This window comes from Aquarana catesbeiana, linkage group LG01, assembly GCF_042186555.1.
Source record: "Aquarana catesbeiana isolate 2022-GZ linkage group LG01, ASM4218655v1, whole genome shotgun sequence".
In the NCBI taxonomy this organism is placed as follows: Eukaryota; Metazoa; Chordata; class Amphibia; order Anura; family Ranidae; genus Aquarana; species Aquarana catesbeiana.
The window spans coordinates 260,813,693-261,941,322 of NC_133324.1; the positions used below are offsets into that span (position 1 = coordinate 260,813,693).

Below are 1,127,630 nucleotides of genomic sequence, written 5' to 3' on the forward strand. Positions count from 1 at the left end.
CCACGCTTTTGTCTAAGCGGGCTACTGACCTGTCTATCAAGAGCAGGTCGTCTAGGTATGCAATAACTGTTATACCCTGAGCCCTTAGTCTGGCCAGAGGAGGGGCTAGAACTTTTGTGAACACCCGGGGTGCAGTGGCTAGGCCAAAAGGCAAAGCTACAAACTGAAAATGGAGTTTTTCAACCTCGAAACATAGAAATTTCTGATGAGCGCGAAAATGGGCACATGCTGCTTGTATTTATCTAAATCATCTACAAACAGCCCTTCACCGTGAAAAGGAAAACCAGCCAGGAGTTTTTTGCATGGGGCTTCGACTGACCAATTTTTTAACCATAAGATCCTACGCATATGCAAAAGTACAAACGTCAGGCCTGAAGGATAGAACCTTCTAATAGTGTCAATAGCAAAACATAATGCCCCTGGTAGCTAGGCTATATCCCATGCCTGTTGATCAGGGATGACCTTGAGCATCTGTTTCAACTGGTCCTTCAGGGATTGACATACGCCTATTGCCGCCACTGCAGGTTGAGTTACTGTTCCTGCCAAAGAAAACAAGCTTTTTAACGTGAATTTCAATCTTTTATCGGTTGGATCCTTAAGCATTTGTGTCTACCGGACAAGTTAAATTTTTATTCACAGAGGAAATGGCCGGTATATTCCACTTTTTTGTGAATTTTTCCTCCATAGGATAAAGTGTAGAGAACCTTTTAGGAGGGAGAGAATGCTTATCTGGGTGATCCCACTCAGAAAACATAAGCTGTTCCAGCAATGGATGGACAGAAAAAGCATGCATAGCTTGGGGAGGCTTTAGGGAACCCAAAGAAGTGAGTTTTTCAGCTGACTCATTTAAAGGTAGCTTAAATGTGGTGTGACCCATTTCTGTCAGCTAATGCACCAGCAATTTTTCAGATTGAGAAGCTGAAAAAGGCTCTTCCACAATTGATTCCTCAGAAGAGGAGTCAGCCTCCTCACGGGCCCCTGAGGGGGCCTCATCCTCCTCTGCCAACCGATCCTCTGCTTGAGGATACTGGGTGGTAGCAGGGGACCTATCGCGCTTTCTCCTATGCTGGGAAGATGCAATTAGAGCAGTCAGTCCCACCAAAGCTGAGGAGAAAACATCCTCAGTAATGGGGCTGAAGTGTTGGAAACAGTTGCAACACTTAACAAATCCGATGGCTCACCCTGATCAGCTACCTCTGGATCTTCAGGGGGGGGTGGTATTTCTGGGGTGAGACTAGGGTCCTCTGAGCCTGAAGGTGATACCTTTGGAATGCATAGTCCTAAGCACAAATGCAGAGGTACTTTACAAGGAAAACAATGCACCCACTGCTGATCAATAGTTCAGTAATTGTTACTGCTATTATATGCTCGACCTGATGCGCAGTAAATGTGCCTTGGGGAATGCCTGTGTCCCACACTCACATGCCCAGGTGTGCTTCTGTGTCTCTCCGTTCGTCCAAATGAGACTGACAATGGAGTTTTTTTTATATGCTAATCCGCCCTGATGCTGCACTAAGCCATGCCGCCTTACTTCCTCATTACGCTGCCCCCCCCCCCCCCCTTTTTTTTTAAGTGTGATGCCCACACGCGGGCCTCGGATCGGGTGGGGGGGTGTTTGGAGGAGGAGAGCCGCCGCTGCTGAGGGCGGTGGAGCGGCAAACTGCCGGACCCTACAGCGTCCCCCCTGCCTGCTCCTGGAGAGGGGGAGAAAAGATTCCCAGATGGAGTAATCCGAGCCAAATCCCCCCTCCATCCTCTTACAGGTGGCCAGGACGGATAGCTGGAGGATGCCGTGCAGCTCCAGCTGACACAGCAAGATCTGAAAGCATGGAAACCGGTACGTGCTCTTTTTTTTCTAATTCCTTAGAAATCTCCACTTACCTTATCCCGCTGCAGGGTTCTGTGGTACAACCAAACAGACCCAATCTTCGCCCATCACGGCGGGCTCCGTTAAAAAACCTTCAAGGACTGGGGTCCCTTTTTATCAGGGTTCCACTGCCCTGGACCCGTATAGCACCCTGTCAGTAAGCTTTATGGCACTACAATCTGACCAAAGCACTGAATCCCAGGGTCCAGCTCTCAAAAGAGAAGCGTAACAGGCAAAACCTGGTTTCTTCCTGCACGAGGCCTGGGTACCAACCACCTTGGCCTCAATGGCACTTTGGATGGATCCGGTTGCAATGGCTTGCTCCAGCAAGGAATACTCCAGTGGAGCCTCTGCATAGCACATCTTTACTCGTGATCAACACTGAGGTACTCCCAGTAATGGGAGGGGTTATATAGGGAGTGAACTTCCTGTCTTAGGGCATGCCCGTGTCCATCACCTAAAGGTGGCCTATATACTCATATAGTTATTACTATGGCTCTGTGTCCCGTGATGTACGATAAAGAAACATTTTCCCAGTAGCGTTGCGGTTTGCCAAGGTGCTCTTTAGGTGCGCAGCCTGTTTGCCAGTTCCAGTGATGCCTTTAGCTTTTACTCTTGAGTTCTTTCCCTCACAGAGGATTCTGCATTATGCCTTGGGAGCAATCTTGGCTGGGCGCCAACTTCTAGGAGGAGTAGTCACAGTACTAAACTGTCTTTATATATAGACAATTTGTCTAACTCTGGACTAATGGATGCATAAACACTTTGAGATTGCTTTGTATCACTTTCCAACCTTATGCAAATCAACTACTCTTGATAGTATGTCTTCAGAGAGCTCCTTTTCGCAAGGCATGGTTCACATCAGCTGATGCGTTTTATGAACAGCAATCTTAAAAAGATTGCGTGTCTTTTACAGTGCCTTGAAAAAGTATTCATGCTCCCTTGCAATTTTCCAAAAACGTAAATGTATGTTATTGGGATTTTATGTAATAGACCAACATGTGCTTATGAGGATAATTTTCCTGCACGGTATTTATAAATGAATAATTTTTAAATAATATTTTATTTTTAATTTATTTTTAAGATACAGGGTCAATCAATATAAACACAGACTAAAAATAGGATTTATTCACCAGACATGTATTCATACAAAAATAGTTATATATTGGTTGACAGAAACAAATGTTACATAGTTAAAAATATTAATTGCAACACCTGCTAATGGGAGTGTTGTACTTTTTTAAATGACAAAGAAATGTTAAAACTTTAAAACGTTACTATAGTGCAGGTAAGTAAGTGATCAAGAACGTGAAATAAAATTAGACATTTGCTATGTAATATAATGAAAACTACAAAATAGATAATGACAAATTCAAGTTTAGAGAAAAATCTACAAGGTGGTTGTCAACTTGAGAGAAATAGTATCCAACGATATATAATAATCAATAAATCAATATTTAGAATAACACAAATGAATATGAGGTAAACATCAATACAATATAATTATCCTTCCAAAATGACTGCTGGTTTAAAATAATGTTTACCAGATGTTACTAAAATGACTGCTGTATTTTCCAAGATGGCCTATGTTGAACGAGGAAATGCGTCTGGCGTCCTCAGAGCTTCAAAGTATAATCTGACAAGGAAACTTCATGAATTTGGGTGATGTTATGAGTTGATAGCTCTCTCTGTGTCTGTCTGATCCTATATACATACCATTTTGGACAATAGGCTCATTAAAAAATGATAAGCCTTGCCCAGAAGGTGTAACTTTTCCATTGTTTGAAAGATCTATTGATTACCTTTTTGTAGATTTAGGTAATACCACTTTCAACCACTAAGCATGTCCAAGGGCAGCAATACTTGTTCTGAAATATCTTCTAAGTAATATTTTCAATCTTCATAATGTGTATCTGCTTGTATAGTGTTGCTGATAGATATGTATATATATATATATACAGTTGTGCTCATAAGTTGACATACCCTGGCAGAATTTATGATTTCTTGGCCATTTTTCAGAGAATATGAATAACACTAAAAATTTTCTTTCACTCATTGTTAGTGTTTGGCTGAAGCCATTTATTATCAATCGACTGTGTTTACTCTTTTTAAATCATGACAACAGAAACTACCCAAATGACTAATCAAAATTTTACATACCCTGGTGATTTTGGCCTGATGACATGCACACAAGTTGACACAAAGGGTTTTGAATGGCTATTAAAGGTAACCATCCCCACCTGTGATCTGTTTGCTTGTAATTAGTGTGTTTGTGTGTGTGTGTATAAAAGGTAAATGAGTTTCTGGACTCCTGTCAGACCCTTGCACCTTTCATCCAGTGCTGCACTCACATTTCTGGATTCTAAATCATGGGGAAAGCAAAAGAATTGTCAAAGGATGTGCAGGAAAAGGTAGTTTAACTGCATAAAAAGATAGCCAAAGAATTGAGAATGCCAATCAGCAGCGTTCAAACTCTAATCAAGAAGTGGAAAATGAGGAGTTCTATTGAAGCTAAACCATGGTCAGGTAGACCCAACTAAAATTTCAGCCACAACTGCCAGGAAAATTGTTGTTCGGGATGCAAAGAAAAACCCACAAATAGCTTCAGGTGAAATACAGGACTCTCTGAAAGCATGTTGTGTGGCTGTTTCAAGATGCACAATAAGGAGGCACTTGAAGAAAGTTGGGCTGCATGGTCGAGTCGCCAGAAGAAATCCATTACTACGCAAATGCCCCAAAGTATCCCACTTACAATACGCCGAACAGCACAGAGACAAGCCTCAAACCGTCTGCAACAAAGTAATTTGGAGTGATAAGACCAACATTGAGGTTTTTTGGCCACAACCATAAACGCTTCATTTGAAGAGGAGTCAACAAGGCCTATGATGAAAGGTACACCATTCCTACTGTGAAACACGGAGGTGGATGGCTGATGTTTTGGGGATGTGTGAGCTACAAAGGCACAGTAAATTTGGTCAAAATTGATGGCAAACATGAATGCAATATTTTATCAAAAAATACTGGAGGAACATTTGCATTCATCAGCCAGGAAGCTGCACATGGGACGTACTTGGACATTCCAACAGGACTGCTCCAAAACACAAGACCAAGTCGACCTGTCATTGGCTACAGCAGAATAAAGTGAAGGTTCTGGAGTGACAATCTCTGTCTCCTGACCTCAATATCATTGAGCCACTCTGGGGAGATCTCAAACGTGCAGTTCATCCAAGACAGCACAAGAATTTACAGGAACTGGAGGCTTTTTTGGAGGAATGGGCAGCTTTACCATCTGAGAAGATAAAGAGCCTCATCCACAAATACCACAGAAGACTTTAAGCTGTCATTGATGTTAAAGGGGGCAATACACAGTATTAAGAACTGTACCCCAAGAGTATTGGGGTATGTGAACTTTTGATCAGGGTCATTTGGGTAGTGTCTGTTGTCATAATTTAAAAAGAGTAAACACAGTAATAAATGGCTTCAGCCAAACACTAACCATGAGTGAAAGAAAAGTTTTTGTGTTATCATTTATATTCTCTGAAAGGCCAAGAAATCATAAATTCTGCCAGGGTATGTAACTTATGAGCACAACTGTGTGTGTGTAAATGTATGTGTGTATATGTATATATATATATATATATATATATATATATATATATAATATTTAGGAATTCTGGTAACCAGTACAATGGAGGGTACAATTTTACTCAACAATATCCCACAAAATTATTGATTATGGATAGATGTGTTACTCTTGTAGATACTATGAGAACTCATTCATCTAGGTAAAAACACATGCTATAGATATATAGTTATGTAGGCATGGTCATGAGATATATATATATATATATATATATATATATACACACACACAGTATTTGCCCCTTCCTGATTTTTAATTTTTTTTTTTTTTTTTGCATATTTCTCACACTTAAATGATTCAGATCCTCAAACTAATTTTAATATTACACAAAGATAACCCGAGTAAATCCAAGATGCAGTTTTAAAATTATTGTTTCATTTATTAAGGGGAAAAAACTGTTCAAACCTGCCTGGCCCTATGTGAAAAAGTAATTGCCCCCTCCCATGTGGAATCATGAATGAACTGTGATTAACCAAAAATTTTTTGGAAAGCTGAGTTAAATTTCACTTGCCACACCCAGGCCTGATTACTGCCAGACCTGTTGATTGAAGATATCACATAAATAGAAGCTGTCTGACAAAGTGAAGCACGCCTAACAGATCACAAAAAGTCACACATGCCACAATCTAAAAAAATTTAAGAACAGATTAAAAACAAACATGTATCCGTCTAGGAAGGGTTTCAAGGCCATTTCTAAGGATTTGGAACTCCAGTGAACCACGAGGAGATCCATAAATAGAGATAACTTGGAACAGTGGTGAACCTTCCCAGGAGTTGCTGGCCTACAAAAACTACTCCAAGAGCATGACGACGACTCATCCAGGAGGTCATAAAAGAACCCAGAACAACATCTATCGAACTGCAGGCTTCTCTTACCTCAGGTAAGATCAGTGTTCATGATTCAACAATAAGAGACTGGGCAAAAATGGCATCCATGGGAGAGTTCCAAGGCCAAAGCCATTGCTGACCAAAAAGAGCACAAAGGCTCATCTAACATTTACTTCTTTATTATCCCCAACTAAAAACTTCTTTATTATCCACAAGACTTTTTCCCTTTACATCTGGCATAAAACGAATACAGCATTTCATAACAAGAACATCATAGCAATAGTCAGACATGGTGGTGGTAGCGTGATGGTCTGGGGCTGCTTTGCAGCTTCAGGACCTGGACGACTTACCATAATTGATGGAACCATGAATTCTGAGCTCTACCAGAAAATCCTAAAGGAGAATGTCTGGCCATCAGTTCGTGACCTCAAGCTCAAGTGCACTTGCGTAATGCAACAGGACAATAACCCCAAAACAACAGCAAGTCCATCTCCAAATGGTTCAAACAAAGCAAAATTTAGGTTTTGGAGTGGCCTAGTCAAAGCCCAGAATTAAATCCAATTGAGATGCTGTATCATGACCTTACACAGGCCGTTTATGCTGGAAAACCTGCCAATGTGGCTGAATTAAAACAATTCTGCAAAGAAGAGTGGACCAAAATAGCTTCACTGCAATGTGAAACACTCATTGCCAGTTATCGCAAACGCTTGATTGCAGTGGTTGCCACCAAGGGTGGCACAACCAGTTATTATGTTTAGGGGCAATTACTTTTTCACATAAAACCAGGCAGGTTTGGACAACTTTTTTGCCTTAATAAATGAAACCATCATTTAAAAACTGCATTTTGTATTTACTCTGGTTATCTTTGTGTAATAATAAAATTTGATCTGAGTCATCTAACCACTTGCCGACCGCCGCACGACTATATACGTCGGCAGAATGGCACGGGCAGGCAAAAGGACTTACATGTACGTCCTTGCCTGCCCGCGGGTGGGGGGTCCGATCGGACCCCCCCCCGGTGCCAGCGGCGGTCGGCAAATCTCCCCCGGCGATCGGAGGTGAGGGGGAGGCCATCCATTCGTGGCCCCCCCCTCGCGATCGCTCTCAGCCAATGGGATCATTTCCCTGCCTCTGTATTGTACACAGAGGCAGAGGAAATGATGTCATCTCTCCTCGGCTCGGTATTTTCCGTTCCGGGCCGAGGAGAGAAGACTGCAATGTGAGTGCACAACACACACACACACAGTAGAACATGCCAGGCACACAAAACACCCCGATCCCCCCCCCGATCGCCCCCCGATCCCCCCCCAATCACCCCCCCCCCCCCTGTCACAAACTGACACCAGCAGGTTTTTTTTTTTTTTTTTTTTTTTTTTTTCTGATTACTGTATTGGTGTCAGTTTGTGACATTTACAGTGTTAGGACAGTTAGTATTACCCCCCTTTAGGTCTAGGGTACCCCCCTAACCCCCCCTAATAAAGTTTTAACCCCTTGATCACCCCCTGTCACCAGTGTCGCTAAGCGATCATTTTTCTGATCGCTGTATTAGTGTCGCTGGTGACGCTAGTTAGTGAGGTAAATATTTAGGTTCGCCGTCAGCGTTTTATAGCGACAGGGACCCCCATATACTACCTAATAAATGTTTTAACCCCTTGATTGCCCCCTAGTTAACCCTTTCACCACTGATCACTGTATAACCGTTACGGGTGACGCTGGTTAGTTTGTTTATTTTTTATAGTGTCAGGGCACCCGCCGAATAAAGATTTAGCCCCCTGATCGCCCGGCGGTGATATGCGTCGCCCCAGGCAGCGTCAGATTAGCGCCAGTAACGCTAACACCCACGCACGCAGCATACGCCTCCCTTAGTGGTATAGTATCTGATCGCATCAATATCTGATCTGATCAGATCTATACTAGCGTCCCCAGCAGTTTAGGGTTCCCAAAAACACAGTGTTAGCGGGATCAGCCCAGATACCTGCTAGCACCTGCGTTTTGCCCCTCCGCCCGGCTCGGCCCAGCCCACCCAAGTGCAGTATCGATCGATCACGGTCACTTACAAAACACTAAACGCATAACTGCAGCGTTCGCAGAGTCAGGCCTAATCCCTGTGATCGCTAACAGTTTTTTTGGTAGCGTTTTGGTGAACTGGCAAGCACCAGCCCCAGGCAGCGTCAGGTTAGTGCCAGTAGCGCTAACACCCACGCACGCACCGTACACCTCCCTTAGTGGTATAGTATCTGAACGCATCAATATCTGATCCGATCAGATCTATACTAGCGTCCCCAACAGTTTAGGATTCCCAAAAACGCAGTGTTAGCGGGATCAGCCCAGATACCTGCTAGCACCTGCGTTTTGCCCCTCCGCCCGGCCCAGCCCAGCCCACCCAAGTGCAGTATCGATCGATCACTGTCACTTACAAAACACTAAACGCATAACTGCAGCGTTCGCAGAGTCAGGCCTGATCCCTGCGATCGCTAACAGTTTTTTTGGTAGCGTTTTGGTGAACTGGCAAGCACCAGCCCCAGGCAGCGTCAGGTTAGTGCCAGTAGCGCTAACACCCACGCACGCACCGTACACCTCCCTTAGTGGTATAGTATCTGAACTGATCAATATCTGATCCGATCAGATCTATACTGGCATCCCCAGCAGTTTAGGGTTCCCAAAAACGCAGTGTTAGTGGGATCAGCCCAGATACCTGCTAGCACCTGCGTTTTGCCCCTCCGCCCGGCCCAGCCCAGCCCACCCAAGTGCAGTATCGATCGATCACTGTCACTTACAAAACACTAAACGCATAACTGCAGCGTTCACAGAGTCAGGCCTGATCCCTGCGATCGTTAACAGTTTTTTTGGTAGCGTTTTGGTGAACTGGCAAGCGCCAGCGGCCTAGTACACCCCGGTCATAGTCAAACCAGCACTGCAGTAACACTTGGTGACGTGGCGAGTCCCATAAGTGCAGTTCAAGCTGGTGAGGTGGCAAGCACAAGTAGTGTCCCGCTGCCACAAAGAAGACAAACACAGGCCCGTCGTGCCCATAATGCCCTTCCTGCTGCATTCGCCAATCCTAATTGGGAACCCACCGCTTCTGCAGCGCCCGTACTTCCCCCATTCACATCCCCAACCAAATGCAGTCGGCTGCATGAGAGGCATTTTCTTTATGTCCTCCCGAGTACCCCTACCCAACGAACCCCCCCAAAAAAGATGTCGTGTCTGCAGTAAGCGCGGATATAGGCGTGACACCCGCTATTATTGTCCCTCCTGTCCTGACAATCCTGGTCTTTGCATTGGTGAATGTTTTGAATGCTACCATTCACTAGCTGAGTATTAGCGTAGGGTACAGCATTGCACAGACTAGGACACACTTTCACAGGGTCTCCCAAGATGCCATCGCATTTTGAGAGACCCGAACCTGGAACCGGTTACAGTTATAAAAGTTACAGTTACAAAAAAAGTGTAAAAAAAAAAAAAAAAAACACAAACAAAAATATAAAATAAAAAGTAATAGTTGTAGTTTTATTGTTCTCTCTCTATTCTCTCTCTCTCTATTCTCTCTATTGTTCTGCTCTTTTTTACTGTATTCTATTCTGCAATGTTTTATTGTTATTGTGTTTTATCATGTTTGCTTTTCAGGTATGCAATTTTTTATACTTTACCATTTACTGTGCTTTATTGTTAGCCATATTTTTGTCTTCAGGTACAGCATTCACGACTTTGAGTGGTTATACCAAAATGATGCTTGCAGGTTTAGGTATCATCTTGGTATCATTCTTTTCAGCCAGCGGTCGGCTTTCATGTAAAAGCAATCCTAGCGGACTCTAGACTGCTTTTACAAGCAGTGGGAGAGAATGCCCCCCCCCCCCCCCCCATCGTCTTCCGTGTTTTTCTCTGGCTCTCCTGTCTCAACAGGGAACCTGAACATGCAGCCGGTGATTCAGCCAGCTGACCATAGAGCTGATCAGAGACCAGAGTGGCTCCAAACATCTCTATGGCCTAAGAAACCGGAAGCTACGAGCATTTTATGACTTAGATTTCGCCGGATGTAAATAGCGCCATTGGGAAATTGGGGAAGCATTTTATCACACCGATCTTGGTGTGGTCAGATGCTTTGAGGGCAGAGGAGAAATCTAGGGTCTAATAGACCCCAATTTTTTCAAAAAAGAGTACCTGTCACTACCTATTGCTATCATAGGGGATATTTACATTCCCTGAGATAACAGTAAAAATGATTAAAAAAAAAAAAAATGAAAGGAACAGTTTTAAAATAAGATAAAAAAGCAAAAAAATAATAAAAAAAAAAAAAAAAAAAGCACCCCTGTCCCCCCTGCTCTCGCGCTAAGGCGAACGCAAGCGTCGGTCTGGCGTCAAATGTAAACAGCAATTGCACCATGCATGTGAGGTATCACCGCGACGGTTAGATCGAGGGCAGTAATTTTAGCAGTAGACCTCCTCTGTAAATCTAAAGTGGTAACCTGTAAAGGCTTTTAAAGGCTTTTAAAAATGTATTTATTTTGTTGCCACTGCACGTTTGTGCGCAATTGTAAAGCATGTCATGTTTGGTATCCATGTACTCGGCCTAAGATCATCTTTTTTATTTCATCAAACATTTGGGCAATATAGTGTGTTTTAGTGCATTAAAATGTAAAAAAGTGTGTTTTTTCCCCAAAAAATGCGTTTGAAAAATCGCTGCGCAAATACTGTGTGAAAAAAAAAAATTAAACACCCACCATTTTAATCTGTAGGGCATTTGCTTTAAAAAAATATATAATGTGTGGGGGTTCAAAGTAATTTTCTTGCAAAAAAAAATAATTTTTTCATGTAATCAAAAAGTGTCAGAAAGGGCATTGTCTTCAAGTGGTTAGAAGAGTGGGTGATGTGTGACATAAGCTTCTAAATGTTGTGCATAAAATGCCAGGACAGTTCAAACCCCCCCCAAATGACCCCATTTTGGAAAGTAGACACCCCAAGCTATTTGCTGAGAGGCATGTCGAGTCCATGGAATATTTTATATTGTGACACAAGTTGCGGGAAAGAGACAAATTTTTTTTTTTTTTTTTTTTTTTTTGCACAAAGTTGTCACTAAATTATATATTGCTCAAACATGCCATGGGAATATGTGAAATTACACCCCAAAATACATTCTGCTGCTTCTCCTGAGTACGGGGATACCACATGTGTGAGACTTTTTGGGAGCCTAGCCGCGTATGGGACCCCGAAAACCAAGCACCGCCTTCAGGCTTTCTAAGGGCGTAAATTTTTGATTTCACTCTTCACTGCCTATCACAGTCTCGGAGGCCATGGAATGCCCAGGTGGCACAAACCCCCCCCAAATGACCCCATTTTGGAAAGTAGACACCCAAAGCTATTTGCTGAGCGGTATAGTGAGTATTTTGCAGACCTCACTTTTTGTCACAAAGTTTTGAAAATTAAAAAAAGAAAAAAAAAAATTTTTTTTTTTGTCTTTCTTCATTTTCAAAAACAAATGAGAGCTGCAAAATACTCACCATGCCTCTCAGCAAATAGCTTGGGGTGTCTACTTTCCAAAATGGGGTCATTTGGGGGGGGTTTGTGCCACCTGGGCATTCCATGACCTCCGAAACTGTGATAGGCAGTGAAGAGTGAAATCAAAAATGTACACCCTTAGAAATCCTGAAGGCGGTGATTGGTTTTCGGGGTCCCGTACGCGGCTAGGCTCCTAAAAAGTCCCACACATGTGGTATCCCCATACTCAGGAGAAGCAGCAGAATGTATTTTGGGGTGCAATTCCACATATGCCCATGACCTGTGTGAGCAATATATCATTTAGTGACAACTTTGTGCAAAAAAAAAAAAATAAATAAATAAATTGTCACTTTCCCGCAACTTGTGTCAAAATATAAAATATTCCATGGACTCAACATGCCTCTCAGCAAATAGCTTGGGGTGTCTACTTTCCAAAATGGGGTCATTTGGGGGGGGTTTGTGCCATCTGGGCATTTTATGGCCTTCAAAACTGTGATAGGTAGTGAGGAGTAAAATCAAAAATGTACGCCCTTAGAAATCCTGAAGGCGGTGATTGGTTTTCGGGGCCCCGTATGCGGCTAGGCTCCCAAAAAGTCCCACACATGTGGTATCCCCATACTCAGGAGAAGCAGCTAAATGTATTTTGGGGTGCAATTCCACATATGCCCATGGCCTGTGTGAGCAATATATCATTTAGTGACAACTTTTTGTAATTTTTTTTTTTTTTGTCATTATTCAATCACTTGGGACAAAAAAAATGAATATTCAATGGGCTCAACATGCCTATCAGCAATTTCCTTGGGGTGTCTACTTTCCAAAATGGGGTCATTTGTGGGGGTTTTGTACTGCCCTGCCATTTTAGCACCTCAAGAAACGACATAGGCAGTCATAAATTAAAGGCTGTGTAAATTCCAGAAAATGTACCCTAGATTGTAGGCGCTATAACTTTTGCGCAAACCAATAAATATACACTTATTGACATTTTTTTTACCAAAGACATGTGGCCAAATACATTTTGGCCTAAATGTATGACTAAAATTGAGTTTATTGGATTTTTTTTAGAACAAAAAGTAGAAAATATCATTTTTTTTCAAAATTTTCGGTCTTTTTCCGTGTATAGCGCAAAAAATAAAAATGGCAGAGGTGATCAAATACCATCAAAAGAAAGCTCTATTTGTGGGAAGAAAAGGACGCAAATTTCGTTTGGTTACAGCATTGCATGACCGCGCAAATAGCAGTTAAAGCGACGCAGTGCCAATTTGTAAAAAGTGCTCTGGTCAGGAAGGGGGTAAATCCTTCCGGGGCTGAAGTGGTTAAGTGTGACAAATATGCAAAAAAAAATAAATCAGAAATGGGGCAAATACTTTTTCACACAACTGTATATGTCATTTAGAACAATGATTGGTGTACTTTTTAACCAATTCATAAATTTTTTGCTGGAAAATTACATAGAACCCCCAAACATTTGCTAAAAAAACAGGTTTTTTTTAGCAAAGATCCTAGAGAATACAATGGCGGTCGTTGCAACTTTTTATCTCGCACAGTATTTGCGCTGCAATTTTTCAAACATGTTTTTTTTGGGGGGGGGGACGGTTTCATGCTTTAAAACAAAACATTAAAGTTAGCCCAATTTTTTTGCATAATGTGAAAGATGAAGTTACGCCGAGTAAATAGATACCTACCATGTCACGCTTCAAAATTGCACACGCTCATGGAATGGCGCCAAACTTTGGTACTTGAAAAAATCCCCATAGGCGACACTTTAAAATTTTTTACTGGTTACATGTTTTGAGCTACAGAGGAGGTCTAGGGCTAGCGCTCTAACGTTTGCGGCGATACCTCACATGCGTGGTTTGAACACCATTTTCATAAGTGGGCGGGACTTGCGTATGCGTTCACTTCTGCGTGCGAGCTCACGGGGACAGGGGCGCTTTAAAACATTTTTTTATTCTTGATTTGACTTTTTTTTAGTTTGACACTTTAAAAATAATATTTTTTGATCACTTTTATTACTATTACAAGGAATGTAAACATCCCTTGTGATAGGAATATGGCATGATCTGTTCTTTTTACAGTGAGATATGGGGTCATATCACACATCTAGGCTGGGAAGCCTAAAATAAAAAAAATTTAAAAATCACGGCTTCCAAGCCGTGGCGACGCCTTTTTTTTTTTTTAATGCAGAGGCCGGACGTGTCGTCATAACATTGAGCCCGGCCTCCGAACGATCATAGAGACTCCGGCGACCATCTGATCCACCGGAAATCTCTCGTCACCATCCGGGCCCGGCGGATCCGTTCTCTGACTCATTGATGGAAGCGGTGAGTCGGTAGAAGCACCGGGAGGCGGGGGTGTCCCCTCCCTGACGCCCGTAAGAACGATCAAGCGGCAGAACAGCCGCTATGATCATTCTTATAGTGCAGGGAATCGCCGGCTGAAAATGGCAATATCTGAATGATGTCTGTAGCTGCAGGCATCATTCAGATATCACTGCACAAAGTCAGGGATGTTCCTGAACGTCCAACGGGGGCGAAGTGGTTAAAATATTTCTAAGTAAAAATCAAATATTTCTTTGGCTCCATGCACACTGGGCTTTCGAGCATTTTTTGTACAATGTTTAGAAGAGCTGAACATTTTTTTTCTGCCAGTGAGCTCCAATCAGAAACGTGAACCAGAAGTTTTTTTTTTCTGCTTCTAAAGGTTGAACTCGAAATATGCCTGTAAACGTCCTAATGTGCATGGACACATAGGATAACATTAAGCTGCTTCTATAGGCAGAACTCCAAACTCCTGTAGAAGCAACATTTTTTTTTTTTAAGCCAGTGTGCATGGAATGGAGCCTTTGAGTTGCTTAAAGTGGACTTTGGCTAGTCTGACTGACTATTTAGATAGTATTCAGATGGATAAACGACTCTTATGCCGCATACAGACGATCGGAATTTACAACAACAACTTGTCGGAAATTCCAACCGTGTGTATGCTCCGTCGGACATTTGCTGTCGGAATTCCCAACAACTGTTTGAGAGCAGGTTCTCAAATTTTCCGACAACTAGACTTGACGGAAATTCCGAGCGTGTGTACGCAATTCCAACGCACAAAAGTCCACACATGCTCGGAATCAAGCAGAAGAGCCGCACAGGCTATTGAACTTCATTTTTCTCGGCTCGTCGTACGTCACCGCGTTCTTGACGTTTGAAATTTCCGACAACATTTGTGTGACCGTGTGTATGCAAGATAAATTTGAGCCAACATCCATCGGGGAAAAAATCCACGGTTTGGTTGTCAGGAATGCCAAACGTCTCTACGCGGATTAGGCTCCATGCACACTGGCTTAAAAAAAATTGCTTCTACAGGAGTTTTGTGTTCTGCCTGTAGAAGCAGCTCAATGTTATCCTATGTGTCCATGCACATTAGGACGATTACAGGCAAATTTTGAGTTTAGAGGCAGGAAAAACTTTCTGGTTTGTGTTTCTGATTGGAGCTTACTGGCAGAAAAAACATAAAACTCTCCTAAACTTTGTACAAAAAACTTTCTATATGAGCGCTATTTTTCTGCCAAGTAAACTGGAGCCTTATGCCGCCCAGTGTGCATGGAGCCTTATGCCGCGTACACACGAGCGGAATTTCCAGCAGAAAGAGTCCGATGGGAGCCTGTCATCGTATATTCCGAGAGTGTGTATGCCCCATCGAACTTTTTCCGTCGAAAATTCAGATGGACTTAGATCGAGAACATGTTCTATATTTTTCCAATGGAACAAATTACTATCGGAAAAAACGCTCGTCTGTATGCTGTACCTACGCACTAAAAACAACGCATGCTCTGAAGCAAGTACGAGACGGAAGCCACTGGATATTGAACTTCCGTTTTCTAGTCCCGTCGTTCCGAGAGCAAAACCAGTCGTGTGTACAGGGCATTAATCTTCACAGTAGTCTCTGTCCACAGACAGGTTTTTCATCTGGAGAACAATCAGTTGTTTGTATTGTCGACTCATCTTAGTGGTATCAGGTTCTATTATCTAACAAACCAGAAAATGTAAATGTCTTTGGTTTCCAGCTTTGCAAACAGTTTGTTTATAGTGTTTTAAAGATGTTGTAAACCCTTGTGTTTTTTTTTACGTTAATGCATCCTATGCATTAAGGTGAAAAAACTTCTGACTGACCGGACCCCTAGCCGGTTCGGGGCCACACTGTGCAAAACAAACTGCACTGTGGAGGTAAGTATGATATGTTTGTTATTTTTTTTAAAAAAGAGAGTTTACAACCCTTCATTAAAAGTTTGTAAACAACTGAAGTCATTGGGGTTGATTGACTAAAGGCAACTAGACTAGACTGTGCATTTTGCAAAGTGCAGTTGCACTCTGCAGGTGCAATTGCTCCAGAGCTTAGTAAATGAGGTAAAGCTTCACTTTGCAAAGAATACCCAATCACATGCAAAGGAAAATAAAAAAACAGCATGTTTACTTGCACGTGATTGGATGATGGAAGTCAGCAGAGCTTCTGCTCATTTACTAAGCTCTAGAGCAACTGCTCTTGCAGATTGCAACTGCACTTTGCAAAGTGCACAGTCAATTTGCTGTTAGTAAATCAACCCCACAGTGACCCTTTTTTTTTACCTTTCCCTCATGGGGCTCTTTATACAGTATCTTCACAAAAGTGAGTACTTTACACCCCTCACATTTTTGTAAATATTTTATTCTATCTTTTCATGTGACAACACCGAAGAAATGATACTTTGCTACAATGTAAAATAGTGAGTGTACAGCTTGTATAATAGTGTAAATTTACGGTCCCCTCAAAATAACTCAACACACAGCCATTAAGGTCTAAACCGCTGGCAACAAATGTGAGTACACTCATAAGTGAAAATGTCCAAATTGGGCCCAAAGTGTCAATATATTGTGTAACCACCATTATTTTCAAGCACTGCCTTACCCTCTTGGGCATTGAGTTCACTAGAGCTTTACAGGTTGCCACTGGAGTCCTCTTCCACTCCTCCATGACGACATCACAGAGCTGGTGGATGTTAGAGACCTTCCGCTCCTCCTCCTTCCGTTTGAGGATGTCGCACAATAGGGTTTAGGTCTGGGGACATGCTTGGCCAGTCCATCACCTTTACGCTCAGCTTCTTTAGCAGGGCAGTGGTTCATCTTGGAGGTGTGTTTGGGGTCGTTATCATGTTGAAATACTGCCCTGTGGCCCAGTCTCCATAGGGAGGGGATCATGCTCTGCTTTAGTATGTGACAGTACATGTTGGCATTCATGGTTCCCTCAATGAACTGTAGCTCCCCAGTGCCGGCAGCACTCATGCAGCCTCAGACCATGACACTTCCAGCACCATGCTTGACTAGGCAAGACACATGTCTTTGTACTCACCTGGTAGCCGCCACACGCTTGACACCATCTGAACCAAATACGTTTATCTTGGTCTCATCAGACCACAAGACATGGTTCCAGTAATCCATGTCCTTAGTCTGCATGTCTTCAGCAAACTGTTTGCAGGCTTTCTTGTGCATTATCTTTAAAAGAGACTTTCTTCTGGGACGACAGTCATGCAGACTGATTTAATGCAGTGTACGGCGTATGGTCTGAGCACTCTGACAGGCTGACCCGTTCAACCTCTGTAGCAATGCTGGCAGCACTCATATGTATATTTCCCAAAGACAACCTCTGGATATGACGCTGAGCACGTGCACTCCATTTCTTTGGTCGGCCATAGCGAGGCCTGTTCTGAGTGGAACCTGTTCTGTTAAACTGCTCTATGGTGTGGCCACCATGTTGCAGCTCAGTTTCAGGGTCTTGACAATTTTCTTATAGTCCAGGCTATCTTTATTTAGAGCAACAATTCTTTTTTTCAGATCCTCAGAGAGTTCTTTGCCATGAGGTGCCATGTTGAACTTCCAGTGACCAGTATGAGAGAGTGAGAGCGATAACACCAAATTTAACACCTGCTCCCCATTCACACCTGAGCCATTGTAACACTAATGAGTCACATGCCACCAGGGAGAGAAAATGGCTAATTGAGCCCAATTTGGACATTTTCACTTAGCGGTGTACTCACTTTTGTTGCCAGCAGTTAAGACATAAATGGCTGTGTTTTGAGTTATTTTGAGGGGACCACAAATTTACGCTGTTATCCAAGCTGTACACTCAGACCCCTTTCACACCAAGGGCGTTTTGCAGGCGCTATAGCATTAAAAATAGCGCCTGCAATCCGCCCTCAAACAGCTGCAGCATTGTCTCCAGTGTGAAAGCCCTCGGGCTTTCACACCAGAGCGCTGCGCTGTCAGGACGTCAGGAAAAGTCCTGCCAGCAGCTTCTTTGGAGCGGTGTGTTTACCGCTCCTCCACCGCTTCTCCCCATTGAAATCCATACTGGGATACCGCCGGCAAAACGCCGCTATTGCAGCGGTTTTTACCCCTTTCTCGGCCGCTAGCGGGGGGTAAAAGCGCCCTGCTAGCGGCTGAAATGCGCCGCAAATCCGACGGTAAAACGCCGCTATAAATAGCGGCGTTTTACCGCCGACGCTATAGGCGGCTCGGTGTGAAAGGGGTCTCACTATTTTACATTGTAGTAAAGTGTAATTTCTTCAGTGTTGTCACATGAAGAAACATAATAAAATATTTACAAAAATTTGAGGGGTAAGATACAGTATATAAAAATTAAAAGATATCATTTCTTCTCAAAAAGTCAACAAACAAACACAAAGTGGCACATAATTGTGAAGTGGAAGGAAAATGATAAATGGTTTTCCAATTTTTACAAATATGTGTAAAGTGGCGTGGATTTGTATTTAGCCCCTGAATCAATACTTTGTAGAACCACCTTTCGCAGCAATTACAGCGGTAAGTCCTTTTGGGTATGTCTCTACCAGCTTTGCCTATCTAGAGTGAATTTTTTGCCCATTCTTCTTGGCAAAATAGCTCAAGCTCTGTCAGATTGGATGGAGAGCATCTGTGAACAGGAATTTTCAATTTTGCCACAAATTCTCAATTGGATTTAGGTCTAGACTTTGGGCCATTTTAACTCATGAATATACTTTGATCTAAACCATTCCATTGTAGCGTTTTTCTTTTAGACCAAAAAGTTCAATTTTGGTCTCATCTGACAAGAGCACCTTTTTCCAACATGTTTGCTGTGTCCCCCACCTGGCTTCTCGCAAACAAAACTTCTTATGGCTTTCTTCTTGCCAGTCGTCCATAAAGGCCAGATTTGTGGAGTAAATGACTAATACACTGAGCAAAATTATAAACACAACACTTTTGTGTTTGCCCCTATTTATCATGAGCTGAACTCAAAGATCTATGACTTTTTCTATGTACACAAAAGGCCTAATTCTCCCAAATATTGTTCACAAATCTGCCTAAATCTGTTAGTGAGCACTTCTTTGCCGAGATAGTCCATCCACCTCACAGGTGTGGCATATCAAGATGCTGATTGGACAGCATAACTATTGCATAGGTGTGCCTTAGGCTGGCCACAAAACCAGTCAGTATCTGGTGTGACCATCATTTGTCTTGCGCAGTGCAGCACATCTCCTTCGCGAGTTGATCAGGTTGTTGATTGTGGCCTGTGAAACGTTGGTCCATTCCTCTTCAATGGCTGTGCGAAGTTGCTGGTTATTGCAGGAACTGGAACACGCTGTCGTATACGCAGATCCAGAGAATCCCAAACATGCTCAATGGGTGACATGTCCAGTGAGTACGCTGGCCATGCAAGAACTGGGATGTTTTCAGCTTCCAGGAATTGTGTACAGATCCTTACAACATGGGGCCATGCATTATCATGCTGCAACATGAGGTGTATATAGATAGATTTATTGTCTATATGCAATTTTTTTTTTTATGTTTAATGTTTTTATGCCATGTTGATCATTGGTCCCTAATAAACATACATACGTTTGCACCTCTGAGTGTGATTGGGCTGCATCATGCGCACCTCATTCAAAGTCCCAACCTTCCCCCCTCTTTTTCATGATATTAACCACTTAAGGACCAGCCTCGTTTTGGATTTTAGGTGTTTACATGTTTAAAACAGGTTTTTCTGCTAGAAAATTACTTAGAACCCCCAAACATTATATGTGGTTTTTCTTCTAACACCCTAGAGAATACAATCGCGGTCATTGCAATACTTTTTTTTGCACCGTATTTGCGCAGCGGTCTTATAAGCGCACTTTTTTTGGAAAAAATTCACTTTTTTGAATAAAAAAATAAAACAACAGTAAAGTTATCCCAATTTTTTTTTATATTGTGAAATATAATGTTACGCCAAGTAAATTGATACCCAACATGTCATGCTTGAAAATTGCGCCCGCTCGTGGAATGGCGTCAAACTTTTACCCTCAAAAATCTCCATAGGCGACGTTTAAAAAATTCTACAGGTTGCATATTTTGCGCTACAGAGGAGGTCTAGGGCTAGAATTATTGCTCTCGCTCTACCGGTCGCGGCGATACCTCACATGTGTGGTTTGACCACCGTTTTCATATGCGGGAGCTACTCGCATATGCGTTCGCTTCTGCGTGCGAGCTCGTCGGGACAGGGGGGTTTTAAAAATTTTTTTTTATTATTTTTATTATTTATTTTACAATATTTTATTTATTTTTACACTGTTTAAAAAAAAAAAAATTGTGTCACTTTTATTCATATTACAAGGAATGTAAACATCCCTTGTAATAGAAAAAAGCATGGCAGGACCTCTTAAATATGAGATCTGGGGTCAAAAAGACCTCAGATCTCATATTTACACTAAAATGCAATAAAAAAAAAAAAAGTAATTTAGAAAAATGACATTTGAAAAAATATGCCTTTAAGAGGCGTGGACGGAAGTGACGTTTTGACGTCGCTTCCGCCCAGCAGTGTCATGGAGACGAGTGAGCGCCATCTTGGCCTCACTCGTCTCCAGACAAACCACTGAGCAGAATGCGATCGCCTCCGCCGCTACCGACGGCTCCGGTAAGCGGCGGAGGGCACCAGATCACGGGGGTGGGGGGGGGCCCTCTCCCGCCACCGATAAAAGTGATCTCGCGGCGAATCCGCCGCAGGGACCACTTTTATCTGAAAGCCGACCGCCGCACGAAAACGGGGATACCGGGGTTATGGCAGCTAGCTGCTGCCATAACAACGATATCCCCGTTCAAACTTAGGACGTATATAGTCGTGCGGCTTTCGGGAAGTGGTTAAGGATGGGGGTGCAAACTTTCCCTTGTGTCCCATTTAAAGTCCTAAGTTCGCTTTCCCCCCCAATTGTTTGCATTGATTAGGGATGGAAGTGCTCATGATTGTAGACCATCGCTCTCTTATGGCGGATTCCTACCGGGTCCGGCTGTAATTCAGCATGCTGGATATGGAACGTTCTTTGCACTGACATTTCACATACTTTGATCTTTTACTACTTTATATATTTATTTTTTTTTACTCCCTGTGGCCAGGCTGGGTCTGTGTGACTCATTGTCAGTGGGTGGGCAGATGTCCTGTCTCCCGGGAGCTGCGATGCATGCTGGTGTCCGCCCTCCTACCTCCCCTCCACAGGGTTGGGGGTGAGTGGCTGGGCGGATCTTTCCACCTTGCATCGGCGCCACGCCCCCGGCACTGTGCATGTGACCTCCTTGGTTGGGCGTCACACACACAGACGTCCGGTATATCAGCTGGGCTGACATGTGGTGAGCTTCTCTGGCGTTTAGCGAGGTTTTGCTCCACTGTGTCGTGCCTGAGGGGGAGCTGACGTTCAATGCTGGGGCTGCATCTCACTCCCTGCTTCATGGTATTCAGAGATGGTACTGATACAACCCATGCAACCCTGATCCTCTCCCATCTATGTGGCTTCTAGCATCACGTGCATTTTTCAAGGTAATCTTCCAGGTGCTTTTTTTCAATCACCTTGGTGATATCTGCAGCTTATATCATCTCGTTTTTTGTTACTTGTATCATCATAGATACATTTTATATATTTCCTACATTATAGAAGTCCCCTCCACTGCAGGGTGTTGGTGTGCGCAGTCCGGTGTTCCTCGTTGAGGTCCCCCTCTCAGCTCCCGAGCCAGGCTCCATGGCTCACCCCTGGCTTTGTTTTGTCGCACGGTCCCAGTTTTGGCCATCATGTGAGTAACCTCTTTTTGGCATGGCCCTTAATGCCCAAATTTCCCCCTTTTCTGATGATCTTTTGAGACCCTGAAACTATATTGCTTTTCATACATTTTTTTTATAGAATTTAGATGCATCTGGCTCCTGAAGAGTGGATTGAAGTCCATGAAACGCAGCGTCGGGCCTACCTTTGATGCATCCAACACACATTGACCAATTTTCAGATGTTTTTTACTTCACATGACTTTTATCTTGCTTGGGGGATTAAGATGCATAATTGTACCTACCCATGTCCTATGGTTGTATATACATAGATTTATTGTCTATATGCGATTTTTTTTATGTTTAATGTATGCAATGCATTTTTATGCCATGTTGATCATCGGTCCCTAATAAACATACATATGTTTGCACCTCTGTGAGTGTGATTGGGCTGCATCATGCGCACCTCATTCAAAGTCCCAACCTTCCCCCCCACTTTTTCAACATGAGGTGATGGTCGTGGATGAATGGCACAACAATGGGCCTCAGGATCTCGTCATGGTATCTCTGCATTTAAAATGCCATCAATAAAATGCACTTGTGTTCGTTGTAGATAGCATATGCCTGCTCATACCATAAGCCCACCGCCACAATGGACCACTCGATCTACAACATTGACATCAGCAAACCGCTCACCCACACCACGCCATACACACTGTCTGCCATCTGCCCTGTACAGTGAAAAATGGGATTCATCCGTGAAGATAACACCTCCAAAGTGCCCAGACACCATTGAATGTGAGCATCAATGGAATCAATTCCACTAACTATAGGTCGTCCCTGGGGCAAACTGGATTCTTGTGGACCTTCGGCAGATAATAAATGGTGTCCTAGAGGCTGATGGAACGAGATAGGATTTATGTTTGTTCATCATAAACCCTATTTATAGCCCCGCTCAACCAATTTATCCAATTCTCACTTGTACAATAATCCTTGGCCTCTCCTCAGGGGGACATAAGTATCTCAATCACTCAGGATACTATTGATCTCCGTAAGGTAAGCACTTTTATCAAGTACAACAATCCCCCCTCATCCGCAGGTCTAACCACTAATTCTTTCTAGTCACACAAACGCTGCAGACCAAGTGGGCCTGCATCTTTACATTTTGAACCCTCACTTTTTCCAAATCCCTCAAAACTACATCTCTGAACACCCTAACTGAGGAAGCCATACCCCCAGGAGGGTTGAAAAGAGAAGCATTGGAGAGATAGGATGACTTAATATCAGAGATGGCCCCTTGAAGGATTGGAGGACATATATCTCTTAATATTTCACTTTCGTGTATATCCATAAATGTTTGGAATTTGTTTAGCTTTTTAGGAGGGGCAAATTTAAGCCCCTTATCCAAAATCGCCTTCTCTTCATCAGTTAGAACCTTATTACTTAAATTAAAAATGCCCAAACGTGCTATTCCCTTTTTCTTTTTGCTTGAACTCTCCCACCCCCTCTAGTCCTCCTCTTTTATCTCCTCTTTCTGGGTAATATTGTAATGGGTACTCCCTGTTGGGAAAAATCCTCTTAATAAGCCCGTTCTGAGTGAACATCCCAAGTATTGTTCACATACGGAATTGGTCCACGTTCTTGGGACTGGTGGTGGCAATCTGGTCTATTCTGAGGATATTGACGGTACTGATTACCATAATTATATGGTCCCGAGCCTGACTGATGTTATTGATTACTTGAACCATGGTTAGACGGTCTTTGTCCTCTAGAATGTTGATTATGAGGGCCTGATCCCTGACCGGACTGAGATATCGGTCCCTCTCCATTCATAGGTTCAAATCTGTTCATAGGAACCCTCATATCCATATGGTGGAGCATATTCATCTCTAGGAAAAATTACAATTATGTACCACTTTGTGTTGGCCTATCACATAATTCCCAATAAAATACATTTACGTTTTTGGTTGTAACATGACAAAATGTGGAAAATTTCAATAGCTATGAATACTTTTTCAAAGCACTGTATCAGAGTAGCTCTAGACCACACCTCCAAACTCATTTTATTAATTGGACTCCATGTGTGCAAACAACTGACTTCAATTTGCTTTTGTTGAACTAAGTAGTCTATAGGTTCTCTTACTTTGTCCTCCAGCAATGTGAATGTTTAATAGATGTGTTCAATAAAGACACAAGAATCTAGAATTGTTTCTGTGTTATCTTGAGCATATTGTGCTTGTCTATTGTTGTTACTTGAATGAGGATCAGATCACATTTTATGGCAAATTACAGTAGAAAACTAGTTAATGCCAAGGGGTTCATATATTGGCACTGTACATGTAAATTCCATATCTTGGAATACAATACAGGACATGGGTTTCTGCCCCCTTTTTTTTATTTATGATCTCCTTAATGCTTGCTAAAGCACTGGAACCCCATGGAATGGGCTGGGTTATATGGGTACACTGGGTGGCAGTTCTTGACAAAGCTTTTGCCAGTGTGTAATCATTAGATGGTAGCGGTATATACCGTTTTCTTGCGTCTTCTACTGTATTTATTACAAGATTTTAAATTTACAGTTATGTCAAAATCCCTTTTTTTTCACGTTATTGCATAAGATTATGTTTTATGTATAACATTTACATGTTTTTGCTATAGGTACGACTTCTTCATAGTGAGTCAGTCTGTAAGACAAGGTACGGTGTCCCCAACACATTACAACGTTGTATATGACACTGGCTCCCTGAAGCCAGACCACATGCAGAGACTGACATACAAAATGTGCCATTTGTACTACAACTGGCCAGTAAGTACCTGATGTGCGTACATTAATTTTAATGCTTTTGTTGTTTTTGTGTCTGCATTTTAATTGCGTATTTTTTTCTTTTCAATACAGGGAGTTATTAGAGTGCCAGCTCCTTGTCAGTATGCCCATAAACTGGCATTTCTGGTGGGACAGAGTATACACAAAGAACCACATCTGTCACTTTCTGACCAACTTTACTACTTGTAGAAGAAATCTGCAGATTTTCTTATGTTCAATGTTTTATGACAGTAACAACAGTTTTTTCATATGTTAGTGTCTGTTCAGTAATGAGATTCAACCATTTTTTCAGGCATGTATGCCAGTGTACAATTCTAATTGTTGTAGCTAATAATACACTTTCTCTGACTTACAAGTCACACCCTTTCTTGCTTGAGAAGTGTTTGTGTTGTCAACTCAAGGTGAAATATAGGCAGTCTGCATCCAGGACCAATCACTCACATGTGATTGCTGCATGAACAATTACATGCGAGCAACTATGATTAGCTGCGGAAGTGGCAGCCTCCCATTGCTTTCAATGGGGCTGTCTCCCACAACAGCTTTGTATTTGTGGTTGAGAATGCCCCCTAAAGCTGTCTATTCAGTGATTGAAATTTGTCAAGTCCATTAGGTCCCATTTTAAACATATTCTGTCAGCAGCATATACCATGCAATGTTCTTGCAGGGAAGATTCCTTCAGCCACCTGGTTTGTGTGGATAGAGAAATCTGTTATTTTATTTTTGTTCAGTCCCCTGGCTGAACAAAAAAATAAAAACTAACTATATGGCCAGCTTTAGTTCAGTCATGTGCTAGCAAAAATAAAAGTTTCTCCTTGGACATGATCAGGTTTTCAAAGTGAACACCTTATTTCCAATCACGTCACAAACGGAACAGTCTTTATTTCGTTAGTAAGTCAACCCACCTGTGTTGTATGGTACTGCAGAATGTCAGTGTTACCAATAATTTACTAACCATGAAGGGTGTGTCAAGGGAAACACATTGGCCTTCTACATTGCTTACTATGCATAACCCTGAAAAGGAATACAATCTAAATATAACATGATCATTAAATATATGGTCATTTTAAAATTTGTTTGTTTTAGTATAGCCACCTGTTTGCAACACAATTTGAAAATAATAAAGGAGACTGTGTGTTTACTTTGTTCACACATGATTGAAGTCAACACAACTTCATCTCATTGAATAAGTGAAAATAGTAAAAATCCTTTGTTTTTGTTTTTTTAACTTTCATATGATTTGATATTCTTTGCAAAGTGAAATTATTTGTTTTACTTTATTCACAAAAAATAAAGAGTCAGCCTTATGGATTCATATGTTTTTTTTGTTCATGCAGTTTGTGTTTGTTACTTTGCACTTGCAATAAAAGTTGATTTACAGTGTAGCTATTTATTGCTTCTAATGTTTATACACAGACTTTTGTGGGCATTTTTTATGCCTAGCATAAGTCTTCCAGTGCTTTCCCACACTTAGGTATTAGTATGTGCCATGTATAGCCTACTATACAAGTGGCTGTATGCCGGGCCGGCACAAGCATAAGGCAGGTTAGGTGGCTGCCTGAGGGCGACAGACCGTAGGGGACGCTAAGTGCTTATGCCAGCCTTGCTCACACGGACTTTCGCCTAGCTGAGAACAGGCAGGCAGTTCACACAGCGACGCACGGAACAGACCCGGGCTCTGTGAATGCAGAGAACTTCTGCCTCTACTCTATGCAGTAAACTTCTGCCGCCGCCCTCCTCCTCCTCCCTCCCTCTGTCCCAGATGAAGAGCAGAGACTGATCGCCAGAACCTGCTTCTCTCCCTGCCGCCCCGCAATTAAAATCTATTTCATTCCACCTGGGTGATAGCAGAAGCAGGGAGACAATCACTGCTGAGCTGGAAGCTTTTGTGAGAAGGAGGAAGAGCAGAGTGAGAACAGGGGGAGGGGCCAGCAGACACAGGATTAGGAATGGAACTGAGATTCTGCAGCTTCAGAGGAAGGTAAGTCAGTGCTTCCACCTGTGTGACTGTCTGATTACACAGCCCTCAGTGCTGACTTGTACAGCATGGGGACAGTGTAGGAGAGATGCACACATAAAGACATAATGGGGACAGAGAAGGGCACATAGGGACAGAGGAAGGGGACATGGAGTAGTCAGAGAAGAGTTCATGGGGACAGAGCAAAGGAGATGGGGCAAAACATCAATTTGTGGGATGGAGGTGGGAACAGAGCAGGGGGGATGGGGGGGGGGGGGGCAGTTAGAACAGGAAACATGCGGACAGTCACAGTCTGGGTTGCCTAAACCCAGATGGATAGTTACAGACAATTTGAAAAAAAAGGGCACTTTTCTCCTGTCTTTAAATGTTATCACATAGGGGGCTATTGGTTCCCCTATATGATGGCAATAAAGTCATGTAAAAACAAAACAAGTTTTAAACATTTAAAGAGACACATAAAAAAAAGAATTTTAGCACACACAAAAACACGTTGGGGTCGCCTACAGGAAAAACAGTAATTACCCTACACGTGTTAGCTAGGACCACCAGTAATACTTGAGGTCTCCCTGCAGTTAGTATAGTGCTACACATGTACCAGAGCTCCAGCGTAACTCTAAATTGAAGACCTGTAGGGGAAGTTTTGCCAATAAAAAAAATATAGGATATTGATAGCACATGCAACTTCAAGCTTTGACCTGGGTATCTATTTACTCAGCCCAACCTCATCTTTTGTATTTTACAAAAAAAAATGGGCAATATGGATTTACAATTTACTTTAGTGTGTAAAGGCTGGTGTTTATATAAACCCTTGCACTAATATCCTGTAACATAAAAAAAATGGAACTGTCAATATTTTATTCTCTAGTGTTTGCTTTCAGAAAATATAAAATGTCTGGGTTTTTAAGTAATCTTCAGGCCTAAAATTATTTTTAAAGTGGGAGTAAACTCCCATGCATAATTTGTACCTCTAGGTAAGCCTATAATCAGGTGTACCTATAGGTAGTGTAAATATCTCCTAAACGTGCACTGTTTAGGAGATATTTACTGTACATTGACGTCACCAGCAAATGCACTCGAAGGAACGGCCACAAATGGTGGCTCCCATGCGTGGAAGTGGCGTCATCATGTCTTTGGCCACTCACACAGCTGGAGTCCACAAACCCAGAAGACTGCATGACGATGGAAGCCCTGTCGGCAGTGACAGCATGCTATTGGAGGGCTTTGTTTTAAGGTAAAACTCACATAATGTACTAGTATGTATGCAATGCATACTAGCACAGCATGGCTTTATCTTGCAGGTTGTAAAAAAAACAGCAGTTTACTACTGCTTTAAAACATGTAAACAAACAAATTTTAAAAAATAGCTCAGGAGTTTAAGTAGTTGAAAAACCTGTCTTCCATTCCCTAACACTGTACTCTCTCTCCTACCGGACGCAGCGTGGAAGTTTTAGCTTGTCTCACCTGTCAGCTGCCTGTAGCCAGTGAGGGGCATTAGGGAGTGTATAACCCCCTTCTTCATTACATACTGCTGTTCTGGAAGGGAGGTGATGTGAGATGGTGTACCCTCGCCTGAGTAAACAATCCTTGCATCAGCCCTGGCTGTAAGTGGTCATACTCTTGTAAATGCCCTTTGCATTTGCCTGTGTGTACAGGTCCAACATATTTTTTGAACATGAAACATCCACGCATGTCAGACACAAAGTGGGTAAATGGAGATGCAATAAAGCATTTACAAGAGTACAGCCAGGTACATCAACAGACGGGCTGTAAAATCTAGATCCAGTAGTCACCCCAGTCTGACCAACGAGCACATGCAGACTGCTAACTTTGCGCTCGGTTGGCCATGACTATGTCCCATCCTGTACCGGGACAGGCAGTGAGTTGAACGTCTTGCAGGGACACATGATTGAACACCTATAGTCTGTGTTATCCAGGCCGACAGCAACCCCCCCCTAACTTTGTTGAACAGGATCTGTCACAGGGGCCCCCTGGTGGTGGTTGGTCTTGCAGGCTCCCCTCCTTCCCAACCCCCTTCCTCTTTGGCAGTTTACCAGGTTCAGTACATTGGTATCCTTGCCGCCCATGCTGGGGGGTGCAGGTTCGTTTCGGTCACCCATGCCTATGGGATTTACTGGGCCCCCCTGCTACCTACTCCCTCTGTGACTGTCCGTTCTGCTGCTTCAGTGCCCCCAGACTCCTCTGGGGAGGGTGTTGCCTACCTTCTCTGGGTCCTGGGAGCTCACACGCGACTGCAATGTGGCTCTGATCGGCTAGGGGACGTTTGCGGAGCCACAGCCACCATTTTCCCTTGGCTTGGAGACATTCTTGCTCTTGTTCTCTGCTGGCCATGCTTGACCATTTTGTTGTGGACTGAATGTCTGTACAGGCTATGTGAGCTGGCTGGGGAAGATACTGAGAGGCCATTTGCCTGTAGCCCATGTAGGTGGTTGTGTCCTGAGGGGCGGAGAGTGTGGGGTCAGAATTTGTGGAGTGCACGTGGGTGACCTTTGTAGCCTCTGGTGGTCCGGTGGTGAGTCCCTTCTGTGGGTTCCCTCTCTCTGCTGGGCAGCTTGGGGGTTGTCTCCCCTGCCTTAGGACCTTGTGGGGACCCTGGATCAGTGTTAATTTAGTCGACTAAAACATTTTAGTTGACTAAATGAATACTATTTTAGTGGACTAAAATACAACTAAAACAATTGAGATGACTAAAATACGACTAAAACTAAAATGCCATTTTAGTCAAAAGACTAAAATGAGACTAAATCTAAAATGTCATTTTAGTCAAAAGACTATGACTAAAACTAAATTGCAATTACTGAAACTGACTAAATATGACTAAAATTAAAACAATTGCAGAAGACTAAAATGGGACTAAAACTGAAAGACCATTTTAGTCCTAAGACTAAAATTAACTGCCCTGCATGCAGCAGCGCCTATCGGGTTGTGTGGCCCCTATGGGGTCTCAAGAGCACTCTCCCCCGGCATTCAGACTTGAGGCAAGCAAGAAGCATCCCCCGTTTTTACCCTCTTCCTCTGATTCTTCTGAGCCCAAATCGGGTGCTGGTTTTGCATTGCTGGGGATCCAGATGAGGTATCCCCTGATTTTTCACTGAACAGAAGAAGGAGCTAGTTACTGCTTTTATTTATGCTGTGTGGTAGACGCTTAAAATTGAGGATTACGCGGAACATCTGCTGTGGCGCCTGTCCCCTTTTGGTTTCTGTTTGCCATCCCTAGAGCTGCGCTGCGGCCTGTATTGACCACGGCCCTGGTGTCTCAGACACTGACCAAATGGGCCAGGGTTTTGCTGCAAACCTTGACTACCAGCCAGATGCTTCGAGAGTCTGAGGAATTTGCGGACCAGTTGGTCCTTGGGCTGAAGTGCGTTTGTGATGCAGCCCCACTTCTCTTTGAACTTTCCGTTATGCGGGGGCTTTGAGCCGGGTCCTTTTTAGATCAGCAAACCAGACTTACAAGAAAGGTTTCGGGTTACGCTGGATGATCTTCTCAAGTACCTTTCCTCCCGCAGACCAGACAGGAACTATGCAAGAAGGCTGGACTAACCTCAGCTTACAAGAAGATTTTTTTGTTCCCCTGGGCCCTCACCAAAGGGCTCTAAAACTTTCCGGGTGGTGCCAAGCATCCCTGGCCCAGAAGACCTTTAAGCCTGCGGATAAGTCCTCTGCAGCATGGAGGTTTGCCCCCACCCTGGTAGGTGATATTGCTGATTTCTGTCCGGTGGGTTCACAAAATGATTCTCTCCGGCTACAGAATAGGATTTATTTATTTCCACCAGAAAAGTTATTTCCCTCTAATTTGCGGCTCTTGCAGGACCGTCTGCTGGCTCCTTTAAGGAGTGGTGGTTCTGGTGCCCGAGTCAGAATGAACAGTCCCCAAGATGGATGGAGTTCGCCTGATCCTAGATCTAAAGGCCCTCAATGCCTTGGTGCAGGTCTAGAAGATGGAATCCATTTGCTCCGTGACGGCCTCCCTTCAACAGGGGGATTTTCTGGGCATCCATGGACATCGGGATGCCTATCTGCGAGGGACATCGGTATTTCCTACACTTTGCTGTCGGGGAAGCATAGCACTGCCCTTCGGTCTGGCTTCTGCTCCTTGGGTGTTTACCATGGTCTTGGACCCGGGCCTGGCCTTTGCTGAGACAATGGGGGATTGCTGTGCCCTAGATGGCTTGCTCCTGAGGGCATGGATTCATTCATCTGTTGGACAGTGTGGAGATCATTATGCATTCCCTCAAGGACTTCGGGTGGTCTGTGTTGACTTCATCCAAGCACTTAGCGTATCTTGGGCTGATCCTCGATTCAGAGAAGGCCAAGGTGTTCCTCTCACAAGACAAACTGTAAGCTCTTGTCTGCAGTCTAGTAGCTCTTGTCTCGCAGGTGGCCCTCCCTGCATTTTTGCATTCAGATTTTAGGCCTGATGATGGCTACCTTTTGAGGCGGTTCCGTATGCACAGTTCCATACAAGAACACTGCAGACAGCAATCCTTTCCAAATGGAACAGATCCCTCACTACCTAGGACATTTGGATTCACCTGGAACGGTCGATGAGGGCCTCTCTCTTCTGGTGGTTGTGGTCTCCGGCCCTTAGGAATGGAAAACCCTTCCTTTCCCTTGCGCCGGACTGTGGATACGATGGATGCCAGCCTGTCATGCTGAGGAGCCCTGCGATCAAACTCTGGACCCTGGAGGAAGCCTGCCTGCCCATCAGTGTCCTAGAGCTTCGGGCGGACGCACAGATTGTCTAAAGGGTCTGCCGACCAGGATCCAGTCAGACAATGCCACAGCGGTGGTGTATGTCCATTGGGAGGCATAAGGAGCGCTGGAAGCGTCTCATATCCTGCGATGGGCACTTTCGCAAAAAGTTGCCTTCCTAATCGCTATCACTAGGAGGGTGTCAGAATTGGCGGCTTTGTCCTGTAAGGACAGGGCTATGCTTCGACTTTCCCCTTCTTTTCTGCCAAAGGGGTATCAGATTTTTACTTGGAGGACATTGTTCTTTCTTCTCTGTATCCTCAGCCGTTACACCCTAGGGAGGTGGCCTTACACTCCTTGGATGTGGTCTGCGAGTTTTGCATGTAGCTTTCGGTGACCTCTGCTTTTCATAGGTCCATTTCTCTCTTTGTGCTTATGGATGGTCCAAAGAGAGGCTTGGCATTTGCTGTTTATTTCGGCAGTCAATTGTGCAGGCATATAGTATCTCACAAGTGAGCACACCCCTCACATTTTTGTAAATATTTTATTCTATCTTTTCATGTGACAACACTGAAGAAATTACACTTTGCTACAATGTAAGTGAGTGTACAGCTTGTATAATTAATTGTATGTAAATTTGCGGTCCCCTCAAAATAACACACAGCGATTAATGTCTAAACCGCTGGCAACAAAAGTGAGTACACCCATAAGTGAAAATGTCCAAATTGGGCCCAAAGTGTCAATATTTTGTGTGGCCACCATGATTTTCCAGCACTGCCTTAACCCTCCTGGGCATGGAGTTTACCAGAGCTTCACAGGTTGCCACTGGAGTCCCCTTCCACTCCTCCATGACAACATCACGGAGCTGGTGGATGTTGGAGACCTTGCACTCCTCCACCTTCCATTTGAGGATGCCCCGCAGATGCTCTATAGGGTTTAGGTTTGGAGACATGGCCAGTCTATCACCTTTACCCTCAGCTTCTTTAGCAAGGTAGTAGTCATCTTGGAGGTGTGTTTGGGGTCATTATGTTGGAATACTTGCTTGCGGCCCAGTCTCCGAAAGGAGGGGATCATGCCCTGCTTCAGTATGTCACAGTACATGTTGGTATTCATGGTTCCCTCAATGAACTGTAGCTCCCCAGTTCCGGCAGCACTCATGCAGCCCCAGACCATGACACTCCCACCACCACCCTTGACTGTAGGCAAGACACACTTGTCTTTGTGCTCCTCACCTGATTGCTGCCACACGCTTAACACCATCTGAACCAAATAAGTTTATCTTGGTCTCAGACCACAGGACATGGTTCCAGTAATCCATGTCCTTAGTCTGCTTGTTTTCAGCAAACTGCAGGCTTTCTTGTGCATCATCTTTAGAAGAGGCTTCCTTCTGGGACGACAGCCATGCAAACCAATTTTTTGCAGTGTGCTGTGTATGGTCTGAGCACTGACAAATTGACCCCCCCCCCATCTCTTCAACCGCTGCAGCAATGCTGGCAGCACTAATACGTCTATTTCCCAAAGACAACCTCTGAATATGACGCTGAGCACATGCACTCAACTTATTTGGTCGACTATGGCGAGGCCTGTCCTATTAAACTGCTGTATGGTCTTTTTCAGCGTGCTGCAGCTGTTTCAGGGTCTTGACAATCTTCTTATAGCCTAGGCCAGTGATGGTGAACCTTGGCTCGCCAGATGTTTTTGAACTACATTTCCCATGATGCTCATGCATCATGGGAAATGTAGATGCCATGTTGAACTTCCAGTGAACAGTATGAGAGCGATAACACCAAATTTAACACACCTGAGACCTTGTAACACTAACAAGTCACATGACACCAGGGATGAAAAATGGCTAATTGGGCCCAATTTGGACATTTTCACCTAGGGGTGTACTCACTTTTGTTGCCAGTAGTATAGACATTAATAGTTGTGAGTTATTTTGAGGAGACAGCAAATTTACACTGTTATACACGCTGTACAGTCACTACTTTACATTGTAGCAAAGTGTCATTTCTTCAGTGTTGTCACATGACAAGATATAATAAAATATTTACAAAAATGTAAGGGGTGTACTCACTTTTGTGAGATACTGTATGCCATTAAGAGGCGGGAATCTCCCTTTCCTGTTAGAGCTCTCCATCAGGGCGGTTAGTGCATCCTGGGCATTCCATCAGCGGGTATCTGTTTCTCAAGTCTGTGAAGCGTCGACCTGGTTGTCTGTGCACACTTTACTAACTAAAAAAGTTGCTGTATTGGCTTCCTCCAATGCTAGTTTTGGCCGCAAGGTATTGCAGACGGCTGTTTAGGATTCTTATCTACTCTTTGGGGGTTCTGTGTGTTGGCATTTTGCTCTGGGTTTTGTCTCCATTTGTTGGTTTGCCCACCCCTCATTGTGGCACTTTTGAGGACATCCTTTTTTGGTCGTGGATGAAGAAGCAGCTGTGTCAGTCAATGAATGTAAGGGAAATCTGGATTTTTTGTTACCATAAAATCCCTTTCTCTGAGTTCATTCACGGATACAGCACCCTCTATGGAAATTCTCTTTTGACGCTTCTTGTCACTGGAGACCTGTAGCAGAGAGAGGGTTTTATGCCCATAGATGTCTGCCCATGAACTCTGAGAAATGGATTTGGTGAGTAACAAAAAATCCTGTTTTTTCTTATTTGTAACTTGTTTTCCATTTTCAACATATTAGTCTTTCCTTTCTTGCATGTACCACCTGAAAATATAGGAATAAAAACAATGCAAGGTATAAAGTTTGACTGAAAACACTTCAATGTTATACCAAATACAGAGAGGCTCTTAAAGCTCTTGCTTTTGTACAAGTGAACAAATAACCTAAATAAAGCTGTCACTCTTGTGGGTTGTTATAGGATATTTCAGAGTTTCAGATTTGAACATTGCATGCTTTTCAACATTTCATCAATGACATCCTGCATGGTGCCACCTGAGCTCCTCAGGGGTGTGTGACAGCATCCTTGTTGAGAAGGCCAGTCAAATCCAACCAAGCTCCCACACTGCAGAATTGTACATCGCACAGTTAAGTTCGGTCTGGACAATGAAGTGAAAGCAATGGAAAGAGAATGTGGCATTCTGAGTTCTCTAAAGCAGTGTTTCCAGTCCTCAAGGCATCCCCAACAGGTCATGTTTTCAGGATTTCCATTATTTTGCACAGGTGATTTGATCAGTTTCACTGCCTTAGTAATTACCACAGCCATTTCATCTGGGGTAAATCCTGAAAACATGACCTGTTGAGGTGCCTTCAGGACTGGAGTTGAGAAACACTGCTCTAAAGAAGGAAAAGTGGTGGAACTACCGGCATAAAAATTGTAGTTGACACATCTCTTGTGGCTTCAGCAAACGCATTTCACACACCTGTGCTTAGTCATTGCTGATCACGGGTTCCACTCTGGTTTAAATCAGTGAAATTGCAGGTGAAGAATAATCAAAATGATGACCACCCCTCTGCAGTCCAGCAGACAAACCAAAACACACATAGTATGCACTTGTAAAGACAACATTTGTAACAAATTTAAATTATAAAAATGTTGACAAAATGACTATGTGCAAGAAAAAAAGGGGGGGGGAGACCCAAAAAAAGAAACATAAAAAAAATATTTTTTATATATATAAATCAATCTTTGTACATAACCTGTGTAGATAAATAGAATCAGATGTAATATGAACAAAAAGATATGGATAAACATAATACAAAGAAAAACAAATGCTAAATGAAAAGCACAGTTATTGCCCATGGTCCGTGGAGAGACAAGGCAGACAAATATGGTCTTATGCAAAATTCCCACAGATTGCGCAATCCCCGTCAATTGTCAGGACAAGTATTTATTGTATAGCTTTTTATGAATATGGCCTATATAAATAATGTTAATGAAAAAATGCATATGTATAGTCTTGAAAGAAATTATCCACAGCTATCATTCATAGAAAAACGTCTGTGCCTTACATGCACAAAGTGAAAACCAAGTTGTCAAAAAACACACTTACCAGCATGTACTAAAGAGGAAATGTTTTATATAATAGATAGAGATATCCTATAAATTTAAACCAAGCGGACTCTAATCAGAACATATATGCCAGACACCATGCCAATCAAAAAGAGGAATCACATGTAGCCACTAAATATAACAATTATTTCAAACATAATATAAAACTAAAATCTGTGGACGAGCATTAAGCTAGACCTTCTCCACTACTTGAACTGATACCAATGAGGTGTCCCCTTCATTTCTTATTATAGTGTGTTGCTACATTTGTAGATTTATTCCTTTCGATGTGATTCAAATGTTCCCGAAACCTGTCTTGAGTCGTCTGGTAGTACGTCTGACATATAGCGTCTGGCAAACTTTGCCACGTTAGCACATAAATTACATACCTAGTGTTACAATTAAAAGTCAGTTTCTTGTACAAAGGGTTTTATTGAAAATACAGATCAACAGGAGAATACAAAAACAATGGTGGACACATCATGTAAACATATTTGCATACATTTCAGGTGTCAAAATAAAAAAAATTTGGGTGGGGACATAGAAAATTGCACCATTACCTGAGAGTTCAGGGGCGGTTGTATGTGACTGCCAGGTCCTGAAAATAAAATAACACGTTTAACTACGATTGTGTGTATGTTAGTTTACAGAGTCCCATGTAGCATACAAGTCAAATGAAAAATGTAAAACACTTTGTTTAAAAAAAAGGGGGGGGAGTAAAACTAACGAGAATACATAAGGCTAGGTTGCCTATTCCTGTATGCAGTGATAAAAACAAAAAAAAAATCATTTTCTCAGCTTGTGTCCATTACCAGCAGGGACTAACCTGTGGGTCAGAAAATCAGAAGAAAGAGAATATAGAGGAAGGGGCATGAAGATAAGGAAGGTTGAAAAAAAATAAAGTGAATATGTAAGGTTGAAAAGAAGACAGGAGAATAGTGCAAAGGAATAGGGAGATATAAGGAGAGGGGTGGGGGCATTGGAGGCATATTAAAGCGAGAGCAACGCTGGGTCGAATCGGGATGGGTGGATATGCGTCACCCAAGGTTGCCATTTCCGGAGGAATTTATCATGGGTATCTGATAACACGGCTGTCAGCTTCTCATTAACCATGATATTTACACAATTTTTAACTGCTTCAAAGCTGAGGGCCGGGGTTTTCCAGGCTTTTACTATGGTCAATTTAGTTGCAGTAAAACTATGCGACGCCAATTGGCGTTCTGGTCGCAGTAGTTCCGTGATCAGTTTCCCCAGAAGGGCCTCATATGGGTCCCTCTTTAAATTAGCATTAAAGTCATAGGGGTTAGCTATAAGGATATACATGCCTCCTGCATGTATCTTTACCTGTCAAATGTCTCCCCTCCTATCTGTTATGAGACCCGAAAAACTGCAGATTCTGTGGGTGGGTCTGTTGTCTGGAGCTCGGTGGGTGGAGTCGTCGTGATATCAGTAGACTCCCCGCCCACCTCTACACTCCCCTTGTCAATAAGCATTTTCTCCTGTGTATTTCTTACACTGAACTTATGCTATGATCTCTAACTTCCAGTGAAAACACAGGAAAGTAACCACATGACTTCAGCATGCCAAATCATGCTGAGGTGTGGAACAGCCAATCCTTGCAGAGCTGCTGAAGAAAGGAGTGGGTGTGGGAATTAAAAAATAATGCATGTCTTAGGCTAGTGCATGAGATATGTAAATCACCTGTCACAGCAAGGGGGAGGATTTGACAAAGTTTTTCTCTGTTTGTCAAGTTTTATCTCACTGAACAATAAAAGAGGACTGCTCAGAGCTGGATTAACTTTTTGTGGTAAGACTGGGCTCAAATGATAGGAAATCTTATACTCTACATTATAACATTAAAAAAAAAATTCGGGTTTACATCCACTTTAAAGAGGTCACGAAGAAGTGCATAGATTCTGATCCACACCCTGCATACCCTGGGGCACATCCACCAAATGTGTGCCATTGTACCCTCTTGAGCACACCCACGGAAACACAAAGGGGAATATGATGGAATAAAGCTCGCCAATCTGGCCGGGGTATAGTACCATCTATAGAGCACTTTGTAAGCATTTTCCAGGAAAAGTACATTGTTGGAGCATTTGGACACTGCAGTGATCATGACCTGCCAATCCTCTGGGTCCAATTGTTTCCCTAATTCTGCCTCCCATTGGAGTTGATATGATCTCAAGGGTGTTTTTTAAGAGCCTATTATAGCTGCGTATAATGAGATTAAACCCGAGGACTGGGGCCGTGATCTACAAAGGCTTTCAAAGGGGGTTGGTTGAGACTTAATAAGTTGTTGAAGGAAATGTCGGATTTACATATAACTATAGTGTTCCCTAAGGGGGATGTCATGGGAGGATCATAAGGATGCATATGGGATAATCTTAGTGGGAGTGGACATCCACAAAACCATTCTCGGTCCACCATGTAAATTGCCCGCGGGTTATCGCAGCCTGGTGGGAATAGTGGACACTGAAGCAGGGGAAGATGGGGGGAGATCAGGCCTGCCGAATATTTAACGGAGTCCCACAACTGGAGTGAATGGGCCAATGTTATTTGGACAGTGGGCTCGAGGGAGCCAAGGGAGGGAAGCCAATGGTATCAGGTGAGAGTCCACTAGATCAATGGTGACCCAAAACAGCGTTTGCTGTTTCACTTGGACATTAGATAATGGGGCTATAGTAAGCATGTAAGTTGGGAACCAAGAGGCCACCATTGATCCTGCAGGCATAGAGAACCTGTTTTTTGATCCTGGGTCTCGTAGAACCCCAGATAAACTGCATGATTTTACGCTGATGTATGCGTATAATGTGAGGAGGGTCGTGGACCGGTAAGACCCAAAAAAAATAGAGCAGCTTTGGGAGGTAGGTCATATGGATGGTTGCTATCCTTCCGAACCAGGACAAGAGGGTAGACCAGGAGGTGAGCATAGCTGTCAGCTTCTCAAAAAGTAAGGGAAAGTTGGCTTGATAAAAGCCTGAGTATCTTGGCGTAAGCTTGATCCCCAGGTAGGGTAGTGAGTTTAACCATTGGCAGGAAAATGCAGCTCTTTGGGTATCTAGTTCAGAGGGTGAGAGGTTGATCGACATTGCTTTGGATTTAGCAGTGTTGACTGATAGGCCCAAAAACGTGGCAAAGGTGTTTAAAAGGGATAGCAGGTTTGGGAGGGTGAGTCTGGGCTTAGTAATAGTGAGCAAAATATCGTCCGCAAACAGGACAGTTTGTGGGAGGTACCCGCTATTTCCACCCCCGATATATCCAGGTGGGATTGGATGGCCTCCGCCAAGGGTTCCAGTGCCAGGATAAATAGGAGCGGGGAAAGTAGGCAACCCTGGTGGGTTCCTCTTTTAATAGGGAAGGTAGGCGACTCATAAGTCATAATATTTCACCTTGGCCTGGGGGGTCATAAATAGCTGAAACCCAGCTCATAAAGGATGTGCCAAACCCATAGTGGTTTAGTACCTGAGTCAGGTAAGGCCATGACAAAGTGTTGATGTCCAGTGACAAGAACATTGTTTCTAGGGACCTATTATGAACAATGTGTTGTATTTGGAGGAGACGTCTGATGGCGTCACTGGCTTGCCTCCTTGGGACAAAGCCTACCTGATCTTTTTTTATTAGACGTGGGAGAAAGGAGTTAAGGCGATTGGCCAAGATCTTCGTCTTTGGTTTTGGGATCATTTAGATGTTAGCAGTCAGGAGGTTTGGTGTGAAGGGATGACCTTCTTTAACTGAGTTATACAGTTGTCAGATAGGGGGCCATGATGTCTGCCAAATTCCGATAGTATAGTGCTGTAAAGCCAGGCCTTTTACCCACTTTCAACTCCTTAATGCACAGAAGAACTTCCAAGACTTGTATGTCCCACTCCATAAGGGACGTGTGGGATTCAGATAGGGTTGGTAAAGATAGTTTTGTCAGGCATCGAGGCCCTGGGTGGAAGAGTTTTCAGGGACTGAGTAAAGCTTAGTAAGACGATGTCTAAATTCGTCCAGCACCCTCTGAGGGTTGCCCGTGAGGATGTTGTGGCGGGTGTGCAAAGCAATGGGAGCAAATTTTGGGGTAAAGGTGCGCAGTCTGTTGGCCAGCATTGCATTGGGTTTATTGGCTTTAGCATACCACTTTTGTCGGGCCCACCGTAGGGGGCGTTTCACTTCGTCGGTCTAACATAAATCTAGGTCTGTGCAGACTTTGTCTAGGAGACTGCAATTGGCAGGGGTATGGGATTGTTTAAAGGTCGTTGATAAGGCCTCCAATTGTTGTTCCAAATTGCGGCGAACCTGTACTCGTTCCCTTTTGCGTTTAGACAAAAGGCAGATAACGTGGCCCCAAAGGACAGCCTTGTAGGCTTCCCATAGTGTGACCAGGGATGAAACTGACCCTGCATTAAGTTTAAAATATTCCACAGAAGTCTTGTGACTGTCACTAAGGATTTCTTTAAAAGAGGGGAGAGAGTCGTTCATGACCCAGGGGGAGTGTTGGGGTTTACTTAGCAGAGATAGTGATCAAATCTATTAGAGGGAGATGCTTCCTTAATACAAACATATGGTCGATTCTGGAGTGAGAATGGTGAGGATGAGAATAGTGGGTATAGTCCATGCTCAGAGGGTGGAGCTCCCGCCAGACATCTACTAAGTCGTGAGCTTGCAGGAAACTTTTGAATGTTTTTGCGGCCTGGGGAGGGGAGTTTGTGGCCCGATGGGTAATTGTCAAGAGAAGGGTGCTAGTGTCATGTTAGAGTCTTTTGCCAACAGGAGGGTACCTTTCTTGTGTGACTTCAGCAGGGAGCAGATGTGGGTCAGAAAGGGCCCTGGATTCTTATTCGGGGCGTAGTAAGTCATAATGGTCACCTCATTGTCTTGAATAGTGCCCTGCAAAATTAGATATCTACCATTTGGGTCTGCTATTTGTTTACTGCAAATAAATGGGACCGATTTGCGGATGACAATCATGACTCCCCTCTGTTTAGTAGGGCCATTGGCCAGATAAACATGGGGGTAATCTGCCGCAAAAATATTTGGGGTAGGAAGAAGAGGAAAAATGGGTTTCCTGCAAACATGCAATGTCTATTTTTTGTTGTTAAAGATATTTGGAAACTTTAACCCGTTTCTAGGGAGAGTTCATGCGTTCACCGTCGTCGTACCCAAGTATCAACTTATGGGGGGAGCAGTGGTACGTCAGAACCACCGGCCTGTTATAAAACAATACATTCAACTGAAAAATCTTTAGCACAGAATCTAGAACATTTCTAATAAAACATTGATCAAGAACCAGCTAAAACAGTGTTGCTAACTTAAAACCTTGTGGAACTCCCAGGCACCTGAAGACAACAGCCAAAGGCTCATCAACTCCGGACGGCCAGGCGTACCCGCCCAGCACTACCTGACCGGCAGCGTACCCCACACCATTGAACGGGAGTGGACAACCTCGGAGCAGGAACAAAGGCCACAACCAAATTGATCAAGGCTATCCCTTTGAGGAATATACTACCCCCCTACTTTATAACATTCCCAGAGTCAATTATAAAAATTAGAACAAAGGGGGGGGCCCTCCGCCTGGCGATTGTGACCGGCGAGAAATCAGCGAACAGCTGGAGGGGGTTACCTTGAAAGGAGAGGTCTTGCTGTTCCCTAGCAGCCTGTAAAAGTTTAATATCCAGATCCATACATTGTTCTAGCTGATTAGTGCGGTGGCCTATCTCGAAGTGATTGTCTGGTTACAAGATCGAGTTCCAGACTTGTCCTCCAAGCAGATTTTTTCTGTCCAATCTGCATCGGTCTCCAGGACCACTTGTTAGTCCTCCGGGGTGCAGTGCAGGGCCTGTTGCTCCAAGGGGTGATTGTCCCAGTTCCGGTGTCGGAGCGTTTCCAGGGCTTTTATTCAAACCTGTTTACGATCCCCAAAAAAGAGGGTACGGTACGTCCGATTCTGGACCTCAAGACCCTGAACATGTGCGGGTGCAGAAGTTCAGAATGGAGTCCATTCGCTCCATGGTGGCATCTCTTCATCAGGGGGACTTTCTGGCCTCCATCGACATCAAGGATGCCTACCTGCACATTCCGATTCGTGCACAGCACCAGCGATTCCACCGCTTTGCTGTGGGAGAGGAGCATCATCGGTTTGTAGCGTTACCCTTTGGTCTCACCTCCGCTCCTCGGGTCTTCACCAAAGTGTTGGCCCTGGTTCTGGCACTGCTATGCCAGCGGGGAATTGCTGTTCTGGGCTACGTGGACAACCTTTTGCTGCGAGCAGAATCCCCAGCGGCCCTGAGGGGCGATGTGGAGATCACTGTTCAGACTCTGGCAGATTTTGGGTGGCTGATAAATTAGCAAAGGTCTGCGGTGATTCCAGTTCAGAAATTGGCTTATCTGTGTCTGACTCTGGATTCCGCTCGGGCCAGAGTGGTAATTCCGCAGGACAAACTCCAGAAAGTACAGGCGGCAGCCCGCTTGCTGCTGTCCAGTAGGTGGGTCCCCCTGCAGACTTGCATGCATGTACTGGGCCTGATGGTATCTACATTTGAGGCGGTCCCTTTCGCTCAGTGCCATACGAGACCCCTGCAAAGGGAGATTTTGTTAATGGGACAAATGTTCCAAGTCTCTAGACAGTCAGATTCGGCTGAGTCAAGGAACCAAAGGGTTCCTGATCTGGTGGCTTCGTTCTTCAGCAAGAAAAATCCTTTCTCCCACTGTACTGGACGGTGGTCACCGAAGTCTGTCTGGGTGGAGAGGAGTCCTGGGCCTGAGCTCGGCTCAGGGACACTGGGGGAATCCAGGCTACCTATCAACATCTTGGAACTCTGTGCAATCAGACAATGCCATGGTGGTGGCCTATGTCAACCACCAGGGAGGAACAAGGAGTGTGTTAGCTGGCCTGGAAGTGGCCAGCATTCTACGGTGGGCAGAGCGTTTTGTCCCGGCCATCTCCGCCGTTCACATTCCAGTCGTCAAGTATTGGACCAAGGGGAGTGGTCCATCCATCAGGAGTTATTTCAACAGATCTGTCTATGCTGGGGATTTCTAGAGATAGATCTGATGGCATCCCGAATCAACAGGAAGATGCAGAGGTTTTTGGCCAGGTCTCGGGACCCTCTGGCAGACGCTCTGGTCGCTCCGTGGGGCCAGTATAATCTAATCTATACCTTTCCTCCTCTCAAGCTTCTGTTGCGCAGGATCAGGGCCGAAGGAATCCCGGTCATTCTACTTGCCCCGGACTGGCCTCGTCGGTCTTAGTACGCGGACCTGGTGCGTCTGGTCGCAGACGCCCCCCGGCGTTTGCCTCTCAGGGGTCTGCTATCCCAAGGGCCGATCTGCCACCCTGCTTTACCGTCACTGGCTTTAACGGCCTGGCTATTGAAAGCCAGGTGTTGAAGGATAGGGGCTTATCTGTGTCAGTGATTCTGACGCTGCTCAAGGCTAGAAAGTCTACTTCCAGGAAGGTATATTATCGGACGTGGAAAATGTATATTTCATGGTGTGAGTCAGTGAGGTTTCACCTGCCTTTCTTTTCGGTGACTCGAATTTTGACTTTTCTTCAGATGGGCATTGAAAAAATGTGGCCTTGAGTACTGTCAAGGGCCAGGTGTCTGCCTTGGCGTTTTTCTTTCAACGCTCCCTGGCTTCGCATTCCCTGTTGCGTACCTTTATTCAGGGAGTGCGACATGTGGTTCCACCGGTGCGATCTCCCTTGCCACCGTGGGACTTGAAACTTGTACTTTCGGTTCTACAGAAGCTTCCATTTAAAAATATTTGAGAAATTCCTCTGCTCATGCTATCACAGAAGGTGGCCTTCTCGGTGGCTATTACTTCTGCTCGCAGGATATCAGAGTTGGCAGCGCTATCCTGTCGCAAGCCCTTCTAGGTAATTCATAGGGACAAGGTGGTGCTTCATCCTTGTCCTAAAACAAAAAGCAAAATAAATAATTAAAAAAAAAAAAGCACCCGTGCTCACGCGCAAAGGTGAACGCAAGTGTCGGTCTGGTGTTGTATGTAAACAGCAATTGCACCATGCATGTAAGGTATCACCGTGAAGGTCAGATCGAGGGTAGTGATTTTAGCAGTAGATCTCCTCTGTAAATCTAAAGTGGTAACCTGTAAAGGATTTTAAAGGCTTTTAAAAATGTATGTAGTTTGTCTACGCTGCACGTTTGTGCGCAATTTTAAAACATGTCATGTTTTGTATCCATGTACTCAGTATAAGATCATCTTTTTTTTATTTCATCAAACATTTGGGCAATATAGTGTGTTTTAGTGCATTAAAATTAAAAAAGTGTTTGTTTTATTCCAGACAAATCACTGCGCAAATACTGTGTGAAAAAAAATAGTTGCAACACCCACCATTTTAATCTGTAGGGCCTTTGCTTTAAAAAAAATATATAATGTTTGGGGGTCCAAAGTAATTTTCTAGCAATAAAAAAAAAAATTTTTCACGTAAACAAGGAAACAAGTAAATACAGGGTCCTGTATGCGGGTAGGTTCCCAAAAATTCTCACACATGAGGTATCCCTGTACTCAGGAGAAGCAGCAGAATGCATTTTGGGCTGTAATTCCACATTTAACCATGCCATGTTTGAACAATTTATCATTTAGTAACAACTTTGTGCAAAAAAAAAACACATTTTCCAGAAACTTGTGAAAAAATATTCCATGGACTCAACATGCCTATCCGCAAATAGCTTGGGGTGTCTACTTTCCAAAAAGGGGTCATTTGGGGGGGGGGGGGGGGTTGAACTGTCCTGGCATTTTATGCACAATATTTAGAAGCTTATGTCACACATCACCCACTCTTCTAACCACTTGAAGACAAAGCCCATTCTGACACTTTTTGTTTACATGAATTTTTTTTTTGCAAGAAAATTACTTTGGACCCCCAAACATTATATATTATTTTTAAAGCAAATGCCCTACAGATTGGAATGGGTGTTGCAGTTTTTTTTCTTTTCACACAGTATTTGCACAGCGATTTTTCAAACACAATTTTTTTTGGGGAAAATACACTTTTTTTAAAAATTTAAATGCACTAAAATACACTATATTCCCAAAATGTTTGATGAAATAAAAAAGATGATCTTATGCCGAGTACATGGTTACCAAACACGACATGCTTTAAAATTGCGCACAAACGTGCAGCGGCGACAAACTACATACATTTTTAAAAGCCTTTACAGGTTACCATTTTAGATCTACAGAGGAGGTCTACTGCTAAAATTACTGCCCTAGATCTGATCTTCGCAGTGATATCTCACATGCATGGTGCAATTGCTGTTTACATATGACAACAGACCGACGCTTGCGTTTGCCTTTGCACGTGAGCACGGGGAGGACAGGGGTGCTTTTTTTTTTTTGTTTGTTTTTTTTTTATTTATTTTGCTTTTTTATATTTTTAAACTGTTCCTTTCATTTTTTATTTTTTTTTATCATTTTTATTGTTATCTCAGGGAATGTAAATATCCCCTATGAGAGCAATATGTAGTGACAGGTACTCTTTTTTTGAGAAAATTGGGGTCCATTAGACCCTAGATCTCTCCTCTGCCCTCAAAGCATCTGACCACACCAAGATTGGTGTTATAAAATGCTTTGTCAATTTCCCAGTGGCGCTGTTTATAGCCGGCGAAACCGAAACAAGTCATGTAATGCTCGTAGCTTCCGGTTTCTTAGGCCATAGAGATGATTGGAGCCATTCTGGTCTCTGATGAGCTCTATGGTCAGCTGGCTGAACCACCAGCTGCATTCTTGGGTTCCCTTATGGGACAGGAGAGCCCGAGAAAAACGTGGAAGATGGTGGGAGGGGGGACGTTGCCTCCCACTGCTTATAAAAGCAGACTAGAGGCTAGTTAGCCGCTAGGATTGCTTTTATATGAAAGCCGACCGCTGGCTGAAAAGAATGATACCTAAACCTGCAGGCATCATTCTGGTATAACCAAAGTCCAGCAATATACCAGTACCTTGCTGGTCCTTTTGGGGATACATTGTAATGTTCTTTTTTTCATGCAGCTTGTGGGCTGAACGAAAAAAAGATATTGATCGGTGGGTATGCCCACCATTAGAATACTGCCCTTAATCCACCCATTTCTAATGATGGGCATACATGCACCATTTTTTTTAAACTGTGGTGGTGAAATCATCTCCGACAGCGCCAGTCACGGCTTTACGTATCATGGGAGCAAACGCTTTTGCTGTCAAGATAAACCCATGCTGCAGCTGAATGGCGTACCTGCTAAGCAAATGATGGTTAACAATAAAACAAAGTAACATTACAGTATAACAGTAAGACTTGCCATACCTGCAAAGCAAATACAATAAAACATAGTAAAAATAAAACATTGCAATCTGTGCCTAAAAAAATATATGCCAAAGCATGGGGGCAATCTCTGCCCCTAATGTTAGGAGCAAATCGCTCCTCCACCCCTGCCTCCATGCTTCGGCATATATGCTCTTTTTTTTTAACTGTGGTGGTGAAATCACCTCCGAAAGAGCTGGACTCACAGCTTTATGTATTGTGGGAGCAAACACTGTTGCTGTCAAGATAAATAAACCTGTGCTGCAGCTGAATGGCGTACCTGCTAAGCAAATGATGGTTAACAATAAAATAAATATTACAGTATAACATACCGTACCTGCAAAGCAAATACAATAAAACAGTAAAAATAAAACAGAGAGAGAACGATGGATATAAAACAGTGGAGAGTGAACATAAGAGAAAGAACAATAGAGAGAGAGGAGAAAAATACAACCACAACTATTTTTGGATTTTTTATTTTTGTTTTTTTTTTTTTTTCTTTCACTTTTATAAAAACTGTAAAAAAAAACTGTAAACTGAACGTTGCAGATTAGGGTCTCTCAAAATGTGATGGCCATCACAACTTTCGAGACCGTGTTAGTTTGCCTAGGACTGTGTGGTGCTGTACCCTACGCTAAAACTCCACTAGTGTGTGGTAGCGTTTGAAACATTTACCAATGCAGAGACCAGGTTGGTCAGGACAGGATGGACAATAAAAGCGTGTGTCACGCCTAAATCCGCGTTTGCTGCAGACACATCTTTTTTGGGGTTTTCTTTGGGTAGGGGTACCAGGGAGGACAAAAGGAAAATGCCTCTCATGCAGCCAGGAAGTTGGGCAAGAGCACCGTCTGGAAACAGAAGGGTCTTGACGATCTCTTCCTGGAATTTAAGGAAGGATCCAGTCCGTCCTGAAGTTTTGTATAGCACAAAAGCGTTCAGCAAAGCCAATTGAAATAAATACACACTTTTTTGTACCAGCATCTGGCCTTACGGGCAATTAGGTACGGCGCCAACAACTGGTCGTTGAGGTCCACCCCTCCCATGTTAAGGTTGTATTCGTGGACACAGAGGGGTTTCTTTGTGCTTCTCCTTAGGATTTTGGAACCCGGTTTCAGTTCCCAATGAAGGCAGCCCTACATGTGGACTTATTGTCCTGATTTTGGACCTCTGGACTTTTTTCCTGTATATACATGGTTTTAATACTATAGATATATATACCCATTTGTGTGGCTTCTTTATGCACCTGTCTTTGAATATATTCCGAGATATTTAAAGTTTTAAATGTTTTCTTTCTGATACACACATGGTGTTTTTTTCTTTCATATATACCAGCCTGTGGGTTAGGGTTGTTTTTTGCTGCTTTCTCCAGTTCATTGCGCCTACATTTGTATATTCCGAATAAGGGTGACACCATGTCCCATGCTATCTTACCAGCGCTCTATGTAGTCTGGGCAGTTCTCCGGCTCTACGTGACTATCTCTTCCCTCATAAACCATAAAACTATATGTATCCTGTGGCCCTGTCACAGAGCTTGTACATCTTGACCGCGTATCTGGCACGCTTGCTGGGAAGATACTGTTTGATAGACAGGCGACCAGAAAACTTAACCAGGGACTGATCAACGCAGACAACTTGATCGGGAGTAAACTAGGCTGCAAACCGTTGGTTCAAGTGGTTTACGAGGGGCCGAATTTTGTAGAGCCGATCAAATCCAGGGTCACCACGAGGACGACAGAGATCATTGTCATTAAAGTGCATGACCCGCAAGATCTGCTGGTAACATGTTCTGGTCATGGAGGCAGAGAACACGGGCATATGGTGAATTGGGTCAGTGAACCAATATGACCGCAACTCACTCTTTTTAGTTATGCCCATGAGGAGGGATAGGCCCAGAAAGGTCTTAAATCCAGAAACCGTAATTGGTTTCCAATCTCTGGCAAGGGTCAGCTGGGGATTAGCGGCGATTAATTGGCCAGCATACAAATTGCTTTGGCCCACAATAGATCTATAGAGATCTTTGGTAAAAAAAACAGCTAATTAAAATCAACCGTTTCCACCTGAATTCCAGGTTGGCCAGTGAATGGGGGAAGTACGGGTGCTCCAGAAGTGGTGGGTTCCCAATTAGGATTGGCGAATGCAGCAGGAAGGGCACTTTGGGCTCGACGGGCCTGTGTTTGTCTTCTTCACCTCGCCAGCTTAAACTGCACTTATGGGACTCGCCACGTCACCAAGTGTTACTGCAGTGCTGAATGTATGACCAGGATGTACTAGGCCGCTGGTGCTTGCCAGTTCACCAGAAGGAATAGCAGCGCTAGTACTGGCTCTCTGCTCCATACGAGGGACCTGCGGTTCTTGCACCTCAACGACAGCAGAAGAAGATCGAGATCTGGTACGCCTGACCTTGGCAGGGACCACAACTCCGTCGTCAGAGCTATCTGTCAGGGTGTCGCTGCTGTCTACAGGTTCATATTCTGAGCCTGAATCTGACAGATGAGTTACTTTCTCTTCACTATCTGTCATGCTCAGAAATGTGTAGGCCTCTTCACTACTGTACCTTCGATTTGACATTTTGGTCTCTAAATTTACTGGTACACTAGTGAGACTCAGGTAAAAAAGCTCCTAACTGTTAGCAACTGATTCAAACACTACCCAAAAAACTGTTAGCGTCCACAGGGATCAGGCCTGACTCTGCAGTTTTGTAAGTGACAGTGATCGATTGATACTGCACTTGGGTGGGCTGGGCGGAGGGGTTAAACGCAGTGCTAGCAGGTATCTGGGCTGATCCCGCTAACACTGCATTTTTGGGAACCCTAAACTGCTGGGGATGCTAGTATAGATCTGATCAGATATTGTTAATACACTATACTACTAAGGGAGGCATATGGTGCGTGGGTGTTAGCGCTACTGGCACTAATCTGACGCTAAAACCTAACTTTGATTACCCGTCAGGTGATCTGGGGGTTAAACTTTTATTGGGTAAAATACCTTTATTAGGGGGGTCCCTAGACCTATCTGGGCCTAAGACTAATTACCCTAACACTGATTTTTGTCACTAATGACACCAGTACAGCTATCAAAAAAGAATCTGACACAGTAACAGGTGGTGAAGGGGTTAACTGGGGGGTGATCGGGGGGGAATTGTGTGCCTATGTGACCTGGTGTTGGTGCAACTCACTGATGCTCTTTCCTCTCGGTCTGGAACGAAAAGACCAAGACGAGGAGATGACATCACTTCCCCTGTCAGTGTTTACACTTACATGACAGGGGAAGGATCTTATTCGCCAGAAGCAATCACCAGGTCCAGGCCAGATTTCATTGGCCTGGTCCTGGGGATTGATCAGTTCCTGATCGAATCCGATTGGGGGGGGGGGGTGCGCCATCATGTATACTAATGTGATTTTGGGCCGCCGGACCAACATGCCGTAGTAAAACTGCAGCGGCTGGTCCAGAACTGGTTAAAGTTCATATATTTATACGGATCTCATGTAGCCTCTTCGGCACAACTTCAATGTCCATCCACCAAAAAAGTGATGTGCAAAAAATAAACTTGTCTGCAAGAGTTCATTAGGACAAAATGGATGGATGCTGATCTCCTGCTACCTCTTTACCACCACTTTGGTGAGCACACAGGACACTTTATCAGAAGGTGAGGCCACACAATATTGGCCCAGCCATGTATAAGTCATCATCCGGTAACACCATCCCGCTCAGACTGGTCCCAGATGGTCACGGATCATGTCACAGGTTCTACACATCTAAGTCCCAAATCTGTTATGACCTTTGGTTGCCACACAGTAGCCACAATCATATTACAAGCCTTCATGGTGTATAAATCCAACAGGCTTTTATTTGCACACCATTAGTGCACTTACATGTATAAACTTGTAATAACAGTACTCATTCTTTCTCACGCCACTCTAGACTGGCCATATGTGATGACGTGTCTGCCTCAGCTCTGTCACGTGTTTTGCTCAAAAGCATCCTTGGGCTTAGGGGAGTGCACATTAAACAAAGGCATTTCTTGGTTTCTTTGTGTACAACTCATGCACATCTTAGGGAAAGTGCTCTCCACTGCTTAGATGTGGCTAGTGCTGTCGGGGTCTATTTAATGTTGTGAATGTGTGGTATAAAAATGTAACGATGATAAATATGGGGAATATTTAATTAAATTTAAAAAAGGCTTGGCGAATTGTAAATTATAAATAAAAGGGTGGTGCCTGACTTATAAATATAGTTGATAGACAGTGCTTCCAGCCAATTACCGCAATTAATAAATAACTTAATAACTATGAATTTTTGTTCAAACACTGAATGGTATACCACAATTTCCTGAGTTCTTTAATCTATGGGGATTTCTTACCAATGTATAAATACCTTACAATTAAATCAATAATTACATTTCTTGTTCATACATCACGGTACACAGAGACTTTCATAATTACTAAGTGGGATGTCCCAGAGCAATGCCCAAAATAGATAGTCACCATCAGGTGATTGGACACTGGCAACCCTAATTACAAGGCGAGTTCCTCCATTATATAAATAACCCCTCCTATATGGAGAGTACCTAATTTTTTTTTTCCAGTGTCTAAGGTGGTTGGTCACGTTGAAGATGTGCTAAGAGAGCTCTGTTTGATGGTCTCTGTGGGGGCCTAGCTATAAAACCGGATCCATACCTTGGGCCAATAAATACACCTAGGATGTATGGTACCTGGGCCTTGTGAAAGAAGAAACAAGGTTTTGCCTGTAATGTCTCTTTTTGAGGACTGGGCTCTGGGATTCAGCACTTTGGGGCACAAATTAAAAGCTGCATGAAGTTTTCTGGCAGAGTCTTCTACAGGTCCAGGAAAGAGGATCCTGTAAGTAGGAACCCTGAAGGTTGACACATTACCCGCCGTGATGGGTGAAGATTGGATCTGTCTGTTCTCAGCAGTTTCCTGCGGCGGGGATAAGGTAAGTGAAGACAATCCTAGGTATTTACCTTAAAGTGGATGTAAACACGAAAAACATTTTTTTTTTTTTTTTATCATACTGTAGAGTATAAGATTTGCTATCATTTGAGCCCAGTCTTGCAACACAGAGTTAATCCATCTCTGAGCAATCCCCTTTTATTGTTCAGTGAGACAATTCTCGACAAACTGAGAAAAACTTTGTCAAATACACCCCCTTGCTGTGAGTGACAGGTGATCTACATCTTGTGCACTAGCCTAAGAGACATGCAGTATTTTTAAATTCCCTCCCCCGCTCCTTTCTTCAGCAGCTCTGCAAGGATTGGCTGTTCCACACCTCACCATGATTTGGCATGCTGAAGTCATGTGGTTACTTTCCTGTCTTTACACTGGATGTTAGAGATCATAGCAGAAGTTCAGTGTTAGAAATACACAGAGAAAATACATATTGACAAGGGAAGTGTAGAGGTGGGCGGTAAGTCTACTGACATCACGACTCCACCCACCGAGCTCCAGACAACAGACCCACCCACAGAATATGCAGTTTTTCGGGTCTAATAACAGACAGAGGGGAGACATTTGACAGGTAAAGATACATGCAGGAGGCATATGTATCCTTATAGATAACCCCTATGGCAGTAGTTTAGAAAGGATGACATTGGGTTTACATCCACTTTAAGGATTATCTTCTACGAGTAGTTTTCATGTCTTACCTGGTTTCTGCCACTAGAGGGAGTAAGAGACATACCTGGTGTTTACTTACATGCCTTCCAGAATACACGCTCAGTGAAGCTGGTCTGTGAAGCCGCTCACCTCCGCTGCAGGCTCTGCCACATAAACTGAAAGAGGGGGTTCCCACGTAGCCTTGGAGTCCCACGTAGTCCTCTGGAGGTCCTCTTTCTCGCCCCCGGCCGCCACCATGATGGTCCTACGGGCGCGCTTTTACGGCGGGGAAGGAGGGGGGTAAAGAATTAAGATGGGGAGGGTTCCCCCTTATATGTAATCTTAACTTATCAAACCCATTTATAATAAGTCATTTTGTTATCCCTCAGGGTTTTCCTGTGGCTGTACTGTGGTGGTCATCCCTTTTGGGGACCTTTGTGTGTGGCTTTTCTGAGCACGGATGGGGTCCATTTTTATTCTTTTGTGGACAATTGGCGGCAGAAGCTTATTTAAGCTATTCAAGAAAACTATTTTCTGCATATATTTACATATTTTCTATACAATCAAGTATTGGTATGTATACCGGACACTCTTATGCCCCGTACACACGGTCAGACATTGATCGGACATTCTGACAACAAAATCCATGGATTTTTTCCGACGGATGTTGGCTCAAACTTGTTTTGCAAACACATGGTCGCACAAAGTTGTCGGAATTTCCGATCGCCAAGAACGCGGTCACGTACGACGAGACTAGAAAAGGGCAGGTCTGAACCAAGCGCGGCACCCTTTGGGCTCCTTTTGCTAATCTCGTGTTAGTAAGTTTGGTGAGAGACGATTCGCACTTTTTCAGACTCCTGGTTTTCAGATCGTTTTCTGCTGTTCAGTTTGTGCTTGTGGGTTTCTATCTGCTCTTCAGTGCATGCAGTCAGTTCGTATTGGAGTTTTCTGTGTGATCTTGTCCGCTCGTTGCTGTTTTTCAGGTCGCTCTTCACAGGCCTTGCTGTTCTTCAGTGCGTTCTGTTACTTCGTTCTGAGCAGCCGATCGTTTTCTAGCCATGTTGGGTATACGTACTCTTCGTAGAGTTCATGCTGTGTGGGGTCCTTACCTTGACACAAGCCCAGTCCATGAACAGGGTGGGGAGGAGTTCATGGACCAAGAATTGGTTGCTCCAGTGTGACCAGTTCTGTCACATGCCTTTGCTCTGTGAGATCCGTGAGAATAATCCTGATGATTTCAGGAACTTTCTCAGGATGACGGCCCCCAGTATTTCACCGTTTGTTGGCTTTGCTGACCCCTTATATTAGCAGGCAGGACATCTGCATGAGGCAAGCCATCACTCCGGAGCAGAGGCTAGTCGCCACCCTGCGCTACTTGGCGACAGAGAGAAGCCTGCAGGACTTGAAGTTCTCGACAGGCATCTCCCCCCAGGCTCTGGGGATCATTATCCCAGAGACCTGTTCTGCCATCATTCAGGTCCTGCAGAAGGAGTATATTAAGGTAAGATTTTTATCCTTTAACATCACATTTTATTGTATAGAATGTTTATTAATATATTGTATTTCTTTCCTCATTCCCTAATTACCATGATTGTAATATGCTGTGAATGTCCCCTTTGTTCTCATGCATGCTGGATATTTATGCAATTATTTTTTTTGTCCTTCATACATATTTGCCTTCACTTACCTCCCCAGCATGGTCTCCTGGCCCTATATTCACCTCGGGTAATCACTTAAAGGGGTTGTAAAGGTAAAAATTTTTTCACCTTAATGCATTATATGCATTAAGGTGAAAAAACTTTTGACAATACCGCCACCCCCAGCCCCCCCGTTTTACTTACCCGACACCTCGAATCTCCGCTGCTCGTTCCCGTCATCTCTATTGCAGCTCAGCCTGGTCGCTGATTGGCTGCAGTGGATGGATTGAAAGCAGTGCAGCCATTGGCTCGCGTTGCTGTCAAGCACATCCGATGACGCGGCGCGCCGGGGGGGCGGGGCCGAGTGATACAGTGAGCGGCCATAGCCGCCGGCTGTATCACGGGAGCGCGCCCGCAAGAACTAACCACCATGCGAGGGAGCTCGCATTAAGGTGGATAGTTCTTGCAGGGAGGAGCTGAAACAGCCGCCGAGGGACCCCAGAAGAGCAGGTTCGGGGCCACTCTGTGCAGAACGAGCTGCACAGTGAAGGTAAGTATGACATGTTAGTTATTTTTAAAAATAAATAAAATTACCTTTACAACCCCTTTAATGTATTTTATCAGCTCCATAGTAGTGCTTTACCCTAAATACCCCCTAAAATGTGATTTGTGCTTGAAATTCAGGCAGAGTGCCAGAGGCTTTTTTTTGGGGGTCCCCAAATCAGTTGGAACCCACCCTCCCCCCAACTGCTAAGTCAGCTGATACCGATTCTCTATCCTCAATCATGTATCTGCTGATTTTGCCAAACCCATACACACTACCCATCTCTTTTGTGCTCAGATGTATGGATGAATTCCCCAAAGCATGTAGTGCAAGGGCCTGCCTGTATACTTTCAAATGGTACTGTTTAAAGTTTTGTATACTATTATTATCTTGATAGGTAATAGCAGAATTTCCAAATGTGTATTTATATCTTTGTATTATGACACTTCTTACCTGTCCAGTGGGCTGTCAATAGTGTAACTAAGGAGGGGCTGGCCAAAGTAACACACGTTATTTAGGCATTCATCTCAATGAAGTGGAGAGGGTTACCTGTCCAAGAGCTCCCCCCCTATAATGTTAGAAATGGCCCATGAGAGGGGGGGGGGATCTGATAGTTGTACCTTATACCTTGGTCTTTAAAAACTCCCTCAAATAAATGTTATCTTGATGTTGGCCAAGAATGTTTGTGTCTAATCTGCTTTCCCTGTTTATGTGCAAAATGAATATTTTTTTTTTCTTGTTTGACTCCACAGTTTCCTTCCAACCCACAGGAATGGCAGACTGTGGCCTCCCACTTTGCCCAGCGGTGGGACTTTCCTAACTGCGGAGGGGCAATTGATGGGAAACTCGTCCTACCACCCAAGTCGGGGTCATACTATTTCAACTATAAGGGGTTCAATAGTATTGTGGTGTCGGCTACTTATGAGTTCCTGTATGTGGACGTGGGGAAGAATGGCCGGATGTCAGATGGTGGAGTCATCGCCCAGACGGAGTTCTACAGGCGTCTCCAGAATGGCAGCTTGGACTTGTCACCTCCAGAAGACAATGCGGAAGGACTCCCATTCCTCTTTGTTGCGGATGAAGCGTTTGCGCTGGGGGACCATCTTATGCGGCCATTCCCTATGAGGACCCTCACCCCGGACCAGAGGGTTTTTAATTACCGGCTGGCCAGAGCCAGAAGAGTGGTGGAGAACACGTTTGGAATCATGGGCAGCCGGTTCCGCCTATTTCTTACACCCATACACATGGCGGAGTACAAACTGAATCATATCATCCTGGCGTGCTGTTTTCTACACAACCTTTTTCGGCAACATTCTGCCAACTATGCTGGCTCAGTTGGGCCTGAGGCCGGAATTCCGAATGAACCAACCCTGATGGCACTTGAAAGTGTCCATCCTGGCTTGCCCCCCCTGAGTGCCCATGAGGTCCGTCTAAGATACCTTGAATACTTTGCGGGTAGGGGGGGCATCAATTTGCCAGACAATGTCTGAAACCTTTTTCAAATAAAAAAATCATTTTAACTACTAAAATCTTTGGTGACATTTACTGCTTGTGTTTCTTTTAGCTGACCCTGACAGAAATGTGGTGAGTCCTGAAAATGGCGTGATTGTGTAACATTGCAAAGCACTGTTGGGTGTTATTTACTAAAGGCAAAGACACTTTGCACTACAAGTGCACTTGAAACTGCACTTGTAGTGCAAAGTGGATTTTACCTTAGGAAATAACACCCATTGTCACAGAAAACCCCAATTAGAGCACAACTAAAGTTTTGGAGCGTTGAAACAATAATCCACACATTCTTGATTATCAATCTTTTTAATCCAGCACAATCACGTGCATTTGTAAAAGGTTTTTAAAACAAACCAACATGTTTGTTGTATAACAATTTTTTGGGGCACATTAGAAAAAGTAGAAATGTCCATTTAAGATAAAACAGGCATGTTTAAAACCAACAAGAAAGAACCAAATCTTGAACTTACAAAGTTCACATTTGTTAGAACTTGAAGGCAATATCAGACATGAGTATGTACAAACTGTGTTTGATATTGCGTTCAGATGGGGTGAGGTCACCCCAGGAAAAGCCAAATTTTGAAGATGCACACAAATTGACGAATGTCAACATGTGCTAGCTGCCATTACGGGGGGATCAAGGGACGTGTTTTGTGGGTGCAACCCCTTCCTCACAGCTACTTTATTATTGAGGAAGGGGTTGCATCCCCAAAACGCCTACATTGATCTCCCATGATGGCAGATAGCACATGTCGACACACTGTGTGCATCTTCAAAATTTGGCTTTTCGCAAATATGTCAAAAAATGGTATCAATTTTTAGATCACAAAAAACAAAGGGATTTGGATGGGTTTTAAATTCTCCCTAAAACATCAATGATGTTCTTCATTTTTTTTTTGAACATCATTGATGCTTTTCTGGATGTTTTCCAAGTCCCTATTACACCCCATGATCTCCCCGATCAGGATCTGTGCACTTTCAGAGGTGAAATGATCTGGATCCACAACATCACGATCACCTAAAAAAACAAAAACACACCATGTATTATAAATATAATAGATAAATATATATTATAAATATGCCGGCATCCATCTCTTACCTGAGCCTGTGGTTGCAGACACTCACCTGATGTGACAATTTCCACCACGTCTCCTTCCTCCTCCTCCTCCTCCTGTTGTGTTTGTGGGATCTCCACTTCTTCCAGAGGTGGGGGGTCTGTGGTCTCCTCGGATGAGGGGTGTCCTCCGAGTCTTTTATCCCCTATGTAAAAGCAAATAGGTATACTTAGCACACAGATATTTGATGGCAGAACTATAATTATGAAACATTGCTTGGAAGTGGGGTACAATTGTCTGTTTTGGCAGAGTTCCAAGATGTTGAAATTTTTTTGTCCTTTGTCAAGCTTGAATACTTACCTGTTTAGTACAAGCTTCACAGATGGAGTCACCCCTATAGTATACACTGGAGCACCTGTGTGGGCCCCCTAATAAAAAGGGTGTTCTGGTGTCCCACACTAGTGCTCCAGCGTCCAGATGTGTAAACTGCTGCTGAGTGTCCTCTCCTTACACAGAATCTAGTTTGCATTTCATTCTAGTTACAACCCCATCTACACAACCAAATTATTTTCTGACAAGTAGGCCATAAAAAATGTTTTCAAATGCATATGGCCAAAACAATGGTGTTTTCTAGGCCGAACGAATAATAAAACATAAAGAATAGGAACACAGGACAACTACTTACTTTTTTGCAGCACTCTCCTGATCCTTCTGTACTGCTCGTGCTCCCTTAATTTGAGGTCCGACCACCGCTTCTTGAGCTGATCCTTGGATCGCCGTACCCTGAAATTCCGGTGCAGACTCTTGACCACTTTCGCCATGATCTTTCCAACATTGGGGTTGGGGTAAGGTCCATACTTCCCATCATAGTCGGCCTTCTTCAGGATGTTGAACATCTCCCCAAAGGACATATTTGATGCCTTAAATCGTCTCCTTCTGGATTGGGAGGTTTCAGGCTCCGGGCTTTCCTCCTCCTCATTGGTGTAATTATCAGACACCTGCTGTGTCTCCGCCATGTGCTCTTCCCCCACTGCGCCGAACGAGAAGGGGCAGGGAATAGACTAGAAAGAACGTCAGGGGTGGGCGGAGTTTCACGCATGCGCAGTGTCTATAAAGCGTAACACACGTGTGTAGTACGTACGATCTGTGAGCGGAGGAAGGAGTAACGGAGGTGCCAATCGTGATAGCGAAGGTAAGATTTAACATTGGGCCTATACTGCTTCCAAATTTAAGGCCTGTATTTGCACAAGTTTAGAAGACTTTAGGCTGACATTAGGGTTTGTCTTGTGTTGTGTCTTGCAGTTAAAATGGATATCTTGAAGGATAATGACTTAATGCCAATCTTCGTTGATATGTTCAGGGAGCTGCCTTGTCTATGGAGCTGCCTTGTGTATGGCAGATAAACCATATATAAGAATCAAAGGGAAAGGCAGCGCTGGATAAATTGCTGCAATTTGTGAAGACGGTGATTCCCACAGCAGACATCACCTATTTGAAGATCCTAATTGGTGGCCTGAGGAGCACTTATCTAAGGGAGCACAAGAAGGTCCAGGATTCCCAGAGATCAGGAGCTGCAGATGACATTTATGTCCCCAGGCTGTGGTACTATGACAGACTGCATTTTCTGGCAGGTCAGACTGAACCCAGGCCAGCACTCTCCACTCTTCCTTCCACGCTTCCTTCCCCCCCAGCTGAGGCTTCTGACGCCCAACCTGGGCCTTCCAGGCAGCAACATGTGGAGTAGCCCAGCTTGAGCCAGGTATAGCATTCTTCTAAATATTTCTGGTTGTCCAATCAATGATGTTAAATAGATGTTAGTTTGGAGTACTAATTTAGGATTGTGATTGATGAAGCAAAAAATAAAACCATGTCCCTTTTTCATACACAGGGAAGTCTCAGCCAGGAGGTGGCTGGGCCAAGCAGGCTGCCTGATACCCAGGTCCTTCCCCTACACCTTCAAAGACAAAGTGGCAGGAAGAGGAGTAACCTGGAGGAGGCTGCCATAGGCCTATTTTGGAAGGCTACTGAGGCCCTCAGAACACCCCACACTGTGGAGGAGGACTTTGCTGACATAACTGCCTGCAGAATGATGCAGATGGAGGAGGGCCAATGACTCCTATGTGAGTTCTTAATTTTGGAAGCTCTAAATAAGGGGTTGAGGGGCCAAATCACATGTGCAACCCACATTTGTCACCTAACCCATAGTCCTCCTCCTCCAGGTCCTACTCCTCCTCCTGCCACATCTCCAACACCAGAGCCACAGCCGGGAAGGAAGACCAGAGAGTGATGACCCTGGGTTCAGTCTAGTCTGGCAAAATATGCAGCCTCTTGTAGTACCACAGCCTGGAAACATACATGTCATCTGCTGCTTTCATGATCTCTTGGACTTCTGGACCAGACTGGACTCCTCAGGCCACCAATTTTGCTGTAAAATAATTGATGTCTGCCCTGGGAGCCAAAGGCTTCGCCAATTTATGATGTTTATCCAGCGTTGCCTCCCTCTTTGTTTGGTTCTGAGCCCTTAATAAAGGAATTTTTGGTTCAATTATACTTACCTATGTGTGTTTCCTTTCAAAAAGGACAGTTTTTTGTGAGTAGGCAAGTACATTTCAAAAATACAATGTGAAATTAACAAGAGACACCAAACAATCTCCTTGAGAGTAAATAATACAAGATAAAAATGGTGTTGTGGTAACTTGACACACAAAAATATTCTGTAGTAAAAAAAAAACTAAAAAAAACACCAGCCTTAAAACAAATACAAACACCCCCCCCCCCCCCAAAAAAAAAAACATCAGATCAGCCTTGAAAAAAATACAAAAAAAAAAAAAAGATTTTTGGTCAGATGTGACAAATCAAAATATATTGAGGGAATCACAATAAATAATAAAGAAAGAAGTTTGTGAGAAGTCTGTGTGAACACATTGCAGCCTGACGAAAGTGCTCTATCCATTCCGAACGCTAATTTTACCAGACCCAGCTGTTCCGTGTCGGAATTTCTTCTGAGCATGCGTGGCACTTTGTGCGTCGGAGTTGTCCACACACGGTCGCAATTGACGCGATCGGATTTTGTTGTTGGAAAATTTTATAGCCTGCTCTCAAACTTTGTGTGTCAGAAAATCCGATGGAAAAAGGTACGATGGAGCCCACACACGGTCGGAATTTCCAACAACACGCTCTGATCACAAATTTTCCGTCTGAAAATCCGACTGTGTGTACGTGGCATTAGAATGCTGTAATGTTCACTTTGAATAAAATGCCCACGTTAAATCTAATTTTACCTGTTTTTCAGAATATACTTTCTCTCCTAAAAATGTCTCTGAAGAAGGGACATCGTCCTGAAACATGTTAGGCTCGTGGAGGAATCTGTATTCATTTTTGAATCTGTAGAAAATCCATTATATGCAACTTTTGCTCTGCACTAATGTTTTGTATAGACTGTTATCATGTTTTTATAAATGTGCTTTTTTAAGCACTTTTTCTAATAAATAATATGTTTTTATATTTAAAAAACTATGTTCGCATGTAAAGTCCCTTTATATAGGGGGGTACAAATGTTCCCTCTTTTTTGAGGGTCCCTTTTACAATCTTTATGGTTCCAAAATCAAACGGGGATGTCAGACCTATTCTAGATCCAATGGCGTCACTAAGGGGGGGCCAGAGGGGGCCCTGACCCCCCCCCCCAACATTGTGCTGTGCCCCACCATGTGCCCCCCCAATTGAAACAACTTTTGTTTCTTAAATGTATTGGGTGTCCCGCATCTTGCTTGGGTCACCGCGAGTGGACATAAGCTCTCCTGAAAGGCAGAGCATCCTGTCAGCTCCTGCGGGGGATTTCTCCCCCTCCCTCTGCTTGCTGACACTCTGCAATATGCGAGAGCAGCTCGCACAACCACGGCCAGCGATCTGCTCCATCCCCCTGCAACCTCATTGGCAGGGAGGAGAGAGACTTCAGGAAGGACGGACTCCACCAGCACAGGGGCGGGCAAGCCTCCCATTTCTGTATCTCAGTGACAGTTAAAAAGCAGACTGACTGCTCCCGTCCGTAGGACAGGAGAAATCAGCCTATAAATTCTAAGACTGGTCACTGCAGCTCTGTAAGAGTGTCTATGACACTCTTACACACAGCCCAGCAAACACATCCACCCCCCCCCCTCACTGACGGGAGATCAGAGAGGAATAAAGCTCTCCTCCTATCACCTCTGCTCCTCCTGTGTCTTCCCGCCCTGCCCACACTATCCCCGGTGTGCAGCTGTATCTGGAGAGAGGGGATGTGTGGGCGGGAAAATGAAAATCAGCAGCTGCAGAAGGCAGATTCCTCTGTGTGTGTGAATAATGCCTGTCTGATCCTGGACTGGTGAGTGCACACTCCAGTACACTGTAATAAATTAACTGTCCTTATCTCGATCTTCCTTGCTTCTCTCCCCCATCTGTCTCCCTCCCCCCTTGTGTTCTTTTAAGACCTTCACAAACTTGGATAGTACAGATTTCTTTCCTGCAGCCACAGATTGCAGGAAAGAAATTTGCATAATTCCCCCCATCAGCACAGTCAGTGGTGACAGGGGAATCCCTTCCACTGAACAATTGTATTCCCCCACAAACAGTGATTATCACTAGCAACCACTAGCGATAATCATAAGAGAATCTGGCAGGCTGGCTGTACCCAATTTGATCGATCAACTTGGTACAGTCTGCTCATTAATGGTTTAAGGGCCGGTTCACACTGGTGTGCTGTGCGAGATCGCATGTGATGTCCGTACAATGCGATTTCAGCCATACAGATAGTATGGCTGAAATCACATCGCATTCAGACTAAACTCGCACAGGACCCCTTTTTTTGTGCGCACCAGAATTGGAACGCATGGGTGTTCACACCTATGCAATCCGATTCATGTCCATACTGTCAGTTCGCAGTGTGATATGCGAGCTGAAATGGGGGTGTCATTAATGTTGTATGACACTCCCCAGCAGTTCGCATATGGCAGTGTGAACTGCCGTGCGATTCGGGTGCGATGTGGATCCGCAGGGTTCCCGCATTGCACTAGTGTGAACCCAGCCTTGATCTCAGCCAGTTCCTGATGAACTGGCTGAGATTTAAACTATCTATGGCTAATCTTAGCTCTTAGGCAGCCCATACATTGATCACTTTTTTCATTCAACTGTTAGGTTGAATGAAAAAAAAAAATGTTTCAATTCCCCCGTCTACACATTCTAGGTGGATGGGGGAATCCTCCCAGTGTGGACCTGTGGCAGAACTATCAGGGTTGCCGTCCTGTCCCGACTATTGACAGCGCTGGTCTCTGTCTCAATGGCAGCAGCATATTAGGACCCAGTGCTGATTACTTTATGGGGCTGATGGGCTCATGCATAGGAGGGTCAGCACAATTGGTTGTTAGAAATGGGCTCCTGTGTGTTTGAAATCCCACATGCCTGATCCCACCAGGAAGCCAGCACTGCACACCGCTAATCACAGGCAGGGAGACATTTCCGGGTTCACAGCTGCACAGATCAGGAAATGTCTGACTGCCTGTGATTATCAGTGTGGGCTTCCTGGCAGGATCGGGCACGTAGGATTTCAAACACACCCGAGCCCATCTCTTATAGTTGTAGACAGTTGAGCTCCCTGCAGGTTGCTTATCAGCAGTGGAGCCTTCTCCGATATGCTGATCAGGATGCAATCCAGGTGATGCTCCTAGTCAAATCCTAGTGTTAAATATGATAGTGAATTTATTGATCAAAGCCCACACCCTACACAGGCATGGAGCCCACATGGAGGCTGAACATACGGTTGCTTATACATATATATTTATTACATCTGACTGGGAACATCACCTGGATCACAGCCCGATCAGCATATCAACAGAGAAGGTTATACAGCATTACTGCTGCTAGGTGACCAGCTGGGGGCTCAGCTCTCTACAACTAATAGTGTCAGCCTTCCCCTGCATGTACCCATAATGTCACCAGCACTGGGTCCTAATAGACTTCCGCCACTGCCAAGGAGACAGACACCAGACCAGTGCTGTCAATAGCAGGGGCAGGACAGCAAGAGTTGGCCCCCCTACTTTTGTCCCTGTCCCCCCATCTGCCCCCCCCTAAATATGAAAGCTAGAGACGCCACTGTCTAGATCTAAAAGACCTGAATCAGTTCCTAAATATTCGTTATTTCCGCATGGAGTCAATCCTCTCAGTGGTTTCCAACCTTTAGGGAGGAGAATTTCTGGCATCGATAGACATCAAAGATGCATATTTACATATATTACATATTTATTTATTTTTCCCCGCTTAACAAAGGTTTCTAAGGTTTGCGGTGGAGCAGCGCCACTTCCAATTTGTGGCCCTACCTTTTCGGTCTTGCTACCGCACCTTGGGTGTTTACAAAGGTTCTAGCCCCGCCCCTGGCAAAGCTAAGGGCTGGAGGCATAGCAGTAACAGCCTATCTGGACGATTTGCTACTCGTAGAACAGTCCGTAGCACGCTTAGACCGCAATGTGCTCAGCACAGTGAAGTATTTAGAGTACCTAGGCTGAGTCCTCAATCTAGAAAAATCCTCCTTACAGCCACTAAAAAGGCTGGAATATTTGGGCATGGTCATAGACACAGGCCAAAGCCATAAAGGATTTGGTCCGAGTATTCAAAACAAGGAAAAATCTTTCCATTTGACTATGTATGAGGTTATTAGGGAAAATGGTAGCCTCATGCAAGGCTGTTCCTTATACCCAGTTTCACTCAAGACCTTTACAGAGCAGCATCCTATCTGCCTGGAATAAGAGAGTTCAAGCCTTGGATCTTCCAATGTGCCTGTCACCATGGGTACGCCAGAGCCTCAATTGGTGGTTACTAATCGAGAATCTACTGAAAGGAAAATCCTTTGTTCCAGTTACTTGGAAGGTCGTAACCACAGATGCCAGCCTTGTAGGCTGCGGAGCAGTTCTTGAAGAAGCCTCTTCCCAAGGAAGATGGTCCAGAGGGCCCTTGCCCATGAACATTCTGGAGATTCGGGCAATTCGTCTGGCCCTCAGGGCCTGGACTTGCAGGTTGCAAGGCTGTCCTGTCCGGGTACAGTCAGACAACGCTACAGCAGTGGCCTATATCAATCACCAAGGGGGCACCAGGAGTCTGGATGCCCAGAAGGAGGTAAATCACATTTTTGCTTGGGCAGAAAGACATGTCCCCTGCCTGTCTGCGGTCTTCATTCCAGGGGTAGAAAATTGGCAGGCGGATTTCCTGAGCCGCCAGTAGCTGTATCCATGAGAATGGTCTCCACACCCCAACATATTTTCGGCCATATGTCGGAAATGGAGTACCCCGGATTTAGACCTGTTGGCTTCTAGGTTCAACAAGAAACTGGACATCTTTGTGTCAAGAACAAGGGATCCGCTGGCACAAGGGTCAGATGCCTTAGCGATTCCGTGGGATCAGTACTTTCTGATCTATGCGTTCCCTCCAGTTCCGCTTCTCCTGTGATTCCTTCAGAGGGTCAAAAGGGAAGGGAAGCCGGTAATTCTGGTGACCTTGGTATGCAGAGATGGTAAAGATGGCAGAGGGAAGACCTTGGGTTCTTCTGCTACACCCAGATTTACTCTCACAGAGCCCAATATTCCATCCTGCCTTACGAAGTCTGAATTTGACGGTTTGGCTGTTGAGACCCACATCCTGAAGAGCTGTGGGTCCAGTCCTATCCACTCTGGTTAATGCTAGGAAGCCGGCCTCCAGGCTCATCTATTACAGAATCTGGAAGGCATATGTTTCCTGGTGTGAATCCAGGGGTGGCATCCTAGAAGGTATGCCATTAGCACGATTCTTGCCTATCTTCAATTAGGCGTAGAAATGAGGCTGGCCTTGAGCACTAGCAAGGGCCAGATCTCGGCCTTGTCGGTATTTTTTCAAAGACCGCTTGCCTCTCATTCCCTGATCCGGGCCTTTTTTCAAGGGGCACTGCGCTTGAATCCGCCAGTTAAGCCTTCCGTGTGCCCATGGGATTTAAATTTGGTTTTGTCTGTTTTACAGAAACAACCTTTTGAACCATTGCACCATGCTCCTTTGGTTCTTTTGACAAAGAAATAGTTTTTTCTTGTAGCCATATCCTCAGCTAGGAGGGTACCAGAATTAGGAGCTTTTTTATGTAAGGAGCCATATTTGTTTTTTCACGAAGACAGGGTGGTGTTGCGTCCTCACCCGACCTTTTTGCCTAAAGTGGTTTCAGGCTTCCATTTGAATCAAGATGTGGTCCTACCCTCTTTTTTTCCAGGTCCCTGGAGGAAAAGTTGTTACACTCTTTAGATGTTGTAAGAGCAGTCAAAATCTATTTGCAGGCAATGGCTCAGATACGAAAGACTGATTGTCTATTTATACTGCCAGAAGGCCCCAAAAAGGGCCAGACCGCGTCGAAGTCCACTATCTCTAGATGGATTTGACAGGTTATTATTCAGGCTTATGGTTTGAAGAAGAAAATTCTTCCTTTTCAGGTTAAAGCGCACTCGACTAGAGCAGTTAGTGCTTCTTGGGCAGTGCATCACCAGGCCTCCATGGCTCAGTTCTGCAAGGCTGCAACTTAATCTTCGGTCCATACATTCACTAGATTCTATCAGGTGGATGTAAGAGGGCATGAGGATGCCGCCTTCGGGCGCAGTGTGCAGTAGGCAGCAGTATAGGTCCTCACATCCGATGGCGGTCTGTGTTTCTGATCTGTGTCTCCCTCCCCTCAAATTTGGGCATTGCTCTGGGACATCCCACATAGTAATTATCAAAGGCTATGTGTCCCATGATGTATGAACAAGAAAATAGGATTTTTAAAACAGCTTACCTGTAAAATCCTTTTCTTGGTAGAACATCACAGGACACAGAGCTCCCGCCCCTCTTTGGGATTATACGTTGGGATACTTATTGCTTTGATACAAAACTGAGGTACTCTCCATATGGGAGGGGTAATATAGGGGAGGATTTCGCCTTGTAATTAGGGTTGCCAGTGTCCAATCACCTGATGGTGACTATCTAACCCACTTAGTAATTATCAAAGGCTCTGTGTCCCGTGATGTACTACCAAGAATGGGATTTTACAGGTAAGCTGTTTTAAAAATCCTATTATAATTTATTAAAATACAAGTATAATTATACAATTATATACAAAACTGGATTTACTGAGGATTAATATTTCACACACACAATCAAAGACATCAATACAATAGGAAGGTCATTTCTTTTACATTTCAAAGAGAAAACCCAGAAGGAGCTACAACCAACTATGAAAGGGTGATCAACCGTGCTTTAAAATATTAAATGCACGATTCACATACACAATTTCAACATATAACATAGACTATGTAGGAAATCTTTAGTAAATATGAATATCAAAACACAAGCAGTAAATATACTGCTATAATTTTGGGAGCAAAAGGGTTAGTCAGTATATTGAGTCTGTATCTCACTACTGCTTCAAGAGGGAAGGTGTGCAAAGTATGAAGAGCATAAATGGTAAGTTCCAGCAGCAAAGTCCAGCAATATGGGGCGTGGTCCACGGGCAACAACCTTCTCAATTGTCCGTGAAGTGTATCAGCAAGTGGGTGTGTGGTTCCATCCTGAGATATTAGATGCGCAACCAAAATAACCAATATGTGCAAAAAACAAATAAATGTACAAACCCTGTAGATAGGTGTAAAAGGTGCATATACATGTGCAAAATCAACAGATGTGTACAAAAGCAACACGTGAAATGTACATCAGCACACAAAAAATAATAACCTGTGCTAATTACTGAGCAAAAAAGGAAACAGGAAAAAACGTCCTTAAAAACAGGCACTTCAAGCGAAAGACACAGCCGCGGCTCAAGCCAGCTGTCTGGTGCACGGTGACGTCAGGTCCTCTGGCTCCACCCAACGCTGCGTTTCTCCGTACTAGGCATCAACAGGGAAAGGAGGCTAGCCTCCTTTCCCTGTTGATGCCTAGTACGGAGAAACGCAGTGTTGGCTAGCCTCCTTTCCCTGTTGATGCCTAGTACGGAGAAAGCGTTGGGTGGAGCTAGAGGACCTGACGTCACCACGCACCAGCCAGCTGGCTCAAGCCGCGGCTGTGTCTTTCACTTGAAGTGCCTGCTTTTGTTTGCTTGCTATAGATGTCAGTGGTTTACTATATGGAATAAAGGGACCTTGCATTTTAAACCCACTGCACTATGAAGCCCTCTTTCTTCCTTACATGATATACCTGTTGAAAGTATCCATGTCAATACGGGTCTCACTGAGCACATTGCAGCACTGTACATACCAGCGGAGGATAGGATCCAGATGGATGTTTGAAATTACCACCCTTGTCAGAGTGATATCTCCTGTCTGTGCCCATTAGATCGACGTAATAGAGATCCTACATTTCTGGTAAGCGGCCATCTGGCATTTTATTATTTCCTGCTGTCTTGTGGAACTGTGCTGTGAGAAGAAATCCTTGGTCTTCCCATTACAGGACTTACTTCTAATGAAATCCATTTAATATTTTATGGACATTTTTTCCTGTTTCATTTTTTGCTCAGTAATTAGCACAGGTTATTATTTTTTGTGTGCTGATGTACATTTCACTTGTTGCTTTTGTACACATCTGTTGAAATTGCACATGTGTATGCACCTTTTACAAATATCTACAGGGTTTGCACATTTGTTTGTTTTTTGCACATATTGGTTATTATTTTGGTTGCATGTCTAATTTTATTTTACACATGTTTTATAACTGAATATTCTCGTTTTTTCTCAGTTGCAGCACTGTCATATATAGTAATCCAACACACATCAATTTTTATATATTTTGTTCATTATTACCTTTTGGGGATAGCACGGATTACCCACGTTACACACCGTTCTGTTTAATAGGGTGGAGTACCATTGTTTGAATTAGTACCTCGTCCCCCTCGTGTTTACTATCTCATGATTAGTTGGTTCCAAACTTGGGCGGTAACTGTCCATTTCTCATCTGCCCACTAGTGGTCATGGCAGTTACATGATTGGAATTCTGATTGCCCTAAAATCGAATCTGGTATTATGAACTATATTTTAATATGTTTCATATTACGGTGATCACCCGCATTTATACTCATTTGTGCGCTGTCCCCATATTGTGGATTTTGTTTGTTATAGGGAAAATAATACCTGTGGTAATTACACTGTGAATGTCATGTATTCATGGGACAAAACAAACTCTTTCCCCATTTATCCCCAACATAATATTTGTGCCAACGTTCTTTTACAATATGATGGTAAGAATATCTCATGTCCTTTGTTTGATGGTGTCTTCTGAAATATTTGTGGTTTAATATATGAAAAACTTCAGTTTATGAATTATTCCTTTTAAAGATACAGTAGTACCTTGGATTACGAGCATAATTAATTCCAGAAGCATGCTTGTAATCCATAGTACTCGTATATCAAAGCGAGTTTCCCCATAGGAATCAATGGTAACTCTGATAATTTGTTACAGTGTCACTGCTAGTGTATGCAGTACCGCATGTGGCCAGAGGTAGGGGGCACCGGAGGCACTTGGGAACAGAGTGTTTCCGAGAGGCTCAGAGTGTCTCCAAGCTTCACCGACACCCCTGCAACCCTGGCCACATGCGGTACTGCACACCCCAACTAAATCGAGTCAGGATTTTTTTTTTAAAAACCAGCTCGTATTGCGAAACGCTCATAAACCGCGTTACTCGCAATCCGAGGTTTTATTGTTCCCTTGCAGTCTTATGTCAGTTTCATACTTTGTTATTTTCGGTGAATGACTTCTGGCACACGTTAATCCTTGTATGTAGCAAGCATAGTAATTTTATATATATATATATATCTATTTTGCTCACATATCGTTTGTAGTTTCTGTTTTAAACGTAGTAACTGGGTTTTATTTGGTGTATAATTAACCGTGTGGCTACATCTTTGTTTTGAGCAACAGCTAAGTCAACACTGGATTTCTCTGGGAAATATAGCTTCATCCTTGGAACAATGGGGTAAACAATTGACTTGGAGTTTTATTGTTATTAACTTAGTTTCTCCTATGGAGCTGTGATATCTTTATCCTGAATCTTCCTTGATCAAATACTTTTATTTACTGACCTCAAACATCAGATCATCTCAGCACTGTCAACTGGGGTTGAATGGTCACATAAGCCTGGAACTACATTTGCATTATTTAGGTTTGGTTACACAGGTGTCATTGTTCAAAGCCTGTTCTGTGTATTTCAAAAAATATGATTGGAATATTTGGGTTAATGTAGCTATTGTCAAGGATTATTTCTATATCTAGAAGGTGTGAGAAGCTTCTTCAAAGAAAATGTTCTGTAAGTCACCTATTTTATTATGATTTATACATTTTTATGTATCCATGGCATGACAATTTGAATGCCACAAGTCTATTCAGAAAGCCAGATTCCTTCTTTATTTCAAAGATAGAAGGAAGCTCCAGGTTCCATTTCCACTATTTTCAGGTGGATTTGCAATACTGTTGTTCAGATGTAAGTGTTAAAAGTGAAAGTCCCCCAATCCTGTCCAAGCTCACTTTACCAGGGCAATGGATGAGTCTTGGTTCTTTCACTACCATGCTTCTCTGTCTTGGGTTTGTGAGGCTGAGACTAGATATGGAACACAATTTAGGCATAGTATGTAGCAAGCAGCTCTTGTAGCTTTGTTTGTCATTTTGGTTGCTCCAGGTTCCCTTAGATTGTTGAGGTTGCATGCCACTCTGTTTTCTGAACTGCTTGGGGATGTTCCATGACTATAAAATGCTTTGTCTGTAAATTGACATTAAGCAAAATGTTTTATTGAACCTACCATAAACTTTCTCAGAGTCCATTTAGGGAAACACCCCCCTCCCCTATTGTATTAGTTATTGCCATTTTGGTGTTATTGATCAGGATGGAGTGTTAAAAGAGGGGGGTTAAGCCCCCCCGTAATAGAGGTATAATCCATTATTCATGAATGTGAAACAGTCCTGGAAAGTGATTTATGGTAAAAAAAGAACTTAAATTTTGTATAGTTTTGGTCAAAGTAGGGGCTTTTTTTGTCTGTTCAGTGGGGAGATTTCCCTGTCCTGTAGATAAAACTGGAAGTGAGAAGAATTACCCTATTAGACATTTGTCATGTTTTGGTGACACCCATAAAATGTATATTTTATCTTTAATGGTGACTTTAGTCAGACCTAACAGTTTGGGTGAACTTCACAAATTGGGACATAATAAAGACGCAAGGAAGCTCCAAACTTTCCCCAATTTATCTAAAGCTAAACAAAAGCATTTTGGCTATAGAAACATGTTAAATAATTATTTAAAGGCATTTTTTTATTAAAGTACCAAACATGTCATACTTACATGCTCTGTGCAGTGGTTCTGCACAGAGCAACCCCCAACCGCCTCTCCTCAGGTCCCCCACCACCACTGTCTGCTCCCCTTTAGTGTCTGCCCTCATGGCAAGCGTTTGCTCTGGGGGCAGACATTGCAGGCTTGCTCCAGAGTCGGGCTGTATGTGTCTATAGTGTGGCTTGATCCTACCCCCCGTTCCCTCCTCACTGGATTTAATTGACAGCAGCAGGAGCAAGTGGCTCCCGATGCTGTGTCTGAGCCTGTGAGAAGAGAGAGTGATCGCTGCTGCTCTCGGGCACAGCACTAGATCGAGAACAGTATTTAGGAGGGCTGGGGGAAGTGATCATGGAAGGTTTTTTTTTTTCACCAGAGAATGCGTAAAAGTGGTTGTAAACCTCAGATATGAAATATGAACATGAATCACGTCTGACAAGTTCTCCTGACACCAAGAGAAAAATGGTGACAGGAGGGAGCTTCAGCAGATTGACATCCTCAGTTCTGTTCCTGTGTGGAGGGAGATGTCTTTCCCTCTAATCAGATCTCGGGGCTGTCCTCATTGAGTTCTGCAGAGTGTAACTTCAGCTCTCCGCCGGTTGTAGAGAAGGGATTGCTGCACGGAGACCAGTACAACTTAGATAGGATCATCTCTGTGTATCGCCCGAGGCCAGTCACTTCACTGGTTATATGTAAGGGTTTACAACCACTTTTAAGTTAAATAATCTGTAGCCTTTAGAACCACTTTAAGCCAGAACCACATGTAAACAAACCACAGCAACATATGAAATACATGCCTCAGCAGATAATTCATATCATAACTACCAAAGAAAAAAAAGGTATCTCTATTATGAGTGCCCTTTGATGTGTCTACGTGGAGACTTCAATAAATCTACCCTGGAAGTTAAAAAGTAATCTACAGTACCTACCATGCATTGAGTGTATCAACCACAATGTAATCAGTGGTATAGTACTGGTAGCTTAAAGTGGGGGTGCAATTTGACTATTTTTTTTAGGGTTAAAATATGCCATGGAATTTCACCCAAGATTTAGAGTTCACTAAGTGGAGTCAATGCAGATACTGACATTTTCTGGCATGGTTTGAATGTTAACCACTTGCTGATCGCCCTATAGTACATTTACTGCTATAGTATTTCTGCCTGCATTTACTGCTATAGTATTTCTGCCTGCAGGGGGCACAGGCATGCCGACAGCAGGCTGCTTCCGCTGTGATAATTCACAGCACAAGCTAAACTACAAGTTTCGATGAGCCGATCTCCTGTAGGCTCTCACCGATCATCATGAGACATGAACAATGGAGATATGCAATGTAAACAAAGCATATCTCCTTTGTGATGGGGGGGACTGTCCGCTGCAGTGTCGCAGTTCTGCTAGAAGTCCCTGATCACTGCCAATACTAGTAAAAAAAATCCCTTAAACCTACCCCATAGTTTGTAGACACTATAACATTTGCAGAAACCAATCACTATATGCCTATTGCCATTTGTTTTGGTTTTTTTTTACCAAAAATGTAGCAGAATACATAATGTGGCAAAATTCATGAAGACATTTCATTATTTTACTTTTTTTTTATTGGATATATTTTATAGCAGAAAGTAAAAAAATATAGTTTTTTTTTTGGGGGGGGGGGGGGTTAAATGTCTGTCTTTTTTTGTTCAAAGCGCAAAAAATAGCCACAGAGGTGATCAAATACCACCAAAAAAGGCTTTATTTGTGGGAAAAAAGGACATCTATTTTATTTGTACAGCTTTGCATGACCGCGTTGTTAGTTAAAATAACGCAGTACCATATCACAAAAAATGGCCTGGTCAGGAAGGGGGGAAAACCTTCCAGAGGTCAAGTGGTTAAAGCTGGATTTAATAAAACTGACAAATTTGTGCAAAATATCAAATTTTATTTATATAAAATAATTTACACATCAAATGTACACATGCACACGCCCACACAACACTTTAATCACATTTAGGCCAATATTTGATTGAATTTTATAACTAGCACAATATATGTACACTTGAATACACTATGAGGGGAGCGTTTAGTTGTAAACCTTCATCTTACAAAACAAGGCAGTCTGAAAATCATGTATAAAGAGTAAAAACAACTTACAAATGGACTGTACTTATAAAATAGTAACAGGAATTTTTGCAGTGATGATACAGCCGAGGATGCCAATCTGAAATGTAGATGTGGTATCATCACATTAGGTTGTACTAATTATTGTTATTAATGTAAAGTGATTTACTTGGCTGTGAAGAATACCAGTTCATGACTGTGGATCATTCATAACAACAGACAAGGGCTGACTGGACTATACATGAAAATCAGAGAATATATTCTGGATTTCCCATTTCTGTAAAGGTTTAATTGGTCAGTGACCTCTTCAATCACAAATAATACAATTAGAATACGACTGGATGCACACAAAACCTACAAAGAATATAATCTGTACATCTATAGAACATTACAAATCATTGTGCATCAAGTAAGGCAAAAACATCAAGGCTGCGTATAAACTAGTAGCTTCAGTATTGGGCCAGCCATTGTTTTTGTACTTTAGGTTGTTACTCCTATAAGGGACAATATCACACATAAAGCCATCTTCCCAAGTTATTTTAAGCCAAATTGAGGATTTTAGGGTTCTCCTGTTATATGTTGCAATTTAAAACTGCAAGGATATAAATTACCTTACACTTATGTTTGCTCAGATAACTCATTTAACTGCCCCAAGTTTTTTTAATAGTTTTTTCCCTTTCGAGAGTAGACCTTTTTTCTTCTTTGAAGAGCGTTCTCTGCTCCTCATCGGACTCCCAGTGCCCATAGAAGATGGTGGGGACACAGAATGAAGATGAACGGTTGGAGAAGGTGCTCTTCTGGGTGTACTTGTGTTCTCAGAAGGGACCTATAGAGCAAATGACCCACAAAGTAAATACATTAAAATCTATGTTCAGCTGCCCATTCTTGCAATATTTACTTGCAGAGGAACACTTCCAAGAATTGCAAGAACTGAGTATGTTACCAGCATCTTTGGTGGGGAAGCCAAAGATCAGTTGGCAATTTCCCATGAGTTTGGCAAGCATGTGTGGTTTAACAAGTCAATATAGTGCTGTGGTACAGATCCCAGTTTGGACCCGTATTTGCATTCATTTTGGGAAAGACTTAGAGCAGAAACTAAATTTAATGTTGCTATTGGTAGATTAGAAGGGTAGTCACACAGCTAGACTAACTTGAGCCTTAATTAGAATCAATAAGATTAAAGCACCTCTTTCACATGCAAGTTTTCACATTAATCATTATTGTCACAGCACGTCAATAATGAAATCATAACCCTACCACTAGAGGCAATGATGTTTTTAAATGTTAAGTTTAATTAAAAAAAAAACTTGCTGCATCTCATATATTAATAAAGAGGACTCCAATCTTAATTTGATTCAAAATCAAGGTCAGTATCTAATACTTGGGAAAAAATGAATCAAACATCCCATTGGTACACACCTGAAGATACCATGGTTTGGTTGTATGTAGAGCATTGAGTAGCAGAGCTGTATGTTTCAGACCTGCATATTATACTCAAGGAGCATAGGTAACGTGCTCATAATGACATTCTTTATTCAAATTGATGCATAACTGCAAAGACATTTTGAAAACTTTTCATTTATTAGGAATAGATTCTGTAGAATTGCATTGAAACATACACCTCACAGATGGTTTTGCTTTAGATAACAGAAAATGACAATGATGTTTTCTCACATATGAGAAGCTTGTAACATTCATAATTACATGTATAAAGTTTTTATGTACCTTGAAACACTAAATTTTGATACCCACTGGCTTTAATTTCTCCCACACACTATAACACATTTGGGTGGGAAGGGGAGTTAAAGGTTGCTGATCAGGGAAGGTAAAGAACAGCACATGCATATTTCAAAAATAGTTATCAAACAAGGGTCAGTAACCATTGCCTAGGTGGTTTCAGTTAAAGGTATAAAAACTTTGTGCCTATGTTACAAACTTTTCTCATACATTGCTTTGTGTGCTTTGCCTTTTTTGAAGTTGTTCCTCCACTTGCTTTATAGAACAAACCAATGGTATCTTCAGTTGTTCACTTACGTGAAGGCTATACTGCCTCATTAAGGTGTGAAATGTACACTCTTCTTCTGTTCCAAAGTAGATGAGCAAGGACAAAACAGAAAATATAGCAGTGATGATACAAAAAAAAGTTAATGAAAAAAATAATTATAAAGTGGGTTTCAGTTAATTTTAAAACAAGATGACATTAAATGATGTAGTCCAATTATACCTTAATATCTAGGCATAACAAATGAACAATAATAGATATGTAATGCTAAGAACAACAGACATGTGTTTAACTTAAAAGTAAAATTTGCTATGATATGATCACTATTAGCTGTCACAGTCAACAAGTTAGTATCAGCATGGAACTTAGTTAAATAAAGGAATGTAAATTTGCCAGATGATTGTACCTTTTATGTGATCGACAGGCACAAAATGCAAACATAAACAACTTACTGTACTGTATAATAAAATATTTTTTTGAAATGTAATTTCTACATTTGGATCTTTGCTGAACCCTTCCTTTTACTACGGTCTGCTGCTTGCCATTTACTGGCCTTTGCAGTGAGAAGGCCCCACATGCCAGGCCTTCTAATTACATACTGGAACTACTATATACAGAGGGTGCCAGTATCCAGTCTCCTACCTGATAGTGCTTGCATAATTCTAGTCATGACACCAGCTGGACAGAGGAGGAGCAGTGTAGGATATTGAACCTATACAGAGACAAGTGTCCACTGACCAGCAATGCTATGTGGAGGGGGTTGGGGGTTTTTTTGTACTCGATAACCTCAATGATGGCAATCCATTCTTCCCTTTGATGCTAACCACGAGTCACCACTCCTCCCACTGACACCAATGGGACGCTATTCCACCCACTGACACCAATCTTGGTGCACTATTTTAGTGATGACATTATTCTTCTACCTGCTGACCACCCACACAAGGGAATTATTTACTCCATGTTCTGGCTCCTTAGCAGTCTTGACAGTGAACTGGTCCTTTGTTTATAAAGTTTAAGGATCCTCTCCTATAATCAACACCTAGGAAATGTAATCAAATGCATAGGTCAATTCCACTGCCATTTTAGGACTAACAGTATATTAAAGTGGTTGTAAAGGCTCAAGGTTTTTTTACCTTCATGTATTTGGGGCTCCTCTGTGCAAAACCACAGAGCAGGCAAGTATGACATGTTTGTTATTTTTAAGAAAAAAAAAACAGCCTTTAATATCACTTTAAAACAAAAAAAAAAACAACACTGTAAAGGAAGGATTTACACAAACAATGTAAGTATCCTATTTTATTGGTTACCTTGTGTAGTCAAATGTAGGGTTCTTTGTAGAACAGCCCATCTGTTTCTTTCCTAAATGGGCAGGCTTCATCCAAAGTTGGAAGACTGGATTTTAAGTAGTGAAGTATTGAAGTTCCCAATTAATCATTTTAGTTTAAGGTCACCCTATAATACCGCACTTTATCAGCAAGTGGCACTGCAAGTGATCTATGCAGCTGTCTCCACAAAAACAAACAGGACTGTTGGGAGGGATGGTTTCTTAGACCAACTAACACTCAATACTAAAAAATTCTTCCATCCACACAAACCAGGTGGGTGGTGGAATCCTCCCGCCAGGGCTTATTCTGACAGCAGCACCCACCACTGTCTGAATACACTGATCAGTGGCTGAAGCCATTTATTATCTGTAAACTTTTAGACATGTCCCTAGAACAGAAGTCAATAAAATAATTGACTTGTGTTAAACGAGGTAGGCTACATACTGATCAAAATTTTGAGTATTGAATGGCGGCATTACTCCTTGGCAATCCAATTTAAAGAGTAACCCCACTTTTATTGAGGAAAAAAACATTCCCCTCTTGGTGATCTATGTACATTACAAGAATTTTAACAAACCTTGTTGCAGATTCCTACATTTTGTTATTCTAAAAATATCCCTGTGTGTTTGTGTCCATGTGAAAAGTGTATCTAATGGGAGTATCTATATCATTTATATTTAGCCAGTTCTATGGACAACTGCCCATATCCACATCCTAAGTAATGACAGAATAGATATGAGAAAGGGAACCCCCTTCAAAAGGAAAGCAGGACTTTAGAGGATATGGCGTTGTCACTGAGGTGAGCACATGCACAATATTTATGGTAAAAAATGCATTTTATTGTTTAAAAACAACAGTTGAGTATAAAATCATGCAATGATATACAGACACGATAGCACAGTGGCATGTTCAAAATTGCAATGAATACATTGGTTGCTTCATTCGTACGTAGTAGTTCAACTCGTTTCGCAGAAATAGTTCTCTGCTTCTTCAGTGAACTTCAATGCATATCTAAAAGATTATCAGGTCAAAAAGAGGAAGCATATTATACTACATTTTTCTAAATCTATATATTGTCTTGTTAGAGCAGATAGGGGTATATGTTTACCAACTTCAACCACAGTACCCATATCTATGCCTCCTGATGTGAGAAGAGATAGGGACCATGAGACAACAGTTTGGCCCACGGGATACATCTTGGGACCAAATCTGATGGACATTGGACCACACAACCGAGGAAATAGTCTGCAACACCCACAGTGCTAAAATAGAAAAAATATACCCATATGTAACTATATATGAATCAGACTGAGACAGAAGTACAGTTAAATCACACTTGTTTAATAATAATAAAAAAAAGGTACAGATAGTCAAAACAGAGTTCAGGAACAGATAGTCAGTCAAGCTAAAATGTCAGGGAGCCAGAGATGAGCGTAGTAGAACAGCAGGCAGGATCTGGAGCCAGAAGGAATGTCAGCCAAGCAAGTATTTAACAGGAGAGTGTCTCTAGAGATGTGGCGAAGGCAGAGATCATCTGGAATGGACGGCTTAAGTAGGCAGGACTGACAAGCAGGATATCATCAACAGGTGAGTCACTGTGGAGAGATAGGAGCTTGCAATTAGCTGACAGCTGAGAGGCCAGGTTGAGAAGGAAGGGCTGAGCCCAGCCCTGACAGCTGTCCATGCAAGTGAAACAGGTCGTTGTAAGGCCTCATTCTCACAAGGCAGATCCGCTTCCACGGAGTCAGCCTTGGTCCGCCGGCTCAGCGGGAGATCTCCGCTGAGCCGGCGGATGACAGGTCCCTCTTTGCTTACTGAGCGGGGAGGGGCTTGTCCAGCGGGGCATCCGTCTGTTTATAGCGGGTCGGATGTCAGCGGACATGTCCCCGCTGGCATCTGTCGCTCCATAGACTAGCATAGAGTGCCCGTTCAGGTCCGCCGTCAAAACTGACAGGCGGACCTGAACGATCCGACCGTGTAAAAGGGGCCTAAGGCTTCAAAAAATGAAACAAATCCATCAGAGAGATAGCAGCAACATTAGGAGTGGCCAAATCAACTGTTTAGTACATTCTGAGGAAAGAACGCACTGGTGAGCTCAGCAACATAAAAAGGCCTGGATTTCCACGGAAGACAACAGTGGTGGATGATCGCAGGATCCTCTCTATGGTAAAGAAAAACCCATTCACAACATCCAGAAAGGTGAAGGACACTCCAGGAGGTGGGCGTATCATTGAAAGTCTAAAATCAAGAGAAGACTTCACAAGAGCAAATACAAAGGGTTCACCACAAGGTGCAAACCACTCATAAGCTTGAAGAATAGAAAAGCCAGAGCAGTTCTGGAAAATTATTTTGGATGGATGAAACTAAGATTAATCTGTAACAGAATGACGGGAAGAAAAAAGTGTGGAGGAGGCTTGGAACGGCTCATGATCCAAAGCACACAACATCATCTGTTAAACATGGTGGAGGCAGTGTGATGGCATGGGCATGCATGTCTTCCAGTGGCACTGGGTCATTGGTGTTTATTGATGATAAGACAGAAGCAGCCAGATTAATTCTGCAGTGTTTACAGATATACTGTCAGCCCAAATGCAGCAAAGTTGATTGGATGGTGCTTCACAGTACAGATGGACATTGATCCAAAACTGCAAAAGCAACCCAGGAGCTTTTGAATTAAAAAAGTGGAATATTCTGCAATGGCCGAGTCAGTCACCTGATCTCAACCCAATTGAGCATGCATTTCACTTGCTGAAGGCAGAAAGACCCACAAACAAAGAACAACTAAAGACAGCTTTGGTAACGTCCATAGGTTCCAGACTTCAGGCAGTCATTGCCAGTAAAGGATTCTCAACAAAATATTAAAAATGAACATTTTATTTATGATTATATTCATTTGTTCAATTACATTTGAGCCCCTTAAAATGGGGGGGACTGTGTATAAAAATGGTTGCAGTTCCTAAAATTTGTACTTGATATTTATGTTCAACCCCTTGAATTAAAGCTGAAAGCCTGCACTTCAAATTCATTTGGATTATTTTGTTTTAAACTTTGGTGGCATACGGAGCCAAAAGTATGACAATTGTCCAAATATATATGGACCTAACTGTATATATATAGTCCCACATTGGAAGTGCCTAGCTTATCAGTAAGATATGCGCATTTTTATTAAGGCCCCTTTCACACTGGGGCGGTAGGGGGCATCGGCGGTAAAACGGCGCTATATTTATAGCACGGCTATAGCCACGGTATAGCCGCACTGTCCAATTGATTTCAATGGGCAGGAGCGGTGAATACACCGCTCCAAAGAAGCGGCTGACAGGAGAGGAGACTGACTGTAAACACCCTCGGGCTTTCACACTGAACAAACAGCGGAGGCTGTTTAGGGGCGGTTTGTAGGCGCTATTTTTAGCGCAATAACGCCTGCAAACCGCCCCAGTGTGAAAGGGGTCTAAAAAAAGGCTTGAAACACAGAACTGTGTTGAGCCCAGGGGGAGAGGTTGCCTTTAGGTTATAAATCTATTTTGCCTCTTGTTTAAGTATTTGCTTATCAAAATCACCACCTCATGGGTTTTGGGGATTTTTTTTTCAAGAACAAAGAAAGAAATTACTTTAGGATCATAACTGTGTTTTTTGTGTTTTCAAAGTAGTTTATACAGGAGACCTACATCAATACAATTTAGGTGATCTTGTAAACGTCGCCAAAAGGCCCCCTTTTTTTTTGACAATATAGAATGATCGACAAATACAGTACATGTCGCTATATACACTACTCTCGCTGTCTGACAGTCTGCATAGGACTTATTTAAAAATACCTCCTCTTGGGAGTGTATCACCTTCCCTAACCCATAGACATTGGTCACATCCACCACATCAATATGTACCCATACCTCCCACAGCCCCCTCCAGATCATCTAGAAGTGAATAATGGCTGTGGACCAGGCTGTCTCTGACAGCATCCGCACCAGATATGATGTGCTGTACCATGCACGGCCCAGCAATATCCAATGGGACTACACATTTAAAGCGAGGCGGTGGGATCGTTGGCCGGGAATAGCTCCAGTGGCGACCTTGGTCAGCTTTCATGTAGAAGGTAAGATTACCGGAGAATATATATGGACTGAAATACAAATGTGCAGCTATGACTGATTGTGGGGCCTCAGTGGCTCAGGTATTGGTAACTGGCAATTAATTGTATATGTGCAATGGGGCTCTGGTGAATGGGGTGGGCTGATTTTTGGCTTTACACCATAAGCCTTCACTATGCAAGACTGGAATGTTAGGTCTGTATGTCGAGGTTGGTTTTCAGGTGGATGATTTGAGTGCATTGTCCTAGATGTTGTGGATTAGGTTGCTCTAGTATAGGAAAAGGGGGGGGTTAAGTGAGATGGCGGTTTGGGCTGACGTGTCTTTGGATGTGTTGTGGCTTGTTTATGTATGGAGGTGGTTTGGGCTCATTTGATTGGTTTGTGTGGGGTCATACCAGATAGATTGTGTTGTGTGTGTGCAATTATTGCGGGGGTTATCATTAGTTGGGGAGGTTCTTATATGGGCTGTGGGTATGGGAGATTATGGGGTGTTGGTTTGTCAGGTCCTATGCGGTTGGAGTAGTATTAGGTAGTGATTAGTGGCGTGGCCAATAGGGTGCTGGGTTTTACTGTTGACAGTGGCACAAGTAGGAGACTGAGGGTTTGTATGTGTGTATGTGTACAAGGAATGCATGTGAGAGAGTGTGTATGTTTACATGTTGGGGGTGTTAGTCATCCGAATGTGGGATGCTTTAGTAGTAGGGAAATTAGTTATGTAGCTCTGTTGGTATGGTTGAGTGGATGTTCTGAGTGGCTTATCTAGTGCACTGGAGATATATAGTTACATGTGGGTATATTTTTTTCTATTTTAGCACTGTGGGTGTTGCAGACTATATCCGCCTTTCCTTGGTTGTGTGGTCCAATCAATGTCCATCAGATTTGTTCCTAGGATGTATCCTGTGGGCCAATCGGTCATTTTACATTGGGAGGTATAGATATGGGTACTGTGGTTGAAGTTGGTGAGCATATCCCCCTATCTGCTGTAATGAGACAATATATGAATTTAGAAACATTGTGGAGTGTATAATAGATTTCCTCTCTTTGACCTGATAATTTTTTTAGATGTGCATTGAAGTTCCCTGAAGAAGCAGAGAACTATTTCTGTGAAACGTGATGGACTAGAGTGTACAAATGAAGAAACCCATGCATTCATTGTAATTTTGAATATACAATAATACAAGCTGCTGTGCTATCATCTGTATATCATTGCATGGTTTTATACTCAACTGTTGTTTTTAAACTATTTTTGTACAATAAAATGTATTTTTTAACATAAATATTGTGCATGTGCTCACCTCAGTGACAGCTCCATATCCTCTAAAGTCAAGCTTTCCTTCTGAAGTGGTTTCCCTTTCTTATATTAGTTATATCAAATGGGAGTAGTTTCGTTAGTATAAATTAGCTGCTGCACTTGCAGGGCTCTAATGAGTAAAATTGCATGGTCTGCATCCCTTTAGACGTGATTTCCTATTGGGAGTATCTCACCAAAAATGACATTTTTGTTGCAGGGGATGCTGGAAATCTGACTTTTATCGTAGTGCAGACTTTTGGGAAAAACAGTGAGCCAATCACACAAGCAGGAAATTATGTTTCTGGGGGGCATTTTGTGTACAGAACACCTCCAGATAGCCATATTGCATTGCCTTTTACAGAAAATTACTGAGCTGCAGACCGAAAAGGAAAGGTCATTTTTAATATCATTCAATTACTCAACTACTGCAACTCCCTCCTCATTGGATTACCTTTACATAGACTATCCCCCCTTCAGTCCATAATGAATGCTGCTCCAAGACCCATCCACCTTACCAACCATTCAGTGTCCTCCACCCCTCTCTGCCAATCCCTCCACTGGCTTCCACTCACCCAACGAATAAAATTCAAAGTACTAACAATAATTTACAAAGCCATCCATAACTCTGCTCCCAGCTACATCACTAACCTAGTCCCAAAATACCAACCAAGCTGCTCTCTTCAGTCATCCCAAGACCTCCTCCCATACTCGCCTCCAGGATTTCTCCAGAGCTTCTCCCATCCTTTGGAACTCCCTACCCCAATCTGTCCGACTGTTCCCTAATCTATCCATCTTTAGGCGATCCCTGAAAACCCTTCTCTACATAGAAGCTTATCCTGCTTCTAACACTGTTTTACTTCCTCCATCAGCTCATCCCCCCACAGCTATTACCTTTTGTATCAATTAACCCTTCCTTTTTAGATTGTAAGCTCTAGCGAGCATGGCTCTCTGATTCTTCTTGTACCAAATTGTAATGTAGCTGTAATGTCTGCCCTCATATTGTAAAGTGCTGCGCAAAGTGTTGGCGCTATATAAAACCTGTATAATAATAATTACAATATGACTTGAGTCGCGATTGTATATACTGTTATTTTTTTTTTGCTATTTTTGTCCCCACCAAAGTGGAGTTACCCTTTAACTGTGCATTTGACTAACATTGGGTAAGCTTTAAAAGTGATTCTAAGGTCTAAAGTTTTTTTTTTACCTTAATGCATTCACGGAATTAAGATAATAAAACTCCCTACAACCTGTCCTACCCACCCTCATCCGTGAACATTTACCTGGCTCCTGTCACTGCCCCATCATTGTTTCAGGCTCCAGCACTGTTCCCCTCACTTCCTGCTTTAACAGAAGAAAGTGAGGGCCATAGGCTTCATAGGCTGTCAGCCAAACTCCTGTGAAGAGAAAATGGGGGCATTGCTTACTGGAGCTGTGTGTGTCTATGGATGCACACAGCCTGGCTCTGGAGCGTGCACTCACGGATGCACACCTAGCACCCAGCTTGCTAAGGAAGCACTCATAGTAGAAAGAAGATGACAGCTCTGGCGGGGGACTGCCAGAAGAGGAGGTAAGAGACCTCTGTGTGTAATATTGTGCATAAATCAGGTATTACTTTTTTTTTTTTTTTATTTAAACCAAAAAAATAGCCTTCTGTATCACTTTAGGAAAACATTTATAATCTCATATTCAGTAACATTTGCTTCTAATTATAGTTTTTAATTAATAGTAGAGACATATTGGAAGCAACAACTTACTCTTTTAACTTTAGTCCGAATTGGTGCATCTGGAGGGTATCTAGATGAAGCATCAGAAAGGTAAACTTCAACATCATTAGGCACTTCTTCCAGAAAGTTAGAAGGGACAAGGCCTTTGTGTCCATTCAGTTCACCCTGTATGTACATTTAGTAGTGTTTTACTATGCACAAAATACGCAGCTCTCACAAAATTGTGAGAACATGAAACTATTTCTTGTTATTCGTTAATAAAATGCAATAAAACAGATTAAATAATGCAAAAATAATAAACTACAAGCAAGCTTACAGTTACTGTGCCTTATTCACACCACAAGCACTGTTATTCAATGTGACCAAGTTGCAAAATTATGAAAACATTTTTCTTTCCATGGTGCCAGTTCAAAGCAATACACTGCATTGGTATACTGGCAAAAAAAAAAACTGCAAAATTGCATTTCACTACAGTGCATTATATGGAAATCTGTGAACATCATTAATTGCTAGTTTCACACAAGGCTGAAGTAAATCGCCCTGCAATGTATGTAAAAATGTATATTAGTGCATATACTTTAGGTCGGTTCAGATAAAGGCTTAAAGGATAAGTTTACCTTTTTTTAAAAAAAGAATAATAAATGCATATGATTTTGCATTTTTAAAAAAAAATATGCATTTATTATTTTTTTACATTCTAGCCTGAAATCAAATGTAGTATAAAGGTAGGCGCTACACAACACCAATCATATTTAATAATGGCCAAATCATATAGCCACAATAATGTATACTTGTTGTGACCAAATCATATATCCACAATAATGTATACTTTTAGTGCTCAAATCATATATCCACAATGGTGATACTAAATAGTAATTTCCAAATCACATATACACATCATCTATCATATAGGAATATTGTTCCAATCACTGTGCCTTTAAATAACCTTGTGAAATGTTTTCTTCATTAGTTCCAACTGCACCACCTGCAGAAAAAATGTGTACTCACCAACAATATGAAGCCACTGAATGCCTTAATCGCTTAACAGATGGGTACAGATACAGAGGTAAAATAAATACACAATCACCAAGAACACCTGCCCAGATGTCCTCTCATATCCAAAATAAGCCACTAGCACAATAAAACAATACTTTCATTGTGTAGCAAGTTTATTAAAAACTAGGGAACTAGGGGGGCAGGAGGCGGAGCCTAGCGGAGCAGACATGCATTGTTAGAGCTCCACACCGCTGAGGAGAGAAGAGAAGGACAAAGCGGAGCCTGCAGGCTCAAAAGGTATCCATTTGAACCTTTTTGCCCCAGGGAACAAACTGTGAAAGTTTGGGCAGGAAATATGGTACTGGGAGGAAACCGTGGCAGAAATAAAAATCACCTCACAAAGAGCTCACAGGCACTCACTGCAGCTGAAGCAGCTCCAGTCACCTCACAATATACAGCATCAAGGCGCTCTCACAGACAGAAAATGTCACAGCAAGACTCTCCATTTGAGTCAGATACAGAACAAATCCTCTCACAAACTTCTCCACAAGCCTCCTCAGCATCCCCAGTAATATTATTACAGTTTGAAAAGATGCTTCATAAGGCTTTAAAACAAACCTCAGACCAAATAACAAAAAGCCTAACCAAAGAAACAAGAGAGCTGGGAAACCGCACCGCAGCCTTAGAAATAAAAATGGATGAAATTGAAATTACAACCCAAGAAAATATAACAGAATTGGAACAATTAAAAAAAGAGAATTTAATACTTCAAACTAAGCTCGAAGATTACGAAAATAGAGCCAGACGTTCAAACTTGCGCATAAGGGGAATACCTGAAACTGTGACAGACCTGCAATCTACTATTACTGCTCTATTACAAGAACTAAAGCCAGATATCCCTATTGAACGTTTAGAACTGGACAGAGTACACAGAGCCCTCACAGCCAAAAAGAAAGATGGACCCCCACGTGATATAATCACAAAATTTCATTATTACAGAACGAAAGAACAAATACTAATTGCTGCAAGAGAAAAAAAGGAACTTAATTTTCAAGGACACAATTATCAAATTTTTGCTGACCTATCCCAACTTACTATTACTAAAAGACGATCCATGAAACCCCAACTAATGGAACTGCAACGCCACAACATTATGTATCAATGGGGCTTCCCCTTTTCAGTCAGATTTAACTACCAAGGTACAATTTACAGAAGCAGATCAGCAGATGAACTACAACAAACCCTTTTAAAATTAAATCTGACAGAACCCACAAGCAGCAACACCCCCACACGCAGAAGAATGGCATCATCTTCACCTTCAGGCAGCACCCAGAAAATTTCAGAACAAAATGGGAATCATCATTCTCACAAAAGAGGCCGTTATGCCACATCATCCATGGACCAAGAAGATTCAATGGACTGACATCCTAATTCCTGATATCTCTTCATTTGTTATACTAAGAGATGGTTCTCTATAAAAAACCTATATTTATAACTGAATGTAACTGCATTCTGATAGTCACACACTGTGTGGGATCATGTTACATTCCAGTTATATTTCTTATTACTTCTGATTCATATAGCTTAGAATATATAAGTGAAATAAGGAAATTCTTGTTCAGTTATATATTATCAGGTAATAACAATAGATTTATTACTTTTTAGGACAAATATGTTCAATAATCCAGAAGTAATGGAAGCTTTTTCTTTCTTTTCTTAAAACAAATATATTATTACCTAACTAGTTCCTAGAATTATGTTTTTGTTTATTCTAATCTGAAGCAATACAACCTCAATTTTATGAGTTAACATATCTAAACAGTTACATATGAATAAAATATGTAATTGTTTACTCTAAAAGGGTTAAAATCCCAAAATAATTCAAACTATCTTCATCAATACCAAAGTTATTAACAGTACCTTTCTAACTGAATTATTTAGCCTAGGGCAAGACTAACCATATACAACCACCCTGGAATAAATAATTTCAACAAAAACTATATTCTGCACTCCAATTAATGAAACATCATTTTGATGTCTTTTGACATAGCACTTCTCTCCTGTAAGCGGAAGATCCGTGTACCCCCATTAGCCCTCCTCATATTCCCAACCATATTATGTGGGAGTGTGACGAAGGCACTTATTCCCCTGAGAGTGATATTTATTCTCTTTCACGGGTAAATTGTGATTACTTGCAAAAAATAATTTATACAATGTATCATCTAATCTCATATGTTTTTTGTTTACTCTTTACTCCAGAATTCACTGGTTTCTTTTCTATCTATTCATCTCTTCAGTCCACACAGGTTGATCTGCGCAGTTAGCTCTGCATAACAAAAAGTAAGTCAAAACTATTTGATCTATTGCCATGGCACCACTGAATATACTTTCCCTGAATGTTCAGGGAATAAATGTCCCTCAAAAAAGGACCAAAGCCTTCCGTACTTTCCATAACAAGAAGGCTCACATAGTATGCCTCCAAGAAACACACTTCACCAAAGATTCTACTCCAAAATATATTTCTCCTTTTTATCAACAAATTTACACGGCTTCTGCCTGTACCAAGCAAAGGGGAACTCTAATTGCATTTCACCGATCCACACCATTCACCTTATCATCAGAAATTAAAGACCCAGAAGGTAGATACCTGATACTCATGGGTTATATAATGGATACAGCAATCACGGTGATTTCCTACAACGCTCCTAACAAACAACCTACACCATTCCTCTCACATATATTACAAGTGATTAATACACACAAAATAGGAACAGTGATAATGTGTGGGGATTCGAACCAGGTCCTCCCCATTTCTAGATAAATCACCTTTTACACCATCCAAAATAACCTCTAGATTACCTTTTTCTCAACTTCTTTCCAAATACAATCTGGTAGATTCGTGGAGAGAAAGTAACCCAATGAAAAAGAAATTCACTTATTTCTCGCACCCTCATCAAACCTTCACCAGAATAGATCATATTTTTCTAACAATAGGAATGATACCAGAAATTATTGCATCAGATATAATTCCGATTCCGTGGTCTGACCATAATGCAGTATACACTACTATAGCCTCAGCCATACCAAAAGCGCATGACCCAACGTGGTACTTACCGGACATAATGCTCAAACACCCACTACATCAGATGGCCATTGAACAAGCTTTAAAGGAATACATATCAATTAATAATACAACAGACATCTCCCCAATAACACTGTGGGAAGCTCATAAACCTGTCTTGCGTGGTACAATACAAAGACAAATGGCACTATTTAAACGGGAACGCAAAAATCTAGCAAAAAAACTAGAACTCAATTTTAATGCAGCCTACATATCATTTCAAGATAATCCATCTCAGAGTACAAAATCTCATCTGGAAAAATCTAGATTGGAATACGATCTATTTCTCACTGAGTCAGTTGATAAATCCCTCAAACACAATTTCTACATGAATACAAACAAACCAGGTACATATTTGGCTCGGGCATTAAATTCAACTAACAAATTTTTCTAACCAATCTGTTTGAAATTATCAAAAAATGTTTACACTTGTAATCCAGTTAAAATAGTCCATAAATTTCACTCACATCTCGCAACTTTATACAAGACAAACAATGAATTTAATCCTACAGAGGCTGAATCCTTCTTCTCAAAAATAACCTTACCTGAGTTATCTCAGAATCAAAAAAGCAGTTTGGATGAGCCTATAACTATAGATGAAGTTGCTAACGCCATAAAAGACCTAAAACTTAACAAAAGACCAGGCCCAGACGGCTACTCGGCTTTATACTATAAAACATTCTCAGAAATACTCTCTCCCATTCTCACTGAAACTTTTAACAAACTTCTAGATGGACATTCTTTTCGGCAAGAAACACTAATGGCAATTGTTTGTATGATCCCAAAACCCCTTTCTGATAATACTTCCTGTGTGAATTATCGACCTATCTCTCTGTTAAACCTCGATATTAAATTATTAGCAAAAATAATAGCAAAACGCCTCAATAGCATTATAGTAAAAATTAATACATAGAGATCAAGTAGGCTTCATGCCAAATAGACAGGCAGGCGATAATATACGCAGGGCAGTGTTATTGGCACATATTGCTAAAAAACGGAAAATCCCTTTATGTTTTCTATCTCTCGATATTAAGAGGGCATTTGACACAGTATCCTGGCAATATATGCAATATTCATTACAAAAATGGGGTTTTGGACCCCACTTTTTAACATGGATCAAAGCATTATATAATAAACCCAAAGCCTATATAAAATATGCTGGATACAAATCTGAAGCCTTTAATATCGAAAGAGGTATCCGACAGGGTTGCCCATTATCTCCCTTATTATTTGCCCTTATACTCGAACCCATGGCCCAATACATCAGAACAAACCAAACTATAACTGGCATTGAAGTAGGAGGTATTACACACAAATTATGTATATTTGCAGACGATATATTACTTTTTCTATCATCACCACAGGTCTCTGGTCCTAACTTAATACCAGCTCTTGATGGATTTGCAGCCCTATCCGGCCTTATGATTAATCCTAAGAAATGCCTAGTGCTTAATATTTCACTCACAAACATGGAATTGATCCCGGCTAGGGCTGCACTCCCATTCACATGGGCAGAAAAATCAATCCCATATCTTGGAATTCATTTAACAGCATCTCATTCTGACTTATTCTCAACCAATTATCCTCCTGTATTAAGACAGATCACAAATCTAATAAAACAATGGTCGCAACTTCCTTTATCCTGGATAGGGAAGATTAATGCAATCAAAATGACTATTCTACCCAAATTGCTTTATCTATTCAGAGTCCTCCCTATTCCAATTCCTTCCTATTTTTTGAGAATAGTACAAAAAAGAGCAACTTCGTTTATATGGGGCTCTTCTAAACCACGTATACCTATACACACACTACATCTTCCCAAAAATAAAGGAGGCCTGGGATACCCTAATTTTACTAACTACTACAGAGCAGCACATTTGGCCAGTCTGTCCAAATACCATGCAAAACAGGAAATCCCATTATGGGTATTTATAGAGGCTTCAGAAAATGACCCTCTATTAATATCAAATTTATTATGGCTTGATCATAAAGACCGCTTTAAAATTCATAATCCCATAACTAAACACTTCTTATCTCTCTGGGATGAACTAAAAAACAAATATCAGTTACAATCTCCACACAATCCTCTCCTTTCTTTTATCAGAAATCCGGCCTTTTATCCGACATGGATCTACCCAAATTCTTTTAAAGCTTGGACAACATCAGGCATTCAGACACTAAATGACTTCATAGCATCTAAATCATTCCTTTCATTCCCATCGCTTAGAGAAAAATATGATCTACCAAACTCTGAGATATTTAGATATCTCCAAATCAAAAATTTCTATACACCATTCCTAAAGGGGGATACACCATTATCCCAATTATCCATTTTTGAATCAATCTGTACAAAAGATCCATTTGCTAAAGGTACAATTTCATCACTTTATAATCAATCATATGGAGTAGCAAATCTTAATAGACCCTCTTACGTTCAGAGGTGGGAGGAGGACCTGGGACGAACTTTAGAAGACACGGACTGGTCTAACATATGGCTCACATCTAAGTCATCTTCACCCAACATCTTAGCACTGGAGACAAATTATAAAGTCCTAACTCGCTGGTACCTTGTACCCGCTAGAGTGGCAAAATATTCACCTAATACCTCAGCTCTTTGTTTTCGAGGATGCCCAGAAATAGGCACATATTTACACATATGGTGGACATGCCCAGTAATCCAAACCTTCTGGAAGGAAGTCTTCGTGATTGCATCTAAAATATTTAAAAAAATAATACAACCAGATCCATATTTAACTTTACTTAATCTAAAACCGGAATGGTTAACACTCTCTCAATTCAAACTTATGATCCAACTAATAACGGCTGAAAAACAAACAGTGGCCAAGGCATGGAAATCTCCTACATTGGTACTAGCAGAAACAATTCACAGAATGAATAATACAATGTCCCATGCTAAGATGGTAGCCATCGATCAAAATCAAATTCCAAAATGTGAAAAACTTTGGCATCCTTGGATAAAACAGTTCCTGTCAAACTTCAATGACTCTGTCCTGTTGCCATGGTAATTAATGACTTACAGAGACACCCATTCTAAGGCTTCAAAGAGAACTAAAAAGAATAATAAACTGACGAGCGGGACAACCTTGTGGACCATACCTCTACCTTTCAACCCTTTTTCTTCTTTCTCTTTCCTTTTCTCCACCTTACGATTAAAGCTCATTATCAGAATTTATTTGACCTATATACACTCTACTTGTAAACAATATGTATAGTAGGTATAAATCATTTAAATACCTACAAAAGTAACTAAGGAAATGATATATATCTTTAATTTAGGTTTACGTGAACCCAATGTTTAATATTTGAAATTTCATGATCTTTACCTATATAAACCCTACTGTAATACAATGAGCTTACTTTATAGATCCTTGTAAACTTACTTTATGTATCTTTATAACATTGTATACTCAAACTTCTTTTGACAAGGAAAAAAAAAAAAAAAAACTAGGGAACTAAAATGCATAAAATATGCAATTACATTTACAAGGTGCTTTAAGAAGAACCAACATGTACAGCTGTCAGAGATGGGATAATATTCCTTTATATGGGCTATGTGATTTGGATATTATTACTATTTAGTATCACCATTGTGGAGTTGATTTGTTCACTACAAGTATACATTATGGATATATGATTTTTTACATGCAATTTTTACTGGCGACTATAGCCACCAGCAGTAATTGTGTTCTGCCGTCTGGGAGAGCTTCCCACCGGCAGAACACAATAGTGCTGCAGGAGAGATTCCTCCATCACTTAATGTGTTGATGGGGGAATCGGGTGATTTTCTTTCTATAGCCACCAGCAGTAATTGTGTTCTGCCGGCTGGCAAGGCTCCCCACAGGCAGAACACAATAGTGCTGCAGGAGAGATTACTCCATCACTAAGATCCCTTTCACACTGGAGGCGTTTTTAGCGCTAAAAATAGCACCTGAAAAAAAGCCTCATCTGCAATCCCAGTGTGAAAGCCCGAATGCTTTCACACCGGGGCGCTACACTGGCAGGATGTAAAAAAATAGTCCTGCAAGCAGCTTCTGTGCAGCGATTTAGGAACAGTGAATACACCGCTCATAAAGCTCCCCCTGCCCATTGAAATCAATGAGCAGCGCCGCCAAAGCTCCCCCTGCCCATTGAAATCAATGGGCAGTGGCACTTTTATCTCTTTATCCGTGCCCCTAGCAGGGATTAAAAGCTCCCTGCTAGCGCTGTAGAAATGATAGTAAAGCGCCGCTAAAACTAGCGGTGCTTTACCGCCGATGCCCCGGGCACTGTCAGTGTGAAAGGGCCTTTAATGTGTTGATGGGGGAATCAGGTGATTTTCTTTTCTTCCACCTGTGATGGGAGGCAAAGAAAATTGTATAATCTGTGGGCTGCTTAAATGTGTAACACACTAATAGTGTTTTTATACTCACTGAAAGTGATTGAAGGATTATACTGCTGCCTACAGGAGAATAGGACACTAGCAAACAAAATTGTAAGTCAGCTTTGAAAAGCCTAAGGCTTAATATACACGGGACGTTTTTACAACGATTTAACTTGACAGATAGTAACCCACGTTTAAAACGTCCGTTTTGTTGCATTTACATGCCGCATTTAGTGGCGTTTTGACGCGTTTGCGTTTAGAAGCTTTTTTCCAATAGACAAAAATGAAAAATGCCTGTAAACGAAACGCAGCTAAAGGCAAGTTACCGCGTTAGAAGTGTTTGGTGTCTGAACTCATTTTTTTGCTTTACAAAAAAGGCCTCTAAACTCAAATGCTTAGAAATGACTATAAATGAACCTGTGTACATGTACTGATAAGATAACATAGAGGAGAGTTCAGGAGTAGTTGAAAAAAATGCCCAACTGCTCCTAAATGTCAGTTTAGCAGAAGCAGTGTACATGAGGCCTTAGTCCTATTTAGTAGCTTGCCTTAGTTATGTAGCAAAGCAATACCAAGAGCATGATCATAAACACTGAGGGAAGGGACCTACAGGTGATACTCAAAAAATTAAAATATTGTGCAAAAGTTCATTTATTTCACTAATGCAACTTAAAAGGTGAAACTAATATATAAGATAGACTCATTACATGCAAAGCAAGATCGTTCAAGCCGTGATTTGTCATAATTGTGATGATTATGGCTTACAGCTCATGAAAACCCCAAATCCACCATCTCAGAAAATTAGAATATTACATGCAATCAATAAAACAAGGATTGTACATAGAACAATAACGGACCTCTGAAAAGTATAAGCATGCGTATGTACTCAGTACTTGGTTTGGGCCCCTTTTGCAGCAATTACTACCTCAATGCGGCGTGGCATGGAAGCTATCAGCCTGTGGCACTGCTGAGGTGTTATGGAAGACCAGAATGCTTCAATAGCGGCCTTCAGCTCTTCTGCATTGTTCGGTCTCATCTTTCTCTTGGCAGTGCCCCATAGATTATGGGGTTCAGGTCACGGGAGTTTGCTGGCCAATCAAGTACAATAATCCCACGGTCATTGAACCAGGTTTTGGTGCTTCTGGCAGTGTGGGCAGGTGCCAAGTCCTGCTGGAAAATTAAGTCATCATCCCCATAGAGCTCGTCTGCAGAAGCAAGCATGAAGTGCTCCAAAATCTGGTAGACGGCTGCGTTGATTCTGGACTTAATGAAGCACAGTGGACAAACACCAGCAGATGACATGACTCCCCAAATCAACAGACTGTGGAAACTTTACACTGGACTACAAGCATCTTGCAGTGTGTTCCTCTCCATTCTTCTTCCATACTCTGGGTCCTTGGTTTCCAAATGAGATGCAAAATTTGCTCTCATCAGAAATGGACTTTGGACCACTGAGCAAAAGACCGGGTCTGTTTTTCTTTAGCCCAGGTAAGACGCTTCTGACGTTTTGTTTTTCAGGGGTGGCTTGACAAAGAGGAATACGACATTTTAAGCCCATGTCCAGGATCCGTCTGTGTGTGGTGGCTCTTGATGCACTGACTCCAGCCTCACTCCACTCCTTGTGAAAGTCCCCAACACTTTTGAATGCCCTTTTCCTGACAGTCCTCTCCAGGCTGTGGTCATCCCTGCTGCTTGTGCACCTTTTTCTTCCACACTTTTCCCTTCCACATAACTTTCTATTAATGTGCTTTGATACAGCACTTTGGGAACATCCAACTTTTGCAATTACATTTTCAGGTTTTCCCTCCTTATGGAGGGTTGTCAATGATGGTTTTTTGCACAACTGTCAGGTCAGCAGTCTTTCCCATGATTGTGATTCCTACTGAACCAGACTGAGAGACCATTTAAAGGCTCAGGAACCCCTTGCAAGTGTTATGGCTTAATTAGCTGATTAGAGTGGGACACTTTGAGCCTAGAATATTGCACCTTTTCACAATATTCTAATTTTCTGAGATTGTGGCTTTGGGGTTTTCATGAGCTATAAGCCATAATCATCACAATTATGACAAATCACGGCTTGAACTATCGTGCTTTGCATGTAATGAGTCTATCTCATATATTAGTTTCACCTTTTAAGTTGCATTAGTGAAATAACTGAACTTTTGCATGATATTCTAATTTTTCGAGTATACTTCTTTCAATGAACTTCAAGAAAAGGATTTTACAGTGAGTGCAAAAAATCCTATTATCTTTCTCGACCATTGAGGGTGACAGGAAGTCATTCACTTTTGGAACATTAAAAAAGCAGTCCAAATAAGAGGTAGGCAACACATAAGAATAAATAAAACAAACTTGGGACTGCCTGCAGTTTAACAAGTTGCCTAAAAGACATTACACTTGAAGCTGACATCATAAGAGGCTTGAACATCCAGCTGGCAGAACACAGAGAACAAGTAAACAAGAGGTGAAAGCCTTGCAAATCTGGAAAACAGTAGCCTGATGCACCCACAAATCTATGTGCCCTGACAGGAAAGGGTGGAACCAATACCCTAAGGCTACTGAGAAATGGCAGATGAGAAACTGGTTCACATTTTCAGGGATAACCTGGAATGACAAAGAAGGGGCTGAGAGATAGACTCACCAGGCCTGAACCATATCCAGACAATAAAGGGTAAATTTCCTTATGAATGACATCCTGATTTAGGTAAAAGCTAAAGCAACCTTAGGTATGAAGGGAGCTCTGGGCCTTGTCATTTTGCATGACCAGCAAGGGTTCTTTGCAGGATAAGGTCGCCAGTGTTCCCTCTTAGAGGAGATAGGTACAATAAACCTCACCTTATGAGTAATACTGGAAAGGGTAACATTCTGTTCAAAGGGCTTTCTTTAAAGTGCAGTGAAAAACAGATTTAGATACCAGAGTTACAGGGGAGCCACATAGGAGACATCCTTAAAAGGTCTTAATCAGTGCATTGGTCACCCTCTCTGGCATCAGGGACTGGCCTCGGGAAAGACAACACCTCCATTTAGGGGGGGGTTGTAGTTTGGTTCCCCAATGAGCTCAATTTATTATGAGAAAAATATGTAACCATATGTATATGCACAGAGGCGGGTGGAGACAAAGAGGTGCAGGCACTAGCAAAGAGTAGATGGGTGACAGTCAGGAGGGGTAGAGGGGGAAGTGCCAGTGAGGCCGATCCAGGACTGGAGCATCCCAATAAGTACGCTCCATTGAGTGACATTGGTGTAACCAGTCAGGGACCAGCACTGCTGGAGATGAGGGACTCTCCTAGCTGCCAGGGGAAGAACTCCTCCAATGAGAGTGGGGGGGCAGCAAAGGGAAAGGAAAGACAGATTCTGGTGCTAGGGGACTCAATTCTTAGAAGGACAGAGAGGGCAATCTGTAACCAAGACCTGAAGCGCCGAACAGTATGTTGTCTACCGGGCGCTCGGGTTCGGCACATCACGGATCTTGTGGACAGATTACTGGGAGGGGCTGGGGAAGACCCGGCTGTCATGGTGCACGTTGGCACCAATGACAAAGTCAGAGGCAGATGGAGTGTCCTAAAGAATGAATTTAGGGACTTAGGAGCTAAATTGAGGAAAAGGACCTCCAAGGTAGTGTTCTCAGGAATACTACCGGTACATCGAGCCACACCAGAGAGGCAGAGGGAGATTAGGGAAGTAAACAAGTGGCTGAAGAGCTGGTGTAGTAAGGAGGGGTTTGGGTTCCTGGAGGACTGGGCCGACTTCTCAGTCGGTAACCGGTACTATAGAAGGGACGAACTGCACCTAAATGAGGAGGGTGCAGATCTGCTGGGAATGAAGATGGCCAAAAAGTTAGAGGGGTTTTTAAACTAGGCGATGGGGGGGAGGGTCCAGAGACAGTGATAGCCAGCACGGAAGATATTCCAGAGGGTAGTATTGGGGGCATTAGTGGTAGGTTAACCAAAGCACAAAAACACAAGGTGAGTATAGTAGCAAGTCCAAGTTGCAATCTTGAAACACCCAATACGAGGACAATATGCGACCGGTCTAAACTATGTGGCATGTTCACCAATGCCAGGAGCCTGGCGGACAAGATGGGTGAACTAGAGATACTGTTGTACAAGAAGGATTTGGATTTTGTGGGAATTTCAGAGACCTGGTTCAACAGCTCTCATGATTGGCTGGCAAACATTCAAGGGTATACCCTATACCGCAAGGACAGAGAGGGTAAAAAAGGGGGAGGGGTATGCCTATATATCAAGAATAATGTACAAGTGAATGTGAGAGATGACATCACTGAGGGGGCTAGGGAGGAGGTGGAATCTTTATGGGTAGAGCTCCAAAGGGATGAAGCTAAGGGGAAAATAATACTGGGAGTATGCTATAGGCCCCCTAACCTGAGGGAGGAAGTGGAGACGGATCTCCTATCACAAATTGGATTAGCAGCAAGGATGGGAAGTGTTATAATGAGGGATTTTAATTATCCAGACATAGACTGGGCGGAGGGAACCGCGCATTCATTTAAGGCTCGCCAGTTCCTTAGTGTCTTGCAGGACAATTTTATGGGTCAGATGGTAGACGCACCAACTAGAAATAAAACATTACTAGATATAATGATTACCAACAATACAGACCTGATAACAGATGTGGAAATACGGGGCAATTTAGGTAACAGCGATCACAGGTCAATTAGTTTCAGTATAAATCACACAAATAGGAGACATGAAGGGAACACAAAGACACTGAATTTCAAAAGAGCCAACTTCCCTAAACTACAAACCTTGCTAAAAGGCATAAATTGGGATAAAATATTAGGAACAAAGAATACGGAAGAGAGATGGGTTTGCTTTAAGAGCATATTAAATAAGGGCATTAGCCAATGTATCCCATTGGGTAATAAATTTAAAAGAGCGAACAAACATCCTGGATGGCTTAACTCCAATGTAAAAATGCATATAAAAGCAAAGGAGAAGGCCTTCAAAAAATACAAGGTTGAGGGATCATCCACAGCATTCAGAATTTATAAAGAATGCAATAAGAAATGTAAGGGTGCAATTAAGATAGAACATGAAAGACACATAGCGGAGGAGAGCAAAAAAAATCCCAAGAAATTCTTTAAGTATGTAAACAGTAAAAAAGGGAGGACAGACCATATTGGCCCCATAAAGAATGAGGAAGGACATCTGGTTACAAAGGATGGGGAGATGGCAAAGGTATTGAATTTATTCTTCTCCTCAGTCTTCACGAGTGAATCGGGGGGCTTCAGTAACCAAAACTGCAGTGTTTATCCTCATGACACAACACAGGAAGCACCTACATGGTTAACAGAGGACGGAATTAAAATTAGACTTGACAAACTTAACATTAATAAATCACCGGGACCAGATGGCTTGCATCCGAGGGTACTTAGGGAACTCAGTCAGGTGATTGCCAGACCGTTGTTCCTAATTTTTACAGACAGTCTATTGACTGGAATGGTACCAGCTGATTGGAGAAAATCCAATGTAGCACCAATATTTAAAAAGGGCCCAAAAAACATCCCTGGGAATTACAGACCAGTTAGCCTAACATCAATAGTATGTAAACTCTTGGAGGGGATGATAAGGGACTATATACAAGATTTTAGTAATAAGAATGATATCATTAGCAGTAATCAGCATGGATTCATGAAGAATCGTTCTTGCCAAACCAATCTATTAACCTTCTATGAGGAGGTGAGTTGCCATCTAGATAAAGGAAGGCCCGTTGACGTGGTGTATCTGGATTTTGCAAAAGCATTTGACACAGTTCCCCATAAACGTTTACTGTACAAAATAAGGTGCGTTGGCATGGACCATAGGGTGAGTACATGGATTGAAAACTGGCTACAAGGGCGTGTTCAGAGGGTGGTGATAAATGGGGAGTACTCAGAATGGTCAGGGGTGGGTAGTGGGGTTCCCCAGGGTTCTGTGCTGGGACCAATCCTATTTAATTTGTTCATAAACGACCTGGAGTATGGGATAAACATTTCAATCTCTGTATTTGAAGACGATACTAAGCTAAGCAGGGCAATAACTTCTCCGCAGGATGTGGAAATCTTGCAAAAAGACCTGAACAAATTAATGGGGTGGGCGACTACATGGCAAATGAGGTTCAATGTAGAAAAATGTAAAATAATGCATTTGGGTGGCAAAAATATGAATGCAATCTATACGCTGGGGGGAGAACCTCTGGGGGAATCTAGGATGGAAAAGGACCTGGGGGTCCTAGTGGATGATAGGCTCAGCAATGGCATGCAATGCCAAGCTGCTGCTAATAAAGCAAACAGAATATTGGCATGCATTAAAAGGGGGATCAACTGCAGAGATAAAACGATAATTCTCCCGCTCTACAAGACTCTGGTCCGCCCGCACCTGGAGTATGCTGTCCAGTTCTGGACACCAGTGCTCAGGAGGGACGTACTGGAAATGAAGCGAGTACAAAGAAGGGCAACAAAGGTAATAAAGGGTCTGGAGGATCTTAGTTATGAGGAAAGGTTGCGAGCACTGAACTTATTCTCTCTGGAGAAGAGACGCTTGAGAGGGGATATGATTTCAATTTACAAATACTGTACTGGTGACCCCACAATAGGGATAAAACTTTTTCGCAGAAGAGAGTTTAATAAGACTCGTGGCCACTCGTTACAATTAGAAGAAAAGAGGTTTAACCTTAAACTACGTAGAGGGTTCTTTACTGTAAGAGCAGCAAGGATGTGGAATTCCCTTCCACAGGCGGTGGTCTCAGCGGGGAGCATTGATAGCTTCAAGAAACTATTAGATAATCACCTGAATGACCGCAATATACAGGGATATGTAATGTAATACTGACACATAATCACACACATAGGTTGGACTTGATGGACTTGTGTCTTTTTTCAACCTCACCTTCTATGTAACTATGTAATCAGCCAGATACAAATAAAGATTTGGAAAATAAATGTTTTTTCCATAATAATATATTTTTTTAATAATAAAAATTGAGTTCATAATAATATATTTTTCTATAATATTTTTTTCCCATAATAGACTGTGCTCATGTGGCCAGCTGAACATATACAAATAAAGATTCTAAAATATATATTTACAGTACTGTGCAAAAGTCATAGGCAGATGAAAGAAAAAATCCTGTAAAGAATGCTTTCAGAAAGTGTTATTAGTTTATTTTTTATCAATTAACCACTTGAGCGCTGGACCTATTCCGATACTTTTTGGTTACATTTAAAAATCTGCATTTTTTGCTAGACAAATGCTTAGAACCCCCAAATATTATACATTTTTTTAAAACAGAGTTCTTATAGAATAAAATGGTGGTCATTGCGATTTTTTTTAAGTCACACGTGATGTTACACCCAGTAAATACATACCTTACATGGCATTCTTTAAAATTATGCATGCTTGTGGAAGGGCAATAACTTACGATACATAAAGTGGTTGTAAACCCGTTTAAATTCCCAAAAAAAACTGCAAGACAAAGGCATAATGAGCTAGTATGCATAGCATACTAGCTCATTATGAATTACTTACCTGAGATCCAAGCCCCTGCAGTCGTCCTCATTCACTGCTCTGGCGGCCGACATCTCCCCTGGGGGTTACTTCCAGGTATCGCGGCTCCGGCGCTGTAATTGGCCGGAGCCGTGATGACGGGACAGTACAACTGAAGCAACGGCACGTACGTGCTATTGCTTCTGTTTGCTTAAGTGCGCATGTGCCGATGACGTCGGCACATGCAAATACAGGGATATCTCCTAAACCGTGCAGGTTTAGGAGATATCCAGTGTAGCTACAGGTAGGCCTAATTATAGGCTTGCCAGTAGTATAAAGTGGTTGTAAAGGGTTTACAATCACTTTAAAGGAGAAGATTCTTAAAGCTCGTTTTGCTGTACTTCTCATGTGGATCACTCCTGTGACCCGTTTTCAGAAGACAGCAGGCTGAAGCCCACTGCCGGCTGATGTCACAGAGCTGGTCCAGGCTCGGGCAATATAGCAACAATGAAGTCGGGATCCGCCCACATGCCTGGACGATGAGCCGCTGAGAGCCTGAGTCAGCCACTCCCCCCCCTCCACAGCCCAGTGCTCCAGTAAACAGTATTTGTAGCTACTGACTTTGAATTTTTTGGTGGGGGGGTTGGAGCTCCGCTTTAATGACATTGGCTGCATGTTTGGGGTCGTTGTCCTGCTGCAGAATAAATTTGGGGCCAATCACATGTTATGGCATGATCCTGTCCAAATCTCCAACTCAATTTTCAGAAGTGCAGCCCCCAATTTGTAAGGAACCTTCACCATGCTTCACTGTTGCCTGCAGACACTCATTATTGCACCACTCTCCAGCCCTTTGGGAACAAACTGCCTTTTGCTACAGCCAAATATTTAACATTTTGACACAGTACTGTACATTGACTAAGTGAAGTGACCACAGAGAGGGAAGAGAGTGGTGATGCTGGGAGAAAGGGAGTGAGTGCCATCTGGTGGTGGCAGTGCAGGTTGTACTGGCTCATCATCTTGGCTTCATGACCCCTGCCAGACCATCAGGCACTAGACCCCCACAAGGATCCAGATCCCTCGCATGCACAGCCCATAGCAGGGCCCCTGCCGACTACCTAACAAGCAGCAATGCCCAGGCAGAGTGGCCACCAATACAGATCAAGCCTTGTTTGCCATCCATTCCCTGCCGCACAACATGGCCACCAACAGGCCACAGACTGGTGCCAGTCTGCAGCACAGGAGTTGGGGACCTCTGAAATAGTGGGTAGCCAGTGGTCTCTGGAAAAAGGATAGCAAAGACCTGACTCTTAATGGTGTTGAGGACCAAATACTGGTCCAAACACATCTGTGGGAAGGAAAGGATGTGTCCCAATAGAAACTACCTGGGATGAAAGCTTTGAACCAAGTATGTCTTGTATGTATGACAGCCATTGCAAGACATAGACTTCCTATCTATTAACATTAGAGAAATAACAGATTCTGAAATAATCCTGTCCCTCAGAACCTGGGCTTTAACAGCCATGCTATTAAGCATGGGAGCGGCCTTGAAGCGCAAAAGTAAGTCAGTCCTGTTCAGTTTGCTGTTGAACCAGGAGGTCCACATCCTACATCCCATACTTGTGATACAGTAACATATTTGGATGTAAGGAACCATTCCCTTGGGTCCAGACAAGAAAGTTTGCCTGCCCATTCTTCATACCTGCACGTAGACAAGGCTGGAACATGAAAATCTGCCCAGGACAGGAGCTGATCTACTTTTCTTGCCACGGTGAAACTTCTGGACCCTCCCTGATGGTTGATATATGCCATTCTGACTGAATGGCCCTCCAGCCAGGTGCTCCAACATTGCAGGGACAGCCAAAATAACACAGCAAAAATCATCTGAATTTTGGCACCGCCACTACCATGGAACCTGGTGCACATTCCTACTTCTCCCTGCGCAAGGGTGTCACTTTGACTCCGCTCTACACATTACATCCATTGACTTCTTGAAGTCAATCTCCAGCACTGCCACTACCACCCTAAAATCCTCTTGAAAAAAGTTGACATAGCAACAAAACACGTAGGGGTGGAATGACAATCTAGCTTGGAAGGGGCAGTGCCGGAGACCAGGAGTGGGTTACACACACAGAGCAGCTGGTGTTTATGCCGAGATATGTGCTATGGTGCAGGCTTTTGATTTTTTGTTTTGATTAAACTGAAAATTTCCACCAGTCCTAATTGTGTGAGGTTGATCAATAGATCAACTTCTCATGAATGGGAATAGCCATACATGAATCCAAGTTCAGCAGGAACCAGACAAATTTTGATCAGTGTATGGCCAGATTAAGGAGTTGGGAGGGAGTAACAAATGGAGAAGAGTACAAGGGGTTAAGAGGGAGGGGGTAGGGGAGATAGGATGAGATTGTAACACTTGTGAAAGGCAGATCTGCCAAAGGATAGCTGGTATATTCCAAATAAATAGATGTAAAAGACCATCAGTGGTCCCATGCATCAATCCAAGTCTTTAGATTGATGCAAATTCTTGTCACTTTTTTTTGGGCAGTTTTTATGTCAGTTTATACAATGGCAAAATGGTATTGGTAGTGTTATCATCTTTGGATCCAATCCAAGGACCAAGAGGAACGAAATAGAGGACAGGTCCAAACCATATGAAAGAATGTACCCACAGATGCTTGGCGTCTCATGCACAAGGGACTAACTGTCGGGTAGATACTAGCTCATCTCTGTGAAATATAGTAAGCTCTATAAAGTAAATTTAGTTGAGTGAATATGTTCTTAGCAGAGGCCATGTAAGTGATATAATTACGTATACCAGTGGTGGCTGGTAGGTTCTTTTGGGGGGGTGGCAAGCAAACAACTCCACCCCCCATGGCGTGGCAGCGATGAAAACTGAACACCCCACGCATGCGCGGTTAGCACTTACCCGCTCGTGTGGCGGGGCTGTGTTGTCCTCTCCTCCTGGAATGTGGACGGCGGCTTCAGTGTCCGCTCCTCCAGCTTCCTCCGCCGCTGTGAGTCTCCTCTTCCGCCAAAGCGCTAGGCATCCAATAACATCACCTGACACTTTGGCCAATCGGGAAACAGTTCTCACAGACCTGCCTCCTGATTGGCAGGGAGGAACTTTAGTGTGATAATAGCAAATATTAATTTGCTTATTGTCACAGCAATGCTCTGCGCTCTGAGCCAACCCTATTTTGAAGCCTATTAGAGCCTCTTGCTCTAATCAGGTGCTTCAAAAACACCCCGTAGCATTGGAATTGGAGTCTGGCGCCACTGATATGTAGATCAGGGGGCCGGACACATGGATAGGGGAGGCAGCGCTGTGCGCCCTTTATGGTTGGGCCGCCACTGATGTATACAGTCAATCCAGTTATCCTCTGCAAGGTCAGGCAGCTCATGATTTCACTTCTGAAACATTAGTTAGGCATGGGCAATAGAAAGTCTGAGATAGATGGAAGAGAATGTTTTCCCCTTCACGTTTGAGGTAAGCAGCCTTTAAAGTGTTACTAAACCCACAACAGTAAAATCAGTGTATATGCAGTAAAGCATGCTTGTTATACACACTGTGGAATCTAAGAGGTTAATCCTCTGCATTGTGTAAAAAGACTGCTTAAGCCTGTCTTCTCTGAACCTTCCCTTCTTCCAGTGTCCCCAATCTATCTGCTATACCCCCTCCTGTCACCCTCCAGTGCCTCTACCAGCTCGCCCATGCATGAATCGGCCGGCGGGGGCCGTTTACCATAAAGCTGACAGGACCAGATGGTCCCTGGTAATCTCTATGACCTTCAAAGACCGTGTTGTTATGAAGTTACGTCTGGCCTCGGTAGATGTAAACACTGCCGTTTCTTCATCTGGGAAGCCAACAACTTTTTTTTTTTTTTTTTTTATCTCAGGCTTTCCAGGTCTGCAAGTACCCAGATATCGCTGTAAAGAGGGCCTGTCATGCCCTATTCCTATTACAAGGGATGTTTACATTCCTTGTAATAGGAATAAAAGTGATAAAAAAAATGTAAAGGGAAAGTGTCAAAATATAAAAGTAAAACAAACAAAAACACAAAGTGACCTCCTCTAACTCTAAACAGGTAACCTGGAAAAATTTTTAAAGCATCGCCTATGGAGATTTTTAAGTACCAAAGTTTGGCGCCATTCCACGAGTGAGCGCAATTTTAAAGCGTGACGTATTAGGTATCTATTTACTCGGCCTAACATCATCTGTCAAATCTGGTGCAGCTCTGCATAGTAACCAATCGGCTTCCAGGTTTTATTGTCAAAGCTTAATTGAACTAGCTGAAGTTGGAAGCTGACTGGCTGGCATGAACAGCTGTACCAGATTTTGCACTCTCCAGTTTTAGTAAATCAACCCCAGTATCACTTTGCCCTGAGTGGACAGGTAATAATGCTTCATTATTACAGAGTTGAGACTATGGTCTCTGATAATATGTATCTGTCTTAAGCCGGCCATACATGGTTCGAATCTCAGCTGGTTGACCAGGCACTGGCCAGGATTTGAACCGCTAATGGGCAGACTGAATGTACCAAGTTGATTACTCGATGACCTTGGGTGCAACCAGACTGACGGATTCTCTTGCGATTACCGCTAGCAGCTGTTATAGCCACTAGCGATAATCACTGCTTTCTCCCGATGGGGAAATAGGATTGCTACCTTTTCATCATGCCAAACCCGAACACTTTAGCGGCGCATTGCAATTTTTTTTTTGCAGTATACTGTACATTACAGCATTGTAAAAGACCTGCCACACCTTTGGGTGTCCCAAGAACAGCAATAATGTGGTGCACGAATCGCTGCTGCAGCAAACAGTGGGTGTGGAAAATTGTGTTAATGATGGGAGGAGCTTAAGGGGCGTAGTTAAATATAACAAGGTCACTCTGTCCACCAGTACAACTAGAGCCAGGGAAAAGCCCCCCACACACACACTTCCAGGTGTACTGACCCCTCTCCAAGAGAAGGCGACCCCTTAACAGGTGGAGTGCATGTGGGTGCTTAGAAGGGACCCCCTCCCACCTATCCAGGAATACAGACAAATACAGGGAAACCCCCATCAAGGAAAACAGGAACCCCCTTTCAGTTAAAAGAGACCCCTGATCAGAAGGACTCCATGGTGGTGAAGAGATGGGTTCCCTATCCAAGAATACAGGAAGCCCCCCTCCCTCCAGTTAAAGGAGACTCCTGAATAAAAGGACTGCATGGGGTGATCAGAAGGGAAACCCCACCTAGAAATACAGGAACTTTTATCCCCCCGCTCGATAAGGAAGACCCGCAGTTAAGAGGACTGCAGGGGGGTTATCAAATGGGACCCCCATACAGGAATTCCCCTCCAGATAAAGAAGACCCCTATCTGGGAGGACTGCAGTGGGGTGATAAGAGATGACCCCCATTCAGGATTACAGAAACTCCCCTTACAGTTAAAGAATACCCTCCAGCTAGGAGGACTGTAGGGGGGGTTGATAAGAGACGACCCTCACCCAGGAACATTGGTACCCCCTCCAGTTAAAGAAGACCCAAGCTGGAAGGACTGCAGGGGGGTGAGAACAGGGGACCCCATCTAGGAACACTGGTACCCCCTCCAGTTAAAGAAGACCCCAGCTGGGAGGACTGCAGGGGGGTGATAACAGGGCAGCCCATCTTGGAACCCCTCTCCAGTTAAAGACCCCAGCTGGAAGGACGGTGAGGGAGGGTGATAAGAGGGGACCCTTATCCAGTAACATAGGAACCCCTCCTTATCCAGTTAAAAAAAGACCCCCAGTTGGGAGGACTGCAGAGGATAAGAGGGGACCTTGCCCACCCCCCTCTAGAATAAAGAGCACACTGGCCAGCAAGACTGCATGCAGCTGCCCCCTCCTCTCTCTGGAGAAGGTGAATGGGGTGTAGTGAGTGGAGACATCCAGAGCCATACACACACAGCAGCACCGGCTATGGTGGGGGAGGGGAAAGCTCACAGTAGCAGAGAAGGAAGAAGAGATCCCGCAGAGTTCTGATGTCTGTGAGTGAGGTCACTGTCACTGCTGCTTCCACTGCTTGATCTGTTCTCCGTGCTGCCAAAACCGCCCCCCCTTCCTTCACTGTACCAGGACAGCCGATCCAATCCTGGGCTCTGCACAAGAAAGAGGCTGTATGTCGGCTGTTGCCAAAACCGCCCCCCTTCCTTCACTGTACCAGAACAGCTGATCCAATCCTGGGCTCTGCACAAGGGAGAGGCTGTAGGTCGGCTGTTGCCAAACCCCCCCCCTTCCTTCACTGTACCAGGACAGCCAATCCAGTCCTGGGCTCTGCACAAGGGAGAGGCTGTAGGTCGGCTGTTGGAAATGACAGGGCCCCGTACAAGCTATAGGCCGCATTCACACTTTGCATTTCCTAAATATGTGACAAAGTGCACGGAAAATGCACCCTTTGCAGTACATTTTATAAATGCACTGCAAACTAGCGCTTGTGGTGCCATTAACTGTTAATGGCACCCCAAAAACAGCGTTTTGTCATGCAGCAAACTTGCAAAGCTGCATGCCTGAAAAGAACATTCTTTGGTGCATTTGTCAAACGTAGGGCAGTCCATTCAAGTGAATGGGCTGCCCTATGTGTGAAAAACAGGCAAAAAAAAATGTGAGCAGGAATATGCGTTTCCGCTACGCAAAGTGTGAATGGGGCCTCAGGGGTGGCCTATAGAAATGGCTGGTGCAGGAATGTCTGTCAGCACTACAACATGCAGTCATTGCAGGTTGTGAACAAAGAAGCCCAAAGGCTAACGCTGTGCTAGAAACAACTTAACTAAGAAAAAAAAAACTATATGTAAAATATAGTGGATAGACTAAGCTGCCAGCAACATAAAGTCTAATACAAAAACTCAAATAGATGAATATATACAAAAGTGCAGCGCTAACAACAAATCAAAAGAAAAACCAAAACTAAGTCCCAGAAAAAATTTCAGTCCATAAATAAAGGGTTAAACAACAACTATCAGTGTAAGATATCAGTGGCAAATTGCAGAGGTGGAAATCGTAAAAGATCCTTCAAAGAATGTGCATGCAGCTCAACACCCAAGTGAGTAAGTAGCCTGCTTACCAGCTATCCGTGACCACTGAAACAGTCTCACCCAGCACAGGGAAATTGGTCTCCCCAGGACCCTTAATGGTGTCTGGAACCACAGCTAGGCCAATAACACTTAAAAGATATAAAAAAAAATGCTTCCATAGTGCAGTACTTTATAAAAGATGAATTTAATATAATAAGTGGGTTGCACTTACAAGATGTAAAACGTTCACAGGCGATACAGCAATGTGTCTCATAATGAAGACCGCGGCGTCTCCACTGGCTTCTCTTCACTTCCAGGTGGAGCATACGACAGAGGTTGATGGGTAACCAAAATAGGAAGTCAAGAGAAGCCTGTGGGAACAGCGCGGTTTTCATTATGAGACACATTGCTGTATCGCTTGTGCACGTTTTACATCTTGTAAGTGCAACCCACTTATTATATTAAATTCATCTTTTATTAAGTACTGCACTATGGAAGCATTTTTTTTATATCTTTTAAGTGTTATCGGCCTAGCTGTGGTTCCAGACACCATTAAGGGTCCTAGGGAGACCAATTTCCCTGTGCTGGGTGAGACTACTGTTTCAGTGGTTACGAATAGCTGGTAAGCAAGCTACTTACTCACTTGGGTATGGAGCTGGATGCACATTCTTTGAAGGATCTTTTACGGTTTCCACCTCTGCAATTTGCCACAGGTATCTTACATGGATGGGTGCTGTTTAACTTTACAACATTAATTTATGGACTGAAATTTTCACTGGGACTTTGCTTTAGTTTTTCTTTTTCTTTTGATTTTTTTCCTTTTCATTTGAAAATTTTGCAATGTTGTTGGCTCAGGACTCAGGGAGGAACAGGCAGAGAACTTCTTACCTTGATCTTTCTTCTTTGCAAGCGATAACACTGATGATCACCGGGGGGGGGAGGGAGTTTCAGGACCCGGCAGTGTAAATGGCAAAGGCAGAGAGAGACTCTGCAGCTGTTCCTGCTGCTCCAAAATCATGACACAGGTGGAGAACAATGCCAGCATGGGACAGCTTGCTAAATAAAGGAACTGTGGGCAAGTAAGTAGCATTGATGATCCCCTGCACAGCGGAAAGCCGTCCCCACCAGGAGAAGACAATTGCTGATGCTCCTGTCAACTGTGTATGGCTTGCCTTAGCAAGATTTCAAATAACTTACATTTTTCATGGCATTATGTTAATTTGCTGGTAATGTGCAGGACCTATTGCATTCTGTCAGTTAATGCCTACAATAGATAAAATCTGTCCCAATGGGGTTGATTTACTAAAGGCAAATAGACACAAGTGTAGTTGCTCCAAAGTTTAGTAAATGAGGTAAACCTTCACTTTGCAAAGAATTCCCAATCATGTGTACAGAAAATTAAACAAACAGCATTTTTGCTTGCACGATTGGATGATGGAAGTCAGCAGAGCTTCTGCTCATTTACTTGCAGAGTGCAACTGCAGTTTGCAACGTGCACAGTCTATTTGCCTTTAGTAAATCAACCCCAACATCCCAATCCACATATTGGATAGGGGAATCCTCCCCACTGTGTCTTTGTATTCTGCCAACAGGGAAACTCCCCCACTGTCAGAACACATAGATCAGCACTGCAGTGAAAACTTGATACATGTATGGCCATTCCAACGCTTATACATCTGTACAAGTCTCTCAGGTTATGTGCTGATCTAAAACTCTTTGGTAACATTACCCCTCAAGTGGCTGGATTGGATTTACAATCAAGTGAAGCGCTTTACAGTAAATACAGTTCAGCCTTGAAATGTGTTTTCAGGGTTTGTTAGCACACTTTTATTCAAGAAGAAAGTACAAAGTCAAAATAAAAACACAGCATTACCTTCTCAGGGGTTTTCAACGTTACAATAATAGAACACAAACTGTTCAGCCTCTTGGCTATTCAGACTTCTTAGTCCCAGAGTCTGTCTCCGCAGAGACTCACCATGCTGTCTAAGTCAGCTCTCTGACAAAAATGCCCACCTGGGCTGCAAAGGCTCCTGCCTAAAAGCACACTGTCTCTCAAAACTCCTCAGATGACAGTCTGGTCAAATGGCCTTTCCTTGAGGCTAGCACGGACACTCTTCCAGTGTCTGCTCACTAACGCATAAGCTGCTTTTACAGAATTTGTTCTCCAGGGCAAAGACAAACCTTAATCACTGCCACTGATTAAAAAGGCTGTGGATGTCTGCCCACTCAGGCTGCTGGTCTCCAGTAAGCTGTAGACACAGGGTTAGAGGCTTCATCCCTCCTAAGACTCTTCAAAGTCTCTGGACTTCAGAATCCAATAAAGGACTTACCAATCCTTGAGAAAGCTGTAAAAACAGTTTTCCACCACTCAGAGTAGCCATCTTGATTGACCTTCTTGCTAAACTGCAACAAGTAATTTCACAAACCACCCTCCTGAACTGGTAAGGGGCCTATTTCCAGTGTACTGGCCATCTCCACTGTGACATACCAAGGGTCTCTGGGGAAAGGACGGTCGAACAAAGAATAAATGAGCTTCAAAACCATGTGAGAATGGGACAAGTCCACCAGGTATATAAAACATTGCTCAGAGCCAAGAAAGCACAGACCAGTATGGGAAGGCTATGCATGATGGGACCGGTTACCATCTGGTAACTGTTTTGAATGCAGACTATCGCCAAAATACTATCACCAAAGCCTGGAAGAAACAATTTGTTTCCTTTGAGGAAGTTCATTAGTGAATCGACAGGATTTTTAGCAATGAGAAATTGACCAGTATCCTGCTGGACATGCAAAATAAATTCTCCCAGAAATGGACCCCGTGGATACAATATGCCATCCATCACTGTCCATGGAGAGCTATAACTCATTAGTAGTCTTGATTTGGGATGCTGGTTTTTGGCATTCCCAAACTCTATCCCCTCCCCCTTACCCCACATCATTTTCCCACCTTCCTGCTGTGGACATCCTTCCTTATTCTTTCCTTCTTTCTTATTTCCTTGTTGCAGATCATGTTGTCCATTCAGACTTGATGTTCTTGATCTACTAATTGTTTTGCTTTGCGGCCTGCAACTAATTTACCTGGCTCATTGATACCTACTCTAACTTGCAGGCTTATGTTTATTAATATACTATTTATTCTGTTGGATGTTTTTATATTCTCTGCCGTTACATTCCAGCTGTCTAACATCTTTTTGGCAATTTCAAAAAGTTCTCATATACCATGTTTTGTACCCTACATTTTTTCAATAAAAATCTATTGAAAGTGAAAAAAATCTGTATTCAGGACGATTGTTCGATTTTCTTATAGTGTTACAGTACTTTCAATAGCTGATTCCGACTGTTGATACAAAAATTTCTGAAGGGACAAACTAGATAATGTTTCTTGTACGCAAAAGAACTAATGGTTTTTGTACAAAGTGTGCAGTATTTGTACAGAAAGAATTGAATGGGAAAGACCTTGCATGTTCGGAAACAAAGTATGACCCATAAGAAGACACTACAAAAATAATTTTCTTAAACACAAAGGATTAATCTTATTATGCATATTAAAAGACCTATGTATATAACACCATGTGCTCCGCTTCCTCTTCTTCTTTTGAAGCTGCCTCTGTCTGGCCAGTACTTCAAGTACTGGAATTGCTGAATTTGCAAGTCATTGGGATATGTCCATCGTTAAAAACTGAGCATATGTGCCAGAACGTATCTACTGAATTATTCGTCGAAGGAGAAAGAAGGAAAACTCTGCAACACTCTGAACGTATGGAGCTGAACGGCATGGCTACAAGGGTCACATGTACATTACATCACTTCCTAATATACGCTACAATAGGCATGTACTGGCAATTGGGACTACCGGGAGTTTCCCGAGGGCAGATGGCTCAGTGGGCTGGTTTCATTGACACTGCAGTTAGAGCGGGCGGGGACTCCTAAACCCTGTCCACCAATAAGCTAATCTCCTGCTGTGCAGCTGTTTAGAAAAAACTTCTCCAGGCCCCCTGTGTTCAGTGGGGGCCGGGGGACAGAAAGTGGATTATTTAATCGCTTTAGGCGGATTAATCCGTAGCAGCGCACTACACAGTTGAAGGCCAGCCTGTGCTATATCAGTACACTGGAGTCGGTCAGGAGCGCTGCTGCCCACTAATCCGCGTAAAGCCGAAATCGATTAAATAGCTTGCTTTCTGTCCCTCGGCCACCACTGAACACAAGGGAGACCCAGAGACATTTTTTTTCTAAACAGCTACACAGCAGGAATTGGGAGATTGGTGGACAGGATTTGGGAGCCCCCGCCTGCTCACTTTGCCCCCCCTCCCAGTTTCCTCCAGCCCTCGTTACCCAGCTCTGTGGTGCCCAGGAGGAAAGGACCAGATATACCAGCAGCGTACAGCTGTTCCTGGGCTCCCAGCTACAGAGAAAACCACCTGCAGGACAAGCACTACACATGGGACCTAGGTAGAAGAAGCTGTGCAGACCAGGAACTGGGGGGGACTAACATTGATGGGCACTTATGAGGCTGCGCTGATGGGCACTGATCAGGCTGCATTAATGGCCACTGGTGTAGCTGCATTAATAGGCACTGGTGGGGCTGCATTAATGGGCACTGGTGGGGCTACATTAATGAAAAAAGAAATGGTAAAAACTGCGCTAAATCATAAACAAAGTACCTAAAAATTGTGATACTACATCAAATAAATAATTATATGAGAGCAGCAACTCTGATTATATGACACCCATATATCATTTGAAATAGAAACAAAAAGAATCGCGCTAACCTAAATAGAAATGAGAATAAATGTGTAAAAATACGTGACAAAATAATAAATGAGACCAATTTCAAATTACGAAATAAACTAGAAACAGTCAGTATATGATGGTCTCAATGTATGGTGGCATCCAGTGTTAACCACCCATGCAACATAAGAGTCCATATAATCAATGCATTGGATTATAGTCTCAATATATGGTGGCATCTGTGTGTGACCACCCATGTGAAAAAAGAAAGTCCGTGTAAATAAATGATGTTCACTCCGTGAAATGCAATCCACCACCAAGAATAGAAGGGGTTACTCCTTACCAGAAAGCCATGATCCCCCACCACAGAGGATCATAGCTAGCAAAACAGCTGAAACTTGGACCTTGCATCAGTAACGATCTACAAGGTCATCAGATCATCATATGTTGTAGACCGGCTCATAGGAGAAGTGTACCAATATCGCTTGATAAGAAAAGCCTTAAGTCCGGTCCGTTGGCCGGACAGACCCGTCTTACTGGAGATACGAGCACAGATTGGAGGTGACGTCAGCGCGTCGTCCTGCTCTTCCCTACGCGTTTCGTGACAACATCACGTCTTCCAGGGGCACGTGCGGGATCATGGCTTTCCGGTAAGGAGTAACCCCTTCTAGTCCTGGTGGTGGATTGCATTTCACGGAGTGAACATCATTTATTTACACGGACTTTCTTTTTTCACATGGGTGGTCACACACAGTTGCCACCATATATTGAGACTATAATCCAATTTATTGATTATATGGACTCTTATGTTGCATGGGTGGTTAACACTGGATGCCGCCATACATTGAGACCATCATATACTGACTGTTTCTAGTTTATTTCGTAATTTGAAATTGGTCTCATTTATTATTTTGTCACGTATTTTTACACATTTATTCTCATTTCTATTTAGGTTAATGAGATTCTTTTTGTTTCTGGCTACATTAATGGGCACTGGTGTGGCTGTGCTGATGGGCACTGATGTGGCTGTGCTGGTGGGCACTGATCAGGCTGCATTAATGGGCACTGGTGTGGATGCGCTGATGGGTACTGGTGGGGCTGTATTAACCACTTAAGCCCCGGACCATTTGGCTGGCCAAAGACCAGAGCGTTTTTTGCGATTCGGCACTGCGTCGCTTTCACTGACAATTGCGCGGTCGTGTGACGTGGCTCCCAAACAAAATTGCCGTCCTTTTTTCCCACAAATAGAGCTTTCTTTTGGTGGTATTTGATCACCTCTGCGGTTTTTATTTTTTGTGCTATAAACAAAATAAGAGCAACAACTTTACTATAATAAATATCCCCAAAAAATATATAAAAAAAACATTTTTTTTTCCTTAGTTTAGGCCGATATGTTTTCTTCGACATATTTTTGGTAAAAAAAAAAATCGCAATAAGCGTTTATTGATTGGTTTGCACAAAAGTTATAGCGTCTACAAAATAGGAGATAGTTTTTTGGCAATTTTATTAATAATATTTTTTTTATTAGTAATGGCGGTGATCTGCGATTTTTATTGTGACTGCGACATTATGGCGGACAGATCGGACACTTTTGGCGCTATTTTGAAGCCATTCACATTTATACAGCGATCAGTGCGATTAAAAATGCATTGTTTACTGTGTAAATGTGACTGGCAGTGAAGAGGTTAACCAGGAGGGGGCGCTGCAGGGGTTAAGTGTGTCCTAGGGAGTGATTCTAACTGCGGGGGGGGGGCTACGCGTGACAGGGATTACAGGGAGCGGTGATCAGTGTCACTAGGCAGAACGGGGAAATGCTTGTATACATCAGCATTTCTCCGTTCTTCCTCTCCGTGAGACGATTGTGTCCGCGATCACACTCATGGAGCTCGTGGTGGGGTTGCACGCGCGCCCCGGCGGCGCGCACACGACCACACGGCGGCAAATTTAAAGGGACGTACCTGTACGCCCATTTGCCTGTCCGTGCCATTCTGCCAACGTATATGTACATGCGGCGGTCGGCAAGCGGTTAATGGGCACTGGTGTGGCTGCGCTGGTGTGCACTGATCAGGCTACATTAATGGGCACTGGTGTGGCTGCTCTGATGAGCACTGATCAAGCTGCATTAATGGGCCCTGGTCTGGTGTGGCTTCACTGATCAGGCGGCAATAATGGGGACTGGTGTGGTTGCGCTGATGGGCACTGGTGTGGCTACACTGATGGGCACAGGTGTGGCTGCGCGGATGGGCATTGATCAGGCTGCATTAATGAGCACTGCTGTGGCTACACTGGTGAGGCAGCATTAATGGGCACTGGTATGGCTATGCCCAATAGTGGCATGTTTTTACTTTTTTTTTTTGCGCAATTGCATATAGTTTATATACTGTTTTGTGCGTGTTTGCAAAATTAAAGTGGGCCAGTCTGGATGAAGTCCAGGACCAAATTTTTGTCCCAGTCCAGCCCTGCGCTACAACGTATGTTATGTACTGGTAAATTTTGCCTTTGTTGTTGGAGAATTTTCATACCATTAGTTCAAGTCTGGGTTTCAACAGTCATTCAGAGTACCTCCCATATCCAAAATTTCCAGGTAGTAACTTGACAGGAGACTGTGAGACAACTTTCAACGTCATTGACAAACATTCTATCAAACAATTCCAATCTATCTGACTTTTGTTAATAGTACTTCACAATTCCAGTTAGTCTGACTGAACTGGGGACACCCAGGCATATAGCAGATGTATATTCCAGAGTTTAAGCATTTACACACCAGCCTGAAGCATTGATACAAGGCAGGATGGATCCATTCTTTTATGTTGTTTACGCCAAATTCTGACCCTACCATCTGAATGTTGCAGCTGAAATCGAGACTCATAAGACCTGGCAACGTTTTTCCAATCTTCTATTGTCCAATTTTGGTGAGCCTGCGCAAACTGTAGCCTCAGTTTCCTGTTCTTGGCTGACAGGAGTGGCACCCGGTGTGGTCTTCTGCTGCTGTAGCTTTAAGGTTTGATGTGTTGTGTGTTCAGAGATGGTTTTCTGCATACCTTGATTGTAGCAAGTCATTATTTGAGTTACTGTTGCCTTTCTATCATCTCGAACCAGTCTGCCCAATCCCCTCTGACCTTTGACATCAACAAGATATTTTCATCCACACAACTGCCGCTCACTGGATATTTTCTCTTCTTCTGACCATTCTCTGTAAACCCAAGAGATGGTTGTGCATGAAAATCCCAGTAGATCAGCAGTTTTTGAAATACTTAGACCAGCCTGTCTGGCACCAACAACCACGCCACATTCAAAGTCACTTAAAGTGATTGTAAAGCTGCGATTATTTTAAAAAACAAAAAAAACATGTTATACTTACCTCCACTCTGCAGCTTGTTTTACACAGTAAATAAATTAAGTGCGCTTGCAATCAAATGATCCCAGGACTAAATTAATATACTACTTGCATAAATATATGAGTGCATATATACTGTGCATAATTGGTGAATCATGTAACACAATCAAAAAGTGTTTGAAATTAGGTAAAATATAAGTTGAGTGCACAATAAATAATAAAACATGTGTATAAACATACAAGAGTCAAAATATCCTGAGTGATAAAAGTTAATAGAAAAGTAAAGTTCATTCATAAACAGTTCAATAGTGGTGCATCAATCCCATTGAGGAAGGATCACATATCCACAATTATTTGGAGACCACCAATGTGAGTGAAGAAAAGGAAAATGGTGTGGAGGAATATCCGAACAGACAGTGACTCTGCCTGGCAGGACGACAACCCAGACGATATCTTTGTGGATGAAATGCGTCGGATCGAGCCTGCTGTTCCCATTGCGTAATTTTATCGATTAACAAGTGCTTGATTTACCTCTTCTAAATGTAGATGCATTGGAATCGTCCTCTATTGGAACGCAGTACACATCGGCTGATCCGGACGCCACCATCCAGCTGTCCCTGCAGAGGGCTGTATCTGCACGCTTACATGACCTTGCTATCAGGGAGGTCCACCATTCCTGGTAAGGGTCCATCTGTAGTATCTCCCGGAGTCACTGTCTGTTTGGATATTCCTCCACACCATTTTCCTTTTCTTCACTTACATTGGTGGTCTCCAAAGAATTGTGGATATGTGATCCTTCCTCAATGGGATTGATGCACCACCATTGAACTGTTTATGAATGAACTTTACTTTTCTATTAACTTTTATCACTCAGGATATTTTGACTCTTATATGTTTATACACATGTTTTATTATTTATCGTGCACTCAACTTATATTTTACCTAATTTCAAACACTTTTTGATTGTGTTACGTGATTCACCAATTATGCACAGTATATATGCACTCATATATTTATGCAAGTAGTATATGAATTTAGTCCTGGGATCATTTGATTGCAAGTGCATTTAATTTATTTACTTTGGTTTAATACACAGATATTGGTGTTTTTTTTTTTTTGTTGCAGCTGCAGTCTAGTTTTTTGCTAATTGCTTTTTAGCGCAGGTTCTCCTTTTATATTTTTAGCTCGTTTTACACAGAGTGGCCCGAACACCGTCTTCTGGGTCCCTCGGCGGCTCTCGCAGCTCCTCCCCACATCAGATAACCCCCTAGGAGAAGCGCTGTCCCCGGGGGTTACCTTGTGGGCACGCTCCCGAGTCCATCATTCGCCGTCCATAGCCGCTGAATGTATGACTCGGCCCTGCCCCCCGGCGCCCGCATCATTGGATTTGATTGACAGCAGCGGGAGTCAATGGCTGCGCTGCTATCACTCTATCCAATAAATAGCCAGGAATCCCGGGCAGAGGGACAGCGCGTTACCGCTGGGTAAAGTTCCAGGGCTCAGGTAAAGTAAAACGGGGGGGGGGGGGCTGGGGGGTCGGTCACTGCCAGATGCTTTTTCACCTTAATGCATAGGATGCAATAAGGTGAAAAAACACAAGGGTTTACAACCCCTTTAAACCCCTCCCTTCTTCCCCATTCTGATGTTCGGTTTGAACTTTAGGAAGGCGTCTTCACCATATCTAGATGCCTAAATGCATTGAGTTGCTGCCATGTGATTGGCTGATTAACAAGTTGTGTTACCAAGCAATTGAACAGATGAACTTCATAAAGTGGCTGGTGAGTGTATATTTTTATATATATATATATATATATATATATATATATATATATATACTGTATATCTTTTTTATTTTTTGTTTACATACTATCACCAGAACAAGTGCAGTGTCACTATGGTGACATTGTACCAGTGTGGCAGTGATCATGTACAATGGATGGCTGCTCCGATATGTATGTCAGTGCCACCAGCCATTATCTCTGATCACTACCACAGCAGTACAATGTTACCAGTCCAGTGCTGTCAGTCAGCATCCCTAATCACACCAGTCAGTGTCCCTAATCACAGCAGTCCACTCACAGTGTCCCTAAACATCATCACCCACTAACAGTGTTCCTAATAAACACAACCAACTCACAGTGCCCCTAATCACTGCCGCACCAGTCAGTGTCCCTTATGACCGACACAGCAGTCAAATTATGGAAAGAGGTTTCTGGATGTAGGGCAGTGTCCCTAATCACAGCAGTGTCCCTAATCACAGAAGTCCACTCACAGTGTCCCTAATCATCATCACCCACTAACAGTGTTCCTAATCAACACAACCAACTCACAGTGTCCCTAATCACTGCCGCACCAGTCAGTGTTCCTAATCACCGACACAGCAGTCAAATTATGGAAAGAGGTTTCTGGATGTAGGGCGCTCTGTGCAACAAGACTAGCCAGAGATATCCGCAGTATAAAAGAAGTGTTCAAATCTGTAGATGGTGATGAGGCAAGACTGGTGTAGGTACAACACTGGGTAGACTCTGGTAGAAAGATTAGAAAGAAAAAACAACAAGAGAAAGGCACCTCTAAGTGCAGTACCATAAAGCAACTTTATTAACTAATTAAAACACACTTATAGAAAGCTTTTAGGGGGAGGGGCGAACACCACTGACCATCAATGAAGTGGGGGAATATCACTGACCACCAATACCATTAGTGGGGGAAACATAAATGATCATCAATGCTTTTAGGGGGAGGGGAAAACACTACTGACCACCAATTACTGTGGGGTCGGGTGGAATTACCAATTCTTGGGTGTGAGTGGGGGAACTACCATAAACCATCAACGCCTGGAAAGGGATGAGGGGCAAATCCACTGAAAACCAATGCCAGTGAAGGACCGTGGGAAAGTTTAGGGTTCATTCACATCAGAACGGTCTGCTCTGGTTCATTTAATATACAGTAGTATACAGTACAGTATATAGTAGCCTTAGTTAACCTGCCCTCTCTTTCATATTCTATTAGGATGATGGTACCCACCCCTACCCATTATATACATATCCAATGAGGCCGCACCAATTCAACTAATATACAGTATATTAACATGTGTTGCATTAAGGGTACCAGCGTGCCACAACAGACCAAAAAGCAGACATTCACCATGTTTGGTGAGAGCAGAGCACTGTGTTGCACAGTAGTTCATTACTGTGTATTATAGTATGTTGCAAAGCAGCTTCATTGGAAAGGTGCATTGGAAAGCCATTTGCAATGAATGACACCAGATGGAACCAAAGCACATATTGTGTGTTACCACAATGTCCTGGTGTGAATTGGTCCTCACTGACTACCAGTGTCTGGGAAGTGGGGTTAATCCACTAAGCGTTAGTGTCTTGGGAGGGTGAATTCTTCCTGCTACTGATGCAAATATTTGGAAGAAGGAATCTTCCTGTTACCGACAATGACAATGGGTAAACATCAAATATATAAGGAAATTGGTGCTCACAAACTGTATAAGGTGACCTGTGCATCACATATTGCGTCAACAATAAAGAGAATACAGTGCGTTAAAAAGTGAACAATCAAATATATTGCATTAAGTCCATTTGTGACATATCCCAACACCAATCGTGTGCTTCTATTTAGTCATGTCTTCCAAATCCTTCACCACAGGTGCTCAGGAAATAGATGGCAACTCACCAGGGGTGTTTGACCCCTTAATTACAGGAGGTCAAAAATCGCTATTGGAAACCCAATTCTTTCCTCAGTAGCACCTTGCCATTCCAAAGATCCCTCGGGTCAGATTATGGTGTACAAGTAAATTCCACAGGAGACATAAAGAAGTAGCTCATAGTCTAGTAGATTTATTAATAGTTTAAATAGTTTAAAATAATAAAAACAAGTTTGCACTCACATGTAACAATGCTTACATCCTGGCATTGGAGAAATACAGCATGTGCAGATGGGCCTGTCAATGGGACGCTGGCGTGCGATCCACACCTCACTCTCAATGCTGGGCCTGCTGGATAGTTACAAGGGACCCAAAAGTGATGAATCCCCCGCTTCAATGTAGTTTGCGTCTTCAGGAAGCCACTGATGACAGTAATGTTTTCCTTCTACTGACCACCAAGGCCTTTGTGTTTTCCCTCCCTCTGACTGCCATTGCCATGACATTTTTGTCTCCCACTGACCAACAGCTGGGACTATAGTACTGCCAACCTTTGCAGGCTGACAGGTGGAAAAAGGCCAGGGACAGTGTGAAACCCTTTTAGGTCTGGTAAGGCTTTTAAGGAGGACCCAACAAAAAATGGTATGGCCATGACCCCAAAATTCTACACCAGAATCTTTGGACCTGGTATGAGTTTTAAGGGGGGGACCTATGCAAAAAACAGGAAAAAAAACAGAGCCCTTCCCCCCAAAATCCTATACTAGTCCCTTATTTGAGCATGCAGCTTGACAAGCCTGGAAAAGGGAGATGTGCTTGTGCACCCCCCGAGCCATACCAGACACATGCTCTCAACATGGGGGGGTTTCCCTATGTTGAGGAGGACAAGGGCCAACCACTGGGCCAGGGCTGTGGTGTGTCTGCACACAGGAGGCTTTTCAGAATCTAGAAGCACGCATTAACAATAAGGGGACCCCCTCAGATGCCGCTTTCCCCCAAAGTGAATGTGTACAGGGTACATAGTACTCCCATTTATTCACATTGTCCAGCAATTCAGATGAATGCCGCCATGCCAAATGACATCTCCAGGTCCCTGCAGCTAAAGTGACAAAAAAAGGAGAAGGTACTCCCAGGTGAGGTCACATGACTATATTTAGACAATGAAGTTATGTTCATGTCCCCTGTGGCCACCCCTCCCCTTGTAGGCATGTTGCCTGATATGGTACAGGAGGGGCACCCCACGTTTTTAGTATTTTTTTACTGGACCCCTCTTAAAATTCTTTCCAGATATGAAGAGTCTGGCATGAAATTTGTCAGCAAATCACACCGATTTTTTTTTTTTTTTTTTTATTTCCCTGGGGTTTTTGTTAAAATCCACACCAGACCTGAAGGGCCTGGTATGAATTCCAGAGGAAACATCACATCATTTTTTACTTTACACAGAATTACTCAGAACCCCTAAACATTATATATAGTTTTTTTTAGTAGAGACTCTAGGGAATAAAATGGTGATTATTTTGGAAAACAAAATGTTTAATTAATTTAAAAAAAACAAACTAGTAAAGTTAGCCCATTTTTTTTGCATAATGTGAAAGATGATGTTAAGCTGAGTAAATAGATACCTAGCATGCCATGCTTTAAGATTGCACACACTCGTGGAATGGTGCCAAACTTTGGTACTCTCCATAGACGATGCCTTTTTGTAATTTTTTACAGGTTACCAGTTTAGAGTTACAGAGGAGGTCTTGGGCTAGAATTGTTGCTCTTGCTCGAACGCATGTGGCGATACCTCACATGTGTGATTTGAATGCCGTTTACATATGTGGGTTCGACTTACGTATGCGTTCGCTTCTGTGTGTGAGCACGCGGGGCATGGGGGCGCTTTCAATTCTTTTTTTGTTTATTTTAGCTTTATTTATTTTTTTTACATACTTTCTCTTAAAAAAAAAAATGTATCACTTTTATTCCTATTCCAAGGAATGTATACATTCCTTGGAATAGGAATAGTGCATGACAGGTCCTCTTTATGGAGTGATCTAGGGTTTATAAGACCCCACATCTCTCCTCCAGGCTGGAAAGACCGAGATCAAAAAAGAACTGTCTTTGCCTTTCCATCCAAGTCCCCGGCTTTGTTTACATCCAACGGCCCCGACGTGACGTCATAACGTCACGCCAGGCCTCCGAGAGTCATAGAGATGACTGGGGACGATCTGGTCACCAGAAACCTCTATGATCAACTTCCAGCAGCAACCGATTCGTTCTCCGGCTCGCCAATAGTACAGGCGAGTCCTGAGAAGCACCGGCGGGCGGGGGGTGTCGCCTCCCGCCGCCTGTAAGAGCGTTCAAGCTGTTGAGCTGCCGCTATGATTGTTACAGTGCACAGAATCGCCGTCCGAAAAAGATGATATCTGAATGACGCCTGTAGCTGCCTCTGAGTCGGATCTTCCTAATGGATGTGATTTGTATCTAAGATTACCCAGGCATTCCTTGAAGTTGCTTCAAAGTCGCTTCGAGGTCACACTGAAGTTGCCTGGCAAAGTTGCACTGTAAGTCAAGCGACTTTCAGGTGGCAGCAGTGTGAACTGTAACTTAACCTCCAAAACAGTTGATGAACCTTGAGTCCATAATTATTGTACACAGTGCAGAGATCTAATCTTTCCCCTTTGGTCGAATGTTCTTAGCCTATAGTGTTATGCCCCTGAATTTCCGACAACAAGGTCCTATCACACATTTTCCGTCGGAAAATCCGACCGTGTGTACAGGGTATTAGACTAGATTCTATAATGGTTGAATGTTCTTTAGCTCTTCTGGTCATATATTCTTAAGGCTATTTTAACTCTTACGATCAAATGTTAGGGATTGTTACATTCGCTCTGTAAAAGGCAAATAATAGATGCTGACATTTCGTACATATTACAAATTTACAGATATTATTCCAGACTTTTGCACAAATGCTAGGATAGTCACAAAACACATTTTTTACACAGAGACCCCAAAGTGTTAGGGTCTGCCTATATTCTGTGAAGAGAAAGGTTTCTGTATTTAAAGTGTAGGTTCACCTTTACAGAAAATCTGTAAGGTGAACTTGACCCTCTCCCCATCGCACCTGGTCCCGCTGACCTGGAGTCCCGCATCGGATAGCCGCTTTAACAGTCCGGGGATTTGAAATCCCCGTGGCTTTCTCTCCTCTTTTCCAGCACTGACAGGACAGGTTACACAGGTTCTGATTGGTCAGCGCCGCCCATGTGACGGTGCCAACCAATTAGAATGCCTCCTATATGTACCTTTAGTAAATTAAGCCGAGGGGATTTCTAATCCCCGGACCGGTAAAGCGGCGATCCGATGTGTCAGAGGGGGTGATCGCCGGACTCCAGGTCGGCGGGGAGGGGGTCCAGTGTATGTTCACCTTACAGATTTTTCTGTAAAGGTGAACTTACCCTTTGAAGTGTTTCAGTGATGAGTAATACCAGTATTTGTATCTCCACAGCTGGGATTCAGGCACTGAGACTCTGGGATCCCCTTTCCTTCTGCCCCATCCACTTCCTCCCCTCTCTTTTCCCTACCCTCGCCCTATTTTTTTTTTTTCTCTCCCTCTCTCATCTTCCCATACTCTTTCTCCTACACCTCTTGGTTTCCTCTCCTTCGGGTTCTATGTCAACAACCGATCTACTCATGCTGACCATCTAGAAAAGACAGATTGGATGTACATATTTGAGATGTGTGATCAATTTAAATGTTTGTATATGTATGACATCTTGAAATCTTTCTATTTGCAAATTGTTGCGGAGTCTGGCCTCTCTGCCATGTTATCTTGAAAAACTTTAAATAAAAACAAAAAAAGAAAGTGTTTCAGTTTTTTAAAAAATAACCTTTTGGTGAAAGATATGTATATCTATAAGAATATAATTTGTGACACTGTAAAAAGGGTTATTTTGTGAATACAAGTAATGCAGCATACTTGGGCAATATACACTGTAATTGGGCTCAGGCTATATTAAAGTGAAAGTAAACCCTTTCTGTAAGCCTATAATAAGGCCTGTAGGTACTACTTACCGGTATGTACTACGAATATCTCCTAAACCTGCATGGTTTAGGAAATATTTACATTTCATGTAGCCGGTGATGTCACCGGCGCATGCACTCTGAAGGGACGGTATACTCGTGCCACCCCTTCAGAGCTCCGTGCCGCAGTCCATGACTCCCACACACATGCGTGGGAGTGATGTCATTGTGGTGCAGCCAATCAGATGGCTGGAGGACGCGAACCCGGAAGGAAGACCTGGTGAAGATGTAAGCGTCTGTCAGAGCTGACAGCGCAGCACTACAGGGCTTCGTTCTAAGGTAAGTATTTCAGATTGTGCCAGTATGCTATGCATACTAGCAAATTATGCCTTTACTTTGCAGGGTTTAAAAAAAATAAATACATTGGTGCAGTTTACTACCGCTTTAAGCCATGCCCAATATTCATCGTAACGTAACCATACCTACTTTTTGCCATGGCATGCTCCTCAGGACCTCATCTACGTAAGGTGTCCCTCTTCTTTAAGTTTTAAAGTTGGGAATTATGGGTATTTACAGTTCTTATAGCATTTTGAGAGAAACAGGTAGTTCTCGTAGCACTCTAGTAATGCAAATGTATCACATTATTCAATCATGAATACTGTGCAATATACCATCCTCATTAATATATACCAACAGATAATAGGATTTTTATAACAGCTTACCTGTAAAATCCTTTTCTTTGAAGTACATTACGGGACACAGAGCCATAGTAGTTACTATGTGGGTTATAGGCCACCTTCAGGTGATGGACACTGGCACATCCTAAGACAGGAAGTCCACTCCCTATATAACCCCTCCCACTACTGGGAGTACCTCAGTTTTTGTAGCAAAGCAATACACGTGTATACCAGAAAGAAGGGAGGGACCTCTGTGTCCCATGATGTACTTCAAAGAAAAGGATTTTACAGGTAAGCTGTTATAAAAATCCTATTTTCTTATCGTACATCACAGGACACAGAGCCATAGTAGTTACTATGTGGGATGTCCCATAGCAATGCCAACTGAAGGGAGGGAGACACAACAAAAGTAGAGCACCAAGAGACCAGAGGACTTATACTGCTGCCTGCAGCACACTGCGCCCAAAGGCGATATCCTCGTGATCTTTTACATCTACTTGATAGAATCTGGTAAATGTATGGACTGCAGATTTGAGCCATGGAGGCTTGGTGATGCACTGCCCAGGATGTACTAACAGCCCTGGTGGTGTGCGCTTTAATATGAAAAGGTGGAACTTTCCTCTTTAAACAAAAAGCTTGAACAATCACTTGACAAATCAATTTGGAAATAGTAGATTTCGATGCTGCCTGTCCTCTCTTAGGACCTTCAGGCAGCACAAACAAAACATCCGTTTTTCAAATCTGAGCAGTCGCCTTCAAGTAGATTTTGACTGCTCTCACCACATCAAGAAAATGTAGTGACTTTTCTTCCGCAGAACAGGGTTCTGGGAAAAATGAAGGTAGAACAATATCCTGGTTTAAATGAAAACCTGATACTACCTATGGTAGAAAATTAGGATGAGGACGCAATACAACCTTATCCTTGTAAATACTGGTAATTAAATATGGTTCTTTACAAGAAAGAGCAGCCAACTCTGATACCCTTCTTGCAGAAGATATGGCAACCAGAAATACTAGTTTCCTTGTCAAAAGGACCAAGGGAATATGTTGTATCGGCTCAAAAGGCTGTTTGTGTAATGCTGACAGGACTAAATTCAAGTCCCAAGGGTTCAGGGGTGACCTAACCGGAGGATTAAGCCAAGTTACCTCCTGAATAAAACTACGAACCAAAGAGTGCAAAGCAAGTGGTCGCTGAAATAATACCGATAAAGCCGAAACCTGGCCCTTGATAGTACTCAAGGCCAGCTTAATTTCTTATCCCATCTGTAGAAAGTCAAGGATTCTACCTATGACATATTTCCTGGGGTGCCAACCCCTGGATTCACACCAGGAGACATATGCCTTCCAGACTCTATAATATATGACTCTGGAGGCTGGCTTCCTTGCATTAACCAGAGTAGACACCACTCAACCTGACAGCCCACGCTTCTTCAGAATGTGGGTCTCAATAGCCAAACCGGTAAATTTAGCGTTTGTAAGGTAGGATGGAATACCGGACCTTGCGAGAGAAGGTCTAGCTGTGGCGGTAGGGTCCATGGGTCCCCTACCGCCATCTTTACGATCTCTGCATACCAAGATCTCCGGGGCCACAAGAATAACCACCTTCCCTTCCTGCTTGATCCTGCAAAGAAGTCACGGAAGCAGCAGAACAGGAGGGAATGCATAAATCAGTGAAAACTGATTCCACTGGAACACCAAGGCATCTGTTCTGCATGCCAGCGGATCCTTTGTCCTTAACACAAAATTGTCAATCTTTTTGTTGAACCTGGAAGCAAACAGATCCACGTCCGGAATTCCCCATTTTTGACATATTGTCAGAAAGATGTCGGGGTGAAGAGACCATTCTCCCGGGAGCAACTGCTGGCGACTCAAGTAGTCCGCCTGCCAATTCTCTATACCTGGAATGAAGACTGCCGATAGGCAAGGTATGTTGTTTTCTGCCCAAGTTAGGATATGATTCACCCTTCTCCGGGCCGCACAACTTCTCGTGCCCCCTTGGTGATTGATATAGGTCACTGCTGTGGCATTGTCGGATTGGATCCTGACAGGACAATTCCGTAATCTGAGCGTTCAGGGCCAGGCGTGCTGCCCGAATCTCTAGAATATTGATGGGCAAGATCATTTCTGATTTGGACCATTTCCCTTGGACAGACGCTTCTTCCAGGACTGCTCCCTAGCCCAGAAGGCTGGCATCTGTTGTTACCACCTTCCAGGTAACTGGTAGGAAGGATTTTCCTTTCTACAGATTCTTGGCTGTCAACCACCAACTGAGGCTTTGGTGCACCTTCAGGGATAAACGCATTGGGATGTCTAGAGCTTGGACCTTCTTGTTCCAAGTCGATAGGACACTGTTTTGCAGTAGCCTCAAATGAAGTTGAGGATAAGGAACAGCCTCAAATGAAGCCACCATCTTTCCCAACAATCTCATGAATAGAAGAATTCTTCTTTGCTTTGACTACCTGAATCAGTTCCCTTATGGAACTGATCTTTGCCTGGGGCAAGAACACCCTCTTCTGAGCTGTATCTATGATCAGACCCAAGTATTCCAATCTCCTTGATGTTTTTAAGGTTGAGAATCTAACCTAGGTACTCCAGGTAGCTGACTGTGGTGACCGAACTCTGGTCTAAGTGGGCTACCGACTGGTCTATCAAGAGCAGATCGTCTAAGTAAGCTAGAATCATTATACTTTGAGCCCTTAATCTGGCTAAAGGGGGAGCCAGGACCTTTGTAAACACTTGAGGTGCAGTAGCTAGACCGAAAGGCAGAGCTACAAACTGAAAATGAAGATTTTCTATCTCGAAGCGTAGATATTTCTGTTGAGTGGAAAAAATAGGTACATGGAGGTAAGCATCCTTGATGTCGATTGGATTGACTCCATGCGAAAAGAGCGGATATTAAAAAAACGGTTTTGATTTTTGAGATCTAGAATGAGTCTGACATCCCCGTTTGGTTTTGGTACTGTGAAAAGGTTTGAATAAAACCCTAATCCTTGCTCTTCCATGGAGACCACTGATATCACCTTTTGAGGCAAAAGATGGTCCAATGCGTGAAAGAGAGACTCCTTTTTCTCTGGATCCCTGGGAACATTTGATCTGAGAAATCGAGGAGACGGGGACTCTTGGAACTCTAGTTTGTACCCTAGAGCAATTGAGGAAGCCACCCATTTGTCTCGACACTCTTCCAGCCAGACCTTTGAGAACTGCAAAAGTCTTCCCCCCACGCAAGCGGGGGCGCTCCTTCATAAGGAGGTTTTAGTATTTTGTTTTGTAGGTTTCCTTCCCCAGGACCTCTTTTGTCCCTGGGGTTGACTCTGAGGTTTACCTCTTGAACTTGGCGGTAGAGGCCGTCGTGAGGCTGATGCCCCTGGTACTGGAGAAGAAGCTCGTTTAAAACAAAAACGCTTACTCCTTTTCTTAACTGGCAAAAGGGAACTTTTCCCATTAGAAATTCTTTGAATGTATTTATCCAGATCATCCCCAAACAACCGTTCACCGTGAAATGTAAAACTAGCCTGGAGCTTTTTGCATGGCGCTTTGGCTGACCAATTTTTCAACCATAGTATTCTACGCATATGCACCAGCCCAAGCGTAAATCGAGAAGCCTGGAGAATAGAATCTCTCATAGCGTCTGTTGCAAAACATAACGCCCCTGGTATCCCGGCCAAATCTTGGGCCTGCTGATCAGGAATAATCTTGAGCACCTGTTTAAACTGGTCTCTCAAGGATTGACATACACCGATTGCTGCCAGTCACTGAACCTGCCAGAGAAAAATTGTTTTTTAATAGGAATTCCAACTTCTTATCCGTTGGATCCTTCAGCATTTGAGCATTGTCTACCAGACAAGTCAAACTTTTATTCACAGAGAATATAGCAGCGTCAATTGCTGGCATCCCCCATTTTTTATTAATTCTTCCTCCATAGGATAAAGTGTTGAAAACTTTTTCGGAGGAAAAAAACTGTTTATCTGGATGATCCCACTCAGAATACATAAGCTTTTTCAGCAAAGAATGGATAGGAAAAGCATGAATAGCTTGGGGAGGCTTTAGCGAACCCAAACAAGAAGTGGGCTCATCAACCGACTCAGTTAATGGTAGCATGAATGTAGAACGGACCAATTCAGTAAGAGATTTAACCATCAATTTTTCAGATTTTGAACCTGATCCTTCCGCATTTGACACTTCAGAAGAGGAGTCATCAGCCTCTTCCTGGTCCCCTGAGAGAAATTCATCATCTCCCGCCCCCGGTTCCTCAGTTTGAGGGTCCTGGGTAGTGGAAGGGGACCTGTCGCGCATAGTCCCACTCTGGAATGCGGTTAAAGCCTTTATTTTCTGCTCCAATCCTAATATTTTTGAGGAAAAAAACCTTTTGAGTAATATAGACAGGGGCTGCAGTGTTGGAAACAGTTGCTCACTCTGACCAACCACCTCAGAACTCTCAGGGGAGGATGCCATTGTTTTAGAGATAGTTCTAGGTTTTTTTGTGGCTGAAGAAGTCCTTCTTGAGCCCTTTTTTAGGGTGTTTCTAGCCCCCCTTCTGACCATAGTCCGATGCACAAATGCAGAGGTACTACCAAAAGGATCGCATCCACTGCTTGAGTAATAGTCCAGCCACTGAAAATAGAGGTAGTTGCGCGCTAATATGGTGTGAAATGTGAAACTTAGAAAAACATATAATAGTGATAACTTTTTACTGCAGCTGTCACTAATGTGCTCTCACAGAAATCAGTAAAAAACAATATAGATGTGACAGTGCTGTAGAAGTGAAATAAACAATTATGGTGATAAACACTGATATTGCAATAATATGAAAAAAGTCCAAAAACATAAAATGAATTAATCCACGTTGTGCAAAAAAAACCCCAAAAACAAGCTTGTGTGATATCTTCAGACAACCTCCATAAACGGAGTGCTCCCACCACCTCATGCAGTGCTTGCTCACCTCCTTTAAACATAGTCCAGCCACTGCCGCTGCTATTAATGCTCAGCCTGATGCTAATAGTAAATGTGTCAATAGGAATGCCTGTGTCACCAAACCTCTTACATGCCCCTTTTTGCTCGTGTCCCTCCGACATCTGCAGCCAGCAAAAATGGAGCTTTTAAAGATACTCCCGCGCTGGACATTGAAGGACCCCAATGCCACGCTAAGCCCCGTCCCCCCCCGTCGCATCGCACCCCCCCTCCTCTCTCTTTCAAAAAGAGAGTTTTCCCGCACGAGCGCGGGCCTCCGATCCGACGGGGTCGGCATGTGTGTGAGGGAGGGATGGCGAGAAGGAGACCTGAGAGAAGCCGCCATGCAGGGGCGGTGGAAAAAATGGAGCGGCATTGCCAATCGTTTTAGCTTCCCTCTTTCTAGGGAGAGGGGGAGAGCTTAGTCCCCCCCCAAAACTTACCGGAGGTCTGAGCTGATAGCCGGAGGAAAAGCCTGCTGCTTCTGCTGACACAGCGTGACTCTGTGGAAACCATGACAAGGTATGTGCTCTATACAGCCCCCAGTGATGACTCACTCAGCCCCCAGGAGATATTTCATAAGAAAATTTAAAAATTCCTTAGAAAAAGTCCACTTACCTTTTCCGCCGCAGGATTTTCTGTGGTAAAACCATCACCCCTCATAGTGGGTTCCGTTACAAAACCTTCAGGAACCGGGGACCCTCGGGGAACCCACACTCCTGGACCCGTAAAGCACCCCGCCAGTAAAACTTTATGGCTGAAGATACCAAAGTACTGGATCCCGTGGTCCAGCTCTCTAAAAAGAGAAGCGTTACACGCTAAACCTCATTTCTTCCGCCACGAGGCCCGAGTACCATTCAGTTCGGCCTGAAAGGACACTTTGAATGGATCCAACTGCATAGCTAGCCCCAGCAAGGATTACTCCAGTGGAGCTCAGCACAGCACATCTTTACTCGTAACCAACACCTAAGACACTGGCGAAAAAACTGAGGTACTCCCAGTAGTGGGAGGGGTTAAATAGGGAGTAGACTTCCTGTCTTAGGTTGTGCCAGTGTCCATCACCTGAAGGTGGCCTATAACCCACATAGTAACTACTATGGCTCTGTGCCCCATGATGTACGATAAGAAATATTTTTTCATGTTAAGTGCATGCATGCCAATTAATGTGCAAGTGAAAGGTTTCAGGTATTTATTGCCTCTCACAAAGATCACAGTACTCCCCTAACAATGCCATCTGCTAATATCTAAATGGAACCAGCTTTGTGTTACATTATCCAGGGTCAGCATCTACTTCCTAGACTGAGCTACTGGTTCAGAAATGATACATTCCCATAAATCCTTGTGCCTGTGTAGTTCTTGGCTGTCCTGGCACTCGTCTAACAGAGATTACCCCCCTGCTGCAGTCTCTCAACTTGCTACAAGGTTGCAATTTCTGAACACTTGAGGAAAGAAGACTCAGGAAATTCTTCATCCTGCCTGCACAAGATTGGTGGCATCATCATATCAGATGCCGCATAGACACGACTGTTTTTTCCATCAGAATAAACTCTGACGGTCTTTCCGACGGAGTTCCGCGGAAACGGACTTGCCTACACATGATCACACCAAAGTCCGTTCGTTTAGAACGCGATGACGTACGACAGGACTAGAAAAAGGAAGTTCAATAGCCAGTAGTCAATAGCTGCCCTTGCGTCGTTTTTGGTCTGTCAGAATAGCATACAGACGAACGGTTTTTTGGAAAGATTTAAAACATGTTTTATTTCTAGGTCTGTCAGAATTTTTGAAAAAAAAAGTCAGATGAAGCCCACACACAATCGGAATATCCAATGAAATGATTCCATCAGACCTTTTCTGCTGGAAAGTCCGGTCGTGTGTACGCGGCATAAAGCAAAGTCACTTGACCGGAATCTAAGGATTGCATTTTTCAAAATAAAGGCTACAGCTTAAAAAAAAAAAATACTGTTTATGTGTGTTGCAATGTTAGGAATTTAGTCATGCAGACTAGTAAAATTACTGAAAGGTCCAAGTTATGTTTTCACTTAGATTTCCTTTCTCGGTTTTCCTCTCTCTGTATATAAAGTAAAATTATCTTATACCATGCACACATTAGTCATGTCATATGGCAGTTTAATTTATGTTGGTGTTTACTCTAACCATTCAAAGTGCTGAAATATTAACAAATTACATTTCTTTAACTTCAATTACTCACATAGTAAAATCCATCTTCATCAATCTCACCAAAAACAGTAATGATATCTCCTGTGCAGAAGGTTATCTCAGCCTGCAGAGATTAGAATGAAATTTGTTACTTGGTAATCATTGTGCTTTTTGGATTTGAATGCTGCCTACTTTGGCAGGTAATGTCAGAAAAGCATGTCAAAGTTGGCACACTTTTTTGATGTTTGGGGATTTGTCACCATGGAGTACAAACAACCGTAAAAGAAATTGCATTTTACTTGTCTAGGGAACTAACTGCCAGTTACTGCATCAGATATTTTTGGCAGCTTGAATACTTGTTATATGACTGCAAGAATTTTTTTTTTAAAGATAGCATAACATTTGTTTGTGTTCCTTTGGAACAAATTTTTTTGTGTCATTAATATACCAGGGACTCTCCCTCCTCATCGGCTGAGACAGCAGCGGCAGCCTTTGGCTCCAGCTGCTGTCAAGCACAGCCAGTGAGCCAATGTTGAGAGAGAGGTGACGGGGTCGAGCTGCAGCTCTGTGTGTGAATGGACACGCAGAGCAGCGTCTCAGGAGTGAGCCTGTTTGGGTGCCCCCAGTGCAACCTGTTTGCTGTGGGGGCACTTGGCAGGTGAGAGGGACAAGGAGCGCCGGTGGGGGACCCAAGAAGAGGAGGTTCGGGGCTACTCTGTCCTGCACAGAGCAGGTACGTATGACATGTTTGTTTTTTATTTTAATTTTCCACATCTTGTCCTGTTCCAACCTAAAACGTAACTGTAGTTTATTGGGATTTTATGTGATGGACCAACACAAAGTAGCATATAATTGTGAAGTGAAAGAAAAATAATAATGGTTTTCAAATTCTTTTACAAATAAATATCTGAAAAAGTGTGGCGTGCATTTGTATTCAGCCCCCTTTACTCTGATACCCCTAACTAAAATAGAGTGGAACCAATTGCCTTCAGAAGTCCCCTAATTAGTAATTAGAGTCCACCTGTGTGTAATTTAATCTCAGTATAAATACAGCTGTTCTGTGAAGCCCTCAGAGGTTTGTTAGAGAACCTTAGTGAACAAACAGCATCATGAAGGCCAAGGAACACACCAGACAGGTCAGGCATAAAGTTGTGGAGAAGTTTAAAGCAGGGTTAGGTTATAAGAAAATATCCCAAGCTTTGAACATCTCACAGAACACTGTTCAATACATCATCCAAAATTGGAGAAAGTATGGCACTACTGCAAATCTACCAAGACATAGCCATCCACCTAAACTGACAGGCCGGGCAAGGAGAGCATTATTCAGAAAAGCAGTCAAGAGGCCCATGGTAACTCTAGAGGAGCTGCAGAGATCCACAGCTCAGGTGGGAGAATCTGTCAACAGGACATCTATTTGTTGTGCACTCCACAAATCTGGCCTTTATGGAAGTAGCAAAAAGAAAGCCATTGTTGAAAGAAAGCCATAAGAAGTCCCGTTTGCATCAATACAGAAAAGATTTCTTTCTACGAGGCACACACCAATAAATAAAATTTACAAAATCAATTTTATTAATACAAAAGGCAAAAAATGACATACATTTAAAATCATCTATAGTATATGATTATTCAGAGGTTTCTATACAAAGATCACCATCATTGCATAAAAACTTGAAATCCATAAGATGAACACTATGTACTGATTTGCTACATGTTTTGCGAGATAAAAACTCGCTTCCTCAGGAGAGATACATATGGATATCTAAGAGTTAAAAAGTCCCATTTGCAGTTTGGGAGAAGCCATGTTGGGGACACAGCAAACATGTGGAAGAAGGTGCTCTGGTCAGATGAGACCAAAATTGAACTTTTTGACCTAAAAGCAAAACGCTATGCGTGGCAGAAAACTAACACTGCACATCACCCTGAACACACCATCCCCACCGTGAAACATGGTGGTAGCAGCATCATGTTGTGGGGAAGCTTTTATTCGGCAGGGACAGGGAAGCTTGTCAGAGTTGATGGGAAGATGGATGGAGTAAAATACAGGGCAATCTTAGAAGAAAACCTGTTAGCGTCTGCAAAAGACTTGAGACTGGGGCGAAGGTTCGTCTTCCAGCAGGACAATGACCCTAAACATACAGCCAGAGCTACAATGGAATGGTTTAGATCAAAGCATGTGTTAGCATGGTCCAGTCAAAGTCCAGACCTAAATACAATTGAGAATCTGTGGCAAGACTTGCAAATTGCAGTTCACAGATGCTCTCCATCCAATCTGACAGAGCTTGAGCTATTTTGCAAAGAAGAATGGGCAAATATTTCACTCTCTAGATGTGCAAAGCTGGTAGAGACATACCCAAAAAGACTTGCAGCTGTATTTGCAGTGAAAGGTTGTTCTATAAAGTATTGACTTAGGGGGGCTGAATACAAATGCATGCCACACTTTTCATATTTTGTAAAAAATTTTGAAAACCATTTATCATTTTCCTTCCACTTCACAATTTTGTGCCACTTTGTGTTGGTCTATTAGATAAAATCCCAATAAAATACATTTATGTTTTTGGTTGTAATATGACAAAATGTGGAAAATTCAAAGGGATATGGATACTTTTTCAGAGCACTGTATATGTTTTCTTTGTACCAAACATTCCTTGCATATTATTGAGATGCTGGATTTGGAATTATAGCTCGATCTGCTTTATAGATGAAGAGAATATTTTACCTCAACATCAACGTTAGGTGAGCTTTCCCTTGGGTCGTAGTCATACAGCGCAACCATCCTCCTTGTGGACACTGAGTGCTGCCTCCCACTTCTCCTGTTTCGCTCTGTGTCAATCATAGAATAGTTTATATGCTTCAATTGAAAACCAAGTCTCCCATCAACAATTATATCTCATGATAAAAACAACAAGCTGGACAAAAGACCAACGGAGTGGACATAAAAGCTGAAATGGACAGTGATGACAATTTCCTGGACATACCACCTCTAGACCTGACTTATAAAATACTTTTCCATTAGATGATCCTCTGAGCATGACTCAAACAATGGCCACTGTTTATGTATCAGCACAAATTTATGACTTTTTGTTCCATTTTGTTCTCCAAGCTGCATCATGTCCAAAATGATCATTCATTCATAAGAGTAAGTTTTGTCCCAGAATTGACCACTGTACAATTGTGCCCCAGTATAATTTGCTCTTTGTATGTTTTGCTGTTCAGGGAAATCAGTGTGGACTACTACATTTTCATTTTGTTATATTAAAACTGCATTAATTAGGTTGTTTAATTCTAAATGCCATAACTTACATACTGTATATGTATAATTTATGCTCCCATTGAAAATGTTTAATTACATTGGATGCTCCAAGCAAAATCACAATAATGTAGAGCAGAACTAAACAATATGAAGTTCACTTTTACTTCAATTTTTTTTAAATTAAGTAGTCAACAGTGGCATGTGCCTAGTCTCCAACCACACCTGTATCATGTTTGTAGTCTTTGATCATCTCCTGTAGCATGCCTGCAGTTTCTGAATACTGCAGTATTTCTGGTGTCTGGCAGTTTTCTGTAGCATTACATACACTGAACATTATGTGTGGCCCTTTGGTTATATCAGGGACTCCATTTGAAGTCCCCATATCAATTAACTTGACCACTACTGCTCTTAGTTATCCAAAAAGAGAGGCTGGAATTATTGATCCTGTAAACTAGTCCAATTTAGACTTAGCTGACACCTCCCACCTTTTAACATCCCTGTTAGTGGCACAAAAGTCTTTCACAGTCTAAACTTCTTAGATCTGAAGTCCTAGTTTTATGTACTGTATTTAATGCGAAGGGCCGGGGGTGCACATTGTTGTTAATTAATTCCGTAATCGCCTATAAAATATTGTTTTCTGCAATAATATGGTGTATTTTAAACTGGCATAAATCACACTATTTTAAAAATATGCTATTTTTTCAACTTTCTTTGACTTTACACGTGAATAAAATTTAGAAAGGTTAATATTTATATGACCTTTTAAAAAGTAGTTCAGTTCAACCTCAAGCAATCGAAGATCATGTATAAGGTAGATATAAATAGTCATGTTTTGGTTAGGGGGTAACAGCAGCAGGATTCATTGTCAAAAATGATGCAAGCTCAAAGAACAAAACATGCTTGTTAGTTTAACTTACAAAAACATAGTATATTTAGACAGGTCATATTAGCTTGTGTATTAACTGAATAAAGTTAAGGTTTGTTTAGCACAGACCTCGTTTAGACTTTCTGGATCTGCGGTGTACAGAGCGAGAGCTCTCTTTGAAACGTTCACAGTTGACTTCAGGAAAGGAATGCATATAAATAAAAGAAGAGAACATATGAAGCTGTTTAGAGTTCTACTGTCAACCTAGAAACGCTCAACTTGGAAAGTGAATGTAACTGACTAGTGTTTTTGTTTCTCATCAAGTGTAAAAAAGCTTAATTTACAAATGTATGTAAAATATCTCTAAAACAAATATACACTAATACTAACCATTCTAAACAATGTGCTTTATTTTACAAATTTGTATTTAAGTAAACTGTTTAGTTCAAAGTCTTTTTCTCTTAGCTTCCTTGTGAAGAAAGTGTGTGTAGTAATTGTGTAGTAAGAAAATTGGGGCTCATGGTTAACCGTGTTCAACCACAGGAAGTAAGAAGTTCAGCAATGCAAGTTAAAGCAAGGGGTATCACCAAGATTGTATTGTTTGTAAGAATGTGAATACACTCTAATGTCAAGAAAAGTGCTGCCCCTAGAAGGAGGCAACAGCCAACCTCAACAAAGAATCAATGCCATTACAGCAGCAAGTTGTGATCAAGTTACAGGCCAGTACCACAACTGAGATCATACACCAGAATTATATTCACATCACCCTGCAATAAAAAATGTTGTTACCACCTTAAAAATGTACAAGTTAAGGTCATTAAGTGACAGGGACATCCATTTTACTCAGTCCCATTTATTATGGCTTGCCATCAGAAGTCTTATATTAATGATGGAACAACATCTCCACATTGTATCTCATTCTAAGCCAATTTACACTCCAATCTAAACTGCAGTTTGCCTCCAAAACTCCAAAAGAGCCAAGCACTCAAGTACTAGTTCCCATAAACAACTATGAACTGGAGCAAAGAACACACATTGTGTGCTACTGAAAGTCTACCCATTCCAATTTATCCTTGCTGCAGGATATACATTTTGAAAGTTCTATCATATAATTACAGCACTGGTCTGTCCCAACTCACATTTTGCTCTGGGTTTTCAGATCACTGCAATTACAAAAGTAAGGTGGATTAAAAAACAGTCCACATCTCTGTTAACATATATCAACATAATCCTTTAACTAACCTCATTATAATAATATCTCATGCCTCTCATAGTGGGCTTCATCATCAGTGGTGACAGTGAAGAGTGTTTGGTATGAGATATTTACAGTAAAATTTGATTATAATTGTAATCAAATAATATTAATTGAAGAAAAACAACAGAAGCTACAGATGGTTGAAAGCTATGGGAGTAGAGAATTTTACAAAAGAATGCATAGTGGAAATATGGGCTACGATGCATACAACCTCCTGGTCCTAGTTAGGCATTTTAAAGTGTTGTCTATTTGATAATTTATAGGTGCATATATTTTATGTTATTTGAATGACTTTTTATATTATAAATGCACTGTTAAGCTTTATATGTGTAATCAAATGATGCATGCTTTATTCATTTTTGGTTTATTTACAATCATGTCACTACATCTTTAAGTGTATAGACAAAACCCTTTTTTACATTTTTTATTAGAGTAGGAAAAGGGTAAATTTGACAGGTTCATTTTTGCTTTGTGTCTTGCCAAAGAGATTTTCCTTCACTTCCTGTCTTGGAGAAGCAAAAGGAAGTAGGAGGAAATCCCAATCTTAAACAGTTGTCACCAGAACATTTGTCCCCACAAAAGGATTTTCTTTTGCCATGTATGACAACTCTAAAATGTGGGACTTCCACCTATTTTCTGTTTCAGGGACTACTAGGCTAATTGGAAAAATAGAGGGGTAAAACTTAGATAGATAGAGAAACAGAGAGCAATAAAAATTTAGCGGAGGGTCTAATTCCTCCCGACCCTATTCACAAAAAAAAAAAAAAAAAAAACTTTTGCCATTACATACACTTTAACCTGAAAATTGCTTTGATCTTCTACCCCTGAAAACTTACAAGTGCTAAATTCAAGTTGGGAAAGTCAAATGATGCTCTTTACTAACTTTTGTGGAGTGAATTGGTTTGGTAAAGGGAGGTTAGTGGTGTCAGTATACAGTTTTTGTTCCTTGCCCTCATGTGCTTGGAAGAAGTATATTTAATTGAAGTATTTGAGCTCTGTACACAGAATGCATATTAGACTCAAGCACAAACCAACTGTAATGAGATACAACATGGGCTAGTGTTTTCTCTGCTATGCATATATTTTTTAACAGTATATCATAATCTAGGAGTCTAAGAGCAGACAGACTTCATAAATTCTAAAACATTTCCTCAAGATGGATTTTTTTATGAATGTTATTTTTTGCCTAACATTTCATCTTTTTTTTTTACTCTGTTATGACAGTTTTTCATGTCAGATTGTACTGAAGAAAAAACTAAAATAAACTTGAACTGTGAACTAAGCTAAAGAGCTACAAACAATTATTTGGCTTATCTTCATAATAGGTCAGCTGTTGCATACCTTAAGATAAAAAGAGTAGTGAACAAATCAAGTACAAAAAAAGCGCTTGGACAGCACAACCCTTATTGTGCTTACTGGTAAATCCAAACAGGATAGGCATAATATGCAGACCCAATAGCCAGTAAAAGACTTGTATCCCAGGACAGTGCAGTAAAATGCCAATAGTGGGTAAAGCGGAAGGAGAAGGGTAATGCAGACTGTATAAAACTTTGTAATACCTACCAATTTTTTCCACAGGAGTATTCAGTGGCAGAAATCCTTTTTTAAGAAGCTGATCCATCATTTCCTCATCATCAGCTTGAATTTCAGAGACCATGTTACAGGGGATATAGCCAGATCTCCCACAACTTTCACCACGGTAAAAACCATCAGAGTCTTTATCACCATAAACCTGTAGATAAGTTTGTTGGGTCAAGAGAGGAAAATTACTTTCTATTAAAAAAATTTGAGATTACTTTCCAAATACTTTCCAAAGTCAATGTATTTTTTTTAAGATCTAGTATATTTATGGTGCTGATAAGGATGATCCTAACACCCCCTGGTTTGATTCGCACAAGAGCTTGCGAACAGTCAAAAAATTTGGATTAACACCGTTAAAGTCTATGGGACACGAACATGAAAAATCAAAAGTGCTAATTTTAAAGGATTATATGCAAGTTATTGTCATAAAAAGTGTTTGGGGATCCAGGTCCTGCCCCAGGAGACATGTATTAATGCAAAAAAAAACGGCCATTTTTTCAGGAGCAGTGATTTTAATAATGCTTAAAGTGAAGCAATAAAAATGAAATATTCCTTTAAATATCGTGCCTGGGGGGTGTCTATAGTATGCCTGTAAAGTGGCGCAGTTTTCCCGTGTTTAGAACAGTACAACAGCAAAATGACATTTCTAAAGGAAAAAAAGTCAACTAAAACTGATCGCGGCTGTAATGAATTGTCGGGTCTTGGCAATATACAGTGGGGCAAAAAAGTATTTAGTCAGCCACCAATTGTGCAAGTTCTCCCACTTAAAAAGATGAGAGGCCTGTAATTGTCATCATAGGTATACCTCAACTAAGAGAGACAAAATGTGGAAACAAATCCAGACAATCACATTTTCTGATTTTTGAAAGAATTTATTTGCAAATTATGGTGGAAAATAAGTATTTGGTCCCCTACAAACAAGCAAGATTTCTGGCTCTCACGGACCTGTATCTTCTTCTTTAAGAGGCTCCTCTGTCCTCCACTCATTACCTGTATTAATGGCACCTGTTTGAACTTGTTATCAGTATAAAAGACACCTGTCCACAACCTCAAACAGTCACACTCCAAACTCCACTATGGTGAAGACCAAAGAGCTGTCGAAGGACACCAGAAACAAAATTGTAGACCTGCACCAGGCTGGGAAGACTGAATCTGCAATAGGCAAGCAGCTTGGTGTGAAGAAATCAACTGTGGGAGCAATAATTAGAAAATAGAAGACATACAAGACCACTGATAATCTCCCTCGATCTGGGGCTCCACTTAGCTCTCACCCCGTGGGGTCAAAATGATCACAAGAACGGTGAGCAAAAATCCCAGAACCACACGGGGGGACCTAGTGAATGACCTGCAGAGAGCTGGGACCAAAGTAACAAAGGCTACCATCAGTAACACACTACGCCACCAGGGACTCAGATCCTGCAGTGCCAGACGTGTCCCCCTGCTTAAGCCAGTACATATCCGGGCCCTTCTGAGGTTTGCTAGAGAGCATTTGGATGATCCAGAAAAGGATTGGGAGAATGTCATATGGTCAGATGAAACCAAAGTAGAACTGTTTGGTAGAAACACAACTCGTTGTGTTTGGAGGAGAGAGAATGCTGAATTGCAACCAAAGAACACCATACCTACTGTGAAGCATGGAGGTGGCAACATCATGCTTTGGGTCTGTTTCTCTGAAAAGGGAACAGGACGACTGATCCGTGTACATGAAAGAATGAATGAGGCCATGTATCGTGAGATTTTGAGTGCAAACCTCCTCCCATCAGCAAGGGCATTGAAGAGGAAACGTGGCTGGGTCTTTCAGCATGACAATGATCCCAAACACACCGCCCGGGCAACGAAGGAGTGGCTTCGTAAGAAGCATTTCAAGGTCCTGGAGTGGCCTAGCCAGTCTCCAGATCTCAACCCCATAGAAAACCTTTGGAGGGAGTTGAAAGTCCGTGTTGCCCAGCGACAGCCCCAAAACATCACTGCTCTAAAGGAGATCTGTATAGTGGAATGGGCCAACAAACCAGCAACAGTGTGTGACAACCTTGTGAAAACGTACAGAAAACATTTGACCTCTGTCATTGCCAACAAAGGATATATAACAAAGTATTGAGATGAACTTTTGATATTGATAAAAATACTTATTTTTCACCATAATTTGCAAATAAATTCTTTCCAAATCAGAAAATGTGATTGTCTGGATTTGTTTACACATTTTGTCTCTAATAGTTGAGGTATACCTATGATGACAATTACAGGCCTCTCTCATCTTTTTAAGTGGGAGAACTTGCACAATTGGTGGCTGACTTAATACTTTTTTGCCCCACTGTAGATAAAACTCATTGAAAAAAATGGCATGGGTTCCCCCCCAGTCCATTACCAGGCCCTTTGGGTCTGGTATGAATATTAAGGGGGACCCCGAATCAAAATTTTTTTTAAAAATTGCGTGGGTGTGTTCCCCAAAATCCATACCAGGCTCTTCGGGTCATACAAAGTATGTGTTCATACAAAGTATGAACAGCGATCTGTCATCTGCCCTAGTAAGTCCCACCCCCCCTTCAGTTAGAACACAGTGAGGGAACACAGTTAACCCCTTGATTGACCCCTAGTGTTAACCCCTTTCCTGCCAGTGACATTTATATAGTAATCCCAAAATGTGTCAAAAGTGTCCAATTTGTCCACCGCAATATCACAGTCCCGATAAAAATCGCAGATCACCGCCATTACTAGTAAAAAAATAAATAATAATAAAAATGCCATAAATCTATCCCCTATTTTGTAGACGCTATAACTTTTGCGCAAACCAATCAAAATACACTTATTGTGATTTTTTTTACCAAAAACATGTAGATGAATACATATTGGCCTAAACTGAGAAAAAAAAAAAAAAAATATATATATATATATATATATATATATATATATTTTTTTTTTTTTTTTCTTTTTAAATGTGGGATATTTATTATAGAAAAAAAGTAAAAAGATATTGTTTTTCTTTTTCAAAATTGTCGCTCTTCTTTTGTTTATAGTGCAAAAAATAAAAAATGCAGAGGTGATCAAATACCACCAAAAGAAAGCTCTATTTGTGGGAAAAAAAGGACATCAATTTTGTTTGGGTACAATGTCGCATGACCACGCAATTGTCAGTTTAAGCCACACAGTGCCGTATCTCAAAAAATGGCCTGGTCATTGAGCAGCCAAATCTTCCGGGGCTGAAGGGTTAAGCATTATGAAAATCACGCTCCCGAAAAAACGTCCGTTTTGAAAACTTTTTTTTGCATTGATACATGTCCCCTGGGGCAGGACCCGGGTCCTCAAACACTTTTTATGACAATAACTTGCATATAAGCCTTTAAAATGAGCACTTTTGGTTTTTCATGTTAGTGTCCCATGGCTTTCGAATTTGCCATGTGCACTGCATAATGTTCGCCGTTCGTGAATAACCAAAGTTTGGCCTGAACATTTGCTCGGGCTGAACCGTTCGCCCATCCTTAGTGCTGATAGTGTTATATAGGAATCCATTATTTGATTGAATCTAGGTGAATTCAGGTTTATGCACATGCAAGATTTAAAATCCTTTCACCATAAAAAAAAAAATTGCACATCAAAAATTGACTTTTTGTTTGATGAAATGTCCTGGTAACTTAGGATATGGGATGCTTCTATTTTAATCATACAGCACAGGACATAGGCAACTTATACACGATGGCAAGCTTTTGAGAACACACACCCTAGGGCACTTCCCCTATAACCCTGCCTCTCTATATGCGTCCTAAGTTTTTGTTACCAGTGTCTGAAGGTGGTAGACTTTTTCACAGAGAAATCAGCTTCACTAATTTATTTTTATTTGTTATTTTTTTTAATTCTTCCATCAACCCTCACTGTCTTCAAAAGCCTATGCAGAAGCAGCGTATATTGATTAGTGCAACTTCTGTAAAACCTTGGGTGCTGTACCCAGACCTCACTCTGTGGGAATGACCTGTAATGTTTCTTCGGCACTGAATCCTGTGTGGTGCATTTAACATGGAACTTGGTGTAACATGTTGAATTAGCTGCAGGGTGCTATAACATGCCAATGGCATAGACCATCATTATGGAACCTAGTCTGTAGACCCCTTTGGGGGTATGCCCACCATGACAGGTGAAGCCTGAATTTTATGTGCAGTCCAGCATCGTGGAGAGGTAAGGCAGGGTCACCCTCTGACCATTACTGTATAAACAGGGCTATGTTTGGAATGTATTTACTTCACAGTGCAAACTTTTCCTTTTACCTTGCCATGCCCCTTTGGGCACAATGAGACCTACAAAATCATGCAAAACATTACCTATTCGTGAACAGACAGAAAGTGCAGTCTATGATGATTGATTCACTCCTGAAAGAATTTTTACTCCACCAAGAAACTTTGCTGAACTCTATCCAGTGGAAAGAGTTTGCAAAGAAATGGGCTATTCTTGTGTTTGATCCTGCCATTTCAGTCCTAAACAAACATCTCACTGTACCTATTAAAGATGTTCCTTCTTTCAAAGACTCTGTTGACAGAAAATTTGAGATGCTCTTAAAAGCCCTTTTAACCAGTCAGGCTCATTCCTGCAGCCAGCTATCGCTGCTATTTCTGTATGTCAAACTACAGCTAACTGGACTAGGTCAAGGAATAACTCTGTTTTTCAAGATCATGCAGTTGCACAGCAATTACAACTATCTTCTGCTCTGCTATTTTGTGAAATGCTCTGAAACACGCCATGAGACAAATATCCTGTATGGCTCTAATCTCCATTACAGTGAAAGCTGTCTGTAAAAGGCACCTCAAACATATGGCCTTCCAATTATTGCTGATTTGGATCAGGCAGCGCTACACCCAATGTGTGAAAAAAAAATCCCTATCACAGCAGGTACTTTTAACACATAACACATATAAACACATAGGTCTTTCCCTTTTCTTCCTGTGAGTGGTGCGGAGGATTGTACCCCAATTTTTGATTGGAGCGCAATTTCTAGTTCTGGTCAGTTTATTCTGCCCAAAGGGTGCGTTTAGGACATCTTTACACTTTCTCATTGTGGATGGAGCACCAATGAACTCTCCATTCTGAGTGGAGCACTGTATGGAACACTGTGTTTTTTGTCACCACTTGGAAGCACATTATTTTAACTATTAATTCAATTTATAAGTGGTACACATTTTTTGTGGATGATGGAATGGACACTATATTAATTTAATTTCACATGGATTGTTTTTTTCCACATTGTTTCATGTATTTATATTGACACCATATTTATACTTAGGTCTGCTTGATTGTTATTTTCTATATGTTCCTCCAAGGAAGATGTCTATTTGGTGAGGCACATATTCATTTCAACAAAGAGGGCACAGATGGAAAGGTATTATTTCCTCAGAGAAAGGGCCAAAAACCACCCTCCTCAGGATCTCCTAAGTCCTCTAAACACAGAGAACCTGCATGCTCTCACCAGGCTTTAATTTCAAAACCTAGGTTCAGCCATTCTTTTCTGCCCAATGTTTAGAGTACAAATGCCTCCAAGCCTTCCCCAGAGTCCTCTTCACAATAAAAGGGCAGCCTCACTTCTATGAGCAGGGGGCAATCTGTTACAGTTTTCTTCTCCCTGAGTCCCAGACCTATAGGTTCAATCTGCGATATCAAATAGGTACAAGACAGAGTTCAAAACTCTACCTCCTCACTGCTTTTGTCTTACAAAAGCAACCAAAAACTGAGAGTTAAATTTGCAGAATGCCTTGAACCACCCGTTTCCATGGTACCAAAGACCAACAGGGATATTCATCCTATCCTGGACTTAAAATCCCTCAAAATATTCCTTCAAATTCCAAAACTTCAGATGGAATCCACAAGGTCAATAATTGCCTCTTTGAAACAAGGGGAATACATGGCATCTGTGTACATCCAAGATGCCCATCTGCACGTTTCTATTTACCCACTTCATCAGCAATTTTCTACGCTTTGCAGTGGCAGGCAACCACTTTCATTATGTTGCCCTGCCCTTCGGCCTATTCTCTGCAACTAGGGAGTTCACAAAGGTCTTATCATCCTTGCTTGCTCTTCTCAGAACTTAGGCAAAGTGACAGACTATCTAGACGATCTTCTCCTGAAGGAGTTATCGCAATTGCAACTCTCAGGAAATGTCCAAAAGACAATTCAGCTGCCCCAGGCCTTTGGCTGGGTGCTCAATATCAACAAGTTTTTCTCTCCAGTCTTCCCTGCACCTAGAATACTTGGGTATGATCTTGGATACATCCCAAGCAAAAGTCTTTCTTTCTGAAAAGAAAGTTCTTTCTCTAAGAGCTTATGCTCAACTACTGTTATCCAAGAAACATCCCACTGTAAGCTTCACTATGAGCATTCAAGGTCTAATGGCCGTCTCCTTTGAGGCAGTACCTTTTACCCAATTCCACTCAAGAACTTTCCAACACAGCAGGTTCTTTCCTTGGACCTACCCATGCTCCTATCCACCCACAAAATTCCTTGCCCTGGTGGATTATCACTCCAGCTCCAACATTGAGAAAATCTTTCCTTTCTTACAATGAGAAAGTTCAACTCTGCTGGGCTGGGGTGCAGTCTTACAGCCCTTGACACTTTAGGGAACATGGTCTAAAGAGCAAACCAAACTCCCCATCAATGTCTTGGAGCTCAGAGTAGTCAGGTTGTCCCTCTGTTCTAAAGAGACACCCAATTTGGGTACATTAGGACAACAGTCATATTACCTATCAAGGGGGTACAAGGTGCCTGGCTGCCTTTAAGCAAGCAAACCAGGTTCTCCTAGGGACAGAATTTCACTGTCCAACCATTTCTCTGGTCCACATCCGAGGAGTAGACAACATGTAGGTTAGTTATCCCAGCCACCACCACTTGGACCAAGCAAATGCTCTAATTGTCCCCTAGCCTCAGTTTAGGCTAATTTATGTCTTCCACTGCGAATTCTGTCTCACCTTTTTCACAACATAGAGGAAAAGAGAAATTGCACCAAACTGGCCAAGAAGAACCTGGTACACAAACATACACCGAGTCTTTTGTTTGTACTTTCTCAAAGCTTTACCACATGCTCAATCTGCTACTGTTGCAGCTTTTGGCTGCAAGGTTCTTGATCTGAACTTGGATCCTTGACCCCTACTTTTTTTTATTGGGCCGGTTGGTACAGTTACCTAGTTGTTGTCCACCCTTTGTATTCATTCCTTGGGGATGTTTCATGGCATATGATTAAGTTCCCTGTGCCCTGTACTGTCTGTTGAAGATATAAGCCATTTTGACTTACCTGTAAATTCAAATATGGGAGTACAGTACAAAACACAGGCTACCATCTCCAACTCTTCCTGTTTAATCTGAGTTGCATGCTACAAAACTGAAGACTCATGGATTTGGTTAGAGTTATAGGAGTGGTGTCCCAAGGGGGCGTAACCTCAAAAGCTTGCCAATGTTCAATCACCTTAAGGTACGAGCCTATAACTTATGGTGTATAAATAAATTGCCTGTGTTCTGTACTGTACTCCAAGATAAGGAATATACAGGAAAGTCAAACTTTCGCGAGAAAGATGGGATAAGTAGTGATCTACATAGTATTTTGTTGTTATTGAAATAGCCAGTTTCAGTAATATAGTCCCTTGGTATTACCTGCTGGTTGTTTACACGTTTTGAACAGAAATGAATCAAGGAATTTGAAAGCAGTGCATGCTAGTCAAGTTAGATTCATAAACTTTGACCTATGTTACAAGTATTCTTTTAAAATAATCTGCATGATTTAGCTCTAACCATTTGAGGATGACTGACCTACTCACATAACAGTGAGAACTTACAGTCTTCATACTCATTGCGGTTTCCTTGTTCACTAATCTCAGGATCTGGATGTAAACTAAAGATTGGCATACAGTGTAAGAAGTCACCTTAATTATTTGGCCCTCCTTAAAGGGAAGTTCTTCTTCTGCAGCATCTGGATTCGGGGACATGGTTCTTGGGTCATAGTCAAAAAGTGCCACAAATATTCTTGCAGGATAATCATCCATCCCTCCATCTGTTTCTGATTCCTCATACATTTCAGATGAAATCTGCTCACGGCTGCCATAACTATCTGAAGGAAGAGTCAAAATATACACAGCAGTCTTTCCATGCTCCACTGTATTAACCAACCTTTTAGACATTGAGGCAGAGTGCAAAAAGTACACAAAACAGCACACATCACAAGACATTTGTGAAGAAAACAAAGCCAATTTCCCCTGAAAGCAAGTACTATGAACCACAGCAAATCACAATGATGCGGTATTATCAGCATCAGCTAACTACACTTGGAATTTTTTTTGCACAGTAAGCCTGGTTAATTATGCATTTAAAAAGAAAGCAGTATGTAAGGAGCACACAAAACCATTGTAGCAACAGCTGAATATCAGGCATCTTCACATACAAATTTTTGTTAGATATGAGAGGCCAATGGAAGAAAGTGCATGCAATGCAGGATACTACACAACACATACAGCATGGCTGATGGCAATGATGGACATGACGTTGGTGCAATCCTACCTTTCCCCTAAGCTGGGACACTCTAGATATGTGGGAATGGAGGGAGAAGTGCACTGTAAGCCCTGCACACATGCTGCACTGCATGCAAACGCGGCGGCTCATTGCACAGCACATTAAAGGCCAAAAAAAAACTCAGTAGATCTGCAAGCCTTCAATGCATTAGAATGATCTCAGAGTTTGAAGCCTTTATTCTCTATTTACATCAGCTTAAACTAATCTAAAAAAACGTAATTAAAAAAACTATTATACAGAGCGTCCTCAGAAAATAAGTGCGGATCCCAAAAAAGTATCTGACACCCAATCCTGCATAGACATAAAAGCTGAAGAATTTAAGACCATTTCTTGGTAGAAAAGGAGGAAGAAGGTTTTATTTTGCATACCGTATCTATCGTCAGAGGCCCTGGTACGGTGCGGAGACCACTTCCTGTGTCCTCCAATGCTGCGATAATAAGCTTCTTCTTTTACAGGTGAAATATTTCCCTCACTACCTGACCGAGAACGGCCACCTTCACTGTTACTGTCCAGTGTAATTTCTATGGAAAAAAAGGGAAGGAGCTATTAAACATGCTCTGAGCATTCGGAACAGAGGACCATGGAGATTGGTGCCCCTAATTTACAGGGCACCCCTTCTTTAACACATAATTCATGTTCCGTAGAGCCACTGACTGACTACTTTTTTATTTTGAACAGATAATAGCTAAATCTAGTCACAGCTGTATACCAAAAATATCTAAATGTGTCCCCTTTTATGTTTTTTTTTTTTTTTAAAGATTCTTTGATGGAACATTCTTAAATTGATATATACAATAATCCAGAGCAAGGTATGCTTCAAAAATCCTAATTTTTTACCAGTGTCTTTAGCGCTAAAAAGTTTATTGGTTGTCTTCACTGGTGGTAACTGTTTTGACAAGGAATGTTAACACTGAACATATTACACTGAAACAGAGGTATATCAAACTATGTTCCCTTGTCAGAGTTAAGGAGACAGTATTACTGACAAGTGACAGTCCACGATGCAGCACAAACGTTGCTTTCAACTGTGTTTGCACTGGAATAACATAGGAACATGGAACATTACAACAAGGCTTTAACAAACTTCTGAAATGATCCAAGTGAATGGGTGGAAGATTTACTGCTCGTGAATTCATTTTTTTTGTGAAAATTTAACTACAAATACTTTACATCTTTTTGAACTAGCAAATGCTATTGTTTGGCATTGTATGTTTTCAAATTATCATGTCTTCAATTATTTTATTAATGGAAACCAACAATGGATGAAAAAGACCCTCATGATTACTGGCTACAAAAACTATTGTATGGTAAGTATTTTTTCATATTTTCAGAAAAAAAATTTGCAAATTTTCTGGTTTACAACTTTTTGTGACAGTTGCATTAAAGCAGAGTGAGTCACGCTAACTTATTTTATCTAGGAAGAGTAAGATGAGCTAAATAGAGATCTATGTATGCATAATTTAAAGGGCACTATCACTTTCCCATTTAGGACAAAGTGGCAAAGTTTGTGTAAAATTCTCCTTCCCGTAAACCCTGGATATGTTTCCAATGCTCCGTCTCCACTTCTGCTGCCTCAGCTGGTGAAAATATCTGATGCTTGCTGGTATGAAGGCACATGTGTCTTTAATTGTTAGACCTTAGCACTGTAACATGACAGTTGTCAACACTGGGGGATTTTAGGGCCAGCTGTGTTAGAGGAAGGCATGTCAAGGGAGAGCTGGCAAGGGGAGTATCAGTGGGTCAAGGAGGGAGGGCTTATGCACAGATTCTGTAACTCCACCATAAATCGACAAGATGACAGTGACTTCAAACCATCTGATTTAGACTGGTAGCTATTAGACAACACTTATGGTCTGACAGAACTCATATTCTTGGACACTTTGACAAATAAGGTTGGCTGTTTTTTGCAAAATGAATGTAAACATAGTTAAAGATATTAAATACTATCAAATGTGCTTCAGTGGATAGAAACCGGAAGCATAAGGTTTATGTTCACTTTAATACTGTAATATGAGTAATTTAGAAAACCGCAGACTATTAGAATTATAGGGTATTATCAGGGCTTTTTTTCTCAGAGAATAGGAGCAGGAACTCCCCCATTTCGATCCGCATCTTGTCTCTGCCCCCTACCCACCTCTGAGCACTGTTACTTGGTTCTACCCCAAACCACCTCCCAGTATTGCCCCTTTTAGAGAATACAGAACCAAGTATCATTTTGTGTTGCTAAGAATTTGTATGAAATTTTTTAACGATAACAAGAAAGGACATAAAATTGATCCCCTGTAGCCAGCAACAATAGGAACCCCCCCCCCCCCGCAACATTATACACCCCCAGCAACAATAGACTCCCAACAGCCAGCATCAATAGACCCTCCAGCAGCCAGCAACAATAGACCCCTCCCTCAACAGTAGATCCCCCACTAACAACAATAGACCCCCCTCCCCCCGCAAAAATAGAACCCCTCCAGAAAAAATAGATTCCCCAGCAGCCAGCATCAATAGACTCTCCAGCATACCTCAGCACCCCTTTTCATTACATACATTCAATGCTGGAGGTGCAGGAACTGCATTCCCCGCGTTCCCACTGAAAAAAAGTCCTGGGTATGATCATAATTAAACCTGTCACTGGTTTAAAGTACATAGCCATTATGCTAAACTAATATGCAAAAGATTGCACCACTCACTTCAATAAGGCTGTCACATCACTAGCATTCTTAATGATCAATTGTTAAGGGCAATACTATGACCTCTTAGTGAACAGTTCATCTGAGTTGTGCATACTTGGCTGTTTCGCCAAGTAATGGAAATCTCAATTATCTTTTTTGGCCTTAAGAAATGTGACACTACCAAAACAGATTAGTAATCAGCAGTGACAAGCCATATTACATAAATAAGTCTCAAATATTTTGAGGTCTAGAAATAAGAATATATATTTTTTATGCATATCTATCTTTAGGAATAAATTACTATTACAAATTAGAATAGAAGGGAAAAGAAAAAGTTGTATGCACTTGAAATGTAAATGGAAACAAATGGGGGGTGTAGATGAATATGGGCACAACATTTATCTGACAAAAAGTGTAACTGTGCTGTGTAATAAAAAAAAAAGTGCTGTCCTAGTGAAATATAATTTCTTCCAAGGGATTAAATATTCAAACTGTATATATTTACTTTCAGACTGTACGGCTAGGTTCACATATATGTGGGCGCAGGAATGCGTGTAAATTGCACACATATCTGCACCCTCAGGCATCTGCACCATCAGGCATAGGTAAGGCATCTGCACCCTCAGGTATAGTTAATATCTTCAACTATATTTACAATCATTTTGCAAAATAAAGTGCGGCTTTTTAATAGACGTGCGGGGGGTGCCATTCATTTTTAATGCCCCCCCCCCCCCTTGTGCATCTGAAAATGCATCACGTTTTTGGGTCTGGAAAATAGTGCGGCTTTGGTACATTGTTCCCACGTTTCTTGCATGTACAGTAGCTCTTTCAAATGAATGGGCTGCTGTGCTCTCAGAATTCAATCTGCATCAACAGCATATGTGTGAACCTAGCCGTATTTATTGTAATACCAAATAGGTTGAGCGTTGTCAATAATAACAAATATTGAACCAATTAAACATCACTTCACCTGCCTTAATATCGTACGGAATGTAATAAAATCACCGTTTCCTAATTCAAATTAACTATATTGAATATCTATGCAGACTCACTAAGTATCCTTTTAGGCCAACAGGAAATCTTTACATTTTTCTTGTTGAATAGGAAGGACTATAACCACAGCTGGGTCTAAGGAGTGCTCTACTATTAGCTCCACAGCAGATAGATGGCACATACTGTGATATGTTAAATTTGGTTAGCTTTTGTAAGCAATACATAGCTAGCATGCACTCAATTCTGTTTATATGCTTTTAAAGACAATGTGAAAACTAGCATTGCAATGGACATATCATGTATGCCTTAGTTTCAGAATATAAAAAAAAAATTTCATACTTTAAAGTGTTTTGTATATGTTAGATATTACATACACTGCATATTTAACATTTTCTTCTTATTAACCAGCAAACATTAAACATTAAACTCTTTAAAAAATCTTAAACTGCAGAATATTGATTACTGTGTAAAGTCAATTGTAACACATTGTTCACACCACCTACACTTATAAAGAAAGTATAAAACACACAACAAGCTAGCCAACTAACCAATAGATGGAACCATCATAGGCCGTGGTCTTTGTGGCACTGCACTACCATGTGAGAACCGCTGTACAGGGCGATCCACTCTTTCCGTTCTTCCCAAGGTAGAGTGATTACCTAGAAGCTGAACACAGGTATAAACCATAACCAATACGTTGTACAGAATAATAAAACTAAAGTACTAACTACAGCTTAAAGCAAAAGCTCCAAAGACAACTAAATTTTACTTTTAACTGAAAGGTTAGCTGAAAGACACAGATATGTGATAACAGTGGGGGATACCTCTTGTGACTCAAAGAAACACATTTAATCCAGATCTATAAAAGAACAATATGTAGATTTTTTTTTCACCAGGCAAACAAAATCCTAACACAGTTGAGATAATTCAATAAGCAGTTCAAAGCATCCATGGCATCAAATCAGAATCCATGTTACACTGCTCTTTCTTTGGGAAAGCAAATTGTCTTTGCTTGTATCAGTGCCTGGGTTTTGCATATAGTGCTTTGCTCTGCCAAGCTTCCCAGTTAGGGTATGGCAACATTTGCATAAGAGGGCAGGATATCCCTGACCTTGGATTGAGTCAACCAGGTCCTGGGAGTGGTGTGTGGTTTATTTTAGGCTAGCCACTTGGACAGTGACTGAAGAAAGAGGAGGATGTACATGGTATGCAAGTCCTGCACAACAAAATGTGGCATTCAATGAAGCTGGTTTGGACATTGACTGCTTGCACTATGCCAGTGCAGCCGTATTTATGAGTTGTCAGACCACAGTGCCACAGGGAAGCTAACTTCTGAGCAGATTCCTCCAAATAATGCCCCCACCACAAAAAAAAGATTATAACCAATGATTGAGAAGTGAGTGTTTCATAGGACTAAGATCTACCAAGCCATGTATCAATCAGATGTGGGACTTTGAACTACTGAGCACTATGAGAACTAGAGGCTTCCCAGATTGCTGCCATAGATCAGATGAAAAGCTTATCCATTCCATGTAGTGATGTAGACCTATAAAGTTGATTTGTTACCTGTGGTGCTACTGACATGCAAAGCTGATCTTTTACCAGTAAATGTGGTCTTTTCCTACCTTGCTCTTGCACTGGTGTGACAGCTTTAAGAATCACCCACTCCCAGCTGATGATTAATATAGTAGCTTCTCCGCTTTCCCCTGCCCAGCCTGTCAATCAACACCACTGTTTAAAATGCATTTCCACTTTCATAGCCACATTGGAATAACACTTGCTTTACATTTGTTACATGTGCTCATGCACATAGAATTTTCAAATTTACTGATTACATTTTACTTGATCTTTTTTGAAAGTTTGGCTTTGCTATGTAGAGGGGGCTGAGGAGATCATGTTTACCATAAATAATCCTGTCTGTGGTCTGTATAATCCTGTCTGTGGTGTATTGGTCAATTGTAAAGTAAATTTGAATGCTGTCTGTCCCAACAAAAATCTACTAGTTGGGCTTCTGCATTCTGTGTAGAATATTCCGCTTTGTCACTGAGGACAGATTTAACTTCCTTTTTTTTCAAATTGTTCTTATTTTAAATGGTAGCTTGAAGTCTGCATGAGGCCTGCTCCAAACAAATTATTTTTAGGTATGTTGTGTGAATGGAAACACATAAACTTTAAGCTGTACTTAGACCAGCACTGTTTGCCTGAGTAATAAGTTATAATTCTGGCCGCAGGCCCCAGTTCCTGACTTCTTCTAGAGTTTCCAGTTCTTAGTTCCAGGCTTGCTGTGCCTTCAGTGTCCCCTGCACTCTTGTTCCCCCAGAGACTGTGGCCCCTGTGTACTCCAGTAACCCCTGTATATCTGTGTGTTAAGAAATCCTTGCACTCCTCTGCCTCCTAGTGACCCTAGTAACCTGGTGTCTCAAGTGTACCCTGTGTCACCCAATGACCCCTGTACTTACTGTGTCATCCGGTGTTCCTCTGCATTTGTGTTGCAGTTCTGCTCTCTCCAATTATTGACTTTGGTCTTGTATCTGACCATGCTTATTCACTGCCTGCACTGACCTCAGCCTGCTCCCATTAAAAAAGATTGTCTATGAATTTCGTACTAAGCTCTAGTCCTTTCCCTGGTTATCTGCCATCTGCATGAGTGCTTTTGAGGGATAGAACCTGGGAGCCATCCTGCAGCAAAGCCCATCATCCCTTGAGGGGTGCCTTGGCCCTTCTTAGGGCTCACACCCCCACCAATGTGCAGACAGCATAGAGCAGGGGTCTTCAAACTGCGGCCCTCCAGGTGTTCAGGAACTACAATTCCCATCATGCCTAGTCATGTCTGTGAATGTCAGAGTTTTACAATGCCTCATGGGATGTGTAGTTCTGCAACAGCTGGAGGGCCGTAGTTTGAGGATCCCTGGCATAGAGGGTTCACTATCCAAGCCTTATAGACAGGTTCTGAGTCTACAATTGGCTGGTATATAACACAGCCATTGTTATTCCTGCTGAGGCATTTCACAGTTAAAGTTGGAGCTTTCAAGCCAATATCTGCAAGTCATTCCTAGGAGAAAGAGGCACCAACATTTCTCCATCAGGACTGGCAGCATGCATTTGCAATTTGCCCTGCTGGTGATTATATTTATATTTATTTAAAGCGGAGTTCCGGTCACCAAATGTATTATTTTTTTTAACAGGCATCCCCTTTCACTGCATTAATAATATACATAAACTATATGTGTATATGCTAGTGGATAGTAATCCTATTTTTTTTTTTGCTTACGATTTATCTGATCCTCTTCTGGCAGTTGCTATGATGAGTGTGGGCATATGAAGCCCATTCGCAACCTCGTCCTGGATAACATATCGAGAGGTGCATGCTGCGTAACCAGCATGCACCTCTCGATCTCGCGCATGCGCGATGCTCTGGTGGCCGTAGCGCTGATTGTTTATCAAATTGCCATAACAACGGACGGCAACGGAGGAAGGTCCCTTCCCATTGTTATGGCAACCTAGATAGATCCGCAGTAAATCACGTCATTTCCTGATGGGAAATAACGTGATTTTTTTACACGTTTCTGCCCACTGACTCCTGGGAAATGTGAGTCATCATTTCCCAGGAGCATAGGCGAGGAAGTGATGCATTGCTCCGCGGACCCGGAAGTGGCAGATTAGAAGCCACCACCTAGCAACAGGGCACTTCGGGTAAGTAAAACATTTTTTTTCATTCCAAATGTTTGTCAATATTGATCAAGGACTGGGAAAATGTAAAAAAAAAATTCAGGTTGGAACTCCGCTTTAACAAAGCTGCATGTTTTGGAATATACAATACAATACCGGAGCACAATGTTAATATGAAACATTTTAGTATGTCTGCCTGGACGGAGGGATGTAAAAGCCTGCATTAGTGAGGACTTAACTGATTATAATCTCTCAGTTAAATATAAAATACCTTTGACTGGAACAAACGCAACAAAATAGATCTTGAACAGCAATTCCTGTTTTTAACACAGTATTCTTAAAGTTAACCTGGTGATTTACAGTTAGTGTGTTATTATTTCGTTTTAAATGAGAAACGTAAAAATAACAGAAAGAGGTATCTAAAGCAGTTTTAGGGAAATGAAAATGAACAATACAGTGACTTTTCCTATTCAGACAAAATATTTGATGTACCAAATGTACTCAAATGTATGCAGATTTATTAAGGGTCATTAGATTTAAATGTAACTTCAGTATTACATATACTGGAATAAATAAAATTATAGTGTAACCTAAGGTGACTATTTGTCCCTGTTTACTGAGGAAAATTCCTGGCAAACACCCATCTCTTAGGAAATGGGTTGGCTTTCTTTTTGCCAGGTACCCAAGGAGGGTTAACAGATTACACCCAGCCAGTGGTAGCTGTCTGTATAGTTCTGGCACTTGGTCTCTGTGGTCTGCTGTGACACCCACTCAGTGCTGTGATTACTGCTGTATACAGTAAGAATGATAGAGGACAAGCTGCTCTCATGTGCTGCCTCTGCATCAGCTGGCCTGGGATACCATAGCTGATGCTGGCACTGCTGTATCCCCCATGTCACACAGCAGGAACTTGTTCTGAAGTGCCCAGCTTATTTCTCTATTAAACAGAATATTTCTGTCCAGTAGAAAATGCTTATAGTATAGTATATATTAATTCACTGTGTGGGCTTGGAGTGTAACCTTAAATTCATTTTTGGGGTCCAAAGCTGATTAGATGTAACCTTCACTTCAATGTCTGTTGGGAGCAATACACTTTTGGGGTCCAAATTTGCTCATCTGCTCCTCTGCACCCTGGGCATTACTTATTACTGACCCCTGCACTCTCTGTATTATGCATTCCTCACCCCTGCACTCTGTGTATTTTGTATTCCTGACCCCTGCACTCTGTGTATTATGTATTACTGACCCCTGCACTCTGTGTATTATGTATTCCTGACCCTTGCACTCTGTGTATTATGCACTCCTGACCCCTGCACTCTGTGTATTATGCACACCTGACCCCTGCACTCTGTAGTATGCATTCCTGACCCCTACACTCTGTGTATTATGCATTCCTGACCCCTGCACTCTGTGTATTATGTATTCCTGACCCCTGCTCTCTGTGTATTATGCACTCCTGACCCCTGCACTCTGTGTGTTTCTTACTCTTGTCCAAGAGCAGGATAAGCTTTTACCTACACTCCCTCCCACTGTCACTGTAATTTGGCCATGCCTACAATTTTTGCTTTTATACATTGAATGTCTGCCTTTTGTTTAAAAAAAATCTGGGACAAATTTTTGAGTGTGTTATAATATTGAGGGTGTGCTTCTGTAGATGTGGCTTCAAATGGCATGATTTTGTGGGTGTAGTTAAACGTGGGTGTGGTCAATGGGGTGTCCCCAGATTTAATTTAAAAATTTGGTAACCTTAGAGTAGCCTCTATATTGTGGTTTGGGCTAGTTCCATCCCCATTGCACTAGTTAGTGCAAATGATTCTGTGATTCAAACTAAACAATATTTTTCCATGGCTATGGTGGATGGCGAGGAGCACTGGCATAACTATCAGGAATATCCAAGCAGCAAACTCCTGTAAACCCTGGCACAGTAGCACTCAGACTGGAAGAGAAAACGGTAGCACTCTGACTATCCAAGACTTTATTGCTCTGCAAAGTGTTTGTCAGCCTAATATAGTACAGGTTTAAAGAGGGAAGAGCACAAATATGACTTTATCATTGTGTTTATGCTCTTTCACTATCCAATCAGCAGGCTGGGGGAGGAGACGTAACTAGTGAAACAAAATGACAGCAGCCACTGTTTCCAAAGTCAGCCAGATGGGAAACTTTACCATGTTTTAAGAAGAAATAAAGGCACATATGTGTGCACCCTTGCTTGCAGCTGTAAAAGTAAGGTAGGATATATACAAGGAGCATATAATGGAGCAACTATAAGGAGTCTACTTCTAAATAAAAACTTGTGTGAATGTCTCAACATTCACAGAGTCATCGCGAATAATCCCAGTAATTTGTCTAATATGTGTATTTCCTATGACCGTCAGCTCCATCTAGTAACAGAAATATGGTATTTTCCTGAAATACCGCAATCAGGAAAATACTACATTATGTAGACCACTATATGGCGCTGACAATTGTAAGAAATAAAGTGAAAAGAGTGCAGCGCTAAGAATCAAATGTTGAGTATTGACATATTAACATACTGTGATACACAAAATAAATTGTGATTAGCATATACAAAAAACTCTAACACCATCATCTGATTGATAGTGTCTCTATATAAAGTGCACTGTGCAAATTGTAAATCAACATTGGTAGTATAGTTCCATTGGTGATTAAAACATTAATCCAGTAGTATATATTGATTGGAAGGAATCCAGTAGTGTAGGACTAAAGGAGTCACCGCTGTGTGTGCATCCACCACCCAGGGGAGAAGATTAAATGCACTCTGTCACGACTTATGTGCACACATCTATTCATTCTGATTATTCATATCTTGCACTTCTAGAGTTTCATAATACAATTTTATTAATCTCCAGGGCCATGACACCGGGGGAAGTAGAGATATTTGCTGTCTCAACACTTCCGGTTGTCTCCGTCATCTTACCCTCCACTTCCGCACTACAGGGGATGGTAATTCCTTCTCTGCTTACAGTCCTGAAGGGCTAGAGACATAGTATTCTTTCATTGGCTCCCTGGCAACATGTGACTTCCTCTGTGGTTACGTGCTGCCTTGGATTTGCACAACAGAGACGCTATTCATCTCCTACGATCATGTGACTATGTCAGCTGACATATCACATGACCTGGCCCCTTTTCGTTCCTGTTTATTGCGCTCGCCTGATTGGCTGAACGGCGCAGTGTACATACGTGGGCTGTCTGGCTATGTCAGACAAGATGCGGTCATGTAACTCTCAGTGTAGCTTCTACCAACGATTTTAAACTATATCCCCTCGGTCATCTATATCTATATATAGGATTTTGACATTGTATCTGTTCACTATGATTTATGTATTGATGTATCCTAGAACTCCTTGAGTGGACATGGATGTTTATAGCACTGCAGACTATTAGATATTGTGGGTCCCCCCTCTTTATTTTCTTAATACACTTTTAATATGTTCACTATTTTCTTATTGGCTAAATTATATGCCTCTTCCCTATTGGTGGGCGGTTTCATTGGTTAATACAAGGCAATCAGCTGACTCCTCTCTGTCCTATCAAGAGCAGACCCATCATGTGACCTTATCATTGAAGTTTGATTGGTCGCACTATTTGTGTAGTTTTTATATAAATATATACAGTGTAGGAGATGAGTTTGATGCCCCAGTTGAAGTCCATGTGGATGAAACGCGTCGGGCGAGCCTTACTCTTCCCTACACTTGTTTTTATCTTTTTTACGTGATCACGCTTTTTACATTGTTTGTTGATTATTGGTGATATCCAATAAACATACGTCATTTGATCTACACTATTGGCGTTTTTTACATCTTTTTGGGAACCACCCACACTCTGGAGATTCTCCCGTGGCCGTGACCCTTCCTTAGTCCTTGGAATTGGCAGCCGCGACAGTGATTACAGAGGAAAGATCCCCCTTGAGATCCGGGGTTCCTGTGAACAACCACCGTCCATCAAGGATCTCTGAGCCTGTTTGATTCGGTGTCACCGGCATCCGAATCCACTTCCTCTAGTAAGCGTATTTCATCTATTCCCATTACATGATCGTATTACCTATGAGATACAGAGGAGAAGATTCCTGCACCAGTGCAAATTCTGTATACAGTCTATTCTGGGACTTTTCATTGTCTGACCCATGGCCACACGTTGGGACATTATTATATCTTATTTATTACTCACCTTATATCACGTCAAGCCATGGGCCTTTACTAATGGCCACCATTACTGGTGTGTTTTTCATTACTGGTTACTTTTATTAGCGCTACATTTCATTTCTATTTTCGAGAAGATTAAATACGCTTACCAGAAGGTAGCATCAATCAGGCACGTGATATCAAAGCTCTGGATACCGAGTGGTGCAATTCCTCCTCCTCAGCTGAGCCACCCCTGGCAACCTTGACCCGGCATGTGAGAATATGGATCAGGATAGCAATGTCCCAGATGGTAAAAAACCTCTTTCCACCACAGAACCGTTTGGTAGGTTTATGGTAAACAGCATCCATAAAAAAAAGAAAGCCTCCACATAGTGAAAAACCACATGGTTACGGGTTTATTTGGAATAAAAAGGCTTTACATAGATTCTAAGATGTATTGCATTAAGTAAAAAATCTCCTCTGTGATCACAAAAGCATCAAATTCAAAAAGGCGCAATGGCATGGAAAGGACTCATTAAACCCGACATGTTTCGTCTACAAAGACTTCAACAGGGTAATGCTTCTTGTTGGTCTTTGTAGACGAAACGCATTGGGATTGATGAGTTTAATTCTTAGCGCTACACTGTTTTCACTTTATTAATTCACACAATTTTTGTTAAAGTGGTTGTAAACCCTCCTCTACTATTTTAGCTCATCTTAATCTATATAGCACAGGCAGCTAATCGCTGCCTGTGAAAGTGCACTCACAGTTTTGGTTTCGATATAAATCATCCTTCTATGTGCTGTGACCTTCCCGCACTTGCGCACTGTGTATATCCTTTAACGGCATACAATGTGTGCCGTTTCTGTCTGCTTGCCGGGTCATTAGCTGACAATGAGAACGGCACAGAGCGAAGTCTTGCAATGCTAGTGATTTGCCGTCTTCATTGTGTTCGCTCTTTTGCTGTAGTAATGGCAATAGAGATAGAGGCTTGGTTCCGACGCTACGGTGCATGCGCAAGATTTCCACAGGGAAACGAACTAAGGGCGGAAATGACGTCCACAAAAGCTTCAGCATACAGGAGGATGAATGGCGCGGGCGATACCCGGAAGAGCCTAAATAATAAAACTGATAAAAACGGTATTTACAAAGCTCGTTTGGGACAAATTTAAATATGTATGGCTTAGCAATGTTTAACACCATTTATATATTTTTAAAAAATGAGATAAGTTATGGGGTTTACTTCCTCTTTAAGATTGTAGTGCTGGTTGCTATTGTTTATGTGTATAGCGCAGTATTTTTATATTAAATCATAGGAAATACACATATTCGCACATTGATATTTTTTTTATAAATAAACCCCCGATTGGAAAGTTACCAACATCTAAAAATTCTTACTTATAGATGCCTGAGAAAGTCTGCATTTAGACAGAGGATGAGTTGGTGTGCTTTTGCCAGGACTGCTTTTATTTCCAAATACACAGATTTTCAGGCGGCACCAATAAAACAGGTAGAATAATCCACTTTACATCACTACAAAATAAAAGCCTTGTCATACAACAATGTATCTTATAATAACAATAAACATTTCCACCTTTAATTATAATTAATCAGAAATATTCATATAAATCATTGTCTTCAGGCTGACTAGTTTGGTGTGCTGTGCTAAACTGTAAATGGCAGTGCGCATAAAAATACCAAGGAAAAGGAACAGTAATGTTCAAACACGACCAGGGTCCTGGCCATATTGTGGTGTGTGTGCAACTACCAGATGAAAAACAAAGATGTTGCTCTCCTAGCCTGGTGTCATCAGCCTCAGCCTACTTTCAAAATGTTTTGTATGGTAAACTATAATATTTGTCTAGGAAAGGCTATTGACCAGGTCCAAAATGGTTCCAGTGCCACAACTCCAACTTATGGAACCCAAAACTGAGTTAGAGATAAATGCAGCTGAAAAAACCCAGTGGAGCCTGGTATACCACTAGCAAAAAACAAGAGAAACAGCACAAGCACCTCACTAAACTAAGAGTAAATAAACAAAGATTAGTGAATCACACTCAGGTCCATATGATATTGTTAAACAAGCCCACATCCGATTTTCAGAGCCTGATGGATCAGCTGGTAGCTATAATGGGGTCAAAACATTTGATCTGAACTGATCTCTTCCAGTCCAAGCCACTTGTATCAGAAGCCAAAGTTACAGCCCAGCAGTCTTTGTGAAGCTGACAAGGAGGCAAGAGGACTCCAATTACTAGTATGCCATGTGTTTTATTAAAACAATACCCACTTACATGCACAATACGCTGTGTGTGCCTGGGGAGGGGGTCCGGACAGATGGAACACAAACAGGCTATCTACTCAAGGCCAATCAAGAGGAATAACCAGGAGCGCTGCAACAAATCACTGCCAGGGGGAAGCCGCACGACAGCAGCCACCTGAAAAGAGAGCTGCTAGAAGCTAGCCACCCCACGGATTGAAACCTCACGCTTCCAGATGACAACTAGCATCAGTCTGTCTATATGGAGACAATGCGTGTAGAGGCCACACCTCTTTTTCACACCAAATAGATATGGAGACAGTCAGGAATATATAGGAGAAAGAAGACAGGTGGGCAAGCAATATAGTGTTACAATACCTTACATTAAACATAATAAGAACACTGCAGATTCTAAGGTATTTGTAGTAGAAACTGTGCCAATGAACATACCTGAGAATGAAAGATTTCTGAGGCTGTGTATAGAAGAGACCTATTGGATCTACAAATATAATACTTTGGCACCCAATGGCATCAATGAAGACCTAGAGACATATACGATTCTATGACTTTTCAAGGGGGATTTAATTACCCTAAATTGTCAATTTTGGTTTTAATTTATATTTTTATTTTCATGACTTTTTAAATATATTTTTTGTTATTTCATTTCATTTTTACATATAATGCTTTAAAACATATTTATGATCGGAGTCCCTTGAACTGAGACAAACACAGTACCACATAAAGACGCCACAAGACTTACAACGAAACACAGACCTAAGGTGTGCCCTGGTCAGTTGGCCAGTATGCCAAAAAAGGGGCATACTCAAGTGCCCTGAGAAGGGGAATGGGTGGGAGGGTATCACGCACCAGAACCGAGAGAAGCAGGGGAGTGGGCTGAATATGTACCCCCGGGCTCCTCCCATAAATTCAGGCCACCATACTGTCCTTTTTATTTATGATCAGAGTCCCTTGAACCGAGACAAACACAGAACCACATAAAGATGCCACAAGACAACAAAACACACAGACCTGAGGTGTGCCCTGGTCAGCTGGCCAGTATGTCAAAAAAGGGTACAAAAATACCAGGTTAGGGAAATAAGTGTTTATTGAACATGTTACCTTATTGAGCAAGCTTGGCAAAGGCTTGTGACATTTCAACCTGCGAGTTTGGGATGTACCGGGAGAAGCAAGCGAACTTCCACCTGCTCAACCTCCTAATGACATGATCCGGTACATTGTGCTGAGAGGCAGCTGAAGCTGCTCCAATACAGAAGGAGTGCCCTGAATATAGGCTGGCCCTAGGCCTAAGTTGACCAGGAGAATGCGGATGTGTTTGATGAATTGGTTAGTGTCCAGGGGGTTGGTAGGGAATGGTAACAATGGACCGGTACTAGACTGGCTAGGCAGGTGCTATTGGGTCTTGGACATCGCCAGATGTGGTATGAAATGATCTTGGAGGTGGGATAGGTGACACCTCCATAGTACCTGGCAACCGAAGCCCCTGTAGGTGAACTTGCCTGGCCGCAGGAAACCATAGAAAGTTAAGTAAATGGCAGCTTTGATGACCAGGTCGGGTAGTAACCCGGAAGGGGATCGCAAAAGGATAGCTGACATGTCCCGAAACATGAGATGGACGGGTTGACTCCGGAATTCTGTTGAAAGAATAAAAAGTTTCAGCGGGGCAGTGCATCCACTGTGACCTTGCACTTGCCAGAAATAAATGTACAGTGTACGTTGAGCTTGTACTGTAGGGATGTCTGCATTAGCCTGCATAGAAAGGACATAATGACCAAGGACTTGGACCTGCCTTTATTGATGGTTTCGGCTGTGGCCAGGTTGTTCATGGAGAAAACCACTGTTTGCCCTATCCAGGTGTGACCCCAAACCTGAGCTGCTGCTATTATAGGATAGAGTTCGAACAAGGAGGACAACTGACTAAACCCAGGGATCAGCAGAATCTCCTGTGGCCATGGTCCTGCAAACCAGTGAGGGACAAAAACTGCTGCAAAGCCTGTGGAGACCGCTGCATCCTTCACTACATGAGGCAGATGCTACCGGGATGAACATGGACACACCATTCCAGTTCTCCAGGAACCCATCCTACATAGCCAGATCAGCGTTCACTGCTTGGTCCAATCTGGGAATTTGATCAGGGTCCTGTGCCTGCGACAGGAAAACCAGAAATTGTGATATGAAGGAACACCCCAGAGGAATAATCCTTATTGCGAAATTGAGCATGCCTAACAAGGACTGTAGTTTCTTCTTGGTACAAACTTGTGAACGGGCGAAGGCATGAATGAGAGGGAGGCTGGCCTGCATGAAGCGGGTGTCTAGACTGATGCCTAAAAAGGTGAAAGATTGAACCGGACCTTCCACGTTATGCTCTGCGAAGGGCACGTTTAAGTTGCCAAACACTATCCTTAATCTATCCAAATTTTTGGGGGACTTGCCAGGCAGTTCAATCAACAGGAAGTCGCCAAGGTAGTGGATGACTTCTGGCACTGCTCCTGGTGGGACAAAATCCAGGTGAGAGATTGTACGAACGTGTCAAAAAGCCACGGACCGCTCTTTGAGCCGAATGTTAGTTTGGTGGCGAAACAGTATGAGCCTTTCGACTTGATGCCATGACATTGCCCTCAAAGATGGCTTGTTAGGCAATAGCTTAAAGACATCCAAAATGTCTGCCTTGGACAGCCATGCACCCAATCCTATGCCGATGATGCACTATATGGCTAGGCCAACAGAAGCGTACTTGAGGGAGAACTCTTCAGACGGAATTAGAGAATTTAAACTGGGAACATGAGTGGAATGAGGTGGGGACAAATCATAAATTAAGCGGAGTTTATTAGAGAATTTGCCCTTAAAAAGCCCAGTAGGGCTGACTCTCCAAGTGCTAAACAGCGGCACAGAAAAAGGTCCAATGGTGAAACCTCAGTCCAGTTCTGTCTGCAGCAAAGTGTCTATGGCTTCCATGTCAGTGGAGGCCGACTGAAGATTCCTGCATTTGTGGGTGGTTTGAGGCAAGGTGAAGGTGAATCCCTGAACCAGAAAGAGTGCGAGCGAGGGAGATGGCTGCAAGGAGAGGTAATATCCCAGCCACTGTACGTCCACACGGCTTAGTTGTTGGGGTGTTTGAGAGTGCACGCGGTCTTCACACATTGTGCTCTGTGACAGATGGAGCAGATGTGAAGCAAACGGCATTGGTTGTACATGTAGGAGGTGTAGTTAAAGTTGTTGCAAATCTTTCCCAGCGACTGGACAGGTTGACCCAATTTATTCACCTGAGGTTGCTGGGTGGGGATAGGCAGCATGCCCAGGGCAGCACTAGAGGTGGGGGGAGGACCAAGGAGAGTCTGGAAGCAGTGTTGGAGCACCAATTCGCCGTATGCATGGAGGACTGGCAGATGGAGCAGAGTGGGGAACGTAAGCCAGCGAAATGGTGGCAGAAGAGTTTGGTGTCCATGATGTTCCAACTGGTGCCGACTTGGAACTGGTACAGCTTGGCTGCTGCTTTTTCTGCGAATGACCGATGGTAATTGTAAAAAGCTAAGCCCCAGTACTTATACCCCAAATCCACCATAGCATGGAGGTAACGAGACATATCTGAAGATGCCAAAAGTCAGAACGAACTCAGGGATGGATAACCTCCGATTTGACCTGGGATCTTTGGACCTTACCACCACCAAGACTGTCTCCCAGGCGTAGGACTTCTTCTCTGACATGTCATTAACCTAAATAAAGAGAGAGACCAAGTTCATGTCCTTGCCCTCTAAAATGCTCTTCCTAATGTTGATTGGAATGAAATGCGCTGGGTTGATGGTGGGACTGCCATCCGTCATACCTGTAGGTGGGAGTGCTGTGATTGGGGCTGCGACTGTGCCCGAGGTGGCCACTGCTGAGCGAACCTCCAAGTCTCCCTCTCTCGCCTGTGCATCGGAGATGGATGTGATCAAGGTGTCGACCATGGCGTGCAACTAGGTGAGAGCCGAGGCAATGGACTGTAAGGAAGACTGTTGAGTGCAGGGTCCGGCTGCTGGTGGTGGATACAACAGGTTAAACAGCTCAGCCTTCCTGGCTGCGGTGGGGTAGGGGATGCCCTACACCTTAGTTCCGTGGTAAGCTTGGGGATGGTCTAACCTCTCAGATATTGAGCACTGCCATGCTCTGAACCCCCGGAGGGTGTCGGAGGGGCAGAGGTGAGATCCTCGCTGTCGGCCTGTGACATGGTTCCAGCTATAAGAAAAAGAGGGGTATGTGTCAAGAAAATGTGGAGTATGCAAGAACAGATGAGAGAAGTAGTGAGAGAGAGAAATGCAACAAGGCATAATGATACATATCGATGTATATGGCGAACGCGCGATGAAGTGGTAATTTTGAATGACTCAAGGATACGGGGCAACCAAGAATAGCCAGGAGGTGACTGGCCATGATAACCGCTAGCTTGGATGCCCAGTCTGTGTCATGCACAGACCTGTGGAACCGAAGCCCCAGGGCATGCCTGGGCAGGAACCTGATGTCTGGTTGAGGCCTAAGTAGGAATGTTACGTTCTGTAGTACATGACGTATGGTAAGAAATGCTAAAGCTTGTACTGTCTGCATGCAAACCATTTAACAACTGGTGTAAAGGTGCTGCGAAGTGATGCAAGAGCGGAGACTGTGCACTACACACCTGACTCAAAATGCACTGGATTCCGAAGTTCTGGGTGTAGCTGAAATTACTCAGCCACCCGGGAAACCTGTGACATGAAGGCCCAAGGTTTAAAACCTGGCATTAAAGTGTCCCCTGGCCCCCCCGAATGTTACTAGACCCCCCATGTGTATGTACGGGAAAAAAAAAACTCTTCCTTTTTTTCTTTACCTGTGAGGGAATGTCTAGCCTAGTACAGGATGGATCGAGCTGAATTCAACTGATCTATGAGAAAAAAGACAGACATGCGAATGAGTGGCCGTAAACGTGTGCCACTGGTAGGCTAGTTGCAATAGAGTGCTGCAGAAAGAGTCCTCATGAAGGAGGCAGAAACCAGTGAAGCTAAGAAATCGCAGAGCGTGTGTGGGGAGGAACACCATTGACTTTGCTGGTTGTGTGTCCATGACCATATGTTTTACAAATGAGCACGAAACGTACTGAATCGTGCCAGAACCATCACACAAGTTAGTGAGCGAGTGCAAACGTGCGAATAACTAGTGCGAGTAGTGACTTGGGTGCTTCGTGTCAGGTGCCTCAAGGGGGAGGCTGACCGGGATTCTAATCGGGCTGTCGTAGAGAGTACGGAATTGACCTGCGATTGTTGTGAGGCCTGAGGACTGATGACGAATGTGGTGTGATGGTACGAGCGACACTACGAGGGTATGAACGAATCTATAGTAAAACAACAAATGAGGCTGCAACATTGACTGACTGTGAATCAATTTTGAAGCCTGCGCCAAGTAAATGTCGGATGACGACCAGCAACGACTTGGAGGCTTTAGCGAAACTGCAAATAAATTTGCGAGAGGTAAAACAACAAATCGCAACATAGTGTATGATACAAAAGTACGAATCCTACCTGCAACAGGAAAGCGAGAACCGCCAAACGGGAGAGTCGCAACACTCACAGACAACGACCTGAGCGAGGAAGAGTCGGCCTAGTGACGTCAACGTATCTTGCACCGAAACTGACAGAGAAGCAGAGGAGTGGGCTGAAAATGTACCCCCTGGGCTCCTCCCATAAATTCAGGCCACCATACCGGCCTTCTTATTTATGTTGATGCATGCTGTTATGAATTTTCTATGGATCGTAAAATGTATTTTTGATAAATGAACTGGTTTTAACTTTATGTATTTACCATGTGAGAACATATGCTTTTTTAAGTACATGAATTTTGTATATACTGTGTCCATCTTGGTCATGAAGGCAACTAGGTGGGGTGTATATAAACACAACTGTGTTAATTACAAAGTACTATCACGCAATATAAAATGTTTTAATACATTTTATTGTTTTTATTAGTGATATTCATGTAAGAGGAGGTTCCAAGCAGAGATTACAATCCACCTTGTAGCACTTTATTCCTAGCCCACCTGTACTCTATTTCTCCTATATATTCTTGACTTTCTCCACATCCATTTGCTTGAAAAAATGCATCATAGGCATGGAGACAGCATGACATTGGTTGTCATCCGGAAGCAGGATAGGTCATTTTATAGCCCCTATGGGTCCTTTACCGGCCAGCCACTGGATCAGTGAGCTGGACATTTCCCAGTCAGAAAGATTTAGACTAACCCAAATCCGACATTTCCTATTATCCCTTTGGAAGTCTAAACTTGACCTGCCAAAGACTACTCCTTATGAATAATGGTGCTCTAGGATTGCAGATCAGAGGGGAGGCAATTCAGTCTTTTTTACCTCTTTAGTGGATTCTTCTAAAAAACCTGCATATGCACGGGGATGGGAACAGGACCTTGATTTCAATTGGGAGGTGGACACATGGCACCAGTGTTTTCAATGCTCCTTTAAAGGGTTGGTTAACATTTCCCTTATGGAGGCAAATGTCAAACTCTTTACTCGATGGTATCAAGTTCCCCTACGAATAGCCAAGCTATATCCGGGAGCCTCCCCCTTATGTTTTCAAGGTTGTGGTCATGTTGGTTCCCTCCTTCATACCTGGTGGCTTTGCCCCCTGTATTAGGAGTTTTTGTAACAAAATCTTTCATTTGCTGCGCAGGGTCACAGGGTTAGCAATTCCCAAGACTCCTCAAATTGCCCTATTAAATGGAAACACAGTCAAGACCTATAAAAAGCTGAAAAAGCGTATCCAATTTATATTGTAAGGGGCTAAGATCTCTATAGACCGAGCATGAAAGCAACCTTCTGTTTCCTTCGCTGCAGCAAAGCAAAAGATCTCTTGGATCATGGCCCAAGAAAAGGCAGTTAGCATATTTCAGAACACTGTTCATAAATTTGACATGATATAGGAACCTTGGAGCAATTTTATACACAATCCGTCATAACTTTATATTAACCCTATGAGTTCCATATATCCTCTGTGTCAGATCCATCTTCTGTTTGTCTGGCCATACCCCCCCCTTTTTTTTTTTCTTTATTTCCCCTTCTTTTCTATGTCTTTCTCTCCATCTTTCTCCTTTACCTCCTCTCAAGGTTATCAGGTATCTTACCGTAGTTGACTTTAACGGATTATTGAAGGTTAGTCACAAGTTTCCCCTTATTATATGTTTGAATAGTAAATTCTAGGTCGGGATCCAAAGTATAACCAGGCACTGTACTACCTATGCTTTAGTGCTCATCTCCCTAGTTCTTGTGGAGTGAGACCTTTTTTATTTTTTAGGGCCTGGGTCATCCTCTCCTTTTTTGGACTTTCCTTTGCTTAGTTGTTCTATTACACTGACTGGATGCCATGTAAGATACTTTGTTTATGTTTTAATAATATAGTATCAATGTTTGTACATATTATTCTCTTTTGAAAGTTGAATAAAAAAGATTGAAAAAAAAAATTAGGGATTTACAATCACTGCAATGAATAAACTATTAAAACTTGGTCAAATGTAAACAATCTGCTGTCAATACTTACTCCTCTGGGGGCAATTGTGTTAAGATATGAATCCAAATGGATTTTTGAACCGAACTTCTTTTTAATAAAATTTCCCCCTCACCAATCAGGTTTTACTTTCTCGATCCCCAAAAACTGGTCCCTTTCAAACTTTTATGAAACTCATTATAGTGTCTAGGAAGGGGATGTTTATCGTTTTCTTGTAGAATCTTACAAACATTTTCCTGGATTCATGTCTTTTACTTGTGTTTTGTCCAGCCCAAGTAAAACTTGTGACATTCCTGGAGTCCCTGCTTTACCACCAATATTGCTATTCTTCACCGCTGGTATGATCTCCAGTCCAACCTCCTGATAAATTTTGGTCTTATGGATAATTTGGTGCTAGAAACTGATCTCCTTTTAAAATATCTCAGTATTTAGACATTAGTTTCCTAATTACATGGTCCTTGGTATTATATTTAAAGTGGAGTTCCTCTTAAAAAAAAAAAAAAGTCAGCAGCTACAAATACTGCAGCTGCTGACTTTTAATAATCGGACACTTGCCTGTCCCAGGGTCCCACTATGCAGGGGAACGAAACCTCGCTCGTCTTCCCCCCCTCTCTGCGGCGCCGGCATTTTCACTGTGGGCACCCGGCTGTGGCTTCACAGCAAGTCACCCACTGCGCAAGCGTGACCTGCGCGGCGTGCCGCGACTGGCCTGGCAATCATCTGGGACCTGTGACATGTCCCAGATGATTGCTGAGAGGAGGGGGAGAGGTGATCTCCCTTCTGGTGCTGCGGTGCACCGGAAGGAAGTGGGAGCTGAAACCCTCTAAAAATAGGGTATCCGCTCCCCCCCCCAAAAAAAATGACATGCCAAATATGGCATGTCAGGGGGTCACCTTAACTTAAAAGCGGAAGTTCCATTTTTGGGTGGAACTCTGCTTTAAGAACAAAAGCTAAATTAAATCAGTTTCTGTACTATCTTGCTTCTTTTAATTTCTCAGATACTCTTCCCTGGGCCTTTTTCCTAGGTTTTCCTTCTTGTTACTTTTTCTCAATAAACTGAGAGGTTAATATCACACCCCCCTCCCTATAGTCTTATATTCTACTACAGTTTCTCCTTAGGTGCATAAATTGCCCCTCTGTCATGTTCATTAACCAGTTGTAAAAATGACAGCTATAAGAAAATGTATTATCCACCCAAAAATAATTGTGTTTTAGGATATGGATCCATAAGAACCCTGTATATCCCCCCAAATGCCCTATAGGGTCTGGTATAGGTTCATTAACATACAGCCTATCCCAATTAGATATAATATATTATGATATATTCCTACAAATAAAGGCATTATTAACACCAACCTTTCTTAACCTTTTTACCCTAGAGGAACCCTTGAAATAATTTTCAGGTCTCAGGAAACACCTGCTAAATATTATTTTTATCTACACCTTATAACACATTAGCATGATCAGTAAGTTGTGTAAAGTTTTAAATAAAAGGATAAAAAAAATGGGCACCCAGAGTGGGGCACTTTACATTACCCTCTGTTCTATACCATAATATAAATCTTAATATAAAAAAAAGAATAATAGCCAAAAATAAAATGTAGACCATCAAAGGTGTAGTGTCCTCTTACACTGGTGGTTGGTGAATAAGTATTTCTTTGGTGGTGAGTAGGAAAGCCCATCGGCAGTCAGTGTAGAGGCATTTCCTTACATTGGATGTCAGTTAAAAATTCTCCCATTTACACTAGTGTCGGCTGTAGAAAGGAGATAAATCTGCCACTACCCCAAAAACCCCTAGCAACCCCTGGAAGAACTGCAAGGGGTCCACAGAACCCTGGTTGAGAAAGCCTGACCGTAATATCTTACAATAACGTTGGATGTTACGCTTGACACAGTAATTCCGTGCAAGAAAATATGTGATGTGATTAAATGCACATTTACATAACTAAAGCACTGTAGCAAATTATTTTTGCGTGGACAATTAATTTTTCTTAAAGCTGGTTGGGACAATTATGGACTTGAGGTCCATGCCCAGCTTTGCCAATTCATTTATGTTATCTGGCCCGATGGAGAGCTGGGTGCAAGCTTTCTGATTTGGAAAAGATCTATATATAATATTATATGCATATGAAAGGGCTCTAGAGCTGAACTGTAATACAATATACTATAACATAATATTAATATGTATATTATTTAAATATGTGTGGATAGTGAGATCAAGTTTGAGCATCAAAATTGCTCATGAGATCAAAATTGGTCTACAGGAGGGCTAAGAACGTAGGACTGGAGACTGCATCGATGGTGAAAAATATCAATATTTGTGGTTTCCAGTTAAGGAGGAATATTTAAGATTTGTAAGATATGGTTCGAGTATAGAATGACAGGAAAAAAATAAAGGGAACAATAAGCTTCCCCTCCCCAGATAGTATAGGGGTATCATAAGCATTTGAAAGGGACACATTTTTGGGGATATGAGATACCTGATAGGCTAGGGGTAAAGTTTAATAAAAAGATGTCAAGATTTAAACCCAAGTGGATTTTTTTATTTTGGATAGAGTAAGGGAACATTTTTTCAGTTTTTTTTTTCCTTTTTTGCAATCTGTGTCTCAGTGGGGAGATTTACCTTTACTTCCTGTCTGATAGCCAAAACAGGTAGTGAGAGGAAATCCATGCAAATTAAAGGAATATCTTGGGGCCCTCAGATCACCAGAACTAGTGTCACCATTGGAAGATTTGCCCTCTATTACATTTCTGGAGACAACCTAAAATTTGGGATTTTCTTTTACTTTCTCTTTCAATGAGAATGGTGAACAGGACAAATGTAGAGGGTGCATCTCCCTAACAAGGACACGGGCAGCAATAAAAACCTAATAGGTGTTCTAATCCCTCTCCGCTCTAATCAAAACTAAAAATAGTTTGCCCTTAATTATACTTTAAATATTGACAGGGAAATGTTTGCATTTGACTAAGCTTTATAATTGTATCTATGTATTGAGTTTAATAAAGTTGTGTATGGATAGACTGTATCTATTTGGCTTAGATTGTATCAAATGGTCATGGAATCTGGGTGGGAACAAAGTGTTTTAAAGAACACTTTACCTGTCAAAAGCCTTTCCTAGACAAAGATTGGCATTTACTAAATAAACTGCTTAGGTAGCAGACTGAGGTTGATGTCATCAGGTTAGGAAAGCCCTTTTTTTGATTTTCATCTGGCAGCAGCATTTGCATGCATACCACGATCCAGAATGTCTACTGCCTGGACCCTGGTGGTGTTTGACTGCTCCTCTTCTCCTGTATTTTTACTGCACACTGCCATTTACAGCATGCAGTTGAAGTGTCACTGATCATTTATAAGCAACAGTGGAAATGTTTGCTATATATGATACATTGTTGTATGAGAAGGCTTTTATTTTGTAGCTGATGTAAAGTGGATTTGTAGAGAATATACAACACAGTCGGAGTAACAAAGCAGATTGCTTTCCTCCATTAGTATTTTCTGAAGGCATTGCCCACATTAACTGTAAGCATCATCAAAACATATTTTAAGCTGTTTAAAAATAAGTTAAAGCTGTTATGGGTATGTGGGGACTATATTAGTGTTACCAATACACACCATTGTCTAAACTTTTTTAGCAGCAAGTCCTGCTATGGAGTTCATTAGTATTCTAACTAGTCTAAAAACGCCTTCTTTTTTTGGTTTTAGATAGGGTAGGGAAAGGTTAAAGTCTAACTCTGGGCTAATTTTATTTTTTTTAAATGTCCTCCAGCAGCAGTGAAAATGAGAAAAGCAGCTTTTGCTGCAATACTCAGCTTCAATCCAGAGTACACAGTACAGAATAACACCCAACCTTATTCAAACCTGAAAAACGGAAGACATGTTTTGAGTAAAGGGTGTCATGGACCAACCCCATTAGAAGGGGTCCCCACCACAGCTCTCTGAATGCACAATGTAGTGATTCAGAGAGTGGGCACTCAAGTCATTAAGTCAGCATTGCTCTCTAAATCATTGAGGACCACCCACTGCAGTTTTCTGCATTGAAAAAAAAACTGGCATGAAATCAACATTGGTATGAACACGTCACATAACTAACAGGCATGAAAACTAATGGCAACATGCATACTCACTGAGGCGCGCATGAAAACTGACGTGAAACTGATATAAACTCCTGTCTATGCAAATGAAATCTGTGCGGTTTTCCCATCAGTTTTCATGCACGTATGGTGTGAACGAGCCCTTAAAGATCAAGTAGAACCTTACTGATAAATTAACTAAATGTTGAATTAAGGGTTAGTTAATTTAGTCTTACATATGTCATCCGAAGCAAACGTAAAAAAAATATATATTTGATTGGCAGGACAAATCCTTCCTTCACCCACTTTTCTCTAAACCTTTCCTTCTTCCTTTGCACCATTTCCATGCTAAATACAGTGGAAAGTATTCAGACCCCCTTAAATTTTTCACTCTTTGTTATTTTGCAGCCATTTGCTAAAATCATTTAAGTTCATTTTTTTTTCCTCATTAATGTACACACAGCACCCCATATTGACAGAAAAACACAGGATTGTTGACATTTTTGCAGATTTATTAAAAAAGAAAAACTGAAATATCACATAGTTCTAAGTATTCAGACCCTTTATTTAGTAGGAGCACCCTTTTAATCTAATACAATCATGAGTCTTTTTGGGAAAGATGCAACAAGTTTTTCACACCTGTATTTGGGGATCCTCTGCCATTCCTCCTTGCAGATCCTCTCCAGTTCTGTCAGGTTGGATGGTAAACGTTGGTGGACAGCCATTTTTAGGTCTCTCCAGAGATGCTCAATTGGGTTTAAGTCAGGGCTTTGGCTGGGCTATTCAGGAACAGTCTCGGAGTTGTTGTGAAGCCACTCCTTTGTTATTTTAGCTGTGTGCTTAGGGTCATTGTCTTGTTGGGAGGTAAACCTTCGGCCCAGTCTGAGGTCCTGAGCACGCTGGAGAAGGTTTTCTCAGGATATCCCTGTACTTGGCCGCAATCATCTTTCCCTCGATTGCAACCAGTCGTCCTGTCCCTGCAGCTGAAAAACACCCCCACAGCATAATGCTGCCACTATCATGCTTCACTGTTGGGACTGTATTGGACAGGTGATGAGCAGTGCCTGGTTTTCTCCACACATGCCGCTTAGCATTAAGGCCAAAAAGTTCTATCTTAGTCTCATCAGACCAAAGAATCTTATTTATCACCATCTTGGAGTCCTTGAGGTGTTTTTTAGCAAACTCCATGCAGGCTTTCATGTGTCTTGCACTGAGGAGAGGCTTCCGTCGGGCCACTCTGCCATAAAGCCCCGACTGGTGGAGGGCTGCAGTGATGGTTGACTTTCTACAACTTTCTGCCATCTCCTGACTGCATCTCTGGAGCTCAGCCACAGTGATCTTTGGGTTCTTCTTTACCTCTCTCACCAAGGCTCTTCTCCCCCGATAGCTCAGTTTGGCAGGACGGCCAGCTCTAGGAAGGGTTCTGGTCGTCCCAAATGTCTTCCATTAAAGGATTATGGAGGCCACTGTGCTCTTAGGAGCCTTAAGTGCAGCAGAAATTTTTTAGTAACCTTGGCCAGATCTGTGCCTTGCCACAATTTTGGCTCTAAGCGCTTCAGGCACTTCCATTGACCTCATGATTCTCATTTTCCCTGGACATGCACTGTGAGCTATAAGGTCTTATATAGACAGGTGTGTGGCTTTCCTAATCAAGTCCAATCAGTATAATCAAACACAGCTGGACTCAAATGAAGTTGTAGAACCATCTCAAGGATGATCAGAAGAAATGGACAGCACCTTAGTTAAATATATGAGTGTCACAGCAAAGGGTCTGAATACTTAGGACCATGTGATATTTCAGTTTTTCTTTTTTAATAAATCTGCAAAAATGTCAACAATTCTGTTTTTCTGCCAATATGGGGTGCTATGTGTACATTAATGAGGAAAAAAATGAACTTAAATGATTTTAACAAATGGTTGCAATATAACAAAGAGTGAAAAATTTAAGGGGGTCTGAATACTGTCCGTCCTCACTGTATATAATAAAAAACAGACATAAAACTTTCAAACAATATTTCTTTTTAATCTGTGGTATGGTTCTTCCAATGATTCCGATAATTTTGTTCTCTCTAGACTGTCAAAGCACTGCACTGGAAATGTCCCTTTCATGAACAGAAAGAGTTCCAAGGTAGGTACTGGAAAAATCATACAAGACCTGAATTTTAGACTGTGTTATGTGCAATAGAAGCCCCATCCAGAAATATGAAGCCAGTCATACTGCCCAAGGGGATCAAATGATTTCCCAAAACTAACCAAATATTACATGTGCTGATTCTTGAAGCATTCTCAGTTAACGCAAATAAATGTTAATGTTTACATTATTCAGTCACAGCCTTACTATACCAGTGATAGAACAACCTAAGACAAAAAAAGCGCCTGGATAATCTATAAGAGGAAATCCACACTGTCCATTCATGTTCAAAATATTATATATATTAGGGATCCTTCAGCTAACCCTTAAGTAAAATGTAATTTCAGTTGTCCTGTAAAATAAATATGAAAAATAAGAGCCGGTAATTATAATCGTAACTTCTCTTAAAAAAAACAGACAAACAGAAAAGACAGCAAAGAACTACTACTAGAAGCAAAAGAATAGGGCGGAGCATGGTCTAAAGCCTGTGAAGAAGTGCTGACTGAGAAATCAAAAAGCTTGATAAATTGTAGGTAATTGGCAGTGGTCCCAGATGGAAGCCCACAGAAAGGGGTAAAAGAAGAAACAAAAAAGCCAAGTAATTTAGCAAGCAGATGGCAAGAAGGATTTTTATTGAACACACACCAGAGGTTTTTCCGTGTCCCTGTGAGTTGGCCTTAGAACTGATTTCCTACAGTTTTTCTTACATACATCTGTTTTCCGACATGCATAGTCTCTGTTAGTAAATTCCCTGACACATGGCGGCAGTTCATGGTTTTCAGTGTGGCACTTGGAAGCGCTTGTGTTATCTATAACGTCTGAGCTCACATCATCAAAATCCTCCTCCACACTGCTTTGCCTGGTAAGGGTTTTCCTGCGTGTCAACATTTGCTTTGGGTCTCTAGAACATACGTTATTTGGCTGGGGCTCGTGTGTGGCATTTCTAGCAATGTTGCTGCAGCCTTTCCTGAAATGGTAACGGGCTTCTTCTTCTTCACTTCCGCAATCCAAGCCGCTGTCTGGGCTCCTGGAGAGAGGTCCAAGTTTGCTCCCTTCACATGTAAAATCATCTGAATATGGAGCGGCCCCATTAAACCTACACTTAGAGAAATGCCATGGGCTCTGGTGCCGCCCATCTTGACTACTAGCCCTTGGCACCCTATTTGTTCTAGCTACATTTCCTCTGGCTCTATAAGCTTTGCCTACAGAATGCCCTCTGTGCAAGAGCTCTGAGATTTCTCCACTTTCTTCCTCTGCAACTTCAGGAATACTGAACAGTTTTTTACTGTGAGGATGCTGAGGGGAAATGTCCAGCTGTTCCGTTAAAGCAGGTTCTGTGGCCTTAGTCTTAGAACACTGCACAAGTTATAGACAATACGAAAAAATAGAATGGACCAACAACAATAATAGAAAAACACAAGATCCAACAAGTGCAGTAAAATAAAAAAAAGACAATAACATGGAAAGAGAAGTAGAGGAAGAGAAAGAAAAAAATAAAGACAGGGTTAGTTTTTAGAGGCAATGGAAAACATAAGGCATGCGAGTTTACTCTGTGAAGGAAAGGTTCATGCTCTGAATGGGAATCTGTGAAAATAAAGACATGATTAGGAGCTTGGCTGGTGTCAGATAGAACATAAGATCAGTACAAACAATGAGAGCTTGGCATATCAGTGCTATAGTAAGAATAGGACCATGCAGGGGGTTGATGCTGCACACAGACAGCCAATGTGACGCTCAGATGCAGCACACATTAGATGATACCAGTTAATGGCTTTTAAGTCATAGGGCTGCTGCTGTCAAAGTTAACTCAGTTGTAGATGCAAAACAAGTTTCATATAGTACATCACAAGGATTAGGGCCATTGTCCAGTGATATCCATTTACAATGCATGTAGTTGTTGCTTGTCCTTTACATGATTGTTTAAGTGGATATCTCTGTGTTTAATGCATGCTGGTTACAATGAATTTTAGCAGGTTAGAAAGGACACTTGTTAAGTCATGGAATTTCTGCAGTGCCATCAGTTCAGCCAACGAGGTGGTACAAACCAATACTTTTCGTTCAACCTGAAGCAGGGTATCACCGAAAGCATTGTTTAATAGAAATGATCATTATAATATACAGTAAATAACACATCTTCAGTAGATTCCAAAATCTGTGAAAATGTTTGTCACAATAGGTTATCAATAATCTATTCCAGACACACTTGTTTTTATTCTGCTATCCCAAAATTTTATATTTTTCATTTTATTTTCAGCAGTCCATGGTGACTGTCTTGGGTTGATGTAATCTACATCTAAAGGGCAAAGGGGTTGACAGTCCTTGTACTCTTTGGCTCTCAGTAAATACGTCATCTTTAGTTTTGAGTGGAATTCCTAATTTATAGTAAAGCTCTGTAAATCAAGTTTTACATTTTGAATACCATTCTTTTAGCAGGAATGAGCAAGCAAACATAGTACAAAGATAAATAGTTGTAGTCGGTAATTTATTACACATGATGGGAGGGTGACCTACATAGACTGAGCTCTCCCAATTAAAAAGAAAAGCTCAAATAAACATACCCTATATTTCATAGGTTCAGTGCCAACTCATCTTGCATCAGCTCATTAAATTAAGAAACCAAATATTTAATGAATAAAGCTGTTTCTTGACCACCTTTCCCATTCGTTATATCAGCATTAGGGTTATACCAACTGGATGGCACCTCCAGGCTGGTATATACAGAGCTGGAGGAGCATGCATATCTGGCATAAAACTTACTTTTGTGTAAATGGTACACTAAATAACTATAACATAAAAAATCAAGGTCAGGGAGTAGCAAAGGGTAGGTCAATAAATATGGTGAGGATTGCTTAAAAAAAAAAAAAAAAAATGCTAATTACAGTAAAACCTTGGATTGCGAGCATAATTTGTTCGGAAGCATGCTTGTAATCCTGTTAGGTAGGGCACGCCAGCATCCAAGATGGCGACCATGGACATCCCCCTGTTCTGCATGTCCCACTGAGAAGGGGTGCGCAGGCACGTTTGCGCGCACCTGCGCACACGCTTGCTCAGTAGTGCTGCACAAAATGCCGGCGTTGGCCCTCACGGGCGCACATGTGTCTGGTGATGTTCGTGGTGCTAACGGACTATTTAAACTGCCTTACTTCCTTGGATCAATGCTGCCTGGTCTACAGCGTTACCTGTGATTCCTGATTATCATTTGCCTGTACCTGCTCCAGTTGACCCTACCCGGCTTGCTCCTGACTACCCCTGCTTATCTGCCTGCACCTGACCTCGGCCTGTTTTGACTACGTTCCTGTCTGCTTCTTCTGCCACCTCGCTGCCAGCCTGTTGCTGAACCTGCCTGTACCTGAGACCACATTCCTGCCTGCTCCTTCTGCTACCTCGCTGCCAGCCTGTTGCCGAACCTGCCTGCACCTGACTCTGCTCCAGTGTCCAACTGCTCTGGACTAGTGTGCCTACACTTCCAGTCCAGCTGCCTGCACCTTCCTGAGCTCCAATTTCCAGTCCGACAGCTGTTCCTGGGTCCGTTCCAGTTCCTGCTTCAGTTCCGGTCCAGCTCGTCTACCAGCAACCTTGCCAGGCACTCGTGCGACTCTGCACTCCTGCGCCTCGAGTCAGAGGTGTAAGAGAGGCCTCCCTCTGCATACCAGACTCTACCATCAGGTACATGACAAATCCAAAGCACTTGTATAGCAAAGCCAATTTCCCCATAAGAACTAATGGAAACTCAAATGATTCGTTCCACAACCATTTATTCGTAAGTCCTTCAGTTTATAGTCCATATAAAAAGATCATAGCAATGTGATAGGTTGTGTAACCATAAAATGTCTATCCACAAATGGCAGCCTCCACAAGAGGATTAGAAGCAAAATCCAGCAGGAGCTATGGAGTATGAAAGAGAAAAGAGACGCCTCTAAGTGTAGCAATATGGTTACATTTAATGAAGGTACAACATTTACCAACTCACATGGTTGATGATTAAAAGAGGCACATCTAAGTATGTAAGCATCCAGGGTAAATGTGTCCACATAGACCATCCCCAGCACCGCCGGCTCTCACCGTTGTCAGTCTGCAATCGTGACCGGGAAGACTACCCTGCAGTAGTGCGATCTGAAAGTGAGGCTTGAATTGCTCATGGAGCGCAGTGTAGAAGGGAAGACGTCAATGGCAGAGGATGGTCTATGTGGACAGCTTTACCCCAGTGTCATGGTTATGCAATAGAGTTTGTCTGTCAGCTTACCTGTCTCCATGTGTTCATCTCTAGAGACCAGCTGACCCTTACATGACTGCTTTTATAATCTGTCCTCTAGCATGGCTCCATCCCAGCTCCTATCAGGGAACCCTATATTAACCTGTGCACTGCAAGCCAGCAGTGCTGATCAACCATTGTGTGTTAGCTTTTGTGTGTACTTGCTGTGTTTCCTACGTCTGATTCCAGTTACCGACTTTTGCCTGTTCTCGACTTTCCTTGTCTGCTTGTGACTCTGACTTTTGGCGTGTTATGTTTATCCTTGTCTGCTAGTCGCCCTGACATTTGGCTTATTCCTTACTTTCCTTGTTGTTCCAGCCTGCTGCCTCCCTACTCTTCTCCTGTAGTCTACCGTGAGCATGAGCTGTGAGACCCTGGGGGCTGCGACCTGGAGCCAGACTGCAGCTCAGTGAATCCTCACCACTAGGGGCTCTGGTGAACACCTGCTGGCTCTTAGACTCTGCGCCCTGGGGAATATATGCTCTAGCTCCCAGTGGGATCTGTGTTAGTGATCCAGTAGACCTGCTTACTGAACCTCCCAGGGTTCAATCCGCAGCAGTCAGTCCTAAGGTCCACTACCTAGCGGTGCACTTCTGACTCCTACAGAGTGCATCTGTCACCTAGCCTCAAGGTGACCTGACACCCAGATGCCTGCATACTTAGACATGCCTGTTTTAATCATCAACCATGTGAGTTTCTAAATGTTGTACCGTTATTAAATTAATTGTATTACTACACTTAGAGGCACCTCTTTTCTCTTTTATACTCATTTGTGATATGACGCTACTTGTATATCAAGACATCGCTTGTATATCAAGTCAAAATGTTTTAAAAAGTGTTGCTTGTCTTGCAAAACACTTTCAAACCAAGTTACTCTCAAATCAGGGTTTTCTGTAATTAGGTTTTAAATGCTCTACAACAAGCAAATTGACTATATATATATATATATATATATATATATATATATATATATATATATATATACACACATATTATGTATATTATCCTTCATAATAAGCCATTCATCTGGCATCTGTAAGACATTCCAACCAAACTTTTTTTTTTTAATTTTTGGAAGTGTTCTAATTTTATGTACTCAGCAGCGTGTCACATAAAAATAAAAAGCTAGTAGAGTGAAGTAGACATTGACAGTGAGTGAGGGATCATAATAAACATGAAAATTATAATCCGCAAGTCAAGTTTTCCTATTGCTACTGTACATTATACAACTAAATAATCACTGGCCAGTGATGCTGGGAGTCACATGTGGCTCTCGTTGACCATTCACAGAGCTTTAAACAACTCTTAGCAAGTGCTCAGTACAGGTCTGCTGCATATGTTTTCGTCTACTACTCTCCCTAACAGGAAGCTGCTGTGCCCTAAAGGGTATTGATTTGTTACAATATTGAACAATAATTACAATATTTTTAAATGCTATTTTGCATACAGTAATCTGTTGCATAAAATTGTCTAAAGGAATACTTGTCTTTGATAATTATAGCCACCAAGATTTATATTTTGTCTCATTATTGCTTTACTTAGACATGTAAATATCTGATATGCCTGGCTGAGTTAATGAAAGAAAGATTTAAATTATGCTCCAATTTTAACAGGGGGAAGCAAACCTTTCAGAATAGGTCATTTCCATTGTTTTATAAAACATGTCTAAATAAAGTATAACTAAAATGGTATAACTGAAAGGAAGATACATTGTACTTTATGCTTTCCTATGTACAAAAGAGTGAAATGTGTTAGTGTAAAGATAAAAGAAGCTGCCTGTCACCCATGCTAGTTCCCCAGCTGGTATTCTGCAGGTATTCTGATCAAATTACTTCAATAACAAGTCACTGACCCAGAACAAGTGTCCATCAGGAGTACTGTCTTTATTTATTTCATTTTTTTCCTCCCAGTGACTTGGAATATATTTAAGTTATTCAAATAGCATTTTCACAAGAAGGTCTGAAATTGTTGCCTACATTTTTAAAACAGAATCCATGCTATATTACAGACACATAGAATGTTTCAGAAAAATATTTGAAGGGTAACAGTGTTTAAAGCTCAACATCAGAACAGGAAGTAAGCAAAGATCTCTCCACTGAGGGCACAAACAGTGATAAGCTTGATGAAAACGTTGTCTAAAAATGTGTATGGTTGGCATAAAAGTAGTAGGGGAGGGGAACCTGAATCCAATGAATCTAAGCAGTGATTGAGAGAACTTGTCTGGTGGATTGAAATAATGGTGAAAGAAACCTGAATATATATATATATTTGTAGGGATTGGAGGGGGAGGCCTGGTGTGTGTGTGTGTGTGTGTGTGTGTGTGGGGGGGGTGCTTCTACAGTATTTCTATGTATTATAGATAGCTATTCTGGTAAATATAGTATATATAGTATATATCTGGTAAATATAATACCATAATAGAAGAACAATTGTCGAACAAGCAGAAATTACCTAACACGCCCACTTGGTGGTGCTCCAATACACTGAAAAATAATTACATGTCTCAGGGATGTTCTAAACCTTATATAGAAGATGTTGGCTCCTATGGGCCTAAACAGACTTTTTCTGAGCAGTTTAATGTATTGAGAAAATACAGCAGCATTCAAAGGTCATCTACATACATTTCAATACAAAAACATTATGGTAGTTCTGTTGATGCTGTTTGTATCACATGAAGGTTTTTTTCCCCAAACCACTCTACATGTGTTACTTTTTCCTTTATTCCCTTAAATTAAGGGCTCCCATAGACCTAAACGGCCCTTTTCTGAGCAGTTTAATTTATTAATAAAATACAGCAGCATTTATAGGTCATCTACATACATTTCAGTACAAAAACAATGCAGTAGTTCTGTTGATGCTGTTTGTATCACAGGAGGGCTTTTCCCCCAAACCTCTCTGCATGTGTTACGTTTTCCTTTATTGCCTTAAATTAAAAAGAGTTAAAGTGCATTTCAACTGCAATTGTAGATTAGTTATTACTGCTGCATTCCAGTTTGTCATTAGAATGGCAAGTTTGTCAAGTGCAACTACTTCCTCATTCTATAAAAGGCCTTTATATTAAGATGATATTATTGGAAAAAATGTTCGGCATATCTTGTTTTGCCATTAACTAAATGTAAATTATCATCCAGTGTATTCCATATAAACAGTGTTAAACAGAGATCTGTGTCTTAGAGCTGCAGATCTGATGTACATTATTTATAATTCATTAGGTGGTTAACAGGAACTGTCAAATTATCATTAAATATGTAATACTCTAATAGGCTGTGAATCTAACCCTAAATGGGAAACAGAACAAAGAGAAAGAGTGAAGTGCTACTCTGAAGGTCAAGAGAAAGAATTATTTAAATTTTAGCATGCCAATATTCTATAGCAGTCTTTTTCAACTTTTTTAACACAGAGGAACCCTTGAAAAAATTTCCAATCTCAGGGAACCCCTGCTAAAAATTACTATATCTACATCTCCTGACACCTTGGTGTGATGGTCACTGGGAAGAATGCTCCTTACACATGTGGTCATTGGGAGGAATTCCTCCCTTACAGATAGCTAAAAAAAATAAATGGTGTCAGTGGGACCTTATCTGAGAAGCAGACATTTCTCATTGCTCAAAGAACCCCTAGCAACCTCTGAAGGAACCCAAGGGTTCTATAGGAACCTTGGTTGAGAAACCCTGGTCTATAGTTTAAGCTAAAGTAACTAGCCACCCCAAGAGGGATCTAGAAAGAGAACTCTCTTTCTAAATAAAGTCTGATGGGTTATAGTATTGGAACTATACCTAAGGGGTTAGAACCACCCTGAATTGCATAAGGTCTGTTTTCCTAAACTGACATTTTCTTTGACACCTCCACAGAAGTGATGTATTTATTTCCAGTACTTCCTTGGCTTCCACAGTATACATTACTTTACACAACATATATATCCAAAACTATCACATCAATCCATATTCATCTAAGAAGCTGGCAATCCAGCATTACTTCCACACCTAACTGCAACTAGGATTACATGGAAGGAAGCCAATAAACCTGCCAATATGTTTTCAGATAGTGGAGGGAAACTATACACGCACAAAATTAACAAAAGTGGGCAAAGCATACAAAGTCCACACAGAAAGGTGTGACCATGACCCAGAACTGCAAGGTAAAAGTGCTAACCACTTGGCCACCATATAAAAGAAACACAACATGGTTGCTGAATGTTCTGGGAATAATTATGTTTGCCATTTTATCAGGTGAACAGGGTTATAATTCGCCAAAAATGCTTAAAAACTGTGGATTGCATATATGGTGAGTGAATGATTTTGGATGCCAAATTAAATGGCATAAACAGCCTTCATGATTAGGTAGGTTACATAAAGATACAAGAAGATTCAACTGAAATCATATTGTAAAAGAACAAAACAATCTATATTAACATCAGTGGACTGCAGCAGGAATAAGGTGAGGACATGATCCATTAGAAGAGTGGCTCACAAATGTGTGGATACAGATATCCATCATAGAGTCTACCTCATAAAGTCTTTTTAAGCCTACAGCCCTACTGATATAATTTATATATGTACAGTATGTTATTTAAACCATTGTATATGTACATTATGCTATTTATACCATTGTATACAGAGATTACAACAAGTGAGAATACATCAAAAGAGAACTTCAGCTAAGAAGCATTAGAGCTGTCAGTATTTTTACTTCAAATTTGGTTTTCAGGCTTTGTCAGGGTAGGGTATCAGGCTATAGACAATTAAATATTTGCATATTCTTAGAAGCAGCAAATGAGCTTTAAAACAAGCCTGCACTGCTCTTTAGCTGCAGACACTGGAGCTTTCAGTCTCATCTATTTAGTTCAAAGTGTACCTGCTGTGTACATAGGACAACTGTGGCTTCTTCTTCAATACGCCTTTTGACAAAAAACAACAAACATCTTTTAATTTAAGGTGATCAGGTTTTGTCAAACTTGTGGGGGCCCATTTTCATTAAGCCTGCTTCATGCAAAAATACAGTTTTTATTTTCAACTAACAAAACATCTATACAGCTGTCATTTAATAAGCAAACTCCCCCTATCTGCATAACAGTTTTTTTGTGCATGCATGATAAACCAAGATCTTTACCTTATACATGCTACTCATTGTCCATTCAGCGAGTTACTTTTGTCAAGTACATGCTTTGTAAGCAGTAATGTGTGTATGTACGAATGTTCTAGGCAGGTGTAAAAAAAAAGTAAGAATGCTTTAAAAAATATATATTTTAATTGTTCTTTTTTATCAATTTACAAAATGCAAAGTGAGTGAACAGAAGAAAAATCTAAATCAAATCAATTTTTGGTGTGACTACTCTTTGGCTTCAAGCCAGCATCAATTCTTACACTTGCACACTTTGTACGCTTGTACAAAGTCAGGGATTTTGTAGGATTAGAGTCAGGTGTGTGATTAAACAATTATACCAAGCAGGTGCTAATGATCATCAATGTCATATGTAGGTTGAAACACAGTCCTTAACTGAAACTGAATAAGCATGGTAGGGGGCTTGAATCTCGGTGAGGAACAGCCAAACTCTGCTAATGAGCTGAGGTTGTGGAAGACAGTTTCATGTCATAGGTTATACACCATGGCAAGACTGAGCACAGCAACAAGACACAAGGTAATATATACTACATCAGCAAGGTCTCTCACAGGCAAAGATTTCAAAGCAGACTGGGGTTTCAAGATCTGCTGCTCAAGCTCTTTTGAAGAAGCACAAAGAAACATGTTGAGGAGCGTAGATGCAGTGGTCGGCCAAGGAAACTTATGCAGCAGATGAAAGACACATCATGATTAATTCCCTTCAACATCAGAAGATGTCTAGCAGTGCAATCAACACAGAACTGGCAGAAACCAGTGAAAGCCAGGTACCTCCATCTATTCTCCAGAGATGTCTGGCCAGAAGTGGTCTTCATGGAAGAATTGCAGCCAAAAAGCTATACTTCTGGCATGGAAATAAGGCTAAGCAAGTGCCCTGGACTGATGAGTCAAAATCTGAATTAGGCAGTTTGTACATCGAAGGGCTGGAGAGCAGTACAATAATGAGTGTCTACAGGCAACAGTGAAGCATGATTGAGTTTCCTTCCAAGTTTGAGGCTGCATTATTGTAAATGTAGTTGGAGATTTTGTCAGGATTGATGGTGTCCTCAATGTTGAGAAATACAGGCAGATACTTGTCCACCATGCCATATCATCAGGGAGGCATGTGATTTGCCCCAAGCATAAACTGCAGCAGGACAATGTCCCCAGACATGCAGCCAATATCTTTAAGAACCATCTTCAGTGTAAAGAAGAACAAGGAGTCCTGGAAGTGATGGTTTGGCACCCACAGAGCCCTGATTTCAACATCATTGAGTCTGTCTGGGATTACATGAAGAAACAGAAGGATTTCAGGCAGCCTACAGCCACAGACGATCTCTGGTCAGTTCTCCAAGATGTTTGGAACAACTTACCTACTGAGTTCCTTCAAAAACTGTGTGATAGTAGAAGAATTGATACGGTTTTGAAGGCAAAGGGTGGTCACACCAATTATTGATTTGATTTGGATTTCTTTTCTGTATATTTACTTTCCATTTTGTTAATTGATAAAAAAAAAAAACTATTAACATTTCTCTTTCCAAAAGCATTCTTAATTTACAGCATTTTCTACACCTGCCAAAAACTTTTGCACAGTAGTGAATATATATTAAATAAATATAGAATTATAAATATACACTTTATGCCTTTAAAAAATGCAAAATTCCTACCGAAGTGATATTTGTATAAGATCTACTCTTTTGTAAAAACTTTAACTGTTAATCTCAGTTTTTAAAATCTGAAGCAGAAGACCTTTTGATCCACTGTGTACTTAATACGCAGCAAAACAACTGATCAAATCAGTAATACTTTGAACAATCCTAGCTATTTAAACTGTGTTCCCTAAACACAGAACATAGAAGTTGTCTTTAGATGTCATTCTCTTACCTTAAGGGTGTTATGAGAGGTTACACTTCGCCTCCTGCCTCCATCTTCAAGCTGCATTTCTGAGTAAAGCTCCTCTTCATCTTCTTCCAAGATGTCAGATAAATCTGAGCCTCTGCTGCTTTCAGTATGGTAATCATCACCGGGACAATAGTGTGGCTAATCACATGATAAAAACAAAAGTGCATACCAGTCAATAATCCTAGCTGAAATGGAATGGAAAGACAAAGAGAAGATCAAAGCAGCTAAAAACAGCAATGGAATCTTTTGCTAACAGGTCTGTAATGCTGCTAATTGGCTAAAAATAAATAAGACATTAAAGAAAAGTCCTCTACAAACAAATAAGGGTGCATTATAGTATGTAGGAAGGTGTAGTGCTGACCTGAAGAGAGCACAGTGTTGCTTTTTCAGGCTGGCAGGAACTCATTAGGGACTAAGTTTTCCCCTGGGCTCCAGGTGGCCATCTTGGAGAAGCCAGTGTCTGTAATAATCTCCCACGAAATTTGGATGGCCATTTTGACATGGTTGAGATATATGTGCCCACCATTTTATAGAGAGTGCTCACATTGGAAGAGAGCAGAGAGGCAACATCATCATCTAACAGCATAGAGGAATGCTCCTGGCTGCCCCTTGCAGGAAACAGGTCTGTACCCCAACTGTTAAGGAATGCTTTTCTGCATGGGACATGAGACGAAGAGAGAGAAAAATTATGTAGCACCGAGAGGACACACATGTACGCTCATATTGGGAGGCCCCAAGCATGTAGTTGGAAAAATGGGATGGAAGATCCTATCTGACAGGTTACTATGCACCAATAACATGAGTACCGCAGCACCTCTCCTGTGACACCTACAATGTGAACAGTATTAGAAGTGTTTACAAGTATGTACCTGGCACTGTATCCTATGCTTGGAACAGTTCTTACCATTCTCATGTCCACACTCATTTCCCCTTACGATTGGACACTGTCAACCACCTTGTAGGACTATAATCCTGCTGCATGCTGGGAACTAAGTTAAAGTGGTTGTATACACCATCAGCACTGCCTCCTATTGTAGTATCTCTCTCTCTGTGTGATTTATAAAACTAAATGCCGAAAATACCAAATTTCACTGCCGAGATTGCGATCACATGACCAGCCAGCTTTCTCCTTTTCTCCTCTGAGAGATGCAGTGGGTGGGGCTGAGATTCCTCTGCTGATGTCAGTCTGGAGGGGAGGAGGAGAGAGCTGGCTGGACACGTGATTGCAATCTCTGCTCTTAAATTAGGTATTTACAGCACTTATATTTATTAATCATTCACAGAGGGGGACACTGCAATAGGAGGCAGTGCTGATGGTGTATACAAGTTAGTGTTATTAGAGCAGCAGGAGGGGGAGGGGCAGCTCACACACAGACAGAGAGGGGAGGGGGAAGGAGGACACAGGAGCAGAGAGGAGAGCAGACAGCAGGCTGCTGATGACAAAGGCACGTAAACTGACCACGGTGTCTGGTCTCAGCAGCCATGATACACAGTGGCCAGTTTACAGAGGGGTGGGGAGAAACTGGCAGGATCAGCCATGTTTTTTAGGTGTTACAGGGGGCCAAATGACACAGGACAAGCACTGTGTCATATAACATGCTTTAAAGGAGCAGGATCCATTTTTTGGGGGGGTTAACATATGCTTTAAGCTATGTTACTGGGACTGTACCTGCTAAGTGCTGTTAAGTAAAGTGCAATGTGTTTGCCCAGCCCTGGGATGATTCACAGTTCTCTAGGCCACTAGCTGGAGGTGTGACCACATATTGCAGCTAGGGGGTACCTACAAATAAACAGTTCACTCAAGTATTCACTCAAGTAGTTGACAGTTCACTCAAGTATTCAAGGTAAAGTCAATAAAACAGAGAGGAATAAACAGGAGAGTAGTGGAGATATAACACAATAGTGCTTGATATCATTCTTGTACCCTGTCTGAGTGATATCATCCGCAAGGGAAGTCATTCAGTGGGCATCTGCCAGTTTCATTAGATATAAGATTGTCGCCAGATGTAGTAAAAAATGGCTAGATAGTGTGACTGTTATCTCATGACTATAGGCTGTAAATTTATTGGCCAGCTATAACACCAATATGTTAACTGCTTACGATGCAATATTTGGTGCAATGAGTGGTCTTCATTAGTATCTATCACTTAAATATACATAATAAGCAAGAATAAAGAGTAAACTAGAACAGAAAATGTTACTTGGAATAAAATTACTATATTATTACCCACTTTGACATGTAGCACTTGAATAACTGAGCTGTGTCCTTTAAAATGTAGGCCAATGTACTCTAGTTTCATTCATTTAATGTAATCTAAATTACATCTGCTTACACCTGTCACGTCAATCAAGTCCCAAGAAATTAGGTTACTGTAATCTTTAATAAATGTCCAATCATACAAATAATGCTGGGAGAATCATGTTTACATATACTATACAGCAATTACACTGGCCCATGTGTATAGCTGATTGTCAATATTATTCGGATTGAAATATATCATGATGTAGTGATTGATCACAACTTAAAATCCTGAGAAAAGTTAAATATTACTAATTGAATTACACATTTATTACTGTAATAATTTTCCACCAATTAAATTGTATTATGTGCCCAGTTGTTTATCCTCGATAAATGTTTTAACAGACAGAGGAACAAGTGCAAATGTTTCACTCATTACAGCCCAATTAACTGTCTATCTGAGGCCCAAATAATTATTTTTGCAACACAAAACGAAGTAAGACAGCAATTTTGTTTTTCATTATTAGCAGCATAAGAAAACAGCATCTGACCATCATATCTCTTTTAGACTAACATCATTAAAGGCTTTTAAAACGTGTTTGGTATTTATCTGTATTCTAATACTTAAAATGATTGTAAAGTCTATTTTATTTTTATTTAAAATAACAAACATGTCATACTTGCCTCCACTGTGCAGCTCGTTTTGCACAGAGTGCCCCCGAACCTGTTCTCCTGGGGTCCCTCAGCGGCTCTCGCGGCTCCTCCCCACATCAGATAACCCCCTGGGAGAAGCGCTCTCCCGTGGGGGTTACCTTGCAGGCACGCTCCCGAGTGCAGCATTCGTTCTCTATAGACACGAATGCTGGACTCCGCCCAGCATCATTGGATTTGATTGACAGCAGCAGGAGCCAATGGCTGCGCTGCTATCAATCTATCCAATCAATAGCCGGGACCCCATGCAGAGAGGGACAGCGCGTCTCCAGCAAGGGAAATTCGGGGCTCCGGTAAGTAGAACGGGGGGGCTGGGGGGGTGGCGGTCACTGCCAGGTGTTTTTTCACCTTAATGCATAGGATGCATTAAGGTGAAAAAACACAAGGGTTTACAACCCCTATAGGAGTCATAAACTTTATAAACTATTAAGGTCCCAGTCACAATGTTATTCAGTGAGGCGGTTTAGATCAATGCAGTGTGGTTTGAAAAATAAGGCATGTCTGTTTTTCTGTGTGTTTTCATGTGCTGTGATTCCCAATAGAATAATGAAAATGTATGGAAATGCTATACATCGCACTTTAAAAAACAAATGAAAAATCATTCCCTGCATTAAAGTAAAAAATGTCCCACTAGTTGTTTTGAAATACACCCCCCCTCCACCACCGCTTTCTAACCTGTCTTCTCTTACGATCCGAAGCTCTTCTCTTCCTGCTGAGAACAGTCAGAGCAAGGAGCCACAGGCTTCCGCTGCTGTCAATCAAGTCCTGAGAGGAGGGAACAAGGGGTGGGGCCAAGCTGTGTGTTTGTCTATGGACGCACTCAGGCTGGCTGCAGAAGTGCCCCCTCAGCACAATACTTGCTGAGGGGACATACACCAGAAGAAAAAGCACAGAGCACCAACACGGGACTCAAAATAGATGGAAACTAAAGCACAAAAATAGCAAATAACAGGGACTTTCAAATATGCACCCCACAAAGTTATTGACATAGAACAAATAAACATATATATATATAAAAGTAAACCGTAAATAAACACTTATATCAAACCTCCCGTGTATTTGTCCATATATCAAACAATCAAAAATTAAAAATACATTTTCTTTTAGCTTAGTGAATGCAGTGAAAAATTCCCTTTTCAAAGTGTACCCAATCACTTTCAAGCAAAAAAAATTTAAAAAATAACAGTATTTTTACTAGAGCATCACCTCATTTACAAAGCTAAGGGAAAATTCACTTTGCAAAGTAAACAGCCTATTTGTCTTTAGTAATGTACCTCTTTGGTGTCTCCAACTGTGCCAGCAGAAATTTCCTGCTGCCTCAAAAACCTGTAGAAGGGGGGGAGGGGGTCCGCGAGGAACAATAAACAAGGGAAACCCTGGTATACACTTGTATGTGCCCCAAGAACCAATGTGCATGTTTAAAAGACATCACTTTACAGGATAGAAAGGCATGACTGGAGATCCTGCAATTGTTCTCTAGTGTATGCATGCATATTCTTAACAGCACATGACACAACATTATTACTTCCAAAGTGCCTTAAGCAAAATGATTGTGCTTATACCAAAATCCTAGCAAGTATAAACCAACAAAGTACTATTAATAAGGACAAATCCGCAGTGACTTTCAGTAACCACAATTGGTAGTGGGGGGGGGGTCAGTTGTTCATATTTTATACTCACCTGTTTCCCAAGCTCTGAGCCTTTTAGAAACTCATCAACAGAAGCCCCTTTTCTTTTAATATGTGGAGAGTCATAACCATCCTCTTCATCATCTGAGTTAGTATACTGCATTGCATTGCTCCGTTCACTGAACAGGTTCCTCTTCTCATTCTGATTGTGGGAAAACACTCACATGAGATAAACATTAATATCAACAGCTTAGCCATCCCTTATCTCATGCATAAGTGTTCAGTGAATGAAATTTAATTTAAAATGTGTCTTTTTCAAAGTAATAGAATATCTACATCTTTACCAGATTATAATACACAAAACCTAAAAATACCATAAAGGAAACTTGTGCTGAGAACAATACAGGAGCTTTCATTGCGGACTTCATTCTAAAAATGCCAAGTTCCTAGCTGTTTCTGGTCAGATCAAGTATACAACAAATGAAGTCGGGGTGATGCCAAAACAACTGATCTTTGTCATTTTCAAGATCAGACCCTCAAAAAGCATTGACATGTTTAGATCAGTAAGCTTGCACTAACATCTTCAGAGGGAGAAGTTACGTAGGACAGCTAGAAATGTTCTGAACCAATGTGTACTCCATCCTTCAGGAGCTTGCTTGGATCAGGATCTGCAGTCAGTTACAGTGTGCTCCTTGGTTGAACCTCAAGATCACAGAGCCTGTCAGATGGGTGTCAACCAGCATCAACTTACTTTGCAGCTCAAAGATGTTATATGACTGAACACAGAGAGCTGTAAAGGAAGTCATTGGCGGAAGAATGGAAAACTTTGCAATGCGTTATGCTCATTTGGTTAAACAAGCTGAATGATGAGGATTATTTGTGGTGATGCCATCATGTTTATTTAGATGGGTCCATATCATTTTCTCTTGCTTTCCATCTTAGGGAACCCTGTCTTTCCCCTGGGACTTACCTCTCCTATTATTATTATTATTATTCAGGATTTATATAGCACCAACAGTTTGAGCAGTGCTTTACAATCTAAAGGGAGACAGTACAGTTACAATGCAATAAAATACAACAGGCTTAAGAGGGCCTTGCTCATAAAGATTACAAATAAATAACAATTAAATAAAATAACAAATTTTATTTAAGAGTTAAAAGTTCAGTTGTTAGTTGGGGGTGTGATAAGCTTTCCTGAAGAGTTGGGTTTTCAGGGATCGCCTAAAGGTTGCCAGTGTAGGGGATAGCTGGACAAATTGAGGTAGAGAGTTCCAGAGGATGGGAGAGGCTCTGGAGATGAGCATGGGAGAAGGAGACAAGACAGCTTGAGAGCAGAGAGTCTAGAGAGGAGTGGAGAGCACAGTTTGGGTGATATTTGGAGACAAGATTGATGATGCAGCTCGGGGGCAGAAATGTGGATGGCTTTCTATGTTGTTGTTAGTATTTTGAATTTAATTTACTGTGCAATCGGAAGCCAGTGGAGGGACTGGCAGAGAGGGATGGCAGACACTGAGCGACTGGTAAGGTAGATGAGTCTGGTAGCAGCATTCAATACAGACTAAAGAGGGGATGGCCATATAGAGAGGTGGGCCTATGAGAAGGGAATAGCAATAGTCATGGCGAGAGATAACAAGGGAGTGAATGAGTAGCTTGGTGGTTTCACAAGTTAAAAAGGGGTGAATTTTTGAGATTATATGGAGGTGAAGTCTACAAGCTTTTGATGGCAATTGGTTTTGAGCCGAAAGGACAGGTCAGAGTCTAGGTTTACTATCTGCATTGCAGCAACTGTCCTTCCCTCCTATGTGATCAAATTGGAAGTTGAACTTAAAAACTTATACCCCAGAGGAAGATTTGGCTAGAATGTGGTTGTCTGAGGCTAAAAGTTCCTCTAATGTACTGGCTGTGAAAGCAAACAAGGTCCTCCTGTGCTGGTACCTTGTTCCTTTGAGGCTATCGTATGCAATACCAATCCACTCCCCTCAATGCTTTTTGGGTTGCCAGGCAGACGTGTCTTTTAGTCTTATATGTGAGACTGTCCTAAAGTATGTAGATTCTGTATTAGAGTTTACCAAATGCTGTATCACTCCAACATCACCAGCATGAAGAATGCACCAACGCTCAATTTAGGCTAGTTATGCACATCTGCCCAGGAGCAAAGAGAGCCATAGTGCATGCTTGGAGTACTCCAATCATCCCTTTTGCTGAAGTTAAGCACCGAGTTTCCCAAGTGATGAATTTTGTAATAAAAAAATCGTAAGATTTGAGAACCATGGATTGAGTCCTACATGCCACCTTCTTTTGATCCAGAGTCTCTGCTTCTATGAGAGCGAGGAGGAGTGGGTCCCCTGGGTGTTGAGAACTTACACTCTTTCTACCCCCCTTTCCTACTCTCTTTTCCCGCTAGTCCTTCCTTCCATCCCTACCATACCAATGGTGCTCCACTGCTGTCTCAGCCAATGAAGAGGGGAGTCCCGAGCGGCGGGCAGCCAAGACACTCCTGCAACATTGCTGGATCTAGAGCAGTGGTTCTCAACTCCTGTCATCGAGACCCACTAACAGTCCAGGTGTGCAAGATAACTGAAATATATCACAGGTGATATCATTTGCTGCTCAGTGATTGCAGTATTCTAGTTTGCATCTCCCCAAGGAAATTCCTTTAAATCTGGCCTGTTAGTCAGTCCTGAGGACAGGAGTTGAGAACCACTGATCTAGAGGGACCTCAGGTAAGTATTAAAGGGGCTGAGGGGGGCTACTGTACACAGAAGGCTTTTTATCTTAATGCATAGAATACATTAGGATAAAAAACCTTCTGCCTTTACAATCACTTTAATTTTCTTCTGTTGCCTCCCAGAACATGAGGCATACTTCTCATTTATAAAAGTTAGATAAAAATAGAAAATTAATTAAAAAATATATATTGAACAGAAAATTTGTGTATACATTCTCCTTCCAGCTATCAAAACACAAAAAAAGTCTAAAAATCAAGACAATTGCAATCGCAAAGAAACAACCAGGCAATGGTAGCCAATGTGTTTCTCTCAGTACAAGTTCCCTTTAAGTCATTACCTCTACAATTTTACATGTGTAAAAGCCGGGTTGGTTAGAGTCATTTAAAGTGCAACATATATTTCCCCAAAAGAAAACTAAAAATTTTTTTTTTTTTACACATCTATACAAAGACTTATGCCGCGTACACACGAGCGGACTTTCTATCCTACTTGGTCCGGCACACTTTCCGACGGACTTTGTCCGCCAGGTGCGCCGGACTTTAAAACGAACGGACTTGCCCACACACGCCGGGATTTTCCGGCGGGCTAAGTCCGCCCGTCTTTCCGACGGACTTTCGCCGGAGTTCCGGCGGACTTTCAGAATGAACGGACTTGCCCACACACGGACAAGTCCGTTCATTTTGAACGTGACTCAGGTGCGACGGGACTAGAAAAGGATGTCAATCTTGCCGCTTTTATCGGCTAGATTGACACCTTGCGGGGCATACCAGGCCCTTAGGTCTGGTATGGATTATAAAGGGGAACCCCGCTACGCCGAAAAAACGGCGTGGGGTCCCCCCTAAAATCCATACCAGACCCCGATCCGAGCACGCAGCCTGGCCGGTCAGGAAAGGGGGTGGGGACGAGCGAGCGCCCCCCCCCTCCTGAACCGTACCAGGTCGCATGCCCTCAACATGGGGGGTGGGTGCTTTGGGGGAGGGGGGCGCCCTGCGCCCCCCCCCCAAAGCACCTTGTCCCCATGTTGATGAGGACAAGGGCCTCTTCCCGACAACCCTGGCCGTTGGTTGTCGGGGTCTGCGGGCGGGGGCTTATCGGAATCTGGGAGCCCCCTTTAATAAGGGGGCCCCCAGATCCCGGCCCCCCACCCTATGTAAATGAGTATGGGGTACATGGTACCCCTACCCATTTACCTAGGAAAAAAGTGTAAGTAATAAAACACACCACACAGGTTTTTAAAATATTTTATTAAACAGCTCCGGGGGGGGGGGGTCTTCTTCCGGCTTCGGGGGTCCCTCCGCTTCATCTTCTCCCGGCGTCCGGTTGGTTCTTCTCCGCTCTCCGGCCTCTTCTCCCGGTGTCGCAGGTCTTCGGCCGGCCCCTCCGCTCTCTTCATGTAGCTCTATTGCGAGCGGAGGTCCGGACTTCTGGGCTTCTTGGCTTCTTGGCTTCTTGGCTTCTCTTCTCTTCTCTTCCCCCAGATGTTGACACGACGCTCTCTCCGGCTGGACTGGTCTCTGAGGGCTGCGTTGTGACTTATATAGGCGGAGACCCCGCCCCCATATGATGTCACAGTCCCTGGGCATGCTGGGACTGTGACGTTTTAGGGGGCGTGGTCGGGGGGGGCGTGGTCGACCACGCCCCTAAAACGTCACAGTCCCAGCATGCCCAGGGACTGTGACATCATATGGGGGCGGGGTCTCCGCCTATATAAGTCACAACGCAGCCCTCAGAGACCAGTCCAGCCGGAGAGAGCGTCGTGTCAACATCTGGGGGAAGAGAAGAGAAGAGAAGCCAAGAAGCCAAGAAGCCCAGAAGTCCGGACCTCCGCTCGCAATAGAGCTACATGAAGAGAGCGGAGGGGCCGGCCGAAGACCTGCGACACCGGGAGAAGAGGCCGGAGAGCGGAGAAGAACCAACCGGACGCCGGGAGAAGATGAAGCGGAGGGACCCCCGAAGCCGGAAGAAGACCCCCCCCCCGGAGCTGTTTAATAAAATATTTTAAAAACCTGTGTAGTGTGTTTTATTACTTACACTTTTTTCCTAGGTAAATGGGTAGGGGTACCATGTACCCCATACTCATTTACATAGGGTGGGGGGCCGGGATCTGGGGGCCCCCTTATTAAAGGGGGCTCCCAGATTCCGATAAGCCCCCGCCCGCAGACCCCGACAACCAACGGCCAGGGTTGTCGGGAAGAGGCCCTTGTCCTCATCAACATGGGGACAAGGTGCTTTGGGGGGGGGGGGCGCAGGGCGCCCCCCTCCCCCAAAGCACCCACCCCCCATGTTGAGGGCATGCGGCCTGGTACGGTTCAGGAGGGGGGGGGGGGCGCTCGCTCGTCCCCACCCCCTTTCCTTACCGGCCAGGCTGCGTGCTCGGATCGGGGTCTGGTATGGATTTTAGGGGGACCCCACGCCGTTTTTTCGGCGTAGCGGGGTTCCCCTTTATAATCCATACCAGACCTAAGGGCCTGGTATGCCCCGCGCTCGCCGCAATAGGAAGATTTGTTTTTCCTATTGCAGCGAGCGCGAGATGCAATACCATCCCCTCGTGTCGTATTTGGTCTGTCGGACCAGCCTACACATGAGCGGGCTTTCCGTCGGACCAGCACACACACGAGCGGACTTTCCGCCCGAAACTGAGTCCGACGGAAAGATTTCAAACATGTTTGAAATCTAGGTCCGGCGGGCTTTTGGGAAGAAGTCCGCCGGAAAAGTCCGCCGCCGCCCACACACGGGCGGATTGTCCGGCACACTCTGGTCCGCCGGACCAAGTATGCCGGAAAGTCCGACCGTGTGTACGCGGCATTAGGGGAAAAAATAATTAGTTGTGTTTTCTAACTGTTTTATGTTTAAGGGCCTGTGTAGAATGCATTGCTTCCAGGCTCATTCAGCTTGCATTTTACATCAGAAACGTCTGAATTTCTTTTCAGTTGCTCCTGATCTAAATTTCACCCTGTCTAAGCTGTTTTTGCATTCCCACTGACTTTTATGGAAAGAAATAATTTTTCATTAAAATAAATGCCTGTATATGCAGGCCCCTGTGCGCTTAAAACATATTCCTTGCTTTTCCTTTTCACTTTTTTGCATTTGTGATTGCAAATTGCTATTTGATGAATAAAAAGGTTTACAATTTTCCAGGGTCTGCAGCCAAATCCTCAGGTTGGCTATGGAAGAATGTTATGTTCCATTGCAGACTTTACTGACACACTTACTGAAACAGTGCAAATTTTATCAAAGAGTAGCAATTATATCATGGGAAAATGGCTGCTCCATCCCTAGTGAACTACTGGAAATATATCTCCCATGGGACTTTGTTGCAGCAATAGAAATCACACAATTGGAGTATATGTAAAAAAAAAAAAAAAAAATAGCAAATCTTTATTAGACAATGAATTAAAAGTTGTCTGGTCAATTCTCGTCTTATGCCCCGTACACACGGTCGGATTTTCCGAAGGGAAAATGTGTGATAGGACCTTGTTGTCGGAAATTCCGACCGTGTGTAGGCTCCATCACACATTTTCCATCGGATTTTCCGACACACAAAGTTTGAGAGCAGGATATAACATTTTCCGACAACAAAATCCGTTGTCGGAAATTCTGATCGTGTGTACACAAATCCGACGGACAAAGTGCCACGCATGCTCAGAATAAATAAAGAGATGAAAGCTATTGGCCACTGCCCCGTTTATAGTCCCGACGTACGTGTTTTACGTCACCGCGTTTAGAACGATCGGATTTTCTGACAACTTTGTGTGACTGTGTGTATGCAAGACAAGTTTGAGCCAACATCGGTCGGAAAAAATCCTAGGATTTTGTTGTCGGAATGTCCGAACAAAGTCCGACCGTGTGTACGGGGCATTACTCTGTAAAACATTCCAACTAAACACACAAGCAGGAATACATTTTAGTTAAAATAAAAGGGTTGATTTGGTGGATATGCAATTTAATTTAACTAATAAAAGGGTTGATTTGGTGGATATGCAATTTAATTTAACTAAAATGTATTCCTGGTTCTTGTGTGTTTAGTAGGAATGTTTTACAGAGTAAGACGTGAATTGTACAGACCAGCTAACTTTGAATTAATTGTCTAAGAAAGATTTTCTATTTTTTTATACATACTGTATACTCTAATTGTGTGATTTTTATTGCTGCAACAAAGTCCCATGAGAGATATCTTTCCAACGGTGCAAATTGTGTTTGCTATTCTTACTAAGCATCACTAGTGAGAAACATACTAGCTTAAAAAAATAACACCAAGCAGTAGGAGCCATATCTATAATTGTGTTTCAACAGTAAATTTAGCTTTTTGATTAGAGCTTCTCATTAAAATACAACAGTAACACACCAACTTGACAAACAAATTGTCTTTGAAATACACATTTTAAATTGTGCATACATTACCCTGTTACTCTCTGCAACTCGTTGTGCTGCTTCTCTTGCCATTGCTTTGGCCATTGTATTTGATATGGGTGCACCTTGTGGTTGCGGTAGAATTCTTTGTGGGGAAGGTGACCTTCTACCATGAACTGAACTGTGAAAATTTGATGTTGGAGGTTCCAAGGTATGTCCATGCATTGAGGATACTGAATGATGGTGTTCCCAAGACTCATCCACTTTCCTGTGAGGACATATATGTTCATCTTTGGTATCTGGTACACCAGCACTTGATAATGGCTTGCATTTGGGCATAGTCCTTGTGTGTTGTTGAAGTGTTGGAGGCACCAGTAGTTCAGGTGGAATATAAGCAATATGGGAGTCATCAGATTCCCCTTGTGTTGACAAGGTTCTCACTGTAACTTCCTTGGCATCTAGATTAAGTAATTTTAGGAGATCCACCACCATGTTTTCTGCAGCAGGGAACACCACTTCTGCCACCTACATTTACACATACAAAATGAAAGAAGTAGACCGAGAAACAGTAAATTGTTTTTGACTACCTACTATTGTATCTGCTATCACCCTCTTTATTTGTGGAAATTATCATACAATTACAAAACACATTGTTAATATGCCTCACTATTTGAATGAGACATGAATAACTGGTGCCCCTTACTTTTTAAAGCGGAGTTCCACCCATTTTTTACACTTCCTCTCTATGGTATCCCCTGTGAGCATCTTTTTCACACTAGACATTCTTTATTTTTTTTTAAAAGGAAATGCCTTTAATTATCTTATTTCTCCTGCACTTCCGGCAGTCCCCGTCTAGGCAATTAAGTCACTAGGCAATTCACAAGGGCTCCTGGGATAGAGGTATCATATATCCCAGGAGTCCTTGCGAATCGCCTAGTGACGGAATCTCGCGATGAATGATGGGGACGTTTGCCGACGCCGCTATGGCAATGTGTCAGGACTCAGGAGGAAGGAGTGCCATGCGGTGGCATTACTGCACAGGCGTGAGATTGGGAGGTGCATGCTGGGTAGCCATCTGCACCGATTCCCGGAAATAGATAGAAGAGGGCTTCAGATGCCCACAGTGGAGATGGACCCTGCCAGCTTCCGAGATCCAGGTAGTTTTATTCAATTAAAACATAAATAAAAAGGACTACATGAATAACACTAAATCTAAAGATTTCATATAGAGTGGAATCTTAAAAAAAAAATCGAATTGGGGGACTGGAACTCTGTTTTAAGGCTATCTGCCATCAAGAAAAGTGCAGTCAATGAAGTGCTCAATTAAACTGGTAGTAAGTGGGAGAAGGGCCCCCTTACACAGAAAGTCAGTGGACAAGCACCCCATTACACTGGTGGTCAGTGGAAGAATGCTCCTTACATTGGTGGTCATTGGTGAAAGGCCCCATTATACTGGTAGTCGGTGGAAAAAAACCTACTTACATTGGTGATCAGTGGGAGGAAAAGATAGCTTATAGATAGCTGAAATTATCAGAGCTAACTTATCTAGAAAGCAGAAGTTGTTCATTGCTCAAGGAACCCCTAGAAAGTACTGCAAGAATGCTGGCTTAGAAAGGCAGATCTACAGAGCAGATAAAGCAAAGAATCTGCCATGAAGTACAACCATTGCAGTTTACAAGACTAACCTGAACAGGATTGACTTTTCTCTCAATAAGTTTTATGCTACGGTAATTAAAAATATCAATCTGGATGCAGCCTTGTTAAACATCTGTCTGTAGCTTTCACACACCTTGCAATGGCAAGTGCCCCAAAAATAAAAGAGCTTCTATGTGGCTAAATAAAAGTGTCAAAACTACCAAGTCGTCTTCTAATTACTGCTATGGCAGCAGGGATTTAAACCATGCTATTTGTTCTGTGTTAATCTTATCTGGTCTAAAACACTTTCTTCCTGCTTCATGTTTGAAAGGTTTGCTTTAAAAGGTTTTGTAAATATATAAACTTTGGGATAAGCAAATTGGTTCAGAGATGGCCCAATAATAATTCTGATCTGCATACATCTTATAATATGGCTCCTATGTATAGGATCATTGCATCACTGAGATATAGAGTATAAAGCTTGATTCATGCATCTCTGATGGTTTTGGATTCCTGTGTTTTCTGCTGTATAAATGATACAAAAAAAAAAAGACTATAGGAATACTCTAAATTCTGATAAGGAGGTATGTGGTGACTGGTGGGCAGCACATGTAATCGATTTCTGGAATCTGAAACTGGCTGTATTACTGCTTCAGATATAGATAAAATAACAGGACCTATCTGTTATCAGCATTTATTACTTATATTAGCTTCTTATATACACTGAACAAAGGCAAGGGTTGGATAAAGACTACAACACTGGCCATTTAAGGCAAATGTTACACAAAACTATGACTCAATGGCATTTACCAGTTCTGTCTTGCCCACATTGTTCTGCCTATACATGCAACTTCTTATAATACATGAAAGCAAAACTGTAATAGCAAAGATTTCTCTTTTCTTTACCAATTAGCCTACCTTTTGTCCCCTTGCATACACAGAAAATCCAGTGACATTGGCTCCATTGGAGGTTCCTGTTGGTGACAGCACTGGTGGTCTCCATGTAACTAGCAGCGTAACTGGCGTAGGCCCAGGATGCACAGAAACATCTTCAGGTGGAACAGGGGGACCTGTCATTAAATGGAACATCTTTTACTGCAATAAAAATATATTAAGGCTAGGTCCACCAAAAACTGATTCACTAAATGGCCAAATGTTTGTGGAATCCAGACCATCACACTTATTTTAGCTTGTTGGAAATCCATTCCAAACCAATCCAAAACATAGGCACTCTCCTGGGAAGGCTTTCCACAAGAATCTGGAGTGTGTCTGTGGAAATAGGTGTTCATTCAGCCAAAAGAGGAAGTCAGGTACATATGTTGGACAAAAAGACCTGGCTCACAATCAGCATTCCAGTACATCCCAGATGGGTGTGAGGTCAGGGTTGTGTAGGTCACCTGAGTTCCTCTAAACTCATCAAACCATTTCTTTATGAACCTGCTCTTGTGTATCTGAACTCAATACGGAGGATGTCCACATACCTTTGGCCATGATAATGTATATCAGCTCTGTCCTGTTTATGAAAGAGAGCAGAACGAAACAATGGCCTCTCAAAAATTCCTGATACGTGATATGTATACTTAATTAAAACTAAACCCCAGGCAAACAACCAAATATATAGCGGAAATACACATACAGTGTCTTGCAAACGTATTCACCCCCCTGGGCATTTTTCGTGTTTTGTTGCCTCACAACCTGGAATTAACATGGATTGTTTAAGGATTTGCATCATTTAATTTACAGAACATGCCCACAACTTTGAAGATGTTGTTTTTTTTTTATTGTGAAGCAAACAACAAATAGGACAAAACAACAGAAAAAGTCAATGTGCATAACTATTTACCCCCCTCTAAAGTCAATACTTTGTAGAGCCACCTTTTGTGGCTATCACAGCTCCAAGTCGCTTTGGATAAGTGTCTATGAGCTTGCCACATCTTACCACTGGGATTTTTGCCCATTCCTCCTATTCCTCCTAGCAAAACTGCTCCAGTTCCTTCAAAGCTGGATGGTTTGCGCTTGTGAACAGCGATCTTTAAGTCTGACCAGAGATTTTCTATTGAATTGAACTCTGGGCTTTGACTAGGCCATTCCAACACATTTACATGTTTCCCCTTAAACCACTCAAGTATTGCTTTAGCAGTGTATTTGGGGTCATTGTCCTGCTGGAAGGTGAACCTCCATCTTAGCCTCAAATCACACACAGAGTGGTACAGGTTTTGCTCAAGAATATTCCTGTATTTAGCACCATTCATCTTTCCTTCAACTCTGACCAGTTTCCCAGTCCCGACTGCTGAAAAACATCCCCACAGCATGATGCTGCCACCACCATGTTTTACTGTGGGGATGGTGTTCTTTGAGTGATGTGATGTGTTGGGTTTGCGCCAGACATAGCATTTTCTTTGATGGTCAAAAAGTTCAATTTTAGTCTCATCAGACCAGAGCACCTTCCTCCATACATTTTGGGAGTCTCCCACATGGCTTTTCGCAAACTCAAAACGTGCCTTTTGTTTTTTTTGTTGAAAGTAATATCTTTCTTCTGGCCACTCTGCCATAAAGCCCAACTCTATGGAGCATACGGCTTATTGTCGTCCTTTATATAGATACTCCAGTCTCTGCTGTGGAACTCTGCAGCTCCTCCAGGGTTACCTTAGGTCTCTGTGCTGCCTCTCTGATTAATGCCCCCCCTGCCCGGTCCATGGGTTTTGGTGTGCGGCCATCTTGCGGCAGGCTTGCTGTTGTGCCATGTTCTTGACATTTGTAGGACTTAAGCCCAGTCAGCTAGGTGCCTATTACCCCCATTCTACCCCCTTAAATTTTACCTTATAAATGATACGACCCGGTTCTTGGAGTAAGTGGCCTTTATGGCCTATTTATTAACAACTATAAATTAACATAAATAACCATAACTTTTGGTAAACCTTTTTAAGGGGTAATATATAAAAACAACCCTACCCTTGGTCACTGTAAACAACCTCTTCCCCTTTTTGGCCTCCAGTCGGCAACCCCCTGACTCGGAGACATTACCCAAATGTTCCCAGTGACCTAACCTTTTACCCCTTCCAGGTTACCCCATCGTAACTTGAAAACCTGAATCCAACTCCCATCAAATGAATGGGTACCATAAATAACTCCCATCCCATGGATGGGTACAACATGTTCAGACATGTAACCATTGTCGCTCAAAATCCAGCAACACAAACACAGCCACAGCTCACAAGGGGTAAACCCTTACCCTTGTGAGCACCTCCACACCCTAAGTCCTCGCTGTATCCCATCCTGCAAGCCCGATGACCATAAATCCATCCCTACCTCGTTGAGATGCACCCCGTCGCTCCGCAAATACCTCCAGGTATCTACTTCCAGTTCCCTGTGGCGAATGGCTAAACCCCCATGTTTCATAAAAAACCGACTGACCTCTTTGTTAACTTTTTTCCTAGCCCTATCAATCTTTTTCACCGACCATGCCCATCTCCATGATAATCTACCCACCATATCTGACCATACTATTATCATGCCCGGATAAGCCGCTCGAAGACGTAAAAAATCGCATTTTATGTTCCGAATTAGATCTCTCATTGATCTGGCTCCCATATCATTGCCCCCCAGGTGTAAAAGCAGGACATCGGGGGCCCTATCAAGACGGGAGAGAACCTATGTACTTCCCCCAATACCCTGTTCCAACGCATGCCCTGGACACCGATCCACCTGTCTTGGGATGCGAAGCTGCCTGCCATTTTGCCGAACATCTGCTCTCTTAGCCCCCAATAAACGTAGGAGTGTCCGAGAATCCAAACTAGGCCTACTTCTTGACCTGTGAACAAAATAACAACACAGAAACAAATAAACACCCATAACCGTGCCATATAAACCAATCCAACATAGCTGCCCCCATACTATTAACATGTGTGGGCGAATGTACAATCTAAATCTGTCCGAGTCCCACTGACCTATGCGCTTAATGGCTTCCTGACGAAGGTCCGCCCTAGCTGCCTCCGTGGCCGCCCCTATGCGAAAAGAATGGGAAGAAAAACTGTCCGGGTCGTATCCCCCTAGTGCCCCGCATTTTTTAAACACCGCTGTAAACTGAAACTTCGATAAATATGAACCATCCTCATGAACGAGAAACACCCCACCGACTACCGGTCGCACGTCCAGAAATGACAACACCGCCCGAACAGGGCAAATGCTGGACTCCTCGATCTTGTGTAACTCCAACTGTCTGCCCCTTCCAGCTTGATCAGTTTTAGATCGCCTGATCCAAATCCTGATAGTTTTCTGGACAAGCTCAACCTCCCGATATAATAATCCCCCTTCCACCTTCTTAGAAGGACTGACCAACTCGCTTATCCGTAATGCTGCGAAGAAAGCCAAGGCAAAGGCTGCCCGAAATAAAACACATTCGTAGCAGGAACTGCAGACCTTTTCCAAACTACCATGTAAAACTTGTAACATCTCAAATGAGACTGGGCGCCTGCCATCCCTGCTCTTATGTGCCTTCCTGTATTCTTTTACTGCCTGTCGTACCCAAAAGTCTTTTGTGTAATCCCTTTGCCCTTGCCATTTGAAAAGAAAGGCCAAACCTGCCAATTCGCGATCGATGGCAGCTGCCTCTTTCCAAACCTTGCGTAATAAAAAAAGAGTACAGCCTGAGCTATTTCCGGCCCCCCTGAGGGTATCCCTAGCTCATTCAAACAAGCAAACCAGTCCCTCCATACCTTTGAGTAGGCATTCCACGTAGCCGTACTCACTGATTGCTTGATCCACTTTGCTGCGGTCCCATGGCAATATTCCACATCCAGTCGGGACAGGCGACCGTGTGTTGTTCCACCTCTGGCGCCAACTTCCGGTACCTGTCCCACTGAAAACGAGACAAAGAGTCGGCCAAAGTGCTGTCAATGCCCAGTAAATGCACAGCAAATATGAATGCATTCACTTGCAAGCAGAGGAGGACCAAATGTCTCAAAAGCCTGACTACCGGCATGGATGCCGCTGTCAGCCGATTCACCACTTGCACCACACCCAGATTGTCGCAATTAAAACGGAGTTGCGAAAGGCTTCACCCCAAATTTCCATGGCCACAACAATTGGAAACAGTTCCAACAGCATCAGGTTCTGCAAGAACCCGGCCTTCTGCCATGTTAAAGGCCATCTGGCTGCACACCACTGTCCTTTACAGAAAGCCCCAATCCTGTAGAACCCGCCGCATCTGTGAACAGTTCCAGGTCACAATTACTGATGGGGCCTGACATCCAAAGAGCCCGCCCATTAAATGACTCCAGGAACTGCTGCCACACCCGTAAATCCTCTCTGTGTTCTCTGCTGAGACTCACAAAATGGGTAGGAGCTTGTACACCCGGCCGGCCGGCCAGCCGGCTACAAAAAATCCTACCCATCGGAATTATGCGACAAGCAAAATTTAGCTTGCCCAGCAGGGATTGTAGTTGGCGTAATTGTAATTTCCGTACTCCAATGGTCCCACGCACCTCCTCCTTCAACTTGTCCAATTTGTCCCTCGGCAAACGCCGAGTCTATCTCAATTCCCAAAAATGTAATCAACGCCGTTGGTCCTTCCGTCTTTTCCGACGCTAGTGGCATCCCAAATCGATCCGCCAGGTGTTGTAACTTCCCTAACAGGACTGCGCAGATATTAGACCCAGCCGGGCCTATACATAAAAAATCATTCAAATAATGAATGACTGAATTGATACCTGACACATCCCGAACTGCCCATTCCAAGAATGAGCTGAACATTTCGAATAGGGCACATGATATCAAGCATCCCATCGGCAAGCAACGGTCAACGTAATATGCCCAATTCCATGTACAACCGAGCAGCCGAAAGCTGTCCGGATGCACCGGCAGCAACCGGAAAGCCGCCTCAATGTCTGACTTGGCCATCAAAGACCCCTGACCGTATCTCCTCACCCAGGAAACCGCTGCATCAAAAGAGGTGTACGTTACCGCACACTCCTCCGGTGCAATAGCGTCATTAACCAACCCGCCTTTCGGAAATGAAAGGTGGTGGATAAGTCTAAACTTGTGAGGCTCTTTTTTGGGAACTACGCCCAGCGGAGAGACCACCAAACCAGAGATTGGCACCTCTGGAAAGGGGCCCGCCATGCGCCCCAGCATAACCTCCTTCCCCAATTTTTTGGAGACCACTGCTGGGTGCAGCAGTGCTGACCGTAAATTCTTAGCCTCCGGTGGAACAATCGCCTATTAACAAGGTATTCTGAAACCATTGGTATAACCTGCCTGCAAGATGTTTGCCACCACCCGGTCGGGGTATCTACTGAGGAAAGGTAGCATCCTTTCCACCCGCACCGGCGTCCTCCCTCTTGTTTGCAGGATCTCCGGCACGGCTCTTTCCTTTTTTAAAGCACTTAGACAGCGCAAGTGATCCCCCGCAGCCGAAACACGAATGTTTGAATCGACGGCTAACCCCGTATTTGCATGTGCCCTTGTTGAACTGCCAGCAAAACTCCCATTTTTTGTTGGTCGGTCGTCCTGGGGCTGTTGAACCTCCGACCTCTGCCTGAAAAAACAGATTCGGGGCCCGCGCCGCGGTCATCAGCTTCATCCAGAGACTTATATCCTTATGGTCCCAGCGTAGTGTCGGCCGTACAGCCATCTGTTGCCGAAATTGCTAATCGTACCGTAGCCAGGCCATGCCTCCATAAGTCCTATGTGCCTCACTAATGGCTTCCAAGTAAACGAACAGCGCTGAGCAGTGTTCGGGGGCCTTTTCTCCTACCACGCTCGCTAAAATAGCAAAGGCCTGCAGCCAATTTTGAAAGGTACGCGGAATTAACCGGTATCTCCTCTTCTCCTCATCTTCCTTCTTGCCGTCAACAGGCTTCAATCTGTCCAGATTGAACTTTTCCAAAGGCAATAACGTGAATATCTCCAGTAATTCCCCTTTCCAAATTTTTCCCCTGACTTCTGCTTTAAGATGAGGCCCTAGGGGACCCTCAAAGCATACGTACACTTCGCTCCTTGCGGAATCCGCCAACCTAACCGACTCCACCTTTTTATCACCCACTTTTTTTTGTTCTGCAAGAGCCGCCATGCTAGTTGCTGGGCTGGAAGACTCGCCGACAGCCCCAGTCGCACCCGCAATGGCAATGGGCGACGTGCCCATGGCACCTGTGGGGCCCCCCGCTGGCGGATATTTTTGGGCCGGCGCCCAAGCACGCTCCGGACCGGCTGTATTCCCAGCCTCCACCCGTTGTATTAACTCTTTCAAGCCTGACAGTAGTTCCCTGAACCCCCCATTCCCCGACTGGGGGCGCCTCTGGGGGTGGTGCTGGGTTGGCTCCTGAACTCACCACACCAGGTGTCTCCCTAGGACCCACCTGCCTGCTCTGCCTACTCTGTCCCAACAAATTATGCAATAAGGTGGAAATAGATAAGGAAGAGTCACACTCACCGGGCTGCCCAGGACTGGGCCCATCAGCCGCCACTCCTGGAACCACCGACGCCGGGTTTTCACGCTCCACACTTCTGTCTGATCCAGACAGTTCCCCTTCCGATCTCTTGCTGTCGATCTCGTTGTCGACGACAGCCACTGGCACCCCAGAGGTGTTAGACCTGGGTGTTGTGGGTCTGTGGTGTTGTGCTCGTCCTTCTCTCACCGCCGTCCCGCCAGACCCGGTCTGTGCCTCCCGTGACAGGCTTCTGCGACTTTGTTGTGCACTGCCCCGCTGGCTGTCTCCCGCACTCACCCCTGACCCAGCACTCCTCCCGCTACCTCTCCTGGACTGTCTGGCGTTGCTGGCCGACCCTGTTGACCTCGCTGTCTCACTCTGTGTGATGCCCCGTTCCTGTGTCCCTTGTCCACTCCGCTCCTCCCCACAGACCCATCTGTCCTCTCAGTACATCTGCGACGTGCAGGGGGGAGGGGCCGTGGGTTATGCTGGGCTCTCTTCCCCCACGGACATTGCCTCTGCGCCGGGTTCCCCTCACCTCCCCCTTCCTGCTCCCCTGCGATCCAGAGGGCCGCTGTTCGTCCCCTCCTGCTGGCTGTCGCTTCCTCTGTGACCCGCTGGGGCCTGCTGCTGGGCTGAATCTCTCTGGCGGCCGGAACCGCCGTGCACGTGGTGTCGCCGCCCCCCCACTGGGGTCCGTTCCGCTGTCTGCCGCCATCGCCGCTAGCTGTGCCTGCAGCCAGTCCACGCCCAGAGTGGCAACTGCCGCTCTCAACTGCTGGAGAAACCCCTCCATCGCCGCCATTAGCTGTCTATGGGAAGGAGATGCAGAGCAGTGAGGGTGCTGTGTAATCTCTTCCTCCACCGTTCTGTGACTGACGTCACTTTCCCTCTCTCCTACTTTTTCCTCCACAAGGCTAACTCCCCCTCCCCTTTTCTAAAAGGGGAAGCTACCTTAAAACGGCAACTGTGCTGTCCAGCACTGTCATGCCGTCCCTGCACCTATAGCTCTGCTGTATGGCTCCGGGACTCTCCATTTGGTTATGATAGATTTGATGGTGCTCCTAGGGATCATCAAATATTTGGATATTTTTTATAACCTAACCCTGACTTGTACCTCTCAACAACATTGTCCTTTACTTGTTTGGAGAGTTCCTTGGTCTTCATGGCAGTGTTTGGTTAGTGGTGCCTCTTGCTTAGGTGTTGCAGCCTATGGGGCCTTTCAAAAAGGTGTGTATATGTAATGACAGATCATGTGATACTTAGATTGCAAACAGGTGGACATCATTTCAGTAATTATGTGACTTCTGAAGGTAATTGGCACCAGAGCTTTTTATGGACTTCATAACAAAGCGGGTGAATACATACGCACATGCCAATTATCATTTTTTTATTTCTGAAAAATAGTTTTATGTATATGTTTTTCTAATTTTACTTCACTAACTTAGAATATTGTGTTCTGATCTATCACATATAAATAAGATTGAAAAAACATTGAACTAAAGGCTATAATGTAACAAAATAGGTAAAAAGCCAAGGGGGTGAATACTTTTCAAGGCACTGTATATAAACATCTTAAGCTGGCTATACATTAGTAGATTTTCGTACAAAATTTTGTTTAAAAATCTCTGTACACGCAACACCTTGACAAATGTTGTTCGAAAGCAGTTCAAAATTTGTTTACTTTTAATATTCGATTTTGGAGTGATTGAACAACATTCTCCCTTTTTCTTTCAGGAAGCCCAAGTGTTAGATGGACAGTACTCAAAGTTATAGAGTCAGATTGGTGTACAATGTTTCCCTTTCATCTCCCAATCTGTGTGTTATCGTGCAGGAGTTTATAGGTGAATTATATAAAGGTAGATTCAGGTACTGCTTCCATCTGTATGGAAAATATATGACATGCAGCTTAACCACAGAGAACTTGCCAACAGATTCCTTGGGAGATAAAAGCATGCATTGCCTCTGAATGAATGGTCTATACCAGTTCATATGGATGTTCAATAACCTAGCTTGTGGGGGGCATGGCTAGTGTGCTGCGGATGGCAGCTTGAGCCTTGAGCTTCAGGGCCCAAAGGGAGAAAAACAGTGCCTGAAATGCACATAGAGCACCGCACCAGAATACCTGCGACCTGAACAGATCCTAACTAACACCAGCTACCTCCCGGCCATTTAAAGGAAACGGCAGGGGAACAGTAGGCCCAAAAAACTAACAAAATACTTCCATCGGCCCTCAGGTGGGGCAGGCCAAGATGGCACTGGCTCTCCGGCCCCCTCCACCACACCATGTGACAGCCACTATTCAGAACTTCCAGACCTGGGCCAATGGCTGTGATGGGAGATCCTCTCCCAGAAGTTATTTTTCCTTGCAGAGTCCTCCATGTGCAAGCCCAGCCAAGGCCAGTATAAGGCTGGACACTGCAGCTGCAGACAAAGGGGTGAGTTCTAGGTTTCCCCCAGCTATTGCATGATCTCATACATTATGCTAAAGACTTTTTCCACTCGCTATTGCCTAAACTTCCTCCTCTGGACCTCACTATTGATCGTATTCATCGCATAACCAAACCTTCTTTCCTGCCCGATGAAGTCCCCAGAGACGTACTCATAAGGGTGCACTTCTCCATTAAGGAACTAATACTGAGAACATCACATTCTCTGGGGAACCTTATGCAAACATACAGATCTATGCGGATCTCGCTAAACATACCCTGGATCTCTGCAGGCAGCTACATACAATCACTAAAACACTACGCAACAATATCATAGCTTACAAAGGGAAACACCCCACTAAGCTGATCGTCGAATGCAATGGATCGTCATTCACTATCACCTCCCTGGAAAAAGGCCTTTTCCTGCTTGGGGAATGGGGCACCATACCCATCCAGGCCCCCCCATTCTGGAGCTCGCAATCATCCTGACAAAATACCGCCCCCCTGGTTTAACCACTTGCTTACTGGGCACCTAAACCCCCCTCCTGCCCAGACCAATTTTCATCTTTTAGCGCTGTCACTCTTTGAATGACAATTGCGCAGTCATACAACACTGTACCCAAATTAAATTTTTATCATTTTTTTCCCACAAATAGAGCTTTCTGTTGGTGGTATTTGATCACCTCTGGGTTTTTTATGTTTTGTTAAAAAAATTCAAAAAGGCAGATTTAAAAAAAAAAAAATCCAAAACCGTTTTATATTTTGTTAATACATTTTGCAAACAGGTAATTTTTCTCCTTCTTTGATGTAGGCTGATAAGGCTACACTGATGGGCACTGCTAGGCTGCATTGATGGGCACTGATAAGGTGACACTGATGGGCACTGATAGGTGGCACTGGTGGGCACTGAGAGGTGGCACTGATGGGTGGCACTGATGGGCGCCACTGAAGGGCATTGATAGGTGGCACTGAAGGGCACTAACAGGTGGCACTGATAGCTGGCACTGATAGCTGGCACTGATGGGGACTGGTACGTGACACTGATGGGCAGCACTGCTAGGTGGCACTGATTGGCACCACTGGTGGGCATTGATAGGTGGCAATTTTGGGCACTGATAGGTCGCACTGATTGCTGGCCCAAAGGGAGAAAAACAGTGCCTGAAATGCACATAGAGCACCGCACCAGAATACCTGCGACCTGAACAGATCCTAACTAACACCAGCTACCTCCCGGCCATTTAAAGGAAACGGCAGGGGAACAGTAGGCCCAAAAAACTAACAACATAGTTCCATCGGCCCTCAGGTGGGGCAGGCCAAGATGTAACTGGCTCTCCGGCCCCCTCCTCCACACCATGTGACAGCCACTATTCAGAACTTCCAGACCTGGGCCAATGGCTGTGATGGGAGATCCTCTCCCAGAAGTTATTTTTCCTTGCAGAGTCCTCCATGTGCAAGCCCAGCCAAGGCTAGTATAAGGCTGGACACTGCAGCTGCAGACAAAGGGGTGAGTTCTAGGTTTCCCCCAGCTATTGCATGATCTCATACATTATGCTAAAGACTTTTTCCACTCGCTATTGCCTAAACTTCCTCCTCTGGACCTCACTATTGATCGTATTCATCGCATAACCAAACCTTCTTTCCTGCCCGATGAAGTCCCCAGAGACGTACTCATAAGGGTGCACTTCTCCATTAAGGAACTAATACTGAGAACATCACGTTCTCTGGGGAACCTTATGCAAACATACAGATCTATGCGGATCTCGCTAAACATACCCTGGATCTCTGCAGGCAGCTACATACAATCACTAAAACACTACGCAACAATATCATAGCTTACAAAGGGAAACACCCCACTAAGCCAATCGTCGAATGCAATGGATCGTCATTCACTATCACCTCCCTGGAAAAAGGCCTTTTCCTGCTTGGGGAATGGGGCATCATACCCATCCAGGCCCCCCCATTCTGGAGCTCGCAATCATCCTGACAAAATACCGCCCCCCTGGTTTAACCACTTGCTTACTGGGCACCTAAACCCCCCTCCTGCCCAGACCAATTTTCATCTTTTAGCGCTGTCACTCTTTGAATGACAATTGCGCAGTCATACAACACTGTACCCAAATTAAATTTTTATCATTTTTTTTCCCACAAATAGAGCTTTCTTTTGGTGGTATTTGATCACCTCTGGGTTTTTTATGTTTTGTTAAAAAAATTCAAAAAGGCAGATTTAAAAAAAAAAAATCCAAAACCGTTTTATATTTTGTTAATACATTTTGCAAACAGGTAATTTTTCTCCTTCATTGATGTAGGCTGATAAGGCTACACTGATGGGCACTGATAGGCTGCACTGATGGGCACTGATAGGCTGCATTGATGGGCACTGATAAGGTGACACTGATGGCCAGGATCGGCCCCTTACTCGGATCTGTCAACACCACAACATCTTCTTAAATGCCGATTCAAATTTTGACACTAAATATGAAGGGTTTACACCACCCTGCGAAAAGGGCATCTCTTTGACAGAGAGCAAAAATCACACTGCAACATCATCTGTGTACAAGAGACCCACTTTAAAGAATCCACCAGCCCTCTTCATCATCACAAAAAAACTTCCCACAAGTCCTAGTGGCCATCAATAATTCAATAGACTTCTTACTGCATGAAAAATTCTCTGACCCCAACCGCAGGTACATAATTTTTATTTGTACCATTGCAGGATCTAAATACACCCTGGCATGCCTGTTTGCCCCAAATTTGCACCACATTCACTTTCTTTATAAAGTGATGAAGAAAATCAACAAGCACAGGCAAGTCTCTCTGATCATTTGTGGGGACTTCAATATAGCACTTGACCAGTCTCTAGACACTTCCAACCCATCCCCCAGGCACTCCTCATCCATGTTGAACTTCCTCCGAACTCATGACCTACATGATGTTTGGCGATGCCGCCATACGACGGAGAAAGACTATACCTTCTTCTCCGCCCCCCACAACTCGTATTCCTGAATAGACAATTTTTTAGTAGATAAATGGTTACTACAGTGCATTCCTAACTCTGCTATTGACACCATCTCATGGTCGGATCATGCAACAGTGAGTATCACTATCACCTCCTCCTCTGCTTACAACCTCGCCAAACTTTGGGGAGCCAATGCTCACGTTTTACAAACATCCCCATATGCTGAAAAAATCCGGCAACACCTTATAGACTTCTTCCTCCATAACTCCAGATCGGTCTCCCAGTCATCTATGCTTTGGATGGCACACAAGACTTTTATTTAGGGAATTCTGATTCAGCTGAGTTCCATGGCAATGAAAAGGAGGACGCAGCGTCTTGATGAGCTTACCCAAGAAATTTCTAATATTGACTCAAAAAATAAAATCAACCCAAATCATAATCTTAACCACTTCAATACCAGGCACTTATGTACCTTTCCAAACAAATATATGGTATACTCTGCGCTCAGGATAATTAAGGGTTACAGCCCCCCTATTAGGTTCCCAAGTGAACTTACAGAAAGTGAAAGAAAAAATGGGGTAAGTGGCGCTACCTTATTGTACGATATGGTGTAGACAAAGTTAAAAGTGAGTGCCCTCCCACCAGGAGGCAAAAACCTATGCTTGTTAGGACTAGGTATGTATAAATATACCGTCAGTAGTGGATATGAAAGTGTAATGTGACAAAAACCGTGCTGAGTGAGAGGGAAAAAGGGGGTACCTATGTGCCCATAAAAGCTGATATGTCTATTACGTCAAACTAAGAAAAATGTGTAGTATATATCCATATCTAGTGAACCAAAAATGTGAACTAACATCATACATATAAATAGAAGGTACTAATATAGGTAAAACCTCCAGGATAACATACCAAAAAAATTTATATATACATTATAGTGGGCAAGAATTCAATAATATGTCAAGAAGTCCCGGAGCAGGGGTATATAAAAAATATATATAGATGAAAATATGAACCAAGTCCCATACAGATTGTGCATGAAAAAACAAAAATAATGAAGTATAAAAATAATATAAAAAATATATAAATATGAAGATAAAAATAAATAACAATATAAAGTTCCAGGGAATAAGATGTATATCACAGGAGTGTAATTCCAAAATGACCGGTTATGATCCTTTTGGGTGACTTTGGTGCTCAGAAGATAAGGTGACTTAAGGTGCTCCCCCCGTTGTGTCCCCACTCACCAAATGTTGTCACCCCTACATGGGTAATAGGCATAGGTGTTTGGTTGTGGGTAGGCTTCCTCCTAGGCTCTCCCAAAGTTCCGTCTGTAGGTCTGTCGGGATCCACCAGCTGTCTCCACAGGTGAGGGATCACACTGGTCAGCACCTTCCAAAAAATCACTCCCAGCGTTCAGAACTGAGTCCTCATAAGAAGAAAAGGGGGGACTCCCATAGTGTAGTAGTTAAAAATATATGTTTATTGTAATAGATAAAAGTCAGTGGTTTCCCATCCAAAATGTGGGAGAACTGAAAGAAAAGCACAATGCTAATCAGGTAAGGGAAGCCGGAATGCAGCGTGCGTTCCACATGCGCTCCAGGCTCCCTGTCAGGTCACCAGAGACCAGGTGACAGATGCACTCTGTAGGAGTCGGAAGTTCACCGCTAAGGTAGTGGACCCTAGGACTGACTGCTGTGGATTGAACCCAGGAAGGTTCAGGAAGCAGGTCTACAGGATAACTAACATGGATCCCAGTGGGAGCTAGAGCATAGATTCTAAGAGCCAGCGGGTGTTCACCAGAGCCTCTAGTGGTGAGGATGGTCTGTGCTGCAGTCTGGTTCCAGGTCGCGGCCCCCAGGCTCTCACAGCTCACACTCACTGTAGACTACAGGAGAAGAAGAAGGAGGCAGCAGGCTGGAACGACAGGGAAGTAAGGGGTAAGCCAAAGGTCAGGGCGACTAGCAGACAAGTAAGGGGTAAGCCAAAGGTCAGGGCGACTAGCAGACAAGGATAAACATAACACGCCAAAGGTCAGGGTAACAAGCAAACGGAGAGTCGAGAACAGGCCAAAGTCGGTAACAGGAATCAGACAAAGGAAACACAGCAAGTACACACAGAGGCTAACAAACAATGGTTGATCAGTACTGCTGGCTTGCAGTGCACATGTTAATATAGGGTTCCCTGATAGGGCCTGGGGTGAGACCGTGCTTAGAGGAGAGGTTATAAAACCAGTCAGGTGAGAGGCAGCTGGCTTTTAGAGATGAACACATGGAGACAGGTAAGCTGACAGAAAACTCTATTGCATACCCATGACAGTACCCCCCTCTTATGAGGCCTCCCCCTCCCCCGCCTGGGCCCTGGCTTAAAGGGAAACTCCAGATGAAACCTCCTCAACAGACGAGGCGTAAAGATCTCAGATGCAGTGATCCAAGACCTCTCCTCAGGACCAAACCCTTCCCAATGTATGAGGTACTGAAGAATGCCTCTACGGCACCGGGAATCGAGAACTTGACTAACCTCCTACTTAACATTATCCTCAGAGACCGAAACCGAGGTAGGGAGAGGACGAGAGGACTTATTGAGGGCTAAAGGTTTCTTAGGAATGGGTAAAGGCATAAGAAGACCATCAGGAGTCTGAGCAGGGTCCCCCAGACCCTTAAAGATGAGCTGGATATCCAGCACAGGGTCATCAGACTGGGCAGAAGTCAGTGGATCCCTGAGACCAGGTTGGTTAGAAAGTAATGTGTCACAGATAGCTTCACTGGGCATAGGCCGACTGAACAGAATTGCCAGGTGCAGCGACCACCAGAATCGCATCACAGGGCGTAGCGACTGTGGAACTGGTAGACGAGTCAGCCTGGGTGTGCGTCCAAGGAGGTCCAGGAACAGGCAAAGGTAAATGACCATGCAAACTGGAATGAATGATCGGCTCAAGTTCACAGGTGGGCTCCTCATCCAGAGTGCCACATGACCCAGAGAGTGCCTCAGCCCGACCATTGCAGGAGACATTGCAGAAATCGCTATATGCAGCGGGAAGAGCAGAAGATACTGGGATGGTGGCAACAGGAAGTTTCTCTTTTGGGGTAACCTTGAGTAGGCAGGAAGAGGAACAGGAGGAACCCCAAGCCAGGATCCGTCCAGCAGTCCAGTCAATGTGTGGAGAATGGAACCGTAACCAAAGAAGACCTAATATGATAGGAGATGAAGCCTAAGGTAAGACAAGGAAGGATATTCACTCCTAGTGGAGTGTCCCTACCGACATCTTAACAGGAAGGGTCTGGAAGCGGATAGGACCCCCTGGAAGAACAGTGCCATCAATCGCCAAGACCACCAATGGCGTTGAAAGGAGCAAAAGGGTAAGTCTCATGGAAGATGCAGTTTCCCAATCCATGAAATTGCCAGCAGCTCCAGAATCCAGATGTGCCGAGACTGAACGAGAGGAAGCGCTGACATGAAGGAACACAGAAAGAAGAAGACAAGAAGGTGAAGGTGATACTTCAGGGTCTAATACTCCACCTTCCAGATGTATTAGCCCCGATCATTTTTCCGGATGAAGAGAACAAGTGTCACGAAAATGACCTTTGGCCCCACAATAGAGGCACAGGCCCAGAGTTCTGCGCCTAGCGCGTTCTTCAGGAGACAACTTGGTCCAGCCCAGCTGCATAGGTTCCTCAGCGGGCAGGGGGTGCTCCTCGGATCGAAGAGAAGGGACTGGGAGCTCAAGCTGCCTAAGGAACGGGGAGTGCTGGCGTCTTTTTTCCAGGGCCCTCTCCTGAAAGCGAATATCGATCTGGTTACACAAAGTGATGACACCGTCCAGATCAGCAGGAAGGGATCTTCCTGCTAATTCATCCTTCACTCTATTAGAGAGGCCATGTAAAAAGGTTGCAACTAGGGCCTCATTATTCCAGCTCAATTCAGCTGTGAGGATACGGAACTGAAGAGCATACTGTCCCACAGAAGCGGACTCTTGACGGAGACGTAAAAGAGCGCTAGCCGCTGAGGAGACACGACCCGGTTCCTCAAAGATATTCTGAAAAAGTTTCAAGAAATCAGACAGGCTAGAAACCACTGGATCATTCAATTCCCACAGAGGGGCAGCCCAAGCTAGCGCCTCGCCGGACAGGAGGGATATAATATAGGCTACTTTCGCCCAATCGGACAGGAAGTTTTGGGGCTGAAGTTCAAAATGAATTGTGCACTGGCTAAGGAACCCCCTGCAAGCCTTGGAGTCCCCAGAGAAACGGGCCGGAGCTGGTAGTTGTAATAAATGTGTAGCTGCGACTGGTGCGATAGGTGCAGCATCAGATAGCGGTTGAGGTTGTTGAACCGGGGGTCCTAATGAGGCCTTAACCTGTTCAAAACGGGATGCCAAATCCTGAAGGAATCGCATCACTTGGGTCTGATGCGATTCCTGGGTCTCAAGTCTGCGAACTAAGCCCTGCAACGGATCATCTTCGGGCAGCGGCACATCAAACTGTCAGGTCACCTGAGACCAGGTGACAGATGCACTCTGTAGGAGTCGGAAGTGCACCGCTAAGGTAGTGGACCCTAGGACTGACTGCTGTGGATTGAATCCAGGAAGGTTCAGGAAGCAGGTCTACAGGATAACTAACATGGATCCCAATGGGAGCTAGAGCATAGATTCCCCAGGGCGCGGAGTCTAAGAGCCAGCTGGTGTTCACCAGAGCCTCTAGTGGTGAGGATGGACTGTGCTGCAGTCTGGCTCCAGGTCGCGGCCCCCAGGGTCTCACAGCTCACACTCACCATAGACTACAGGAGAAGAAGAAGGAGGCAGCAGGCTGGAACGACAGGGAAGTAAGGGGTAAGCCAAAGGTCAGGGCGACTAGCAGACAAGTAAGGGGTAAGCCAAAGGTCAGGGCGACTAGCAGACAAGGATAAACATAACACGCCAAAGGTCAGGGTAACAAGCAAACGGAGAGTCGAGAACAGGCCAAAGTCGGTAACAGGAATCAGACAAAGGAAACACAGCAAGTACACACAGAGGCTAACAAACAATGGTTGATCAGTACTGCTGGCTTGCAGTGCACATGTTAATATAGGGTTCCCTGATAGGGCCTGGGGTGAGACCGTGCTTAGAGGAGAGGTTATAAAACCAGTCAGGTGAGAGGCAGCTGGCTTTTAGAGATGAACACATGGAGACAGGTAAGCTGACAGAAAACTCTATTGCATACCCATGACAGTACCCCCCTCTTATGAGGCCTCCCCCTCCCCCGCCTGGGCCCTGGCTTAAAGGGAAACTCCAGATGAAACCTCCTCAACAGACGAGGCGTAAAGATCTCAGATGCAGTGATCCAAGACCTCTCCTCAGGACCAAACCCTTCCCAATGTATGAGGTACTGAAGAATGCCTCTACGGCACCGGGAATCGAGAACTTGACTAACCTCCTACTTAACATTATCCTCAGAGACCGAAACCGAGGTAGGGAGAGGACGAGAGGACTTATTGAGGGCTAAAGGTTTCTTAGGAATGGGTAAAGGCATAAGAAGACCATCAGGAGTCTGAGCAGGGTCCCCCAGACCCTTAAAGATGAGCTGGACATCCAGCACAGGATCATCAGACTGGGCAGAAGTCAGTGGATCCCTGAGACCAGGTTGGTTAGAAAGTGATGTGTCACAGAAGTCAAGCTGGATAGCTTCACTGGGCATAGGCCGACTGAACAGAATTGCCAGGTGCAGCGACCACCAGAATCGCATCACAGGGCGTAGCGACTGTGGAACTGGTAGACGAGTCAGCCTGGGTGTGCGTCCAAGGGGGTCCAGGAACAGGCAAAGGTAAATGACCATGCAAACTGGAGTGAATGATCGGCTCAAGTTCACAGGTGGGCTCCTCATCCAGAGTGCCACATGACCCAGAGAGTGCCTCAGCCTGACCATTGCAGGAGACATCCCAGAAATCGCCATATGCAGCGGGAAGAGCAGAAGATACTGGGATGGTGGCAACAGGAAGTTTCTCTTTTGGGGTAACCTTGAGTAGGCAGGAAGAGGAACAGGAGGAACCCCAAGCCAGGATCCGTCCAGCAGTCCAGCCAATGTGTGGAGAATGGAACCGTAACCAAAGAAGACCTAATATGATAGGAGATGAAGCCTAAGGTAAGACAAGGAAGGATATCCACTCCTGGTGGAGTTTCCCTACCGACATCTTAACAGGAAGGGTCTGGAAGCGGATAGGACCCCCTGGAAGAACAGTGCCATCAATCGCTAAGACCACCAATGGCATTGAAAGGGGCAAAAGGGTAAGTCTCATGGAAGATGCAGTTTCCCAATCCATGAAATTGCCAGCAGCTCCGGAATCCAGATGTGCCGAGACCGAACGAGAGGAAGCGCCGACATGAAGGAACACAGAAAGAAGAAGACGAGAAGGTGAAGGTGATACTTCAGGGTCTAATACTCCACCTTCCAGATGTATTAGCCCCGATCGTTTTTCCAGATGAAGAGAACAAGTGTCACGAAAATGACCTTTGGCCCCACAATAGAGGCACAGGCCCAGAATTCTGCGCCTAGCGCGTTCTTCAGGAGACAACTTGGTCCAGCCCAGCTGCATAGGTTCCTCAGCGGGCAGGGGGTGCTCCTCGGATCGAAGAGAAGGGACTGGGAACTCAAGCTGCCTAAAGAACGGGGAGTGCTGGCGTCTTATTTCCAGGGCCCTCTCCTGAAAGCGAATATCGATCTGGTTACACAAGGTGATGACACCGTCCAGATCAGCAGGAAGGGATCTTCCTGCTAATTCATCCTTCACTCTATCAGAGAGGCCATGTAAAAAGGTTGCAACTAGGGCCTCATTATTCCAGCTCAATTCAGCTGTGAGGATATGGAACTGAAGAGAATACTGTCCCACAGAAGCGGACTCTTGACGGAGACGTAAAAGAGCGCTAGCCGATGAGGAGACCCGGTTCCTCGAAGATATTCTGAAAAAGTTTCAAGAAATCAGACAGGCTAGAAACCACTGGATCATTCAATTCCCACAGAGGGGCAGCCCAAGCTAGCGCCTCGCTGGACAGGAGGGATATAATATATGCTACTTTCGCCCGATCGGACAGGAAGTTTTGGGGCTGAAGTTCAAAATGAATTGTGCACTGGCTAAGGAACCCCCTGCAAGCCTTGGAGTCCCCAGAGAAACGGCCGGAGCTGGTAGTTGTAATAAATGTGTAGCTGCGACTGGTCCGATAGGTGCAGCATCAGATAGCGGTTGAGGTTGTTGAACCGGGGGTCCTAATGAGGCCTTAACCTGTTCAAAACGGGATGCCAAATCCTGAAGGAATCGCATCACTTGGGTCTGATGCGATTCCTGGGTCTCAAGTCTGCGAGCTAAGCCCTGCAACGGATCATCTTCGGGTAGCGGCACATCAAACTGTCAGGTCACCTGAGACCAGGTGACAGATGCACTCTGTAGGAGTCGGAAGTGCACCGCTAAGGTAGTGGACCCTAGGACTGACTGCTGTGGATTGAATCCAGGAAGGTTCAGGAAGCAGGTCTACAGGATAACTAACATGGATCCCAGTGGGAGCTAGAGCATAGATTCCCCAGGGCGCGAAGTCTAAGAGCCAGCGGGTGTTCACCAGAGCCTCTAATGGTGAGGATGGACTGCGCTGCAGTCTGGCTCCAGGTCAGGGCCCCCAGGGTCTCACAGCTCATGCTCACCGTAGACTACAGGAGAAGAGGAAGGAGGCAGCAGGCTGGAACGAGAGGGAAGTAAGGGGTAAGCCAAAGGTCAGGGTGACTAGCAGACAAGGATAAACATAACACGCCAAAGGTCAGGGTAACAAGCAAACAGGGAGAGTCGAGAACAGGCCAAAGTCGGTAACAGGAATCAGACAAAAAAAACACAGCAAGTACACACAGAGGCTAACACACAATGGTTGATCAGCACTGCTGGCTTGCAGTGCACAGGTTAATATAGGGTTCCCTGATAGGGCCTAGGGTGGGACCATGCTTAGAGGAGAGGTTATAAAACCAGTCAGGTGAGAGGCAGCTGGTCTTTAGAGATGAACACATGGAGACAGGTAAGCTGACAGAAAACTCTATTGCATAACCATGACACTCCCTAGTTCCTTACTGGAAATGACGTGAAAGCATAGCCCCGCCTTACGCGTTTCATCATTGGACATTCTCAAAGGCGGCGCCATCTTTCTACACGTGACAGCTCTTATAGACGTATGGGCACACAAGTTCCTCCCCTTCCCAGATAACGAGTAAGCACTCAGCGGTGTTATATGGGCATTACTGAACTAAGGGGAAAGGAGGTGGACATGTACCACACGCATCAAGCGGCAGTTCCCCATAGGTTAATAGAACTTGTGTGTATCCGTACTCCCTAATATTCGTGTTATAAACAAAAATGGCATATTTAGCACAAAAGTACATAAGAGGCATATATGCATACTTAGTATGTAAAATAAAAAGGAAAACGAGAACGTTATCATTGATACAGATAAACTGCTAATTAAAGTAATGAGTATATGAATAGGAGAGTGTTAGGTGGTCAGTCGTGGAATGACAGCTCCAACCACCATCCACCTAAGAAATCAGGCAGCGACAGATACTAACCGGTAAAACTTATATAAAGACATATATATATATATATATATATATATATATATATATATATATATATATATATATATATATATATATATATATATATATATATATATATATATATATATATATATATATATTAAAAAAATGGTATAATAAAAAACGCCCTCCCCAAGGCATGGGAGAGCTATTCTAAAGCGCAGAAGAAATGTGCGCAATAGTAAGCCGACATAGTACTATATGACAGTGGTCCCCAACCTCTTTGGCACTGGGGACCGGCTGCGTGGAAGAAAATTGTGCCAAGGCCCAGAAAGGGGGGGGGGGGATGTACGCACACGCGGGGGGGAGGGAGGTAATTTCGCGGGCAATTTATCGGGGCAATAGCTGGTGTTCTGCTGTTGGTACTTCAATCATCACAGCACCATGGTTGGTATGGTGCTAGAATGAATGAAGCGCATTATTTCTTATATTAGATTGTAATATAAATGAAATAGGTCAACTCACCATAATGCAGAATCGGTTGGAGCCCTGAGTGTGTCACTTTCCACATCGCCTGCCACCAGATGAGGAATGCCACTTGCCGCGCTGCCTGCCACCAGATGAGGAATGCCACTTGCCATGCTTGCCTGCCACCAGTTGAGGAATGCCACTTGCCACGTCACCTGCCTGTGCCACCAGATGAGGAATGCCACTTGCCACGCTGCCTGCCACCAAATGAGGAATGCCACTTGCCACACTTGCCTACCACCAGTTGAGGAATGCCACTTGCCACGTCACCTGCCTGTGCCACCAGATGAGGAATGCCACTTGCCACATCACCTGCCAGTGCCACCAGATGAGGAATGCCACTTGCCACATCACCTACCAGTGCCACCAGATGAGGAATGCCACTTGCCACATCACCTGCCAATGCCACCAGATGAGGATTTTCACTGCATTGGTGACACTGGTTCAGTGATCATTCTTGAGTGAGCGCAGGAGAGCAGAGATGCGGGGCGGGCGACGAGAGATGATGTCATCTCTCTGCTCCCCGCCGCACCTCCGACATTCTGTATGCTGTGAGGGCAGAAGAGCGGTAATGCTAGGCAGGCAGGGAGAGATGATGTCATCTCTCTGCTCCCCGCCGCACCGCCGACATTCCTCACGCTGTGAGGACGGAAGAGCTGTGATGCTAGGTGGGCGGAGAGAGATGTCATCTCTGATCGCCAGCCTGCTTCTCTCATTCGCCTGCCCGCTTTCCTCACTGATCCACCGGTGCCTTAAATAGTCATGCCGCGGCCCGGTTGCAAAGACGCTGTGGCCCCGTAGTGGGCCACGGCCCAGGGGTTGACGACCCCTGCTATATGAGATAAAGGAAGAAAAAACAAAATGAGAAAAAGCAATAAGACATTAGCCATAATTTATCAAGACACTTCGATGAAGTGCATCACAGAGATCCGAGTGGACTTTTATTCTTTGGCATTGATTCAGTTCAGGACCACTGGAGAGGGGGCAATAAAGAAACCTTAATTTCCAGGAATCAAACCAGCTGGATATACCGGTTGAGATCCCTTGCCCCCAAGGGACTCAACCTTGACATAGACCTGAACTGTTTTATAGCCAACCCTTAACTAAGCAATCATAGGATACATACCCTTAAGAAGTTGCCACATTAGCACCTCGCTAGTGAGAACTGATTGTAGTACTCATCCTACCACCCACTGATATATTCCATGTCAGTTGAATATGGGCATATATCAGGATTCACTCTATGAGATGCTTATTAGTTTGCTTACAGATACCACATATCCCAACTTAGTGTATTACCACTAGGTATGGTTAAAAATCTGGCTTATACTTATCAGCCTCTTTTTTTGGGGATCATTGTAGTACACATTACTGATTTATAGTTGGTATTAAGGGTGTTCTCATCCTTCAGAAATTACACCTGCATGTAGGCTTTGCTTTCATTTTCTCTCCTTTTATGAAATACCATATCTGCCCGATATATCTTTATAGTTCTTAGGTTTAGTGGTATAGTTTTACCAGGTAGTATCTGGGTTTGGTACATATACACCGTAAGAAGATGAAGCTGCACTTCTGAGACTGGCCACCTGGCGGGGCCAGCTGACCTACTGCACTGTGCATTCTTTCCCTTATGGGCTGATAGTTAATATATAGTCTAGGCGTAAATACATGCCCTTTGTGGTATGCACTTCGGGTAGAGATACTAGGAGGATACACTTCAACTTATTGATACCCTTATTTTTAATTGAATCCTTGTTTGAGTCTCGCTTAGATTGCCTATTCCACCTGGAGATGTTTTTATGCTTATATTGACAGTGTTTGACCACAGGTCGCTGACATTGTCATCTGTTCAATATCCACAGGACGTGGATATTGGACAAATCATATTATGAATATGATTTGTGGATATATAATCTTACACCTGTGGCCATAATTCATATTCTAATCTCTATTTTATTCCCCGATTTTTTACTGCAATCTTTATCCCCTTTTTGTTATAATATCTTATTGCTTTTTCTCATTTTGTTTTTTCTTCCTTTATCTTATATAATACTATGTCGGCTTACTATTGCGCACATTTCTTCTGCACTTTAGAATAGCTCTCCCATGCCCTGGGGAGGGCGTTTTTTTATTATACCATTTTATATATATATATATATATATATATATATATATATATATATATATATATATATGTCTTTATATAAGTTTTACCGGTTAGTATCTGTCGCTGCCTGATTTCTTAGGTGGATGGTGGTTGGAGCTGTCATTCCACGACTGACCACCTAACACTCTCCTATTCATATACTCATTACTTTAATTAGCAGTTTATCTGTATCAATGATAACATTCTCGTTTTCCTTTTTATTTTACATACTAAGTATGCATATATGCCTCTTATGTACTTTTGTCCTAAATATGCCATTTTTGTTTATAACATGAACATTAGGGAGTACGGATACACACAAGTTCTATTAACCTATGGGGAAATGCCGCTTGATGCGTGCTGTACATGGCCACCTCCTTTCCCCTTAGTTCAGTAATGCCCATACAACATCGCTGAGTGCTTACTCGTTATCTGGGAAGGGGAGGAACTTGTGTGCCCGTACGCCTATAAGAGCTGTCAGGTGTAGAAAGATGGCGCCGCCTTTGAGAACGTCCAATGACAAAATGCGTAAGTCGGGGCTACGCTTTCACGTCATTTCCGGTAAGGAACTAGGGAGCCTGGAGCACATGTGGAATGCACGCTGCGTTTCGGCTTCCCTTACCTAATTAGCATTGTGCTTTTCTTTCGGTTCTCCCACATTTTGGATGGGAAACCACTGACTTTTATCTATTACAATAAACATAAATTTTTAACTACTACACTATGGGAGTCCCCCCTTTTCTTCTTATGAGGACTCAGTTCTGAACGCTGGGAGTGATTTTTGGGAAGGTGCTGACCAGTGTGATCCCTCACCTGTGGAGACAGCTGGTAGATCCCGACAGACCTACAGACGGAACTTTGGGAGAGCCTAGGAGGAAGCCTACCCACGACCACACACTTATGCCTATTACCCTTGTAGGGGTGACAACATTTGGTGAGTGGGGACACAACGGGGGGAGCACCTTAAGTGACCTTATCTGCTGAGCACCGAAGTCACCCAAAAGGATCATAACCGGTCATTTTGGAATTCCACTCCTGTGATATACATCTCATTCCCTGGGACTTTATATTTTTATTTATTTTTATTTTCATATTTATATATTTTTTATATTATTTTTATTGTTATATTTCATTATTTTTGTTTTTTCACGCACAATTTGTATGGGACTTAGTTCATATTTTCATATATATATATTTTTTATATACCCCTGCTCCGGGACTTCTTGACATATTATTGAATTCTTGCCCACTATAATGTATATATAAATTTTTTTGGTATGTTATCCTGGAGGTCTTACCTATATTAGTACCTTCTATTTATATGTATGATGTTAGTTCACATTTTTGGTTCACTAAATATGGATATATACTACACATTTTTCTTTGTTTGACGTAATAGACATATCAGCTTTTATGGGCACATAGGTACCCCCTTTTTTCCTCTCACTCAGCACGGTTTTTGTCACATTACACTTTCATATCCACTACTGGCGGTATATTTATACACACCTAGTCCTAACAATCATAGGTTTTTCCCTCCTGGTGGGAGGGCACTCACTTTTAACTTTGTCTACACCATATGGTACAATAAGGTAGCGCCACCCCATTTTTTCTTTCACTTATGCACCTTCCCGCCCAGACCAATTTTCAGCTTTCAGTGCTCTCACACTTTGAATGACAATTACTCAGTCATGCTACACTGTATCCAAACAAAATGTTTATCATTTTCTTCTCACAAATAGAGCTTTCTTTTGGTGGTATTTAATCACCACTGGGTTTTTTATTTTTTGCGATATAAGCGAAAAAACAGTGAAAATTTTGAAAAAAAAATACACTTTTTTTCGTTTCTATTGTAAAATTTTGCAAATAAGTCATTTTTCTTCATAAATTTGTGCCAAAATTTATACTGCTACATATCTTTGGTAAAAATAACCCAAATTAGTGTATATTATTTGGTCTTTGTGAAAGTTATAGAGTCTACAAACTATGGTGCCAATCACTGAAAATTGATCACATCTGATCGCACCTGATGTACTGAAGGCCTTTCTCATTTCTTGAGACACTAACAAGCCAGGAAAGTACAAATACCCCCCAAATCCCCCTTTTTTGGAAAGTAGACAGTCCAAGGTATTTACTAAGAGGCATGGTGAGTTTTTTGAAATTGTAATTTTTTTCCCACAATTCTTGGGAAAATTAACATTTTTTTTTTACACAAACTGGTCATATTAACAGGTTATTTCTCTCACACAGCATAATTGCAACTACACCCCAAAATACATTCTGCTACTCCTGAGTATAGCGATACCACATGTGTGAGACTTTTACACAGCCTGGCCACATACAAAGACCCAACATTGAAGTAGCACTTTAGCATTCTACAAGCATAAATTGCACATATCCTTTCTCAATCACCTATTATGCCCCGTACACATGGTCGGATTTTCCGACAGAAAAAGTGCGATCGGCTTGTGTTGTCGGAAATTCCGATCGTGTTCGGACTTTTTCCGTTGGAATTTCCGACACACAAAGTTTGAGAGCAGGCTATAAAATTTTCCGACAACAAATTCCGATCGGTTAAATTCCGATCTTGTGTCTACACAAATCCGACGCACAAAGTGCCATGCATGCTCAGAATAAATTAAGAGACGAAAGCTATTGGCTACTGCCCCGTTTATAGTCCCGACGTACGTGTTTTACGTCACCGCGTTCAGAACGATTGGATTTTCCGACAACTTTGTGCGACCGTGTGTATACAAGACAAGTTTGAGTAAACATCCGTTGGAAAAATTACATGGATTTTGTTGTCAGAATGTCCAATCAATGTCCGATCGTGTGTACAAGGCATTACACTTTTGAAGTCCCTGGAGAACCAGGACAATGGAATTTTCCACAAAATGACCCCATTTTGGAAAGCACACACCCCAACGTATAATCTATGAGGCATAATGAGTCTTTGGAATGGTTCCTTTTTTTTCAGAAGTTTTTGGAATTTGTGGAAAAAAATGAAAATGCATTTTTTTTTACACAAAGTTATCCATTTATAAGATATTTCTAACACATAGCATGTACATAGCAAAAATGACACCCAAAAATGCATTCATCTACTCCTCCTGAGTATGGCAATACCACATGTATGAGACTTTTACACAACCTGGCCACATACAGAGGCCCAATATTGAAATAGCATCATCAGGCGTTCTAGGAGCATAAATTACACATCTCATTTCTCAACCACCTATTACACTTTTGAAGGACCTGGAGCACCAGGACAATGGAAATGCCCACAAAGTGACCCCATTTTGGAAAGCTAACACCCCAACGTATAATCTATGAGTCCTATTGAGTCTTTTGAACTGTTCATTATTTTCCAGAAGGTTTTGGAAAATGTGGAAAAAAAATGAAAATGCATTTATTTTTACACAAAGTTGTCCCTTTATAAGATATTTATAACGCATAGCATATACATAGCAAAAATGACACCCCAAAATACATTCTGCTACTCCTGAGTATGGTGATACCACATGTTTGAGACTTTTACACAGCCTGGCCACATACAGAGGCCCAAAATTCAAGTAGCACCTCCAGGCATTCTAGCAGCATTAATTACACATATAATTTTCTGACTACTGATCACATTTTTGAAGGCCCTTCATATTTCTAACACATAGCATGTACATACCAAATAACAAAAGATTACCTGTGGTTTTAGAAGTGCAGTGGTCCACAGAGGAGAGCATCGGTCCAGGCAGCAGGCAGGAATGAGGTCAGTGACAGCAAAAGTAATCATCCAGGCAGCAGGCAGGAATACTGTCCATAGTTCGTACAGGCAGAGATACTGTCAGCATAGCCAGAGCACAGCCAAAGCACAGGTCCAGGAAGCAGGCAGAGGTGTCCCGGCTTCTCCCACCCAAATCGCTTTGAAGCCTTCGGACAACCAGACCCTGTTCTGGGAGCACAGAAAACGGAAAACTGGTTTTCTCTACTCAGAACGCTATTCTGAAGCCCCTCAATATGTGAGACCCCTGTGTACTAAAGCAGATGGCCAAAAGATCAGTCCAAGTGGCAGGCAAAAACATGGTCGATTAACAGGCCAAGGTCGGTGCACGTGGAAGTCAGAAACGTGGTTTAAATCTGCAGGCAGAGGCATCGTCGGTAAACAGCCTGAGGTTGGTACACGTGGAAGTCAGAAACGTGGTTTAAAGTGGCAAGCAAAGACATCGTCAGTAAACAGGCCAGGGTCAGTTAATTAACATGGTAGCAGGCAAATGGGAAATGGCAGTCTGGTAATAATAAAGGGAACTAATATTGGATGGATGTATGATCATTTTTGAAGCAATCTCCGATGCACAGGCCAGGTTGGGAGTGACATTGGGGACAATAATCTCTTTTTACTCCTCCTCTCCTGCATACACGGCATTTCTTTTGGCGTCTTCTTCCAGATTCTGTGGGGGGAATGCTGTAGGGAAAGTTATAGTGTTGCTCGTGAAGTCGACTCACACTGTCAGAGCGAATGCTTCCTTGGGCGGGACCTTGTTGGTAAATGAGGGCAGTGACCATATCTTCAATATACTTGAGGTAGGTGATTTGTTGGTTTTGAGTTGCTTTTTGGTAGCAGACAAACGAATTAAAAAGGGCCAACTGAAACAGGTGAAACGCAACTTTCTTGTACCAATAACGGGACTTTCTGGTTGATAAATAGGGCTGTAGCATCTGATCGTTTAAATCCACACCCCCCATATACATATTGTAGTCGTGGACACATTCGGGCTTTACAATGGGGCCGCGTCTTCTTTGGATCTCCACCACGGTGTCATTGTGGATGGTAGAGAGGATGTGGACATCTTTCTTGTCCCTCCACTTCATGGCCAACACCTCCTCGTTCCTCATGAATGCCGATTCTCCATTTTGCAATTTTTTTGTCAACAGATTTTGTGGGAATCCCTTATGTTTTTTTTTTTTTTTTTACTGTAAAGATGACGAAAAAGGGGCAGGCTGGTATAATACTTGTTGACATATAAATGGTATCCTTTTTCAAACAGGGGGTATGCCAGCTCCCAGACAATTTTCCCACTGGTTCCAATATATGTGGGGCAGTCACGGGGCTGGAGCTGGGAGTCTTTGCCTTCGTAGATCCGGAATGTGAAGACGTATCCAGTGGCTCGATCACATAATTTATTTAATTTCAGCCCATACCTGGCTCTCTTGTTTGGTATATACTGCTTGAAGTGCAGTCGGCCAGTGAAATGTATGAGGGACTCGTCCACACAAATTTTTTGGTCTGGGATGAAAACTTCTCTAAATCGCTGGGAAAAGGAATTGATTAGGGGGCGTATCTTGTACAATTTGTCGTGGTTGGGATGATCTCGGGGAGGGCACTGTGAATTGTCATTGAATTGGAGAAAACACATAATCATGTCGTATCTTGTCCTGGACATGACAGCGGAATATATGGGCATGTGCTGAATGGGGTTGGTGGACCAATATGCATGGATTTCATTCTTTTTTGTAAGCCCCATATTGAAAGTAAGGCCCAAAAACAATTTAAATTCATCCAGTGTGACACATTGCCACTGGAACATGCGGGCGTAGGAAGAATTGGGGTTGGCAGCAATAAACTGTGATGCATACAAATTAGTTTGATCCACCATATTCTGCAGAAAATCTTGTGGGAAAAATGAAAAAAAAAATCGAACTGAGAAAAATGTGTAGTGTCGGGCTGCACACCTGGCTGTGCGGTGAAAGGGGGGGTGATAGTGGATCCTGAGTTGGCAGGCAACCATAAGGGGTTTGCCAGGGCATTGGGAAGGTAGGACTGAGGCTGGATTCTTCGGGTTGGGCGTGTATTTCCAGTACTTGTACTGGGCTCCTCTTCCTGGGGTCTGGCGCTGCTGGTGGTGGGCAGATCTCCTGATCTTGGTCCTGATCTCATTCTTTTGGGAGGGATGGTTTCCTCCGCGGACTCGGACTCTGATCCACTATCCTCCATTGGCTTGTATACCGAACCAGGTTCGGATGATATGCCTCCTCAGGTGTGTAAACCCTTTGGGACATTATGGCAGTGCTTATTGGTGGGCCTGTGTAATGGTACTGCTGGTGGTAGTGGTACCGATGGAGGTAATAGTGGCGGGCCTGTGTGGTGGTACAGATGGTGGTATGGGTGGTGGTGGTACTAATGGTGGTACGGGTGGTGGTGGTGGTACTGATGGAGGTACGGGTGGTGATGGCAGTACCGGTGGTGGTACGGGTGGTGGTGGTACCGATGGTGGTACAGGTGGTGGTACCGATGGCGGTACGAGTGGTGGTGGCGGTACAGGTGGTGATGGTACTGATGGCGGTACGGGTGGTGGTGGTGATACAGGTGGTGATGGCGGTACGGGTGGTAGCGGTACCGATGGAGGTATGGGTGGTGGTGGTACCGATGGCAGCACTAGTGGCGATACTGGTAGCAGCCTGTGTGGTAGTATAGATGGTGGGCCTGATGGCGGTACTTGTGATAGTACTGGTGGTGGTACCGATGGCGGTACTGGTAGCCTGTGTGGCGGTACCAATGGCGGTGGGCCTGTGACAGATGGGCTGGTTGACAGATGGGCTGATTTGCTGGGCTGTGTGACAGGTCCTCTTTATTGGGGGGGCCATGTTGTGCACAGTACAATACAATATGTCAGACAGACACTGATTTCACTCACTGATCCCTGCTCTCTCCTCACACGATCAGTGTGTGAGGAGAGAGCAGGGATCAGATGGTAACTGCTCCTCAATGTTTACATTTGTGACCAGCTGTGATTGGACACAACCAGTCACGTGGTAAACAGCCAATTTCATTGGCTGTTTACCCTGATCGGGGAAGCGCTGTGTCCAAGGGACACTCGCCTTCCTCGATCCCTGCTCTGCATGCCCCCGGCGGCGTGCAAGGAGCGCGCCGCCGAGCTTGTTATGACAGGTCATCGGTTGTGACTTTGACACAGCCGATCACGTGGTAAACAGCCAAATTCATTGGCTGTTTACCATGATCGGGGAAGCGATGTGTCCGAGGGACACACGCTGTCCCCGATCGCCGCACTGCGCCCCCCGCGCCGGCATGTTATCCTGCTGGACGTCATATGACGCCTAGTCAGGATAACGCAACCACTTCCCAGACGTCAATATGGTATTGACCGGGCGGGAAGTGGTTGAAATTAAGCTACTGGCTCTCTGCCAAGAATTAAGGGCACTTCTCTTAGACTCTTATGAGAAAACCCACCTTAGACTCAAGGCCACATTCAACTCTACCTCCAACAAAGCGTGAAAGGCCATGGCTCTTCGTCTACATGGTCATTGCAGCAAGGCCACCCTCCTTTACATATACCACCCCTCACCAAAGAAATTAATGAATTCCCAGGACATAGCCAATGCCTTTAGTTCATATTATGAATCCCTCTACAACCTTAAGGATGACCAAACAACTCCCCAACCCACCCAGGAGCTAATTCCACAATTCTTATCCAAAATTCAACTTCCAACACTTACTGATATTCAATTAAAGACCTGAACTCTCCTTTTTCTCACCAAGAAATTGCTAAAGCTATCCAGTCTCTTCCAACTGGCGGCCTGCCAGGAGAGTACTATAAACAGTTTAACTCAATGCTCACTCCCCATCTTCAAAATCTTTTCAGTGACGCTGCCTCCTCCTCATCCCTGATGAAATGTTGTCTGCATTCGTTGTCACCCTACACAAACTAGGAAAGGCCCAGACACCCCCCGAAACTTTAGGCCTATTTTCCTTCTCAATGTGGATCTAAAACTGAATGCTAAATTATTAGCCACCAAATTGTCCAAATTGCTCTCCTTCCTTATTAATGCCAATCAAACAGGCTTCATTTAAGGCAGGCAATCCTGTGACGCTACGAGAAGACTTTTCTTAACTTACCTTAATTCACTCAGCCTACACCAATGGAAAGCCTTCTCTGCTATCCCCTGATGAAGAAAAGGCATTGACAGAGTGCATTGGGTTTACATAAGAGAGGTAGTCTTCAGAGACTCCATTTGATCCGCCATTATGGCACTATACTCTGCCCCATCTGCTCGAGTCTACATAGCTGAAATGCTTTCCACCCCCTTCCATATCTCAAATGGAACCAGCCAAGGGTGCCCCCTCTCACCCCTTATCTTCAACTTAATTATAGGACCGTTGGGGAAATATATCTGAAGTTTCAAGCTAATTTCCAGCTTCCAAGTTGGAGGCACTAACCATGGGATAAGTCTATTTGACATAATATTAATGCTGACTAATCCACATTAATCCTTACCAGCTGTGCATGACATACTCCAAAAGTTTTTAGCTATGTCTTACTATAAAGTCAACATCACTAAATCACATATCCTTGATCTGGAGGTTGACAGCAACCTTTTAACTTTATAATTTATTTATTATTTTTATTTTATTTATTTTAGGTACTTATATAGCGCCGTCAATTTACGCAGCGCTTTACATATACATAGTACATTCACATCAGTCCCTACCCTCAAGGAGCTTACAATCTAAGGTCCCTAATTCACATTCATACATACTAGGGACAATTTAGACAGGATCCAATTAACCTACCAGCATGTCTTTGGAGTGTGGGAGGAAACCGGAGTACCCGGAGTAAACCCACGCAGGCATAGGGAGAACATGCAAACTCCAGGCAGGTAGTGTCGTGGTTGGGATTCGAACCAGCGACCCTTCTTACTGCTAGGCAAAAGTGCTACCCACTACACCACTGTGCCGCCCAAATTAATTCCCTTTTCATTGGGCTGATGTAGGCATATCTTACCTAGGAAAACCACTAACGAGTCACCCCGAAAAACCTCTTTAATGAGAACTACACCCAATATAAAAATAAATTTTCCTTATCCTATCAACAGTTAGGGAAACGCAAACTCTTGGGGCAGGTTGTTTGGTGGCGTTCAAAATGTCTATACTTCCACAACTAATATACCTTTTTCCACACTCTACTTATCCCCATTGCAAGAGTTTACCTCAACACCCTCCAAACATCCCTCCAAAAGTTCATTTGGGCAGGGAAAAATCCATGAGTGTCTAAACCTAGACTTGTTAAACAAAGATTTGCAAGGGGATCTGGCTTAGTAGACCTGGCTGACTACTACACCGCAGGTATATTAGCTCAGTTGAAAGAATGGTTCTGTCCTAAAGCTATCTCTCGTTAGGGGGAACTAGAAAGGCATATTATTCTGGGCAAAAAGCTAAAGAACTGGCTATGTAGTGTAAACTCGAAAGCAAAACTCCCTATCCACCTTACTCCTACCATTCCGGCAGCCGTTAGATCCTGGTGCAAATTTACTTCCAACACCTGGATAAACACTCCAACCTCTCCCCTCAAAGTACCTATACCTGCTCTTAAATTGATCATCTCAGTTCTCCCTATTCACAAATAGCCCAACCATGAATCCCTATACTTGACTAATTTGGGCCACAATAGTCAGATCAAAACCTTCCAACACCTTCAATCGGAACTAGTACTTGGCACAGAATCTTACTATCAGTACAGTATCTGCAAACAACATGTTGCTTTAAAAACAACCCACATCTCTTGGTTTCCACCCCCCCCCCCCAGTGGTACAGTCCTACTACTCTCCCAGCTCCCCAGGTTTTAAAGGAATTTTCTTATTCCATAACATCTTACAAGAAAAGATCCACTTCCAACATTCCCTAGCTGTTAACCAATGGGAGCGAGATTCACAGATAAACAATGGCAAAAAGCCAGACAGAATACAAAATTTGATCGCCACACCTCCCCTAATTGCTGGAAGAACTGTGGTGCTTTGGGCACTTTAGCTTATATCCTATGGGAATGCCCACATTTAACACACTACTGGCAAAAGGTTTTCTCCCTCCTTTCACAAGTTACCGGGATAAACATAATGCCATCTCCTAAATTAGCCCTACTGAACTTAAATGTCGATTCACTATCGAAAATACACAGAAAAATAAGATCACACACTCTACTTGCTGTTAGAAACAACATTACTAAATTATGGCAAAGTACCAAACCCCCTGAACTATTAGATGTCATCAACATGGTTCAGACCCATCACACCTATGAGATTCTTTTAGCGAAAGATAATAACTCATACAACAAGCTGAGATGAATGTGGAACACTCGATCTTAGTTTCTAATACCTGTTCAACACCTTGCTGTCATTTTATACACTTTTTTACGACTTGCAATACACATTATATTACAATGACAATGTTTGTACTTCTGATAATGCACATTAAAATATATTGAAACACAATAACCTAGCTTGTGCTACACTAAAAACAGCGTGCGTTTCCAAATATGAAACCTAGCAGTAAAAAATTGTTACCAATCTGCTACATAAAACTTTCCTGCATGCTGGTAGCAGCAAATAGGTTATGTAGTTAATTTTGATTATGCTAATATTTTAGTAAAATCAAAGCTAAGATGTTCCCAGCAAATGATTTAATGACTTAATGTAACATAAAATAAATACAAAAATTGCAAGAAAAGAATCAATTACAGTGACTAGCTGTGCCAATTAATCAGACTGAGACTTGGAACTGTCATGAGTTATCCTTGCCATATGATTCAGAGTTTGGGATGAGTCTAGACATTAACCAGATGAGCAAACAACCACATACACAGGGCAGCTATGTAATCTAGCACTTTTAAAGCAAAGTATAAGTACTGATGTTTATTACATTTTGAAGGAGAAGGCAGAAAAATTATTATGGGAAAAAATAAATAAACCATGCAATAAACAAATAATTATAACAAAACCATCTAAGTATTATCAAGTTGAAGGCGTATAGCTGTATGTGTGTGTGGTTAAAAAAGGAACACAGCTATCTGGAACAAATAGATGTAAACACAACTCCAGTTTGTATTTTGGCAAATCAGGCAAATGTATGTGCCAGTAAATCAGTCCATCATTCCAATGTAGGCTTTTAAACATAAGTTGAAGCAGTGACGCGTGTTCTGCATTAACCATTGCTCCCCTGATACCTATGGATGTGAAATAGCCATTTCTTCTATTCATTCCTTCTTCGCTTTTGATTTTGAAGATGGAACATTGAACACATTTTATTATATAATAGTATTGTTATAATAATAATGATTATATTTATTAATAACATTATATTTACAATACATGTTTGATATCCCTATTAACTAAATAATATCATATCTAAAAAAATTTACCCCAGATTGGCTCCACAAAGGACAATTTTAGAAATTTTAATTTTATTCCCTCTTAAAAACTAGGAACAAGATTCTTTTTAAACATGAGTTCAGACCAAACCCAGTCTGTTTGCTTACACATAACAAAACAGTGTTGCGCTTCCAAAATAACTAACAATAATTCCTTAACCACTTGACAACTGGGCACTTAAACCCCCTTCCTAACCAGACCAATTTTCAGCTTTTGGTGCTCTCACATTTTGAATGACAATTACTCAGTCATGCAACACTGTATCTTTATGAAATTTTTGTCCTTTTTTTCACACAAATAGAGCTTTCTTTTGGTGGTATTTAATCACTGCTGGGTTCTTTATTTTTTGCGCCGTAAAAGAAAAAAGACCGAAAAATCTGTAAAAAAATACATTTTTCTTCATTTCTGTTATAATATTTTGCAAATTAGTAATTTTTCTTCATATATTTTGGCCAAAATTTATACCGCTACATATCTTTGGTAAAAATAACCCAAATCGGTGGATATTATTTGGTCTTTTTGAAAGTTATAGAGTCCAAAAGCTATAGTGCGAATATCTGAAAATTGATCACACCTGAAGTACTGACGGCCTATCTCATTTCTTGAGACCCTAACATGCCAGAAAAGTACAAATACCCCCCAAATGACCCCTTTTTGGAAAGAAGACATTCCAAGGTATTTGGAAAGATGCATGGTGAGTTTTTTGAAGTTGTCATTTTTTCCCACAATTCTTTGCAAAATCAAGGTTTTTTTTTTACTTTTTTTTTTTCCACAAAATTGTCATATTAGCAGGGTATTTCTCACAGACCGCATATGCATACCACAAATTACACCACAAAACACATTCTGCTATTACTCCTGAGTATGGTGATACCACATGTGTGAGACTTTTACACAGCGTGGCCACATACAGAGGCCCAACATGCAGGGGAGCACCTTCAGGCGTTCTGGAGCACCCAGGCCAATTCTGACATTTCTCTCCTACATGTAAAAATCATCATTTATTAGCTAGAAAATTACTTAGAACCCCAAAACATTATATATGTTTTTTTAGCAAAGACCCTAGAGAATACAATGGCGGTTGTTGCAACTTTTTATCTCGCACGATATTTGTGCAGCAATTTTTTAACGCGTTTTTTTTGGAAAAAAAACTGTTTTGTGCTTTACAAAAACCAAAACAGTAAAGTTAGCCCAATGTTTTTGCATAATGTGAAAGATGAAGTTACGCCGAGTAAATAGATACCCAACATGTCACCCTTCAAAATTGCACGCGCTTGTGGAATGGCGCCAAACTTTGCTACTCAAAAATCCCCATAGGCAACGCTTTAAAATTTTTTACTGGTTACATGTTTTGAGGTACAGAGGAGGTCTAGGACCAAAATTATTGCTCTCGCTCTACCGATCGCAGCGATACCTCACATGTGTGGTTTGAACACCGTTTTCATATGTGGGCGGGACTTACGTATGCGTTCGCTTCTGCATGCGAGCACACAGGGACAGGGGCGCTTTAAAATTTTTTTTTTTTTTTATTGTTCATTTTACTTTATTTATTTTAGTTTGATGCTTTTTCCAAAAAAAAAAAAATTTGACCACTTTTATTCCTATTACAAGGAATATAAACATCCTTGTAATAGGAATATGGCATGACAGGTCCTCTTTACAGTGAGATATGGGGTCAATAAGACCCCACATCTCACCTCTAGGCTGGGAAGCCTGCAATTAAAAAAAAAAAAAAAAAAGATCCTGGCTTCGATCGTAGCGGTGAGTCGGTAGAAGCACCGCAAGGCGGCGGGAAGGGGGGACGTCTCCCGTAAGAACGATCAAGCAGTGGAACAGCTGCTATGATCATTCTCATGGTGTAGGGAATCGCCGGCTGAAAAAGCTGATATCTGAATGATGCCTGTAGCTGCAACCATCATTCAGATATCTCCGCACAAAGTCAAGGACGTTGTATGACGGCCGGCGGGCGGGAAGTGGTTAAAACGCTTTTTTTTTTTTTTTAACACAAAGTTGTCCATTTATACAATATTTCTACCACATAACATGTACATGCCAAAAATGACACCCCAAAATAGATTCTCCTGCTCCTCCTGAGTACGGCGATACCCCATGTGTGAGACTTCCACAGCCTGGCCACATACAGAGGGCGAGTACAGCTGAGCATGGCTCAGCATGGCAGGGTATGGCGGAGTATGGCGGGGTATGGCGGGGTATTGCGGGGTATGGCGGAGTATGGCGGGGTATTGCGGAGTATGGCGGGGTATTGCGGAGTATGGCAGGGTATGGCGGAGTATGGCGGGGTATGGCAGAGTATGGCGGGGTATGGCAGAGTATGGCGGGGTATGGCAGAGTATGGCGGGGTATGGCAGAGTATGGCGGGGTATGGCAGAGTATGGCGGGGTATGGCAGAGTATGGCGGGGTATGGCAGAGTATGGCGGGGTATGGCAGAGTATGGCGGGGTATGGCGGAGTATGGCGGGGTATTGCGGAGTATGGCGGGGTATGGCGGGGGCATGGCAGAGTATGGCGGGGGCATGGCAGAGTATGGCGGGGGCATGGCAGAGTATGGCAGGGGCATGGCAGAGTATGGCGGGGGCATGGCAGAGTATGGCGGGGGCATTGCAGAGTATTGTGGGGGCATTGCAGAGTATTGCACAGCATTGCAGAGTATTGTGGGGGCATTGCAGAGTATTGCACAGCATTGCAGAGTATTGTGGGGGCATTGCAGAGTATTGCACAGCATTGCAGAGTATTGTGGGGGCATTGCAGAGTATTGTGGGGGCATTGCAGAGTATTGTGGGGGCATTGCAGAGTATTGTGGGGGCATTGCAGAGTATTGTGGGGGTATTGCACAGCATTGCAGAGTATTGTGGGGGTATTGCAGAGTATTGTGGGGGTATTGCAGAGTATTGCACAGCATTGCAGAGTATTGTGGGGGTATTGCAGAGTATTGTGGGGGGTATTGCAGAGTATTGCACAGCATTAGTAGTGAGGGATGGCTGAGCATGGATGGATGGATGGATGTCTCTGTGCAGCGCTGTGGGCACTACACATACAGCCCACAGCGCTGCAGACATCCATCCATCCCCCTCCCTGCTCACTGTGTACCGATCGGTACACAGGAGGGGAGGAGAGGAACCGGCGTCATCAGATGACGCCGGTCTGTTTACATGTGATCGCGCCGTCATTTGACGGCTCGATCACATGGTAAACGGCCGCGATCAGCGGCCATTTACCGGGATCCGTGATGCGCCGGGTCCCCTGGACCCGGCGGTCACGGATGTGTTCGGGTGCGCGCCCCAGGGGGCGCGCGAGAGGGGAATTCTGGGAGGACGTCATAGTACGTCCACCCAGAGTTATCCAACCGCCCTGCAGCCGTCATTCGGCTATGGGCCGGTTGGTAACTGGTTAAAGAGAATAGATGATTAACTTGCAATAAAGCAAGATACTGAGTGCACAATCAAATATTCGTGTTCCCTGACTGAGAATAGTGAACAATACACAATAATGAAATATACAAGTTCCCTATATGGGAATAATGAACAGTAGACAATAAAGATAAAGTCTACACACTCAAAAAAAATAATTGAATAAAAATAAGAGGTCCAAATGTACAAAAATAATCCTCAGAGTCTTCTGCACAAAAACGCACAACACACCACCAGTGCATAAACATTGAAAATACAAGTGCTCTCCTCCACCTCATTATCCTAGCAGCTCACCTCACGTTCTGACCCCTGTTTCACCAGAAGGTTAGAAAAAGCAGGTTCCCTCTCAGGGAAATAAACGAATCAGCTGGTCAAGGAGCTCCTATTTCGTCCGTGCTGCCTCCGGCTGATTAGATGGATTCCAGCCAGTACAAATTCCCTCAATGGGGTCTGGTGCACATAGGAACAGAAAAGGCAAAATCTAGTGCTCTCTGTATATCAAAACGGTTTATTTCCTCATAAAAGCATTAAAAACGTTACTCACAAACGCAGCACTTGAGCAGTGCGGGCTCAGGATGCATAGAAACGCCAAGATACGCTCAGGATGACGTTGCCACTGCGACTTCTTTCCCCTATACGCGTTATGTCAAATGGTCTTAGAAGAAGTCACGGTGGTGTAGTAGCCCATTTGACATAACGCGCAAGTATCTGGTCGTTTCTATGCATCCTGAGCCCGCACTGCTCAAGTGCTGCATTTGTGAGTAACGTTTTAATGTTTTTATGAGGAAATAAACCGTTTTGATACACAGAGAGCACTAAATTTTGCCTTTTCTGTTCCTATGTGCACCGGACCCCATTAAGGGAATTTGTACTGGCTGGAATCCATCTAATCAGCCGGAGGCAGCACGGACGGAATAGGAGCTCCTTGACCAGCTGATTCGTTTATATCCCTGAGAGGGAACCTGCTTTTTCTGTACTTCTGGTGAAACGGGTCAGAAAGTGAGGTGAGCGGCTAGGATATTGAGGTGGAGGAGAGCACTGGTGGTGTGTTGTGCGTTTTTGTGCAGAAGACTCTGAGGATTATTTTTGTGCATTTGGACTCTTATTTTTATTCATTTTTTTTTGAGTGTGTGGACTTTATCTTTATTGTTTATTGTTCATTACTCTCATATAGGGAACACGTATATTTCATTATTGTGTATTGTTCACTATTCCCAGTCAGGGAACACGAATATTTGATTGTGCACTCAGTATGTTGCTTTATTGCAAGTTAATCATCTATTCTCTTTAGGGATTTATTGGTAGTTATTTAGGAAGCGCAACACTGTTTTGTTATGTATATGTAAAGTGAAAGCATTTTCTGTGTGTGCAGCAGCCAGGGGGGGGGGTATTTTTCAATTTTTTTTTTTGTGGGATTTTGTTATATCACCTACTACTCATATCACTACATAGTGATTAAGGTTATTAACCACTTGCCGACCGCCTCATGCAGATATACTGCGGCAGAATGGCACGGGCAGGCAGAGTAACGTACCTGTACCATACTCCCCTCCCGCGGGCGGGGGGCACGACCGTGCCCCCCCCCCCAGTGCCCGAGGCGGTCGGCATCGTTCCAGGAGTGATCCATCCTGAGGGGGAGGCCACTGATTTATGGCCACCCCCTCACGATCGCTCCTGACGAATGAGAAGCTTCCTCTGCTTCTGAACTGTAAACAGAAGCAGAGGAAGTGATGTCATCTCTCCTTGTGGAGCCTTTTCGTTCCGGCGCCCGAGGAGAGAAGACATCCATGTGAGTTGCACCAACACTACACTAACACCAGTACACATAGGCACATAAAACACCCCACAATCATCCCCCTGATCACCCCCTGCACCCCCAGTCACAGTGTCACCGATTGCAGTATTTATTTTTTTACTGATCACTGCATTTGGTGTCATTTGTGACTGTAATAAGTGTTAGGGCAGTTAGTGGTAGGCCCCTTTAGATCTAGGGTACCCCCCTAAACCCCCCTAATAAAGGTTTAACCCCTTGATCACCTCCCAGTTAACCCTTTCATCCCTTGTCGCCAGTGTCACTAAGCAATCTTTTTTCTGATCGCCGTATTAGTGTCACAGGTGACGCTAGTTAGCCAGGTAGGTATTTAGGTTCACCGTCAGCTTTTTATAGCGCCAGGTACCCCCCGCTATAAAAAGCTGACGGTGAGCCTAAATACCTACTTGGCTAACTGTCGCCAGTGTCACTAAGCAATCTTTTTTCTGATCGCCGTATTAGTGTCACAGGTGATGCTAGTTAGCCAGGTAGGTATTTAGGTTCACCGTCGGCTTTTTATAATGTCAGGTACCCCCATATACTACCTAATAAAGGTTTTAACCCCCTGATTGCCCCCTAGTTAACCCTTTCACCAGTGATCACCGGCGGGTGATATCAGTTAGGTTTTAGGGTCAGTTAGGGTCTGTGTCACCCCAGGTAGTGTCAGATTAGTGCCAGTAGCACTAACACCCAAGCACGCAGCATACACCTCCCTTAGTGGTATAGTATCTGAACGGATCACTATCTGATCTGATCAGATCTATACTAGCATCCCCAGCAGTTTACGGTTCTCAAAAACGCAGTGTTAGCGGGATCAGCCCAGATACCTGCTAGCACCTGCGTTTTGCCCCTCCGCCCAGCCTGGCCCACCCAAGTGCAGTATTGATCGATCACTGTCACTTACAAAACACTAAACACATAACTGCTTCATTTGCAGAGTCAGGCCTGATCCCTGCGATCGCTAACAGTTTTTCTGGTAGCATTTGATACAGTTGCTGACAGCCTAGGAGCTTTTTTACCTGTGAGTCTCACTACTGTACCAGTAAATTTAGAGCCCAAAATGGCAAATCGAAGGTACAGTAGTGAAGAGGCCTACACGTTTCTGAGCATGACAGATAGTGAAGAGGAAGTCACTCATCTGTCAGATTCAGGCTCAGAATACGATCCTGTAGAGGACAGCGGCTCCATGACAGATAGCTCTGACGACGGAGTTGTGGTCCCTGCCAAGGTCAGGTGTACAGACCCCGATGATCTTCTGCTGTTGTTGAGGTGCAAGAACCGCAGGGCTCTCGTATGGAGCAGAGAAGTACTAGTGCCGCTCATCCTTCTGGTGAACTGGTAAGCACCAGCGGCCTAGTATACCCTGGTCATAGTCAAACCAGCACTGCAGTAACACGTCGTGACGTGGCGAGTCCCATAAGTGCAGTTCAAGCTGGTGAGGTGGAAAGCACAAGTAGTGTCCTGCTGCCAACAAGAAGACAAAGACAGGCCCGTCGAGCCCATAGTGCCCCTTATGCTGCATTCACCAATTCTAATTGGGAACCCACCACTTCTGTAGCACCCGTACTTCCCCCATTCACTGGCCAACCCAGAATTCAGGTGGAAACAGTTGATTTTACTTCACTTAATTTTTATTTGCCGTTTTTCACCGAAGATCTCTATAGATCTATTGTGGACCAAAGTCATTTGTATGCTGGTCAATTCATCGCTGCTAATCCCCAGTCCTCCCTTGCCAGAAATTGGAAACCAATTACGGTTTCCGAATTTAAGACCTTTCTGGGCCTATCCCTCGACATGGGCATAGTTAAAATTAGTTTGCTGCGGTCATATTGGTCCATAATTTACCATATGCCCGTGTTCTCTGCCTCCATGACCAGGGTACAATAAGAGCAGATCTTGCGGTTCATGCATTTCAACAACATGGAACTCTGTTGTCCTCGTGGAGACCCTGGATACGATCGGCTCTACAAAATTCGGCTCCTCGTAAACCACTTCAACCAACGTTTTGCAGACTTGTTTACTCCCCATCAAGTTATCTGCGTTGATGAGTCCCTGATTAAGTTTTCTGGCCGCTTGTCTTTCAAACAGTATCTTCCCAGCAAGCGTGCCAGCTATGGGGTCAAGATGTATAAGCTCTGTAACAGGGCCACAGGCTATACATGTAGTTTTATATGCAAACAATAAATACAAAAAATTAAACTCCGCGCTTGCTCAGTGATTAGCAGCTAACACAACAAACAGAAATTTTGCTAAAAAATTACAAGTGTAGCGCTGTGGTACCAGATTAAATAACCGTAACAAATAATAAAATTATACATATAACATGTACAATGAAAAAATTGTGTAACGAAATAATATGAATAAAGTCTCAAATAATCTCCAAGTGTCAATCATGTGTAATAATTAATCGCAGTCCATATTGAAATGGGACGATCTTGATCACCGTGTGAATAGCCAATGCAATAAGTGGAAGGTGAAAATACCACCACCGGAGTGAAATGCAAGCTTACCAGAAAGTTTGAACCCAAAAGAACATACGTTCTATGAGTCAAACAAGCTTGTATTGCCAGCCGGCAATAGAGGGAGAACCTTAGACATCAATGGTGATGGGAATCTGGAGTCCTCAAAGCCTTCATAGAAGGGTCTTCTCCATGTGAGTGGTTATGCATCCAGGGAAATTGGCCCGTGTAAGATAAAAAAGGGGCCACATAGCGTAATTCCGTAAGCAGAAAGGATTTTAATAAAAAGTAAAACACTTACATTTATGCAGTGAAAAAAGCGCTTTGTATAAAATCGTGGCAGCAGTGGAGTCCATCCGACGCGTTTCGTCTCACTAGACTTCATCACTGTACATGTTATATGTATAATTTTATTATTTGTTACGGTTATTTAATCTGGTACCACAGTGCTACACTTTGATACACTTATACATGTAGTTTTATGGTTTACGAGGGAAGAGATAGTCACATAGAGCCGCTGAACTGCCCAGATTACATAGGGAGCACTGTCAAGATTGTGTGGGACTTGGTGTCACCCTTATTTGGAAAGGGGTACCATTTGTATGTGGACAATTATTACATGAGTGTGCCACTTTTTAGTCACTTGTTTGATCATCAGATTGGCGCATGTGGCACCGTGCGATCTAATCGCCGGGGCTTTCCCCATCAGCTTGTAGAATCCCGTCTTAGGCTGGGGGAGAGAGCCTGCTTGAAGTGTAATAACTTGCTTGCTGTGAATTGGGGGGATAATAAGAATGTTTTCTTTCTTTCCTCCCTTCATTGGTGTTGTGGAGAAACCCCGGTGTCCATGAATATAACCAAAATATGGGAGGGGTGGACCTCAACGACCAGTTGTTGGCGCCGTACCTAGTTGCCCATAAGGCCAGACGCTGGTACAAAAAAGTGTCTGTATACTTATGTCAATTGGCTTTGCTAAACGCTCATGTGCTATACAGAGCTTCAAGATGGACTGGATCCTTCCTTAAATTTCAGACGGTGCTTCACCTCACCTTCCCAATCCAACTGCAGTAAGCCGGGTGCATGAGAGGCATTTTCCTTATGTCTTCCCTGGTAACCCTACCCAACGAGCCCCCCAAAGAAGATGTGGTCTGCAGCAAGCGCGGATATAGGCAAGACACCTGCTATAATTGTCCCTCCTGTCCTGACAATCCTGGTCTTTGCATTGGTGAATGTTTTAAACGCTACCATACACTAGTGGAGTATTAGCGTAGGGTACAGCACTGCACAGACTAGGACACACTTTCACAGGGTCTCCCAAGATGCCATCGCATTTTGAGAGACCCAAACCTGGAACCGTTACAGTTACAAAAAAAAAGTGTAAAAAAAAACACAAAAAAATTCATAAAATAAAAAAACAAAAATAGTTGTCGTTTTATTGTTCTCTCTCTTTTGTTCTGCTCTTTTTTACTATATTCTATTCTGCAATGTTTTATTGTTATTATGTTTTATCATGTTTGCTTTTCAGGTATGTAATTTTTTTATACTTTACTGTTTACTGTGTTTTATTGTCAACCATTTTTCTGTTTTCAGGTACGCCATTCAGCTGCAGCGTGGATTTATTTATCTTGACAGCAACAGTGTTTTCTCCCACGATACATAAAGCCCTGACTCCAGCGCTGTAGGAGGTGATTTCACCACCACAGTTAAAAAAAGCATATATGCTGAAGCATGGGGGCAACAGGGGTGGAGGAATGAATTGCTCCTAACTTTTGGGGTGGATGCCCCCAATGCTTCGGCATATATATATTTTAGGCACAGATTGCATTCAAAAATGTTTTCTTTTTTACTATGTTTTTTTGTATTTGCTTTGCAGGTATGGTAAGTCTTACTGTTATACTGTAATGTTACTTTGTTTTATTGTTAACCATCATTTGCTTAGCAGGTACACCATTCAGTTGCAGCGCAGATTTAGTTATCTTGACAGCAACAGCGTTTGCTCCCACGATACATAAAGCCATGACTCCAGCGCTGTAGGAGGTGATTTTACCACCACAGTTAAAAACAAAATGGTGCATGTATGCCCATCATTAGAAGTAGATGGATGAAGGGAGGTATTCTAATGGTGGGCATACCCGCCGATCAATCTCTTTTTTTCATTCAGCCCACAGGCTGCTTAAAAAAAAAAAAAAGATTACAATATATGCCCAACAAGGACCAGCAACGTACTGGTATGTTGCTGGACTTTGAGTGGATATACCAGAATGATGCCTGCGGGTTTAGGTATCATCTTGGTATCGTTCTTTTCAGCCACCAGTCGTCTTTCATGTAAAAGCAATCCTAGCAGCTAATTAGCCTCTAGACTGCTTTTACAAGCAGTGGAAGGGAATGCCCCCCCCCCACCGTCTTCCATAGTTTTCTCTGGCTCTCCTGTCCCAACAGGGAACCTGAGAATGCAGCCGGTGGTTCCACCAGCTGACCATAGAGCCAATCCGAGACCAGAATGGCTCTGTAAATCTAAAGTGGTAACCTGTAAAGGCTTTTAAAAATGTATGTAGTTTGTCGCCGCTGCACGTTTGTGCGCAATTTTAAAGCATGTCATGTTTGGTATCTATGTACTCGGCCTAAGATCATCTTTTTTATTTAATCAAACATTTCAGCAATATAGTGTGTTTTAGTGCATTCAAATTTTAAAAAGTGTGTTATTTAAAAAAAAAATGCGTTTAGAAAAATCGCTGCACAAATACGGTGTGAAAAAAAAATGAAACACCCACCATTTTAATCTGTAGGGCCTTTGCTTTAAAAAAAATATATAATGTTTGGGGGTTCAAAGTAATTTTCTTGCATAAAAAAATCATTTTTTCATGTAAACAAAGTGTCAGAAAGGGCTTTGTCTTCAAGTGGTTAGAAGAGTGGGTGATGTGTGACATAAGCTGCTAAATGTTGTGCATAAAATGCTAGGACAGTTCAAAACCCCCCAAATGACCCCGTTTTGGAAAGTAGGCACCCCAAGCTATTTGCTGAGAAGCATGTCGAGCCCAAGGAATATTTTACATTTTGACACAAGTTGCGGGAAAAACACAACTTTTTTTTTTTTTTTTTTTGCACAAGTTGTCACTAAATGATATATTGCTCAAACATGCCATGGGCATATGTGAAATTACACCCCAAAATACATTCTGTTGCTTCTCCTGAGTAGGGAGATACCACATGTGTGAGACGTTTTGGGAGCCTAGCCGTGTACAGGGCCCCGAAAACCAAGCACCGCCTTCAGGCTTTCTAAGGGTGTAAATTTTTGATTTCACTCCTCACTGCCTATCACAGTTTCCGAGGCCATGGAATTGTGCCATCTGGGCACAACCCCCCCCCCAAATGACCCCATTTTGGAAAGTAGACACCCCAAGCTATTTGCTGAGAGGTATGGTGAGTATTTTGCAGACCTCGCATTTTTGTCACAAAGTTTTGAAAATTGAAAAAAGAAAAAAAAATACATTTTTCTTTTTTTTCTTCATTTTCAAAAACAAATGAGAGCTGTAAAATATTCACCATGACTCTCAGCAAATAGCTTGGGGTGTCTACTTTCCAAAATGGGGTCATTTGGGGGGGGGTTGTGCTATCTTGGCATTTTATGGTCTTCGAAACTGTGATAGGTAGTGAGGAGTGAAATCAAAAATTTAATCCCTTAGAAAGCCTGAAGGCGGTGATTGGTTTTCGTGGCCCCGTACGCGGCTAGGCTCCCAAAAAGTCCCATGTATGTATCCCCGTACTCAGGAGAAGCAGCAGAATGTATTTTGGGGTGTAATTCCACATATGCCCATGGCATGTTTGAGCAATATATCATTTAGTGACAACTTTGTGCAAAAAAAAAAAAAGTGTCATTTTCCCGCAACTTGTGGCAAAATATAAAATATTCCATGGACTCAACATGCCTCTCAGCAAATAGCTTGGGGTGTCTACTTTCCAAAATGGGGTAATTGGGGGGGGGGGGTTGTGCCATCTTGGCAGTTTATGGCCTTCAAAACTGTGATAGGTAGTGAAGAGTGAAATCAAAAATTTACACCCTTAGAAATCCTGAAGGCGGTGCTTGGTTTTCAGGACCCCGTACGCGGTTAGGCTCCCAAAAAGTCCCACACATGTGATAGCTCTGTACTCAGGAGAAGCAGCAGAATGTATTTTGGGGTGTAATTCCACATATGCCCATGGCATGTGTGAGCAATATATCATTTAGTGACAATTTTGTGCAAAAAAAAAAGTTTGGAATTTTCCCGCAACTTGTGCCAAAATATAAAATATTCCATGGATTCAACATGCCTTTCAGCAAATAGTTGGAGGTGTCTACTTTCCAAAATGGGGTCATTTGGGGGGGGTTGTGCCATCTTGGCATTTTATGGCCTTCAAAACTGTGATAGGTAGTGAGGAGTTAAATCAAAAATGTACGCCCTTAGAAATCCTGAAGGCGGTGCTTGGTTTTCAGGGCCCGGTACGCAGCTAGGCTCCCAAAAAAGTCCCACACATATGATATCCCCATACTCAGGAGAAGCAGCAAAATGTATTTTTGGGTGCAATTCCACATATAACCATGGCATGTGTGAGCAATATATCATTTAGTGATAACTTTTTGTAACATTTTTTTTCTTTTTTTTGTCATTCAATCACTTGGGACAAAAAAATAAAATATATAAAATATACAATGGGCTCAACATGCCTCTAAGAAATTTCCTGGGGTGTCTACTTACCAAAATGGGGTCATTTGGGGGGGGGGTGTACTGCCCTGCCATTTTAGCACCTCAAAAAATGAGATAGGCAGTCATAAACTAAAAGCTATTCCAGAAAATGTACCCTAGTTTGTAGACGCTATAACTTTTGCGCAAACCAATAAATATATGCTTATTGAATTTTTTTACCAAAGACATGTGGCTGAATACATTTTGGCCTAAATGTATGACTAAAATTGAGTTTATTGGATTTTTCTTATAACAGAAAGTAGAAAATATCATTTTTTTTCTAAATTTTCGGTCTTTTTCCGTTATATCGCAAGGAAAAAAAATCACAGAGGCAATCAAATACCATCAAAAGAAAGCTCTATTTGCGTGAGCAAAAGGACGCAAATTTTGTTTGGGTACAGCATTGCATGACCGCGCAATTACCAGTTAACAACATATTTGGCCAGTTTGCCCGTCTGAACCTCCAGTGGATATAACCAGCATGGATGCTGGGTGATGTAATTGATCAAAAATGATCATAACCATATATTCATAGTATATCCCAGCTGGCCTGTTCACATGCAGAAGTGTGTGGGGATCTGTAGTTTGTGATGAGAATAGTGTCGGATGCAGATCTTTGTGTGCAGTAAGTCGTCATGGCGGCAAATCAATATGGTCAGAAGTCGCTCGTCACAATTTATGTGGATCTACATTGCTGGATAATGTGATTGACATCTAATTTAATCATGGGACATTATTCATTTGTTTATTTAATAAAGAACTTTTTCACAGTGTGGGTATTTTAAATTATTTTTTTTTGGGGGGGGGGGGGTGAGTAGCAAGGTGAACTCTGTACGATACTCATTCACCTTGGGGGGGGTGCATATTTGGGGGCCCACTTATTCTAAAAAGGGCTTACAAATTTCAATAAGTCTCCCCGCAGAGCCCCGCATTTCATTTGGTGAACAGGATTTGGGATGAGGGCCCCGTCCCGATCAACATGGAGCCAAGTTAGCTTGCATAGGGGGAAGGCTTGACTGCCTCCCTTCCACCTTGCAAGACAACCTCCCAACTTTCAAGGCAAGTGGCCTAGTATAGGTCAGAATTTGGGGGGTTGCATGCCTTTATGTATTTTTAGGGAGACCCTATGCCTCATTATTTTATTTAAACAGAAAGTAAACTGTGGTTATAAAAAATGTGGAATTAAAAACAATGTCATAAATCCCATGTAAGCACACAGAGCTTTTCTAGAACAACAGGTGGCAAAGGAACGCTGGGAAGATGAATAGGTGGGTTGGGGGAGCAAAAAAAGCTGCCTTTAAATACACATGCATTTACAATCTATGAATAAAAAAACAAATAAAGATTAACATGCATTAATAGGGTTATTTACATTAACTAATGTGTATTTATAAAAATTATTGAACAGACTAAATATTGCTAGAGGAGCTTTACCCTCCCAAACAATTTTTTTTCCCTGCTTACATTTGGTGATAGATCATTTTCTGCAGTAATCAGATACCTACAGGACCAAAGGATCAAGCGCTTCCCTCACCCCGATGTCCTCACACAGGTCCTGTTTCTTGCTAACATATTTATTGCCACAAATCACATATATTGCCACAAATCTCATGAGGTGCTACTTCTCCTCCATTCAAAGAACAATATGTAAATAGTCATGGTGCCATGAGTGAGATCTTAGCATGAGTGAAATCTGCACCTAGTCTGTTTATGTGAATGGGAAAGATTCTCCTCCCGCAGACTCCTGGGATATGTGACTTCAATATCCAAAGAGGCTGCAGGAGTAGATTAAAAGTAACATTTAAGTCCAATTTTTTCATTTTTTTTTTTCTTGCAGCAGGCTTCTGAATAAATCATTTTGTACCTTTAACACTTCATTCAGAATGATTCACTTTTTTTGATTTTTTTTTAAGTCCTTGCAACATATGTTTTCTCCTACAGTAGAGGCAGTATTTAACACAAAAACGTTCCACAAGATTAAATAAATAATAAAAAGGTACAGAAAAATACTGCTGAGGAAACTCACACAAAGACATACAATGAAGATTATGAGTGTAATGAGTTGCCTCCGCTATTTTATAGGTTTAAGGGAAATACTGGAAAAAAATCGACAAATCGACAAATTTGTGAATGCACGACTTATCACCTGCCTAGGAAAGTCAATGTAAACATTACGTTGGAGAAAGTTTACAGAGTGTGAATAGCTATACAAGACTGATTACGGAATTGGCTGATTGTAAATCGTGTGTGGAAGATGTGTGTGGAGACTAGTTATGAAATTACTGATGTATCACAATTCATGACCCATGTGGTGGAGGGTTCAGGCTAAATTGCAGCCATAGCTTTTTGCATACTATATTATTTAGGTATGTAGGAAAACTTTGTTAAGATAATACTTCAAGATTGTAACCTACCCAGCAGGCATACTACAGTGATATTTAAAAGAGATGGGTAACAGTTCACCCAAAAATAGGACTGTATAGCTCGCTGGTGCACCAGTAAGATGTGGTCAATGCCTAAGTCAAACACTGTGCAAAAGAAAAAACGCAGTTGTATAGTACAAACTGCAAAGTAGGCAAGTTATTACCAAGCAGCGTAATCTAATCAAAATTTATTAGTAAAAGGTAATACAGAAAAAATCCAAATGAAAAAATAACAAATACCTTCCAAAAGGATAGAATAACACAAATCATATATACATACAAAAAAATTGTTTTTATCCTTTTTATATGTATATGTGATTTGTGTTATGCTATCCTTTCGGAAGGTATTTGTTGTTTTTTCATTCAGATTTTTTCCATATTACCTTTTACTAATACATTTTGATTAGATTACGCTGCTTGGTCATAATTTGCCTACTTTGCAGTTTGTGCTATACAACTGCGTTTTATTTATACTACAGTGATATGCTGTACTAAAGAATTGTAGTACTTTAATATATTTAATATATATATATATATATATATATATACACACACACACACACACACACACACAGCAGCACAGTGTGCACAACAATCTGGGATTTGGGGATTTGTTAAAGTGTATGTAAACACAAGAAGAAAAAAATACAATATTGCAACTTACTAGTCCTTCATTTGTGGTGTCTCCATTAGTTTTAAGTTTTCATGCTTTTTCCCCTTTATCATTTGATCGTATACTAGGGTGACAATGCTCACTCGCTGGATTGCTACATCTATAGAGAAGCAGCCTTGTCACCCTTGACTGCTCTGCTGACACCTACTGCTCTTCTCATCTAAATAACCTGGTGGTGGTGGTGGATGCAGAGATTCAGTAGTTTACAGAACTGCTAAAAGCTGATAACATGGTTTTGAGATTTCAGATCAGTGCACAGGAATGTTCAAGTACCCTGGATTTCTGGCGGGATCAACAGATATTGTTTTATTTAAAGAAAGGGTACTCAGTCTGAAAAAAGAAAACAAACGAGGCTACAAAATCTAATAGCCGGTACACGGCAAAATATTACATTTTACTTTAATTTCAATTTGAGATCAGTTTGTACTTCACTTTTATTCCTCCCAACAAGTCAACATGCTTGTTAAAGGCATGACAAATGCAAGTAAATACAGGGAAGAGCAAAAAAATAAAAAAATAATTGCATATCAATTTGCCAAGTGGAAGTGCACGTTCATTCATACTCAGTGGTGTATTTAGGTTTTGTGCTGCCCTAGGCCTGACTAAGCTCGCGCATCCCCTAATTTAAATATGACCCACCCCTTCCTGTTTAGGCCACACCTCTTCCTTTTTAAGATCCGCCCTCTCATCTTCATGGGAAGAGGACAGAGGGACAGAGAGGGATGCCGCATTTTTTCATTTGGGGGTAAGGGGATATGTGCTGGGTGCTTTGGGAGGGGAGGATCAGACACCCCCCCACTAGCACATATCCTCTCCCCTCTCAAAGCACCCAGCACATATCCCCTTACCCCCCCCTCCCCCCATCCATGTGTGCATCTGTTATCTGCCCCCCTTCCCGGTTACTGTGTCCCCCTCCACTGTAAACTATACACAGACCTCAGACCAGCAGCGTGGCTTTTGCACTGAAGTCATGTCCCTCCTCTGTGGCTCCTCCTGACTGTGTACACTAGAACATTAGAGCCGAGAAGGAGGAGGAGCTGAGGAGTGTGTGTGGCTGACAGTGGGGAGAGAGGTGGTGGCTGCTACGGAAAGCTGATCGGCGCTTGTGGGACCCCGGGTGGCAGATGTCCTGGGTGCCCACGCTAGCGCACCCTGTATGGCCAGTTACCGAAGCTCAGTGCCGTAACTTGTTGTGGGCTCCGGGACAGTGGCGTCACTAGGTTTGGTGTCACCTGGTGCAGTAAAAATTGTGTGCCCCCCCCCCTTAATTTTTGGACTGGAGGCCCAGCGTTGGAGCTCATTATGGCGGTCAATAAGGCCTAGAGTATATCAGGATAGGCACTTCCTAATGGCTCAGTCCCTGGGAACAATAATGGATAATGGCCAACAGGCTCTCTTACCAGACCCGGTGAAACTGCAACAGTGATCCCTCCGTCTGGACGTTCGCTCACTCTGGGTTGCCCAGGCTGACTCTAGTCAGTAGTGTAGCATGTCTGTACCCCGGCAGTGGCTTCATCTTTCTCCCCCTCTGGTGGTGCAGGTACAGCGTGGCTCTCTCTGGTGGCGTGGCTCCCTGTCTGGTGGTGCAGGTACAGTGTGGCTCTCTGGTGGTGTGGGTACAGCGTGGCTCTCTGGTGGTGTGGGTACAGCGTGGCTCTCTGGTGGTGTGGGTACAGCGTGGCTCTCTGGTGGTGTGGGTACAGCGTGGCTCTCTGGTGGTGCGGGTACAGCGTGGCTCCCTCTCGGGTGGTGCAGGTACAGCGTGGCTCCCTCTCGGGTGGTGCAGGTACAGCGTGGCTCCCTCTCGGGTGGTGCAGGTACAGCGTGGCTCCCTCTCGGGTGGTGCAGGTACAGCGTGGCTCCCTCTCGGGTGATGCAGGTACAGCGTGGCTCCCTCTCGGGTGATGCAGGTACAGCGTGGCTCCCTCTCTGGCTTCCCCCAGCACAGTACTCTTTTTCTCCTCCTGTAACCCCCCCCCCAGCAGAGTGCATGCATGCATGCTGGGGGCTGTAGGGACTACTTTTCCCATGATGCCCCCAGAGTCTTCTGATTGGCCCTCTGCTGTGGCCAATCATGGGGAGGGAGACAGCGGTCAGGAAGCTGGGCGGCGGCGCAGTGAAACCAATTAGAGCCGCTCTCTCTTTCTTCTCCGTTCGGCTGACAGAGAGAGGAGGGGGGCGAGCGGGGGAGATACACAGACAGCCCGCATCTCTCCTCTCCCTGTCACAGCGCTGCTGCTCCATTTGCCAGAGAACTCCCCCCTCGCCCCCCCTCCCCTTTCTGTCAGCCGAAGAGAGAAAGAGCGGCTCTAATTGGTTTCAGCGGGCCGCCGCCCAGCTTCCTGCCCGCTGTGTCCCTCCCCATGATTGGCCACAGCAGAGGGCCATTCAGAGATAGAATCAGGGCTTTACAGGGGCGGCTTGACGGCTCCTAGTTAAATTGCTTTCTGGCTTTTCCTCCTCACCCGACGCCACTCCTAAGCTGTACTCCCCTGATGGTGGCCCTGCTGTGCGGGAAGAGGGCGCAGGTGCCGTTCTCGTGGGGGGGGGGACGGCCTTTTGCCGCCCCCCCGCAAAGTGCCGCCCTAGGCCTGGGCCTTGTTGGCCTAGGCCAAAACACAGCACTGTTCATACTGTGTGAATGGAGAAAAAATGATTGTTACTATTTTCTGTGCTAGTTGTAATTGATTTAAACCAGAAAATACTGCATAGCCCATCGGATGATATTAAGTATCACAGGAATTTTCCCATTGCCATCCCCCTTGTGCCTCCATGCGTTGCGCTGAGGCAGCCTCTCAACCGACCCCATGCCCAGCATTGCCTTGTATCCCAGTATATTTAACTTGAAAGTATACAAATATGTATTTCATTAAGCTGGTACATTATACTTTACAAATTTATGTGAAGATCTTCTGATGAAATCCTGAAGTATACAATACATGTGAGAGCTCCCACTGCTTTCCACTGATCAGAAACTGACATTTTTGGCCTAATGATTTTCAGAATAACCAATATGTTATGAATAATGGCCTGCACACACGATCGGATTTTCCGACAACAAAACCGTGGATTTTTTTCCGAAGGATGTTGGATCAAACGTGTCTTGCATACACATGGTCACACAAATGTTGTCGTAAATTCCAAACGTCAAGAATGCGGTGACGTACAACACGTACGACGGGACTATAAAAAGGATGTTCAATAGCCAGTCCAGCCCCTTCTGCTTGATTGCAAGCAAGCGTGGACTTTTGTGCATCGGACTTGTGTACACACGATCAGACTTTCCTTTGTTGTGGGAAAATTTGAGAACCTGCTCTCAAACATTTGTGTGCGGAAATTCCAACAGCAAATGTTCGATGGAGCATACACACGGTCGGACTTTCCAACAACAAGCTCACATCGAACATTTCCCGTCGGAAATTCCGAACGTGTGCATTCGGCATAAGTTTAGGTTGAGGCAGCTGTCAGTGTTCTTGTATGTAACTATAGGATAGAGGTCACCTGTGTGTAGCAAAAAAAAAAAAAAAACATCCCTAAACTGCGATCTTTGTCTCTTTAATCCAAGTTATACAAAAAGAAGAAATAAACAAAAAGATCACAGCAGTTATGTTATAGAATTAAGTAAATGCCACTAACCTAATGGTTGAGTAATAAATTCTGCATATGCTTCCTTGCGTTCCCTCTGTTCCAAAGGGAGCTGCCATGGCATCTGGTGAGGCTTTGCCAGAAGTTTTACTTTGAATGTTGAATTGGACTTTAAATTCATAAAATTATACTTATATCTGGCAGCCTTAACAATGTCAAATTCCTCATCATTTAGGAAAATGACATGGCTATAATTGCTGTTGCTTGGGAGCCAGCTGAGTTCAGCAGACATTGGAGTGATGTTGTCAACTTTGAGATGAGAAGGAGCTACGATGACATCCTTCCCAACTAACAAAGTACATTGCAGTTCATCTGAGTTGCCTCGATCTGTGACGGTCTGTATTGATATGCGATAGGTAACTGTGGCAAGATCCAGTTTCTCAATAAGACTTTTGGTTCTACTCCCAAAGTTTAAAGTTGCACGGACTTCTTTTCCCACCAAGATATTATAACTGTGGATGGTACCCCAGCCCGGTGGCACTAGTGGTGGCTCCCAACCCACAATAACACTTTTGGCGAGTTGTTTGATAAGGGTTATTTTGCGAGGATAAGGCACAATGTCTTCTCCAATCTCATCAATGTTCACATCCATAGTCCCTGTGCCATTGTTCAGCACACTGGACTCTATGTGAATGTGAGGTGTGATCTCCAGTTTATGTTCCCCTTGAAGAAGAGGGGAAGAGTGATTGAGAAAATTTTCTTCCTGTTCACTGGCCAAAGTGCTCGACACATGAAACTCATCATTTTGTACAAAATCCACAAAATTTGAAGGTACAAGCCCTCTCTGGCCATCCAGCAGCTCTCCTGTGTAGAGAAAATATACAGAGAAACATAAGAACTCACCTAATTACAGTTTACTGGAAACGTTTGTCGAGTTTTGACAAACATATACTGTATACAAATGCAAAGAGTTTTCAACTATTTTTCCTGGTGTCTTCCACCAAGTTATATAGTTTATGATATCCAAAATACTTAAATAAATTAATTTACAATACTGAAAATAACATACTCCATTTAGTGTAACAGGGTGATCATGGAGTGGTGACAAATTCTTTCTCTATGTTTTTCTCTTTCTTTTCAAGTATTGTAACTGTTGGAGATATTTTGGATAACATCAACTATATAACTGGGAGGGAGAGAGAGACCAAGAAGTAATAGAAGTAGTTGCATACTTAGTATCAGAAAAATATTTTAATATGATTTTGTGCAGTAAAAAATGTGAATCTCAGTTTTGGTTGAGTTGTGACATATAGTGGTATCCAAAATGTCTCATAGCTGATGGAACAATTTTCTTTTATACTTTGTATTCAAACAAGGGATGTCGGCACTTATTTTAGAAGCTATTTGTGTTTGTTTGCCTGTTTTTATCACAAAGTAACACACATACAGTGTGGACGGAAAGTATTCAGAACCCCTTAAATTTTTCACTCTTTGTTATATTGCAGCCATTTGCTAAAATCATTTAAGTTCATTTTTTTCCTCATTAATGTACACACAGCACCCCATATTGACAGAAAAAACACAGAATTGTTGACATTTTTACAAATTTATTAAAAAAGAAAAACTGAAATATCACATGGTCCTAAGTATTCCGACCCTTTGCTCAGTATTTAGTAGAAGCACCCTTTTGATCTAATACAGCCATGAGTCTTTTTGGGAAAGATGCAACAAGTTTTTCACACCTGGATTTGGGGATCCTCTGCCATTCCTCCTTGTAGATCCTCCCCGGTTCTGTCAGGTTGGATGGTAAACGTTGGTGGACAGCCATTTTTAGGTCTCTCCAGAGATGCTCTATTGGGTTTAAGTCAGGGCTCTGGCTGGGCCATTCAAGAACAGTCACGGAGTTGTTGTGAAGCCACTCCTTCATTATTTTAGCTGTGTGCTTAGGGTCATTGTCTTGTTGGAAGGTAAACCTTCGGCCCAGTCTGAGGTCCTGAGCACTCTGAAGAAGGTTTTCATTCAGGATATCCCTGTACTTGGCCGTATTCATCTTTCCCTCGATTGCAACCAGTCATCCTGTCCCTGCAGCTGAAAAACACCCCCGCAGCATGATGCTGCCACCACCATGCTTCACTGTTGGGACTGTATTGGACAGGTAAAGTTCTATCTTGGTCTCATCAGACCAGAGAATATTATTTCTCACCATCTTGGAGTCCTTCAGGTGTTTTTTAGCAAACTCCATGCGGGCTTTCATGTGTCTTGCACTGAGGAGAGGCTTCCGTCGGGCCACTCTGCCATAAAGCCCCGACTGGTGGAGGGCTGCAGTGATGGTTGACTTTCTACAACTTTCTCCCATCTCCCGACTGCATCTCTGGAGCTCAGCCACAGTGATCTTTTGGTTCTTCTTTACCTCTCTCACCAAGGCTCTTCTCCCCCAATAGCTCAGTTTGGCCGGACGGCCAGCTCTAGGAAGGGTTCTGGTCATCCCAAATGTCTTCCATTTAAGGATTATGGAGGCCACTGTGCTCTTAGGAACCTTGAGTGCAGCAGAAATTTTTTTGTAACCTTGGCCAGATCTGTGCCTTGCCACAATTCTGTCTCTGAGCTCTTCAGGCAGTTCCTTTGTCCTCATGATTCTCATTTGCTCTGACATGCACTGTGAGCTGTAAGGTCTTATATAGACAGGTGTGTGGCTTTTCTAATCAAGTCCAATCAGTATAATCAAACACAGTTGGACTCAAATGAAGGTGTAGAACCATCTTAAGGATGATCAGAAGAAATGGACAGCACCTGAGTTAAATATATGAGTGTCACAGCAAAGGGTCTGAATACTTAGGACCATGTGATATTTTAGTTTTTCTTTTTTAATAAATCTGCAAAAATGTCAACAATTCTGTGTCTTTCTGTCAATATGGGTTGCTGTGTGTACATTAATGAGGAAAAAAATGAACTTAAATGATTTTAGCAAATGGCTGCAATATAACAAAGAGTGAAAAATTTAAGGGGTTCTGAATACTTTCCGTCCCCACTGTACATACATTTTCACATAATGTTCCAGATGTATTTATTTTTAAAGCATAATTCCAGGCATCTGCATGTTATACATAGTTACTTTGGTCCAGCCTGGACTAATGTAACTACTGTATGTATGTGTGATACCTAGTTGGTGGCAGTCTCCAGTGATCTCTACTGGCTTCTGGGTCCCGTGCTTCTGGGCTTGTCTGATGCCTTGTGAATACACGAGTTTAGCTGCTCAGCATGGGCGCCAGTGAGAGAATGTTTTCCATACACATACATATAAATGTATACAAAACGTTCTCAGATGTAGGTAAATAGTGTGACATCACCACCCTGCCTCTCCACCTCATCCAATCAGAGAAATCTTTGTAATCATTCAGAAACACAAAGCATTCTCTCAATGGCACCCGAGCCAAGCAGCCAACCTCCTATGTTCACAACGTAGAGCAACAGCTTGGCACAGGACCCATAAGAAGTAGAATTCACTGAAATAGCAGTGTTTACGTCAGTATTTTTTAGCTTCCAGCAGCATTAGCCAGGTATGTCAAATACATAGTTAAATTGGTCCAAGCTGACCAATATCTGTAAACCAATGAGTAAACAACTGTTTATATCTATGTAGATATGTTGCAGTGAGATCCTCTGGCCCAATACACTTTTTACAAGTATTTACTGGGTCTCATGCAAATTATCCTGGCTTAGGACACTGTGGCCGATATCCATGTGTGGGCTTGGCAGACCATTTATTCTTCACTTTCTGAGGCATTTCTGTTGTTTGGTGGAATGCTTACATTTGGGGTCAGTATTTTCAGCTGATTAAATTCCTGGCTGCATTGTAATATGCATGTTCGTCTGTTCATGCATAAATTGTATGATAATTATAATATGTACACTGATGTGTTTGTATATATTTTTGATGACTTATATTTTATCATCATAGATTTAAACTACAGCTTTGGAAGTTTCAAGCCTTTTCTTAGTCCCTGAAGAAAATCTACACTGTGTGTGTTTTTGAAACGCGTCGGACTCTCTGTCGGTTGACAGCTTGGGCTTCATTTTCAGCTGGCTGTATATTTCTCCCCTACTTTGTGTGTTTGTTTTTACTGCCTTGAAATTTTGTCATTTATGTCTTGTGTCTTATATACTAATATATTTGTAATATTTTTTATGATTATTGTTTGTGGTCCGTTTAAAAACCCAATTTACACTATGTATTTGGGGTGGGATCTACAAACAATTTAGTCAGATAGCTGGAGCAAACTCTTTTTTCCAAGCTGGACCACTGTAACTAGATATAACATGCCGATGTCTGGAATAAGTATATCGATAGCCAAAACCGTGGTTGACACAGGAAATCTGCATCACCTCTAGCAAAACTCAGTGCCAGAGGGTCACATTACAGGCCTTCCCAATGCCTTCTTCAGTGGGGACAGCGTCCAGAGCTGGTGGACAGTCTGTCCAGATAACTGCATTGAGGAGCACTCTTGGTTCAGCAGTATCGAAGAAATGCGTTAGCAGAAAAGGATCTTCAGAAAAATTAAAGTAAATGGTGTTTTCCCCAGAGAGGAAAGTACATCCTTTCTCCTAGGACAAAAACTGAGGCATATTGGGAGAAGGAAGGGTTATCTTGCCTCACACCTTATGTTTGCTAGTGTTTAATTCTTCTGTAAGCAGCAATATAACCCAACCGTCTCTGAATATCCTTTGTCAATTAATTAACAATTAGGAAATAAGCATTCCATGTATCCACTACTTCAATATTATGGGGTTGAGTTACTAAAACTGGAGAGTGCAAAATCTACATGCATGGTAGTCATTCAGCTTCTAACCTCAGCTTGTTCAATTAAACTTTGACATAAAACCTGGAAGCTGATTGGTTTCTATGCAGAGTTGCACCAAATGTTATACTCTCCAGTTTTTGTAAATCAACCCTGTTACTGCTTATTGCATTTAGAAGCCATAGAAATTTAGTTTTATACCCCTCATTTTGTATATTATATTAAGATTTTAACTGTATTGCAACCCCAAAAAAGTTGTTACACGGTCTGAAATCTATGTAAAACAAAATGCAATGATTTGCAAATCTCAAAAATCCATATTTTATTCACAATAGAAAATATAAAATACATCACATACTAAAACTTAGAAAATGTACCAAGAAAAAAATTAATCAAAAAAGTTAATTTTTTTTAAATTGATGGCAGCAACACATCTCAAAAGAGTTGAGACATATGCTGTTCTAAAACCTATAAATATATTATCATTGATGGTGTCTTTCCAGATGTGCAAGCTGCCCCTTCTATATGAAATAATGCGCCCCCATACCATCAAAGATGCAGGCTTTGGAACTGATTGAACTGAGCATTTTAAACAAGCCAAAAGGTCGCTCTCCTCTTTTGTCCAGAGGACGCGGCGCCCATTGATACCAAAGGAATGTCCAATTTTGATTAGTCTGACCACAGAGCAGCTGCCCCTTCTATATGCACTAATGCGCCCCCATACCATCAAAGATGCAGGCTTTGGAACTGATTGAACTGAGCATTTTTAACAAGCCAAAAGGTCCCTCTCTCCTTTGGTATCCATGGGCGCCGCCTCCTCTGGACCAAAGAGGAGAGGGACCTTTTGGCTTGTTAAAAACGCTCAGTTCAATCAGTTCCAAAGCCTGCATTTTTGATGGTATGGGGGCGCATTAGTGCATATAAAAGGGGCAGCTGTTGTGTGGTCAGACTAACCAAATTGGACATTCCTTTGGTATCCATGGGCACCGCCTCCTCTGGACCAAAGAGATGTCGAATTTTGATTAGTCTGACCACAGAACAGTTTTCCACTTTGCAACAGACCAATTTAAATGAGCTTTGGGCCAGAGAAGATGGCGGCATTTCTGAATCATGGGATTTTTTATGACAGCTTACCTGTAAAATCCTTTTCTTTCAATGTACATCACGGGACACAGGGACTCAGTAATTACTGATGGGTTATATAGGTATCACTAGGTGGTTGGACACTGGCACACCCTAACCAGGAAGTTCAACCCCATATATAATACCTCCCCTTACAGGGATACCTCAGTTTTGTAGCAAAGCAATATAAGTGTATTAGAAGAGGGGCGGGACCTCTGTGTCCCATGATGTACATCGAAAGAAAAGGATTTTACAGGTAAGCTGTCATAAAAAATCCTATTTTCTTTCTCATACATCACGGGACACAGAGCCTCAGTAATTACTGATGGGATGTCCCGGAGCAATACTATCTGAGGGGAGGGGAACCACAACCAAGTAGGGTGCAATCAGACCTGAGGACCCTGTACCGCTGCCTGCAGCACACTACGCCCAAAGGCAATATCCTCATGCCTTCTCACATCCACCTGATAAAATCTGGTGAATGTATGTACTGAAGACCAGGTTGCGACCTTGCAGATTTGAGCCATAGAGGCCCATGATGCACTGCCCAAGAAGCACCAATAGCCCTTGTGGAATGTGCCTTGATCTGAAACGGAGGAATCTTCTGTTTCAAACCGTAAGCCTGAATAATCAATTGTCGAATCCATTTAGAAATGGTAGCTTTTGACGCTGCCTGTCCTCTATTGGGACCTTCTGGCAGCACGAACAAAACATCCGTTTTGCGAATTTTAGCAGTTGCTTCCAGATTTTGACTGCTCTTACTACATCCAAAAAATGTAGTGACCTTTCTTCCGAAGAACAGGGATCTGGAAAAAAGGAAGGCAGAACAATGTCTTGGTTTAGATGAAAATCTGAAACCACCTTTGGTAAAAAACTAGGATGAGGACGCAGTACCACTCTATCCTTGTGTAAAATCAAATAAGGCTCTTTACAGGAAAGAGCTGCTAATTCTGATACTCTTCTAGCAGAAGAAATGGCTACCAGAAAAGTTAACTTCCTTGTCAACAAGACCAAAGGAATCTGACGTATTGGTTCAAAGGGCTGTTTCCGTAAAACAGACAGAACCAAGTTCAAGTCCCAGGGGTTTAGGGGCACCTTAAACGGAGGATTAAGATGCGTCACCCCCTGCGTAAAGTTTCGGACCAAAGAATGCGAAGCAAGTGGTCGTTGAAACAATACTAATAAGGCCAAGACCTGGCCTCTGATGGTACTCAAGGCCAGCTTTATCTCTAATCCCATTTGTAGAAAGTCAAGAATTCTACCTATTACATACTTTCTGGGATGCCAAACCCTGGATTCACACCAGGATACATAAGCTTTCCAGACTCTATGATAAATTTATCTGGAAGCTGGCTTCCTTGCATTGATCAAGGTAGATATCACTGGACCTTAAAGCCCACGATTCTTCAGAATGTGGGTTTCAATAGCCAAACCGTCAAATTTAGCGTTTTTAAGGCAGGATGGAACACTGGACCCTGATACAACAGGTCTGGGCGTATTGGTAGGGTCCACGGGGAACCCACGGTCATCCTTACTATTTCTGCATACCAAGTCCTCCTGGGCCAGGTGGGAGCTACCAGAAGTACCGACTTCCTTTCTTGCCTGATCCTGCGAAGAATTCGTGGCAGTAGCAGAATAGGTGGGAATGCATAAATCAGTGAGAACCGATGCCATGGAATCACCAACGCATCCGTCCCGTATGCAAGAGGATCCTTTGTCCTTGCTACAAATCTGTCTATCTTTCTGTTGAACCTGGATGCAAAGAGATCTACATCTGGAACCCCCGATCTTTGGCATATAGCCCAAAAAACATCGGGATGCAGAGACCATTTCCCTGGGTGTAACTGCTGACGACTTAAATAGTCCACCTGCCAGTTCTCTATCTCTGGAATGAAGACTGCCGATATGCATGGCACCTGCTTCTCTGCCCAGACAAAGATCTGGTTCACCGCTCTTTGAGCAGGTGCCTCCCTGATGATTGATATAAGCCACTGCTGTGGCATTGTCGGACTGGATCCTGACTGGGCAACCCTGTAGCCTTAGAGTCCAGGCTCTTAGGGCTAGAAATACCGCATGGATCTCCAGAATGTTGATGGGTAAGGTCCTCTCGGTTTGGGACCATACCCCCTGGACCACAGACTGTTCCAGAAATGCTCCCCAACCCGAAAAACTGGCATCCGTTGTTACCACCGTCCAGGAAACCGGTAGAAAGGATCTCCCCTTCTGTAGGTTTTCGGGTATTATTGAGGCTCTGACGCATCGCATGAGACAGGTGCATTGGGAAGTCTAATGCCTGAACCCTCTTGTTCCAGGTCGACAGGATACTGTGTTGTAGTGGTCTTGAATGAAACTGAGCATAGGGTACTGCTTCGAATACAGACACCATCTTTCCTAGCAGCCTCATACAAAGGCGGACAGAAGGACCCTTCTTGGTCCTGACTACCAGAATCAGCTCCCTTAAAGAAATGATCTTTGCCTGAGGTAGAAATACTTTCTCCTGGCTTGTATCTATAATCACACCCAAATACTCCAGTCTTCTTACTGGTTTTAGGAAAGATTTTTCTAGGTTGAGAATCCAACCTAGGTGTTCCAGATACTTGACTGTGGTCCTCAAGCTCTCGTTCAAAGAGGCTACCGACTGGTCTATCAAGAGCAGGTCTTCTAGGTATGATATGACAGTTATACATTGGGCCCTTAATCTGGCCAGAGGAGGAGCCAAGATTTTTGCAAACACTCGAGGTGCAGTGGCTATCCCGAAAGGCAGTATCAAAACCACAAAATCTCTGCGCTTAGGACAGAGAGAAGGAAAGGGAAAAAAGGGGGGGAAGGTAGGGATGATAGAAAAAAGGCGAAGGGAAAGGGAGAGGGGGGAAAGGGGAAACCCCCTATAGAGAGGAAAAGGAAAAAAAAGGGAAGAAGAAGAAAAAAGGAGAAATATTAAAGAAAAGAGATGAATGACTAAGGAAAAGGTGTGCTGCCTCCCCTAATTTAGACCCTCAAAGGGCTAACGGATGTATCAAAGTGTAGATGGGGGTTATGGCGCTCCCTTATGGGGGGTATATAAGTGAATACAGTGAATAACTAAAATAAATAAAGTGAATATTAAAATACCATACGCAAAAAGTAAATTAGTGCAACAAATCTCATTGCTCATACAATGATTAATACCATCAAAAAATTGAAAAAAATGAAAAAATAAAAACCTATAGTGGGTAAGTGTGAAGTATTAATCAGTTGCAAGTGCTAACCATTGAGTGCTATTTATTGCATGTGCAACTCTGTCATTAGTCCAACGTGCTCCAAAAGCTGATGACAAATGCAAGCCAGTAGGAGAAAATGATAATGGATAAAAGAAAAAATAAGGTAAAAAATTCAAAAAGTCTAATCAAAAGTGGTATATTCAAAAATATATATAGGGATATCAGAACAAAGTTCCAGCTGCATTGATGACTGTGGTGCCCACAAAGAAGGATATCCGTGACTTCTGTGCTCCCCCTTTTGGCTCCCCACTCACCGGCTCCCAATACCCCTGCAGGGGTGACAGACAATATAAGATTCCAATGCCGTCCTCTTGGATGGTATCCCGTGGTTGCTGAAATGTGGTTATCCTCTGTCCCAGGGTTCCCAGGTCAATCATCCATAACACCTTCCACCACCACGTCCAAGAAGGGGAATCGCCAGAGAAAAAATCCTCATAGGAAAAGATATCACTTCATAGTGTAGTATATATTAAAAAGGCTTTATTAAAATAAACTAATCCCCATGTGGGAACAAGAATAAAAAAACGCAAACACTACACCATGGGTGAAGCCGATACCAGGAAGAGCTTTCCCGCAGCGAGCCTGGAACGCAGCTGGACCGCACGGACCGTAAAAAGGTTGGAATAGAAGCCCAATCCTTGATCCTTCGTGGGAACCATTATAATGACCTCTTGCGACAAAAGCCGCTCTAACGCTAGAAGGAGCGACTGCTTTTTCTCCGGATCCCTGGGGACATATGATCTGAGGAAACGAGGAGAGGGAAATTCTTGGAACTCCAGTTTGTAACCTAAGGTTACCGTGGAGATTACCCATCTGTCCTGGAAGTCCTCCTGCCAGAGCTTTGAGAACTGTAGCAGTCTTCCCCCCACTCGAGCCTTTAAAGAGGCCTTAGTGTCTTGTCTAGTAGACTTCTTCCCCCAGGACTTCTTTTGTCCCTGGGGTTGACTCTTGTTTCTTGACCCAGACGGAGGAGGGCGTCGCGACTGCCTGGAGGCTGATGCTGCTGGCTCTGGGGACAGAGTCCGTTTGAAAGAGGGACGCTTACTATTTCTCTTAACAGGTAAAAGAGTGCTTTTCCCACTAGAGATCCTTTGGATATAGTTATCCAAGTCTTCTCCAAACAGCCTTGCACCACGAAATGGGAACGCAGCCAGGAGCTTCTTACATGGTGCTTCAGCTGACCAATTCTTTAAACATAAGATTCTACGCATATGCACCAACCCAAGTGAAAGACGAGAGGTCTGCATGATAGAATCTCTGATGGCGTCAACAGCAAAACATAAGACCGCTGGAAGGTTAGCCAACCCCTGGACCTGCTGTTCAGGTAAAACTTTGATGACCTGCTTAACATGGTCTCTTAAGTATTGACAGACTCCAATCACTGCTATTGCAGGTTGGGCCACTGAGCCTGCTAAGGCGAAAACATCTTTCAACAGGGATTCCATCTTTTTATCCACAGGATCCCTGAGCATCTGAGCATTGTCTACAGGACAAGTCAGACTCTTATTTACGGAGGAAATGGCGGCATCAACGGCCGGTATCCCCCACATCTTAATAAACTTTTCTTCCATAGGATAAAGTGCTGAAAACTTTTTCGGTGGAAAAAAACGTTTATCTGGGTGATCCCACTCAGAATATAGGAGCTTTTCAAGTAAATTATGAACAGGAAAAGCATGTGCTGTTTGAGGAGGCTTCAGTGACCCCAACGAAGAAGGTTCTTTAACTGATTCAGATACGGGCAACTTAAATGTGGAGCGGACCAATCCAGCAAGGATCTGCACTAAGACTTTCTCATCCTGAGAAGCTGCAGAGGGCCCTTCTCCACCTGATTCCTCTAAAGGGGAATCATCCGTCCCATCCCGATCCTCTGAAAGGGATTCTTCTCCCCTATCCCAGAGCTCCTCAGTCTGAGGGTCCTGGGTAGCAGAGGAAGGCCTAGTGCGTTTTCTTCCACTGAGTGAAGATGTGATCACGGCCATTAATCTTTCCTCTAACCCATTAATGGTTGAGGAAAAAACCTCCTGCGTAATATATACAGGGGCTGAAGTGCCAGAAGCAGGTGTAGCCCCTGACCCCAACGGCTCTCCCTGGCTAGCCGTCCCTGGCCCCTCAGGGGGGGAAGATGCTGCAGACAGGTGGCCCTCAGAACCCGAAGGAGATCCCCTAGAGCCTCTGGTTCTTGGGGTATTTGAACCTCTTCTACCCATAGTGCAAGGTGGAGGTATCACAAAAATTAACACTGACTGCTGAGCGATGTAGTCTTAGCCACAGCCTTGCTACCAATGCCCAGTCCTAGTGTTTCCTTAGTAAATGCTGCCTAGGGGAATGCCTGTGTTCCACTTTACATGCAACCTGTCAGTTCTGTGTCCCTCCAAAAGCTGTGTGCACCTGTAAAGTGTGCCTCTTATAGCCATGCAGCCGGCAGCGTGGGCATCTGAGCACGCTGAGGCCGTGCTGATGCTCTGCCCCCCCCCCACTCTACCGCCCCCCCTCGTTTTTTCAAAAAACGTGCGCTTCCCGCGCGAGCCGCCCCTCCTGTTCTGACAAGCATGGAGGAAAAAGACCGGGGGTAGAGGGGGAAGGAGAGAGGCCGGCAGTGATGGGGCCTGCATGTGCAATGATGGCGGTGACAGTGCGGTATACTACCGCCTCACAGACCACCTGTGGCCCCCCCTATTCTTGGGGGGAATCACCCGGAGGAGAACCCTCCATCCCATCCTACCTGGAGCTCGGCTGGAGGAGCTGTGCAGCGTGAAACACTGAGACAGACATCAGCATGAGAAGGTATGTGCTCTTGGTAGCCCCCGGTGGCGACAATAGGCATAGCATGCATTTACTTCAAAGGAGAAACCCACTAGAACTAAAAAATTCTGTGGAATCTCCCTTACCTTATCCAGCCACAGGGTTCTGTATAGAGACCCAATCTTCACCTCTCACGGTGGGTTCCGTTTAGAAAAAACCTTCAGAGACTGGGGCCCCCTACGGATAGGGGGATCCACAGTTCTGGGCCTGTAAAGCATCCGGCCAGAAATAAGAAATAGGTCCAGCTCTCTAAAAAGAGGAAGCATTACAGGTAAAACCTTGTTTCTTCGGACACTAGGCCCGGGTACCATCCAATTCGGCCTAAAAAGGACACTTTGAAATGGATCCGGTTCGCCTGGCTTGCCCCGGTATAGGATATAGGATATTCCCTTTGGAGCTCAGCACAGGACATCTTTACACGTCCAACACCTAAGACACTGGCGTAAAAACTGAGGTATCCCTGTAAGGGGAGGGATTATATAGGGGTTTGAACTTCCTGGTTAGGGTGTGCCAGTGTTCAATCACCTAGTGATACCTATATAACTGATCAGTAATTACTGAGGCTCTGTGTCCCGTGATGTATGAGAAAGAAATGGCTTTTTCTTTGCATGCTGGAGCTTTACCTTGCATTTTTGGGTGGCACAATGAACTGTGTTCACATACATTGATTTTTGGAATTATTCAGAAACCCCTGCAATGATGTCCATCACAGAGTCATGCCTTTAATGCAGTGCCTTCTAAGGGCCCAAACATCACAGGCATCCAATATTGTGTTTCTGCCTTGTCCCTTGCACACAGAGATTTGTCCAGATTCTCTAAATTTTTTGATAATAACAAACAATGTAAATTATTATATATTTAAAGTCTTTGCAATTTTACTTTGAGGAACATTATTCTGAAACCTTTTCGACAATTTTTAGATGCGGCTTTTCACAGATTGGTGAACCGCTGCCCATCTTTACTTCTGAAACATTCTGTCTCTCTCTTTTTATACCCTATCATGTTACTAACCCATTGCCAATTGCATAATGTTCTTCCAGCTTTTCCTAGTTAGAACCACTTACTTTGCCAGCTTTTTGTTGCCCTGTCCCAACTTTTTTGAGACATGTTGTTGCCATCAATTTCAAAATTACCTTATTTTTTTATGTAGGAAAAAGAGAAAAACCCCTAGGGGTGGGACTTTAAAGGGAGCGCACGGCTGGGACTTTAAAGGCACTACCAAAGAAGCAAATTGTATAGATAAAAAATTGTTGGTTTTATTCAAGGATAAATTTGAACATGGATACTGAACATGGTCATGAAAACTGAAAGATCAAGGTATACAACAGGTGTAGATACAATATCCTATACCCGTTTCGTTTCAGAGCTGATTGTCACCTCCTTCATCAGGGGTTTAACAGGATGTATATAGTCTATAAAATTCAAATACAGACAGACAGTCAAACAGTAAATTGATGCATCTACCCAATGACGTATAAGTGTGGGAAGAATATATATATTTAACAACTCACATCTAATTCAGTTGTCTATACATGAAGGTTTCATGTTAACTTTAAAAACACAGTCAAATGAGGTCTCCGGCAAATCTGCCCGCATGCAGCTGCTTTCAAATAGAGGTTTATGATGAAGGTGCCCCAGTATGTGAAAAAAGCACAAAAATAAAACAACAAAGGGACTATGCCCTACCCCAGAAGGGAAAGGGTGTTAAGAAGCCCCTGGAGAAAAAAACAGGGACACTGAGGCCTAGAAGGGGAGTCCTAGGGAAAAAGCAGATAAACAAATGAATCTATACATATATACAGAGAGTATATGGATGGCCATGCAAGCATCTAGCTATATGCTGACAAAAAACATACCTACCTATAGAGTCTCATACAGACCACGATATCAGGGCCTAGGGTGGCAGAGATTCAGAGTTTGCTGAAAAGGAACCCAAAAATTTGAGGTAAATACCATTGCTGTTTAAAAATAGTCAGAGCAACCCATATATTGTGTGGATATAATGCTCAAAAATGGCATACGCCCCTTACAGAGGGGACCAAGATTGCTGGGTAGCAGTGGGGAAAAGGATAACCCCTCAAAAAAATAAAATCCTGAGATGTAATTGTGTATGCCCCAATACAGAGAAAAGGGACATAAAAAAGCAAACAATACCATAACTTCAAATAAAATAAGTATCAAAAGGATAAGGAACTGACATGCTATGTGTCAGTTAAGGGAAAATACCCTCCCCTGAATCAAACATCCCAAGAAGTATCCACACAAAGATATGGGCTGGTTAAAAAAATGTACCTACTGGTGTTAAATTAGGGATCCTGAATGAAAATCTCCGGCTCATCTCCCAGATGGCCTGATTGCCACTGGAGAAGAGCCCCCCTTAAAGTTTTCACTCTTTGTTATATTGCAGCCATTTGCTAAAATCATTTAAGTTCATTTTTGTTCCTCGTTAATGTACACACAGCACCCCATATTGACAGAAAAACACAGAATTGTTGACATTTTTGCAGATTTATTAAAAAAGAAAAACTGAAATATCACATGGTCCTAAGTATTCAGACCCTTTGCTCAGTATTTAGTAGAAGCACCCTTTTGATCTGATACAGCCATGAGTCTTTTTGGAAAAGATGCAACAAGTTTTTCACACCTGGATTTGGGGATCCTCTGTCATTCCTCCTTGCAGATCCTCTCCAGTTCTGTCAGGTTGGATGGTAAACGTTGGTGGACAGCCATTTTTAGGTCTCTCCAGAGATGCTCAATTGGGTTTAAGTCAGGGCTCTGGCTGGGCCATTCAAGAACAGTCACGGAGTTGTGAAGCCACTCCTTCGTTATTTTAGCTGTGTGCTTAGGGTCATTGTCTTGTTGGAAGGTAAACCTTCAGCCCAGTCTGAGGTCCTGAGCACTCTGGAGAAGGTTTTCATCCAGGATATCCCTGTACTTGGCCGCATTCATCTTTCCCTCGATTGCAACCAGTCGTCCTGTCCCTGCAGCTGAAAAACACCCCCACAGCATGATGCTGCCACCACCATGCTTCACTGTTGGGACTGTATTGGACAGGTGATGAGCACTGCCTGGTTTTCTCCAGACATACCGCTTAGAATTAAGGCCAAAAAGTTCTTTCTTGGTCTCATCAGACCAAAGAATCTTATTTCTCACCATCTTGAAGTCCTTCGGATGTTTTTTAGCAAACTCCATGCAGGCTTTCATGTGTCTTGCACTGAGGAGAGGCTTCCGTCTGCCATAAAGCCCCGACTGGTGGAGGGCTGCAGTGATGGTTGACTTTCTACAACTTTCTCCAATCTCCTGATTGCATCTCTGGAGCTCAGCCACAGTCATCTTAGGGTTCTTCTTTACCTCTCTCACCAAGGCTCTTCTCCTCGATAGCCCAGTTTGGCCGGACGGCCAGCTCTAGGAAGGGTTCTGGTCATCCCAAACGTCTTCCATTTAAGGATTATGGAGGCCACTGTGCAGGCAGTTCCTTTGTCCTCATGATTCTCATTTTCTCTGACATGCACTGTGAGGTGCAAGGTCTTATATAGACAGGTGTGTGGCTTTCCTAATCAAGTCCAGTCAATATAATCAAACACAGCTGGGCTCAAATGAAGGTGTAGAACCATCTCAAGGATGATCAGAAGAAATGGACAGCACCTGAGTTAAATATATGAGTGTCACAGCAAAGGGTCTGAATACTTAGGACCATGTGATATTTCAGTTTTTCTTTTTTAACAAATCTGCAAAAATGTCAACAATTCTGTGTTTTTCTGTCAATATGGGGTGCTGTGTGTACATTAATGAGGAAAAAAAATGAACTTAAATGATTTTAGCAAATGGCTGCAATATAACAAAGAGTGAAAAATTTAAGGGGGTCTGAATACTTTCCGTCCCCACTGTATGCTTGCTCATTTCCGCCGTGCCACCCACCTGATTAGTGACAGCTGTGTGCAGCTAGGAAGAGCCCCGGACTCTTTATAGGCCCCCTGAGTCGTCCTCACGTTACAAGTCCACACCGCGCGTGCTCCACATGATGTCATGCACCGCGCAACGGAGTGACGCCACACGTGAGTGTCTCACTGGCATGGAAGTATCTCCAGGAGGCCGATAACCGGTCACCATGGAGACACAGGGAGAGTGGCAGATGAAACATGTTACAACACAGCCACTACCTAAAACCACCCCAAAAAGGGGCGTCCTAGCCGTGCCGGGCATACGGAGCTGTTTTCATAAAAATAGTATGTTGGGGAAAAAAAGGGGAGGGGATAAAGAACGGAACAAAGTAAGAAATTAATATTTCACGCAGAACTGCCAAAGCAGTCGTGAGAGCGTGGGTAACTTAAAAAGCAACACTTGTATAGGTATGTATAACAGTAGCCAAAGCACATCGCGGCCAGAGAGACAGACACTCCATGTGGCAGTGTGTACATCAGGATACACAGCATAGAATCCAAAACAAAACAAGTAATAATGGGGCAAAAAATACATGGTTGTATGAAAAAAGACACAAAAGAAAAAAGAGAAGAAGAGAATGGAAGAGAAGGCCACAGAAGGAAGGCAATAGAAGGGGAATCAATTGTAATTCCCCAATAAAATTTAGTTTTTATTTTATTTATTTTTGTGCTTTTTTCACATACTGGGGCACCTTCATCATAAACCTCTATTTGAAAGCAGATACACTGCGGGCAGATTTGCCGGAGACGTCATGTGACAGTGTTTTTAAAGTTAACATGGAACCTTCATGTATATACAACTGAATTAGATGTGAGTTGTTAAATATATATATATATTCTTCCCACACTTATATGTTATTGGGTAGATGCACCAATTTACTGTTTGACTGTCTGTCTGTATTTGAATTTTATAGACTATATACATCCAGTTAAACCCCTGATGAAGAAGGTGACAATCAGCTCTGAAACGAAACGGGTATAGGATATTGTATCTATACCTGTTGTATACCTTGATCTTTCAGTTTTCATGACCATGTTCAGTATCCATGCTCGAATGTATCCTTGAATAAAACAAACAATTTTTTATCTATACAATTTGCTTCTTTGGTAGTCCCAACCTTGCGCTCCCTTTAAAGTCCCACCCCTAGGGGTTTTTCTCTTTTTCCTACATAAAAAAATTCTTCTTTGGTAGTGCCTTTAAAGTCCCATCCCTAGGGTTTTTTTCTTTTTCCTGCTTTATATGGGTTGTGGCACACTAGGAACTATGTATCATCAGAACCCCTCTCATTTATATTTTTATGTAGATTTTACACAGCATTTTTTTGGAATTGGGATTATACATAGTAACCCTGTGTCAGTTCATGTGGAAGAATATAGCAGAGAACCGAGCCAACACCAATTTAAAATATAGGATAGTCAGACTGATGCCACTGATCTGCACAAACTCAGCCGAAATTGACCATATTTTGATAAAACCTTCAGATATAGTAGAAAAGTATAAGAGGATTAACTGAAATACCTTCATAAAATCCATCCTCATCCATATCTCCATATACATAGAGGTATTTTCCTGCCACCAGGGGAAGTTCTGCCTCTGGGTTTTCATTTGGTCCATCAAAGGGATTATAACTATTACAAAAGGACAACAAAGTGAGAGAAAGCAGGAGATATGAACAATAAGAGAAAGTAAAAGTTGTTTCCTCTTAGCATCCAGCATTATGACTAACCACAACTATGAGTAAAATTTAAGTTCCTTGTCAATTAATGTAGCCAAAATTATTTCCAGCAATTAAAACATTTTGCAAAGAACATTTTTACAGAAGTGTGGGTTGTGAATTATTTTACCAATGTCAAAAAAGAGAGTTACCAACTGGGTTGTTAATAGTAATTTTGTAAATTGCATTTTTAAATTAAAGTCTTGTAGTATAATGTGTGAAATCAAAACTTAAATTGGACATTAAATTAAAATACTGCAATTAGTAATGTTAAATAAATAATGATTAATCAAAGAAATAAATAGAACATTTAAAATGACAAGAGAGTTGTGACTATAGGATACTATTTTCAGCTACTTTGCAAGCAACATTCAGAGTAACTTTGTGTTTATATTTCTTCAGTAGTAATTAGTAGTAGTGTTATTATATCCCAATAGTTGGGTGACAATATCAGGATGCACATGCAGATTGCACTTTGGGCAAAATTTGCATATACAGTATCTGGAGCTGAAACTAAATTACATGAAAAGACTTCTCTGTATGAAGTGTGTCCTTGATCCCTTTATGATCTTGGTGTCCAGCAGGACCAAATGGTACGTTATTCTGCACTTCCGGGTCTGGGATGAGAACCTCCGGCGACCCGCTCCCACTGTGATTGGACACGCGATGTCCGCTGGGACCCACCAATCGTTCGAGGCACAGGAAGAATGGCGATCTGCCAATGTGAACAAGGCAGATCGCCATTCTGTTGCAAGGGAAGCGATCTTGTGTTTCTGCTAAGCAGAAACATGTATATCTGCCTTCCCACAGTACAAGCACCCCCTAGGAACACATTTAACCCTTTGATCGCCCCTGATGTTAACCCCTTCCCTGCCAGTGTCATTAGTACAGTGACAGTGCATATTTTTAAGCACTGATCACTGTATTAGTGTCACTGGTCCCCAAAAAGTGTCAGTTCGGTGTTCAATTTGTCCACCGCAATATTGCAGTCCTGCTATAAGTCGCTGATCGCCTCCATTACTAGTAAAAAATAAAAAATAAAAAAAATAGTTTTGTGCAAACCAATCAATATACGCTTATTGGAATTTTTTTTTTTTTTTACCAAAAACATGTAGCAGAATACAAATTGGACTAAATTGATGAAGAAATTAGATTTTTTAAATTTTTTATTGGGTATGTTTTATAGCAGAAAGTAAAAAATATTTTTTTTTTTTCGAAATTGTCGGTCTTTTTTTTTTATAGCTCAAAAAATAAAAACTGCAGATGTGATCAATTATCACCAAAAGAAACCTCTATTTGTGGGAAAAAAGGACCTGAATTTTATTTGTGTACAGCGTTGCATGACCACGCAATTGTCAGTTAAAGTAACGCAGCGCTATATTGCAAAAAATGGCTTGGTCATGAAGGGGGGTAAACCTTCTGGAGCTGAAGTGGTTAAAGTGGACCTGTTTTTCCCTGTATAAGCAAAGCACAGGCTCGCTTTACTTTTGAAGCTATATATGGGATCTAGGCTGCTAACACATAAAATGGAAAATTCCCAATATCCAGCTCTATATTCAAATATAAAAATGATAATGTATATAATAAACATGCTGTATAACTAGATTTACATAGCATATGCACATTACAGTGCATACCTGTCAGGAGGTAGTAAATTGTTCATTACCTGTAACGTGCAATACAAAGGTGTACTTTCCCAGAGTATCTTTGCTTTGAGGTATTCGTATTCTGTTCATTATCCATCTGGAGGAAACAGAGCACTACTTTATTATCTAGGCTTCTAAATGCGTAAGTAAAGCCAAAATGTTTTTGTTTGTTTTTCTTTATAGAGTAGGGTAGAGTGAAAACCTCTGTCAGGTTATTTTTACTGTCTGTGTCCTGTTGGGGAGATTTACGTTTGTTTCCCTGTTTCCTGTCGATCAGATGCCACAGGAAGTGAGAAGAAATCTCTGCAAATTGAGATGGATGCCCCTCTTGGACAGGTGCCCCCCTTGGAAGATTTACCTTCACCTCTTGTTTTGGTGACAACTCTAAATTTTTCTTGTTTTCTGTTCAGGGGGCAATAATTATAGATACCTAGAGAAGGTGAATCTAATGCCGCGTACACACGATTGGACTTTACGGCATACTTGGTCCGGCGTACCAGATTTCGTCGGACAATTCGATCGTGTGCGGGCTCCAGCGGACTTTGTTTTATCAAAAGTTTGACGGACTTAGATTTGAAACATGTTTCAAATCTATCCGACGGACTCGAGTCCGGTCGAAAAGTCCGCTCGTCTGTATGCTAGTCCGACGGACAAAAACCGACGCGAGGGCAGCTATTGGCTACTGGCTATGAACTTTCTTGTTTTAGTCCGGTCGTACGTCATCATGTACGAATCTGTCGGACTTTGGTTGATCGTGTGTAGGCAAGTCCGTTCATTCGGAAAGTCCGTCGTAAAGTCCGTCGAAAAGTTCGCCGGTCAAAGTATGCCGTAAAGTCTGCTCGTGTGTACGCGGCATTACTAGTCGTGGCACAGACAACAAAAAGGTAACAGGGGTTATAATCCATCCACATTCTATTCAAAAGTTTGGACTATACATATCTCTTTTAAAATGAACTAGTGACCTTAGTACTTTTTTGGTCATTGACCCAAAACAAGCATGTATATCAGGAAATTTAAAGTGAAGTCAGATCTTCTCATCTGCATACTTGTTTTGGCTTAATCATGCAAAATTTTGAAGCAAGAGATCAGCATGACAGCCAAAAATGTAAATTGCAATTTGTAAATTGAAAAGCAATAATAGCCTACATGTTTCAATTTGAAAAGATTCCTATACATGGAACATACCATTTCTGACAATAGACAATTATTTGATTTGTAAAGTAGATATAAATCACATGCCTAAAGTTAAGGTAATACGTCTGCCTTTCCATGTCAGGAGACTGCTCTGCTACCAAAACATAAAATCAAGAAGCACTGTATGCAAAGGGTTAAACACAGTATATAGCCATAGCAGACTGTGCACCTTTTATGGTGCCCAGAGCTGTCTAGTTACACAATGATTTATGTAGGTAGCAATAGCATTTTGCATGTATATATAGTTTTGGAACCTGCATAGGCTTGCAAAGAAAGCAACTGGTATTCACTAAAAGAATTGCCATAAACATGGTGATTAAAGAGTCAGGGAGCCATTAACAGTTTTGTTGTGGGGCCCCATTTCACATAGTTACAACCCTGAGTGTGTGATTCTTGCATTGTGCATAACATAGGCTTTAAGATCTGCACAATAATGATTGGATTTTTCTTGTGCCTCAGCAGAGCAGCGAACATTACAAATGGCAAGTAAAAGCACTGAGAAACGTTAACTACAATGATTGTTTAAAATGGTCTTGTATGCTTTGGTTTTTAAAGTGGAAGAAAAACAAGGTATTCTTAAAAATGTTGCCTACCCCCACTCCCCCTACCTATCCTATGTAACCTGTATATAAAAAAAAAAAAAAATGTGTATGTGGATTTTTAATTCATTTGGGTATGTTCATGTGATTCTGTAGTTCCAGCTAAGAGAGTGCTCGTCAATGTCCAGGAATTCCCAGAGCCATGATGTCACCCATAGGCTGCCATGGCCCAGCCGTTGACGGTGCTCCCTTCTCTCACCTGCTGTAGCCGCCCACTGACTCAGAGGAGCTGGAGCTACAGGATACGTGACCAGATCAGAGCGGAACAAAAATAGGTAAGCACACATATTCTTTTTATATAGACTAGGTAACATACTGTAGGTAGTAGGAGGGGAGGAAAAGGTAGACCTTGGCTTTTCTTCCACTTCCACTGTCAATCCAGCACTGTACCCAAGAGCACCAGCTTGAAAGTGAGCCCACATGGGTGCCCCCATAGCAGGCGGCATTGCACAGGTAAGTATGACATGTTTATCAAAAACCAAAAAAAATCCTTTAGAATCACTTTAACTATCAGTAAATAAGCTTTAATCCCTTTAAAGCCTGAAGGTTAAACAAATCCTAATGCCTGGATAAAAGTTTGCAACTTTTGCATGTATTAGTAAAACTGTACATATCATTGCAACTATTTAGCCTATCCAAGTACATTTTTTTGTAAATGTTTCTTTAGTTATTCTATATGTATTCATACATAAAAAAAACACAAATACAATCCTAATACCACATAAACAATATATAATACTATATTATTATTATAAATTTTATATATATATATATATATATATATATATATATATATATATAAAACCAATGCATTAAAAAAAAAACACAAAAGCAGTTACAAAAAAAAAGGAAAAAACTCTCAACACCTGCATTGCGTGGTTATTGTTATCACCAGTTGTAAGCTTAACACTAATAATTATCAAACATAAACCAACTATAACTTTAAATAAACACAAGTTTTAATGTGTCAGAGGATGCAAACATGATCCATGGCGCCCATCGAGCATAACATTTTTTAAATTCATTGTTACATCAATATCTCTATTCCTCTGCCTCTCTAATTTCTTGTACTTTTACTATCCACATACTTTTTATGTTTATATGTTTCCAGACATCCATAACAGACCTACCCCATTCCTTCCTGAAAGCAGAAAGAGGTTTCAGATCAGAGCCTTCTAAAAATTTTAAGCACCTAAATTTCTGTTTTACTTTCACATGTGTTAAAAAATGCTAGCTTTTCCCTGGATACAAACCAGGGGAAGCCTCCTATTGGTAAAAACAGGGATGGGAAGGGTACTAATCTTCCTTTTTTATTTAGTTGGTTCCATATCTCTAATTTTGCTTGTGTCAGGGGTGAAATTAGGCCTCTATGCTCCTTGTGAACCCAAGGGGCATGGGCCAGGTTCCGGTCTGCCATTATCTTTTCTAGAGGAACCCATAGTTTATCTTGAATGTGCAGGTTCCAATTTACAATCCATATCAGTGCATTCGCCTGATAGTACAGAGATCTGAAAAACCCAGGCCCCCTTTCTCTTTAGTCATATTTAATAGTTTGTATGACAACCTAGGGTATTTTCCTCCCCAAACAAACTTTATAAATTCCCATATTACACGATAGACATAGGACCTGGACACTTATAAAGAATAAAAATCTAGGGAGAGTCACAATCTTCAGATTATTTATCCTACCCAACCAAGTACAGTGTAACTTATTTGTAAAAGTGATGGAAAATTATGAATAAATCATGTATCCTAGTAGCCAGTCAACTTAATTTCCATATATGTAATGGGGTTTTTTTGCAATTTAAAAGGGAAGGACGCCTCCATGGACTCCCATTCTAATTTTGTCATGGGGAGAATCACAGACGTACCAATATTTTATTCTTTCTGGATTTTGGGTTTTAGGAGTCATGCAAGTTTTAGTACAAAAAACAAAAACATTTGCAAAAGTGGCAAGCTTGATGTTTGGCCCTCATTTTCATCCTCAATGCTTCCATCATTAAAATAAACAGCAAAGGGGATATAGGGCATCTCTGATGTGTCCTGTTCATGATAGAAAAACCTGATGAAATAGTATTATTTACTTCCACTTGAGCTGTAGGTGCAGTATAGAGTGCAGAGGTCCAGGTATAAATTAGGTTTTTGATAAATGGTTTTTAAGCATTTTTCCAATTAAATGAGCTAAAAGGATGGCAATAGCTATACATAAATGTTGGGTGTCCAATGTGTGCTTTACCTTTAAGGAGGGGTGGGCTCCCTTGAGGCTTACATGCTCTCAATCTATCCATTTCTATCCATGCTGAGGGCAAGCGTCCCGGTATGGTTCAGGAGGGGGGCGCTCGCTCGCCCCCCCTCCCTTTTCTGGCCTGCCAGGCTGCTTGCTCGGATAAGGGTCTGGTATGGATTTTGGGGGGGGACCCCACGCCAATTTTTTTAAATTTTGGCGTAGAGTTCCCCTTAAAATCTATACCAGACCCAAAGTGCCTGGTATGGATTTTTTTGGGGGGGTTCATGCCATTTTTTTCCTTGATTCTGTCATAGGGTTCCCCTTAACCACTTCAATGCACTGTATTATATAGTCTGCGCTGACTGCACTGTATATATATATATATATATATATATATATATATATATTAAACTGCCTGCACACCACTAACTAGCCTGCCTAATCTAGCTCAAGTTCTCTCAATCTCCTCCACATATGACACTACATACGGGCGCCGTGTAAGCAGCCTTATATAGTGTGAGGTGTGGATTTAGCCCCCTGAGCCATGATTGGACAATCATGGCTCTCACAGCAGATCGCGTTGTGATTGGCCAAAGCATGCAGGTCAGGTGCATGCTTTGGCCAATCAGCAGCCGTCAATACATTGTGATCTCACAGTGCATTATGCGGCGCTCTGCGGCACTTGAACTTCCGTGCATGCCCCTCATGTTCGGTCTGTCTGCAAACAAACGAACACTCTGTGTTCGAGTTGAACTTACGTTCGATTCGAACATTGGGACCATCCCTACTTCTGACGGTTGTGGAGATTCCACATATGTGTCCATTATTTGTTGTTTGTACCCCATGGTAGGGCCAAAAAAAATAGTGCAGTTTGCTTTTTTACCCTACCTAAACACACTGACACTAAATAAAAAATATTTTTTTTAAATCTAATCTAAAAACTCACTGACCATGACATTTGACACAGATACCATATTGAAGTGTTACTAAACCCACAATAGTAAAATCAGCCTGTATATGCAGTAAATCATGGTTGTTATACTCACTGTGGAACTTAAGGGGTTAATCCTCTGCATTGTGTAAAAAGGGTTGTTTTATCCTGTATGCATAGATCCTCCCCTCCTGCACTGTCTATCTGGGGAAGGCCAGCTAACACAGGCAGAGTAGTCGACCTGCACATGCTCACTTTTGTCTTTTATGTTGTAGAGAATATTTCCTTGTTGAGCTGAACTAGCCAGGTCACATGATATTGACATCACACATGTGGGCGTGTATACAGGCAGCAGTGAAAATCTCCTCCTACCTGAACTCTCAGCACTGGAGAAACTGTGCAGTTTATCACCGACCATGGTATACAGATCAGCCAAAGAGGTATATAGCATCAATATTTTAATGTAAAAAGAAGGTTTATAAGCTGTGGGCACTGTGGGGGTGTGGGGGGGGGGCAGATGAACTATTTTCATATTACTGGGTGTAGTAACACTTTAAGCCCTTATCTTTATTTTCTTATTGATTTATTTTTACACAGAAACTTTTTTTTGCCTTACATTCTTCTACTCTGACTAAGAGAAAAAAAGATACATTGAAGGGAATTGAGCAAAACTGGAGAGACACGAATCTGGAGCAGCTGTATATGCCAACTAATCAGCCGCTATATTCAGCATGCTCAGTTAAGCTTTGAAAATGTTGAGTTGGTCAGATATTGATAACAGTGGTCTGGTTGACTTTTGTGTGCTTTTGTGGATATATATATATAGTTTGTCTTGTGAGAGGATTTGTTGATTTTGTGATTGGTGCCTAAAAAGTCCATGTCCTTTCCATATGTACATATTCTAGTTAATTAGGATGTGGCACCCTTTACTATCATTCATGCACCCACAGTACCATCCTATGAAGATGTAATTGTTATTCAATAGACCTCCTCAGTCTGCTGCTACTCTTTCACTGTCCAATCAGCAGGCTGTGGAAAAGAGAAAGACCACTGTGATCTTTCTACAGTCTATAATGGTAAAAAGCTGTGTCTTCCACTGGGCTGTGCTCTCTGATAGGGCTGTGTAAATTTCATAACTGGATGATCTGAAATACAAATATTTGGCAGGTAAACAGGTCCCACCTATGCAACTATTTTATGTATGTAGTTGGAATTAAAGTGTCACTAATTGCACATTATAAAAAACTATCACTAAATGCTGTATTACATGCTGTTCCTAAAAAAAAAAAAAAAAAAAAAAAAGATAGAAGCTGAATAGTAGCCATGCACAATTAAGCAAAATTCTTGCTACTCTAATTTTGATCAGTATACTTTTCTCCAGTAAGAAGGAGAAAGAGTACGGCGGTGGGTTCGACTGAGTGATCATTGTCATAGCCTATCACAGGCTATCACAGTGACCATGTGAGTATGTGACCAGAGCTGTTGATGACAGTTCAGTCTCTGTGATGGATGCGCGCATCCAGCACAAATGCTGATGCATGTATATGCAGCACCTCAGAAGAAGGTCCATCTCTATGATGCTGCATGTTTGTGTTATGTTGGCATCAACAGATTAAAAAAAGGGCTCACTGTTTTTACTCTAGTTCCTCTATCTCCTAGCTAACTCCCCAATCTACATTCAAAAACACCACTTTCAATCTATAGTCTCACCTCTCATTTTCGTGGCACCTGGCTATCCCTGGAGACTCAACAGTTACCGACCTCCAGGGGGGCCTGGCACACCCTAATTTATGCTTATATTACTTTGGTGCCCAACTGGTATACCTTCATTGGTAGCTTTTTCCGCAGATGGAAAATGTAGCTGCTGAGGCTGCAGTTACAGTATATCCTCCTAAAGCTTTGGGTAATCTTATCTATAGATGCACGATTAACACTACACAGGGGGCTGTAACTCTAAAAACCTCACTACAGATCTATAATCATTGTCTGAATATCCTTAATGAAACCAACCACACACACTCTCCCAATCAGCCTCTGTGGTTTAACCCTCATTTACCTCACTTTGCTGATCTGTCAGATTGCTTACATTGGGCAGGATATGGCCTAAAGTATCTCCACTAGCTTTTTGAGCATGGAGTGTTTAACCACTTGCCGACCGGCTCACGCCGATATACGTTGGCAAAGTGGCACGGGTGCGCAAAATTCCGTATGGGTACGTTGGCCCTTTAAGAGCCGCCAGAAGGCGTGCGCGCCACCGGAGGCACGCATACGCGCCCGCTGCACGGCGGGGGACTCAATACGCGTGGCCGGCGGGCACGATTGCCGCCGGCCATGTGCAATCGTGTGCACGAGCGCCAACACAGGGATTTGCGTGTGTAAACACAAATCCCTGTGCTGTCAGGGGAGAGGAGACTCTCTCCTGACAGCAGGGGAGAGTTTGTTCCTAGTAAATAGGAACAACAATATGTCTCCTCTTTTACTCAGTCCTATCCCCATACAGTTAGAACACACTGAGGGAACACACATTTAAACCCTTGCTCGCCCCCTAGTGTTAACCCCTTCCCTACCAGTGACATTTACACAGTATAACTGTCAACGGTCCCAAAAATGTGTTAAAAGTGTCCGATCTGTCTGCCACAATGTCGTAATCCCAATAAAAGTCGCAGATCGCTGCCATTACTATGAAAAAAAAAATTTAAAAATGCCATAAAAATGTTATAAATCTCTCCCATAGTTTGCAGACGCTATAACTTTTGCACAAACCAATCAATATACGCTTATTGCGATATTTTTTACCAAGAATATGTGGAAGGATATATATTGGCCTAAACTGATGAAGAAATTTGTTTTTTAAAAACATTTTTGGGTATATTTATTATAGCAAAAAGTAAAAAATTGTTTTGTTTTTTTTTCAAAATTGTCACAGTTTTTTTATTTATAGCGCAAAAAATAAAAACCGCAGAGGTGATCAAATACCACCAAAAGAAAGCTCTATTTGTGAGAAAAAAAGGACGCACATTTTATTTGGGTACAGCATCGCATGACCGCGCAATTACCAGTTAAATCGACACAGTGCCAAATTGTAAAAAGTGCTCTAGTCGGGAAGGGGGTAAAATCTTCCAGGGGTGAAGTGGTTAAAATATTTTTACAAACGCAAAGGGAGTTTAGAGTACCTCATACGTGCCACTTTCTATACTTACAGCTACGCCATGCGGCCAAGGCTCAGGTAGGACTTAGAGAAGTGCAGCTATGTAATTCCAGATTGGAGAGTGCGCTTCTCTCGCCTGAACATTCCAAACGTATCTCCACTTATTATGCCCTGCTACTAGACAAACCATCACCCCTAATAGAAAGGTGTGAGAGAAATGTCAGAAGCCAGACGTGCTAGTATCGGCACTTCCCTGTGTGCCTACGTGGCAGAATATTGATCCGGCGCATACAGGTGCATGATACAGTGGGTCAGCGCATACAGGTGCACGATACAGCGTGGCAGCGCGGGCGCGTACGCGCCGAAGTGCACACAATGTGAGATCCCCCTGGCTGGCCTATAAAAGGCGGTCCAGCCTCTTGTCTAATTGCTGGTTTGTCTTTAAGCTTCCTGTGTTTCTGTTTCAAGTTCTGCTAACCTGTGTTTCCCTGTTGTGACCCAGATTGACCCTGACCTGCTCTGATCTTCTCCAGTACTTTGACCCCGGCTTGCCTAAGGACTCCTCTACTACCTGCTTCTTGTGTATGACCGTGGCTTGCCTAAAGGACTCCTCTACTACCTGCTTCTTGTGTATGACCCCGGCTTGCTTAAAGGACTTCTCTACTACCTGTTTCCTGTGTATGACCCCGGCTTGTGTTAAAGGACTTGCTTCTGCTGGACTTTCTGTGTTTGACCCTCGGCCTCCTCCTCAAGACTCTGCTCCAGTCTCTACGTCTGGATCTTTGATGTTAGAGCCCCAGCCGGGCTTCCTATTCCAGCTTGGTGCCAAGACCACCCTTGCACAGTACATCAGCCCTACAGGAGATCTTCATGCAAGTCCCATCTACCTGCTGGTAACCCGTGCCTCTCTGTGCCCTATACCCTCTGTACCACTTTTAGGGGTAGAGTGTGCTCAGCTGCAAGGGGAGCCCCTCTCAGCATCTCGGCCTTGGTGAGTACCTGACAAAATGGCTTATGCAAGGTGGGTGGCGGACATACCTGATCTTACACTTGAGGAATGGAAGGAAGTCTGTAGCTCCTATCTAGATACTGTTATTTCTGCTAGGGATAAATTAATACAGCTACAGTATTTCCACCGATCGTACTATACCCCAAAAAGACTTTTTCTGATGCATAGGCGGCTATCTCCCATTTGTCATAAATGCGAGATGGAACAGGGAGACTTTATCCATATGATATTGTCCTACAATAGGATCAGCTCATTTTGGTCAACAGTCACCGCATTTATCACAGATACCTTTGAGCTCCCCAACATCTGCAGCCCCAGGTGGTGTCTCCAAGGGGTGTTTGGGTACATTGAGCTTCCTACTAAGACTAAATTGTTATTGCGGCTACTACTTTATTATGCCAGGAAAATGGTAGTACTGTCTTGGACTCGGTCTGAACCCGTACATATTGGTCTGTGGAAACAAGTTATAAACCAACATCTCCCGTTGTACAAATTAACTTATGAGGCTAGGGGCTGCCCTACGAAATTCACCAAAATTTGGGGCCCATAGCTAGACTCACAAGACACAAGTGACTCTTTGCTAAGTTTAATATCTAGGCTCCTTCTCTAATGATGGAGTATTTGTAAGGGTGACAACGCTGAAGAGACTTTTCATAATATGTAAATTTAATAGGTAACCGTGTTTTCTCCTTAAAAATACTGGTAAACTCATACTCTAATGTAAAATACTACGTAATGGATGGATTACTGAGATGTGTTCTTATGTTTTTCACTGTATATAACCTGTATGCGTCTTCTGTTTCTTTCAATAAAACAAGTTTAAAAAGAAAAAGCCCTCACTGACCTCTTTGTGGCACCTTGGAAGAAGGCCCACCTTTATGATGCTGCATATATGTGTTATGCCGGCATCTACAGGTTAAAATGACCTATTTGGTTACAGCCACTCTAGAGTAATTTATCCTCTAAGCAGTGAAATTGTTCAAGTCAGGTATTAATGGTCTATTCTCTCCCCTCATACTGTGCAACTGCTCTATGTGTTCATTAGAGATTAGAAGGCTGATAGGAGCTGAAGTACAGAGCACACGTAAAAGTTAAACTGGTAAGCTTTGGTTGCAAAGTTTGAAGATAAAATACTCCACAGGTGCTGCAGCTACAGGCAGTGATGGCCCAGTTAGACCAGAGTGGTCCACTGCAGTGTGTTGCATGAGCATTAAGATACATTCACTTGAATAGGCTGTCAATGCACCTCAGTGCACCAAAAATAGTTCCTGCACAAATGTTGGGTAGTGCAGTAGAGCAATCTAATTTTGTTGCATTGAAGATGGTGTTATTTTCTTCTTAGAACCAGGACAATCTCTTGCAATAGATTATCAATGGCTAATTTAGTAAACTTACATCGGATTCAAACCTGCGCCTTGAGCTGCCAGATCGGGATCTTGACAGAAAAATGGGCTTTACAGATAGTTGTTCCGGCTTTTCTCCTGTTATTTGAAGAGGGCGTATAAATTCAGAAATTAAAGACCGGCTACCTGTTGGACTTTCATGTCCTATATAAAAGAAAACACAAAGAGTTATAGAAGGTTTACCAATAGGTTTGGTTTGAACCAGATTATCAAGACATTCATACACCCTATGGAAACTTTGCTATGAAATTGTACATCTTATTTGTAAACCTTTCTTTCACAGACTCTATTTAACCTCTTGACGTCGACCCTCTTCTGACCCTTAAAGCCGATAGGCGGAGGCAGGCATTCAAGTCATGTGATCGCTGTGATTGGCTGTCAAGTATAAATCTGAAGCATACCCATCCCAGCTACCGTTTTGGCAGCATGCAGGGAGCGCGCTCTCAGCATGGTAAGTAGATAACAAAGAGTGGCTGCATATATGTGGCACTGTGTAAAGGCCCATCCGCCGACAGGCCGCATATATGGGTACTGTCAGCGCCAAGAAGGTAAAATACTTTATGCAGGGATTAGTTAGTCCATAGAACTGATGCAATTCATGAAAATAAAATGAAGACAAAGGGTTAAAAACTAAAAGGTACTTTCACTTCTGCAGCCAAGCTGATATAGCACCTACTTTATACTTGTTACAGGTTTCCGGAAATTCACATAGCATAACTTAAACAAAAACGAAATTGCTGCTTGTCTTTTACTTGGGTTTTAATAGCTGAAAAATCTCATTTAGCTCTCATCTTCTATGTAATGTTAAGGAAGAGGTTGAAGAGTTATGTTTACCATAATCAACCCTCCCTGTAGTGTGGTGGCAGATCTTAATTTATCAGTTGTAAACTAGAGTTGCTCTCCCTCTGTCCTAACAAAGAGATAAAGCTCTCAAGGCATTGGTGGTACATTGTATGTCAATGCACTTTAAACCTGTCCCTAAGTACAATTTTGGAGTCTATCTGCAATCAGACAATTTTTGTCATGCTTATTGGCTTGTGATAAAATCTTCTTTCATCTACATTTATTGTTTACTGGAGTGATAAAGTAATGGTCTAGTATTGTAAACGGCCAGTTATCCATGAAGTTAGGCATTTTTTAATATTAGGCAGCAGAAAGATGAATGTTGTTATAAATGTTATGTTATGGGTTACTGCACTACACATATCTTGTCTTGTTAGATAGGCCCAAATGATTTATTCTTAAGTGGGACATAAAAATTGACAAACAATAAACTTAGGGAGACTTCAGGGAACGCTCCTTGGGGAATGTCTTATTTGCATGGCAGACTTGTATGTGAATGCATAAAAAACATCTAACATATTAATTGCAAAATGTATGTTTTATTTACAATAAATACAGTAGATACTAATTTATATAAAGAAGCTGATAATTTCAGGTGAAAATATTATACGTATTAGAAAAATATTGGAATTCATATGCATATATGGTGGTCCTGCCAGACGGTACAAACGTTTTGGGGAAAAATATTTGAAATTGCCTCCAGAATGTTTGAACTAAAATTGCAACCAGATCCTGTCATAGGCTTACTCAACTTAAAACCAGATTGTCTCACACATAATCAATTTAAACTCTTTACTCAACTGCTCACTGCTGCAAAACAGACGATAGCAAAGGCATGCAGGTCTGCCAACTTAGAAATACCCGAGACCAAACACAGACTAAACACTTTCATGTCACATGCCAAAATGCAGGCAATAGAAAGAGACCAAATTCCTATATTTGAAAAAACTTGGAACCCTTGGATTAAGTATCATTTATCGCCAATATTTGATAATTCAATTCTTAAACCGTGGTAGCTAAGGAAACTCTTCACCCCATTATTATGATAATATAGCGTTCTTAATATCAACAAAATCATGCCATGTTACCTGGATCAATTCTGTGGACTCTTTCTCTTCTATTTCTCTTTCCTACTATTCTTTCCTTTCCTCTTTCTTACATCTTAAACTAATTTTTACTATATTTTACCTATGTAATGATTTAATAAAACAATATCTCCAAAGCTCTGGTCCAACATAGTTACATAGTTACATAGTAGGTGAGGTTGAAAAAAGACACAAGTCCATCAAGTCCAACCTATGTGTGTGATTATGTGTCAGTATTACATTGTATATCCCTGTATGTTGCGGTCATTCAGGTGCTTATCTAATAGTTTCTTGAAGCTATCAATGCTCCCCGCTGAGACCACCGCCTGTGGAAGGGAATTCCACATCCTTGCCGCTCTTACAGTAAAGAACCCTCTACGTAGTCTAAGGTTAAACCTCTTTTCTTCTAATTTTAATGAGTGGCCACGAGTCTTGTTAAACTCTCTTCTGCGAAAAAGTTTTAACCCTATTGTGGGGTCACCAGTCCGGTATTTGTAAATTGAAATCATATCCCCTCTTAAGCGTCTCTTCTCCAGAGAGAATAAGTTCAGTGCTTGCAACCTTTCCTCATAACTAAGATCCTCCAGACCCTTTATTAGCTTTGTTGCCCTTCTTTGTACTCGCTCCATTTCCAGTACATCCTTCCTGAGGACTGGTGCCCAGAACTGGACCACATACTCTAGGTGCGGCCGGACCAGAGTCTTTTAGAGCGGGAGAATTATCGTTTTATCTCTGGAGTTGATCCCCCTTTTAATGCATGCCAATATTCTGTTTGCTTTGTTAGCAGCAGCTTGGCATTGCATGCCATTGCTGAGCCGATCATCTACTAGGACCCCCAGGTCCTTTTCCATCCTAGATTCCCCCAGAGGTTCTCCCCCCCGTGTATAGATTGCATTCATATTTTTGCCACCCAAATGCATTATTTTACATTTTTCTACATTGAACCTCATTTGCCATGTAGTCGCCCACCCCATTAATTTGTTCAGGTCTTTTTGCAAGGTTTCCACGTCCTGCGGAGAAGTTATTGCCCTGCTTAGTTTAGTATCGTCTGCAAATACAGAGATTGAACTGTTTATCCCATCCTCTAGATCGTTTATGAACAAATTAAATAGGATTGGTCCCAGCACAGAACCCTGGGGAACCCCACTACCCACCCCTGACCATTCCGAGTACTCCCCATTTATCACCACCCTCTGAACTCGCCCTTGTAGCCAGTTTTCAATCCATGTACTCACCCTATGGTCCATGCCAATGGACCTTATCTTGTACAGTAAACGTTTATGGGGAACTGTGTCAAATGCTTTTGCAAAATCCAGATACACCACGTCTACGGGCCTTCCTTTATCTAGATGGCAACTCACCTCCTCATAGAAGGTTAATAGATTGGTTTGGCAAGAACGATTCTTCATGAATCCATGCTGATTACTGCTAATGATACCGTTCTTATTACTAAAGTCTTGTATATAGTCCCTTATCATCCCCTCCAAGAGTTTACATACTATTGATGTTAGGCTAACTGGTCTGTAATTCCCAGGGATGTATTTTGGGCCCTTTTTAAATATTGGTGCTACATTGGATTTTCTCCAATCAGCTGGTACCATTCCAGTCAGTAGACTATCTGTAAAAATTAGGAACAACGGTCTGGCAATCACTTGACTGAGTTCCCTAAGTACCCTTGGATGCAAGCCATCTGGTCCCGGTGATTTATTAATGTTAAGTTTCTCAAGTCTAATTTTAATTCCGTCCTCTGTTAACCATGGAGGTGCTTCCTGTGTTGTGTCATGAGGATAAACACTGCAGTTTTGGTTACTGAAGCCCCCTGATTCACTCGTGAAGACTGAGGAGAAGAATAAATTCAATACCTTTGCCATCTCCCCATCCTTTGTAACCAGATGTCCTTCCTTATTCTTTATGGGGCCAATATGGTCTGTCCTCCCTTTTTTACTGTTTACATACTTAAAGAATTTCTTGGGATTTTTTTTGCTCTCCTCCGCTATGTGTCTTTCATGTTCTATCTTAGCCGTCCTAATTGCACCCTTACATTTCCTGTTGCATTCTTTATAAAGTCTGAATGCTGAGGATGATCCCTCAACCCTGTATTTTTTGAAGGCCTTCTGCTTTGCTTTTATATGCATTTTTACATTGGAGTTAAGCCATCCAGGACTTTTGTTCGCTCTTTTAAATTTATTACCCAATGGGATACATTGGCTAATGCCCTTATTTAATGTGCTCTTAAAGCAAACCCATCTCTCCTCCGTATTCTTTGTTCCTAATATTTTATATCAGTTTATGCCTTTTAGCAAGGTTTGTAGTTTAGGGAAGTTGGCTCTTTTGAAATTCAGTGTCTTTGTATTCCCTTTATGTTTCCTATTTGTGTGATTTATACTGAAACTAATTGACCTGTGATCGCGGTTACCTAAATTGCCCCGTATTTCCACATCTGTGATCAGGTCTGTATTGTTGGTAATCAGTAGATCCAGTAATGTTTTATTTCTAGTTGGTGCGTCTACCATCTGACCCATAAAATTGTCCTGCAAGACATTAAGGAATTGGCGAGCCTTAAATGAATGCGCGGTTCCCTCCACCCAGTCTATGTCTGGATAATTAAAATCTCCCATTATGATAACACTTCCCATCCTTGCTGCTAATCCAATTTGTGATAGGAGATCCGTCTCCACTTCCTCCCTCAGGTTAGGGGGCCTATAGCATACTCCAAGTATTATTTTCCCCTTAGCTTCATCCCTTTGGAGCTCTACCCATAAGGATTCCACCTCCTCCCTAGCTCCCTTAGTGATGTCATCTCTCACATTCACTTGTACATTATTCTTGATATATAGGCATACCCCTCCCCCTTTTTTACCCTCCCTATCCTTGCGGTATAGGGTATACCCTTTAATGTTTGCCAGCCAATCATGAGAGCTGTTGAACCAGGTCTCTGAAATTCCCACAAAATCCAAATCCTCCTCGTACAACAGTATCTCTAGTTCACCCATCTTGTCTGCCATGCTCCTGGCATTGGTGAACATGCCACATAGTTTAGACCAGTCGCATATTGTCCTCGTATTGGGTGTTTCGAGAATGCAACTAGGACTTGCTACTATACTCACCTTGTGTTTTTGTGCTTTGGTTAACCTGCCACTAATGCCCCCAATACTACCCTCTGGAATATCTTCCGCGCTGGCTATCTCTGCCTCTGGACCCTCCCCCCCATCGCCTAGTTTAAAAACCCCTCTAACTTTTTGGCCATCTTCATTCCCAGCAGATCTGCACCCTCCTCATTTAGGTGCAGTCCGTCCCTTCTATAGTACCGGTTACCGACTGAGAAGTCGGCCCAGTCCTCCAGGAACCCAAACCCCTCCTTACTACACCAGCTCTTCAGCCACTTGTTTACTTCCCTAATCTCCCTCTTCCTTTCTGGTGTGACTCGATGTACTGGTAATATTCCTGAGAATACTACCTTGGAGGTCCTTTTCCTCAATTTAGCTCCTAAGTCCCTAAAATCATTCTTTAGGACACTCCATCTGCCTCTGACTTTGTCATTGGTGCCAACGTGCACCATGACAGCCGGGTCTTCCCCAGCCCCTCCCAGTAATCTGTCCACAAGATCCGTGATGTGCCGAACCCGAGCGCCCGGTAGACAACATACTGTTCGGCGCTTCAGGTCTTGGTTACAGATTGCCCTCTCTGTCCTTCTAAGAATTGAGTCCCCTACCACCAGAATCTGTCTTTCCTTTCCCTTTGCTGCCCCCCCACTCTCACTGGAGGAGTTCTTCCCCCGGCAGCTAGGAGAGTCCCTCAGCTCCAGCAGTGCTGGTCCCAGACTGGTTTCACCAATGTCACTCAAAGTAGCGTACTTATTGGGATGCTCCAGTCCTGGATCGGCCTCCCTGGCACTTCCCCCTCTACCCCTCCTGACTGTCACCCATCTACTCTTTGCTAGTGCCTGCACCTCTTTGTCTCCACCCGCCTCTGTGCTGGCCCCTGCCGGCACCTGCCGTGTACGTTCCTGGCTCACCTTTAGTATGGAGGGACTTCTCAGTGCTGACAGTTGCTTCCCCAGATTCAGAACCTGGGCTTCCAGGGAAACAATGTGCTTACATTTTGCACAGCAGTATTCGCCCTCGATCGGATGATCAAAAAACGCATACATGCGGCAAGATGTACAAAGAGTCGCCTCTCCACACCCGCCGGGCATCGTACCTATTAAATTTAGTGAGGATTGGGGATTTTACCCTGTCCAAATTACCTAACAGCTAGCTTCCTGGCACTAATACTCAAGACAATACACAGGTACACAACAAGACAATACACAGGTACTCACAGACCTACGTGCACTTGCAGAACAGTCGCAGACCTACGTGCACTCGCAATACTCAAGTATACAGTACACAATACACAAGTACTAACGATCCACACACACTACTCAGACAACACTCAGATACTCACACTACACAGGTACTATGACCCCTGTTATAATCTCCTGTTTTAAACTCTGTTTTTTAACTCACCACTTAGAAAAGTTCCACTTGGTTTAAGTTCCTACAGCTTCACAATGAGCAGGCTCAGGATGAGTCCTACACACAGTTATATAGACTGCAGGCACCTGTTAGCAATTACCCCCTCCCCCTAATTAATAGCCTGAAGGAACCAAAGAAGAAAAAAAAAAAGCTATTTAAAAAGTGACAGAAAAAAGACAAATAAGACAATTTATTTTAACATAAAATCTCCTTCATCTCCTTGGTCAGACAGTAACCAAATGTTAAATGGAAGATATTGTACTGATTACCTGGTTGTAATGAATTAATAAGCCAATGAGTTGTACCATTTATCATTTCTGTTATATTATATTATTAGTACTTATTGTGCCTAATTGTATTAAACTTTTATGCTCAACTAATAAAAACCTTTTTGACAAGGAGAAAAATATTGGAATATTAGAAAATATTAGAATATCCAGAAAATAAAGGTATAAAGCTTGGGGAAAGAAATGAATGCAGCCACCACATTTAATGATTGGTAAGCAGTAATATAGTACATTTTTCCTTTTGGGTTTATATACGCTTTAAAAATCTATGAAAAGCCAAATGACATCACTCCAATAACTCATGCTGTAATATTTTTGAGAATCAGAGCCAAAATATAAGAGGACAATTCAGTAATTAAGCTGCTGAGTCACAGAGAAATATTGAACATTAAATTAGAGGATAACTTGGAGGACAAAGCTATATGCTAAGCTTTCAGGTTTTTTAAAACGATTTCCTCTCAACCACCTATATTTCAAAATGAACCAACGCTCTAGCTGGCTGACGTGGTTCTAAAGTTAGGAGCTATCATTAAAAGAAAAGTATGAGTTTGTTGTTTTATAGATTCATACTTACCTAGGTGGATGCAGCATCGATCCGATGCTGCATCTGTCTCCAACTGGCTCTAAGACTGAGAACCACTGACTCTAAAACTGAGAACCACTGGCTCTAAGACTGAGAACCACTGGCTCTAAGACTGAGTACCGAGAGATCAAACAACGCTGATTGCTCGGTTCTCAGAGCTGGTGACTGTCACTGGAGTGCTGGGCTGCGGAGGGGGCAGGAGCAGCCAGCTCAGGCTCTCAGCGGCTTGCTGAGAAGCCAAGCAGGTCCAGGCATGTGGGGGCGGATCGCAATCTTGCCCAAGCCTGGACTGGCTCTGTGACGTCAGCTGACAGTGGGCTTTAGCTGAAAACGGGTCACAGGAGTGCACAGTTCTGCCCATCTTAAAGGAGAAGTACAGCCAAATGAGCTTTGGCTGTACTTCTCCTTTAAGATGGGCAGAACTGTTAAGTTAAGCAGCAGCACCACTATGATTTAAAGAGACATACGGTTCTTTTCATTCATTCATGTAAGTTCAATTCATTTCTGAGCACTATGCCAGTTTTGCCTTTTTTGGTAGATTGGTTAAACATATGCCACCTGAGCCAATGACCATTGCTGGAATAAACAAATGAAAGATCATTGAAAGAGAGTAAGACTTTTGAAAGCAGTCCAAGGGGAAAACAGACCTGGGCGTTTTATAACAAAGCACAATATGACCTTTGTTGTGGGGTTCATATTTAGAGGGTGAGAGTGTGCGCAAGGTAAAAGCACGGTGGAGGTTTTCTTGTCACACATTTCCTCACAGGATATAGTGTTTTTGGTAGACTTTTTTCATGGACTTGCACTTTGTATTTAATGACTTTATTTCTCTATTGTTATTTTACTTTTACTGATGTAGTTTGGTCCATTTACTCAATAGTGAACACTTAGGTATATGATTGATTGCATGAAATGTATTGGAGTTTAATATATATATATATATATATATATGTGCATTTATCTTAGGTTCTATTCATTTGTGCGCAGAATTGTTTTTTACAGTTCTTATTTTTACTATAGTTAATTCAGCATTTAACATCTATTGCATTTTGTTGGTAGTGTTATACCAGGACTTGATTTAACATGATATATACAGTATATACCATTCATTTTTGTATTTCAGTTATCCAACATTTGTTCCAACTCACCTTTTCCAATAGTAGTGGTTATTCCATTTATTAACTGGGTGAGAGTCTTATTGGGGGAAATAGGCGCATCAGAATTATACAGAGCGTTACCACTAAACAAGTCAATTTTTCCAGTTTGCTGACGAAACTTTTCCAGCTCTCGGGAAAGGAGATTGAATTGTTCACTCTGAATCCGACATTTCTCTTCCAGCTCTCGAACCTTGGCCTACAAAAAGGAGCAACTAATTGAACAAAATACTTATTTGCCATTAATGATTGTGCACCATAGCAATGGTTTAGAAACAAGAAATGCACTGATTCTTTCGATTAAACCAGTATGGATAAAAATGCTGTTTAATTATTACCCTGGAACCAGTGACACCATAAATAGACTTATTAATCATCAAACAACAAACACCTAATAATTAAAAAAAAAAAAATACTAGAGCAGGATTCATGGTCAAATTGCAATAATGCCAAAACAATCAATCAGAATTCAGTTCACTACCATCAGATCAATGCAAGAAGATTTCTCAGTGTCTGGTTTGGTTTATTGCAGTGTGTACAACATTGCCATGCCTTATTAACTGCTTAAGGTCCGCCCTATAGTAGTCTTACTGCTACAGGGCGGGACCTCTGTGCCCGATCATGATATGTATATATAACACACACACATACGTGATCCAGCTCTTCCGGGTAGGGGAAAACATCTGCAATGCCAGCGGCAGGAGCCCAGCAGCGGGTACCGTGGGCTCGATGTCCACCGGCGCCTGCTGATTATTCAGCAGAGAGGCAGAACGGCTATCTGCCTATGTAAACAAGGCAGTTTGCTGTTCTGACAGGAGGGAAGGCATGGATCCTGTGTCTCTGCAAAGCAGGGACTAGGATCCATGTCTTCCTCTAGTAAAAGCACCTCCCACAGTTTAGAAAAACACATGCTAAGAACACAGTTAACCCTTTGATCGCCCCTGATGTTAACCCCTTCCCAGCCAGTGGTATTAGTACAGTGACAGTGCATACTTTTTAGCACTGATCACTGTATTAGTGTCACTGGTCCCCAAAAAGTGTCAAAAGTGTCAGAATGTTTACCGCAATATCGCAGTCCTGCTATAAGTCGCTGACTGCCGCCATTAGTAGTAAATAAATAAATAAAAATATCCCATAGCTTGTAGACGCTATAACTTTTGCACAAACCGATCAATATACGATTATTGGGATTTTTTTACCAAAAATATGTAGCAGAATACATGTTGGCCTAAATTTATAAAGACATTAGATTTTTTCAATTTTTTTATTTGATAGGTTTTATATTAGAAAGGTAAAAAATTTGTTTGTTTTTTTTCAAAATTGTTGGTCTTTTTTTGTCTATAGCGCAAATGATAAAAAAATGCAGAGGTGATCAAATACCACCAAAAGAAAGCTCTATTTGTGGAAAAAAAAAGGCATCAGTTTTATTTGGGTACAGTGTCGTATGACCGTGGAATTGTCAGTTAAAGCAACGCAGTGCCATACTGCAAAAAATGGCCTGGTCACAAAGGGGGGGGGGGTAAACTTACCAGAGGTAAAGTGGTTAAATAAGCATGTTGAGAAGATATACAAAATGTAACATCTTTACAATTCAGCATTTTTCTAAACATAAAGGAAATTCTGAAAACCCCACATTAAGCAAACCCTGTCAGGATCTCTAAAGATTTAAAACATTAAATTGCCTGCAATAGAAGACAGAGGGGGAGATTTACTAAAACTGCTGCACACAGAATCAGGTGCAGCTCTGCATAGTAACCGATCAGCTTCCAGGTTTTATTGTCACAGCTTAATTGAAAAAGCTAAAGCTCAAAGCTGATTGGTTACTATTCACAGCTGCACTAGATTCTGTGTGCACCAGTTTTAGTAAATCTCCTCCAGAGTGTACTTAATCCTTCTCCATTCCAGTGGTGCAACCTCTGAAAGCATTTGTCACTTCTGTGCCACTTCTAGGATGTCTGTGTTTCTCCTGAATTCTGTTTTCTCCACTGACCCCTATGGCACTACGGAGTTCTGCAGTGGTAGTGGTTCAGAGGAAGAAACCAGCCCAGAGGTACAAAAGCATTCAACACTCCAGGATTTGTTAACAATGCTAACGGGGCTTAGAGGATGAAACAGAGAACAGGTAGGAGAAAGCAGGTGCTGGAGAGGTGAGTATATTCTGTCTTCTACTGCAGAAACTAGATGACTTTGAATCTTTAGAGACCCTAAACAGGACTCTTCAAGGAGCATAGCATACCGTATATACTCGAGTAAAAGCCGAGTTTCTCAGCACATTTTTTTGTGCTGAAAGTGCCTCCCTCGGCTTATACTCGAGTCAAGCACTTTTCTGGTGCAAAGAATGACACTTTCCGAACCAACTTTGGGGCCCCGTATCTAGGAACCCCAAATCTGGTGTGCAAACCCAGTGGAACTAGCACTACAACATATCCAAAGCTGGGGTTCCTAGCACTAAGTGCCCCCGAGATATGGGGCCCCAAATTCGGTTCAGATAATGTCATTCTCTGCTGCAGAAAAGTGCTTGACATTTTCCGAACCATTTTCCGTATCCGGGCCACTTGGTGCTAGGAACCCCAGATTTGGATATGTTGTAGTGCTAGTTCCACTGGTTTTTCTAGCACCAAGTGGCCCCGGGATACGGGGCCCCAAATTCGGATCAACTGTGTCCATCTGCAGCAATGTCATTTCGGGACCCTTTGGGTCCTGAGAACCCAAATTTTGGCTGCAGCTAGGGGGGCATCTGGGAACTCTTAACTACCGAGTTTGAAGTTCGGGGGACCTATGGCTGCAAATGGGCACAGTGAGGCATGCAAATGGGCACAGTGAGGATACTAATGGGCACAGTGAGGATGCTAATGGGCACAGTGAGGCTGCAAATGGGCACAATGAGGCTGCAAATGGGCATTGTTGACCCGCTTTCCACTTACAGTAGCTGCGCATTTCTCACCCTAGGCTTATACTCAAGTCAATAAGTTTTCCCAGTTTTTAGTGGTAAGATTAGGTGCCTCGGCTTATATTCCGGTCAACTTATACTCGAGTATATACGGTATATAAAAACAGAAGATTTAATGGGAGTGTCTCTAGTGGGATTAAATAAAATGATGTAGCTAAAAACAAAAACACACCAAAGTCTGGGACTACTAAATCTTACATTATGAACCATTAGGAGCCAATTTTATTTTATATTGATATATTTAGCATGGTGAAATTTGAATTTTACAGATGACTTTGTAATATATTACTTTGTATTGCTGTAATATATAGAAAGGAGACAGAACAGCAGTAACTATAGTTATAGATTAAAAAAGGTAATCACTCAATAGCACTGGTTAAAAAATACTTTCTAAACACTGTAGCTAAGCACACAAATCTACAACCTCTCAGAAATACAGTGAGTAATGCTTGAATTCAGGTCACCACCACACAAATCTACTTTTTTACTAACTTTAGCCATGCCTGCTGAGATTTGCATAATGTCCACCAATGTTTAAAAAAGCAGCCTCAAAAAAAAAGAAAAAAAGATATTCCTGCCAGTGAGCAACAAACTTATGAGAAAAAAATTCATTTTAATCGACGATGTACTAAATATTTCAAGAAAACATGCCCACATCTATTGTATAAAATATGATCATTGAGAAGGAAACGTCCTGACATATTTATGGAACCACAAAAGGACTGGTCCAACTTGCCATGGAAAGGCAACAGCAGCCCAGATGATAATGTTCCCAATAGCAGAGCTATTCAAATAATCACTACATTGACATCAGAAAAATAATGCACACAAATACCTTTATTCAATATAATAAACCCTCTAGAAGTACAAAAAGTCTACTTTATGTAACTCTACATTAAATAGAGGTTTGGGTGTCACAATTTGTTTTATATCTACAACATTCTTGCAACAACTTGCAAGAAGCCATTATTCCTACTAATACCATGAAAAGCTGCTAAACCCATATGATGTAAAAGGTTTTATTTGGATTGTTTCACCTAAGCCATTTGATAGCTCTGGAGTAGCACTGAAAAGAGACTCTATCACTTTCTCCATTGAAGGCAAAGTGACAGTATCCCAACCCACCTATAATCAACTTCACAGTGCTCACCCACTGCTTCTTTCTGCATGGTAGCAACCATGAATAACCAGGTGTTTCTACGTATAAGGTAGAAGGTTCCCTCTTCCCATTATGCATTGGCTTAGTGGCTAATTGTCAGGTCCTAACATTGTCACACGACGGAGGGGGTGACATCATCAATCCTGTGAAAACTCCAACATCATATGACATGGAACTAACAAGGAGTATTTTGTGGTGGCTGTGACAGCAGTTTGGGAGTGCTACGTAGGTGGATCAAGGAGTGTGTTTTAAAGAGACCCAGTTACTTTGGACTGAATGGGTAAAGTGACAAAGTCTCACGGCATGTTTAAATTATTTATGTTAATACTGACTACGTAAGAGGCCACTTTAGCATGCCGGAAGCAAATGTAAATGCAACCCTTTTTTAGTCTTAGATAGAATGGGGAAAGGTTAGTCCTTCTGTCAAGTTTTTACTGCTGTCCTGTTGTCACCAAGACGGAAAGTGAGGAGAAATCCAAAATCATCACAGCGTGAAGTGAGAGTAAATCATCCAATGGGGACAAACCTTCAGATTAAAAATCTTTCAAACAGGAATCCTCTCAATTTCCTGTTTTGGATTTAGGACAGGACAGGATGGTAAGGGAAATCCCCTAAATGGGGCAAATTAGACTGTTTGAATCTTGGCCGATTCCTGCTGGACCGCCCAAAATTCGAACCGTGTTTGGGCAGGCTGAATGTACCAAGTTGATCGATCGATCAACTTGGGTACAACCAGCCTGCCGGATTCACTTGCGATTATTGCTAGTGGCTGCTATAGCCACTAAGCAATAATCACTGTCTTCTTCTGCTGGGGACGGTTGCCTTTGCCTATCCCCGCCCTCCCGCCGGGAGCAGACAATTTATCGGCAGGAGGGATTTGCTGTCAGCACTGTCTGTGTTGAAGGGAGAATCATGCAAATTTCTTTCCTGAAAGTTAGCGCTCAAACAGATCAAATAAACCCCACATTATGCTGCTACCGGTAAACAGCTTTAAATTCAGCTTACTGATTGTATATTTATGGTGATCTGAATTCAAGAATAGATTACATAAAGGTTGTTGAACCATTCTTATATACCTTTTTTAATGTCTTAATTATATAAGGGATTGGAACCTTGTGCTAGTATAAAGACAAACAGAGCCAGAATAATAGAAAATGAAGAGATAAGAACATGTATTACAATCATATTTTGACACTATCAAAAGCATTTTGTATGGCCAAACTAAGCAAGCCATTTTATCAAGTCATTTCAACTTGCTACTATAGAATTTGCAAGAAAGATTGAGACTAAGTGCTTTTTGGGCTAGAAATTGAATGCCTGTGTGCTGCCCAACATGTCTTGCTAGTTTTGTATTATATGGAGTAAGTAAAACATGAATGAAACTGCCCTATGCCTGCACAAACTCTAGAAATAACAACTAGTCATCAAAAGAAATACATCGAATGGTTTTGTCTTATGAACATTATTGAAAATGAGACAGTGGGCCTTATTTATTTTGAAAAAAAATGGAGCAAAGAAAGATAAAACAGCTACAGATATTGACTACTAGTAAAATGTAGCTATAATCCAGGAGAATTAAAAATTGACAAATGACTGACTGTTGTTATCAACAGTGATATTTTATTTTCTCCTTTTTTATTTATATATTTTTATTGTTATTGGACTGTCATGTCCAATGACTGGGAACAGAAAATATGTTCTCAGTTTATATGTTTTATGCAGTACCATAGCAACACCTGTTGCTTTTTATTTAAATAATACAATTACTAAAACAGATCTCACCATTATCTGTTTACAGATAAATGTAACATGCGGTAGATGCGTTTCATAGTTTATGATTAAAGACCATGCAAAGAGCATGCCCAGTGTCAGTTGTTAGTATTAATGGCACAAACCTGTTATATTGGGTCAACTTGGAAGACTGGGATTATGTACCAGCTATAGTACTACTGGCTCTGTAAGTTCATAAAAGAGAAAATGGTGCAGTTAGTGGGAGCCATTTAATGCCGTGGCTGGCATAAAAGGCACTTGAACAAGTCTATATGTCACATGATAGGGCTCATTTATAAAAATGCTGCTCATTCCAACTAACCAATCAGGTCACAACTGTCAATTTCTGGTTCAGATTTGAAATGGAAGCAAAGTTCTGATAATTTTCAGTGCTCCACTTTTTATACATAAGCCCCAAAATGTGTTCTTAGCCAGAGTCATTTCCAAGGCTACATTTACTTAGCATGCCTATAAGAATGATTCAACAACAGGGTACATGCACGGGGAGGGAGGAGGGGGGTGGGGCAGATGGCAAGGGCAGAGCCACAAATACACATTTCAAATACCTGCATGCTGTCCAATGTGTTCTGGGTGAAAGGTAAAGCAATAAGTCCAGACAAAACACAATATCAAAAATAAAATAAAACTACAGCAAATCAACAAACAGTTTTGAGCCAAAAACAAAGAAAATAATTATCACAATTATCACCTTCATATTGCATGCACAACACACTGCTGTACATCACAAAATGGCTGAGAGTCTGATAATGCCAGCATGAGTAATTCTATATAAAAAATATATATTTACTTAACACAGTGAGGTATTTTATAGTTCAATAATGATCACTGTTGTAAATGTTTCCATTTCTTACACAACAGTTACATTTTGAGATATTTCACTTACTCATAATACTTTGTTTGCCATATTTCTATTATGTGACCAGGTGCTGTAGAAAAAGCTATCTTTATTACAAAAATTAGCTAGTAGGCAAACACGTATTATTGTACATAATATTTATACAGTGCCTTGAAAAAGTATTCATACCCCTTGAAATACTCCACATTTTGTCATGTTACAACCAAAAATGTAAATGTATTTTATTGGGTTTTTTGTGATAGACCAAAACAAAGTGGCACATAATTGTGAAGAGAAGGGAAAATGATAAATGGTTTTCAACTTTTTTTACAAATAAATATCTGAAAAGTGTGGCGTGCATTTGTATTCAGCCTTTGTAGAACCACCTTTCACTGCAATTACAGCTGCAAGTCTTTTTGGGTATGTCTCTATCAGCTTTGCACATCTAGAGAGCAAAACCCATTATTCTTTGGAAAATAGCTCAAGCTCTGTCAGGTTGGATGCGAACAGCATCCGAACAGCAATTTTCGAACAGCAATTTTCAAGTCCTGCCACAGAATTGGATTTAGGTCTAGACTTGACTGGGCCATTCTAACACATGAATATGCTTTGATCTAAACCATTCCATTGTAGCTCTTGCTGTATGTTTAGGGTCGTTGTCCTGCTGGAAAGTGAACCTCCACCCCAGTCTTAAGCCTTTTGCAGACTCCAACAGGTTTTCTTATAAGATTGCCCTGTATTTGGCTTCATCCATCCTTTCATCAACTCTGACTACCTTCCCTGTCCCTGCTGAAGAAAACAACATGGTGCTGCCACCACCACGTTTCACAGTGGGGATGGTGTGTTCAGTGTAATGTGCAGTGTTAGTTTTCTGATACACATAACGTTTTGCTTCCAGGGCAAAAAGTTACATTTTGGTCTCATCTGACCAGAGCACCTTCTTCCACATGTTTGCTGTGTCCCCCACATGGCTTCTTGTAAACTGCAAACAAGACTTCTGATGGCTTTCTTAGAACAATAGCTTTATTCTTGCTACTGTTCCATAAAGGCCAGATTTGTGTAGTGTGCAACTAATAGTTTGCCCTGTGGACAGATTCTCCCACCTGAGTTGTGGAACTCTGCAGCTCCTCCAAAATTACCATGGGCCTCTTGGCTACTTCTCTGATTAATGCTCTCCTTGCCCGGCCTGTCAGTTTAGGTGGACGGACATGTCTTTGTAGGTTTGTGGTTGTGCCATACTTTTTTGGATGATGGAATAAACAGTGCTCTGTGAGATGTTCAAAGGTTGGGATATTTTTGTATAGCCTAACCCTCCTTATAACGTCTCCACAACTTTATCCAGACCTGTCTGGTGTGTTCCTTGGCCTTCATGATGCTGTTTGTTCGCTACAGTTCTATAACAAACCTCTGAGGGCTTCACAGAACAGCTGTATTCATACTTAGATTAAATTACACACAGGTGGACTCTATTTACTAATTATGTGACTTCTGAAGGCAATTGGTTCCACTAGATTTTAGTTAGGAGTATCAGAGTAAAGGGGGCTGAATACAAATGCACGCCACACTTTTCAGATATATATATTTGTAAAAAAAGTTTGAAAACCATTTATCATTTTCCTTCCACTTCACAATTATGTGCCACTTTGTGTTGGTCTATCACATAGAATCTTAATAAAATACATTTACATTTTTGGTGGAAACATGACAAAATGTGGTAAATTTCAAGGGGTGTGAATACTTTTAAAGGCACTGTATATGCATACATACACATGCATGTTGTAAATCATTTAATGTAATATGTAAATGCTGGCTCATCCAGTTTTCACACAATTTCAGTGACTGAAAACCAGATTATAGGCTCTCTAAACTATTGAACATCACAGACTAGAGATCAGTGAAACTGTTAAAATGTATTATCGGTGGAAGGTTAAAACAAATTTGGTTAATTTCATGAAATGTTTAAAAGCATACATTTGTGGTAATTGTTACTTTCTTGATTGAAAGAGAAACAATGTTGTGCATTAGCCTAGTGCTACAAGTATGCTGACAGGGGAATTACTGTATATTTTTTTGGCTGGAGAGAAAGATTTCCCACATTTGTTACTTTGGTTGGTGAAGTGAGGGTTCATTTTTGCAGGAGGGTGACCAAGGGAGGGAGACCTTCTGAAGGGAAGACTTTCAGCCAAAACTTTGAGGAAGCAGGGCGCTCCTACTGGCCTTTCATCACATCTCTGCAGTCCTGAGTAGAATGGCCCACAAAGATTAGATACAAATAGCTATACAAAGATGGCACTTTATCACTTCTTTGGATGTTTAGTGATTTCTAGGTCAACTCTGTCAAGTACCCTGGAGTCTTTCAAAGGAATGGCTGATTGGATAACAGAGGCAGCGATGAATCACTTAAGATTTTTTGACTAATCACAGTTATAATGTTCTAGTTCATAAATATTCTCATTTGGACATTTTTTAGAGATAAATGTACAGATTGGTATTTTGTCTGCAAAGGATTAGGACAGCGCTGTGGATTAATTATTACATGTGTGACAAATAACCAATTTATGCTTTTTTGATGAACAGCAGCAGTCTTACACAAAACAATAGTAGAAGTATAGCGGACATTTATTTTAAAAATATATTGTGTCGTTATTGTTATTTTGGTTTATATTTGAGTGACAGTGCTGTGTGTAAGATAATACATTACATGGAACCTTGGCTCTATGCACAGTTCTGGGGTTCAAGCACTTTGGCATCACTTGTGAAAGATGTGTAAGGGTACTCGCACCCAGTACAGATGTTTGAATATCAGACATTATTGGCAGAAAAGCACGAGGATGGGCTGTACAGCACTTATGTGCATTTGTGCATATTTGCACATATCTAAGTGTACACAGGTGTAAAATTTCTTCTAGCTTTATTTTAAAGGGGTTGTAAAGGTATTTTTTTTTTCTTTAAAAATAACAAACATGTTATACTTACCTTCACTGTGCAGCTCGTTCTGCACAGAGTGGCCCCGAACCTACTTTTCTGGGGTCCCTCGGCGGCTGTCTCGGCTCCTCCCCGCAATAACTAGCCACCTTAATGCGAGCTCCCTCGCATGGTGGATAGTTATTGCGGGCGCGCTCCCGTGATACAGCCGGCGGCTATAGCCGCACGCTGTATCACTTGGCCCCGCCCCCGGCGCGCCGCGTCATTGGATGTGATTGACAGCAGTGCGAGCCAATGGCTGCGCTGCTCTCAATCCATCCACTATAGCCAATCAGCGACCAGGCTGATCGGCTGAATGGAGGTCGGGAACGCGCAGGCGAGTTTTTGAGGTGTCAGGTAAGTAAAACAGGGGGGCTGGGGGCGGCGGTATTATCAAAAGTTTTTTCACCTTAATGCATAGAATGCATTAAGGTGAAAAAATTTATACCTTTACAACCCCTTTAAGCAAGGGAGTGTGGCAAAAGTGTGTATTTTTGCATATATGGATGTATTTTTGTGTATACCCACATAAACATACTGACCAGCAATGCAGATTTCTGTTTTTTTCTGTTTACTGATCTAAATGCAGTGCATGTTTAAGGGCCTGTGTGTACAGGCACACTGAAAACAATGGTCTGCATTTAACATCAGTATAAAAAATAATGGCTGTATGCCTAAAAATACTGTGTTTTCAGATAGCTGTTTGTTACAGGCCCAAATCTGTCTGCATGAGCATGGAGTTGCTATGATAGAAGACAGGAGTATCAATCATTGTGTCCTCCTCAAATGTAACCTTCAACTGTAATCAGGTATTTTTCTTTCTTTTTTGGGGGGGATGATGTGAGACCCCACTGGATACATTTTTTTTGCTGTATTAGAATTGAATAATACATACTGTATTTAATTCAGTGCTCTTTTTCTTGACTTCAGCTGTTGTGCATAAGATCCAAATAAGCCCTGAAGTAGTTTATTAGGGTCTGAGAACAGAAATTGATGTGCCCATTGAACACAGGGGCACAGCAGAGTGGACTGCACTAGAGTGCCCGGCTGGTGTCTCTTAGGAGAGCGGGACATGCACTGTTTTGACAATTTACTGAGGTATGAGAACAGAAATTTACACATTCATTGAAATACTGTGCTGATCAATGTTCCCCTTGCTGGAGCAAAGCCCTTCTTTTATCAAGATGGCTTCCTCCACACTCAGACACAGTGCAGAACAGAGTATCATAAGTCAGTAAATGGTGAAAGATTAGCTGCAGGGAATGCACAGTCAATACTGGGGACTAGTTCCTTGCCCACTCTCTGCCTTTTTTTTGGCACAGCTTCCAAAGTTCTTTTCCTCTTATACGGTTGAAAATAGACTGATGTCTTTCATGTTCAACTTGTGGTCAGTGATTATTTTTTTTATTCGTTTGTATTTAGATATAATACTATATTATGGTACTGTTGGCATATCAGTGTATATCAGAAATTAAAGGGAAAACTTTTATATATTGGCAAAAATACACAGAATATAATAATTACAAAAAGAAGAAGCAGAAGGAGGAGAAGAAGAAGAAGAAAGACACATCCATCAAGTTCAACCTTACAAACTCCAGCTGTTTTGGTCCAGCGGAAGTACCTGGGTAACTCTGACCAACAAGGATTGGGAACATGTACGCATAAGGCTTTACAATGTAAGGGGATCAATTCACAAAGTATTATCAAACAGGACATTACTCCAAGAATTATCACTAGCTTCTAACTGCTGATTAATGTGAGGTTGTGAGGAAACAGAGCCATTTAAGTTGGAGATAAAATAGTAATATATGTGATTAGAGACAGATCAATGAAAAATAGAGGCTTTTAATAGCTAAATATCTATTTATGTACAAAGCATTAAAGGTCTAAACCTATGCAATGTTTATTTTTGTGAATTGAACATTTTTATGAGAAAATAACTGTGAGGTGATATACATTCAGGTTTAATAACTCACACAGCTTATGTAAAACAAACCCAAGCTATGTTAAGCCGATCTTGAAAATGTGTGAGTTGTTCGGCCAACTGACAAAATCGGAAATTGCTAATTATACAAAATGTATTTATAGATGACTAGACTTAAAATGTCTTATCACCTTCAGTTCTTGCAAGCTTTAAAATATTTAAAGTATTATTTGTAAATTTGACTAATTTGCATACATTTTAAAAAAAATTGTAAATAGCTTTTTTTGCTCTCTACCCCTAACTTTGGTATTTCTCATCTAGACACGAATGACATTCAGTGCCCACAGACTCCTGGTATATAAACGTCATGTATCCCAGAAATCTTCACGCATCTTGGGCACTACCTGCTCTGGTGACATTGTTGATACTATTGCAACATGTAAACACTATTCCCTGGCTAGCACGCTGCCATACCAGCACTCTAGTTAGAGAATTGCTTACATGTTGCCATAGTGTTGGCAGTGTGTAAGTAATATAATCCCCAGCTCAAGCATTGGGTGGGCATGCACCAGTTTGGCAGAATCACCTGATGCTCTTAGTAAAAATGATAACATGGGACAAAAGAAGCACCAAATAAGCTGACTGAAATGCAAGTTAAGATCAGCTTGCATAAAAAAGTAAGTATCTTTCTTACCATTACCATGTAAATACATGTTTTTAACTGTGTCTTTTTTACAATTTACTGGATGGGGTAAAGTTCGTTTTTAAGTTGACAATGTAATATACTTGGATTATCAAAGCTAAAATATGAGCATTTATATACAGTACTCCTTTCAAAATAAAATACTACATTTTTAGGTGACTCTTTACATCAAATGATTTTACTCTGGAAGAAAGCAAGAAACCCCAATGTAACTGGCTACAAGCTTCTGTGCCGAAGGGGAGGAAATCAATTTTAATATATATGATAATGTCACTTGTGAGAAAGTGAGGCCCAACAGTGACTATGTGGCGGTCACATCTTCACCCTATTGAATTCTCAAGTCCATTAGCATTTGTATGAAGACAGAAACTGCATTGGGCAATAATTGTTCTTAATACTTATCACTAAACCTCTCATTTGAAATCTGTCAGTTAAATGCCAAACCATTGGCACTACATCATAACTGGGCCTAATGTGTTAGCAGCAAAAATAATACAGGATAACCTTTAAAAGACCACATGAAGGGTCTATAAAATGAGAGAACTGCATATCATTTATTTATTATAGAGGAAACAGAACAGACTACATGAATGGTTTATAAAATGACATAAGAACTGCTTATCATCTATTTAATATTAAAAAAAAAAAAAAAGAGAAAAAAAAGTAGCCTAGTTGCCTAAAGCAATCAAATTCCAGCTGACATTTTGTTAGTGCATGTTCGGAAATTAAAGAAGTGACCTGACTGAACTTTGCAGAACAGGTCAACTAAAAAAGTTGAGACAACAGAAATAATATAATAATTTTTAAATCGATGTTAGTGTTTCCCAGTGTGTATGGGTTAATGTTTGAGCATGTGTTATCCATCTATTACTGGTTTTCAATTTATAGATTCTCAAAATGAGTGACACATATCTGCTGGTTCTTTCTCACCTCTAACAGCTGAACTGCACCCTCATGTTCTTTCTTGGCTTCGACCTGGGCCTAGAAATAAGAAAAAAAAAGAGTGAAACATTAACTTAGATAAGGCTCTGGGTAAGGAAGGACTTTTATTACTGATCTGGTACATTAACAGGGTGTCAAAATCTGCAACCAGTAGAAAGATACATAAAATCTCAGCTGAGAACGAGTCAGGTGTTAGAACATCTGTTATGCTTCGCTCACAGATAAGAACCATAATTTCCTCCCCTGACGGTACAGTTATAAAGCACTTATTGTCCTATTCCAATAAAGCAGTATAAGAAATATCAGATTAAAAATCCCTGTACCATCTATCACTGAGCGTAAAATCAATTTCTGCCTCGCACAGTATACCGAAACAGAATGGAGATCAGTGTATTTTTTTCTTTGACTAATATTCTTCTTAATTTAAAAAGCTTCCGGTAAACAACTACATTTAGGGCTGAAATGGCACAAAGATTTGGATGTGCGTGTTCAATTTGGAAATTAACCTCTACAACCTGAAGAATCTCTGAAACTGTTCACCACTGCAAACATTTTGTTTTCAGCTTTCATATAAGACAAGGGTTCTAATGTATTAGTATTATAAATGACTATAAATGATTTACTGTATGTATTAATATCTTCTGTATCACTGACCCAAATCACATAGCACTGTACAACCTAAGTAGTTATAAAGAGTTAAATAATAGAGATAGTAAAAAATCTAAATAATTTCCAAATGATAGGTAAATGAAACAATTACAGCAATAACATGATACAAGAGAAGATTTATCTCTGTCTACACAAGTCTAATAAGCCTCTGTCACTAAATAAATGTAGCACCCTCTACCTTACATAGGTAGGTACTAGAGTAGTGGGTTTATTTTGTACTGTCAGTGCAGGTAAATTTAGGCAAGCCTATGCTGTGAGCTAGGCCTGTTTGTTTTGATCGGGGGAAGAGGAATGGTTTAGTGTAGCAGCAGGTGACTGACATGTGTTTCAGCTCTTGGGCGTCTCCTCTTAAGAAGGTTCTGGAAAAGCGGCAGGGCAGAGAGCTGGAGTGACATGGGGTGTATGTGGGAGCCCTGGCTAATCCCCAACTAGGATTGGCAGGGGACAAGCCTCCTATATATATATCCATGGTCAGCCTGCTGTGGGAGAAGTTGTCGGGTGGAAGAACTGAATGATGGAGTGTTAGACTGTCGTGGTCTGAGGGAACCCCCTTTCTGGGGGGAGTGAACTCAGGCCTGGAGCTCGGGAGCTGGGAGGGAGCCTCTCATTACACAGTCATTAAGAGGTGTCCTGGAACAGGAGCAGGAAGAGGACAGTTGGGAGCATTGCCGGTGAAAGTCATTCAGGAGGGATCCATGCTGGGGTCAGTGAGTGAGGAACATAGTGTGAAGCTCCGAGAGAGACATGCCAGGATTTGGATATGGAGTTAGAGGGAGAGACTGTGGTTTTGTTATGGAGTCAAGTCGTTGCAGCCGGGAGGGCTGGTAGGATTTACATCGGATGTGCTGGGAGCAGCAGTCCACCAAGTGTCAGTTAGCACAATAATTCTTCTCATCTAAAAGGGGACTGCAGACCCCTGCCTGTAAAGGGCTATTAGGAAAATGTTAGGACTTATTCAGAGTGAGGCCTAGCCTTGTGCTAACGGTGACAGGAACCTGGATTTGGGCAGTGAAATGAAGCAAGTGATCTCAAAGAGTGTGCTAGAGGAGATGTGCAGAGGAAGAGACTGTCAAATCTAAACTCAACCAACTTTGATTTCTTTGAGAAGCATTCATCATATGGGCATCCCATGTCCCTTTTCCCCATCCAAGTTTAATCCCCTAATAAAAACAACAAAAACAAGCAAGAGACTATTCATTGTCTGGGAAAGTGTGCCAAAATGGATGTCTGACCAGCAGGGTGAAATGTGTGGATGCTAGAACACGCAGCGACCCCACGGGGCACCACTACATTAATAAACACATTAAAAACTGTTAAAGGTGTAAAATGTATGCACCTAGGGCTGCCTGCACATACTTGTCTCTAATAACTTGCCATTATGGCTGAATCCTGGGGCAAAGCTGCCACACTTCCAGGTTGTCTTGGAGCTTCCACACTAGGCAATTGGAACATGCATAAGACAGGGTGTAGCCGGAATGTTTCATCACTGTCGGGATGTAGCAAAGCTGTGCCTGCTGCAGGTATATTCAGGCACCTCTAGATGCCTACACTTTATTCCTGCAGCAGTAGCTTAATATTTTTTTTAGTGGCACAGTTCTTGAAACCTGCAGAGGCAACAATAAAGCTTTAAAATGCGCTTTGTCAGCCCCTGGGATGTCAACCTGATATTCTAGTAGTAGAGTTGGTGGACATTTTTAGCTTATACTGGGACCTGGAATTTCAGGTTCTTTCCACCCTTGGAAGAAACACAGAGAAGCTGTGATTTATGATGTTTTTGTGCAAAACTTGATTTAAGGACTTTTATATTTGCCTGGAGTTTAGCATTAAATTCACTTATTTTTCAGGGGGAAGTGAAATCAAATATCTTTTGACGAAGAAAAAAAAAACAGCTAGGGTGAAAGAGGCATGTTTGTGTTGAAAACACTTTTGAACTCGCCAACAGACATTGTAACAATTAACAGTGGTAATATAATGAATGTTTTCATTGAAACATTATTGATTAAGCCAAGGTTTGCCATTTGAATGTCTCACAATTTGTTCAAGGCTATTAGTATAACCTTAAAAAATATTAGAAACAAGATGAGAAAGGTCGGCAAGCAGTTTGCTGGTAACTGTAAATGTTATATTTATTAAACAGAAACATCCATTTTCCCTGTGGATACCCTGAAGACAGAAATGGCTTTGATATTGATTTGCATCTTGATTGATCTCTTACCTTCTGTAGAAGCTCAATCTCCTGCTGTTTTGCATTGAGAACAGCCAAGGCTTGCTCATGCTCCAATTCCAGATGTTGCCGCCGCTCTGCAGCCTCTCGCATATGCTGTGTAGAAGAACTTAAAATGTTATCTACCTGTGTTTTATGTCATGAGTCAGTTTTAGAAGCAAGTGCACATTTCATCATAAAAAAAGACACTACTATGATATAGTGAAGGAACAATTAAGAAGTCTAAAAAAAAAAAAAACATGAAAAAGAAGATTAATAAGACTTTCCTTTTCTGCCACCTGTGTCTCCTATCTTCGCTCTCCTGCAGAGCTACACCAGCTGAAGGATCTTCACTATCCAATATTTCAGAGTGTGTCAGATTTGCAGCAGCCGGTGGAACGACAACGCAGAGCATCCCATGGTTCCACTGGCTGCTACATCACTACTATGAGCCTGTACAGTTGTAGTGATGTAGCAGACAGCAGATGGAGCAAACAGCACGGGCAAAGGCATCTGACATACTTGGGAGAGTCATCAGTCAGAGTATATCCACAAGTGAGAGAAGACTGAAAGCAAGGGAGGCAGGACTGGTAAGAAATAATACTCTTTTTTAACAGGTTGCTTTAAGAACAAATGTGACAGAATAGCTTTAATCACTTGAAGACCAGGCCTTTTTCTGACACTTCTCTCACACATGTAAAAATCTGTATTTTTTTCTAAAAAACCTATTTTTAAAGCAGAGACCCTAGAGAATAAAATTGTGGGTGTTGCAATTTTTTATGTAACACGGTATTTGCACAGAGGTTTTTCAAACAAAATTTTTTAGGACCAAAATACACTTTAATTTAAATGCAGAAAAACACAATATAATCCCCAATTGTTTGGTTAAATATAAAAGATGATGTTACACCAAGTAAATAGATACCAAACATGTCACGCTTTAAAATTGCATACGTCCAGCGGGTTGAACGAAACAAAAACCTGACAGCTCTAGTCGGAGCAGCTGTACTAACTATCCAAAGTTAGTACAGCGATCTCCACCGCTAAGCTGTTGTGTTCTGAAACAGAACACTCCGATCAGCACTCTCTGCCATTGGCTGAGAGACAGTCGGCTGCTCGTTTTCCAGAATGCTCGTCGAACAGAAGTCAGCTCTCCGCTCTGCTCTGCTCCTAGCTCTCTGCTCTGCCCTTAAAAGCTTTGGATCATACAAAGATCGGCGTGATCGGCGTGATCCAAAGCTTTTTTTAAACTAGTAATGGTTTGTTTACAGCTGGCAAAACTGGAAGTGACAAAATACTTGTTCCTTCCAGTTTTTTAGACCCTAGAGATGACCGGAGCCATTCCAGTCCCCAATCAGCTCTATGGTCAGCTGGTTGCAGTCCTGGGTTCTGTAGTGGGATGGGAGAGCCCGGGAAAGAGGCAAAAGGCTGCAGGAGGGGGGGACCCCCTCCAACTGCTTCTAAAAGGAATCCAGCAGCTACTAAGCCGCTAAGATTGCTTTTACATAAAAGTGCTCCACCAGCTGAAACAAACAATACCAGGATGATGCCTGCAGTTGTAGGCATCATCCTGGTATAACCACTGAAAGTTCCTGCGACGTGTGGGTACATCATGGTGTGGCAAGTGGTTAAACTATAATGGGTGCAAATCTATTTTATTTACAACTGATCTCCAAGCAAACAGCTAATTAAACACCCAGTCCTGAGATTTACACAGCCTTGCCAGACAGCACAGCCAGGTTTGTGACCTAATATTTTTTTATTGCAGTTAAGCAAAACAACCTGGCCATCTCCACATCCCCAGCCTGCGAATGAGAAGGATGAGGTAATTTCTCAGTTACTCTGCCATCTCTTACTGCCAGCATGTACAGTGCCTAGTTATCATAGGTGAATCCCTCTGTCTCCCAGTATAACTGGTTTTGACCTCAGGAGCCTGAAATCAAGAGAAATTCAGGTACTTACATTAGTTGCACGAGTTATATTTCATGATGTTTAATTAATACATAACTGTACTTTTTTTTATATGTGCCTTACTTTATGTTTTTAGGCTGTTGTTTTATATCTACTTTTATTATATATCTACAACCTTTTACACTGTTTTACAAAGAAACATTATCTACATGACCAAACAGGCTTCTTTCCAAAGCTAAGAGCTACACTGTTTACATGTAAAAAGGAGACAAGAACTTCACCTTCTGGCCGGAGTGAAGACTACATAATGTTAATATGCAATTTTTATTTATAAAATAATATATACTGTATATATATTTATTTATATTGTGACAGTGTTGTACCCTGCCCCTGACAGTGTTGTACCCCGTTGTACCCTGTTAAAAGGATCACCCAGGTGTCACTCAGGATTCTCATCCAGGCAGGTCGAGGGGCTCCAGGGTTCAATTCACATTGACTTGCTCGGCTAAAAGCTGTCCCGAAGGACCAAGAGGGGACGCCCCCCCTCCCGTCGTCTTCCCCTCCCAACGGGAGACCCGACCCATGATCAGGGACTTCCGCCGGCTAGAGTGAGACTGGATGGAAGCCAGAAGCGGCTTCTTCTCCAGTCTCCTATGTGTAAACATGGAAGCGATGTCACAATGTCACTTCCGGTTTACTTGGCTGCTAATAGCGGTGAATTAAAAAAAAATTACGGTATTCAGAATTACCATTTTTGGCGATCTAAATACTTTAAGTGCAAAGGAGGGATTTAGGGTTTTTTAGACCCCCGATCCCTCCATAAAGAGTAGCTGTCACCACCTATTACTGTAACAAGGGATGTTTACATTCCTTGTGACAGCAATAAAAGTGATCAAATTTTTCTTTTTTTTTTTTTAAAGAGACATGGTAAAAAATAAATAAATAAATAAGAAAAAAAAAATTTTGAAAATGCACACGTAAGTCGCGCCCGCATATGTAAATGGTGTTCAAATCACACATGTGAAGTACCACCACGATCGTCAGAGCGAGAGCAATAATTCTAGTACTAAACCTACTCTGTAAAGCCGCGTACACACGGGTGGACTTTTTCACCGGACTGGTCTGACGGACTTTCCGACAGACTTTCAACGGACTTTCAGCGGACTTCTGATGGACTTTTGAATGAACGGACTTGCCTACACACGATCACACCAAAGTCCGACGGATTTGTACGTGATGACGTACGACCGGACTAAAATAAGGAAGTTGATAGCCAGTAGCCAATAGCTGCCCTAGCATCGGTTTTTGTCCGTCGGACTAGCATACAGACGAGCGGATTTCTGGGTCCGGCGGAGTTACGACGTAAAGATTTGAAGCATGTTCCAAATCTAAAGTCCGTCAGATTTTCGACTGGAAAAGTCCGCTGCAGGTCCGATGAAGCCCACACACGATCGGATTGTCTGCCGGACTCGGTCCGTCGGACCAGTCCGGTCAAAAAGTCCGACTGTGTGTACGCTGCATAACTCTAACCTGGTAACCATTTTTTTTTTAAATCGTCAACTATGGAGATTTTTAGGTACCGTAGTTTATCGCCATTCCACGAGTGTGCTCAATTTCAAAGCAAGACATGTTAGGTATCTATTTACTCAGCGTAACATCATCTTTCACATTATACAAAAAATTGGCCTAACTTTACTGTTTAGTTTTTTTTATTCATGAAAGTGTCTTTTTTCCCAAAAAATTGCATTTGAAAGACCGCTGCGCAATTAGAGCCCATTCACACAGGGGCAACTTTGGATCCGACTTCAAGTCGCCCCTAGTCGCCTCAAGTCGCGCTACATGAAAAAATCAATGTAAGTGAATGGATCCGTCTTAATGTACACTACTGCAGTCGCTCCGACTTCAGAAAAGGTTCCTGTACTACTTCAATCTGACTTGAAGGCAACTTGTACCCATTGATTTCAATGGAAGTTGCCTCCAAGTCTGATCACTGTTCATACTGAGGCAACTTTACAGGAAGCAGAAAGGAAACAGAAAGTAATTTCCTCCACTAAACAGCCAGCCCCCTCCTTCTCACACACAGCTGATAAGCTCTGATTGGCCACTTGTAAAGTTCCCTGTCCTGGAGGCGACTTCAAGTTGTGTTGTAAGTTGCCCCAAGTCGTGCTGTGATTCATACTCAAGTCGTGTCCAAGTTGCCTCCCAAAGTCGCGCTGGAAGTCGTGTTGCCCCTGTGTGAATGGGCACTTACAGTGTGATATAAACTATTGCAACAATCCCTATTTTATTCTCTAGATTCTCTGCTAAATATATATAGAACCAGCATGGAACACACTCGGAGTCGCATCGGAAATGACGTCAGAACATGGCTATTGATCTCATAGCCATTTAGATCTGATGAAGAAGCGGATGCTTTGAAACATTATCTCCATGTTCTGACGTCACTTCCGCTGTGACTCCGAGTGTGTTCCATGCTGATTCTGAGATGACACAACGGATGTCCGGCCGGTTGTTCCTCTGCTCTCCTGTTACAATCTACATACCACCATCCACCGGGGACCCGCTGAGTGACCACAGTATTATACTGTTATATGCCTATTGAGCTTTATATTAGTGTGAGTAGCCATTTGGCTGATTTTAATTAAATATACCATTTGTTGCATCTCCTGCTGCACTTAGTTTTTGGCGCACCTTGTTTTTCTCCCATTGTTTCAAGATGTGCCAAATGTTTTCAGTTGGTGAAAGGTCTGGACTGCAGGCAGGCCATTTAAGTACCCAGACTCTTCTACTATGAACCCATGCTGTTGTCATAGTTGCAGTATGTGGTTCAGCATTGTCCCGCTGAAATATGCAATGCCTTCCCTGAAAAAGATGGCATCTGGATGAGAGCATATGACATGGCTTCTATTTTGAAACAAAAGTGCAGCGCTTACTATAATCATATTGTTCATAAGGAGGTTTATTTACCACAGCCGTTACATTGATACAGTACATACGCCACTATGAGTCTTTATGTCCTATATGCCCTCCTATACTGAGTGTGGGTTTGAGGAGCCATGAGAGCTTGAAGCTGTTCCAATCACTGTGAAATAGTTTGGGGTTTATCCCCTAAAAAAGTTTTTTGGCTTATCATTTATTTGAAAGCCAACAACTTTTGGTAAGCAGGTAATTTTACATTCACTTCCACTGGATGTTTGGGGAGCTTTTACCTACCTATATCTCTTTGTCTTGGAGTCATTTTGGGACGCATCATCTGTTTTTTGCACATCTGTGGACTTTTTCTGAGTTCTATTCACACAATGTTATGGGTTGCTTTATGGACTGTTTTATATCACCATTTGTAATCTTACACTTATTCTTAGTTTGAATATAGTAAGCGCTGCACTTTTGTTTCAATTTATTGATTTGGTTAGTATCTGTTGACCTGTGCTAGCAAGTGTTTTTTCTTTCACTAATTATTTAGACTTTTTTTATTTAGCTAGCGCGGATGTTCACAGGTTCACATGACTTCTATTTTGTATGATAGAGCTTTACCTTGCATTTTTGGATGGCACGATGAACTGTGGTTACACACAGTTAATTTAGCAAGAATGAGCTAATGCAATGATGTCCATCACAGAATCATGCCTGTTTTTAATGCAGAGCTGCCTAAGTGTCCGTAGATCATGGGCAACCAATATCATGTTTTCAGCCTTGGCCCTTGTGCAGAGAGATTTCTCCAGTTTCTTGAAATCTTTTGATGATATTAAGTACTGTAGAGGATGATATATTTAACCTCTTCAGCCCTGGAAGATTTGGCTGCTCAATGACCAGGCCATTTTTTGCGATACGGCACTGCTTTGCTTTACCTGACAATTGCGCGGTCGTGCAACGCTGTACCCAAACAAAATTGTTGTCCTTTTTTCTCACAAATAGAACTTTCTTTTGGCAGTATTTGATCATCTCTGTGGTTTTTATTTTTTGCACTATAAACAAAGAAAGAGCGACAATTTTGAAAAAAACACAGTATTTTGTACTTTTTGCTATAATAAATATCCCCAATTTAAAAAAAAAAAAAAATTCTCGGTTTAGGCTGATATGTATTCTTCTACATATTTTTGGTAATAAAAATTGCAATAAGCGTATATTGATTGGTTTGCGCAAAAGTTACAGCGTCTACATAATAGGGATAAGATTTATGGCATTTTTATTATTTTTTTTTTTTTACTAGTAATGGCGGTGATCAGCAATTTTTATTGGGACTGCGACATTATCTGACAGATCAGACACTTTTGACACATTTTTGGGACCACTGACATTTATACAGCGATCAGTACTATAAAAATGCACTGATTACTGTGTAAATGTCACTGGCAGGGAAGGGGTTAACACTAGAGGCGATTGAGGGGTTAACTGTGTTCCCTCGTGTGTGTTCTAACTGTAGGGGGATGGGACTTACTAGAGGAGATGACAGATCGTTGTTCCTAGCGTCCCTGTTCTGGCTCTCGTGCCCAGGATCGCGAGTAGCTGGCGGTCATCATGCTCCTGCTATCCCCGCTTAAAGGGCAGATCTACAGCTACGACGGTTCGCGGGAACGTGCCGACCAGCCGCACTATAATGGTCAGCAAGTGGTTAAAGTCTTTGCAATTTTACATTGAGGAACATTAGTCTGAAATTGCTCGACAATTTTTAGATGCAGCTTTTCACAGATTGCTGAACCTCTGCCCTTCTTTACTTCTGAGACACTCTGACTTTATCCCCATTAATGTTACTAACCTGTTGCCAATTAACCTAATTAGTTGCAAAATGTTCTTCCAGCTCTTTCTTGCTAGTACCACTTACTTTGCCAGCTTTTTGTTTCCCTGTCCCAACTTTTTTGAGACATGTTGCTGCCATACATTTTAAAACTACCATATTTTATTCTTAAAATAGATTTTTCTCAGTTTAACCACTTGCCGACTGCCTTCCGCATATATACTGCAGCAAGGCGGCTCTGCTGCACAAACCGGTGTACCTGTACGTCGGTCTGTGCATGTGGTACTGTTGGCATGCGCATGACACCGGGGGCCGGCCACCAGCAACCACAGTGATAAGAGGCAGAACAGGGTTCTGCCAATTTTAACAAGGCGGATCACCGTTCTGACAGGGGAGGAGAGAGAGATTAGCTGTTCTTAGCGATCAGGAACAGCGATCTCTCTGTACTCCCAGTCAGTCCATCCCCCTAACAGTTAGAAACGCCTCCCTAGGGAACACTTAACCCCTTGATCGCCCCCTAGTGTTAACCCCTTCCCTGCAAGTGCCATTTACACAGTGATCAGTGCATTTTTATAGCACTGATCACCATATTGGTGTCGCTGGTCACCAAAAAGTGACACTTAGGGTCAGATTTGTCCGCAGCAATGTCGCAGTCCCGCTAAAAATCACTGATCCCCGCCATTACTAATAAAAACAATTAAAAAAATAAAAAGTCCCTAAATCTTTCCCCTATTTTGTAGACACTATAACTTTTGCGCAAACCAATCAATATACACTTATTGCGTCTTTTTTACCAAAAAATATGTAGCAGAATACATATTGACCTAAACTGATGAATACATTTTTTTTTATATTTTTTTCAGATATGTATTATAGCAGTAAGTAAAAAATATGTTTTTTTTTTTTTTAAATTGTCAGTCTTTTTTTGTTAATAGCGCAAAAAATAAAAACCGCAGAGGTGATCAAATACCACCAAAAGAAAGCTCTAATTGTGGGAAAAAAAGAATGTTGCAGGAACTGTCAGTTAAATTGACGCAGTGCTGTATAGCAAAAAGTGGCCTGGTCATTAAGGGGGTAAATCCTTCTGGGGATGAAGTGGTTAAACATTTGATATGTTTTCTATTGTGCATAAAATATGAGCATATGAGATTTGCATTGCATTCTGTTTTTTATGTAGGTTTTACACAGTGTCCCAGCTTTTTTCTAACTGGGGTTGGAAATGGTAATGGATATCTCCTGATTTTGCAATGAAAGGAAATCTCATTATTTTGATTATATAAGGAAAACTACCCCAAAATAGCAAAAAACTAATTTTTTAAAGTTTAGTTGTTTATTTTTATGTCATTACCATGTACCAAAACTTAAAAAAACTTGCAAAATAACTTTTCCTACTCCTGACAATGGCGGCAATACAACATATATGTGTGTTATTTGTTCTTTGTACTTATAGGAGGGCCAAGGAACAATAGTACACATTTATTTATTTTTTTCTTTTGTCCTACCTAAACACACTGACATTAAACAAACTGCACATACACTATATATATATATATATATATATATATATATATATATTCTTACCTAAAACACACTGACCCTTAAATTGCCACCAACACTGACACTAACTGACACTTACACTGTCACATGCCTCTAACTGACACTGACAGTAACTGACACACTAATATCTACACTGACACTTAACTAAACTAGATCAAGACCTTATCCAGTTAACAGTTATTTCTTTATTTTATTTAATTTTTGCTATAAAATTACTTAATTTAAAAGTGAGCTAATTAGCCGCTCAGATCACTTTTATAGGAAAGAGTGGGGGCTGCAGAAAAAATTTAATACTGAGGTTATGGCATATAGCTTCAGCCATAACCCCGGTATTAAATGTCAAAGTAATGATGCAAATTCCCAGTTAGGCAGTTGGCAAGTGGTTATATCTATTCAATTTTCTTAAGATCGATCAGATGCAAGGAGAACTGTGATATGCACATATATCCATGGTATTCTTCATTGTTAAAGTTTCAATAAAATGTTTGAAACACAAAAATATAATAATCATGGTAGTTAATTGACTTTATTTACAACAATCTATTGTATATTGTTGTTCAGCATAAAGCTGCCTGTAAGAAAAATGACTCAGCGATTAAAGTTTGTTTTAGCTCAATTTAGACTTCTGTTGAGATAATTACAGGCTAAAATATGAAGACAGGCAGAAACACACCTTTATCTCTGAGCAAGCAGAAAGTTAAAGGACAAGATTTGCAAATGGGGACTAGTAAGCTATGGTTTCAAAAGTGGCTGATTAGAGACATTATGTGTACACATAATAAGCAGCTGACACTTGATACTGTTGACAGCCCTTGATTAAAACACTTTAACAACAGTGGAAAACTACACATTTCATGCATGACAAATGTCCTTCCTGCCTTCGTGCAGTAGACAGCTGTAGCATGACATCCCACGTAATGAATGTCAGGATATTTAACCCAGTAAATGTTGTAAGAAAGAGGAAGAAGCAACAAGCAAATTGTAATGACCTGTTCCATTTTCCTTATTATATGTTCAACAAATACATGTCTAATATGATTCAAATTAGGGCATAGGCCAGGGGTATGCAACCTTTTGAGCACAGTGGTTCCAAAATGAGCATGCCGATTTTATATAAAAAAAATGTCAACTTCACACTCTCATTAACGAAAAGGTTTTTTATAAAGTAAATGCTGTAAACTACTTGAGTAGTAGTGAGAAACTAACATCCTGCACTCTCACGCCTCAGATCAGCCCCAATTCATGCACCTTCACACCTCAGATCACTGTCCCCCCATAGGCGTGCCCACTGGGTGTGCCGGGTGTTCCCAGGCACACCCTAATCATCCCTGTGCTCTGTCTGTGTTTCACACCTTTTGTTAGTGCTAACTGCCTGAAAAATGTCTGTCCTGTCCCTGTGTAACTCAGTCACCACCATTGGGATCGAGTCCAGCCGGCAAAAACAGCTGTGCTGCAAGTGGTAAGTCATTGAGCAGGGAACTAGGACCACAGCCGTGGAGTAACCCAGCCACATTTGCCGATGCAGCTTCTATAGTTACGGCGGCAGGGCCCGCAGGTGCTGGCGGAGTGATCTACATCTTCACTCTGCCCCCCTCTGGCCTCTCTCTCCCTTAGAAGCAGCAGACTAGCGGAGCCTGTAGAGCGGCAGACGAGTGGCTGCAGCCTGCTAGATCGAGCTAAGCACTGCAGTGGGTGAGACAGCATTGAGCAGGGCACCTGGGCAGGCAATGGGCAAATGATGCACCTAAAAAAAAATAAGCCAACCAATCCATATGAATCGTACTCTGGCTTGTCAATAATATATATATATATATATATATATATATATATATATATATATATATATATATATATATACACATACTTTTTTGCTGACAATCCAGGGTTCATATAGCTTTGAATTGTATTAATATTATATTACATATAATACAATTCAAAACTATATGAACCCTGGCTTGTCAGAAAAAAAGTGCGTATATATATATATATATATATATATATATATATATATATTTTTTTTTTTTACATGTCTTTGGTATAAAAAAAATAAGTCCCAATTGTATATTAACCACTTCCTATATGCCCACAGCCCCAATATATGGCGGACGGGAAGCAGCGCCAAAAGTGGGTTAACATATATGAACCCTGGCTTGTCAGAAAAAAAGTGCGTATATATATATATATATATATATATATATATATATATATATATATATATATATATATATTTTTTTTTTTTTTACATGTCTTTGGTATAAAAAAAATAAGTCCCAATTGTATATTAACCACTTCCTATATGCCCACAGCCCCAATATATGGCGGACGGGAAGCAGCGCCAAAAGTGGGTTAACATACCTGTACATCAGCCCACATTGGAGCAGTGGCGGCCGGTGCTCAAAATTTTGGGGGGGCGCAAACAAACTGAAAAAAAACCCCAAAACATCAATTGCAGCCGCTGTGCCATCAAACGCAGCTACTGTGCCCATCAATTGCTGCCACTGTGCCATCAAACGCAGCCACTGTGCCCATCAAACGCAGCCACTGTGCCATCAAACGCAGCCACTGTGCCATCAAACGCAGCCACTGTGCCATCAAAAGCAGCCACTGTGCCCATCAAACACAGCCACTGTGCCCATCAAACACAGCCACTGTGCCATCAATTGCCGCCACTGTGCCATCAATTGCCGCCACTGTGCCATCAAATGCAGCCACTGTGCCATCAATTGCCGCCACTGTGCCCATCAAACGTAGCTACTGTACCCATAAATTGCCGCCATTGTGCCATCAAACGCAGCTACTGTACCCATCAATTGCTGCCACTGTGCCCATCAATTGCTGCCACTGTGCCCATCAATTGCTACCAGTGTGCCCATCAATTTCTGCCAGTGTGCCCATCAATTGCCGCTACTCTGCACATCTGTGCCACCACTGTACCCCCCTGCACATCTGCCCCACCACTGTAACCCCCTGTACATCTGCCCCACCACGGTACCACCCGCTCTTCTTTCCCACCACTATAGCCCCCTGCTCATCTGCCCCACCAATGTACCCCCTTCCTCATTGGCCCCACCACTGTAACCCCCTGCACATCTGCCCCACCACTGTAACCCCCTGCTCATCTGTCCCACCACTGTATCCCCTTGTACATCTGCCCCACCACTGTACCACCCTGCTCTTCTGTCCCACCACTGTAACCCCCTGCTCATCTGGCCCACCAATGTTCCCCCTTTGTCATCTGCCCCACCACTGTACCTCTCTGCACATCTGCTCCACCGCCGTACCCCCATGCTCTTCTGTCTCACCGCTGAACTATTTTCTCATCTGTCCCACCACTGTTCCCCATTGCTCTTCTGCCCCACCTCTGTAACCCCCTGCTCATGTGTTCCACTGATGTACCTCCTTTCTCCTCTGCACATCTGCCCCACCTCTGTACCCCCCTGCTCCTCTGCCCCACCACTGTAACCCCCTGCTCATCTGTCCCACCAATGTACCTCCTTTCTCCTCTGCCCCGCCACTGTATCCCCTGTACATCTGCCCCACGTCTGTACCTCCTGCTCTTCTGCCCAACCACTGTAACCCCCTGCTCATGTGTTCCATTAATGTACCTCCTTTCACATCTGCCCCACCGCTGTACCCCTGCTCTTCTGTCCCACCACTGAACCCCCTTCTCATCTGCCCCAACACTGAACCCCCCCGCTCATCTTTCCCACCACTGTAACCCCCTTCTCATCTGGCCCAACACTGAACCCCCCCTTGCTTATCTGTCCCACCACTGTAACCCCCTGCTCATCTGACTTGTCACTGTACCCCTCTGCTTCTCTGTCCCACCGCTGAACCCCCTTCTCATCCCTCCCACCACTGTACCTCCTGCACATCTGCCCCACCACTGTAACTCCTTGCTCTTCTGTCCCACCACTGTAACCCCCCCGCTAATCTGCCCCATCAGTGTACCCCTTTTCTCATCTGCCCCACCACTGTACTGCCCTGCACATCTGCTCCACCACCGTACCCCCATGATCTTCTGTTTCACAACTGAATCACCTTCTCATCTGTCCTAACACTGAACCCATCTGCTCATCTCCCCCACCGCTGTAACCCGATTTCTCATCTTACCCCACCATTGTACCTCCTGCACATCCGTCTCACCTCTGAACCCCCCCTCTTCTGCCCCACCACTGTAACCCCCTGCTCATCTGTCCCACCAATACACCTCCTTTCACATCTTCCCCACTGCTCTACCCCCCCCCCCCCCCCCCGCTTTTCTGTCCCACCACTAAACCTCCTTCTCATCTGCCCCAGTACTGAACCCCCCTGCTTTTTTGTCCCACCACTGAACCCCCTTCTCATCTGCCCCAACACTGAACCCCCTTCTCATCTGCCCCAACAGTGAACCCCCCTGCTCATCTGTCCCACCACTGTAACCCCCCTGCTCTTCTTTCTCTCTGTTGAACGTCCCTTGTCCCCCCTTCTAATGGAATGTTTTGTCGTATGCGAACCAAGCTGCACCTCCAAAATTTTTTTAAGCTTCTAACACTATGTCTAGGCATTGAAACAGACCAGAACTCTTTTCCAGGTGTTTTTCACATAAAACACTCTCAAAAATGCAGAAAGCCTGTAACCAATTGTTGAAAGATTTGGTCACAGGCCTTCTCCTATCTTCCTCTGACTTATCTTTTCTAGATGGCTTTTTCTTTCCCAGCGACCACAATATGTCAGACAAGTGGCACCCTCAAATCAATTAACTCACACATCAGGATATAGGAAAGGGGTGTGCTTTAACTTTAATGACACACAATGCAAGTGGCCAAACACATGCAAATACAGGCATGAGTGTTCCTTTTTCTCTGGAACACACCCTATTTCAAAATGTTTTAGAAAACTGTCAGCTGCAAACCAGCAAGCAGGTAGGAATTTCCTTCCCAAAAGCGGAGTCCCCAGTGAGGCTTCACGCAATGGTTCCCTAGCTCCAGGAGTTCCCAGACAAACCGACGGCCCATCTCCTGTTTAATGGGTTTTGTACAGGTTTTGCATTACCCAAATTCCAGGGCAAAGGTTGTGTTATTCACAGTATTCTGAAATCAACGGTGGGGTTGGACAGTATGGTTGGGGAAACATTTTTCAATGAAATTCGGTTGGATAGGTTGAGTTGAAGGCCCTTTTAGGGATCCTCAATTCCAAGATATTTTAGGATTTCCCCATTGGGAATTGTTCCCAAAAAAGAGCTGAATACATTTTGACTGATCCATCACTTATCTTATCAAGCAGATGGATCCCTAAACAACCAGATCCTGGTGAATTTATTGTCCGAAATAAGGACTGTTTGTCTTGATTTCCTGGGGATTACTATAGACGCACTAAATATGGAATTTAGGTTACCCATAGAAAAGTCATTAAGCTTAAAGGTAGTCTTACATCACTTTTAGGTCAGTAGGCATTTTCCATAAGGATAATGCCTATCGGGAAGATTTATTCACGGATGGTTTATCTGGCCATTTCTGAACATAAATCCCCTTCCTTACACACACACAATTCACACGATATACAGTAGGGGAAGATTTAATGGTATGGATAAGATTCTTGGAGTACTTTAATGGAAGGATGATTTGGCAGCAAGATTTTATTTCTGATAGGTGTAAAGAACATAGCACATGTCATGAGGATTTCTGCCTTCATACAGATGCAGCAGGGTCACTGGGTTTCTCTGCAATTTGGAGGACACATTGGTGTGTGGAGTGCTGGGACCCTGCATAGAAGTATAAAGGCAATTTAAGAAATAGTGTTCTTCTATAGGGATGGGCGAACGGTTTGGCTCGAGCTTAAGTTTGGGCCGAACTTTCATTGTTCGGCGAACAAACGGGTCATTTGACCTTTTGTTCGCCCCCCCCCCCCCCCGGAACCGATCAAAATGCATTCCGGGGATGAACAGTGCATTGCAAGCCCTGATTGGCTGAAGCAGTGAAAGCTTCAGCCAATCAGGGCACAGAGCACTGTCAGAGTCATGATTGGACACTGTCAGATGTTATCCAATCATGGCTCATTCCCGCCCCACAGTATAAAAAGTATTCTTTCAATGGCAGCCATTTTCAGTGTGATTTTGGCGTGGAGAGAGATAGAACAGGGCTCTTTTCAGTGCTATTAGTTAGTGTGCTATACTGTGCTATTTTGCTTCAATTGTCAGTGTAGAATATTAGTTTAGTGTCAGTCTAGGAATAGTGTGAGTGTAGTGAGGAGGACTATCATTCAGCTTTGCATAGTGTGCAGCTAGAGTAGGGACAGCTCAGTTTCACTGTAGTGTAGTGAGACTGTGTCATTCATACATACATTAGTGTAGAGTAGGGACAGCTCATATAGTTTCAGTGTAGTGTAGTGAGACCGTGTCAGTAATCTTTACATTAGTGTATAGCTAATATATATACGTATAGCTGCGTTACTGCCAGTTTAATGCCATTTACTTCTGTCTGCGTTATTGCCAGTTTAATGCCATATTGTTTTGTGTGCGTTACTGCCACTTAAATGCCATATAGTTCCGTGTGCGTTACTGCCCGTTTAACACCATATAGTTTTGTGTGCGTTACTGCCAGTTTAACGCCATATCGTGTTTTGCGTTACTGCCAGTTTAATGCCATTTACTTCTGTGTGCATTACTGCCAGTTTAACGCCATATCGTTTTGTGTGCGTTACTGCCAGTTTAATGCCATTTACTTCTGTGTGCGTTACTGCCAGTTTAACGCCATATCATTTTGTGTGCGTTACTGCCAGTTTAACGCCATATAGTTCTGTGTGCGTTACTGACAATTTAACGCCATATCGTTTTTTTGCGTTACTGCCAGTTTAATGCCATTTACTTCTGTGTGCATTACTGCCAGTTTATCACCATATAGCTATTTGTGCATTACTGCCAGTTTAACGTCATATCGTTTTTTGCGTTACTGCCAGTTTAATACTTTTTAATTATGTGTGCGTTACTGCCAGTTTAATGCCATATCCTTTTCTGTGCGTTATTGCCAGTTTAACACCATATAGTTCTGTGTGCGTTACTGCTGGTTTGACGTCCATATAGTTCTGTGTCATTACTGCCAGTTTAACACCATATAGTTTTGTGTGCGTTACTGCCAGTTTAACGCCATATATTTTTCTGTGGTACTGCCAGTTAAGCACTATATAGTTCTGTGTGCATTACTGCCAGTTTAACGCCATATAGTTCTGTGTGCGTTACTGCCCGTTTAACACCATACAGTTCTGTGTGCGTTACTGCCAGTTTAACGCCATATAGGTTTGTGTGCGTTACTGCCAGTTTAACGCCATATAGTTCTGTGCGTCACTGTACATTTGGCACATTATATTGCAGTATATTATAGCGTATCTGTGGAGTGTGTCTGTGTAGTGTGAGTACTCAAATTAAAGTGCACCAAACACCTCTTTACATTGATTAAATTGCATCTATGTACAGATTTCAACTTCTTCTTTACGTTTGCTTATAAGCACCGCCCCCTCCCTCCCAATAATATCTGGGAGGACAACGAGGAGAGGCAGATGTTCCCTTGGCACTGTAAGGGGGCCAGCAAAAAATGTGTCCACAGGCAATGGTGGACGTGGTGGTCAGTCCTCAGGCAGAGCATCATTTCCTCTGTTTAGTGAGTTTGCCCGTGCTATCCAGCCACAGCATGCAGAGGAGGTGGTGGACTGGCTTACTAAACCTATTTTATCCTCCTCATCCTCTGTCACGTAAGCAGAGACAAGTGTGCAGTCCCCTGGAGTTGCCAAAGTGGATAAACCTGTCTCCTTGTCCACATCAGCCATTGAGGAGTCAGCTGAGTTATTTGACCACAGCGTCAGCCACTTGCTCCTTGATGATGCCCAGCCATTACTGGATTTAGATGTCGGTTCTGAGGTTGAGGATGACAGGAACATGAGACTAGAGAGTGAGGAACACGTAGACAAATTGGCATTCATGTTCCCCAAGCCGCAGCCTATTGCCAAGTTGTCTCCAGTGGTAATGATGAAGGTGGAGGAGATGGAGATGATGATGATGATGATGAGGTCACTGATGCGACTTGGGTGCCAACCCCAAGGACGCCAACATCAAGAAAGAGTAGAGAGCAGCCACCCTATTCCATCACATTCTGCAGCTGTTATCTCCTGGCCCACTCCCCAGAGTTCAGCTGTCTGGGCTTTTTTCAGCACATCTGCAGCAGATTGCACTGTTGCTATCTGCAAACTGTGTCTCAGGCACATCAACATGGCAAAAACACCAACCAATTGGGTACCACGTGCTTAACAAGTCATTTAACATCCCACCAGCCCGTTGGCAAGAGCACCTAAAAGCCACACAAAAGGGGCACAAATCTGTCCCTCCTCTTTCTCCTCCTCCTTACCCACTTCAGTCTGCCCCTGCTATACTGAGTCATTACCTCTCAGCAGCCTCCACTGACAGGGATGATGGTATAGCACAGGGTGTCCCAGGTCCTAGCAGCACATCTGCCAGCAGCACACCACCAGCTGTAGACTGTAGCCGGCAAATTTCTCTGCCCCATCTGCTGCAGCAGAAAAAAAATACAGTCCCTGCCACCCACATGCCCAGCGTCTAAATGCAAGCTTGTCAAAGCTGTTGGCTCTCCAGCCTGGTGGATTCTGCCCCCTTCCGTGAATTCGCACAATGTGCTGTACCACAATGGCAGGTTCCCAGTTGCTACTACTTTTCACGTAAGGCAGTTCCATCTCTCTACCATCACATGGGAGGGAATGTTTTGGCATCGTTGGGCAAGGCAGTCAGCCATGAAATTCTCCTTACTGCTGACACGTGGTCCAGCAAGTATGGGCAGGGACGATATATATTAGTTCACAGCACACTGGGTAATGCTGCTTGCAACTCGAAAGGATGCAGGACAGCGCTTGGTGCTGCAGCTTGTTGTGTGCCCACGTCTCCAAACAGCTGGTGGTGACGATGCCAGACCTGTGAGCTCTACCCCCTCCTCCTCCTCCTTCGCCACCTCCATGCCCTCCTCTGCAGAATTGTCCTATGAACATCAGGTTCAAAGGGCTATTCCATGAGTCAGGCTAAAAGGTGCCATGCAGTGCTTCAGCTGGTGTGTTTAGGGGACAGAAACCACACCGGAGCAGAGATTCTTGCAGCTCTGCAGGGACAGGCCCAGGGGTGGTTAACACCACGCCAGCTGGAGCCAGGAATGGTGGTGTGAGATAATTGCTCAAAGCTCCTCTCTGCCCTTAGGCAGGGAAAGTTGACACATGTGCCATGCCTTGCACATGTCCTCAATTTGGTGGTGCAGTGTTTCCTAAATACGTATTCAGGGTTGCAAGATGTGCTAAACCTGGCCAGAAGAGTCTGTAGCCATTTCAGGTGGTCATACACAGCCAGTGCTCAGTTGGCTGAAATTCAGCAGGAATTCGACCTGCCCGTAAACCGCCTGATTTGTGAAATGCCCAGGTGGAACTCAACTTTGGCAATGCTGCAGCGGCTATACATGCAGCAGAGGGCCGTCGACGAGTACCTCTGTGAGTATGGCATGAAAACAGGTTCAGGACACCTCTGCTTTTTTTACCCACGTCAATGGCTGATCATCAAGGATGCATGCACTGTATTGTCACCATTTGAGGAGGCCACAAGGATGGTGAGCGGTGACAGTGCATGCATCAGGTCTCAGAACTCCTCCTATCCCCACAGAGAGTGCAGAAGATAAAATCTTTTGACGACACGTTAAAGAGGATTTTTTTGAACATTTTTCTAGACTTCAGTAGGTTACAGTGTTGTGGAAAACTTAGTTTTGAGTCTTCTGTTGGTCAAGAGAGAAACGTTTGAGAAGGCGTCCACCTAAGTGAGGCATTTCGGAATATTTTTAGTCCTCGCCGCCCAGAGCTGTCAGCTTCCTCATCCCATCGGCAACGCCTGCATCACATGGTGGACGATTACCTCGGGCCAAAACAGAGATGGAGAGCTTTCCAGCTAATGATCCACTGACTTACTGTGGCATGAGAATAGACCACTGGCCAGAACTTGCCCAGTATGCGACTGAGTTGTTGGGCTGCCCTGCATTTCAGAACGGGTATTCAGTGCTGCAGGAGGTTTCGTTACTGATCATAGAACATGTCTGTCCACAGACTCTGTGGACCATTTGACTTTTATAAAAAATGAATCAGTCCTGGGTTACCAGCTATGAAGCCCCTGATGCCGATGTCACTGATTAAGTCTTTTTGGGATGTGGAATCTCTACAGGACTTTGAGGCTGCCTAGCTTTGAGGGTGTTCAATCATTTCATCTGGAAGAATGTTTTTGGTATAGGTTTCATGGGCACAATTAACACCCGAAGAACAAATTTTCAGCAACTGTTTGACAGGTGCATATCATTGCAATTTATTTTGCCTTCATCAAGGCGCACCCGACACCCAAAGACCAATTTTTCTGAACCTGTTTGACAGGTGCATATCATTGCAATTTTTTACAGCAAGGCCAATTCTTGCTTTCATCAAGAGTACCTCTATAGGGTTATGGTGGGAAGGCTTCACCGACACACAAAGACCAATTTTTCTGCACCTGTTTGACAGGTGGATATCATTGCAATTTTTTACAGAATGGCCAATTCTTGCTTTCATCAAGGGTACCCCTATAGGGTTACGGTGGGAAGGTGCCACTGACACCCAAAGACCAATTTTTACGCACCCATTACATCTATCCAAAGTCAAAGTGACACCAGAATGTATCCAAAACAATTCTGCGTGCACTACATTGTGGCCTCATCATACACACTGGCTCCCCAGCTGTTGCTGAGCAATATAAAGGTAACTTTATATTGGAGGGAAAATGTAATTTGGCTTTATAAATGAAATTATTTCTGCAGCAGATTCTAGACATGGTACAGATCTGCCACTTTACAGGTAGACTAAGGGGACCCCCGAGGCACTTTATTGGAAGGAATTTTCATTTTTATGCTTTCACTTTAAAAATCAAAAAAATCACAGCGCATTTAAAAATGACGTTTTTCACAAACTTTTTTTTTTATTGATACATGTCCCCCAGGGCTGGACCCAGACTCCTATAACCATTTTATGCCCAATTACTTGCATATAAGCCTTAAAAATGGGCACTTTTGATTTTTGACATTCGGGTCCCATTGACTTTAATGGGGTTCGAAAGTTCTGGTGCAAACTGAACAGGAGCCTGTTCGGCCCATCCCTATTCTTTTAGAGATATTCCCAATAGTTGTCGCTAATGAAATTTGAGGAGATAGTTTTAAAAACTAACTTATTCCGTTCAGCATGGATAATAAAGGTGTGATGTACAGCCTGGTGGTTATAGATTTCATTTTTGAATGCTTAAGGTGTTGAAAGTAAAATATGTTTCTGAAGGCTTGATCATTTTGTTTTTAGACTCTCTGTTTAATAAGGGATCTGCATGGTCACACATTAATACATATATCTCGGGTATCTCTTTTTTCCTTAAATTGAACAATCTCCCATCTTTATTTAGTTTTTTCACAGTAAAGCAAGCTCTAAAAGGATATAGGAACGTTAAAATGGTTAAAGTAATTGTAAACCTTCCTTTTTTTTCTCCGTCTTCTGGGGTCCCCCGGCGGCGCACGCGGCTCCTCCTTGCTTCGCTCTGCTGGGGGTTACTTTGCTGGTGCACTCCCAAGTCCAGCATTTGCGTGCATAGACACAGAATGCCAAACTCTGCCCCGCATCATTGGATTTGATTGACAGCAGCGGACCCAATGGCCGCGCTGCTATCAATCTATCCATTCAAGGGGCAAGAACCCCAGGCAGAGAAGGTGAGCGCCTCTCCGCTGAGGGAAGAATGGGCTCAGGTGAATAAAAGGGGGGCTGGGGGGCTGGTCACTGTCAGAAGTTTTTTCACCTTAATGCATAGGATGCTCTAAGGTGAAAAAACACACTGATTTACAACCCCCTTTAAAGATGCTAGGGAGCCAATCACTCTGGAGATTTGGGGAATCTTTGTAAGGCCACAAAATCGGTCTGTTGGTCGTCCTTCAAAGAAATGTTATTCAAAGCAGCTTTTTCAATGGCTCTCTTTGCTGCCGTTAGAATCTCTGAATTGGTTACGCTAACTAAACAGAAACAAGGTGGTCTCAAGATGGAAGACTTATTCATTAATGGCACAGGTATTAAAATTTGTATTAGACAGTCTAAAACTGATCAGATAGGGAAAGGGTATTGGATTGTGTTAAATGCATGTAGGAAGCTGACCGTATGCTCCATGGCATTGCTGAAATCTTATCTCGAGGTGAGGCTGGATGTTAAAGGGCATTTTCTTTACATTTTGATGGAACTCCTTTGAGCAAATTTAAATTCATCAGTGTTTTCAAAAAGTGCAAAAAGCTGTCAAGAATTGGAAATTCACACCTTACATTACACTCATTTAGAATAGGGGCAGCCACTGAGACAGCCAGATTAGGTTTAACTGAGGGTTTGATTAAAAATATTGGTAGACAGAAGTCAGATGGCATGGGAAGCGTGTTATGATATGGTCAGACTTATTTTTGGAACTGGGCAGGTTATACCAAAGCTTGCCGGCTCCAGATATTTTAATTTTACATTTAAGTGGCATTGATTTGGGAAAGGTTAGGTCCCTCGATTTGATTTTTACTATTCGAGATGATTTAGTGAGGTTTCATTTGTCTTCCCCAATACGGTATTTGTTTTTCAGAGATAATCCCTAGCTTGAATTCGGGTTCTCTACGCCTACTTGAAAAGGTCATAAAAAGCTTAAACAGAGCAGTGAAAAAGTTTTTGGGTTCTTTTTCAGGTTTCTCATACAGACACACAGAATTGGAAGGTGGGCTCCCCGGGCTATATAGGGTCAATGGTGTCCATTTATCAGAAATAGGGTTGGATATTTTCAATGCAGGTTTGCAATGGCTGTGGTTTGGGGGTCTGGGTGACAGGTGGTTTCACTACCTGTCCTCTGGGTATTTTCCCCTCTTTTAACTGGTTCCTGACTGGCTCACGTATTTATACTGCGGCACAATGACTCTCCTGGGCAAAACCCCGTATGGGTACATCCTTCCCTTTAAGAGCCGCCAGAGGGTGTGTATGAGAGCCAGCACGGGGATTTGTGTGTTTAAACACACAAATCCCTGTTCTGTCATGGGAGAGGAGACAACGATATGTCTCCTTCCCCAGTCAGTCCCATCCCCATGCAGTTAGAACACATCTAGGGAACACACATTTAACCCCTTGATCGCCCCCTGGTGTTAACCCCTTCCTTACCAGTGACATTTACACAGTAATCAGTGCATATTTATAGCACTGATCGCTGTATAAATGTCAATGATCCCAAAAATGTGTCAAAAGTGTTCAATCTGTCTGTTGCAATGTCGCAGTACTGCTAAAAATAGCAGATCACCGCCATTACTAGTAAAAAATAAATAAATAATAAAAATGCCATAAATATTTCCCATAGTTTGTAGACACTATACCTTTTGCGCAAACCAATCAATATACGCTTATTGCGATTTTGTTTACCAAAAATATGTAGAAGAATATATATTGGCCTAAACTGATGAAGAAATTTGTTATTTTTTTTTTAATTTGGGGATATTGATTATAGCAAACAGTAAAACTTTTTTTTTTTTTTTTTTCAAAATTGACGCTCTTTTTTTGTTTATAGCGCAAAAATAAAAAACCGCAGAGGTGATAAAATACCACCAAAAGAAAGCACTATTTGTGGGAAAAAAAGGACGCAAATTTTGTTTAAGTACAGCATTGCATGACCGCGCAATTGTCCGTTAAAGCGACGCAGTGCCAAATTGTAAAAAATGCTCTGGTCAGGAAGGGGGTAAAATCTTCTGGGGCTGAGGTGGTTAAAGGTTTCCAGCTTGAGCCGTAGTAGCTGAGCTGATGGTATGTTTTAAGTACAGTGATTCAAATATTTTGAAGTTATTGTTTTAAGCCAATAATAAAAGACGGCCGCGGCCACAATCAGGGGCAGACATCATTCCCTAAAAAATATAATTTTTTTAAATAAAAACTAATGCCACTGACATAACAGAACCATCAATAATATTAAACACCTTTATACTTCTGGCTATGGCTGTACCCAGACTGATGTGAAAGGTAATATAATGCTTACTGACAGAATAGGGAAAAACCATATTTTTGTAACTGTTATTGGTGTGTTAATATATAAGTATGGTGCCTTCTGGGCCTGAACATTGCAACTATGGTTAACTGCAATAGCTCAGGGTGTATGACATGGCCTTAGAATAATCTATTATAAAGTAGGCTCAGTATTCATTCAGTTTTTTTTTTATACTTACAACTAAAATTATCTAAGCCTGGAGCTTCATATGGTATTCATTTTTTTAAATATGGAAACATTTCTTTAAAGGTTATGGGTAAATTTAGTATCTTTAAATCAAATTAACAAACACAGGCAGACTTGCCACCTCTGAGATATTTTGCTTTAAACCAGTTTTATGTAAAGATTCTTTGTTAGTAAAGAAAACAAAAATATTTAAATACCTCAGGATGGTCAACTGTCTAAAAAAAAAGTATCTGAATTTGATTACATGAATATCATTACCAACAGTAATCTGTTTAAGCTTTTTGCCAGCATTCAATTGGGCTCGTCTTAATGGATACAAAATTCTTGCTTATTCTACCGTAATGTTTCCTTTGATTTCTCCCGCAGGAAAGTTAATCGTTCCACACTGGCAAGTTCCTCTAATAGATGTTGTTGGTTTGTTTTCTTATGTGTTTCTTCCAAGAGATTTAATTACTCAGATTTGTTTGTTACATTCATTTTCCTATGTATGATCATATTATGAAGATGATTCTGATCTACAACTTTGTGGGTGGTCAATGCTGAGAAATATTGTATGCTGTTATTATAGGGAAACTATTTTTTTTTTTAGATATTTATTTGAAACAGATAATTAAAATCCTCATCATCATTATAATATAAATAATAATTACCTGTGTACATTATAACAATATTTTTTAGCTCACTTATCTCACTGGTGGATGAAAACAATAGACTCTTTGTGATGATGACTGGTAGCCACAGACCATATAATTTAGGATGCCTAAATCTCAGAAACAGCAGTATTTTTTTTTCACTACAAAAAAAAAAAGCAAATAATGATGTGATTTGGTAATGATAAAGTATGTCCTACTCACTTACGTGATAAGTTATTTTGAGGCTGAATTAACACCCCCTGCAGTTGACATGCACTGATGTACATTTATTAACATAGTGTTTAATAATGTTGTCCCCTAGAATTATTACGACATATTCTACTGCAATATTAACCCATATTTTAGTGCAACCAATATGTTATTCATCGAACATGTGAAATATAAAAAATTAATCCAACTTCCGTTTAAAGTGATTCTGTACGTTAAACTGTTTAAATACTCAAATTATCAAAAATCTATTACATAGATTTCACTTAATAGTCATTAAATAAAAATCCAGATTCAATATTTTTCTTGAGTGCATTCTAAAAAAACAAAATATAAATGTATAAAGAAAAAATATTTTGCCAAATGTCAAAATCCTTTCCATTTCTGTCTGTATACAATCCAAATAGGTGCTATTCCATAATCAAAGTGCTTCATGCATAAATTATTTCTTTAATGTTTTTTATATTTCACATGCTTGATGAATAGCATATATGTTGCACTAAAATATGGGTTAATATTGCACTAGAATATGTAGTAATAATTCTAGGGGATAACAATATTGAGTTCTGTGTACTGAGATATAATAGTTAATAGATCACCATTTGTGTTTTGCACAGCAGCTGTCATTGTAAAGAAGGTGTGAAGCGAGTGTACTATTGGTATATACATTTATTAACATGGTGCATTGCTGTGCATTTTCTTTTTCACAGCAGAAAAAGCACTATATTTTTAACATGTTTAAATGCAACATGTCCTAATTTGGCCCAATGCACACTAATGAAGCATATAAGTGGGAACTGGGCAGATCCAAATTCACCAGTTATTTGGGTGTAGGAGATATGCCCTATCAAAACTTCAGCTAATTCATATGCCCTACTCTCCTTCCTTAGCTGCAGCTCCCCAGACATTGTTGTTGGCAAACCACAGCTGTCAAAATGACAAGGACTTTCTCTATATCACAGGAACTTCTATTTAAAATGATACTTGCTGATAGTGTTTGTACCTAGTGTCTGGAAGTGTCATAAGGAAATATGACGTAATAAAAATGTTATGTTCAATCTAAGTCTATTGAAAAACATTTTCACATACAACATTTTTATATACAAATGGTACTTACAGACCAACAGCCACAATACAAAACCAAAAATATACAATAAATAACATTTATGAGAGTCATCTGAACATAGGGGTGCACATTGTATAGGATACAAAAGCACACCACCGGAAAAATAGCACATGTGTTATATAGAACAATGCTAGAAAACAAAGTGACCAATACGGTTTCATAGCTATAAGAGGGGGGCTAAGCACCATTTATTAGGTATTGGGGTGCAATGGGCCAACCCCCCCCCCCCCATTACTACTAAGAGTTCTGGTATATAATACAGCAATCTTAAGTGTGAAGCAGCAACTCCAGGGAGTGTATGGGTGGGAAAAAAAAGTAGAAGAAGAAAAAAAAAAGCATTAAGAATAGCCAGGAGTGGGCAACCATAGGGAAACTTTGCATACTCCGCTTCAGATCCTACTATGATTCCCTAAGGAGATTCCTCATTTCAGTTAACTACCTGAATATCCTCCAAGAGGCCCATATTTGATGGCATTGTTTATGTGTATCCAATTCCTATGCCAAGAGGGACCCTATCCTTTCAATATAATCCATTTCTGTAACCCACTCAGTAACAGAGTGGACCTGTGCCGACCGCCAATGGTGTGGTATAACCGATCTCACTGCTGTCAATCAATGTCTAAGGAGACCTTTTTTGATACACTTAAAGGAGCCCGGTAAGATAGAGAGCAAGGTGGTTTTCAGCGTGTTAGGAGCAATTGCTCCTGTAACAGTAGTATAAAGCCGCAGAATCTGGGCCCAAAAATCATGAATTAGAGGACATTCTCACCAGATATGCAAGAGTGAACCCCTTAGTAGAATGGCAATGTCAACATATGTCAGAGACATCTGAATATATTCGATGGAGCAGCATCGGGTACCGATACCAACGAGAGAGAAGCTTATAATTCATCTCATGGGTTTTAGTTGCCAAAGACAAGCAATGTGTAAAAGTGAACGACTTCTCCCACTCTTCTGCTGTGATTTGGACACTGAAATTGTATGCCGATTTAGTTGTGAATTCCAGAAGATAACGATGGTGTTTTGCAAGAAGGACCTTTTATACCGCTGAAAGGATGTGGTTTGGTGTACAGCCTTGCAAAAGAAGGGACTCAAAAGGATCCAGATGCCTAATAAAGAAATTAGATGAAAGGAAAGAATAAAGAAAAGACGACAGTTGCCGATACTCCAACCTTTGCATAAGCGGGGGCTGTTTTGTGGAAATCAAATTCGATAAGGGTGGAAGAGTTTCCTGACAAAGAATAACAATTTTAAATTGTATCTTCTTTGTTTCAATTTTTTTGTCACAGTAAACAAAATGCATGTAAGGATTAAAAAAAGCCTTTAGTTCTATTGTAAATACTCATAAATATTATTTTCGTATCATTATGAAGTGGACTAGTTTTAGATTAAAAACGTGCACTTTTTTTACAAAGTAAAGCTAGTTGTTTTAAAACTAACACTAGTCAAACTAGAACTCTATGCATTGCATGGAAAAAAAATAAATTTTTGCAAGGCAATATTGCTAAAAAGAGAGCCTGATTTGTCTTAAAAAATGTGTATATATAGCAACATTAACTTAAATAATGATAAAATTATTTCTGAATCGATAGGACCATTTAAGGGAAATGTAAAAATTGTGGGAAAATCAGTTTTGATCTAGAAGGACAATTCCTCTAATTTTGTATAGCTTTCCTATCCCTTTGTGCTGCATCTCCAGGACAAGAAGAGAAGGCACATTTTCCTAGCAGGGCACAGATAGCAAAAATAAACTGACAGAGTCCCTACTATATTCAAAACTAATGTAAGCATCCCTTGTAATAAGAATAGGACATGACAGGTCCTCTTTACAGAGAGATGTGGGGTCTATAAGCCTGGAAAGAGAGAGAAAAAAAAACAATACCAGCCTATCCAGCCGAATACACAGCAGTGTTTACAACTGCCGGGGCCGGACATGACGTCATAACTGTGCGCCCAGCCTCCGAAGGTCACAGAGACTGCTGGAGACCATTTGGTCTGTGGTATTCTCTATGGTGAACTTCCGCCGCCAGCCCCGGCGTATTCCTTCTCCGGCTCGCTGATCGCACGGGCGAGTTGGTAGAAGCACCGGAAGGTCGGCTCCCGCCGCCTGTAAAAACAATCAAGCCATTAAGCCGCTATGATTGTTTTTATGGTTCAGAGAATCATTCAGCTATCCCCACTCAAAATCCAGGACATCATATGATGTACAACGGGCAGTAAAAATGCAATTTTACCACATTTGGTGCACAACAAAACACTTTGGTGCACAACACAACAAATCACGGTAAAATGTACATCGCTAAATGCACCTGGTTCAGTGCCAAAATATGGTACATGAGCTTCTTTGGCGCATTTGTCACGCATAGGGCAGCCCATTCAAGTGACATGCGCAAATGTGCAAATAACATGCAAAAAAGTGAGTGGAAATGCAAACTCCCACTATGTGAAGTGTGAATGGTGCCTTACCTAATTGTTTTAATGTCCTAAATCAAAAGTTGCAGTTTTAAGTCGTATAATCCTCAATTTTTGCCTCTGTATAATGTATGTCAGATTTCTATGTGGAAGAGCACTACATTAGCTTCAGGTAGGTTAAATCAAGTGCTGTTTGACCTTAATTACTTGTTAGAGCTCAATACGAATTTGTAAGTTTATTTGCCTTAGGGGCAAACCTCACTAAGGGGTTGATTTACTAAAACTGGAGAGTGCAAAATCAGGTGCAGCTGTGCATAGCAGCCAATCAGCTTCTAACTTCAGCTTGTTCATTTAAGCAATGACAAAAAATCTGGAAGCTGATGCCTACATAATTACCTTATGATATTTAATATTATGCAAAAAAAAAAACATGTTTAAGTGATTTTATAAAAGTAAAATTTAAATCAGTTTAAGTTGCAAAGCACTGCTGACTGTAATTGTAAGCATCTCGAGGTACCTGCACATTAGCTAAGTTTTCCCATTGTATGCTGCAGCAGACCAAATTCTGGGTACTCTGTTTTGCTACTTTTCACCAACTCTGATTGAAAGCCTACCACTCTCAATCTTGCTTCCGGATCTTCTTTATAAAAGGGGAACATACAACCCCAATGCCAAAAAAGTTGGGATGCTGTGTAAAGTCTACATAAAAACAGAATGCAATGATTTGCAAATCTCCTAAACCCATAAGTTATTCACAATAGAAAATGGAAAACATGTCAAATTTTTAACCTCTTTCCGACCGAGCTATAGCTAAAAGATGGTTACAGCACGGTCATCCAGTTCTTGGAGTGTTCCCATGGACATCCTCCCAGAACCACGCCCCCTGGGGCGCATCTGGCATGCTCTGTGATCACTGTGTCCAATCACAGAGGCACTTTACCAAGTGATCAGCTGTGTCCAATCATACCAGTTTTTGACATTCCTTTTCTCAAGCACTGTCACAGCGTGAGGAGAAGAGAGCCTGTAACTGGCAATTCTGACAGGGGACATTTAAACTCATATCATGGCACCGATCATTAGTGCCCTGAATGTCAGTGCAGCCCAATCAGTGCTGCGTATCAGTGCCCATCGGTGCTGCCTATCAGTGCCCAGCAGTGCTGCCTTTTAGTGTCAATCAGTGCAGGCTATCAGAACCCATCAGTGCAGCCTAAACAGTGCATATCAGTGAGGGAGAAAATGTATTATTTGCAAAATTATATAACAGAAACGAAGAAAAACTTTTTTATTTTTATTTTTTTTTATTTTTTTATTTGTTTAGCCAAAAATAGAAAACCCAATGGGTAAAGTGTTGCATGACCTCAAAGATGTCATTCAAAGTGCAACAGCACCAAAAGCTGAAAATTGGCATGGGCAGGAAGAGGATGAAGGTGCCCAGAATTGGTTAAACTGGGAACATGTACCATTTTAAGAAGAAAATAAGGTCATTTTGAAATTGATGAACGCATCTTAAAAAAGTTGGGACAGAGCAACAAAAAGCTGAAAATTACAAGCCCAATTCCAAAAAAGTTGGGACAGGGCCATGTTTACCATGGTGTAGCATTCCCTCTTCTTTTAACAACACTCTAAATGTCAATGTCTGGGAACTGTGGAGACCAGTTGCTGGAGTTTTGGGAGAGCAATGTTGTCCCATTCTTGCCTGCTTATATACTGCTCTAAAACCTGAATATTCAGCATTGATGGTGCCTTTCCAGATGTGCAAGCTGCCAATTCCAGATGTACTGATTCAACTCCATACCATCAGAGATGGAGGCTCTTGTACAGAGTGCTCCTCTTTAGCCTGGAGGATGTGGGACCAAAAAGAATGTCAAATTTTGATTTGTCTGACCGCAGAACAGAGTTTTCCACTTTGCAACAGACCATTTTATATGGGATTTGGCCCAGAGAAGACAACAGGGTTTCTGGACCATATTCAGATATGGCTTCTTCTTTAAATGATAGCACTTAAGGACCAAGCCTCTTTCTGAGATTTGGTGTTTACAAGGTAAAAGCAGTTTTCTTGCTAGAAAATTACTTCAAACACCCAAACATTATATATATATATGTTTCTAACACCCTAGAGAATAAAATGGCGGTCGTTGCAATACTTTCCATCACACCGTATTTGCGCAGCGGTCTTACAAGCTCACTTTTTTGCAAAGAATACACTTTTTTGAATTAAAAAAATAACAACAGTAAAGTTAGCCCATTTTTTTTATATTGTGAAAGATAATGTTACGCCGAGTAAATTGATACCCAACATGTCACGCTTTGTGCCCGCTCGTGGAATGGCGATAAACTTTTACCCTTAAAAATCTCCATAGGTGACGTTTAAAAAATTATTATCTGAAACCGGATTGCTCACTGAAGAAGAGAATACCGGAGTTATGGTAGGTAGCTCTCCATTACAGAAGCATGCCTGATTTTAATGCAGTTCTGTCTGAGGGCCTGAATATCATGGGCATCATAATGTGTGTCAGCCTTGTCCCTTCTCGTAATCTTTTTAATGATATTATGTACTGTACTTTATGTCCTGTAGAGGATGATATATTTAACCACCTCAAGACAGGGCACTTTCCTACCCAGACTAATTTTCAGCTTTCAGCTCTCTTCCACTCTGAATGAGAATTACATACACTGTTACCAATGGAAATTTGTATCATTTTGTTCACACAAATAGAGCTTTCTTTTGGTGGTATTTAATCACCACTGTAGTTTTTATTTTTTGCGCTACAAATGAAAAATGACTGAAAATGTTGGAAAAAAAAGCATATTTTGGGGGCGCATGCGCAGAGTCTGAGGGAACAGACATGTCTCCTTAGAGCTCTGCTCCGGGGACGGACACACCGGAGGGCCACGGGCTTCAGCGGTCAAACGAATGACACACAATTGTGTCCCTCACATCACAGGACCCTTCGGTACCGATATCATGGTCCTTAAAGGCCAGAAAATCAATTTTAAAGCCGTTTCTAAAAAGGAAACCTCGTCCAGGCCATTATCCAAGATGGCGTCGGCTGCCCCCTCACAGCACACTACACAGCGCAGCCTCAAGCCTCTGTTACACAGCTTAAAGTCACAGGAATCTGCTGGTGAGTCTGACTGACACAGGGAGCTCAAAATCAGTAGTTCAATCGACTATGTTTAAACAATTTGAACATATGCTGCAAAAAGCTCTTGAACAAACATCTGACCACATAACTGACAAGCTGACTAAGGAAATTAGAGAGCTGGGACAGAGAACAGCTGAATTAGAAGTGCGGGTAGATGAAATTGAAAATCATACTCGACAATATACTTCTGAACTAGATAACCTTAAAGATGAGAATTTGTTGTTACAGTCCCGTTTAGAGGACCAGGAGAACGGAGACCGTCGTTCTAATTTGAGAATCAGGGGGATTCCTGAGTCTATTGTGGACATACAGGCTACTATGATAGCTCTCTTCCAGGAACTGCAACCTGGCATCCCTGTTGAAAGGCTAGAGATGGACAGAGTACATAGAGCTCTAGCCCCTCGCAAGACAAACGGTCCTCCCAGGGACATAATTGCTAAATTTCACTTCTTCCGCACTAAAGAGCAATTACTTTCAGCAGCCAGAGATAATAACAATCTTAATTTTCAAGGACACCAAAATCAGCTCTTCACAGACCTTTCTCCACTCACTGTTGCCAAGAAACACGCGCTAAAACCCCAATTGCAAGTACTTATTAGCAATCAAATTATGTACAGTTGGGGATTCCCATTTTCGCTACGCTTCACTCATCTTCAGCACAAATATGTGTGTCGCTCTTCTGATGAATTGCAAATAGCATTGCTTAGAATGGGCCTTGTGGATCAAATTTCATCTAGGGACCTCCCTCGCAGACGCTCTGCTTCTAGATCCCCACAGCAACAACAGTCATCAGCTGGATCTGAAAAGCCTGCTTCATCACATCAAAATCTTCACAAACTTGGTAGATATGACAATCCAATATCGATTGCTACTGATTCTATAGACTGAGTGTATTTTACCATTTCATCCTATTTCTTGTCATTTTCCTCAATAGCCTTCTGAAATTTTGGCTAGAGGTAACATCAGTTAACAATTACTCAACTGGACTCTGGCTTATTGTTATGACTCCACTTTCGTTGCTTTCTTCTAGGAATATATATATATATATATATATATATATATATATATATATATTTTTTTTTTTTTTTTTTCTCATATATATATTATCTTTTTGTTTTTTTTTGTTTTTTCCTTCCCATAATCTTTACTTGCACAGGACTTTAGAGTCACTAGAAATCTGCTCTTACATTAAAGTTTCTGTTTCTTCTTTTAATTTATGAGTCTCAGCCTGGTTCAGTGTTCTCTTTATGTTTTAAGGGACTTTTCATGGAAGCTCCCAGGAAAGTAATAGGAAATGGGACTCACCAAAATTAATATGGTTCATATATTACATATTGTATAGTCTTTGAGGTCCTGATGAACTGAAGTCGAATCTAGACTACTCTTTTTTTACATAATTTTTTTTTTTATTTAAACTTGTTTTTTTCCCTGCAGGTATTTCATTATGTTATTTTTGGCCACAAGTGGCCCTGATGAATTCATAGCGGTTTTGTTGTTATTTTGATGCTTTTTCTTTTTCTGGTCCTCAATGCACTATTACTTTTTGATTAGATATAGTGGTTCTCCGGTGCTGTCCTTCCTTTTGGAACATCTTGCAGCCCCTTACGTCACCCCCAGACCCCCATTTAAATTATGTGGGACTCTGATGGTGGCATTGGAGACTCTCGGGGATTTTTTGAGTTTCCTCAGAGACACTCCTGTACCCTATTGATAGCATTTTATATGCTAACATTTTTTGCATCTAATAGGGTTGTTCATTTGGATTTTGCTTTTTCTCTTTTCCCTCTCTCTCTTTCCTCTCTTTTCCTTCTCTCGGGGTGGTGGTCGCGGCTCACGGTTCGGGTTGTGTATTCCCTGACATAACGATTGTCTTTGACGTGTTATGGCCCCCATCAATATATTGTCCTTGAATGTACAAGGATTCAATAGTCCACATAAGCGCACTAAGGCTCTGCGCTCCCTTGCCACCAAAAAAGCGCATATTATTTGTTTACAGGAAACTCATTTCATCGATAAGGCCTCTCCTAAATTTTTATTTGCCACATACCCACAATTCTATACAGCCTCAGCTACTGTTAAGCAACGTGGTACACTTATCGGGTTTCATAGAACTATGCCATTTACTCTTGTATGCCAACTAAACGACCCTGAGGGTAGATATCTTCTACTTACGGGATATATTTCAGATACACCAGTAACAATTGTATTGTACTATGCCCCCAATAAACGCCCGGAGGCTTTTCTATCACATCTTTTCCAAATTATTGATACACACAAGTTTGGGACGACCATTTTATGTGGGGACTCGAATACTACTGTTTTTCCATATTTAGATAAATCTCCGCCATCAGTTCTAATAAATTATCCCTCCAACGCTTTCTAAGTATCCATGGTTTGGTAGACTCTTGGAGAGAACTTAACCCCACTAGTAGGCGCTTTACTCCCTACTCATATCCACAAAATTCTTTTTTGCGTATAGACCACATTTTGATCCTAGCTAGTATGCTCCCAGAGATTATTTCCTCTAAAATTATTCCCTTTTCTTGGACTGATCATTGTGCGATTGTCACCACCATAGCTTCTCCGATACCCTGGTCACAAGATACAACTTGGTGTATCAATGATTCGACACTAACTCACCCATCCCATCGCTTAGAAATAGAGGCAGCACTTACAGATTACTTTTCATTTAATGATAATGAAGATATATCAGCCCTTACTCTATGGGAAGCCCATAAAACTGTAATTTGTGGCAAACTTATACAACAGGCCACATCTCTTAAAAGAGAATGTAAGATTTTATTTGCAAAGTTGGAAGCTAATTTTAATGCTAGTCATATGGGTTTTCAGTCTAATCCTAATGCTACTACAAATGCAAATTTAGATAAAGCACGTCTTGATTTGGACCTATTTTTAACTGACTCAGCAGATAAAGTCTTACGCAAAAAATATCACATTCAATATCTTAAGGCTAACAAACCTGACACCTTAATGGCACGTATTCTTCGAAAAATACAACATACACAGACATCTATAAGACTGAAAACTTCTCGCCACGCTTACACGAGTAATCCAGTTAAAATATTGGAGATTTTCCGTTCTAACCTGGCTAAACTGTATTCCTCTAACATTGACTTTGACTTTGATAAAACTAAGGCAGACGACCTGTTCTCTGGTATTAATCTCCCTACTTTAGAACGAACGCAATATGATCTTCTTGAAAAACCTATTACAACTTTAGAAGTTCAAAACGCCATCAAATCCTTGAAACCCCATAAGAGACCAGGTCCAGACGGATTTTCAGCAACTTATTTTAAACAATTTTCGTCTATTCTATCTCCAATCTTAACTAGAGCTTTCAACTCTTTGTTATCCGGAAATTCGTTTAGAACCGAAACTCTGACCTCTATAATAACCATGCTTCCCAAACCTCGTTCTGATCTCACCTCCTGGACTAATTATCACCCCATTTCCCTCCTAAATTTAGATATCAAATTATTAGCCAAGATCATAGCGACACTATTGAATGCGATTATAGGTCAATTAATACATTGTGATCAAACAGGTTTCATGCCCATGCGACAGGCGGGCGACAATATAAGACGAGCTCTCTTGCTTATCCATTCTGCTAAAAAAAGAAAAATTCCGACATGCCTTATATCTTTAGATATTAGAAAACCTTTCAATTCAGTTTCCTGGCCATGCATGCAATATATTCTGCAAAAATGGGGGTTTAAAAATCACTTTCTAACATGGGTTTCCTCTCTTTATGCTAATCCACAGGCCTACGTTAAATACGCTGGTTTTACAGTCAGCAAGATTCGACATTAGTAGAGGAACTAGGCAAGGTTGTCCTTTATCCCCGTTGCTCTTTGCCTTACTTATAGAGCCCTTGGCACAATTAATCCGTTCTAATCCGAATGTCAAAGGCATAGAGTTGGATGGTTACAAACACAAATTATGTCTCTTCTCTGATGACATCCTTATTTTCTTAAAAAATTTTTTTGTTTGCCCAATCCTGGGGAGGCCTTTCTACTCGGCACCCTGTCAGCGCGCTGCCGTTTCTTACCTCAGCTCCCGGTAGAGACCACGTGGCCCTGGCTCCATACTTATTACATCTTAGCACAAATGACCTTCTGTAAGTATCCAGGGCTGGTTTATTTTGTCCTTCCCTGCTATGTTTTATTACATTCCCATTTATTATATTTTGTTATCCCCTGTAGATGTCCCCAAGCATCCGCCCCTGATGAGTGTGTTATCACACGAAACGCGTCGGGCACTGTGGGGATGCAGACACATGCCCCCATCAAATCACCTATCCTTGGTCCTTGGGAATTGTCATACATCTTGCTCCTATCATCTACTTTGAATACCATCCCTCAACTAATTATGGTCTTATGGTTTTTGTGATTTTTATTCCGGCTAGTGTTGTTTTATAATTTTATATTATATGTACATATATGAATTTTCTTGGAATATGTGTCCACTTATCTAATCAGATTGCCATGGGGCACATGGCTACTATACATTATGTACCCTAGATGCTTGTATTGCACATGCACATACATATGTGAGTGTAAATATTGATGAATTGTCATTCACTATAATGCTTTTCATTTACGTGGTTTCTGGTATTGATCATGTTTGTACGCTGTTTCATGAATAAAGTATATGTACTTCCATTTCTATCTACCTCCACACTGTCTATGGCCTCATTCAAAGTCCCAAACCTCCATTGTATTTCCTGCATTAGGGATGGAGGCACACTATATACATATAGGTGCCTCATTTAAAGTCCCAACCTTCCCCCTCTCTCCTTATTTTCTTAACTCATCCACATGCGTCGGCCCCTAACTTAATAGACCTAATAGATAAATTTGCAGTAGTCTCTGGACTTTTTGTTAATCATAATAAATCTAACGCTCTAAACGTTTCTTTAACACAAGCGGAATTTCTCCAAGCCAAGTCCTCATTACCATTCAATTGGGTATCGCATCATCTTCCATATTTGGGAATACAAATCACAAACTCATTAACAGATCTTTTTCAACCAACTACTTACCACTTCTAAAATCAATTACCAGTTTATTGAAGCAATGGTCTTCTCTTTCCTTGTCTTGGTTTGGGCAGATTAATGCCATTAAAATGTCAATTCTACTGAAATTCCTTTACCTATTTAGGGTACTCCCCATTCCAATACCTTCATACTTCTTACGTCTTACACAGCGCAGAATTATGTCATTTATTTGGGGCACCAATAAACCCCATATCCCTAAATCTACATTGTTCCTTACTAAATTGAAGGGCGGATTAGGGTTACCAAATTTTTCTTCCTACTATTATGCAGCACAACTATCCCAATTGCCTAAATACCATTCCAATATGGAAACTCCTCTATGGGTTGCTGTCGAATCTGTTGATATTGACCCCATCTCTGTGGCTAACATGTTATGGCTCCAGCCTAAGGATAGAGTACATATATCTAATCCTATTACCAAGCATTGCTTGGCCATCTGGGACAAATGTAAAAGTTCGCACAATCTTCAGTCTTCACATAACCCCCTCCTTCCCTTCAAACCCAGCTTTCTACCCAGCTTGGAAATTCCAGATGTCATTCACAGCTTGGTCTTCTACTAACTTAATCAGATTGCATAATTTAGTTTCTAACAACTCATTATACACATCTTCCAAATTATGTGAAACATTTGGACTTCCCAGAACCGAACTATTTTGATACCTACAAATTAAACATTTTTATACACCCTTCATTAGGACAGGTTCTCCACTTAACCAGATGTCGCAGTTTGAGTGCATTTGTCAGAGCGACCCACACTTTAGAGGCCTGATTTCACTCCTATATCGACACATTAATATTACCTCTAATGAAACACTACCCTCATATACTGTCAAATGGTCGCAAGATATGGATCGCACTTTTGACATAGAAGAGTGGTCTAATATCTGGTTAGCTACTAAAACTTCTTCCCCGAATTGCTTTGCGTTAGAAATAAACTTTAACGTTTTGGCACGATGGTATTTAGTACCGGCAAGAATAGCAAAATTTGTTCCATCCTATTCAGGCTCATGTTTCCGGGGATGTCCAACGCCTGGTACACACTTTCATATCTGGTGGCTATGCCTGATAGCCCAAGAATTTTGGAAGAAAATATTTGGGATGGCCTCCAGACATCTATTCTTCCAGACCCGGCAATGGCTCTTTTGAATCTCAAACCATCGGACCTAACGCAAACTCAATTCAAATTATTCATTCACCTTGCCACTGCAGCTAAACAAACTATAGCCAAAGCATGGAAATCCCAAACTTTGGTAGTGGCTGAGGGTAAACATAGGATGAACAGAGCCCTTATCTTTGCCAAAATGACAGCTATAGAAAATAATAATATAAATAAATTTTGCAAGATTTGGCAACCTTGGGTCAAATATTACTTACCAACTGACTTTGACCAATCCTTACTATTACCTTGCTAAGTTTACTCTTCTTCCTTTCACTCCATGTCATTAGACATATGCACTGCCCGGGTGGGGGCCACCCCCCCCCCCGCCACGAGAGACTCTTTCTTTCTTTCTTTCTTTCTTTCTTTCTTTCTTTCTTTCTTTCTTTCTTTCTTTCTATATTGACTTATTGACATTAAATTAGAGGTGAATGATACTTACTTTACATTTTTTTCTCATATGTAGATTAAAGCTTGTGTTGCTCAATTTTGGTTCTATTAATAGTATCTTTCCCTTGTTTCTCCTTTCCTTTTTTTCTTCTTTTTTTCTTTCCATCCTATTATCCTCATACATGAGATAATTTACCAGTATTGATACTTCAGTCATACATTGTTCATTTTTCTTATAATATCACCTTTTGTTTGTGTATAGACTATATTTACTCTATACGTGAAGAAAACACGAGTTATTGTTTATTTACATTGATCACTCTAAGATTCGTCAAACATTCCCTCTATTCTGTAAATTGATCATTCATTATCTTAAGATCATGCCCCCATTCGTCCACAGTTTGATCCCATTTGGGGTGGTCGGGTTGTCTGGAGGCATGACTCAACTGATGTGCAGATAACTGAGGGAATTTTATTCATTTTTTTTTCTTCATTTTTATTTTTTATACTTCTTAGAGTCTTATACTCTCTAATATTAGGATCGCGTTTGTTCTTGATTCATTTTCAACTTCTTTTACATATATTTAAGCTCTTTCTTGTATTATCTAAATGAGATGGTATCATCAATTGTATGACAATGTTTCTTAATTTCCGAATCTTATGTACATGTCAATATAATGTTATATTCTTCCTTTTATTGTAAATTCAATAAACATATTGAACAAGAAAAAAAAAGCATATTTCTTAGTTTCTGTTATCGAATTTTCCAAATAAGTAATTTTTCTTAATGCATTTTGACCAAAATTTATACTGCTACATTTCTTTGGTACCAAGCATTGAAAATTGATCTTACCTGATCACACCTTATGTAATGATGGCCTTTCTCATATCTTGAGGCCCTAATATGTCAAGACAGTACAAATTCCCCCCAAATGACCCCTTTTTAAAAAGTAGACAGTCCAAGGTATTTAGTAAGAGGCATGAAAAGTTTTTTGAAGTTGTAATTTTTTTCCCACAATTCTTTGGAAAATTAAGAATTTTTTTTTTCTCTTTCACAAAAATGTCATATTTACAAGTTATTTCTCACACACGGCATAGGCATATTTGCAACTACATCCCAAAACACATTCTGCTATCGTATGGCGATACCACATGTGTGAGACTTTTTTACAGCCTGGTTATATAGAGAAGCACAACATCCAAGGAGAACCTTCAAGCATTATCCACGTTAAGACCAGACCTTATTCTGACACTTTTTGTTTACAAGTAAAAATCTGTATTTATGCTAGAAAATTACCCCAAACATTATATATTTTTGTAGCAGAGGCCCTAGAGAATAAAATGGTGGGTTTTGCTAAATTTTATGTCACATGGTATTTGCGCACTAGTTTTTCGAATGCAATTTTACACACCAATGCATAAATACATTTCAACCACTTCCCGACCGGGGCACACCGATGTACGTCGGCAGAATGGCACGGCTGGGCAAATGGGCGTACAGGTACATCCCTTTGAATTTGCCGTCATGCCATCGCGTGTGTGCCGGCCGGGAGCTCCGTGAGTCGGGTTGCGGGATACCCGCGAACGCCTCACAGGGAGGATGAACGGGAAGATGCTGATGTAAACAGCATCTCCCCGTTCTGCCTAGTGACAGTGTCACTGATCTCTGCTCCCTGTCATCGGGAGCAGAGATCAGTGATGTGTCACAGCTAGCCCATCCCCCCTACAGTTAGAATCACTCCCTAGTACTGATTTAACCCCTCCCCGCCCCCTAGTGGTTAACCCCTTCACTGCCGGTGTCATTTACACAGGAATCAGTGCATTTTTATAGCACTGATTGCTGTATAAATGACAATGGTTCCAAAAATGTGTCAAAAATGTCCGATGTGTCTGCCATAATGTTGCAGTCACGAAAAAGACGCTGATCGCCGCCATTACTAGTAAAAAAAAAAATTATTAATAAAAATGCCATAAAACTATCCCCTATTTTGTAAACTCTATAACTTTTGCGCAAACCAATCAATAAACACTTATTGCGATTTTTTTTTACCAAAAATATGTAGAAGAATACGGATTGGTCTAAACTGAGGAAAAAAAATGTTTTTTTTAATATAATTTTTGGGGGATATTTATTATAGCAAAATGTAAAAAATAATGTGTTTTTTTCAAAATTGTCGCTCTTATTTTGTTTATAGCGCAAAAAATAAAAAAATCGCAGAGGTGATCAAATACCACCAAAAGAAAGCTCTATTTGTGGGGAAAAAAGGACATCAATTTTGTTTGGGAGCCACGTCGTACGACCACGCAATTGTCAGTTAAAGCGACGCAGTGCTGAATCGCAAAAAGTGCTCTGGTCAGAAATGTTTTTTTTTTCAAATAACAAACATGGTATACTTAAATCCTCTGTGCAAGGGTTTTGCACAGAGTGGCCTGATCCTCCTCTTTTGAGGTCCCCTAGTGGCGCTCCTGGCTCCTCCCCACATTGAGTGCCCCTCAGAGACCCACTTTCCAAGGGGGCGATCGTGCGGGCGTACTCCTGAGTCCTGCTGCTGCGTCCATTAACACAGACAGTAGGACTCAGCCCCGCCCCCCGTGTCACTGGATTTGATTGACAGCAGCGGGAGCCAATGGCTCCTACTGTTATCAATCTGTCCAATGAGGAGCCAAGACAGTGGCTGGAGCTGCTGGGCTCGTTCTCGTCACTGGAAAGATTGGGTTCAGGTAAGTAAAAGGGGGGCTCTGGGAGGATGCTGCACTAAAGAAGGTTTTTCACCTTAATGCATAGAATGCATTAAGGTGAAAAACCTTGAAGATTTACAACCCCTTTAAGTAATGGGGGGGGGGGGGGTGCGCTGCAAAACTTAAATCCACTTGTTAGCAATGTTTTGTGCTTTGCCTGTTTGTGGTACAAAAAAACAGGAAACTGAGGGTAGTGCGGGGTGTGCAGAGGTAGGCAGAGAAGGAATTACAGTTTGGGTGCACAGGTGAGCAAGGAGAGGGTGTATGGAGGTAAGGAAGGTAGGTGCAAAGATAAGCAGAGGAGGCAGGTAGAGTTAAAGGGGGGGAGGGTTGGAGTAAAGAGGATAGGGGAGGTTTGAGGTGCAGAGGTTAGCATGGGTTTTAGGATGCAATGGTGTACTGACAGTGTGGATAAAGATGTAGGTCACATGTAGGGTGGCCTATTCATTTCAATGGGCTGCTCTATGCGCTACAAATGCGTAAGAAAGTCCCTAACCCTTTTTTCACACGGTTGCACAGCACATGTCAGCAGATGCATGAAAGTGTCATTAACAATTTATGGCACTGCTGTGTATCTGCTAAAGGACAGCATGTTTCTGTGGTGTCAGGAAAGCGATTTTGCATGCGTTCCCAACACACAAAAATGTGCCCGCAGTGGCCAGTGCGAATGTTCCCCTTACATTAGTGGTCAGTGTAAATTCCTCTTTTCATTGGTGGTTACTGTGAATGCTCCTATTACATTAGTGGTCAGTGTAAATCCCCCTTACATTGGGGGCCAGTGTTGAAACTCCTCTTTATATTGGTAGTTGGTAAAAAAAAAAAAATCTGCATTGTCATTGATCACACCCTCCCGTCAGCACTGTCACTGATCCCAGGAGTTCTAGGATCCCTAGGAGTTTTCTGTCTATTGATGGGTCTGCTCACCTCCCCAGTCCATGGTGTGCAGGCAGTGAGCAGTAATGATATGCTGTAACCTCTGGCAACCAATCGCAATTGCTGCCTGATCTGATTCAGTAAACTGATTTTGAGTCTAGCTGCTATTTATTGTATGTCTCAGAGCATGTGGAGAGCGAAATTGCATGGGGGGGGGGGCCAAGAAAAAGTTTACTCGGGGGTCCAATCAATATTAAAGACGGCCCTGCCTGTTGGTTGCACTTACTTTGCCAGTTATGTGTTACCCTTTACCAAATGTTTTGAGATATGTTGCTGCCATCAATTTCAAAATTACCTTGAAGAAATAACAAAATTAACTGTCAATCTCCCTCGGTCTGGGGCTCCATGCAAGATCTCACCTCGCAGAATTTCAATGATCATGACAATGGTGAGGAATCAGCCCAGAATTACATGGGAGAATCTTGTCAATGATCTCAAGGCAGCTGGGACCATAGTCACCAAGAAAACAATTGGTAATACACTACGCCATGAAGGACTGAAATCCTGCAGCGATTGCGAGGCCCCCCTGCTGAAGAAAGCCCATATACAGGCCCGTCTGAAGTTTGATAATGAACATCTGAATGATTCAGAGGAGAACTGGGTGAAAGTGTTGAGGTCAGATGAGACCAAAATCGAGCTCTTTTGCATCAACTCAACTCACCGTGTTCGGAGGAGAAGGAATGCTACCTATGACCCCAAGAAAACTATTCCCACGGGCAAACAAGGGGTGTTTTTCTGCTAAGGGGACAGGACAACTTTACCACATCAAAGGGACGATGGATGGGGCCATGCACCCTCAAATCTTGGGTGAGAACCTCCTTCCCTCAGCCAGGGCATTGAAAAGGGGTCATGGATGGGTATTCCAACATAAAAATGACCCAAAACGCACAGTCAAGGCAACAAAGGAGTGGCTCAAGATAAAGCACATTAAGGTCCTGGAGTGGCGTTGCCAGTCTCCAGACCTTAATCCCAAAGAAAATATGTGGAGGGAGCTGAAGGTTCGAGATATCAAACATCAGCCTCGAAACCTTAATGACTTGGAGAGGATCTGCAAAGAGGAGTGGGACAATATCCCTCCTGAGATGTGTGCAAATCAACGACAAGAAATGTCTGACCTCTGTGATTGCCAACAAGGGTTTTGCCACCAAGAACTAAGTCATGTTTTGCAAAGTGGTCAAATGCTTATTTCACTCATTAAAATGCAAATCAACTTATAATTTTTTTTTAAAATGCGTTTTTCTGGATGCGTTTTTCCTCTCACTGTACATCACATTGGAAAGAAATTTAAAGAGGGGTTCCGGCCAGGAAAAAATTTAAAAGGCAGCAGCTACAAACACTGTAGCTGCTGACTTTAAATAAGCACACTTACCTGTCCAGGGTGCCCGCGATGTCGGCCGCCCGAGGCTGACCCGTCCCTCGGCTCTCGGGTCCTGGCACCGCCATCCTAACTAAGGGAAACAGGCAGTGGAGCCTTACGGCTTCACTGCCATGTTCCTACTGCGCATGCGCGAGTCGCGCAGCACTTTGTGAATGGGACGTGATGGGTTGTGGGACACACACAGTTCCCATAACCCACCGCGCCCCATTCCCCAGAAGACAACGCGGGGAGGAGAAGACTGAAGATCACCGCGGCATAGGGAGAGGCAGATTAGGAAGACTGCCTAGCAACAGCCATTTCAGGTGAGTCAAAAAAAAATTTTTTTTTCCTCCATTTTTTTAGGAATTTTTTTATGCAATTTTTTTTTTTTTTAGGGTGGACCTCCACTTTAATAAGACACCAATGGCAAAAAAAAACTTACAGTAGTTTTAACTCGTCACTACTGTATCCAAAATTAAAATGTATTGCCTTTAGATATACTTTAAGGGCGCTTAGAAGAAAAATCGAATGGGATCATAGACAGAACAATACAACAAAACTCACTACTGAAGCACCTGTGGTTCACCCGTGGCCCTTTATTATAGGTATATACAATTAATATTATCATGTATATAAATTAATCAATTTATTCAAATTTATTAATAACAACTTCAAAATATGTATCATATATGTACTAATAAATATATATAGCTCAGCTACATATGAGCTCGAGCTATTACATTACGTACTAAAACAACATCCCTTACATACAAAATCCAACAAGAAAACAGAACATCCCCTCTCGAAGAGAGGGATTAAATCACCTCATAATAGAGCCACGACAATGAAAAATGGGAGGGGTTAGGGCGGGGCAAGTTATACTAACAACTTCTTCTCTCCTCTGCCTGTTAGTGACGCATCTTCTGTCTTTTATATAGCCTACTTTGCTCGTGCCAGATAGCATTTGATTGGATGATCTACAACTGCCAATTAGGTAAGTAATTTGACATATGTATATAATTATTTTTTTTTTTTTTTAAATAACTTTATGTAACAATATCTATTTATTTAATTGTCTGACATGATCCCATAGGTGTTGGGATGGGGACATTCTGCCCCACCTTTCACCTTTATTACCTGCAAACACCTAAAAATGACAATAGTTATATACTAGCAGCTCTGTATGAGGCTTAGGATGACTTCAATTATGCCTTACCCACGGCTCTTACAAAGTATTTCAATATGTCCTACACATTAATAAGGGCTTGATACTTCTGCTCTAGGATATGCATTCTGTAGAAGTGGGTTCTGCAGCTATTTGTGTAGTATTAATTTCTACAATAGTTGCGCTAGCCATGAGTTACATGTGACGATCGGGATATACTTACAGATTACTTTACCTACATTAATACATTTTACTCAGGTCAGCTTCTGCAAGTTTTCTGGAAGTTGTAAGTGCTATGTGTATAAAAAAGGAGATAAGGCTTGGGTATAAATTTAAGCCCCTTTCCCATATAAAATCGCCATGGCATGGTCAAGTTGACCTTCTCTGGAGACTGTTCTCTTCTTTAAATGCAGAACATAGGTTTGCCTGCATTGTGAAAAGAAGGCATCCAACACAAAAGGGGATTCTTCTCCTTCATCATATGTATAATTTTCTGTAGTAGAAAAGTTATTGATTTTTTTCCTGGGATACTCACAAGCCATCAATTCTTAATGTTACCTCATTACTAAATAGTGTCAACGGTAGATATTAATGCAATATAAAATCTTGTCTAACGGCTTATATCATACAGATGTAACATGTATCTCCCGGACCCCATTCAGTACAGAACTACAAAAACAAAAATATGAGTAGGTTTAAAAAAAGAGTCAACTTCGAAAACTGAAGATGTGAGTAACACTGGGCAATCTATATAGTGAATCATCAGTACCTATTTTAATAATGCTTTATAATCTGCAAGTCTTTTCTGAGAAGCCAGCATGAGCTGCATCTTGATTACCCCTCAAACTAGTCACCACGGCAACCAGTGAATGTAGGTTATGAAAGATGTACCATCAAGGAAATACCTGCAGCTCATAGCATGAACTCCAAGCAACTCCAATGACTTATAGATTAAGAATTCCTCTCCAGCAGGATATCAAGTTCTTCTATGATAACAGTTCATACACTTAACTGTTGCATTACTGGGAAAAACCCAATGAAAGAAATAGGTATAGGAAAATGGTAAATAAGATGGTTTATACAAACAAGCACCAAATAATAAATCACCACAAAAGCAAAGCAAATCTACATTTCTTTGATGAAAGGTACTTGGCACTGAAGTGTTAGTTCTTGGTGCTGATAGTTTTCGGCATCAAGAAGAGGTGAAAACTATACGGCCTAACACTAAACTAACTTTGGAGCTGCATATTTACCTTATCCTACATTGGGAGGACTGACACATTTATGAATTTAGAGGTGTGTATAGGGATAACTGACAAGTTTGCTTTGAGTATTAAAAATGAATAAAATAGTGTTTTTGTTTTTTGGGGCTCAGATACAGTGTAGTCTGCTTAACCGCTTGCCACCCGCCGGATGTCATATGACGGCCAGGTGGCGCGGCTCTCGTTCTGGAAGAGTATCATATGACGCCCTTGCCTTTCCCGGGCCACCAGGGGGCGTGCGAGCGCCGGCGGCGGCACTTGTCCACGCCCGCCGTGTCACTGGGGACCCGATGCGCGTGCCCGGCAGCCGTGATGTCCGCTGGGCACCCGCGATTGCCCGGTAACACAGCAGGACCGTGGATCTGTGTGTGTAAACACACAGATCCACGTCCTGTCAGAGGAGAGGAGACCGATGGTGTGTTCTCAGTACAGAGGAACACCGATCGGTCTCCTCCCCTTATGAGCCCCCTCCACCCACAGTTAGAAACACTCCCTAGGAAACATAATTAACCCCTTGATTACCCCCTAGTGTTAACCCCTACCCTGCCAGTCACATTTATACAGTAATCAGTGCAATTTTATAGCATGGATTGCTGTATAAATGTGAATGGTCCCAAAAATGTGTCAAAAGTGTCCGATATGTGCCCCGCAATATCGCAGTCATGATAAAAATCGCAGATCGCCGTCATTACTAGTAAAAAAAAAAAAAAATAATAATAAAGATGCTATAAATCTAACCCCTATTTTGTAGACGCTATAACTTTTGCGCAAACCAATCAATATACGCTTATTGCGATTTTTTTTAACCAAAAATATGTAGAAGAATACATATCGGCCTAAACTGAGGAAAAAAATTGTTTAAAAAAAAAAATTGGATATTTATTATAGCAAAAAGTAAAAAATATTGTGTTTTTTTTCAAACTTGTCACTATTCTTTTGTTTATAGCGCAAAAAATAAAAACTGCAGAGGTGATCAAATACCACCAAAAGAAAGCTCTATTTGTGGGGAAAAAATTATAACAATTTCATCTGGGTGCAGTGTTGCATGACCGCGCAATTGTTATTCAAAGTGTGATAGCGCTGAAAGCTGAAAAATGGCTTGGACAGGAAGGGGGTGAAAGTGCACTGTATTGAGGTGTATTGAGGTTCATGCACATGAACATTTTTTTTTTCTTATTCTTTTTATTTAAATTTTCATAGTAAATTTACAAACATGAACATTCAACTTCAAGCACTACAATACAACAGCACCAGTGAACAATGCTGCTCCCAAACCAAAACCAAGACAATGTTCATGGAAAGCAATAAATGAAGAGCACAGAAAGAGCACATTACAAAGTCAAATCACATCCCCTCAGGAAGACCCCTAGCAGCTGAGCCAAATGCTCTCAAAGGCCCCCAGAAACCCAGCATCTTGTTCACCATGTGAACCTTTAATCTTAAGATGATCAATCTGAAACTGTAGAATTGTCATTTATCCATCCTCCCCACACCTTTTCAAATTTAGAAGGCACCCCTCTACTGACATATGTGGCCTTGTACAGTGGTAAGGTATTATATAATAACACTTTCCAGGCCATAATGGTAGGAGCCACCGTTTTTTTCCATGACAAAATAATTATTTTATGTGCATAGTACAGCAACAAGGTAAGTAGCGTGCTGATCAACTTTTTGGATGCCGATGGATCTACCAGTCCCAGCAAACAAACTGCTATAGAGGGTCGAATGTTAATTGTAGTAACCGACTTAACACAATCCATAACCTTCGCCCAAAACTGTTGAATGGGTGCGCAGTGCCAAACAATGTGCATAAAATCTGCCCCAGGGGCAGCACATCGCCAATAGTTTGAGGGGTGCGTTGGAAAAATTCTCGCCACTTCAGCAGGAGTATAATAAATTCTATGGAGAAATTTAAATTGTATCAGGTGGTCCCATGCTGACACCAATCTAGAAAAATTTGAGTTCCATATGTCATCCCAGTCATCATTATCGAGCTGTGGGAAGTCTGACAATCATGCCGCACAACATGAGGCCAAAACCTTAGTGGTGTCTATGAATAATTGTTTAGAAATAACAGACAAGGCTTTAGGAAGGTCCTTATCCCTAAGCAATGATTCCAGATCACCAACCCGCACTCCAGGCTGGAGGACCCAAACTGAGCAAAAAAAAAAAAGCATGCCTGAACTGCAGGTAGTGAAATAGGTGTGGTAGGCTGGTATATGCATTTAAGCACCTCAAATGTTAATAGAACCCATTTCCGACTACTGAGCCGACCCATTTAATCCCATATCTCGTCCAGATAATCTGGTCAGGATAAGAAAAGAACTGAATCAGGAATTTTCCCACAATGGCATATGCAGAGACACCATTATCTCGGATTTCAGCTCTCCTGGTCACATCGCTTTAACGACAGAACGCATAGACTCCATGAGGGGATAGGGGGTCCTGGTTCCACAGAGCACTAAAAATTACAATGACTCATACGATCCTACTATTTCAGCCTCGAGTGTTACTGCTGCGTCATCATCAGGCCTTGTTAACCATCTATGTGCAAAAATGAACTACCCTGCTAAAAAATATTTAGCAAAGTTTGGAACTGCCAACCCCCCTTCTTTCCAAGGCTGCTGCAACACTTGTAATTTAATTTGAGGTGCCCCCCCTCCTCCCCAAAGAAAATCTGAGACCACTCTATCTATGGCCTGAAAAATAGTCCTAGGGATCCAAACAGGTGAGTTCCTAAAAACTCTAATTTTTAACACATTCATTTTCCTGATCAGGGAGAGGGGCAGGTTTCGCCAAGCTTGCGCACGGTGTTTGAGGATAAGTAATATTGGAGTAACATTTAACGGGATAAAATCCAGTACAGACTTGATACGGTTAAGCCCAAATATTTGACCTTATTTACCCACTGGAGTGGGCAGTCAGCCGGGGCCCTCAGGGACAGAGGCTGAACCTTCGAGGGGAGAATTTGGGACTTGCCCCAATTGACCTTGAGACCAGAGAATTTAGAAAAAAAGTGTCCAAGATGGACAATGCTGAGGATAAAGACGCCTCATGGTCTCTCAGAAAGAGTACCATATCATTGGCATATAATGCCGCTTTTTCTTCCAACACACTCACCTGGATCCCTGTCACCCCAGAAGATACACATAAGGCCACCAACAAGGGTTCTATCAGTAAGACAAATAAACCTGGAGAAAATAAACCTGGCTACTGGAAAAAATTCAGAGACCATCCCATTAAGCTTGACCACCACTACTGGGGCACTATACAATAGAGTAATCCATTGGCAAAGGGTAGGGCTGAAGCCAAACTGCCATAATACTTCCTCCATATAATTCCAATCTATGGAATCAAAGGCCTTTTCTAAGTCTAATGCCCCGTACACACGGTCGGATTTTCCGATGGAAAATGTCCGATCGGAGCGTGTTGTCGGAAATTCCGACCGTGTGTGGGCTCCATCGGACATTTTCCATCGGATTTTCCGACACACAAAGTTTGAGGAGATAAAATTTTCCGACAACAAAATCCAATCGCGTCAATTCCGACCGTGTGTGGCCTGTTCCGACGCACAAAGTGCCACGCATGCTCAGAAGAAATTCCGACATGGAACAGCTCGGTCTGGTAAACTTAGCGTTCGCAATGGATACAGCACTTTCGTCACGCTGCAATGTTAAAAATGGTTTAATACAGCGCACTCTCTTCTTCTTTATAATGTGACAAGAATTAAGTAGTTTTGCTGCTCATATTCACACACACTTCTCACAAACTTATTTTTGTGTTTTTTTCTTGGGATTCCCGGAATATATTGTTATTTGTCACATCTGACAGAATTTCTTTTTTTTTTTTATTTTCTTTTTTTGTGATTTAAAGCCATTTTTGGTTTAGATTTTATGTTTGTATTTTTTCCAAGGCTGATCTTTGTTTAATGTTATTTTTATTTTTACTACAGACTATTTTTGTGTGTGTTTTGTGTGTCAAGTTACCACAACACCATTGATATCTTTTACCATTTAATCTCAAGGAGATTGTTGTTGGTGTCCCTTGTTAATTTCACATTGTATTTTTGGTATGTACCTGAATCCTCACAAACCAACTGTCCTTTTTGAAGTAAAACACACATAGGCAAGTATAATTCAAAACAAAATTCCTTTATTAAGGGCTCAGAACCAAACAAAGAGGGAGGCAACACTGGATAAACATGAGAAATTAGCGAAGCCTGGGACCCCCAGGGCAGACATCAATTCTTGAACATCAAAATTGGTGGTCTGAGGAGTCCATATGTAAGGGAGGGCAGTCTGGTCCAGAAGTCCCAGAGATCCGGAAAGCAGCAGATGACATCTGTGTCCCCAGGCTGTGGTACCACAAGAGGCTGCATCTTTTGGCCGACCAGACTGGATCCAGGGTCCTCACTTTCTGGTCTTCCTTCCACGCTTCATTCCGGGCTGTGGCTGTGCTGTTGGAGATGTGGCAGGAGGAGGAGTAGGACCTGGAGGAGGACTGGGAGGACCTAGAGGAGGAGGAGGACCTGCAGGAGGAGGAGGAGGACCATCTGTGAGTTCGCAAAGGTGTGTCTGAGATGTAATTTGGCCCCTCATACCTTTATTAAGAGCCTCCAATATGAGCGACTCACACATGAGTTGTTGTCCCTCCTCCATCCTCTGCATTTTAGAGGCAATGATGGCAGCAATGTCATCCTCCACGGTATGTGGTGCTCCCAGGGCCTCTGTAGCCCTCCAAAAGAGGCCTATGGCAGCCTCCTCTAGGGCACTCCTCCTCCTGCCACTTTCTCTTTCCAGGTGTTGGGGAGGGACCGGCATATCAGGCAGGCGGCTCGGCCCAGACACCTCCTGGCTGAGACTTCCCTGTGTATGAAAAAGGGACATGGTTTTAGTTTTTGCATCATCAATCACAATCCTAAATTAGTACTCCAAACTAACATCTAGTTAACATCATTGATTGGACAACCAGCAATATTTAGAAGAATGCTATACCTGGCTCAATCTGGGCTCCTCCACATGTTGTTGCCTGGAAGGCCCAGGTTGGGCGTCAGAAGCCTCAGCTGGAGGGGAAGGAAGCGTGGAAGGAAGACTGGAGAGGGATGACCTGGGTTCAGTCTGGCCTGCCAGAAAATGCAGCCTGTCATAGTACCACATCCTGGGGACATAGATGTCATCTGCTGCTCCGGATCTCTGCGAATCCTGGACTTTCTGGCGCTCCCATACATATGTGCTCCTCAGGCCACCAATTAAGATCTTCAAAAATGTGATGTCTGCCGTGGGGATCACCTGCTTCACAATTTCCAACAATTTATCCAGTGCTGCCTTCCTCTTTGTTTGGTTCTTGTAATGTGGGTTGTTGATCTCCCACAGACATGGCAGCTCCCTTAACATATCAATGAATAGTGACATGAAGTCATTATCTTTTAATAAGATATCCATGTTCACTGCAAGACACAACACAAGACAAAGCCTAATGTCAGACAAAACTCTCCTAATCTTGTTACAATATAGGCCTCAATCTAGAAGCAGTATAGGCACAAGTTTGTCTCTTACCTTCGTTCTTACGATCGGCGCGTCCAATGCTCCTTCGTCCGCTCACAGATCGTACGCACTACGCACGCGTGTTACGCTTTATACACACTGCGCATGCGTGTAACTCCACCCACCCCTGACGTTCTTTCTAGTCTATTTCCCGCCCCTTTTTGTACGGCGCAGTGGGTGAAGAGCACATGGCGGAGTCAGAGCAGGTGCGTGCTAATTATAGCAATGAGGAGGAGGAGGAGGAAAGCCTGGATCCGGACACGTCCCGATCCAGAAGGAGACGATTTAAGGCCACAAATATGTCCTTTGGGGAGATGTTGGAGATGGTGGACATCCTGAAGAAGGCCGACTATGACGGGAAGTATGGGCCTTACCCCAACCCCAATATCAGAAAGGCCAAGATCATGACGAAAGTGGTCAAAAGTCTGCACAGGAATTTCGGGGTACGACAATCGAAAGATCAGCTCAGGAAGCGGTGGTCGGACCTAAAATTAAGAGAGCCCGAGCAGTACCGAAAGATCCGGAGAGTGCTGCAAAAAAGTAAGTAGTTGTGCTGTGTTCCTATTCTTTTTGTCTTTATTACGTTCGTGCTGCTCCATATGCTTTTCTTAATTGTACAGTTTAAAATGTCAATTTTAATGTTCATGGGCCCATTATTCGTTCGTATCAAACATTTTTTTTTCGCCCTCTAAAACACCATTGTTTAGGCCATATGCATTTTCCTACATTTTTTAGGGCCTACTTGGATGCAAAATGTTTGGTTGTGTAGATGGGTTTGTTACTAGAATGAAATGCAAACTAGATTCTGTGTAAGGAGAGGACACTGAGCAGCTGTTTTCACATCTGGACACTGGAGCACTAGTGTGGGACACAAGAACACCATTTTTATTAGGGGGGGCACACAGGTGCTCCAGTGTATACTATAGGGGGGTCTCCATCTGTGAAGCTTGTACTAAACAGGTAAAGTATTGCAGGTTGACAAAGGACAATAAAAAAGCGACATCTTGGAACTCTGCTAAAATTGACAATTGTACCCCACTTCAAAGCAATGTTTCCTATTTATAGTTCTGCCATCAAATCACTGTGTGCTAATTATACCATTTTTGTTTTACATAGGGGAGAAAAGACTCGGAGGACACCCCTCATCCGAGGAGACCAGAGACCCCCCACCTGTGGAAGAAGGTGAAATACCCCCAACCCAAGTGGAGCAGGAGGAGGAAGAAGATGTGGTTGAAATTGGCACAACAGGTGAGTGTCTGCGACCACAGACTCAGGTAAGAGATGGATGCTGGCAGATTTTTGATACCTGTTTTTGTTTGGTTTCTCTCTTTTTAGGTGATCGTGTTGTTAGGGATCGAGATCCTTTGACATCAGAAAGTGCCCAGATCCTGTTCGGGGAGATCATGGGGTGTAATTTAGAAATGGAGAACATCAAGACAAAAATCAATGATGTGATTCAAAAAAATAATAACATCATTGATGTTTTGGGGCGAATTTAATACCCCACAAAATCACTTTTGATTTTGTGTGGTACAATGTTTAAAATATTTTTGCAATGTTTCGAAAAGCCAAATTTGGAGGATGCACACAGTGTGCCAACATGTGCTATCTGCCATCAGGGGAGATCAATGGACGCGTTTTGGGGGTGCAACCCCTTCCTCAATAATAAAGTAGCTGTGAGGAAGGGCTTGCTCCCCCAAAACATGTCCCTTGATCCCCCGTGATGGCAGCTAGCACATGTTGACATTCGTAAATTGGTGTGCATCTTCCAAATTTGGCTTTTCAAGGGGTGATTTGACCCCATCTGAACGCAATATCAAACACAGTTCCTAAATACTCATGTCTGATATTGCCTTCAGGTTTTACCATATGTGAACTTTGTAAGTTCAAGTTTTTTGTCTTTCTTGTTGGTTTTACACAGGCCTGTTTTATCGTAAATGGACATTTCTATTTTTGATAATGCCACCCCAAAAATTGTTATACAACAAACATGTTGGTTTGTTCTAAAAAACGTTTCTAAATGCACATGTGATTGTGCAGGTATTAAAAAGTTTGTTAATCAAGAATGTGTGGATTATTGTCTCAACGCTACAACACATTTGTGGTGATGTAATTGCTGTTTTCGTAAAAAATGGTGGTTATTTCCTAAGGGCAAATCCTCTTTCCACTACAAGAGCATTTTCATTGCAGTTTCAAGAGCACTTGTAGTATAAAAAGTGTATACGCCTTTAGTATATAACAGCCAACAGTGCTTTGTATAAGGTTACACAATCACGCAATTTACAGGACTCCCCACATTGCTGTCAGGCTCAGCTAAAACAAACACAACCAGTAAATGTCCACAAAGAATTTCTTTTTTTTGCTTTTTTATTTGAAAAAGGCTTCACAAATTTGCAGGCATATTGATGGCCCCCCTACCCGCAAAGAACTCCAGGTATCGTAACCGGACATCACGGGCACTCAGGGAGGGCAAGCCAGGACGGCCGCTTTCAAGCGCCGTCAGTGTTGTTTCAGGGATCACTCCGGCCTCAGGCCCAACTGAGCCAGCATAGTTGGCCGAATGTTTCCGTAAAAAGTTATGGAGAATACAGCACGCCATGATTATATGATTAAGTTTATACTCCGCCATATGGATAGGTGTCAGAAATAGGCGGAACCGGCTGGCCAGGATTCCAAACGTGTTCTCCACCACTCTTCAGGCTCTGGCCAGCCGGTAATTAAAAACCCTCTGTTCCGGGCTGAGGGTCCTCATTGGGAATGGCCGCATAAGATGGTCCCCCAGCGCAAACGCTTCATCAGCAACTAACACGAATGGGAGTCCTTCCACATTGTCCTCTGGAGCTGGCAAGTCCAAGCTGCCATTCTGGAGACGCCTGTAGAACTCCGTCTGGGCGATGACTCCACCATCGGACATCTGGCCATTCTTCCCCACGTCCACATACAAGAAGTCGTAATTAGCCGACACCACCGCCAACATCACAATACTATTGAACCCCTTATAGTTGAAATAGTACGACCCCGAGTTGGGTGGCGGGATGATGTGTGCGTGTTTCCCATCAATTGGCCCTCCGCAGTTAGGAAAGTCCCGCCGCTGGGCAAAGTGGGAGGCCACAGTCTGCCATTCCTGTGGCGTGGAATGAAACTGTTGAGGAAAAAAAAAATATTAATATTTTTGCTCAGAAACATGGCAAGCAGATTAGGCACAAACATTCTGGAGCAACCTCCAGATAGCATTTATTAAGGGGAATTTAACAACACCAAAGTATAAGGTACACCTATCATATTCCCCCCCCTCTCATGGGCCATTTCTAACATTATGGGGGGTGGGGAAATCTTGGACAGGTAACCCTCTTCACTTCATTGAGAGATGAATGCCTAAATACAGGGTATTACTTGGAACTGCCCCTCCTTAGTTACACTATTGGCAGCCCACTGGACAGGTAAGAAGTGTCATAATACAAAGATATAAATACACACTGTACACATTTGAGCACATTTGGACATTCTGCTATTACCTATCAAGATAATTAAAGGATTTAAAAAGTTTAAACACTACCATTGGAAAGTAGCAGGCCCTACATGCACTACATGCTTTGGGGAATTCATCCATAAATCTCACCACAAAAGAGATGGGTATAGTGTGTATGGGTTTGGCAAAGTCAGCAGATAGATGCTTGAGGATAGATAGAGCATTGGTATCAGCTGACTTAGCAGTTGGGGGGAGGGAGGGTTACTAAAAATGATTTGGGGACACCACAAAAAAAAAGCCTCAGGTACTCTGCCTGAATTTAAAGCACAAATTACATTTCAAAACATTTTAGGGGGTGTTTGGGGTAAAGCACTACTATGGAGCTGATAAAATACATTGTTAATTGACTACATGAGGTGAATATAGGGCCCGTAAACCATGTTGGGGAGGTTAGTGAAGGACAATCTGTATGAAGGACCTACAAAATTAATTACCTAAAAAAACAGCATGCATGAGGACAAAGGGGACATTCACAGCATATTACAATCATGGTAATTAGGGAATGAGGAAAGAAATACATTACATTAGCAAACATTAAATACAATAAAATGTGATATTAAAGGATAAAAATCTTACCTTCATATACTCCTTCTGCAGGACCTGGATGATGGCAGAACAGGTCTCTGGGATAATGATACCCAGAGCCTGGGGGGAGATGCCTGTCGAGAACTTCAAGTCCTGCAGACTTCTCCCTGTCGCCAAATACCGCAGGGTAGCGACGAGCCTCTGCTCCGGAGTGATGGCTTGCCTCATGCAGGTATCCTGCCTGCTAATATAAGGGGTCAGCGAAGCCAACAAACGGTGAAACACGGGGTCCGTCATCCTGAGAAAGTTCCTGAAATCATCAGGATTATTCTCACGGATCTCACGGAGCAAAGGCATATGAGAGAACTGGTCACGCTGGAGCAACCAATTCTTGGTCCATGAACTCCTCCCCACCCTGTTCATGGACTGGACTTGTGTCAAGGTCAGAACACCAAGCTCCCACACAGCATGAACTCTACGAGGAGTACGTATATGCAACATGGCTAGAAAACGGTCGGCTGCTCAGAACGCAGTAACAGAACGCACTGAAGAACAGCAAGGCCTGTGAAGAGCGACCTGAAAAACAGTAACGAACGAACAAGAACACAATGACTAAGTCATGCGGAACTTGCTTGCACGCACTGAAGAGCAGATACAAACCCATAAGCACAAACTGAACGGCAGAAAACGATCTGAAAGCCACGAGTCTGAAAAAGCGCAAATTGTCTCTCACCAAACTTTTACTAACACGAGATTAGCAAAAGGAGCCCAAAGGGTGCCGCGCTTGGTTCTGAACTGGCCTTTTCTAGTCTCGTCGTACGTGCTTGACGTCACCGCGTTCTTGGCAATCGGAAATTCCGACAACTTTGTGCGACCGTGTGTACGCAAAACAAGTTTGAGCCAACATACGTCGGAAAAAATCCTAGGATTTTGTTGTCGGAATGTCCGATCAATGTCCGACCGTGTGTACGGAGCATAAGAAGATCAGAATTCCTCCTGTTGTAATCTCAGGGCCAGTTGTAAATAAGTATAAACACGTCTTAGGTTAATATCAGTAGCCTTACCCAGCATAAAGCCTGTTTGGTCATGCACACGAACATTTTGAGGCATAAAATATGCACTAGCATAAAATCCTACTGTTTTTCCCTGACTGGGGGGCTGCAGGTGGCGCAAACAGCCAGCCATAAAAGTAAGTTGTTGTACGTGGTCATACTCAGGTGCTTTATTGCAGTGGCGTAAACATGCATATGATGCACGCAATATCTCCACGTTCAGGCAATACGTCACCTGAGCATGCTCATGTTTATGCCAATGCATGAAAGAATCAGCGTATACCTGAGTATGGCCGCCAAAGTCATTCACATCTATGGCTTGCTGAATGTGCCACCCACAGCTCTCCTGGTGTGGAAAAATGCTGTAATTTTACACTTGAACCTATTTTAAACCGTAAACCATCCATATGCACGCAATCCAAACCAGTTTAGTGCATTATTGCATTAGATTAATCTAATTTCATTTTCCTTCATGATGTTTAACACCAGCTCAACGCCAGTAAGTACTTACACCCTGAATGATACAGCATGGGGCATTTTTATTTATAATTAGGAAAACACCGGCCCCTCTCCATTTTTATAAATGTAGCTGTGTTTTAACTCTTTATATCTACAAATGATAGATTATTGTTCTCTGTAAGGCATCCTTATGCCATGCTCCTAGTGCACATTCCCAGTTCTGAGACCATGCTGTCATAGGTGCAGGCCTCCGACTAACAATTGGGAATCAGTCAGCGTGGTTCCCAATCATTTACTCACCATAGGGTGTAACAGCACAATTCTTGCAAAACATTCTGTGTTTTCAAATGATAGCCCATAACTAGCTGAATTCTTAGAAATGTGGTACCCTGTCAGTTAGCTAGACAGATCAAGAGAATTTGTCAGATATATAGATAGACAGACAGTATAGAGGTGCTATTATAATCTGTAATTTATTATACATAAAATTGTTTAGCCATATGGGAACAAACTAGATTATGTGAATACCCACTCACCACGTCTAGCTTAAATTAACCTTTGCTTAAGTAATCTGATTAGCAGAGGAGGAAAGCGTGCTGTGTAATGGCAAAGCTTCTTAAGGGGATTTTTGCAAGAACAGCACTAGTTCACAAAAATAAGCAGTCTTAAATAAGCGTTTTTTTTATGTACACCATTTAACAATGTATATGATCCAATATCTGATAGCCCAAATAGAGGTAATAACCATATTATTGAGTATCTCAAACCATTTTTATATTTCATCTCTGCCTCGGACAACCCTCTTTGCTGTCAATAATTCCACCCGCCTTTATTTTCCTTCAAGGATTATATATAATTTATTGCTAACGTCATTTGCTCAATAGGGAATCATAAGAACCTTTAACGCAACAAATACAGTGTAATTACTAGCGTTATGTCCTGTGTGCTTTTATAATAAGTTATATGCTTCCACCAATGTATATTTAACTGAGATCTGCTTAACTATTTCCTGAAAAGAACATTGTTTGCCTAGTTATAACAACACACAGAAGTATTTGATTAAATAAAATGATTCATTATAATATAATAAAATACATCATTGTAATATAATTTATTTATTTATTTTTCAGTATATACAGGAATAATGATACTTTAGAATTTCACTTGCTTTTGATCACATCACCCTTTCTTTTTCAAGTATACAGGTGATACTCGAAAAATTAGAATATTGTGCAAAAGTTCATTTATTTCACTAATGCAACTTAAAAGGTGAAGCGAATATATGAGATAGACTCATTGCATGCAAAGCAAGATAGTTCAAGCCGTGATATGTCATAATTGTGATGATTATGGTTTACAGCTCATGAAAACCCCAAATCCACAATCTCAGAAAATTAGAATATTGTAAAAAAGGTGCAATATTCTAGGCTCAAAGTGTCCCACTCTAATCAGCTAATTAAGCCATAACACCTGCAAAGGGTTCCTGAGCCTTTAAATGGTCTCTCAGTCTGGTTCAATCAGACTGTTGACCTGACAGTTTTGCAGAAAACCATCATTGACACCTTCCATAAGGAGGGAAAGCCTCAAAAGGTAATTGCAAAAGAAGTTGGATGTTCCCAAAGTGCTGTATCAAAGCACATTAATAGAAAGTTATGTGGAAGGGAAAAGTGTGGAAGAAAAAGGTGCACAAGCAGCAGGGATGACTGCAGCCTGGAAAGGATTGTCAGGAAAAGGCCATTCAAAAGTGTTGGGGACTTTCACAAGGAGCGGACTGAGGCTGGAGTCAGTGCATCAAGAGCCACCACACACACAGATGGATCCTGGACATGGGCTTCAAATGTCGTATTCCTCTTGTCGAGCCACTCCCGAACAGCAAACAATGTCAGAAGCGTCTTACCTGGGCTAAAGAAAAACAGACCTGGTCTGTTGCTCAGTGGTCCAGAGTATGGAGGAAGAATGGAGAGGCACACACTGCAAGATGCTTGAAGTCCAGTGTGAAGTTTCCACAGTCTGTGTTGATTTGGGGAGCCATGTCATCTGCTGGTGTTGGTCCATTGTGCTTCATTAAGTCCAGGGTCAACGCAGCCATCTACCAGGAGATTTTGGAGCACTTCATGCTTTCTTCTGCAGACAAGCTCTTTGGGGATGATGACTTCATTTTCCAGTAGGATTTGGCACCTGCCCACACTGCCAAAAGCAACAAAACCTGGTTCAATGACCGTGGGATTACTGTGCTTGATTGGCCAGCAAACTTGCCTGACCTGAACCCCATAGAGAATCTATGGGGCACTGCCAAGAGAAAGATGAGAGCCATGAGACCGAACAATGCAGAAGAGCTGAAGGCAGCTATTGAAGCATCCTGGTCTTCCTTAACACCTCAGCAGTGCCACATGCTGATAGCTTCCATGCCATGCCGCATTGAGGCAGTAATTTCTGCAAAAGGGGCCCAAACCAAGTACTGAGTACATACGCATGCTTATACTTTTTAGAGGTCCGTTTATTGTTCTATGTACAAACCTTGTTTTATTGATTGCATGTAATATTCTAATTTTCTGAGATTGTGGATTTGGGGTTTTCATGAGCTGTAAGCAATAATCATCACAATTATGAGAAATCACGGCTTGAACTATCTTGCTTTGCATGTAATGAGTCTATCTCATATATTAGTTTCACCTTTTAGGTTGCACTGGTGAAATAAATGAACTTTTGCACAATATTCTAATTTTTCAAGTATCACACGTATACACTACCAACACTTGATAAGGGCTGTTGGAAGCTTGTAGAAGTCATCTTTCTCCTGCTCTCTACATAAAATAAAATGGCTGAATGAAATAAAAAAGCTCACTGCAGCATGAACAAAACTGTCAGATAAACATGGTGCCACTGTGCAGAGTGTGAAAAGTTTTCTGTGTATGTGTGTATAGAGGCTGCTCACATTCTAATATAGGGGGGGTCTATAAACTACTGCCCATGTGCCAAATGTGGCACCCTGATGTAAGGGGGACTTTTATGGGGACCCTGATGTAAGGGGGACTTTTATGGGGTCCCTGATGTAAGGGGGACTTTTATGGGGACCCTGATGTAAGGGGGACTTTTTTGAGGACCCTGATGTAAGGGGAGGGGGGCTCTTATGGGGATTCTCATATAAGGGGAATCCTGATGTTGTGGGGACTTTGATGGGATCAAATTTATTTGGAACATCTTTGATTTGTTTACTGAAGTTTTCACTGTTGATCTATATTATGTCATGCTGATTACACACAAAAAAAAGACTCCGAGCAAAATGCATTCATTCATTTAAATTTGATTCATTCATATATAAAACTTGCACAGAAAAGTTTGGAGACCCCAATTCTAATGCATTTTTGGAATATGGATTCTTCAGTTTCCTGGTTTTCTGTACCACAAACAGGCAAAGCACAAAACATTGCTAACAAGTGGATTTAAGGGTTGCAGCGCCCCCCCCCCCCCATTACTTAAAGGGGTTGTAAATCTTCAAGGTTTTTCACCTTAATGCATTCTATGCATTAAGGTGAAAAACCTTCTGTAGTGCAGCAGCCTCCCAGAGCCCCCCTTTTACTTACCCAATCTTTCCAGTGACGAGAACGAGCCCAGCAGCTCCAGCCACTGTCTTGGCTCCTCATTGGACAGATTGATAACAGTAGGAGCCATTGGCTCCCGCTGCTGTCAATCAAATCCAGTGACACGGGGGCGGGGCTGAGTCCTACTGTCTGTGTTAATGGACGCAGCAGCAGGACTCAGGAGTACGCCCGCACGATCGCCCCCTTGGAAAGTGGGTCTCTGAGGGGCACTCAATGTGGGGAGGAGCCAGGAGTTCCACCAGGAGACCTCAAAAGAGGAGGATCGGGGCCACTCTGTGCAAAACCCTTGCACAGAGGATATAAGTATACCATGTTTGTTATTTGAAAAAAAAAACATTTACAACCCCTTTAACCAAACCCGATCCAATGATGTGCATGAGAACGGCTGCTCTCCTGGGTCTCTGCCTCCTCATTGGCTAAGAGACATTGGCTCCGGATGCTGTCAGTCATAGCCAGTGGGAACAGAGGGAACAAAACGGGCTCGGTGAGCGAGCACGCACAAGTTCCCCAATAGCTAGCGGCTTTCTTTTTTTTAAAATGTTAACCTTTAATATCACTTTAAAATAAACCTGTACTTTGCCCCAACAAGACAAAGTAATAGGATTCTTGCATAAAAGGAACTGTAAGCAGTCAGAGCTTGGTAAAAAGTAAGGAAATTAGGGCGCTCAAGACCTTATTATATCTAAAAAAGTCTCTGTAAGAAAAGTCCAATCAATATAATGATGATGATGGTATGAGAAGTCTTCAACACTAATGGCTGCAGCTTAACAGAACGAAGCAAGATCTATGGAGATATAAACAAACAAAAAGCGCCTCTAAGTGTAGAAGAAAAACTTTTTCACTGGAATGCTGTGGGAGCCGGCGTCATCAGCGAGGAGAGGAGAAGGACCCGAAAGTGATGTCGAATGCTGTGAGACTCTGTGACCAGCCTGGACCGCAGCGCAGAGCGGAGGATGTGAAGTCATAAGAAAGGGACGCGTTTCGGAACTCTAGACGGTTCCTTTGTCAACCTATGACCATAGCAATGACTGGGTACAATATATACTAGTAATGGGCCGGCCGTGGGCGAGTACAACAGAAAAGATAAACATACTAGAAAAATACAACTAAAATAAGGTTAAAAATGGGGTTTAAAATAGCGTTCTAAAGAAGGATGTGATATATAAAGAATAATATAGCTATAAACAAAACAGGGACAGCATGGATGAAAGAACAATATAATGATATAATGAATGTAAAGAAAGCATGTATGGGAAAGGTCAGTAGCAATCAATAAAAAACCAATGCGTTGTGCAGGTTTATTAATGCGTGCACACACATGTGTAAATGTAATTTAAAAGGTATAAAACAAGAGAATACAAATTATTGGTGGTGAAAAGTAGGTGTGTATAAAGCAATGTGTAGTGCAGGCTTATGAAATGTATTTATGCCTGCATATACATGTATATGGGCATATACAAAGACGTATACATAAGATGATAAATGAATTGATTAAAATCGCATAAATGGTGGATCATAATTACAAGGTTCATGTAATATCAAAGTATAGCGCTGACTTCAAAGTCCTCATTTACCCCTCCGGGGACCAAAACATTGAATTAAAAGATCCAATACATTTCTCTGTGACATAATCTTCTATAGCGCTCAGCTGAGGGAAAATCCCTAGGCATTGCCTCAATGACCCATACTCTGAGACCATCCGTGGATTTATCATGGAATTGGAGATAGTGTTTAGGAACACTATGATGGTCCAATCCACCTGTGATGTTCGCCGAAGCGTTTACGCAGCGGTCGGATGGTGCGTCCTACATAGAATAAACTACAAGGGCATGTGAGGCAGTAAACGACATGATCAGTAGAGCAGGTGTGGAAGCCCTTTATCTGATATGTTTTGCCTTTTACATGGAAATCTTTCTGGCCATGTGTCACAAAGTGGCAAGTTTTGCAGACAGGCTTGCGGCATTGGTACATCCCAGAAATCGCTAAAAAGGTGGGTATGTGGTGACCAGGAGGCCGTGGTTTCTCCTTAAGTTTGCTGGGCGCTACTTTGCTTTTTATGTTGGGTGCTTTTCTGTAGGCGAATTGGGGTCTATTTGGCAGGGCAGACAGAAGATGCTCATCTTGAAGCAGTATGGGACAGTGCTTCTTCACAATTTTTTCCATCTGTTTATGTTGAGAATGGAATTGAGTGATGAAGCGTAAATTGTTCGTCTGAATATTGGAACGAGGGAGAGAATTTTCTACAGAGGATGCATTTTTATATTGCTGATAAGCTGTTTCTACAAGATTAGCAGGGAAGCCTTTTTCAAGAAATTTCTTTTTAAGAATTTCACTCTGGATATCATAGTCCTCATTCAAAGTACAATTCTTTTTTAATCTAATCTAATTTAATCTTTGGTACATTATTCAGCCATAAAGGGTGGTGACAGCTGTTGTAGTGGAGGAATGAGTTTCCAGCTGTAGGTTTGATGTAGTTTTTTGCGTGTATTTCCTTACCAACCCAAAAAAGTTCAAGGTCCAGGAAACCTAGTCTGTTTTGATCAATGACAGAAGTGAATGTAAGACCCATATTATTGGTGTTGCAATAAGTGACAAAGTCAAGAAATGTGGGTGCGCTGCCATTCCAGATAATAATCACATCGTTTATATATCGACCATAAAAGACGATGTGAGAGGAAAAGGGATTGTTGTGCCATATGTATTGGTGTTCCCAATGCCCCATAGTGAGGTTGGCATATGAGGGTGCAAAATGTGCCCCCATAGCTGTCCCATTAACCTGGAGGAAAAAAATCATCATCGAACTTAAAATAATTGTGAGTGAGGCAGAAAGAAGTAGCCTCAACAATGAAGGAGGCTTGTCTCGGATATAGCATAGGATCTTGACATAAAAAGAACTGTAGGGCATTGAGGCCCACCTCATGTGGTATGGAGGTATACAAAGATTGTACATCTAGGGAAGCGCAGTGGTAACTGGGTTCCCAAGAGTACATGGATAGGAATTCTAACAAATGAACGCCATCTCTAATGTAAGACCGAAGGGGTTGAGCAAGTGGTTGGAGGAACTGATCTATGTATTGTGAGAAGCCACTGCTGATGCTGTCCATAGCTGCCACAATTGGTCGTCCGGGGGGATTTTTTAGATCCTTATGCACCTTGGGCAGGTGACAGAAGTATGGTGTAAAGTGTACCTCCTTAACCAGGAATGAGGCTTCTTGTTGGGTGATAATCTGGTCACTCATGCTTTTTTGACAAGAGAAGTGGCTTCAAGAGTGAAATACGGCAATGGATCTTTATTTAGTCTGATATATGTATTAGTGTCAGCTAATAGTCGGGTGGCTTCTGAGACATAGTCAGCCCTGTTTTGTATAGCTATGCCTCCTCCTTTGTCCGCACTTTTAATAACCAAGTCAAAATTATTGGTTAATGTATCAAGGGCTATTTTTTCACAATGGGTGAGGTTCCAATTGGCTTTTTTATGATGTTTACACAAATCTTGTATTTCCGCATGAACAATGCGATAAAACGCATCAATGCACGAGCCTTTTGTGTGGGTGGGATAAAACACAGATGTGGGTCTAAAAGTAGTGTTCTGAATAGGCGGGGAGGTCATAGGGTGTTGTGTGTATAATGAGTAGTCAATCTCAGATCCATCTAGGCGAGGAGATTGGGTGGAAGTATGGTTGTATAGTTCCTCTAAAATGGAAAGGGGATCACGTTCTACATCAGTACCAGAGGTGTTACATGCCAAATCCACTACATTAGAGTCTGTATGCGACCGATCTTTTGAGGACTGTATGCTGAAAAATCTCTTCAAAGTAAGGCGACGAACAAATTTATTCAAGTCTTTAAAAAGAGGAAAGGGATTCGGTTGAGCAGATGGTGCAAAATTTAAACCTTGACTAAGTAAAGAAATTTCATCTTTAGTCAGAGCATGGGTGAAGAGGTTGAAGATTTTGACAGTGCTCTCTTTTTGTTGAAGTCTATGCTTGGATCTACCCCCTCCACCTTGGCAGCCTCTCCTTCGTATTTTCTTTTTTGAGGTTTGGCCCGGGGAGGGTCGAATGCTAAAAAAGGGACCGTAGTAGGGTCAGAAGACTGGATAGTGGCAATGGGTGTCACAAGGAGAGAATTGGGACAAAAAGAAACTGATGGAATAGACGATACTCTGTCTGTGGGTCTAGAGGGAGTGAGTATTGGACTGGCAGAAGCATTATTATAAATATCAGTGATCATGAGTGAACTAGTGGTCGCAGGAGGATTATCCAAGATGTTGGGAAGCGCATTTGGTGCAATACAAATGGAAACTGTGGGCACCACTTGTTGCAACTGGCCAGGATCTAGATTACCAGTGGGTGATGGAGCTGGCAGTATAGGTGAGGAAATGTTCGTGTTGGTATTGTTATTGTGTGTGATGGTGGTTTTTATGGGTTTAGGAATCAATGTTATTTTAGGAGGAATTATTTTCCGGGGAACAACGGTGGCAAATGGGTTGATGTCCATAAGGGCTGGGAGATCAAGAATGGATCTGCGTTTCCAGCAAAAAATCCTGTTGTTGCTGTAATCTTTCAGATCCCTACTGAATTTCCCCTACTTGTGTTTGATAAGAATATCTTCTCTCTTATGGTTTTTTTTAGTGATGGTGGAGAGCCAAAGGGATGGTAAATGGGAGGTAAATTCTGCAATCTGGGAAAACAGGATTTGTATCTGATGTGTGGATTATCTAATCATATCTAATATGTCTCTGTGCGGCAATAATCTTAATCCATTTATTGATGCAGAATTTTGATATTGAAGACCATTCCTTCTGTGATTCAGAATCCAAAAGGAGCATGTTTTTAAAATCCTAAGGCCCCTTGGAGTAATATGGGCAGATAGACATTTTATTCTATTGAGGTTTATTCTATGTAGGACGCACCATCCGACCGCTGCGTAAACGCTTCGGCGAACATCGCCGTTTTATCACAGGTGGATTGGACCATCATAGTGTTCCTGAACACTATCACCAATTCCATGATAAATCCACGGATGGTCTCAGGGTATGGGTCATTGAGGCAATGCCTAGGGATCTTCCCCCAGCAGAGCGCTATAGAAGATTATATCACAGAGAAATGTATTGGATCTTTTTATTAAATGTTTTGGCCCCCGGAGGGTTAAATGAGGACTTTGAAGTCAGCGCTATACTTTGATATTATATGTACCTTGTAATTATGGTCCACCATTTATGCGATTTTATTCAAATCATTTATCATTTATCATCTTATGTATATGCCCATATACATGTATATGCAGGCATAAATAAATTTCATAAGCCTGCACTACACATTGCTTTATACATACCTACTTTTCACCACCAATAATTTGTATTCTCTTGTTTTATACCTTTTAATTACATTTACACATGTGTGTGCACGCATTAATAAGCCTGCACAACGCATTGTTTTTTTATTGATTACTACTGACCTTTCCCATACATGCTTTCTTTACATTCATTATATCATTATATTGTTCTTTCATCCATGCTGTCCCTGTTTTGTTTATAGCTATATTATTCTTTATATATCACATCCTTCTTTAGAACACTATTTTTAAACCCCATTTTTAACCTTATTTTAGTTGTATTTTTCTAGTATGTTTATCTTTTCTGTTGTACTCGCCCATGGCCGGCCCATTACTAGTATATATTGTACCCAGTCATTGCTATGGTCATAGGTTGACAAAAGAACCGTCTAGAGTTCCGAAACGCGTCCCTTTCTTATGACGTCACATCCTCCACTCTGCGCTGCGGTCCAGGTTGGTCACAGAGTCTCACAGCATTCGACATCACTTCTGGGTCCTTCTCCTCTCTGATGACTCCGGTTCCCACAGCGTTCCAGTGTCTTATCCGGCTGCTGATGGTGACAGACCCAGTGAAACATACATGCATCACTCTGATGATTTTCCTCTGCCGTGACCCCTTCCAGTGCCGTTTTTCACCACTTCTATGATGTACTCATTTTATTCCTTCATCTTGTAAGTGCTTTTAAACCCAGTTGGGATATTAAAAAGTTTTTCTTCTACACTTAGAGGCGCCTTTTGTTTGTTTATAAGCAGTCAGAGCTTAACTTCTTTTAACCTATCCCATGCTGAAACTAGACCTCCTGGAAATTCCAGAGAATGTATTACTTTCTGAAAATTAATACTTGAACAGGGTTGTGCAAACACTAGCCTCCCCATCCCCTCATGGGAAAGTACTAAGGCCCTTTCAGATACTTAGTCCTAAAATGTGGTAGGCAGTAAAGGTGAATTCAAGCTGCTTATGGTGCCTCTTATGCAGCAAACCTGATGTTTTGTCTAATATGTGCAAAATGCAGATTCTCTTGAGCTCTAGCCATTAAACTGACTCTACTTAAAGTGGAACTACAGTCTGCTCACATAATGTGTAATAAAAATATCTTTGCCATTCTGAAGCTTACCTCCAACCACTTTGCATATTTATTTTATATATACTGTGATTCTGTACTTGCCAAATATGCTGCAGAAATCTCCCTCTACAAAGTCTGGCTGCAGCCATTTTAACTGTGGGCAGCAGAAGCTGCTGCCTGTTCACTTCCTGAATTTACACAGACACACAAAGGCACACCTCCAGCTCTGCAACCCTGCAGCTCTTATTGGCCCTCTTATGACTCATCACCCCTCCCTTCCTGGCAAACTCTCACAAGAGTGAGAGAGAGAGATGTGCATGATGTCATAAGCCAAGGCTAATAACCAGACAAGAAACAGGAAGTGGGCTGTATTAGGTATTTACTGGCAGAAAAAAAAATGTTTTACTATTCAAAGTTAAAAAACAAGGGCAGAAGATTTAATAGATAGAAAGTTCGAAAAAATTACTGAAGGTCCGCTTTAATGCAGCTGTTTGGCTTTTCATGTGAAGTTATGTGTAAATAATACTGTGTCTGCTTATAGCATACTGAGTGAGAAGTGAGAATTATTATTGACAGTTAGCAGTGAACACTGGCAATTAGCACTGTCTATGACGGTAATGAATGAGGATGATTGTGATGATATGCTTATGACTTTTAAGCACTGTAACTAATGATGGCACTGATCAGAAGTGTTCAGCGTCAGAGCACTCAGTACTTAGTGATTGTTGTGTCCCATAATGCATTAATATACTATATACCAGTGTTTCTCAACTCCAGTCCTCAAGGCGCCCCAACAGGTCATGTTTTTAGTCTTACCATTATTATGCACAGGTGATTTAATCAGTATCACTCCTTTAGTAATTACCACAGCCATTTCATCTGAGGGAAATCCTGAAAACAAGACCTGTTGGTGCGCCTTGAGGACTGGAGTTGAGAAACAATGCTATATACTGTATATTCCTGCTTGAATGTCTGTGTACTAAGGCAGGCGGACACAGGGGAAACATCAGAAGGGCATGCAAGTCAACATGGGAGAAAGTGAAAATGACACAAACTCTTTGCGACTATCCACATTTGAAAACGGCACAACCCAGGTTAAACCGTGGTTCATGCCAATCAATTAGCTCATATCAATCAGTGAGCTCATCAAATATTATAGCATTAGTCAGAACAATCCCATCTAAGTGACAAGGCTTTGTCTCACCTTTAGGACCTGCTCTAGGTTCTCCAGTTTGGCTTGGAGCTGGTACTTCTCCTTCACAGCCAAATCTCTTTCTTTGGTGACTATAGTGAGGGTTTCTCGAAGCTGCTCATAGTCCAACTTCACCTGTTAAGAACAATAAAGTATATTTGGACTTGATTATGGAATGATTTACATGGGGAAAATATATTTTTTCACAGAAGGTAGAAAAAAAACTTTATATATGATATAGAGGTCTATATAAACATATTGGGGTTGATTTGCTAAAGGCAAATATGCTGCTCACCTTTCAAAGGAATCTACACTTTGCAATGGAATTTTTCCTTTAGCTTAGCAAAGCTCTGCTGATTTCCATCATCCAATCATGTGCAACCAAAATACTGCTTTTTTTTTTTCATTTTCTTTATACCTGATTGGGTATTGTTTGCAAGGTGAATTTTCACTGCATTAACTAAGCTAAGGGAAAATTCTATTGCAAGGTAAAGGTGCTACTTGCCTTTAGTAAATCAACCCTATTGCTTCACACCAAAAAATTGCAATTTACCTTTCATCCTATTATTAACTGAGTTTTATTGAAAGGAATAGATACACATTAGTGGCACATACAGTATATGCAATCCTCTCATCTACTGTATGAGTATTCCTTTTATATTTGGATCCTTTTGCTGCAGGTGGAATATATTGAGAATCAACAAAAAAACATGAGAGTCACTAATTGTCATTTGCCCAAAATAAATAAAGATAAAAAAAGTTCACCCAAAATGTTTAGCGATTGAACTTACTTTCCAGATTTACACATAAAACATTGTATTAGATGAATATCTTAGCCACATATGAATTCTGCTTGTTTCATGCACATTATCAGGCAACTTATGATAGAAGATCTTGGAACAATGTTTTCTGTCAGTTTGACCAATCTTTCACCATAGGGTTTTCCAGACAGACAGATTTCACATCATATCTTATCTTTTTCTCTCTGCAAATGCCTTTCAGCTTCCACAGACTCTTAAATCTGTGTTTTGATAAACCAGTTGTTACACATGCACATAAAAAAATTCATACAGCTCTGTTTGTATTAGGTATATGAGACATGCAGTCTATTGCCCGGGACAGACAAAGGCTGCTACAAGGAAGGATCTTTAGGGGATTTCTTTTGTATAAATAAACAGTGGGGCTGATTTGCTAAAACCGGAGGGTGCAAAATTTGGTGCACCTCTTCAAACCAATCATCTGCTACTTCAGTTTATTCAAAAACAAATCAGTAAGCAGATTAGTTTCCATGCAGAGCAGCAATAGATTTTGCACTCTCCAGTTTTAGTAAATTGACCCCACTGTCAAGACCCCCCATGCAAATTTGCTCTCCACTCCAACATCCCAAAAAAACAAACACACACAAAGACTTATGTACTAAATTGTACTGTAACTGTACTCTCTGCCCTTATGTTGTAAAGTGATGTGCCATCTGTTGGCGCTATATAAATCCTGTATAATAATAATAATCTAAAAAAGCTTTAATAATGTAAACAAAAAGAACTGGTCCACACTCACTGATTGGTCCAGCCTCACTAATTGTTTGCTAGAGGTTACTGCACATCATTACCGCTCACTGATTGGTTTCTAAAGGTTGCTGCACATTATTACCGCTCACTAATGGTTGCTAGAGCTTAGTGCACATTATTACGGCTCACTGATTGGTTGCTAGAGGTTGCTGCACATCATTACCAGTCACTGATTGGTTGCTAGAGGTTACTGCACATTATTATCGCTCACTGCTAGAGGTTACTGCACATCATTACTGCTCATTGATTGGTTGGTATAGTTTACTGTGCATCATTACCACTTATTGGTTGCTAGAGGTTACAGCACACCGTTACAGCTCACTGATTTGTTGCTAGGGGTTGTAGCACACCATTACGGCTCACTGATAGGTTGCTGAAGTTTACAGCACGCCAACTCCTCACTGCCTACACACCATGGACTGTGTAGCTGAGGGGACCCACCAGTAGACAGAAAACTCAGAGAACTTGTTATTAACAATGAGCAGAGCAGAGCAGGTAGGAACAAAGGCCAATGTGAGCAGCAATCCTGAGGATAGGCTGCCAGGAATAAATGACTAGTTATAGAAGCAGTAGAAGGACCACCTGGGAGTAAAGAAGTCATACAGGACTGCTGCAAAGCTGGGTGAGGGCTGTAGTCCATTTCCCATTACCTTTAATGCACTGTCCACTCTCTGGGACTACATGCCCTTCTGGTCTCTCTAATTGGTCCTTTCTGCAGCCAGGGGAGGGGGGGGGCAGTGTGGGTGGCAAGCTGGGATTTCTTACTTGTAGCCAGGAATTTTGTTCTCAGAGAGTAGGTGCAGGAACTTACCCTCCCTTGAGGAGAGACATAGAGCAGCCCCAAATAATCCGCGCATTGCACAAGGAGCAAGAGGCACAGAGTACTGCACTCAGTACTGCATGACACACAGGGCTAGGGAGTGTGTACTGTGCACTGCTGAGGTGTTTGTATCACACAGGCCACAGAAAAAATCAACACAAGGGGCAGTAACATATCCCCCAAAAAGTAACCTACTTTTGCTCATCCATGCATACCTCTTTGCTTACCCCTGAAGCCACATCCACAGTTCATCTATATACCCCCCATCCACATCTCACTTTTGTATCCCCCGTCCACCTCTGTACCATCACCCCCTCTCATCCACACCTCTGTATCCCCACATCCACAGCTCACCTCTGTATCCCCCCCATCCACAACTCGCCTCTGTATTTCCCCTGTCCACAGCTCACCTCTGTATCCCCCTATCCACAGCTCACCTCTGTACAGTGGAACCCCGGATTATGAGTAACGCGGTTAATGAGCGTTTTGCAATACGAGCACTGTATTTTGAAAAATCCTAACTCGATTTGCGAGTGTTGTCTTGCAAAATGAGCAGGATTCAGTCCAAAGCGGTGTGCAGTACCGCGTTTGGCCTGAGGTGGGGGGGCGCATGGAGCCGAGCAGGGCCGAACTGCGCCAATCATAGCCATTCGGAAATGCTCGGAAAGACTCAGAAATACTACATTCCCGAGCCTTTCTGAGGTTTGCCGAGGTCAGCAGAGCTGTCCTCGGGCCTTTTCTGGCTGTTTCCGAGGCTCTCCGGTGCCCCCTCCGCCTCTGGCCGCATGCGGTATTGCATGCCATTGAAGTCAATGCGGAACAAATTATTTTAATTTCCATTGACTTCAATGGGGAAACTCCCTTTGATATGCGAGTACTTTGGATTACGAGCATTCTCCTGGATTATGCTCGTAATCTGAGGTTCCACTGTATTTCCCCTGTCCACAGCTCACCTCTGTACCCTCCCATCCACAGTTCACCTCTGTACCCATTCCATCCACAGCTCACCTCTGTACCCTCCCATCCACGGCTCACCTCTGTACCCTCCCATCCACAGCTCACCTCTGTACCCTCCCATCCACAGCTCACCTCTGTACCCCCCCATCCACAGCTCACCTCTGTACCCCCCCATCCACAGCTCACCTCTGTACCCCCCCATCCACAGCTCACCTCTGTACCCCCCCATCCACAGCTCACCACTGTATTCCCCCATCCACAGCTCACCTTTGTACCCCTCCCTCATCCACAGCTTAATTCTGTTTTCCCCGTCCACAGCTCACCTCTGTTACCTCCCCATCCACAGCTCACCTCTGATATTCCCAATTCACAGCTCACGTCTGCTCACGTCTGCCACTGTTACAGCTAAAGCTAGACTCCAAGCAAGCCATTACACCATTAAAATACAAATATGGGAAAAATTATACCCGCTCAAGGCAATTTCATCCTATCCTGTAATCCACGCACTTCAGCCACACAGCATAGGGTTAGAACATTAAGAACAGTAGCTTTGGTAATTTGACAATGAAGTAGGAGCAGTACACACGTTATCACTTAGCTCAGTCTGTTCTCTCCTCTTGTCAGCATGTTCACTGCAGAACAACTAGCCTTCCTCTCCTATTCTGAATGCTAACGTGCACACAACTACAGAAAGCTGATAACAAACAAAAATAAAAAATAATAAAAACACCAATTACATAACTTCATTAGTTGGTGTATTGACCAATCTCAATTCAGAACTTCATTGCTAGATGGAAGTAAATTAATCCGTGCCACAGAAGTGTAATAAAATTAAGCTGTGGTCATTATAATCACAAAATTCCGTATAAATGTAAAATAAATATGACCATGCTGAAACATTACTAAAGTGCTAAAACAGTGTCTGTGCAGAATCAATTAAAAAATAAAGCAAATAAATCAATCTAAATTAAATAAATATATAATTGTGCAAAACAAATATATCCACACTATACACTAATAAAATGTCAAAGAAGTGTCTGTGCAAAATCAATTCCATAAATAATTCAATCTGCATAAAAGAAATATATCCTGTAATTAAAGTTCCATTTAATTCATAAAGTCCATACAATCAAAAAACAGCGTCTAAAGTTATTGCACAATAAATCCAAACTCCTTACTTTCACCACAAAGTGGAAAAAAAAAGGTGCAAAATCTATAGTAAATAGTGAAAATATCACTCAGTATCTTTCCCTGCAAAAATATCTCTCACCTCCTCAAAAATATTTTTGCCTGGGAAGTAGCACAATACACAAGAAGATCTTGATTTAATCAGATTGCATTCACAAAATACACCCTTCTGATTGAATCAAGGGCTTATTGTGTATTGTGCCACTTCCCAAGCAAAAATATATTTGGGGAGGCGAGAGATTTTATTTTTTTGCGGTTAAGGACACCGGGTGATATTTTCACTATTTACTATAGATTTTGCACATTATTTTTCACTTTGTGGTGATATATCATTGTGGGTGATACAAATAACATCAACATCTATGTAGCCGCTACCAAGCGGTGAGTACTAGAATGGTAGATGGTATTCACCAAGCCAGTACATAGAGATCTAGAAATTCAAGCAGCATACAAGGAATGTTTAAAAGAGAGAGAGAGAAAAGGATGTACGGTGTGAAGTAAGGTGGGAAGGGGGGGGGGGGAGGGAGGTGGTGCCCTAATCCCTGAGCTGAATCAACTGTAAGGGGCCTTCTTCATAAGTGCCCTGTATATCGTAGTATGTGCAGACGTCAAAAGGGATCAGTTCTTTTTCTCAAAATACAATACAGTCTGAATCAGTAAATAAAGCTTTTCCCCCAATGGTCCTATAGGTACTCCTCCCTCCTCCCTCTGTCATTGTAATCTGGACTGTGAATCAACATGGTGCAGAGTGGAGAGAGTGGACATAGACACACTATTCCTCAGGGGTGTCAGACAATGGATTAACTGTGCTCCCTCTGCAAGCACACTGGGTAAAATAGTTTATTTTGTGCTTTCCATGGATTATCATTTTAAAATAATATCCAGCTTTCCTATTATACTAACATTCTCGTTTGATGCTGCTGAGAAAGCTTCAAAATTGGACAGCAAACCATATGCAGCTAAAGTGCTGGAAAGACTTCATTATATAGTTGTCTTGTGATGCCACATGACAAGGTAACAATTGCATGTTATCATAAATTGCTTCCCTTTCCTTAATTCAAATATATTGTGCATGTTCTAGGAACACAGCTCGCTGGAAACTGACAGAGTCATATGGGTGAAACTTGATGCATGCATTCTATAAACCAGAGGAGGTCATTTGCATTTAGTAAATTACAATCACATCATGTAAGAAAGAAATAAAGACCTACTCAAGCGTACAAAAAAATGTCATGATACAGATGTAAAAATCCTATCTGGGGCTAAATACAGAATAAAAAGGAACTCAAAAGTCACGTTTTGGCTTGCATCATGAGGAAAACCCAGCAACCCTCCTATAAACATGTACTCACAAGATGTGAATATGATAAAAAAAAGCCTATGCAAAACAAACCATTACACTTACTAGATTAAAAGGCAGCCATACTAAATTAACCTATGTACACATGTGAGGTATGATATAACAGAATACAAATTTTATCATACAACAAAAAACTATTAAAATACCATAGGGTAACTAAAACACACAGCACAAAACAGAATTATTATTACAAAATCATACATGTCTAGTAGTTAGGCAGCTGCAACTCTTGTAGTCAATAGTTCAATAACGTTTATAATCCAATCCATGCAGTAAATGGAATTTGTAATGTAAAATATGTATGCTTATCAAAAGCGTCAGATAACAAAAATTCTGCAAAGTACAAATTCAGGGCCCTTAACCTTATAGCATCCCTGTACGCCTTCTTTTTTTTTTCTTGCATTTTATTTACATACCTTTTTCAAACGGGTCTTTGTTCTGGTTACATAATATCATGGGTCTCATACCTAGTATTCTTCCTATAGTATGGGGCAGGACCTAAACAGTGAAACTTATTACATTCTTGACATTCTCCTGTGAGCACTGGACCCCCATGGTGCAAATGTTTGACACCATGGGCTCACAGTAAATAGGCTAGGTGCCATGAACACTGGTAGAAGATCAGCACTGTGGTGCGTCTTGAGAAAGGAGTACCAAAGATAGGGGGAATATGGCAGCAAAAGCTGCTTTTAAATTTTAACTGGTGCAGGGTAAAAGATATATTTTTTTTTCAAGCCTGAATTGGGCTCAAAGTGCATTACAAGTATGATAAATAATCAGCCTGTCATTTTTGCAGTACATAGTCAGGTTGAAAAAAGACACAAGTCCACAAGTCTTAAAGGAGAAACATTAATTTGAACAACAATCGTCATAAACTGTATATCTATATCTAGTATATGTATGTCTTATTTACACATACAATCCTCCCTTGTTTAGATATGTTGGATATGATGTCAGAGGCCGAAGCAAACTCAGTGGTGTCACAGTTGCCCACTTCTGCATTATACTGTATGTGTAAAGCTAAAAGAGATAGGTTAAAGAGGAAGTAAACCCTGATGGGTTTTACTTCCTCTTTATTCCCCTGCAAAGTCTTTGCCCCTCTTCCTTCCAGGGCTGCGGACTCCGGCTCTGTGACTGGCCGGAGCCACGTGACGTCACTCCCACCAGTCACGGCACCAGTCACGGCACATGCTGGGGAAGAAATGGCATGGAGGGCTGTTTCTTCACTGCTCATGCGCCGATGACCTCATCGGCGCACTACAAGGTAAATATCTCCTAAATGGCGCACGTTTAAGAGATATTTTCAGTACATATAGATAAGCCTTATTATAGGCTTATTATAGGCTTACCTATATACCTTACCTATACCTATATATTATAGGCTTACCTATATGTAAAAATGTCTGGGGGGGTTACAACCACTTTAAAGGAGAAGTAGGGCCAAAGCTCTAGGCCCTACTTCTCCTGGGGATCACAGGAGTGCAGTTAATTCTGCACTCCTGTAACCCATTTTCAGATGACAGTGGGCTAAAGTCTGCTGTCGGTTGACGTCACCCAGCCAGTACAGGCTCTGGAAAGATTCCGACTATAAAAGCCACTGGAAAACTGAGCCAGCTGCTCCTGGCCCTTCCATAGCCTGATGCTCCAGTGAGCACTGGAGGGGCAGAGCAGAGAGTGAATGTCATGCTCTGCTCACTGAAAACTGAGCGATCAGCGGTCATTGATCGCTCACTTCTCATTCTTAGAAGCACTGGGGGACAGATGCGGCATTAGACCAATGCTGCATCAACCTAGGTGAGTATATAATTTTTTTTTGAGAACCCCATATTTGTCTTTTAACCACTTGACCTCTGGAAGATTTACCCCACTTCATGACCAGGCCATTTTTTGCGATACGGCACTGCATTACTTTAACTGACAATTGCGCAGTCATGCAATGCTTTACCATAATAAAATGTATGTCCTTTTTTCCCACAAATAGAGCTTTCTTTTGGTGGTGTTTGATCACCTGTGTGTTTTTTATTTTTTGCGCCACACACAAAAAAAGGCCGTCAATTTTGAAAAAAAAAAAATAAATAATTTTTACTTTCTGTTATAAAACCTATCCAATAAAAAAAAATATTATATATATATATATATATATATATATATATATATATATATATATATATATCTCTCTATACATATATACAGTATATATCTATATATAGATATATATCTATATATCTATATATAGATATATCTCTATCTATCTATCTATCTATCTATCTATCTATCTATCTATCTATCTATCTATCTATCTATCTATCTATCTATCTATCTATCTATATATATATATATATATATATATATATATGTGTGTATACATATATTGATTGGTTTGCACAAAAGTTATAGTGTCTACAAGCTATAGGATATTCTTATTTATTTTTTCCTTTTTTTACTAGTAATGGTGGCAATCAGCGACTTATAACAGGACTGCGATATTGCGGTGGTCATTCTGACACTTTTTGGGGACCAGTGACACTAATACAATGATCAGTGCTAAAAATATGCACGGTCACTGTACTACTGACTAGGAAGGGGTTAAAATCAGAGGCGAATAACTGTGTGCCTAGCCAGTCTATTACTATACTATGTTTTTTACATAGGCAGATGGCAATTCTGTCTCTTTGACTATTCGCGAGTGCTGGAAGACATTGGGTACTGTGCACCCGCTGATCGACTTCCAGTGTGTGTAATTACAGTGTAAGCGAGCTGCCCGGGCCTGCATGCATGCCCCTTACCTGGAAGTGTCGGATCATGTATATATACGTGATCCGGAACACAGGTGCCGCCCTGTAGCAGTAAAAGAACTACAAGGCGGACCTTAAGTGGTTAAACACGCTTTAAGAACAGAAAATAATTGCTGATGTAGCAGTTAATATTTGGCGAATGCCACATTCACTGCTTTATAAATATAAAAATTACCCATATGGTACTCCTAACTTACTCTGACATGACAACACAGTGTATTTTGGCTCTGAATTGCAAAGCATATATTTCCAGCCCTGCCAACCCATTAACTGATGCATTACAAAGTACACAGACCTTTCCCCATCTCCCCACCCCTTCTTCATCTCTATAACCTCTCCTTGTGTACAGGCAGAGAGCACAGGAAACTACAGCTGACATGATCAAATATCATGACAAGCTATATACAAAGATCAAGATTTTTAAGACATTAACACACATCAATAAGATTGTTTATGAATCAAACAAATCTATTTCACATGTACAGTATCTTGAAAAAACAAAAACATTAAGACCTGGTTTACACTAGTGCAAATGTGATTTCATCTGATTTCCAATTTGAATATGTACAGTAGTTCAACTGCAATACGACTTGGTGCATTTCTCATGTGATTTTGATGTGATTTTTATACTACTGCAATTTCTGGAGGAAGAGGAGAATAGGTGGGGGAGAAAATGCACCAATATTGCATCAAAAATGCATCTGCATGAAGTCTATGGGGCACCAAAATGCACTACATCGCACCAAAGTAGCACAGGCCCCTCCCCAAAGTTGTGTTGCATTTATGTGAACAGGCACCATTGAAATGAATGTGATTTCCATTATTATGCAATTCTGTGCAGTTGCATCTGAAATCACACCAGTGTTGACCAGGCGTAAAGGCACCTTACATTTACCTTTACTTTATATAATAGGTTTATTTTTTTTCATTATTTTGTTATTTATGGTCTTACCATTTATTTTATGATTTATTAACCACATAGCAAATGTATTGTTTTCAATGACTCACAGACTTGCATTAAGGCAAAGTGTGATTGTGAACAATCAATTGGTAAAAGCACAGTCAGAGTAGATAATGAGCAAATATGGCTGCCTCCATGGACTTATAGCATGTACAATGAAATATAAAATTAAATTTCCTAAGATGCACACATTGCTAACATTATTTAGAGCAAGCTGAATTTTTTAAAACATAAAAATGAAAGGCCCAAACAATGTCTCGAACATAGGCTCCGAAATCTGGTAGTAGTGCCCTACCATTGAAGTAATGATTAGCTGACTCCAAACTCCTATTTCTTTTCACCAAACACCTCTCCAAAAGCAAAGCATTTGAGAAAAGAAGGACTGCTAATAGTGTAGCAATAATGCCCAATGTCCAATAGCTTTTAGGGATATGAAGAAAGTAGGAAGAGTTGTAGACCAGATAATACTTTTTTTGGCAATACATTAGTGCAGCCTGTGAAGAAGCCTTGTTAAAACTAATAAATAAAAATAAGTTCTTCCTCTTGTCCTCCCTTAGGTCACCCAACCCACCTATTCTTTTACCTGGCTTGCTCTTCTTTTTTCTCTGTCTGCTGGACTCTTCTACTGCATTTCTAATGGTACGTCTGCATATATTTCTGTTAAAAAGGATTTGGTAGGCATGCAGTGGAAGGAGACCAGCTCTCTCAGTGATAGTGAGAGAAAGCATACAGGTGTTCCATGAAACCCTGCCAAGGATGAATGTTAAATGGCAGCCCCTCTTTAGAGAGTTCACTAAAGCCTCTCCTGTCAGGAAATCAGTGCATTCAATAGGTCTGGTGTTTGCTGCTCAGATCTATAACAGCTTTACAGAGTGTGTTCACTGACAGTATATGCTGCCAGGGACTTGTAGCAATTGATATACTAATATATTGCAGCAAAATAAAAGACTAGTAGAGCTCAGATGTTGAATGGATTTGTTGCATTTACTAACACTGGCGTAACCTGTCCTGAAACTCTTCAAGCAGTAAATCACAGTGTAGTCTTATTTTGTATCTGCTCACCTGGGACCATTAAAACACAGTCCACAATCTTAAGCCCTGATGAAGGGGGAGTGTGTGTTGGCCCCTGAAATGCACTGGCACTCTTCTGCTATGAATTCATTTTATCAAATTACACCTTGGACCCTTGGACGCTTGTTTGGCACTCTCATTGGATTGTATGTGTGTGGCCACTGTATTCTGACAACCCAGTCTGAGAATTTTCAGAATACCCAAACAGTGCTTGCATCTGAATGGATGCAGCCACAGTTTGACCAACATTTTTTGCCTGGCTCCTTCAATATCGGGCGGGAAGGTATAAACAGGGCTACCTTAGCCTTGAATTTTGTCCGGTTCACTTGGAACCGCCTGAAACTCACTTTGTGTATGGCCATCTTAAACCTTCAATTTTAGTTTTAAAGTGGTTGTAAAGGCTGATTTTTTTTTTTTTTTTTTACCTTCATGCATTCTATACTCAGCTCTCCAGGGACTCTCTCTTCATTGGCTTAGACATTGGCTCCCGCTGTTGTCAATCACAGACCGTGAGCCAATGAGGAAAGAGGGGGAGGGTGGGGCCAAAACACGGCTGTGTGTGAATGGACACGCAGGGCCATGGCTCAGGAACAAACCTGCTTGGGTGCCCTCATTGCAAACTGCTTGCTCTGGTGGCACTTGGCAGGGGCAAAGAGGACCAGCGAAGGAACCGAGAAGAGGAGGATCTGGGCTGCTCTGTGCAAAACTACTTCACAGAGCTGGTGAGTATGACAGGTTTAATATATATAATATATATATATATTTTAACAAAGCCTTTAATATCATGTATTAATATTAACTCATTTTCCTGTTACAGCTGTTGTGCAGAGTGTTTAAATATCTCTGCAGTCCATAGGCACCCATTGCCTCTGTAATCAGCTCTCAGTAACAGAACCAGTCTGACAGTCCCCTCCTTTTCTTTGCAATACAAGTTTGTGAAAGGACACCTGTGTTAAGGGGTGTGACTGTTACTCAGCTATGCCAGCACAGAGAACTGGAGAGGAAGGTGGGAACGGAATTTTAACTAAGAAAAGGAAAACATTTCTCCAAGGAAAAATCTATGACAAAGCAGACCATTCAGGGGTGCAGCACTGTAAAGAGGTAAAAAAGTGTGAGACATTAACTGGAGTTTAAATGTTTTCAAATCTAGATTCATTTGATTGGATCTATAATAAACCCTGTGCTTTATCATCTTTGTTTCCTATTATGCAGCCATTGACCTTAGAGGTCAGCTAATCATGCAAGCACAATTCTATTGCCATCAAGGCCAAATATTGTCTGAGTGCTCCTATACTAGTAAGCTTTTATTAGTATAATTAAACTGTAAAGAGATAAGCATTCTTAAATCAGGGTCAGAGCTTGGCGTCTTTGGGCTGGGGTGGTGCAGAGGTTGTTACCTCTACAGCCCATAATGTCTTTGCCACAAGGTCGGACATCATTTATTAAGCCCTTTAGACTACTGTTTATGACCCTGGACACTTCTGTAGAATTCCATGCCTCTAGTATAAAATAAATAAGGTTAGTCCTCATAAAATTGAAATGATTGTTTCGTATTGTTTGAGCTTGACAGGATAATATTATTATATTATCTAGAGGCTAAAGAAATACAGTTCAGCCAGCCAAACCCAAAGAACCTTGCCTTAGGTCCTGGCTTGATATTTCTACAAATTAAGGGTTTGTTTAAGAAATAGCTTCTGGTAGGATTTTGCAAACCTGCAATGGAAGCAAATTGTTCATAAGAACAGGCTCTCTTCACTTAACGACCAGGTTCCGTTCCAACAACCAGATTGATAAACTAATTGGTCGTTAAATGAGGAGCCACAAGTAATCAATATTTTAAGCATTAACTACTGTACTGTACTGTATTGTGAAAAAAAGGTCTAAACACAAAACCAGCTCAATAACATTGTTTTAATTTGCATAAGTACAGAAGACAAACAGAAATTCTCTACTGTACAATACAATGATGTATACGGGTGTCGTTAGGGTGTGGAGAGGTGGTGGTAAGTCCAAGTGGTCGTTAAACAGGTAAGTCGTTAAACGAGGAGTAGCTGTCTACACAACAAATTTGAACTACATTAGACTTAACCACTTCAGCCCCGGAAGGATTTACCCCCTTCCTGACCAGAGCACATTTTGCGATTCGGCACTGCATTGCTTTAACTGACAATTGCGCGGTCATGCGACGTGGCTCTGAAACAAAATTGACGTCCTTTTTTTCCCACAAATAGAGCTTTCTTTTGGTGGTATTTGATCACCTCTGTGATTTTTATTTTTTGCGCTATAAACAAAATAAAAGCGACAATTTTGAAAAAAACGCATTATTTTTTACTTTTTGCTATAATAAATATCCCCAAAAAATATATAAAAAACATTTTTTTTCCTCAGTTTAGGCCGATATGTATTCTTCTACATATTTTTGGTAAAAAAAAAAAAAAATCGCAATAAGCGTTTATTGATTGGTTTGCGCAAAAATTATAGCGTTTACAAAATAGGGGATAGTTTTATGGCATTTTTATTAATAATTTTTTTTTTTACTAGTAATGGCAGCAATCAGCGATTTTTATTGTGACTGCGACATTATGGCGGACATGTCGGACATTTTTGACACATTTTTGGGACCACTGTCATTTATACAGCAATCAGTGCTATAAAAATGCACTGATTCCTGTGTAAATGACACAGGCAGTGAAGGGGTTAACCACTAGGGGGCGGGGAGGGGTTAAGTATGTCCTAGGGGAGTGATTCTAACTGTAGGGGGGATGCGCTGTGTACGTGACGTCACTGATCTCTGCTCCGATGACAGGGAGCAGAGATCCAGTGACACTGTCACTAGGCAGAATGGGGAGATGCTGTTTACAACGGCTTCTCCCCATTCGTCCTCTCCGTGAGACCATTGCGGGTATGCCCGCGGTAATCCGCGACCCGACTCACAGAGATCGCGGCAGGCGCGCACACGGCTACAAATTCAAAGTAACGTACAGGTACGTTACTTTGCACAGCCGTGCCATTCTGCCGACGTATATCTACAGGAGCCGGTCGGAAACCAGTTAAAGAGGAACTGCAACATTGCCATACCCTGACCTTGACGTGGTTTGGGCAGTGCAACGCCTTAAAAATTACAATTCTCCAGAGGATTTTGTATTTATTAAGCCATGCCAATCCGTGTCCCTTTGGTATTCTTCAAACAGCTTCGAGCGATATTTAGGGACTTCATTTTGTCCCATAAGTCACCGAGGATAAAAATGCAATTATTATCTTTGCCAAAGGCGAAAGGGGGCAGCGGCCTTCCCAACCTTTTCAGGGAAGGTGCACCTTTCGAGGGTCGTGGATTGGCATTGTAATGCAAACTCCATGCAGTTGGTGGTGATGGAGATTGAGGATGCCTCCATTGCTCTATTGACATCACCATAGCTCACTTCCTTACTTCCAGAGGACTAGTGTATTACCAATTGTTTTCTTGGTGACTATGGTCCCAGCTGCCTTGAGATCATTGACAAGATGCTCTCATGTAGCTCTGGGCTGATTCCTCACCGTTCTCATGATCATTGAAACTTCACGAGGTGAGATTTTGCATGGAGCCCCAGACCGAGGGAGATCGGCAGTTATTTTGTGTTTCATCCACTTGCGAATAATCGTACCAACTGTTGTCACCGTCTCACCAAGCTGCTTGGCGATGGTCTTGTAGCCCATTCCAGTCTTGTGTTGGTCTACAATCTTGTCCCTGACATCCTTGGACAGCTCTGTGGTCTTGACCAAGGTGGAGAGATTGGAATCTGATTTATAGATTGCTTCTGTGGACAGGTGTCTTTTATAGAGGTAACAAGCTGAGATTAGGAGCACTCCCTTTATGAGAGTGCTCCTAATCTCAGCTCATTACCTGTATAGAAGACACCTGGGAGCCAGAAATCGTGATGATTGATAGGTGATCAAATACTTATATCACTCATTAAAATGCAAATCGATCACCTATATAATAAACCTACTATTAAAATTATAGACTGATCATTTCTTTGTCAGTGGGCAAATGTACAAAATCAGCAGGGGATCAAATACTTTTCCCCCTCACTGTGTATATATATATATATATATATATATATATATATATATATATATATACACACACACACACACTGCTATATATATACCGATCATCCATAACATTCGATAATATGAACACTGACAGGTAAAGGGAATATCTCCTTACAATGGCATCTGAAAAATTGTGGAATATATTAGGCAGCAAGTGAACATGTTGTCCATAAAGTTGATGTGGTGAAAGCAGAAAAAAATGGGCATCGCAGTTTGTTGTTTGTTGAAAGCACACGTACAGGTCTGTCTGAAGCTTGCTAATGAACATCTTAATGATTCACAGGAGAACTGGGTGAACGTGTTGTGGTCAGATGAGACCAAAATCAAGCTCTTTGGCATCAACTCAACTCGCTGTGTTTGGAGGAGGAGGAATGCTGCCTATGACCATAAGAACACCATCCCCACCGTCAAACATGGAGGTGGAAACATTATGCTTTGGGAGTGTTTTTAATGCTAAGGGGACAGGATAACTTCACCGCATCAAAGGGACGATGGACAGGGCCATGTATCGTCAAATCCTGGGTGAGAACCACCTTCCCTCAGCCAGGGCATTGAAATTGGGTCGTTGATGGGTATTCCAGCAAGACAATGACCCAAAACACACGGCCAAGACAACAAAGGAGTGGCTCAAGAAGAAGCACATTAAGGTCCTGGAGGTCCCATAAAATCCCATAAATCCCATAAAAAATATGTGGAGGGAGCTGAAAGTTCGAGATATCAAATGTCAGGCTGGAAACATTAATGACTTGGAGAGGATCTGCAAAGAGGAGTGGGACAAAATCCCTCCTGTGATGTGTGCAAACCTGGTGGCCAACTACAAGAAATATCTTTCAAGGAAAAAGCCATGCATTGTAAGATCATATAAATGATGATATCTATCCGCATGTAATAAATATCCCTATCAAATAGGGGACATATTTACTCCAAATCCACGTATAAATTCATAGATCTTAATGTAAAATGATAAACCACTTGCATCACAATGTTTAAGCATGAATGCATTAGAAATCATCTACGTGACATGGTCAAAAAATGTCCCTGGAAGAGTTCATATCAACAAAGATTCTCTAAATAAATACTGCTGTTAATCTCGAGGTATTCACATTTTTCCTTTGCTAGTTGATTTGTGACTTAAAACAGGGAAACACTGCAGGAAAAGTGAATTTGGGATAGAAAGGTTCCTCCACCCGGGAAATGACTGCCGCTTACCTGCTGCACTGATCTCTTTTTAGGGAGATCACATCCGCTTTGAGCTTATAACCCAGCCAAGGTCTCTGTATTTGTCCACCAGATGGCACCTCTCCTCCTCTAAGATCGCCCCTGAGTATCTCACGATCATCAGTTGGCCACATTAAAAAGAAAAACCTTACATAGTGTAAAACTGTAAACGTTTATTGTTCATAAAAAAGATTGCACTTACAAAATATTCGGAATGTTAGCGTATAAAAGTAACTCGAGCCGGACGGCTCTCGGATGTTCGCCCGTTGCTTCCGGGACTTCGCGTTGTATTGGTGACGTCAGCACCCTGCTTCTTCCTACGCCGTTTCGTCAAAGGTGACGTCGTCCAGGGGCCAACTGATGATCATGAGATACTCAGGGCCGATCTTAATCTTAGAGTAGGAGAGGTGCCATCTGGTGGACAAATACAGAGACCTTGGCTGGGTTATAAGCTCAAAGCAGATGTGATCTCCCTAAAAAGAGATCAGTGCAGCTGGGAATACGGCAGTCATTTCCCGGGTGGAGGAACCTTTCTATCCCAAATTCACTCTTCCTGCGGTGTTTCCCTGTTTTAAGTCACAAATCAACTAGCAAAGGAAAAATGTGAATACCTCGAGATCAACAGCAGTATTTATTTAGAGAATCTTTGTTAAAATGAACTCTTCCAGGGACATTATATGACCATGTCACGTAGATGATTTCTAATGCATTCATGCATAAACATTGTGATGCAAGTGGTTTATCACATTAAGATCTATGAATTTATACGTGGATTGAGAGTAAATATGTCCCCTATTTGATAGGGATATTTATTACATGTGGATAGATATCATCATTTATATGGTCTCACGATGCGCTGCTTTTTCCTTTGAAATGTATCTATTGTGTGTATCTCACATTTAAGCTGCAGCTGGACCTAATGGTTATTTTTATATTTTTTTTCTTTTATTGGCTTTTCAGACAGCGCTATATTTCCATTTGAAACATACAAGAAATATCTGACCTCTGTGATTGCCAACAAGGGTTTTGCCATCAAGGACTAAGTCATGTTTTGCAAAGGGGTCAAATACTTATTTCACGCATTAAAATGCAAATCAATTTAAATCTTTTTTGAAATGCGTTTTTCTGGATATTTTTTGTTGTTATTCTGCCTCTTACTGTCAAAATAAACCTACCATTAAAATTATAGACTTTTAAATATAATTTTTGCGCCAGGTGACACATTAAAATTATACACTGATCATTTCTTTGTCAGTGGGCAAACATACAAAATCAGAAGGGAATCAAATACGTTTTTTTCCTCACTGTATATATATATATATATATATATATATATATATATATATATATATATATATAGTGTATATATAAAAGAAACATAATGTATATAATGATATTACAAGTTTCAAAGTTTCAGTATGGCCTCCCTCACCCTCCTCCTTCTCACAACAGGCATACATGATGCTGACCATAAGATGCAATTCATACATGGTACCACTGCCAGTGGCTTGCCTACTCCCATGCTGATTTGAATAACTCTGTGTTCTCCCTAGTCCCTGCCACCTGTTAAGAGGTTGAACAGGTGCCCCACAACTCCACCAGGTAAAATGACCAAGCTCAGGGCTTACACTAAGTAAGGCCATTATACCTGATGGAGGTGCAGGGCTCATGGGCATCTTCTAAATAGACAGCAGGATTATCATTATTATTATACAGGATTTATATAACGCCAACAGTTTGCGCAGAGCTTTACAACATGAGGGCAGACAGTACACAATATAAATCAATACAGGAGGGATCAGAGGGCCCTGCTCGTTAGAGCTTACAATATAGAAGGGAGGGTCAATTGAAACAAAAGGTAATAACTGTGGGGGGTGAGCTGATGGAGAAAATGAAAATACAGTTGTTAGGTGTGGGTAGGGTAAGCTTCTCTGAAGAGAAGGGTTTTCAGGGATCGTCTAAAAGCTAATAGAGTAGGAGATAAGCGGACAGATTGGGGTAAGGCATTCCATAGGATTGGAGAGGCTTTGGAAAAGTCCTGGAGGCGAGCATGGAAGGAGGTGACGAGTGAGCTAGAGAGCAGAAGGTCTTAAGAGGAATGAAGAGAACGGGTAGGTTGGTATTTAGAGACTAGGCTAGTGATGTAGCTGGGGGCTAAATTGTGGATGGCTTTGTAAATAGTTGTTAGTATTTTGAATTGAATTTGTTGGGTGAGCGAAAGCCAGTGGAGAGATTGACAGAGAGGGGTAGCAGACACAGAGCAATTGGTAAGGTGGATGAGTCTGGCAGTAGCATTCATGATGGATTGAAGAGGTGATAGACTATTTAGAGCTAAGCCAATGAGAAGGGAGTTGCAGTAGTCGAGGCGAGAGATGACCAGGGAGTGAATTAAGAGCTCTGTTGTGTCACTGGTTAGAAAGGGGCATATTTTGGAGATGTTGCGGAGGTTGAGGCGGCAAGATTTGGACAGTGATTGGACGTGGTACTTAAAGGAGAGTTCAGAGTCCAGGACTACCCCTAGAACCTTGGCATGAAGGGATGGGTTTATAGTTGTACCATCGATTTTGACAGAGAGGTCAGGGGAAGGGAAAAGGGCATACAGGGGAGGAAAAATTATACATTCGGTTTTGGATAGATTGAGTTTGAGGAAGTGGTGTGACATACAGACTGATATATCTGATAGTAAATTAGTCATACATGAGGAGACAGAGGGGGTGAGCTGAGGGGTAGAGAAATAGATTTGGGTGTCGTCAGCGTAGAGGTGGTATTGGAAGCCATGGGAGGCTATCAGCTGATCCAGGGAGGAGGTGTAGATTGAACATAGGAGAGGTCCAAGAACAGAACCTTGGGGGACCCCAACAGAGAAAGCAAGAGGAGAGGAGGACTAGAGTCATAAGAAACGCTAAAGGTGCGGTTGGATAAGTAGGAAGAGAACCAGTGAAGAGTACAGTCACGGAGACCAAAGGCGTGGAGTTTTTTGAGGAGGAGGGGGTGGTCAACCGTATCAAAGGCAGCAGAGAGGTCCAGGAGTAGGAGTACAGAGTAGTGTTGATTGGTTTTGGCTGTTAGTAGATCGTTTGTTAGTTTTAGGAGAGCAGTTTCTGTGGAATGCTGAGGATGAAATCCAGACTGAAGGGGATCAAGAAGGCTATTATCAGCAAGGTGGACGCTCAGTTGGTTGTAGACCAGACGTTCAAGGAGTTTGGATAAGAAGGGGAGCAAGGAGATGGGGCGTAGGTTGTTAAGATTGGATGGGTTCAGTGTGGGCTTTTTAAGTATGGGTCTGACAAGTGCATGTTTTAGAGTGTTGGGGAAGATGCCAGAAGAGAGGGAGAGATTGAAGATGTGGGTTAGAGAGTGTAGCATACAGCCAGAGGGTAAATGTAGCATTTGCGAGGGAATAGGATCCAGAGGGCAGGTGGTAAGGTGGACGTTAGAAAGTAGTTTAGCAACCTCGTCTATAGTGGTGGGGTTGAAAGAGGGAAGTAATGATTGTACCTGTGGGAATGAAGTGTAAAGCGTGGAGGGTATCTGAACAGTAGAGATCTTCTCACAAATTGTATCAATCTTCTGTTTGAAGTGATTGGCGATCTCCTGGGCAGTGAGTGAGTTGGTGGGTGGAGACAGTGGAGGATGAAGTAGAGAGTTGAAGGTAGAGAAGAGTTGATGGGGACGCAATGATAAATTGCTAATGAGAGTGATAAAATAGGTCTGCTTGGCAGTGAGGAGGCCGGAATTGTATTTTTGGAGGGCAGACTTATATTGGTTGAAATCTTTTTGACACTTAGTCTTATGCCACAGGCGCTCATGAGCACGACAAAACACATGTTTTTTCAGACTTCTAGTATCATCTGTTTGCCAAGGTTGAAGGGGTCGGGCCTAATTCTGTGTGCAGTGAGGGGGGCCAGTGAGTCCAGTGAGGCTAGAAGTGAAGCGTTGTAGACAGAAGTGGCTAGGTTGGTGCAGGATAGGGGTGAGAGTTTGTCATAGAGGTTGTCGGTAGCAGAGTAGAGAAGAGAAAGGTTGAGATGACGTAGGTTTCTGCGGGTAGCTTTTAGGTGGTTGGAGGGAGAGGATGTGGAGGAGAGAGTAATAAGGCAGTGATCAGAGAGAGGGAATGGATAGTTAGAGAGGTTGCATGGAGTGCAAAGGTGAGAGAAAACGAGGTCAAGGGTATTGCCTTCAGAGTGAGTAGGAGCGTGTATCCACTGCTTCAGGTCAAAGGAGGAGGTTAGGCTAAGAAGTTTGGAAGTGGCAGGAGTGTTAGTATTAATAGGGATGTTGAAGTCACCCAGAATGATTGTGGGAATTTCAGAAGTAAAAAAGTAGGTTAGCCAGGCAGAGAAGTCATCAAGAAAGGTTGATACTGGTCCAGGGGTCCTGTAGATCACAGCTATCGTTAGAGAAATTGGAGTGAAAAGACGAATGCATTGTGCTTCGAAAGAGGAGAGTGACAGAGAGGGAGGTGGTTGAAGTACCTTAAAGGTGCTATGTGGGGCTAGAAGGATTCCAACACCTCCTCCATTACGTCCACTGGATCTGGGCGAGTGAGTCCAGGGAAGGCCACCATGGGATAGGGCAGCAAAAGACGCAGTGTCGGATTCATGAATCCAGGTTTCGGTAATAGCGAGTAGATCAAATGAGTTAGCGATAAAGAGGTCATGGAGAGAGGTGAGTTTGTTGCAGACAGAGCGGGAATTCCAAAGGGCACAAGAGAAAGGGAGTCTGGTCCTGGGAAGAATAAAAATGGGAACTAAATTGTGGGAGATAATAAAGCATTGTAATGTGGACATGTCTACAGACGGTTAAGCAAAAATAACATACCAGCATTATTAAACAGACATAAGCAAAAGCAGGTAGCAGTGTTTCAGTAGGGGGACACAAAGTTATGATAACCAGCACAGGAGTAGGCGGGCTATAGGCAGGGTTTCCATTACCATGTATACTCTACCTCAGAAACTTTACTAAAGTTGAGTTCCACCCAAAAATGGAACTTCCACTTTTTGGATTCCTCCCCCCCTCCGGTGTCACATTTGGCACCTTTCAGGGGGGAGGAGGGAGCAGATACCTGTCTAATACAGGTATTTGCTCCCACTTCCTGGCATAGGTCACTGCGGCGCTTGCGGTGACCTATGCCACTTCCGGCGCCTACCCCATCCTCCCCCGCTGTACAGAACACAGCAGGGACCTGAGAGGACGTGCAGCGCGACTCACGCATGCGCAGTAGGGAACCAGGAAATGAAGCCGCACAGCTTCACTTCCTTATACCTTTACCGAGGATGGCGGCGGCAGCAGCCGAGAGCCGAAGGACAGATCGGCTTCGGCTGCCGACATCGCGGGCTCCCTGGACAGGTAAGTGTCCATATATTAAAAGTCAGCAGCTGCAGTATTTGTAGCTGCTGGCTTTTAATATTTTTTTTCAGTGGACCTCCGCTTAAGGTTACGTGGTCAGTTTCAATGTAACTAGTGCCTTGTGGAAATAATCTAAAAGCTACTACAGCCATACCCCACTTTTAAGTACGCAATGGGGTTTATTTACTAAAGCTGAAAAGTGCAAAATCAGGCTTACTGTTGCATAGAAACCAATGAGCTTCTAACCCCAGCTTGTTCAATTAAGCTTTGGTAATAAAACCTGGACGCTCATTGGTTTCTATGCAGAAGTGAGCCTGATTTTGCACTTTCCAGCTTTAGTAAATAAACCCCATAGTGTACTTAAAAGTGGGGTATGCCTGTAACTTTTTTGCCTTTAACAATTAGAGTTGCATTTATAACTGGCAATGAAAAGTTAATAACCTAAATAGACATCAACACTTAATTTCCTCTTTTGAGATCAATTGCTTGGAAAAAGATAGAGGGAGAAAAATGAAACAAGGAATGCAATTACTGTCAGACTGTGAAATATTTTGCTCAAGGATAATCCTTCAAAATTTTCTCCCCTCTAAATACATCATTGTTTGAGCAGAGCAAAATGGTTTACAATAGTAGATGGCTTTAGCTGGCTAATGGTTTTCCTCATGGCTTAAGTATGAATGCTCTTGCTATTGTCTTTCACAGCTCACCTCGCCTGTTAATGGATAATGTGCTCACTAGGAAGGGTTGTGATGACGCTGTGCCATATTTTCCAACAAAGAAAACACTGCCAAGGCTTTCAGTATCTTAATTAATTCACTGAATAAACAGAAATATGTTAAGCAAATGGTGCCCAATTCTGGGACATAGGAAACCCTCATTATTAAACCTTTCAAGCCTCTGGGTGGTACTTTGGTCACGAAAAAGGTCACAAACACAAATAAAACATGTTGCCTCTTGCTGCATAAATCAGCTTTAGGCATGCAATAACCCAATAAAAGATATAATGAGCATGTTAGACATGAATAGAAATGTTCCGTAAAAAAAAAATCAGTGACAACGAAAGAGACAGCACAGCAAGGAATCAGACTAAGTAACTTTTTGGCACATTTTCAATGATGGAAAAGAAAGACAGTTATCTGTAATAGGTAGCAGTGCATTGCTGTAAGTTGAGTAACAGTAAAAGAATGGCTGAATAATTGTAAGTACAGTACTAAATTTATAAAATAACTGGATATAGCAGAAGAATTTCAGCTCAACAATTCTGTACAATGTATTTACTTATCTAAGGCTTCATGCACATGGGCGTTAGAAAAAATGAGCTGCAAAGCCACTACCATTGCCAGGAAATAGCAGCTGTAAAAACATGCTTTTAGTAGTTTTTTGCATGGCATTCATGCACGTTTAGCCATGTTAGCTTTTAGCACCGTTTCCCTGCATCTAATCAAAATCAATGGATCCCTATGAGAGCTGTCTAAACTGATCTGACTTTCAGCCCATTGATTTGAATGGAAGGTCTGGTATGGATTTTGAAGAGAAACCCCAAAAAAACAAGGCGTGCCCCCCCCCCCCCCCAATCCATACCAGACCCTTATCTGAGCATGCAGCCCGGCAGGTCAGGAAAGAGGGGGAATGAGTGAGCACCCCCCTCCAGGACCATACCAGGAGAGGGCAGAGACCCCCTGCCCCAAAGCACCCACACCCCCCATGTTGATGGTGCGAATGCTTGGATAAGGGTCTGGTATGGATTTTGGGGGACCCCACGCTGTTTTTTTTTATTTTGCAGTGGGGTTCCCCTTCAAGATCCTCAGAGCACAAGTCAGATCATGATGATCCAATTTGGATGCAACTTCCATTCAAATCAATGGGCTGAAAGTTGGATCAGTTAAGACGACTCTCAAAGGGAACCATTGATTTTGGCATGTCAAAAAAAATGCTTGATACGGTTAAATGCTGTATCTTAACATTTACAAGCAGTTACAAGCATTTGGCATTTGAAATGCCAGTAAACTACTGTCCTGAATGCGATTTATCTGCTTTCAAAAAAACGTCAAAAAAATAAAATCAACTGCTTCTAAATTACTATAAACAACTGAGTGCACATGTACACATAATATAACATAGAAGAGCATTTAGGGGCTGCTGAAAAAAATGCCCAACTGCTCCCAAACTTGAGTTTAGCAGCAGCAGTGTTCATGAAGTCTAAAACTGCTGGCCTTCTCATGGTAAAGTGCCTTGTCAAAATGAGAAGGCGTGTGTGCATCAGGGAAGCTAAAAGCTATGCTGCCTAGAGTTTGAATTCCTGTTAGGGTCACCCACAGCAGGTTTTGGCAGAGATGCCAGACAAACTTTTCCACATATATTGGGCTGTAGCAATATAGGACAATGTTAATGGTGGAAGCTCACAGAGGTCAGAAAAGCCAAACACATTGGGGTTGATTTACGAAAGGCAAATAGACTGTAGACTTTGAAAAATGCAGTTGCTACACAGCTTAGTAAATGGGCAGAAGCTCTGCTGACTTCCATCATTCAATCACGTGCAAGCAAAAATGCTGTTTTTTTAAATTTTCCTTGCATGCGATTGGGTATTCTTTGCAAAGTGAAAATCAAAATCAACCTCATTAACTCAAAATGCACAGAAGAAGCCAATTCTGAACCGCTTCTGTGCTTTTCCAAGAAAACCATATAGATGGAACAAATGGAATGAATGTGCTAGAAGATGGACACCCCACGTCAGAAGGCATTCAACAAGCTACTAAGGAAGAGCCAAGGATTATTCAAAGTATAGCTGGTGTTAATGATGTGACTAAACAAAAACCTTTTGGTTGTCCAGCCAATGATATTACTATGCAAGAAACGAAAATCCAAAAACAAAAACAGCATGAATCAAGGTAAACTAGACATAGTAAACATTTTAATTAATTAAGGCGTGGCCTGGACAGCAATGTGAGAGGACATGTGCTTGTGGCGATCCTTCTACCCTCATCCTGCACCTAAAATCGGCCTGAAACTCACCCAAACTCTGTGAACCGGCGGCGCAGACATACCGGATCATGTCCCCTCCAAAGAGAAACACCGCTGCCTCCTCTTCCCTGGATAGATACCGGAGGACGGAGCGGGACACAGAGGAGCAAGATGGCGCCGCGCCAGTAACACACGCGGCACCCCCCTCAGATCCAGCAGAAGATGGAACGGCTAAGGTACTGGAAGCTATTTCATTATGCCAGACTACCCTAACGTCTAAAATTGAGGAAGTTAAGGTGGACATATCCCTTATCAGACATGACATGACTAAACTGAGGGAGAGGGTCACTGAAGCTGAAACCAGGATAGGGCGGGCGGAGGACATTTTACACCCTTTGCAGCATTCCTATGAGGACTTGCAGAGACAGATGCAGCAACTTGCACAGAAGCATGATGACCTTGAGAACCGGTCTCGCAGATCCAATCTGCGATTTATTGGCCTGCCTGAGGGCGCGGAGGGTGCAGACCCTGCCACCTTCCTGGAGAAAATTCTGATAAACGCATATGGCAGAGATACCTTCTCTACTACTTTTGTGGTGGAGCGCGCTCACCGCATGCCGGCACGCCGTCCACCTGAAGGAGCACCACCCCGTACCTTTATTGCAAAACTACTGAACTTTAAAGATCGTGACGCTGTACTTCGAATGGCCAGGCTTAAGGGCAACATTCCCTTTCAATCTGGATTCATATCAGCATTCCCGGATTTCTCTGCTGAGGTGCAGAGGCAGCGAGCACGTTTCACAGAGGTCAAACGTCGCCTACGTGCACACCACATTAAATATGCAATGCTGTTTCCAGCTCGCCTCCGTGTGGTTGGAGAAGATCGAGTGCACTTTTTTGAGGATCCTGCTATGGCCTTGGAATGGATAGATCAACAGGATGCTGCAAGAAATCGCCCAGCATAACAGCCTTATCGCCCTAATACTGATGTAAGTGCCTTCTTTTATTCTACCAGGACGTTTTCCTACCTCACCTATTATACCCACCATCCTTTACCATATAAGACCCGCCTATACAACACCACCGCATGATCAGGAATACTTTGAATCTGCAATGACTAAAGTCCAACATTTACATGCTACTTAGTCCCCCTGCCCAAAGTTGATCTGATTTGACTTCCGTCACCATGACTTTCCAATTTTCAGAACGTCCGTTAGCCCATATTCAGGGCCGCCAAATTAACTTCAGCAGATGGTTTTTGCAGCGGACATGTCGCAATTGGTGACGACACATAGTCTGGAACATGGAACTGCTCGTCTCTTCCCATCGCTAAACCACCAAAACCAGACACGGGAGGGCTTTTCAAGACCACACCAGAACCCTGGACACCTCTCCCCATCTTTCTTTTTTCCTACCTCACCTATTATACCCACCATCCTTTACCATATAAGACCCGCCTATACAACACCACCGCATGATCAGGAATACTTCGAATCTGCAATGACTAAAGCCCAACATTTACATGCTACTTAGTCCCCCTGCCCAAAGTTGATCTGATTTGACTTCCGTTACCATGACTTTCCGATTTTCAGAATGTCCATTAGCCCATATTCAGGGCCGCCAAATTAACTTCAGCAGATGGTTTTTGCAGCGGACATGTCGCAATTGGTGACGACACATAGTCTGGAACATGGAACTGCTCGTCTCTTCCCATCGCTAAACCACCAAAACCAGACACGGGAGGGCTTTTCAAGACCACACCAGAACCCTGGACACCTCTCCCGATCTTTCTTTTTTCCTTTTTAACTTTTTTTTTTTGGTGAAAATACTTTAAGTTTTGATGCCACAGCGGAGCATAGGCTCAGGTTAATGCGACATACCCACGGTAGTAGGTCGCGGAGGTTACACGTTCTCCATTGCTGGATTTCTATCCAGAATCTGTTCGCACCCAAAGGTTGCTGGTTATACCGCCACTGGTGTTGCCAAATAGGCTCCTGCTGGTGGGGGTAAGTTCAAAAGTGCAATACTTTCATTTCTTGATTGCTATATGCGATTAATTTTTTGTCACTGCACTAGTTCTGGGATGCATACCCCAGTCATGTTTGGGAGGCTGAGGGTAGGGAGGGGGGTAGAGGGTAATGTTAAGTTAAGAAACATGTTTAGTGTTATTTCATGTCTCAAGACGCTATTACATAGTCGTTTCCCTGCAAGAAAAGGGACAGAGTTATGTCTACATGGTGCAGAGTGTGGTGGGGTGTAAGCCCCCACAATGTTTCACATTCATCCTCCCAACACTTGCCAATAGAGCAATATGGCTAACGTAAAATTTCTCTCCTGGAACGTCCGGGGGCTCCGGGATACAATCAAACGCACAGCGATATTTAATATACTCAAGTCATACAGAGCGGACATTATAGTCCTCGTAGAAACGCATGCTACAGGACAACTTCAACGAGCGTTGAAGCGCCCCTGGATTGGCTGGGCGTTCCACTCCACCCACACTCCGTACTCCCGGGGAATTTCAATTCTCATAGCTAAAACTACCCCATTTGCAATAATATCGGTACGTACAGACCCACAGGGCAGATATATTTTCTTACACTGCACACTAAACGGGATACAGTACTTACTAATGGCATTTTATATCCCTCCCCCATACAATTCCACCTTAATCACAGAGGGACTATTATATATGGCACAACACCCCAACATCCAAAGTATTTGGTTAGGGGACTTCAATATGGTACTTAACCCCCGCAAAGACAGACTACAAACGCATCCAAACCCCCACCCCCCTGATACCACTAGATTTGGGCGTACACTAACGGAATTTTCACTAACTGACACTTGGAGATACAAATATCCCAATACCACGATATACTCCTGTTTTTCGGCGACACACTCCACTATGTCCCGGATTGATCTCATCCTAATATCAGACACCCTAATTCCCCTACTAACTGACTCAGGTTACCACACAAGATCCCTTTCAGACCACTCCCCATGTTGGGCCACGTTAAAGCTAGCCCCGAATAGTGGCCCCCGTACCTGGCGCCTACACCCTTTTTGGCTGACTACACTAAAAGACCAAGAGGACATTCATTCACAGAGAATGGAAATACTACTTTAATACCAATAGGGACACAGCCCCTGTGGGTATGGTATGGGAAACATTTAAACTCCATGCACGCACTATTTTATCTTCCCGGATAAATAGAGCCAAAACCTCTTCCAAAGCTATTTTGTGTCAGGCCTCTGATAAATTGGACTTGATCACTGGGGAGTTCCAAAATGATCCTTCACAGGAAAGGGCGTCTGCACTTAAGCTCCAAACCCGCCTTGTAGACCAGTTACACTTTGAAAAAGCTAAACAAAAACTTTTCTTTGTGAAGCAACGGATTTTTGAACAAGGAGAATGCGCGGGCAAATTATTAGCATACCTTGCTCGTCAGGATACGAATCCACCAGTGGTGGTTACACTCCTTGGGCCAAACTCTGTCACATATTCAGACCCTCCAACAGTGGCAAAAGCCTTTCAAACATACTTTATGGACCTATACTCCTCGAAAGTACAAGTCACTACACAAGAGACCCAGACCTTTCTTAAAGACATCCCCTTTCCCCAACTGTCAGAATCTCAAGTTACTGAGCTAGAGGCCCCCCTTAACTTGGATGAAATAGCACTCGCCATAGCATCCCTGGCACCAGCAAAAGCTCCTGGAGGTGATGGTTTACCATTCGACTTTTATGCAGCCTACTCGGAAATTCTTATCCCCGAATTATTACTGCTATTTAACCATATATTCGAAACCGAGACCTTACCTGAATCCCTTCGTCAAGCAGTAATCATAGTGATTCCCAAACCAGGCAAGGACCCCCACCACCTAGAATCCTACCGCCCAATCTCGCTCCTCCAAGCGGACATTAAAATACTAGCCAAAATTTTGTCCATGCGTCTTAACCAAAGTATTCTTTCCTTAATAAATTCGGATCAAACGGGGTTCATGCCTGGCATGAATACAGCCATGAACTTACGACGATTATACATGAACATTCAAGCTGATCATGAGAACGTGAGAGACAGGGCGGTGGTGGCGTTAGACGCCGCAAAAGCTTTTGATTCGGTGGAATGGGAGTACCTGTGGGAATGCCTTAAGGGGTTCGGATTCGGGCCCAATTTTATTAAATGGGTAAAATTACTATACTACTCCCCCTCGGCTAGAGTGGTAGTTAATGGGCACACATCCGACCCCTTCCCCCTGGGACTCGGAACCAGACAGGGATGCCCGTTGTCCCCTCTACTTTATGCCCTGGCTGTGGAACCCCTGGCCATTTCACTCAGGTTAAGCCCAAATGTACGAGGACTGACCAAGGGACCCCTAATAGAAAAACTGAGTTTATATGCCGACGATATGCTTCTATATCTAGAGGACACTGGCCCTTCTCTTCAAAGAGTTCTTGATATTATCGGGGAATTTGGGAAGCACTCAGGGCTAAATATGAACTGGTCCAAATCACAAATTCTCCCCCTTGACCACTCACCTCCCTCCCATCATGCGGCCTCCCTTCCGCTACAAAGAGTGGCCTCAATTAAATATCTGGGCGTGACTATTACAAGAGATCTCCGTGAATTTATAGTAAATAACATCGAACCACTCTTCCCCCTTCTAAAATCTCGCACACAATCTTGGGCTAGGCTTCCTCTGTGAGTAATGGGGTGAATTAATTTATTTAAAATGATACTCCTGCCAAAACTTTTGTACATATTTTGGAACTCCCCAGTGCTAATTCCACTAGAGATCTTTAAAAAGATGGATCAAATCATCAACTCTTTCATATGGGGGTCTAACAGGCACAAACTTGTTTGGAACACGATTAAAAACCCAACCTCGTCAGGTGGAGCGGCCATACCAGATCTACACACCTACTACATAGCTGCACAGCTTTCACATTTCTATCATATTCACAAGACTGATGAACTTAGATACCAAACATTGGTATGTGAAAGACCAAATAATGATATGCACTCCCCACTACAAGTCCTATTTAGGAATGAGAACAGGAGACGAACAAATAAGGTACGGCACCCACTGTTACACCAGCATTGCTATGCATGGGGAAAAGCGATCAAAATGTCCAGTACTGACTTTTTCCACTCACATACACCCTTATGGCATAACCCCCTTCTGAGGGAACTACTGATCCTACAGGGGGCTAACAGGTGGGCTGCTAAGGGCATAGTGTTCCTCTTCCAGGTTATCACTATATTTGGGGTAAGACACTTCCAAACACTCTGCGAAGAGTTTGACCTTCCCTCTACCATGCAATTTAGCTATTTGCAACTAAAACATGCGCTTCAGGCACAATTTGCAAACGGCTTTCCCAATCCACAAACGCTCCCACTGGTGGACATTATCACAGGTTCCTCTCCAGAAAAACTTATATCCAACTTGTACACCGTACTACGTACTAGAACCACTGCCAGAATAGTAGATATAGCAAAATTCAAATGGGAGGTAGACCTTGTCCAAATAGATAACACTGATTGGGAAAATATATTGGAAAATGTACGGAAAACCTCACCTAAATTATCCGAACGCCTGACTCAACTGTACATTATTCATAAGTCTTATCTTACACCTGCCAGAATAGCCAAATTCTCTCCAAGTCAGAATCTAAATTGCCCAAGATGTCTAGGCACTCCATGTTCCTTTTTCCACTTGATCTGGTCATGCCCAGTAATAACTGAATACTGGACGCAGATTATAAAATTCCTCCATGACCATATCGGTTAACCACTACAACTAGACCCCAGGCCGTGCTTACTGGGTCTACTCCCAGACACCTTGTCTAGGCCTCTGGCTACACTCCTCAGTGAAACACTGTTTAGTGCTAGGAAACTAATTGCCAAACACTGGTTGAGAACCACTTCTCCTTCTGTCCAGGACTGGTTGAGAGAGGTAAATGCGTCCCTGCCATATAAAAAAGTACTCTACATACACAGGGGTTGTCCTAAAAAGTACCATAAGATATGGAGCTCATGGCTATCCAACAATAATACCTGTACTACATGATTACTAATGTATAGGTGCAAGATTATGGAGGCTACGGTTTTCATTATCCTAAGAAGGTATTTTGGGGAAATGTCTAGTTTAATATGAACAATACAATGTAAATGGCTAATCTAGTTACAATGTCCAAGTTATGCACATACCTATACCTCCTTAGTCCAGTGTAAACAACGATGGAAAAGCAAGCTAGAATATATGTAATGCTCATAACCGTTTATGCTGCTGACATGACACGCATTTTATTTGTATGATGTTTTTTGACAACAATAAACATGTTCTTTTCAACAAAAAAAAACATGTTAATGAATTGTTTTAATATCAGCATCTAAAGGGTGAGCAAATTCAAATGGATCAGCCTAGCATACTTTGGGGTTAATGTATTAAAGGCAAATTGGTTGTTCACTTTGCAAGGAAGTTACATTTTGTTGTGCAGGGGAATTTACACCAGAGCTCAGTGAATGAGATAAAGCTCTGCTGAAACATCATTCAATTATGTGCAACAGCAAAATTGCTGTTTATTTATTTTCGCTGTACATGATTGGATAGTCTTTGCCAGGTGTAATTTCACCACATTCAATAAGCTCTGGGGAAAATTCCCTTGCATTCTATTTGCTTTTAGTAAATCAACCCCTTTCAGTCAGACTATACAATCTACTACTTTTGGTCAGGAGAAACAGAGAAGAAATAGCATCAGGAAAGACATCAGCAAAGACATTACCAAGACTGGCCATGGATATAATTCTGTGAATGGTGAACTATTATGAATTAGATCTTGGCCACAGCCATCCAATATTACAGTTATGCAAGTTTATGCCCCAGCAACCAATGTAGATAAGGAAAAAGACAAACAGTTTCATGAACAAACCCAGGCTGAGATTGACAAGACCTGCAAGCAAATATACTGTTACTGACTGGGGATTGGAATGCCAGGGTAAGAAATATGAAGGAAGAAAATACAGTACAGTCTTGGAAACAGAAATGGAACAGAGAACGACTACATCAATTTCTATAACTACAATGGCCACTTCATTATTGATACATACTTCAAGCAACCAAAGTGATGTCAATACACCTGGACTTCATCAGGGTACTTTATAAATATCAAAGACTACAGTCTCTGCATCAAATGACAGAAGAGCTCAATTTTGATGGCAAAGACATAGCCAGGAGTGGATTGATTATAAACTGTAAATGTGCAAGCTTCAAGTGAAATTAAAGAACAAAACTAGTCCAAGTTAAAATGTGGAGAACATACCCACTATTATCTAAAGTAAATGTCAAGAACAAATTTTAGATGTTAACCTTTTCATGCTTAAGCCTATTTCTGACATCTGTTGCTTACAAGTTAAAATCCGTATTTTTTTGCTAGAAAATTATTTAGAACCCCCAATTATTATATATATATTTTTAGTGGAATATAAAATGGTGATTGTTGCAAATTTTTTATGTCACACGGTATTTGCGCTGCGGTCTTTCAAACACATTTTTGGGGAAAAAAAGACAGCTTCATGAATTAAAAAAAAAAACAGAAACCAGTAAAGTTAGCCTAATTTTTTTGTATAATGTGAAAGATGATGTTACGTTGTGTAAACAGATACCTAAAATGTTATGCTTTGAAATTCTGCACACACGTGTTATGGCGACAAACTACGGTACTTAAGAATCTCCATAGGCGACGCTTTAAAATTAAATTTTACATTTAACGGTTACCAGGTTAGAGTTACAGAGGAGGCCTTTTGCTAGAATTATTGCTCTCACTTTTGACAATCAAAGCGATACCTCACATGTGTGATTTGAAAACCGTTTACATTTGCGGGCGCGACTTACGTATGCGTTTTCTTTGCTGAGCGAGCTCGCAGGGACGAGGGTGCTTTAAAATTTTTATTTTTTTAAATTTTTTTTAACATTATCCCTTGGAAGAAAAACTGATCACTTTTCATGTAAACATCCCTTGTGACAGTAATAGGTGGTGACAGGTACTCTTTTCCACTTCAAAATATTCAGATCGCCAAAATCGGTGTTTCTGAATACTGTAATATTTTTTAAATCGGTGCCATTGGATTTTACATCAGAGACCCGATTGGTGCCGAATCCGGCTTCATACAGGTCTCAGCCTAGGCGGCGGACACGCCAAATGGTGGCTCCGGTCTCCCGGTGGGAGGCCCGGGAAGTGCGGCGGAAAGGCACACCCCTCCCCCTCCTTAAGGATAACAGACGAGTGGCTTTTAGTTGCATCGGTTGTTATCACTAAAAAGCCAACTGCTGGCTGTAAAAAACGGTACCGGGGTGATGTCTGCAGCTGGCATCACCCCAGTATAACCCCTTCAAGCCATTAACGCATATTTGCGTACGGTCGGAGTGAAGGGGTTAAATATAACTCATGAAGAATCAGATAAACTGTGGATGCAATTCAAAGAAATCAAGAATTAATGAGGAAAAAACTTAGACTATGTAAAATAAAAAGACTAATGCCCTGTACACATGGTCGGACTTTCCGACTGAATATGTGCGATGGGAGCTTGTTGTCGGAAATTCCGACCGTGTGTGGGCTCCATCAGACTTTTTCCATCGAAATTTCCGACACACAAAGTTTGAGAGCATGCTATAAAATTTTCCGACAACAAAATCCGATCCTTTAAATTCCGATTGTGGGTAGACAAATCCAACGGACAAAGTGCCATGCATGCTCAGAATAAATTAAGAGACGAAAGCTATTGGCTACTGCCCCGTTATTAGTCCCGACGTACGTGTTTTACGTCACCGCGTTCAGAACAAACGGATTTTCCGAAAACTTTGTGTGACCGTGTGTATGCAAGACAAGTTTGAGCCAACATCCGTCGGAAAAAATCCATGGATTTTGTTGTCGGAATGTCCGATCAATGTCCGACCATGTGTACGGGGTATTAGAGGTTGAAGTTAATGACAGTGAAAAGCTAGGAAAGGAAAGCTAAAATTCTATGAAAAGGTGAATCTTGAATTCCTGGAGTTGCCAGCAATGATAAGGACAAATATCACAACATTGTTTGTAAAAAGAGTGAAGGTGGAAATAAATGGGAAAAGACTGCTTTCCATAAAACAAAAAGAAATTCCAGCTTTGATGCTCAAAGATATCCACTGAGAAATCATCACTGATGGAATGGAGATCAAGCAAAGATGAAGGAATACACAGATGAGTTTATAGCAAAGACATAAAAAAAGAAGACACTTTTTCAGAATCCAGCTACACAAAAGAGCCTTTAGTAATGGAAAATGAAGTAAGATTAGCACTGAGATTATTGCCAAAAAGAAAGGCCACAATAATTATTAACACTTTTTCAGAATCAAGCTGCACAAAAGAGCCTTTAGTAATTGAAGATGAAGTGAGACGGGCACCAAGATCATTGCCAAAAAGGAAGGCCACAGTAATTATTAACAATGTGTCAGAATTACTACAATAACTGAAGAAGAATTATTCAAAATGCTGACAAACTTTGAAGCCTGAAAAAACACTCAATGGTCAACAGATTGGAAGAGATTAGTTTACATATCCTGATACCAAAAAAGGAGACCTTAAAGTGGAAGTAAGCCTGATTCATGAAATTTGAGCTGGACACAGATATCTGTAGTGTTTACTGATCGCTCTCCAAAGCACTGAGTCCAATGTGTTTCTTCTGTTCTGTAGCTCTGTTATCAGCTTGATAACTTCTAAAAAGTTTTCCGAGACGGGAGATAAAAGCAGCCTGAGATTTGTGTCATGTGAGGTAGATTAGCACAGCGCTGGTCTATTTAGAGCAGAGCTCTGAAAGCATTGCTCTTCTCAGCTGATCAGCAGGGCCAGCAAACTTGGACACAAAGATCACAAATCTAATTGGTTGCTATGGACCATATCAGCATTTTCCTTTGAGCCTTATTGAATAAATTAACCAATGTTCACAGTTTATGTCCAAGTTTGCTGGCCCCGCTGATCAGCTGAGAAGAGCATTAGAAACAGCATCATCATTCTGCTTAATGTGACTACCTGTAATGGGGGGGGGTTATGTGAGTCCGGTGAGTGGGCTGAGTGTCTGGTGTTGGTGGAGGAGAACATTAAAGCGGTTCAATACCCTTTTTTTAACTTTTACCTACAGGTAAGCCTATAATAAGGCTTATCTGTAGGTAAAATTAATATCTCCTAAACCTGTACGATTTAGGAGATATTTACTTTGCATGCAGCCGCTGACATCAGCGGTGCATGTGCTGTGAAGGCCTGGCTGAAGGTCCGGCAGACGCTGCCGGACCTTGCCGGGAAGAAAACTCCTCCCAAGGAGGCCTGGAGCTGCTCGAAGCAGGAAGCCAGATCCTTAAGGAATAGCATCACCTGAGTCTGATTAAATTCCTGGGTCTCGAGTCTGCGAACTATGCCCTGCAATGGATCAGCTGCAGGAAGCGGCAGGTCAGCCGGGTCCATGGCTGATCAAACTGTCAGGTCACCTTGAGGTTAGGTGACAGATGCACACCGTTGGGATCAGGAGTGCACCGCAAGGCAGTGGACCCTACGGCTGACTGCTGCGGATGGGAGTCCGGGTGTAAGGAAGGCAGGGCCGCTGGAACACCAACACGGATCCCACCGGGGTTAGAGCGTAGGATTCCCTGGGGCGCGGAGTCTAAGAACCAGCAGGTGTTCACCAGAGCCTCTAGTGGTGAGGATGGACTGGGCTGCAACTGGCTCCAGGTCGCGACCCCCAGGGTCCCCCAGCTAACACCCACAGTAGGCAACAGGAGGATAGGGATAGTAAAGGAATAAGCCAAGGTCAGGGCCACAAGCAGACAAGGACAACAGAGTACACGCCTAGGTTCAGGGTCACAGGCAAACAGGCATAGACAGGGACACGCCAAAGGTCAGGGTCACGAGCAGACAGGAATAGTAGAGAACACGCCAAGGTCAGTAACAGAAACAAACGTAGAGCACACGGCAGGCAGGAACAGGAAGCCAAACACACAAAGGTTGATCAGCAGGGCTGGCCTGCAGTGCAGAGGTTACAATAGAGTTCTCTGATAGGAGCTGGGGTGGAGCCATGCTAGAGGAGAGTTAATAAAAGCAGTCAGGTGAGAGACAGCTGGTTTTTACACATGGAGACAGGTAAGCTGACAGACAAACTCTATTGCATAACCATGACAGGGGAGGATTTGACAAAGTTTTTCTCTGTTTGTCAAGATTTATCTCACTGAACAATAAAAGAGGATTGCTCAGAGCTGGAATAACTCTTTGTGGCAAGACTGGGCTCAAATGATAGGAAATCCTATACTCTACATTATGACATAAAAAAAAAAAAATTGAGTTTACATCCACTTTAAACACTTGGTTTGTTTTGATGAATTGTTTTTGATGATATTGTTGATGAAAATTGTTGATCAATTTTAAAATTAGGGAGCGCGGTTATAAAAACACATATTTAACAACGCTGATGAGAACCTTATATTAAAGGAATAATTAGATAATTTAGAAGAGGCAGAGGAACTAGAGATTAATCTGTATGCGGACTATGGGAGTGAGGGAAGAATGGCTGAAGGAAGAAGATAGAGTTTTCAAGACTGTTGGAAGAACAACTTCAATAAATTGATAACACTACGCTCATAGCTGAAAATGTAGAAGACCTCAAGAGCCTCATACAGAAAGGTAAAGAACAAAGTAAAAGATCAAGAAAAACCAAGGGTATGACAACAGAAAAGACAGCCAACATCAAAGTTGATGGTGAAGACACAGAAATGGTAGACAGCTTCTGCCTCTTTGGATAAATTATTAACAACAACAACAAGGATCACCAGCAGTCAATTAACACAATACAGACTGACCGTTGGTAGAGCAAGGATGGAAGATGTAGAAAAGATCCTCAAAAACACTGATGTGTCTATAAGTACAAAGGTCAGAAATGCCAAGGCTATGGTATTTTCTTTCACTCTCAATGGATCTGAAAGATGGACACAAAGAAGCCAAACAGGAAAAACTGATGTCTTTGAGCTTTAGTAATGGTGAAGGATACTAAAAATAGTGCCCAACACCGCCCAATCAAGCCCGATCTTTCATTTAAAGCCCAGATAACTAGGCTGAAGCTGTCTTATTTTGAAAAAGACAAATACACATAGAAAAACTGAAAGTAGAAGAGAAAAAGAACAAAAGATGGAAATATAATGTCCCAGAAATTATGAACATGTCATTGCAAAGACTTCCTACTCATCCCAAAATGTGGGCAGCAGGGATGAGGTCAGGGCTTTGTACAGGCCACTCATGTTTCATCACACCAAACTCATCAAACCAAATCTTTATAGAGTGAACTTTGCACAGGGACACAGTCAGGCATTCAACAGAAAAAGGCTATCCCATAAAAGGTTGGATGTGATCTACTCTCTAAAAATGTCTTTATATGCTGAAGCATTAACAGTGCCCATTACTGGAAATACCTGAACTCCATTATTTAGAGGGGTGTCCACATACTTTTGGCTATATAGTTTATTAGGAGATCAAGGCAGATTGGATGTTAGAAATTTTATTATTTGGACCAGTGTATGGAATGTTATGAAAGAACATTTTTCAGAGAATACAAAAGAAAAGTTTTCATTGGTTGCAATCTTTTTTTTTTTTTTCCATAAAAATTGGGTAGAAATTGCAGTATAAATTAAAGAGGAACCCGTCCATTAGGGTCACCAGGGCTACGCCCCCTCTCTCCACGCCACTCCCTATATGCAATGGATAGATTCATGCACAGCATGAATCTATCAATGGCCACCCCGGACACCCCCTATTCCTGCGTCTGGCCCCTGTCAGGGCACCGGGGGCATGAATTACAGTGGCCAGGTTTTTTTTTTAAGCACCTGATTAGAGCCAGAGGCTCTAATAGGCCTCAAAATAGGGTGGGCTCGGGTCGCAGAGAATGCGCTTTGATCCCACCCAGGTGTGGTGCAACAGTGAATGAATATTCGCTGTTGCAACACTGATCCCCCACCATCCAATCGGGAAGCGGGTATGAAACCCATTTCCCGATTGGCCAAAACGTCAGGCAATCCTATTGGACGCCTGGCGCTGGGAGGAGCAGAGAGGAGACACACAGCGGAAGCTGCTCCAGGAGAGGAGACTGGAGCAGCTTTCCCTGAGCCCACCACGCTTGAGGACAAGGGCGAACATGCTGGAAAATCAGCTCTGCACTCAATAAAGACCCGACCGCTACTCTCACCGCCCGCATCCAGTGTAAGGACTGACTGGCAGACAGTGGGTGGAGGGGATTTTCTGGGGGTGTTAGTGCCCCGCCGTGGGGGGGGTTTAGTTGTGCTACTGCTGCTCTACCGGCGGCCCGGGGGGCTTGTTTGCCCACCCCCCCCAAAAAAAAACACCAGCCGTCACTGATGTAATCAGGAGCCTGGTCGCCTCTTCTGGGTTACTGCAGCTGTGCCGAAATAATGCTTGCGAGGTCCACCCTGGGCACCATGAGCTTTTGCTCCTGCTATATGTGAAAAGGATATCCCAAGAGGTTGCAAAAGCAGGAACACTTCCTTCTTGCCTAGGCGAGAATGGTGGGGAATGGACCCATAATAAAAAATAAATAAAGGCCTTTTTAGTATTGCAGAGTAGGAGGAGGTTGCAGGGAGCAAAACTTATTTTTGGAGCGAAGGTCCACTTTAAAGTAAACCTGAACAGGCAGTAGAATTTGTCATTGCTGTTTTCCTTTAGAAAATGCTAGTTGCCTGGCTGTTCTACTAGGCTATTGGCTGCACATCTTTCTGAGTTAAAACAACTGTCAATTCATTACAAGAGGTCAGTAGTGGCAGTCTGTATGTTTTTCCTTTCATGAATTTGCTGTAATATTAAAGTGGATTTATAAAGTCAATCTGTTAACAACTAAAAGACTAGATTTAGACCCGTGCATTGAAGTAATGACAGCAAAATGTGCATTACTGCAGTGAATGGTAACTCACAATGCATGGTGTGGCAACATTCATTTTAAATTCCACCCCAAGGCACCTTACCAATGAAGCAAAAAACATGTGTGTGTCAGTAAACCACAACTCCATTAGCATTGGGGCACACAGCTTTAAAAATACAAAAAACAGTGGGCATGTTAAAATGTCCATGGCTGGCAGTCATTTCAAATCAATGGGCTACCTTACCATAATGTGCACATGAAGCATTTCACTAAATGTGTGAATTAGGCCCAAATTTAAACATACACTGCCAGTCAGTTAGATGTTCATATATATTTGTTTGAACATACTACTCAAACCAAAGAAAAACTTATAAGCGTAATACTTAGTTCTAGAAGTAATTTATATTTTTCACATGACATAGGACTTCATAGGATCAGTGGTTCTTAAAATAGCCAAAATAGTCCAAGAGGATCCCCTTGCTTCAAATATGCAATGTGGGTACTCCTTGCCAGTAAAAATCTGTTAAAGTGGTCTTGCAATAGCACCTTACATCTTTAAAATGGCTCTGAGCCCCAACAATGAATGAATCTCAGTAAAGATTTATTATATTAGCTGGACTGTTGACATTCTGCATGACTTCGTTCATTTAATAGGAAACAGTTTCTAATGAGATATGATTACCCAGATAGAAATAATCACACAGTAATCTTAATTATTACCTACTACAAACAAACAAAAAAAGCATGTTAAAAAAATTCTAATATTACTATATTTACTAACCACACTTGTTCTTCCATAATTTTAGTACAGTATTAAAAAGCAAATGATCTAAACTGACAATTAAAGGGAGCTTTTAGTGGCTCAGTGTAATTACTCTGCCTTAACCATTGCTCTAAAAGCAGCAAGCAGAGCCTGCATATATAATTAGCAGATAAGGCTGACCCCATGTACAATTTTAATTACAAATTATACAGAGAAACACAGTCTTTAAAACATTAAAACACACCCTAATAAAATTAGCTGACCTTTCTTACAAGTTTATCTAAAATGGTATTTTAAAATACTTTCCAATTTTAAAAGTCCATACATTCCCTTTAACAAATGTATTTGATGTGTTGCTTCAGAATGCTAACATGAAAAAATAAACATACTGGATTTCTGAATGTATTTCCACATTGTGTAATGGAAACAGGATTGGGGAAGAGGCATCATGCAGCCTCTGAAATGGTCCTGTCAGCTTATCTAAAACTGTTAAAGCACAAGTGTAGAAACAGCACTCATTCCAACCGAGGTCCTGTCACAACCAATATCTGTACAACACCCAGTTATTACAGCTTCCCCTGCTCCTGGTAGCCGCAAGTAATTTATGACCCTATCCCAGGAATATGATTACAGTATGCGCGGCGTATGCACATGGCAGAGTTTAGATTTTCCATCAGAAATGTGCTTAGTCTTCAGAGATAAGAGAACATGTAATATCTATAATCTACCATTAGCTAATATTTGCAAACTAATGGGTCAGTTCAAAAATACTCTTATGCTTCTGGCAAAAAAAAAAAAAACTGACTGTTGTAAAAATGTGTGCGAGAGAAAATTCATTTTGAAAGAAATCCCGTGCTTACTGAGGCTTTTTTTTTTTTTTTTTTGTACACGGTGGAAGCATCCCTATGTTGCTTGGACTGTTTTGTGCAAGGTTTAAAACACTGAAGTCTTCTGTTGGTGTTCACCTTATGTTATTAAATATGTATATGTGGTTTATGTTATTAAATATGTATATGTGGTTTATAAACTCTAAAGCCTAAATTTTATTCTACAGTATTAATCTATTTGAACAAGTAAATGTAAAATAAAAGAGGGCAAACTACATTGAGAAGTGATCAGCAGTCTGCACAAAGTATGTATGTAAAATGAAGACCCCTGCTATATGGACCATGAAAAAGTGATATGAAAATGGTTGGTTAAACTCACAAGTAACTTTTCTCACCATTTTTACCATTTAGCAGCTGGATAAAAGCTTTACTGTCATATAACACTTTTGGTAGTTGGTAAAATTTTTTTTAAATAGGTCGATATAGCAAACAAAAAAGGGGGACAGCTGGGCAGGAAATGTGTAGGGAGGATTTAGTTCCAAGAGAAAGGCAGTCCCTTTAATTAAGAGATGGTGAGGAGCTATGCTTTTGTTGTGATCACAGCTTGAACATCCAATCTCCTGGCTTCTATTAGAGTGTTTAACCTAAAGGTTCTTTTCAAAAAATGAATACCTACTAATAGGCCCGGACTGGGACAAAGAATAGGCCCAGGCATTTTGGAATGAGCAGCCCATGACATGTTAACCCGCCCCTTCCCTACTCTCCACCCTGACGGCTCCCCCGGGAGAGGGGAGGGGGAACCCGGCAGAGGTGAGGAGGGTGAGGGGGACTGGGAAAGAGCACAGGGGGCAGAAAGCAAAGGGAAGAACCTTGAGAACATGGGGTGGGGTGAGAGCACAGGGGGGGGGGAGCACTGTGCGGGGAGGCAGAGAGCATGGGGGGTTGGAGAGCAGAGATGAGAGGCAGAGAACACAGGGAGGAAGAGGAGAGCACAAGGGGGCCATAGAGCATGGGTGGTTGGAGAGCACAGGGGGTGGGGGGTTGGAGAATACAGGGGGAAGCAAAAACACGGGGTGGGACGGAGAGCACAGGGAGGGCAGGAGAGCATGGGGGGCAGAGAGCACAGGGGGGCAGAGAGCACAGAGGGTAGGCGGAAATCACTGGGGGGGGCTGGAGAGCACTGGGGAAGAGGCGGAGGGCACAGGGGGCAGTGGAGAGCATAGGGGGAGGTGGAGAGCACAGGGGGGAGGCAGAGATCACTGGGGGAGCTGAAGAGCACTGGGAGGCACTGGGGGAGAAGCAGAGGGCACAGGGGGCAGTACAGGGGGCAGTGGAGAGCATAGGGGAGGTGGAGAGCACAGGGGGGAGGTGGAGAGCACAGGGGGGGCTGGAGAGCACTGGGAGAGAGGCAGAGGTCACAGGGGGAGAGGCTGAGGGCACAGGGGGAGAGGCTGAGGGCACAGGAGGGAGGTGGAGAGCACAGGAGGGAGGTGGAGAGCACATGGGGGAGGTGGAGAGCATAGGGGGGCTGGAGAGCACTGGGGGGGCTGGAGAGCACTCGGGGAGAGGCAGAGGGCACAGGGAGGCAGCAGAGAGCACAGGGGGAGGTGGAGAGCACAGGGGGGCTAGAGAGCACAGGGGGGCTAGAGAGCACAGGGGGAGAGGCAGAGGGCACAGGGGGCAGCGAAGAGCATGGGGGAGGTGGAGAGCACTTGGGGGGCTGGAGAGCACTGTGGGAGAGGCGGAGGGCACAGGGGGAGGTGAAGGTCACAGGGGGGAGGTGGAGAGCACAGGGGGAAAGGCAGAGGGCACAGGGGGGCAGCGGAGAGCATAGGGGGAAGTTGGAGAGCACAGGGGGAAGAAGAGATCACTGGGGGGCTGGAGAGCACTGGGGGAGCTCTGGAGAGCACTGGGGGAGAGGCGGAGGGCACAGGGGGAAGTGGAGAGCACAGGGGGCTGGGGATTACTGGGGGGCAGGAGAGCACTGGGGGAGAGGCAGAGGGCACAGGGGGGCAGCGGAGAGCATGGGGGAGGTGGAGAGCACAGGAGGGAGATGGAGAGAACAGGGGGAGGCAGAGAGCACTGGAGGGGGCTGGAGAGCACTGGAGGGGGCCTGGAGAGAACTGAAGGGGGCCTGGAGAGCACTGGGGGAGAGATGGAGGGCATAGGGGGCAGTGGAGAGCATGGGGGGAGGTGGAGAGCACAGGGGGAAACAGAGAGCATTGGAGGGGCTGGAGAGCACTGGGGGGTGGCGGAGGGCACATGGGGCAGCAGAGAGCACAGGGGGGAAGCAGAGAGCACTGGGGGGCTGGAGAGCACAGGGAGGGGGCTGGAGAGCACAGGGAGGGGGGCTGGAGAGCATGGGGGCTAGAGAGCACTGGGGGGGCTAGAGAGCACTGGGGGGCAGCAGGATAGGAGGAGCAGTGGGGGTGGCTGCATATAGAAGAATCATTATCTCCATCTTCCTCCCGCAGTCTCTGAAAGCCTGTGAGAGGGAGAGGGGCAGAAGTAGGCATTCAGAAATTGCGGGAGGAAGAGACCGAAGGTGTCCCCTCTAGCTCCTCCCCCTTCATGTTTCCGTCCCCCTGGTGCCAATGGCTCAGCTGAACTGGCAGCCGGGTGGCTTTGAGCCCCACAAGGACATGCGGCCCCGCAACTCCGGCCCACCGGGCAAGTACCCGATTTGCCCTATGGCCAATCCGGGCCTGCCTACTAACATGCAGTCTATATTTTCTTGTTTAAATTTTTAGAACTATTTTAAAGATTATAAATGTGATTATTTATTTGTATATTATTGTAGCCAGGTACTGGCTACCTTTGCCTGTGTCATCGTGAGACATTGTGTAACACCAGCTGTAGTAAACCTGTTTCCCTCTAGTGCTCAGCCTGGACACTGTGTCCTCATCTCCTGAATAAAAGCAAGCAGAGACCACATCTGAGAGCAAGGGATCATGGGATATGTGGTCCGAGGAACCAAGATTTGCGTTGGAGCCAGACTGCTGCAGACTACAAGTTCCAGTCGGCTGGGAGAGAGAGAAGAATGCTGGGTGAGGACATAAATAGCCTGGTCCGAGGAGGAGTCTTTCTCTTGGGACCACGGCCTTCAGCTGAGAGCAGAGACCCGGCCGCTCCTGGGGAATGTGAGTAGGCGCCACGGCCTAGATGGCGTGGAGAGTCTCCAATGAGTGAAAGAGCAGATCCACCAGCTCCCTGTAGGATGCATGACTGTTGGGGGTTATTCTCATCACCGGTACAGTTACAGCAAAATCCCATCATTGCTAGGTGCACGGCCAGGCACCCTTCACTGATTGCAGATTCCTCAAGAGCCTGTTTCGGGACATCCTATTCCCTTGAGCCTTGGTATCATCAGGATTGGTGAACGGGCAGAAGCCCACCCTGTGTACACCCTACAAAAACACAGCATGCAGGCACCTTTATTCCATCTATTCCATCTTTATTCTATTACATTAAAGCCTCAAAAAGGAAACACTTCGCACATGCTATTTTCTGTTGCTGGTCGCCATTGCACAGCAATCCTTTTGGGTCCTTGTTAAGCTAGCTGAAGACACTGAACATCCACATCACAAGGACTCCTCTCCTCTCTCCTCTTCTTCCCCCACTTAAAGGACTCTGTGCACAATATCTGCACGCTTTAATGGGAACTCTACTCAGAGATTACGTATTGCATTTTTTGTAACTTGTTTTATAATTGTACCACAAAGTTTGTTGGGCCTGTGTCATCAGGATTTGAGCAGGTTTGACACAAAAGGTCATTCTCTTCCCCTTTATACCTGGGGTCATATAGGGGACCTACTGGTTATTACTATGATTTTCTTTGCATTGCATACCCTTTGCATATTTACCAGCAGAAAAAGTTTAACACTGAAAGATATCTGCCTAAGTCAGTCTTGTTCTTATCTGCTTCAAGAATCTTAAGTGAAATACTTGTTCACTTTGCTACAGTCTGGTGTCTGTCACTTTGAAATATGTCTGAATCCAGGGTATCAGAGGTGTCAGGAGGCTTGAAAGGTCAGGGCAACCTTCCAGCGGGTCAGTCATCTTCCAGTGGCCCTAACGGTGGTGGTGCTACATTATATTTGAACTGCAAAATATTCTATAAATCTGAGCTGAATAGGAGCCTCCACAGAAGAAAGCTGTCCCCCAAAACCGAATGCTTTCTTTCAAGAAAATAATCAAATTGGCATTTTCCTTTACTATATTGGCTTAATCCAGAGATGGACGCTGCCCAAAGAGAGGTTGCTACAATTGAAGGATATTTCAGAGGTGTATTTACTGTTTTGTGTTCTTACAATACTCAAATGGGTATTTCTTTTTACTGTATTGACTCACTGACAGTGGTTCATTATGTAAGAATTTGTTATAAGCACAAAATATATTGATTAAAAAATTGTGAATCCTTTTTTTCCAACAGACACAGTACTAACAAAAGCCTTTTTATGAAAAACAATGCTATTATAACCTGGAACCAGAAAAATCTTTTAAAAATAATGTTTGAAACATTTCTGTATTTGTGCTTTTGCTGGTGCTAAATAAAGGGAAAGTGCAGTGGTTTGTACATATTTCCCTTATATATTTTAGTCAGGAATAAAGAATAATATTTTTACAATATTTTTTATTTTTATCAAGTAAATATGAAATACAAATGTATTGTATATTTTAGGCAGGCTGTTACTGTGTTGATTTTTTAGTTAACCCATAGTGCTCTGGTGCTTGGCGAGGTTTAGTCATAGTTGGCAAGGCTTAGCCACGATGTCAGAGAAGGTTAGCATGTGAAACTAAATAAAGAAGGCAGAGAAGAGGCTTTTCTGGCTAAAAAAAAGGTGATAATAGCTGCAGTATGGACTCATGGAGACATTTGACAATTGCTGGACAAAGGAACTTAAAGCATGTTTACTTTGCAAAGTGAATTTTATCTTTGCTTTTTGTTATGTATTTACCCTACAGCGTCCAAAAGTTTTGATGTCCAGCAGTTATTAAATAGTTCTCTGTGTCCATACTGCAGCTACAGCCAACAAAAGACATCTGCAATATCTAACCTATTGGGGGACAGATAAGATGTCTGCTGGGGGGGGGGGGGGGGGATAGAAACAACAGTGATAAGGGTCTGAGATGGGACAAGAAGTTGCCAAGTAGGAATGGGTCATTCTAACGGCGAACCAGTCTATGGGAGCTGAACAGGAAAAATCAAGTGCCCATTTTGAAGGCTTATATGCAAGTAATTGGCCAAAAAGGGGTATGGGGGTCTGGGTACTGCCCTGGGGGACATGTATCAATGCAATTATTTATTTTTTTAAACTATTGTTTTTTCAGAAGCAGTGATTTTAATGACGTTTAAAGTACAACAATAAAAATGAAAAAAATCTTTAAATATAGTGCCTGGAGGGTCCTGTAAAGTGGCACATCTGTTGCATATGTAGCATTTATAGAACATGCTGCAGCAAAAATTATATTTCTAAAAAAAAAAAAAAAAAAAATGATTAAAATTCCATTTAAAATGACTTGCGGTTTCGTTTAAAAAAAAAAAAAACGGCCCGTAGGGTCCCCCCCAAATACTATACCAGACCCTTTTCCAAGTAAGCAGCCAGGCAGGTCAGGAAAGGGAGGGGGATAAGTGAGTGGCACAGAGTGGCACCGCCTCCTTCTGATGTCACTGACCCAGCATGCACCATCTTTGATGTCAGAAGGGGGCAGTGCTACCAGGTGGCCCTCCCCCTTACCTATATAAGAACTGTCAAATGGCTTAGCCTGCAGTAGGAAGCCAGCCCTCATGTAGGCGGGAGCATTTTTATTTTTTTTATTTTTCAGGTGGGGCGTGCTGCGTGATTGACGATGGATTTACATCAGAGGACACTGTTTACTTTTTGATACTTTTTTGGTGAATGGGTAAGGGTACAATGTACCCCATACTCATTCACATAGGGGGACCAGGATCTGGGGCCCCCTTGTTAAAGGGGGCTTCCAGATTTTGATAAGCCCCCTGCCCGCAGACGCCCACAACCACCGGCCACAGTTGTGGGGATAAGGCCCTTGTCCCCATCAGAGCTCCCCTGCCCCAAAGCACCCATCTCCCCCATGTTGAGAACATGTGGCCTGGCATGGTTTAGGAGGTGGGGCGCTCACCCCCCCTTTCCTGACCTGCCAGGCTGCATGCCCGGATAAGGGTCTGGTATGGATTTGGGGGGGCCCATGCCGTTTTTTTTTTACTTTTTTCTTTACCTGCAATATTTTTTCTTTACTCAGCCATCAGCGGGGAAGCCCATTGACAGCTGATGACTCCTCGGTTGTTAAAGACGCCGCAGCCGGCTTCCTGGCCCTGCTCCTTAACAACCAGCCTATACTGGGCCCTGATTGGGCAAGGATTTGCCCAATCAGGGTGCAAAATGCACTGTGAGGTGCAGAGGGCAATGCAGGGCGTTTGGCGGAGCGCGGTGGGCACCTCTTTCTCTGCCGATAACAGTGATCTTGTGGCAAATGCGCTGCTGAGACCAATTTTATTTTAAAGAGGACCGCCCGCCATTGAAAAAAATACCAAGGTTATGGCAGCCATCTGCTGCCATAACAACGGTATTTAATGTCGAAGTAGCGAAGTAAATCAATGGTGGGCAGTCAGGAAGTGGTTAAACAATGACAAACATTTTTGATCTTGGTCTCTCCTTCTTTTGATCTTGGTCTCTCCTTCTTGTCTTTGTACAAGGGAAACATTGGCTAATTTGGCAACCTTGAATCACACACCGGATTGTCACCAACAGCATGACCAGCATGACCAAATCTAGCAACCAATTAATTGTTTTCCTTAATAAAGTTCAGACAACCACCGTTTGGTATGAAAGCTGTAATTTTCTTGCCATTCTTGATCAACTGCACTCTGACGCACTTCCTGATGGCAGAGTTTGGCTGCTTATCCTCAACAACAACTTTTTCCAGAACAATTCCTTTAGCATGGGAAGCACCTCTAAAAGGGTTAGCTTTTAGGGCAGTCTCCAAGTGGGCCTTCTTGTACTGCTTGTCGTGCCATTTCTGCTCACGTCAGTGGCACTTGCCCATCCTTCCTGTCTCAGGGCCAACTGCAGAAAGCTTCAGTTTACTTTTTAATAGATTGTATTGAAAAATTTCGATCAAATGCTGGAGGTGAGAGTATATATATATATATATATATATATATATATATATATATATATATATATATATATATATATATATATATCTTTTTTTCTCAGACAACAGGTGCAGGAACTCCGCCTTTCTGAGTCTCCCCTTTTCTCCACCCCTACCCACCTCCCAGTACCGTCCCTTTTAGACAATATAGAACCAAGTATCATTTTGAGGTGCTAAGTAATTTGTATGGAATTTGGTTATGATATCAAGAAAAGCAGTAAAATAGATCCCTTGCAGCCAGCAACAATAGAGCCCCCTAACAATGGACCAACCACAACAAAATTTCCCCGCCAGTAACAATAGACTCCCGGCAGCATCAAAAGATCTCCGCACAGCCAGCATTAAAAGTCTGCCTGGCTGCCATCAACTATAGACCCCTCCCCCAACAGTAGATCTCTTTCAGGAACAACTGACCCCCCAGCAACAATAGGTCCCCCACCAGCAACAATAGACCGCCCCAGCAACAATAGACCTCCCTTGCAAAAATAGATCCCCAGCAGTGAGCATTAATACCCTGCAGCACACCCCAGCACCCCTTGCCATTACATACAGTCAGTCCAAGAGGTGCCGGAACTGCGTTCCCCCGTGCTCCCGCTGAAAAAAAGCCCTGTATGTATGTGTATATATATATATATATATATATATATATATATATATATATATATATATATATATATATATTTATATTTATATTTATTTATTTGACGGCGAAGGGAAGAGCACTACAGTTGGTGGAACAATCACAAGTGAAATATATGGATTGCACATTAATCAATCAATTTGCATGAAATAATTAGGACATGAATACGATCTTTGGGGCATTTATATATCAGCACTAATTCTTTGAGCCACACAGACTACATAGGAGAGGACTATACAGCACCTACTGATTGAGTAGTGATATTCGTTTATAAAGAAGGACATTATGCATGTTATTTAAGTGAATGTTTTACTGATGGAATTTGTCACTTTGATGTTGGTTTTGTCACGCATGTTATGTTTTGAGCATAAATAAAGAAAGAGTACTCCGGCGCTATCACTAAAGATGAAATTCAATGAGTGCAACTGCTGCAGACACCGATAGGTGAATCACCAAAATGTATAATATATGTAAATGGTGCTGCGCTGTTTTGAAATTAAAGTGTAAAAACTAAAACATAAATGAAGCAATAATAAAACTATACATAAGGTGGCACTATAGCTCTGACATCCGATACATATGGCTTTTAAAGTGCAATAATAAATAAAAAACATCCAATGCAAGTATTGCAAAAACAGTGCTCAATGTAGATGCATGAAGTGAACTGGTGGAAAGTCACAGGAATAATCACAAAAGTGAAAGGTGAAACGCGATGTTCCAATCTTAATAGTGAAAACAAAGAGTATGTGATGGGTGTCTCTTCACTCCATGCACTGACACCTATATAAGGGGTGGCCTCTCACCTTACAGCTGTAAGGTAACAGCATGAAAACACATCAATAATCAGTTTTCCTCTGTGGGTCCTTGCATTGGTGTCTGGTGGATTCTGTAACCTTAGGGGTCTTCCTTGTGTTAATCCAGAGATCCGTGTGGAATGGTGGGTATATTATATGTTTTGAGCATGTTTGATCACATATCATAAGACAGCGCTGCACTGAGATAACGGTATATTCTGAAGGCACTGATGACATAGCCCTAGCCACTCAGATGTCCCTTGGAAAGGTAAGGACATCAGTGCTTCATGGTAATCTCACATTTTCGATGCCATGTGCTCCATCTTGCTCTTGCCCAATAGATAGGACTAGATTACAAAAAGAATTTCAAAATGGGGGTGCTGTAGCAAGGGCACAGGCAGCAGAGAGGCACCATTAAGAGGATCAAAAAAGGAGAGGCAGCATGGATGTAGGTAAGTGTACTGGTTTATGCTTTAGGTGGGGAATGGGCGGTACTATTGATTTTTTGTGTGTATAGTTTAAACAGTATGTTACTCCAACATTTAAACCCACGTTTTGCCTTGCATTTCTATTTTAAACTGAATGGGTTTTAAACCAAATGGCAAATGGACAGCTGAATGGCAATTGAAATTTGAAGTGGAATTCCAACTAGCGTTAAAAATGTCCTCTCCCCCCTCCTAACACCTATACTGACCAAGTTTTGTAAGAGAGATCTGTATACTTACCTATTTTCAGCCCGTTCTGGTCCTGTCACATGGATTTGGCTCCCCAGTGTCAACCAGCGGCGGCAGGGGAGAGGAGGGAGAGCAAACAATGGATGGGCCATGGGAGCCTATGGGTGATGTCACCTTGTTTCACATACACTTAAAAGCTATTGGTCCAGTAATTGTGTACAACATGATCATAAATCTATGCCAACTAAAATGTTCTTTTTTCCCCATTTTTAAGGTTTAAGGACGTTTTGCCTGTGTCTTTCATAGTACAGTACCAGTAGCTGTAACACAGTTTAATAAAATGAGGGCTTAGTTATCTGTTAAGGTGAACGATTATAATCAAGAAAGTAGAAAGAGATAAGAGAAGTGGAACTAGAGCATGGTAAAAACAGAAGAAGATTAAGTTTAAGCTGATATGAAACAACTTCAAACCCATTTCCACCTAGGAAGTGTCTAGTCTGCCAGCTTTAGATCACAGTAATCTCTGCAGTAAAAAGAAAAGTAGGAGCACTGCAGAGTATAAAGTAGATGATTTATATTCTGTTCCGGCACAAGAAACACAAATGTACACTAAGCAATATACTGTATGAAAGATAGCTTTTGAAAAGTACTAAAGCGTTGACCTTTGTTGGAGGGAGCATGTGATAACTTTTTATACTCACATAACACACATTTCACCTTCTTTAAATAACTTGTACATTTGCACAGCACAGGCAGAATTTTGTTTGTGAATATGGAAGTGTGTTATTTGTGACTCAATACCGCAGTCCATGCAATTGTGTATTGTCTTAATTTTGTTACACTTGTACACCCAGCAGGGTGATTGATCAACCATCACACACACACAAAAAAGAGCACTATTTGACATTCATTTTTTACATGATATTGTACTTTGTTGATTCATAAGTTTAACCTACAGTGCCTGGAAAAAGTATTCATACGCCTTGAAATTTTCCACATTTTGTCATGTTACAACCAAAAATGTAAACTTATTTTATTGGGATTTTATGTGATAGACCAACACAAAGTGGCACATAATTGTGAAGTAGAAGGAAAATGTTCAACGTTTTTCAAAATTGTTTACAAATAAATATCTGAAAAGTGTGGCGTGCATTTGTATTCAGCCCCCTTTACTCTGATACCCCTAACTAAAATCTAGTGGAACCAATTGCCTTTAGAAGTCACCTAATTAGTAAATAGAGTCCACCTGTGTGTAATTTATTCTCAGTATAAATACAGCTGTTCTGTGCAGCCCTCATAGGTTTGTTAGAGAACCTTAGTGAATAAACAACATAATGAAGGCCAAGGAACATGCCAGACAGGTCAGGGATAAAGTTGTGGAGAAGTTTAAAGTAGGGTTAGGTTATAAAATAATATCCAAAGCTTTAAACATCTCATGGAGCACTGTTCAATCCATCGTCCAAAAATGGAAAGAGTATGGCACAACTGCAAACCTACCAAGACACGGTTGTCCACCTAAACAAACAGGCTGGGCAAGGAGAGCATTAATCTGAGAAGCAGCCAAGAGGTCCATGGTAACACTGGAGGAGCTGCAGAGATCCACAGCTCAGGTGGCAGAATCTGTCCACAGCACAACTATTAGTCATGCACTCCACAAATCTGGCCTTTATGGAAGAGTGGCAAGAAAAAAGCCATTGTTGAAAGAAAGCCATAAGAAGTCCCGTTTGCAGTTTGCGAGAAGCCATGTGGGGGACGCAGCAAACATGTGGAAGAAGGTGCTTTGGTCAGATGAGACCAAAATGCAACTTTTTGGCCTAAAAGTAGAACACCATGTGTGGTGGAAAACTAACACTGCACATCACCCTGAACACACCATCCCCACTGTGAAACATAGTGGTGGCAGCATCATGTTGCGGGGATGCTTTTCTTCAGCAGGGACAGGGAACCTGATCAGAGTTGATGGGAAGCTGGATGGAGCCAAATACAGGGCAATCTTAGAAGAAAAAGACTTGAGACTAGGGTGGAGGTTCATCTTCCAGCAGGACAACGACCCTAAACATACAGCCAGGGCTACAATGTAATGGTTTAGACCAAGGCAGATTTATTATTAGTGTTAGAATGGCCCAGTCAAAGTCCAGACCTAAATCCAATTGAGAATCTGTGACAAGAATTGCAACACAGATGTTCACAGATGCTCTCCATCCAATCTGACAGAGCTGGTGCTATTTTTCAAAGAAGAATGGGCAAATATTTCACTCTCTAGATGTGCAAAGCTGGTAGAGACATACCCAAAAAGACTTGCAGCTGTAATTGCAGCGAAAGATGGTTCTAAAAAGTATTGACTGGGGGGGGGGGGGTCTGAATACAAATGCATGCCACACTTTTCAGATATTTATTTGTAAAAAAATTTAAAAACCATTTATCATTTTCCTTCCACTTCACAATTATGTGCCACTTTGTGTTGGTCTATCACATAAAATACCAATGAAATACATTTAAGTTTTTGGTTGTAACATGACAAAATGTGGAAATTGTCAAGGGATATGAATACTTTTTCAAGACACTGTATCTTCCTGGACTGATATGTCATTATAAACCATTGTAAAGTAAATAAGATGCGCTGTTTTTGATATTTTGAGATATTTTCCTAAAAATGATTAGGTAACAGATGCAATAAACAATGTGCAATAAGCAAAATCAAACAAAAGTGAATGTTCAAATGGCAAAGCGTCACTAAATAGGCAAAACTTTTGTTGCCTAGAATGGTGTATCAAGTGAATTACATCAAAAATATTTTTTTGGATAAGTAGCCACGATCTGTTCACAAAAAATGACAAATAATAAATAGTGCAAGAAGTTCATAAATAGTCCAGTGCTCCACAATTCAATGTGTTTAGTGAAAAGATGATGCTCCAACTTTCCCACATGCAAATACAATAAACTGCAGATGAAGGCTCATCCCAGTCGATGCCTTCTGAGAGGAAATGCATTGGATTGGAGCTAGCAAAGTGACGTCAACTGGCATGGACCACATTGCAGGCGGTCTTCCCTTATCTGACTGTCCGCGCTGTACACTGTGTAGAAGTCCGGCAATGCCGAATTACTGAAATCCTGTGCATGCATGGAAGTGACATCATCCTGGGCCAGCCAATTACAATGGCTGGGGATCAATACTCAGAAACTGTTGGACTGAATATGTCAGCGGCTGACGGGAAGCTCCAGGGGATCACAGTGCTGGAGAAGAGGTGGATATAATTCCACTTTATATCACTTTTTAAATTTGTTTATCTAAAATGTTCATTATTTTGCAAACATACTCAGCTTTAAGGTATTTAAAGTCTAATCTACAGGTTAGAACCCCTGTCAGATTTTTATTTCTGCTAATATGTAACGAACTATGGAGGGCCAAAATCTATTAGTATGAAAATGCAAATTCTTTATTAAACATGATGAATAGTACCAACATTAGGCATTTATGGACACATATACTGTATATTCACATATACAGTATATATTTACACTGGTTAACAATCAGACTAATCAGCATGTATTTATCAAAGTTACAATGGGCATTTTTTTTCAGTAAATATGCACCAAAAAGATCCCCCCAAAGATTTTTATGTGATTCGCCCATTAGTTTTGGCCAACATTCACTCTATTTATTATGTGGGCAGCTAACTGGATAATCAAATGTTGCCAAGTTGAATGTCAATCATATGCTGAAAGTACAGTACAAGTTCCTTTCTTATTTGTGGTCGAGTCTTTAAGCAATTGTTTTGGCAACTCTTATCAAATAACGGGATATACTTTCACATATTTGCCAGCATACTCTCCATGGTGTGTTTAAACTGTGTTTATACTAAATCTTTTCATTAGGAGGATTCAACGTCTGTGAGATTAAAAAACTGTGAGGTTGCCCCACTTCCAGAACCAACCTGCCCATTAAGCCAGGCATGCAGACAAGCATCCCCATATCAAGGAAGTAGTGAGTGTGCAGCCAATGGCTTAACCTCTTTGGATCTCAGAATTGGAAGCCTATATAGAAAGATTCCCCTCAAGAATAGGGGTCCCTCCAAGGTACAGGAACCAGTGCTGATGGGTACCAGGCTCTTTGACACCTCCATTGCCTAGAAGGGTTTGTCATCAAGGGGGAGGAGTTGTAATACCTATCTGGGGGTTGTCACTCCAATTGAGCAAGTGTGTGGTATGAAAATAAGTACACCACAAAAATATTCACATTTGCAGGGTCCCAAAATTTCTAAGGTTGTTCCCCAGTACATGCTCTAGCTCTGTCAGGAGAAGAGTATTCAGGGGACTTTTTCTCCCTCATTTATTAAAAAGAATTTGGTACTTCACTTGTCTCAGAATTCTAAAGCAAGCACATTACAAACTACAAGCACAGCAGTGCTTTATAAATGTACCAGAGATTTTAACAGAAAAGCAGCAGTGCTTTGTAAATGGGCCCCTATACATGATTAAAGGGATTCAAAAAGGTACAGGGTTTTTTACCTTAATGTATTCTATGCATTAAGGTAACAAAAACTATTACATGCAGCCATATAGACATATGTAATGTCTATTGACATATGTAATGTCTATTGACATTACAATGTCAATAGACACACACAGCTGGCTCAGGAACAAGTACACACAAGGGCCCCCAGAGCAAGCCGCTTGCTATAGAAGCACTTGACGGGGGGATGAATCAGGAGCACCAGCGTGGGACCCCAGAAGAGGAGGATCAGGGCTGCTCTGTGCAGACTGTATTGTGCTTGGCAATGGCTTTAAAACCTTTTAAAACCATTGAAATAATATGGAATCCATTTAACTAGTAATTTTAGAAAGACTGACCATCAACAGCAGTCTACTTTGTATATAATTCTTTAATAATATAATATATCAAAATGTTACTGTTGTTTTAGCCTAGCACTAAATATAAACACATTTAAAAGCCACCAAAATCATGTACCTTATTGCCATTTAGATCTATCTCTTAATGCCAGCAACATAACCCCTCTGTGAATAGCTTTTTCAGCAAGATAAAGCTTCATGCCACATAGCTGGAAAAGTTCTGAAACAGTTCCAGCAACTAAACAGAAAATTCCGCCTAATGCAGCAGGATCCTCGGGCAGAGACCAATCCAACCAAGCATCTGTGCAAGGTGGAACAATCTATACAGAGCTGACATCAACTACTATCTAATCTGAATCAACAAGGGGATGCACTGAATTTGCCAAGAGCCAGCATTTTCAGTGTTATGCTTCAGAAAAACACCTTAAAGGAGAATGCCTGTCTGGACAAAACTTTCCAGTGCCTGTATAATTTTATTTCATTGTCAATATTTAGGAAATAAATCCAATCAAAACAGATATACCTAGTCTGGGTGTATGCTGACAGGTTCATCCATTCACTGACTTCTTATAAATCTCAGTAATAGATTTCAACACTCCCCCTTCTTTTCCCACCCATGCAGCTGTACATTTTTTTTGCTTGGCTTTATTCTGATAAATAGTGTTATTCTGCACCTGCTGGAATCTCCATTTATTCCCGCTCCCCAGGGATCTCAATCCAGCTTCATGTCAGTGAATGGAGGTGACAGAGAAGGTCCAAAGCAAATATTTATCAACAGACTTTCCCATCAATGCAAATTTGAAAATAAAAGCAAGCGCCTGATAAAGAAAGAAGCTCTCCAGTTGTCTCACTAACATATAAAAAACATGGACATCGACTACAATAAACCACGAAATACAAATTGCATGTAAAATAATTTCAAATGTCAAATGAGGTCCGCTACATGGGTGATAAATCTTATTCCCCTTAATGACATTGTTTCACTGGCTGCCCCCTCTGATTGGCTATTTCAGAATTGCTTCTTATGGTGATTGGATAGGAAAGGAGAGTGTATAAATAATGTGTAATTGCCTTGATTGTACAGATGCTCCTAGCTCGAGAAAGAACCTATCATGGCTCAAAATGTTGTTATTGAAAAACAGGAACAGGAACACACAATATTTTCATCAAAAGTAAATGCATACACTCTATAAATGTGTTATATGAATATCCCTAGTTGTTTCATTTACTGATGAGGAAATTATCCAATTTCTAGCTCAAAGGGTTAGATTCAGTGACTTTAGGTTTCTTTCCTCCACTAATCAAGGACACGTCAACATAAAATCTGTATACTGTAACCAAAGTGATAATTACCTGGTCATATTGCAAGGCCCTTTGGGATAGGCTGACATACTGAAGACTTAAGCGACTCTTGTCTTGTACAGCATCTTTTAATTCATCTTCCTACAACAAACCAAGCAGGAAAGCAGAGACTTAGTGCAACTTGACAAAAAATGTAACTTTTATATTTAAAATCAATACGGAGAAACAGAAACATGAACATAATAATGTATGTACTCAGTAAATCTGAAAAATACCAAAGTCATCAAGTTCAACTTGTACTGTTCTAACGCTATACATTCTGGACATTTTCAGCCATCTTGGGTATATAGGCGGAGTAAAACTAGCAATTTTGTCTTTTTTCTCATTTTAAATACAATAAACAAATAAAATAAGTGTCACACTTAGCAGTATTTTTTTATAAAGTCTTATGAATGTGGACCTAACACCCGCCTGGCTTTAATAGCACAAAAGCCTAATCAATTAATAACATTAACATAAGTAACCTAAAAGTCTTATTATACAACTAGCTCAATTAATTCATCATATGATCAATAAATATACAACCAATATTCCTAAGACATTTTTAGTTGGTCAAATTAAACAGTCAATAACCAGATAATTAGTAATTTAATTGATGCAATCAATAATTAAATCAACTATAATAAATACTTCATATAACAAATTAATAACATACAGTATCTACTGGACCAAAATATATGGTACCTTTTGTCTCCACCACAAATTAAAGAGGGAGCAGTAGAGGGGAGTTACAGCTTTGATGTGCAAGGCTTTATGATTAGTGTGAAGCTTAGGGTTACAGGGAGGGATAGTGTGAGAATTAGTATTAATTAATTAATTAATTAACGCATGGTTAGTGTGAGGATTAGAGTTATATATGTGTAGCGCTGGTAGATTTACAATCTACCGCAGATTAGGTAAATTTAGTAAATGTTAGGAAGGTAAAAGTTCGCCTCTGTTCCAGCTTGGCTGACGTTGTGTGTGCTTCCGTGCTGACCGGTGGGTGTCGCTGTTACCACTAGTCAGTGTTGGAAAGGCAACGTGTCGAAGTGTATAGATGCTCCTCTGTCTCTGAGACAAGCTCAGTGGAGGTGGACCTCCGAGTTGCATTCTGGGAAGGGGGTATTTATGGGACAGACGCCATGTTTTAGGGTCATTCTACAGCCACCTGCTGGCCCTCCTGGCCAGCAGGTATGCGTTAAGGAGCTACCTCGTGGTCCTCCGATCGGGAGGCCCACGATGCTGCGGCGCAGGGGTGGGTCCGGAGGCTTGTCTGGAGCCTACCACCGCGGCCGAGGAATGGTCCTGAGCTGTCGGTCCTGTGTGATGAAGCTGGACAGCCGAGGAGATCCCAGGGGAGGACCCGTCTTGGAGAGATCACGCAGTGTGCTGGTCTATAGAGGGGCCTGGTGACTCGGCTGGAGGACGTATCCAAAAGAAGTAATTATACAGCATAGTGTCGCCGGCTCGGCTTAAAGGTTCAGGCACTGTGACTGACTGTTCACTGCAGAAGATCTGATACATCCTGTGGCAGAGGATCGTGCAGATTTACCCCCCCAAGTAAGTCTGTGGCAGAGACTTTAGATTCGTGCTGCATGCTGGCTGCTAGACCGGTGAGAGAGGCCTATCCAGACGAGCAAAGAGTGTGTCCCACAAGGGGAGCGCATTCCATCCAATTATCTGAAATCTAACGGGACATTTGTTGCTAAGATATTAGAAGAAGATATTTGAGTTTCTCCTGAAAGTTTCCTTTTCCACCTCTTTCCTGCTACTTCCTAAAGTTTGACTGTTTAATAAAGCATTGAAAATGTACTCCAGTGTTGGTGCGTGTGTCGTCCAGCAGTAAGCTCAACAGAACCCCTAGACCTGGTGCCGGTGAAACAGAGGGAAGCAAAGTGAAGGTAACAGACCCGCTTAAACCAGCAGCTCCACCGTGAGTTATTGCTATATAACTATACATAGTTGCATAGCTAGTCTGGTTGAAAAAAGACACAAGTCCATCTAGTTCAACCAATAATTATATGGAGAGTTAGGCCCCTTTCACACTGAGGCGGTTTGCAGGCGGTATTGCACTAAAAATACCGCCTGCAAACCGTCCCTAAACAGCCTCCGCTGTTTGTTCAGTGTGAAAGCCCGAGGGCTTTCACACTGAAGCGGTGCGCTGGCAGGACGGTGAAAAAAGTCCTGCAAACCGCTTCTTTGGAGCGGTGAAGGGGCGGTGTATTCACCGCTCCTAAACCGCTCCTGCCCACTGAAATCAATGGGACAGCGCGGCTATACTGCGGCAATACCGCGGCTATAGCCGCGCTGTATGAGTGATTTTAACCCTTTTTCGTCCGCCAGCGGGGGTTAAAACCGCACCGCTAGCGGCCAAATACAGCTACAAGAACGACGGTACAGCAGCGCTAAAAATAGCGCTGTTGTACCGCTGACGCCCCCACTGCCCCAGTGTGAAAGGGGCCTTAGTGTAAGGTTACAAACTGGGTTGGTGTGAAGTTTAGGGTTAAGGGGATGGTTTAAGTTAGGTTTAGGGCTACAGGGAGGATTAGTGTTAGGTTTCTGGTTACAGGTAGGGTTAGTGTGAGCATTAGGGTTACAAGAGTGTTAGAGTAAGGAGGCCCCAGGGTGGGGTATTACTCTCTGCACCAAAAACTAACAGAGCCCATCTGGCACTGAAACTAATGTACAAAATAAATTAATTAGATCAACTGAGAATAATTTTGGTAATTATTAGTTAAAGCATAGATAGTTATTACAGTTAAATACATTCAACGAATTAATCAAGAAGCAGATGAACATATTACCCAAATCTAATTAACAAGCTAATTAACCCAAAATCCTATAAAATCCTACGCTACTGTAAATAATTAGAGCTTTGTCAACTAAAGTACTAAAGTTAAAAATCTAAACTCACTTACTGTACCTAATAACCTAATGGTAATCGAGGCTTAGCAAACAAATGGTTAAAAGACAGCTGTATATTTACAGTACATGTGCCCTACACCCCTCCCTTGCCCCCTCCATCTAATAGAACCCCCCTTCTACTTACCTTAGCACAGCTAGCATGCACCTCCTCCACTGGCCTCCGGTCCAGTCCATGTACTGCCATACATGAATGTACACGTAAGCTTGCCAGCTCATTGAGGAGCACTAGAGCCACCAGACCATTACCACCAGCATGTTGCCAGCTGATCTGAGGTGAATAGAAGAGGATATCTTTGGGATTAGGGCCATTAAAATATTGTTTAGTCTCTGGTTTCTGCACTCTGCTTGCCCTGACCTTTTGTCTGACTCTTCAACTATAACTTTTTACTGTCTGCCATGACCTGACCATGCATATAATTTTTACTTTACATGATCCTGTCTGAACTGTCATCTGTCACTGGCCAAGGAAACCCAGTTGGAATGGGTCCAATTAAGATCAGGCGCTTCTAGAGTCTGCACCTTGGAAATGGCTGTAAGTGATACAGAGGATCCACTCTATACATGACACTGTTTATTCTTTTTTCCACAGCTGAAACTACTAAAAAGGAGATGATTGTAGCATGTATTATGAATGCTTCTTAAAGTGTAACTTTACCCATAACAACCTGATAAATAAATAACGTTCTTTAGCAAGGAACATACATTCCAATTATGCTACCAAAATCAGTGTGTGCTATAAATTACTTCCAGCATTACCCCTGTTTCTTCTTCCAGGAGGCTGCCATTTTGCTGAAGCCCAGAGCCCAGAGCAGCAGTAAATATTTAAGCTGTCTGTAGATGAGCCCCTAGTGGCTCTGATTTTCAACACAATTCTAAAAATGGAGAGCAACTGAGCATAAGCAGAGCAGGGTGAGACATTGTATTACTGGATTTTAAACAATATAGGCACTTGTTTTTAATGCTTTACATAGCTACAGTATCTCACAAAAGTGTGACAACACTAAAGAAATTACACTTTGCTACAATGTAAAGTAGTGAGTGTACAGATATATGTAGATGTATAACAGTGTACATTTACAGTCCCCTCAATATAACTCACATAGCCATGAACGTCTAAACCACTGAAAAGTGAGTACACCCCTAAGTGAAAATGTCCAAATTGGGCCCAGTTAGCCATTTTCCCTCCCTGATGCCATGTGACTCGTTAGTGTTACAAGGTCTCAGGTGTGAATGGGGAGCAGGTGTATTAAATTTGGTTTTATCGCTCTCACTCTCTCATACTGGTCACTGGAAGTTCAACATGGCACCTCATGGCAAATAACTCTCTGAGGATCTGAAAAAAAGAATTGTTGCTCAACATAAAGATGGCATAGGCTATAAGAAGGGTATGGCGCTGTTCCTCTAAAACTTTATGATTTCCTATATGTGTGCTATATATAATTCATGGAAAAATAAAATAAAATGAAAAAATGAAGAAATCCAAAACCATACATGGTGCTGCTGTATATATCATATGTGTCAAGTAGCATCTTGTGTATGGATGTGCGTGCCAGTGTGGAAAAGGTGATGGAAGGGAGGGTGGGGAGAGGGGGGGAAGGTGGGGGGGGAGGGGGGGAGGGGAAGTGGGGTGGTTGGAAGACAAAGGTAAAAGGGAATAATCCACTGTGTATCCAAAATCAACCTAATAAAGTGCACACGTGCAGCCAGATATATATAAAAGTCCTTATTTTCACAATAAATTGGTTCATGTGATGTTCGTGCTTATGATTCTTCTGATAAAATCCCGTGTTCTAAATGTGCAGCCACTCACCAGCTCACTTCACCCCTGCTGGGGTATCAGGCAATCACAGTCTAAGCCACTGTGCGGCAATCTCTGGCAGTCTCAGGATCGCAGTGTGTCATATAAAAAGAGAAGGGGTGCCCATAGTGTAAGATCGTTTAAAAAAGTTTATTTAAAACAACCAGAGAGGTACTCACAATTTAAAAGCATGTAGCAAGCGAAAAAAGACAAAATTCTCGGTTAACCATCAGCTGTTCAGAGTTGTTTGGGAAGCACAGATTAGGCCACGCCCTACGCGTTTTGTCATTGGACGTCTACGGGAGTTTTAGAGGAACAGCGCCATACCCTTCTACCAAACCAACCAATCTAGCTGTCCCCATTTATGGTGACTGCATGTTGGGTGGCAGCAGTTCCAAACTGTTTGTAATCACATCTCCACCATCTCCACTGCGCGGGTTCACCACCTTTTTCATAGGCTATAAGAAGGTTGCTAAGACCCTGCAACTGAGCTGCAGCATGGTGGCTAAGACCATACAGTGGCTTAACAGGACAGGTTCCACTCAGAACAGGCCTCACCATGGTCAACCAAAGAAGTTGAATGCACATGCTCAGCGTCATATCCAGAGGTTGTCTTTGGGAAATAGATGTATGAGTGCTGCCAGCATTGCTGCAGAGGTTTAAGGGGTGGGGGGGTCAGCTTGTCAGTGCTCAGACCATGCGCTGCACACTGCATCAAATTGATCTGCATGGCTGTTATCCCAGAAGGAAGCCTCTTCTAAAGATGATGTACAAGAAACCTCACAAACAGTTTGCTGAAGACAAGCAGACTAAGGACATGGATTACTGGAACCATGTCCTGTGGTCTGATGAGACCAAGATAAACTTATTTGGTTCAGATGGTGTTAAGCGTGTGTGGCAGCAACCAGGTGAGGAGTACAAAGACAAGTGTGTCTTGCTCTAGGATCAAGCATGGTGGTGGGAGTGTCATGGTCTGGGGCTGCATGAGTGCTGCTGGCACTGGGGAGCTATAGTTCATTGAAGGAACCATGAATGCCAACATGTACTGTGACATACTGAAGCAGAGCATGATCCCCTCCGGAGACTGGGTGATAGGGCAGTATTCCAACATTATAACGACCCTGAACACACCTCCAAGATGACCACTGCCTTGCTAAAGAAGCTGTGGTTAAAGGTGATGGACTGGCCAAGCATGTTTCCAGAACTAAACCCTATTGAGCATCTGTGGGGCATCCTCAAATGGAAGGTGGAGGAGCGCAAGTTCTCTAACATCCACCAGCTCCCTGATGTTGTCATTGAGGAGTGGAAGAGGACTCCAGTGGCAACCTGTGAAGCTCTGGTGAACTCCATGCCCAAAAGGGTTAAGGCAGTGCTGGAAAATAATGGTGGTCACACAAAATATTTACACTTTGGGCTTAATTTGGACATTTTCACTTAGGGGGGTACTCACCTTTTTTTTGCCAATGGGTTAGACATTATTGGCTGTGTGTTGATTTATTGTGGGGACAGCAAATTTACACTGTTATACAAGCTGTACACTCACTACTTAACATTGTAGCAAAGTGTCATTTCTTCAGTGTTGTCACATGAAAAGATATAATAAAATATTTGCAAAAATGTGATGGGTGTACTCTCTTTTGTGAGATACTGTATACCTGGAAAAGGGGTCAGCATGAAGTGATCTAGCAAGACTTACTTTTCTGACTAAAGTTCCACTTTAATTCTAACAGGCTTTCTTTGTGGTCACCATGATTAGCGTATCATGAGCATCACGTGACTGGGAATGCTGCAGCCCGGTTCCTGATTTGCTTTTCAGAACCCCAGTCTCAAATCAACAGCATGCCAGTTCCAGAAAGGAGCATTAGCTTGACAGCATGTTGTTTCTGTAAAAAAGCTTTTAATGTCCTTCTGCATAACGTCAATCTGCATATTGTGGTTGCAAAACAGATCATTAAAAATTGCAACATGAAAATCCACAGCAACTTTATGATAGCTACATCATCTCAGCGTGATAGTCAGTGGGTAACTCTCTGAGTCGGGAACAACTGTTTTTTTTTTTTTGTTTTGTTTTTTTGAAGGTTGAAAAAAATATTGGCATGTGACACTACCACATAGCATATAAAAAATGTTATTATGTGGTCTCAGTGACTGAAACAAGGGGACTTCTGGTAGACACTACACATTGAGAATGCTATGGATATAACTTGATCACTGCTTGCAAGGCTTTATGATGAACAGGTATTGAGTTGACAGCATTTCTTTAGTAGCATGCAGAGAAAATTCTGTGTTCTACTGAATTTGTTATTCAGGTGAAAGGCATCATTCCACAAGCAGCATGACTTGCCAAGTGGAGACTGGTTGTTGGCCAGTCTAGCTCATTAAATCACTGCTCTCTCTAGCGCTGCTGAGTGGACATCTGCCCAATTCCATTTGTAGTCCTCCTATCAATTTGCTACATGCAGAGCTGCAAATTGCTCTGTAAGAGCTGTATGTTCCCTGACCTCTTACCATCACAGGGAAGACTATAGTAATGTGATGAAAACATTTAGTATGCCTATAACAAACATTACATGCCTGTCTATAGAGACACTGTTCCTACAATGAAAACAAATGTATTCCTTTGCAAGCAAAATCACTTATAGTCTGGTCATTCTTTGTAAGCCTGTTTTATTTATAACAGTGATTTCCATTTGTTTCTTTTCTTTATGCGATGCATACAAATAATAAATTTAAATTATACAAAGATGTTTGAAATATTTATCACCATAAATTTGTCAAGTATATTCTTTACGTGCCAATATTCATTTTTTACTGTAAATTACAAATGTTGTAGGATGATGCAAAAATCAGTTTTGCAGATAGTAGTCACTCTTTTTTTCCTATGCTGGTACAGCTATTTACAAATTTATTACAACTCATATTACATTCTAACTTTGTTATTTGTCATAACATTACTGCAGGCACAGCTGTGTCTAAGGAATGCAGTTGTCTCACTTAGTTTTCAGAGTCAGTGGAACATATTCCCTAGAAACGTCTATGTGAAAAGCCTACCTGACGTTAAGACTGACTGAGCAATTTAAAGCTGAAAGGGAATGTTAGGGCACAGTGACATACTCCCTACTGTCTATGGGGCTGGATGGAGAGGAGAGGAGAAAAAAAGAGGAGGGAAGGGTGAAAAAGAGAGAAGAGGAAAGGGCAAAAGAGAGAAGGGGAGAGGGGGTAAGAGAGGAGAGGAGATAGGAAAAGAAAGGAGAGGAGACTGGAGAAGAGAGGGGAACAGAGAGGAGATGAAAGAGGGGAAGAGAGAGGAGAAAAGAGGAGAACAGAGGGGAGATGAAAGAAGGGAAGAGAGGGGAGAAGAGAGGGGAGAGAGGGGAGAAGAGAGAGGAGAAAAGAGAGAGGAGAGGGGAGAAGAGAGAATGGAAGAGAGAGGGCAAGAGAGGGGAGAAGAGAGAAGGGAAGAAAAGGGAGAAGAGAGGAGGGAAGAGAGAAGAGAGGAGAAGAAAGAGGTGAAGAGAGAGGAGAAGAGAGAGAAGAGAGGGGGAGAAGGGAAGAGACAGGGGACGAAAGGGGAGAAGAGAGAAGGGAAGAGAGGAGGGAAGAGAGAGGAAGAAAGAGGGGAAGAGAGAGGAGAAGAGAGAGAAGAGAGGGGGAGAAGGGAAGAGACAGGGGAAACAAGGGGAGGAGAGAAGAGAGGAGAAGAGAGAGGGAACAGAGGGGAGAAGAGAGAAGAGAGAGGAGAAGAGAGGGAAGAAGAGAGATGGTAAGAGAGAGGGGAAGAGAGAAGGGAAGAGAGAGAGGAGAGGAGAAGAGAGAGGGGAAGAGAGGAGAAAAGTGAGGAGAAGAGAGAGGGGAAGAGAGGGGAGAAGAGAGAAGGGAAGAGAGAGAGAAGAGAGGAGAAGAGAGAGGGGAAGAGAGAGGGGAAGAGAGAGGGGAAGAGAGATGAATAGAGAGAGGAAAAGAGGGAGAAGAGAGGGGAGAAGAGAAAAAGTTGCAGTTGCAGACCTGGGGCACTTATCAGTAGCCAATAAGGCACTGGTACTAAACGAAATAAGTGAAGAGATAAACTTCAGTATTTAGTGCACGATGGTGAATATATCAAACGATTGTCTGAGGGGTATTTCACTTCTCCACCAGGAATGACTACAGATGTCTTTATACTTACATTGCCTTGAAATAGTTACCATATATTAGGATAGACAGAGTAACTGAGAAGATGATTTCACAAACGTTTATTCAAATGTATGCAGCAAGGATCCCAACTTAGAAACAAGCTAACAGGAAAAGACTCTGCTACAGATTTCCATACATGTTCTTTATGTGCAGTATACTGTATGCTACATATGCACAGTACAATAAACTATGGCAACTAATCAGAAATAATATTTTACTCACCAAATTTCAGTAGCCCTGAATCTGATTGCCTGCTATGGTTTACTGTAATATGGACATTATCATTGTCCAGTGCACAGCATTCTATGCTAGTCTGCATTTGTTTAGTCTTAAAAACGTAAGACACCAATTGTAGATAGTGCTTTCTCTACAATGCAGCCTTTGTTGTATCGCACCACAGAACAGCCACAGCAGTATTCCCGCACTGTTGCATTAATATGTTTGTGTTATTATGATCTAATTAAACAAAAGGGGAATTTTAATTGGCCTGAAAAGTTATTTAACCACTTCAGACCCAGAAGGATTTGCCCCTTCTGGTATTTGATCACCTCTGCGGTTTTTATTTTTGTGCTATAAAAAAAAAAAAAGAGCGTCAGTTTTGAAAAAAAAAACTAATATTTTGTATTTTTTGCTATAATAAATATCCCCAAATTAAAAAAAAAAAACAAATTTCTTCATCAGTTTAGGCCTATATGTATTCTTCTACATATTTTTGGTAAAAAAAAAAAAAAAAAAATCACAATAAGTGTATATTGATTAGTTTGCGCAAAAGTTACAGCGTCTACAAAATAGGGGATAGATTTATGGCATTTTTATTATTTTATAATTTTTACTAGTAATGGCGCTGTTCTGTGATTTTTATCGGGACTGAGACATTGCGGCGGACAAATCGGACACTTTTGACACTTTTTTGGGACCATTGACATTTATACAGTGATCAGTGCTATAAATAGCCACTGATTACTGTATAAATGTCACTGGCAGGGAAGGGGTTCACACTAGGGGGCAATCAAGGGGTCAAATGTGTTACCTATGTGTGTTCTAACTGTGGGGGGAATGTGGCTGACTAGAGGAGGAAAGAGATTGTTGTTCCTACTTGGTAGGAACGCACGATCTGTCTCCTCTCCCCCGACAGAACCTGGATTTGTATGTTTACACACATAGATCCCGGTTCTTGCTCTGTCACGAGCGATTGTGGGTGCCCGGCGGTCATCGCGCCCGCCGGACACACGCATTGGCTCCGGGGACAGGCTGCAGGCACACGCAGGCACCACCCACGGCGCGTGCCCGCTACAGTGTCTTAAAGAGCCGATGTACAACTACGACAGCTCGCGCAACAGTGCCAACCTGCTGCAGTATAACTGCAGTAGCTGGTCGGGAACGGGTTAAAGTGTTACTAAACCCAGGACCCTGCATTCACTATATCTGGTCTCTCACAATACACAGAACATGGACACACAATTTCCCAAATAGCATTATTGTTGTCAGCCTGGCATGCAAGCTCCTCGAGTTTGCCATTTGAGTGCCTATCTGATTGATTTGATAGGCAACCAAACAGCAAAATAAAAGGAGTACAGATAAAAGGTTAATGACACTACTGATAATTATGAGGCAGTGGCTTAATGTTGTCAGCCTGCAACAGGAAGTACTGTTATGCCCCGTACACACGGTCGGACGTTGATCGGACATTCCGACAACAAAATCCTAGGATTTTTTCCGACGGATGTTGGTTAAAACTTGTCTTGCATACAGACGGTCACACAAAGTTGTCGGAAAATCCGATCGTTCCAAAACACGGTGACGTAAAACACGTACGTCGGGACTATAAACGGGGCAGTAGCCAATAGCTTTCGTCTCTTAATTTATTCTGAGCATGCGTGGCACTTTGTGCGTCGGATTTGTGTACACACGATCGGAATTTCCGACAATGGATTTTGTTGTCGGAAAATTTTATAGCAAGCTCTCAAACTTTGTGTGTCGGAAATTCCGATGGAAAATGTGTGATGGAGCCTACACACGGTCGGAATTTCCGACAACAAGGTCCTATCACACATTTTCCGTCGGAAAATCCGACCGTGTGTACAGGGCATTACTCTTAGGATCCCCAAATAAGAAAAGTTCCAACAAATCAAAGTGGTGGACTCATATCACATTTCAATATAAAACCTGCAGAGGTACCATCTCATTATCTTACCATGTATAAGAACCAACCATCCCACATGGGGTGGGAAAAATGTGGTACTTTAAATGTACTTTAGATGAGGAATATATTGTGTTACACTGCATACTTCTTTCTAATAAATAAAAGCATATTTTATTATTAATTTAAAAGACACATCAATGTTATTAAACATTACATTAGATTATAATCTTATAGCTTTTACGCAGTTCTTAAAATCAACACGTTTCCTGATCACAAATTGCTTCTTTAGGATATGCGCTGAATGTGCCTTACGCAACGCAATAGTGTGAACTGCTTTTAGGGGATTTAAAAAATTTACAAGAATGTGCACATTGCTTGAATTACAACTTGTTCTATATCAATAATATATATATATACACACACACTACTACACAACACAAATGAACAATTCCTCAAAAATCATACATTTGATTATCTAAAAAAAAGGGGATGACATTATTCGATTATAATATTTTTACCAACATAAATAATCCAGCTGAAATGGTGAACAAGCTTCATGCTTTGTAAATTTCAGTGCTGCACAAAGCATATAATATATAAATAAATAATATTCAAATTTAGCAATGGAGAATTATTGCTAGCTAAATCCCTGAAGTGAGCTGTGAGGATGTAGAACAGATAAAGAGGTCATTATCAAAGAGAACAGTTATATTGGGGGCGGCTCAATGAGAATCCAGAAAGTGATAGAAGAGAACACTGTATATCAATTAAAAACACAGCATGCATGGGGCAGTGGGCCACCATATTCTGATATAAATCACCCATCCGCTTTTCCCTGGAGCTCCACGTGGCACCCCTTTTACCTCACAATTAATAAGCTGCATCCTTTCGAGCAGGCCAAGCAAGATAGAATGGATGACTTGCAGCGTGCTGCCAGCCGGGATTCTTTCTAAGCAGAAGCATGTAAAGCTGGAACTGAAAGTACACAGTAGGAGGATGAGTTTTGCAACCTAATGTAATGTGACAATACTGTCTGGGTAACAAAATTTGGAGTTGCCTGGAGTAAGGCATCTGTTAGGATCTCTCTGAAATATTCAGCCCAAACATATCTGGGTCATTTTTTTTATTTCAACGGCACCTTGTAATCACCTTAACAAAGAACATTTCAAGGTTCCACCAATTAACCTTCACTTATAATAAAAATGTCAAAGAATTATATATACAATTCCAAAGGGAATAAAATTAGATAGATGCCTCCCTTTGCGGTGAACGGTTTGTTTAAATATCCTGGGCTATTGTAATATACTTCTAAACCATTTCCCCACTGATTTCCATATTTCAAGAAATAAGTTGACAGCTTTTGTTTTTCCAGAGCATCCTAAGTGGTAACTTACTAGTCATCTACCAGACAGTGAACTCACCTTACCAGCAAACTTGGCTTTGCCTTAAACGAGTGGAATTCACTTTTTTTCCTGAAAACTATAGCTGTATCGAAAAAGGTTTGGGATAACAAGGAGCACAGAAATTATTGGGGAAGAAGCAACTATGCTTCACATGCAAACTAAACACACTTTAAAGTGGAGCTACACTGCATCTGAGCACCACAAACCAAAATTGCAATTTGATTCATTTTTAATATTCAAAAGCAACCCCCCCCCCCTCCATTTATCCTTGTCTCCATGCATTATTTTGCAGAGAGGTCACTTTGAAAAACATCCCCTAGCATTTCTGGCAGTGGCCATCTCGAGTAAGGGCAGTAGATTCATGTAGCATTTTCCTTCCTGTAATCCATCTGTCCTTGGCTCAGGCAGGAGGGTGTGCTTAGCTGAGAAAAACCCTCCTCCCCTCCTGAAGACTCCTGGGATGTATGACATGGTTTGCCTAGGCCTGGAAACCAGGAAGTAATTGAAGAAATGTAAAAAAAAAAAAAGTTTAAAACAAGTAAATATGATATACTTTCCTATCTATTTACTAATGCTAGCAGCTTAAGTATTACAATTAGTCAATGTTGATTGAGAGAGTGAAGTTTTATTGTGGAAATTAAAGCTATTCCTTCATAGACAACAACTCAACTTAACTTTTTAAAGAGGAAAACTGTACCGAGAGAAATAGTCACTGCTATTACTACCCTACTTCCATAGGTATGCACAGCCTATTGCATTAGGGTGTGCACCCCAAAGCTGTGTGTGTCTATACATCTGGCCTTGGCACATTGATCTCCCTGCCGACACAGTAAAAGAGAAGTGTGTAAGCACTTCTCTTATGGCAGAACAGGGGATCTTTCCCATCTCCCCGCTGCTACACAGAGTGATACTGCTAGGTGATTACGGTGTGCCCACTCCCTCTGCGCACTCCTATGCCTACTTCTCAAATGCTCGCTGTCTAGCAATTATGCCAAACCTTTATCCTCAATATTCCAGGTTTCTGACACAGATGTGTACTGATCATTAAAGTTGGACGAATGTCTGAAGTCCTTATCCACATAAGTGACTCAAAGAATGAAAGCAAATCAGTCACCATAAAATCCACTAACAATGCCTTATTTCTAGGACCCAAATCTGGCAAATAATAAGATTTGTACACAACGAGGGTGTGAGACCCACCGCACCATAACCAAGCGGTCTAAAACATAACCTTTATTATATAAATATAAAATGTGTGTTTTTTTTCACTTAAAGGGGACACACATTTACACACATTTTGTATATATAATTTAAAAAAGGTTATGTTTTAGACCTCTTGGCTATGGTGCGGTGGGTCACGCACCCTCATTGTGTATCAATAAATCAGTCACCATGACAGGCAGACAACTAGCATTTTCAGATGGAGAGGTCATCCATTTTGCCTTATGACAGGTTTGCTTTAAATGTAACTTCCCTATTACATGATTGAGTTTGTAAAGCAAGTACAGGATACTGGATCTGTTAAACCTATATCACATACATCCTCAGATTTCCTAGGAACAATCTCTGTAGAAATATTTTTCTTAAAAGATGGGTATTTTTTTCCACAACTCATTTCATAGACAGTGTTTTCAGAACGTATGTAATAAAGTCACTCAGCTCAGACTCTCATGTGAGAAGGCGTTTTAGATCAATTTTGCATTTAAATGAAATTGTCAATGTGTTGTGCACTTGGGAGCAAATTTCTGCAAAACACGTTGATCCTTCATAAATGGAACTGTATGCTGAAAATGTTAAATGCTAGCAAAGCATTTCAGCACCAATTTCATGAGAACAGCTCCCTCATTACTACACTCACACATGAATAACTAGATGCATTTGTAACACATTGGAATGATTTTCTACTAGGCATTTATGTAACTAATTGTATCCTGAAATTACCTGGATGCAAAGGACATTATTTTCTTATGTGTCTGCTGCATATTTACTTGTATTTAATAGGGCAGCGCACAGACCAAATGATGAGAAAACTAAACAATGGCAACCAATCAGATTTGACCTTTATTTACTTAGAACAGTTGTAAAAAATAAAATATGACTGTTCTTTGGCTATGGGTCATGTCGCACACTGTATTCGATGAGTCAGTTTATCACAGCTCAATGCATATATTCACAGAAACATACCATGCACATTTTCTCTTATACAAAGTGGTCCACACCTTACCAATCATCCATTGCCGCCGTCTAAATGCCTCTCCTGTCCATGTCTCAGTGTAGCGATCCTGCACAACGGTAGTCCCACAATTGTGCTTCATAGATACAATTCTTGAGCATCACCATTAAACGAAAAAGATCCTCACACATGCTGCATTTTCTACTATGTAGAATATTTTACTTGTTGGCATGAAACTAGGTCAGCCGATGCTCTGAGAGAATTTTTTTTCTTCCAGGCTGGGAAAAACCGTGTAAAATGCCCAGAGAGACAATATCTGCTCAAATCCTTGTGACAGCAAGGTTTTATTTAGAAACATTTGAATTTTAAATAAGCCCTGTCTACTATTAGATCCTAACACTGCTATTTCTGTAGAAACAAAAACACCTCCTTACAGGAGATAACAGAGACTTCCTATGTGTTTGGAAATAGAAATGCAAAAAGAAGCATGTCATATTATAGCTGAAATCAATTCTGGCATAAGGTCTTGCACTGCAAAGGAATAGGCATGCAATGCCCCTTATTCATGCTTATCTGTTCTCTGTTGTTTACTTGCCTGGCGGCTTAAAAGTTTAAAGTAAAGGTCCTCCTGGAAAAGTCTGCAGTTCACTGATTATAAGGATGCTTCATGTGAATCAAGTACTTTCCAGTAATGCCTTCAAATTCACATATGTGGTTGCCAGCAGCACTTCCTTAATTTTCCACTCAGGTTTTCAATACAATGACTAATTATTCTACTATTCACAAAATGATTATTTAACTATAATATATATCTGCACAAACATCTCATTTTTAATTCTGAAGTTCCCAATTTCAAAAATGCTTAACACAAAAATAAAACTCTGCTAATAACACTTTCAGCATAATTAGGTGTTTAAAAGCGATCAACTTGATGTATAAAATGTTATCAATATGTGATTTACATGAAGAGGCATACAGTATACGGGCAGCACAGTGGCTAAGTGGTTAGCACTTTCGCCTAGCAGCACTAGGGTCACTGGTTTTAATCACAAGACCAGCATTTCCTGCATGGAGTTTGCATGTTCTCTTTGTGCCTGCTTGGGTTTCCTCCCACACCCCAAAGACATACTGGTAGGTAAATGTCTCCTGTCTAACAGCCAGTTTTATTATTACGGATATAGCTTGCTCTGGTGGTAGGGTGGGTGGGTGTAGTCCTGCTTGACCCCACCGCCAAGTCTACAATGTTGGCCTGAAGTAAGGCCCATTGGTTGTTTGGTCTCTTTTTGGCTAATAGCCGAACATGTACTGCTATATAGGACACTTCACAGGTAACCACATTGGCAAAGTCCCTGGTACCTAATAATTGACTTTTCATGGGTTTCTGACTAAACTTCATTATCCTTTAAATATGCTATTGTCATCATCTTCTTGTCCACTGATTTGATGACAGTGTCAGTATGCGCTTTCTTTTGTTACATTATAAGGGTTTTTTATTGTCATTTAAAAAACTGAATAAAAAGATTGAAACAGAAAAATGTATCAACATTCCCACTAAGTATCCAATACAGGCATAGTTCGGGCCTTTGAGGTGTTCAAAGAAAAAAACATAAGATACATCCAATCAGGGCCAGATTTCTGATTTGATGACAGTGTCAGTATGCACTTTTTGTTACATTATAAGGGTTTTTTATTGTCATTTAAAAAACTGAATAAAAAGATTGAAACAGAAAAATGTATCAACATTCCCACTATGTATCCAATACAGGCATATTATGGGCATTTGAGGTGCCAAAAGAAAAACCATAAGAAACATCCAATCAGGGCAGGATTTCCCATTAAGCACTATAGGCATGTGCCTACAGGTGCCCTTTATAGAGGGGCACCTGCTCAGGGCGGTGCTGCCTCTTGTTTCCCTACTCTCTGTGGTAGCTGGAAGAGGATATATCGGGGTTCCCTTTGGAGGATCTGTTGGTTTGGGCCCCCCTGGTGGGCGGTGGGTGGCGCAGTGAGGAGTGTAGAGGAAAGAGGTGGCACCCATGGCTCTGTCTGGCCAGCTGCTGGTGTAGAGTTGCTGGGTGAGGAGAAGGAGCAGGCAGCCCCCCCTCCTCTGGAGTTCGCCATTACCCAGGGGCTGCCGTAGCGGCTTTGTCTCAGAGATCAGAGCCCTGGCTCAGCCTTTTGTCTTCTGGAAGACGGAATGAGGCGAGTCAGTCCAGCCAACCAGGTAGGTGGGGGAAATTCCCGGGAGCTCTACCGATCTAATCCTCCCTCCATCCTCGCCTGCTCTGGCCTGGGGGAGTATTGGAGGGGCAGTCTGGACACGTGGAGGAGGGATGATGATTGGCCATGGCGCCTGGATTGGATTGGTGCCCATACACAGCTGGGCTCTGATCACTCCCCACCCGCCTCTAGGAGCATGGCGCCCGGTGTTAAAGTGTTTGTTACCCCAGCATTTCATATTCCTGATATATGCCTGCTGTACCATGGACTTGTATGAAGAAGTCTCCAGTTCTCTTTGTATTGCTTCCTTTGTCTGAAAACCCTGGTGTCCCTGCCAGTCCTTCTGCTCTCCTAATAAGAACTGACCACACTAAGCAGGATAACACATCATGGTCAGTTCTCCAGGTGTGCAGGGAACTCCCCCAATGATCAGACTTGTCCTGACACGCCCCCTCTGCACAGCCATTCACTGGAAAGTTCAGCGTGCTATTCCTTCTCCTCCCCCAGCTCTTATGCAGCTGAGAACAGAAGAAACAGAGGGGATGTGATCACTTATAAAAAAAGAGAAAAAAAGGGTATTTATAATGTTTTTCATATCTATACACAGATGTTTTGCCTTTGAATTAAAATTTTAAACTGAATGGGTTGTTTTACAAGGTGATAGTTTCCAATCACTTTAACCGCTTCCCGACCAACCGCGGCAGTTATGCTGCGGCAGGTTGGCTCCCCTATGCGAGCCGTCGTAGCTGTACGACAGCTTGTGGGGCCAGGATAGCAGGCGCGCGTGCCCACTGCACAGTGGGGTTGCCGATGCTCAAGGCCGACGGTCGCGATGACCGCCGGCCACGAACGATCATGACCAAGAGACACAGAACAGGGACGAGTGTGTGTAAACACACACTTCCCTGTTCTGTTCTGACAGGAGTGGCAGATCGTGTGTTCCTACTAGCTAGGAACCATGATCCATCACTTCCACTAGTCAGTCCCCTCCCCCTTCAGTTAGAATCACCTCCCAGGGAACACAGTTAACCCCTAGATCGCCCCCTAGTGTTAACCACTTCACTGCCAGTGACATTTTTACAGTAATCAGTGCATCTTTATAGCATTGATCGCTGTATTAATGCCAATGGTCCCAAAAATGTGTCAAAACTGTCCGATGTGTCTGCCATAATGTCGCAGTCTCAATAAAAATCGCAGATCACCGCCATTACTAGTAAAAAAAAAATAATAATAAAAATGCTATAAATCTATCCTCTATTTTGTAGACGTTATAACTTTTGCGCGAACCAATCAATGTATGCTTATTGGGATTTTTTTTACCAAAAATATGTAGAAGAACAGGGCTTTTTTTCTCAGAGAAAAGTTGCAGGAACTCCTCCTTTTCTCCACCCTTACTCACCTTCGAGCACCGTTTCTTGATTCCACCCCCTACCAAACTCCCATACTGCCCTTTAAGAGAATACAGAACCAAGTATTTTGTGCTGATCAGTAATTTGTATGAAATGTGTTAATGATAACAGAAAAAAATCAGTAAAATAGGTGCACTGTAGCCAGTAACAACAGAGCCCCCTCCAGCAACAATAGTCCCCCCCAAAAACAATGAACCACCCAAAACTGAACGCCCCAGCAGCAACAACAGATCTCCCCACAGCCAGCATTAATAGACTCCCCAGCAGCCAGCAACAATAGACTCATCCCTCAGCAGTAGATCCCCAAGCAATATAAGACCCAGCCCCAGCAACAATAGCTCCCCACCAGCAACAATAGACCCCTCTGCAAAAATAGATCCCCTCCATCTAGAATAGATCCCCCAGCAACCAGCATCAATAGACCATGCAGCACACCCCATGCAGCACACCCCAGCACCCCTTACCATTACATACAGTCAGTGCTGGAGGTGCCGAACTGCGTTCCCCCACGTTCCTGCTGAAAAAAAGCCCTGTAGAAGAATACATATAGGCCTAAAAAAAAATTAGCTTTTTTAAAAAAAAAATGGGGATATTTATTGTAGCAAAAAGTACAAAATGTTGTTGTTTTTTTTTTTTAAATTGTCGCTCTTTTTTTGTTTATAGCGCAACAAATAAAAACCGCAGAGGCTATCAAATACCACCAAAAGAAAGCTCTATTTGTGGGAAAAAAAGGACGTCAATTTTGTTTGGGTGCAACGTCGCACGACTGCGCAATTGTCAGTTAAAGCAATGCAGTGCCGAATCACAAAAAGTGCTCTGGTCAGGAAGGGGTAAATTCTTCCGGGGCTGAAGTGATTAAGGATCAGGTGTCTGTAGTACCCACCGATCTCCCTTTACCCTCTCCTGGGATTGGGTGTGATTGCTACCCCTGCTACTTCTCGGCCCTATGCCCAGTGATCAGTGCCCGGTGAGGCTGCAAATCCTCCCCACACTGCTGCTTTCCATGTCCCATCCCTTCCCATTGCTGGGCAGCCCCATTGCTGGGAGGCATCAGAGGGGGCCCCCTTCAGGCTAATCTGTGGAGGTCACCAACCTCCATCTGCCCTTTCAGGGGGGTTGTTATCACCACCTGGAGCCCCCCCATCCAATGCCACCCGCACCGGGCGCTGCTAATCACCGTTCACTTCCAGCAATTCCACCCATAGAGATTACCCCAACTGACCAATCCCAGCAATGCACCCCCAGCCCCCACCTGTCATCTCTAACATGGCTTCTGCCAATCATAAACTGGCTGATCAGTATCACTGATCCTAAAATCTCATAACCACCATTAAAACAATTTCTAAAAATATCTAAGATTCTGATTGTGGTGCTGGAGGATGCAGGCTGTAGACACCACCTCTTACCATCACTCCCATCTACATTTTAAATCTGCCAGGATCAGCCATTTTTTACGTTTTCTGTGTTCACAAAATTATCTGGTTTATCGAGAACGTTCATTAGATGTCATATCGGCAAAAAATTGGCACCTCTGTGTCTGGAAGCTGAACTTTCTGTGTTGTGCAGAATTATTGTGTTTGCTGTAGAGGGGTTGATGATTATTATTTCTATGTTATATTATTAGTGATCTGCTATTAATAGCCATATACAGTAATATAATAAAAGACGATATGTGACACAAGGGGCTTGTACACAGGATTGTGCTGTCAGCAGTAAGTGGTCTGTGCTGCATCTGAACTCACACAGACGTAAACGCACTTTTGTCTGTATGAGCTGAGATGTGTACATTCCCTGCTGCCACTGATGATTATACATTGTTGGGGTTTACATCCTGAATGGGGGGGGCTTCAGAATGAGAATTCTATAGGCCCCTGAGAAACAAAATCATTATAAATACATTTTTTGATTCTGATATTAACAAAATTAAACACAATTGAGCCCAGTCAACAATAAGGCCGTGTACACATGGGTGGACTTTTCGACCGGACTGGTCCGACAGACTTTCCAGCGGACTTTCAACGGACTTTTGATGGACTTCCGACTGACTTTTTAACGAACGGACTTGCCTACACACGATCACTCCAAAGTACGACGGATTCATACGTGATGACGTACACCGGACTAAAATAAGGAAGTTGATAGCCAGTAGCCAATAGCTGCCCTAGCGTCAGTTTTTGTCCGTCGGACTAGCATACAGACAAGCGGATTTTTGGGTCCGGCAGAGTTACGACGTAAAGATTTGAGGCATGTTCCAAATCTAAAGTCCGTCAGATTTGCGACTGGAAAAGTCAGCTGAAGGTCCGGTGAAGCCCACACATGATCGGATTGTCCGCCGGATTTGGTCCATTCGTTGTCTGTCGGACAAGTCCGGTCGAAAAGTCCGACCGTGTGTACGCTGCATAAGACTTCCACCTAATAAGACTTCTTACAAACATTACACCACCTATTCACTTTGTTGTCTAACAATTGAAAGCAGAATTAAACTCAGACAAAAAAGTTGACAGATAAATATTTTATAACAGAAGAGACCTTATTGGTCTCTTCTGTTATAAAAGCAATTGGTGTGCTGATGATCAGGGACATTGTAACTGGTGTGGCAGTGATCAGGGACAACATGAGTGGTGTGGTGGTGATTAGGGACAATACGACTTGTTCATCAGTGATTAGAAACACTATGAGTGGGTGGTGGTAATTAGGGACACTGAATGGGAGGCGGTGATTAGGTACACTGTGAGTGCACTGCAGAGATTAGGGACACTGACTGGTGTGGCAGTGATTAGGGATACTGACTTGCAGCACTGGTATGGTGACATTGTACTGCTGTGCCGGTGATCAGAGATAATGGTTGGCGGGCGACACTAACATACAGTGGTCTTCATTGGAGGGGGGGGGATGAAAAAAGGTTTTCAAGTTTTAGCAGGGGCACATACTTTTTCATCAAACAAACAGTATTTGGTGCTTTGACTGGCAGATAGATCAAATGATCAAATTCTCGTTAAGTGTTAAGAGTCCACAGATGGCACAGGAGTGTAAAAGTGGCTTGAAACAGAGAAAGAATTGGCCAAATGCACTAAAGAAAAAGAGTACAGGCAGGTGTTTTACTACTAAAAATAAGAAACCATATAAGGCTAGGCCCATATTTGCTAGCAACAAAGACCACAGGCTTTACTATAAGAATTAAAATACTGCAAAGGAAGCAGCAGTGTAAATCTTGTCAGCAGGTGAACGGTTTTAATTAGGGATAATAGGCCTGACTTGTCTATACCTAATTCTTATTTTATCTATAGGAATATGGTGGTGCAATGAATGCAAGTAAGGTAGGGTGTGAGATTAGGTGCCCACAGTTCTTGTACCTAGTTTTTTTAAACAATGCAAAAATGTGCTGCAAAAGACTGCTCCAAAAAAAGATGGTTAGCAACCAAGATTTAAAAAAAGGCCCTTTCAACATAAAAAAGGCCCTATCAACTTAAATAAAAACAATAACCCACCCACCCCCTCCCCCCCAAAAAAAATTTAAAAAAATGAAACACTCCTTTTTCAAGGGAAGCCTTGTAGCAAAATAAAAAAATAAAAACGCAAAAGCTATGGACAAAACATCAGCTAAAATTGACCACACACAGACCTCAAATCAACAACATAATAAAATCAAAGACAAAAATGCCCTAAATAATAAGAACAAAAAAGTCAGCAAATGGGTTGGTGGCCCTAAGAGCTAACAATCAAATCAGTCTGCAATGTACAGTTTCCAAATAACTTTCTCTTTTGTTCTATCACTATGCAGTTTATCAGTGTCCCTAGAGCAGCTACCCTTTAGCCCTAATTCGCAGGACATTTTAAAATACATTCATATGAATGCATCTGGTTCACATATGTGCGTTGCATTCGCACTGCGCATTGCACAAAAAACGTGTGCGTTTTCTGGGCATTGCGGTGCGAATTACTAGCCCCTTATCTTCTATGGGAACGCATCTGCTTCGCAGATGCATTGCGTTCTGGTCATGGATTTTCTACTTCTCCTCACTACACCTCCCCCTCCCCCCCTCTCCCTGCTCACTGATCCTGAGCTAAAACGCAGTGATTCCTTTGAACAGGAGATTTTTTATCTCCCCATTGAAACCTGAGCTTCAATTCGCACCGCACATGTGTGAAACCGGGCTTAGTGAGGGGGCTAGCTTATCCACAGACTCCCTTATTGGCTCTCCTAGGCCTGCTGGTCATAGTTTAAAGGCCAAGCAGTGCACTAGATAGTTTAAAAGAGAGTCTCCTGGCTGAATCTGCAAATAAATTCACCAGGACTGTGAATTTTGAACCTGCAGGATTTGCCTTGAACCTATGGTAGCTGCGAACCTGAACCTCATGCCTGCTAGTCATGCACTTAGATGACCTTCTAGCAATTTACCCCCTTTCTACCCCTTTCAGGTAACTTTTAAAAGATGAGTATCTATGGCAACTGCACTTTATTTATTGTAGTAACTCTTTGCGCTATCTTGTTGAATAAGCCCATTTCAGTATATTTTGTGGGAGGCTACTGGAATATCGGTATGACATATGTACTTCTGTATGCTATATAGGTCAGCTAAAAAAAATATGCTTTTTTTCTTAAAGTTCATTCCATTATCAAATATCACCTTCACCACCAATAATAATTATTATATTAATATTATACAGGATTTATATAGCTCCAACAATTTGCAACAATCGCCATTTTATTTACTAGGGTCCCTGCTAAAAAAATATATATGTTTGGGAGTTCAAAGTAATTTTCTAGCAAAAAATATGGATTTTAACTTGTAAGCAACAAATGTCAGAAAATAGGTTAGGCATTAAAAGGGTTAAACAATGCACATCAGACCTTCCATTGTGCAGCTTACAAGCCTTCATAGCCAGGTTCGAGATAACTAAGGCCCTTTTCACACTTGTACGACTTGTCCTGCGACTTGGGACTGCAAAGGCGCATGACAAGTTATACCCCATGATTTCCAATGAGTACAATTCAGATCTGTGCGACCTCAAGTCGCACTGACTTCAAAGTAGTCCCTGTACTTCTTTGGTCCGACTTTGATGCAAGTTTACACAGGCATTCCCTGAAATCGCTGCAAAATAGCGGTAAAATCATGGCAAAATTGCATGTGTGAAAGGGGCCTTAAGGTAAACTTCCGCTATGACATCACTGCTACATCAGTCACTCTGAAAATCAAAATTGAAGTCCAGTCATGGAAGCCCCACCCCTCCTCATCTCCAACTAACAACAAACCTACACTCATAAAGATAATTTTATAATTCCTATATATATATATATATATATATACACACTGTATATGTGCTAAATGATCTAAATACTTACCCAAGGGTCTTCTCGCTTCCTTATTGCAGAGTAGTGATGTTGGTATTTCCCAATAGCTCTATTTGTGGGGATCTGAATACTCCATTGGCAGTATGGTGACATCACGAACAAGGGCAGTGGCAAGATGAAAGGACAGTGGACCTTGACTGCAGCTGTGAATCACTAGTCTTTACATTTGGAAAAAGGGGGTCACGTGATGGCAGATTCAGGTCTGTAAGGCCTGGTTCACACCTATGCAGATTGCGGTTTGCATATTTTAGGTGCATTTTACGTTTTTCCATACACATTTTTAATCCATTGAAGTCTATGGAACCAAAAACACAAACTGCAGGTCTCTGGCCCTTTCCATAAAATGCACAGATGTGAACGTGACCCATAGGAAACCATGTTAAATGGACAGTAGAGTGTTTCTGCAAAACTGAAAACAAAAAATGCATAGGTGTGAACCAGGCCTAAAAAAGAACTTAGGATGAGTTTTTACAAAAACGTACACAGGTGGAAGCAGAGAGGATGGGTGGATGGTGTGTTTGCAGATCTGTCCAGAAATTAACTTTATTGTTATTAAAAATTCCCATCCCTTTTAAATCTGCATAACTTTTTATGGTTGAATATATTTTTATTAACAGATTTCAATGGATTACAAAGACAATCCAAGTGTTTAAAGTACATGAAAACCAATCTCAGAATAGTAAATACAGTGCACCAAAATATTGCTCGTAGAGGATCTTTCCCCTATGATGAATAGGGGCACAATTATTAGAAATAGGGGAACACAATCAAACTGTGAAAGGTAAATACAACAACAACATTTCCTCTCCCCCTTAGAATCAATGTCCTCAGGGGGGTCCTTAATATATGTACCTTTAGTGCAGTAGCAAATGCACTAAAAGGTGTATGGTAATATTCATGGAATGAATTGATATAGGATAATTAGACAGAGAAAAATGTAAGAACAAAGGGGAAAGAATAGAAAAAAAGAAGAGGAAATGAGACCTAGTAGAAGAAACGAGTTCTCTTGATGTCCAAAGCTGCATAACTTTTTAAATCTGTCATATATTCAATTTTTGGGGTGGGTATACAGAATTCATGTGGCTGATAGCCTGCTTTCCCCAAAACTGTCTTGGGCCTGAGATCAAATATGCAGACATCCCCCTGCTACTATCGGAGGTTCACCTATGGCACGGTCATTTTAAACTCTTGCACATGTAAAGAGCAGCAGAAACATTCCGATCACAACAGTGAGTCAGATATGAAGGCAGATGCTCCCACTTGGAAATCAATTTTTTAGAAAGTGCTTGGAAGACCAACATTATCTGTAGAACCAAAGCAGGTAAGAATCTATAAAAAAAAAGTAAACATAATTCCTTCCAATGATTGTAGTATAACTAGAGGGAATGTTTTTTTTTCCACTAAAGAAATCAATGTTTCAGTGAAAGCGATTTAAAAAATGTTGGATAACAGTTTCCTTCAGAAAATTATATAATGCAGTCTGTCTTATCATCAAGCAGTAACCATGATGTGTGTGTGTGTGAATCGCGTTAGCTGTGCATCATTAACGTTGATGTTATTTTAGTTCCCAGAATAATGACTTGCCATCAGGTTTGAGATTTAGCATCTGTGAAAATACAGTTGTTAATTGAGAGAATACAGTTAAATCAGGTCTGCTTGTTGTTACAGCTTGGCAACAATTTTACAAAGTGTGATGGGTCTGTTCAGTATCATCAGGCTGTGCTCAATAACATTTGCTAGCAAACTATTTCAGCTTTGGACTATAATCTATCTATCTATCTATCTATCTATCTATCTATCTATCTATCTATCTATCTATCTATCTATCTATCTATCTATCTCCTCAGTTGGATTTTTCAACTACATAAAATTGCATAGAATCCAGCAAAAAATCTAAGAACCTGTGGGGTTGATTTACTAAAGGCAAATAGACTGTGCACTTTGCAAAGTGCAGTTGCCCTCTGCAAGTGCAATTGCTCCAGAGCTTAGTAAATGAGGTAAGGCTTGACTTTGCAAAGAGTACCCAATTCTGTGCAAGGACAATTAAAAAAACAGCATTTTTGCATGCACATGATTGGATGATGGAAGTCAGCAGAGCTTCTGCTCATTTACTAAGCTCTGGAGCAACTGCACTTACAGAGGGCAACTGCAACAGTCTTTTTCCCTTTAGTAAATCAACCCCTATGTGTTGCCACAAGAGCAATGAGATTTCTAAGCTTGAAAGGAAATTTTCCTTGCAGTCATGCTGCATCACATAGCATTCACAATAGTGACATAAGTCATGAGTAAAAACAGTTTACTGTATGTGTATTTCATGGAAGCAGTGGTATATACACTATGGCCTGTGGCTATTAAGCACATAGTACTAGCTCTACAGTGCACACTGGGTGCAACAGCCATAGAACAGTAGATGGACCTGCCCTACCTATATTTCTAAATTGACTGGCTGCTGAACTTACAGTATTAATTGCCACTCATGTAGCCTACGAAGCCCCACAGAACTACACAACAAGGCACTCTCACACATCATAGAACATGACATAATGCAGCCTACACTATCTCGCTCACCTATCCTAGGATGTGAACTTTTAAAAATGTGCAAAGCACAATGCGAATGGGCACAAAATCCCAGAATTACTCTATGAACAATTAACTATATGCTAATGTAGTGCATCCCCTAAAGAGCCACTGGAAGTTCTGGTCCTATTTCCTCCCTTAGAGCACAGCCAGGCACACAGCATTTCTTGATTTTTTACACTGGCTCCAAAGAACAGTGTAGGGGTTGTAAAAGGGAGCATGGGATACCCAAAAACTGCAGAACTGGATAACTTAAGGACTTCTCAATTCTGGCTGCACTTCACAGACTGCTGGCTGTACTGTACAACTGCTAAATGTTCCATAGGATTTTCTGTGCTGACAGTGACCTGTACTCCTTTAGAGTTTAAAACACAGTCACTAACTCAGTAATAGGGTTGCTATTCAGCTATGGGGTCATTGGTTTATTGGTTGCCTCCTGCCAATATCTACTAGGGAGATGTAGACTCACACCACCACAGGATAGCTCAACCCTTTTCCACCAACTTCCTCCTGGCTCCCTCCAGTGAGCTTCTACAGACCCAATTTAATCCTTGGATTTCAGCCTTTGCATGGGCTCCCTAGTGAAGCCTAGCTGGGACCTCAGTGTCTTCCTTACAGATCATTCCAGCAAGCTGCCCCAGGGGTAGAACCCCTACACAGGGGTCTCCTCTAGTAGGACTGGACCCAAGAACTCTTCACTTGCTGCCCACGCCGGAGTTCCATAAATATTCAGGATGACTGTTCTCCTCTCCCTCCCATTATACTTCTATAAGTCTCCAGAAGATAGGGGGAAGTAGCAGAACAGCATTCTGTGAAACACCGAGCAGCCATAAGCAATCAACCGCCTGCTCAACTGATTACAGAGGAGCTAAACTAAATGAAATACCTATCAGCCTACTCTATACTAGGAGGGTGCTACTTAAACATACCCATGCTATCTACATCTTGTGATTTCAATACCCAACTGGGAAATGCATTCTCTCTGCCTTGATGCAGAAAAGAATGCTGATAGCCAGTGGGGCTGAACTACAGCATGGTACCAATGGTGCCAATTTCTGGACAACTGGAGTACAGAAAGGATTCAAACATTGTGCTATAAATTAGTAAAAATGTGTTTGCCATATGGTTGTTTAACATTAAAAGATTCATTATCGGGTAATATTTCACTTTATATGTCCGCAAAACTGAGGGATTAAAAATGACAAAAAAAATGAACACTATTTCTCAATAAGCCCCTGCCTTGCATGGTCCCCCCACTATCTTGAACTAACCAGGGTCACCATAAGGGATTACAGAAACAATATCAGTGTCCAGCAGGATATGTGTATAGAAAGTGTCAGTCTAGGGAAATCAAATCCTATCAAACATCAAATGCAGTTTCTGTTCCTATATGTGACTAGAGATGGGCTGAACACCCCCCCCCCCCAGGTTCAGTTTGCGCCAGAACTCTTGAACATCGAAAAAGTTTGGACCCGAACGATGAACCCCATTGAAGTCTATGTGACCTGAACTTGAAAAATCAAAAGTCCTCATTTTGAAGGATTATCTGCAAGTTAGTGACCATATAAAGGGTATGGGGGCCCAGCTACTGCCCAGTGGGACATGTACCAATGCAAAAAAAAAACTTTTAAAAAAAGATTGTGTAGCACCCTCTACCTTTAGGTAGGTGCTAGAGTAGTGGGTTTGTATTTTTACAGTCAGCTCAACTCAGATTTAGGCAGGCCTATGCTGTGAGCTAGGCCTGTTTGTTTTGATCTGGTGGCAGGGGAATGGTTTAGTGTAGCAGCAGGTGACTGGCATGTGCCTCAGATCTTGGGCTCCTCCTCTGTCTCCAGGGAGAAGGTTCTGGAAAAGGGGCAGGGCAGAGAGCTGGAGTGACATGGGGTGTATGTGGGAGCCCGAACCAATCCCCAACTAGGATATACCCATAGTCAGCCTGCTGTGGGAGGAGTTGTCGTCTGGGTGAACTGAATGATGGAGTGTTAGATTGTCGTGTCTGAGGGTATCCCCTTTCTGGGGGGGGTGTACCTCAGGTGGGGATCTCGTGAGCTGGGACAGAGCCTTTCTTTACATGGTGATAGAGAGGTGTCCTGGAACAGGAGCTGGAAGAGACAGTTGGGAGCATGTCTGGAGAAAGTTATTCAGGAGGGATCCAGGCTGGGTGTCGGTGAGTGGAAAGCACAGTGGAAAGCTTTGGAAGAGACATGCCAGGAGTTGGATGTAGAGCCAGAGGGAGAGACTGTGGGTGTTATGTGTCAAGTTGCTGCAGCCAGGAGGGGGCGGGCGGGATTTGCAATCGGACTTGCTGGGATCAGTAGTCCATCAAGTGCATTTATTCTTCTCAATCAAATTGGTTGCTATCACAAAGGGGTACAGCAGACCCCTGTCTGCAAAGGGCTATCAAGAAAAGGCACTAGGACTTATTCAAAGTGAAGCCTAGTCATGTGCTAATGGTGTGACAGGAGGCTAAATTTGGACAGTGAAGCAAGTTCTCCAAAGTAGTGTGCTGGAGGAAGTGTGCTGAGGAAAAGACTGTCAAGTTTAGAGTCAACCATCTTTAAATTCTATAAAGAACTATTCATCTTACGGGCATCCCATGTCCCTTTTCCCCAACCAAGTTAATCCCCTAATAAAAATAAATAAAAAAAAAAACAAGCAAGAGACTGTTCACTGACTGAGGAAGTGTGCCTAATGGATGTCAGACCAGCAGGGTGAAATGTGTGGATGATGTAACACTTAGCAACCCCATGGGGGAACCGCTACAAACCTTTTTAAAGGAGCAGTGATTTTAATGATGCTTAATGTGAAACAATAAAAATGAAAAATTCCTTTAACCACTTCAGCGCGGAAGGATTTACCTACTTCCTAAACCAGGCCATTTTTTGGGATGCGGCACTGCGTCGCTTTAACTGACAATTGCGCGGTCATGCGATGCTGTACCCCAACAAAATTGTCCTTTTTTTCCCACAAATAGAGGGGCTGAGAGATCATGAGATATAGCAGGGGTAGTCACGCATTAATTCCAATGGGCAGAGGCGGTCTGGGAGCACTATATACACCGCTCCTAAACTGCCCCAAAGATGCTGCATGCAGGAATTTTTCTAACGTCCTGCAAGCGCACCGCCTCAGTGTGAAAGCAGGGGAGGCAGTTTTCAGGCACTTTACAGGTGCTATTTCTAGTGCTAAAACGACCTGAAAACTGCCCCAGTGTGAAAGGGATCTAAGAGAGTCAATTATGCCGCGTACACACGGTAGGACTTTTCGGCTACAAAAGTCCGACAGCCCGTCCGACAGACTTTCGACGGACTTTTGGCGGACTTGCGGCAGACTTTCTAATGAACAGACTTGCCTACATACAATCACACAAAAGTCCGACGGATTCGTACGTGATGATGTACATCGGACTAAAATAAGGAAGTTGATAGCCAGTAGCCAATAGCTGACCTAGCATGGGTTTTTGTCCGTCGGACTAGCATACAGACGAGCGGATTTCTGGGTCCGGCGTAGTTACAATGTAAAGATTTGAAGCATGTTTCAAATCTAAAGTCCGTCAGATTTGCGGCTGAAAAAGTCTGCTGAAAGTCCAGGGAAGTCCACACACGATCGGATTGTCAGCCAGCTTTGGTCCGTCTGCGTCCGTCGGACTTTTGTAGACGAAAAGTCTGACCGTGTGTACGCGGCATTAGACTTTTGTTCTGCATGTGCCAATAGTGAATATGTGAGATATGAGATGAGAAGAGAGCAGAGGAAGACTTTATCAGTGAACTGCTTCTCTTTCCTTGCCAATCAGAAGGATGGGGGTGTGTTTGTTCCCAATGTTGTTTTTCTAAGATGTGCTGCTGCTGCAGTGTAGGCCAGAGGTCTTGCTGTATTGAATAGTAGGGGTGCAGGGATCACAACACTGACTGCACAAAAAAGACCATATCCATTGGTGGCAAAACAGGCTCCTGTGATCGTAGTTCAACTGTCTGTACTTAGCTGCTTCAGCGTTAGCCAACATTATTGTTACCTTATATTTACTCTGTTTCATGTGTATACAGATGGAAGAGGTGACCTTTGAGCTGCAAGGGAGATCAGTTAAAGTTTATTTTTACAAAACTGTTTCTGTATAACCCCTTATTAACCCTTACTTAACTAAACAGACCTGGCTAACGCCTTGCTCCCCTTTGCTTTTTTTTCCACTGATATTTTAGTTTGTTTTTCTGTTAATTTTTTTCACGTTCACATAAAAAATATATGCAAAATTGTTTAAAAAATAGTTGGATTTTATTTGTAAATAATTTATTCACGTTTTGTACCAAAACTCACTTTTAGTATCATAAATGAGGCAAACTAAAGAATAAAATCGTCAGTTTTCATTTACAGAAACACTACGTGTTTTAAAACTATTGCTAGTCAAACAAGAAAATTGGTGCAAAGCTTTGTTATGGTCTATAGATTGCATAGAAAACAAACAATTTTGCAAGAGAAAATTGCCAAAAGAAAGCTTTGCATATTTTAAAAGAAAAGATATGCAGTATGTATTGTTGTCATAAGTAACACAGAGTTATTGCTGGTCCTAAAATAGTAGAAAATTGCTGTGGTCCACATTGTCACAGCGGGAGGATCTGAATGATTCCAGACGCACAGCTACTTTCCTGGTTCAACAGCGTTTCCAATATCTATTTGCCTTTCTGCAGATATGTGCTGCAGGGTTTTTACTTTTTACTTCAATGATCATACACGCACACACACCAACAATCATTTGATTTTTAATTTGGGGCTCAGTTTGTCCTTCAGCAGTTTTCCAATAGTAGTACAATTTTACCATGCTGCATGGAAAGTTTGTACATTATACTGTATATAAAATGTCTACATCAAAGGAAACCATTTTGTTATATTAGTAATAATCTGCTGAACATTAAATTATTGTCAATGCTGTGCCAGCAACAAATAGACATCTGTGAAACATTTACATTCCCCATATTGGTTTGTAACTGCAATTGTAATATTAGCTATTTAGCAGCAGATGTAACTGAAAATGGAAACACTTATTCTCATGTTCCATTTTCACTGCAGCTCTGAAGAGGGGGATCTAGTGGTATTCAAGAGAAAATTGCAAGAGCAGCAAATAAGTGTATGTATTAATTTTACACTCATTATGAAGATCCCTTCCTGAATATAGCAAGGCTAATTACAGCTTCCAAGTTCTGAGTCCTCTTTTAGACTATGAAATGCAATTATTTTGCTGTAATATATAATAGCTATATAATTATATTGCTGGCATTGCCATAGCTTACAATTTGAAAGAGAAATTAGTCTAAATCTGCTGTTGTTTCTGGACACATATATAGCCCTCTTTTAGGGAGGGGTATGAGAAATGGCTTTACCAAAACAGGATATTGGCCTAAACCTGTAGGTAAATAAGAGAACCAGAACCTTTTCTATGTGGAGGAGTGGGCTGATATTAAAGTTGACACTGCCTCCACCCAGAACAGGGCTTCTGTGAACAGTCAGGATTCCCTTCCTGGGAAATTAACCAGTAATCTAATCAAAGTAATTGGGAGCAGATGAACTACTGCAGTCAGCATATAACATTTATCATAAATATAAAGATAAACACCAGTATGGCATATCTCCCAACTTTTGAACTTCAGAATGAGGGACAGAGTGCAGGGTTCTGTGATGAGCTGTGTACAGAGTGCAGGGTTCTGGGATGAGCTAAGTACAGAGTGCAGGGTTCTGGGATGAGCTAAGTACAGAGCGCAGGGTTCTGGGATGAGCTACGTACAGAGTGCAGGGTTCTGGGATGAGCTGCGTACAGAGTGCAGGGTTCTGGGATGAGCTGCGTACAGAGTGCAGGGTTCTGGGATGAGCTATGTACAGAGTACAGGGTTCTCGGATGAGCTACGTACAGAGCGCAGGGTTCTGGCATGAGCTACGTACAGAGCGCAGGGTTCTGGGATGAGCTACGTACAGAGCGCAGGGTTCTGGGATGAGCTACGTACAGAGTGCAGGGTTCTGGGATGAGCTACGTACAGAGTGCAGGGTTCTGGGATGAGCTACGTACAGAGTGCAGGGTTCTGGGATGAGCTATGTACAGAGTGCAGGGTTCTGAGCTGCGTACATAGTGCAGGGTTCTGGAATGAGCGGTGTACAGAGTGTGCAAGAACAGGGCAAGCTGACACATGGCACTGGCAACCCCCCCAGAGGAGCCTGGCAGCCCCAAAGTGCTCCCTGGAGCTGCACATTGCTGATCTGTCCATACATGGGGCTGACAAGTGTCTGGCCAGCTTGGATTCAATGTATCCCAGTACAGAGAGCCCTGTGGTGCCATGTCCAACTCATCACCTGTCCCCCAGTACAAAGCCAGGCACTCACAAAAACCAGCATAAAGTAATATAACTGGCTTTGTAAATACTGCATAGTAGTACTTAAAAAGCCTGCAATAAAGCAGTAGTTACAAGGCAAATTAAATAAAGATCCTCAACTTTTTTGCATATAATGGTCTACCCTACAGCCTGAGCCAGGTGCATAGATGCTGAGAGGAGAAGGACTGAGAAAGAGCAAGTGTACACAGCACATCAATCAGATCAATGTGCAGTGTACAGAAAAGCAAGGCCATGAGCCTGCTTACAATAATTAGCATTACAATGGTAATTACCATTTTAAAGGGAGAGCTGCCTGGGGAACCCAACTGCTTCTGTGCACACTGAGACGTGCCGAACGGATGCTGCAGGAAAAGAAGTAGGCAGGAATAATGGCGGGCGTGAACCAGCCGCACTGCACTCCATGCATGCAGCTGCTGGCCAGATTTTATGTGTGGCTCTCATGTGCTACCGGGTTGCTGACCTGAACAATAAAGATATCAGGACAGAGCCTCTCATGGGGCCCTGAGCCCCCCACTAGCCAGTCTGCCCCTGGTCTCAGCACACAGTTGGCTCCTTGGGCAGCTGGGCTTGAGGCCAGCTGCCTTGGAGTTGGTTCCTCTGGCTCTGTCCTGCTCTCCAGCTGCGACCCACTCTGTCAGTGCCTGACACTCCACAGAGAGACTCCCAGCCCCTCCCTCACACTAAGAGATCACTCCACAGCAGGAGTCAGGACGAGTGGGCGGTGCTGTGCCCCGGCTGGACCTAAACAGACACTACAGCCTTGGCTGGAGAGACTGAGCAGAGTAGTGCGAGCGGAGTCATCAATATTATTTAAAAAAAGTCAGCGGCGACCGCGGACACTTCAAGCACTGCTCGCGGACACCTTGCCAGTCCCTGTGCAGGACATACCTCCCACAAATTGGTATCGCGGGACAAGGGTGCAGATGCGGGAATGTCCCACCCAATCCCATGATATGGAAATAGTACAAGCTCTATATGAGAAAAGATTAAAGAGGAGCTTCAGTCATTTTTGTGTTTATTAACCACTTGCTGACTGCATAACCTAGTTATACGGTGCCACAGTGGCTCTCCTGCACCCGTTCAAGTACCTAGTACGTGATCCGGCATTTCTGGTTAGGGGGCATGAGCACACTGCCAGCGGCCTGGCTGCACTTTGATTAGCAAAGGGGACAGTCAGCCTGTGTGTATGTCAGCTGGTCAGACAGACGCTGAATGTTTGGCCAGGTTCTGTCGAACAAGCATGCTGGAGAGGGTACGTGCTGACGTCACCACGCTATGTACTAGGAGGACGGGCTTCTGTTGTTTGCCAGCCGGTTTTGTTTTTATATGCAACTTCTAAACATACCAAATGTAAGTGCAATACTTTTTTTTATAATTATATCGAATAGATTGTATTACACTATGGTGAGTCTTCCTTTCTGGGTCATTTGCTGATTTTAAAGGCCTTGGCTGGGCTATAGCCAAATGCTCTTTTTGCTTGCCATTCGGTAAGCAGGTTTTTCTTAAGTTTTTTTAAGGCACTTTTTGGTGTGAATCACTGTGGTGTCCCTGGGAAGAGGATTTATTCCATCCTATATGTTGATCAATAACATGCTGTTTCAATTAGGATTTTCCTGCAATATTTGGGACTATTTAGCACAGCTTCTCTTATTTCCAAGCATGCTGGAGAACCAGCAGCCAACCGACTCCTGATCAGCGCTCTCAGCCAATGGCTGAAAGTGCTGATTGGAGTGTTTTGGCTGGGGGAGGGGGGGGGTGTATGTTGTGCAATAGTCATCCCACCACAGGGGTCACTGTGGCTGAATGTTCATGTTGTAGTCAGTGTCAGTTAATGTCAGATTGTCTGTCACAATATCTTAGTCCCACTATAAGTTGCTGATGGTTACTAGTATAAAAAAAATTCCAGTATATATACCATAGTTTGTAGACGCTATAACATTCACGTAAACCAATCAATATACGCTTATTGGGATTTTTTACCAAAAATATGTAGCAGAATACATATTGGCCTAAATTTATGAAGACATTTTATTTTTTAAATTTCTTTATTGCATATGATTTATAGCAGAAAGTAAAAAATATTGTTTGTTTTTCAGAATATTTGGTCTTTTTCGTTTATGGCACAAAAAATGAAAACCCAGAGGTGATCAAGTACACCCAAAAGAAAGCTCTATTTGTGGGAAAAAAATTATATACATTTTGTTTGTGTACAGCGCTCCATGACTGCGCAAATGTCAGGTAAACGTAACTCAGTGCCAAAAAGCAAAAAATGGCCTGATCATGAACAGGGGTAAATCTTCTTGAGGTCCAGTAGTTAAAAGTCAGCAGCTACAAAAACTGTAGCTGCTGACTTTTATTAAACAGACACTCACTTGTCCTACGATCCAATGATGTGCTCACCCAAGCTATTCCTTCCCGTGATCTATTGTCTCCAGCGACAGCATCTCAACTGTGAGCATCCAGCTGTCACAACTTGTGGCTTGCCCACTGTGCATACGCAAGCCTCGCTGCGCATTGTGAATGGTCCCATTGTCTGGGACCTGTGACATGTCCCAGAAGAAGAGCTGACAGTGGACATGGGAGCAGGTACCTGTCAAAATTAGGTACCCGATCCCCCCGCCAAGTGCCAATTGGTGAAGAGGAGGGGGGTGGAGGTCTTAAAGCAGAACTTCCCATTTTGGGTGGAGCTCCACTTTAATTATTGTATAGCCCTCAAAATTTCCACTCGCCTGCTCACATTTGGAGAGTGGAAAATGATTGCTGGCAAACGTGGGTTGCCTGGGGGGGGGGCGGGTGGCCCCCCAGCAGGCGGGGTTAAATGGAAGCCGTTCTCCCAGAGGAACAGAGTGGAAGAAGAGGAGATCACAGATCAGAGATTGCCCACTGTAACAGCTTTCATTTGATTTGCTGTATGCTTGCTGTCACATACAGCCCCACCTCCTGGCTGGAGGCGGGACTGTATGTGACTGCAAGTGCACAGCAATTCAAAGGAAAGCTGTTACAGCAGGCAATCCCTGCTCTGTGATCCGGCCGGCTGCTCTCCTCTTCCTCTACAGGGGTCATGCTGCATTGGTGGGCACAGGCGAGTTGCATTAGTGGGCACAGGTCACGTTGCATTGGTGGTCACAGCTGATTTGCATTGGTGGGCACAGGTCATGCTGCATTGCTGGGCACAGGTGAGTTGCATTGGTGGGCACAGGTCATGCTACATTGGTGGGCACAGGTCATGCTGCATTGGTGGGCACAGGTGAGTTGCATTGGTGGGCACAGGTCATGCTGCATTGGTGGGCACAGGTCATGCTGCATTGGTGGGCACAGATCATGCTGCATTGGTGGGCACAGGTCATGCTGCATTGGTGGGCACAGGTCATGCTGCACTTGTGGGCACAGGTCATGCTGCACTTGTGGGCACAGGTCATGCTGCATTGATGGGAACTGGTCATGCTGCATTGATGGGCACTGATCAGGCTGCATTGATGGGCACAGGTGAAGCTGCATTGATGGGCACTGGTCACGCTACATTGATGGGCATTGATCAGGCTGCATTGATGGGCACTGATGAGGCTCCATTGGTGGGCACTGATGAGGCTGCATTGATGGCTACAGGTGAGGCTGCATTGATGGACACTGGTCAGGCTGCATTGATGGGCACTGGTAAGGCTGCATTGATGGGCACCGATGAGGCTGCACTGATGGGCACTGATAACGTTGTTAATATTTATTTTTGCAACTTAATTCTGCATAAAACATTTAAGTGTAATTTCATGAGATAATTTATAAAGGGGCTTGTTTAGGGGGGAATTAGGGGCGGGGCAGGGTAGGGGTTGGGTGGGGCAACTGGTGGCGAGTAACCCTTAAGGGCTGGCTAGTAGTTCAGGACTTGAAATTTTGAGCCCTGTTAATACATACATCCAATGTACAAACGGATATTACCAGCAAAGAGCCCAAGAAGAATCCTGGTAGAATTGTGCACATATACAGAGGTATATATAGTTATTAATAGAGAAACCTCCAGATGAATGTTGCAGCAAAGACCAGTTGCAGGGGCCCCTTAGGATGATCAAAACATGGTGTCTGTCTTTGTGTCAGAGACCTGAAGACAAGATCAGCAGTGATGGGGAGATCCTCCAACTGTTGTCGAACCAGCCTAGAACACAGGTTCTCACCAGCAGAAACTGTGGTGTAGCACTGGAACTCAGAGTAAGCCTATGTAATATTCTGTGATTTAGTCCCTAGTAGTTTCCAATCGGACATGCAACTGGACCTCAAACTACCAGGAGTGTCCTTCGGATGCCTAACCTGGCACCAGCCTATGCTGGTTATCGAGCCCTAAGATAAAATTAGCTATAGAATCCCAGATCAGAGGGGACAGGGTTAACTAAAATAACAAGAGCTTGTGCAAAAGACATACTTCCCAACACCCAGTCTATATGAACAGTATGACAACTTGCAAGCTAAATAAGATCCACAGGCAGTGTCAACTCACTGGGAGTTAATGTATAGAAAATGCGTTACTTGTTTGATCAATAGTCTACAAGGCTGAGGATTTGGGATTTTATAGGAACTTTCTATAATTTGAAAGACTAAACAAGTTCACCCTAACACATAAAATTCACATTATTCTTTAGATTTTATAGAAGTGCTTCAATCGTGCCAGTGTAGCATGGATGATTAGCAAAGCTGAATGTTGGGTTGTTGTAAAGGTAACCTGTATCATAAGAAATATATATGTTGCCATTAAACGTACCTGTCAAAACTAGGTCCCCCCCCCGTCCCCCCCCACAGGTGTGGCATTTGAACCAAGCAACAGTTTTATAAGCAGCAAAGTGTTTTTTAATCTACTGGGGCCCCTTGAACGCTTAGACCCCTTTCACACTGGGCGGTTTTCAGGCGCTTTAGCGCTAGAAATAGCCTCTGCTAAGTGCCTGAAAACCACCTCCCATTCATTCAAGTGTGATATTTCACACTCAGGCGGTGCGCTTGCGGGACGCCCCAAAAAGTCCTGCAAGCAACATCTTTGGGGCGGGTTGGGAGCGCTGTATTTAGCGCTCCCAAAACCCCCTGCCCATTGCAATGAATGGTTAGTGCTTTCAAATCACCTGAAAAGCAATTTGAAAACACTGCAAAACAGGAGTTTTTAACCATTTTTGGGGGGTTAAAAGCACCCCACTAGCAGACGAAAAGCAGTGCTAAAGAGCCGCTTCAACAGCCCTAAAGCGCCGCTAAAACGAGCAGCCCTTTGGCCCTGATGGCACAGCCGCTCAATGTGAGAGGGGTCTTAGCGAACTTTATTGAAAAGGTGAATATATCCTTTGAAGTTGAAAACTTTAAATAGATGTTAACATAAGGAAAAGGAAGTTGCACAGGGGGAAGTATATTATAAAGATTGTTGTAGGCTGGTGTTCCGCTTTAAAGTCAGAGAGAGCCAGGCAACAAGAATATTTAGAAATGAGTCAGCAATAGCAGCCTCCACAATTCTGTTGGCACAGGTTTTCTTTATTAAACAGCAGTAACAACATACTTACTTCTGATGTTTCTGGATAATGGGATTGTAGCTATCACATGCAATTTTGAGGAATTTAGAAAGAGAATGCTATTTTGCATGTTTCTGGTGCTCCAAAGTAAGGGGCTCAGTCCTGGGCAATAATAGTTTTATCCTAAAACATCTAAAATTGAGTCCACTGGGTTTTCTTACAGCAGTATTTCTTAGGTGTTAGTGATACACAAACTAGACAAATACCCCTAAAAATCATCATAGGACCTATGAGTACAAAACAAAATCCTGTAAGCCCATACAAGGGCAGCCTAGAAGAAGGAACAGTTACTATTTTATATAAAAGATGTGCTTGTTAATGTGATACTGAAATATTAAAATAGAACATATATTTAAAATGTCTGTTGCTGGCTTAAAATTTACAAGAATTGTCACAATAATCTCAAAATACAGCTCTAATAAAATTGAGCAAACACTAAAGCTTAGCTATGTACAAAATACAGTGGCATCCAAATTAACAGTATAATTAAATCATTTTAGAACCAGACTAATTAGCCATTGCAAAATATACGCTATGCAGTTATTTGTTAACACATGACAAGTACCATGCAGAAAACGCATACTCTACTCGACTTTCTAATTAGTGAGTCATGGTGATAAATATTCAAACATTTTAATCATTGCTGACCAAATGCTAAAAACTTTATTATCTGACATGTCATTCACAACCCTGGCAACCGTAGCAAAGGGAAATTACATATTTACTATTTAAATAACACGGGGAGACCTGTGGTATTTTACTGAATGGATGAACGATAGCTATCTGTGTTCATTTTCTGTAAAAAAAGAGCAGCACAATAAATACAGAGCCCCAATTTATTTGATACCCATGGAACAATCTAATATTATCGAGCATTTATTTAAAGTGGACTTACGTTGCAGGCAAAGCATTGCATTCACATATCCATCTTCATCTCCTAATGTCACTAGCTCACACAGATAGATGTTCTGGCAATTGCAATGCATGTGGATAGATTAAAATGAATGTTCCTGCTAGTCCTGACCTTTCGGTGCCAGCTGCAAGACAGAGCTGCACACCCTGTGGGATTTTATAGGAGAATAGTAAACACCAATTCCCTCCCTCTCATACTGAAGGAAGAATCCAGGAGAGCTTCAGGTCAATTATAGGAGAACGATGATCATTGTTATTTACAAAAGAGTGGGTGTGTCCAGCAGGAATCAGTCCATTCTTTTGAAGTTTACATTTTAGAAACTATTACTTTAAGTAGACTACAGGCTTCAATTGAATTACATTACTCAATCAAAAAGACATCACCAAAAATGCAGTGATGTCAATCATCTGGCTACAATAAAATTGAAATTTGATGCATGTTGTGAGTTGTCGCAATATTTTAGGAGGTTGATGTTCAGGTCTTATTTTGTACAGTTGATGTTCGAAAACAGGGTTTCCCTTTAAATTTGAAATGATAAACCCAATCAATAAAGTCTCATATAAGCATTAACATGTTAAAGGCACAGTCCACTGTTTGTAAAAATGTAGTAAATGCACCCACCGTCATAAAATAAAAAATATGCATTTATAAAATTTTTGGCACTGAAGCCTGAGGAGCATTGCAGCTGTGATCAGTGCATTGTGGGTGCAATGCACAGGTTCTGCAACCATTCAGAGGGTCTTCTTAAGATAGGGATGTGTTCGGTTGACCTGGTCAATGTGGACATTAATGTGCTTGTCAAATCACGCTGTTTGTAAGTACACCTCTGTTTTTATTTTGTTAAGTTGTCACAAAATAATGTGCAAGGCTGGTGTGCCCTTTGTTTTTATCTTCTACCATAACAAGGTATGAACTTATCTTAAGGGGCTGGAAGAAGTAAACAATTAAGTACAAGGGTGGTAACGTCACCCCATTTGTGCCAGTGTGCCACAGCTGTGGGTGGCTCCTTTAAATTATAAAATGCACAGAAACTCCCAGGGAGAAGTATCCAGGTAAATTGGGGATTGTGGTGGGGGGTGGGGTGTTGGTGGCGTTTTGTTGCAGAAGGGATTAGGGAATGTGACCAGATTTTTTTTACATTACACTCAGAACTAAGCCTAATTTTTAATGAACTAATTTGAAATGTATGTATGTATGAATGTAAGTTAGAAACCTTAGAAGGCAGAGACTGATGTGAATGTACAATATATGTTTAAAATGCTGCATAAATTGATGGTGCTATATACAGTAAGTACCTATGATAAATAAACAAAGACAACCGTTTGTTTTGCACAGGTTTTTAGAAAACTAAGGGGTTGATTTACTAAAGGCAAATAGACTGTGCACTTTGCATAGGGCAGTTGCCCTCTGCAGGTGCAGTTGCAAGAGAGCTTAGTGAATGAGGTAAGGCTTCATTGAGCAAAAAAAATACCCAATCACATGCAAGGAAAATTAAAAAAACAGCATTTTTGCCTGGACATGATTGGATGATGGAAGTCAGCAGAGCCTCTGCTCATTTATTAAGCTCTGGAGAAATTCCACTTTCAGAGTGCACAGTCTGTTTGCCTTTAATAAATCAACCTCTAAATGTCATCCAGTTAGTGTTTAGATCTGCATAACCTATGCTATGCTACGCTGATCCTTCTTGGTAGTAGGCTTTGATTCTGATCTTCCTGCAATAGTCTTGCAAACATCAGACCCCCATCCTGCTGCTGTTTTTTAAATTTGTGTCTAAAGTTTAGTAACTAATTTGCAAACTACTGAAATCAGCAGACAGGAAAGAGCTAATCGTAGCAGCAAAATACATTTTTAAAAATCTGCTTATAATAGGTGTATAGTAACTCAAATGATCCACTGAGAATCATGCAATCCCTGCATCCTGTTTAAATGAATTCATGATTCTTGGCAGATCATACAAATCTACATGCATGTATTCATGGGAATTGGAAAACCACAATTCACTATGAAAAATAGTTTATCAACATTTTTTTTTTCAACTCTACCGATGTCCATAGAGCAGCAATAAAAGATTTCACCAGCAGGTGGAGATGCAATGTTAGTGCATAAATAATTATGATTCATGTGTCCTTTTAAAGTGGTAATCCAGCTTTTCCCCCCTCATTCTCATTTCTTTTTCTTTAGCCGCTTCCACCTTTCCCTCTCTCTTTATCTTGTTCCTCCTTTACTACCCTTCCAAACTATTAGTGTACAATCTCTCTTCCCTTTTATTTATCTGCATGCCAATTTTCTTTATAATACAGGTATAAGATTTATACAGTATGTAAGGATTAATGATACAAAAGACTATACCAGTTCACACTGAAGGTAATTGTTACAATTTTATTCATATTTTGTGTGCATTAAAGCAGAATAATACTCTCCTCCCCTCCAGCCGTGTGATGTCTGCACATTCCCTAAGCCATGGATCTCCAAACTACGGCCCTCCAGCTATTGCGAGGCATTGTAAAACTCATTCACAGACATGACTAGGCATGATGGAAATTGTAGTTCCTGAACAACTGGAGGGCCATTTTGGAGATCCCTGCCCTTAGCGAAGCCAATATTGTCTCGCTGGCTTCTTCCAGTTTCAGGATCTTTGGCCATCTTGATTGGCCTGACTGGGTTGATGTAACTTCCAAACATGCTTGAAAGATAATTTATCCCAGCACCCGATAGATGTCGGAACTGTACACTGAGCTACACTTGTGCAGCTTAGTGTACAGTTTAAGAAGTTTGCAAGGTAGGTAAGAAGCCTTCATTGTAGAGGAGACATAATATGTCTCTTCTGTGATAAAGAAACCTTCCTTCTGGCAAATTTTTACGTGTACACTAGAGTTCCACATTAACGGGCAGGTCACACCAGAATGCGGTGCCGGAAACCCGAGTTCTGTGCGCGTTTCCCATACCATTTTAAAAATGCACTGGACTTTCGATTTGCAGAAGGTGTCATGCAAACACAGGTCACAAACATAGGCAATAAGTCACTAAATGTTAGCTCATATGTATTGCTTATATATACACTACAGTGGTGAACCTTTCCTCATATTCCTATTGCCATGCATGAATTTTTCCTGTAAAACTCTAATAAAAATAAATTATATTTAAAGCGGAGTTCCACCCAAAAATGGTACTTCTGCTTTAAGTGAAGGTGACCCCCTGACATGTCATATTTGGCATGTCATTTTTTTTTGGGGGGGGGGGAGCAAATACCCTCTTTTTAGGGGCATCCAGCTCCCACTTCCTCCCGGTGCTCCGTGGAGCCGGAAGGAAGTTTACCTCTCCCCACTCCCTCCGTGCAATCTTCTGGGACTCGTCACAGGTCCCAGAAGATTGCCCGGCCAATGCCGGCGCCGAGGAGAGGGAGAGGAGCGAGGCTTTGTTCGCATCGATGGACCGTGGGACAGGTGAGTGTCCGATTATTAAAAGTCAGCAGCTACACTTTTTGTAGCTGCTGACTTTTATATGGGTGGAACTCTGCTTTAAGTGGTAATCCCCTTTAATAGAACCCTGGTGGTAGTCTCTCTCTTGTGCACACTAATTAGCGGGGTCATGACTGGTAACAATGATTAACCCTGTCCAGTTGTCTCCAGGGAAACAGAAATAAAACAGAGTTTCATTAATAGATATGTACTCCTTTTAATAAGATTGCTTGGCCAGACTGTTCTTTAATTAACTCAAATACCGAGGAAATATCAAAAGGCTACCTCAATTTGTAACAATGTTATTACCCTGACTACAAAACTGATTAAATATTTTCTGATTTAATGACTTGGACCATCAGGATACACATAAATAGTGTAAAGCAAGTTACAGACAAAGATACAGGGTGGCATGTTCTCACCTGTCCATGTTGCTGGTTATGTTATGGTGGGCATACCCCTGGAGGGGACATCAGGGTCTGGGTTCCATAGGGAAGGACTACGGCCCTGGACCTATATAGCACCCTGTGGCTAACTACTCATTGTTCAAAGGGCTGAGGTAAGCGCCCATGCGGGATCCAGTGCCTGAAGCAACATTACAGGCTGTTCACACAGTGTGGGGTCAGGGTACAGCTCGCAAGGTTTTACCAAGGTTGCACCAGTCCAGATGAACTGATTCTATTGTTGTATTAGAAGACAGCAACGAGCTGATAGAAGAATCTGAAGTAAAATAATAAACTAATAAGGCTAAGAGTGGACCTCTATCTCCACAGGGGAGAAGAGGTCCATCACCTCAGAACACTAGCAAAAAACGGAGGACTCATTGAGTGAGGCAGGGTTATAGGGGGGTGCCCAGGGGCGTGTCCTCAAAAGATTTGCCAGTGCCCAGTCACCTGAAGGTATCAGCCAAGGGCATCAACCCGTGTTCTGTACTGTACAATTACGATTTTACTATCCTGACCATTTTTTTCAGATTTAATGACCTGGAACATGTATACGGTAGAGGAGTTCCACCTTCACTTTTATTTTGCTTGCTAAATGCTTGCCCAGGGTCAGTGATTTAACCTGGCCATAGATGGATTGAGATTGGGCTGGTTCAGCAGGGATCTAATCATCAACTTCTGTCGAACAGGATTGTTGGAAAATTGTTGTTGATCAGTGGTTGCAGCGCTGATGTCAGCTTTCATATTTGTAAGGAATGCATTGAGAATGCACATATTCTAGCTATTTAAGACTGGGTTCATACTACTGCGAATTGGATACGTTTTTTCCGCATCCAATTCGCATGGTAGGAGACTGTGACTGGCTCTCAATGTAGCCGGCTCACACAGCTCCAGGACGGCTGCGGAGCGAATAGCACAGGAGTCCTGTGCATCTTCTGGTCCATTTCAGATCTGAATTCAGCCAAAAATTTAGACTGAAATCGGACCTGAAACGGTAAACAGGGATGCACCAGACCCCTGCTGTGAGCCGCTCCGCACGGCAGTGTGAACCCAGCCTTAATGAAATAGCGAGAAGAATTAGGTCAGTAAAATATAAAAATTATATAAAACAAAAAATAAAAAACTGTTATCAGTCAAAAGATAAGAATCCCACTGTGACTGATTTTAATTGACGGGCATCCATATTGATTTTCCCGATTCAAGCTAGTTTAGATTTGTTCATTAATTGCTCCTAATTAGACATTACTCAGAATTCGGAAAGATAAAACTTGGCCAGAATCCTTTCAAATCTATACCATACAACTCAAATTGAGCATACCCATCTGCTCCTATACTATAGATTTGAAGATTATATAATTCCTACATATCCAGAGGCAGATTGCACCTGAAACAATCAAATAGTTTAGCTTGAAAAATAATTACAATTTTTTTTACATTATTCAGTTCCTGATGGGACATAGTACATATAGGACTTTATCTTATCTCCTCCTAGTTATCTCTTCCTATGTGCCCTGTAACACTAGCTGTGATAATGGACCGGACCCTTCCCCCTTTGCACACGGCCACCGGACACCACAGCTAGCAAGCAGATGGCTGCTTTGACAAAGAGCACTCTGATGAGGACACCTATATCCACTAACAAGAGGGGACTCTCTTCTCTTTGGAAAGATTTCCTCTAACTTCCTGGAATAGAAGTGCTAATATGCATAGGCAGGTCATAGATGGTGCAAATTTCTTTCCTGCAACCATGATTTCCCCATCAACACAGACGGTATTGACAGAGGAATCCCTCCTGCCAAGCAATTATCTGCTCAATTGGTGCCCAATTGGTGGGGACGGCAGGGGAAGCCATCCCCACTGCGAGAAGACAGTGATTATTGCTAGCAACTACAGTGCCTTGCAAAAGTATTCACCCCCCCCCCCTTGGCATTTTTCATGTTTTGTTGCCTCACAACCTGGAATTAACATGGATTGTTTGAGGATTTGCATCATTTAATTTACAGAACATGTCCACAACTTTGAAGATGTTTTTTTTTTTTATTGTGAAGCACACAACAAATAGGACAAAATAACAGAAAAAGTTAATGTGCATAACTATTCACTCCCCTAAAGTCAATACTTTGTAGAGCCACCTTTTGCGGCTATCACAGCTCCAAGTCGCTTTGGATAAGAGCTTGCCACATCTTACCACTGGGATTTTTGCCCATTCCTCCTTGCAAAACTGCTCCAGTGCCTTGAAGTTGGATGGTTTGCGCTTGTGAACAGCAATCTTTAAGTCTGACCACAGATTTTCTATTGGATTGAGGTCTGGGCTTTGACTAGGCCATTCCAACACATTTACATGTTTCCCCTTAAACCACTCAAATGTTGCTTTAGCAGTGTGTTTGGGGTCATTGTCCTGCTGGAAGGTGAACCTCTGTCCTAGCCTCAAAATCACACACAGAGCGGTACAGGTTTTGCTCAAGAATATCCCTGCATTTAGCACCATCCATCTTTCCCTCAACTCTGACTAGTTTCCCAGTCTCGACTGCTGAAAAACATCCCCACAGCATGATGCTGCCACCACCATGTCTCACTGTGGGGATGGTGTTCTTTGGGTGATGTGTTGGGTTTGAGCCAGACATAACATTTTCTTTGATGGCCAAAAAGTTAAATTTTAGTCTTATCAGACCAGAGCACCTTCCTCCCTACATTTTGGGAGTCTCCCACATGCCTTTTCGCAAACTCAAAACGTGCCATTTTGATTTTTGCTGAAAGTAATGGCTTTCTTCTAGGCACTCTGCCATAAAGCCCAACTCTATGGAGCGTACAGCTTATTGTCATCCTATGTACAGATACTCCAGTCTCTGCTGTGGAACTCTGCAGCTCCTCCAGGGTTACCTTAGGTCTCTGTGCTGCCTCTCTGATTAATGTCCTCCTTGCCCGGTCCATGAGTTTTGGTGTGCGGCCGTCTCTTGGCAGGATTGCTGGTGTGCCATGTTCTTTCCATTTGGTTATGATAGATTTGATGGTGCTCCTAGGGATCATCAAAGATTTGCATATTTTTTTATAACCCAACCCTGACTTGTACTTCTCAACAACATCATCCCTTACTTGTTTGGAGAGTTCCTTGGTCTTCAGGGCAGTGTTTGGTTAGTGGTGCCTCTTGCTTAGGTGTTGCAGCCTCTGGGGCCTTTCAAAAAGGTGTGTATATGTAATGACAGATCATGTGACACTTAGATTGCACACAGGTGGACATCATTTCACTAATTATGTGACTTCTGAAGGTAATTGGTTGCACCAGAGATTTTTATGGGCTTCATAACAAAGGGGGTGAATACATACGCACATGCCAATTATGAGTTTTTTATTTCTGAAAAATAGTTTTATGTATATATTTTTCTAATTGTACTTCACCAACTTAGACTATTGTGTTCTGATCCATCACATATAATGCAGATTAAAAAAACATTGAACTAAAGGCTGTAATGTAACAAAATAGATAAAAAGCCAAGGGGGGTGAATACTTTTGCAAGGCACTGTATAGTAGCCGCTAGCGATAATTGCAAGTAAATCAAGCAGGCTGATTGATTGATCAACTTGGTACATTCAGCCTGCCCACACACGGTTCGAATCTTGGCCGGCTCCTGCTGGACCAGCCGAGATTCAAACCATCTATGGCTGGCCTTACAGAATAAGAACAGACACTGAGAAATACACCCGGCTTACAGAACAAGAAATGTGGTACTGTGCAGGGGCCATACATACAGAATAAGAACAATACTAAGAATTACACCCAGCATATAGAAAAGGAGAAGCAGTACTGTGCAGCTTCCATACATATAAAATAAGATCAGAAACCAAAAATTATACCCAGTGTACAGGGCAAAAGATTTGATACTGTGCAGTGTGTCCATACATACAGAACAAGCAAAAATACTGAGAATTACAACCAGCTTACAGAACAAGAGAAATGGTACTGTGCAGCATCTATCCATCTATCCATACAGAAGAAAGAACATACACTGAGAATTATACCCAGCATGTAGGACAAGAGAAGTAGTATTATGCAGAGTCCACGCATCCAAGCATACAGAAAAAGAACTGATACTGGGAATTAGACTCACCATACAGAAGAAAAGAAGTGAAATGATCAAAATCTATAAATACATAATAAGAACATATACAGTACTAAGAATTACACCCAGGAAACAGAACAAAAAACATGACACTGTGCATTGTCCATAAATACAGAATAAGAACAGATATTTAGAATTAATTACAGCCAGCATACAAAACAAGAAACATGTTGAGCTATGAACGACCTATCATAACCGTCCTAAGGAATTGTATGAGAGTGATATGTGATGTATTCTGCTTACAAACTAGTATGGAGATACCTTGACGGTTGATAAAGTATGATATCTTGGGGTCAATGTTTAGCTACTCTTGTGTTTTTAATGGCTAGGAGTTTTTAAGGTGAAATTGTACAAATAAAGAAAATGTATTTTTAAAAGTAAAGACATCATTGTGTAGTGCGTCAAAAGTCCCACCATCCTTCATACCCATTTTATGTATTATATATAGGGACGTGGCACTTTTATTAGAGTCAAAATAATACTCATTCATTTTAAACTACACATGTACTACTTTTCTCATACATATGAACCTATCAGGACTGTCCAACAAAAACCAGGACACCTGACAACTATACAGAGAAGAGAATGTTGCTGGTCTCTAACGAATGAGAGTAGTGAAGTGGGACTATAGACTGTGACTGGCTTGATTAGGGGGTGGGTGCTAAATGGCAGCGCAGCAGTGGGGGTGGGGCTATAAGCCAATCACAGTCAATCATAGCCCCACCGCCTACTCCTTGTGCTGTCCATTATTACCCGCCCCCCCCCCCCCCCGACAAAAACAAACATTGCTTCCGATGTAGATGCCTAAGACAAATGCAGCTGCAAAGGAGACAGAGAAAGAAGCTTGGCTTACTACTTTTCTTCTCCCTGGGACTCTTCACAGTACTCAGGGTACTGCAGCTCTGGCTCTTCTCCCCCCTTTCCTATTGCCTGGTCCAGTAGGCAGGGCTATCAGTTGCTGTAATTTAGCCCCGCCTACTGGACCAGGGAATAGGGGAAGGGGTGAAGACCTGGCGCTGCAGTACCCTGAGTACTGTGAAGAGTCCAGGGAGAAGGAGAACTGATGTAAGTAATACAGAGGTGAGACAGACAGTCACTTACTACTGCACTCTGTACTCTGTAACAACTGACCCCTGAACTCCACCTCACTTAGTACTGACCTTTGAACTCCATCTCAGTATTGACCTCTGAACTCCGCATCACTTAGTACTGACGTCTAAACTCCGCCTCAGTATTGACCTCTAAACTCCGCCTCACTTAGTACTGACCTCTGAACTCTGCCTTAGTATTGACCTCTGAACTCTGCTTCACTTAGTACTAACATCTGAACTCTGCTTCACTTAGTACAAACCTCTGAACTCTGCTTCACTTAGTATTGACCTCTGAACTCCGCTTCATTTTGTACTAACCTCTGAACTCTGCCTCACTTAATACTGACCCCTGAACTCCGCCTCACTTAGTATTGACCTCTGAACTCCGCCTCACTTAATATTGACCTCTGCACTCTGCCTCACTTAGTACTGACCTCTGAACTCTACTTCACTTAGTATTGACCTCTGAACTCCACCTCACTTAGTACTAACCTCTGAACTCTACTTCACTTAGTATTGACCTCTGAACTCTGCTTTATTTTGTACTAACCTCTGAACTCTGCCTCACTTAATACTGACCCCTGAACTCCGCCTCACTTAGTATTGACCTCTGAACTCTGCCTTGCCTAGTACTGACCCCTGAACTCTGCTTTACTTAGTATTGAGCCCTGACCTCTGCCTCACTTAGTATTGACCTCTGAATTCTACCTCACTTAGTATTGACCTCTGAACTCTGCCTTGCCTAGTACTGACCTCTGAACTCCACCTCAGTTAGTACTAACCTCTGAACTCTACTTCACTTAGTATTGACCTCTGAACTCTGCATTACTTAGTACTGACCTCTGAATTCCGCCTCACTTAGTACTGACCTCTAAACTCCGCCTCACTTAGTTTTGACCTCTGAACTCCGCCTCACTTAGTTTTGACCTCTGAACTCCACCTCACTTAGTACTAACCTCTGAGCTCTACTTTACTTAGTATTGACCTCTGAACTCCGCTTCATTTTGTACTAACCTCTGAACTCTGCCTCGCCTGGTACTGACCCCTGAACGCTGCTTTATTTAGTATTGACCCCTGAACTCTGCTTCACTTAGTACTGACCCCTGAACCCCGCAGTAAGTGACACAGAGCTCAGAAGTGACTCAGAGGTCAGGGGTCAGTGCTAAGTAAAGCAGAATTTAGAGGCCAATAATAAGTGAGGCAGAAATCCAGGGTCAGTAGTAACAGTGTTCAGTAGTAATTAATAAAGAGTTCAGAGGTCAGTGGTAATAAATGGTCAGCTTAGCTTTCAGAGTAATGCAATGTTGTTCCCGTGGTTTACCATGGGTGCATTGCACTGTACCTGTGTTTTTTGTGTGGGTTAGCTACACTTTGCCATAGACTTCTATTATGTCCCACACTTTCTGAAAGTGCAGCAAAACCAAGTTTTTAGGTTTTTGGTTTCGGAAAGAGCACCAAAACCATAAGATATGATAGTAGTTTATGGTAAAGTGCAGATAACCCACAAAACCAAGGGTACACTGCACTGCACTCATGGTGCAGAAAAATTGCACTGCATCAGTGTGAAAGCACCCTCCTGGGGGAAGGGAAGACCAAAAGCATATTTTATGGGTACAGGAAGACTTCCACTTTATTTAACCATGCCCCTTTAAGCCCTTCGCACAGTAACTAAAATTTGACCACACCTACAGTTTGCCGTAGCTTTGAGTTTTGGGGTACACACCCTAATGCAATAGGCTGCGCCCACCTATAGTTGTACTAACATTGGATCGTTTGTTCATTCAGCCCGCTGGGTTGAAGGACAAAAAAAATGATAGTGTGTACCAGGCTTTAAGCTGGCCTTACACCAGCAGAATTTAGTTGGAATCTTCATACGCATGTTCAGAACAAAGTTTCAGCAGAGCATGCGTTAGTACTTATATGGACTCATTTGGACACCACATTCACAGTTAGAATTTTGTTTATTCAAGAAAAATTTCTATCCTTTGATTTTCCTTGTCACTAGGGTTGAAAACGGTTGTCAATTTGACCCCATTAACTATTAGAAAATCATACAATGTCACTGAAAATACATTGTTTTAAAAAAAATTCTACTGGTGTATGGCGAGCATTTTAAAGAACATGCTTTCTATAGGGGAACTGATCTCTTCTAGCCATCAGGCAGATAAGGAGATCAGAGACTCATCCAAAAAAGCACAACATGTTGTTCTTTTCTGATTCTTATCTGGTGTCTGTTCACAGCAGCATTGGAAATGAAAGATATTTGTACAGATAATCCATTTCCACCCCTCCCCACTCTTTTTTTGTAAACGTGGTGAGGGAGAACACAAGTGTGTCCAGGACAGTGTATAATAGTAGCAATATTAGTTTACGGGAATGTCCACTATGTACTAAACTACAAAACCTCTGGTTTTGAAAATACTAGGTCCCTGTCATAGTGATCCACTGGCTTCAGTAGTCTACAAGACACCTACTTAAAACATACGCAGATTAATAGCTCTCTGGCTTTAGTGCCTGCTCACACATGAACGCAGTGCGGAAAACCCACGTTCCTTGTGTATTTCCCACACTGCGTTTCAAGCGTACTGGGTGTGCAATCCACGAGAATAGATTCTTAAAGTGTTTGTTAACCCCAAAAAAAAAATAAATAAATCCTATTTCCTTAAAGCATGTTATACAGCACAGTGCTTGTGCTGTGTCATTTGGTCCCCATAACACCTGAAATACCTGGCTGATCCTGCCAGTTTCTACCCTTCCCTCTCTGCGTTGACTCCAATCCATCAGGGCTGCTGAGCCCTAACACCGGAGTCAGTACGTGCCTCCGTCATCTGCAGCCTGCTATCTGTCTCCTCTGTCATCTTCCCCCCTCCTCTCCCCCCCTCTCTGAGTGTCAGCTCCACGATCCTCCCCTCCTGCTCTAAAAAACAGTTTTTTATTCTATAGTTCCCTCAGATGTAGAACATTAGGCTCCACAGTGCATCTCATTTATAAAAATATGCAGTTTAATAGCTTACTTCAGAGCACCGTTTGGCGCTCACGTGACTGCCTGTTGGTCTCCTCCCCTCCTCTTCTCGACTAACGTCAGCAGGGGTTTCCCAGCACCTCTCCTGTGAATCGGGAGAGGAGACCAGACGGCAGTCAGCTGAGCGCCGACCGGCGCTCTGAAGTAAGCTATTATACCGAATATTTTTATAAATGACATGCACTGCAAAGCTTTATGTTATATATCAGAGGAAACTGTAGAATTTATTTTTTTTACCTTAACAAACACTTTAACGACACCCCAAATGCAGATCACAAATGCAGTGCATTTGCCTGCACTAGATCACATGGTACTCCAGTACCATGCAATCTGGCTGTGGTGTGTTTTTAAAAGAAGTGTATGAACTACTATTGGTGCGATCCAGTGTAATTTTAGCCAATTTGAATGGGTTGAAAATTGCATCGCCCTGAATTACACAGGAACACAGACAGCTAAGAATAAAATGCTGATTATGTACAAAACTCCCCAAAGCACTATTTTTGTCAAAAATTACAGAATGATATAACACTACTATCACTATAGAAACAGTGAAAATTTCCATAAGAAAAAACCCTAATATTATACTAGGACCTTTTATTGTTAACATTCAAAAGCACATGAACCTTAAATCATTGAGGCGCCTCATCTGCCAATTAAGGTATACCTTTCTTTTTATCTGATACAGCAAACTAACATCTGATTGGTGACCTTGGGGCACTGCACCTCCTTTTATTTTTCTCTTCTAGGATCAGCCTATAATAGACTTCTTCAGAAAAATAAAATATAAAAATGTGTTTAGATTTTGATAGAATGAATTAAAGAGGAACTTCACCCTCTTACCTGATTTGTTGGGTTATCCTCAATTCACATACTAACGCACCCAGCAAATCCAGTGTTGCTGCTTGCCAGATCCCACGTCATCATCTTTCTCTCTTCAGTCATCGGGATCCAGCTTTTCCTTCCTGGTCCAGGCAGTGCCCCCCTGATAACACGCGCCAGGTGCACCATCCTCCAGCGCCATGCCCCACCTACTGTAATGAGCCTCATCCAAGGCATTCTGGGATATGTGATATGCATAGGACATATCATTCGCACTTAAGAGGGAATGGAGGCAAAGAGCAGGTGAAAAAAGTATTTTTTTTATTTGTTAAGGGGGAGGAATCCATTAGTTAAAGTCTACATTTTAGCTTCAAATTTTTACTGCTCTCAGTCTCCTTCTTGGGTAAACTACCCTTCACTTTCTGGGGCTATGTAATAAATAGAATCTCTCCAATGGGGAATAAACAAAGAGCAATAAAAGCACATTAATTGGTAGCATGGAGAAGAATAAGAACCTCTGTCAGGTGTGTGTTGCTGTCTGCATCTCCATTGGGGATATCTCCCTTAATTTCCTCTTGGTTTATCATAGCTTGAAAGAGGATTTATTTGGGCTACAAACCCAATGAGGCAACAACATAGAAAATAAAAATAAAACAGCAAAAAACATTCACAAAGTAAAAGAAATGTATACAATGCACAAAGACAATGTGAAAATCAATGATTTCTGGACTTAACCCTCCGGTTACCGTAATCCTAAATCTAGGGGGATCCAAAAGTAAAAATCCCTCCAACTGGCCAGTGTGGTACTGAATGTTGGGCCCCAGAGTCCTGCATAAGAGCACTCAAATAAATAATGCACACAGTGTAGGGAGACACAATTCTAGTCCTTGCATACAAGGGTGGCTCCATAGGATGCTACAAGAGAAAGGAGATGCCCTGAAACAGGAGAACTTAGGCAAGGATTAAAAGAAGAAGAAGCTGCATGCTAAGTAAGTGATTAGCTGCTGAAACTGCTTAAATAAATAAGGATTTTTTTTTTAATAATTACATTTTTATTAAATAAATAAGGATTAAATATCATTTTAAAAAGTAATGTAGTCTACCTATTGAAATTTCCTATGTAGATTTGTTATGCATTAGGAAAAGAAAGCAGCAAATGGTTGGCCATAATATACTGTATTGTTTAAGACAATAATGGGTTCCAACATAGAAAAAAAACAGTTCTCAAGCTACAATTGAAAAAAAAAATTACTTCAAAAATACTGTTCTAAAAAGCTTCCCTTTATCCATTAATGTATTGATTTCCAACCTTAACAAATCATCCAACTCCATTACCAGAACTCATCCGAGCATATACCATAAGGTAAATGATACAATGGAGCAGACAGAAATGAAATTATACATTGATTTTAATAAGAAAAGTAATGCAACCTTTGGATAATAAAATGAGGTATTCAGTATTTTTTATCAAACATTCGATTTGCTGATTTATCTACACTATTTTCTACATTTTTTTATTGTATTCCCTGTCAGAGAGTTTGCCAATATTGTTGCACAGTAACTGTCCATTTTATGCTATAGTTTGTTGGTTTACTAAATTAACAAATTTGTTGCATGTAAATTCAGAGGTAAGGTCAATGTAAGCCAATGTAAAGTAAATCTGGAGGCTTAAAGAATAAATCAGAGCAAAGTATATTTCCTGGTGCATCATCATGGCAGCATACATACGGGGTTGTGACTCCGCCCCCACAACCTGATAGGACTGGTTAACTATAAATCAAAGACAGACCCGGCTCACAGCATTCTCCTTTTTTTCCTCACCTGATCAAGACTGGAGTTGCGAGGTATCCCTTACCGCTTGTCGCCCCAGCCAGGTTCAGCCTCTCCTGGGTGGAAGTCCTTCCTGTACAGCCTCTAAACTAAGCTATATGGTTGGAGCCCCATTCTGGTGGTCTGGGGGGCATATTTCAGCCTCTCCTGGGCAGAAGTCCTTCCTGTACAGCCTCTAAATGAGCTAGATGGTTGGAGCCCCATTCTGGTGGTGCAGGCTTCTCAAAGAAAACTTTATACAAGCTTTGACGTAAGTGACAGCGTTTCCTTTTGCTTTCCATATGCTTTTTACTTCTTTTCTCTGTGTTATGGGCATTTGCCATTTCCAAGATGGCTGCAGCAGTGCAAGTACACTCTGAGCATGAGAGACAGGAAGTGATGCGGCCTCTGTGTTTCCTGGTTAGAGCTTTTCCAGGATGGTGATCTGAACATGCTCAGGCACTGATATCATCGCTAATGGCAAATGTGAGTTCTAAATGGTTTTAAGGCATTTTTGGGCAACAAATGGTGGAGCTCTCTACTCATGCATGCTGGATGCTTATGTTGTCATTGTTTGCAGGTAGGTTTTCCCTTTTTATGGCATTCACCTGTGTTTTTCCTATCTCCTTCTCAGTGTTGCTCTAGGATCATTGTGCTCTTTATGGCCTTCACCTGGGGTCTTCCTATCCCCTTTTCTAGGCTTTCTCTGGGATCACTGTGTTGGGCTCGGTTTCCACTAGTGCGACTTGTCACTACAAAGTTGCATGACAAGCCATACCCCATGATTTCCAATGAGTACCGTTCATATCTGTATTCATAGACCTTAAGAATACACAGGCATTGCTTCAAGTCGCATCAAATTGCAGCAAAATCTTGCGACTTTCAGGTCGCAATAGTGGAGACTTGGCTTATGCTGATTTTCATTTCAGTCTGCTGCTTTGCTCTGTTTCTATGGGAAACACTGTCTAGCCAGACCACCCATTGCTTTTAAGGTATAGGGATTAGGTAAGTAGTGAAGATTGAGAAAAAGAGAGCCAATATCTATAGTCCTAAAAGGACTACAAGATGGAGGGAGCCTTCTGACGGTCAAGACAAGTCACCATCTAAGAACAGACATCAAGGCAATGTTGATTAAACTCATCATCTCACCCCTCATTATCATTTCTCCCCGTTTACAAACATCACAAGTTACCAGCCCTAATAGTCACTGCATTTGTGGTGGAAGGTCATTTGCCTTCCAAGCTAGTATGTCAAATTTGCCTGGAGCAAGCACTATACAGCCCTGCAAGGACCACAAGGTGAAGAGACCCTGCTAAAAGCCAGAACAGTCACCGTTCAAAGCACAGACATACAGGCAACATTGATCAATGTCATTTTCTCACCTCTCATTTTGTTTGCTCCCCGTTTACGGACACCACAGATTACCAGCCCTAATGGTTGCTGCATTCGTGGTGGAAAGTCATTGCTTGACAAGCTATAGTGCATAAATTGCCTAGCACTTCCAACCAGAACCAGTAGTTGGTGTCCAAATAGGAAAGCTTGCACAAGCTTTGAAGATTGCCCAATAGAGAATTTTTTTGCAAGGACAGCTAAGGACGCAATTACCTGGGTTGAAGTTAGAAGGTATTAATTTCCTTCACTGAACAACTGGAAGAGTTAATCCAGAAAGAATTGAAGGGGTCAGAGAAAAATGCCCTTATAAACAGGCTGTCAAAACTGTATACCCTGAAAAAGCTAGAGGTCAACCTGCTGCAGTCTTCTCCGATGATGGATGCATCATGAATGTAGCTGGCAAGACATGTCACATTCAAGGAGGCTCTAGTCCGAAAATTAGATCTAGATCTGAAGTGCTCCTTCATACTGTAGCATCTGCAGGTGCTGGCACACCAGCAATAACCAGCCCGTGTGCTGAATGAGTCTTAATGGGATTGGTTTCATAATTGTCAACCAGCTGCTGTACCTGCAGGACTCTGAGGAAAGTGGAAGGGTCTGCATCCCTTTAGACGTGATTCCCTTTTGGGAGTATCTTATCAAAAATTAAATTTTTATTGTTGTGGATGCCAAAGAATCTGACTTTTTATCTTGGTGCAGACTTCTGGGAAATTATGTTTAGGGGGGTGTTATGTATACATTCTGTGTGCAGAGCACCTCCAGATGGTCATGTTTAATTGCATTTTACAGAAACTGCAGCCCTGAAAAAAAAAAAAAAAAAAAGTGGTGTAACCCTTTAAATAAGCCCATCTGGAAGAAGTGAAGAGACAAGGTGGTAACAGCTTTGTAAGAGCTGAAATTGGCGGCATACTCTGTGGTGGATGTGTCAGACATTAATTGATGTTTTTCAAGAGTGGTGTTCCCCGCGGTCACGGCAAGGAGTGCATTATGGCTGAAGCCATGGTTGGTGGATCCCGCCAAAAAAAAAAAAAATGGTGCAAGACACCAGAACACAGATCCAATCTATTTGGGAGTAGACAGGATACAGCCACCTCAAGGGTGACCATTAGCAGGTCAGGGCGAATATCATCTGACAAAAAAACAGAAAATTCAAAAGGTCCAGCATACAGGTGGTGACTCCCAAGTAGACACCAGGAGGCAAGATCCTACGGACCGGGAAAAAGATTAGTAAATGAACCGGAGAAGTACTCAATCTTCATTATTGAAGCCTTAAAGCTCTAAGGCTCCTGTCTTAGGAGAACGGTGGAAGTCCCTTTTAAGGGTGCACTAATCTAGGGGGTGCCTGTGCAAAGCTTTATGCACACACCTGGAGGGAAAACCTTCAGGATCAGTGGGCCATATCAGCTATATTGGCGTGACCAGTGGCGTCACTAGGGGGTGGCTTTTGGGGCTATAGCCCCGAATCTGGGGCCCATAGCCCCGAGTCTCTGCAGGGGTCCCCAAGGGGAGGGGGGGCTCTCTGTGGACCCTAATGTAAGGGGGGCTCTCTGGGGATATATATATATATATACACACACACACGTACGTATGTAAATTATGTACATATGTATGCCCGCCCAAGCGTATGACTTTCTTAACTACGCTGCTATGGGCTCTAGCCCCAGATCTTTTGTAGACCTAGCAACGCCCCTGGGCGTGACATTGGCGGAAGTTTACAATGTACAATAATTTTTATTGAAAAAGTATAAACATGACAAACTCACCCATGTAGGGGCATAATTCAATGAGCATACTGATCATATAACATTGACAGTCCACCTTTCAATCTCTTCCAGTCAGCCAGGCTACCAGAGTTGATGGGAAAGTAAAAAATTCTGTTCCTGTTTGTAGCTGGATAGAAAAAAAAAAGAGCAATCATTAAGGTTCCAGTTACCGATTGGAGATGGGGATTCGGTTCACCTCTGTTCCTAGCAAAAATAAAAAATGAAAACCAGGTAATCTGTGCAGAGTGCTAAAGTTAAAAAAAAAAAAAAATGACAAGCAGCACAGGAAGTTAGAGTCGTGCAAGATGGAAAACCTCCAATCAGTTATAATATTCATAAATCTGGGAGACTGGATTCTCCTGTAGGTTTATCAGACACCTACTTGTCCCAATTCATCCTCAAGGGAATTTCCATCCTCTGATAGAGAAAGCCAAAGGTACTTTGAGAGTGAAGTCTCTTCCAGCAGAACAGTGCCAAAGTATCCTTGGCTCTTTGTAACTGACCAATTATTCTCAGATGGAACATTATCACATCAGACCTCAGCTAGAAAGGTTGGGGGACTCATTTCAAAGACCAGGCTGCTTAAGGTCATGGGATGTTAAGCTTATGAGGAATAGTATTGAATTTCTTGAACTGAGTAGTGTTCAAAGCACTTCTGTCATTCACTCCTTTTAGCAAGAGGAGCAAGATTTGTACTGTGCCTAGGCAGCAGTGGAAGGTTAGAATTCTTAGGCTGTCAGTGGAGCTTCCTGTATCAATAATTGCAAATGTACCATTTTGGCTTAGGAGGCTCTAGTGTCTCTCGCTCCTACTCTTAAGCATTGAATCACTACTGCCCCTTCCAGTGATGACGGATTCGCTCTCTCATGGACAGTTTTGCCATCCAGCTCCAAGAGACTACTTTTGATGGCATGGAAGTTGAGAGGCAGTGGCTACCAAGTCAAGTATGCTCAGTGCAGGTAGTGCCTACCTTGTGTCAAACCAGAGAGGTCTTCATGAATTAGATTTACCTAAGAATATGGGAAAATGATGCAGATCTCACACAGCAAAAGCCTGGAGTCCTTTATCACCTAAATCAGCCAAGGTTCCACAGTTCTTACAACTGGGGCTGAACCGGGGCCTAGGTTCAAATATGTTTAAAGCTCGAAGTTCACCTTTGTCTGCACTTGCAGGGGTTTAAGGAGTCCTTAACCCTAAGTGATGCAATTCTTAAAAGGCTTGCATGAAGTTATAGGCCTCCCAGGAAACCATCGTTCCCTATGTGGAACTTGCTTATGGTCCCCATTTCTATCAAAGACTAATTTCTATCCTACAGAATTGACTACACTCTGCAAACCCTAAAGACCGTATTTCTGGTTGCTACAACCTCTGTGAAGAAGGATGTCAGAACTACAGGCTTTGCACTCAAGGAGACTCACTTAACATTATACCCGGACAGAACAGAATAGTCCTAAAACTCCAGACTGCTTTTATCCATGGGGTGTCTTTCTCCTTCCAATTTAACCAGGAAGTCAATTTCCCATCTTTCTTGGTTGAGTGGGAACCACATCCCCTGTAGGTTGAGCTAACGCTGGTGACCTGCTTGGCAGCTACCCTTTCATTCAGGAAAGCTGAAATATGTACTTGGTTCCAGCATGGCTTAAGGAAGGGTCAGTCAGCATCAACACGTTCAGTCACCGCCTAGATTGTTAAGACAATTAAAAGAGCCTACTCTTCAAGGCCTTTCTGTTTTGGAGGTCTTAAGAGCACATTTAACTAGGGCCAGCTCTGTGGAAGGCTCAGCGCTGAGTGTCTCCTGAGGTTATTTGCAAGTCAGCAATATGGTCCTCCCAGGACACCTTCATTACACTTTTATAGGTGAACCCGGCTTGCGACAGTAAAATTTGGAAAAATTTATGGTGCATACTTGCGCTACTGATGATTACAAAATTTTTCTTGCACCCTCCCGTATGGCGAGTTAGTCCCCATATGTATGCTGCCATGATGCACCAGGAAAACGGAAAATTGTATACTCACCTTTCCATAATTTTCCTTTCCTGGTGCATCTTCATAGCAGCATACAGATACCCACCCAAATGGTGAGAGTTACAGAGAATGCTGTGAGCCGGGTCTGTCTTTGATTTATAGTTAACCAGTCCTATCAGGTTGTGGGGGCGGAGTCACAACCCCGTATGTATGCTGCCATGAAGATGCACCAGGAGAAGAAAATTACAGAAAGGTGAGTATACAATTTTCCGTTTTTTTACATAGTTACATTGGTCCAGCTTAAACCAATGTAACTACAGTATTTCACAAAAGTACACCCCTCACATTTTTGTAAACATTTTATTATATCTTTTTCATGTGACAACACTGAAGAAATTACACTTTGCTACAATTTAAAGTAGTGAGTGTACAGCTTGTATAACAGTGTAAATTTGCTGTCCCCTCAAAATATCTCAGCACACAGCCATTAAAGTCTAAACTGCTGGCAACAAAAGTGAGTATATCTCTAAGTGAAAATGTCCAAATTGGGCCTAAAGTGTCAATATTTTGTGTGGCTATCATTATTTTCCACAGCACTGCCTTAACCCTCTTGGGCATGAAGTTCACCAGAGCTTCACAGGTTGCCACTGGAGTCCTCTTCCACTCCTCCATGACGACATCACAGAGCTGGTGGATGTTAGAGACCTTGCGCTCCTCCAACTTCCATTTGAGCATTCCCCACAGATGCTCAATAGAGTTTAGGTCTGGAGTAGGGATGAGCTGAACACCCCCCGGTTCGGTTCGCACCAGAACCTGCGAACGGACAGAAAATTTGCACGAACGTTAGAACCCCATTGACGTCTATGGGACTTGAACGTTCTAAATCAAAAGTGCTCATTTTAAAGGATAATTTGCATGGTATTGTCCTAAAAAGGGTTTGGGGACCCAGGTCCTGCCCCAGGGGACATGTATCAATGCAAAAAAAAAAGTTTTAAAAACAGCCGTTTTTTCGGGAGCAGTGATTTTAATGATGCTTAAAGTAAAAAAAAAAAAAAAAAAAAAAGGGAAATATTCCTTTAAATATCATACCTGGGGGGTGTCTATAGTATGCCTGTAAAGTGGCACGTGTTTCCCGTGCTTAGAACAGTCCCTGCACAAAATGACATTTTTAAAGGAATAAAAGTAATTTAAACCTGCTTGCAGCTTTAATGTAATGTCGGGTCCTGGCAATATGGATGAAAATCAGTGAGACAAACGGCATGGGTACCCCCCAGTCCATTACCAGCCCTTTGGGTCTTGTATGGATATTAAGGGGAACCCTGCACCCAAATTAAAAAAAGAAAGGTGTGGGGCCCCCAGGCCCTATATATTCTGAACAGCAGTATACAGGCGGTGCAAACAAGACAGGGACTGTAGGTTTGTTGTTAAGTAGAATCTGATTGTAATTTTGAACTGGTACATTTTTAACATGTTTAGCTTCAGCCAAAAACTGTATTTTAAGCTTTTTGGAAAACATAGGGAAGGGTTATCACCCCTGTGACATTTGTTTTGCTGTCTGTGCTCCTCTTCAGAAGATTTCACCTCACTTTTTGTCCCAATGACAAATGTTTTTTGAAAATGTGGGGTTTTTAGTGAAACAAGGATTGGTGATAAAGGATCAGTGTAAAGGAGAAAAGTTTTTCCTATATTAACTCTTACAGGAGAGAATTTCCCTTTCTAGGGGTAGATTTCATCTCACTTCCTGTTGTCTCCGTCCGTTTGACAGTAGGAGTCGTTTGTAAGTTGGATGTTTGAAAGTAGGGGCCTGCCCTATATTGGGGCCTTAGGTGGTGTTGTGGCCACAACACTGTAAGCCCTCACAGGGCTCTGCTGTAAAATATTAGATCAAGAATTGTAATTACATGCCCCTGTTGAACAGGGGCAGAAAAACTGGGCCTTTCGTGGTGGTGGTGCTGGTGCCACAACACTGTAAGTCCTCACAGTTACTCTTGGTGGGTGCAGAAACGGGCCCTGCTGTGAAATATTACATCAAGAAGTCTAATTACATGTCCCTGTTTGAACAGGGGCTGAAAAATTGGGCCTTAGGCACTGGTGCTGGTGCCACAACACTGCAACCCCTCACAGACACTCTAGTTGGAGCGCAGGAACTAGCCCTGCTGCAAAGAATTGCACCAAAAATTGTAATTACATGCCCCTGTTAAACAGGGAAGAGGCATTGATGGCCTATATTACTCTGATTTTAAAAGAGGGCAAGGACCCAATGGCACCGGAGAGCAAAAATAATAGCGGGAAGATTAAAACCACTTCTGCCTCGATGGGTTCACAGCAATCAGGTGGGGTTTGTAACAGGGAGGGAAGGGAAAGACAATAGTCTTAAATCCCTGTGCCTGATACATGAGGCTAGAGAGAGTGGGGACCCGGTCGTACTACTGTCGATAGATGCCGAAAAGGCCTTCGACAGAGTCGACTGGGGCTTCATGATGGGAACACTGAGGCATTTGGGAATAAAGGAAAGGATGATCCAATGGATATCCGCATTTTACTGTCACCCAACAGCTAAAATAAAAATAAATGGAAGTCTCTCTCCCTCCCTGGAACTGTTTAACGGTACAAGACAGGGCTGCCCCCTTTCACCAATGCTATTTGTACTGGCATTGGAACCCCTGCTAGCCGCGATCCGGGAAAATACCGACATAAGACGAGTAAGAGTAGGTGATAAGGAATATAAGGTAGCTGCATATGCAGATGATATACTATTTTATATCACAAACCCCAGGACAACAATACCAATCGTAATAAAGGAACTGAGTAGATACGAGAAGATGACAAATTTTAAAATAAATACATCAAAGTCAGAGATTCTAAACATAGCTACGTCAAAAGAAGAACAGCAGGCAATTCAACCTACATTTCCCTTCGTTTGGTGTAGAGAAAAGCATTGATCCTCCCTAATGTATTGAAAATGTAAGGCGGAGATACCAACTTTTGTAAAAATGTAATAATTAACAAGGCTGTTTAACCTGAATAACCTATACCAATAAAAAGAGAATATACAAACAGGGGCTGAAAAATTGGGCCTTAGGCACTGGTGCCACAACACTGCAACCCCTCACAGATACTCTAGTTGGGGTGCAGGAACTAGCCCTGCTGCAAAGAATTGCATCAAAAATTGTAATTACACGCCCCTGTTAAACAGGGGCTGAAAAATTGGGCCTTAGGCTCTGGTGGCGGCGCCCAGAACCAAAAATGTTCTTACAAGCTATTAGCATGATCATTGAGGAGGAAGAGGATAATTACTCAGCATAACAGGATAGTCTCTCAGCATCAGCATAGGCAGTCTTTGAAGGGATCTGACATTTCAAAAAAAATTATTCAGTTACATCAGCATCAGGTGCTTGGTAGCTGGTGGTGATCCAAGACTGATTCATTTTTATGAAGGTCAGTCGATTGACCGAGTCGGTGGACAGACGCACCCTGTGATCGGTTACAAAGCCTCCAGCAGCACTGAATGTGCGTTCCGGAAGAACGCTGGATGCAGGACAGGCCAGTAGCTCAATTGCATACTGTGCAAGCTCTGGCCAGTGATCCATCCTCAAGACCCAGTAACCCAGAGGATTTTCGGTGGGAAAGGTGTCCAAGTCAGATCTTGCCCCTAGGTATTCCTGCACCATGTAAAACAGACGCTGGCGATGGTTGCTGGAACCGATCATACCTTGGGGCTACAGACTAAAAAATTATCTGAACGCATCGGTCAGACGGCCACCTTCTCCACCGCTCCTTCTTTGACTGACCGAAGCCTCGGCAACACGTTGTCCAGAAACAGGAGTTTGTAACCTCCCAGTCTCTGGGAATACGTTGCACAGACTTTTCTGCAAGGCCTCCCGAAGATGTTTCATCCTCTGCGACAGCAAGATAAGGTCCGCAACCTTACCCTTGAAACCTGGATCAAGGAGGGTTGCCAGCCAGTATTGTTCCTTCTCCTTGATTCCACGAATACGAGGATCCTTCCGCAGGCTTTGCAGGATCAGGGAGGCCATGCAGCGTAGGTTTGCTGAGGCATTCGGTCCAGAGTCCTCTGGGTCACTAAGGATGACATGATCCGCAGCCACCTCCTCCCAGCCACGTACAAGTCCATGTGTTTCTTGGGACTGTAAATGATCCCTTAAAGACTGATGCTGATGCTGAGTGCCAGGCTCCAACTCCATACTGACACAATCCTCCTCCTCCTTGTCCTCTTCCTGTGTGATCGGCGGGCACGCAGGAACACTGTCTGGATAAAGGGGGCCTTGAGAGCTAAGGAAGTCCTCCTCTTCCTGCCTCTGTTCTGCCTCAAGTGCCCTGTCCATTATTCCATGCAGCGTGTGCTCCAACAGGTGGACAAGGGGGACTGTGTCACTGATGCATGCACTGTCACTGCTCACCATCCTCGTGGCCTCCTCAAATGGTGACAGGACAGTGCATGCATCCCTGATCATGGCCCACTGGCGTGGGGAAAAAAAAAACAAGCTCCCCTGACCCTGTCCTGGTGCCATAGTCACACAGGTACTCATTGATGGCCCTCTGCTGCGTGTGCAGCCGCTGCAGCATGGCCAACGTTGAGTTCCACCTGGTGGGCATGTCACAGACTAGGCGGTTCTTGGGCAGGTTAAATTCCTTTTGGAGGTCTGCCAGCCGAGCACTGGCATTATATGACCAGCGGAAATGCACACAGACTTTCCTGGCCTGCCTTAGGACATCCTGCAAGTACCTGGGTACCTGCCCAAGAACCGCTGCACCACCAAGTTAAGGACGCGAGCCAAACAGGGCGCATGGATCATTTGTTCCTGTCGGAGGGCGGAGAGGAGGTTGGTGCCATTGTCGCAAACCACCATTCCTGCCTTAAGTTGGAGTGGCATCAACCACCTCTGAACCTGCCCCTGCAGAGCTGACAGAACCTCTGCCCCAGTGTGGCTCCTGTCCCCCAAGCACACCAGCTCAAGCACCGCATGGCATCTTTTGGCCTGCGTACTTGCGTAGCCCCTTGAACGCCTACGGATCACCGCTGGTTTCGAGGACAAAGCACAGGAAGAGGCCATGGAGGAAGAAGAAGAGTAGGGGGTGGAGGAGAGAGGTGTGTCAGAATCACTAGTAGTGGCATTTTGGAGGCGTGGTGGCGGAACAACCTCCAACACTACTGCACCTTGCGTGCATAGTGTTCGAGTCGAACATGGGTTCGACTCAAACATGAAGCTCATCCCTAGTCTGGAGACATGCTTGGTCAGACCATCACCTTTACCCTCAGCTTTTTTAGAAAGGCATTGGTTCATCTTTAAGGTGTGCTTGTGGTCATTATCATGTTGGAATACTGCCCTGCGGCCCAGTCTCCGAAGAGAGGGGATCATGCTCTCCTTGAGTATGTCACAATACATGTTGGCATTCATGGTTCCCTTAATGAACTGTAGCTCCCCAGTGCCAGCAGCACTCATGCAGCCCCAGACCATATCACTCCCACCACCATGCTTGACTGTAGGCAAGACACACTTGTCTTTGTACTCCTCACCTGGTTGCCACCACACATGCTTGACACCATCTGAACCACATAAGGTTATCTTGGTCTCATCAGACCACAGGACATGGTTCCAGTAATCCATGACCTTAGTCTGCTTGTCTTCAGCAAACTGTTTGCAGGCTTTATTGTGCATCATCTTTAGAAGAGATTTCCTTCTAGGATGACAGCCATACAGACCAATTTGATGCAGTGTGCGGCATATGGTCTGAGCACTGACGGGCTGACCCCCCACCCCTTCAACCTCTGCAGCAATGCTGGCAGCACTCATACATCTATTTCGCAATGACAACCTCTGGATATGACGCTGAGCATGTGCATTCAACTTTGGTCGACCATGGCGAGGCCTGTTCTGAGTGGAACCTGTTCTGTTAAACCACTGTATGGTCTTGGCCACCGTGCTACAGCTCAGTTTCAGGGTCTTGGCAATCTTCTTATAGCCTAGGCCATCTTTATGTAGAACAACAATTCTTTTTTCAGATCCTCAGAGAGTTCTTTGCCATGAGGTGTCGTGCTGGACTTCCAGTGACCAGTATGAGAGAGTGAGAGCGATAACACCAAATTTAACACACCTGTTCCCTATTCACACCTGAGACCTTGTAATACTAACAAGTCACATGACACCAGGGAGGGAAAATGGCTAATTGGGCCCAATTTGGACATTTTCACTTAGGGGTGTACTCACTTTTGTTGCCAGTGGTTTAGACATTAATGGCTGTGTTGAGTTATTTTGAGGGGACAGCAAATTTACACTGTTATACAAGTTGTACACTCATTAGTTTACATTGTAGCAAAGTGCATTTTTTCAGTGTTGTCACATGAAAAGATATAATAAAAATCACTGTAGTAGATACTGCTACCCCAGTCGTCTCCACTTGCTACCAGGTCTCGCTCCGCGTGGCCAGCCTGATGGAAAATGAGCATGGGGGGTCCGCTGCCCAGCACGGGCACCATTCAGAAAATGCTTTGCATTTTCTGAATAAATACAAAACTTTCAAAACTCAGATTGCACAAGGTGGAGAGTGTGACATCACCGCCCCACACCTTCATACGGTATTCCGTCAGCCGGCGCCACCAGCCCTCAGAATACCCAAACAGTAACTACATCTTATTGGATGCTAATGCTATTTGGCTGACAATTTTCCATCTGCCAACTTCAACAAAAATCTAAATTTGTCTAACTTGGTGCTGCCCACAGGGAATTTCAGACATTTCAGCATTAATCAGCCTAAATTTGATTTGTGTAGGGCCAGCCTTAGCTGGCACTTAGCTCCCTTTATTTCTTGGGCACTCCTGTAAAAAGTTTTCCTGCTATAGTTTCAGCTTTTGTCTCTATCTTGGAATTCTGGATGATCCTGAGCACATATCAGTATCTCCCCCACCTCTTGTTGCATTCTTCATAACATTTATTAAGCCTTGTAGGTGTGCAAAGTTCTTGTCACCTCGGAGTCTGAGATATATAAGAAATCATTGATGGGCTAACTCTCCAGCATGTAATACATTATCAGTGATGTGATTAGTAATAGTCAATAGACAAAAATGTATATGTAACAGCACCTTTGCAGCCATAGTGCTATTTGCTGGCTGTTTGGTGTGCTTCTGCACCTTTAAGAAGGGATGGGCTGCCCTTCAGTCCACCTGCCAGCATTTACCCATTAGAATGCATGTGCCTCCACTGTGGGGACACTCATGTTTTAGTGTTAGGACCACAGATATCAGGGTGCCGTGACGAGGCTCTGTGGCTTACGCATGCATTTGCAAATGCATGTGGACTAAACCCCTGTTTTTAACGCGTACTGTTAGACAGGTCAATTTGGTTGTCTGCGAGCTGGTGGTAAGTAGGCTTTGGTTCTTTCCTGGGCATTCCCCAGGCTTTGTTTGCATCTATATGTAACAGGACCCTATTACACTTGTGGATATTTTAAAGAACTACTCTCCTCTAAGCTCCTCCTTACACATAAGCAATTTTGTAGGCTTTACTCTTATGGGCAGTGGCAAAACACAGTTGCCACTACCCTTTTGTGCAGTTGCCACCAACCCTGGGTGTAGTAAGCACGTTTGGGAATACTCCAACCTCTGACTGATATGAACAGTGTATGTCTGTAGAGCACAGGCCGTGAGCATGTCTGTACCTGACAAAAACTCTCTTCCTTGTCTCGGGCAGGCTCTGTTTATCAAGGTACCCATCCCCTTGCTAGCTGTGGTGTCGGACAACTGTGAAAGGGGAAGAGGTGTCCTGTCCGATAATGTAGCTAGTGTTAGACAGCAAATAGGAAGATGGGACAAAGTACTACATGTACCTTTTCCCTTAGTGGACAGAACACATTCATATAAAGGGAGGTGATTATTCTTCTTTAAAGTGTAACTAACTTTTTTTTTTAGTTTTGGATAGAGTAAATTGTGTTTAGATCCCCTGTCAGTTTTTCTGTGCCCCCATTAGACAGATTCACTCTCTCTATTTGTCCTGTTTACTGTTATGATCGAAAGTGAATACCAAGTAAATCCCAAATCTTGGGTTGACATCAAAACATGAATAGAGGGTAAATCTTCTCATGGTGACACACCAGGATTCCCTCACTTCCTGTTTTGGTTAGGGTACAGGAAGTGAAGGGAAATCTCCCAATGGGCCACAGGTGGCAAAAAAAACCTGAAAGGAGTTTTAAACCTCCCTTACTCTAAAATGAAGAAAAAAAGTTTTTTACCTTTAAGAAAAAGGTAGTGTGTTTGTGTATACACGTGAATAGCAGGATACCCGAGTCAGAATATTCTCCCAATAGAACAACTCCCAAACGCTGTACTCTTTGCTGCCATGCCAATATTCCCCACTACAAACACCAGAGAGGCATAGTTGGTTTTTACACTGTTACTGTCTTTAACTGCATAGCGTGGTACATCAATAAGGCCCCGCTGACACCTGAGCGATTTTCTGTTTGAAGCTTGTAACTCTAAAGCGTTCAACAAGCCAAATTCCATTCATTTCAATGCCTCCTGTTCACATCTGAGTGTTCTGTCGCCTGAAACAAAGGAAAAGAAATTGCTCAGGTGTGAACAGGGCCTTTAAAAATACTTGTAAAAAAACTTTGGGGCGTGGCTTGGCAGCGAATGTAGCCAAACGCACGGCTTGTGAACGCTGCCAAATATCCATTTTATTATCCTGCTAACCGACTGCTATTACCCGTTCTCGGGGATATACTACCCTGCAGTACCTGCTGGACATTTGGGCTGCAGACTGCTGTGTTCCCTGCCATCAGAGGGATGTCCAGACGAGGCTTTTCCACTTGCTTGGCACCGGACCAAGCGGCCCAAGATGGCAGCTTGCCACATAGAACGACAGAGTAATACATGGAGGTGGCTCAGAATCTGTTCTCCAAGCCGGCTGCATGAGACTCCTCTGTGATGCCTGATGATATGCCATATGATCACAGCGGCTCTCAATCCGACGCCGATGATACAGTGCCACTGGAAGATCCGACGGCACCGATACTTCCATGGGATACTGTGAGTACCTCCCCTGTCATCCAAACCCCGCACATGGCCATAACCCCAGACCCTGCTGGGCCAGAACCCACGCCACGTGACATCTTCTCTGCCGTTACCTCATGTCACTCCTTCATTGCAGCCCTGGCTTCAGAAGTTAGAGGGTTAAAACTTCGCCAAGATATGCAAAAACTGCAAAATTGCACATCAGCCATTGAAGGGCACATCAGTACCCTGGAAGACCATTGGGCCCCTATGCAAAGAGAATAACATGCTCAACAACTGCTGGTGGCTAAACGCACGGCTCGATGATTTAGAAAAAAGACTCCGCAGGAACAATTAAAGCCATAGGTATCCCTGAAAAGATGGAGGGGAAGAATCCAGTGCAATTTATAGAACAGTGGCTGGTAACTAAATTTAGGAAGAAGTCATTCTCACTGATGTTTGCAGTGGAGCGGACACACCATGTCCCCACTAGGCCCTTGCCCCCAGGCAATCCTCCTAGAGCTTTCCTGTTTAAAATGCTTAATTACAAGGATCGTGAAGTCATTCTCTCCAAGGCTAGATCAGTGGGGGATGCTCTTGTGATGGAGGATCTCGTTGTTCCCAGATTTCTCGGTGGAGGTACAAAAAACAAAGGGCCCAGTTCAATGAAGTGAAAAAAAGGCTTCGTTCTCTGGAATTACAGTATGCCATGCTCTACCCAGCTCGCCTGCAAGTGGTAGCCAAAGATGAAGTCCATTTTTTCCGATGGCGATGTAGTGGCTGGACAGGGAGGAACGTTCCCTGCGAGATGAGTTGGTCAGAAGCCGGAGAGCAACCTGATTACTGCTAACTACTCCTTTTGCATACTAGTACATGTCTTCTATCAAGGGTTTTGTTCAAGTTGATTCTGCAAAGGCGGTTGACTGTTTCCACAAGTCACGTCACAAACAACTGTGCCTATGGACGAGGCATATGCCATGTTACCTGATGGCTCCTTTGTGCCGGCTATTAAACTTAGCCCCCTGATTGTTAGTCCCTCGTGGACATTATACACTGACTATTGGAAAAAGTTGGACCCTGTTGGTTCCTGGGTTCTCTGCTTACTTCTTTTTTCTGCAGAAATTACTCATATGGTTGCGGACTGTCCTATGCCTCAGGGGACTATGTATGCCTCTATTTGCCCACCTCCCTATGTTGCTCCTCGAACCTTACTCAGTCCTCTACTAAATTGGACTCTCTGGTATTTGACATTATATCTTCTTGTTCTAAGGCTATATGGCTAAGCATAATGTGATCACAAGCTGGAATGTATGGGGTTTGGGAGATAGAGCGAAGCGGTTGGCTGTATTTCATATGGTTAATAATCCTGTGCTCCTCTCTGGTGTGTTTACAGGAGACCCATAAGTCTCCTGACCAGGCAACCCGTTCTCTATGTGTGTGTTTGCCTCCCAGTTCCACTCTGTCTTCTCCTCCTACTCCAGAGGGGTTAGTGTATTAGTTTGTCCGAATGTTCCCTTCGCATGCTCAACCTCACTCATTGACCCGTATGGTTGTTATATTTTTTTACTGTGTAACCTGGATGGTCTTGTCTGCATTATAGTGAACATTTAAGTTCCCCCTCCTTTTTCCATAGAGGTCATTAAGCTTCTGGTTAATTTCCTAGCACATCACCCTAGTATTCCTGCACTTATCGTAGGGGATTTTAATAACTATTTGGATGCAGACTTTGACAAGCTCTCTACTAATGCCTCACAACAACGATCTAGCAGAGGTCCTTCTTCCTTTGCTTGGCTTCTGTTGGGCCTAAAGGATGTATGGAGATCCAAACACCCGCATATTAAATGTTATTCATGCCATTCGGCCATGCATGGCGGACTTTCCAGGATCGATCCAGGCCTGGGCAATGATGAAATGCTCCCCTTAGTGTCCTCTTCACGCTATGAGGCGAGAACTGTTTCTGACCATTCTCCCCTGTGTGTCCAGATTCTCACATCTGGTATTGTATAGAGTGTTTATTGGAAAATTAACCCATTCTGGTTGACACTATTTCCTGACCCTTATCCCACTGGTAACATCCTTACTACGTTTATTCCCCTGAACAAATCGTCAGCTAGTCTTTTCTGGGACGCCCTGAAAGCCTTTTTACATGGCCAATTTATCAAAACAATTGTTGCCATTAAGACCAAGACCAGATCCTGGGAACAATCTGTGCTGCAAACGGTTGAGAGGGCTGAGTCTGCATTTGTTGACTCCCCTTCTGAACACACTGAAAGCTTGGCATGAGGCTCAACATATAGCTAAACATATGGTTCTAACGAAGGCTGCAAATAAAAGGTTCTTTCTTCAGCAGAGATTTTTCGAGGTGGGAGAAAACACAGGCCATATGCTGGCTATGATGGCGAGGTCACAAAGAGGATAGCTCTTGAATGCTCCTCTCACTGATAATGAGCTGCTGGAGGCTTTGCCTCTCTCCTCTCCTGGCAAGTCTCCTGGAGCGGACGGCTTGCCAGCAGAGGTCTACTGAGATACTAGTACCGCATTTGCAGGAGGTCTTTTTGGATGCCCTAGAGCGAGGAAGCCTACCTCCATCTATGAATGAAGCCGTTATTAAAATTATTGGCCAGGGTCTTGGCCACCACGTTAGCTAAAGTCATTGACAATCTTGTGCACAAAGATCAATCTGGGTTCATTCTCTCCAGGTCCACAGCTTTAAACATCAGACGATTATTTCTTAACCTTCAGTTACCTGTTGATAATCCGGGTCACAGAGCCATTCTTTCCTTAGATGCGGCCAAAACCTTTGACAGCGTCAAGTGGCCGTATCAGTGGCCAGTGCTGAGGAGCTTTGGCTGTCGCCCCTGCTGTTCGCATTAGTCCTGTTACCATTGGCAGCTACCATACGGTCCTCCCCACTAATTACAGGCTTTAAAAGGGAAGGTGGAGCGGAAAGGATTTCCCTATATGCAGATAACACTCTTCTTTATGTAGGGGACACAGACACATCCCTCACCCACGCAATGTCAGTGATACAGAACTTTGATTCTTTATCGGGATTCTCCATCATCTGGAGCAAGTCGGTTCTTCTACCTTTAGATGATCTGATGGCTCCGTTACTGGTTGGTGCACAATTCCTTAGTTAGTTTTCTCATTCAAATATCTGGGCATGCAGGTATCTGCCAACCCCTCTAAATATCTAGAGGAAAATCTACTCCCTTTCTTCAAGAGACTCCAAATGACCTGTAATACTTGGCGTAAGCTGCCACTGTCTGTGATTGGTAGGATAAACCTAATTAAAATGGTTTAGTGTCCTCAATTGCTTTATGTCCTGCACAATTCCCCGCAGTGGATACCCCGCAGATGGTTTACTCGCATTGATACCTTATTCAGGTTCTTGATTCAGGACAAAAAAGTGGCTAGGATTCGTCTTTCCACACTGCAATACAGCAAGGATCAGGGTTGGACAGTAGTACCTAACCCTATGCTTTATTTTTACGCCTCTCAGCTACAACATCTGGATTGCTGCAGCTGCCAAATGACTCCGACCCAATCTGTAACTTATTGCAGTCCAGAACATCAATCTTAGCAGGTTTGCAGGCTGTACTACCCAATCTGCTGAAGACGGCACCCACCATAATTCTCTTGAGGAAACTTTGGGCTGTAGTTAAAAATAGTTTGTGAATTTCAAGATTTCTTAGCGAAACCCCACTCTGGCGCAATCCAACTTTAGCAGAAGTATATAAACTTGAAGGCATTCAAAAGTGGGAATCAGCTGGCATTTGCAACAGCTCTCAATTGTATAACCAGAACATACTAAAATCCTTTGCAGACCTTTAGGCAGAATACAACCTACCTAGACAGCAATTTTATAGGTACCTTCTGAGATATGCTCTCTAGGCCCAGGGTCATATAGCTACACTTCTATTGTCCAGTCACCCCTTACTGAGGGATATTTTTTATGGACAGGAGAAAAAAGGCTTGATCTCTCATGTCTATTCAACCCTACTGTCATCTACACAGGACCCGGCAACTTTACCATGTAGGAGGGGATGGACACAAGACCTGGGGGAAATAAGTGGGGGAAATCATTGTCTCCAACAAGACAATGACCCTAAGCACACAGCTAAAATAACGAAGGAGTGGCTTCACAACAACTCCGTGACTGTTCTTGAATGGCCCAGCCAGAGCCCTGACTTAAACCCAATTGAGCATCTCTGGAAAGACCTAAAAATGGCTGTCCACCAACGTTTACCATCCAACCTGACAGAACTGGAGAGGATCTGCAAGGAGGAATGGCAGAGGATCCCCAAATCCAGGTGTGAAAAACTTGTTACATCTTTCCCAAAAAGACTCATGGCTGTGATAGATCAAAAGGGTGCTTCTACTAAATACTGAGCAAAGGGCCTGAATACTTAGGACCATGTGATATTTCAGTTTTTCTTTTTTAATAAATCTGCAAAAATGTCAACAATTCTGTGTTTTTCTGTCAATATGAGGTGCTGTGTGTACATTAATGAGAAAAAAAATGAACTTAAATGATTTTAGCAAATGGCTGCAATATAACAGAGTGAAAAATTTAAGGGGGTCTGAATACTTTCCGTCCCCACTGTATATAGCATGGAAGCTGGTGGCTAGATTCTGGCTCTTCCCATGTGCTCCCACTAGGAAACAATGGGTAGAACAGGTTAACTACCTTCTAGTTAGGGAACAGTTAACATATCAGCATAGAAATGCAAATTGTAAATTCCATTCTATTTGGAAACTCCAGGGTTGGCGCTTCCGCAGCTGGTCTTGCACCGATTGCTACAAGTGTAAGAGTATGCACGTTTGAAAAAGAGGATAATACTGATTCCTAGAGTTGGAAATGGGACAGGTCCTAATGTTCTTGTTATCTAACTATTTAACTACAATCATTACCCATACCCCCTGTTTATAGGGGATAAGTAACCTCAGGAGTAGATAGGGTGAAGGCAACCATGTTCATGATCTGGCCCATTGGCCATATGTTATTCTATGTTGGGTTGACCCCCACCTACCTAACATGGATGTTTGCTACTGTTTTTGTTTTATTATTTTATTAGGTTTTTTTTTTTCTCTTTAAGTGTTTCCTGATTCCAATAAACCATCTAGTGCCCTTTGTTAAATTTATAATTCTGAACCGACTAGGTATTAGGTCATGGGTTTCATAACGTCATAATTTTAACACCGGAATGTATTCCCCTTCCCTACATGGTATGTTGTTGAATTTCATGTTGTGCTGCTAATACGTTATTTTGATCTTTTTTTTTCTTAACTACTTCAGCCCCGGACCATTTGGCTGCCAAATGACAGGGCCACTTTTTGCATTTCGGCACTGCGTCACTTAAACTGATAATTGCATGGTCGTGCGACGTGGCTCCCAAACAAAATTGATATCCTTTTTTTCCCACAAATAGAGCTTTCTTTTGGTGGTGTTTGATCACCTCTGCGTTTTTTATTTTTTGCGCTATAAACAAAAATAGAGCAACAATTTAAAAAAAAGCAATATTTTGTACTTTTTGCTATAATAAATATCCCCAATTTTTTTTTTTTTAAAAAAAGCTATTTTTTTCTCAGTTTAGGCTGATACGTATTCTTCTACATATTTTTGGTAAAAAAAAAACAAAACACAATAAGCGTATATTGATTGGTTTGTGCAAAAGTTATAGCATCTACAAAATAGGGGGTAGTTTTATGGCATTTTTATTATTAATTTTTTTTTACTAGTTATGGCAGCGATCTGCGATTTTTATTGTGACTGCAACATTATGGCGGACACATCGGACATTTTTGACATTATTTTGGGACCATTGTCATTTATACAGCGATCGATGCTAAAAATGCATTGATTACTGTGTAAATGACACTGGCAGTGAAGGGGTTATCCACTAGGGGGGGGGGGAAGGGGTTAAGTGTGTCCTAGAGAGTCATTCTTAGGGGTGTGGCTTACTGTGACACGTCACTGATCGCTGCTCCCGATGAGAGGGAGCAGATGATCAGTGTTGTGTCACTAGGCAGAACAGGGAGATACCTTGTTTACAAAGGCATCCCCCCGTTTTGTCATTCTGAGACCCGATCGCGGGACACCGGCGGACATCGAGTCCGCGGGTCCCGAGGGCAGGGTCACAGAGACCGCAGGGCGCACGTGCTAGGGGGCAGGTTCAAAACAACGTATATATACGTGCTTTGCCTGCCCGTGCCATTCTGCCGATGTAAATGTGCATGAGGCAGTCGGCAAACGGTTAATGCATAGCCACTGTTATTTCTATTGTAACCTGTGATGTATGGCAATTGGCACAATAAAAACTTTCCCTGTTTTAAAAAAAAAAAAATACCTGTAAAAAGCTGTAAAAACTATTTTAAACAAATGCCGAAAAACACCAGTAAATTGCTACACTCGGGTGTGAATGGAGCCTAACAGTCAATTATTCCAAAATATGGTTCTGAAGATATGGTGCATTTCCAAAAATATGGTAACATTCTGAAAGGTTTTTCAGTGAGATAAAGTTAGTCCCAGTGCTGGATGCTACTGGAGGGGTGCTATAGTACTCACTAGACTGTAAGAAACGTGTCTGTTGTCATTGCCTATTCGCTCATCCACTAGTGATCCACTGCATCCCAGTTTACTGCATGAAGGGGAAATGTCCACTTGCACTACACGACCACTACATGTTGTACTTCCAGCTATCCAGATTCTCTTTCTTCTTCTGACCCTACTTACTATTATAATCCCAGCCAATCCAGCTAATTCCAGCTAATCCCCTCTACCTGATGATACCAGGAGCCTATTGCTACAAAGGGTGATCTGAACTATAGGGTTGCACCCCTCTGCAGGATATTTCTCAAAAGTATTAGTAGAATAAAAATAAGATCCATCTATCATGTATGAACTGTGTTAGATAAAAAACGGTATTCAACAATATACACAGTTTAAAATGGTTGCTGAAGCTTTACACGTGACAGGCTTTCCTGTCATCTATACTCAGGGCCACTGATAAGGCAGTATAGCCAGCCCTCCTGTACTGGGCCCAGACCTCATCAGTTCAAAAGGCGGGCCCGGGCACCTGCTGAGCAGAAGGGCCAGCAGTACTGGCTTATTGCTGACACTTGTGACTCTTGTGCAGTGCTGCCGACTTTTACTTTTCTTTTCTTTCTCTGGCTGCGCTGCAGGATCAGTTCTAGTATCTGTGCCCCCTCCCCCTGCTGTCTGGGACCCCTATGTGCCCCTTTCCCCCGCAGTGCTTCCGTTTTCCCTCCTCTCCCGCTGGCAGCTGCTGAGAGCACACAGGTAGGATATTTCAGAATGGTGGGGGGCTCACCATCCTGATTGAAAACGATGCAGTGAGCGATCTGTACCAATATAATATTGCCCCATACCACTATTCACTTGAATAGGTCTTGTTCAACGGGGGCACAACTTCTGCCATGGCTGCAAAATATAGCATTGTGGGCGTTGCATTTTAGCAAAAATATAATTTGATATTTTTCAAAGAGGGGGCCCTGTCAGGTAGGCTGTATGGGACCCCGTGATTTCTATCAGCAGCCCTGTCTATACTTACTATAGTTTGTGAACTTTCTATATAATAATGACATTTTGGTAACAAAAAATGTTCTAGTATGTTTTCATTTTTGAGCTGGTGAAGGCATGATTTCTGAATTCACTAAGGATCCTTTACTGTTCTTAATAGAAAAATATTGAGCTGAGAATTGCAAACTAATTTACAATTACAGATATTTTTTCCTAGGTCTGATAACCTAATCTCAGCACAGTTTAGAGATCCAGCAGTCAATAGGGTTTAAAAGTTGTCCAGAATAGTTACACTTCACTGCTGTGTTGACTTTGTGATTGATCCGTTGAACACAGGTTCATGACAGGAAAAGGCAACTGGGTCACTTGCCATCATTCATTTCTCAGCTTAACATTGAACTAGGCATAGTGCACAATGAGTACCAATCAGATGCTGAACTTTATACTCTTTACTGTCAGCAATGTCTTGTCATATGAAAGCCTTTTTCCTTATTTCAAAACTGTATACATATATTCATTAACTAATGAAAGGGCAATACAATTAAAACCAAAATGTGAGCTTTGGTTATATGCTTGAAAGATGAACTACCAATGTTTCTTTGGGATTTTCCCAGGTCTATACAGCAGTTACAACAACAGGAGTTAGTAGGCAGCAGCAGAGCCAAGATCAGTAGAGATGTTTTACCATTTGAGTGATGAAGAGATGTAGAAAGACAGAAATAACACTTGTGTTGAATGGCATTTGACAAATGACATGTATTGTCATGAAATTGGCTTGTACATACATCAAAATCTATGGGCATTTAAAAATAAATTATAGAAAAATAGAGTGAAAAAGTGAGTTTGCAAAAGTAAAGACAAAGCAAGTAGCTGCTTTTGTCTAGTAAAAAAAAAAAAAAAAAAAAAAAAAAAAAACACAACAACTTGAATTAGACGTGGAAAAAAGAGAAAAAAAAAACTTGTCATAGAAATAGCCAAAATGTAATTAAAGCAAACGTGCCCATTCCAATCACAGACAACCAATGGAAGTAAGTAGGCTTAGTTTTCATACAAACCAAGCTCCTAATCTTCAAAGAATAGATAGCTCTGCATTTAAAACCTTCCTAGTTTTATTTGTTTCACCATTAACCAGTGAGGAGGCACATCACATTATACATTAGTGAGAAGAACAGAAAGGAATGGACTACCCAGTGATCATTAGAGATGTGGACTTTTCCCCAAATACCAAGCACCTTAAAATTCCCTGATGAAATCTAGATTTTCCCTGCATTAGAAGAGGTTTTATACTCAACTCTTCAATGGCTTGTGTCGCTTACCTTAACATCATTATAGCAGTGCAGCCTCCTTGGGATTTGTGACAGACTCACCCAGGACAGAGACTTTTGGAGGGGACTGAATGCTAGCCTCTTGCCTATCGACTATGGGCCCTGGCATTTGAGGGAGCTACAAGCATTTAGGAAGATATTCTGTTATGTAATGCAAAAGGACGTTATTAAGGAGGCCATGATGGTCTCTGCCCTTTGGAGTGTGGCTGCAGTCCAATGTTTTATTGTGTCTGTCTGGTTTTATTATGGGATGTGTATGTAGATTAGCTGTGAGATTGGTGGGGGCGAATTCCTCCAACAGCTCTCACTGCTGATTGGACAGTCTACCCCGCCCAAAATGCAAAGGTAGGGGGGATTGTTCAGAGTATTACCTGTGTACCTGTGTTTTTAATAAACAGTCCATGTTCAGCAACTAAACGAGTATTGTCTTGTTTTATGGTTGTTAGCGGTTGGAATATCTGATATCTATATTCAGACTGGGAGGATGCGTTATATGACGAAAGCACTCAAGCGGAGTGTGAGACGTTTCGTTACAGGATTCTTCAGCATTCAACACTACTAGGAGTGTCTGATGCCTGCATCTCCCTGACGCACACCATGGCTACATCCTCCAACCACTACATCCCTTTGCATATAAAAAATGTGTCTCTGTTGAAAAAAAAGATGAAACTCCAATTATTCACACACAGTAATCAGTGTGTGGAGAGTTTGCACCGCTGGTAACCCAGGCCTACAATCTAGGAGAGCTTATTTACCACTGTAGGCAAGAAAGAAAGGAGTCCTTAGAAACGCTTACAAGTGCACTTCCACTTTTCACCCTCTGGGTCCTCTTTTCACCCAGGCTCTGTAAAAAAAAAAGCCTGCGTCACTTTCCATCTTCAGTGACTTTTGGTTTCACAGTGAATTAACACACAAGCGCAGTTTACACTGACAGCAAGGCTCAATGGATTGTGGGTGTACCTCATCATCATGAAAGAAATGCCATTATTTTGACTTTAGTTAGGTCTAGATTAGGCTGTCCACATCATAATAATGCAGCACATCCATAAGGCAATGCACCAAGTCACCATTATAAGTTTTACTTGCCTATCATTCAATTCCTTTAAGATGTAAGGGGGGCACCTGTTCATACCATGTGTAGAAAGTGAACCAGTAAGGGAGCCTAAGGATCCCAAGGATCTTTCTACCAGTAAACAGGCAAACCCACAGCAAATTTTCAGTTTGCAGCAAAAATCTGCTCATTCTCTATTTATTCCGTTTGCCTTTGTCTATTCAAATTAAATTTAAAATTATCACTGTACAGTCAAATATTTAACAATTCAGTGGCCCAGTGATGCTGAGCTGTACTAATATGACTGCTCCTCTTTCAGACCGTCAGAGAAAACGACACTTCTTCTGGAAGTAATAACATTTATATAAATCTTTTAGCTGTACAACATTAATACATGGTGCTTCTATGCTTTGGTATGTGCACTGTTCTAATAGGAAAGCCCAGCAATAGGTCTGCAAGTCACATCTAGATGGAACCACCTCTGCATGGTGAGGTGCAGGGGGTGTATCTCATCTGTTATTCATTCAGCAGCAACTGATATAACCTGTGAACCTGCTATTATGTCTGTAGTTACATCTCAACAGTAAACAGCAATCTGAAATCCTGAATTAATAAAATTTGCAGTTGCCATCTGCTAGCTGCAACATGGTAGATATATTAAGGCCATTTTCACACGGGGATCAGCTCACAGATCTCCTTTTGACCAGAGCTGGCAGATGACATATCTGTGTCTGCTCAGTTCCTGAAGAGTAGACTCAGACAGAGCCCACTGTGCTCTATGGGCAGCTGGGAGTAAATGGACTCCACTGTCCACACCCGACTACCCTCTAACCTGCTCTGCCTAAATGGAAGGGGGTGGATTCCCCTTTGTTTTTGTTTTTTAGCAGACAGGATCAGACCAGGAGGCAGGCACAAGTCCATTTACACTTCCCTATTCATAGGAATGCATGGACCATCCGATCAGGTCCACCTGAAAAACTGAAAGGTGGATCTGATCGGATCGCCCGCGTGAAAGGGACCTTGTATGCAATATTTTATATTTACCACACAAACAAAAATTTTAAAAACTGTAACATTAGATATAAATAATGAATAGACAAGATAAAACACTATCAATCCCCTTTAACAAAAACTTCAGGTGCCAAACAATCAGGAATCCGTCAAAGGAAAGCATAGAATTCACATTAGCTTCAAAACACCTTACACATCAGAGTAAAGATTGTTCTGACACTGTCTATACACATGGGAGGGAAACCTTAATATTCCTGCCACAGTAAATCCTCTTTAATGCAAGAGACTCCAATAAATTAGGGAACATCATTTTAGCCAAATCAAATGGCCCTCATTAACGAGATTAATTTGATTTAGGGATTCATGTCCAGCCTGTATAGGGACATATTAAAGTATATTTAGTTAGGGAATGTAATTGTTTCTTTTTTTTTTCTGTAACACAGCAGACCTCCTGGCAGATTTTTCATTGTGGAGATGGGGTCTTTAGATTAGGAATTCATTTACAGGCCCTGCTGGTCTGCAGTTTAATGACTTAATCAGGTTTGCTACGAGGTTCTGAGCTGGGAGGCATATAGTAATTCAGGTCATTGGCAGAACAGCTGATAGGCTGTTCTACAAAGATCCATCAGCTGAATGCAAACTCTTCAACTTTGTGCAGGGATACAAAAATCCAAACAAGTCACTGTCAAGAAGATAATGTAATAATATATGTAACGAAGCAATGGGTCCTATGGAGGAACTCTGCTAAATTTCTAATCTTATCTGTTTAAAAAGCAAACACCTGAATTAAATAAAAAATCATGGTTATACAATTACCCTATTGCAGTGGTTCTCAACCCTGTCCTCAAGTACCGGAACAGGTCATGTTTGCAGGTTTTCCTTTATCTTGCACAGGTGCTTTAAATCCGAGTCAATGGCTTGGTATTTTGGACAGCTTTTTTATCTAAGAGAAATTCCCAAAACATGGCCCGTTGGGGGTACTTGAGGACATGGTTGAGAACCACTGCCCTATTGCATTGTGATACAAATATTTTACTGCAGTTACATCAATGCACAGATATACGTTTGTTATAAGTAGTAAGAATGCACCTGCACAATAGCGTACCACAAGTGCAAGATACTCTGTGTTGCCCCAAAATATTGTAATTTTTGTATGCGCTATTAAAAGGTTGATTAAAAGTTCATTCAAAATGAATGGGTAAATTGTAAACAATACATATATTACATACATAGTTACATAGTAGGTGAGGTTGAAAAAAGACACAAGTCCATCAAGTCCAACCTATGTGTGTGATTATGTGTCAGTATTTCATTACATATCCCTGTATGTTGCGGTCATTCAGGTGATTATCTAATAGTTTCTTGAAGCTATCAATGCTCCCCGCTGAGACCACCACCTGTGGAAGGGAATTCCACATCCTTGCCGCTCTTACAGTAAAGAACCCTCTACGTAGTAGAGTGGCCACGAGTCTTATTAAACTCTCTTCTGCGAAAAAGTTTTATCCCTATTGTGGGGTCACCAGTACAGTATTTGTAAATTGAAATCATATCCCCTCTCAAGCGTCTCTTCTCCAGAGAGAATAAGTTCAGTGCTCGCAACCTTTCCTCATAACTAAGATCCTCCAGACTCTTTATTAGCTTTGTTGCCCTTCTTTGTACTCGCTCCATTTCCAGTACATCCCTCCTGAGGACTGGTGCCCAGAACTGGACAGCATACTCCAGGTGCGGCCGGACCAGAGTCTTGTAGAGTGGGAGAATTATCGTTTTATCTCTGGAGTTGATCCCCTTTTAATGCATGCCAATATTCTGTTTGCTTTATTAGCAGCAGCTTGGCATTGCATGCCATTGCTGAGCCTATCATCTACTAGGACCCCCAGGTCCTTTTCCATCCTAGATTCCCCCAGAGGTTCTCCCCCCAGTGTATAGATTGCATTCATATTTTTGCCACCCAAATGCATTATTTTACATTTTTCTACATTGAACCTCATTTGCCATGTAGTCGCCCACCCCATTAATTTGTTCAGGTCTTTTTGCAAGATTTCCACATCCTGCGGAGAAGTTATTGCCCTGCTTAGCTTAGTATCGTCTGCAAATACAGAGATTGAACTGTTTATCCCATCCTCCAGGTCGTTTATGAACAAATTAAATAGGATTGGTCCCAGCATAGAACCCTGGGGAACCCCACTACCCACCCCTGACCATTCTGAGTACTCCCCATTTATCACCACCCTCTGAACACGCCCTTGTAGCCAGTTTTCAATCCATGTACTCACCCTATGGTCCACGCCAACGGACCTTATTTTGTACAGTAAACGTTTATGGGGAACTGTGTCAAATGCTTTTGCAAAATCCAGATACACCACGTCTACGGGCCTTCCTTTATCTAGATGGCAACTCACCTCCTCATAGAAGGTTAATAGATTGGTTTGGCAAGAACGATTCTTCATGAATCCATGCTGATTACTGCTAATGATATCATTCTTATTACTAAAATCTTGTATATAGTCCCTTATCATCCCCTCCAAGAGTTTACATACTATTGATGTTAGGCTAACTGGTCTGTAATTCCCAGGGATGTTTTTTGGGCCCTTTTTAAATATTGGTGCTACATAGGCTTTTCTCCAATCAGCTGGTACCATTCCAGTCAATAGACTGTCTGCAAAAATTAGGAACAACGGTCTGGCAATCACCTGACTGAGTTCCCTAAGTACCCTCGGATGCAAGCCATCTGGTCCCGGTGATTTATTAATGTTAAGTTTCTCAAGTCTAATTTTAATTCCGTCCTCTGTTAACCATGGAGGTGCTTCCTGTGTTGTGTCATGAGGATAAACACTGCAGTTTTGGTTGCTGAAGCCCCCCGATTCACTTGTGAATACTGAGGAGAAGAATAAATTCAATACCTTTGCCATCTCCCCATCCTTTGTAACCAGATGTCCTCCTCATTCTTTATGGGGCCAATATGGTCTGTCCTCCCTTTTTTACTGTTTACATACTTAAAGAATTTCTTGGGATTTTTTTTGCTCTCCTCCGCTATGTGTCTTTCATGTTCTATCTTAGCCATCCTAATTGCACCCTTACATTTCTTATTGCATTCTTTATAAAGTCTGAATGCTGAGGATGATCCCTCAACCTTGTATTTTTTGAAGGCCTTCTCCTTTGCTTTTATATGCATTTTTACATTGGAGTTAAGCCATCCAGGATTTTTGTTCGCTCTTTTAAATTTATTACCCAATGGGATACATTGGCTAATGCCCTTATTTAATATGCTCTTAAAGCAAACCCATCTCTCCTCCGTATTCTTTGTTCCTAATATTTTATCCCAATTTATGTCTTTTAGCAAGGTTTGTAGTTTAGGGAAGTTGGCTCTTTTGAAATTCAGTGTCTTTGTGTTCCCTTCATGTTTCCTATTTGTGTGATTTATACTGAAACTAATTGACCTGTGATCGCTGTTACCTAAATTGCCCCATATTTCCACATCTGTGATCAGGTCTGTATTGTTGGTAATCAGTAGATCCAGTAATGTTTTATTTCTAGTTGGTGCGTCTACCATCTGACCCATAAAATTGTCCTGCAAGACATTAAGGAACTGGCGAGCCTTAAATGAATGCGCGGTTCTCTCCGCCCAGTCTGTCTGGATAATTAAAATCCCCCATTATGATAACACTTCCCATCCTTGCTGCTAATCCAATTTGTGATAGGAGATCCGTCTCCACTTCCTCCCTCAGGTTAGGGGGCCTATAGCATACTCCCAGTATTATTTTCCCCTTAGCTTCATCCCTTTGGAGCTCTACCCATAAGGATTCCACCTCCTCACTAGCTCCCTCAGTGATGTCATCTCTCACATTCACTTGTACATTATTCTTGATATATAGGCATACCCCTCCCCCTTTTTTACCCTCTCTATCCTTGCGGTATAGGGTATACCCTTGAATGTTTGCCAGCCAATCATGAGAGCTGTTGAACCAGGTCTCTGAAATTCCCACAAAATCCAAATCCTCCTTGTACAACAGTATCTCTAGTTCACCCATCTTGTCCACCATGCTCCTGGTATTGGTGAACATGCCACATAGTTTAGACCGGTCGCATATTGTCCTCGTATTGGGTGTTTCAAGATTGCAACTAGGACTTGCTACTATACTCACCTTGTGTTTTTGTGCTTTGGTTAACCTATCACTAATGCCCCAATACTACCCTCTGGAATATCTTCCGCGCTGGCTATCACTGTCTCTGGACCCTCCCCCCCCATCGCCTAGTTTAAAAACCCCTCTAACTTTTTGGCCATCTTCATTCCCAGCAGATCTGCACCCTCCTCATTTAGGTGCAGTCCATCCCTTCTATAGAACCGGTTACCGACTGAGAAGTCGGCCCAGTCCTCCAGGAACCCAAACCCCTCCTTACTACACCAGCTCTTCAGCCACTTGTTTACTTCCCTAATCTCCCTCTGCCTTTCTGGTGTGGCTCGATGTACCGGTAGTATTCCTGAGAACACTACCTTGGAGGTCCTTTTCCTCAATTTAGCACCTAAGTCCCTAAAATCGTTCTTTAGGACACTCTATTTGCCTCTGACTTTGTCATTGGTGCCAACATGCACCATGACAGCCGGGTCTTCCCCAGCCCCTCCCAGTAATCTGTCCACAAGATCCGTGATGTGCCGAACCCAAGCGCCCGGTAGACAACATACTGTTCGGAGCTTCAGGTCTTGGTTACAGATTGCCCTCTCTGTCCTTCTAAGAATTGAGTCCCCTACCACCAGAATCTGTCTTTCCTTTCCCTTTGCTGCCCCCCCCACTCTCACTGGAGGAGTTCTTCCCCTGGCAGCTAGGAGAGTCCCTCATCTCCAGCAGTACAATACAGCACTATTGGGTAAAATGCCTTAAACCAACTATTCTTAACAAGGATTCCTTAAGTGGTTACTGGAGGTGGGATCCTTGCGCTATGGCAGTTTGACCTCCCATTTGATGGTGTCTGCATTGTTCAGGTCCAAAGCTACTCCGCAGAGTCTGCATCATGACACCAATTATCTTTTTAGTTATTTGCAAAAGTGGCATCCTGATCACCACCGTAATGACCATTCTTCCTACTGACCCCCACAGAATGAACTTTAGCGGGGTTTCCCTGAAGTCTGAAATTGATTTAAAGCTTCTTCTACGTTAAAAAATGCTGAAAAAGCTGCCATAATCAACAAAACCCAGTACACATTAAACACCATAAATACCATTAATGTTCCCAAAAATAAAATTAGACACCAGTGACAAAACAAACAAAAAACATCAGTTTTCATGAAATGCATCAAAGTACATTAACTGCCATAAAGTCAATATGTGAAAACGATTTGTGCCACAAAAGTGGTCCAATGTTCACACAACCATGTACTGCATCCACAAAATCTGTTGCTCTGTGTCCATTATTTCCATTGATCCCTAATATGGAAACAGACAAGCATTTTTATTGGTCCCTTATATGCATTAAGCAGATAAAACAGTGGATTGACAGAAAGGCTGATCCTGTTCCTTCTCCTTATTCCAGCCAGAAACTTCACATCACTTAAGAGAATTCAATGGAAAAAGATCCAGGCAGAGTCATTTCCTTAATTAAAATCACTAAAACCGAATACCCGAAAAACTTACAAGATCCAAATGCTCAGTCCGATACCAAGGAACAAAACAGCAGATTGCTTGATTTAAATGGGCTGAAGGATGAATTACTTCATAGAACATGCAGCTAGATAGGTTAGTGGTGGCTTGTTTTAAATCTCTTTTACTGCCTGTTAAAATACATGTAAACCCTAACAATGAACATCTCCTATTTGCTATCTTTTAGTCTGTTAAAAATACAGTTAAAAGTGTTTTGTTATATTTGTTGAATAAATGCAGGCGTGGTACGTGATGACGGAGTGAGAGGGTGCCAGAGGGTGCGAGTGAGACACCAGCTGGAGCTCCACTCGGATCAATCTATTAGTGCCTATCAAAAGCCTATCAAAGCCCCAAAGCCTAATACCTAATGGCTGGTGTGGAGCGCTAATACCTGATGCCTGGTTCCTAGCACACTGGTTCCTAGCACACTGGCAAGTGCTTCCTGCTTTCCGGTGCTGTGTGTGGCTCTGTATGACGGAGATTGCTGAGACCGAGACTGCTATTACTCACCAGTCTGTGATTACCTATCACTCTGGTCTGTTCTATCATTCCACTGTGTCCTGCTGTATTTCGTTGTGCTGCATTCAATTGGAGCACAGAGTTGAGCTGAACTGTCTTCCGTGTGGTACTTTGGGGGGAGATGCCAAGAGGCTCTAATGGACTTGGACGAGCAGCAAGAAGAGTAGCTAGCACGGGACCCACTACCCGAAGTGCGCTCCTTACTGGCTTCTATCCCCTATGAGTGCCAGGAAGCCTTGAGCTCCGAGGTTCCGCGATATCCGAGCCGCCGAGTGTTGGGCTGATGTCAGTGCCTGTGAGTCCGTTGAGCGGAGATACCCCGAAGATACTCAAAGTTACACACTTACGATTTCACCTAGGGGGTGATAGCATTGATAATAACATTAATATTATCTACAACGCCAATAACTTTGATAACATCATGCAGAACGCATTAGGAAATGCATCAGGAAATGCAGAAAGGCAGCAATCATATGCGGGACAGACAGGACAAATAGGTGATGGGTCTGCTGGGTCCGTTGACCAGGATAATCAGTTTATACACCAGCCCATATGGCATGCACCGGAACCTGTATTAGAAAAAGCTTTTGGTCTAACTCAGCGGGAATAGCTGGGATAACGGCTTTACCAGGCGATTTAGAAACAAAATCATTTTTATCAACATTATCTACCAAAGCAGATGTGGACCGTATGACTGTTACTCTGCAACAGGTGCTTAGAGAAGAGTTTAAGGAGGTTAAAGATTCATTATATAGCCTAACAACCAGGGTAGACACTGTCAAACAAAATCAGATTTCAGCAGAACGAAAGATAGCTACCCTGGAGGCTAAGTTAATCGCACAATCACAATCCCTTCATACTATGCGACTTCAACGGGACAATTTAGAAAACCAGAGCAGGAGAAACAATTTAAAATTACGGGGTATTCCAGAAGCCACAACAGCGAAAGAGTTACACCCTACTGTAATAGCTATACTGAACAAGATTCTGGGAAGATATCCGATAGCTGACATTGAGTTGGACAGAGTCCATCGGATACAGGGTATGACCTCTCTGATGGACGAAAGGCCTAGGGATAGCCTTTGTAGGGTTCCTTTTTATACCATTAAAGAGGAGATTATCTGTAAGGCATGGGCAATGGGTACTGTCGAATTTAATGGAGCAACAATACAGATCTTGCCAGGTTTGTCAAGATATACTTTACAGATGCGTTGCACTATGAAGCCTCTTCTAGACAAGTTGCGTGAAGAAGGCGCTACATACAGATGGGGCTTTCCATTTTCCCTATATATTACGAAAATGGAAAAAATTGTATTACGTCCTCCCACCCAAATACCTGAAATGTTTTCCAAATTGGATATTTCACCTATTCCGCTCTCGGATTGGACTGTTATAGAATGAACGACTGCAATTTAACATATAAGTTATCTCTATTATTTAGAAAAATTGGGAAGGGAGGAGGGGAGAGAGGAAGGGGAAGAGGGAATGGAGAGGGAAAAGGGGTGGCGTTCCTAATAATACATTAGGACGGACTGGGATATGTTGGGAGGAGAGTTTTGTTTTTTTCAGGCTAGTATAGTATGGGTATAGTATAGTATAGGTGCTAAGAGGAGCCAGAGGTATTACTTGGTGTCACCTGGAGTGGAATTAGATATAGTAACTAGTAATTAGATATAGTTATTGCCAGAATTTTTTTCTTTTTTTTGTGTTCTTCAGGGTATCCAGGGGTGGTGGGGGGGAGAGCTGTTCGGCCTTAGATGGCTGTTTTGGTATCTCCCCTCGCCTCCCCCAGTCCTACGGTCTCCCCCCCGCCCCTGCTGTCTACCCCGTGTCAAACTGTTGCCTATCCTGTATATGCTCATCCATGCCCCCCTTCTCTTCATATCCTCTTTATAATTCCTATCATTTTTTATTCTTTTTTTAAAATATTTTTTTTATTTTTATTTTTTCCTGTAAGGGGAAGGTGGGGCGAATTAAAGGGGGCTTATCTTAATAATACTAAAATGTTTTTAATAATACTCTTTTTTTTCGTCTAGGTTAATACTGATAAATCATGTCAAAGATACTCTGGAGGAGAATATTACGGGATTTGGGTGTGTGGGTGGTAGGAGGGGAGGGGAGAATTATCTAACCGGGGGGCCATGAGGAAGGAAATAAAGCTGTTATGTGCCTATAGATTTAAACAGATTCAATATGATTGTGTTCTTATAATATAATATAGGTATCAATAGAGGATGTAAATGGTCTGTAAGGACTGAATACTCTAGGATTGGATATGGATGTGTACATGTATATGTATGTGTATATATGTATATGTAAAGGACAGACACTATCTCACCCTCTTTTCCCCTCTTTTTTTTATTTATTTATTTTATTTTGTATTCCTCAGCTCTTCTTTTTCTCTCCTTTTTCTTTTTCTCTCTTTTTCTCTCTCTCCAATATGTATTTGATATATATTCTAAGTTGTGGCCATCAGGAGGATAGGATTAGATATGTTATATGTGTTATCAGATCCCAGCGACAACCACCTTCGGTGTCGCGTCCCTAGCCCCCCCTACATAGGTTTTTTGCCTCCCAGTGCTCTCCCTTTCTAGATAAATCTGGAAAGGGACCGCAGGGGAGGACCAGCTCAATAAGAGCCCCTTTAGCTAACTGCTGCGTAATATATATATATATTTTTTTTGTTTGTTTTTTTGTTTGTCTGGTCCTCTGTTTGTTTTTCTCTCCCTTCCCCCGCCTGTCTGTGCGCCCACTCTGTTGGTGCACAGGTAATAGGTCCCAGGTCTTAGAATGACAAATATATGCAGTCTAACTTTAAATGTTAATGGATTGAACATTCCAGAGAAGCGTACAACGGTTCTCCGTGAACTCTGGTGTCTGTGTACACAAGTTGCATTTATACAAGAAATACATTTTCAATTGGGGAAGATACCAAAATTTAAGGATGAACGGTATCCACAGGTGTTCCACAGTACAAATCCCGACTCTAAGACGAGGGGGGTGAGTATCCTGCTTTCTGGGATGCTCCCATGGTCATTTGTCGATCAGATGAGCGATCCGGAAGGACGGTATCTTTTTCTTAAGGTCGACTTAGCCGGCTGTCGAGTTACTTTAGTTTCTATTTACTTACTGAATCAAGCTCAGCTGAGCTGTTTGGATGGAATTCTTAATACTTTACAAGGTTTTATGGAGGGTGGATTGATACTGGGTGGAGATCTTAATGTGGCTCTTGAACCATTATTAGACGTTTCTAAATTCATTTCACATCCGTCATATCAATATCTTAGACGGATAAAAAAAGCCCTCCAAACTGTTCGATTGGTAAACGTTTGGAGAGTCCAACATCCAGCTGAGCGTGATTACACTTTTTATTCGATGCCACATGATAGTTATTCTCGAATTGACTACATGCTGATATCTCAATCTTAATTACCAGCAGTAGTGAACTCGTCAATTGGAATACAAATGGTGTCGGACCATGCTCCATCCTCAGTTGGTTAAGTTGGTTAGGGCGGTTAAGGCGGTTAATAGACCATGGTCATGTAAACTCAATGAATCGTTGATACAGGAAGGCCAATTGCGAAATTATCTCTCTAGGGAATTTACTAGAATCTTTAACGAAAAAGATACAGACGAAATTTCCCCATTTACAATATGGGAAACACATAAATACATTATGCGGGACATACTTATTAAAAAGGCGACTGACGGAAAAACAGCCAAGCAGAGTTGCAAGCCCAATTAAACCTGGTAGCAGACTTAGAAACGAAGCATAAAATATCACTGTCACAGTCTGTAGCAGTAGAACTCAGGTTAGAGAGAGAAAATTTTTTTCTTTGATGAGACAAGAGACTAATATACAGATACTGAAGGCCAGGACTACGTATTATGAACAAGCGAATAAATCAGGCAAATTGCTAGCACATTCACTTGGGAATCGTAGTTTTAAATCTAGTGAACTTGCAGAGGTCTTTCGAGAACATTATCTGTCGCTCTACAATCTGCAGACTAATACCTCGTCTGACCAGACACTCACAAAGCAACAAACAATTCGAGATTATCTTTCCTCTTCACGATTACCGCCAATTTCTAAAATGTGTCGGAACTATTAAACGTGCCGATATCAAATCGACGAATACATGAGGGCGATAATATGCTTAAACCTCATAAAACCCCCGGCCCCAATGGGTATACAGTAGTATACTATAAGGCATTTGCTTCTATTCTAGGCACTAGATTTATAAAAGCTTTTAATTCTCTGTTAGAAGATCGGCCTATACCGAGAGATACTCTTAGGGCACACATTACAGTTATTCCTAAGGAGGGTAAGGATCATGCCCAATGTAAGAATTATAGACCTATTTCTTTATTAAATGTTGATTTAAAAAATTTTACACGGATACTAGTCTCAAGGCTACAACCTCTCCTTCAGAATGTAATCCACCCTGATCAGGTAGGCTTTATGCCTATGAAAGAGGCAAACTACTAAAGCCTTAGATATTATCTATTTGGCTCATTCTCGCAAAATACCACTCTGTTTATTATCCTCTGATGCAGAAAAGGCCTTTGACAGGGTGGATTGGATATTTCTGAAGGAGACGTTGACCCATATTGGCGTAGGTAAGGCATTTAGTAAATGGATAGAGGCCATATACTCTGCTCCATCTGTGACGGTAAGAATTAAAGAGGTGACCAAAGCATATTTTAATATGAGCAATGGTACAAGACAGGGGTGTCCCCTGTCCACATTGATTTTTATACTAACCCTCAAATCATTTCTGCGACATGTTCGACGAAGTACGGATATTCAAGGTTGCTTGATCAATAACTTGGAGCATAAAATTGCGGCCTTCGCTGATGATATACTGTTTTTTATTACATCACCAGAAACCACATTACCAAATTTATTAAATGAGTTTGATCGTTACACCAAACTGTCGAATTTTAAAATTAAACGTTCAAAAATCAAATACTGAATATTATGTTGCCAAGTACATGAGTTCATGCTCTTCAATCATCATTCTCTTTTAATTGGGCATCTTCATCCTTGACATATTTAGGAGTCAAATTGACTTCCTCAATAGATAAAGTTTTTCAAGCAAATTTCCCACCACTGTTGCGGAAACTTTCCGCCCATTTGGAAAGATGGAATAAAGGTCCCTATACGTGGATGGGCAGGAATGCTATCCTTTAAATGAATATCTTACCAAGATTATTGTATCTCTTTCAGACCCTGCCAATAGCTATTCCAGAACTGTTCCTGAAATCATTACGCAGTACTTTTATTAGATTTATTTGGGCAAAAAAAATCCCTGTTTATCATTCCATTATTTGGCTATGCCAAAAACCCAGGGAGGTATGGCTCTCCCAGATCCGATAAGATACTAAAAAGCAGTACACCTAGCTAGGGCACTAGCTTGGGGCAGAGATGAGGGACATAAAACCTGGGTAGTGATCGAACAGTCATGTACGGAGATCCCACTCCGATGTCTTCCATTGCTATGGCCAAGAACATTGGGAACTTTAAGATATCACCCTCTGATAGGGGCAACCATAAGAGTAATTAAACAAAGCAATCTATTTTCAAAAGTGGATGGGAAAATCACTCGGCTCCATCCAGTTTTGGGAAACCCGTCATTCCCCCCCAGGATATACAGATAGCCATTCTAAACAAGCTATGAGGTGTGGTAAAACTCGATTAGGTGACTTCCTTGAAGGATCGAGGATGAAAACCTTGTCGGAAATACAGCTGATGTTTAATCCGCCACTGGAACCGTGGCGGATGCAACAGCTTACCCACTTTTTTACTTCTCTTATTCAGGGGGAGAGATCGGATCACTTAAATACACCACTGGAAAACCTATGTTTGGTAGAAAAACCTTCTGCTCATGGGGTATGCGAGGTATATAAAATACTAATAGATCCTCCTGTGGACTCTGTTCCTAGATTCCTTGAGAAATGGGAAAGAGACCTAGATACCACATTCTCTAAAGAGCAACGGAGTCATATTTTACATTTTGCCCATTGTTCTTCAACAGCTAGTAACTATCAAGAGCTATGTTATAAAATTCTTACAAGATGGTACAAAGTGCCATTATTAAAACACAAAATCTATCTGGAAAAGACGAATATCTGTTGGTGCTTTGGAGAGTTAGAGGGTGATATGCTACATATTTTCTGGTCATGCCGGAAGTTATTGGATTTTTGGTTTAAAGTACATGACATCGTAAAACAGTTAACAGAGTATGATTTGGGATCTAACCCAGCTAGATATCTCCTCCATCCTTCAGATCTGTCAAAACATAAGTACCAAAACTCGTTGGCCACTCACCTTTTGAACGTGGCAAAGGCCTATATTCCAGCCTTATGGAAGCGGGAGACAACCCCCTCTATCCTGTTGTGGTTTAAAAAAATAGCCGATATATATGCTATGGAAAAAGGTATCGCAATTATGTAAGGTAAAGAGGAGATATTTAATTTTTTATATTATGAAAGATAATGTGGCTGTACGCTTGGGGGGGGGGGGGGGGTGGAGGGAGAATTTGATTTTTTTTTCCCCCCTTCTCTTCTCTCTCTATATTACCTGCCTTGGCAAACTATATCGAGATGTATGAGTGAGATGCGAAGGTGGGAAAATATCTATGAACGGTAGAGTGGATAGATTAGATTAGTGAGTGGGGGGATATCCCCCTTGTTTTTTCTTGTTTTGTTTTTTTTTTTTTTTTCCATTTGTTCTTGTTTTAGATAATGGTCTTATATATATTGGATGAAAAAAGAATTGATTTATGTTAAGATGTATTCTTTGATACGCATGCAACAAAAAATGTTTTTGTTTATATGTACAGTATAATAATTGTTGAAAAAAAAAAAATATACAGTTAAAAAATAAATAAAAAATAAATAATGCAAAAACAATAATTGTTGATCATGGCAGACTTCTCCCTCCCAGAACACAGGGATCAGCGCTCGCCATTATGTGCAAGCACTGATCGGATGCTGGTTTTCCAGAATGGCTGTTTGATAAAAGCTGGTCATTAGACCGGCTTCTGTCAGACAGGCTGTACACATGGCCCGAATGTCGGCTGGTTTCAGTTGAACCGGCTGATACTCGGCCTGTGTATACCAGCCTTTATGAGCCATGTGCAGTTCTGGTAGATCAGTAGTTTTTTTTTCTGCGCTTGCAGGATCTTTAGGAAGTATTCCCAGTGTTGCATTGTTCTAACATGCACTATTCAGGTTAATGCGTTGTAGTGCCGCCCATTCTTAATAGCATTACAACATACCATATCAATGCACCTGTCATGCATTTAGTGCATGTCATCGCACTGTAACTGTGTAAATCCAGTCTTAAAACATGAGGAAATGTGTAGGTGTTTTAATTTTGGCCTAACACTCTTTAAGAATATGTAATATTTTAATATCTATAGTCTGGGAACAGGTGCACTTTAAAGTGGACCTTGCACTAAAAAGCAAGGTTCACTTTTTCAATCATGGCTGGTTCCTACAGTGGTATCTAAAGCTTTATTCAGTAAAACAAATGAATGTTACCAACTGGAATTCATCTTTTATTGAGGAGCTTTAGGAGCAGTAGAAATATTATTAAGTTACTTAAAAGGAACAGACTAGGAATATGGGATTCAGGCAATAGACATTCCTGTCAGTACAGCTGTGTATATTGCTCAGTAATGTGATCTATAACTGTATACTCTGTTTTGCCCTTAGGACATATCAAGCACACTGAAGTATACTCATATATTTCACCACCCACCATGGTATAAGAGGATTTCTATGTTTTTATGAATGCAAATGTATTTAAAATGATGCAAAGGTTTCAAACATCTGATAACTACTGTTTCTGCAGGCTGTATTGCCCTAATCATATCTTCATACATATCTAATTACACTAAAGAAGACTCTCCAGCAAGGAGTACATTTTCAACACTATTACTTCATCACAGTCACTGTATATTGGGTAGCACTCTCACCTAGCAGTAAAAAGGGTCACTGTTTCGAATCCCAACCACGACACTACCTGCCTGGAGTTTGCATGTTCTCCCTGTGCCTGCGTGGGTTTCCTCCCACACTCCGAAGACATGCTGGTAGGTTAATTGGCTTCTGTCTAAATTGGCCCTAGTATATGAATGTGAGTTAGGGACCTTAAATTGTAAGCTCTCGAGGGTAGGGACCAATGTGAATGTACAATGTATATGTAAAGCGCTGTGTAGATTGACGGCGCTATATAAGTACCTTAAATAATAATATATGCTTACATCTGTTCAATAATGAAATCATTTAGCAGCGCCGCATTAAAGAAGAGTACTATTTAATATTGGATGAATTACAATTTTACTCTGTTGAAGAGCTATCGGTGCCACTGGTATCCACCAATTCAGGTTTGTGTCATAGACCAGGTTCCGCACTGGACACAGTGGTTCCTTTCACTGGCTGCTACGTCAATACTGTTCCCTGCAGTGATGTAGTAGCTGGCGGTAGGGACTACAGTGCCCTGCTTGTCATTTTATCATGTTTTTCAATATTTGCATAAAAGCTTTATTTTTATGCAAAAAAAAAAAAAAAACAGCCATGACACTGGTTGAAAAGTGTGCAAACCCCAGCCCTACCTGCACAATTGTTGGCTGCCCATGTGCAGCTGATTAATCCAGATAATTCTGTCTTTGCTAAAAGAGGAGCTACTTCATACATGTATATTGGTTCATTTTACATATAGTGTAAACATTATTTCAAAGCTTAGATTTCACATTCCAAACCATCCGAATACACATTTTTAAAGAAGATCATTCATTCAATGATGATAAGTTCTCATCTACAAAAGTTTAATGTCATCCTGGTTCCATCAAAACATCTTAACTAAATGTCAAGGTAATGGGGGAAGGTTCTCAGTGCAGCTGACACGTCTCTCCTACTGAAACCAGAAGCATCCATTTGCATAAGCTGTAATTGCAAAAGTAAAGCCTCAAACATACACAGAATGGCTGGTTCCTTCAGTTTGATGTACAGGAAGAGGTAGCCCTAGGGATGTAGCTAATGTATTAGTACATACAGTAGATAAAGTATTCTATGAAACTACAACTAGTGCCCAAGCTGTGTCCTGTGCACATATTGAAAGCTATGCCTACAGAGAACAGTTTGTGTGAGGTGAACAGTTGTGTGAGGTGGGTAATTTCAAAGTATCTCTGTCATGAGAGAATTGTGTAGGCTGCCATTGCTCACCACTGACTTTAGGAATGATATTTCCCAGGCTGCAATGTTATTGTTTTGGCATCAATATTTTCTAAGTCACTAACTGCATTTTAAAAGGAGGCCAACAATGACCATTCCTTTCTTTCCCTCATGACAGTATGTCCCAGTGTCATACAACTCGGAAGGCTGAGAATGTTTTGTGGCTGAAAGGAAGTACTGCAAGGGACAGCTCCAGAGTAAAGGTAAGCATCGCAGCAAGAGTTGAAGATAAATGGAAGAGTTCTGGACAGCCGTACACCGATAGAAATTTTTTATGCCTGTATTTGTAAAACCGGGATCAAAAAATACACAGGACACCAAAGTAGAGTGGTACAGAACAACAAACTGACGCGTTTCACACTTGTACCAAGTGCTTACTCATCGGAGCAAGAGTTGCTCATTTTTTAACCTAGGGAAACTAAATTTTTAAAAAAGCCTGGAGTTAGGCTTTAAATACCAAGCTGATGAATGTTCGGAATACGGTGATTTTCAGGTGGTTCTGCAGGCCCTTGTGAGATTTTCCAACATTGCCATTGGGGTTAAAATCTGAGTTAAGCTGCAACCAGATTAACACAATAGCATTTCTCCTCTTCCTGCAAGGTTATACCAATACCATTGCTTTTTAATCGTAAAATCAAATTCTTATACTAAAACATGACAACATAATACAACTAGAGGTACATTTATCAAACTATGCGCACGTGAGGCCTTGGCTGGTGCACGCGTGGGGAGGACCCGGCTGGGTCGTGACGTCGCACGCCACGTTGCTGACTGGGGTGTATTTATGGGGGCTACTTGTGGGGTGTCGTTAGGACAGATCCATTCATGGGGACACACAGGAGGGGACCCATACCTGGGGACATGCTGCACTGGTGAGTGACTACCTATGAGCTGTTAGCAGTGGGACAGTTTTGGACCTCTTAAAGTTATTAACATGCTTTTCATATGCCCTTTACAGCACTACATGAGGATTTGGCCCATCTGCTTTACTGGCATCTGTTGCAATACCCTCTTACCAGCGCACCCCTACACTATTACACTCTTATATTTGTCTACACCCCCTTCATACTATCCATTAAATGTGGACATTTTGAGTGGATGGGCAGTTATAGGTGAGTGCCTTCAATATACTTTGGTGCAATAAAGTTATTAGTGGTAACCCCCCCCAATTAAATAGTCCTTTAAATCTTGCCTTTAACCCTTATATAGAATGACATATCTAGAGATGTGAGGAAGTTCAATACATACCGTATTTTAATCATCTTGTGAGGAATACTAACGTTTACCTATTATTATACCTAGGTTTAATCCCTGGTCCTTTTACTCTATAGGAGTTATTTATCTCTCCTATCAATATAACATGTTATGTCTTCCAATTTACATCCACTAGACCCTGGTACCTGCCTCTCGTTCTATGCACCCCCATGTCCACCTCCTTGGCCTGGTGTTCCCCCTTTGGAGTCTCTTTTCGGCTGCTTGTCCTGTCTCAGTGACACATAATATGTATGATATTGTTTGTAAGTAAACCTGTTTTTGAAAAATATTCTTTTATTTTTATATGTACAGTGGGGCAAAAAAGTATTTAGTCAGCCACCAATTGTGCAAGTTCTCCCACTTAAAAAGATGAGAGAGGCCTGTAATTGTCATCATAGGCATACCTCAACTATGAGAGACAAAATGTGGAAACAAATCCAGACAATCACATTGTCTGATTTTTGAAATAATTTATGTGCAAATTTTGGTGGAAAATAAGTATTTTGTCAATATCAAAAGTTCATCTCAATACTTTGTAATATATCCTTTGTTGGCAATGACAGAGGTCAAATGTTTTCTGTAAGTCTTCACAAGATTGTCACACACTGATGCTGGTATATTGGCCCATTCCTCCATGCAGATCTCCTCTAGAGCAGTGGTGTTTTGGGGCTGTCGCTGGGCAACATGGACTTTCAACTCCCTCCAAAGGTTTCCAAAGGTTTTATATGGGGCTGAGATCTGGAGACTGGCTAGGCCACTCCAGATTCTTACGAAGCCACTCCTTCGTTGCCCGGGCGGTGTGTTTGGGATCATTGTCATGCTGAAAGACCCAGCCACGTTTCATCTTCAATGCCCTTGCTGATGGGAGAAGGTTTGCACTCAAAATCTCATGATACATGGCCCCATTCATTCTTTCTTGTACACGGATCAATCATCCTGTTCCCTTTGCAGAGAAACAGCCCCAAAGCATGATGTTGCCATCCCTATGCTTTACAGTAGCTACGGTGTTCTTTGGTTACTTAGCATTCTCTCTCCTCCAAACACGATGAGTTGTGTTTCTACCAAACAGTTCTACTTTGGTTTCATCTGACCATATGACATTCTCCCAATCGTCTTCTTGGATCATCCAAATGCTCTCTAGCAAACCTCAGATGGGCCCGGACATGTACTGGCTTAAGCAGGGGGACACGTCTGGCACTGCAGGATCTGAGTCCCTGGCGGCGTAGTGTGTTACTGATGGTAGCGCTGTTATGTTGGTCCCAGCTCTCTGCAGGTCATTCACTAGGTCCCCTCCGTGTGGTTCTGGGATTTTTGCTCACTGTTCTTGTGATCATTTTGACCCCATGGGGTGAGATCTTGCGTGGAGCCCCAGATCGAGGGAGATTATCAGTGGTCTTGTATGTCTTCCATTTTCTAATTATTGCTCCCACAGTTGATTTCTTCACACCAAGCTGCTTGCCTATTGCAGATTCAGTCTTCCCAGCCTGGTGCAGGTCTACAATTTTGTTTCTGGTGTCCTTCGACAGGTCTTTGGTCTTCACCATAGTGGAGTTTGGAGTGTGACTGTTTGAGGTTGTGGACAGGTGTCTTTTATACTGATAACAAGTTCAAACAGGTGCCATTAATACAGGTAATGAGTGGAGGACAGAGGAGTCTCTTAAAGAAGAAGATACGGGTCTGTGAGAGCCAGAAATCTTGCTTGCTTGTAGGTGACCAAATACTTATTTTCCACCATAATTTGCAAATAAGTTCTTTCAAAAATCAGACAATGTGATTGTCTGGATTTGTTTCCACATTTTGTCTCTCATAGTTGAGGTATACCTATGATGACAATTACAGGCCTCTCTCATCTTTTTAAGTGGGAGAAATTGGTGGCTGACTAAATAAGTTTTTGCCCCATCTTTTGGCCTGCAGAACCATACATTTTAGTCACTGTGTTCTTTTTTTGCATTTCTACTAGACCTATTGAGCTCCAGAAGAAGTGCTTTTTAAGCGCGAAACTAGTCCAGCAGGCCTCTTGAACCTTTGCAAAGCAGAACCAATATTTTTTAAACTGCCCTTATTAACCCCTGATCTAACCATTGATCTACTATTCTAGGGTTGTATCATTTCAGGTTATTGTATATGTGATCCTATTGGGGTATCTGTTCTCACTGGGTCTCTTTCCGGCCTGCCAGAGTTCAGCTGGACTCTGGGCCGCTGTTTGGCCACTGAGACACTTTTTAGTCACCTTCACAGACTTACATGTTTTTAATTGTATTCAGTATATTTCATTAATAAAAATTGTTAACCTTTTTAAAGTATGCCTATAAAGTCCATTCTTTTCTATTCGTCAATGGTTCAGACTATCAAACAATGTAATCTTCATTAAGATATATTTGGTAATTCTGCATTGTTAGCTAAACAAGGTTTGGTTAAATTATAGACATTTTACTTTTAGCACTGATCTAATTTGAAAATAATGTATTATTCTATGATTGTTTACTCCAGCTGTAGGTGATGTCCAGTTTTACAGCACTGCAATAATGAGATAAGTCCATTGCCTGTACTGTCCTTTATTATGAAAGACTTTTATTATGTATGCTTGTGAATGTAAACAATACATGCTTCTGGCTAAGAACTCTATTAATGTAATTCACTGGTTCTCCATCTTAGGATATAACCTATTAATACTGTTTTGACCTAGATGATTGCTTATATAACATACTATAAGAAAATTCAGATAAGTGCCACTGATTATTACAATACATTTGAATATGTTCTCTTACGTCATTCAGCAGGAATTGCATGATAATCTGAGGAAGATTACTTCTATATTGGATATCTGCTTCTGGTCTTTTTCAAGCATTCCTGTTCTGAGCCTACATTATTTTCTTGGTTTTGTGTAATTTGGAGCTGGTACCTGTGCCATGTTTGAATTATGAAAAATATTGGGGGTAGGAGGCTGAAAAAATATTTTTCAATCCACTTTTTGTCTGGAGCGCAGTTGCATTAATCTCAATGTGTAGAAAAATCACAATCTACTCGTACAATGAAACATGCATTTTCCATTTGGAGTTACTTGTTGCATTTTTGGTCTGTAAGAATGTACTGTGATTCATTAGAACCAATCATGCATTTTTCATGCACTTTTGAATGCATTTCTGAGTATATGATATTTTAAAGTAAGAAAATATATTTTTCTATGTTTTACTTGTGTCACGGGTCTCATATAATGACCTAGTCATGTATGTATTGGGTTTAAATGCCAGTCTGATAATGGTTATGGGGTGTGTTTAGCAAGTCTCATAAACTAGAATGTATCCTAACTTCAAGCTACCAAGTATACACTTAAAGCAGCTTCAAACCAGAGATTTACTCTGCAATACATTTTAATAACATCCCATTGGACAAAACATGTCGGGGAGGAGCCACTAGTGCTGGTGTCATGCTTCTGTACAATCCCAGGTCAGCAGCGGCTTTTCATGTAAGAGATTTGCTGTTTTACCCATGCGTATAGGCTACTACTGCTTCACATTAAATACTACACTATTAGAGAACTTTCTTGGCTCCTGGCAAGCTTTATTTATCCCAGCTTTACTCCATCGAGAAGTACCTTTTAATGCAGTTATTGGGCGAAGCTCTCATGCTTGCTGTGGATGTTTGACTTAAAATCACAAGCCTATATGCTGTTGTAATGGCAGCCATCAGTTCCTGTGAGTGTGGATTTCACAGGGAGGTGGAGGCTGACCTCTGAACACTTTCTGAGAAGGATTATTTTTCCCATGTGAAGGTGTCAGATCTTCTCTTCATCACCTTTGCACATTTCATCTTTGGGCTGGGACTTTTTTCTTTACATTTTTTTCTGCCATGAGATGTCCGGAATTATTCAACCCACTTTCCCTAAACCAGGTATCCAGGACCTGCCCCAGGGTGTGACTGGACAGTGAAAGGAGAAGCAGCACAGTGATAAGCTCATCTCTCTGTCACTCTGGTTTATCTTCCTATCAGCATCTTTCTTGCCAGAACATGAACTGATTAGCTCATTGTGTCACTTCTTCCTCTCATATTCTAACTCTGGTGTACAGGGTCTCCCAGAGGTGATACCAGGTCAAATGTAGGTACTTACACTGCTTCCATTCAAATATATTCAATAATGTATATATAGATTAAAGGGTTGCACTAATTTGTGTATTTTGTATCTGCCTAGATTTCAGCTTTAACCGCATTTCTACTGGCCACAGTATATACAGTATATGTCACGTAGGGAAGCAGTTATACCAGGATCATGGTTGAGGCTATATCCCTGATCTCGGTATCATTGTTTAAGCTGCTGATTCTCTTTATTGTAAAAGTAATCTGATTGGCTGGGCAACCGCTGGAATACTTTTACAGATGGCAGAAGAGGGCCCCACCCCCTCCTGCTGCCACCTTCACCGGGCTTTCCCGAGCAATTGGGAAGCCCAGTTATGATGCGGCTGGTGGCATCCAGCTCCGGACTCACAGTGAGAGAAACTGAAGTTGTTCCTCCCACTGTGTGACATAGAACCTGAACATGACGACTGTTTCATCACTTCCGACTCCGTTTACTGGCTGCATAGAGGCCAGTGAAGCAGCCAATCAGACCGGTCTGTGTCTGATCAGCTGCATTGGAGCCCAAAAGGAGAGACGAGTGCCTGTCACTGTCACTGCTATTGCTGTCACAAGGGACGTTTACGTTCCTTTTGACAGCAATGAAAGTGATCAAAACTGAAGTTGTGTAAAAAAAAAAAAAAAAAAATATATATATATATAATTATTTTTTTTAAAGCGCTCGTGTCCCCCCCATGCTCGCATGCAGTGACAAATGCACCCGTCAGTCCCGTACGCACATGTAAACAGTGAACACACCACACGTGAGGTATCACCGCGAATGTCAGCGCGAGAGCAATAATTCTAGCACCAGACCTCCTGTGTAAATCTAAACTGGTAACCTGCAAAGGCTTTTAAAGCCTCACCTATGGATAATTTAAAGTATTGTAGTTTGTCGCCATTCCATGAGCGTGCGCAATTTTAAAAGCATGACATGTTTGGTATCTATTTACTCGAGGTAACATCTTTTATATTTTACAGAAAAAGAATGGTAATATATTGTGTTTGTGTTCACTAAAATTAATTAATTTGTATTCTTTCCAAAAAAATTGCGTTTGAAAAACCACTGCTCAAATACCTTGTGACAAAAAAAAATGCAACACCCACCATTGTATTCTCTAGGGCTTTTGCTTAAAAAAACATAATGTTTGGGGGTTCTAAGTAATTTTATAGCAAAAAAAAAAAAGATAAATTTTATATGTAGGAGAGAAGTGTCACAATAAGCTTGGGAAGCAAGTGGTTAAAATACAGAATTATGCACACATTTAAAGGCACTGATTCGGTTAAAGGCACTTGAGGCAACTGAGGCTTAAAACATCTCTTATCAGAATCTATTTTACAACAGACTGCACTTATGTTTCTGTTCCAGCCTGTGCCGCCTGTTTATCGGCAGCTGCAGTCATCGTTACTTGCCATCGTCACTAGGTAACTAAGAGGTGACAGGACTTTGTCTTTGCTTTATTTATGGACATAGCAGATTAATGACACAAGAAAAACAATATCCCTTGTCTACAGAAACTGACTGACATATGTTTGTAATGTAGGTGACACAACAATGGAAATTAGATGACTCCTTTCTTTGCATTCATTTCTATTCATCAGGGCTGGGAAATTAAGGGCAACTGTCTTGGCAAAAAACCTTGGCATAAATTACTCAAGATCAAACATCTCACAAACTGCTGTAAATGCATTTCATTGATTTAACTTCATAGTGAATTATTTTGATTATAACTGATTAATGTGTGCCTTCTATAGCACTTCTAGTTACAGTTAAGTCAAATCCAGTTTCCTCATAATACCACACACTTGACCCAAACACGTCAGAGCAGCATCACAGTCACTGAAACCATTACTATCATATCCTAGAGACTAGGGAGAGAATGTAACAAAATTCTTAGCCAACAAGCTTATTCATAACTTTTGTAGTGGTACCCCGCAGGAGCCGCTTAGATCTTCATTTACCTGGGCCTCCCGCTGATGAATCCAAAGCCAGTTACAGGGTATTTCCATACAGCCAGATGCACACACTCTTCCACTCATTCTCTTCAATGACCAGTCTAGGGAATTTGTTTTTGTTTGTTTTTTTTTGGAGAACTTCGGATAGGAGAAGGGAATTAGGAGAATACTCCAAATTAACTATTCGCAGGCAAGGATAACTCTGAAGGAACTGAAGGAACTCAGTGAACTTTGTAGCTGAAGGAACTCAGTGAACTTTGCTTCTGCAAGACACTAGCCAGTGTCTCCTTTAGCTCACACCCAGCAGCCGACTTCTAGCACTCAGAGGGGAATCTTAAAGCACAAGTCCCCAGGATCCCCTGTGGGGGGGTCTGTACTCACAAGGCCCCTGAACCACTTATGGCAGCCTTCCTCAGTAGTACCATGAGCAGCCATGGGTTGCAGTTTCAAAGTTTCAGGCCCTCAGGTCAACCACCTGAGGCCGCATGGCAGCCTGCGTCCCCTCCTCACCTGGACCTCTCTCTCTGCAGAAAAACCCCAAGCCCATGTGGTCTTCAGATATAAATACAGTTACCCAGCATGCCTTGGGGCACATCCCCTTCTTCATCTGCCAGGGTTTCACCCACTGTCCAATATACTCCATTGGATCAGTTTGAACTTGCAAGACAGCATGAGCAGCACCAGAGCACACTGATCAGACCTCACTAATCAATCACAGCTCTCTGTTAAGCACTTAAATGTGTCTCCCTGTTAAGCAGAGAAACCAAAAACGATATACACTCACTCTAGCACCTACCTAGGAGGGCGTTACATTTCTATAAGAACAATACCATCATATAAAATGAACATTGATAATGATCAACATAAGCAGAGAGCGCATGAAGTTATCAGCTCACAACAGAACCAACAGGTTTTTTTTCTGCACTTCTCAAGCTCCCACTGTCCGTTGGATCACTTTGGTGATTCCACTGGAAGTTCGGCCTCCCCCACTTCCTGCCAGCAGAATTCTGGGACATTATCACAGGTCCCTAGCTGGTTGCAAGACCATTTTACACAGCACGGCACAGATCTCGCATGCACAGTGGGAAGCCAGCTGTGAAGCCACATGGAGTCCCAGCTGAAATCCACCTTTAACATGCCAGCGCCAGGGACCCCAAGAGCGGAGAAGAACTTGCCCAGGTGAAGACGGTGTTGGACCCCTGGACAGGTAAATGTCTTTTTATTAACCACTTCAGCCCTGGAAGAATTTACCCCCTTCCTGACCAGAGCACTTCTTGCGATACGGCACTGCGTCATTTTAACTGACAATTGCGGTTGTGTGACATTGCACCCAAACAAAATTGACGTCCTTTTTTCCCACAAATATGGTATTTGGTATATGATCACCTCTGCAGTTTTTATTTTTTGCGCTATAAACAAAAAAAGAGCGATAATTTTGAAAAAAAAAAAAAAAACAATATTTAGGCTGATATGTATTCTTCTACATAGTTTGGTAAAAAAAAAAAAAAAAAAACGCAATAATCGTATATTGATTGGTTTGCGCAAAAGTTATATCATCTACAAAATAGGGGATAGATTTATGGCATTTTTATCATTAATTTTTTTTATTAGTAATGGCGGCGATCTGCGATTTTTATCGTGACTGCAACATCGGACACTTTTGACACTATTCTGGGACCAGTGACAGCGATCAGTGGTATAAATTGATATGCACTTATATGCACTGATTATTGTGTAAATGACACTGGTAGGAAAGGGGTTAAACACTAGGGGCGATCAAGGGGTTAAGTGTGTCCTAGGGAGTGATTCTAATGCCCCGTACACACGGTCAGGCTTTGTTCGGACATTCTGACAACAAAATCCTAGGATTTTTTCCGACGGATGTTGGCTCAAACTTGTCTTGCATACACATGGTCACACAAAGTTGTCGGAAAATCCGATCGTTCTAAACGCGGTGACGTAAAACACGTACGTCGGGACTATAAACGGGGCAGTGGCCAATAGCTTTCATCTCTTTATTTATTCTGAGCATGCGTGGCACTTTGTCCGTCGGATTTGTGTACACACGATCGGAATTTCTGACAACGGATTTTGTTGTCGGAAAATTTGATATCCTGCTCTCAAACTTTGTGTGTCGGAAAATCCGATGGAAAATGTGTGATGGAACCTACACACGGTCGGAATTTCCGACAACAAGGTCCTATCACACATTTTCCATCAGAAAATCCGATCGTGTGTACGGGGCATGACTGTGGGGAGATGGGCTCACTACAAGATTACAGAGATCACTGCTCCTGAAGACAGGGAGCAGTAGATCCCTGTCATGTTGCTAGGCAGAACAGGGAAATGCCTTGTTTACATAGCCATCTCCCCATTCTACCTCTCCGTGTCACGATCGCGGGCCCCCGGCAGACATCACGGAGTACGTGGTGGGCGAGCGCGCGCCCCACCGGCCGTGTCTTAAAGGGGACGTACGAGTACGCCCATTTGCCCAACCGTGCCATTGTGCCGATGTAAATCATCGTGTGCTGGTCAGGAAGCCGTTAAAAGACAGGATTTGTAGCTGTTTACTTTTTTTTTTTTAAGGCTGAGGAACATCTAAGTTTTTTTTTTTCAGGTACCTGCTCCGACATCTCAAGCCTTGTCCAAGCGAGCATGGCATCACCTCATCCCAAGGAGTGTGGAGCCAGCTGTGAGTTATAAGGTAGTCAAAGCCAGCTTCCAAATCCTAGATGGCAGCACTGGAAGTCTGAAGGCCTAAGAAGAAATGGCTGTGGGGAAGACAGCGCTGGACTTCTTGGGCTGGTAAGTCTCTGTTTCTTAAAATTCAACAGCTACAGTATTTGCAGCTGCTGATTTTTAATTTTCACAACCCGAGTGAAGTTCCTCTTTAATTAATTTAAAGAGAGCAAATACTAAAAGGTCTTTGTGAGGTTTTACATATTCTCAAAGCCCTCCTTCACACAAGTGCAATTTGTCATGTGATTTGACAGTTCCAAATTGCACAAGTCGCATCCCATCCCAACCGTTAAAATTGCCACAACTCATATCGCAGCGACTTTGAAAAAGGTTCCTGCACTACTTTTTTCCAATTTCATTGTGACTTGCATAGAATTTTGTTAAATGAAGTCTCAAACCACAATGAAATCTGAGATGCACATAGCACTGATTCGAGGCTTTCAAATTCCCCTGAAGTAGAGCGATTTCAAAGCCGCACTGGTGTGAAGTAGGGCTAAAGGATGAGTAAATTCTTTGTTTTTGGTATCATGTCTGTAATATCAACTAAATGCACCCAGAAAGATCCAGAATTTAATTACGGTATACAATACAGAACTAGCTTTCTAAAAAAAAAAAGAACGTATTTAAAAGTTATTGTTATTACCATCAAAAATCCACAGTTAAAAACAAAGCCACACGACTATACATCCATATCCACTGGTTTATAGCACACAGCAGTCAAAGTTTCTTAGGTCCATATTAACACTTATTACTAAGACCAGACTGATTATTACTGTACTACATCCCAAGCTTTGCTCTGTAGAAGCTTTGATTACTATAACTTGCAATAACAAAGGTCACCGAGCCCAAAAATCTGTATTAAAACTGGATTTAAACTTTCTACAATTTAAAGTGGTTGTAAAGCTCTAAGTGTCATTTCTCTCTGATGCCCTGTTCCTCTGTTATCAGCATTAACCACTTCTCTGACACATGAGATAACATGAGCTAAAAATTTGTATTGGGTAGGGTGCTTAGAGGTAGAGCAGAGAGCTTGTCTATTCAGAATACAGCTCTGCATGTTCCTTCGTTCCTCTGCCTATGTGGAGGGGAGGGCGGGGGGTGTCCCTTTCCTCCAATCAGCTCTTACACAGTGTAAGTGCAGTCTCCCCACCCACCCCTATGTACTGCTGGCAGATTAAGAAAGATTTTTAACACAATCTTCACTTTTGAAAAGGTGTAGAAAGGGGAAGACAGCAGATATACAATTAAAACTTATGTAGGGAGATTTGTTGCATCTCTGTGTATCATCTGAGGCTATTTACTTCACTGGGTATATGTGAGGCTTTACAACCACTTTAAGGTCATATCTCTGTTAGCAAACATCAGATATGGATGCAAAAATGTCTACTGGGACATAAAGTAATCAAATACTTCAAATACTGCCTCTCTTTTTGTATAGTGCGCAAACCCATTTTTTATTTGGATTTGTAATAGAAGTGATGGCATATAAATAATATTTTAAGAAGACAATGAAAAATAAACCTAGATATAAGATATATATAACGTGAAGCTGAATGCATTCTGGAGCTCTTTTTTAATACCCTGTTCCCAAGATCTAGAGTTAATCATTCTAGATGACAACACACATTTCTCACTAACAGACCAAGAAGTAGCATTCTCCTTTATCCAGTTACCTTGTTTTGACAAATAATTAGTTTACCAAACATGTAGCACTTAAAGAAAAGAATTTACCAGAAAGCTCCACTGAACCTTCTCTGGAGATACTGAAGAGACATCAGCTTTTATGGATCGAGTTTTCTCCTCTAGGAGATGGATCTGATTGTATGCTCGGTGTTGCACAGATGGTGGCAGGCACTGGAGATCATTTCGGAACTGACAAGAAAATTAAATAACAACAATTATTATTAATAGTAGCAGTAGTAAGGGGAATCTAGCTGTATAAGCCATTAATCATAACAAGTGTAATTTAAAGAAATGTGTTATTCCATGTGAATAATATGATTCCAGTGAATACAACACTGGGTTTCCTGCCTTTGGTGTACATTTACAACTCAAAAAGTCTAACCTGACATTTCAACGAGATCTGAGGGGAACTGTTTAGAAATCACCAAGAAAAACAGCATGTGAACCATAAGCCTTTATTGATTAAGTACAAAGCCATTTAGTGCATTATGTGTCACTTTTTGCAGTCATGTACTGCAATAAAAGTCGAAGCACAGATCTTGGCAGTCTAACTGTTAGCCCTGGTGGTTCCACTTAAGCATGTTGTATTGTGCAACAGATGAACCAGCAACCGTTCCTTGAATATGTGCATTGCAAACACCTCACTTATGCACCAAGCTAGGATTTACACAAAATAATGGATGGCTGTTACGTTATGGATTCATTGTACACCCCACAGGTGTTCTACCAGATTGAAAACTGGGGATTGTGCAGCACCAATATTATAAGTACTCTGTGGCATTCAAATAATGAATTTCTTATGCATGAAGCAAATACTCATGGGACTTTTAAAGGGTCATGCCAAAAACAAGTAACAGTTTTCAAATATGGGTATAAAACGTTTTTACCTCTTTAATATTCACATTCCATATAAGAACGTTAAAAAACAGACAGTGGATTACATTTAAAAGATATACCGGTATGTGTTAATATAGGATAGAATATACTGCATTTGGCAGAAGTGTATGATGTAAACCAGACACTAATAAATTCCTTCTCGAGGTGTTTCCTGAACACAATTCACTTACATAGTTACATAGTTGGTAAGGTCGAATAAAGTCCAATTCATCCAGTTCAAACTGTGTTGGACTTCAATTTGTCTTCAGGAGACAAATCGATTTCAGGCTGATAAGCAACATAAATCAAACACAAAATCAACTAATCAATCAAAAAGTAGGATTAAAGTCATCTCTCACAAGGGGATAGGTGCCATGGATTGGCACCACTGGGACAGTCTCGCCCTGGGAGATGTGGGTGGGACCAGCCACCAAATGGAGGGCGCACCAAGGGATAGTGGAGAGGCCAGTAGATATAATGACAAAGGACTATGACCTGCTCAAAGTGCTATTTTGTCATAGACCCAATAAATGGATGTGCGGCCGTCTGTGACCCAAACCACTATGTAAAGAGCCACTCTTTGCATGGTGGCTTTGGTCACAGAGGGCCATATTTTTGTTTAATTTTGCGGGGTAAGATTCTGACCGTTAGATTATCTACTCTGTGTGGTTATAGGAATAGGAAGTAAAAAAAAAAATCTCATTAGGGACTCAGATAGAAAAAATTACAGTGGATCGGACGCTTCCACACTATATTCTAAACTATAACAAACAATAAAAAATAGTTTAGACTGAAGTTACAGCATATACAGGAGTTATTAAATGTTCCCAGTCAAGTATTTTTAGGTGCTTCAGCTTGAGATAATTTTTTTAAGATCCAAATTTCATCCTTCTCTACTCACTTATACTATCTATTAAGCGCTCAATTCCTCTTGACTAAAGATTTTGTAGGAGGTTCATTATTAGGTCCTTCTCATTTATTTAAAATATTTATTATATTCAGTTTACAGTAGTAATAATTAGAGATCACAACCAGTTATATGCATTTCTAAAGGGAAATGCATGTTAATTTTGGTATGGGTGTATTTTTAACACCAGTTTTAATTAGAAGAGAACAAGCTTCAAGAGACTAATGTCTGCTGGAATGGACATTACAGTAATTAATTGTTTCAGTAAAGTTTATGATTCTTCACCTCTGATTCAGACTGCATAATAAATGGTGATCACAAAAGGTGAAAAGTGATAAAAGTACAACTATTGCTACACGTCAAGTAACAAATCAAACAAACATACCATATCTGAAGCTATTGCTATATAGAATTAATATGATGAGGCTAATGCGGCAGGCTTTGACAACCTATGGCCTACATGCCCAGGCTGGCTTGTAATGCCTTTCTCACTGGCACCTGAAGTTCTGTTGTCAGAGGCTACAATTGACAGCTCACTATGCTATCAAACTAAGCTTATAAAGCCTGGCATGCCCAGAGCCCACTCACCTTCCTGATGTTACTGACAGTGTAGGCCCAACAAGGGCTGAAGATGTCGGTTCATTGAAGGTTTGTGGAGGGTGTGTGTAAGAATCTTTGCTCCCTACAGTCTTCCTCCTCTTGTTGAAATCACTCCAGCAGTTATGTTAACACCTGCATTTTTGAAGATACAGGGTTTGGGCCTGATCTGAGTTCTAAAGATGCAGGGTTTGGGGCAGATCTGAGTTCTGAAGTTGTAGCAATAGGGGTGGATCTGAGGTTTAACGGTGCAGGAATTGGGGTGGATCTGAGGTCTGAATGAGCAATAATTGGGGCAGATCTAAGGTCTGGTAATACAAGGTTTGTGTCTGATCTCAGGTCTAAAGGTGCATGCATTGGGGCAGGTCTAAAGCCTGAAGGTGCAAGCATTAGGGTTGATCTGAGGTCTGAAGGGTTAATTGTAGGGAAGAAACTCTACAAACATTAGTATATTGCCAATAAATGGATACTAATGCCCTGTACACACGGTTGGACGTTCAGATGGAAAATGTGCGATCGGAGCTTGTTGTCGGAAATTCAGATCGTGTGTAGGCTCCATCGGACTTTTTCCATTGGAATTTCCGACACACAAAGTTTGAGAGCTGGATCTAAAATTTTCCGACAACAAAATTCGTTAGCGTAAATTCCCATTGTGTGTAGACAATTCCGACGCACAAAGTGCCACGCATGCTCAGAATCAAGCAGAAGAGCAGCACTGGCTATTGAACATTTTTCTCAGCTCGTCGTACGTGTTGTACGTCACCGCGTTCTCGACGTTCGGAATTTCCGACCAACTTTGTGTGACCGTGTGTATGCAAGACAAGTTTGAGCCAACATCCGTTGGAAAAAATCAGATGGATTTTGTTGTCGAAATGTCCGATCGTGTGTACAGGGCATAAGGTGTCATGCGAGATACAGGGCAAATGTTTTCCTACAAACTAGTTCTCACCACAAATGCCTAGACTGAATCCAAACCCAGCTCCTAATTTTGATTTTCTTTTTATGAAGGTTTAATTGCATCAGTTGTCCTGCTTTGTTTACTTGTTTGTTTTGTCACGTTATTGATGTAAAACCATCTGGCACGTTATATTGGCATTTGTGTAAGGGCACTGGCTTTTTCAATGTTAGGGTGATTTGTAATCAATGGTGTAATTAAGTCTTTACATTTATTACTGATGTACATATGGACTGTGTAAGCTAGAAAGGAGACCAAAGTCATATTGAGTCACGCATATTAAGTTTTCCAGAAAGAAACCTTCCTCAACATTAACAGCCCCGTACACCAGGCAATCCTAGACAGACCTCCTTCATCCTGGAAGCCCCTTCTGTTTCACTCATAACTACTTCCAATTCGAAGGGGACTTCTTCCTCCAAGTAAACGGGACAGCTATGGGTGCCAACTTTTCCCCGTCTTATGCCAATCATACAATGGGCCTTTGGGAATCATCCCACATTTGACATAGCAATCCTTTCATTTCCAACACCATGTTCTATGGAAGGTACATCAACAATGTCATTATCATCTGGAATTGTAGTCTATCCAGTGTTCAAGATTTAGTCTCCCACTGCAATTCCAATAACATGGGTCTTTCCTTCACCTCCATTCACCTCCATCACAGATAAAGACAGTCTAGCCTTCCTTGATCTAGAACTATATCATGTAGGCAATCAAATACATGCTCAGAACTATACCAAACCAACAGCAGGCAACTCGTTACTTCATTATAACAGTTGCCACTCACGTGGCTTAATAATATCAAATATAAAAGTCAATTTTGTCGACTGAAAAGCAATTGTACTCGAGGTTCTGACTATCAAAATCATAGTACAATCCTTATTGCCAAATTTCATGAAAAAGGTTTCCCAACAGACATTGTTAAAGCAGCATCCTCCTACCACAGTGATAATGTTCACGTTCCCGACCGTGTTGCCCAAACAGAGACTAACAGTATTAGTTTCATCACCCAGTTTCACTCTGGTTACAGGCAGATGGAACATATTATTAAAAAACATTGGTCCCTATTGCAACAGGACCAGCATCTCCTTCCAGTTCAGACCGATAAACCTCGGGTTTGTATATAAAAAAGCTTCTAACATCAAAAGCAAAGTGGCACCAAGTAAATTAACCACTTAAGCCCCGGATTAATTTACCCCCTTCCTGACCAGAGTGTTTCTTGCGATTTGGCACTTCTTCACTTTAACTGACAATTGCGCGGTCGTGCAACGTTGTACCCAAACAAAATTGGCGTCCTTTTTTTCCCACAAATAGAGCTTTCTTTTGGTGGTATTTGATTGCCTCTGCAGTTTTTATTTTTTGCGCTATAAAAAAAAAAAAAAACAACAATTTTGAAAAAAAACACAATATTTTGCACTTTTTGCTATAATAAATATCCCCATTTTTTTTTTAAAAAAAGCTATTTTTTTCTCAGTTTAGGCCAATATGTATTCTTCTACATATTTTTGGTAAAAAAAAAAAATCACTGTAAGTATATTGATTGGTTTGCGCAAAAGTTATAGCATCTACAAAATAGGGGAAAGATTTATAGCATTTTTATTATTATTAATTTTTTTTTTTACTAGTAATGGCGGCGATCTGCGATTTTTATCGTGACTGCGACATTATGGTGGACACATCGGACAATTTTGACACATTTTTGGAACCATTGGCATTAATACAGCGATCAGTGCGATTAAAGATGCATTGATTACTGTAAAAATGTCACTGGCAGTGAAGGGGTTAACACTAGGGGGCAGTGAAGGGGTTAACTGTGTTCCCTGCAAGGTGATTCTAACTGAAGGGGGGGGGACGGGACTAACTACAGGAAGTGACAGATCGTGGTTCCTACCTAATAGGAACACACGATCTGTCACTCCTATCAGAACAGGGCAGTGTGTTTACACATACTCGTCCCTGTTCTGTGTCTCCTGCTCACGATCGCTCGTGGCCGGCAGTCATAGTAACCGTCGGCCACAAGCATCGGCACCCCCGCTGTGCAGCGGGCGGGCGCCTGCTATCCGGACCCCGCGAGCCAACATACAGGTATGTGGTTTCGCGCAGGGGAGCCAACCTGCCGCAGTATAACTGTGGCGGCTGGTCCGGAAACAGTTAAAGCGTGAACCTCCACCCCCGGTAGCTTTATTCCTGGCCGTTCCAGTGTCGCAAACCCCTCTTCAAGACTTGTCACTTCGTCCAACATGGACAAAATTAATTTAAGGTAAATAGGAAAATCTATTCCATTAAAGAATTTTATACATGTTCATCTGAATATGTGGTTTACTGCCTCACATGTCCCTGTGGCCTCTTTTATATGGGACGTATGATTATAACTCTACGTAAACGTTTTGGTGAGCATTGTCGCTTCATCACAGAGGGCATCGACCAACATAGTGCGCCTAGACACTTTCTGTCACATCATCAAAAGTCTATGGCGTGGGTCATTGAGGCCATGCCCAGAGATCTCCCTCTGGCAGAACGGTTCAAAACATTTTGCCATAGGGAGACATACTGGATTTATTCCCTTGATGATTTATCACCTGTTGGGATCAATGAGAAACTGGATGTGAACACGTTATCATAATTATTAATTGCTATAAATTTTTATAATACCACCCCTTATTTGTAAATTGTATATTGCATTTTCATCCCTCCCCCGTTTCCGGCGCTAATGTGCTTCACATGCATATAAAACCAAAAATTCATATTTCTAATAATATTATTAGCACAAAGTTTCCTACTGGTAATAGGACATGTAGTCCCACGGCCCCTTTGTTTATGTCTTATGTTCAGACACCGTCATTATATGTTGTTTTTACCATATTGTTCCCTTTATTCCCCCTCCTTCTTGCGCTCCACCGCTGGTTTTAAATGTTTTCAATATGCTTTTTAGTTTTTCCAGCCAGCTCTTGGCAGTAATTTACTGTTTAAAATGTCCCTTTTCACTTCACTAATGTTCCGCCCCTTACCCCGCCCCTTGTCACGCCCACTTTTCCTATATCTGCGTTCCAGCAGAGACTTATCTCCATTGGCATAAAGAAGGAGCCTATCAGATGCTCGGAAACATGTCCCGCAATATAGACGTTGGCCCATGTGTTCCACGCTGGTTTCAGGCACACTTTCCAGTGACCTCATCGACGAGTCCAGCATCCCATGCTGGTACACCCCAACACAGCTATTCCTCCTGGATTTTGATCAAGCCGTTCCCTCTGTGTTTTTAACCCTTTGGTGAATTAAAAGTCTAAATGCTGCTGCACTTAGAGGCGCTTTCTTTTTTAGCCTGTTTACTTCAGAGTGGTTGCATTCCTCTTGAAGTGCTGCCTCAGTGCCTTATACAGACAATCATCGGCCAGAATTAAAATTTCCCTTTGAGGATACTCTCTCTGGTCAGATACGGCTATCCAGAAGCGCCCTTCTTTTCTCTTATCCTGTCAATAGGGAACATATCAGAGGCTGAGTTTTTGATATTTTCATCATGAGGAGGATCGGAAAAGGCCTTAATATTGCAATTTAAAGTCACACTAAACAATATCATTATTCCTTAAAAAATGATCCATACACATCCATTACCTACTGGCCCTGCAATCTATTGCAATCATGAAAACAATTCTTACTGTGATTTTCTGTCTCCTGGTTAAGTCCTCTGTGAGCTCCCGATCCTCCCCTTTTCCCTCTTCAGTTTGTTTACAATGAGCAGTGAACATTAGTTGTGGTCATGTGCACTGCTCCATACACAATACAAACTCCATATTTTATAGTCTATAGTCCATCTGAGAAGCCAGCAAGAGAGGGTGACTATATTACTAGATACAGTGGGACAATGGAGAACAAACGTAGGCACCCTCTAACAGGAAGTCATGTCATGGCAGCAATAAAAGGGGTTTTGAAATTTGGAGGAGGCTAAGAGAAGGTACTTTTTAATTTTAGTTAAGAATACACACTTGAGTAGAATTTTCTATTTAAACCAGAGTTTAGTGTCATTTTACCTGAGAAGGGAGTAGAAAAGGGGGATATTTGGGACTTTGAATGAGGCGCATGTTGAACATACGACTCCATCCCTAAATCTATAACAAAAGAAGGGGGGGGTTTTGGGACTTTGAGTGAGGCATGTGCGGCATAGAATAATAGTCAATGTTCAAAACAAGAAGTTTATTTTCTTGGATGATGAATACATATCAAGTTATAATGTACCTTGGTATATAACCATAGACATAGCATGTTACAAAAAAAATACATTTTACCTGAGAAAAAAAAAAACACTTCTGGTGTTCAAAGTTTGCATGAAAACCAATGACAGATTTCAAATAATAATCACTTCTGCTCCATTTGGTCAAGAAGAGATTTCCCATTGTGTTCCGCCTGCTAAGTGTGAAACACATTGCTAAGCTTCCCAGATATGTGAGATTATAACAGTGCAGACAGTTATGGGGAGCAGTAAACCAAATCAAAATTCTTCTTTTTACCTGTTTGCCTATTCTACCTTCTTGCTGGTTGTCATAGGTCATTGCAGACTATTCTGCTTCGCATGTAGATATTAAGAGAGAGTACATTTTGGGTTGTGACCCAAAAAGACAAAATTTAGGTGCCGCTCAGGTAGAAAGGTAAAGTCCAACTAGACCGCTGTGAGTGTAGGCAGGGACAGGGAGCTTGTCCTAGTTCCCTATGGATCTTTTCCTTTGTACATTTTGGGTTGCCTTTGTTTTTTCATTTGCACTTCTGGTTGTATTACTTTGGCTGCTTTCAAAGTGTCGATTCACACCAAGAATCGCACAGGACCACGCTCCACATTCCTTTGCGATTCCTGTGCAATTTAGTGCAATGCAAATCGCACTGGATCACACCAAAAGTACTGCATGTACTACTTTTAAAAGCACACAGCAACTGGATCACGTGGTACTACTGTACCACGTGATCCTGTGTAGGCAAACACACTGCGTTTTTGTGATTTGCATTTGGGGTATCGATAGGAATCTATTGACGCCTGAAACTAATTGCACACCCAGTGTGTTTGGTATGTGGTGCTGGAAGCGCCCACGGAACGTGGGTTTCTCGCACCACATTCCTATGTGAACCGGCACTAAAAGTAATTATTAGCTACTGCTATTGTCCTTCACATGGTGGCAATAGACTCTTTGATAATAAATGATCAATTAAATTTCTGATCGATCTCTCCCAATAGTAATAATCATTCCATGGTATACAACACATTTTAAACAATAAGGAACACACAGGGAAGTGGATTTTGATCGATAGTTGGAAAATACAATCACAAGTTACCGATCACATCTTTGTTTTCACCTTGCTATCTCATTATCTGATCTACCAAAATATAATTGCGTCTATAACCAAAGCAGGTCAGTGCTGCCAATTTACATAAAACAGTCAATACATTTTCACCCTTGTCAATTAACTGATAATATCAAAGTTTGTATGGCCACCATAAGCATACTGGTTGTTTCTGGCATTAAAAACTGACCCAGAAATATGCAGAATTGAAAATTCAAAGCAAAGTCAGATCTTCTGATTTACATTCCCTTCCAGGTCAGTGATTTATAAAGTATTAACTGCAAGGTAAGTTGCCTTTGGTCAGCAATGGCAGCTTCCATATTCCTTCAGTACAGGTTTCCTTAAAAGTAAATTTGTGATACTAGTTAAAGTGGTTATTAAGCCGCTCTGACCTCATACTATCCGCTCTGTCTCCTAATCCGGTTTGCCTCTGTGTGTGTGATTTATAAAAAAAATGCAGATTATACCCGTTTTCATAGTGCAGATCGGTGCTCACGTGACCGTCCGCCTCTCTCCATCTGACAGCGGGAGGGGCCCAGAATCCCCCACTGATGTCAGCCAGGAGGAGAGGAGGAGATGAGCAGAGAGCTGACCAGTCACGTGAGTGCCAATCAAGACTCTGAAATCAGGTATAATCTGCATTTTTTTAATAAATCACACACACAGGGGCACACAGGATTAGGAGACAGAGCAGATAGTATGAAAATGTAGATGTTATTTCTGCAGCAGGAGGGGGGGCACTGTCACTAGCTGACAGGTAGGGAGGGGGGAAAGCAGACAGGAGAGAACGGATGATGGAGCACATAAACTGACCACAGTGTCAGGACTCAGCAGCCGTGATAAACTGTGGTGAGTTTACAGAGGGAGGGCAGAACCAGGCAGGATCAGCCAGGTATTTTAGGTGATAGAAGGGGCCAAATTACACAGCACAAGTGCTATATAACATGCTTTAAAGGGACAGGATGCATTTTTTTTTGGGTAACAAACAGTTTAAAGTTATACAACCAATCTAAAGTGACACTTACCACTGAACAACAAACATTATCACTTGCTGTCCGCTCCATAGCAGATTTACTGGTAAAGGGGGACTCTTCTGTGTGGAGTCACGTATATATACATGATTCTGCACTTCTGCCTAGGAGGCGTGCGTGCGCCGCCGGCTGCCTGCTTCTGCTGTGATTATTTACAGCAGTAGCCGATCTGTGGGTGCCGGGCACTGGATGTCCGCCGGCACCTGCAGATTGTGTGTAAAACAAACAGAACAGGGGTCTGCCTATGTAAACAAGGCAGATCTCCGTTCTGACGGGGGGGTGGATTTTGTGTTCCCCTAGTAAAAGCAGCACATGTCACAAAAACACTAGCTAGGCACACAGTTAACTCTTAAATCACCCTAGATGTTTAACCCCTTCCCAGCCAGTGTCATTCATATAGTGACAGTGCATATTTTTAGCACTGATCACTGTATTAGTGTCATTTTTTTTTTTTAACCAAAAACATGAAGCAGAATACATATTGGCCTAAATTTTTTGAAGAAATTTGATGTTTTAAATTTTTATTGGATGTTTTATAGTAGAAAGTAAAAAATATTGTTTTTTTTTAATTGTCTATATTTATTTGTTTATAGCACTTTGATCTTTTGGTGATCAAATACCCCCAAAAGAAAGCTCTATTTGTGGGGAAAAAAAGGACATAAATTGTATTTTGTAAACTGTCAACGCTATTTAAATCCTATATAATAATAATAGTAAGACTTAAAAAAAAAAATCAATATCTGCATATGAACGTCAGGAGTTCTATATACATCTGATCACTTAGTACAAGTAGTGGTGCTTTGACACCTTAGGGTGCTTGCTGTTCAACAGTAATTTTAGCTTGTGTGTATTACATTGACCCTAGGTTAAGTCCAGCTAAACTTGCCCATTCTTCTTTTAATAACTTATTCATTATACTTATGATTTTTTTGCCTAAATTTTATGTGTGTACTGTATGTTTTATTGTCTATAAATGAACAGCAAAGAGACACAAATGGCAAATAATTCACCACGGGCAGTATGGGTAGTGTTAGTTGGCAGTTTTCCGGGACTAAGGATATATTTGAATGCAGGGAATTATAGCCAGTGCTCCAGTGGGGAGGGTGAATTAGGAGGGGTTGTAGTTTCTGAGACAAGACCCGAGCTTTGCAAACTAATGCCACCAATCTTATTACCCTTTATACTACCAACCTTATCCATAACCTGCAGCAAAAACTTCGAAAGACCATACCTACCTAACATGATCAGCTGTTGTTTTGTGTAATAAAATTATTTAATTTTTGCTTTCGCATCTATACCGCTTCATCTTGGAGTCTCATTTCACATGCTAAGTTTATTGTGGCATCAGATTAAAGAGGATGGGACCCTAACATCATAGGGAACACAAGAGAACTCAAAGTGCAATAAATCTGTAGTGGGAACCCCTGGAAGATCTAAGTAGCTGCCCTGTGATTAAACTCCTCAACATTTACCTAGAACTGAAATATCTTTTTTAGTCAGCCTGACGCTTTAAGAGCACAGGTTATATTTATCCAGTTACCAATAAATATATTATGAATAACAGCTCTTTGCTGCAGTGTGTATTGAGATGTATAGTGCTGCTTTATTCTGTCATAGGCCTCTGCACTGGATCTTTTACTTATTCATAACCCTGAATGCAGAACTACTTGGCTGCTAATGTTGTGTGATCACAAGTGTAACTAAATATACCATAGTGAACTACTGCCAAGGCACACAAAACTTTAGATCTTTTAAACACACAAAACTTTTTTTCTGTGGAAATTGGCTGACTGGACAATATTTTTGAATAATTTCCAGGGACAGGTAGCTCAACGTATAATTCAAACTGTATCATACACAATGACAGAAATCCATAATGAGTGTCATAGAAGCTCTTTAGAATTCTGTTTGGCCTCCACACCAAAACTGTCAGAGCTTGAGCCAGATTCATGTATCGCTCACAAATATGTACATGAAAACGTTGAAGGCCAAAGCTAAGGTCAGACACTTCTTCCTCAGAGCACTCCCTCTCTGGCCACTGCACCTATCTCATAGACAAGCGCACAGCCTAGGAGTCTTGTAGTGGGGTTGGCGGAGCCTGGTGGGGAATTGAGAGACTAGTTCAACACTAGGTCCACCTTCTTTTTGAATGACAGCTTCTCAGCACAAATATGCCACACTCAGAGCACTGACATACCTCTGTATATAAATTAATTGCTGGTCGTAATTGCCAGCAGATTCCTAATCTGTGAATTGGCAGTAATTAATCAATCATTTTTCGCAGGCAAAGTGAATGGTTCTTAACCACCTCTGCTGCAAGCCAATTCTGACATTTTTCTCATACATGTAAAACTTAGATTTTTTTTTTTCTAGAAAATGACTTAGAACAGCCAAACAATATATATTCTTTTTTAAGCAGAGGCCCTGGAGAATAAAATGATTGTTGTCGCACAATATTTGCGCAGCAATTTATCAAATGCAAATTTTCAGGAAAAAATACAATTTAATGATTTTAGTGCATACAAACACAATATAATACCGAATTTTAGGTAAAATATAAAAGATGATGTTACGCCAGGTGTCACGCTTTACAATTGAATACGCCTCTGGAATGGTGACAAACTCTGATATCTAAAATCACCATAAGTGACACTTTAAAAGCCTTTACAGTTTACTAGTTTAGAGTTACACAGGAGGTCTGGAACTAGAATTATTGCTCTCACTCTGAGTGGTGCGATCACTGTTTACATATATGTGCAGGATCTATATGTGCGTTTGCATTAGCGTGTGAGCACGGGGGGACAGGAGCACCTAATTTTTTTTCATTATTTTATGAAAATTTTTTTTTTTTTTTACACTGTACTTTTTTTTCATTTATTTTATACACAACAACTGTGGCGTAGTGACGCGTTCTCTTTATGGAGAGATCTGGGGCCAGATCTCTCCTCTGCCCTCGAAAGCATCTATTCAACCTGCGGGGAGTGGTCAATGGCTGGTAAAAAAACAAAATCTTAATCACAAGTGTAAACGAGGCCTATGATAGTGCTCCCTAACCGCACCTGCAGCTATTGAGGCGCACTTGTTCAGTGTTAGCTGTGCTTTATGTTCACGTCCAGGCTATGATGTTCAGTATGGAGCAGCAGGAAGGTGAGAGAGGACCAGAGGAGGGGATCAGCAGACATCACACATGGTGAACAGCGTGGGAGTGATATAGCAAGAAGGTAAGATGGGACCAGAATGAGAACCAACCAAGAAAAACTGAGCAGCAGGGAATCAGAAGAGCAGGAGATCAGACCAGCAGAGCAGGAGATCAGACCAGCAGAGCAGGAGATCAGACCAGCAGAGCAGGAGATCAGACCAGCAGAGCAGGAGATCAGCAGAATAAAAGATCAGTAGAGTGGTGTTTTAGTAGAATGGAGGATTAGCAGAGTGTGGGCGGGGGATTAGCGCAGCAGGGGGACTACTACTGAATAGGGGGAGATACTGGGTGAATAACAGAGAGGATTGAATGGTAAGTACTACTGAGTAGGGCGTCTGATGGTGGTGGCGGGGGTTGTATGGGGAATGTACTACTGAGCAGGGGGAGGGGGGGTTGGAGGGTTGGGGCTACGGGGATTTGAAAATTTATTACTGAACAAGGGGGATAATCAAAGATGCATGTTAAAGCAGTAGGTACTTTAATGTGCTTTACTAATCAACGCAAGTGTAAATGAGGCCTAATTGAGTTAGATATGGAAATTAAAGAATACTGGACTTCCATATGGCTGAACTATGGAGAAACATTAAGGCTGGATTAATACTACTCACAAATGCAACCAATTTATTTTGCATAAGTTGCCCACACATAATGCAGGTTATAACATACCTGCATTTTTTTTTAACTGCAGAGCACCACAACACAGAAATGGTTCACAATGTTGAAGCAGTCTTTTGGATCCAGCACTAGTAGTCTATTTCTCTGTGCTGGGATTTCAGTGTTAAAAGGAAGAAATAAAAAAGGCATCCCCACTACATGTTCATATCCTTATTCTTTACCTCATTTCCTGTTTCAGTGAGAAGTAGTTGTCAAGACAGGAAATGAGGAAAAATCTTCAACAGGGACACAGACAAAAAAAAAAAAAAACCGTAATGATGTCTCTAGTGTACCCCCATTCTACGAAGACAAGTAGACCGTTTCTATTGCTGTTATGCCCCTCTCAGGAGAAATGTGCGTTTACTTTCTGTCTTATTGACAATGCTGTCACTGAGATAGAAAGTAGGAAATGTCATCCGCATGGGAACACAGAGAGCAATAGTAACCAAAGAATGGATACTTCACTCTACTGAAAACTAAAGGAAGACATAACCTATTACCAAACCCTAAACTTAGGCAGGTGGTCAGAGGACAGGATGTGATAGGAAAATCTCTCCAGGGGACAGGGACAGCTTTTTTAAGAGTAGGACAAGGTTGGTACCACTGTCGGTTTTGATTGCTGTCTGTGCATTTTAGTCAGGGTGATCCTGTAAGGGGTGCTTGCATATTTTTTGCCCCTTTCCTCCCACTTTAGGGTGTAACTGATTGGAGAGGTTTTACCATCGGTCAAGAGAAAAGGCACCAGTTGTTGATAGTGGGAGGCCATATTGCAGAGGCTGTTGACAAGGTCACACGTTTTTGATGGCGAGTACCATCACTAGGTCCACCATGTGATCCCTCAACAGAGTTCCCCATCCTAGAGGGAACATAGGGCCAGGACAGTGTTCTGTTAGGAAATTCCTGTGTTATGTGATGCCGATATATAATTATTCTTTCCACAAAAAATCTCTATTACCATATGCATCAATTAGCCTAGAAGGAATATGCTTATAAAAGTGTATGGCCTGGACTTTGGATCAAAATGGTATGTGATGGTACTTTTGAAGTTCAACAAAAGTTCCTCCGCAACAAAGGAGATCCACGTGCCATAGGAAACCTGTGCAGGTGGGCTATTAAGTGATTGCAGCTGGAGGATGGAAGTAGGCCAGTGTTGTAGTGTTGGAATGCCACTAAAATTAGCTAGGTGACCACACTCAGGGAGGATGATGTTCCTCTTACCTCTACTGACACGATATGAAGACATGTCATTCCACTATCACTTTATTTAAAGTGGATGTAAACCGTCACATATACCCAGTGAAGTGAACAACCTCAGATGATACACAGAGATGAAAAAACTCCCTACATACCTTTTTACATGTATATCTGCTGTCTTCAGCTTTTTAGATTCTTTGGAAAGTGCACATCGTGTTAGAAATTTTTCTTCCTGTTTCAGCAGTGGGAGGGGAGCCTTGGCATACATTGTGTGTTAGCTGATTGGAGGAAGAGGACAAACTCCCTCTCCACATAGGCAGAGAAATGCAGAAACATGCAGAGCTTTGCTGTGAATAGACAAGCTCTCTGTTTATCTGTCTTTAAGTTCCCACCGTGACACAAGTTTCCAGCTGCTTTTATCTTCTGTGTCGGAGAGCTTGTCAGAAGTTATCATACTGATAACAGAGGAACAGAGCAGCAGAAAGACACGGGAGATTTCATGAATGGGGTTTATATCCACTTTAAGGCCCTCTAGGCTCCACAGAGAAGGGCCTCACAACCATTATTCCCTTCATTTCTTGTCCCAATCTTGCAATCCAGTAATTACAGAGAAAAGGCTGAAGTCATTCAGCTACAGATGTGGCAAACAAAGATTTATTCATTTTTATACATTGTATTCTTAAAAATGTAATGAAACAATCTATTGAAGCCATCTCTTATTTCTTTCAAAAAGAAACATACTACTTTATCTCTAATAACAAACCAGTAATTTTCTCTGATGAAGAGCTTGTATCTTGTCTATCTTGAAATGCAGATAATAGTGCACATCACTTCTGATGATCTATTTAACTTGCCCTCAGGCAATTATGACAATGCTGCATAAAGCCTGTTCCCATAGAAAACGTCAGATGCAGCCTGCAAGAATCATATTTCACATTGCAAGTTAACAAAAGGTCAAAAAGCTTGATTCTTTGTTACTGTTGACTTGATCTGAAAGCTGAACTGCCATTTAAATATTTATGGGCTGGTGTGGTGAGAGCAGCATGCATTCTACCATTGGACTCTGTATGGACTATATTCTCATCCTTAATAGACAGCAGACAGAAGCTCTAACAGGCGTGTTTTACTGTTTCTCCACACACGCTGTAGTCTGGACACAATCTTGAGAAATCTGGGTCTCCTGAGAGAAAGGCCTACTGCTAAAGTTAAGTTGGCCATACACTGAGCAGATTTCTGCCAGTTCTTAATGGACTGGACGAAACTCAATCAGTGAGTGGCCCTGTCTGCACCACTCTGCCTGACATTCTTCAGCTGAAACATTGAAAATTGTTGGTCAAACAGTTCCTACATTCAATCAGATACAGGCATTGTTCAAGTATTCTGTTAGCCGATGCTACCGGCTGTCAGAATACATAAGCCACAGCAGGACAGAGCGTAGATGGAGGACAAAGAACTGCCTGTATTGTTCAAAACCGCCAATCAGTTTGAAAAGTTCTTCCCCCACTGTCAGAACTGGATCTCTGAGTAAACAATATAGGCAGCCGTATAAGGCAAGGAGGGCCGCCAGTGGCACAGCACAACCATCAACACTTTAGCTGTCAGTAACACATTCTCACATATAATACATCAGGGGTAGGCAACCTCGGCACTCCAGCTGTGGTGAAACTACAAATCCCATCATGCCTCTGCCTCTAGGAGTCATGCCTGTGATTGTCAGAGTCTTGCAATGTCTCATGGGACTTGTAGTTTTACTACAGCTGGAGGGCCCAGGTTGCCTACCCCTGTAATACATGGTTCCAAACTGTCAAGGTGGCTACCGTTGCAAACCTACCTACCTCATTGTTGCCATCTCGGTACAGCTGCAACTCTGTCAGTGGAATGATGTTCCGTGTGCACACCATTCATTCATTCTGGTCTGTACATGTAACTGCTATCAGAGTAGGGTGACAGTTTGTCTATCCTTTTGGTTGCTGGGTATTGCGATCCAGATTGGGCAAAACATCTCTCCAACCTCAAACGCAATATGCTTTATAAGGCTAGGACTTCTCTTTTTAAGGCTAATGATACACTTTAAAATGGAACTACATTGCATCTGAGCACCAAAAGTTAATTTATTTTTAAGATTCAAAGCAAACTCCCCCATCCATCCGCATCTCTATTCCTTATTTTGCTGAAAAAATCACTTTGAAAAACACCTCCTAGCATTTACGGCCGTAGCCATCTTAGGGCAGATGATTCCTGTAGCATTTACTTCCTGGAATCCATATGCCCTTAGCTCAGGCATGCAGCCAGGAGGGTGTGCTTATCTGAGAAAACCTTTCCTCCCCTCCTGAAGACTCCTGGGATGCATAACATCATTTGCCTAGGTCTGGAAGCCAGGAAGTAACTAAAGAAATGTAAAAAAAAGTTTAAAACAAGTTTAAATATGATATATTTTCCTATTTCTATTTACTAATGTTAGCAGCATAAAGATTACAAATGGTCAATGTTGATTAAAATAGTGAAGTTACACTTTAAGATTCCACTATCCACACTAAACAGTGTGGATAGAGGGATATCCCCTGCTGACTATTGTATTCTGAAAGTCACTGCTCCCCTGGCTTTCAGAATACTTGAACAGTGACCACATTTGATTGGTTGCATTCACTGTTTGGCCAAGTATTTTCTACCTGGCTCCTTTGATTTTCAGATCAAATTTTTCAAGCCGGTTGGTACCAACAGGACTACCCATGGGTGGAATTCCTGCTGAACTGGCCAAAATCGGCCCTGAAAAGGTGAACGGGGATACACCGGACCCCTGCTGGAAGCCGCATGTGGCGATAGTGTGAACCCAGCCTTAAAACACTTGAACCCGAAGATTCATCTGCAAATGTTTGCTGAATGTAGAATTCACTGCTTTATAACGAAGCCCCTAAATGTGCATGCATGGGTAAATGCATAATTTGAAAAGAAGCATATACGTTACGTTACTGCATACACATACTGTAGGTGTATGGCTGGATACATTCTACTACACCCCAAAAAAAAATTCGTAGGTGTTGATACATGTTTAATGCATGCTTTGGCACATTACAATGCACACATCTGCAGCAAATGCAATGATTTGCAGTAAAGCAGAGAAAAATTAAACCGTATGTTACAAAGCAGTGTTTTAGAACGTCATACACGATTCCAGCCTCAGTCATGAAAAATGTTAACGTAAAATTACTCAAGGGACTCAGTTCTTCCAGCTGGGTAGTTCTAAGTGTCTTGCTAGCATTTAACTTGTGATGTTGGCTGCCCTGCCAATGAAATCACTATAATTGGTGGAATTTGCGTTCTGAATGGCCATGGATTTGAGACTTTATAAGTGCAAGCTTGTGCATTTACTGGTTCATACATTGCCCTCCCTCTGATGACACTTACAAATACTGGATGGTGTGATGGAAAGTGCAACACGGACGCTCTTTTGAACCAGGTACATTCCAATTCAGAAACCTTAGGAAAAGACATCTAAATCTGCCTGTGTTACCCTTAATAAATATTTACATATGGTGCACTGAGCAGTGGCGGCCGCTCCATTAGGGGTGCCACTCCCCTAATCCATGCGCCCGGCCTCTAATATACATGCAGGGCGCCGGACGCATGGATTTCAACTATTTTTATTTTATTTTTTTTAAAGCACATGATTAGACCCCAAGGCTCTAAATGGCTTCAAAAAAGGGTGGGCTCAGGGCCCAGAACACTGGGCCCTGAGCCCACCTAGTTGTGTAACATTAGCGAATTAATATTTGCTAATGTCTTCCTGCTTCTCCTCCCAGCCAATCAGGAAACGGGTTCTGAGACCTGATTGGCCAGGGAGTCTTAGGACTCCCAGCCAATCGGGTCTCAGGACCCACTTCCTGTTTGGCCAGGAGGAGAAGCAACTCCTGTACGGTCATGAGGAGAATTAATGGCCCCTCGGCAAGCTGGAGAGAGGAGCAGCATCGGCTTCCTAAGGTGAGGACACTGATTGCCGCCTTCCCTTCCGCCTCCTGCAGGGGGAGGGGAGGGGGGGTGGTGGTAGTGCGAGTGAGGGGGGCAGGTTTGCCTCCCCCCCAAAATATTGAGCACCAGCCGCCACTGGCACTAAGTAGCTTTTTTTACTTTAACTGGACCGCAGTACTTGCTAGACAGCATTAGAAGCTTAATTTAGTTTAATTGTGGCCTGGAATTATTCTTTAAAAAGAATTCAATTTTTTTAAATCTGCTGGGTTACAAACAGTTAAATCCGAGGAGGTACTGTATATGCCACCTCCTCAATCACTGCCTGTTATTTACAATTTACACTTTCTTTTCAATTGTTTTTTATTGAATAGTTGCAAGTTACATAGGTACATTCATTAAATCATCATGCATATTATATAGATAAATCAACAAATGCTTTTAAGCATCTTTAGTCAATTAAGATACAATCAGAGAGATTATCAACTAAAACTCTGTTCCCTAGATCGGGGTGGTTCTTTTATTAAAACTGAAGGTTTACAGAAAGCAAAGTGGTTAATAAAACGAAGAAAACAGAACCAAACATAACATAGACACCATATAATGCCAAGACTTAAGAATTTCAAGAGACTAGATCCTGTTGTGGTCTTCAAATTACCGTATTTATTGGCATATAACACACATTTTTTCCCCTTAAAATCGGGAAAATCGTGGGTGCGTGTTATACACCGATCCCTGCTGTCTCTGAGGGAAGAGGAGCGAGCGCTGCTGAATTACATAGAGCCGTGATCTCCTGTGTACCCGGAGCTCCGTCACTCAACAGCCACGCCTAATGGCCCCGCATTGGGCTACTGTTCTGTCTATCATATGAGCAGGGACAGGAGGCGTGGCTGTGAGTGACGGAGCGCCGGGTACACAGGAGATTGCGGTTCTGTGTAATTCAGTGGCTCTCGCTCCTCCTCTTCCTTCGGAGACAGCAGGGATAATCCAACACTGGCGAGGCTGCAATGATGGGAAAGGTGAGGCTGCAGATGGGCACTGAACAGGCTGTATTGTTGGTCAATTTATAGGCTGCAGATGGGCACTGAGCAGGGTGCATTGTTGGGCAATTTAATGGCTGGAGATGAGAACTGAGCAGGGTGCATTGATGAGCTGTGACCCTAATTTTGCTTCAAAGTTCTTTATTTAAAATGCCAGGTTTTTTTTCCCTTAAATTTCCCTCCTAAAATATACACCCGTGCGTGTTATACACCGATAAATACTGTATGTATCTCTTATCGGAAATTTGCAGAGCCAACAATTCCAATTATTATAAAATGTTTGTATAGAGGCTATACCATATGCTAGCGTTCATTCATATTGGGCAGAATTTTGCACTTTTTTGATAGTTTCTGACACATTGGGGGCTATGTTAGTTTTCCAGCGATATGCTATAGTCATACAGGCTGTGGTTACAATTTACACTTTCATTGAGCACTGATAGTATAGCTTTCGCTATATTTTTTATGCTTCGACAGGAGACTTGTGGCTTTCCTGCACAGCAGCCATCCTGTCGTTTTCCCACCCTTCCCCTCCTCTCGTCCAATCACAGAATGCTTTGTATTCTGTAAACCATTCACAAAATACAAAGCGTTCTGTGAATGGACAGGGAGGAGGAGAGTCAAGCCGAGGACACACGATCAGAATATTGTCCAAAAAATATCACTTTCGAAACGATCGTATGATAATCTGATCGTTAGTACACAGCTTTCATCCAGAATTTTACGAAGAGACAAACGTGAAAATTTTGCTCATACGATACTAGATCGTGCAAATTTCATTTAATCGAGTACAGTTTTTGTCCGAAAATACATTACAAATAATACATTACATCACTTCCGTCATACAAGAATTTTCGTACTTTAGTAATCTATTAGATTTTGATCTGGAAACTAGCATGCAAAAGAAATTGACGATCAATCGTCCAAAAATCTCATCCTGTGTACCCGACTTCAGACAGGAGGACTTGTGTGTAGGAGAGTTGCAAGTCTGCGAAAACAATACTATCAGTACTCAATGAAATTATAAATTGCAAAGAACAGGCAGCAATCCAGGAGGTGGCCTACACCCCCTGAGATTTTTTCCCAGGTTTAAAAAATTCCTGGAGTTTTTCTTTAAACGTGAATTTGAGAAACTTTTGCGTTCCACTTAAAAAAAAAACACAATATAAAAGCTAAAGTGTATTCTTTGTATGTCAGCTCAGGCTCCTGGGAGCTGTTTATTTCTCCTGTCCTTGCACTGGAGACAATTGTCCCCAACGTTGCTCCTGAAGTTCCTAATCAATCTTCATTCTAACAGCCAAATGAATTGATCAGAGGACGATCAATGCTTACCAATTTATCTTACAAAAGTGCAGGTAGTCACATGTTAAACAGAGTCTCATTTTGGTTTGTTTTCTGCCTGCTTTATTGAACCTTGAAAGGTTGTATGAATGGCCTTGTGGTCCTCTGAGAGCTAAGCAACTTCTTTGTAAAGTTCCATTTTAGCTAATTCAGTTTAATAGAAGCTGAAAAGGACAAATAAATAAAAGTCTAAATAATAACTTCAAATCTGGTAACCAATTCAAAAAGCATCTCCAAAAAACTATTTTGTCTTTCTAGGTTATCTTTTTATTCTCAATACGCACTAAAGTAACAAAAGAGCTAATGATCAGGGAAAAAAAAAAAAAAAGTTAGAAACAACATATGCTCTGATCTGAAGCTTAGTTTCATTATAGGATATTTTTGTGTGCATTTCAGGTGGCATCTATACAGAGGTGTCTAGGGGACCTAGATCATATTTTGTTAAAAAATTAGCCCATCGTCCAGCTTGATAAAATGACTAACTATGAGAAACTCCGGAGGCCCTAGGTGGTTAATTATTTGCCTCCGGGGGTTTAACGATACCTTATGGTTCATGTAACCACCAAAGTGTGCACTCCCAGAGTCTACTGCACGCTGGCCACTGACATCCTAGCCCCTCTCCCCAAGGAAACCTAAGAGCCGGTTCACACGGGGGCGACTTGTCAGGCGACCTAGCCGCCTGACAAGTCGCCTCCCGTTCTGTACAATGGAACCGTTCTAATCGGAGCGACGCAAGTCGCTCCGACTTAGAAGAAAGGTTCCTGTACTACTTTGGGGGCGACTTGCATAGGCTTCTATACAGAAGTCGTCTTGCAAGTCGCCGTGGCAGTCGTGTGCAGGTCGCCTCGGTGAGGCGACCTGCAAGTCGTGCCGCTTCTAGTGTGAACCGGCTCTACCACCCTTTTGTCAGACTTTGTTTTTATTTTCTTTTAGTTTTGTCAAAATTTTCTGCTAATGGCTTGAAATTATCACTGTTCTGTCTATGCCTTTGTAACCAATGCTTTGATAACTTTTCTACTTCTGAATGCTTTAATAAAATATTTGAATAAACAATTATTCCATCACTGTTGTAGCTCACATCATCCCAGTGAATATTATGACAATGACTTAGTGGCCATAGTGGCCAATAATTCTGAGGGCGTGTCAGATGTTGTCAACGTAGTCTTCAAGTGGAATTCCAGGCCAAAAATAAAAACTGTGTTATGCCAGCTTGTCAGAAATGATAAATTAAGGATTCTCCTTTACTTGGTGATCCTGCCATTTTCCAAGCCCAGATGTTAATTCCGGGCCAGGGCCACCAATGCTATCCATCTGCAATTTTAAATGGCTGATCCTACCAGAGCTTGTTGGGACCCGAAAACTGTTTTCCCCAGTGTGCATGTGCTAAGCATAAAGTCTCTCAATCAGCATTGACTATTTTTAATCTTTATGCTATTAGCATTAATAAATAGAAAAGCGTATCATATTTAGTTTGATTTTTTTTTTTTTTTTTTACATTTTTTCAGTTCTTTCCTGGCTTCCAGGCCTTGGCAAATGATGTCATAGATCCCAGGAGTCTTCAGGAGGGAAGGAAAGGTTTTCTCAGCCTCCTGTCTGCATGCCTGGTGCCTGAGTGGACATTTGCTGATGTGTTAAAGCAGAGATCTCCAAACTGACAACATTTACCTGGTCCTTGAGGGACTATTCCTCCCAATGATATGACACATTAATACTCCTATTGACACCAACAATGGGGAATAATTCCTGCCACTGACAGGAATGATGCAGCATTATTCTTTCCACTAATATCAGTGATGGTGCACTATCCCCCCCCCACTGACACCAACAATGGGGCACAATAATTTTTTCCACTGATACCAATGAGGGTGTACTATTCCTCCCACTGATACCAGTGAAATTACACAATTCGTCCTCCTACTGACCACCAAGCCTGAAGCCATGTTTATTTTCTCTGTGCTAGGTCAGGGACATTTTCTACCCCCACCGGCCACAATCCAGCCCCCTCTAAAGTCTGAAGGACAGTAAACGTTGTTTGAAAAGTTTGGAGACCCCTGTTTTAAAGAATACGGTAATTCCAGGTATGGATATTTTTACATAGTTACATTGATCTAACTTGGACCAATCCCACAGTGTCTGCTACAGTGATCTCCACTAGCTTCCGGGTCCCATGCTTCCTTTTTGAATACAGGAGGTTGTTCTCTTGGCACCGGCGCCATTCAGAGATCGCTTTGCATTTTCTCAATGTGTTATCATAAGCTGCTATAATTGCTTAAAAAAAGTTAGTGTATAATTCTGTTCATGTATGTCCCACTGTATGTAGCCTCCCTTTCTTGCTCGCTCCCAAGATGGACTAAGGACTATGGGATTTGTAATTTCCACAGAGCAGTGCTCATGACCGCAACTAACGTATACTACTTATTCAAAACAGATTGAAGTGAGGGGAAAAAGGAGAGGTTCCAAAGCTCACAGGGGATGTTACAAGGAGCCAGAAAAGCACAGGAAGCAACAATTTAATAACATTAAAAAGAAAAATAGATTACAGGGCCATTAAAGAGAAACTTCAGTCATAACCCTACTTCCTACACATGCACAGATCTCTGCAAAGACATGAAGCCTTACGGCCAATCTGCGCACGCATGGAATATGGTGGTGCACAAGTGTCATAACAGGCTAAAGGGAGTGCATTCTCGCGTGGGCGTAAGTACAGGAACTGCTGAAATGCAGCAAAAATATGTTTTTATCTAATTGTGGGAGAGGGAGGGGGATGGAGCCTGGTGCAAATAGGCTATTTTATTGGGTGAAGGTAAGTAGTGGATGTGTATGGATTACTTTTCTCACTTTAATATCACTTTAAGGCAGTTTACATTATTTTCCTAGTTTAGGTTTCTTTTTAAGTAGTGGGAGGACTCTCATTTTTAATAGAATATACTATAACAACAAAAGCACTTTTACTCTTTTTCAATGCTAGGAACCTTTTTGTAAGTTATGAAAGCTTATTTGAGGAACAGAACAAGTTAGCATCCTTAAAAACTCTGCCACCAAGACAACCACTCTGTAGAGTCCTAATGCATGCCAACATTTCCACCAAACATTACAGATCTTTTCTTAGGAAATACTAAAAGCATCTAATTTTAAAGGCTGCCTATGTAGTCAAATGATTATAGAGTAATATTCAATAGGGAATTTACTTCTAGAGTAATGTAGACCTAGATAAAATCCTTTAAAACAAAAGGAAACCCGCTAACATCACTCCTCTAGTAACATAATATAATATGGCAAAAGGTATCAATATATCAGATACATGGGATTAGGGTTTTTTCTTTAATTTGCAAAAACTAATTGTCATAATTATTTTTTAATAATGCTCACTTTTTCTTTATAGCCAATCAACCATTCATATAGAAAAGAGAATGGATGTTTTCATTTTATATTGCCAGGAGGCTTGCGGCACACCGCAATGTGTCAGAACTGGCATTTCATAGATTTGGAATTGAAATGTGTTTTGTTTTATAATGCTGAAAATCCTTGTATTATTGCAGTCTGGCTGCTCTTCTTTCCGTGGAGCTTGTTGTGTGGGAGAAACATTCTCTGTGAATGTAGCACTGGCAGCTAGAGGGACAATTAAAGAGAAGTAAGGACAAACCAATTAAGTCACATGTTGAGAGATACTTCCATATGTTATCTCATGGGCTCAAACAAGTTTTCTGGAAGATATTGCCATCACACAACTCTGGCAGCAAACACAATGAAGTACAGTATCACATGATCGATACCATTTGTGCACTATAGAGTGCTTGTATAGGATCGGTATACCAAAACATAGCTTAAGTTTAGTACAACTTTTTCTTTAAATCAGCACAAGGGATGGTACTTACAGTGCCTTGAAAAAGTATTCATACCCCTTGAAATGTTCCATCTTTTGTCATGTTACAACCAAAAACGTAAATGTATTTAATTGGGATTTTATGTGATAGACCAACACAAAGTGGCACATAATTGTGAAGTGGAAGGAAAATGATAAATGGTTTTCAAAATATTTTACAAATAAATATGTGAAAAGTGTGGCGTGCATTTGTATTCAGCCCTCTTTACTTTGATATCAATAACTAAAATCTAGTGGAACCAATTGCCTTCAGAAGTCACCTAATTAGTAAATATAGTCCACCTGTGTGTAAGGTAATCTCAGTATAAATAAAGCTGTTCTGTGAAGCCCTCAGGAGGTTTATTAGAGACCTTAGTGAACAAACAGCATCATGAAGGCCAAGGAACACACCAGATGGGTCAGGGATAAAGTTGTGGAGATGTTTAAAGCTGGGTTAGGTTATAAAAAAATATCCCAGGCTTTGAACATTTCATAGAGCACTATTCAATCCATCATCCAAAAATGGAAAGAGTATGGCACAACTGCAAACCAACCACCTAAACTGACAGGCCGGACAAGGAGAGCATTAATCAGAGAAGCAGCCAAGAGGCCCATGGTAACTCTGGAGGAGCTGCAGAGATCCACAGCTTAGGTGGGAGAATCTGTCCACAGGACAACTATTAGCCATGCACTCCACAAATCTGGACTTTATGGAAGAGTGGCAAGAAGAAAGCCATTGTTGAAAGAAAACCATAAGAAGTCCTGTTTACAGTTTGTGAGAAGCCATGTGGGGGACACAGCAAACATGTGAAAGAAGGTGCTCTGGTCAGATGAGACCAAAATTGAACTTTTTGGCCTAAAAGCAAAATGCTATGTGTGACGAAAAACTAACACTGCATATCACCCTAAACACACCATCCCCACCATGAAATGGTGGTGGCAGCATCATGTTGTGGGGATGCTTTTCTTTAGCAGGGACAGGAGAGCTGGCCAGAGTTGATGGGAAGATGGATGGAACCAAATACAGGGAAATCTTAAAAGAAAACCTGTTATGCCCCATACACACGGTCAGAATTGCTGTCAGAAAAAGTCAGATGGGAGCTTTTCATCCTACCGTATATACTCGAGTATAAGCCGAGTTTTTCAGCACATTTTTTTGTGCTAAAAGTGCCTCCCTCGGCCTATACTCGAGTCAAGCACTTTTCTGGTGCAAAGAATGACATTTCCCGAACCAACTTTGGGGCCCCGTATCTTGGGGCCACTTGGTGCTAGGAACCCCAAATTTGGTGTGCAAACCCAGTGGAACTAGCACTACAACATATCTAGGTGGGGTTCCTAGCATTAAGTGGCCCCGAGATATGGGGCCCCAAATTCGTTTTGGAAAATGTCATTCTCTGCTGCAGAAAAGTGCTTGACATTTTCCAAACCAAATTTGGGGCTCCGTATCTCGGGGCCACTTGGTGCTAGGAACCCCAAATTTGGTATGCAAACCCAGTGGAACTATCACTACAACATATCTAAAGCTGGGGTTCCTAGCATTAAGTGGCCCCAAGATATGGGGCCCCAAAATCGGTTCAGAAAATGTCACTCTCTGCTGCAGAGAAGTGCTTGACATTTTCCGAACCGACTTTGGGGCCCCGTATCCCGGGGCCACTTAGTGCTAGGAACCCCAGCTTTAGTATGTTGTAGTGCTAGTTCCACTGGGTTTTCACACCAAATTCCTAGCACCATGTGGCCCCGGGATACGGGGCCCCAAAATCGGTCAACTGTGTCATTTCGGGACCCTTTGGGTCCTGAGACCCCAAATTTTGGCTGCAGCTAGGGAGCATCTGGGAACCCTTAACTACCGAGTTTGAAGTTCGGGGGACCTATGGCCGCAAATGGGCACAGTGAGGCTGCAAATGGGCATTGTTGACCCTCTTTTTCACTTACAGTAGCTGCACATTTCTCACCCTAGGCTTATACTCGAGTCAATACGTTTTCCCAGTTTTTTGTGGTAAAATTAGGTGCCTGGGCTTATATTGGGGTTGACTTATACTCGGGTATATACGGTATATTCCGACCATGTGTATATCCCATCGGACTTTTTACGTAGAAAATTCAGACAAACTTAGATAGAGAACATGTGCTATATTTTTTCAACGGAACAAATTCCTATTGGGAAAACCACTCATCTGTATGGTGTTCCAACGTACCAAAAATGATGCATGCTCTGAAGCAAATACAAGATGTCATACGTGTTGTCCCGTCGTACGTGTACATGGGCGGCAAACAACCAACCCACCCCCCCCTACCGGCACCATCCCCCCTGCCGTTTGCCGGTTTGTCCGGCACTTACCCCATCGTGGCGGGTGGCAGGCAGCATGGTGGAACGGCTCGGCTCTGGGTCCTCTCCTCCATGGCGGCTTTCAGCTCCTCCCCTCCTCCTCCTAGGCATCCAATAGGAACGCCTGTTCTTTCAGCCAATCGGGTGTCAAAACCCACTATCTGATTGGCCGGGAGGAGGATCAGTGTTACAACAGCGAATATTGATTCGGTGTTGTAACACAACTGGGTGGGCTCGGAGCGCGCACTCTGTGACCCGAGCCCACCCTATATTGAAGCCTATTAGAGCCTCTGGCTCTAATCGGTGCTTCAAAAAAACAGCCCCTCCGCATTGGAATCAATGAGCCTGTGTCCTGAAATGGGCCAGATGCATGGATAGGGGAGGCGGCGATGGACTGGGGGGGGGCGGCGTCCATGTGCCCTTAACCACTTCAATACCATGCACGTTCGTCCCTTCCTGCCCAGGACAATTTTCAGCTTTCAGCGCTGTCGCACTTTGAATGACAATTGTGCAGCCATGCAACACTGTACCCAAACTAAATTCTTATCATTTTCTTCCCACAAATAGAGCTTTCTTTTGGTGGTATTTGATCACCTCTGGGGTTTTTATTTTTTGCTAAACAAACTAAAAAATGTTTGAAAAAAGTAAGTTTTTCTCAGTTTCCGTCATAAAATTTTGTTTTCCCCTTCACTGACGGGCACTAATGAGGCGGCACTCATGGGCACTGATGAGGCGGCACTGATAAGGAGGCACTGATATGTAGAATTGATGGGCACTGACATGCAGCACTGATGGGCACCAATAGGCGGCACTGATATGCAGCACTGATGGGCACTGATAGGCGTCACTGATGGGCACTGATAGGTGGCACTGATGGGTGGCACTGATTGGCACTGACAGGTGGCACTGATGGGCAGCACTGATAATGAAGTACTGATGTGTTACTGACAGGTGTTATTGATGGGCACTGATTGGCACTGTGGTGGGCACTGGCAGACTTTTATTATGGGGACACTGCTGGGCACTTATTGGCATGTGACTGGTACATCTGAGGGGGCTGTGCTGATAATCAATGTGCTGATTATCAGCACAGACCCCCCCCCCACAGGGAAAGCTGCTGATCGGCTCTCCCTGTCAGCACGAACCGAGGGATGCCGTTCACTTCATGGTTCACGCAATGATCAGCTGATCATGTGGTAAGAAGCCTCTGACAGAGGCTTCTTATCACAATCGGCGATGCGGCATGTCACACTGACACACCGCACTCGCGATCACCGCGCTGCACGCTCCCAATGTGCCGGTATGTTATCCTGCTGGACGTCATATGACGCCCAGTCAGGATAACAGAACCACTTCCCGGACGTCAATATGCTATTGACGTCCGGGAAGTGGTTAATGGACAGGACGCCCCTTGATCAATATATTTTTGTGTTGGAACGGCCCAGTCCAAAACTAAATCCAATTGAGAATCTGTGGCAAGACTTGAAAATTGCTGTTCACAGACACTCTCTATCCAATCTGACAGAGCTTGAGCTATTTTGCAAAGAAGAATGGGCAAAATTGTAACTCTCTAGATGTGCAAAGCTGGTAGAGACATACCAGAAAAGACTTGCAGCTGTAATTGCAGCAAAAGGTGGTTCTACAAAGTATTGGCTCAGGGGAGCGGAATACAAATGCACGCCACACTTTTCACATATTCGTTTGTAAAAAATGTTGAAAACCATTTATCATTTTCCTTCCACTTCACAATTATGTGCTACTTTGTGTTGGTCTATCACATAAAATCCCAATAAAATACATTCACGATTTTGGTTGTAACATGACAAAATGTGGAAAATGTCAAGGGGTATGAATACTTTTTCAAGGCACTGTACTATCAATGAGAACTGTCCCTTGTGCTGCTGGCTGCGGTTTTAGTTGAGATCCAAAGTCCTCTGACCCCCCCCTTCCATACCCACAGCCATAATCTTCCGTTGCTGCAGAGGTTAATACAGCCAAGGGACCTGTCCCGGGAATTCATCAAAAGTGCTAACTATGCCTGCCCGTTCCACCCATCTACACCATTCATAGAAGCAGTATTATAGCTTCCATTAATGACAAGTGATCTATGAATGGGGGAGGTAGACCTTTCATTCATCTACTCATCCTTCATGGTCAGCACTCATGATGAGTGCTTCTGACAGGTCCTCGGCTCTAATAACGGGGTATGGGAAAGGGTGGGTTAGAGGACTTTGGATTGCAACTAAAACAGCAGCACACAAGGGACACTTTTCAATATTAAGTACTGTTCCTCATGCTGGATTATTTATTTATTTTTTCAAAATTGACCAAACTTTAATTTTAAGGGATGTTAATACCATTCATGAATATGTATTTATAAAGTCCCATATTGACACAAAATGTAAAATAGTTGGCCTTGTTATGAGGTCAAAGGTGACTACAAAGATTGCTTTGCCCAAAAAAGATATCACTTTTTAAACAGATTTGGCCATAATCATGTTATGGGATCTGTCAATTCTAGTTGTTTAGTACCCAGGAAGAACTTCCAAATGTAAAGGGCACAGAAACTATAACAGCTTACACAAGAGAATAAAGTCATTATACATCTGCTCCTACCATCCTAGATGTTTGGTATCATAATGGATATTTATTGGCCACATGAGCTGTCCATCAATACTGACCCTATTTATGTCTGAAACAGTTTAATCTGACTGATAATGACCCTATGGGGGACCCTAATGGAAACCATTCATGGAGAGGAGACAAACATGAATGTAGATTCACTGGCCTCGCTGTCATTCTGATTCTGATGCTTTAATACTCCCAGTCACTAACCCACAGCAAGTATGTAGATAAAAATTCAGATTTTACTTCAACTTTCTTGATTGCATAATTTTTCCAGATCAGTTAGTCAAAGTATTAAAGCGGAACTAAACCCTCCTCTCCTTTACAGTCAAGAAAGCTGCCATCTTAGCCTGCATTTGATCTTCAGTTGCCAAGGTGCTGCACATGTAAAAAGTTATAACACCAGTCATTTGACGGTTTGACAGTTCAGTTTAAAACACAAGCAACTGTGACAGTTATAATTCACAACATGCCTTTGTTAAAGCGAAATTCCAACCAAAAGTGGAACTTCCACTCATTTGTCTCCTCTCCCCCTCCGGTGTCACAGTTGGGACCTTTGGGGGGGGGGGCACAGGATACCTGTCTTTGACAGGTATCCTGTTCCCACTTCTGGGAGTCCAGGGAGCGGCCCATGTAGTCACCGCGGGGCTCCCTTCTCCTCCCTCCTCCTCCCCCTGTTGCCGGGCCAGTAGGAGAGAGGAGTGGGGCCTCACACATGTGCAGTAGGGTCCCCAGCGTGAAGCCATAAGGCTTTACTGCCGGGTTCCCTTACCCACAATGGTGGCAGCAGCACCCGACAGCTGATGGAAACATCAGCTGCGGTGCCGACATTGCTGGACTCCAGGACAGATAAGTGTCCTATTATTAAAAGCCAGCAGCTGCAGTATGTGTAGCTGCTGGCTTTTACTTTTTTTTGGGGGGGCAGACCTCCACTTTAAGTTCTGCTTTGAAGCCAGTGGGTCTGCATAAAAAAGTAGTAGTTTTTTAAAAAGAGGTTAGCTATGGCCACCTAAATATTTCTCTTAGGATGAGGTGAGTGTAATGTAGTCCTTTACCCTTACTTTTGTACTCAATCCCTGAGAACTTCAATTTTAAAGTTGGGAAGTTCCATTGCATGTCTCTGCCCTCTGTATGATACTTAGAATTAGTAATAGAAGCATATAAGTTTACATAGATTTACCTATCAATCAACTGACTGGAGAGCAGCTCCCAAATACCAGAAATAAGATCATCTCTCCCCAAAAACTGAATTTTGCCATCCTGGGGTTTCTCCTCCTTTTAAGCATAATTTGGAAAGACTGTCCTTCATTTTTCAAGAGAATAAGTGATGAATACTGAATGGTCATTAACAGTAATAGATTTGTTCCTCATTTTACTCCATTTTTTGGAATAAGGAAGTCTTAGGCCCCTTTCACACTGGGGTGGTAGGGGGCGTCGGCGGTAAAACAGCGCTATTTTTAGCGCTGTTTTACTGCGGTATTCGGCCGCTAGCGGTGCGGTTTTAACCCCCCGCTGGCAGCCGAAAAAGGGTTAAATCCACTCTTAGGCTCCTTTCACACTGGGGCGGTTTGCAGGCGTTATTGCGCTAAAAATAGCGCCTGCAAACCGCCCCTAAACAGCCTCCGCTGTTTGTTCAGTGTGAAAGCCCGAGGGCTTTCACACTGAAGCGGTGCGCTGGCAGGAGAAGAAAAAATCTCCTGCGAGCCGCATCTTTGGAGCGGTGAAGGAGCGGTGTATTCACCGCTCCTTCACCGCTCCTTGCCCATTGAAATCAATGGGACAGCGCGGCTATACCACGGCAATACCGCGGCTATAGCCGCACTGTACGAGTGGTTTTAACCCTTTTTCGGCCACCAGCGGGGGGTTAAAACCGCACCGCTAGCGGCCGAATACCGCGGTAAAACGGCGCTAAAAATAGCGCTGTTTTACCGCCGACGCCCCCTACCGCCCCAATGTGAAAGGGGCGGTATAGCCGCGCTGTCCCATTGATTTCAATGGGCAAGAGCGGTTTAGGAGCGGTGAATACACCGCTCCTTCACCGCTCCAAAGATTCGGCTGGCAGGAGTTTTTTTCTTCTCCTGCCAGCGCACCGCTTCAGTGTGAAAACCCTCGGGCTTTCACACTGAACAAACAGCGGAGGCTGTTTTGGGGCGGTTTGCAGGCGGTATTTTTAGCGCAATAACGCCTGCAAACCACCCCAGTGTGAAAGGGGCCTTAAGGCAAACTAGGGGAAGAGATGTGTTTTTCATTGGTACTTTATTGCTTTATTGACAAGACTAAAAGGTATGTGTGGAAGCTTTGCTCTTCGGGCACTGAATTAGCTCTACCTATATATGTTGGTGCAATCAAATGCTAGGGATGTTGGATTGGATTTTTAAAATAGCTTTTTTATTAAAATATATACCATCATATCTGGGACCAACTCACATCCATCATCCATCAGTAATAAAATCTCTCACAGGAGAAGGAAATCCGTAAACTGACAATTGAGTAGGCTTCCATAAGTCTGGCTCCTGCTTTGACCTTGCATCTGAGTGCCCTTAATACAAGGCCAGGCATCCTTGTAATTACTTAACTGAGTAGAAGCTCTATCCTCTGGGGCAGCAGGAAAGTGTTTGTCCCCTGCTTTCTCCCTCCCAACTCTGCACTAGAAACAGGCTGCCATACCGGCACAAGTGAGGTAGTATGAAGGAGGCTTTCCTCCAAGCTGGTCAACTGATGATTATTACTACACTTGCTGTTCCTGCTTTTTAGATTTACCCATAGGCTTAAGACAGCAATCACAAAGTGGAACTCCAGGCAAACAACAAAAATGAAATGAAAAAAGTTCTATAAAAATCATGGTCTTGCAATCAGCTGGGTAACTCTGATAGAAAAATCATTGACAAGATATTTCCTTTGGCTGGCTTATAAGCATCCTGTTAGAATCAAAATTTGCTGTGTCAGCCTTGGGGTCATACAGCTGCTGCAGAACCTCTTACCATACAGTCTGTCAGGATGCCTTCATTCCCCACTGTGTTGTTAATGATGATGATTGGAGCAGTTTCAACCTCCCATAGAGAGTGGGTGCATGCAGGCAGTGGTGTACCTAGCATACCTGGCTCACTGCCAAATATTGCAAATATACAGCAAGTGTTGTCTTAAAAAGCTATGTGTGTTCTAACTTGAATCTTGATGTGTTTTGTGTATTTCTTTCAGATTGGTGCAGTAATCCAGCGTTAAATTCTTAGTCTGTGCAGGAGACTTCTGTAATAAAGACCTGTCCCTAATGCTCTTTCTCCATGTACAGGGCAATTGGTCTTGTATCCGCCCCCTCCTGTAGTTCTCTGCAGGAAGCCTGTAGTGGCAGTACCTGCTTGGTCCCACCCACAGCTCTGCATGCCGGTTTATGTGGAGCACAGTGATGATGTCACTGCTACTTTTCCAATGTAATATCTGGGTTTGCAAAGGAATTTGGTACACACAACGTTGATTTATATCCTTTGTGGTTATTGAGGAATAGATTTAAATGAAAGTGTTTATGCCCAGAGTTTAGCTTTATATAGAACATCCTTCCAGAACCATTTAGCTGTCGTTTCAGACAGTACTAGTTACATGTTTCTATAGGATTAGCAGACTTGCTTGAATGTCCTGAACAGTACAAAACACCCTCCAGCATTTGTACACACCCTCACACCTTTGCCTGGTTTTTCTTTTCACTTTCAATGATAATTTTATATAAACTATGCCGCTCCATTCTTATCAGTACACAAGTGTTCTCATACAAATAGGGCAGCTTGGAGATGATACTAATTCATCCTCTTCCTAACCAACCCCCAGTGAGGATCACTCATGAATTACTGATACTGTCTCATTAACTGGCATGCTAAGCAAAGCAATTAATATTGTCTTTTTTTAATTCTTAATGGAATGTTTGCCTTTCTTCTTCTTTGATCAAAATATAATAGAAATAAGCACAAAAACCCAAGTATATATTAGGTAAAAAAACCTAATATACACGTGTGACTATAAAGTCCATGTTTCTACTCTAATTCTTTCCAAACTATATCAGGACGTTAATAAAAATCAATATATGGTGTCATGTTCTAGTGAAAAAATTAGTATCATAAATAAAGAGCTAAATTAGTTAAAGTGCTATATAAAGTGACATTGCATGTGCAAAATTGCATAAAACGCATATATAGTGACAACGTATGTGCAAATTTGAAACACATAAAATTGCTAAATAATCACATAATCTTCAAGCTGCAAAAAAACGCATATAAACTGACATCGCATGTGCAAAATTACATAGAAACGCATACAATTGCTACATAATTGCATACAATAAAAAGGTGCTAATGTGAAAAAAATATGAGGTAGAGTCCAACAGTGCACATGAATAGAAAAAATTAAAAAATAAAATAAAAATAAGATGCGGTGAAGTGCTGTGCTCCAAGTGACACAGTCTTTCAGTGCATAGGTGATGTGAATCCTATTCAGTGTATTCAGTGTGTGCAGTGGCTACCTTACCTTACCACCAGGGCCGGACTTACAATTGGGCTTGACTGGGCTCAAGCCCATGGGCCCCACGGGCAGAGCCGGATCCACAGCAAACTCCCGCCCGCTAGCCAGCCCGTTTCGTCGGTACCGCTGCTTATTTCACGGGGAGCGATCAGGCTTGTGTTTACTTCCACTTCTTGATAGCGGTGGAATGCACCATAGGGCGGACGTGATGTCATCAGCCAGAAATGATGGCCGCGTTGCCTCCCATGTCTTGCATCAAGTCCGCCCTATGGTGCGTTTCACCGCTACCAGGAAGTGGGAGTACACAAGCCCAATCGGTCGCCGTGAAATAAGCAGCGGTGCCGGCGAAACGGGCTTGCTAGTGGGCGGGAGCTTGCAGCTCCCTGAATGTGCCCCTGAATGTTAGAAATCATGGGGCCCCCGTACATCCTACCTGATGGGGCCCCCTTTGACCCGGTGGCAGGCGACGTGGCAAGTGACACCCTGCATCCGCTGACAAGTGACACCCTGCATCCGCTGACAAGTGACGTGGCAAGTGACAATCTGCAATGTGTGGCAAGTGACAATCCGCATCTGAAGGCAGGTGACGTTGGCAAGTGACACGCTCAGGCTCCGACTGATTCTGCTTATGGTGAGTTGAACTATTTTATTTTATATAACAATGTAATTTTTTTTGCAATACAACACTGTGTCTATTTAACTGACAATTGCACAGTTGTGTGATGCTGTACCCAAACACTCGGCTACTCTCGGCTCTGCTTGGGAATGCGAGAGGACCTGAGAGCCGCCGAGAGGACCCGAGAGCCGCCGAAATACAGAGGACTGTGTATCTCGGCGGAGCCATTTTTAAACTTCAAGACTGCAAATGACAAGGCTACACCGACAAGGCTGCAATGACACTGGACAAGGCTGCAGATGGATGGACAAGGCTGCAGATGGACACTGATAAGGCTGCATTAATGGGCATTTAAATGTAAGTTTTTTCCTTAAACTTCCCTCCTAAAAGTGTTTTTCCTTAAAATTCCCTCCAAAACTTGGGGTGCGTGTTATACGCCGATAAATACGGTACTGTATAGAAGGTAGGGCCCGAAAGTGACTCAAGCCCAGGGGCCCCCACCACCCTAAGTCCTGCCCTGCTTACCACTGTAAGGTAACAGAGTGTTGTAACAAATGGTGGTGGTCAGTAAATCCTCCAATGGCTCGCATCTGATGTTCCTCTTGTGTGGTAGTGGCCAGGGGAAGTGTCAATGGACTAGATATCCTAATATGCCTTGGTAGCCTGATGTATAGTCTTCATATATAATGATAGGTTATCTCTATATGCCTCAGTGACAGTGGACAGCCTCCCAGGTCCGTGAACATAGAGTAAAAAGGAGAGGGGGGACCCAAATTGTGAAGTATGTAATCACAGATATTTATTTGAGTTTGCAGGTTTAAAAGTACAATGTTGGATTGGCTTACATGGGCTCGTTTTTATCTCATTTTTTTACCTGTTTCATTATGTGAGTACTTTTAAATCTGCTAACTCAAATAAATATCTGTCACTCTATATAGCACTTTAACTAATTTAGCACTTTATTTATGGTACTAATTTTTTCACTAGAGCGTGACACCATATATTGATTTTTATTTACTTATTATTGGTGCGGTTTGACCAGTTTGGTGTCTGCTGCAGCTAGTGTTCCATTGTTTATTGTTGTCCTGGTAGCACGGAGATATTCTTTTCTATTTATAGCGGGACGTTGGCACACTGCTACTTGTGTATCCACAGTATCACCCTGTGATGATACACGTAGTTCACGCTTTTTTGTAAAAACTCCAGTAAGCAGGTAAGAAATAAGTACCGGATTTGGTCTTGCAACAATTCTCTTTCTAGCTACAGGCTCAAGGTGACAAAGGAGAACATGAGAACATCAGCCACTGTAGTAGACTGTTGTATAGGTAATAAATTATTCACCAACATAAAACTACACAGGCACGTCTCTTCTTCACACTGTATAAATATGAAATAAAAGGCCCTTTTGTATTTAGACACAAAATATAACCACATTCCAGGTTCATGGAAATGAGAAGCCAACCCCCATTTAAGTCCTTAGAACCTAATGAAAAAGCATGATGTAGTGATCAATTAAAATGTTAATTTCTTAAAATTAACCAATTCACAACAATGAGGGCATATGCTAGCACTAAAAGTACATAATTATTTTATTTAAAAATTTGCCTTTTCCACAGATTTAGGGTTTATTCACACGAGCGCTGTGAGCCATACTGTGTGAATGAGCACCTTTTTTAAGTGATTGGAGCTGCCTGGAGCTGTGTGCAGGAAACCCATGTATCTCTATGGGGAAAAAGCCACTCATCCTTATGTCACAGGCATGCAGAGGCAGGTGATCAGGCCCCATATATAGACAGTGTGCCTTTGGGGCCACTTACTGGCCTCTGCACAGTTGTTACATTAGAAGAAGTGGCTGTATCCATACAACCACTGCATTCCCATAGAGAAACATAGGCTGCCTGCGTGCAGCTCCAGATGGCTACCTCCATGTATTCAGTTTACAATATACATACAAAAGATACAGATACAAGGGTTTTAAAGTGTTCATAAAAGTGTTTACAATAAAGCAGATCTCTGCATTTAGTGCAGCGCAGTAATGGGGCATTTAGTGCGCCTCCTCACATTTCAGCGACCCCTGCACTCTCCAATCACTGTGCACTTCTTAGCTTGAAACCACCACTCCCCATAGCCGATCCTAGTATGGATGTATACATGTCAAAGCCTCAGACAATGCTGCTTTTCAGGCCATGCCCCCCACGTTTTGCCCCACCCACAGATACCCCTATGATTAAGCCCCAGTGGGTGGGGCAAAACATGTCAGGGGGCATAATTTGTTCCAGAAACATGCTTGTAATCCAAAGTACTTGTATATCAAAGCAAATTTCCCCATAAGAAATAATGGAATCTCAGATAATTCGTTCCACAATTATTTATTCATAAGTCCTTCAATTTATAGTCTAAAAAGATTATAGCAATGTTATAGCTTGTGTAACCATAAAATGTAAACCCAAAAATGGAAGCCTCCACAAGGCGATTAGAAGCAAAATCCAGCAGGAGTTACAGAGTATAAAAAAGAAGAGGGGCACCTCTAAGTGTAGCAATATTGTTACAATTAATGAAGTACAACATTTAGCAACTCACATTGATGAATAAAACAGGCACATCTAAGTATGCAGGCATCTGGGGTAAAGCTGTCCACATAGACCATCCTCCGCACCGCTGTCAGTCTGCAATCATGACCGGGAAGACTACCCTGCAGTAGAGCGATCTGAAAGTGAGACTTGAATTGCTGATGGAGTGCCGTGTGGAAGGGATGACATCGATGGCGGTGAGGAGGATGGTCTATGTGGACAACTTTTCCCCCAGATGCCTGTATATTTAGATGTGCCTGTTTTAATCGTCAACCATGTGAGTTGCTAAATGTTGTACCTTCATTAAATGTAACCATATTGCTACACTTAGAGGTGCCTCTCTTCTCTTTTATACCCAGTTGACGTGACACTACTTGTATATCAAGTAAAAATGTATTAAAGAATTTTGCTGGTCTTGCAAAACGCTCTCAAACCAAGTTACTCTCAATCCAAGGTTTTACTGTAGTTTGATTACTTGCTTTTTAGTGCATTATAGGTTTTTCCTATTGCATCTGAAAATGCACAGTGCAGTTAAATTGTACCATGTATGATTTTAAAGGTGCATTTTACTGCATGCTTTACAAAATAAAGGGAAACAGTACAGTTACTATGCAATTCAACACAAGAGGGTTGTGAGAGATTACAATCTGTTCTCTTCACTTATGCTTATCTGCATGTTAGTTGTGTGAGTACCCTTTCACCTATGCACATGTAGTATAGCCCATTTATAACAGCAGTTCATGTATGCATTTCGACTTGCATTTTCATACATAAAAGTGCATTTTCACTATATACAGCAGCATGTTTCTGAAGCAGGTACGTGCTTTTAAATCCAATTTAGCAGGTTATTTTAATGTGCCAATCTACGTGTAAAATGAGTCCTGTTCACTAAAGAACCATAAATCTTAACAAAGAAATGATGACACTGCTCCTGTTCTCCCCCTTACCACAAGAGGAAAAACCATTGGGCTTTGCTGCAGTTAATCTGCTTACAGTAAACTATTAAAACAACAGAAACCATTCCAATGAAAAGTTAACAGGCGAACAGGTTATAGTTCACTTTCGGTCATTGCTTCAATCTGAATCTTTTAAAGAGAGTGCTAGCCCCTGGATGCATTATCCGACCGTTGGTCAGAGAGTAAAGAAAGCAATAAATGTGTCATTTTATGAATGAAAGCCTGCGGTTATAAAGAGAGATTTCATACCCCAATCAGTGATGATTACATCAATTAACCACTTCAGCCCCGGAAGGATTTACCCCCTTCCTGACCAGAGCACTTTTTACAATTTGGCACTGCGACGCTTTAACTGCTAATTGCGCGGTCATGCAATGCTGTAACCAAACGAAATTTGCGTCCTTTTCTTCCCACAAATAGAGCTTTCTTTTGATGGTATTTGATCACCTCTGCCGTTTTTATTTTTTGCGCTATACACGGAAAAAGACCGAAAATTTTGAAAAAAAATGATATTTTCTACTTTTTGTTCTAAAAAAAATCCAATAAACTCAATTTTAGTCATACATTTAGGCCAAAATGTATTTGGCCACATGTCTTTGGTAAAAAAAATGTCAATAAGTGTATATTTATTGGTTTGCGCAAAAGTTATAGCGCCTACAAACTTGGGTACATTTTCTGGAATTTACACAGCCTTTAATTTATGACTGCCTATGTCGTTTCTTGAGGTGCTAAAATGGCAGGGCAGTACAAAACCCCCACAAATGACCCCATTTTGGAAAGTAGACACCCCAAGGAAATTGCTGAGAGGCATTTTGAGCCCATTGAATATTCATTTTTTTTGTCCCAAGTGATTGAATAATGACAAAAAAAAAAAAAAAATTACAAAAAGTTGTCACTAAATGATATATTGCTCACACAGGCCATGGGCATATGTGGAATTGCACCCCAAAATACATTTAGCTGCTTCTCCTGAGTATGGGGATACCACATGTGTGGGACTTTTTGGGAGCCTAGCCGCATACGGGGCCCCGAAAACCAATCACTGCCTTCAGGATTTCTAAGGGCGTACATTTTTGATTTTACTCCTCACTACCTATCACAGTTTTGAAGGCCATAAAATGCCCAGATGGCACAAACCCCCCCCAAATGACCCCATTTTGGAAAGTAGACACCCCAAGCTATTTGCTGAGAGGCATGTTGAGTCCATGGAATATTTTATATTTTGACACAAGTTGCGGGAAAGTGACAATTTATTTTTTTTGCACAAAGTTGTCACTAAATGATATATTGCTCACACAGGTCATGGGCATATGTGGAATTGCACCCCAAAATACATTCTGCTGCTTCTCTTGAGTACGGGGATACCACATGTGTGGGACTTTTTAGGAGCCTAGCCGCGTACGGGACCCCGAAAACCAATCACCGCCTTCAGGATTTCTAAGGGTGTACATTTTTGATTTCACTCTTCACTGCCTATCACAGTTTCGGAGGTCATGGAATGCCCAGGTGGCACAAACCCCCCCCAAATGACCCCATTTTGGAAAGTAGACACCCCAAGCTATTTGCTGAGAGGCATGGTGAGTATTTTGCAGCTCTCATTTGTTTTTGAAAATGAAGAAAGACAAAAATAAAAATTTTTTTTTTCTTTTTTTAATTTTCAAAACTTTGTGACAAAAAGTGAGATCTGCAAAATACTCACTATACCGCTCAGCAAATAGCTTTGGGTGTCTACTTTCCAAAATGGGGTCATTTGGGGGGGTTTTGTGCCACCTGGGCATTCCATGGCCTCCGAGACTGTGATAGGCAGTGAAGAGTGAAATAAAAAATTTACGCCCTTAGAAAGCCTGAAGGCGGTGCTTGGTTTTCGGGGTCCCATACGCGGCTAGGCTCCCAAAAAGTCTCACACATGTGGTATCCCCGTACTCAGGAGAAGCAACAGAATGTATTTTGGGGTGTAATTTCACATATTCCCATGGCATGTTTGAGCAATATATCATTTAGTGACAACTTTGTGCAAAAAAAAAAAAAAAAAAATTTGTCTCTTTCCCGCAACTTGTGTCACAATATAAAATATTCCATGGACTCGACATGCCTCTCAGCAAATAGCTTGGGGTGTCTACTTTCCAAAATGGGGTCGTTTGGGGGGGGTTTGAACTGTCCTGGCATTTTATGCACAACATTTAGAAGCTTATGTCACACATCACCCACTCTTCTAACCACTTGAAGACAAAGCCCTTTCTGACACTTTTTGATTACATGAAAAAATTATTTTTTTTTGCAAGAAAATTACTTTGAACCCCCACACATTATATATATTTTTAAAGCAAATGCCCTACAGATTAAAATGGTGGGTGTTTAATTTTTTTTTTTCACACAGTATTTGCGCAGCGATTTTTCAAACGCATTTTTGGGGGAAAAAACACACTTTTTTAAATTTTAATGCACTAAAACACACTATATTGCCCAAATGTTTGATGAAATAAAAAAGATGATCTTAGGCCGAGTACATGGATACCAAACATGACATGCTTTACAATTGCGCACAAACGTGCAGTGGCACCAAAATAAATACATTTTTAAAAGCCTTTAAAAGCCTTTACAGGTTACCACTTTAGATTTACAGAGGAGGTCTACTGCTAAAATTACTGCCCTCGATCTGACCGTCGCGGTGATACCTCACATGCATGGTGCAATTGCTGTTTACATTTGACGCCAGACCGACGCTTGCGTTCGCCTTAGCGCGAGAGCAGGGGGGACAGGGGTGCTTTTTTTTTTTTTTTTTTTTTTCTTTATTATTTTTTTGCTTTTTTATCTTATTTTAAAACTGTTCCTTTCATTTTTTTTTTTTTTTTAATAATTTTTATTGTTATCTCAGGGAATGTAAATATCCCCTATGATAGCAATAGGTAGTGACAGGTACTCTTTTTTGAAAAAATTGGGGTCTATTAGACCCTAGATTTCTCCTCTGCCCTCAAAGCATCTGACCACACCAAGATCGGTGTGATAAAATGCTTCCCCAATTTCCCAATGGCGCTATTTACATCCGGCGAAATCTAAGTCATAAAATGCTCGTAGCTTCCGGTTTCTTAGGCCATAGAGATGTTTGGAGCCACTCTGGTCTCTGATCAGCTCTATGGTCAGCTGGCTGAATCACCGGCTGCATTCTCAGGTTCCCTGTTGAGACAGGAGAGCCAGAGAAAAACACGGAAGACGGTGGGGGGGGGGGCATTCTCTCCCACTGCTTGTAAAAGCAGTCTAGAGGCTAATTAGCCGCTAGGATTGCTTTTACATGAAAGCCGACCGCTGGCTGAAAAGAATGATACCAAGATGATACCTAAACCTGCAAGCATCATTCTGGTATAACCACTCAAAGTCGTGAATGCTGTACCTGAAGACAAAAAAATGGTTAACAATAAAGCACAGTAAACGGTAAAGTATAAAAAATTGCATACCTGAAAAGCAAACATGATAAAACATAATAACAATAAAACATTGCAGAATAGAATACAGTAAAAAAGAGCAGAATAATAGAGAGAGAGAGAATAGAGAGAGAACAATAAAACGACAACTATTATTTTTTATTTTATATTTTTGTTTGTGTTTTTTTTTTTTTTTACACTTTTTTTGTAACTGTAACTTTTATAACTGTAACCGGTTCCAGGTTCGGGTCTCTCAAAATGAGATGGCATCTTGGGAGACCCTGTGAAAGTGTGCCTAGTCTGTGCAATGCTGTACCCTACGCTAATACTCAACTAGTGAATGGTAGCGTTCAAAACATTCACCAATGCAAAGACCAGGATTGTCAGGACAGGAGGGACAATAATAGCGGGTGTCACGCCTATATCCGCGTTTGCTGCAGACACAACATCTTTTTTGGGGGGGTTCGTTGGGTAGGGGTACTCGGGAGGACATAAAAATGCCTCTCATGCAGCCGACTGCATTTGGTTGGGGATGTGAATGGGGGAAGTACGGGCGCTGCAGAAGTGGTGGGTTCCCAATTAGGATTGGCGAATGCAGCAGGAAGGGCATTATGGGCACGACGGGCCTGTGTTTGTCTTCTTGGTGGCAGCGGGACACTACGTGTGCTTGCCACCTCACCAGCTTGAACTGCACTTATGGGACTCGCCACGTCACCAAGTGTTACTGCAGTGCTGGTTTGACTACGACCGGGGTGTACTAGGCCGCTGGCGCTTGCCAGTTCACCAAAACGCTACCAAAAAAACTGTTAACGATCGCAGGGATCAGGCCTGACTCTGCGAACGCTGCAGTTATGCGTTTAGTGTTTTGTAAGTGACAGTGATCGATCGATACTGCACTTGGGTGGGCTGGGCTGGGCCGGGCGGAGGGGCAAAACGCAGGTGCTAGCAGGTATCTGGGCTGATCCCACTAACACTGCGTTTTTGGGAACCCTAAACTGCTGGGGACGCCAGTATAGATCTGATCGGATCAGATCAGATATTGATCAGTTCAGATACTATACCACTAAGGGAGGTGTACGGTGCGTGCGTGGGTGTTAGCGCTACTGGCACTAACCTGACGCTGCCTGGGGCTGGTGCTTGCCAGTTCACCAAAACGCTACCAAAAAAACTGTTAGCGATCGCAGGGATCAGGCCTGACTCTGCGAACGCTGCAGTTATGCGTTTAGTGTTTTGTAAGTGACAGTGATCGATCGATACTGCACTTGGGTGGGCTGGGCCGAGCCGGGCGGAGGGGCAAAATGCAGGTGCTAGCAGGTATCTGGGCTGATCCCGCTAACACTGCGTTTTTGGGAACCCTAAACTGCTGGGGACGCTAGTATAGATCTGATCAGATCAGATATTGATGCGTTCAGATACTATACCACTAAGGGAGGCGTATGCTGCGTGCGTGGGTGTTAGCGGTACTGGCGCTAATCTGACGCTGCCTGGGGCGACGCATATCACCGCCGGGCGATCAGGGGGCTAAATCTTTATTCGGTAATAAACGGCGGGTGCCCTGACACTATAAAAAATAAACAAACTAACCAGCGTCACCCGTAACGGTTATACAGTGATCAGTGGTGAAAGGGTTAACTAGGGGGCAATCAAGGGGTTAAAACATTTATTCGGTAGTATATGGGGGTCCCTGTCGCTATAAAACGCTGACGGCGAACCTAAATATTTACCTCACTAACTAGCGTCACCAGCGACACTAATACAGCGATCAGAAAAATGATCGCTTAGCGACACTGGTGACAGGGGGTGATCAAGGGGTTAAAACTTTATTAGGGGGGGTTAGGGGGGTATCCTAGACCTAAAGGGGGCCTAACACTCACTGCCCTAACACTGTAACTGTCACAAACTGACACCAATACAGTAATCAGAAAAAAAAAAAAAAAAAACAGCTTGGTGTCAGTTTGTGACAGGGGGGGGGGGGTGATTGGGGAGGGATCGGGGGGCGATCGGGGGGGGGGATCGGGGTGTTTTGTGTGCCTGGCATGTTCTGCTGTGTGTGTGTTGGTGCACTCACATTGCAGTCTTCTCTCCTCGGCCCGGAACGGAAAATACCGAGCCGAGGAGAGATGACATCATTTCCTCTGCCTCTGTGTACAATACAGAGGCAGGGAAATGATCCCATTGGCTGGGAGCGATCGCGGGGGGGGGCCACGAATGGATGGCCTCCCCCTCACCACCGATCGCAGGGGGAGATTTGCCGACCGCCGCAGGCACGGGGGGGGGTCCGATCGGACCCCCCACCCGCGGGCAGGCAAGGACGTACCTGTAAGTCCTTTTGCCTGCCCGTGCCATTCTGCCGACGTATATAGTCGTGCGGCGGTCGGCAAGTGGTTAATAATAGGAAATATTGAAGTTCCAACAAAATCAGTTGTGATGTGATGTGAAAAATGACATTGCATTAATAAAATGACACTTAAATTGCATTTTTCCACTCTGACCAAAGGTCAGAGAGCTTACAGCCTGAGACTTGGGTTCTCCTTAAAACATACACATTCAAGATTTGAAGACTGTTTGTCTGGAAGAATGGGCAAAAATCACACCTGAGCGATGCATGCGACTTGTTTCTCCATACAGGAGCCTGCATCTTGAAGCTGTCATTACCAACAAAGGATTTTGCACTATTCTATTGTAAGTATTAAATACATTTCAGTTAGTGTGCTCAGTACTGTTTCCCTGTGTCATTCCATTTTATTACACATAACTTAATTTCTGAACTTATTTGTTTTGGTTTCTTTGTATCTATGGGTTGTTACCAACATGTGGTGAACATTTCATGTCAATAGCACCTTTAGAAATGCATATTTACCTAGAAAAATTGTTATGTGTTCAATACTTATATTACCCACTGTATGTGTCAGTATACTGACCTACAGCCAGGAACAGTAGAAATCAAGGAAATTACACCTCTAACCTGACAGTGTTTTATTATTTGTGCGATGGAGGACTGTTGATTTCTGTAATCACATTTGTTGGAATTAGGTGAATGGGTTAAAAGGTGGAAAAAAAATTACGGGATATTTAAATGTCTACAGTGATTTAGCTGCAGCTAGGGGAGAACTATATGTCAAAGGTCCTACAAGTATGATAGCTCGCCAACTGAATTAGGCAGAGGTAAAACATATTATTGAACAGATACGTAGTAGCAGTGTTCATGTAAGTAAAGACAATTATTGTCCACTGTGTGTGTAAAGAACTGGTTGGAAACAAAGAATATGCCATTTTAGGTCTCAAATTGGCATCTGTTGAAGATGTCATCCCTGTCCATCTGTATTAGGCTATGTTCAGTGTACCTGGAATGCCAACCCCACCTGCTTCTTGTAAGGGTGCAGCAGTGTAGTGTCTGTGCTAACATGTGCTTGGTTGTTTTGTTTGTTGGAGTGCAAAGCACCTAAACAGAACTTCTTTAAAGAAACGGTGATCTCCACAGGTACCTTACAGAATAAGCAGTTTGTGGAAAATATAGAAAATCCTGTTAAGTGAGTTCCTTGCACCAGGGCCTACAAGAAAGCTTTTCAAGAGTGGTGAGCCGAAGCTCTGACTATGCCCTGCCAGTTCCACCCAAGGAAGCCCACGTTCTACTTTTTCAACTTTATACTTGGGCATCGATCACGTGACATATTTACACAAGAAAGAGGCTTCTGTTACATACTTGATTCTAGGTTCAGTCCCTAGGGAAGTCAAGTCCCACACCAGGGGCCCATGCTACACAAGTGCCCAGGTGGTGTGGCGGGTGCGCTAGAGGAACCTTACTCTTTACAGGTATTGGCTGTGCCCCCTGCATCTCTTGCAGATTACACAACCTATCCAGCATATTGGAAGGCAACTTTGCCATTATTTCCAACTGCCTGGAGCCATACAACAAACTAAGCCCACTTTACATGCGGATAGTCTTCACTGAACACATCAGACACTTTTTCATTTTATGCTTTTTACTAAATGATTGGACAGTTTACAGAGTAAATGGCACTTGGCTTTTGCATAAAAGTTTCAAGAACATAGCAGTTAACCCCATGTAACTTTTAACAATTATTTTCTGTCAAAGGAGGAGTGTTACAGTGCTCATGGTACTGCATCAAAAAGGAATTACCTGGACTCATTCTCCCATCATTATTCTGTCAGCCTGAGGCTTACCTACTTGTCCTCAAAGGGGAAAAGCACACACGTGTCTCTTTTTACTTAGCTCTCGTTCAAGACTAAATCCAGATTGCCTCATAGCAGGTGAATGTACTCGCCTTTCCAGAAGAAGGATCCACAAGGGAAGTATCTTTCATAGCCCTGGCTCTGCTTACTGCTCTAATTTAAAAAAAAGTCTCAAAATGATTACCCAAATCTCTTTGGAATTCCTGTGTCTATCGCTGGCACTGGCTTCCCCAAACAATAGTATACATATACACTATATAGATACACCTCCAAATTATTAAAGGAGAAGTGTGAGATAGCAAAAAACAAACATACATACTTACCTATATGGCTATATCATCAGCCCAATGCTGCAGCTGTGCCCTGCTGGCCCTAAGACTGATAAATGAGCGAACATGACTGCTTCACTAAGCTGAGAGTGGTGACTGACGGTCACCGGACATCTGCCCTGCTCTCCAGGGCTCACTGGAGCGCCATGCTGTGAAGGGGCAGGAGCGGCTGGCTCAGGCTCTCAGTGGTGTGCTGAGAGCCTGAGCCAGCTACCAGTCAGGCATCTGGGTGGATCCAAACCGTAAAGTTTGGATCTCTGGAGAGTCTGGACCAGCTCTGTGACGTCAGCTGACAGTGGGCTTTAGCCCACTACCAGTTGAATCTGGGTAACAGGAGAGCAGAAATAAGTGCACTCCTGTTACCCAGAAGACAAGTATGGCCAAAAAAGCACTGTTCATACTTCTTTTAAATCCTAACTCTGGGCACAGGTAAGAATATACCCTTGCAATGGGGAGTAATCAAGTAGGCCAAAGACCAAAGCATCTGGCACTGGCAAGGAACCTTGTGGATGCTGGACTGTTATAGAGGAAGTAAGTATCTGCAGCTTTATTGACTGAAGTTTTGTCTGTTCCTGTTCCATGTACCCCACTGGTGTGTTTGCTAGGGATCCTGGAATTGTGGCCAAGACATACTAGGACATTCTGTGCTCCTGAAGAAGCGCATGTGGCGCACAACATGTCGAGCCTATACAGAATTTGATTATCACCACTACATAGCTTCTGGTTCAACGCAATGTAACTATACTGATCAAGATTTTTGACTCTAAACACTGCTCAAATTATTTAATTTAACCATTTAGGTATGTATGGAGTGCATAATTTGTAAAACTGTGTAACCATGAATTGAATGCTATTTGTTTTTTTTTTTTTTGTTTTATACTCTTTTTTAATATTTTCTAAATAAACTAGAATTTTAATCATATATATATAGTAATTACTGTGCCTAAAACGTCTTGAGCCCACATTTTTCCTATGTTCCCTGAGACTTTACAATCACTTTAAGTGGATTCAGCCCACCCCTCCATCCATACATAAGTGGCGTCAGTTGGTAAATCAGGTCTTACTTTATGCAAAACTTATTTTTGAACACAGAGGTTGGCCGGCTAAGTATAAAAAGGTATGGGATGCTTGGTGTTCTGCTCTTACTGTAACCAATGCTTGAGAATATCGCTAAGGATATTAAGTAATAGTTATCTATAATTTCGTGATTATGTGTTAATGAGCTTATGTATCAGGATTGGTTTGAAGGAGAATGTTGCATATTTGTAATTACAAAAAAACTTTGTGCACTGTAAATGTACCTCATTTATTTCTATGCTCATGTTGCGCGCTATGATTACTGTCAATGTGTTATAGCTTTTCAATAAAAAAAGAGTTGACAAATAAATAAGCTGGTCCATTTTATAGGAAAAAATTGGTGCGAGCAATAAGACCCTGCTTGAGTAGCCTTTATTGATGGATGAATGAATCTATGCCCATTTTATCCTTCAATGGCAATGATGTATAGGGGGGAATTTTGCTTTTCTCTGTGTGCCATGCAGATAATAGCTCTAATTTAATTGATGGTTAATGTTCCTTTCAAAACATTCAGTCTGTCGAAGGATGAGCAGATGTTTCATGACAATCACTACAATACGTTTCTTGGATACAAGTACTTAAGTGCTTGTATGTTTCCTTATCAACTGCAGCACACTTAGAGCACAGCACTTAGTCACCACCATTAGAATACAAACAATCTAAAGACATTTAATAGAAAAAAAATTCAAAATCTGTCACGGCTTAAAGTGGTCCCATAGTAAAAACACAACCCCACACCATGCTGCACCCTTGATACAACAAAAGGTGGAAAAAGAGAACGAAACAGCTGTGCTGCAGAAAACATTTTGCCTCCACTATCTCAGCATGTGAACTTATGACCAGGTATATGATTAATCCCAAAAAAGGCAATCATGGGAAATCCTCAATGGTTATTCAAGATCCAGGTTTCCTTTCTTTTTTGCTTTACATTTTCTACCATTTTTTCTAAGCATACCTAAATTGTTTATCTTCAATTCCTTCTTATTATGATTTTTTTTTTTTTTTTTTTACTGTACTGCATCCCTTTGTCTGCCCACACTTTTTAATACTGCTTTTGGCCATGAATGATCTGCACACAGGTAGAACTCCCTATCTGTACAATAACTAACCTGATCCTTCCTGCAGTTTGTAACCTACCACAGTGTAAAGTTTCAGCAGAGAAGCAAAATTTTTTTTTTTTAAGTTTTAATAGCAATTTTCTCTGATTTAAGTAAGACATGGAACTCTATATAAGAACATCACTCGAATCCAGATTACTATCTAGAGGTAATGCTGGAAAAGAGCACAGCACTCTAGTTGACAGACATTAAGCATTTGTACAAGTGGTAAGGAAATGTATATTTAAACTTGTTATAAATATTTAAAACATTGAAAAATAAGAAACAGAAAAAAAGAATGCCATCTCAGCACCATATGTTACCGGCACACCTGCTAGAAATCATGGCACTTGACAAGCCTCTTCTTTTTCAGCGAGTTTATTCTAGTTGTGTTTTACATTCATATTGAACTACAACATTTAAAGGAAAACTCCACTCAGAAAAAATTGATATGATATAATATATAAACAATACTTTTTTAAATTGAATCTCATCAAAAATGTCCTTTCTATATTTGCAGACAGGAAAGTCAAATACACTAAATTGTGACAACCCTGCATAGATAAATACTCACTGCCTGGCTTTGACTGTGCCCTATTGGAATTTTGATTCATCCATTCTTATGTCACTGGATATGCCCCACTACCCGATGCTTAGATGGAACTTTTCCCTGCCTCGCACCCTGGGAACACCTCTCATAATCCCCCACCACACTCCACATTGGTTTGACATGCCTTTTTAATTTCTTATGTACATGTTGCAACAATAAAAACATTTGCTAGTACTAGGGAGGACCTGCCTCTGGTGGGTACTGTGGGTTAGGCCAGCTTATTCTTTTATAGGCAGGGGTGGGAGAACCATAGGGGGTTGATGGGAATTGGAAACCTGTAGAAAAACACCATGTAGGTGATAGTTTGAGTGGAGTATACCCCTCGGGTTAGGCCCGATAATGTATCCAATGAAAGCTCATCTTAGTAAAACATAAAGCTGAGGAAAGTGGAAGCATTGGTTGGCACCAACATGTTAACTTTGAGTTTGGATTGAATAGTAATGCTAATATCTGGTCAGGGGCGTACCTAGAGCATTTGGCATCCAGGACAGAACATCTGACACCCCCACTCCCCCCCGGCCGGATCATATACTGCCAACACTTATTCCCACCCCACCCCCCCCTGCACTTGATCTTATACAGCCAATTAGGAGGGAATCCAAGTTATAAATGTAGGATTAGGAGGGGGGTGCAGGATATAATTGTAGGATTAGGAGGGGGTGAAGAATATAAGTGTAGGATTAGGAGGGGGTTGCAGGATATAAATGTGGGATTAGAAGGATACAAATGTAGGATTAGGAGGAGGTACAGGATATAATTGTTGGATTAGGAGGGGGTGCAGGATATGAATGTATTATTAGGAGGGGGTGCAGGATATGAATATAGAATTAGAAGGGGTGCAAGATATAAATGTAGGATTGGTGGGGGCCCAAATATTAAAAAGGAAGTCGATTTTTGGGTAGAAAAAGGGGAAGGTGGTGGAGTTGAGTCTCCAGCTGGCAGAAAAGGGGAGGGCTGATCCAGGACAACAGACATCTCCTTGTGACACTGGGGAGGAGGAGGAGAAGAAGAAGGAAGGCTCGGTGTAAACCCCCTGAGCTCCGGGCAGAGAGAGGGAGGAAGGTCAGCGGGATTCCTCCTCCATGAACCTGCTCCAGTTTTACCGGAAAAAGATGAACAATGAAGGTTATAAGTCTTTGCAGCTGGTGGACAGCAACGGGGAAGACAGTAGCGGAGGAGGTGGCAGGGAGCGGTTGGGTAGCCGGCAAGGAGTGAGCGCGGCATCGCTATCCGGAGGAGCTTTTTTTGAAGACACCAATCAAATTTTAGACAATAGAAGTTTCTTTTAGGGGAGGTACCCTCTAAGACTAAACACTTTCTAAATAGATGTAGGCAGTAAAGCTTTCTCCACTGAAACAAATTATCTCATGAAATTACACTTAAATGTTTTATACAGAATTAAATTACAAAACTAAATATTAACAACAACTTTATCAGTGCCCATCATTGCAGCCTCACCAGGGCTCATCAATGCAGCCTCACCTGTGCCCATCAATGCAGCCTTACCAGTGCCCACCACTGCAGCTTCACCTGTGCCCATCATCGCAGCGTGACCTGTGCCCATCATTGCAGCCTCACCTGTGTCCATCAATGCAGCGTGACCAGTGCCCAGTATTGCAGCCTCGCCTGTGCCCATCAATGCAGCGTGACCAGTGCCCAGTATTGCAGCCTCACCTGTGCCCATCATTGCAGCGTGACCTGTGCCCATCATTGCAGCCTCACCAGTGCCCATCATTGCAGCCTCACCTGTGCCCATCATTGCAGCCTCACCTGTGCCCATCATTGCAGCCTCACCTATGCCCATCATTGCAGCCTCACCTATGCCCATCATTGCAGTGTGACCAATGCCCATCATTGCTGCATGACCTGTGCCCATCAGTGCTGCATGACCTGTGCCCATCAGTGCTGCGTGACCAGTGCCCATCAGTGCTGCGTGACCAGTGCCCATCATTGCACCCTGACCAGTGCCCATCATTGCACCCTGACCAGTGCCCATCATTGCACCCTGACCAGTGCCCATCATTGCAGCCTGACCAGTGCCCATCATTGCAGCCTGACCGGTGCCCATCATTGCAGCCTCACCGGTGTCCATCATTGCAGCATGACCTGTGCAGAGGAAGAGAGAGGCGGCTTGATCACCACAGGGGAAGAAAGCCTGGAAAAATAGGAGAGCTGACCGGATCACAGAGTAGGGAAAGCCCGCTGTAACAGCTTACATTTGAATTGCCTCCGCTCACAGTCACACACAGTCCCGCCTCCTGATTGACAGACAGAACATGTCCACACCGGCATTGGACCGGCGTTCTGTCTGTCACAGGCGCTGGGTCAGGAGGCAGGACTGTGTGTGACTGTGAGCAGAGGCAATTCAAATGTAAGCTGTTACAGCGAGCTGTGCCCGCTCTGTGATCCAGCCCAGCTCTCCTCCTGCTCCACGCTCTCTTCCCCTGTGATGATCAGGCTGCCCTCTCTCTTCCTCCACGCTCTCTTCCCCTGGGAAAATGGCTCCCATTCAACCCCGCCTGCCGGCAGTGCTCGCTCCCAAGCAGCCCACACTCGCCAGCCATCATTTTCCGCTCGCAAAATGCGAGTGGAAAATTTGAGGGCTGGTATATATAAAAGTGGTCAATAACAGCAAGTAGTAAAGCAAAGGTAAATTGTGTTATTAAAAGTGCAGAAATAGCATCCCAAAAACCTGTTTTTAGATAGACTACACTAGACTAGACTAGACTAGGGCTGTGGGTGCAGAGATTCTTGGGCACTATCATGATATCATCTCCCACTTAGGATTCCCAACTTCTGGCAATCCTGGGGCAGCCCTCCCATTGCTGTAAGCAAGGTACCACCTCCTGGAACTGCCATTTACCAGGAAGGAGGGGTGGACAGGACATGATATGATGTAGTGAGCGGGTCCAGTCTCTCCATCTATAACATGAGGATTGGGAAAGAGACTGATGCATCATGCTTGTAGTCAGCAAACAGCATCATCTCCCAGATAGCAAGCAATTGTGCTGAAAGTTTGAAAATGACTTTCTAAGCTATTGCTAGGCTTGCCAGGCTTCACAAGTTTGTTTCACAATTGCAGCAAGTCTGCATTGCATGACTCCAGATCAACTTTCTTTGCAAACATTCTGCAAGTCTGCTGCAAGTTCTGGTTCCCTTATGTTGTGCAATAGTCAGCCCACCACAGGGGTCACTGTGGCTGAATTTTCATGCCATAAACTTGCAAAGCTCTTGCTGTAGACTCACCACTGCAACTTTGCTTTTGCTAGAGACTTGCCATGTAAATTTGCCACAAATTGGAAAAGTGTCAACTAGAACTTATGCTTCAAGTGACCTGCAAGTGTACAACTTGCCAGTGATAATGTGCAGCATATTAACAAGACATACAATTCAACAATGCCACAAATTTGTGGCATGTTATCCTTGCTATCTGGGATGGAGTAAAACCTGCAGGATCAACAGGATTTTGCCATTACAGCAAAGAAGAAGAAAAAAATTACTTTCTTTTTTCATTGTGTAGCTTTTCATGCTTTACGTATCTCTTCTCTTCATGTCACTTGTAGATGACCATACACTGTTAGAATTTCAGCCAATTCAGAGGAATCAAATAGAGGATGGAAGCATCTGAATGCAACATGCATTTTGTTTTCCATTGGCTAAAAATAAAATTGAATACAATCTCTGAAGCCTGAAATCTGTGCAAAAACATCCGTGTACAAAAGCTAGAAAAAAAAAAAAAAAACTTTGAAAAATTACCAAAGAGGCTCCAAGTGTAAATGAGGCCTCAGATGTTCTCTTCTAATCAATGGCCTGTGTACAGATGTAACTGACTTTCAAGACCAAGGCATATCAGCTAAAAAGGAAAGGGCCTGAAAAAATGTGGGTAGTAGGTGTGTACAGATACAGTATCTGTCTGGTAAGGCCATGTCCAAGGATGGCCAAATTTATATACCAGTCTTCCCTCAGCCAAGCAGTTTGATCAGTCTATATATTGTGCTTAATTACATAAGCCATAATACCATGTACTGTTCATTGCAGGAACTAAACAATAAAACAACCATTATACAAGCCAATTTTGTAATTGCTTTGTAACTAACTTCTGCAATTTAAACCAACACCTATTTATCACTGCCATGGTCAGCAGAGCACAGCAGTATAACAAGCAGCAAGTCCTGGAGGTCTTTGTAAAAACTGAATGGGAGAATGCTTTTTCTAATGCACTTTGCAGAGGGAGATATTGTGAGAACAACATGGATAATGAAATAAGTCTGGATTTTTCAAAATCATAATAAGATTATAGATCTCTTTATCTGGTTGTGTGGGCAGCAGATTACGTCATTCATCTGGATCAGAAAAAAATGGAGCTTGTTCAGTCTGCTGTTTATGGCTGCACATTTTCCAGCACAGTGTTCAGTTCAAGTGTAGATGTCACCCATATGCAGCAGAGGCAGCCATATAGTGCTATTAACCAAAATTCAGGCAACTATTTCATCAGGAACCAGTGACTACACAAAATGCCTTAGGCCCCTTTCACACTGGAGCAGTTTGCAGGCGGTATTGCGCTAAAAAAACCGCCCCTAAACAGCCTCCGCTGTTTGTTCAGTTTGACAGCCCGAGGGCTGTCACACTGAAGCGGTGCGCTGGCAGGACGGTAAAAAAAAGTCCTGCCAACCGCTTCTTTGGAGCGGTGAAGGAGCGGTGTATTCACCGCTCCTAAACCACTCCTGCCCATTGAAATCAATGGGACAGCGCGGCTATACCGCGGTAATACCGCGGCTATAGCCGCGCTGTACGAGCGGATTTAACCCTTTTTCGGCCGCCAGCGGGGGTTAAAACCGCACCGCTAGCGGCCGAATACAGCCGCAAAAACGACGGTAAAACAGAGCTAAAAATATCGCTGTTTTACCGCCGACGCCCCCACCGCCCCAGTGTGAAAGGGGCCTTATACCTAAGACAGGCCACTAGTTTCTCATTTATAGACTGCATTTTCTCAAAATGGAAACATGCACTCACCGGCCACTTTATTAGGTACACCTTGCTAATACCAGGTTGGACCCCCGTTTGCCTTCAGAACTGCCTTAATACTTTCTGGCATAGATTCAATGGAATGGAAACATTTCTCTGAGATTTTGGTCCATATTGACATGATAGCATTATGAAGTTGTTGCAGATTTGTTGGCTGCACATCCATGCGAATCTCCCATTCTACCACATCCCAAAGGTGCTCTTTTGGATTAAGATCTGGTGACTGTAGAGGCCATTGGAGTACAGTGAACTCATTGTCATGTTCAAGAAACTAGTTTGAGATGATTTGAGCTTTGTGACATGGTGCATTATCCTGCTGGAAGTAGCAATCAGAAGATGGGTACACCGTAGTCATAAAGGATTGGACATGGTCAGCAACAATACTCAGGTAGGCTGTGACGTTTAAATGATGCTCAGTTGGTACTAAGGGACCCAAAATGTGCCAAGAAAATCCCCCACGCCATTACATTACAACCAGCCTGAACCATTGATACAAGGTAGGATGGATCCATGCTTTCAAGTTGTTAATGCCAAATTGTGACCCTACCATCTGAATGTCCCAGCTGAATGCGAGACTCATCAGACCAATGTTTTTCCAATCTTCTAATGTCCAAATTTGGTGAGCCTGTGCGAATTGTAGTCTCAATTTCCTGTTCTTAGCTGACAGGAGTGAAACCCGGTGTGTTCTTCTGCTGCTGTATTTGCTTCAAGGTTCAATGTGTTTTGCGTTCAGAGATGGTATTCTGCATACCTTGGTTGTAACGAGTGGTTATTTGAGTTACTGTTGCCTTTCTATCATCTCGAACCCATTGATTGATTGTCTGCCCATACTCCTCTGACATCAACAAACCATTTTTGTCCACACAACACATCACTGGATATTTTCTCTTTTTCTGACCATTCTCTGTAAACCCTAGAGATGGTTCTGTGTGAAAATCCCAGTAGATCAGAAGTTTTTGAATACTCAGACCATCCCGTCTGGCAACAACAACCATGCCACTTAAATCCCCTTTCTTCCCCATTCTGATGTTCGGTTTGAACTTAAGCAAGTCGTCTTCACCACATCTAGATGCCTAAATGCATTGAGATACTGCCATGTGATTGGCTGATTAGCAATTTGTGTTACTAAGCAATTGAACAGGTGTACTTAATAAAGTGGCCAGTGAGTGTATATCGCCAGCACACCATGGATTTTCAAGATAACATCCAGATGTTTATTAAAGTGTTCACATCACAGCAGTATAGGGGCAACATTTGTGATGCATTTCCTGAAACATACATTCAGCCTACAAAAATTAGCCCTATCCACATTTTATTGCATGACCTAGAATTGCAAAAATATGGCACCTGACATATGTATTTACAGTATATTAGCTTCCCACAAACCCCTACACAGTAGAAATCAGACTGACAGTGAGGAGTGAGCCAAATAGTATCCACTGCATTCCTGTCAAGGCAATGGATTTTCAGGAACTGGGATCCAGAATGGAAAGTGTAGAGGCTTCTGTAGGGGAAGGGGAGGGGAGAACAGGAAAAAGCTGAACAGTGTGACCAAGCTAATGACAAAGAAGCTGCAACAGGAAATGCCACCTTTCTGGCTAAGTGATGTGGCAGGTGTGTATAAATGACAAATATGATTAGACAGAATTACAAATATTTTGTCAAGTAAAAAAATTGTTTAGTTACCTTTTTTTTTTTAGCAGCGATCACAATAAATTTTGCTAATTTGAAATCTTTGAAATATGGCTTTTAGCGCCGCATGTAACACATTATGAAAAACTCAAATTAGGAGAAAAAAAAACAGTTAATAATAATATATATATATATATATATATATATATATATATATATATATATATATATTGAATATACACATATTTGTTTTGTATCTGCTCAAAAAGTTTCAATTACTACCCAGCAGGTGTACATAAATACACTTGTGCTCTAGATAATTACATCTATAACACACAGGAAGCAGCACACATAGGCCTTTGAAGTCACACAATCCATTTTAATTTAAAAATGATAAACAGCTTATTAGTCTGGGAAATAGTCCCGTAACACTCACAAGTACCCCTCTTTTTCTCTAATAGGTAACATCTATTAACTTCAGGCAAAACATTAATGTGCATTTAGGGGTTTATGTGCTTTACTTCTACTTGGAATAACTCAAACATTCCAGTTATTAAAACTGCAGAGCAAGAAGCGGTCAGGGATAACTGATACCCGTTTTCTGACAATGTTCACAAATCCTTTCAACAACTCCAAGATGACTTTCATAAATCAAATATTAACTTCCACTACTATCTCATGTTTTATCATTCTACTCAAACACAACTACAGTCAAGCAATCCCAAAGGCTTAATAATATCTACTTTCTGAAGCAGCCTGTTATTAAAGTTCTTCCAGCTTTCCAATAAAGTGTAGATGTACCTGAGAAGCAACAAACTGCCCCCTTGTCTAAGAAATGTCTCTACTCATCACTGTCTTAGTGACTGACCCAGTTATTTATTTTACAAATCACGTTCCAAAATGTTTGCATTCTGTAAGCCCGAATTTTCTCCTTGATGTTGGATTAAGGACATCTGATATTTCTTTAGTGGAAAGGTCTCCGCCCTCTGTGCGGCTGCATAACTAGCGCCAATGCAGCCCATGAGGCTGGAACTGGGTCCAGGACAGAGAGGGGCCCAGTTGGGAACAGGAGGAGTGAGCTGTTTATTGACTGCCTGGGCAAGAAGGAACAAAGAGTAGTTCTGTACCACAAGGGCATCTCCAGCCTGTTCTTTTAAAAACTACAGTGGCTGTTATCACTAATGGAAAGCAGCCACTGGTTTTTATTTATTTATTAAAATGCTTAACATATGCAGTCTTACCCGAAGGCCTCGATGCGCAAAAACAAAAGGACATTGACATTAAAAGACCTTAAAAAAAAAACAACAAACCAGCATAGCAAGATACAGAATTAAAGCCAGGGAGTCTGTCCATCATACCCCAATTAAAAATTAGGTGACTGCAAAAGCTTGTACAAAAAGTTTTCAATGTCTTTCTAAATTTCAAAAAGTCATTCTCAAGTCTCAGTTTCAGAGGCAAGGAGTTCCAAAATTCAGCTCCTTGTACTTCACTCGTTCTCCCTCCGCATGTTTTCTTTTTAAATTTTGGAATCTTCAGTATGGCCAAGTTCACCAATCTCAAGGATCGGGTAGGCGCATACTTGACGAATTTTTCCCTCAGATACTCTGGGCCACATCCATGCAGTGCCTTATGGACAAGACATCCGGTTTTAAACAGAACCCGTTCTTTCACGGGCAGCCAATGCAGGGCTCTAAGGGATGGAGTGATGTGGTCACAGCGACCAACACCTGTCAGTAACCTTGCTGCGGCATTCTGAATCAACTAGAGCTTGTAGATGGTACAAGCGGGCAAACCCAAATACAGGACATTACAGTAGTCCAATTGACTGCTGATAATGGCATTGACCATGGCGATCTTGTCAGAGTCTGCGATATAGCAAAAAGTCAACCTCAGGAGTCTCAGGTAGAAGCCACATGAACTCACCACCTGATTTACCTGAGGGCGCAGGTTCGACCTAGAGTCAAAGATGACACCCAGGTCCCTGACCTGAGTGGCCGGAATCGGAAAAGGTTTGAAAGATGACGCCTTCACAGCAAACTACCACCACTGCCCACATATTCCTTCCAGGCATCAGCACAGGCAGACAATCTGGCCTTACACCTATAGAGTTTAATTCGAAAGATGTCATTTTCAGGATGTCCGTTCGATTATCTCTAAGTTAAAGGAGAAAAATTCGACAATTCCCCTGAAAGAGGGGAAAATATGGAAGGACAAGGATGGAAAATTTTTGTTGGGAACAAACAAATTCCTAATGGTTGAATTTGCTCCACAACGAGAAAAAAAAATCATACCTAGTCTTATGCGCATGCACTAGTTTAATTTCATCTGGAAGTGGGAATGATTGTTCTATGAAAACTGAGACATCAACATGATAAGTGAATGAAAAGTCGTTTGAATTCAGTCAAGTCCATGAAAGCATTAAATGGTCTGACAAGCAATTTCTATATTTGCTCATCCAAACGTTTGAACAATATTCTACAGGTATAGGGGCAAACAATCCAGCTTCTGGAACAAGAGATGTGAAAGAGCTCAGGTAGGTGTGTGTTGGAGTGTGTGCTTTTCATGTATGTGTGTTTTGTGTATGTGTATTGGTGTGTGTTAGTGCAGTGTATGTGTGTTAGTGTATGTGTGCTTGGTGTATGTGTACTAGTGTGTGTGTATGTGCACATGTAAAATATTTGGGGTAGTGTGTCTTTTCCTCTGTGTGCGGCCACTGGTTTCTGCTTCCTCCAGTGCCACTGCCAATCCCAGGTGGCTCCATATTAAAGAGCTAGTGTGCAGGTTGCTCAGTGTTTGAGCAACATGCCCATATGCTACCAGCAAGACCTCCATCTTCTTAATGCTTTCATGAGTGCCTTTCAGTGTGGTCTCCATACTTCCAGTGTTCCCAGTGCCTTTCAGTGTAATCTCTGTACTTCCAGTGTTGTCCAGTGACTTTCCAGCACTTGTCTTATCCTCTAACTCTAGCACCCTAGCATACCTGTACCACTGCCGTGAAGCCTGGCCAAAAAACTCCCAATGTTTAATTTCCTACATCAGTTTATTTCCAGGATACCACGATAGTTGGGCACTCACCCCCAGCATCACAGGAGCATGCATAGTCCTTGAGTCAAAAGCTGTGTGTGTGCAAAGACTCTCCAGGATTCTCGTGTTTCTGTAGCCCCATTCTTTTTTATACTCTAGGCTACAACAAAATGCCCACCCAGACTCCTTTGGGGACAACTAAAGAGATTATCAACTTAGTGTCTATTTTGTTGGCCACTGAGAACAAGAGCTCTACTGCTGCTCATCTTGAAATGGGTCCCAGCCTCTTTAGGTTAGCTTTTTAGAACTGAAAAATGTATGTACAGTATATAGGCAAAGGGGTGTGATCAGGAAGTTTGATAAGATCTGAACCTCGTGGCTGGGAACACCTGGTCTAATAATTGTTTTATCTGATATACTTCTTTACTGAATCTTAATCAACACGGAATTGTGCATTTAGGTTTTTTCCATAACAATTTCTAAAGACAAGGTAGAATGGTAGACACAACTGTTTATCTTTTAAGGTCTTTCACAATGGTAACATGTAAAGTGATGTGATTTACTCTTGCAGGCAAACTGGCAAGAGTAAGTGTAGGAGTGCTATTTGTTTGATGTCAAGATTCTTATTCACCCCTCTTCAACCAAACAGGGGTCCAGGCCAACTTACTGCCTCTGTGAAAAAAAAAAAAAAAAAAAAAAAAAAGCAGTTCACTGTTCAGGGTACACATTCATTGTGCCTACTTCTACTAGAAGAGGAGTCAATAACATACTGTAGCTCTGACCTTTCAACTACCAGCTGAAGGCTTTTGTATTTCTAGGAGAACAGTATGCATTAAAATAGGGAAGATAACTATATATTTTTAAGGTACTGCAAAATGCAATGATTATGAGGAAAGTGTAGTCACTGATAGTAAGATGTTTAAATTTGTGACCCAGGGCTTTTTTCTCGGAGAGTAGGTGCAGGAACTCCCCCCTGTCTGAGTCACCCCTTGTCTCTGCCCCCTACCCACCTCTGACCACCGTCCCTTGATTCCACCCCCTACCCACCTACCAGTACTGCCCCTTTTAGAGAATACAGAACCAAGTATCATTTTGTGGTGCTTAATCATTTATATGGAACATGTTGATGATAAAAAGAAAAGCAGTAAAATAGATCCCTGCATTCAGCAACAATAGAATCCCAGCAATAGATCCCCACACAACAATAGACTCCCCCAGCAACAATGGACTCCACCCCAACAACAATAGATTCCCTGCAGCAACAGTAAAACTACCCACAACAAAATATCACACCCAGTAACAAAATATCACACCCAAGCAACGTTAGATCCCCCCAGCAGCAACAACAGATCTTCCAGCAGCCAACATCAATAGATCCTCCAGCAGCCAGTAAAAATAGACCTCTCCCTCAACAGTAGATCCCTTCCAGCAACATAAGACCCCCCAGCAACAATAGATTCCCCATCAGCAACAATAGACCCTCACATAAAATCAGATCCCCACCAGTGACAATAGATCCCCCAGCAGCCAACATCAATAGACCCTCCAACACACCCCACACCCCATGCTAGTACATACATTCAGTGCTGGAGGTGCCCGAACTGCGTTCGCCCACGCTTCCGCTGAAAAAAACAAAAAACCCCAGCCGTGGCCAATGTAGCTTAGTGTACTTTGCATATGCTGTATAATGCTGGGTGAATGGTTCAGCCCAAGCATGAGTTCAGTTCGAACATTGGCTGTTCGCCCCGTTTGGGGAACACCCGAATTTGCAGGGTGTTCGGCGGGTGTTTGCCTCGCCGAACGCCCTGCAATGCACTGGCCGCTGCACAGTGCATTCTGCACCTTGATTGGGCAAAGCTTTGCCCAATCAGGTCGCAGTAAAAGCTGGTTGTTAAGGAGCGGGGATGTGAAGCCGGCCGCGGCATCCTTAACAACAGACGAGTCATCAGATGTCAATGGACAAGCATTGCCACTCATAAGGATATGTAGCGATCCGCCCATACAAACATGTAAGATGAGGGGATACAGCTTTATTCAATATGGACAAAAAGGTCTATAATAAAATGTAAAATCTGCTGTAAAAGAGCGATAGTGATCCGCTACTTACAAACTTATAACACATAAAATCTCTAAAAAAGATGCATACACATAATTAAACAGCAAATGTATTACTAAAAGTAAAAGGTCCCTATCATGTTATTCTGAACTATATTTCAAAATGTTAAATATAAATAATTCAGAAAAAGGATAAAGAGCAAAGATATAGAAATGTACATAAGAATATGGATTATTTCTTATCAATAAAACAATTGATGTCCTAATCCGTGTTGTGACCGTGAGGGGAATAAGATTTCAATTCATATATCCAATGCATTTCAAGCTTGGATACTTCTCGTGTGTGTTACAACCCCTCCAGTGTGTTTTTAGCCTATCTATCACCGATCAGGGACATCACAAGGGAGCGGTGCCACCAGATGTTGCCAGGTGGCCCCGCCCTTACCTATATAAGAACTGTCAAACAGTGGAGGAGGCATTTGGTGATCGACTGTCACTAAAGGTTGAGAATTGTGATGGGCGTGGTGTGATTGACGATGGGTAATAAAAGGTGTTGTCAAAAACTGTCTCTGTGTTTTTATTACTTTTTGACACTTTTGTGGTGAATGGGTAGGGGTACATAGTACCCCATACTCATTCTCATGGGGGGGATCTGGGGGTCCCCTTGTTAACCACTTCCTACCCGCCATATAGCAGAATGACGGCCAGAAAGTGGTTTAATTATCCTGACTGGGCATCTTATGACGTCCAGCAGGATAAGCCGCGATCGCACGCCCGCGGGGGCGTGCAGTGCAGCAATCAGTGGTGCGTCAGTCTGACACACCGCATCTCCGATCGAGGTAAAGAGCCTCTGAATGGAGGCTCTTTACCACATGATCAGCTGTGTTCAATCACAGCTGATCAGTGTACACAGGAAAAGCCCTGTATTGGCTTTTCCTCCACTCGCGATGACAGACGCAAGTAGAGGAGAGCCGATGGGCTGCTCTCCTGACATGGGGGGTCTGCGCTGGTTGATTATCAGTGCAGCCCCCCCAAGGATGCCCACCCAGGACTGCCAGGGATGTCCATTAGAGCCCACCAGGGATGGCAATCATTGACCATTAGAAATGGCACTCTGTGCCCATCAGCAATGCCTGCCAGTGCCTCTGATCAGTGCTGCGTACCAGTGCCATCTATCAGTGCCGCCCATCAGTGCTGCCTATACGTGCCCTCCAGTGCCACCTACGAGTGCACATCAGTGCCACCTATAGGAGTGTCCATCAGTGCTGCCTATGAGTGCCAATCAGTGCCACCTATCAATGCCCATCAGTGCTGTATATCGGTGCCATCTATCAGTGCCCATCAGTGCTGCTTATCAGTGCCACCTATCAGTGCCTATCACTGTTGCCACCTCATCAGTGCCACCTCATCTGTGCCAATCAGTACTGCCTCATCAGTGCCCATTAGTGAAGGAGAAAACGTACTTATTTACAATTTAAATGTGATTTGACTAGTGTTTTTTTTCTTTAGAAATATCATTTTCGCTGCAGCATGTTCTATATAGTTTTTATTTTTATTGTTGCACTTTAATCATCATTAAAATCACTGCTCCTGAAAAAACGATTATTTTTTAAAATTGTTTTTGCATTGATACATATCCCCTAGGGCAGGACCCCGATCCCCATACCTCTTTATGGCCAATTACTTGCATATAAGCCTTCAAAATGGGCACTTTTGATTTTTCCTGTTCAGCTCCCATAGACTTCAATAGGGTTCGCCATTTGGATAAGAACTTTTCCCCTGTTTGGTGGTTCTGCTGCGAACCGGGGGGTGTTTGGCCCATTACTAATGCTGTAGTTATATGGCTATATTAAGGCAGGCCCATAGAGCATTAACCCAGTGAAGTGAGTATATGAAATGCAAAAATAGATCCCCTCCAGCTAGAATAGATCCTCCAGCAGTGAGCATCAATACCCTGCAGCACACCCCAGCACCCCTTGCAATTACATACAGTCAGTCCAGGAGATGCCGGAACTGCGTTCCCGCTGAAAAAAAAGCCCTGTATATAACTAATTCACATTTCTGGGCTGGGAGTTATTGCATCCCTACCAGATAACCTCAGCGGGATTATGACCAGAAGAGCACTGCCATACAATACTAGCATGACCAATATTAAATAGATACCTGCAACAGGTCCCAAATAAAATCAATATTTTTGCTAATGATTGTAATAATAGGAATGTTACTTGTAAATGCTATATATAATTATATAATGTCACTGGCCTACAGGGCCTTTGAAAAAACAAGCGGTAATGGGAGAAAAAAAATTGCATAACCATTAAGGTTTTAGATTTCATTTAGTACTTGCAGTGTCTGAATGAAACAGAGCCTGATTTATCCATTCCACATATTTCAGCACAGCAGTTTCTGCGACGTGAAAACTGACAGTTATGTATTAACTCCTGGGGGAAAGAATATATTCTGAAAAAACTGACAGTTTTAATCTGATTGGTTAGCATGGGCAGCCCAAAGCTGTCAGCTTCTAGGAGGACACCAGACATAATCCTGTCCACAAATAAGTGATCATAGGCATTATATGGATGTGAAATATGGTGTCTTCAATATTATCTAAGGAATGGCTGATGAGAGACTACCATAGATTATAATTTATTTTAAGGACATCCATCAACCAATTGATCTCATTAGTGATGATTTCAAATAAGGGCTTGTGGTTCACACTACTCTTTAGCCTCGTATACACAATCGGATTGTTGGCCAACAAAACCGTGGACTTTTGTCCAAAGGATGTTGGCGCAAACTTGTCTTGCATACACACAATTGTTGGCCAACAAATACGAACGTAGTGATGTACTACAATGTTTTTCAGCTCTTTAGCGCCACCCTTTGGGCTCCTTCTGCTAAATTTGTGTTAGTAGAAGTTTGGTGAGTGTTGATTCGCGCTTTTTAGTTCGTTTCTGAACGGCCGTTCGTCAACCAACCATGTTGTGGAATCGGAGGAGATAACGTAGTTATTGCTTTGACATTATTTTTTTGGTTGAATAATGATTTGATTTGGTATATTTTCTATATTTTTGGATGCATAGAATGCACTTTTTGGTTAAGTTCTATTGGCAGATAGCATGTCTAATTTTATTTGTTTTCTTTTTTTAATGCACAATAAAAAAATTGTGGAGAATAATACTTGGCTATGTGTTTTACTTCAAATGACAGTTCGGGAGTAGGCAGTTACATTTAAAAAAATACAATGTAAAATTGACAAGAGACACCAACATAGTTGTATCTTTGATCTTAAAAACGACGGGATAATGGTGTTTTTGGAACTTCCTCAAATAAAAAAAAAAAAAAAAAAAAAAGGCATCATCAATATTATTCTTGATATCACTAGAAAAAAAAGGCCTTTGAAAATTTGTTTGCAATAACTCCATCAGTATCACCAGCAAAGCAGCTTCATTATTATCCCATTAAAGAAGAAGAGTATATGCACTGCATTTCAAGATTTCATAATTTACCACGTCACGAATGCTAGTTTACAAGACTGACCGCTTCTGGCTTTGGACTTTTGTCCAACGGACTTATTTACACACGCTCGGAAAATCCAACAACACACATTTGTCCGCGGAAAACTTTTAAAAACTGCTAGCCAACATTTGTCTGTGGAAAATCCGACAACAATTGTCCGATGGAGCATACACGCAGTCAGATTTACCGCCAACAGCCTGTCGGAAAGTCCAATCGTGTGTACGAGGCTCAAGCTCACTCACACACAAGGTAATGATATCTACAACACACTGACCATCTTCTTTATTTAACTCTGGAAAAACCAAAGTCAAAGTTCACTTTAAAATGTGACAAAAGTGTTCCACATAATTAGTCAGGTATGTGACCTAGGATCCCAGCCAGTGACTTTGTCAAACTGCGAACAGGTTGGATTCAGGTCAAACTCATGTTCAAACTGAACCTGAAGCTAATCCCTACTTAAAACCACTGTCAGGTTTTTATTGCTCTCTCTCCCCATTGGGGTGATTTGCCCTCTCTACCTGTCCTGATCAATAATCTCTCCAGAAATAAAAGTGAGGGTAAATCTACAGCAACAAGCAAAGAGGGGAAATATTCTAATGGGGACATCTGTTCCTGTAACAACTGTCTTAAAAAATATATCCCTCACACTGGGAAGATAGCTTCTCACCTAATGTTGAGTCTACAGGAAAGGAAGTAAAGATAAATCTACCTAATAGGAGACAGATGAGAAAAAAAACTGGCTCTTAACTAGGGTTGCCGATACTAGGCATTTGCATGGGTAACGGCGATCTTTCCCTGGAAGTGGGAGCAGATACCTGGATTTGACAGGTATCTGCTCCCCCGTGCAAGGTGCCAAATGTGGCACCGGAGGGGGGGAAGAATCCGATCAGCGGAAGTTCCATTTATGGGTGGAACTCCGCTTTAAGGAGCAGGGCCGCCACGTCCTTAACAATCAATGACATTTCATCTGTCTACGGTATTCCTATCCCCGCTGCCTCCTCCCCTCCTGCCAGCTGTCACTCCGCTGTCCTGAAGGACAGAGAGAGCAGCACCATCTAAGTGCAATATGACTGCAATTTAATGTATAAAAGGTAAGAAATACACTCACAAGTTTAAAACAACTACGCAGTTCAGCTGTGGTGCATAGAAATGAATGGAATGTCACTCTGTGACATTTCTATAAAGTAAAAAAGGGGAAAACAGTGCCTTCTGTTCATAGGTGTGCGCAGCCTAATGCATTAGGGTGTGCACCCTTAAGCTCAAACACACATGCATGTGTATGTATCTACATATATGACTCCGGCACATTGATCTCCCTGCTGGCACAGTGAAAGAGAAAAGGATAAACACTTCTCTTATGGCAGAGCCGGTAAGAGGGAGATCTTTCCCATGTTCCTGTTGCTACACAGAACGATAACACGAATGCGCATGGGGGGATTAGGGTGTGCCTAGGCACACCCGGCACACCCTGTGCGCACGCCTATGCTTCTGTTATAAAAACACATGGCATCCTCCCCAAAAGCCTGCCCAACGTGGACACTACCTGATGAAAGTAATTGAACATTTTCCTCTGCAGGCAGTATAAACCCAGCCTTATTATATATGAATTATAAATTCATATATATGCAGATCAGCCATACCTTTATGACCACTGACAGGTTAAAGTGAATAAAATTAATTATCACCTTACAATGACATCTGACAATGGATGGGATATATTAGTAAACATGCTGTCCTTGAAGTTGATGTATCAAAAGCAGAAAAAATGGGCATTGCAGTTTATTGTGTATGGGGCTGCATAGCCGCAGATTAGTCAGGGCACCCCTGCCATGTCCACAGCTTAAAGCGCCTACAATGGGCACATGAGTATCAGAACTAGACCATGAAGCAATGGAAGAAAGTGTCTTATTCTGATGAATCAGGTTTTCTTATATATAATGTGGATGGCCAGATGCATGTGAATCACTTACCTGTGCAAGAGATAGTGCTAGTCACCCCCATACTTAAAGCCCTCACTGGACTGCACCAATCTTAACAACCTACGTCCCATCTCCTTACTCGCCTTCTCCTCCAAACTTCTTGAAAGACTGGTCTACAACCGACTAAGCGACCATCTGACCATGAATAAACTTCTTGATCCCCTTCAGTCCGGATTTCGCTCTCAACACTCCACGGAAACTGCTCTCCTTAAACTCTCAAATGACCTACTAACAGCTAAAACCAGTGGACACTATTCTGTACTACTTCTCCTGGATCTCTCTGCTGCCTTTGACACAGTGGCCACCCCCTCCTCCTCAATAAACTCCGCTCCTTTGGTCTCCGTGACTGTACTCTTCTCTGGTTCTCATCCTACCTATCCCACCGCTCCTTCAGTGTCACTTACAACTCTATTCCTCCTCTCCTTTTCCTTTCTCCATTGGGGTCCCCCAAGGTTCTGTTCTTGGACCTCTCCTTTTCTCAATCTACACCACCTCCCTGGCTCAGTTGATTGCCTCTCACGGCTTTAAATATCATCTCTATGCTGATGACACCCAAATCTATCTCTCAACCCCCCCAGCTCTCTCCATCTGTGTCCTCACGCATTACCAACTTACTAGCAGACATATCAGCCTGGATACCACATCACTTCCTCAAACTCAACCTATTCAAAACCGAGCTCATGATATTTCCTCCCTCAGGTGCCGCTTCCCATGATTTCTCTGTCAATATCACCAGCTCAACTATCAAATTGTCCCCCCATGCCAAGGTCCTAGGTGTAATCCTGGACTCTGAACTAACCTTTCGGCCCCACATCCTATCGTTATCCAAAATTTGCCGCCTCAACCTCCGCAACATCTCCAAGATACGCCCCTTCCTAACCAATGTCACCACACAGCTTCTAATCCACTCCCTGGTCATCTTCCGCCTCGACTACTGCAACTCCCTCCTCATTGGCTTACCTCTAAATAGGCTATCCCCACTTCAAACCATTATGAATGCTGCTGCCAGGCTAATCTACCTCACAAACCGCTCAGCGTCTGCTATACCCCTCTGCCAATCCCTCCATTGCCTGCCACTCAGCCATCAAATTAAATTCAAGATACTAACTATAACTTACAAAGCCATCCACAACCTGGCCCCCAGGTACATCACTAACCTAGTCTCAAAATACCAACCTAATCATTCTCTTCGCTCCTCCCAAGACCTCCTGCTCTCAAACTCCCTTGTCACCTCATCCCATGCTCGCCTTCAGGACTTCTCCAGAGCCTCTCCCATCCTCTGGAATGCTCTACCCCAATCTGTCCGATTTTCTCCTACTTTATCCACTTTCAGACGATCCCTGAAAACTCATCTCTTCAGAGAAGCCTATCTGGCCCCCACCTAATAACTGTACATTTATCTTCTCAATCAGCACATCGCCCACAGTTATTACCTCTTGTATTTCTTGACATTCCCTCTTAGATTGTAAGCTCTAAGGAGCAGGGCCCTCTGATTCCTACTATATTAAAGTGTATTGTATTTGTACTGTCTACCCTCAAGTTGTAAAGTGCTATGTAAACTGTTGGCGCTATATAATTCCTGTATTATAATAATAATAATAATAATAATAATAGCATCAGGGTAAATTATGGGAAGAAGGCAAGCAGAGGCAGTGTGATGTTTTGGGCAATGTTCTGCTTGGAAACCTTGAGTCCTGCCATTCATGTGGATGTTACTTTGACAATTACAACCTACCTAAACATTGTTGCTGACCAAGTACACCCCTTCATGAAAATGGAATTCCCCGATGACAGTGGCCTCTTTCAGCAGGATAATGCACCCTGCCACACTGCAAAAATGGTTCAAGAATGGTTTAAAGCGGAGTTCCACCCAAATTTTGAACAATATCTGTATGTATTCTCTTCCTTGCCTAGATGCTGACATGCCATTTAAAAAAATTTAAATCGCCGTAATTACCTTTTATTTTTCTATTCTTCTTTGCACTTCCTGGTTCTCCTCCCGTGGGAGTAGGCGTGTTTCTAGCCTCTCCCAGACTCCTGGGAGCTAGTCTCAGGCTTCCCAGGATGCCACTGAGCATGTGCGGGAACGAGCGGTGAATGCTGGGAGCACAGCATTCACCACATCCAGGAAATAAATGCTTGTGGGCTTCAAATGCCCACAATGAAGATGGAAACCGCCTGCAGTGAATAATATAAGTTAGTTATTCTTTCCGACGAAATCTGACACAGGCGGACATATTACACACAGTATGTGAGTATGTAATGCTGAGAAGAAAAGTTTGTGAATGAACTCCAAAAAAAAAAAAAAAACGATAGATAGGTGGACCCCCGCTTTAAAGAACACAACAACCAGATCTCAATCCAAGTGGGCATCTCTGGGATGTGCTGGAAAAACAACTCCAATCCATAGGAGACCCCACTTTTCAACTTATAGTATTTAAAGGATCTGCTACTGATGGCTTGGGGCCAGATAGCACAGCATACCTTCAGGGGTTTAGTGGCATCCATGCCTTAACGGGTCAGAGCTGTTTTGACTGCAAATGAGGGACCTAATCAATATTAGGTCATAAAATTATGGCTGATCAGTGTATATATTCCAATTCTCCTGATTTTACTGTATCTCTGAAATAAGCGGTGACAAGGCACAGATTAAGATGGTGTGGGATCATGAGTCAGAGTCAATACTACTCCAGCTGACAATTACTGGGAGAAGAGACAACCCACTATACTGTGACGTGTGAATACTTTCTTTACTCGTAATTCACATGATTAAAAAGAACACTGTATAATTAGGTCTATGCTCTACAGTGAAAAGAAGCGGGCATGGAAACACTCTTAGAATATTTTAAGCACTTGCTGGTTTAATTGAATATGAAGACAATAAAATGTATATTTATAGGTCTGGTACAGCTTGGATCTAAGCAGCACAAGTATATGAATGAAGGCCCCTTGAACCGCCTTTAGGGAAAGGGAGCCTTGACTGCTGAAAGCATGGCATCACTGTGGCTGTGAACCTAAAAGGGAAGTTAAGGACTTCCCTTAGGATTGGCTACAAGACCTGAGGTGACTGGGTGTAGCCTGAACTCTAGGAAAAGGAGATTCAGCTGTCACAAGAGTTGTTAGGTGATATTCCCTCTTCTGTTCCCAGGCCCCTCAATACATAAATCTCACAGGTGCTCGGATCCACCATACTGACTGATCCCCAGCACATGAAGGGTCCTCAGTACTTCAGTCACACATTGGATTAGTACTGGAGCCACTGGCAATGAATTCGCTGGCTCCACTCATACAATCCCCACTCTGTCCATAGCTCTACAGGATCATTTACATAGCCATGACCTCTCCTATAATTCATGGACTCCTGTTGCTACCCACACCAGAGTGTGTCTCTCAGCCATCACATTCCCTGAAAATTGCTGCTCTGACCAGAAGGTGTCTCTCCTCTATACCCAGCGGCCTTCCCCTATGCTCATTCCTGCATGGGATGGGGCCCTTCATCACAGCTACTGGCGGTGATGGCACCGGCTCCTCTCCTACTTTCACCACTCACTCCTCTGCCCACAACCTGTGAAGACTTCTAATACTGCATCTACTTCTATTAATGGACACCACCTTCGCTATCCTAGGATTCCCAGAGCACTGCCATCACATGTGAATGGACCTCAGACCTTGGACACTTGCAGCATCTCACTCCCTGGATTCTGTCAGAGAGACTGAGTTCCCTGTGCCTTACAGGGCAGGAACTGATCTATCCTGTCAGCTCTCATCCCCTCCAGCATATCACTCAGCTCCTCTCACTGCATGTGTGAGGGATCAGGTTTCCATAGAGCAGGAGGTACTGACCATCCCTTCCTCAGCCTGCATGCCAGCCAGCTCTCCTCCTCAGTGACATGTGATTTCAGTGTTACAGCCTCCCCAAGTGACATGCCTCAGGTTTTCTGTGTCACTTGAGGCAAGAGGCTCCTTCTTATTAATCCTGCATGTCCCAGCACAACCTCTGACACACAGGGTCCACTCCTGGACTCCAGACTCTCCTTCCAGCACTTTCTGCAAGCAATCATCAGTCCTCCTACTCTACCTCCTTTAGGTAAGTATAATTATGGGGTGGTCTGAGATAAGTCAAGTGTAGCTGTTTTAGGGTCACTGATGCATTTGTGCAGCAGTCCAATCAATTCTTATGTTGACTTTTTTGGCTGCCACGCCAGCTGTGACACCCACCCCATCCCCAGGGTCTGGTTCTCACGTGAGTGGCCCTCTATGAATTGATTTTCCCCCGTTGACTTGCACTTAGTACAGGAGATTGAATAAATACATTTTAAAAATGGCACCGTAATTTCATTGATGTGCTGGCACTGGTCCTTTTTGATACACAGACAGTTGACATATATAAAGATATTTATGTTATTTATTGAGGGTGAAAATCTAAGCAGCTTCCTGGTATTGTTGGGAACTGGCTGCAGGGTTTCTGTGCCTATGCATGGCTCTAAAAAAAAAAAAAAAATAAAAAAAAATAAAAATAAAAAATTACAGAATTAGTCCCTTCTTCCCTATTCAGTTCTGTGGATCTCAGTTGGGAGGGCTACAAAATATATGGAGGGCTGTGCTGTTTAATCATGACGATGCCCCGTACACACGATTGGAAATTCCGCCAGCAAAAGTCCGATGAGGGCTTTTGGTCGGAAATTCCAACCGTGTGTATGCTCCATCAGACTTTTGCTGGCGGAATTTCGCCAGCAGAAGATTGAGAGCAGGTTCTCTATTTTTCCGACGGAAAAAGTTCCTATCTGAAATTCAGATCGTCTGTAGCCATTCCTACGCACAAAATTCCTACGCATGCTCGGAAACAATTCTTTGCATGCTCAGAAGCAGTGAACTTCATTTTCTTGGCTCGTCGTAGTGTTGTTCGTCACTGCGTTCTTGACGGTCGAAAGTTCAGAGAACTTTTGTGTGACCGTGTGTATGCAAGGCAAGCTTGAGCGGAATTCCGTCGGAAAAACCATCCAAGGTATTTCCGACGGAAATTCCGATTGTGTGTATGGGGCATTAGAATTTTTTAGGGTCTTGCACCTTTTTCCCTTTTCCCAGCTGGTCTTGCCTCCTCATGATTTTTCCCACATACTCTTTTCCCATTGGCGCAGCCATTGCTGCCCATGGGGTGGGTTTTTTCTGATGACAGAGATGGCTTTTAGGTAGATGGGAATCATTAGAATTTATGCTATATCTTTGTCCTTACCTTTTGTTCTGATTTCATACCTCTCCTCAGAATTACTTGGGATCATCGTTGACTCCTTCGTTTATTGGGCCTCTTGCCATGTCGAATTTTGATACTGTGGGGCAGTGCTGGGACAAGGTAATTTAGCGCCCAGGGCGAAGACATCAAAATCCCCCCCCCCCCCCCAAAAAAAATAAAAAAATTGAGCAATAATTGGCATACTTAGCCCTAAGCACAAATAATACCCCCTATCAACCTTACTAGCATAAATTCCATCAAATCCCCATTTGTAACAGCCCCAATATTTCCTATCCTAGCACAAATCCCCCACATCACCTCTTCTAGCACAACCCCCCCAATCCTCCTCCTAGCACAAATCCCCCCCCCCATCTCCACGGCACACATCCTCTCTCCTGGCACAAATTCTCTTTCCCCCACCCCACCCCACCCCCACAGAACAAATCCCCCCCTCCTGGCAAAAATCCTCATCCTCCTAGCACATATCCCCCCACCTAGCACAAATCCTCATCCTCCCAGCACAAATCTTACAACTGTCACCCCCCAAATCCCCCCTCCTAGCACAAATCCTCCCCCCAAATTTCCCCTCTAGAACCAATCATCCCTACTAGCATAAAAATCCCCCCCATCCCCATTTCTAACAGCCCCAATATTTCCTACCCTAGCACAACCCCCCCCATCACCTCTTCTAGCACAACCCCGTCCCCCCCAAAACACCCCTACTAGAAAAAAATCTTATCCTGGCACCCCTCAAATTCCCCATCCCAGCAGAACCCCCCCAGAATTCCCTTCCTAACACAACAGCACAAATACACCCCCCCCCCATATCAATCCCACCTAGAAGTAATAATTTTCTCCCTACAAATACTCTCATTCCTCCCCTTGTGTCCTCAGTGCAGCTCTCCCTTCCCTCAGCTTGGCAGCAGCTTTCCTCACACACACACAGACCTCAGATACAGCGCAGCACATCGCTCTGCGATGCCCATCTTCTGATGTTCCTCCTCATGTTGTCCTGTCAGAGCCGAGGGGGAGACGATTTCTAAACTTGCCTGTGCGGCAGCTAGTGGGAGAGATACCGCTGAAGGGGACTAGGATCGCGGCTCGGATATGCCCGCCTCCCACCCACACTGCTTTCCACTTCCAGCTAGAGCCAGGCTCCTCGGCTCCTCTAGGTTGCAGCGCCGCCACAGCTCTCTGCGCTCCTCTGAGTCCTCCCACCCTGCCTCCGGCCATGAGTGACCTCATGCTGTCGGCCGGGACTATGAGGCTCCTCCGTAGGAGTTGTGAACAGCGAAGCTGACAGGGAAGGTGAAACCAGGGCTCGTTGTGCCAGATGCAGGAGCGCACTCGGCACACTTACAGACAATTTTCCGGGTACAGCGGCACTGGCTAGTGTGTATAATGACACAGGTGTGAAGCACATTGCCAGCACTTCACCTGCACCCCCCCCCCCTATAGAAAATCGTACCGCCCAGGGCATCCGCCCCTTCTGCCCCTGCCTTGTAACGGCCCTGCTGTGGGGAGAATTTTTGTCGCAGTTTTCATGGCCTACACTGGCTGCTGGTATTACCAGAGACAATTTTGTTTTAGGCCCCTTCATTCTTATCATTCATGTATGGGGTAACAAACGTAGGGCATTACCGGCCCGTAGATTCCTCCTACTTTATTAGGCATGGTATTGCTCCGTGTTGTGCCAGTTTTAACTATCTATTGTTTGGTCGCCGCAAGGTGAATGCCTAGGTTTTCAAACTTGTCCACAGGATTGGTGGCATTGTTGCTGCCGCTGGGGTCTTCAGGGAGATAACAGTATTTTTTAAGACCTAATGGGTCGCTCGTCAGTGCACCACTGACTTGCGTGTGGCAGTTTTGACCTTGCCAGCAATTGATGTTGCTTTATGGGCTATGCCCTCAAGTTAAATTCTGGGGTCAGTCTAATGCCTGTCTGGCACTGATGGTAAGGACAGGCCTCTTAGACTATGTGAGTTTATATTTATGGGTGCTCATGGTATACTGTGACTGGCATTGTTTGGTACATTTGGAAAGTTGTACTTTTGAAAAGTTCAATAAAGCTGTGGCCTTGCCCTAATTACAACTTAATCAGCTCCTGTGCCTTTTTTTGGGGGGGGGGCAAGTTATTGGTTTATTAGTTGGTCATAAATGAGCCTATGCTTCTCAGCAGTCGTGACCTACCTTATACTGTCATGAGGAATGTAGTACCAGAATTGCACAGGAACACAGTGATAATTTGAATGGGCTGAAATGGCACTGGATCACAGAAAAAGGACTGCAACATGAGCTGCACTAAATCACACTGTACTTCGGTACTATGAGATCTGGGGCCCGCAAACGCCGATCTGTATTTGGGAGTGTATTTAAGTATGCATTGGCACCCGCAGCAGATCGCGAAGGCAGTGCATTTTGAATGCGGTGCGGGAAACACACACGGAAAACACACCTTATGCGCTCCGTGTTCTAATGTGACCCGACTCTTAAATAGAACTGTGGTCAGGCCAGTGGTGGCCCGTCCATTAGGGGCACCCAGGCGCTGCCCCCTCTCTCCACGCCACCTACTATATGACTAATGGATAGATTCACGCATAGCATGAATCTATCCATGGCCGCTGTTGCCACCCCTTATTCAGGCATCTTTTAGGATGCCGGGCGCCTGAATTACAGCGGTGGGGTGTTTTTTTTTTTTTTTTAAAGCACCTGATTAGAGCCATAGGCTCTAATAGGCTTCAAAATATGTGGGATCGTGGTGCAGAGCATGCCGCCATGAGCCCACCCAGGTGTTACAACAGCAAATGAATATTGGGGGGGTGTCGCCCCCCCCCCCTAAAGAAAATTACCACCGGGCGCCACTGGGTCAGGCTATGGACTTTCAAATTTTTACATGATATTATCAGATGTAAATAAGCTTTAAAACAGCTTATAGCACAGATAGGAAAAACATTATCCATAGCATATATACCGCATTTAATCGGCGTATAACACACACTTTTTTCCCATTAAAATCAGGGGAAAATTTGTGGGTGCGTTATACGCCAAACCGCTGCCTCGGAGGGGAAGGAGGGAACGAGCACCGCCGAATTAGACAGAGCCAAGTATACTGTGTACTCGGCTAGGCTCAGCTCCGCTCGCAGTCATGCCCAGTCTCGCCTCCTAGCATTTATGTCCGGTCCATTGGACCGGTGCTGTGTCCATCATAGGAGCCGGGCCAAGGGGCGGGACTGCGAGACGAGCCAAAAGGAGCCGAGTACACAGGACATCCGGCTCTGTCCGCTTACCAGATATTCATGACCACTAAATTAATTGCAGTCAACAAGCGCAGTAAAACCCAGTGATTGGGGCCAGACTACAGGTAGAATCAATCATCCAGTTCAAACCGCTTGCACCGCTTCCTCTAGTATTGGGGTAAATTCACCACCAGGACAGTAGTATATCTCCCAAAACATACAGATCATCGAGAAAGTAGGACCATCTCAGTGTAGTAAACATTCAAAAGATTTTTATTTAGGTATTGTAAAGGAAACAAGCAAAGTTGACATAGCCAATTACAGATAAAGAACTAACATCTGGGACTTCGTGGTGAAGTGTAGCACTGCCAAATCTCCAAGACCAGGATACATAAATGAGAACAAATGAGAATATCTCGGCAGTGCTCGTTCCCTCCTCGGCAGGCAAAAGGAAGGTTTATGTGTTGTTCACAGCAGCTGGATTTATCTGCCTATTCAACTAAACACTTCATGATGCAAAGTGAAAAACTGAGTACCAGCAGATGGACACTGATCATTCTGCAATGATGGGCAAGGCTGTAGATGGACACTGATCATTCTGCAATGATGGGCAAGGCTGCAGATGGACACTGATAAGGCTCCATGCACACTGGACGTTAAAATAACGTTATAAAAATGCCAGTAGCTTTGCAGTGAGTCTTTCAAAGTTTAACGTTTTTGCAATAGCGTTTATTAGTGGTTTTTTAGTGTTTTTGCAATAGCGTTTATTAGTGGTTTTTTAGCATTTTTCCGCATTAGCGTTTTTTTAGCTTTTTTTTTCAATGGATCAAAAACGTTAAAAAACGCTGGTGAGTCACGTTTTTGAGCGCTTATCAGCGTTTTTTGTGGTCAGAAAAATGACTCCTGGACGAGATTTTATGGCATTCAGAAAACAGCCTTAAAAACTCCACTATGTTATCCTATGTGTCCATGCACACATGGACGTTTGAGTGGAGTTTATGGGCTGTTAAAAAAAACGCCCAAACTCCAAAAAAATGGCTGTTTATGAGCTCCAGTGTGCATGGAGCCTAAGGCTGCATTGATGGGCATTTAAGGCCTCATGTACACTGCTGCTGGTAAACGGACATTCAGAGGCAGTTGGATGCTTTTTTTCAGCTGCCCCTGAACTCATCCAATGTTATCTTATGTGTACATGCACACAGGTTCATTTAATGTCGTTTTTAGGCAGTTGAGTTTAGAGGCATTTTTTGGAACGCAAAAAAATTAGTTTAGATGCTGAGTTTAGAGGCATTTCAAGCGCCAAACGCTTCTAAACGCGGCTAAACACGGTAACTTGTGTCTCGTTTACAGGCGTTTTTTGTTTTTGGCTATTTTGAAAAAAAAAAATATTTTTTTCCAAACGCTTCTAACCGCAAACGGGGCTAAACACGGCATGTAAACGCGGCAAAATGGACGTTTTAAACGTGGGTTACTATCTGTCAAGTTAAATCGTTCAGGAGAGGTGGTAAAAATGTCCCGTGTACATTAAGCCTTAAAATGTTTTTTTCCTTAAACTTCCCTCCTAAACTTGCGGGCTTGGGGTGTGTGTTATACGCCGATAAATATGGTAAATTAAAAGTGTGTACACAAATTTCTTTTATAACATGCTATAAAAATTAATTGACGTAAGCTTTAAAATAATCCCTCACTTATCTATGTAGCTGCAGGACCACAGGAATCTAAACAAAGTAGTAATTCTTTTAACATTTTTAACTGTTAGCTTTGAGCATTATAAAAATAACTAAAGAAAATGTGAATAAAGACACTATGGGGGGATCTACTAAAACTGGAGCACACAGAATCTAGTAACCAATCAGCTTCCAGCTTTTATTGTCAAAGCATAAGGCTCCATTTGCACGCTCCAAAGTCGTGCAATTTCCAATGCAGCTTTGGATGGGTGCGACTTGGATGTGACTTTGGCACTTAAGTCACACGAAAGTCACATCAAAGTAGTGCAGGAACGTTTTTAAAGTTGCTGCGACTTTAAGTCGCATGGATTTTAATGGCTATCAAAATACATGGGCTGTGACTTGTCATGCGACTTTATGTGCCCAAACTCGCATGACAAGCTGCAAGAGTGTGAATGGAGCCTAACAAGCTTAAATTAAAAGCTGATTGGTTACTATGCAAGGCTACCCTAGAATCTGTGTGCATCAGTTTTAGTAAGTATCCTCAAGGCATTCCTTTATTGCCAGTTCACAGTGGGGAGACCTGTCAGGCGACTTAGCCACCTGACAAGTCGCACTCCATTCAGTGCAATGGAACTGTTCTAATCGGAGCAACTCAGGGCGCTCCGACTTAGAAAAAGGTTCCTGTACTACTTGGGGACAACTTCGGAGGGGCTTGCATTGACTTGTATTAAAGAAGTTGTATGCAAGCTGCGCTGAAGTTGTGCTGTGCGGGGCAGCTTCAGAGTCAAACAACTTTGAAGCTGCCCCAGTGTGAATCGGCACTTAGGTCTTTGGGAAACGTACCCACAGCTGACATCTATGAGCCCCACCTGATTTCTCATAGAGGAATGATTAACTGGACAGGTTAGAAAATCTGTTGTGATCTTTGTTGTCCTCTCCACTGGTGCTGAGTGACTAGCACTTCAAGCACTAGGGTCATTGGTTTGAAACCCAACCAGGAGACTACTTGCATGGAGTTTGCATTTTCTTGCTGTGCTTATATGGATTTTCTCTGGTTTCCTCCCATATGTCAAAGACATATTTGCAGATGAATTGGCCCTAGTATGTATACTGTATGTATTAATGTGAGGACTGATGTGAATGTACAATGTACAATATTTAAAGGATACGTTCACTTTTACAATAAATAAATAAGTACCTCAGATACAGGCAGGCAGTTACACTCTCACAGGAAGCTCAATGAACTACCTAGAGCGATCAACATGTGTGTCCAGACCCAAAGCACGCTGCAGAAATAGTAAGAGATAGCAGGGCTGCCACACACCTCACCTGGCCCAAGTGGTTGCCAGGTAAAAGCAACCTCAGCTCGATTTAATCCAGACCACGCCCAACACGTTTTGTCAGTGTGAGATGCATTTCTCAAAAGTAAACTTTTTCAATTCTACCTTAATTTTATAACAACATGCATCAAATTCACATAGGGTACTTTCACACTGGGGCCGAGGGTCCGTTAGTGGTAAAGCGTCGCTAGTTTTAGCGGCGCCTTACCGTAGTTCTAGCAGTGCGCTTTTAACCTCCGCTAGCGGCCGAAGAAGGGATTAATAGGCCCTGTGTTGCAGCGCTTCCGAATCGCTTTTCAGGTGCTTCGGAAGCACTGCCCATTCATTCCAATGGGCAGAGGCAGTTTAGGAGCGCTGTATACAGTCCACAACACCCCAAAGATGCTGCTTGCAGAATTTTTTTTCCCCATCCCGCAAGCGCACCACCCCATTGTGAAAGCACTCAGCTTTCATACTGGGGAGGCCTGAGAGGCAGTTTTTAGGCGCTTTTAGAGGCGCTATTTTTAGCATTAAAACGTCTGAAAACTGCCTCAGTGTGAAAGTAGCCATATATTGCACCCTCCTAGATACAGTATCCCACAAAAGTGAGTACACCCCTCACATTTTTTGTAAATATTTTTTTATATCTTTTCATGTGACAACACTGAAGAAATGACACTTTGCTGCAATGTAAAGTAGTGAGTATACAGCTTGTATAACAGTGTAAATTTGCTGTCCCCCTCAAAATAACTCAAAACACAGCCATTATTGTCTAAACCGCTGGCAACAAAAGAGAGTATACCCCTAAGTGAAAATGTCCAAATTGGGCCTAAAGTGTCAATATTTTGTGTGGCCACCATTATTTTCCAGCACTGCAGGTTGCCACTGGAGTCCTCTTCCACTCCTCCATGACGACATCACGGAGCTGGTGAATGTTAGAGACCATTCGCTCCTCCACCTTTCATTTGAGGATGCCCCACAGATGCTCAATAGGGTTTAGGTCTGGAGACATGCTTGGCCAGTCCATCACCTTTAACCTCAGCTTCTTTAACAAGGCAGTGGTCGTCTTGGAGGTGTGTTTGGGGTCGTTATCATGTTGGAATACTGCCCTGCGGCCCAGTTTCCGAAGGGAGGGGATAATTCTCTGAATCAGTATGTCACGGTACATGTTGGCATTCATGGTTCCCTCAATGAACTGTAGCTTCTCAGTGCCGACAGCACTCATGCAGCCCCAGAATATGACACTCCCACCACTATGCTTGACTGTAGGCAAGATACACTTGTCTTTGTACTCCTCAGCTGGTTGCCGCCACACAGGCTTGACACCATCTGAACCAAATAAGTTTATCTTGGTCTCATCAGACCACAGGACATGGTTGCAGTAATCCATATCCTTAGTCTGCTTGTCTTCAGCAAACTGTTTGCGGGCTTTCTTGTGCATCATCTTTAGAAGAGGTTTCCTTCTGGGATGACAGCCATGCAGACCAATTTGATGCAGTGTGTGGCGTATGGTCTGAGCACTGACAGGCTGACCCCCCCCCACCCCTTTAACCTCTGCAGCAATGCTGGCAGCACTCATACGTCTATTTCCCCCAACCTCTAGATATGATGCTGAGCATGTGCACTCAACTTCTTTGGTTGACCATGGCGAGGCCTGTTCTGAGTAGAACCTGTCCTGTTAAACCGCTGTATGGTCTTGGCCACCGTGCTGCTCAGTTTCAGGGTCTTAGCAATCTTCTTATAGCCTAGGCCATCTTTATGTAGAGCAGCAATTCTTTTTTTCAGATCCTCAGAGTTCTTTGCCATGAGGTGCCATGAGGTGCCATGTTGAACTTCCAGTGACCAGTAAGAGAGTGAGAGCGATAACACCAAATTTAACATACCTGCTCCCCATTCACACCTGAGACCTTGTGTAACACTTACGAGTCACATGACACCGGGGAGGGAGGGAAAATGGCTAATTGGGCCCAATTTGGACATTTTCACTTTGGACATTTTCACTTAGGGGTGTACTCACTTTTGTTGCCAGCGGTTTAGACATTAATGGCTGTGTGTTGAGTTATTTTGAGGGGACAGCAAATTTACACTGTTATACAAGCTGTACACTCACTACTTTACTTTGTAGCAAAGTGTCATTTCTTCAGTGTTGTCACAGGAAAAGATATAATAAAATATTTACAAAAATGTGAAGGGTGTGCTCACTTTTGTGAAATACTGTAGGTGCTAGGTTGCGTACATTTAGTTTAGGCTCATTGTATTCAGGGAAGATGTAAGCTGTGTAAGCAAATTTAGTTTTTGGTTAGCTGTAATCAGTAAGCTGCATGTGATTGTTTTGGTCTGTTCTGTGACTGCAGGATTAACTGCTTCCTCCTGTCTGTCTGGAAAGTTTCTCAAATCCCAAACTCAAACTGGTGGCTCTCCAGCTGTTGCGAAACTACAAGTCCCATAATGCCTCTGCCTGTGGGATTCGTGCTTGTAACTGTCAGCCTTGCAATGCCTCCTGGGACTCGTAGTTTCGCAACAGCTGGAGGGCGGCCAGTTTGCGACTCCTGTTCTGGAAGATAGCGGGTAGGGAGAGTCTAATAAGCAGCTGAATATTTATTCAGTCCTGGCCAATGAGGTCACCACATGGTGGCTGGGAGCGAGTATATTCTGAGACTGAGAGCAGAGGGATCTTGTCTCTAAGGTGGAGATCACAGCCTATGGGGGCTGATTGCCCCCTAGGTAAGCCTGCCACGTGTCTGATTTATTGGAGGCCCAGCTAGGATAGCTGGGGCCTATTCTACTGAAAATTGCTGAAGCTGACTGAGATCTGGTCTAGTATGACTGGAAAAGTGTCTGGAAGACAATGGAAGGAGGCATCCAATATTTCCAAGGATGTTAGTGAGTACAGACTGGTGTGGGAGATCCTAAAGACTGCAAACTGCTGCCAACCCCTGTTTAACCCTTTCGCTGCCAGAGCCGTTTTTGCATAATTTTTGCACACGTTTACAAAAATCATTTTAGGTGTGCAGATTACATAAAACCCCCAAACGGAATATATTTTCTGAAAGCAGACACCAGTGAGAATAAAATAATCACTTGATATTGTTGCAAAAGTCTAGGAAAGGCAAAATTTCAGTAAGAAACACACTAAAGTGAACGTTAGGGCAAACAAACTCAATAAACTACCCACATTTTTGGTAAAATATAAAAGATGAGGTTGCGCCGAGTAAATAGATACCCAACATGTCAAACCTTAAATCTGTGTGCGCCCGTGAAATGGCAACAAACTTCAGTACCCTAAATTTTCAATATACAAAAACATAATTCGGGGTACTTTGTCGCATTAAGTGGACTTAGCACTATATGACCATATAGTGTGACCAAACCCCCGTATTTTTTGAATATGTTCAGGTGTTTTTAACTAGCCTTGCAGGAAATGTTATTCTTGAATGTGTGCTCTGTAATTTGATTTGTACTGTTTGTTGGTCTTATAGCAGCACCATCTTAAATTAAATGCATTGTATGGTGTGCCCCCCAAATATGTTTTTGTATATTGTAAAAGACCCTGACCAGGTTTTTTTGGGCTGGAGCACCCCTCCCCCTCCTCATTACCTCTTATTTAGTGGCCACCAGTGTATAGGAGGAATCCCTTCAGTTCTCCCACATAGAGGAGTTTGGCTCCCATGGCTAAGACAAAGGATCTTTCATTCTATTACTAGGGTAGGACCCACTAATTCAGGGTACTTTGTCGCAGTAAGTCGGCTTAGCACTATATGACCATATAGTGTAACCAAACCCCCGTATTTTTTTTTTTAATATGTTCAGGTGTTTTTAACTAGCCTTGCAGGAAATGTCATTCTTGAATGTGTGCGCTGTAATCTGTTATGTACAAAATTTTCAATAGACAACGCTTCAAAAGCCCCCTATAGGTCATCAGTTTCATGTTATGGAGGAGGTCTGGAGCTAGATTTATTGTTCTCACTCCAGCATGCATGGTGATCTAAAACATGTCAAACCATCAATAAAAGTGATAAGTGTGGTGTCAACAAAATCTGTATTTAGAAATAGATTAGAAAATAAAAATAAGAAATAAGAAAAAGTGCAGTTGCCCCTTTAAGTGGTAAACCCACTTTCAACACAATACAATGACAAAAGTAAGGCGCTTCTGTGTAATTAAAGGTGACATAATTGTTAGTCCATAAACATTATTATTATACGAGATTTATATAGCGCCAACAGTTTACGCAGCGCTTTACAATGTATATGGGGGACAACACAATTACAGTACAGTTCAATACAAAAGGTACAGGAGGGCCCTGCTCGTAGAGCTTACATTCTAAAGGGAGGAGGTGGTGGTACAAAAGGTAATAGCTGTGGGGAATGATTTGATGGGGGTGGGTCGGAGACAGTTGTTGTATGGGTGTGGGATAGGCTTCCCTGAATAAATGAGTATTCAGGGATCTCCTAAAGGTGGACAGGTTAGGGGCTGATCGGACATACTGGGGCAGGGAGTTCCAGAGGATGGGAGAGGCTCTGGAGAAGTCCTGAAGGCGGGCATGGGAGGAGGTAACAAGGGAGCTAGAGAGCAGGAGGTCCTGGGAGGAGCGGAGGGGGCGATTTGGGCGATATCTGCAGATGAGGTTGGTGATGTAGATGGGGGCGATGTTGTGAAGGCCCTTTATGTTATGATTAGCATTTTGAATTTTACACGGTGGGGTAGGGGAAGCCAGTGAAGGCATTGGCAGAGAGGAGCAGCAGTCATAGATCGATTAGTGAGGTGTATTAGTCTAGCAGCAGCATTCATAATAGACTGAAGGGGGATAGCCTGGTTAAGGGTAGGCCATTAGGGAGAGAGTTGCAGTAGTCGAGGCGGGAAATAATCAAGGAGAGAATACGTTGCTTTGTGGTGTCATTAGTCAGGAAGGGTCGGATTCTGGAGATGTCGCGGAGGTTAAGGCGGCAGGATCTAGCCAGTGATAAACATAAAAACAAAAATCTTATAAAAGTCCCATCAGTGTAAACTAAATCTTCCTAAAAGACTCCAATCACCGTGATAAAAGATGTGCACTGCTCCTAATCTTCTATTATAGTGCGCCACCAAACGTGTGTATAAAATGTACACTCACCAACCATCGCTATAAAGCCAGCCTTCAGATACACTAGATTATCAAAAGTATTGGTACACCTGCCTTTACACGCACATAAACGTTAAAGTGATTGTAAAGTCTTGTTTTTTTTTCTATAAAAATAACAAACATGTCTATACTTACCTGCCCTGTGTAGTGGATTTTCACAGAGCAGCCCGGATCCTTCTCTTCGCTGCTCCTGGCCCCTCCCTCCTGTCGAGTGCCCCCACATCAAGCAGCTTGCTATGGGGAAACCCGAGTCGAGTCACAGCTCCCTGTGTCCATCCAGACATGGAGCCGCGGCCAGGTCCCGCCCCCTCTCTCCTGATTGGCTGACTGACTTTCATTGACAGCAGCGGGAGCCAATGGCGCCGCTGCTGCGTCTCAGCCAATCAGGTGGGAGAATCTCCGATGGCTGAGACACTCATGGGCATCGCTGAGCAGAGATGGGGAGAAGGGGAGCTGCTGCATGCATAACGTTTTTTAATACTAATGCATAAAGATTAAAACCTTCTGAATTTACAACCCCTTTAATGACATCCCAGTCTTAGTCCATTGGGGTTTAATATTGATTTGTCCCACCCATTGCAGCTATAACAGCTTCAACTCTTCTGGGAAGGCTGTCCACAAGGTTTAGGAGTGTGTCTATGGGAATGTTTGACCATTCTTCCAGAAGTGCATTTGTGAAGTCAGGCACTGATGTGGACGAGAAGGCCTGGCTTGAAGTCTCCGCTCTAATTATTCCCAAAACATGTTCTGTCGGCTTGAGGTCAGGACTCTGTGCAGGCCAGTCAAGTTCCTCCACCCCACACTCGCTCATCCATGTGTTTATGGACCTTGCTTTGTGCACTGGTCCAAATCATTTGGTGGAGGGGGATTATGATGTGGTGTTGTTGTTCAGGGGTTGGGCTTGGCCCCTTAGTTCCAGTGAAGGGAACTCTTAAGGCGTCAGAATACCAAGACCTTTTTGACAATTTCATGCTCCCAACTTTGTGGGAACCATTTGGGGATGGACTCTTCCTGTTCCAACTTGAGTGTACAAAGCAAGGTCCATAAAGACATGGATGAGCGAGTTTGGGGTGGAGGAACTTGACTGGCCTGCACAGAGTCCTGACCTCAACCCAATAGAACACTGGGTTGAATTAGAATAGAGGCTGCAAGCCAGGCCTTCTCGTCCACATCAGTGCCTGACTTCACAAATGCGCTTCTGGTAGAATCCGAAAGTCACAGACGTCGCTTTCCGCTCTTCTTTCTGCCCTCCACCCGCCATGTCGGTCCCAAGCCCTCAGATGGGTAAGTGGAGCCCGGGGAGCTTGTACCGGGGGGGGTGTGGAGCTAATCGGGCGACAGTGCAGCTGCCCCAATTGCATCCACATGGCAGGCAGGAGCCTACCTGTCAGTTTTACACACATGCTTGGTGGCTGCAGTCACTGAGATTGTGTGAGTGAAACCCCCCACTGTCAGGTCCGTACGACATATGGACCTGGCAGCGAAAGGGTTAAAGGGGACATTGTGTCTGGTGTCTTGAAGAGCTCAGTCTATTTAATTCTAAGTGAAAGGACTTTGCTCAGATTTCTAAGAGGAAGATTATTCTCCTCAGTTTGCTACTAGAAAACCGAGTCCATCCTTTACTTGTTCAAGGACTTGGCTTATAGTTCTAAAGAAGCAAGGTTTAGTGTCCTCAAATTGCTACGAAAGGTTATTGGCGTATCCTAGAATTACCCACTACCTATCCAAGTTCACATTTTCAATAAAGCATCACAAAAGCATATCCTTAGACTGGTTAATGAGTCTGAGAAGTGATGGGAATGGTGTGCCTGGCTGCGGGCCAATTACTGGGCAAAGAACCCTGGGCATTCATTCAGGGGCTCCTCTGGGGGTATCGCTACACACAGATAATGGTACCTCAGGGGGACAAAGTCAACCATACTTTAATGACGGCCCCGGAAGGAAGAGGGGTAAAGATGGACGCAGCCACCATCGGGGACCTCGGGGATATCGCAGAGTTCGTTTGCAGGTAAGTGCAACATAATAAATCAGTATGCGATGCATACTAGCCCATTATGCTTTTACTTTGCATGGGAAAAAAAGAGGAAGTAAAACCCATCAGGGTTTACTTCCTCTTTAAAGTGAAACAATAAAAATGAAAAATTCCTCTAAATATAGGGGGGTTAGTTACTAAAACTGGGGAGTGCAAAATCTGGTGCAGCTCTGCATAGAAACCAATCAGCTTCCAGGTTTTATTGTCAGAGCTTAAAGGGGTTGTAAAGTTATTTATTTTTTTTTTTTAAAATAACAAACATGTTATACTTACCTTCACTGTGCAGCTCGTTCTGCACAGAGTGGCCCCGAACCTGCTCTTCTGGGGTCCCTCGGCGGCTGTTTCAGCTCCTCCCCGCAAGCATTTACCACCTTCATGCGAGCTCCCTCGCATGGTGGTGAGTGCTTGCGGGCGCGCTCCCGTGATACAGCCGGCGGCTATAGCCGCTCGCTGTATCACTCGGCCCCGCCCCCCCGGCACGCCGCGTCATCGGATGTGATTGACAGCAGCGCGAGCCAATGGCTGCGCTGCTTTCAATTCATCCACTGCAGCCAATCAGCGACCAGGCTGAGCTGCAATGAAGCTGAGGAGGACGAGGAGCGAAGATTCGAGGCGTCAGGTAAGTAAAACAGGGGGCCTGGGGGCGGCGGTACTGTCAAAAGTTTTTTCACCTTAATGCATAGAATGCATTAAGGTGAAAAAATTTTTACCTTTACAACCCCTTTAATTGAACAAGCTGAAGTTAGAAGCTGATTGGCTACCATGCACAGCTGCACCAGATCCTGAATGCTCCAGTATTAGTAAATCTCCCACATAATGTCTGGGGGGGGTCCCCTCAGTCTGCCTGTAAAGTGGGGCATCTGAACCTTCAAGGAGCTTACAATCTAAGGTCCCTAACTCACATTCATATACATACTAGGGCCAATCTAGACAGTATCCAATTAACCTACCAGCATGTCTTTGGCGTGTGGGAGGAAACCGGATTACACGGAGCAAATCCATACAAGCACAACATACAAACTCCATGCAGATAGTGTCCTGACCAGGTTTTGAACCTTCAGGGTTATTCACACCAGCCAGTGTGCCTTGTGGTCCAGCCGGATCAGCGTAGTGTTGATGCACCAATCTCAAACCGATGCGTGTTGCGAAGTAGTGGATTGCCTCACATTGCACAGCTTTGGAAAAAAAAAGTACTGTATGCAATGTGGTGGTGTGAACTGGGCACATAAGGAGGCACAGCATTTTGCCCTGTCAGGCAGTGGGACTGCACTGGAATACCTGCCCAACGCTGTCCCATCGCATCTGGTGTGAATATACTCCCAGAGAAAATCTGAACTGTCAACAGATCAAAATAAAACACTCTGCAGTCAACTGTACTTAGTCCTCGGTAAATACATTTTTATGTTCTCTCTCAATATTCATACATATTTTCAGCCAGATGCAGTCGCTGTCTGGGTATTCTCACAGTGGTCAGCAGTGGCTGTCACAAAACAGCCTGGGGTGGGGGTTCATTTGTTGGTCCACACTAACAGCCTGGATGGAGGCATCTGCTATATTTTTATTTGTTCAGCCTGCAGGCTGCACTAAAAAAAAAAAAAATCTAACAGTGTATGGCCAGCTAGTTTTACACTTGAGTTGGCCCTTTCAAGAGCAATCACAACAGCAGGCACCATTTTTGTGCACACCTCTGTATGGCTGCCTTTTCACAGCTTAGGGAAAGTGGTTTTAAACTCATGTTAAAACTTAGTTTAGGCTCAGGGCTACTCCACATGGGCAGTGGCAAAAGCAGGTGGTTGAGCTGTGGTTTTACCACCCAGAACGCCTACCTAAGCTAGGACATGTAAACATTCCGCCGCAAAAATGAAATGGTATTTTACTTTTGGTAGGCAGAACAACCGTTCAAGTGAATGGGGCCACTCCACAAACCACCTTGCAACTGTGTGCAATGCAGTTGTTGCCACATTGGGTCAGCATTTTGAGGGTTAAAGCAGGCGGCAAAGAGGATACATATTGCCTCCTTCCAGTCTGTCAAACTCCCTCTAAAAAGTGATCCACCATGGATTGCTTTTCAGAGGCGTGACAGTGTAGCCAGACGTATGAATGAGCTCCTAGAGAGGCAGTAGAGCCCAACTGGTTCAAAATGGTCCCCTCTCCCATTGCCCGGGTGATTACAGGAAGATGATATAAAGATAAATTGTGGCACTTATGTTAGCAGTATTTTAATAAATGAACAATTTGAATGCCTTCAGCTTTAACTCATGGATATAATAGGTGTTTATTGTGTGATATGATCTCAGGTTCACAAAGTATTATCTGGGAAGTAATATCTCTGCGTTGAGCCCGCAGCTGTTCTAGATTTGTATATTCTCACAACAACCTGGAGTGGACATTTTCCAGCTGTTTATTTGATTGCTTCTCTGCTCACAGCTAATGAGTTTTTATTTTTTGTATTCATCCCCTGTAATATCGACACAATTGTACCAGGATGATTTGTATTGTTTGATTTTGTGCATGGATAGCTTAAAATGTAATCCTACCCTGTCTAAAACAGTCAGATGGTGCAATGTTTTCCTGAGCAACTGCAACACCCGGACAGAATATGGAGGGAGAGCAACTGCAATGGACAGCCCGAGGAACGTGTCTTCGCCCTGGTTCACATTGCAGAGATTTGGCATGTGATTTGACACGTCAAATCGGTGGCTATTGCCGGCAATGGAACCGGCCAAATCAGTGTGACGCCGCATTTGCAACACCATACCGATTCCCAAAAGTAGTTTCTGCACTACTTTTGGCGACTTCGGGGTGCGATTTCAATAGACATCTGTGCAGAAACCCACACAGATGTCTAAGAAATCGCTCCTGAAGTCGGGACTGACATGCAGGAATGAAATTGTGCAAGTTCAGCGGAACTTGCACAATTTTATTCCCGTTGTCAGTTTGACCCTAGGCTTCCCAATGATTTTAAAGGGTTTTTTTTTTTTTTTCAGGCGTTATTTGGGCTTTTTTTTTTCACATGTGTATCAAATTGCAGTAGCTTTTTTAGACTGGGCAAGGGAAAGAGGGCAGTTCTAGCCGAGGAGAGGAGTCCTTCAGGCATAAAAACGCATGTGAAAAATGCATTTACAGATGCTCCCAGTGGTTGTAAACCTGAAAAAAATAAAAATAAAAAAAAACCTGTAAGACAAAGGCATAATGAGCTAGTATGCATCGCATACTAGCTCATTATGAAATACTCAACTTTATTCGGGGACTGACTGCTGTTACAATGGCTTTATGTAGAGATGATTGCTTAACTTATTACTATGAGCTCTGAACAGTTGCTATATTAATGTCTTTAATATAATGTTGATAGGTGTACCCCCATTGGTCTGGGGACCTTGCATCTGGGAGGGCATTTGCCCACAGGGTGGGGAACCTAAGATCCCTTTCACACTGAGGCGCTATAGCGTTAAAAATAGAGGTGCTACTATACTGTCTGCAAAGCGCCGCTGCAGCAGCTTTTTGCGGGCGGATTTAACCCCTTTTAGGCCGCTAGCGGGGGTTAAAACCGCCCCGCTAGCAGCCAAATAGCACTGCTAAAACTACGGTAAAGCGGCGCTAAAAATAGCGCCGCTTTACCGCTGACGCCCGGAGCGGCTCAGTGTGAAAAGGGTCTAAATTGGGAGGGGGAGAATGTTATTTTATGATGTTTATGATTCCCGCCCTGCGTGGCAAAGTTTTTTTTATTATATTTCTCTTTTTGTACTATGCAAAAACTAATAAAAAGAAATTTGAAAAAAAAATTAAAAACTGAAATACCTTAGATCAAAGCTGTTGCAGCGGCCCCGCACACCTCTGTGAGCGGCGTCATGTCTCCCGGAGTTATTTCCGGGTTCGCAGGCTCCGGCACTGTGATCGGGCAGAGCCGTGATGATGTCAATCTTGCGCATGCCGCGGGAGCCACCAGTCACGGCATGCTGCTAAGAAGGTGGCACGAGCGAGCAGTCTCTTCAGTGCGCATGTACCGATGACATCGGCACAAGTGTATATGGTAAATATCTCCTAAACCGTGCAAGTTTAGGAGATTATTACAGTATCTACAGGTAAGCCTTATTATAGGCTTACCTCTAGGTACACGTACTGTAACAGGGTTTACAACTGTTTAAGTCTATGGAACCAAAAATGCCTGCATTTTAAAACCGTAGTAATGCAGGCCCCTTTTCGGCCGCTAAAGGGGCGTTTTTAGCCCCAACTAGCGGCTGAGGAAAGAGTTAATAGCGCCCGTTTTGCGGCGCTTCGGCAGCGCTGCCCATTCACTTCAATGGGCAGGGGCAGTACAGGAGCGGTGTATACACCGCTCCTGCACCGCCCCAAAGATGCTGCCTGCAGGACTTTTTTCCTGTCCTGCAAGCGCACCGCCCCAGTGTGAAAGCACTCGGGCTTTCACAATGGGGTGGCTTGAGAGGCGCTTTTCAGGCGCTATTTTTAGCACTAAAATGCCTGAAAAACTGCCTTAGTGTGAAAGGGGTTTTAGGGAAAGGGAGCCTTGCCAGTGGCAGCGCGTCAATTAAGGGCGTACGGGCGCCGCCCCCTCTCTCCAGCCATCCCCTCTGTGTAGTATGGATAGATTCATGCAATTGCATGAATCTTTCCATGAGCGCTGTAGCCACCCCCTATTCAGGCGACTGGCCCCCTTTCGGACACCGGATGCCTGAATTACAGTGGCGGGGGGGGGGTTTGAAGCACCTGATTAGAGCCATAGGCTCTAATAGGCTTCAAAAAAGGTGCACTGCGAGTGCAAACCTTTGCCCTGCCCTCAGCTATATAACAGATGCCATTGTGAAGAGGCTGCAGTCGGCGGGAGCCTCCCAAGGAGGCAGAGTTGTTGCATTTTTTTTTCTGTTTTCGGTCCGTTGGGCGGCGTGATCGAAGATGGAGTTACATCGCGGGACAGCTGGTCGCGCTGTAGCCGTCGTTCAGCTATAGCGTGGTCGGGAAGTGGTTAAGCATAGGGAGTAGAGTGCAGGGCAACTGAGCATACAAATGTGAACAGGGACAGTTAGGGCTCTTTCAGGCAAGTGATCGAGAGGTGGTAAAAACAGGTGGCTGAGCTGCGGTTTTACCACCCCCTGGCCACCCTCCTATATTGTAACAATACAGCCAGACAAGGCTGTACACATGCCACAGCTGTGATGCTTTGCTTGAGGCGATTGCATTTTTAACTCAGGGTGGAGAGTCTGATATGTGGCACTGCTTGTGAACCTCTCCCATTGAGTTCAATAGGACCGCACAGCAACCGCGAGCTGAACACTCAGCGCACTACTGTGGCAGCAACTCCACAATGTAAAATTGCCATTTGGTAATTTTAAAAAAATTAAAAACAAGCATTCCAAAAGCAGCAGTAATGGCTCCTTAATGCCAATCAGTCGCTGCTATACTGCCCTCTGAAAAGAGATCCACCACCAACCACTTTTCATAGTGCAGCAAGCAGTGTTGCTGTTCTGAAAGAAGCCTTCAAAAGAATGGGATTCTGGGTGTTGAGTGTAGTCAGACTTGGGGAAACAGGCAGAAAAACACTCAAATGTGAATGGGAGCTTACAAGACAAGTTCCCAGATTATCAGAGGTCAACTATCGACAGTCTGTAAAGTAACCAAATTCAAACTTTCATTCTAATTTCCTGTTGTGACGCAAAGTAGATTGCCTTAGACTATGTGTCAAACACAAGGCCTGCAGGCTGAATCGGGCAGCCTCTTCTGCAATTGCGGCACCCCCTCTCATCCCCGCCCCCCCACCTTGTCTCAGCAGTCGGCAGCAGAGGAGGACAGAACTCCTCCACCAGATCCTGCGCTTCCCTGTGCAACCACCACCTCTAACAATTGGCAAGTTACATTTTTGTTTTGGTGTTGAACACTGCTTTTATAATATGGCCCCATATTTTCCTCTGCTGTCTATGGACAGGTATAAAAGGTATAGGTTACAGGGGAACTTTTGATGATGATCTAATTGTGTATCTTTTAGAAATACTGGCACCAGCACTTAATACAGTCAGCAGTAACTCTCAACTATTCAAGTGTATAATGAAACAACGTTAATGTATCCTTTCTGAACACTATGTGTATTAATTATCTCCAACAGCTTTCGCCACTGGCACGGATCTTTGGTTAAGGAAGGAATCAATTAGGGGTTACTACATCAGCCGGTTGGTTGAACAAAAAAAAAAAAAAACCTCCAGAGTGTATACCTAGCCCTGCAGACACACAAAGCTCCACCTTAGGCCTTGTGCACATTGGACATATTTAATGCTGCTGTTAGGGGCATCTGGCCATTTTATTCTGCTTCTAAATGCCCCTACATGTTAGTCTATGTGCCCATGCACACATACAATGCTGTGAAAAAGTATTTGCCCCCTTTTCAAATCCCCCCCCCCCCCATGTTTGTCACACTTAAATGACTCAGATCATCAAACAAATTGTATTATTACACAAAGATAACCAGCGTAAATACAAAATGCAGTTTTTAAATGATGGTTTCATTTATTAAGGAAATAAAGCTGTTCAAACCAGCCTGGCTTTATGTGAAAAAGTATTTGCCCCCTAAACCTTATAACTGGTTGTGCCACCCTTGGCGGCAACAACTGCAATCAAGCGTTTGAGATAACTGGCAATGAATCTTTCACATTGCTGTGGAGCAATTCTGCCCCACTCTTCTTCGCAGAATTGTTTTAATTCAGCCACATTGGAGGATTTTCCAGCATAAATGGCCTGTGTAAGGTCATGATACAGCATCTCAATTGGATTTAAGTCCGGGCTTTGACTAGGCCACTCCTAGTCAAATCATTGTCCTGCTGCATAACCCAAGTGCACTTGAGCTTGAGGTCACAAACTGATGGCCAGACATTCTCCTTTAGGATTTTCTGGTAGAGCTCAGAACTCATGGTTCCATCAATTATGGTATGTCGTCCAGGTCCTAAAGCTGCAAAGCAGCCCCAGATCATCACGTTACTACCACCATGTCTCGCTGTTGGTATGATGTTTTTTTATAAAATGCTGTATTAGTTTTGTGCCAGATGTAACAGGACGTACACCTTCCAAAAAGTTACATTTTTGTCTCATCAGTCCACAGAATATTTGCCTTAAAGTCTTGGGGATAATCAAGATGTTTTTTGGTAAATGTGAGATGAGCCTTTGTGTTCTTTTTGGTCAGCAGTGGCTTTGGCCTTGGAACTCTCCCATGGATGCCATTTTTGCCCGGTCTCTCTTATTGTTGAATCATGAACACTGATCTTACCTGAGGCAAGTGAGGCCTGCAGTTCTTTAGATGTTGTTCTGGGTTCTTTTATGACCTCCTGGATGAGTCGTCATCATGCTCTTGGAGTAATTTTTGTAGGCCGGCCACTCCTGGGAAGGTTCACCACTGTTCCAAGTTATCTCCATTTGTATAATGGCTCTCCCCATGGTTCACTGGAGTTTCAAAGCCTTAGAAATGGCTTTTAACCCTTCCTAGACCAATACATGTACATTACTTTGTTTCTCATCTGTTTTTGGATTTATTGATTTATTTATTTTTTTATTTTTTTAATGTGTGGCTTTTTGTGATCTGTTAGCCTGCTTCACTTTGTCAGACAGCTTCTATTTATGTGATTTCTTCATCCAACAGGTGTGGCAGTAATCAGGCCTGAGTGTGGCAAGTGAAATTTAACTCAACTTTCCAAAAAATTGTGGTTAATCACAGTTCATTCATGATTCAACATGGGAGGGGGCAATTACTTTTTCACACAGGGCCAGGCAGGTTTGAACAGCTGTTTTCACTTAATAAATTAAATAATAATGTAAAAACTGCATCTTGGATTTACTCGGGTTATCTTTGTGTAATAATAAAACTTGTTTGATGATCTGAATCATTAAGGCCTCTTTCTCACGGGGCGGATCAGTGATGATCCGCCCTGTGAACATCCGCTGGCTCAGCGGGGATCGCTCCGCCGAACCCCGCTGAGCAGGAAGATGACAGGTCCATCGCTGCAGGCTGTGCAGCGACGGACCTGTCAGAGCGCCGCTCTCCCCTATGGGGGGATCAGATGATGACGGACCGTAGTGTTCGTCGTCACCCGATCCGATCCGAAAATGGATGGAAAAGTAGGTTTTTCCTCCGCTACACTTTTGGGATCAGAGCGGGGTCGGATGTCAGCGGACATGTCACCGCTGACATCCGACGCTCCATAGGGATGAATGTATGTCCGTTTTTCATCCGAAAACGGAAGGATGAAAAACGGACATACGGATCGTCCGTGTGAAAGAGGCCTTAAGTGTGAGAAATATGCAAAAAAAACAAAAAATTAGGAAGGGGGCAAATACTTTTTCACAGCACTGTAGGTGTTTAGAAGCAGGCGCGTTTACAGGCAGGAAAACCCCATTGCCAGCGCATTCAGGAGCAGCGGGGTTTTGGCAGAAAAGCGTTTGGCATGCCTAAATGCATGCTAATGCTAGGTACGTTTAGCGCTTGAGCGTTAATTCATTTAAATGGCCAGAATAAATTATTATTCTGACCAATAAAATGAATAAATGCCCAAGTGCTTGATGCGCCTACATGCCTTACACACTTTACAAGTGTCAAGCATTTTTTCTGCCAAACTACTGCTGCCAGGAGGAAAGGTGTATAGGAGAGATGGCCAAACGTCCAGTGTGCATGCATGAGGCCTTAGTTATGCATCATCAGAACTGCACTGTGAAATGGACAAGATTATTCAAATCACTCACAAAGCATGAAGATGATCCCCATTTCACACCAGTGCGATTTGTGACACATCTGCATTGAGCTGCAATGCACAACAAATCATATTATTGTCTATGGTGCCGGTTCACAACAATGCAACATGGTGCAGTGCTCAAAGGCACATGCGCTTCTTTTAGTGCTACACAGTGCGTTTTCGACACCATAGATTTTAATAGGAGCATAAAAAATGTATGTGCATTTTTCCCCTTTCGTCTTTCAGGACAGCCACCATGAGAGATAGTCTCCTCCTCTTCCTCTAGGAAACACTGCGCCAGCCCATAAATTCTTACTTCCCCCTGCCAGACCTCAGTATTAGTGTTTCCTCCGGTGGGGAGACACTGTGCAAGGAACCGGGCCACTCAGTCAGGGTGACTGTGGCTGTTTGTTTTTTGGAGCCTGTAATGGGAGCAGGGGCTTCCTAGGTGCATGGGGGGGACTTACCCCTCGTTTTGTTGCCACCACTTCCTAGCCGAGCGCGGCTTCAGGCTGTGGGGGTTCCCTATCGCGGCTACAGGGCTGCAGCATGCAAGCGTCCGCCTTTTCCTGTATACTATACAGACCGCTCTTTTTTTGGAACTAGGCGGGCCGGACGACGGGCGACGTCATTTCCGGCGGAAGGGCGAATGCTTGCCTTTGACCCGCGGCTTCCGGTTCCGGGTCGCGGAGCTGATAGGGAAGCCAGGCACAGGCTGGAGACGAGTCTGGGACGCGCACAGGCAGCGTGGGACTCGGTAGTAGCAACCACCTGCAAGTCATGTCGGAAGCGGATGCTCAGCCAACGGACACTACCTCCAGCCTTCCTAAGGTAAGAGTGCCTTGGGGAAGAGTACACTTTATCTAGGATTGTCCCTCCATGTATGGTTCCTGTCATGGGGGGGCAGACACCCTGGGTGGTCAGGGGAGGGAGGCTCAGATCCCCACATATTAAGGAGGGTCTAGTGCACTCCCAGGGTTGTATCCTTGTTTTTAAAAAAAAAAAAAAAAAAAAAGTGACAAAATGTTTGTTTTTTCCTTTTCATGTATTTCAGAAAGCTACAGAGAAGTCTAAGTCTACGCATAGCTCTAAGAGGAGGTGTGCCTCTTGCAGGGACACATTAGGGGAAGCATGGACAAAGGTCTTGTGTAGGGAGTGCATAGACTCCCTTGTTAAAGAGAGGGACTCTGAACAGGAGTCAGGACTTGCAGCCTCGGTAAAGGAGCTCTCGTCCACCTTTTCTTCATTTAAAGCCTTATTTGAAAGGTTTCAGCCTCCCATTAGTCCAGCTCCCCAGGATACAACCCCGCCTCAGGCGCAGGGCTCTGCTCCTGCCCAACCTGCAACTTCAGTTAGGGCAGAGGAAGCTCCAGGGTCTTCCGGAGTGGAACAAAGACAGCCAGACAGTTCCTCCTCCGATTCCCAGGATGGTTCAGAGGGGGAGGACCAGGACGGGGAGTCCAGGAAATCCACCAGATATAAATTATCCCTGGAAGAGGTACAGGACCTCTTAGGGGCTATTTATACAACCCTCGGTATTCAGGAGGACAAGAAACCCCTGACCCTTCATGACCAAATGTACAGGGGCTTGGGGGAACAAAGGAGAAAAGTTTTTCCAGTTCACGAAGTACTGGTTGAAACTATATTAAAAAGGAGTGGCAAGATCCCGAAAGGAAACCCTTTTTTTCTAGATCCTTAAAAAGGAGATTTCCGTTCTCGGATGATCCTGCATCTATCTGGAATAAAAATCCCAAGTTAGATGCCGCTTTCTCCCAGGTTTCCAGACACACAGACCTGGCATTTGAGGACATGGGGGCCCTGGTGGATGTCATGGATAAAAGAATAGACTCTCTCCTCAAAAAGACTTGGGATTCAACAATTGGTAACTTAAAACCTGAGTTGGCTGTCACAGTAGTGGCTCGCAATCTGGAGCACTGGCTCTCGAAGATCCAAGAGCATATTGAAGCTGGAACGGCAAAAGAGACCATTCTATCTTCTTTCCCTACGATTCTGCGAGGTATCGCCTACATAGCTGATGCCTCGGCAGAATCAGTTCGTATGTCGGCCAGATCAGCGGCTCTGGCCAATTCAGCCAGGAGAGCTCTCTGGCTAAAAACTTGGCCGGGCGATAGCGCCTCTAAAGTCAAGTTGTGCGGGATACCGTTGACGGGAGACCTTCTCTTCGGCCCAGGGTTAGAGACCGTCTTGGACCGCACAGCAGACAGAAAGAAATCCTTTCCAGTTAAGCGGAAAACCCCTACACAAACAAAGAAGGGGTTTCGTCCGCAAAAACGTAAAGAAACTCCAAAGCCGGAAGGGCAAAAGAAATTTTGGGGTCAAAAAGGCAAGGGCAGGGGAGGGGCGATTTTTCGCCCTCCTGAACAGCCCCGTAAAAACCAATGACTCCCCAACCACGGTGGGGGGAAGACTGGGGGCCTTCCTCCCACAGTGGAAGGCAATATCCCCCAATCGCTTTATCCTAGGGGTTATAAGAAGGGGGTACCGTATCGAATTCACAAATCCTCCTCCACGGAGATTTCTTGTCACGCACCTACCCAGGTGTACGGCAAAAGCCGAGGCTCTATTGTAAGCACTAAGAGATCTGGTAGATCAAAATGTGGTTCTCAGAGTTCCAAGGGCCGAGGAGGGCGAGGGTTTCTATTCACACGTCTTCGTAGTGAGGAAACCCACAGGGAAGTTCAGACTAATTCTGAATTTAAAGTCCCTGAACAGGTCAGTGACATACAGAAAATTCCGTATGGAGACAATTTTCACAGTCAGAGCCCTGTTGCCCCACAACTGCTTTATGGTATCGCTGGACCTAAGGGACGCGTATCTACACGTTCCTATAATAGAAGCCTCGCAGAGGTTTCTTCGGCTAGCAGTAGACGTAGGTGGAATAACGGTACATCTACAGTTTCAGGCGCTGCCTTTCGGGCTATCCTCCTCGCCCCGCATTTTCACCAAAGTCTTGGCGGAGGTGATGGCCTTTCTTCGGCTCCAGGGAATATCAGTGATAGCATATCTGGACGACCTGCTCCTATTTGCAGCGTGTCCACTGCAGTTAGTCAGAGATCTAGAACTAACAAAGAGGGTTCTTACAGGTCTAGGGTGGCTAATGAACTTGGAGAAATCCAGTTTGATTCCCTCTCAGCGCATCACGTACTTAGGATATCTGTTGGACTCAACGCTACTGAGAGTGTTTCTTCCAGCAGAAAAAGTACAAAAACTGGACAGGGCAGTGGCTGTTCTCCAGTGCAGCAGTCAGGTCTCCATAAGAGTTCTGATGTCGGCCCTGGGACTATTAACAGCTACCCTCCCAGCAGTGCAATGGGCAGGTCTGCACTTTCGCCCCTTACAGTCCTTTGTCCTAAGGGTGTGGGATCACCGTCAGAAAGATCTGGACACCTTGGTACAGGTTCCACCCCAAGTAAAGAGATCCCTCTGGTGGTGGAGGAAGGTCTCAAACTTGTCGCAGGGTCGTCTGTGGTTCATCCCAGTTTCTCAGGTGGTAACCACAGACGCAAGCGGCAAAGGTTGGGGGGCGCATCTGGGTTCCCTTTTAGCACAGGGCACCTGGGAGGGCGACGATCTAAGAAGGTCGTCCAATTGGAAGGAGCTGAGGGCAATCGGGCTAGCACTCAGGTTCTTCAAAAAGGAGCTACAGGGCCACCATGTTCAGGTGCGGTCGGACAACTCGTCCGCCGTGGCCTATGTAAACAAACAGGGCGGCACAAGAAGCGGAGTCCTGTTGGCCTTAGCATCAGACATTCTGAACTGGGCCGAGACTCACACTCTCTCACTCTCAGCAATCTTCCTGAGAGGAGAAAAGAATGTGATAGCAGACTTCCTCAGCCGAACCAAACTGAGAGAGGGAGATTGGATCCTCAACCAGGAGGTTTTCAATCTCATTTCAGAAAAATGGGGTCCTCCAGAAGTAGGTCTGTTCGCGTCAAGAAACAACGCGAAAGCCCCTTGTTTTTTCTCCCTAAACAAAGGGGAGGGAGCGCGAGGGGTCGACGCATTGATCCAGAACTGGCATTTCAGAATCTGCTATGCCTTCCCGCCCCCGGCGTTATTACCGGCAGTTCTCAGGAAGTTCCAGATGGAAAACACGTCCCTGATTCTAGTAGCACCACATTGGCCAAAGAGGGCTTGGTTCTCAGTACTCAAGCAGCTAGTGGTCGAACCTCCCTTATTCCTGCCACCTCGAGAGGATCTCCTCTCACAGGGTCCAGTCCTCTGTCCACAGGTACACCAATGGCAGTTAGCGGCCTGGCTACTGAGGAGGGTATGCTAAGAGCTAGGGGTTTTTCTGAGAAATTAATCTCCACCCTCCTCAACAGCAGGAAGAAGGAAACACGCCAGATCTATAAAAAGGTCTGGGTACGTTTCAATGAATGGTGTGCAGAAGGCTCCTTTTCGGTACACAGTCCCACTGCTGTGTTAGAATTCCTTCAGTGCGGGGCAGATAGGGGTTTATCCATAAGTACCCTTAAAGGTCAGGTGTCAGCACTGCTTATTTAGAAAAGCATCTGGCCACCAACCCATGGGTGGTCAGATTCTTTAAGGCTCTGTCTAGACAGAGACCGGTTCAAGGCCCCCCTTTCCCAAGTGGGACCTATCTTTAGTTTTACAGGGCCTGACGGGAACCCCCTTTGAACCTTTAGAAGGATGTCTACTAAAGGATCTTACGTTTAAAAACAGTTTTTTTGGTAACAGTGACAACTGCCAGGAGAGTCAGTGAGATTGAGGCCTTATCTGTTAGACCTCCTTTTTGAGTTATTTTTCCAGATCGGATCATCTTCAAGACTGATCCAGCATTTTTACCTAAGGTTGCTTCTGGTTTTCACAGAAGTCAGGAGGTAGTTCTACCCTCATTTTGTCCCAACCCCTCGGGGGAAAGGGAATTAAAATTTCATTCTTTGGATGTAAGGAGATGTATCCTTCAGTACCTAGAGCTGACCAAGATGTTTAGAAAGTCAGACTCTTTATTTGTTTTGTTTTCTGGGGCCAGAAAAGGATGCAAAGCGTCTCGACGCACTATTGCCAGATGGCTCAGAGTAACCATTGGCCAGGCCTATTCATTAGCAGGGAAAGAAATCCCAATGGGTATAAGGGCACACTCTACCAGAGCTATGGCAGCTTCTCAGGCAGAAAAGGCTGGAGCAACGCCAGAGCAAATATGCAGGGCTGCAACATGGTCCAGCTATTCCACTTTCGTAAAGCACTACAGAGTGGACCTGGTGTCGGCTAGTGAGCAAGCCTTTGGGCGAAAGGTGTTGCAAGCTGTAGTCCCACCCTAACTGGTAAGTGCTCGTTCATCCTCTCATGGTGGCTGTCCTGAAAGACGAAAGGGGAAAATTAAAGTTACGTATCGGTAACGTCTTTTCCAGTAGTCTTTCAGGACAGCCCTAGTTACCCACCCGAAATCTTGGGGTGTCTTATAAAAGACCAGAACGCAGCATGATAATGATATGGGATAGTATGTTATTAATGTGTTCTTGTGTCTCCCCAGCTGACCGGAGGTAATCTCGGAATATACTGAGGTCTGGCAGGGGGAAGTAAGAATTTATGGGCTGGCGCAGTGTTTCCTAGAGGAAGAGGAGGAGACTATCTCTCATGGTGGCTGTCCTGAAAGACTACTGGAAAAGACGTTACCGGTACGTAACTTTAATTTTTTTCGTGTTTCCTGATTACACCGGAGTTCCACCCAAAAGTGGAACTTCCGTTTATCTGTCCCCCCCCCCCCCACATTTGGCACCTTACGGGGGGGGGGATGGGCACCTGTTGTTGACAGGTACCGTTCCCCACTTCCGGAGACGGCGCTGCGGCGCCGTCCCTCGGAAGTTCAGCCCCCCTTCGCCTTCCTCCGTGGCTGGGCTAATTAGAAAGCATTGTGCACTTTGCATGTGCAGTAGGGGACAGGCTGTGAAGCCGAAAGGCTTCACTGCCGGTTTCCCCTATACCAGGAATGGCGGTGGCAGGACAGACAGCCGATCCGAAAATCAGCTGGGTTGCCAACATCGCGGAAACACTGGACAGGTAAGTTTTTTTCTAATATTAAAAGTCAGCAGCTACAGTATTTGTAGCTGTTGACTTTTAATTTGCTTGTGGGGGTCCGGAACACTGCTTTAAAATCCAGCTTTTTATTCCTAGCACTAATTAAGTCACAGCAGATATTGCTAGTCATTGGCAAAACCGTATAAAAATGGATCAACAACACGCATAAAAGCACTACAAACTCAACACAACACACCAAAAGACGCACAAATAAACTTCATTCGCACAAGCATAGGTGAAGTTTCTGCATGGAATGCAGGTTCTGGCTGGCAGAGCTAGAAGAAGATTTAAATATGTACTCCTCGTACCTGAGTTTAGACATGTTTACAGGCATACAAGATGGCAGCTTCCTTGCCTACTGGGTTTAGTTTGCTTTAATATGCACGTTTGCACTGGGTGAACAGGCATGTTTTGGCCTTTGCAGGAGGAGGTAGGGAACACAACTGAGCACCAGTTTGTCATGGGGGAAAATAGTGATGGGCTGATCTCTGATCAGCTAGGTTCAGTTAGGAAGGACTTGTTGTCCGTCTGACCCAAACTTTCAGATAGACACCATAAAGTGTAGCTAAATCCATGAACACTTTTTAAGCAGTTACAGAAACAGTTATTTTCCTATTGGAAAAATTTTTGCATATATGAATAAAAGCTGACCATTGTAAACCCCCCTGTCAGTGGTAAATGCCCCCCCACCCCCCCCCCGTTAGCCCTCCAAAGCCTAGTACACATGAGCTGAATGTTGGCCGGCATTGGTCGGTTTAATAGAAAGCAGCTGACATTCGGCCCTTGTGTACTGCAGCCGATGCGCGGTGCGACTGTCGAGAGGGCATGACCAAAAAATGTCTGCCGATCAGCTCCTGATTGTCACTCTAAGCTAATGGCTCAGATCACTGACCACAGTGCTCTGGCAGGGGGCTGCCCCAGTGTCAGAACACAAAAGTATAGTGGGGAGATCCCTGTACTATCGTTGGGTAAATTGTACAGTGGCTCCGACCTGAGCTGTCTTTTTTTTTTTTTTTTTTTCCCCAATTCAGGCCTGCTGGGTTCTACTGCCACTTTTGTCTGGACAGCTTGGACTGTTAAAGTCAGTTGAAAAATTACACTGGTGGAATCATCAGGAGAACATAAAGGAAGAAAAGCCTAAAAAAAAAATCCAATGCAATCACCACATTTAATGATTTTTAACCTCAAAAAAAAAAAAAAAAAATTTTTTTAGCCATACACTTATCCCTGTACACGCGATAGGATTTTGACGGAAAATGTTCAATGGGAGCTTGTTTCGGAAATTCCGACCGTGTGTAGGCTCCATCGGAATCTCCGACACACAAAACAAAATCCGTTCTCGTAAATTCCGATTGTGTGTACACAATTCCGACACACAAAGTTCCACGTATGCTTGGAATCAAGGCAGAAGAGCCTCACTGGCTATTGAACTTCATTTTTCTCGGCTCGTCGATGGTGTTGAACATCACCGCGTTCAGAATTTCTGTCAAGATTTGTGTGACCGTGTGTATGCAAGACAAGTTTGAGCCAACATCCGTCGGAAAAAAAAACATGGATTTTGTTGTCGGAAAATCCTATCGTGAGTACAGGGCATTATAGGTTTTTATTCCAGTAAGTCTGTAGGGTGAACAGAAAAAAACCCAACCAATTATTCCATCCACGCTGCACAGGGAAGATGGATAAATCTCCCACTGTGGTTATTGTATTTTGACAGCCAGCTCTGCTAGCTGTCAAAATACGTGAACAGCGCCTGCATCTGACTAGATTTAGGCAATGTTCTGCTGCCTATTTTCTGCTTCGCTACTTGGATTTTTCAATTGAGGGATGTCTGTGGGAGGTGGCAGACAGAGTGAATCTCAGCCAGTTCATCAGGGTTTGGTTGAAATTCACTCCATTTTGAAGGAGCCTTTGATGCAACAATTCGTGCGACACAAATGCAGAAAGTGGCTGGAGATGTTTCTGCTTGTGTGTTATTTAGTTATCATATTATAAGTGTATGTAAATTAGTTTGAGTCCTGTATGCTTTGTGTGTTGTGGGGGAAGCACAAGAAAGCAGCTCCGGTGTGAAATGTAACACACACACACACATTACCATGAATTACGTTGCACACTAATGTGCATTGATTTAGGGCAGCCCAATTACAATGAATCGCAATGAACCAAAAAACCACACATTACTTTTTTTGGGAATGCAGCGCACCACAACACATGGCATATGTGTTGTGATGTGCTAGTGGAAATTGACATTGATTGCTATGGATGGGGTGCAGTCCATACATAGGCACTGCTGTACACATGTTGTATCATGCATTATTGGAATGCCCATCTGGATGGGCCCTAAATCCAGTGTAAATATAACCTCTGTTCTATGCAATATAATGATGTATGGGGAACAAAACATTGTGCACTTTTTTCTTTTTATAAAGCAGCAATGAAAAAGGGCATGTAACCCTAAATAACTAATCATATTTCAGATAAGGAAAGTCAAGTTGGAGTATTTGTTGATATTTTATTGCGTGTCATTAAAGCGGAACTCCAGCCTTCAGTCTTGTACAGTTGTACATTCTTCCTCTCCTATACTGAAATAGCTTACTTTGACTTCACTGCACACTGTGAGCTTTTCCCAATGTGCAGTAAAAGCTGCAGCAAGTCAGATACAACCTGCTTTATTTAATGTTTGGAGGATGTCCAGCATCATCTAGTGCTTTTCTCTTCCAGCACTCTCAGCTCCAACACCTCTCTCTCCTCACTTACTGCTTTCACAGGAGACGCTCAGGGCAGTGGGAGCCATAGGCTTCTGCCACCATCACTCAAACTCCTGTGAGGAGGTGTGGGGGCATAGCTTACTGGCACTGTGTGTGTCTATGGATGCACATAGCCTGGCTCAGGAGTGCACCCTACGCTCTCTACTGACGTCTCAGTAATCAGTCTAGGCACCGCGTCATCCTGACAATGGAAGTCTGGATCCGCCAGGTGCCTGTACTGACAACCGTCTCAGACTCTCAGCAAGCCGCTGAGAGTCTGAGACTGCCGCTCCCCACCTCTCCACAGTTCAGCACTCCAGTGAGCGTGGAGGAGCATAGCGGAGAAATGCTGATTGACAGTTAGCAGCTCTCTGCTCGGGGAGCTGTGAGAACTAAGCCATCGGCGGTGTCCGCTTGCTCGATTCTCAGTGTAGAGGCTCCGGGGGACAGATGCAGCTTTGGAGCGATGCTGCATCTCCCTAGGCAAGTATGATGGAGGAAAAAAAAACCCAAACCCATACTTCTGTTTTAAGGAGGCACCCGGAGGAAAGAGTAAGAGACAATGCCGACGGGGGACTGCCAGAAGCGGAGGTAAGGGACCTCTCTGTGCAAAAGTATTGCACAGAGCAGATAAGTATAACATCTTTTTTTTTTTTTAATTTTAATCCAAAAAAAATGTAGCATTTAGTATAATTTTAGGTTAGTTTTAGGTGAGGTAGGGCTGGTTCAGGACACATATGTCAAACACAAGGCCCATGGGCCGAATCTGGCTATTGCACCCAGTTTTGCAGCCATAAAAGGGTGGAACTCCATTCCACCACCTTCGGCTTTCACCCTTGACTCCTCGCTGTCACTTGTAAATACAGAAGCCTTCTGTGTTTACGAAAAAAAAGCTTGCATTCACGGTAGGGACAGATCTACAGAATCTGAGAGCAAGAACGATATCCCTGCATTCTGCACATAGCGCACCCCTAAACCCTGCACTCTGTAGATAGCTCACACCTGAGCCCTGCACTCTGTGCTTAATACACGCCTGAATTCTGCACACTGTATGTAGCGCAATCCTGAACTCTGCACACTGTATGTAGCGCAATCCTGAACTCTGCACACTGTATGTAGCGCAATCCCGAACTCTGCACACTGTACAGTATGTAGTGCACTCTTCAACGCTGCACACTGTATGTAGCGCAATCCTGAGCGCTGCACACTGTATGTAGCGCAATCCTGAGCGCTGCACACTGTATGTAGCGCAAACCTGAGCGCTGCACACTGTATGTAGCGCAATCCTGAACGCTGCACACTGTATGTAGCGCAATCCTGAATGCTGCACACTGTATGTAGCGCAATCCTGAACGCTGCACACTGTATGTAGCGCAATCCTGAACGCTGCACACTGTATGTAGCGCAATCCCGAACTCTGCACACTGTACAGTATGTAGTGCACTCTTCAACGCTGCACACTGTATGTAGCGCAATCCTGAGCGCTGCACACTGTATGTAGCGCAATCCTGAGCGCTGCACACTGTATGTAGCGCAAACCTGAGCGCTGCACACTGTATGTAGCGCAATCCTGAACGCTGCACACTGTATGTAGCGCAATCCTGAACGCTGCACACTGTATGTAGCGCAATCCTGAACGCTGCACACTGTATGTAGCGCAATCCTGAACGCTGCACACTGTATGTAGCGCAATCCTGAACGCTGCACACTGTATGTAGCACAATCCTGAACGCTGCACACTGTATGTAGCGCAATCCTGAACGCTGCACACTGTATGTAGCGCAATCCTGAATGCTGCACACTGTACGAAGCGCACCCCAGATACAACCAGCCTTTTCAGTCAACTATACTGCTGATGCGGCCTGCAATGAAACTGAGTTTGACACCCCTGGTCTAGGATCTACTGTTGAACTCTATTGTTCAACTTTTAAGACTGGGAAAACATACATTCCCATGTAGGATCCCCTAAAGAGCTAGTGCATACTTCAGGTTTGCATGCCTCTTAACCCTTAGCATTTATTTCACAAGAGTATATGAAGACCTTACTGGGGGTTATAACCTAGAAGATCAGGACACAGTGAGGGCCTGAAGCTGGGAGACAGCAGGACCAACCATCAAACCATTCTCTTCCTTGCCTACAACAAAGTTTGGATGGAGTCATGTTTTAAATTACCTTACTTTTAAAATTCCCGTAACATATTCCCCAAAAATCATTAAATTAAGTAACAGGTAAAGCATAAGTATGAAAAATGACATAAAAAAGCGGGCAGAAGGAAACACCTCACCATGAACACCAAGCAGTCTTATAGTAAAAATGTTAATGAACCTGTGTATTGTGAGGTCTAGATATGCACAGCCACAACTGGTGCAAATGCTGCTAACTTTACATATAGGTAACACTTCCAGATGCTGCATTCTGCATTGGCACAAGGCTAAAGCGAATTCCCTTTGCACAAACTCAGTGATGCATATTTAGCAAATTCAGTTTGGCGTTTTATTATTCACACAAGTTCGGGAAAAACTGAATTCAGGATCAGGTATGGGGCGGCTGACACTGCAAATCCCTCACTCAGTGATCAAATATATCCCCAAACCGATGCAGTGTGACACACAAGGCCCGCTCACCGGATAAGTCTGACTGCATGGCATTTAAACATTCATATTCCCTGTAAATGATCTTAAGAAAAACCCGACTTTGTGGAATTAGGTGCTTCGGCTGCTTCATTCAGACTACTCAAGAAACTCAGTAAAGCCACTCGAGGAGCAATGGAGGGGCAGTACCTCATAGCAACCCATCAGATTTTAGACTGCTACAATCAGATCAGGAATTCTTTTCTTATTGCTCATTATGGGTTACTTAAAACTGTTGTATTGAATATCCTAATAAACACAGCCATGCACAGAATAGAAGTAACCTTTAACAACCAGTAATCATTGTTCATTGATGTGACTGCTGGAAGGTGAGATAAGATTTCTATGGGTTACTACTACTAGCACCCTTTACACTGAATTCATAAATACACTGACAGTACATATACAGTATTTAACTTGATAGATTGTTAAAAAAAAAATACACTGCGGAGCCAGTTTTAAAAAATGATAGCTCATCTGGAGTGAGGGATTTTCTGTTTTTGCCCAAATCTATGCAATATAGGATTTCATTTAAAGAAAAGGCCATTATCAATGAGCTTTACAGATAGACACTGGATATTTAAACGTTTGATATATTCTATATGCCTTAATCCATCCTACACACATTGTTAACCCTTCCTACTATAATACTGGCTTAGACTATGATATTCTGAGAGAGATAAAATGACTTAGTCAAGGTCAACCACAGGTATGTCTCTTCTAAAGCCATCACTGTGGCACCTCTACATTTATTATTGATATTTTAATCCCAGCGCTTCCATACGTTGTAAGCTTAAAAGCCGAGTGGGGTGCAAGCGTGAGAGAGACCCTCTTATGGAAACCATTCAGACCATTATTTTTCCCCATCTTGCATATCAATGTAGCCCCTCATTTGCAGTAGAAAGCAGTGGCATGAAGCTCCCGGCCTGTGTCACAAAGGAGGGGTTAAACATCTGCATTGCAAGTTTTCTGCTAGATGTGTCTAGGTAGAGCTGGCAGCTTGCAGATGACACACATAACAACCAACTTTCTGCTCCCGGAACGCAATATTTAGGCAGCACAAGTAGGAAACATGGATGCTATGTTTAGAATAACCTACCTTTGCAAGTGAAGGTTAAGCTGCTGAGATGTGGGGCAGGCTGCACTGTGCTGTGTCCATTTATATCCAGGCAGACAGAGGCACCAGCAGCAAGTCTGGTGTGCTAGCAATGCTTGTACTCGGCTCACAATGATTCATGACTGCTAAAAGCCAGTGAAAGAAGCATCAGCAAGCATGCAGCAGCTGCCAGAGCCTATGAAACAGGAGTCCTTCCTCCTCCTCCTCCTCCTCCTTTCCTCTCTCTATCTCTCTCATCCACGCAAGATGGCTTTCCCCTTTATTTCCTAGTCCTGTGACTCCCAGCTGTGGCCTGTTCCCATACACATAGGGTCACATCACTCCCAACATCCTCCCCCTCTCCTTCTACAACACCTAACTGCTTCCTCAGCCTCCAGTCACTTATCACAAGTAGTCATCAGTGGCCTGTAGGCTGGACCAATCCATTGCACCTATGGGTTGTCTTTTTTTATCCTACTCTCTGCAGCATCCAGCAAAGAGCTTAGGGACTCCTATGCAGAAGGGCATTAACAAGGATTACCTGGTACATCCCAGACCTCCCTGGGTTTTTTTTTTTTAAAGGGACAACTCGTTAACTTTTTCTTTGCCAGAACAGCTGGTGTTATGGGCTGAATTCCCATTTATAATATACGCTGGAGTGCTTTGTGCCTTCCATTAGTTACCTTTACCATAAAGGCAGCCCAGCAGCCATTTTTTATGTGGTCATGTTTATTTTAACAACATAAAGTAACTGTGGCAATTAAGTTTCATTACATGTATACAATGTAAATATATAATAAATTACAATATACCAGCTATTTTGATTTTATTACAGGATTGCTCAATAGAACAGTTCGAAGAGGTCTATAAATAAATTGCAATTAAAGTGGAAGTAAACACATCGATTTGACAGTTTCAAAAACAGTTACATTTCCGGCACGTGCCAGGAATGTATAACTCACATTGGTTGTGCTCTCAACCAAACTGTCAAACCATCCAATGACTGGTGTCATAACTGATCACGTGTGCAGCACCATGGCAGTTGAGGATTAAACAGAGGCCAAGATGGCTGCTTCCTTGGCTGAAAATGATAGGAGGGTTCACTTCCACTTTAAATCTCATCTCTGGGAAAAGGGAAAATGCTCCCGTTCAGCGTCACTGCAAGGGTTAAATATGGTCGTTTGCGTCTAGGGGACCGCAAAAAGCAGTTTTTAGCAGCAGGCTAAATTTACACATGTTGATTCTTTTACACTTGTTGATTCTCTGGAAAGCGATCGGCAGTGGATCACTTTTCAGGCTGGGTTCACACATGTGCGGTGTGAATTGAAGCTCCGTTTTCCCAGCTAATTGACAAAGTAGTTGTTCAGTGTTTCACGTCAGTTTTACATCGGGATCAGGTCAGGATTGCATCAGTATCAGGTCAGGTTTACATCAGGTCAGGATTTTATCCTGTTCACAACGGACTACATTTGCAAATCAGATGCGTTCCCATAGAAGATAATGTGCTTGCAATTTGCACCGCAATGTCCAGAAAACGCACATATGTAAACCAGCCTCATTCAAATGAACATATTTTAAAATGTCATGAGAATTGGATGAGATGTAAGCCAGATCCAATTCCCATAGGTGTGAACCGGGCCTTAGAGTGCTGCTAAGCAGACACTGTCAGGTGTTCAGGAACCCTGAATGCCATTTTTTTTTCCGAGCAGCAATTTTCAATGTGACTAGTGTGCCGCAAAGTGTTAATTTTGATGTCAAATGCTATTTATCTTTAGTCATAGTCTTTTGACTAAAATGCCATTTTTGTTTTAGTCGTATTTTAGTCATCTGAATTGTTTTAGTTTTAGTCGTATTTCAGTCGACTAAAATCAAACGGGTTTAGTGAAATTGTAATGCATTATTTAACTGCTTCTAGACCACCCACCGCACATACTGTATATTGCGGCAGGGCAGCCCACTGCGCAAAACAACGTACCTGTACGCTGATCACACTTCCTGGTCTGGGGCGTGCGCCTCCAGCAACTCGCTGTGGTTGGACACAGCGGGAGCCAATTAGTGGGGGGGAATGACAAGGCAGACTGTCGTTCTCTCACAGAGGAAGAGAGAGATCTGTGATTCCTACTAATCAGGAACACCAATCTCTCTCTTCATCTAGTGTCAGCATCCCCCACACAGTAAGACCCCTTTCACACTGAGGCAGTTTTCAGGTGCTTTAGCGCTAAAAATAGAGCCTAAAAAGAGCCTGAAAACTGCCTCCCATTCATTTGAATGAGTGCTTTCACACTGGGGTGGTGCGCATGCGGGACAGTAGAAAAAGTCCTGCAAGCGGCCTCTTTGGAGCATGTTTGGAGCACTATAAATAGCGTTTCAAAAACGCCCCTGTCCATTGAAATAAATGGGCAGCGCTTCCAAAGTGCCTTAAAAGCGCTTTGAAAGCGCCGCAAAACGGGCCTTTTCTCACTTTTTTCTTTAAGGTCACTTTGTCACGTGACCTTAAAAAAAAGCACCTCACTAGCGCCTGAAAAGTGCCGCAAAAGTGATGCTAGAGCACCGCAAAAACGACTGGCGCTTTAGCGGCTGTTTTTTCAGCGCTTCAGTGTGAAAGGGGTTTTAGAAAGCACTCCCAGGGAACACATTTAACCCTTTAATTGCACCTGATGGTAACCCCTTCCCTGCCAGTGTCATTTATACAGTGTCAGTGCATTTTTTTTTTAAACACTGATCACTGTATTGGTGTCACTGGTCCCCAAAAACTGTAATTTAGTGTCCAATTTGTCCTCTGCAATGTTGCAGTCCCGCTAAAAATCGCTGGTCGCCACCATTACTAGTAAAAAAAATCCATTAAGGGTGCACGGGCGCCGCCCCCTTTATCGTGCTACCCCCCTATATGTATCATGGATAGATTCATGCATAGCATGAATCTATCCACGGCTGCTGCGGCCATCCCCTATTCAGGCGTCCGGCCCTTTTAAGATGCCGGGTGCCTGAATTTCAGCGGTGGGGTGTTTTTTTTTTTAAAGCACCTGGCATCCACAGGCTCCAATAGGCTTCAAAATAGGGTGGACTCGGAGCGCAGAGCATTGTGCTCGGAGCCCATCTAGGTGTGTTAGAAAAGCAAATGAATATTCACTTTTCTAACACTGAACTGCCTCTCCGCCAATCAGGAAGTGCGGGTCTAATACGCCTATCAGGAAGAAAGAAGAGACGCATGGAGGACACAGCTCACCGCCATCACCCGCTGCCTGACTCGCCACCAAGTTGGGGTAAGTCCTGGTCAGACAGTGAGTGGAGGGTCACAGTGGCTGCATTTGATGGGCACAGTGGCTGCAATTGATGGGCAAAGTGGCTGCAATTGATGGCACAGTGGCTGCAATTGATGGCACAGTGGCTGCAATTGATGGGCACAGTGGCTGCAATTGATGGGCACAGTGGCTGCAATTGATGGGCACAGTGGCTGCAATTGATGGCACAGTGGCTGCATTTGATGGGCACAGTGGCTGCATTTGATGCTTTTTTTTCTCAGTATTTTTCTGAATTTTTCAGTTTGTTTGAGCCCCCCAAAAATTTTGAGCACCAGCCGCCACTGGGATAGGGAAGTAAATGGGAGTGAGGGAGTGCACAGGGCAGAGATCTGTTCTGGGGAAGCTGTTATTTTACACAGAACTTGGCACTGCTACCTTGCTGGGAGGGGAAACACTCACCATGTGGTTTGCAGGGCATTGTTCCAAAACGCCCAGGGGGCAGGCAGAGGGAGCCATTATAGCTTCTCAGGGGACTGGCAGACAGACGGAGCTCCAAGAAAAGTGGAAGTTCAGGTGGATAAACGTCCCTCCCTCACATTTTCATTCCATTTTCCTTTGTTGACGAAAATTGGAATTGATTTTCATCAGAGTTTTCGTCAATTGACTAAATTCTAATTTTATTTTTGTTTTGTTTTTGTCACTGAAAACATGCAGCTGATGAAAATTATGACGAAAATATTTTCATAGATGAAATGAACACTGGTGCAGCAACAGTAAGACCGGCGATGCTGCTGCGGCCCCACTGACTTAAATGGGTGAGTTTAACAGGTAATGCTGCCTTTCAACTCGACATGTTGCTTTAAATATGCCGCAGCTATGCTGCTTTGCATCACCACAGCAAATACAGTATAATGGGGCATGTCAAATTAACAAGTAGCACTGTCTGTCAAACTCACCCATTCAAGTCAAGGCATGTGAACAGCCCCTCAAGCTGTATGGTAGGCTTTAGAGAGGTAGTTAGGACTGTGTTTATCACCCCCCGGCTGCCTGTGTGAAAATGGCCTTACTTACCCAATCCTCTGCATTGCTGGCAGCGGGCACTCTCCTCTACTCCCCTATGCTCCAGTGGTGGACTATCCATCAGCATCCTCTCCAGTGCAGGGCTATGGACTCTGCATTGGACTTAATTACATCAGAGGCCCTTCAACTGCTGTATTGTATGTGAAAAGAGGCTTATGGAATCAGTTCTACAGCTTGTAAGGAGCCTGCTGAAGTGGCGGATCGGGCAATGTTGGGGGCAGCTCTACTGCAAGGGACTATTGGAGTTCAGCTTTAAATCTGAACTCTGGGCAAAAACAATATTATGTCATTTAGCTAGGGACCAATCATGTACTTCAAAGTATGTGTGACCCACTGGTGGCTCCTGCCCCATACATGAAAACAGTTAGATTCATGCACCCCCGGACAATGATGTGCGCACTGAAGTTCTGCCCCAAAAAATGTATCCGCCCTAGAGCACCATTACAAGTACACTCACCGGCCACTTTATTAGATGCACCTTGCTAGTATCGGGTTGGACCTTCTTTTGCCATCAGAACTGCCTTCATTTATCGTGGCATAGATTCAACAAGATGTTGGAAACATTCCTCAGAGATTTTGGTACATATTAACATGATAGCATCACGCAGTTGCTGCAGATTTGTTGGCTGCACATCCATGATGCGAATCTCCCGTTCCACCACATCCTAAAGGTGCTCTATTAGATTGAGATCTGATGACTGTAGAGGCCATTGGAGTACAATGAACTCATTGTCCTGTTCAAGAAACCAGTGGTGAGATGATTTGAGCTTTGTGACATGGTGCATTATCCTGCTGGAAGTAACCATCAGAAGATACACCGTAGTCATAAAGGGATGAACATGGTCAGCAACAATACTTAGGTAGGCCATGGCATTTAAACAATGCTCAATTGGTACTAAGGGGCCCAAAGTGTGCCAAGAAAATATCCCCCACACCATTACACCACCACCACCAGCCTGAACCGTTGATACAAGGCAGGACAGATCCATGCTTTCATGTTGTTTACTCTAAATTCTGACCCTGCAAAAAATGTGTACCAAAAAAATGGTGCCTTGTGGGGATGAGAACATAACCAAACCACATAAACAAACAGCTGCCCCCTTTAAAGTGAACGAATTACTGGAACTGTGCGAAATTATAAAATAAAGAAAAAGGCGCTATACATGTTCATATAAAAAAACTGTCACAAAGAAAAACACTGCCTCAAACTCAAATGTGCACATTAATGAGAAAATAAGCAAGCATAAAGTCCATAAGTGAATAAATCCCAACACCAAAACGGAATGCTCTGAGATAAAACTTCTAGATCTTCCACCATGAGTGCTCAGTATGAAGATGGCCACTCACCAGAGCTGTTTGACCCCTTTTTACAGAATGGTCAAGAAACACGTTGGGAATCCCAAATTGGTTCCACTAATGGCATGAATCCACTCCAATGGCCACTCAGGAAGGAGCTAGAATGTAAAAAATGACTTCACAGGAGACACAGATGAAAGCCTCATAGTGAATGGCTCTTCCCTGGAAGAGCCATTCATGGCGGAGTGGAGGATCTGTCATTTCCAGGTCCATATTTGATACACCACACCAAGCTTTGCACCTTTGGAGTGAGACGTGGAATGCACGCTACCCCCAGGTGGAATCTCGGACAGGTGGAAACCCTACCTCAAATGCAGCCCCCGACATCACCATAGGGTTGCATATAATTTTCAATATATGTAATGCTTGAGAGAACTATCAAAACTGCAGAGCTAATATAGGAAATGAGGGTCAGAGGGTGTGGACAGGCTACATTTTTGGCTGGGGATATGCTGAAAAAGACAATATGACACTGGGAACATGTTACATGGGGCTAGCAGAGATCAATGCTATTACTCAAATCAATGTCCTCACTACAGACTGCTGAGGTCTGAGGGCCACACATGATCATACACCAAAGGGCCGTACATGGCCCTTGGGCCGCAGGTTGAACGACAGGGTTGCAAACGCACGTGTGCATGAGGCCATAAAAAGTAATAGCATACTTGCAAGATAAATAATTAGGTGAAGGAAGCTATTATAATAAGCTCTTGGAAAGAGCAATGATGTGCACGAATTCATAACAACCAATCAGATTTCAACTTTGCAGTTTAGCACAGTGGAAACAATTTATGATTGGTTGCTATGGTTTGCTGCATATGACACCCACTGCTGTTTACCATATTAAATTAAAAAACTATATGACAGTGAAGCAAACTGTATAGCACACTAATGAAGTGCCATAATTTGTAATGGTAAAGTGCTGTACTGTACGTGACCTTAAGGATGTCATTTTCTCTTCCTGGACCATTAGGAATCAAGGCAGTAATGTTACAGATTGGATGCTCTGTACAGGATGATCATTATTTATAAATATATAAATGTAATCTTTATTGTGAGCTTCATTCCACAGTGCAAATAGAATCAGCAGGTCAGTCAGAAGACTTGTGTGTGTGTGTGTGTGTGTGTGTGTGTGTATATATATATATATATATATATATATATATATATATATATATATGTGATGGGGAACCTGAAGTGCAGTGTAAGTGTCAGCTGCCTAGCAACTGGAAGAAAACTAGGGAAAAATAAAAAGAGTTTTTCCCAGATGGATTCAAACACTGCAGTCCTCACTGGCATATACTTATTTTCTCATATTCAGAATTTTGGTCCCTGAGCAAGGCTGGATTGTTAAAGCCACAGGGGGAAAGTGCGGCCTGCATATTACACTTCAATTAGGAGCAATTACATTGTTCTTTCTGACAGAGTCTGGTAGAGGTAATGACCTACCTCTACCACTAAGAGTGAGCTCTATTTACATACACAGACAGGTGACCTACCAGGGGACCCTGCAGATGACAATCTGCTACCAGTTTCATCAGTTCCATAGAACTAATCAGTTGTTTAGAACAGGGGTCTCCAAACTTTCTAAACAGGGGGCCAGTTTACTGTAATGCAGACTTTAAAGAGGCTGGAAAAGCTCCCGTTGCCAGCGGGAAAAAACAATGACCCATCTTTGGTGACAGTGGCAGTAATTGTGCCCCGTCATAGTGCCCAATTGTTGGCGTCATTGGGAGGAATTGTGCCCGCTCGTTGGTGTCATTAAGAGGAATTCTGCCCCATTGTCAGTGTCAGTGGGAGGAATTGTACCGCATCATTGTTGTCATCGGGCCCAATTGTTGGTGTCATTGGGAGGAATTGTGCCCCATCATTGGTGCCATGGGGAGGAATTGTGTCCCTTCACTGGTCTCAGTGGATGAAACAGTGCCCCAAGGGCCAGATAAAAGCGAGCGAAGGGCTGCATCTGGCCCCCGGGCTGCAGTTTGGAGACCACTGATCTAGAACCTAGGCTTGATCCTTAGCTCTCTGTACTGATGTTTCGCTGCCTTGCATTTAGGAAACACAAGTTTTTACCTTTTAACAAACGAGGGCAGTCAACTCATGCCTTGTTCCTTTGCAAATGGTGTTGTGTACCAGGAGCCATGTGCTGAGCTGTATGTCCTCCACATGTACAGCTAACAATGTATTGAAGAAGCACATGCACGCTTTAACCCATTCTGGCCCTAACATAGGATGGTGCTCTAGGTCTATTAGGGTACTATGGACATGGGATCCTCTTTAAGGTACCAACTGAAACTGGACAATCTATTAGCACACCCTGGGTCTGGCCTAATCAGCACCTACCATGTAGTCTGTCCCATACCGGCTACTGACCTTATGGTGATGGACCCCAATAGCAGCCTCACCCAGTACCATCTGTTTCCAAGGACATTCCCATCTTGAGGTTAGATTAGGGTGACCAGATGTCCCTGGTAAACCAATGTCTCTGATTTCATCCCTAGTTAAAAAAATGTGTTCCCAATTTCTTTCCAGCTTTAATAATGGTGCCCAGCCTGGGTGGCTGCAAGGTAATCCAGCTTAGCAACATTTCTGTGATTTGCCTGGAGCAAGAGGGAGGAGTGTGTCTGCTCCCGGCTGTGTCCAGGGTTATTGATGATGTCACAAACTGATATTACTTGGTCTTCCCAGTCCCTCTGTCAGCTTGTGCACACTTCTATGTAGGATGTAAATTATTTGCCGTTTTGCCCTTGCTTGTGCCAGTGACCTTCAGTGCACACCTGGGACTCCATCATCGACCCAGAGACAAGTAAACTCAGGTGTTAGTACACCATAATCCTTCAAGCCCCTCCCCCTGTTAGCACAATTTGGCCACACCCAACATTTAGTGTGGCACACTTCGCATGCTGCTATGATCCCCCCTCCCACTCTGCCTCTCTCCAAACCCCAATAAAAGTTGGTGTGGCCAGCAGATTGTCCCCTGATTTTATCTTGAATATCTGGTCACCTTAGATTAGGAATAGGAAGAATCCAGATAGCAAAAGTTTTTTTTTTTTTTTAAACTATTTATGAATCTTAATATACATCCCTTCAGTCACCCCAGCGGTCACATCAGTAGTGTATTTAGGTTTTGTGCTGCCCTACGCCTGACTAAACTCATGCACCCCATAATTTAAATATGACCCACCCCTTCCTGTCAAGGCCACACCCTTTGCTGGTTAAGACCCACCCTGAAATTTTCAAGTGGGGACACTAGTTCTGCTGGCCTGAGCGGGGGGCAATGGATTCCATTAATTTGCATAGATTTCCTTTCACTTCCTGTTTGGCTACGGGGCAGGAAGTGAAGGGAAATCTCTGCAATGGGACAGGGATGGTAAAAAATAAACTGACAGGGGCTATAACCCTCCGTTACTCTTTCCAAAATGAAAAACAAAAAGTGTTGCCTATAGTTCTACTTTAAGCACAAATTTCTGATAATTTTATGGAGAGGACTAAGAAGATATAACTATGCCAATGGTGCAGCAGAAAACATATAGCACAGTGAGGAAGGTTTGTGGTCCAGCATGATAGGACAATCAAAATTAGAAGTGGCGCCCCCCCGGAAGCAGTGCGGCTGCTTTATGGGGGGTCTAGACTTATTTGCCTCTGAGCCCAGTCCGCCCCATAAGACTGGCGCTACACTAACAGAGCAGGCCGGTCGGGACTCTTTCCATGCTGCCCCCCTGCAAAGTGCTGCCCTAGGCCTGGGCCTTGTCGGCCTAGGCCAGGATACAGCATTGAGTCACATTACATTTCTTAGTTGCAAACAATACAGAAAACCTAGGTAAGAAGAGACCTGAGGTCAGGAGCCCATACCCTTTAGGGGGTTTGACCAGAATCCCATGTCAGGGGATGTGTATAGTTCCAATAGCCCTGCACCTTTCCTCCCCTACTTCCCCCACAAGACACTGATTTTATCCTTGCTTTGCCATGTTCCTGCAGATGCTTCCAATGATGATCACTGGTGGACTCCCACTAGAACTATTTATATATGAACCCAACTACCTAAGAGTTTTCACTGCATATGCAGGGCTGGCACTGCATATGCAGGGCTGGCACTACCCAGGATCACACTCCACTTCTACTTTGGGCGCCTCTAGCGGCTTCACTGACTATTCACTACATGGAGTCATCCCTGGACCTACTCTCATAGTGTTATGGCGACACTTTGTGGCAAAACCAGGGAACTACATGGACGCTACCGTTCCCCTACCCTACAGCTGTAATTAGCCACACTAACAGCTAACAAATTCCAGGTTTTTCAGCAGAAGTAACATGCAATTCTTTTTTTCTTACTAATTTTTATCTTATTATAATCTTTTTGAGCCCATGATACATTAGTTATAGTAGATATAAACCCTAACTGGATGATATTTAGTTTGCTAAAGCACTGTGTGTCATAAACAAATGCATTTGTTTTTTATATAATTTTTTTCACGCTTCGATGCACTCACTCCAGTGCCAACTGGTCACCATTGCCCTGGACCTGCCATATTGAGGCAATGTCTATCAGCACACCTGTTGTGTAACTTTAAAGTGGAGTTCCACCCAAAAGTGGAACTTCCACTCATCGGATTCCTCCCCCCCCTCCAGTGTCACAGTTGGCACCTTTCGGGGGGAGGGGTGCAGATACCTGTATATTACAGGTATTTGTACCCACTTCCGGCATAGATAGGCGCAGAATCTGCGGTTATTTATGCCACTTACTGTTCCCCCCCCTCCCGCTGTCTGCTGGGAAACACACGGGTCCCAGAGACAGCAGGGACCATCCGTATTGCGCTGTGCGACTCGCGCATGCGCAGTAGGGAACCGGGAAGTGAAGCCGCAAGCCTTCACTTCCTGATTCCCTAACCGAAGATGGAGGCGGCAGCACCCGAGGGCCGAGAGACGGTTCGGCCTCGGGTGCCGACATCGCGGGCGCCCTGGACAGGTAAGTGTCCATGTTTTAAAAGTCAGCAGCTGCAGTATTTGTAGCTGCTGACTTTAGAAAAAAAAAAAATTGGCGGAGCTCCGCTTTAAGCAGGATCATATGTGACAAGGTGACAACTCAGGAGCACAATTGGGATACAGATGTCCCCCAAGAAAGTGCCCAAACAAGGACTTTTTTGGCAGGATCACCAGGTATTATTTTAATAAAAGTTGCAGATTTAAAAAGAATGGGAACCCACTTTCTATATTTCATTTAAGTGAGTGAGTTTACACATACTTTAACTAGTTCCAAACTTTAGGCATGCTACACTCGCCCCCCCAAAAAAAAGTCACCATTGTACACAGGACATGCGTAACATGTCCAGTCCTTTAGTCCTGCTCCTCCTCCCAGTACACAGCAATTTGGATGTGATTAATCAAAGCAGCATTGCTGTGTACACGGAGGTCATCTGAGAAGCTGCAGCTGTCAAAAAAAGCAGTCCAACAATGTTTACCAACAAGCTGCTCATATGCTATATGAAGAAACAAAATATCAGAATGTTACTGTTCATTCATCTGCAGGGAAACTTCGATCTGCAGATGTCAGATAAAGCAAACTGACTAGTAAAAAAAAAATAAGGTCGTTTTTTTTCAAAATAAAATGTTCCTCCTTTTAATCCCTTGTTAACCCTTAGTTTACTCTAATCAACCCTAATTAGCTCCTTATTCTATTCAATCCTTATTCTATCTATCTTGTTCTATCTTATTCTTATTCTATTCTATATTCTATCCTTATTCCATTCAATTCTTTTTTTCCTGCTCATGTTTTTGTTTCTATTTTATTAACCATTATTATTTAAACTCTTTTTGTTTTTTGTGTTATGTTCACTAATATTTTTACACATTTAACTTATATTTACGTTTTACTTTTAAAAAAGCGTGAAATTGCAAAAATAACATTTTATTTCATTTGTAATGCTTTGTACCAGACTCATATTTTTAGTGCCATTTTAAAAATGACAAATTACAGAATAAAATATGCACTTTTTTATCTGCAGTAAAACAATTTTTAAACTAACATTGGTATAAAAAAAAGTGCATTTTGTTTCATTTTTGTTATGTTTCATTGTGTAAGGATTGTGGAAAAAATAATTGTTTCAAGACAATAATTACGGAAAAAAAAAACAATATATTGTATGTATTACTTTGTTATCTTATGTAATAACAAATTTATTGCTGAATAAACAGGTCCATAGCAGAAATGTAAAAATTGCTCTGGTCCATAGGGATCAACAGGTCTGAGACTGAGGGGCAAAGTGATTAATGTGGAAGCTTTCTTTTGTTTTTACTTTTGAATAGAGTGAGAAAGTATTATGCCCCGTACACACGGTGGGATTTTCTGACGGAAAATGTGTGATAGGACCTTGTTGTCGGAAATTCCAACCGTTTGTGGGCTCCATCACACATTTTCCATCGGAGTTTCCGACACACAAAGTTTGAGAGCTTGCTATAAAATTTTCCGACAACAAAATCCGTTGTCGGAAATTCCGATCGTGTGTACACAAATCCGATGCACAAAGTGCCACGCATGCTCAGAATAAATTAAGAGACGAAAGCTATTGGCTACTGCCCCGTTTATAGTCCCGACGTACGTGTTTTACGTCACCGCGTTTAGAACGATCGGATTTTCCGACAACTTTGTGTGACCGTGTGTATGCAAGACAAGTCTGAGCCAACATCCGTCGGAAAAAATCCATTGATTTTGTTGTCGGAATGTCTGATCAATGTCCGACCGTGTGTACAGGGCATTAGAGTATATAGAGAATATGAGGTTTTATTGCTGTCTACAATTAAGAGAGAGACTCTTACTTTTTGTCATAGTGACCACTACTATCAGGACAGAACAGGAAAGGAAATCTAAAATGGGAAAGCCTCTCTAGGGAAATATTTGTTTTGTTAAGAGTTGTCAAAGGTGGGATGTCCTCTCACATTAGGCTAGGTTCACATTTGAGCTTCTTCAAGTGTTTTTTTATTTTTTTTTATGCATGTTTGTACGTGTGTTTTTTGGGCATTTTCAGGCTTGATCGTTTTTATTTTAGCCAATGGAAAGTTGGTTAGTTGGAGAAGAAGAGCTGTGAAAAACACATTATTCACATTTTTAGGTGTTTTTCAGGCCCTCCTATTAACGTCTATAGCATTGGTCTCCAAACTGCGGCCCAGGGGACAGATACGACCCTTTGCATGCTTTTATCTGGCCCCTGGGGCACTATTTCACCCACTGATACCAACAATGAGGCATAATTCCCCCCACTAACACTAACAATGGGATACAATTCCTCTCACTGATACCAACGATGCAGAACAATTCCTCCCAATGACACCAACAATGGAGCCTAATGACATTAATGATGGGGCACAGTTTCTCCTTTTGCATGCCTTTATCTGGCCTTGGGGCACTATTTCATCCACTGATACCAACAATGGGGCATAATTGCCCCCAATTTACACCTATGAAGAGGTACAATTCCTCCCATTGACACCAATAATGGGGCACAATTCCTCCCAATGAAACCAACAATGGAGCCCAATAAAAACAAGAATGGGGCACAATTACTCACACTGAAACAATTGATGGGGCATTATTTTTTCCCAAAATCTGCCCCCCTGAAGGACAGTAAACTGTCCCTTTGCTTAGAAAGTTTGGAGACTCCTGGTCTATAGGGACCAAAAATGTCTGGCACTGCCCTAAACCGACAGGCACTGCCTTATACTCACACACACACACACACCACAGGTTGAACTGAATGAACTGATGTCTTTATTCAACCTTACCAACTATGAACATATGTAACTATGTGGTGGGGCAAATGGTGGGTGTGGGCAAATTGCATCAATGTTCCTGAACAAGTCTTGATGATGAAACATTTATGGCGGGACTAGCCAAGGATATCACGCTGTACGCTAGCTGTTTGCGCTCTGCTGAAAGTTTGTACACTACATGAGCCTATGGTAACACAGCCCTGTCTTCATACTTTAGATGTTTAGTGCAACACCTGTCCCCCTAACATGTGAGTTATATTAGTGGCATTGTATTTTATATTTAAATAAAAGCAAGATTACGCTATGTTCTAAGTTCTCTATATAGGAACATTATAACCCACCTATCATTTGGAGGTCATATCTTCAGACGAGTTTGGCTCTCAAGAGTGGAGGGATTCACAAGGTGTTGTGTGACACAGTGTGAATACTTAAGAGATGTATGGAGACTACAGCATTCAATAATTATTTCTGCATGGAGATTATGATTGATGTTTGCTTTTGAACTTTCGGAATAAGAATTTTTACCACCATAATATTTACGATCAGGCTACTGACTGGAATGGTACCAGCAGATTGGAGAGAAGCCAATGTAGCACCAATATTTAAAAAAGGGCCAAGATACATCCCTGGAAATTACAGAACAGTTAGCCTAACATCAATAGTATGCAAGCTTTTGGAGGGGATGATAAGGGACTATATACAAGAATTTAGTATTGAAAACGGTACATTAGCAGTAATCAGCATGGATTCATGAAGAATAGTTTTTGCCAAACCAACCTAGTAACCTTCTATGATGAGGTGAGCTGCCATCTAGATAAAGAAAGGCCCGTAGATGTGGTGTATCTGGATTTTGCAAAGGCATTTGATACAGTTCCCCATAAACGTTTACTGTACAAACTATGGTCTGTTGGCATGGACCAAAGGGTGAGTACATGTTTTGAAAACTGGCTACATTGGTGAGTCCAGAGGGTGGTGATAAATGGGGAGTACTCGGAATGGTCCGGTGTGGAAAGAGTGGTCCCCAGGGTTCTGTCCTGGGACCAGTCTTATTTAATTTATTCATAAACGACCACGAGGATGGGATAAACAGCTCAATCTCTGTATTTGTGTATGATACTAAGCTAAGCAATGCAATAATTTCTTCACAGGATGTGGAAACCCTGCAAGAAGATCTGAACAAATTAATATGGTGGGCAACTACATGGCAAATGAGGTGTAATGTAGAAAAATGTAAAATAATGCATTTGGGTAGCAAAAATATGAATGCAATCTACTCACTAGGGGGAGAACCTCTGGGGGAATCTAGGATGGAAAAGGACCTGGGGGTCCTAGGCTCAGCAATGGCATGCAATGCCAAGCTGCTGCAAGCAGCCAACAGAATATTGGCATGCATTAAAAAGGGCATTAACTTCAGAAATAAAACGATAATTAACCCACTATACAAGACTCTGGTCCAGCCGCACCTAGAGTATGCTGTCCAGTTCTGGGCACCAGTCCTCAGGAAGGATGATGTGCTTGAACTGGAGAGAGTCCAGAGAAGGGCAACAAAGCTAATTGAGGGACTGGGACTGGGTCTAGGTCTTTGTCTAGGTATTTGTACAGTGTTGTTTGTTATATAATACTTGAAATATGGAGTACTAACTCCTAATACTTTGCTGGGATTTTCTGGAATCTCCTGTATTAATCAGACGATGGTTGTTTGCTGCTCATGTGCAGTAATGCGTTCCTTCTAATTTCTCCATAGAAAAGACAATAATCAGCACCCACACACACAGAGCTATTTATTAAACAAAGATAGTGTGCTTTTGACGGTTGAAATTCATAAATCTCCAAAAAAAACTAATCTCTGTCTTCAGGCAATTTTAGCTTTATGTATAACATTAGGTAGGGTGATTAATTCTTAGGATTATTGATTATATACTAAATATACAGTATTGGTTCACATCTATGCAGGTTGCGGCTGATGCATTTTTCAACATGCGACTTTGGACATATAAAGGTTCCTGCACTACTTTGATGCTACTTGAGTGTCAGATAGTGTAAAGTTGCATCAAAACCACACTCTATGAACAGAATTGTGATATTAGCCCCCCCAAAAAATGCAAAACACATCAAAAATGCATAAAAAACATCACTTGTGTTTTTGGTGTGGGTCCATTGAAGTCTATTACACGCAAAATGCAATATTCTGTGGGAAAAAAATCCCTGACCCTTTCCAAAAAAGGCACTGGCTCATAATGCACATATGTGAACTAGATCTATAGGAAACCATGTTAATTGGATTGTAGTGAATTTAGTGTAATGTAGTGAAAAACGTATTGGTGGGAACCTAGCCTAATTCAGTAATTTCTGTTATTTATTCGTCTCGCTCATTTTGATGTCTTTTTAGTTATTTTTTGTCTATCTACATTTAAAACTGGAGCATCAATGTTACAATATAAACTTATTTGAAAACCTGCTTTTCTCACTTGTGTGTTTTTTATGGTGATTAGTTAAAGAGGGAAGACCACTGTTAGTGGTGATGGTTTGATTTTCCTTTTATTTCTGTTCTGGTGGCAACTCCTAATTTTGGATGTATGCTTACTTTCATTCTGGTGATATTAGTGATTAGGACAATTGTGAATGAATCTCCCTACGGAGACACTGACAGCAAATGGACACCTGACAATGGCTCTAACCTCTCACCATTCTATCCAAATTTGAAAAAGCTTTACCTTAGTTATACAGTAGAACCTTGGTTTGAGAATAACTTGGTTTGAGAGCGTTTTGCAAGATGAGCAAAATTTTTAAACTAATTTTAACTTGATATAAAAGTGATGTCTTGATATACAAGTAGCGTCATGTCACAACTGAGTATAAAAGAAAAGAGAGGCACCTCTAAAGCCCCATACACACATCATTTTCTGCTGATTTTTTCCTTCATATTTACCAAAACCATATAATATGAGGTCAAACCTTAGGAGTTTTGGAATCGATAGGGAATAAGTACAGCGCTGCTCCGATGGTGTTATAAAGATGGTTACACAATAAGCAGCTAACACACCTCTAAGACACAGGTAGAAGTAAATTAACAAAAAATATATATAGTGTAGCGCTGTGTGTGTAAATGGTAAAGGGTATAAAAACAGTGGGTTAGGCTCGAGCCATCTCTTAATGGCCAGCAAATAGACAGAAAATACTTCAAATTTAAATAAAAGTGACTCAATACAATCAAAAGTGCACTATATGTTATAAAATGACATGTAAATTATAATAATTACAACAAACCAGTGATTAATGGTGAACAAGAACAAATTATATATAGATAAAAGTTCAGCCAAAAGAGTCCATAAATATTAGAAAATGTGTTCCTGATAAAAATCAAAAACCACCACCGAAAGGTCTCTGAGGGTCAACTGGTGAAAACAACGATGGAAAGCTTCTGGTATATAAAAAAAGTTAGAGCACCAAAATGAAATGAGACATCTAAATATAAGACAGGACCATCACCAGAGTATCTGAGGAGGCTTACCGGAAGCAGGGGACTTGAAAAGACATACGTCTTACAAGTCTCAGAAAGCTTAATGAGCCGCCAGGGCTGGCAAGATGGATCATCGGGTGTCCACAACTTCAAATGGGGGGGAAAGGAAAATCCTTGCCGGCTGTGCAAGGATTTTCCTTTCCCCCCCATTTGAAGTTGTGGACACCCGATGATCCATCTTGCCAGCCCTGGCGGCTCATTAAGCTTTCTTAGACTTGTAAGACGTATGTCTTTTCAAGTCCCCTGCTTCCGGTAAGCCTCCTCAGATACTCTGGTGATGGTCCTGTCTTATATTTAGACGTCTCATTTCATTTTGGTGCTCTACCTTTTCATCTACCAGAAGCTTTCCATCGTTGTTTTCACCAGTTGACCCTCAGAGACCTTTCGGTGGTGGTTTTTGATTTTTATCAGGAACACATTTTCTAATATTTATGGACTCTTTTGGCTGAACTTTTATCTATATATAATTTGTTCTTGTTCACCATTAATCACTGGTTTGTTGTAATTATTATAATTTACATGCCATTTTATAACATATAGTGCACTTTTGATTGTATTGAGTCACTTTTATTTAATTTTGAAGTATTTTCTGACTATTTGCTGGCCATTAAGAGATGGCTCGAGCCTAACCCACTGTTTTTATACCCTTTACCATTTACACACACACAGCGCTACACTATATATATTTTTTGCAAACCTTAGGAGTTTCAATTTGTATACAATGAGGCAGGCCCTTGCACTACATGGTTTTGGTAAATCTGAAGACAAAAATCAGCAGAAAATCTGATAGTGTGTATGGGGCTTAAGTGTAGCAATATGGTTACATTTAGGGTCGGTTCACACTGGGGCAACACTACTTACAGTGTGACTTAGCAAGGCGACTTGGAAGCGACTTCAACGCAACTACGTGATTTTGAGTGACTTACAACACGACTTCAAGTCACCCCCAGGACAGGCGACTTTGTCTGTGGCCAATCAGAGCTAATCAGCTCTTGTGACACACAGTACCCGCCCGCGAGAATGTGTTTCCAGTGCAATGTTCTCGGCGACAGGGTACTGTACATCTCACGCTCGTTGCAATAGGAAAAACACATTTTGCTATTGCAGTGAGCACGAGAAAGAATTCCACTCCAAGAGCATACCAGGCCCTTAGGTCTGGTATAGATGTTAAGGGGAACCCCCTACGCCAAAAAAACAGCATTGGGTTCCCCCCAAAATCCATACCAGACCCTTATCCGAGCACGCAGCCCGGAAAGGGAGTGGGGACGAGCGAGCACCCCCCCTCCTGAACCGTACCAGGCCACAAGCCCTCAACATGGAGGGGTGGGTGCTTTGGGGAGGGGGGGTGCCCTGCGACCCCCCCATCCCAAAGCACCTTGTCCCCATGTTGATGAGGACAAGGGCCTCTTCCCGACAACCCTGGCCATTGGTTGTCGGGGTCTGCGGGTGGGAGCTTATCGGAACCCGGGAGCCCCCTTTAATAAGGGGGCCCCCAGATCCCAGGCCCCCCACCCTATGTGAATGAGTATGGGGTATATCGTACCCCTACCCATTCACCTGGGGGAAAAAAGTGTCAATAAAAAAACACACTACACGGGTTTTTAAAGTAATTTATTAAGCAGCTCCGGGGGTCTTCTTCCAACTTCGGGGGTCCCTTCTGACTTTTCCGCTCTCTCCGGCCTCTTCTCCCGCTCTCCGGCCTCTTCTGCCAGGCTCCTCTGCTATCTTCTGCTCTTTTGCCGCTCTCTTGCTAGCATTGGCCCGGTCTTCTCCATCGTCTTGTTCCCTCTTCACTTCTTCCGATGTTGACACGACGCTCTCTCCTGCTGTAATGTCGTGTGCGTGGTGCGCAACAACTTATATAGGCATGGGGCGTGCTCAACGGGTGATGTCACCCGGTGACCCCACCCCTTATGACGCCACCGCCCAGGGCATGATGGGAATGTGATGTCATAAGGGGCGGGGTCACCGGGTGACATCACCCAGTGACCCTGCCCCATGCCTATATAAGTCGTTGCGCACCGTGCACACGGCATTACAGCGGGAGAGAGCATCGTGTCAACATCGGGAGAAGAGGGAACAAGACGATGGAGAAGACCGGGCCAACGATAGCAAGAGAGCGGCAAAAGAGCAGAAGATAGCGGAGGAGCCCAGCAGAAGAACCGGAGAGCGGGAGAAGAACCAGACACTGGGAGAAGAACCAGGCACCGGGAAAAGAACCAGACACCAGGAGAAGAGGCTGGAGAGAGCGGAGAAGTCGGAAGAGACCCCCGAAGTCAGAAGAAGACCCCCGGAGCTGCCTAATAAATTACTTTAAAAACCTGTGTAGTGTGTTTTTTTTATTGACACTTTTTTCCCCCAGGTGAATGGGTAGGGGTACGATGTACCCCATACTCATTCACATAGGGTGGGGGTCCGGGATCTGGGGGCCCCTTTATTAAAGGGGGCTCCCGGATTCCGATAAGCCCCGCGCTCACAGACCCTGACAACCAACGGCCAGGGTTGTCGGGAAGAGGCCCTTGTCCTCATCAACATGGGGACAAGGTGCTTTGGGGTGGGGGGGCTGCAGGGCACTCCCCTTCCCCAAAGCACCCACCCCTCCATGTTGAGGGCATGTGGCCTGGTACTGTTCAGGAGGGGGGGTCGCTCGCTCGTCCCCACCCCCTTTCCTGACCGGCCGGGCTGCGTGCCGGATAAGGGTCTGGTAAGGATTTTTGGGGGGACCCCCACGCTGTTTTTTCGGCATAGGGGGTTCCCCTTAACATCCATACCAGACGTTTCCCGATGAGCGAGCCAGCTCGGCGCTGGCATATCGCAGTCACTCTTCCTGGGTAAATTCTTTTATTTTTCCTGTAAAGTCGCTTAACTATAGATGAGGATCCAACTTGGAGGCGACTTCCATTGAATTCTATAGGTACATGTCGCCTTGAAGAACCTTTTCTGAAGTCGGAGCGACTTCAGTAGTGTACATTAACACGGCTATCATTGACTAAAATGTAATTCCCAATGTCAAACGACTTGGGGCGACTTGAGGGCTGACAAGTCAGATCCCAAGTCGCGGCAGTGTGAACCGACACTTAATGAAGGTACAACATTTAGAAACTCATATGGTTGATGATTAAAACAGGCACATCTAAGTATGCAAGCATCCGGGGTAAAGATGTCCACATAGACCATCCTCCTCACTGCCATTGACGTCGTCCCTTCCACGCTGCCCTCCATGAGCGGTTCAAGCCTCGGTTTCAGATCGCTCTACTGCAGGGTAGTCTTCCAGGTCACGATTGCAAACAGCTTTACACCGGATGCCTGCATACTTAGACGTGCCTCTTTTAATCATCAACCATGTGAGTTGCTAAATGTTGTACCTTCATTAAATGTAACCATATTGCTACACTTAGAGGTGCCTCTCTTCTCTTTTATACTCTCTAGCTCCTGCTGGATTTTGCTTCTAATCCCCTTGTGGAGGCTTCCATTTGTGGATGGACATTTTATGGTTAAACAACCTATCACATTGTTATAATCTTTTTATATGGACTATAAACTGAAAGACATATGAATAAATAGTTGTGGAACGAATCATTTGGGTTTCCATTATTTCTTATGGGGAAATTCGCTTTGATATACAAGTTCTTTGGATTACAAGCATGCTTTCAGAGCGAATTATGCTCGCAATCCGAGGTTTTACTGTACTTTAATTCTAACTGGGGTTTAGCCATTTTTTAATCATCTTCCTGAAATTTGAAAAAAGAAAAAAAAAAAACGACTTCTACAAAACTTGTTAAAACGGAACTTCACTTAAAAGTGAACATTATGCTTATCCACCTCCACCTCCCCCTTTCCTCTGCCATTATTTTAACTTTTTTTTTCCTTGGAAAGGGTACCCTTTTCTGACAGTCTAGGTGAGAAAAGCAGAATTTTTGTTTGTACACTACCAGTTCATTACATCCTTTGTGAGTACATATGCTATAAATAAATAATTTATGTAATGGTATCACGATATGTGGGGCTCTGTTTTCTTCTGGATGGTATCGGATGTTATGGAGGTGAAGTGACTTGACAGTACCATTGAGCTTTTACCAGCAGATGATTTTTCCATTTGTGGAGAGGGAACAGTGAGGAGAACCATTAGTGGTTTATTACCTTAAACTTACCCAGGCTTGGGACAGCGCTTCTGACCTCCTATTACCTAGAGGTCTTATTATCTGGCAAGAGGCAAGCCATTCTTATAACACAAAGCAATCTCCTGCGCTCGGGTGCCCGGTCAGCTAAATAAGTGGCGCAGCTAACCCCTTTAGCAAAGTCAGTGGAATGTCGCAGGTCTTGCTGCCCTCCTCAGAATACTGGGTATCCTTTATAACTGAAACATACAAGAACAGGGGGGAGCATCGACCTTGTGCATTACCAAAGATAAAATTTATTCATAAAATAACAAAAAATATACTCACAAACGAGCTTTTAACCACTTGACCACTGGGCACCTAAACCCCCTTCCTAACCAGACCAATTTTCAGCTTTTGGTGCTCTCACACTTTGAATGATGATTACTCAGTCATGCAACACTGTACCTAAATGAAATTTTTGTCCTTTTTTTCACATAAATAGAGCTTTCTTTTGGTGGTATTTAATCACCACTGGGGTTTTTATTTTTTGCGCTATAAAAGAAAAAAGACCGAAAATTCTGTAAAAAAAACAAATTTTTCTTCGTTTCTGTTATAAAATTTTGCAAATTAGTAATTTTTCTTCATATATTTTGGCCAAAATTTATACCGCTACATATCTTTGGTAAAAATAACCCAAATCGGCGAGTACGGTGATACCACATGTGTGAGACTTTTCCACAGCCTGGCCACATACAGAGGACCAACATGCAGGGAGCACCATCAGGTGTTCTAGAGACATAAGTTTCAAATCTAATTTGACTACCTATTACACTTTTGTGAGGCACTGTAGTGGCATGGATGTGGCATGGATGATAACTGATGTGGCATGGATGAGCATGAATGGGGATGGATGAGCCGTGGATGGGGATGGCTGAGCATGAACGAGTATGCCCGGGTACGACTGAGTAGGGATGGGTACGGCTGAGTATGGCTGGGTATAGATGGGATGGCTGGGTACGGCTGAGTATGGATGGGTATGGCTGGGTATAGATGGTACGGCTGAGTATAGCTGGGTATGACTGAGTACAGCTGGGTATGGCTGAGTACGGCTGAGTACGGCTGGGTACGGCTGGGTACGGCTGAGTATGGCTGGGTACGGCTGAATATTGCTGGGTATGGCTGTGTATGGATGGGTATGGCTAATTATGGATGGGGGTGGATGGGATGGCTGAGCATGGATGGATGGATGGCTTAGCATGGATGGATGAATGAGTATGCTGAGTATGGATGAGGATGGATGAATGAGTATGCTGAGTATGGATGGATGAGCATGGATAGATGGATGAATATGCTGAGTATGGATGGGTGAGCATGGATGGATGGATGAGTATGCCGAGTATGGATGGGTATGCCGAGTATGGATTAGTATGCCAAGTATGGATGGGTTTGCCGAGTATGGATGGGTATGCCGAGTATGGATGGGTATGCCGAGGATGGATGGATGGATGAGTATGCAGAGTATGGATGGGTATGCTGAGTATGGATGGATGGATGGGTATGCAGAGTATGGATGAGTATGCAGAGTATGGATTGGTATGCAGAGTATGGATGGGTATGCATGGCTGAGTATGCAGAGTATGGATGGGTATGCATGGCTGAGAATGGATGGATGAATGGATTTGTCACTGATCAGCGCTGTGGGCACTACACATCCCACCCACAGCGCTGCTGCCACCGATCTCTCCCCTCTCCGCTCACACTGGACGGAGAGGGGAAAAGAGGAACCGGATATCACGCCAGTTTGTTTACTTGTGAACGCTCCGTCATTTGACGGAGCGATCACTTGGTAAACGGCCGCGATGAGCAGCCATTTACCGTGATCCATGATGCGCCGGATGTGTTCCGGTGCGCGTCCCAGGGGGCGCGCGAGAGCGGGATTCTGGGAGGACGTCACTGCACGCCCTCCCAGAGTTATGCAACCGCCCTGTAGCCATCATTCGGCTATGCGCCAGTTGTTAAGTGGTTAAAATAGGGCTTATTAATACACCAGCAATAGCGAGCAGTATCTTTAAATGCCTACAGCTTGGACCAGATATTTGGAGGACCCAGATGGCATCGCAAGCAGCTTACGCGTTACGAGGGTGAACCCTCTTCCTCAGAGCCATAGCGATGGTCAGTATACAGTATCTAATACAGTGTGTACAGTTTCTACTACACTTCTGGTGGTGTACACAGTATACAATACAGTTCAGCCATTGTACAGTTTATAATACAGTGCAGGCAGTGTACACAGTATCTAATACAGTGTGTACAGTTTCTACTACACTTCTGGTGGTGTACACAGTATATAATACAGTGCAGCCGTTGTACAGTTTCTAATACACTTCAGGCGGTGTACACAGTATCTAATACAGTGTAGTGTGGTGTTGCAAAACCAAAAATACATCATGTCCCGAAGGCCACCATGGAGAGACAAACGCTCACAGGCCACTAAAAGAGGGCAAGCAGCCTCTGTGTCTACAGTCAACAGTGGTGGTCGTGGACATGGTGCATCCTCTGCTGGTGGCCATGGGGCAAGCTTGTACTTTTTTTCTGCTGCTGGCCGTGTTATTGAGCCACAGCATGTAGAAGAGTTGGTTGAGTGGATAACAAAGCCATCCTCATCCTCTGTCACCCAGGCTCAGAGTAGTTTGCCTTCCAAAGCAGCTGCCAAAGGGGCCTATTCCACCAGCTCCTTGTCCACAGTCACTCCTTTCATAGCCCCACCATCATGCACGGAGGAGTCCCCAGAATTATTCGACCACAGTGTCGGGTACATGCTGCTGAAGGATGCGCATCGATTTGAAGGCTCCAATGTTGGTTCCCAGGTTGAGGAAGGGAGTAATGTGAGCCTAGAAAGAGGGGTTGCCCAAGAAGGACAAGAAACTGGCAGTCATGTTCCCCCAGCTGCAGCATACTGCCAAGTTTGCTCCAGTGACGAGGAGGGAGGGGATGATGAGGTCACTGACTGTACTTGGGTGCCTGAGAGAAGAGAGAAAGAGGAGGAGGATCTGGAGGTACAACTCCAATGAGGCAGGATGTCCTCTAGGGGCAGCTTAAGGGCAGCCACCCTATTGTATTACACCGCAGAGCTCCGCAGGTGCAGGGCGCAGCTGACTCCCCGCTGACTTTTAAAAGTTCCCTGGCGTGGGCCTTTTTCGACATGCGTGCAGCAGATCACACCATTGCTGTTTGCAACCTATGTCTCAAGCGGATCAAGCGTGGCCAGCAGCCGCTTGGGCACCACATGCTTAACCAGACACATGACGACCTGCCATGCAGTCCGTTGGCAACAGCACCTGAAAGACCCACATCAAAGAAAAAGGCGGACTTCTCCTTGCTCCTCATCTGGGATCTCCAGCCCTACTATATCTCCAGTCCTCTCAAAAACCTGCACTGAGAGAAATGATGGTATACCAATAGGTGTCCCAAGTACTTGCAGCCAATCTGCTAGCAGTACACCACCAATTGATTTTAGCAGGCAAATTTCCCTACCCCAGTTGCTGAACCGTAAAAAGAAATTCGGTCCCAGCCATCCACATGCTCAGCGTCTAAATGCTAGCTTGGCCAAATTGCTAGCACTGCAACTACTGCCTTTTCAGCTGGTAGACCCTGCCCCCTTTCATGAATTTTTGGAATGTGCTGTACCTCAGTAGCAGGTTCCAAAACGCCATTTCTTTTCATGGAACGCCATTCCAGTTCTCTACCGGCACGTGGAAGGCAATGTTTTGCCCTTATTGGACAGGACGGTCAGCAGTAAGGTTCATATTACCGCCGACTCATGGTCCAGCAGGCATGGGCAGGGACGTTACTTTTCCTTCACGGCGCACTGGGTAACTGCTGGAAGCTGGGAAGGATGCAGGACAGGGTTCAGTGTTGTTGGAGCTTGTTCTGCCACCACGCCTCCAAAATCCTAGTGGTGATTCTCCCACAGCTCTCTCCTCCACTCCCTCCTCTTCTTCTTCCACTATGGCCTCATCTGAAGATTTGTCCTCTGAACCAGCAGTGCTTCATAAGTGTTCAAGGGGCTACCCAAGCAGTCAGGCTAAAAGATGCCATGCGGTACTTGAGTTGGTCTGCCTAGGGGACAGGAGCCACACTGGGGTAGAGATTCTGTCAGCTCTGCAGGAGCAGGCTCAGAGGTGGTTGATGCCACGCCAGCTTCAGCCAGGAATGGTTGTATGCGACAATGGCACCAACCTTCTCTCCGCCCTCCGACAGGGACACTTGACCCATGTTCCGTGTTTGGCACACGTCCTGGTTGTGCAGCGGTTCTTGAGCCAGTACCCAGGCTTACAGGATCTCCTGAGGCAGGCCAGAAAAGTCTGTGGTCATTTCCGCCGGCCATACAATGCCAGTACTCGGCTGGCTGACATTCAAAGGGAATGCAGCCTACCAACCAACCGCCTCATTTGTGACATGCCCACCAGGTGGAATTCAACGTTGGCAATGCTGCAGAGACTGCGCATACAGCAGAGGGCCATCAATGAGTACCTGAGAGAGTATGGCACTAGGACAGGGTCAGGGGAGCTTTGCTTCTTTTCGCCACACCAGTGGCTACTGATCAAGGATGCATGCACTGTCCTGTCACCATTTGAGGAGGCCACAAGGATGGTGAGCAGTGACAATGCATGCATCAGTGACACTATCCCTCTAGTCTTCCTGCTGGAGCACACGCTTTGTGGAATCATGGACAGGGCACTCGAGGCAGAACAGCGGGAGGAAAAGGAGGACTTCCTTTCCTCTCAAGGCCCTCTTTATCCAGATAGCATTCCTGCGAGCCCGCCAAACACACAGGAAGAAGAGGAGGAGGAGGAGGAGGATTGTGTCAGCATGGATGTAGAGGATAACACTCAGCAGCAGTCTTCAAGGGATAGTTTTCAGTCCCCAGAAACCCAAGAAGTTGTACGTGGCTGGGAGGAGGTAGTTACGGTCATGCGATCCTTAGTGTCCCAGAGGACTCAGAATCGAATGCCTCTGCAAACTTACGCTGCATGGCCTCCCTGATCCTGCAAAGCCTGCGAAAGGACCCTAGGATTCGTGGTATCAAGGAGAGGGATCATTACTGGCTGACAACCCTTCTTGATCCACATTACAAGGGTAAGGTTGCAGAACTCATCCTGCCTTCGCAGAGGGAGCAGAGGATTAAACATCTTCAGGAGTACCTTGAAGAAAGGTTTGTGCAACTCATTTCCAGACCCTGGGAGGTTACCATTTCCTGGTGCTGCACAACGTGTTGCTGAGGCTTTGCTCATTCAGAGGAAGAGCGGTGGAGAAGGTGGGCTTCTGACCAATGCCTTTAAACAATTTTTCAGTCCTCAGTGCCAAGGTCTGATTGGTTCAAGCAACCATCGCCAGCGTCTGCATTATATGGTGCAGGAATATCTAGGGGCAAGAGCAGACTTGGAGACCTTTCCAACAGAGCATCCACTGGGTTACTGGGTCTTGAGGATGGACCACTGGCCAGAACTTGCTCAATATGCAATCGAGCTACTGACCTGTCCTGCATCCAGAGTGCTTTCTGAACGCACATTCAGTGCTGCTGGAGGGTTTGTAACGGATCAAAGAGTGCGCCTGTCCACAGACTTCGTTGACAGGCTCACATTCATAAAAATGAATCAGTCTTGGATCAGCAGCTATCAAGCACCTGATGCTGATATAATATTTCACAGGAGGGCCTGTTCCTGCACCCAACAACAGTAACTGTGAGGGCTTACAGTGTTCTGGTACCACCAACACCTAAGGCCCAATTTTTTGCAGAGTATATAGGGCAGGCCTTATAGTATATATACTGCTGTTCAGAGTATATAGTGCCTGGGGGCCTAAGGGACCCCCACTGCATTTTTTTAAAAATGTTGGTGCGGGGTTCCCCTTAATATCCATACCAGACCTGAAGGGCCTGGTATGGACTTTGTGGGGGACATCCACGCCATTTTTTTGGGTATTTTTATCTATATTGCCAGGATCAGACAATACATTACAGCTGCGAGCAGTTTTCTATTATATTTTTTCCTTTAGAAATGTAATTTTGCTGTGGCACTGTTAAAGACATGGGAAAGATGCGCTGCTTTACAGGCATACTAAGGACACCCCCCCCCAGGCACGATATTTAAAGGTGTCAGAAACCATGAAATCAGACCGAGACAGAAGTACAGTTAAATTACACTTGTTTAATAATAAAAGTAAAAAGAACAAACATAGTCAATACATAGCCAAAGTTCAGTAACCAGAACGGATAGTCAGCCAAGCCAGAAGTCAGGGATCAACAAGCAACCAGCAAGCAGGATCTGGAGCCAGAAGGGACGTCAGCAAAGCAAGTCTTTAAACAGGAACGCATGAGATAGTTTCTTGTGAATATTGACCAAGACAAAGGCAGAGATCCACTGGGCGGAACAGCTTAAGTAGGCAGGACTGACGAGCTGACAACAGCTGAGTAACTGTGAAGAGATAGGAGCTGGCAATTAGCTGACAGCTGAGCGGCCAGCTCTGAGAAGGAAGGGCTGAGTCATGCCCTGACAAAAGGAATATTTCATTTTTATTGTTTCAATTTAAGCATTATTAAAATCACTGCTCCCAAAAAAATTTCCATTTTTAAAACTTTTTTTGCATTGAAACCAGTCCCCTGGGGAAGGACCCGGGTCTCCAAACACTTTTTATGGAAATAACTTGCATATAAACCTTTAAAATGAGCACTTTTGATTTTTCACGTTCACGTCCCATAGACTTTAATGGTGTTTGCACAAATTTTTTGCCTGTTCGCATGTTCTACTGCGAACCAAACCAGGAGGTGTTCGGCTCATCCCTACTGCTAATCAAGATTTTGGAAGATACAGTAAGTGTGCTATGTTTAATTAATTTGTGTCTTTGCAGATTAACGCATTCCCGAACCTTGCACTGTGTACAACGCATTCCTGAACTTTGCACTCTGTATGAAATGCATTCCTGAACCTTGCACATTGTACAACACACTGCTGAGCCTTGCACTCTGTACAGTGCACCCCTGAGCCCTGCACTCTGTATGTGGCATCCTCCTGAGCTCTGCATTCTGTACGTGGCTTTCTCCTGAGCCCTGCACTTTGTACAACACACTCCTAAGCCCTGCACTCTGTATGTGGCACCCTCCTGAGCCCCGCACTCTGTACGTGGCATCCTCCTGAGCCCTGCACTGTGTACGTGGCATCCTCCTGAGCCCTGCACTCTGTACGTGGCATCCTCCTGAGCCCTGCACTGTGTACGTGGCATCCTCCTGAGCCCTGCACTGTGTACGTGGCATCCTCCTGAGCCCTGCACTCTGTACGTGGCATCCTCCTGAGCCCTGCACTCTGTACGTGGCATCCTCCTGAGCCCTGCACTCTGTACGTGGCATCCTCCTGAGCCCTGCACTCTGTACGTGACATCCTCCTGAGCCCCACACTCTGTACGTGGCATCCTCCTGAGCCCAGCACTCTGTACGTGACATCCTCCTGAGCCCTGTACCCTGTGCGTAGCATCCTCCTGAGCCATGCACCCTGTACATAGCATCCTCCTGAGCCCTGTATTCTGTATATAGTATCCTCCTGAGCCCTGCACTCTATACGTGGCATCCTCCTGAGCCCTGCACTCTGTACGTGGCATCCTCCTGAACCCTGTACTCTGTACGTGGCATCATTCTGAGCCCTGATTTCTGTACATGGCATCCTCCTGAACCCTGCATGTAGCATCCTCCTGAACCATGCACATAGCATCTTCCTGAACCCTGCACGTAGCATCCTCCTGCACCCTGCATGTAGCATCCTCCTGCACACAGCATCCTCCTGCACCCTGCACGCAGCATCCTCCTGCACCCTGCATGCAGCATCCTCCTGCACCCTGCACAAAGCATCCTCCTGCACAATCCACCGTTTACAATCTCATGCTATTGCAAATTGAATGTGGGGATCCCAGCCTTACTGTGCTCAAGAACCTCAGTAGGCCAAAACAGCGTGTTCCAGAAAGGTAAGTAATATTCTAAAAACCCAGTCAGAAGGGCTCTCTGTTTCTTTTAATGGCATCTCAGGAGGTGTGGGCATTATTAATAACAGTACAATAGATTTGTGAATCTGTAATTCATTGTCTGGATGGTAACAAAACGGGGATGGAAGGAGGTGAGTCAACATTTTCTCTTCTCAATGATAATAATAACTATGGTTGAACTGAACACTACAGAAATGATCTTAAAAACATGGAGGAAGCTCCAAAGTCTGTAAAGTATCCTTAGCATGCGGCTACAACCTTTTAATGATACTTTATGGAAGACTGGTCAAGGCTAATTAATTATGTGCATTGTTTGTGGTCACAGCTGCTATAAATGCAAGAAGGATATGAAGCCTTTTCTTGCCAGCGCAGAAGCTGAGTATGGACACAGTGTGCCGACTGTAATGTCATTCCTATAAAAATGCAAATCCATTCATTGAAAATTGAAATACATCAACAATGAGAAAGGAAGAAACCTATAAATACATTAGACATCGAGTCTACTATAGGAGACAGAGAAAAGGAGAAGTGATGCATCCATGCCATTACATCATCACATCGGTGAATGTCCTCCGTTCCAACTATCAGTAATTAATTTATATGATCTAGAGCTGAAAATAAGTAAGGAAGAGTAGATCTCTCACAGAGATGTTAATAACCTAGAATATACTGTAAGCAATCACAGTGCAATTTATTCTAGCTGTAGATCAAACTTCGTATTCCCTCTGAGACCATTGTTAGCAATCCTGATATATGGATGCAATAAATTGTACACCTAAAGCAATATAAATTATTGTGACATGAATGTCAAAGTCAGCAGAACTGTTTATTATTGGTACGCACATGCATTATAATGCTTGCAAGAAAGCTCTGAGAGCTTGCACACATATTTTTCCTCTATTATGTGATGGATGCCACATGTGCTGGTCTTTACCTTGTTCGTGGATAAGATGCAGGGTGGACCACCGTTGGAGATAAATGATAGTTGTCTCTGCAGCCACAGCAGCTCCTTCTGGGACTGTTTAAGCAAATGCTCTATATCACTTGGCTTTTGGCCCATTAGACCCTCCTGCATTGAGAAAAAGAAAGGAAAGAAAAAAGAGAAATATATGCAAATAAATTGCATTACCCGTGCAAACAATATGTAGGCATGTCTGCCTGACAGCATAGTCAGTTTGGTGACTTTACTTTCATGCAGTAGAGTAAAAAAAAATACAGCTTGGTCAAGGACCACTCCAACTTGCAATTGGTTAGTGTAGATTTAGCAGCTTGTCATTATGATGTCATTATTGTGCTCTCTCTTGCAAGCTCGATGTGTAAGACTGACAACCCTAGGCAATGTAAAAAGGAATAACAGGATGCCAATATCAAAGCAGATTGAAGTATATGGGAGCTGTCCTTGATACTTTCTTTTTTAAAGTTACAGCCTTCTGTTTTTCTTATTGCTTCTAGTTTTTTCTTATTTCTTTTTGGGTTTTTTCTTTTATAGTTTATTTATATTTACACTTACAGAAAAGTAAAATCTACTGTCAGTTCTTAAAGTGATTTAAAGTTTTGTATACTTTTACATTAAAATAATAAACATGCCATACTTACCTGCTCTGTGCAGTGGTTTTGCACAAACCTGCCCTGATCCTCCACTTCTTGGGTCCCCTGCTGGCGCTCCTGGCCCCTCCCTCCTGTCGAGTGCCCCCAGAGCAAGCAGCTTGCCATTCACAGACAGAGCCACATCTCGGCCCCACCCCTCTCTCTCCCCATTGGCTCACTGGGGAGGAAGAGTCTCTGGAGAGTCGGGGCTCTCGTGCACAGCCCTGGAGGAAAATCGGGCTCAGGTAAGCATTAGGGGAGCTGGTGGGGGGGGGGGGCTGCTGCACACAGAAGGTTTTTTACCTTCATGCATAGAATGCATGAAAGTAAAAAACCTTGAGCCTGTAGAACCACTTTAAGGTATGCTGGAAATATGTCTACAAAGCAAACTGGAAACCAGTGGGACCCAGGTACACCCATCTACTAGTGGTCTTCATGGAAAAATTGTATATATAGGGCTTTTTTTCAGTGGGAACGTGGGGGAACACAGTTCTGGCACCTCCAGCACTGAATGTATGTAATAGCATGGGGTGTGGGGTTTGCTGGAGGGTCCATTGATGTTGGCTGCTGGGGGATCTATTGTCACTGGTGGGGATCTGATTTTGTGTGAGGGTCTATTGTTGCTGATGGGGAATCTATTGTTGCTGGGGGGTCTTATGTTGCTGGAAGGGATCTACTGTTGAGGGAGAGGTCTATTTTTACTGGCTGCTAGAGGATCTATTGATGCTGGCTGCTGGGAGATCCGTTGTTGCTGCTGGGGGGGTCTAATGTTGCTTGGGTGGATACAGGCATACCCCACTTTTAAGTACACAATGGGGTTTATTTACTAAAGCTGGAAAGTGCAAAAATCAGGCTCACTTCTGCATAGAAACCAGTGAGCTTTCAGGTTTTATTACCAAAGCTTAATTGAACAAGCTGGGGTTAGAAGCTCATTGGTTTGTATGCAGAAGTGAGCCTGATTTTGCACTTTCCAGCTTTAGTAAATAAACCCCATTGTGTACTTAAAAGTGGGGTATGCCTGTATTTTGTTACTGGGTGTGATATTTTGTTGTGGGTAGTTCACTGTTGCTGCAGGGAATCTATTGTTGTTGGGGTGGAGTCCATTGTTGCTGGAGGAGTCTATTGTTGTGTGGGGATCTATTGCTGGGATTCTATTGTTGCTGACTGCAGGGATCTATTTTACTGCTTTTCTTTTTATGATCATGTTCCATACAAATGATTTAGCACCACAAAACGATACTTGACTCTGTATTCCCTAAAAGGGGCAGTACTGGTAGGTGGGTAGGGGGTGGAATCAAGGGACGGTGGTCAGAGGTGGGTAGGGGGCAGAGACAAGGGGTGATTCAGACGGGGGAGTTCCTGCACCTACTCTCCGAGAAAAAAAGCCCTGTGTATATATATATATATATATATATATATATATATATATATATATATATATATATATATATATATATATATATATATATATATATATATTTATATATTTTTTTTTCTTTATTACTATCACTAAAGCTGTGTACACACGGGCGGACTTTCCGACGGACTTTCAACGGACTTTTGATGGACATCCGACTTTTTAATGAACGGACTTGCCTACACACGATCACACCAAAGTCCGACGGATTCGTACGTGATGACGTACACTGGACTAAACTAAGGAAGTTGATAGCCAGTAGCCAATTGCTGCCCTAGCATCGGTTTTTGTCTGTCGGACTAGCATACAGACGAGCGGATTTCTGGATCCGGCGGAGTTATGACATAAAGATTTGAAGCATGTTCCAAATCTAAAGTCCGTCAGATTTTCGTCTGGAAAAGTCAGCTGAAGGTCCAATGAAGCCCACACACGATCTGATGTCCGCTGGACTCGGTACGTCGGACCAGTCCGATAGAAAAGTCGGACCGTGTGTATACGCTGCATAACACTGAACTCTAATTACATAGGAAAACTTTGTACTGAACTGACAGGCAGGGCTTTCATTAAATATAAGAATGTGATACTGACAGTCAGCAATATGAATCGTTGGAAGCTTTGTGCCGCAAGTCCTGTTACTTTAAGCAGTTAGCTATGTTGATTTTTATTTTATATCTTAAACCCTTGCCAAGGCGCTCCTATTGACACGTGTTGTTGGAATTCAGTGTTACACTATGGGGTCTATTTATTAAAAATCACTTCATAAATAGTTTCTTTGTTGCCTTTTACTGATGTAGCATTCAATCCTAAAAGAGAAAAATGGCCATAGGAACATTTGACTGTGAGCATTAACATTCACCAATAAAGAAAATAGCTTAACACTATAGGCTAACACCATTCAACCAACAGGGAATATAAAATGAGGGAGACCTCAGCACTGTGCACAGTCTATAGCCCCGGTGCCTAATCTGCGTATATGATGTGCGACCCTCAGGCCTCAGCAGTCTGTAGTGGGAATATTGATTAGGGTATTAGCATTTATCTCTGCTAGCCTCCCAGTTTCCTATTGTCTTCTACAGAATATCTCCTGCCAAAAATGTGGCATGTCAATACTAGTTTATGGATTCTAAACACAAAATCTCACGCTTATAGAGTGTTATATCCTGTTGATTTGTTGGAGGATTATTATTATTATTATTGCAGCGATAATGCTCATCCCCTGAATTGTAATATCTATGCTGCTCACCTAACCCTGTTCTTTTGTAGGTGAATAGTGACAAGAGACTTGCTCTACGGATAATCTTCTAAATGCACTAATATTATTGTTTATTGATGCACTAACCATTTATTATTAGCCAGCGGTAGAGCTCTACCTAGATAGGCTGTATTTATGTATGTTTTAAAAGTTCTGTCACATGACAAGATTTTAAATCTGACTTAGTGACAGTCTCCTTTAAAGTAAATGTAAGTTTATTATACCTTAACCACTTGCTGCCCGCCCACCGTTGCAGAGTGTCGGCGCGACCCCGATCTCTGTAAAGAGCCGCGGCCATGGCTCTTTAACCATGTGATCGACTGTGTCCAATTACAGCCGGTCACATGTAAACACAGAGATGCCGGTAATCGGCTCTCCTCGCCTCACACTGACAGAGTGTGAGGAGAGGAGAACCGATCAGCGGCATCTCCTCACAGAGGACATCTAGGCATGTAATCAGGGCACTGATAATCAGTGCTCTGATTACAATAAAGTGCCCACAGTGCCAGCAATGTGCCCACCAGTGCCAGCAGTGAGTGCCCACCAATGCCAGTAGTGAGTGCCCACAAGTGTAAGCAATCAGTACCCATTAGTGATGCCAGTCAGTGCTGGCTATCACTGCTGCCCACCACTGCTGCCCATCAATTCCTATCACTGCTGCCCATCAAGGCTACCCATCAATGCCCATTAGTACCGCCTATCCGTGACACCTATCTGTGCCCACCAGTGCCACCTGTGCCCATCAGTGCCACCCACCAGTGCCAACCATCAGTGCCCACCAGTTCCGCCTATCAGTGCTTATCAGTGCCACCTAGCAGTGCCCATAAGTGCGGCATATTTGTGCCTCCTCATCAGTACCAACTAATCAGTGTCCATAGGTGCCACCTCATCAGTGCCCACCAGTGCAGCCTATCAGTGCACATCAGTGCCGCCTCATCAGCGCCCATCAGTGAAGGAGAAAAATGACTTGTTTACAAAATTTACTGCCAGAAACTAAGAAAAACGTTTACGATAATAAGGGCAGACATAATCAGCAAATAGCACCACATCCCATAACTTATGAAAATAAGGAGGAAGAAGGAGAAAAAAGGGTTGAGAACAACCCGGGGTATTTTAAGGTGCTTCAATTTCAAGGTAAGTAGAGTAGAGAAACATGTACAACTTATCCATAAAAAATAGTTTTTATTATTAATTACAATTAAAACAGATTTTATTATAACATGATACCATTTTGTCACAAGCTCTCCACCGAAGGGAGAGGTTGCATCTCTCCCAAACACTATGCCTTTTTGATTCTTCTTAACAGAAGCACTTTTTGAATATCTACCTCATGGAATACTACCTATGATTCCTAAAGCTTTGGCTACGGCTTTTCCACAGTTTACTGACTCATTACTGCTTTCCACATTTGCAGCGAGAGGTTTCTACCTCTAGCAAAAGATTTTTGATTCTACTAAAGGATACATAAATTCTATATCCTTCTGTGGCCATATAAGACGGGAACCTTTGGTGTGAGAGACCTAGTTGATGTTTCTGTATTGCTGATGCTACTTAGAAAAACAATTTTTATCCAATACAATTTGTCTTCAATTTGTGGCAGCCTGAGTATACCACAATCTATGCCAAAACTCCTGAGGAAGCTCCAAATGAGCGAAACATGTTGAGTGGTATTGAACTAAGTGTTTTTTTTTCTACTGTCTGCTCACTACGGGGTGTGGATATTGAGATACACATATTGTTTTTTTTTTAAATGGTGTCATGTTATAATAAAATCTGTTTTAATTGTAATTGGTAATAAAAACGATTTTTTATGGATAAGTTGTACATGTTTCTCTACTCTACTTACCTCGAAATTGAAGCACCTTAAAAGTCCCCGGGTTGTTCTCAACCCTTTTTTCCCCTTCTTCCTCCTTATTTTCATAAGAAAAACTTTTATTTTTTTTACCATTTTCAGTCTTTTTTTTTAGGAAAAAATAAAAAACCCAGAAGTGATTAAATACCACCAAAAGAAAGCTATATTCGTGTGAAGAAAATTATACGAATTTCACATGGTTACAGTGTAGCATGACCGCGCAATTGTCATTCAAAGTGTGACAGCGCTGAAAGCTGAAAAATGGCCTGGGCAGTAAGGGGGTGCAAGTGCACAACATTGAAGTAGTTAACCAAGGGACGTTTACTATGTGGAATGCCACATACATATTGTTACACTTTTATTCTCCCCTCTCCAAATCCTCTACTTTATTGTAGGATACTTCGCTTTTGGAGACAAGAGCATTTTTGTCATTTTACTTGGCCCATGAGGACAGGACAGGGCCTATTTTTTAGGGGTGGGTGGATGTAGCACCCTCTTAGCATAGGATAGGTCTGCTCTGTTCAGGGTTTTACAGTCTGGGAGTTTTGATTTCTTCTCCCTGCCTCTAGAAGAAGTTTCTAGAGCTTAGGGAGGGAGAATTCAAATAACCAGCCTGAATATTAATTAGGGCCTAGCCAACCCCTAGTTGAGGTGTGCCCAGACATGGGCAGCGGAAACTGATAAATAGTCTGAAGCTCTGGAGAGATTGTTTATCCCCAGGGAGGAGAGTTCCCAGCCTCAAGGAACTATTGCCCCTGAGGCAGCCTGTGGACTTGGTTGCTGTTCTGTAAGGTCTCACTGGTGGCAGAGCTGGGACATAGAAGTGATGGAACTGACTGCAGGACTTCACCAAAGGGATCTGGTCTAGAAAAGGACTGTCCCACTCACTGGATTATGCCCAGAGGAAGCTTGAAGGTGGCAGCTGTCCTAGGGACTTGTGAGTAATGATCCTGAATTGATTCCTAGTGACTGTGTGTTTTTGGGATATAAGTGCCAGAGGTAGCTTAAATTGAGACAGCTCTCATAGGTTCCAGATACTGGTCTTTCCCCATCCTCGGTAGTGTCCTGTACTGTGCAGTGTTCCTGAGATTGCACTGGGTACCAATAGCTGTGCAGTGGTGCAGGGTAACCAGATGCCAAAGAGACTTGCCTAATGGTCCCCAACTGTGAGGCCTTAGACTGTCCCATATTCCCAGTTGCTTAAGGAGAAGACTGTCCTCTAATTGCTAAGTACAAACCGTTTTGGAGTATTCCAACCCCTCTCCTGTTAGTTTTTTGTAAGTTTTATCACCAATAAATCACAAAAAAGAAACCCCTAGACCAGGGGTAGGCAAACTTTGAGATGAGGAGATCTACCTGTATAACATGAAAGTGATCAAAGATCACCGGGATCGGGGGCCCTTTTTTTTTTAACAAATTAAAGTAGTGTTAGTGTAAAACCATGCTTCTAAATACCTTATTCCCGATCTTTTCTGGCCAGTCACTTGATTTCCAGCCGCTCTCCTCCCCCAATCTAAAGGCTACAGCGGGAGGGGCCAAGATCCCCTCTGACGTCAGCTGGGGAAATCACGTGACTGCTGTGCTGTCTGCTCAGCCCCTCCCACTGTAACCTTTAGATTGAAGGAGGAGAACAGACTTGGTCATGTAACTGGCCAGAACAGATTGGAGATAAGGTATTTAGAGGCATTGTTTTACACTAATGCCCCGCACACACGGTCGGACATTGATCGGACATTCCGACAACAAAATCCTAGGATTTTTTCCGACGGATGTTGGCTCAAACTTGTCTTGCATACACACGGTCACACAAAGTTGTCGGAAAATCCGATCATTCTGAACGCGGTGACGTAAAACAAGTACGTCGGGACTATAAACGGGGCAGTAGCCAATAGCTTTCATCTCTTTATTTATTCTGAGCATGCGTGGCACTTTGTGCTTCGGATTTGTGTACACACAATCGGAAATTCCGACAACGGATTTTGTTGTCGTAAAATTTTATAGCCTGCTCTCAAACTTTGTGTGTCGGAAAATCCGATGGAAAATGTGTGATGGAGCCTACACACGGTCGGAATTTCCGACAACAAGGTCCTATCACACATTTTCTGTCAGAAAGTCCGACCGTGTGTACGGGGCATAACACTTACACAGTGTAGGATGGCTTCATAAAAGAGAGGGGCTGGCAGTAATATTTATTTAACTTTACTTTACTATTAATAGCAGCAGGAGGAGAGGGGCGGCACACACAAACACACACAGGAGCTGACAGGCAGGGAGGGAGAGAGGAGAGCAGCGGGATAACAGAGGCATGTAAACTGACCACAGTAAACAGGGATCAGCAGCCATGATTACCATGATCAGTTTAAATAGAGGGAGACAGGAACAGGCAGGATCAACCAGGTTTTTTACAGTTTAGAGAGGGACAGGTTAGACAGAACAATCAGTGCCGTTTAACCTGTTATAAGAGAACACTATCTTTTTTCTTTTTTTTTTTTTTTTTTTTTAGGGTTAAAACCACTTTAACTAGCAAGGCCTAACTAAATAGTAAGGAAATTTAGAAAACTATATTAAAACAAATGTCACTGTAAAAATAGAAACTTAACCTACCTTAAAGTGGATGTAAACCCTCACATATACCCAGTGAAGTTAACAGCCTAAAATGATACACAGGGATGAAACAAATATCTGTACATAAGTTGTACATGTATATGTGCTGTCTTAAGCTTTATATATTCTTTAGAAAGTGCACAGATTTTCTGTTCCTGGTTATCACTGGGAGTGGATTATTGGCATACAGCCAAGAAATCTGATTTGAGGAAAGGCTAAACCCCCCCCACACACACACACAGGCAAATGAAGGAAGTAATGTGCAGAGCTGTGCTCTGACAAGTCAAGCACTCTGCTAATCTAATCTAATCAACCTCCCACGACCCAAATTTCAGGCTGCTTTTATCTCCCAAGATAAAGAAAAAGAAAGAATACCCGCACAATGGATTGCGTACTATAGACATTAGGAAAAAAAAAAAAAAAAAAAAAATAATATATATATATATATATATATATATATATATATATATATATATATATATTTATATATATATTTATTTGATGGAACTGCTGCCTCTACCGATTACTTCCACTAGTGGAGTATAATGTTGAAAAAAGAAAAAGAAGAAAAGAAGTAGATATGGCACCGTTCCAGACCTGATGGATTCAGGTGTATACTACTCCCTTGAATGGGAGGAAGGTATATTAAGATGGGGGGGGGGGGGGGGATTGATGTAGGTAATTCTTGTTTGAATGGGTGTCTTCTAACCAAAAACAAAACACAGTGAAACCAAAAATGTAAACTCCTGAGTGTAAATGAGTGTCAGGTTATATGCCTGACCAAATATAAAGTGCAATGTGTAAAACAACCCAACTTGTTTTATATATAAATAGATAAATAAAGATATAAAAAATGAAAATAGTATAATTACTTTTAATCGTTAATGTGCATGCACAATGACCATATATACAATATATACAAAGTAAAATCAAGGGTGCAAATATAAAGTGCTGGTGTGAATATACAGGTGAGCATATGACTGATATATGCAATTAAGTTATAGGTGCTATGGTGCCAGTGAAGGGATCCGTTTAGACTCTGGTGAGCTTTCCAATGGGTAAACACTCGGTGCGTGTCTTATTCGTGCTCTTATAGTGACTGCACTCACCAGATCCTTCACCCCCTCTTGGGGTCTCACACATCCACAGTATGTGCCACTGTGTAGCAATGCAGGATAATTCCGTCCTTAATGTTGAACAGCATCGGTGAGAAACGAGCATGTAAGGCAAGGATGTCCGTGGTCTCTATGGGGTCACTGTGAAATCTGGAGCTATATCGTAGGGCGTCCCAGCGGGCTGCAGCAGGTGAACCTACAATATAGCTCATTGCACATGGAAGCTCCCATCCGCTCTAGCACTCTGCCCCAACATTTTTCACGCAAGTTTTTAGTGTTGTTTTATACTTATATACTGAATAAATTCCTAAGCTGTTTAAAGGATTAGCTTGATGCTTCTCGCTCCTCCTTTTGCTTTCCTTTTGTTCACAGTGATCGGGTTCCCCAGCCTGTGCTTGAAGCAGCCTTGCTCCCTTTACAGCTTCCATTTAGAGAATTTTTTAGAGACTAATTTTTAGAGGTTCATCTCCCAGAACTTTCAATCCACTCACCATTCACATGGTTGCACCTTCATGTATCAGCATGCAGATGCATGCCTTTTCATTTCAAACTTTTTCATCAAATGGTTTAGCGCTGAACATTATACCAATATTTTGTATGTGTTTCCTCCTAAAGAGATTCTCCAGTCCCTCTCTCTGCTGCCTCAGCTGCACTGGACAGCAAATGAATGAGAAGTACTGTGTGCTGAGCGGCTTCCTGTACCTTCACAAACTGAACAAGCGTTCATTCAGAAAAGGAAGAGGACAGTAAATTTCATATTTATCAACCGCTTCCCCCGCTCTCCATTCTGAAACATCCTCCGCAGCAGCCGGTGGGAGGAGGAGAGGAGGGAGGCCTCCAGCGGTGCGTGGGGGTTAGTGGGCTAGGGCCAAGGGAGCACACAGGGGGGCCGGGCAGTAGAAGAAAGAGGAACCTGGAGAGGAGGAGTGGCGATTAGTGGAACCAATCTGCTGTATTTTACTTCCTGCAGCAGCTGAATGCCAGTGAGAGGGAGAGGAGGAGAAGCATTCATTCAGCTGCTGCAGGTAAGAAAATACAGCTGATCATTTCCACTAACTGCTGCCCCCGCTACCCCTCCTCTCCAGGCTCTGGGGTTGGCAACCAAGGGATGGGATCTACCTGTCACCTGCCCACGATCGACGAGCTGCCGAAGCCTGCACTAGACTGTTCATTGGAGCCAGAGTGAATGGACTACTGTGTGGGTGGCTGGTGTACTGTTTTGGGGAGAACCAGTTAAACCCAGCTGCCGCTGCAGGGCAATTTAAATATATGGTCAAAATAAAATGTATTAACTCACAAGCCACTGATTTGTTCCATTTATAGGGGTTGATTTACTAAAGGCAAATAGGCTGTTCACTTTGCAAAGGAATTTTTACTTTGCTTAGTGTATGTGGTGACAATTAACTTTGCTAACAATACCCAAGCACATGCAAGGAACATATTAAAAAAAATGTTTTGCTTACACATGATTGAGATGATGGAAGTCAGCAGAGATTCACATAATGCAATACACTAAAGTAAAATTCCTTTGCAAAGTGAAAATTCCCCTGCAAGGTGAATAACCTAATTGTCTTTAGTAAATCAACAGCAAAGTCTTGACACAACCATAACTGATAAAGTGGCCTGGGTAGCTTTATAACACATTAAAGTTATTTTATGTGTAGAAAATAAAGTTCCTTTTGATTTAATAGACATTGTGGTTGATTTACCAAAACTAGAGAGTGCAAAATCTGGTGCAGCTGTGCATGGTCCACTTCTAACTTCAGTTTGTTCAATGGAAGCGGATTGGCTACCATGCAGAGCTGCACCAGATTTTGCATTCTCCAGTTTTAGTAAATCAACCCCATTGTGTCACCCTGATTTCTCCACTTCCCTCAACATGCATCAATAGGAGTACCTTGGCAAGGGTTTGTTCAATAAAACGTTTCTTGAACTGAGAATGCAAAAATCAGACACATGATGAGATATGAAGGCTTCCCCATACCTAAAGAGCAACCCATTATAAATGGTCTGTGTGAAGACATACATACATTTTTCACATACACTAATATTGGTGGCTGACCAGCCAGGGTTGGATTCACCGTTAATGCAAAATAAGCACGTTTGGGCACCAAGGGAAGAGGACATCTAAGAAAATGAGTGTTTTATGCATGCCAGTATGAATGTGTGTAAGTTGTATGCTGTATGGGATGTTGCTAGTTCCATCCTGGCTCTGTGCAGCCAATCTTTTACTGTTCTCTAATTCATGGCTGTCTGTGTCTGAGGAGTTACTATCTTACAGATTTTTTTTCATACACAAGGACCTTAAGGGAAAAATGTCCATCAAGAACAGCAACAGCAGTAAAAGGAAAAGTCAGAGCACAGTAAAGACCCTTTTTTGCTACCACAGCAAGCATCATATCTTGAAACCAAGAACAAAAAATGGTAGGTGGTTCAATATTGTAGCATTTATGAAAGCATGAAATATCACTTTTGGGAGAAAGGTCATTGTTCAATCAGTTTATATATTTTTTTTAGTTCAGAGTACAGCTTTAAAGAGGACCTGTCACTTTTTTTTTATCCCTTATTAGCCTGTTTGTCTGATGTATGCTATGGCATTTCCTTTTGCAGCCTTTTTATTCCATAGAAGCAGTTTGCTTGATGGGGCTGTGAATTGGGTCTACTCTGTCTGTTTAATTACATTTCCTCAAGAGACCCCATTCTACATCAGTTTTTTCTAAGCTCCCTCTACTCTTTTTATTTGTTGGGTCAAAATTGAAAGAGATGATAAACTATGCAGTTGCTTAAAGTTTTTTGGCAGGGAGAGAATAGATTTTCTATGCAGGGTGAGGGAGGATAGGAGAAAGACATGCAGGACAGTTATGTAGAAGTTATGTAGAAGATGCTTATCATCATAAATACAATTTATCTTTAGTTCTTTAGAAGCCCTTGACAACAGAAAGAGAGGTTTTTACCTACCTTTAGACATCCAAGTCTTGTTCTTAGCTCATCACATTCCATCTGCAGCAGACGAACCTCTACTTCTCTTTCAGATTCTTTACTTGGACAAGGTATGTGAGCGGGCCCTCCATTGACTGAGCGCATTGTCTCTTTTGTTGAGGGCTTCCTGGTCACTGCTGTAGAAACTTTTGTCTTATCCTAAAATGGGTTTAAAAATAACATATTAACAAAGAGTAATGGTAAGACAGAAACAAATCAGAAAAAACTGAAATGGGAGAGAGCAAAGGCAAGAAGCGGATCCATATAACACAAAGGGGTCCCCAATGTGGTCAATACTTACCCCATTGGCCAATATGACTCTCCTAGGGGTTGATAAAATGGTTGGGGGAAAAAAGGGGATAAGTAGGTGGTCAACTGAGTTCAAATAATCTTTTGAGGTTTCTGTAGAGCTTCATACTAGTCCCTAGCCCTGAGGGTAAGGGTGCTAGTGGTAAGACAGTGTTACCCAAGGTTGGATGGTCAGTCACCAGTATGAGCACCTCTCAGCTGTGTGTTGTTACTGGTCTTGTCTATCAGCCTGTTTTGAGTTGTGTGCCTATAACCTTCCATCCTACCCCTCTGAGAAGGATATACACTATAGTATCAAAAGTATTGGGACACCTGCCTTTACACGCACATGAACTTTAATGGCGTCTCAGTCCGTAGGGTTCAATACTGAGTTGGCCCACCCTTTGCAGCTATAACAGCTTCAACTCTTCTGGGAAGGCTGTCCACAAGGTTCAGAAGTGTGTCTACGGGAATGTTTTTCCATTCTTCCAGAAGCGCATTTGTGAGGTCAGGCACTGATGTGGACGAGAAGGCCTTGCTTGTAGTCTCCACTCTAATTCATCCCAAAGGTGTGCTATTGGGTTGAGGTCAGGACTCTGTGCAGGCCAGTCAAGTTCCTCCACCCCAAACATGCACATCAATGTTTTTATGGACCTTGCTTTCTGCACTAGTGCACAGTCATGTTGGAACAGGAAGGGGCGCTGTCCTAAATTGTTCCCACAAAGTTAGGAGCATGAAATTGTCAAAAATGTTTTGGTATGCTGATGCCTTAAGAGTTCCCTTCACTGGAACAAGTGGGCCAAGCCCAACCCACGAAAAACAACCCCACACCATAATCCCCCTTTACCAAATGATTTGGACCAGTGCACACAGCAAGGTCCATAAAGACATGGAGTCCTGACCTCAACCCGATAGAACACCTTTGGAATGAATTAGAGCGGAGACTGCTAGCCAGGCCTTCTTGTCCAACATCAGTGCCTGACCTTACCAATGTGCTTCTGGAAGAATAGTCAAACATTCCCATAGACACACTCCTGAACCTTGTGGACAGCCTTCCCAGAAGAGTTGAAGCTGTTATAGCTGTAAAGGAAGGGCCAACTCAATATTGATCCCTACAGACTAAGACTGGGATACCATTAAAGTTCATGTGCGTGTAAAGGCAGGTGTTCCAATACTTTTGGTAATATAGTGTATGTACATGTTCACTTCCTATACTGAGCATACATCCTCACCTCAGACTCTGTTGGAGAGCCAGTATAATACCACTATAGTAATACTGATTGCTGTGCATTTACAAAAAATCAGCATTGTAACAACATTGGCAGCTGCTGATACTAAAAAGAAGTATTGTCAGTATGCATAAGAGTATTTCAAATTTGGCTTTATAGGTTTGTTGGAACAGTGCCTGTGTGCCTGTTTAAAAAGATTCTCTGTAATGATGCCATGAAACCTTTGGTATAACCCTTCAATTTTTATATAATAACTGTTTAGAGGTCAGTGAACAATCTGAAACTCTATGAATGCGTTGATGAGCTGAGGAGTTTATGGACCTCTAATATAATATATGAGAGCCTAAGTGAATTTGTCAGACAAAACATGCATATCAAGAACAGGAATACCACTAAAGGAAAATGACAATCAAGAGCAATGACAGAGCAGAAAAGGACTCTCCATGCTGTTACAGCAGTGAGGCCCCATGGTAAAGGAGCATATAATAAGAACATGAAGAAATATGGTAAATGGTTACATTTTAAAACATAAAAAAAAAATGTCAGTTGTGCTTTGAATAGGCATTTTATATGCTGGTTACTTATAATGGTAAATAAACTAGAATAAACTAGCCAAAGTAGATGATGGATTTTCCTTTAGGAAAGCTGTTTTTGTTTTGTCCTTTTTTGCGATCAATTGAATGTGAACCTGCAGATCAACCATGTTTCAGCAATGTATGTATGCATCAATAAGTAAACACATCTACAAAATACTCCCATACACACGTACATATCTTTAGCAATCAATAATCATTAATTTATGTTGCTCCGTATATCACTGGACTGATCAATGACCATTTGTATCAATTTACGCCGTAATAGACAGAAAAATAACTTTTACAACCTTAATTAAACTTGACTAAGCTATTACAAGCCCCAAGGCTATGTAGAGAAAATGAAAACACTGTCATTGTCCCCAATTGTAGTACTACCTTTAAAAGCAAAGATATAATCTGTACATGTTAACTCTGTGTGACTTCAGTGCCCATGCAGTTAACTAGTTGGATGCAAAATTTTGTTTGTTTACAGATTAAGTCACCCCACTCTAATTTTTTATTTTTATTTTTTTATAGCTATTAAATCTATTCTGGTTTCTTATATCAATCTCTTAGATCTTACAACAGCCAGTAGTCTTCTCCTCTATCAAAGAACAAACTTAGAGCCAGCAATGAGCCTGACAGCTCCTAAAGTCGCGTACACACGGGCAGACTTTTCAACCAGACTGGTCTGACAGACTTTGCGACAGACTTTCAACGGACTTTTGACGGACTTCCGACTGACTTTTTAATGAACGGACTTGCCTACACACGATCACACCAAAGTCCGACGGATTTGTACGTGATGACGTACACCGGACTAAAATAAGGAAGTTGATAGCCAGTAGCCAATAGCTGCCCTAGCATCGGTTTTTGTCCGTCGGACTAGCATACAGACGAGCTGATTTCTGGGTCTGGCGGAGTTATGACGTAAAGATTTGAAGCATGTTCCAAATCTAAAGTCTGTCAGATTTTCGACAGGAAAAGTCCGCTGAAGGTCCGATGAAGCCCACACACGATCGGATTGTCCGCTGGACTCGGTCCATCGGACCAGTCCGGTCGAAAAGTCCGACCGTGTGTACGCTGCATAAGTTTTGAAGGGATATAAAGACCTGCTGGCATCCAAAGCTAAAATGTCTATATTGGGCTGACCTTTATAACCATACTAAACCATTATAACTGATTGGCTCTATAAGTAAACACATCACAACCAATAATGCACCAAGCTACTCCAATGACACCACAAAGCTATTAATTCAATCCATTTTGATCTCTCAGCTAGGACAAGCCTTTTTTTCAACCAGGGTGCCCAGGCACACTGGGGTGCCTTGAAGCTTCTTCAGTGGTTCCTTGGCAAAATGCCGTAAAATTGATCAAAAAGTGCATACAAGCCAGCAGGTGGATGAAGCCTGCCTTTTAGTTACACAAAGCCACAGGCTTTCATTATGCACCATTACGACTTTCTAGACATAAGGGAGATGTCTGTCGCCTCCACAGCATCATTGTTTGACCGTCTTCTGCCCCTTTCCCTTAGCACTGGGTTCACATTAGCTGACTGATGGAGAAAAATTGAGAGAAACATTGGAATACTAGTCAGTACCAGTGTACAAAAGTGTATTTGCTTTGGAAGAAAAATTCACTTCTAAAGTTGGGTGTCCTACATGTGTGGATGTTACTGCATTATGTAAAACTATTATAATAGTTTTTTACATTTTAGAATGGGGTGCCTCAAGACTGTCCATAATTTTAAAGGGTGCCTTGCCTGAAAGAAGGTTGAGAAACACTGGCTACTGCAACCCCCTCCTTGTTTGCCTGCCTCTACACAGGCTATCCACCGTTCAGTCTAACATGAATGTTGCTGCCAGACTCATCCACTTTACCAACCGTTCAATGTCTGCCTGTCCCCTCTGTCAATTCCTCCACTAACTTCCACTTTTTCAATTAACCTCTTGCTTACTGGGCACTTAAACCCTCCTCCTGCCCAGACCAATTTTCAGCTTTCAGCACTGATGCACTTTGAATGACAATTGCGCCGTCATACAACACTGTAACCAAATGAAATTTTTATCACTTTTTTCCCAGAAATAGAGCTTTCTTTTGGTGGTATTTGATCACCTCTGTGGTTTTTCTTTTTTCTTTTTTAAAAAACAAAAAAGTATATATTTTTATATTTTATTTTAAAATTTTGCAAACAGATCATTTTTCTCCTTCATTGAAGTACTCTGATGAGTCTGCACTGATGGGCACCGATGGGCTGCATTGATGGGCACAGATAAGGCGGCACTGATAGGCAGGCACTGATAGGTGGCACTGGTGTGCACTGAGAGGTGACACTGATGGGTGGCACTGAAGGGCATTGATAGGTGGCACTGGTGGGCACTGAGAAGTGGCACTAATAGGTGGCAGTGATGGGCACTGATGGGTGGCAGTGATGGGCACTGATGGGTTACACTGATAGGCAGCACTGCTGGGTAGCAATGATGAGGCACTGATTGGCACCACTGGTGGGCATTGATAGGTGGCACTTGTGGGCATTGATAGGTGGCACTCATGGGCATTGATAGGTGGCACTGGTGGGTACTGTGGGCACTGGTAGGTGGCACTGGCGGGTGGCACTGGCAGGCGGTAATTGTGGGCACAGATGAGGCAGATGTGCCTCCTTCCTCTTTGGGACCGATGTCCCTTGCACATAAGCCGGTGATCGGCTTTTTTTTTCCTCACGCTATCACCGTGAGGAGAAAAAAAAAAACTATTACCAAGCTTTTGTTTACATCACATGATCAGCTGTCATTGGCTGACAGCTGATCACATGGTAAGGGGCCAGGCTCGGCCCCTTACTCGGATCTGTGATCACCCGAGTCTCAGTGACTCGGTGTGCACAACGCGCGCCACGCGCCCTGCAGGGGGCACGCAGGAAGCATGTAAAGGGGAGGCCGTCATATGATGGCCTCCTGGAAATTCAGGTCCGCTCTGTGGCTGTCATTTGGCTATAGCACGGACGCCAAGTGGTTAATAAAATTTAAAAATACAAACATACAAAGCCATCCACAACCTTGCCCAAGCTACATCAGCAACCTCATCTCAAAATAGCACCCAGACTGTCCTCTTCACTCCTCCCAAACTGTCCTCTTCACTCCTCCTGATCTTTAGCTCCCTAGTCACCTCCTCTAATGCTCTCCTCCAGGACTTCTCCAGAGCCTCTCCAAACATTTGAAACGCCCTACTACTTCAGGTATCACCAACTCTGTCTGCCTTTAGGTGATCCCTGAAAATGTATCTCTTAAAAGGAAGCCTATGCCAATTGAACCTAAAAACTAAAATTTGACTTTCTCCAGCAACTCATTTATTCACAATAATTTATTTTGTATCACTTACCTCTCACTTTTTGTGGTGAACTCTCACAAGCAGGACTTTTTAACCCTCTTGAATTGTTTTGTAACTGTACTATCACCCTTTATTTTGTAAAGTACTGCACAAAGTGCTGGGGCTATATAAATCCTGTTTTAATTGCAGCTATGTGCACTGCACTCTTAAATGAATCCTTTAAATTCATACAAGTCTCTGTAGGTACTGTAGTGATCACACAGCCTGCTAGAGAGAGCTATGGGAGGAGAAGGTGGATATGAATTGAACTCAGCTGGAATGACAATTATGGCACTTGCTGAAAGCAACTCATCTAAGGAATAACAATCATGATATTTTACAGGGAGTAGACAGAATCAGGAATCAATACTACATGAAAATACACACGCTAAAACTAGCAGATTCAGTTTATATGGATTTCAGTTGTATTTGCCCAGACAAAGTGAAATCAATCGTATTTTTAAAAATTCATAGTGATAAAAGCAAACCCCCTTATTCTGTTTCATTTTCTATATAATCATTGCTTTCCTGATTGTAAATGACTAAATCAGAGTTGCAAAATTAGTTTCTTTATTGCTTACATTTTAGTTATATATATATATATATATATATATATATATACTATATATACTGTAACATTTGCATGTAGATTATGCCATCAGTGTTGCTGACATTCATACAGGTGATTGACAAAGGAAATGCTTAAAGCAGGCTCTCCAACATACCCCGCTCCAATAGGTACAGTATATACCACTGATGAACATTTACCTTTCAAATTATAATCTCCTGATTTTAGCCTTTGCTTTAATGTCAGGTAAGTGTAATCTATAAATTAGAGAGATGAGCGGGAGGAGAGAGTTTGTTACCTTCATGCATTCTGCATGCAGCCCCCTCAGCCCCCCAATACTTATCTCAGACCCATCTCGATTCAGCGATGTGCACAAGAGTCTCAGCTCTCTGGGGGTTCTCAGTCCTCATTGGCTGAGGCAGGAGCAGGAGCCATTGGCTGCTTGGTTGGGGGTACTTGGCAGGAGAGAGGGGGGTCGGGAGCACCAGCGAAGGACGGAGCACCAGCGAAGGACCCGAAAAGAGGAGGATCCAGGCTGCTCTGTGCAACACCACTGCACAGAGCAGGAAATTATAACATGCTTGTTATTTAAAAAAATAAAAACTTTAATATCACTTTAAAGGTTAAGTTTACCTTTTCGTTTTCTTAAATTCCAGCTTTCCTATGTACCAATATACCATTATTGTACCTCTGTTGCAGAAAACAAAAAAGTGTCACTATATTCTAGGGCAGGCCTTACTTTAGCCTCCAGTTCCTCCTGTAGAAAACTCCTTCATGAATTCCTGATATTCGTCCTTAGGACATGAAAACCATTACAAGGAAGTACTTCACCAGCTCACCTCGATAACACACACCCTTCACCTGCAACCCCCCCCCCCCCCCCTCCAGGAGATTGCTCCTGGCCACCTCTGTATTTACAGGCTCTTTCAATGCAGACATTGTCAGTGAGCGCTGTTCTCCATGAGCTCCATTTTTCCCTGAACATTCAACCAGTGTCTTCCTCTACTGATCAATCGTTTTGTACCTTACCTTCTTACAAAAATCGTTCATTTGGCAAAGTGTGCAGGAGCTCGGGGATCACATTACAGCCTATGTGGAGCAGAGATGTAGTAATAAAAACAGGAGAAGACTGTCCCTGGAAGTCTGTAATACTCGCCATACACTATACAATCTGATTGTACAATCTCCTTTAGAACTACCATCAACTATGTAGTGCAAGGGTCTGCCTGCTTGTATACAGAGTGATTGGATATATGTGTGTGTCCTATTATATAGTTTTGGTATACCTAAAGGAGACGGTAAAGAAACTGTACAATCAGATTGTATAGTGTATGGCCACCTTATACACCTAAAATGAACTAATCACACTTTCGGTGCCATTAATGTTTAATGGCAGTCCAAACATTGAAGCAAGTACACATTTTGCTGCATGAAAAACTGCACCAAATGTCCGATGAGTTACTTTGCCGCATGTAGGGTAACCATTGAAATCAATGGGCTGCCCGATGCATGTCTCAGGAAAAACAGGGCAAAAACATGCACTTCCACTACGCGAGGTGTGAATAGGGTGTGAAAGTGAAATCGGTGTGTTTACACAAGAACCATGACAGCTGATTCTCTCCATCCATTCCATCCCATGTACTTGTATAAAGCAGGCTATATATACTGTGCAATCTGATTGTACAATCTCTGTACAATTTCCTTTAGATTTATCAAAACTATGTTATAGGAGGACCCACCTGAACAATTCATTTAATTTGTATCAAGCCCTTGCACTTCATAGCTGGTGGTCATAGCTCCCAACTGTCCCTGATTTCGAGGGACTGTCCCTGATTTGGAGCAATGTCCCTCTGTCCCTCTTTCCCCCTCGTTTGCCCCTCATTTTGGTCTGATCCATATAGTTGTATATAAAAAATGCACTTTTTTTTTCTTTCAAAACGTGTTTCCCAGTGCTAAACCATTCATCTAAATTCAAAATTGCTGCATTTGTAAATGTTAAAAGCCAATATAAAGGAATAGGAGTGGCAAAAAAAGTCCTTGTGGATTTAATTAACCTTTTCTTGGGTTAATTCTCCTTTAAAGGGGGTGTGTCAGGGTGTGTGTCCTATGCCTACATATATTTGCAAGTAGGTGTCCCTCATTCCCATCTCAAAATGTTGGGAGGTGTGCTGGTGGTAGATTCAGATTGTACAACGTATAACCACATTAAGTAGGGAATAAAACAAAAGGTGGTGTAGTGATGAGGGAGGTGTGGTCCAGAGAGGTAAACACTGCAGTAAGGCGGTGCATGATGGGATATGGCGTTTTCCTGGATGGTCACATGATGATACAGGAAGTGATATGCTCAAAAAGCATTTTTAAAAATGTTTTAAAACAGAGAGGTTCAAAGCTGCCATGGACTATGTAAGTGGTAGAAATGCACACTGGAATGGCTTGGACAGAAAAGTCTTTAGAAATTTGCACAAAATGCCTGCTGCTTTTTTTATGCAAAAAAGTCATAGTCATTCAATGGAAATCAACTGATCCTCCGAAACACAAGTTGACTACGAGGCATGTGGTTGTTCAAGTAAATTTGACAAGATATGGTCTTGCCTTCCCTCTGTGATGTTAGAAACTGGAGGATTTTGTCAATTCCGGTTTCAGTTTGATGTTTACAAGCCGGCATCAGAATAAACTGCTCTTGATCAGGTGATCAGGAGGCCAGAGGAGAGATATGGGGCCTAATAGAGAGGACCTATCACTCTATTACAAGGGATAATCTATTACAAGGGATGTTGTTCATCCCTTGTGATTTCAATAAAATTAAATAAAAAAAAATTAAAGATACAATGTAAAAAAAAAAAAGTAAATAAAAAATTCAATAAATAATTTTTTTTTTTTAAGCGCCCCCGTTCCCCCATGCAAATATGAACAAGCAGTTAGGTCACACCACGCGAACGTCAGAGTGAGAGCAGTAATTCCAGCACCAGTAACTCTAAACTGTAACTCTAGACTGATAACCTGTAAAGACTTTTACCACTTAACCACTTTTACCACTTAAGGACCGCCCACCGCATATATATGCAGGGCAGCCCTACTGCGCGAAACGACATACCTGTACGTCGTTTCGTGCACGAGACACCGTGGATGCGCATGCGCTGCACAGCAGGGGAGCCGATGTGCGGGTCCGGCCACTGTGATGTCCGCCGGCCATCCGCGATCGCTCCTCAAAGAGGCAGAACGGGGATCTGCCAATGTAAACAAAGCAGATCTCCCTTCTGAAAGCAGAGTACAGTGAGATAGCCTGTTCCTAGTGATCAGGAACAGCGATCTCTGTGTACTCCCAGTCAGTCCACTCCCCCCACAATTAGAAACACCTCCCTAGCACATAATTAACATCTTGATCGCCCCCTGGTGTTAACCCCTTCCCTGCCAGTGATATTTGGCTTTGCAGGGGCAAAGTTTTTAAATTGCTTGCAGGCAAGAGCTCTTCCTTAGGATAGTATTCATAATATTGCTACAGCAGATTAGCTCCGTAATATCACCTCCAGAATACAGAGCATGACACAGTTCCCATCATGCCCCCCCACTTTACAGTTCAGACTGCTCTCTACTCTTCGAATGCAATGCAGTGACACTGGATTCAGACATACTGGTGAGGTGCTGAAATAGCCACCAAACACTGCTGGTGGCCCGTGGGGACAAGCACTAACTTACTGCTGGAGCTTCTTTCCAGGACCTCTTCAATACCTGCATTGCTCCACCTTGGTTGGTTGAATCCTGTCAGGCAAGGATTGGCTCTTATGTGCCATGGAGTGTTTCCTCAAAAAAAAGCAAAAAGAACACACACTTTTTTCATTAGAATCAGTTTTTCTAAAGCGCTCCACACACTGTCATTTTATCTTCTGTTCAGTGTATGATATAATATGTCAACTTTTGTGACAGTGCTCAATGAACCTAGGGGGTGATTCAATAAAAGATGTTTAAGTGTCAATGTGGTTTTTACTGACTGCCAACACATTGAGAGTGCTATCAACTCGGCATAACTGAGTCTACGGAAGATGTAAAATTCACCATATAGCTCTCTAGCAACAGTTTATCACACATGCCAGGGGATACCTGGCTTTTTCACAAATTTGTGGGCGGGTTGCCCTGTATAGATTAACACATGAGGGCACGTGCAGCAGGGTACCCCACCTACTGTACAGAGCATCAGCTCCCTCTGTGTCCAGCACACTCTCTGCACCAGCCAGTGACTTCTTGTGGTTCGGGTTAATGCTCACAAAATCAGTCTGAATACATAGGGGCCCAACGTCACCTGACATATGCCACCTGTGGGAGTCATCTCTCATCGTCAGGAAAGTGACTATGTTCTTTTAACCACCACCGACCAGGTTTGCAGGAAACATTTCACCTAGACACGACTCTACTTTTAACTGAATTTTAACTCTCCACCTCCAATATCGCAGTATTTCACTTTACTGGGAACAGTAGCAATGCTGGCACTTTCTTGCTTTAAAGAGTTTGTTAACCCAAAAAAAAAACCAACACAGATTCTGTTCCTTTAAAGCATGTTACACTGCACAATGCTTGTGCTGTGTAATTTGGTACCCAGTAACACCTGTAATACCTGGCTGATCCTGCCTGGCTATAGTCTCCCGTCTGCAAACAGACCACGATAATCATGGCTGCTGAGCCCCTGATAACGTGGTCTGTTTGTGTGCCTTCGTCATCCGCAGCATGCTCTTCTGTGTCTGTCTCATCTGTCCTCCCCCCCTCCCCACTTTGTGTGTCACCTAGTGACAGTGCCGCCCCATCCCCCTCCTGCTGCAGGAATAACCAATATATTTTTACACTATCTGTACTGTATCCCAATACAGTGCCCTTCTGTCTCATTAAAAAATCCTCCTTCACCATATCTCACGGCGGCTCCTGGCGATCACATGACCGGCTGTGTCTCCTCTCTCCTCCTCATGTCCCGCTGACTTCAGCGGGGAAACCTTGGCCCCACCCGCTGCTTCTGCAAGATGGGCAGAGAGGAGACACAGCCAGTTACATGAGTGCCAGGAGCCGCCGTGAAATACGGTGAAGGAGGTATTTGATGGCTGCCATCAATTTCAAAATTACCTTATTTTTTTCTTAAAATGTTACCTTTTCTCAGTTTAAACATTTGATATCTTTTCTATTTTCTATCAAGAAAATGATTTTTATTAGATTTGCAAATCAATGCATTCTGTTTTTATGTAGATTTTTCACAGCGTCCCAAACATTTTGGAATTGGGGTTATATTTCCATGTTGCTTACCCAGTAATATATACAGCCAATGCATCTGCAAAAGAGAGAGGGGTCCTTATTGGATTTAGGAGAAGTCCCTTTAATCTTAGAGCACCCAATCTCTGACCCTGAAGGGAGATGTCACCTCCCCAAGGGACATCTTAATGATGTACAGCTTACCATAACCACATATTATGCCCCTGTGACAAATAGCTGTCCTTTTTTACATACTTGTTCGATCATTCACGACCCGAAGTACATTCATTATAACAGGAAACTCCAACATCACCCTAGCACCCCACCTTGACAAAAAAACACTTAACGGATATGACTTCCTCTCCACACCCAGATTCATCTCCCTGAGCTCTCTTTGCACTCCTCTCTTACTTGTTAACTGATGTCTGGAGAGAGTTGCACCTAACTAAACATGATTTGGGTTCTTCAACTTACCCATGTCTTTAAACAAAGCAGCTGTCCAGCCTTCTTGCTATCCCTGGACATTAAGAAGGCCTCTGATAAGTCTTATGGCCATTTCTATCCATATCGGTTTTGGCCCTAACCTTTGCTAATGTGTAAATTCTCTTTAAAGGGCCCTAGGGAATTCCTACTTGTTCAATATCTGGGGTTTTGCTCACCTCTCTTTGAAATAGGTAGAGGGAATGGGCAGGGATGTCTGTTATCCCCCGTGTTATGTGCCTTGGGGAAAAAAACATCCGTTATAATATGAACATCAAAAACCATAGACCATCCAGCATTATATGGACATAAACTAAGCCTCTTTGCAGATGATATCCTCATGTTTCATACCAACCCAATGACCTCTCTGTCTAGCTTTGCAGAACTAGGAAAATTCCAACAAATATCAGGGCTCCAGATTAACAATAGCAAGTACAGATCCCTGAGGAGATCCTTTTTCAACTACAAATATTGATATTTTTTTCCTGGGAACCCGGCCATTTCTCATATCTAGGTATTTTCTCAATTCCTCCTATGATACACTGTATTCAGCCAATTACCCTTGTCTACTATAACAACTTTACCTTCTCCTTGAATCATTAAAGGAATATCAAATTTCTTAGCTTGAACCCATAGGAGCAGTCAAAAAGTCTTTACTTCTGAAGTTACTTTGTCCTTTTTCGCATGTTCCTAGTTTAGGTACCAAGTGATTGGTGTCCCGGGAGCTGCACATCAAGTCAAAGCCTGCTGTGTGATAATGAATGGCAGTCTCAGCCTGGACCCCCACCCGGCCACACCCCACATATAACACTCTGCCCACCAGAGCCTACTCATGATGGTGTCACCTGGTGGGGGTCCAGGCTGAGACTGATATTCACTATCACACAGCAGGGTTTAACTTGATGTGCCGCCCCCGGGACGCCTATCATTTTCTACAATTGCCTGGAGCATAGTCAAACTTCCTTCCCAGCCAGAGTGGGCATAGGACTTCATTCCCATAACAGCCTGAGCAGCTGACACACATATCTTGGTTCACACCTAGTTAAGGCACCGCCATATAATTTGTGAAGTCCAGAATCAACTGCTCTTTTTTGTCTGGTGCAAACATAGACACTATGTAAACCAGAAGACCCTTTCCCACCCAAAACATTGTGGGAGCTTATCTGTCCCAAATTTGGTCCAATATTATTTTGCAGCACAGATTGCCCAATTGCTCATGGCTTATCATAACATTTTTGGTTTCCCCTTTTGGGTCACCATAGAGCCACTGAAAATCAGCCCCATGTCCATGGAGACTCTACTGTGGAATCCCCCCCCCAACAAACGTGGAAATAGATTCCCAATCCAGTTATCCCCCACTCAGGTATGGGACAGTGTAAACTCAGGTCTCATTATGTCGCTCTTGCAACTTTCCTATACAACCCCATGTTTCGCCCACGATGCCTGGAACCATCATCATTTAAATAGTGCGTCTCATATACTGGATCTTGGTGGCAGGTAATAAAGATATGATTAATGTTCCCCTGGCCACTGGTATAATTTAAACTTAAATGTCACTATTGGATCCTTTATGTAAATCTGGAAAGTCATCTATCCCCCTGAAGCATTACAGTCTCCATGAATAAAAAGAGACATCATTTTCCTATAGTTAAATATTAATAATAATAAAAAAAACATTAGTTGGTACAGTGTCAATTGACCTAATTCAGTTTTCTTTTTTGTTCTTTAAATAAAGAAGTAATTCTACTGGCTAAAAAAAAAAATGTCACCAAAGAGCTTGGGATGTACATCAATCTATATGTTTCCATCATTTCTGACTTGCGGCAAACACCTGACAAGCTTTAGGAAATGTAGTTTTCCTAGAGAGATGTTGGTAATATCAGTGGATAAAAAAGTTGTATAACAAATCGCTGCCTGTGAGACAAGCTAATCTGATTTATTTATAGCTCTATCTTCCCTGAACTTTTCTGCACTTTGATCTAAAATCACTGCTATTTATATTTCTATTCACATTATTTCTTAAAGCAGAACCCCACTCCCCACACACAAAAAGCTATGATAAACTACAATAAAAATTTAAGACAAACTAGTTAGGATTATGGTTAACACTAACAGGAGAAAGAGATCTGCTGTAAGGTCACATTACACTGCATAAAATTGCTTGTCTACAAGTCACACAAGAAATGATACTGTTGAATAAATGTTTTAGAATTGCTATCAAACAAAAAGAAAAAACTAAGTGAAACATATTTTTATTAGCTGAGCGGCACATCTAAAATACCCGAGCTGGGTAAATAACTAGCCTATACCATATCAATTATGAATGTTCTATTTTAGTCATGTAGCCCGGTACTTGGCTGTTATGAACAAGTTATGATAGGTTACAGCGGCTCTTTAAACTGTTACTAAACAGATATGCTGATTCATCTCAGCAGGGAGAGCCAGGAAGTCAAGGAGCTCCATAGACTTCAATGTTGGCCGCAGTGGAATGTGGGAAATGAAGTTCAGGTTGGGAGCCATATTGTGAACTTTTATTGATCATTAAACTGCACTTCCCAAAAAGAGATTGCCAGGAGAGGAAAGAAGTGCATTTTTTCACAGGACACAGCTTCCTCTTGCTATGAGGGAACCCAGAGAGTGCACATCGCTGCCCGCTCTGCACAACAACTGCTGCATAACGGCGGTCTGAGCAGGTTCCAGAGTGCTGAGTCCACATTTGCCAACAGCATCACCGGGTGCAGAGCAGAGAGTGGACTAATTGATGTGTGTAGCTGGATGATGAGTTGCAATATCACTGGGGCTGGTGAGATGCTGCTTTGGGGATTTACAATCTGCTGCTAGAGAAACTAAGCCATTAAGGAACTGACCACACAGCCATCTAGTAGCTATATTGCTGCCTGCAGGCTTAATTGGACTATTCTCAGGTGCACCAATGGTACAACTAGGCTCCACCACTAGCCGGCTGAAGAGTTAGGACTAAAGCTTGTCCCTTTACAGCTGATACACTGAGACCTTCAACAATTTGCTTATGCTAAGAGGTGCCTCTTAGGGGACATTGTACCATATCCTAGCCATTCTCCTTGACTAGTTATAGTATTATTATTCACATTGCAGATAATGCTTATTTGCACTGTTTATTGCTAATTTATCAGTTAATCTCAGTCTAATGGTACAGAACTCTATTCTAAGTTACCTTGGCATAGTGATTATACCATATAGCTGGGTCTGAAACTACCTTTTGTGTATTAATTTATGCTCAAACCACCACTTATTCTATCCCATACCAATGCATTAAGCCCATTTACCACTAAACGGTATTGTGCCTATTTCCTTGTGCTAATTCACAACCAAGTTAAAAGGTATCTATACTAATGTTCCTATAATTGCCTCCAGTAACTTTCATTCAACCAGGTGCATCAGAGCGGCTGAATGTGTTCTTGGAGTTGAGGCACAGAACAGAGAATCCAAATCACCAAGCATATAAGTGTTGGAAATGTGATAGCGCCGCTAAGAGTTGAAGATCATGAATACTAGAAACGTTGTGGGATATTAAAGTGTCAGTGTCATTACATACACATATAAAGGTAAAGCAAATATGTTAGATGAATGATCAAAATATAAAGTCCAAATCACCAAGCAGATCCTATGGGGGATAGCGATACACTTATGAGCTTTCATATGAAGAACATTCTTACCCAAATTTTTTATTATACGATTGTATTTGTTTAGCATAGGTATTAAAGTAAACATTTATTTTTTGCACATTAGTCCACCCTACTTGCCCCCTTAACCTAAACTAACCCAGCTTCTTTTTCCCCTCACCAGTGAAACATTGGCCTTCTTCACTGTTAACTTCTCCAATCTTCTGTGCCATGAGGCCTCACTGACTTCTGAAAAGCTACACTTAGTAATGAGATTTGGGCTTGAAGCAACCTTGAGTTTGCCAATTCAATAGACCTAATTCTTTTTACACCACAATGAACTGCAAGATCTGTGAACTGTGGCCAGTAGGTATAGAAGGGTCAATAAGGGGCTTTCAGATAAATCACCACCCTCACTTAAAAGGGGGACACAGAGCAGCCATAGTGTCAGTGGCTTGAAGCTGCTGTAGTGAAATGATAGGGAAAACTGACAAACTGAATAGGGGGAGATATAGTTCAATTAAGAAAGTTTTTTGTGCATTTATTCTGGTTGCTAGTTTCTGGGCAAAGACTTCATTTAAAAAAAATTATATATATAGAAATATCGCGCTGTCAAAAAACAACTGTGTGCAAGCAGCTAGCACATACAAGTGATCTAATCCTGTGAATACAACATATAAAGAAAAGTGCAGCTCTAACAACTATAAACATAATCAATATCCATATTCATATCTTGCAATAAATGGTATAAATTATATAATGAACCTTTTAGGTAAAACACATTGAGTCCGTAATGTAAAAAGTGTTGCACAAAGTGTTTGTGATACACTTATAATAAAAAATAAAAAATAAATAAAATAAAATAATCCTTGAAAGGTGAAAGTCTTAGGAGGTATATAACACCAAAAAAGTGAAAAGACTGGTGCATGTGTTGATAGAAGATCCACCACCACTTTGAATTGGGGGCTTACCGGAAAGATTGGGCTCAGATGGGTGTATACCCACTGAGCCAATCTAGCTTGTAACTGTGGGGATCCACGTTGGTGTCTGTGTAACGTAAACTTTAATCCAGGTAACCCAGGTACTTGTGAGTAATTATGTATAGCAAAGGAAACACATCCACTCAGGCATCCAGAGTATATATGGAAAAAACGTGAGAGTACATAGCGTAATACTGTATAAAAGGTTTAAAACTCATTTATTAAAAATAAGAATACTCACATTTCAGAAGAAAAACAGCGCTTTGAAATATAAAGATCTGGCAGCTTTATGTGTCGACCTTTCAATATATTTAATTTTGAGTGTACATCTCTACATATATTTTATTTTATTGATATATTCTCCAACAATACTAACTGTATTTCACAATGCTTAATTTTAAGCAAGTTTCTCGTTGTTAGTTGTAGGTCACTCCCCTTGTGCGTTCCTTCCATTTTCCATTCATTACTAGGTACGTGAGACGACGCTGTGACATCATGACGCTGTCTCCTCTATCTATATTATAGGAAGAGGCGATTCATACCAGCGCCTCGGATATGAGTAGTGGAGCGCATGAGGTCGTGTTTCATGCGTTCCACCCCATCCACCTGAGAGTGAGGCTGGAAAGTAGACACCCCAAGCTATTTGCTGAGAGGTATAGTGAGTATTTTGCAGACCTCACTTTTTGTCACAAAGTTTTGAAAATTGAAAAAAAGAAAAAAAAAAAGTTTTTTCTTGTCTTTCTTCATTTTCAAAAACAAATGAGAGTTGCAAAATACTCACCATGCCTCTCAGCAAATAGCTTGGGGTGTCTACTTTCCAAAATGGGGTCATTTGGGGGGGTTTGTGCCACCTGGGCATTCCATGGCCTCCGAAACTGTGATAGGCAGTGAAGAGTGAAATCAAAAATTTACACCCTTAGAAATCCTGAAGGCGGTGATTGGATTTCAGGGCCCCGTACGCGGCTAGGTTCCAAAAAAGTCCCACACATGTGGTATCCCCATACTCAGGAGAAGCAGCTAAATGTATGCAATTCCACATATGCCCATGGCCTGTGTGAGCAATATATCATTTAGTGACAACTTTGTGCAAAAAAAAAAAAAAAAAAAAAATTGTCACTTTCCGGCAACTTGTGTCAAAATATAAAATATTCCATGGACTCAACATGCCTCTCAGCAAATAGCTTGGGGTGTCTACTTTCCAAAATGGGGTAATTTGGGGGGGGGGGGGGTTCTGCCATCTGGGCATTTTATGGCCTTCAAAACTGTGATAGGTAATGAGGAGTGAAATAAAAAATTTACGCCCTTAGGAATCCTGAAGGCGGTGATTGGTTTTCGGGGCCCCATACGCGGCTAGGCTCCCAAAAAGTCCCACACATGTGGTATCCCCGTACTCAGGAGAAGCAGCTGAATGTATTTTGGGGTGCAATTCCACATATGCCCATGGCCTGCGTGAGCAATATATCATTTAGTGACAACTTTTTGTAATTTTTTTTTTTTTTGTCATTATTCAATCACTTGGGACAAAAAAAATTAATATTCAATGGGCTCAACATGCCTCTCAGCAATTTCCTTGGGGTGTCTACTTTCCAAAATGGGGTAATTTGGGGGGGGGAGGTTGTACTGCCCTGCCATTTTAGCACCTCAAGAAATGACATAGGCAGTCATAAACTAAAAGCTGTGTAAATTCCAGAAAATGTACCCTAGCTTGTAGACGCTATAACTTTTGCGCAAACCAATAAATATACGCTTATTGACATTTTTTTTTACCAAAGACATGTGGCCGAATACATTTTGGCCTAAATGTATGACTAAAATTGAGTTTATTGGATTTTTTTTTATAACAAAAAGTAGAAAATATCATTTTTTTTTCAAAATTTTCAGTCTTTTTCCGTTTATAGCGCAAAAAATAAAAACCGTAGAGGTGATCAAATAGCATCAAAAGAAAGCTCTATTTGTGGGAAGAAAAGGACGCAAATTTCGTTTGGGTACAGCATTGCATGACCGCGCAATTATCAGTTAAAACGATGCAGTGCCAAATTGTAAAAAGTGCTCTGGTCAGGAAGGGGGTAAATACACCGCTCCTACAGTGCTGCAAAGATGCTGCTTGCAGGACTTTTTTCACTGTCCTGCAAGCACACAGCTCCAGTGTGAAGGCCCTCGGGCTTTCACACTGGAGCGAGAGGAGAGGCTCTTTACAGGCGCTATTTTTAGCGCTATAGCACCTGTAAAGCGCCTCAGTGTGAAAGCAGCCTTACTAGAAAAAAAGAAAAATAAGAGACACAGAATGCCTATGTATGTCAAAAACGGAAAACTTTAATTGGTACTTATCAGGCTGCATTTAATTGGGGAGGGCGCCAGCGTGTCACCTCCCTGAAATGAGTTTGCACCTCCCTGAAATTAGTTTTTTCAGGTTGGGATATTTGTAAACCTTATAGTAAAATAACTGCCCATACTCCAATTCTCTAGTGAATTTGGAACTAGTCTTGCTCATGACTCGGTTAAATTGATGATAGGCAACTCCTATCCTCATATTGATTAGTGGTTCCAAAACATAATAACTACTGCAGTAGGGAACAGACACAAAAGATACGCTCAGCATCTTTCCAAATTACTGTTCTGCTTTATTATGACGCAATTGAAGGTTTTTATGCACATGATTACGTAGGTATCACATTAATATTACAATTGTAGGTTTATCGTAACAAGGGGCGTTACATAGGCAGGCTTATTCTAATCAGGACTCGAAAGAATGTAAACATTTACTGAAAACATTATTAGTGCTGTTGCACAGTGAGGGCAGTGTGCAATACATACAAAATACAATACAATTATATACAGAACTTACAAATTTCCATTACAGTCTCCCCTCTTTTGATCAATATTTTGATCACTAACCATACCTGCTATAACCTTTAACCTGGAACCTCCACACGCTTAGGTGGAGGTAGTCCTGGCCAAAGAAGCAAAAACTCCATTGTGGAGAAAATAATAGCTAAGCAACTTTTTCATTACCAAAATGACTTTTCATTGTGAAAAACAAATGATTGATAAGACATATTTACAGAGTACTGGCTGTACACTCCTGTGGCCAGAATGGCCTTCTAGCTGAATTGTGGACATGCTGACTTATCAGCACATGTAAACACAGACAATTCTACATGAAATGGAAGACGCACAAAAGACAAATATGACTTCAACTTGGCTGAACTACTTTTCAAATATATATATATATATATCCCTTACAATTAAAGTAATGTAATCAAAAAGTACCCTAGACTGTGATCACAAGAGGGAAACAAATCAAACACAGAGATTTCTTTAATTTAGTCATTTTTGCAGTGTCTGGTGTGGATCCAGGTGACTTTTCCTTCAAGTTTTGCAAAAACTGTACATGAAATAGATGCTGTATTGAGTCTCCAAACATTTCCTTATATATAAATGTCTCTTAACAATCCAAAAGTCACCTGGCTTTAGTTTTAGGATCTGGAATTAGGGAGAAAACACATAAATGAGTTTGTAAAAAACCTTAAAGATCATCAGCATTCTCCATGAGATCCGAATGGAGGACTTCAGCTGCTGAGACAAAATATAAGCAAGTGAGTAACACACTCCCAAACAAAATCTCATAGGGAGAGAGTCCAATATCCCCCTTAGGGGCTTCATAAAATATAAGAAAACATTCAGGCAAAAGTTTTCTAGTTTCTTACTCTACTTTGTCCGCTACATTGTAGACAGTAGGGGGTGTAAAAATAAAACCTCAAAACTTCTAGTAAGGACTCTCCTATAAAAATGATTTCCTCTGTTACTCTCTGTACTTTCTGCACTCTATATTTACAAACTACTTCTGATAACACTTTTTACTGTGGCCTTTGCAGTAGCATTTGCCACTGGACATCCAAAAAACATGTCCATACAGACAAAATACATACTCGTAAGATCCTGACTTGGGCATCTGGATATATCTTTTATGTAATCTCTGGGAGGGATGTTCAGCTTTTGGTAATGCAATTAATCAGATTGTGGTACTGCTACTGTATGCAAGACAAGCTAATTGTAAAAGAAATGAATTAAATCCACAGCCAAATATTCACTGCCAGACTACGCTGACACTGTGACTGTCTGTAAAAAAAATCATCCTGTACACTACAGTACATATAGCTTTAAGGCATCCCAGAAGCACGCTATTTAAAGGATTTGTGTATTTTCAATGTCGCTCTCCAACCAGCATGAAAAGGACCCCTCCCCTGCTGTATGATATTTCATTTTTTTTTTCTTTTTGCATTGGTAAATGTCTCCTTTTGACAGTGAGGATTTTTACATGCTTTTTTAATAATAGTTTGCTATTAGCCCTTAAAATGGTGAGAATTTTGAAACAGGATTAGCCCCCAATAGACTTTACTGGATATTGCCAGCATGATTAAATTTCAAACAGGATTCATCCAACCCTCTGCAAATCTAATCCAGACAGATTCATGCCGCGTACACATGGTCGGACTTGCCAACTGGACAAGCTCCGTCAGCATTTCCGACGGAAAAATTTAGAGCATGTTCTCTAAGTCCGTCGGAAATGCCAACAGAAAAAGTCTGATGGGGCATACACACGGTCGGATTATCCGACCAAAAGCTCCCATCGGACTTTTTTTTTTTTTTTCAAGAATGAATTGCATATACATACTATAACAGTGTTTATAGAATGGGAGATCATAGTCTAAAATAATAAGCATATATTACAAAAGAAACTTAACATATATTACATTTATAAATACAAAAACTAAAAAATCTAAGTATCCGCTTATCTCACTGCTACAGTAATCTAAGTTCCTGCTTCTTATCACCTTATGTGACAAAGCACCTCTGCTTCATTCCCTATACTTTAACTTAAAAACCAAATCTAAATAGAGGACAAGAGGAGATAAATATAGCATAAAAAAAAAAAAGGGAAAAGGGGGGGGGGGAGGGAGAGGGAAGAGGGAAGGGAAGTTTTAGAGATGAGGGAAGGGGAAAATAAGGGGAAAGGGGAAAATATGAAAAATAAATAAATAGGGAAAGGATTCCGAAAATGGCACTTAGTATTGCATCTGATGTCTCTTTGATCGCACATCCATCATATCTCTTAACTCAGACTCATATCCGCGTTTCACAGCCCTAAGAGAGAGCTACCCTTTTCTGAATTAATAAATAAATTCCAAGAGGTCCATGTCTTTTTATATATCTCCTGTCTATCAGTTGCTGTCAATATCAGGTCCTCCATCTTTCTAATGTCTTCCACCTTCCTCAGCCATAATGCTGTGGTCGGTGGATTCTGCTGTTTCCACATCAAAGGTATACAGGATTTAGCTGCATTTAGTAAATGACATAGGACTGATTTTTTATATGTTTTTGTTGGTATAGTGGTAATATGTAATAAAAAAAACGCTGGGTCATTCGGGATTTTAAAATTAGTACATTTCTGGGCAATCGTTTGAACCATTGCCCAGTAAGAAGTCAACTTAGGGCACGTCCAAAATATATGCAGAATCGTCCCTTTATCTGTACCACATCGCCAGCAATGCTCTGACGCATCTGGAAAGATAGAATGAAGTCGACTTGGTGTCATATACCATCTTGTAAATATCTTATAATTGGTTTCCTGTATTTTGGTACAGATTGAAGATTTATAGGAAAGCTCATTCATGTTTTGAATTTGTAAATCAGTAAATGTGTGATGCAAATCTATACTCCATTTTAACACACAGGCCAGTTTTGGTTGCTCCCTAGGGGAGTTAAGTAACTTATACATCTCTAAAAGGTTGTGAGACAACGGTTCTGTTCCCAAGCAATGCTCCTCAAATTTAGTTAGTTGTCTAATATATGCCTGCGGGTCTGGTAAAGTCTGAAGAAAATAATATAACTGAGCTGCATTCCAGAACGCAAGTTGGTAGGGGCCCCTGGGGTCAGTCAGCTCCTCCATATTAGGCCATCTATCTCCCGTCACAAACTGTGATGCAATAGTTCCCTCAGTCTCCCTTAGATTCAAAAATTGCGTGTTTGAAAGGCGTGGTTGAAAGGCCTGGTGTAAATTTGAGGTTCCCAATTATCGGGGTCAATTGAGATGTCGTTGTCGTTTGTTCCACGAATTTAATAGCATGTAGGCATTGTTTCAAAGTACAAAATCCCAGCACCACAGCGCCCTCCTCAAAGGTATTGGGAATTGGCACTGTTCTACTTGCACCCACAACTTCAGGTCACTATGGCGTTGCCAATCAATTACTCTACCAAGTTGAACTCCTTGATAATATCTCCTGACATCTGGACATCTTGGCAACACCAAGCCACCATATTGTTTTGGTAAGGTTAATAAGGTGCGTGAAAGACGTGGTTTCTTATGCGCCCAGACAGACCTTGTAAATAGGCATGAGCTTCGAGTTCGAGTCGAACTCATGTTCGACTCGAACATCGGCTGTTCGCCAGTTTGCGGAACAGTGAACAATTTGAGGTGTTCGCGGCAAATTCGAATGCCGCAGAACACCCTTTAAAAGTCTATGGGAGAAATCAAAAGTGCTAATTTTAAAGGCTTATATTCATGGTATTGTCATAAAAAGTGTTTGGGGACCTTGGTCCTGCCCCAGGGGACATGGATCAATGCAAAAAAAGTTTTAAAAATGGCCTTTTTTTCAGGAGCAGTGATTTTAATAATGCTTAAAGTGAAACAATAAAAGTGTAATATCCCTTTAAATTTCGTACCTGGGGGGTGTCTATAGTATGCCTGTAAAGGGGCGCATGTTTCCCGTGTTTAGAACAGTCTGACAGCAAAATGACATTTCAAAGGAAAAAAAGTAATTTAAACTACTCGCGGCTATTAATGAATTGCCGGTCCGACAATACACATAAAAGTTCATTGATAAAAACGGCATGGGAATTCCCCAGAGGGGAACCCCGAACCAAAATTAAAAAAAAAAAAAATGACTTGGGGGGTCCCCCTAAATTCCATATCAGGCCCTTCAGGTCTGGTATGGATTTTAAGGGGAACCCCGCGCCAAAATTAAAAAAAAAACAAAACGTGTGGGGTCCCCCCACAGATCCATACCAGACCCTTATCCGAGCACGCAACCTGGCAGGCTGCAGGAAAAGAGGGGGGGGTGAGAGAGCGCCCCCCCTCCTGAAGCGTACCAGGCCACATGCCCTCAACATTGGGAGGGTGCTTTGGGGTAGCCCCCCAAAACACCTTGTCCCCATGTTGATGAGGACAAGGGCCTCATCCCCACAGCCCTTGCCCGGTGGTTGTGGGGGTCTGCGGGCGGGGGTCTTATCAGAATCTGGAAGCCCCCTTTAACAAGGGGACCCCCAGATCCCAGCCCTCCCCCCGTGTGAAATGGTAAGTGGGTACAAAAGTACCCCTACCATTTCACAAAAAAACTGTCAAAAATGTTAAAAATGACAAGAGACAGTTTTTGACAATTCCTTTATTTAAATGCTTCTTCTTTCTTCTATCTTCTATCTTCCTTCGGTTTCTTCCTCCATCTTCTTCTTCTTCTGGTTCTTCTGGTTCTTCCTCCGGTGTTCTCGTCCGGCATCTTCCTCCACGGCGTCGGTGTCTTCTTCCCTTCTTCTCCTCGGGCCGCTCCGCATCCATGATGGCATGGAGGGAGGCTCCCGCTGTGTGACGCTTCTCTCTTCATCTTCTTGTCTTCATCTTCTTTTCAGGCCGCTCCGCTTTCATGATGGCATGGCGGGAGGCTCCAGCTGTGTAACGCTTCTCCTCTTCTGACGGTTCTTAAATAATGGGGGGGCGGAGCCACCCGGTGACCCCGCCCCCCTCTGACGCACGGGGACTTGACGGTGACTTCCCTGTGGAATTCCCCGTGACGTCATAAGGGGGCGGGGTTACGTACCGGGTGACCCCGCCCCCTCTGACGTCATGGGGATTGCCACAGGGAAGTCCCGTCAAGTCCCCGTGCGTCAGAGGGGGGGGGGGTCACCGGGTGGCCCCGCCCCCGTTATTTAAGAACCGTCAGAAGAGGAGAAGCGTCACAAAGCGGGAGCCTCCCTCCATGCCATCATGGATACAGAGCGGCCCGAAAAGAAGATGAAGACAAGAAAATGAAGAGAAGAAGATGAAGAGAAGAAGATGAAGAGAAAAAGATGAAGAGAAAAAGATGAAGAAAGAAGCGTCACACAGCGGGAGCCTTCCTCCATGCCATCATGGATGCGGAGCGGGCCGAGGAGAAGAAGGGAAGAAGACGCCGACGTTGCAGGGGAAGATGCCGGACGAGAACACCGGAGGAAGAACCAGAAGAACCAGAAGAAGAAGAAGAAGATGGAAGAAGAAACCGAAGGAAGATAGAAGATAGAAGATAGAAGATAGAAGAAAGAAGAAAGAAGAAGCATTTAAATAAAGGAATTGTCAAAAACTGTCTCTTGTCATTTTTAACATTTTTGACAGTTTTTTTGTGAAATGGTAGGGGTACTTTTGTACCCACTTACCATTTCACACAGGGGGGAGGGCTGGGATCTGGGGGTCCCCTTGTTAAAGGGGGCTTCCAGATTCTGATAAGACCCCCGCCCGTAGACCCCCACAACCACCGGGCAAGGGCTGTGGGGATGAGGCCCTTGTCCTCATCAACATGGGGACAAGGTGTTTTGGGGGGCTACCCCAAAGCACCCTCCCAATGTTGAGGGCATATGGCCTGGTACGGTTCAGGAGGGGGGGCGCTCTCTCATCCCCCCTCTTTTCCTGCGGCCTGCCAGGTTGCGTGCTCGAAAAAGGGTCTGGTATGGATTTTTAGGGGGACCCCATGCCTTTTTTTTTTTTTTTTTTTTAAATTTTGGCCGGGGTTCCCCTTAATATCCATACCAGAAATGAAGGTCCTGGTATGGAATTTAGGGGGACCCCCACATCATTTTTTTTTTTTAATTTTGGTTCGGGGTTCCCCTGCCGTTTTTTTATCAATTAACTTTTATGTGTATTGTCGGACCGGCAATTCATTAATAGCCGCGAGTAGTTTTAACCACTTAAGGACCGCCTAACGCCGATTTACGTCGGCAAGGCGGCACGGGCAGGCAAAATCACGTACATGTACGTGATTTGCCTCTCGCGGGTGGGGGGTCCGATCGGACCCCCCCCCGGTGCCCGAAGCGGTCCCGTTCTGTTCCCCGGCGATCCGAGATGAGGGGGAGGCCATCCGTTCGTGGCCCCCCCCTCGCGATCGCCGCCGGCCAATGGGAACACTCCTTTGCTGCTGTATGCTAAACAGCAGCAAAGGAAATGATGTCATCTCCCCTCGGCTCGGTAGTTTCCGTTCCAGCGCCGAGGGGAGAAGACATCAATGTGAGTGCACACAACACACACACACACACACAGTAGAACATGCCAGGCATACAAAACACCCCGATCCCCCCCCCGATCGCCCCCCGATCCCCCCCCAATCACCCCCCCCCTGTCACAAACTGACACCAGCAGGTTTTTTTTTTTTTTTTTTCTGATTACTGCATAGTGTCAGTTTGTGACAGTTACAGTGTTGGGACAGTGAGTATTACCCCCCTTTAGGTCTAGGGTACCCCCCTAACCCCCCCTAATAAAGTTTTAACCCCTTGATCACCCCCCGTCACCAGTGTTGCTAAGCGATCATTTTTCTGATCGCTGTATTAGTGTCGCTGGTGACGCTAGTTAGTGAGGTAAATATTTAGGTTCGCCGTCAGCGTTTTATAGTGACATATCACTATATATTTATAGTGATTGGTTTTCGGGGCCCCGTACGCGGCTAGGCTCCCAAAAAGTCCCACACATGTGGTATCCCCATACTCAGGAGAAGCAGCTAAATGTATTTTGGGGTGCAATTCCACATAGGCCCATGGCCTGTGTGAGCAATATATCATTTAGTGACAACTTTGTGCAAAAAAAAAAAAAAAAAAAAAAAAAGTGTCACTTTCCCGCAACTTGTGTCAAAATATAAAATATTCCATGGACTCAATATGCCTCTCAGCAAATAGCTTGGGGTGTCTACTTTCCAAAATGGGGTCATTTGGGGGGGGGTTGTGCCACCTGGGCATTCCATGGCCTCCGAAACTGTGATAGGCAGTGAAGAGTGAAATCAAAAAGTTACACCCTTAGAAATCCTGAAGGCGGTGATTGGTTTTCGGGGTCCCATACGCGGCTAGGCTCCCAAAAAGTCCCACACATGTGGTATCCCTGTACTCAGGAGAAGTAGCTGAATATATTTTGGGGTGCAATTCCACATAGGCCCATGGCCTGTGTGAGCAATATATCATTTAGTGACAACTTTTTGTAAATATTTTTTTTTTTTTTTTTTTTTGTCATTATTCAATCACTTGGGACAAAAAAAATAAATATTCAATGGGTTCAACATGCCTATCAGCAATTTCCTTGGGGTGTCTACTTTCCAAAATGGGGTCATTTGGGGGGGTTTTGTACTGCCCTGCCATTTTAGCACCTCAAGAAATGACATAGGCAGTCATAAACTAAAAGCTGTGTAAATTCCAGAAAATGTACCCTAGTTTGTAGACGCTATAACTTTTGCGCAAACCAATAAATATACGCTTATTGACATTTTTTTTACCAAAGACATGTGGCCGAATACATTTTGGCCTAAATGTATGACTAAAATTGAGTTTATTGGATTTTTTTTATAACAAAAAGTAGAAAATATCATTTTTTTTCAAAATTTTCGGTCTTTTTCCGTTTATAGCGCAAAAAATAAAAACTGCAGAAGTGATCAAATACCATCAAAAGAAAGCTCTATTTGTGGGAAGAAAAGGACGCAAATTTCGTTTGGGTACAGCATTGCATAACCGCGCAATTAGCAGTTAAAGCGACGCAGTGCCAAATTGGAAAAAGACCTCTGGTCCTTAGGCAGCATAATGGTCCGGGGCTCAAGTGGTTAAATGACTTTTTTCCTTTGAAATGTCATTTTGCTGTCAGACTGTTCTAAAAACGGCAAACGTGCGCCCCTTTACAGGCATACTATAGACACCCCCCCAGGTACAAAATTTAAAGGGATATTACACTTTTATTGTTTCACTTTGAGCATTATTAAAATCACTGCTCCCGAAAAAACTGACGTTTTTAAAACTTTTTTTTGCATTGATCCATGTCCCCTGGGGCAGGACCCAGGTCCCCAAACACTTTTTATGACAATAACTTGCATATAAGACTTTAAAATTAGCACTTTTGATTATTCATGTTCGTGTTCCATAGACTTTAACGCTGTTCGCGTGTTCGAACAAATTTTTTGCCTGTTCGCAAGTTCTGGCGCGAACCGAACAGGGGGGTGTTCGGCTCATCCCTACTCGTAAACAATGCCTGCACCTGCTTACAATAAGAAAGCAGTATCTGTATCGGTAGGGCCTGAAATAAGTATAAAAATTTTGGCAGAATGCACATCTTTATTAAATTACACCTACCGATCCAAGAATGTAAATTAGCGTGCCACTTATCTAATAGCAGTCTGGACTCTGTAAGTAATGGGGGAAAATTAAGCTCATAAGTACAGATTAAATCTGCTGGCATTTTTGTGCCTAAATAATTCAAGGCAAGTGTAGTCCACTTAAAGTGGAAGCCTCCTCGGACTTGTATAAAAGTTCATGCTGGCAGTGCAACCCCCATGGCCTCTCATTTTTAAGTTTGATAAGGCACCATATAAATCAAATTGTTTAAGGAGATTTGGTAAGGATACTGCTGGATTCGTTAAAGAAAATAATAGGTCATCGGCATAAGCCGAGACCTTATGTTGTGTATTACCCTCTGTCACTCCTTGTATATTCTGATTTAGCCTGATCATGGAAAGAAAAGGCTCCAAGGTAAGGGCATATAAAAGAGGGGACAGTGGGCATCCCTGCCTGGTACCATTCCTAATTATAAAAGACTTTGAGAGCACCCCATTCACCTTAACCTGTTCGGTCGGATGTAAATATATCTTGGCTATCCGGTTCATCATCACCTCACCAAGTCCAATATGTCTGAGTACGGAGAGCATAAATGGCCAACTTACTCAGTCAAATGCTTTCTCAGCATCTGTATTTAAAAAGACACATGGAGTTTTTGTGGACTTGGTCACGTGAAGTAGGTTCAGCACTTTAGAAGTGCTGTCCCTCACTTCACCTGTTGGGATAAATCCAACCTGATCTAAGTGGATTAATTTTTGTAAATGGTTTGACATTCAGGTAGCCAAAATTTTGGTATAGAGCTTAAGGTCATTCAAAAGTGAGATAGGCCTATAGCTACCGCACAAGGTAGGGTCCATGCCTTCTTTATATATCACAGCAATGTGGGCTCCTAGAGTATCCCTAGTGAATGAAGATCCAGAGTCGATCGAACTAAATAGATTAATCAAGCGTGGGCCTAATATTTCAAATAGTCTTTTATAGTATTGTACAGTAAACCCATCCGGACCCGGGGCCTTCCCTGATTTCATGGACCCTAACGCTTGCTGAAGTTCCAACAATGTTATTGGGGCATCTAGTTCCATACATATCTCATGGGCTAAGGACGGCATTTGAGATGATTGAATATATTCATCTATAGCAGATCCATAGTTGCCAACAGTCCCGATTTTCCCGGGACAATTCCGATTTTGGGACCCTCGTCCCGATCGGAGGCTGTCCCAAATTGGGATTTTTGGGAATGTTTGGTTTTTATTTTATTTTCTGAGCAGCTGGCTCCAGCAAAATGGCCGCCGGCGCCGCCAGATCTCCCCCTAGTGTCAGCGGAGAGAGGAAGGGGGCTCGATCCGTGCAGCCAATGAATCAGCTTCTTTAGCTGCACGGATCGGCCCCTCCCCTCTCCACTGAACACACGGCGCCGGCGGCCAGACACAGCACAAACACAAACACGATCGGCCCATCAAGAGAGAGGAAATGCCGCTATGGAGGTGGATGGGCAGAGCGAGTATCTGCAGCACCAAAAGAAAATGTACAAGTTCCTCCCAGGGGCCGTAGTGCTGCCAGTCAGTCACACTACATTATCTCATAGTGCTCCATTCTGCTCTAATGGACATGTGCACTGATAGAGGGGGGTCTGCACTGATGAAGGGGGGTCTGAACTGAGGGGATCTGCACTGAGGGGGTCTGCACTGAGGGGGTCTGCACTGATGGAGGGGGATCTGCACTGATGGAGGGGGATCTGCACTGAGGGGGGGGTCTGCACTGAGGGGGGGATCTGCACTGATGGAGGATATCTGCACTGATGGGGTCTGCACTGATGGAGGGGGGTCTGCACGGATGGAGGGGGGATCTGCACTGATGGAGGGGGGTCTGCACTGATGGAGGGGGTCTGCACTGATGGAGGGGGTCTGCACTGATGGAGGGGGGTCTGCACTGATGGAGGGGGGTCTGCACTGATGGAGGGGGGTCTGCACTGATATATGGGGGAACCGCAATGAGAGGGGTCTGTACTGAGTGGGTCTATACTGAGGGGGGTCTAAACTGATGGAGGGGGTCTGTACTTAGTGGGGGGGGGTCTGTACTGAGGGAGGGGGGTCTGTACTGAAGGTGGACCATAGTTGGTGGAGGGGGGGTGACACCAATTTTTTTTCTCACCGGGTGACACCAGCTGTAGTGACGCCACTGGCTCTTGTCTCTGCAGCAATTTAACTTTAATGTACAGGGGGGTAACTATATACAGGAGGAGGGGGTTAAGTATATACAGGAGGGGGGGTTAGCTATATACAGGAGGAGGGGGGTTAGCTATATACAGGAGGAGGGGGGTTAGCTATATACAGGAGGAGTGGGGTTAACTATATACAGGAGGGGGAGGGTTAACTATATACAGGAGAGGGGAGGGTTAACTATATACAGGAGGGGGGTTAACTATTTACAGGAGGGGGTGTTAACTATGTACAGGAGGGGTTACTATGTACGGGGGGGAACTATGTACAGGGGAGATACTATGTACAGGGGGGTAACTATGCACAGGAGGGTAATTATGTACAGGGGGGTAACTAGGGGGAAAGGGGGTAACTATGGCTCTGCCTGGGACACTGATTTAAGGACTGAGGCTGGGAACACTGGTGTAAAGACTGACTCTGCTGGGGACACCTGATGCAAGGAGGGACTCTGCCGGGGCACCTGATGCAAGGACGGACTCTGCTGGGGGCCCCTGATGCAAGGACGGACTCTGCTGGGGGCCCCTGATGCAAGGACGGACTCTGCTGGGGGCCCCTGATGCAAGGACGGACTCTGCTGGGGGCCCCTGATGCAAGGACGGACTCTGCTGGGGGCCCCTGATGCAAGGACGGACTCTGCTGGGGGCCCCTGATGCAAGGACAGACTCTGCTGGGGGCCCCTGATGCAAGGACAGACTCTGCTGGGGGCCCCTGATGCAAGGACAGACTCTGCTGGGGGCACCTGATGCAAGGACAGACTCTGCTGGGGGCACCTGATGCAAGGACAGACTCTGCTGGGGGCACCTGATGCAAGGACAGACTCTGCTGGGGGCACCTGATGCAAGGACAGACTCTGCTGGGGGCACCTGATGCAAGGACAGACTCTGCTGGGGGCACCTGATGCAAGGACAGACTCTGCTGGGAGCACCTGATGCAAGGACAGACTCTGCTGGGGGCACCTGATGCAAGGACAGACTCTGCTGGGGGGACCTGATGCAAGCACAGACTCTGCTGGGGGCACCTGATGCAAGGACGGACTCTGCTGGTGGCAGGCGACGTGGCTAGTGACACGCTCAGGGATCCCACTGATTCGGCATTATGGTGAGTTATCTTTATCTCTACTTAAAGACCCAACCTCTCTGCCCTATATATCTACTTCCACACACATGTGAGATTGTCCTTGGGGAGGGGGGGGGGTAAAAAAAGACAGCTTTTATAATAGAAAAAATTAGGGGGAGGTTTGTAGTTACCTACAACTACTCCCTTAGCCTCTGTGTCATATTGTATTGTATCTTATTTCCTGCTATAATAAAGAGTGACTTTTTGTCTATGTGATATTCTCACTACCATATCCTACCCCCGTCTTAGGGGGAAAACCCTTGAATCTTTGAATTTTACTTTACTCATATAATCATAAATGACATATAGTGATCAAAGACAGAACAAATAAATAAATAGATAACATTTTGTAATTCCTTGCCACCTTAAACCACTAAGTGATAATAGTCTTAATACATTTAAATAATCTTCTCACACTATGGAAACTAAAACCCTTGTCCCCAATCTCACACAAAAAAAAAAAAAGGAAAACCCCAGAAAAATGGGAGGAAAAAAACTACAACTAAAACACTCACAGCAATCCTAATACCTCCCCTCTTCTCATTTCCAATTCCACTTTTGTTCTGTTTGAGTACTTGTGGGTCTCACAATCAGCAGAGAAAAAGGGAAGTAGTGAAACCAATCCTAACCAGATCTGGTATCTTGTTCCCCCATAGAGTTTAAAAAAAAAAGAGGGGGGGGGGAGGAACAAAAGAGAGAGGAAAAAAAAAAAAAGAAAGAAAAAAAAATGAAAATAGGAGCCCCTTTTATCCATATGGATCTATATTTCCTAATAATCTACTCCACGCAAAAAAAAAAAGAAAAAAAAAAAAAAAGGAGGGGGTAAAATTTTGGCCAAAAAAAATATTTCCCTTTCCTTTCCCTTCCCCTCCCCCTCCCTCCAATTCTATGGTTTCCTCACAGTCCTTCCATATTTCTCTTCCATTTTTAGCTTTCTACCAGAGTCTCTTGTTGATTTATTTGCTCTTTTAATCCTTGAGATTCTGGGTCTAGCCTCCTTAGTTCAGCAGGCCTTCGTCCTATTTGTCCCGGGATTGCTTTTAGCCAATTGGGAATGGGAATTGCCTCTGTCTCCAGAAAGAAAAACAGCCCAGGTAAGTCTGCTGGGCTAGACAAGAAAAAAGATGAGTGGCCTTTCCTTATGGTTAACGAGATGGGGTACCCCCACCGATATGTACCCCCTAGTTGCCTAATCTTGTCTAGTAATGGACGTAGCAATGCTCTCCTTTGCAAAGTATTCCTCGATATATCTGCTAATATTTTTATAGGGGATCCATTGAAAATAATCTCTCTCAGCTCCCACGCCTTGCGTAGAATGATCTCTCTGTGTGTATAGCAAAGCATACAGCATACGATGTCTCTAGGTCTTTTTAAATCTGTGGATCGGGGAACCCAGCGCTCTATGAACCCTCTCAAACTTGAGGTCCTGGGGGGCCACCTGGAGCGCCAGCTGTTGGCATATTTTCAATACTATAAATTTGTATCTTCCGGGACCCCTCTCATCCGTAGATTGTTACGACGGCTCTGGTCCTCAAGCTGTTCCAGGTTCAGCTGTAGTGCAAGAGCCTGTACAGCTTGCTGATCCTCTGTCTGCTCCAACTGAGCCACTCTCCTCGCCAACAGGGCTGATGCTGTTTCTCCAGTAGAGACCCCTTCCACCAATGATTGTACCTCTACCTGGATAGTTTGAAAGTTTTTACGATGCGTCTCCTCCACGCGAAGGATCAGTGTCTCCATATCAGCACAGGTAGGTAATGCCTGGAGGAGAGCTTTAAGGGCCTTGATTTCTCCCTCCACGGTAGGTATCCATGTACCAACTTTCTGTTTCTGCTCCTATGTAGTCTGCTGTATGATAGAAGCACAGATAGTTTCTGTAGCCACTACGCTGGTAAAGCAGCCATTACAGCTTCCAAATAGGAGGCAGACTGAGCCCCCGTCGTACAGTTCCGTAGGCTGGCGGATCTTGTGCCTGGAAAGTAGCTCTGTATCTCTGGTTGAAGTGTCGCTGCTGCTGCTGTACGCTTCTCTTTTTCCTTCCCCCTTTTTGTAATACTCAAACCGAAAGGGCAGTTATTTTACCGGCTAGTTTGCTGGAGGACATCAGGAGCTCTGATAGCACAAGTCCTCACTCCTCTTTCATCTCCTGATCACACCCCGCCTCGTGATTTTCAGCTTTTTGTGTGTGAACAGCACTTGCATGTTTTCCCCATCAGACTTTTTCTGTCAGAAAATTCCGACCGTGTGTACGCGGCATAACTCTTCTTTAGCTGCACTTTGAGTCTAGAGTAGAGACACTTGAATTATGACCCACTCAAGTTTTCTTAAACTTTCTTTACATCTATCAAAACATGGTAATATAACTAACAAGGTCTAATAATTTCATCCTCACAAACTTCAGCTGTTTTTGTTCAGCATAATACAGCACTGATCTGAATTGTGCCTTACTCTCTGTACAATAAATAGATTGTGGTTATTTTGAAGGAGAGGAAATGTGCACACTTATACATCAAGAACAGATCTGAAACATCTTTAATTCAGTACAAAGCAGTTACCATGGCAACCAATTATGCGGCAAAATGCAGACCCATGTGTAATGGAAGAACACTGGGAATACACTGACTGTACAAAGACAAAATATACAAGTGCAAATTTCCCTTATAATCTGTTTTTGGGTAATCCCTGGGAAGGGCAATCTGCATTGGGGTTTCCCTGCTCTAATATGAATTTATATGTGATTGTAAGCTTGGAACTCATTTAAACTATAGGTCATCCTGATATTTTGTATACAATATACATTAGTGGTCCCCACACAGTGGCTTATGAAGCTTTCAGTTAGATTCTGTGTTCACAGCTGTTTCTCACTACCTACAGTAAATACCTGCTGTATTATACAATTCTCAAAAAAAAAGGCAGGCCATGGTTTCCTAATTTGTATACTCTGATCCAGTCAAAATGGCAGTTACATAGTTACATAGTTGGTGAGGTTGAAAAAAGACACCAGTTCAACCTATGATATCTGTGTATGTGTATGTGTTATGCCGCGTACACACGGTCGGACTTTTCGTCTACAAAAGTCCAACGGACGCCGACGGACTAAAGCTGGCTGGTAATCCGATCGTGTGTGGGCTTCTCCGGACTTTCAGCAGACTTTTTCAGCCTCAAATCCGACGGACTTTAGATTTGAAACATGCTTCAAATCTTTACGTCGTAACTACGACGGACCCCGAAATCCGCTCGTCTGTGTGCTAGTCCGACGGACAAAAACCCATGCTAGGGCAGCTATTGGCTACTGGCTATGAATTTCCTTATTTTAGTCCGGTGTACGTCATCACGTACGAATCCGTCGGACTTTTGTGTGGTCGTGTGTAGGCAAGTCCGTTCGTTAGAAAGTCTGCTGCAAGTCCGCCGAAAGTCCGCCGGAAGTCTGTCGGACAGGCTGTCGGACTTTTGTAGACGAAAAGTCCGACCGTGTGTACGCGGCATTAAGGTTAAACCGTTTCTCTTCCAATCTTAGTGAATGGCCGTGTGTCTTTTTAACCACTTCAGCCCCAGAAGGATTTGCCCTCTTCCTGACCAGGCCATTTTTTGCGATACGGCACTGCGTCGCTTTAACTGACAATTGCGAGGTCATGAAACGTTGTACCCAAACAAAATTTATGTCCTTTTTCCCCCACAAATAGAGCTTTCTTTTGGTGGTATTTGATCACCTCTGCGGTTTTAGTTTTTTGCACTATAAACAAAAAAAGCGACAATTTTGAAAAAAAACACAATATTTTGTACTTTTTGCTATAATAAATAGCCAAAAAAAAAAAATTTCTTCATCAGTTTAGGCCAATATGTATTCTTCTATATATTTTTGGTAAACAAAAAAAAAACGCAATAAGCGTATATTGATTGATTTGCGCAAAATTTAGAGTCCACAAAATAGGAGATAGATTAATGTCATTTTTATTGTTATTATTTTTTTTACAAGTAATGGCGGCGATCTGCGATATTTATCGGGACTGTGACATTGCAGCAGACAGATCAGCCCCTTTGACACTTTTTTGGGACCATCGGCATTTATACATGGATCAGAGCTAAAAATAGCCACTGATTACTGTATAAATGTCACTGGCAGGGAAGGGGTTAACACTAGGGTGCGATCAAGGGCTTAAATGCATTCCCTCACTGTGTGTTCTAACAGTGGGGGGATGGGAGTGACTAGAGGGGGAGACAAATTGTGTGTTCCTACTTAGTAGGAACACACGATCAGTCTCCTCTCCCCTGACAGAACTGGGATTTGTGTGTTTACACACACACATCCCCATTCTCGTTTTGTCACGAGCGATCACGGGTGCCCTGCGAACATTGTGCCTGCCGTCACGCGCATCAGCTCTGGGGACACGCTGCGGGCACACGCCTACAATAGCGTCTTAAAGAGCCGAGGTATACCTACGGCAATTTGTACAGCACAGCCAACCTGCCGCAGTATAACTGCTGCGGATGGTGGCTAGCGGTTAAATTCCCTTACACTGAAAAGTTTTTTCCCTATGCTAGGGTTGCCAGTACGGTATTTGTACATTGATATCATATCATCTCCCAGGCTTCTCCTCTCCAGAGAGAATAGGTTCAATGCTTGTAGTCTTTCCCCATAGTTGAGGTCCTCCGGTCCCTTTATTAGCTTTGTTACCTTTCTCTGGACGCTCATCCTTCCTGAGGACTGGTGCCCAGGACTCAAGATGTGGCCGGACCAGAGTCTTGTAGAGTGGGGGAATTATTGTTTTATCTCTGGCGTGAATCCCCTTTTTAATGCATGCCAATATTCTGTTGGCTTTGCATGCAGCAGCCTGGCATTGCATGCCATTGCTGAGCTGGTCACCTACTAGGTCCTTTTCCATCCTAGATTCCCCCAAAGGTTCTCCCCCTAGCGAGTAACTTGTGTTTGTATTTTTGGCACCCAGATGCATTGCCTTACATTTTTCAACATTAAACCTCATTTGCCATGTAATTGCCCACCCCTTTTTTTTTTTTTTTATTAAGATCTTCTTGTAAAGTTTTCACATGCTATGTAGAAGTTATTGCCCTGCTTAACTTTGTATCATCCACAAATACTGAGATTAAGCTGTTTATCCCATCCTCTAGATCATTTATGAATAAATTAAACAGGAGTGGTACCAAGACAGATCCTTGGGGGACCCCACTTTCAACACCAGACCATTCCAAGTACTTGCCATTTATCACCACCTAGGTACTTACTCTATGGTCCATGCCTACATAATTTGTGCAGTAAACGTTTGTGAAGAACTGTATCAAATGCCTTTGCAAAATCCAGATACACCACATCTACAGGCTCACTTCTTCATAGAAGGTTATTAGATTGGTCTGGCAAGAACGATTCTTCCTGAATCCATGCTGATTACTACTAATGAAACTGTTTTGATTACTAAAATCTTGTATATAGTCCCTAATCATCCCCTCCAATAGCTTGCAGACTATTGATGTTAGGCTAACTGGCCTATAGTTCCCAGGGATATATCTTGGCCCTTTTTTAAATATTGGTGCCACGTTGGCTTTTCTCCAATCAGCTGGTACCATTCTAGTCAGTAAACTGTCCATAAAAATTAGGAACAATGGTCTGGCTATCACCTGACTGAGTTCCTTGAGAACCTTTGGGTGTAAGCCATCTGGTCCTGGTCACTTATTTATGTTTTTCAAGTCTATTTCTGATTCTGTCTTCTGTTAGCCATTAAGGTTGATTTCTTTGATGTGTTATTAATATTAACATTAGTATGGTTACGGTATCCCCCCGTTTCCTTTGTGAAGACTGAGAAGAAGAATATATTAAAAACCTTTGCCTTCTCTCTGTCATTTGCAGCCAAATTCCCTTCTATCGTTATCCAGTTCTCTTTACATATACGCCCCATTTCCCTGATTGGTCAAAGTAATCGCTTGTCCCTCACATAGAGCTATTTAGCTTCCTTGTTTTCTGACCCTAGTACACTTGAGAAAGGAGCGCGCATGCCCGTTGTGAGCTTTGCGCATGCTCAGAAACGCGTAGTGGATCCCGGCTACTAGAACTGCCCGATTGACGTCACCGACCACGTGACCCTGTTGGAACGCGGAAGTGTCCCCCTGCCTACTGCACAACAGCCGGCATCTCCGAGCGGAGGTCCGCGGCCATCTGCCCGGCTTCTATCCTTTCAAACACACACCTGGATGGTTGATGACAACGGGAATAGTTCTTTTTGGAAGTCTACATTCACCAGTTTATATGTAAGTGTTTTGATGCGAATTTTATACTACAATAAATCCTGATACTCAAGAGGCGCTTTCTTTTTGATTTTTTCATGTCTGTTATGGAGAGCTGACTTCGCTCAACAGGAAGCTGCCCTGGGTATTGGATGCATAGAGAGCTATTTGACTCCCACATCTATTAACTACATCGATGAACTATAATTATAGACTTTATTTTGTTCCTTTAACATAGCATTGGACTATTTTTACTGGACATTGTTTCCACTTGTCTGTTTACCCTAACTAAGTGATTTCTCATTGATTGATTATACACACATATGTGTGTTTATATATTTGTACATTATCCCTTTATACACATGGACTGAGCGCTGCTACATTATATATTTGAAATTTCCTTCATCATCCTTTATGGGGCCACTATGCTCTGGCCTCACTTTCTTACTATTTTTTGAGCTTACAGAAGAAGCAAGGCATGCAGTGGATGTTGTAATTCTACTTCAACTGTCACTTTGGATTCTTTGCTATATAACATGCAAACAAAATGAAGCAACCCAAAGCATCAACTGGAAATGTAAAGGCTTGTATCGATGGCTTCGGTTTTACAGTTTCTGAGGCCATTCAAAAATTATTGACAGATCCATTTGATCTGCATTTGACTTCCTTCTGATCTGCTTCATGTGTATTTTGCACTCTCATGGACTTGTATGGGCGAGGTAAATGTTAAGCAGAGGTACTCACCTAAGTGAATAGTTGGGGAATTTGGAAGTAGCCTGGACTGCAGAAAAAACTGGGTGTGGCTAAACTGTTTAAGGGTTGTGACTTGAGTCCTCTGGCCTTTTTCTTCCCAAATACCATTAAGTCCTCAATTTTTTTTTGTTTTCTTTGCCATTGTCTGGGATGCATATTATATGTTTTAGGTTTGTGATCTACCCTAATGTGCTGTACATTGTTCCTTTTTGGGGCATATAGAGCTTTAGTTTGGTAGCAAGTTTGGATACACATATGGATCCCCCTTGTCTTAAACAGAGGCTACTGGTTAAATGTAGCTTTGCTGGGTGGTAAGTAACCCAGATGATTTGTCGTTTATTTGATCATTTGTTTCCCCTACATCCAGTGTAGCTGTAGTTAGTCCCTTTTGACAGCGGGCGTAAATACTAGTACCTCTGGCAATAGTATGATGAGCAACAGTATACCTGGTTTATGGATATTTATACTTCTCTTAGCCAACCAGTAGGGGTTTCCTGGTCATGGGTGCATGCTGGGAGAGAGTATAAATATGCAGGGAGGCCAGGTGATTGCTCTCTTCCACCCAGGCTATGGCCTGGTGTGAGTGTGTGAGGAGCAACTGTGTGACTAGGCCTGAAGCCTGAGACTTAACCATGTGCTCAGGGCTCTGTGATTTGGAGCCCGTGAAAGGACAGACCTGAGATGAAGTACCAGAGGTTACTCTGCCACAAAGGGAAACTGTGGAGAGCCTGGAAAAGTGTCAAGATGAACTCCTCCAGTCAATTTCTGCATTCTTTTCTGTACTGCTGTCTGTTTTTTGTCCTTACCTCTCTCTCTCTGAAAAAAGTAAACAATAAACTGTCTTTTTTTGTTCTAATGCCCCGTACACATGATCGGACATTCCGACAACAAAATCCATGAATCTTTTACGACGGATGTTGGCTCAAACTTGTTTTGCGTACACACGGTCGCACAAAGTTGTCGGAATTTCCGATCGCCAAGAACGCGGTGACGTACACCATGTACGACGAGACAAGAAAAGGCCAGTTCAGAACCAAGCGCGGCACCCTTTGGGCTCCTTTTGCTAATCTCGTGTTAGTAAAAGTTTGGTGAGAGACGATTCGCGCTTTTTCAGACTCGTGGTTTTCAGATCGTTTTCTGCTGTTCAGTTAGTGCTTGTGGGTTTGTATCTGCTCTTCACTGCGTGCAGCAAATGACGCGTGACTCTTGTCATTCTGTTCTTGTTCGTTCGTTACTGTTTTTCAGGTCGCTCTTCACAGGCCTTGCTGTTCTTCAGTGCGTTCTGTTACTCCGTTCTGAGAAGCCGACCGTTTTCTAGCCATGTTGCATATACGTACTCCTCGTAGAGTTCGTGCTGTGCGGGGCTTGGTGTTGGGGTCCTGACCTTGACACAAGTCCAGTCCATGAACAGGGTGGGGAGGAGTTCATGGACCAAGAATTGGTTGCTTCAGCGTGACCAGTTCTGTCATATGCCTTTGCTCCGTGAGATCTGTGAGAATAATCCTGATGATTTCAGGAACTTTCTCCGGATGACTGACCCCGTATTTCACCGTTTGTTGGCTTTGCTGACCCCCTATATCAGCAGGCAGGATACCTGCATGAGGCAAGCCATCACTCCGGAGCAGAGGCTAGTCGCCACCCTGCGGTACTTGGCGATGGGGAGAAGTCTGCAGGACTTGAAGTTCATCTCCCCCCAGGCTCTGGGGATCATTATCCCAGAGACCTGTTCTGCCATCATACAGGTCCTGCAGAAGGAGTATAGTAAGGTAAGATTTTTATCCTTTAATATCACATTTTATTGTATTTAATGTTTGATAATATATTGTATTTCTTTCCTCATTCCCTAATTACCATGATTGTAATATGCTATGAATATCCCCTTTGTCCTCATGCATGCTTGATATTTTTGTAATTATTTTTGTTGTCCTTCATGCATATTTGCCTTCACTTACCTCCCCGGCATGGTCTCCTGGCCCTATATTCACCTCATGTAGTCACTTAACAATGTATTTTATCAGCTCCATAGTAGTGCTTTACCCCAAATACCCCTAAAATGTTTTGAAATGTGATTTGTGCTTTAAATTTAGGCAGAGTGCCAGAGGCTTTTTTTTGGGGGTCCCCAAATCATTTGGAACCCTCCCTTCCCCCAACTGCTAAGTCAGCTGATACCAATTCTCTATCTATCCTCAATCATCTATCTGCTGACTTTGCCAAACCCATACACACTATACCCCTCTCTTTTGTGGTCAGATTTATGGATGAATTCCCCAAAGCATGTAGTGCAAGGGCCTGCTTGTATACTTTCAAATGGTAACGTTTAAAGTTTTTGTATCCTATTATTATCTTGATAGGTAATAGCAGAATGTCCAAATGTGCTCAAATGTGTACAGTGTGTATTTATATCTTTGTATTATGACAGTTCTTACCTGTCCAGTGGGCTGCCAATAGTGTAACTAAGGAGGGGCTGTTCAAAGTAACACCCATTATTTAGGCATTCATCTCTCAATGAAGTGGAGAGGGTTACCTGTCCAAGAGTTCCCCTATAATGTTAGAAATGGCCCATGAGGGGGGGGGAATCTGATAGGTGTACCTTATACTTTGGTGTTTCAAAATTACCTCTAATAAATGGTATCTTGATGTTGGCCAACTATGTTTGTGTCTAATCTGCTTTCCCTGTTTATGTGCACAAAGACTAATTAATTTTTTTTTATTTTACTCCACAGTTTTCTTCCACGCCACAGGAATGGCAGACTGTGGCCTCCCACTTTGCCCAGCGGTGGGACTTTCCTAACTGCGGAGGGGCAATTGATGGGAAACACGTCCACGTCGTCCCACCACCCAACTCGGGGTCATACTATTATAATTATAAGGGGTTCAATAGTATTGTGATGTTGGCGGTGGTGTCGGCTACTTATGAATTTCTGTATGTGGACATGGGGAAGAATGGCCGGATGTCCGATGGTGGAGTCATCGCCCAGACGGCGTTCTACAGGCGTCTCCAGAATGGCAGCTTGGACTTGCCACCCCCAGAAGACAATGTGGAAGGACTCCCATTCTTCTTCGTTGCGGATGAAGCCTTTGCGCTGGGGGACCATCTTATGCGGCCATTCCCGATGAGGACCCTCGCCCCGGACCAGAGGGTTTTTAATTACTGGCTGACCAGAGCCAGAAGAGTGGTGGAGAACATGTTTGGAATCCTGGCTTGCCCCCCCTGAGTGCCCGTCATGTCCGGCCAAGATACCTTGAATTCTTTGCGGGTAGGGGGGCTATCAATATTCCCGACAATGTGTAAAACCTTTTTCAAATAATAAAAAAAAAGCAAATCTTTGGTGACATTTACTGCTTGTGTTTGTTTTAGCTGAACCTGAGAGAAATGTGGTGAGTCCTGAAAATGGCGTGATTGTGTAACCTTACAAAGCACTGTTGGGTGTTATTTACTAAAGGCAAAGACACTTTGCACTACAAGTGCACTTGAAACTGCACTTGTAGTGCAAAGTGGATTTGCCCTTAGGAAATAACACCCATTGTCACAGAAAACACCAATTAAAGCACCACAAAAGTGTTGGAGCGTTGAGACAATAATCCACACATTCTTGATTATCAATCTTTTTAATACCTGCACGATCACATGTGCATTTAGAAAAGGTTTTTAAAACAAACCAACATGTTTGTTGTACAACAATTTTTGGGGTCACATTAGAAAAAGTAGAAATGTCCATTTAAGATAAAACAGACATGTTTAAAACCAACAAGAAAGACACAAATCTTGAACTTACAAAGTTCACATTTGGTAGAACTTGAAGGCAATATCAGACATGAGTATTTAGAAACTGTGTTTGATATTGCGTTCAGATGGGGTGAAGTCACCCCAGGAAAAGCCAAATTTGGAAGATGCACACAAATAGCCGAATGTCAACATGTGCTACCTGCCATCACGGGGGATCAAGGGATGTGTTTTGGGGGTGCAACCCCTTCCTCTCAGCTACTTTATTATTGAGGAAGGGGTTGCACCCCCAAAACGCGTCCATTGATCTCCCGTGATGGCAGATAGCACATGTTGACACATTGTGTGCCTCTTCAAAATTTGGCTTTTCTTTGACACAAAAAGTTTAAAAATTGTAGCACACCAAAAAACAAAGGGATTTGGAGGGGTTTTAAACTCTCCCCAAAACATCAATGATGTTCCTATTTTTTTGAATAACATCATTGATGTTTTTCTTGATGTTTTCCAAGTCCCTATTACACCCCATGATCTCCCCGATCAGGATCTGTGCATTTTCCGAGGTGAAAGGATCTGGATCCACAACATCACGATCACCTAAAAAGATAGAAACCAAAAAAAAAACATGTATTATAAATATGCCGGCATCCATCTCTTACCTGAGCCTGTGGTCGCAGACACTCACCTGTTGTGGTGCCAATTTCCACCACGTCTTCCTCCCCCTGCTCTGCGTTACTTGGGTGAATTTCACCTTCTTCCAGAGGTGGGGGGTCTCTGGTCTCCTCGGATGAGGGGTATCCTCTGAGTCTTTTCTCCCCTATGTAAAAAAAAAAAATGATATACTTAGCACACAGATATTTGATGGCAGAACTATAAATATGAAACATTGCTTGGAAGTAGGGTACAATTGTCTGTTTTGGCAGAGTTCCAAGATGTTGCATTTTTATTGTCCTTTGTCAAGCTTCAATACTTTACCTGTTTTGTACAAGCTTCACAGATGGAGACACCCCTATAGTATCCAGTGGAGCACCTCTGTGGGACCCCTAAGAAAAAGGGTGTTCTTGTGTCCCACACTAGAGCTCCAGCGTCCAGATGTGTAACTAGCTGCTGAGTGTCCTCTCCTTACACAGAATCTATTTTGCATTTCATTCTAGCAACAAACCCATCTACACAACCAAATTATTTTCAGACAAGTACAGTAGGCCCTAAAAAATGTGGGCAAATGCATATGGCCAAAACAATGGTGTTTTCTAGGCCGCACGAAAAATGTTTGATACGAACGAATAATGTGCCCATGAACATGAAAGTTCACATTTAGAAATGGATAACAGTTAAGAAAAGCACATGGAGCAGCACGAACGTAATAAACATAAAAAGAATTGGAACACAGGACAACTACTAACTTTTTTGCAGCACTCTCCGGATCTTTCTGTACTGCTCATGCTCTCTTAATTTCAGGTCTGACCACTGTTTCCTGAGCTGATCTTTCAATCGTTGTACCCCGAAATTCTGGTGCAGACTCTTGACCACTTTCGCCATGATCTTGGCCTTTCTGACATTGGGGTTGGGGTAAGGTCCATACTTCCCGTCATAGTCGGCCTTCTTCAGGATGTCGAACATCTCCCCAAAGGACATATTTGATGCCTTAAATCGTCTCCTTCTGGATCCAGACGTTTCAGGCTCCGGGCTTTCCTCCCCCTCCTCCTCGTTGCTATAATTAGCATGCACCTGCTGTGTCTCCGCCATGTGCTCTTCCCCCACTGCGCCGAACGAAAAGGGGCAGGGAATAGACTAGAAAGAATGTCAGCGGCGGGCGGAATTACATGCATGTGCAGTGTGTATAAAGCGTAACATGCGTGTGTAGTACGTACGATCTGTGAGCGGAGGAAGGAGTATCGGAGGCGCCGATCGTGAGAACGAAGGTAAGATCTAAACTTGGGCCTATACTGGTTCTAGATTGAGGCCTATATTGTAACAAGATTAGGAGAGTTTTGCCTGACATTAGGGTTTGTTTCGTGTTGTGTTTTGCAGATAAAATGGATGGCTTCAATGACCACAACTTCCTCCCCCTGTTCATAGACAAGTACAGGGAGCTGCCCTGTCTGTGGCAGGTCAAACATCCACATTACAATAATAAACAAAAGAGGCAGGCAGCGCTGGAGAAACAGCTGGAGTTGGTGAAGCCGGTGGTCCCCACGGGAACCATCCCCTATTTAAAAACCAAAATTGGTGGCCTGAGGAGCACTTATCTTAGGGGGCGCAAGAAGGTCACGGATTTCCAGAGATTAGGAGCTGCAGCAGATGACATTTATGTCCCCAGACTGTGGTACTATGAGAGACTGCAGTTTCAGTCAGACCAGACTGGAGTCAGGGAATCCCTCTCAACCCTTCCTTCCACTCTTCCTTTCACCCCAGCTGAGGCTTCCGATATCCAACCTGGGACTTCCAGCCAGGAAGAAGTGGAGGAGCCCAGCTTGAGCCAGGTATAGCATTCTTCTACAGATTTCTGATCGATAAATACATGATGTTTACTAGATGTTATTATTGATCACTAATTGCTGATTCCACCACCACAGCCACAGCGTGGAAGGAAACGTGGAAGGAAGACCAGAGAGTGATGACCTAGGTTCAGTCTGGTCTGACAAAAGATGCAGTCTCTTGTATGACCACAGCCTGAGGACACAGATGTCATCTGCTGCTTTCCGGATCTCTGGGACTTCTGGACCAGACTGCACTCCCTTAGATATGGACTCCTCAGGCCACCAATTTTGCTTGAAAATAATTGATGTGTGCCCTGGGGGTCAAAGGCTTCACCAATTTCTGCTGTTTCTCCAGCATTGCCTCCCTCTTTGTTTAGTTGTGAGCCCTTAATAAAGGAATTTTTGTTTCAATTTTACTCGCCTATGTGTGTTTTCCTTAAAAAAAAAAACAGTTTGTTGGTGAGGAAGCAGGTACATTTCAAAATACAATGTGAAATTAACAAGGGACACCAACACCAAACAATCTCATTGAGATTAAATAATACAAGACAATAATGGTGTTGTGGTAACTTGACACACAAAACACACACAAAAATATTCTGGAGTAAAAAGCAAAAAAAAGCAAAAAAAAAAAAACAGCCTTGAAAAAAATACAAACACAAAAAAAAAAAAACAGCCTTGAAAAAAAATGTATAACAATTAAAAACAAACAAAAAAAAAAATTGGTCAGATGTGACAAATCAAAATATATTGAGGGAATCCCGATAAATAATAAAGAAATAAGTTTGTGAGAAGTCTGTGTGAATATGAGCAGCAAAACTACTTCATTCTTCTCACATTATAAAGATGAACAGATTGCGCTGTATTAAACTATTTAAAACATTGCAGCGTGACGAAAGTGTAACGAGCTGTTCCGTCTCGGAATTTCTTCTGAGCATGCGTGGCACTTTGTATGTCGGAACTGGCCACACACGGTCGGAATTGACGCGATCGGATTTTGTTGTCGGAAAATTTTATAGCCTGCTCTCAAACTTTGTGTGTCGGAAAATCCGATGAAAAATGTCCGATGGAGCCCACACACAGTCGGAATGTCCGACAACATGCTCCGATCGCACATTTTCTGTCGGAAAATCCGACCGTGTGTACGGGGCATAAAAGTGACTGTCTTTCCACACCTGTTCACATCCCATGCTAGGTGCTTGGGCGACCCCATTGGTGGAGTGGGCTCAGCAGGTCCCTCCTAATTTAACATACAGGTTACGGTGTGTAGTGATAAGGGATAGAGGAACTCTGTATTTTTGTTTTATTGCCGCACACAGTGTGAAAACTAATTTTTAAGTCGGGGAATTGCCTTACTGTTTGATTCTTCACATGACCGCAGTCTCTGCCTGGTCCCGGGCATTGATGAGCGGTGCCCCCACGTGCACAGGCGAAGATGACCCTGCTAATAACAAATTGGTGTAGTTGTCATGATAAACCTACTACATGCACCGAAAGACCACCCCTAAAGAGACCATGGCTGTTCAGTTTCTAGAACTTGCCCAGAGACCTGGAACGTGACTGCCGTGTTGTGCTTTGGATTGGCTCTTGAGTCAGGCACTGTCCACAGATTGGCTGGAAGCCGACCCCGTGTTGGACACAGGCCTAGTGTATCGAGCGATTGTGGGATGTCCCCACTGCATGATGTGAGGAAGAGGCGAACTATGAGTCATATGCCCATCTTGCCATCCTCGGTGCATGGAATATACCTCTTAGGCTACTTGCTCTGTTTGCGGTTCACTTTTATACTACCGCTTGGAGGGAACTGAAGAACTCTGACATTGGTCAGGATGCATCTGGGTTGGCCCCCCTCAAGGAACCCGGGGTTAAGCTGCCAACTGATCCAACCGCTACAGGAGAACTGCCAGTTCTGGTTGCGGAAAAGTCTACCACCTGTCCGCAGGACTCTGCCAACCCTTCTGACGCTGCCCTGTTGGCAATGCCTTCCTAGCCGCACCCAGATGTCACCAACACTGTGATCATGCTGAATGCTGAAGAAGTTCCCCTTCCGCTACTCCCAGAAGCTTCTCCTGCTACTACTTCTCCTAAGCCGGGGTTGAGCTGCCAACTGATCCACCCGCAACAGGAGAACCGCCAGTTCTGGATGCGGAAAAGTCTACCACCTGTCCACAGGACTCTGCCAGCCCTTCTGAAGCTGCCCTGTTGGCAATGCCTTCCTAGCCACACCCAGATGTCACCAGCACTGTGATCATGCTGAATGCTGAAGAAGTTCCCCTCCCACTACTCCCAGAAGCTTCTCCTGCTACTACTTCTCCTAAGCCACTTTAGTCAACACTGCCTTCACCTACTCACCCGAAAAAGTTTGTTAAGGTGTCCTGGAGCACTCTTATGTTTGTGTCAGGGACGTGCCAGTGCCTATCAGGGGAATATGCGTGCGCGCATGCACACGCGGGGTTTGTCCAGAGTTACACAGCAGAATTCTCCCACTGGTGTGCACTGGCGCGCTCTCGTGGACGCCTGCACGGCATGCGCGCGCCCGTGCGTGTTAGCGTTGTTTGGCGCCAAGGGGCCTTTAAAAGTGTAACAGCTGCACTCATGTGGTGCTGTTCGTCTGCAGCTCCGTACCTGTGTTCCTGTATCTGCCTGCTGATTGTTATTACTGTTATCGACAGTTATTACTGCTACGTCTGACTCTTCTGCTATCTCCAATCCGACCCGGCCTGCCTGACTCTGCTATCTTCTTGTGACCTGTTGCCGAACTCCTGCTTGCCTGACTACTCTGTGATTATCCATTTGCATCATCTGCCTGATCTCCTGCCAATCTGGACTGTCTGACTCTGCCTTTTGTCTGTGCCTTGTGTTGTTAGTTTGATATGTTAACCAAGGCAAAGGCAGAGAGGATCTGAACTGAGCAGCTTAAGTAGCCAGCAGGATTGATGAGCAGGATATCATCACCAGGTGAGTCACTGTGGAAAGAGCTGGCAATTAACCGACAGCTGAGAAGACTGCTCTGAGAAGGAAGGGCTGAGCCCAGCCCTGACAGTACCCCCTCCTCAACGACCCCTCCCCCTCAGAGGACCACCAGTTTGAGGGGAATACGTCTATGGAAAGCATGGAGGAGGACATGGACATATACGCCTGAGGATGAGACCCAAGAGCGTTCCTCTGGACCATACCCTTTCCAATGAACCAGGTACTGTATGCGCCCACGAGACCTACGGAAGTCAACAATGGACTGTACTTCATACTTCTCATGGTTCTCAACCTGTACTGGGTGAGGACGTGGCACCGAGGTGGTGAAGCGGTTGCAGACCAAAGGTTTTAATAAGGAGGTATGAAATACATTTGAGATAAGCATATTCAAAGGAAGGTCTAAAGCGGTCTAAAGCGTAAGCCACTGGGCTAATCCTGCAGAGAATACAGAAAGGCCCAATAAACCGAGGTGCCAACTTCAGTGAGGGAACATGGAATCGGAGGTTGTGAGATGACAGCCAGACCCTGTCTCCAACCTGGTAGGAAGGCACAGGCAGGCATCTGCGGTCAGCATGGAACCTGTACCTATCATTGGCAGGTCGCAAGGACTCCTGGACTTGTATCCAAGTGGAATGAAGATCATGGAGATCTAACACAGGAATGCTCTGAGGAGCAAATGAGTCAGGCAACATGGAAGGTTGGAAACCATAGTTTGCCATAAACGGGGACAATCGGGAAGCAGAATTCATGGCACTATTGTGAGCAAACTCTGCCCAAGGTAAGAGGTCTGACCAGTTGTTATTATGGTCAGAAATATAGCAACGTAGAAAGTGCTCCAAGGACTGGTTGGCTTGTTCTGTGGCTCCATTAGACTGTGGGTAATAGGCAGAGGAGAAAGAAAGCTGAATTCCCAGCTGTGCACAAAAGGCTTGCCAGAACCGGGACACAAACTGACTACCCCTGTCTTTGACAAACACCTTGGGTAGCCCATGCAAGCGAAAGAACTCCCGAGCAAAAATGGAAGCCAGTTCCCTAGATGTGGGCAACTTCTTAAGTGGAATACAAAGAGACATTTTCGAGAACCTGTCAACCAGCATAAGGATAACTATGTTGCCCTGAGAGATGGGTAACTCCACAATGAAATCCATAGACAGGTGGGTCCAAGGCCTCTCTCCACTGGGTATGGTTTGTAGGAGGCCCACTGGAAGGTATCGCTGTGTCTTACTCTGAGCACTCACGGAACAAGCAGCTACGAAGGCGGCTACATCAGCACGTAGCCTAGGCCACCAGAATTGTTGAGAAATGGCCCAAAAGAGTTGATTCTTCCCTGGGTGGCCAGCAGCCTTGGGAGAATGGTAAGTCTGGAGCATGGCAGTACGGAGAGTCTCAGGGACAAAGCAGCGGTCACAAGGTTTCACAGAAGGAGAATGGATCTGAGCGGCAAGAATTTTATCACCCAAAGGAGAAGTGAGACTGGTGTGAACTGTAGCCAGAATACGATTGGGAGGAATCACAGGAACAGCAACTGATTCCATCTTGGAAGTGGAGGAAAACTGTCGCGACAAAGCATCAGCCCTTACATTCTTAGTACCGGGTAAGAATGAGACTATGTAATTGAAACTTGACAAGAAAAGAGCCCATCTCGCCCTTCTGGAAGAGAGGCGTTTAGCCTCAGAGAAAAATGTGAGATTCTTATGGTCAGTCAGAATGAGAACCGGCACAGTGGTACCTTCGAGGAGATGCCTCCATTCTTTAAGGGCTAAAATGATTGCTAACAACTTTCTGTCCCCAATCTTGTAATTGCATTCCGCAGGTGACAATTTCTTGGAAAAGTAGCCACAAGGATGCATAGCGCTCTCAGAGGTAGGACGTTGAGACAGAAGGGCACCAACTCCCATCTCAGAAGTATCAACCTCAAGGATAAAGGGTAAGGTAGGATAACGATGTGCCAACACAGGAGCCAAAACAAAGGCAGCCTTGAGACTCTCAAAGGCCTTAATGGATTCCGGAGATCTGTGGGTTACCATCCTTTCTGGTCATATAAGTCAGGGGCTTGACCAGAGACGAGAAGTTACAAATAAACTTCTGATAATAATTGGCAAAGCCAAGAAAACGCTGCAGAGGGCGTAAACCCATGGGTCGGGGCCACTGTAGGACTGCATTAAGTTTCTCTGGGTCCATCAAAAAACCAGCAGTGGAAATGACATAACCCAGGAATTTAACCTGTTCACGATGGAACTTTTCCATTCATCACCCTCCTTGATCCTCACGAGATTGTAGGCTCCTCTCAAATCAAGCTTTGTGAAAACCGTTGCTCCTTTGAGGCGGTCAAATAACTCCATAATCAACAGAACTGGATAAGCATTTTTAATTGTGAAATGATTAAGACCCCTATAATAAATACAATGCCTCAGTTCACTACTCTTCTTCTTCACAAAGAAGAACCCAGCACCAGCAGGCGATGAGGATTTGTGGATTAATCCTTGAGAAAATGCATCTGCAACATACTCCTCAACGGCCTTGTCCTTCGAGACCGACAAAGGGTAAACCCGGCCATGAGGGGGTATGGCACCAGGTTGAAGGTTAATTGTGCAATCATACTACGACCGGTGTGGAGGAAAACTTCCGGCTTGACCTTTGTCAAAGACATCGCTAAACTCCTCCAGCAGGGAGGAAAGCGAAAAGGTGCACAGGACCTTAGCCACATTCTGAAAACATGTCTTGTCTTGAAAACATGTCTTGCTGCATTGTGGTGACCAGGAAAGAACCTCAGCATGAAGCCAATCAAAAGAGGGGTTGTGCCTCTGTAACCAAGGATAACCAATAACCAACGGAAACTTAGGTGAGGAAATGACTTGGAATTGGATTATCTCATGGTGAAGAGCCTCTACTCCCATGGACAACAGAGCAGTCTCATGAGTCTCATGGGCAGGCTGTAGAGGTGTCCCGTCAAGAGCCTCAATGGCAAGTGGAGTGTCACGAAGCTGCAGCAGAATCGACTGCAGACTCTGCTTCCTCATCTGGTCAGGCTGTGTTTGCTGTGGGGCATGCGCACGGTCCAGCCAGCGCTGTGTAACATCACTCGCGGCCGGAGAGGAATGACAAGGTGAGTGAAGTGTCTCCTCTTTCGCTAACAAAACAGTTGCCAAGACTACATGTTTCGGAGGCACGGCCTCCTTCTTCAGGTCACGCCCTTACCACCTCCAGCCTGTCTTTATATGAACCCTCCAGCCCCTCCCCAGGACAGCCAATGCCAGGAGCACGAAGTTCACAGGAAATATATTCAGAGAGGGGAGGGCCTGATATTTAGCAACAGCGTCCTAAGAAAAGTTTTAAACAGATGTATATACATTGATTATACAGTGGGGATGGAAAGTATTCAGACCCCCTTAAATTTTTCACTCTTTGTTATATTGCAGCCATTTGCTAAAATCATTTAAGTTCATTTTTTTCCTCATTAATGTACACATAGCACCCCATATTGACAGAAAAACACAGATTTGTTGACATTTTTGCAGATTTATTAAAAAAGAAAAACTGAAATATCACACGGTCCTAAGTATTCAGACCCTTTGCTGTGACACTCATATATTTAACTCAGGTGCTGTCCATTTCTTCTGATCATCCTTGAGATGGTTCTACACCTTCATTTGAGTCCAGCTGTGTTTGATTATACTGATTGGACTTGATTAGGAAAGCCACACACCTGTCTATATAAGACCTTACAGCTCACAGTGCATGTCAGAGCAAATGAGAATCATGAGGTCAAAGGAACTGCCTGAAGAGCTCAGAGACAGAATTGTGGCAAGGCAGAGATCTGACCAAGGTTACAAAAAAATTATGCTGCACTTAAGGTTCCTAAGAGCACAGTGGCCTCCATAATCCTTAAATGGAAGACATTTGGGATGACCAGAACCCTTCCTAGAGCTGGCCGTCCGGCCAAACTGAGCTATCGGGGGGAGAAGAGCCTTGGTGAGAGAGATAAAGAAGAACCCAAAGATCACTGTGGCTGAGCTCCAGAGATGCAGTCGGGAGATGGGAGAAAGTTGTAGAAAGTCAACTATCACTGCAGCCCTCTACGAGTCGGGGCTTTATGCCAGGGTGAGCTGACGGAAGCCTCTCCTCAGTGCAAGACACATGAAAGCCCGCATGGAGTTTGCTAAAAAACACCTGAAGGACTTCAAGATGGTGAGAAATAAGATTCTTTGGTCTGATGAGACCAAGATAGAACTTTTTGGCCTTAATTTCAAGCAGTATGTGTGGAGAAAACCAGGCACTGCTCATTACCTTTTCAATACAGTCCCAACAGTAAAGCATGGTGGTGGCAGCATCATGCTATGGGGGTGTTTTTTAGCTGCAGGGACAGGACGACTGGTTGTAATCGAGAGAAAGATGAATGCGGCCAAGTGCAGGGATATCCTGGACAAAAATCTTCTCCAGAGTGCTCAGGACCTCAGACTGGGCCAAAGGTTTACCTTCCAAAAAGACAACGACCCTAAGCACGCAGCTAAAATAACGAAGGAGTGGCTTCACAACAACTCCGTGACTGTTGTTGAATGGCCCAGCCAGAGCCCTGACTTAAACCCAATTGAGCATCTCTGGAGAGACCTGAAAATGGCTGTCCACCAACGTTTACCATCCAACCTGACAGAACTGGAGAGGATCTGCAAGGAGGAATGGCAGAGGATCCATAAATCCAGGTGTGAAAAACTTGTTGCATCTTTCCCAAAAAGACTCATGGCTGTATTAGCTCAAAAGGGCGCTTCTACTAAATACTGAGCAAAGGGCATGAATACTTAGGACCATGTGATATTTCATTTTTTTTTTTTTAATAAATCTGCAAAAAATGTCAACAATTCTGTGTTTTTCTGTCAATATAGGGTGCTGTGTGTACATTAATGAGGAAAAAAAATGAACTTAAATGATTTTAGCAAATGGCTGCAATATAACAAAGAGTGAAGAATTTAAGGGGGTCTGAATACTTTCCGTCCCCACTGTATTTACTTTGATAAAATTTAATTGAAAAATAGAAATAGTGTTTACCTATACTATTTAAAATATAAAATGTGATATATTTAAAAAAAATTATCAGATTCTCATTATTATCATTAACAGAAAACATACTTTGAGAACATTAACAATTGTCGTATTTTTACTGAAATTCATCATTAGTCTATTAAAATCATCATTTTAGTCTAAATGTAATTAATCGTCTTGAATAAAAAAAAAAGGGGGGGGGGTATATATAGATACATTATATCAATAAAAATGTATAAGAATAATATATATATAAAAATAAAATGAATAAAATGTGGTCGGTCAATGAATATGCAATTAATGAAATAATTAACATCTAAAAAAAAGGACTAAGAGGGTTTCAACCATAAATATAGAGAACAACATACTACTTAGCAATATAGTAATAATTCATATCAGAGTACCTATCTCAAGTTCCTCATTTAACCCTTCAGGTGTCATACTATATAAGGAAAATATCCAAAAAGATTCTCATTTGTATAAATGGGCAAATCTTTCACCTTCCAGGATGGACATGGATATGGACTCGATGCCAAACAGTTCCAAGGCTTCAGTGCTGCCCCCATGTTTGTGATTAAAGTGGTGTGGGACACTGTGCTTCTCAATTTTCTTCTCTATAAGCCTACTGTGTTCACCAAAACTTTTCCGCATGTCATGCACCGTCCTACCTACATAAAAGAACCCACATGGGCACCTCAGTCCATAAATGACAAACTGGGTGCTACAACAAATGAACTGTTTAATGTAGAAAGTACGTCCATCTTTACCACAAAAAGATTTTTGACCGTGTGAGATAAATCTACAGGCTTTACACTTGATACCTTTACAATTGTAATATCCTGTGATATTAAAAAAATTGGGTGATATTTGCCATCCTGAGACTCTGTTTTCTTTACGACGACTGGGGGCAATAAGGCTTTTGACGTTTGTTGCACATTGAAAGACCACCTGGGGTTTACTTGGGAGGACTCTCCCAAGTGCTTTATCTTGCCCCAGGTTTGGCCAATGTTTTTGAATCGCTTTTTTAATGGCCCAATGTTGGTTATTGAATCTTGTAATAAAGAGGGTGCCATACTGATCTTCAACAGGTATAGGCGTATCCCTAATTGTAGTACCTCCTCTGTATCGGTCAGCTGCCCTCTGGATGTGTTGGGGTTCGTATCCTTTTTCTAGGAATTTTGTGGTTACTATAATGGCCTGATCCTCATAATCCTTAATATTGCTGCAGTTTCTGCGTAACCGGCAAAACTGACTGTAAAGTATGTTCTCTTTCCATTTTGGATGATGGCAACTCTTTTGATGGAGATAAGAGTTGCCAGCTGTTTCTTTGAAATGGGTTTTAGATGTGATGTTACCATCAACATCACTACCCAGTTCAAGGTCCAAAAAGACCAAAACGTTTGGGTCCACTACATGGGTAAAGTAAATGCCAAACTTGTTGGTATTACAATAGGAGACAAATTGGTCCACAGTATCAAGAGGCCCATCCCAAATGATAATAACATCATCTATATACCTCTCATAGTATACCAGATGTTTGGCGAAAGGATTCTGGGACCAAATATGGGATTTCTCCTAATGCCCCATAAACAGGTTGGCATAGCAGGGTGCAATATGTGCACCCATGTCAGTGCCAGATACCTGTCTATAGAATTGACCCTGGAAAGAAAAATAATTCCTCTCCAAGGTGAATCGAGTACATTGACAAATGAACTCGGATTGAATGTGATTAATATGACCTGATTCTGATAGAAAATATTCAACTGCCCATGGTCCACCGTCATGGGGAATTGATGTGTAGAGTGAACTCACGTCCAAGGATAACCACAGATATCCTGGCTCCCACTTATAATGTTGTAGGGTAAACAGGACATGTGCAGAATCCTTAATATAGGCAGAGAGAGAAGTGACAAGTGGTTGGAGAAAAGCATCCACATACTGACACACCCGACTGGTAATTCCATCTATACTCGCCACTATGGGTCTGCCTGGTGGGCATAATGGGTTTATTATCCTGAACAACTATACCTCCTCCTTTGTCCACTATGTGGATAACTAGATCATGATTCTCTTTAAAGGCAAGTAATGCCTCTTTTTCCCTCATCGAAAGATTATGCATGTTTACCTTCCCCTGTGGTGACTCACATAGTTTTCGAAAGTCAGCATACACCATAGCATAAAAGGTTTTAATAAATTCATGTTTAATATGATGTAGATAAAACGTGGACTTCGGAATGTGGAATGTATCATCCCGTTAAAGAATGGTGTAGATATGGGGATTTCCGGACATCAGGTAGCAAGGGATCAGCATACTTCAGAACAGGCCAGGAAATCAGGAAACCGGAGAATCAGCGTAGTGGAACAGCAAGCAGGATCAGGAACCAGAAGGGACATCAGCCAAGCAAGTCTTAGCAAGAACACAGGAGAGAGTCTCTTGATATGTTGACCAAGGCGAAGGCAGAGAGGATCTGAACTGAGCAGCTTAAGTAGCCATCAGGACTAATGAGCAGGATATCATCACCAGGTGAGTCACTGTGCAAATGTTAGAGCTGGCAATTAACCGACAGCTGAGCGGGCTGCTCTGAGAAGGAAGGGCTGAGCCCAGCCCTGACACTGTGCCAAGGCCAGACTATATACAGTTTGCCGCCGGCCGCCGCTACAGTACAATAGTGGCAGAGCTGCCTGTAGCCGTGCCAATGTGCTCCTGCACTCAGCACAAGTCAAAGACTAACAAGATATGTAAGGGTAAAATCAGGAAAGACACATAGCCGAGCAGAACAAAAAAAATCCCAAGAAATTCTTTAAGTATATAAATAGTAAAAAAAGGGGGAACAGACCATATTGAATGAGGAAGGACATCTGGTTACAATGGATGGGGAGATGGCAAAGGTATTGAATTTATTCTTCTCCTCAGTCTTTACGAGGGAATCGGGGGGCTTTCAGTAACCAAAACTGCAGTGTTTGTCCTCATGACGCATCACAAGAATTGTCCTCATGGCTAACAGAGGACAGAATTAGAAATAGACTTGGGAAACTTAACATTAATAAATCACCGGGACCAGATGGCTTGCACCCAAGGGTACTGAGGGAACTCAGTCAAGTAATTGCCAGACCATTGTTCCTAATTTTTACTGACTGGAATGATACCAGCTGATTGGAGAAAAGCCAATGTAGCACCAATATTTAAAAAAGGGCCAAAATACATCCCTGGGAATTACAGACCAGTTAGGCTAACATCAATAGTATGCCAGCTCTTGGAGGGGGTGAATAAGGGACTATATACAAGATTTTAGTAATGAAAACAGTATCATTAGCAGTAATCAGCATGAATTCATGAAGAATTGTTCTTGCCAAACCAATCTAATAAGCTTCTATGAGGGGGTGAGCTGCCATATAGATAAAGGAAGGCCCGTAGACATGGTGTATCTGGATTTTGCAAAAGCATTTGACACAGTTCCCCATAAACATCTACTGTACAAAGTAAGGTCCGTTGGCATGGACCATAGGGTGAGTACATGGATTGAAAACTGGCTACAAGGGCGAGTTCAGAGGGTGGTGATAAATGGGGAATACTCAGAATGGTCAGGAGTGGAAAGTGGGGTCCCCCGAGGTCCTGTTTAATCCCGTTTAATTTGTTCATAAACGACCTGGAGGATGGGGTAAACAGCTCAATCTCTGTATTTGCGGACAACACTAAGCTAAGCAGGGCTATAAAACTTCTTTGCAGGATGTGGAAACCTTGAAAGAAGATCTGAACAAATGAATGGGATGGGCAACTACATGGCAAATGAGGTTTAATGTAGAAAAATGTAAAATAATGCATTTGGGTGGCAAAAATATGAATGCAATCTACTCACTTGCGGGTGAACCTCTGTGGGAATCTAGGATGGAAAAGGACCTGGGGGGTCCTAGTAGATGATAGACTCAGCAATGGCATGCAATGCCAAGCTGCTGCTAACAAAGCAAACAGAATATTGACATGCATTAAAAAGGGGATTAACTCCAGGGATAAAGCGATAATTATCCCACTCTACAAGACTTTGGTCCAGCCTCACCTGGAGCATGCTGTCCAGTTCTGGGCACCAGTCCTCAGGAAGGATGTACTGGAAATGGAGCGAGTACAAAGAAGGGCAACAAATGGAATAAAGGGACTGGAGGATATTAGTTATGAAGAAAGGTTGCGAGCACTGAACTTATTCTCTATGGAGAAGAGACGCTTGAGAGGGGATATGATTTCAATTTTCAAATACCATACTGGTAACCCCACAAAAGGGGTTAAACTTTTTTGCAGAAGGGAGTTTAATAAGACATGTGGCCACTCACTAAAATGAAAGGAAAAGAGGTTTAACCTTAAACTGCATAGAGGGTTCTTTACTGTAATGCCCTGTACACACGGTCGGATTTTCAGACTGAAAAAGTGCGATCGGATTGTGTTGTCGGAAATTCCGATTGTGTGTGGGCTCCATCTGACTTTTTCCGTTGGAATTTCCGACACCCAAAGTTTGAGAGCAGGATATAAAATTTTCCGACAACAAAATCCAATCGGTTAAATTCCGATTGTGTGTACACATATCTTACGCACAAAGTGCCACGCATGCTCAGAATAAATTAAGAGACGAAAGCTATTGGCTACTGCCCCATTTATAGTCCAGACGTACGTGTTTTACGTCACTGCGTTCAGAACGATCAGATTTTCCGACAACTTTGTGTGACTGTGTGTATGCAAGACAAGTTTGAGCCAACATCCTTCTGAAAAAATCCATGGATTTTGTTGTCGGAATGTCTGATCAATGTCCGATCGTGTGTACAGGGCATAAGAGCGTCAAGGATGTGGAATTCCCTTCCACAGGTGGTGGTTTCAGCGGGGGGGGGTATCGATAGTCTAAAAAAACTACTAGATAAGCACCTGAATAACCGCAACATACAGGGATATACAATGTAATACTGACATATAATCACACACATAGGTTGGACTTAATGGACTTTTTTCAACCTCACCTACTATGTAACCAACGCATTCTGTGTCAGGCAGTGCCGCGGAGTGCTCTCAGCTTAACAGGCGCTTCCTGGCCCTGGCTTGGTGAGACATCATTCAGAGGCCAGGAGATGGGACTGGAGTGGAGAGGAGAGTGCTGTCGGCGCAGCAACCTGACAGGAAAGAATGTGCAAGTGAATGGACAAAACAATTAATTTACGTAAGGCACTGGGCTGGCAGATGAGGACTTACTATCTTGTGTCACAGTGTCAGTGTGAAGTGACAGAAGTGGTTAACTCTTGGAGGGGGTGTGCTGGGAGTTAGGGGAGGTGAAATTAACTAAGCTATTTGTAATATGCAGCATGAAGGGGTTAACGCACTGCCACTGGTCACTTATGTATTAGTATCCAGTGTCAGTGTTAATTAACCCCTTTGTGCTGCAGCATAAAGGGGTTTATATACACTGGTGTCACTAAATGAAAATGTTGGAGTCCAAGGTTGAAGGGACAACCAAATTACCCTGAGATCCAGGATGTAGATGAAAGACAGCCAATGACCAAGTCCCCTGCAGCAAGAGGACTCCTTCAAAGTCTGACAGGCAAATATCTGTTGTGAGAACCTTTCATGTCTTTGGGGCTGAGGGTTTCCCTGACTCAGGACAGCACCCAGGTTGAAAATCCACACCACACCAGGGAGACTCTGACCTTGCAGGTCAGACACAAGCGGTGGTCCAAGGAACAAGTTTTTTTGTCCCAAGCTGCCAGAAAGTTGAGATGCAATGGTCTGAAAAGAAACTAGGTGTATGGCTGGCCACAACAGGGGGCCAGGAGATCAGCATACCTAGAAGTGTTGTTTCTGGAGAAATTTCCACTAAGATTTCCCTATCAGAGCACTGTTTTCCATCACAGGCTGCAAGTAAGGTAAGCATTGGGTTTCTTCTTTTCAGGGAATATATATATTTGTCAACAAGATATGTGGATTAAAGTTAGAGTCAGAAAAAGCAATTCTGTCCTATAATGTTACATTCCTTTTCACCAAGTGCAGATGATATTGGGACAGTTATGCCCTGTACACACAACCGGTTTTGCCGTCGGAATAAACTCCAAAGGTTTCTCCGATGGAACTCCGATGGAATTTCATTCAAGCGGTCTTGCCTACATATGGTCAAACCAAAGTCCGACCAAAGTCCGACCGCCCAGAACGCGGTGACGTACAGCACGTACGACGGGACTAGAAAATGGAAGTTCAATAGCCAGTAGCCAATAGCTTCCGTCTCGTACTTGCTTCAGAGCATGCGTTGTTTTTGGTCCGTCCGAACAGCATACAGACGAGCGGTTTTCCCGATAGGAATTGGTTCCCTCAGAGATATTTAGAACATGTTCTATTTCTAGGTCTATCAGATTTTTCAAAAAAAAAAAAGTCTGATGAGGCACACACAATATCGGAATATACGATGAAAAGCTTCCGTCGGACTTTTTCTGTCAGACATTTCGCTCGTGTGTACGCGGCTTAAGACTGTGAAGGAAGCATTTAATCAAGATGGGAGTCTTGACAGTCGAACAGAATTCAAGCCAGACCAAGTATGTGCCTTGCTGGACCTTTGATTCAACACCACCAATTTCAATTGCAGGAATAATTTTGACAGAAACATGGCTGTGCTATGGGGGGTCACCTATACATATCTCTCATTGTAGCTAATCTGTACATGGAGGAGGTGGAGACAAGAACCTTAAAGTCTTTCAGGGGAATAATGCTGGCCATTGGTTCAGGTATGTTAATGATACATGGGTCAAGATTAGAACATCAGAAATACAAGCACTGTATGAACACATCATTTCCGTTGACAAATACATCAAGTTTACACAGTAAGGGGCACCAAAATAACAAATTGCTCTTTCTGGACTGTGTTACATGTCAGTCAAGGAGGGGACAATGAGATCTACAGGAAATCTTACAACACAGACCAGTATGTGCTTTTTAACCAGCCACTGGAACACAAACTGGGGGTTATTATGACTTTGCAATATAGGGCTGAAATGGTAAGAACAAACAGAGTCTAAAGACAATGACTACAGGCATCTTAGAAGCATTCTGTTTGTGGCTACCCAGACCGGTCTTTTGTTAAAGCGGTAGAAAATACGGCTTGGTCACTGATGTTGACAATGTTTTCAGTTAGTGATGTCACCTGGAGCATGCGCAATGTGCTCTAAAGTGAGGTCACAATGAATCTGCTGGATTGACAGCAATGCATCTGCTATCAATCCAGAGTGCTGTGCTACGATTGTGACTCCCGTGTTCATGTACGGGAGTGATGTCATCACAGCTCGGCCACAAACCTGGAAGCAAGACCAGGTGAAGATGGAAGCCCAGTCAGCGGTGGCAGCACACTACTGGAGGGATATCTTTCATAGATAAGTCAGTCAAAATGTGCTAGTATGCTAACACATTCTAACACATTCTGCCCTGTACTTTTCTAAGGACTTAAATACATCTTTAAACATCCACAAGGTCAAGCAAAAATGCAGGACCATTCAACAGAGGGGAGAAGCAGAACACATGAAGTAATCTAAACATATTTTATGTATGTAGTTTGAGTGTCGGAAAAACTGTGATGGATCTTTAACAAACATCACATCCCTTTTTCCGATTAGCTCATTAATACACTGAGACAGAAGCTTGTACATCCTAAAGACCCAACATCCAAAAACAAGAAAAGTACAGCGTAGTGAGGACTGCAAATATCTGTACACTGGGGAGACAAATCTAACTCTCAACAAAATGAATGGCCCAACATAGGAGGGCAAATTCTATAGACCAAGACTCAGCAGTCTTTCTTCAATTCATGAAAAAGGGACATTCTTTTGATTACCGTGAAGTGCATATTTTGGACAGAGAGGGTTATTTACTAAAACTGGACAGTGCAAAATCTGATACATCTCTGCATAGTAAACCAATTAGCTCCCAGGTTTTATTGTCAAAACCTAATTGAACAAGCTGAAGTTTCAAACTGATTAGCAACCATGCAGAGCTGTACCAGATTCTAAGCGCACCAGCTTTAGTAAATCTCACTCACAGGTTCTGATTCACATCAGTTTTAAAACCTCTAACCTAGAAATCTCGCAATTCGTCTATAGGGCAACTGGCAAGTAACGTCTATGGAGCTTCCTGACACCAGCATAGTATTATGTAACAAGGCCCACAAATTTCACACCTCCTATTCTGTTCTTGAACAATCAACATGTACACATTCTATGGTGATTGGATTAGGGGGGTTTTAGGTGTGGATATAAATGCTGGGGTATCTTCCCGACACTCATTGGAAATGATAGCTATAAAACATCTTTAACAACTTCAGCTCATTGGATGTAGGTAGTGAAGGTTGAGACTGGTGAGTGAAGGGTCAACCACAAAGCTCATGACTGCAGTTTTAAGACTTGACATGACTGGTATCTATTTGCTTGATGCAACCCTGTCTTTTACATTTTACCATAAATTGGTCATGATATTGTGTGTGTTTACACTAAAATTAATTTAATTTTTTTTCCTGAAAAATATGCATTTGATTAACAGTTGCACAAATATCATGCAAAATAAAAAAAGGAACTACTATCCTTTTATTGTGCAAGGCCTCTTTTTTAGAAAACATATGTTTGAGGGGTTTGTAGCAATTGTATAGCCAATAATGCAGATTCTTACATGTGTGTAAAAAATAAAAAAAATTGCTCAAAAAGTACAACTGGACTACTAATAGCTATATGTTTATTTGCAGTTTAAGTTTGGTGACAGGGTTGCTTTAGGCAGAAACAAGAAGAGGCTGGAAACTTAGCACTGAGAATATCTATCAACAGTACATGGATCTCAGAAGAGTACTTGTTGGTACAAGAAAGGTTGAGGGTTAACACTACAATAGTGCATAAACTATTTACAAAGAACATTTTGGCCTTTACCACAAGTTTTTGCCCGAGTGACTCTTACAGGCTCACTTTACAGACAGACTCACACTTATCTTCAATACACATGTGTGCACAAACACAGTCTTAGAAAATACAGAAATATAAAACTGATCAAAAACAAAAACAGCAAGGACATATAAATTCAACGCAGATGGCTGAGTGATTGGATTGAAAACTAGATCCACTGTACGTATACTACAAAGTCTCACTGGTAAGGCATCTGTCATCATATTTCTGAATTAAGTTTAGGTATTAGCCACATTAATAAGTCACTGCTATGAAGTATCAGTCAATCCATGTACAGTACATCAATGACTTGCATAATGCTGCCACCTGGTGCTATTTTGAGGAATTGCATGTAGACTGCTCTTACCTACAGACCTTTACAAGTTTCACTAATAAACAGCTCTAGAAATAAATCAGTGACCAACTGCTTAGTCTAACACAAACTAATTTAATAAGGCTGTACAGATCTAAAAGATCATCATGGGCCTTAAATATGTTTAGAAGCATATCTTCTAAGTTCATTACTAAAATCTTGCTTCCCTCTACAGTTAAAAAATGGGGGGAATTACGTGTTTTTACGTGTTTTTGGCAAAGAACGGCGGATAGATCAAGATAATGAATATCATAAAGACCCTTCTTCTTCTTCTCATCCCTAATAATTTAAATAATTGATCCTGCTTACAGTTTGATCCCACTTGGGGTAGGCGGTAGTAGGTTATCAAAATTCAGATAGTGTACATTACCATTATAACTTCTTATTATTCATTTATTAATATTTATTATATATTGATCTATGCAACATGAAAAGCAATACCAAATAATTGTAATCATTTTTTTGGAACTATTCTGTCAAAAACCTAATAAAAATTTAAAGTTAAAAAAAAAAAATGGGGAAAAAGTAGGTTTAAGTATAAACTCGATGAACTGCAGTGCAAAAAAAAAAATGTATGCTATTTGTGGGAAATTCTCCAACCAATAAAAAATAATGTATTATGCAAGAAAAAGAAACTGTGTATTGTGGCAATGTGCAGAAAATTTACCCGTTTTATTGTGCATTACCATAATGCACTGCAGTGTGATTCTTTTTGAATCGCGCCTCAATGAACCTAACATCACTGCACAACATAGCCAGCACATTACAATGCACCTAGCCAATGCATCTCAACACACCTAGCTAGGAAATCTATCTACAAAGTAAATTCTGATTGATTATAATTTTCATTGTAGATATATGATACAACAACTAGAAACTGAGCTTTAAAAAAGAGAGAACTTTGAAGCAGATATTGACCACAAAACGCAATCATTTGTGACCATATACTAAAATAAAGCTTTTAGAAATAGATACAGTAGTGCAGGAACTGCCATTATAACCATCACAATTGGACTGGCAAGTTGTACTGTTCATAAAAAAACTAGCAATTATTACTAGTAACACATCTCACAGAAGTGAACTAGCACCATTTAAAACAATGGCTAACCACTGACATGCCTTAAAACGCATAGCTGTGAATAGGTCCATCATATATGGTCTGTATTATCACAACATAAAGCACAAGGAACCAGAAATGACCATATCAGTTCATCGCCAAACCCGAAGGACCACTTAGCTGTTTACTCCCAGTTCATAGAGAGGCTTGCAGGCACCCTGTACACTTTGCTGAGGATCCCACTTATCAGACCTCTGGAGCTGGGCCATTGTCCTCTGTCATTGACCCCAGGGTCATTTGGACCATTTTAACCAGTTCTCTACTTTATTATTATCACTCCACAAGCCAAAGGGTAAATCTTTGGCTTGTAGAGTGAATAACGGAGCCTGGTTTGCTGAATCATCAGCACCTCTATGCCTAACGCACTGGGTAGGTGCAGCAAAGGGAGGGGGAATGCTCAAAAACTAGAATCTCTTAATTACTTTCCCTTTGTGGGAAAATGTTAAACAAAATTAACATAAGATTAGCTACTATGGATTAATGCAAGTTGTACATCATCATTGTATTTGCATTACCATCAACTTCATAGTTGGTATGGGATACAGCACTTTGCTTTACTCGCAGTCAGCTTTACAGTTTAGTATTCTTAAAAAAAAAAAAATGGATTAGAAATCCTGTCCAGGTAATGCTGCTATGTGGGGCTCCATTGGTGACAACAGTTTTGTAAGAGAGGAAGTGAGGAAAAATCTACAAAGACAGTACAGGCAGAACCCCAATCAGCTTTTTATTACCGTCTGTCCCCCAGTTGCAGATCTCCCACACTTCCTGTCTGAATAAACAGTTTGGGCCATTACAGTAAATAAGAGTGAATGCCTCTATTCAAACACCAGAAAGCAGTACAAAGTTAACAGGAACCAAAATTAAAATATTAAACCCTTCCGCATTCTAAAATCACTTAATGACGAGAAATATATTTTAAACATCAACCCCTAAAGTACAAGAGAAGCTACACCCAAAAGGGGAAGTTCTGTTTTAAGGCCTCCTCCCCCCTTCCTCTTCTCAAAATTGCACTTTTTTTGGGGAGGGAGAGCGGGTACCTGGCTTTGACAGGTATCCCCCACCACTTCCGCTCAGATCACCTAGGCAATTCGACCAGAGGTTCTCCTCTCCCCCTTTCTCCTCGCAGTCATCTGGGACATGTCACAGGTCCTAGAAGACTGCGGGACCATTTACAATAAGTAGCACGGCTGCATGCTGTTACAGCTGGGTGCCCGCAGCTGAGATGCCAGCATTGGGGAAAGAAAACGGAGGGAAAGGATGGCTCGGATGAGCACATCGCTGGATCCTGGGACAGGAGAGTGTGTGTTTATTAAAAGTCAGCAGCTACAGTTTTTAACTCTTTCAGATCCGCGCTATAGCCGAATGACGGCTACAGCATGGATTTACTTTGCTGGCAGGCCGTCAATAGATGTCCTCCTCTTTGCACGCTCCCCACGCGCCTCCTGCACGTCCTCCCCTTTGCATGATCCTGGCCCCTTACTACGTTATCAGCTGTCAGCCAATGACAGCTGATCACGTGTTGTAACCAGAAGATCGGTAATTGTTTTTTCTTTCATCTCACGCTGACGGCGTGAGGAGAAAAAAAAGCCGATCACCGGATTCAGCGCAAGGGACATCGGTCCCAAAGAGGAAGAGGCGAAGCCGCCTCATCTGTGCCCACCAATACCGCCTTCCAGTGCCACCTGCCAGTGTCCACACAGTGCCACAAATAAGTGCATAAGTGCCAGCAATCAGTGCCACCTATCAATGCCCACGAGTGCCAGCTATCAATGCCCACCAGTGGTGCCAATCAGTGCCTCATCAGTGCCACCCAGCAGTGCTGCCTATCAGTGTCACCTACCAGTTCCCATCACTGCCACCCATCTTTTGTTGCTATGGCCATTTGTATAGTGACTTTATTGCAATAATATAATTAGGTTTACATATAGTTAGGTTTACATATCCATTGATATGTAAATAACTGAGACAGGATGTTCTTTGCAGGAAGTTGGTGTATGCAGGAAATGGGTGGGAGGGGCTTGGGGAGAGGTGGAAGAAGAAACATGTGTTTGGGACAGAGAGGTTTTGGGAGGACAAAGAGGAAGACATGGATGCGAGGAGCTCGATAACTGTGGAGACGCTTTTGTGAGTTGGACTCTGAGCAAGGAACTATGAAGGACACCTTGACCCCTAAGTTGAGTAACTGTTTAGTTTACTTAATGTGTACATATTGTACATGCTTATATTTGTAGACATATTTTGTAAGCTAGAAGTTGTGTTGTATTGTGCATCCTACAGTTTGTATGTGCAGATTTTTCCCTGTTTAGTAAAGCATTGATACACTTCAGAAGTCTAAGCTTCCTTGGTTTTACCACAAGAACTTAATAGATAGATGGAAAGCATTACACCATTAGTGCCCATCACTGCCACCAATCAGTGCCAGCTATCAGTGCCACCTATTAGTGCCCTTCAGTGCCACCTATCAATACCCTTCAGTGCCGCCCATCTGTGCCACCTCTCAGTGCCCACCAATGCCACCTATCAGTACCCACCAGTGCCACCTCATCAGTGCCCACCAGTGCCGCCTATTAGTGCCCATAAGTGCCCATCAGTGCCTCCTATTAGTGCCCATCAGTGCCGCCTTATCAGTGCCCATCAGTAGCCCTTCAGGACTGGTATGGATATTAAGGGGAACCCCACGCCAAAATTAAAAAAAAAAAATGGCGTGGGGTCCCCCTCAAAATCAATACCAGACCCTTCATGTCCTCCCCATGTACCAGGCCACATGCCCTCAACATGGGGAGGATGTCCCCATGTTGATGGGGACAAGGGCCTCATCCCCACAACCCTTGCCCGGTGGTTGTGGGGGTCTGCAGGTGGGGGGCTTAGCAGAATCTGGAAGCCCCCTTTAACAAGGGGACCCCCAGATCCCACCCCCCTGTGTGAATTAGTAATGGGGTACAAATGTACCCCTACCATTTCACAAAAAAGTGTCAAAAATGTTAAAAAAGACAATAGCCGGTTTTTGATTTATTAATGTCTTCTTCTTTCCCCGCTTCTTCTTCCATCCTCTTCGGGTCTTCCTTCAGTTTTCTTCTTCTTCCTCCATCTTGTTCTTCCCTCGCTTCTTCCTTTTACTTTCCTCTGCTTCATCCTCTGGTCTTATCCTCCGGCATCTTCCTCCGGCTTCTTCTTCTCCGCTTCGTCCTCCGGACAATCTTCCTCAATGGGAATCTCCCACTGTGTGACGCTTCCGTTCTTATGACAGTTCTTCTATAACTGAGGGCGGGGCCACGCCGTGACATTCCTGGGTGACTTTGCCCCCCTCTGATGCATGGGGACATCCCTTTGGCTTAAAAAAAAAAATTGGCACGGGGTTCCCCTTAATATCCATACCAGACCTGAAGGGCCTAGTATGGAATTTGGGGGGACCCCCACGCTATTTTTTTTTTTTCATTTTGGTTCGGGGTTCCCCCTAATATTCATACCAGACCCAAAGGACCTGGTAATGGACTGTGGGGGAATCCCATGCCGTTTTTTTCAATGACTTTTATGTGTATTGCCGGGACCGACAATTCATATACCCGCGAGTACTTTTAAATGGCTTTTTTTCCTTTAGAAATGTCATTTTGCTCTCGGACTGTTCTAAACACGGGAAACATGCGCTACATTACAGGCATACTATAGACACCCCCCCGGTACGAAATTTAAAGGAATATTTCACTTTTATTGTTTCACTTTAAGCATTAATAAAATTACTGCTCCCGAAAAAACGTCTGTTTTTAAAACTTTTTTTTGCATTGATACAGTCAGGTCCATAAATATTGGGACATCGACACAATTCTAATCTTTTTGGCTCTATACACCACCACAATGGATTTGAAATTAAACAAACAAGATGTGCTTTAACTGCAGACTTTTAGCTTTAATTTGAGTGTATTTACATCCAAATCAGGTGAACGGTGTAGAAATTACAACAGTTTGTTTATGTGCCTCCCACTTTTTAAGGAACCAAAAGTAATGGGACAATTGGCTGCTCAGCTGTTCCATGGTCAGGTGTGTGTTATTCCCTCATTATCCCATTTACAAGGAGCAGATAAAAGGTCCAGAGTTTATTTCAAGTGTGCTATTTGCATTTGGAATCTGTTGCTGTCAACTCTCAATATGAGATCCAAAGAGCTGTCACTATCAGCAAAGCAAGCCATCATTAGGCTGAAAAAACAAAACAAACCCATCAGAGAGATAGCAAAAACATTAGGTGTGGCCAAATCAACTGTTTGGAACATCCTTAAAAAGAAAGAACGCACCGGTGAGCTCAGCGACACCAAAAGACCCGGAAGACCACGGAAAATAACTGTGGTGGATGACTGAAGAATTCTTTCCCTGGTGAAGAAAACACCCTTCACAACAGTTGGCCAGATCAAGAACACTCTACAGGAGGTAGGTGTATGTGTGTCAAAGTCAACAATCAAGAGAAGACTTCACCAGAGTGAATACAGAGGGTTCACCACAAGATGTAAAACATTGGTGAGCCTCAAAAACAAGAAGGCAGGATTAGAGTTTGCCAAACAACATCTAAAAAAGCCTTCACAGTTCTGGAACAACATCCTATGGACAGATGAGACCAAGATCAACTTGTACCAGAGCGACGGGAAGAGAAGAGTATGGAGAAGGAAAGGAACTGCTCATGATCCAAAGCATACCACCTCATCAATGAAGCATGGTGGTGGTAGTGTCATGGCGTGGGCATGTATGGCTGCCAATGGAAATGGTTCTCTTATATTTATTGATGATGTGACTGCTGGCAAAAGCAGCAGGATGAATTTTGAAGTGTTTTGTGCAATATTATCTGCTCATATTCAGCAAAATACTACAGAACTCATTGGACGGCGCTTCACAGTGCAGATGGACAATGACCCGAAGCATACTGCAAAAGTAACCAAAGGTTTTTTTTAAGGGAAAGAAGTGGAATGTTATGGAATGGCCAAGTCAATCACCTGATCTGAATCCGAATGAGCATGCATTTCACTTGCTGAAGACAAAACTGAAGGGAAAATGCCCCAAGAACAAGCAGGAACTGAAGACAGTTGCAGTAGAGGCCTGGCAGAGCATCACCAGGGATGAAACCCAGCATCTGGTGATGTCTATGCGTTCCAGACTTCAGGCTGTAATTGACTGCAAAGGATTTGCAACCAAGTATTAAGAAGTGAAAGTTTCATGGATGATTGTTAATCTGTCCCATTACTTTTGGTCCCTTAAAAAGTGGGAGGCACATAATATACAAACTGTTGTAATTCCTACACCGTTCACCTGATTTGGATGTAAATACCCTCAAATTAAAGCTGAACGTCTGCAGTTAAAGCACATTTTTGTTGATGTCCCAATATTTAAGGACTTGACTGTACATGTCCCCTGGGGCAGGACCCAGGTCCCCAAACACATTTTATGACAATACCATGCATATAATCCTTTAAAATTATCACTTTTGATTATTCATGTCCCATAGACGTTAATGGTGTTTGCGTGTTTGAACAAATTTTTTGCCTGTTTGCATGTTCTGCTGTGAACTGAACTGGGGGGTGTTCAGCTCATCCCTATTCCTGTGTTGATTCAGTAGAGGTTCCAGGGTGAGAACAAATAAAAGTGGTTAAAGAGGGCATCCTTGTCTAGTGCTGTTAGACATGGAGAAGGCATCCAACAGGTGGGCGTTGACCCTGACTTTATCAGTCGGATTAGAATATAGTGCAAGGATGAAATTTAGCATAATGTGTCAAATGCCAACATGTGTCAGTACTGCTTGCATATAGTCCCAGGCCACCCTGTCGAATGCCTTCTCCGCATAAAAGGACAAGAAAAAACCCTTATTTTTGGCTTTAGAGAGCCAGTATTGCAGGTTTGTAGAGTTCACGGTGTTATCCCTGGCTTCCCTACCCGGGATGAAACTAACCCATCATGGCTTGTGAGAAGTGGCATAAGGGAGGAGAGACGGTTTGCTAGAATTTTTGTGAAAATTTTTAGATCGACATTGATCAACGAGATCGGTCTATAGTTGGCTACGTGTGTAGGGTCCTTACCCTCCTTGGGAATCACTGTGATATGTGCTTCCAGGAGGCCTTGGAGATCTGATGGATTTGAGGCTAAGGAGTTGAAGGCATATAGGAAAGGAAGGGATAAAATATAAGCAAAAGTTTTGTAGTATGATGTGGAAAAGCCATCTGGGCCAGGACTCTTCCCTACTTTAAGTAGTTTCAAGGCTATCTTTAACTCCTCCACTGAAAGCGGTCAATCTAGTTTTTGAGATTCCTCTGGAGATATCGGTTTAGGGCTGTATTGGGTAAGAAAATTATTGATAAGTTGTTGTCTAGAGGCTTGGTCTTGTTGAGTTGTGGGCGTTCAATTTCAAGTTACTGTATATAGGTCTGAGTAAATTCGGACAAATTGCGTGACTATCTCATCTGTAGATGCAAGAAGTTTACCTTCCGAGAATTTGATGTGTCGGATGTTTGTGGTGGCTTTTTTCAACTGGAGGGCTCGAGCAAGTAATTTGCCGCTCTTGTTTCCGGGCTCATAGAAGAGTTTTCTGGTCAGCAGGTATTTGCGTCTAACTATGTGGTCTACTCCGTGTAGGAGTTCCTTCCTGACTGAAAGCAATTCCTGTAGTGTTTGTATTGCTCGTGTTTGTTTGTGCATTGCTTCCAGTGTCTGTATTCGTTTCATTAGGTCTTCTACATGGGCCTATTTTTCTTTCCGTCTACATGCAGCTAGAGCTCTCCCCTAATAACACATTTGTGTGTTTCCCAGATAGGGACCGGGGATATATATGGATCTGCATTTTTCCGGAAGTATGCCTGAAGGCATGCAGAAATCTGTGATAGTTGCATTTTGGCAGTAAGAAGAGAGGCGTCTAACCGACAATTCTTGGTGCGTGGTGTGTGTTCTGGAAAGGTCAAAGTTGTGGTTATTGGGTTATAATCTGATAAAAGCATAGTAAATTTTGAGAGGAAACGGAGGTCTGCTTGTGATAGAAAAAAGTAATCCAGTCTGGAATGCCTATTATGGGCTGCAGACACGTAGGTATAGAAGGTTGATGCATTTGAGGGCCTCACATGGTAGTGATGATGTGCCAGTGAAGGTGTCCAAAAGGGGTTGCAGTGGGATGTTAAAGTCTCCTCTAAGCACTAATATGCCTGATTGGAAGGTGGTTAAATGGTTTACTACTGAATCTAGAAATGTTACCTGTTTTGAGTTAGGATAGTATAGGTTCGCTAGAGTAAAAGGTCTATAATATATATTACCTTTAGCAAATATGAACCTGCCCTCCTTATTATCCAAGACCTCTGTTATGTTTATGGGGAGATTTTTGGAAATCAAAATGGAGACCCCCTTGGTCTTTGCTACACTGTTGGTGGCATGGTATGATGTTGAAAAGTACTGATTGGTTAGTTTTGGTATGTTATTGCTTCAGAAGTGGGTTTCCTGGATGAATACCATGTCTGCTTTCAACTTTTTCATTAGCAGTAAAAGCTTAGATCGTTTTTCTTGTACATTTAAGCCTTGCACTTTTATCAAGACTAGTTTCAAGGCTTTAGATATCGGTTTTTGTTTTTGAGACTCCATCAGTAAAGCAGGAGTAGGAACTGATCAATGGGGAGCCCGATGGTTTCCCTACTCCTCCCGAGGCAGGGGGATGGGGAAAAAAAAGAGGGGCGTTATGAAGAGGGTAAAATGTGAGCCTTGTATAAGGGGTTAAAAGAATAGATGGGGCAAAAGGAAGGGGTGTTCCGGTGACAGGGAAGAACATGCTACTCTGTCTTGAGGGAGGAGTGGGAAGATCCGGAAATCCGGAATCTGGCAGAGCCTCACCTGCCATGAACATTAAAAAAAAAAATCGAGCTTCAAGGGTCATAGCTCGGTGACCTGAGGTCACAGAGACACCAACAATAAAGATAACCCGATTTTTTGTATAATGTGAAAGATGATGTTACACCAAGTAAATAGATTCCTAACATGTCATGCTTTAAAATTGCGCACACTCGTGGAATGGTGCCAAACTTCAGTACTTAAAAATCTCCATAGGCGACACTTTAAGATTTTTTACAGATTACATGTTTAGTTACAGAGAAGGTCTAGTGCTAGAATTATTGCTCTTGCTCTAACGATTGCGGCGTATGTAACCTGTGTATCTGGCTCTGATATTAGCCAGTGCCTCACCAGCCACTGACCTCACTGCACATCCCTGAATATTAGTAGCATGTGATATGTCTTAATAAACCCAAAATTTAGTAGTAAGATCACACCCTAGTGAATACCTGGTAGGGGCATACTTAATAATCAAACTAGGGGGTCAGACTTTAGTTATTAAGGTGTCTTAAGAAAGATATTATAGTGGAAAGAAACCATTAATCATATAACCCTAGCAACTGTCTTAAAAGTTTTTGAGAAACATTTTCCCAACTAGCATTGGTCCTGCGAGTCAAAGGTTCAACCTAAACATTAAATCATTTAACTATCATAGGATCAGACATTTCTTTGGCATCTACCCTTGGACTAGGAGAGTGAGAGCGATAACACCATATTTAACACAACTGCTCCCCATTCACACCTGAGACCTTGTAACACTAACGAGTCACATGACACCGGGGAGGGAAAATGGTTAACTGGGCCCAATTTGGACATTTTTACTTAGGGGTGTGCTCACTTTTGTTGCCAGCAGTTTATACATTAATGGCTGTGTATTGAGTTATTTTGAGGGGGCAGCAAATTTACACTGTTATACAAGCTGTACACTCACTAATTTACATTGTACCAAAGTGTAATTTCTTCAGTGTTGTCACATGAAAAGATATAATACAATATTTACAAAAATGTGAGGGGTGTACTCACTTTTGTGAGATACTGTATGTGTCTCTCAGTGAATGTGAAAGGTTAGACAGTGCTAGTATGTATGTAAAAAGCAAACAAAACCGTTCCATGTAACAGTCTAGGTAACAAACTTAACTGCAGATCAGGGTGCCATATTGTGATAGGATCTAGGATGCCTGTCTGGATCTCCGGTGTGCAGGAGAGGCAGTAGGGCTGGAGCTAAAAAGCAGCCTATGGCAAGCAGAAGAGGGTGATCCATGTTGTGGCGATCTACGGCATCTGTGTCTTGAGGTCTGGATGTCCATCTGGTCTTCGCCGCAAGGCTGATCCTAGGCAGGTGCACGGGGTGCAGTGCATCCGGGCGCCACAGAGGTGGGGGTGCTGAAGCGCCAGAGTGCTCCCCTCCCTCCTCCTCCTCCTCTCCTTGTCCATGTCCAGAGGCGGCTCTCTCCATCGGTCACCGCCGCCGCCGCCGCTGTGTTTTCTGCCCAAGCCTGTCCCCCCTCCCTCCTCCTGTCAGAGAAGGAGAGCGCAGCAGCCAGAGATCGGAGCGGCTGTCTCAGTGTGGAGAGAGACCAGCCGTGCAGTGACGTCACTGGGGGGGGCGGTGCCGTGCCTGACATGTGTTCTCCTCCTCCTCCTCTCTCTGTCTAACACCTGCCTGCTATGATCTGTTCTCCACCTGGGCGTCCTCTCCAGCTGCCGCCGGGTGTTTTTATGTACCCTAATGGAGGGGGGTTTGTCCAAGGGGGGTCTGTACTAATGGAGGGGGGTGGTTTGTCCTGAGGGGGGTCTGTACTAATGGAGGGGGTGGTTTGTCCTGGAGGGGGTCTGTACTAATGGAAGTGGTTTGACCTGAGGGGCGTCTGTACTAATGGAGGGGGGGGGTTTGTCCTGAGGGGAGTCTGTACTAATGGAGGGGGTGGTTTGTCCTGAGAGGGGACTGTACTAATGAAGGAGGTGGTTTGTCCTGAGGGGTCTGTACTAGTGAAGGGGGTGGTTTATCCTGAGGGGGTCTGTACTAATGGAGGGGGTGGTTTGTCCTGGGGGGGTCTGTACTAATGGAGGGGGGGTGGTTTGTCCTGAGGGGGGTCTGTACTAATGGAGGGGGGTGGTTTGTCCTGGGGGGGTGTGTACTAATGGAGGGGGGGTGGTTTGTCCTGGGGGTCTGTACTAATGGAGGGGGGGTTTGTACTAATGGAGGGGGGTTTTCCTGGGGGATGTACTAATGGAGGGGTAGTTTGTCCTGGGGGGGTCTGTACTAATGGAGGGGGAGGTGGTTTGTCCTGGGGTGTCTGTACTAATGGAGGGGGGTTTGTCCTGTGGAGGTCTGTACTAATGGAGGGGGGTGGTTTGTCCTGGGGGGGTCTATACTGATGGAGGGGGGTCTGTACTGAGGGAGGAGGTTTATACTTAATGGGGGGTCTGCACTGACGGAGGGGGTCTATACTTAGTGGAGGGGGGTCTGTACTGAGGGGCGATAATAGTTGGTGGGAGGGTGACACTATGTTTTACCGCACCGGGTGACACCAACCCTAGTGACACCACTGCAGCTGCGGGCTCTTCTTTCCCCTCTCCCTCTTCTCCTCGTGCGCGCTGCTGTACTAGTGAGTGGCGATTACCAGCACAGCCGCCCACTATGTTTCTTTCCCCGCCTTCATATTGGCCAAGGAAGAAATAGAATAGAAAAAGGAGCACAGAAGAGAAAGCTTTCAGGGAAGTGCACCCAGGGCTCCAGAGGGAGAGGACAGTGCTGAGAGAACACCATCAGAGAGAGAACCTCGCTGCCCTGTGCCCTCAGATGGAAAGTCACACGGCATAGCGACATCCCTGGAGGAGAAAGGAATGGAGTCATTGCCAGAATACAGATTTGAGCTCTACCCAAATATTTGCGCCCAGAGTCGCCACGGGCAATTCAGAGTGAGCTGACTCCTGATCAGAGGAAACGTTGTTGCTGTATTGCTGGGTCAGGTGAGAGGGTCGATTGGCCAATTATCTACTAACATCCATAGGAACTGCGGTCTCTCACCATCTCCTGTATTATATCTGCAGTCTCTGACCATCTCCTGTATTATATCTGCAGTCTCTGATCATCTCCTGTATTGTATCTGCAGTCTCTGACCATCCCCTGTGCTATGTCTGCAGTCTCTGACTATCTCCTGTACTATGTCTGCAGTCTCTGACCATCTCCTGTACTATGTCTGAAGTCTCTGACCATCTCCTGTACTATGTCTGCAGTCTCGGACCATCACCTGTAGTATGTCTGCAGTCTCTGACCATCTCCGGTCTGCAGTCTCGGACCGTCTCCTGTAGTATGTCTGCAGTCTCTGACCATCTCTTGTATCATGTCTACAGTCTCTGATAATCTCTTGTATCATATCTGCAGTCTCTGACCATCTCCTGTACTATGTCTGCAGTCTCTGACCATCTCTTGTATCATGTCTGCATTCTCTGACCATCTCCTGTAATATGTCTGCAGTCTCTGACCATCTCCTGTACTATGTCTGCAGTCTCTGACCATCTCTTGTATCATGTCTGCATTCTCTGACCATCTCCTGTAATATGTCTGCAGTCTCTGACCTTCTCCTGTATTATATCTGCAGTCTCTGACCATCTCCTGTACTATGATTGCAGTCTCTGACTGTCTCCTGTATCATGTCTAGCAGTCCCTGACCATCTCTTGTATCATGTCTGCAGTCTCTGACCGTCTCCTGTATCATGTCTCCAGTCTCTGACCATCTCCTGTACTATGTCTGCAGTCTCTGACCATCTCTTGTACTATGATTGCAGTCTCTGACCGTCTCTTGTATCATGTCTGCAGTCTCTGACCATCTCTTGTATCATGTCTGCAGTCTCTGACCATCTCCTGTATTATGTCTGCAGTCTCTGACCATCTCCTGCACCATGTCTGCAGTCTTTGACCATCTCTTGTAACATGTCTGCAGTCTCCGACCATCTCATGTACTATGTCTGGGGGCTCTTTCTAACAGAAACCCTCTCTTTCTGCATCAGAGAAACTCCCCTCCAGGTCCCATTTATGTACGCTCTTCCTGTATTCTCTTTATTGTTAAAAGATCATGGGAGGATCCCAGGGTAATGAAGACTTCTTAGGAGAGCATCTCTGTGTTTGACTCGTTGCCATAGAAACATTTGTAAAGGGGAGGAGTTGGTAAGATGACCACGCCCTTGTGGGGGCACCAGAAATATTTCTGGACCATAGGTGTGCACAGCCTATTGCATTAGGGTGTGCACCCCAAAGCTGCGTGTGTGTGCTTGTGTGTGTGTGTGTATATATATATATATATATATATATATATATATATATATATATATATATATATATAGCTCCCAACTGTCTGATTTCGAGGGATTGTCCCTGATTTGGAGCAATGTCCCTCTGTCCTTCATTCCTCCTCATTTGTCCCTCATTTTGGTTTGATCTTTATAGTTGTATATAAAATTCACTTTTTATCTTTCAAAAAGTGTTTCCCAGTGCTAAACCTTTCATCCAACAAATTCTAAATTGCTGCATATGTACATTTTAAAAGCCAATATAAAGCAATAGTAGTGGTAAAGAAAAGCCCTTGTCGATTTAATTAACCTTTTTTTGGGGGTTAATTCTCCTTTAAGGGGGTGTGGCAGGGGGCGTGTCCTATGCCTGCATACGTTTGGTAGTAGGTGTCCCTCATTCCCATCTCAAAACGTTGCGAGGTGTATATATATATATATATATATATATATATATATATACACAGACATGGACGGTGGTCAGTAGAGTAGAGGTTGGTGTCAGCAAGACAGTGGATGGGGTCAGTCAGTAGGGCACAGATTGGTGTCAGTAGTTATTTATTTTAATGATTTTATTTTTTTATTATTTTTTACAACATTATTTATTTTCTTTTTTTTACAATTTTTTGGCAGCTTCGTTGGGGGGGCTTTAGTGAAATATCAGCACCAGACAGTAGGGGGAATCTGCCTTACACAGGGTGATTAGGGTGTGCCCAGGCACACCCGGCACACCCCCTGCGCACGCCTATGTTCTGGACCCAGGCGTCTGTGACACTAGGATCGGCCCTGCTTAGCCATGAGTTCCTCTAGAGGCTGAGGGTGTGCAGAATTCACTGTACCAATTCGGCACAGAGACGAGAGGGATGTCCAGGGCCTGGCAGAAATGAGGGAGGTCTTCTGGCACTGGCTGTTTTGCCCGCCAGTGAAGCAGAGAGGCAGAAAGGAAACTTCCATCCGTAGTGGGCGCCCCTTATCCAAAGGATGTCTAGAAGTGGGCGCAAGTATTTGCGATGTTGCAGAGTGATATTGGACAGGTCCTGGAAGATTTTGACATCTGCACTCTCATATTAAATATGTATCTCCTCTGCACTCAGACCACGACCTGAAGACTCACATTGTGTAATACCGTCACCACATATTTTTTAGACATAAAGCAATTATTTTACTCAGAGGGGTGGTGTATATTTGTTTCTTTTCAGTGCCAGGTTTATTCCATAGAGTGTCTCTTGGGTTATACCCAGAGTTAAGCCTGTACTTTTATTTTAGTACGTGAGTATAACTGAGTATAATTGTTTCATGTCTAATGAAAATTGTGGTGGCAGTATTACACGATGTGAGTCTTCTTTCATGGTCCGATCCATCCATTCAGGTGGGGTTTTTTGTAGCGATCCATCCATCCATGTGGGTTTTTTTGGAGCTGTGAAAGAAATGAGCTGTATAGGTTTGTTACGCTTTGATTCTGTGTTGGTGGATTGTTCCAATCAGGAGAAGGAAACACAAGCCTTGAGTTCCAATTGACTGGTGAAGGGATCATTGAAACCACTATTAATTGAAGATTTGCTACATGTTTTCTGGGATTAAGCCCTGGTTCACACCAGTGCGGCTTTGAAAATGCGCTACTGCTACTTCAGCGCTATTTCAAAGCTGCAGATCCGTGAGATTTGTACCTTCATTTAACAGAAGTCAAACCAAGTCACTTTCAAATCGGCAAAAAAGCAGTGCAAGAACATTTACAAAGTCGCTGTGACATGAGTCGCGGCAATTTGAACGGTTCCTTTGCCGACAATGGGGTGTGACTTGTCATGCACATGATAAATAGCACCAGTGTGAACCAGGGCTAAGCATTCCATTTGAACATTGTTTTTTTTTTTTTTTACATCTTTCCGAACATTTGACCCCACACTATACTGAGGTGGGCACTTTGCTGTGGTTTTCACTTGTGCACTTGTTTTTAAACACAAGACTGAATATTGTTCATGTGTATAACTTTATTTTATGTTTGAAAATTGTAACATTGTGTACATTTGTTATTAGATTGTGTTTGTGTCAGTATTTAGAGCTGTACCTGTTGCAGATGTATAGCTTTCACTATATTCATAGATTGACACAAATTCAACAGGTGGTTTAATTCTTTCCCACTCCATCAAAAACTAGGAAAAAAAGTTTTGGCTGGACATACACTTTAAGCTGGCTGCTGGGGCAATAGCTGGGTAGTGGATAAGGAGATGAGTATTGGAGGCCCCCCTATAGCAGTGTTTCCCAATCAGGGTGACATGGCACAATTTACCTGGGCAACAGTTTATCCTGGATCAGTGTCATGAGTTGCCATGGTGCCAGCGGCCCATCCTCCAGAATCATAACAAACAATGACATTCTAGGGTCAGAGCACAGGATGTCATTTGTTACTATTCTAAGCTTACCCACACAATAGCAATGCATGACTCTGATCTAGGGCAGGTGACATGCTGGGCCACCCCGAGAATTTTAGAAGTAGATGGAAGTTCAAAACCTCCTCCACCTCCCACCTTCTGCCATGCTGCTGTGGTGATGGGGGGGGGGGGGGGCATCAGAAGCCAGGAGCTTCTGATGTGATAGGGGGACCTCTGATGTGATGTTAATTTTATCAAGGCAGTTGTTTGCATGGTCCCAGGTTCAGATTTCCAATTAAAAAGTAACATTTACATTTTTCACATTTTAGTCTAGAGTGCCTCCAGATTTTGCATAATTTTAAAGAGTGCCGTGAGTGAAAAAAGGCTGAGAAACACTGTCCTACAGGATGGATTTGAAGATCACCAACTGTAAACTGTCATGCTACAGTATTCTAGTTTATTAGATCTATGGACAGTTGTGTTCCTCCTGTTGTGCCAAACATCCTCCAAAGAATGGCATAAATATCCAAGTTAAACTCTAAACCAAACCTCTTTTTTAGTCTTGATTGAAGTGGGGAAAGGTTAGAAACTCTGCCAGTTTTCTTCCTGCTGTTGTTGCTGAAGTTCTAACCGCATCATTTGTCCTAGGGACCATTATTACCAGGGAAGAGAATACAATATTTTATGGTTGTAAACAAAACAGTTGTAGAGGGAACATCTTCCAAAAGGACACTTCTGATGACAACTGTCCCTCATTTTGTGGAGATTTCCACTTATTTCCTGTTTTGCCTCTGGGGACAGGAATTACAAGGGAATCTTCCCTATGGATATACAAACAGAAATAAAAAATGAATGCAGGTCCCAATCTTTACCCACTCCTCCCAAAACTTTGGCCTGGAGTTACCCTTTAAGTGTGGGAACATAGTGTCATGCTGTCACTTTGTGTTATGCAGTTAAAAACTGTCACTATCACTGACATTTGAGATTTGGTATTTATATACATATACTTAGTCACTGCTCCACACAGTTGACATTCAGTTGAGGCTGAACTCCAGGCAAACAGCTAAATATGCTATTTAAATACATGTATGAGAGCTCTTTTACCTGGTTTTGTATTTCTATTAGTGGCGGCCCGTCTATACAGGGCGCAGGGGCACCGCCCCCCTAGGTCATGCACCCAGCCCCTAATCTACATGCAGGGCGCCGGACGCATGGATTCCAAAGGGTTTTTTTTTTTTAATTTTTAGAAGGACGTGATTAGAGCCAGAGGTTCCAATTGGCCTCAATAAAGGATGGGCGCTGTGCCCTGAGCCCACCCAGTTGTCTGACAATAGCAAATTAATATTCAATGTTGTCTTCCTGATTCTCCCCCCAGCCAATAAAGAAGCAGGTGCTGAGACCTGATTGGCCCGAGAAGAGAAGCGATTCTATTGGCTGCTGAGGGGGAGGAGGAGATGCAGGGGAAGCCGCCGTGAAGCTGAGCAGGAGACGCAAGGTGAAGCCGCCGCCTGCCACCCGGAGGAAGCACTGCCCGTGACCTAGAAAGGGTAAGTGCGGGTGTGTGGTGGTGCGGCTGATCTGACCCACCAGCCCTTAAATTTACACAGCTCTGTCACAAAAGTCCGCTCTCTGCTGACGCTACCAATGTCAGTCCAGGAGTCTGGATCCACCAGTTGCCTGGACTGACACCCGTCTCAGCCGCTCAGTGATGCGCTGAGAGCCTGAGACGGCCGCTCCCTGCCCCTCCACAGCTCAGCGCTCCAGTGAGCGAGGAGGGAGAAGAGCAGAGAGCTGTGACAGTCTACAGCTCTCTGCTCATGGAGCTCTAAAAACCGCGTAAACGACGATGTTCGATCGCTCGGTTCTCAGTGTAGAGGCGCCGGGGGGACAGATGCAGCATCGGACCAATGCTGCATCCACCTAGGTAAGTATGACTGGGGGGGATCCTTTACTTCTCTTTTAAGCAACAGAGCTAGGCGACCTCCCTCGCATCAGTCTGTGACTGGACAGTGAAGCAGCAGCAGCAGACTATTGAGGTCATCTTTCTGTTCTCTCCTTCTGTCAGCATGTTCCTTATCAGCGCATGTAAATGCAGGACACATGATTGGTTCCTAGAGTATACCGTCTCTTTTCCAATGTAAGAGTTCAGCTGTTTAGGAGATTACAAGAGCCTGAAATCAAGTGTAATTCAGGTATTCATGCTAGTTATATTTTAATTGAACGGCTATAAAAGAAAATATCTGTATTCCTGCTTGTGAGATCTGTATTAAAGTTAGATTCATCAAGTTCCTTGTGTCTGCTGTCAGAGAAAATGGGACACCAATAGATTTATGAACAGTTTTCACAGAGGCTTAGCTACCTGTGAGCAGACACACTTTGTTTTTTTGTGCTGCATAATTGTTGTATAGTAACTATTCAGTATATTTTGTTAAATTATTCAGAATTATAGTCAATCAATGTCCAAGCCTGGCCATATCTTACACCTGAAACTGCAAGGGCAGATTTCAAATGCACCAACATAACATTACATACCATCAGCCATGTATTTTCTAGAACTGGGCATTATACAGTATTAAGAAGCTGTGAATGTCACTCTATAGTACTGTAAATGTTATTCAGAAATATAATTCATAATAATTATAATAAAACATCACAAACGAAACAGAATCACAGCGGGTTCATTTTCACAAGGGAGTTATTTTGCCGAAGCCACTCAATCTACATTTTATTTTATTATACTGCAACAGAAGAATGGATGCTGTGGCAATTGAAAATTATTTTTCTTTCACACACTTTGATAAGTAATGCCCTAGTGGCATGTACAAAGTGCCTTGCTAGATTTTTTTTTAATGTATGCACATATATAATACAAAAACAACTAAACCCAGCAACATTACAATTAGTAAATTCCAAATAATAAAAACTGTCAACAAACAGATTACATTGTGCAGTATTTCTTAGATTCGACTACAAAACTACATGCAACTGGAATAAAATAAGAAACCTGGTACTGGTTACAGTTTTCAGAATTCTCTATCTATTGCATCCACAGATGGTCAATGAATGGGCTGAAGAGGAAAATGGCTGGGCAGTGACATAAGCCCTCCCTCTATCCCCTCCTGTTATCTCACAGATGTGCCGCAACGGTAAAAACCCATTATCAAACCACCTCAAAAACCAGGGAGGTGGTGCAAAACAATCTTGTGTCATGACTGGAATTGGGTCCTGGTGCCCTTAGCATCTTCAGCCTAAATGCAATCTCCTCAAAACAGTAGCCGATTACAGGTGTAGGGACCCTTTCCTCATGGGAAGTGTATTTTTGGAGCTTACAGGAAACATTTAGGCTGAAGCCAGCTTTAATTTCCCATTTATTTCCAAATATGCCCAAACTCACATTAGTAACTGCTTATCCCCCAACGATTCACTTTGGAACTTGTCCCAGAGGTGTTAGCTAGGAAAGTGATAAATATTTGGAACCTATCCTGACTTCAACCTTAAGGAAGCACCCGTGGCTCCCTCACTGGGAGAAATCCACACTTCCATCTTCTCAGCTTTCCTACCTTAGGAAATTAAGACAAAGATAACACTAGAACCTTGATCAGTTAGGAGCTGAACTCTACAGAACGTGCTACTAGGCAGCATAAACCATGAGTGCACAGAGGAGCTTCCACGAAGGAGCAGGAACCAGGCCTGTATTGGAAACATTGTGTAATTTGGGTATTCTGGGTTCTATAATCTTTCTTCCTATATTCTGCTCTACTAAATAAATACTTGTTGAAGTTAAGCAAAGTGACTGGCACTCAAGAAATACTCTGTCAAAAACAGCCCTGAGGCAGATGAGTCTAGGAACTTTGCAAAGTAAGTTGACTTGAGCATCCCTAATGTGACCTGACATGCCATCTGAAGGTCATTTCTTATTATATCAGGGTAATAACATTACACAGACTTGCCTTTCTGTTATTTTTCATGTCTCCTTAAAGCTAAACTCAAGTAATGAAAATTATTTACCCTTGTAATGGTCCACCTCCCCACTACAAGGGTTAACTGTTTGTTTTGCCTAGGGCGGTGTTTCAACCAGGGCTCCATGGAACCTTAGGGTTTCTTCAGAGGTTGCAAGGGGTTTCTTGAGCAAGAAGCAATTTTTGCCTGTTAGATAAGTTCCCCCTGATAAGAGAAAAAAGTGGAAACATAAAACAGAACTTAAAGTGGTTGTAAAGGCAGAAGTTTTTTTTATCTTAATGCATTTTATGAGGTCCCTCTCTGTCCATGAGTGTCTCAGCAGTCTGAGATTCTCCTTCCTTCTCGGCTGCGGCACAATTGGCTCCCACTGCTGTCAAACAATGTTAGCTAGCCAATTGGGGAAGAGAGAGGGCGGGGCTCCGTATCTAAATGGACACAGGGAGCTGTGACTCAGCTTGGGTGCCCCCATAGCAAGCTGTTTGCTGTGGGGGCACTGAGTAGGAGGGAGGGGCCAGGAGCACAGAAGAGGGACCCGAGAAGAGGAGGATCGGGGCTGATCTGTGGAAATCCACAGTAGCAGAGCAGGTACGTAAAACATGTTTATAATTTTTATCGGAAAAAAAACGAGCCTTTACAATCACTTTAATTTAAGTTCGCTCCCTCTTTTTTTTTCTCCTATTCTGTCTTGAGGACACATTTCAAAAATCTTCTCTCCAATTCCCACTGAAACCATTGATCTTTTAAGCTATCTGTAAGGGGATAATTCTTTCCAATGACCACAAGTGTAAGGGGCATTCTTCCCACTGACCATCACACGAATGTAGGGATGGGCCGAACACCCCCCGGTTCGGTTCGCATCCAGAACATGTGAACGGACCGAAAGTTTGCGCCAACATTCGAACAACGTTAAAGTCTATGGGACTCGAACGTGAGAAATCAAAAGTGCGAATTTTAAAGGCTAATATGCAAGTTATTGTCCTAAAAAGGGTTTGGGGACCCGGGTCCTGCCCCAGGAGACATGTATGAGTAGAAAAGAAAGTTTTAAAAACGGACATTTTTTCGGGAGCAGTGATTTTAATGAGGCTTAAAGTGAAAAAATAAAAGTGAAATATTCCTTTAAATATCGTACCTGGGGGGTGTCAATAGTAAAGTGGCGCGTGTTTCCTGTGCTTAGAACAGTCCCTGCACAAAATGACATTTCTAAAGAAATAAAAATCATTTAAAACCGCTTGAGGCTTTAATGTAATGTCGGGTCCTGGCAATATGGATGAAAATCAGTGGGAGAAATGGCATGGGTACCCCCCAAGCCCATTACCAGGCCCTTTGGGTCTTGTATGGATGTTAAGGGGAACTCCACACCCAAATTAAAAAAGAAAAGGCGCTGGGCCCCCAGGCCCTATATACTCTGAACAGCAGAATACAGGCGTTGAAAACAGAACGGGGACTGTATGTTTGTTCTTATGTAGAATCTGTTTGTAATTTGGAACAGGTACATTTCGTAAGTGTAGCTCCAGCCAAAAAATCTATTTTAAAGCTTTTTGGAAAACATAGGGAAGGGTTATCACCCATGTAACATTTGTTTTGCTGTCTGTGCCCCTGTTCAGAAGATTTCACCTCACTTTCTGTCCCAATGACAATTGGATTTTGAAAATTTGGGGTTTTTAAGGGAAACAAGGATTGGTGATAAATCAGTGGAGGAGACACTTTTTTCCCATATTAACTCTTACAGGAGAGAATTTCCCTTCCTAGGGGTAGATTTACTCTCACTTCCTGTTGTCTCCCTCCGTTTGTAAGTAGGAGTCGTTTGTAAGTCGGATTTTTGAAAATAGGGGACCGCCTGTATATACTATACGGCCTGCCCTATACACTCTGCGGAAAATTGGGCCTTAGGTGTTGGTGGTACTAGAACACTGTAAGCCCTCACAGTTACTCTTGCTGGGCGCTGGAACGGATCCTGCTGTAAAATATTATATCAGGAATTGTAATTACATGCGCCTGTTAAACAGGGGCAGAAAAATTGGGCTTTAGGTGGTGGTGGTGGTGGCACAACACTGTAAAGCCTCACAGATACTTTTGTTGAGCGCAGGAACAGGCGCTGCTGTGAAATTTTAGATCAAAAATTGTAATTACACGTCTTTGTTAAACAGGGGCAGAAAAATTGGGCCTTAAGCAGTGGTGGTGGTGCCACAACACTGCAACCCCTCACAGATACTCTTGTTGAGCGCAGGAACGGGCCCTGCTGTGAAATATTATATCAAGAATTATAATTACATGCCCCTGTTGAACAGGGGCAGAAAAATTGGGCCTTTGGAGGTGGTGTGGTGGTGGTGCCACAACACTGCAACCCCTCACAGATACTCTTGTTGAGCGCAGGAACGGGCCCTGCTGTGAAATATTATATCAAGAATTATAATTACATGCCCCTGTTAAACAGGGGCAGAAAAATTGTCTTAGGTCTTAGGCAGTGGTGGTGCCACGACACTGCAACCCCTCACAGATACTCTTGTTGAGCGCAGGAACAAGCCCTGCTGTTAAATAGTTGATCAAAAATTGTAATTACACGTCCCTGTTAAACGGGGGCAGAAAAATTGGGCTTAGGCAATGGTGGTGGTGCCACAACACTGCAACCCCTCACAGATACTCTTGTTGAGCGCAGGAACGAGCCCTGCTGCAAAATATTACAGCAAAAATTGTAATTACATGCCCCTGTTAAACAGGGGCAGAAAAATTGGGCCTTAGCCACTGGTGGTGGTGCCCAGGACCAAAAATTTTCTTAGAAGCTATCTATATGAACATTGAGGAAGAATAGGATAGTCACTCAACATAACAGGATAGTCACTCAGCATCAGCATAGGCAGTCTTTAAGGGATCTCACATTCATAAAAAATTAGTCGGTTACATCAGCATCAGGTGCTTGGTAGCTGGTGATCCAAGACCGATTCATTTTTATGAAGGTTTGCTGAGGCATTCGGTCCAGAGTCCTCTGGGTCACTAAGGACGACCTGATCCGCAGCCACCTCCTGCCAGCCATGTACAAGTCCATGGTTTTCTGGGGCCTGAAAACCATCCCTTGAAGACTGCTGCTGATGCTGACTGCCAGGCTCCACCTCCATGCTGACACAATCCTCCTCCTCCTCTTCCTGTGTGATAGGTGGGCCTGCAGAAATACTGTCTGGATAAAGGGGGCCTTGAGAGGTAAGGAAGTCCTCCTCTTCCTCCCTAGGTTCTGCCTCAAGTGCCCTGTCCATTATTCCACACAGCGTGTGCTCCAACAGGTAGACAAGAGGGACAGTATCACTGATGCATGCACTGTCACTGCTCACCATCCTCGTGGCCTCCTTAAATGGTGACAGGACAGTGCATGCATCCTTGATCATGAGCCACTGGCATAGCGAAAAAAAGCCAAGCTCCCCTGACCCTGTCCCGGTGCCATACTCGCACAGGTAGTCATTGATGGCCCTCTGCTGTGTGTGCAGCCACTTCAGCATTGCCAATGTTGAGTTCCACCTGGTGGGCATATCACAGATTAGTTGGTTCTTGGGGAGGTTGCATTCCCTTTGGAGGTCAGCCAGCCGAGCCCTGGCATTATATGACCAGCAGAAATGCCCACAGACTTTCCTGGCCTGCCTCAGGAGATCCTGTAAGCCCAGGTACCTGCACAAGAACTGCTGCACCACCAAATTAAGGACGTGAGCCAAACAGGGAACATGGGTGAAGTGTCCCTGTCGGAAGGCGGAGAGGAGGTTGGTGCCATTGTCGCAAACCACCATTCCTGGCTAAAGCTGGCATGGCGTCAACCACCTCTGAGCCTGCCCCTGCAGAGCTGCCAGAATCTCTGCCCCAGTGTGGCTCCAGTCCCCTAAGCAGACCAACTCAAGCACTGCATGGCATCTTTTTGCCTGAGTGCTTGCGTAGCCCCTAGAACGCCTACGGAGCACCGCTGGTTCCGAGGACAAATCTGCACAGGAAGAGGCAATAGAGGAAGAAGAAGAGGAGGGGGTGGAGGAGAGAGGTACACGTACTCCAGGAATGGCTTACTGTCAGTTATAGGCTTGGCTGGACTACAAAATTAGTCGGTTATATCAGCATCAGGTGCTTGGTAGCTGGTGATCCAAGACTGATTCATTTTTATGAAGGTGAGCCGATCAACCGAGTCGGTGGACAGGCACACTCTGTGATCGGTTACAAAGCCTCCAGCAACACTGAATGTGCATTCCGAAATAACGCTGGATGCAGGACAGGCCAGTAGCTCAATTGCATACTGTGCAAGCTCTGGCCAGTGATCCATCCTCAAGACCCAGTAACCTAGTGGATTTTCGGTTGGAAAGGTCTCCAAGTCTGATCTTGCCCCTAGGTATTCCTGCACCATGTACAACAGACGCTGGTGATGGTTGCTGGAACCGATCAGACCTTGGGGCTGTGGACTAAAAAATTGTCTGAACGCATCGGCCAGATGGCCACCTTCTCCACCGCTCCTTCTGTGACTGACCGAAGCCTCAGCAACACGTTGTCCAGGAGGACCAGGAAATTGTAACCTCCCAGGCTCTGGAAACGCTTTGCACAAACCTTTCTGCAAGGCCTCCCGAAGATGTTTCAGCTTCTGCTCCCTCTGCGACGGCTGGATAAGTTCCACCACCTTACCCTTGTAACATGGATCAAGAAGAGTTGCCAGCCAGTACTGATCCCTCTCCTTGATACCATGAATCTGAGGGTCCTTTCTCAGGCTTTGCAGGATCAGGGAGGCCATGCAGCGTAGGTTTGCTGAGGCATTCAATCCAGAGTCCTCTCGGTCACTAAGGGTGACCTGATCCGCAGCCACCTCCTGCCAGCCACGTACAAGTCCATGGGTTTCTGGGGCCTGAAAACGATCCCTTGAAGACTGCTGCTGATGCTGAGTGCCAGGCTTCACCTCCATGTTGACACAATCCTCCTCCTCCTTTTCCTGTGTGATAGGCGGGCCTGCAGGAATACTGTCTGGATAAAGGGGGCCTTGAGAGGTAAGGAAGTCCTCCTCTTCCTCCCTCTGTTCTGCCTCAAGTGTCCTTTCCATTATTCGACGCAGCATGTGCTCCAACAGGTAGACAAGAGGGGCAGTATCACTGACGCATGCACTGTCACTGCTCACCATCCTCATGGCCTCCTCAAATGGTGACAGGACAGTGTATGCATCCTTGATCATGAGCCACTGACATGGCGAAAAAAAGCTAAGCTCCCCTGACCCTGTCCTGGTGCCATACTCCCACAGTTAGTCATTGATGGCCCTCTGCTGTGTGTGCAGCCACTGCAGCATTGCCAACGTTGAATTCCACCTGGTGGGCATGTCACAACAATACTGCACCCTGTCCTGCATCCTTCCCAGCTGCCAGCAGGGTTACCCAGTGCGCCGTGAAAGAAAGGTAAAGTTTCTGTCCATGCCTGCTGGACCATGAGTCAGCAGTAATATGCACCTTACCGCTGACTGCCCTGTCCAAGGAGGCCAAGACATTGCCTTCCACATGTCGGTAGAGAGCTGGAATGGCCTTCCGAGAAAAAAATTGGCATTTGGGAACCTGTCACTGAGGTACTGCACATTCCACAAATTCTCGAAAGGGGGCAGAGTGTGAAGGAATGTGATGTAGATAATAATAATAATCTGAAAATGTCTATTTTCTTATGTGCATACATATTTTTCTCCTTACTCATCATATAAGTATACAGGTTTGCTCTGTTCCTATATTTTCTCAAGATGGCGGGTACCCCCTACATCCCACACATCAGAAGAACGTGGAACTGAAGATAAAACCAAGGACAGCCAAACCTCGTTATGAAGATTCTCCATCTTCTTTTCTATCTTAACCAAAGAGATGTACCTATTAGACTAACACAGCAATGACGTATTTGTGTGTATAAAACATTAGCACCGCCTTGAATAAATTAGAAGTGTAAAAAGTAACGGTGCTGAGCGTGTTTCAAAGTGTTTACTTTTATATGCATGCATAGCCACACTTTCCAATTAGAGACAGCAGCAGATAACCTTGGGCTCGATTGGAGCTCTTAATCATTTCCTTAACAGCTGGTGCCGAAACCCGGGAGCTTCAGGCTACAGTCGAAGCCATACCGCGATAAGGATTCGAGCGTTAATTGATTGATAAGAGGGGGTTTGCGCAGCCCTAACAGTAGTACGGTAAGTCTTTTTATATTCTTACCACTGTACAACTTTCTTATCTTTCGGTTGACCGCTGGATTCTGACGGTATGCTGAGACTGTCTTAGAGGCAGGTATTTCCTCGCCTGAGGCTGTTTTAACGAACCTGCCAATGGGTTTCTGCTGTCTGTATTTGTTCACTGTCTGCCATTCTTTGGGCTACGAAACTCAGCAGTCTAAAAGTGCTACATGAGTGTATGTGTGTTCTCATCCCCAGACGAGCTGTCGGCCTCTGGGATGAGGTTTTTCCTTGTAGCAGACGTTTATAGACGGGTTACTCAAGGTTTGTCGGACCTTTGAGGGTTATCTCAGCTGCTGGAGCCCCCCGCAGTCTGAAAGTGTTACAGATGTCTCACCCCAAGACGAGCTGTCGGCCTCTTGGTGTAGAGCTGTAATAGACGGCTATAAAACGGGTTAAAAAGGGGAATTGTCTGCCCCTGAGGTTATCTTAGCCTGCTGAGATTTAGCATTTCGAAGAGTGGCAGGTGTAATGTCCTGTCGTGAGTGTATTTGTGGTTTACTGTTTGCTATACACGAGAGGGGTTGGGGTGGGGACTGGTTAAGGTTGGAGGGGGGGCTGCCCGGGGGATCTGTTGGGTCGCGGGCCGTTGCTCCCCAATACCCCTGATGTGTTTGTTCTTGTTCTGAGATTAACCGTACATTACAGGGTTATAGCAGACAGTAGCAGCTAGGAGCGCAGCCTTATGTGCCCCCACCCAAGGAATTTGTTGATAAGGAGCAGTGAGAAGAATATAAACCTCTTAGTTGTACGTATTCTCCTCTCAAGCCGTTAGCTGAGAAACAGAGAGAGAAAAGAATGTGATATTGTGAAGAATGTGATATTGTGAAGAGGAGAGAAGAAGATGTTGAAATAGTTAACAAAGTTGAACGAAGTGGCGTAAGTTATGTTGCTAAAGAAACAGGGAGAAAAATCCTGTGTGATAAAGAAAATTGAATAAAGGAAGTTAAGAAAGATGGCGATTGGATTATGTATGTGTATCACAGAGTTGATGATACAGTATGTGAAATTACCACGCTATGTTGGAATGTGAAACAAAAGGAGGGGAGGGACAGCACTGCCCTCCGTCTAACAACCACTCCTTTCTCACCACCCAAGCACAACCCACTGTGATAACTCAGCCCGGCGGCCATCTTAGTGCACCCATGCCTTCACTTTCTACCCATCCCAGTGCACTTCCTGCCGGCGGCCATCTTGGTACACCCAGTAAGCTTAAACAGCCTGTACCCAGCCCTCCCTGTTTTAAACCAGGATGGTTCATACCACACACCTGCCTTCCCCAATACGGGAGCATCACATTCCCAGGCCGGATATGTTAATGATGAAGAAGCATCTGAGTGGGAAGCCCAACAGCAGGCAGCAAGGCCACCCACTGATTTAACCCCCAATCCGGCTCCAGACTCTCAGTTCCGAGAGGATCTCAAACACATGCTGGCAACCGTAAAGAACAGTGCCCCTTGCCAGCCCCCGCCCCAACAACAGTCTCAGTTACCAGAAGGGGCACCAGTGATGTATGTCGCTTTTACTCCATCACAAGCAGAGACCTTAGTGACAAGTCTGCCTGACCCAGAGAAGCAGCCAATTCCCTTCTACCACAGGATAGTGCAGATACAAGAAACTTACTCAGCTGCCTGGAGAGACTTGATCAGCCTATGCCAAATCAAAGCAGGACATGTCTTTTGGCCAGTCATGCAGACGGCCTTCAATGATGCCTGCCTGACAAGTGCCACTTCCTACACCTCAGGCGTGGAGTTCTGTGCACAACTCCACGACTGGGCAAAGGAGAAGTTGACAGATCAGACCACCACAATCCAAGATATTACCCAAGATAAAGGGGAGTCTGAAGAAGTAGCATGCTAGACTCGTACAGGCCTTTGATGATCTGAGTTTCTCCCACTATGAAAAGAGACACACACGTTTCCTGCGTGGGAGTGGATGGGGTGCCCCGCTCCAGTCCATTTGTTGAGCCACTCCAAGTGGGGACATTTCCTGATTTGCTTGCCAGATTTGTGGCGTCCTCTACATGTCCCTTGAATCTACTAGGAGCTGATGTGTTGTCCGGACTACAGGCCTCAATCAGGACACGCCTGAAGGGGGGATGAAGTTACATACTCCCCTATCTTTAGAAGACTCATCTGCTTTGTGTTCTCTGCCTCTCCTGACGACACTTCATGAAGCAATAACTTCAAGTTCAATACTGCAGGAGGTACTTGACAGAATCCCTGCGTGCCTAAGGTCCACAGGACCGGAAGACAACGGTCACTTAAAGGTGCCACCAGTTTCAGTCAAGCTAAAAGAGGGCGCATCATTGCCCCGGAAACCACAATAACCCCAAGAAGAGAACCCCTAAAGGAGAACCAGGTACCTGCGGTGGATGCCTTTGACTGCAAAGTACCTCACAGAGGTGGACCTTACAAATGCTTTCTTCAGTGTCCACCCTCACCCCTCCTGATGGTAACTTTTTGCATTCATCCACGGAAAGAAACGGCAACATACCTAAACAGTTGTGCCACAAGGGGCACAGAACTTTCCAAGCCAGTTTGCAAAAGCTATGGCTATCATCCTTGACACATGACAAGAGGAACACCCGGAAGTGATTCTCTTCCAACATGTTGATGACCTTCTCCTTTGTGCAGCTGACTTACCCCCTGTTGAAGTCACCTCAAAAAGCCTGTTGTGCTATCTTGCCAACCAGGGGTGCAAAGCATCAAAGCCCAAATTGCAGTGGTGCTCAACACCTGTAATTTTCCTTGGATACTGTTTGTCCCATGGGACAAGACACCCCACTGAAGACAGGGTGCAAGTAATCTCTGATATCCCACTGCCACAAGGCCAGAAATCCCTTCATGCCTTCCTTGGACTAATTTCCTAGTGCAGAGCATGGATTCCAGAAGCCTTCCTACTGATGCTCTGCAATCAGACCCTTCCAGATGTCTCCTGAAGAAATATCTAAGTTTGAGGCCCTCAAGTGTGCCATCTCGGGCTCTAGGGCTCCCAGACTACGACAAAACGCACAAGCTCTTTGTATCCGAACGTCTGGGACATGCTGCAGGTGTACTCACCCAATCACACGGCATCAGCCTACGCCCCGTAGGATATTATTCCTGTTGGCTGGATGCGGTAGCAAGAGGAGGCCTATTGTGTCTGCGAGCTGGCTTTGCTGCACAAACCTTGCTTGACAAAACTTTGAACTTGGACACTGCCTCGTTCTGCTTGCTCCCCATGACGTTGTTGCCATTTTCAACCAAGATCCAGCCGAAACATTTGTCCACTACCAGACACTTGAGACTCCTGTGTTCCCTCCTACTGGACAGCATTACTCTATTAAGTTGTCAAACACTGAACCCTACCACCCTTCTTCCACTTCTCGAGGGGGGAAAGGAGGAGGAGGAGTAGAGTCTGAGGAGGAGGAGTAGAGTCTTGACTTGTCATCCCATGACCACACAGGACACGCGGTCACCACTGAAAACACTGTTCTACAAGCTGAAGCCTTACCACCGGTGATGTCTGCACAGGAGGCAGAGCTGTAAGCACTTACTACAGCATGTAAATTGGCAGAGGGAAAAAAAAGCCAACATTCATATGGACTCAAGATATGCTTTCAGCATTGCCCATGATTATGGTGTTATCTAGGACAGAGGATTCCTGACGGCTGCAGGAACACCTGTGAAAACTTGATTGATGCCTTGCTTCTCACAACCCAAGTGACTATTATGAGTAAAAGCACACGACAAACTGAACTCAAAGGAAGCTCGAGGCAATCATCTAGCCAATTCAGCTGCCAAACAGACAGCTGGTGGTCCACGGGAAGTGGACAGCAGGGTGGTAGAAGAAGACCACCCTGTGCTTACCTTACAGACTCTCCCAGTGGACAGAGTTTATCTAAAAGAACTACAGGAAACAACAAGTCCGGTAAGAAGGAAAGCTGGAAACGGAGAGGAGCAACTCTCAGAAATGGACTATTCGAGTGCAACAAGAAGCCTTGTCTACCCAGGAGTATGTACCCAGCCGTGGTGCAATGGGCACATGGAGCTGCTCACTTGACAAAGACTTTTATGAACTCTCTTATCAACAAGTGTTGCACCAAGAGTTAATCCACTGACCGACAACTTCTGCAGATAATGCATTATCTGCACCAAATGTAACCCAGGACGCACAGAAAAAACACAGAAGAAGCACCTGGCAAAAGCCCTATACCACATTCCAGAGGATGCAAATTGATCATTCTCAAGTGCCAAGAAGTGGCAGATTCGAATACGCCCTAGTGGAAGTGGTCATGACTGCCAGGACCACAGCTAAGAAACTACTGAGTGAGATAGTATGTAGATTTGGGGTCCCAGAGGTGATATTGAGAGATCAGGGACCAGCCTTAACAGCAACCCTTACAAAAGAGATTTGGGCAGCACTGGGGGTTCAGTTGGCACTACACACCCCATACCACCCTCAAAGTAGCGGGAAGGTAGAAAGGATGAATGGGACACTAAAAAAACAGGATGTTAAAGATGGCCCAAGAGACTAACATGAGTTGGCCAGACAGTTTGCCCATTGCCCTGTTCAGTGTCAGACACACCCCCAGGGGAAACATGCCCTATCCCCTTATGAAATTTTGTTTGGTTCAGCTCCCAGACTTGGTTGTTACTTTCCACAACAGTTATGCCCCATACACACGGTCAGATTTTCCGATGGAAAATGTCCGATCGGAGCGTGTTGTCGGAAATTCCGACCGTGTGTGGGCTCCATCGGACATTTTCCATCGGATTTTCCGACACACAAAGTTGGACAGCAGGAGATAAAATTTTCCGACAACAAAATCCGATCGCGTCAATTCTGATTCTGGTGTGTGGAAATCTTGGACAGGTAACCCTCTTCACTTCATTGAGAGATGAATGCCTAAATAATGGGTATTACTTGGAACAGCCCCTCCTTAGTTACACTATTGGCAGACCACTGGACAGGTAAGAAGTGTCTGAATACAAAGATATAAATACACACTGTACACATTTGAGGACATTTGGACATTCTGCTATTACCTATCAAGATAATAATAGGATACAAAAACTTTAAACAGTACCATTGGAAAGTATACAGGCAGGCCCTTGCACTACATGCTTTGGGGAATTCATCCATAAATCTGACCAGTAAAGAGGTGGGTATAGTGTGTATGGGTTTGGCAAAGTCAGCAGATAGATGATTGAGGATAGAGAATTGGCATCAGCTGACTTAGCAGTTGGGGGGGGGGGGTTACTAAAAATGATTTGGGGACACCACAAAAAGCCTCTGGCACTCTGCCTGAATTTAAAGCTAAAATAACATTTCCAAACATTTTAGGGGGTGTTTGGGGTAAAGCACTACTATGGAGCTGATAAAATACATTGTTAAGTGACTACATGAGGTGAATATAGGGCAGGAGACACCATGCTGGGGAGGTTAGTGAAGGGCAAATATGTATGAAGGACATAAAATAATAATTACATAAAAATCCAGCATGCATGAGGACAAAGGGGACATTCACAGCATATTACAATCATGGTAATTAGGGAATGAGGAAAGAAATACAAGATATTATCAAACATTCAATACAATAAAATGTGAGATAAAAGGATAAAAATCTTACCTTAATATACTCCTTCTGCAGGACCTGGATGATGGCAGAACAGGTCTCTGGGATGATGATACCCAGAGCCTGGGGGGAGATGCCTGTCGAGAACTTGAGGTCCTGCAGGCTTCTCCCTGTGGCCAAATACCGCAAGGTAGCGACCAACCTCTGCTCCGGAGTGATGGCTTGCCTCATGCAGGTATCCTGCCTGCTGATATAGGGGGTCAGCGAAGCCAACAAACAGTGAAACACGGGGTCCGTCATCCTGAGAAAGTTCCTGAAATCATCAGGATTATTCTCACGGATCTCACGGAGCAAAGGCATATGAGAGAACTGGTCACGCTGAAGCAACCAATTCTTGGTCCATGAACTCCTCCCCACCCTGTTCATGGACTGGACTTGTGTCAAGGTCAGGACCCCAACACCAAGCCCCCGCACAGCACGAACTCTACGAGGAGTACGCATACGAAACATGGCTAGAAAACGGTCGGCTGGTCAGAACGAAGTAACAGAAGGCACTGAAGAACAGCAAGGCCTGTGAAGAGCGACCTGAAAAACAGTAACGAACGAACAAGAATACAATGACTACCTAAAGTCACGCAGAACTTGCTGCACACACTGAAGAGCAGATACAAACCCACAAGCACAAACTGAACGGCAGAAAACGATCTGAAAGCCACGAGTCTGAAAAAGCGAGAATCGTCTCTCACCAAACTTTTACTAACACGAGATTAGCAAAAGGAGCCCGAGCCCAAAGGGTGCCGCGCTTGGTTCTGAACTGGCCTTTTCTAGTCTCGTCGTACGTGGTGTACGTGACCGCGTGGTTGGCGATCGGAAATTCCGATAACTTTGTGCGACCGTGTGTAGGCAAAACAAGTTTGAGCCAACATCCGTCGGAAAAAATCCTAGGATTTTGTTGTCGGAATGTCTGAACATCCTCAAGTCCGACCGTGTGTACGCCCTATTACAGTTGCAGTCTGATGTGTTGACTAATTATGTAACCACATTATCACGAGAATTAACCTGAATGCATGTCCAGGTGTTTTCTTCCATTCCAGATCCTGAATTAGATACAGGAACACACCAACTACTGTCTGGAGATCCTTGAGCCAAGATATGATGGTCCATTCCAACTTTTGCTGACCACAGCCACCTCAGTCAAGTTGGCCAGGAAGAACACCTGAATGTACGCTTATCACTGCAGGAGAGCGTGTTTTCGGGTGCTGCATATCCTTTTTCTGTTTGATCTAGAGGGAATCTGGACCAGTGAATGTGCCCTTGCAAAGGTCATTATGCCCCCCCCCATATCCTAACCAAAGATACCCCTGATACATACACTGACCCAGCACACAGTCAGAGGAGGAAGCAAGCAGTTCTCTCCGGAAGCTTTGACCCTCACGTATACATAGATGACATAGGGGTTACAAGGGGGGTCCCTGATGAATTTAAAGCCAGGGACTAGGTAAAAGCTGGTTTTGAGTCTTTGATCCCCATAACAACTGTCAACAAGTATGTAGATTGGATTAACTACATGTCATGGTTATGCAATAGAGTTTGTCGATCAGCATACCTGTCTCCATGTGTTCATCTCTAGAGACCAGCTGACCCTCACCTGACTGCTTTTGTAACCTCTCCTCTAAGCATGGCCCCACCCCAGGCCCTATCAGGGAACCCTATATTAACCTGTGCACTGCAAGCCAGCAGTGCTGATCAACCATTGTGTGTTAGCCTCTATGTGTACTTGCTGTGTTTCCTACATCTGATTCCTGTTACCGACTTTGGCGTGTTCCCGACCATCCCTGTTTGCCTGTGACCCTGAACCTTGGTGTGTACTCTGTTGTCCTTGTCTGCTTGTGGCCCCGACCTTGGCTTGTCCCTTACTTTCCTTGTTGTTCCAGCCTGCTGCCTCCTTCCTCTTCTCCTGTACGCTAGCGTGAGCTGTGAGACCCTGGGGGCCGCGACCTGGAGCCAGACTGCAGCGCAGTCCATCCTTACCATTAAAGGCTCTGGTGAACACCTGCTGGCTCTTAGACTCCGCGCCCTGGGGAATCTATGCTCTAGCTCCCAGTGGGATCTGTGTCAGTGATCCAGTAGATCTGCTTCCTGAACCTCCCAGGGTTCAATCCGCAGCAGTCAGCCGTAGGGTCCACTACCTTGCGGTGCACTCCTGATCCCAACGGTGTGCATCTGTCACCCAGCCTTTAGGTGACCTGACACTACATATATTATAACCAACAGAGATTTGTAAATTACACTAAAGATGCCCTCCAGGGAATTGCTGACCAGTTAGCCCCCACTTCCCCACATCCAGGACCGGATGGCTTTAAACATAGTGCTAGCTGGGAAAGGAGGTGTTTGTAAAATCATAGGAAAAAACGGGAACCTGTTGTACATACATTCCTGATAATACTGGCCCAAATGGTAAGGTTACTTTAGCTATAAAGAAATTAGAAGATCTGTCATTGGAGTTGAAGAAGAACTCAGGTATCACAGACCCATGGGATCAATACTTTAGCTGGATGAGTGGGTGACAGAAGGTGCTCGCCCAGATACGGGTAACGGTATTACATAGTTACATAGTTACATAGTTACATAGTAGGTGAGGTTGAAAAAAGACACAAGTCCATCAAGTCCAACCTATGTGTGTGATTATGTGTCAGTATTACATTACATATCCCTGTATATTGCGGTCATTCAGGTGATTATCTAATAGTTTCTTGAAGCTATCAATGCTCCCCGCTGAGACCACCGCCTGTGGAAGGGAATTCCACATCCTTGCCGCTCTTACAGTAAAGAACCCTCTACGTAGTTTAAGGTTAAACCTCTTTTCTTCTAATTGTAATGAGTGGCCACGAGTCTTATTAAACTCTCTTCTGCGAAAAAGTTTTATCCCTATTGTGGGGTCACCAGTACAGTATTTGTAAATTGAAATCATATCCCCTCTCAAGCGTCTCTTCTCCAGAGAGAATAAGTTCAGTGCTCGCAACCTTTCCTCATAACTAAGATCCTCCAGACCCTTTATTAGCTTTGTTGCCCTTCTTTGTACTCGCTCCATTTCCAGTACGTCCCTCCTGAGGGCTGGTGCCCAGAACTGGACAGCATACTCCAGGTGCGGGCGGACCAGAGTCTTGTAGAGCGGGAGAATTATTGTTTTATCTCTGCAGTTGATCCCCCTTTTAATGCATGCCAATATTCTGTTTGCTTTATTAGCAGCAGCTTGGCATTGCATGCCATTGCTGAGCCTATCATCCACTAGGACCCCCAGGTCCTTTTCCATCCTAGATTCCCCCAGAGGTTCTCCCCCCAGCGTATAGATTGCATTCATATTTTTGCCACCCAAATGCATTATTTTACATTTTTCTACATTGAACCTCATTTGCCATGTAGTCGCCCACCCCATTAATTTGTTCAGGTCTTTTTGCAAGATTTCCACATCCTGCGGAGAAGTTATTGCCCTGCTTAGCTTAGTATCGTCTGCAAATACAGAGATTGAACTGTTTATCCCATCCTCCAGGTCGTTTATGAACAAATTAAATAGGATTGGTCCCAGCACAGAACCCTGGGGAACCCCACTACCCACCCCTGACCATTCTGAGTACTCCCCATTTATCACCACCCTCTGAACACGCCCTTGTAGCCAGTTTTCAATCCATGTACTCACCCTATGGTCCATGCCAACGCACCTTATTTTGTACAGTAAACGTTTATGGGGAACTGTGTCAAATGCTTTTGCAAAATCCAGATACACCACGTCTACGGGCCTTCCTTTATCTAGATGGCAACTCACCTCCTCATAGAAGGTTAATAGATTGGTTTGGCAAGAACGATTCTTCATGAATCCATGCTGATTACTGCTAATGATATAATTCTTATTACTAAAATCTTGTATATAGTCCCTTATCATCCCCTCCAAGAGTTTACATACTATTGATGTTAGGCTAACTGGTCTGTAATTCCCAGGGATGTTTTTTGGGCCCTTTTTAAATATTGGTGCTACATTGGCTTTTCTCCAATCAGCTGGTACCATTCCAGTCAATAGACTGTCTGTAAAAATTAGGAACAACGGTCTGGCAATCACCTGACTGAGTTCCCTAAGTACCCTCGGATGCAAGCCATCTGGTCCCGGTGATTTATTAATGTTAAGTTTCTCAAGTCTAATTTTAATTCCGTCCTCTGTTAACCATGTAGGTGCTTCCTGTGTTGTGTCATGAGGATAAACACTGCAGTTTTGGTTACTGAAGCCCCCCGATTCACTCGTGAAGACTGAGGAGAAGAATAAATTCAATACCTTTGCCATCTCCCCATCCTTTGTAACCAGATGTCCTTCCTCATTCTTTATGGGGCCAATATGGTCTGTCCTCCCTTTTTTACTGTTTACATACTTAAAGAATTTCTTGGGATTTTTTTTGCTCTCCTCCGCTATGTGTCTTTCATGTTCTATCTTAGCCATCCTAATTGCACCCTTACATTTCTTATTGCATTCTTTATAAATTCTGAATGCTGTGGATGATCCCTCAACCTTGTATTTTTTGAAGGCCTTCTCCTTTGCTTTTATATGCATTTTTACATTGGAGTTAAGCCATCCAGGATGTTTGTTCGCTCTTTTAAATTTATTACCCAATGGGATACATTGGCTAATGCCCTTATTTAATATGCTCTTAAAGCAAACCCATCTCTCCTCCGTATTCTTTGTTCCTAATATTTTATCCCAATTTATGCCTTTTAGCAAGGTTTGTAGTTTAGGGAAGTTGGCTCTTTTGAAATTCAGTGTCTTTGTGTTCCCTTCATGTCTCCTATTTGTGTGATTTATACTGAAACTAATTGACCTGTGATCGCTGTTACCTAAATTGCCCCGTATTTCCACATCTGTTATCAGGTCTGTATTGTTGGTAATCAGTAGATCTAGTAATGCTTTATTTCTAGTTGGTGCGTCTACCATCTGACCCATAAAATTGTCCTGCAAGACACTAAGGAACTGGCGAGCCTTAAATGAATGCGCGGTTCCCTCCGCCCAGTCTATGTATGGATAATTAAAATCCCCCATTATGATAACACTTCCCATCCTTGCTGCTAATCCAATTTGTGATAGGAGATCCGTCTCCACTTCCTCCCTCAGGTTAGGGGGCCTATAGCATACTCCCAGTATTATTTTCCCCTTAGCTTCATCCCTTTGGAGCTCTACCCATAAAGATTCCACCTCCTCCCTAGCCCCCTCAGTGATGTCATCTCTCACATTCACTTGTACATTATTCTTGATATATAGGCATACCCCTCCCCCTTTTCTACCCTCTCTATCCTTGCGGTATAGGGTATACCCTTGAATGTTTGCCAGCCAATCATGAGAGCTGTTAAACCAGGTCTCTGAAATTCCCACAAAATCCAAATCCTCCTTGTACAACAGTATCTCTAGTTCACCCATCTTGTCCGCCAGGCTCCTGGCATTGGTGAACATGCCACATAGTTTAGACCGGTCGCATATTGTCCTCGTATTGGGTGTTTCAAGATTGCAACTTGGACTTGCTACTATACTCACCTTGTGTTTTGTGCTTTGGTTAACCTACCACTAATGCCCCCAATACTACCCTCTGGAATATCTTCCGCGCTGGCTATCACTGTCTCTGGACCTTCCCCCCCATCTCCTAGTTTAAAAACCCCTCTAACTTTTTGGCCATCTTCATTCCCAGCAGATCTGCACCCTCCTCATTTAGGTGCAGTCCGTCCCTTCTATAGTACCGGTTACCGACTGAGAAGTCGGCCCAGTCCTCCAGGAACCCAAACCCCTCCTTACTACACCAGCTCTTCAGCCACTTGTTTACTTCCCTAATCTCCCTCTGCCTCTCTGGTGTGGCTCGATGTACCGGTAGTATTCCTGAGAACACTACCTTGGAGGTCCTTTTCCTCAATTTAGCTCCTAAGTCCCTAAAATCGTTCTTTAGGACACTCCATCTGCCTCTGACTTTGTCATTGGTGCCAACGTGCACCATGACAGCCGGGTCTTCCCCAGCCCCTCCCAGTAATCTGTCCACAAGATCCGTGATGTGCCGAACCCGAGCGCCCGGTAGACAACATACTGTTCGGCGCTTCAGGTCTTGGTTACAGATTGCCCTCTCTGTCCTTCTAAGAATTGAGTCCCCTACCACCAGAATCTGTCTTTCCTTTCCCTTTGCTGCCCCCCCACTCTCACTGGAGGAGTTCTTCCCCTGGCAGCTAGGAGAGTCCCTCATCTCCAGCAGTGCTGGTCCCTGACTGGTTACACCAATGTCACTCAATGGAGCGTACTTATTGGGATGCTCCAGTCCTGGATCGGCCTCCCTGGCACTTCCCCCTCTACCCCTCCTGACTGTCACCCATCTACTCTTTGCTAGTGCCTGCACCTCTTTGTCTCCACCCGCCTCTGTGCTGGCCCCTGCCGGCACCTGCCGTGTACGTTCCTGGCTCACCTTTAGTATGGAGGGACTTCTCAGTGCTGACAGATGCTTCCCCAGATTCAGAACCTGGGCTTCCAGGGAAACAATGTGCTTACATTTTGCACATCAGTATTCGCCCTCGATCGGATGATCAAGGAACGCATACATGCGGCAAGATGTACAAAGAGTCGCCTCTCCACACCCGCCGGGCATCGTACCTATTAAATTTAGTGAGGATTTGGGGATTTTACCCTGTCCAAATTACCTAACAACTAGCTTCCTGGCACTAATACTCAAGACAATACACAGGTACACGACAAGACAATACACAGGTACACAATACACAAGTACTAACGATCCACACACACTACTCAGACAACACTCAGATACTCACACTACACAGGTACTATGACCCCTGTTATAACCTCCTGTTTTAAACTCTTGTTTTTAACTCCCACTTAATCCAGCTCCACTTACACCAAGCTCCACAGCTTCAAACTGAGCACGCTCAGACTGAGTCCTACAACAAGTTAAATAGGCACCTTTGAGCAATTAACCACACCCCTTAATTGATAGACTGATGAAACAAGAAAAAAAAAAAAAAAAAAAAAAAAGCTATTTAAAAAGTGACAGCAAAAGGCAAATTAAAAACTAAAAGGAATAGTCCCCAAAATGCAACCCAGCAAACACCAACAGACAGCAAACACACACCAACAGACAGCAAACACACACCAACAGACAGCAAACAAACACCAACAGACAGCAAACAAACACCAACAGACAGCAAGACTTGTATAATCTAACACTTGTTTTTAACTCCCACTTAATCCAGCTCCACTTACACCAAGCTCCACAGCTTCAAACTGAGCACGCTCAGACTGAGTCCTACAACAAGTTAAATAGGCACCTGTGAGCAATTAACCACACCCCTTAATTGATAGACTGATGAAACAAGAAAAAAAAAAAAAAAAAAAGCTATTTAAAAAGTGACAGCAAAAGGCAAATTAAAAACTAAAAGGAATAGTCCCCAAAATGCAACCCAGCAAACACCAACAGACAGCAAACACACACCAACAGACAGCAAACACACACCAACAGACAGCAAACAAACACCAACAGACAGCAAACAAACACCAACAGACAGCAAGACTTGTATAATCTAACACTTGTTTTTAACTCCCACTTAATCCAGCTCCACTTACACCAAGCTCCACAGCTTCAAACTGAGCACGCTCAGACTGAGTCCTACAACAAGTTAAATAGGCACCTGTGAGCAATTAACCACACCCCTTAATTGATAGACTGATGAAACAAGAAAAAAAAAAAAAAAGCTATTTAAAAAGTGACAGCAAAAGGCAAATTAAAAACTAAAAGGAAAAGTCCCCAAAATGCAACCCAGCAAACACCAACAGACAGCAAACACACACCAACAGACAGCAAACGCACACCAACAGACAGCAAACAAACACCAACAGACAGCAAACAAACACCAACAGACAGCAAGACTTGTATAATCTAACACTTGTTTTTAACTCCCACTTAATCCAGCTCCACTTACACCAAGCTCCACAGCTTCAAACTGAGCACGCTCAGACTGAGTCCTACAACAAGTTAAATAGGCACCTGTGAGCAATTAACCACACCCCTTAATTGATAGACTGATGAAACAAGAAAAAAAAAAAAAAAGCTATTTAAAAAGTGACAGCAAAAGGCAAATTAAAAACTAAAAGGAAAAGTCCCCAAAATGCAACCCAGCAAACACCAACAGACAGCAAACACACACCAACAGACAGCAAACACACACCAACAGACAGCAAACAAACACCAACAGACAGCAAACAAACACCAACAGACAGCAAGACTTGTATAATCTAACACTTGTTTTTAACTCCCACTTAATCCAGCTCCACTTACACCAAGCTCCACAGCTTCAAACTGAGCACGCTCAGACTGAGTCCTACAACAAGTTAAATAGGCACCTGTGAGCAATTAACCACACCCCTTAATTGATAGACTGATGAAACAAGAAAAAAAAAAAAAAAAAAGCTATTTAAAAAGTGACAGCAAAAGGCAAATTAAAAACTAAAAGGAAAAGTCCCCAAAATGCAACCCAGCAAACACCAACAGACAGCAAACACACACCAACAGACAGCAAACAAACACCAACTGACAGCAAACAAACACCAACAGACAGCAAGACTTGTATAATCTAACACTTGTTTTTTAACTCCCACTTAATCCAGCTCCACTTACACCAAGCTCCACAGCCACAGTATTAATAATCCTGGTTCTTTTAGCCCTGATTGTATGCTGTATTCTACCTTTCGTAAAAAGTTAATGAGCAAGGCTGTAGACAATAGCACACCTACATTTCTCCACCAAGAAGAAGAGGACCCCCTTATGATGGAAGATGACAAACCCTTCACTCCTCTACAGTCACTCCCTGTCCATAATCTCACAATCCTATAGGGTTTTAGGGATAGATAGCGCCTGACTGCACCTCTCCAGCTGTATCGAGGAGGGAAGTGAACAGTTGCTGCCCAATTCTATATACAGCTTAAAAGAGTTGCTAAGGAGAAGGGCCAGGCCAAAGTAGGACCTTTAGTATTAGGGACAGAAAAGAGAAAATAGTCATTTTAAGGGGGACTGTGAAGGAATGTGATGTAGATGATAATAATAATCTGAAAATGTCTATTTTCTTATGTGCATACATATTTTTCTCCTTACTCATTATATAAGTATACAGGTTTGCTCTGTTCCTATATTTTCTCAAGATGGCAGGTACCCCCTACATCCCACACATCAGAAGAACGCGGAACTGAAGATAAAACCAAGGACAGCCAAACCTTGTTATGAAGATTCTCCATCTTCTTTTCTATCTTAACCAATGAGATGTACCTATTAGACTAACACAGCAATGACGTATTTGTGTGTATAAAACATTAGCACCGCCTTGAATAAATTAGAAGTGTAAAAAGTAACGGTGCTGAACGTGTTTCAGAGTGTTTACTTTTATATGCATGCATAGCCACACTTTCCAATTAGAGACAGCAGCAGATAACCTTGGGCTCGATTGGAGCTCTTAATCATTTCCTTAACAAGAGTCTACCAGCTGAAAAGACAGCAGTTGGAGTGCTAGCAATTTAGCCAAACTAGCATTCAGCCGCTGAGCATGTGGATGGCTGGGACCGAATTTCTTTCGCCGGTTTAGCAACTGGGGTAGGGAAATTTGCCTGCTACAATCGGATATTGGTGTACCCCTAGCAGATTGCCCGCAAGTGCTTGGGACACCTAATTCTACACCTTCATTCCTCTCGGTGCAGGTCTCTGAGAGGACTGAAGTTATAGTGGGGTTGGAGATCCCAGCTGATGAGGAGCAAGGAGAGGTCCACCTTGTTCTTTGGTGTGGGTCTTTTAAGTACTGTTGCCAACGGACTGCATTGGAGCTCGACATATGTCTGGTGCCCAAGCGCCTGCTGTTTTGGCCACGCTTGATATGCTTCAGACATATGTTGTAAACAGCAATGGTGCGATCTGCTGCACACGTCTCAAAAAAGGCCCACACCAAAGAACTATTGGAAAAACGCACGGAGCCAGCAGCGCCCTGTGCATGAGTAGCTCTGCAGTGTGATGCAGTCGGTTGTCTGCCCTTAAGCTGGCCCCTGGAGGGCATCCTGCCTCGTTGGAGATGTGCCTTCTCCTCTCTTCTATTTGGCACCCACGTAGAGTCAGTGACCTCATCATCCCCTCCCTCCTCACCACTGGAGCAAACCTGGCAGTATGCTGCAGCTGGGGGAACATGACTGCCAGTTTCTTGTCCTTCTTGGGCACCCCCTCTCTCTGGGCTCACATTACTGCCTTCATCCTCAACCTGGGTACCATTATCAGAGCCTTCAAAACACTGCGCATCCTCCAGCAGCATGTACCCTACACTGTGGTCGAACAGTTCAGGGGACTCCTCAGGGCATGATAGTGGGGCTAGGAAAGGAGTGACTGATGACATTAAGCCAATGGAAGAGTCCGTTTTGGCAGCTGCGTTGGCAGACAAAGTACCCTGAGCCTGGGTGACAGAGGATGAGGAGGATGAGGAGGATAAGGATGGCTTGGTTATCCACTCTACCCACTCTTCTGCATGTTGTGGCTCAACACGGCCAGCTACCGAAAAAAAGGACAAGCGTGCCCCACGGCCACATGCTGAGGATGCACCGTGTCCACGACCAGCACTGTTGGCTGTAGACACAGAGCCTGCTTGCCCTCTTTTAGAGGCCTGTGAGCATCTGCCTCTTCTTGGTGGCCTTCCAGACATACTGTACAAATAGATTAGCAAAACAACGCCTGACGTTTACTAAAAACAGTACACAAGAAATGGTTTACAGTCAGGTATAGGCTTGGCTAGACTATATATATATATATATATATATATATATATATACAAAAATATATATATATATATATATATATATATATATATATATATATATTATGAACTGCATGTCACTGAGTCACCTGCCTGAATGTGTCTTTGAACACACACTCCAGGAATGGCCTACAGTCAGGTATAGGCTTGGTTAGACTATATATATATATATATATATATATATATATATATATATATATATATATACACACAAGCCTGTATATATATATATATATATATGAAATACACTGCAGCTAACTGAATCAACTGCCTGCCTGAAGTAGATTAGAAATAGTACAGCAGGAACAGTCTGCAGTGAGATCTAGCTAAACTGGATCAACTGCCTGCCTGAAGTAGATTAGAAATAGTACAGCAGGAACTGTCTGCAGTGAGATCTAGCTAAACTGGATCAACTGCCTGCCTGAAGTAGATTAGAAACAGTACAGCATGAACGGTCTGCAGTGAGATCTAGCTAAATTGGATCAACTGCCTGCATGAAGTAGATTAGAAATAATACAGCAGGAACAGTCTGCAGTGAGATCTAGCTAAACTGGATCAACTGCCTGCCTGAAGTAGATTAGAAATAGCACAGCAGGAACGGTCTGCAGTGAGATCTAGCTATAATACCAGCAACACACTACACAGGGCTAACGTGCAGGCGGCCTTATATAGTGTGGGGTGTGTAATTAACCCCCTGATCCATAATTGGCCAAAGGCAATAATTACAAAAAGATAAAAACCACTGGAATCCACCTATATTAAAGTGTCAAAAATTATGATAATTATGATTGATCAGCCAATACATCTGTATGACGGGGTATCTCCCTTGTAGCAGAATAATAATCTAGTTGATCCATTGATTGCAGTCCTGGGACTCCTTTGGTCCCAACCCCCCTTTTTCTTTCATTGGCCAAAGGCACCCTGCCTTTGGCCAATTATGGCTCTGTTTGCTTACGGCGCTGTGATTGGCCAAAGCATGCGGGTCATAGTGCATGCTTGGCCGATCATCAGCCAGCAAACCACTGCGATGACGCAGTGCATTATGGGCCGTGATGCGCCACTCGAATTTGGCGCAAATGGCCCATAATGTACGATCTTCATCAAACAGCCGATGTTCAAGTCGAACTCATGTTCGACTCCAACAGTCAGCCCATCCCTACACGAATGTAACATGAGTTGTAGATATAGTAATTTTTAGCAGGGGTTCCCTGAGACCAGAAAGTTAATTCAAGGGTTTCTCTGTGTTAAAAACGTTGAGAAAGGCTGGTCTAAAGGATGATGCATGTGGTGATATATTTACCTTTTTTCTCGAGCCTTGGCAGTCAGCACTCTGCTTTCTTTGGGTTGTGGGTGGGCCCCTGGCATCCACCCTTACAATGCAGGAATGCTGGTCTCAACCAACCAGGCAGTGAAGGCAAGAAGCTCCTGGGAACTGGTCACCTGAAGAAGAGAAAGCTTATGGTAGTGAGGAATAGGGTAAGTATATCACCCTAATTATCATTCCATAGGCAAAGCAAGCAGGTAATCCATTCAGCGTGGAGGGCAACCCACTAGAAAGTGTAAAGCTTTAAATGGTTAAAAAAATACTGCACTCTGCTAAGGCACTTTTTAGTTTTGATTTTTACACAACAACTTAGCTAATCATATTAAATAATGTCTGTCATGCAGGGGCAAAAAGATGGGCTCATGAAGAGAAATTAACAATCATCACCCATATAAACTTGCCTTTTTTTCTTCACTTACAGATGGTGCTCTCGGTTTTAAAGAATCTGCCTAAGAATATGGGTGCCATGGAAACAACACTTACTATCTGAAATACTCTCAACCAATGGTACAAGTGGAGATGAGAGTACTTAAGACAACTTCAAGTGGCAGTTCTGTTTTTACCAATGTATGTTGTAATTATAACAGCAGTTTAGTTTATGACAATAATAAATATTATAGTTTTAGATAATATTAAATCTTGTCTTGTGCACTGCTGAAAAATGTGTTTGTTTTTGTTTCATTTGGTTTTTTTTTCCGGGTCATTCGTTATGATCGCAATTCGCAAATTAGAAAATTCGTAAATACGAAAATTCGAAGAATAACTAACCAACTAATAATAACTAACTATTAAATTACAGGTATTGGAATTTCCTTTCAAATTTGGTTGTTAGTGAACGTACCGAAATAACGAATGCTGCATCTAAACAAATGGAACAGAATTAATTAATAATAAATAATAATAAAGTTTTTATTATTATTGTTATTTACTATTAGTAATTTGTTATGTTCCATTTGTTTAGATATGGCATTACATAGTTACATATAGTTACATAGTAGGTGAGGTTGAGGTGAGGTGAGGTGAGGTTGAAAAAAGTGCATCGAGTCCAACTTATGTGTGTGATTATATGTCGTTCAGGTGCTTATCTAATAGTTTCTTGAAACTATCGATGCACCCGCTGAGACCAACGCCAGTGGAAGGGGATTCCACATCCTTGCCGCTCTTACAGTAAAGAACCCTCTACGTAGTTTAAGGTTAAACCTCTTTTCTTCTAATTTTAATGAGTGGCCACGAGTCTTGTTAAACTCCTTTCTGCGAAAATGTTTTATACCTATTGTGGGGTCACCAGTGTGGTATTTGTATATTGAAATCATATCCCCTCTCAAGGGTCTTTTCTCCAGAGAGAATAAGTTCAGTCCTCCAACCTTTCCTCATAACTAATATCCTCCTGACCCTTTATTAGCTTTGTTGCCCTTCTTTGTACTCGCTCCATTTCCAGTGCATCCTTACTGAGGACTGGTGCCCAGAACTGGACAGCATAGTCTAAGTGCGGCCGGACCAGAGTCTTGTAGAGCGGGAGAATTATCGTTTTATCTCTGGATTTAATCCCCTTTTTAATGCATGCTAATATTCTGTTTGCTTTGTTAGCAGCAGCTTGGAATTGCATGCCATTGCTGAGCCTATCATCTACTAGGACCCCCAGGTCCTTTTTCATCCTAGATTCCCCCAGAGGTTCTCCCCCTAGTGTATAGATTGCATTCATATTTATGCCACCCAAATGCATTATTTTACATTTTTCTACATTGAACCTCATTTGCCATGTACTTGCCCACCCCATTAATTTGTTTAGATCTTTTTGCAAGGTTTCCACATCCTGCAGAGAAGTTATTGCCCTGCATAGCTTAGTATCATCCTCATATACAGAGATTGAACTGTTTATCCCATCCTCTAGGTCGTTTATGAACAAATTAAACAGGATTGGTCCCAGCACAGAACACTGGGGGACCCCACTACCCATCCCTGACCATTCCGAGTACTCCCCATTTATCACCACCCTCTGAACTCGCCCTTGTAGCCAGTTTTCAATCCATGTACTCACCTTATGGTCCATGCCAATGGACCTTATTGTGTACAGTAAACGTTTATGGGGAACTGTGTCAAATGCTTTTGCAAAATCCAGATACATCACGTCTACGGGCCTTCCTTTATCTAGATGGCAACTCACCTCCTCATAGAAGGTTAATAGATTGGTTTGGCAAGAACGATTCTTCATGAATCCATGCTGATTACTGCTAATGATACCATTCTCATTACTAAAATCTTGTATATAGTCCCTTATCATCCCCTCCAAGAGCTGGCATACTATTGTTGTTAGGCTAACTGGTCTGTAATTCCCAGAAATGTATTTTGGGCCCTTTTTAAATATTGGTGCTACATTGGCTTTTCTCCAATCAGCTGGTACCATTCCAGTCAGTAGACTGTCAGTAAAAATTACGAACAATGGTCTGGCAATTACTTTACTAAGTTCCCTAAGTACCCTCGGGTGCAAGCCATCTGGTCTTGGTGATTTATTAATGTTAAGTTTTCCAAGTCTAATTTTAATTCTGTCCTCTGTTAACCATGGAGGTGCTTCCTGTGATGTGTCATGAGGATAATCACTGCAGTTTAGGTTACTGAAGCCCCCCAATTACCATGTGAAGACTGAGGAGAAGAATAAATTCAATAACTTCGCCATCTCCCCATTCTTTGTAACCCGATGTCCTTCCTCATTCTTTATGGGGCCAATATGGTCTGTCCTCCCTTTTTTACTGTTTACATACTTAAAGAATTTCTTGGGATTTTTTTTGTTCTCCTCCGCTATGTGTCTTTCATGTTCTATCTTAGCCGTTCTTATTGCACCCTTACATTTCTTGTTGCATTCTTTATAAAGTCTGAATGCTGATGATGATCCCTCAACCTTGTATTTTTTGAAGGCATTCACCTTTGCTTTTATATGCATTTTTCCATTGGAGTTAAGCCATCCAGGACGTTTGTTCGCTCTTTTAAATTTATTACCCAATGGGATGCACTGGCTAATGCCCTTATTTAATATGCTCGTAAAGCAAACCCATCTCTCCTCCGTGTTTTTTGTTCCTAAGATTTTATCCCAATTTATGCCTTCTAGCAAGGATTCGTTATTTTGAATAATTCGTAACTTCGGATAAATTCGTATTTGTTACATTCACTAACAGCCAAATTTGATTGGAGAGTCCAATACCTATTGGAATTTACAAATATTCGGAAAAATTCCCTAAACGGGTTTTCGTTGAAAAACTAATTTGGAACGAAACGAATTGCACATGTATAATAAAATCCCATTTAACCATAATAGTTTTGGGGTGTTGACAATTGCCCATCTACACATTTTATGGGCTACAAAAATAAACTGATTTACTTCAGGAGGTACTAGTAAATTAGGTTTGCTGTTATAAAGATGAGCGATTTAGATAAAGGTCATCATATGTGTTACAATCTGATTTTATAATCATTCTACAATCAATTTTAGACCTACCAAAACTATGTATTATGTGGATCTACCTAAATTGTCCAATTATTCTGTATTTAACCAGGAAGGCCCTTGTACTACATAGCTGTTAGTAGATCTAAAAGTGATTGTGCAGTCAGATTGTAACATGTAGTGAACTTAACATCGAATCTCGTCTTTCTAAAGATGACCATACATTATACAATCCTTTTGTAAAATCTTTGAGATCCCCTTTCTCCCTTTGAGATTTAACCAGGGAGGACACAATCCTCCCTGGTTAAATGGGATCATTAATTATGTAGTGTTGTAGATGTATATTTTCTTTGCATTTTTGTTTTGCATTTGTCAAATGTTTCCTCATTGTTGCAGTGTCCATCGCTAAGCTGGAATCCTGAAGAAGCTATTATAGCCAAAATGCGTTGATTTATCACGCTTACAATAGCTTCATACTGACTGTTCAATACTCTATTGGTTTTATAATACATGATTTCATCTGGATGAATGGCACTTTATTTTTTAATGTGATACAATAAAGTAGTTATTTTATATAATTTAAGTTTTGGTTCTTCCCTCATTTATTGGCACAATTATAGTCCCCTTCCCTGTGGATGGCGAGCCCCCCTCCCCGTTCTCTCCTGTGGGGGGTTGTACTCCCTCTTACAAGGGTAATTTTGTGATTTGACATGCATTTCCATGGGATGGTGCCATTATGAGGATTAGAAAATATTTATTTTATCACCTCATTTACACTAATTACATGTCTAGGAGATGCCTTTAAGCTTTATGTGGTGTTATGGAACAGTACAATACTCAAAGAAAGGATCCGTGACACTATATTCTGGCATCATAAATTTTTCTGGTTCAATATTTTACTTTATTAAAGCTTTACAGAGATTGCATTAACAAAGTGAGTTTAATCAAGTATACAGTAGGATCTTCTAAAAAGTTTTGCTACAAGGTGCAAATAACAAGGCAAAAATAACCAACATATGTAATCAATGTGAGTAAATCCAGAAGCTAAACGCGAAGTATAGTGCATTGTCAAGCCTCCCCAGGCACCCCGTCTAGGAGCAATCTGTGCCGCGGGGGGGGGAGACAACGTGCCCAACTATCAGGGTACTTATTCATAAAAGGTGTGAGAGAGTTGAACAGTAGTTTTCAGAGAAAATGTGCACGTTATAACATAGGATTATTATGTGCGAAGCAGGTACAATATGTTAGTGGATAAAACTCAGTAGAGAATCATTGGGGCCAAGTGGCGATTGAAAAAATAAAATAGAAATGGGGGAAAGAGAGGAAAAAAAAAAAGGAGGGGGGGAGAGAAGAGGGAGGGTTAGGGGAGAGGTTGCTGGCTCAGAGGGTAGGTCAAAGGAAGCAAGTTGCTTCGGTTATGGGCACAATAAGGTCTCGTCAAAACCAGGAGGTAAGAAGTGGGTCACACAAGGGTTCCAGAGCCTCTTGAATTTTGGGATTTTGTCCAGCAATGTTGCCTCTGTCTTAGCGTGGATCATAGCCTGGGTGATTCTATTTTGTGCCGCTTGTACACTCAAGGTGGGAGTTTTCCAAGCTTTCGCTATGGTCTGCTTGGTAGCAGTAGTGATATATAGCAGTAGTTTGAATTGGTGATGAGTCAAAGTCATGGGTTTGTTGTTCAGGAGAGCCACTGTTGGTTCAGGTGGTAGGGAGGTGGCAAATAGTTTTGTCAGGATTGAGAAAATCTCTGACCAGAAGGCTTGTACTATGGGACAGTCCCACCATATGTGGAGGTACATACTTGTCTCGTTACAGCCGCAGAAGTAGTGTGGCGGATATTGCGGAAGGAATTTGTGTATCCTGGAGGGGACCAGGTACCACCTGGTGAGCACCTTGTAGTTAGTTTCTAGGCTGGCGATGTTTGGGGATGAAGATTTAGTCATCTGCCAGGCAGATGACCAGTCAGCCTGGTCAAACGTGCGGTTGAGGTCTCTTTCCCATCTGCTTACATATTCTGGAGGTTTTGCTGTTTCTGGGGCAATTAGGAGGGTATAAAGCTCAGAAATTAGCCCTTGCCTGTGAGGGTCGGACTTACACGCCCTTTCGAATGACGTAAATCCCGAGTCTGATGGATCATATGGAGTAAAAGGTGTGAGAAAATGTTTGACCTGTAAAAAACGGAAGGGTTCAGAGGAGGGAATGTCATGGGATTCACAAAGAGTCTGGAAGGTTTTCAAGGCAGTGGACATAAACAATTGATAAGCTCTGATTACCCCAGCTCTCCACCAGGCCGAGAATGAGGTCGGGGAGGACCAGGCTGGATAGAATGATGGGTTTCGGAGGTAAGAGAGTAGGGGATTATGAGGGGACTGGAGGCGAAATCAGGTCTTTAGTCTATCCCAGATAGTGAGGCTATGTTTTGTAACCGGGTTGGTGATGGATCTACGTAAGGCAGGGGCCAACCAAAAGAGATTGGCTGTGGGGATCACAGTCCACTGATTCTATGGCTACCCACAGTGGGGTTTCTGCTGTGGCATGGTATTTTGGAAGTTGGGCCACTTGCGCAGCGTAATAATACTTCTGAGAGTTTGGAACACCTAGGCCTCCTCTAATTCTGGAGGTATATAGAGTAGGATTAGGTTGTCAGAGTCTCTGCTTGTTCCAGATAAAGGAGGGTGTGCCAGGAGAGTGTATCAAAGGCCTCGCATATGTCTAATGAGACAAAACAAGATTGGATGCGCCGCATGCAAGCAGTATAAGTCAGGAGATTTGCACGACGGACGTCATCGCCGGCTTGACGAGAGGGGATGAACCCTACCTGGTCTTTGTGTATTGACCTCTTCCTGACTGGCTCCTGTATATATACAGTGGCAGAATGGCACTGCTGCGCGAATCGCCATATATATACTGTAGCTCCTTTAAGAGACATAGCAGGCGCACGTGGCCACCCACAATTGCGGGCACAAGAGCAGGAACGGGGATTTGTGTGTGTAAACACACAAATCCCTGTCCTGTCAGGGGAGGAGAAACAGATTGTGTGTTTCTACTAAGTAGGAACAAAGATATGTCTCCCCCCAGTCAGTCCAATCCCCTCACAGTTAGAACACACCTAGGGAACACACATTTAACCCCTTGAGCGCGCCCTAGTGTTAACCCCTTCCCTGCCAGTGACATTTATACAGTAATCAGTGGCCATTTCTAGCTCTGATCGCTGTATAAATGGCAATGGTCCCAAAAAAGTGTCAAAAGTGTCAGATCTGTCCGCCGCAATATCGCAGTCCCGATAAAAATCGCTGATCGACGCCATTACTAGTAAAAAAATAAAAATAAATAAAAATGACATAAACCTATCCACTATTTTGTAGACGCTATAACTTTTGCGCAAACCACTCAATATACGCATATTGTGATTTTTTTTTACCAAAAATATGTAGGAGAATACATATTGGCCTAAACTAATGAAAAAATGTGTTTGTTTTTTTAAAATTTGGGATATTTATTATAGCAAAAAGTAAAAGATATTGGGGGTGATTTACTAAGACGAATGCGCTGCGTCGGTTCGCACCTTAATTGTTGCGCCGGAAAAATCATTGATTGAACTACGAACCGGTGCACGCAGACATGCAACATGATAATAAATATGTAAACTGCAACTGGTGGTAGGGTAACTGCGGTTTTCTCATTGATAATAGCGCACGCCCAATACATTTGGTTAACCACTTGACCACTGGGCACTTAAACCCCCTTAATAACCAGACCGATTTTCAGCTTTTGGTGCTCTCACATTTTGAATGACAATTACTCAGTCATGCAACACTGTATCTATATGAATTTTTTGTCCTTTTTTTCACACAAATAGAGCTTTCTTTTGGTGGTATTTAATCACCGCTGGGTTCTTTATTTTTTGCGCTATAAAAGAAAAAAGACCGAAAAATCTGTAAAAAAATAAATTTTTCTTCGTTTCTGTTATAAAATTTTGAAAATTAGTAATTTTTCTTCATATATTTTGGCCAAAATTTATACCGCTACATATCTTTGGTAAAAATAACCCAAATCGGTGTATATTATTTGGTCTTTGTGAAAGTTATAGCGTCCACAAGCTATGGTGCCAAAAGCTGAAAATTGATCACACCTGAAGTACTGATGGTCTATCTCATTTCTTGAGACCCTAACATGCCAGAAAAGTACAAATACACCCCAAATGACCCCTTTTTGGAAAGAAGACATTCCAAGGTATTTAGAAAGATGCATGGTGAGTTTTTTGAAATTGTCATTTTTTCCCACAATTCTTTGCAAAAAAAAAAAGTTTTTTTTTTTCTTTATTTTTTTTTTCACAAAATTGTCATATTAGCAGGTTATTTCTCACACACAGCATATGCATATCACAAATTACACCCCAAAACACATTCTGCTATTACTCCCGAGTACGGTGATACCACATGTGTGAGACTTTTACACAGCATGGCCACATACAGAGGCCCAACATGCAGTCGAGCACCTTCAGGCGTTCTGGAGCACCCAGGCCAATTCTGACATTTCTCTCCTACATGTAAAAATCATCATTTATTTGCTAGAAAATTACATAGAACCCCAAAACATTATATATGTTTTTTTAGCAAAGACCCTAGAGAATACAATAGCAGTCATTGCAACTTTTTATCTCGCGCGATATTTGCGCAGCAATTTTTCGAACGCGTTTTTTTTGGAGAAAAAACTGTTTTTTGCTTTAAAAAAAAACAAAACAGTAAGGTTAGCCCAATGTTTTTGCATAATGTGAAAGATGAAGTTACGCCGAGTAAATAGATACCTAACATGTCACCTTTCAAAATTGCACACGCTTGTGGAATGGCGCCAAACTTCGCCACTTAAAAATCCCCATAGGCGACGCTTTAAAATGTTTTACTGGTTACAAATTTTGAGTTACAGAGGAGGTCTAGGGCCAAAATTATTGCTCTCGCTCTACCGATCGCAGCGATACCTCACATGTGTGGTTTGAACACCGTTTTCATATGTGGGCGGGACTTACGTATGCGTTCGCTTCTGCATGCGAGCACACGGACAGGGGCGCTTTAACATTTTTTTATTTTTTTTTATTGTTCATTTTACTTTATTTATTTTAGTTTGACACTTTTTTCCAAAAAAAAAATGTTTTTGATCACTTTTATTCCTATTACAAGGAATGTAAACATCCCTTGTAATAGGAATATGGCATGACAGGTCCTCTTTACAGTGAGATATGGGGTCAATAAGACCCCACATCTCACCTCTAGGCTGTGCCTGAAATAAAAAAAAAAAAAAAAAAAAAAAAGATCCTGGCTTCGATCGTAGCGGTGAGTCGGTTGAAGCACCGGAGGGCGGCGGGAGGGGGGGACGTCCCCTCTCGCCTCCCGTAAGAACAATCAAGCAGTGGAACTGCCGCTATGATCATTCTTATGGTGTAGGGAATCGCCGGCTGAAAAAGCTGATATCTGAATGATGCCTGTAGCTGCACCCATCATTCAGATATCCCCGCACAAATTCAAGGACGTCGTATGACGGAAGGCGGGAAGTGGTTAAAACGCTTTTTTTTTTTTAACACAAAGTTGTCCATTTATACAATATTTCTAACACATAACATGTACATACCAAAAATGACACCCCAAAATAGATTCTCCTACTCCTGAGTAAGGCGATACCACATGTGTGAGACTTCCACAGCCTGGCCACATAGTACAGAGGCTGGGTATGGCTGAGCATGGCTGGGTATTGCAGAGTATCCCCGAGTATGACTGGGTATGGCAGAGTATGGCTGGGTATCACCGGGTATTGCAGAGTATGGCTGGGTATGGCAGAGTATTGCGGGTTATGGCAGAGTATTGCAGATTTTTGCGGGGTATTGCAGAGCATGGCTGGGTATGGCAGAGTATGGCAGAGTATGGCTGGGTATCACAGAGTATTGCAGAGTATGGCTGGGTATTGCGGGGTATGGCAGAGTAATGCGGGATATTTCAGGGTATTGCAGAGTATTGCGGGGTATTTCAGGGTATTGCAGGGTATGGCAGAGTATTGCGGGGTATTGCAGGGTATGGCAGAGTATTGCGGGGTATTGCAGGGTATTGCGGGGTATTGCAGGGTATGGCAGAATATTGCGGGGTATTTCGGGGTATTGCAGGGTATGGCAGAGTATTGCGGGGTATTTCGGGGTATTGCAGGGTATGGCAGAGTATTGCAGGGTATGGCAGAGTATTGCAGGGTATGGCAGAGTATTGCGGGGTATTGTAGGGTATGGCAGAGTATTGCGGGGTATTCCAGGGTATGGCAGAGTATTGCGGGGTATTCCAGGGTATGGCAGAGTATTGCGGGGTATTCCAGGGTATGGCAGAGTATTGCGGGGTATTCCAGGGTATGGCAGAGTATTGCGGGGTATTGCAGGGTATGGCAGAGTATTGCGGGGTATTCCAGGGTATTGCAGGGTATGGCAGAGTATTGCAGGGTATGGCAGAGTATTGCAGGGTATGGCAGAGTATTGCGGGGTATTGCAGGGTATGGCAGAGTATTGCGGGGTATTCCAGGGTATGGCAGAGTATTGCGGGGTATTCCAGGGTATGGCAGAGTATTGCGGGCTATTCCAGGGTATGGCAGAGTATTGCGGGGTATTCCAGGGTATGGCAGAGTATTGCGGGGTATTCCAGGGTATGGCAGAGTATTGCGGGGTATTCCAGGGTATGGCAGAGTATTGCAGGGGTATTGCGGGGTATGGCAGAGTATTGTGGGGCATTGCAGAGTATTGAACAGCATTGCAGGGCATGCAGAGTAGTGGGGATGGCTGAGCATGGATGGCTGGATGTCTCTGTGCAGCGTTGTGGGCACTACAGATGCTGCCCACAATGCTGCAGCCATCCATCCATCCCCCTCTCCGCTCACAGTGTACCGATCGGTACACAGGAGGGGAGGAGAGGAACCGGCGTCATCAGATGACGCCGGTTTGTTTACATGTGATCGCGCCGTCATTTGACGGCGCGATCACATGGTAAACGGCCGCGATCAGCGGCCATTTACCGGGATCTGTGATGCGCCGGGTCCTCCGGACCCGGCGGTTACGGATGCTCTCGAGTGCGCGCCCTAGGGGGCGCGCGAGAGCAGAATTCTGGGAGGACGTCCCTGGACGTCCTCCCAGAGTTAAGCAACCGCCCTGTAGCCGTCATTTGGCTATGGGCCGGTTGTTAAGTAGTTAATTTCATCTCATTGGATGTGTCTTGTTAGGCAATTAGTAGGTGTTCTCAGGTAATTAACCCTTTTCATGCTAATCTCATTCCTATTACTTCTAATATATCTTTGAAATGTGTTTTTTTTCTATTTTTACCCAAATCTTTCAATATATTACAAAGAACAGGGAAGTTTTTCTAAACCCAATAAATTAATAAATATTTTCCAATCTTGATCTTTAAAGGTGACCATACACTGCAATCAGTTAGATCTTAAAAAAATAGATTTAGTGAAAGAGCCTGTTTGATTTCCTATAATTTGAATTCATTGTTCAAGTGCATCTTCCTATTACCTATTTTGCCTAAATATTGAGTTGTACAGAGATTGGCCAATCAGATTGCATAGTGCATGACCATCTTAAGTGCCAAATTTGGAATGTAAATGTGCCATGACCCACTTGTATTTTCCTATTGATATTTCTTGGACATTATACAAGGCACATGAAAAACCACCTTTTTTCAAGACATGCTAGAGTGATCAGGAATGTTCAAACTACGGCTCTCCAGCTGTTGTGGAACTACACATCCCATGAGGCATTGTAGTGACATGACTAGGCATGATGGGAATTGTAGTTCCTGAACAACTGGAGGGCCATAGTTTGAAGACCCCATGTGCTAGACCATTATTATGCCTCCAGAATTGGGAGTGTGGCATCTACCCAACTTCTCTCTGCTGCTGGACACAAACCTACATCTATAGATATATATTTGGGCAGCATCAAAGTGATGTAGTGGTTAGCACTTTCACCTAGCAGCAAAAAGGGTCGCTGGTTCTAATCCCACCTGCGACACCATCTCCCTGGAGTTTACATGTTCTCCCTGTGCCTGCGTGTATTTCCTCCAGGTACTCCAGTTTCCTCCCACACTCTAAAAACATGCTGGTAGGCAAATTGGATCCTGTCTAAGGTGGCCCTAATATGTCTGAATGTGTGTCAGGGACCCACACCAACATCAACCCATGTTAAAAAAAAAAAAAAAAAATTAGTTTCTTAATTTGCAAATAAGGATCATCTCTTCCTCAGAGAACAGTGACCGGGCCATGGTGGTGGGAAGAAATTAGCAGCAGTACAAGCAACTTCATGTAGGGGCGTGATGTCATTCCTGTGTGTTGTCCGCCGCTTCCAGGAACCAGATTATGTGCCATGGGCACGTAGCTATGTGCACACAGCACTCGTGCATCTTGCATAGACAGCGGTCGCACATCTAGATGCATTTAACTGCAGGAATCTATATTTTGATGTAAATTAATAGTAAAGCAGATGTAGATTTCCAGGACTGGACTAACAAATGTTTATAGTGAAAGGCAACTGGTGTTTTATATTAAACAAGGTCTAAATGGGCCATTGGCATGTATCACAGTTGAACTCTAGTGTTAGTTTGTACCTGCCTGCAGGAAGAGTCAACATCATTCGCTATCAATACAATTAAACCTCTGGAATATGTAGTATAAGTACAATGGTATTGTCTATTATATTGTGCATGCTTCAGATAGTTCAACTTGTATATATTTAAATGAGTCTAGATGGAATGAACTGTTTTAATGTAGTAAACATTGCTTGTCTCTTCACTGGGTCGCCAAGCCCCCTAATAATCCAATATACCAAAACTTGCATTAAAGCTGGTATTTTGTAATAATTTCAAGTTTACATCAAAAATCCTCAAATAGCCCTTATAGTTAAAAAATGTATTATTGAAGAAGGTCCCGTTTATAAGAGATACCCACTTATATCAAATATATCACCAAGCAAAAGCCCCTTAAAGATCTTTGTGACAAAAAGGTTTCTATATTCATCATAATTATCTAGTGTGCATATTTAGCAAATCTATAAACATAAAAAAATACAGCAACAACAACAACAAAAAAAAAGAAAAATCCAAAGACAAGTACAAAACTCACATAAAACATAAAAAATTCACAATTTCCCTCAGTAGCCGTTATACAGGAGGTCCTATATGTAGATATATATATCTATATATATATAGATATATATATAGACATCACCATATTTATTATTTGAATAACAATGAACAATTCTTGTTGGAACAATAGAATCTTCACAGAAATGAATAAATGAATATAATGTGTTATGCGCTCAGTAAGCCCATCAATATCCATTCCATGTGGCTCACAGAGTGCATTCCAATCTGTTGCTTCGAAATAGCCCCGCAATAACTCAAAGAACTCCTCAGACCATCTCTTCACTAATCTGGTGGTCATAGGTTGTCTCCTAACCATGGGCACATAACAAGGATTGAGGTAGACCAAATTATGATCTGATCTGCCCAAAGGTGGAAGAGGAGAAGAGCTGTATGCATTCTCCACATTGGCATACAGCAGATCCAGGGTCCTATTTTGGGCAGCTCACAAATTGTGTGACGTTAGTTAAGGTTTTCTCCATGGTGACATGATTAAAATCACCAGAGATTATGATAAGGGCATTGGGATGCTTGGTTTGAAGTTTTGCAATAACACCGTGGATGGCATCACTTGCCAATGTTGGGTTGGCAGAAGGTGGAATATACACCGCCACAACAATAACATGTGGAATCTCCCTAGGCAAGTAATAAGGCCGAAGCCCTATAACCAACATCAACAGATATTTTTATTAAATAAGCCTGCTTAGGATACAATGGTAAATAAAATTCTTGCAAGATTTTGATCACCTCTGGGTAGCAACAAAGCCATTGGCAAAATTAATAGAAACATTATTTACACATAAAAAACATAGGATACCAATAACTACACACACCTAAGTTGACTGGTTAAAGGCAAGATTCATATTTAAATTCCTTCCCATCACACAATGGGCCACGATAAATTACAGAGTATCAATTATATGTCGTTCACAGGTCAGGGAATTGCAGTCTTGCTAATATTTGGATGTTCTGCATACAGAGCTGAGAAAACCAGATCAAAAGGGTAATGTGGTTTATTTCATAATGGCAAACACGGATGATATGCTAAACATGCAAATTGCAGAAATCAAGGCTGACTGATGTTAAATTGCTTTAAAGCTTTTACAAACTGCATAGGATTAAACAATAATTGTCATTGCTTCTTTTAAAGAAATGATGGCAAATTGCAGCACAGAAAAGGCACTACATTGTCAGAGGCTAGAAACCAGTAATTAAAAAAAAAGCTAATCAAACGATATTCACATCCATATTTTGGTCCAAAAGGATTCTTATATTTATTATGTACGTTGGTAGATAGTGTAGAGGCAGAAGTCATTATCCACTTTGGCTTTTAGGTTCTTAAAAGGTAGGTCTACCAAAAATGGATTAATCTTTAAGTGGCTTTAAACCTCAGACATGAACTATGAACAACAACCTCTGCTATCAGCATGAATGACTTCTGCTTCAAGTTTTCCTGACACCAAGAGACAAAAGGTGACAGGGGAGGGAGCTCCAGCTGATTGACAGCCTCAGCTCTGTTCCTGTGTTTTGTGTAAAGGAGGGGGGGTGTTCCTTCCCTCCAATCAGCTCTCAGACCTCTCCTCGCTGAGATCTGCAGAGTGTTCTGCACTTTAAATGGATGTAGGGAAGTGATCGGAGCAGATAAACAGGTACAACTTATGTAGGAGGCTTTGTTTCATCTCTGTGTATCATCTGAGGCCAGTCACTTCACTGGGTATATGTAAGGGTTTACAACCACTTTAAGTCTCAATGACACCTGCATACCAGCTGTGCTACCTAGATTTTTTATACCAATGTTGGTGATCTAATCAAGGAAAAGTATAAACATTCCAATTAGTTATGCAAGCATTAAAAACTGCACTATGAAATCCTGCAATGCTTATAGGACCCGGTTCTAGTTATATAATAATTTGCGTACATTTGCGACAGGAGGCAGAGCTGTAGACAGAAGAGGATGGTAAACTAGCAGGCATGCAAATGCAATCCAACCATTCTTTGATTATTCCGGTCACAATTTTAGGCACAACCACTATGTTACAGGTTGCAAAACTAACTGAAGAGAAGAGAAACGCGTAGATAGAAAACAGCAGCTTCAGCTTTCCTTAGGCCGGGGAACAGTAACAATATGACTAATTTTATCCAAGCTCTTCTCCTTAAGAAGTGTGGTCTGGACAAAAACAAGGAACAATTGACAGTTGCCATACATATATGAGGGTATTCAGTTGTTCAGGCACAAACTGAATTCCCAAAGATATATCTACTGGCTGCCAGTTCTTAAAACATGCACATTCACCTGAGGGTACATAAGTGAATGGAGGGGGGAAGAGTGGACAAAGAGTAGCATATCTCAGGGTGTGTGTGTGGGAGGAGGCACAGTGACAATAATGCAACATTTTCAAACAAATCCAACCTGTCCTTTTCCAAACCATAGACATGTGATCTATCATAAAATGGCGATTCACTGCCTTCTGAGCAGTATACTGTGAATCTATGCAAAATATGTAGAGACTACACCTTTATAGTACTTTGCTGTAAGAACTGTTAAAATGTACAATAGTCTTTCATAAATACTGGCTCTAGTTGACTCAAAAAATATCCAGATGTATTTCTAAAAGCAAAAAATACATACAGCTACTAAAAGTTGATTACTTTCTGCTGAAGGAAACTGGACCATGCTTTATTAGGGATTATTTCCTTGTTCAGCAGGGGCAGTCCATCCATTAAGGGTGCATGGGCACCACCCCCTCTGTCACGCCGTCCCCTATATGAAAAATAGATAAATTCATGCATTGCATTGCATTGCATGAATCTATCCATGGCTGCCCCTGCCACCCTCTATTCAGGCATCCGGCTCCTTTTTGGACACCGGGCGCCTGAATTCCAGCGGCAGGGGTGTTTTTTGTTTTTTTTTGAAGCACCTGATTAGAGCCATAGGCTCTAAAGTTTTAAAAAAAAGGTGGACTTTGAGTGCAGAGCATTGCGCTCACAGTCCACCCAGGCGTGTTAGAAAAGCAAATTAATATTTGCTTTTCTAACACTGAACCGCCTCTCCGCCAATCAGGAGGCGTGGGTCTAATACCAGTCTCCTGATTGGCTGAAGGCACAGGCGATACCATTGGCCAGCTAGCAGAAGTGAAGAAGAGACGCATGGAGAACACAGATGCAATCGCCTGACCCGCGCTACCCATCCCACAGCTCACCGCCATCACCTGCTGCCTGACCCACCACCAAGATGGGGCAAGTGCCGGTCAGACAGCGAGCAGGTGGGCAGGGGCACAGTGGTTGAATATGATGGGCACAGAGGCTGCAATTGATGGGGCACAGTGGCTGCATATGATGGGCACAGAGGCTGCAATTGATGGGGCACAGAGGCTGCATTTCATGGGCACAGAGGCTGCATATGATGGGCACAGAGGCTACAATTGATGGGGCACAGAGGCTACATTTCATGGGCATAGTGGCTGCATATGATGGGCACAGAGGCTGCAATTGATGGGGCACAGAGGCTGCATTTCATGGGCACAGTGAGTGGCTGCATATGATGGGCACAGAGGCTGCGAATGATGGGGCACAGAGGCTGCATTTCATGGGCACAGTGGCTGCATATGATGGGCACATAGGCTGGAATTGTTGGGGCACAGAGGCTGCATTTCATGGGCACAGAGACTGCATATGATGGGCATAGTATCTGCAATTGATAGGCACAGTGGCTGCAATTGATAGGCACAGAGGCTGCATTTCATGGGCACAGAGGCTGCATATGATGGGCACAGTGGCTGCATTTCATTTTATGGGCACAGTGGCTGCATATGATGGGCACAGAGGCTGCAATTGATGGGGCACAGAGGCTGCATTTCATGGGCACAGTGAGTGACTTCATATGATGGGCACAGAGGCTGCGAAAGATGGGGCACAGAGGCTGCATTTCGTGGGCACAGAGGCTGCGAATGATGGGGCACAGAGGCTGCATTTCATGGGCACAGTGGCTGCATATGATGGGCACAGAGGCTGCAATTGTTGGGGCACAGAGGCTGCATTTCATGGGCACAGAGACTGCATATGATGGGCATAGTAGATGCCATTGATGGGCACAGTGGCTGCAATTGATGGGCACAGAGGATGCATTTCATGGGCACAGTGGCTGCATATGATGGGCAGAGTGGCTGCATTTCATGGGCACAGAGGCTGCATATGATGGGCACAGTGGCTGCATTTCATGGGCACAGTGGTTGCATTTGATGGGCCACAGAGATTGCATTTGATGGGCCACAGTGGCTGCATTTGATGGGGCACAGTGGCCGCATATGATGGGCACAGTGGCCGCATATGATGGGCACAGTGGCTGCATTTGATGGGCACAGTGGCTGCATTTGATGTTTTTGTTTCAGTATTTTTCAGAATTTTTCAGTTTGTTTGCTCCCCCCAAAAATTTTAAGCACCAGCCGACACTGTTGTTCGGGATTAACATCAGGTTGTTTTTTGGGGTTAAACATGTCTTTCAACCTGTCTGGATGAACAACTGGGTGGAAAGGACACAGAAAACTGACTTAAAATATGATGGAGAGAAAATCATCTTTTGTGACCTGCTGCCAAATCATAGTGCAAACAATTCTGGTATACCTCTTATATGGTCTCTAAGGGGCAATGTCCTGGAGGCAAGTCAATGTATACTTTAAATTTAAAAAAAGTTAAAACCTTTTTAGTTTAAAATAAAAACAACAAAAAACAAAGGTAGTATAACTTGTCAAATCCATGCAGCTTATTCACTATAGCTAAATCATTGCTGATTACAAGCATGTTAGTATCATATACAAGCACGTTAGTATCATATTTCTGTAAAATATATTGTGCTATACATGTTGAGAAGCAGTTGTATACAGTTCTAGAATGAGCCACATACGTACCCATACTGTGCTACCTACGCTACTCCACTAAACTCAAAGAAACTTTAACTCAATAATTTATATAGCCTATATGTCTCTGGCGGTGTTAGAGCAGAACAGATTGCAGTTTTTTTTGGCAAAGCATGTTATAGCAATATGCCATGCACTAAAAAATGCAGGAGCTACCCATTTCAGTGTATGCAACCTGCTTGAATGGAGTACTTCAAAATGCATCCAAATTACACAAACACATGTGTCAATACACATTTGCATAAGTATTTGCCAAGAAAGGTAGTGTGCACAAGCCTTCACTCTCAATAACAAATGGCTTCTTCCTTTTTTTTTTATTATTGTAGGCATTATAAGTTTTGTGTCTTGGCTGTTCACATAATAAGGTCTTCTATCCAGAGAAAACCTACCTTGTGCTTTGTGAATTTGGCTACATTTGGCTTTTCAGATTCCTTGCTGGTTGTTTTCTGGTTTGATTGCTTTGCGGTACAGCCTACTTTACTGATGTCAGGTTTCTGCTGTAAAATAAAACAAATAAATAAAACACATTCCATGGAAGCTATAATATTTCAGTTGAATTTTACTGATTTAAAGAACCCTAGGGAAAAAAAAATTACAACAGAATTTATGTAAGAAAATTGTATAAGCCTAGGTTCACATTGGAGCGATTTGTCATGCGATTTGAGTGATCAAATCGCATGACAAGTCGCAGCCTATTGGAGGCAATGGCACTGTTCCAATCGAAGCGACCCCGATTTTGCGCCACCGCACCAATTTGCAAAAGTAGTTCCTGCACTACTTTTGCCGATTTCAGGTGCGACTTCAATGTGTTATCAAGTAACATCTGAAATTGCGCTGACCTTGCTACTTTGAAATCGTGCTACTTCAAGTGAAATAGCGCGATTTCAAAGTAGCATCAATGTGAACCAGGGCTAAAGGGAAGTATGTGGCCAAACATACTGAAAAGTAGTACTTGAGTTTCCAAATATTCATCTGAAACATTTCATATTTACCTTACTAAAAATATTCTTCTTCGGTACAGGGCACTTTCACCCTCTTTCTGCCAGGACAATTTTCAGCTTTCAGCGCTGTCGCACTTTGAATGACAATTGAATGACAACTGTGCGGGCATGCACTATCCAAATGAAATTTTTATCATTTTTTTTAGACAAATAGAGCTATCTTTTATTTTATTTGATCACCACTGGGTTTTTTTTAATTTTTTGCTAAACAAATGAAAAAAAAACATTTTCTTAGTATCTTTTATAAAATTTTGCAAATAAGTAAATTTTCTTTTTTTTACTGATATGCACAGATGAGGCTGCACTGATAGGCACTGTTAACCTGGTGGGCTCTGATGGGGCTGCACTGATGATCATGAACAATGTACTCACTGTGTTTTCTTTCCTCACACAGAGACAGAGTGTCTGCCAACAACAGGCAAGTCTGTATACATGTGACCATCTGTGGATGAACACAGCTTAACACATGGTAAAGGGCCACTGTGATTGGTCCTTTACCAACAATCTATGACAAATTTACCACGTTCAGTCACAGAGTGTGCCCAATGTGTGCCTCACGGGATGCGTGCGTGTGGGAGGACGTCCATGGACGCCCCCCCCAGAACTTGAGACAATTGAGATATTTGCCAGCACACCACAGATCTTCACGTTGAGTCCAAATGATTTTTGTTTGTGATGTAATTATGGTTCAATAAAAAAAGTTTAGACTCAACTTGAAGACCCGTGATGTGCTGGCAAATATCTCCATTGTGACATTTATGATCCAGTCTCCAGCTGGTGGTTTCTGTAGCACCCAGTATTCTAGGACCTTTTCCAGGAACTTGTACCATGGGAATATGCATGGTTACCCAAAACTGGAGAGCCATATGGTAGGGAAGTGATTAAAACATTTTTTTTTTTAGTCAGTCCTTTAAATAAGGAAAATATTTACAAACTGTGCGCTCTGTCAGCTCAAATAGAGAGAAATTGATGATTAATCTACTCTTTATAGTGGAGAGTCCATGCATGAGAATTCAAATGCAGCAATAGGTGTGTAGATGGTCACAGATGGGCTGACTCTGTATGGCTGCCGGCTCATAACAAGCTAGAAGGGTAAAAAACAAAGAAGAGAGTGCCATCTAAGTGCAGCATGATAAAAACATTTTAATATAGGACAGACGATTTTAAACTCACAAAATTGTAGAGATTACAGCGCATGTGAAATGGTATAGGAAGTTCATCCACTCCTGGGGGAAGGCGGTCAGCTCGCAAGTGGAGAGGCAGCTGATGTTCCCGGCTGCGCTGGTGGCTCCCAAAGCTTCCTGGTTCTCAGATTCGGCTCAGGGGCGGCTGGACATCTTGTGAGTTTAAAATTGTCTGTCTTATATTAAAATGTTTTTATCACGCTGCACTTAGATGGCACTGCTCTCTTCTTTGTTTTTTTAAAATATACACATACATACTATATAAACCGAGTGGCAACAGCAATGGATAAAGTCATTTAAGCCTCGTACACACAATCGGATTGTTGGCCAACAAAGCGTCAGACTTTTGTCTGAAGGGTGTGTGCCGTGAACTTGTCTAGCATACAAACGGTACACAATTGTCAGCCAACAAACACGAACGTAGTGACGTACTACGTGGAATTTCAGCTCTAGAGCGCCACCCTTTGGGCACCTTCTGCTAATGTTGTGTTTGGTGAGCATTGATTCTGAGCATGCACGTTTGTACTTTGGACTTTTATGTGACGGACTTGTGTACACACGATAGGAAAATCTAACAACAGACCGTTGTCCGCCAAAAATGTATTAGCCTGCTAACCAACATTTGTTAGCAGAAAGTTGGACAATTGTCTGATGGAGCGTACTAACAGTCAGATTTTAGGCAAACAGTCTGTCATCACACAATTCCCGGACGAAAATCCGATCGTGTGTACAAGGTTTTAGACCCATTTTTTCAGTATGTTTGGCATCATGCCTCACTGTATAAAGTTCCTTTTTTGTGAATCTTCTGCTACATGGAGATCCTGCCAGTAAGGCCCCATCCTCATGGGGTATATGATTTTCTGTAGGATCTTGCTGGCAAAAAAGTAGGTGATCATAAAAAGGAGAAAGAATAAAGATGCAATGGTGTATGATTAATGTATTTCGGTACCTAGAACAACTGCTAGTGGCACTATGGTCCCAGGACTCGAATTGCGTAAGTCCAATGTCCACCAACAGGCCTGTCCTTGCAGCCAACTGGTGCCAGAGATTGGTCTCATCACAACCTGATGCTGGCTGCTGGGAACTTATTTAACACCAGCTCAGGATTCACACAGTGCCCCAGTATTTGATATGTATCCCCCTTCCTGCTTGTATCCTGAATCTTCCCGACCTTATATTTTATCTTATAATCCATCCTGACCATCTGGTCCCTCCAGTCAACAGATAATGGACTACTGGTTTCCTTGTGGACAGTGGATAGAGGGAGCTAAGCACGATCTGATCATAAACCATTGAGAAAATAGATACTGTATAATGGGCTTGAGTATAGTGGGAGAACAAAGGGGAAGGTAACTGTGGATAGGAGAGAGATAGATGTAAAGTGCACAAGCTGATTGTGGGCAGGGCAGAAGGTAGGGATAGTGATAACTAATGGTTGCTGAGGAATGCAGTTAAGAACAGTTGCAGATGTTATAGCTCCAGTAAGAAAGGATGCAGAGCTGGTCATTGACTGAAGAGTGAAGAAAAATATGGCAGAGGGGGAGATAATCATGTAGAGAGGCATAGAGGAACTGATTTACTTAAACTAAAGAGTGCAAAATCTGGTGCAGCTCTGCATAGAAGTCAATCAGCATCCAGGTTTTATTGTCAAAACTTAATTTAACCGCTTCTGGACCAGCCGCTGCAGGTATACTGTGGCAGGTTGGCTCCCCTGCATGAGCCGTAGTAGCTGTACGTCTGCTCTTTAAGACGCCTCCGGCCCGAAGCGTTTTCCCGCAGCCGATGAGAGTGCCCAGCGGACGCGATGACCTCCGGGCACCCGCGATCGCTTGTGACAGAACGAGAACGGGAATGTGTGTATGTAAACACACAAATCACGGTTCTCTCAGGGAAGAGGAGAGAGATTGTGTGTTCATACTAAGTATGAACACCAATCTCTCTCCTCCCCTAGTCAGTCCCATCCCCCCTACAGTTAAAACACACCTAGGGAACACAGTTAACCCCTTGATCGCCCCCTAGTGTTAACCCCTTCCCTGACAGTGTCATTTATACAGTAATCAGTGCATTTTAAATGTCACTGGTCCCAAAAATGTGTCAAAAGTGTCTGATTTGTCTGCCGCAATATCGCAGTCCTGATAAAAAAATCGCTGATCGCCACCATTACAAGTAAAAAAAAAATAATAATAAAAATGCCATAAATCTATCCCCTATTTTGTAGACGCTATAACTTTTGCGCAAACCAATCACTATACGCTTATTGTGATTTTTTTTTACCAAAAGTATGTAGAAGAATACATATCGGCTTAAACTGAGGAAAAAATTTGTTTTTTTTTTAAATGTGGGATATTTTTATTATAGCAAAAAGTAAAACATATTGTGTTTTTTTTAAAAACTCTTCTTTTGTTTATAGCGCAAAAAATAAAAACCGCAGAGGTGAACAAATACCACCAAAAGAAAGCTCTATTTGTGGGGAAAAATGGATGTACATTTTTTTAGGTATAGCATCGCACGACCGCGCAATTGTCAGTTAAAGCAACGCAGTGCCGTATCTCAAAAAATGGCCTGGTCATTGAGCAGCCAAATCTTCCGGGGCTGAAGTAGTTAGCAAGCTGAAGTTAGAAGCTCTTTTACAAAATATTTTATTAGTAGAAAAATAAATTCAACAGTAGTATGACAGTGTGATGGTTACATCAAACATAACATAAAGAAAAAGGATCCCAACAGAGGGATGACATAAGCATGGTACATTATTCTTCATTGCAAAAGAAAACATCTTCTGTAAACTGCCAATTAGAGCATTTGGTGCCCCTAATTATACTGTACGATGAGCAAAAACTTGGAAGCCCCAAGCGATAAAAGGAAAGGGCATATATATATGTATTAGCTGTATATTAGTTATGTAACCATCTTCACTAAACCGACTCCTGGAAATCAGGTGTGTAGGAGAGAGAATCGTACAGAAAAAGAAAAGTGTTGAATCAGGAAGTGAAAAGCAAGAGGGAAAGAAGGGAAAAAAAGTAAAGGGGAGAGAGAGCCCATGGGGGTGGGGTTTGTGCGCCGAGATGCCATTAAACTGAAAGAAGTATGTTGTTAAACCTGTAGGGTTGGTTGCATGTAACCCATGGCTGCCAAAACCTAAGAAATTTATAGTGAGTTTCAGAGGCTAGGGCTGCCAGTTTCTCGTTAGTCATAATGTCATTTATACGGTTTTTAACTGCTTCAAAACTAAGCACAGGAGTTTTCCATGCCCTTGCAAAAGTTAACCTAGTTGCACTAAAAAGGTGTAGAGCCAATTGGATGAAGGAGTTCTGGAATAAGTTTACTAAGAAGGGCTTTATAGGGGTCTCTTTTAAGATGGGAATGAAACATATTACGAAGCAGGGTATAAACCCTGACCCATAGTCTACAGACTTTAGGACATGTCGACCAAATGTGTGCCATAGTTCCCTCCTGCGAGCAACCCCTAAAGCAAAGAGGGGAATAGGATGGGATGAAACTAGGTAATTTAGCTGGCGTGTAGTACCATCTATAGAACAATTTGTAGGCATTATCCAGAATGAGAACATTCCTAGAACTCTTGGTAAGTGCTATTGTCATGACTTGCCTGTCCTCTGGATCCAGCTGTTTTCCCAAGTCCCTCTCTCACTGAAGATGATATGGTTTCACTGTTTTTTTTTTTTTGGAGGAGATGATTGATGAATAAAGCAAAGATATTAATGCCGGGGAATGAGGTTTTGACCTGCAGAGGCTTTCAAAGGGGGTCAATGTGTATGGGGTGGATTGGGCCTTTATGAGTTGTTGGAGGAAGTGTCTAATTTGTAGATAACTGTAATGTTCCCATAAGGGGACATCATGGGAAGATCTAAGAGCGCCAAAAGTTAGTATTCTTGCTGGGGTAAACAAAGAATGGATGTCAATGAAGCCATTGTTCGTCCACCATGAGAATTGTTTAGGATTTTCACAGCCGGGGGGAAATAGTGAGCAGTGAATAAGACGCAGTAAGGGTAAATGGGGGGGGATATCAAGCCTGCCGAGATTTTAACCGAGTCCCACAGGCGGAGAGAGTGTGTCAGACACGGCCCGAACCCAGTCGGACAATGTGTGGGGGGAGCCAGGGTAGAGAAGGAATAGGATGGGATTCGGCCAGGTCAATAGTGACCCACAGTGGCATAATGGGGCTATGTTTGCTGCAGTGTAATATGCTTGGAGGTTTCCTAAGTTTCCTAAAGAGAGGGGGGAAGTTTGCCTGGTATAACCCATCATACTTATGCGTGAGTCATATACCTAAATAAGGCAACGAGGGGGGCCATTGAAATGGGAAATTTGTTTTCAGGGACACCAGTTCCTAAGGGGGAAGATTTACAGACATCACCTTAGACTTAGTAGGATTAACATGCAGGCCCGCTAGAGATGCAAAAGCCTCCAGGAGGGAGAATAAATTAGGTAATGAAATTCTAGGCAATGTCAGAGTCAGTAGGATGTCATCTGCAAACAGTGATATTCTATGAACAGAACCCGCAACCTCAATACCTTTTATATCTGGATGTGAACGGATTGCCTCCGCCAGGGGTTCCATAGCCAAGACGAACAAAAGAGGCGAAAGTGGACAGCCCTGTCCAGTGCCCCTCCGAATAGGAAAAATTGAGGATGCAAAACCATAGTATTTGATTTTATCCTGAGGGGCATCATACAGTGCTGTCAACCAGCTCAAAAACAAAATACTAAAGCCATAATGGCAGAGTATAGTCATGGACCAAGACAGGGTGTCAAAGGCCTTGTTCACATCCAGCGATAAAAGCATTGTTTCAAGGGAGCAGCTATGGGCAAGATGTTGCAATTGTATTATTCTCCTAATGGCATCCCCTGCCTGTCTCTGTGGTACAAAACCAACTTGTTCTCTTTTAATTAAACGGGGAAGGAATGAATTTGAACGGTGAGCCAATATTTTGGTAAGGATTTTCATATCAATATTAATAAGGGATATAGGTCGGAAGTTGGCCCAAGAGGAATGATCACGGTCAGGTTTAGGCAACATTACTCTATTAGCTGTCAGAAGGTCAGGAGAAAAATTATGGCCATTTTTGACTGAGGTATACATAGCCGTTAAAGGAGAGGCTAACACATCAACTAGTTTTCTATAATAAAGTGCCGTAAAGCCATCTGGACCCGGCTTCTTGCCCACTTTCAGGTTTTTGATTCATTGGCGGACTTCAGATTCTTGGATATCACGGTCCATAAGGTCCATGCATACCAGGGATATGGTTGGCAGCGAGGTGTACTGCAAAAAATCTTTTATATCCTGGTCGTTTGTGAGGTTATCGGCTGAATATAAAGTAATAAGTGTATGACGGAACTTGTCCAATATCTTGACCGGATTACTGGTAAGAATATTGAGACGGGTGCGTAAAGTAATAGGAGTAGGTTTAGGATCAAATGCACCTAATCTTTTGGCTAGCATCGCTTATTTGCCTTTGTCTACCAATGTTGGCGAGACCAGCACAGAGCGCGTTCCGCCTGATCAGTGAGACATAAGTCCAGTTCCGTGCAAGTCTGGTCCAAAAGTTTATGATTAGCAGGCATAGGGGTTTGTTTAAAAGTAGTGGAAATAGATTGCAACCGAGATTCAAAAATTCAAAATTTTGTTGTAGCTGTTGCCATTCCCTCTTGCATTTTGTTGCCAGCTGAATGATGTGTCCCCTGAGTACAGCTTTATATGTTCGCTGCGGATGATGCAGCCACTCGTTCCGAGGAGTATTTATCCAAAACAGGGTCCAGGGCCACGTTAGAGTCTCCTGCCAGGAGCAAGGTACCTTTTTGGTGAGATATCAAAACAAATATGGGACAAGAATGGTCCTGGATTGGAATTGGGGGCATAATAAGTTAGTATAATGACCTACGCGTCTTGAATAGTACCCTGAAGCAGGAGGGTCTGCTATCTGTCTAGTGCAACTGAAAGGTACCGATTTACGAAAAGCTATCAGAACTCCCCTCTGTTTGGTTGGGCCATTAGCCAAGAACACCTGAGGGTATTGGGCATCAAAATACTTGGGGCTGGAGACAGAGGAGAAATGAGTCTCCTGTAAACAGGCTATGTCTATGCATTGTTTGTTAAGGTACTTAAAAACGTTCACTCTCTTCTGTGGCGAGTTCATACCCTGAACGTTTAATGACAGCCAATTTAATGTCATGTGGAAAAGGAGGTTAAGGGATCACCCATGTCTCCGGACGCAAACCCTGCAAACTCAATGGGGGATGAAAAGAAGGGAAGTCGCAAAGAAATAAGAGAAAGGTAGTGAGAAAAGCGAAGAAAAAAAAGCACAATAGAGCTGAGAAAACCTCAGAAGATAAAATGCTAATAAAGCAAAAATCCAACTGTATGTGGGTTCAGGGACCCACCAAAAGGTCGGTAGTCGATCAGGACCATGGTCCTAAGCAAGTGCTGATACTGTGAGATCACAGTGGTCCACTGGACCCCCTGGGCGTACTAAATAATTCTAAACAATAAACATACAAAAAATAAGCACTTAATAAAAGCGCAGTATATTAGACACAAACTATTAGAAAAAAAAATTACTGGCTTAAATGATAAATTAGGTGAAACCAGTCCCTGGTCTCCTGGGATAAACCAGGGAAGGCCAGGGAGAGGAAAACAGCCAATAGGTAAACAACACTAATGCAAGTGCCAGAATCCCATTATGTAACAGTAAATGGGATATACTATATCACTAGTCCAAAATGTGCAATATCATGTGAATCAGATAACTTCTCTGATAACCATAAGGGACAAAGTCACAGTCCACGCCCGATAATAGGCATTAAGCAGACCTAAATCCCCCATAAGCATCAGCTGGCAGAAAACAAAATTCAGGTACCAGCCAGCTCCTCAGCTGCGGGCAACCCTCCCCAAGGACCACCATCCATCAAATTGGGCAATCCAGGGTGGCATACCCGCAGCGGATAGAGCCAGCCACAGGTAAATGTAAATAACAAAAACACACACAACAATCAGGAATGCATCTAAAGTATAACCAATAAAAAATAAAAAATATATAGATATGATGCCAGTAGTGGGACTCTAAAGAGCCTCTCGGTAACTGAGTGGACAGAATCAATCCCAGGAGACGTGGCCCAATCAGGCTAGAAGTGAGCAGGAAGCCTGAGGCAAAACTCAGGCTCATGTTGACGAGAAAACCCAGAGTTTCAGGTAGTTCCTCAACCATTAGGGGCATCCTGGAAGCGTTGAGCTTGAAGAGAACGGAGGGCCTTGTTGAGATGCCTGTGACGGTTTGCGGGGAGGCTGAGACTGCCTTGGGTGGAGAGACGAGGTGGATGGTTCCTCTTGAGATGACGGAAGGTCAAGTCGTAATTCCTGGAAGTGACGTCTCAAATCTGGCAGGGAAGATGCTTGGAATTGACAACCTTGATGAGAAAATCCATCAAGCCTAAAGGGGAACCCCCACCTGTATTTGATACCATGGGTTTGAAAGATTTGTAGATATGGCTTTAGGTTTCTTCTCTTTGCAATTGTAACTGGGGACAGATCCGCAAACAGCTGAAGAGAGTGGTTTTGGATGGAGAGGTCAGGACGTTCCCTCGCCGCTTGTAAAAGCCGCTCTTTGGTGTGGTAAAAGAGAAACTTTTTAACATCCCTGGTAGGGCCGTCAGTAGGTTTAGGTGCAAGGGATCTGTGAATACGGTCAAATTCCAAGAGTTCTAACCAGTAGTGGCCGGTGCTCAAAATTTTTTGGGGGGCACAAACAAACTTAATAATTCGGAAAAAAAACCCTAAAAGTAAAGAATTGTAGAGAGGAAGGAACATAGAGTAGATTTGGGGGATGGCTGCAAGTGAATACGATTGCAGTAGTTGATGCCAGGGAATAAAGAAGGGAGTATATTGAGAGGATCCATAAATTGTGATGTGGTAGTGTAGATGCAAGATCGGGCATCACAGCCCTGGAGAGGGTCGCACTGCCAAATAAGTTTGCTGTAATGTGCAGATATGGTGCACATCCTTGGGTCCTTGCAAATTACAGCAAAAAGCTCTTGGGGCCCAAAACTGTTTGGTGGTTTAGTTCCACTTTAATTCACTTTAGAGCTGTAATTTAATAAACATTCTGATTAAACCTTTCAACTTTTAATCTGCACTAGAAACTTACAAATGAGAAGCTGTGCAATATACTTGATGTCTTATTAATGAGCATGTCTTCTTGCTGCTATGAAACAACTGCCAACAGATCCTAATTTCTGGAGATAGTCAAGGCTGTTTAAATTTGTGCTTTATTTTCGTACCTAATTCAGTTCTTTTATTTGCATGATTTTATTGCTGTTTATTTTAACATGTATTGCACATAAAAGATCCAGCCCAAATGCAGCATAGGTATACTGTATGTATTCCAATGTAATGCTCACTATAATTGGATACATTATTCAATGTCTTCTAATTCAGTATAATACCGATAAACCTAGATGCACTAGTCTTTTGCTGACATTTTTAAAGGGAATGTATAGTGCAGTGATGGTCAACTTACTAGATACAGTATATGGAGCCTCAGTTGTTGCCCCTAACATCCACTGCTGATATTAGGAGCTTGGAGATGCAATATGCTGCAGGAGACTGTTAAAGACTGGGGATATGTTTCATGAGACTGCTAGAGATCACTACCATTACAGCCCCCTTACAAATTCATGCTCCCAATGGCTTTCTCTGATCTGTTGTTGTTTGTTTAGATTGTCCACAGTCCATGTTTTGGCAATTCAAGGGATGGCTGCAAAGACCCTGATATAGTGATGGCTGCAACACTGGTTCAGAACTTTTTTGGCTGGTCACATCTGAGTGCAAGAGTGGGATTAATGGTGATCTGGTTAATGAAAAATTTGATTTTAAACAGTGGGTAAACATCGAACGGGGATTGGTCCCACAGAAAATGATGATCCTGATTGTTTAAAATCTTCATTATGCTATTCAAAATAAACTTAAGTGGCCCGCGCTCTTCAAAAGGTTGAGCACCACTGATATAATACCATCTTTAGGCAGCATAATAGCATTCCCAATCACTGCCACTACAATAATATCTCCCATGACCAGGACTATCATAGCACCAAGCACTATAATAATATTGTCTGTTGCCATAATATCATCCTACTATCAGCTCCATAACTAAGGCCGGGTTCACACCGGTGTGCTGCAGTTTGGGTGCAGCATGACTGCATGCATGCTTTACATCCAGTTTTAGGAGCAATCCCAAAGACGTTTTCTGAAAGCGGATCAAAGATGCCTCATGCAGGACTTTGATGCACTTTGATGAAAATGGACAGTCTAATAGAAGTCAATGGGATCGCACCTAAAACTGTCTATAAATTGTGCATACAGTTGAGCTGTGCCCAAACCACAGTGCACTGGTGTGAACCCGGCCTAAATCACCAACAATATCAATTCCTGTTTTCCTGTCAATGCCAGTCAATCTTAATTTTTTAAATTCCTTTAAATATAGTGTCTGGGGGTCCCCATAGTCTGCCTGTAAAGTGGAGCATCAGTACCATGTATAGAACCTGCTGCAGCAAAACTGACATATATAAAGAAATAAAATGTAATTTAAATTGCTAGTAATACAATACCATTGCCGTTAATACAACATTTTTGTAAAAACCAGCCTGGGAGGCCCTTTGGGTCTGATATGGATTTTAAGGGGAACTGCATGCCAAAAGGAAAACAAAAGGTTGTGGGGTTCCACCAAAATCCATACCAGACCCTTATCCGAGCATGCAACCTGACAGGTCAGGAAAGGGTGGGGGTGACAAGCGAGTGACCCCTCCTGGACCATACAAGGCCACATGCCCTCAACATGAGGGGAGGTGCTTTGGGGCAGGGGGGTTCTGCCCGACAACCCTGGGTCCTCAGATCCCCACTACTTTGGCTTATGGTGTCTGTTGAAAGTTCTAAGAAGATTCGACGGAGCAGGTAAACTATATGGCGTCGCTCAGTTTAGCTGCTCCGTCGAATCTTCTTTGAACATTCGACAGACACCATAAGCATTCAATGACAGATTCGACCTTAATTTGGATTTTCGGACGAATGCAATTTTTAACGAAAACCGAAATAAATAAAAACGAATTTCGGGAGTAACTAAATAAATGTATTTTTTGGACGAAAACGAAATTCCGAAACGAAATATTTCAGTGTGCACATGTCTATTGATGGGCACAGGTGAGACTGTACTGACAGGCACAGGTGAGAGTGTACTGACGGATAGACATGTGCAGGACGAAAAAATTAATTTAGTTTCGTTTCGATTCGTTATTTAACTAAATTCGTTTAGTTAAATTTGTTGCACTTGTTACATTCGTTTTCGGGATTCGTTTAGTTTCGTATTCGAAAAAATGTGCCCGTATTCGAAAAAATTTGATCGCATTTGAAAAAAACTATCAGATTCAAAAAAATTCTACCACATTCGAAAAAAAACTATCAAATTCGAAAAAATTCTACCGGATTTGAAAAAGTAAACCATATATAACCATTTTACGAAATTCAAAATTCGTATAGAATGAAAGTGAATTCGAATAGAATAGAAAATAATAGAAAAGAAAAATGGTTATATAGAAATAGAATGAAATAGAATTCTAATAGATACGAAATTCGAACTTCAGAAGCCATCTTACGAAATTCGAATTTCGGATGGAATAAATTCAAATTTGAATAGAAAAGTTTAGAATAGAATAGAAAAGAATAGCATAGAAAAACAATGGAACAGAATAGAAAAAAAATATAATATAATATATATATATATATTGGAATATATATATATACCGTATTTATCGGCGTATAACACGCACTTTTTTCCCCTTAAAATCAGGGGAAAGTCGCAGGTGCGTGTTATACGCCGATCCCCTGCGATCCCGAGCTGTCAAAATATCAAAATCGCCGACCGCGATTTGAAAATGGCGCCGCCGGCGCCGAAATACACAGAGCCGGTCCTCGGCTCTTTCCGGCGGCTCTCGTTTACTTTCGGTTTCACTCGTAGTCCCGAGCGGAGCTATCCGAACCTACTCGGATAGCTCCGCTCGGGACTACGAGTGGAGCCGAAAGTGAACGAGAGCCGCCGGAAAGAGCCGAGGACCGGCTCTGTGTATTTCGGCGCCGGCGGCGCCATTTTCAGATCGCGGTCGGCGATTTTGAAGCCCAGCAAGCAGGGACAGGGGATCGAAGGCTGCACTGGGGAAGGCTGCACTGGGGCAAGGCTGCACTGGGGAAGGCTGCACTGGGGCAAGGCTGCACTGGGGAAGGCTGCACTGACAAGGCTGCACTGGGGAAGGCTGCACTGGGGAAGGCTGCACTGGGGAAGGCTGCACTGAGAAGGCTGCACTGAGAAGGCTGCACTGACATGGCTGCACTGACATGGCTGCACTGACAAGGCTGCACTGGGGAAGGCTGCACTGACAAGGCTGCACTAACATGGCTGCACTGGGGCAAGGCTGCACTGAGAAGGCTGCAATGATGGGCATTTAAATGTAAGTTTTTTTCCCTTCAACTTCCCTCCTAAAAGTTTTTTTTTCCTTAAAATTCCCTCCTAAATTGGGGTGCGTGTTATACGCCGATAAATACGGTATATAAAAAAAATCTTCCGAAGTTGGAATTTGGTACAGAATTTTTGAATAGAAATTTGAATAGAAAAGATTAGAATAGAATATATTATATTTTTTTCTATTCTGTTCTATTGTTTTTCTATGCTATTCTTGCCTATTATTTTCTATTCTATTCTAATCTTTTCTATTCGAATTCGAATTCATTCTGTACGAAATTTCAATTTCGGAAGATGGTTTTATATATATATATATTCCAATATATATATTATATTTTCTTCTGTTCTATTGTCTTTTCTATTCTAGTCTTTTTCTATTAGAATTCAATTTCATTCTATTTCTATATAACCATTTTCCAAAATTTAAATTTCGTATAGAATGAATTTGCATTCAAATAGAAAAGATTAGAATAAAATAGAAAATAATAGAGAATAATAGCATAGAAAAACAATAGACCAGCATAGGAAAAATATTATATATATATATCTATATATCTATATATCTAGATATATAGATAGATAGATAGATAGATAGATAGATAGATAGATAGATAGATAGATAGATAGATAGATAGATAGATAGATAGATAGATATCTCTCTATATATGTATGTATAGATCTATATATAGATCTATATATATATATATATATATAGATCTATATATAGATCTATATATATATATATATATATATATATATATATATATATATATAGATCTATATATATATATATATATATATATATATATATATATATATATATATATATATATAAAACATCTTCCAAAATTCTAATTTCGTATAGAATGAATTCAAATTCAAATAGCAAAGATTAGAATAGAATAGAAAAACAATAGAACAGAAAAAATATAATATATATATATCGAATTTGAATAGAAAACATTAGAACAGTGTAGAAAATAATAGACTAGAAAAACAATAGAACAGAATAGAATAAAATATATATATTATATTCTATTTTGTTCTATTGTTTTTCTAGTCTATTCTTTTCTAATATTTTCTATTCTAATCTTTTCTATTCAAATTCGAATCCATTCTATACGAAATTCGAATTTCAGAAGCCATCTTCCAAAATTCGAATTTCGCATAGAATTAGTTCAAATTTGTATAGAAAAATTTAGAATAGAATAGAAAAGAATAGCATAGAAAAACATTAGAACAGAATAGAAAAAAATATAATATATATATATTATATTTTATTCTGTTCTATTGTTTTTCTAGTCTATTATTTTCTACTATTTTCTATTCTAATCTTTTCTATTCAAATTCGAATCCATTCTATGCGAAATTTGAACTTCAGAAGCCATGTTCCTGAAATTTGAATTTCGTATAGAATGAATTCGAATTTGAATAGAAAAGACTTATAAAATAGAAAATAATAGAAAACAAAAGCATAGAAAAACAATAGAACAGAATAATAAAAAAAAATATTTTATATATATATATATATATATATATATATATATATATATATATATGCTTTATTGTTTTATATTCTACTCTATTGTATTTTTTAGAAAATCGTTTTCTAAATTTTTTATAATTCGATTCGAATTTGTTTTCGAATTTGATCGTTTTTTTTTCGGACTCGTTTAAATTCGGTACTTTTGTAATTCGGAAATTCGGATGCATACGAATTTCCGAATAATGAAAAATTTGTCCGAATTTTGATTCGGAACGAAACGTAATGCACATGTCTACTGACGGGCACAGGTGAGGCTGTACTGATGGGCACTGGTGAGACTGTACTGATAGTAACAGGTGAGACTGTACTAACAAGCACAGGGGAGGCTGCATTGACGGGCACAGGTGAGGCTGTATTGATGGGCACTGGTCACGCTGTATTGATGGGTACTGGTGAGGCTGTGCTGATGGGCACTGATAAAGTTGTTTTTAATATTTATTTTTGTAACTTAATTTTGCATAAAACATTTAAGTGTCATTTCATGAGATAATTTTTGAGGGCGTGTTTAGGGGCGGGGCATGGTTGCGGCTAGGTGGGGCAACTGGTGGTCAGTAACACTTAAGGCCTGGCTAAATGCTTAGGACTTGAAATTTTGAGCCCTGCTGTATATGATATGGTTTCAAAGTGTGCTGGTTAGCAAGACACAGCCAGCGCTGTGTGCTCTCCTGTCCCCGCTCACCCCCAACCCCCCGATGCATAGTGACACGGAATGCAGACAGTTTTTTTCTTTCTCGCTGCTGGCTGTGGCTGTGTGTGTTGTCTGTTCGCTCCTGCTCCCCCCCCCCCCCCCCTCTGACTTCTGGCAGTGCAGAGTAGATCCAATCAGAGGGAGGAGGAGAAGGAGCCAATGGAAACCTCAGAGAGAACTTGCTGGGCAGAAGCTATGGATGATGGGAATCGTAGTTCTTAAAGGGGGCACTGCACCATATTTGCTAGACTAGACTAATTGCTACTAGACTTCAATTCCAAGTGGTTGCACTTAGAAGGGGGAGTGCTTCACAATTTTCTCAAGCAAAGGCAGTCCAGGAAAGACAGCAATTGGTACAGACCTGTGGTCAGGGTCTGTGCCTCACATCCAAGGGAGCCATGAGAGAGGAGCTGAGAGGATGTTACTGTGCCTGTTCACCCTCATCTGGGGCACAGCCTGAGTAGAAAAGCCTGTCCCATCTGACATGATCCCTGCAGTCAGATCTATAACTCTGCAGTCAGTAAAGTTCAAGGAACAAGGGTCCCACTCTGCAGCATGCTGGCAGGGGACAAGCTTTTCTACTCGCTTACTGCTTGTTGACAGCCCTGAGTCATTCCCATCTCCCGCCAAGCTGGCCTGGGACACCATCCCTTCATGTTTAGACATGAGATAGAGTATGCCCACACATGTAATAGGAGGAAATTCCACCATCTTAGTTTCTTACATTCTCCTGGCCTGGGGCCCACCTCTGGTAATGAAGGAACATCCACACAGCTTTTTAACAAGTTTTACCGTGGCAGAAAGACAACAGTTCTGTACATCACAGCATCAATATTTTACCACAGTGTCAATGCACTTTCATGAAGAATGTCCAACCATCTCTTCTGCATTGCTCAATATAGGTTCCCCAAGAGTAGGTTCTCCTATAGAGTCTACACGGGCCTACCCCAAAGGGTTCTTTTACATAGGCTACAGGCTTACATGATGTACTGTATACCAGGGATGGCCTATTCCCATCACTCCTCTGCCCAGACTCCTCCCTCTCCAGAATATATAGGGATTCACAACTCCACCCACCAGATCCACCCTGGGTAGGTACCTTACTAAAACAGGATACTAACCACTGCTTACTTACTGTGGCTGTTTTCTAAAGAAAATTAACTGTAAGATTTGCATACCTTTGTTTTGATGTGTCTGTGATGGGTTTACTTGATCAAACAGAAGATTCAATTGGGCTTTAAAGCTATTTTAAAAGTTTTCTTGGATTGAAGAAAAAACTCCAAGCACTCCCCAGTGCAGATCACAAAAACCTAGGCATTTGATAGAGTGATTTCAGCTTAGGAAGATAATCAAAATGATCACAAACTGATCTTCCCTTCATCAGAGATAATGTCATTTTCTCTAAGAAAGATATTTTTGCCCCTTTATTGCTCCTTTTTTTTTTATCACAGCAAAATGTTTAACATAACCTTTAGGCCACTTACATTATTGTGTGCACTTTACGTGTGCAGCAAAGCACCAAGGCCGGCCATACATGATTCGAATCTTGGCCGTTAATGGGCCTGCCGGATTCCCTTGCGAATATCGCTAGTGGCGGCTACAGCTGCTAACAGTAATCACTGTGTTCTCCCAGAGCTCCCGGCTTCCCCGGCCCTCCCCTGCCCACTGGGAGAAGACAATGGCCTGGCAGGAGGGATTCCCACATCAACACTGTCTGTGTTAATGGGGGAATCAAGCAAATTTCTTTCTTTCAACCTGTGGTTGCAGAAAAGAAATTTGCTCTGCGCATGGCCGACCTTAAGTGTGTTGAAGTGCTGTGTGCTGTCCAAAAATTGCAGGTCCGATGTCATTTTGAATGGGCTGCCTAATGCAGTGCACATTACCACCTGAAAAAACATTTCTGACTTAAAGCGGTAGTAAACCTCTGCTGAGAGGGTTGACATCTTCCCCTGGCCTTTCTTCCGGGTTTACGGACGCTGTGAGTGGCTGGAGCTGCGATTCGCATGGGAGCCCTTGGTTCAGGCAAGCAGCCCTGAAGGTCCGGCATGGTATGCTGGACCTTCAGAGCGCATGCGCCGCTGACATCAGCAGCTGCATGTAGGGTGAATATCTCCTAAACAGTGCACGTTTAGGAGATATTCATTTTACCTACAGGTAAGCCTTATTATAGGCTTACCTGTAGATAAAAATCACAAAGCTGGGTTTACAACTGCTTTAATGCACTGCACCCCAGCAGTTAGGTGTGAATCTGGCCCAAAACTGCACTACTGGCAAGCCACAGGTCAATTCTTGTCCCTTAGGCTCGATTCATATCTATGCATGTTGCTTTTGAGCGTTTCTGCAGTGCTTTTTCCGTTTTTGAACATGAGTTTTTACAGCGTTTTTGCCTCGTTTTGCGTTTTTTGTTTTACAGTGTTTTTTTTATATTTTATACAGTGTAAAAAAAAAAGAAAGGAAAAAAACGCAAAACGCTAAACGCACCAAAAATGCTGTAAAAACGCGGCAAAACCGCGGTACTTGCGTTTTTGGATGCGGGTCCATTGAATCCTATTACATGCAAAACGCTGCATTTTGCATGAAGTCCCGACCCTTTCCAAAAACACAGAGACACAAAAATGCATTGATGTGAACATGTTCCATAGGAACCCATGTTAAAAAATTCCCATGCATTTCTGCAAAATGCATCAAAAAACGCATTAGTGTGAATAGAGCCTTAGGGTGGTAAAGATTGTGCCATCCGTCCTTCCCTCAGTAACAGCCCGCTAAGTTTTGGTAGTATAAAGTGACCCTTTCCTCTGCCAATGCAGGGCAATGTACAAAGACTACTTAATCCCTCACCCCTATCTGACCTCTACAACAGTACTCATCTTTTAGGTCCCACGTGACAGTGCTGGTTAATCATGAGGGAGGCTGGCAAAAAGGACAAGAGCCCAATTCTCACCTATATGCAAATGTGTTGGATATTTCACTTAGCTCCTGACAGCTGACTGGAACAGTGTACGAGCAAAAGAAAAAAGTATGTTTACACTGCTGGAGAGGAGGGAGCTAAGTACATGTAGCCAGACACTGAGCCATGATTTTTTTTCGATGGATGTTGGCTGAAACTTGTCTTGCATACACACGGTCACACAAATGTTGTCGGAAATTCCGAACGTCAAGAACGTAGTGACGTACAACACGTAGGACGAGCCGAGAAAAATTAAGTTCAATAGCCAGTGCGGCTCTTCTGCTTGATTCCGAGCATGTATGGAATTTTGTGCGTCGGAATTGTGTACACACGCTCGGAATTTCTGACAACGAGTTTTTTTGTTGGAAAATTTGAGAACCAGCTCTCAAACATTTGTTGTTGGAGATTCCAACAGCAAATGTCCGATGGAGCATACACACGGTCGGATTTTACGACAACAAGCTCACATTCAACATTTGTTGTTGAAATTTCCGACTGTGTGTATAAGAGTGAGGACACCTGGGGGCCGCGCTGCATGAAGGAGAGAGGTGGAAGGCGCGTGATCTAACACTTGGATCAAGATGATTATAGTTTATTCATATACAAAATAGATAGCTACATACAAAAAACTTTCTACGTATGCACCACTGCCACAAAGAGGCTGAAGCATTCACCCACCCGCTGCTTCCCACTGATTACTGGAGGCTTTCAGGGAGGGATCAAGGGGGCACCCTTCTACAGCGAGCGTCCACAACAGCATCCTGGGAACTGGTGAGAGGACTATTTTACCATTATTGACACTGATAGTAGAGACTGAGTGTCAGGGCTGGGCTTAGCCCTTCCTTCTCTGAACTGGCCGCACAGCTGTTGGCTAATTGCCAGCTCCTATTTCTCCACAGTGACTCACCTGTTGATGATATCCTGCTCGTCAGTCCTGCCTATTTAAGCCATCCAGCCCAGATGATCTCTGCCTTCGCCTTGGTCAACATCACAGAGACTATCTCCTGCGTTCCTGTTAAAAGAATTGCTTGGCTGACATTCCTTCTGGCTCCAGATCCTGCTTGCTGTTCCACTGCGCTGTTCCCTGGCTTCCTGACTTTCTGGCTTGTCTGACTATCCGTTCCGGTTACCAAACTTTGGCTATGTTTTGACTACGTTTATTCTATTTACTTTTATTATTAAACAAGTGTGATTTAACTGTACTTCTGTCTTGGTCGGATTCATGGTTTCTGACAGTAGGTGAAGGCCATGAATTCAGAAGATGCAGTCAATCCACTTGTTGGTAATATTTTTTCCAGATTGGATGAGCAGGATCACTGCATGGATCAGTTTGCCATGGCGTTACGAACACTCCTCGCACGGCTCACCTGGGATCTCCCAGTGTGGCTGCTCCGGTACAACCTGTGTTGCAGGCCGTCCCTGCTGCTGCTCCAGTCTCTGTGCAAGCACCCGCCTCCTAGTATTACCTCTATAAGAGGTGTGTCTGGTTCTGCTCCACTTTCCCAGCGATTTGGGGGCGATCCAGTACAATGCAGAGGGTTTCTCAACCAGGTTGAGATATACTTTGAGATGCTGCCCCAGGCATTTCCCACGGACAGAAATAAAGTAGGTTTCGCGATATCTTTCGTGATATCTTTGCTTTCTGAGAGAATCGTGGCCTGGAGAAACCCACTAGTTTGTGGCTTCTTTTAAAAGGGTATTTGACGTTCCCGCATGCTCCGCTTCTGCTGCCAAGTGCCTCGTATCCATCAGAGTACGACAACTGTTGCCAATTACACCATTGAATTCCGTACTCTGGCAGCAGAGGTTGCTTGGAACAATGAGGCCCTTATGGCTGCTTTTTCTCATGGTTTCTCGGATACCATCAAGGATGAGATATCAGCCCGAGATATACCCACCGTGCTGGAGAAGTTGATCACGTTTGCCATCCTCATTGACTCCAGACTCAGAGAAAGACTCTCTTTTAAGGAGCGCTTGCGGAAGCCTCCTGTACATTTGTCTCTGAGCTTTGCAGTCCCACCCTTGCCTCCCGGTACCGAGTTGGTCTGTGAAGATGAACCCATGCACTTGGGCTTCACACGTCTCATCACACGTCATCTGCGGATGAGAGAACCCTTAGGAAGAGGGAGAGATTGTGCCTTTATTGCGGCCAGGCAGGTCACTTTTTGAAGTCTTGTCCTACCCGTCCAGGGAATGCCCGAACCTTGAGGTCCTGTCACAGACAGACCTTAGGTGGCGTTGTTTTGTCCCCAGTTATCCAGAAGGATAAGCCCCTGGTTTTGGTTACCCTTTCTTGGGCTGAGTCGTCCATCAAGATACAGGCTCTAATCGACTCTGGGGCTGCAGGCTTGTTCATTGATTTGTATCAAAGCACTCGATTCCGCTGCAGCTGCATGACACTTCACTTGCCATTGAGGCTCTTGACAGGAGACCTCTACAGCCTGCCCATGTCACTCATGAGACTGTTCCATTGTCCATGGCCATAGGGGCTCTTCACCATGAGATAATCCAATTCCAAGTTATTTCCTCTCCTAAGTTTCCGCTGGTTATTGGTTATCCTTGGTTACAGAGGCACAACCCCTCTTTTGATTGGCTCTGTGCTGAGGTTCTCTCCTGGTCGCCACAATGCAGTAAGACATGCTTCCAGAAGATAGCCAAGGTCCTGTGCACCTCTTCACTCTCTTCCCTGCCAGAGAAGTACCGCGATTTTAGTGATGTCTTTGACAAAGCTCAAGCCGGTACTTTGTCTCCACACCGGTAGTATGATTGTGCAATTGACCTTTAACCTAGTGCCATAGCCCCTCGTGGCCAGGTTTACCCTTTTTCGGTCTTGGAGGATAAGGCCATGCAGGAGTATGTTGCAGACGTACTTTCTTGAAGTTTCATCTGCTAATCCTTGTCTCCTGCTGGTGCTGGTTTCTTCTTTGTGAACAAGATGAGTGATGAACTAAGACCTTGCATTGATTATAGGGGTCTCAATCGTTTCACGATTAAGATCCGATTCCGTTGATTACGGAGTTATTTGACTGCCTCAAGGGAGCAACTGTTTTCACAAAGCTTGATTTGAGAGGGGCATACAATCTCGTGAGGATTAAGCAGGGCGACAAGCGGAAAACTGCGTTTAATACCAGAACAGGCCATTATGAGTACCTCGTAATGCCTTTTGGCCTTTGTAACGCCCCGGCAGTTTTCCAGGAATTTATTAATGATGTCCTCCAAGATTTGTTGCAGTTATGTGTGGTGGTTTATCTTGACGATAGCCTCATATTTTCCAAGTCCCTGGAGAGCCACCACACAGATGTCTGTCATGTGCTTCAGAAACTAAGAGAGGACAATCTCTATTGTAAATTGGAGAAGTGCGAATTCCATCGTGAACAGGTTAAATTCCTGGGTTATGTAATTTCCACTGCTGGTTTTTTGATGGACCCAGAGAAACTTTCTGCAGTCCTACAGTGGCCCCGACCCGTGGGTTGATATATTCTGCATCATTTTCTTGGCTTTGCCAACTATTATCGGAAGTTTATTCGTAACTTCTCGTCTCTGGTCAAGCCCCTGACTGATCCAGAAAGGACGGTAACCCACAGAGTTAGTCTCCGGAGTCCATTAAGGCCTTTGAGAGTCTCAAGGCTGCCTTTGTTTGTGCTCCTGTGTTGGCACATCCTGATCCTACGTTACCTTTTATCCTTGATGTTGATGATTCTGAGACTGGAGTTGGCGCCCTTCTGTCTCAATGTCCTACTTTTGAGAGCGCTATGCATCCTTGTGGCTACTTTTCCAAGAAATTTTCACCTGCGGAGTGCAATTAGGAGATTAGTGACAGAGAGCTGTTAGCAATCATTTTAGCCTTGAAAGAATGGAGACATCTCCTTGAAGGTGCCACTGTGCCGGTCCTCATTCTTACTGACCATAAGATTCTCACATTCTTGTCTGAGGCTAAACGCCTCTCTCCCAGAAGGGCGTGATGGGCTCTTTTCTTGTCTAGTTTCAATTACATTGTTACATTACATTACATTGTCTCATTCTTACCCGGTACTAAGAATGTAAGGGTTGACACTCTGTCACCACTTCCAAGATGGAGTCGATTCCGGTTCCCGTGATTCCTCCTGATGATATTCTGGCTACGGTTCACACCAGTCTCACTTCTCCTTTGGGTGACAAAATTCTGCTGCTCAGGTCCATGCTCCTCCTGAGAAACCTTGAGAAACCTGAGAAACAGCTGCTTTGTCCCAGAGAGTCTCCGTACTGCCGTACTCCAGACTTACCATTCTCCCAAGGCTGCTGGCCACCCTGGGAAGAATCAACTCTTTTGGGCCATTTCCCAACAATTCTGGTGGTCTAGTCTACGTCCTGATGTAACCGCCTTCATAGCTGCCTGTTCCATGTGTGCTCAGAGTAAGGCTCCACGACACCATCCAGTGGGCCTCCTACAACCCATACCCAATGGAGTGAGGCCCTGGACCCACCTGTCTATGGATTTCATTGTGGAGTTGAACAACTCCCAGGGCAACACAGTTATCCTTATGGAGGTTGACTGGTTCTCGAAAATGTCTCATTGTATTCCACTTAGGAAGTTGCCCACTTCTAAGGAACTGGCTTCCATTTTTGCTCCGGAGATCTTTTACTTACATGGACTACCCAAGGTGAATGTCTCGGACAGGGGTAGTCAGTTTGTATCCCGGTTCTGGCAAGTCTTTTGTGCACAGTTGGGAATTCAGCTTGTTTTCTCCTCTGCGTATCACCCGCAGTCTAATGGGGCCGCAGAACGAGCCAAGCAGTCCTTGGAGCAATTCCTACATTGCTATATTTCTGACCATCACAACAACTGGTCAGACCACTTATGGTGGGCTGAGTTTGCTCACAATAGTGCCTCATTTGCTCCGCAGATTATTCCTGCATTAGAGGAGCATCTCTGTGGTCTTAGTTCCACTTGGGGACAAGTTCAGGATGCTTCTTTCTCTGAGCTGACCACTCAGCTGTCAGCTAATTGCTAGCTCCTATCTCTCCACAGTGACTCACCTGTTGATGATATCCTGCTCGTCAGTCCTGCCTACTTAAGCCGTCCAGCCCCGGTGATCTCTGCCTTTGCCTTGGTCAACATCACAGAGACACACATCTCTTGCGTTCCTGTTAAAGACTTACTTGGCTGACATTCCTTCTGGCTCCAGATCCTGCTTGCTGTTCCACTACGCTGTTCCCTGGCTTCCTGACTTTCTGGCTTGTCTATCCGTTCCGGTTATCGAACTTTGGCTATGTTTTGACTACGTTTATTCTATTTACTTTTATTATTAAACAAGTGTTATTTAACTGTACTTCTGTCTCGGTCTGATTATTGGTTTCTGACACTAAGCCACTGAGAGCAGGACACCAAGTGTGCCCAATCCATGCTGCACTCTATACTGTACATACTCCATACCTAGACTGCACCTATACCAACCCTATATTGCATTATATGGAACCTTTATATTTAAATAATAACCTTTATACTATACCATACCTATCCTATACTTATACTAAACTGGGACTGTCGTCAAGTGCAATGATAGCTGACAGAAGAACATCTCAAAGGACTGCCCCTCCTGTAATAATTATTCTGCAAGTCCCCTTTGTTCCCCTGCACCTTCCAATACCATCCTTTTTTTTTTTCTTTTGGTGTAGTTCCAACACTTGGTAGAATAAACTTTACTACTGCTCACTGCTGCACTTGAGGTGGCATTGCTATTGTTTATGCTGATCTGGATGCCAAATGTCATCTTATGCCTAGTCCTTACTGTTAATCACTTTGTATGCTAAATTGTGTTATTACCATTTTTAATCCATTTTATGCTTGCCTAGTTACCAACTATACTGGGTGACAATATAATAAGTTTGCCTTTACTACCTGGTTTGGTGACTATTTGATATAACACCGCTAAGGGGTACTGATTATTACTTTTAATGATTTCCTGTGATATTGTATGTTTGTACACGCAACCTCTGATGTTGATGTTCCCGCGCTACAGTGTGACTATTAATTGTAAAAAAAAATGCTACTAGGATACAAGGTGTAGTGTCCATTTAAATATGCAATGTGTTAAACCCAGCGCTGTCTTACAACAATATAGTGCCCTATACAAGGGCGATCAGATAATACAGTCTCAAACTCACTCTGTGCAAATTAAGCTGAAATTCAAAAAGTTAATAGTAAAATCATATATCAATTCATAAAGTTCATAAAGTGCATATTTGTGCTGTCTTCTAAGTGAAATAATGCCAAATTGATCCTCTAAAGTGCAATCCGTGCTACAATAATCTTGTGACAGTAATGGGCAGTAAGGTGCCATGCTCCCCTCCTCATGTCCCCTCACTCACTGACTCTTAATGGGTATTGCGCCTATCAGTGTGAAAGCAATCCTCAGATTCCTATGACAGGTAGGTCTCAATCCCTCTGTACGTCCTGGCAGGATAATAGATCTCTCAATTATGATCGCATGTAAGGAGAATCAGGAGATACTTATAGCGTAATTCCATTTTATTAAAAGAATAAAAAAAAACATATGTAACAATCACAAGTAAACTCTTCTACAATAGCATGAAATGCCGGCTTGGAACACAACTCTGTGGTGTGCGCTCCAAACACCAGACGTGACATCACCGGAAGTATGGATTTTAAGGGGAACCCCACTCCAAAATGAAAAAAAAAACGAAAGTGGGGTTCCCCAAATCTATAACAGATCTTTATGTGAGTATGCAGCCCAGGAAAGGGGGAGGAGGAGCGAGCGCCCCCCCCCCCGAACCATACCATGCTACATACCCTCAACATGGGGGCGTGCTTTGGGATGGGGGGGAGCCTTCAACTAGGCTGGAGGTTTTTGTTTTTTTCTTTCTTTTTCGGGTATGGCGGTGCAGTGGGCAGCATGATTGAGATGGATCTACACCGAGGGACATTGTTTTTGACATTTTAATAAAGGACTTGTCAAAAACTTGTGTAGTGTCTCTATTCACTTTTTACTTGTTTTTGGTAAATGGGTAGGGGTAATATGTACCCCATACTCATTCACATAAGGGAGAGGCCGGGATCCAAATTCCGATAAGCCCCCGGTCCGCAGACCCACGAAAAAAAAAAACACCCCATGCTGAGGGAATGTGGCATGGTATGGTTCAGAAGGGGGGCACTTGCTCGTCCCCCCCCCCCTTTCCTGGTCTGTCAGGCTGCATGGCCTGATAAGTGTCTGGTATGGATTTTGGGGGACCCCACACCGTTTTTTTTTTTTTTTTTATAAATCGGTGTGGGGTTCCCCTTATCCATACCAGACCCATTTCAGCTCTCAGTGGGGAAGCCCGTTAACAGCTGATGAGTCATCAGTTGTTAAGGACACGGCTGGCTTCCCAGGCCGATCCTTAACAAACAGCTATTCTTCACATAGAATCCCAATCAGTCGACCATTTTTCACCTGATCTGAACTTGAATCATTCTGAAAACTTGAAATTTGTTAGAGAATTAAAAAACGAAAACAAAATAAATGAAACAAAACTAAACGTATTTTGGAATGAATTAACGAAACTAAATTAGTAACATAACAAATCTATCCGAAACGAAACAAATTTTCCATCCTGCACGTCTAGCCCCAAAGGAGCCGCTAGACTTCAAGCCTATTTGCCCCTCACAGCACCCACAGCCAGGCAAAAGGAATTTTCCACATTCTCTTTGATGACTTAAGAAACAGACTAGGAGTTTTGGGTTTTAGCATTTATTTTCGGAACATAGACCTTGAATTGGAAATGGGGGTACATGGGATGTCCAGTTCTAAAGAATTTACAATCTCCAAACAAACGGTTGAGGACCTGCTAAAGTCTCTGGCTACTTTAATCCAAACTGAACTTGTGCCACATAACAGTGTGAGTAACAGCACAGCTGAAACAAGGAATAAAAGTCTCAAAATGTATGTTGAAGACAAGCACCTGGCTGTATTGCACAGCACCTGGCTGCTCTAGGCCCAAAGTTGGAAGTGTTAGGGTGCTCCTGGCTGTCTTGCACTGCACTTAAGCTACCCAGACATATGAGGTATTGCACTCCACTGTCCTCTCTTTCCTTTGGGTGTGATGACTGATTTGTATTCACTCAGTCCCTTTAAGTAACTCCTAGAATCCAGAAGGCTGCTGAGCTGGCTTTCTTGTTGAATAAGCTGCTTCGGGCTTGGCTTAAAGTCTGTAGCTAGGCCTAGATTGTAGCTGAGTGATTTCCTGGGGCTTCCTTTCTTTCTCTCACTCCTCTGCTCTTTCTCTGCTGCCTCAGTGGGCAAAGCCCCCAGCACAGGGGTCACCTCCAGATGGATGGACCCTGGGCTGCTCCTAAACTGCCAGGCTCCAGAATATTTATGGGCTGCTTTCCCACCTTCTAGGCCCCCCTTCCCAGGGATTGATGAAAGCTCCATGAATATTCAGGCTCTGCAGCCTCTGTCCCTCAGCCCACTATGTTCTAGAAACAGCCAGTGAGCTCCAGAAGACAGGAGGAGGTAATAGAGCCACAGCCTGTGAAGCACTGCCCAGTCTCCTAAACACAAGTAACACATGATCCTTTGCTTAAAGGGAGCCAAACTAAATTTACTTACACACTAGCAACAGTGGGGGTACTACACTGCTGATATACAGCAAACCACCGAAAAGAAGCAGCTGCTGGCTTCTTCTAAGATTTAAATCTCTTTGCCATAGTTCCTGGCTTTGTTCTGTTCACCTGGGAGTTTTAAGTGTTTGTCTCCTTTTGGGTGGCCTCACTTCTCATGGTACATTCTCTATATTATGAAATAATGTACAAATCCAAACAGACAAAAGCATCATTTTATAATGTCATTGCTGGTTTATTGACGCATGGCTGAAGTGCAAAAGTCTCACTGGTGGAGCCCCCAACACTCTGTGTTTCTCTGCGTTTCCCTAGACTAGCAGGATATCTCTACTCATTAATTGTACAATGTTGTATATGTGTTGTTTTATTTTATGTATTTTTTTTTTGCTATTCTTGTCTAAGTATGATTGTACTGTCCTTTTACTATATTTGTAATAAAGATTGGCATTTGCTTTTTATATATTTGTAACTCTGATTCTGCCTAAAAAGTCCCATGGGGGGCCTTTTCCATTTTCCAACACTCAAAAGAAATAACCCAATATCTACTAAAGCCTGAATTGTCAGTTCTGGGTAAAATGGCATAAAAAATAATGTACATCTTCTTGCATTACCTCTGTAGAAGCAACTTAAAGTCAAGCCGTCTTGTCTTCATATTAGAAGTGTGCTAGTTTTGTGCTTAGTAAACATTATCTGGACAATACAGGGAAAATCACTACATAAGCAAATCTGCTAGCACACACTAAAATTGTCAGCACAAGCACAGAGCTTAGAAGAAACATGTTAGAAATATGGCTAACAATGCTGACACCGCAATCCACAGATAGAAAGCTTGACCATTCACTAGCACTATCTGACCATACTCTAAACAATAATTTGAGAACCTCTAAAGGATGACTGTACCTTTGGTACACGTTGTGGGCACTCCCCTGAGTGCAGCCCACCTGGTCCAACTCTTACCTCCCCATTCCAAAGCTCACTGCAAAGCTCACAGTGCAGTCCTGTTTAGAGCCACACAGCCCTTCCCCCAATCCACTGGGTCATCTTCATCCTCAAGGCAGAGCTGTACAGTAAAGATCTCTAAAACAAGGACAGAGGTACATTTTGCAACAAGTGGATAGGTGGGAGCATGCCTCAAAGGACAACTTGTACCAAAAAGAGTTGTTCTTTATAGCAACATTGCATCCAGGGATGATCAATAGTAAATCACCTGCTAGTCATTCCATTGAGGTGGCTACAGAGTCTTGTGTTAGTGGTGGTTTTTACAAAGTCCTGTCAGCTGGCAAACCATGATAAGCTTGTCATTAGTGGGTTGGACCTTGCTTTGACAAAACAAGGGGACAATATACTGTAAGGGTTCTTAGCCAGTTCTAAAGCAGGCTTTTTGTCTGGATTGAAGCCACAGGCTAAATAGTCCTGCCTATTCTATCAGCTGCCGAACCCCTAATAAGCTTGTCATCAGTGGATTGGAGTTTGTTTTGCCAAAACAGGGAGACAATGTTCTGTAAGGGTTCTTAGCCAGTCTTAAAGCAGACTTTGTGGGATTGAAGCCTGTCAGAAACCATGAATCAGACCGAGACAGAAGTACAGTTAATCACACTTGTTTAATAATAATAAAAGGGTAAACAGAGTAAGCGTAGACAATACATAGCCAGAGTTCAGTAACCAGATCGGGTAGTCAGCCAATGTCAGACAGCCAGAGATCAACATAGTAGTACAGAAAGCAGGACCAGGAGCCAGAAGGGACGTCAGCCGAGCAAGTCTTCAACAAGAACACAGGAGAAAGTCTCAGAGATGTGACCAAAGATGAAGGCAGAGATGAAGTGAGCTGGACGTCTTTAAGTAGGCAGGACTGACGAGCAGATCATCAACAGCTGAGTCACTGTGGAGAGAAAGGAGCTGGCAATTATCAGACAGCTGAGCGGCCAGCTCAGAGAAGGAAGGGCTGAGCCCAGCCCTGACATTACCCCCTCCTCAATGACCCCTCCCCCTCCGAGGACCACCGGGCTTGAGGGGAAAACATCTATGGAAATCACGTAGGAGGACAGGGGTATGTACATCCAAGGATGAGACCCAGAAGCGTTCCTCCGGACCGTAACCCTTCCAATGCACCAGGTACTGTATGCGCCCACGAAACCTACGGGAGTCAACAATGGATTGTACTTAGGGATGAGCCGAACACCTCCCTGTTCGGTTCACACCAGAACATGCAAACAGGCAAAAAATTTGTTTGAACACGCGAACACCGTTAAAGTCTATGAGACTCGAACATGAATAATCAAAAGTGCTAATTTTAAAGGCTTATATGCAAGTTATTGTCATAAAAAAGTGTTTGGGGACCTGGGTCCTGCCCCAGGGGACATGGAAGAGTGCAAAAAAAAGTTTTAAAAACGGACGTTTTTTCGGGAGCAGTGATTTTAATAATGCTAAAGTGAAACAATAAAAGTGTAATATTCCTTTAAATTTCATACCTGGGGGGTGTCTATAGTATGCCTGTAAAGGGGCGCATGTTTCCTGTGTTTAGAACAGTCTGACAGCAAAATGACATTTCAAAGGAAAAAAATTCATTTAAAACTATTTGCGGCTATTAATGAATTGTCGGTCCGGCAATACACATAAAAGTTCATTGATAAAAGACGGCATGGGAATTCCCCACAGGGGAACCCTGAACCAAAATTTAAAAAAAAATGGCGTGGGGGATCCCCCTAAATTCCATACCAGGCCCTTCAGGTCTGGTATGGATATTAAGGGGAACCCTGCGCCAAATTTTTTTTTAAAAAATGGCGGGGGTCCCCCCAAAAATCCATACCAGACCCTTATCCGAGCACGCAACCTGGCAGGCCGCAGGAAAAGAGGGGGGACAAGAGAGCGGCGTAACGGGTGAGCCCGCCCCCCTCTGACGTCACGGGGAATGCCACAGGGAGGTCCACGTCAAGTCCCCGTGCGTCAGAGGGGGCTGGGTCACCAGCTGGCCCCGCCCTCCATTATTTAAGAACCGTCAGAAGATTCCTACTTAAATGGGGACAAACGGGAAGCTGAATTCAAGGCACTATTATGAGCAAACTCCACCCACGGTAAAAGGTCTGACCAGTTGTTATGATGGTCAGAAATATAGCAACATAGGAATTGCTCCAAGGACTGATTGGTTCGATCTGCGGCCCCATTAGACTGCGGGTGATACGCAGAGGAGAAAGCAAGCTGAATACCCAACTGTGCACAAGAGGCTCGCCAGAACCGGGACACAAACTGACTACCCCTGCCTGAGACAATCACCTTGGGTAGTCCATGTTAGCGGAAGATCTCCCGAGCAAAAATAGAAGCCAGTTCCTTAGAAGTAGGCAACTTCTTGAGTGGAATAAAGTGCAACATTTTCGAGAACCGGTCAACCACCATAAGGATAACTGTGTTGCCCTGGGAGTTGGGTAACCCCACAATGAAATCCATAGACAGGTGGCTCCAGGGCCTTTCTCCATTGGGTATGGGTTGTAGGAGGCCCACTGGAAGGTGTTGTGGAGTCTTACTCTGAGCACACACGGAACAGGCAGCTACGAAGGCGGTTACATCAGCATGTAGACTAGGCCACCAGAATTGTTGGGAAATGGCCCTAAAGAGTTGATTCTTCCCAGGGTGGCCAGCAGCCTTGGGAGAATGGTAAGTCTGGAGCACGGCAGTACAGAGACTCTCGGGAACAAAGCAGCGGTCACAAGGTTTCTCAGGAGGAGCATCGACCTGAGCAGCAAGAATTTTGTCACCCAAAGGAGAAGTAAGACTGGTGCAAACCGAACTCAGAATACGATCAGGAGGAATCACAGGAACCGGAACCGACTCCATCTAGGAAGAGGAGGAAAACTGTTGTGACAAGGTGTCAGCCCTTACATCCTTAGTACCGGGTAAGAATGAGACAATGTAATTAAAACTCAACAAGAAAAGAGCCCATCGCACCCTTCTGGGAGAGAGGCACTTAGCCTCAGACAAGAATGTGAGATTCTCATGGTTAGTAAGAATGAGAACCGGAACAGTGGTACCTTCAAGGAGATGTCTCCATTCTTTCAGGGCTAAAATGTTCGCCAACAATCTCGTAATTGCACTCTGCCGGTGACAATTTCTTGGAAAAGTAGCCATACGGATGCATAGCACACTCAGAGTTAGGACGTTGAGACAGAAGGGCGCCAACTCCAGTCTCGGAAGCATCAACTTCTAGGATAAAAGGCAACGTAGGATCAGGGTGTGCCAACACAGGAGCAGAAACAAAGGCAACCTTGAGACTCTCAAAGGCCTTAATGAACTCCAGAGATCAACTCTGTGGGTTGCCGTCTTTCCTGGTCATATCAGTCAGGGGCTTTACCAGAACGAGAAGTTACGAATAAACTTCCGATAATAGTTGGCAAAGCCAAGAAAATGCTGCAGAGGACGTGAACCCACGGATCGAGGCCACTGTAGGACTGCTGAAAGTTTCTCTGGGTCCATCGAAAAACCAGCAGTGGAAATGACATAGCCCAGGAATTTCACTTGTTCACAATGGAATTCGCACTTCTCCAATTTACAATAGAGATTGTTCTCTCGTAGTCTCTGAAGCACACGACAGACATCTGTGTGGTGGCTCTCCAGGGACTTGGAAAATATGAGGATATCGTTGAGATAAACCACCAGACATAACTGCAACAAATCTCGGAGGACATTGTTAATGAACTCCTGGAAAACTGCTGGAGCGTTACAAAGGCCAAAAGGCATTACGAGATACTCATAATGACCTGATCTGGTATTAAACGCATTTTTCCACTCGTCGCCCTCCTTAATCCTGACAAGATTGTATGCCCCTCTCAAATCAAGCTTCGTGAAAAGCGTTGCTCCCTTGAGGCGGTCAAATAACTCCGTGATCAATGGAATGGGATAGGCATTCTTAATCGTGAAACGATTGAGACACCTATAAATCGATACAAGGTGTCGTAAACCGGATGTGACCAGAACTGTGTGACTGCGACAGAGTAAACCAAACATAAGTAGGTGAAAGTAAGTGATTTTATTAAGATAAATGCATATAATGTGAATACACCAGCAATACCAGAGTGAGAAAATCAAATAACAAATGACAACAAACCAACCAGTATTTACAACAAAGGGGATGCCAGAATCGTAGTCAAGCCAGGCCAGGGTCATAAACAGGAGGTCAGCAGATGGGTGGACAAGGAGAAAGGGATCAGTTTGCAGGACAAGGTTCCGGGGATGCAGGAATAGACAGGATCAGGTACAACAGGTTCAGGATACAGGAATCAAGGTTCAGGATCAGGATAATAGGTGACAGGATGCAGGTCAGGGCTCAAGGACAAAACCAAGTCAAACATGTGAATGTTTGCCAGGTATTTATAGGCCTGTGATTGGCCTCAAGTGACACCTGATTGCAGGAGGAACTGTCTGCTCCACACTGCCAGCATCCATCCGCTGGTGGACGCCAGTACTGCGGCCCAAAGATGACATAACATCAGCAGAGAAAAGCTCTCCTGACAGTTCCAAACTGCCAGGAGACACCTGCTGGTCTCAGTTCACCACTCTTCTTCAGAAAAAAGAAACCAGCACCAGCAGGAGACGAGGATTTGCAGATGAAACCACGAGAAAGTGCGTCTGCAACATACTCCTCCATGGCCTTATCCTCCAAGACCGACAAAGGGTAAACCTGGCCACGAGGGGGTATGGCACCAGGTTGAAGGTCAATTGCGCAATCATACGACCGGAGTGGAGGCAACGTACCGGCTTGACCTTTGTCAAAGACATCGCTAAAATCGCGGTACTCCTCCGGCAGGGTGGAGAGTAAAGAGGTGCACAGGACCTTGGCTAACTTCTGGAAGCATCTCTCACTGGGAAACTGGAGACAAAACAACGCCACTTGAGGTCTGTCCGTGACAAGACCTAAAGGTTCGAGCGTTCCCTGGACGGGTAGGACAAGACTTCAAAAAGTGACCTGCCTGGCCACAATAAAGGAACAATCTCTCCCTCCTCCTAAAGGTTCTCTCATCCGCAGAGAGACGCGTGAAGCCCAAGTGCATGGGTTCATCTTCACAGACCGACTCGGTACCAGGAGGCCTTGGAGGTGAGGGAGGCAAGGGTGAGACTGCAAAGCTCGGAGACAAATGTACAGGCGGCTTGCGCCAGCGCTCCTTAAAAGAGAGTCTTTCCCTGAGTCTGGAGTCAATGAGGATGGCAAATGTGATCAACCTCTCCAGCTCAGTGGGTATATCTCGGGCTGCTATCTCATCCTTGATGTTATTCGAGAGACCATGAGAGAAGGCAGCCATGAGGGCCTCATTGTTCCAAGCAACCTCTGCTGCCAGAGTACGGAATTCAATGGCGTATTCAGCAACAGTTCTCATACTCTTTTTGATGGACAGATGGACATGAGGCTCTTGGCAGCAGAAGCGGAGCGTGCGGGAACGTCAAATACCCTTTTGAAGGAAGCCACAAATTCTGGGTAACTCAGGACCACAGGTTTTTGCGTCTCCCATGGGTTTGCCCAGGCCAAGGCTCTCTCAGAAAGCAAAGATATCACAAAACCTACTTGGCTTCTGTCTGTGGGAAACGCCTGGGGTAGCATCTCAAAGCATATCTCAACCTGGTTGAGAAACCCTCTGCACTGAACTGGATCGCCCCCAAATTGCTAAGGGAAGCGGAGCAGAACCAGACATGCCTCTTATAGAGGTAATACTGGAGGCGGGTGCCTGCACAGAGACTGGAGCAGCAGCAGGGACAGCCTGCAACACAGGTTGTACCGGAGCAGCCATAGTGGAAGACTCCAGGTTAGCCGTGCGACTCAGGAGCGTTTGTAACGCCAAGGCAAACTGATCCATGCGGTGATCCTGGTCATCCAATCTGGAAAAAATATTACTAACAAGTGGACTGACTGCATCTTCTGAATTCATGGCCTTTGCCTACTGTCAGAAACCATGAATCAGACCGAGACAGAAGTACAGTTAATCACACTTGTTTAATAATAATAAAAGGGTAAACAGAGTAAGCATAGTCAATACATAGCCAGAGTTCAGTAACCAGATCGGGTAGTCAGCCAATGCCAATGTCAATGTCAGAGAGCCAGAGATCAACGTAGTAGTACAGCAAGCAGGATCAGGAGCCAGAAGGGATGTCAGCCGAGCAAGTCTTCAACAGGAACGCAGGAAAAAGTCTCAGAGATGTGACCAAAGGCGAAGGCAGAGATGAAGTGAGCTGGACGGCTTTAAGTAGGCAGGACTGACGAGCAGATCATCAACAGCTAAATCTCTGTGGAGAGAAAGGAGCTGGCAATTAGCCGACAGCTGAGCGTCCAGCTCAGGGAAGGAAGGGCTGAGCCCAGCCCTGACAAAGCCCCAGGCTAAAGTCCATACTTGGAAGGTATTATACCTTTGAGCAAATGATGTGCCTGGAGGCCTGGAGGCCATTGGGCGTAAGATCTTTTGCTAGAGTCACCACCAGAACAGAGATACACCCAATCCTCTCATTTTGTACACCAGAGGTTCTGTGTGATGCTTCTGGATGCTGTGATCCACCCAGCAACTTCTATGCAAGGAGATGTAGAAGTTCAGTGTGATTTTTTTGATATTACACATACAGCATAGGAGTCAAACAGGCATTCATGAGGAATAACCTTAACAGGATTCAGCATGCGAAGTTGATGATCTGCGAATGGGCCACTTCCGATATCAACAGAGGGGATCTACCGTCAGAAAATGAGCTCCATAAGGTTCAGTGATCCACATCAAAGGTGAACTTGGTGATCCATGAAGATGGGTATAAAAACATAAAAACCACACATAGTGTAACACTCTATAGTGTGTTTATTATAAAACATCTAGTCAACAAGCCAAAAAAGTTCCATACAAGGCTGGTAACATACGGTTGTAAAAAACAATTTTGCAGTAGTTTCAGGAGCATCAACCAATGCGTTTCGTCCAATTTGAAATCATCTGGGGTGTGAGGCTCATGTATAACCAGCAAGCTGTGGCTGAGGTACATCGATGACATCTTTATGATTTGGGGGGGCACCCCCCACCAATTGGATCTTTTTTTGGAGGAACTAAATACTAACAGTAGAAACCTCCGATTTACGAACACCTATCATCAGGACACATTGTCTTTTCTGGATTTAAATGTCAGTATCCAGGTAGAACGTCTAGTGACAAAGATGTTCCATAAAAAAACTGTGGCCAATACCCTCCTTGAGGCTACTAGCCATCATCCCCATGCTCTAATCCAGGGAATTCCAACTGGCCAGTTCCTGAGGATCAGAAGGAATTGTACATTGGATATTGATTTCCATGGAGAGGCCTCCGAACCGTATGAACGATTCAGGGAAAGAGGCTACTCCCACAAGTCAGTCAGTCAATGTGGAGTAGTTTCAGGAGCGTCACCCAACGCATTTCGTCCAATTGGACATCATCATGGGGTGTGAGGCTCATGTATAACCACTGCAGTATATACAGACATCTTCACCAATGAGGAATTATGTCAAACATCGCGATTGGGGACACCTAGATGTTCGAATCAAAGGTGTTCCAATATGGAGCCAGCTTGAGTTCCACACCTCATTTTCAAATCACATAATGATTTGATAAGAGCAGACTGATGACTCCATGTGAGCCAAGCCTCGCCTTCAGCCACCGTATAATAACAGAGCATCAGTGTGCTTGCCAATTCCCATTATAATTTGGTCAGAGCACACACATGACACAGTGTTGACCAAGCCTCATCTTAAGCATCAGTGTGCCTGCCAAGCCTCGCTTTCAATCCTCATTGTGATTTGGTCAGAACGCACACATGACACAGTATGGTCCAAGCCTCATCTTGAGCAGCAGTGTGACAGAAGCAATACAGATGACCAAATGCGGGCCAAGCCTTGTTTTGAGCCACCATATGGCAATGAAGGGTCAGTGTGCCTGCCACACCTCACCTTCAATTCCCATTATGATTTAACCAGAGCACACCACATGACACAGCCTCATCTTGAGCAGTGGTGTAACATCAAAGCGCACCCTCATCCTCACTAGGGATGAGCCGAACACCCCCCCCCCGGTTCGGTTCGCATCCACACGAACACACGAACACCGTTAAAGTCTATGGGACAGGAACATGAATAATCAAAAGTGCTAATTTTAAAGGCTTATATGCAAGTTATTGTCATAAAAAGTGTTTGGGGACCTGGGTCCTGCCCCAGGGGACATGTATCAATGCAAAAAAAACTTTTAAAAATGGCCTATTAAAGAAGTTCCCAAGGGGATATGTACCTAAGAACAGGGTGACACTGTAGGTACTTCTATAATAGCTTGCCAACATCCCAATATGAAATGCATGAAATATAAAATCTAGGAGAATGGACTTTAAAGGCACACAAGTAGTTTAACTATAAAAAGTAAAAATAGTTTTATTTAGTTTAGATTACAAAGATAAATGAAAAAATACTATAAATATTACATTGATTATATGAAAATGCTCTGTATTCAACTTTTTTCCACCCTACATGCAATTTAGGCCTCCTCTTGTTATACATATAACTTATAATCAAACATTCCAAAGATATATAGGGGATAAATTCCCAAACCAATATTGCGATTAGTGAATGTTAGATGAGGAGTTGTAGGTTCAATTGCAGGTCCGGGTGGGTATTCTCTTAGTTGCTCAACATGTTGCGCGTCTGCATGACGCTTCCTCAGGAGCTAAGAAATTCTGCTGGATATACATAAAAAAATATATCAATGAGTATATATAGAGTGTCAGTACAAAACATATTGCAGAGTGTAATACCTAACATTAGATAGAATGTAAAAAATATTGCGATCGAATATAATGGCTACAAGGGAGGCCCCATAAAGGAGCTGGTCACCCAGGGGCAGACGGTAAAGCCAAGTAACTGGGGAAGCTATTTGAAAGCACATACATGCGGTTATATAAGATAATCAAATCAAAAAGCCTAATATGTGGTATCATAGATTAATGATTTACAAAAGGAATATCCAAGATAACTATTGGTAGAGTATTAGACAAATGGTATTTCTACCATATTAACTAGGTTTACAATCAATGTATATGGAAAAGAGGTAAATCAAGTGTTTAACAAGTATAGGCAGAAGAAAAAATTCAATAGTAACCAACAACTATATATATATATATATATATATATATATATATATATATATATATGAACACAGCTTACCCCACACGATCAGACATAGCGAAGAGCATAAAATGTAGTATTATAGCTGATAAGATGGGTAATCATTTAGTTGTATTTGAAGGTTAGCAGTGTATACAAGGTGTTAAGGAGGCACCAATACAGCCACAGTTCCTGGTATGGGGATAGGCGTCACTGAGGAGCCTGTTCAAGTAATAGTAGCATGTAGAAGCTATCGTTTATAAAGTAAGAAAAAAAGAGGAAGGAAAGTATGATATAAAATCTTTTTGACACTGACGGTCCTTTAATAAAGTTCATAATGAGAGAAAATATATATGTGTATGTAGTAAGCTGTAGTAATGACAGTTTACCTCAAGTTAGTTGGTGGAAGGGCTGTAGGATAAGGTGCGACCCCCTCTAATAGAACAACATCAGCTGATCGTATGGGGAGGCTGTGTGTGCTTATATAGCCTCCCCCACCGGAAACGCAGAGAGTCTGAGTGGGCTCGGCGCATCCCGGTCCGACCGCTGGCTACTGCGCATGTGCCAGATGACGCCACCGACACAGCGGCACCCGGTCAATGTGGATTCAGCAGGGCGGAGACTCAAGGGAGCTCGCTGGCTACAGCGCATGTGCCGGGCAAGTACGCTAGCGCGGCGACGCTCGGCCAATACAGCAGCAGCAAAGGCGGGGACTGAGAAGGAGCCCGAAGGCGCCCCATGTTCCCGTCAATCGCCACACATCCGGAAAAAAATTGAATACAGAGCATTTTCATATAATCAATGTAATATTTATAGTATTTTTTCATTTATCTTTGTAATCTAAACTAAATAAAACTATTTTTGCTTTTTATAGTTAAACTACTCATGTGCCTTTAAAGTCCATTCTCCTAGTTTTTATATTTCATGTATTTTAAAAATGTCAGTTTTTTCGGGAGCAGTGATTTTAATAATGCTTAAAGTTAAACAATAAAAGTGTAATATTCCTTTAAATTTCGTACCTGGGGGGTGTCTTTAGTATGCCTGTCTGACAGCAAAATGTAATTTCTAAAGGAAAAAAAGTCATTTAAAACTACTCGCGGCTATAATGAATTGTTGGTCCGACAATACACATAAAAGTTCATTGATAAAAACGGCATGGAATTTCCCCACAGGGGAACCCCAAACCAAAATTTAAAAAAAAAATGCGTGGGGGTCCCCCTAAATTCCATACCAGGCCCTTCAGGTCTGGTATTGATATTAAGGGGAACCCTGTGTCAAAATGATAAAAAAAAGGCATGGGGGTCCCCCTCAAAATCCATAGCAGACCCTTCAGGTCTGCTATGGATTTTAAGGGGAACCCCGTGCCAAAATTTTAAAAAAATTGCGTGGGGTCCCCCCAAAAATCCATACCAGACCCTTTTTCGAGCACGCAACCTGGCAGGCCACAGGAAAAGAGGGAGCGCCCCCCCTCCTGAACCGTACCAGGCCACATGCCCTCAACATTGGGAGGGTGCTTTGGGGTAGCCATGTTGATGGGGAGAAGGGCCTCATCCCCACAACCCTTGCCCGGTGGGGGGGTCTGCTGGCGGGGGGCTTATTGGAATCCGGAAGCCACCTTTAACAAGGGGACCCCCAGATCCCGCCCCCCGTGTGAATTGGTAATGGGGTACAAATGTACCCCTACCATTTCACAAAAAAGTGTCAAAAAGGTTAAAAAACACAAGAGACGTTTTTTGACAAGTCCTTTATTAATTTCTTCTTCTTTACGCTTCTTCTTCCATCTTCTTTTTTCTGGTCTTTCTTCTGTGTTCTTCTTCCTCCATCTTCTTCTTCCTCCGCTCTTCTCGTCCCGCATCTTCCTCCTGCTTCTTCTCAGCTCCGTCTGCATGATCCGCCTCAGTGGGAGTCTTTTGCCGTGTGACGCTTCGGTTCTTCTGATACTTCTTATATAACGGAGGGCGGGGCCACCCGGTAACCCCTCCTCTGACGCATGGGGACTTCGGGGGGACTTCATTGCCATATGGTGGCTCAAAACAAGGCTTGGCTCACATTTGGTCATCTGTTTGCTTCATGTGTGAGGGCGCGCTTTGTTGTCACACCACTGTTCAAGATGAGGCTTGGACCGCACTGTGTCATGTGTGTGTTCTGGCCAAATCACAATGGGTATTGAAAGCGAGATGTGGCAGCCACTTTGATGCTTAAGATGAGGATTGTGTCATGTGTGTGCTCTGACCAAATCAGAATGGGAATTGAAAGCGAGGCTTGGCAGACACACTGTTGCTCAGGATGAGGCTTGGTCAAAACTGTGTCATGTGTGTGCTCTGACCGAATCACAATGGGTATTGAAAGAGAGGTGTGGCAAGCACACTGATGCTCTGTTATTATACAGTGGCTCAAGGCGAGTCTTGAGTCATCAGTCTGCTTTTGTCAAATCATTATGTGATTTGAAAATGAGGCGCCATATTGGAACACCTTTGATTCGAATATCCAGGTGTCCCCAATCACAATTTTTGACATAATTTCTCATTGGTAAAGATGTCTGTATATACTGCAGTGGTTATACATGATAGAAAAACATGTAGTAGGTCAGGGAGCTCCTAACTAGTAGTAGTGTTTTTATGGCTGATAGTTAATTTAAATCAACGATAATTAATCATAAGGACTACACCCATATAGAGACACTTCACCTAATGCCTAGTTGCTAGGAATATACATAACAGAAAAGACAGGTTCCTCTGAATCAATACATACATAACAAATTAACCAGGAGGGGGGAAACAGTGGAAAGAGACCAAAAGGTCTGGAAAAAGGATTCTTCAACAAGGAACACACAGGAAATAGGATAGTATAAATAGAATTCTTTATTTGTAAACAATTCCACCCACAGTAGTTGATACAGCAAAAACCTCCACCACTAATTCTAAAATGGTTTCAAAGTAAACAAATTACAGACACACACCACGCGCACACCCCCCATACACCCAAGCTCCCTAAGGTAGCCGGCTACCAGTTGAGATAAAAAAATCAGATTGGCCATAATTTAACAGCTGTAAAACATAAAGTGCCAAAAAAGTTAGTGACTTATCCTCAGTTTAGGTAGCGGTCTCTATTCAAAAATAGTAAATGTCTGTCCTGCCAGTGTGCGGTGAGGAGAAGCGGGATACACTGATGAGAGGGACAGCTGAGTGTATATTCAAATGAAGTCTCTGGAAGGTAGATGAAACATATAAATGGGTAAATGTAGTAGTATTACCTGTGGTAAACTATCCACGAAGTTTCCAAGGATAGTGATGATTCCACCATTTGTTCCAAGACAATACCAGATTTTTAGGTCAAAAGTGTCTAGCTAAAGCCGTAAGCGGTCTTCACCAAGCCAAGCACACTCTGCTCTGTACACGCTTCCCGCAGACACCCCAGGCACGTCAGCCATTCGGCGCTGGGAGCAGAGCCCGTGTGATTAGGCTCCAGGCGGAAGCTTGCCTCTCAGCGGCCATACACCGCTCTCACAACATATGAAAGTCTTTAAGGGCCCATGCAAGTCTCTTGAGGCTATAATGAGTATGAGTCCAAGAGGTTCGAGAGGTCCACAGTGTTACCGAATGTTCATCAATTCACCGGGTGGCTATAGGAAGGGGGGGGGTGGAGGACATGGTTCCGTGGTGGGTGCTGGGAATGTAGGGGTGTCCAGCTGACGCCTTTCGATCGGCAGGCGATTTTCATCAGAGCTAGAGGAACACTGGATAGCAAGCGACTAAACAGTGAAGCAATTAATCTAATCACGAACAGCAAAATCCAGTCAGACTGCCCACATTCATCAATTAACCCTAAATACTCGTGAACACTGTGTGAGCAAAGATCCCTGCAATACCTTAGTTAAGAACAAGTCACACACACATCTATAAGTAGCCAAGAAGTATGTAGAAGGAGGCTTATTTACCCAAACAAGAAGTTTTAAAAAAATAGAAGAACAGTAGTTACATTGATGAGAGAGGAGATATTTTTCTTTTTCTTTCAGAGAAGCCCTAGCAGACTGAGACAGGTGAATAGTCAAATTCCAAAATCGGCCTATGGCAGCAGGGTACCTGCATTATTTAATACATTTTAAGATTGGCACACAAGCTTATAAGTTATTAACAAATCCTCACTAAAGTATGCATTATTAGAAGACTATTGAGAGAGAAATAAAGAAGAACAAAGTATAAAGTGGTAAAGGGTAAATGAAGTCACAGTAGATTGAACCAGCAGAAAGCCGAATTTAAGTAGAGGAGTATAAGAAAAATTCTATAAAAAAGGAAAAAACAAAAACATGGTATGTAGATGATCAAAAGTAGATCCCTATTGGAGCTGCAGTGCAGTCCAGCCATAGATGCCAGTATAAATAGCCTCCTGCATGTATACATTCATACTAATTAAGACTCCAAAAAATCTGAAAGGTTGCACTCATTGTTTAAACCGGCAGGCTGGAGAGAATTTAAAAGGTAGATCCACATTTTTTCTTTTTGGTACAAAATTCGATCAAAATCTCCCCTTCTGAGGGGCAGGTTCAATCTGTAGATACCTTTGATCTGAAGACCACTCGGATCACCTCCATGTACTTGGAGGAAGTGTAAAGGTAGTGGTCGTTCGTCATCATTTTTGAGGATACTCTGGACGTGCTCACTGATTCTGACCTTAAGTTGTCTTTTTGTTTTGCCCACATAGATTTTACCACAAGGACAGGCGACCATATAAATCACCTGTGTGGTGGAGCAATTATTAAATTCTTTAATTTTAAACTGTTTTTGACCGGCAGAGTCAGTGAACACATCTGTCCTCTCCACATATCTACAGATGGAACACTTGCCGCATGAGAAGCTACCCCTCAGAGGGGGAAGGTCCGTCAGCCAGTTCCTACTGGGGGATCTTGTATATTCAGAATGTGACAAGGTATCTCCAAGATGTTGAGATCTACGTGCTGTCATCACTGGGCAATCACAGATAATTCTCCCCAAAACTGGTGCCTCTGATAAGATGTGCCAATGTTTGGTAAGAACATCCTTCACCTGGTCCCACTGTGATCTGAATTTTGTGATAATTCTAATAGGTCCTTGGGAGGGATCTCCCTGTTTATCCTTGGGGCACTGAACAGGAGTTCCTCTCTCTTAGTATTCATGGCCCTTTTCTTAGCTTTTCTGACTGACTTGTGGGAGTAGCCTCTTTCCCTGAATCGTTCATACGGTTCGGAGGCCTCTCCATGGAAATCAATATCCAATGTACAATTCCTTTTGATCCTCAGGAACTGGCCAGTTGGAATTCCCTGGATTAGAGCATGGGGATGATGGCTAGTAGCCTCAAGGAGGGTATTGGCCACAGTTTTTTTATGGAACATCTTTGTCACTAGACGTTCTACCTGGATACTGACATTTAAATCCAGAAAAGACAACGTGTCCTGATGATAGGTGTTCGTAAATCGGAGGTTTCTACTGTTAGTATTTAGTTCCTCCAAAAAAAGATCCAATTGGTGGGGGGTGCCCCCCCAAATCATAAAGATGTCATCGATGTACCTCAGCCACAGCTTGCTGGTTATACATGAGCCTCACACCCCAGATGATTTCAAATTGGACGAAACGCATTGGTTGATGCTCCTGAAACTACTGCAAAATAGTTTTTTACAACCGTATGTTACCAGCCTTGTATGGAACTTTTTGGCTTGTTGACTAGATGTTTTATAATAAACACACTATAGAGTGTTACACTATGTGGGGTGTTTATGTTTTTATACCCATCTTTATGGATCACCAAGTTCACCTTTTGATGCGGATCAGTGCACCTTATGGAGGTCATTTTCTGACGGTGGATCCCCTCTGTTGATATCGGAAGTGGCCCATTCGCAGATCAACTTCGTATGCTGAATCCTGTTGAGGTTATTCCTCATGAATGCCTGTTTGACTCCTATGCTGTATAGTATACAAGTCCACCAAGTCTGGTAAGAGTGCCACCTTATCCTTTGTTTGTACACAAGATTCAGTTTGACTTCACCGGGAGGAGTGTGAGAGACTTTTCCCCACACAAGATTTACCATTGAGCTGCATTATCTTGTTTATTTAAGAAATGTTGTATGTTTTTGATTCATCCACTTTTGGAACATTCACCTTGAGTTCATTTTGTTCATACACAACATATATTGTTATATTTATTTATATGATATTGTCGTTTCTGGTATATTTATCTTTTTTCACGTTTATATTTTTTGTCACTAACAATATCGGAGTGATTCAGCTCAAGTGGTGTATGCGATTTGAAGAAACACGTGTAAGTCCAGACTGCATCTTCAAGGGCATGGCAGCCCACTTTTACTTAAAGGAAGCAAAAAGTTCAAATAAACAGTAATATTCCCTCGCAGGGTGTTCCACCATCACTGTATAAGCACAAACTTCATGGTTATTCAGCCTCCTAAAAGAAGGAAAATACAGCGCTGTATAAAATAAAGGTATAAACAGCAGCCAACACAACTATAGACCAAAGCAACATATGTGAGTGTAAAAGTGTAGCGCTATTAAACCATAGCAAAAAAATGTGCAACCATTATTGCGTGACCATTACATTAGTATTGGGGTATGTTTTCAAAAACCAGTATAAAATAATCTCAGTGTATAAATATATAAAACTGACATGTGTTACATGTGTAATACAATTCATATATACATAAATATGCTTGATGGAAATAAATAAATCATAGCAAAAATAAATAAATAGATAAATAATAATACCACAATGATTATTGTGACTGTGAATAAAGTGTCAATATGCAAACACACAAATAAAACAAAAAGTCCAGAATATAGTGAGCTGGTGTGTAAAGTCCAAGAAGAGGAAGAATAGTTCTGGAAGCATATAAACAGATGCTCATCAGACGTCAACACTTCAAAGAGACTGAAAATAGTGAGTAAGCCACCACCAACGGAACAGAAGGGGGCTTACCAGATGTTGATGACTTGAAGAGGCTTATAGCACTCAAGTCACAAAAAGCTTTGGAACCAGCTAGCTGGAACAATACATTTCCCTGGGCAGGCACAATGGGTCCTGGAACAGGTCTACACCTTGGCATAAACAATCTCAGAAGGCAAGTAAAGGTAGTGCTTCAATGGGGATCAGAGGTTCGGTGTTCACATACCATGCGAAAATAGATTGAAAAAACTCGCATAGCGTGATACTGTTTGGCATAATAATAATTTATTGAATATATAAAATTATAAACTCACATGATAGAAGATCATCAAAAGCATTCATGTAAATACTGGAACTAAAGCGGTATGTAAAAGTGGGTCCACCCGACACGTTTCAGCTAAAAAAGCCATCATCTGGGGTGCGGACCCCACATACAATACCGCTTTTAAAGTGCAAATGACCCCACGTTGGAAATTAGCATCGGAAGTGTAACATTATTGCGTCACTTCCGGTCGTTAAGACGGAGGAGATGGCACACAATAAGTTCTTCTCAAATAAAAAATTAGCATTAGGATTGGTTGTCCTTATGTGAAAAACTGCGGATTATCTTAAAAGCACAGTCAGAACAACTAAATAGAAGAAGGACTCTTGGCCGCAAAAAATCGAAACCAAGCCTCATTCTGAGACACCTTCATGACCTCATTGCGTTTGAGCGTCACAGCGCCACGACGTGGCCGTCAGAGGGTGAATCCAGCCTCACTATGGAGATGACACGGCTGTTCGCAACGTAATTACGTCACGAACGTCGCGACGCAAACCATCCATAGATACCAAGCCTCGATGTGGATAAAAAGAAACAAACGAGATGGTTAGGCCGGCTCAAACATATAACATTAAAAGCTATAGAGGAGAGTCCCTCAATAATTACAAAAATGATTAATAAGTATAAATATAATAAAAAAAAACAAGCCTTATAATAAGACTATAAAAATATTTAGGTGCAACCATAATGGTATGCAGTCACTAAAAAACAGTGTCAGCAAAGTGTGCTATATGTTTCATACAGACAAACCCCAACAATACACAATCTATAGACAGATGGTATCGAAGGTACAATAAATGATATTATCAGATGTAAATATACGGTTGCATATCAATCTCCAAATGGGGTCATCAGTTACATATAAAATTTTAATTAAAGCACATATCTACATCCCCATGAACCACTAAACTCCAAACAGGGTAAGAAGTCGCTGAATTAACATACATATAAAGAATAGTTTACAAAATACATTAAATGTAATATTAGTATATTAAAAAAGAAGAAAAACATGTTAAAAAAAAGAAAAATATGTTAAAAAAGAAGAGAAGAAAAGAAAAAATCGTTCTCATTAGGACTGATTGATAAACGAATTAATGTCCCACTCCACATTCATATCTTGTGGATGCTGGGTCTGTAATTCGTATATCCAGAAAGTTTCCAATCTGGAAACTCCTCTTTTCTTAGCTCCTCCCCTCCACGGAGCAATGTACCTATCAATAATCCAAAACCAAGTACCAGTCGGATTTCGATCATGATACTGACTGTAATGCTGGGGTACTGTGTGTTTAGTGCTGCCAGATTTAATTAAATTAATATGTTCGGTCACTCTAATGCCGCGCACACACTACCGGACTTTACAGCATACTTGGTCCGGCATACCGGAGTCCGTCGGACAATTCGATCATGTGTGGGCTCCAGCGGACTTTTTTTTCTCAAAAGTTTGACGGACCTAGAAATGAAACATGTTTCAAATCTGTCCGACGGACTCGAGTCCGGTTGAAAAGTCAGCTCGTCTGTATGCTAGGACAAAACCAACGCTAGGGCAGCTATTGGCTACTGGCTATGAACTTCCTTGTTTTAGTCCAGTCGTACGTCACCATGTACAAATCCATCGGACTTTGGTTGATCGTATGTAGGCAAGTCCGTTCATTAGGAAAGTCCGTCATAAAGTCCGTCAAAAAGTCCGCCGGACAAAGTCCGCTCGTGTGTACGCGGCATAACTGTGAAGTTATTCAGCCTCCTGGCTTGCTCACTGTCGATACAGCTGCTTCAGGCCTCACGCCTAGGCCATAGGTCTGTTCCTCAGACCTGTATGCTTGGGTCAAGCTCTCTCCTAGCTTATCCAGGGTTCAAACTGCCACCTGCAGTCTTCACTGTCAGCTTCGTGCTGTTCGGTCACGGGCCACGTCTGCCTGCTACAGACATGCACGCACAGGCAGCCACTTGCAGCCGAGACCTCCTGTCTCTTTCCTGGAGCCGTCTCCTACTGGGACCTTCCTAACCTCCTTGGCCAGACTTCCTGTCTGCTGGGCAGAGCTGTCTCCAAGTCTGAGCCCTGAGCTCTATCCCTGGGATGTTTATGAACCCAGCGCACAGGTGTGCAATCAGCATGCCTCTGTTTACAAGAACCAGGGTGAAAGTGTTAATCCACACCGTGAAGTGGGGTCGCCTCACCACAATATGTAAAAATGTTGACTGTGAAAAATGTCATAGTATTAACAATTTCTATATGTAACAGAAACAGCCAAGTGCCCTGAATGCACATGTTTTGGAGTATCTCTTCAACATTTTAGACTGGAAAGCAAAAAGGGCTATCCAGATCACCAGGCTACCAATAAAATAAAGTGGAGGAGAGCTAGTGCTCTACAACAGGGGTCTTCACAACATGGCCTATGGGTCAAATCCGGCCCGCTGCAAGATTATGCTTGGCCCTCTGATGTAAGAGGGTACTCTGATGGGAACAATGATGTAAAGGGGAACTCTGATGGGGACCCTCCTCAGAGGGGAAATTCTAATGTAAGGGGGACATTGATGTAAGGGGGACTGTGATGGGGAAAAGTTTAGTTGGACTGCTTTATTTTACAAATGTTAGGTTTGAACTCAAGCGTATTTATTCATTGAAATTTGACTTGTTCATTTCTAAAACTGATATTTTTTGGCCAGCGTATATTTTTAAAATTTATGATGTGGCCCTCCTACTAAAAAGTTTGAAGACCCCTGGCTCTGCACCAATACCTGGATGATGAACCCAAGCCCTGAGCAGATAGGCTGTGTTCCCTGACTGCATCTCAAGGTTTCATTTTTCATTTGACTGGAATTTACATTTCCATTCTGTTCATAATCTCTCCTTAGATTCATTACTGAAATGAGCAGAAGTTAAATCAATAGGCATTCCTGGTTATCATCCATTTGTGATCTTGTACTGCATCTTGGGTTTAATGGGTTAAAAAATCTTCACATTGTAACAATACATCTCATTCATATTTTATTTTGTATTTCCTTATTCTTTTCCTCACTTCTGCTGTGTTGTTCTCTGGCTTCATTATTAATTTATCTGCTGCATTTTTCTGCAAAGCTGTTGAAACCCACTAATGTAATAATGACTTTGGCAATATGCTTAGTTGAGCACTTACAGCCACCATATGACCCACCTGCAACACTCAATGAAATTATTGCCAGACATATTTAAATTGTTGTGTATACTGACTGATCTGGCAGTAGTCTCTTTGTAGCATGGATAAATTTGATGAAATCCAACATGTTTTAAAAATTTTCCAGCAAATCAATCCTCAAAGCAGATCTTTGTTGCAAGGATTAATGTGCGTGAAACTAAATGAAATACAATGCTGGAACATTGTGGGGTGGTAGCTTCATCTGTATTGCTATGTATAATTGTATGGTTAATATTAACAGAATCTGATACATTTTATGATGTAATTGGCTAGATCAAAATGGATCTTAGTGTTTATTCAGTCAAGCAAGTGCAGCGATGATGTAAAAATAGAAGTAACCCAGTTTACTGCAGTCAGATCACCAAAAGACAAAGTCTGCTTGTTTGCTATAAATTGCTGCAGTTTGCATTTTGCAAAAAGCCTGTCTGAGAGGAAACTGAAGAGAGAATACATTTTTTTCGAATACCTTAGAGATGATAGTTATTTCATGCAAGTACTATTAGAGACACTTGCAATAACAGAGTTCCCATCAACCTGCTAAACCAGTAAGTTTGCTGTCAGTAGGGATGAGCCCGAACAGCGAACAATATGCGGCGTTCGTGGCAATTTTGAAAGCCCCGAAACGCCATTAAAGTCTATGGGACACTAACGAGAAAACCCGAAAGTGTAGGCAATGGCTTGGGTAACCCCACCCCCCAGTCCATTACCAGGCCCTTTAGGTCTGGTATGGCTATTAAGGGGAACCCTGCACCAAAATTAAAACAAAAATGCCGTAGGGGTCCCCCCAAAATCCATACCAGGCCCTTCAGGTCTGGTATGGATTTTAAGGGGAACTCTGAGGCAAAATTTTTTAAAAAATGGTGTAGGGATCCTCCCAAAATCCATACCAGGCTCTTATCTGAGCATGCAACCTGGCAGGCCAGGAGAAAGGGGGGATGAGAGAGAGCCCCCCTCTTAAACAGTACCAGGTCACATGCCCTCAACATGGGGAGGGTGTTTTGGGGTCCCCCCCAAAGCATGGAGACAAGAGCCTCATCCCCACAACCCTTGCCCGGTGGTTGTGGGGGGTCTTCGGGCGGGGGGGGCTTATCGGAATCTGGAAGCTCCCTTTAGCAAGGGGACCCCCAGATCCTGCCCCTCCCTATGTGAATGGGTATCGGTTACATTGTACCCCTATACATTCACCAAAAAAAGTGTCAAAATGTTAAAAATGACAGCAGACAATTTGGGACAAGTCCTTTATTTGAAAAAAAAAAACCTGTCCCGTGATGTCCATTCATCTACAATCACAGTGTTCGACAACCCAATAAATAAAACAAAAACGGAAAAAACTTCGCCTCTTCACGATGACAGCTGTTATATAGCTGAGGGCGGAGCCACCCGGTGAGGTAAACGGGTGACCCTGCCCCCCTCTGATGTTATGTGACTTTCCCTTTTTTTTTTAATTGGGTCGCCGGACACTGTAATCAAAGATGAATGGACATTGCAGGACAGTTTTTTTTTTTTTAAATAAAGGGCTTGTCCCAAATTATCTACTGTCATTTTTAACATTTTGACACTTTTTGGTGAATGTGTAGGGGTACAATGTACCTGATACCCATTCACATGGGGGGCCGGGATCTGGGGGTCCCGTTGTTAAAGAGGGGCTTCCAGATTCCGATAAGCCTCCCCTGCTCACAGACCCCCACAACCACCGGGCAAGGGTTGTGGGGATGAGGGCCTTGTCCCCATCAGCATGGAGACAAGGTGCTTTGGGGGGGACCCCAAAGCACCCTCCCCATGTTGAGGGCATGTGCCCTGGTATGGTTCAGGAGGAGGAGGGGCGCTCTCTCGTCCCCCCCCTTGTCCTTGTCCTGCGGCCTGCCAGGTTGTGTGCTTGGATAAGGGTCTGGTATGGATTTTGGGGGGGCACGCATTTTTTTTATTTGGGTGCGAGGTTCTCCTTAATATCCATGCCAGACCCAAAGGGCCTGGTAATGGACTGGGGGTGGGACCATACCGTTTTTTATCAATGATTTTTATCTGTATTGCCAGGACGCGATAATACATAACAGCCGCAAGCAGTTTTCAATAACTTTTTTCCTTTCGAAATGTCATTTTGCTGTGGTACTGTTCTAAACACTGGAAAAATGCGCTACTTTACAGGCAGACTAAGAACACCCCCCAGGCACGATATTTAAAGGAATATTTCATTTTTATTGTTTCACTTTAAGCAAAATCACTGCTCCTAAAAAAAAAGGCCATTTTTGAAACTTTTTTTGCATTGATACATATCCCCTGGGGTAGGATCCTGGTCCCCAAACACTTTTTATGACAATAACTTGCATAGAAACCTTTAAAAGTAGCACTTTTGATTTTTCATGTTCGTGTTTCATAGACTTTAATGGTGTTTGAGTGTTCGTACAAACTTTTTGCCTGTTCGCAAGTTCTGGTGCGAACCAAACCGGGGGGTGTTCGGCTCACCCCTAGCTGTCAGTACTCCATATCCAATGCTATTACTTTCATTTCTATGATGCGCAAAATGCATGGTATGCAACAACACCTTTGCAGCCCCTTAGTGACCACTGTGCACAAAGACTGTTATGTTACCCCTCCTACTAACCATTCTATATCACACAGTTGTTGCTCTGGTGGCCAATAAGCAATCATTTTTGCCCTTTTCTCATTCAGGATCTGGTAAACAAATCCCCCTTTGTCCGCTTTAACCACTTCAATACAGGGCACTTATACCCTTCCTGCCCAGACCAATTTTTAGCTTTCAGTGCTGTCGCAGTTTGAATGACAATTGCGTGGTCATCCATCACTGTACCCAAACTAAATTTTTATCATTTTGTTCCCACAAATAGAGGTTTCTTTTGGTGGTATTTGATCACCTCTGTGGTTTTTATTTTTTGCTAAACAAATAAAAAAAGACCGAAAATTAAAAAAAAAATAAAAGTTTTGCTTTTGTTTCTGTTATAAAATTTTGTAAATAAGTAAGTTTTCTCTTTCACTGATGGGCACTGATATGCAGCACTGATGGGCATTGATAGGCGGCACTGATGGGCACTCATGGGTGGCATGGTGGGCACTGATAGGCGACACTGATGGGCACTGAAAGGCTGCAAAGATGTGTTTTTATGGGTGGCACTGATAGGCGGCACTGCTGGGCACTGATAGGTGGCACTGCTGGGCACTGATAGGTGGCACTGATGGGCATTGATACATGGCACTGATGGGCACTGATACATGGCACTGATATGAGGCACTGATAGGCATCCCTGGTGGCACTGGCAGTGGTAGGCATTGTGAGTGGGCAATGGTTGGCAGCTGCCTTGGCATTGATTGGCAGCTGCCTGGGCACAGATTAGTATTTCCCTGGGGGTCTAGGGGGGCATACCTGGTGGTCCAGTGTGGATGGCCATCCTGGTGGTCCTGGGCGGCATGATGGTGGTCCTGGGCAGGATCCGATGGGGGGGCTGTGCTGATAAACAATCACAGACCCCCCCTGTCAGGAGCCTACTCGCGTCTGTCAGACGTGAGTGAGGAAAAGCCGATCACCGGCTCTTCCTATTTACATGGTGATCAGCCGTGATTGGACATGGCTGATCATGTGGTAAAGAGTCTCCGTCAGAGACTCTTTACCTAGATCGGAGTTGCGGTGTGACAGACTGACACACCGCAACAACGATCGCCGCGATGCGCGCCCCCGGGGACGCGCAGCGGCTTAATATCCTAAGGACGTCATATGATGCCCCAGGATGTTGAAACCACGTTGCCACCGGCATTCTGCTATATGGCGGGCGGCAAGTGGTTAAATGACCATTGTATAAGCAGATAAGTACATGGCCTGGAGCTGAGTGAAACTAGGAGGAGGGCCAGCATGACTGAGGCCTACAGAAGAGGCAGGGCTTTAGTGGGTGATTTTGATATGCTGCAGTCTGCTTAGGAGATTGAAGAGTTCAAGGCAGAGGGTGTGTCCTGTAGTGGGTAGAGAGGAGAAGGGTGTTGGAAAACTACAACAGAAAAGTTGTTTATAAACTGACTATATACTGCATATGCATTATGCCTGTCTAAGCAGCAGGTGGTGCTGTAGTATTATAGTGTATAGTTATGTTATCTATGATATAACAGGATGTTTGTTTATCCTCTCTCTATGTACTTGGATGCTCCTTATTCCTGTGTTCATGTTTCTCTATTCTGTAAAGACATGCATTGATAAGCCGTATTACTGCATACAACAAACTTACAGCATTATTTCAATACTCTGCTAACAGGAGGATTGTGTCACAGCTCAGTCAGAGCTCATCACAGCATCAGTTTTCTTCTTTGTTCCTGGACTTCACCTGTAGGCAGAACAAAATGTTGGTAACTTGGAAAATGCTGTCCCAGCTTAGAGCTGTGGCAAGAGGCCCTGAGTGGCTACAAGACAAGAAAAACTATCAGACTCATTGCAGGAGCCCAGGCAGGTCTTTCCTGGACCTTCTTTTAGTCACCCACATGCTAGGAGGTCTAGGCCTTCTGAGCGCTTCATTCCTGAGTTTGGGAGCCCCTCATGGGACCCTCTGACCCCACCAGCCAAACGCATGCCTGCTTCCCCTGGTGTGCGAGTTGGGAGGAATTCCCGTCTGCGGCAAACCCAGGGCGGGAGTGTTTTCATCTGGCACCCACTCCCCTGCCCTCACACCTTCGCAGTATAGATGGTGCGGCTGCCTATACAGGCTCCCTGCCTATGCCTAGTGCGGCCTGGCGTGGGAGCAGCAGAGCGGCAGGTGCCGGCCAGGGCCCCCAGTGACAGAAGACGCGGGTGGCAGCTTTTCCCTGTGTCCAGGCATCGCAGAGCGTGTGCCGCGGATGGAAGTAGCCGTGTGTCGGCTGGTGAGGCTTTCTCCACTCCTCACAGAGCCCAGCGTGAGAGTAGGAGAGGGAGCGCCCAGGGTTCCGGTGTGGTGGCGGTGGCTGCTGACATCATCAGCGGGTGCCCGCCCGTCTCTGGGGCCGGCAACTGCACCCTGGAGCCTGCTCAGGGAAGAAAGCGACAGCGCGGCTTGATGAACAGAGATGGTCTCTGAAGATGTTGAACTCCCGGGATCCGGATCTGCGGCTGGATGTCCTGGAGGGACAGAAGCAGCCAGGTGAGCCTTTTTTTTCATGTCCTCTTTCTTGTTCTTATTCAATCTCTATTCAAGGGGGCTCCAGGGGGGCTTAATTGACAGCTCAGCAGGGATCAGGTGTGGGACCGTCGGATTCCTCCAATCAATGGCTGGCAGCGTCTGTGGTGACTACAGCCAGTAAGGCTTCGGACGACAAAGCGGCTGACAAAGGAGTCGCCCGGGTACGTCTGGCAAATGCTGCAAAAATGCGATGTGTATGTGTGTTTTGAAGGACCTTTGGGTGTGCATCTAAAACCAGAAGTGAAGGAGCGTATATGGAAGGGTCAGTGTGTGGAAATGTATTTCTTTGTTACCATTGGAGAAATTTAACTTTAAAGTTAGACCAGATGGATGTAAGGAGGAGGAAGAAAACAGTGGTATTGTTTGATTACCCGTAGTTCTCAAACTGGTTGCAGGCGTGTGCAATTTTAGCTAGTGTCATTGGGGAAAAGGCCCCTGAGAATTTTTAGAACTAGATGTGTACCTCAAAATGGGATTTTAAAGGCAATGCAGAAATTGGCAGTGTTGAATTATAGTTAAAAAGAAGTTTATTGATACAAAAACGAATAGGATATACATGAACATACACATTGATCTAGTTAAGAATAATTATAAAAACATCAGATATATGGAAACATATGATGCATCCTACTGCTAGTTACAAGTACCACCCCCGATAGGTGTGATGGCGTCCTGATAGCAGATTTCCAACGCGTTTCAACTTATTGTAAGGATAAAGTCTTCCTCAGGGAGGGACTGCATCACATTATTTGCATTTAACTGTGAAAAATCGCTTTCCCAGTGCTGGCAGGGGTCCTAACACGTGATTGTCAATGCTGCTCAAATATCCTCTACGGGATGGCCTGGTATATTGTGAAGAAACCAGTATTTGGCAGTCGTGATAATTAAACAACTTAAATTGATTGTGTCAGGTGTATTGTTCCAAGTGGCAGGGAGCTCTGGTCCTGGAGTACCTCTCTGTAACAAAGCCAGTTGTGGAATGCCCCTGAGAATTGCTCCCCCCCTTTTTATTTTGTTATCTGAACTCTATCAGTGAAGCCCAGTGAGTCTATGGTGGGGTTGCTTGGTTTCGCTATGATGAGCAATTTTGTCAGCGCAAGGCAGTCCGGCCCTCTTTAAGGTGGGAACACAAAAACGTCATTCTGTGGATGAGACTTATGTCGTCTCCACAGAGTTTGGTTTCTCCCTTTCAGGGTGGAGCCGAGGGTGTGGCAGCCTCTTTACAACCGGCCACAAATCGCAGGGGGTTATGTTGGCAATTCAATGCCGTCCTTGCAAGTTTGGCACCGCGTGCTGTTTCTGTCATGACTATTCAGGGTGGTGAGGGTCTCATGCGCTGTCCAGATGCTTCAAGCATGGAAAAGGAGGTGACGCTGGAAAGAGGGAGGTGGTAGATAGAATAACGCTTTAGGAAAGGCGCTGTCTTTTCTAACAGGAAGGCAGCTCGTGTGTTAAAACTGGGTTTCTAGTAGGGTTTTTCTGATGCCCTGCCAGTTGCTGGTTGCTCCTCCAATGGCTGATAGCTTGCAGTCATCTTGTTTACTTCCAGTGGTCGTTTTACAGTAAACTTTTCAAAGTAGTTGCTTTGGGTCGCATGGCTGGCCCCCTTTTGATTCACCACCAGTATTTCCCCTTTGGGTATTATCCCCAAAAATAACCGAATAAGTTACACCTCATTCATCACTTGTCGCATCCTAAAGGGGGTTCAGTGAATGATGCCAATGATCCGGAGCTTTGCATGGTGTCATATACTTCTTTTGATATGGCAGTGTCGTGGGTTCCTAGGTAGGGTAAAGGTACGTTGTTGGCCAAAACTGATATTGCGGCAGCCTTTCGTTGGTTGCTGGTACATCTTTGTTGTTGCCATCTGCTGGGGTGCAAATGGCAAGGGCAGAATTTTGTTGATAGATGTTTACCAATGGTCTGTACCATTTCTTGTTTGTTGTTTGAAATGTTTAGTTCCTTTTTTTGTAGACGACTGGCAGCTGCTACAGCTGGCATTTAGGCGTCACATCCTTATCTCTTTCATGACTAAGCCTATTTTTGAAATTTGGTGTTTACAAGTTAAAATCCGTATTTTTTGCTAGAAAATTACTTATAACCCCCAAACATTATGTATATTTTTTTAGCAGAGAATCTAGAGAATAAAATGGAGATTGTTGCAATATTTTATATCACACGGTATTTGTGCAGCGGTGTTTAAAACGCAAATTTTTGGAAAAGGGACACTTTCATGAATTTTAAAAAATCCAAACAGTAAAGTTACCCCAATTTTTTTGTATAATGTGAAAGATGATGTTACACTGAGTAAATAGATACCAAGCATGTCACGCTTTATAATTGCACACACTCATGGAATGGCGACAAACTACAGTACCTAAGAATTTCCATATGCGACGCTTTAAATTTTTTTTACGGTTACCAGGTTAGAGTTACAGAGGAGGTCTAGTGCTAAAATTATTGCTCTCACTCTGACGATCGTGGCGATATGTCACATGTGTGATTTGAACACCGTTTACATATGCGGGCGCGACTTCCGTATGCGTTTTCTTCGCTGTGCGAGCTCGCGGGGACGGGGGCGCTTTAAAATTTTTTTTTTTTTCTTATTTATTTTATTTATTTTTAAATTCATAAATTGTGTTTAAAAAAAAAATGTTTTGATGACTTTTATTGCTGTCACTCGGAATGTAAACATCCCTTGTGACAGTAATAGGTGGTGACAGGTACACTTTATGGAGAGATCGGGGGTCTAAAAGACCCCCCATCCCTCCTTTACACTTCAAAGCATTCAGATCGCTGAAAACGGCGATTCTGAATACTGTGTACTTTTTAAAAACCGGCGCCATTGGCAGCCGAGTAAACGGGAAGTGACCTTCCGCGTTTACAATTTGAAGGCTGAATCGTTCCAGCCCGCCCAGAGACGCCGGAGGCATCGGATTGGTCACCGACCCTCCGGATCGACCGGGAGGCCCGGTAAGAGCGGCGGGAGGCGGCGGGAGGGGGGGACGTCCCCTCCCGCTGCTCCGGTATAACAGCCGATCGGCTTTTAGCCGCATTGGTTGTTATACACGGATAGCCAATCGCCGGCTCTAAACAGCGGTACCGGGATGATGCCTGCAGCTGCGGGCATCATCCCGGTATAACCCCCGAAAGCCGAGTACGCATATCTGCGTACGGTCAGCGGGAAGGGGTTAAATTGGGCTGGGGTGGGATCAGCATTAGGACTGGTGAGTGTGGGATTCATTTTTGGTTTCTTACAATTTTGATCTAGACCTGTTCACTGACGTGGCGGGCACTGCTGGTTATGGACCCTGCTGTCGGGGTCGTTGAAGTGCTGAGAGTTGGTTGGCCAGTGGAATGGAGGGAGGTTGGTTTAGTGCGTAATTTGGCTGTTCGGGAACTGTTTTCCCATTGTACTCTCCATGGAATTGTGCACGTTCCAGGAGTTGAAAACTCCTGTCTGATGCTTTGTCTCATTTCCAGTGGGACAGATTCCATCAGTTGGCACTAGAAGCGGAGCAGCGTGGAATTCCATGCCCCAAGCAGCTGTGGAGCATTGCATTGCCACTTCCAAGTTCTCAATTCATCATTCAGTATGTGCGTCAACTTGGTCCTCATACTGCAGAGTGTGTCAGGAATGGAGTTTCCTTTTATGCATGCTGAAGGGACAGCAATGTCTAGATTCCAGTTTAGGGCGGTGTTCTGGAAATGGCTGTTGTCCGTTGGTTGGAGTGCAGACAACTGTTCTTCTCATTACTTTATCTGTTGGGTCGGGCCAAGTTGTGTGGTCCGATATGGCTGCCAGGTCTGTGTGGTGTATGGCTCGCTCTGTTGAAAAGATTAACAGATTTGCAGGAGGGTAATCAGGAGAGTATTCATCGGGCCTTTTCGGTTTGGGGGGCAACACGTGCGTAAGGTGTCACACTCGTGTGCTGTGGCAGGGAGTCTATTGGGTCTTTGAAGGCGGTGCTGGTTAAAAAATTGTGGGAAATTGTGGGTTGGGCCCATCCGAGGTATGGGTGTCCCTTCCTAACAATACGGTGGTAACATCGGGGTATTAATTAGGTTGTATCTGTTAGTATGTAAGTGGTTAATTGTCCCTGAGCTGGTGTAGTTGTGGCTGGGGGCCTTTGATTGGGTGGCAGCTACAACCAGTTAATCGTGAGTATATAGGCCTTTAAAGACCTTAGACCGGGCTGGTTGGTTTATTTGTTATGCATTGACTGTATTATATGCGTTAAACTTGTTTTCTTGTCAATGTTGTATTTAATGGTTTGTAATAAAAGGGTGCTATGGCCATTCGACTCCAAATAAAATGTGTCGTCTGGTCATTTTGGAAAGAGGGATTGGTCAAGTGTTTAATGTTTTATAGATAATCGGAGCCTCTACACTCTGCCGGTCCCTCAGTCATGTTTACCACTGAAGGAAAGTGTATTTCTACCTTTGCAGCCAAATTGGGATGACACCTAATTTCTGTTTGTTATATGTCCCTATTCATATAGCATGACTAAAAACATATTTTAAAAATGCAGCTTACCTTTTTTAGATGCTCTATTCTGCCCTTCCAGCAAGGAAAAAGCCTACATAGGTTTCTTTGTTTACAAGGGGCTTGTCAGCTGCGTTTGCCATTATTAACCCTGTCTGTTCTGTGCAGGCAAGTGTTCTTTACCAATTATGACTATATTTGAAGACTGCCCAGCCTGTTAAATCGAAACAGGTCAACATTCGGCCCACGTGTACTGCAGCTTGTCTGTCGATGGGGCATGATCGAAAAAGATCTGCCGACTGGCTCCCGATCGGCGCTCTCTCAGCCAATGGCTGAAAGCACTGACCAGAGTGTTCTGGCGGAGGGGCCGTCCCCCTGTCAGAACACAATAGCACCAGGGACAGGCACGGACCAAGGCTTTCCAAAGTACAGACCTTAGTGAAGGACACCAAGGTACATTTCAGATTAAAACCATCAAAAAACACTCTGTCTACTCTCTGGCGGCTGGCCTAGTTCTACAAGTACAGGTTTTCCTGCACCACCAGGTACTCCAGGCTCTCCCTGCAAAGAATATATATATTTAGCCAACATGACCCCCTTTAGAGCAGGCCAGGGTCTCCATAGATCTCCCTTTAGAGCAGGCCAGGGTCCCCATATAGAATAGATCGCCCTTTGGTCTTACTCTTACCTTTTCACCTATTTTCCACAGGTTTTCCTGCACCACACTCCAGGCTCTCCCCCCTTGCAAAGAATATAAAATATATTTAGCCAACATGTTATGCTGGAGTCGGGCTGGCACAGAACGGAATCCATTCAGCTCCAGCACTTGTACCTTGCTTCCTCCTCGGCTATTCTCCCACGCTGCCTGTGAAAAGCGCCGCCCTCTGTATTTGACACTGCGGGGTGGCCAATGCACTGACACTCCTTCCAACATATCACTCAAATAAACTGTAATAGTACCATTGATCTATGAAAAAGGAATTGCTGCCCACATCCCTGAAAATGTTGTATCCAACATATCACTCTGCCACATACAGAAGACTCCACTTAATAGAGTGGGCAGCGCCGGCGCCGCACCAGACGGATCTACAGACTAGAGAGGAGGCCCTACCATCGCATTGGGTGAGGGAAGGACTCTGATTCAGACTTCAAGGACAAAAAAAACCTAACCAAGAGCGGTGACTGAGAACCCTGCAAGGACCGCTCACGGACACCAGTGTCCATGTACGGACACCTTGCCGATCCCTGAATAACACAGCAGGGGAGACCGCTGTACTAACATTGCATGGTTAGTACAGCGGCTCCTCCAGGGCTGTCAGTATTTTTTCATTCAGCCCTGCTGGGTTGAATAGCTGAGAGCACTGACCACAATGTTCTGGCGGGGGGGCGCCCCCCCTGTCATAACACAATAGCACAGCAGAGACGGAGACAGCTGTACTAACATCGCATTATTAGTACAGTGGCTCCTCTGCAGCGGTCAGTATTTTTTCATTCAGCCCTGCTGGATTGAATGGAAAAAATACTACAAGTCTGTACTAGGCTTAAAGCTGGCCATAGATGAGTCAGTTTTTTTTTCATTCAACCAGTGATTCCACCTTACACACATTCAAGGTTTCTTTTGAGGGGGGAGCTAGGTTTTAACTGGGCTAGAGAGGTGAGGGAGGGTACCATTGGGAGAGGGGTAGCCCAGGGTATTTAGAGTGTGAGGGGGATTGGGTTTGGGTGTGCTGTGGGGAGGATGGGGGGGTTGGGGGTAACCTGTGTGATGTTGGGGACACACCCCGAGTGGGTGGGGGGTTTCCTTGTGCCACATTGATACATTATGGATACATGTCCAATAAACTTATATTTTGTGAATTGGTAGCCTTTGTAAGTGCATTTTCCTTGTGTGTGTGTTTTTTTTTTTTTTTTGGATGGGGGAATCCTCCCATCGTGCCATTGTATTCTGACAGCAAGGAGACCACCATCAGAATATACATATTGACTCTGCAGGCTATAGCTTGCAGCGCTGATCGAGGAGAAATTTTCCAGCAGGGCACATGTACAGAAGTTGATCTGTAGATCGACGCCCATACAACTACAGTGCCCATACATGGATTGAATTTGGCAGGTCCCTGCTGAACTGGCTGAATTTTAATCCATCTATGGGCAGCTTTAGGATAGATTCACTTGGACATTGTTCAAAAAAACCTTGCAGCCCACAATGACACCTTTTTCCTGAGAAACATCTAAAAGAAATATTTTTAAAAAGTTTTTTAGGTATGCTTTGTGAATGGGAACACATAAACATAGTGAAAATTTCCCAGGTTTAACTACAATAGTGCAAATATGCCCCATGCACACAGGATTTTTTTCCCTCTCCAAAGGAAGAAAAAGTAGCATCAAAATGCTAAAGCTGCATTTTGCAAACGAGTTTAGGCGCTTCAAGTGATTGGGCGTTCATTCCATTGCCCAGATTATTAATTTATTCTGGCCTTTGGAATGAATGAACACCCAAGTGTTGGACACGCCTAACGCTAAAGCATGTTTAACCACTTCCCTACCCGGCCATAGTAAAATGACGTCCACAGATGGGATCTCCCATCCTGGGTGGACGTCATATGACGGTCTCGGCTTTCCGGCCGCCTAGGGGGCGCGCGTGCGCCCGCCACGTTGCTCGGGACCCTGTGCGTGTGCCCGGCGGCCAGGATGACCGCCGGGCACCCGCGATTGCCCGTTAACCGGGGCGGGCCGTGTAACTGTGTGTGTAAACACACAGATCCATGTCCTGTCAGTTGAGAGGAGACCGATCTGTGTTCTCAGTACAGCGGAACACTGATCGGTCTCCTCCCCTTGTTGGTCCCCGCCCCCTACAGTTAGAATCATTTCCTAGGAAACATATTTAACCCCTTGTGTCCCTCTAGTGGTTAACCCCTTCCCTGCCTGTCACATTTACACAGTAATCAATGCAATTTTATAGCATTGATCGCTGTATAAATGTGAATGGTCCCAAAAATGTGTCAAAAGTGTCCGATGTGTCCACCATAATGTCACAGTCACGAAAAAAAAAATCGCGATCGCCGCTATTACTAGTAAAAAAAAATATATATATATATTTTTTAAATGCCATAAATCTATCCCGTATTTTGTAGACGCTATAACTTTTGCGCAAACCAATCAATACACGTTTATTGCGATTTTTTTTTATGTAGAAGAATATGTATCGGCCGAAACTGAGGGAAAAATTTGTAAACACCTATGTGTGCAAGGACACAGACTAACATTGAGGGGCGTTTAAAAGCAGAAAAAAAAACGTAAGACGCCTCTAAAACCGACATTTAAAACGTCCTGTGTACACGAAACCTTAAGCAAATACAATTAAGTAAAGTGATCAGCCAAGAAAAGTATGACCTGGGAAAGGTGGGCCAGGTGATGTAAGGACAGGTAAGAGAGTGTCTTGCTTTGTGTTTTGTTTTTTTGGCAGCAGCAGACTTTCACTTTGCAAACAGTTATGCCGCGTACACACATGATCTGATTTTCTGACAACAAAACCGTGGATTTTTTTCTGAAGGATGTTGGCTCAAACTTGTCTTACATACACACGGTCACACAAATGTTGTCGGAAATTCCGAACGTCAAGAACGCGGTGACGTACAACACGTATGGCGGGACTATAAAAAGGAAGTTCAATAGCCTTTTCAGCTTTTCAGTTTGTGTCTGTGGGTTCGTATCTGTTCTTCAGTGCGTGTTGTCAGTTCGTTATTGTCTTTCAGTGCATTCTATTTAACAGTTCGCTTCTGTTTTTCAGTGCGTTCTTGTCTGCTAGTTTCTGATTTTCAGATCATTCTTCTCAGGTTCTTTCTGATTTTCAGTGCATTCTGTTAGTTCGTTCTGACCAGCCGACCGCTTTGAAGCCATGTTGCAGGTACGTACTCATCATAGAGTTCGTACTGTACTTGACTTGGTGTTGGAGTTCTTGCTTTGACCCAAGTCCAGTCCATGAACAGGGTGAGATGGAGTTCATGGACGAAGAATTGGTTGCTCCTGCATGACTAATTCTCGCACAAGCTTTTGTTGCGGGAGATCCAGGAGAATAAGCCTGATAATTTTAAGGAATTATCTCCGGACGACGGACCCTGTTTTTCACTGTCTGTTGGCTTTGCTGTCCCCTTATATTACGAAGCAGGACACCTGCATGCGGCAAGCCATCACTCCCGAGCAGAGGCTCGTCACCACCTTGCGGTACTTGGCGGCGAGGAAAGGTCTCCAGGATATCAAGTTTACGACTGGAATCTCCCCCCAGGCTCTGGGAATCATTATTCCAGAGACCTGTTCTGCCATAATTTAGGTCCTGCAGAAGGACTATATTAAGGTAAGTTTTATCCTGTAACATCACATTCTATGTATTTAATGTTTGCTAATGTATTGTATTTATTTCATCATTCCCTAATTACCATGATTGTAATATGCTGTGAATGTCCTCTTTGTCCTCATGCAAGCTTTTAATGCTCCTTTGTTGTCCTTCATGCATATCTGCCTTCACCAACCTCCCCAGCATGCCATCATGGGCCCATACACACCTAGCCTAGTCACTTAATGTATTTTGTCAGCTCCATTGTAGTGCTTACTAGGAATGGGCTAACAGCTGAACAAAGAGGTCATTCAACCGTTTGTTCGCCCCCCCCCCCCCCCCCCGAACCGACCACAATGCATTGAACAGTGCATTGCAAGCCCTGATTGGCTGAAGCAGTGAAAGCTTTAGCCAATCAGGGCACAGAGCAATGTCAGCATCATGATTGGACACTGTCATCATGACTTTTTATCCAATCATGACTCATTCCCGCCCCACAGTATAAAAGTATTCTTTCAATGGCAGCCATTTTCAGTGTGATTTTGGTGTGGAGAGAGATAGAACAGGGCTCTGTTCAGTGCTATTAGTTAGTGTGCTATACTGTGCTAGTTTGCTTCAATTGTCAGTGTAGAATATTAGTTTAGTGTCAGTCTAGGGATAGTGTGAGTGTAGTGAGGAGGACCATCATTCTGCTTTTCATAGTGTGCAGCTAGAGTAGGGACAGCTCAGATAGTTTCAGTGTAGTGTAGTGAGACCGTGTCAGTAATCTTGACATTAGTATATAGCTAGAGCAGGGACAGTTCAGATAGCTTCAGTGTAGTGACGGTTGAACACGTCTATTTGATTGCGTTACTGCCAGTTTAGTGCCATATCGTATTGCGTGCGTTACTGCCAGTTTAACGCCATATCGTTTGGCGTGCGTTACTGCCAGTTTAACGCCATATAGTTTTGCATGCGTTACTGCCAGTTTAACGCCACATTGTATTGTGTGCGTTACTGCCAGTTTAACGCCATATCGTTTTGCGTGCGTTACTGCCAGTTTAATACCATATTGTACTGCGTGCGCTACTGCCTGTTAAACACCATATCGTTTTGCGTGCGTTACTGCCAGTTTAACGACATATCGTTTTGCGTGCGTTACTGCCTGTTTACCACCATATAATTTTGCGTGCGTTACTGCCAGTTTAACGCCATATAGTTCTGTGTGCGTTACTACAAGTTTAACGCCAAATAGTTTTGTGCGTTACTGCCAGTTCAACGCCATTTACTTCTGTGTGCGTTACTGCCAGTTTAACGCCATATATTTCTGTGCATCACTGTACGTTTGGCGCATTATATTGCAGTATATTATATTGTATCTGTGGAGTGTGTCTGTGTAGTGTGAGTACTCAAATTAAAGGGCACCAAACACCTCTTTACATTGATTAAAGTGCATCTACGTACAGATTTCAACTTCTCCTTTACATTTGCTTTTAAGAACCGCCCCCTCCCTCCCAATAATGTCTGGGAAAACAAGGAGAGGCAGACGTTCCCTTGGCACTGTAAGGGGGCCAGCAACAAATGTGTCCACAGGCAAAGGTGGACGTGGTGGTCAGTCATCAGGCAGGGCATCATTTCCTTTGTTTAGTGAGTTTGCCCATGCTATCCAGCCACAGCATGCAGAGGAGGTGTTGCACTGGCTTACTAAACCTTCCTCATCCTCCTCATCCTCTGTCACACAAGCAGAGACAAGTGGCAGTCCCCAGAGTGGATAAACCTGCCTCCTTGTCCACATCTATTCCTGCCATAGCCCTAACATCAGCCATTGAGGAGTCAGCTGAGTTATTTGACCACAGCGCCAGCCACTTGCTCCTTGATTATGCCCAGCCATTACTGCATTCAGATTTGAGGATGATAGGAACATGAGCCTAGAGAGAGGGAGGAACACTGGTAGACAAATTGGCATTCATGTTCCCCAAGCCACAGCGTATTGCCAAGTTGTCTCCAGTGGTAATGATGAAGATGGAGGAGATGGAGATGATGATGATGATGAGGTCACTGATGCGACTTGGGTGCCAGATAGAGCAGAGGAGGAAACTGAAGGTGAGGCGGCACAACCCCAAGGAGGTCGGCATCAAGAAAGAGTAGAGAGCAGCCACCCTATTCCATCACATTCTGCAGCTGTTATCTCCCCACAGCTCAGCTGTCTGGGCCTTTTTCAGCACATCTGCAGCAAATCACACTGTTGCTATCTGCAAACTGTGCCACAGGCACATCAAACGTGGCAAAAACACCAACACCAACCCTTTGGGAATCACATGCCTAGCAAGCCATTTAATGTCCAACCACTCAGCCCGTTGGCAAGAGCACCTAAAAGCCACACAAAAGGGGCACAAATATGTCCCTCCTCCTCCTCCTCCACTTCAGTCTGGGTATAGCACAGGGTGTCCCAGGTCCTAGCAGCTCATCTACCAGCAGCACACCACCAGCTGTAGACTGTAGCCGGCAAATTTCTCTGCCCCATCTTCTGCAGCGGAATAAAAAATACAGTCCCTGCAACCCACTAGACACGTGACTTTTTCAAAGGTCACGTGTCTAGTGATGAAACCGGTCGGGAGGAGCCAGTGACGAGCAGTGCTGTGTGTACACTGTTGGCATGTGAGGAGATCCCAGCTGTTAGCTGTATGCAACTGACCTTACCATATGCGATTTATTCTGCTGAAAAGTGTAAGTGAATTTTTTACCCTTATTATATAGGGATTACATATCATACTGCCTGCGCAATGGTCTTTCTTTCTTTGTTATTTCATACTGCGGAAGTTCTTTGAAAGCCAGAAGCCAGCCCATGTTAATGAGCAGCTGAATATATGAGCAAGCCAGCTATCACTGGGGATTACTCATTGAAACCTGTCTATATTCATCAAATCACCAAAGACGTTATATTTTTTCACAGCAGTATGCTGTCCTATTGAGATACCTGTGCACTGTAGGTTCATCACATTAATATATCTTATCTTTATTTTTCTCTTTTTAATTGTGTTAATTTATTATCACATTGATATTTAGTTATAGGATTTTGTTATGGTGAAGGATGTTATGTTATTTATAATAGGCTCTATTTGATTATTTTGCACATGATTCACTGATTAATCATTAAGAGATCACACCGTGTTATATTGGGAGGTTAATATTAGCGCATTATACGTTTTGAATATATACAACTTGGCTTTCAAATTACTTTAAAACTTTAGAATTTTTTTTTTTATTTAAAGAGCAACTTTTACATTTTTGTTGTTTTTAGATTCTGCCTAAAACATCAATGATGTTGGTCATTTTTTTTTTTTTTTGGACATCAGTGATATTTTGCTTGACCATCTCTAAATACCGATTACATACCAGGATCTCACCGATGGGGATCTGTGCACTTGAACTGTTGAAATGAGTTTCTTCTTCCACAACATCCACATCACCTAAAAATAAAAATACACACCATGTGTTATAAATATGCAGGCATACATCTATTACCTGAAGCTGTGGTCTCAGACACTGATCTGTTGTGGTCACTATTTCGCCCACTTCATGAACCTCCCCATCCACATCTTCTTCATGGTGTGTGGGGATTTCCCCTTCTTCATGAGTAGTGGGGTTAATGGTGTCCTCAGATGTCCCGATTCTTTCCTCCCCTATGTGAATAAAAAAAAAAAAAAAAGGTATACTTAGCACACAGATATTTGAGGCAAAGAATAGGAATATGAAACATTGCTTGGAAGTGTCGTACAATTGTCTGTTTTGGCAGAGTTCCAAGCTGAAAACATGTTTTTTTCCCTTTCTAAAGCTGGAATACTTAACTTTTTTGTTTAAGTTTTACACATGAAGAGACCCATAGTATCCACTGGAGCAAATGTGTGGGACACCCTAAAAACAGTATTCCGGTGTTCTACACTAGTGCTCCTGCGTCCAGATTTGTAAACAGCTGCTGAGTGTCATCTCCTTACACTGAATCATGTTTGCATTTCATTCTAGTTACAAACCCATCTAGACAACAATGTACTAAACTTCTTTTAATACAGATAGGCGTGAACAAATGTAGTTAACCTACATGTGCCAAAAACATCGTATTAGTGGGCGAATGAACGATGTTTACTATAAATGATTACTGTGCCCACGAACCTGAAACTTGCCATTTTAAACTGTACAACAGTAAAGAAAAGCACATGGAGCAGCAATAAAGTAATAATAATAATAATAGGAATACAAGACAAATACTTACTTTTTTGCAACAGTTTCCTGATCCTTCTATACTGATCTTGCTCCCTCAATTTCAGGGCTGACCAGCGTTTCCTCAATTGCTTCTTGGATCGTCGTACCCCAAAAGTCAGTGCAGACTTCTCACAACTTTAGTCATGATCTTGGCCTTCTTCACATTTGGGTTTGGGTAAAGTCCATGCTTCCCATCATAGTCGGCCCTCTTCAAGATGTCCGCCATCTCTACAATGGACATATTTGAGGCCTTATATCTCCTCCTGGATTGGGAATTGCCTTGCTCCGAGCTTTCCTCGTCCTCTTCGTTGTTGCTCTCTGCATGCACCTGCTGTTTGTCCCCCATGTGCTCTCCCACTGCGCCAAAAGAGAAGGGGCGGGGAATACACTAGAAAGAAGGTCAGGGGCGGAGTTTCACGCATGTGCAGTGTAAATAAAGCATAACACACGTGCGTTGTACGTACGATATGTGAGCCGAGGATGGAGTAGCGTAAGCGCCGATTGTGCAAACGAAGGTACAATTTTAACTTGGGGCATCAGTGGTTAGTGGCTTTTACTGCTTATAGATTGAGGCCTATATTGGGACAAGATTAGGAGAGTTTAGCCTGACATTAGGGTTTGTCTTGTGTTGTGTCTTGAAGAGAAAATTGATAAATTTACTGACCCAGACTTCCTGCCAAACTTCATAGACATGTACAGGGAGCTGCCATGTCTCTGGCAAGTCAAAAACAGAGAATACTCCAACAAGCTAAAGAGGAAGGCAGCGCTGGAGAAGTTGGAATTAGTGAAGCCGGTGACTCCCACGGCAGACATCCCCTATTTGAAGGCCAAAATTGGTGGCCTGAGAGCACATATATTAGGGAGCGCAAAAAGTTCCAGGATTCCATGAGACCAGGAGTAGCAGCAGATGACGTTTATGTCCCCAGGCTGTGGTACTACGACAGACTGCGGTTTTTGTCAGACCAGAGTGAACCCAGGCCATCGTTATCAACACTTCCTTCCACATCAGATGAGGCTTCAGAAGTCCAACCTGGGCCTTCCACCCAGGAAGAAGATGTGGAGGAGCCCAGCATGAGCCAGGTATAGCATTGTTCAACATATTTCTTGTCAAAAATTGAATGATGTTATTATTGATCACTAATTTCTGATTTAACAAAGTGGTTTACATATCAATAGACAATAGTAGCCAAAAATGATTGGGACAAGCATGAAAAATGCTGGGGTCAGAAGGATAGTCTTTTGGATTTGTTAACATTCAAATTTGCAACAGTCATGAGCTCAAAATTCTGTGTGATTGATGACCAAGACACTAAAACTATGCCCCATTTTCATACACAGGAAATTCTCACTCAGGAGGAGGCTGTGGAAAGTAGCAGCCAGAAGGTGGTCATGGAAAACGGCAGCCAGGAGGTGGCCATGCCCAGCAGCCTGACCAAATCCCAGGTTCCCCCTCTCTGCCTTCTAACAAAAAGGACCAGGAAGGCGAAGAACCTGGAGGGGTCAGCGACTGCTTTGATTCGGCAGGCTACTGCGGTCCTCACAACAACCCTTGGTGGCCCCAAGTCGTATGGCTATCTGACAGCCAGTAAACTGGAACAAATGGAGGAGGACCAACGTTTCATCTGTGAGGAGGTAATACTTCCAGCCCTAAACAAGAGGATGAGGGGCCAACTCACAACTCAAAGCCACATGTGTGAGTTGGACCATATTACTCCTCCACCACCTCCACCACCACCACCTCCAGCAACACCTCCAACACAGCCACCCAACCCACGACAGCAGCCTGGAAGGAAGCGTGGAAGTGTTGAGAGTGATGGCCTGGGTTTGGTGTGGTCTGCCAAAAGACACAGACTGTTGTAAGACCACAGCCTCGGGACATATATGTCATCTGCTGCTGCTCCCGATCTCTTGGAGTCCTGGACCATATTGTGCTCCCTATTAAATGGACTCCTCAGGTAACCAATTTGGCCTGTCAAATAATTGATGTCTGCCCTGGGGTACAAAGGTTTCAACAATTCCAACTGTTTTTCCAACGTTGCCTTCCTCTTTATTTTGTTAGGATCCCTAATAAATTTAAATTTTTTGTTTTGACAAAAACTTGGCTATGTGTTTTATTTCAAACAGGACAGTTTGTTTGTGAGTAGGCAGGTACATTTCAAAAATACAATGTCAAATTAACAAGGGAACCTAACACCAACCAACCTATTTGAGGTAAAAAAAAATACAAGATAATAATGGTGTTGTGGTAACTTGACACACAAAACGACAAAAAAATATTATGGAGATCACTAGAAAAAGAAAAAATGTATTCTGGAGATCTGGAGGAAGTTTTTCAAAAAAAAAGAAAATCACTATAAAAAAATAAAAAAAAAGATTATTCTGGAGATCTTGATAAAAAAAACAACAAAATCAAAGATTATTTATGAGATCACGAGAAATACTAAAAAATCTGTTTGTCAGAACTCTGTGTGAATATCAGCAGCAAAGTAACTTTATTATTCTAGCATTATAATGAAGAAGAGAATGCGTTGCATTGAAAGATTAAAAAATTTGCTGCGTGACGAATGTGCTATCTGCATTACGAACGCTAGTTTTACCAAACCGAGCGCTTCCTTCTCGTACTTGATTCTGAGCATACGTAGACTTTTGTGCATCGGACTTGTGTACACATGATCAGACTTTCCTTTGTTGTCGGAAAATTTGAGAACCAGCTCTCAAACATTTGTGTGTGAAAAATTACGACAGCAAATATTCAATGGAGCATACACACAATCGGACTTTCCGACAACAAGCTCACATCGAACATTTCCCGTCGGAAAGTCCGATCGTGTGTACGCAGCATTAGATGTGTGTAAAAATCGAAAGAGCTGGCTATCATCATAAAAACAGCTAGCCCATATTTTCATTTTCATGACCACACCAGCTGATCCTAGTGTCTAGCCTGTTAACTCACATATGCAAGTCTGGAACCCCTCACAGATCTGATGGTATGCTAGTCTTTCTAATAATTATCGTATCTATCGGCGTATAACACGCACCTTAACTTTAAAAGGGACGTTTCAGAAAAAAAACTTAAATTTTAAAATAAGGGTCAGTGCTCTGCAGCCTCACCAGTGCCCATCAATGCAGCCTGATCTATACCCTTCTGCAGCCTCTAATATGCCCATTATTGCAGCATGTTTAGTGCCCATCTGCAGCCTCTAACATGCCCATCTGCAGCCTCTAATGTGCCCATTATAGCAGCCTCTAACATGCCCATGTGCAGCCTCTAACATGCCCATCTGCAGCCTCTAGCATGCCCATGATTGCAGCCTGTTTAGTACACATCTGCAGACTCGCCTTTGCAGATAATTGCAGTCGTGCCAGTGCTGGATGACACAGATCCACAATCTCCTGTGTATCCGATGCGCATTCACTCACAGTCTTGCCTGGCTCATATGATGGACAGAGCAGTGGTCCAATGCTGGGCCAGGGGGGCGGGACTGTGTGCGACAGCGCCGAATACACAGGAGATCGCGGCTGTGTGTAATCCAGCGGTGCTCGTCCCCTCCTTCCACTCTGAGGCAGCAGGGATCGGCGTATAACACGCACACATGATTTCCCCCTGATTTTCAGGGGGAAAAAGTGTGTGTTATACGCCGATAAATACAGTAGTTTTTTTCTATTAAAAATGCAGTGAACAGCTTTTTGTTTCTAACAAAAAAAAAAGATATTCACGTAGGTGTAGGTTCTGAAAAGTATGTGGGTACAACAGCTACCTGAGTCTGGTAAAATGCGCCAATACGCTTTAGGCCCCATGCACAAAGGACATTTTTTTTCTTCCCCTGGATGCATATGATCCAGGAGAGGAAAAGGCAGCATCAAAAACAGGCTTAAAGCCACGTTTTGCAAATGGGTTTAGGCACATTTGGGCGCGTCAAGTGCTTGGGCATTCATTCATTTTATTGGAGTACACACCGAGCTTTATTTATTAATTCAATACAGTTTTATCTTTTAGATTTAGCAGAAATGCTGTCAGTTATGTTGTGTTTGTGTCAACTAGTATTTATAGCGAAAATTAGGTTTTGATATTTTTGGGAGAGGGGCCATCAAGTAGCCTATATGAGGCCCCCCGTGATTTATAACAGTAGCCTTGCCCATAGAAGTCAATTGTGCGCCCTATTCTGGGAACACCAGACTTTATTCCTGGATACACGGACCCAACCTTCAGATCCCTACGGGAAAGGGGGTATTTCCAAACTTCACATTTTACAGTGAATGGTCGGTGGCCCTCAACAGAAGATTTTATGAATCCAGAAGGGCCGTTTTGTTTGGACTTCTGGAGAACCCTGCAACTTAAGCATTATCTTAACACTTTACCTCCTCCGGAGAATTTTGAGCAGACATTGACGACCTTTGAAACCTACTGCTCAGAGGAGGGAGCTCTACCTCATGCGTTGTCGGCCACCTACCAGTTGCTCATCACACCGCCAGAAAACCACAAGATACCTGGGCTAGGGGCATGGGAAAAAGACATACAATGTACGTTCACACCGCGACAAAAACAAAACATTATACACTTTACTTTCAAATCTTCAATTTGTACAAAGACACAAGAAACGAATTTTAAATTACTCACCAGATGGTACAACACGCCTACAAAACTACAGAGATTCTTCCCGTCCTCCTCAGGGCTCTGCTGGAGATGTCAGGGAGAACAGGGAACAATCCTACACATCTTCTGGAGCTGCCCATTATTGGAGCAGTTCTGGAAAGATGTACAAAAAACAATACAAAAATTTACGGAACGTCCTATCCCGGCGGAGCCAGGTTTCTTCTTACTACATGCAACAGATATGGCGAGCAAAAAATACAAAAAATCCCTGATCCGACATTTATTAGATGCAGCAAAATCTTGTATTCCACTATTGTGGAAGTCAACCAGAGCCCCATCCTTGGGCATGTGAGTAAGGAAAGTGGAGGACATCAGGAGGATGGAGGATCTCATTCTCACAGCCAGACACAAAAATGAGCTGTACACCAAAATATGGTTGAACTGGGTAATCTTTATTTCCTCCATTGAAGGACAGAGCCTTATGATGGATGCCTGAAGTCATCCGAAACTCCAATTCAATACGTATGCCCCATTCTGGGGTGTCTGCCGCCTCCTTGTGCCCTACTCACCCCCATTTCTTCCTTTCTCCCTCCCCGTCTTTTGTCCCCCTCTTTTTCTCTCTCCCCCCCCCCCCTTTCTTCCTTTATCTAAGGTTTTGATTAAGGGAGGAAAATATAAAAGAAAAGGGACAGAAGGAGAGGGATACCCAGACATGTATGAGGAACACAGCAATGTTGAAGAAATGTTTACATAGCTCTATAGAATAATAATTGTCCACGCATGGATAGTAAATGTAGAAACATTTCAAGTTATGACGCTGTGTGAGGCTGCGTCCTCTATCAATAGATTTGTTGTTTGTTTTTGTTATTATTCTGGGGCAAGTCCCTCTCCTATGCCTAAATAAACTTTATATTTGAAAAAAAAAAAGAAGTCAATTGTGGTGGCCATTTTGGAGTGGCCCATACTTTGTTGCCATATAATAAGTGAAAATATCAGTTTTGACAACAGTTCTGCATACAAGTAGACAACAGGTAGTATAGCAAGTGTTTATGAGGAGGCTAAATAGAGTACTTTACGTTATTGATATTCTTCTGAAAATGTTATTTGCCTAAGACTCCTTTCACACTGGAGGCGTTTTTCAGGCGTTTTAGCGCTAAAAATAGTGCCTGTAAAGCGCCTGATAAAAGCCTCATCTGCAATCCCAGTGTGAAAGCTTGAGGGCTTTCACACTGGGGCGCTGCGGTGGCAGGACGTCGAAAAAAGTCCTGCAAGAAACTTCTTTGAAGCGCTTTGGAAGCGTTGTACACACCGCTCCTAAAGCGCCCATGCCCATTGAAATCAATGGGCAGCGCTGCCAAAGCGCCTTAACATCTGCATTTTGCAGGCGCTTTTAACCCTTTATTCGGCCGCTAGCAGGGGGTTAAAAGTGCCGATGACTGGGCTCTGGCAATGTAAAAGGGCTCTGACTTCAACATACAGAAAAACTGACCAGGAACAAGCATGCAGAGCAAAGTCAGATAATAGTCAATCCTCTTAACTTGCATCCTTGTTTCAAGTCATTGACTCAAAGTACAAAAGCTATTGGGAATAAATACTTTTAGAAGACAGTCAGCTATGCCATCCTCTGTACTTCTGCAATATAGGTTTCCTTTAAAGCAAAACTCCGGGATTGGCAAAAAATCCCCCATTAGCACACCTCTCTACACAAAACACTAAACAGTTATTACATTTGTGAAATTCCTTACTATTGAAGAGAAAAGTCTAAGTGCTTTCTGTAATTCAAAAAATGCATCATGTATTCTGCCAAGGAGGAGGAGTTATAACAGTGATTGCATCATATCCTCTCCTCTCTCTCTACAGGAAAAGTAACTACATTTTCCATGAATCTTTGTAATTGCACTGAATGTGGGAGGATACACTAGGCCTGTACATGTTAAATGTGAACTCGCCCACTTCAACATAAATCACACCCCTCATTCTTCAGTCACACTACTGAGCACAACACAGACAGTGTGGGGAAATTCTTATAACTGTAAAGCATGTGCACAATGTTTAGTTCATTCTATGTAGTCTAATTCCATGAAATCTCTCCCCCTCCAGCCAGAACAACAGATGAAAATATGTATGTCTTATTCTCCTTTTGGATGTGTATTACCGGCTACTGTGAGGAAACTACTGAGCTAAGAAGATGATGAATGGCATATTCAGTGAAGGTAGGAAATTGGCAAAAAGAACATGTAAAAACATTTTTGCCCGGAGTTCTGCTTTAAAGTGGATGTATAATTCAAAGTTACACTTCACATGTACCAGTGGAGTTCATGTCAGTATAACCAAATCATATTATTTTGAGTAAATGAGTAACCCTTTCTTGTCATGAATAGAAAAGCACTGCTCTCAAGCAGCAAAATCACATTGAGTCTGCCTGCCAGGGGCACTGGGTGCGTTTCATGAAATTAGAAACTGTACAAAGTCGGATGATCAGTAGGAAAGCCAGGCAAACTAGCATTTTCAGAAGAATGTCCACCATGGCAGCCTTTATAGCTATCTTGGCACAGATTTCTTTCAACATAGCATTAGACAATTTCAGTCACCCAATCTTTTGAACACCAACCAAATGGGCTAGATTTTCCCAGGCAACCACTTAGTCTTTCCAAGTTTAGGCTTTTGCCAGGAATGTCAGTAAAAGCTTTGATATGTAAACGTATCTGGTAAACAAAATTTTATTGAATACATGGTATAGTAGAGTACACAGGTGGGACCAATGTACATTGCAGTTAACACTATTACTACAGAATTCAGAGGTTGATCAAAAATATAATGGATGCAGCAGCAATGAGCACAGTGTGAAGTTACAAAATGTACCAATTTAGTAAAATATTAACCATAAAGTATTTCAATTCATAGCATAGTTCATACTAGGAATGGGGAGAAGGAAAGAGAATTCCATATCTTGAAGTATAGTACAGGACACAGGAAGAATGATTTATACAGGGAGGAACGGGGACAGCGCTTCTAAGTGTAGTAGTTTAAAACACACTTTAAATGTAAAAAATTAAATAACTCACAAAAGTAGAAGAAATCGCCCACCTTTGTCTGCCCATTTGATTATCAGATTGGAATTTTGGGATGGGAGGCAGAGTGACTCGGCCTCTGAGGGAAAGAGATTGGAGCGAGGATGTGTAGGTTTGGCTGTATTTTGACACATATGCAATACATCCGAGTAAACCACTTGGTAAAAGCTTTGTATGTAGGAGCCTTTGGCATAGGTCAAATTAAATTGAGGTCAACAAATAAGGTTAAGGCGTTAGGTGGTGACGTGGGGACAAAGCTGAGTCCCTGGTTGAGTAGAGAGATTTCTGAGTTTGACAGGGCGTGGCTGAAAAGGTTCAAAATTCTTAAAGTTTGCAGAGTTTGCCTCTCCTTTCTGTGTCTTCGGACTCCCTTTTTCCTGTCTTGGGGCCGTATTTACTTTTTGGGGCAGTTAGGGAGGTGTTGATTAAAAAAGTCCACTCTATGTTAACATTTTCTACCGTAGATGTGGTGGGTGGGTATCCTCCTATTTCTGTAACGTCAGTGTGAGGAAATTATATGGGCTTTGTTAGAGGGGGTCCTAAGGGTGAGGATTATGATATGCTGATGTCGTAAAATGATTCTGAGAGCTGTTCTGTTTAGTATGATCTGGATGGGGTCCTGTTAGAATGTTATGGTTGGGTTGAGGACCTTATCCTAAAGAGGGGGAACTGCCAAAGGTATGGATGTTGAGCTGGGTTAACTGTGCTCCAGTGCTCATATACGGTGGGTATAGAAAAGAATCACCACCCCCCCACCACCCCTTTAAAATAATCACATTTTGTTGCTTTGCAGCCTAAAATGAAGACAGACACCGTTTTTGTTTTATCCAGCTGCATTTACTAGTGCAACTTATAACATCCAAGTGAAAGTCAAAAACAGAATCACCGAGTTGGAAAAAGGATCATGCCCTTTATGTCAGTATTTTGTTGGCCCACCTTTTGCTTTAAATTACAGCCTTTAGTCTGTTGGAATATGTCCCAACTAAGTCTTCAAGTCATTCCACAGTCATTTTCAATAGAGTTTGGTCTCTGACTAAGCCAAGGAAATTCACCCTTTCTCCTTCAACCACTGTGTGGTCATTTTTGCTGTGTGCTTTGGGTCATTGTCATGTTGGCAGGTAAACCTTCTTATCATTGACAACTTTCTGGCAAAGGACAGCATATTTTCCTCAAGAATGTTACGCTATTTTGCCCCATCCATTTTCCTTCTATTCTGACAAGTGCTCCAGTCCCTGCTGCAGAGAAACACCCTCATAACAGGATATTACCACCTCCATGCTTTACTGTTGAAATTGTGTTATTTGGATGGTGAACTGTATTGGATTTCCACCAGACATATCGTTTGGCGTTGAGGCTAAATAATCAAATTTTAGTCTCACACGACCATAACACATTTTTCCATGTGGTCTCAGAATTCTTGAGGTGCATTTAGGGTGGTCAGATGAGACAGAAATTGAATTGTTTGGCCTCAATACCAACACCTCAAACTCTCATGAAGATGCATGTGCTCTTAGAGAAGAAACTTTCTTTTTGGAGAGAGACTTTTGCTTGGGATGTGACCAAACCCAAGTATTTCCAGGTGAAGGGAAGGCTAGAGAGCATATTTATTGAAACTGATTACCCAGCCAAAGGACTAAAGCATCTGCATTGTCTTGTGGACATTTTCTGATAGCTGAAAGGCCATCTATATAGCTTGTGACAGTGACTTGGATGCCCTAAATTCTGAAAACACTGGGAGTAGAGGATAGGCCAAAGGGCAGTGTGACAAACTGGAAGTGATTGCCACTAAGAAGCGCAAAAAGTGCTGATGAGGTGGGTAAATAGGAACATGCAGATAGGCATCTTGAATGTCCAAGGATTCCATGTATTCCAGGAATTTGAAGAGATCTGTTGAGGGGTTTTAAGTCCAGAAAAGGATGAATACCCTCATTTGGCTTTGGTACAGGTTGATCCTGTCTTGTGGCGTTACTGGCACAACAACATCCTGGGACAGAAGATGGCTCAGGGCATTCTCCAAATCTAACTGTCCTTGGGCAGTTTTTTGGTTAAGATAGCAATGATGGGGAAGAGTTCTGTACTCTATTTTGAGACATAGACATGTGACCTAGAGGAAGGCAAACTGTAACAGATGCCCCTGCCCCAATATTATTAGTGAGGGTACCCCTTCATTATGAAGAGGGCTTTGAGTAAGGCTTAGTGGCCTTTGTGGGCCAAGCTTTGCATTGAACATGCTGAACTAAGGTTTTGAAGCTGAAGCCTGGTTAGAGCAGACAGATGTTCTGCATTAAGATGAGCTAGGGGCTCCTGAAGAGGTGGGTTTTGGGTCTTTCCTCTGTGGAAGTAAAACCTTCCCTCATCACCTCTTTGATGATTGGGTTAAGTGCCTCATTAAACAGGTGTCTTCCTTGGAACGGCATACGTGCGAGGTGCCTTTTGCAGGCAGAATCAGCTGTCCAAACTTTTAGTCATAAGTTTCAGCACATGTGATTGGAGATTATAACTATTCTGGAAACATTTTCCACTGGGCAAAAGTGATACAAGTTTTTGAGATCCCCAATGACCCCCTAGTTATACTCCTCCACTGTACAGACTCACCAGTAGGAGCATACAAGAAATCTATAACTCCACACTTGCTTAATGCCGCAAAAGCACTCATTCCTCGATGTTGGAAACAACCAACCATACCTTCATTACAACAATGGCTAATGGAACTGGATCACACATATTATATGGAAGATCTCACTTACTCCCTTAGGAATAAAACCATTTTGGTAAAGAAAATACGGTCCTGCTGGTTTGCCTTTAAATATACAACCGCATATGCGGAAATTATGTCTCAAAATAAATAAATGTTGTGATATTTGTTGACTATTCTGTTTCCGAGGGTCTGGATCGAGGCAGACATCCCCCAGCCCATCCCTTAACCTCACTTCTCCCCCTCTTCTCTCTCTCAACTCTTTCCCCTCTACTTTTATTTTGTGGACTTTTCAATGTTCTAAGTTTAGTTAAGGGCCCTTGCAGTGAGTCTATTGGTGTCTATGTCTTATGCTAGCTGACAACCTCAGTACTTTTGACAAACGGGTTGACTTGCAGTAATTTTGTACGTTGATACTGGTCGTAAATATAGTTTATACGTTTATAACACGATTTTGAATATATACTCTGGGCACCGATTGCTAACTGTCTATTATGTTTTTTTTTTTTTTTAAGGCTCATTAGCAGTTTTGCTCAATCCCTCCCCCCATTTTTATTTGTGTCCTTTGTATATGCTCTGTATACTTTGTTTTTTCAATAAAAACTAATTAAACAAAAATAACTATTCTGGAAACTTATCTCATGACATGTTCTGGGGAATCCATGCAGAAAAGCAGAGCAGAGGACAATTGCAGTAATTGCTCTGTAAGGCTACTTTCACACTGAGGCGCTTTACAGGTGCTACAGCGCTAAGAATAGCACCTGCAACAGAACCTGTAAAGAGCCTCTCCTGTCTCTCCAGTGTGAAAGCCCGAGTGCTTTCACATTGGAGCGGTGTGCTTGCAGGACGGTTTTAAACCTTTTACGGCCACTAGAGGGGGTTAAAAGCGCTCTGCTAGTGGCCGAATAGCGCCGCTAAAACGACGGCAAAACGCCACTAAAAATAGCGGCGCTTTACCGCCGACGCCCGCCCCAGTGTGAAAGTAGCCAAACAGCACAATCCTAAAAAACAGGGTCATGTTGGTTGTTTATTGTCCTAGTCCAGTTAGATGCAGTTTGACAAACTAAAATTGCAACAAGCGCTAGTTGCAGGACTGGAACTGCAAGAGTAAAGAGAACCTTTAGGAACGTCCCAAATCTTCTATCTGCAGAATCTTTAGAAGGTACAGTGTGATGTTTGTTTAGGACAGGGGTGGATAGTGATATTAATGATTTGAAGGAGTCTGAATGCTAATGCCGCGTACACACGGTTGGACTTTTCAGCTACAAAAGTCCGACAGCCCGTCTGACAGACTTTCGACAGACTTTCGACGGACTTTTGGCGGACTTTCAACTGACTTTCTAACGACCGGACTTGCGTACACACGATCACACCAAAGACCGACGGATTTGTAAGTGATGATGTACACCAGACTAAAATAAGGAAGTTGATAGCCAGTAGCCAATAGCTGCCCTAGCGTGGGTTTTTGTCTGTCGGACTAGCATACAGACGAGTGGATTTCTGGGTCCGGCGGAGTTACGATGTAAAGATTTGAAGCATGTTCCAAATCTAAAGTCCATCAGATTTGCGACTGAAAAAGTCAGCTGAAGGTCCGGTGAAGCCCACACACGATCGGATTGTCCGCCGGATGAACAGTCTATTTGTCTTTGTAAATCAACCTTACTATCTCCAATGCTTAAATGATTGAAATACACACTGGGGAGATTTACTAAAACTGGCACACACAGAATCTGGTGCAGCTGTCCATAGTAACCAATCAGTTTCTAGGTTTTAGCCCTGGTTCCGACTGAATGCGGCTTTGAAATCGTGCAACTTCCCTTGAAATCGCACAATTTCAAAGTTGCATATCAGTGCAACTTCAGGTGCGACTTGGCTGACATCCGACATACTTCATGCACAGATGCCTATGCTAATTGCACCTGAAATTGCCAAAAATAGTGCAGGAACTACTTTTTCAAATCGGTGCGGCACCGCAAAGTCGGCGTCACACCAATTTGAACGGTCCCATTGCCTACAATAGGCTTTGACTTGTCATGCGATTTGGACCCGTTAAATCACATGACAAGTAGCACCGGTGTGAACGGGGGCTCTTTATCAAAGCTTGATTGAACAAGCTGATTTTAGAAGCTAATTGGTTACTATGTACAGCTGCACCAGATTCTGTGTACACTAGTTTTAGCAAATCTCGCCCACTATCTCCAATTGTTAAATGGCCAAAGTACATACTATCTCCAATGGTTCAATGCTGTTCATCTGTCTACAGGATTCTACCCCTATGCACAGTGAACATTTTATTAGATACAGCAATGTCTGTTATCTCCTTTTTTTCTTTAGACTATTTTACCTGCTCAACTAGTTAGAGTACTAAATTTAAACATTAGTAATTTTAGTATCTTATGTCAGATAAAATATGCAATATTTATACCTGCCAGCTAGTTACAAAAAATCTATTGTCTTAGCTTGCAAAACTAATGCAGACATAAGCCTTTCCACTTTAAAATCATTTGTGAAAAACCTGCCAAGCGTCCTATTAGCATCAATGCATTTTGATGGATAAAGGTTAAGGATTGCACAGAGGAAGAACTCTTACCCATTAAACAGCACTGTGTCCTGAAAAGTGTTGTACTGGCAGGATAATGAGAAAATGTATTATAATGCAAATCCACTACCACAGCAATTCTGTCATTCCTAATGCTTAAAAGGGCTGACTGCTGAAACGGAACATTTTTTAACTATGAGGTTTTTTTTTCCTCTTTCACTGTGGTGAAGGCAACAGAAACACTAAGTGGTAACATTTGTAGATACAAGTTCATGATATCTGCATTATGAAGAAAAAGGTAAAATTTTTCAAAAATTGATTGTAAGCTGATATGATGCAAATACCAAAAGTATATGAATTTTTTCTACAGCAACCTAGGAGCAGCAGCTGACTAGGTTGAACTGTCATAGTCAAACCGATTGCATATTTGCACAATTTTACAACATACTGTATAATTCTGCTGTTGGGTTTAGTAAAATATTAACAGTAGCTACTACAACTTGTATAAAAGCTTAATTTTCCTTTTATAATTAATATTCCTGTCCTCTTAAACAGGATAGACACTATGCTGTAAAAAGAAAATGCTGCTAAGTGGTTACATAGTTGGTAATATATCAAGAAAAAAGGATTTTAAAGGCACATGTAAAAGAGTGTAGAAGGAGTATGTATAGTATAAATAGTAATTTATTGATTTGAAAGCATAGTAAAATCACCAAGCAAAAATATAACAATTATAAGGAATGCGAGTCATGTACTTATACACAGATACAATGTTGATACCAATATTCTTGCACCCGACGCGTTTCGGAGTTACTTAGCCTCCTTCCTAAGGGGTGGATATAGGTTTACAGAAAATTATTGACACTGTGTAGGCTGACTTGGCATTCCAGAACAGCTAAAAACAAAGGCACTGACATTGTCTGTCTATCCAGCGTATTCCTGATTACGGTAGATGGAAGTTCATTATCATATTATCAGTGCTGTTACTTCATGCGTAACAGTAAAGAATTTTTTACGTATAGATGTAGGTGAGTGGTATTTTCTTCAAAAAATGAAGAAAAGCCCAAAAAGAGGGCGTAAAAAGGTTTAAAAAACCTGGAGCTCCACTGAGGCCGAGGGCGGGTCCTGATAATGGCTCAGTAGATGGCTCAAGGGGGTACGTAATAAATAACTGGTATTGGCTCGGTGGATATGTCTTGGATAGTTTTTAACACCGAAAAACTGGATGTCTGCTCAGGCCGAAATCATCCTGCAAACTGTAGCGGATTTTTTTGTATCCTTGATGTCCATGTTATATATGTAATCACCATATTGTCATGTGTTTCCAAGTTGGTATCATTATGTATCCTTGATGTCCATGCCATGTGTGTAATTTTATGTGTAACCTTATGATCCATATATTTTTACTTGTTCTATATCATTGAGATCCATTTATATGTCCTCTATGTTAATAAACAATTTTCCTGTTATCTACCCCCACTATGTCGAGAACCTCATTTAAAGTCCCAAATTTCCCCCTTTTTTCTGAATACTGATACCAGGGATGGAGATACATGTTATATGTGCCTCATATAAAGTCCCAACTGTGTTTTTACACTCCCCCCTTTTTTGCACAACAGTCAATGAGGCTCCACGGCACACTACGTGTACTACACATTCTTTGGTCCAGAGAAATCTGTCCCCAGGGCTAGTAAGTTGTGTTTTCCCTCCAGGCCAAAGGTTTCTACTTTTGCCCTTGCACTGTCACCCTATAACACTAATGGCCTGAACAATGACCTACATGGCAGAATCACCAGGTTTTGTTTTTTTTTCATAAAAATTACAGATTTAAAAATATTGCAATTAGGAGGAAACACATACACAATATTGGTATAATGTTCAGCGCTAAACCATCTGATGAAAAAGATTAAAGTAGTGTTTTATACCAATATACTGAATAAATTCCTAAGCTGTTTAACCCCTTGCCGCCCGCCATATAGCAGAATGACGACGGCAAAGTGGTTTCAATAACCTGACTGGGCGTCATATGACGTCCTTTAGGATATTAAGCCTCTGTGCGCCCCCAGGGGCAGGCATCGCGGTCATCGTTGTTGTGGTGTGTCAGTCTGACACACCGCAACTCTGATCTAGGTAAAGAGTCTCTGATGGAGACTCTTTACCACGTGATCAGCCGTGTCCAATCACGGCTGATCACGATGTAAATAGGAAGAGCCGGCAATCGGCTTTTCCTCACTCGTGTCTGACAGGCGCGAGTAGAGGAGAGCCGATCGGCTGCTCTTCTGACAGGGGGGGTCTTTGCTGATTGTATATCAGCACAGCCCCCCTCGGATCCCACCCAGGACCACCATCATGCCGCCCAGAACCACCAGGATGGCCATCCACACTGGACCACCAGGTATGCCCCCCCTAGACCCCCAGGGAAATACTAATCTGTGCCCAGGCAGCTGCCAATCAATGCCCAGGCAGCTGCCAATCAGTGCCCACTCACAATGCCTACCACTGCCAGTGCCACCAGGGATGCCTATCACTGCCTCATATCAGTGCCACGTATCAGTGCCCATCAGTGCCACGTATCAATGCCTATCAGTGCCGCCCATTAGTGCCCAGCAGTGCCGCCTATCAGTGCCACCCATAAGAACCCATCTTTGCAGCCTTTCAGTGCCCATCAGTGTCGCCTATCTGTGCTCATCAGTGCCCACCAGTGCCACCCATGAGTGCCCATCAGTGCCACCTATCAATGCCAATCAGTGCTGCATATCAGTGCCACCCATCAGTGCCGCCTACCAGTGCCCATCAGTGCCGCATATCAGTGCCCATCGTCAGTGCCCGTCAGTGCCCGCTCATTTGTGCCACCTCATTGGTGCCTCCTTATTAGTGCCTGTCAGTGCTGCCTTATTAGTGCCCATCAGTGAAAGAGAAAACTTACTTATTTACAAAATTTTATAACAGAAACAAAAGCAAAACTTTTATTTTTTTCAAAATTTTCATTTTTTTTTTAATTTGTTTAGCAAAAAATAAAAACCGCAGAGGTGATCAAATACCACCAAAAGAAAGCTCTATTTGTGGGAACAAAATGATAAAAATGTAGTTTGGGTACAGTGTAGTATGACCGCGCAATTGTCATTCAAACTGCGAGAGCACTGAAAGCTGAAAATTGGTCTGGGCAGGAAGGTGTATAAGTGCCCTGTATTGAAGTGGTTAAAGGATTAGCTTGGCGCTTCTCTCTCCTCCTTTTAAAAATATTGCAATTACTTTTAAATTTATATTATCGTAACAATGATTATATGAGATTTTGGTGATTGTGTTAACTGCTTTAAGGAGGAAGGAATGTAAAGTTGTTTACTTATAATATACTAGTGCTGACACATACATTAATAAAAATAAGCAGTATCTAATACACCTATATATTTAGTAACCATATTTTTCACTGTATTCAGGACAATATTAATCATTCCCTAATATAGGGCATACTCCAAAGGGCAGCATCCCTACATGTATAAATCGTACAGAGTAAGGTTGTAAATGTGTAGTTAATGAGCACTAGTCCCCATGAATGCCATATACAAGGATAATTGACAATTGTCATGAATGAAATTTGAGATTTTTGCTCCCAGCTGGAGCAATAGCTGGTTCTAGAAATACTGTATATGATCTGTGTGGTCACATGGATTGACAAAACGCTAGAATCATGAGATATATATACAGTGGGGCAAAAAAGTATTTAGTCAGCCACCAATTGTGCAAGTTCTCCCACTTAAAAAGATGAGAGAGGCCTGTAATTGTCATCATAGGTATACCTCAAATATGAGAGACAAAATGTGGAAACAAATCCAGACAATCACATTGTCTGATTTTTGAAAGAATTTATTTGCAAATTATGGTGGAAAATAAGTATTTGGTCACCTACAAATAAGCAAGATTTCTGGCTCTCACAGACCTGTATCTTCTTCTTTATGACGCTCCTCTGTCCTCCACTCATTACCTGTATTAATGGCACCTGTTTGAACTTGTTATCAGTATAAAAGACACCTGTCCACAACCTCAAACAGTCACACTCCAAACTCCACTATGGTGAAGACCAAAGAGCTATTGAAGGACACCAGAAACAAAATTGTAGACCTGCACCAGGCTGGGAAGACTGAATCTGCAATAGGCAAGCAGCTTGGTGTGAAGAAATCAACTGTGGGAGCAATAATTAGAAAATGGAAGACATACAAGACCACTGATAATCTCCCTCGATCTGGAGCTCCACGCAAGATCTCACCCCGTGGGGTCAAAATGATCACAAGAACGGTGAGCAAAAATCCCAGAACCACATGGGGGGGACCTAGTGAATGACCTGCAGAGAGCTGGGACCAACGTAACAAAGACTACCATCAGTAACACACTACGCCGCCCGGGACTCAGATCCTGCTTAAGCCAGTACATGTCCGGGCCCGTCTGAGGTTTGCTAGAGAGCATTTTGATGATCCAGAAGAGGATTGGGAGAATGTCATATGGTCAGATGAAACCAAAGTAGAACTGTTTGGTAGAAACACAACTCGTCGTGTTTGGAGGAAAGAGATTGCTGAGTTGCAACCAAAGAACACCATACCTACTATGAAGCATGGGGGTTGGCAACATCATGTTTTGGGGCTGTTTCTCTGCAAAGGGAACAGGACGACTGATCCGTGTACATGAAAGAATGAATGGGGCCATGTATCGTGAGATTTTGAGTGCAAACCTCCTCCCATCAGCAAGGGCATTGAAGATGAAAAGTGGCTGGGTCTTTCAGCATGACAATGATCCCAAACACACCGCTCGGGCAACAAAGGAGTGGCTTCGTAAGAACCATTTCAAGGTCCTGGAGTGGCCTAGCCAGTCTCCAGATCTCAGCCCCATAGAAAACCTTTGGAGGGAGTTTAAGTCCATGTTGCCCAGCGACAGCCCCAAAACATCACTGCTCTAGAGAAGATCTGCATGAAGGAATGGGCCAACATACCAGCAACAGTGTGTGACAACCTTGTGAAGACTTACAGAAAACCTCTGTCATTGCCAACAAAGGATATATAACAAAGTATCGAGATGAACTTTTGATATTGACAAAATATTTATTTTCCACCATAATTTGCAAATACATTTTTTCAAAAATCAGACAATGTGATTGTCTGGATTTGTTTCCACATTTTGTCTCTCAGTTGAAGTATACCTATGATGACAATTACAGGCCTCTCTCATCTTTTTAAGTAGGAGAACTTGCATAACTGGTGGCTGACTAAATACTTTTTTGCCCCACTGTATATATATATATATATATATATATATATATATATATATATATATATATATATATATATATATATATATATATATATATACAGTGGGGACAGAAAGTATTCAGACCCCTTAAATTTTTCACTCTTTGTTGTATTGCAGCCATTTGCTAAAATCATTTGTTAATTTGTTTTCCTCATTAATGTACACACAGCACCTCATATTGACAGAAAAACACAGAATTGTTGACATTTTTACAGGTTTATTAAAAAAGAAAAACTGAAATATCACATGGTCCTAAGTATTCAGACCCTTTGCTCGGTATTTAGTAGAAGCACCCTTTTGATCTAATACAGCCATGAGTCTTTTTGGGAAAGATGCAACAAGTTTTTCATACCTGTATTTGGGTATCCTCTGCCATTCCTCCTTGCAGATCCTCTCCAGTTCTGTCAGGTTGGATGGTACACGTTGGTAGACAGCCATTTTTAGGTCTCTCCAGAGATGCTCAATTGGGTTTAAAGCGGGGGTCCACCTATCTATCGTTTTTTTTTTTTGGAGTTCATTCACAAACTTTTCTTCTCATGATTATCTACTCACATGTTCTGTGTAATAAGTCTGCCTGTGTCCGATTTCGTTGTAAAGAATAACTTATAAAATTTACTGAAGGCGGTTTCCATCTTCATTGTGGGCATTTGAAGCCCACAAGCATGTATTTCCTGGATGCAGTGAATGCTGTGCTCCCAGCATTCACCGAGATGTTGTGATGACGCTGTTGCACAATGCATGCTGGGAAGCCTGAGATTAGCTCCCAGGGGACTGTGGGAGGTCTGGGAGAGGCTAGAAACACGCCTACTCCCATGGGAGGAAAACCAGGAAGTGCTAAGAAGATTAGAAAAAAAAAAAGGTAATTACGGCGATTTAAATTTTTTTACACAGCATGTCAGCATCTAGGCAAGGAAGAGAATGCATAGAGATAATGTTCAAAATTTGGGTGGAACCCTGCTTTAAGTCAGGGCTCTGGCTGGGCCATTCAAGAACAGTCACGGAGTTGTTGTGAAGCCACTCCTTCATTATTTTAGCTGCGTGCTTAGGGTCATTGTCTTGTTGGAAGGTAAACCTTCGGCCCAGTCTGAGGTCCTGAGCACTCTGGAGAAGGTTTTCGTCCAGGATATCCCTGTACTTGGCCGCATTCATCTTTCCCTCGATTGCAACCAGTCCTCCTGTCCCTGCAGCTGAAAAACACCCCCACAGCATGATGCTGCCACCACCATGCTTCACTGTTGGGACTGTATTGGACAGGTGATGAGCAGTGACTGGTTTTCTCCACACATACCGCTTAGAATTAAGGCCAAAAAGTTCTATCTTGGTCTCATCAGACCAAAGAATCTTATTTCTCACCATCTTGGAGTCCTTCAGGTGTTTTTTTAGCAAACTCCATGTGGGCTTTCATGTGTCTTGCACTGAGGAGAGGCTTCCATCGGGCCACTCTGCCATGAACCATCTCAAGGATGATCAGAAGAAATGGACAGCACCTGAGTTACATATATGAGTGTCACAGCAAAGGGTCTGAATACTTAGGACCATGTGATATTTCAGTTTTTCTTTTTTAATAAATCTGCAAAAATGTCAACAATTCTGTGTTTTTCTGTCAATATGGGGTGCTGTGTGTACATTAATGAGGAAAAAAAATGAACTTAAATGATTTTTAGCAAATGGCTGCAATATAACAAAGAGTGAAAAATTTAAGGGGGTCTGAATACTTTCCGTCCCCACTGTGTGTATATATATATATATATATATATATTTTCATTTATTTTTAGAAAGAAAAACCCTAACCTATGAAAATAATTAAAATGTCATTGAATACTAAATAATTGTTACATCTTTCAAGTATTACAAGTTTTAAAGGTTCAAAAATTATTATTGATATTAATTACATACATTTTAAAACAGTGCAAGTTTGGATTTCAGAGAGAAGAAGGCAGGTTTGTCTGCGCCTGGACCCATGTTGCCATTCAGCACCCCTAGCGTGGCATTCTTTTGCCACATTGATTAGGTAGTTGGATTCCCTGATCGTCATCTTATATTTATCATCACACTAACAAAAAAACTGCAGCGTGTGTAGACAAATTAACTTGGTGTTAAACCCAAATGTAAACACATTGCAGCTTACCATTTCTTAGATGTGATGGTTGCATTAGTTTTCTTGTTTAGGCTTTCTTTCTTCTATTTGCATCTGGTGATCCAGCAAGTAGGACTGTTTTTTTTTCAAAAAAGCAAGCTCTCCAGCAGAATTCATCAGTTACAGAGATGAGACAAACCATTTACCAACAATAGGGGTGCGTAGAATGATCAACTTTTATTTATGTAAAATCTTTATCCCAAAAGGTAAAAAATGTTTGCTGTAGCTGCTTATAAAGTATTTGCTGGAGTTTGGTTCAATTTGTTAGTGTATTTAAATCTGCTAGCAGCTAGCACATCTTCCTTACCCCTTGACTAACAATGCTGCTGTCCCAATCAGCCCCTGTGCTTCTCAATCCAGATTGGTGTCTGTATAATAGAGGAGGATTGTTACTGGCCACATCTCAAGGTGAGGGAAGAAAGCTTATAAAAGAAAACTAATGCAGCCACCACATCTAATGATTGGTAAGCTGCAATATATTACATTTTTGGTTTTGGGTTTAATACTACTTTAAAGAAATTATGTAAAAGGCATTTTCCATTCCTTCCACCTATCTCAGCATTGTCTAGCAGGGTGCATGAGAAACCCAGATACCCAGTTGTATTTGCAACATTTAATTTCATTTGAATAAACAGCTTGCATGCTTATCGAACTAGATTTACCTTTCCTTTGCACCCCCATTGCTCAGTTTAGTACTGAGAGCCAAAACAATTAGCCAGTACTATAGACATATCTCCCAACTGTCCTTGATTTTGAGGGACTGTCCCTCTGTCCCTCATTCCTCCTCATTTGTCCCTCATTTTGGTCTGGTCTATATAATTGTATATAAAATGCACTAATTATGTTTTTAAAAAGTGTTTCCCAGTGCTAATCCTTTCATCCAATTTCTAAATTGCTGCATTTGTAAATTCCAAAAACCAATATAAAGCAATATTAGTGGTAAAAAGCACTTGTGGGTTTTAACCAATCTTTTTTTTTTTTTTATACAATTCTCCTTTAAGGGGGGCTTGGCAGGGTGTGTGTCCTATGCCTACATACTTTTGCTAATAGGTGTCCCTCATTCCCATTTCAGAAAGTTGGGAGGTATGCTATACAGAATCAAGTGACTAGCTCCAGGTGACAGCGCTGTTACGGGGAATTCACAACCATCTGAGAGTTACCACTTTAGAGACTTGTAGCTTGCACATGAGTATCCTCCTCCCACAAGCTAAACAGAGAAGCAAAAGGGCCAAAAAAAGGTAGGTATTTGTTGCTAGGGAAGTCTGCATTAACATGAACCTGTTGCCACATGGCCAAAGCACAGGTTCACTTTAAGTCTGACAATAAAAAAATAATAAAAAGATCTGTTGCGCTAAGAAATATACAATAAACAAATAAAAGAGCAGCTGACACTATATTGCTGGACACAATAGCAGAACATAAAATAGAAGGTGTAGCGCTTAAGATAATGAACAAACAATTAAGTCCATCTATGATAAAAGAGGTGGGAAGACGATCGAATCAAAGATCTTCATCCAGAACCAAATAGAGCGGATAGAATAGCCACCACCAGCACCCAAATCAACTGATCCTTACCGTCAGTGTGTAGGGTACACACAATGTAAGTATTGATTAATGGTCCCAGCAGTCCCTCTGCACCAATCGATCCACTCCACTGACACTCTAGCCTATTCCTCTCCACACAGGTCAAAGAAACCCAAAAGCTGCTTCCATTCTTTAAAACTTCACCGGATAACATCCATTAACATTCACCGGATTCATACATTCACATGAATGTATGAACAATGAAAAGGCTCATTGTGCAGACATCCAGTTAAAAGATTTATTAAGTAAAAAAAGGCTAGTGCACTCACATTTTTGAAAGAACCGCCAAGCATGTAGAAACAAACAGTGTTTCAAACTGACAAGATGGCCGCCGTGTCTCTGGTCAGCGTCCCGCATCACATTTCCTTAGCTCCACCCGACATTTCAACATGAGGATGTGTCATCAGGGGCGTTGTTAGGGCATGTGAGACTGTTATTTATAGGGGACGGACAAGGCTAGAATGCCGGAAATCAGATGCGCTCCACAGGCCTGAAATACATTATTCCGGAAACAAAGGGTGCAACAATATTCTGGTCACCACAACTAAAAACCTACAGTTATAATTAACAAAATAGGAGTATAAAACCTATCACTAAGAAGCGATTAATGAGCAAAAGGACAGTATCGGTATTTACACTGAAAAAAACAGACGCGGAACGGGCCCGAAAAGCGGTGACATCTTGTGGTGAAAATACATCATTACATCCACAAATAGCGAACATTCTAAATACAAAGAAATATTAAAAAATATCTAGTTTTTAAACTGAAATAAAAAACAATCCCTAGAAGGACAATAATAAATGTCTATCAAACAATTCACTAATTGATAATATGATTGAAATACAAAAAATAAGATAAAAAATATAAAAAATAAAACTCAGCTATTATTAAGAAAAGGAGTTCATATCCCATTCAACATTCATTCCAAAAGGAATGAATGTTTGGGCTTGATAGATCCACCCGGTTTCTAACCTAGAGACCCCCCTAACCATATTACTCCCCCTCCAATGACTAGAAAAGTTGTCAATACCCAAAAAGATGGTGCCTTCAGGATTGCAATTGTGTTTCAGGGCATAGTGCTTGGAGAGGCTATGCTTGAGAAACCCTGTCTTAATCTTCGCAACATGTTCGTTCAACCTTGTCTGCAACATACGTTTAGTGCGTCCAATGTATTGAAGGCCACAAGGGCACTGAACAATGTACACAACATATTTAGTAGAACACGTGATGAACGGTTTTATGGAAAAAATTTCCAGAGTCGAGGTGGACTGAAATGACTTGGTTCTCCTGTTCTTACTCGTGTTCAGTTTGCAAATGGGACACTTTCTGCAAGGAAAATACCCCCTCATGTTCTGAAAGAAAACAAGTGGTTTTGGAGGGTCCACTACATTAGGGGCCAGCTGCAATTTCAAGGGGGAACCCCCGGGGTATATCAGGTAGATTTGACCCTAGGACCCTATCCCCTTTCAAAACATTCCAATGTTTTTGTATAATTTTCTTAATATCATAATGCTGATTGGAATATGTGGTAACGAGTGCGTATTTAAAGCTTTCATCCACTTTTCTAGGCTTAGGTACCAAAAGATCTTCCCTATTTTTGTCCAGAGCCAATCTAAATGCTCCTTCCAGCTCGTTGCGGTCATACCTTTTTTCCAGAAACCTTTTTCTGTGTATTGAGGATTCCCGCAAAAAATCCGCCTGATTTATGCGGTTTCTCCTCAACCCCAGAAATTGGCTCTTAGGGATTGATTTGAGCCAGGATTTCTGATAACAACTGTTAGAATCAATATAGCCTTTCCGATCCGCATATTTAAAATGGGTGGATGTACTGACTACACCATCCACAACCTTGATCCTAAAATCAAGGAAATGGATATTGGTTTTACTGGCTTCATGAGTAAGGAAGATACCCCTACTATTATTGTTCAGCCCTGCTATAAAATCATTAAGGGATTCAAAGTCACCATCCCACAGGAGGAGGATGTCGTCTATATATTGTCTCCAGAAAACCAATTCTGGCCTGGATTCACGATAGACGACATTCTCCTCCCATTTGGCCATAAAAAGATTGGCCATACTAGTGGCCACACCCCTATTCTGCACATAGTACGAACCACCATACCAAAAATAGTGATGTTCCATAGCATAGTCCAACAACCTTAGGAGGAAAGATCTTTGCCTATCATGAAGAGAATCATTCCTAAAGAACCATTCAACTGCTTCTCTACCATGTTTGTGTGAAATGACAGTATATAAAGAAGAAACATCAGCAGTAGCAAGCATATAACTCTGTTTCTATTCCACAAGCTTAAGTGCATTAATAACCTGTGTAGAATCCCTTAGATAGGATGGAGTATTAACCACCAAGGGTTGCAGGAAGTGATCTATTTATTTGCCCACCTTGGAAGTCAGCCCACTAACGATCGGCCTCCCGGGGGGGGGGACCGGATTTTTATGCACTTTGTGTAGGTAATAAATTACCGGAACCTTAGGGATACTGGAACTAGAAAAGCTTTCTCCTTTTTGGAAATAATCCTCTGTTGAAAACCCTTTTCAACCAAACCCACTAGTTCTTTTTTATATTCAGAAGTGGAATTTCCTTTCAAGGGAACATAGGTCTCTCGATCAGAGAGTAGCCTCAGCATTTCATTGTTGTAAGCTTCCTTATCTAAAATAACAATCCCGTCCCCCTTATCGGTGGGGCGCACAATGATATCTTTGCATTCTTTAAGAAGCTCCAAACCTTTTTTAAAAGTATACTCCCTCCTATTTTACTTAACCTGCAACAGCTGTAGATCATTATTAACCAAATCTCTAAAAACAGAGATTGAGGGAGCCAAATGGCCAGGAGGGTTAAAAAATGACGTATTGGATAGGTTAGAATTCCTCATATCAGCAGATATTGCAATATTAGAGCGAAAGGGGTTTGAAATCATGTAGCGCTGAATATTGACCTTAAGAATACATTTTTGAATATCAGTAAATGTTTCAAATTTATTTAATGCTCTGGAAGGAGCAAACTTCAGGCCATGATTCAAAACATGTTTCTCTTCTGTTGACAAATCAACCTTACTTAAATTAAAGGGGCCAGAGTCCTTTAGTGTGGATCCTCCTCCCCCCTCTGGTGCCCCTTTTGGCTCTATACCCCTTTTGTTGCTCTGAACCCCGGAAAAAAAATGATTATAATTATCACCAACTTGTCCACCTTGTCCCCCCTGTCCAAATCAGATGGATGATTCTGGTGTTGCCACCAATTTCCGCCAGAGGGGGTCCTTGGAGAATACCCACCCTGTGATTTGTACTGGGAGGCCCAATCGTTAGGGTGCAGGGCGATATATCTATCATCCCCATGGGGGCTCCCCCTACCACCCAAATGCTCAAATTGATTACGGACAGCCGTGGGGAACAGGATGTGGGGCATCTGCTGCCCTCCCAGCTCCTCTACTCTTAAACCCACCCTTAGAGGCAGAGGTTGACTCGAAGCAGGGTGGGCAAGAGAGACCTGGGGAATGTTTGGACCCTGACTGTGAACATTCACCATCTCACCACCTCTGCCCTCTGCTGGTAAAACGTTATTAGCTGTAACATCCTTAGTTTTCCATTTGCAGACTCCCTTACTCTTATAGTCAGAGACATCTCTAAGATATTTCTCTTTTTCTTATTTCTCTGTTCTAACTCCTCTTTTTCCAAATGTTTCCTAAGAAACTCAGATTTTTTAACATAGTCCTCACTCACTTTAAGTATGCAAAGAGATCTGCAATATAGAAATGTATTGTTGCAGGATAATGCACAAGAAGGAGGAGACGAAATGTGGAAATTATTATTAGAATTATCCAGGGAGACATCCTTTGTATAGCAAAGCACTATCACTGTAGTGCTAGCATTCAGTTGCATATAGCAGCGGCTATGGATTAGCATGGTAAAGAATATTGCTTACAGGAAAATAAAAAAAAAGGTCGTTGCTTAACAATTTTTTCTTAATTGAAGAAATCTCTCCATCTTTGGAATTTTTAAAAATTATTGTATGGCTAGAGATGCTTCCCCATTTCAGGTGCTTTGCACCTATAACCACATCCAGCATAATTAGTATGTATGTTGTGGGCTGACAATGTGAATCAACATAAATCAGTGCATTCCATTTAATAAAATACATTTTAAAAGAAGAAAAGATTAATAGAATCTTGCCATAAAAGACTATGGGAGCAATATATGTTCCCTTTCCTCTCTCTATAAATAGAACATAAATTGGGCCTGGGAAAGTTCAGAGTCTCTTGAAGTGAAAGAAAACTATGAGTCATTTCAGTTCGGAAGTTACAGATATCAGCTAATAAGTGGCACTGCAAAAAGGAGAAAACTGAACCATATAATCGGTTAATCATATGCTACCTGTCATAATGAAATGTAACAAGCTGGTATTTTTTATCAATAAATCAAAAAATATTACTATTATTAAATCATTAAATACCCTGGTCCACATTTTTTTATCATCAATTTTCTTTTAATTCAAAGCAGTAAATCGCTATATAAATTTAAAATGCATACAATAACCAAAGAACAATTTTTTTTTTGAGAGATAGGGGAAAACTGAAAAACCAAACATGCATTGTTGTAGCCCATGAGTTGGTATCTCTATAGCGTCAGCTCAGCAGTTGCCACTAGTGTCAGTTTTATCTTAAGGGAGCAAGAGCTATTACTTCGGTAAACCTAGCCCATTAACAAATGTTTCACTTGGCATTACTTGGATTCTTTGCTACAGTTGTAAGCTGACCATAAACCTAGAAGGCTGTCTACAATAACCAAAGAACTATTTTTTTTTGAGAGACAGGGGAAAACTGAAAAACCAAACATGCATTTTTGTAGCCCATGAGTTGGTATCTCTATAGCGTCAGCTCAGCAGTTGCCACTAGTGTCAGTTTTATCTTAAGGGAGCAAGAGCTATTATTTCGGTAAACCTAACCCATCAACAAATGTTTTACTTGGCATTACTTGGATTCTTTGCTACAGTTGTAAGCTGACCATGAACCTAGAAGGCGGTCTACAGTGCTGAAAAAGTATTCATACCCCTTGAGATTTTCCACATTTTGCTACAGTCAGGTCCATAAATATTGGGACATCGACACAATTATAATCTTTTTAGCTCTATACACCACCACAATGGATTTGAAATGAAACTAACAAGATGTGCTTTAACTGCAGACTTTCAGCTTTAATTTGAGGGTATTTACATCCAAATCAGGTGAACGGTGTAGGAATTACAACAGTTTGCATATGTGCCTCCCACTTTTTAAGGGACCAAAAGTAATGGGACAATTGGCTGCTCAGCTGTTCCATGGCCAGGTGTGTGTTATTCCCTCATTATCCCATTTACAAGGAGCACATAAAAGGTCCAGAGTTCATTTCAAGTGTGCTGTTTGCATTTGGAATCTGCTGCTGTCAACTCTCAATATGAGATCCTAAGAGCTGTCACTATCAGTGAAGCAAGCCATCATTAAGCTGAAAAAACAAAACAAACCCATCAGAGAGATAGAAAAAACATTAGGTGTGGCCAAATCAACTGTTTGGAACATTCTTAAAAAGAAAGAATACACCGGTGCGCTCAGCAACACCAAAAGACCGGAAGACGACGGAAAACAACTGTGGTGGATGACCGAAAAATTCTTTCTCTGGTGAAGAAAACACCCTTCACAACAGTTGGCCAGATCAAGAACACTCTCCAGGAGGTATGTGTATGTGTGTCAAAGTCAACAATTAAGAGAAGACTTCACCAGAGTGAATACAGAGGGTTCACCACAAGATGTAAACCATTGGTGAGCCTCAAAAACAGGAAGGCCAGATTAGAGTTTGCCAAACAACATATAAAAAAGCCTTCACAGTTCTGGAACGACATCCTATGGACAGATGAGACCAAGATCAACTTGTACCAGAGTGATGGGAAGAGAAGAGTATGGAGAAGGAAAGGAACTGCTCATGATCCAAAGCATACCACCTCATCAGTGAAGCATGGTGGTGGTAGTGTCATGGCGTGGGCATGTATGGTTGCCAATGGAACTGGTTCTCTTGTATTTATTAATGATGTGACTGACAAAAGCAGCAGGATGAATTCTGAAGTGTTTCGGGCAATATTATCTGCTCATATTCAGCAAAATGCTTCAGAACTCATTGGACGGCGCTTCACAGTGCAGATGGACAATGACCCGAAGCATACTGCGAAAGCAACCAAAGAGTTTTTTAAGGGAAAGAAGTGGAATGTTATGCAATGGCCAATGACCTTAATCCGATTGAGCATGCATTTCACTTGTTGAAGACAAAACTGAAGGGAAAATGCCCCAAGAACAAGCAGGAACTGAAGACAGTTGCAGTAGAGGCCTGGCAGAGCATCACCAGGGATGAAACCCAGCGTCTGGTGATGTCTATGAGTTCCAGAATTCAGGCTGTAATTGACTGCAAAGGATTTGCAACCAAGTATTAAAAAGTGAAAGTTTGATGGATGATTGTTAATTTGTCCCATTACTTTTGGTCCATTAAAAAGTGGGAAGCACATATACAAACTATTATAATTCCTACACCGTTCACCTGATTTGGATGTAAATACCCTCAAATTAAAGCTGAAAGTCTGCAGTTAAAGCACATCTTGTTTGTTTCATTTCAAATCCATTGTGGTGGTGTATAGAGCGAAAAAGATTAGAATTGTGTCAATGTCCCAATATTTATGGACCTGACTGTATGTTACAACCAAAAACGTAAATGTATTTCATTGGGATTTTATGTGATAGACCAACACAAAGTGGCACATAATTGTGAAGTGGAAGGAAAATGATAAATGGTTTTCAAAATGTTACAAATAAATATGTGAAAAGTGTGGCGTGCAGTTGTATTCAGCCCCCCTGAGTCAATACTTTGTAGAACCACCTTTCGCAGCAATTACAGCTGCAAATCTTTTTGGGGAGGTCTCTACCAGCTTTGCACATCTAGAGTGGCATTTTTGCCCATTCTTCGTTGCAAAATAGATTCTCAATTGGATTTAGGTCTGGACTTTGACTGGGCCATTCTAACACATGAATATGTTTTGATCTAAAGCATTCCATTGTAGCTCTGGCTGTATGTTTAGAGTCGTTGTCCTGCTGGAAGGTGAACCCCCGCCCCAGTCTCAAGTCTTTTGCAGAGTCTAACAGGTTTTCTTCTAAGATTGCCCTGTATTTGGCTCTATCATCTTCCCATCAACTCTGACCAGATTCCCTGTCCCTGCTGAAGAAAAGCATCCCCACAACATGATGCTACCACCACCATGTTTCATGATGGGGATGGTGTGTTCAGGGTGATGTGCAGCGTTAGCTTTTCGCCACAAATAGCATTTTGCTTTTAGGCCAAAACGTTTTTGGTTTCATCTGACCAGAGAAACTTCTTCCACATGCTTGCTGTGTCCCCCATATGACTTTTCGCAAACTGCAAACGAGACTTCTTATGGCTTTCTTTCAACAATGGCTTTCTTCTTGCTACTTTTCCATAAAGGCCAGATTTGTGGAGTGCACGACTAATAGTTGTCCTGTGGACAGATTCTTCCACCTGAGCTGTGGATCTCTGCAGCTCCTCCAGAGTTACCATGGGCCTCCTGGCTGCTTCTCTGAGTAATGCTCTCCTTGCTCGGCCTGTCAGTTTAGGTGGACGGCCATGTCTTGGTAGGTTTGCAGTTGTGCCATACTCTTTCCATTATCGGATGATGAACTGAACAGTGCCCCGTGAGTTGTTTAAAGCTTGGGAAGTTTTTTATAACCTAACCCTGCTTTAAACTTACCCACAACTTTATCCCTGACCTATCTGTTATGTTCCTTGGCCTTCCCGATGCTATTTGTTCACTAAGGTTCTTTAACCACTTCAGCCCCGGAAGATTTTACCCCCTTTCCGACTAGAGCACTTTTTACAATTTGGCACTGTGACGTTTTAACTGGCAATTGCACGGTCATGCAATGCTGTACCCAAAACTAAATTTGCGTCCTTATTTTCCCACAAATAGAGCTTTCTTTTGGTGGTATTTGATCACCTCTGCGGTTTTTATTTTTTGCACTATAAACAAAAAAAGAGCGACAATTTTGAAAAAAAAAACTATATTTTTTTACTTTTTGCTATAATAAATATCCCCAATTTCTTGATCAGTTTAGGCTAATATATATTCTTCTACATATTTTTGGTAAAAAAAAAAAAAAATCGCAATAAGCGCATATTGATTGGTTTGCGCAAAAGTTATAGCGTCTACAAACTATGGAAAAGATTTATGGCATTTTTATGTTTTTTTTTTTTTTTTACTAGTAATGGCGGTGATCTGCGATTTTTAGCAGTACTGCGACATACAGATCGGACACTTTTGACATATTTTTGGGACTACTGACACTTATACAGCGATCTGTGCTATAAAAATGCACTGATTACCGTGTAAATGTCACTGGTAAGGAAGGGGTTAACACTAGGGGGGATCAAGGGGTTAAATGTGTGTTCCCTAGATGTGTTCTAACTGTATGGGGATAGGACTGACTGGGGGAGGAGACATATCGTTGTTCCTACTTAGTAGGAACAAACAATATGTCTCCTTTCCCCTGACAGAACAGGGATTTGTGCGTTTACACACACAAATCCCAGCGTTGGCTCTCGTGAGCGTGATCGCGCGTGGCTGGCCGCACGCATTGTGTCCCCCGCCGTGCAGCGTGCATGCCTCCGGCGGCTCTTAAAGGGAACCCCCGTACCCTTACGGGGTTTTGCGCAGCGGTGCCATTGAGCCGCAGTAAAAGTATGTGAGCCAGTTGGAAACCGGTTAACAAACCCCTGAGGGCTTCACAGAACAGCTGTATTTTTACTGAGATTAAAATACACACAGGTGGACTCTATTTACTAATTAGGTGACTTCTGAAGGCTATTGGTTCCACTAGATTTCAGCTAGGGGTATCATAATAAAAGGGGCTGAATACAAAGGCTGGTGTAGTAAGGAGGGGTTTGGGTTCCTGGAGGACTGGGACAACTTCTCAGTTGATAACCGGTACTATAGAAGGGACGGACTGCACCTAAATGAGGAGGGTGCAGATCTGCTGGGAATGAAGATGGCCAAAAAGTTAGAGGGGTTTTTAAACTAGGAGATGGGGGGGAGGGTCCAGAGGTAGAGATAGTCAGCGCGGAAGATATTCCAGAGGGTAGTATTGGGGGCATTAGTGGTAGGTTGACCAAAGCACAAAAACACAAGGTAAATATAGTAGCAAGTCCTAGTTGCAATCTCGAAACACCCAATATGAGGACAATATGCGACCGGTCTAAACTATGTGGCATGTTCACCAATGCCAGGAGCATGGCGGACAAGATGGGTGAACTACTGTTGTACGAGGAGGATTTAAATTTTGTGGGAATTTCAGAGACCTGGTTCAACAGCTCTCATGATAAAGCTAAGGGGAAAATAATACTGGGAGTATGCTATAGGCCCCCTAACCTGAGGGAGGAAGTGGAGACAGATCTCCTATCACAATTTGGATTAGCAGCAAGGATGGGAAGTGTTATCATAATGGGGGATTTTAATTATCCAGACATAGACTGGGTGGAGGGAACCGCGCATTCATTTAAGGCTCGCCAGTTCCTTAATGTCTTGCAGGACAATTTTATGGGTCAGATGGTAGACGCACCAACTAGAAATAAAACATTACTGGATCTACTGATTACCAACAATACAGACCTGATTACGGATGTAGAAATATGGGGCAACTTAGGTAACAGCGATCACAGGTCAATTAGTTTCAGTATAAATCACACAAATAGGAAACATAAAGGGAATACAAAGACACTGAATTTCAAAAGTGCCAACTTCCCTAAACTACAAATCTTGCTAGAAGGCATAAATTGGGATAAAATATTAGGAACAAAGAACACTGAGGAGAGATGGGTTTGCTTTAAGAGCATATTAAATAAGGGCATTAGCCAATGCATCCCATTGGGTAATAAATTTAAAAGAACGAACAAAAGTCCTGGATGGCTTAACTCCAATGTAAAAATGGATATAAAAGCAAAGGAAAAGGTCATCAAAAAATACAAGGTTGAGGGATCATCCTCAGCATTCAGACTTTATAAAGAATGCAACAAGAAATGTAAGGGTGCAATTAGGACGGTTAAGATAGAACATGAAAGACACATAGCGGAGGAGAGCAAAAAAAATCCCAAGAAATTCTTTAAGTATGTAAACATTAAAAAAGGGAGGACAGACCATATTGGCCCCATAAAGAATGAGGAAGGACATCTGGTTACAAAGGATGGGGAGATGGCGAAGGTATTGAATTTATTCTTCTCCTCAATCTTCACGAGTGAATCGGGGGGCTTCAGTAACTAAAACTGCAGTGTTTATCCTCATGACACAACACAGGAAGCACCTCCATGGTTAACAGAGGACAGAATTAAAATTAGACTTGAGAAACTTACCATTAATAAATCACCGGGACCAGATGGCTTGCATTCGAGGGTAGTTACGGAACTCAGTCAAGTGATTGCCAGACTGTTGTTCCTAATTTTTACAGACAGTCTACTGACTGGAATGGTACCAGCTGATTGGAAAAAAAGCCAATGTAGCACCAATATTTAAAAAGAGCCCAAAATACATCCCTGGGAATTACAGACCAGTTAGCCTAACATCAATAGTATGTAAACTCTTGGAGGGGATGATAAGAGACTATATACAAGATTTTAGTAATGAGAACGGTATCATTAGCAGTAATCAGCATGGATTCATGAAGAATCATTCTTGCCAAACCAATCTACTAACCTTCTATGAGGAGGTGAGTTGCCATCTAGATAAAGGAAGGCCCGTAGACGTGGTGTATCTGGATTTTGCAAAAGCATTTGACACAGTTCCCCATAAACGTTTACTGTACAAAATAAGGTCCATTGGCATGGACCATAGGGTGAGTACATGGATTGAAAACTGGCTACAAGGGCAAGTTCAGAGGGTGGTGATAAATGAGGAGTACTCGGAATGGTCAGGGGTGGGTAGTGGGGTTCCCCAGGGTTCTGTGCTGGGACCAATTCTATTTAATTTGTTCATAAACGACCTGGAGGATGGGGTAAACAGTTCAATCTCTGTATTTGCAGACTATACTAAGCTAAGCAGGGCAATAACTTCTCCGCAGGATGTGGAAACCTTCCAAAAAGATCTGAACAAATTAATGGGGTGGGCAACTACATGGCAAATGAGGTTCAATGTAGAAAAATGTAAAATAATGCATTTGGGTGGCAAAAATATGAATGCAATCTATACACTGGGGGGAGAACCTCTGGGGGAATCTGGGATGGAAAAGGCCCTGGGGGTCCTAGTAGATGATAGGCTCAGCAATGGCATGCAAAGCCAAGCTGCTGCTAACAAAGCAAACAGAATATTGGCATGCATTAAAAAGGGGATCAACTCCAGAGATAAAACGATAATTCTCCCACTCTACAAGACTCTGGTCTGGCCGCACCTAGAGTATGCTGTCCAGTTCTGGGCACCAGTCCTCAGGAAGGATGTACTGGAAATGGAGCGAGTACAAAGAAGGGCAACAAAGCTAATAAAGGGTCTGGAGGATCTTAGTTATGAGGAAAGGTTGCAAGCACTGAACTTATTCTTTCTGGAGAAGAGACGCTTGAGAGGGGATATTATTTCAATATACAAATACCGTACTGGTGACCCTAGAAATAAAACTTTTTCGCAGAAGAGAGTTTAACAAGACTTGTGGCCACTCATTAAAATTAGAAGAAAAGAGGTTTAACCTTAAACTACGTAGAGGGTTCTTTACTGTAAGAGCGGCAAGGATGTGGAATTCCCTTCCACAGGCGGTGGTCTCAGCGGGGAGCATCGATAGCTTTAAGAAACTATTAGATAAGCACCTGAATGACTGCAATATACAGGGATATACAATGTAATACTGACACATAATCACACATAGGTTTGACTTGATGGACTTGTGTCTTTTTTCAACCTCACCTATGTAACTATGTAACCACACTTTGCAGATATTTATTTGTAAAAAAGAATTTTGAAAACCATTTATCATTTTCCTCCCACTTCACAATTTTGTTCCACTTTGTGTTGGTCTATCACATATAATCCCAGTAAAATACGTTTACGTACATTTACATTTACGTTTTTGGTTGTAACATGTGAAAAATTTCAAGGGGTATGAATACTTTTTCAAGGCACTGTATTTACATCCATATCTGAAAAAGATACAGTGGGCACAGAAAGTATTCAGACCCCCTTAAATTTTTCACTCTTTGTTAGATTGCAGCCATTTGCTAAAATCATGTAAGTTCATTTTTTTCCTCACACAGCACCCCATATTGACAGAAAAACACAGAATTGTTGACATTTTTGCAGATTTATTAAAAAAGAAAAACTGAAATATCACATGGTCCTAAGTATTCAGACCCTTTGCTGTGACACTCATATATTTAACTCAGGTGCTGTCCATTTCTTCTCATGATCCTTGAGATGGTTCTACACCTTCATTTGAGTCCAGCTGTGTTTGATTATACTGATTGGACTTGATTAGGAAAGCCACACACCTGTCTATATAAGACCTTACAGCTCACAGTGCGTGTCAGAGCAAATGAGAATCATGAGGTCAAAATGAACTGCCTGAAGAGCTCAGGGGCAGAATTGTGGCAAGGCACAGATCTGGCCAAGGTTACAAAAAATTTCTGCTGCACTGAAGGTTCCTAAGAGTACAGTGGCCTCCATAATCCTTAAATGGAAGACGTTTGGGACAACCAGAACCCTTCCTAGAGCTGGCCGTCCGGCCAAACTGAGCTATCTGGGCAGAAGAGCCTTGGTGAGAGTGGTAAAGAAGAACCCAAAGATCACTGTGGCTGAGCTCCAGAGATGCAGTCGGGAGATGGGAGAAAGTTGTAGAAAGTTAACCATCACTGCAGCCCTCAACCAGTGCTGGAGGGGCTTTATGGCAGAGTGGCCCGACAGAAGCCTCTCCTCAGTACAAGACACATGAAAGCCTGCATGGAGTTTGCTAAAAAACACCTGAAGGACTCCAAGATGGTGAGAAATAAGATTCTTTGGTCTGATGAGACCAAGATAGAACTTTTTGGCCTTAATTCTAAGCGGTATGTGTGGAGAAAACCAGGCACTGCTCATCACCTGTCCAATACAGTCCCAACAGTGAAACATGGTGGTGGCAGCATCATGCTGTGGGGGTGTTTTTCAGCTGCAGGGACAGGACGACTGGTTGCAATCGAGGGAAAGATGAATGCGGCCAAGTACAGGGATATCCTGTGCGAAAACCTTCTCCAGAGTGCTCAGGACCTCAGACTGGGCCAAAGGTTTACCTTCCAACAAGTAAATGACCCTAAGCACACAAATCAGACAGATTTGAAAACCTTATCTCATAATTGCTGTTCCTCATGAGATAAATTGTGAATATTTAGGGAATTGTTGGCTGGTAGACACAATGGGTGGCTATAAAATAACGAAGGAGTGGCTTCACAACAACTCCGTGACTGTTCTTGAATGGCCCAGCCAGAGACCTGACTTATACCCAATTGAGCATATCTGGAGAGACCTAAAAATGGCTGTCCACCAACGTTTACCATCCAACCTGACAGAACTGGAGAGGATCTGCAAGGAGGAATGGCAGAGGATCCCCAAATCCAGGTGTGAAAAACTTGTTGCATCTTTCCCAAAAAGACTCATGGCTGTATTAGATCAAAAGGGTGCTTCTACTAAATACTGAGCAAAGGGTCTGAATACTTAGAACCATGTGATATTTCAGTTTTTCTTAAAATAAATAAATCTGCAAAAATGTCAACAATTCTGTGTTTTTCTGTCAATATGGGGTGCCGTGTGTACATTAATGAGGAAAAAAATGAACTTAAATGATTTCAGCAAATGGCTGCAATATAACAAAGAGTGAAAAATTTAAGGGGGTCTGAATACTTTCCGTCCCCACTGTATATTCTCACCAATTTTCGTTGTGGGTGAAAGTTTTAAGTATCAAAACATATAGCCTTCAAAAATATTTTTGGTTACCTACAAACCAGAATAAAGCCTCTGCATACCAGACATGAACCAGCCACCCATTGTGTCTACCAGCCAACAATTCCCTAAATATTTACAATTTATCTCATGAGGAACAGCAATTATGAGATAAGGTTTTTAAATCTGTCTGATTTATTTCCAGGGATGGTCGAGTGGGGACTGAGATTTTTGCCTTTTCAGGTCATTATCACTTCATTATGTGTTCTTCACTAGGGATGGGCCGAATCGACCCCTGTTCGGTTCACACCAGAACTTTCGAACACCATGAAAGTTCGGATCCGAATAATGAACCCCATTAAAGTCAATGGGATCCGAACGTCAAAAATCAAAAGTGCCCATTTGAAGGCTTATATGCAAGTAATTGGGCATACAATGGTTATAGGGGTCCGGGTCCTGCCTTAGGGGACATGTATCAATTAAAAAAAAGTTTGTGAAAAACGTCATTTTTAAATGAACAGTGATTTTTTGATTTTTAAAGAAAAAGCATAAAAATAAAAAATTTCTTCCAATATAGTGGCTGGGGGATCCCCTTATGCCCCGTACACACGGTCGGACTTTGTTCGGACATTCCGACAACAAAATCCTAGGATTTTTTCCGACGGATGTTGGCTCAAACTTGTCTTGCATACACACGGTCACACAAAGTTGTCGGAAAATCCAATCAATCTAAACACGGTGACGTAAAACACATACGTCGGGACTATAAACGGGGCAGTGGCCAATAGCTTTCATCTCTTTATTTATTCTGAGCATGCGTGGCACTTTGTCCGTCGGATTTGTGTACACACGATCGGAATTTCCGACAACGGATTTTGTTGTCGGAAAATTTTATCTCCTGCTCTCCAACTTTGTGTGTCGGAAAATCCGATGGAAAATGTCCGATGGAGCCCACACACGGTCGGAATTTCCGACAACACGCTCCGATCGGACATTTTCCATCGGAAAATCCGACCGTGTGTACGGGGCATTAGTCTACCTGTAAAGTGACAGATCTGTACCATGCCTAGAATCTGCTGCAGCAATAATTGCATTTATAAAGCCAAAAAAAAATGACATTTTCCCTGCAAGCTGCCTTTATTTTGCTCAGCAACAGCTGGGGAGCCAGTGTGTATGATGAGGCCGCAATGTAGTGCACTGGGAACAAGATTAGAGATTTTTTGGATACATTCTGGTGTCACTTTGACTTTGGATAGAAGTAACGGGTGCGTAAAAATTGGTCTTTGGGTGTCGGTGGCATCTTCCCACCATAACCCTATAGAGGTAATCTCGATGAAAGCATGAATTGGCCTTGCTGTAAAAAATTGCAATGATATGCAGCTGTCAAACAGGTGCAGAAAAATTACTCTTTGGGTGTCGGGGGCGCCTTCCCACCGTAACCCTATAGAGGTACTCTTGATGAAGGCAAAAAAAATTGCAATGATTTGCACCTGTCAAACAGGTACTGAAAAAATGGTCTTTGGGTGTTAATTGTGCCCATGAAACCTATACCAAAAACATTCTTCCAGATAAAATGATTGAATACCCTCAAAGCTAGGCGGCCTCAAAGTCCTGCAGAGATTCCAAAAAGACTTAATCAGTGATATCAGCATCAGGGGCTTCGTAGCTGGTAATCCAGGACTGATTCATTTTTATAAAAGTCAAACCGTCAATGGAGTCTGTGGACAGACATGTTCTATGATCAGTAACGAAACCTCCTGCAGCACTGAATGCCCGTTCTGAAAGCACGCTAGGATGCAGGGCAGCCCAACAACTCAATAGCATACTGGGCAAGTTCTGACCAGTGGTCTATTCTCATGACCCAGTAAGTCAGTGGATCCTCAGCTGGAAAGCTCTCCATCTCTGGTTTGGCCCCAAGGTAATCGTCCACCATGTGATGCAGACGCTGCCGATGGGATGTGAAAGCTGACAGCCCTGGGCGGCGAGGACAAAAAAAATTCCGAAATGCCTCACTTAGGCAGACGCCTTCTCCAACACTCCTCTCTTGACCAACAGAAGACTCAAAACTACGTTTTCTATGACACTGTAACCTACTGAAGTCAGGAAAAATGTTCAATGAAATCCTCTTTAATGTGTCCTCAAGAGATTTTATCTTCTGCACTCTCTGTGGGGAGGGGATGAGTTCTGAGACCTTCCCCTTATAACAGTGGTGAAGGAGGGTTGCCAATCAGTAATCATCCTTCTCCTTTATGCCATGTATTCTTGGGTCCTTTCGCAGGCTTTGAAGCATGAGGTTGCCCATGCGCCTCAAATTTGCAGAGGCTTGAGAAGCAGACTCCTCGGGGTCACTTAGGATGACAGCATCTGGAACTTCCTCCTCCCAGCCATGTACTACTCCCAAGCGTCCTGGGGTTGGAAAGCCATTGCTTACAGATTGAAGCATGTCTTCCTCTTCTTTGAAACCTATGAAAGTGCAAGAATCCTCCTCTTCATCCTCCTCCCCTCTCTCCTCCTGTGTGTTCTGGGACATAGGAATGATGGTGTCTGGATAAAGTGGGCCTTGAGAGGAAAGGAAGTCCTCCTCTTCCTCCTGCTGCTCTGCCTCCAGTGCCCTGTCCATAATGCCACACAGAGTCTGCTCTAGCAGGAACACAACCGTGTCACTGATTGTGTCACTGATGCATGCACTGTCACGGCTCACCATCCTTGTGGCCTCTTCAAATGGTGACAATACAGTGCATGCATCCTTAATGATCAGCTATTGGCGTGGGGAAAAAAAGCCTAGGCGGCCTGAGCCTGTTGTCGTGATGTATTGGCACGGGTACTCGATGATGGCCCTCTGCTGCATGTATAGCGCTGCAACATTGTCAACGTTGAGTTCCATCTGGTGGGCATGTCACAAATCAGGCGGTTTCCGGGCAGGTGGAATTCCTGCTGAATTTCAGCCAACCGAGCACTGGCTGTGTATGACCGCCTGAAATGGCTACAGACTCTTCTGGCCAGCTTTCGCACATCTTTCAACCCTGGGTACGTATTTAGGAAATGATGCACCACCAAACTGAGGACATGTTCCAGGCATGGCACATTTGTCAACTTTCCCTGTCTAAGGGCGGACAGGAGGTTTGAGCCATTATTGCACACCACCATTCCTGGCTCCAGCTGGCGTGGTGTGAACCACCTCTCGGCCTGTCCCTGCTGAGCTGCAAGAATGTCTGCTCCGGTGTGGTTCCTATCCCCTAAACACACCAGCTGAAGCACTGCATGGCACCTTTTAGCCTAACTCATGGAATAGCCCTTTGAACGCTTAGGGGGTACCTGATGTTCATAGGACAATTCTGCAGAGGAAGGCATGCAGGTGGCGGAGGAGGAGGAGGGGGTAGAGCTCACAGATCTAGAGAAAAAGGCTATGATATGAGTAAAGTTGAGGAAGATAGAATTAAAGTATTGAATATGAATAGAGATACATTGTTATCAGAAATCAAGCAACAAGAGTCCTTTCGTCGTGAATTCAATGTGATTCTTGATTTTAATATTCAATTCAGACAGGTGGAAAAAATTATTAGGAAACATAGGGATATTTTAAGAAAAGACAGGCTATTGGGAACCAAGTTACCTGCTCTCCCAGGATTTGTGTATAGAAAGGCCCCTACCCTGAAAGATATAATAGCACCAGGGGTAGTAGACCCCCCCTAAGAAACAGAAAGGTTCGTTTTTTGGAGTATTTACAGGCTTTTTTGTGTGCGGGAGATGTAGGACCTGTCGTCAAGCCGGAGTAATATTAAAAAGAAAAGAATTCTCTTCGAATACAGGTAAAATATATGTGATCAAAGATTTTGTAACCTGCTCCTCTACTGGCATGATTCAGGTCTTGTAATGTGGGTGTGGGTTACAGTACAGTATATAGGTTGCACCTATAGGAGAGCACATCACCAATATTGAAAAAGGGATTATTACTCATAGTGTCTCTAAACACCTTAAATTGGTGCATAATAAGGATCCCAGTTCGCTTAAATTTTGGGGTATTGAACAGGTGGAAAAACATTGGAGGGGTGGTCATTATATCAGACAACTCAGTAAAAGGGAATCCTTCTGGATTTATGAGACCAAGGTTCTTTGGCCGAGGGCTTTGGATATTGATTTTGACCTGAACTGCTTTATTAGTAACTTGTAATATGTATTTTTAAGGATGTTTTTAAATTATTTTTGAAATTAATTTTAAAATGATTTTATATGAAAATACTTTTTATATATATTTTTATAATTTTGTGTAAATACAGTGCCTTGCAAAAGTATTCATCCCCCTTGGCTTTTTACCTATTTTGTTACATTACAGCCTTCAGTTTTTTTCAGCTGAATTATATGTGATGGATCAGAACACAATAAACTAAGTTGGTGAAGTAAAATTAGAAAAATATATACATAAAACTATTTTTCAGAAATAAACTGATAATTGGCATGTGCGTATGTATTCACCCCCTTTGTTATGAAACCCATAAAAAGCTCTGGTGCAACCAATTACCTTCAGAAGTCACATCTGAACTCAACTCATGGACCGGGCAAGGAGGGCATTAATCAGAGATACAGCACAGAGACCTAAGGTAACCCTGGAGGAGCTGCAGAGTTCCACAGCAGAGACTGGAGTATCTGTACATAGGACGACAATAAGCCGTACGCTCCATAGAGTTGGGCTTTATGGCAGAGTGGCCAGAAGAAAGCCATTACTTTCAGCAAAAAACAAAATGGCACGTTTTGAGTTTGCGAAAAGGCATGTGGGAGACTCCCAAAATGTATGGAGGAAGGTGCTCTGGTCTGATGAATTTTTTGGCCATCAAAGAAAACGCTATGTCTGGCGCAAACCTAACACATCACCCAAAGAACACCATCCCCACAGTGAAACATGGTGGTGGCAGCATCATGCTGTGGGGATGTTTTTCAGCAGTCGGGACTGGGAAACTGGTCAGAGTTGAGGGAAAGATTTCCCAATTGAATGCCAGTAATCACTCCTTGCATCTCCACATTAATCTCAGGATCTTATAAAAAGCTAACAGCCATCATTGCGCAACATATTATAATTTATTCAATCATTAAAATAAGTATAGGGAATTTTCAATCACAAGTGGGGTGCCTATAGACCGGCACTAAGTCTTTCCAGCAATGCTCTCAGGGCTAGCAAGCATTGTTCCATCTCCGGAGATGGGGCAGGAAGTGATGGTGTTATCCAGAAGCCTCTACGCATTTCGCATCCAATCATGCGTCCTCAGGAAGCAAAATACGACCGATCGTGGGAGATGGAACGACGCTTGCTAGCCCTAAGAGCATTGCTGGAAAGACTTAGTGCCGATCTATAGGCACCACACTTGTGAGTGAAAATTCCCTATACTTATTTTAATGATTGAATAAATTATAATATGTTGCGCAATGATGGCTGTTTGCTTTTTATGAGATCCTGAGATTAATGTGGAGATGCAAGGAGTGATTACTGGCATTCAATTGGGAAATCTTCAGGCATGCTTATATGAGTGGGTGGTTAACCCAACGTAAACCAAATCCGTCTTTTTACCTTATTTCTGGTGAGTGTCCATTTTAGAAGGTGGTGGTGTTTCACAAATTGGTGAAAGTTTTCCAATCACAGATGTGGATTTGTGCACGTGGGATTTGGATAATCATCTTTTGAAGAGGAATATTGGGACTGTTTTTTGTTTAACACATGATTTTATTCTTGTTTAAGAAGGATCATTTTCTTTATAATATTGCAGTTCACTAAATATGCACTTTATTTGAATTCATGATTATGAACCATTGATAAAGATTGTTTTTGATATGTGGTAAGATAAATATACTATTTAGGGTCAGCGCAGTTGCACCTTTTTCTGTAACATTGCTTACCCCACACTATTGTTGGGGAGATCTATAACTGCAGCAGATTCACTATTTAAATCAAAAGGTAAAGCCACACATTATTATAGATTTATATATTTTTGCACCGGTGACACATTTTTTCACATTTTTAGAGTTCAGGGACAGATGGATGGTGCTAAATACAGGGATATTCTTGAGCAAAACCTGTACCACTCTGTGTGTGATTTGGGGCTAGGATGGAGGTTCACCTTCCAGCAGGACAATGACCCCAAACACACTGCTAAAGCAACATTTGAGTGGTTTAAGGGGAAACATGTAAATGTGTTGGAATGGTCCAGTCAAAGCCAAGACCTCAATCCAATAGAAAATCTGTGGTCAGACTTAAAGATTGTTGTTCACAAGCGCAAACCATCCAATTTGAAGGAGCTGGAGCAGTTTTGCAAGGAGAAATGGGCAAAAATCCCAGTGGTAAGATGTGGCAAGCTCATAGAGACTTATCCAAAGCGACTTGAAGCTGTGATAACCGCAAAAGGTGGCTCTACAAAGTATTGACTTTAGGGGGGTGAATAGTTATGCACATTGACTTTTTCTGTTATTTTGTCCTATTTGTTGTTTGCTTCACAATAAAAAAAAAACATCTTCAAAGTTGTGGGCATGTTCTGTCAATTAAATGACGCAAATCCTTAAACAATCCATGTTAATTCCAGGTTGTGAGGCAACAAAACACAAAAAATGCCAAGGGGGGTGAATACTTTTGCAAGGCATTGTATATGTATTTGAGCAATGTGTTAACCATATTTGCTGTTTGCTATATATATATATATGCAGAGGGTACTTGCGTGATGGAGTCACCAGCATATTTTTATTTAGCCAGATTTGAGATGATTTGGTGTTCTGAGTGTCTCCGTTAGTATTAGTGCTATTTTGTCACTTCCTGTTTCCCATGTGAGACACAAGGTTGTGTCTCATGCAGCCGTCACTGTTAATTGCATCTGGATAGAAAGGGAGGAGCCATTGCACATTACGAGGAGACAGCAGTATATTTAAACAGCAGTGCGACGTCCTGTCTCTGCCCCTTACTGAAGAAGTCATGCCCATTTGACGTAATGCGTATAGGGGGAGGAGTCGAAGTGGTGACATCATCCCGCGAGTATCGTGCTGCTCATAGCATCCTTAGCCCGCACTGCATAAGTGCTTCGTTTGTGAGTATTTTTTTTGTTGTTGTTCCTATCTGGAGAAATAAACCTTTGGCACACAGAGAGCACTAGATCTGGTGTCTTTTTAATCCTATGTGGTATCGGAGTCACCTGAGGGAGGTCTAAGACTGGTCAAGCCATTAAAGAGAGAGAGGGTGAAACCCATGGATTAAGAGCTCCACCCAGGCTGATTCATTGATTACCCCCAGAGGAGATCTGCTTTATCTCACCTGCTGGTAAAACAGGGGTCAGATTTTAAGGGTGAGCAGCTAGGATATCGAGGTGGAGGAGAGCATTAGCACTTTTTATTTGTTGTGCACTATTTGCCTCCTGGACCATGTTTCAGCAGCAAAGTGGATTTTACAGCTGACTGCCTTTTCCAACGATGCCAGAACATTCCCTTCCATGTGATGGTAGAGAGATGGAACGCCTTACGTGAAAAGTAGTAGCTACTGGGAACCTGCCATTGTGGTACAGCACATTGTGTGAATTCACGGAAGGGGGCAGAATCCACCAGGCTGAAAGGCAGAAGTTGGAGAGCCAACAGCTTTGACAAGCTTGCATTTAGACACTGGGCATGTGGGTGGCAGGGACTGTATTTTTTTCTCCGCTGCAGCAGGTGGGGCAGAGAAATTTGCCGGCTACAGTCTATAGCTGGTGGTGTGCTACTGGCAGATGTGCTACTAGGACCTGGGACACCCTATGCTATACCATCATCCCAGTCAGTGGAGGCTGCTGAGAGGTAATGACTTGGTATAGCAGGAGCAGACTGAAGTGGGTAAGGAGGAGGAGGAGGGACAGATTTGTGCCCCTTTTGTGTGGCTTTTACTCTTGCCAATGGGCTGAGTGGTTGGACGTTAAATGCCTTGTTAAGCATGTGGTACCCAAATGGCTGGAGTTTTTGCCACATTTGATGTGCCTGCAGATGTGCTGAAAAAGGCCCAGACAGCTGAGCTTTGGGGAGTGGGCCGGGAGATAACAGCTGCAGAATGTGATGGAATAGGGTGGCTGCTTTCTACTCTTTCTTGATGTCTCTTTCTTGTACCCTTGGAGTTGTGCGTCTTGGCACCCAAGTCGCATCAGTGACCTCATCATCATTATCTCCATCTCCTCCATTATCATTACCACTGGAGACAACTTGGCAATACGCTGCAGCTGGGGAACCATGAATGCCAATTCGTCTACCAGTGTTCTCCCCTCTCGCGAGGCTCATGTTCCTGTCATCCTCAACCTCAGAACCAATATCTGAATCCAGTAATGGCTGGGCATCATCAAGGTGCAAGTGGCTGACGCTGTGGTCAAAAAACTCAGCTGACTCCTCCATGTTAGGGCTATGTCAGGAATAGATGTGGACAAGGAGGCAGGTTTATCCACTATGGCAACTGCAGGGGACTGCACACTTGTCTCTGCTTGCGTAACAGAGGATGAGGAGGATGAGGAAGGTTTAGTAAGCCAGTCCACCACCTCCTCTGCATGCTGTGGCTAGATAGCACGGGCAGACTCACTAAACAGAAGAAATGATGCCCTGCCTGAGGACTGACCACCACGTCCACCTTTGCCTGTGGACACATTTGTTGCTGGCCCCCTTACAGTGCCAAGGGAACATCTGCCTCTCCTTGTTGTCCTCCCAGACATTGTTGGGAGGGAGGGGGCGGTGCTTATAAGCAAATGTAAAGAAGAAGTGGAAATCTGTATGTAGATGCACTTTAATGAATGTAAAGTGGTGTTTGGTGCACTTTAATTTGTGTACTCACACTACACAGACACACTCCACGCATACACTATAATATACTGCAATATAATGCGACAAAAATACAGTACAACACACAAAACTATATGGCATTAAACTGGCAGTAACGCACACAAAACGATATGGCGTTAAACTGGCAGTAACACACACAGAACTATATGACGTTAAACTGGCAGTAACGCACAAAAAAACTATATGGTGTTAAACTGGCAGTAATGCACACAGAACTATATGGCGTTAAACTTGCAGTAACGCACACAGAAGTAAATGACATTAAACTGGCATTAACAGTCACAAAACTATATAGTGATAAACTGGCAGTAACGCACACAAAACTATATGGCCTTAAACTGGCAGTAACGCACACACAGAAGTAAATGGTGTTAACTGGCAGTAACGCAATCAAATAGATGGTGTTCAACTGTCACTACACTGATGCTATCTGAACTGTCTCTACTCTAGCTATACACTAATGTCAAGATTACTGACACAGTCTCACTACACTACACTGAAACTATCTGAGCTGTTCCTACTCCACACTAATGTATGTATGAATGACACGGTCTCACTACACTACAGTGAAACTATCTGAGCTGTCCCTACTCTAGATGCACACTATGCAAAGCTGAATGATGGTCCTCCTCACTACACTCACACTATCCCTAGACTCACACTAAACTAATATTCTACACTGACAATTGAAGCAAACTAGCACAGTATAGCACACTAACTACTGTATTTATTGGCGTATAACACTCAATTTTTCACCATGAAAATTGGGTGCAAATAGCATGTGCGTGTTATACGCCAATACTTCAATTTTAGCTGCCTCGGAGGGGACAGGGAGGGGGGCGAGACGAGTGCCGTCAGATTACATACAGTGAGAATCTCCTGTTTACTAGGCGGCCTCTGTAATAGAAAGTCCCGTCTCCTGGGCCGCCATTGGACCACTGTTCTGTCTATCATAGGAGATTCTCACTGTATGTAATCTGTCGGCGCTCATCCCGCCCCCCTCCCTGTCCCCTCTAGGCTGCAGATGGGCATCAATCAGGCTGCACTGATGGAAGTGGTGAGGCTGCTACAGTGAAATGGCAGTGGTGCGGCTGCTGCATTGATGGCAGTGGTGAGGCTGCTGCATTGATGGCAATGGCAAGGTTGCTGCATTGATGGCAATGGTGGGGCTGCACTGATGTGGACTAATGAGGCTGCATTGATGGCACTTGTGAGGCTGCAGATGGGCATTGATCAGGCTGCATTGATGGCAATGGTGAGGCTGCAGATGGGCACTGACCCTTATTTTGCTTCAAAGTTCCTTATTAAAAATTTAAGTTTTTTTCCTGAAACTTCCCTCTTAAAATGAATGTGCGTGTTATACGCCTGTGCGTGTTATACGCCGATAAATACGGTAACTAATAGCACTGAACAGAGCCCTGTTCTATCTCTCTACGCCAAAATAACACTAAAAATGGCTGCCATTGAACGAATACTTTTATACTGGGGGGGCGGGAATGAGCCATGATTGAATAAAGTCATGATGACAGTATCCAATCATGACTCTGACAGTGCTCTGTGTCCTGATTGGCTGAAGCTTTCACTGCTTCAGCCAATCAGGGCTTGCAATGTTCTGTTAAGTGCTGCAATGCATTGTGGTTGGTTTGGGGGGCCGAACAAACGGTCGAACAACCCGTTTGTTTGGATGTTCGGTGAAAGTCCGAGCAACGAAAGTTCGGCCCAAACTTATGCTCCGGCCGAACCATTCGCCCACCCCTAATCTTCATCATGTCACCACGTTCTCAGCTAGCATGATTTTAACTCATGACTGTCATGGTGCAGCACTTTTTTACTTAGGAGTTCCTAGGTGCTGTGTATACCATAGGGGCATCTTTTAAGGTTTATGTGGGTATTGGAGGACCAATTTAATCGCTTCCGGACCAGCCGCCACAGTTTTACTGTGGCAGGTTGGCTCCTCTGTGCGAAACCACGTAACTGTACATGGGCTTGTGGGATCCCGGATAGTAGGCACGCTCCCGCTGCACAGTGGGGGTGTGGCCGACGGTTGCGATGACCACCGGCCACGAGTGATTGTGAGCAGGAGACACAGAACCGGGACGAGTGTGAACACACTCTTCCCTGTTCTGTTCTGACAGGAGTGACAGATCGTGTGTTCCTATTAGCTAGGAACTACGATCGGTCACCTCCTGTAGTTATTCCCTCCCCCTTCAGGTAGAATCACCTCTCAGGTAACACAGTTAACCTCTTCACCACCCCCTAGTGTTAACCCCTTCACTGCCAGTGTCATTTTTACAGTAATCAATGCATTTTTAATCGCACTGATCGCTGTAATAATGCCAATGGTTCCAAAAATGTGTCAAAAGTGTCCGATGTGTCCGCCATAATGTCGAAGTGACAATAAAAATCGCAGATTGCCGTCATTACTAGTAAAAAAATAAAATAAAATAATAATGCTATAAATCTATCCCCTATTTTGTAGACACTATGACTTTTGCACAAACCAAGCAATATACGCTTATTGCGATTTTGTTTTACCAAAATTATGTAAAAGAATACATATTGGCCTAAACTGAGGAAAAAAAATTGTTTTTTTTATATATTTTGGGGGATATTTATTATAGCAAAAAGTAAAAAATAATGTGTTTTTCTCAAAATTTTCGCTCTTTTTTTGTTTATAGCACAAAAAATAAAAACCGCAGAGGCGATCAAATACCACCAAAAGAAAGCTTTATTTGTGGGAAAAAAAGGACGTCAATTTTGTTTGGGTACAACGTCGCATGACCACGCAATTGTCAGTTAAAGGGACGCAGTGCTGAATCGCAAAAAGTGCTCTGGTCAGGAAGGGGGTAAATTCTTCCGGGGCTGAAGTGGTTAATCAGACATCAAAAACGGTAACTGCACAAGACCCCATGGTTCAAAAATAGCAATGGAACTAGAAAAACAGGGGTGATCCTAAGGTGACAAGAGGTCATTTTTTTAAACCTCTCATTGTAAATTGTTAAAAATAACAACTCATCCCATCAAAAAAAAAAAAAATCGAAAATAAAAAAACAACCTAACATGTCTTATCATAAATCTTACAAATATAAAAACATAATGCTATTCCTTTAAGAGTTGTGCAAAATATGTGAATGAACAATATTATCAAATAAGGTGACTCTTTGTGACAAACCAGTGCATAGCTTAATACATATAAAAAGCACATACAATAAAATAAACCAGTGCTATTGACTGTTAAACTTGTAAAAAAAGTCCATATGCTTGTGAAACCAACTGGGTGAAAAAAATCTTTGGTGTGGACCATGCGAAAACACTGTGCTTCAACACCACATGAATACTTCACCTTCTTACCAGATAATATAACCGCCCAACACTGAGCTCAATGATGCTTGTGAAAAAGGGTGCTTCAGGATCATCCGTTGATTCATACACCAGCCATCAAATCTCTCTACGGCACGCTTAGCCTCAATGAACAGCAGTAGGAACCATCTTGATTGCTTTATTAACAATTTAAAACAAGGAGAAATTATGAATTACTAACATAAGGCAGAGAAACTGCGCTGTCTGGGAGAAGTAGAGAGCCAAACCACTATGTAGTGCTGTCCTTCCAGTTTACATCCAGCCAATTCACTCCAGGATCACTAAGCTGTTCCAAACATGTTTCATCACGTAGGATATCATCAGGGGCCCCAAAACATGCTTAGTGATCCTAGAGAGAATTCTAGGATGTGAGCTGGAAGGACTACAGCACTGCATAGTAGTATGGCTTTGCACTTCTCCCCAACAGCAATGTTCCTCTGCCTTATGTCAGTAATTCATAACAGTGGCTTCTCCTTGCTTTATATTTTTAATAAAGTGATCAAGCTGGTTCCTGCTGTTGCTGTTCATTGAGGCTAAGCTTGTCGTGGAGAGATTTGATGACTGGTGGATGGGTCAGTGGATAATCTTGAAGCACCTTTTTTTTCACAAGCATTTATTGACCTCAGTGTTAGGAGGTAATATTAATTAATAAGGAGGTGGGAGTATTTATGTGGTGTTGAAGCACAGTGTTTTTGCATGGTTCACACTGAAGATTTCTTCACCTAGTTAGTTTCACAAGTGTATGGACTTTTTCAAGTTTAGCAGTCAATAGCACGGTTTATCCACGAGTGTTATTTTGGAGCAATAATATATCTCACCCAGAAACCACTGAACACATTTATGCCCCTACATAGGCAATTGTGTACATGCCATTTATTACTCCTATAGTCATTCCATACTTTGCCTGGAATGACTCAGGCACAGATCTTGTACAGTATATTTTTGTCAGTAACTCAATAGATAAATTGGCAACTTCAACTTCCTGTGAAACTAAATTTGTACCTTGTTATATAAAGATATACATTATGCATGGATTAGCTTACACCAGAAAAATATTCCTGAAATATACTTGAATGCACAGAAACATCATCTCTCCAACTCCCACTGTAATATGCCAGAGCGTGACTAGTAAAATTCAATTTCTGGGCGGGGATGCACACAAATACGCTCTTATTATTTAATAGAGGTTAATGTGGGAGGCCCCATATGCATCACCCACTTGTTCAGTTTATGGAGAGCAATGAGTTTACAGACCAGTCTGACTGGCATACTGCCATTTGCTAAACTTACCAATTTACAAAATGATGTATTATGATTTCCACATTGAGAAGCATGTTAACCTTTTTAGTACCAACCCCCTTCCCTCCAAATAATAATAGTATTCATCTCGAGTTGTTACAACATGCACATTTTGATAGCATGAGATTTAGGAATTTTCACCCAGCCTTATGACCTAGTTTTGAGTTTGATAATCCTGTAGAGGTTTCATCTGTCTCTAAACCAATTACAATCCAACAATTATGTTAATACATACTGTATATAAAATCATCTGATCTAATCTTTGTAAAAGGAGAAACAAGCTGATGTCAGTTTTGAGCATCTATTAGAAACCGTTTTTTAAGGTATCTTGTCATTAAGGGATTTGGAGCCATTGCTGACCTTTTCTTCTGAAAATGCTAGCTGCTGGGCTGTCATGCCAACTGTCCTACAAAAGTACTGTGAGACACTGACCTGACAACTAAGCAGGTAGGAACTCTTGACATTTCTCTGACTTTGTTTTCTGCATTCATTCAGCTTAATGACCCAATGGGTTTTATACAGCAGATAGGGAACTAGCAGTTTCCAAAAGAGAGGGTCTCTGTATTTTCCCTTAACAGTTTTACTTTAACTCCTAAAGTGTATGCCTGGAAAAATACAAATTACTTTTTTTGTAATACATGCAAAGTATATAAAATACTGTAAGTATGGAAAAATACTTGTTGATTTGCCAAAAGTCCATTGTGCTCCTATCTTCCTGTTTGGGCTGAAAGTTTACTGAAATCCCAGCTGGCACAGTCAGCCCTGACTGATGGACTACAAACCTTGCCTATCCCCCAACCCCTCTCATTCCACATACATACATTGATTTCTTTCCCAGCGAAGAAATGCTGCTACCATAACTCGCAAGAGCCAGTGCCCTAAGGGCTGTCAGGAGATGTAGTCCTGGACGGAAAGTGGAATTGACTATGTCAATAGGAACTGAGCTCTCAGCAGCTGCTCCTGCAAGCCTGAGGAGAGGGAGGTTTTTGGTCAAATTTGGGTTATGCCTGGACCTACCCTTAAGAACTGGAATGTATAGTCTTTTACAATGTGTATATACTGTACATATAAGAATATTTTTAATAGGTAATACTTTTTTTCTGTGTATAATTATACAAATTCATAGGGATGGCCAGATTTGATCACTATGTATGCAGGCTCTGCATATAAAAAAAACAAAAAATCTGTGCTAAACTATATAGGGAATGAGGTGCTGCTGCTCATAAATAGCCTAAATACTAAAGCTCAAAACATGTGAAAAAATAGAAAACAAGTGTGCATCCACTCTTATTTAAAAAATATATGTCAAAAAATATATGTATATATATTATAGAAATATGATCAAGTGAGTGTCAAAAATGCAATATCTCAAATGGAATACTCATAAGAAAGATATCAATGTGAAAAAAACAATTAGTGAACTAATCAGAGATGACTGTTGTTCAAAAACAAAAACAAATAAAGTCCATATAAGTGAAGTGGTCACGATATGCGACCCCCGTATATCTTCCAATACTCTGATACTCTGAAGCCAGGAAATAATATCAATGCCACTTACCAGATTCGTAGGATCTCAAATTATAGTGATGAAAGACGCTTGTGCATAAGCCTGCCGGCAGGAATGCGATACTCTTGTGGTTTAATTCAGGGGTAAAAATCCTTTGGTTGCAGCGAGATATTCAATTTTGGACAAAAAGACTTCCAGACAGGAATCATCCTATATTTTTCAGATAGTCCTGGATGGTCTCGTTCAATAGAGGACAGAAGAGGAGGACTTCATAGTGTAATTAGTCAAAAAAAGGTTTATTTTTAAAAAGTAGCAAACGGTTACATCCAAGAACACGGTAAGAAAGAATTAAAACAGCCACGGCTCAAGCCAGCTGACTGTTTGGCGTGATGACGTCAAGGGCTAGTGCTCCAACCGATGCGTTTCCCCATACAAGGCATCGACTGGGAACGAAGGCTCAGGATCTCTATAATTTGAGATCCTACAAATCTGGTAAGTGGCATTGATATTATTTCCTGGCTTCAGAGTATCAGAGTATTGGAAGATATACGGGGTCGCATATTGTGGCCACTTCACTTATATGGACTTTATTTGTTTTTGTTCAGTCATCTCTGATTAGTTCACTAATTGTTTTTTTCACATTGATATCTTTCTTATGAGTATTCCATTTGAGATATTGCATTTGTGACACTCATTTGGTCATATATCTATAATATATATACTTATATTTTTTCAAATTTTTTTTTTAAATAAGAGTGGATGCGCACTTGTTTTCTATTTTTCACATGAAGGCTCTGCAACCTGGTTTGCAGCACTAATAAGCAGCTGTGCTTTACTGCTCCTTCTCAAACAAATACAAACCTATGAGCCAGTAGATCCATTGAAAACACACCCCAACTCAACTCACATCTTATCGCCAAATTTTGTAAGCAAGCGATTCAGCATGATTGTATCAGCCAATCTACAAATCTCTATAAAGCTGGATACACACTATACAACTTTTGTTGTTCAATTTCCTTTAGATTTACCTTCAACTATGTAGTGCAAGGGCCTGCCTGATTGCATACAAATTGAAAGTGTTTAGGTTTGACCTCATATTATATGATTTTGGTAAATGTAAAGGAAAAAATCTAAAGAAGATTGTATAGTGTGTATCCAGCTTAAAGTTGAAATCCAGTCAGAATAATAAAAAAAATCTTCCCTTTGGTAGTCCCCATCCCCCAAACAGTAAGGTTAGTTTAGTCAAGGGGGATTACCAGAGAGGAATACCTACCTTATTCCTTGCTCCTCAGTTATTGGTGCCCTAGCCTCGGAATATGGGTGGACCATCAACACCCTTACTTACAATGGAGGACTGTTGTTCCTGCATTATTCCCCATAATGTCAGTGAGGAGGTAGCCATACAATCAACAAAGAGGAGCTGCTTTGTAGACCCGTCACACCTGTTGGGCAGGAAAGTATTTCTGCCTACCCTATGCCCTCAAGACTAACCAAGCATCAGAGCTTTACTCAGAGGGTCAGGGGTTTGAGGGGGGTAGGCTACCAAACATCAAACACTTTAAAATAAACACTGAAATAATAATTTAAACTATGTGATCACAGAAAATACAGTATACTTTCCCCTAAAAAGTAAAGCCCCTTTAACCCAGCATTTTGAAACCATAGATAAATTAAACAGTAAGGCCCCGTTCATACCTGAGCAATTTTCTGCTTGAAGCTTGTAGCTCTAAAACTTTCAACAAGCTAAATCTCATTCATTTCAATGGCTCCTGTTCACATCTGAGTGTTTTCTCGCCTAGAAAAATGCAAAATGCCTGTCGCTCAAAAAAGTAGATGAGCTTCCTTTTGGCAGATTACAAGTGTTTTTGGCCCCATAGACTTCAATAGAAATGCCTTGAGCATTTTACGAGTGTTTTCTGCTGAAAAGCAGCTGTCCACCTATAATGTCCTCTCCCTCTCCTACCCCTAGTGCTTTCTATTGGCTAAACAAAAATGCCTGAAGCTGCAAAACGCTTGTAATACACTTTAAAAACTTTTGTAAAAAGCTGCAAAAAATGCTTTTAAAAAAATTGCCTGAAAAACACCTTTAAATCGCTATGCTCAGGTGTGAGTGGAGCCTAAGTGAATTCATAGGTCCATTTCAGTTAAACTTCATTGCTTTGTATTTTTAGCTGTAAATTCAAAAGAAACTCATTTGCTTACCAACTTTTTCTTCTCCTTGTCCCTTCCAGATTTAGCAGCTTTGGTGTCAGTCTGTGCACCCTCATGGGCTGTATTTGCATGATTATTTTTCTTCTCCTAAAAAGTTACAGAGGTGTCACTTACAAACTGCTGAATTTATTACTATACATTATGTAATATAATCACTAAAAAGTAGGATTAAGTTAAACTGTGATGAATTTGATACTCCCCTAGGACAGTCATTCAGTGACACATACTAGGTAAATCCCTAATAACAGTATTGCAATCATAAAACACAACTGTGTTTTTCTGACCTGTAAAGGGTTTTGGATCATCAGCTTGACATTTTGTTGTCTCAGGGTCTGTAATCTCCAGATGGAATAGATCTGTAGATTTCCAGAATGTAAGACTAATTATCTCCATATCAGCAATAGGCATTGTACAGCACACTCCAGTGACTGGTGACTCAGGCTGCCTTCCACATACTGGTAACCTGATGGTCCTTTTTATCTTGCCTCCCACCAACCTCATACTGCCAATTAAGCACCAACCCTCAACTGTCAAAACCTGCACATAACAAGGATATATTCTCTGTGCTGTATGGAAGGACAGGTGTCTACCTTAAACTTTAGTCCCCCAAAAAGAATAAAACCTACCTTTTTGGTGTGCTCGCAATGATAAGTGCCCTGTCCCATTTACTGATTAAGAGATCAAAAACCTTGGCCAAACAGAAAAGAATATAGAACTTTAGAATCCATTGTTATTTTTCTGGGTAAGGATTCGTTAGAAAGTCCATTATTACTTCCGGACACAGTAGAAGTGCAATTATCCACATTAGTTCCATGCTTCACAGATTTTGGAAACCAATTCTGCTTTCTGAGAAGGCGATGTTACAGTTCTTTGTAGAAGACCATCGAAGACCCCAGCTGAAATGCTTACAGAAACAAGATACTTTTTTTTAAATCCACTGGTCCCCAGGCTATGTAAGACTAATATAATCCTGTGCTTGGAAAATCAGTAGAGCTTTAAATGCAGTAGATGCCCTGTATATTTGCTTTCTTTTAAGCATCAGTTTGCCAAGAGATAAAGGTTTGCTTCATCAAAATGAATGGCACACGTGTGTATAATCCACAACATTCCAGGACAAAACCTAGCTGGACCAGGTTGGATGATTTAGAATAGAGCAGGGCTCACTGAATATCCTGCTATTAATGTGTGCCTGGAGCTGCAAGAATTCCCAGCCACAGATCCGTCAAACACAAAACACCAGAGTCTTAGCATCTCCAAATGAAGCGCTGTTTGTAACATATGGCTGTCAGCAGAATGAATCATTCACAGAAATGCCAGCATCAGGGAACAGATTCTTCTCCCCAAAAACTGCTGGAATACCTGTCATTATTCTCAGGCAACGCAGATTAGGGAGTTAAAAAAGGTCAGCAGCAGATGAGAAATCTTGCATCTTGTCTTGATCCTAGAGGAAGAATGTTGCAGTGACTGCTATGCATGTTGTAAAGGCAGTTCTTTATATACAGATATTAGGAAACAGGCTCAGCATCCCGGGTAGGAATACAGCTCCTGCCTTCCCATATACCGTAGTTTATGAGTGAAGAGGACAGCAGGACTAAATCACTGGGTTATTTTCCTAGCCAATAGTTAGGTGGGTAACATTAGGGTTTAAAGCAGTATTAAACCCTAATGTTTAACACATTGAGTGCAATAAAATAAACATTCCCCAGTAAACTACTGTTAAAATTCATACCCCAGCACTTGCAGTTTACATTTTTCAATACTGTTGGCTCCTACTTTCTCAGTGCTGCTTCCCTGAACTTCTGGTCTTCAAAAGCAAAGAGTTAACAGTGGATAGGGCAGTCTGTTAGCTTGTAGAGGGGAGGAGGAGGGAGGAGCAGAAAAGTGCCTTGCCACCAGGCCCAGACTGGGACAAAAAATAGCCCCGGGTATTTTAGACTGCGCAGGGGCTGTTGGTGGCGAAATATTCATGGAGTCGGTCCACTGCACTGTAATGTAAAGGGGCACGATCATATAACAGGGACTGCACTGTAATGATTACAGTGCCCCATTACAGTGCAGTCCCCTTTATATCACAGCGCACCTCGCAGTCAGATGGCGTCAGTAGGCAGAGGATGGTGTCGGTAGGGCAGAGGATGGTGTCGGTAGGGCAGAGGATGGTGTCGGTAGGGCAGAGGATGGTGTCGGTAGGGCAGAGGATGGTGTCGGTAGGGCAGAGGATGGTGTCGGTAGGGCAGAGGATGGTGTCGGTAGGGCAGAGGATGGTGTCTGTAGGGCAGTGGATGGTGTCTATAGGGCAGTGGATGGTGTCGGTAGGGCAGAGGATGGTGTCGGTAGGGCAGAGGATGGTGTCAGGAGGGTAGTGGACTGTATCAGTATTTTATTTTTTTACCATTTTATTTTGTATTTTATTTATTTTTTTGGCATATTTTTAACAGCCCTGTTGGGGTGCTTTTGTGAAATATCAGGGGTCTAAACAGACTTCACTTCTGAGACAGAGAAAGAAATTGAGGATGTAAATTCTTGAATTCCATTCTTTGCAGCCTCAGCTGCACTGAAGATGAATAAGCAGGGAGCTCTGCACAGACCCCCTGTTTATTCACAAACTAGTGCATTATATATTCTTTCCATACCACGTTCTGCCTATTTTTCCCCATAAAATCATCTACCCGATTTGTCCACATCATCCTCTATGCACTTTGTCCACTTTAAATTATGTTATATCTGTCTACACAACCTTCTGTCCACTTTCTCTAAAAAATCTTCTGTCCACTTTGTCCACTCTAGCTCCTGTCCTGTCTGCTCCACCTCCATACTGTGTAGGGAAATTTATGATCAGTGCTGTATCACTAATATATATATGTTTGATGTGTTAATACATTTATTATATTGTGTATTCTTTTGTCAGCACTACAGAACAAGTGAACAAACATGTTTTTCTCTTAAAATATATGTTGCCAGCAAGTTAAGATAAACATTCTGTAGTATAAGCTGTTGTAGATGGTAATCACATTGTAAGCAGTAGTGTGAAGATGCAAGTCATTGTATGTGATGCGCTGATAACAATAAGTCACGGAATGTTAAGTCATCATTCTACGTCATCATAGCTCTGAAAAATATCGATAAAGCAGAAAAGCTAGGTGTGTCTACCATAGAATGGGTATAAAAGTAGGAAAGTTGTCATATTCTCTAGAACAAGGCTAAGACACACATTCTGTGTACAAGCTCTGTTCTCCATATATATATATGCAATAAAAACCTTTGAATTTGGAGCCATTTTGTTTTCAGGCATTTAATCCTTTTACAATACCACATTACAAATCTGCTCATTTTACCCATACATCTTCTGCTGCGTCAGCTCTACCTACCAGTATGAAGAACTAGAGGTAGAGCTGCAGCCGAAACTTCCTCTGCAGACAGCTTGACAGCTGGCGTGTCCCAGATTCGGCGGATTGGATTGGGAGTGCTTTTCTTTCATACACCTGATTACATCATCATCCAGGGACCGCACCGCCTGAGGCGTGGCTGCCAGTTTAGCAATTGGGCCGCTCAGGCTCCCCTGGAGCACAGGCGGAGTGGGAGGTGAGTGGCGGCCGTGGTGGCCGCTTACCTCCCGCTGTGCAGTCTGGTCATGAACAGGTCACCGACTGGGTGGCCCCGGCCCACTGGGCAAATGCCTGGTGTGCCCTATGGCCAGTCCAGGCCTGCTTGCCACCCTGTGCTAAAGGGCTGTGTGTTTCTATTGATACACACAGTGTAGGGAGACACAACTATAGTCCCTGCATGTAAGGGTGGCTTCATAGAATCCTTCAAAATAAAAGGAGTCACCATGAAACAGGAAGCCTCGGGCAGCAGTCCTGGCACCAGCTTAAACAGGAACATAGGCAAGGATTAAAAGACGAAGGAGCTGCATACTCAGTAAGTGTCTAAATCAACGTCTGAAAGCACCTAATGCATACCTTCACCCTAAAGGGGAAGTTCTGCTTTAAGGCCTCCTCCCCCACTCTTCTTTAGCAATTGGCACAATTTTTTTTTGGGGGGGGGGGGTGGGTACCTGGTTTTGACTGGTACCCACTCACACTTCACTCAGATCCAGTTAAGATGCCGTCACCAGGAACCGAAGACTGGTGGGAAAAAAAGGCTCGAATGAGCACAGCGCTGGATCCCGGGACAGGTGAGTGTCTATTTGTTAAAAGGCCCCAGTTACAGTTTTTGTAGCTGCCGACTTTTAGTTTTCAGAAATAGGACTAGAGCTCCTCTTTAAGGAGCGTTTAATATCACTTTATGGGTTTCTGTTGCCTCTTCAGATATACTTGGCCTATCATTTTAAGGTTTTAGCTAATAATAAGTGTTGTGTAAATCATAATTGGTGTAGCAAGTATCGAAAGTTTAAACCAAAAATAAATTTGTTTGGAAAGCATATAGAAAGCAGAATTTTTATTCTGTCGCATGTGAATTTTCGTGACTTTAGTAAACCCATCAGATTCGATCTGAGATTAGCATGCAAAAAAAAACAAAAAAAAACGGATGACAATTCGTTCAATAATCTCATTGTGTGTACCAGGCATAAGACTTGTGCTGTCCCATTCTGCTGTGAGGACTGATGAGTTGCTATAGCTGTCAGAGTGCTGGCTGCCAGGACCTGCAAGCAGAAAGACTGTTGTGAACTCAGGGTAAGTTGCTGTGTTGTGCTCATTAGAGGCTGTGCTGCTGCATTGTGCCTGCCAGAGACTACTCCCTTAAAATTACTGTGAGGTGCTACTGCTAAGGACTCCAGGGTGGGTGAAGGCTGTAATTTCATCTAGCACTGTGTGTGCAGCGTGACCCCTCGCCAGGCTTCAAGAAAACTAACGTGCCACGTGCAGCGTGACCCCTCGCCATGCTTCAAGAAAACGGACGTGCCACGTGCAGCGTGACCCCTCGCCAGGCTTCAAGAAAACTAACGTGCCACGTGCAGCGTGACCCCTCGCCATGCTTCAAGAAAACGGACGTGCCACGTGCAGCGTGACCCCTCGCCATGCTTCAAGAAAACGGACGTGCCACGTGCAGCGTGACCCCTCGCCATGCTTCAAGAAAACGGACGTGCTATGTGCAGTGTGACTCCTCGCCAGGCTTCAAGAAGACACATCAGGACTATAGGGAGTGATGAGAGGTTCTTAGGCCACTTGTTTAATACTGACCCTGCTGCAGTTATTGTTGTTTAACCCCTTTGTGCTGGTGGTGTGCATATATGCGCCCTTTCGGCAGGTGGGCCTTAATGATGAGAGGCCACATATATGCATACCAGAATGTAAACAGAGCTGTGCCGAGAGTGTGTGCCCTGTGCACTCCCGACACAGTTACGGGCGGCTAACGGAAAGCTCCTGATCTCTACTTGCGATTGGGAGCTTTCCGATTATGTGACCATTGTGAAAGCAAATTACAGAGGTCACATGATTAGAAATCCAGCCCCCGGCATCAGAAACCTCTTAAAGGGCAAGGAGGCATCGGCATTAAGGGGTTAAAGTTGCTGCCTGTGGATAGTCAGCCTGGCATATTTTACTTTGTTCCATCAGATTATAAACACCCTTGTATGAGAAAGTGAGCGCTCCAATGGGAGATCCAGGGCCCCAGCACTGTACTTAGATCCATTGGCTAGTGGTTTACATTACCTAGATAGTTTACTGTTCTTTATAACAGATTTATATATTGTGTCTCTTGTTATAATGTTGTACTGCTTTAGATGTTCTGTTGAGTTATCATTTTTGGTTGCTCCACTCATTTCTTCCCTGCAGGGCTTTTACTAGTTCATTAAAAAGGGAAGTATGGCCAAAGTTTTTTTGGCCATACTTTTTTTTTCTGGTCTCGGGTCTCCTGTGACCCAGAGCCACCTTATAGCAGGGTATTGCCTCTGGCTCTCAATGCATGGCTGACAGACTAAGCCAGCTGCGCCTGCCTCCTCTTCTGTCCAGTTCTCTAGTGAGCCCTGGAGGGGCAGAGTGGAGAGTGGTGACTGACAGTCACTGCTTTCTGAACTGAGCATCCTGAGAACTGAGCAATCAGCGGTCATGTGATCGCTCAGTTCTTGAGCTTAGAGCCTTTGGTGGACAGCTGCAGCACGGAGGTATGTATGTATGATTATTTTTTATATAGCCCGAACTGCTCCTTTAAAGCCAATTTAAGGTCACATGTGTGTCAGGGACTCTGGTGCTCCTTTCAGATTTGTGGGCACTGAGGAAACAAAGGCTCCTTTGGGTGCGGTGAGGGCTACACTTAGATCTGGTTCAATAAGCTTTAAAACCTGCTTCAAGCTAAAATTATCTCAAATGCGAAATGCTACTGAGCCTGGAAGTTGAAACATAGCATACTTTTTATGTCTGCTTGCAGAATGACTAGGTGCAAGAATGCTTCATTAGCATTTGTTTTTAGTAATAGACTGACAATTAGTGTATGACCAGTTAAAGGCTTGTTTATACTTCACATAATGGTGTAAATGGTGCACGGTGTGACGTAAGGAACAAAAAAAAGGTTAGGTATGGTTTTTAGCACATTAACATTCATTTCAATAGGCTTCCTTAACGCAATGTGCATTAAAACACCACAAGGGGCCCCTAAGGCTTAAGAAATAAAATAAATATTTTATAGGAAATCTACTCAAATCTATTCAAAAACAGTTGCATTTTCTAACCAGTACACAAATGGCGATAGCATTGCGTTTGACTTTGCTGTACAGCCTATTGCTCCCCGCTATGCAACCTTTCTTTATTCCGATTCTGAAATATATTTATTAATTTGTGTTACTGAGAACTGTAATAATAGAGCCTATAAGCTATAAACATTTAAGCTGCTATTTATTGACAGAGCTTGCAGATGCCTGGCAGATATAATGATGAGTCACTGGGAGACAAAACATTTTCAAAGCATTTTTGAATTTTTGGGGCATTTTGTGATTTCTCATGAAGTTGACTCTATTAAATCAATGTTTTGTGTTATCATAGGCTATAATGCTTAATGAATGCAGCACCTTGGTGTGAGAAAGCCCTACAGAAAATGTTCAGATGTTCTAGCAGTTTACCAGTGCTGGAGATGTGGGAATCACCTGCAATTTATAAGGAGGATATTTTGATAAGGAAGATCATATAATTTGATGAGGTGAGGTGGTCATTTTTACAAATGGTATAGTAAAGAAACCTTACGTTATAGCGACTGTATACAACCGTTATCTATCTAGGAAGAAGACTTATGCCGCGTACACACGGTCGGACTTTTCGTCTACAAAAGTCCGACAGCCTGTCCGACAGACTTCCGGCGGACTTTCGGCGGACTTGCAGCAGACTTTCTAACGAACGGACTTGCCTACACACGACCACACAAAAGTCCGACGGATTCGTACGTGATGACGTACACCGGACTAAAATAAGGAAGTTCATAGCCAGTAGCCAATAGCTGCCCTAGCATGGGTTTTTGTCCGTCGGACTAGCACACAGACGAGCGGATTTCGGGGTCCGTCGTAGTTACGACGTAAAGATTTGAAGCATGTTTCAAATCTAAAGTCCGTCGGATTTGAGGCTGAAAAAGTCTGCTGAAAGTCCGGAGAAGCCCACACACGATCGGATTACCAGCCAGCTTTAGTCCGTCGGCGTCCGTTGGACTTTTGTAGACGAAAAGTCCGACCGTGTGTACGCGGCATAAGACCCCTTTCACACTTGTGCGACCTGAAAATCGCAAGTTGCACAACTGTAAAAGGGGCCTTAGTCCAACTTGCCACATTGCTGCTATAAAATCAGCATAAAATCAGCAACACTGAACACTGATCACTGACCTTAAGGCTACTTTCACACTGGGGCGGGGGGGGGGGGGCGTTAGTGGTAATTTTAGCGGTGCTTTACCGCTGTTATAGTGGCGCTTTTCAGCCACTAGCGGGGCACTTTAAACCCCCTGCTAGCGGCCGAATAAAGGGTTAAAAGTGCCTGCAAAGAGCTGCTGCCGAAGCGCTTTGCAGGCGCTTTGGCAGCAGTGCCCATTGATTCCAATGGCAGGGGCAGTGGAGGAGTGGTGTATACACCGCTCCTCCACTGCCCGAAAGATGCTGCTTGCAGGACTTTTTCTAATGTCCTGCAAGCACACCGCCCCAGTGTGAAAGCACTCGGGCTCTCACACTGGGGCTGCAGAGGAGGCACTTTACAGGCACAATTTTTAGCCCAAAAGCGCCTGAAAAATGCCCCAGTGTGAAAAAGGTTTAAACAGTAAATAAAAAAATTTTGCTAAAAGTGCTGATAACTGTACAAAAATTGAGGTTTCAAATTGAAATATTTGTAAATTTTCTGTGCAACCCAGAACTCATCATTTGCTACCCTGTTATAAAAATCCTATTTTTCCGGACTCTTTCTAACAGCTTACCTGTAAAATCCTTTTCTTTGAAGTACTTCCCGGGACACAGAGCTATATTAATTACTATGTGGGTTATAGGCCACCTTCAGGTGATGGACACTGGCACACCCTAAGACAGGAAGTTCACTCCCTATATAACCCCTCCCACTACTGGGAGTACCTCAGTTTTTGTAGCAAAACAATACATGTGTATACCAGAAAGAGGGAAGGGACCTCTGTGTACCATGATGCACTTCCGAGAAAAGGATTTTACAGGTAAGCTTTTCTTAATCGTACAACACGGGACACAGAGCCATAGTAATTACTATGTGGGATGTCCCAGAGCAATGCCAACTGAGGGGAGAGAGACACAACAGAATTAGGGCAACATGAGACTAGAGAAGTTATACTGCTGCCTGCAGCACACTACGCCCAAAGGTCCTCATACCTTTTCACATTCACCTGATAAAATCTGGTAACTGTATGGACTGGACCATGAAAGCTTGATGATGCACTCCCACAAAGCACTAACAGTCCTAGTGGAGTGCGCTTTTGATTTGAGAGGGTGGAATCCTCCTCTTTAAACCATAAGCCTGAACAGTTACTTGCTAGAAACAGTAGATTTTGACGCTGACTGTCCACTTCTAGGACCTTCAGGCAACACAACAAAACATCCATTTTTTCAATCTGAGCAGTTGCCTTCAAGTAGACCTTGATTGCTCTCACCACATCAAGAGAATGTAGTAATTTTCCTTCCATAGAACAGGTTCTGGAAAAAATGAAGGTAGAACAATATCCTAGTTTGGATAAAAACTAGGCACTACCTTCGGTAGAAAGTTAGGATGAGGGCACAATACTACCTTATCCTTGTGAATAATCTTATGGCTCTTTACAAGAAAGAGCAGCCAACTCTGATACCCTTCTTGCAGAAGATATGGCTACCAGAAAATGAGTTTCCTTGCCAAAAGGACCAAGGGAATATGCTGTATCGGCTCAAACAAAGGCTGTTTCAGCAATGCCGACAGAACTAAATCCAAGTCCCAAGGGTTCAGGGGTGACGTAACCGGAGGATTAAGCCACGTTACCCCCTGAATAAGCTACGAACTAAAGAATGCAAAGCAAGTGGTTGAAATAATACAGATAAGGCCGAAACCTGGCCTTTGATACTACACAAGACCAGCTTCATTTCTAACCCCATCTACAGAAAGTTGATTCTACCTATGACATACTTCCTGGGGTGCCAACCCCTGGATTCACACCAGGAGACATATGACTTCCAGACTCTATAATATATCATTCTGGAGGCCGACTTCCTTGTATAAATCAAGATAGATACCACTGAACCTGATAGCCCAAGCTTCTTCAGAATATGGGTCTCAATAGCCAAACCGTTAAATTTAGCATTTGTAAGGTAGGATGGAATACCGGACCTTGCAAGTGAAGGTCTGGACGTGGTGGTAGGGTCCATAGATCCCCTAACGCCATCCTTATGATCTCTGCATACCAAGATCTTCTGGGCCACGCCGGGCCACAAGAATCACCAATCTCCCTTTCTGCTTGATCCTGCAAAGCAGTCGTGGAAGCAGCAGAATAGGAGGAAATAAATAAATCAGTGAGAACTGATTCCACAAGAACACCAAGGCATCTGTTTCGCATGCTAGCGGATCCCTTGTTCTTGACACAAAGTTGTCGATTTTCTTGTTGAACCTGGACGCAAACAGATCTACGTCTGGGATTCCCCATCTTCGGCATATTGGCAGGAAGATATCGGGGTGAAGGGAACATTCTCCTGGGAACAACTGCTGGTGACTCAAGTAGTCCGCCAGCCAATTTTCTATTCCCGGACTGAAAACTGCCGATAGGCAAGGTACATAGTTTTCTGCCCAAGTTAAGATATAATTCACCTCTCTCTAGGCCGCACGACTTGTCGTGTCCCCTTGGTGATTGACATAGGCCACTGCTGTGGTATTGTTGGATTGGATCCTGACAGGACAATTCCATATCCTGAACATCCAGGCCCTCAGGGCCAAGCGCGCTGCCCAGATAGAATGTTGATGGACAAGGTGTTTTTTAATCTGGACTATTTCCTTTGGACAGTCACTTCTTCCCGGACTGTTTCCCAACTCAAAAGGCTGGCATCTGCTGTTACCATCTTCCAGGTAGCTGGTAGGAAAGATTTTCCCTTCTGCAGATTCTTGGTTATAAACCACCAACTGAGGCTCTGGTGCCCCCTGGAGACAGACACATTGGGAAATCTAGAACTTGGGCCTACTTGTTCCAAGCCGACAAAATACTGTTTTGCAGCAGCCTCAAATGAGACTGAGCATAAGGAACGACCTCAAATGAAGTCACCATCTTTCCCAACAACCTCATGCAAAGTCGAATAGAAGGATTCTTCTTTGCTTTGACCATCCGAATCAGTTCCTTTATGGCACTGATCTTCGCCTGGGGCAAGAATACCTTTTTCTGGGCTGTATTAATAATCAGACCCAAGTATTCCAATCTCCTTGAAAGTTTTTTAACGAGGTTGAGTATCCGACCTTGGTTTTTCAGGTAGGTATTTCAGGTAGTTGACTGTAGATCTTACTTTGGTCTAAGCGGGCTACCGACTGGTCTATCAAGAGCAGATTGTCTAGGTAAGCTATAATCATTATACCTTGGGGCCTTAATCCGGCTATAGGAGGGACCAGACCTTTGTAAATACTCGAGGTGCAGTAGCTAGACCAAAAGGCAGAGCTACAAACTGAAAATGAAGATTTTCTACCTCGAAATGTAGATATTTCTGGTGAGCGGGAAATATAGGTACATGGAGGTATGCATCCCTGATGTCTATTGACGCCAGAAGTTCTCGACCTTGTAGGACGGAGACCACTGATCGGATTGACGCCATGCGAAAAGAGCGGATATTCAGAAACCGGTTTTGATCTTTGAGATCTAGAATGGGTCTGACAATAGGTTTTGGTACCGTGAAAAGGCTTAAATAAAACCCCAATCCCTGCTCTTGCATGAGAACCACTAAGATCAATTTTTTGAGACAAAAGATGGCCCAATGCTTGAAAGAGAGACTTCTTTTCCTCTGGAGTCTGAGAAAATGAGGAGATGGGGACTTTCGGAAGTCAAGTTTGTACCCTTGAGTTATTGAGAAAGTCACCCATCTGCAGCCTACGGTACCTGGCATTCCTAGGCGGTCTCCCATCCAATTACTGACCAGGCCCGACCCTGCTTAGCCTCTGAGATCAGAGGAGATTGGGCGCTTTCAGGGTAATGTGGCCACAGGCTCTGACACTCTTCCTGCCAGACCCTTGAGAACTGCGGAAGTCTTCCCCCCCACTCGAGCGAGCGGGGGTGCCCCCTCATAAGGAGGCTTCAGTTTCCTTCTTGAAATTGACGGCGGAGGCTGTCGTGACTGCCTGGAAGCTGATGCTCCTGGTATTGGAGAAGGAGCTTGTTTAAATGAAATAAGTTTACTCCTCTTTCAAATTAGCAAAAGGATAGTTTTCAGTAAAATAGACAAGGGCTGCAGTGTTTAAAACAAGTGCAATATTTGATAGCCCTGATCGCTTACTCTGACCAGCTACCATAGAACTCTCTGGGGAAAATGCCAATGTAGAGTGTTTAGAGCTTGTAGGAGTGTCAGGGCTGGGCTCAGCTCTTCCTTCTCTGAGCTGGCCAATCAGCTGTCGGCTGATTGCCAGTTCCCATTTCTCTCCACAGTTATCCAGCTGTTGCTGATTCTGCTCGTCAGTCCTGCTTACTTAAAGTCCTCCAACTCACTTGATCTCTGTCTTCGCCTTTGTCAACATCACAGAGACTTTCTCCTGCGTTCCTGTTGAATACTTGCTCGGCTGATGTTCCTTCTGGCTCCTGATCCTGCTTGCTGTACTACTAAGTTTATCTCTGGCTCTCTGACATTTGCTTGGCTGACTACCCGATCCGGTTACTGAACTCTGGCTTGTTTTGACTACGTTTACTCTGTTTAAGTTATTATTATTATTATTATTAAACAACAAGTGTGATTTAACTATACTTCTGTCTCGGTCTGATTCATGGTTCCTGATAGTAGGTGAAGGCCATGAATTCAGAAGATACAGTCAATCCACTTGTTGGTAATATTTTTTCCAGATTGGATGAGCAGGATCACTGCATGGATCAGTTTGCCATGGCGTTACAAACGCTCTTGAGTCACACGGCTCACCTGGAAACTCCCACTGTGGCTGCTCCGGTACAACCTGTGTTGCAGGCCCTCCCTGCTGCTGCCCCAGTCTCTGTGCAGGCACCCGCCTCGAGTATTACCTCTATAAGAGGTATGTCTGGTTCTGCTCCGCTGCCCCAGTGATTTGGGGGCGATCCAGTTCAATGCAGAGTTTCTCAACCAGGTTGAGATTTACTTTGAGATGCTGCCCCTGGCGTTTCCCATGGACAGAAGCAAAGTAGGTCTTTGCTTTCTGAGAGAGCCTTGGCAAACCCTCTAAGGGCGACACAAACACCTGTTGTCTTGAGTTACCCTGAATTTGTGGCCTCCTTTAAAAGGGTATTTGACGTTCCCGCATGCTACGATTCTGCTGCCAAGTGCCTCATGTCCATCAGAGTACGAGAACTGTTGCCGACTACACCATTGAATTACAAACTCTGGCAGCAGAGGTTGCTTGGAACAATGAGGCCCTCATGGCTGCTTTTTCTCATGGTCTCTCAGATTCCATCGAGGATGAGATAGCAGCCCGAGATATACCCACTGAGCTGGAGAGGTTGATCACGTTTGCCATCCTCATTGACTCCAGACTCAGAGAAAGACTCTCTTTTAAGGAGCACTTGCGCAAGCCTCCTGTACGTTTGCCTCTGAGCTTTGCAGTCCCACCCGTGCCTCCCTCACCTCCCATGCCTCCAGGTACCGAGTCAGTCATTGAAGATGAACCCATGCACTTGGGCTTCACGCGTCTCCCTGCGGATGGGAGAGCCTTTAGGAGGAGGGAGAGATTGTGCCTTTATTGTGGCCAGGCAGGTTATTTTGTGAAGTCTTGTCCTACCCGTCCAGGAATGCCCGAACCTTGAGGTCCTGTTATGGACAGACCTTAGGTGGCGTTGTTTCATCCCCAGTTATCCAGAAGGATAAGCCCCTGGTTTCGGTCACCCTTTCTTGGGCTGAGTCGCCCGTCGAGATAGAGGCTCTAATCGACTCTGGGGATGCAGGCCTGTTCATTGATGCTTTCTTTGTATGGCAGCACTTGATTCCGCTGCAGCTGCGTGACACTCCACTTGCCATTGAGGCTCTTGACGGGAGACCTCTACAGCCTGTCCATGTGACTCATGAGACGGTTCCGTCGTCCATGGCTGTAGGGGCTCTTCACCATGAGATAATCCAATTCCAAGTCATTTCCTCACCTAGGTTTCTGCTGGTTATTGGTTATCCATGGTTACAGAGGCACAACCCCTCTTTTGATTGGCTCTGTGCTGAGGTTCTCTCTTGGTCACCACAATGCAGTGAGACATGCTTCCAGAAGGTAGCCAAGGTCCTGTGCACCTCTTCACTCTCCTTCCTGCCGGAGGAGTACCGCAATTTTAGCAATGTCTTTGACAAAGGTCAGGCCGGTAGTTTGCCTCCACACCGGCCTTATGATTGTGTTTTTGACCTTCAACCTGATGCCATACCCCCTCGTGGCTGGGTTTACCCTTTGTTGGTCTTGGAGGATAAGGCCATGGAGGAGTATGTTGCAGACGCACTTTCTCGAGGTTTCCTGCTGGTGCTGGTTTCTTCTTTGTGAAGAAGAAGAGCGGTGAACTGAGACCTTGTATTGATTATAGGGGTCTCAATCATTTCACAATTAAGAATGCCTACCCAATTTCATTGATTACAGAGTTATTTGGCCGCCTCAAGGGAGCAACGGTTTTCACAAAACTTGATTTGAGAGGGGCATACAATCTCGTGAGGATTAAGGAGGGTGACGAGTGGAAAACTGCGTTTAATACCAGAACAGGCCATTATGAGTACCTCATAATGCCTTTTGGCCTTTGTAACGCCCTGGAAGCTTTCCAGGAATTTATTAACGATGTCCGCCGAGATTTGTTGCAGTTATGTGTGGTGGTTTATCTCGATGATATCCTCATATTTTCCAAGTCCCTGGAGAGCCACCACACAGATGTCTGTCGTGTGCTTCAGAAACTAAGAGAAAAAAATCTCTATTGTAAACTGGAGAAGAGCGGGTTCCATCGTGACCAGGTTAAATTCCTGGGCTATGTCATTTCCACTGCTGGTTTTTCAATGGACCCAGAGAAACTTTCGGCAGTCCTACAGTGGTCCTGACCCATGGGTTTACGTCCTCTGCAGCGTTTCCTGGGCTTTGCCAATTATTATAGGAAGTTTATTCATAACTTCTCGTTTCTGGTCAAGCCCCTGACTAATATGACTAGAAAGGACGGTAACCCACAGAGTTGGTCTCCGCAGTTCATTAAGGCCTTTGAGGGTCTCAAGGTTGCCTTTGTTTCTGCTCCTGTGTTGGCACATCCTGATCCTACGTTGCCTTTTATCCTAGAAGTTGATGCTTCTGAGACTGGAGTTGGCGCCCTTCTGTCTCAACGTGCTAACTCTGAGAGCACTATGCATGCGTGTGGCTACTTTTCCAAGAAATTATCACCTGCAGAGTGCAATTATGAGATTGGTGACAGAGAGCTGTTGGCGATCATTTTAGCCCTGAAACAATGGAGACATCTCCTTGAAGGTACCACTGTGCCGGTTCTCATTCTTACTGACCATAAGAATCTCACATTCTTGTCTGAGGCTAGGCGCCTCTCTCCCAGAAGGGCGCGATGGGCTCTTTTCTTGTCGAGTTTTAATTACATTGTCTCGTTCTTACCCGGTACTAAGAATGTAAGGGCTGACGCCTTGTCATGACAATTTTCCTCCACTTCCAAGTTGGAGTAGGTTCAGGTTCCTGTGATTCCTCCTGATCGTATTCTGGCTATGGTTCTCACCAGTCTTACTTCACCTTTGGGTGACAAAATTCTTGCTGCTCAGGTCCATGTTCCTCCTGAGAAACCTTGTGACTGCTGCTTTGTCTTCGTACTGCCGTGCTCCAGACTTACCATTCTCCCGAGGCAGCAGGCCACCTTGGGAAGAATCAACTCATTTGGGCCATTTCCCAACAATTCTGGTGGCCTAGTCTACGGGCTGATGTAACTGCCTTCGTAGCTGCCTGTTCCGTGTGTGCTCAGAGTAAGACTCCACAACACCTTCCAGTGGGCCTCCTACAACCCATACCCAACGGAGTGAGGCCCTGGACCCACCTGTCTATGGATCTCATTGTGGTAGTTACCTAACTCCCAAGGCAACACTGTTATCCTTATGGTGGTTGACCGGTTCTCAAAGATGTGTCATTGTATTCCACTTAAGAAGCTGCCCATTTCTAAGGAACTGGCTTCCATTTTTGCTTGGGAGATCTTTCGCTTACATGGGCTACCCAAGGTGATTGTCTCAGACAGGGGTAGTCAGTTTGTCTCCCGGCTCTGGCGAGCCTTTTGTGCACAGTTGGGAATTCAGCTTGCTTTCTCCTCTGCGTATCACCTGCAGTCTAATGGGGCCGCAGAACGAGCCAATCACTCCTTGGAGCAATTCTTACGTTGCTATATTTCTGACCATCATAACAACTGGTCAGACCTATTACCGTGGGCAGAGTTTGCTCACAACAGTGCCTTGAATTCAGCTTCCTGATTGTCCCTGTTTATGGTGAATTATGGCTTCCAACCTTCCATGTTGCCTGACTCGTTTGTTCCACAGAGTATTCCTGCATTAGAGTAGCATCTCCGTGGTCTTCGTTCCACTTGGGCACAAGTTCAGGAGGCTTTGCAACATTCTAACGATAGGTACAGACTCCATGCTGACAGCAGATGCCTGCCTGCACCTTCCTACCAAGTTTGCGGACAGAGTCTGGCTGTCGTCCCACAACCTCCGTGTTCCCCCATGCCCTCCCCCTCCTCTTTTCAAAAAAGAGCATTTTCCAACGGGATCGGCACATGTGTGTGTGGGGGGAGGGCGGCGAGGAGGAGGGCAGTGACAAACCGCCACACAGAGGCGGTGGAGAACGGAGTGGCATCCGCCGATCGTTCTGCTTCTCCTAGTCAGAAAGAGGGGGAGAGCTTTTGTCCGGGTGGGGGGTGTTTTTTTAGAGAAAACCCCCCAACATCTTACCGAGTCCTGTGACTGCTAGCCGGAGAGAGGTCTGTCAGCGTCTGCTGACACAGCATGATCTTAGTTACATCGCCAGTTCCTAAATGTCTTGCAGGACAATTTTATGGGTCAGATTGTAGACGCACCAACTAGAAATAAAGCGTTACTGGATCTACTGATTACCAACAATACAGACCTGATCACGGATGTGGAAATACGGGGCAATTTAGGTAACAGCAATCACAAGTCAATTGGCTTCAGTATAAATCATGCAAATAGGAAACATAAGGGGAACACAAAGACACTGAATTTCAAAAGAGCCAACTTCCCTAAACTACGAGCCTTGCTAGAAGGCATAAATTGGGATAAAATCTTAGGAACAAAGAATACGGAGGAGAGATGGATTTGCTTTAAGAGCATATTAAATAAGGGCATTAGCCAATGCATACCATTTGGTAATAAATTTAAAGGAGTGATCAAAAGTCCTGGATGGCTTAACTGCAATGTAAAAATGCATAAAAAAGCAAAGGAGAAGGCCTTCAAAAAATACAGGGTTGAGGGATCATGAGCAGCATTCAGACTTTTTAAAGAATGCAACAAGACATGTAAGGGTGCAATAAGGACGGCTAAGCTAGAACATGAAAAACACATAGCGGAGGAGAGCAAAAAAAAATAAAAAATCCCAAGAAATTCTTTAAGTATGTAAACAATAAAAAAGGGAGGACAGACCATATTGGCCCTATAAAGAATGAGGAAGGACATCTGGTTACAAAGAATGGGGAGAAGAAAAGAATATTGAATTTATTCTTCTCCTCAGTCTTAACGAGGGAATCGGGGGGCTTCAGTAACCAAAACTGCAGCGTTTATCCTTATGACACATCACAGGAAGCACCTCCATGGTTAACAGAGGCCAAAATTAAAATTAGACTTGGGAAACGTAACATTAATAAATCACCGGGACCAGATGAGTTGCACCCGAGGGTACTTAGGGAACTCAGTCAAGTAATTGCCAAACCATTGTTCCTAATTTTTACTGACAGTCTACTGACTGGAATGGTACCAGCTGATTGGAGAAAAGCCAATGTAGCACCAATATTTAAAAAGGGCCCAATATACATCCCTGGGAATTACAGACCAGTTAGCCTAACACCAATAGTATGTAAACTCTTGAAGGGGATGATAAGGGACTATATACAAGATTATAGTAATGAGAACGGTATCATCAGCAGTAATCAGCATGGATTCTTGCCAAACCAATCTACTAACCTTCTATGAGGAGGTGAGTTGCCATCTAGATAAAGGAAGGTCCGCAGAGGTGGTGTATCTGGATTTTGCAAAAGCATTTGACACAGTTCCTCATAAACGTTTGCTGAACAAAATAAGGTCCGTTGGCATGGACCATAGGGTGAGTACATGGATTGAAAACTGGCTACAAGGGTGAGTTCAGAGGGTGGTAATAAATGGGGAGTACTCGGAATGGTCAGGGGTGAGTAGTGGGGTCCCCCAGGGTTCTGTGCTGGGACCAATCCTATTTAATTTGTTCATAAACGACCTGGAGGATGGGGTAAACAGTTCAATCTCTGTATTTGTGGACGATACCAAGCTAAGCAGGGCAATAACTTCTCAGCAGGATGTGGAAACCTTGCAAAAAGATCTGAACAAATTAATGGGGTGGGCAACTACATGGCAAATGAGGTTCAATGTAGAAAAATGTAAAATAATGCATTTAGGTGGCAAAAATATGAATGCAATCTATACACTGGGGGGAGAACCTCTGGGGGAATCTAGGATGGAAAAGGACCTGGGGGTCCTAGAAATTGATAGCAACAGCTTGGCATTGCATGCCATTGGTGAGCCTAACAAAGCAAACAGAATATTGGCTTGCATTAAAAAGGGGATCAACTCCAAAGATAAAATGATAATTCTCCCGCTCTACAAGACTCTGGTCAGGCCGCACCTAGAGTATGCTGTCCAGTTCTGGGCACCAGTCCTCAGGAAGGATGTACTGGAAATGGAGCGAGTACAAAGAAAGGCAACAAAGCTAATAAAGGGTCTGGAGGATATTAGTTATGAGGAAATGTTGTGAGCACTGAACTTATTCTCTCTGGAGAAGAGACGCTTGAGAGGGGATATGATTTCAATATACAAATACCATACTGGTGACCCCACAATAGGGATAAAACTTTTTCGCAGAGGGAAGTTTAACAGGACTCGTGGCCACTCATTAAAATTAGAAGAAAAGAGGTTTAACCTTAAACTACGTAGAGCAGTGGTTCTCAACCTGGGGGTCGGGACCCCCTCGGGGGTCGAAGGACGATTTGCCAGGGGTCACCGAATCCTGGGCTGTTCCCAAAGCCTTTGCTTCTCTCCCAGCCTTTTCGCAGCCGCTCAGTAGGGCTGTTCCTGGAGCCTGCGGCCGCCCACTCAGCCTCTTTGCAGCCACCCATTCAGTTCACAGCATGGTTGGGGGGCAGAGACTAGAGGTCAGCTGACTGGTGAGAATGTGAAGTGGAAGGGGCTGGAGGAGACCCTACCTGATTTCGGCATAGGTGTCACTGCTATGAGACACCACAAAGTCAGAGACACAGTGAGTAACACTACCTGTGATTATAGTTGCCATTAAAAGTCCCCACTACAGTTCTCAGATCAGCAGATGACCTTGATCAAGAGCACCTAAGTTGGCTGATCAGAACATTGCCACTCATCCCAACTCCCCGCCAGCACTGCCACTCATCCTAACTCCCTGCCAGCATTGCCACTCATCCCATCCCCACCAAGGAGTAAGAGAAGGAATAAAAATAGAGAATACATGGAAGGGAGAGGAAAAGAGGGGAAGGAACAAAGAAAAAGGGAGAGAAAGAATAAGAGAAAAAATAAAAAAAGATGGCTAGAGAGAGGGATGGAGAAAAAAACAAGAAATTAGGATAGAGAGAGATAAAAGGAGAACAAAGAAAGTGGTACATCCTAAAATGTACCATAAGGGGTTTTAATACTGTACGAGTGGAAGGGACTCGACTCAGGGAGTGCTAAATGTCCGTGGGATAGGAGCGCAAATTACTTGTCTTGCCTTGGGTGCTGAAAACCCACGCTACGAAAATAATTTTACTGTTAGGGGTCCCCACAACTTGGGAAATTTTACCAAGGGGTCACGACACTAGGGAGGTTGAGAACCACTGACGTAGAGGGTTCTTTACTGTAAGAGCGGCAAGGATGTGGAATTCCCTTCCATGGGCGGTGGTCTCAGCGGGGGGGCATCGATAGTTTTAAGAAACTATTAGATAAGCACCTGAACGACCGCAACATACAGGGATATACAATGTAATACTGACATATAATCACACACATGGGTTGGACTTGATGGACGTGTGTCTTTTTTCAACCTCACCTACTATGTAACTATGTAACGGACACAATCTTCACCTCTCATGGTGGGCTCTATTTAAAAAACCTTCAGGAACTGGGGCCCCCTTTTAATCGGGGGATCCCACTCCTGGACCTGTAATAGCACCCCGCCAGAAAAAACTTATGGCTGAAAAAACCAAAAGCACTGGATCCCAGGGTCCAGCTCTCTAAAAAGAGAAGTGTTCTGTGCTAAACCTCGTTTCTTCCGCCACGAGGACCGGGTACCATTCAATTCGGCCTAAAAAGACACTTTGAATGGATACGGCTGCATGGCTAGCCCCAGCAAGGATTGCTCCAGTGGGGCTCAGCACTGCACATCTTTACTCAAGACCAACACCTTAGACACTGGCGAAAAAACGGAGGTACTCCCAGTAGAGGGAGGGGTTATATAGAGAGTGAACTTCCTGTCTTAGGGTGTGCCAGTGTCCATCACCTGAAGGTGGCCTATAACCCACATAGTAACTACTATGGCTCTGTGTCCCGTGATGTACGATTAAGAAATTACTTTTTTTTTTTAGCTTCTATGGGATTACTAGAAAAAATGAAATGTATGTTTGAAAACCGTTTCAAATGACAGTGGAACTGTCAGGAGCTGCAGGAGCCTGCATTCACTATATCTGGTCTCCCAAAGTACACAGAACATAGAAATGCAATAGTTTTAGTAAATATAAACTGCTTAGTACTGTTTTTCATTAGAGCAGTCTTGTGACTTCTATCAGTGTCTGGTTAAAGCTTGTAGACAGAGTTTTCATTCTGCTCTGACTGTCCTATCAGGCATCAACTACATACAGTATACAGTGCTGTGTCCCAGCAATGGAATGGGTATTTCTGGCTCATCCCTGAAGCAAAATCGAGTCAGACTGAGCACTCAGCCATTTATAGGCAGCCTAGTATTTTATGACTGAATACAAGGCTTCTTCTGATTGTGGATGATGTCACAATTTTCACCATAGTCAGAGGAAACCTTGTATTAATTTATAAAGACACAAAGCTTACTATGAATGGCTGAGCAGCGCTCAACCCAACTCGATTTTGTTCTGGGAATTGGAAGGGAAGTCCTGGTACTGCTGAATAATGATCAAGTAACACACAGAGTTCAGGGGGTAAGATTAAAGCTGGACTAATCTCTCACTCAGCATGAATGATTTTAATCCTTATGATGCTAGCATTAGTAAATATATAGGAAGGTATATTATATTTACTTGTTTTAACCTTTCTTGTTTTTACATTTTTTTTTGGTTGCTTCCTGGGTTTTGGCCTAGGCCAAAATGATGTCATATATCCCAGGAGTCTTTTATCAGGAGGAGAGGAGGAGGCGTTTTCTCAGCTAAGTACACCCTCTTGCCCTCATGCTTGAGCTAAGAGCAGATGTAATTAAGAAAATTAATGCTACATGAATCATCAGCTCTTACTCAAGATGCCTGTGGGTAGAAATGCTAGGGGGTGTTATTCAAATGGATTTCTCAACAAAATAAAGCATGGAGACATGGATGATTGGGTGAGTTTGCTGTGAATATTAAAAATGTAGAAAATAGTGTTTTCAGTTTGTGGTACTCAGATACAGTTTTAGGATTACAGTGCCTTGAAAACGTATTCATACCCCTAGAAATTTGACATTTTGTCATGTTACAACCAAAAATGTAAATGTATTTTATTGGGATTTTATGTGATAAACTAGCACAAAGTGGCATATAATTGTGAAGTGGAAGGAACATTATAAATGGTTTTCAAACTTTTTTTTAAAAATAAATATCTAAAAAGTGTGACATGCATTTATATTCAGTCCCCTTTACTCTGATAGCCATAATCAAAATCTAGTGGAACCAATTGCCTTCAGAAGTCATCTAATTAGTAAATAGAGTCCATCTGTGTGTAGTTTAATCTCAGTATAAATACAGCTGTTCTGTGAAGCCCTCAGGGGTTTATTAGAGAACTGTAGTGTACAAACAGTATCATGAAGGCCAAGGAACACACCAGACAAGTTAGGGATAAAGTTGTGGAGAAGTTTAAAGCAGGGTTAAGTTATACAAAAATATCCCAAGCTTTAAAAATCACACAGAGCACTGTTCAATCCATCATCCGAAACTGCAAACCTACCAAGACATGGCCGTCCACCAACTGACAGGCCGGTCATGGAGAGCAATAATCAGAGAAGCAGCCAAGAGGCCCATGGTAACTCTGGAGGAGCTGCAGAGATCCACAGCTCAGGTGGGAGAATCTGTTCACAAGACAACTATTAGTCATGCACTCCACAAATCTGGAAGCATGGCAAGAAGAAAGCCATTGTTAAAGTCCTGTTTGCAGTTTGTGAGAAGCCATGTAAGGGACACAGCAAACATGTAGAAGAAGGTGCTCTGGCCAGATGATGAGACCAAAATTGAACTTTTTGGCCTAAGAGCAAAACGCTATTTGTGGCGAAAACTAACACTACAAATCACCCTAAACACACCATCCCCACTGTGAAACATGGTGGTGGCAGCATCATGTTGTGGGGATGATTTTTTTCAGCAGGGACAGGGAAGCTGGTCAGAGTTCATGGGACGGTGGATGGAGCCAAATAAAGGGCAATCTTAGACGAAAACCTGTTAGTCTGAAAAATACTTTAGACTGGGGTGGAGGTTCACCTTCCAGCAGGACAATGACCCTAAACATACAGCCAGAGCTACAATGTAATGGTTTAGATCAAAGCATAGTCATGTGTTAGAATGGCCCAGTCAAAGTCCAGACCTAAATCTAATTGAGAATCTGTGGCAAGACTTGAAAATTGCTGTTCACAGATGCTCTCCATCCAATCTAACAGAGCTTGAGCTATTTTGCAAGTAAAAATGGGCAAAAAATTTACTCTCTAGATATGGCAAGCTGGTAGAAACATACCCAAAAAGACTTGCAGCGGTAATTGCAGCGAAAGGTGGTTCTACAAAGTATTCACTCGAGGGGGCTGAATACAAATGCACACCACCCTTTTCATTTATTTGTAAAAAATCTTGAAAACCATTTATCATTTTCCTTCCACTTCATAATTGTGTGCCAATTTGTGTTGGTCTATCACATAAAATCCCAATAAAATTAAATTTATGTTTTTGTTTGTAACATGATAAAATACTTACCAAAGCCCAATCTCAATCCAGCGATGTGCAGGACACCCGAGGCTCCTGGGTCTCTCCCTCCGGATTGGTGGAGATGCAGCAGCAGGAACCATTGGCTCCCACTGCTGTCAATCACAGCCAGTGAGGCAAGAGCAGGGGGGCGTGGCTGAGCCATGCTCTCTGTGTCTTATGGACGCAGAGAGCCAGTTCGGCAGTGACCGTGCACGGGTTCTCCTGCAACAAGCGGTTTGATATGGGGGGGCCCAGAGCCCCAGTGGGGGACCTGAGAAGAGGAGGATCTGGGCTGCCCCTGTGCAAAACCACTACAAAGAGCAGGTACATATAGCATGTTTGTTATTTTTTTTTTTTTATAAAAATGTTTCTTTTACAATCACTTTAATCCTGACTCCTGTGCTCCTGTAATTTACACTCTTTTGACCTATAGCAGCATAGGTTCAGGTTTAATGTAACCTGAATAATAATGTGTATTGCGCATTTTTAAGCCCCACTCACCATTACTACAATGTGCCCACACCCACAATTTTTCCCTTAATTTTTTTACAGTTTAATAAATGGTGGGGTGGCTTAGTGAGTGTGGCTGCAAATGAGTGTGTGGACTTGGGGGCATGGTCAGTAGGGTTTCCCCAGATCTCATTTTGAAAATTGAATAATCCTAAACTAGTCCCTGCTAGACTACAATAGCCAAAACAATTTTCTACATGGATTTACTATCTATTTGTCCTGGTTACCATTGTCACCGAGACTGAATCCACATTTTCTGAGATGTCACCAGAATAAAAGGTGAGTGGAAATCTCCCAAGGGGGACACCTGTTCTATAAGAGGGAAGCTCTACTAAAGACTTACACTTACTTCCTGTTGTGTGTTTGGGACAGGAAATAAAAGTAAATCTTCCCAAAGGGACACAGCAAAAAAAACCTAAAAAAGCACCTAATCCTTCCCTCTCTGACCAAAACTAATTTTTATTAGGGTTATATGGTTTATTATAATTATATAATGATCATAAGGTCTAGGTAACTATTCTGAGACACAAACTGGATTTACTAGAAGTGTTTATATCCCCATGAATTAGGTTTCTTTAAGAGACTTCATAATAGGCCAGGTTCAAAAATAGCGTGGGTTAAAAATCATAAGAATTGAGGTTGGTTTGTAGTACCTGTATATGGCAAGTGGGTAAGAGTAAGAAAGGAGTGACAGAACAGCAGGAAATAATAGTGTAAGAAAAGTGGGAGAGGTAAAGAAGTATGTGTAGAGTAAATGTGGCAGGGGTGAGCACTATCCAGGTGTAGTGATTCTGTCTATGAAGACAGGGTTGGCCTGGGTGTGAGCACTTACGCAAAAAAGGTGCTAAGATGTCTAGAGTAAGTATCCCGAGTGTACTCCAATAAATTTTGAGTATCTTTCATGTATTTAAGCCCAAGAGTTCCTTCAGATGCATTAAGTCACATGTGTCAAACACAAGGCCCGCGGGTCAAATCTGACCCACCAGGCCATATCATGTAGCCCTTGTCCCCAGGGCTTTTTTTAGCCGGAATGTGGCATCCGCTGTGGTACTTCCGGCTCTTGCTCTCCGCTCCCCACTTACAAACACAGAAGCCTTCTGTGTTTACAAAGACAGCTTTCCTGTTGGCGGCTCTTACATAACCGTGCCTGCCCTGCACTTATGGTGAAAACGAGGGAGATGTTTGTGCAGAGTGGGATGGGGCATCAAGTGGTAAGCTGCATTGTGATCCCCATCTATGCCCAGATGCACAGATGCCGACCAATGATCTCCATACAGGTGAGAGAAAGAGGCAGAGCCACCTACACTGCCAGGAGGTACTATAGCCGAGCGCACTCCTGAACCCCAACACTTGGTACAGAGCGCACCCTTGAATTTTTCACTATGTACGTAGGAAACCCCTGAAGTTGCACACATATACACACATCCACATTTTAGCCAATATTTAAAACTTGTAAACAATATGTAAATGTTAACAATACCCATAAGGATATTAAAAATTACCCATGAGGGTAATCTTCCTGGCTATACAGTTATCTTCCTGGCCTGACAGAAGCAAGGTCTGGGGTGTGCAAATAATGGATATAGCCACATTGCAGATTGGTAGCGGCTTAAAGCAGAATTCAAAAACCCCCCACAAAATCGTCGTCATACCCAAAAAATACTCCTCAATACTCTTGCAGACACAAATAAACCTCAGAACAAAGGATCATTTACTGCTTGCCGACCGCCGCACACAGATTAACGCCAGCAGATGGGCATACCTGTACGTCCCTTCGAATTTGGCGCTTATCGGGCGCGCGCGCTGCAGGTCCTGAGAACTCGATGTTCGCCGGCGGCCCGCGACTGAGGTGAGGAGAGGCAGAACGGGGAGATGCTTATGTAGACAAATCATTTCCCTGTTCTGCCTAACAACATGACAGAGATCCACTGCTCCCTGTCATCGGGAGTAGTGATCTACTCCCGATGTAGGGTGGCACAGTGGTGTAGTGGGTAACACTTTCGCCTAGCAGTAAGAAGGGTCGCTGGTTCGAATCCCAACCACGACACTACCTGCCTGGAGTTTGCATGTTCTCCCTGTGCCTGCGTGGGTTTCCTCCAGGTACTCCGGTTTCCTCCCACACTCCAAAGACATGCTGGTAGGTTAATTGGATCCTGTCTAAATTGTCCCTAGTATATGAATGTGAGTTAGGGACCTTAGATTCTAAGCTCCTTGAGGGTAGGGACTGATGTGAATGTACAATGTATATGTAAAGCGCTGTGTAAATTGACGGCGCTTTATAAGTACCTGAAATAAATAAATAAATAAATAAATGTTGTAGTGAGCTCATCCCCCCTACAGTTAGAACACCTCCCTAGGACACACTTAACGCCTTGATCGCCCCCTAGTGTGTAACCCCTTCCCTGCCAGTGTCATTTATACAGTTATCAGTGGCTATTTGTAGCTCTGATCGCTGCATAAATGACAATGGTCCTAAAATAGTGTCCGATGTGTCCGCCATAATGTCGCAGTCCCGATAAAAATCACAGATCGCCGCCATTACTAGTAAGAAATTTTTTAAAAATTAAATAAATAACACTGGAAGTAATTCCTAACATTTCTTCCAGTAAGTGACACAACTCTTCACTTAAATAAAGTCTTTTTATGGTTAGGCTTGCAGAAAGCATGTACAACATACATCGATCTTCACCAGTGGCGGAATTACCAGGGTCGCAACAGTTGCAGTTGCGACTGGGCCCGGCCTTCTGCCACTGTGGGGGGGGCCAGCAGGGTTGGTCTTCACACACGGCTCTGACCGGAGATCGTGTGTCATAGAACAATAGCACAGAGACACCGGCGGCATTAATGTTCTATTTGTCGGTCCTCTCTGGCACAGATGAGAGAGGACACACAGCTGATCTCACGGCTCCCCCCCCCCCCTCTCCTGTGCTCCGCGGGCAGTCAAGTGTGAAGCTAAAGAGCCCACGTTTCCCGCGGAGCACAGAGGAGTGGGGAGGGGGGAGAAGGGGGAGCCGTGAGATCAGCTGTGTGTCCTCTCTCATCTGTGCCAGAGAGGACCGACAAATAGAACATTAATGCAGCCGGTGTCTCTGTGCTATTGTTCTATGACACACGATCTCCGCTCAGAGCCGTGCTGTCCTGAGAAGGCAGACAGCACTGATGAGCACTAATAGAAGGCACTGATGGGCACTGATGAGCACTAATAGCAGGCACTGATGGGCACTGATGAGCACTAATAGAAGGCACTGATGGGCACTGATGAGCACTAATAGAAGGCACTGATGAGCACTAATAAAAGGCACTGATGGGCACTAATAGCGGGCACTGATGGGCACTGATAGAAGGCACTGATGAGCACTGATAGACAGCACTGATGAGCACTGATAGAGGGCACTGATGAGCACTGATAGACGGCACTGATGGGCACTGATGAGCACTGATAGAAGGCACTGATGAGCACTGATAGAAAGCACTGATGGGAACTGATAGAAGGCACTGATGGGCACTGATAGGAGGCACTGATGGGCACTGATAGGAGGCACTGATGAGCACCGATAGGCCCCATTGATGAGCACTGATAGGCAGCACTGATACCGTGTTTCCCCGAAAGTAAGACAGTGTCTTACTTTCTTTTTATCCCTAAAAGCCCCACTATGTCTTACTTTCGGGGTATGTCTTATATTGGGAAAAAATTGTCGAATTTTTTGTTTTAACCATAAAATTAACATTTATTAACAACCTGAACAGTATTGTATTCACCACAAAACAGGTTAATAAAAGGAAGTGCCAAGAATGTCTTGTTACAACATTGCATAACATGTAAAACAATGAAAAATGGTAAGAACGAACATATGGTATAAGCACTGCTTGTGGTTCCGTATCACAGTCTCCCATAAGGTTACAGCCCCATACAGTATCCCACACAGCGTGTTTTGTATGTTGTCCATGGTCCTGATGGACCACGGAAAACATTATTGCTGCTCCAGCAGAGGAGAACTGTAAGCCCACACAGCCCGGTATGTTGGGACTTGTAGTCCTCCTCAGCTGCATCTTGCGGTTACAATAAGAGCTGCAGAGAATCTCTTCACACCCCCCTCCCCCTCCTTGGTCTCTCTCTGTATGACCAGCACTGACCTTTTTCCGGGAGGACACAGAGCCAGTGACACCTGTCGGCAGACTGATCAAAACGGCGCTGTCTCTTCAGTCGGAGGGGGAGGGCACTGGCCTGGCACCCCCCCCCCCAGGGTGCGGCCCGCACCCCCAGCCCCACTCTTTGTACCGCACGTCACTGGAGGCAAATCCGTGTTTCCCCGAAAGTAAGACATATGTCTTACTTTCGGGGTACGGCTTATATTAGCTGACCCCTCTGAAACTCCCGATACGTCTTACAATCGGGGGTGTCTTACTATCGGGGAAACACGGTAGGAGGCACTAATGTGCACTGATAGGCTGCACTGATAGGTGGCATTGATGGGCACTGATAGGTGGTACTGATGGGCACTGAGGAACACTGATAGGCAGAACTCAGGCAGTATTGATGGTCTTTGATGGGCAGAATTGAAGAGTACTGATAGGTGGCACTGATGGACGCTGTTAGGCGGCATTAATGAGCACTGATAGGTAACACTTGTAGGTGGAAGTGATGGGCACTGATAGGCGGCATTGATGAGCATTGATAGGCAGCAATGATGGGCACTGATAGATGGCACTGATGATTGGGGCACTGATTATCAGTGTAAACAATTTACTGACATTCTTGACAGTTAACGGAAGTCCTTTTCTAACACAAACACAGCGTGTGAGGAAAGGGCTGTGGATAACCAGTCTGTTTACATGTGATCAGCTGATCACATGGTAAAGGGCCGCTGTGATTGCGCTGGATGCACGTCCCAGGGGTCATGTGGGAAGCACGGTTTTGGGAGGATGTCCATGGACACCATCCCAAAATTGGAAGTCCGGGGCTCGGATGGAAGGGGGGCCCATCATGGTTTCTTGCACTGGGGCCCTGAAGGTTCTAGTTACGCCTCTGATCTTCACATAACATGTATAGATGATTGCATACAAACTGGCAGTGCGATTTGGCTAGTAGGTAGATGGTAGGTAGTTTGGCTGAGTCCACTAAGATGGATAGGGCCATGCCTGCAGAACTCCCTCTAGACTTCTGCTTACCTCATGCTGTGAAAAATATTATACAATGTCTCCCTGCACATAGGAATAGCACTTTCAATTCAGATAAGAGACAATACCCGGGGACACTGGTACAATTGTTTATCTCGGGAGGACAGAGCAGTAGTGATATGGGACAAATTTTCTAATAAATCAACAACCTCATCAAGAGCTGTTGATAAACCTAACACCACAGATTGAAAAAAAATGTTTGCTGAAAACGAATTAGTTTATATTTATATTCTTGCAAGGGTAAATCAAGATCCCTTTCTGACCTTGCAATGCAGGGTGACACTATTGTATCTATTCTCTCAACTGAATGCTTTCAATTTTTTCTGTAACCAATTAACTGTCAATCTTCTCTGATTTCCATTTGAAATAAAGATCAATTACACACACACGAATATATTGTAGTTGTACTGGAACAATTCACTTTTCTTTTCTTTAAGAGGGGGTGGGGGGCAGAAATAATATGAGCACATCAAAAACCTTTGAAGTTGATACATGAGAGCCACAAAGACTGCACAGATTGCAGTATACATTTAAAAATAGCTCTAGTATTGTCAGCTTCACTAGGGCATCTAGTCCAACGCATTACTCATTGCAAGAGCAGCTGGTAACCTATAATGAAAAATAAAACTGATGTAGAATAATAGAACCAACGCTACAATTAAAAAAAATAGTCACAAGAACTTAATAATTCAACTTTTTAACCAATGTGGTAAGGATATTCAGTAATATTTATACAAACTGAGATTGGTTACAGGGATATTACTTGCTCAATGTAAGTGTCAATACAGACACAAACACACGTGTACTTTACATGCTGTATATACCATTAGGCTGGGTTCATACTTCGTGCGACGTGGCTCACAGCAGGGATCCGGTGCATCCCTGTTCTCTGTTACAGGGACAAATCAAGCTCAATTTTTTGCCTGAATGCGGACCTGAAATGGAGGCAAAGATGCACAGGATCCCTCTGCTCCGTGCCCACCAGAGATATGTGAACCAGCTCTATTGAGAGCCAGGCACACTCCCGGCATGCGAATTGGATGCGGGGAAACCACATCCAATTCACACTAGTGTGAACCCAGCCTTACACTTTAAAATTTATACCATATACAAATCATGAGAAATGCTCCCTTATGTTGGGGGTCAGTGGGAGAAGCCCCTTGCACACATTGAAGACCAGAAGAAGAATGCTTCTTTCCACTGGTGCTTAGTGAGAGAAGGTTCAACCTACACAGATGGTCAATGGAGAAGGTGCCCTCCTCTTACATTAGTGGTCCATGAGAGAGGTCCTCCCTTTACAATAGCGACCAGTAGAAGAAGGACCCAATTGCCCTGGTAGTTAGGGGAAGAATGCCCCTTAAATTGGTGGTCAATGAAAAGAATGCCCCTTACATTGGGGGTCAGTAAAAGAATGCATCAATATAATTGTTGATGGGAAGAATTCTTCCCTTACAGATAGCTAAAATAAAGGCCGCTCTACAACAAAGAAATGCTGGACAGCTCACATCACACCTAGATCACTTTCCATTTAAAAAGCTGCTGATGCACACATAAAACAAAAGAAGCTCAACATTGTATTTGTGTTACATTGTGAACATTACCGCAGTAAGGGCATGAGCTGTACTACTTAAAACAAATAATGTAGAACCTTGTACAGATTCAACTATGGTGTGTGTCTTGGAAACTAGGTAAAATTGGTTATACAGTTGTGCCCAGATGTCATGTACATTTGCAAAAACATATAATGGCATCACACTTTACAGTTTAAATATTCACATGATAAAATATTTAATGGGTCCAGCTAGAAGAAAAACAATGTGGTCTTTGTGGTAGGGCAAATATAAAGCATGGAAATTCCACCACTGAAGTCTCAGAAATAAGAAGTCAATGGGTGATTCAACTGAACTACCTGATTTGGGTGTAAAGGGCTTCAAGGGCAAAAATAAATAACCTCATTAGACAGTAATATGAAACCTGATACATACTTCCAAACTTGTACAAATACATTATTGAATATTCTACTTCACTTTAAAAGTGCTTATATACAAAGTATATGTTGCAGTAGAAACATCTGAAACAGAACTGCAAACATTTTACTACAATTATAGACAATTTATGATTCCACAGGTGTAAGAGAACTACAATTACTATGGTAGATTTGCTATTGGACTACGTCAATGGACAGTAGAGGATTATCTCCTGATCTGTCCAAAAATGGCTGGATTGGGAACAGTTAAATGTCTGTTGGCAGCATCTGGCACAGTCAGCCAAAGCTAATTAGGGGGGAGAGGGGACTGAACAGATTGCCAACTGTTATTAGTCCATTAGCATAAACTTACCTCCAATTACCAGGTAAGTGCCATAGGTAACTGTAATACCCTTCCCAGCCACATTCTGGGCTGACCTGGGACCTGGTTGCCAATATAAATTGCCCAAGGGTGATTGGATTATGCCTACATGTTCAATCAACCTCTAATGTCTGTCACCTTTTACTTTACTGGAACATGTAATACTGCATTATTAGGAGACCACACCTTGCCATAACCAGTACACCAGATAAGCCTTTAGCCATAGGATCTAATGAGGTTTTAGCTTTGATTTTCTAACTTGCCAAGGGTAGCTAAACAAGGAGTCTGACTGGCTACTATTGACAACTGCACTTTCTTCTGCCCCAGATTTCCTCAATCATGTAAATAATGTCAACTCCAAAACTCCTATAACTTGCAGAAAACAAAAATGTAATGGTGAAAAAAACCTACTATAGGTTTTATTATTTACAATGCATATTGCGATGATCCAACACCAGAGCAACGCAAACTATAGTAGGGTTAAAATGTATATCACAATTTCAAATGCAATGCCACTATGACAACACTAACAGCCTTTAGCTTCTCTAATACTTACAATTCTAATTTAGCGATGTACAGTAGATAAGTGATATAGTTCACAATCTAAAAATCGTCCTTTGAAGAAGCAGGCACCAACTTTCTTATACTTCAGTAATCCCAATACAGGAAACTTTACAATATAATTGCTTCTGAGACCCATCCTTAGTCCAGTCGATAGAGATGGAGCATAGTAATAGATGCAGGTTGAAATCAGAGTCTGCAATATGCTATTATCCCTCCTGAGGGGAGGAGCTGCGTATTAGAAAAGATTCAGCTATGCCCTTTCATCAGCTAATACAGATTATCTCTATCCAGGTATGGAAAGTCATTTCCTGGCCTTAGAAAAAAAAAACATTTAGCCTTCCTTTCTCCTAATATCTGATCATTGAAATTATTTTACTCAAATTTAATTAAGGCTCCTAATGTAGTACTGAGTAAGGTGAAACATCAAGAAATACAATCTTGTTTATAAATGAAAAGAAGGTTGCAAGGTCACTGAAGTCCCAGTAGCGAAATAGTAAATCAGGTCTCATAGCACTGATTGTTCTAAATTGATCGAAGGTGATAGTTGATGGTTATAAAATGAATGCAATGTGTTCATTTCATTGTTGCTTAGAGCTGTTCTATCAAATAATGCCAGCTGTATTACTAGTTCATTACAATAACAGCTATACAAAGCATAATACAATCAACCTCACGTTGCAAAACATTGAAGTCTGTCTGTCGAATGTAGTAACCCATAGCCAAGTCTGATAGGTGTTATTTCACAGCCCATGTTGCTTTGTTTATATGCCTACGAATGTGCATAATTATTTTTTCACAGCATATGCCGTTCACAAACTCTGGTCTAAGGATATCTTATTTTTTTTTTTTTTTAAAGTAGAATAAAAAACTCAAAGTAAATCATAAATACAGTATACATTAACCTAAACAAATCTTGCAACAACAATTTAAAACGCAAACATCTTACTCTCCAAGGACATACCACATCTTTTGTCTTTTTGCTGCTCATTGCTGGAGCAGGGAGACCTTCTTTGCTTGCAGACCAGTTGTGTAAATTGGAGTAAAACAAGACGCAGCTCTTTCTATGTATCTAGATGTGTTGCAGACCACAAGATAAAAAAAGTGCGTTTGAAATGTTCTACAGTTTCAAAAGGTAAGCATGTGACTTGTGCATTGGAACCTGAGGTCCAATCACTGTGAAATGACATAGGTTTGAGCAACTCCACAGGTGCGAAGTTGACCCACTGCCACTGTAGGAGGCAACATGCCAATGCTAAGTTTAGCATGGCTTGTAAATATAGGAGTGAGAGATGATACTGATCCAGTGTAAACTCACAATCACATCACTGGAAAGGTTCTCAATTGCTAACTCATTATTACAGCACTTAATAAACCTTAATAGATGACATTAGCATATTTGTGAAAATATAACTTTTTGTAGTTTGTTAAAGTGATTCTAAAAGCAAAAATGTTTTTGGCTAAAAATAAAAAGATGTTATAGTTACCTGCTCTGTGCAGTAGTATTGCACAGAGCAGTACCTTACCCCTTCTTCTGGAGACCCCCAGTCGGCGCTGTCAGCTCCTCCTCTCCTTCGAGTGCCCCTGTAAGCGCGTTTCCGAGCTGGGCTGTGTGTTACCATAGATACACACAGTGCAGCTCGGCTATGCCCTTGATCCCTCCTCACAGGATTTAACTGACAGTAGCAGGAGCCAATGGCTCCAGCTGCTCTGAGTCTCCTGAGAATAAGAAAAAATAGAAATGCTGCTGGAGGCAAAACAGTGATGGATTGGTGGAGGAGTCAGGTAATTGTTTATGGCAGCCTTTTCCAACACAGAGGAACCCTTGAAATAATTTTCCCGTTTCAGGGTACTTTCTGCTAAAAAAAAAAAAAATACTATACAGTATCTACAATGCATGACACCTTATGTTTGGTACACACGATCGCACATTCCGACAACAAAATCCATGTTTTTTTTCCCGACGGATGTTGGCTCAAACTTGCATACACACGCACAACCCAAAGTTGGTCGGAAATTCCGAACGTCAAGAACGCAGTGATGTACAACACGTACGACGAGCCGAGAAAAATGAAGTTCAATAGCCAGTGCTGCTCTTCTGCTTGATTCCGAGCATGCGTGGCACTTTGTGCATCGGAATTGTGTACACACGATCGGAATTTACGACAATGGATTTTGTTGTAGGAAACTTTGAGAACCAGATCTCAAATTCTGTGCGACAGAAATTCTGGTGGAAACTGTCCGATGGAGCCTACACACGGTCGGAATTTCCGACAAAAGGCTCCCATCGAACATTTTCCGTTAGAAAATCCGGGCATAAGTGTGTTGGTCAGTGGGAATAATGCTTCTTACACTTGTGGTCATTGTGAAGAATTATCCCCTTACAGATAGCTAAAAGAGATCAGTGGTGTGAGTGGGAACTGAGAGGCAGAAATTGTTCCAAGCTCCAGGAACCCCTAGCAACTTCTGGTTGAGGTACCCTAGTTTAGGGATTGGAAGAAGGGGGGGAGGGGGTTACAGTGGGGAGCTTTTTACCTTAAAGCGAAACTTCAGTAATTTTTTCATCTTTTTCATCTTTCCATCTATTAAATCTTCCGCCCTTGTTGTTTTAACTGAATTTGATGACTCATGTTACCAGGTGTGTAATTGCCATCATCCCTTTAACCACTTGCCGCATGTCATATAGCAGAATGATGGCGACAAAGTGGTTGTGATATCCTGACCAGACGTCATATGACGTGATCAGGGTATCACAGCCAACGCCTGTCCGCGGGGGTGCGCAGCACGGCGATCGGAGGTGCTGTGTGTCAGTCTGACACACCGCATCTCTGATCGTGGTGTGAAGCCTCTGACAGAGGCTTCTTACCACATGATCAGCTGTGACCAATCACAGCTGATCACAGTGTGAACCAGGAAGTGCCAGTAAATGGCTTTCCTCAGTTCACGCTGACAGGGAGAGCCGATCGGTAGCTCTTCCTATCAGAGGGGGGTCTGTGCAGATAATCAGCACATTATCAGCACAGCCCCCATCAAAAGGTGCCAATCAGTGCCCAACACCTGCCAGCCTGTCCCCACAATAAATGCATGTCAGTGCCCATAACAGTGGCAATCAGTGCCCACAACAATGGCAATCAGTGCCCCATCAGTAATGCCTGCCAGTGCCCCATCAAAGTGCCAATCAATGCCACTCAGTAATGCCTGTCAGTAGCTCCTCATCAGTGCTGCCTATCCAGTGCCGCCTATCAGTGCCGTCAGTGCCGCCTATCAGTGCCCATCAGTTTTTTTGTTTTTTTTTGACGGTCTTTTTTCGTTTATAGCGTAAAAAATGAAAAACCGCAGAGGTGATCAAATACCACCAAAAGAAAGCTCTATTTGTGGGAAGAAAATGATAAAAATTTAGTTTGGGTACAGTGTTGCATGACCGCGCAATTGTCATTCAAAGAGCAACAGCGCTGAAAGCTAAAAATTGTCCTGGGCAGGAAGGGGGGAAAGTGCCTGATATGGAAGTGGTTAATTATAAGAAAGTAGTAGACCTCTAAATTGGGATTTTTAAGGCAATTTGAAGAAAAAGTTGAATTTTAAATAATTTCTATAAAAAGATGTATTTATACAAATACCAATTTAAAGGTTATATAGAAAAAAAATTCAACATCCAGTTGTGCTCATAAGTTTACATATCCTGGCAGAATTTATGATTTCTCGGCCATTTTACAAAGAATATGAATGATAACACAAAAATATTTCTTTCACTCATGGTTAGTGTTTGGCTGAAGCTATTTATTATCAATCAACTGTGTTTACTCTTTTTAAATCATAATGGCAACAGAAACTACTCTAAAGTTTAGATACCCTGGTGATTTTGGCCTGATAAAATGCACACAAGTTGACACAAAGGGGTTTGAATGGCTATTAAAGATAACGATCCTCACCTGTGATCTGTTTGCTTGTAATTAGTGTGTATGTATAAAAGGTCAATGCGTTTCTGGACTCCTGACAGACCCTTGCATCTTTCATCCAGTGTTGCACTGATGTTTCTGGATTCTGAGTCATGGGGAAAGCAAAAGAATTGTCAAAGGATCTGCGGGAAAAGGTAGTTGAACTGTATTAAACAGGAAAGGGATATCAAAAGATATTGAGAATTGAGAATGCCAATCAGCAGTGTTCAAACTCTAATCAAGAAATGGAAAATGAGGGGTTCTGTTGAAACCAAGCCACAGTCAGGTAGACCAACTAAAATTTCAGCCACAACTGCCAGGAAAATTGTTCGGGATGCAAAGAAAAATGCGCAAATAACTTCAGGTGAAATACAGGACTCTCTGAAAACGTGGTGTGACTGTTTGAAGATGCACAATAAGGAGGCACTTGAAGAAAGATGGGCTGCATGGTCGAGTCACCAGAAGAAAGCCATTACGCAAGTGCCACAAAGTATCCCGCTTACAATACGCCAAAATTGAGCTTTTTGGCCACAACCATAAACGCTACATTTGGAGAGGAGTCAACAAGGCCTATGATGAAAGGAATGGAGGTGGATCGCTGATGTTTTGGAGATGTGTGAGCTACAAAGGCACAGGAAATTTGGTCAAAATTGTTGGCAAGATGAATGCAGTATGATATCAAAAAATGCTGGAGAAACATTTGCATTTATCAGCCAGAAATCTGCGCATGGGACGTACTTGGACATTCCAACATGACAATGATCCAAAACACAAGGCCAAGTCGACCTGTCATTGGCTACAGCAGAAAAAATGTGAAGGTTCTGGAGTGGCCATCTCAGTCTCCTGACCTCAATATCATTGAGCAACTCTGGGGAGATCTCAAACGTGCAGTTCATGCAAGACAGCCCAAGAATTTACAGGACCTGGAGGCTTTGGCCAGGAGGAATGGGCAGCTTTACCATCTAAAAAGATAAAGAGCCTCATCCACAAATACCACAAAGGACTTCAAGCTGTCAATGATGTTAAACTGTATTAAGAACTGTGGTATGTAAACTTTTGATCAGGATCATTTGTGTAGTTTCTGTTGCCATTATAATTTAAAAAGAGTAAACACAGTTGATTGATAATAAATGGCTTCAGCCAAACATTAACCATGAGTGAAAAAAAAGTTTTTGTGTTATCATTCATATTCTCTGAAAAATGGCCAAGAAATCAAATTCTGCCAGGGTATGTATACTTATGAGCACAACTGTATATACAAAGTGCTACAATAATAAAACAATTGCATGAAAGATTGTACAGTGCCTTGCAAAAGTATTTACCCCCTTGTTACATTACAAACTTTAGTTCAATTTTTTTTTAATCTAAATTATATGTGATGGATCAGAACACAATAGTCTAAGTTGGTGAAGTAAAATTAGAAAAATATATACATAAAACTATTTTTCAGAAATAAAAAACTGATAATTGGCATGTGCGTATGTATTCACCCCCTTTGTTATGATGCCCATAAAAAGCTCTGGTGCAACCAATTACCTTCAGAAGTCACATAATTAGTAAAATGATGTCCACCTGTGTGCAATCTAAGTGTCACATGATCTGTCATTACATATACACACCTTTTTGAAAGGCCCCAGAGGCTGCAACACCTAAGCAAGAAGCGCCACTAACCAAACACTGCCCAAGGAAGACCAAGGAACTCTCCAAACATGTAAGGGACAATATTGTTGAGAAGTAAAAGTCAGGGTTAGGTTATAAAAACATATCCAAATCTTTGACGATCCCTAGGAGTACCATCAAATCAATCATAACCAAATGGAAAGAACATGGCACAACAGCAAACCTGCCAAGAGATGGCCGCACACCAAAACTCACGGACCGGGCAAAGAGGGCATTATTCAGATAGGCAACACAAAGACCTAAGGTAACCCTGGAGGAGATGCAGAGTTCCACAGCAGAGACTGGAGTATCTGTACACAGGACGACAATAAGTCGTACGCTCCATAGACTTGGGCTTTATGGCAGAGTGGCCAGAAGAAAGCCATTACTTTCAGCAAAAACAAAATGGCACGCTTTGAGTTTGCGAAAAGGCATGTGGGAGACTCCCAAAATGTATGGATGAAGGTGCTCTGGTCTGAGACTAAAACTGAACTTTTTGGCCATCAAAGAAAACACTATGTCTGGCGCAAACCCAACACATCACATTACCCAAAGAACACCATCCCCACAGTGAAACATGGCGGTGGCAGTATGGATGGTGCTAAATACAGGGATATTCTTGAGCAAAACCTGTACCACTCTGTGTGTGATTTAAGGCTAGGACGGGGTTCACCTTCCAGCAGGACAATGACCCCAAACATACTGCTAAAGCAACACTTGATGGTTTAAGGGGAAACATGTAAATGTGTTGGAATGGCCTAGTCAAAGCCCAGACCTCAATCCAATAGAAAATATATGGTCAGACTTAAAGATTGCTGTTCACAAGTGCAAACCATCCAACTTTAAGGAGCTGGAGCAGTTTTGGAAGGAGGAATGGGCAAAAATCCCAGTGGCAAGATGTGGCAAGCTCATATAGAATTATCCAAAGCGACTTGGAGCTGTGATAGCCGCAAAAGGTGGCTCTACAAAATATTGACTTTAGGAGCGTGAATAATTATGCACATTGATTTTTCTGTTTTTTTCCTATTTGTTGTTTGCTTCACAATAAGAAAAAAAAACATCTTCAAAGTTATGGGCATGTTCTGTAAATTAAATGATGCAAATCCTCAAACAATCCATGTTAATTCCAGGTTGTGAGGCAAAACACGAAAAATGCCAAGGGGGTGAATACTTTTGCAAGGCACTGTATATGGTCCTGAAGTGGTATTTCCCAACTATTTGCTGTTCCACTATATATATATATATATATATATATATATATATATATATTTATTATCTCATTAGTAGAAGCATTCATTCAAACCAGGAGGGGAACATGAATTATCTGTATACATTGCCCTTTACATTGTACAGGACCGCTGGATGCTAACCAAAGATATGGCACCAAAGAGGTATAGTTGGAGGTACTTAAATGAAAAGAAATCCCCAAATGGCACCCTTCCTCTCTTCCACACAGCTTTGGTGGTTGCATACCAGCGGAGCCATGCTTTTTGTAAGCGGCAGGAGTTAGAACGTTTATGAGACCAGTTTTGCATTTGGACAGCTTGTCTTTGGGGATTTCTTTTCATTTAAATACCTCCAACTATCGTTCTTTGGTGCCATATCTTTTGGATAGCATCCAGCGGTCCTGTACAATGTCAAGGTCAATGTATACAGATAATTCATGTTCCCCTCCTGATTTGAAGGAATTCCTCTACTAATGATTATATATATATATATATATATATATAAATACCGTATATATTTTATATATTTATTATATATATATATATATATATATATATATATATATATATATAAAAAGTGATATAAATCCCTGAAGAAGATTTTTGTTTTATGCTCATTTCGAAACGCATTAGGCATCCCTTTTACCTATTACCATCTGCAATATACACTGATGGTGGAACAGCAAGTAGTAGGAAATATCACTTCAAGACCATATACAATCTAGCGTGCAATTTTTTATTATTGTAGCACTTTGTATATATGCTGAATATTTTTCTATATAACCTTTAAATTGGTATCTGTATAAATAAATCTTTTTATAGAAATTATTTAAAATTCCATTTTTTCTTCAAATTGCCTTAAAAATCTCAATTTAGTGGTCTACTAATTTCTTGTTGTTTTAACTTTGCATAGTAAAACCTTTGTTTTTTTCTGCCAGTAAATACCTTATACAGACCACTTCCTGTTTCTTGTCTGGTAAAAAGCCTAGGCTTATGACATCATGCACAGCTCTCACTCTTGTGAGAGTTTGCCAGGAAGGGATGAGTCATGAGAGGGCCAATGAGAGCTGCAGCACTGGATGTGTGCCTCTGTGTGAATCCAGGAAGTAAACAAGCAGCAGCTTCAGCTGCCCACAGTTAAAATGGTTGCACCCAGACTTAGTGGAGGGAGATTTCTGCAGTATATTTGGCAAGCATGGGGTCACCGTATATATAAAATAATATGCAAAGTGGTTGGAGGGAAGCTTCAGAATGGCAAATATGTTTTTATTACAAATCATGTGAGCAGACTGCAGTTCCTCTTTAAAAAAAGCAAAGGAATTAAGGTAAAAAAAACCAAAAAAACAATTAGACTTTAGAACCAATTTAATTGTGCGCGTGTTCTTAATGAGAAAAGTTTTGATTTGACCATGTGTTATATTTCCTTATTATCCAAAGAAGAAACTGTCATATGTATTGGTAAAGTGCAGAAAGTGTCCAAAACATTTTTTCCTAGTTTTGGAGTAGGAAAAGTTCAGAACCTGTCACATCTTAATTGCTTTAGCCTCACTGGGAGATTCATCCTCTCTATGGTAATAATGATCACCAGGGCAGAAAGTGATGGAAAATCCAATATTTTTATGGTTGACACCAAAATAGAGGGGAAAATCTTCCAACAGGGACACTCGTATTCATGTTGTCTCCGGGCCAGAAAGTGAAAGGAAAGCCTTTAACCTGGTAAGAGAAAAAAAAAAACAACCTGGCAGGGGTTCTAAAACTAAAAAGAAACAATTTTGGTTTTAGCTATGCTTTAACCCACCTGCCGCCCACTCGCAGTAAATGTAATACTAGTGGGCAGCAGGCTTGGCATTGTACCCGACCATCGCCGCCTGCTATCTGGGTTCGGGGCACTCAAAATAGCGCCTGTAAAGCGCCTCTCCTGTCACTCCAATGTGAAAGCCCGTGCGCTGGCAGGACGCTCAAAAAAGTCCTGCAAGCAACTTCTTTGAGGCGCTTTAGGAGTGGTGTATACACCGCTCCTAAAGCGCCCCTGCCCATTGAAATCAATGAGCAGCGGCGCTTTTAACCCCTTTTTCGGCCGCCAACGGGGGTTAAAAGTGCCCCGATAGCGGCCGAAAAAGCGCCGCTATTTAGCCGACGCCCGGGCACTGTGAGTGTGAAAGGGCTCTTAGAATTTATGTCGGAAAAGTGGAGCCCCCCCGGATGACCAGACTACATGGGGAGCAGTGGAAAGATAGTATGGGACTTGTTATGACCCTTTTTCCGTAAGTGGTACCATTTGTATGTGGACAACTTTTTTGCAAGCGTGTCACTTTTAAACATTTGTTCATTAAAGAGATTGGCTGCTCTGGTAACGTGGGACTTAATTGCAGGGGCTTTCCCCAACAGCTCATTAACACCCTACTTAGAAAGGGGAGAAAGCTTGCCTGCACAATGAAGAACTCTTGGCACTGAAATGGAAAGACAAATGTGATGTAGTCTTACAATGACCCAGACGACGGTCCAAATTAATTCTAGGTTCACATCTATGCTGCTGCACTTGATGCCTTTTTCAGGCACGTTTTGCACTTTTAAACCCTTGTTTTTTTTAATGCATTTTTGCATGCAGTTTGCATGCATTTTTCACTTTTGTTTCTCTCTTTAACCGCGTACCAACCAGCTCACGCAGATATACTGTGGCAGGTTGGCTCTCCTATAGAAAATAGGGGTTCAGTCAGTGCAAAATCAATATATGAAACCTAATTATAAAATACAAGCAGCTGAACACTAAGGCCTCTTTCACACAGCCGATCTGTTCAGGTCCGCCTGTCAGTTTTTTGGGCGGACCTAAATGGACACTCCATAGACCTCTATGGAGCGTCGGATGTCAGCGGTGACATGTCCGCTGACATCCAACCCGCTCCGATCCGAAAAAGTGTGACGGAGGAAAAACCTACTTTTCCATTCGTCTGCGGATCGGATCGGGTGACGACGGACTCTACGGTTTGTCATCATCTGATCCCCCATAGGGGAGAGCGGCGCTCTGACAGGTCCGTCGCTGCACAGTGTGCAGCGACGGACCTGTCATCTGCCTGCTCAGCAGGGATCGGCGGAGCGATCCCCCGCTGAGCAGAGCGGGCTCCTTACACGGACACGTTCGTGTGAAGGAGCCCTAGAGGAAAATATATAAAACCCTTTCAAAAGTATTGGATAGATAACAGTGCAGCGCTAATGATACAAAAAGCAGACTAACATATTGCTCAAAGCATAAAAATATTGAAAGTCCCCTTTGATGTAGAAAATGGAAAAAAAAGTTGACAGAAACGATCTCCTCTGCAGTGGTAAGAGTGCCCGCAGGCATTCATAAAGTGCAACTTTAGCACCAGCTAGCCAAACCGCTCACCTCAATCACTGGACCCCTGAACTAACAGATGGGTCAAACAGGCATTCACCACTGAAAGTGGTCATAGATGGAGGCTTGAGTAAGTAGATGAATGGGATATGATATCACACCACTTTAAACAACCGCACGCTGTTACTCTTATTTATTTATTTATTTATTTCAGGTACTTATATAGCGCCGTCAATTTACGCAGCGCTTTACATATTCATTGTACATTAACATCAGTCCCTACCCTCAAGGAGCTTACAATCTAAGGTCCCTAACTCACATTCATACATACTAGGGACAATTTAGACAGGATCCAATTAACCTACCAGCATGTCTTTGGAGTGTGGGAGGAAACCGGATTACCCAGAGGAAACCCACGCAGGCACAGGGAGAACATGCAAACTCCAGGCAGGTAGTGTCGTGGTTGGGATTCGAACCAGCCACCCTTCTTACTGCTAGGTGAGAGTGCTACCCACTAGACCACTGTGCCGCCCACAGTCCCCACTCTTGATTTCCAACGGTAGTACCATGTAATGCAATAGGAAATATATAGTGCACACTGTGTAGCTAAAAATAACTTTCTTTATTCTAAAAGACAGGTACTCACATAAATAGCACTATAACCCCAGTGCTGGGATGAATGGTGTGGTATGTAGTCTTTACAAGACATACAGTGGGGACGGAAAGTATTCAGACCCCCTTAAATTTTTTACTCTTTGTTATATTGTAGCCATTTGCTAAAATCATTTAAGTTCATTTTTTTCCTCATTAATGTACACACAGCACCCCATATTGACAGAAAAACACAGAATTGTTTAACATTTTTGCAGATTTATTAAAAAAGAAAAAACTGAAATATCACATGGCCCTAAGTATTCAGACCCTTTGCTGTGACACTCCTATATTTAACTCAGGTGCAGTCCATTTCTTCTGAACATCCTTGAGATGGTTCTACACCTTCATTTGAGTCCAGCTGTGTTTGATTATACTGATTGGACTTGATTAGGAAAGCCACACACCTGTCTATATAAGACCTTACAGCTCACAGTGCATGTCAGAGCAAATGAGAATCATGAGGTCAAAGGAACTGCCTGAAGAGCTCAGAGACAGAAATGGGGCAAGGCACAGATCTGGCCAAGGTTACAAAAAATTTCTGCTGCACTTAAGGATCCTAAGAGCACAGTGGCCTCCATAATCCTTAAATGGAAGACGGTTGGGACGACCAGAACCCTTCCTAGAGCTGGCCGTCCGGCCAAACTGAGCTATCGGGAGGGAAGAGCCTTGGTGAGAGAGGTAAAGAAGAACCCAAAGATCACTGTGGCTGAGCTCCAGAGATGCAGTCGGAAGATGGGAGAAAGTTGTAGAAAGTCAACCATCACTGCAGCCCTCCACCAGTCGGGGCTCTATGGCAGAGTGGCTCGACAGAAGCCTCTCTTCCGTGCAAGACACATGAAAGCCCGTATGCAGTTTGCTAAAAAACACCTGAAGGACTCCAAGAGAAATAAGATTCTTTGGTCTGATGAGACCAAGATAGAACTTTTTGGCCTTAATTCTAAGCGGTATGTGTGGAGAAAACCAGGCACTGCTCATCACCTGTCCAATACAGTCCCAACAGTGAAGCATGGTGGTGGCAGCATCATGCTGTGGGGGTGCTTTTCAGTTTTTCTTTTTTAACCACTTCCCGTCCGGCCTATAGCAAAATGACAGTCGGGCAGTGGTTCAGTTATCCTGACTGGGTGTCATATGACGTCCTTCAGGATAACAGCCACCGCGCGCCCGTGGGGGCGTGCATCGTGGCAATTGGTGGAGTGGTGTGTCAGTCTGACACACCGCTACACTGATCTCGGTAAAGAGCCTTCTGGCGGAGGCTCTTTACCATGTGATCAGCCGTGTCCAATCACAGCTGATCACAATGTAAATAGGAAGAGCCGTTGATTGGCTTTTCTTTTTCTTATTTGTCCATTGTCTAAGCTGGTGGGGGGTGGAGCTACTTTCGGCCTCCCTCCTGGATTGGGTGAGATAAATGGAGCCCCCCTCCCTGTCCCTCTTGGGGTCCTGTAAAAATACCCTCCCCTTCGGGGCCCAGGATTTTGCAATGCTGTAAAATGATTCTGAGTAGATATTAGGTTCCCATTTGATTGGGAAGCCCTACCTCTATTATGATAAGTATCATTAGGTCTAGAGGCATTCTGGTACTCATTCGAATGATAATCAGAACTTGAACTTCTATTATAGTAAGCACCATTAGAATCCCCTGCCTGATGATAACCTTCTTGATAATAATTAGGGCCACTGCAAGGCTCATTGTTAACATACAGGGGATTCCATGGAAATTGCCTATATGGGGACTCATGGGTTCCTCCCCTTCGGCCCGACCTCTTTTGTTCTTACCCCTCTTGTTGTGTACGACCTTATATTGACTATTATTCTGGGGTGTCCCAGTATTATCATAGTCAATATGGTCATATGTGAATCCCGAATCTTCCCTTGGAGTGGGTATAGGTGTATTCACAAGCTCTACGGCAGAGGGGCCTGGATGTGACTGGTTCATAGTCACATCAACAGGTCCTGTCTGCCATTTGAATACATTCCCCCTACCAAAATCATCCAAATCTCCAATAAATTTTTTCTTTTTTTTGTTTTGCGTTTCGAAGTCCCATTTTATTAGTCTATTTTTTAACTCGGCCGACAATCTAAGAAATTCTTCAGATTCCTTATGGGACTCAATGGAGTTCCTAAGATCTCCGATTTGGGTTTCTAGCTGTGTCATTTTTCCTTGACAGCAAAAATTCAACTAATTCCAGGCCCTTATTGGTGAAAAAATCACCCCATTCCTTCATGTAATCATCATCCATAAGGCCGTCGTTAGGAGGTACTTCCCACCTAAGTCGCTTAGGAATCAATTTTGCAGTCAGATACTGTTCAAATGAAGCTATGTCCCACCATGTTTTTCTCAAATGGGTGTCCTGATTTCCTAAAACCATGGGCTAATTCATTTGCCTTGCGAGTACTCTGATTTCTGGAAAAAATCTCACCCAATTTGATCTCTCTTCTTTCTAGATATTGAAATATCTCCATTGAAATGCTGCTCAACTGTAATATATTGTATAAATTAGTATAGAAAATAGGGGTTCAGTCAGCGCAAAATCAATATATGACTATAAAATACAAGCAGCTGAACACTAAAGGAAAATTTATAAAACCCTTTAAAAAGTATTGGATAGATAACAGTACAGCGCTAATGATACAAAAAGAGGTTGGCTCTCCTGCACGAACTGACGTACCTGTACCTGTACGTTGGTCTGTGCAAAGAGGATAGCACGCGTGTCACGGGAGCATGCCCGCGGACTTGATGTCCACTGGCGACCCACGATCACGGTGAGGAGAGGCAGAACAGGGAACTGCCTATGTAAATAAGGCGATTCCCTGTTCTGCCAGATGACATTACAGATCTACTGTTCACAGTGATTGGGAACAGTGATCTCAGTCATGTTCCAGTAACCCCATCCCCCTACAGTTAGAACACACTGAGGGAACACACTTAGCCCCTTGATCAACCCCTAGTGTTAACCTCTTCACCGCCAGTGAACTTTTTACATTGATCAGTGCATTTTTATAGCACTGATTAATGTAATGTCACTGGTCCCCAAAAAGTGTCATTTGGGGTAAAATTTGTCCGCCACAGTCGCAGTCCCGCTAAAAATCTCAGGTCGCCATTATTACCAGTAAAAACAAAAAATAAATAAAAGTTCCTAAATTTATCCCGTAGTTTTTAGATGCGATCACTTTTGCGCAAACCAATCAATATACGCCTATTGCGATTTTTTTACCAAAAATATGTAGAAGAATATATATCAGCCTAAACTGATGAATATATATGTATTTTTTTTTTAATTGTTGTTGTCTTTTTTTTGTTTATAGTGCAAAAAAGAAAAACATCAGGAGGTGACCAAATACCACCATAACAATAGCACATATTACTTTCATCACGAGTACAGCTTCTGGTGTAAATATTACTTTTCACTCACATAGTTTTCACAGAGGTCCTAGCAGGTTGACCCACTAATTTTTCCATTCTATACTAGGAGGGCCCTGTGGGCCTATTTCCACCCTGGATGCTGTCTGTGTTGGTTGCCGCCGCTGAACATGCCACCTCAGCTCCTGACAATGATGTCCTCATGTGGCTCATGACCCCCGACACAACGCCAACAATGCACAAACCTTTGCAAGTGATATATGCTAGATTACTCAGATAATTAATTTTCCTATTACAGATTAGGGATGAGCTTCGTGTTCGAGTCGAACCCATGTTCGACTCGAACATCGGCTGTTTGATCGTTCGCCAAATTGCATATGATATGAGCCGTTCGCGCCAAATTCGTGTGGCGCGTCACGGCCCATAATTCACTGCGGCATCGCAGCACATTGCCGGCTGATGATTGGGCAAGCATGCACTATGACCCGCATGCTTGGCCAATCACAGAGCCGTCTGTAGAGAGAGCTGTAATTGGCCAAAGCCAGGGTGGCTTTGGCCATTTATGGCTCAGGGGGGTTAGAACACGCCCCACACTATATAAGGCCGCCTGCACAGCGGCCCTGTGTAGTGTGTTCCGGCTTGACAGAGAGATAGACAGTCATTTGATTTAAGTTAGATAGATTAGGCAGTACAGTCAGTCAGCTGCACTTACAGTGTATTGTGTATATATATGCGTCCCAGGTATGTGTGTGTGTGTGTGTATATATATATATATATATATATATATATATATACACACACACTGTAATCAGTTTAGCTAGATCCATTCCTGTTATCTTCCTACTGACAGGCAGGTTTGTGTTGTTACAGTATTTACAGCTACCTGAAGAAAATTGCTGATGTTCTTTTGATTCTATTAGTACCACAGTCAGGCAGCTAGACTATTTACAGTTAGTGTAGTGCGTCCTCCTCACAGTGTTCAGCTAAAGCTACAAGTTAGTTTAGTGTGACCTCTGCACAGTGTTCAGCTAAAGCTACAAGTTAGTGTAGTGCGTCCTCCTCACAGTGTTCAGCTAAAGCTACAAGTTAGTGTAGTGCGTCCTCCTCACAGTGTTCAGCTAAAACTACAAGTTAGTGTAGTGCATCCTCTGAACAGTGTTCAGCTAGAGCTACAAGTTGGTGTAGTGCACAGTGTTCAGCTAAAGCTACAAGTTAGTGTAGTGCGTCCTCCTCACAGTGTTCAGCTATAGCTACAAGTTAGTTTAGTGTGACCTCCTCACAGTGTTCGTCTAAAACTACAAGTTAGTGTAGTGCGTCCTCTGAACAGTGTTCAGCTAAAGCTACAAGTTAGTGTAGTGCGACCTCTGCACAGTGTTCAGCTAAAGCTACAAGTTAGTGTAGTGCGTCCTCTGAACAATGTTCAGCTAAAGCTACGGGTTAGTGTAGTGCGTCCTCCTCACAGTGTTCAGCTAAAGCTACAAGTTAGTGTAGTGCGTCCTCCTCACAGTGTTCAGCTAAAACTACAAGTTAGTGTAGTGCATCCTCTGAACAGTGTTCAGCTAGAGCTACAAGTTGGTGTAGTGCACAGTGTTCAGCTAAAGCTACAAGTTAGTGTAGTGCGTCCTCCTCACAGTGTTCAGCTATAGCTACAAGTTAGTTTAGTGTGACCTCCTCACAGTGTTCGTCTAAAACTACAAGTTAGTGTAGTGCGTCCTCTGAACAGTGTTCAGCTAAAGCTACAAGTTAGTGTAGTGCGACCTCTGCACAGTGTTCAGCTAAAGCTACAAGTTAGTGTAGTGCGTCCTCTGAACAATGTTCAGCTAAAGCTACGGGTTAGTGTAGTGCGTCCTCCTCACAGTGTTCAGCTAAAGCTACAAGTTAGTGTAGTGCGTCCTCCTCACAGTGTTCAGCTAAAGCTACAAGTTAGTGTAGTGCTTCCTCTGAACAGTGTTCAGCTAAAGCTACAAGTTAGTGTAGTGCGACCTCTGCACAGTGTTCAGCTAAAGCTACCTGTAGAAGGTTGGTGGTGTTTTCCTGATCCTATCACTACCACAGGCAGCTAAATTATTTACACATTAGTGTAGTGTGACCTCTGCACAGTGTTCAGCTAAAGCTACCTGTAGAAGGTTGGTGGTGTTCTCATACTACAGGCAGGCAGTTGATTTTGCTAGCTGCAGTATCAGAGTATATATATATATATATATATATATATATATATCCCAGCTTAGTGCAGCTACAGGCCATTAGTATGTCTGGAAGGCCAACAAGGAGAGGCAGACAGTCACAAGCCAATAAAAGAGGGCAAGTGGGCTCTGTGTTTAGAGGCAACAGTGCTGGTTGTGGAGACGGTGCATCCTCATCAGCATGTGGCCGTGGGACACGCTTGGCCTTTTTTCGGCAGCTGGCTGTGTTGAGCCGCAACATGCGGAAGACTTGGTTGAGTGGATGACCAAGCCGTCCTCTTCCTCCTCATCCTCCTCATCCTCTCTCATCCATGCTCAGGGTACTTTGGCAAAGCAGCTGCCAATGCAGACTCTTCCCTCGGCTCAATGGCATCAGTGACTCCTTCCCTAGCCCCACCATGTCCTCCTGGGGAGTCCCTCGAACTGTTTGACCACAGTGTTGGGTACATGCTCCAGGAGGATGCCCAGCATTTAGAAGGCTCTGATGATGATACTGAGCTAGATGAAGGCAGTAACGTGAGCCTGGACAGAGGGGGTGCCCAAGAAGGACAGCAATCTGGCAGTCATGCTCCCCCTGCTGCAGCATACTGACAGGTTTGCTCCAGTGATGAGGAGGGAGGGGATGATGAGGTCACTGACTGAACGTGGGTGCCCGATAGGAGAGAGGAGGAGGAGGAGGCACATCACCAACAAGGCAGGATGCCCTCCAGGGGCCAGCCTAAGGGCAGCACACTGACTGCACCGCAAAGCTCCGCATGTGCAGGGCGCTGCTGTCTCTGTGCGTTATTCTAAAAGTTCTTTGGTGTGGGCCTTTTTTGAGACGAGTGCATCAGATCACACTGCTGCTATTTGCAACATATGTCTCAAGCGTATCTCGAGTGGCCAAAACATCTCCTGCTTGGGCACCGCATACTTGACCAGACATATGTTGACCTGCCATGCAGTTCGTCGGCAAGCGTATCTAAAAGACCCACACCAAAGAACAAAAAGGACCTCTCCTTGCTCCTCATCAGCTGAGATCTCCAACCCCACTATACCTTCAGTCCTCTCTGAGACCTGCACTGAGAGGAATGAAGGTGTAGAATTAGGTGTGTCACAGCCAAGTACTTGTGGGCAATCTGCTTTCGGTACACCGATGTCAGATTGTACCAGGCAAATTTTGCTGCCCCAGCTGCTGCACCGCCGAAAGAAGTTCGATCCCAGCCATCCACTTGCCCAGCAGTTGAATGCTAGCTTGGCAAAATTGCTAGCACTTCAACTGCTACCTTTTCAGTTGGTAGACTCTGCCCCCTTCCGTGAGTTTGTGGAATGTGCGGTTCCTCAGTGGCAGGTACCCAAACGCCACTTTTTCTCATGGAAGGCGATTCCGGCTCTCTACCGGCATGTGGAAGGCAATGTCTTGGCCTCGCTGGACAGGGCGGTCAGCGGTAAGGTGCATATTACCGCTGACTCATGGTCCAGCAGGCATGGACAGCGACGTTACCTACGTTTCACGGCGCATTGGGTCACTCTGCTGGCAACCGGGAAGGATGCAGGACAAGGTGCAGTAGTGTTGGAGGTTGTTCCGCCACCACACCTCCAAAATGTCACTACTAATGATTGTGACACACCTCTCTCCTCCACCCCCTCTTCTTCTTCTTCCTCCATGGCCTCTTCCTGTGCTTTGTCCTCGGAACCAGCAGTGCTCCGTAGGCATTCAAGGGGCTACGCAAGTACGCAGGCCAAAAGATGCCATGCGGTGCTTGAGCTGGTGTGCTTGGGGGACAGGAGCCACACTGGGGCAGAGGTTCTGTCAGCTTTGCAGGGGCAGGTTCAGAGGTGGTTGACGCCACGCCAACTTAAGGCAGGAATGGTGGTTTGCGACAATGGCACCAACCTCCTCTCCGCCCTCTGACAGGGACAACTGACCCATGTGCCCTGTTTGGCTCACATCCTTAACTTGGTGGTGCAGTGGTTCTTGGGCAGGTACCCGGGCTTACAGGATGTCCTGAGGCAGGCCGGGAAAGTCTGTGTGCATTTCCGTCGGTCATATAATGCCAGTGCTCGGCTGGCAGACCTCCAAAAGGAATTTAACCTGCCCAAGAACCACCTAATCTGTGACATGCCCACCAGGTGGAACTCAACATTGGCCATGCTGCAGCGGCTGCACACGCAGCAGAGGGCCATCAATGAGTACCTGTGCAACTATGGCACCAGGACAGGGTCAGGGGAGCTTGTTCTTTTTCCCCCATGCCAGTGGGCCATGATCAGGGATGCATGCACTGTCCTGTCACCATTTGAGGAGGCCACGAGGATGGTGAGCAGTGACAGTGCATGCATCAGTGACACTGTCACCCTTGTGTTCCTGCGTGCCCGCCGATCACACAGGAAGAGGAGGAGGAGGAGGATTGTGTCAGTATGGAGGTGGAGCCTGGCACTCAGCATCAGCAGTCTTTAAGGGATCAGTCCCAAGAAACACATGGACATGTACGTGGCTGGGAGGAGGTGACTGCGGACCATGTCGTCCTTAGTGACCCAGAGGACTCCGGACTGAATGCCTCAGCAAACCTACGCTGCATGGCCTCCCTGATCCTGCAAAGCCTGCGTCATATTCGTGGTTTTAAGGAGAAGGACCAATACTGGCTGGCAACCCTCCTTGATCCACGTTACAAGGGTAAGGTTGCGGACCTTATCTTGCCGTCGCAGAGGGAGCAGATGATGAAACATCTTTGGGAGGCCTTGCAGAAAGGTCTGTGCAACGCGTTCCCAGAGACTGGGAGGTTACAAACTCCTGTTTCTAAACAACGTGTTGCTGAGGCTTCGGTCAGTCAAAGAAGGAGCGGTGGAGAAGGTGGCCGTCTGACCGATGCGTTCAGACAATTTTTTAGTCCGCAGCCCCAAGGTATGATCGTTTCCAGCAACCATCGCCAGCGTCTGTTTTACATGGTGCAGGAATACCTAGGGGCAAGATCTGACTTAGATACCTTTCCCACCTAAAATCCTCTGGGTTACTAGGTCTTGAGGATAGATCACTGGCCAGAGCTGCGCAGTATGCAATTGAGCTACTGGCCTGTCCTGCATCCAGCGTTCTTTCGGAACGCACATTCAGTGCTGCTGGAGGCTTTGTAACTGATCACAGGGTGCGTCCACCGACTCGGTCGATCGACTGACCTTCATAAAAATGAATCAGTCTTGGATCACCGCCAGCTACCAAGCACCTGATGCTGTTGTAACTGAATAATTTTTTTGAAATGTCAGATCCCTTCAAAGACTGCCTATGCTGATGCTGAGTGACTATCCTGTTATGCTGAGTAATTATCCTCTTCCTCCTCAATGATCATGCTGATAGCTTGTAAGAACATTTTTGGTTCTGGGCGCTGCCACCAGTGCCTAAGGCCCAATTTTTAAGCCCCTGTTTAACAGGGGCATGTAATTACAATTTTTGATGCAATTATTTGCAGCAGGGCTAGTTTCTGCTCTCCAACTAGAGTATCTGTGAGGGTTCGCAGTGTTGTGGCACCAGCACCAGTGACTAAGGCCCAATTTTTCAGCCCCTGTTTAACAGGGGCGTGTAATTACAATTTTTGATGCAATACTTTGCAGCAGGGCTCGTTCCTGCGTTCCAACTAGAGTATCTGTGAGGGGTTGCAGTGTTGTGGCACCAGCACCAGTGCCTAAGGCCCAATTTTTTAGCCCCTGTTCAACAGGGGCGCGTAATTACAATTTTTGATCTAATATTTCACAGCAGGGCCCGTTTCTGCGCCCACCAAGATTAACTGTGAGGACTTACAGTGTTGTGGCACCAGCATCAACACCACCACCAAAGGCCCAATTTTTCAGCCCCTGTTCAACAGGGGCATGTAATTACAATTCTTGATTGAATATTTCACAGCAGGGCCCTGTGAGGGCTTACAGTGTTGAGGCCACAACAACACCTAAGGCCCAAATTTCTGCTGAGTATATAGGGCAGGCCCCTACTTTCAAACATCCAACTTACAAACGGAAGGAGACAACAGGAAGTGAGATGAAATCTACCCCATAGGAAGGGAAATTATCTCCTGTAAGAGTTAATATGGGAAAAACTTTTCACCTTTCCACTGATGCTTTATCACCAATCCTTGTTTCACTAAAAACCCCAAATTTTCAAAAACATTTGTCATTGGGACAAAAAGTGAGGTGAAATCTTCTGAAGAGGAGCACAGACAGCAAAACAAATGTCACAGGGGTGATAACCCTTCCCTATGTTTTCCAAAAAGCTTAAAAATAGATTTTTTGGCTGGAGCTACACTTTAAAAATGTACCAGTTCAAAATTACAAACAGATTCTAATTAACAACAAACCTACAGTCCCTGTCTTGTTTGCACCGCCTGTACATTGCTGTTCAGAGTATATAGGGCCTGGGGGCCCCACGCCTTTCCTTTTTTTAATTTGGGTGCGGGGTTCCCCTTAATATCCATACAGGACCCAAAGGGCCTGGTAATGGACTGGAGGGTACCCATGCCGTTTGTCTCACTGATTTTCATCCATATTGCCAGGACCCGACATTACATTAAAGCCGCAAGCAGTTTTAAATGACTTTTTTTCCTTTAAAAATGTCATTTTGTACAGGGACTGTTCTAAGCATGGGAAACATGCGCCACTTTACAGGCATACTATAGACACCCCCCAGGTACGATATTTAAAGGAATATTTCACTTTTTTTTTTACTTTAAGCATCATTAAAATCATTGCTTCCGAAAAAACGTCCGTTTTTAAAAGTTTTTTTTGCATTGATACATGTCCCCTGGGGCAGGACCCGGGTCCCCAAACCCTTTTTAGGACAATACCATGAAAATTAGCCTTTAAAATGAGCACTTTTGATTTTGAACGTTCGAGTCCCATAGACGTCAATGGGGTTCTAACGTTCGTGCGAATTTTCAGTCCGTTCGCAGGTTCTGGTGCAAACCGAACCGGGGGGTGTTCAGCTCATCCCTATTACAGATACAACCCCTGGCAAAAATTATGGAATCACCAGTCCCTGAGGATGTTCCTTCAGTTGTTTATTGTTGTAGAAATAAAGCAGATCACAGACATGGCCAAAAACTAAAGGCATTTCAAATGGCAACTTTCTGGCTTTAAGAAACACTAAAAGAAATCAAGAAAAATAATTGTGGTGGCCAGTAACAGTTAGATTTATAGAACAAGCACAGGGAATAAATTATGGAATCACTCAATTCTGAGGAAAAAATTATGGAATCACCCTGTAAATTTTCATTACAAACACTAACACCTGCATCAGATTAAATCTGCTTGTTAGTATGTAGGTAAAGAGGGTAAATCATCACACAGTTTTTTTCATGATTTTTCTTTTGACGGCAAATTTTTTTTACACAAAACCCTGCTGACAGCTGATGACATCTGTTGTTAAGGACGCAGCATCCGGCTTCCCGGCACGCTCCTTAGCAACCAGCCACAGTATTTAAATGTCAAAAAACCCCAAAACACACCATAAATCGTATCACAAACACAACACTTGTGTTTCTGGTGCGATTACAATGAAGTCTATTACACGCAAAACGTGGGAAAAAAGTCCATGACCCTATCAAAAAACGTACCGGCTGCAAAACGTATAGATGTGAATGTGTACCATAAGAAACCATGTTAAATGGACTGTAGTCCGTTTCTGCAAAACGCACTAAAAAATGCATAGGTGTGAACCTAGGGTAACACAGCATCTGGTGTCATTGAAGAGCCTCTCTGCATCCACGACTATAATCTAAATATGGGAGGCTTAGACTTCAATGACCAAATGATGAAGCCTTATTTAGTCCACCATCTAGTTAAGACACTGGTATAAAAAAGAGACTATATATTTATGTAAATTGGCTATATACAATGCTTTTGTTATTCACAGTTACTGGAAGAATTGGATCCTTCTTAGAGTATCAGGAAGGGATCATCACAGCCCTTTTGTGTACAGAAGTCACTGTGGCCCAAAGCCAAATGCAATTTGCCAGCTGCATGAGAGGCATTCTCCTGATGTCCTTCCAGGTACCCCAACACAAAAGTCACCCAAAGAAGATGCTGTGTCTGTGGTAAATGTGGAATAAAACGTGACTCCTGTTTTTTTGTCCTTCCTGTCCTGGCCAACCAGGCCTTTACATCAAGGATTGCTTCTGTCACTACCACACACCAGTGGACTTTTATGCTGGCCATACACTATACGAAAAATCGGCCGAACACATTTTCAAAAAATGAACGTTCGATCGTGACCGCAAACGATCGTGCCATCATGTAATGACCGATAAATCGTTCAGTGGACATAAATAAATAATTTTTTGTTCGTTTTTTTACATATACCTAGTGCAAACAGTTCGGACGGGAAACACATTAACCTTGCAATTTATCGTACGTTCGGCAGAAATTTTCCAAACTTGCCGTTCGTTTTTTTTCCACAAAAACGTCACAAACGATTATCGATTTGTGCCCATTAACTTGCCGAAAAACGAACGAAGTGTCTATATGAACGATTTTTTTTTTTCGGCCGATTTTTCGTATAGTGTATGGCCAGCATTAGTCTAGGGCAGTGGTCCTCAACTCCTGCCCTCAGGACCCACTAACAGGCCAGGTTTGCAAGATAACTGAAATACACCACAGGTGATATCATTTGCTGCTCAGTGATTGCATTATTCTAGTCTGCATCTCCCCAAGGTAATACTTAAAACCTGTTAGTGGGTCCTGAGGACAGGAGTTGAGAACCACTGGTCTAGGGTATATCACGGCACACATTTCTGCAGAAGAAGAGTCTCTAATGGTGTTATTCAGGAAATGGTCTATCACAGTTTGAGAGACCCTAAAATCAAAGGTTATGCTTGGATTTTTTTTTTTTTTTTATCAAACAAAAAAGTTTTTATTGAGCACAGAAAGTATATGTACATACTTGGTACAGAGCAAACAAGGTATATATAAACAGCCTATTCCAATATACAATACAACAGCATATTTTAAAGATTAGCATGAATACACAAATGAACGTTCATTTCTTGTTGTCCCCTCATCTAACTGGAGAGATAGACACAATAACAGGTATTAGAACAGTTGGTCATAAACCAAATCTAAGGGGGCTAGTCCAGGAACATCCAGCCATGTTGCCCATAATTTGTCAAATGAGTCTCTTTTGCCTCTGTGCTGGTAGATAAGTTTTTCTAATCTGATAGTATCACCCATTTGGGTAATCCACTCCTGCAGTGTTGGAGGTTCTGTGGATTTCCAATGTCTCAGGATTACTTTCCGAGCCTGAAAGAGGGCCCTTGCCACAGCCCGTCTGGGCATGTCTTCCAGTGGGAGTGCATCAAGTATTCCTAATATACAGTGTTTTGGGTCAGCAGGAATCTTAGTCTGGAAGACTCTTAATAGTGGTCAGGACCTGAGTGCAGTATAAATGGAGCTTCGGACATCTCCAGAGGAGATGTATCAAATCTCCATGGTCTCTACAGCATCTAGTACATTCAGCATTCGATCTCACACCCATGCAAGCTAATCTAGCCGGTGGTCTTCTCAAAAGCCCCAACATCTTTTTCCCACCGGGACATCACCTTAAGGGGGGCGTCACCATGGAAAAGGTTGAGGAGCATGGCGTAACTACCAGATATAAATCCCATGTGGCGACCTCAAACAGGTAATTGAATATAGAGGTGGAATCCAGGGACCACTGCGCCCCATCCCCCTGAGCCCTGATCGCATGTTGAAGCTGCATGTAATAAAAATGCATTGTGTTAGGGAGTCTAAAGGCCTCTCTGAGCTCCGAGAATGATCTCAACCTCCCCTCACGAAAAATATGGGCCAGATGGGATATACCAAATTGTAACCACTTTGTGCCATAGGGTATTTTTGCTAGTTCCGGGAAATAATTGTTATTCCATATGGGGCTGTATTTAGTGAATCCCTGTACTCCTGGCATTGTTCTTGCCTTGTTCCAAATTTTTTGCATGAGTGCATATGTAGGATAGAGTTTATTAGATTTACTGAATTTTAGGGCCTCCAGACCATCCGCCACCCCAGACCCCGTCGTAAAACTGAGTATTTTGGGGGAAGAATCTAGTAAATTCAGGTGCGGTTCCTGAATGTACTGCCCTCGCTATGTGTTGTAGCTGTGAAACTAAATAATACAGCCAAGGATTAGGCAACGCCAATCCTCCGGCTTCTTTTGGGCGCTGTAGCTGCTCCAGTTTTATCCTAGCTGGTTTGGACTGCCAGAGCAGTGACCTAAAGATTGAGTTCATTATTCTAAATTTGTTCAAGGAAATAACCATTGGGGTGTTATGTAGCACATAGAGCAGGGACATGCAATTAGTGGACCTCCAGCTGTTGCAAAACTACAAGTCCCATCATGCCTCTGCCACCGGGTGTCATGCTTGTGGCTGTCAGAGTCTTGCAATGCCTCATGGGGCTTGTAGTTCTGTAACAGCTGGAGGTCTGCTAATTGCATATCCCTGACATAGAGAAACTGTGGCATCATAATCATTTTAATAAGGTTTACGCGTCCCGCTAGGGAAATCTTAAGCCTGCGCCACACGTTAACCTTATCTCGACAACGATTAAGTAGGGGAGTTGTAATTAAGTAGTAGTAATTAAGTCCAAGGGTTGGGGGGTTACTTGTATACCCAGGTATCTAAAAGAACTCGATATTGGAATATCCTATATAGTCAGCACTGTAGGGTCGGGCATCGTGTCCAGTAACATAAGAGAGGACTAGGCCGGAGTATTCCCCAAACTCTCTTATCACCACCATTGCCTCCCGTAGGGAAGTAGATGTATCACCAAGGAACAGCATTGTATCATCGGCATACATCATTATTTTTTCATGGAGTTCCCCCGTATCTAAATCCCTGTATGGAAGTATTGGAGCTGACCAAAGGCTCTATAGCCAGGGCAAATAGCAGCAGAGACAGGGGGCAGCCCTGCCTCGTGCCTCTGTATAGTTTAAAGCTCTGGGAAATTTGGCCTCCCTCTATGATGTTCGCTATCAATGTGCAGTACAACAATTGCACCCATGAAATAAGTCTATCCCCGAACCCAAATTTGTGCATGACTGCCCAAAGATAGTCCCATTCAATGCTATTGAAAGCCTTGTGGGCATCAAGGGTCAGCAATGCTCAGTCCCCACCATTATCCACTGGTGACTGAATGTTGAGGAAAAGACGTCGCAAATTAATCGCCGTCAATTTTTGGGGCATAAATCCGGATTGGTCTGAGTGGATAATGGAGGAAATTACTTTGTTAAGATGTAACGCCAGGACTTTCGCCAAGATCTTGACGTTGTTTTGTTAAAGGGAAATCGGGCGATATGATCCCGGATCAAGGAGGTCTTTGTGTGGCTTCAGTATTAGCACAATCGTGGCCCTAGACATAGATTGGGGAAGCTCCCCTACCTTCCTAGCCTCGTTAAATACCTTCAGCAGTCTAGGCACTATACACTCTGTAAATTGCTTGTACACTTCTGTGGGTAAACCATCATCCCCTGGGGCTTTGGAGTTGGGAAATGCACTGGTCGCCATCTGCAGTTCCTTCAATGTTAAGGGGGCATCTAGTTGTTTCCTAGAGGAGGAAGACATTTGGGGGAGTTGTACCGTATTCAGATAACCATTTAGGGAATCTATTGTATAGTTCTGCTTCGATTCATAGAAGGAGGAGTAGTAATTCACTAAGGTGGACATTATCGGAGTTAGTAACTTGTCCAGTTTCTGTTCGTAACGCCCCAGTAGATGGGGACAGTTGTTGGGCATGAGAGATTTTGGCTAAGAGGCGACCCGTCTGTTCCCCCTCCTCATAAAAGGCTGACCTGTTGAAAAATCTCTTGTTTTCTGCCGCCGAGGCGGTCATACGGTTCATGGTATCTTGAGCGGCCACCCATGCCTCTCTATTACTATCCGTTGGGTTCTCAACATATGCTTTTTCAGTGTCATGTGCCAACTGTTCCATGGACTCTCTCTAAGCGTTCGTGTTGCGTTTAATCGCTTGAATCTCTCTAATAAAGTTTGCTCTTAGAATTGCCTTAAAGGCCTCCCAGGTAATAATGGCGTTGACCTCCTCTGTATGGCTATGCCAGAAGTCTAAAATTTGTGTCACAATCCGCTCATGTGAGGGGAATAAATGGAGCCAGAAGGCATTTAACTTCCAGAGAGCTCTCGCCATATCTGATGGTAACCGTACCTCCAGCTGCACCACCAGTGGGGAATGATCCGATACATTTTGGGGGGCATATTTAACCTCCGAGATGTATAGTTCTGCTGCATATTAGCATATACACAAATCCATGCGTGACAGTGAGGAGTGGCTCTTAGAAAAACATGAAAACTGTTTCAACCCTGGGTATTTAGATCTCCACGGATCCTTCCAACCCACCTCATCTATTAATTTTTTCAGGGCTGTACGTTTAGTTCCCCTGCTATTAATCACTGGTGGGTGTTTATCTAAAACAGGGTCTGTGTAACAGTTGAAGTCCCCTAAAACAAATAATGGTACCTCATGGTGTTTGATTTTAAATTCCAGCAATGCCCTAAGGGTCTGGTTATCATATGGTGGAGGTATATAAACAAACGCGAGAATACACTTAAGAGTATATAGGCGGCACAGTAAAAAAATATACCTTCCCTCAGCATCAATCACAGAGTCAACTTCCTCATAGTCTAAGGAACTATGTACCAATGGAGAACGAGGTGTGAGTGGAGTGGTAGGCCGTCCCCACCCACCGGAAACCCAAACAAGTTACAGAGTCAGCAGTAAGATGCGTTTCCTGTAGGGCACAAATTGCAGGCAGATATTTACATAACAGAGTTGACACCATAGTGCGTTTTAGAGGGTCATTCAGTCCTCTGATGTTCCAGGAGATTATTGATACTGTAGTCATCTTAAAAGTGGGAAGCAACTTTTTACTGAAGGTTCCTGTATTATAATCACCAGCTCCACATATTTGTGCCAGCAGTTCAATGTCAGCTCTGGCCATGCATTGGTCATGGGGTTTGCTTCAATGTAGTCATTACAAAACCTCTCTGGTGCTCCGAGAAAACAAAAACAAGAGTAATGGTTCAACAAGGACAACGGTGCTTTAAACTGTTGCGGTACGGTGTGGCAGGGATATGAGGTAGCCTGTGAAGGCCAGGTTGTGTGTGGATCTTGATTCACTTATACTCCCGGGCACCAAGAAAACCCAAACAACTTTTGAAGGGTTGGGGACAACAAGTCCCAGTCACTGTCCACTCGATGGCTTAACGTAGCGATACGGACAGAAGTGAGGAGCAGTATAAGGAAGTTCATAAACAAACACAGTTCCAAATTCGCATTTTGTAGAACTTTAGATCATTGTATGTTTCCAGCGGGGCTCTCAATCAATATGGAGAGCTGGGTAAGTCAACTTTGTATATCGCCAAGTGTTGTAGTACTAGGATTGTCAGTCCTCCTCCGCTATTGGCCTCTGAGCTTGCCTGAGAGCGTTCTCATTTGCATCCAGCCATTGGGAAGCATCCGCTGCATTCTTGAAGAAATGGGTTTGCCCCCCAGAGGTGATGCGGAGCTTTGCCGGGTATAGCATTGCGTAGGAGGCCTGAAGCCTCTGCAGGCGCTTAACATCTGAAAATCGTGACCTGCTCCGCTGTACCTCGGCCGAGAAATCCAGGTAGAAGGAAATTCTCGTTCCATTAAACTGAACATTTCTGTGTTCTCCTGCCAATCTCAGGATGATTTCTCTGTCTCTAAAATTTAGCAGTATTGCCAACATGGGACACGGGGGATGGCCTGGTGGTAGTGGTCTAGTCGGGACTCTATGAGCCCTTTCCACTGCATATAGATGTGTAAAGGCCTCTTTGCCGAACGTATCAGTAAGCCACTGCTCCACAAATTAGGTGGGGTCTGGGCCCTCTATCTTCTCAGGTAGACCTACGATCCGCACATGATTGCATCTTAAGCGATTTTCAAAATCCTCTGCTCGCAGGTCTGTGGCTTTGGCTAAACGGGTAGTTGCTTGGGATTCTCTAATCATGGCAGGCAACTTGTCTTCCATATCAATGAATCTGCTCTCAGCGGCCGTTGTGCATTCCCTGATCTTTTGGAGATCCTGTCTGACCTCCTCCTAAACTCCCAAAACGGGCTTGTAGGTTGTTAACTGAGGCAGTGCACTTATTACCAGCTCTTAATATTGTTGCCAAGGTCGGTTGCTCTCCCTCCTCCTCTCCTGCACCCTCTGATTCCTCCATCTCCTCAGTGTAATTGTCTGTCTGCTCCAGCATGGCCGCTGCACCCGCCCCCATCTCACTGTCCTCCATGTCTGCCACACCATGCTGTGTCTGCATTCAGGTCAGGCATATTACGCCGGTCAGATTTTCCTGTCATTTTCATGGCATAATATCTCATGTCTTTTGGGGGGGTCTCCGGTCCCTTCTTTGGGGTCTTTAAGTTGTTTACTCGCCCCCACCTGAGTTTTTGCCTTCTGTGCTGAGGAGGGAGCACCGCCATGTTGGAGTGTCGGCCGCGGGCCCGCCTCCTTTGTTTCCACTAGTCATCATTGCTTGTATTTTTCGGCCAATGCTGCCAAAGTGTGCTGCAGGTGTTCCCACATTATTGGGGTGAAACCATGCTGTTTGCACTGCTGGAAACCGGATCAGATAAGAATGATGTGCGGGAGCTCTGTGCTAAAGCGTCCGCTCACATGCTGCGTTGGCCACGCCCCTATGCTTGGATTTTAGTTGCAAAACATTAAAAAAAAGTAAATAAAGAACAAATTGAATTTAAAAAGGTTGTTTTATTGAGTTAATGTTATATCGATACTGTGTGGTATTAACTGTTGTCTGCTTTTTTAGAGCTGTGTATTCTGACAGCAGCAAGGGGTTGCACTTAGAATACATATGTCAGTGCCTGCAGTGCTGCAGCGGAAGATTTCTTCATCTGCATGTGAAAAAAAAAAAAAAAATGTACGCCCATCACCAGGAGCATGGGGTAGCCAGCAGGCGGTAGCTCCAACGCTTATACTTTTTTTCTGGCAGAGATTTCTTCATCCACATCAATGGATTTGAATGGAGGAATTGGTTAGGTTCATTTTAATCATTCAGCCCATGGGCTGCCCAAGATTGGGAGGGAGGCAGAAACTCCTAATGCTGGCCATACATGTAATATTTTTAGGAGCCCTAAAATGCCAGGACAGTTCAAACACCCCAAAATTACCCCTTTTTGGAAAGTAGACACCCCAAGGTATTTGCTGGGAAGCAAGTTGAGTCCATGGAAAAAGAAAAAAATTGTCACAAGTTTTTTGAAAAAAAAAAATTTTTTTTACGTTTTAAGACAAAGTTGTCACTTTAATGAGCTATTTTTCACACATGCCATGGTTATAAATGGAATTACACCCCAAAACACATTGTTACCTCTCCCAAGTATGGGGATACTACATGTGTGAGACTTTGTGGCAGCCTTGCTCCGTACAGGGGCCAAAAAAACTCCAATGACCACCTTCAGGTGTTCAAGGGGTATTAATTACGCATTGGATTTCCTGACTACTTATCACATTTCCGGATGCTCCAAAATGCCAGCACAGTATAAACATCCCCCCAAAATGAACTCTTTTTGGAAATTAGACACCCCAAGGTATTTGATTTTTTTTTTTATACACAGAGTTGTCATTTTAATGAGATATTTTTCACACACATCATGGGTATACTTTATACATGGTATTAAAAAGTTATATAATTGGGAAGGGTGTATGGGACTGCCAACATCCTGAATGTACATAAAAGAATTGTGCAAGAATGCACTGGAATGATCCCCTTGGACTTTAAAGGCAGATACAACATATGAATGCAAGACAAGCATAAGGAACGGTAGGTATTTTCAATATGGCTGAGGCAGTCTGCACAGACCCATCAGGTGTAAAAGCACACAGCCAATATGAGTTACATAAACATGCATCCACAAGAAACATCCCATGGACTATACCAGCAGTCAGGTATAACTATCTGAAACCAAAAAATAATAAAAAAAATACACATCTCACCTGATGGGCCTGTGCAGACTGCCTCAGCCATGTTGAAAATACCTACCTTTCCTTATCTTGCATTTTTATGTTGTACCTTGTCTTTTATGTAAGTATCCAAACAGCTATGATAATGTAAATTACATGATAATAATGGTCTTGCTCACATAATGTGTTGCAATATGACTGTTTAGCAACCATATATATATATATATTTTGGAAGTCAATCACCCAGAATTTTTTTTAAAAAACCTACCTGAAGAAGGAATATACAGTAGAAATTCCAAAACATGTTGTGCGATTCAGGAAACTTATATGGACGGACCACAGTAGGACTCTGGCAGCGTATGGGAACACCTGTAGCCACTGTGTTCGATTATATGTTGCAAATTTTCAGTTGTGTACACCAACTTTATATGTATATGCATACCTTATTTTTATTGGTATAGGGCTATGTCTGCCTGCCTGTTTATGTTTTGTACAAAATAAAAGTGGCGTTACTGCCTTTTAACACAGTTTATCACAATTTTTTTGCCTTTAACCACTTGCCGACCTCCTCACGTAGATATACTGCGGCAGAATGGCACGGGCAGGCAGAATCACGTACCGCCCGAGGCGGTCGGCTTCTGTCAGGGAGCGATGAGAGGTGAGGGGGAGACCATCCATTCGTGCCCCCCCCCCCCCCGCGATCGCTCCCAGCCAATCAGATTCTTCCTCTGCTGCTGTATGCTAAACAGCAGCAGAGGAAATTATATCATCTCTCCTCGGCTCGGTATTTTCCGTTCCAGCGCCAAGGAGAGAAGACATCCGAGTGAGTGCACCAACACACACAGTAGAACATGCCAGGCATACAATACACCCCCGATCCCCCCGTCACACTGACACCAAGCAGTTTTTTTTTTTTCTGATTATTGCATTGGTGTCAGTTTGTGACAGTTAGTATTAGCCCCCTTTAGGCCTAGGGTCCCCCCCTAATAAAGTTTTAACCCCCGGATCACCCCCTGTTGCCAGTGTCACTAAGCGATCGTTTTTCTGATCGCTGTATTAGTGTCACTGGTGACGCTAGTTAGGGAGGTAAATATTTAGGTTCGCCATCAGCGTTTTATAGCGTCAGGGACCCCCATATACTACCTAATAAAAGTTTTAACCCCTTGCTTGCCCCCTAGTTAAACGCTTTCACCAGTGATCACCGTATAACTGTTACGGGTGACGCTGGTTAGTTCGTTTATTTTTTATAGTGTCAGGGCACCCGCCATTTATTACCGAATAAAGGTTTAGCCCCCTGATCGCCCGGCGGTGATATGCATCACCCCAGGCAGCGTCAGATTAGCGCCAGTACCGCTAACACCCATGCACGCAGCATACGCCTCCCTTAGTGATATAGTATCTGAACGGATCAATATCTGATCCGATCAGATCTATACTAGCGTCCCCAGCAGTTTAGGGTTCCCAAAAACGCAGTGTTAGCGGGATCAGCCCAGATACCTGCTAGCACCTGCGTTTTGCCCCTCCGCCCGGCCCAGCCCAGCCGACCCAAGTGCAGTATCGATCGATCACTGTCACTTACAAAACACTAAATGCATAACTGCAGTGTTCGCAGAGTCAGGCCTGATCCCTGCGATCGCTAACAGTTTTTTTTGGTAGCATTTTGGTGAACTGGCAAGCACCAGCCCAAGGCAGCGTCAGGTTAGCGCCAGTACCGCTAACACTCACACACGCACCGTACACCTCCCTTAGTGGTATAGTATCTGAACAGATCAATATCTGATCAGATCTATACTAGCGTCCCCAGCAGTTTAGGGTTCCTAAAAACGCAGTGTTAGCGGGATCAGCCCAGATACCTGCTAGCACCTGCGTTTTGCCCCTCCGCCCGGCCCAGCCCACCCAAGTGCAGTATCGATCGATCACTGTCACTTACAAAACACTAAATGCATAACTGCAGCGTTCGCAGAGTCAGGCCTGATCCCTGCGATCACTAAGTTTTTTTTGGTAGCGTTTTGGTGAACTGGCAAGCACCAGCGGCCTAGTACACCCCGGTCGTAGTTAAACCAGCACTGCAGTAACACTTGGTGACGTGGCGAGTCCCATAAATGCAGTTCAAGCTGGTGAAGTGGCAAGCACAAGTAGTGTCCCTCTGCCACCAAGAAGACAATCAGGCTCGTCGTGCCCATAATGCCCTTCCTGCTGCATTCGCCAATCCTAATTGGGAACCCACCACTTCTGCAGCACCCGTACTTCCCCCATTCACATCCCCAACCAAATGCAGTCGGCTGCATGAGAGGCATTTTCTTTATGTCCTCCCGAGTACCCCTACCCAACAAACACCCCCCCCCCCCCCAAAAGATGTTGTGTCTGCAGCAAGCGCGGATATAGGCGTGACACCCGCTATTATTGTCCCTCCTGTCCATATAATCCTGGTCTTTGCATTGGTGAATGTTTTGAACGCTACCATACACTAGTTGAGTATTAGCGTAGGGTACAGCATTGCACAGACTAGACACACTTTCACAGGGTCTTCCAAGATGCCATCGCATTTTGAGAGACCCGAACCTGGAACCGGTTACAGTTATAAAAGTTACAGTTACAAAAAAAAGTGTAAAAAAAAAAACAAAAAAAAAAAAACAAAAAAAAAAAATAGTTGTCGTTTCATTGTTCTCTCTCTATTGTTCTGCTCTTTTTTACTGTATTCTATTCTGCAATGTTTTATTGTTATTATGTTTTATCATGTTTGCTTTTCAGGTATGCAATTTTTTATACTTTACCATTTACTGTGTTTTATTGTTAACCATTTTTTTGTCTTCAGGTACGCAATTCACGACTTTGAGTGGTTATACCAAAATGATGCCTGCAGGTTTAGGTATCATCTTGGTATCATTCTTTTCAGCCAGCGGTCGGCTTTCATGTAAAAGCAATCCTAGCGGCTAATTAGCCTCTAGACTGCTTTTACAAGCAGTGGGAGGGAATGCCCCCCCCACCGTCTTCTTCTCTGGCTCTCCTGTCTCAACAGGGAACCTGAGAATGCAGCTGGTGATTCAGCCAGCTGACCATAGAGCTGATCAGAGACCAGAGTGGCTCCAAACATCTCTATGGCCTAAGAAACCGGAAGCTATGAGAATTTCATAACTTAGATTTCGCCGGATGTAAACAGCGCCATTGGGAAATTGGGAAAGCATTTTATAACACCGATCTTGGTGTGGTCAGATGCTTTGAGGGCAGAGGAGAGATTTAGGGTCTAATAGACCCCAATTTTTTCAAAAGAGTACCTGTCACTACCTATTGCTATCATAGGGGATATTTACATTCCCTGAGATAACAATAAAAATGATTAAAAAAAAAAAAAAAATGAAAGGAACAGTTTAAAAATAAGATAAAAAAGCAAAAAAATAATAAAGAAAAAAAAAAAAAAAAAGCACCCCTGTCCCCCCCTGCTCTCGCGCTAAGGCGAATGCAAGCGTCGGTCTGGCGTCAAATGTAAACAGCAATTGCACCATGCATGTGAGGTATCACCGTGAAGGTCAGATCGAGGGTAGTCATTTTAGCAGGAGACCTCCTCTGTAAATCTAAAGTGGTAACCTGTAAAGGCTTTTAAAAATGTATTTATTTTGTTGCCACTGCACGTTTGTGCGCAATTTTAAAGCATGTCATGTTTGGTATCCATGTACTCGGCCTAAGATCATCTTTTTTTATTCCATCAAACATTTGGGCAATATAGTGTGTTTTAGTGCATTAAAATTTAAAAAAGTGTGTTTTTTCCCCAAAAAATGTGTTTGCCTATCACAGTTTCGGAGGCCATGGAATACCCAGGTGGCACAAAACCTATGATCCTATTTTGGAAAGTAGACACCCCAAGCTATTTGCTGAGAGTTATAGTGAGTATTTTGCAGACCTCACTTTTTGTCACAAAGTTTTGAAAATTGAAAAAAGAAAAAAAAAAAAAAAATTTCTCTTGTCTTTCTTCATTTTCAAAAACAAATGAGAGCTGCAAAATACTCACCATGCCTCTCAGCAAATAGCTTGGGGTGTCTACTTTCCAAAATGGGGTCATTTGGGGGGGGGGGGTTTGTGCCACCTGGGCATTCCATGGCTTCCGAAACTGTGATAGGCAGTGAGGAGTGAAATCAAAAATTTACGCCCTTAGAAATCCTGAAGGCGGTGATTGGTTTTCGGGGCCCCGTATGCGATTAGGCTCCCAAAAAGTCCCACACATGTGGTATCCCCATACTCAGGAGAAGCAGCTAAATGTATTTTGGGGTGCAATTCCACATATGCCCATGGCCTGTGTGAGCAATATATCATTTAGTGACAACTTTTTGTAATTTTTTTTGTCATTATTCAATCACTTGGGACAAAAAGATTAATATTCAATGGGCTCAACATGCCTCTCAGCAATTTCCTTGGGGTGTCTACTTTCCAAAATGGGGTCATTTGGGGGGGGGGGGGGTTGTACTGCCCTGCCGTTTTAGCACCTCAAGAAATGACATAGGCAGTCAAACCAAAAGCTTTGTAAATTACAGAAAATGTACTCTAGTTTGTAGACGCTATAACTTTTGCGCAAACCAATAAATATATGCTTATTGACATTTTTTTTACCAAAGACATGTGGCCGAATACATTTTGGCCTAAATGTATTACTAAAATTGAGTTTATTGGATTTTTTTTATAACAAAAAGTAGAAAAATGTCTTTTTTTTTTCCCAAAATGTTCGGTCTTTTTCTGTTTATAGCGCAAAAAATAAAAACCGCAAAGGTGATCAAATAACATCAAAAGAAAGCTCTATTTGTGGGAAGAAAAGGACGCAAATTTCGTTTGGGTACAGCATTGCATGACCGCGCAATTAGCAGTTAAAGCGACGCAGTGCCAAATTGTAAAAAGTGCTCTGGTCAGGAAGGGGGTAAATCCTTCCGGGGGTGAAGTGGTTAATGTCCAAGGGGATTATTCTAGTGCATTCTTGTACAATTCTTTTATACATGGCATTACACCCCAAAACACATTCTGCTGCTATACCTGATTATGGGGATATGACATGAGACATTTTGGGAGCCTAGTCGCCCAAAATCCAATAACCACATTCAAGCTTCCAAAGGGCGTAACTTGCGCATTTCATGGTTACCTATCAAAATTTCAAAGGCTGTAAAATGTCAGTATAGTACAAATACCCTCAAAATGACCCTTTTTGGAATAGACGCTAATAAAATGTACAAGTCATGCCCTTTGAAAGCCTGAAGGTGTTCATTAGATTTTGTGTCCCTGTAGGCAGCTAGGCTCCCATAAAGTCTCACACACCCCCATACTCAGGAGAAGCGGCAGAATGTGTTTTTGGAGTGTAATGCCATGAAGTTTTCCAATCGACCACCTCTTATGTTGTGACCTCAATAGCCAAATCCTGAGGATCAAAGGCATGGCAAACCCTGTGATGAGAAAGCACCTTGAGAATGACGAAGCATTCTAGGATCTGTTAAGTACTTTTGGAGTTCACCTCATTGGAACAGTGACTTTGCACTAGCTTGTACACTTTGGATTACCAAATCAAAGGGGATACTTTCTGGCAGCTTTGTGTTATACAGACCTTGGACCAACGACAGTGCGAGGAAGGGAGTTTAGATCACAGACTGTTTTTCACAGCTGAATATGTGGATCTAGGTACAGCTTGATATTTAACCTTGTTCCTGACATCAGAACCTCCCCTGGACCACTGTCACTAATCTCCAACACTGAGCCATATACTGTCATTCCTCTGGGTCGTCCCCCTTTTTTGTCAACCTTGCATGTGCATTTGAAACCTGGGACTTGGTTCTTGTCCATCACATATTCAGGATGCTTCATATCCTGTAGCCCTTGCAGGAAACCATGCCATTTAACTATGGTGCTAATCCTGTAAATACCATTTCCCTCACAGGAGCCTTGTGAAATTTTAGGGAATCCACGGTCTGATTAGTACAACTATAGAGGTGGTCATGACTTTTGACATTGTATATGTGTTTTTACATGTAGGTGTTTTTTTTTTTACTTTATTTGATATAATACATTTTCTATGTTGATATGTGCGGTGAGCTGTGTAAATTCATTCACTAATATATGAGGAATCGATCAGCTAGGATACAACAAATTGCAGGCACAACATGTGAGCCAATAATGACAAGGCAAGGTAAACAAACACAGAGTATATTAACTGCACTAATATCTAGTTAAAACTATGAAAACATTTGAAAGTGTACAATGCCTTTACTACATATGGGTTTACTTCATATTATACTATAATATCAACAGCAATGGTATACAATAACTGAAAACAAAGAATTATTTAATTAACCTGTCAGGCTTGGCCCCTATAGGTTATTGCCATCCAAAGTCCATTACACAATGCAATTAACCTCTTTCATGACAGTTTTTTTTTTAAGGCACCGGGAAAACCTATGAGTTCCCAAGTGCCTTTATCAATAAGTCCCTTAGGTCTCTCTTCAAGTGTGTGTACACGTACATCTCTATTGCTGTGATACTACTGCCATCAATGTAGAAATTCTCATCGGAGAGGCACATAATAGCCACTTAGAGGTCCCTACTGTTGTGAGAACAGCGTAAAGCTGGCTATACCCTGACAGTTATTCTTTTCATTCAACCAGCGGGGGATCTCCGCATCAACACAAGCGATGCTGATGCAGGGATCTCTCTTGTGGTTCTATTGTATTCTGACAGCAGGAACTCCCCCTCACCAACAGAATACACTTAACAGTGCTTGGAGCCATTGGTTGTGAGTACTGATCGAATGTTGGTTTTCCAGCAGGGTCATTCAACAGAAGCTGGTCTTTAGCAAATCAATGTCTTCATGATGGAAGAAAAAAAAAAAGCAGATTGTTACAACTTAAAAGGTCAAATGCACCAGTCCACGAATTATAAATAATCACAGAGATGTCTCAACTCCTCTCAAATGCAAGCTTGATGGATCTGAAATGCAAGTTGATTGAACCTGAAAGCAAGCCGCATTTGCCCATTGACAAGGCTAAAGCTGGCCATGTACTGATCAAAATTTGGCCAGTTCAGCAGGCACAGGCTGAATTTCGATCAGTGTGTGGCTGTCCCTGTGTGACAGAAGTGAATAGCTTGATTGACTTCTGTTAACGGGACATGTTTGAATACACTGATCAGGGTAAAGTTTCTAACAGTGGCTTGTGTCTAATATACTGCTAGGGGGCGGGGATTCTTCCCATCCACCTCATTTGTGTGGATGGAGGAATCAGTTAGGCCCCTTTCACACTACCAGTCCGATTGGGTCCGCCTGTTAGTTTTTTTTTTTTTTTTTTTTTTTAGACAGGACCTCTATACTCCTCTATGGAGCGGCAGGTGTAAACGAAAATGTATCTATTTACATCCACCTACATCCAATCCGATCTGCTAAAAATGGATGGATGAGGAGCCGTTCCCCTTCTGTCTAGCAGATCAGATGGCAGTCGAGTGTAAACGGACAGGCGGTCTGCTTACATCTGACAGCCCATAGGAGAATAGGCTGTGTCCATCCTGCAGAAGCGCAGCAGACACGAACCAGCCAATCGCCTGCTCAGTGGGGATCAGTGTAGAGATCCCACACTGAGCAAGGAGACTCCTGGTAGGGTCCTCCCCGTGAGAAAGGGGCCTTATTTTATTTTGTCTTCATATAGTTCACTGGCTGAATGAGAAAAAAAATAACTGAGTAGCCCACTTACACAGGCCCAAAGAGAATTAAAAGGGAAGTATGAGGTCCGATGCTGCATCTGTCCGACACCTCTGCACTGAGAGCCGATCGATCGAACACCACCGATCACTCGGTTCTCACAGCTCCCCGCTGTGGTCATGATGAAGTGGAGTCTGGACCGACTTCTGTGACATCAGCAGAGAGCAGACTTCAGCCCACTCTGTTGAAAATGGGTCACAGGAGTGAAAAACGAACTTCACTCCTGTGATCCACAGAAGTACAGCCAAACAAGCTTTAGTTGTACTTCTCCTTTATAAATTAAATTTAGAAAGGGTAACCAATAAAAGCCTCTCTTTCTCTGGAATTTCTTTTAATATGACCCTACATTATATTAAAATGAAAAAAACACAGTATATTTCAATAATGACCATTCCATCTTATTAAAATAAAAATCCAGACTAGCGTACACTCACATTTGGTCCAATCGTTCTTTTCTTTCTATGTGTTATATGTGAAATCTGGAGAGAACAGAGAAAGCTTACATCCTCGTTTCATGAGCATTCGAAGTCTATGAAGTGTCGTAAGACTTCAGATCTGTCGCTGGAGAACAGAAAGACAGGAATGCTGCTGTAAATGACTGGCATTCTTTCAATGCCAAGATGAATGAGCAGGATAAAATAGGCAAGTTAAGCTCTGGGCATTAGGTGTAAAACAAGGAATTAAGTATGTTTTTTTTCGTAAGATGCCACTGTAAATCCAGCGACATCAAGTAACTACGAATATCACAATGTTTATTACAAAGCAAATACACCTCACATTTATGTTGTGTGATTCCTTTATGTGGACATATACAGACACACAATTAATGCCATTATTTGATATAAATAAGCACAGTGGAATTTACATCCAAGTAAAGTGCATTTTATTAGGAAATATTAGTACATACATTACTGGGATTAAGGACATGGTCACCCCCTTTTAAAACTCACAGTTTATAAAGCATCATGTGCCACAAAACAAAGGTTTAGGCAATTACTTAATTACAATAGTCTAAAATGTGTAATAGCTGCAAAATACAAATACAGCAAGACAGAAATTACATACATACAAAGGTTCTTAAACAGGTAATTTCAAAAACTGAGATCACTGGAATAAGATGAATTGAATATACTGAATAAATAACACTCACCACCCTCCTGTCCCAATTTTGCTGGTTTTAAGCCTTGCATTAAATAGATCTGTGTTCTATTGCCTATGGCTCTGACAAGGTATCAGAGGTATTTTGTAGATGACACTCAGCACAGGCTACAGGTAATAGTTGAAAAAAAAAAAAAAAAAAACACTGCAAAATTACAGTATAGATAGAAAGTCACAATACTGTAAAGGGTGCGGTGTTGAGAACAAACTTTATAGCCTGTTTGAGTATTTCTACAATAAAAGGATAAGCACAATGGGAACATGAAGATGTGTAATAATATTATTCTCCTCGGCCTTATGTTTTTTTTTTTTTTTTTTTTAAAGTAGTTCTTTAGAAGGCAGGAATACATGTCTTAACACAAGACTTTTCAACAGTCTAATCCAGCTTTTCTCAACCTTTTTACCTTAAAAGGAAGATTTGAAATCATTCTCAAGTATTCGGAAACCCCTGCGAATGAGAAAAATTACCCTTACATTGGTGGTCAGTGCAAAGAATGCCACTGTTAGATAGCTAAAAAGATTACTGGTGTCATACCGCTGACTCTGCCATGCAGGGAGTTGGTCCTGGAGCTATCCAGGCACCATAAAAATAGGTCAATCAGCCCCAGGAAACCCTAGCAACCTTTTGAGGAACCCTGGTTGGGAATAGCTGGTCTAACCAAATATATGATACCTAAACATACAAGGGTTAAAAATGCAAAAAATGCACAGCAATTTGAAAAATGCTATCAAATACTTATAAAAGCAAACTTTACACAGACAATAAAACTCTGCACCCACATATGGAATGTCAGTTCAAATTTTGTAATTTACTCAGTGTGAAATATATTTCAGACAACACAAATTATGGAATTCTAAAAATATAACACATGTAATCATTTTATGAAATGAACAAAGATTAATATAAGGAGCTAGTTACTATGGACGTCATGCATAAAAGTGTTTGAAGGAAGAGCAATCCTATCTTTGTTGCCCATGCGGTGATGGAAATATTAAAGACGTATGGGACTGGACTGGTTGCCATCGTAGTCTATGTGGGCAGCAATATAAGCTAAGGGGTGCATTTATAAAGCAGTGGGATGAACTTACCAGCACATTTATATACCCTGTTTCCCCGAAAATAAGACCTAGCGTGAATGTCGGTGATGGCTGCAATATAAGCCCTACCCCCCAAATAAGCCCTAGTTAAAGTCCTTGTAGGTCTTATTTTCAGGGTAGGGCTTATTTTTGGGGAAACAGGGTAGGGTTTAATTGACATCCTTTTTTTTCCCCACAAGTAGCGCTTTCTTTTGGTGGTATTTGATCTTCTCTTGAACTATTTTTTGCACTATATACTTATGGCATTTTATTTATTTTTTTTTACTACTAATGGTGGTGATCTGCGATTTTTATCGGGACTACGACATTGCGGCGGACAGATCGGACACTTGACACTTTTTTGGGACCGTTGACATATCATTTATACAGCGATCAGAGATAAAAATAGCCATTGATTAGTGTATAAATGTCATTAGTAGGGAAGGGGTTAACACTAGGGGGCAATCAAGGGGTTAAATGTGTGTCCCAGGGAGTGTTTCTAACTGTGGGGGGATGGGGCTGCCTGGGGGAGTAAACAGCTCATTGTTCATACTTAGTATGAACAACAGATATGGCTCCTCTCCCCTGACAGAACAGAGATCTGTCTGTTTACATTGATAGACCTCCGTTCTGTCTCTCTCAGGAGCGATCGCGATCGCCGCGCTTCTGAACACTCTTAGCCCCACCTAAATGATCCACTATCTTTTCAGTTTTTATTCATTTATGGGGAAAAAAGCGGAGTCTTAACCATGTCTAATTTTAAGAAAGTAAGGGGACAAGGGTCTGTCTCTCTCAGGATCGATTGCGGGTGCCTGGCTGGGCAGCGCATCGGCTCCGTTGTCGTGCGTGCCCCCTACTGGTCTTAAACGGCCGACGTACAGCTACAACGGTTCGCCCAGGGGAGCCAACCTGCCGCAGTATAATGACGGTGGATGGTCGGAAAGCAGTTGAAGGAAAGAACAGCACTCCTGTTAAGCACCCTACTCCTGGGTGCAGTTTTAAAATGGCACCTAGTATCAAATGCAGAACACAAGCTTGATGGGGTTTATATAGCAAGGAGATTTAAAGTCACGAAAAAGCCCTCCCCCCAGGCTGTGCAAAGAATATTGAAATTCTTAGTCAAGAAGTTGATCCGCCCCAACATGTGACCGGCTCTGGTTTAGTCATGCTGTACTGAAATTAGGGGAATAACGAATATCACTGTTATCCGGGTTGAGGGAGGAACTAAAGTGGAGCCGATCACATATCCTGTGCCGTCCCTCAGCTTTTACAGGGATAAATAATATAAAAATAAATATTGGGATAAATATCTGGGGCTGCTTTACCTATGTAAAAATGGAGTTAAACAGCCATAAAAAAAAAGTCTTCAGAATGGATGAGACGTTAAAAAACATAAGTGCACTTTTAGACTTGTTTTACCCTGTTCTAAATTATTCCACCTCCCCCCTCCACAGATGCATACTTGCTGAGGTCCAAAGGTGCAGCCGCAACATTGTGCGCTGCTAGAGTCTCTTCTGGGCACATATGCACATTAGAAGTCTTTGGAGCTGTAAAGGACTGTGTTATAAGGTGAGGCAGGGGAAAATACAGCCCCATACCGTAGAAGTTTATGAGACTGTAATGCACTGGTGCAGCCAGGGTGAAAGCTGCTGGAAGCTTGGGCAAAAGCTTTATGAATGCCTGCTGTACATAATGTTCTTCAGAAAAGCATTTAAAATCTGAAGTTTGGGTGAACTATGACTCGGGGCAGCAAGAACATACTCCAGACACTTTCATTCACGAACACCCAGCTAGCTCACAGATAGATGACCAATTAAGTATTCTTCACCACACAAACCATACATAAACAGTTTGTGGTGCATAGATCACTTTCAACCAAGACAGTGGAATGTTACATGATATCCCTCTACCACAACAAAATACTTTCTTAATCCATTAGGGCTCATTTACATAGGTACATTCAATTTTTTTTGAAGAATAAAAAGGCAAAACACAGTAAAAACCTAATAGCCCCCAAAGTAGTCAAGTAATTTCTTCTACTGACACAAAAGGATGCATTAAAATAAAAGGTTGGGCAATAAATAAAATCTGTTTTATGTATTGCCCTTTGTGCCATATAAATGGAGTGTATACATTTTTGCATGTGGGTGACTGGCCCTAAAAACAAGGTAGATTAGAAGAAAAGCATTTTAGTGAGTATTTTGCTCATAGGCACACAAATATGAGGGCTGATAGCAGCTTAAAATAAATAAGGCACAGGAAGATAGGAATGGCATCCAAGATGCATGCAACTTGATGCAGGCACAATACACTTGTATAATTCATGCATCAGCGTATACATGACATTAGGCACATATTTGATTAAAAATTAGGATATTTGTTCCCAAACATCAAAGAATATTTAATTGTACAAAAGGCACATTAGTGAAATGTGAAGGTACAGACATCACCGTGATTTAAAGGTAAGACACAAAGGCAGTATTTTAGGGCTTCTTTTAAAATTTCAAAAGCACACTTGAGGTCAACAGACAAAACCCAATGGTTCTGAAAATTTTTGATCCAAAAAAATTCACACAAAAGTAAGGCATTTTGGCTTGAGCGAGGCCACAATTATCTAGGTTTTAGAGAACCTTCAAAAGCATTTTGGGTGTGGGGAATGTTCCATGATATGCGGTTATTACAGTTCTTACCCCAGCTGCCCATCACTGCCAAGTTGAATGTGCTATTATGATTACATTACAATTTCCTTCATCTGCCAGCTACTCTGCCTAATTCAGAATGTGTCAAAAGAATATTTCCAAAACCAGGGAAGAGAAGCTTTCTAGCACAAAAAGCAAAGGCAGGTACATTAAAAGGTTAAAGTGTTTCTAAAGGTTTTACTAAAATGCATTATTCACCATTTTAAAGTGGCTCTTTAGGCTAGACATTTTTTAGCCTAATAATGATTGTAAATATGGTAAACCATTTTTTTATTTGAACAAACATGCAATGCACAGAGCAGCCCTGATATTTCTCTTCTCAGGTCCCCCACCGGCGCTCCTGGCTATGGGGGCACTCATGTAGGCTTGATCTTGAGCCATGCTGTGTGAAGTCCATGGACACGCCGAGAGCAGCTCACCAACCGCTCTCTGCTCACTGGCTGACAACAGCAGGAGCCATTGGCTTCTACTGCTGACTCTGTCCAGTGAGAGAGTTGATGCTCTCTGGCACAATGCTGAATTGAGCACAGGTTTAGGCAAGTTTAAGAGCGGGCTGGGGGAAGGGAGCTGCATACAGTAGGTTTTTTTTACTTTAATGCAAAAAATGAAGTTAAAAAAAAACCTTTTGCCTTTAGAACCACTTTAAAGCAGTCATTCAAATGCTGTGAGCAGAAAGCAGAGGCAAGGCAGAGCCGAGCCGTATGTGTCAGTAGACAGGCACAGCTCAGCTCAGGATTGAGCCCACAGGTGTGTCCCCATAACAAACAGCTTGCTATGGGGGGACACAGAGGAGGTGCCAAGAGCGCCAGCTAGGGACCCCAGAAGATGTGGTTTGTGGCCACTTTGTGCAATTCCACAAAGAGCAGACAAGTATTACATGTTTATTTTAGAAACAAAAAGCATTACAAACACTTTAAAGATGAACCATGAGCAACAAACAAAAAAATCCTCTGTGCAGCACTCTGGGAGCCAGACAGTCGTGATGCATGCAAAACAGACAGGAGGAGGAGGAGGAGAAGCAGAGTAAACAAAGGGATGTCCTTAGTCAGTCTGCTGCTGCTCCTTAGCTGTTCAGTCAGCAGGCTGGGGATGGGAAGGTGTCACTACAGTATTTTCTAACTGCAACAGAAAATGTGTGGTTATTTTTCTGGCTGCGATTCGTGCTATGCTCTTTACCTGGAGTTCATCTTCAATAAAACTTATGGCATTTTCTAACATACAGGTATAAGAAAAAGGAAGGTGCGACTTTAAATGAGGCTGATGATTTGAGGAAGTGAGGGAATTAGAAAATATATTTAATTGGCATATTGAGTCTGACAATACATAACAATGATGCACATAGTATAAAAGGTTTAATGTGTATACACACACACGGTGTTGACTTCATGAATACATTACATATACAACATATCAAAGGGAAGGCATATAAAACTGACAAGAAATTTAATATGGATAAAACGAATTATTGCAAATTCATATGTGTACATATCATCTAAATGGCACTATGCAGTGTAATCAATGGTAAGAAACACTGTATAATCATTTGGTTGTAGATATGGAGTCTAAGTAGGTTCCTATCAGTAGGCATAAGAATGCATCCTATAAGCCCGATGCGTTTCGTGGATAATACCACGCTTCAGGGGCACATGCATGCAACTATCATGATAAGTCTGGAAAATGGAGGACAAGGAATCAGAGGCTGTCCCAATTGTCTGTACCGGGAGCTGTGGAAGGAGCCCACAGGAGAGGAACCGGTTGCACAAATCATCATCCCCAGAGAAAACGAAAGGCAGAAATCCAGATAGTGGTATGAGTGGGCTGCATGTCTGTTTAAGATATAAAAAAGTAAGTGCCATGTAGTGTGCAGTGTGCACAGGGAGGTGTTGCCATGACATGGCACTTACTTTTTTATACTTTAAACAGTTTTGTGCACCTGGTTCCTCTCCTGCGGGCTCCTTCCACAGCTCCCGGTACAGACAATTGGGACAGCCTCTGATTCCTTGTCCTCCATTTTCCAGACTTATCATGAAAGTTGCATGCATCTGCCCCTGAAGAGTGGTATTACCCACGAAATGCGTGGGGCTTATAGGATGCATTCTCATGCCTACTGATAGGACCTACTTAGACTCAATATCTACAACCAAATGATTATACAGTGTTTCTTACCATTGATTACACTGCATAGTGCCATTTAGATGACGTGTACACATATGAATTTGCAATAATTCATTTTATCCATATTAAATCTGTTATTTTATATACTGTCCCTTCGATATGTATATGTAATGTATTCATGAAGTCAACACCATGTATGTGTGTGTATACATATTAAACCTTTTCTACTATGTGCATTATTATGTATTGTCAGACTCAATAAGCCAATTAAATATATTTTCTAATTATGTCACCCTCACAAATCAATAGCCTCATTTAAAGTCCCACCTTCCTTTTTCTTATACCTGAACCAGGGATGAAGGCACACACCGTATGCTTCATTTAAAGTCCCAAACCCCCCCCCCCCCCATTATTCTGTTTTCTAACATACAACGTACCTTATTTCCCCAACATGTTTTTTTATTTCAGAGAATCTGTTACGCCAACTCACAACTGACCCTTTAAATAACTACTCCAAAGTGTCACTGCTCTACCTTATTTACCATCTTCCTATGCACGTTTTCCTGGCAAAATCATGTCGTCTGTCCTTGCCCTGCCATGCTCATGTTCTCATGCTATGAATTAGACCAAATTGTCTCTATGGAAAGATGAGGCTCTTAAAGTAGACATTTTTGGAAAGACAACTTTACATCTTGCATCTACGCAATGAATAAGGGATAAGTTCCTTTTAGGCAAGTCATCCAACATGCTGATCTGCAGAAAAGGGGCAGCTGAAGTAACGCTTACATAATTGGATGGCCTGAAGTCTTAGATTGCTCGAAGGTACTTTTGACCTGTGTTAATTGCCAGAGAATACAGCAATGTGCACAAAAGGGAAAGTATTATACAAAAGTCCAGTAAGAACTGCACTTGAATGCATCAACAAGAGGCTTTGATTGATGCCTAACGAAGCATGAAAACCATGTCCTATTCGCTCTGTGCCCCCAGCTAGTAATAAAAGGCACTCGCCAAAAGTCACAGGTTCCTGGGCAGGGCTCATTTCTTCTACTCGGACTGCTTAGGAGGAGATATCTTTTCAAAACACACCATTACTTTTCCCTTAAAAAAAAAAAAATTAATAAAGAGGGATTGCCACTGAACTACTTTACAATAAAATCAACTGTGGACTTGATGTAGAAAAAATACAACTTAAAGCAGACTTATTGTCATAATCGATCTCTCCCCCCTTCCCCCAACTATCCAATCTCCCTCCATATACTGTGCCTTCTGTGCCCACTAAAAGGAAAAATCAATGATTCAAGGAAATGTAAAGAAGAGGCTTCTTTAACAATGGTAAGAATTTCAGAACCATGGTTTTATCTGACAAGTCCTGCATTAAACGAAATCCTTCATTATACAAAAATGAAATTATACTAATATAAATATGAAAAGCAACTGAATTATGATATGACAACATTCTCATATAAAAGGCATAAAGGTTAAAAAAAAAAAAAAAAAAAAAAAAAAAGACAGTGCTTGGAGTTTCAGCAAGGTGCAACCTATTTAATAAACACCAGAAAAACTTCATGCTGGTACAACAGGGCTAATTGTCCCATTCCATTTATATCTGGTTAAGAACAAATTTAGTAAGAATAAGTCATACAAAATAAAGTTAAATTTATACACACTTAGAGGTGCTTTAGAAAGCTACATTTCAACTTTGGTTTGAAATAAGTTGAAAAGAGAAAAATACAAAAAATGTAAATAAAGTTAGCGTTAATCTATTTGAGACTGGAAAACATTTCCGCACAACAAAACCATGTGTCAGTAAACATGTCAGGCTTGTTAGGGTAAGTGAAGTGTCATGGCAGCTTAGCATATTATTATATATAAAACATTTTCACAGTCTTCACACAGCATTTTACAAGCTGGTGCTTCTTTTACTTGCTACAGAAAAACACCATTCTGCTATGGTGCAAATGTACACGTGTAAGAATTTTCTGGATTAATAATATAATGCTTTCATAGTGGTCCAATGCCTTTAAAAAAAACAAACAAAAATAAACAAAGAAGAAGCGCAACACAAAAATGTACGGAACCTTTAAAAAAAAAAAAAAAATGTACTGAACCTGACAGATGGAAATTAAAAGGGAGTGATATCAGAAAAGTATTGGTACCCTATATCAGAAAAGTGACGGCCCTGAATCTGATCTGGCTGTCATGGGCAATGTCTCCACCCATCCTACCTTTAATTAGAAATATATATAAGCCCTATTATGCCAGACTGTTCATGGAATGCTAGTAGCCTACACCTGCAAGATTCATTACCCTGTTCATAAAACGGCAAGAGTACTGCTCAGAGCCCATTCACACAGGGGCAACACGACTTGCAGGTCGCCTCAGCGAGGCGACCTGCAAACGACTTCCGCGGCGACTTGCGAAACGACTTCTGTATAGAAGTCTATGCAAGTCGCCCCAAGTCGCCCCCAAAGTCGTACAGGAACCTTTTTCTAAGTCGGAGCGACTTGCGTCGCTCCGATTAGAACGGTTCCATTGTACAGAACGGGAGGCGACTTGTCAGGCGACTAGGTCCCCGGACAAGTCGTCCCTGTGTGAATGGGCTCTTACAGACAGCAGTGCGCTGTATTGTACACAATGCTACATTACTATAGCACTATCGCCAATTTACAGTAACAACAGTACTCTAAGATAAAATATCTAACTGCTTGAAACTATAGATACACAGTGAGCGTGGAATGGTTTACCAACAGTGAGACAAGTAAAAATTGCAGAAATAGGAGACAGGCATATATAGAAACATAATAGGCTAAAATGCAATAGTCGCGGGGCTTAGGCCTTCAGTTTCTTGAAAGTAGAAAGCTTACATCTTTACAAACTATAGCTGTTCAGTTAAGACATACAGTATGTAGGAAGAGCTGCAGAAATGTATGTATTGCATACACAGAAATGTAGGATGTACATTTTGAATAGTTAAGCATTAAGTGTTTCATCGAGGTGAGCAAATCATGCACTGGCTTCTTATATGGGGACTCCCCTATTTTTTTAAACATTTTGAACAAGAGGGAAATTGCCAATCTGGAAACCAGGAAAATATAATAAACCAGTGTGAATGCTTCCACCAGCATCCATCCAGTAATAAAACATGAGGTTTGGATGGACTTGGTGAGCTCAATGTGAGGTTATTTCAAGCCAATCAATTTTCATACCAATGTGTTCCAAGGCAGGACTAAATAAAGTGAGGAGTAGTGTTGCTATCATTTATCACCATTTAGTAATAACATACAAGGGATTAAATACCAAGTTAAAGGACTGCTGTTAAGGATGCAACAACTAAAACGCAACTATTAGCAGGTTTACAGCTAGTACCAATAAAACACATCTTAATATGACATATGTAAAGATTTGTATTACAAAATAATAACACTGAATGCAGGAGAATCTGAATGTAGTTTCAATGGATCACATGATGAATTAAAAGAGAAAAAAAAGTTCTGTAGGGATAAGGCAAGCACCATTTTTTACAAGGATGGAGCTAAATTACTTACAGAACAAAGATTAAAAAAAAAAGTTTGTTCGATATTTGGTGAGAAGAAGCTGCTCTGCGTTCACATAGGCGACACTGCGGCTTTTGTTCCATGAAGTGAAATGAAGGACCTTATAAAACTTCAAAGTCCATATATACTTACCTCTCCGTCATATGGAATGATTTCAAGCTTGCTTACGGTTTGTAAAGTAAACAAATAAGTATTTTGCCCTGGTGACAGATCAGAAAAGTCCCCAAATAGAATTTCTGGAGCAAAACTGAACATCAGAGGAGGTAAGACGTCCGACTCTTACTGTGCCTGCTAAGTCAGTGTTGTTGCCAGGATGATTACAAGAATTACCACCAGGATGAGCACACAGATGATTATGAAGATCATTTTCTGGAATATCAGAAAAAAAAAAGGTTAGAATCAATGCAAATGAGGGACAGCATACTACTTTATCGGCATATACTGTCTGTACTGCCCCAAAACAACCAACCATACTGAAACCTGTACTTGAACATTAGGGTTGCTTAGATTGTTATTTTGCCAACGCTGTCACCCAATAGCTGTTCTTATATTTCATTAATGCTTCCTCTTAAAAGTGGCCACTTATATTATCAGGACGACTACTGTGCAATGTCTACTATCAGACAAAACAAAATGCAGCAGACCTACAGAACATGAACAATGAGAGCTCTGTCCACCCTTTGGAATGGGTGTAGTCAAACAAATGCCACTGGTTATATGAATATAAAATACTCATGGTCAAAAGTAAACCTGTTAAACTTTAATATTGTAATTTGGTTGTAAGTTTTTTTTATGCAAATGTATCTAAAGTAATTTGTTCTATGTACTTACATTTGCTAAAAGCATCACACAATGGCACAGTACTTACTGACCAGTAAAGAATTAAAATACAATTATGTATGATATTTCTAAACAAGTCTCAAATCCAGTTATTATGTGATGCACAAGCCTCAAAAGTAACCAAAACACTTCCTTTGCTTTCCATTACTATACCCCATCCTTTCTCATTTGTGTCTCACGTGTTCCCCTTCCCAGACACTGCAGCTCACAGTGAGAGGGTTTCAGCAACAGAGGCAGTGCTATAATCCAGAAAGCAGTGGGCAGGACTAGGTGTGGCCAGGCCCTGGTTGAAAAGCCACTGGCCTGTGCCTCAGCAGTGACAATCCCAATATACATGCCCCCTGCAAAAAACATTTAATCCCACTGCAGTGGCAAGCAGGCAAAGCCTACAGGACAGCTGCAATTCTGCTCTGAATTCAGAAGCAGGGCAGTATTACTGCCACGCCATTACGGGAAGCTGCATTAGGGGGACTTCACTTATAGGCTCAACAGTTAACCACCCACATTTTTGTAATGGGTGGCAATAGTTCTACTTTAACAATTTTACGGATCTTAAGTGGACCATTATTGTACAAGCATAAAACAAATAAATTTAATAAAGCAAAGTTCCTTTCTGTCTGCACACTAATTTGAAGGAAGAAAGATCCATAGTAAAAACTGGTCTTTCATAACCACCATACCATACAGTAAAAATGGTTTTATACAAACTAAGGTGCAAGCCCTCCACCTGTGAACACACACACCTCACCAATATCAGAATCCTCCACCAGTGTTGACCACATATTTATACATAAATGTGCTCAGTGCCATGGATAGAGCTTTTCTGCTTATGAAGCTTTAGGCTCTCATACTTTGGATAAAATGTTATCAAAAATTTAATGAGCAAACAATAAAATTGCTGCAAGAGGGAGAGCCAAACTGGCAAAAAAATGATCTGTTGCTATGGATTGTTACACCTTGGAATGCTTTGTTAAATAATCATTTAAATTAAAAAAACAAATCTACAAACACACACAATTTTATTTACTAGAAAAAGCTCCTAAAATAGCAATGTTGCTGCAGTTAGTCAGCTGAACACCAGAGGGCACACTCAACATTGGTATATCAGAATGAGCAATTCCTTTTTAACAAAAAGTAATCTGGCATTTCCTGTATGTCTAATTTTTGGTATTGGAGTTCCTGCACCCTGGACCAGGTGTTAATTATATGCACTTTAGCAAATATCCCTAATTAATGATGGTATAATTTAAAATGACTACCATGATCTAGTTTCTAAACATTTACAATTGATAGAACAGTAAAATGTGCAACCAAATCAAATAGTGCCTCATCAGATATGTTGTTTTTCCCTCTTCACTACGCTGCATTAACCACTTAAGGACCAGCCTCGTTTTGGATTTTAGGTGTTTACATTTTTAAAACAGGTTTTTTTGCTAGAAAATTACTTAGAACCCCCAAACATTATATTGTTTTTTTTTTTTTTTAACACCCTAGAGTATAAATGGTGGTCATTGCAATACTTTTTTTCACACCGTATTTGCAGAGGTCTTACAAGCGCACTTTTTTTGGAAAATCACTTTTTTGAATCAAAAAATAAGACAATAGTAAAGTTAGCCCAATTTTTTTTTTATATTGTGAAACATAATGTTACGCCGAGTAAATTGATACCCAACATGTCATGCTTCAAAATTGCGCCCGCTCATGGAATGGCGTCAAACTTTTACCCTCAAAAATCTCTATTATGAATTTTACATGATTTTATTCATTTTTACACGGTTTAAAAAAAAAAAAAAAAAAATTGTGTCACTTTTATTCCTATTACAAGGAATGTAAACATCCCTTGTAATATAAAAAAGCATGACAGGACCTCTTAAATATGAGATCTGGGGTCAAAAAGACCTCAGATCTCATATTTGCACTAAAATGCATAATAAAAAAAAAAAAAAAAAAGTAATTGAAAAAAATGTGCCTTTAAGACGTATGGGGGGAAGTGACGTTTTGACGTCGCTTCCGCCCAGCAGTGTCATGGAGACGAGTGGGTGCCATCTTAGCCTCACTAGTCTCCAGGCACAGCAGGGAGACAGATGCAATCGCCTCCGCCGCTACCGACGGCTCCGGTAACCGACAGAGGGCACCGGATCGCGGCGGGAGGGGGGGCCCTCTCCCGCCATCGATAAAAGTGATCTCGCGGCGAAAGCCGACGAAAACGGGGATACCGGGGTTATGGCAGCTATCTGCTGCCATAACAACGATATCTGCCGCCAAACTTTGGACGTACAACGGTGTGCGGCGGTCAGGAAGTGGTTAATTTAACTTAACTGGGCACAGTTTATTATGTACTTTGGTAAAATCACAACAGAATGAAACCTACACAGCAATGCTTCAGATAAACAGAACTCTTATTTTCAGGAAGTGGAGAGAAAGGACTATATTGGAATGGTCTGGCTTCTCTTTGAAAGTAACAATAACTGGAACAACAAGAAAAGTTATTCTATTTTAAAGGTTTACTAACATTTACTAAATTATGTAAAAGTACCCATAACATAAGATTTTGGGATATCGGACATTCTTAGGACTTAAGGTGCAGCCTATTGTGCTACGTTAAGCTGAAAGTTGGATGAAAACTAGCAGGATTTTTTTTCCCACAAGTCAAAATGAGCCAGATGGAATATATTTAGGTTTAAAGAGTCTTCAGGCATCTATTGTGTAACTGATAAATGTGAGATAACATTAGACACCACTGTAAATAACCCGTGTACATGTAGATCATAGTGTAACTTCTGTTGTGCTACCTACTCCTTATACAATCAACTTTGTTTACAATCCAACATATTCAATTGATTATTCTTCGAATGAGTTTACCAAAATGCAAACTGACAACTATTTAGCTTTAGCAGTCCTGCCATAAAATATTGTTCTTGGCCCTAAGCTGATGGTATAATGAGGGAGCACAGAAGCTAAATGTACATGTTACTTACTGCCACACAGGCAGGGTGCATGCATAATGGGGGGAAAAAAACCTTCATTTGAGGCCAACTGACAAACCAATAATCAAGGCAAGTATGGCAGTCACCGCCAGCAATAAAATGGCAATGATCCATTGTTTCTGTTAAAGTTTAAGAGAGAATGCAGTCAGAATGATTCTTGATCACAACTAGTGAAAACAATTCTTAATATGCATGAGGGAAACTTAATTAATCAAAGTAGAACTAAAAGGCAAAATGTTTTTTTTTCCATATTGTAAGTAAGGAGGGTTAAAACCTGTCAGGTTTTTTTTTTTTATGCGGCACCTGTGTCCCACTGGGGAGATTTCCCTTCACATCCTGTCCCATAGCCAAAATGGGAAGTAATGAAATCCCTCCAAACTAGAGTCCACGTTGGATAATGTTCCCCCTATTCCTGTTCTGGGGACAACCTGAAATTTAAAGCGTAACTCCACTTTTACTGAGAGAAAAAAAAACAAAAAAAAAAAAAACAACAACATTCCCCTCTGGGTGATCTATGTACATTGCAAGGATTTTAACAAACTTTGTTGCAGATTCTTACCCTTTGTTATTCTGACTAAATCAGTTTGTTCCTCTCTGCTGAGTGAGTCTAAGGCCTCACGTACACTGCTGCTGGTAAACGGACGTTCAGAGGCAGTTGGATGCATTTTTCAACTGCCCCCGAACTCATCCAATGTTATCTTAAGTGTACACAGGTTAGTTTAATGGCATCTTTAGGCAGTTGCGTTTAGAGGCTTTTCTTTGAAAGCAAAAAAGTTATTTCAGACGCCAAACGCGGCTAAAACGAGGTACCGGCGCTTAGGTTTAGAAGCGTTTTGAAAAGGTGCCCTTTTTTTTTTACATTGCAAAATTTAAAAATGATGGCACATGATGAAAAACCACTAAAAAAAAATTAAAAAACTTGTAATTGCTTGCAATGCTTCATAGACCATTTATATACCCGTAATGAGCCCATGATCCAATCCAATACACCACTAGCATTGCTGTTAGCAAAGTAGAATTGACCTATATGTTGTTAGATTTGAACCAGATGAACCCACCATTGAGCTTGACCCCCGACTTGATCAAATATAGTTACATGAAATCTGGCTTTTTTAATTTCCTCACATATGCTTATTATGGGATCCATAGTAAAAGCACCAAAATTGAGGTAGATACAAGTACACTGCTGCTCTCTCAGCTACTGCTACTCACTCTGGTCTCACACAGAATGGCTGAAATAGATAAATAATACTGTTTTTTGTGCTTTGGGAAAGTCTTACGATGTTATCTCATACACTCCTAGACTCGAACGCCGCTAAAATCGACTTAACGGGCGTTTTTAAATGCCGGCTTTAAGCTGGCAAGAGGTTGCCTCAGGGTCCCGTGTACATTAGGCCTAATGGAAGTGGTTTCATAATTATCAACCAGCTGCTGCAGAATCAGGGCTCTAATGAGAAAAATTGCAGGGTCGGCAACCCTTTAAAGTCGTGATTTCCTATTGGAAGTATCTTACCAAAAAATGAAATTTTTGCTGCAGGGGATGCCAAAAATCTGACTTGTATCTTAGTGCAGACTTCTGGGAAAATCAGTGAGCCAATCACACAAAGAAATTATGTTTCTGGGGGGCGTACTGTACATATTCTGTGTACTGAACACCTCTAGGTAGTGAAATGGCATTGCACTCTACACAAAATTACAGATCTGCAGATCGAAAAGGAAAGGTAATTTTTTTAATTACATTCAATTACAATATGACTTGTGTCGCAATTGTATACACTATATTTTTTTATTTGCCATTTTTTCCCCATGAAAGAGGAGTTACCCTTTAAGATTTTCTTTCATTTTGACTGTTGGGGATGATGGTAAACAGGACAAATAGAGAGGGTGAATGTTTCTAGCAATACACAGACAGCAAATAAAACCTGACAGGTCTTTAAACCCATCACCTTTAGTTATACTTTAAATAAAGAAGCATTTCCAAATGCTTGAAGTATACATTTAAAAAGAAATAACTCAATAGACAACACAATGCTTTATATCTTTTTATGTGACAACACTGACAAAATTACACTTTGCTACAATGTAAAGTAGTGAGTGTACAGCTTGTATAACAGTGTAAATTTGTTGTCCCCCTCAAAATAACTCAACAGCCATTAATGTCTAAACCCCTGGCAACAAAAGTGAGTACACCCCTAAGTGAGAATGTCCAAATTGGGCCCAATTAACCATTTTCCCTCCCTGGCGTCATGTGACTCGTTAGTGTTACAAGCTCTCAGGTGTGAATGGGGAGAAGGTGCGTTAAATTTGGTGTTATCGCTCTCTTACTCTCATACTGGTCACTGGAAGATCAACATGGCACATCATGACAAATAACTCCGATGATCTAAAAAAAAAAAAAAAAAAAAAAAAGAATTGTTGCTCTACATAAAGATGGCCTAGGCTATAAGAAGATTGCCAAGATCCTGAAACTGAGCTGCAGCATGGTGGCTAAGACCATACAGTGGTTTAACAGGACAGGGTCCACTCAGAACAGGCCTCGCCATGGTCGACCAAAGAAGTTGAGTGCACGTATTCAGTGTCATATCCAGAGGCTGTCTTTGGAAAATAGATGAATGAGTGCTGCCAGCATTGTTGCACAGGTTTGAGGGGTGGGGGTGGGGGGCAGCCTGTCAGTGCTCAGACCATACGCCGCACACTGCATCAAATTGGTCTGCATGGCTGTCATCCCAGAAGGAAGCCTCTTCTAAAGATGATGCACAAGAAAGCCTGCAAACAGTTTGCTGGAGACAAGCAGACTAAGAACATGGATTCTTGAAAAATGTTGGTGGTCACACAAAATATTGACACTTTGGGCCCAATTTGGACATTTTTACTTAGGGGTGTACTCACTTTTGTTGTAGAGGTGTAATTTCTATGTTGTCACACGAAAAGATATAATAAAATATTTACGAAAATGTGAGGGGTGTACTCAGTTTTGTGAGATACTGTGTGTATCTCTATCTGTCTCTGTTTACTAGTCCCTAGTGGCGGCTGCTTTCATTTACTTTTTCTGCAATTTCCAGCTAATTTCTGTGAACCACAAAAGTTAACACTGTCACTCTAGAACAAGAAGTGTTACTGTCAGCATCAACAGGTGAAATTAAAATAAAGACTGAAAAAGGAAACAAATGCAGCCACCACATCTATTAATATTCTGCAATATATTTGATATAGTTTTTTGGTTTTGACACGTTAAAGCTGACCTAAAACCTTAGAGGAGCCCTGCTCTTGGCAATCCAATTAATTCCTCTAGCAAATTATTCAAGTTTAAGTCTAACCACAGGTCCCAGACCTAGTCACAAATGGGAGGGGGTGTCATGCAATTGTTGTCATCATCCACAAACTGTTTTAAGAACAGCCCCTTATTGATGGGATAGGCAAAGCTTTCAATTAGTAGTCCAGCCTGTTTCTGTATGACGACATTGGCCATATAAATCTTACTAGCCAAGGTGAGCCTGAAATGTTTGTAGTAATTCTGAAGCTGCGGGTAGCACTGAGGGGCAATTTTTACTCCAGTATAAAGCAGATCTTCAGTTTGGCGAGTCCACCTCCCTGACTGCCTCCCTGCATTACATATCTCAGGAGTAAGACAAGGATCGGCTGGTGGGCAGAGCTGGCGTTGCTCATTGTGGGCTCATTCCCTCAGTGCAACAACTGTTTTGAACCTACTGGGGATGTTCCCCTTTCCATATCTACTGTAAAAGATGCGTTCTTTGCCGCCATCACCTCAATAAGGCATGCGTCTAAACTGGTCGCTTTGTCCTGTAAAGAACCCTTTTAGTTTTTTTTTTTTTTTTTACAGGGACAAGGTGATGTTGAGGTCTAGAGCCTCTTTTGTGCTTAAGCTGGTTTCGGCTTTCCACCGTCCACCAGCCATCTGTCTCAAAATGACAATGCTGCATGACAGGTAAGAGGCAAGGGGGATTTAAAAAAAAAAAAAAAAAAAAAAAAATAGATTAAGGGCTCTTTCACATGGACGTGTCCGTGTACAGAGCCCGCTCTGCTCAGCGGGGGATCGCTCCCTGTTGGAGAAGGAGTGGGGAGGAGCGCGCGTTCGGCGCATGCGTGCTCCTTCGCCAGGCAATGTCAGTGCGCGCCACTGTCAGTATGGCCACTTTGTATGGTATTTTTGTGGGGTGAAGGAAGGGGGATTTTCTTCTCTCTTCTCCACCCAATTGTTAATTCCTGAACTTTAGATGACCACAGGTGCATTTCTCATTGGGATCTAATGACACACATGATTTACTCATTTGTTTAATGTTATGTTTATTTTTTTTTGTTTGGTATATATCTCTGTATGTATCTTTAGCGCTCTAGCAGGGACACAGATACTTATTCACAGATGCCCACTAGTAGAATCATGAGGATGCCAATAAAATGACTGATCAAAAGAAAATGCTTATCTAAACCTCATCAATTGTAGAACAATATTGATGAAAGAAGTTCATCTTTAAAAGTGACCTTCCCCTAACCTGACCTATTTCCTTTTGCAGTATAAGGCAACCCATAAATTAGCCTTTTTTTTGTTCAACCAGTGGGTTAAAAAGCTAATTTAAAAAAAAAAAATGTCAAATTCCCCCATCCATACAACTGAGGTGGATGGTGGAATTAGTCCCGCTGAGCTATTGTATTCTGACTTCCCTACCATCAGAATACACTAAACAGTACTACCAGCCGGCAGCGCTGAAATTTTCCAACAGGCTGGTTATACAGACTTCTGTACAACTAGCCTGCAAATACATGAATCAATCAATTCGGTTGGTCCCTGCTGAATCAGCTGAATTTCAATCCGTATATGGCCGGCATAATGAGAAATATCAGCTGCATATAGCAGGATCATTAAACACAAGTAGGCCATCACTAAATAAATTTAGTCACAGCTTTAGGTCTCCTCTCAGCGGATTGCACACAGGTTTTTTACCTTTACCACTTTAAATATAGAGTAGTACCTTAGAAATGGTAACACTGAGCTGTAGCACATCTGCCAGGCTGCAACTACCAGAACTCCACCAAAAACACAGCAAAAGCCGAGATAGGAACACACTACAATCTGGCACAAGGAAGGGAGAGTAACTTGTAAATTGATATCGAAGGTCTTCAGCAGCCATCGCAAAGCTACTAATGCGCCTTAGAGCAGACTCAACTATGTATGCATGTTTTGTCACAATTCGCTTACCCTGCGTGATTTGCTCTGATATTTTACTGCCTTCTTTGTTTCTTCTTTGGCATGTTCAATATAATCAGCAGCATTTTCAACATTCTTCTCTATGTTGTTTATCATTTCGCCCTGTATAATGCAAACAGTTGTTTTTACATGGCAAGTTTTTTTTTTTAAAACAACATTTTTCATTAAACAATTTACAATAATGAAGGGATGACCTTTACCATGACCATGAAAATGAGTGAAAAAAAAACACAGGCAGTGGATAAAAAAAAAAAAAAAAAAAAAAAAAAAACTTTAATTTTGATTTACTGCCTTTTCAACTGCCTGACTCCCTGTAAGGTGTCTCAGTTTCCTTTTTTTCCTCCTTGTGGCCCACTTGTTCACTAGTAGCTAGCAGGGGATCTGTCCCGCAGTTAATATTTTTTCCTACAAATTTGTGTACTGAAATTAAACAAGTAGGATAACACAGTTTTTAGTCAGAATTACTTTCTTTTACGGCACAGAATTTGTAACCAAGTACTGAGCAAAAGCAGGAACTTTAAGAACAGACGGAATCGTTTTTTTAGATGGTCTGACCAAATCACAAGTTGGAATGCCATTGCGCCCCAAAAATAACAACTCTACTGTAAATATTTTTCCGTCAATTACACAATCATCTATAAATTCTTGAATGGGTCAGACAGGTTCATGTTTCTATCACCTCTATTTTTCGTTTAAGAGCACTTTCACACTGGAGCGGTCGTAAGCTTTATCATTGTTTTAGCTGCGCTTTTTGTCCGATAGCGGGGCGCTTTTAACACCCGCTAGCGGCCGAAGAAAGGGTTAATAGCGCCCGTAGAGCGCCGCTGCCAAGGCACTTTGGCAGCACTGGCCATTGATTTCAATGGCAGGGGTGTTTTAGGAGCGGTGTATTCACTGCTCCCGCAACGCCCCAAAGATGCTGCTTGCAGGACTTTTTTTCCTGCAAACGCACCGCCCCAGTGTGATAGCACTCAGGCTTTTACACTGGAGAGGCAGGGGAGGCGCTTTACAGGCGCTATTTTTAGCCCTTTAGCGCCTGAAAAACGTCTGAGTGTGAAAGTAGCTTTAGAGAAACCTGTGTGTGCGCAAAGTGAGTGTCCTTAAAACAGAGGTCTGCCCACCCCTGCAAAAATTAAAAGCCAGCAGCTACACATACTGCAGCTGCTGACTTTTAATAATAGAACACTTACCTGTCCTGGAGACCAATGATGTCGGCACCGCAGCTGATGTTTCCAACAGCTCTCAGGTGCTGCCGCCACCATTGCCGGTAAGGGAACCCGGTAGTGAAGCATTAAGGCTTCACACTGGGTCCCTACTGCACATGTGCGAGGCACGGTTGCGCTCTACTACTGACCCAGCGGCGGGGGAAGTAGGAGGGAGCCGAGCTGCTGACATAATGTGCCGCAGACCGGTCTCCCCAGGATACCATTTGCCAAATGTGGCACCGGAGGTGGGGGTTGGGAGTTGAGAAAAGAGCACAAGTTCCATATTTGGGTGGAACTCCGCTGTAAAGTGGACCTAAATAGAAGTAAATATTTATTTCATAGGGAAAAAAAATTTCCTAAGCAGCACCCTGAAAAATCTACCTCTTGCCATTTATTCCTCCTAAAAGTACAACACAAGAAAGCAAAGCCCTGATCCTATATCAAGGTTGCCATCACTACACAAACAGCAGAGCACAAGGCACAGTAAGACCGTAATGAACAATACCAGTGTCTTGCCCTTTGCTTGCCTTTTGGTTCTTAACCCAGTTCATCTCTCACACCTGTACACTCCTATGGACCAATCTGGACAATGTCAATGATCATATTTCTGCTATGACCCGTTTACTTGGCAATAACGTTGTGGTTCCTTCACATAAAGTAATCCATTTACAGTGTCTTGAAAAAGTATTCACACCCCTTGAAATGTTCCACATTTTGTCATATTACAACCAAAAAGGTAAATTTATTTTATTTGGATTTCATGTGATAGACCAACACAAAGTGGCACGATTGTGAAATGGAATGACAACGATAAATGGTTATCACTTTTTTTTTCAAATAAATATCTGACGAGTGTGAAGTGCATTTGTATTCAGTCCCCTTTACTCTGATACCTCTAACTAATATCTGGCCAAATAATTAGTAAATAGAGTCCACCTGTGTGTAAATTAATCTCAGAATAAATGCAGCTGTTCTGTGAAGCCCTTGGAGGGGCTTGGTGAACAAACCACATCATGAATGCCAAGGAACACACACCAGACAGAACAGGGATAAAGTTGTGGAGAAGTTTTAAGCAGGGTTAGGTTATAAAAAAATATCCCAAGCTTTGAACATCACATGGAGCACTGCTCAATTAATGGCCGTCCACCTAAAATGACAGGCTGGGCAAGGAAATCAATAATCAGAGAAGCAGCCAGGAGGCCCATGGTAACTCAGGAGAAGCTGCAGAGATCCACAGCTCAGGCGAGAAAACCTGTCCACAGGACAACTATTAGTCATGCACTCCACAAATCTGGCCTTTATGGAAGTGTGGCAAGAAGAAAGAAAGCCACTGTTGAAAGAAAGCCATAAGAAGTCCTGTTTGCAGTTTGCGAGAATAAAATACTTTGTAGAACCACCTTTCGCTGTAATTACAGACGCAAGTCTTTTTGCGTGTCTCTACCAGCTTTGCACATCTAGGAGATTGAAAATTTTGCCCATTCTTCTTTGCAAAATAACTCAAGCTCCATGAGATTGGATGGAGAATGTCTGAACAGCAATTTTCAAGTCTTGCAACAGATTCTCAATTGGATTTAGTTCTGGACTTTGACTGGGCCATTCTAACACATGAATATGCTTTGGTCTAAACCATTCCATTGTATCGCTGGCTGTATGTTTAGGGTCGTTGTCCTGCTGGAAGGTGAACCTCCACCCCAGTCTCAAGTCTTTCGTAGACTAACAGGTTTTCTTTTAAGATTGCTCTGTATTTGGCTCCATCCATCTTCCCATCAACTCTAACCACGTACCCTGTCCCTGCTGAAGAAAAGCATCCCCACAACATGTTGCTGCCACCACTATGTTTCACAGTGTGGTGGTGTGTTGAGGGTGAGGTCATGGGCCTCTTGACTGCTTCTCTGATTAATGCTCTCCTTGCCCAGCCTGTCAGTTTAGGTGGACGGTTATGTCTTGGTAGGTGTGCAGTTGTGCCACTCTTTCCATTTTCGGATGATGGGTTGAACAGTGCTCCGTGAGACGTTCAAAGCTTGCGGTAATGTTTTTATAACCTAACCCTGCTTTAAACTTCTTTGCAACTTTATCCCTGACCTGTCTGGTGTCTTCCTTGGCCTTCATGATACTTTTTGTTCACTAAGGTTCTCTAACAAACCTCTGAAGGCTTCATAGAACAGCTGTATTTATACTAAGATTAAATTACACACAGGTGGACTCTATTTATTAATTAGGTGACACCTGAAGGCAATTGGTTCCACTAAATTTTAGCTAGAGGTATCAGAGTAAAGGGGGCTGAATACAAATGTATGCCACACTTTTAAAATATTTATTTGTAAAAAATCTAGAAAACCATTTATAATTTTTCTTTCACTTCACAATTATGTGTGACTTTGCGTTTGTCCATCACATAAAATCCCAATAAAATACATTACGTTTTTGGTTGTAACATGACAAAATGTGGAATGTTTCAAGGGGTATGGATACTTTTTCAAGGCACTGTGTGTGATTGAGAATATATATATATATATATATGTTAATTTCACAGAAGGATGTGTAAAAAATAGGGCCGAAGATTTCTATATACACTCCAATTACAGCAACCACTGAGGTATCCCAGAGGGCTAATTCCTGTCCACTTTGCTACGTGTGAACATATTGGGGATGGGAGTCCTATACACAATCAATTATATGAACGAATGATCAACATATTGGTGTAAGTGATATTGAACAAATTACTGTAATATGCATGTGTGAATAACTTCTGATTTTAGTGATATTTAATAAATACTCCTCTCCTTGTTCTCCCAATGAAGTTTGATATGTTAAGCGCATTGTGAAAAGAGATTGCTATGAATATTTAAGTAAAGCGATGCTCCTAGACTAACTGATACATGTTCTGTACAGAGTACAGGGGCTACCTGGCTAAAGGGGGTAGTCTTCCCAAGGATGAGGAGTATTTGTTGCATTATATTATTATATTCTGATGGAATAAGTACTGCCTTGTGCATATTTTAAAACATATAAATATTATAATTTATTTGTTGAAGTCTCAAATGTAAGCACCTTAAAAACCCTAGCAAGTCCACCTGGGCATTTACATTGTGATAATTAGGGCAGATTATGGTAAACACAGCAACTTCTAGTTATTTTGACAGCCAGAAATTCAGGAAGGTACAAGAGTAAGCGACAGTAGAGCAGAAGGTTAGGGCATACTACGTAGGCCCTGTGTCCACAATTGGTTATGTACTCAATCACACAGAAGCCCTAGTAGCATAGGGCAGGTGTGTCAGAGTGCTATTACTTGCTTTTACTACAAAGCCTACTCCATAACATCATATTGAATGAAACTTCATAAAAGTCACTGTTATTTTGATAACGTCACATCGGAATTAACTCAGGTGCTTTATTTTTTGTAATTGTGCAAAACGATGCTGCAAAGGCCTAAACTTTTCTTGCTAAGCCCCGTCCCTTTTACCTAACTGTCAAAGTAGAAGGCAAATCCCACCATGCCATGACATATGAGACAGCTGTAAGGAGTTTCCTTATTGTCAATCACAGTAGAGGAAAAACAAAAATACAAAAAGTTGTTTTTCATTGCAAAAGAACCAAAAATGGAAATTTAGACAGCACAATCTTGATGCAATGGCAACCCTAATAAGATCACATTACAAGTGATGTAAAATGACAAAACACAAACAATTGTACCATGTGCATTATTTGCATGTGCTGAAATGAAAATGTAATTTTTCTATGACAATACACAATTACTTTACCTGTATCCCCATCCTGCAGGAGATAAAATCAGCAGCAAATGGCAAAGTGTTACACAGTTATTATCTGGAGAAAACTTTATAGATCGCATTGCTTTCAGACAATGAATACAGTCCCAAAGTAATAAAAGTTAATGGTCTTTACTGCATAGAAGTGCAAATGTACAGTAAGCTAATAGACAGTATGAGTACAAATACCAAGTTATTCCACAGTGTACCTACCGTTCCAACTATAGGTTAAAAAAATTATTTTACCTAGAACTGGAACCATAGCCAAATCTTTTTTATAAAGTTTATGATAGAACCAGGGTTAGAACCTCTGATATTTCTACTGCCATTTGTATCCCCAGTGGGGACATATGACTTCCTGTCGAGAGACACAAATACTGTATCTCCAGAGAATGAGAAAAACCATCCACCTTTGACAGTCAACCCTGAAACCATTGTCCCCTCTATACCCACTCCAGTGGGGACTGTAAAATTTTAGATTTCCATACAAGTATAAACAAGCACGGCCACTTGAAATATTCTGGCGCATCTAAAGTGACATTTTGCTTTCATATATTTATATTTACTACATAACTTTAAAGAAAAAATCCTGTCCTTTAAAGCGCTTCTAAAAATGTCACTGTTAAAAAAAAAAATGAACAGCAATTTAAACTTTTTGTTAGATTTGACTTCTTTAAATCCTTGAACAACCTCAACTAGTGCAATACTAAATTGCAAGAATTCTTTCTATCTATAGTTAAGTACAGTCATCAACTATATAAAAACAACTGCAATGTAAAAGCTTTTCACAAATCAAACAGACCTCAGAATTAACATCTTACGTGATCTTGGGAAAAAGCCTATTCAGCTTTTTGTATTTTCTACACTGATCAGTAGACTGGCCGCAAAAAAGGGGAAGATGATGCCTGCCGCCGATAAGGTCTAGAAGTAAACATGGCAGCACAGTGGCCAAATAGAAACAAAGGTGTCAACTGATCAAAACATATATGCTTATGTTGCACTAGATATTACAGTGATGGTGGCAGTTTCAAATGAGGTGGTGTGGGTATCACTTTAGATGCATATCGTTTTGTTTAATCTTGGGAGTGTCTGGTGGATATCAAGTGTGGTCAGAAGTCACACAGCTTATTTCTGAATCTTTTTCTTTGCTAAACATTTGAGATTCAAGCATGAATATTCTGAGGGTGGTTTCTGAATTGTGTTCAGGCTAATCATAGGAAGATTTATCTTTGTGAACTTTCTTTTTATGGCCAATATATCTCATCCCAGGATATACCTGTATGTGGCTTTGCTAAATACCTCACTACCCTGCTAAAAGATTACCTTTAGGAACAGACATCACCCCCTTAGGTTTGAAAACATTTACAATTAGGCTTCTTGCACGTGATGCTCCTGTTTGAGCATCTACCTTTTCAGACTTTTTTTTGTATGCATTTGCACATATTTATGTGCATTTTCGCATATATGCGTTCGCGCATTTTCGCTCAAAAAAGTATACTTGCATTCTTGTTCTGCACAATATGTAAATGGTCATTTACATGGATTTGGCGTAAATTACTGACCAAAACAGCAGATTTTTCTATTTTTTTTTTACTGAAGAATGCACTCTGTGCATGGGCACATGACAATTAATGGGTTGTATTTTAGCTCAGTAAAAAAGAAAAAGCTGTACTGTACTTTTTCAAGCTGCAATGTGTAAGAGGCCTTAAAGGTTAAGAACACTATCTGCTTCTATGGTAGTAACAAACCTCAACATATCCATAATATAAAAAGAAGTACTTCAATATGTACCATAGCATTAGTAGTGTGCTGAATAAAAAAAAAACAACAAAACTTGGCTATATATATCTATTGTATATTGGTCATAGGTAAACTATTTTAATACAAAGTAAAACTTTTCTGCAAAACCAAGAAAGAGTGCTTAGAATGAATTCCTTGCCATCAGAGATGGATTTCCGCAGTGACAATACTGGCTCTTTGTAACGGGTAAATGGGGAATGTTTTCCCTTGTGTAAACGAAAATCTTTATGGGCCGTGTGTATTTATATTCAGTCACAGTGTACAGTGAGCCGTTTGTACGGCTCTTTGAGGGTTTTTGTTTAAGGCAAATAAGTGTGGGCAGTCAGGATTTATATATGAATATGTCTTCTTTTTTCATTCAGTCATTTGCATTTTCTTTAACAGCGATATGTGATGTTCATCTCCAAGAGTAGAAAGTCTTAGACCGGTCAGTAACTATAACTAGCTTAGCAAACCATTCAGGTTTCATGCACACTAGCATTTTTTTTAAGCTGAAAAAATGCTGGATAAAAAATGCTAGTAAGTGTTTAAGAGCATTGGCATTTTTGCAGCGCCTTTGAAAAAAAAACCTAAAAAAAGCCATTTGTAGTGTTTAGGAGAAAAACGGTCCAAGAAACTCTACAAAAACAATTTTCTTTCTACTTCTAGACGATGAAGCTCAAAAACGCTAATAGCCTAAAGTAGTGTGCATGAACACATAGGATAACCCTATTTAGCTTCAGAAAAAAAAAATCCAATAGCTTCTAGGAGCTTTAAATAAAAACAAAACAAAACAAAACAAAAAAAAAAAAAACGCTAGTGTGCATAGAGCCTCAATTGCACTTCATCTTATGAAACCTGTTATATTTTACTTGTACTCCAGTCTCCCATTCTTATAAGACATGTCGAATGGGCATCCCAAGTGTCTATGATCTTTAGTTTTGTTTTGTTTATTACCTAAAATGCCTTTGTTGCATTAAAGTTAAAAAAAAAAAAAAAAACCCATCCAATACCTGTTCCTACCCCCCTCCCCTTTTCCCAAATACCTATCACCTCTCTCGATCCAGCCCTGTACCCAGCTGCAGCGCTTCTCTGTCAATGGCTACACTGAGACTAGTGGGAGCGATTGGCCAGTGAGAAGGAAGCGGGGACAAGTCAAACTGTGTGCTTCTATGGACACAAACACAGCCCAGCTCAGGAGCATGCCTGCATGTGTGCCCCCACAGCAAGTGGCTTGCAATGGTGGTGTACGCAGAAGAGGAGCCAGGATAGGCAGCAGGGAACCACAGAAGAAGTTTAAGGCTGCTCTGTGCAATACCCTACATAAAGCAGGTAAAGATTACATCATTTTTTTTTTTTTTTAAAAGAAGAAAAAAAAAAAAAAAAAAAAAAAAAAAAAAAAAAACCTTTAATACTACAAAGAATAGAGTGCACAATATCTGAGTTCAGTGTTACTGTATTTCGAAAGCCCTACTTGTTTTTTTTACCCAGTTCTGAACAAAGCAGAAGGAAAATAACAAATTCTTAAATTACCTGTGTCTCCACTAACATGGCAATGTCCATAAACATGTCATGTAACTCCCGTATGCTAGATTCCAGCTTCATGATATCCTTGTGCCGCGATTCAATCTCATTGAGAGCCTGCCTTGTAATCTGGGAATCTGAAATGATCTATGGGGAAAAAATGTATATTTATAGTAATCGATACATTTTTTTCCCCTTGTAAACACTCTTAAAATTCAGCGCTTAAGATAATTGTTTCTTTTGTTTTTTCACTATCCATTCATGCATTTTTGAAAAAAATAAAAAAAAAATTCTACTTGCATCTGAAGTGAAAATTGCTGGGTTCCCGGTCTCCAGCATCTCTTCCAGTTCTTCATCTGTAGTTGTTTTTCCAGCTGAAACAAAGCGATAATCATGTCATTTGTGTGCATGCCCACAGAGATCCATTAAAGATTTCTGCTCTTCACACTTTCCAGTTAAAAAGAGGTTTTAGAAAATGGTCTCAATCATTAATATTTCAACAGGAAAAGCATGAGACACACCATTTTCGTTTCTGCAGTTGTATAGTCTGATGCACATTTACCATTCCACTAGTCGTAAAGTTGGATCAATGAGCAAAGTAACACTGGGCATTTTTCTATGTTGTAATTATGAACAATTATGAGCAAGGCTAGTACAGAACTTAACATGTATGCTAAGACTGTTTGCCCGCTTATAGTGATATTAAAGTGGTATGCTTGCCGACCGCCCCACATTTACTGAAGGGCTCCTCTGCGCAGAATCACATACCTGTATGTGATCCTGAACGTCTGGGGCGACCAGCTCCCACTGTGATTGCACACAGATAGAGTCAGTGAGCGAGTCCAGCGGATTTGATGTCCGCCGGCACTAGGCAATCGTTCGGGAGACAAGCAGAACGGCAGTCTGCCTATGTAAACAAGGCAGATCGCTGTTCTGTCAGTAGAGAAGGTAGTGATCTTATGTTTCTGCCAAGCAGGAACATAGATCTCTGCCTACCCACAGTTAGCAAACACTCCTTAGGCATGCATATAACCCTTTGATCGCCCCCTGATGTTAACTCCTTTCCTGCCAGTGTCATGAGTACAGTGACAGTGCATATTTTTAGCACTGATCACTGTATTAGTGTCATTGGTCCCCAAAAAAGTGTCACTTAGTGTCTGATTTGTCCACCACAATATCGCAGTCTATACGCTATAAGACTCTGATTGCCGCTATTACTAGTAAAAAAAAAAAAAAAAGCTATAACTTTTGCGCAAACCATTCAATATACGCTTACTGGGATTTTTTTTACCAAAAATATGTATCAGAATACAGATTGGCCTAAACTGATTAAGTTTGATTTTAATATTGGACATGTTTTTTAGCAGAGAGAGTAAGAAATATGTTTTTTTTTTCAATTGTCTGTCCTTATTTGTATATAGCACAAAAAATAAAAAACACAGATCAAATAAGACCAAAAGAAAGCTCTATTTGTGGGAAAAAAGGACATTAATTTTATTTGGGTACAGGGTCGCATGACAGTGTAATTTTCAGTTAAAGTAACTCAGTGCCGCATCGAGGAAAATGGCCTGGTCATGAAGAGGGTAAACCTTCCGGAGCTGAAGTGGTTAAATCCAAAAAACAAAAACGTAATGTTGCTTAGCAATCCCTAAGTGGAACTAAAGTTCTACTGTCATACTCTGCGAGCAGTCAGGCTTTTTAATATTCTGCAATAAAATACACTTAAAAGTATCTGCCTGTTTGCAGCATCCCCCGGGTATGTAAACTGACCTGTGTAAGCTCCCGCTCAACATCTTTTGACTGAAAAACTGAAGGAGGTGGGCAGAAACCTGTTAGTCAAAAAATGGATTCATTCAGTCAGATGGAGCCACTGTTTGGGCATTTTGACAACCGGTAGGAAATGTGCCCATCCAAGCTGTATAGCATGGATAGAGGAATCTGACAGCTTGCAGGCGGAAAAAAAAAAAAAAAAAAAACACTTGTTGAGGTGTTTTTTATTCAGATTTTACTGCACAATGTGAGCTTCTAACAGTGTTTATTAGAAGCTGCAGTAAATCTGATAGAGCTTGCTTAATTTCCTTGCTGATGGACATCCAGCTTCATCTAGCGCTTTCCTCCAGAGCTTTACTGTCTCTGGCTGGCACCATTCAGCGGGGGTGTCAGCCAGAGACAGACAGTTGTGATGTTTTCCCACCCCCTCCCTTCAGCCATGATCTGTCTACATTGCACAGAGAACATTGAGGTGATGTCAATGTGATGTCATTAAAGTTCAGGGTGATGTCATTAAAGTTCAGCTTTAAAGTAGACCCATCATTCCACACTCCACTCATTAATAAAAACATGCAATAAAACTGGAATACTGAAAAGATGTGTGGCTCTGCTACCTCCTCCACCCCAAGTCCAGAGTTTGGGAAAAATGCAGTACAGAAAGAAAGATTTATAGAAATATCATACTTATTTCTAGCTGACGCTGTATCCGTCCTTTACTGCGCTCCCGAAACTGAATCTGTGTTTCATTGTATTCTATCATAACCTCCCCAAATTTTCTGCACAATACTGTATGCTGGAATAATAAAAAAAAAAAAAAAATGAACATTAGTGCTGGATATGAACAAGCTGGATAACAAAACAGGCAAGATAGAAATTACAAGAAGCACCATCAAGTACAGCACACAAGATGTTACAGAGTCCAAATCTACAATATAAATGAAGCAGAAGGTGCAACTCCAGACAACTCCAGGCAAATCCCCACCGTGTGGGGGAAGGCTCAGTGTTTAAAAACTTTCAAATATAAGCATAAAGGTAATCTCTTTTATAAATGCATGCAATACAATGTAAGAAAATATATTGTTCTGTCTAGGTAACAAAAAATATTCATGAAAATATTTACCTGTTAAGGTATGTATATAATCAATCATTTTCCTTTTTTTTTTTAATCTCAGAGTAGGACAGAGTAAAAAAATTTTTTATTTATTTTTTATTCATTTTATAAACTTTTATTATTTGCTTTCTGTGTACCAGTACCCTTCACTTTCTGCTCCAGAAACATAACAGGAAGTTAGAGGAAGTCTCAAGAAGTCAAGCGAATCTCCCTCTCAAGACAGTTGTACACACTGGAAGATTTCCCCTTACCTGTTATTATAGGGACAACTCTAAACCCTTCCATTACCCTTCACTTACTCAGTGACAAAGGTCACCAGTACCAATAAAGGGGTATCATATATATGGGGACACATACAGCAAAAAGTTTTGACTAAAATATAAAACAAATAAGCTTTAAGTCACTATTCTAAAAACTAAAATCATATATTGGATCAAAATGTGTTTTTTTTTTTACTCTAGAAGGAACTGCCCTCACAAATTCAACAAAATATGGCATTGTTGGGTGGATGCACGGGGCATTACTGTTTAATTATGGTTTATGCTGGGTCATCAAGGAGGACCTAGGTGGTAGGTTTCATTGGCCATTAATGAAAATACGAGCAATGACTGGAGGTGACGTCAGTGCGTCGCCCTGCATGTGCCCCTGGATGACGTAATCTTACGTCATCCAGGGGCACGTGCAGGATGATGCACTGACGTCACCTCCAGTCATTGCTCGTATTTCCAGCAGGACGGGTCTGTCCGAGTCTGTACGGCCGACATACCGGACTTAAGGCTTATCTTATGAAGCGTCTCCTGTAAGTGTTTTTTTCTATGCGACTAAATAAATTTAAAAGGTTTTACACTATCGGAGTTCTTATATCTTTGTTACATGGTATACATCTCACATGAGTCAGTCTACACCATGCGATGATCCGAGGACCTAGCGGACCAGTATCGATGCCAATTTAGAGTCATAGCTGTTATGCTTTCTATGATCCTCTGTGGTGGCGGATCATGGCGTTTTGGTAAGGAGTAACCCCTTCTATATCGGTGGTGGATCACACTTTTTATCACATAGTGGATCAAGATAGTCTTATGTGGACTTTTGTACTTTTACACGGGTGGATAATATTTGATGCCACTATTCACAGAGACATATATATATATATAAACAATTTGCATATACATTCAGATTTATTCATTATCTGTTTTTGTAATGATTTTTTATTCACTAACTCTTATTCACTTAGTGTTTGGTTTCTTAATTTAGCACGATTCTTGTGTTTTTATATTCCTTGGTTATTACCCTTATTGGTCCCAACCCCCTCCCATCCTTGTATGATTTTTTCGTACATTCTGTTGGTTGTCGTTCCACTGTACCTTTACCCTGCATTTGTACTACTTGTACCTTCCTTCTGTCCTTGCTTCTATGTGGTGCTACGATACTGACTGTTTATTGTATGATACCATATGTTATCATTTGTAAAAATTTTTTTTTTTTTTTTTTTTTTATAGTTTACAAAAAGTGTTCGTTGCCAAGGTTATGAATAAGGTAAAGAAACTAAAAAAAAAAAAAAAAATTTTTTTTGGACAAAAATAAAAAAATCATATCATCTGCTCTGTGTAGTTGTTTTGCACAAAGCAGCCCAGATCCTCCTCTTCTCGGGTCCCTTCCTGACGCTCCTGGACCCTCCCTCCTGCACGGAGATAAAAAAAACCTCCTGCCTTAAGAACCTCTTTAAAAGCTGGATTCCTAGACCACCAGGACAGTGATAATCTGGTCCTTTGAGTCAGGCGAGTCAGTTTGTCCAAAGAGTGAACCGACTTGTCCTATGAGGACAGAGTTGAGGAGGCCTGGAACAGAAATGAGCAAATAGAACTGCCTTGAAAGAAGCTGCCATCAAGTGCAGAATTCTCATTCAGAGCCGCCGTAGGACAGCTCATGGACTGTTCAGTTTGTATCTTGAAGCAGAAAGTCAGAAGTTTTTTCTTAAGAAAAAAGACCCAAGTTAGGGACATGCAGGTACATTTTTTTTGTATGTCTGTAGAAGCTATAAAGTCTCCCCGATGGAAGGAGGCCTTTAGCAACCTGCTGGATTTCATGCAAAACTTTCTTATCTGAATAAAGGAATTTAAGTCCCTCAGACACTTTTGGTTTGGCAGCTGTTAAAAGGTTGGAATAAAAAACTGAAACCTTTCTGTCAGTGGAAGTAGGGCAAAAACACCTTTATTCAAAAGATCGGCAAGTGCAGCATAAAGATCTGCTAGATTGTGTGGAGACAACGGGTAGGTTGCATAACATGAACTTTAAGTTAAAGTGGATGTAAACCCTCTCCTATACCCAGTGAAGTGAACAGTCTCAGATGATACACAGAGATGAAATAAATCTCCATACATAAGATTTACATGTATACCTGCAGTCCTCAGCTTGCTAGATTCTTTAGAAATATCTTATAGTGTTAGAATTTTTACTTCCTCATTCAGCTGTAGGAATGTAGTCTTGGCTTACACTGCGTGACAGCTAATTGGAGAAAAAGCACCCCCCCCCCCCCCCTCCACATAGGCAGAACAACAAAGATAATTTTAAGATATTAGGAGAGATACCAGCTCTCTCCTAATTTATAGCAACCTCCCCGACACACATTTCAGGCTGCTTTCATCTCCCTTGTCAGAAGTTATCATGCTGATAACCAGTGGCAGCTGGTGCTCAATATTGCCATACCGCCGCCACAATCCCTACCCCGATGCACAGGCCGGCCTAGTTAGGTACTTGCACTACTCCCCGCACTGGCTACCAGCTCGTCTGCTCTGTCCCTTCCCTCCCGGGCAGCCCCTCCTGTTAGAGGTGTTGCTTCTTCTCCCAGCCGAAAAAGGAAGTAGGTCCAAAGACTCTATTGGCCGGGAGGGGAATCAGACTCCCTGGCCAATTGGGTTTCAGGACCCAGTTCATGATTGTCCAGGAGGAGGAATCAGGAAGACAATAGCGAATATTAATTCCCTATTGTCACTTAACTGGATTGGCTCAGGGTGCAGGGCTCAGTGCCCCAAAACCACCCTTTTTTGAAGCCAATTAGAGACTGAGGCTCTAATCGTGTGTCCAGCGCCCTGCTTGTAGATTAGTGGCCGGGCGCATGAATTAGGGGGGCAGCATCCCTAATGGAGCGGCCGCCACTGCTGATAACAGAGGAACGAAATAGCAGAAACACACGGAACTCAGGGCTTTGGAGAGAGATGAGAAAACACTACAGATATATGTGCCCAGATCAAATTTCACGAATTAGGTTTACATCCACTTTACGCTAGAATGGGCAGTTATCCTTGCATATTTCCTAGGTTGCCCATATAGATCAGCATTCCCTAAAGAAAAAAAAAAATAGAGTGGAGTGTCAGGACAACCACAATATGTAGCTTACACAGAGAGTACTTTGATCCTTTCCTTTTTCTACAGAATGCAGGCCTCAATAAAGCAGTAACAGAGAATTTACTTTTCTTTTATACGTCAGTAGATTATCCATTAGACCTTTGCCCACTACTATACACAGACACATCTAGATAACTACACCAAAACAATGATTCTAACATATTGCTTTATATGAGGAGTCAAAGTCAAGTCCTTCCTGTTCAGTTCTACTCTGCAAAATATTAAATTTTAAGTGATCACAAAAAGGTCACTATACTTTATATAGACACAGGAGGGATGACTTGCAAGCTATACGAAACATACACTGAAACATTGCTGCAAAAATACTTGCAATAAACACCAGATGGTGGCCGGCCATGTATGCATGATAGCTCACTAAACAAACAGTGATCTCTCACGAATATGGCAAATATGCATATTAAGGCTTACAGAGAAGGGAGAAGGAAGCAACCACGCCAGCAAAAAACAAATCAGTGACTGGCTGGAGAAATGCACACACCAATTGCTTTATCTCACGAGAGTTCTCTGCAGCCAAGAGATGTCTGCCATGGCCTACGGCATCTGATCATCTTAAGTAGCTGGATCAAAGCCACTATCTATCACTTATGTTTGTTGCCACCTTAAGGCAAAAGTGCTACATCAATGTGATCATAATTTAACCAATTGTACACTTTCATATATTTAAAAGTGGAACTAAACCACCTAAGAATATTGGGGCCTCCAGAAGCTTTTGCCATGATGTACAATATTACTCAGCATATTTGCACATTATGACATGACATTAAGACATACAGGAGTGTATTCTGTCCTTAAAAAGCTTACTTGCTATCATTTTTTAAAAAGATGTTAGTGTAATTAATCTTTCAAGTGTAAGTGAAGCCAAAAAGCTGAGTTAGACTTACCGGTAACTCCTTTTCTGACAGTCTTCCTGGACAGCTATGAGACCTAGGGCTCCTCCTACCAGGACAGGAAACACGTTAACCCCCACCAGATAAAAGGGCGTCCTCCAGGCCCCATGTCAGTATTCTTGAGAACCATAGGACGTCCCTGTAAAACATATGCATAATACACATAACTTCAAGACAAAACCGGGTGGGAATCAGGCTGTCCTGGAAGACTCTCAGAAACCGAGTTATTGGTAAGTCTAACTCAGCTCTTCTCTAAGCGTCTTCCAGGATAGCCATGAGCAGACGAGCCAGAACTTGCCAGTCTAGGGAAGGGCAACTGCCTGAAGGACCTTACGACCAAATGCCTGCTCCTGAGCAGATAGGAGATCCTGGCGATAAGGTTTAATGAAGGTCGAAAAACTGGACCATGTGGCAGCCCTGCAAATTTGTTCCAGTGAGGCTCCAGCCTTCTCAGCCCAAGACGCAGACAAGTCTCTTGTTCAGTGGGCAGTGACAAAAGGCGGAGGAACTTCCCTAATTTTGTAAGTTTCAGAAATAGCTTGCTTTATCCATCTAGCCAAGGTGGCTTTAGATGCGCTCTTTCCCTTGTGTGCTCCTGAAAAGAGAACAAAACACAGCGTCTTTTTCTGAAGGTCTCGGTGACCTCAAGGTAGACGAGAAGAATTCTTCTTGCATCCAAAAAACAAAATTTTCTTTCTTGGTCGCCCTTTGGCGATCTACAAAAGGTTGGCAGTACAATGTCCTGGGATCTGTGGAATGTACTGGCCACTTTAGGCATAAATCCTGGATCAGTTTTCAAAACAACCGATCCTCAAAAATTGTGAGGAAAGGCTCCCTCACGGATAGGGCCTGTAACCCACTTACCCTACAAGCTGAAGTAATTGCCACAAGAAAAATTGTTTTTAAAGTTAAGTAATTTAACTGAAATATCCTCTAGGGGCTCAAAAGGGAATTCTACCAGAGTTTGAAGCACTAGGGACAGGTCCCAGGTTGGACAACTTCTAACCACTACTGGCCTGGACCTAGAAATTGATTTGAAGAATCTAGCTATAGTGGGATATTCCAAGAGAGAAAATTGGAGAAAAACACTGATAGTTGCCGCTTGTACCTTTAAAGTACTAACTGAAAGACCATTGTCGACACCCTCTCGAAAAAATTCCAAAATTGAAGGAACATCATGAGTTAATCTTTGATTTTCAGATAACCACAAGTTAAATTTCTTCCAAACCTTGGAATATATGGCTCTAGTGACTAGTTTTCTGCAATATATCAGGGTCTTGACTACTTTGTCAGAGAACCCCTGGGCGCTTAGTATCTTTTCTTCAGACACCAGGCCGTCAAGCTTAAGGAAATCACCTGTGGGTGCGACACCGGACCTTGCGATAATAAGTCTTCTCTCTTTAGAAGACTCAGTGGAGGCTCTGAGACCAGAGTCTGTAACAGGGAAAACCATGGCCTCTTGAGCCACAAAGGGGCTATTAGGATGAGAGCTGTTACTTCTAGAAGAAACTTCCGGAATTAGCATGGTCAGTGGGAAGGCGCAACAGAGGCCGAATTGCCACGGATTTGCCAGAGCATCGATCCAATGATCGATCCGCTGGGTTCAGAGAAAAGAACTTCTCTGTCTTGCGATTGTTCTGATCTGCGAACAGGTCTGCTTTGGGACATCCCCATTTGTCGGTGAGACCCACAAAGATTTCGTGATGAAGGGACCAATTGTCTCGACTTACCCGGTAGTGGCTGAGATAATCTGCCAGACAGTTTTTTGTCCCCTTCAGGTGCACTGCTGTAATTAAGGCTAGATTCCCTTCTTCCCATGATAAAATCTCCTGGGCAATAGATTGAAGCATCCGACTCCTCGTACCTGCCTGTTTGTTGAGGTACGCAAGGGTAGCGATTTTATTGTATAGAAACTGGAGATTGTGTCCCTGGATTTCCGTCTGAAATGCCTGCAAGGTTCTCTGAACCCCTAGACGCTCCCTCTGATTCGATAAAGCTCCCCTTGCTTCCCTTGAGGACCATTCTCCCTGTGCCATTGTGTTGCTAAGGTGGGCTACCCATCTCCAGGAACTCACATCCGTTGTGATCCTCTGGGATATAGGAATGGACCATGGTGGACCTCTTGTTAGGTGCATCCTCCTCCACCACCACCACCACAAGCTTCTTTTTACCCTGGAGGGTAACAAGACCCTTGATTCCAGGTAACTTGCATCTCCGTCCCCAGTTTCTAAGTAGAAACAGCTCTAATGGGCGTTGGTGAAATCTTGCCCATGGCACTGCGGGAAAGCAAGGGGTCATCAGACCCACTGCTCTTGAAACCTCTCTCAGAGAGACCGACTGATTGGTCTGTAAGGCTGACATTGTTTGCATCATTCTTGAGACTTTCTCCTGCGGGAGAAAAACTTTTTGGCCTACTGAGCAAAATTCGTACCCCAGATATGACACTTTCTGGGCCAGAATTAAGGAAGACTTCTCTTTGTTTATTAACCAGCCTAGAGACTGAAGGAAGTCCTGTACAGTCTGAAGATCTGCTAATAACTTTTGGTACGACTCCGCCACCACTAGGTCGTCCAGGTAAGGGATAATAGTTATCGCCTTTAACCTTAGCGGAGCCAGCGCCTCCCCCAAAACCTTTCTAAAAATGCATGGGGCTGTAGACAGACCAAAGGGGACTGCTTGAAACTGAAAGTGCCAAATCTCTGTTCCCATCTTGACCGCTAGTCTCAAGAATCTTTGGAATGCTGGATGAATAGGGATGTGCAGATAGGCATCCCTCAAATCCAAAGTGGCCATGAAGCAGTTTGGGTAAAGCAGGTTTTTTTTATTGAGAACACCATCTCCATACGAAAGTGCTTGTACCTGATCGAACGGTTTAGAGACCGGAGGTTCAGGATAATCCAATATTTTCCTGACACTTTCTGATGACAAATATATGGGAATAAAATCCTTTGCCCTGATCCAACTGGCGAACCGGGATCAGGACCTTTTGATCTAACAAGTCTCCAAATTGGAGAACCAGGGCCCTCGTTTTTACCCGATCTTGGGGAGGGAAGGTGACAAATAATCACTCTGGTGGCTGGCAAGAAAATTCCAGCCTGTACCCATTGGTCACTAGGTCCAGGATGAATGGACTTGAGGAGACTGCTGTGGGAGAAAGGCCCTCAATCTTCCTTCCACTGGGAGACACGAGTCACTCTGGCTTGGCGGGTTGTTGAGGAGGGTTAAACAAGAGGCCCCCTCTACCTCTGCCCTTGTGCCCTGTCCAATGTTTTTAGGCCTATTGTCCCTTTCTCTAGGACCTTGCTGCCTACTTTGGCCACAACATTTTTTTCTGGCTGTCAGCTTTTTCTTATGCTCTGGAAAGGCCTTTTTTCTATCGGCCGTGCGTTCCAGCGCCTCTTGCAGACCTGGGCCAAACAGATGATCGCCTGTCAAGGGAAGACCACATAGGTGCAACTTTGAGGCAGCGTCGCCTGACCAGGTTTTAAGCCATAGGCTTCTTCTGGCCGAATTCACTAAGGCTGAGGTACTAGCTGTCATTCTTACCGACTCTACGGAAGAATAGGCCAAAAACCCCACTGCACGAAAGAGGAGAGGGAAAGATTTCAGAATCTGCTCCCTAGAGGTACCTGCCAACAAATGTGTTTATATTTGTGTCAACCATACTTCTAAATTTCTGGCTACACAAGTGGAGGCCAGAGCTGGTTCAAGATTACCAATGGTCCCAGGCTCTGTGAAGGATATCTCCTCTGTTATCCATGGAATCCCTAAGCGTGCCAATATCGTCAAACGCTAGGTCCCAGTTTTTTTAAACTTTTGAGAGAGGTGCGTCTAACTTAGGATTTTTGTTCCATGGCTGCGCTGTGTCCTCTTCAAATAGAAACCTTTTTTTAGGTTACCGGAAAAGAAAGGTTTCCTCTCTGGATTTTCCCACCCCAGCTTGATAGTATCTAGCCTTTTTCCTATGCAAACCCTTGTAGATAAGGTCATGTTTATACAATTGTACCTTCTCCTCTTCTATATCAAGTGTCGTATAGATAGCCTTTAATAAGTCATCTACATCTTCCAATGATAACTTATACCCCGAGCCCCTTGCGGATTTTCTATCCCTGGGCCACGTATCTGACCCTGATTCTTCCGGAGAAGAATGGGCAGATCTGGCTTCAGCCTCTGAGTCTTCACTCTCCGCAGCACTCTGCTGTGGGGCGCTAGGACCGGCTGAAGTCCTAACTGGAGATGGACCCTCTGACAGGACTTGAATCTTGTCAATTAGAGTTTTAAGTGAGCTAAACATAAACATAAGCTCATCTCTAACAGAAGTCAGCATTTTCTGACAGGAGACAACCGGTTATCCTTAACTAGGCTGTCTATACAGGTGCGGCAAACTGCTTTGATCCATGAGGAGCTCAATTTTTTTAAGCAAACCGCACATTTCCTTTTTGGTGGCTGCGCTTGGGCCTTGTCCTGAGTCTTGGCCTGCAAGAGAGCAAATGACCCCAATAAATTTTACGCCACATACACTCCATAACACCCCGTGCAGTAGAAAAGGAAAATGTCCCCCCTTCACCTAGTCCCTACTGGTTACAAGGGGGAGAACACTCACAGGATGTGCAAGTAAAATACACTTCAGGCTTACCTGTGAGGTGCTGGTGTTAGAACCTGCTTCTGCTGCCTGTGCAGGTATCGCAGGGGAGTCCATCCTGTCCCTGTAGTGGTCCGCAGCCTCTGCTGGGGTCACTGTTTTTAAAAACCACCAGCCTCCCTGTTTGTGCTGTTTAGAGACTGGAACTAGCGTCTTCGGTGCCCGCTGAGAACATCACATGCCCTGGAAGTGACCCCGCTGGGTACTTCCTGTGGGCCAGCTTGGAACACAAGTTCCACCCCTCCACGCGCGTGGCTTCTTTTCCACTGCACACTCCAGCTAAGCTGTTTAGCAGGGAAAACAAGCCCACTGCCGCCACGCGGCTCGCGGGCAGGAGCTCAGACAGTCCCCATGCACTGAGAAGCAGGGACAGCAGCCAAAAACCTACTCCCCTGGCGGATGTGCCACTCTGGGACCCAAGAAGAAGGTAGGACTACCACCCCAACGCCACAGGAGCCAGGCTCAGGAGACTTCGGGGAACCAGTTCCAGGAAACATGTTACCCCCGTCCAGAGGAAACAATAATACTGACAAGGGGCCTGGAGGACCACCCTTTTATCTGGTGGGGGTTAACGTGTTTCCTGTCCTGGTAGGAGGAGCCCTAGGTCTCATGGCTGTCCTGGAAGACGCTTAGAGAAACAAGTGTTTTTTCTAAAAGAGTGGTGAGGGGTTACAATGCCTATCAGGTTTTTATTGCTATTTGTGTTCACACTGGGGAGATTTAGGCCAGCCATACACGGTTCGAATGTTGGCTGGTTCAGCAGAAACCGGCCGGCTGAATGTATCAAGTTGATCGATGCCCTTGGTACAATCAGCATGCCAGATTTGCTTCAGATTATCGCAAGCAGCTGCTATAGCTGCTAGTGATAATCACTGTCTTCTCTACTTGGCAACCCGTGGCTGCAGAAAAGAATTTGTACCGTCTATGGTCAGCCTTACTCTCTCTTCTTGTCCTAAATAGTACAAAATAGAAAAGAAAAGCTTTGGCTTAAGTTCTAATACAGTTAGACAGACATGTGTTTGGATGTGTAATAGTATGCGTTTTGGATTATCTTACTGACGTGTGATTAATCTATTGATCCCTTAGCACTTCTGATAGAGCATTTTAAATATAATTTGTGTTTGATCTACTAGGCACAAAAAAGCGGCTTACTTTCCAGGGGAATTTTCCCCAGAGCTTAGTGAATGAGGTGAAGCTCTGCTGACTTCCATCATCAAAATCATATTCAAGCATAATTACTTTTATTTTTCTTGCACATGATTAAGTTTTCTTTGCATAGTGAATCTTCTCCACATTCAGCAAGTTAGGTAAAAATTCCCTTGCAAAGTGAACTGCCTACGTACCTTTAATAAATCAACCAGGTCATCTTTCTTGCTGTGCATACACATATATCAGCATCATGTTGAATAAAATACAGCCCTTAGTGGCCCCCTCATTTCTTTCATTGTCGAAATTTAAAAACACCATCCAGGCATTTCTGCTGGATCATTTTAAAGGTAATCTCGGGCTAACTTGTGCCAACATCAATCAGCTATAAATTGTGCTTCATTTGTCACAATCCTCTGCATAAAAAGTCTTATAAAGTCTCCCCAGAACAATCTTTCCACTGTGTTTGTGCGTGTGTTAAAAGATCATCTCAAAGACAGTGGTGAAGGTCACAGCCACACAAGTACTGCTCAAACATAAATGGGGAAACAAAATAAAATGTTGTCAAGTTATGTGTAAGCCTTACCTGAGTCTTCCTTATTCTTAAATTCACAGAGGATCTGTTGGCATTATCATCATGGTCAATAGTTTGCTCAATAGCTATAAGAAAAAGAAGTGATACAAGAAACGTGAAAATGGCGTTATCATAAAACATGTAACAAATGTGACATTACCTGTTGAAAACTCAAATCTACACTAAAAATCTTTCCCACTTTTTTTTTTGACAGTAAGAATCTTTCCCACTTTTAAAACGAACATCAAGTGAGGCCAAATGCTGTGGTGACCAAGAGAAGACATGTATTTAAAGTGAACCTGTGAGTCTAGGCATCTCGATTATGGCTAGAACAAGGTTGGAATCAGAAAAAAACCAAACCCCCAGTCTACATACATGTTTTCAGATCAGTGTCTCACTTGGTAATCAGAATGCTAGCCCTAAAACCTGTACCTTAAAAAAAAACAAGTTGGCAAAGAAAAGAAGTTGTATATACTTACCTATTTTCAGCCTGTTCCGGTCGAGTCACTTGATCCCCTGTGTCACACAGTGGTGGCTGCAGGGCAATGGAGAAAGCGCCTGACAATGGCTATGCATGCAGGGAGTGATAACATCCCCTAGAGTTTCCCATGGTGCAGCAGATTTCAGCAGTTTCTCCACTCCCTTGCAGCTGCCGCTGACTGACACAGGGGAGCCAGATCACATGACCAAACCGAAGCAGCCTGAAAATAGTAAGTACATGCATCTTTTTTTACAAAGGATAGTTAGTATATGTATTAAAGTCGGCGTAAACTCCCTAGATTGAAGTTTACCTATAGTTAAGCCCATAATAAGGCTTACCTATAGGTACAGTAAATATCTCCTAAATGTGCACTGTTTAGGAGATATTTACTTTACAAGCAGACAGTCATTGGCGCATGTGCTCTGAAGGAATGGTATGCCCATGCTGTTCTTTTGGAGCCCTGTGCCGTAAACAGTGACTTCCATGCGCATTCATGGGAGTGACGTCATCACTTCTCAGCTATTCACACTGCCGAAGCCCGCAAACCCGGATGTTAGACCGGGTGAGGATGGAAGCGCCTACAGTGCGCACTGAAAAGTTTAATTTTAAGGTAAGTCTGCATAATGTGCTAGTATGAGGTGCATACTAGCACATTAGGACTTAAACTTCCCGGGGTGCAATTTTAATTTTTGTTATTGCTGCGGTATTCTACTGATTTAAAGGATATGTAAAGGTTCGTTTAACAAAAAAAAAAACACAACAAACATGCAATACTTACCTCCTCTGTGCAGTTGGTTTTGATCCTCCACTTCTGGGGTCCCTCAGCAGCACTCCTGGCTCCTCCTCTTCTCGAGTGCCCCGTTGGTGAGCCGCTTTCCCTCAGGGCACTCGTGCAGGCGCGCTCCCATATCCTGCTGCGGCCATTGACACAGGAAGCAGTAACACGGGAGCCGCAGGCCCTACTGTCTGTAATACAAGCTATTTTTTGCCTTCATACAAGTGCAATACCTTTTAAAAAACAGATTGGTTTTAATGTACTACACTATGAGATTATCCTGTGTTGCGCGTGTTTGCCCATAGTGCCATTATCATGGATTTAAAGGACCATACACCTAAATCGTGAATGAGTTGGTGACATCCAAGGAACAAAAAGGGAACAAGTAGGAGGATTACAAAGGAGCTTGGTTTTGCACCCCTATGTGGGGAAAGCGTGGTTTGACCTGGGATTAACAGGTCAAACGTGGAGGTAAGTGCATTTATGAATGGTGGTGGGAGTCACATGAATGATTTAGAAGGATTGGCACGACAGCATTCGTGGCAGGGACAGCATTCTGCACCTTCCACAGCATAACAGAAAGTCACCTCTGTCCGTATTTTTGGCACGGGCTGTTGCTTTTTGTCTGCACAATTCTACAAAACTAAAACTGTAGTTTTGTTTGCAAAATACAGTATATTCCTTTCGCACCCCATACTAGTACCATCTATAGGGTTAAGAGGGTACTGCAATGAATCAAAGCTGGTCATGATATAGAGCATGAATAAGATACTGTAGGTCATCAGAATAACAAGCATGTTTCAAAGCACAAAGCTGTTCTTTATTACATGATTGCATATAAAAGACAATGTTTCAGGACCAGGAAACCTTTCTAAGGCATGTGATGAGGGATCCCTGCAGTGTCCTCATTCACATGTGTGCATTTTTGGGGTAGTTTAACATATGACATCTATTCTATTACACAATGTTGCTGGAACTGTATGAAGAAAAAGCAGAGATGGTTCCCATTCTGCTCGACTCGAATGACAGATTTCATTATGCTTTTCAGTTTCATTTCCATTTAATTGGACCAAAAATGCTATAGCCAAAAAGGGACCAATTACACCATTTTGTAAACAATAGAATACCTTACACTTTAATTTTGTCCGAACTTTGTTGGCGATATTCTTGATTTCTTTGTTAAGACTTTCAAGGTCATCCTTGGTTTCTGCAATTAAAAGTATATTATATATCCAAAAGTAGAAGCAATTTAAAAAGACTGAGGACAAGATAAAGAGTTAAACTTAATTTTAGCAGAAGTAAATCAATTACTAGTACTTCTGACCTTATGTCTTAACATGGTTATGTTGCCTGGAGTGAAACATACTAGCTTACAAAGGAAATCAGGAAGTATGATGCATTTTATTTACACCACCTTTAGAACAAGTCACAAGAAATGGACGTTTAACCCTAATTTCCTATATAAAAGAACATAACATTCCATAGCATAGAAGGAGGAGGCTTGCCCCACATAATTTAATTACTGTAGCGTACCTCACGGTTTTCTTTTTAACAGTATTTACTAATTTGATGGCTCCACACGTAGTTCCAAATGCAGGGATGGCCAGGTTTCCAGGTTTTAGTGAAGTTTAAGAAGCTGATTTGAACCAAGCTGGTCATAACACATTATTTACTTCCCCAATTGATGCAATGGATGTGGGCCTTGTATAAACTGTATGTGGCATCAGCTATATAAAGTATACAGAGCTGTCTTCCAGCTCTGCAACAAGAACTTTCCATACCAATACCTGGAACAAAATCAAGTCGGGCTGAATGCTGCTTAGCCATTGTATTTTCTGAATGAACACCAGCCTCTTATTGGCTGAGGCAATGAGGTGGCAGATGTCATGATTTCCACCTTAACCAATCAGGGGAAGCCTTATATTCATTTATAAAAACACAAGACTTCCTGCAAATAGCTGAGCAGCCCAACTCGGTTTTGCTGAGCAGCGCTCAGCTTTACTCGGCTTGAAGCTTTAACCACATGCGGACAGGTCCATAGCCGAAAGACAGCTACAGCTCGGTCGGCTAATTCTGGGAGGGCGTCCATGGACATCCTCACAGAATCGTGCTCCCGTGGACCCAGCGCGTCACGGAACAGGGTAAAGGGCCAATGACGGAGCGATCACTTGTCAACAAACCGGAGTTTGTCCAGTGCAGCTGCTCTCCTTGCACCGATTAGTACAGTGTGCGAAGAAAGGAGGGAGCCAGGTGCAGCAGCGCTGTGGGCTGTCTCTGGAGAGCCCACAGTGCTGATCTTTGCCCATCAATTCATCCATTCCTGGCTCAGCCATGCCTCACATGTGCCCATCCATGCCTCACATGTGCCCATCTATGCTCATACATACCTCACATGTGCCAATCCATGCTCCATATATCCCTTGCTCATCCATGCTCCATCCACCGCTGGCTCATCCGTGCACCATCCGTGCTCATGCTTGCTCAACCCGTGCTCCATTGCATTCCCTGGCTCATCCATGCTCAATCCGTGCTCCATCCCTGGCTCATCCATGCCCCATCCATCCCTGGCTCATCCATGCCCCATCCATCCCTGGCTCATCCATGCCCCATCCATCCCTGGCTCATCCGTGCTCCATCCATCCCTGGCTCATCTGTGCTCATCCATGCTCCATCCATCCCTGGCTCATCCGTGCTCCATCCATCCCTGGCTCATCTGTGCGCTATCCGTGCTCATCCATGCTCCATCTGTCTGTGCTCATCCATGCTCCATCCATTTATCCCTGGCTTATTTGTGCTCCATCCATCCCTGGCTCATCTGTGCGCCATCCGTGCCACATCCATGCTGCATCCTTGTCACTACAGCGCCCATCAGTGTCTCACAAAAGTGTAATACGTAGTCAAATTAGATTTGAAATGTATGTCCCTGGTGGTGCTCCCTGCATGTTGGGCCTCTGTATGTGGCCAGGCTGTGGAAAAGTCTCCCACATGTGGTATTACCATGCTCAGGAGGAGTAGCAGAATGTATTTTGGGGTGTCATTTTTGCTATGTACATGCTGTGTGTTAGAAATATCTTATAAATGGACAACTTTCTGTAAAAAAAAAAAAAAAAAAAAAAAAAAAAAAAAATTTGTTTTCATTTTCTTTCCACGTTTTCAAAAAACTTATGGAAAAAAAATTGACATGTTCAAAAGACTCATTATGCCTTAAAGAATATACGTTGGGGTGTTTACATTCCAAAATGGGGTCATTTTATGGACGTTTCTATTGTCCTGGTGCTCCAGGGCCTTCAAAAGTGTAAGATGTAGTCAAAAAATAAAATGTGTAATTTATGTCCCTAGATGCCCGAGGTTGCTCCCTGCATGTTGGGCCTCTGTATGTGGCCACGCTGTGTAAAAGTCTCACACGTGTGGCATCGCCATACTCAGGAGGAGTAGTAGAATGTGTTTCGGGGTATAATTTGTGGTATGCATATGCTGTGTGAGAGAAATAACCTGTTAATATGACAATTCTGTGGAAAAAAAAAAGAAAAAAAAAATCTTCATGTTGCAAAGAATTGTGGAAAACAATTACAACTTCAAAAAACTCACAATGCCCCTTACTAAATACCTTGGATTGTCTACTTTCCAAAAAGGGGTCATTTAGGGGTATTTGTACTTTTCTGGCTTGTTAGTGTCTCAAGAAATGAGATAGGCCGTCAGTGCATGAGGTGTGATCAGGTGAGATCAATTTTCAGTGATTGGCACCATAGCTTTCACACAGACCAAATAATACACACTGATTTTGGGTTATTTTTACCAAAGATAAGTAGCAGTATAAATTTTGGCCAAAATTTATGAAGAAAAATGACTAATTTGCAAAATGTTATAACCGAAACAAAGAAAAATGCTTTTTTTTTTTTTTTTACAATTTTTTCGGTCTTTTTTCATTTATAGCGCAAAAAATAAAAAAACCCAGTGGTGATCAAATACCACCAAAAGAAAGCTCTATTTGTGTAAAAAAAAAGGACAAAAAATTCATATGGGTTGTTGCCCGACTGAGTAATTGTCATTCAAAATGTGAGAGCACTGAAAGCTGAAAATTGGTCTGGTTAGGAAGGGGGTTTAAGTGCCTAGTGGTCAAGTGGTTAAAGCCTAGTGCCAGACTAACAGCCAAATATACAGATGAAATACAATGAAAGGGGTTTTACGTATGAAAAAATGTGTACTTTTGTCGATCAAGTCTGGAGATATACAAAGCTCTGTCATACAGCACTGTTTAGCAGGGGAGAAAACCATTTCTTCACTGCAGTTTTACTTTTACTTACAGGTATCATCTTCACCCACAAACTATGACTGGGCAGTGAAAAGAGAAGCAGTGCACCGATGAGCTCATCCGTCTATTACCCTGCTCCCTCAGTATGATCCTCTAACTGCAGCACACCTGTTTGGCTCGTTGTGCTGCTTCTCACTTTCCCACTCTTAGATTTGCTTTACAGTAGACGTCAAGAGGCTAATACCAAATTAAATTTAGGTAAACTGAAAATTCAGGTACCATGAGATATGTAGCCCAGCATTGGCAGGGAATCCAGGAAGTTGTGGAAATAGATGGGCAACAGACAGGCAGAAGGGTTTTCAATGACACTATCTGCGTGGAGTTTGCATGTTCTCCCTATGTTTTCATATGTTTCCTTCAGGTACTCTGGTTTCCTCTCCTTTTAAAGACATGCTGGTAGGTTAATTGGCTCTGGTCTAAATTGACCCTAGTATGTGTATGTATGAATGTGAGTTAGGGACCTTAGACTGTAAGCTCCTTGAGGGCAGGGACTGATATAAATGCACTATATATATATATATATATATATATATATATATATATATATATATATATATATGTAAAGCGCTGCAAAACATTGTCAGGTACTATATGAATACCAGTAATAACATTAATAACAACTCACGAGTATTTCTTTAAGTAAGTTTAGGATTGTCAAAAATAACTATTGCTTTTATATAAATTAAAAATATATGCTGTGACCACAGGGAGAAAGCAGAGACAGAAGAAGCAAGGTATGCCCTTAACAGCTGAATATACATACAAAGGGTTCTAGAAGCAAGAATAATTAGCACAATTCCACTCACCCCCCACATTGATCCACACATTGGGTGTCACTGGATATCTTTTAATAGCCGGAAAATGTGCTTGGTCCCAGAGGAAACTGAAAACTGTTCCAGCTGTAATTTTTCTTTTATACTACGCTGGCTACTAAGGCATGTCCAGTTTTGTCCCAAGTCGGTACTTTAATTAGAGCAGAATTTAAGTTCTATTGTCACAGCATACACTTTTATTTTATAACATCAGAATTGTAATAGCAATAAAAACAATCGTTATTTCTGACAATCCAAAATAACCTTACTTGAAAAATCTCCTTTCATGCTGTGAGCACCGTCTGTCTGCCTGCTGGTTATCTCTTTCCACAACTTCCTGGATTCCTTCCATGCGTTGCAGCTTCTCTTTTGTTTAAAAAAATTAAAAGTAAAAAGACTACTTCCTCCCCCTACGGTACTTTGCTGTATGCATGCAGTGATTCCTAGACTCCGCCTCCTAAAGCTCCTCCTCCCAGCACGTTCAGAAGGGAGGCTCTGCGACACAGTGCCTACTCAAAAGGCATAGTGAATACTTGTCACAGAATTCAAGTAAATGTGTTGGATGCCTCACAAAGTAAGTTTACACACTTCAAGATCATGCAGATTAATATGAGTAGGATAGAAATAATTGAAATTTTAAATTACATTTTGACACTTTAACAGCACAGCAAATTAAATGTATTTCAGAGAACCATGTTTGTTCATTTTAAACTGGACTAGGAAGCACCACCATATCACAAAAAAAAAAAAAAAAAAAGCTGGAACAGAAAGAATTCCTGTTTCAGCAAATTGAAGTGGACAAAGGAACAGCCAGAGCAGTTGTTCCACATGACAAGTCAATGCATTACCTCTGCACATTATACATTAGGAGCTGAAAGAAGGCAGCAAAACACAAAGCTAAACATGAACTGATTAAACTAAATTATCTTCATTAAAGCCTTACTTTTTCCACTATAATGATTTTTTTTTTTTTTTTCTGAAACTTTATTGGTTGTGCCACACTGATAACGGATATTGTTATAGTCATTTACCGTATGTTTGGCAGTTGGCACTGTAAATTTTTACCAAGATGAATACTTCCATTTAGCATTCCAAAGACTGCCATGATTTTTTTCTTTAGGGGTTGGAAGTAGCATTACCTCCTGCTGATATTTATCTTAACATAGAGTAATGCAAACTAGTCTTCCCACAGTAAATTGTATTTTTTTTGTACATAAAACTGGGAGTATATAATGTTTGAATACACACTAGGTAATAATACATATAGACCTATAAACATAGAAATGCAAGAATGTTAGAACAGGCCAGGTGTTTGAAGAAGGTTCAGGGGGTCATTATTCCTGTCTCACATGTGGTCAAACAATTGTCTAAACCACTGTGTAAATAAAGTAATCCTCTATGGACCGACTCTCTTGGTTATGGGATCATCATATTTGTTGGGAGGGTGTAAGCAAATAATTCTAAAGTCTGGGATAACTGGCTATTTATGTAGCTCCTACGTAAGGCAGGCTATACATTATGCAATTTTCTTTCCTTCAACTATGGGTTGAAGGGAAAAAACTGCTTGACACACCCCCCCCCCCCATCAACACAATCTGTGCTAAAAGAGGAATCCCTCCTGCTGCGCCTATTATATTCTGACCCCTGCAGTGATCGTGAAAAAAAAAAAAAAAAAACCCAGACAGACAGGTGGGTGGTACTGGTGTCGAATGATAGATACATTTCAGTACAGCCACCCTGCCCATAGATGAATCAAGTTTCAGCTGGTTCCTGCTGAACCGGCTAAATTTTAATCAGCCTATGGTTGGCTTAAGGTTTAGGAAAAAAACAAGGATTACCCAGAAGTCAAAAACAGTCAATGCACTGACAAGAGCATTGAATGCGTTTGTGGGTATCCCAACCCACTCTAGAACAGGTATTAACTGCTTCCAGACTGCCCACCGTACATATACTATGCCAGGGCGGCCTGGCTGCACAAAACCACGTACCTGTACGTGATTATATGCACGCAGAGTAGGGGGAGAGCGTGCGCCACCGGAGACAGCGGGAGCCAAGCGGCGGGTCTGATGGCCACCGCAACCTGCCAACCAGCGATGTACCTATGTAAGCAAGGCAAACAGCTGATCTGTCAGTGAGGAAAAGAGATCTTGTCTTTCAGCTATGCTGAAAGACAAGATCTCCCTTTTCCTCCAGTGTAACATTCCCCCCTCCACAGTTAGAAAGCACCTCCCTAGGACACACTTAATCCTTTGAGCGCCCCTGTTAACCCTTCCCTGCCAGTGTCATTTATACAGGGATCAGAGCATTTTTTTGCACTGATCACTGTATTGGTGTCACTAGTCCCCAAAAAGTGTCACTTAGTCTCAGATTTGTCCGCCACAATGTCGCAGTCCTGCTGAAAAACGCTGATCACCGCCATTACTAGTAACTTAGAAAAAACCCCAAAAAAACTCTAACCCATAGTTCGAAGACTTTTGTGAAAACCAATCAATAAACACTTATTGGGATTTTTTTTACATAAAATATGTAGCAGAATACATATTGGCCTAAACTGATGAAGAAATTAGATTTTTAAAATTTTTTTCATTGGGAAGGTTTTATAGCAGAAAGTAAGGAAGACTGTTTTCTATTCAAAATTGTCGGTCGTTTTTTGTTACGCAAAAAATAAAAACCGCAGGTGATCAAATACGACCAAAAGAAAGCTCTATTTGTGGGGGGGGGGGGAGGACATTAATTCTATTTGGGTACAGCGTCACACCATGGCGCAATTGTCAGTTAAAGCAACGCAGTTCTGTATTGCAAAAAATGGCCTGGTCAGGAAGTGGGTAAATCCTTCCAGGGCTGAAGTGGTTAAGGAGAAAAGGTTTTTGAAATCTGCCCGTTGAACGCAAAGGAATCAGAAAGGGTGAAAGGCAGAGATCAGGTCATCCTATGCATATATGCAACAGTATATAGCCACATATCTAGATGAAGCAAGGGTTTTCCAAGAAATGTTTCCTATACAAATCCAGATACTTGCAAGATTATCAATATTTTATTTTGCAACCTCTGGTCATCGTGATTTGAAAATCGAGATGTTCCATTTTATTTTTCAAATACTGTGACAATTTTTAGTTATCTGCAACATTTTCAATGGGCACACATTCCTGTTCTGAAATCTGTTGTGAGAGAAAAGGCCATTTGCCTGGCTAACTATGACTTTAATGCTTTAAATCACTGACCTGGAACAAGTATGTTGATCAAAAAAGTTAGAGAAAGTCTAAAATCAATTTATACATACTGGTTCCAAATCCGTGTACTAAAGCCTGAGGGGCAGCATTACTACCAGATAGTAGTTGCAGAAATGAGGCAAACAATGGTCAGCAACCAGTAGATCGCAGCCAGGTGACTGGTAGATCGCGATCTGGGCTTGCTGACCCGCAATTCCAGAGCATCAGAGTGCAATGAAGGGGGACTACTTGTAAAGTTGGAGCTGTAGCAGGGAGCAAGAGCCACATGAGACGATTCCTCCTCTGTAGTGCTGGCTCCTGTCCCATGAGGAGCGATACCAACTGCACTCCTCAACTTTCCGCCTTCTTACAGCTGGCTCCCGGGAACACACAGCACTCTCCAGACCAGGTAAAGCGGGCAGTATGAGCCGGGGAAAGGATCAGGTAAGGGAGCGAAGAGAATTTTGTCGTCTCACATGCCGTGCTTGACCCTGCCCCCCAACTTTACATATGAATGAGCACTAATGGTGGTGCTGCTGCCGCATGCAAGTAGGGGCAAATTCACAAGTGCAGCAGGCATTGCTGCTCCTCTGAAAAGCAAACCAAGTGTGTTAGACAGGTGGTGAGGAGGCCATGTGTTACCTCCTCACCACTAGATTTAAACCCATGACTGCTGTGCAATGCACACAATTGCGACACGGTAGTATGACAATTATAGGTTTAAATCAGGTGTGAGGAGGCGACACTGTGCCCGGTGATCTTTGACTTCTCACATGTTGTTCAGGTAGATCTCCACCTCTTTAAGGTTGCCCAAGTTTACCTTTTGTAACATGTTACACTAGGGGTGCTGAAATTAATCGCAGCATCGATGCATCGCGATTCGGGTGTCCCCGATGCGGCATCGATGCATGCGACCGGGAAAATCGATTGCCTCGCCCCGCCCCTCCCGGGAGAGTGCTCCGTGTGTTACCTCATTTCTCAGTTTGTGACTGTCCGGCCTGCCTCTCAAGTCTCGTTTCTCCCGACGTCTGTCCGGCCTGCCTCTCAAGTCTCGTTTCTCCCGACGTCAGCCCGGCCCGCCTCTCTCCGCTCTCCTCGCGTCAGCCCGGCCCGCCTCGCTCCATGTCAGCCCGGCCCGCCTCGCTCCATGTCAGCCCGGCCCGCCTCGCTCCATGTCAGCCCGGCCCGCCTCGCTCCATGTCAGCCCGGCCCGCCTCGCTCCATGTCAGCCCGGCCCGCCTCGCTCCATGTCAGCCCGGCCCGCCTCGCTCCATGTCAGCCCGGCCCGCCTCGCTCCATGTCAGCCCGGCCCGCCTCGCTCCATGTCAGCCCGGCCCGCCTCGCTCCATGTCAGCCCGGCCCGCCTCGCTCCATGTCAGCCCGGCCCGCCTCGCTCCATGTCAGCCCGGCCCGCCTCGCTCCATGTCAGCCCGGCCCGCCTCGCTCCATGTCAGCCCGGCCCGCCTCGCTCCATGTCAGCCCGGCCCGCCTCGCTCCATGTCAGCCCGGCCCGCCTCGCTCCATGTCAGCCCGGCCCGCCTCGCTCCATGTCAGCCCGGCCCGCCTCGCTCCATGTCAGCCCGGCCCGCCTCGCTCCATGTCAGCCCGGCCCGCCTCGCTCCATGTCAGCCCGGCCCGCCTCTCTCCACTCTCCTCACATCAACCCAGCCTGCCTCTCTCCTCTAACATCTCGTCTCTCCTGACGTCAGCCCCGCCCACCTCTCTTCTGAATCTCTGATAGCTACAGTCAGTGGGCGGCCTGAGAATTCCCTGCTGACTTCAGGAGAGACGTGAGAACACACCGGTGTTCTGTCAGATTCTCCAACAGCGGCGGCTGGAATGGAGATCGGGGGATTGTGAGCAGGCAGATCACCCTTCTCATTACAGCTCCTTCCTATCACTTAGTGTTTGCAGCGTTTATGACCTGCAGAACAGCCCCAGCAGAGCAGCATGTGGGTACAGAGGGGGAAGCTGTGATCTGGGGACACATGTAGTGGAATCCGATAAGTAATATCATTGCCACTGCAGGGGACTGGGCTGTATGGAGGAGAAATATAGACAGGAGGAATTGTGTGATATCTTCCTGAATGTGATGACAGCTCAGGTGGGGACATAGGACACCATTAGATTGATTGTCAAAAATAAAAACACAAATGTCTGCTCTTATTATTCCCAGTATGATGCTGGGGGGTGACACACACTATGTCTGCAGTCTCTGATCATCTCCTGTACTATGTCTGCAGTCTCTGATCATCTCCTGTACTATGTCTGCAGTCTCTGATCATCTCCTGTACTATGTCTGCAGTCTCTGATCATCTCCTGTACTATGTCTGCAGTCTCTGATCATCTCCTGTACTATGTCTGCAGTCTCTGATCATCTCCTGTAGTACGTCTGCAGTCTCTGATCATCTCCTGTAGTACGTCTGCAGTCTCTGACCATCTCCTGTAGTACGTCTGCAGTCTCTGACCATCTCCTGTAGTACGCCTGCAGTCTCTGACCATCTCCTGTAGTACGCCTGCAGTCTCTGACCATCTCCTGTAGTACGCCTGCAGTCTCTGACCATCTCCTGCAGTACGCCTGCAGTCTCTGTCCATCTCCATTAGTATTTTGGGGGAGAGCCTGGAGCTCCGTTAAGTTGTTGTCTACTGTGTTTAGACTTTGCTACATGCAGGAAGGAAGTGTTGTGTTTTTTTTTTTTTTTTTTTTTAAGAACAGATAGAATTTTTAAAAAATGGAGTTCTCCTGACTACTTGAATTTTTTTTGATGAAAACCATGTGCACTTGCGCTGTAATCGTGATGCATCGCGGAATCGAATAGAATGACGAGGCCAGTGAAGATGCGCACCTCTATATTACACCCATATTCGGGGTAGAACAGGTAACATATGCAACAGCTTCTGCTCCCCCCAAACCCATGGTCAAACCCATCTTTTCCCTCCCGCTAGCTGTTACAATCTGTAAAAAACGCGGGCTTGCTGTCACAGCTGATGTCCACAGTTAAGATGTCACTGCCGGAGACCAAAGACCGGTGACACAAAGGGCTGGGGTAAGCACAGCGCTGGGTCCTGGGACAGGTGGGTATCTGTTTATTAAAGGTCAGTAGCTACTTTTTGCTACCGATTTTTGTAGATGCTGACTTCAATTTTTTTTTTAAATTAGACTAGAGCTCCTCTTTAAAGCAGATCTTCACCCATTTTTTATAGTTGATATCAGTGGCTTGTATACAGAGCACCGAGTGCTATATGGACCTTTTTTTTTTTTCCCCCTACCTTGCGATATACATGCTTTTCTTTGTTCTGTCCCTGCGGCTATGGGCGGGGACTTTGCGGGTATTTTCGTCATTTCCTAATTGCGGCGCACTGTCTCCTGGGATCTCTTGTCATTCATCCCAGGAGTCAGTGCGGAGAGCCGCCGTGAAATCTCGCGTGATTTCCTATGACGCCGCCCGTTGTGATGGAAATCTGAGCTCCTGAAGGCGATCTGATCTGTGTGTACTGAGCATGCGTGAGATCGGGGCTAGAACGTGCGCTGCATGCTGGTCTATCAGCAGCACCATATCCCGGAAGAGGATGCCTGTGGGCTTCACATGCACACAGGCAAGATGAAACCCGGCTAAAGAAAAAGATATACATTTTTTTTAATGCAGAAAATGGAGAGCAGTAAGCTGAAAAAACAGAACAAGTAAGTTCAATGTTAAAATATGCTATACATTGTCAGTTTGCCAAAAATAAAAATTATTTGGAGACAGTGAAACCCCGCTTTAAAGCCATGTGCTAATAAATTGGAGAAGCACATTCACAAACCTGATCAACTGCTGCCCTTTTTAACCTCGTTTCTTAAAGTAAAACAGCTAGAAGATCCTAAAAACTGCACCTATAGAATGGCTCTATTGCCTTGCAGGGTCTTACTGGAAGCTTGCTTACATGCAAGTTCCCAGTACTACAACTATATACTAAAACTGACACAGGTACAGCAGCCTCCCCTGCAAACAGCAGTGTTTTTCCACCCACCAGCTCTTAGGCCTCTTTGACACTGGTGACCAGGGAGTGGTAAAACAGGCAGTTGAGCAGTGGTTGTATTGCTTCCCACCTAAAACATAACCTACAGCCGGAGGGAACAGTACACATTATATTATAGCCACAATGCTTTGCGGAAAATTTAACTTGGCAGGCCAAATTAGTCAGGCTTACTTGGCTTGTGGCTGTGAATCAATTTCAATTAAAAAAATTCCCATTCAGCTGGAAAAAAAAAAATCCACCGTGGATTGCTTTTCAGGAGAGTGTTAGAAACTGCCACCCATGTGAAAGATGCCTTAGACTGACAGCTGGTTTCATTCCTGCCTGTGTGATGTGCACAGTGCAAAATCCCCAACTGGAAGTTTGGGGAAGAGGAGCAGAGAGTCACTCAGCAGTGTTTATCTTTGTATAAAGATACAAAAATGAAGACAAACATTTTAAAGTGCAGCATGTGTAACTCATCTTCAGGGAAACAGATTAATTGTTGAGGACATAAAAAAAAAAAAAGTTTTGCCTTTTTAGTTAAGTTTTGGATAGCATGGAGAGGGATTAGAACCCCTGTCAGTTTTTATTGCTGCAATTAGGGAGATTCATCTCTCTATTTGTCCTGTTTACCATTACGAGTGAAAGTAAAGAAAATCCCAAACTTTGGGCTGTTCCCATAAAAGTAATAGCGGGGAAATCTTCCAATGAGGGCACTAGTTCTTGTGACCTGAGGGTCCCCAAGGAATTCCCTTAATTTGCAGGGATTTCCTCTCACTTCCTGTTTGGATATGGGACTCTATCCAAAATGAAAGAAAAAAAAAAAAAGTTTTGCCTATAGTTCTGCTTTAAAGGGTTTGTAAACCCTCAAGGTTTTTCACTTTAATGCCTTCTATGCAATCGTTCCATCGACGGGGACGAGCACAGCAGCTCCAGCCACTGTCTTGGGTCCTCACTGGATAGATGGATAGCAGTGTAGCCATTGGCTCCCACTGCTGTCAAGCAAATCCAGTGACACGGGACCCGGAGAGCAGGGCCGAGTCCCGCTGTCTGTAAATGGTCGCAGGAGGACTCAGGAGTGCGCTCGGACGGGTGTCCCCTTGGAATGCGGGTCTCCGAGAGGGGGCACTCGATGCAGGGAGGAGCCAGGAGTGCCGCTGGGGGACCCCAGAAGAGGAGAAATCGGGACACTCTGTGCAAAACCCTGACTTTTTTTTTTTTTTAAATAACAAGGACCCTTAACAACCCATTTAATATTTCACAATATATAGGTGTAAATGTATAGATTAAATCCCTGTGTAGGTTTTAAACAAAATAAGTGGCTCTAAGCCCAAGAACAAAAAAGTGTAATATATACTGCAGCTTACTAGTCTTTGTCTGAAAAAGGGAAAACAAATGCAACCATCACATCCAAGTAAAATTTTCTGTAAGTACAAAAATGTTCATTGATTTTGCCAGAAATTCTAGGTCTTTCCAACTCCCATGCAAAGAAATTAAATCTCAACTTTATCAGCCCACCTGATTCTCTTGTGAACATCTTCACCTATGTTGTGAAGAGGAGGGTAACCAAGAGCCCTTTCACACTGGGGCCGTCGAGTATTAGCGGTAAAGTGCCGCTCGTTTTAACAGCGCTTTACCGCTGTTTATCCGCCGCTTGGGGGGTGCCTTTAACCCCTGCTAGCGGCCGAAGGGGTTAAAAGCGCTCGTATTGCTTTTTAGGCGCTTTGGAAGCGCTGCCTATTCATTTCAATGGGTAGGGCGTTTTGGGAGCACTCTGCTCCCAAACCGCACCAAAGATGCTGCTTGCAAGGCTTTTCCTAACGTCCCACAAGTGCACCGCCCCAGTGTGAAAAGTCACACTAAAATGAATGAGAGACGGTTTTCAGGCTCTTTACAGCTTTACGCTATTTCTAGCGCTAAAACGCCTGAAAACAACCTCGGTGTGAAAGGGGTCTAAGGCAGAATGTGTTACAAACTGGTTTAATAAAGGTGAAAAAGTCTGAAAAAAAGAAGAAGAATTAATGCAGGCAATATACCCATGACTAACAATCTGAAACACATAAAATTTTAGTTCTTCCGGCAGAAGTCCTTAAATTGTGCAAGCTTACGCAAGTGTACTTGGAAAAAATGCAAGCTTTAGTGCCTTTCTGACATGCTTTGAACAGAGACACGGGGCCAAAAAAAGTAAAAAAATAAAAAGCAACTACCTATTTTCGTTTTATAGTAGCAATATAATGAATTAGAAACATTTTTTTTTTAATTGAAATGTTTAAAAAAATAAGACGCATTATAGATGCACTTTAACAGTGAGCATTATCCATTATGCTATCCATGTTCTTTTTAAACAGTAGGGAAATACACTATATCCTATAGAACTTAAAGTGATTGTTGGGGCTCTTTTTCTTTAGAATGCATAGAATGCATTGAGGTGAAAAACCACAAAGGTTTACAACCCCTTTAAATACATTTGCTGTGAAGGAAAAAAAAGCAGGGAAACCTTTCCAGTATAAGGTATGCAGTCAAAAAACACAGACGTAAAAGGAGTCTTAAAGGAACAGTGACATAAATAGATAACAAAGGGAAATGAAAATGAAGCCTGCTTGATCATGTCACCTGAACACAGGCATGAATGATTTTGCAGCACATCTGCCACACCTTAGATATTCTTAGCAGGGCTGCAGAGGCAGACAAAGACGTCACATCTATACCCTAGTGTGAAAGTACAACTTAATTAGAACTATTTATATTACATATCAGGGCAATGACAAAAAAAGCATGGCATTGATATCTTTCTACTGCTGGTAAACGGATGTTTAGGAGCAGTTGGGCAGTTTTTTCAGCTGTCCTCAATGTCATCTTATCAGTACATGTACACAATGTCATTTATAGCCGTTTCTAGGCAGTTGAGTTTAGAAGCATTTTTTGGAATGCAAAAAAATGCATTCAGGACTGATGTTCAGAGGCATTTGAAACGTCAAACGACTGTAACAGCTTACAAACGCTGCAAAACACAGTAACTAGCAGGGTTTCGTTTACAGATGTTATTTATTTTAACAAAAAATAATTTATTTTTTAAAATGCTCCTAAACAAAAACATGGCAAAATGCCGCTAAACACTGCATGTAAGCGTGGCTAAACTGACATTTTTAAATGTCAGATTCTAGCTTTCAAGTTAAATTGTTCAGGGGAGGTTAAACAACGTCTTAGGTACATGAAGCCTTACAAGAAAAATAAAAATGTCTTCTCTGGTACTCATGGCAGCTGGCTTGAATGCTGAACTCTATATGAAAAAAAAACATTCCTGTAGTGGGGCTCCTAATGCATTTCAAGGGTTAAATGCCTAGAGTACCAGAAAAAAAAAAAGAAAAAGAAGGGGGGGTTGGAAGCTTTTGGGACTTTAAATGAAGCAAAGCATATGATACACTAGGCTCTGTGCCTCTGTCCCTAATTTGATTAAAGAAAAAGGGGGGTTGGGACTTTAAATGAGGTGTGTGCGAAACAGTTGGTAAACAGTAAATGCATGAAAGCACATTGAAAATTCATATGTATACATAAGTGGAACCATAGATGGATTTCAATAAAACAATACAATGTTGGTTTACGATTAGCAAAATGTCATATATAAAATCAAACATATAAATGCATGATTTTAGAAAAAGAACTGCATCCTTAAAGGCTTGACACGTTTTGTGGAATTCGCTCCACTTCCATTATACTCTGGATTATGGTTACATCATGCATAATGAGACCCTCCTCCGGGATTGCAAACTATGCCACCATTGACCATACAATGGAGATCTGCACCTTTCACGAGGTCCTCTCATATGTGCCTTGGCGTTCCTGGGCAGTACTCCCACAGTTCAAGGTGCAGACATCCCTAGACAGCTCTCTGTCCATAGCACCACGTGTTTTACTATGAGCTGATTTTTACGCACATAGCATGTGCTCCTGAGAATGTGGCACGAAGGCCATGAAATGCGTTGAGCCTATTAGGATGCAGTTCTTTTATTAAATTTTGCTAATCATCAACCATCATATTGTTTTACTGAAATCCCATCTATACAATCAGCTCTTAACCCAATATTCATTCATGTTATAGTGTGTTATGATCCAATCGAATCATTGACAAATGTGTTTTATCACATGTATGAATTGCTGTAATCATGAATTTTCTACAATCTGTTGATTAGGCTTTTTAATAAAATTTGCTCCTCGACACTATCCTTTATACTTACTATGTTACAATTCCACTTATGTATACATATGAATGATCAATGTGTTTTCATGCATTTACTATTTACCAACCATTTCGTACGCACCTCATCTAAAGTCCCAAACCCCCTTATTCTTTGTGTACCAGAAAAATGTACTTTTACTTATCTTGTCCCTTGCTCCCCTGGCAGCCAGCACTTTTCTCTTATTTCCAATGCTCCGGGTTGTGGCCAGGCCCTCAGCGATCTCATTTACAACGCAGGACTGATAGTACTGCATTATATGGAATGACATCACAACTTTGACTGCCGGGTGGAGAGCCAAAAAGACCAGTTGTTGCAAGCTCTTTATTGCTCTCTCACACAGCTCTTTAGCAATCCACAGACAGCAGCTGTGAAAGTGTAAAATTCTACATTATCTTCAGAAGTTTTATCTGAAATTGCTGTGTAACGTAAGGCAGCCCATGGATTAGTCATTTTTCTTTATCGTTCAACCAGAAGGATTAAAATAAAAAAAAAATAAAAAATAGGACTCGATTCCTCCATCCACACACGTGATTTGGATGGGGGAATCCTCAATGGTAGGCTATTGTATTTTGACAGCAGGGAGACTTCCCCACCATCAGAACACACTAATCAGCCTAGTCGGCTATAGTTGGTGGTGGTGATTGCGTGGGGAAAAGCGGGTAGGGTGGTTGTACAGAGGTTGATCGGCAGATTGACTACTTACAGCCTCCCTGCCCGTACATGGATCGAAATGTATTTGGTCCCTGCTGAACCAGCCAAATTCAGATCTATGTACAGCCAGCTTAAAAGTCCATTTAATGATAACTTTTCTTTTTTTTTTTTTTTTTTTTTGATTGGCAGGAATTATTATTTTTTTCCAACTGAATTGGCTGAGGTCAGCTAATAAAAAATGTAATAAGTGTGGCATCATGAAGATAAAGGAGCTAGCATAAGTCTAAGGGATCTTTCACACCAGTATACCCATAAGGAAAAAGGGTTTTTTATGTTTTTGCCTTGCCATGCATTGGGACTGTGCTGGGTAATGCTAGCCAGCACAGCCCCAGCTCACCTGGTTTTACTGAACCCTTGAATAACTTCAGGAGAGGATCAATTCAGAGCTAGGTTATAAATTCATATCCCAACTGAAACCACTAACTAATTACTAATAAAAACTCTGAAAACTATGAAAGCCATCATTTAAAACTGGGATAATAACTGAGGGAGCTGCAACCTGAACCACAGCTAATATGGGAAAAACATCCAAAGGACAACCATTACAAGGCTGGTTCACAAAGCTGGGCTTGATAAAAGAAGAATGCTGAAGAAAAAAAAACAAAACAAAACAAAACAAAAAAAAAAAAAAACACTACTCTTTCAAATCCCATTGGATGTTTGCAAAAGGTCTGGAAGACACTGCAAATATGGATTAACCACTTCCTGCCCAAGGTACGTCATATGACGTCTTTGACTTTCAGTGGGTATATCTGAACGATGCCTGCAGCTACAGGCATCATCCAGATATCATCTTTTAGAGCCGGCAATTCTATGCACCGTAAGAATGATCATAGCTGCAGTTCCGCCGCTTGATCTTTCTTACAGGCGACAATAGGGGATATCCTGCCACACTCCGGGCTCTCCTGTGCCATCGGGGACCTGTAGAAAAAATCCACCACTGCCGGATGATGAGCATAGAGATTCCCCGTGACCAGATGGTCACCAGTCATCTCTAGGACCGTCGGAGGCCCAGGTGCGACGTTATGACGTCACGTCCAGGCCGCAGTTGTAAACAAAGTCGCGATCGTGGCTGGAAAGCATGGGATTGTTTTTTTGTTTTTTTTTTTATCTCAAGCTTTCCAGCCTGGAGGAGAGATGTGGGGTCTTATAGATGCCACATCTCTCCATAAAGAGGACCTGTCACGGACCATTCCTATTACAAGGGATGTTTAAATTTCTTGTAATAGGAATAAAAGTGCTAAAAAAAAAAAAAAAAAATTTAAAGAGAAAGTGTAAAATAAAAAAAAAAAAAAATTAAAGTGCCCCCGTCCCCGTGTGCTCGCACACAGAAGCGAACGCACACATAAGTCCCGCCCACATATGTAAACGCTGTTCAAACCACACATGAGGTATCGCCGTGTGCGTTAGAGAAAGAGCAACAATTCTAGTATTAGACCCTCTCTGTAAGTCTAAACTGGTAACCTGTAAAAAAACGTAAAGCATCGCCTATAGAAATTTTTAAGTACCGAAGTTTGGCGCCATTCCACGAATGTGCGCAATTTTAAAGCGTGACATCTATTTACTTAGCGTAACATCTTTCGCATTATACAAAACAAATTGGGCTAACTTTACTGTTATTTTTTAATTCATTAAACCCCCCCCCCCCCCCAAAAAATAAAAAAAATAAAAAGTTTGAAAAATTGTTGTGCAAATACTGTGCGACATAAAAAGTTGCAAAGACCGCCATTTCATTACCTAGGGTGTCTGCTAAAAAACATATATAATCTTTGGGGGTTCTGAGTAATTTTCTAGCAAAAAAATTATGATTTTTACATGTAGGAGAGGAGTGCCAAAATAGGCCCGGGTGGGAAGTGGTTAAGGCATCAATAAAAATTACATATTTACATATAATCAGATTTATTTTGAACTTGGTAGCTTACTGTCTTCTGGGTTTGGTGCAGATAAAATTGTGCTGTGCTTCTTTTTCACCTCCTCTACATTTTCAGATATTTTAGCAATACAGTTCCTTATTTCTTCTACCTAAGGGTGAAAAAATATAAAATCTCAAAAAGAGATGCAACATAACTTCTTTGTACAAGATAACATTGAGGATAAACCATTAAGGGTAGAGAGGAGGCAGTACAATAAAACTGACAAAGTGGTAATTTACTAGGCCATCATGCTAAAGAACTACAAACATACTGTATTTTTGTACAAGTGCAAGCAGCTTCATAGAGGAGAACCATTAGCAACATTAATAATAAATAGCTTCCAAGTGTGAAAGAGGAAAGGCATGTTCATTAATATATCACACGCTGCTGTCATCCAACAAGACATTGCATTCTCCCACTGTATAACACTGTTAGCCCTCTTGCCCTGTAAGGTTTCTAGTGCTGCATTGTGATATTTACTCAAACTGGTTGCCCATTGTCACTAGGAGAGGAAGTCAAGAGAAAAAGAGTAGATATCCCAAAGGAGACATCCACTGCTGTGACAACTGTTAAAGGTGATATTTATCACCCATGTTAAGGATCTCTACTCTTGCACCCTGGACAAGATAAATGAGAAAAATCCTCAGTGGGTAGACATAAAAAAAACCCAGCTACAGCTGTTTGTGTAGTGATCTGTACAAATCTATGCAGGATCCAGTGCCCAAAGCAACATTTTAGGCCGTCCCCACAGTGCGAGTTGCGGGTACAACTGCCAAGGTTTACCAAGGTTGTGCTAATCTGGAAGCACTGCTTCGATTTGTTGCATAAGAAGGCAGCACGCAGTTGATTGAAGAATATGAAGATTAAATAAAAAAAAAAAGTGGCTAAGCAAAGAGTGATTTCTCCATGAAGAAGTCCATCACCTTAAGATATTATCAAAAAACTTAGGACTCACAGAGTGTGGTAGTTATAGGAAAGGCGCCCAATGGACACATCAGTAAAAGCTTTGAGTGTCAAATCACCTGAAGGTACAAGCCTAGAACCTAGGGTCTTTCAATACTTTGATGTGTCTTATACTGTAGGATTTGGATTTTTGACCAGTAAAACAAATTCAGCACAGGACACAAGATCTTGTTAATTCGAATTTATTTTCATTTTCTCTTTTTCCAGTACTGGAAAAAGAGGGACACAAAATCTTTAGTCTTTAACCATACACTAGTAGAATTTCATTCGAAGGGTTTCATTTTAAGAATGGTCATTCAATTTAATTGTTTGTGGGGTCGAAACGATTTTCGCTTTCGACCACAGGAGATGAGAAAATTTAAAGGAGCAGGATGGAATTTTTTTCTACAATTAACATTGAATGTGGTTTTTATTTGAGAGCTCTATTCACTTCAAAATCGAATGTTAAAAGCAAACAACATTTTGAAGTACTTTCAAACAACAGTCGTCAAGTGTACTGAATGTACGCTTTTTGTTTAAAACTACTAGTATATAGCCAGCTATCTTCAGGTGATTAGACACTATTAAAAAATATAATGATGTCCCTGCAGATATATAAAACCTCCCAGGCCAAGAAAGCCTTAGTTTTATTGCACTAGAGGGATCTTAAAACAGAACAGAAGGGAGGTGAGGGGAGGGATCGATGTCCTGTACTGCTCTCCAAGAAGCTGATTTTACTGGCAAGTCAAAAATTCAATTAGTCATACAGTACAGGACAAATGATCTTTAGACTTAAACCATGAGACAAATGGGTCATGAAGGGGTCCACAGAACTTAGAGAGCAGCCTGTAGCACCTTACTCCCAAAACTGGCATCAGAGGAAGCCTGAACATCCACTTTGCAAAACTTAAAGCGGGTTCCACCCAAATTTTGAACATTATCTCTATGCATTCTCTTCCTTGCCTAGATGCTGACATGCTGTGTAAAAAAATTTAAATCGCCGTAATTACATTTTTTTTCTAATCTTCTTAGCACTTCCTGGTTTTCCTCCCATGGGAGTAGGCGTGTTTCTAGCCTCTCCCAGACCTCCCACAGTCCCCTGGGAGCTAGTCTCAGGCTTCCCAGCATGCATTGTGCAACAGTGTCATCACAACATCTCGGTGAATGCTGGGAGAACAGCATTCACCGCATCCAGGAAATACATGCTTGTGGGCTTCAAATGCCCACAATGAAGATGGAAACCGCCTTCAGTGAATTTTATAAGTTATTCTTTACAACGAAATCGGACACAGGCGGACTTATTACACAGAACATGCGAGTAGATAATCATGAGAAGAAAAGTTTGTGAATGAACTCCAAAAAAAAAAAAAAAAACGATAGATAGGTGGACCCCCGCTTTAAAGCCCAACTACAGAAAAAGTAAAAAAATAGAAAATCTACCCTTGTAGTGGGCAGGCTTTCTGGGTGTGATGGTAGACTATGGAAGAAGCTGACATTAGTCTTCAAGAGAGTAGGAATGACCGAACTGGATAGGCCCCTGTAACTCAAAACTTGAGTTTCAACAGCCATGCCATTATAGCCAGTGACTGAGAAGCAGGATGGTGGACTGCCCCCGGGAACAGAAGGTTTGGATGATCTGGAAGGGCACTTGGAAAGAGTTCTGCTAGGAGTCATCCTGGGCCTGCGGCAATGAAAATCACAGAAATGCTCTGTGATTTTCATCCTGCAAGCAGATGAGGGAAACCCGGGAAGGCATAAATCAGATGTTACTGATGCCAGGAGTCAATAAAGCATCCACTGCAATGGCCCCAGGGACTCTGGACCTGGCAACAAAAATGTGTTATAAACTTGAGATGGTAACCCAGTCCCCACTTTTGACAGAGCTACTCACACAACAATCATAGAACCCGACTGTACCAACATCTCCCACTTCTATCCTTTTCCTACTCTTGAAATCGCTCTGTATGTGTTAAGTCAGGCGATGGCAGTTTTACACTACCTTTCTTCAGAAAATGTAAACCATAACACATCCTGTTTTTAACTTTGTAATATATTTGTCAATCAGGAATCGAGGCCAATTTGAAAGCATTAAGAGGGGGAGGAATCCTAGACAGTTTGTAGCTCCCGGAAATGATACTCTGGACCTAAAACATTGGAGATTTTTTGAGACCAGATTGCCGAAAAGGCCAAAGACTCTCTCTATTCTGACGAGTGGGAGAGCACCATCTTTAGGAAAGTGGGCTTGGAGCAAAGCTTTACTGGCTAAATGAGCCAATGAAAGGGTGTTCCAGACTTAAGACTTTTAGCTGGACACCCAAAAATGACAAATGAACTCTTCCTAATCTCAGGAATAGAAGGTCTGCTTGCAGAAGTGCAAGCCTTTTTTCTGGGGAAGGAAGAGGGAGTACTTTTACTTCCTGGAATCTCCTTGACATACTTGTCCAAGGAGGGACCAAACAAATTTACTCCCAGACTACTGGAGCTGGGTTCACATATGTGCGAATTGGATGCAGGTTTCTCCGCATCCAATTCACATGACCGGCTCTCAATTTAGCTGGTTCACACAGGTAAGGGGCAGCCACAGAGCAGATTGCAAAAGGGTCCTGTGCGTGTTTGGGTCCAGTTCAGGTGGCACTTTAGGCAAAAATTTGAACCTGGCTTGAAGGTTCTCCTTTGTAACTTCCAAACTCCAAAAGAACTTATCCACAAAAACCACAGACAGTGGCAGATCACTTCTCTGTATATAGGTAGGAGGAAAAGGGTGAAGGGAAAAAAGGACTAGAGGAAGGCAGGAAATCAGACTGTGTGCCCTGTGGAGAGAGACTTTTACAGTCCCCTGGAGCCATCAGCTCTGAGCAAGATCATCACAGGCTAACTCAATAAGATGTGCCAAGGTGAGAGTCTATGTAAGATACAGTGCTCAAAGCAATATTTCAGGCTGGCTCCGGTACAATCCCCTAAGGTCCATTACCCTGGATTCAACTGTTAATGGCTAAAGAAAGTCTGCCTGCCAGTTTTCCACTCTGGGGATGTGGCAGACTGGGTGGAAGCAGGAATATCGACCCAAGACAGAGTCAGATCCACCCAAGCAGTTTGACTTCTGATGCCTCCCTGGTGATTGATGTACACCACTGCTGTGGCAATGTCTAATCGGACTTTCATTTGGCAGACCGCGCAGGTGAACCGACCAATACAGCAAAGCAAATTGAACTGCCCTCAGTTCCAAAATGTTTACAGGCAATATCCTCTCCTGCGATGACAAAGTTCCCTGAATCCAGAGGTTCTCTTTAACTCACTAGGCTGGCATCCATCGTTAAAACCTTCCAAGAAAAAAAAGAAAGGAACCATCTTTAGCATCCATGTAGAAAACCGCCAATCCAGCGTCAGGTATGTATTGTGTTTTAGGCCCATCAGGGAGTCCAGCGACTGTGTTCTCCTGTTCCATGTTAATAAAACATTTAGCTGAAGGGTCCTGGCGTAAAACCAGGCAAAAGGGTACCGCCTCAAAAAAGGAGGCAACCATGCACTGGAATAACAGAGACCGTGTGCAGAAATGTGCAGAGATTGCACACACGTGACCATTAACTAAGACACTAGCCAAAAACTGAGGCTGTGCTGGGCAGGGAAGGGAAGGGCTATGTCTCGGCAGGGACTCCGGTCTCTTTTTGCCATTTTCCAGTTGCCTGAAGGTGGAAGCATAACCCTATTGTAATGGATAGGAAGATGCCCTGTATCTTGTGATGTACAATAGAGAAACATGTTTTTAAATCAAAATGACATACAAGAACAACTATATGACTTCAACCTGGTCAAATCCACATTTATAAATGCTCCAATAAGCCATCAAGCACAGATATTTATATTTCTTGTGAAACTCCTGCTTCAGTCTAAATAGTCTCGTTAATTAGACCTATCTATCTATTGTCTTCAAATTCAGAAATACCAGTTCATTTAACTGGCTAGCCAAAGTGCTCAATGCAAGTCCCTTTCAAAGTCAGAAGGCGGAACAACACTACCTACAGCAACGTTCTTGCCTTTTTATATAATAGCTGAGCTGTAATATGCATCCTCCTGATTCTCAGTTATTCAGGATACATTTTCTTCCTTAGATACTAGTCAAAAATCACACAGCCATGCAGATAACCACTGTAATTTTGTTATCACAATGGAGAACACCTTTAAAATGCTTTTTGGTGTATCTAATATCTCATTTCTAACAAACGGTTTCTCAACTGTCAGTTCTTTTATTATATCTCATCTTCATACAATTATCTCTAGAGGAAACACATGTCAAAAGAAGCAAACAATATTTCCTGTTCCAGCCCTGAACTTTTTGGAATACCGGATAAACAAGCCTAAAAGACTAGATGGAGAATTTGACTTCCTCAGCTATTTTAAGAATTCCCACTACTGATTTTTTTTTTTAATTTACAAAAACAAAAGCAATGACATTGTGAAGAGGCCCTGTATTTAAAAATGTAAAATGTCTTACCTGAAGGAAGAAGTCATCCATAAATTGTTCTTTTTGCATAATAACCACTGTGTCCCCATCTTCGCCTTCCCCCTTAGCCTGTGTGCACATAGAATTGAAAAAAAAAAAACTGATTACACGTCTTATGGAACATCAATAAAATAAGACATCTGTTTATTACAATTTCCCTGGACACAAAAAGGAAAAAAAAAAAAAGAAAAAAAAAGTTCAAAAATTAAAAGAAAGGTGTATCCCAATTAACATGTTACATAATGAGAACTCCAAGTGATGAATAGAAGAAGTCAGGTCACAATTACCCAACACATCAATTTCAGAAAGTGGCATTCTTTTAAAAATGAAAAAGCCATCACAACGGTCTTGTATGACTGTGACCCGATATTAGAAATAAATACCTTCATGCAACACTAAAATAAACAGGTCAAGCCTTATGCATTCCGTACATTTCAAGCTCCAGGAAGTTTTCTGACAAGTCCAAATCCTTACACAAGGCCCTGAGAGCATGAGCTGTCCAATGATTGTGGACGTCACTTCACACTTCCATCCAAAATACTGCATCGCTTAACTTGAGCACAATCATAAATCGCAGTTTTCTCTGCATTGAAGGTTAAAAAGATAGTCTCAAATAAAACAGACTAGATTCTTGCTTTTATTTTAGTTCATGAATTAAAGGGAAGATCTAATTAATGAATATGAACAATGGATTGTCTCTCCTTGAGAAATTCTATTATATTTCTAGCAGATGTACAAACATGTAATAACATTTTAGTTATTAACCACTTCAGCCCCGGAAGGATTTTCCCCCTTCCCGACCAAGCCCTTTTTTGCGATATAGCACTCCGTCGCTTTAACTGACAATTGCGCGGTTGTGTGGCGTTGTACCCAAACAAAATTGCTATCCTCTCTCTCCCACAAATAGAGCTTTCTTTTGGTGGTATTTGATCACCTCTGCGGTCTTTATTTTTTGCGCTATAAATAAAAAAGAGCGACAACTTTGAAAAAAAAAGCAATATTTTTTACTTTTTGCTATAAAAGAATATCCCCCCCCGCCCGAAAAAGCTAATTTCTTCATCAGTTTAGGCCAATATGTATTCTTCTACATATTTTTTTTTGGGGGGGGGGGGGTAGCGCAATACATAATTACATAATCAGGGATAGATTTATGGCATTTTTATTATGAAATTTTTTTTATTATTAGTAATGCTGGCGATCTGCGTTTTTTATCGTGACTGCGACATTGCGTCGGACAGATTGGACACTTTTGACACTATTTTGGGAAAAATGCACTGATCACTGTGCAAATGTCACTGGCAGGGAATGGGTTAAACACTAGAGGGCAATCAAGGGGTTAAGTGTGTTCCCTCAGTGTGTTCTAACTGTAGGGGGGATGGCTCACTAGAACATGACAGAAAGCACTGCTCCTGATCATTGGGAGCAGTAGATCCCTGTCATGTTGCTAGGCAGAACAGGGAAAAGCCTTGTTTACATGGGAATCTCCCCGTTCTGCCTCTCCGGGACACTGATGGTCATAGAGTCCGCGGGCACGTGCCCACTAGCCGCAGACGTATATCGGTGTGAGCCGGTTGGCAAGTGGTTAAAGTGTATGTAAAAGGTATTGTTTTGGATACAATAGTAAAGTCTCCTCTATTGGGGTCAATGCACACTGCAACGCAGTGGCAGGAGCGATTCACCGCTCAGACTTGCTAGCTGTGTTAGGGAGAGGTATGGTGCACGATTTATCACATCACGCTGTTCCTTTTTTTTCCCCATTTTGTATGAGCTTTATTTAAAAAGTGTACAAAACGTACACTTTATTCACTGCAATGTCTGGCAGTACGCTGCGCTGCCTTACTTTGAAGTGTGATTTGGGCTGCTGTAGCGCAGCGCGCTAGGCTGCGTTGCAGTGTGAATGGGACACACAGGAAACAATTGTTTCCTTTGTGTCCCTGTGGTGACAGACATTTTACCATGCGTTAAAACACAGTGTGAATCAGCCCTTATTCCTGGCCACAGCGATAGGAAGCGAGAGTAATCCAAAATTACAAGGCCGTCACCAGATTAATGCCAGCCATACACACATACATTTCTCCCAGTCTGTGGGATAAACAAGAAAAATCTAAAAGATTCTGCCATCAATACTAAATAGCGCGGATGGAAGAATCTCTCTCACATTGAATTCTTCTGCTCTACTGTTCGAAGGAGGAGGATAGTAGGTGGGCAACATTATATCCTGGGAACGATAAAAACTAAAGGAAACCAGGGTTAGTACATATCACTAACCTATCATCAAATATCTGGAGAAAAAGCTCCTAAATCAATAGGGCCTGCAACTCGATAATGCGCTGAGCTGAAGTGACAGATGCCAAGAAGGCTGCTTTGAACGCAAGGCTCTTTAGTTATAGATCAGGAATCAGAGAACTTTTGATTAACCTTGAAGAAAAAAGGGAAAGATCCCATTTGGGAAATAATTTAAATGGGATAGACGTTATCCTAGAAAGGCCTTTAAAGAATCAGGCACTCAGTGGATTAGTGGCCAAAAAAAAAAAAAAAAAAAACAAAAACACACACCCTGCAAATTCACTGCGAGTTCCCGCATCGCACCCGAATCACACAGCAGTTGGCACTCCCAGCAGTTTGCATATGGCAGTGTGAATACATTGTTAATGACACCCCCATTTCAGATTGTATATCGCACTGCGAACTGGCATGAACACCCATGTGATCCGATTCTAGTGCGGTCCAAAAAAGGGTCCTGTGCGAGTTTGGTCCAAATGCGATGCAATGTCAGCCATACAATCTGTATAGCTGAAATCGCATACGGACATCGCATGTGATTTTCACTGCAGTGTGGTACGAATCTCATGTGATATTACAGAGTGCACGGTGGTTCTAATGTCAAAAGGTTTTTTTTATCCTAATGCATGAAGATAAAAAACCTTCTGTGTGCAGCAACCCCCTCAGCTGTCAGAGACTCCCCTTCTGATTGGCCGAGACAGCAGCGGGCAGCCATTGGCTCCCGTTGCTGTCAATAAAAGTCGGGGAGCCAATGAGAAGAGAGGGGACGGGGCCGAGCCGCAGCTCCATGTCTGAATGGACACACAAAGTAGTGGCTTGGCTCAGGAGCCCCCATAGCAAACTGCTTGCTATGAGGGAGGGGCCAGGTGCTCCGGCAAGGGACCCAAAAGGAGGAGGATATGGGCTGTTCTGTGCAAAACCAATGCAGAGAGCAGGTAAGTAAACCGTTGCGGCTTCACTGCTCGGGTCCCTACTGCGCATGTCGTGCTGCGCGTCTTCACTGGTCCCCGTTGTGTTCTGGGAAACACACAGTTCCCAGAACACAACGGGGGGGGGTATATCTGCGGCTATCTATCCCCGGAAGTGGGTGCAGATACCTGTATTAGACAGGTATCTGCACCCCTCTCCCCCCTGAAAGGTGCCAATTGTGGCACCGGGGGGGAGGAATCCAATGAGCGGAAGTTCCACTTTAGGGTGGAACTCTGCTTTAAGCGAAAAACAAAAAAGACGACTTTAGGATCATTTCAGGGCTGCAACCTGTATCTTAAGGGTGCTGATGGCAAGTCTTTGACTCCATCCTGCAAAAATTCTCTTAACTTAACACGACTGGGAAAAGAAAACATTCCAAACGTTGCTATAGATGGCCTGCGTAACCTTTATCCTATTCGAAAGAATGGCACCAATCACTCTATCCGATAGGCCTTTAGGATGGCTTTTTTCATGGCACCAAGCTGATAGCTTCACGGTTTGTACTTCTAGAAAAACCACACAGGCCCCTGGTCCAGAACCTTGGGGGGGGGGGGGGGGGGGGGGCTCCACTGACAGACAACAGGCTGCAAAACCAGGGTCTCTTGGGCCAATTAGAAGCCAAAAGAATCAGTGTGGTATTCGCTTGTTATAATTTCCTTAACACCAGGGGATTGTGTTTGAATGGAGGGAATGTGTAAAAGATTTGTGATTTCCCATCAATTCCCAAAGATTACAGGAAAAGTAACTACGTTTCCCATGAGAGAGAGAGGAGAGGATATGATGTAATCACTGTTCTAACTCCTCCTCCTTGGCAGAATACATGATGCATTTTTTGAATTACAGAAAGCACTTCCTGAAAATTCAATGAAACTTTTCTCTTCAATAGTAAGGAATTTCAAAAATGTAATAACTGTTTAGTGTTTTGTGTAGGGGGGTGTACTAATGGGGGATTTTTTGCCAATCTCGCTCTACTTTAACCACTTCAGCCCCGGAAGGATTTACCCCCTTCCTGACCAGAGCACTTTTTACAAATTGGCACTGCGTCGCTTTAACTGCTAATTGCGCGGTCATGCAATGCTGTAACCAAACGAAATTTGCGTCCTTTTCTTCCCACAAATAGAGCTTTCTTTTGATGGTATTTGATCACCTCTGCCGTTTTTATTTTTTGCGCTATACACGGAAAAAGACCGAAAATTTTGAAAAAAAATGATATTTTCTACTTTTTGTTCTAAAAAAAATCCAATAAACTCAATTTTAGTCATACATTTAGGCCAAAATGTATTTGGCCACATGTCTTTGGTAAAAAAAATGTCAATAAGTGTATATTTATTGGTTTGCGCAAAAGTTATAGCGCCTACAATCTAGGGTACATTTTCTGGAATTTACACAGCCTTTAATTTATGACTGCCTATGTCGTTTCTTGAGGTGCTAAAATGGCAGGGCAGTACAAAACCCCCACAAATGACCCCATTTTGGAAAGTAGACACCCCAAGGAAATTGCTGATAGGCATGTTGAGCCCATTGAATATTCATTTTTTTTGTCCCAAGTGATTGAATAATGACAAAAAAAAAAAAAAAAAAAAAAAAATTACAAAAAGTTGTCACTAAATGATATATTGCTCACACAGGCCATGGGCATATGTGGAATTGCACCCCAAAATACATTTAGCTGCTTCTCTTGAGTATGGGGATACCACATGTGTGGGACTTTTTGGGAGCCTAGCCGCATACGGGGCCCCGAAAACCAATCACCGCCTTCAGGATTTCTAAGGGCGTACATTTTTGATTTTACTCCTCACTACCTATCACAGTTTTGAAGGCCATAAAATGCCCAGATGGCACAAACCCCCCCCAAATGACCCCATTTTGGAAAGTAGACACCCCAAGCTATTTGCTGAGAGGCATGTTGAGTCCATGGAATATTTTATATTTTGACACAAGTTGCGGGAAAGTGACAATTTATTTATTTATTTTTTTTTTTTTGCACAAAGTTGTCACTAAATGATATATTGCTCACACAGGTCATGGGCATATGTGGAATTGCACCCCAAAATACATTCTGCTGCTTCTCCTGAGTATGGGGATACCACATGTGTGGGACTTTTTAGGAGCCTAGCCGCGTACGGGACCCCGAAAACCAATCACCGCCTTCAGGATTTCTAAGGGTGTACATTTTTGATTTCACTCTTCACTGCCTATCACAGTTTCGGAGGTCATGGAATGCCCAGGTGGCACAAACCCCCCCCAAATGACCCCATTTTGGAAAGTAGACACCCCAAGCTATTTGCTGAGAGGCATGGTGAGTATTTTGCAGCTCTCATTTGTTTTTGAAAATGAAGAAAGACAAAAAAAAAAATTTTTTTTTTCTTTTTTTAATTTTCAAAACTTTGTGACAAAAAGTGAGGTCTGCAAAATACTCACTATACCGCTCAGCAAATAGCTTTGGGTGTCTACTTTCCAAAATGGGGTCCTTTGGGGGGGGTTTGTGCCACCTGGGCATTCCATGGCCTCCGAGACTGTGATAGGCAGTGAAGAGTGAAATCAAAAATTTACGCCCTTAGAAAGCCTGAAGGCGGTGCTTGGTTTTCGGGGTCCCATACGCGGCTAGGCTCCCAAAAAGTCTCACACATGTGGTATCCCCGTACTCAGGAGAAGCAGCAGAATGTATTTTGGGGTGTAATTTCACATATTCCCATGGCATGTTTGAGCAATATATAATTTAGTGACAACTTTGTGCAAAAAAAAAAAAAAAAAAAAAAAATTTGTCTCTTTCCCGCAACTTGTGTCACAATATAAAATATTCCATGGACTCGACATGCCTCTCAGCAAATAGCTTGGGGTGTCTACTTTCCAAAATGGGGTCATTTGGGGGGGGTTTGAACTGTCCTGGCATTTTATGCACAACATTTAGAAGCTTATGTCACACATCACCCACTCTTCTAACCACTTGAAGACAATGCCCTTTCTGACACTTTTTGATTACATGAAAAAATTATTTTTTTTTGCAAGAAAATTACTTTGAACCCCCACACATTATATATTTTTTTAAAGCAAATGCCCTACAGATTAAAATGGTGGGTGTTTAATTTTTTTTTTTCACACAGTATTTGCGCAGCGATTTTTCAAACGCATTTTTTGGGGAAAAAACACACTTTTTTACATTTTAATGCACTAAAACACACTATATTGCCCAAATGTTTGATGAAATAAAAAAGATGATCTTAGGCCGAGTACATGGATACCAAACATGACATGCTTTACAATTGCGCACAAACGTGCAGTGGCAACAAAATAAATACATTTTTAAAAGCCTTTAAAAGCCTTTACAGGTTACCACTTTAGATTTACAGAGGAGGTCTACTGCTAAAATTACTGCCCTCGATCTAACCGTCGCGGTGATACCTCACATGCATGGTGCAATTGCTGTTTACATTTGACGCCAGACCGACGCTTGCGTTCGCCTTAGCGCGAGAGCAGGGGGGACAGGGGTGCTTTTTTTTTTTTTTTTTTTTTTCTTTATTATTTTTTTGCTTTTTTATCTTATTTTAAAACTGTTCCTTTCATTTTTTTTTTTTTTAATCATTTTTACTGTTATCTCAGGGAATGTAAATATCCCCTATGATAGCAATAGGTAGTGACAGGTACTCTTTTTTGAAAAAATTGGGGTCTATTAGACCCTAGATTTCTCCTCTGCCCTCAAAGCATCTGACCACACCAAGATCGGTGTGATAAAATGCTTCCCCAATTTCCCAATGGCGCTATTTACATCCGGCGAAATCTAAGTCCTAAAATGCTCGTAGCTTCCGGTTTCTTAGGCCATAGAGATGTTTGGAGCCACTCTGGTCTCTGATCAGCTCTATGGTCAGCTGGCTGAATCACCGGCTGCATTCTCAGGTTCCCTGTTGAGACAGGAGAGCCAGAGAAAAACACGGAAGACGATGGGGGGGGGGGGGGGCATTCTCTCCCACTGCTTGTAAAAGCAGTCTAGAGGCTAATTAGCCGCTAGGATTGCTTTTACATGAAAGTCGACCGCTGGCTGAAAAGAATGATACCAAGATGATACCTAAACCTGCAAGCATCATTTTGGTATAACCACTCAAAGTCGTGAATGCTGTACCTGAAGACAAAAATATGGCTAACAAAGCACAGTAAATGGTAAAGTATAAAAAATTGCATACCTGAAAAGCAAACATGATAAAACATAATAACAATAAAACATTGCAGAATAGAATACAGTAAAAAAGAGCAGAACAATAGAGAGAATAGAGAGAGAGAGAATAGAGAGGGAACAATAAAACGACAACTATTACTTTTTATTTTATATTTTTGTTTGTTTTTTTTTTTTTTTTTTACACTTTTTTTGTAACTGTAACTTTTATAACTGTAACCGGTTCCAGGTTCGGGTCTCTCAAAATGCGATGGCATCTTGGGAGACCCTGTGAAAGTGTGTCCTAGTCTGTGCAATGCTGTACCCTACGCTAATACTCAGCTAGTGAATGGTAGCATTCAAAACATTCACCAATGCAAAGACCAGGATTGTCAGGACAGGAGGGACAATAATAGCGGGTGTCACGCCTATATCCGCGCTTACTGCAGACACGACATCTTTTTTGGGGGAGTTCGTTGGGTAGGGGTACTAGGGGGAGGACATAAAGAAAATGCCTCTCATGCAGCCGACTGCATTTGGTTGGGGATGTGAATGGGGGAAGTACGGGCGCTGCAGAAGCGGTGGGTTCCCAATTAGGATTGGCGAATGCAGCAGGAAGGGCATTATGGGCACGACGGGCCTGTGTTTGTCTTCTTTGTGGCAGCGGGACACTACTTGTGCTTGCCACCTCACCAGCTTGAACTGCACTTATGGGACTCGCCACGTCACCAAGTGTTACTGCAGTGCTGGTTTGACTACGACCGGGGTGTACTAGGCCGCTGGCGCTTGCCAGTTCACCAAAACGCTACCAAAAAAACTGTTAGCGATCGCAGGGATCAGGCCTGACTCTGCGAACGCTGCAGTTATGCGTTTAGTGTTTTGTAAGTGACAGTGATCGATCGATACTGCACTTGGGTGGGCTGGGCCGGGCGGAGGGGCAAAACGCAGGTGCTAGCAGGTATCTGGGCTGATCCCACTAACACTGCGTTTTTGGGAACCCTAAACTGCTGGGGATGCCAGTATAGATCTGATCGGATCAGATCAGATATTGATCAGTTCAGATACTATACCACTAAGGGAGGTGTACGGTGCGTGCGTGGGTGTTAGCGCTACTGGCACTAACCTGACGCTGCCTGGGGCTGGTGCTTGCCAGTTCACCAAAACGCTACCAAAAAAACTGTTAGCGATCGCAGGGATCAGGCCTGACTCTGCGAACGCTGCAGTTATGCGTTTAGTGTTTTGTAAGTGACAGTGATCGATCGATACTGCACTTGGGTGGGCTGGGCTGGGCCGGGCGGAGGGGCAAAACGCAGGTGCTAGCAGGTATCTGGGCTGATCCCGCTAACACTGCATTTTTGGGAATCCTAAACTGTTGGGGACGCTAGTATAGATCTGATCGGATCAGATATTGATGCGTTCAGATACTATACCACTAAGGGAGGTGTACGGTGCGTGCGTGGGTGTTAGCGCTACTGGCACTAACCTGACGCTGCCTGGGGCTGGTGCTTGCCATTTCACCAAAACGCTACCAAAAAAACTGTTAGCGATCACAGGGATCAGGCCTGACTCTGCGAACGCTGCAGTTATGCGTTTAGTGTTTTGTAAGTGACCGTGATCGATCGATACTGCACTTGGGTGGGCTGGGCCGAGCCGGGCGGAGGGGCAAAACGCAGGTGCTAGCAGGTATCTGGGCTGATCCCGCTAACACTGTGTTTTTGGGAACCCTAAACTGCTGGGGACGCTAGTATAGATCTGATCAGATCAGATATTGATCCGTACAGATACTATACCACTAAGGGAGGCGTATGCTGCGTGCGTGGTTGTGTTAGCGTTACTGGCGCTAATCTGACGCTGCCTGGGGCGACGCATATCACCGCCGGGCGATCAGGGGGCTAAATCTTTATTCGGCGGGTGCCCTGACACTATAAAAAATAAACAAACTAACCAGCGTCACCCGTAACGGTTATACAGTGATCAGTGGTGAAAGGGTTAACTAGGGGGCAATCAAGGGGTTAAAACATTTATTAGGTAGTATATGGGGGTCCCTGTCGCTATAAAACGCTGACGGCGAACCTAAATATTTACCTCACTAACTAGCGTCACCAGCGACACTAATACAGCGATCAGAAAAATGATCGCTTAGCGACACTGGTGACGGGGGGTGATCAAGGGGTTAAAACTTTATTAGGGGGGTACCCTAGACCTACAGGGGGGTAATACTAACTGTCCTAACACTGTAAATGTCACAAACTGACACCAATACAGTAATCAGAAAAAAAAAAAAAAAAAAAAAAAAAAAAAACCTGCTGGTGTCAGTTTGTGACAGGGGGGGGGTGATTGGGGGGGGATCGGGGGGCGATCGGGGGGGGGATCGGGGTGTTTTGTGTGCCTGGCATGTTCTACTGTGTGTGTGTGTGTTGTGCACTCACATTACAGTCTTCTCTCCTCGGCCCGGAACGGAAAATACCGAGCCGAGGAGAGATGACATCATTTCCTCTGCCTCTGTGTACAATACAGAGGCAGGGAAATGATCCCATTGGCTGAGAGCGATCGCGAGGGGGGGGCCACGAATGGATGGCCTCCCCCTCACCTCCGATCGCCGGGGGAGATTTGCCGACCGCCGCTGGCACCGGGGGGGGGGTCCGATCGGACCCCCCACCCGCGGGCAGGCAAGGACGTACATGTAAGTCCTTTTGCCTGCCCGTGCCATTCTGCCGACGTATATAGTCGTGCGGCGGTCGGCAAGTGGTTAAAGCCAAAACTTTTAATTTTGGATAGAGTAGGGAAGGGTTGAAAGAGAGAACTAGGTCAGTGATGGCGAACTCTGGCACCCCAGAAATTTTAGAACTATATTTCCCATGATGCTCATGCACTCTGCAGTGTAGTTGAGAATGATGGAAAATGTAGTTCCAAAACATCTGGGGTGCCAAGGTTCGCCATCACTGATAGAGGTGATCAGGACAATTAGAGAGAGATAAAGCGGAGTTCCACCCAAAAATGGAACTTCCATATTTCAGGATTCCTCCCCCCCTCGGGTGTCAGATTTGGCAGCTTTCGGGGGGGGGGGGGGGCAGATACCTGTATAATCCAGGTATTTGCTCCCACTTCCAGGCATAGATAGCCACAGTATCCGCAGATATCTATGCTATATCCAGCGCCTCCTCCGTCCCTCCCCGCAGGTCACAGAAGACAGCAGGGACCAGTGGAATCGAGCAGCGCGACTCGCGCATGTGTAGTAGGGAACCAGGCTGTGAAGCCGCAAGGCTTCAATTCATGACTCCCTTACCGAAGATGGCGGTGCCGCCACCCGAGAGCCGAGGGACAGATCAGCTTCGGGTGCTGACATCTGGACAGGTAAGTGTCCATATTTTAAAAGTCAGCAGCTGCAGTATTTTTAGCTGCTGACTTTAAAAAAATAAATAAATAAATTTTGGCGGGACTCCGCTTTAATCTTTCCAATGGAGAAACAGACAGCTATAGAAACCTGCCAGTGGTTCTTTCCCTTACCACTCTATTCAAATCTCAACAAAAATAAACTACTAGGGCACTTTCACACTGGCACTGCCCAGGCATTGGCGGTAAAGTGCTGCTATTTTTACCGTCGCTTAACCGTTGTTTTTGCGGTGCCTTTTGGCCGATAGCGAGGCGATTTTAACCCCTGCTAATGGCCAAAAAAGGGTCAAAAGCTGCGCTTTGGTGCTGCTGCCTATTGATTTCAACAGCGCCTCAAAGATGCTGCTTGTAGTACTTTTTTTGGAGTGTCCTGCCAGCGCACCGCTCCAGTGTGAAAGCACTCGGGCTTTCAAATTGGAGTGAAAGGTGAAGCGCTTTACAGGCGCTATTTTTAGCACTATAGCGCCTCAGTGTGAAAGGGGTCTTAAACATGACATGTATAGTGCTGCAGACCTCAGTCAGATAGTCTCAGTGGCAAGCCACTCCTGTGCTCCCCCTCCTCCAAACAAGTGAATGACACCAGTTGGAGCCTGCTTTGTCCTAGCGCACTGTGCATCTGAACTATTCAGGGACGTGCGCCCTACCAGGAAGTACAAGTAAGTGGTGCTGTACAACCTCCAGTCGGCAGCACTGCATAGAAAATCATTTAAATGTTTGGGCACACATATGAAACAAAGCATGTACAGCAGAATGTTTCACTGCTTACTTAAAATGCATTTTACTACTACTTTAAAGTGTCACTAAACTCACATCATAAAAAACGATCAATAAATGGTGTATTACATGCTGTTCGTACTCGTCACTATGAGATTCCTTTTCTGCAAAAAACCTGGTTGACCCTGCTGCTCTCCAGCTCCACCTTCTATCCACGTCCCCAATTCACTTAGGGATTTTGCAGCTGTCACGGCAACTCTGAACAGTTTTCAGTGAGTTTCTATGCTCAGCATTTCTTCCCCATCACATCTGAGCAGTCCATGTGACTATAGAGTTACACATGTGGGTGTATACACAGTGGTAAATAGAAGCAGGCCCACACCTTCCCTCCTTCTCCATACCTACTAACCATCTAAACACAATGGGGACGGGATATTACATGTAGATTAATGGAGGCTTCACCTCCCTCTTATTTTAGGACACAGGCTGGAGGGGCATGACACAGCCTGTGACTGGCAGAAATCCGCCAACACCACATTCTTGCCAAAAAATAATAGAGATTTGATTTCAAATATATATATTTAAAACAGATTGATATTATTTATTTTTACTCTGTACTCAAGGCTGTTTTTTTTTTTTTTTTACATTTTTAACATGTGATCAGCAGCAGAGGACTAGAGACTCCTCCTGCTTTTGTTTCCCTGCAGACAGGCTGGGAAAGAGCTGGGTCATGTGACAGCTGTATATCGATTAGGAAAAGGGTACTTCGATTTTTTTAATTTTTTTTTTATTAAAATACTTACAAAGCCATCATCCACATAGAGAAAAAGAAGAGACAATGCAAAGGAAAGAGTGTGTTTAGTATTACTTTAAGTTACACAATGGCTTGTGTTTATACACTATATATTTTTTGTAAACAAAAAAGTGGTGTGTTCCTTTAATTGTTTGATCGGGACCAGAAAATGGGAGCAGGGATGGGACTGGTTGACGCTAACAGCACAGCCTTTCTCCCTATATTAGTATTCAAAAATTCTACAGTCACTTCCTGAAACACATATACAAATTAAAGACAGCCAGAGAAAATTGCTGCATGACTTAGAGTGTACTAAGTAATGCTATTAATGAAAACATATTTTTTAATAAACAAGATGACATATGTTGAGCAGATGAACACTAAACTGACAGCAGAGCAAACAGCTGGAAGAAAATGAAGCCAGGGTTACCAAATGGAATGTGCTTCCCCAAGGCCTCGTCTAAATATGTCACCGGGAACTACAGATGCAAGTCGTGTCTGTGCAAGTCAGATTGTAAAACTAGCCTGCAATCAACGAAATGGAAATCATGACTGCAAGAAAAACACCTCTGAGTATAGGTGTACACTGAGATAAACGCATGGAAAATCTTAAACTAACAGTTTAGCAACTGGAAAAGTATTCCTTAAGGGGTACAGAGCGGAAACAGCTGCTTTAATATGGTACATCCCAAAAAGAGCTGTATAACAATATACAGTGGTCAGAAAAAAAAAGAAGCCCCATCCCTGAGACATAAGGGCTACATCACACCAGTAATCACTAAAAAGTGCAGATAAAATACTCACCTGCTCAAATACATTGCTCTCCAGCCAACTAGATGATGTAGGTATAGATCATCCATCCGGTGAGAGAGCAACACATACAACTAGTGAGTAACTATTCCCTGCTGTGTACCGCACAGCAATCACTGGGAGTTCTCACCAGAGACAGGATCACTAGTGTGACATCCACCCAAGTGAGTCTACTTTTACCATTTGCATCAGCAGAACCTAATAAAAAGACACACAACAGCACCTAGATTACACTTGCCTTGCATGTTATGGGCCACTTCACATCTGTGTGCAGTAAAAACACAATATCTGCTGTTTTTTTTTTTTTTTTTTTTAAACATATTGCATTTTTAATGAGTTGTGCTGAACTTTTAATGCAACACATAATGAGTTTAAGCCTAGGTTATAACTATTGCGACCTGAAAGTCATGCAATTTTCATGCAACTTGATGCAATGCCTGTGTATTCTTGTGGGCTATGGACCTCAAGTTGCATCTAAGTGGGACCAAAGTCGTGCAGCGACTATTCTGAAGTCACACAGATATGAACGGTACTCATTGGAAATCATGGGGTATGACTTGTCATGTGACTTTGCAGTCCAAAGTCGCATGACACGTCGCACTACTGGAAACATAGCCTCAGCCCTGGTTCACATTGCAGCTATTGCTGGCAATGGCACCGTCCGAATTAGTGCGACGCTGCATTTGCGACGCCGCAACGATTTCCAAAAAGTAGTTTCTGTACTACTTTTGGCGACTTTGGGGTGCGATTTCAAAAGATATCTGTGCAGAATCCCGCATAGATGTCTCTGAAATCACCCCCGATGTCGGGACTGACATGCGGTAATGAAAGTGTGCAAGTTCGGCTGAACTCACACAATTTCATTCCCGCTATCATGTTTACCTAGACTTACATGTGTTTTCTTCCTTCAGTCACCTGGGAAAAATGGACATGTGACTCAAAAACAGTACCAATAAAAAACACGATGAGTTTTTGGTATGCTACCATTGACTGTAATAGATGGTACATTTTTAATGCACTGACAATGCAGGACTTTTTTAGGCCCCTTTCAGGAGTTGAATTCATCAAGCGGATCCGCCTGCTCAGCGGGTGATCTCTCTCTGATCTCCACTGAGCAGGCGGATGACAGATCCATGTCCGCTCCGCTATGCAGAGCAATCCAATCCACTGTCTGTTTTAGCGGGCCGGATCGAATGCCAGCAGACAACGGGTGGTCCGATCGGGTCCACCTGAAAAATGGACAGGCTAACCTGATCGGTCCACTGGTGTGAAAGTGCAGGGCTCTGTATAAAATGCAGTGCACATATGTAAACAGTTACAAAATATTTAAAAGGAGACTAATTTACTGCACATTTAACACACTGAGCAGGTGCGTTTTAGCACGGCAAAAGCACCAAGAAGGGAACAGGCCCTTATAGGTAAAACAACAATGGACTTAAAGCAGAATTTCACCTAAAAGGGTAAGTTCCGGTTTAAGTTCTCCTCCCCCTCCCCCCCCCCTCTCTCATATTTGCAAAGTTTTTGTTTGTTTTTTAGTGGAGGAAGGGTAGAGCGGGTTGCTTATCTGCGGGCCCAGGACCAGCATAGCGGGTGCCCCTGGGTAGAGGGGAGGGCGGAGAGCAGACACACATCCGCTCTCTTCCCCTTCTTGTTGCTGACCTGGAAATGGCGTGTATGATGTCACTTCCGGGTCCCCATCAACATTTTCCCAGGCCATTAAAGGCCAAGAAAGAATGTAATGCAGTGGGATGTGCATTGCGTTACATTCAGTGAAGCGCAGGGGAGACATGCAGGGTCTTTTAGACCCTGCATGTCTCATTAAAGAGAAATCGGTCACCAAAAAAAAAAATCACCACATTATTGGACTTTTAGTCCACCAAATTAAAAAAAAAAAATTGTTTTGTTATAATTGTAAAAACATTTAAAGCGAAGTTCCGGCCAAAATATGACTTTGAAGATAAAAATATCCCTAGAATACTCATACCTCGAGCAATGTAACAAAGGTATGCTGTAAACTATGCCAAGTTTTCTATTTGTGCAGCATAGTTTTCTTACTTTGTGAAGTTCCTGCACAGTGCGGCCATCTCCAGCGTGGACATCTGAAGCCACAGTGTCCTTCCTGGATTTTGTGCATGCTAGCTACCCAGCATGCACTTGCCGGTCTCACGCATGTGCAGTGCGGTGCAATCTTGGTCAGCTTGCTATGCCAAGCTGACCAAGATTTTCCATAAACGCCAATTTTAAATGTTACTGGAGCAGTGCCATGCCAAGCTGACCAAGATCTCCCAGTAGCCAATGCAAAACCGGAAATGACGTATGGCACCGCGGCCGCTAAAGGAGGAAGTGAAATTAGATATAGGCATAAATCAGGTAAGTGAACAGAAAAAATAATAACTGCCAATTCATTTTAAGAATGCACATTAGTACATGGTGAGGAGGGAAAAATGTGGGTGGAACTCCGCTTTAAGCTACACCCAAGCACATGATACACACTCCCTCCCCCACATATACGCACGTACAAACATAAATACACGTGCCGGGCGCTTACAACTGAAAACGTTGATTGCCATTCACATGGTACATATTGCCGGGCATGCCAAAACGAGAACAATGTTTCTAGCACCAGCATCACCAATGGAAAATATAGGGTACTTGTTGCCATTTCACGGGCGCACACAAATTTAAGGTTTGACATATTGGGTATCTAATTACTCAGTGCAATTAACTTTTGCCGTAATATTCTTTAACATAAAAAATTGGAACTACCACCATTGTATTCTCCAAGGTGTCTGCTTTCAGAAAATATATGTTTTTAGAGTTTCATGGAATCTTCGGGCCTAAAATTATTTTTTAAACATGTGCAAAAAAAAAAAAAAAAACACGCAAAAAGGGTTAAAAGATAAGTTCACCTTCGGGAACACGTTATACCTGAAAGCTTTGTTAGTTAAAAAAAAAAACTGGCTCCTAACTTTTTTTACAGTGCCTTGAAAAAGTATTCATACCTCTTGAAATTTTCCACATTTTGTCATGTTATAACCAAAATCGTAAATGTATTTTATTGGGATTTTATGCGATAGACCAACACAAAGTGGCACATAATTGTGAAGTGAAGAAAAATGAGTCAATACTTTGTAGAACCAGCTTTCGCTGCAATTACAGCTGATTTGCACATCTAGAGAGTGAAATTTTTGCCCATTTTTCTTTGCAAAATAGCTCAAGCTCTGTCAGATTTGATGGAGAGTATCTGTGAACAGCAATTTTCAGGTCTTACCACAGATTTTCAATTCTATTTAGGTCTGGACTTTGACTGAGCCATGCTAACACATGAATATGCCCTGATCTAAATCATTGCATTGTAGCTCTGGCTGTATGTTTAGGGTTGTTTTCCTGCTGGAAGGGGAACCTTCCGCCCCAGTCTCAAGTATTTTGCAGACTCCAACAGGTTTTCTTCTGAAATTGCCCTGTATCCCAGAGGATTTTGTTTGTTGCTTTGCAGGCAAAGTTTTTCCCCTAGGCAGCTGTTTGTTCTTTCTGACCAATTACAACAAAGGCAATACTATATTGGCTCCAGTAAAATGGCGCCGACCTTATTTCTTGAAGACATGCGCTCACAGCATGAAATATATTGAAAGGGAGGCTCGATATACTGTTATGAGTCCTCCGTTCCTGGATCAGCTGGGACGCATGCCGAGACACTAATCAAATACCCACAGAACTAAGGTATCTCTCAGTCTCTGCTTTCCTTCTCAGCTGCAGCTTAGTTTGCTGTTTTTTTCATCCTGTACCTGCACACTTGTTTGGGAGTTTTCATTTTTGTTGGAATAAAGTTGTTTTTACACTATCCAGGTTTTGTGGCTTTTATGGGGAGCCACTTTTTGCAGATTTGGCTGATGCATTGATGCACCGAGGCTGATATAGAAGTCATACACAATTCCTGCTGACTGGTGATTGGAGTCTTTCTGCCAGGATCTGGGAAAGATACCTTTTGAAGATACATGGTTTTTCATGCCTGAGGGTCACTTTGTGGCCACTACTATCTGGTGAGCGCTTTGATATACCACTTCGGGTAAAGCACGAGTAAGAAAGCATGTGCACTTTATTAAGTGGTGATTGGATCTACTAAGAAGAATTTTGTGTGTTTTCTTCAAATTATTTGAGGACATTTGATTTGTTGCACTGGATTCACTTTATTGCAAACATAGCATATTTTTTTTGTTCATGCACTGGATCACTTTAATATATGTATAATCTATAGGTTCACATTTTAATTTAATATATTGCACTAATGATGCGCCCTATATTGTTTTGTCATATTGTTAATTACTAATTTTACTAATTTAGGAGCAGCATCAGGTTGGTAGAGTACACGTTTGTATATATTTTTGGCGCCGTGCCCATTAATTATTTATTAGATGTAGGCTAATACCCTGAATGCATATTTGTATGATCTTACTATAGCAAACTGAAATTAAATTGATTACCACACATCGATCGTTTGCACATTACCCTTGCATTGATTTCATGATGGTGCAGTATATGGTAAATCTGTAACTTCCCTACACACTTCCCCTCCCCCATGCTACAGTTTTAACTATCCACTGCTAAATGACAGTCTAAGAAGGAGGCAGGAGGTTGCTACAAGTGTTAGAACTGTTGGTAATGTAGAATTGATTTCCACACCACAAAACTGGAATATGTACAGAAGCAGCCATTGTTTTCTGCTCAATAATGAGCTAGCTCCAAACACCACACAAACAAACTCTAACATGTACTCCATCCCAGTTGCTTTTACAGAAGAATCCTACAGATGTTTCAAGCAGTGAAATGTGATCAATTACTGCCCTCCCCCCATTCTCCATAACAGAAAAGCCAGGCTCTGTCCCCCAACACACAGGGAAATCACTGAATGGACTCATTCTTTAAAGCTTTACTCTGGGAAATGTAAAGCAGTTCTCCACTCTGGACAAAAAAAAAAAATAAATGTAAAAAGTCAGCAGCTACCTAATAACAGAACACTTACATGTCCAGGGATCCAAAGTCGTCCTCATCTGGTCTAGTTCTTCACTAGTTTCCGGCACCGGCAACTTAACTATGGGTTGCCAGCTGTGCCAGCTAGGTACCCACTGCGGATTTGTGAGCTGCACTGAGCTGTGTGAATGGTCCCGCTGTCTTCTGGGACCTGTGATGTGTCCCAGAAAACTGCAGGGAGGGAGGGGGAGAGGAGAACTTCTGCTCGGAACGCCTAGGCAAACTGAGCAATAAGTGGGAGCGGGTACCTGTCAAAACCCGCTCCCCCCTGAAAAAATGACCTGCCAAATGTGACAGGAGGAGGAGGAGGAGGAGGAGGAGGGGGGTTTAGAGAGTAGGAACTTCCCCATTTGGATGAAACTCTGCTATAAAGTGGAATTTTACCTTACATCTAACTTGCCTTAAAACTGTTCCGTGCCCTGTCCTAACACCTATACTAACTAACATAAGAAAAATGTATATACTTAACAATTTTCAGCCAGCTCCAGTCCGGTCACGTGATCTGGCTCCCGTGGGTCAGGCAATGCAACTTCAAGTGATAGGAGGGAGTGCCGTCAACAGATGGGCCATTGAAGTCTATGGGCGACATCCCCACTCCAGGCTTTATTAGCTCTTGTCTACGCACTCTCTACTCTCCTCTGCAGCTGGCTCATACCAAGGAGAACACATGACCAGACTGGCCCGGCCTGAAATTAGTAGGTATATAAACCTTTCTTACACAGGTTAGTTAGCATAGGTGTAAGAAGGCGGAGGGGCAGTTTTTAAGCTAGTTAGGCGTAAGCAGGAAGTCTACTTTAAAATGTATTCCTTGAAGTGGGGCTGTGCTGGTAAAGCTATCATTTTTTTATTAAAATAAAAAATTTTATACTTACCTACTCTTTCAATGGTATTGCACAAAGCAGCGCTGAACCTCCTCATCTGGGGTCCCCCGCTGGCGTTATCTGCTCCTCCTCTTCTATGTCTCCTCCCATAGCAAGCTGCCTGATATGGGGGCAGATATGTGGGTCCATTGACACACACCATTTCTCAGCCCTGCCCTCCGCTCAGGTGTGAGCTTGTGTCAACAATTCAGAAATCGGCATTTGCTGGAAGAATGCACATTCAGTTATGTGAACGGAACTCTCAGGCAAATTGCCTTGTCCATGCATTGTGCCTTTCCCAGCGTAGCCCAATACTTATGGTGTGAATGGGCCTTTAAGATGTTTGGCTTACAGTTCAATCACAGAGCATTTTTCTACACTTGATGAGCACTAGTCACTGCTAAGACAGATAGAACACAACCGATTTCTATGTTCCCACTGCAACGCTGCCTGGAGGTGCAGGAAAATGCAGACATGCTGCATTTTAATGCAGGGCATAGGTAGGCACTGCATATCACCGAGCTGCTGTGTGGTGACACTAAGTGTCACTTTGTGCACTTCAAATAAAGTTAGCAAAAAAAAAAAAGAAAAGAAGAAAACTGATGGACTAAAATGCACATCACACTGCTCACTAACTGCAGCCACTGACAGCTGATCCTTCTGATCTCTGCAGCTTCAAAAATAGAGTTGCTGCATTCGTGCCAGCCCCTCCCCTCCTCCTGCCCAATCACAGAAGTCTTGGTATTGTGTGATGACATTCAGAAAATACAAGGGCTTCTATGAATGGGCAACAGAGGGAAGGGCATACATAGCTGCTGTATGTGCTTCTTTATCTCAGATCCTGGAGTGTCTCTCTGTCAGACCAATAAAACAGTCAGATGTAGATAATACTGTAGAGATAAGTCCAGGTGATGTCATGCACCTAGTTGGACTTAACTCATAGTGTGCCTTCACTTTATACAAAGTGTCTGAATTCCTGGAATTCAACTTCAATTCCAGCAACAGTCAGAAAGTTGCCTGTACTGCTGCAGGAACAGTGCTGCTTATCATATGTAGCTAATGCTAGATCAGTGTGTAATGGAAATAGTTGGTATCCAAACTATTTAAAATTAAATTCAACCTGAAGCTCTATTTTAAAAGAGAAGCATGACCAAAGCTTTTTGGCCAGATTTCTCTTGTGGGTCACATGAGTGCACTTACTTTTGCACTGCTGTGAACCAGATTAAGCCGCTGCTTGCTAACGCCACAGAGCCGATCCAGATTCTGACAGGATTCCAACCATACTGTGGGGATCCACACAGCTGCCTGATGAAAGCTGGCTCTGGACATGCGGCTGAGAGCCAATGCCAGCTGCGCCCGCCCCCTCCCCAGCTCGGTGCTCCAGAGAGTGCTGGAGGGGCAGAGTGGAGAGCAGTCACCGCTCTCTGCAGACAGAGAACTGAGTGATCAGCGGTCATGTGATCACTCAGTTCTCGGCCCTAAAGTCGACATGGGACAGCTGTAGCATCACACTGATGATGAAGCATAGAGGTGAGTATGTGCGTTTGTTTTTTTTAGAAACCCCCGTTTTTCTCCTTTACTTTTCTGGTAAACTTTTGGGCATCAGGACTGCTTGAGCTAAGAAGAAGAGGGTAGATGCCCAAAAGCACGTAAAGAAAAAACAAAACACAAAACTGTCAGGGCTCGTACACCCCCCCCCCACACACACACACGTTAAAACACTAATGGCTGGTGTTCATTGTGTAGGGACTATGAAGTGCATTGTTACAAAGCGTTGCACCTAGAGCTGTACGATTCTGGCTAAAATGAGAATCACAATATTTTTGCTTAGAATAAAGATCACGATTCTCGTGGCGTAAAATCATCTTTCACATTATACAAAAAAAAAAAAAAAAAAAGGGCTAACCTTACTGTTTAGTTTTTTATTAAATTCACTAACGTGTATTTCTTCCCAAAAAAAATGCTGCGCAAATGCAGTGTGACATAAAATACTGCAAAAACTACCATTTTATTCTCTAGGGTCTCTACTAATATATATATATATATAGTTTAATTTTACTGATTCTAACTTGTAAGCAACAAGTGTCAAAAAAGGTTTAGTCTTTAAGTGGTTAAACTGACCTCATTTACAGACAGAGGTTCATTCCTTTTATCTAAAAGAACCATACGTTACAATGTTTCTCTTTAGTGATGTTGTGAGAAACTTGGCAGGCTGGCTGTTTTTTTTTTTTTTTGACAGCTGTCGGCTTGAGCTCTCTGCATGAATCGAGGAAATGCTTTAAAATTGGGAGGGGGGTAGAGTCACAGTCTATTTTTATTTAACAATTAATCATACAGCTCTAGTTGCAACGTTTAAATTTTTTTTTTTTTAACTTTATTGAAGAGTCACAAATCAACACTTCAATTACATCTATGCACTGCAGCATGGCATAATGCGCTGCTGTGACATGCGGCAAGGGGACGGTCTGCACACAGACATCAACTGCCTATTGCATAAATGTGAATGAGATGTGTAAAAGATAGCTTCAGCATTTTGTCTCCACCTGCAGAGAACTCCTGTGATGCGTTTCATCCTTTTCAGGGCTTAGCCATTGAGACCTGCGACTAACCCACAAAAAGGGCAAAATGCATCTGTCTTATGGACACAGAGACCGGGGCTCAGGAACAAGCACACACAAATGACCCCATAGCAAGTGACTTGCTATGGGGGGAGGGGCACAGAGCAGCTAAGTATACTATATATTTTTTTTGCCATTACAATATTCAACGGTGTTGCTGGATAGGTTATCCGATTCTACAAAAAGTACCAATGTAATGTACAACACTGCCATTCTCAACGCTCTCTTCATCCAACATAACAATTACACTAGATGATGATTCCACTTAGGCTAGGTTCAGAGCTGTTTGTATGCTTTCCATTAGGGGTCGACGATATAGTTTTTTCAGGGCCGATATCGATTTTTCGGCCGCCTTTCAGGCCGATATTCTATGCATCACCGTCACCTACCACCCAGATGATGCATGTCACTTGCCACTGTCACCCAGATGCAACTTGCCACTACTTATACTACTTCTGGCAGGCTCTCCCCAGTGGCGTCCGAGCGGATAAACGGTGAAAGATGACGTAACAGGGGTAGGAGTTCTGTCCAATACTGGTAACTTTCTGACTGATACTGATTATTTGAGAAATTTAAATATCAGCCAACAATAATCGGCCGCTCCGATAATCGGTTGACCCCTACTTTCCATGCGTGTTTATTTTTCTGTAGAAGGAGGTTGTTGGACAGAAAACCTACCAAACTTGCGTTTTTAACGTACTTCCAGTAAAGTTCATAGAGTCAAAAACCTTCCAGAATGAAAAAAGTCCCTACACCTTTTCTAAAGACACACACTGCAGGAAACCGCATAGATGTGAACGAGACCCATAGGAAACCATGTTAAGCTGGGTTCACACTAAGGGCCGGTTCACACTGCTGCAGTGCGAATTTTGCGCAAATTTGATCCGATTGTGTTGTGAATTTTCATTGCAAATTCTTTATGTGTTCTGGCGAATCTACGGCAAATATTGCATTGAATTTGCATCGCACGCGGATCAAACTCGCACAGGACCCTTTCTGTACGCAGCTTAGATTCGCAACGCATTGATGTGAACGGCACTAATGAAAAACTATGTTATTTAAATGACTTGCGAATTTGAGCGATCGCAACAGCTCAAATTCGCAATAGAATTCGCAGCTGTGTGAACCGGCCCTGAAGGTGGCTTTGAAACCGTGCAAATTCAGATGAACTAGCATGATTTCAAATCTGCATTTCAGTCCAACTTCAGGAGCGATTTCAGAGACATCTGTGCGGGTTCCTTGAAATTGCCCCCGAAGTCGCCAAAAGTAGTGCAGGAACCACTTTGGGGAATCGATGCGGCGCTGCAAAGTCAACGTTACACCGATCCGGACGGTGCCGTCAATTTGACATGTTAAATCGCATGTCAAAACGGTCGTGCATCCTTTAAAAAATGCACGGGTGTGAACCTAGCCTTACAAATGCCGCTGCTACATTTTCTGCAGGACGCCTGAACTCATCAGATCATCAGACAGAAGAATAAACAAAGAGGACACAAACTATGCTGGATCACCCCCAAAAACTCACCACACACACACATTACAATCTGATTGTACAATCTCCAACACAATCTACCAACAACTACGTAGTGCAAGGGCCTGCCTGATTGGATTGATAAGGTAGGTCCTCATGGAAAACCTAAAGTTGGTCGTACAAAGATTGTACAGTGTATAAAGAAGGGCCAAAGGGCCGGCTCACGCCTTCCATGCACATTTCCTTTACTGCCTTAGAAATCTGCTATGGGCACCAATATATTGCTGATGGCACCCCAAACGCAGTACATTTGCGGGCACCCCAGACGCAGTACCATGCGATTTGGTGCAGTGCGTTTCTCAAATGTAGTGCATTGACTACCTTTTTTTGTGCAATTTGCAGTCTATTCAATGAATGAGCCGCCAGATCTGACTTTAGGGGAATGCACAGGAAAAGTGGACTTTGTTCCAGTGTGATTTAGGGGTGAAGTGCCCCTAAGACATGCTGGGACTTGTAGTACCACAGGCAGCCCCACCACTACCCCATGTCATACATAGTAGACGATAAAGCCCGGATGGAGGAGACACAAGAGCCAGCACACAGCCCACCTCTGACAATGAAAGGACTCATAAACACTGCATACACAGCCTTCTCCCCTTCCGCCCATTGCAGGACCGTTATTCTCTTTGTCGCTCCCAGCAGCAGCGAGCACTTACCGCTGACAGCTCGGTCAGCCGGTCCCTCATGCCCGTACAAGCTGTTGAGTCCCCAGAGTCACTGAGCGGCTCTCCCGGTGCCTGTCCAGAGGGGTCTCCGCCTCCCGCACTCCGCCCGGTACCACAGCAACCACACTGCTGGAAGCAGGAGAGGGCAAACACTGCGCATGTGCGCCTCCCAGGGCGATGGAAAATGGGTAGGCGTGGCCGCGGCGCTCTCTGAGCTGGGAATATCTGGAAGCGTTCCATGTTGGTGCGTTCCGAGCCTCGTTCTGCCCCAGCGCCTGCGGGAACGGGTCATGTGATCGTTACAATGCATGGAATCGTTGAATGAGTCTGTTCTAATGAGCCCAGGAACGGCTCCTAGCTTAGAATGTACTACTTATGCAGGCATCGGGAAACAGGCTGTTAGCTGCTTCCAGGGAGCATTTACCACTGTTTACCACTTAAGAACCGAGCCTCTTTTTGAGATTTGTTGTTTACAAGTTAAAAACAGATTTTTTTGCTAGAAAATTACTTAGAACCCCCAAACATTATACATTTTTTTTCTAACACCCTAGAGAATAAAATGGCGGTCGTTGTAATACTTTCTGTCACACCATATTTGCGCAGTGGTCTTACAAGCGCACTTTTTTTGGAAAAAGTACACTTTTTCGAATTAAAAAATAAGACAACAGTAAAGTTAGCCCAATTTTTTTTTTATATTGTGAAAGATGATGTTATGGATGTCACGCTTCAGAATTGCGCCCGCTCGTGGAATTGTGACAAACTTTTACCCTTAAAAATCTCCATAGGCGACGTTTAAAACATTGTACAGGTTGCATGTTTTGAATAACAGAGGAGATCTAGGGCTAGAATTATTGCTCTCGCTCTACTGATCGCGGCAATACAAGTGTGGTTTGAACACCGTTTTCATATGCGGGCGCTACTCATGTATGCGTTCGCTTCTGCACGCGAGCTCGGCGGGACGGGGCGCGTTTAAAAACTTTTCATTTTTTTTCTTATTTATTTTACCTTTTAATTTTTATTTTTACACTGTTCTTTAAAAAAAAATTGTGTCACTTTTATTCTTATTACAAGGAATGTAAACATCCCTTGTAATAGAAAAAAAGCATGACAGGACCTCTTAAATATGAAATCTGGGGTCAAAAAGACCTAAGATCTCATATTTACACTAAAATGCAATAATAAAAAAAAAAATTGTCATTTAAAAAAAAAAAATAGTCCCTTCAAGAGCTATGGGTGGAAGTGACGTTTTGACGTCGCTTCCGCCCTGCAATGGTATGGAGACGGGTGGGGGCCATCTTCCCCTCACTTGTCTCAATGCCAAGAAAGGGGAAACATCCGATCGCCTCCGCCGCTGCTGACGGCTCCGGTAAGCAGCGGAGGGCACCGGAGATCACTTTTATCGGCGGCGGCAGAGGGCCCCGCCCATCTTGCTGCGAATCCGCCGCAGAGACCACTTTCATCTGAAAGTGGACCGCCGGCCGAAGAAGAGGAAACCGGGGTTATGGCAGCCAGCTGCTGCCATAACAACGATATTCCTCTTCAAAGTAAGGACGTATATCGGAGTGCGGCGGTCCATAAGTGGTTAAAGAGGAACTGCAGTCTGCTCACATAATTTGTAATAAAAACATTTTTGCCATTCGGAAGCTTCCCTCCAACCACTTTGCACATTATTTTTTATATACTGTGATTCTGTACTTGCCAAATGTGCTGCAGAAATCTCCCTCCACTGAGTCTGCAATCATTTTAACGGTGGGCAGCTGAAACTGCTGCCTGTTCACTCCCTGGATTTACACAGACACACAGAGGCACACCTCCAGCTCTGCAGCTCTCATTGGCCCTCTTATGACTCAACCCCCCTCCCTTCCTGGCAAACTCTCAGGAGAGTGAGAGATAGAGCTGTGCATGATGTCATAAGTCTAGGCTTTTTACCAGACAAGAAACAGGAAGTGAGCTGTATAAGGAATTTACTGGCAGGAAAAAAATGTTTTATTATCCAAAGTTAAAACAACAAGGGCAGAAGATTTAATAGATGGAAAGATGGAAAAAATGACTGAAGGTCTGCTTTAACACAAATTGGATTTTTAGGGCTGGTTCATGCAATGCATTATTTTGACTGTTCCATCAATAAACCACTAAATGCACGGGAATGCTCAAGAGGTACAGCAGGCCTTTTGATGCCAGAGCCATTTTTTCACACGTTTAAAGAGGAAGTAAAGTCTTCCTGTTTAATTGTACCTACAGGTAAGCCTATAGTAAGACTTACTTATAGGTACTGTGAATATCTCCTAAACTTGCACCGTTTAGAAGATATTTACTATATATACTGACGTCATCAACGCATGCGCACTAAAGGAACGGGCGATCGTGCCCTTTCTTCAGAGCCCTGTGCCGTGACCGGCGGAGAGTGACGTCATCGCAGCTCCGGCCAATCACAGCGCCGGAGCCTGCAAACCCGGTAGAAACTCTGGGGAAAATGTCAGCAGTCTCAGAGGTGTGCAGGCGCCGCTGCAACAGCTTCGTTCTAAGGTAAGTATTTCATAATGTGCTAGTATGCGATGCATATTAGCTCATTATGCCTTTGTCTTACAGGTTTTTTTTTTTCTACAGGTTTATAACCTCTTTAAAAAAATCATTTTTGGCCTGAAGATTACACAAAATCCGCAAACATTATATATTTTCTGAAAGCAGACACCCTGGACAATAAAATAGTGGTAATTCCAAGATTTTAGTAAAAAACACACCAAAGTGAGTTTTAGGGCAAACAAACCCAATAAATGACCCAAATTCTTGATAAAATATAAAAGATGAGGTTGCACCGAGTAAATAGATACCCAACATGTCAAACCTTAAATTTGTGTGCGCCCGTGAAATGGCAACAAACTTCAGTGCCTTCTCTATAGGTGACGCTTCGAAAGCTCTCTATAGGTTTAACTTTAGTGTTATAGAGGAGGTCTTGCGTTAGAATTATTGCTCTCACTCCGGCGTGCACAGCGATATGTAACCTGTATCCCAATTGACGTTTTCACAGGGGGGGGGGGGGGTATATGTGCTTGGGTGTAACTTTATTTTCTTTTGCAAAAAACAAAATATATAAATATATATTTCTTTTTACTCAACTTTTATTTTCATTACACGGGGGTCTAAAGTCTAAAAGACCCTGCATGTCTCCCCTGTGCGCCACTGAGGCCAGGTCACAACACATGCAGTCCAGTGCGTTTTTGTTCTGCTTTAAAAATGCATGGAAAGTAGGTTATATATATGGTTTCCAAAGGCAAGTTCATACCAGTGCAGTCAGTTCCAGGGCTTTTCAGTTCCAGAAAAAAAAAGGAGAACATGCTGCATTTTACCTGCACTGGACTATACTGGAACGCAGTAAAATGCACTGTCATGCACTGAAACGCATCAAAAACGCACTGGGCCCTAGTATAGTGGGAAAAAAGGCACCTGGAATGCATCCGGAACGCATCAAAAACGCGCATGCAGAAACGCATCTGGAACAGATCTGGAGTGCGTTTTTGTGGTGTGAACCAGCCTTGAATGCAGATCACATTGCAAAACATCTTTTCCAGGCTAAGCTAGCCGAGGGACACAGAGAGCTTGACCCGGAAGTGACGTCTGAGATGTCGCTTTCTGGGTCCCAACAAGAGGGACCCAGAGGGGAGGAGAGCGGATGTGTGTCCGCTTTTCTCCTTCCCCTCCAGCTGCTGGCACCCGCCATCTCGTTTCTGGGCCCGCAGATGGGCAAGAGGAACCCAGGAAGAATGATGGGGTGGGGGGGCACCCGTACCTGGGGTGTGTGTGAGTAGTAGTCTGCCTGTTTCAACACACAATCCCGGTGGCTGCAGCCGCCGGATTGTGTGTGATACCCTCCCCCCCCCCGCTGTCAGGTCACCGGGTGATGTTGACCACGCCTCCTAAAACGTCACAGTCCCAGCACGCCCAGGGACTGTGACATCATAAGGGGGCGAGGTCTCCGCCTATATAAGTCACAACGGAGCCCTCAGAGAGCAGTCCAGCCGGAGAGAGCGTCGTGTCAACATTTGGAGAAGAGAAGAGGGAAGAAGACAAGAAGCCCAGAAGTCCGGACCTCCGCTGGCAAGAGAGCGGCCTGAAGACAGCGGAGGAGCCGGCCAAAGAACTGGAACACCGGGAGAAGAGGCCGGAGAGAGCGGAGAAGAACCAACCGGACGCCGGGAGAAGAGGAACCGGAGGGACCCCCGAAGCCGGAAGAAGACCCCCGAAGCCGGAGGAAGACCCCCCCGGAGCTGTTTAATAAATTATTTTAAAACCCTGTGTAGTGTGTTATTATTGACACTTTTTCCCTAGGTGAATGGGTAGGGGTACGATGTACCCCATACTCATTCACATAGGGTGGGGGGCCGGGATCTGGTGGCCCTCTTATTATAGGGGGCTCCCGGATTCCGATAAGCCCCCCGCCCGCAGACCCCGACAACCAACGGCCAGGGTTGTCGGGAAGAGGCCCTTGTCCTCATCAACATGGGGACAAGGTGCTTTGGGGGGGGGGCTCGTCCCCACCCCCTTTCCTGACCGGCCGGGCTGTGTGCTCGGATCGGGGTCTGGTATGGATTTTAGGGGGGACCCCACGCCATTTTTTTGGCGTAGGGGCTTCCCTTTAAAATCCATACCAGAGCTAAGGGCCTGGTATGCCCCGCGCTCGCCGCAATAGGAAAATTTGTTTTTCCTATTGCAGCGAGCGCGAAATGCAATACCCTGCCCTTGTGTCGTATCTGGTCCGTTGGACCAGCATACAGGCGAGTGGGCTTTCCGTCGGACCAGCACACAGACGAGCCGACTTTCCGCCAGAAACTGAGTCCAACGGAAAGATTTAAAACATGTTTCAAATCTAGGTCCGGAAAAGTCCGCCGGAGCCTACACACGGTCGGATTGTCCGGCAGACTCTGGTCCGCCGGACCAAGTATGCCGGAAAGTCCGCTCATGTGTACGCGGCATAAGTCTGTTGTTTTTCAAAAGAATAAGCTGTCCTGCAGATGTAGCAGTTAGATGGTTGAGACAAATCATTTAACACTGACAGAGGTGCTTACAATGATCAGCTTTTATTTATGTAAAACCTTTATCTCAAAAGGAACTAAGCAGTTTGAAGGGTATTAGCTGGAGTTTGGCTTCAATTTGTTAGTGTATCTAAATCTTCTAGTAGATCTTTTTTTTTTTTTTTTTTAATTCTTTATGTTTTACCAATACAAAACTAAAATCCGTACATTGACATACATCTTATAAGAATGCTTCTCTAATAACCCTCTTGAACTAAAAACCCACCCCCTCCCACCACCATCCTGCAGTTATTCTATTGTATATATAGGAAACCTGGTTTCCTCTCATAGTTCCCTGACTTTAAACCAGTTTAAGCTTTAGCCAATAATCTCCTCGACATAATTCTACGTATTCTTAAACCTCCACCACCCTTCCCATTTGTCTTTTCGTTCAGCCCCCTCATCAGGTTCTATTCCACTACCATCCAAACACTCCATATTGTAGATTTCATTAACACAAAACAGCAATTCTCGAGTTTTAGGACTCTCTGATCCTGCCATTTTTTGGAATCTGACTCTTGGCAGCGTCCAACAATATAGGGACTATAGATGTTTGGTATTGCTTAATTGACTCCTCTGTCCCATGGAATAAGCATGCCCATGGATCTTCCGAGATAGTTTTATTAGTAATTTCCTTTATTAAATGTATAACTTTCTTCCAGTATGCTTTAATGATGGAGCACTCCCACCATATGTGAGCTATCGTTCCAATGTTTTTACACCCTCTCCAACATTCCATAGATTTTTCAGGTTGGAATTTGCTAATTTTGTCTATTGTCGCATACCACCTTGCTAGACACTTAAAATTTGTTTCCGTCATCTTGGTGTCAACTGAAGAACTGTGTATCATTTTCCTTGTCAAAAGAAGTTTATTGAGTATACAATATTATAAAGATACATAAAGTAAGTTTACAAGGATCTATAAAGTAAGCTCATTGTTTTACAGTAGGGTTTATATAGGTAAATATCATGAAATTTCAAATATTAAACATTGGGTTTACGTAAACCTAAATTAAAGATATATATCATTTCCTTAGTTACTTTTTGTAGGTATTTAAATGATTTATACCTACTATACATATTGGTTACAGGTAGAGTGTATATAGGTCAAATAAATTCTGATAATGAGTTTTAATCGTAAGGTGGAGAAAAGGAAAGAGAAAGAACTGTGTATCATTTTCAAAATTTTTCCTAACATGTGATTACTACATTGTGTCCCTAATTCCCTTTGCCATTTCTTGATAAAGGGAGGCACATCCAGTTCCTCTTTAGACATTAAAATTTTATATATAGGCGAGAAATGGTATTTCTTGATTTTTCTCTCTTACAAAGCTGCTCAAGCGGCCTATAATCTTCTTCACCTCTAATCGGTTTCGGAAGTTTCTCTACGAAATGCGACAACTGGATGTACCGCCATGTATCAATCTCCATTAGATCTGTCTCAGTTCTCAAATCGTGATATGTGTGAATTTTCCCTTCTGTAATTAAGTCTTTTAATTGTGTATTGCCATTCTTTATCCAATTCCCTCCCACCTCCCTCATCCCTGGTTCAAAAAATGTATTATCCTTCAAGTAGATCAAGGGAGAGTTATAATGCCATTTATTTTGTGTGTGGATCTGATCCCATAATTTTAGTGTATTAAGTGTTAAATCCGGTGTCTTTGTGTTCTGTAATTTGGAGGGTTCCATACAATGTGACCTAGGTGTGTGCTACTCATACTATGTTCGATATTGACCCATCTCTTATCCGAGACCTCCCTTGACCATTCCATGACCCGTGAATGTGTCACTGCAATATAGTATTTATTAAAATCCGGTAGAGCTAGTCCTCCTTGTTTTTTCCCCCTAGTCAAAACCGTGTATGCAATTCGTGGCTTTTTGTTACACCAGACAAACCTGGCAATTAGACCTCTTAGGGCTCTCATATATGACTGTGAGAAGGAAATCGGAAGCATCTGGAATTTATAAAGGATTTTCGGGGCCAACACCATTTTTACTGTGTTAATGCGTCTGATCCAAGAGAGGGGGCGCATTGACATATTTTTTATTTCTTGCTTAATTTCGTCTAATAGGGGTATGTAGTTTATTAAATACATTTTCTTCAGGGAATTAGATAATTTAACTCCTAAATCTTCTAGTACATCTAACACTCCCCTCCCTGCAGACTGACAATGCTGTTGTCCAAAGCTGTCTCTGTTGCTCCTCCATCCAGAGTGTAGGCATACCAATATAGGTGGTGTGTTACTGGCCAGATAACCAGGTGAAAACAAGGGAAAAAAGCCTAAAACAAGAAAACAAGTGCAGCCTTTACCTGTAGTAATTGAAAAGTCACAATATTTGACATTTTTGGTTTTCGGTTTAATACCGATTTAAGTACAAAGTCACTAGAAGGAAGTATAGGATTAATGTAGAAGTCCACCCTAAAACGAAAATCCCTGCATCTACAGACATCGATGATCTAACACTAACCTATCTAACCCTGTGAAGAAGAAATCAGCATACATATCTTTTCTGCAGATCCGAACCGATCCCACACTGAGCTGTCAGCCGTGGGTTCGCTGTGTGGGCGGGTGCAGATGACACGTCTAACAATGGAAGCCCCATAGCACAGCTCCCAACTGTCCCTGATTTCAAGGGACTGTACCTGATTTGGAGCAATGTCCCTCTGTCCCTCATTCCTCCTCATTTGTCCCAGATTTTGCTCTGATCTATATAGTTGTATATAAAATGCACTTTTTATCTTTCAGAAAGTGTTTCCCAGTGCTAAACCTCTCATCCAAATTCTAAACTGGTGCATTTGTAAATTTTAAAAGCCAATATAAAGAAATAGTGGTGGTAAAAAAAAAAAAAAAAACCCCCTTGTGGATTTAATTAACCTTTTATTTTGGTTAATTCTCCTTTAAGGGAGTGTGACAGGGGGCGTGTCCTATGCCTACATATGTTTGCTAGTAGGTGTCCCTAATTCCCATTTCAAAATGTTGGGAGGTGTGCCATAGTACGTCTATGGGTGACGTCACTCCCTATTCATTTCACAGCCGTTGTCGGCCGGGTTCTCTGCAGAGCTTCTGCCACTGGAGATCGGGTCGGACCGGCTTCAGAAAAGGTATGTATACTGATTTCTTTTTTACAGGGCTAGAAAGGTTAGTGTTAGAATGTGCATGTCTGCAGATGGAGGGATTTTAGTTTTAGGGTGGACTTATGCCCCGTACACACGGTCGGATTTTCCGATGGAAAATGTCCGATCGGAGCGTGTTGTCGGGAATTCCGACCGTGTGTGGGCTCCATCGGACATTTTCCATCAGATTTTCGACACACAAAGTTTGAGAGCAGGCTATAAAATTTTCCGACAACAAAATCCGATCGCGTTAATTCCAACCGTGTGTGGCCTGTTCCGACGCACAAAGTGCCACGCATGCTCAGAAGAAATTCCGACACGGAACAGCTCGGTCTGGTAAACTTAGCGTTCGCAATGGATACAGCACTTTCGTCACGTTGCAATGTAAAAAATGGTTTAATACAGCGCACTCTCTTCTTCTTTATAATGTGAGAAGAATGAAGTAGTTTTGCTGCTCATATTCACACACACTTCTCACAAACTTCTTTCTTTATTATTTATCGGGATTCCCTTAATATATTTTGATTTGTCACATCTGACAAAAATTTTTTTTTGTTTTTTGTTTTTTTTTAAAGCCAGTTTTTTTTTGGATTTTATGTTTGTATTTTTTCAAAGGCTGATCTTTGTTTAATTTTATTTTTATTTTTACTCCATAATATTTTTGTGTGTGTTTTGTGTGTCAAGTTACCACAACACCATTGATATCTTTTATTATTTAATCTCAAGGAGATTGCTTGGTGTTGGTGTCCCTTGTTAATTTCACATTGTATTTTTGAAATGTACCTGAATCCTCACAAACTGTCCTTTTTGAAGTAAAACACACATAGGCAAGTATAATTCAAACCAAAATTCCTTTATTAAGGGCTCCGAACCAAACAAAGAGGGAGGCAACGCTGGAGAAACAGGAGAAATTAGCGAAGCCTTGGACCCCCAGGGCAGACATCAATTCTTGAACATCAAAATTGGTGGCCTGAGGAGTCCATATGTAAGGAAGTGCAGTCTGGTCCAGAAGTCCCAGAGATCCGGAAAGCAGCAGATGACATCTGTGTCCCCAGGCTGTGGTACCACAAGAAGCTGCATCTTTTGCCAGACCAGACTGGATCCAGGGTCCTCACTTTCTGGTCTTCCTTCCACGCTTCCTTCCTGGCTGTGGCTCTGCTGTTGGAGAAGTGGCAGGAGGAGGAGTAGGACCTGGAGGAGGAGGAGGACTAGTAGGACCTGGAGGAGAAGGAGGAGGGGGACCTGGAGGAGGAGGAGGACCATGTGTGAGGTCACAAAGGTGGGTATCAGATGTTAGTTGGGCCCTCAACCCCTTATTGAGAGCCTCCAACATTAATGACTCACACATGAGTTGTTGCCTCCTCCATCCGCTGCATTTTACAGGCAATGATGGCAGCAAAGTCCTCCTCCATGGTGTGTGGTGCTCCCAGGGCCTCTGTAGCCTTCCAAAAGAGGCCTATGGCAGCCTCCTCTAGGGTACTCCTCCTCCTGCCACTTTCTCTTTGCGGGTGTAGCGGAGGGACCGGCATATCAGCCAGCCTGCTCGGCCTGGCCACCTCCTGGCTGAGACTTCCCTGTGTATGAAAAAGGGACATGGTTGTAATGTTTTGCATCATCAATCACAATCATAAATTAGTACTCCAAACTAACATCTAGTTAACATAATTGATTGGACAACCTGAACTATTTAGAAGAATGCTATACCTGGCTCAATCTGGGCTCCTCCAAATGTTGCTGCCTGGAAGGCCCAGGTTGGGCGTCAGAAGCCTCAGCTGGAGGGGAAGGAAGCGTGGAAGGAAGACTGGAGAGGGATGACCTGGGTTCAGTCTGGCCTGCCAGAAAATGCAGCCTGTCATAGTACCACATCCTGGGGACATAGATGTCATCTGCTGCTCCGGATCTCTGCGAATCCTGGACTTTCTTGCGCTCCCTTACATATGTGCTCCTCAGGCCACCAATTAGGATCTTCAAATATGTGATGTCTGCCGTGGGGATCACCTGCTTCACAATTTCCAACAATTGATCCAGCGCTGCCTTCCTCTTTGTTTGGTTCCTATAATGTGGGTGGTTGATCTCCCATAGACAAGGCAGCTCCCTGAACATGTCAATGAATATTGCCATGAAGTCTGTATCATTCAAGATATCCATTTTCACTGCAAGACACAACACAAGACAAACCCTATTGTCAGCCAAAACTCTCCTAATCTTGTTACAATATAGGCTTCAATCTAGAAGCAGTATAGGCCCAAGTTTGTCTCTTATCTTCGTTATTACGATCGGCGCCTCCAATGCTCCTTCCTCTGCTCACAGATCGTACGTAATACGCACGCGTGTTACGCTTTATACACACTGCGCATGCGTGTAACTCCGCCCGCCCCTAACATTCTTTCTAGTCTATTCCCCGCCCCTTTTCGTTCAGCGCAGTGGGTGAAGAGCACATGGCGGAGTCAGAGCAGGTGCGTGCTAATTATAGCAACGAGGAGGAGGAAAGCCCGGATTCGGAAACGTCCCGATCCAGAAGAAGATTTAAGGCCACAAATATGTCCTTTGGGGAGATGTTGGAGATGGTGGAGATCCTGAAGAAGGCCGACTGACGAAAAGTATGGGCATTACCCCAACCCCAATATCAGAAAGGCCAAGATCATTGCGAAAGTGGTCAAGAGTCTGCACCGGAATTTGGGGGTACGTCGATCGAAAGATCAGCTCAGGAAGCGGTGGTCGGACCTGAAATTAAGAGAGCCCGAGCAGTACCGAAAGATCCGGAGAGTGCTGCAAAAAAGTAAGTAGTTGTGCTGTGTTCCTATTCTTTTTGTCTTTATTACGTTCGTGCTGCTCCATATGCTTTTCTTAAGTGTTGTACAGTTTAAAATGGCAACTTTAATGTTCATGGGCCCATTATTCGTTCGTAGCAAACATTTTTCTTTCGACCTCTAAAACACCATTGTTTAGGTCATATGCATTTTCAAACATTTTTAAGGGCCTACTTGTATGAAAATAATTTGGTTGTGTAGATGGGTTTGTTACTAGAATGAAATGCAAACTAGATTCTGTGTAAGGAGAGGACACTCAGCAGCTGTTTTCACATCTGGACGCTGGAGCACTAGTGTGGGACACAAGAACACCCTTTTTATTAGGGGGCCCACACAGGTGCTCCAGTGTATACTATAGGGGTGTCTCCATCTGTGAAGCTTGTACAAGACAGGTAAAGTATTGCAGCTTGACAAAGGACAATAAAAATGCTACATCTTGGAACTCTGCCCAAATAGACAATTGTACCCCACTTCCAAGCAATGTTTCATCTTTATATTTCGGCCATCAAATATCTGTGTGCTAATTATACCTTTTTTGTTTTACATAGGGGAGAAAAGACTCGGAGGACACCCCTCATCCGAGGAGACCAGAGACCCCCCACCTCTGGAAGAAGGGGAAATACCCCCAACCCAAGCTGAGCAGGAGGAGGAAGAAGATGTGGTGGAAATTGGCACCACAACAGGTGAGTGTCTGCGACCACAGGCTCAGGTAAGAGATGGATGCCGGCAGATTTTTGATACCTGTTTTTGTTTGGTTTCTCTCTTTTTAGGTGATCGTGATGTTGTAAATCAAGATCCTTTCACATCAGAAAGTGGGAGATCATGGGGTGTAATTTAGAATTGGAAAACCTCAAGAAAAAAATCAATGATGTTATTCAAAAAAATAATAACATCATTGATGTTTTGGGGCGAATTTAAAACCCCACAAAATAACTTTGTTTTTTTGTGTGCTACAATCTTAAAAATTTTTTAGCGATGTTTCGAAAAGCCAGATTTGGAGGATGCACACAGTGTGCCAACATGTGCTATCTGCCATCACGGGAGATCAATGGACGCGTTTTGGGGGTGCAACCCCTTCCTCAATAATAAAGTAGCTGTGAGGAAGGGGTTGCTCCCCCAAAACACGTCCCTTGATCCCCCGTGATGGCAGCTAGCACATGTTGACATTCGTAAATTGGTGTGCATCTTCCAAATTTGGCTTTTCAAGGGGTGACTTCACCCCATCTGAACGCAATATCAAACACAGTTCCTAAATACTCATGTCTGATATTGCCTTCAAGTTTTACCATATGTGAACTTTGTAAGTTCAAGATTTTTGTCTTTCTTGTTGGTTTTACTTGATTTGATTGTAGCCGTATCAGTGCAATTGTGACAGAGAAAATTGAGTACTGTCCGTGATACTTATTTATTTGCACTAACATACAATTTTTCAGGACAAGCTTTCGGGGTATGTCCCCTTCTTCCACGGGAAGAAGGGGACATACCCCGAAAGCTTGTCCTGAAAAATTGTATGTTAGTGCAAATAAAAAAAGTATCACGGACAGTACTCAATTTTCTTTGTTGGTTTTACACATGCCTGTTTTATCTTAAATGGACATTTCTATTTTTGATAATGCCACCCCAAAAATTGTTATACAACAAACATGTTGGTTTGTTTTAAAAACCTTTTCTAAATGCACATGTGATTGTGCGGGTATTAAAACGTTTGTTAATCAAGAATGTGTGGTTTATTGTCTCAACGCTACAACACTTTTGTGGTGATGTAATTGCTGTTTTCTGTGAAAATGGGGGTTATTTCCTAAGGGCAAATCCTCTTTGGACTACAAGTGCAGTTTCAGTGCAGTTTCAAGTGCACTTGTAGTGCAAAGTGTCTACGCCTTTAGTAAATAACACCCAACAGTGCTTTGTATAAAAGGTTACACAATCACGCCATTTTCAGGACTCCCCACATTGCTGTCAGGGTCAGCTAAAACAAACACAAGCAGTAAATGTCACCAAAGATTAGCTTTTTTTTTTTATTTGATAAAGGCTTCACAAATTGTCTGGCATATTGATGGCCCCCCTACCTGCAAAGAACTCAAGGTATTTTAACCGGACATCACGGGCACTCAGGGAGGGCAAGCCAGGACGGCCACTTTCAAGCGCCGTCAGGGTTGTATCATGTAGAATTCCGGCCTCAGGCCCAACTGAGCCAGCATAGTTGGCAGAATGTTGGGGTAAAAAGTTATGTAGAACACAGCACGTCAGGATTATATGATTAAGTTTATACTCCGCCATATGGATGGGTGTCAGAAATAGGCGGAACCGGCTGGCCATGATTCCAAATATGTTCTCCACCACTCTTCTGGCTCTGGCCAGCCGGTAATTAAAAACCCTCTGTTCCGGGGTGAGGGTCCTCATCGGGAATGGCCGCATAAGATGGTCCCCCAGGGCAAATGCTTCATCCGCAACGAAGACGAATGGGAGTCCTTCCACATTGTCCTCTGGAGGTGGCAAGTCCAAGCTGCCATTCTGGAGACGCCTGTAGAACTCCATCTGGGTGATAACTCCACCATCGGACATCCGGCCATTCTTCCCCACGTCCACATACAAGAAGTCGTAATTAGCCGACACCACCGCCAACATCACAATACTATTGAACCCCTTATAGTTGAAATAGTACGACCCCGAGTTGGGTGGTGGGACGATGTGGACATGTTTCCCATCAATTGCCCCTCCGCAGTTAGGAAAGTCCCACCGCTGGGCAAAGTGGGAGGCCACAGTCTGCCATTCCTGTGGCGTGGAAGGAAACTGTTGAGGAAAACAAAAAAAAAATAGTATTTTTGCACATAAACATGGCAAGCAGATTAAACACAAACATTCTTGGCCAACCTCCAGATAGCATTTATTAAGGGGAATTTAACAAATCCAAAGTATAAGGTACACCTATCATATCCCCCCCTCCCCCATGGGCCATTTCTAACATTATAGAGGGGGGAATCTTGGACAGGTAACCCTCTCCACTTTATTGAGAGAGGAATGCCTAAATATAGGGTATTACTTGGAACAGCCCCTCCTTAGTTACACTATTGACAGCCCACTGGACAGGTAAGAAGTGTCATAATACAAAGATATAAATACACACTGTACACATTTGAGGACATTTGGACATTCTGCTATTACCTGCCAAGATAATAATAGGATACAAAAACTTGAAACAGTACCATTTGAAAGTATACAGGCAGGTCCTTGCACTACATGCTTTGGGGAATTCATCCATAAATCTGACCACTAAAGAGATGGGTATAGTGTGTATGGGTTTGGCAAAGTCAGCAGATAGATGATTGAGGATAGATAGAGAATTGGGATCAGCTGACTTAGCAGTTGGGGGGAGGGAGGGTTACTAAAAATGATTTGGGGACACCACAAAAAAAAGCCTCTGGCACTCTGCCTGAATTTAAAGCACAAATCACATTTAAAAACATTTTAGGGGTGTTTTGTGTTTTGGGTAAAGCACTACTATGGAGCTGATAAAATACATTGTTAAGTGACTACATGAGGTGAATATAGGGCTGGGCGACCATGCTGGGGAGGTTAGTGAAGGCAAATATGTATGAAGGACTAAAAAAATAATGACATAAAAATCCAGCATGCATGAGGACAAAGGGGACATTCACAGCATATTACAATCATGGTAATTAGGGAATGAGGAAAGAAATACAATATATTATCAAACATTCAATACAATAAAATGTGATATTAAAGGATAACAATCTTACCTTCATATACTCCTTCTGCAGGACCTGGATGATGGCAGAACAGGTCTCTGGGATGATGATCCCCAGAGCCTGGGGGGAGGTGCCTGTTGAGAACTTCAAGTCCTGCAGGGTTCTCCCTGTCGCCAAGTACCGCAGGGTAGCGACGAGCCTCTGCTCCGCAGTGATGGCTTGCCTCATGCAGGTATCCTGCCTGCTGATATAGGGGGTCGGCAAAGCCAGCAGACGGTGAAATACGGGGTCCGTCATCCTGAGAAAGTTCCTGAAATCATCAGGATTATTCTCACGGATCTCACGTAGCAAAGGCATGTGAGAGAACTGGTCACGCTGAAGCAACCAATTCTTGGTCCATGAACTCCTCCCCACCCTGTTCATGGACTGGACTTGTGTCAAGGTCAGGACCCCAACACCAAGCCCCCGCACAGCACGAACTCTACGAGGAGTACGTATACGCAACATGGCTAGAAAACGGTCGGCTGCTCAGAACGAAGTAACAGAACGCATTGAAGAACAGCAAGGCCTGTGAAGAGCGACCTGAAAAACAGTAACGAACGAACAAGAACACAATGACTATAAGTCACGCGTCACTTGCTGCACGCACTGAAGAGCAGATACAAACCCACAAGCACAAACTGAACCGCAGAAAACGATCTGAAAGCCACGAGTCTGAAAAAGCGCGAATCGTCTCTCACCAAACTTTTACTAACACAAGATTAGCAAAAGGAGCCCAAAGGGTGCCGCGCTTGGTTCTGAACTGGCCTTTTCTAGTCTCGTCGTACGTGGTTGACGTCACCGCGTTGTTGGCGATCGGAAATTCCGACAACTTTGTGCGACCGTGTGTACGCAAAACAAGTTTGAGCCAACATCCGTCGGAAAAAATCCTAGGATTTTGTTGTCGGAATGTCCGAACAAAGTCCGACTGTGTGTACGGGGCATTACACTTTAAGGAATTCCTGACCTGTCTATTTATTGGAAAATGGTTGGCAAAAAAAGAACCCCACCCAAATGTGTTGAAGGGCATGTGAGGAATACAGTGGAACCTTGGTTTACGAGTAACGCGGTTAACAAACGTTTTGAAAGACAAGCAAATTTTTTTTTTAAATCCTGACTGGTTTGTGAGTGTTGTCTCGCAAAACGAGCAGGATTCAAGCCAATGGGGTGTGCAGTACCGCATTTGGCCAGAGGTGCGGGGGTCGGTGAACATTACAACATATTACAACACCAGTGACACTTGGAACGGTTCTGAGCCATTCGGAAATACTCAGAACCACTCGGAAATATTCCCCGAGTACTTCCGAGGCTCCCCTGCGCCCCCCCATTTCTGGCCACATGCGGTATTGCAGGCAATAGAAGTCAATGCGGAACGGATTATTTTAGTTTCCATTGACTTCTATGGGGAAACTCGCTTTGATATGCGAGTGCTTTGGACTACAAGCATTCTCCTGGAACGGATTATGATCGTAATCCAAGGTTCTACTGTATTGTTAAAGTGACACTAAATAATGTGTCTTACTGTGTTCTCCTGTATAACATTATAATGACCTCTGTAAGCTCCTAGACTTTTCTGTTTCCCTCTTACTTCCATTTGTTTGGAACAAGCCATAAACACAGTTGCAGTCACATGCACTGCTCTGTGCATTCTTCAAATACCAGTAGTCCATATCTCTGTTTCTTTCTGAGAGCAGAAGGGAAGTGTCTATGAAGATAGTGCCACTTACTGTATGCAGCACGATCTGCTACAGTGTATCTACAGTGGCCACACCCTTCTGAGAGGTAAGCATTCATGTGAAGCATGCTGGCTTAAACAAACCCAGTAAATATAGAGTTCTCCTTTAGCGTAGGTTCACACTGTAGCGATGTGGGAACCAGCGCCGGTCTCTTGCCAAGAAAGTTCCCTCGGCAGATAAGGACCCCCCGTACTGCGCAGGCGCAGCGCCTGCGCAGTACGAACTACTGTCAGCCGCCGGAGATAGCTGAAGCTCAAACTCTTCAATCAGCTGTACACGGCGACTGCACCCTAGGTCCAGGTTCCTTCCCCACCATCCAAGTGGACGTACAGGGGGAATAAAAAAGAGCCGAGCGAAGCGGCCTCTTACAGGCACCGTGTACAGCTGATTTTCAGCTATTCGCCTTCGGCTATTTCCGCCGGATCCAGCGCAGTGCCTGCGCAGTAGAGGGGGGTCCTTATCCGCCGAGCGGAACTTTCTCGGCAGAACACCAGTTCCTGCATCGCATCTCTACTGCAGGCAGTTCACACTGCCCTCTGCGAACCGATGCGGGTATCATTACATTGTTAATGACACCCCCAGATTGGTGCACAGATCGCTGTGCGAACTATGGATTCGGACAGGATCCGGTGAGAACACCCAGGTGATCCGATTCCAGTGTGGGGAAAAAAAAAGTCCCTGCACCTTTTTTGTGCGAATCCAATATGAGTTCAGCCATACAACTGTACGGCTGAACTCGCATTGCACTGATATTGCATGTGATCGGCACCACAGTGCGGGTGCGAATCACGTGCAATGTCTGTGTTCGCTATAGTGTGAATCCGGGCTTAAAGCAATATTAAACACAAATATGGAATATATTGCAGCTTACCAATTAGTAGATGTGGTGGCTGCATTCGTTTTCTATTTTTTGGGCTTTTTTTTCTTTATTTTCATCTGGTGATCCAGCCAGCAACACCCTTCCTGTCCTTTTGGACAGCAACATAGAAAGCTCTATTTGTGGGACATAAATCTTATTACAGTGTCGCACGACCATGCAATTGTCAGTTAAAGTAACGCAGTGCCCTATTGCAAAAAATGGCCTGGTCATGAAGGGGGGTAAATCTTCCAAAGCTGAAGTGGTTAAAGCGGAGTTCCAGTCCCCAAATATAATTTTTTTTTAATCCTCCCTGTCATTGTTCCTACTTCTACTGTAACATTTAGATACAGTCAATAATGTTTTCCTTCTTGTTTGTTTTAAATTGTTTAAATCATACCTGATCTCGGAAGCAGGCAGGGTCCATTGTGGTTGTGGGCATCTGAAGCCCGCTAGTCTTTATTTCCGGGATTTCCGGCAGCTTACTACCCAGCATGCACCTCCTGATCTCGCGCCTGTGCAGTAATGTCACTGCACGGCGCTGATTACAGTAATAGGCAATTCCCATGGACTTCTGGGATACATGACGCTGATATCCCAGGAGTCCATGGGAATCGCCTTGTGACGTAATCGCCTAGGCGGCCAGACCAGAAGGGCTGCAAGAAGAAGACAAAAAAAAGGTATTTAGAAAAAAAAAAATTATAATAATATTTTTGGCCATTTACAATAGCATTGCGGATGGGAATAGGAATGCTTGCAGGTAAAAATAAAAAAAATGGGTGGAACTCCGCTTTAAGGGAAAACTTGCAATAGAAAAAAAATAGGTTTTGCTATGAATGGGACCGCTGGTAAAAGTGGCCTCTGCCCACAAACTAAATTAAAAAGACAAATAAGCACCCAATAATAAGAATAATAACAAAAAAAGGGCAGCAAATGGAATGATGGCCCAAAGAAATAGCAATCAGAATTAAAGCACAGTTTTCTAAATGACCCTAATCTCTTCGTATGCAGTTTCCCTATCCTTAACCTACACAAGCTTCAGTACACTGATACTATGGCTACTCTGTGCTGCCTTTTTTATAGCAAAGTCACTGTTCTATTCAAAATCCCCCTAATAGGCCATTCAAAGCCTGCTGGCCATTGTGCAAAAGCCATGCACTGGATTACGGACAATGGACTGCCACATAAATTGGCTGGAACTGCAAATTTTGAACCTGCAGGGTCTGCCATGAAACCAAGGTTGTGGTGAACCCAAACTTCATGCCTACCTGCCATCCCTAAAATCACCCTCAGGGAAATTAAAACAAAATTCAATAGGCTTTAGAAATGTGATAAATGTTCATAAGGGTTTTGTAAATGTCCATTAGCACAAATGTGTGTGTGTGTGTGTGTGTGTGGGGGGGGGTTAAAGCTGCTACTTTGCCTAGGGACCCATTTAGTCTTAAAACAGAGTTCCACCCAAAAGTGGAACTTCTGCTTTAAACACTCCTCGCCCCCTTACATGCCACATTTGGCATGTCATTTTTTTTTTTTTTTGAGGTGGGAGTGGGTACCTTCTTTTTAGTGTGACTTCCTGTCCCACTTCCTCCTTCCTTTTCTCTGCAGCCTAGGCGACTCCTCCTCTCACCCTAGGCGGTCCCTCCCTGCCAGCAATGTTCTGGGACACGTCCCACGTCCCAGAGGATTGCCTGGCCATTAGCAGAGCACATGCGCAGTGTGTGCCCGGCCGTGAAGACGTAAGCTGTCACCAGGGGTGGATCCAGGGAGGGGGCAACGGGGCAATTGCCACCCCCGAGAAATCTGTCGGCCGGGCAGGTGAGCTCCATGGGCAGCTCCGAGAGCGGGCGGCTCCGCGGGAGGGCCGGGCGGCTCCATTTGAGGGAGGGCAGGCGGGTGAGAGAGCGGATTGGCCGGCGTGCCAGGTGGCTCCGTGTGTGGATGGGCGGGTGAGACTATGCAGGCTAGGTGTGTGTGTGTGTGTGTGGCTGGCCAATCAGCGAGCCGACAGGCAGGGGAGCAGAGAGATGATATCATCTCTCACCGCCCCCGCATCTCTGCAATAACTTCCACCCTCACTGTGCAGGTAGCGTGGGCAGCAGGGAGATTACATTATCTCTCTGCTGCCTACTCTGGGACAAAGAAGCAAGAGACAAGCAAAACACCACCTTACCTGGCACGTGACAATCCGCATCTGGTGGCAGGTGATGTGGCAAGTGACAATCTGCAATTTGTGGCAGATGACGTGGCAAATGACAATCCGCATCTAGTGGCAGATGACGTGGCAAGTGACAAGCCGCATCTAGTGGCAGGTGACGTGGCAAGTGACAATCCGCATCTAGTGGCAGATGACGTGGCAAGTGATAATCCGCATCTAGTGGCAGGTGACGTGGCAAGTGACAATCCGCATCTAGTGGCAGATGACGTGGCAAGTGACAATCCACATCTAGTGGCAGATGATGTGGCAAGTGACAATCTGCATCTAGTGGCAGGTGACGTGCCAAGTGACAATCCGCAATGTGTGGCAGATGACGTGGCAAGTGACAACCCACATCTAGTGGCAGGTGACGTGGCAAGTGACAATCCACAAGGTGTGACAGGTTACGTGGCAAGTGACAATCCGCATCTAGTGGCAGCTCACGTGGTAAGTGACAATCTGCAACATGTGGCAGGTGACAATCTGCATCTGGTGGCAGGCAAGTGACAATCCACAGCATGTGGCAAGCGACGGTGGCAAGTGACACGCTCGGGGTTCCCACTAATTCTGCAATATGGTGAGTTGAATGATTTCATTTTATATTACAATGTATTAATAGAAATAATGCGCTTCAATCATCCTGACACCATAACAACCATGGTGCCAGGATGATTAAAGCACCAACAACAGCCATTTCCCCAATAAATTGCCTGCAAAAAAAAGTATTTTCTGGCAGTGCCCCTCCCGAGACAAGACTTTGGCTCCGCCCCTGGCTGTCACACATTTGCTATGACGGCGCCATCATAGAGGAGGGGGAGAGGAGCGAGGTTCTGGACCGTGGGACAGGTGAGTGCCTGTTTATTAAAGGTCAGCAGCTACACTTTTTGTACCTGCTGACTTTTAATAAACTAAAAAACGGGTGGAACTCCACTTTAAGACTCGTACACTCTATAAGAAAATCGGGTGAACATTTTCGTCCAAAGAATTTTCGTACGATATTCGTATAGTGCGTACACAACTTTCGACAGCCGATTCCGAATTTTCATATGAAAATTCTCGAAAGGACAAACGCCAAACTGTTTCTCGTATGGGAACAGAACAAACGATTTTTGTTTAATGTGTGCGATTTTACTGTGAAACATCAAGAAAAATCGGATGAATGTTCTCCTGATTTTCTTATAGTGTGTATCCCCACTTTAATCTGGCTCCATATGGAAAAAGATCTTCGGTGTTCAGTACGTTTTTATAGAAAGTTTTTCATCATTCGCAGAACGGTTTTGTAAGCGGGGTTGGTTAATAGAAAAAGATGACTAAATTCAAGACAAAATATTAGTTTGAGAAGACAACCTCCCTTTAAATGAAAACTGCAATCTACTTAGTCATTTGGATAGGAACTGATGAAAGTTATGCAGCTTCTGAAATTACATTAACAGCATCTGGTTGTTATTGCCCCCTACTGGAAATAAGTAGCAGCTTTCATGCAAAATCCAATATAACTATAGACGGTTTACTATACAGAGATAGAAGATGCTGATTAAAGTAAACTAAAAAAATCATGTGATATGTATAATATAATTAGAATGTGCCTACTTCTTTGTTTCATCTCTCAAGTGCAAATTTTTTCCTGCTAATCTCAGACTTCCTGTTCTAGGGTGGCTTTGATCATTCTTTATGCCCCCATTGTATATGTGAATGTAGCCACCCTTTCCTGCTCACCACCTAGTCCTAGATGGTCTACACATCTGTGTGCAGACACATTCAGCTCTATGGGAATTGTAGTACATATAGGGGGAGATTTACTAAAACTAGAGCACTCAGAATAGGGTGCAGCTGAACATGGTAGCCAATCAGCTTCTAACTTCAGCTTGTTCAATTAAGCTTTGACAAAAAAAAAAAAAACTGGAAGCTGAAATACTTCCCATAGAGTGGAGCATGTGACCAGAAACCAGCACTGCTAGCTCTACATATCTAGTATCTGTGAGGTGCATCAGTAAACAATATGGAGTGTACACAGCAGTGGCAGCTGGTGGTAATTTTCTTTGGAGGGGGGGAGGCGGGGATCCGCCATCCATGGCGGGCATTCACGGGCGGCTTCCACAGGCATCACGAGCAGCTTCTCCTTCCCCTCCTCGGGTTGCCACATCATCCCTTTAATCCAGGACACACATTAATTACACAGGCTCTGTGGCTGATTAAGGTAGTAATTAAACTCACTTGGTGCCTTATCTGCATTAAATTAGCCTCAGAACCTGTGTAATTCATATGTGTCCTGGATTAAAGGGATGATGTGGCAACCCGGCTTCCATCTCCTCCCTCCTCCTCGGCAGCCAATCAGAACACTTCTCCTTTTGGTCAATTGAGAAATGGGTCTCAGACCCACACTTCCTGATTGGCAGAGAGGCGATTCAGTGTAAGAATAGGGAATATTCATTTGCTATTCTCACACACCTGGGTGGGCTCCGAGCACATTCTCAGCGCCCCAAGCCCACCCTATTTTGAAACCAATTAGAGCCTCTGGCTTTAATCTGTGCTTCAAAAAACCACCCACCCCCATTGGAATCCATGCGCTTGGCATCCTGAAAGGGGCCGGACACATGGATAGGGAGGGTGACGGCGATGGATAGGGGAGGCAGCGCCTGTGCGCCCTTAATGAACAGGCCGCCCCTGGTACACAGAACAAATAAGAAGCCTAAAAACAACAGTAAGTAAAAAAAAAACATAGTATACTTGATCATTTAGAATGACTGATGTAGAAAAATTAGATTTTAGTGTCTCTTTAGAGAGGAGTTGCAGTCTGTAAAAAAAAAAAAATAAATAAATACTATAGCTGCTGACTTTTAATATAAGGACACTTACCTGTCCAGGGATCCTGCGATGTCGGCACCCCTAGCTGATTCATCAATTGGCTTTAGGTGCAGGCGCCGGCATCTCTAGTGAGAGAAACAGGAAATTAAGCCTTGCGGCTTCACAGACTGCTTCCTACTGTGCATGCGCGAGTGGCGCTCCGCTGTCTGAATTGTCCCGCCGTCTTCTGGTACCTCTGTGTGTCCCAGAAGGCAGTAGGGGGAATGAGGGGGGGCTGGAAATTACAGAGATCGCCGTGGGGGGATCTTACCAGGAAGTGGGAGTGGGTACCTGTCAAAACCAGGTTCTCACTCCACCCCCCAAAAAGTGCCAAATGTGTAAGTGGAGGGTGCGAACAAGCTTTAAAGGAGTTGTAAAGGCAGAAGGTTTTTTCTATCTTAATGCATTCTATGCATTAAGATTAAAAAAACTTCTGTGTGTAGCAACCTCCCCAGCACTCCCTAATTACTTACCTGAGCCCCATCTCTCTCCAGTGATGTTCACGAGTGTTATAGCCACCCGGGACACCCCTCCTGATTAGCTAAGATACAGCAGCAGCACCATTGGCTCCCGCGGCTGTCAATAAAATTCAGTTAGCCAATCAGGGGCAAGAGGGGGCAGGGCCAGGGCTCCGTGTCTGAATGGATACCCAGAGCTGTGACTCAGCTCGGGTGCCCCCATAGCAAGCTGCTGGCTGTGGGGGCACTCGATAGAAGGGAGGGGCCAGGAGTAGCGCAGAGGGACCCAAGAAGAGGTAGATCCAGGATGCTCTGTGAAAAATCAACTGCACAGAGGAGGTAAGTATAACATGTTTATTATTATTTTTTTTTTAAACGAGACTTTACAGTCACTTTAAGCATAAATGTCGATAAGTTTTGAAACTGGTCATGATTCTGTAGGATATAACAATCAGTGATAATATATAGCTTGATATTATAAAATACCCTCCCACCTCCATTCACATTTTTCTCCTTGTTTCTTTATGCCTGAAGAATTCCTCTCCTCCACTTGCTTGGCCCAAGAAAAAACTTTTGAAGGTTTCAAAATCACCAGAATTATGTTCTGCATGGGTGTGAACGCAGGCAAGTATTATGCCGCATACACATGGGCGGATTTTCCGTTGGAAAAAACTTGCCTTGCATACACACGGTCACACAAAAGTTCTCTGAACTTTCGTCCGTCAAGAACGCGGTGACGTACAACACTACGACGAGCCGAGAAAATGAAGTTCAATGCTTCCGAGCATGCAAAGAATTGTTTCCGAGCATGCGTAGGAATTTTGCGCGTCAGAATTTGTACAGACGGAAAATTGAGAACCTGCTCACAATCTTTTGCTGGCGGAAATTCCGCCAGCAAAAGTCCGGAGCATACACACTGTCGCATTTTCCGACCAAAAGCTCTCATCGGTCTTTTGCTGGCCGAAATTCCGATCGTGTGTACGCGGCATTAGACTAAAATCTGAATTAATTATAAAATATAACCAAATGTAAAGGTGCATAAATAAGTTTTTGATTTACTTTGCAACCACTTCCTAGTTTCCTTGAAGGCACTAGTGCCTTCAGGAAGATCCTGTACCTAAGCTGTGAGATCTTGAAGTATTCTGATACTGTGCAAGCACAGGATGAAGTGTATGGCATCATATGCTTCATCTCATGCATGAGCTTTATAACATTAAAGCGGAACTAAAGTACTGAGTCGGCAGACTCTTTATTGCAGAACAAACATGCAATGTCTGTTCTACAATAAAATACAGCTACCTGCCTTCTCGCAGTGTTCTCCTGATGATTGGCATAGGACATTGCTATGCTTTTGTTAAAGGGGATCTAAACATTTCAGGTGTAATGGATTGGAAGTAAGGTTTGAAATACCTCTGTTGATAAACATTAGGCTAAATTCAAAGCAAACATAAAAAAACATACCCGTATTTATTGGCGTATAACACTCACAGGCGTATAACACCCACATTCATTTTAAGAGGGAAGCTTCAGGAAAAAAAACTTAAATTTTAACCACTTGCCAACCGCCCCATAGCCAAATGACGGCTGCAGGGCGGCTGGATAACTCTGGGATCACGTCATATGACGTGATTCCAGAAAACTGCTCCCGCGCGCCCCCTGGGGCGCGCACACGGGAACATCCGTGACCACCGGGTCCAGAGGACCCGGCGCATCACGGATCATGGTAAACGGCCACTGATCGCGGCCGTTTACCTTGTGATCGCTCCGTCAAATGACGGAGCGATCACATGTAAACAAACCGGCGTCATGTCATGACGCCGGTTCCTCCCTCCTCTCTCTGTACCGATCGGTACAGAGGGGGAGAGATCGGTTGGGAGCCGCGCTGTGGGCTGGATGTGTAGTGGCCACAGCGCAGCTCAGTGACATGTACAGTCACATCCATCCATCCATGCTCAGCCATCCCCCCCATGCTCTGCAATGACCCTGTGCAATACTCTGCAATGATCCTGTGCAACCCTGTGCAATACTCTGCAACCCTGTGCAATACTCTGCAATGATCCTGTGCAACCCTGTGCAATACTCTGCAATGATCCTGTGCAATACTCTGCAACCCTGTGCAATACTCTGCAATGATCCTTTGCAAACCTGTGCAATACTCTGCAACCCTGTGCAATACTCTGCAATGATCCTGTGCAACCCTGTGCAATACTCTGCAATGATCCTGTGCAACCCTGTGCAATACTCCGCCATGCCCCGCCATACTCCGCCATGCCCCGTCATACTCCGCCATACCCCGCCATACTCCGCCATACCCCGCCATACTCCGCCATACCCCGCCATACTCTGCGATACCCAGCCATACTTTGCCATGCTCGGCTGTACTCGGCCTCTGTATGTGGCCAGGCTGTGGAAGTCTCACACATGTGGTATCGCCGTACTCAGGGGGAGTAGAAAAATCTATTTTGGGGTGTCATTTTTGGTATGTACATGCTATGTGTTTGAAATATTGTATAAATGGACAACTTTGTGTTAAAAAAAATGTGTTTTAACCACTTCCTGCCCGCCGGCCGTCATACAACATCCTTGACTTTGTGCGGGGATATCTGAATGATGGGTGCAGCTACAGGCATCATTCAGATATCATCTTTTTCAGCCGGCGATTCCCTACATCATAAGAACAATCATAGCGGCTGTTCCACTGCTTGATCATTCTTACGGGAGGCGAGAGGGGACGCCCCCCCTCTCGCCACCCTCAGGTGCTTCTACCGACTCACCGCTACGATTGAAGCCAGGATCATTTTTTTTTTTTTTTTTATTTCAGGCTTCCCAGCCTAGAGGTGAGATGTGAGGTCTTATTGACCCCATATCTCACTGTAAAGAGGACCTGTCATGCCATATTCCTATTACAGGGGATGTTTACATTCCTTGTAATAGAAATAAAAGTGATCAAAAAATTTATTTTTTGGAAAAAAGCCTCAAACTAAAATAAATAAAGTAAAATGAACAATAAAAAAAAAAAAAAAAAAAAAAAATTTCCCCATTTCCCAGTGTGCTCGCAGTCAGAAGCGAACGCATACGTAAGTTGCGCCCACATATGAAAATGGTGTTCAAACCACACATGTGAGGTATCGCTGCGATCGGTAGAGCGAGAGCAATAATTTTGGCCCTAGACCTCCTCTGTAACTCACAACATGTAACCAGTAAAATTTTTTAAAGCGTCTCCTATGGGGATTTTTAAGTAGCGAAGTTTGGCGCCATTCCACGAGCGTGTGCAATTTTGAAGGGTGACATGTTAGGTATCTATTTACTCGGCATAACTTCATTATTCACATTATGTAAAAACATTGGGCTAACTTTACTGTTTTGTTTTTTTTGAAAGCACAAAACTGTTTTTTTTTTCAAACAAAACGTGTTCGAAAAATTGCTGCGCAAATACCGTGCGAGATAAAAAGTTGCAACGACCGCCATTGTATTCTCTAGGGTCTTTGCTAAAAAAATATATATAATGTTTTGGGGTTCTATGTAATTTTCTAGCAAATAAATTATGATTTTTACATGTAGGAGAGAAATGTCAGAATTGGCCTGGGTGCTCCAGAACGCCTGAAGGTGCTCCCCTGCATGTTGGGCCTCTGTATGTGGCCACGCTGTGTAAAAGTCTCACACATGTGGTATCGCCATACTCGGGAGTAATAGCAGAATGTGTTTTGGAGTGTAATTTGTGGTATGCATATGCTGTGTGTGAGAAATAACCTGCTAATATGACAATTTTGTGAAAAAAAAAAAAAGAAAAAAAAATCTTGATTTTTGCAAAGAATTGTGGGAAAAAATGACAACTTCAAAAAACTCATCATGCATCTTTCTAAATACCTTGGAATGTCTTCTTTCCAAAAAGGGGTCATTTGGGGGGTATTTGTACTTTTCTGGCATGTCGGGGTCTCAAGAAATGAGATAAGCCGTCAGTACTTCAGGTGTGATCAATTTTCAGAGATTGGCACCATAGCTTGTGGACTCTATAACTTTCACAAAGACCAAATAATATACACCGATTTGGGTTATTTTTACCAAAGATATGTAGCGGTATACATTTTGGCCAAAACATATGAAGAAAAAATTACTAATTTGCAAAATTTTATAACAGAAACGAAGAAAAATGCATTTTTTTACAGAATTTTCGGTCTTTTTTCTTTTATAGCGCAAAAAATAAAGAACCCAGCGGTGATTAAATACCACCAAAAGAAAGCTCTATTTGTGTGAAAAAAAGGACAAAAAATTAATTTGGGTACAGTGTTGCATGACTGAGTAATTGTCATTCAAAGTGTGAGAGCACCGAAAGCTGAAAATTGGTCTGGTTATTAAGGGGGTTTAAGTGCCCAGTGGTCAAGTGGTTAAATAAGGAACTTTGAAGCAAAATAAGGTTCAGTGCCCATCTGCAGCTTCCCCATTTCCATCAATGCAGCCTGATCAATGCCCATCTGCAGCCACACAAGTGCCATCAATGCAGCCTCATCAGTCCACATCAATGCAGCCTCACCAGTGCCATCAATGCAGCAGCCTCACCATTGCCATCAATGCAGCAGCCTTGCCATTGCCATCAATGCAGCCTCATCAGTCCACATCAATGCAGCCTCACAAGTGCCATCAATGCAGCAGCCTCACCATTTCCATGAATGCAGCAGCCTCACCATTGCCATCAATGCAGCAGCCTCACCATTGCCATCAAAGCAGCCTCATCAGTCCACATCAATGCAGCCTCACAAGTGCCATCAATGCAGCAGCCTCACCATTGCCATCAGTGCAGCAGCCTCACCATTGCCATCAGTGTAGCCTGATCGATGCCCATCTGCCTCATAGAGGGGACAGGGAGGGGGGGCAGGACGAGCGTCGGCAGATTACATACAGTGAGAATCTCCTATGATACACAGAACAGTGGTCCAATGGCGGCCCAGGAGACGGGACTTCGTAACGGGACTTCCTATTACAAAGGCCGCCAAGTAAACAGGAGATTCTCACTGTATGTAATCCGACAGCGCTCGTCCCGCCCCCTCCCTGTCCCCTCCGAGGCATCTAAAATTGAAGTATCGGCGTCTAACACTCACATGCTATTTGCACCCAATTTTCAGGGTGAAAAAGTGCGTGTTATACGCCAATAAATACAGTAGTTACATTACATATATAAAATCAGTTTTACTTTCTAAAGCAGGAGTGTCAAACTCAGTTTCATTGTGGGCATCATCAACATTTTGGTTGCCCTCAAAGGGCCAGTTGTATCTGTAAGACTAGATGTACAGAGCACCAGAGCACCCCCCCACTTACATTCAATGTCAAGAGCCCCCCTCCACCATCAGAAGTCAAGAGTCCCCCACCCTCCCTTACATCACAGTGCAACCCCTTACCTTGTGCAGTTGCTGGGAAGAAACTGGGGGTGGAGCTGATGGACCTGGGAAGCAGAAAATACAGGGTCTGGAGGAGGGCTGGTGTCAGCTGAATGCTAGGACTAGGAGAGGTGGAGAGGATGGGGTGCTGCCTCTGTACAGAGAGGTGCAGGATCTGTATGAGGAGTTCTGTCCTCCTCTCTGCTGCTGACTGCTGAGACAAGGTGTGGGCAACAATGAGGGGGTTGCTGCAGCTGCAGGAAAGGTGCGAAGGCCACATGAAATGGCCTGGAGGGACGAATTTGGCCCCCAGGGCCTTGTGTTTGACACATATGTTCTAAAGGATTTGGATTTCTATCCATCCAGTCCTGAGATTTGCATAACCCTTCCAGACAGCCTGGTGACCTGACTTTACTCCAATGCAAATAAAAACGATAAGGTCACCAGCATGTGATTGGATACTGAAGGAGCAGCAAAAGATGGATGAGGTACTTTCTCTGCTCTCTTTTTCTGTCAGCATGCTTCTTATCATGATGTGAATGCAAGTCACTTAATTGGCCCCAAGTGGTGCCCACCTTCCCCTATTTTCAGTGGTGCCCACCTTCCCCTATTTTAAGTACTTTTGTAAAGGTGCTGTGCTAAATGCTTTCTTCTCCCCAGTCTTCACACAGGAAAAGGATGGGTATACCGACCAAGACAGTTTTGTTAGCAACACGCTACAGGATCTACCCTTGTGGCTAACAGAGGCCGGAATCAGGAAAGGATTAGAGAAGCTCAGCATAAATAAATTACCGGGACAAGATGGCTTACACCATCTAGTACTTAAAGAACCCAGTCAGGTTATAGCCAGACCGCTATTCCTAATCTTCATGGACAGCATACTGACAGGATTGGTACCAGCTGATTGGCAAAAAGCCCATGTAGTACCAATATTCAAAAAAGGGCAGAGATCGATTCCTGGGAACTATAGGTCTGTCAGGAAAAGACTGCCATAAACAGAAGATCTGGACAAGCTGGTGTGCCAACACACATGCGCAAGCACGCACGTGCGATCCCTGGCGCCAAGTGGGCTATTTAAACCAGGCTGACACACAGAAGCATTGCTGTCTGATCTACAGTGTTCCCCGTGTGTTACCTGTTACTCTGAATCTGTTCCTGTGTATTACCCGGCTTACCTTTGACTATTCCTGCTTTCTGCCGGCATCTGTCCCCAGCTTGTCTTGACGTTGCACCTGCCTGATCCTCTGGTCCTTCTGCTGCCGGCCTGATACTGACCCGGCTTGTTCCAGTATCCATACTGTCTGTGTATGACCCGGCTTGTCTAAACCCTTCTGAGTTCCAGTCCTGTGGGAATCTCCACCCAGTCTGTTCCAGCCTCCAGTCTGCTGTTCCAGTCTGCTGACCACCGTGCACAGTGCGATCTGGAATTCTGGACTGACTTCCTTGCTGTTGATACTGCCAGGCACTCGTGCTACTCTACACTCCTGCGCCACCTGTTTGCTCTATCAGGCAGAGGCATAAGAGAGGCCTTCCTCTGCAATTCGGGCTCATCTACTAGGTACGTGACAGTATCAGACAGCCATGTCTGAGCCCGAACGAGGATCCTCTCCTATGGAGGAACTATGTCAACATCTGGCAGGCCTAACACAGGCTGTTAAAAATCTTCAAGAAGGCTATACCCGATTGGAAGAACGTGTTCAAGCACTATCATCTCCAGCCGGTACCCAGGGGTCCCCACATCCCTCTGCTTCATCAGCCAGTACAGCCTCTCCTTCTGAAGTAGTTATGCTTTGTCCTGAACCAAGAGTTCCCACACCTGAAAAGTTTTCCGGATAACGCAGTAAATTCAGGGCATTCCGCAAAGCATGCAAACTATATTTTGCTCTGCAGCCAGGTACCTTTTCCTTAGAAGCCACTAAGGTGGGCTTCGTAGTCTCCTTGCTGCAGGGTGAACCCCAATCCTGGGCACACCGCCTCCTGGAACAGAAAGCAGCAGCTTTAACTAACCTGACTACCTTTTTTGATCCGATGGACAAGCTTTACGAGGACCCTCAGCTTTCCGCAGCCACGGAAGCTGCACTCCATACTCTACAGCAAAGACGCAGGGCGGTGGAAGACTACGTCGCTGAGTTCAGACGTTGGAGTGCGGACACTAACTGGAAGTTCCATACGGGGTTGTCAGATCCTCTAAAAGACAAGCTAGCCCGAGTTCGGGTACCCCAAACCCTGGATGCACTTGTCAACCTGTCCAAACAGATTGACCGGCGTCTGAGGAAACGAAAATCGGAGAGGGAAACAGGACCATCCCGTCCTACCTGGATGTTACCAAGAGTCCCTAGTTTCTCTCATCCGGCTCCTCCAGTACAGCCAGCTTCCGCACCTGACACATCTGAACCCATGCAACTGGGTGTGCTCCGTCCTTCACTTAGAGTGGAAGAAGGCCAACGCCGACGGCTGAATAACCTATATTTATATTGTGGAGAACCTGGGCATTATGTCCGAACCTGTCCCGCCAAGCTTCGTAAGTGCCTGTCAATTTCTGCTGGTCATGCATCTGCTTTGGCCAACACCTCTTCTCACTTTGCTCTCCCTATCTTGTTGCAGCTTCCAGGAAGGAATTTACAAGTTTCCGCCATTATTGACTCTGGAGCCTGTAGCTGCTTCATGGACTCATCTTTTGCAGCCAATCACAGGATTCCCTTACAACTCAAGGCCCAAGGACTTTCTATATATCTGGCTGATGGGTCTGCTATTAAGTCTGGACCGGTTACTCAGTAAACCAATCCACTACCTGTCACCATTGCCAGTCTACACCAAGAGCTATTATGCTTGGATATCATCGCCTTACCCTTGTTCCCAGTCATCCTTGGCATGCCATGGCTGCAGGCCTACAACCCTCATATCAATTGGGCCACTCTAAAGATCATGTTTTCTTCTTCATATTGCCATCAGTTCTGTCTCCATAAAAACGCCTGTGAACTGCCTTACCTGCTGTGCCTGGACACTGACACAGAGATGTGCCAATCTGTACCGAAAAGCTTACCATGACTTTATGGACGTTTTCAGTAAAAAGGGAGCAGAGACTCTTCCGCCCCACCGGGCTTATGATTGTCCTATTGAGCTCCTTCAGGGAGCCAAAGTTCTTTTTGTGAGAATCTTCCCTTTAACAGAGCTGGGAACATTACTGTAAAAAAGTACATTGATGAGAATCTGGAAAAGGGTTTCATCTACGGCAGGAGTAGGTATCTTTTTTGTAGAAAAGAAAGATCACACCCTATGGCCTACCATTAACAAAATCACCGTTAAGAACCGCTACCCTCTTTCCCCTGGTGCCCAAACTATTTCAAAGACTTGGAGCTGCTACTATTTTCACCAAACTTGATCTCTGAGGGGCCTACAACTTGGTCCGCATCAGAGAAGGAGACGAGTGGAAGAAGATGGCTTTTCGCACCCAATTCGGGCACTTTATCTGGTGATGCCTTTCGGGATGTGCAATGCTCCATTCCAGTACTTTGTCAATGATATATTTCGAGATTACCTGGATCTGTACGCCATCGGCTATCTAGGCGATATTCTGATGTTTTCATCTTCTCTAGACTCTTACCACAAGCATGGTCTCTATGCTAATACCAAAAAGTGCAAGTTCGAGCAGCAAAGTATACAATTTCTGTGACTAATCATCTCAATTGAAGGAATCAAGATGGACCCTCAAAAAATTACTGCAATCCTAGACTGGTCAGTCCCCGTGGACAAGAAAGGAATCCAACGCTTTGTAGGTTTTGCTAATTTCTATTGCAAATTCACAGCCATCATCACTCCTATTACTCAGTTAACCAAGAAGGGCATCCGTTTCCATTGGTCTCCGGAGGCTCAGGTTGCTTTTGAACCCCTTAGAGACTATTCACCTCTGCCTCTGTCTTAAAGCATCCTGCTTCTACTCTGCCATTCGTCTTGGAAGTTGACAACTCCTAAATTTCTGTTGGAGCAGTACTTTCTCAACGACAGGGGACCAGAGCCCTGTTACATCCAGTTGCCTTCTTCTAGAATCTACGGGTCACTATACTGAAATCTGTCATGACCATTTACTGGCTGGACATTTTGGCATAACTAAAATTGCTGATATTGTGCAACGCACGTTTTGGTGGCCTCAAATAGCTGGAGATTGCAAAAGATATGTAGAATCCTGCACCACTTGCATTCGAAGCAAAAATAGTAGAACCAAGGCATGGGGGTTGTTAAAACCATTGCCTGTTCCGTACAGACCATGGAAGATGTTATCCATAAACTTTATTGTAGAGCTGTCCCCTGCAGAGGGCCATGCCACCATCTTTGTGGTTTTGGACCGACTGTCCAAAATGGCACATTTCATCCCAATGAAAGGAACACCCTCAGCTCCTGAGACAGCGCAAGTCTTTATCAGGGAAATGATTAAGTTTAATGGAGTGCCGGCTAACATTGTCTCGGATCGGGGAGTACAATTCACTTCCAGATTCTGGAAGGCATTATGTGAGTCTCTTGGAATTGAATTATCCTTCTTCACTGCTTACCATCCACAGACAAACGGGCAGACTGAGAGGACCAACCAGACCCTCGAGCAATACTTGTGCTGTTTCTCCTCAGTTTCCCAAGATGACCGGATCTCTCTGCTTCCATTGGCTGAGTTTGCCTACAACAACTCCACCCACTCTGCTACGAAACAAACTCCATTCTTTGCCAATTATGGCTTCCACCCATCATTTCTGCCTAACTCCATTCCAGAATGCTTAGTACCAGCTGTCCTTGAGACAATACATTTCTTCAGCTCCAATAACAAATTATTACAAGAACAAAAACACAGGAACATAACAAAAAAATCTTTGACAGAAAAAGGGGAATTAATTCTTGAACCCGGTAATCTATGGTGGTTGTCCACAACAGACCTAAGCTTGGCATGCTTTTCAAAAAAGCTGGGCCCTAAGTTTGTGGGTCCGTTCCCTGTAAAGAGGAAAATTAACGAGGTGGCCTATGAGCTGGAACTAAAGTAAATAATGATCAGCGCAGCTTGATGATATATATGAAATATTAAGAATAAGCGATAAATGATGTGCAAAATCGCTAATCGCGATTTTTACACAGCATCATTATGCGGTTTTGCACAGTGACAACATAGGCACTTTAGTACTCATCTACACTGAATATAGGGCTACTGTTGCTTCAGTTATTTTGCACAGCATCATTAGCAATTTGCATAATTGCAATTAGCAATTTTGCACATAATTTATCCCTTATTCTTAATATTTCATATATATCTACTTTAGTTCCAGCTCATAGGCCACCTCGTTAATTTTCCTCTTTACAGGGAACGGACCCACAAACTTAGGACCCAGCTTTTTTGAAGGGCATGCCAAGCTTAGGTCTGTTGTGGACAACCACCCTACGAACGCTTAATCTACAAACTGAGGTCTGTAGGCATGGACCATAGGGTATGTACCTGGATAGAAAACTGGCTACCAGGGCGTGTCCAAAGGGTTGTGATAAATAACGTATACTCAGAATGGTCCATAAATGATATAGAGAATGGGATAAATAGCTCGATCTCAGTGTTTGCTGATGACACAAAAATATGCATGGCAATAACAACACAGCAGGATATAGAAACCTTACAAGAGGACCTGAATAAATGAATGGAGTGGGCAACTACATAGCAATTAAAGTTTAACAATGAAAAATATAAAAGCAAGTTACTCTTTAGGGGGAGAATCCCTAGGAGATTCCATGATAGAGAAGGATCTAGGGGGGTCCTAGTAAAAGATATACTGAGCAATAGCATGCAGTATCAAGCTGCGGCTACCAAAGCCAGCAGAATATTGGCATGCGTTAAAAAGGGAATTTATTCCAGAGATAAAACAATTATTCTGCCACTTTATAAAACTCTGGTTTGGCTGCATCTAGAGTATTCCATCCAGTTCTGGTCACCAATCCTCAGAAAGGATGTTCTGGCCCTGGAGAGAGTCCAGAGAAGGGCAACTAAATTAATATGGGGACTGGAGGACCTCAATTATGAGGAATGACTACAAGCGCTAAATTTATTCTCTCTGGAGAAGAGACGCTTGAGAGGAGATATGATTGCCATATACAAATATCTCAGCAGTGATCCCAGCGTAAGTATGAACCTTTTCAGTCCCAAGGTGTGTGAGAGGACCCGGAGCCACACAATGAGACTGGAAGAGAAGCAGTTTAACCTTAAAGTGGATGTAAACCCAATGTCATCCTTTCTAAACTACTGCCATAGGGGTTATCTATAAGGATATACATGCCTCCTGCATGTATCTTTACCTGTCAAATGTCTCCCCTCTGTCTGTTATGAGACCCGAAAAACTGCAGATTCTGTGGGTGGGTCTGTTGTCTGGAGCTCGGTGGGTGGAGTCGAGATGTCAGTAGACTCCCCGCCCACCTCTAAACTCCCCACTCCTCAAGTTTTTCTCTGTCAAGTTTTATCTCACTGAACAATAAAAGAGCATTGCTCAGAGCTGGATTAACTCTTTGTGGCAAGACTGGGCTCAAATGATAGGAAATCTTATACTCTACATTATGACATAAAAAAAAAAAATTTGGGTTTACATCCACTTTAAGCTGCATAGCGGGTTTTTCACTGTCAGGGCGGTAAGGATGTGGAACTCACTTCCACAATTGGTGGTGTCAGCAGGAAGTATGGATAGTTTTAAAAGATTCTTGGATGTGCATCTTAACGAAAACAATTTAAGGGGGTATGGGAAATAATTTTTTTTCTTCACACACACACCTACACAGGTTTTTGATGGGGACAAGGGCCTTATCCCCACAACCCTGGGCTGTGGTTGTGAGGGTCTGCGGGCAGGGGACTTATTGGGTTTTTGGAGCCCTCTTTAACCACTTCAGCCCCGGAAGGATTTACCCCCTTCCTGACCAGAGCACTTTTTACAATTTGGCACTGCGTCGCTTTAACTGCTAATTGCGCGGTCATGCAATGCTGTAACCAAACGAAATTTGCGTCCTTTTCTTCCCACAAATAGAGCTTTCTTTTGATGGTATTTGATCACCTCTGCTGTTTTTATTTTTTGCGCTATAAATGGAAAAAGACCGAAAATTTTGAAAAAAAATGATATTTTCTACTTTTTGTTATAAAAAAAATCCAATAAACTCAATTTTAGTCATACATTTAGGCCAAAATGTATTCGGCCACATGTCTTTGGTAAAAAAAATGTCAATAAGCGTATATTTATTGATTTGCGCAAAAGTTATACCGTCTACAAACTAGGGTACATTTTCTGGAATTTACACAGCTTTTAGTTTATGACTGCCTATGTCATTTCATGAGGTGCTAAAATGGCAGGGCAGTACAAACCCCCCCCCCAAATGACCCCATTTTGGAAAGTAGACACCCCAAGGAAATTGCTGAGAGGCATGTTGAACTCATTGAATATTTATTTTTTTTGTCCCAAGTGATTGAATAATGACAAAAAAAAAAAAAATAAATAAAAAAAAAAAAAAAATTACAAAAAGTTGTCACTAAATGATATATTGCTCCCACAAGCCATGGGCATATGTGGAATTGCACCCCAAAATACATTCAGCTGCTTCTCCTGAGTATGGGGATACCACATGTGTGGGACTTTTTGGGAGCCTAGCCGCGTACGGGGCCCCGAAAACCAAGCACCGCCTTCAGGATTTCAAAGGGCATAAATTTTTGATTTCACTCCTCACTACCTATCACAGTTTTGAAGGCCATAAAATGCCAAGATGGCACAAAACCCCCCCAAATGACCCCATTTTGGAAAGTAGACACCCCAAGCTATTTGCTGAGAGGCATGTTGAGTCCATGGAATAGTTTATTTTTTGACACAAGTTGCGGGAATGTGACAATTTTTTTTTTTTTTGCACAAAGTTGTCACTAAAAAAACAAAGTAACATTACAGTATAACAGTAATACTTACCATACCTGCAAAGCAAATACAAAAAAAAAAAACATAGTAAAAAATAAAACATTTAACGCAACCTGTGCCTACCTAAAATATATATATGCCGAAGCATGGGGGCATCCTCCCACAAAAGGCAGGAGCAAATCGCTCCTCCACCCACTGCTGCCCCCACGCTTCGGCATATATGCTGAAGTATGTAACTGTGGTGGTGAAATCACCTCCGACAGCGCTGGAGTCACGGCTTTATGTATCGTGGGAGCAAACGCTGTTGCTGTCAAGATAAATAAATCCGCGCTGCAACTGAATGGCGTACCTGCTAAGCAAATGATGGTTAACAAAAAACAAAGTAACATTACAGTATAACAGTAATACTTACCATACCTGCAAAGCAAATACAAAAAAAAAAAAACATAGTAAAAAATAAAACATTTAACGCAACCTGTGCCTACCTAAAATATATATATGCCGAAGCATGGGGGCATCCTCCCACAAAAGGCAGGAGCAAATCGCTCCTCCACCCACTGCTGCCCCCACGCTTCGGCATATATGCTGAAGTATGTAACTGTGGTGGTGAAATCACCTCCGACAGCGCTGGAGTCACGGCTTTATGTATCGTGGGAGCAAACGCTGTTGCTGTCAAGATAAATAAATCCGCGCTGCAGCTGAATGGCGTACCTGAAAACAAAAAAATGGTTAAAACACATTAAACTATAACTATATACTACCTGAAAAGCAAACATGATAAAACATAACAATAAAACATTGCAGAATAGAATACAGTAAAAAAGAGAAGAACAATAGAGAGAAAATAGAGAGAGAGAGAACAATAAAAACGACAACTATTTTTGGTTTTTTTATTTTATATTTTTTTTGTGTATTTCTTTTTTTTTTTACTTTTTTTTTTTTTTTTTTTTTTACATTTTTTTTTTTTATAACTGTAACTTTTAAAACTGTAACGGTTCCAGGTTTGGGTCTCTCAAAATGCGATGGCATCTTGGGAGACCCTGTGAAAGTGTGTCCTAGTCTGTGCAGTGCTGTACCCTACGCTAAAACTCAACTAGTGTATGGTAGCGTTCAAAACATTCACCAATGCAAAGACCAGGATTGCCAGGACAGGAGGGACAATAATACCGGGTGTCACGCCTAAATCCGCGCTTGCTGCAGACACGACATTTTCTTTGGGGGGCTCGTTGGGTAGGGGTACTCTCGAGGACATAAGGAAAATGCCTCTCATGCAGCCGGCCTACTGCATTTGGTTGGGGAAGGTGAGGTGGAGCACCGTCTGGAAACAGAAGGGCTCTGACGATCTCTTCCTGGAATTTAAGGAAGGATCCAGTCCGTCCTGAAGCTCTGTATAGCACATGAGCGTTCAGCAAAGCCAATTGAAATAAGTATACAGACACTTTTTTGTACCAGCGTCTGGCCTTACGGGCAATTAGGTACGGCGCCAACAACTGGTCGTTGAGGTCCACCCCTCCCATATTTTGGTTATATTCGTGGACACAGAGGGGTTTCTCCACAACACCAGTCGCTGTAGTAATTTGGGTCGTCGTGTCTGCATGAAGGGAGGTAAGAACGAAAACATTCTTATTGTCCCTCCACTTCATAGCGAGCAAATTATTACACTGCAAGCAGGCTCTCTCCCCCAGCCTAAGACGGGAATCTACAAGCCGCTGAGGAAAGCCCCGGCGATTAGGTCGCACGGTGCCACATGCTCCAATTTGATGATCAAAAAGGTGACTAAAAAGTGGCACGCTCGTGTAATAATTGTCCACGTACAAGTGGTACCCCTTTCCGAATAAGGGTGACACCAAGTCCCACACTATCTTGCCAGCGCTTCCTATGTAGTCAGGGCAGTTGATCGGCTCTACGTGACTATCTTTGCCCTCGTAAACCATAAATCTACATGTATAGCCTGTGGCCCTGTCACAGAGCTTATACATCTTGACCCCGTATCTGGCACGCTTGCTGGGAAGGTACTGTTTGAATGACAAGCGGCCAGAAAATTTAATCAGGGACTCATCAACGCAGACAACTTGATGGGGGGTAAACAAGTCTGCAAAACGTTGGTTGAAGTGGTTTACGAGGGGCCGAATTTTGTAGAGCCGATCGTATCCAGGGTCTCCACGAGGACGACAGAGTTCATTGTCGTTGAAGTGCATGAACCGCAAAATCTGCTCGTATCGTGCCCTGGCCATGGAGGCAGAGAACACGGGCATATGGTGAATTGGGTCAGTGGACCAATATGACCGCAACTCACTCTTTTTGGTTATGCCCATGTTGAGGGAAAGGCCCAGAAAGACCTTAAATTCGGAGACCGTAATTGGTCTCCAATCTCTGGCAAGGGAGGACTGGGGAATAGTGGCGATGTGTTGACCAGCGTACAAATTGCTTTGGTCCACAATAGATCTATAGAGATCTTCGGTGAAAAACAGTGAATAAAAATCCAGTGGCGTAAAATCAACTGTTTCTACCTGAATTCCGGGTTGGCCAGTGAATGGGGGCAATACGGGTGCTGCAGAAGTGGTGGGTACCCAATTCGGATTGGCCAATGCAGCAGGAAGGGCACTATGGGCACGACGGGCCTGTCTTTGTCTTCTTGGTGGCAGCGGGACATTACTTGTGCTTGCCACCTCACCAGCTTGAACTGCACTTATGGGACTCGCCACATCACCACGTGATACTGCAGTGCTGGATGTACGACCAGGGTGTACTAGGCCGCTGGTGCTTGCCAGTTCACCAGAAGGAGTAGCGGCACTAGTACTGCTCTGCTCCATACGAGGGACCTGCGGTTCTTGCACTTCAAGGACAGAAGAAGAAGTTCGGGGTCTGGTACGCCTGACCCTAGCAGGGACCACAACTCCGTCGTCAGAGCTATCTGTCATGGAGCCGCTGTCCTCTACAGGTTCGTATTCTGAGCCTGAACTTGACAGATGAGTGACTTCCTCTTCACTATCTGTCATACTCAGAAACGTGTAGGCCTCTTCACTAGTGTACCTTCGATTTGCCATTTTGGCCTCTAAATTTAGGGGTACACTAGTGAGACTCACAGGCAAAAAAGCTCCTGACTGTCAGCGACTGATTCAAAAAGCTACCAAAAAACTGTTAGCGATCGCAGGGATCAGGCCTGACTCTGCGAACGCTGCAGTTATGTGTGCTTAGTGTTTTGTGACAGTTATCGATTGATACTGCACTTGGGTGGGGTGGGCTGGGCTGGGCCGAGGAGCAAAACGCAGGTGCTAGCAGGTATCTGGGCTGATCCCGCTAACACTGCGTTTTTTTGGGGGACCCTAAACTGCTGGGGAGTGTAGATCTGATCGGATCAGATATCGATCCGCTCAGATACTATAGCACTAAGGGAGGTGTATGCTGCGTGCGTGGGTGTTAGCGGTACTGGCGCTAACCTGACGCTGCCTGGGGCGACGCAGACCTAAGCTGACCCTAAAAACTTAAGTTATATCACCGCCGGGCAATTAGGGGGTTAAACCTTTATAAGGTAATAAACGGCGGGTGCCCTAAAACTATAATAAACTGTAATAAACTATAATAAACTACAAAAAACAAACCAACTAACCAGCGTCACCCGTAACAATTATATGGTGATCACTGGTGAAAGGGTTAACTAGGGGGCAATCAAGGGGTTAAAACCTTTAGAAGGTAGTATATGGGGGTCCCTGTCGCTATAAAACACTGACAGCGAACCTATATACTTACCTCCCTAACTAGCGTCACCTGTGTCACTAATACAGCGATCAGAAAAACGATCGCTTAGTGACACTGGCGACGGGGGGTGATCACGGGGTTAAAACTTTATTAGGGGGGGTTAGGGGGGTACCCTGGACCTAAGGGGGGTACCCTAGACCTAAAGGGGGCTAACCTAACTGCCCTAACACTTATAACTGACACAAACTGACACCAATGCAATAATCAGAAAAAAAAAAAAACCTGCTATTGGTGTCAGTATGTGTGGGGGTACAGGGGGGTGATCGGGGGGTGACTGGGGGGTGACAGGGGGGTGACAAGTGTGCCTGCGTGTTCTACTGAATGTGTAGTGTTGGTGCACTTACTTGGATGTCTTCTCTCCTCGGCGCCGGACGAAAAGACCGTCTTGAGGAGAGATGACATCACTTCCTCGGCTTCTGTTTACATTCACAGAAGCCGAGGAAGCACATCATTGGCCAGGAGCGATCGCGAGGGGGGAGCCACGAATGAGTGGCCTCCCCCTCACCTCCGATCGACCCTGACCTCGATCCGACCGCCGCTGGCACCGGGGGGGGGTCCGATCGGACCCCCCACCCGCGGGCAGGCAAGGACGTACCTGTAAGTCCTTTTGCCTGCCCGTGCCATTCTGCCGACGTATATAGTCGTGCGGCGGTCGGCAAGTGGTTAACAAAGGGGCCCCCAGATCCCAGTCTTCCCCCATGTGAATGAGTATGGGGTACATTCACCCAAAAAAAAGTAGTGTAGTGTAATAAAAAACAAGAGAGTTTTTGACAAGTCCTTTATTAAAAATGTCTTCTTCTTCCGATTCTTCCCCCGGTCTTCTTTTTCCTCCGGTCTTCTTCTTCCTCTGGTCTTCTTCCTCTGCCGCCGCCACTGCCGACCTGTTGAAAATAAAAAAAAAAAAAATCATCCTCTGACTGGCTCCAGCCTTTCTGTCCACGCCAATGTCTGAAGTTCTTATATAACTATGGGGCGGGGCAATCAGGTGACGTCACCCAGAGACCCCGCCCCCTTGTGACATCACCGCCGGAGGCCATGATGGGTCTGTTAAGTCATAAGGAGTGGGGTCTCCGGATAACGTCACCTGATGGGCACACCCCATAGTTGTATAGGAAATGTCAGACATCGGAGCAGACAGAAAGGCGGGAGCCAGTCAGAGGATGATCGCTTTTTTTATGTTCAGTGGGTCGGCGGCGGCAGAGGAAGAAGCAGAGGAGGAAGAAGACCGGAGAAAGAAGCAGAGGAAGAAGACCAGAGGAAGAAGAAAACCAGAGGAAAAAGAGGAGGAAGAAGACATTTTTATGAAGGACTTGTCAAAAACTGTCTCTTGTTTTTTGTCACACTATACTACTTTTTTTTGGGTGAATGGGTGCTCATTTACATAGGGGGGCTGGGATCTGGGGGCCCCCTTGTTAAAAAGTGCTTCCAGATTCTGATAAGCCCCCTGCCCAGAGACCCCCACAACCAGAGCCCAGGGTTGTGGGGAAGAGGCCCTTGTCCCCCCTGCCCCAGAGCACCCCCATCCCCCTATGTTGAGGGCATGTGGCCTGGTATGGTTCAGGAGGGGGGTGCTCGCTCGCCCCCCCCCCTTTCCTGGACTGTCAGGCTGCGTGCTTGTATAAGGGTCTGGTATGGATTTTGGGGGGTACTCCACGCCATTTTTTTTCTATGTTGGCATGGGGTTTCCCCTCATAATCCATACCAGACCGAAGGGTCTGGTATAGTTTTGGGGGACCCCCACACCGTTTTTTTCTTGAATTTTTTAAGCCAGCAAATCTTTTTTTACTTTTAGTTGTCAGTGGGGAAACCTCTGACAGCTGATGACTCATCGGTTGCCAAAGATGCGGCAGCCAGCTTCCAGGCCTACTCCTTAGCAACTGCCTATATACAGTGAATGTGAAGCAAAAAAAACCCCTGCAAATCGCGGTAAAAATGCAGTACTTGCGTTTGGGATGCGGGTCCATTGAAGTCTATTACATGCAAAACACTACATGCAGCGGGAAAAAAGTCCCTGACCCTTTCCAAAAATACAGAGGCACAAAAATGCATTGATGTGAACGTGTTCCATAGGAACCCATGTTAAAAAAAATGTCCTGTGTTTCTGCAAAAAGCATAAAAAAAAACACATTGGTGTGAATAGAGCCTTAAGCCTTCTGAAATTAAGCCTTTTGACATATGGAAATATCCTTTCTGTGAATGTAACAATTTTTCCTTCTGATTTACTATAAATAAAATATGTGTGATATTATATAATTGATTGTGATTGTAATTAATGTAACATACTGGCACCTCAAAAATCCTCCATTTGGCAGATTGGTTAGAAGTAATATGAAAAAATATGCAGTGCTTCTGATACAGATTGGTTGGCTGTTACACTGACAGCGGAGCATAGTGTCAACAGCTACACAGGGAGAGCCATTATCATCCAGTTTAATCTGCAGGACTGACCTATGCCTCTTTTGCCTCTACCACCTTTTTACATTGGTCGTCAGTGTTTCCCTGGCTCATTGGTGGTTGGTGGGAAAAGGTCTCATTACATTGGTGTCATTAGGTGAATGGCCCTATTCATTGGAGGTCAGTGGCTACCTATTTGAAAACAAGAGCTCTTATGAACAGTACAATTATTTGCAAATGCCGAATCTGTCAGAATTTCCGAAGATGTCAGCAGACGGTGGGGAATTGTGCATCACTGGATTTAAGAAGAGTACAGTTCCACTTTCATAAAAAAGCAGTGCAGGGTTTTTTCTATCAAGGGCCATTAACACTAGTACAATTTCTCCTCCATCTGCTGTTGCAATGAAATTCATGACAATGGAAACCATATTATTCTCTGTTCACATCAATAAAGCATGGTGCATTGCAATTTGTGAAAAAGTGCAAGTGCTTCTTTTGGGGCAGCATAGTGCATTTTTGACCCTAAAGACTATTGAAATCATAGTATTGAAATCAGAGTATTGAAATCATGCGCTAGAAGCTTCTTGGATACAGCAAACGGCTTTAATTTTATGGAGAATGTTAGATTGTATCTTACAGCATGGAACAGGAAACAGGAACATACAAGTACAAGATCTGAGATAGACAATACATCCTGTTATATCATAGAAAACATGAACTATACACTATAATACTACAGCGCCAACTGCTGCATAGATAGGTATAATGCATATAGTATTGTCAGTTTATAAAAGCAACTTTACATTACGTATTGTTGTTTTTCCAACACCCCCTCTCAACAGCATGAGCTTTGTCGAATTATATTCATCTGGATATAACGATGACGTTCCTTCAACAAAGGCTTGATGAGTGCATCAGCAATCATCTCCTCTGCCGGGCAATATTGAATGTCAATAACACCTTGCTCTTGATTGTCCCTTAGTAGGTGATACTTGACATCGATGTGTTTGGTTCTAGGATTGACCCTTTCTGATTGCATAAGCTTTATACATCCCTGGTTGTCTTCAAAAATGGGAATTGGTTTTGACATGTCTATCCCAATGTCCACAAAAAGTTGACGAATCCATATCGCTTCTTGACAAGCATGTGCTGCTGCAATGTACTCTGCTTCAGTTGATGATAGAGCGACAGTTGCTTGCTTTCGACTAGCCCAACTTATGGTTCCTTCCCCATACTGGAAGATGAATCCACTTGTGAATTTGCGGTCTATGCAGTCCCCGGCCCAATCAGCATCCACATATCCAACCAGTTTTGGATTGGATGTTGCTGAGAACCGTAACTTCATCTGAATTTTTGCTTTGAGGTATTGCATCACTCTTTTTACTGCATTCCAGTCATGCTGACAGGGAGCTGAAACTTTCCTGCATAGTATGCCCACTGCTGCGGCTATGTCTGGTCTTGCCACATTGGCAACATATAGCAGCTTACAGATTGCTCTGCGATACATATCATTGTTGGGTAGCAAGTTTTCTGCTTCATTACTCTTTTGATAGCCTGATTCCATAGGAGTTTTAATTTTCTTTGCATCTTGCATATGAAATTGTTTCAAGATTTTTGAGATTTTGTGAGATTGGTTGAGAAGATAACTGCCAATTTCTCCTCTCTCTATTTGGATTTCCAGATAGTAGCTAATGTTCCCTAGCTCATTGATTTAAAAATGTTGTTTCAGCTTGTTAACTATCTGATTGTAATCCGCTTCTTGTTCAAAACAAGTTATAATGTCATCAGCATATATAAGGATGTATATCCATCTGTCTTCTTGATTCCTGGAGTAGAGACAGGGGTCTACTTTACTTCTTGAGACTCTCTCTCTAGTAAGTACTTTGTTCACTTTCTCATTCCACATCCTTGCAGACTGTTTAAGACCGTATATGCTCTTCTGAAGTTTACACACAAGGTTGTCTCCTTACTCAAACCCTGGTGGTTGCTCCATGTAGAGATCTTCCTTAGTGTCTCCATA

General features: G+C 42.8%; 3 protein-coding genes and 1 pseudogene across 25 annotated transcripts in view; 1 reads left to right on the top strand and 3 right to left on the bottom strand.

The window, feature by feature from the left end:
• PIWIL1 (piwi like RNA-mediated gene silencing 1) overlaps positions 1–25,928 on the top strand; it is a 766,743-nt gene extending 740,815 nt beyond the window's left edge. The window contains exons 21-22 of the mRNA XM_073597707.1: positions 24,552–24,699; positions 24,790–25,928. Of these exons, the coding sequence (XP_073453808.1) occupies positions 24,552–24,699; positions 24,790–24,906 (265 nt within the window). The 3' untranslated portion in view covers positions 24,907–25,928. The remainder of the gene's footprint in view (positions 1–24,551; positions 24,700–24,789) is intronic.
• Positions 25,929–72,009: 46,081 nt separating this feature from the next.
• RIMBP2 (RIMS binding protein 2) lies at positions 72,010–955,246 on the bottom strand. 23 transcript variants are annotated; one of them, XM_073628155.1, is made up of 31 exons: positions 923,164–923,826; positions 922,529–922,624; positions 803,596–803,703; positions 680,583–680,762; positions 668,732–668,866; positions 532,386–532,526; positions 426,407–426,496; positions 371,053–371,175; positions 304,625–304,729; positions 301,729–301,779; positions 294,918–294,938; positions 288,467–288,671; positions 279,996–280,147; positions 269,513–269,589; positions 267,651–267,760; positions 250,262–251,074; positions 196,796–196,947; positions 194,294–194,767; positions 187,216–187,365; positions 182,568–182,723; positions 171,980–172,690; positions 148,076–148,193; positions 144,237–144,389; positions 143,226–143,410; positions 135,319–135,487; positions 132,630–132,695; positions 131,102–131,205; positions 128,438–128,509; positions 81,912–82,046; positions 73,489–73,532; positions 72,140–72,280 (listed from the first exon to the last, which is right to left on the bottom strand). In XM_073628155.1, exons 1-30 carry the CDS (start codon positions 923,200–923,202, stop codon positions 73,509–73,511), a joined length of 5,115 nt encoding a protein of 1,704 aa, XP_073484256.1. In that variant the 5' UTR covers positions 923,203–923,826; the 3' UTR covers positions 72,140–72,280; positions 73,489–73,508. The 23 variants fall into 23 exon arrangements, with proteins under 23 accessions (XP_073484198.1, XP_073484188.1, XP_073484207.1 ...); XM_073628146.1 differs by having other exon boundaries at positions 73,489–73,535; positions 923,164–923,825; XM_073628097.1 differs by lacking the exons at positions 73,489–73,532; positions 923,164–923,826 and adding an exon at positions 955,103–955,246 and having other exon boundaries at positions 72,010–72,280.
• LOC141124962 (5S ribosomal RNA) lies at positions 934,043–934,161 on the bottom strand (annotated as a pseudogene).
• Positions 955,247–1,000,731: 45,485 nt separating the features above from the next.
• STX2 (syntaxin 2) lies at positions 1,000,732–1,083,553 on the bottom strand. The gene is made up of 10 exons (XM_073628283.1): positions 1,083,348–1,083,553; positions 1,059,537–1,059,614; positions 1,054,112–1,054,211; positions 1,036,041–1,036,115; positions 1,033,665–1,033,738; positions 1,022,551–1,022,659; positions 1,020,397–1,020,470; positions 1,020,106–1,020,243; positions 1,011,813–1,011,923; positions 1,000,732–1,003,139 (listed from the first exon to the last, which is right to left on the bottom strand). The coding sequence occupies exons 1-10, from the start codon at positions 1,083,375–1,083,377 to the stop codon at positions 1,003,062–1,003,064; spliced, it is 867 nt and encodes a 288-aa protein (XP_073484384.1). The 5' UTR covers positions 1,083,378–1,083,553; the 3' UTR covers positions 1,000,732–1,003,061.
• Between the last annotated feature and the right edge of the window lie 44,077 nt (positions 1,083,554–1,127,630).

Bases quoted from the DNA above. Each gene is read 5' to 3' on its own strand.
- RIMBP2 (XM_073628087.1), bottom strand. From the start codon at position 923,202: ATGGGACAGGGCACTTATCATTGCGAGCACACCAAAAAG. The intron at 803,704-922,528 runs GTAAGCAAATGA...TTTATTTTACAG, and splicing joins ACAAGGAGAAGAAAAAGTTG to CAGAAACCTGACATCAGTAA. The intron at 301,780-304,624 runs GTAAGAGATCAA...TCTTATTTCTAG, and splicing joins AGATTGAGCTTCTACAGAAG to GCCCAGGTCGAAGCCAAGAA.
- STX2 (XM_073628283.1), bottom strand. From the start codon at position 1,083,377: ATGAGGGACCGGCTGACCGAGCTGTCAGCG. The intron at 1,020,244-1,020,396 runs GCAAGTAGAATT...TTTTCCCCATAG, and splicing joins CAGCAATTTTCACTTCAGAT to ATCATTTCAGATTCCCAGAT. The intron at 1,011,924-1,020,105 runs GTAATTTAAGAA...TGCATTATACAG, and splicing joins CCATGTTAGTGGAGACACAG to GGCGAAATGATAAACAACAT.